This window comes from Lissotriton helveticus, chromosome 10 (assembly GCF_964261635.1).
Source record: "Lissotriton helveticus chromosome 10, aLisHel1.1, whole genome shotgun sequence".
Lineage (NCBI taxonomy): Eukaryota > Metazoa > Chordata > Amphibia > Caudata > Salamandridae > Lissotriton > Lissotriton helveticus.
The window spans coordinates 581,155,725-582,309,157 of NC_136071.1; the positions used below are offsets into that span (position 1 = coordinate 581,155,725).

Below are 1,153,433 nucleotides of genomic sequence, written 5' to 3' on the forward strand. Positions count from 1 at the left end.
TTAGACAAACCCAAAACGTGTGACATGGGCAGAAATTCTTTGACATATATGGCCACTTGTTGAGCATAGATTCACAGCAGGACTAAAATATCACAAACCACTGCATAAGTGCATATATCCGCAAATTTTTCCATGATTCATATATCTGCCAAGAGATTCAGGCAATCTCAGTGCCTTTCGATACCGAGAAGATCTTCGACTCACTTGATTGGTCATTTCAGTTCACCATCCAGTGACAGACAGACCTAGGGTACAATTTTATTACATTTGTAGAATTACTGTATACTAACCCGATTGACAGGTTGTGGGTGAATAGCAATTTCACACACCTCATGCAAGTAGGGGGAGGCACACAGAAGGGGTGTCCTACTTTGTTGCTAGTATTTACCCTGGCGATAAAATGCTTAGCTTCCTATCTGTGTGAGTGGCATAACCTTACAATATTTACTCTCAATGTATGCTGATGACCTGCTACTATTCATTAGAAACCCAGAGACCAACCTTGACCCCATCATACAAGGCATCGTCAGATTTGGCTGGTATGCAGGCTTGTACATTATCAATCAATCAAACAGTACTAGTATGTAGGCCTGGGCGATGAACTCCGCTCCCTTGGACTAGTTTGCGGAGGTTTCTGCACTCCACGCTCTGTGGAGCTCACCGAGTGCAGAAAACTCCATTACGCAGAGTGCTGAAAACTCCACTCCACGTAGTGCAGCAGAGTTTTTTCCCCGCTCGCGAATGGTATGTTTGCTAGCATGAGCTGCCGCTTGGGTAGAATTTCTACCCGAGTGGAAGGAAAATCAACGCAAATGGCAGTTCCCCTAGCACTCTACCACTTGCGGAACTCCACAGAGTTTTTTTTGTCACTTCGTGGAGTTCTGCATAGCGAAATACAACAAACTATATCCAGGCCTGCTTGTATGGCAAGACTAATCACCAGTGCGGGTATCCAAGTGCTAAGTTGCTGTGCTTAGTCAAAAAGTCAGATCTTGAGTCTTTTCCTGAAGTTCATCAGCTAGGGTGATATTCAAGGTAGAGGGTGTTCCAGGAGTTGACAGCAAGAAGGATTGACCTCTGTTGTGGCTATAACGGATGTGTCTGTGCAAAGGTGAGGGAGGCAGAGTGGAGGTTTTCAGGATGGTTGTTGAAAGTTCAGCCGGTGGTTCATGTATGCTGGTCCTAGGTCATGGACTGCATAATTAGTTTGAATTGCTATCTTCTGTGGAATGGGAGCCGGTAGAGGTTCCTCGGGTGTTGGGTGATGTAGGCAGTTTGGGCAGATTGAGGATCAATCTGGCCATTAAATTCTGTATCATCTGGAGCCTTCCCATGATCTTAACTACTAAGTGGACTTGGCATCTTTCCTTTACCACACCTTCCCATGAGTTTGGTGGTAGTTCCTGTACACAGTGTGTTGTCATAGTCCAGACAGCTAGTGATCAGGGCTTGCATGACTGTTTTTATTCTGTTTGTGATGATCCATTCAAAGATTCTTCGGATCATGCAAAGCATGGAAGAAGAGACTGTGTTGATCTGTCATTTCATGGTGAGTATGCTGTCTAGGGTGATGCCGAGATTGCGTGTTTGGTCTTTTGGTGTGGGGGTTGGTCTGAGCTCCAAGGCACCAGGTGTCATTCCAGAGGGAGGTATGGTTGCCAAAGATCAGCACTTTGCTCTTGTCCATGTTGAGCTTCAGACACTTGTCCCATTACCGGGGAGAAATCTGGTATGTTCCATTTTACAAATGAAACATACAGAATTACCCCACCATTTCCATTGACATGGAGGGAGGCATTAGTAAGGTATTTAGGTATCCTGGTCAACGGTCACAGGGACACAATATTACAGGATAATTATATCCCAGTGCTTTAACAGTTTGCAACTCAAGTGGAGCACTAGAATGCTTGCCTGTTAACTAGAGTGGGCAGGATAGCATTTTTCAAGATGCTAGTCATTCACTACTTTATTTGTTTGTGTATATACCCATCCACCATAGCAAATGCTTGCTTATTAAAACTAACAGTATCATTACTAGGTTTATATGGGGAGGTAAGACCCCATGGGTCAGTGGGAAAACATCACTCGTTCAAATGAACATGGAGGATTTGCTTTTCCGGATCCAGAGAGGGATTTCTTGGTAGCTCGGCCTATTTTGCACCATACAGTGTGAACATGTAGTGCTCAGCACAACATCTCCCTATTGACAGGAATCAAGTCAATGGCGGAATGCTAAGTACAATATTAGCTACTACATTTCCTAAGACTGATAATTACATCAAGATAGTCCAATGCAACCTCTGGGCTTTTACCACACTTACAAAGTGTACAGGCTTCTCTAATATATAGTCACCTGAGATGTCTCTCATTGATAACCAACTCTAGCCCTTTCTGCAGAAAGATCAGTGAAGAACATATTGAGATGATGATCAGTCATGAAAATGGGGCAGCTGTTCACAGAGAACAGCCTTCTCACAATTGGACCAGTTCTGCACATTGGCTGAAGTAAATGCATTGGACCTGTTTGCCTATTCGAGACTGCAGCATGCTGCCTCAAATCAATTGTCAACCGCCGCCCAGGAGTTCTCGGAATTCCCACCTTTGACACAGATGTACTTAGGCATCAAGACTATGGGAAAGGTGGCACTACAATGTAATATCATAGATGGTTTGCTCCCACTAAATAGCTGTAGCTTTAAGGATGATGGGAATCCAGCTTGGAAATCAACATTTCTAGGTCTCCGTAAACCAAAGACACAGATTAATTAATTTTCTTTTTCTGAATAGAGTATATTTCACTCTCAATGGCGGAGAAGTGGTTGTGATGCTATTCAGTGCCCATTATAATCTGGCTAGCCCTCTCAATCATAAAAACAAATACCCAGTTATTTATAAGAGGCTATCATTGACACTGTTGAACAACCAAATGCAGTGCTCCTGGATTTAAATCCTTCTCCCCAAAAATATGATTTTGTTTTTTAAAATGGTGATCCTGAATTCCATGCAATGAGCATGAAGGATAGACAGCTGGTGCTGGATACCGATACTAGTTCTAGCTAACCGCACAGTCTCACCAGCATTTTGGAGGACATGAACAGAAGTACCTATTAGTCTTGTCAGGAAAGTGTTTTAGGCACTACATTACCTAGATCAGCCTCATAGATTGCCTTTTTCTATGTGTGATTCAGCATGCATCAAACATAGAAAAAGGAAGTAACGAGGAGAAATAAAGATATTTCTCTTCTTTACACCTTGGCCTTGACGAAATACCATTTTAATGCATTCCCAGGTTTACAACTCTATGTAAATGTGGGAATGCACCAACATCCATGGGTGGATGAGAGGGAACGCCCACACTCCACTCATGGAACGTCTCCCTTCTGCAAGTTAATGCAAGGCATTAGTAGTGTAGCCTCCATAAGTAATGGGTCCACATTTGTCTTCCAATGGCAACAAACTCCCCGTTGTAGCACTTGAATCTCTCAGGGTAGTGTGACAGAGCAGTTCAAGGCCTATTTAAGGGAGGTGGTGTGGGCTAGTAATCACAACAAAATGGTTGAATTCACTCCTAAATATTGTAAGAATGCGATATTCTGTAATGCCCCAGGCAATGTATTGGTGTGTGCCACTCTGGAATACGCGCCGTCTGTAAGCGTCAATATCACATGCAAAGTGTAGGAGCCTCTTCAGATCCTACAACCCAGGATGCACAGCACATGTATTAAGACAATTCAAAGAAGTCAACCAATGTGTTCTTTTTTATCCAGTTTTATTACAGCAGTAATTGAAGAGTTGACGATTCTTCTTCATCACTTTAACCTTATCCATAGTTCAACCAGTGCCAATATCGCCTTTTCTCTTAGACAACCAAAAGTTCACAATCCATATAATTCTACGCCAGATGGTAATCCCAATGCATTTCGGGTTGATTAGCCCTTTTTCGGGCGTAACTAGAGAGGAAAACATACTCATGAGAACCACGAATCATTCAGCAAACCAGGATCAAATCAATAGCCATCAAAATGATCTTCAATACATAATGTTAACCATAATAAAAAAATATATATCTGTACCCTGTCATCCAAAAACCATCCTGAATTCTTATCCTGAGAATTGCAAATAATACACATGAATGAAACCCATAAACTGTATGCTATATGACGTGACCCCCCTTTTTTAAATATGCAATGTTACATCGCATGCGCTACATTGTATGTGATTACAACATAGTTGTTACAATGACTGCGCTGTTACAATGCAAATCATTGTATCGCAAGTTGTTTCCACGACTTGCTGTAGGGGTCACGCTGGATTTAGGAATAGTATAATTTACTATTCCAACTCCAGCGTGTGCAACAGTAGAGAAGGTTTTGGAATAGTAAATAATACTATTTCTTAATTAAGCGCGCCCCCTACATCAAGTCGTAGAAACGGCTTGCAATGTAATGGTTTGCATTGTGATTACGCAATCATTGTAACAACTGCGTTGTAATTGCATGTGAAGCAGAGCATGCGATGTAAATGCTGGTTCCCTACTTTTGTACTCAATCATTTTATTCCTATATATACAGAACGTATTTGTGTATTTGCTTTATACATTTTCAAATTGTAAAAATGTGATTATAAAAGCAGTCTCTAGAGAGCATCACATTTTAATTGCATTGCATTGCAGTCATAGACTTGGCCCCTCGAGAGCCCTTCAATACAGGTATCTCCTTTAATCACTTTTAGGCTTTAACAGCAGCAATCATGAACACAACCCCTAGAGGGTGAAGAAATCCCAGCTACAGAGAATAAGCTACAGTCTTGGGAGTGCTTGAAAACATTAGGAAAATCATGGAGAACTCATGGATTCGAAGTCCCTGCAAACATAGGGTCTGCACTTTAATAATAATTCCTTGGGGGGAGTTGCTGTGCTCCTGCAGCACTGCAGGAAGCTGGCTCTGTATATGATACTGCGACTAGGTGGGAATATCATGCAGAGAGTTCAGGGCATCCCCAAAAGTGTACAGGGCTGAATGTAAAACCCAAAGTGCTCTCAGTGGTAGTGTGGGTGAACAGTCTTAGGCCTAAAATAGAGGTGTGTAAGACATTTATTGCACAACAGTGATCAATAATGGGCACACGACTCAAGAAGGATATCCAGACCAATTTTATGAAATAATACTTTGTTTTTACTTTATTTTAAGACCAAGATCTTCATAATAAGGTAAGTATGTTTTCAAATAAAAATATTTAGCACTTTGTAAAATCGACACAATATTTTTAGGACAGTTCGATTTTATCCTACGGGAAAAATAGTTTTGTGGTTAAGCAGGTAAGTACGTAACTTACAGTTCCAGTCTTTGGGACCAAAGGTCAGCAGTGGGCAAGGGTCAGGTAGGTACCAATACTGCACCACCAGCGACAGAGGAGCAGCTAGGTGCAGAGGTCGAAATCAGAGTTCAGCCAATGCTTTACAATGGGGGCTGGGGGTGTCTGTAGCCACACTGCTTGCAGGTAGGTAAATCGGTTTTAGGGGCAAGGATTTGGGGGCTAGTTTAAGCACAGGGGGTCCACAAAGCAGCACCAAACATATACCACCAGCGGCACAGGGGCAGCCAGGTGCATGGTGCAATTTCTACATCGGGCTGAATGCGTTTCAATGGGAATTCTTCTTTTGGCAAAGAGGCTATAGGCGTGGCACCAGAGGTTGCAGGAGGAAGCACAATAACAGCAGAGGTAAGTAGAGGCATAGGAACTCATAGGGACACTGTTATTTCAGCTCACCAAGGTCCAGGGGCTTCGGGTGCAATGGTGCCTTTCGACTATACCCTAAATCATGCACCCTCCTGTGGGAGGGGCCACAGACCTAGCCCTGATTGGAGGTGTCCCCCATCTTCAAGATGGGGGGACTGAAAGATGTACTTCACCTCACCTCACCTCACCTCCCCCACCTTAGGGGTGAAGTTGGCAAAGGTGGTCTTCTGAAGTTTTCCCAACAAAGATGTGAGAGGTACCCTTACAAAACGTAGGGGACAGGGTCAATAAGCAAATCAAATAAAGGATATTATCCCCCACATGACACTATGTACTCTAACACATCAAACACTCCATTGTTCATACCTTTACCACACAAACCAAAAAAAAAGAATTATATATATTAAGGTAACATTTTATTGCTATAGCAGTATACAATTATTATTAAAAACAATGCTTATTATAAAATCACAGCCTGATGGATTCTGATGCATGATAACTCAATGATCCATTGATATATACACAGGCACTAATTATACATCAATGTACATAAATCAGCAATGTTTTAACTAAACTAATGCAAAAATGTCACACATGGTTGTCGGCAAATAGTAATAACCAAAACCATAACATTATCGAAGCGGATTTCGAGTGGTGAAACTCGATAAAACCACCTTCTTCAGGACTTCAATTATATGACAACAGAAATCTATTGATAAAAATAAAAAACATAATTACTATATTAAAAATATTACAATCACATATAAAGAGTTTAGCAAATATTTACACATCCCTTCTATTCACAGCTACCCATTATATCTCATTCATACTGATGTTTTTTTTTAAAGATTAGGATTTTGAAAAAATGTTAACAGATGGAATTAGGCCCTCAGTCAGTTACCACACCACCCAAATTCATATTACATTACCACACTAAGGGGTCCATTAGGATGGCGGACGGACAAAGTCCGTCAACCATCCTGTCGGGGGCAGGTACCGTCCACCACAAGGGCCGAGGAACCGTGCCCCCAATTAGGATGCACCCCCCACAGTGGCGGGTGCATCCCGCATTTTTAACATTGCGGCGGGCGGTGCTTAAAGCACCGGCTGCCACAATGTGAAAAATGCTTGTTGTGCGTTTCACAGCACAACATGACAGGCACCGCGCGGTGCCTGCCATGTTGTGCTGTGAAACGCCCATGTGTACCCCCCACCCCCCTTAACCCTGGGGGCCCGCAACGGGCTCCCAAAGCAGGAACCGTATGCCTTTTTGTGGCAGCAGTACCGCCACGGAAAGGCATACCTCCCAGGCCATCCTAATATGACTGGCGGTGTCTGATAGACACCGCCACCATATCAGGCCTTTTCCGGCACGGTCGCAAGGTGACCGCGGCTAAAAGGCAGCGGACGGTCTTCCCTTCCGCCACCGTCCCCCCCGCCATTGTAATGTGGCGGGGGGAAGAAAGGTGGTAGACGGGCAAGGATGGCGGACGGATAGCCACCGCCTGCATGGCGGTGGCGATCTGGCCGCCATCCTAATGGACCCCTTAGTTTGAGATTCTCGTTTATACGGTGATTCTAACTTCATGGGGATCTGGTATTTTATTTCCTCAGAGTGCCAAACCAGATATCAAATTTGTAAGCAGAAGTGTGATTTTTAGGAACAATTGAACTCTCTGGGGTGATGCCACCCAGTCAAGGTAACAAAGTATACTGGTAGTGACCTAGGCAATGTATTGAGCCCAAAATCATGAGTTACATACAAATTATCTTTCGATTGTAGAATATTACGTGATCCAGAATCCATGACGAAAACATATATTTTGCTCACAGCAAACAGGTATCTTTATAGTATTACTAAATTACCTGAGGGGCCAATGTATATTTTATATACGAAAAATTAAAATTCCAAACTAATTGTGGTAATATAATGTTAATTGGGGGTATGACTAGTGAATTTTAAGATGACACTGATATCCTGACTGAGGGCCTAAACCCATCTGTTAGAAAACTTTTACAACAAATTCAAAATCTTAATCTTTAAAAAACAAACAAAAAAAACATCAGTATGAACGAGATCTGATGGGATGTTGTGAATAGAAGGGATGTGTAAATAATTGCTGATCTCTTTAGATGTGATTGTGATATTTTTAATAGAGCAGTAATTATGTTTTATATTTTTACCACTAGATTACTTTTGTCATATCATTAAAGTCCTGAAGAATGTAGTTTTATAGAGTTTCACCCACAGAAACGCAGAGTTGACAACTGTTAGATTTGGGGGTCTCTAGTTGGCACAGGTAGGTACTTGTGACAAATAGGGACCCTCTCCTCTAGTCAGGGTAAGGGGGCTTACACTCAAAAAGAATAGGGACCCCACATCGATACTAGGCAGGTAGACGGGGAAAATACATATCAAGGAGGAAAAGAAATACCTGCCTATGGACATGCAAGGTGGCCTCAAAAGAGGTCCAAATGTATTTGTACTAGCCTCTTACGTCTAGTACAAGAAGCTGTTGACCAGGGCTATATGTGTGACAAAGAGGCAGAATTTCTGACCCCCACGTACACAAGGATGCCCATTATATATGGCGTGCCCAAGATGCACAAAAATGTCTCCGATCACCATTGGATCGGCCACTGAGCCATTGTCCAAATATATTGATTTGTTTTTACAACCCTTGGTTACATCTTTGGACTCGTTTGTAAAGGATACGGGACATTTCATCTTAAAAGTAGAGGGTGTCCCCTATTTTGACGATAGGGTACTCCTTGTCGCACTTGACGTGGAGTCTCTTTATTCCAACATTCCCCAGGAAGAAGCGATCAAAGTAGTTCAGGTGTAAAAAACAAGGACCCCCTGAACACAGATAAACATTCCTAGGACAGGGAAATAATATAATGTAACAATTCCTAGGCAATTAGAATAAAAACAAAAGGGAACTAGTATGGGAGGAGGGAGGACATACAACCAATTCTTAATCCAATAAAATAATGTTTAATATACAATTAAATGCAAAATCACATTTATTTCAATTCAAAATACACATAATAAAATACATAAAATTATTAAACATAGATAGACAATAATTCATAAAAATAGTGGCAAGAGAATACTTCTCGACGCGCGTTTCGGCGTGTACAACAACGCCTTCTTCAGGAGCCACATAAAAATGCTGTAACATAACAAAGAAATTCATATTGAAAAATTAATAAAACATAATAAAATTAATAAAGTAATAAAGTTCCTACAAATACAATTAAACATGTCCTCCACAGTGAAAATACTAGTCGCTAATTATACAATATATCGAAGAAAAACAAGCCGATGCAGCTGAAATACAGACTGATGTAAGAAATCTGATATTAGCAAGATTTTAAGCTACCAGAGGATGTATTGACTAACACAGTCTGTCATGTAGTAGATTAACCGCTATATGTATCAACAAACCATTTTGCATTTCCTAAATAGCGAATTTTAAGGAATCGCTATTTAGGAAATGCAAAACGGTATGTATGTACAAAATCGCTTTCCAATAGCGATTCCTTAGCATTCCTTAATTTGAGATTAGCAAATTGTCAATCGCAAATTACCCCTTCATTTCCATGGGCCAGGAGGCCCATAGGAATGAAAGTGCAATTTGCAATTAGCAATTTGCTGATCGCAAATTAGGGATGTTTCCAAGGGTGCAGGGGTGTCTCAAGAACACCCTGCTGCACCCCTGAAAAAGACATTTGGGGGCATATGGCGCACATACATGCCCTAAGGGCATGTATGGGCGTCATATGGCACCTTTGGTTTTTATCAAAAAAGATTTTTGATAAGAATTCGCAAATTACCACCAACTAGAAGTTGGTGGTAATTTGCTAATCCTTAATGGCATTTTTTGCATTTTATTTGTTTGATACATTGCATTTAAGGAATCGCAAAATTTGCAATTCCTTAAGTGCAATCGCAAAATAAGGATTAGCAAATTTTGCTATTCCTTATTTTGCATCAAACTAGTTTGATACATTCCATTTGTCTAATTAGCATTCGCAAAGGCCGAAATTCGCAGAATTTCGGCCTTTGCGAATGCTAAATAGCTTGATACATATAGCGGATAGTGAATTATACTACAAAGCTATCTCTATGTAATTTTTAAAGGCACACCACTAATTGATGCATAGAAAATGTACAGTTCCTATGATAAATGGTATACATTACAAGTACATACAAGATGAGCATGCATGAAACATAATGGTCGTAGATAAAAGACAGCATTGCAGTATGTACTTCTCATATAAGGTTCCTATAGATACCTATAACTAAAAATATCTGGTAAGATAAAGAATGAATATTTCCTATGATTAGTAGTATACAATACCAGTACATACAAATGAGCGTGCATACAGCATCATTGTAAAAAGACAACATTACAAAATATACTTTTCACAGGGTTTCCATAGATACCTGTAACTAGAAATGCCTATATCAAAACTCACACTAAAATAGGTCCTTTTATCAGTATTTATCGTAAAGGCTACATGCAGGGATACACTAGGGGACTGACCTAAAACTAAAAATAATTATATCAAATTTAGAATAAAAAAGGGGGGGCCTCTTATAAACTATATCATGAACCCTAAGTACGGAAATGAAAATGCACTTACTTAAAAAAGCAGATTTACATCAGTCAGTGGATATATGGACGACTTGTAGAGGGTCCAAAACGTATTACTGCAAGGTTGCCAAAGAGATAAAAACTAGCTATTAATGCCAAAACATACACATAGAGATGATCGCTCATTATTTATAGTATAGGCAAAGGAAGGAACAAAGAGGATAACAAAGTTATCTCACCTTCGTTTCACGCAGATGTATTCTTTAAGGCATTCGATAATGGGGAACTAATCACAGAGCAACGACCCCAATCAAGGCAGCGTTTCAAACGGGCGGGATGTGCCGGTTTTAAAACAACATAGTTACCTACATGAAAAGGAAACATAGTCCCAAATGAATGTTACTATATATCCCAGACCGATTGAGGGTAAAAGGCTAACTAAATGTCAATTAAACTCACCAAGAGTAAAGAGAACGGGTTGAGTTCTCAAACAAGGAATAAGGTTAAAAGCGGTATTTAAAAAACGGGATCCTCCGGTTGATAGCGGGAAAGATGCTGCCGCTTTTCTTGAACGTGTGTAATAACTTCAATCTGCACGAAAAAAGGAAGGAAAAACAAACAAAGATACAGTTTGTTTTTGATATGTTCGTGGATAGCAAGGCAAACTCATGGGCACGCCGGGGAGGTTTATCAGCACACAAAACACTCACCAAGAATAAAGATACCAGGACGAAATGGCTCAAGATGGCCGGTGGCGTCCAACGTCCGTTGCAGTGAAAGCAATGAGGACACGCCTTGCAGTGACTCAAATAGTTTCCGGTCTCCAGTCAGAGATCACGTGTGACATGAGTTCAGTAAGGTTAAAGGCACAATACCCAACAAAAATGTAAAAAAGCATATGCGACTCAAACTAAGAAATATACTATAAATCAAGAGTCACGTGTCAGGTGTAAACTGATTAGCACGATGGAGAATTAAAAATACAGCCAAGCAGCGATTCCAAAGTTTGGGAGTACACTAGAAATAATAGGAAACCCTACTTGTCAGCAAAGTAGTTCAGAACATTCTATTATCCAAACCAGAGATTACCAATGCGCCATTTATTATTGAATGTTTAAAAGTGGTTCTGTTCAATAACTACTTTGAGTTTAACAACAGCTTCTTTCATCAGATCCGAGGCGTCAGTATGGGTGCGGCGTGTGCGCCTAGCATAGCATGCTTGTATATGGGAATGTTTGTACGCATCCATATATACAATGAAATGGCCCCCTTCCATGAAAATGTCCGGGCTTTGTCCCGGTACATTGACGACATCTTTTTCGTTTGGAAGGGGGACCAGGCCTCTCTGACTGACTTCATCTCGTGGCTGAACCTAGACGATCAGCACCTCAAATTCACCTCCCACTCCAGTAACATCAGGATTGAATTTGTCAGGATCCGGTGATTGCGGCTGCCGAGTTGCCGAAACTACATTTCCCATGATCCTCCACTGTTCCGCCCAGGAAGTATATCTGAGGGCGAGAGACGCTTCCGGGTGCTTGGTATTCAGAATTTTCCCGTCCCCGGCGTGAGAGCGGCTGCTCTGCACGCCAGTTCCAGGTTCCAGTTTCTGCTGGCGGTATTGGTGAGTCTCGGGTCGCCTTGCGGTCCGGGGAGACTCCTCGGCCCTTTGCTTTGACTCCTGTTCTCTCGATGCAGTCAGACTTTGTTTCCTCTGCAGGTAATACTTAACTACATACATTGCAGCCGCGTCTTGCGGCTACCGGTGCGGGGTGCTCTTCACTCCTGTCTGTTGGTTATCATTGACAGTATCTTTATTTGACCAATCCTGTACTATTCTAAAGCTCTTTGTTTTTGGGTATTGATGTGCGGAACACTGTGGCGGTCGAAACCACGTGTTACCGTACATTCCAGGCATTTAACGACTTGAACTATGTGGCGGAGCGCTGTAGTGGAATTAACTACGCGTTACCGTGATTTAAAGTGGGATTCTGTGTATGGATTGAAACAGAACTCAGTGGTGGTCGCAACTACGTTTTTCTGTTGTAAGGCCTTTTCTTGTGTTTATGATTATCAATACTCTGAAGAGTAAGAGGGGCAGAGTGTTGTGGTTTTTGCATCCTACACACTACCGTGTCCTATGTACAGAATATGGAACTAATGTTATGTCATTTTGCTTTCATGGACCCCCAGATACATTGTGTCCTCTGAGCAGCTTGTGGTATGTAGCATGTGATTGTTTCAGATTCTCAGTGTGGAGTGAACGTGCATATCAGGGTGAGGACCTCATTCACATCTTGCCTATATTTTCCATAGGAAGTCTCAAAGGCTGTGGTGGAGTGGCTGTATTGTTTCAATATTAAAGGTCTTGTCTTCCTTTATCTGCAGGTATATATGTGCATATTTAGTGAGATTTTATGAGTGTAGAATTGTGCAGAAATCAGCATATATTTGAACGTGTCTTGTTTTCTATTACAGGCATCCTTTCCCTGCAGACCCTTTCCTTTTTCCTCCCCTTGTTTTTTATTTTAGTTTGTTATTTTTCTCCCTCGCCTAATGGCTCGAACACCCTGTGTATACCTTTCAGGGTGTTGGTGACATTTGGAGGTGGAACCATTATTGCAACAACTGGATCCCGTGGAGGTAAACCTGACAGAATTCCTTGATATTTGGGTGCAACACCTCAACAAGGAAATCTATGTCTCTCTCTTCACGAAACCCACTGCACAGAACACACTTTTGCAATACAGCAGTTTCCACCCACGCTGCCAAAGGGATAGTATCCCCTTCAGTCAGTTTCTCCGCATCCGGAGAAATTGTACCGACATGAAGGACTTTTTACTACAAGGCGACTTGTTGAAAGACAGGTTCCTTTCTCGCGGTTACCCCTATAGGCTCGTAAAAGATGCCTTCAAAAGAGCGAGGTATTACAACCGTGAAGCAATGTTTGAAAATATAGACAAAGACCCCGTGGAAAAGTTAGTCTGTATCATGAAGCACTCCAATCTCAATAACAAATTACGCCAAGCTATTAACTCTAGCTGGCACCTCCTCAATCTGGACCCGGAATCAGCCCATCTTCCCAAACCCATCTTCGCGTTCAGGAGGAACAAAAACCTGAGAAACCATCTTGTAAGAGGCAGGCTACAGGAACCTACGCCCATTTGCCAAAGTTCCATCACAGAAACCAACACTGTTGTCGGTAACTACAGATGTGGCAATTGCCAAGCGTGCCCTAATGCCTTGATTGGAGCAACCATTACCACCCCTGAGCGCACTGTGGCCCTCACGGAGATGACCAACTGTCGTTCGTCCAATCTCATCTATGTTATCATTTGTCCGTGTCATCTCCCATACGTCGGTGAGACTGGATGCGAAATTCGCACCCGTATTGGAGAACACAAGTCCAATATCAGGACAGGCAAAGCTGGATCCCCCATCGTGGGTCATTGGCTATCCAAAGGCCACTCTGAAACAGACCTGAAATGGTCAGTCCTTGAAAAAATCCAGGCGCGTCAGGGATCCAACCCCACGTCCATTAGAAAGAAGAGAGAAGTGTTTTGGATCTTCTATCTCCAAAGTATAGAGAGGGGTCTCAATGAGAAATGCCCCTGGGCCAATGCGCTTCTGTAAATCGAACTCTGATATGCCCCCCTGGCTCCCTTCCCGTGGTATCCATCCCCCGTTTTTCTTATCGCTTTTTGTTAATTCTCCCTGCCATTTCAGCCGCCTGCGTGTGCCCTCGCCACACCTGGGCACCTTTCACCTATTTTTTACATTTGGTCCTTTACTTGGTTCATCCCCTTTGCCATTCTCTATCCCCTACACCTTCTTTCTTTATTTCCGATTCTAATTAGAGACCGATTCCCAGTCCTGTTTCTATGACCAGCACCTCGGCCGCTTCCTGCATCTTTCCGAGCCGCCTATGTGATCACATGATCACGTCATGTGTCTTTTGCTCCCGGGACTCCGCCTCTTTATATCGTCCGAGACCACCTCCGCTGTCCGGCCATTGCCTGACTTACACAAACGCTTGCCACGGAGAGGAAGCGTGAATATCCGTCGAGACCCCGTCCCCGAAGCGCCGGTAAGCATTCTCTCATAGCGCATGACTTCTACCCCCAATGGAGTTCGGCGAGATGCCGATTGCCGCGCTGTTATCCAACCTGATTTCTCCCCCCACCGGCCCCCCTTCCCCCTCGTGCGGCACCTAGAACCCGCCTCGGTCGGGTTTCTTCCCCCCCCCCCGCTGTGAGACCTGCCATGCAGAGACTACTGCATTTCCCTGTCTATCCCATATCTCCCGTATTCTCTGTCATCCCAAATATCCTCCCTGGGCGATTGCCACCCCTGCTCAAGTTCGTTGGGTATTAGCCCCCCGTGGATCCTACTGGAGGCTGCCATCGTTTTTATATATATCGTCTTTACACTTATTCTTTTCTTCCCAGGTGACCTATTCCCTTTTGCCTCCGGCCATAAACTCCTCTTCTAAGCCCAAAACCCTTCTGCAAGCTCGAAATCCGACCTCATGTTGAATCCATAGGAAAGCTCTGATGCGGAGCATCCCACGGTACGTATATATATGTCCATGCTCTGACGCCTGGCTGTAGCCCCCCCCCTTTTTCCCTTATTTCCAACCCTATCGGATTTTCGCTAATATTTAGTTACATCCCTGTTCTTTACAGCACGTTACTGGATACAAGTGTTCTTCTCCACTATCGTGATGACCCTTTGCAGAGACCACTTTTAAATGTTGAACTGCCGTCTGAAAAATCAAGGTATCAAGGGCACTTTCATCTGGCTATCCATTCCTTGCACGCTGAAACTATCTAATTATCAATCATGATATCACTGTTTAGACGATCTTTCTTCCTGACATGTGCACTCTATTCTATATTATATAGATTGATTTCCTTAACTTTTTTTTCAACCTTGGTTTTATCTGGTATCTAATGGTGTTGTGTCTAGCCTTATTTCCTCTATTTTTCTCTCCCACCCTTTCAGCAACACCCCCAGGCCTACCATCGTGATGGGCCTGGTTTTCTACACCCTATGGCCCAATCTTTTCATTACCCCTGGAGTTCTCTCTTTATCGCACTCTAATGAGTCTAAGCCTCTCAGTTGCCACATATGAATCCTTCTTCTACGTCTATTGCCCGATCTGCCTTTATTTTTATTTTTTTAGATGTTGCTACACCGTGTGCCCTCCAGTCCACTCCTGCCCTGATGAAGGTGTAACCCCGGCTGGGGTCTCACACCGAAACTCGCCATGGCACTTTCACCATCTGAGAACCAACCGAATGATCTGGGAGAATATTCCAACTATCCCCATCGATCACTGATTAGAAATGTTATTGCGGAGTGACGAGTTACTTGTGAATGTGATTGTAGCATCTACCTGGATGTGAGAAGTATGTATGCGTATGTCTGGTGATATTAGTTTGTAGCTGTATGTCTGGTGATACTAGCGTGTGGTTGTATGTGAGGGCTGTGGTGAGAATATATTGGTTTTTAAATTTACGTCATGTCCTATTCTGCTCTAAGAACCATATGCACTGTTACGTCATTTTCCTTACTACGAACTCTATGTACCTGAGCTGTTTTTATGAAATGTACAATTTGAAAAAGCACTTTTTTGATAAATAATTAAATAAAAAAACAATATATATAATGTATCTTGAAATGTTGTTAAATACTGTTGTGTGAACTGCTAGTGTGGCTTGAGGCTAGTACAAATACATTTGGACCTCTTTTGAGGCCGCCTTGCATGTCCATAGGCAGGTATTTCTTTTCCTCCTTGATAGGAGGGATTACACACCTAAAATAACCCCTGCTCACCCTCTAGGTTGCGTGACGTGAGCAGCAAGGCTTTACTTCAGAGGCGTTGTAAGTTAAGCAGTTGTGACCACATACAGTAACCCAGTGACAACACTACAAATGGACACCACACAGGTTTTATATAAAAAATAAGTATACTTTATATAGAGTTACCAAAAGACCATAAACGATAAAAATACACACTATGATTACTTTAAGATGGTAGATTTAAGCTTAGTTCAGTTCAGTTCTTAGATGCGCCAATGTACCTTAAGCTGCGTTGCGCTTCCACGACAAGCAATGTCGCAGCGATGGGTAATGCGGCAAAGTCAGGTGCAAAGAAATAAAGACGTGAAGATCTTCCAGATGCTGCACGCTTTTCGGGGATGCGAGAAGTCCTCGGTTTGATGCGTGGACTGCAGTGGCGATACCCTTACGATGCGACCGCAACAGCTCCAGCGGCGACGCTCTTCTCCATGATGCGTGAAGCTTCCGCTCGATGCGACAACTACATCGACGACATCCAAGATGCGACGGCAGCAGCTCCGATGGCGGCGCGCTTCTCAGGGAGGCGAGGTGCTCTTGGTCGATGCGGTGCAATGCGACAGTTACAGGGGCGACACCCTCCTTTCTCTGGAGTTGCGACGGCAGGCACAGCGACGACGACACGCTCCAACCTCGATGAGAGATTCTTCTCCTGATGCGGTGCAGTGCGACAGCTTCAGCGGCGACACCCTCCTTCTTCGGAGTTGCGACGGCAGCAGCAGTGACAGCGACACGCTTCCACTTCATTGCGGTACGCTTCTCTCCGATGCGGTGCAGTGCGACAGTTCCAGCGGCGACACCCTCCTTTCTCCGGAGTTGCGACGGCAGGCACCGCGATGCCGACACGCTTCTTCTCATTGAATCGCGCTTCCAGCTCCTTGCGACACGCAGTTCCTCAGAAGGCCCAAAACAGCAGCAGGCACTTCCACAAGAACTCTGGGAAGCTGAGGGGTGAAGTCTGTTGTCCCTGAGACTTCAGTAGGAGGCAAGCTCTTTTCCAAGCCCTTGGAGATCCTTCACAAGTGGAAAGCAAAGTACACAAAGTTTCTTTCTCCTTCCTTTGGCAGTAAGGCCTCAGTTTCTTCAGGTTCCTCTCCTCAGTAAAGGTTTCTTCTTGTTGTTCAGAGTGATCTAATTTCATGGGAGCAGGGTCCCAATATTTATACCCCAAAATCCTTTGTTCTCTGAGGGAGAGGGGCCTGTGCCTAGTCCAAACCAGTTCCTGAGCACTTTGTTTTCCAGACTTCTCCTCTCCTTTCACAGTGCAAGGCAAAAACATCAGACGCCCCACAGGAGGTGGAGCCAGCATTGTGGAAGGCAAGTACAGCCCTGGAGTACTCTGTTGACAGTCTTCCTTCTCTTCTTTCAGTGTGCAGGCAAGAGACATCAGCCGCTCCCTAGGAGGTGAAGCCAGCATTGTGGAAGGCAGGCACAGCCCTATTCAGAGTTCAGGTGCACTCCTCCCTCCCATCAAGATGCAGATCTCTCTATTCACCACTGGGTGACTCAGCCTGTCTCCTGGAAGTCCCCAGCCCTGTCACTCACAGAAACCAGACATAGGAATACACAAACTAGCAGAGGCAGGTTTGAATGGTGAGACAATAAAAGACCTACTTTCTAAAAGGGGTATTTGCAAACACAGAATATTAAAATAAACTTCACTAAAAGATGTATTTTATTATTCTGAGTTCAGGCATACTAAACTCGAATTTCTACCATGTTCTCTGAGCCTGTTAGGATTATAAAATGTAGGGGGTCCGCAGTTGCACTTACCACCGCGCCGTGAGGGAAACGGCATACCAGCACTAAGTACGCCGCCAGCCACACTTTCGGGACCCGGGACCTGTTTGCTTGACCACGCTGACCGCCGCGCCGCCGCTGGGGTGAACTACATGACCCAGCTGCCCCAGGCTGCAGGCGCGAGCGTGACATCATCCACGCGCTCGGAGGCGCCTTAACAGGAGGGAGCGCCTTGAGCTCCTGGGGTCCACAGTTGCACTTACCACCGCGCCATGAGGGAAACGGCATTCCAGCACTAAGTACGCCGCCAGCCACACTTTCGGGACCCGGGACCTGTTTGCTTGACCACGCTGACCGCCGCGCCGCCGCCGCTGGCGTGAACTACATGACCCAGCTGCCCCAGGCTGCAGGCGTGAGCGTGACATCACCCACGCGCCCGGAGGCGCCTTAACAGGAGGGAGCGCCTTGAGCTCCTGGGGTCCGCAGTTGCACATACCACCGCACCATGAGGGAAACGGCATTCCAGCACTAAGTACGCCACCAGCCACACTTTCGGGACCCGGGACCTGTTTGCTTGACCACGCTGACCGCCGCGCCGCGCCGCCGCCGCCGCCGCTGTGGTGAACTACATGACCCAGCTGCCCCAGGCTGCAGGCACGAGCGTGACATCATCCACGCGCCCGGAGGCACCTTAACAGGAGGGAACGCCTCTTGCCCCGCGAGTCATGCGCGGGAGTGACCGGGAGAAGCCCGGGACAAGGGCTGGGCCATCTGTGGCCATCATGGGTCAGCAGAGGTCGGGTCGGGCCACCCCCTTTGGCCTGTAGGATGGGGAAACGCAAACTGAACCAAAAGGCGGACGAAGGTAAGAGGGCTAAAGGACCAAGAAAAAATGAAACCATTATATCTTATCTGACATCAGCTGTGGGGGCACTAAATGTCCAAATAGCCAATGCGGAAAAGGAACTGGGGCTTGACTCATCTTCCACCATACAAGCCAACTCTGAGTGCATACTGCCCCTGGACACGGTTCCTTCTATCCCACTAGAACCAGACATTGTGATAGCGAACGCCCCGCAGGTACCCCCTAGTGAGGTGGGAAATATGGAAACCCCAAAGAGGAGTAGTGTTGAGCAGCCTGAGGACCGGGACTCTACGCACCATAAAGTTAAGTGCAATTATAAGAAAGGACCATGTAAACAGTCCAAAGTAATACTTTTTGATAAGTCTATCCCTAGCTGTCCTGCCCATCTGGTGGAACAAATAGAAGAACTATTCGAATCTCGGTTGGAGTCAGCTCTTGTGAACATTGCCAAGGACATAGTAGATACCCTGAACTCATGTGTGGCCAATATTTTAAAGAAATGTGAACACATCGACGAGTTTATATGGGAATTCAGAATACAACATACTGTCCACAAACATGGCAGGGAAGATCTTGGGGGTCTGATATCAATAGAAACACAGAGGTCGATCATGGACCCTCATTTAAACATAACCCCTGCTATTTTGCCCACAAACCATACCTTACAGGGGCACAGGGCTGAGACACCACGCTGGGGGAAACAAAATGATTCCCCTAAGGGGAGGCTAAAAACGTTTAACGGTGATGAAAGTACTTTCAATAAATCCGGTACAAGCAAGTTAGGCACACTAAACCTCCCTCCACACGCCGCACCCTTAGTGGTAATCTTAACATGGGTACCTTGCTTAACAAATGAATCAGTGGAAACTGAGTCTGATCTTATGAACAAAACTAAAAGGTGGTGTTCACAGTTTAGTAGCGGGAGTGTTGAGGTCGCCGCAAACATCAACATGGTCAGACGTGTGGACTGGGTAGATAAGAGAAACAAATGTATACCAGGGGATTGTGTGGTGGTCAATTTCAATAAGGCTCATATTGCTGATAGTTTGCTGTGGGATGGATCAGAGATCGATGGGACTGGTATTCGGCCGCTCCTTCTTGGGTTCTTTTATCCTCCTCACATTTACCCTCCTTCCCTTTATATGCAGCCTACATTTTCTGAGCCCTGCGTTAAGAGATCCAGTCAGGGAGAACATCTCCTATCAAACACGACAGTTTAGACTGAGGGAAGAGGCCCAGGGTCTAACTCCATCATGTTTACCGAGTTCACAGAGCCAAGGGAGTCAGCTTGCTCTAAGTGTGTCAAACAGATTCTCTCCCCTTTCTAGCTTGGAGGCTAACGACTGACTAACTCACTCACAGCAGGGCGGTATAGCACTGGAGAGGGAGAAAGACTGCCGCGTCACCCATAGTTTACTGAGCTGGAACGTGGCGGGGCTGAGAAAGAAAGCTGTAGACGATCGGTGGTCTTACTTTGTGTCCCAATATGACATTATTGCTCTACAGGAGACCTGGGACACGGAGGATAATTTCTGTATGGATGGGTATAGCAGCCATTCTGTGAAGGCAACCCCTGGTTTAGGTGGGAGACCCAAAGGAGGGTTGTATATGCTTATTTCACTCAAATTAATGGGCTCATTTAGAAAGCTGGAGACAACCTCAGCCAATATTCTATGTCTAGAGTGGATTAGCCCCAAGTATTCAACTATTTTACTGATCAATTTTTACAATGCCCCTGACAGGAACATGCAGAACTTGCATCTAGATTCTTTGTCTAATTTCCTAGAGGGTTATAAGTCAAAACATAATGCTCTATTCGATGTAATATTAATGGGCGATTTTAATATACATCCTTGTAGGTGGGATTGTATGGCAGAACATCAATCCGGTCCCCCTGGCTCAATCACCACTCATTTTGAACATACACCACAAGGAGAAGTTTTGGAAAATCTACTTGCCATCACCAACCTTTTTGAGGTAGACGGGGCTAGGTGAGAGGGCAGCGCCCCGACCTTCAAAGGTAGAGACGCGGATACGGTGATTGGTTTTATTTTTGTTTCAGCTGACATAGTAAAAGTGACCATTTCCTACAAAGTTGTAGTAAATGTAAATGTGGGTGTACTTGTAAAGCGCACTGCGACTCCATGGAGTATCCTGGCGCTGAAGACCACTGGGGAACCCGTCCTCGTTTTCCCTGTGAGATGGTCCCTTTCTGGGTATCGCCAAGGTGAGACCAGGCATTCCCGGGGTTTGTGGGGACCGTTGTAGAGATGAGGCTAGCTTAATGCCCAGAGTTGCCGAGTGTGTTCCCTGGTTAGAGTAGGCACCGAGGCGAGAATTATCGAGTCCGTTTTGACCCTGGTCCACGACACTGCCGCGTCGGGAATTGAACCCTGGTCCCGGGCCGTTCTGTGCTTACGGGTCTGCGACCTCTAACCAGTGAGCCACACCACTCCACATCAGTATCAGCCTTTAGTGACCACAACCCCCTGGAATTGTTAGTGACCTTTGGGGATGCCAGGACTAGACGGGAGGAGGGATGGGCTGGTCCTACCAATGATCTTGTCCCCAAGGATCAGGGTAGGAGACTTAATTGGGCCAAGATAGTCCCAGATACTTTTATGCAGGATCTTGCAAATAAGGTACATGCAGACATGGTAACTTGCACAGATGACATGGCAGCTGATAAAGACATCATTGGCTCTTGTTGCCATCTGTACTCAAATTAAGGAGGATCTGAGATGCAAAAATAAGCGGGAGGCTATAAGCCAACCTAGGTGGTTTGATGCTAACTGCGCAAAAACTCATAAGGAACTAATGTCAGCCTTAAAACAAATTCCCAGGAATCGCACGCTTGTAGCTGGGCAAAGAAAGAGTTACAAGATGGCGATGGCAAATCGCAGAAAGGCCATAAAGAGGGAGGCCTGGGAAAACCTTATGTCAACTGATGTTATTAAAAATAGCAGTAAATTCTGGGCCACGATTAATGACCCATACTTTACGGGAACTGATAATCTGGTCACGGATTGTGTGATCGCTGACGAGGCATGGTTTGCTCACTTTAGTAAGATATATGACAGTGAGGAGGGCGACATGGAAGAGCTGGGTTTTGTATCCACGCACACACTTACTTCATTATGTTTTAATGAGGTGGAGGTCCTAAAGGCCATAGAGGAGATGACAAAAAATAAGGCGCCTGGCCAAGACTGTGTGCTTGCGGATTTATATAGGTCTTTGCCTAAGTTCTGGGCTACAATATTAACAAATGTCTTTAACTCTACATTGACAGCAGGGTTCCCTTTATCATGGGCAACCTCCATTATAATACCCATATACAAGAAAGGCCTAAGGAGTGACCCCGCCTGCTACAGGCCGATCTCACTGATTGACTCTGCAGTTAAGATCTTGGGCAGAGTCATTCTACAGAGACTTGGTGACTGGCTGAAGGAGAAGGGGGTCCTCTCTGAACTACAATATGGGTTTATGGCCAAGCGAGGTACACTTGATCAGTGCCTAACTCTTTATATGCTAATTGGCAAATATACCCACGCTAAGGAGGGAATGCTATACTTGGCCTTTATGGACCTGACATCGGCCTTTGACCTCGTCAATCGTGCCAAGTTGTGGACCATTCTGCTTAATCTAGGGATAGATCCGCCATTGGTGAATTTCTTAGCTGCACTTCACCAAGGACTTTCAACTGCCATTAGAGTAACTAAGGAAGGGGGATGTACTAAGTCTTTTAGATCTAAACGTGGTGTCAGACAGGGGTGCATTCTTGCACCCCTTCTGTTCACATTATACATAAATTCTCTAGAAAAATCTCTGGAAGGGGTCACACTAGACATACCGCGAGCAGGGAACTACGCGGTACCAGCCCTTCTTTACATGGATGACTCGGTGCTCTTAGCCCGCACAGGCTTGGGGTTGCAGAGACTCCTTGATGCTTTCGGGGAGTTTATGCAATCCCTTGACCTTCAGGTAAACAACAAAAAATCTCATGTCATGGTGGTGGGCAAACGACCAAAGGCTGCTAAAATAAAATGCTTTACTTATAAAGGTGAGGAGGTATCCAGAGTCCCGGTATTTTCATACCTGGGTGTATTTTTTGACGAAAAGGGCACCTGGGCCCCCCAACTTCAAGCAAAAGGTATAGCTGTTACTAGATCCTCCTCTGCGCTAATGAGCTTTGCCAAACGACTGGGGTCCCGTCCAACTGAGGCTCTTTTAACAGTCTATAAATCTAAATGCCTTTCAATAGCATTATATGGTGCATCTTTATGGGGCATTTTACCACAAAGCAAATTGCAGATCATAGAGAATACATTTTTAAGATCTCTTTTAGCAGTCCCCCAATCAACCCCAGTATTCTCAATACACTCAGAGCTAGGACTTGATTACATCTCTGACAAGATACAAATAGCCCCATTAATTTGCTCGGCTAAAACATGGTTGAATGTTGAAATCACTCTTAATCACACCATCCTTAATGATTGCATGGCTCTAGACAGAGTAAATAAAATCCCCTGGTTAGTATACATTAAGAACACTCTATGTAGACTGGGTCGGCCGGACCTATACACTTCAACAAATCTGATACATAGGGGTGATGTTAACTGGATTAAGGAGAGCTTTCTGGGACTAGCCATGCAAGAACGGGAAGCAGTGGAGGTTCTAAAACCCAACATCAGAGCAAATTACATTCTCCTGACCACTCCAGCAATTGAACCCTACCTACGGATTGTTACCATCCCGTTCCATCGACACTTGCTCGTTAGATTAAGATTTAATATTATACAGTTCTCTCTGGGAAACTATCCAGTATGGGGAAAACCCGACCAGTCTATACCCTGCAGCTGTGATAATTTTTCTGATCAATCACTAATGCATTTTATTATGTTTTGTGACCATTTTTCTAACATCAGAAAACAGTTTCTGCTTCCATTACTGAGAGAGGCGGGTTTCACACAAGTGCGTCCCGCACTACTGTATTTACAACTACTGGGTAGTGTTAAGGTGATCTTTGGGGTTGAAAGTTTTCTGGTTGCTGCTATGGGAAACAAGGCAAAAAGGTCGGCTGATGGGCAATCTCGAGGTGTGATCTCAATTTAACTAACTTTTTATCCATTCGTATGAGGTGTCTTTTTAATATTTTAATCATTTTTAACAGCACATTTATGAAGTTGAACTGACTCTTTTTATATATGAATTGTCTGTTTTTACGTAAAATGTGATGTGATTGCTTTTATGATTTTAATTAATCAAATAAAGCTGATTTGCCTTGACTTGACTTGAAAATGTAACAATTCTAACAGCCCATTCTGGCCTATGGAGAACAGATAGCCTTGCAATAGTGAAAAACGAAAATGGCTGTAATTCACTATTAGGACATGCCACACACACCAGGGCTTGTCCTACCTTATACTTAGAATGCACCTTGCCCTTGGGCCTACCATAGGGCTGACTGATATGAAGAAAAGGGAAGGTTTAGGGACTGGCAAGTGGGTGCACTTGCCCAGTCAGTATGACAGTACCAGACTGCACGCAGGCTCTGCTATGGCAGGTCTTAGACACACTTTACACGGCTGCTTCTGTGGGTGGCACAACCAGTGCTGCAGGCCCACCAGCAGCATTTGGATTTATACACCCTGGCACACTCAGTGCACTAGACTAGGGTCTGACAAGTAAACCAAGTAGCCAAACAGGGAATTACCAATCAATACATTCATTTACAGAAGGGAGCACTTGCATCGTGGCACTGAATAGCAGTGGCACAATGCCCAAAGCATATAACACCAGCAAAAATACATGAGGCAACAGCAAAAATGGAAGGGAGACCCACGCCAATGGTGCCAGGTCTAACAACAACTATTTGGTTTTGGTTATTGCAGGTTTATTCGTACATGTGGACAACCAAATGTGTGACATTTTGCATTATTTAAATTAAAACATTGTTGATTTGATGTGTTTTTAATTGATGGACATTTATGTATAAATTGTGCCTGAGGATATATAAATAGATCGAGTTATCAAGCATCAGAAACTGTTATTTTATAATAAGCATTGTTTTTAATATTTGTATACTACTATAGCAATAAAATGTTACATTATCAAATATAATCAGGTTCAGTTGTTTAGCTTTGTGTGGGAAAGGTACAAACAAGGGAGTGTTTGATGTGGAAGAATACATAGTTTCTTGTGGGGATATTATCCTTTATATCTTTTTGCTTCTGAAGTTTTCCCTCCAGTTTTCCAACCCAAAGTGTCAACTTGGGGCTGCCACCTGCTGGTAGTGGCAGAGGCTGGGGGTTGCAATGTAGCAGGCCTTTGAAGCTTCCCTCTTTGAGCACTGGCCCATCCTGGGGGAGGAGATCTGACATCTCTGCCCAGGATATGCATTGTATCTGGTCCCATAGAGCAGAGGCTTTCTACCTATGCATCCAGAACCATGTCTGGTGGTAGCTGGCTGCCTATAGCCAGTCAGAGACAACACCAGTGTCGTAATTTAGCAATGATTAGGTTTAGCATTAGCAGAAGACATCTTGTATTTAGAGACTATCTTGTCCGTTTTACGGAATCCATTTTGTATTTCTGTCGGCCATTTTGTTTGCCATGTGCTCTGTCCTACCTTCCTGTTAACTGCCCTTGAAATCTGCCTAGAGACAAGATATATTTATCCTCTTCTGCTTTGCACATGCTCAGTTGAGCATGCAGCTGTTTCCAATTCGTAACTGTCAAGATGTGTCCACCAGAATTAGCTAACTGTCAGCCCTTCCCACTTATTGCTAGCACACTCTCTGTATGACCTTATATGTGTTTGAAACCAACACTCTGTGCCTTGTACTGCCTTCATTTCAGCCCCTGTGTCGGTATAAAAGGACCAAGCTCCTTCTAGTCAGTGTGCTACCTCATACTATACCAAAGGGTGTTATGTGAATGTAGTTCCACCTCATGAGGTTTAATAAACTCTGTCTTTTCTATTCCAGTTTCTGTGCCAACTTCTTATTATTGGTGTAAGGACTCTAAGCAGAGAAGGGCGAATCCCTTGCACTAGTAGGCCTGGCTGGGGCTTGCTACCACAAATTGGTGCCCAACGTGCGGCTCATCGGTGACTCGGATGCCCGAAGGACTGGTCGAGATGAAGGATTGGAATCTTGCTTTGGACGTGATCACTGCCGGAGGAGACCCGAGTCTTGGCATCCACGGCGTTTTCCCTTTCTTTCTGATCTAACCATCCAGGTGGCGCCGGTCCTCGACTGAGATATCTTCTATTGATTCACTGTGCAGTGACCCTTTGATCGATTTGAGAACTTGGCATTAGGAACCTGGATACCATTTGATTGGTAAGAGTCATTTTGCGGCACTTGCTGTAAGTTTGACACCTTGGATTGGTAAGGTAGTTTAGAAATGCTTACTGTGGCATTTGTATATGGAATTACCCAAATATTGAACTCGTCCTATGAATATGTATATATGTTGCAACACATATAGGCAGGTAATGAGGAGATTTTTCTCTTCTTCCAAGAATATTTGAACGGCGCAATGTACCAAGAGTACTTTAAGCGCTACTTTTGATTATAATACTGCATATTTTGCACTATTTTTGGCGTGCCTGTTTCCAGCACACTTCGTAAGATGTGTTGCTTTTGTAGTGGTACCAATTTGAGAATCGATGAAGCACAACCGGCCCCCCCGAAGCAGACGCCTAATAGGGATATGTATATTAAATATGGGATTTAGTCCATAATGTACAGCATATTGTGGAATAAATACACCCGCAAGGATCCTGAGTTGCGTTGGTCTATGCATGGGTCATTTGATTTGCGAAAGATTTAGTATGTGGTGCAACGGATGTTCAAGCAAAGGGCTAGGAAAGACATGTTTGACTGTGTGCGAAAGTGGGAGAAAGAAGTGCGTGAGCGAATGAAGCGTGAACAGGCCTTGATTGTAAAAGAACAGCGTAAAAGTGTGCATGCGAAAGCATTAGAAATGAAAAATAAAGAGATTAAAGAAATTAAAGAAAGGGAAGATAGGGAGCGTCAGTTACAGGTATATGGCCAATACGCTATTAGTAGGCCTCTTTATCCTATTCTTAATAAACCCCAAGATGATTCTCTCTTATTAGATCGTTGTCCACCTCCGTATACTCTTCCCTCTGCTCCTGATGAGTCAGATGAGGATTCTCCTACGGAGCAGGATAAAGCCCGAGACACTCGCTCAATGTTAAATACCGAACGTTCCTCTCAGATTAGATCTGCGGCGCATAAAGCCGATCGTAGTACTAATATTGCTTTTGAAATCTTAGATACTATTCAGAATTGGTCAGAAAGGGAACAAAAGTATTTCACTGGGATATTTGCTGGAGATGTTCTTGTGCGATTTAGGAAATATTTGGTGGTAGTAGAGCCAGATGATATAGCAGCTGATTGTAAGCAATTACGTGAAGGTTCTTTCGTCTTCTCCCAGGTGGCTGACATGATCAGACGCTTGGTTAAACTATGTGATGAAGCAGTCCGTTTGCGGGAGGAGAAAAAGGCAGCAGACGCAGCTGCACAAGCATCTCGAATAAACATGGCACGAGCTCTGATGCTCAAAACAGATAAGAATGTTGTAAATGTGAAATCTATGTGGGAAGCCGCACCTTTATATGTTCCTCCTAAAGGAACAGGCACAAGTGATGATAAGACTTCTATTGACGGGAAAGGGTATTTTATTTATAATTGGGTTTACACTCCTTGGAATAGAGCAGATGTCATAGCTCTTAAAAATGCATTGCTTGATCCGCGAAAGAATCCAACAGCTTTTTATGAAGAAATTGAGGGTGCCATTAGCTCTTGTACTATGACTTTGTCTGAGATTGATATGTTTTTTGGATTCATATTACCGCCTGATATGTGGAGAGCTGTGCGCAAAGTTGACGATCGTGTGGTATTTGGGGCATTGTGCCCAGATATAGAACAATTAGATAAAGATAGAGAACCTGCACAAAAACCGTGTCAGCTAATTTTAGATCTTCCAGCAGCTATCTTGGTTAAATTAAAGACAATTATACCCCTAAAAAGATAGATTGGACAATGTTAGCGTCTTGTACACAAAAGATGGATGAATCAGTTTCAGACTTCTTCACACGCTTTGAAGAAGCATTCCACAGTTTTAGTGGGCAGTCATTGACAGATGACACGGGTAGGCATCTGTTTGTTGATAAATATGTCACAATCCTTTTGCCAGAAATAGCGAGTTGCCTAAAGGCGAGTGAAAGTTCATGGACTACCTCCTCTCTGGCTACTCTCCTAACTATGGCTCAGTATTATGAACAACAAGAATTAGAAGCTAAAAGTAAGGAGGATAAAAATTCTAAAGAGGTAAAAACAAAGGTTATGATGGTTCAAGCTTATGGCCCACCTTCTAGAGGTAATAATAGAGGTGGACGTGGATCTTATGGTTCGTCTTTTCCTCCCTATCCTCATGTAGATTTGTCTGTTGATCAGTGTGCGTATTGCAGACAGTTCGGACATTGGATTTCTAATTGTCCAGTGCTACGTGCTCAGCAGGGTTCACGTGGTCGGGGACAAATGAGAAATCGTTCAGGATATTCAGGGCCTAGAGGAAATACAAATGATTGTGCTAGGTTTGATGCTAATACGCGTGGACAAGAGGGTGCTAATACTTTTGACAGATGAAATCAATGTCAAATGTCCGACTATGAGCCGTCTAATTTGCAAGATTCTGCTTATGCATAGGATTGCCTAGGATGGGGTAAGGAATCAGTTAAAGTTCCAGTACATCAGAAGGGTCCCTATGTTACAGCACATGTTTTGGGTTCTATTGATCAGTTTCTTGTTGATACAGGAGCTACTCGTAGCACCTTGTCTAAACACTTGATTCCAAGGGCTCCCCTGTCTGGCTTAACTATTACATCGATAGGTTTAGATGGAACATCCAACCTTAGCCCATTGTCACAATCACGTGCACTCCATGTTGATAAGTTTACTGCTCCATGTCCATTTTTGCTTTCTCCAAATACACCAGACAACATTGTGGGTCTAGACATGCTCAAATATTTCAGGGCCACGATACGATGTTCTCCGGAAGGAGTACGGGTTATTTTAAATGACAACTACCCCATGATTGAGATATCCTGTATTGTTAAAGAGGATATTGCACTAGCTTCACTCCCTAGTACTTTGTGGGCAACTTCAGACACTGATGTAGGACAAATGGTTATTCCACCAGTACATATTAGTGTCAAGGAGGGTGCTGTACTGCCGAGATTGCCTCAGTATAAAATTTCTCGAGAAGGAGAAGAAGCACTTACACGTATTGTACAAGATCTGATTAAGGTGGGAGTGGTGGAAGAAGTTCCTTATAATGTCTTCAATAGTCCAATTCTTCCCATTTTGAAAAAAGATACTGACACTAAGATGTATAGATTTATCATTGATTTGAGAGCAGTCAACAATATTGTAGTACCAAAGTACCCTGTAGTATCTGACATAACGACATTACTTACCCTGGTCCCTCCAACAGCAACTACATTTTCAGTAGTGGATTTGAAGAACGCTTTCTTCTCGATTCCTATCCATCCTGATAGCCGATATTTGTTCAGTTTCACTTTAAATAACAGATCTTACAGATTTTGTAGAATTCCTCAAGGGTACACTGAGAGTTCGAGTATTTATGGTCAAGCCTTAAAAAGACAACTCAATTCCTTTATTTTGCCTGAAGGAGTGGCTCTCATTCAATATGTCGATGACATCTTGTTGGCAGCTGATACACCTGAGCAGTGTGAAAAATGTACTTTGTCCTTACTTTCTTTTCTAGCGACACATCACCATAAAGTATCACGGAAGAAATTGCAATATTGTAGACCGAAGGTGACCTATTTAGGACACCTTCTGTCTAAGGAGAACCGTGCACTGACATCAGATCGCATTCAAGCAATTCTAGACACTCCTGTACCTTCCACACAGAAAGATGTTTGTGCATTTATTGGTTTAACTTCATTTTGTAGGCAATGGATATTGGGTTTTTCACACATTGTTAAACCATTGCTAGCACGTTTGACTAAGAACACTCCGATTCCTCTTCCTTGGACAGATGAATGTCAAAATGCCTTTCGCCAGTTGAAACAAGCTCTTTGCTCTGCATCAGTGTTAGGCACACCAGATTATACGAAGGCCTTTACACTCTATGTACCCCGGAAAGATGGATGTGCATTGTCAGTTTTAGTACAGACACACGGTGGCAAGCAGCATCCCAGTGCATATTTTTCTGCAGTTTTTGATCCTGTTGCTCGTGCGTTGCCTGGAAGTTTTCATTCAGTTGCAGCAACAGCTGTGTCTATACATCAGAGTGAAGCAATAGTTTTGTCACACAAACTGTTGGTGCTAGTACCCCATGCAGTAGATGCCCTTTTGAATCAGACTGAATCTCAGCATTTCACTAGTGCTCGCTTGACAGGATACGAATTGACACTGTTAGCACCTCATATTACATTGAAGAGGTGTGCTACACTAAACCCAGCCACTTTGTTGCCATATCCTGCGACTCAGTCTCAATCAAAGGAACCTCACGATTGTATATTCCTTATTGAGGAACAGAAAAAGGGTCTCATTGATTTGCAAGATACACCCCTTCCAGATGTTGATGGGGAGCTGTGGGTTGATGGGTCCTGTTTAAAGTTACCAGATGGCACAACCTCAGCCGCATATGCAATCACCGCACTTGAAACAGTAGTGGAAACACTCGCATATCACAGAAGTCGGCTCAAGCAGCTGAACTAATAGCCTTGACATAAGCATGTGAGCTTAGTACTGACTTATGTGTGAACATTTACATGGATAGCCGCTATGCTTTTGGAGTGGTTCATGATTTTGGCCTACTCTGGAAGGAAAGAGGCTTTCTTACTTCCCACGAGATGCAGATAATGCACGGAGAATTAGTACATTATCTCTTGACTGCACTTACATATCCGAAGAAAGTTGCCATTATGAAGTGTAGCGCACGCAAGAAGATCACTGACAAAATAGGACAAGGAAATGCCTTTGCAGATCGTGTAGTTTGTGAAACTGCAATACAGCGAAGCACTACATCTTTGTACGTAGTAAAATCACAAGCGGAACGTTGGCACGATGCTAGAGAGGAAGTATTGGATATACAGAGATCTGCCTCTGTGGAAGAACTTGAGCAGTGGTCCAAAGAAGGAATGTTAGATGATGAGGGTTGTTGGCGTAACAAAGAAATGAATAAGTGGAAATTGTCTGCAGCCTATTTACAACCTATGCTTCAAATGGCACATTGGCTGGCACATGTTGGAGCTTTAGCAATAACTAAATTGCTTACACATGTCTGGAAGCATCCTGAAATTGCCAGCACAGCTAAAAATGTGGTACAGTCCTGTTTGATCTGATGGCAGTACAATCCTGGAAAAGGGACACAAACTCTTACAGGAGGGTTTGCTACACCAACCGCACCTTTTGAAGTTTTGTAAATGGATTACATTCAACTTGAACGCTGCAATAATCTAAAATATGTCCTAGTTGTGGTATGTGCCTTCAGTAAACGGATAGAGGCAAATCCTACAAAGGATAATACTGCTTTTACCACAGCAAAGGTGCTTCTGAAGGAATTTTTTCCTAGGTTTGAGTTTGTAAAATTTTGTGGAGTGACAACGGACCTCATTTTATTGGGCAAGTTGTTGATTATGTCATGAAAGGATTAGGGATCAAACAGAAATTCCATACAGTCTTCCACCCACAATCAGCAGGATTGGTGGAAAGGTATAATGCTACCTTAAAATTGAAGCTGGCGAAAATACTGGCTTCCACGTCCCTAAAGTGGCCGGATGCATTGCCTTTGGCACTGTTATCCATAAGATCAGTACCACACTCACGATCAGGTCTTACATCGTATGAGGTAGTTTTTGGATGACCGATGAACATTTGGGGAGTTCATAAGCCACGCCCCTTACATGATGTACCTTGTGGTCTGTTGAATGATTATTTGGCACAATTAACTGACAGTTTGACCTCTATTCATCAACAGGTTCGAGAAGCTCTTCTTGACAGATCTATGGGTGAGACCCATGACCTCCGTCCCGGTGATCACGTGATGATAAAAGCATTCGACAGATCGAACAACTTGGAGCCGAGGTGGCGAGGTCCGGAGCAGGTGCTGTTGGCTACAAGGACAGCGGTTCGAGTGACGAACAGAAAGAACTGGCTCCATACCATGCACTGCAAGTGCCTATCACCTGCTTTGGTGGATCCTGCTGTGCTGACCGACCATCGAGAGATTCTAGAGATGGAGAAGGGTCAAGCTATCTCATCTGACGAATCTACGGAAGTCTTCCCGGACCACACGATTCCTGGAACATCGCGATACAATTTGAGACCGAGGAAAGAATCTACAGTTTTGAACGAAACTGGTTGAGCTACCACCCTGGGTTTGTGAAACAGAGAGCCAATGAGGCAAGGGGGGGGGGGAATCAGCCCTTCATTAGTGTAGTGACACGCATCTTGGCCTGTAGTGAAGAAATCAACGGGTCCAACGATTGTTTTCAACAGGTGCTTAGAAAGATCGAGCATCGTTGTCATTGAAATGAAGAGGAACATGATTTGTGCTGTAGGGTCTGTTGTTGCATTGGTGGTTTTGGCAATAACCACTTGATTAATTGAGAAAGCAGTTCCTGCTCGACAGCTTTTTGTTGCAACTACTCCAGCTCCACTGGAACACTACTATTACACTCTTCCTTATCATGAGCGGAAACATCGACAGTCCTATCTGAATAACACATTCATTCAGATGTTGCATCACACCCATAATGCTACAACTACTACCAATTGTTGGGTATGTGGGATGATACCTGCACACAGGAAGAAAGGAGTAACACCTTTTATTCCTCTACCGTTTTCCCATAATGGTTCATGTCAAGCTTGGTATGCCCTTTTGTTTGTTTATGGAAAGCCTTCAGTAGGTGGAATCATTTTTCAATTAAATAAAGAATGTTACCGAAATGAAAATGGTTATCTTCAAGCTAAAGGGATTAAATGGGAATGGGATGAATACCAACCGGACAATATTTCGACACCATATGTCTTCACAAATGTGAGGAATATGAACAACATTGGACCCTTTGTGATTTCTGTAACCAGAGCAAAAGCAGATTTATGTATTGGCAGTGCTGGGAGAATTCCCGTAGGACGAAGTGAATGTATAACTATGCTGAACATTGAGGGTGTTAATAATAGTAGTTTTATATCGTCGCACAACATCTATTTTGTGTGTGGTAATAAAGGATATTACCAATTACCTGTTGGATGGTCAGGGGTATGCTACATATCATTTTTGTTACCACCTGTGTTTTTAGGACCTGCATCATATCATCTTGACCTGAAACTATACAATTATATTTCTAAGAATAGATATAAACGGACAATAAGTACTGACGAGATTGACCAGACGGACACCGCTCTGCAACAATATGTCGATTTCAATTGGGTTTGATTTTCTTTGTGGGTGCTGCATTGAATAGCAGAAAGATCAGACGATTGACTCGTGTTGTGGAAGCTGTCACCAATCAGACAGCTATGGCACTTAGGAACATTACGGAAGAACTGCATATTGCAAGAATTGTAGCACTCCAAAACCGGATGGTGCTGGACGTGATATTGGCTGATGAAGGTGGTGCATTACGCATCATCGGTAGCAGTTGCTGCGTCTTTATACCTGACCACTCACCTTCAGTTTATGACGCAATCTCTAAGCTGAATAAGATTGCTGCAGACATTCACATGGACATTTTCAAACTGGATATGGACACTTTTTGTTACTTGGGGCTGGAAGCTACTGACTATTTTATGTATACTACTGGTGATACTATTTATATGCTGTACGTGTATACAATGTGGTCCCATAATTTGCTCCATGTGCATCACTGCTTGTACACCTGCCAAAAGAAATATAACAAAAGAACAACAAATGCTAAATAGTGAAGTTACTGAGATGATGAACATCAATGTACAGGATGCCGATCCAGATTACCCTAGACAGACGAATGTCTTCAGAAAATGCTGAAAGGGTCGTCTGTCGTAATTTAGCAATGAATAGGTTAAGCATTAGCAGAAGACATCTTGTATTTATAGACTATCTTGTCCATTTTACGGAATCCATTTTGTATTTCTGTCAGCCATTTTGTTTGCCTTGTGCTCTGTCCTACCTTCCTGTTAACTGCTCTTGAAATCTGCCTAGAGACAATATATATTTATCCTCTTCTGCTTTGCACATGCTCAGCTGAGCATGCAGCTGTCTCCAATGTGTAACTGTCAAGATATGTCCACCAGAATTAGCTAACTGTCAGCCCTTCCCACTTGTTGCTAGCACACTCTCAGTATGACCTTATATGTATTTGAAACCAACACTCTGTGCCTTTTACCGCCTTCATTTCAGCCCCTGTGTGGGTATAAAAGGTCCAAGCTCCTTCTAGTCAGTGTGCTACCTCATACTATACCGAAGGGTGTTGTGTGAATGTAGTTCCACCTCATGAGGTTTAATAAACTCTGTCTTTTCTATTCCTGGTTCTGTGCCAACTTCTTATTACTGGTCTAAGGACTCTAAGCAGAGAAGGGCGAATTCCTTGCACTAGTAGGCCTGGCTGGGGCTTGATACCACACAAGGGTTGGCAGGTTTTCAGGGGCACCTCTGAGGTACCCTCTAGGTACATGGTACAATAAATTCCGCACTGGCATAAGTGTGGATTTTTGAGAATAGTAGCTTGATACCAAACACTCCCATGTTCAGTGAAGCCATCATGGTGCTGGGGAACTCAAGTCGTCGAGTTTCCAGACCATCTACTCTCTATGGATTTACTGGCACTTACAATATTAAGGAATGGACCCCAATATTGTAGGGCATATCTGCTCATGCAGATATGCCCTTACCTGTGGTATAGTGCAACCTGCCTTATGGCTGTGAGGCCTGCTAGAGGGGTGACTTACCTATGCCTTCAGGCAGTGATGGTTGGCATGGCACCCAGGCATGGTGTAATGTTGAGGTTGTCGTTTTCTCCCTCATCGGGGCACACAAGCTGCAAGGGCAGTGGGGGTCCCAAGGGACCATCTTCAGCTCCTAAGCCCTGAGTAACCAGGATACCATTTACCAGGGACTTACTGGGGGTAGAAGTACCGATTGGGGGTTTGTTATTAGGAAAGTAGCTCTGGCACAGGGAACCTGGTTGGCAGGGACCATGTGCTCTACAATTGAAATCACATCAAAACCAGGGGCTAACCATTCAAAAAGACACACTTACTCACTTGAACCCTCCATCCTCAAATACAATCAATCAATCAATCAAAGCATTTGTATAGCGAGCTACTCACCCGGAGGGTCTCAAGGTGCCTGGGGGGGGGGTCCGCTACTGCTCGAACAGCCAGGTCTTGAGTTGCTTCCTGAAGGCGAGGTGGTCTTGGGTCAGGCGGAGGTGGATGGGGAGGGAGTTCCACGTCTTGGCAGCTAGGTAGGAGAAGGATCTTCCTCCCATTGTGGCTCTTCGGATGCGGGGGACGGCGGCGAGGGCGTGGCTGGTTGATCGTAGCTGGCGGGTGGGGGTGTAGAAGGTCAGGCGGTCGTTGAGGCATCTTGGGCCTTGGTTGTGGAGTGCTTTGTGTGCGTGGGTGAGGAGTCGGAACGTGATTCTCTTGCCGACGGGGAGCCAATGCAGGTTTCTCAGGTGTTCGGAGATGTGGCTGTGTCGGGGAATGTCCAGGATGAGGCGTGCTGAGGCTTTCTGAATGCGCTGTACTCTTTTCTGGAGTTTGGTTGTGGTTCCGGCGTAGAGGGAGTTGCCGTAGTCCAGTCGGCTGGTGACGAGGGCCTGGGTGACCGTCTTCCTGGTTTCGGTGGGGATCCACCGGAAGATCTTACGTAGCAGGCGAAGGATGTTGAAGCATGACGAGGAGACGGCGTTGACTTGTCTGGTCATGGAGAGGGAGGAGTCCAGGATGAAGCCCAGGTTGCGTGCGTGGTCTGTTGGTTTGGGTGCACTGCCCAGGGCAGGGGCCACCAGGAGTCGTCCCAGGTGGAGGGTGAAGATCCCAGGATGAGGACTTCCATCTTATCTGAGTTCAGTTTCAGGCGGCTGTTCCTCATCCACTCGGCTACGTCTTTCATCCCTTTGTGTAGGTTGGATCTGGCGGTGGCGGGGTCGTTGGTGAGGGAAAGGATCAGCTGGGTGTTGTCGGCGTTGGAGATGATTTTGAGGTTGTGTTGGCGTGCGATGTCCGCCAGGGGGCTCATGTATATGTTGAACAGCATGGGGCTGAGTGATGATCCTTGTGGTACGCCACAGATGACTTCGGTGGCCTCGGATCTGAACGGGGGGAGGCGGACTCTCTGTGTTCTTCCGGCGAGGAAGGAAATGATCCACTCCAGTGCCTTCTCCTGGATTCCGATGTTGTTGAGGCGCTCCACTAGGGTGCGGTGGCAGACCATGTCGAACGCCGCGGAGAGGTCCAGGAGGATGAGGGCCGCTGTTTCCCCGTTGTCAAGCAGGGCTCGGATGTCGTCGGTGGCTGCGATGAGGGCGGTCTCGGTGCTGTGGTTGGCCCGGAAGCCGGACTGCGAGTGGTCGAGGGATCCGTTTGTCTCGAGGAAGGCGGCCAGCTGTCTGTTGACGGTCTTCTCAATGACATTGGCAGGAAAAGAAAGGAGCGAGATGGGGCGGTAGTTTTTGAGGTCGGTGGGGTCCGCTGATGGTTTCTTCAGTAGGGCGCTGAGTTCGGCGTGCTTCCAGCTCTCTGGGAAGGTGGCGGTGTCGAAGGAGGCGTTGATGATGTCCCGTAGATGAGGTGCGATGATGGAGTCGGCCTTGTTGAAGACGTGGTGAGGGCAGGGGTTGGTTGGTGATCCGGAGTGGATGGAGTTCATCATGCGGATGGTGTCTTCGGTGTTGACCGGGGTCCAGGCGCGGAGGGTGGTGGTGTGGGGTGTTGGTACGGTTGTAGGGTGCGTCGGCTGTGTGCTGAAGCTGTTATGTATGTCTGCGATCTTGCTGTGGAAGAACGAGGCGAGCGAGTTGCAGAGGTCTTGTGAGGGAGTGATGTCGTTGTTTCCGGCGCTAGGGTTCGAGAGCTCGTTGACGATGTTGAAGAGTTCTTTGCTGTTGTGGGCATTGTTGTCTAGTCATTCCTTGAATGCGGTTTTCTTGGTGGTGTGGATCAGCTGGTGATGTTTTCGAGTGGCGAGCTTGAGGGTAGTCATGTTGTCTGTAGTTGGGTCTTTGCGCCAGGCTTTCTCGAGGGCCCGGCAGTTCTTCTTGGAGCTCTTGAGTTCGTCGGTAAACCAGGATGCTTTCTTGGTGCCTGGTCTGGCGGGGGGGTCTTCAGTGGGGCGAGGTCGTCTGTGCAGTTGCTGATCCACCTCGTGAGGTTGTTGGCGGCCTGGTTGGGGTTCGCTGAGCTGGCGGGAGGGTTCTGGCTCAGGGATGTGGTGAGCTGGTCGGCTGTGATCTTGTTCCAGCTTCTGCGGGGGACCTGTTGCGGGTGGTGGTGAAGCGTGGTCCTTCTGAAGCTGAAATGGACGCAGCTGTGGTCTGTCGAGAGTCCGGTGGTGTGGCTGAAATAGACGTCCTTGCTGGAGGAGAAAACGGGGTCAAGCGTGTGGCCGGCGTAGTGGGTGGGGGTGGTTACCAGCTACTTGAGTCCGAGGTTTGCGAGGTTGTCCAGCAGGGTGGTGGTGTTGCGGTCGTTGTTGTTCTCCAGGTGGAAGTTGAGGTACCCGAGGAGGATGTAGTCCGCGGAGGGTAGGGCGTGGGGGCTGATGAAGTCGGCGATGTCTTAGCTGAATAGTGTGCATGGTCCCGGGGGTCAGTAGATGAGGGTGCCTTTGAGGGTGGTTGGGGTCGGTGTGTATCTGGAAGTGCAGGTGTTCGGCGGCTGTGAGGGTGTCTTCGGAGTTGGTCGTGATGCGGATGGTGTTCTTGTGGACGATTGCGAGGCCTCCTCCAGTCTGGTTGACGCGGTCCCTCCGGGTGATCTTGTATCCATCCGGGATGGCGATGGCGATGTCGGGTGCTGAGGAGGCGTTCATCCAGGTTTCCGTGAGGAAGGCGACATCTGGGGATGTGGTGTCGAGGAGGTCCCAGAGTTCCACGGCGTGTCTATGGACGGAGCGGGTGTTGAGCAGGATGCACTTCAGGTGGTTGCTGCTGGTGTTCATCTTGGCGGGAGTGATGCAGGTCCGGATGCAGGAGAACTTGCAGGATTGGCAGGTGAAGGGGCCGTGGGTGTGTCCAGGGGTGGCTCGGTGATAGCCGGGGATTCGGCCGCTGTCAAGTGCGTTGAGGGTGGCGTAGTCGTAGGTCCGGCGGGTGGGCTGGCATCTTTGGGGTCCAGGGGGTCTGGCGCTGGGCGCGGTTCCGGAGCGGACGGGCGCAGACGGGCTTACCTTTGGTGCGCCTTCGGCGCGCCCGCTGCGCGTAGGCGTGCACTCTGCCATAAATGGAGAGTGGGGGAGGGGGAGGGGCGAGGGAGGAGCAGCTGGGAGGCTGGAGCGGGGTGGCGAGTGGGGGGGAGCGTGCGGGGATGCTGGAGGGAGCGGGGGTGGGGCCGCGGGGGAGCAGCGGCGGGGAGCAGCGGCAGGGAGCGGGGTGGGGAACAACGGAGGACAAAGGGACAGAACTTAAGGGCAACACGAGAAAACGAGAACGGCAGCAAAAAAAGTTCAATTTACAAAAACGAAAAACGGCAGCAACGTAAAACAGCTTACAACAAGCAGGCACAGGGACAGTCAGGGACAGGGGCCAAACCAAGACAGGGGCAGTCTTGACCAGGCAGCGGCGGCGGCAGTGGGAGGAGATTGGGCACACTCGGGGTGGCCACGCGGCAGGAGGAGAGACCAGACTGACCAGGTCAGATCAGGTCACAGCTCCTAGCCCTGTGAGCCTCTCCTTATGTACTTTAGTTGGAGGGAGGAGCAGCTGGGAGGCGGGAGCGGGGTGGCGAGTGGGGGGGAGCATGCGGGGATGCTGGAGGGAGCGGGAGTGGGGCCGCGGGGAGCAGCGGCAGGGAGCGGGGTGGGGAACAACGGAGGACAAAGGGACAGAACTTACGGGCAACACGAGAAAACGGGAACGCCAGCAAAAAAGGACAATTTACAAAAACGAAAAACAGCAGCAACGTAAAACAGCTTACAACAAGCAGGCACAGGGACAGTCAGGGACAGGGGCCAAACCAAGACAGGGGCAGTCTTGACCAGGCAGCAGCGGCGGCAGCGGGAGGAGATCGGGCACACTCGGGGTGGCCACGCGGCAGGAGGAGCGACCAGACTGACCAGGTCAGGTCAGGTCACAGCTCCTAGCCCAGTGAGCCTCTCCTTATGTACTTTAGTGGGAGGGAGAAGCAGCTGGGAGGCGGGAGCAGGGTGGCGAGTAGGGGGGAGCGTGCGGGGATGCTGGAGGGAGCGGGGGTGGGGCCGCGGGGGAGCAGCGGCAGGGAGCGGGGTGGGGAACAACGGAGGACAAAGGGACAGAACTTAAGGGCAACACGAGAAAACGAGAACGGCAGCAAAAAAGTACAATTTACAAAAACGAAAAACGGCAGCAACGTAAAACAGCTTACAACAAGTAGGCACAGGGACAGTCAGGGACAGGGGCCAAACCAAGACAGGGGCAGTCTTGACCAGGCAGCGGCGGCGGCTGCGGGAGGAGATCGGGCACACTCGGGGTGGCCACGCGGCAGGAGGAGCAACCAGACTGACAAGAGGATGAAACTAACCTTCTCCTGGAGAGTCTTCATCTTTTAAGTGAAATAACCTGGAAAGGCCATTTGCATTGGCATGTGCAATCCTTGGTCTGTGTTCTATTGAGAATCCATTTCCTGTAGGGATATGGACAACCTTGGCAGTTTTGGATTTATACCTTTCATCTGGTGTATTTATCTGAGAGGTCTGTGGTCTGTCTGAGCTAGGAAATGATTGTCAAACAGGTATGCTTCACCTCCCTCAAGGCCAGACAACAGCAAAGGCTTCCCTCTTCATGACACTCCAATGCTGTTCTCTTGGGAATAGTCGTCTGCTTATAAAAGCAATAGGTTGGTCCTGTACCTCAATATTTGTTGGGGCTGGGACTGCACTATCCCACGCTCAGAGGCATCTGTCTGCACAATGAGCTGCTTGGTATAGTCTGGAACTTTTAGGACTGGGGCGGAGCACATTGCATGCTTCAGAATGGCAAAAGCCTTTTGACAGCTCACTGTCCAGTTTACTTTCTTTGGCATGCTTTTGGAGGTAGGTTCTGTGAGGGGAGTCACCATGGACCCATAGTCCTTCACAAACCTCCCATAGTACCCAGTCAAGCCAAAGAATGCTTTGATTTTGGCCTGGGTTGTTGGACCTACCCAGTCCAGAATAGTCTGGATCCTGGGTTGGAGTAGCTGAACTTGGTATTCACCTACCAGGTGACCCAAGTCAACCACCTTTCTCTGCCCAAACTGGCACTTGCTTGCCTTGATGGTGAGGTCTGCACTTCTCCTAGCCTCAAGGACCTTGCCATGGTGGATCAGGTGATCATGCTAGGTGGAGCTATAGACAGCAATATCATCAAGATAAGTTGCACTAAAGGATTTCAGCCCAGCAAGGACTTTGTTTACACCATTGGAAGGTGACAGAGGCATTCATTAGTCCAAAGGACATCACAATAAACTGGAAGTGCCCATTTGAGGTGGAAAATGCTGATTTTCTATCTTTTTTTTTACAGAGTTTTTTATAGCGCAAACTAGACCCGAATCGGGTATCAGTGCGCTTTACATAGCATAAGTTGCATTACATGAGGACACATCCATTTTTTTGTTAGGCACAGGGAGATTAAGTGATTTGCCCAGAATCACAGGATGTTCAGCGTCATTGCCGAGACTTGAGCCCGGTTCCCCAGATTCAAGGTCGACCTCCCTAGCTGTTAGGCCAACTCCTCTCTCCCAGTACCAAGATGTGAGATGAAAGTTGCTGAGATATTTGGCTGCCCTAACCTGTCATTTGATTCATCTGCTCTAGGAATTAGGTGAGCATCCATTTTTGGCATAGCATTGACGCCCCTATAGTCCACACAAAACCTTATTCCCTTCTTTACACCCTTGGAGTGAGGCTTGGGGACTAAGACAACTGGGCTGGCCCAAGGGTTCTCTGAGAGTTTAATGGCACCCAATTTTATCCTCTTGCTGACCTCAGCTTGTTGCTCTCTCTGACATTGTCATACTGCCTGTACATTTTATTTTGACAGACTGGCAGCAGTGTCCACATCATGGGTACACCAGTTAGTCTGACCAGGGGTAATACATAAGAGCTCAGCAGTCTGACTTAGGACTAGCCTGCAATCAGCTTGATGTTGATCAGTGAGGATGACTGAAAGGACTACTCTATCAACAGACCCATCTTGGGGATTGCTGGAGAGGAGATCAGGGACAGGGGAGGGCCCACTCTAAATGTATTAGAGGGCCCTAGGGGCCACAAGCTCCAAAACCCATACCTTCCGCCCTGGTTTCAATTCTACCAGTGTTCTACCAGTGCAGCATTTTGCGCATACCACTGCTTTTGAAGCTCTTGGATGGCCTGAAGGTTTTGGCTAGCTTTCTCCATGTACTCAACCATCCTAGAACGGAGGCCAAGCACATAGTCCACTATGTCTTGTTTTGTTTCTTTGAGAGGTTTTTTGCAACCATCTCTTACCAGACTCAGAGAACCTCTAACTGGGTACCCAAGCAAAAGTTTAAAGGATGACAACCCCACTCCCTTCTGTGGCACTTCCCTGTAGGCAAAAGGCAGGCATGGAAGTAGGACATCGCATCTCCCTAAGAGTTTTTCAGAGAGCCCACCAATCAAGCCTTTCAATGTGTGGTTGATTCTCTCCAACACACCATTGGATTTTGGGTGACAGGGTGTGGTGAATCTGCAGTTCACTGCACACTCATCCCACATGTGTTTTAGGTATGCAGACATGAAGTTTGTATGTCTGTCTGATTCTACCTCCTTTGGGAAACCAACCCTGGTAAACACACCAAGGTAGGCCTTTGCCACCACTGCAACAGTGGTGGCCCTTGGGGAAATAGCTTCAAGATACCTGGTGGCATAATCCACAGTCACTAGAATATATTTGCTCCCTGGGGTTGTTGGAGGGTCCAGGGGACAAACAATTGTTGGAAAAAATATTATGCTTTAGCATTGTTTTACGTAAGTTAGCATTCATGGCACCATTTTGTGTACAGGCACCAATTTATATCATGATTGAAACCAATCCTTTGCCATTTCCGAGAAACAACCTTCTCTAGGTTATGTTTTTTCGGAGCTGAGTTCTGCCACACTAATAAATGCACAGTTCTTATTAGTGCAGACCTTTCTTCTTAGATGTAAGTCTTCTCCCAATTGTCTAGTGGCGAGCACAGGCAGAGTGATCTTGAATAGTAGATAATGTGTGCGCGTCCTCAGAATCAAAACTTACTCCCTTGTAATTTACTGTCCAGCTGCATCTCTTATGAAAATTCCATGGTGGACATGCGTTAGTGCCTAGTGTCAGCAAATTGATTTCTTTGTGCTGCCGCTGTTGTCCTACAAATGCTTGATTGGAAGAAGCTCAGCAGGACCCGCAGAAGGCACTCCCAATTTTGATGTATGTGAAGCATGGGCTTGGACCTAAATATGTTTAGTACAATATGGCACATATATATATGAGGGACAATACCAAGTTGCAGTGGCTGTTGACGGGCACTTTCGATGAACAAAAGATTGAGTACTTACACGAACAGCTGTTTAAGAGATGAAGTAGGCAGTCTATGTTTGATTCCCTCAGAACATGGCAGAAAGTAGCTATAGAGCCGTGATTCAAGGCAGAAAAAGAGACAGAAAAAGAAAAATGCAGACATAGACTCAGAAGGCTGTAGCATTCGATGGGCAAAAACAGGAAGAGGGTGTTGACTGTGAAGATAGGAGGTTTCAATTACACATTGATAAATCGTATGTGGTTCAGGAAGAAAATGACACTTTTGTGGAAGAATTGTTAGTTACTCAACCCCCACCTCCATATCCCCAACAAAGAATATATCCCACTGTTCCAGTCCTCTCACAGCTGCCTGTTACAGTTGCGTCCATTGTCTCTGTCCCTGTGTCTACCGCTGTTATGACAGTGGCTGTAGCTTTGACCCCTCCTCCTCCTTCTGCATCTTTGCCATCTATGGCAACTGTGACTGTTTGTACCCCTTCCACACCTATTGACTCAGCGTCTCACTCACCAACTCTCTCCCCCACAACACACCAATTAGCGATGATAGTGCCTGACATCCTTTTGCTTCTCCCACTATGTTCTTTCATCCTCCAACATTAGTAAGTCGTGGGACACCAGTGCGTGGATTTAAGGATAGGGATTGGATGAAATTTAAGGAGCGCATGGTACCTTTGGTGTGATCTGATTTGGGAGATAATGAGAAACAGTTAATAGCCAATCAGGCTACATAGTGGGCCCGAAATCCTATTCATAGTGTAGAGGACGTTTGGGCGACTATGAGAGATTTTGAGCCCTTTATACAGCAGCATACCCTTAATCATATGTGTGCAACTTTAATTGGTCTTTGGCGACAGTGCTTTGGAGCGGAAGCACCTCAAATGTTATATGATATAAGAGATTGAGTGTATATTAGTGAATTAGGGCCAGCCAAGTCTTTGCTAATGTTACAACAATAATTGTATTGTATTGTAATTGCATTTTTATAGTGCTTACTACCCCTGACGAGGCATTGAAGCCCTTTTTTGGCACGAAGCATGCTACTCTGGGACCCATAGAGGATTAGTGTTGAATTAGTATAGTGAAACCTGCAAGTAAATTTTAAGTGGTGGTTAGGTTAATCAGTTATTTGGATTCGGTAGGATAGCAGAAGGATAGAAGAGGAAAAAAGGTTGGTATTTATATAGCACTTGTACCCCTGATAGGGTGTTGAAACATGCTACTCTGGAAACCCATAAAGGATTAATGGTGAATTAGTATAGTGAAATATGAAAGTTGAGTGGTGGATATTAGTTAGTTATTTGGAGTAATAAGTATAGCGGAGGGATAGAAGGTGAAGAAAGGTTTGCATTCATATAGCACCTGTTACCCCTAATGGATGTTGAAGCACTCTTCTGGCGAGTAGCATGCTATTCCGGAAACCATTAAGGATTAGTGTTGAAAATTAGTATAATGAAATATGAAGTAATTTGAGTGGTGGATATGCTATTCCGTTATTTGGATAGAGAATAGCTTATAGGGGAAGATTGCATGAGAAAAGTCCTAAATCGGTGTCTCAGTTTCCAATGAGAGAGGTTCATCCTATATGTTATGATATGTTATGTTATGTTATGTTATAAAAGACTTATAAAGCGCACATTCATCAGTAGGTTTCGTGGTCATAAATCTAGAATTTGCCAAACCTAGTGGAGAGATTTATTCATAGGCCTGCACAAACAGCCATGTCTTAAGCATTTTCCTAAAGCTCAGAAGATCAGTGCATGACTGAATCTCCAGAGGGAAGGAGTTCCACAATCTTGGGCAAAGATAGCAAACCAATATCCTCCCTGATGTTTTAACTTAGAAGCAGGGGTATTCAGTAGCTGGAGATGTGCCTGAGCCTAGGATGCTAGAAGTAGTGTACCTTGATAAAAGACTGTCAATGAATTTGGGGCTCCGACCATATAAAGACGTAAAGATCAGGCATCCAGTTTTAAAGGCAGAGCGTTGAGAAATAGGGAGCCATTGTAACTTTCTTAATAGAGGTGTGGCAGATTGACATCTGGGTTGCTTATAAATCAGTGTGGCTGCATGGTTCTGAATCATCTGAAGCCACTTGATTAAGAAAAGTGGCATGCCCAGGTAGACTAAGGTTGTGTAGTCTAAGTGTGATAGCACCATAGCTATCACGACCTGTAACAGACCTGCATGTGTGAGCAGTCAGCTGATATTTTTGATCTTTCACAGCTGAAAGAAGCAGGTCGAGATCACTGCTCTGACTTGCGATCTTAGTGACAGGTCATTATTTATAGTGACCCCAAGGCTCTTGGCAGAGAGAGAGGGGTCTGGAGGGAGACCAAGTTCTGTAGGCCAGTAGTGTGGGCCCCAGAAGTTATGACAGCTCCCTGTCAGAACTATTTCAGTCTTGCCTGAGTTGAGTTTTAAAAGAATGTGGTCCATCCAGTGGTGATTGTACAACATGGTAGCTTGGAAATCAAGTTCTGAGTTAGGTGAGTTGTCTATGGTAAACATTAACTGTAGTTCATCAGCATAGTTGAAGGTGGTCCCATTCCTTTCCTTCAGGGACTGAATCAAGGGTAAAAGGTAAAGATTAAACATATGGGGGAATAGTCAGGATCCATGCGGGACCCCATATGTTGTTTTTAGCTTAGGTGCTGTAAATGGGGCTATGCGGACCGCTTGGAGCGATCTTTGAGAAAAGAGCTGATCCAGCTGAAGGCTGAGCCCTGGATACCATCCTACCTGACACTGCCCTTCAGAATATCTTGATCGACCATGTCGAAGGAGGCCAAAAGATTTAAAGGCACCAGTGCCTGAGGGGTACCTCTGTCAGCTTTATCTTTTATCTCTTAAGGTGTCCAGGACCGCCAATATCACCTTCTCCGTAGAGTGTGCGGGACAAAATCCCACTTGGTTTGGGTCTAGATAGTTGGATTGTTCCATGAAGTTGGACAGCCACTTCCCCACATGGGCCTCTAGTACCTTGGCCAGGTAGGGGAGCAGAGAGATGGGGCGATTGTTTGACAAACTTTGAGGGTCTGCTCCAGGTTTTTTTAACAGAGGAACCTCAGTTGCTTCTTTAAACACTTTAGGGACACAGCCCTGGGAAATGGTGGAACTCGGAAGGATGGAGAGGGTATCTTTCAGGATATGAGGGAGACAGCAGTCCGTGGGGGATCAGGATTTCACCCTGGACAACAAGTCCAGGAAAGTCTTGAAACTAATGGCTGGGAGATGATCCATAGCAAAGGGGTTCCACTGTGTAGCGAAGGGGTTCATTGGAGAAATGTATTTGAATGCTAGCTTTAATAGTGGCAATCTTTTCGATAGAATAAATATTCAGGGAGCTGCAAAGTGCTTGAGTAGGTGTGGGTTTAGGTAGGATTCTGTCTGCATTAGATAGTTTGTTAACAATAGAGAAGATTTCCTTCTATCTGTTGTTTGAGTTTAAAAACCTAGATGAAAAATGCGCAACCTTGGCCGAAATTATACCCTTTTTATATTATTTTGTGCTTCCAAAGAGTGGTATTTTTCTTCTGGAGAATAATTCAGTCTCCATTTCCTTTCTTTTTGGTGAAGGGCCAGTTTTTGTCCTCTTAGTTCATCAGATAACCATCTCTGTGCATCAGAGCGAAGTGCTCATTTTAGTTTTTTATATGACCATGAGATACCGGAATTAACAGATTCACCCTGAGATACTGGAATTAACGGATGGCTGTGGTAATGTTACCCGAGCAGCAGTGGCGGCCAGGTTTCAGGAGCAATGGGTCTATACTCGGGGAAAAGAAGAGAGTTTTTATCCCTTAAGACTTATCAATCAATCAATCAATCAATCAATCAATCTATTTGTAGAGCGCGCTATTTACCCGTGAGGGTCTCAAGGCGCTGAGGGGGGGTGGAAGCTTCGCTACTGTTCGAAGAGCCAGGTCTTCGCTACTGTTCGAAGAGCCAGGTCTCTGTGGCTCAGTGGTTAGAGGCGGCAGACCCGGAATCTGAGATCGACCGTGGACCAGGGTTCGATTCCCCGCCTCGGCGGGTCTAGGGCTCATAAATTCCACGGTCTCAACAATTCTCGCTCCGGTGCCTACTCGACTCACGGGGTCACACTCTGCGACTCTGGGCAATAGCTTGCTTAATCTCCACGTGTTATAGCAGGAGGAGGAGATGGCATTGACCTGTTTGGACATGGAGAGGGAGGAGTCGAGGATGAATCCAAGATTGCGTGCGTGGTCGGTGGGTGTCGGTGCTGTCCCCAGAGTCGTTGGCCAGCAGGAATCATCCCAGGCTGAGGGGTTGGGTCCGAGGATGAGGACCTCCATCTTGTCCAAGTTCAGTTTCAGACGGCTGCTACTCATCTAGTCGGCGATGGCCTTCATTCTGTTGTGGATGTTGGTTTTGGCGGTGCGTGGGTCCTTGGTGAGGGAGAGGATGAGCTGAGTGTCATCAGCATAGGAGATGATGTTGAGGTTGTGGTGGCGGGCCACTTGTGTGAGGGGGGCCATGTAGATGTTGAACAGCGTCGGGCTGAGGGAGGAGCCCTGGGGGACGCCGCAGAGGATGTCGGTGGCTTCAGATCGGAAAGGTGGGAGGCGGACGCTCTGGGATCTGTCGGAGAGGAAGGATGTGGTCCAGTTGGGGGCCTTCTCTTGGATACCGGCTTCTTGGAGGCATGTTTTTAGAGTGCGATTGCAGACCGTGTCGAAGGTGGCCGAGAGGTCCAGGAGGATGAGGGCAGATGTTTTGCCATTGTCTAATTGGCGCCTGATGTCGTCTGTGGTGGCGATGAGGGCTGTCTCATTGCTGTGGTTTCATCTAAAACCTGGTTGGGACGGGTCTAGGATGTTGTTGTCTTTGAGGTGGCGGGTCAGTTGCATGTTGATGATTTTCTCGATGACCTTCGCCAGGAACGGGAGCAGGGAGATGGGCCGGAAGTTCTTGTGGTCCTTGGGGTCCGCCTTGGGCTGTTTGAGGAGGGCGTTGATTTCGGCGTGCTTCCAGCTTTTTGGGAATGTCGCTGTTTCGAAGGAGATGTTGATGATCTTCCGTAGTTGGGGTGCGATGGCTGCGTCTGCCTTTTAAATATGTGGTGTGGGCACGGGTCTGTCAGTTATCCTGAGTGGATGGAGTTCATGACCTTGCGTGTCTCGACGTCGCTGACGTTGGACCAGGAGGTCAGGCGGTTGGTGCTGTTGGTGTTCGGGAGAGGGGTGTAGTCTGGCGTGGTCGGGTCAGTGGTGGTGTTGAAGCTTTCGTGGATGTCGGCGATCTTGCGGTGGAAGAAGATGGCAAGTGAGTCGCACAGTTCCTGTGAGGGCGGGATGTCGTTGGTGTTGGCGCTGGGGTTGGAGAGTTCTTTTACAATGCGGAAGAGCTCTTTGCTGTCGTGTGCGTTGTTATCCAGGCGGTCTTTGAAGGAGGATCTCTTGGCTGATATGATGAGGTGGTGGTGTCTGTGGGTGGCGTCCTTGAGGGCTGCGTGGTTGTCCGGTGTGCGTTCGTGGAGCCATATCTTCTCCAGTTTCCGGCGTGCGTGCTTGGAGGCCAGGAGCTCGTCGGTAAACCAGGTGGCTCTCTTGCTGGCGTGGTTGTTGGAGGGTTTCTTCAGTGGGGCGAGGGTGTTGGCACAGTCGTTGATCCACTGTCTGAGGTTGCGGGCTGCGGCGTCTGGGTTGGTGGGGTCGGTGGGTGGGTTCTTGGAGAGGGTGGTGATCAGCTGATCTTCGGTGACTTTGCTCCAGCAGCGGCGAGACAGCTGTGGGGTGGGATGGTGCGTGGTTGGTTTTTTGAAGGTGAAGTGAATGCAGCGGTGGTCGGTCCAGTGGGGTTCAGTTGTGTGGTCAAAGGTGACATGGGTGCTTGTGGAGAAGATGGCGTCCAGTGTGTGTCCGGAGGCGTGGGTGGGCGCGGTGACGAGTTGTCTGAGGCCGAGGTTGGCGAGGTTGTCGATCAGCGTGGAGGAGTTGGCGTCGTTGTGGTTCTCGAGGTGGAAGTTTAGGTCCGTGAGGAGGATGTAGTCCGTGGAGGCAAGTGCGTGAGTGCTGGCGAGGTCGGCGATGGAGTCGCTGAAGCGCGCCCGGGGTCCGGGGGGTCTGTAGATGAGAGTTCTTATGAGGGTGGTGTTGGGGTCGGTGTGGATCCGGAAGTGCAGGTGTTCGGCGGTGTTGAGGGAGTCGTCTGCGTGGGTGGTGACCTTGAGGGTAGACTTGTGGGCGATGGCTATTCCTCCTCCAATGCCATTGGCGCGGTCCCTGCGGGTGATCTTGTATCTGTCTGGGATGGCTACGGCGATGTCTGGTGCAGAGGAGTCGTTCTACCACGTCTCGGTCAGGAAGGCTACGTCCGGGCCTGTGGTGTCAAGCAGGTCCCAGAGCTCGATGGCGTGTTTGCGTGCGGAGCGGCTGTTGAGGAGTATGCAGCGGAGGTGGTTGGGTCTGGTTCTTGGTGGTTTGATGGTTCTGTCGCAGGTGAATCTGCAGCTGCGGCAGGAGAAGGGTCCGTGGGTATGTTTCGGGGCGGCCTGGTTGCAGCGTTGGTCTCGGCCAGTGTGGAGGGAGTCGGCGTCGTAGCTGAGTCTGGGTCGGGTGCGGTGGGGGGCACGGGGGCCAGGGGTTCTGGCGCTGGGCGCGGTTCAGGCGCGGACGGGCGCAGACGGGCTTGCCTTAGGTGCGCCAGCGGTGCGCCAGCGGCGCCCCCGCTGAGCGCGGTTTCCATATGAGGGGATGTGGGAGGGAGGAGCAGCTGGGAGGCGGAAGCGGGGCGGCGAATGGGATTGCAGGTGGGCGGGGCCGCAGGGACGCAGCGGCGGGAAAAAAGGGCGGGGCCGTGGGAAAACTGGGCACAGGAAGGAAAAACAAGTTTAGGCAAGAAAACAAGTACAGGCACAGAGGAATAAAAACAAGTCTGGGCAAGAGAGCAAGTTAGGCACAGTGGAATAAAAACAAGTCTGGGCAAAAAAGCAGGTACAGGCACAGGGGAATAAAAACAAGTCTGGGCAGGAAACCAAGTACAGGCACAGGGGAATAAAAACAAGTCTGGGCAAGAAAGCAAGTACAGGCACAGGGGAATAAAAACAAGTCTGGGCAGGAAAGCAAGTTAGGCACAGGGGAAAAATACAAGATTAAGCAAAAACAATGCAGGCAGAACCGTGCAGCAGCGTGGGGAGCGACCTGCCTGCGAGCAGGGTCATAGGTCTCTCCTTTCACTGCTGCGTGGCTTCCATATGAGGGGATGTGGGAGGGAGGAGCAGCTGGGAGGTGGAAGCGGGCAGCGAATGGGATTGCAGGTGGGCGGGGCCGCAGGGATGCAGCGGCGGTAAAAGCGACCGGGGCCGCGGGAGAACTGGGCACAGGAAGGAAAAACAAGTTTAGGCAAGAAAACAAGTACAGGCACAGAGGAATAAAAACAAGTCTGGGCAAAAAAGCAAGTACATGCACAGGGGAATAAAAACAAGTCTGGGCAAGAAACCAAGTACAGGCACAGGGGAATAAAAAGAAGTTCAGGCAAGAAAACAAGTACAGGCACAGAGGAATAAAAACAAGTCTGGGCAAGAGAGCAAGTTAGGCACAGGGGAATAAAAACAAGTCTGGGCATAAAAGCAAGTACAGGCACGGGGGAATAAAAACAAATCTGGGCAAGAAACCAAGTACTGGCACAGGCGAATAAAAACAAGTCTGGGCAAGAAAGCAAGTACAGGCACAGGGGAATAAAAACAAGTATGGGCAAGAAAGCAAGTTAGGCACAGGGGAAAAATACAACGTTAGGCAAAAACAATGCAGGCAGAACCGTGCAGCAGCATGGGGAGTGACCTGCCTGAGAGCAGGGTCATAGACTTATCTGCCTGACCCTAGGAAAAATTCTACTGCATATTATAAAGAATTGACTGAAGCTGCCTCTTCCACTATAATGATTCTTGCTGATATTGAAATGTTTTATGGTTTACTGATTCGGGTTGAAATTTGGAGGCAGGTGCACGTGCAAGATCATGTTGTGGAATTAGGAGGTATATGGAATAAAATTAGGGCATGGGACAGGTAAAGAAAGCTAGGCGATAAGCCCTGAGCTTAAATGTTGGCATTGCCAGCTGCATTATTACGTATATGCATTCACTTATTCCTCTGAGAAAGGTAGACTGGGATAAATTGTTGGCTTGTCAACAAAAAAAGGATGATAGTGTGTCTAATTTTTCACTTGGTTTGAAAGTGCAATTTTGGATTACAGTGGACAGGATGTGTCTCTTGATGTAGGTGTTCCGTTGTTCATTAATAGATTTGTTTTTAATATGCTTCCTGAAATTGTGACTCGAATGTAGGCTTCTGAGAGTACTTGGTCCACCTCTTTCCCCTTGGTCATTTTGAATATGGCACAGTATTATGAGCATAGGGATAATGAGGAAAAAGAGAGGACATAGAAAAGACATAAGGATGTAAAGACAAAGGTGTTGTGACAGCAGGCTTTTAAAGCGAATAGTAGAGGACGTTGTGGTCCTGTTGGACAGCTTCCATTCACTAGTAGGCAGTCAATTATGATGCCTTTGGGTCCAAATCAGTGTGCGTATTGTAAAGAAAAGGGACATTGGCATAGTCAGTGTCCTGTGATTTTTCAGAAGGTAGTAGTCACTAGAGGATGAGGTTCTTGTGGATGGGTCATGGAGCTGATGGGGCTTATAGGGCATAGAGTGCTGCAGCCTCACAGGGTTGTTCTGATAATGATTATATTGATGACCCTCGGGATGGACAGTACTTTCATGATGATTATGATAAGGAGGAAGTGACAGAGATGTCTTATAGCTACGACAGCCAAGGACAGAGTGGGGAACCGATTCTGATACCTGTAGATCAGCGTGGCCCTTATGTGACAGGGGAACTACAAGGTTCGACTAAGCAATGTTTGATGGACACAGGTGCGACAAAAAGTTCTGTTTCTCGAAATATGGTCCCTGTGGCAGCTCTGTCTGGTCATAATAATATGTTGGTAGATTTTTCTGGTGTACCGGTTGTAAGCCCCATTTCGAAGCCCTTGCATTGGCCGTTGGTCCTCTTACTGTGTATTCGCCATTCTTGTTGAAATCCAATTGTGGTGAAAATTTGATGGGTTTGGATTTTCTGAAGAAATGTCATGCTACTATTTATTGTTCCCCGGCAGGTGTTTATATGACAATGGGTCAAGATGTAGTATGTGCTAAACAGTGTTTGTCCAAAGATGAACCTCTTCCTGTTGAAATTGCTGATGTGCAACCCACTTTGAGGGCAACCGGTGACACAAATGTGGGACTATTTCAGATACCTGCAGTATAAATACAGGTTGAGGATGGTGCTATTTTACTCCATATCCCTCAGTATAACATACCACAGGCAGGAGAGCGAGCCTTATTGCAAATTATTCAGTATTTGATCAAGAAGGGAGTGATTAATGCCACGGTGAACTTGTATCCGGACTTTTCCCAACAGGTCCAGAAGCAGCGATTGGGATTTCGTGGTGCCAAGAAGCGTCTTAGGGACATGGGGATGCGCTACGCTATGCTTTTTCCGACCAGGCTGCGGGTTGAGTACAATGACCGAACCTTTTTCTTTGATCGGCCGGATGCTGTGAATGACTGGCTGGACTCTCTGCCTGACCGACCTCCTGAGACTGAGTCCGATGCCCACCCGGGCGGTGCTGAAGGTGGTGTAGAGAGCTGATCATTTCGTCTACGCCTGGGGCCTTGTTTTGAATAACTCTTTCCAGGATTGTATGCCTACGTTCCTCTACTGGTTCTGTGATTTGTTGAGTGTTTTTCCTCATTATCGGTCTTGATCGGGGTGGCGGGTGGGGCGGAGCCTTTCCTCCTCCGGGGACTTTGTGTAGAATGGGGGTTCTTGGGCGACAGGCACACTGCAGGTTGGGGTGGCTTTTTAGCTTTTTGCAGGGGTGCAGGGTGGGGGGTGTTCTTTTGTTTGTTGGGGGGTGGGCGGTTGGGACGTTTGTTGTTTGTGTGTTCTGTTCTCAAGGCGACTCTATCCTGTATTTGATGATGTTTTTTGGTGTCATGCTCATTGGTGGGGGGAATTGGCGTTGCTGGGTGGGATGGGGGGTAGCGGGTTGAGATTTGTTTCGTGGAACGTCAACGGTCTGGGGGATCGTATCAAACGGAGTGTGGTGTTGAAATGTATACGACGTTTATCTCCAGATGTTGTTTTCCTGCAGGAGACTCATTTGGTGGGCAATATTTGTCATGCAATGAATAGGTGGGGCTATCGCCTCGCAGCACATTCGGGGTTTACCTCGGGTTCCAGGGGTGTGGGTATTCCTGTTTGGGCTTCCCTCCCCCTAGCTATTGATGATGTGATTCTGGATGATCGGGGGCGGTACGCTGTCCTTGTGGGTCGCTATGAGGGTCGTACCCTCTCCTTATTTACTGTTTACGTGCCCCCCGGCCTGCAGACTTCGACCTTTTCCGATTTGGGCCGTGTGTTGTTGGACCTCCCTGATAGTACTCTCTTTATGGCTGGTGATTTTAATTCTGTGTTCTCCGGTCTACACAATCGCCACCCCCCTAGAGATACTCCTGCGGCCCAACAGTGGTTGGGCGGGTTTTTGGATACATTTGGCTTGGTGGATTGCTGGAGGCTTATGCATCCTACTCAGCTTCAGTACACCTTCCACTCTGGGGCCCATGGGAGTCTGTCTAGACTGGACTATTTCCTGATGCCTGCGGCTCAGTCGCCAGCGGTGCGTGAGATTGTACACCTACCCAGGGGCATTTCTGACCACTCTCCGCTCTGGCTCAGTTTTGAGATTGGAGTGGAGGCAGTGGGCCGGGTGGCTCCTATCAACCCGTGGTACCTTACCTCCCCCGAGACCCGTAGCCTTTTGATTAAATCTTTGGATGCATATTTTCTGGATAACGAGGGGTCGGTTTCCTCCGCGGTGTCCCTGTGGGAGGCCTTTAAGACGGTGATTCGTGGGCAGGCCCTCTCCCTTATTGTTGAAGCTAAGAAGGCGAGGAATCGGGAGGTGGTGGACCTTGAGGGAGAGATTTCTGCAATGGAGGCTGCTTTGGAATCGGGTGTCACGTCTGCGAAACTCCACGCCCTGGGTCTGAAACAATTTGTCTATAAGTCTATGGTCACGGATGCTGCTAAACTTATGTTTCGGGAGCAACAGGGTCGTTTGTATGATGTGGGGGACAAGGCGGGTAAGTTACTGGCATGGTTGGATAAGAAGGAGAGAGCTAATCGTGTGGTGCCCGTGGTTCAGTCATCGAGTGGTGCGAGTGTGACGGACCCGATTGGAATAGTTGACTGTTTTGCTGAGTATTTTCGTGTGGTTTATACCCCTGTGTCTGTGAGGGACGTGGCTGACTCTCACCTTCTGTTGCGTGATATAGCTCTGCCCAGTGTTTCCGATTTGGATCGTATAGCGTTGGAGTCCCCCTTTACTATTGAAGAGATAGCTACTGCCATCCGTTCACTCCGTTCGGGCAAAGCATTGAGCCCGAACGGGTTGCCAATTGAACTCTACAAGATGCGTCCCGATAGAGTGGCGCCCTATCTTCGTGCCATGTTTCTGGAGTCCCGGGAACAGGGCATTCTCCCATATGATCAGCGTCTGGCCACAATAGTTGTCATCCCCAAGGATGGTAAACCGCGGGACCTTTGTTCATCCTATAGACCCATATCCCTGCTGAATGTTGAGCCCAAGGTATTGGCTAAACTCCTGGCGACCCGCCTCCTGACGGTCATTAGTGACTTGGTCCATCCAGATCAATCCGGATTTATCCCGCATCGCAACACGGCTCTTAACCTACGTCGTATCCACGGCGCGATTGCGAGGGCGGGGCTTCTGACGGAGCCGGCCATTTGGGCATCGTTGGATGCCTCGATGGCTTTTGACACGGTGGAATGGCCTTATCTTTGGGCGGCTCTTGAGAAATTTGGTTTCGGGCCTGAGTTTATTGGTTGGGTGAAGTTATTATATGCTGAACCCTTAGCACAAGTTGTGGTAAACGGTAGAGTCTCGGCCCCTTTTAGCCTTGGCAGGGGAACCCGTCAGGGTTGCCCCTTGTCTCCGTTGCTTTTTGCACTTGCCCTGGAACCGCTAGCTGCATGGCTTCGGTGGGAGCCTTCGCTTAAAGGGATTCGTTGGTCACCGGACTTTGAAGACCGCGTCTCACTTTACGCGGATGACATTCTTTTATATCTCCCCTCCCCGCGTAAATCTCTGACTGTTTTATTTGATGTGCTTACTTCATTTGGTGCCAACTCAGGACTCGTTATTAATTGGGCCAAGTCCTGCGTGTATGTTCTTTCGGGTGTCTTGCCCCCATTGCCGAGCAGACTTCCTATCCAGGTGGTCCAGTCTGGCTTCAAGTATTTAGGGATCTTCATTACGTTGGACTCCTCACTTCGATTTGAGCGTAATCTCCTCCCCCCGTTGCTTAGATTGCGACTGGACGTGGCCCGTTGGCGTAAGCTCCCTTTGTCTCCTCTGGGCAGGGCGGCTCTGTTTAAAAGGATGTCCTTGCCGCGGTTCCTTTATGCGCTCCAGAACTCCTATGACGACATCCCCAAGACCTATTTCCGGGAGATTGAGAGTCTTCAAAGGCAATTGATCTGGGACGGGCGTCCACGTATTGCCCTCGCGAAACTCACCATCCCTTGGTATGACGGGGGCATGGCGCTCCCCGACATCAAGAGATATTATTGGGCTTCCCAGTTGTCGGCCATTAATCACGTGATGTTTTCACCGGGTCGTAATCCTGCCTTTGAGATGGATAGACTCCAGCTACCGGGTGGGGACTTTAATAGAGCGCTTTATTCTAAATCGGCTAGGCGCCATCTTGTGGGCCCGACCAGGATTGCAGTCGCTGTGTGGCGAGCCGCGAATGTAAGTTTGGGATGGGAGGATCGAATGACACTGGCGACGCCACTTTATGCCTCTGAACATTTGGGGTGTCTCTGGTCTACTAAGGGCTTCGATCCCTGGGATATGATTGGGATATGTAAGGTGGGTGATGTCTGTTCGAAAGGTAGTGTGAAGTCATTCCAGACCCTCCAGGCGGAATACGGTTTGAATGGTAGAGAATTTTTTCGCTATCTGCAGGTCCGACACGCCCTCGCCTCAGTCCTGCCTCCTGATGAGAACCTGCCCGAGTCTTCCCCCCCTCGAAGATCGTGTCCTTGATGGCCACCTGCCTGATAGCACCATTTCCCTGATTTATAAGAAACTGATCAATAATCGGGCAGACTTATTGGTCCGACTTCGGGAGGTTTGGGTCGGCGATGGGTTGGAATTGGACGACGAGGATTGGCAATCGGCACTCTCTTCTCCGAAAGAGGTAGCCATCCCTGCCCGTCTCCGTTTGGTTCAACTTAAAATCCTTCATCGAGTATATGTCACTGGTCCGCGTCTGGTGTCAATGGGCTTTTCCCTGGATGGGTTATGTAAGCGTGGTTGTGGGTCGAGTGCTACTTTTTTACATATTCTTTGGGAGTGCCCAGTGGTGGCGGCCTACTGGACTGATGGGCTTGCGGTGATGACTGCTGTGACTGGCGTTGCCCTGCGGCCGGAGACATGACGGTGTTTGTTGAATGTGTGGGAACCCACCGACTACTCTGTAGCCCAGATCAGATGGGCTACCTTGGGATACATGATTGCAAAACGGGATATTGCGCAGCTCTGGGGCTCGTCCAGACCCCCTGAGGTCTCGAAATGGGAGGACAACATGGACTGGTCCATGTTTCGTGAGAAGACCGTATATGTGGCATGGGGCAGACCCAGGGCGTGGGCGAAGATTTGGGGCCAGTGGAATGAATATCGTGGGGATATCTGTACCCCTCCCATTGTTGACATTACTGATGTTGCCCTATCTCCCTAGGCGGGCGTTCCTGAAACCTTTTCATACTGTTCTGTGAATTTCCGGTTCTCCCCGCTGCTCCCCCCCCCCCGACCTTGTCAGAGTCTCATGGCTCGTGTTCTTTCTCCTGATTGTTAATCATCCCCTCCGTTCTTTGGGCTGACCTGGATTATTGTGCATTCGCCTTTTACAGTGTTCGTTGTTTTTATGTATAAAACAGAAAATTAATATGCTCTGTAATATGTTTGGAGTAATGCTTGGTGCTTGATTTGTGCCTGACCACGGGAGTGCCTTTATGCCTCTCTCATTGTGCCTTATTATTAGCGGCCAGCCCGTGAGGTTGTAGGCCCATTCCTGTATTTTTCTTTGCTTGCTCAAATAAAGGTTTTTGAACAAAAAAAAAAAAAAGAAGGGAGTGATTGAAGAGACGACTGCTAGTGTTTGTAATAGCCCTATCCGTCCAATTCTTAAGAAGACACCCTCAGGTTCTCTTGATGAACATGAAGATGTTTACCATTTTGTGATTGATTTGCACGAAGTTAATATGATAGTGGTTCCCCAGTTTCCAGTGGTCCCTGACATTACTACACTTTTGACAATGATTCCTTCTACTGCTAAATTCTTCTCTGTCATTGACTTGAAAAATGCTTTCTTTAGTATTCCAATTCATCCGGATAGCAGGTACTTGTTTGGGTTTACACTAGCTGGCATAAGCTTTAGGCTCTGTCAAGCTCCTCAGGGCTACACTGAGAGTCCAAGTATTTATAGTCAGACTTTAAAGTCCCAATTGGATTCCCTTTTGCTTCCCTCAGGTAATGGTGCAGTATGTTGATGACTTGCTCATCACTTCTGGCACAGAACAAGATTGCAAAGACAGTACAGTTATATTGTTGTTGAATTTTGCCCAACATGGATATAAGGTATCCCTTTCTAAATTTCAATATTGTCGACAGGAGGTCACCTATTAAGGTCACCTGCTGTCGAAGGAGGGTAGGAGATTGACCCAGGAGCGCATCAGTACCATTGTTAAAAAGCCTGTTCCACAAACTCAGAAAGATATGCGTGCTTTTATAGGTATCACTTCCTATTGTCGCCAGTGGATACTAACTATTCACTTCTAATTAAACCCTTGCTTGCACTAACCATTAAAGAAGTGCTTGAGCCCCTGAATTAGAGACCTGAATATCAGCAGTCTTTTGAGCAAGTCAAACTGCTCTTTGTTCCACTTCAGTACTTGCACCCCTGATTACGACCAATCATTTGTATTGTTCGTTCATGAGATGGCTGGTTGTGCGCTTTTTGTCTTAACACAAAAATTTGGAGATAAGCAGCGGCCGTGTGCTTATTTCTCTGCCATTCTTGACCCTGTCGCATGAGACCTCCCAAGCTGTCTAAGAGCGGTCACGGCTGTGGCCGTCTCGATAAGACAATTGGCTGGACTCATACTTGATACTGACCTCACAGTCATGGTACCCAATGCTGTGGATATACTTTTGAATGAGACAAAGACACAGCACCTCACCAGTGCACTTCTGACTGGATACAAATTAACATTGTTTGCCAAACACATCACGATTAAAAGTTGTGCCACTCTGAATCCAGCCAGAGTACTTCCTCTCCCTTCAGAGAATGATGAGATTGATAAACATGATTGTATCTGCTGTACAGGAGAAGAGACGAAAGGAAGGGTAGACTTGACTGATGTTTCTGTATCTGACCCCAAAGGGAACTATACATTGATGGCTCTTGTTTTAAATTACCGGATGGCACTACAACTGCTGCGAAAGCTATCACAAACCTGCGTAAAGTAGTTGAGACATCACAAGTTCCCTATTTATTTATTTTTATTTATTTAACTTTTAAGGCACACAGCTACCCACACAGGGTTTCCTGGCGCCAAGGGATAGCTTAAAAGACTGAATAGAGAACAAAAAGCAAATTATTGCAGAAAACGCCATGTCTTAAGGCCTTTGCGAAAGTTAAGAAAAATGGTTTCAGTTTACAATGAAGTCGGTAAGTAATTCCAGATCTTCGGACCTAAGTGGGAGAATGAGCGGCCGCCCATTCTCACCAACTTATATCTTGGAATTACAAGATCGCCTTTATAAGAGGACCTGAGAGAACGTATAGGATGATACGTATGAATGAGTTCCTGTAAACATAAAGGGGCGGTGGCCTGCTTGATCTTAAATATATAACAGTTAGCCTTGAACTTAATTCTGCTAGCAATTCTGAGCCAATGAAGGCCCAGGAGCAACTAGGAAATAGGGGCTCTATGCGGGATATGACATAGAAGTCGTGCAGCCGCATTTTGCACAACCTGAAGCTTTCTAAGAGCTTCCTGACCCAGCCCTAGATAAAGAAGGTTGCCGTAGTCTAGGCGCGAAATAACTAAGGCCTGGACAACCGTCTTTTGTGTGGAGACAGGGAGCATCCAGAGAATTTTATGTAGCCATCTCAAGATGGTGAAACATGTGGAGGCTACCTTACCACTTCCTGCCGCATGGAAAGGTTCTCATTGATATGAAAACCGAGGTAGCGGACATGGACAACAGGTTGAGGAAGAGGACCCATTTCTGGAGGCCAATGTCGGAGGCCCAATAGGTCCCTACGTTTGCCCAAGATGACAACCTCAGTCTTATCAGTTTCAGGAAGTTATTTTGCATCCATTCTGAGACTTTATGCAGTCCTTGTTTAAGGACTAAGATGTTACTCGCTTCCACAGCGGAAAGAGAAAAGATGATTTGAGTGTCATCAGCATATGAGAATAAGGAGAAGCCGGCCTCCTCCACAATGGTGGCCAGGGGTCTAACATAGATATTATAGAGTAAAGGACTCAAGATAGACCCCTGGGGCACTCTGTACGCTGAAGGACAGATTTTAGAGGAGGCTTTCGAGGAGAAGACCTGAAAAGTGCGGCCATTAAGGAAGGAGGCAAGCCAGGCCAAAGCGGGACCCTCCACTCCCAAAGATCGAAGAGAGGCAAGAAGAATGGAATGAGACACGGTATCAAAAGCCGCACTCAGATCGAGTAATATGAGTGTAGATGACTCTCCACGATCCATGCAATGACATAACCTCTCAGTGACTCCAAGAAGAGTTGTTTCTGTAGAGTGGTTGGCCCTAAAGCCGGATTGGGACGGATGCAGAAAACCCAGACTCTACACATGATGAGTTAACTGATTGTTAATATGCCTTTCCAAAATCTTGGAAAGTGCAGGAAGTAGAGAGATGGGCCTGTAATTAGACAATATCAAAGGGTCAGCTCCAACCTTTTTTAAGAGTGGGATAATCATTGCGTGTTTCCATTCAGGTGGAACAAAGGCATCTCTCAGTGAAGAGTTAAGAAGCTCTTTTAAAACATTAAGGGAGTCCGGGCGGAATTGACGCAGTATTTTAATAGGCAGGGGGTCACGAGGAGAGCCAGATTTAATACTTACTAAACAGTCGTGAAAAGTGTTATCATTGAAAAGTAGCCAGCTGCGTAGTTTAACTGCAGCATCAGGCTTACTGAAGTGAGTGGAGTCGAGAGTCAGCATAGATTCAACAGAAAGGGGAGAGGAGCCTAAAGTACCATAAATAAGCTCAACCTTTTCAATGAAAATATCAGCAACTTTGTCGCATTGAGCCTCATTGAGAGTCGATGGAAGAGGAGTGGTGTCAGAGTCTGTCAACTTTTTTACAACCGAAAAAAGAGTACGCAAACAATTTTGAGCCTGTATGACAGTGTTGGCAATGTAGGTGGCTCTGGCCAATTTACAAGACTTGTGACACTCTTTAAGGGTCATTTTATACTCTACTATCAATTGGCCCAAGCTGCTGAGCTTGCTGCTTTAATATGAGCTTGTGAATTGAGTGAGGGACTGGTAGTCAATATTTATATTGACAACCAATATGCCTTTGGAGTCGCTCATACTTTGGCAGACTCTGGGCTGAGAGAGGTTTCTTACTTCGCATGGCACCAAGATTCAACATCGTCTTCTAATGCTGAGGCTTTTGTCTGCTTTGACACTCCCAAAGAAATTCGCTATTGTAACGTGTAGTGTCCACTGGAAAGTCAAGGATGATGCAGGTAGAGGAAATGCTTTTGCAGTACCGCTAGGTGGGTGCCAGAAGTTACCATGTTTGAGGATACACTGGAGAAAGTGAAAGAGATACAAAGTGAGGCCACAATAGGGGAATTAGCAATGTGGCAAGAAAATGCAACACAATTGAATGATAAGAGATGTTGAATTGATAAGTCAAGGAAGCAGAGATGGATGTTGCCAGATGCGTATGCTCTCGCTGTATTTACCATGGCTCATGGCCCAGCCAATATTAGTGCTAAGGGTATTTGCAAGTTGTTCGACCCTGTATTGCAGAATGATAATATATCAAAAACAGCTGCACACATAGTGAAGTATTGCATCGTGTGCATAATGCACAATCCTGGAAAGGGTACCCCTACACCATCTGGTAATTTTGCACCACCCACTTTCCCTTTTGATATTGAATATTGAATTAGATAGGTGCAATAATTTGAAATATATTTTGGTGGTTGTTTGTGCACTCAGTAAATGGGTCAAGGCTTATCCCACTAAAGACAATACGGCCGTTATGACTGCATAGGTACTCCTAAAGGAGTTCTTTTCTTGTTACGGCTTGATTCGGAGTGATAACGGAAGTAATTTTAATGCTAAGGTAATTCAGTTAATTTGTGATGGTTTACACATAAAACAGAATGTTCATGCTGCTAACCACCAGCAGTCAGAAGGTTGGGTTGAGAAGTACAATGTTACTCTCAAACTTAAATTGGCAAAAATTCAGGAGACAACAGGGTTGAAGTGGCCAGATGCTTTACCATTAGCTCTTTTGTCGACAAGAACAGCAGCACATTCTAGGAAAGGATTTTCACCATACACGATTGTGTTGGATGCCCGGCAAATGTCTGATATTGAGTATCCGTTGTTGATAGACTATCTTTGCCAGTTAACTGAAAAATTGCATTCTATTCACTAACAGGCCCGGGAAACCCTGCCAGCCACACCAGAGGGGCCCGGACACAACATTCAGCCTGGAGATTTTGTTCTCATCAGAAATTTCCAGTGTGAGTAGAGTTTGGAGCTGTGCTGGAAGGGTCCGGAGCAGGTATTCTTGGCTAAACGCACAGCTGTTAAGGTCGCTGGCCATTAGAATTGTGGTCATGCCACCCTTGCAAAAGGGTGCCTCTCCCTCTGCCCTATGGTCAGTGGGTGAGAGATGGATTAGGGGACACTGAGTGTGAGAAGGTACCTCATTTTGTCCCCTTTAGTGACGCCAGGCTGACCTGGACCAAAATGTGAGAACAATTATGAAGTGCTGAATGCAGCAGTACCCCCACAAATATGGGCTATTCAAGATCCCATTTTCATTGATCTCTCTCTGCCTGGAGTCAATAGGTACAATCTGCATTCTCAGCTGAGGAACAATGCACCAAAGGAGAAGTCAGATTAGTTAGGGATGGACTGTGTAAGGTAGGTGTACTTTGCTATAGTCATGGAGCAATGAAGGAAGACAATCTGCCTACAAATGTCTTTATGGAGTGCAGTACGTCATTGATTTATACAGAACAGTTCTGAACAGGGTACCCTTCACATTTATAGTACGGAGAGCTTGTGAGTTATGGATAACATATTTATTTAGAATATTTGATCAGCATACCATAAAAGACAAAACATGTCCACAAACTAAGGAAAACATCCTAAGCCGCACACACACAGTCTTTCAGACAAACAGGCAGACACTGACTCAAACCTACTCACACATTCCATCAAGTGACAATACATTAAATCGTGCCAGACACAGTCACATAATCCAATGTGAAGTTCACATTACATAGGGACATCAGGCAATGTTGGATAATATGGAAGATCCAGGATCAGTTGATTATCGTTAAAGGCACTGATAAAGTCCATAGTCTGTATTTTTCTCCAAAGAAAATATGCAAGAATGGGAGGCACAGGGGCTCCAGTGCCGACACGCGTTTCAGTGTCAGACCCACATTTATGTCACACCTTCTTCAGTGCGACAGATTTGTGTGCGAGCAAACAAAATATGGAGTGCCTGGGTTAAGAAGCCAGGACGGCGGCCCTAGTAGTATAAAGATAAGCAATCTATTATGGTAAATGATGCAAAGAAGGCTCCAAAAATGTGGCCAGCACAGTGGATTTCTCCTGAGGACAATGGTCACAGCCAATTCTTTAAGAGGCAAGAGGCATCACATGGAGCAAGGTTCTAGGCAATAAGAGGCATAGTAGGGAGATCTGAAGCAGTAACACTTAATGCTTAGAGACTGGATAATTTGATGGAAGGAACCATCCGGGCAGGATTGCAGCGGACTCACACCTGAGACGCCAAGCACTCTGCTATAGTACCAATGGAGTTTGTTTAGGGTGATGTGAGATTTGTGCACTGTTTGAACATTGGACAGGATAGATCAAAGGTATCCCCTTGGGGGTACATTATCCTGATTGACGTGGGAACCCAAGCTTAAGACAGAGCAAGCACTACCGCCGGTGCTCAAGAATGCTAATATTTTTACGGACTTTAGGAGCCTGTACCAGTGAAGCTCTGACGGACACTGGGAACTTGTATATGCAATTTTTCCCCCTTGCTTTCTCAATTATTATGCACCCCTTTGGCAGAATAATTGCTGATGAGGAGCAGCCAGTAATTCCCCTTGTTCATACACGCATATTTTGGTGTACTAAGAAAAAGAATATTATGTGTTATTTTTGTGTTACTACTGCTGTTGATTCTGGGTTGGGTGTCCTGGGTCTTGGAATGTGATCAGGATGCACATTAATTTTTTTTATTTAAACAAATTTTATTAATTTGCAATAAGACAGTGAAAACAGCCAACAGGGTGTTGTGGACGGCATGATGTCTATCTCAAAATTCAACTCAGTGGGAAACAAAAGTGCAGAATAATCCTTCAGTATTGATTGTCAGTCCATCTGTTGGAGAAATATGGGAATGCACATCTTAGGCCAATGCCCTCAGCTCGGGATCCTGTAGTGCTTGTTAGTACACTCTATGAGCCCTAAATCCTATGTGGTGTCCCTGGGTGAGTAATATCCAATAAACCCCCTCCCACCCTCCCACCTCCCTCCAAACCCCCTTCCTCCCCACCCCCCAGGCATGTCGCTGATACGTCAAAGCATCTGTACTCGGACAGTGGTCGGTTCAGCCATGTATTTGGAGTGCTACATCTCATGTCTCTGGTTAGTGGCACCATTGGATGGGATGGTCACCATGCCAGTTGTGCCCAGAGATGCCCACAGGGCAACAAGGTATTCCCGGGATAATTTTCCTGCTAAAAGGTCCACCCCCGGGTTGTCAGTTGGGTATTTCAACAGATCTACCAATGCCACCCATGCCCTTGCCATCTCCAGCATTCTTTCATTCCCAGTGCTGTTGGCCATCTGCAGTTGGAAGTTCCCCTCGCAATCCACCCACTTCACCATCTCCCTAGTCCAGCGTGTCACACTTCGCCTAAGTTGAGCATGGCGAGGTGCCGATACGCAGTTCGATCCTCAGGTGGTTTACCAAACTTTAAAAGTGGGACAATTACTGATTCCCTCATTGAAGCAGGAAGACAACCCTCCTGATTTGCCTTTTTATACAGTGCTACTAGCCGTGGGGCCAATACATCTATGTATACAGAGTAAAAGTCCATCGGGAGCCCATCCGTCCCCGGGGTCTTATTCATAGCCATATGTTTGATGGTGCTAGAAACTTCCCCAACCTCCATCTCTCTGCCCAGTTCCTCCGCCACCTCAACATCAACTGTAGGAGCTCCACACCAGCCAAGAAATCCGACTCGTCCTCAGCCCCTGGGTCAATTTACTCTGGTAGAGGGGAGCGTAATACTCCACAAACTGAGCATTGATATCTTGTTGACTATAGAATACCTCCCCCCTCTTTTGCCTCGGCTCCAAGATTGCCCTTCCTCTACACTTTGGGTTGACCTGCCAGGCCAATAGTGCCCCAGATTTGTCACATTCCATATGGGCCCGGGTAATGCATGTCATATAATCGAAGCAGCGCAGCTTTTCTACTTGTGTAGCTAGCACTTCTTAGGCTGTGAGAAGATCAGCCTGCCTATCTATTTGCTCCGATCTCTCCTTCTCCAATTCCCGGAGCCTGCACTCTGCAGTCTGCATGTCCCGTAGCAGCACCCTCCCCACTCCAACAACTTCTCCAATGCAGTGTCCCCTAACAACAGTTTTAAAGGCGTCCCATTCAATAAGTGGCCTTACCGCTGTCCAGGCATTATCTAAAAAATAATCATCAATAACGGAACCTATTGTGTCCCAAAACACTCAATCTTCCAATGCCCCTGGGCGCTGCCATCAACTAGGTATAGTAGGTCTAAGCCATATCCGGTCTAAGGACAGCAACAACGGGTTATGATCAAAGATCGTACTAGCCAAATATTCACTGAGTGTGACCCCACCATGCACGTCTGGGGAACATAGAATCGAGTCCAACTGAGCATGCAGTTTGTGTATGTATGTATGTATGGGATTTGTAGAGCGCAGGAATCACCCCCGTAGGGGTATCTCCGACCAATCGTAGCAGGAAAGTCAGATGAAAGATGGGCAGACAGGTTTAAGCTCTAAATAATGCTGTTTTCAGGAGTTTCCTGAAGCGGGAAGATTGAAGCATTTGCGAAGGTTTTCGTACAAGTTGTTCCAAAATTTCAAGGCTAGATGGACAACGGTATTGCCTCATGTTCTTAAATTCTTAAACTGGGGATCCACGAGCAACCCTTTACCTTCTGATCTAAGATGGCGATTCGGACAGTAGATTTAAAATTTGTCTGACAGGTAGCTGAGGCTCACACCATATGAAGCTTTCTGGGTGAGACAGCAAAGCTAGCTTAAAATTAATTCTTTGGCGGATGGGGAGCCAGTGAAATTATTGAAACAATGGTCCTAAAGAGGTACGAGGTGGTTTCTGTGTAATGTAGAGTAGTAGGAATAGTCCCTTTTGTCTGTGTGGTGGGCCCTCCAGCGATTTGTCAACCCCCAGTGTTGTTGTCAGTCACGTCTGATCGCTGCAAGTCTATGTGTGGGAGTATTTGGGAGTGGTGGGTGAGATCGATCCAGGTCAACGCCAGTGATACTGTTAAAGTCCTCCCCAACAGTACCAACCGAATCAGCATGGTTGCTGGAGTCCTCAAGAGGTATGCAAAGAATGTAGATTGGACCACGTTGGGAGCGTAAAGGCTCCCTATTACTCTATCCCTGCCATCTAACTGCCCCAATACCACCACATACCTGCCATCTGGGTCTACCAGTTGCCTGGTACTCTGAAACTGAACTCCTGCCCGCACCCAGATCAATGTGCCTCTAGCATAGGCCGAATACGTAATGCAAAACACCTGCCCTCTCCATCTTTTCTGGAATGCAATTCCTTCCTTCTGCGTCAAATGAGTTTCCTGCACCAGGGCAATCTGTATCTCTCTCCTCACTAGATATGTGTGTATTTTATGATGACGCATCATCGGGTGCATCCCCCTGACATTCCAAGAGATGCATTTAATTCCTAGAGGGGTCTCATTGATCGAACCGTGTCAGTCCTCCTTCGAATCTCCCCACAGAAACATGCCTGGTCCCAAACTAAAACCCCATCAATAACCAAACCCCCCAACTCCCCCGCCCCAGGACAGGTGAGGCGTAGGCTAGCCCTTCTGGACCCAGAACTCCCCTGGATAACCCCCCTATCCAGTAATATAAGTAGTGGCCCCATCAGTTGGTCTGGTGCCAACAGTCTATTGCCATCCCATGGTAGCCTCTCCAACAGTCAGCTCCCATCATCACAATGACCATTCCTCCTGCATCTTGGTGTGTGATCTTCAGGCAATGCCATCCGCATTTGGTGTGTGACATCTGGCAGTTCAATCTCAGAATCTCCGTTTGTGCTAATTGGGCAGGAGCTTTCAGATCTGTCCATGCCATGTTCACTGTTAGTCAAGTATGGACTAGCCTCCCCCGGCTAATCTCCACAAAGGCCTGCAGGGCGCTGTGTCTTTTCAGTTGGTGCCCTTTCAGTGTAGGAGCCTTCTGATATCACGGAGGACTTACCAATGCCCAAAGTACACTGCTCGGAGGTGAAGTACTTGCTACATATGTCTACCACATCTCCAGCCTGTGCAAAGCTTCTTGCGGGGCAGTAAAGAAGCGAGTTTCTATGTTATCGATCCCCTGGAGGCGTGCCAGGAATAACATGGCATAGGGAATTGGCAACTAGCGCAGCTTCCACTTGAGAGTCAGGAAGGAAGCACGTTGTCTCTGTACCTCCCTGGTGAAGTCCGGAAAGGTCATCACCCTGGCATTCCCAATCTGCAAATTCCGTTTCTCTCGAGCTTGCTGCAAGATATGATCTCTATCCTGGTGATGAAGCAGCCGCACCACCATCGGCAGAGGAGAGGCCCAGGGTTGGGCGGTCTAGTCTGGACCCTGTGGGGGTTGCTCGAGTGCATAGAAGGAGGAGAGCCCCTCCAGGCCAACTTCTGTTTTAAGCCAGTTCTCCATAAAATGCACTACATCGTCCCGTTCTTCTTGCTCTGGGACCCCCACAATAAGCAGGTTGTTCCGGCGGGAGCACCCTTCGCTGTCCTCCACTCTCGTTTCCAGCACCTTGACCTTGGCTTCCACTATTTGCAGAGAACGCTGTAGTGCAGTGACTGCCTCCAGGACCTCCTCCAAGGCCTTCTCGTTAAGCTTCACACGCTCCTTAAGTTTACGATGGTCATCCTTCAACAGATTAAGATCTGCCCCTTTAGAATCTATCTTTGACTCCAGAGCTTCTCTCGAAGAAGTGATGGCCTGCTTGATGTCTACTAGAGTGGGGCCCTCCTTGACGGCAGCCTTCCGCCTCACTGCCACCTCATCTTCTGTGTGTGTCCTCCACTTGCAACACAGCGAACCCTTTCTTTCTGGACACCCTCCCCATTATTAGTGGCAATGTAGGTTTGCAGGGGTCTCCGCAGCAGTATCAGCAAGAAACTCCAAGCGTAGGCACCGAGCTCGACAGCAGGGTGGGTCAGTCCACACCTTCAGACCACAGGACTCTCATCCGTGCACACCGGCCCTTGGCGTTGAGTACTAATACCGAGGGCCTCTTCTGCATACACAGTCTGTCGGCGTAGGACACCAGCGCGGGGAAACACCCCTCCACAGGAACCACCACCCACTGATGGCAGCCTCAAAGGAACTCTCAAAAATAGCAGCACCTTCCCGCTGTATCGATGTCCTCCGCGCACTGCTCAAATAGCTCTCTAGCAGGCCCAGTGGGCTCTCACCCTCCCGTTGTCAGCCATTCTTCGTCCTACTAAGTTCCCGGTCAGGGACCCTCACCGCACAGACCCAGCACAATGCAGCCCACTGCTGCAACAGCACTGCAGCTCAGTGTTCAGGGTGGTCCCCCCATGCCTTCTCAGACCGGCAAGCAAAGGCGGGTTGGGGCACACCTGTCACCTCTGAGGCACAGCCCCGCAGGCCGCCTCTCGCAGCCGCATCCGTCAGAGCTCAGCATCGCTATCTGCTGCCTCCATTTTGTGGAGATGACTCTTCTCCCCAGTCAGAGGCGCAATCTCGGCTCTCTGCAGACAGTGGGGTTCCTCTCTCCCCAGTGCCGGTGTCGCAATCGCTAAGCTCTGCTGAACATTGTGCGGTACTCACTGTGAGCCTTAAATCATTCCGTCGATATACGATAAAAGCTGCCTCATCAGTGGCCAGCCGCCATCTTGATTCCTCTGCACCCAGAGCTCTCAGGAATAAAATCATAATCATAATTTTTGCCCCTGCTACAGCACCACCGCCTCTCTGTAGCCGTTCAACGCCGGCACCACCTCTATAACATCAGGATCATTACAGGTGGGGGAAGCTACTGACGGATTCCGGAGTTCGCTTCCCCTCACATCGGCACCTAGCCACGCCCCCTCATCAGGATGCATATTCATGTACTAAACGTGAGGTTGTTTCTCAAATACGCACTAAGAGGGCAGCCCCGAGTAATGTCTTTCTAGACACTCATAAGAGATTTTTTGAGAAGGTACAGCTTGTTATCCCACTGAATTAGTTACAAGTTTATGGACGGCCTACCCATTGTCACCAATAAAACAAAACAATGGGGTTGATCCAGTGATTCAAAGGACCTGGGTAACAATTTATATATAGAAACAAAATGGTCCTTGACACATCAATTAATGTAAATCTTATTTTTAGGATAAACAGATTGAATCTGTAACTGAGGAGAGGAGATGTATGATTTGCAAAAAACGGTATTAGTGCAACAAACCAACACAAACAATTAAAAAAACAGTTGTACTTGATCTCTCTTTTTTAAAACAAATTTATTTACATGTTCCTAAAATAATTGATCAAAAAACAAAGGCTGCAAGATGCAGTAAGCAAAAGAAAAAGGGTGCCCAAGTGAATGGAAGAGAGAAAAATAGCTCAAAGGACAAAGTTAAGATAATTATGTACAACTAAAAATACATATTTTCCAGTTGAACAACCAAATACCTACCCATACACTTGTATATACATGGTTAAATCATACACAAGGGGGGGACAGGGACAGGGAAACATTATTGGTGTAGGCCTCAAAATGATGGGGGCATAATCGACTGGGTCAGACTTGATTTGTTATCCTGGACACGATAATGGCGGCCATACAGGTAGATTTTGGTTTTCTGGAACCCTGAAACAAACGTTCCAAGTTATGTCAGTCCCCGCGTGTCAGTCCGTACATCAGTTAGGTGAAGGCGACCAGGTCACTTCCTTTACAATGCTGAGCCCCTACCCTTTCAAAGGGTACCCCAACAACTGGAAGTAGAATTAAGGGGGATTTTTTTGTGGATACCTGCCTTGGCATTGGCTTGGCAGGGGACACAGGATTGACAAAAGTACTTCAACTTCTGTGACATCCTTGGCCAGTAGAAGAGATTGACCAATCTGTGATTTTTAGGGCGCTAAGCCTTTGCCTTGTTATATGTTTTCTGTTACTATTTAACACCGTTTTTAACCTTTTGCACCTAGATATTGCAACTAGACCAACTGTTAGAGTTGTGCCTATTGGGGAGGGGGGTTTGAGTACCGCTTAGTCTCTAGAGCATTACCAGTTGGTGGATTTATAGGGTGGTAGTGTGATCACATGCGAATGAGGTGACCTAGCCATTATCCATTGTAATATTTTATATCTTTTTTAAATTATTTTCCCCTCCCATTCTCATTTCATCTTTTTTCCCTTTTTTTAATATGGCAAAAGAAAGTTGACAGATTGTGGGAGTGGGGAGGTTCGGCACAAAACTACCAAAGCTAAACACGCTCGCAAATCATCAGGAAGCAATTTTGTCCTGGACTGGATCGACAACCTTTTAATAGAATGTGAAAGTATACTAATTTCCTCCACTACATTGGACTCTGCCTAATTACCACTCATCCAATTAACCCAAAACCAAGTCTGCAGAAGAGAATTCCGCAAATGTTCAACAAATGCACCACAATTGTTCTAGGATCGCCTTCAGCACCATCTACAATTCCTGTCCCAGGCTCCCCACTTACTGGTCTCAATCTAACCGATTATCCTCACTAATGAATCTAGAGCTAAAACACTACCTCACTTTAACACTTAAACATATTGCATAGAGCTACTCATGGCAGACGGAAATGTGGCCCACAATCTGATAGCCCTGGAAGCTAGAGTGAGCTCCTCGAACCCTACTGGCATTCAGCTAGAGTACCGACCTCTTCAACTTTCATTGCTACTCACTACACATTCCACAAATATCAGTCCAGGTTCTGAATCTATCTTAGCTGTGCGTACTTCAAAAAATTTTTAGCTTTGTGGAACTTTGCGAAGTTACAAAATGCTCCGCGAAATTCCGCGTGTGGCGGAGTGCAGTGCGAACTACCCGAGCGGCAGCTTGCGCTTGTGAACTTGCCGTTCGCAATCGTGAACTTACAGTTTGCCATTGCGAGCGGGGAAAAAAACTCTGCTGCACATTGTGAAACTAAGTTGTCTGCACTCCGTGAGCTCCATGGATTGCGGAGTACAGAAAACTCTGCAAACTTTGCAAATGGAGCGAAGTTCACTGCACAGTCCTAATCTTAGCATTAAATTATTGACTCAAACTGCAAGATGTTCCTGCATGTGCACAATCACACATGATAAGTCCTAATTACACTGTTATAGCATTAACCCATAATAGCCATTTGTAGTGAAAGAGCCACTCCTGTGGTTGGGCACCCTATGATGACCTTCATCTACCACCATTTTAGCTGACTTTAGTGGTTTGTTTTACCCTAGCCTTAATGTAGGACGGTCCTGCATATGCCTGTTTCTCTTCTGTCTTGCAATCTTGTTGTCTTTTAGTGAGAGCTGTCACAGAGTAGAACAGTACGTTTATATTATAAGTGCTTACTATTGGCTTTGACATGGCTTCATGTCATCTTGTTTTCTGACTTTGCCTTGCTTGTTAATTATGAGTGCTTACTATTGGCTTTGACATGTCCTCATGTCATCTTGTTTTCTGGCTTTGCTTTACTTCTGTGTGTACAGCAGTGCTTGTGATTCATATTCAAGATCTTTCTGCTCCTCACTAGTTTTTCACTCTTCACTGACCAGAGTGAACTGTATATTATCTGTAGAATGTGCAACTCTGCCTTGAAGTCAAAATACGGGGAGTTTGGCCAGCCTCCGTCTTGGCCTTGATGCAGACTGGTACAGCCAGCTCGGTTTTTTCCAATGAGAAATGGGCAAGGTTTTCTAGAAGCTCCGTCATACCTTGAGTAATGGTATTACAGCTGGGAGGCTTCTGGGGCAGGCGGAGTTCACTACAAAATAGACGTATTGCTTTGGAGGTGACAGGACTTGAGTCCTGATTGAACTCCTTCCTGGGCTGTTGACGGACTTTCCCCAGCTTGAGTTGGCAAGTATGATGCAGATTCAATCGGTGAGGTGTTCCTAACCAATATATAAATATATATGTTCTGCTCCTTGCTACCTGTACATACTGCATTTTATTCTAGTTGTTCATTGGAGTTAATTGATACTTGGGAATCTGCATTTACTGATATATTTGGCCTACCGTTGTACACATTGCATTAATAAACTTGTGTGTGCTATGTTAAATGAACCTGGATTAATTTTCTTTACCTCGTCTTAAGGGAGTGTTGCTAAAAGTGTATTATTTAAAGGTGCAGATATATATTTGCCTCCAAAGAGGGAGTGCAAGGTTTGGGTATGGCTTACTGGTGAGAAGTCACATTCATTATAACATTACAAAGCCACCTCTGTGCAAGTTCCCTCAACCAACGCCCCTGCAAATGATGATGAGTTGTTATCTGTTGAGGAGAGTTCTTGAGATGGGACTTTGGTTGTCCTTTCAATTCAGGCAGAGGCTGACTTAGGATTGGCAAATATTAGTATCTATTCTTCCTTTATAAACTAGCCAGCAAACTCTAATAGTCTTAATTTGGTCTCTTGGAACGTGGCAGGGGAGAGGCCAAAAAATGTCCCTTATGCATTGGATCAAATTCATTGAGAAGTTTGATGTTTGTATCTTGCAACAAACCTGGACTATTACTCAGGAATACATTCCTGTCTACCTTATGTTTCCCTTCCATGCACATCGTAATAACCTAGATCACCCATTGGGGGCCGTAAATACAGAGGAAAAGGGTTTTTAGTGCATCAGAATGTCCCAGGGCGCTCTACCAGATGCGGACGCTGCAGGAAGCTGAGTAAAATGGAGTAAATGAGGTGCAACAGGCGAGCGGAGAAGATCCCCTAACCACTCAAAAGTAAATTAACGGGAACTAACCTACCAAAACTTGCAACAGTAATGCCTATGCACACATGGACAGAAGTCTTTCACAGTTGTGTACAGTTATGGCACACACAAGGAGAAAAGCCTAAGTCAACAATACAACGGGTACAATTCTTGACACAGAAGTGCTGTGAAAGAGGTTTAATGGTTCCACAGCCAGCCGACATGTGTTTCATCGCGTGGGAACAGTGTATGCGCGGCTCCTCAGGGCTGCGATACAGTAAGTATGGCCAAAAGGTCGCTCCACCAGTGATATTTCTGACCCGGCAGGGCCCGTGACCATTTGGAGGAATAGTCTCAGTACGTGTAGAACTAATCGGGAAAGAAGAAATGCTCCTTCAAGAGTTCAAGTAGATCTGCCAATATCAAATTCGTCTCTGCGTCTATGAATGATCGTACGCTCTGGTTGTGTAAAAAGAAAGCTCATATCCTGGGAGAAGTTCCGGTGAAAGTTCCACTGGAGCGGGTAAGCCCCAGGTGAATCCAAAGTTTAATTTAGGATCAGTAGGACGTCTGTTTCGAGTGCTCCCGGGTCGCCCTGTTCCAACCGTTCACCTACACTACACTATCTTTGAAGCCAGTAGACCCCAGCCAGTAGACCCCTCCCACCAGCCAGCAACATGCCAACATCAGCATCAGTTCACCATTTCACTTCACTCTACTCTGGGGCTTGTGCCTCTGACAGTGACAATATTAATAACAATATAGTCCAATGTATTGCCTCTAATCTCTTCAAATGGGATGAAGTCATTTCCAGTGTGACCTCTATCATCAGGGCCAAAGCTCCTGGTCCAAAAGGTATCCCAGGAGACGTGTTCTTTATTGACCCGGAGAATGGGCATCTTACATCCTGGCCATAGCCAACGGGATTGCCGCAGGGGCCCAAGTTCCATCTTCATGGAAAGGTGCGAGGTAATTCCTGTTTACAAGAAAGGAGACAGACCCGCCCCCTCTAATTATAGGCCTATCAGCCTTATTGACTGTGTCCAGAAGTTCCTTGCACGTGCACTCCTCCTGAAAATACAGGCCTGGATCCCCAACCTTAATAGTTTATCTGTGTATCAAGCTGGGCTAAGGCAAAAAACAAGTACTATTGATCAGGCATTCCGTTTTCTATTATTGATTTGGAAAACGGTGACCATTGGGCAAAGGAGTCTCTTTGTAGCTTTCATTGATTTAAGGTCCATTTTCGACCTAGTTCCTAGAGACAAGCTTTAGACTACTCTTAAAGAGTTGGGCCTTCCTCCCATGATCATATCACTTGTCATTCGCTCCTTGAGCATAACTATGCAAGGGTTTGCGGGGGCAATCAAGGGCAACTTGCCGACCAAATTTAAGTTGAAAAGGGGGTCAAGCAAGGCTGTGTACTGGCCCCAACAATCTTTCGTTATTTATTAATGGGGTTGTCCAGTACCTTTCTGAGGTTCCAGCAGATGCCCCAACTTTCCGGGGTGACAAAGTGGTCACCTTGCTTTTTGCGATGATACCCTGCTAGATTCTAAGACTCTCAGAGGGCTACAACTGCTTACAGACCGATTCAAGGCCTTCTGTGACTCTCGGGCCTAGAGGTTAATACCTATAAGACAGAGCTTCTAATGTTGTACCCACACAAAGGGAGGCTTACACTGGGCGGAATTGCCCTGGATAGAATGAGTACCATTTATTATCTTGGAATCACTCTCTCCGATGATATGTCCTGGAAGACCTAAATACTAAAGCGCACTCTGCAGCATAGGCAGATAATGGGGGCCTTGATCAGTGAGCATAGGTCCTCTTACAGCAAACCGGTAGCAGCTCCGCTCCACATACATGACTGTAAGCCAATCATGTCAGCCTTGTATGAAGTGACATTATAGGGATTTGAAAATATGGAGGGTTTGCTGACTATAGAGAATACGTTTCTGAGTGCCTTAGTTTCGCTCCCGCAGAGCAACCCTCTCCTTCCACTAAGGTTGGACATTGGATGAGCCACCATCATCGAGAAGGCCAAGTTATGTCCTCTATTATTCTGGCTCTGCTTAAAATCAACCCTTTGCTGTCCCCTTACAAAGCAGCCCTTTATGAAGAACAGGCACTTGGTCGATTTAAGAAGATCCCTTGGCTGCAGGAAGAGAAACCCTTGCCTACCGTCATAGGCCTAAAGGGGCTGTGAAAATCAAGGCATTGTGAAGGGTTGCCTACCAAGGAATCATTCAAGAAATACTATTAGCACTGGGTGGTCCAGTCCTCTGCTTCATATTAGTCGTGGGCCGCTTAACCATAATGTTTTTAGAGTTCAATCAGCTTCCCTCATATGAATACTATTAGGATTCAATCACGATCCCTCAGGATACGAAGCTGTTTATGCAATTTAGATGTGACTCACTTCCAGTGAACGCGCTTACAGCTTCCTAGTGTTCAACATCTAATAATTTACAATAATGTCTAGGTTGTCCCTGTGCTGTGTAATCAATTGGTCACATATTTTTTGCATGTCCACTATAAAGATGGCCAAGCGCCAAAGGGTGAACTCCCGTTTGTAAATGTTTTGGCATTCGGTGCCATGTAGCGGAGATGCACATCTTAAAATCTGACATTAGCCCAGTAATAGTTTGTGCTGTATCAAAGTTTCTTGGCACTATGTGGTTTATCAGAAGGTCTCTCCTGAATCTACAACAATAATACTATGGACATTCCTGAAATATTTTCGAGTGTATCTTTTAATCTATTTTTAAGCTGCTATTATCATTTCCTGTTTTAATGCGTGTGTCATGTTTTTATTGTTTCAACTCTTTTATCATTAAGCAAACTACTGATCAATTGTCCTAGGATAGGCCTTGTTGTCTATTACTTGCTTTAGATCGACTTCTGTCATATCTCTATGCTCCATTGTCCTTTGTTACTTGTATTCCATTATCAATTTTAAATAATATTGTTGCATTAACACAATGTATTTAATAATTTTGTTCAATGAATTGTATGTACTTCTACTTTTATGGTCAAAGGACCGAATAACGTTTATGACTGACTGACTGTTTCACCAATCTACTCCAAGTTTTATCCTGGCCAAGGTGCCCAGCTAAGGGGATATCATGGCCCAAAGTAATGAGGAATTCTTTACAATTCAGAGGTACTACCACTTTCCCCTATTGTACCAGGTTTGGAGTCTCTGGCCTCAGTGTATGGATTCCATCCTCCCAATAGACTCTGTGTGTGCCACTGATGTCACCCTTTTCCTGTGCAGCAGCTTGTTGCCTCAGGCTTTCAAGGGTAGGTCAGATTTCGTGTCCCCAGCTCAGATCCATCCTAGAGGGTCCCTCTGGGCCCAAGGGATCTGCCTGGTAAGGCCAAATCTCTTCAGGCTCAGTTCCCTCTGAGAATACCAAGTCATCTTCCTGAGAAAAGGGGTTCTGACTTGGGATCTGTTTAGAAGTTGATCCCCACGTCTTCTTGCCCTTTCTCTTGAAGGGCTGGTCCATTCTTCGAGGTTCCAGCAACTCTTTTTCACTCAGAGCTGTGCTCTTTGCTCTGGTTGTAACACAACCCCTTCCTGAGAGACTTACCATGCTGGCGTGAGTCCTCAGTTCGACTTCTGCCTATGGAGAAGTCTCCAAATAATTTCCTAGCAGACAATCTACAGGTACAGCTGGGGACTGTAATGGATTCCCTCCCCCAATGGTGGAATGTCCTGACAAACCCAATATGGCAGCTGCCTTGTTCCTGGCTGGTAGCGGAATGAGCGCTCTAGCAGGCCAAACAGGAACCTGCGAACCGAAAACCAAGAACCAAGAGGGTGGACCCTAGAGTAACAAGGAGACGCCGAGAGTTGGAATATGGAGAAAGTTAGAGATGGAGACAGAAGGAGAGGAAGATACCGGAGATGATAGGAGAACACTTGCAAGCCTCAGGAAGGAACAGAGGAGCCACTGGAGACCACAGAATCACCCCAGAACAAGGAGATCCATCCGGGAAGAGACCACTCCAGGAGAAAGTTCAAGTTCAAGTTCAAGTTCCAAAATTTGTATAGCGCACTACCCACCCAGAGGGTCTCAAGGCGCTTGGGGGAGGGAGATGTGTTTATTTATCGAATATCCAAGTTTTTAGTTGCTTTCTGAAGGAGAGGTGGTTCTGTGTAAGGCGGAGGTGGGTGGGGAGAGAATTCCAGGTTTTGGCCGCTAAGTAGGAGAAGGATCTTCCTCCTATGGTGGATCTGTGGATGCGCGGAATTGCGGCGAGGGCTTGATTGGACGATCGTAGTTGTCGGGAGGGGGTGTAGAAGGATAGAGGCGTGTTGAGGCATTCGGGTCCTAGGTCGTAGAGGGCTTTGTGTGCGTGGGTGAGGAGACGGAACGTTATTCTCTTGTTGACAGGGAGCCAATGGAGGTCTTTCAGGTGGCTGGAGATGTGAGCTTGCCGAGGGATGTCCAAAATGAGTCTGGCTGAGGCGTTTTGGATGCGTTGGAGTTTTTTCTGTAGTTTGGCTGTGGTTCCGGCGTAGAGGGTGTTTCCGTAATCCAGTCGGCTTGTGACCAGTGCGTGGGTGACCGTCTTTCTTGTTTCGGTGGGGATCCTGCAGAAGATTTTTTTGAGCATTCGTAGGGTGTTGAAGCAAGATGATGAGACGGCGTTGACTTGTCTGGTCATCGAGAGGGAGGAGTCCAGGATGAAGCCCAGGTTGCGTGCATGGTCCGTAGGTATGGGTGCGGTTCCGAGGGCCGGAGGCCACGAAGAGTCGTCCCAGGCAGAGGGGGATGGCCCTAGGATGAGGACTTCTGTTTTGTCCGAGTTTAGTTTTAAACGGCTGTTCTTCATCCATTCGGCTACTTCTTTCATTCCTTCGTGTAAGTTGGTTTTGGCGGTGTTTGGGTCTTTGGTGAGGGAGAGGATCAGCTGGGTGTCATCTGCGTAGGATATGATGTTGAGGTTGTGTTGGCGTACGATGGAGGCGAGGGGGCTCATGTATACGTTGAAGAGGGTGGGACTGAGTGATGATCCTTGTGGTACGCCGCAGATGACTTCGGTGGCCTCTGATTTGAAAGGGGGGAGGCGGACTCTCTGTATTCTTCCGGTGAGGAACGAGATGATCCAGTCCAATGCTTTTCCTTGTATTCCGACGTTGCTGAGGCGTTGTATGAGGGTGCTGTGACAGACTGTGTCGAAGGCTGCGGAGAGGTCAAGTAGGATGAGAGCCACTGTTTCTCCGTTGTCCAGTAGTGTTCTGATGTCGTCTGTTGCAGCGATGAGGGCAGTTTCGGTGCTGTGTTTGGCTCAGAAGGCGGACTGTGAGGGGTCGAGGGATTTGTTGGATTCGAGGAAGGCAGCGAGTTGACTGTTGACTGCTTTCTCAATGACTTTGGCAGGGAATGGGAGGAGCGAAATGGGGCGGTAGTTCTTAAGTTCAGTGGGGTCTGCTGTGGGTTTCTTCAGGAGGGCGCTCAGTTCGGCATGTTTCCAACTTTCCGGGAAGGTAGCGGAGTTGAGGGAGCAGTTGATGACGTCTCGGAGATGGGGTGCGATGATAGAGTCTGCTTTGTTGAAAATGTGGTGGGGGCATGGGTCGGTTGGTGATCCTGAGTGGACGGAGTTCATCAGGCGGATGGTGTCTTCGGTGGTGATTGGGTTCCAGGTGCAAAGGTTGTTAGGGTGCGGTTTTGGTTCGGAGGTGGGTGGAGTGGACTGGTCTTCTGACTGGTTTTCAAAGCTGTTATGTATTTCGGCGATTTTGTTGTGGAAGAACGAGGCTAGAGAGTCGCAGAGGTCTTGGGAGGGAGTGATGTCGTTAGTGCCGGCGGAGGGGTTAGTGAATTCTTTGACGATGTTGAATAGCTCCTTGCTGTTATGGGTATTGTTGTCAAGTCTATCCTTGAATGCTGATTTCTTGTTGGATCGGATCAGTTGATGGTGTTTGCGGGTGGCGTTCTTGAAGGTGGCTAGGTTGTCAGTGGTTGGGTTTTTTCTCCACGTTTTCTCAAGAGTACGACAGAGCTTCTTGGATTTTTTAAGGTCATCGTTGAACCAGGGGGCTTTTTTGCTACCTTGCTTGATTAGATGGTTTTTCAAGGGTGCTAGTTCGTCGGCGCTGTGGGTGATCCACTGTGTGAGGTTGGCGGCTGCTTGGTTAGGGTCCGATGAATTGGCAGGGGTGTTTTGGTGAAGCGATGTGAAGAGCTGGTCGGTGGTGATTTTTTTCCAGTTTCTTCTGGGAATGGGTTGTGGGGGGTTGTGGGTCGTGGACTTTTTGTAGTTGAAGTGAACGCAGCTGTGGTCCGTCCAATGGAGAGCTGTGGTGTGATCGAAGGAGATGTGCTTGCTGGAGGTGAAGATAGGGTCAAGCGTGTGTCCGGCAAAATGGTTGGGGGTGTCAATGAGTTGTTTGAGTCGGAGATTGGCCAGGTTTTCCAGGAGGGTGGTGGTGTTGTTGTCGTTTTTCTTTTCCAGGTGAAAATTGAGGTCTCCCAGTAGAATGTAGTTCTCGGATGGGAGGGCGTGTGGGCTGATGAAGTCAGTGATGTCTTCGCTGAATTGTGTGCGGGGTCCTGGGGGTCTGTAGATGAGGGTGCCTCTGAGTGTGGTTTTGGGGTCGGTGTGGATCTGGAAGTGAAGGTGTTCGGCGGTGGCAAGGTTATCGTCAGAAATGGTCGTGATGCGGATGGTGTTCTTATGGACGATGGCGATACCTCCTCCTGTTTGATTGGTGCGATCTTTTTGGATGATCTTGTAGGTGTCCGGGATGGCTATGGCGATGTCGGGGGCTGATGAGGCGTTCATCCATGTGTCTGTAAGGAAGGCGACGTCCGGCGATGTAGTGTCGAGTAGGTTCCAGAGTTCGATGGAGTGTCTGTGGACAGAGCGGGTGTTGAGCAGGAAGCACTTTAGGTGGTTGGTGTCGGAGCTCAGTTTGGAGTTTGTGGATTTGGTGTGGGTCCTGATGCAGTCGAACTTGCAGGAGTGGCAGGTGAAGGGTCCTTGGGTGTGTCCTGGGGCGGCTTGGTAGCAGTTTGGTGAACGGCCGGGGTTAAGGGCAGAGAGGGTAGCGGCGTCGTAGGTAATGCGGGTGGGATGGGATTTGTGGGGAGCAGGGGGTCTGGTGCTGGGCGCGGTCAAGGCGCGGACGGGCGTAGACGGGCTTACCTTTGGCGCACCTTCGGCGCGCATGGGGCGCGACTGCTGCGCGTGAACGCTGAGCGCAAAGGCATCTGTCATATGTGGATGGTGGAGGGGGCGGGGGCAAGGGAGGAGCAGCTGGGAGGCGGGAGCGGGGCGGAGAGCCGGGCTGGGGGTCATCACAACAACAACAAAATGGCAGCAAGCCAAAAGGCAAGCAGGACGAGATTGGGTTACAGGTAATGCTACTGGCAATGAAATGGGCAGTGGAAATGGCACAATCAGGCACAAATCGGCAAGCAGGCAAAGGCAGCAATGTGCAACAATAAATAATCAATGCGCAGTCTAGCGGCACAGCGCTACGATAAAATCGAATTCAGCAATAGCAGTGCGAGCAATGCGACAATGCTTCGAGGTCAGAGAGCAGCTTTGATCAAATCGAGTTCAGCAATAGCAGTGCGAGCAGCGCTACGATACCAGATCAGGTACTGGGCTGGGAGCAGCGTGGGGAGCGACCGCCTTCGAGGAGCTCAGGACGGTCACCTGAATTGCCTGTGAGTCCGGCACTCCAACGAAAGAAGTGGAGGCAGGGACTCCCATCCCCACAGCCCAGGAGGGTCGCGGGTCCAGGCAAGTGCCCTGGGCACAATCTGTCTTGTTTGGTGGGCAGGGTTACGGGCCACACCATCCTAAATCACTGAAATACCTATTGGCACTTAGGCACGACACGAGTAGAGGACAAGGGTGATGGGAGTACTCTTTCCTTAAGGCAGTACCAGACCAGTGGCCTGACTGTATTTTTGTTTCTCTTTATTCCTTTTCTGGTTCCCTCCTGTGGAGAAGAATCAAAGCTGGAACAAAGTTCCAACCACGATGACAGTATCCTGTGGACTCGGACTCCTTTGTTTTCCCCATATTAGGCTTTATTTTTTCCTTATCCTTAATTTCCCGAGCCCTAAAACTGAAACCCTTACCAAAGAAGCATTGGGATAAGAATGAGACAGAATAAACAGGCCATAATAATATAACTACACTACTATTAGTGACCCGAGAATCACTAAATACGGGAGGGGTGGGACGTCTGGCATTGACAGCAGAGCACAGGCGCACAACAACTTCTTTTCGTCCAACTACCACCCCCCAATCCAAAGTGACATTGCCATGGGATTGACTTTGGTGACATTGCTAGTGTTGGTGACTGGCTAGGCCATTCCAGTTAGGTACTGATCTGAATTAACTAGCTGCTGGCTCACCACTGTGACACTAGCCCCAGTATCCGTCAAGGCCTCTATCCTGTACCCATTATTCTTGGGAAACTTCCTTCATATTATCTGGCTAGGCAGCAAAGATAAACCCTACCTCTCTCTCAAAGACTAATGTTGCCTCAATGAGGTTATTGACATGGTCAGGCCACGCCTGGGATCCCATCATGATGTTAGCAACTGCAGGTACTGCAGGTGGACTGGAGGCATTTTTATTTGTTTTACAGTTAAAATCTCCAGTTCAGTGTCCTGTTGCTTTACTGTCGTGACACCAGGCTTTGTTGGGATCCCAGTTCTTTCCCTTGTAACCACATTTAGACTGTGTAGAGACTCCGGTTCCAGCCTGCTGAGCAGGTTTTTGGAGGCCTGTAGAAGACTCCATTTTTAGCGTTACCTCTTTCCCTGGTGGGGCTTTTTCACCTCTTACTTTTGGTCTCCCCCACCAGTGTTAGTGTTGGTGACTCTTGTCGTGATCCAGTGGTCTGCCTTCTTCCTCAATTCTTGTAGGAGAAAGTGGACCGATGTCTACCAGGAATTGATGTAGTTTCTCTTGGCGAAAATTACTTAAAAGGTACTCCTTCATAATCAAATTATACAACCCTTCACAATCATGTACATTGTTTCTATTCAACCAGCCTCCTAGTGTTTACACTGAGTAATCTGTGAAATCTACTGTCACAGTATGTTGGACGAAGAAATAGAGAACCAAAGCACCAGTCTGGAAGCAACAAAATCGGCGTTCCTTTTTCATTGCAGAGCAGAAACTATGCAGGCGAAACAACAGGAAGTCAGGCAGGCCAAGCAGAGACAGAGGTTCTACGGAGCATGTGCGAGGAGAATTTGAAGAGGCAGACTTATGGGACATTGGAGGAGGGGATCCAGGTTGAGCGGAGAATTGAACTGTCGAATTCAAACCAGTCAAGAGGGCCGATGAGGAAACCCTGGTAGCGAAGTGGAAAGAGAGTATTGTGGACCCATCTTCTCCTGCCTATGTACCACCACTGAGAGGGAATGAGAGCCCAGAGAGTGAAGTGACCGAAATGCTGGGGGCATGGCCAAGCTACAGTCCAAGATGGATGTGTAGTTTTGAAGCTCTGCCAGCCTGCCACAGTGAAACACATCTGTCTCCTCACCCCCAGCTATGCAGGAGGATTAAGGGAGAGCCATCGATCCTTTTCAAAATGGCGATTCCGCTGGACCATCAATAACACCAGAGCCCTGCATAAAACCATTGAAATCAGGCTTTCGAGATCCTTGCTGGGCAGAGGAATTTATGTAGTTTGTCTTGGTGAAAATTACTTAAAAGGTACTCCTTCATAATCAAATTATACAACCCTTCACAATCATGTACATTGTTTCCATTCAACCAGCCTCCTAGTGTTTCACTGAGTAATCTAAAAAATCTACTGTCACAGTATGTTGGACGAAGAAATAGAGAACCAAAGCACCAGTCTGGAAGCAACAAAACCGGCGTTCCTTTTTCATTGCAGAGCAGTAAGTACGCAGGCGAAACAACAGGAAGTTAGGCAGGCCAAGCAGATACGGAGGTTCTACGGAGCATGTGCGAGGAGAATTTGAAGAGGCAGACTTATGGGACATTGGAGGAGGGGATCCAGGTTGAACAGAGAATTGAATTGTCGAATTCAAACCAGTCAAGAGGGCCGATGAGGAAACCCTGGTAGCGAAGTGGAAAGAGAGTATTGTGGGCCCATCTTCTCCTGCCTATGTACCACCACTGAGAGGGAATGAGAGCCCAGAGAGTGAAGTGACCGAAATGCTGGTGGCATGGCCAAGCTGCAGTCGAAGATGGAGGTGTAGTTTTGAAGCTCTGCCAGGCTGCCACAGTGAAACTCGTCTGTCTCCTCACCCCCAGCTATGCAGGAGGATTAAGGGAGAGCCATCGATGCTTTTCAAAATGGCGATTCCGCTTTACCATCAATAACACCAGAGCCCTGCAGAAAACCATTGAAATCGGGCTTGCGAGATCCTCGCTGGGCGGAGCTACTAGAGGCGATGCAACGCGGGTCACTACCACAACCGAGCCTTTTCATCCGCAAACGAGCAAGGCTAGAGCGGCGAACAATGAGCCTTTTCCCTCTGTGCCAGGCCCACAGCTGTCATCTCGCTGCACGGCCCCTATAAAATGACCCACTGGAGTGCGCAAGGGAAGATCTGGTCACTCCCGGAGGCCCCGAGGTGACAGGGTCCTCGAGGGAGCCTGGGAGGCGGCTTCTAGGCTGCGCAAGCAGGCCGGTAGAGTGCAGGACGTGGCTCTCTGAAATTTGCTTAACGGGAGCTGCCACTGAGTCCTTTGTAGAATCTTGGCCCCTCCACCCATCAACACCAGAAGGCCTTCATCCACCATCATTGCCCCCTTTGCAACATCCACTGAACTGCAAGGTGAGCCTTTCCCCATGCCATGCTGGCTCTGCGGCTGCTGTCACCACGCATCCCCCCTTTCTGTCTTGCTGGGGCACGCACGGAACGACAAGGATGCTCCCTAGGGCCCAAGGGTGACAGGGCCCAGGGCCCTTGGGGAAGCCACTCGGCTGTGCGCACGGGCCAGCTTCAAGGGGGACATGGTTCCCTACATGCAGCCTCACAGGGACTCCAGCAGTGTGGCTTCCTGCCACCCAGCATGTCCCTACTCCAGCGCAGGGAAATCCCTCTGATCATCCAGTGCCCCATATGCCACAAACCGGGATTTGATGACCTACAGCCACTGTTGAACACACTATGGACTGCTTAGCCCCCTAGATTGTTTAGCCCATATAACAGCTGATTTATAACCAAACTCTGCCGACATTGGCTCAAAATCTAGCAGGCCAAATAAAAACTCGAGATAAGTGGTTGATACAAAGAACTCCTTTTCATAAACCAGCTCAATACCCCATCAACCCCAGTCATCTCCAAAGTGTATTCCTCACTGCCTCTCGCCACAGATCTCTTTTGAGTGTAGTGCCTCTACCTTTTTCTGCTCGGGGAGGCCCTGTTTTATCTCGCTGCTTCTGTCATTACACTACTACTTGTGGCCATTTCTTAATTTGCATCAACATGACGGCATGGGCCGGAAAAACCCTAAACAAAGGGTATTAACATTTGGCAAACCAGCAGAGAAGGCACAGGAAACAGGCGTAAATATGGCAGTGGGTGGCCAGGAAACCAACACCACTGCTGAATCTGTGGCTATTCAGTCCTCCCTCTTAACCAAAATGAGAGCAGGATTCAGGGCATTGGACGGCAGGTTTGACTCGTTGGAGAAGCGCCTGGACATGCTGTACATGCTGGGGGCAAAATATGATATACATGATAGAAGATTGGATACTGTGAAGGGTCGGACTTCTGATCTTGAGGATGGAGCTGCTCAGTCCACTAAGCGCTTGGAGTGCATGGAGAATATTTTGAAATATGCTGTTATAAAGAACGAAGATTTAGAGGCGCGCAGTAGGCACAATAATCTCCGTATACTTGGGGTTACGGAATCATCCAACACTGGCCGAATGGATCTATTCGTAGAAACACTACTAACAGACATTTTGGGTAAAGACTCCTTCATGCTGGGCTTTGTTGGCGAGTGTGCTCATCGCTCCTTAGGTCTGTGTCCAAATCCTGGTTGCCCCCCGAGACCCATTTTTACATGAATAGTGCACTTTTGAGACAGAGACACTGCACTTCCTTTGGCCAGAGAACAAGGTGATATCGCCTGGCAGGGTTCAGAAATTGCATCATATCGAAGCTTCACTATGGTGGTCCAAGAGGCACGCCACAAATATAGCGGTGTAAAATCTACTCTCTGTAATTTAGGCCTTAGATATGGCATGCTACACCCGGCACGCATGAAGGTGGACATAGACGGGAGATCTTGCATCTTTGACATCACCACTGTTGTACAGGAATTCTGCAGATCCTGCAAAAACTCTGGCAGTCAGCAGAAAGACACTGGGACAGCGACGGCCTGTGTAGGGCATTCCACTGGGCGGTGACGTGGGGCGAGGAGGGGCAGGGTGTGGGGGTGTAAAATACAGGAAACGGACGATTACCAGGTAAGTAACATAAAACATTAATAAAACGAATTTCGTTGCACGCGCTGCAATGCCAAATGCAATGCATCGCGTGCAACAAAATTTGTTTTTTTTATTTTTTATGTTACTCACCTGTAATCGTCCGTTTCCCGTATTTTACACCCCCCCCACTCTTCCCCTCCCCGCCCCACGTCACCACCCATTGGAACGCCCTACGTGGGCTGTCGCTGCACTGGGACTAGCTCCTCCCCACAGCGTCTCAGCAGCCAGTGTAGATCTCTTTTCTAGCAAGTAGTTATCCTAGTGTGTTTGGTCAGATCGCCTTACTCTCCCATCGTTATCTAGTAAATGTTGAGACAGAATAATGTATCATATTATAGTTTTAGGCAAACAGAGCTGGGCACTGCCGGGGCGTTGCCTCCCCCGATCTCAATGTGTCTTTTTTAACTTTTGCAATCACAATTTAGATGTTTATAGGATACATCTGTTATACTTTGGGGATGCAAGGCTGGGTGGGGGTGTCGCAGGGATTCTGCTCCTACACAGAACTGTGCATAGAGACCTAGACCCTTCGTGAATTAGGGTGTACCAAACCTCACCTCAGTATCCAAAATCCCCTACCAAACTAGCAATCAGTGTCTCATTGGTTCTTCCATACCCCCAATGATTAGACAACCCAGAACATGGACTTAGAACACCTCAGGTAACGTGGAACACATGAACACTCTTTCGTTATACTGACATACCAATCCAAAACGAGGAGTAAATTCAGACACAAGCAAGTTTGAAATGTTTATTTCTAATGCCGTGTTCTCCGTCACAGTATCTTAGCTAATACAAGCAAACATATTATAAGCAACAAGGTTATCAGCATATTTACTAACCAGTAACCAGCTGGACCTTAATCACAGCGGTTGCTCCACTCGCGCTTTGCCTCCTTACAGACGCTTCGCTTACAGCCACCTGATTGCCCTGATTGCTGCCTGATTGTCCTGATTGAGCGCCTCGTAGTGCACGCAGCGCTTGGTATCGTTAATATTTATTTTATGCCAGCTTGCCCTATTACAGCGTTTGTATCGCGCCTGACATCATTTTAGTACCTACTTAATTTATGCTCATTGGCCTGCATTGCGGGGAAGGTTAAAAGCGCCTGCACTGTGTTTGAAATATTTTAACATTTGGTGTACCTTATCTCGCACTCCGGCTGTGCCCCAGTTTCGTTTCTGCTACCGGGCTGCCATTTTGTGGAGTGTTTGTTTACATTGTTTGTGCCCGTGTCTCCTCCCAGCTCCCGCCTCCCAGCTGCCCCGCCCACCCACGAGCTCAGCTACCTCGCCCCGTCCTCTCGCAATCTGTAACCAGCTGGACCTTAATCACAGCGGTTGCTCCACTCGCGCTTTGCCTCCTTACAGACGCTTCGCTTCCAGCCACCTGATTGCCCTGATTGCTGCCGGATTGTCCTGATTGAGCGCCTCGTAGTGCACGCAGCGCTTGGTATCGTTAATATTTATTTTATGCCAGCTTGCCCTATTACAGCGTTTGTATCGCGCCTGACATCATTTTAGTACCTACTTAATTTATGCTCATTGGCCTGCATTGCGGGGAAGGTTAAAAGCGCCTGCACTGTGTTTGAAATATTTTAACATTTGGTGTACCTTATCTCGCACTCCGGCTGTGCCCCAGTTTCGTTTCTGCTACCGGGCTGCCATTTTGTGGAGTGTTTGTTTACATTGTTTGTGCCTGTGTCTCCTCTCAGCTCCCGCCTCCCAGCTGCCCCGCCCACGCTCCGCCCCCTCCACTCTCCATTTATGTCCAATGACCCAACGCGCAGCGTCCACGCGCTGCGGCCGCGCCCACGCGCTGCGGCCGCGCCGAAGGTGCGCCAAAGGTAAGCCCGTCCACGCCCGTCCGCGCCTGGACCGCGCCCAGCGCCCGTCCCCCTGCTCTATGCCGCTCCCAACCCCCCAGAGTAACTTATGATGCCGCTACTCTCCTCGCCCTCAACCCCGGACGCACCCCACTTTGCTGCGAAGCTACCCCAGGACGTACCCACGGCCCATTCGCCTGCCTCTCCTGCAAGTTCAACTGCTTCAGGACCATCACCAAACACACTTCCTCCACGCACAGCTCCGAACCCAACGACTTGAAATGCATCCTACTGAACACCCGCTCGGTCCACAGACATGCAACCGAACTCTGGGACCTAATCGACACTGCGTCACCTGACATAGCCTTCCTTACTGAAACATGGATGAATGCTTCTTCTGCCCCCGACATCGCCATAGCCATACCGGACACTTACAAGATCATTCGAAAAGACCGCACCGATCAAACTGGAGGAGGCATCGCCATCGTCCATAGAAACACCATCAAAATTACATCCAGCTCTGACGACAATCTTGCAACCGCCGAACACCTCCACTTTCAGATCCACACCGACCCCAGGACCACACTTAGAGGAACCCTCATTTACAGGCCCCCAGGCACCCGATCTCAATTCAGCGACGACATCACTGACTTCGTCAGCCCGCACGCCCTTGCCTCCGAGAACTACATTCTTCTAGGAGACCTCAACTACCACCTTGACAACATTCTCGACAACAACATCACCACCCTTCTGGACAACCTGTCCAATCTCGGACTCAAACAACTTGTTGACACCCCCACTCACATAGCCGGACACACGCTCGACCCTATCTTCACCTCCAGCAAGCACATCTCCTTCGATCACACTACAGCTCTCCACTGGACGGATCACAGCTGTGTTCACTTCAGCTACAAAACAACCCTGACCCACAACCGTCCACAACCCATTCCCCGAAGAAAATGGAACAAAATCACCACCGACCAACTCCTCACATCACTCAGCCAAAACACTCCCACCCTAGCAACGGACCCAGACCTAGCGGCCACCAACCTCAGGCATTGGATTACCCACAGTGCGGACGAACTAGCACCCCTGAAAAAACACCAGTCGAAATCATCCAGCAAAAAAGCTCCCTGGTTCAATGATGACCTTAAAAAATCCAAGAAGACATGCCGCACCCTGGAGAAGAATTAGAGAAAAGAACCAACCTCAGACAACATGGCCTCCCTCAAGACAGCAACCCGCAAACACCACCAACTGATTCGATCCGCCAAGAAATCAGTATTAAAGGACCGTCTCGACAACAATTCTCATAACAGCAAGGAACTCTTCAATATCGTCAAAGAATTCACCAACCCCCCCGCAGCATCCAACGACATCACTAACTCCCAAGACCTCTGCGATGCGCTATCCTCCTTCTTCTACAACAAAATTGCCGACATCCACAACAGCTTCAAGAATACTCCCAATGACCAACTCACCCCACCCCCTTCAGATCCCACCCCTCCAACTAACTACCTCAACTCCTGGAACCCAATCACCATTGAAGACACCATTCGCCTCATGAACTCAATCCACTCTGGCTCACCTTCTGACCCCTGTCCCCACTAGATCTTCAACAAAGCTGACTCCATCATCGCTCCCCAACTCCGCGAGGTCATCAACTGCTCCTTCAACTCCGCCACCTTTCCAGAAATATGGAAACACGCCGAACTCAGCGCCCTTCTGAAAAAACCAACAGCAGACCCCTCAGAACTGAAAAACTACCGACCCATTTCCCTCCTCCCTTTCCCGGCCAAGGTCATCGAGAAAGCCGTCAATAGCCAACTCGCAGCCTTCCTTGAATCCAACAACTCCCTGGATCCCTCACAGAACGGCTTTCGAGCCAAACACAGCACCGAAACCGCCCTCATTGCGGCGACCGACGACATCCGAGCACTCCTGGACAACGGTGAAACAGTGGCCCTCATTCTACTCGACCTCTCCGCCGCCTTCGACACGGTCTGTCACAACACCCTCATACAACGCCTCAACAACATCGGCATACAAGGAAAAGCCTTGGACTGGATCATCTCGTTCCTAGCCGGGAGAACCCAGAGAGTCCGACTCCCCCCTTTCTACTCAGAGCCCACCGAAGTCATCTGCGGCGTACCTCAAGGCTCCTCACTCAGTCCCACCCTCTTCAACGTCTACATGAGTCCCCTCGCCTCCATCGCACGTCAACACAATCTCAACATCATCTCCTACGCCGACGACACCCAGCTAATCCTTTCCCTCACGAAAGATCCCAACACCGCCAAAACCAACCTTCACAAAGGTATGAAAGAAGTAGCCGAATGGATGAAACAGAGCCGCTTAAAACTCAACTCTGACAAAACGGAGGTGCTCATCCTAGGATCCTCCCCCTCAGCTTGGGACGACTCCTGGTGGCCTTCCGCTTTGGGATCTGCGCCCACACCCACAGACCATGCACGTAACCTTGGCTTCATTCTAGACTCCTCCCTCTCGATGTCCAGACAAGTCAACGCCGTATCGTCCTCCTGCTTCAACGTCCTCCGCATTCTCAAAAAGATCTTCCGCTGGATCCCCCTCGAAACAAGAAAGACTATCACCCATGCACTGGTCACGAGTCGACTGGACTATGGCAACACACTCTATGCCGGAATTACAACAAAATTGCAGAAAAAGCTCCAGCGCATCCAAAACGCATCAGCGAGACTCATATTAGACATCCCGCGCCGAGAGCACATCACCGGTCACTTAAAAAACCTCCACTGGCTTCCCGTCAACAAAAGAATTACCTTCCGCCTTCTTACCCACGCACACAAGGCCCTCTATAAGCTAGGACCCGAATGCCTCAACACCCGACTGTCCTTCTACAATCCCACCCGCCAACTAAGATCATCCAATCAAGCCCTCGCCGCAGTCCCACGCATCCGAAAAACCACCATGGGTGGCAGATCCTTCTCCTTCCTGGCTGCCAAGACCTGGAACTCACTCCCCACCCACCTCCGCCTTACTCAGAATCACATCTCCTTCAGAAAAGAACTGAAAACATGGCTATTCGATAAACAGTAATCCCCTCCCCCCAGCGCCTTGAGACCCTCTGGGTGAGTAGTGCGCTTTATAAATGCATGAACTTGAACTTGAACTTTTACTAGTCCATAAAATACAATGGGAGAAATCATGTTAAAATGCTAAAAGGAAGAAGGCTAAATGACACCTAAGTCTTACCCTCCCTTGCTAGTATATTATATTATATCTAAAGAAAGTCTCTTTGGGTTTTAGAAGTGCGGCCACATACCTCTGATCTTATTGGAAAGGGATCACATCATCTTCCACCAGCTCTCTGCATGCGAATATTCATCAAGTGTGTGTGCATGCTCTGTGCGGTACAGTATTAAAACGCGCCAAAAGCCAGAGTTGGCCACAGCTGCATATGTGTTATGTCTAGGACGTGCGCTGATCAGACCTCACAACAACCACTGTGTTGAAATAACCTTGAAGGCCTCGGCACTCACTGTTCAGACATAGCTTACCAAGCAAAGCTGATACAATAGGAAAACATTTTATTCACGTTTTAAGCAAAATATTCTACTAGGTTCAAAGCTCTAATGACAATATGTGCCGGATGCAGAAGCAGCAGAAAGGTAAAATGGCGATTAAACTTCTAATAAGCTCATGCTAACTTAACACAGTGTGAAGGTAAAGCCTATCTATATGACAGGGGGTGGGGGGAAGGTTAACAGATTTGTTTATTTCAACTTGATTACCAGTATGTTCAATAGCAGCCAGAAGCATTTTGCCACTTATCCAATACTGAATTTACAGATAGGCGTATTTACCTGTCTACGTTAATTAATCTGCCTGATCACTCCAACCTATCTGCGATTACTTGGAATGTGAGGGGCCTCAATAATACTAGGAAAGGGAATCATGTACTCCACTATCTTCAAAGACACCAAATAGATGTGGCCTTTTTACAGGAAACTCACCTACCTAAAACAGATGTCACACACTTCGCAACAAGCTGGGGCCCACACCGATACTTTTCAAACTACAGCACTTATGCCAGGGGCACGGAGATCTTGATCCACTAAGAATTCCCTTTCATTTATACAAGTCGTATTGCGACAGAGAACACCATAGTGGTAGGGAAACTGATGGGTCACGTGGTCACATTGGCTTGTTTGTACGCTCCTAAAACAGACTGCCCTGAATACTTCAATGACTTATATTTGCTAGTGTTATGCCTGGGTTCTGACTGCATACTCATGGGGGCGGATTTTAACCTGCTTTTTAATCACACTCTGTACTGCTCCTCCACGGCAGCTGACATTAAACCGCGATCCCGACGGGCGCTGATGGAAATGTGTGAAACACTGCATCTCTCGGATGTCTGGAGAAGGCATAATCCAACTGCCACTTCGTACACGCACATGGATTAGGCTAGACTATTGGCGGGCCTGCCAGAATTTTCAAGCATGGTATAAATCTACCACAGTACCCCCCAGAACATATTTGGATCACTCCCCAGTGATAATTATAGTTAGTATCCCCAGACCCGAGGGACATGAGTGCCAATGGAGATTCCCAGGTTGTGACCTACACAACAACTTATTTCATACAGCGATTAGAGAAGTGATAAAGGAATATTGTGAACTCAATGCTGGTTCTGTAGACACATGGGTGGTACTCTGGGAGGCCTTTAATGCCTATGTAGGGGAGTTAGCATTGCCAAGCACGCCGGGGTGTTGAAGGACCTTAGGAGGACTTTAGCCCAATTTGAGCAGCAGTTGGAAGGGTTAGACCGTGAGCTACTTCAATCTCCAACTCCGAACTGTTCTAAAAGGTGCCTAATGCTGCTTACTGAATTCAGGGAAGCCGCGGATAAGGAAACCCATTTCCTACGTAAATACGCCACAGCTCGCCGCTATGGTGAAGGCGAGAGACCAGGTCATACCTTGGCGCGATTGCTGAGGCCCCCATACGGGAACTCTTACATTACTGAACTTTACTCTACGTCAGGGCATTTACTCACTGACACAGTAGAGATCTGTGCGGAACTTTTCGCATACTAAAAAAATCTGTATACATCCAGGCCTGCGCATACCCCTGTGGACCTGGATGACTACTTGGCGGAAATTGCTTTAGTATATCTTGAAAAATTCAAGCAGGACTTCCTTGCCGAGCCCCTTTCCTCAGAAGAGATCATGAGCGCAATTGAGGCACTAAATGCCTCCACCGCACCTGGCCTGGACGGCTTCATAGGCAATTTCTATAAAACATACAAGGACCTATTGGCGCCCCGACTGCTCAAGGTCTACAATGAAGCATTAGAATGAAAAGAACTGCTCCCCTCTCTCAGAGAGGCAGTTACAGTCCTGTTTCCTAAGCCCAGGAAAGACCCCCTGCAATGCAGGTCTTATAGACCACTATCCTTGCTCAATTTGGATTGTAAGATCTTAGCCAAAATGATTGCCTTGAGACTCTTGCTGCTGCTAGATAGAATAATTTCCCCAGTCCAGTCCGGGTTCATGCCCCAGAAATCTACCTCCTTCAACAAACAAACTCAGTTTCGATTTTGCATACAATCAACCCGGAGGTTCCCGCTGCTGCAGTGCTACTGAAAACGAACACATCATTTGATTCTCATGAGTGGTCCTTTTTCCTAACAGTGATGCGCAGGATGGGTATGCCCAGGGGGTTTATTCATGTCAGAGCTCTTTTATACAGCGGTCCAACTACCAGATTATGCTTAAATGGCACACTGTCCAGGTAATTTGCTTTATCAGGAGGCACGAGGCACCAGGCACGACTGCCCCTTATCATCGTTATTATTTATTCTGGAAATGGACCCCTTAGTGAGACAGTTCCAGGAGCGCCATCTACATATAGGGCTCCAGTTTAAACCAGGACCCCACAAGGTCCCTTTATACACAGAAGACATTATACTCTATGTCCTGGAACCTCGGACCAACTTGGAATCACTTGTTAGAGAGACTGTTTGATTCAGTCGCTTCTCAGGGCTCGGGAATTAACTGGCACAAGTCAGTGATATTTCCCCTAACTACTAGCACCAAGCAATGGGACTGCAACTTTCCACTTGACTGGTGCACAGACTTTATCAAATATTTAGGGATTCATATCCACTTAGACACAGCTCGAATCATCCAAGTGAATTATGGTCAGGCGGTCGACAAGCTGGAATTGTTAGTTGAGCATTGGTTGCGACTCCCTCTTTCCATTGCAGGCCGGGTGGCACTGATCAAGATGGTGGTTCTCCCCAAAATTCTGTATCTGTTTAATAATATCCACAAAAACCTCTTACGACTCATTTTTTCATGACATTACACACTCAACTTATTAGGTTGAACTGGGGGGGATGAGGCCTAGAGTCTGGTGGGAGATTATGACACTACCCTACGCCAGAGGGGGTTTCGGGGTTCCTAACCTCCAATTATACTATTTAGTGGCACAATGCAGCTACGCATACTCTTGGTTCCACCCAGACATCAGAATCTAGTATCTTTGCCCAGACGTGGACCTTGTCCTGTCTAAGCATGGGCGGATTTTGCGGATCCACGATTCGCGGATTTAGCGGATCCACGGATCGTGGATCCGCAAAATCCGCGGATTTAGCGGATTTGCGGATTTGGGGGGCGGGGCTTCATCGAGTGTGTGGGCGGGGCCAAACGGACGGGGCTTCCACGCGAGCGCACATGCCTCTTGTGTGTCTAAAAGGTCAGAGACCGATCAGAGCAGCATCACAGCGGATTTTCGATGATATATTTGGGAAGAAGGCACATCTGCCCAGCCTCCCAATGCTCACGATTTTTTTTGGGCTGATTAATGAGTCACTGCATTTGCGCTTCAACTAGTTCCAGCGACCAAGTGTGTGTTACTATGCAATCGCGCCGAAGTGCGCAGGGGTCCCTTGAGTGAAATGTCCATCATAGTGGGTAAATGGCGGGAAGACGGTGCACACCTCGAGTGTGTGGGCGGGGCCAAACGGACGGGGCGTCCATGCGAGCATGCCTCTTGTGTGTATAAAAGGGCAGAGACCGATCAGAGCAGCAGATTAATTTTTGGGCTGATGAATGAGTCACTGAATTTAAGCTTCAACTAGGGCACATGCTTTATTGATATCTGCAAGTGTTTCCTGTTGAGGTATATTTTTTGTGCCAGGACCGTCGTGCCAGAATGAACCCTGCCCCTCATATTTATTCGAGAAGACACCTCCACCCTGCCCCTCATATTAATTCGAGAAGACACCTCCGTTTTTCAGCATTGTAAATAATTTACGATGGCGCCGGCAAGCTGCCGGCGCCATCCTGCAAAAGTTACTTAATTAGCTTCAACAGGAAGCTCCAACTGATAAAATAAAGCAGGCGCTCGAGCCCCTGCTTTATCTTATCTGTTAGAGCTTCCTGTCGAAGCTAATTAAGTAACCATTTGGGGATGGCGCTGGCAGCTTGCCGGCGCCATCGTAAATTATGCATTAGGCTAAGGCTTGAACTTTTGACCGCAAAATCCGCTCCGATCGCGGATTGCGGATTCTCGGTAAATCCGCGAGAGTTCGCGGATCGCGGATTTACCAAAAATCCGCAAAATCCGCGATCTGAGCGGATTTTGCGCTCACGCTTAGTCCTGTCTGGCACCCTCAAAACAGTACTGCCCACGGGTATTCCCTGAGATCTGAAGGACATACAAACAGTCTCAACCACCAGCTGGGCCTGGTGGACGCTAATTAGAGTTACGGGTTCCCCGGAGGTATATTCTCCTGGTCTACCGATCATCAAGAAACGATAGATTCCAATTACAGGCGAACTTATAGTTCAGTGAGCCCTCTCCAAATATGACATGACTAAAATAGGGGACGCATACACGGGGGGACAGGTTTTTTCGATCTCGGAAGAGAACAGGTTTAGCCAAGCATTCTCTATGGACAAATTTATTCTGAATTGAGTGCCCTCGGCACTGAGGGAAATTGTCCCGGGCTTTCAATTAGAAACCAGAACAGTTTGCCCCATTCACCGTGATCATTGAGAGTCCTGGGGGGAGCGCATGACCTCCAGGTTGTCCAGCGTGTGCACGGACATTGTCCCAATTGATGACACCAAGATTAGAGCCTCCTGGGAGGCTGATCTGGGACAACCTTTTAGATGGCCAATGGGCAGCTTGTTATAGTCAGACAAGGGAGATCTCCCTGAGCAGTCGTCATAGGTTGATCCATTTTAAGTTAATGCAGACTTTACCCACCTCTCCTGGAACTATGGCAACATTAAGACGTTCTGGACTGCAGTTTTCCAAACATTGGGGGGAAATGGCGGAGTTGGAAATAGCCCCCACTCCAGAGGTGGCATTGCTGGGTTATTGTGTTAACTTTCCAACGGGGGTCCGGAAATTCATCGTCCTCGGGCTGTTACTGGCTAAAATAGAAATTGCAATTAAACTGGGACGCAGACCTGCAGCGACATTACAAGGCTGTCTACATAGCTTAACGAACTGCAGCACAAACATCAAGCTATATGCCAGCACTTTGATCAGATCATCCCGCCCAAAGGACTTCTGGGGCCCCTAAAACCGTACACTGCAGCTCTTCGCTCACACTCTACTTCACAGTTAGAACAATGACTGGTCCCTACTGGGTTCGGTTACATGTATAATTGACTTACTCTACTCGCCTCAGCTACCACTGTGAATTGTTGATGAAAGCATCTACCACTTGTGCCAAATAAAGACTGTTCTGCAATTTTAACAGGTTGGATGGATGGTCAACTAAGACATTACCCTGCTGTATCCAATGTACACATGGTGTATACCATGCACAGAGCTGGTGAATTGTTTTTTTTTCTTTTTATTACAGCTTATCAAGTATTGTAACTGTATGATGCTATTGATATTGATGGAACAACTGCATCTTATTCAAAACTTGTCAATAAAGCTTTTTATTTAAAGTGACCGAAATGCTGAGTGGACACTGGCAAAACCTCAGTAGGAGCGCGGCTATGTCAGGTGTGTGACTGTTGTTAGATTTTGGGGTCTCTAGTTGGCATAGGTAGGCACCTGTAACAAATAGGGACCCCTGCCTCTCGCAGGGTAAGGTTGCACCTAAAATAACCCCTGCTAACCCCCTTGGTTGCTTGTCACGAGCAGACAGGCTACTCTTAAAGCATGTAAAGTGTGTAAAGCATTTGCGAACACATACAGTTACCAAGTGACAACACTACAGATGGACACCACACAAGGTATATATTAAAAATAAGTATTCTTTATATAGATTTAACACAAGACCACAAATTACAAAAATCCACAATATTGTACTTAAAATTTAACTTAGTTCTCTTTAGATCTTAAAATGCAACACTTTGAGTCAATGTACCTTAAGATGCGTAACGCTTCTACAACAAAAGTGTTGCAGAGATGGTGATGCAGTAATTCCTTACACGTAAAGACAGTGATCCGTTGAAGATCCGGTGCAAAGAAACAAAGATGGCATCTTCTCCGTGATGCGTCATGCTCCACCGATGTTGCGAGATGTCTTGACTCGATACGACAGATTCAGCGGTGACACCCTTGTCCAGTGATGCGACGACAGCAGCTTTGGCGGCGATACTCTTCGCTGACGATGCTAGACACTTCTGCTTGATGCAACAGCGGCACGCTTCTCCGTGGTTGCGTGGCGCTTCTGCGATGCAATGTAACAGCTACAGCGGTGACACACTTGCTCAGTGATGCGACTGCAGCAGCTGCGATGGCGACACGCTTCTTTGATGCTGTGATACGTTACTTGGGATGCGGTGCAATGCAACAGCTACAGCAGCGACACCATTGTCCAGTGATGCAACGGCAGTGGATGCAACGGCAGCACGCTTCTTCTTTGTTGCGAGGCGCTTCTTGTGATGCGGTGCAATGCGACAGCTACAGCGTTGACACCATTGTTTGTGATGCGGCAGTGGCTGCAACAGCAACATGCTTCTTCTTCGTAAGTCGCGCTTCCAGCTCTTTGCGACACGCAGTCTCTCAGAAGGAACAAAACAGCTGCAGGCACTTCCAAAGAGTTCTTGAGGAGCTGGTGGTTGAAGTCTGTTGTCCCTGAGACTTCAGCAGGAAGCAAGCTCTTCTCTCAAGCCCTTGGAGATCCATTACAAGTTGAAAATACAGCACACAAAGTTCCTTTCTCCTCTCTTTGGGAGTCAGGCAACCACTGCAGGCCAATCCCCCAAGCAGCACTTCAGCTTAGGGATAGTCTCTCCTCAGTTTCTTCAAGGTTCCTCTCCTCAGCAAAGGTTTCTTCTTGTTACCCAAAGTGATCTAAAGTGCTTGGGTCTGGGTCCCAATATTTATACGACTTTTCTCTTTGTTCTCTGAAGGCAGAGAGGCCTTTGCCTAGTCCAAGCCAGTTCTGGTCAGTCCTGGAGCACTTTTTTGACATGATTCCTTCTTTCCTTTCAGAGTGCAGGGCAGAGATATCGGACACACCCCAGGAGCTGGAGCCAGCATTGTGGAGGGAAGGCACAGCCCTATTCAGGTACCAGGTGCAACTCCTCCCTCCCATCTAGATGCAGATCTCTCTATTCACCACTGGGCTGAATCACCCTGTCTCCTGGAATCCCCCAGCCCCTATCACTCAAACTCCAGATAAGGAATACACAACCTAGTAGAGGCAGGCTTGGATAGTTAGACAAGAAAATGCCTACTTTCTAAAAGTTGTATTTTCAAACACAGAATGTTATAAGCAACTCCACTAAAAGATGCATTTTATCATTCTGAGTTCAGCCATACTGAACTCAAATTTCTACCATGTTCTCTGAGTCAGTTAGGATTATAAGATATAATAAACTGCCCATTCTGGCCTATTAAGAACAGGTAGACTTGCAATAGTGAAAAACGAAAATGGCTGTAATTCACTATTAGGACATGCCACACAAATCGGGGTGTGTCCTACCTTATACTTACAATGCACCATAGGGATGTCTGATATGAAGAAAAGGGAAGGTTTAGGGACTGGCAAGTGGGTGCACGTGCCCAGTGGGCAACATGGCAGTACCAGGCTGCACACAGGCTCTGCAATGGCAAAAGTGAGACGTAATTTACAAGGCTGCTTCTGTGGGTTGCACAACTAGTGCTGCAAGCCCACCAGCAGCATTTGGTTTACAAGCCCTAGGCACACTCAGTGCACTGTACTAGGGTCTGACAAGTAAACCAAGCCAGCCAATTATGGAATCACTAATCCATACATCAATTTATAATAGAGAGAGCATATGCACTTTAGCACTGATCAGCAGTGGTAAAGTACCCAGAGTCATAAAACCAACAAAAACAGGTCAGATAAAATACAGAAGTAAGGCAAAAAGTTCAGGGATGACCCTGCAAAAAGGGCCAAGTCCAACAACTGTGTACTAAATAGAGGAGGAGGTTAAGAAGGAAGCCGGAGGCTATCGGAGAATAGGAAACAAACAGGGTTTTTACATTTTAGGTGAAAACCTACATTTTGAAAATTAGTTTCCCCTTTTTTTTGGTGGTGTTTGTTTTCATTTCCTATTCTTATTGGGTATTACTTTGGGTAAACAAGGACAGTTTCAATAGAGTGCATACAAACTCTTTAATGCTGTCCTGTTGGAAAAGTATTAGTTGTTTTCTTGATAATCTTTATTTGGAGCATCTACTAATATCACCTTAGAAAAAATGAAAGGAAAGATTCACATTACGTCTAGCACCACAGGGTGAATCCCATAATATTAATAGTCAATTACCTGAGATATCTCTACTGTCAAGGATGCCGGCGAGGGGAATTGCTGGATGAGCTGAACACAGAAGAGAAAAGCTCGAAATTACTTTGGAATGTCAACCATATATCTAAATGTATATATTTCAAGGAATGATTCTTTGAATTATTTATGAATTGAATGACATCTACTCAGGATTGGCCTTGGGTTTTCTTGGCCTCCCTGAACTTAATCCTATACTCCTCAGTGATGAATCCAAAGCCCTCAATCGGGTTACCCTTCATGAGGTCATGGGAAGTAGCATCTTTCTCATTAAGTATCAGGAGTCCATTCTGGCACTTTCCTGGGAACATTTTCCTCAGGATAGCACTCTACAGCTTCATGTGGGTCGTTCCACTAAGACAGGCTCTCTCAAATGCAATGAACCACTTAGTGATAGCATTACCCTCACAATATTTAGGGACAATGCCTTTGGGGATTTTAGGATCAACAGATTTTACTCCTTGTTTATTATTTTGCTACCATCAGTCCTAGGCCCATCTCAACTCTCTCATTCACTATGATTAGGAGTTTAGATTTTAGGGCTATCCTCTTGCCTAGTTTCAGAAGCTCTGCATCTTTAGTGTCTACCTTATCTGGGACACTAGTATGGTCACTTCCACCAGAGGTATTGCTATCTGAGGGGGTACTAATGGTATCAGTGCCTTCCCCCTCTACCTTGTCCTGTTCTTCCCGTTCTGTTTGCCAGCACCTTGTCATTATCTGCCAGCAACGGCTGGAGATGGGCTTTATTCAGTTTAGGACCCATGCCAAGTTCCCATGCTTTGTACAAATCTGTAAGTTGAGAAACTTTAAGGTGTGCATAGAGACCCAGGTTGAGCTCTTGGCTGGTCCCTGCAGTCTCAGTCATGGTGTTTGAAGTAAGTTGCATCTTATTAGAGATTTACAAAAACTTTAAGTATTTCTAAAGTGATAGACATGGGGTTCTCTAGTTGGCAGAGGTAGGTACCTTTGTCCAAATAGGGACCCTTGATTCTAGTCAGGGTAAGGGTAATGCACACTTTAGATAATACCTGCTCATCCCCTTGGTAGCTTGGCATGAGCAGACAGGCTTCTCCCAAAGGAAATGTGTAAAGTATTTGTACCAGCACTCACAGTAACACAGTGAAGACACCACAAATGGACATAACACCAGTTTAGAAAAATAAAATATCTTTATCTATACTAAACAAGACCAAAATGACAAAAATCCAACATACACAGTCAAAATATGACTTTCAAAACGTTTCAAGAACTTGTACCATAGAAAACTATGGATTTGTGACTTTTACACAAAGTACCGGGAGAAGTGTCAAAATTCGCAAGGCCAAACAGCCGCAGAGAAAGGAAGCATTGGATGCGTCAGTTCCTGAGTCCTTTGGGAAGCGAGGCGACAGTTCTGCTGAACACATGAAATGTGATGCATTGAATCCAGACTGTAGGGGAAGTAAGGTGTTAAAATCCAAGACGATTCTGGTCTGTGGGTGATGCATGGAAATCTTGGTGCACAGGTATGATGCGTGACACACTGGAGGTGATTCGTCGCTCTGAGAGGCTTCGCGCCATCCGGCGTCGGTGCTGGGAGCTGTGTGGATAGACTTCCAGCCACCCGGTGAGACTCGGTGACGCTTTGCGTCATCCAGCACTGTTTCCAAGAGACTTTGCACTGCTTTGTGATGGTTCTTGCTGAGATTAGCTGCAAAACCCACCTCTGAGGCCCTGTAACTGGAAGGAGGCACCTCAGGCAAGGGTAGGACTCACAGATGGCAGAGTCCAGCAGCACCAGCAAATTTGCAGGACGTCTTTTGTGTCCCTGAGACTTCAGAACAGGAAGCCAGCACACTTCGGCCCTTGGAGATCTCCTTCAAGCAGGGGACACAGCACAGGACAAAGTCCTTCTTTCGTTGGCAGAAACAGCAACTGCAGGCTAACCCTAGGCACACAGCAAGGGCAGTACTGCTCAGTCTCTCCAGCTCTTCTCTTTGTCAAAGTTCCTCTTGAATTCCAGGAATGATCTCTAGTCTGGGGTTTTGAGTCTGATACTTATACCCCAAAATGTATTTGTTCTCTTTGTGCAAGGGGCTCTGAGCCCAGTTCAAACCAGTTCTGTGGGACACTCTGCAAGTGCACAACAACATCCATTGTCAATGTGAGCCAGCATTGTGGAAGGCAGGCACAGCCCTATTCAGGTACAGGTGCTACTCCTTCCACCACTCCAGATGCAGATCAGGCCTATTCAGTCTGGTGCTGACACATCCAGACTCCTGGAGCCACTGCACCTCCCCAGCCCCTGTCACTCCAAAGCCAATCAGTCAATTCCTAAACAGGCAGAGGCTCGCAGGATGGTTGAACAAGAAAATAGCCACTTTCTAAAAGTTATTTTCAAACACATAATTTAACAACCAGGTTTCCTAAAAGATGTTTTATTGAATCCTGAGTTCAGGGATACCAGACTCCATATTTTTATCTTATTGCTACTTGAAGATATGCTTGTAAAATATTATAAAGCATTCCCCATTCTCTCCTATGGGACCAGATGGCCTTTCAATATTGAAAAACGAAATTGGCATTTAGTGGTAGGAAAGTACACCATTGCCAAAAAGGGTATAATACCTTTGGAGATAAGGGCCTCGACAAAAGCTTTTGACTGTGTTAATAGATCAAAGTTGTTGTCAATCCTAAGTGATGTGGGTCTCGAACAAGAGCTCGTGGATTTTTTACATGCTATTCATGAGAATAAAGCAGCTGCTGTTAGATACAACAGAAATGGGGATTTGACAACCCCTTGGGATGATAAAAGGGGGGTACGCCAAGGTTGAATCCTGGCCCCCCTTGAATTTAGATTACATATAAATAAATTGGGAGATTTTTTACAGTCCGCTGTAAAGACATCCCTAGGTTTGGCAACAAGAACATCCCCGCACTTTTATATGCGGATGATACAGTCATACTAACTATAACGGCTGTGGGCCGCCAATCTTTATTAAATGCTTTTATAGTTTTTAATGACTCCTTAGATCTCTCAATTAATTTTAAGAAATCGCACTCTATGTCCATTGGCCCTGGTAAGTCCCAAAAAAAGATAACATTTTATCGTAAAGGGGGAAAACTAACAAAGGTTCCAACTTTCCCTTACTTGGGGGTACATTTGACGACAGCGCGTCATGGCACCCACAAATTATGCAAAAAAGAATACTCTTGCTAGAGCAACACAAAATTTTGCTAAGAGATTAGGATCAAAACCCATTTTGGCCCTGATGAAGATATATAACGAAAAATGTATCTCCATGGTAACCTACGACAGTGATATTTGGAGCTATAAGGAAGGAAAGGACATTCAGTATGACAAAGGTAAGTTCTTATTTAAGATTTTGGCAGTCCCACATTCCACCTCTGCATATATAATACATGAATAACTTGGGGTGGGATATATATCAGAATGCAGTAGCTCCCTTAATGGGTTGGCTGAGAGTCTGGGCAAGTCCTACAATAAACCAAAACCAAATAATATTTACTGGCTGTCTAGCACTAGACAGACCTGAACATATTCTCTGGCTAAAATATCTAGGAGAACTGACAAATTGGTTAGGTTGCCCTGACTTATTCTTAAGCCCCAAACCCCTGGACAAACTCAAAATTAGAAACATCAAACAACAGTTTATGACTAAGCGCCAGGGACTAAGGGAAGAAAATGAGTTGCTAAAACCAACGGTGAGAGGCTATGTTATATTATCTATCCATAGCCACGTCCAACCCTACCTACTAATTGTCAGCAATACCATTCATCATTTTGTATTAACGAGATGTCGTCTGTTAATGGATCCTGGGCTCTTATCGCTTCCCCAGGGCTTTTCAAAACCTGTCACTTTAAAACCTTGTCCTTGTGACAATTTCTCTGAACAGGATAACCTACATTTTATTTTATTTTGCGAATGCTATGTTTCTTTACGTAGGAAAATCATACTACCATTACTCAGAGATTGTCATTTTGTCCAAGTTAGGCCTGCCCTACTGTACCTTCAAACGTTATCTTCCCCCATGGTCTGTTTTTGGGTTACATGTTTTTTAATAGGAGCCATTAGGTGCAGAAAAAAACTGTTCTTAGCTGTCAGTATGTTTTCATATGTTTGTTCTTTTAGGCCCACAAGGTATCATAAACAATGGCTAACTTATTTGGTCGAGTCTGCCCTATTGCACTTTATGTAAATGCCTCTATACTGTATGTATTTTGGGTCCCGGTCTCCAGGTAAATATCAGGAATGTTACAAAAGGGGACTAATGCATCTGACCGAGTCTGCTCTGTTTTGCACCCTGCACTTTATATATTGCTTCTGTATTGTATGTATTCTAGGTTGCAATCTTCTAGTTGATATCATGAATAACATAAGAGGGGACTATAGTACCTGATTGTATTTGCTCATTTGCACTTTGCATTTTTTTCAACATTTTAGTTTTGAGTGCATTTTAGGCTTGGTTTCCTGGTTGATATTAGGAATGCTTTTTAAAAAAAATTGATTTTTAAAATTGTGCTAAGGAAATATATTGTTGTATGATATGTTTACTTTTATGACATCAATTTGTCGAATAAGGCATTCTTGACTGAAATTGGCAGTATTTCACTATCAGGACATGTTATACACACCAGTACATCTCCTACCTTTCACAAACACTGCACTGTGCCCAGGGGGGTACCTTGGGCCTACCATTGGGGTGTCCAATGTGTAATAGAAGGGAAGGGCAGAGCTTGGCAAGTAGGTACACTCGCCAAGACGACTTGGCAGTTAACAAACTGCACACAGGCACCGCTGTGGCAGGCCTGAGACATCTTTTCAGGGCTACTCATGTGGGTGGCATAATCAGTGCTGCAGGCCCACTAGTAGCATTTGATTTACCAGTCCTGGCACACTCAGTGCACTTTACTAGGGACCTACTGGTAAATCAAATACGTGAAACATAGATAACCAATCACGATAACAATTTATACAGAGAGCACTTGCACTTTGACACTGATCAGCAGTGGCAAAGTGCCAATAGCATCTAAGCCAGCAAAAACGAAATCCAGCACAGCATCAAAAACACAGGAGGTAGAGGCAAAAAGTCAGGGAAAATCACACCAAGTATGCCAGGTCTAACATGTGTCCCCTCCAGCTGAAAAGTAGGGAAAACTACCCACCCTCTTGGGAGTTCTCATCACTAAGGCGGAAGTATCTGGACAGACCATCAACGTTGGCGTGTTCTGTACCATGGCATTGTTCCACTGTAAAGTCCATTGTCTGTAGGGAGATGGGCCACTTAAACAGTTTTGAATTCTAACCCCTCATTTGCATCAACCATCTGAGCGTCCTGTGGTCTGTCTGAACTCAGAAGTGAGTCCCAAACAAGTAGGGCCCCAGCTTCTTCAGCGCCCAGACCACAGCAAAAGCTTCCCTTTCACTGCACTCCACCTGTGTTCTCTGGGAAGTAGCCTTCTAATGATGAAGGCTACAGATTGGTCAGAACCCTCGTTGTTCAATTGCGAGAGTACTGCTCTCACACCATGCTTTGGAGAAGTCACGAGCCTTAAGCGCAGACATTAAAAGCGGTCTGGCAGGCATCAGTCCAGATCACCTTCCTGGGCTGATCCCTTGAAGTCAGCTCTGTCAAGGGGGCAACAATGGTGCCATACCCCTTGAAAGACCATCTATAGTAACTGGTGAGACCTAAGAAGGCTCTCACCTCTGTATGAGTTTTAGGGGGCTCCCAATCCAGAATGGTGTCAATCTTCGCTTGGCCCCTGCCTTCCTGGTGTCCTAAGTACACCACTGATCCCTGTCCTATCTGGCACTTACTCGCCTTGATAGTGTGGCCTGCCCTTTGCAGAGCCTTCAACACTTTGCAGAGGTGTTGCAAATGTTCCTCCCAACTGGAGCTGAACACAGCATTGCCATCCAGGTTGGCGGCACTGAATTCCTCCAGCCAGGACAGTATCTCGTTGACCAGTCTCTGGAAGGTGGCAGGGGTGTTCTTCAACCCAAACTGGTAGTGCCCCTCTGGTGTTGAAAAAGCTGAACCCTCCTTGCTCCCTTGGTTAAGGCAATCTGTCAGTGGCCAGATGTGAAATAAAATGTACTGAGCTCCTAACCGATCAATAAGCTCATCAACTCTGGGGATATGATGCGTGTCAGTCTTGGTGACCGCATTGAGTCCACGGTAGTCCACACAGAACCAAAGTTCTGAAGTGGCACTGGGTGCAGCAGCTTTTGGCACTAAGATCACTGGGCTAGCCCAGGGGCTACTTGACGGCTCTATCATCCCTAACACCAACATCTTTGAAACTTCTTCCTTGATGCTGGCCCTATGCTACTCTGTAAAATTTCTGCTTCACATGTAGTCTGTCCCCAGTGTCCACATCATGGATGCACTGATTGGTTACTACTGGTGTCAGGAAGAACAGGAAAGCGAAATGTTTCAGCACCTGGCGAAAGTCCCTCTGCTGCTTGGTGGTCAGGGTAAGAGAGAGGTTTACCCCATCCACTGCCCCTTCATGTTCCATTGCTGACAGGAGGTCAGGAAGAGGCTCCCTCTCTTCCTCCATTCGATCATCTGTTGCAAGGACCAGAGTTATCTCAGACCTCCCAATGTGTGACTTCAGGCAGTTCATGTGTAGGACCCTCAAAGTGTTCCTAGGACTCAACCAGAAAGGTCAGCTCACTCTTGTGCTTCACCATCTCATATGGCCCAGTCCACTTGACTTGGGGCGCATAAGGATCCACTGGTGCCATCACCCACACTTTTTGGCCAGGCTGAAATTCCACCAGAGTGGCATTCTGGTCATACCATCTTTTCATTTCTTCCTGGCTAGCTTTCAGGTTCGCCTGAGTGAGTTTCCTGAAGCGTTGAGTCTAGTTTCTGAAGGCCAGCACATAGCGGAACACATCTTGTGGGGTCTTAACAGGAGTTCTTTCCCAACCCTCCTTCACCAGACTCAGAGGTCCTCTCACAGGGTGACCGTACAGTAGTATAAAGGGGGCTCAACGCTCAAGACTTCTGTGGTACCTCCTCGATTGCAAATAGAAGGCATGTTAAAAAAACGTACTAATTCTCATGGGTTCTGCAAGACCCTTGATCTTTCCATTCAGGGTTCGGTTGAATCTCTCAACCAACCCATTCCCTTGAAGATGCTAAGGAGTAGTGAACTTGTAAGCCACATCGCCCTCCTACCACAAAGATGTCATGTACTTCTAAATGAAGTTTGTACTGCAGTCAGAGAAGACCTCTCTGGGGAACCCAACAAAGGAAAAGATCCCCATCAATGCACGGCCCTCCACAGGGGCTGTGATTGTTCGGAGAGGGACAGCTTCTGGGTCCCATGTGGCATGGTCCACCAAGACCAAGATAAACTTGTTGCCTAAGGCTGTCTTGGGTTCCAGTGGCCCCACAAGTCAATGTCCAACCACTCAAAAGGGGTGCTCACCACAGGAAAGGGTTGGAGTGGAGCCTTTCACTTCTCTCCACTTGCCTGGCGAGTTTGATAAGACCTACAATGTGCACCAACATGCCTTCTCATTTGGGGCGAGTAAAAGTGGGTGACCAGCCTCTGAAAGGTCTTGTTGCACCACAAATGTCCTACGAGAGGCACGTCATGAGCCAGACCCAGTAGGGAGGTCCTGAAGCGTTCAGGTACCACCAGCACATGGGCTGCACCGGGCTCAGCAACCTTAGGCTCACTATATAACAATCCATATTCCAAGTAAATGAGATGTGATCTGGACTGATCACCTCCTGCCTGGTTTTCAGCCTGTTGCTGCAAACCAATAAAAGTAGGGCACTCCATATGCGCTCTGCAGAACTTATCCCTGGAGGGGCCCCCTTCCTGCTGCCAATGGGTCAGCTCCGGTAGGTCTCCCAGTTCGGCTACCTGCTCCCCAGTGTGTTCCAGAGCATCCGACTCAAGGTCTGCTTCCTCCTGGAATGAGGAAACTTCTGGTGCTCGTTTCCCATGCCCCTGTCCTTCCACTTCCTGGCAGGCACCTGGGACACCGTTTCAGACTCCAGGTCCTCTTGATTACCCCTACTGGCTGCTATTGACCAAGTGTTCGCACAGGCCCACTCAGGCAGACCCAACATCTCCAAATGAGCTTGGCGTTCCACCTCCGTCCATGGGGAACTCTCCAAGTCATTTCCAAGCAGACAGTCTACAGTCATGGATGGACTGACAACAGCCGTCAATGAACCTGAGACCCCCCTCACTCAAATGGAACTAGCGCCACCTTACATAAGCGCTCAAAGTCAACTGCAACTACAGGGTGAAGTACATTTGGAATAACCTGCTCTTTAGACATCCATTGACACCTGACAGATGTCACACTGGCTCCTGTGTCTTGCAGAGCCTCCACCCTCCTCCCATTGTTGGTCACCCACTGCCTGTATTTTTTATTGTTAGCAGGCAGATAGGATCCCGGGACCATCTCTCTGTCTCCTAAAGAGACAAGGGTCAGAACTGCCTGCTCCCCCCTTCACTAGAACCAATTTCTCCTGCAGTGCTACATTCACTAACCCCGATGACGGAGCACAAGTGGGTGCTGGGGGTGTGTTGGGGCACCTGGATCTCTTGCAATGTGGTGCACCTGATTACATGAATAACACCTGGAGGACCCCATTTGTCGTGTCTGCCCTTAGGGGGCCAGGACAACTTAGGTTAGGGGGGGCGGGACTCCATACCCTGGGAACTGTTTTGGAGCTTTTTAGAGAATTCCTTTTTGGTTACCCTTCTCCCACCCACTCTTCTGTTGGGGACCATGCGTACCCTTGGCTGCGTTACCCACAATCCCATTGTGAACCCTGGTGCTACTCCAGCGGTCCCTTTCCTTAGAATGCTCCCTGGGATCAGTTAGCTTACTATCCAATAGATGATGGCGCAGCTCTGGAAAAAACAGACTACTCAAGTGCTCCCAACTAATTACGTTTCACAACCCCTGGTAATCAGCTACCTTGCTACCATTTTTCCAACCTTCCAGTGCACGCGTATACATGTTCACACATTCAATCCAAGTACTTGAATCAAGCTTCTTGAAGTTCCTGAACGTCTCACTGTACTGCTCTGGGGTGAGCCCATACCTGATGCATAAAGCCTCCTTCATGTTGAGATAGGTCAGGGTCCGCGCCTGCTCTAAAGTTGGTAGGGTGTCCCTCCCAGTGGCCTTAAAGTGTCTCCACACGCACATCCCCCCAATGCTTCTCAGGAACCTTATTCATCCTTAAGGCTATCTCATACACCATAAACCATGCATAAATATCATCACCCCTCTGGTAATTCTGCAGCAGGTCCTTGGGTATGTGAACCTTACCCTTGCACCCTTGCACTGGTTGTATGCTGCCACCATTTGAACTGGATTCCACTTGTTTGGCCTTAATATCCAGTTCACTCATGCTCAACTCATGAGCCAAAAGCAATTTCTTCTCTTCCAAGGCATGAGCATTCTTTTTCTCCTCTGCCTTGGACTCGAGCCTCATGACCTCCAGCTCATGCTCTCTGACCCTCTGGTTCTCCTCCTGCTCCTCTGGGGAAAGACTTCCAGCAGAATGGTTGCTGCCAGCCTAAGAGGCTACTCTTGACACAAGCAGATCCTGTGACCTGAAACCATTCCCTTGTGCATCTTTATTCACCTCTGCATCACCTGTCTTCCAAGCCTCTTTGGCCTCCCACCAGGCCCTTAAGCCCTTCTGTAGCTCCTCCTTCCTGGAGCTGCTCTTCATAGGACATCGAAAATCTTTGCAAAATTGCTTGAGCTGATCTACTCTGTAGGTATGCAAAACGTCATTATCAAACTCCAATTCTGCCATCTTGCTTGCTAGTTTCCCGTTCTGAGACGTAATGCGTGGATACTTTAAGGGTCACTCAAAAATAGAACCAAACACAAAACACACTATGTGGTTGCTTAGTGGTCTGCACTAAACTAGTTATGTACACCAATCACTGGGGGTCAAGTACAAATACAGGTTCAAATCCTCACCGCTGATCACCAATGTTAGAAATGGGGGTCTCCAGTTCGCAGAGGTAGTTACCTTTGTCCAAATAGGGACCCTTGCTGCTAGTCTGGGTAAGGGGGATACACATTTTAGACAACCCCTTCTCACCCCCTTGGTAGCTTGGCACAAGCAGACAGGCTTATCCCAAAGGCAATATGTAAGTTATTTGTACCAACACTCAAAGTGACACAGTGAAGACACCACAACTGTTTAGAAAACTAAAATATCTTTATCTCAACTAAATAAGACCAAAACAACAAGAATCCAATATACACAGTTAACAATAAGACTTTCAGAAGGTTTCAAGAACTTGTACCATCGAAAATTATGGATGTGTGACTTTTAAAATTAGTACCAGAGATGCGTAAAAAATTCACATGGCTAAACACCCGCAGAGGATGGAAGTGTTGAACAACACAGCGATGCTTCAGTTCCTGAGTCCTTGGGGAGGCAAGGCAGCAGCTCTGCTGCACACAGGAGAAGTGATGCGTCGATTATGGACTTTTGGGGTAAGTGAGGCGTCAAAATCTAAGATGATTCTGGTCTGCGGTAAAGCGTGAAAAACTTGGTGCACAGGTACGATACGTTGCTTTGCAAGGCTTCATTCCATCCCGCGCCAGTGCTGGGGGCTGTGCAGTGAGACTTTGCGCCACCTGGCAAGACTCGGCGAGGCTCAGCGTCATCTGGTGTTGTTTCTGAGAGACTTTGCACAGCTTTCTGATGCTTCACGACGGTTCTTGTAGAGATTAGCTGCAAGACCCACCTCTGAGGCCCTGTAACTGGAAGAAGGCATCTCAGGCAAGGGCAGGACTCACAGATGGCAGAGTCTAGCAGCTCCAGCAGATTTCCAGGAAGTCTTTTGTGTCCCTGAGACTTTAGAACAGGATGCCAGCACACTTCAGTCCCTTTGAGATCTCCTTCAAGCAGGGGACACAGCACACAGCAACGTCCTTCTGCTTTCCTTGCCAGAATCAGCAACTGCAGGTAAACACCAGACAAACAGCAAGGGCAGAAATTCTCCTCAGTCTCTCCAGCTCTTCTCCTTGGCAAAGGTTCCTCTTGAATTCCAAGAATGATCTAAAGTCTGGGGTTTTGGGTCTGATACTTATACCCCAAAATGTCTTTGTTCTCTTTGTGCAAGAGGCTCTTAGCCCCGTACAAACCAGTTCTGTGTGTCACTCTGCAATTGCACAACAACATCCATTGTCAATGTGAGCCTTGGCTCAAGACACACTACATGGAGGCGGAGCCATCATTGTGGAAGGCAGGCACAGCACTTTTCAGGTACAGGTTCTTCTACTACCACCACTCCAAATGCAGATCAGGCCTATTCAGCCGAGTGCTGACTCATCCAGACTCCTGGAGCCACTGCACCTCCCCAGCTCCTGTCACTCCAAATCCAGACTATCGATCCACAAACAGGCAGAGGCACACAGGACGGTATGACAAGAAGATAACAACTTTCTAAAACTGGTGTTTTCAAACACACAACTTCAAAACCATCTTCACTAAAAGATGTGTTATTACATCCTGAGTTCAGGGATACCAAAGCATGTTTTTCAATATTATTCCTATGGGAAGATTTACTTGTAAAATGTTACAAAGCATTCCCCATTCAGTCCTATGGGGCAAGATAGCCTTTCAATAGTGAAATACTAAATGGGCAGTATTTCACTATCAGGACATGTTACACACACCAGTACATGTCCTACCTTTGACAAACACTGCACCCTGCACAGGGGGTACCCTGGGCCTACCATAGGGGTATTCAATGTGAAAGTGAAGGCAAGGTTAGGGCCTGGCAAGTGGATGCACTTGCAAAGTCAACACGACAGTTAAGAAACTGCTCAAAGGCACCGCAGTGGCAGGCTTGAGACATATTTTCCGGGCTACTCATGTAGGTGGCACAATCAGTGCTGCAGGCCCACTAGTAGCATTTGATTTACTAGTCCTGGCACACTTAGTGCACTTTACTAGGGCCCTACTGGGAAATCAAATACATCAATCAGGGATAACCAATCACAACAGCAATTTACACAAAGAGCACTAGCACTTTGACATCGATCAGCAGTTGCAAAGCGCCCAAAGCAACTAATTCAGCAAAAACAAAATCCAGCACAGCATCAAAAAGAATACAGTAGGCAAAAAGTCACGGAAAACCACGCCAAGTATGCCAGGTCTAACAAAAAGCCTAACTACTTTACAGTCTTTTAAGTTTCTATAACAGTGGGGAACTTAACCAAAGCCCTGACACTATTTTACCAAATTGGAAGAAAGTAGACAATTGATAAAAAAAAATTCTCTAAAGACTATTTTGGATTTCCACAGTGAAATTGGTTATCAATAAAGTGGTACCTCAAATATCAAAGTCTTGTACCCCTCCACTGCCTCACCAATGTACAGCGGCCGCCGCTATAAACAACGGGTGGTGGGGTGGGTGGGGTCGCGCAAGAGGCATCACGTGGGGTGAAAAATATAATGACTGTAAAAGAAGATATTTGCTTTCTAAAAATTCAAATCCAAGTTTGTGACGGTCCTAATCTGATCCTCCAGGTTACTTATCACCATATATATGTGGACGTCCAGGTAAAGTTCCCCGTAGGTGTCCTTTCACCACTCGAAATCCCCTGTCGCTGTAAAGAAAGTGTTTGTCTGTCTCACTATTTTCCAAACGGGTCCTCGAGTACTCTGGCTGGCTAAGATTTTTTGAATAAATAGAGGAAAAGAATTAAGAAAGGTAGAATTTGACTACTGTTTTTTCTGAATTGTGTGTACTATCGCATAGTACTGTGAAGACGTGTGCATATTAAACTTGAAGACGTGTGCTGGGCACTCTAATTAAATGTAGAAAACTGGCTCTGTATATGACACTGCCAATAGATGGTAATACCGTGACCAGAGTCCACAGGTTCCTCAAAAGTGTTCAGGGCTGAATGTTAAAACCGAAAGTGCTCTATTAGTGGTAGAGTGGGCCAGCAACCTTGGGCCGAACACAGAGGAGTGTAAAATATTTGTTACACAACAGTGATCAATAACGGACAAACAACTCAAAAAGAAGACCCATACCGAATATAATGTTTGTACTTTAGTTTAAGACAAATATCTTCATAATAGGTACGTTTTAATTAAAAATACTTTTCACTTTGAAAAATCAACACTTAGAATTGTTTCAGGACAGTTCAATGTTATTCCATGGGGGAAATAATTTTGTGTTTAAGCATTTTACAGTTCCAGTCTTTGTGATCAAAGGTCAGTAGTGGGAAAGGGTCAGGTATGTACCACCACCAGTGGCACAGTGCAATGGTCAAATTCAGAGTTCGGCCCAAAGCTTTTCAATAGTGGCTGGGGTGCCTGGAGCCATACTGCTTGCAGTTAGGTAAATTGGTTGCAGGTAAGCATGGGCGAATTTTGCGAACTCGCGGTCCGCGAATTTGCGAACTCGCGATCCGCAAAATTCGCGAATTTGTGCGAATTTACGAATGTGCTGTTTTTGCCAATTCGCGAGGGTTTTGTACAAGTTCGGGAACGCAAACGTACTTGTGTGGTTGCAACGGTCGCGACCATGTTGTTTCTACGTATCCAGCCTGTTAGCGACCCTGTGGTTCATCGCGACCACCCTCCGGTTCATCACTGCCACCCTCTGGTTCTCCAATGCCACCCTCTGGATCATCACTGTCCCCCTCTGGTTTATCACAGCACCCTCTGGTTCATCACTGCCACCCTCTGGTTGATCACTGCCATCCTCTGGTTCATCCCTGCCACCCTCTGGTTCATCACTGCCACCCTCTGGTTTGCCACTGCCACCCTCTGGATCAGCACTGTCCCCCTCTGGTTCAAGGCTGCCACCCTCTGGTTCATCACTGCCACCCTCTGGTTTGCCACTGCCATCCTCTTGTTCACCACTGTAGATTATGGGGGGAAAGCAAAGCACACATTCCAAGCCTCAACTGAGATGATTTAATTTGGGTCTGGTTAATGTGTCACTGAATTTGTGCTTCAAGTCTGGCACCTGCTTCCTTAGCTGTAAGACCTTCCTGTTGCAGTTATTTTTTTTGCAGGAGCAATGTGCCATACTTGTAACTATTCTCTGACCCTGCTTTGAGGGTCAGAGCAGGGTCAGAGAATAGTTGAAAGTAGGCAACTGAACTCTGGAGGGGCCCCTCAGGAAGCACTACAGGGAATGGTTACAAATTAGTTTGAACTTTTGCACCTGCTAAGTGCTTTCAGTTTTCCAAAATTTGTTTTTCTTCCATTTCGCGAGATTTGCGGGATGCGAAATCGAACTTGCAATCCGCAAATTCGTGCAAATTTGCTGACTTCTCTTTTTTTTTGCATGTTCGGGTGGTTTTTCTTTTTTTTTGCTTGTTCGGGCGGTTTTTTGCTTCTTCGCGGGCCGCTTGCAGCGCACCGACTCCGAGGTTGCCTATGAGGTCATGTACGGGCGCGGCCATCTTGTTTGCATGACATGTTTCCGTTTCCGGCCGCTCGTTGCGAGTTCGCGTCGTATGCGGCGCGCAATTACGTATTCGTGAGCGTTTTTGCGTGCTCGCGGAGGAAATATCGCGCAAACTTACCCACATGGTCCTCTATGGGCGCGGCCATCTTGTTTTTCATTCACTGCTATGGTTTTGGGCATGCTACCTCTCTATCCACCTTACATCTTTGCAATCCTATGTTTTTCTGAACTTTTTTTAGTTTTTTTTTTTGCTTATTATCTCTCTCTTCAATTTCCAACATCTATATTTTGTGTTTTTTTTTTACTTTTTGTTACTTTATTACCTACTTTATTTCTTTTGCTCTCTCTCTTATTTTTTTCACACCTATTCTTCTTTCCTTCTTCTTGTGCCCAGGACCATGGCTAAGGGAGGCAACAAGGGCAAGGGGAAGGGCCCAGCCCCACGTACCCGGCTCCCTTGCGGGCGTTGGAGGGGGGAGGAAGTGCAGCCCAGGGAGATCTTTTCTGCAGTGGAAGTGGCCGCCTTGCTGGTTTTTGTCCAGGTCCACCTCCCTAAGACCGTGGCAGCAGGTGGGCGGATTGCTTCCGGTTACGGCCTCCGGGAGTGTCGCCAGCTGTGGGACACGGTGTGCCGGCGCATGCATAAGGAGTCTGGGGTCCGGTGCACCTAACACCAAGTGACGCACCGGTGGAGTGACATCTTGGACCGGGAGCATGACCTCGTCGACCTGCTTGGTGTGGAGATCCCTGGGCTTGGTAAGTAGCTATTTAATACCTACTTTTTTTCCTTCTGCTCTGTTATATTGCTAATCTATTTTTTTCCTGAAGAGTACGAATGCTGCTGATTAGATTACATTGCAGGTAAATTAATGTTTAAATAGCTTCTGTTATTGCAGTTGCTCACCTGGTTATTGGCGTTGATACTATGCTTACTTGTTTGCAACTTTTTAGTCATTTGAGAGCATTACTACCTAATGTTAGAGACAGTAGACTGAAGTCTAGTCCTTCTTTGTACTCCTGCTGCTGCCACTTTCAAGAGATAGTGGTGCATTGATACGTTGAGTATACTATTTATTACTTGTTCTAGGACATTTGTTAGTAGTCTGCAATCATGATGACGGACTGTGTCTGTCACGCAGCGTCTCGTGCTGCTGAGTGATGGCAGTCGTAGTAGAACCTTTTTGTTGTTGATGTAGTTAGTGAATTACATAACTTTCCTATTAGACGGTCTGCGAATCCTGCAATACTGTACTATTATCCTCTTAGTTGACCAGATCAGATGCAATTGATGTTAATTTGTTTCCCCGACATAATTTTAGATTGAGTACAAAGAAATCAAATATTTCCCAAAAAACAATCATCCATGTTGTGTTTTTTTATTTCATGATCACCAGCAGAAACTCCCAGGGGCAAGGCGACGGCGACAGAGACTCCGGTGGCAGAAGTTGGACAGGAGCAGTCCCTTCCAGGCTCTTCTGCTGGCCCCAGTAAGTTGTCTTATTGTTATCTTAATACTTATACTTCCCTAACTTTTACAGCCCCTATTTATTATAAACTGGTTCCTAATAATTCTATGTTTTACAAAATAGTCTTGGATCTTCTTCTAATGTAGACTACTTTCTACAATCTTATCCTGCCTCTACCATCACTCTCTGTGCTACTACTATTTACAATTATGAGTCGGTCTGTGTAGGTAGCTAAGCTTGCCCATTCGGCAAACGGTGTGAAACAAAACTCTGATACAGCAATAGCTCTAGGCACTGAGTGTAGTCTTCTGGGTTGCCCTTGCTGTCTATTCCAGTCTTCTTAATGTAAGTGCTTTGACAATTTGCAACAACAAAATGTAATTGTTTACATCAACTAAACGGTAGCAGTGTCCTTTTTGATTTGAGAGGAGCACATCCCATACCGCTAGTGTTTCAGGGACTATTCTGCACACAAAGAAGTATGGACAAGATGATAGGTGCAGTTCGTCTTTCGACATACCTCTGTCCGAACAGAAGTTGAACCCCCAATCCCCTGACAGACTATCTAGAATGTCTGACCAATGATTTTTACGACCCAGAAGAACAGAAGAAGAGAGACTACCTCCGAGTCCCGGCCTATCTGAGTCACTGAAACATGACTGCCAAGTGCAGTAGTTCAAACCTTTCCGCTCACTCACTCGGAAACAAAAACCACACAGTGTTTGTTAGTTTTAAAGTTTTATTTTCAATTAAGAAATGAAAACACAGTACTGCTGGTGGTGACTTACTAGTAGTTGGAGAATTGTCTGGCAGAAGGGCAATGTAATCTTCTTTCTGTAATGAGAAAAATGGTGCCCGTTAAGCAAGCATTCATCAGTTGTCATAAGAACAAGTGTAGCATTTAATGGAATAAGCATATAAAAGGTTAACACCCTCCCAAAAACCGTTATTTTTTTCAATCCCAGTTATAAAAAAAAATGTGTTATGCATCATTTTCTTCGATTACGAGACAAAATAGGGGGTTGTGTATGGCATCTGAAAATATGACATGTTTTTCCTAGACGTCACAACATCTGACGCGGCACAGATGACAACCAGTGCCGGGGCCAGCAGTGCGGAGGGGTCCACTCAGGATGGGGCGGCGCCAACAGTAGGAGCTGGGGGGGAAGACTCAGCGGCGGCGGACGCTGGTAAGTTATTATACTCCTTACTTATTGAAATATTTTTGAATAGCCTCGCAAAGGAGTGTATGATGTACTGTACAGTAGTACACAGTACACTAGTATAAGTACACTGTACTGTCAAGAACATTTACTAATTTAGAACTACTTTTTGGACTATCACGTAGAAGACAGTCAACCTTGACTGTTAATAGCATCTGCTGCGGTACTTCTCTGGTAACCAATGGCCCCCTCTATTTCACTTCAACTCAGCTGGCCAATTTTTATTTTGATTTGTGAAGCCAAGTCATATCAGATGAAGTTTAGGGGTGTGAAGAACGAAAAGTTAAAGAAGGGTGACATGAAGGACGAGCAAGTCTTAATATTTATGACTGTAAAGAATGGTTTTGTTGAATGCAATTCAACATAAGAAGACAGCGCTTTCCAAAATATAATGAAAAGGGTGTTAGTTGGTTTTTGAAAAAAATTAATTTTGGTACATTTGAGACATCAAGAAGAATCATAGACGTACTTTCGAAGCCTGGATGTTATCTTCTTTATCCTCCTCGTCGATAGCAGAGGTGTATGATGTAGTAGAGCAGATGCTGAGTGGAAGAAGTATGGCCAGTGGCAGTGCCACCCCTATAGAAAAGTAAGACATTCAGATCCCCACTTGCATGTACTTGTGGAAAAGTAAATTTTGCCATGTTCTGTGTCCCTACGCCCCATCCATCATATGTTATGTATGCATGACCAATATGCATATGTTATTCCCCATTTCTGATTAAAGACGCAATTACAGTTGTGTCCACCTCTAGTATGTTAGTTTCCAGTCCTCGTGAATACTACGAATATCAGGCCTATGTAAGTAATGTTGCCACGTTTCTCAGTGTGCACGTTATTCCATTATAAAGTCCCCGTTTCTAGGCCTCAAAAGGGCCCGGACCCTGGATTCAGCTCCTGTCTCCTGAAAGCCTCGCTGAGGAGCGATACAGCCCCCACCTGTATCCTCGACCTTTCACTTACTTCCTGCTTCGCAGTGCCCGGTGCAGCCCGGCTCTGCCTCCGAGTCTGCCAAAAGTATGTTATAGTTCCAGCTATCAGTTCAGTCCTCCTCCTCTGCATTCCTAAGCTACTGAACTGCATCAATAGTTTCCGTCATTGTCTAGCCTTCTCGTCTCCATGTTAGAGAAATACTGTATTTAATGGTCATTTAATATTCTTCATCACGCACTACATGTAGAATAATGTATGGTCCAGTCTTAGAATCAGGTTAGCCTCTCCCCTCATGACTTCTAGTTTATATCAACATGTTCCCTAAACATTAGATACCAGATAGGGTTTAGGTACATGTCGCTCCGACCCTCCAGACTTTAGTCTCTGCTCCTAGCACAGAGTTCGTAGCCCCCAGCTTCTCCTAGTAACACGTCATTGCTAGTTTTCGCGCACCATTAGGTTAGAGGTCCCGGCTCCTTAGGTAGCCCCCTCCTATGTGTCCGCCCATTCATGACATATTCTGTTACGTTTCGCATCACATGTCTATGTAAACTCCCAGTTACACCTCTTTTTACTGTTATCTCTCGCGACTGCTACACGTCACGCCTTCTGCCCCACCCACTGTTACGCCTACTGCAATGTAATGCTATGTGTTTGCGCTATGTATATAAATCAATGTTATGTTATTAAATGTTAGCGCGCTCATCCCAGACCAAGCCCCGGCAGCTGCTGGGCCCCAGTTGTCCTGCTGGGCCTTATCGTCCCTATTGTCCTATTCCTATGCAGGTTGTCCTGATCCTGTCCTTATGCTGTAATAAACCTGCAGAAACTCCTACTACCTCGAATCTTGACTCTTATTTATTGAGCTATCTGTTATGCTATAAGTCTAGTCAAAAATAGGGTATTATTTATTTATTTACCACATAAAGGCGCCCGAATAGGGACTTGCCCTTTCCCCACGCGTCGGTGAAGCCACGCCGACCCCCTGACCCTCTGCAGTCGTGACGGAACCATACTGGCCAGTGCAGATATTTCTGCTTCAAGTATCCCTCAGGCCCACGGAGGAGACGGAGGAGGCGGTCCAGCATCCGAACGAGACGGTGGAGGAACGCGGCGAGTCCCGACCAGAGCCCAAGCCGAGAGTCCAAGGTCCGAGGTATCCGGAGGTCCACCCGTAACTGAAGTCCGAAGTCCGAAGTTCGTCGTCGTAGTCCAGTCCCGTCCGAGGCCTTCCGTTCCGTGCTGCCCGGTGAGTACCATTGCTGGGGTAGTGTCTAGACAGGGTCAGTCTAAATTGACTCCTGGTCCGTGGGTTGGTGGTACCCAAGCCCACAAACGAAGTGTTCACCTAGGTGGATACGGGTCTTGATGTGTTCCTTTATGGGACCGGTATGTTCCGTACTGTTATAGCAGTGCATCCAGTAATTCTAGTCTGTTCCGTTCTCGAGAATTCTGTTCTGTTTCTGTTTTCAGTATTTTCAGGTAGTATTCTGTTCGAACTGTTATTTATAATGTTGTTTAATGTATTTCCAATGTCGTGGTATGCCTGAATTGTTTTCCCAATTGTTATTGTTTTTCGTGTATTGTATTGTGTTCCGATTCAAGTTTAGAATGCCGCTCTTTTCCAAGTTACGTCAGTTAAAAACTAGAAAGGGTCTGCTGGAAGCAGCAGTTCCTGTTCCGCCTAGGGACAGTCCAGGTCACTTTATGTATCAGAAACATGGCATAAGCGCCATATTGTATCTAGATTTATGGGTAGAATATACCAAACAGTTAGAAGAAAAGTATAGATGGCCCGTATCGGGTACATGGGATGCCGAATGTATCATGCGAGTAGAAGAAGCATTATGGAAAAAGAAAGCCAGACAGTCACAGAAAGATGCCATCGAGTTATGGCGTAAGGAAGCGCATAAAAGAACGGAAAAGGAAGTCAGAAAGTCAGAGTTAAGTAGAGAATCCCAAGAACGAGCCCAAGAAAGAGAATTAATCGAGATAGGTGAACAAGTCAAAGCCGAACAGTCAGACAGACAGAGGCATGCCCTTATTAAGGGTATGTATCCTCTCCTCGCCGAAGGCTTGCCAAAAGCGACCCCAGAGGCACCCAGTAATTTCCCGCCACCATTGGTTCCGACCAAGCTACGTCACAAACCGACCGCAGCTGATATTTTTATTTCGTCCTATTTGGACGACACAGTTCCAGAATATGCAAATCCTGTTCGCGCTCCGCCCGTCCCTGTAAATCAGGCACTTCCCGTTCCTCCAGACACCGGAGTACCTGTTGCGGTACCCCCGGGTCAGCCTGCCATACAAGTTCAGCCCACGTTACAATTACCGACCCTGCAAGCACGAAGAATGTCAGTCGACGATTCTAGTCTAGGGGCCGCAGGAGAAGGTCCTCCTCAAACCCCGCCGCCACACAAGCGTTTATCAGCACTCGAATTACATGCTCAAGCATCACAGCGTACTCCTAAAAGTAATAAGTCTGTTACAGAAATCAGACAAGCCCTTGCCGAATGTGTCTATGACGCAGTCCCAGGCGAGTATAATATGGTTTTATATTCCGTACGCGTAAGAAGGGTGACCGAGTATCTAGTCACCTTACCAAATATGAAAGAAGATCTAGACAGAATATATCGTTTCATCCGTACAGGGGATGATCCAGAAAGTATAGGCGAGATTATGTCTCAAAGGAAAGCCGAGATTCAGCTCATGATATTAAAGTTCCTGATCAATTGTTTAATAAGAGAACAAGATTACCCGTCTAAAGATCCCGCCGAAATGAGAATCCTAACAAGGTGGAGTGATAATATAGCCGAGGGTAAGCACAAGACCATTAGTGCTATGGAAAGTATGTACAAGAAAATTCGTAAAGAAATAATAAGGTTACACGAACAGCGTAAAGCCGCACAAGTAAGCGAGAAAGAAAGTGTCTCTGATCCTGAAGAGGAAGACGAGAATCCCGCCAGAATAGCGTATGTAGGAAAATCCAGATTTCCAGATCGCCATTTACGCCTAGAACCCAAGTCTATTTTTCATCATCCAGCACCAGAACGAGGTTCTCTAGAACAAGTATTTCAAGCTACAGATCACATCCTTAAATCACGAATCGGTTATAGCGAATTAAGCACCATGCATGAACAAGAACTAGCCCGATCAGCAGTCCGATGGATTACTGATTCTACCACTTTTCCAGACGAAATAGTGGCACAAATGTTTCTGAAACTGCCCCCAGCCGAGCAACGACTGGTGGGTATGTATATGATCCAGCACCTCATTACTCTGTATGAGGGTCAACATTCTGATCCAGGCCCGTTACACGATATCCTGAACGAGTTACTCCAGTACAAATGGAGAGGTCTAGGTACCGATTTAATTAGTGTTATTCTAGAACAGCGCCACAAGTATAGAACGTTCCTGAACCCGCATTTTGTTCATGTCTCACCCCCAGAAAGTAAACCATTCTACATAGACAGACAGAATCCGTTACGAGAAGTCCACCCAGTCCAAGGGGCGGGTGGCGAAATGCAACGAGTGTTTGTATACACTCCGATTTCAAAGATGGAACTCCTCGAGATGAAGAAATTAATTCCCTGTCATGACAAAGATCCAGCAGGGTTCCATAGAGAATTAAAAGACATGCTCCGTATGGGAGAATACACTTACCCAGATATCATTAAAATGTTAAAGGTCCTGTTACCCGCAGGGGTGTATGAAAAGTTAAAGGAAAAAGAATGGGAGGTGGGAGAGAAAAAGATCGATTGGACAGCTCTAGAAGCTGAAGACAAGGCACGAGTACCAGGTACCGGTCTTGGAGATAAATGTAAAGAATTACCAGAATTATTGATTCAAGTTTTACCCAGATTATTGACCACGAGAAAAGAAGACTGGGATGCAATCTCAGCCTGTAAACAGAAACAAGAAGAGGACATTAGTGATTTTTATTCTAGATTCGAAAAATGTTTCAGTATTAACAGTGGTCTCAAGACAAGTAGTGAGTCATACCCTCATCTTTTCGTTACCAAATTAGTCGAGAATTCAAGTCCCCAAATTAAAAATCGAGTTTTGAAAGTCGAAAGCACCTGGCAAGCAAATACTCCGTCCCAGATGCTCCAGATGCTCCAGTATCACCAGAATAGAATCAGAGAAGAGCAAGAACACGAAAGAAAACGTATGAAAGACACGAAAATGAAAGTACTAGTTGCACAATCTATTCCTCAAGACAGTCAGAAGAGGGGTCCGATTCAAGCCAGTCATCCTGCGGCTCCCGTTAAAGGGAACTGCAATTATTGTAAACAGCCAGGTCATTTTATAAACGAGTGTGCAGTTCTGAAACACAACATAGCTACTGGTAAGACTAAAGAAAGACCACGTCCGCCGAGACAAGAACAAGTTTCACAGACTCCTCAGTCACAGAATGCACCACAGACAGTTACAGTACCGCAGCCTATTGCTGCAACACAGCACGTTACATCGCAGATGTACCAGTATGCACAGTCCGAGTATCCAGAGTACCAGTCATATTCATGAAACAGCCTAGAGAGGGAGGTAGGCTTGCCTCTCATCGAGATACCTGTAGACCAAGAAGGTCCCTATGTTCATAGCCAAGTATTAGGGAAAGACAGAAAGTTTTTGATCGATACAGGGGCAGGTAGGACCACAATTAGTCACGCCGAAGTTCCAGGGGCTCCGCTCTCAGGCTCAAGAAATGTTTCCCTTGGATTTTCAGGAAAACCCATCGTTAATGAAATATCTAAGCCAGTTACCTTAGAAGTAGGTCCATTGTCCCGTACTACTGATCTGTTACTTACTAAGTCATGTCCAGAAAATCTGTTAGGTATTAAGACACTGAAAGAGTTAGGTGCAGTTATTTGCTGTTCCCCAGAGGGAATACGTCTGTTCCTACGTGACTTTAAGGGTCACTATGTATTACGAGATTTTGATTCCAGATTGTCTAATGTTCCGCAGCATTTATGGGCGCAAGGTCCAACTGATGTAGGTTACATGCAAATCACACCCTATCATGTGACTCTCAAACCAGGTGTAGTGTTACCACGAATCAGGCAGTATAGATTGCCACCTGAGGCTGTAGCAGCCTTATCCAAAATTATTGACGAGCTCATGGCTCAGGGAGTAGTTGTAGAAACTGACTCCAATGTATGTAATTCTCCGATCATTCCAGTCATGAAGCGTACTGATCCAAATGCACCCCCAGTATATCGATTAGTGATTGATTTACGAGAGCTTAATAAATGTATTATTCCTCAGTACCCAGTTGTCCCAGACATTTCTTCCCTGTTAACAGCCATTGATTCCGAAGCCATGTTTTTCACTGTTATTGACCTCAAGAATGCATTTTTTAGTGTTCCAATTCATCCAGACAGCCAGTTTCTTTTCGGATTCTGTTTAAATGGAAGGAGCTATATGTTTACACGCGCTCCTCAAGGTTTCACAGAAAGCCCTAGTATTTACAGTCAAGCACTCAAGAGACAACTAGACAACATTCACATGCCAACTGACACTGCCCTGCTCCAGTATGTCGATGATCTATTGATCACAGCCCGTTCTGAACGTGACTGCGAGCGTGCATCACTTACAGTTTTGTATTTTCTAGCCGAGATGGGGCACAAGGTGTCACCTTCGAAGCTTCAATTCTGTGTCCAGCAAGTGGTATACTTAGGACACTTGCTGTCCAAGAGGGGTAGGCAGTTGACACCCGACCGTATCCAGTTAATAGCGAGTCTTCCCCAGCCCAGAACCCAGAAGGAGGTACGTGCCTTTATCGGCCTTACTTCCTATTGTAGACAATGGATTCCCCAGTATGCATTCCTAGCCAAGCCACTGATACAGTTAACGACACAGGAGGCAGCCGTATCGACTGTCCTCCCTTGGACATCTGAACATACACTTAGTTTCAACGAGTTAAAGAAAGCCCTATGTCAAGCTCCAGTTCTAGCTACACCGAACTACAGTAAGCCTTTTACACTTTTCGTTACAGAACGCAAAGGTACAGCATTATCTGTTCTCACACAAGATCAAGCAGGTCAATACAAGCCCTGTGCTTATTTTTCGAGCACATTAGATCCAGTCGCCCAGGCGTTGCCTGCGTGCCTCAAGTCAGTTGCAGCCACAGCACTAGCTATCAGACAAAGTGATTCCATAGTTTTAGGTCATTCCCTGACAGTACAAGTTCCACATTCAGTAGAAGTTCTTTTAAACCGAACACAAACCCAGCACTTGACCATTGCACGTTTAACAGGTTATGAATTGACACTGTTCCAGCCACACATAGAAATTAGACGCTGCAACGTCCTGAATCCTGCTACACTGTTACCATCAGTTAATTCAAACCCAGACACACATGATTGTATGGAAGTAGTTAACATTACGACAAAGCCAAGACAAGACCTGACAGATATTCCGTTACCAGATCCTGACCTGACACTTTATGTGGACGGTTCATGTATGAGAACTAGTACAGGAGAACTAGTCGCCGCGTATGCAGTGACTACTGACACTGAAGTTATTGAAACACACCGTATTGATACTCTGTCCGCTCAAGCAGCAGAGCTAGTCGCTCTGACACAAGCCTGTATACACGCCAAGAACCTGAAGGTTAATGTTTACACAGATTCACGTTACGCATTCGGAGTTGTACACGACTTCGGAGTACTCTGGCAGGAGAGAGGTTTCATGACTTCTCATGGAACCAAGATTCAGCATGGTCTCCTTATTCAAGCCCTGTTAGATGCCATACATTTACCGACATCTATTGCTATCATGAAATGCAAAGCACATACGAAAGTCACTGACATTATTTCCCAAGGTAATGATTTAGCAGACCGCACAGCCAAGCTTACAGCACAGACTCCAGACATTCCAGTAAACATGACGCATACTCCAGATCTGATTACATGCATGACAGTTAAGGACCCTACACAAGATGTCATAGATATTCAGTCACATGCTACTCCCGATGAAATCAAGAAATGGTCTGTACAAGGAGGGGTCCAGACAGATCAAGGATGGTTAACGAAGGGTAGAGCCACATGGTTTCTCCCCGATTCTATGGTTCAAGTCATTATCAACACCGCACATAGCCCAGCACATTTAGGAGAAAAAGCTATGTTAGACAGTATCCAGAACATTTGGTTCAACAAGCATTTACGAGCTGCAGCCAAGCAGAAAGTCCGTACCTGTATGATATGTTGTCAGTTTAATCCAGGTAAAAGTGTCCCGGTGGAACAAGGTGGTTTCCAGCCCCCTGACCACCCTTTTGAGGTCCTCCAGATGGATTATATTCAAATGGAGCGATGTCGAGGTTTCAAGTATGTCCTCGTAGTTGTATGCGCTTTGTCCAGGTGGACAGAAGCATATCCAGTCCCAGATTACACAGCCGCGACCACTGCCAAGCAGTTGGTTCGTGAATTCTTCCCTAGATATGGACTCCCTAGAGTCGTATATTCTGATAACGGTCAGCCATTCTCATCCGAACTCATGAAACACGTTTCCCTGTTGTTAGGGTACCAGTGGAAGTTCCATTGCGTACGCCATCCAGAAGCAGCTGGACTAGTCGAGAGACATAATCAGACTCTGAAAATCCGTATAGCAAAAATCTGTAAAGACAAGGGTGTGGACTGGTTAGTAGCTTTGCCAGTCGCTCTGTTTTACATGCGTATGGTCGCACATTCCAGATCAGGTCTGTCCCCGTATGAGGTCGTATTCGGCCGCCCCCCTAACATGTGGGGTACTCCTAGACCCCGAAGTATTACCGATGTTTCATGTAATATGCTGACAGATTACCTAGCTTCCTTGATGTCTGCCCTCAACTCATGTCGTTCACAGGTTGCCGCCGCATTTCCAGACAATACCGAGGTGGCACCGCACGAGATCGTTCCAGGATCCTTGGTGATGATCAGAAATTTTGACAGATCAAGTCCGCTGGAACCACGTTGGAAGGAGCCACGTCAGGTCCTCTTGACCACCCGAACTGCCGTCAAGTTGGAAGGCAGGAAGGGGTGGGTCCACCTTTCTCATGTAAAACTTTTCAAAGGACCAAAGCCAGACTTCAAAGACATTGCCAAGAACATTTTCCAGGATTCAAAGGATTGCCAGAACATTGTTTTAAAGGACTGTCCCGCACCAGACTTTATTACAACCCCTTCCTTGTTAGAGAAAACTCCGCAACAGGAGTATAAGTTAAAGCTCAGGTCTAATAAGTCAGCCAGTTTGATTGTATAAGTCCTCCCCTAGGTGAAACGGTTAGACTGTTTCTGACATGTATAAAATAGACCCCCATAGTGAGAGAGTCAGTCGAAGTTCACTTCAATGCATCGTTTTTCTAAGTTTCATATTATTTCTTAGCATAATGATTTCCTGCACCAGTTATGCTTTCTATCTGTGTTTTCCAGTTCCTCATGTAAATATGTCTGCTCATGCTACAGTAGAGCACACGTTTAGTGATCTGCCTCCTCACGAATATTCATACCGCCTCGCCATGCGTAATAACACATTCATCCGTATGTTACATTATTCACACCAGACCAGCAATGCCACTAATTGTTGGGTGTGTGGTCGACTCCCCCCTTTCCAGACATCGAAGGGAGTTCTGCCACTCTTTCCTTATCCATTCTCACACAATGGTTCGTGTGGAGCATGGTCCACGTTAACGTCATCCTCAACAGATATGTCTTTTCTTAACAGTACATGTTTCCCAGACAAGCAAGGTTTCCCCCATAGAACAGGTTTAGATCTAGAAAATGAAGTATATAATTTAGGAAATTATTCGTCGAATTTTATGGTTCTGAATGTTCAGTCTGATACTACTCCAGACTCACCCGCTATTTCAGTACTACCAGTCAAAGGCGAATTATGTGTTCGTAGTTATGGTTCTGTACATATAGGTCATAGTGAATGTACTACTGTTATCCAGTATAGTGACAGTAGGAAATCTATTTTTAAAGCTTCACGTCATTCTTATTTTGTTTGTGGTCAAACTGCATATGTCCGTCTGCCCCTCGATTGGGAGGGAACCTGTTACATTGCCTTCCTACTGCCACCTGTTTTTCTAGCCCCACCTGATTATCATAGGAATTCTTTCTTAGTACACACTAGACACAAGAGAAATCTCCCGATTGTCGATTATACTGAAACCGCCGCAGAGCAATTCATTGATATAGATAAAGGTGTTTTCCCTTATTTAGGTACAGTTGTAAATAGTAAGCTAATTCGTAGGTTAACAAGAACCCTTGAAGCAGTAGTAGATGAGACTGCCTCTGCTCTAGGTAACTTAACTGAAGAGCAATCCTTTATGAGAATTGTCGTTTTACAGAATCGTCTCGTCCTTGACGTCATACTGGCCGATAGGGGCGGGGCCTGTAGAATTCTCGGATCCAGTTGTTGCATTTTCATTCCAAATCACGCGCCGTCTGTTTATTCAGCTATAACCAGACTCCATAAAATTGCCCATCTGTTACATCAAGATCCAGGCACCTGGACATGGTCCGGTTGGTTCTGGAATATAATTTCCGCATGGGGTTGGAAAGTCCTGTCCTTTTTAGGTATTGCAGTAGCGATTATATTCAGCTGCTGCCTCTGTATACAATGTGGCCCTGCGATTTGCAGCATGTGTGCTACCTCTTGTATTCCTAGTCCCAAGCCCCGTTCTAAATCCCGTTCCAAGACAATTCGAGACGAGCAAATGGTACTGTATGAAGTGATAGATGGTATCATGAATATTGATGTTTCCTGATGGAAACGTAGTGACAAGGAGGGAATGTGGAAAAGTAAATTTTGCCATGTTCTGTGTCCCTACGCCCCATCCATCATATGTTATGTATGCATGACCAATATGCATATGTTATTCCCCATTTCTGATTAAAGACGCAATTACAGTTGTGTCCACCTCTAGTATGTTAGTTTCCAGTCCTCGTGAATACTACGAATATCAGGCCTATGTAAGTAATGTTGCCACGTTTCTCAGTGTGCACGTTATTCCATTATAAAGTCCCCGTTTCTAGGCCTCAAAAGGGCCCGGACCCTGGATTCAGCTCCTGTCTCCTGAAAGCCTCGCTGAGGAGCGATACAGCCCCCACCTGTATCCTCGACCTTTCACTTACTTCCTGCTTCGCAGTGCCCGGTGCAGCCCGGCTCTGCCTCCGAGTCTGCCAAAAGTATGTTATAGTTCCAGCTATCAGTTCAGTCCTCCTCCTCTGCATTCCTAAGCTACTGAACTGCATCAATAGTTTCCGTCATTGTCTAGCCTTCTCGTCTCCATGTTAGAGAAATACTGTATTTAATGGTCATTTAATATTCTTCATCACGCACTACATGTAGAATAATGTATGGTCCAGTCTTAGAATCAGGTTAGCCTCTCCCCTCATGACTTCTAGTTTATATCAACATGTTCCCTAAACATTAGATACCAGATAGGGTTTAGGTACATGTCGCTCCGACCCTCCAGACTTTAGTCTCTGCTCCTAGCACAGAGTTCGTAGCCCCCAGCTTCTCCTAGTAACACGTCATTGCTAGTTTTCGCGCACCATTAGGTTAGAGGTCCCGGCTCCTTAGGTAGCCCCCTCCTATGTGTCCGCCCATTCATGACATATTCTGTTACGTTTCGCATCACATGTCTATGTAAACTCCCAGTTACACCTCTTTTTACTGTTATCTCTCGCGACTGCTACACGTCACGCCTTCTGCCCCACCCACTGTTACGCCTACTGCAATGTAATGCTATGTGTTTGCGCTATGTATATAAATCAATGTTATGTTATTAAATGTTAGCGCGCTCATCCCAGACCAAGCCCCGGCAGCTGCTGGGCCCCAGTTGTCCTGCTGGGCCTTATCGTCCCTATTGTCCTATTCCTATGCAGGTTGTCCTGATCCTGTCCTTATGCTGTAATAAACCTGCAGAAACTCCTACTACCTCGAATCTTGACTCTTATTTATTGAGCTATCTGTTATGCTATAAGTCTAGTCAAAAATAGGGTATTATTTATTTATTTACCACATACTGCTTAAAGTACTGCGAGTCTGCATAATTATGGCCTGTGTCTGTATTTCTTGGGTGAAAGCAGAGTGAGCTGCCATTATGGCGGCGAGCACAAGTTCACGTACCAGTGATTTCTTTTGCAAACCCAAAAGAAAAACAGTAAAAAAAGGCCTTTTTTGAGTACTCTCTGACTATGTAAGTAGTAGTGAGTCCACCCATAGTGCTGCTAGTGGAATTCCTGAAACTCCCAGTAATGTCACAGGCTTACAAAGACGGCGGAAAGATACATGCCAAAATGTTATACTGTTACAACAGGTATCTGTGCACACGTCGCCTTTTACAAAGTAAATGCTGTAGGTAATCAAATACAACCAATAGACAAACAATGTGGAAGTAGTCTTGATAGAAGTGTTTCTTCAATTCAGATTTTATCCACCACGCCCAGCCAACACGTGTTTCGTCAGGGCTAGTAGCCCGCGACTTCATCAGGGCTGCCGCGGGCAGCGGTTCCAAAGCTATTTCCACAATGGCTAGGTGCTCTCAACCGCTTCCAATTCCGACCCGGCTACCAGGTAGTGTCGAGGTTCTCGCTGATTCGTCTCAGCCGTCTCAGCTTTACAGCGTCTCCGAGTGTAAACTGTAAATGACTTCCGCATTTACACGCGGAGACGCTGGAAAGCAGTACGTCTTCTTAACCTGCCGCTCACATGGACACTCCTATGGTGTGTCGCATCTTTGGTATTAACCATCACACGGACGGCTGAGACGAATCAGCTAGAACCTCGACACTACCCGGTAGCCGTGTCGGAATTAGAACCGGCTTAGAGCACCTAGCCATTGTGGCAATAGCTTTGGAACCGCTGCCCGCGGGAGCCCTGATGAAGTCGCGGGCTACTAGCCCTGATGAAACACGTGTTGGCTGGGCGTGGTGGATAAAATCTGAATTGAAGAAAAACTTCTATCAAGACTACTTCCACATTTTTGTCTAGTTGTGTTGTTTGATTACCAACAGCATTTACTCTGTAAAAGGCGACGTGTGCACAGATACCTGCTGTATCAATTATGTTTGGATCTTGGTCCTAATTGGAAGTTTAGGTTCTTCCTCCTATCTGGGGCACCCTCAAAATAGTGGTTAGAAATTATAAATAACGTCACATACGGGAGGCGCCAGTTGTGGATCGACAATCAAAAAAAAACCTGGTCCGTTATCTTAAAAATGTTATACTGTGTTTGCTACTTGCTGGTGTTACTTATGCTGGTGTTACTGAGTGTCAACTTTCTGTTGAATTATTTTGACTTTATGTTAAAGACTATTGGCTACAGTATTTTTCTTTCTTTTTTCATAGATGCTACTCCCAAAAAGCTCACCCGTAAGGAGATGGCTGTCCGGGCCAGGGCCCGTAAGCTGGAGGCTATTTGTGTCGAGTATCGACGGTTGTGGGCTCGGGAGCATGAGGAGGAAACTACAACAACAACCTCCACATCCTCCTCCACTGCCCCCGGGTCCACCAGCCACAAGCCTTCAGCCAAACGGAGCCGTGGCCCGACAGCCTCCCGCCGCCGCCGCACAGCAGCAAAAACACCAGCTGCCCCCCCCAGAGCCTGGATAGTATGCCAGCGCCGCCTCCGAAAGCGAGTGGACTACCTGGAGCGCCAGGTCCAGGACCTCCGCAAAGAGCTGCGGGACATGCAGCACCAGCTCTCTAAACTTAATCGCCACCGGAAGAAGTGACTGTCCCTTGTCCCTTTTTTAAAGACTGTTGGTGGGGTGGGAATTGGGTTTTTGGGAAAGGGTACTTTTTGATTTTTGGACATTGGTTTGCTTAGGGAGGGGGGTGAGTTGGGGTAATTCTATTTTTGTGACGACAACAACATCCATAATTTATATTTCTCAATAATTATATTTTTCATTCAAAAACACAGTATACGCGCTCATATTATTTTGTGTGGGGGTTGGCGGTGGTTACTGGACGTTTGGTTTTTCAAACTTACCAGCATGAATGAAACATCTTGTCCTAAATCTACCAAAATGCAAGTAAGTAAGTTAGTCAATTCAGTAGCCCTACTACTGTACTTTACTAGTAGTACTGGTAGTCTCTGCTCTCCTCCAAACTTAGTCCTAGCCCATTATTCTATATGCTTATCTTACCTATGATTTGGGAATCACGGTTGGTGAATAAGGTTGGTTGTTGACTTGAATCCTCGACGGATGCAATATCATTGTTGTGCTGGTAGCAGTAGTGGTACACACTGCAGTCACCATATGAAAAAAAGAGGAAATTAAACATTGAGTGGCCTGAGCGTAGCATTAGAAACAGTATAATAGATAGTACGGTACAGAACAGTGCCCTAAATTGTAGCCTAAGCAGTTCCAACGTAAGGTAAGCATTAAGCATTAGATTGTTCACGTCGTGTAGGAGGAGGATGTTCTTATTACCAATCCAGGATGGCACACATGAACTTCTGGTTGCTTTGACCATATCCTCCCCAGCAAGTGTGTGGAATTTATTGTTGTTGTCAGTCACACAACAATGAAATACCACACAGCCTGGGGGAAGAGGGTTAGGGTTTGAAAATTGGATGGGAAGGGGTTTTTTTTGGGGAAAGTTTGGTAGAGAGGAAAAAAACACAACATGGTCAGTAAAACAACAAATGAAGATAAACAAATCTTTGGATTTGAAGATATCGATAAACCTTTAAAGGGACATAAAGAAAGTGCACTACTGCATTCGAGAAGTTCTTTGTTGGTAAATGAATGGTTAGCTTACTGAAAAGTAGTACTACTACTTACTGCAACTTACTAGTAACTACGAAGGAACAAGTTAGCAAACTTGGCAGGACAGGGCTGCAGTCATTACGCAATTTCACTTGCCTCTCTGCCCTCAGACAATAAACACTTAGAACATTAAATTAGTGTTAAACATAGCAAAGACGTATCAAATAGCTGGAGGGATGAATTTGAAGCAGAGATCAAACAAGCGCACAGAGTCACACTCGTAGAAGTAAGTTCAAGTTCACAAGAATATGATTGAAAAGATAAGGAGAATTTTGGATACTGTTACTGTTTTTTGTAGTGGTCCCATTGAATTTGTGAAGTCGATGCATCCAGCCATTTCTCTTACTCGCGGGACTCCTTCATTCCATCGGATGCTCCGTTGATCAATCTTGGTGACCAGACAAACAGTCCAGTGTCCACTGCCTGCCTGATGCGGATTTGCGGATCGCTAATTGTACGCCTGAGTAGTACATCGATGGCACAGGGTAAAAGCCTGCCTGTAATTGATGATGGAAAAATACAACAGTAAGTGTTAAAGACACCTCAGAGAAAAAAATATGTAAGGCACGCTGTGTAGTGCAAAAATTATACTGTCACTTTCAGAGATGACAATCCCCAAAATCTAGAACACCCCACATTACCCTCCCAACAACGTGCAGAATACTGCTGCTACCTCACTGAGGCCTAATTTCAAATCGTGTCAAAACGCACTCAGAAAGTATGGCCAAAACCCCCCTTTCCCACCATGGATTATGGTCAAAAGATTAGACATTACAACAAGTTTTCCACGACCCCACCCAGTCGTAAAATAACCCCCGCCCAAACACATGCAATACAATACTGCTAACCCTAACGAGCCCTAAGTTAAGAATAGTGGCAAACGCTTTCTTTCACTAGGCAAAATCCACCCTTTCCCACCATGGATTTTCTTCAAACCACTAGTTGCAACCAAGATTACACATTCCCACGAGTGCTGTAAGACCCCAGAACCCAGTTGCAAAAATCTAGAACACCCCCAAACACATGGAATACTGCTGCTAGTGCTAACTCTAACGAACCCTAAATTACAAAAAATGCCACCATGGATTTTCTTCAAACAACTTGCAACCAAGATTACACATTCCCACGAGTGCTGTAAGACCCCAGAACCCAGTTCAAAAATGTAGAACACCCCAAAACACATGGAATACAGCTGCTAGTGCTAACCCTAACGAACCCTAAGTTACAAAAAATGCAAAAGGCTTTTCAGCATGGATTTTGTCCAAACCACTTTTATCCGGTATTAGACCTTCCCAGCAATGCCCCAAGACCCACCAACCCACCCGCAAAAAAGCACAACACCCCCAAACAGGCAAAAAGCAAAAATGGCAAATCTCATACTTACAATATTTTTTGGCCTTCTTTCAATTCTGTCCAAACGCACTGTGCAGCTAGGCCATAACTCCCGTTTTCCACCATGGATTTCCTGAAAAACAAATGCAATCAAAATTAGACTGTGCCAGCAGTGCTCCCAGACCACAAAACCCACCCACAAACACCTGGAACGCCCCCAAAGAGCACCTCAAAGACAAGCAAGTCAGCAAAAACGCAAAAAGGTTTTCGCCTTCGATTTTGTCCAAACCAGTTTTATCCGGTATTAGAGCTTCCTAGCATTGGCCCCAGAGCCGTCAACCCAGGGTAAAACAAGTAGAAGACCCCCAAACAGCCAAAAAGCAAAAGTACAAAAATGGGGACTTAGTCATTTTTGGGGAAATTTCCAAAATCACTCTGCGCGCGCTCTGCAGCTAGGCCCTAACTCCCCTCTGCCTCCATGGATTTTCTTCAAACCTCTTGCTATCAAAACTATCCATACCCAGCAGTGCTCCCAGACCCCGAAACCCACCCACAAACACCAGGAAGCCCCCCAAACCGGCCCCCGAAAACGCTACATTGAGCGAAATGTCAGAAAAAGCAAAAACTTTTTCCTCATGGATTTTCTCCAAACCAGTTTTATCCGGTATTAGAGCTTCCCAGCATTGGCCCCAGAGCCGTCAACCCAGGTGAAAACAAGTAGAAGACCCCCAAACAGCCAAAAAGCAAAAGTACAAAAATGGGGACTTTGTCATTTTTGGGGAAATTTCCAAAATCACTCCGCGCGCGCTCTGCAGCTAGGCCCTAACTCCCCTCTGCCTCCATGGATTTTCTTCAAACCTCTTGCTATCAAAACTATCCATACCCAGCAGTGCTCCCAGACCCCGAAACCCACCCACAAACACCAGGAAGCTCCCCCAGTCAGGCCCCCAAATACGCTGTAGTGAGCGAAATGTAAGAAAAAGCAAAAACTTTTTCCTCATGGATTTTCTCCAAAACACTTTTATCCGGTATTACACCTTCCCAGCAATGCCCCAAGACCCGCCAACCCACCCTCAAAAAAGCACAACACCCCCAAACAGGCAAAAAGCAAAAATGGAAAATCTCATACTTAGAATATTTTTCGGCCTTCTTTCAATTCTGTCCAAACGCACTGTGCAGCAAGGTCATAACTCTATTTTTCCACCATGGATGTCCTGGAAAACAAATGCAATCAAAATTAGACTGTGCCAGCATTGCTACCAGACCCCAAAACCCACCCACAAACACCAGGAACCCCCCAAACAAGCCACCGAAAACATGATAGTGAGCAAAAAGGCAAAAACTTTTTTTGCTCAGATTTTCTTCAAACCACTTTTATCCGGTATTAGATCTTCCCAGCAATAGCCCCAGAGCCGTCAACCCAGGCGAAAACAAGTAAAAGACCCAAGCCAAAAAGCAAAAGTACAAAAATGGGGACTTTGTCATTTTTGGGGAAATTTCCAAAATCACTCCGCGCGCGCTCTGCAGCTAGGCCCTAACTCCCCTCTGCCTCCATGGATTTTCTTCAAACCTCTTGCTATCAAAACTATCCATACCCAGCAGTGCTCCCAGACCCCGAAACCCACCCACAAACACCAGGAAGCCCCCCAAACCGGCCCCCGAAAACGCTACATTGAGCGAAATGTCAGAAAAAGCTAAAACTTTTTCCTCATGGATTTTCTCCAAACCAGTTTTATCCGGTATTAGAGCTTCCCAGCAATGGCCCCAGAGCCGTCAACTCACCCGCAAAGAAGTAGAACACCCTCACAAGTACAGAGTCTTTTTTCATTGGTCATAATCCAGCCATCTGCTTTGAGGGAAATAGGAGTCTGGAGGAGGAGGATAGAGGAGCATGTTCTTGTGAACTTGTGAACCTGAGGAATGCAGACTGCGGCACCTTCAAATCAATAAGCAAATAAGTGAAGACAGTTCTGCTGATGGGCTTCTTTTTGTGATTGATTAGGTGATTACATTTTTTATTTATATTGACTTTGCAAAACAAACAAAGACATACACACAGGAATAAAAGTGAATAAGGACGAAAAAGAAAGTTATTGATTCATTGGCTCATTTTCAGGGCTCGGTGTCAGGGAAGCAGAGTTCGTCCTCATACTCTGCGAATTCAGGCGGGAGTAGGTCACCTAACAGAGAAGAAATTCCCTCATCTAAGTTGGTGTCCTCCTCGTCTTCTTCCGGCGTGTATTCTCGTACTTTGTAATCTGGTGGTATGAGGTGCTGATTCATCTTGATCATTGTTAACCTCTCCACATTTTTCGGCGAGAGGCGGGTCCTTTTGCAAGTTACAATGCCACCAGCAGCACTGAAAACACGTTCAGAAGACACGCTTGTGAGTGGGCAAGACAAGTAATTTATAGCCACGTTGGTGATCTCTGGCCACAATTCTCTTTTCCCACGCCAATACGCCAATGGGTCATCATGAATATAGACCTCTGTTGGGTCATTCAGATAGTCCTGCACCATCGACTCAAGGGTCTGCAGGGTTCCTCTACTTTGCTTACTTTTTGCTGGGACCTTTTCAGAAGCAAACCCAAGCTGAGTTAGCCAATTGTCTTCTTCACACAATGTTACTGTTGTGTCTGGTGCAGATGATCTGGTTGCTGGTGTCTTTAACGGCTGAGAGGTCACTTCTGCCACAGCCACAGGGGCAGGAGTGGATTCTTTGGGCTCCGGATGGCCTTCTGATGCTGATGTACTGCCTTTTCCTTCAATTTCCTGCCGTTCTCTTTCAAACCTCATGGCTGACAGACCTAGCCAACGTTTGTACTTTGAAACTTCTTCGTCACCAAAAGCAAACAATGCTCTAGCTGCCAGTGCCTTTTTGTAGCGTGGATACAGAATAGTAGCACAAATGTAATGCTGTTCTGTGTTGATCTTTTGAAGATGTTCATCGCAAAGTAGGCGCTGTAATAATTTTTCCGCCAAATCAAAAGCTTCTTGCTTTTCTTCATCTTTTTGAAACGTAGAAGACACCTCCTTCAGTTGGTGCTCTAGCATGCGCAACAATGGGATAGCTTTTCCCAAACTACAGTCCTCCCTGCTGACTGCACGCGTGAAGACCTCAAAAGGACGAAGCATGTCTGTCAGGCTTTTAACTAGCTCCCATTGCTCCGCATGTAACCTCAGGTCCTTCGCAGCTGTACCCAGTGTAAGGAAATACTGATCGAGTACCATAAACTGCTCATACAGACGCTCAAGCATGTAGAAGGTTGAGTTCCAACGTGTTGCCATCTCCTGGATGAGTGCTTTCACTGGCAGTCGCCGTTCATGTAGCAGGCCCCTCAGATGCTTCCAGGCCTTAAAAGAATGGCTGAAATGTGTGCACATTCTTCGGCAGGTGGTCAGTACCTCGCACACTGGACTTTCCTCGCTCAAGAATTTTTTAACAACCAGGTTTATACAGTGCGCCAAACACGGCACTCTGAAATAGTGACCCTTATCCATGGCCTTAACTACATTGGCGCCATTATCCGTGGAAACATAACCAATCATGCGTTTTTTGGGGGACAGCCATTTCAAGACCTTTGTGTTAAACTCAAGCAAAATGTTTTGTGCTGTATGACTTGTCTCCATGCCAAACATGGCTAGTGTTGCATGTTTCCGAGCAGCTTTAAAAATGTTGTCCGTGTCAACACCTGCCCTTAGCTTTGCTGTAACTCCTGAAAAAGAAACCCAGTGTCCAGTGATGCACATGTAATCAGTGCCTATGCCACTGGTCCACATGTCTGTTGTCAGATGTATAGTGTGAACAGCACTCTTCTTCAAAGCTGCCCCAATCGCCTCCAGCACATCTGCATGTAGTGCTGGAACCGCAACTCTGGCAAAATAGTATCGGCTAGGAACCTTCTATTTTGGGCAGAGCGTTGCTACTAATTCAAGAAAACCAACCCCTTCCACAAAGAAAAAGGGAGAGGGTCCAGCGCTAGCATTTTAGCCAGCTTAGTGTTATACAGACGCACCATTGGGTGGTTGCGTTCAAATGGCACATCTGAAAACAACATGCTTCTAATGGTGGGCTGGACCATTTTTTTACGGGCAGATGATGACTCCTTCGACCCAGTTACGCTCGGTGATGAAGTTTTTCGCATTGGTGTCTCTCCCACACTCTTAGTGTGGTGCACAGGGGGTGTGCTGCTGACAGGGGTACTGGGTGTAGGTGAAGAAATGTTTGACGCTTCTTCCTCCTCGTCATCATCAGATGAAACATCAACGGATACAGTTTGTTGACTTCCAATTCGGGCTTCCTTGATCTCCTTTAGGTGCGCAAGCCATTGGACAGTGTGCTGTCTCTTAACATGACCTCTCTGGCCTCCGGTACCATAGTTGGTACCAAGCTTACCACGACTAACTGCAAGCTTACAAATGCTACAAATGGCTATGGTTTCCCTTTTTGTGCAAACACTAAAGAAGTCCCAAACTGCGGACTTCAAATTTCTGTGGGGGGCAGAGGAGGCGATACTGCTGGTCATGCTGCTAATGGCAGATGAAGTGGAGGATGTGTGTTGCCGAACTTTACTACGTTGTGCACTTGCATCACCACTGATTGAGGTGGAGGTGGATGGAGGTCCCTTCTGGCGAGAAAATATGGAAGCGGTAGGTGGTGGTGTACTAGTTAACTGCATTTGTGGTGGTCCCGTTGTCACATCGCCATCATCACGCTCAGCAGCATTTCGGGATAGGGTAAAAATGTCTGTTTGCTGCATGCCCGCTGAGGCTGGAGTGATGCCTATGATGACTGCGTCGTCGTCAGGAGGGTCTTCATCAGCAGGAGTATACGCCACGTCTTCTTCAGCGTCATCATCACACTCCATAACTCTGAGACTTTCGGGGACCTTCCTTTTACGCTTAGCTACCTTTGTCAGATCATGGTGTGCCTCACTCTCAGACGGCAGTGGTGGTTCCCAATTTTCATCCATATCATCAGAAAGAAGGGGGCTTGAAGAAGAAGTAGACACCATCCTTGATCTTTTCCTTGTTGGGTATCTGGAAGACAATGAATCATCAGGAGGAGTGGCTTCCTCATGTGATACCTCGGCTTGAATGTCGATTTCCTGATGTGCCCCTACTTCGGGAGGAACAACTATTGTGGGCACTTGTGCCGCTCCATGCACCTCTGCTTGCGCCTCTCCTTGCGCTGCCTCTCCTTCCACATGTACTTGGGCTTGTACTTGCATATGTGGTTGTTGTTGCGGCTGTGGTTGTTGAACACTTGTCAGATGAGTTACAACAACCTGTGTTGATTGAGGGACATTGCTGTTACTTTCTTGCGATGAGCCAACATCACTGGTCGATGGTGATTGAACAACTATACTGGCTGCCTCTGCAGCACTCAAGGGCTTGGACCTAAGTTGGCGTGGTGGTGATGGCACTGAGCCCAATGGAGCGGAGGTGCTGCTCCCAGCTTGGTCCCCAGCAGACCCCGCTGCTGCTGCAGGCGTACTTTTTTTTCCCAAAAAATGTGGCGGTCGTCACACCAGTCTCCTTGGTAAGTGGCACCAGTTGCTTCTTCTGCTCCTTACTGGCAACTTTCTTGCTAGAGGAGCTACGGGCAACTTTTTTTGGGGCCATCTTCTTCAGATATCACTGAGAACAGCAGGCCGCAGTTGCACAAGTTGCAGAGTTGTCTGTGACCACACGTGACGTTGTGCTGCACACACTGCAGCAGGACTTCTTCCTGGCACTGGTGGTTCTCTTGTGCACGTAAAAGCAATGGAAGACAGAGGACCATCAGTTATACACCCCAAAAAGTCGAAAAACACACAAAAATCATCACAATCCAATGCCATCCATGATGTTTACTTTAAAGAGACCCCACAGACAGACTCAGTCCATGCACCACTCACTACCCCTGGGCAAAAGGCCCCAACAGCAGCCCAAAAAATTGAAAAAAAACACAAAATTCAGCACAATCCCAGGCCATCCATGCCCTCAATGATGTTTAAATTCAAGAAGACATCCCACAGAAAGACTAGGCCCATGCACCACTCACTACCCCTGGGCATAATAGATGAAAGCTAGGCAAAATGGGTGCAGGCCTCAGAACACTGCCTGTCTTCAAAATGGCCCCTTGCACCCCAAACACATGGCCAGGGCCTGCCTGTACCAGCACTGAAAATGGCCACCACCCACATGGCCAGTCCCCATCAACAGTACACCCCAAAAAATAAGAAAAACACACAAAAATCACCACAATCCAATGCCATCCATGATGTTTACATTAAAGAGACCCCACATACAGACTCAGTCCATGCACCACTCACTATCCCTGGGCAAAAGGCCCCAACAGCAGCCCAAAAAAATTAAAAAAAACACAAAATTCAGCACCATCCCAGGCCATCCATGCCCTCAATGATGTTTAAATTCAAGAAGACACCCCACAGAAAGACTAGGCCCATGCACCACTCACTACCCCTGGCATACCACTGCCCAGAATGTGCATTGTTTCTGATCCCAGAGAGCAGGGGCTCACTACCCTTGGGTCCAGTAACATGTCTGGTGGTGGCTGGCTGCCGACAGCTGTTCAGAGACCACAGCAGGGTTGGCAGGTTTTCAGAGGGCACCTCTGAGGTGCCCTCTAGGTACATGGTACAATAAATTCCACACTGGCATCAGTGTGGCTTTATTGAGAGGAGTAGTTTGGTACAAAGCACTCTTGTGTTCAGTGCAGCCATCATGGTGCTGGGGAACTCGAGCTGCCAAGTTTCCAGCCCATGTACTCTTTATGGCTTCACTGGCACTTACAATATGAAGGAATGGACCCCACTATTGTAGGCAAATATCTGCTCATGCAGATCTGCCCTCACCTGTGGCATAGTGAACCCTGCCTTAGGGGCTGTGAGACATGCTAAAGGGGTGACTTACCTATTCCTTCAGGTAGAGCTGGATGACATGGCACCCAGGCAGGGTGCCAAGTTGACTTGAAATTAACCAGATACTTTTGACATTCCTTGATGACCCATACACTGTGCAGATATCTTCTTGGAACTTGCAGAATATATTTCCCACACAGGTTAACCCCCAATTCAAGGTGTCACTGGTCTCTGTTGGCCATAGGGAAGTGAAATTGCTCTTAGGCAGTCCTCCCATAGGTGAATAATGGAGTGTCACTGCAGACTAGACAGTAGACCACACTGAATTTCCCTTTGAGTGTACACTAACATTATGAGGGCTAACCCAGGCCAATATATCCTATCTTGGCAAGTCCCTTTGTGTGCCAGGCTACCTGTGCTCAGTTTCCTGGTTGAGTACAGCAGGAGTTTCCCACACGCAGCCCTCACATGTGTGCACATGTGTTCACGTGTAACCAGCCAGGTGCACCTTACCATTGAGGCAAAGCAGCAGCCTTATCTTAAAAGATGGATAATGCCGATAAACACAATAGCAGTCCATTTACCATGAGTTTCCGGTGGATGAGTCATGGGTTATGAGACTCCTCCACAGTAAAAGGCTGAATACCAGGTAATCAAAAAGCGAAACATCTGGTTGGACATGATGGGCTGAACCCATCTTGGCACAGCACTGCCTCGTGTTACCTTGGATTGACTAAACTACATTGAGCCACACAAGGTGATTTTGTGCAGTTGGTAAATCCCAGTTAAGGGCTTACAACTCCTTGAAAGCCCTTAGTAAATCAGGCCCAAAATCTGGGTACTATTTCTTGTAAGCACAGAGTGTATTTACCCTTAAGAGGCAAATTTTATACGTTATGGAACAATCAAAACTTAAGAAAGCAGAAAGGGGTTTTAAAGTGAAATCTAAGAAAAATTAAAAGCCTACACATTAGTTGTCCTTAAATGACAGCATCCAGGGAACCAAGGAAACATTACAAACCACAGGTTTGGGAAGCAAGGAGGGCACACTTCTATGGGTCAAAATGCCCAAAAGAATTCTGGCAATTTATGAGTAAGCTTGAATTGCAATACCCAATTGAACAGGGCAACTCTATCTCTGAATAAAGCTGGACTGCACATTTTGGGATGATATATCTCAATTACTCAGATTGATGGGATCCCCCTTACATCTTAACTTTTGTTGAAGCCTCCCTTGACCCACTTAACTTTGAGTATCATTAAATCATCAACATCTTATGGAGCTCCGAGCCCTTATTGCCTTACCAATGCATCGTACTTTTTAAGCCTTAAATTGACTTTTGGGCTCCCACTCTTACCACTGTATACCACAACACTTTTGAAGCACAGATTGCTCCATCTGCTTGTGAAGGATCTATATTACATCTAATATATAACCAGCATTGGCTAAGCCAATAGATCTTGGCAATCCGAGAACTGTTGCCGTTGTCAATCACTATGTCTTTTAGTCATGTGTCATTTAGTGGAGTGGATGTATGAGGAGTGGAATTATGAGAGATGGATTGGAATTGTTTGTTGTGAAATTGTGTGATGTTGATTGGAGTTATGTGTAGTGGAATTATGTCACATGGTGTGCAGTGCAATAAACTGTGCCGTAATTATGAAGTATTGAGTGTACTGGAATTATATGGAGTGGTATTATGTGTCATGGAGTGTAATTATGTGGACTGGTATTGTGTGCATGGAATGGCATGGAGTGGAGTGGAATTATGTGGTGTGGTGTGGAATTTTGTGGCATGATGTGGAATTCTGTGGTATGGATTGGATGTATGTGGTGTGTAGTAGAATTGTGTAGTGGAGTAGAATTATGTGGTTTGTTGTGGAATTATATGGTGCAGAATGGAAATGTGTTTAGTTGCATTGTGTGGTGCCCATCTGTGGGGTGTTGAGTGAAATTATGTTGAGGGGAAATATGTGGCATGGTGTGGAGAGTATTTATGTGGATAATTTTAGATAAGTCCCCCTGACTTCACCACACACCCTACAATCCACTCCAGTGCTTCTCCATAAAATGTTGGACTTCCCCATATAGCACCCTAAACAGTAGTTGGACAGTGCACTATTGTGTTAGTACCCCACCCATTTGGTACAACGACTGTCCGGTGTGCTATGGGTTTATACCCATTGCCTGGCTCGAGGTCCAGCACACAACAACTGGTCGACTTCTAACAACATCCTTTGAAATCCAAGGTTCATACAGACACGCACCCGACTCCAATATACTGATGGTGTGTTTTGTTCCCAACTTAATTTCCTTCCCAACTGAGGTTTACTTACAACAGGTTTCTTCCCAATCTTTCTTAATATACATGGTGCTGCAACCAAATTACCCATTTCAGTCAGTCGAGAATTCTTTATTCAGCAACTCAATGCCATAAAAATTAACATATCAAACAAAGATACATTTCATTGACAAATTTTAAAAACTAGAGTTAAAAAAAGCATTCTTAATATCAATCAGAGGGCCGAGTGATGAAATACATACAGTACAAAAACATTTATAAAGTGCAAGGTGCGAAAAAACAGATACAGTCAAATACAAGAGTCCCCATTGATGACACGTAGTGGGCCTAAAGATAAAAACATATAAAAGTCAATGACAGTTAAAAAAAACAACAAAACAAAACCTGCACCTAATGGCAGTCCCAAAACAGACCATGGGGGAAGATAACATTTGATGGTACAGTAGGGCGGCACTGACTTGAAAAAAATGGCAATCTCTGAGTAATGGTAGTATGAATCTCATGCGTAAAGAAACATAATATTCGCAAAAATGAAAATTGAAGAGTGCACGGCTCAGAGACGTTGTCACAAGGGCAAGGTTCTAAAGTGCTAGGTTTTGTAAAGCCTTGGGGAACAACCAAAAGCCAGGGAACCATTTGCAGACGAAATCTCATTAATACAAAACGATGGAAGGGGTTGCCAACAATGAGCAGGTATGGTTGAACTTGGTTATGCAAAGATAATATAACATAACCTCTCACCGTTGGTTTTGCCAACTCTTTTTCTTCCCTTAGTCCCCGGCGCTTGATCATGAACTGCTGTTTAATGTTTCTAATTTTAAGTTTATGCAAGGGTTTGGGACTGAAAAATAAGTCTGGGCAGCCTGACAATTTTGTCAAATCCCTTAAACACTTTAGCCAAGGAATATGTTCCACTCTGTCTAACGCTAGGCAGTCAGTACTTATTATTTATTTTAGGTTAATAGTAGGGCTTGCCCAGATTATCAGCCAACGCATTAGGGGGGCTACAGCTATCTGGTCTGATATATATTCCACCCCTAGTTTCACGGAATATGTATGCAGGGGTGGAGTGCGGAACTGCCAAGATCTTATGTAGGAATTTGTCTTCATCATGCTGAATATCCTTTCCTTCCTTATATTCCCAAATACCACAGCCATAAGTTGCCATGGGGATATATTTTTCTTCATTTATCTTCATCAGGGCTGAGATGGGTTTAGACCCTAATCTCTTAACATAATTTAGAGTTGCCTACGTCGCTCTAATGAGAGTATTCTTTTTTTATATAATTTGTGGGCCCCATGATCAACGTTCATGAAAAAGTACCCCCGAATAGGGGAAAGTTGGAACCTTTGTTAACTCAACCCCTTTACAGTGAAATGTAATCTTTATTTGGGACTTTCATAGGGTCGGTGGACATAGTATGTGATTTCTTAAAATTTGTTGAAAGGTCTGCAGAGTGCATAACTACTATAAAACCATCTAAAAGTGATTGAAGACACACTGCAATTCTAGCTAACATGACCGAGTCATCTGCTCATAAAAGTGCAGGGATCATCTTATCACCAAACCTAGGAATGTCTTTACAGCTGGCTGTTAGAGAATCCCCTAACTTATTTATATATAGTGTGTATAAGAGGGGGGCCAGGATACAGCCCTGGCCTACCTCTTTCTTCACATCCCAAGGGGTTGTCAAATCTCCATTGCTGTTATATCTAACAGCAGCATTATTATTCTTATGGATAGTATGTAAAAAGCCAGAAGCTCTGGTTCAAAGCCCATATCACTTAGAATTAGCCATACCTTTAATCTGTTAACACAGTTGAATGCTTGCATCAGGTCCATGAACGCCAAATGTAATATACCCTTTTTTTCCAATAGTGTGCTTTGTTATCACTAAATGTAAATTTTAACATTGGTCCAAGGTCTCTTTACCTGACCTAAAACCATATTTCACCAGATGTAGATACAATTGCTTTTTGGACCTCCTTTACACTAAAGTTGAGTGGCATACTAGTTTCCCCATATTCTATATAATTCTTAGATTCTCCTAAGTTTGCATCACTAGAAATGCTGCCAAAATGCGATACTCATTTGTCGGCTGGGATTAGGCAGTCGCTGTTAAAGTTCGGAGTTTCGGCAAGCAAAGGACTATTAACTACCGGACAAAAATTGGAACTATCTTTCAACACACTAGCTTGTTGAAAGGCATCCCATGCCTGCTCCCTTAACTGCTTCTTCCTATTAAGAACTGCTAGCTTATAGGCCTATCTTTTATCCTTAACTTCTACTTAAGGGGGTCATGGTCACTAAAACCTGACCAGGTAACAATTAAACCCTCAGTAAACATAACTAATGGAGCAGACAGTAGAATATAATCAATGGTGCTTGACCTTTCATTCCTCACCTAGGTGGGTATTGGCGTCAAACTGTCGGTTTGCTGAAGGCAACATGAATTTTGATTAAAGAGAATGCCATCAAGCAAACTACCTAAAGGTGTATGCTTAAAGTGAGTGAATGAGGAAAATAACTCCCCCTGGTCCTGGTTTGTGAAACAGTTTAAATAACATTGGTGGATGTTAAAATCCTCTAAGATTATTACATCATAGTAAGATTGTTAAACCCCCTCATAATGTTCCAAAAACTTTTAAGTCTTATAAATGTTCCAACTCTTGTCCTCTGGAAAAATAATTATAAAAATTCACCACTAACACAATGGCACTGTTCTTAAAAGACAGTTCTACTGCCAAAACATTTTGTGATTTACCTTCAACTAGACGTGTCCTGCAAGAAAGCTTCAGTGAAAACATTAGGAGCAAACCCCCTTGTTCGATGGAATAGCATGTTTATGAAAAGAGATGAAACCATCTAAATAAAAAAAATCATTTGCTTCCCAAGTTTTTGGGAGGGCAATAATGAAAACTTTCCCAGTGTGAGTTTCCTCTTTTAGACCATATTCCTGCTATTTTCCACGAGAGGACCTTTTCATGGACAGCCAAAGTGGGAATTAAGATAAGAGGAGTTCCAGGGGATTTATTAATTATATCAAAATGGTCCAGGACTGATGATATATGGGTCTTGCGGGACATATTCGCTGGGGATGTACCCTGACATGTTTTGTCTTCTAGCTCTAGTCAGTCATTTTCATCCAGATTCTGAAGACTGGCTAGGGGATGAAAGCAGTTACTTATTTGTAAGTTATTATCTATGTTGGTTTCATTGACAAACCTACATGGTTTTAGAGGTTTCTGCCATGCCATTGCGTAGGGCTTATGCGCTGGCCAGGGGGTAAAAATGTTGTAGCGAGACTACTCTAATTAAAGAGCTTGAGCTACTCTTGTCTGTGCAGCCTATTAACAATTTAACTTTCTGAAGATTCTGAATGTTGACAACTATGCAGTCTCCTACACCAGTCTTTTTTGTTTCGTGGCTTATCCACCCCACTCTTCTAGCCATAATGATGTTAGATGATATACTCAGGCCATTTATAACTCTTTTTGTACACCAATGAGTAACTTTATGTATTAAGTCCTGTGTAGTTTCACTGGATTCTTGAGAGAGAAGGGACTTCCACTAAGACTGCTACTAAGGGGGCAGATGCAGGGGGCAGATCAAGTATACTTTGGTGCATGACCATAGGTATAACATGATTGGTTTGGGTACATGTACAAGAGGACAAGAGGAGGACCCTCTCAGAGTTTAGAGGTCTACTCGTCTGGGCTACCTTGGAGTTCTGGGCTACAGATCCCATTTCCTCGTTCACATTTGACCGACTGGTTCTACTGGGCATTTCCTCAGTCACTAGGACATTTAAAAACGGCCAGATGGTATTTGGTTCATATTCCAAGATGGAGTCGCTACCCCTTCCCCTGTCAGTTTTGGCACTAGTATCATTGGAGTAGTGTGGCTCACTGGTTAGAGGCGGCAGGCCTGAGAGCAGAAGTCAGCCTGGGACCAGGGTTCAATTCCCGACGCGGCAGGGTCGTGGACCTTGGTCAGCGGACTCGATAATTCTCGCTTCGGTGCTTACTCTAATCAGGGGTTCCACTCGGCAACTCTGGGCATTAGCTTGCCTAATCTCCACAACGGCCCCACCAATTCCGGGGATGCCTGGCTCCACCTTGGGGACTCCCAGCAAGGGACCATCCCACAGGGAAAGCCAGGACGGGTTCCCCAGAGTTATACAGCGCCGGGACGCCCCGTTGCTGGGGCAGCTGTGCGCTTTACAAGTATACTACATTTACATTGCACATTTATTACAATTGGTGATCGAGTCATGAAATAATTTCTCAACTTTTTCCATCTTTAGTATTATTGGGGCTAAAAGAGCCTTTCTCATTGACTCCAGCTTTGTAAATAAAGCATCCAATAACTGTTTTAAACTCAAACCAGATTGTAATGATGTTTGTGTCGGTGTTTGTGTCCATGGGGACTTCCTCGAAAACTTATTACCGGCAGCTTGTTTACTCTTAGTTGGGGGTAAGTCTGAGGTCACATCGTTCTCCTCTGTTATTTTAGCAACCAAAGTATTAAGTGACCTATCAGGTTCAACAGGGGTGGGCATTTGACATGAAGACGTGGAAGCAATGGCATTTGATGAACCATCTAAAGGGCCCAAAATAGCTGCTGGTTTTACTTGTGCCCCATCCTCGCCTGTGGAATAATTCTGAGAAAACTTTCCTGACTCCAATGATAGCCTTTCCTCTGTCAGGGCTATAGCCTGCGTAATCGCATATGCAGTTTTAGTTAAAATGGAATCTACCGTACTAGCCATACAAACCCTCGAAGTCCCCCCTTGTGAAGGGGGTGTTTTCCTTTTGCCCATCTGCAGACGCTGTGCCCAAAGCCCTGGTATACCCCTGTATAAGAGCGCAATAAAACACTAGGCTAATCAGGGCTAATGGGGTAATTTAAAAGTACCTTGCTTTGCTGCCTGGTTTTTCCATCCAATTTTCCAGTATGGAGGGATCCGGATTAAAACAGCCAAGGGGTTTGGCCCAGCCCGGCCAACTCCGGTCGCTGACGGGCACAGACGGGCCCGGCCTTAGCCCAGGCTTTGCCCGGGCATGGACCGGGTGAGCCTGCACACGTCCCATGCTGCGGGAGCTTGCTGGTGCCTTTAACGCACCTCCAGCGCGGGACGCTGCGTGACTGGTAGGGTAAGCTCTCAGGCAGCTGGGCGCTGTAGTTCCTGTTGGGTGTTCCCCTCACAGTTGTGATGAAGATTCCAGGCCTCCCCCGCCACTGGATCCCACTGGTGCCTTTAACGCGCCTCTGGGCGTGGGACGCGGCGTGACTGACGGCGTCAGCCCTCGGGCTGCTGGGCGCTGTAGTTCCTGTTGGCCGTTCCCCTCACGGCTGTGATGAAGATTTCAGGCTTCCTGTGCTGCGGCAGCCTGATGGTGCCTTTAACGCGCCTCCGGGCGCGGGACGCTGTGTGACTGGTGGCGTCAGCTCTGGGGCTGCTGGGCACTGTAGTTCCTGTTGGCCGTTCCCCTCATGGCTGTGATGAAGATTCCGAGCTTCGCGCACTGCTGGAGTCTGCTGTTGCCTTTAACGCGCCTCCGGGCGCAGGACGCTGCATGACTGGTGGCGTCAGCTCTCGGGCTGCTGGGCACTGTAATTACTGTTGACCGCACCCCTCATGGCTGTGATAAAGATTCCGGGCATCCCGTGCTGTGGAGCGCCTGCTGTTGCCTTTAACGTGTCTCCGGGTGCAGGACGCTGCATGACTAGCGGCGTCAGCTCTCGGGCTGCTGGGCGCTGTAGTTCCTGTTGGCCATGCCCCTCACGACTGTAATGAAGATTCCGGGCCTCCCGCACTGTGGGAGCCCACTGGTGCTTATAATGTGCCTTTGGGCGCGGGACGCTGCGTGACTGGCGGCATCAGCTCTCGGGCTGCTGGGCACTGTAGTTCCTGTTGGCCGTTCCATTCATGGCTGTGAGGATGATTCCATGCCTCCCGCGCTGCTGTAGCTCTCTGGTGCTTTATTGCGCCTCATGGCGCGTGACGCTGCGTGACGGAGGCGTCAGCTGGCGGGCTGCTGGGCACTGTAGTTCCTGTTGACCGTTCCCCTCACGGCTGTGATGAAGATTCCGGGTCTCCTCTATAGGATTCCGAGTTCAGTCCACCTTCTGTACATCCAAGACTGAAACATGCGTGCAGAGTGTTGAGGCCACAGGGGGAAGACGAACAGTCAGTCACGAAACTCCGGGAGAAATCACGAGGAGGACATCAATGAATAACCGACTATATAACAAAGGGTAGAACAGGGAAACAGCACCAACAGAGTTTCTCACCGTGGAAGAGTTTTTTTGTTACATTTCATGTCTCTCAAATTGCCTCTATTTTCACACGTCGCTCTTAATGGCACATGTCCCTTTCTTGACAGTTTATTCAGGATCCAACATGAAAAATCCATAAAATACCTGCCTCTTGTTCTTCACTCCTTATCAGTATAAGATGAGCTATTACCTTGTGATGGCCACGGCCCACGGATACAAACACACCTCAGCTGCAGACCAACATCTTGTATCCTTTCTACAAAGTGCTGAGCCGCCTTTTTAGTATTAGTTTTGTACTATTTACCTTTTGTTTTTTGTGCCCTTTACCCTTTTTCACTGTATCCCTTTCTGGTTAACGGACACTGAATACGCAATCAATATTAGACAGCAAATTTCCCTGAGCTCACCTCCGTTAAAATAGGAAGTGAGTTGACACTAAACTAGCAGGTTAGCAGTCTAACAACGCTACCACCACGAGTATACTGACGACAGTTTCACGTCTGCGCATAAAAAGCAACCAGCCACACCCCTCTGGTATGTCTGGAGCCATGGGTGAACTGGCTCTTTTCCCCAGTGAGGGAGTAGCCTTTATGAAGGTCTGACTTCAGGCGTCCCTTCTTCCCCGATTTGGACTCATGAGGCCTGAAGATGGTTGCTTTCATCTATGTAATGTCTCCTAGTTTGGTAGGGTTTCCACTGTGTGCTCACAGGTTTTTGAGAAATATATAGCTCAATCAATATTAGAATGCATAGAGAACAATTCTTGTATAAGGCTCATGGGCCTGTCATATTTTTAATGACTCTTTTGTTGTCTTCCCCAACCGGTATAGTGATTTTTTAAACGTGAGAAATGACTAATTTGGTGCTCTATTTCTTTCCATTTATTTCAATTCTTTATTTTTTATTTAGTTAGAGAATAGTTACTATAGGAGTGGGAGCAGCAACCCCTTTAGGTCCTGAAGAAAAGCCTCGGGGAAGAGCTTGAAACTAGTTGACCAGGGAAACAGTGGGTCATATACCCCGGTAATTTCGCAGTATTCCCACTGTTTAATCATGTCAGCTAGGGTAGTGAATAAATTAAACCTTTTCCCACCAGTTAGGTGTTTTTCTCCTTTTTTAAGCATTAAAGAACCCACTTCAATATCATCACAACCAGCATAGGTGTATAGGAACATCACAAAATTAATGCTCTTGCGTATCCCTTGGTCGTAGCCCGCCCCTTTCCGGAGAAGGTTAGGGATGAACCCTATGATGAAGCATGCCACCAAAGGGTAACCCTGGTGGGTGAGGGTTAATTAAGAAGAAAAACTTTTCCCTTCCATGATGAGGTTGGTGTTGTTTCTTTTTCATTTCTGTTTTTTCCCCATGAAGGGACTCTTGTTTGGTTATTTACTTATTCATGGCATGGATAAATGGGGACAACGAATTTCAGAGTGACGATGGAGGAAGCAAATGGAAAACCTATGGGCAGGTTGAAGCCCACAGATTGAGCACTACATGTCTCTTCGAGACTGTGCATGCACTGTCTAGCCGAGACCTAAAAAAGTTGATACTATGCAAGCATCAGATTACCGAATGATTGCATTGCTTTATGTGGAAGCCAAGCAATATGCCAAATATGACTAAAGGACCTGGAATTTTGGGCTCAATCAAAACATGTCATTCCATTGACACAGGCTTCAGCGGTAGCGGTAGCGGCAACATATTGACAATATACTTGCTCTGTTGATGCTAATCGATGAGTCACTGAAAGTCAAAAAAATTTGTTTGTTTGCTGATCACCCATTGGCCTTCAATTGAGTAAATTGTTATTTGCACTTGACTCTGCAGACATCTGTTTTTTACTGCTACTTTTTTACTCAAAGCCATTTCTCACAGGAAAAGTCTGGTGTTTTAATTTTCCGTAATCTTTTCATTGCTGAGCTTTTTTATTCTTATGTTTGTATTGTGTTTTATTGTACGCTTTTGTGATTGTTTTTAATAGTCGAATAAAGCTTGAAAATGAAATGAATGAATGAAAAATGAATGAGTAAATTGTTTCATGACATGGTGAAAGTTGCCTAGCTGGGGAATACCTCCCCCTTTGCTGTATGACAGCCAGTCACTGTATCGTGACACTTGAGTTTAGATAAAACTAATACATAACAGTGACGTTTCAAGAAAAATAATAATCAACAGACGGTTAAAGAAAGGCCGTGTGCTGTTTTTCATTCTGTAAATAGCTGACCTTCCAGGTGTCATCAAAGTGCAGTGTTCTCACTCATCAAAATTAGACACTCGTTGTCTTCAATCCCTGCAATATTCAGCTGACAAAATTATTTTAGACAATAGAGCATAGGACCTGTATTAACCCATGGCTGCCCGTAATAGTAATTACACCAATAATACAATAATATTAAACAGAGTAATCTGTGGTCTTGATGTTTAGTAATCAAGTGTTCAAAATGAACAGGTGGTTTGGTGGAGATGCTGGAGTAGAGAAACATAAGAATTGCTGTAATTTTGGAGTATAGATGGATTATCAAGGTTTACTGAAAGATTAAGAATCACCAAATGAACATGGGGTCTACTTAAAAAGGAAATCTGTTTCTCTGTTTTATGCCATCTGTCACCTTTATAAAAATCTGGAATCCATTCAATAAAACCCCTACATCAGTAATAAATGCTAAAATACTTCCACTTGTTGATTGTGGCTTGGCTGCCTTCCAAGGGAAAATGTGTCCTAAATATAATATAGTGTGCTCTTTCTAGAACATAGTGTAATTTATTTAGGCAAATCTTTCATCTACCGAATTCTTCCACTCACCTGGAAATTTGATGCGACGTTAATTTGCAGCAAATATCACTAAAATGAATGTTCTTTTTTTGTCAGATAGCATGCAATGCATTTTGCCAATCATAACTCCATTAGCTAAACTGCTTGGCACGCACTTGCAACAAGCCACTTTAGATGATCTCCTTGTACCAGTTATGGAAATAATACAATGTACACATTACAGCTACAAGCTTTATGGGACTCTTCAACTTCTCTGGGGCACTTTACACTTGAGCTAAAAACAGACATACGCTATGTCTTTCATATGGGGCAATGATACATTGAATACTAAAATGCACTCAGAATACCTAGAGGGGAGCTTTTCTGAAAAGAAATTGTCAAACTACCTCTCATGTCCTTTGTTAAAAGGAACAAGGACATCACTTTGTTCATACTCAGTTGTTTATGTTGTCCTTTAATGGAATTTAGACTTGTATGACCAGCATGAAAACATTGTTACAAATGCTCCCTTCCGTATTTGTGTTTATAAGCATGAAACATTAACTCTCAGTTTATGTTTTTGTCCATCTCTCTAACTGGAAAAAAGAAAATATTTAGACCACTTGTTATCAAAAAGCATTGGCAATGCCAATAGATCTGGCTTTAAAAGAATGGCATAGGGTATTGCCTATTCTCCTTCCAGCTGTGCTGCAGCCAGAGAAAAACACCATTAATTACCTTATTGTCTAAGACACTTTATTAGCATTACAATATCATGTGTCTCCTTAAAGAGTCAACCTCAGGTAGCTCAATAAAGAAACAAAATGATCACAGCTTTGTGAAAGGCAGGCACATTTTTTGTGGAAGTACACAATTTCTGCCCAATAAAAACACGTACTCCTGAATCCTAACATGTGGGGGAGAAAAAAACGTACACTAGTGATTCTCACATAATTGTTTGGCGCTAGCTGCGCTATCAAGCCATACCATTGAAAGAAGAGTCACCAAGTATTCTGATATATGAGTGAGCTGCAATGGCCTCTGAATGACAGCAAATCTAGTCAAATATACAACTGTAACTTTCCCATCCTGACAAATAAAGAAGAAGGTAAAAATTAAACAAGCATTGGCAAATGCAACAGGTTGCGCACATGTGATTAATAATATGTTTTTGTTGTACATTTTAGCTTGGTGAGCAGTTGTGCAATAACAGTTGCTGAAATTCCGTAAAAGTTTTATGACTTGCTTATTGAGAATGGCAATATATTGTGCAGTAACTGGTGGTAATATAAAATGTGGATATTTAGGTAAAGGGTGGAGGACAAAACAATATGAAGCCAACAACCATGCTTGAGATGTGTGCAACCACAGGAAGATTAGGTAAAGGCGGAGGTCAAACCAAACAAGCACAGCGCAAGCACTGTGCAGGCAGAACCTAAAAAGTCAGACAGATAACAATCATCAATATACTGTTTATAACAGTAAGACCTTATGATGTGTTGCAAATAGAATGATAACACCTTATATTATGCAACCTATGTGATTAATTTACAAATAGGAATCCCTAACAAAAGATTGTGGATAAATATAAAAATGAATGGGTTTCCTCACTGAGACGTTTAACTCACAGTAAACTACACCCAGGAGGACCTGTGATGTAATTTCATGTGATGTCATAATGGAGGACAAAATGTGTGTTGTGTGACCAGAGCCGGCCTTTGCTAGAATAGCTCCCTAGGTGGACAGAAATTTGGCGCCCTTGCAGATGGTAGTGAATTACATGAGGCAGCGGTGGCTCCTTTTGTGCTCACTGGTCAGTACCTGGCTAAGCAGTGACAGGCCCCTGACCACAAACATCTCTGGACCTCCCCCAGCTCACCTAAATCAGAGATAGCTTAGCTGCCTCTGTATAATGATAGTATTGTTGGTGTGTGTCAGCAGGGATGAGAGGATGAAGGAAGGGCAAAGAATTAGGCTAGTGGGATGTTGAAAACATCGCCACGATATAATGAAGGATTAAAACCACTTTAAACTTGTAAATCAGACAGAAATGAGCACCGGACACAAACAAGTTTGGGACAAAGATGAACGGAGTGCCGCTGTTTAAATAACCTTAATGTCCCCAGCTCCATACACCTGTTAGAATATTGGCAACTAAGGATTCTCACAGGGATCTCTCTCAAAAAACACCCCGAAGAACAACAGAACGCTATAAGGAGAGAGAAAGCTTTGTTTACGCACGCATTGGTACAGTATTTACTAAGTTAAAAGTCCCTGAGAGAGTGCAGGTACGACTTGCAATTAAATGAATTGGGTTTATAGCGAATTGACCAACACAAATGTGATGTTTAAAAGAAGAGTAATCATTTGAACACATAGTAATGTAAAGGTTTAGTTTTCCTACAAATCAAATAAACATTTATTTGTAATCAAAAACACAAGATTATTAAAATGCATTAAATGCTGAACATTATTACAAGTGGTGCTCTGCCAGCAGCAACATGTTTATCCTTCACACAGGGACTCTAAGATTGTCCACTCCTTCAGTGTCTGACTAAGTATACAGCAAGACCATTACTTCATACCTCTGAGAACTTATAATAATGGAACCTGCGGTGTCAATCACAGATGCCAGCAGCACACAACTAATTATAAACGGCCCAGCTCGCACACGCTAAAGGCCGGCCCTGCGTGTGACCTGTTAAGGCATACATTTTGGTTAATCAACGTCCATTGAAATGCTGCCTAATTTAGATGTTCTTCTTACGTTAAAATGTTTTTAAATGACGTTAACTTTCTAAAGAATAAAGAATAATTCCCGTATTAACACATGTATTTAACTGATTAATATAGCGCTCCAGCGTTGCTGCAATAACAGACGCCACAACGCACTACCAGGCTGCATGGTGGATTATTCAAGGGGGCATAGGCATAATTATTTTTATTACATAATTGAACTGATTTTGCCAGACAAATCTATTTTGATTTCTTTCAACACCTGAATGTCGCAAGCTGGTGGATTAAGCAAGACGCCCGGTGCCGAGGACACATTTATACGTAATAAAATTAACAACGCCCTTGAAGCAACTAAGGTTCTGGCAAGAAGGCGATACTAATCATTACGGAATAACACGGGCTGACTGTCGCCCCTCTTTCCAGGAGGAGGCATGTGCGAAATTGACAGGGAACCAATGGGAAGGTGTGGTGCAGCGGCCAGGGAAGCTGACTTCGGGGCACAGTGTTCCTGGTTGGACCCCCGGCTCCAGCGACAGCTCAGCTCAGCAACGTGTGACTCTATGCAATGGCTTACTTCGTTTCCACGACGGCCCCTAGCGCCTAGAGACCTGTAAGGGTGAGTAGTTCGCGCTTTACAAATACAGGTTTGTTTATAGTCTTTGGAGCAGGGGAACCGGGTTGGAGTCTTGCCTATCCCTAGCAGTACTGTTACTAGATAATGGCATCTCTCATTCCTGTGCAGAATTCTTCAAAACAATCTAGAACCTTGGTCTAATTAGAGTGACTACAAGAACCGGAATGCAATGAGGTATTGAATAAAAGTCTGTAATGCAAGGGTTTTGCTAAAATGCAGATATAATGGGCTTTCATACACTGTTGGACGACATGTCCAAGAAGTCAGTATGCCCCAGTCTGCCAGAAACTTGCGAACCGCAGCCACATAATTAAATTGCATCATGTTAAGTCATTCCACCTTCCAATACAAAGGGTCCAATTACTTGCATTAATTAGTAGGTTGGCATTCTAGAGCAGATATGAATCTGACTTACACTTCAACAAGGTTTCGGTTAAACCGATGTTACTCAAAGTACCTCAAAGTACGGCATGTGGCCCTCCCGACCGTTACATGCAGCCCCCTGGTCAACAGCAGCTGTGAGCTGCTCTTAGAAGCAAAATGACCCCGCACACTTAAACAGTAATTATTGTAGTAACAATAACATTGTACAAGCTGTTATATTATATTCTCTCAAATGTTCTCCCAAAGATTCCAAAGTCAGGTTTCTTCATTAGAAAAGATTTCTTTATTCACAATGGGTATTTTAAAACCAATAGCCTATTGGTTTTAAAATGTTGGGAGAACATTTGAGAGAATATAATATAACAGCTTGTACAATGTTATTGTTACTACAATAATTACTGTTTAAGTGTGCGGGGTCATTTTGCTTCTTTGGATTTGAAAAACAAGGTTTTTGTTTTCTAATATTGGGATCTAGGGGATTGTATCCCAGACCACCAGCACCTACACGTATATACCCTATAGGGATTCTGTCTCCAGTGCGGATATAATAGCCCCAGTCCCCTGTCCTAGCTGTGAGCTGCTCTTAACTCATCTCAGCACTAGCAATAAAAGGATGACAAACAGTCATTCATCAATTTAAATGTTAGTGTATGTTAAACACTGCCGCTAAACGACTAATGGGCTTGATAATATAACCTTGTGAATTCCCATAGAAGCCCAGGCTCTGGTGTCAACCTGGGCTTCTATGGGAATTCACAAGGGCATATTATCAAGCCCATTAGCCGTTTTAGCAGCAGTTTTCTGCCGCTAAACCGGCGATCATTTTTAAGGCTGTTCTTGATAATATCCCCCTAAGTCTCTCCAAAATTCAAAAAGTGTATTTAACATGCAGAACCTTTTCACTTTTATACATTATATTATATTGAGAAGTATTATTTTAAAAGTGATAGTTTTCAAACATGAATTTAGAAACATTAATTCTTCCCTCTGGTCATCATATTTATGATAATGAAGAAAAAGGAGAAAAAGAGTAATAACACAAATGCCTAGGATCACACAATTAGATAAAGTGGGGAAGCCAAGATAAATCCCAGGTTTTCTGATTTCCCATTGTGCAATTCAGCCACTAGAAGTACATGCTTTACTTTATCTACACCCATCTTACTGCCAACTCCCTCAACTCGTCCGCCACCCCGTTGGCATCAATGCGGCCCCGGTCACATCACAGACTAAACTTATTAGTCCAAGATAAAATGTTTGTGAATAACCATGGGGTAAACCATATTAGTTCCAGTGTCTTCACCCCCTTGTCTTCCCATCAGGAGGCCACATGAACTTTTGACTGCTCATCACCCACTTACCAAACGTGATTGCAGCAGAAAAGACAGCTTGCCCATTTTCCATATTGTAATAGCAAATTGAAATATCAATGAATTTCCTTGCAGAACATTTTATTTTGCTCTCTTACTTGCCATCGCAATAACGTTATCTTGAGTTGCAAGAAGGCGCAGAGGTCAACTTTTTCCACTAACTCATGCCTTTAAATCATGCTGAGCACAAAACAAGCGTTGGAACATTAAGCCTCTGCATTGAAACCAAACCAGAGGCTAGAGAACACAATGTGTATTTGTAAAGCGCATGTTCAGCTAGAAGGGAACCTTGGCTCTGATTATACAGATGTTTGTTGTTTCCCAACACAGTGGTACTCATGTTATGGACCTCATACGGATGAAAGGCTGAGTGGACGTGCCAGAATTTGAATTTGTGAGCATGAGGCTGGACACAGGCCCGTGTATTGAAACATGAATCCACTGAGGTTGGGTATGCGGGCAGGGTGGGTGGCTGCTATCGAGGGGAAAACGTTGTGCCAGTAGTTTGCTTTAGGCAGAGATAGTATACGATTAAACTGTCGACTGAGTTTGAATACATGTACTGGTATGGGAAAGCGTTGGATAGCAGGAGGGTAAAAATTATTATTTGCACTCCATAGAGAACAACAGTAGGGAAAGTAATGATTTAATATTTAAATAATAATAAACTAATTATCAATCCCAATTTAAAATTAATTAAAATTAATTACCAATTACAAAATATTTAATAATTAATTAATTATGAATACCAATACATGTTATTTATTAAAAATGTGTTACCTATTAATAATTAATTAACAACCAATTAATTTTCAATACCAAAAATGTAATAACATATTTTTTTTTAACCAATTAATACAAATGAATGACCAATTATTAATTAATTAACCATTAATTAATTATCAATACATATAAATATGTGATCAAGAGACTGGTTCTCGAAATATGTAACATTGGACAATAACCATGGTTTTCCTGAACTGAGAACACGCTGTTATTTGGATCGTGTGTGAGGTAAGATTGTGGGCCTTGCTTCACCGACGTTTAGCGCGTGATCTCCTTTGGTGTCAGGAACTTGGGGCCTCCCTGGGTCCCGTGAGCACTAAGCATGTATTAAGAATACTATAAAAGTAATTAAATATTAAACACAATCAAATAAAACATAGTTAAAATAATGTTAAAAAGCTTAAAATGTAAAAATAATAAATGTAATGTAATTTTGTTTTTAATATATATTTACTTAATAATATTATAAAATAATTATTCATCTTAATTATAAAATATTTAGAACATTATTACAATTATATTGACATATATAAAAATAAATAAACAAATTATTTAAATATAAAAATAAATAATATATAATAATTAAAATATACACAGTAATAATTTGTATGTTAATTAATAATGAGTGCAACAGTAGTGAAAGTGTTGGATAGCGTAAGGGTAAAAATTACTATTCCCACTCCAGAGAGTGCAACAGTAGGGAAAGTGTTGGATAGCGTAGGGGAAAAATTCCTATTCCCACTCCAGAGAGTGCAACAGTAGGGAAAGCATTGGATAGCGGGAGGGTAAAAATTACTAATCCCACTCCAGGGAGTGCAACAGTAGGGAAATCGTTGGATAGCGGGATAGTAAAAATTACTATTCCCACTCCAGGGAGTGCAACAGTAGGGAAAGTGTTGGATAGCGGGAGGGTAAAAATTAATATTCCCACTCCAGAGAGTGCAACAGTAGGGAAAGCGTTCTATAGCGGGAGGGTAAAAATTACTATTCCCACTACAGAGAGTGCAACAGTAGGGAAAGCGTTGGATAGCGGAAGGGTAAAAATTACTATTCACACTCAAGAAAGTGCAACAATAGGGAAAGCATTGGCTAGCGGAAGGGTACAAATTACTATTCCCACTCTAGAGAGTGCAACAGTAGGGAAAGCGTTGGATAGCGGAAGGGTAAAAATTAGTATTTCCACTCCAAAGAGTGCAACAGTAGGGAAAGCGTTGGATAACGGGAGTGTAAAAAAATACTATTCCCATTCCAGAGAGTGCAACAGTAGGGAAAGTGTTGGATAGCATAAGGGTAATAATTACTAAACCCACTCCAGAGAGTGCAACAGTAGGGAAAGCGTTGGATAGCAGGAGGGTATAAATTACTATTCCCACTCCAGAGAGTGGAACAGTAGGGAAAGCGTTGGATAGCAGGAGGGTAACAATTATTATTCGCACTCCATAGAGTGCAACAGTAGGGAAAGTAATGATTTAATATTTAAATAATAATCAACTAATTATCAATACCAAATTAAAATTAATTAAAATGAATTACCAATTACAAAAAATTTAATAATTAATTAATTATAAATACCAATAAATGTTATTTATTAAAAATGTGTTACCTATTAATAATTAATTAACAACCAATGAATTTTTCAATACCAAAAATGTCATAAAATATTTTTTTAACCAATTAATACAAATGAATGTCCAATTATTAATTAATTAACAATTAATTAATTATCAATACATATAAATATGTGATCAAGAGACTGGTTCTCGAAACATGTAACATTGGACAATAATCTTGGTTTTCCTGAACTGAGAACGTGCTGTTATTTGGATCGTGGGTGAGGTAAGATTGTGGGCCTTGCTTCACCGACGTTTAGCGCGAGATCTCCCTTGGTGTCAGGAACTTGGGGCCTCCCTGGGTCCCGTGAGCACTAAGCATCTATTAAGAATACTATAAAAGTAATTAAATATTAAACACAATTAAATAAAACATTGTTAAAATAATGTTAAAAAGCTTAAAATGTAAAAATAATAAATGTAATGTAATTTTTTTATTTTTATATATATTTACTTAACAATATTATAAAATAATTATTAATCTTAATTATAAAATATTTAGAACATTGTTAAAATTATATTGACATATATAAAAATAAATAAACATATTATTTCAATATAAAAATAAATAATATATAATAATTAAAATATATACCGTAATAATTGTTATGTTAATTAATAATGAGTGCAACAGTAGTGAAAGTGTTGGATAGCGTAAGGGTAAAAATTACTATTCCCACTACAGAGAGTGCAACAGTAGGGAAAGTGTTGGATAGCGAAAAGGTAAAAATTACTATTCCCACTCCAGAGAGCGCAACAGTAGGGAAAGCGTTGGATAGTGTGAGGGTAAAAATTACTATTCCCACTCCAGAGAGTGCAACAGTAGGGAAAGTGTTGGATAGCGTAGGGGTAAAAATTCCTATTCCCACTCCAGAGCGTGCAACAGTAGGGAAAGCATTGGGTAGCGGGAGGGTAAAAATTACTACTCCCACTCCAGGGAGTGCAACAGTAGGGAATGCGTTGGATAGCGGGATAGTAAAAATTACTATTCCCACTCCAGGGAGTGCAACAGTAGGGAAAGTGTTGCATAGCGGGAGGGTAAAAATTAATATTCCCACTCCAGAGAGTGCAACAGTAGGGAAAGCGTTCTATAGTGGGAGGGTAAAAATTACTATTGCCACTCCAGAAAGTGCAACAATAGGGAAAGCGTTGACTAGCGGAAGGGTACAAATTACTATTCCCACTCCAGAGAGTGCAACAGTAGGGAAAGCGTTGGCTAGCAGGAGTGTAAAAAATACTATTCCCACTCCAGAGAGTGGAACAGTAGGGAAAGCGTTGGATAGCAGGAGGGTAAAAATTATTATTCGCACTCCATAGAGTGCAACAGTAGGGAAAGTAATGATTTAATATTTAAATAATAATAAACTAATTATCAATACCAATTTAAAATTAATTAAAATGAATTACCAATTACAAAACATTTAATAATTAATTAATTATAAATACCAATAAATGTTATTTATTAAAAATGTGTTACCTATTAATAATTAATTAACAACCAATTAATTTTCAATACCAAAAATGTAATAAAATATATTTTTTAACCAATTAAAACAAATGAATGACCAATTATTAATTAATTAACAATTAATTAATTATCAATACATATAAATATGTGATCAAGAGACTGGTTCTCGAAACATGTAACATTGGACAATAATCTCCAGAGGGCCCTTTCTCGTGTAACAATTGCCATTTTCAGGCAGTGCGTGATAGGAATTTGGATAATTCACAGCATGTGTCCACTAGAGAGTTGGTTCCAAACATGCAATTAGGCTGCAAGAACCTATTATGTAACATTCGATCGCTATCTAAACATTACCCCGAAGTCTGGAACCTTATTTCCTCACGAAAGCCAGACCTATGTTTCCTTACCGAAACTTGGTTAAAACCACATTCAGTTCCAATAATTACACTAGGGATCCCGGATGGCTATAAGATGTTAAGATTAGACCGCCCAGTAAAAACCGGGGGAGGTATAGCCATTGTTTATAAAAACCATCTTTCCAATGCAATTCTGGAAGAATGTAGCACTTCTGAGCTAGAACTGATGATTTTTAAGATTAATACGCTTAACAAAACAGGTCGTAAAGGTGCTTTAGTTTATCGCCCCCCGGGCCCCTGTGTAAATTTCACCATTTCTCTGTTAGAGGCATTGGCTCCACATATAGATTCTGGAAGTGAATTTCTACTTGTGAGTTGAAGGAGTGTGGTGATGCGCAGTCATTACTGACTGATCTTGCACTACTTGGTCTTACGCAGCAAAATCTAGGCCCAACCCATCAGGCAGGGTATACCCTGGATCTTATCTTTTCGAACACTTCAAATATTAACTGCTCCTCTCCCACCCAGGTAAAATGGACTGACCATTTTATTATGGAATTCGATACACTAAATCTAGGTAAATTGCTCCCTCGACCTGTAGTATTGCCTAATAGACGGAGACAATGGCATAAGGTGACTCCTGAAGGCTTTCAAGAGAAGTTTGTTGAGCCCTTTCTCAATCCTACAGAGGGAGTTGAAACTGCGTTGGCCAAATATGATCTAGCCATTCGTACGGCGGTAGATATTATTGCCCCTATGAAAGTGTTTCATCCACGTCCTGCACATAAACAGGAAGTGTGGTTCTCTGAACATCTACGCTCCCTAAAACGGGCCGCCAGAAAGTTGGAAAAGATCTGGAGAACATCACACAGAGTGGACGACCGGAAAGACTATTGGTTAGCTCTCACTGTCTATCACAAGGCTATCCGGGTCGCTCGCAAGAATCACATTGCGTCCCTTCTTTCTGCCGCAGGAAATGCGCCCAGGGTATTATACCAAATTCTCCAATCCTTTGTGAAGCCAGTGGCTTGTGAGAGTGCTGAACTTTCCTCACAACAGCTATGCGACGAAATATCGCAATTTTTTACAACTAAGATTGATAAGATCTATGATAACATCATGAGTGCCAACCGGTTTTCTATGGCAGATTTATCATCTCCATTAGTCGAAGAGGAAACCTGCTCAGCCACTCTCAGTGCATTCCCTCCTATCTCTTTGGAAGAGGTGAAATGCTCGGTGAGTCAAACCAAGAGCGGCAGCCCTTCAGACTCTATTCCTGCCAGAATGATGCCGGTGATGGCCCAGACACTGGGTAAATCTGTCATTGACTGAAGGCCGAGTGCCCATGGCATGGAAAAAGGCATCGGTTAGACCTATTAGGAAGAATACCACAATCCCTTGGACGGATTTGTCTAACCTCAAACCGATATCCCTACTTCCATTCATGGGAAAGCTCACTGAAAGACATGTAAACAAGCACCTTTCGAGCTATATCGAACAGACCCGCAGTCTAGATCATTCGCAATTTGGCTTTAGGCCGAAACATAGCACCGAGTCGGCACTATTGTCAGTAACGGATGATCTACACATGTGCCACGACAAGGGTCATTCGGTAGTCCTGGTACTGTTAGATCTGTCGGCAGCGTTCAACACTATATCTCATAATATTCTGGTCGAACGGCTTGCTAAGATCGGTCTTGTGAGTACAGCACTGGCCTGGCTGAGAAGTTTCCTATCTAACCGGTCTCAATCGGTTAGTATGGGTACATTTTGCTCGGCGGAAACTGAGATTACTAAGGGGGTGCCACAGGGCTCTTGTTTGAGCCCAACCCTTTTCAACATCTATGTGGCCCCCCTAGCTAAAATCTTGAGAGAATTCGGTTTCATCCCCGTATCATACGCGGATGATACCCAGCTCTTGTTTCCTTTTAAAACTCTAACCGACTAAGTGAAAACTTCTTTTTCTAATGGCATGAAGGCGGTATCAAATTGGATGACTTTTAATTGCCTACAATGTAATGTAGGCTAAACGGAGGTTGTGCTCTTTGGGGAAGCAAAGATCCTGTGGACTCCGGACTGGTGGCCGCAAGACCTTGGCCCGGTCCCAGACCCTAAATTGGTTGTGAAAAATCTAGGAGTGCGCTTGGATCGTGAACTCTCTTTTAAGCAACATTGTAACACCATTGTGGGATCTTGCTTCCATGTCATTGGCATGCTGCAAAAGGTCTTCCCCCTGCTACGGGATTATACCAGGAAAACTTTGGTGTAAGCGCTGATACTTAGTCGCTTTGACTATTGTAATGGCCTCCTGTTATCGGCCAACGATGGAGTACTAGCCAAACTCCAGATGATTCAAAACACTGCGGCCAGGCTGGTATTAAATGCCCCCCTAGAACACCGTCTAAACCTCTTCTGGAGAAATTGCATTGGCTCTCAGTCCGTAACAGGGTAAAATTTAAGACCTGCTGTTTAATACACAAGAGTCTAAATGGACTAGGGCCATTGCACTGGAGAGATAAATTCATTCCATACAACCCGGTTCGGTCTCTTAGGTCCAGTAACCAACTTCTCTTGAGAGTACCAGCTGTGAGAAAGGCCAGACAGGGTGGTAAGGCCTTATCTGTACGGGGTCCGACTCTATGGAATAAGCTACCCCTTGAGCTGAGGCAATGTTCTGAACACCTGAGATTCAGATAGAAGCTCAAAACATTCTTGTTTCAGAACTAAAATACTATCCATTGACTGTCTGACTACGCATCTGGTGTTTTGGGCGCAGAGATACTCTGGTAAAGAGTCAATTCAAGGGCGTTATAAACCCGCAAATAAATAAATAAAATAAATCTTGGTTTTCCTGAACTGAGAGCGCGCTGTTATTTGGATTGTGGGTGAGGTAAGATTGTGGGCCCTGCTTCACCGACGTTTAGCGCGTGATCTCCCTTGGTGTCAGGAACTTGGGGCCTCCCTGGGTCCCGTGAGCACTAAGCAGTGCTTCTTGGGGGACTTGGAAGAGGAGAGTGCCATCATCCTGGTGCCGGACACTACTGATATCTGGAGGCCAGAAGTGGGATGGGGGTGCCTCGGAGAGACCGGGTGAAGTAGTGAACAGTCCATCGGTCCCCCCAAAGGACACTCCTCGCTATGATGAAACTGAAGGGGTCCTCAGGGGCCATACAGGCTAATAAGATGGATAAGTATGCATTTCTGCGACATCTTTACTCTGAAGAAGGGGTGCAGGGCAAGGATTTTACTGGAGAGGAACCATCCCACAGCTCTATCATGGTGGGGATACAGACAGTGGGGACGAACTTGGAAACAAAAATTGATAAGGTCACAATCGAGATGAACCTCATGAAGGCGGAAACGCGAAAAACTTTTGAAAGAGTAACAGCAACGGAGGAACACATAGGAGAGCTCCAAGCGCAGACACGCAAACTGGAAAAATGTGTTCAAAAGCTGGTGCACCAACACAAGGCAATGGCCCTGCAGTTGGACGATCAGGAAGGGAGGGCCAGTCAAAACAATATTTGGGTGGTAGGTGTGCCTGAAGGGGCAGAGGGCCCCAGTGTGGACCTCTTTATGAAAGAACTCCTCTTAAACCACCTCAAGCCCAAGAGACTGTCACCATTGTTCTCCGTGAAAAGGGCACACAGAGCCCCGATCCCTAAACCAAAACCTGGGGCCTCTCCACGAACTATCATCGCGCGTATCCTGTACTTCCAGGACCGCGACGTAATTTTACAAACGTCCAGAGTCAAAGGTGATCTCCCCTATGGGAGTGCGGCAATTTGGTACCTTCCGGACTGCACCCTGAAAGTACAACGTGAGAGGCGTTCCTTCGAAGAGGTGAAACGCGCCCTCAGAGACAAGGGACTTAACTATATGATGTTCTTTCCTGCTAAACTTAAGGTTGTGGAGGGTGACAAATCCTAGTTCTTCACGACACCGGAGGAGGCTCAGCAATGTCTGGACGGGTGTCCTCCCCGAATTAATCATCGGCGAGAAGATGTGGACTGGTGGGGAAAGAGCTATTGTTCCCTGGAATCCCCGAACCGTCACAGAGAGAGGGTGAGGTCCGTTTCCAGATCCGGAAGTTCTCGATCTGCAAGCCCCGCAAGTGGTGCAACACGCACTGGAAAATGAAGGACTTGACTCATTTTGCTCATCTGTTATTTGTCTACTGTCGAACTCAAGGTATAGCTTTTCCTTTTGTTGTTGTAGAATGGTACCTTCCTGTCCTCACTACAAAGGACCGGGACATGGCCGGGTGAACTGAGTTCTTATTCGATACAAGAGCCCTCACATGTGGTTGGGCAGAGTTGCGGGCCCAGGGGGAAAATGCTTTTGGGTGGGGGTGCCAGGCAGCCCTACATTTGATATTTAGTTATCGGGGCGACAGGTGCCCTGCTATTGGGGATGTGGGTAGTTTTAGACCCAAAAGGCAGGGTTGCAGGGTGGGGGTTACTGTTATGGGTGTTTCTTTGTTTTTTAGTTTAGTGAGTTGTGCATGCTTCAGAACAATTTTTCCGTTTCAGATCGGATGAGACCCATGATTTCGTGCTTTCTATGACTATCTGAATGGGTGGGTGGCAGGGACGAGGGTGGGATTGGAGGGAAGGGAGGGATCAAACAGGACACACTTCATGACGACACGACATTCTGAGAGATAAGATAAAACGCACCATGGTACTCCAATATCTACTTTGACATTCCCCAGACATGGTATTACTTAAGGAGACCCCCCTCAAAGGCACCAATTATTTGGCATTAAATAGCTATGGTTACACACTTAGGGCACACGCCGGCTCTACGACTGGTTGCAGGGGCACCGCCATACTCCTTAAAAATGTGGTACCCCTCGTCATAAGGCAGACGTACTATGACCATATGGGTCGCTTTGTAGCCCTCTCTGGGACATGGGAGGGACAGGTATCTATATTCCTCCAAGGTTACATGACACTATACTTCCCGATCTTAGTTGGCAGCTACTTGACTTACCACAGGGGACCCTGATCCTGGGGGCGACATAAATCATACTATGTCTTTGGACATGGATAGGGAGAGACATCCACCCAGGGCTAGGGAATCAGTGTCTCTGTCTACGTTTGTACAAGCATTGGGACTGACAGACCTTTCGAGGAGTCATAGCCCTGGCCTGAGACAATATACACACATATCTGCACCCAACGGGAGTTGCTCGCGAACAGACTATATTTTCACACACTTAGCCTTGGTGGGGCTCTTCAGAGGGGGATGCCACAGGGCTCGTGGTATCTCGGACCACTCGCCAGTGGAGGTACAGATGTGCGGGCCACAGTGAGAGCGGTCTCTCCCGCCAAGACTAGACCCCACCTTGTTTAGAGACCAGGAATTTAGGGACCAGTTTGGGGAGCGCACTAACCAATATTTGCTGAAAATGTTGGCTCCATACGGTCTGACAGTTTACTCTGGGAAGCATACAAAGTGGTGGCCAGGGAATTTGTACAGGCAATCAGAAGCATTAGGCGCAAAGAAAAATGCGCACAATGTGATGCCCTTGAGCGGGAGATCCTAACTCTTGATTTGATGCTGTACCCGAATCCCACGAGTGCTATCAAATGCTCATTTAAACTCAAACTCAAACAGAAAGAGCTTAGGAACCTGGAGGAAAACTCCGCTCACGCGCACATGCTGGCAACGCAGAGGAAGGTCTATGATCTAGGCGACAAGGCCAATAAGCTCATTGCGTGGCTTGAATGACAAGTAGAAGACGCAACTGGGTCTCGGAAATTAGAACGGAGGATGGTGTGCGAGATGGCACCGATGCCGAATTAGCGGAGGTGTTTGCAGATTATTACTAAAATGTCTATCAATCGCAGACTACGCAGGAGGAGGGAGAGTCCTCTGAATTTTTTAAAGATTTGAACATGCAGGAAATTGGAGAAGATGATAGAGTAGCCCTCGATTCGGGTATGAGGGTAGAGGAAGTCAAAAATGCCAAACAACATCTGCAATCAGGTAAGGCGCCGGGCCCCAAAGGGCTTCCAACAGAAATCTTTAAATGTGAGGCAAGCAAACTAGCCCAGCTCATGCTTGACATGTTTCACGGAGCAAAAGAAGAATGTGCGTTCCTGGAGGATTTACTCATGGTGACCCTAATGATCATTCTTAAAAAAGGGAAACCCCATGATCTCTCCAGTTCATAAAGACCTATCTCCCTTTTGAATTTCGAGGCCAAAGTATTAGCTCAAGTCATAGTTAACTGTTTAAGTTCAGTCATTCAGTCCCTAATAAATCCAGATCAATCTGGCTACATGCCACACAGGAGCACTAGACTCAATTTGCGTTGCATTTATGGCATGATGCAGCTGACTCAGAAACGCACGGATATACCGGCTGCACTGCTGTCACTCGACGTGAAGATGGTGTTTGACAGTATTGAATGGGCATACCTATTTGCTGTCCTAGATAAAGTCGGATTTGGCCCTAATATACAGCAATGGATACGTCTATTTAATACCGACCCAATGACACCCGTAAGTGTCAATGGCAATATTTCCATTTCCGCTGATGCTATTTGCACTGGCAATGGAACCACTGGCTGTTTAGATAAGGGGGGACCCAGTAGTGAGAGTCTTAGACCTAGGGGGTGGCTGGGAAGAGTGTATATCTTTATACGCAGATGACATCCTGTTGTATGCCCACAGCTCCAGACAAATGTTTCATCACCTCATCCACATAATACAGTCCTTCAGGACCTATTTAGGATATTTTTTCAACTGGGATGAATCCCTCGTGGTGTCATTGGCAGGGGCGCTCCCGCCTCTGACGTCGGCATGCTCAGAATTGGTCCCTAAAAAAAACGTTTAAGTATTTGGGTATTTGGCATTCAGCACTAACAGTTACTTAACAAAACTATACCAGAAGGGAGAGGCAATTCAATCCTCCCAGTACATACCAGAACAGTTTCTGAAGTCTGGCATAGGGCAACCAAAAGGACTGGGAGGGCAAAAAAACTTGCAGAAGAAACCCCTCTCTGGGAGGATGATCAATTGGGAGAGCTGACACGGCTTTCAGAAATGGAGCCTTATAGGAATTGACCATTTGGGGGATGTCTGGAAGGGCGGGAAAATGTTGTACTTTGACACATTGCAGGAGCAGTTCTAAAAGGGGTCGGGTGAGTAGCTATGATACCGACAGATGTGCCATGTACTTCATTGTCATCTGAAAGAGGGATCCCTGTTACCAGAATGCTCGCCACTTGAGGACCTCCTCCTCCTGGATACCATGATCGATAAGGCAATCTCTCTGACTAATCGGAAACTGATTAACAACTCCCCAGACTGTTTGGGCATGCTGCGAGAGGCTTGGGAGTCTGACATGGGCCTGTTAGAGGATGATGATTGGGCCGAGGCAGAAAAGACTCCCCAGGAAATAGCTATAAGAGCACGATTCAGCTCCGTATTTTCTATCCATCCAATGCTTTCCGAATAGCTTACTTTCGAATGGGCACCTGTGAGTCTGACAAATGTGTATTGGGTTGTGACGAGACAAGGTCTTTCTTTCATATACTTTGGTCATGCCCCAGGATTCCAAAGATATTGGGAAGTTATAACACGAGTGATGATGAAAGTGGTGGGTGAGAGTGTCCCGCTAGAACCAAGGTGGCTCATCCGGGGAGTGACTGGGGAAACGACGTGGCCACAATGGGCCAAGACTTGGTTGGCCCTGGTGGGAGGAGTGGCCAAGAGAAACATCACCCGAGCTGTAACAGCCCTCATTCTCACATCCTGGAAGAAAGACCTAGAATGGTGCTACGGGGCTGAACGGGCGATATATCAGAGCCGGGGTTGCCCACGTAAAGTTGGAAAGATATGGAGTATTTGGGCCAAGTACAGAGGCCATTGATAGATGCCATGGGGAATGTTTTGTGTTGGCTTGAGAGAAGTGATGTTATTGTTTAGGCCAAGAGAATGAGGTTATCCAATAGCAGGTAACTACGATGGGGTACACACCATGCATTGTGAAACCTGTGTCATATGTCTCTCCTACTATGTCAGTTCTGGATTGATGATGAGCTGAAGCTTGGTTTATGTTCAATAAAAAAACTTTAAATAAAAACAACTGCTCCCTACTTCCTTAAAGTACCCAGCCCAGCCCCCCATCCTGAGGTCTAAAACTGTCCACAGCCCTTAAAACTGTCCCTCTCCCCCGTCCTGAGCACTAAAAACTGTCCCCACGCTCTAAAAACTAAAAAGCTCAGCCCTGCCCTTCTGAACCCTAAAAACTGTCCCCTACACCTGTAAAGTACCCTTACTCTGCCCGGCCTGCCCTGAGCCCCAAAACCTTTTCCCTGCCCTATAAACAACATTGGCCCTCACCTGAGGCCTACAAACTACCCCATCTGAAAGACTAATCCCACCCACCCAAGACTCAATCACAGCCCCTCTTACCTCACCAGGTCCTCTCCATATCCTTCATCTTTCTGTCTTCCTGTGCCCGCCATCTGCTCTGCATCTAGACAGAGCATTACCTTAACTACTCATATGCGTGGTTAAAGCAAGAGGGGTTCACATTGCGGAGGAACGGCCCATGTGGCTAAGCCTACGTTGTTACGGCTGTTTCCCCTCTTGTTGATGTTTGACAAAAGGAAGAGAAAATCATATGGGGGTTGGGCACTTTGGGGTAATGAATTTAAAAAGAAAAAACAAGAGTGATATACATAACAAGGTGAGGAGAAATACAAAGGTGTATGGATATAATTCCGCTGAGTAATGTGCGTGGGTCCAATAACCCCCAAAAGTGGAGGACAATACAACAACATGTAAAGGAATATAAGGCTGATATCAAATGTACAACAGAAACACATCATGACATGATTAAGGCAATTGAGGTATACAAATTTTGTGAACACAACAATATTCAACAAAGGGTGTAGCTGTTGTAGACAAGACAGGTGGTAAAATCAGGGAAATTAAGAAAGGCAGATGCATATTGGGGGTGTGCAATTGTACAGATACATACAGAACAAACTATTATATAGTGTGTGGGGTGCAAAGGCCTAATACTGATGCTACTCAGGCATAGGTTAACTTGTGAATGCGAAACAGAGAAAAATAAATAATGGTGATTTTACCTGCTTAATGGATTCTAAAATCAACTGAACAAATAGTAAGGTAAGGGTTGGTAACAATTAGAGAAGCCTTTCAAGGAATCAGTTGAGTATTTGGACTTGTGGACCTTTGGAGATATTTCTTTTGTAAAGAGCCATGGTATACATATTACTCAGGTGTCCACTAGCTATACTCTTGGATAGATATGACCTTATATAATCCGATATTCATATCCAGATGGATTCAAAGACTATTCTGATCACAACTTAGAACTACTTAAGATTCAAATGTCTCTTGAAAGCTCTGCTTACCTAGAGTTTATGACTCAATCTATATTTGAGGTTGTTTACAACAATATTGGACTGGCTAACTTCTATTAAATATACAATGAAGTTAAACAGGGCAGTTTTGAAAGTGGAAAGTGAGAAAATAGATTTTTGCCAGCGCTGCACGAATTGGCTCGATAGCAGTAATACCAGAGCCGTAATACTCCAATGATTAAGCCTTTATATTGGAATACTTAACCCCTCTGGTCCGTTCCGGGGACTTCCCAGTGAGAGGAATAGTTCAAACCAAATATGAGAAAGAGAGATTCTGTGTAAAGTGCATCCGTTTAGATACAGAACTCTCATGTCGGTACCAATCAAGTGGAGGGCCGCAGAGAGATTGAAATGGCTCTGGGAACATCTAATGGGGAACGAGGACAAACTAAAAAACTTTTTTTTAAACACAATATTGGAACTGCTAAACTAAATTTAGTCTTTGACACTCTTAGACATATATCAGAGTATGTACTATTCTGTATGTCACCAAAATACATATATGTAAGGTTAAACTGCTAGAGGGAGAAAAACTGGGAAGGGTACAGAGAGAGCTCATGCAACAGCTATTAAAAAATCTGCATATAATGGGGGCAAGATATATCAGCAGCTTGTAGTATTAAGGGCAGAGGTATGCAATGAGAAAACAAAAAAGCTGCTGCTCAATTTATTCAACATAAAGGTAAATAATTGGAATATGGAGAATCCATAGGGAACCTGTTGGTGTACAAGATAATGGTAAAACATTATCTGGAGGTTAAAAATATGTTGCAAATACCTGCATATGTTGGAATGCCTTTACAAGTTAACTCCATTGTTCATTCAAGGCTCTTTGTGTCCTGTATCCATTATCCATTATCCGTATCAGGTTTATTATGAGAACAAAATGCTAGATCTTGAATGGTTTGTTAAGCTGGGCAAAACAAATGATACAGTTAAATGACTTGTAGGATAGCTACTATCAATATCTGTGGACTGAATGATTTGGGAAAAAGATTAAAAGTGGCGGCCCTGCTTAGGAAACTTAAGTTGGACTTGGTCTGCCTCCAAGAAACGCATGTCGAAGCTTCCAAGAGTTATATAATGAATCATCTAGGGTTTTCGGTATCGGCAAATACTTTGCAAGAGACGAAACACAGAGGAGTTGCGGTACTAGGAAGACCCTCGGACGTAGAAGTAATAAGGAAATCAGAGGATAAGTGGGGAAGGTGGGTAATAATAGAAATAAAATTTAAGGGAGAAAAATGTACCATAGTCTCTGTGTATGGTTCGACAGAAGACGACCCAGACCTTTTTCAATTCTTAGACACAGAGCTGGCACTATGGCCTGAGCCAATCGTATGCTGCGGAGATCTTAACATTCACGATCCTACTAGTTCATTTGGACAAATGGGGGGTATATATATAGGGAGAAAAAAGAGAACCCACAGGGCACTATCAGATATGGTAGCAAATAATTCTCTAGTTGACCCTTGGATAAAAATAAATCCAGGTGTCGATGGTAGTACATTTTATTCGGCCCCACATAAAGTACTTGTTAGGCTGGATTATTTTTTGATTTCATACTCCCTGATATCGGAGGTACAGATAGATAAACAGCCTCGAATTGTTTCAGATCACAGTCCTTTGATTTTAACGATTAAACTGGGTCAGGCGCAAACGAAAGATAGGCAGTGGACATTTGATAGAGCCCTGTTGAAAGATGAAGGCTATAGGTGTCACATGACAGGATGGATCAGATCCTATTGGGAAATTAATAAAGATACAGCCCCAGTGGGAGTAGTGTGGGATGCTTTTAAGGCAAGTGTACGGGGAGAAACAATGACCTATGTGTTCTCAGCACAGAAAAGAACAAGACTCAAAACTAGCGAACTGGTACAGAAACTGATAAGGGTGGAGGAGGAGTTGGCGCAGGCTTTAAGAAATAGGGCATCATTAGAAGAATATCTATTAAAAATTGTGGCACTCAGGGTGGAGGTGACGGAAAGTATCTCTAAAAAAGCAGCAGAGAATTATCTGACTAAGAGAGAAGATGCCTACGAGTTAAGTGAGAAGGTAGGCCATCTATTAGCAGTACGTACCAGACAGAGACTAGCGGCATCGGACATTGTTGAGATTATGGACGAGAATGGAATTCTGGTAACTGAAGTAGACAGAGTGAGAGAGGTATTTAGGCAGTTCTATGAAAAATTATATACTAGGGATAGTATGGGAACGGTGGGCGAGATGGAAAGTTATTTAAGGGAGGGCACCTCGTCAGGCGTGACGGAAGAAGAGAAAGATAGATTGGACTCCCCTTTTGTTCTAGAGGAATTTATCATGGCATTAAGTACGCTCCCGGCAGGTAAAGCTGCCGGACCGGATCAGATTCCGGTGGAGTTTTATAAGGTATTTTATCAAACAGTGGGAGTGGAAATGTTCAATGTCATGGTGGAGGCACAGAAAGGGGATAAAATACCTGAGTCATGGGGGGAAGCAGACATTATTGTTATTTTAAAAAAAGGGAAAAATTCGACACTCCCAGGCTCATATAGGCCTATTACATTGCTGAATGCGGACACGAAGGTATATTCTAAGATTGTAGCGACAAGACAGGCGGGAGTAATAGAGGGATTGGTAAGTCACATTCAGCATGGCTTTATTCCTGGAAAAGGCACAACACAACACATCAGACAAGTTATCACAACGTTTGAAGCAGCGAATGTCCTGGGGGACTCTATCGCGGCACTATTTTTAGATGCCGAAAAGGCGTTTGATAGAGTCTCCTGGGAATATCTATGGCAAACACTAAAATGGAATGGATTTGGAAATAGTTTTGTAACAGCAATGCAGACACTCTATAAAAACCCAACAGCAAGGATTAGAGTAAACAGAGGCAAATCATCAGCAGTTAGGATTGGGAGAGGGACTAGACAGGGCTGCCCGGCATCACCATTACTATTCGCCCTTTATCTAGACCCCTTGTTAAGGAAAATTGAAAGCAATGTAAGGATTCCTCCAGTAAGGTTGAATGGATGTGAAATAAAGACACTAGCCTACGCTGACGATATTGCTATCCTGACTCCTAATCCTAGTATGGCTATAGTGGAAATTGAGACTGAAGCACAAAGATTCGGGCAAATATCTGGGTACAGCCTGAACAGCTCCAAAACTCAAATAGTATGCAATCAACACATGGATTTTAGTGATCAAAGAGTTGTGGATTCTGCGATATATCTGGGGGTTGCAATCACAGCTGACTTAGATGTGTTGGTACAGAATAATCTGGGGCCACTCATGACAAAAGTCAAGTCCGATCTAGTACGTATGAACAATCTGCATCTGTCATTAGTAGGCTGCACTAATGTTATAAAAATTTTAATATTACCGAAATTTCTGTATTTATTTAGGACAATACCATTATTTTTTGAGTTAAAATGGTTTAATGATTTGGAAAAAAATTCGGAACAGATTTATTTGGGCCCATGGCAAGACCCGCAGGGCATATCGCTTTATGACTCTGCCCAGAGAAAAGGGGGGGTGGGGGGTGCCTGATTTTAGATTATACTATTGGGCATCTGCACTCCAATATATGCGGGGACTGGTAGGGGGGGTGGGGTAGACGTTGGAACAACGAATGACTCATCCAGGATATACTCCATTGTGTTGGGACCGGAGGTAGAGAACTCCTTCCTCAAATGTATTGATTTTGCTTATTTTAAAAGAACTAGATTCAAGACGGTCCAAGCGGCAATTAAGATTTGGATCGCAGTGATGAAAAAACTTGGGTTGGGCCGATACAACTGGTATACGAGGATCTATAGAAATATCTCCCTCCCAAGGCAGATCTTTGGTGACAGTACAATGGTGGCTGGGTGGAGAAGGGGATAGTACAGCTTGGGGATGTAAGGAATATGGAGGGGATGTTCCAATTCACAGATCTAATGACCAAATTTGGGCTAGACAGGAGGGACCTTTTCAAATTTTTTCAGCTAAGAAGTTTTCTGGGGAATAAGCAGGGTGGAAGTATAGGGTTTGCTAAAGTAGAAATTCTCGAGAAAATAAGATTGGGGGGTGGTTGTTCAATACGTTGCTTTTATGCAAATTTGCTAGCAGGGAAACCAGATGACATAGATAAACATGGTGAAAAGTGGGCAGACAGGCTGGAAGGGGAGTCCTGTTGGTTTAAGGAGTCATTGGACCTAGGGCGTACTCTCCTGTGTTCAGCACCGCTTCAATCGCAGCAGTATAAAACACTTTACTCGCTCTACTTTACCCCTGCAAAAATAGCGAAATGGGGGGGTACCACAGGCATCACATGCCCAAGATGTAGTTCCCTTGGCGCAGATTTAATACATCTATTTGCTGTATGCCCGCAGATACAGACAGTGATAAAGGATATAGAGAAGTTTTTGGATGCCACTCTTAATATTCAGATTACTTTAAAACCCCCAGAAATACTCCTTGGGATAGTTACAGATACTAATGTCATTCAAAGGGAGTTCATTTTTGTCGCAATGGCAGTTTTTAGGCTTTGTATAGCTAGGGCTTGGTTAGACAAAAAACCCCCAGGAATGCAAGTCTGGTTGTCTAACCTTTTATCAACCTACAATTTGGAAAAAAATATATACGCCCGGAAAGGTAGGAAAGGGAGGAGATTGGGTTCAAGGATATGGGACCCCATTATAAGATGGAAAGAAGGATTGGATCTGTGAGATTTGAACAGGTCAAGTTATGGCAATTGAAATAACCAAATAACCTGAGTAGATGCTGATATGTTGTTTAATGATTTCTTAATTGTTTTCTTTTTTGTATGATGTAATGCGATAAATGAACAGAATGTATGGTTGAAGAAAATATAATGAATTCTGTGAATTGTGCAATGGTATAAATAAAAATATATAAAAAAAGAAACACATTATGACATGATTAAGGCAATTGAGGTATACAACTTTTGTGAACACAACAATATTCAACAAAGGGTGTAGCTGTTATAGACAAGACAGGTGGTAAAATCAGGGAAATTAAGAAAGGCAGATGCATATTGGGGGTGTGCAATTGTACAGATACATACAGAACAAACTATTATATAGTGTGTGGGGTGCAAAGGCCTAATACTGATGCTACTCAGGCATAGGTTAACTTGTGAATGCGAAACAGAGAAAAATAAATAATGGTGATTTTACCTGCTTAATGGATTCTAAAATCAACTGAACAAATAGTAAGGTAAGGGTTGGTAACAATTAGAGAAGCCTTTCAAGGAATCAGTTGAGTATTTGGACTTGTGGACCTTTGGAGATATTTCTTTTGTAAAGAGCCATGGTATACATATTACTCAGGTGTCCACTAGCTATACTCTTGGATAGATATGACCTTATATAATCCGATATTCATATCCAGATGGATTCAAAGACTATTCTGATCACAACTTAGAACTACTTAAGATTCAAATGTCTCTTGAAAGCTCTGCTTACCTAGAGTTTATGACTCAATCTATATTTGAGGTTGTTTACAACAATATTGGACTGGCTAACTTCTATTAAATATACAATGAAGTTAAACAGGGCAGTTTCGAAAGTGGAAAGTGAGAAAATAGATTTTTGCCAGCGCTGCACGAATTGGCTCGATAGCAGTAATACCAGAGCCGTAATACTCCAATGATTAAGCCTTTATATTGGAATACTTAACCCCTCTGGTCCGTTCCGGGGACTGCCCAGTGAGAGGAATAGTTCAAACCAAATATGAGAAAGAGAGGTTCTGTGTAAAGTGCATCCGTTTAGATACAGAACTCTCATGTCGGTACCAATCAAGTGGAGGGCCGCAGAGAGATTGAAATGGCTCTGGGAACATCTAATGGGGAACGAGGACAAACTAAAAAACTTTTTTTTAAACACAATATTGGAACTGCTAAACTAAATTTAGTCTTTGACACTCTTAGACATATATCAGAGTATGTACTATTCTGTATGTCACCAAAATACATATATGTAAGGTTAAACTGCTAGAGGGAGAAAAACTGGGAAGGGTACAGAGAGAGCTCATGCAACAGCTATTAAAAAATCTGCATATAATGGGGGCAAGATATATCAGCAGCTTGTAGTATTAAGGGCAGAGGTATGCAATGAGAAAACAAAAAAGCTGCTGCTCAATTTATTCAACATAAAGGTAAATAATTGGAATATGGAGAATCCATAGGGAACCTGTTGGTGTACAAGATAATGGTAAAACATTATCTGGAGGTTAAAAATATGTTGCAAATACCTGCATATGTTGGAATGCCTTTACAAGTTAACTCCATTGTTCATTCAAGGCTCTTTGTGTCCTGTATCCAGTATCCATTATCCATTATCGTTTTTAGCATAATTAAATAGCATAATTAAATACATAAACACATCAATTATACCACTATATGCAAACGTGCAGTGACAGTCTTTTCCTGCCTCTCGAACATAACTGCTGGCCTTCATTACTCACTAAGACAATTAAAAAAATTATGTGAAATGCTCTAGTACTTCTGTCTTGTGACTTCACACCTTAATACTAACCAGAAAACAGCTCTGACATAAACAGCTATAGAGCTGACTATGGTCGCATCTGGAAATGTTCTTTCTTGAGTGATTTATAAGTATAGAAGGATATCTCTGAGACAGGAGGAGAAGGCAGACAGTGGAACATATACTGCCTGTGCTGTCTTGGACCAAGCCTCCAGTGACTCAGAGCAAAAGAGAGAAAGGCAGAAGAAAAGAAAGACAGGAACACAGCGACAAAGGGTAACAATAGGAATAGAAAATAACCTGCAAAATTGAGAAGAAACAGGAAGATCAGGATGGTGCGAGAAAGAGGCTAGATTTGAAGTCAAAAACTATTCATCAGCTACATCACTCAGCAGTGCCAACAGGGGACTCCTTAAACAAACACAATCTTCTACACTTACACAGATTATGCACTGTTCACCACCCCCACACAGAGTTGCACTGGCCTATAGTGCAATCAGATAGTGCCAAATGAGCTGGTCTGAAGGGTCAGTGTGTGGACTATATTTTTGAATGTTTATGGGTCACTTTTTTTTGCTGCCCCAGCCGGACCCTGGTCCCATGCACAACTGAGGAGAAAAGAATGGTGCAGAAAGAATATTCTTCAAAATAAAATGCTTATAGGAGTGATTTGCACTTCATTCTTTTCACAACCCTTATCTCATCTTGGTTAAAGAAATCTGAAGCACCTACCATTGCCTACGTGAAAGGAATGTGATCGAGGATGCCTAAAGTCATGCCATCCAATTATGTTCTTTCATGTTTAGCTGTTGCTGTGCTCATGTTTAGCTAGTACTGTGCTTGAAAGGAAGGCGAGGCTTGTCGTGTGCTTTAAGCTAATAGCGAGAAGGAAGAGGAGTGGGCGTGGCTACCACCAGACATTTAAACCACTGAAAGAAAGATCAGCCTCCAGCCTCCAGCATCTATCTCCTCTTGCAGAATATCTTGCTCTTCTCTTGCAGAATATATTGCCAGAATGATGCAGTTTGTGTTTTTGTTTTGTTTTGTTTTATTTTATCCGCCTACAATAGTCAATGGCGGGTTAAATGATGGGCCACCAGAAGACAACTCTAGGTAAGCAAAGCGCATTGATGTGCAATGAAAACTTCTTTTCATTATTTTGAGCAATTGTTATATTGAACATTGATTAAATAAATTGGGCATCAATTACAAAAAACTCGAAATTATATCATAGAAATACATTAGGACTTATCTCAACATTCTATCATGTCAGGCAAATTACGGCGGAGCTGTGTTGTGTATTAAAAATGAGTTAAGGACACATTTCAACTCCAAATGCAAATTGACTCGCATTGAAAACTTGTTTGTTTTCTGAAAGACAGTTTTGTATGCAGCTTGCATTTCAGTATGCAGTTCTCCAGCCGCAAAATGTGTGCTATTCCTATTTTTTTATATACATTGTGAACAGGAGTTTGTGAACAGTTGAGTACTATGTATGTGTTTCTGTACCAAAACCTAATAGATTTAGATTCAGAGTTTGACAGAGGGATTGTGTCGCCGTGGCAAAGTACAATACTCCCGCCATGTCAAAGGTGTTCTGGCTACCAAATTTAGATGAGTCCGCCAGCCCAACAGCTATTACTTGCTTTTTCCAGGAACTGGGGTCACTTGCGTCAAACTTTCAACATTTTTTCAGGGCCAATTTATTATGGTAAATAAATAAAACCAATGATCACCTTGCCATGGAGTATTCTCCCATAGTGTTGGGGTAATTTTTCAGTTTTGATTGCCCCTGATTGCCAGGTTCTACCTGGTGGTGACAGACGGTGAAAGCTAGCCGTTTGTGCATCCTCTTTGAATAGGTAGTGCAGACAATTGGAAAACCCATCAGTGGCCACTACTGTGTTACACTATCTGAGGTGAGGTGTGTCAGCGGTGAAGACAGATTAGTCTCTGTAGCAGACATACGGAAAGTCCACCTGACTCTAAATGAAGAGGATGGACCTTCAGTTTGGCAAAGAGGGCATTGTGTTTTGGTTGGAACAGAGTGCCCTCTCCTCTAAACTATACATCGGACCTGGATTCAAAGGCCCTGATGTACAATCAGGAAGGATTCAAACCAGTAATGTTTATGCACATTGACTTGTTCAGCATTTTGGTATGCTATCAATCTACTATACCACTCAGACATATATAAAAATTTATTTTTGGTGGTGGTCACAAGAACTCCTGCGTCATTAATATTAATGACGCAGCTGAAATTTTGTACCACCCGACAAATGTCTGAGAATACAGATCTCCCTCCCTGATTTCCATCCCTTCAATATAAACTTTTCTTAGAGGTGCCAAGTCTCTGAGAGGGACATGTGATGCTTAGTACATTGAATGAAATTAGGGCCAGAATATAGTGGCCCGCTAAATAACTATCTTTTCACCTGAGACTGCCAATGCAATTCCAATAGGGACGGCTTCCTCTTAGCAACTCAGTTACCACCCGGTCTCATGTGACAGTAACTGATCAATGGTTGTAACTGTAATTGCAATCTTAAGCCATTGGAGCACCTCACTGTGACTCAAATACGAGAACAGCAGCTCATTTACACTCACTCCTATTTGTGATTCTGATTGGATCACAAAAGCCCATTTCGGAGTTGTAAAAACGTTTTCTGGCTCATAAAATGACCCTCGCATTAGCATATGATTAAGACCCACTTGAAGGTCGAAATGCGTAATGCTTTGCCTGTTGAAGATTTAAACTTTCTTACCTGTCGTCTGTCTGAAGGGCTTGATTTTGCACTTAGGATGTTGCGTGAAGGCTGTGCTGTGTTACAGCGGTGACATCGCCTACAAGCCCCAGACCGCTTGGATGGGCTTTCCTTTCGTCGAATTTGTTTCTGGATCTACATGTAACAAGAGGCCCGCCAGCTGCCCTAATTCTGGAAAGAAGGATTTCGCTATAACGGTGCCACTGTTTTCTTAGGAGGCCTGCAGGCTGGAGATTTCTCGATACTCACTAGGCAGACAGGGTTTACTTGAGTTGCTGGACTCACTCACAGTCAGACAGAGTGAAATAACTCTCACGCAGCTGCATTGACAATTGGAACAATGAGCACACGAGGGACAGTGCCTAACAGTGGAAATGGGATTCACTGCCACTCAGCATGATATAGAAGTGCTCCTTTTAAAGCTGGCACGTGGCAGTTTGCTTTTATTGAGGCTTATTAAGGCATCCAAGGTTTTTAAAAAATGAAGTACATTACGAGGCTTTGTTAGACATTTGCAAATCATTATTGACATGGTAGTCCATTGAAAGACGGGATTTCTAACCAGGACTACAAAAACTCAAATATTTATTAACAATGGACATTAGCCATGTTATTAAAAGAGTACTAAATAAGTAAAAATGTTGCCTGGCACCTGATACTTGAAAAAAAAAACACTTTATTGAAAATGACATGTGGTGCACTTGCATTCCTTCTTCACTGTTGATGACCTAAGTGTATTTATATCCCATTGTCACTGACCCTCACATTAGCATATGATTAAGACCCACTTGGGGGGTCAAAACGGGTAATGCTTTGGCTCTTGAAGATTAAAACTTTCTTACCTGACGTCTGTCTGGAGGACTTGATTTTGCGCTTTGGATGTGACATGAAGGCTGTGGTGTGTTACGGCGGTGACGTCGCCTATAAGCCCCAGCCCGCCTGTATAGCTTTCCTTTCTGTGAATTTGCATCTAGATCTATACATATATAAATGTATATATATTCATTGAAAAAAACACAGGTTACAGGAACATTATAGTTAGGTGACATTTTACTCGTACACAACTAGAGAAATTCCATCATTATAGTTGGCTAACTCGCACTCCTGTAAAGCACTGCTGATGACGTCACATATTACATCACTCATGACATGGTCGGTGAAATCATTGATGACAAAACTGATAATATATCAAATTACATCACTGATGACATCATCCAGTGAAGTTTTTGTTTATTCAGTTGAGCTGCTACGTTGAAAGTTTTAGAGTGACCTGTCAAGCAGGTGCCAAGGTAAAAGGGGGAACCCCAAACACGTTTTCCCCAAGGGAGGTGCTGAAAGAGAAAAACAATTCAGAAAGAGGAAGAAAGGTGCCTAAAGAAGCAAGAGAAGTGCATAAAGAGTCACGACAAGTGTAGAAAGAGGAAGAAAGAAGAAAGAAAAATGCAGAAAGAGACAAGAAAAGGTGCAGAAAGAAGCAAGATAAGTGATGAAAGAGGTAAGAGAGATGAAAACAAAAACAATAGAGGTACATAAAGAAGCAAGAGAGGTGCAGAAAGAAGCAAGGGAGGTGCAGAAAGTAGCAAGAGAAGTGCAGAGAGAAACAAGAGAAGTGCTTACAGAAGCAAGAGAGGTACAGAAATAAAGCAAGAAAGGTACAGAAAGAAGCAAGAGAGGTGCAATAAGTGGAAAAAGGTTGTTGAAAAAGTGACAAGAAGTCCAGAAAGAAGTGAGAGAGGTACTAAAAAAACAAATAATGTGAAGAAAGAAAGGAGAAAAAAAGATGATAGGTTCAGAAAGAGGCAAGGGAAGTGCAGAAAAAGGATGAAAGGTGCAGAAAAAAGCAAGAGAAGTGCAGAAAGAGGAAGAATTATTCAGAAAGAAGGAAGATGAGCGCTGAAAGAAGCAGAAGAGGGCAGAAAGAAGCAAGAGAAGTGATGAAAGGCAAGTGAGGTGCAGAAAGAGGTAATAGTGCTAAAGAAAAAAAGCAATAAAGGTGCAAAAAGTAGCAAGAGAGGAGAGAAGGAGGAAGAAATGTGTAGAAAGAGGCAAGGGAGGTGCAGTAAGAGGAAAAAGGTGCGGAAAAGCAAAAAGAAGAAGTGCAGAAAGTAGCAAGAGGTACAGAAAAAAGGTACGCAGTCTAAATATCAAGTTTTAAATATCGACCTACAGTAATATCGAGTTGTATATATAGTAGGTACAGAATATCGAAATCAAAAATATCGACAACCAGAATATCGACCTGAAGGTAAGAAATATTGTTTTTGTTAATATCAAAGTTAGTAATATCGATGTTACTAATATCATTATTTATATTAGTGTTATGTACTTAATTATGTATTTTACATGTTTGTGTTTATATTTTTTTGTTAAGTATTGTACTGGTTTGAATATACGTATAACATTTTTTAAAGTAAATTATGCGTTTTAGTACCATAGAGGGTTGTGGGTTTATAGGGTAATAGGGTAGGAAGTCGTTTAATTGTAATGAAGTAATTTTTTTATTTTTATTTATTGGTATTGATAATAAATGTATTATTAAATAATTATTAATTGGTAATTAATATTTATTAACTAGTAATTATGTTTTATTAATGTATTACTTGGTAATTATATTAAGTGTATTAATGTATTATTGGAGTGTGTTGTGAGTTTATAGGGTAATCAGGTGGGAAGTAAATTGATTCTGATTAAATAACTATTCATTTTATTGTTGGGTACTGATAATTATTTATGGTTAATTAATTATTAATTGGTAATACTCAATAGTATTCTTAATCTTCCATTTACCCGAGTTTCTCCAACATCTTTTACATTATGAAAAATAGTTATATTTCCACCTCTGGCTTACTTATGATTAACATTTCCTATAATATTCATATCACTCACTATGTGATACACTTACACTACCTCTATGACAACTACAAGTTTTTTATTATCTTGATCACTCTCACTCACAAAGTAATTTTGAACAGCAGACTAAGTTTTATTAACTGCTCCAATCTTCACAGGCCAATTACCTTTCCTAAAATTTTGGTTGTAAGAATACTAGGTAAGAATTGGGTAAGTCAAAAGGCAAATGTTGTTTGAAAGTCAAATGAGTATCATTACAATTAGTCCAGCCTTTTTGACATTTTAAATAAGCTGTGTAATGTCCTGATGTTGTCGAAGGACCATCATGGAAAATAATTGCTGCAGTTGCAAAGGTTCTTCCTGAAATTGATAATTGATAAGCCACAACATTTTTAATTAAAGTTGTCAATTTAGTTCCATCAGGTCTACATCGTTGGAACATTAAAATTACATACTGTCCATATCTTTGTATAAATAATGTTGATAGCATTGCAGATTTACATTGAGTACAGATCATGTTTTGATTTGCTTCTCTAACTAGATTATTAAAAGACACTGATTGGCAGTCTGGTGAAGTCAAATATATAAATCTTTCAGTGTCTATTGTAGTAGTACTCGAAAAGGAGAAATTGTCGCCGTTATGCTGCCATTTATAAGAAAGGCCAAAAAGATTTTCTACATCTACACCTTCATCTTGCAATACAACAATCATATACATTAGAAATTCCTGACAATCTTGCTGAATATTGTGTGAAAATTGATTTAGACCAGAACATATGTCTAAAACATTTCGAATTTCAGACAGAATTCAACAAACAACACAATCTTTGATCACGATTTTCAACAATCTGTTCTTAAACAGTTTGGAGAAAAAAAACAACATTAACGACTACATTAGCATAGCAGTTGACACCAGAACTGTTTTCAAACTGAAATCCAACAACATCTTTAACTGAATCCTTTTCCTTTCTGCTTACAATTACTGGTTCATCTACTTTTTTTCTTTTTGCTATAACTTCACTACAATTTTTCTCATTTCTTCTTTTTCGGCCTACTACACGCCTTTCAAATAGAGGATATTGAGGTAAATTTGGAGCATACTCTCTTCTTAACCTATTATATTCTTTTACACAATTTAGATCTGCACTAATCTTTGTCTAATCAAAATCAATTAAGTACAATCCAAAAAAAGTTCTGACTCGAGATAAAGCAACATATGCCATACCCTCCTTGAACACAGAACTTCCAATATTCACCAAAGCACTATCTACACTTAAACCTTGAGATTTATGAATAGTCACTGCATATGTCAAAGAAACAGGAAACTGTTTTCGGTGGACATATAAATCTTTCACAAGCAAAAATCGAGCAGAACAATGACTGATTTGTTGTACTTCTTCAATACCATCAAATTTAATTTTTAGAAATTCAATTCCATCTCTATTTCGGTAATTCACAAAATCAACAACAAGACACATTGCTCCATTTACTAAACCTCTTTCCACATGTAAATTACGTCGTAACATTACACGACAATTTAAAGATGCATAGAGAGTCTTTTCCAAACCAGCAGTTTTAGATATTGTCTTCTCTAAAGAATCCAATTTTGATTTCAACTTTTCTGACAAAATATTAGTTGCTCCTTCATGCTCTATTTCATCAATAGCTTCCAGTTTCACAATCTCTTGATTTTCTAACTTTAACATTTTGTTGTTGAAGATTGAACATTCTTGCAGAGTTGGCATCAAGCATATGACAGATTTGTTTTCAGGAATTTTCTTAAAAATATTCTCTGGGAGAATGTTTTCCTTTGGAAACAAATTTGAAATTAATCGTGCATGTAAAGCTTCTTTGCCATGCTCACTTACTTTTCCAATTCTAATATCTTGTAGAATATTTTTATAATCTTCATCCTTTGCCTGTCGCATATTTTGAAGCAGTTCTGCATATTTGAAAATTAACCATATGTTAACATTTCCAACACTTCCTGGTATCTTCATGTGTAAGCATTTTAAACACTGGTTGTCATTTCACTGGAGTTAGCTGCAGTAGATCTCCAAAAACAATGATGGGGTTGCCTCCAAATAACACATCATACTCTGCATTCTTAAATGCACAAAAGCAAGCATTACATTTGATACCATGCTTACCTCATCAATGATAAGAAGTTTAATTTTCTTTAGGACTCTTGAAACTTCACAACAAGCTTCTCCAGATAGCTTGTGGTATTGTAATTTATTATCATGCTCTACTGGCAGCATCAATAAGCGATGTAAAGTAATCCCTTTAATGTTATGTGCTGCCAACCCAGTTGGAGCGGTAACAACACAAGACAGCGATGACTCCGTTCTTTTCTGCAGATAAGTTGCAATTGCTTTAATCAGAATTTTTTTTCCAGTTCCAGCTTCTCCACTCACGTACAGTCGGACATGTATAAATGATGTACATGAGCACTCTTTTTTCTCATGCGATAAACCATGCTCAATCTGTTCTGTGACTTCGTCATATATTTGTCTCTGCTCATAGTTTAGTTCTTTTTCCAAATCTTCTAAGTTAAATACATCCTCCTGAGCTTGTTCCATGGCTCTTTCCACTTTATCCATGGCAGTGGCAGCTTCATTTTGGATAATTGGCCCTCCTAGTGGATCCTGACTCAATGAAGCAGAACTCTGACTGTCTTGAGAACTGTCTCTAGCAATCTCTGCTGCAATTGTAGCTTCTTGCTGTATTTCCTCGTTCAACATTTGCAGATAATTTGAAAAAACAGGACATTCTATGATATCCTTGGTTGCATTGAACGAATCTTCATAACTGAGAAAATCTCCAAGTAGTTCCTCTTCTGTACGCCATGGCTTAAAGAGTTGTAAAAGAGCTAAATAGTAAAATTCCCTTTTGTCAGGAGATTCACAACTCAATTTTCGATGATTAATCAAATGGCCTTTTCTTTCTTTCACCAGACATCCTTCACATCCAATTACAGCATATACACCTTTATTGATACCTTCTGTGATGTTCCTCTTAAAAGTATAGGTTTACAGAACTTCATAGAGACAAACGTTCTCAAGATGACTACTTCTATTTGGATAGTATGTATCCAACATGTTTGTCTTCAAAATATCTGTACAGTTTGATTCTTTCTCTGCCAAATACTCTATTTCTTGTACAGATTTCAAAACTCGGTTTCGTGTTGCAGCAAGACCTAGACTCACCCAAATGATTGTTCTAGATTTGGCATATAGACTTGCTGATGATAACCGATCAGAACATTCTTGTGCTCCAATTTCTCGATGCGACAACATCTTCAGACTGTAACTGTATAATTTCTTACTTAGACTCTTTTCATGTGAAATTTCCTCCCACACTTCCTTCAGTTCTGTCTTTTCTGATTTTGTGATGTAAGACGTCATATATCGAGCAACAGCAATAGAGTTGTCAGCAACATATTGAATATCCATGTTAGCATTCCACATGGACAAAATGACTGGGTTGTAGTCATTTATGTATTTCGACTCTTCATTTCTTCTTAGGTTATATGTATTTTTCGGTGATTTTCTTGTCACAGTATGTAGCAGAGAAGACAAATTTGTTCACTCTTCCTTTCGATGTTACTGGACGTGGAAATGCAAAACGACATTTTGTATAGAACTTGTCCTTGGATTTGAATTTTCAACGACAGTATTTTCCACAACGATGGGTTTGAAAGCGTAAAACTTGGTGTCTTAAATTGTTTTCTTCTGTACTTTTCGGAACAGCACATGCAGAATACTGTTCAATGAAACTCATCACTGTCTCATCCGAATCTGTTCCAAATTTGGGTGCATCTTTGATCCATAGCAGCATATGTATGTGAGGAGCACCTCTTGCTTGATACTCCTTTCTCCAAAAGAAATCCAAAACCTCTCCAAGCGGAGGATTTTTTTTGTTTGTGATAAAAGACATCATAGCTTCAAACCTATGATTGAAATACCTGCATACATTAACTGGATCCAAAGAGCACAGTTCTCCAGGTGTCTTGTATTCAATATTTTCAATGTTTTTATTTGCCTCTCGTAGAAATTGAAGTAAGTCTTCCCAAGCATACTCAGCACAGCTAAGAGTGAGGAACCATGTAGGAGTTCCTAAGTTTCTTAGCATACATTTCAATTTCCCATGACGATGGTACTAATACTCGTTAATACCATGCTGACATGCCATGAGATTAATTAGCTGAGATTCCAAAACACTGTCTTGCAGTTTGACTTTATCCATAAAGTCCCTTGCCGAAACATTTTGCAGATGTACTCCACTTTTCAGTATATGGTTCACTGCATAAGAAAGTCCAGACAAGTCACTGTCAAACAGTAGATGAAACAAATATGGAACACATTGACGAAACCTTGGATCTTCTGCATATAATCTTAAAGTCCGGTATTCAGATGCAGGAATTTGAACAGGTCGGTCGTTATATCGTCCACCTAGACCTGTTGGAATTAACTGTGGAAAACAACGAGCTTCCAAACTTTCTTCCCATGCACTAATGGGACCTCCTTTTGCATTCCCCATTACTTCTTTGGAATGCAATGGATGAACACTATAATGTTCATAAATTTCTTCACTTCTGGAGACATCAAATTTTTCAATTTGCCCAGCTGAGAAATCACTGTCCTCTTCTACAGTAGTTTCCTCTTCTCCAACATATACATTTTTGTAGTAGTGATTATTTTTTACCAAATACAACGTTGCCTTTTTGACTTTCCTAACATCCACTAATTCTTGCCAGATTTTTGTACTCTTTGTTGGAACACTATTAACTAGAATAACCAGAGGTTCCTCTTTTACTTTTTCTACACCAATTGTATCAATATTTTTCTTAAAATCTAGAGGCAAATATACAACTCTTCCCTTTAATCCTCTCTGTAAATCTGAAGGAGGCAATTTCCCTGTCTTAGGCTCCATGCGAACAATAGCCTAAAAAGGATGCACACATTGAATCAGAATAGTCTCAGGTATTTACATCCATCAATTCAGAAGGAATGTCTACCAACTCCAGATTATTATGAACAGCTCTAGCAGGCATTCTGTTTTCATTTAATTTATTATAACAATATTTACAAATACGTTGATCAGAACCCAAATCAAAACAATTTTCTACCAACAAATAAGTTGCAGAAAACTTCCACTCATCATTATTTTCCATTTCACTTTTTACATATAAATCAACTAATCTAGCCTGATTCTTATAATGAGTTCATCGACAACACACACAAGAAAAATTAGGCCTTTCACTTGAATTAACCATAAACTTTGTAATTTCATGTTCAAATTTTTCTGTACTTGAAATGTGTACATTCTCTTCCGCATTACCTTCTATTACTGTATCCGTTTCTACACTGTCCTCTTTTTCACCAAAGTAACAAAACTCAATTTCTTCAGAAATGTTCTTCACATCTAATTCAGTTCCATGCAAAAGAGCACTGTTTAACTGTTTTAGCTTAAGTGCTGGACTTTTTGCATAATGCAACCTTCTCACTAATTTCCTCACTTTATTATGATGCACTGCTAACATCCTAAAATGGTGAAAAACACGCTGACATACTTTTCTTGAAAGACAAGCCAGTGAATGCCCATGCAAACCTGTTTTTTTCTCTCACTCTACAGGATCTAACTCTTGCAAAATCTTCAACTTTTGCTTTAGACTTTTCTTAGTATATGTCTGTAAGAAATTGAGAAACAAATCAATTTAATCCTGTCGCACACTACAAATACTACTACAATTCCAAGTATACACTGGAGCCTTAGGACATCTCCCTAAAACTTCATCAGCTAACACCTCTTCTGAATTTCTAGGCATAATTTTTTCTTTTTCAACCGGACAACCGTCCTTCACCTCATAATCTCGACCACTGGTGTCAACTGCATGCACCAAATCATTATCCTGAAAGTAACTTTCTTCATTAAAAAATGGCTCACAACTTCAACTATGCTTCCATTCTCCAGAAAAAACATCACAAAATGAGTCCGATTAATTACTCTTTTCCACTTACATTTTGATTTGAACACATTGATTACCTTATCTAGTGTACGAATTCTATTGATTACTAAACCATATAATTTATTTTTCACTTTAAATGCCTGATCCACAATCTTCACTATGCTTTTTTTTCTTGTAAAAAGCACTCTTTTTTGATACATCTTTACATGTTTTAATCAATTTGAAACTATTCTGTTATAAAATATTCGTCTATGAATGTCAATAAATTGATTTCTCCTTCTATTGCTATAGAGAATATCATCTCCTTCTACAGGTCTAACATTTTTTGAGGGGCACAGTTTTTTCTTTGTATTTAGAGATGGGTTTTTTTCTTTGAAAGAACATCTTTTTTTTTTTACATTTATTAATTTCCTTAAAAATTCCTTTGTTTGCTTACCAGGAGCATTCTTTTTTTTCACTGAAGATTTTGTTTTGGATGAATCTTCTATTTGTGTTTTCTTGGACCATAAATCATGTTTATATATTTTTTGTCGTCTTTCCTTCGTCGGCATATTCGTTTATCTTTCTATAGATGATTACAATCTATGGTAAAGAAAAAATAACATATTATAGACCACTACAAACATACTACATAGCAATTACAATAAGTAAACGATATAAACACTAGTTTACAACATAAGTAAGTTTATACCACAGCAACTGTGTCACAGCAACAGTGCAGTACAGTTTCATTATTAATCTCACTCCCTGCCTGCACCATCTCACTCTGTGCCTGTGTCTCATGTCACTATGTGCCTGTGTCTCATCTGACTCTGTGCCTGTGTGTCATCTCACTCTGTGCCTGCCCCATCTCTCTCTTTGTGTGTGTCATTTGGTAAAATGTATGGCTTTAACATTTTTGACAAGGATCAGACTGAGTGTCTGTATGAAATAAGGAATTATATTTTCACATTTTTCTATAATGTCACCTGTGTCTGCACACAGTTTGCATCTCTAAGCTTAAAGGGTACTCTGTGCCTGTGTCTCACCTCACTCTGTACCTGTGTATCATCTCACTCTGTGCCTGCCCCATCTCTCTCTCTTTGTGTGTATCATTTGTCTGTTTGCGTGTGTCTCATCTCACTCTGGTAAATGTTGTATAGTAAAAAGTATGGCATTAACATTTTTGAGAAGGATCACACTGAGTCTGTATGAAATAAGGAATTATATTTTCACATTTTTCGGCCCCCACTTCACGAATCCCCCCGAAACTTTCAGGGAAGGAGCGCAGCGGAGCTGGCCTAAATGTTGGAAAATTACACGCAGATTCCTCAACCGGCACCAAAGTTATTCCCAATAGAATGTTGCGGATTTCCTATGGTAGCTAGGTCCTAACTATAACTACCTACTGGCGACCCATGGTGATTGTATTTTCCTTGGTTTCCTTGGTTTGAATATTATGTCTAATAATGAATGATTAACCATCCATTACATCTAGGATTGGGCGTTGAAATGCTATAGAAAAAATAAGTTTAAAGTATTACTTTCTGTCTTCCACCCTTATAATCAATAATGAAATGTATAAATGTTTTGCCCCATAAGAAAATGAAAAAAACGATTAATGCAATGATAAGTTAAAAATTACACTGTTATGCACTTTTATTTGGGATTTGGGATGAGTATGGTGATTTAGAGCTTGAATGATTTAAAATGGATATTGCTGTCTATCGGATATCAATACAAAGGTGTTTATATTAATTGATTATATAAGATTAGACCACATCAATTCCTTCATTTAACCAGATTTCAGTTGTAATCATGTGCAGTTAGTCTTATATTGTGCTTTGGATAAGCTGTTTGGAACAGAGGTTTGTTTATTAGCAAATTAGACACTATGTCTTTTATTTGTAAATATTGTAAATACTGTATATATTATGAAATTTATAACAAAAGAAGTATATATTTTTGTCTATATATGGTGTCTTTATATAGCAATCTCCTTCCAATGTTTAAACTTCCCCCGTACATGCTGCTATAAATGTTTGTGTATATAGGATGTATATATATCAACTAGTAGGCAGTTTTGCACAATATCTTAGCGAGAGAAACTGAGGCAGAATGCAACATGATATGATTTGGACACTATGTCCTTTAATCAACTTAAACAAACTCAGTGTGTTATTAACGTGAAAACACCCTTGTACAGGAAATGGTTAAGGGGGCTGGCCGTTATACATTTGTTGCCTCCCCATGTAAGTTCATCAGCTCTATAAATGCCATCAGCTATGTCTAGCAACGTATCATGTGATCAAGCCTCTGGCTAGAGGCGAAACACGTCATGCGGACTTGCTTGGGTGTAACTTTCTAATGAAATAAATGACACTGTTTGCATGGGAATTTGGGTCTTACTTGTTCGTTCTTGATCCAGTCTGAGGAGCGTGACTGGGATGCTGCAGCATCGAGCGGAGTAAAAAGGATATATATATATATATATATATATATATATATATATATATATATATATATATATATATATATATTACCTACTGGCGGTCGCCAGTAGATATATATAGTTAGGATTTTTTCTCTATGGGATTTTTGAAATTGTATGTCTAATAACTTTGGCGTTTGTGGACGGAATTGGCTGAAATTTTCAGGAAAATGGAACATTTTGTTTCTGAGCAGCCCCTGAACATTTGGGGGGGGGGTTCGTCAAGGGGGGGCCGAGAAAAAAGCGGGGTCCCAAAACGCGTTTTTCCCATGTTAATTTCCATAGGGCGGTTGGCCTCACTTTTAGCCCGAACGGCTGAATGGATTTGCAGGAAACTTGGCAAAATTGTAGGGACTGTTAGCCCGATGTGCCTTTGCTAGGTCTCAATATATGTGCTCCAGTGGATTTTGATAAATTAACGTTCAAAAAAATATATATATCTGTAACAGCGCTCCGGGTAGCGCTCCGGTTCGCGTACTTGACGTGTAACGGAACTTCGCGAAGCGAAGCTGATTGGCTCTCCGGTGTCTGTCAACATTCTAAACAGTCCGGAGCGGCCGCCATCTTGTCTCTCGGTAGGATCGAGAGACAAGAGGAGGCCAAAACAAAGGGGGAAATGACCATAAGGGGGCATAGTAGATCCTCCCTGACCCCCTAGGTTTGATGTGGAGGCTTTAAAAGGGCCCCGCGGGGCAAAAAAAAGAAAAAAAATAGTTTTTTTTGCGTGGGGAGCGCCCTGTACGCTTTTGTGCAATGGGCGGCGGTAATCTAAATGATGAGGGGGGGGCAGCGTTCAAAGCACATCAGCGTGCATAAACACGAAAATGTTTTATCTACCACGTACTTGACTTATCTCTCTGAGATGCATTCCCTTGTGTTTCGGCAATGGTAGTCTGTTCATTACATAGATCGCCCGAGGGCGTTAGTACAGACCGCGCATAGGAAAGGGTCAAAAGCCAGGGGTATAGGAGTATGTAACAAGCGAGCCATTTAATTGAAAAAACTAAACGTGACAAACGGTTGCAGGATCAGTGAAGGTTGATTTTATAATTGAAAGTATAACAGGATCAGTTACAATAAAATCGTCTATACGCACACTATGGGCGAGTATCATGGGTAACATTACTTTGAATCTTTATTAATACAATAATCAATAATGAAAAATCGACATCAATAGGGTTGTCCGTATGCTCAGTCAGTACCCTTCCCCGCCCGCCATGTGCACAAACACCGCATACATCCCCCATAACGTCAAGGCTAAGTAACTAGAACGTCATAAGGAGTTGCAAGTCGCTCCCATACTGGCGCCATTTTGGTCGAGGCCAGGCAGGTCCAGAGTATAGTTCAATGTCTCCAATAAGTAGCGGCAGGACCAGAATCCCTTTCGGCAGTTCAAAAAGTTCGTTAGCGCCAACAGAAAGAACAGGCAGCATGAACCATGACTCAAAGGCGAGGGAGGCAAAATCTTCCCTACCGGGTCACGCTGAGGTCCAACCGGAGCTGATCAAGTTGGCAGTCTACAGTGTCACTTAGTAATTCGGACAAAAACTGGCATCAGCATGAGAGCACTACCATCCTGTGACAATGTTGTGGCCACTTCCGGAGAGCGGGACAGCAGGCGTATCCCTCCGCCGATGCACTGAATCATCCTCCCTCACGGCACCAGATGTGGATAAGGCGGCGGACACCCGTGGCAGCGGTATATCCATGGGGGATAGTCGAGCAACAGTGGCGGTTGCCCCCATCGGAAGCCCGCGGGAGTCGAGGGCCAACGACTCTCGTAGAACCTTTAAAACTGAGAGGACGTCTTCAAGAGTGGGGCTCATGCCCGAGCAGGCAAGCATTCGAGTTCCAGGGTAGTCCAGAGTCGTTCTAGTGGACCAGGCCCAAATCCGGGGAGTCGGCCGCCATTTTGAGCGTTCCGCAGCAACAGCCGCTCTTCACCCCGGCCACCGGAGCGGGTCCCCGGCCATCCAACCGAGTGGAACGCCAATGGCAGTCATGGTGCAGCTGACCGGGGAGTGAAACGCTAAGGGTCGCCCTGCTGCAGCTGACCGCGGGGACGGGCCTTGGCGCGTGGTGTCGCCCCCGGGCTATTTGCACAACGGTCCTCCACCCCTAGGCCGCCACCTATGCTACCTCGACAGGAACAGCGTCATGCATTTGGATCGATGTTGCAGCAGGCTGCCATGTAAATAGTTATTTAATAAAACGTTTTACCCTGTTACTTTGCTGGTGTGTTGTATATATTTATAATATTTGCATAGGGTTTGTCGTTATTTTGGGCGGGGTGGGCGGCGGAGCCGAGCTAACTTCTCTTATTTAGTCAGCACATAAATTGACTTACTGGTGCGCATTATTTTGGGTGTACATTTAGAATATCGGTTGGGGTCGGGTTCGTCGTACTGAAATAACCCTTCAAGTTTCTGGTGTAGGCTACTTTCCCATTCACTAGCTCCAGAGAGAGTCGTTCCTAAGTAAGGAAAGTGCTATATTCTTTTTCGTCCTTCACATGCGGATACCATGTTCGGGCTTATTTTTCTCATTCCATTAACCGTTCGATCAATGCCTCAGTCATACAAAAAGCATTCTTTTATTGACCCAGTCGTGCGCCACACATACGCATTCATACCGTACAAATCAGGGCCCATGCGCACATTCATACCATACAATCTTTCACGCTCCCAGAGATAGCTCGTACATATAATGTACTGTCTCACAGAGCTAGCCTATTTTTCCTCGCGTGGAACACGGTGCAGTTTAGGTCTTCTCCTTACTTTAGCTGAAATTCCAATGTAACCTGCAGAAAAAGAAAAGAGGAGGGGGGGCAGCGTTCAAAGCACATCAGCGTGCATAAACACGAAAATGTTTTTATCTACCACGTACTTGACTTATCTCTCTGAGATGCATTCCCTTGTGTCTCGGCAATGGTAGTCTGTTCATTACATAGATCGCCCGAGGGCGGTAGTACAGACCGCGTGTAGGAAAGGGTCAAAAGCCAGGGGTATAGGAGTATGTAACAAGCGAGCCATTTAATTGAAAAAAATAAACGTGACAAACGGTTGCAGGATCAGTGAAGGTTGATTTTTTTATTCGAAAGTATAACAGGATCAGTTACAATAAAATCGTCCATACGCACACCAAGGGCGAATATCATGGGTAACATTACTTCGAAGCTTTAATAATACAATAATCAATAATGAAAAACCGACATCAATAGGGTTGTCCGTATGCCCAGTCAGTACCCTTCCCCGCCCGCCATGTGCACAAAGACCGCATACATCCCCCATAACGTCAAGGCTAAGTAACTAGAACGTCATAAGGAGTTGCAAGTCGCTCCCATACTGGCGCCATTTTGTTCGAGGCCAGGCAGGTCCTTTCAAGTGGTGTGGGACCTGCCTGGCTTGGGGAATCTTTCAAGTGATGTGACTGAGGAGCAAATTGTGGACCTCTTTAAAGACTTCAACCCACTACATGTCAAGAAATGTCAAAGCGGAATGAAATGCTTTGCATTTGTAGACTTCAGTTCGGCGAAGACCCAGCAGAATGTTATAAGTAAATGTCATGGCACGAAGTTCAGTGGGCGGTCTGTCATTGTGAAAGCTTCAATTAAGTTGAATGGCTGCAAGAGCCCCGATTACACCAGCAGCCCTGTTAATATGCCGATCTTGGAAAAAGTTCCTCTGTTGGATTGCAATGGCTGCAGTGATGGTCTTGGGAAACTGCTTCCGAAAACTCTAAAGGCCACGAAAGCTTGCTATGCTGTTTCTTTGGAAATGCGGTGCTGGGTGATGGAAGTTATTGAAGAGTTGGCAGTGGTGTTTTTTGTAGATTTTGGACGCTCTGCCACAGTCCTGGCTTCGTCATTACGAGCACTTGAAAACAAGACATTCTGGGCAATACCACCCTTGACGCAGCCCTTTATGCTACAAGATGGTGTCTTCCATACAGAAAATATTGTTGGCAGCATTTTGAAAGGAAAGATAAACGGCCGTTCTCCTAGTGAGTCTCACATTCTTACATTTATGAAGAATGTTGAAGAGTAGTATGTTGAAAATCTGAAGCCATTGTTCTACAAACTCTCAACCAGCCTTGGATGGAAAAATCCTGAAGAATGTACAAACTGAAAACCAGTTTTTGTCTGCATAGCATCAGCAGCAACACTTGAGTCAGCTTTGTGTGAAGCCGCCATCTTGATCCAATCAATACCGTCCCCCCGCACACATTCAGGGACCAGGCCGCATTGCGAGGGCACCGCAGGACGTGTCTTCAGGTCAAACGGATTGTGGGACAAGGTCCAGAATGGAAGAGTCACCAAAAGGCAAAAAGTTCCGCCGGACCCCGGGAGCCGGCCGCCAATGTCGGGGGCGATCTCAGGCCACACCAGGGCAACAAGACTTGGGGAGGGGGCAGGAGCCAAGCGCCCCCTCCGAGTCCGCGCCACCACACCGCCCCTCGGGGGCCTGGAACAGTCGCCCGGTCCGGACGTGAGCCATGAAGAAGGACACCAGCCGCCATCTTGATCCAATCAACACCGTCCCCCCGCACACATTCAGGGACCAGGCCGCATTGCGAGGGCACCGCAGGACGTGTCCCCAGGTCAAACGGATTGTGGGACAGGGTCCAGTATGGAAGAGTCACCAAAAGGCTAAAAGTCCCGCCGGACCCCGGGAGCCGGCCGCCTATGTCGGGGGCGATCTCAGGCCACACCAGGGCAACAAGACTTGGGGAGGGGGCAGGAGCCAAGCGCCCCCTCCGAGTCCACGCCACCACACCGCCCCTCGGGGGCCTCCTTCAAGCGGCTCAGGGAGGCACCGCAGGCAGCGGTTCTTCAGATCAGTGGCTCTCACCGGCAAGGCTCCCCTCCGTCAGCAGCGATCGTTGGCGCTGTGGTTGCGGCCGGAGGCCCCGCCTAGTCAACACCCCGGCCTCTCCATCTCGTAGGCCGCAGAGTAGTCGGGGAGAAATCCCGGGAACGGCGGCATGCATTACACATCACTAAGATGGCCGGGCCTACGACCCTGGGTTTAAGAGTCTCATGCTCGATGGATTGAGCTGGCCGGATCAGGCAACAAGAAGGTGGGGGGGGTGGCGGCATCAGCAAGGCATCCCCCCACACAACTTGCTGGACATCATCTCTGGGTGTATTGGGGACGAGCCTTGGCGCGTGGTGTCGCCCCCGGGCTATTTGCACAACGGTCCTCCACCCCTAGGCCGCTACCTCGCCGGCTGATGGCCTTTGTAGACTTTCTAAAGACCACATCCTACTAAAAAGTAGCCCAAAGTAGCCCAGCATTGCTACTTTAAGGAAGGAGGGACAAGAACAGCGTCATGCATTTGGATCGATGTTGCAGCAGGCTGCCATGTAAATAGTTATTTCATAAAACGTTTTACCCTGTTACTTTGCTGGTGTGTTGTATATATTTATAATATTTGCATAGGGTTTGTCGTTATTTTGGGCGGGGTGGGCGGCGGAGCCGAGCTGTCTTGCAGCCATCATGGCGTCGAGCTCGGTTCCTCTCACTAGTTTCATATTTCTCATGAGGGGTTGTTCCTAATGTGTCTATTTTAGCGAGGTCAAAAAGAGATCCCATCAGTGGCCTACTGATTTTGCTTGATTCCTTTTGTTTTTTCTAACGATTTTTATGTTATAGTTTGCTTGCACGATACAGCGGCTAGTCCGCATTTTATATATATGTCCTTTTTATTAGGGGTGTCCTCCGGTGGAGTCAGATGATCTACCTCTCATAAACGGTCCGGGCTGAACCAACTACCAATAAACGGGGCAGAGATAGGCATGACGGATTACAAAGGGGACAAAAGTCTGCACTACCTATCCTTCACTATCCGCAAAGACTAAACAGAGTATTGCGACTCTGTGCTTATTTGTGAATAGAGAATCACCCAAAGAGAACCAATTCTGAACCATCAATGTTCGGCCAAACAATCAATCAAATGAGGGATAAAAATAGGCACAACGGATTACAACGGGGGCTAAAGCCTGCGTTACCTATCCTTCACTATCTGCAAAGACTAAACAGAGTATTGCGACTCTGTGCTTGTTTGTAAATAGAGAATGAACCAAAGAGAACCAATTCCAAAACAGTAAATGCTTGGATAACAATCAATCAAATGGAGAGGGAAGCAGGCACGACGGATTACAACGGGGGCAAAGGCCTGCGTTACCTACCCTTCACTATCTGCAAAGAGAGAATACTCCTAAAAGAAAAGAGGGGGGGCAGCGTTCAAAGCACATCAGCGTGCATAAACACGAAAATGTTTTTACCTACCACGTACTTGACATTTTAAAGCTTTTGATATATGCTAATAAAAAACCATTGAAATTCACTGAAAAAACCATAGGTTATAGACCATATATAGTTAGGAATTAGCATTTACAAAACCTTGAAAATTCACTGAAAAAACCATAGGTTATAGACCATATATAGTTAGGAATTAGCATTTAAAAAACCTTATTTTACTCACACAAAACCATTGAAATTCCATATATAGTTAGTTGCACTAACTATATATCGCACACCCGCAATCCACTGCTGATGATGTCATATATTACATCATTCATGACATGGTCAGTGACATCACTGATGACATCACTGATGACATCTCAAATGACATCTCTGATGACATCACTGATGACATCTCATTTGACATCAATGACCACATCACTGATGATATCATTCATGTGACAATACAATGCATCTCCTCACATTTTAATATAACCTCTGTTACACCCAGTGTTAAATACAGAGTATAATTTTTGAAACCATTGACACACCAATACTAGTTACTACATACGCACTCACTGATTCCTACGTCTACACACACATTCACTCATTCACCCATACAATCATTCATACATACAATCACTCATCTTTACAACACTATCATATGCACTCATACACCTATACAGACACTCACACTCTGCCACTCATCCATGGAGTTACTCACACACCTAGTCAGTCCTGTAAAGAATCAATCACACTTCCATTTTCTAATCTATACAGTTAAACATAGAGCATCTTACATTTTCAAACATATACTAACACATACTTACTCTCTTATACAATCATTGATACAAGTACACATTGATCTGCACAGAGTCACACACCTCCCAGCCAGCCACACACACACTCAGTCTTCCATACAAATACTTGGGCAATCAATCAATAACCCATATAGTTACTCATATAGCTACTGATCAACACATGCAGAACCACTGACGTATAGTTCCCGTAAAAAGGGCCAGATTGGGGGACATCAGTCGTCTTACCTGTCCTTTCTTTCTCAGCCAATTAAGTTCCATTATTTTACAGAAAGGAGAGGTAGTAGTGTGGCAAAATACGGTCGTTTTGCTTCTGATAATTTGTTCGAACCCTGTCGAGTTTAAGCCAATTATACATATACCGAGGAGGTACAGTGTCGTTACTTATTTAAAAGAGGGCAAGGGGCCTTCAGCGAGGAAGAAAGAAAGAAAGAGAGAGAGAGAGAGAGAGAGAGAGAGGGAGAGAGAGAGAGATAGAGAGAGAGATAGAGAGAGAGAGAGAGAGACGTGCGCATCAAGTAGGCTATTTGGTACACGTACGACATAAAACGAGGGAGAGAGAGAGACAAACGTGTACGATAATAGGCTACTTGGTGCACACACAACATAGAGCAACACGGGTCAGGTTTACGTACAAGAACACAAGCTGAGGGAAAACATAAATTCAACGTTCACGTACACACAAATACCGGATAGGGTGTGACAGTACATACATCAAACGCAGAAATCTAAGACGAAGACACAGAGCTATTTTGGGTAAGGGGACCTTTCTTTTCCTTTCCTTTTTCTATGCGTGCTGCGTATTTTCAGTATTGTCCGTAATTCTTTTGGGGGGGTCGGATTTTTCACTCCCCTCCCTTTCTGGGCAATTTTGTTGGAGGCCCTATTTCAAAAAAATACTTACTCCTCTTTTTCCGGTCGGACATTAGTCCAGTCGTGCTTATACTCACGGTGGAGCCTTCCAACCTCTGGGCAGGCGGTGATCAAAAACCGGGACAGAGGAGGGGTATCGGTCGGGCGTTCAGTGGTACACCTCTTATTTTTTTTATTTGGTGAATCTAAAACATGCCAATATCCCCAACTCCTGGACTGAGGGAGAGTTGTTTCTTCAGACAAGGAGTTACCATATTCGGGCTTATTTCCCCATCCCCTTGATCGGTAGACCAGCATTTCAGTCATACAAAAGACGTTCTCTCCAACGACCAGGGCATATGGAATACATACACATTCATACCATACAATCAGGGCACGTACGCACAGTCACACCATACAATTTTTCACGTTCCCAGTGATGGTCTGCACTCCATGCAATATCTCACAGCGCTTGTCTATGTCTTTCCCTACATGGAGCACGGTGCGGTCCATGTCCACTCCATTCTTCAGTCGGAACTCCGATGTAACCTACAGAGGAGAAAAGAAAGGGGGGGATACAGCATTCAGAGCATGTCAGCGCGCGCAAACACGAAAAAGCTTCTACTTACCATGTATCAGACTAGCTGCAGGAACGTGTGATACAACAGATCTTGGCTATCCCTTTCGCATTATTTTTCTGTGTAACAAATCCTCCCCTTCTTATGATGCCAAAAAATGTTTCATTTTGTTTGTCTCTAAATTCGAGTTCCCTCTTCGTGTATTTGTTTCTCAATTAGTCGTATTTTATGGGACATAATACCACACCTTACATTCGGCAGATACCTTAAGCTACGGTCGACCATTTTCTAACAATTCTGGAAAAAGGGCAGGTGTGACGGATACAAATTTCAATCAATCCAAAATTCAGGCAAAGGGTCTGCATTATCTCTCTTCTATTGTTTGGGAATAACAGCCATTATTCAAAAACCCTACCAACCTAGACGATTGTTATGACGCTGATTCCATACTTCCTTCGAAAACTCTTTATTGCAAAAATGTCAGTATACAAATACGGGCCTACAACCACGCGGGCCGGCCACGGAGCAAACTGGAATCGTATATGATGAGGGGACATTTACACTGTAGAAAAACGTAATGGGCGGGCCATTAGGTTGCAGGAATTAAGGTGTCTAACAGTTGCGGAATCGGTGGACGTTAATTTTATAATCAAAGTACGACAGGACCAGTTACAATGAAATTATCTAGATATACATTTGCGGGCAAGTACCATGAGTAACGTTAATTCGAACTTTCAATATTACAGTAATCAATAATACATCAGAACTTAATATCAATAGGGATGTCCAAATGTTCAATCAGTACCCGTCCCCGCCCGCCATGTGCTCCAAAACTGCTTACATATCTCGTGATATCAAGGCTGAGCAACTAGTACACATCAAGGAGTTGCGAGTCTCATTTATACCGGCGCCATTTTGGGCGAGGCTGGGCAGGTCCAGAATATAGTCAAAATGTCTCCACCAACCAGCGGTCGGACCAGAACCCCTTTCAGCAGTCCAAAAAGTTCCGTTAAATAACAACAGAAGGGACAGGCAACAAGAACCATCAGTCAAAGAGGGGAGGGCAAGTTCTCCCCTACCGGGTCACGTTGGGGCTCCACCGGAACTGATCGAATTGGTAGTCTACAGTGTTTCTGGATGTTTCAGACTGAAGCTGGCGTCAGCATGAGAGCACCACCATCCCGTGGCTACGTCGTGGCTATTCCGCGAGCAATCATGGCAGTCGCTCCCCACCGGAAGCCTGCGGGAGTCGGGGGCCCCGGTGACTCTTGTAGAATCTTCAAGGCTGAGGGGACGCTTTCGGGAATGGGGCCCATGCCCTAGCAGTCAAGCGTCCGAGTTCCAGGGTTGCCCAGAGCGATCCTTGCAGGCCAGGCCCAAGTCTGTGGAGCCGACCGCCATTTCGTGAGCTCCGTGGCAGCCGCCTGTCGCTGTACCGCAAGAGTGGGTGCAATTCAGCCGGATGGCGGGTGAGACGCTGTAGCCGCAAGAGCAGGCGAAACTCAACCGGCCGAGTGAGGCACTGTGCCGCAAGAGCGGGTGAGACTCAGCTGGCCGAGCGAGGCACTGTGCCGCAAGAGCTGGCGCAACTCAGCTGGCCGAGTGAAGCGCTGGGGGGCAGCTGAGGAACCTCCACCTGGGGAGGTGGGAGAGGCTCGTTTGCGCCGCCTCTCCCTACCAGTGCACCCCACGCCGTCTCCTGGTGCAGGTATATGTGATGGTCGAACCAGGCAATAAGAGGGGGGGTGGGGGGGTCATCAGCAAGGCATTCACCCCCCCCCACCCGTGGCTCGCTGGATGCCACCTCAGGGTGGACGAATGGGAAGGCCAGTACAACAACATCGTGGCCGTGGTGCTTCCGGGCCATCTACCCAACAACCTCTTCGGCCGATGGCTGCCAGCAAGGCCCCGCCCTATACGTGCCGGGGGCCTCGTCTTCCGGATGGGCGTAGCCGCGGACCTGCTGCACAAGGAGGGACAGGAACAGCGTCATGCATTTGGATCGATGTTGCAGCAGGCTGCCATGTAAATAGTTATTTAATAAAACTTTTACCCTGTTACTTTGCTGGTGTGTTGTATATATTTATAATATTTGCATAGGGTTTGTCGTTATTTTGGGCGGGGTGGGCGGCGGAGCCGAGCTGTCTTGCAGACATCATGGCGTCGAGCTCCGTTCCTCTCACTAGTTTCATATTTCTCATGAGGGGTTGTTCCTAATGTTTCTATTTTAGCGAGGTCAAAAAGTGATCCCATCAGTGGCCTACTGATTTTGCTCGACTCCTTTTGTTTTTTCTAACGATTTTTATGTTATAGTTTGCTAGCACGATACAGCGGCTAGTCCGCATTTTATATATATGTCCTTTTTATTAGGGGTGTCCTCCGGTGGAGTCGGATGATCTACCTCTAATAAACGGTCCGGGTTGAACCAACTACCAACAAACGGGGCAGAGATAGGCATGACGGGTTACAAAGGGGACAAAAGTCTGCACTACCTATCCTTCACTATCCGCAAAGACTAAACAGAGTATTGCGACTCTGTGCTTATTTGTGAATAGAGAATCACCCAAAGAGAACCAATTCCGAACAATCAAAGGGTATTGGCAGTGGGCAGGGAGGCCATGACACACAAAATGGCTGTCACTTACGTGCATGATGGGGCCTAAAAGGGACTAGATGGCGTGGCCACTGTTTCGCGACTTTCACTTTACTTTCAACAGTGGCTGTGGTGAACATAAATGAACGCCGCTTATGTATACCTAATTTTAGTCATTTTCCACAAAAAAGCTTTTGATATTTGCTATTAAAAAACCATTGAAATTCACTGAAAAAACCATAGGTTATAGACCATATATAGTTAGGAATTAGTATTTACAAAACCTTGAAAATTCACTGAAAAAACCATAGGGTATAGACCATATATAGTTAGGAATTAGCATTTAAAAAACCTTATTTTACTCACACAAAACCATTGAAATTCCATATATAGTTAGTTGCACTAACTATATATCGCGCACCCGCAATCCACTGCTGATGATGTCACATATTACATCATTCATGACATGGTCAGTGACATCACTGATGACATCACTGATGACATCTCAAATGACATCACTGATGACATCACTGATGACAACATCCAGTGACTGTATGTTTCTGTAAAGTTAAAATATGTCTTACATATTGAAGAATGAGTGGATGTATAAGTGTCTGGACGAAGGATTTAGTAGGTGCATGACTGAATGTATGAGTGAGTGATTAAATGTGTCTCACTGAGTGCATGGGTTAGTGACTAAACTGTCTTAATTTGTGCATCATTATGTCTGTTGTTCTGTAAACTGCTGCATGTGTTGATCAGTAGCTATATGAGTAACTATATGGGTTACTGATTGATTGTCCAAGTATTTGTATGGGAGACTGAGTGTGTGTGTGGCTGGCTGGGAGGTGTGTGACTCTGTGCAGATCAATGTGTACTTGTATCAATGATTGTATAAGAGAGTAAGTATGTGTTAGTATATGTTTGAAAATGTAAGGTGCTCTATGTTTAACTGTATAGATTAGAAAATGGAAGTGTGATTGATTCTTTGCAGGACTGACTAGGTGTGTGAGTAACTCCATGGATGAGTGGCAGAGTGTGAGTGTCTGTATAGTTGTATGAGTGCATATGATAGTGTTGTAAAGATGAGTGATTGTATGTATGAATGATTGTATGGGTGAATGAGTGAATGTGTGTGTAGACGTAGGAATCAGTGAGTGCGTATGTAGTAACTAGTATTGGTGTGTCAATGGTTTAAAAAATTATACTCTGTATTTAACACTGGGTGTAACAGAGGTTATATTAAAATGTGAGGAGATGCATTGTATTGTCACATAAATGATATCATCAGTGATGTGGTCATTGATGTCAAATGAGATGTCATCAGTGATGTCATCAGTGATGTCATTTGAGATGTCATCAGTGATGTCATCAGTGATGTCACTGACCATGTCATGAATGATGTAATATGTGACATCATCAGCAGTGGATTGCGGGTGCGCGATATATAGTTAGTGCAACTAAGTATATATGGAATTTCAATGGTTTTGTGTGAGTAAAATAAGGTTTTTTAAATGCTAATTCCTGACTATATATGGTCTATAACCTATGGTTTTTTCAGTGACTATATATATATATATATATATATATATATATATATATATATATATATATATATTCACTGAAAAAACCATAGGTTATACACCATATATAGTTAGGAATTAGCATTTAAAAAACCTTATTTTACTCACACAAAACCAATGAAATTCCATATATAGTTAGTTGTACTAACTATATATCACGCACCCGCAATCCACTGCTGATGATGTCACATATTACATCATTCAAGACATGGTCAGTGACATCACTGATGACATCACTGATGACATCTCAAATGACATCACTGATGACATCACTGATGACATCTCAAATGACATCACTGATGACATCACTGATGACAACATCCAGTGACTGTATTTTTCTGTAAAGTTAAAATATGTCTTACATATTTATGAATGAGTCGATGTATAAGTGTCTGGACGAAGGATTTAGTAGGTGCATGACTGAATGTATGAGTGAGTGATTAAATGTGTCTCACTGAGTGCATGGGTTAGTGACTAAACTGTCTTAATTTGTACATCATTATGTCTGTTGTTCTGTAAACTGCTGCATGTGTTGATCAGTAGCTATATGAGTAACTATATAGGTTATTGATTGGTTGCACAAGCATTTGTATGGGAGACTGAGTGTGTGTGTGGGTGGCTGGGAAGTGTATGACTCTGTGCATAGATGTATGGATTCAAAAGTGCATGTTGGAAATAGCTGTATGGGCGGTTGACTGTGTGCATGACTGTATTGGTGAGTGAATAGATATCTCAGTGCTACATGTCAAATTAAGTACATATGTAAAATACAGTACATGTGAGAGTTGACATATATAAATAACTGTGCATAAGAGCCAGTGAATGTGTGAGTGGCTGTATGGATCATTGTGAACTTGTATCCAGGATTGTATAAGTGAGTAAATATGTTTTAGTATATGTTTGAATAAGTAAGGTGTGTTTAACTGTATAGTTAAGGAAACGGAGGTGTGATTGATTGTTTGCATGACTGTCTAGGTGTGTGTGTAACTTCATGGATGAGTGACAATCTGTGAGTCTGTGTTTACACTGAGTGTATCTAAGGTTATATTACAGTCTGAAGAGGTTCATCGTATTATCACATGAATGATTTCATCAGTGATGTCATCAGTGATGTCATTTGAGATGTCATCAGTGATGTCATCAGTGATGTCATTTGAGATGTCATCAGTGATGTCATCAGTGATGTCACTGACCATGTCATGAATGATGTAATATGTGACATCATCAGCAGTGGATTGCGGGTGCGTGATATATAGTTAGTACAACTAACTATATATGGAATTTCATTGGTTTTGTGTGAGTAAAATAAGGTTTTTTAAATGCTAATTCCTAACTATATATGGTGTATAACCTATGGTTTTTTCAGTGAATTTCATTGGTTTTTTAATAGCTAATATCAAAACCTTTACAATGTATTATTCTTTAAAAAGAAAAATATTTTTTACATGTTTTTTATACAATTTTTTTTAAATTTTTTTTTGTTTCGCTCCCAGTACGCGTACCGGTTAGCTTCCCGTTAGCTCAATCCGGAGGCGCGACCCGGTACGCGAACTGGTAAACGTTCCTTTTGCGCACCTCTCGCGTTACAAAACAACATCGCGACGCTTCGCGTCAGCATGACGTTTCGCGTTCTCGCGTAATACGTCATATTACGTGCTACGTTCGCGTACCCGGAAGCGTAGCGGTACGCGAACCGGAAGCGATCCGCGACGCGGCGCCGACCGCGTAACGTAAACATAGCAGGTCATGTGACTCGGTAATAACACTTTTCATTGGTTCATTTCACTTTTGGTTTCCTAATGATGTAATACAAGGTCATGTGATCTAAAATGGACACTTTTCATTGGTTTAGAACTTTTGTTTTTCCCAAATGATGAAAACCCCTCCTTCTTTCATCACTCTGACTTTCATCTTGGTGAGAGAAAGACCCTTTATTGATACTTTGTGATGGCTTCATTAGTAGCTTCAGCTGGTGCTAGCCCACCACCTCCACCAAATCCAAGAAAGAGAGGACCACCTGCAGAAGTAATTTTGCAAGAAGAGGAAGAACAGGAAGAGGAGGAAGAGGAGGAACAGCATGAGTTTCTGCCAGAGGAGCCCAGGAGGTACAACAGAAAGGAGAATTATATCTGGCAATTCTACAGAATTCCTGAGGGGCAAAAGAAAGTCAATGCACGTTACGTGTTTTGCCGCATATGCGGTGATAGATTGTCTAGGGGCACTGATAAAAAATACAGTTATGGCAATCATACTATGCATCGGCATATGAGTAGGTGGCACCCAAATAATTATAGTGCTGCCCAGCTACGTGACGAACAACAAAATCCCCTCCCAATGGCAAGAAGATCGGTGGTTCCAGAGGTGTCGGGACCAGAGGCGAGGGAGACGATTGCAAACATCCAAATGTTGTTTGGGCACGTAAAGCAAGTGTGCGTGGAATGTGGCACTTTCATCTGCTACAGAGAAAGTAGCATCACTTTGATTTTGCGAGCAATTCAAAATCATATTAATGTTTGTACGAGACGCACCAAAAAATAAATTCTTTTTTTTTTTTTTTGCTCCTGTTGAGCCCTTTATAATGGATCGTTTTTGTTTCCCCCCCCCCCAAAAAAACCAAAAAAATTTTAAAAACGTTCAGAAAATACAAAAAAAGTAAAAAAATGTTCAAAAAATACAAAAAAAAATATAAAACAACAAAAACATAAAAAAAAAAGTTCTTTTCAGAACTAACTCCCCATTATAAAAAAATTGGTAGAATATTTGGAACTCTGCCAACCTCTATTTCTCTTAGTTCGCTCCCGGAGCGCTACCCGGTACGCGTACCGGAAGCTAACCAAAAAAAATATTTTTTAAAAAAAAGAACAGTAAGTATAAGGTAAGCAAACAGACAGTTATGTTAAAAGAAAGACAGCTCTAGGGAGTAAACTAAGGATACTGTTACCTACAATCCACTGCTGATGATGTCACATATTACATCATTCATGACATGGTCAGTAACATCAACAGCAGTGGATTGTGGGTAACAGTATCCTTAGTTTACTCCCTATAGCTGTCTTTCTTTTAACATAACTGTCTATTTCCTTCCCTTATAGTTACTGTTCTTTTTTAAAAAACATTTTTTTGATCAGTCATAAACAGTGACATTAATAGAAACAGAGAGAGTGAACAAGAGTGAAGAACTATGGTCCTCCTCAGCCACCCTCAGAAAACCAAGGGGGTCAAGATACATCTACCGTGCCCCCTTCTACCCATTCTGAACATTATTTGCCCTCCATCTTGTATCTTGATTCGACCGAAACACAAAATGGTGGACTGCCATAACGCTGCTGGTTTGCGAACCGGGCAACTTCCCGGGAAGCGGTCCAAAAAAAAAAAAGTTGGGAAAGTAATTCACAGACACTAAGAGTAATAGAGATGGAGTGAGTGAACAAGACTGAGGAACTATGAGAACAGAGGGACTGAGAAAAAGAGTGGAAGGAGTTGAGTAAATAGGTAATAGAGAAAGGAATGAGGAAAGTAGCAAAGGCAGGAAACTGAGGATTAAAGAAGTGAAGCAGTGGATCTAATAGTAGGTGAATGTGATAGAAATGTAACGAAAAGAGTACAACTATTTACCTTGTAATTGCCGTTAAATTAATCACATTTTATTTCTATACTTTCAATCTGTGAAAGAGAGAACCAACATTTGAAAAAAATTAAAATATGTATTTAAAAATTACAAAAGACAAGGGAAAATATTGAAGGACAAATAGTTTTTCAACAACTTTGACACTGATAGAAGCTTCTGCTTCTCCAGGTCCTCTACACAATCCTAAAGATATACATTTTAAACTAACAGTATCTTGATGCAGATGAAGTGAGGCCTATCTTAAAACATGGTGCATCTTTTGCATTGCTCTTGTTTCAGAAAAGTGTCGCTTCATTATGCCAATAACATGTCTCCTATCCAGAGATTTGTTTGAGGTGAGGCCTACTCAGAGTTCAAGATGAGATTTACACTTGTTGAAGTGTACAGAGGAGATAATATCTGTGAAAGTCTACTAATGAAGTGAGTCATGTCCACTGCACTCTTCAACAAAGTAGAAACCTCCTATGTTTCCCTGGACAGACCTAAACTTGATCTGCACAATGTGATTCGTAATGATAGGAAACACAGGTGATGTAATTGAAATATGTGCAATTTATTTTGCTCATTTCACAATCACATCACTTGTGTTTCCTTTGCTTAGGTATCTCATTGTGCAGATGTAGTCCAGCATATGAAAGAATACGTAGAAGTGCAGCACTGCATACAATAAATTTAACACTTACAGAAAACTCACCTTCTCCATGCCTCCTACACAGTTCTACATATACATCATAAATGCAAACAGTACAGAATTAATTATACATGTTAAATGGTTTATTTTTGCTGTTCTCAGAATGTATCAAAATTCACTAAAAACAGTGACTTGAAAGTATTCATCATGTAACAGCGGGGAAAAAAAAACACAATCAAAATGATTGTGTTTAAAAAACCCATACAACATCAGAAATTAAAATTCAGAACTCCTTAAAGTTAACTTACTTTCCATGACGTCCAAGGATGTCCTATGAACAGCTTACACTCTTTTGTGCTGTTATTACTTTCAGCCCGCCACTTTCTGAAAGAAAACCTCCATCGTTTTTAAAAACACGTTACATGCAATAAATGACTTCTTGCTCTCTACCACTATTTTCCACAAGGCCAAATCTAGTCAGAGATATTTATAACTCTTGGATTTCTTGTAAGCCAATCCCATCATTTGGCATTTCCGCAACTTTCAGAATTAAAATGTTGAAGATCATTTTCACAATCCTGGAATAGTAATATCTTCCCCTTCTTGCTCAGTCATGTTCTACATTTCCTATGACACTGATACTGCTTAATATGAAGCAGACTTACACTACCTCTATGAGTAGTACAATTATTTAATTCTCTACATCACTTTTAATCACAAAGCAATGTAAAACAGTAGACAGCATTGCAGACTTACATTCCCTCTACTCCATGTTTTGATTGGCTGCTTCAATTAGCTTATGAAAAGAAACAGTTTTTCTGAACTCATTTAAAGTGCACATACATCTCCATGATGTCCAATCCTATGATTAGAAGTTATGTCTCTGAACTACACTTATCCTCAAGGCCAAATTGTGTAGGAGCCATTAGAACTTCTTGAAATTCCACAGATCATATCCCGAGATTATTTTCCTAAAATTTTGGTTTTAAAAACACCAGGTAAGAGTTTTTAAGGTCATACGGCAATTTTTTTTTGAAAATTAAAACAGAATCATTGCAGAATGACCAGCCATTTCTAGACTTTAAATAAGCTGTGTAATGTCCTGATGATATTGAAGGGCCGTCATGATATATAATTGCTGTAGTTACAAAAGTCCTTCCTGATATTGACAACTGCGAAGCTACAAAATTTTTTATTAAAGTTGTCAATTTTGTTCCATCAGGCCTACATCGTTGGAACATTAAAATGACGTACTGGCCATATGTTCGTATAAATAATGTGGACATCATTTCAGATTTACATTGGCTACACTCCATGTTGTGATTAGCAGCTTTTACTAGCTTATTAAAGGAGACTGATTTACTGTCTGGCAAAGTTAAATATATAAATCTTTCTGAGTCTACACTAGTAGTACTTGATACCATACAGTTCTCGCAGTCATGCTGCCATTGATAAGAAAGCCCAAACAGCTGATCTACATCTACACCTTCAGCATGTAATACATCAAGCATATACATTAAAAACTCCTGACAATCTTGCTGAATATTTTGAGAGAATTGTGTTTGGCCTGAACATCTATCTAACAGATTTCTAATTTCAGACACACTTTCTATGTTTCTTCTATCAGTGGTACATTTCTCTAACACAGAATTTAACAAACTGCAAAATCTTTGATCAGAATTGACCACAATCTCTTCTTTTACATTTTTTAGAGAAAACAAAACATTAATTACTACATTAGCATAGCAGTTGACACCAGAACTGTTTTCAAACTGAAAACCAACAACATCTTCAACAGAATCCTCTTTGTTTCTGCTTGTAATTTTAGGTTCATTCACTTTTTGTCTTTTTGCTACAACCTCCCCAGTATTGTTCTCATTTCTTCGTTTCCGGCCTACCAGACGTTTCTCAAACAAAGGAAACTGAGGCAAATGTGGCGCATACTCTCTTCTTAACCTATTGTATTCCTTAACACAATCTAGATCTGCACAAATGTTTCTGACATCACACTCAATCAAGTACAATCCCGATAAAGTTCTAACTCGTGACAATGCCACATATGCCATACCCTCCTTGAACACAGAACTGCCAATATTCACCAATGCAGTGTCTACACTTAAACCTTGCGATTTATGAATTGTCACCGCATATGCCAAGCAAACAGGGAACTGCTTACGGCGAACATATAAGTCTTTTACAAGCAAAAATCTAGCAGAACAACGAGCAATTAGCTGTACTTCCTCAATGCCATCAAATTTAATTTTTAAAAATTCAATTCCATCTCTATTTCTGTATTTCACAAAATCAACAACATTACCCATTGATCCATTTACCAGACCTCTTTCAACATGTAAATTCCTTCTTAAAATTATACGGCAGTTCAAGCACACATTCAGAGTCTTTTCAAAACCTGCAGTTTTAGATATACTCTTCTCTAATGAATCCAATTTTGTTTTCAGATTCTCAGACAAAATAATTGTTGATCCCATATGCTCTACTCTATCAATAGCTTCCACTTTCACAATCTCTTGCTTTTCTAAATGCAACATTTTGTTGTTAAATTTGGCACATTCTGCAAGAGTTGGCATCAAACATATTCCAGATTTCTTATCAGTAATTTTCTGAAAAATATTCTCAGGCACAACATCTTGTTCTGGATATAAATTTGACAGTAATCGTGCATGTAAAGCTTCTTTCCCATGCTCGGTCACTTTTCCAATTCTAACATCTTGTAGAATAGTCTTGTAAACTTCATCCTTTGCCTGACGCATATTTTCATGCAGTTCAGCATAATTGAAGTTTAACCATATATTGACGTTGCCAATGCTGCCTAGGCACTTCCTGGTATCTTCATGCGTGAGCATTTTGAACACAGGTTGCCCTTTCACTGGTGTCAGCTGCAGAAGATCTCCGAAAACAATGATGTGTTTGCCACCAAATAACACATCATACTCTGTTTTGAGAACTTCTTGCATCCTCAAATGCACAAAGGCAAGCATGACATTGGAAACCATGCTTACTTCGTCAATGATAAGAAGTTTCATTTTCCTCAAGATTCTTGAAACTTCAAAACAAGCATCTCCAGATAGCTTGTGATATTCTAATTTGTTGTCATGCTCCACTGGCAGCATCAGTAAACGATGTAAAGTAATCCCTTTAATATTATGTGCTGCCAGTCCAGTTGGAGCAGTGACAACACAAGACAGCGATGACTCTGTCCTTTCCTGCAAATAGCATGAAATTGCTTTAATGAGGAAACTTTTTCCAGTTCCCGCTTCTCCACTCACGTACAGTCGGACAGGCTTCAACGACGTACATGAGCACTCTTTCTTATCATGACTTAATCCATGATCAATTTGCATGGTAACTTCGTCATATATTTTCCTCTGCTCAACGTTGAGTTGCCTTTCCAACTCTTCTAAGTTAACCGCATCCTCTTGAGCATGTGCCATGGCTCTTTCCACCTCATTCATAGCAGTGGCAGCTTCATTTTCAATAAGAGGTCCTCCTAGTGGATCCTGACTCAATGAAGCAGAACTCTGACTGTCCTGAGAACTGTCTCTGGCAATCTCGGCTGCAATCGTTGCTTCCTGCTCAATTTCCGCATTCAACATTTCTACATATTTGGGAAAAGCAGGACATTCTATGGTCTCCTTGGCGGCATTGAAAGAGTCTTCATAACAGAGGAAATCTCCAAGCAGTTCCTCTTCTGCACGCCAAGGCTTGAAAAGTTGCAAAAGTGCTAAATAGAAAAACTCATTTTTTTCAGGAGATTCGCCACTCAATTTTCGATGGTTTATCAAGTGGCATTTTCTTTGCTTGACCAGACATCCCTCACTTCCTATTACAGCATACACTCCTTTCTCAGTATCTTCTTTGATGTTCCTCTTGAACATGTAATTTTGCAGAACCTCATACAGACAAACATTCTCTAGGTGACTGCTTCGATTTGGATAATATGTATCCAACATGTTTGTCTTCAAAATGTCGGTACTGTTTGGCTCCTTTTCCGCCAAATACTCAATTTCCCGCACAGGTTTGAGAACTCGATTACGCGTTGCAGCAAGACCAAGACTCGCCCAAACGATACTCCTGGACTTGGCATAGAGACTTGCTGAAGACAACCGGTCAGAACATTCGTACGCTCCGATTTCTCGATGCGACAACATCTTCAGACTGAAACTGTACAACTTCTTGCTGAGGCTCTTTTCATGGGAAATGTCCTCCCACATATCCTTCAATTCTGTCTTCTCTTTTTTGGTGATGTAAGACGTCACATACCGAGCCACAGCCATACAGTTATCAGCCACAAACTGTATATCCATGTTAGCATTCCACATGGACAAAATCACCGGGTTGTAGTCGTTGATGTACTTGGACTCTTCGTTCCTCTTCAAATTGTAAGTGTTTTTAGGTGATTTCTTCATCACATTATGTCGCAGCGAAGACATCAAACTGTTTACTCTTCCTTTAGAAATCACCGGTCGTGGAAAGCCGAAACGACATTTGGTGTAGAACTTGTCTTTCTTTCGGAATTTACGACGGCAGTACTTTCCACATCGATGGCTTTGGAAACGCAGAACTTTTTCTCTTAGGCTTTTCTTCTCCTTTGCGTTTGGAACAGCACACGTAGAATACTGTTGGATGAAACTCATCACTGAGTCTTCTGGATCCGTTCCAAATTTAGGTGCATCCTTGATCCACAGCAACATATGTATATGAGGAGCACCTCTTGCTTGGTACTCTTTTCTCCAGAAGAAATCCAACACCTCTCCAAGAGGTGGATTCTTCTTATTCATGATGAAAGACATCATAGCTTCAAATCTATGATTGAAGTACCTACATACATTGACTGGATCCAAAGAGCACAGTTCTCCGGGTGTCTTGAATTCGATGTTTTCTACGTTAGCATTTGCCTCTCGTAGAAATTCAAGTAAGTCTTCCCAGCCATACTCGGCACAGCTCAGAGTGAGGAACCATGTGGGAGTACCTAAGTTCCTCAGCATACATTTTAAATCACCATGACGACGGTACCAGTACTCATTAGTACCACGCTGACACGCCATGAGATTAATCAGGTGAGAATCCAAAATACTATCTTGGACATTCACTTTATCCATAAAATCACTTGCCGAGATGTTTTGCATGTGTATACCACTTTTCAAGATGTGGTTCACTGCATATGACAGTCCAGACAGATCGCTTTCAAACAGGAGATGAAACAAATAAGGAATGCATTGTCGAAACCTAGCATCTCCTGCATACAATCGCAAAGTCCGGTATTCAGAAGCAGGAATTTGATGAGGTCGCTCATCATATCTTCCTCCCTGACCTGTTGGAAAAAGCTGTGGGAAACACCGAGCTTCCAAACTTTCCTCCCAAACACTAATGGGACTCCCTTTGGCTTGTTTCATTTGAAACAACTCAATAGCATTCCCCATGACTTCCTTTGAATGCAAAGGATGAACACTATAATGTTCATATATTTCCTCACTAGTAGAGGGTTCTACTTTCTCAATTTGACCAGCACACAAATCGCTATCCTCTTCCTCACTTACTTCCTCTTCTGCAACATATACATTCTTATAGTATTTATTATTTTTTTTCAAATACAATGTTGCCTTTTTAACTTTCCTAACATCTACTAAATCTTGCCATATTTTCTTATTCTTTGTCGGAACCCCATTAACTAAGATAACCAGAGGTTCCTCTTCCACTTTTTCTACTCCAATTGTGTTAATGTTTTTCTTGAAATCTAGAGGCAAATAAACAACTCTTCCCTTTAATCCTCTCTGTAAATCTGATGGAGGCAATTTCCCTGTCTTTGGCTCCATTCTTACAATAGCCTGAAAGGGATGGATACTTTGAATCAAAATAGATTCATAAGTATTTAAGTCCTTCAATTCAGAAGGAATCTCAACCAATTCCAGATTATTATGAACTGCTCTAGCAGGCATCTGGTTTTGTTTTAATTTGTTACAACAATAAGTACACACACGTTGATCCAATCCCAAATCAAAACAATTTTCTACCATCAAGTATGTTGCAAAATCCTTCCATTCACTATTATTTTCCCTTTCACTTTTTGCATATAAATCCACTAACTTAGTCTGATTCTTATAATAAGTGCGTCTACAACACACACAAGTGAAATTAGGCCTCTCACTTGATTTCATGTCAAACGTCGCAATTTCCCTCTGGAAATTATCTGTACTGGAAACCTGTACACTATCTTCCAAATGACCCTCTACTTCTTGCTCAATTTCAACATTCTCCTCTTTACTTCCAAAGTAACAAAACTCAATTTCTTCACATATATTCTTCACATCTATTTCAGAACCATGCAAAAGAGCAGCGCATAATTGTTTCAGCATAATTGCTGGACTCTTAGCATAATACAACAGTCTAACTAACTTCCTCACTTTGTTATGATGCACTGCTAGCATCCTGAAATGATGAAAAACACTCTGGCATACTCTCCTGGAAAGACAAGCCAGTGAATGACCATGCAAACCTGTCACTTCTCTCACTCTGCAAGGATCTAATTCTTGCAACAACCTTATTTTCTGCTTCAAACTTTTCTTGTTAAATGTCCGTACAAAATCACAAAGCAAATTGATGGAATCCTGTCGCACACTGCAAATACTACTACACTTCCAGGTGTACACAGGACCCTTAGCACGTCTTCCTAAAACCTCATTACCTAACAACTCTTCTGCCTCTGTTGTCACAAGTTTTTCTTTTTCAACTGGACAACCATCTTTCACTTCATAAGCACGACCACTGATGTCAACTGCATGCACCAAATCATTATCCTGGAAATAACTCTCTTCATTAAAAAATGCCTCACAGCTTGAACTATGTATCCATTCTCCAGAAAAAACTTCACAAAAATTACTACGATTAACTATTCTCTTCCATCTACTATTTCTTTTGAAATCAAAAATTGCCTTGTTTAGCTTCCTAATTCTATTGATTATCAAAATAAATAACTTACGTTTAATTTCAAAAGCCTGATCAATAACTTTCTCAACTTTTTTTTTTCTCCTATAAAAAACTAATTTCTGTTGACCTTTCTTAATATTTTTTAACAAATTGCCAATTATCCTGTTACGGAACATTCGTTTACGAATCTCCGTAAACTGTTGTTTCCTTCTACTATCATGCACAGATTTATCTCTTGCTCTAGCAGTAACATTTTCATTTGTCCTTTTCTTTCCATTTGATTTACTTGTCATGTTATGGATTGAAACATTTTCTGTACTAATATTTTTTTTATTAGAAATATTTCTTATGAAATATTTAGAGCTCTTACCCGGTGCTTTCTTCATGGCTTGAGAAATCTTTTTGTTAGAGGACTGCTGCATTTTTTTTTTCTCCTGCTGTCTTTGACGTTTTGCAGCCTTCATCTCTCTTATTTTTGTAGGCATAGTTGAATCTGAGGAAAAATATAATAAAAATGTTATTAAACATTATTATCAAAAAGTAAATCAGTAATAGTGATCAAAAACATAACACACTACTTGACATTTTAAATAGAAGATTTTTTAGTCCTTGCAAATTTACAATACAGAAATAGCAGAAAAGAAATGAGATTTATATTTATGTTACCTATGCTATTTTATATGTGAATCTGATCTAATTTTATGAGCATATTTTAATATTTTATTGAAGACACTACACATAACCTGTTTTTGAAGGTGTCTTTATTTTTAAATTAAACGGTTTACATTTTTACTTTTTATTGATTATAAATTTTAAAAATAAATGTTTATAATTCCAAAGGCTCAAGCAGGTCAGCTTCCCATCCTATATCATATAATTCGGACAAATCTGCATCCTCATCACGCTCTTCTTCATCCTCAGGATTTAAATCATCCAATGGATCAACATCCACTGATGTTTCAATTACAAGTTCAATGATGAGGTCAAAATCAACTGATTGCAGATTGTCGCTCATGTTGAGGTTGTCTTTATCTTTAAAGAAAGACAACAACAATGAGATGTTGCAGAGTAAGAGACAAATCTCACAGATTATAATAGTAAAATTATTTAACAAGAGTAACATTTTGCAGCTATTATTTAGCCATGTCCAGCGATGCTGAGCAGGTGAAGCCTATGTCTAATTTTTCACTGAACAGGACTCATCTGTTCTTAACCTTGGATAAGCCTCAACGACTCTGTGTCCCCTGCACATACTCAAATGTTAAAGTGCAGATTTATATTAAATGGCACATCCCCAGGCATGCACCAGTTAATGTGCACCACTGCTTTACCACCCATGGTGTGCCGCATTTACAATCAGATAGGAGAAAGCTGCTTCAAAACCCTGCGCCTGCTTGAAGCTGGCATAGGTCTTGACGCAGCATTGTATAGATGGGGCACCCCTGATCCTTGCTGGAGCTGCATCGCACTTACGATACAACTCCAGCAATGCGCCACCTTTACGGCACAGATGCGTCACGCATCTGTGCCTTTTTTGCCCCATGCTGCGCCGCATTGTAAATGCAGCACACCATGGGTGGCGGAACAGTGGCGCAGGATGACTGTCACATCCCTGGGGATGCGCCACTCATCATAAATCTATCCCTAAGCTTCTTATCTTGTTACAGATGAACTGCCATATGTATCATCAAAATATTTTACATATTATAAATAGCAAATTTTAAGGAATAAATAGCGATTCTTTACTATTCCTAATTTGCAATGAGCAAATTGCTAATTGCAAATTACCCATTCATTTCCATAGGCTAGGAGGCTCATAGGAATTAATGTTGCAAGTTGTGATTAGCAATTAGCTCATCACAAAATAGGATTTTTTTCAAGCGTGCAGGGGTATCTCAAGAACACCCTGCTGCACCCCTGAAAAAGAAATTTGGGAGCACATGGCACACCTACATGCCCTAATGGCATGTATGGGCGTCATATGGGACCTTTTTTTTTTTTTTTTTAAAAATGCTTTTTGAAAAGAATTCGCAAATTACCACAAACTAGAAGTTGGTGGTAGTTTCCAAATCCTTAATATCATTTTTTACATATTTTTTTTTGATACATTGCATTTAAGGAATCACAAATTTTGAATTATTGACATTTTAAGTAATTTCCACATGTGCACTGTTTTCTAAATATAATTTGAAAATCGTTTTTGGGGAAAAGTAATGGTTTGCAAATTTATGACAAGGACATAATGGTGTATGCTTCTCTATAAGGCATTTCAGTATCTCTAATGTCATTTTTCCCATATTACATTATAAGACCTTTCCCCATGAAGCACATTCCTTGTAAATATGCTCCCACCAGTGCATTGCAAATTTAGATTTTGACTGTTTCAGACACATAGCCATGTTGAAAGTGACCCAAAAAAATTGCAAACGTTTAAAAAAAAAACATTCATGTGTCTTAATGACATTTTAAGTCATTTCCCCATGGACAATCTTTTCTAAGTGGCACAAAAGAGGTATACACCTATCATAAATCTGTCCCTAGCATTATAAATGATTAAATCAGGATGACAATAAGATGTGGCCTATCCAGAGGTTTGTTTAAGGTGAGGCCTACTCAGGATTGCAGATTAAAGTTATGCTTGATGAAGAATACAGAGGAGATAATTTATTGTAAAGGCCTACCAATGAAGTAAGTGATTTCTACTTCATTGCACCAGTCATCATAAATGTATCCATAAGCTTCTTATCTTGTTAGACATCAACCGCCATATGTATCATATAACTATTTTGCATTTCCAAAAAAGCGAATTTTAAGGAATAAATAGCGATTCTTTACCATTCCAAATTTGTTTGAGAAAATTGCTAATTGCAAATTACCCATTCATTTCCATGGGCTAGGAGGCTCATATAAATGAAGGTGCAATTTGCGATTAGCAATTTGCTCATCACAAATTAGGAATTTATTCCAAAAGTGCAGGGGTGTCTCAAGAACACCCTGCTGCAACCCTGAAAAAGAAATTTGGGGGCATATGGCGAACATAAATTTTAACAACATTCCTTTACCTCAAAAACGATTTTCAAATCATAACTTCAAAACACTACACATGGGAAAATTACTTAAATTGTCCTTAAGACACATAAAAGCGTTTTTTGATTGGCTTTCCTGCATGGTAGGGTCACTTTTAACATGGCTATGTAACATAAACATTCAAAATCAAAATTTTCAATGTACAGGTGGGAGCATATTTACAAGCAATTTGCGCCACAAAGAAAGGTCTGACATTAAAATGGGAAAAATAACATCAGGGACAGTCAATTGCCTTATAAAGAACCATACACCATTATGTCCTTCTCATGAATTTAAAAACAATTCCTTTTTCCCAAAAACGATTTTCAAATCATAATTTCAAAAAACTGCACATGAGAAAATGACTTAAAATGTCATTGAAACACATGAAAGCGTTTTTTTATTGGCTTTCCTGCATGGTTGGTTCACTTTTATCATGGCTATGTAACACAAACATTGATAATTAAAATTTTCATGCACATGTAAGAGCATATTTACAAGCAATTTGCGCCACAGAGAAAGGTCTTACACTAAAATGAGAAAAATAACATCAAGGACAGTCAATTGCCTTATAAAGAACCATACACCATTATATCCTTGTCATGAATTTAAAAACAATTCCTTTTCCACAAAAACGATTTTCAAATCATAATTTCTAAACACTGCACATCAGAAAATGACTTAAAATGTCATTAAAACACATGAAATCATTTTTTGATTGGCTTTCCAGCATGGTTGCGTCACTTTTAACATGGCTATATAACAAAAACATTCAAAATCAAAATTTTCCATGCACATGTGAGAGCATATTTACAAGCAAATTGCGCCACATAAATCATAATTTTCTCCTTAAAGCACACTATTCTCTATCTAAAGTAAAGAAATATTTTCTCACCTTAGCAAATACTTTGAGTTTGAAAACAGTCTAAGAAACACACCAATTTGTCTTCAGCAGAGCAAAAGGTATGCACTCCAGAGTCTGCAGCTATCAAAAGCACAGAAATGGTGTAATTCTTCACACATATTTCTCATGTCACCCAATCAAAACTCTTCCCTCACTTTTTTTCAAATGAAAACCCTTCCCCCTCTGCCCTTTCTGCCTATTTTCCATAGCAACCACCTCTTGGAGAAACTCTGGTGTTTGCAAATTCACACAACAATGTTGCAATTGAACTCTGAACTCTCAGTGCACCTGCATATCCAGTGCTTTCTTTCATTTAATGATTTTTTATTGACCACTCAAAATACATCTTTCAAACAACACATCTGTACACCCTAACTTTCTGTTTTCATCAATTAAAATCCACCAATCACTGTTACTACTTCATGAACACAGAAACTCCACAGTTTTTTTCATTTCAAACTCACATTTTTTCAACTGCCATTTCATTGCCACACTTCATCTGACTGCAGGAGAACCTTCTCTCACCATGTTTTCTGTCTGGATTGTTGGTCATAGTTATATTCACTGGGCTCAAAGGTACGTTGAAAGCAGGAATTTACCTAACCTCAATTTACAAGATGTGGAAATTAAGTGGTTTGGCCACAGAGGATTAAAATGTCACCAATTGATACCATTGGTGAAAACCTTTATGCATTTGCCAAAACCTGACCTGTTAATTGTGCACTGTGGAGGTAATGACTTGGGCACTTTGACTGGTGTAGGTCTGGAAATGCTTTTAAAGGACACCTTTGAGCAATTAATGGCACTTTTTCCTCAGACTGCCTTGGTATATTCAAATATATGCCAAAGACAGAAATGGAGGTGGTCAAACCAATTTTGTCCACAAATTGAGAAGTCGAGGAAGCATGTGAACAAATCTGTTTCAGCTTACATGAGAGACCATGGAATGGGCTCCCTGTACAACAATAACTTGCGTTATTACATGCAAGATATCTACAGAGGAGATGGAGTTCACTTCTCAGATGAGGGCAACAGAGTTTTCACTCTGAATTTAAAAATGTGCATTGGTACCTACTTATAAGTACCAAAATGTACTATAAACCCAAAAGCTCTTCTCAGAGCTACCCTACATCTAATTACTCACAATTATTATTTTACTCTAACTTTTTTCACTAATTTTCAACAAAGTACACTCCCTGGTGCGCTACCCGGTACGCGTACCGGGAGCTAACCTCGCGAAATTTTTAAAAAAAATGTTTTTTTTTCGCACATATGGGCCTCCTCAGCCACCCTCACAAAACCTAGGGGGTCAAGATAAGTCTACCGTGCCCCCTTCTACCTATTCTGAACATTATTTGCCCTCCATCTTGTATCATAATTCGACCGAAACACAAAATGGTGGACTCCTGTTACGCTTAAGGTTCGCGTACCAGGGCGCTCACCGGTTCGCGTACCGGGTCGCTTCCTGGGAAGCGCACCATCAAAAAAGGTGGGAAAGTAGTTCACACAAAAGCCACTTGAGACAATTTCACCAAATATAGATTAGCTCATACTACATACCAATCCCTACCATTTTCACAAATTTGATTGGAATTCCATTTAGCCATTTAGCCTGTAGACCTCTCTAAATACCGTGAGGTAAATTACTTCACAAAACACATCTGAAGTGTTGGAATTGACAACCAATTAAAATGTAACTTTCATTTTCTACTTTTTTTAACTGACATTTGATTGGTTATGTGCACGAATATATATAAAGGAAGAGAAGGAAACACAGCCATTTTGACTACTACTTCCTGGTGTACATTTCATTTGGATTTTCATTAATAACTTCAACTTCTTTTTAAAGGTAAGTTGTTATTTTTAAAACTGAAGTATATTGTGCACTTTAAGTTAATATGGCAAACTTTTTCTGTTAGTTATATACTATCCCTCTGTAGTACTTATAAATTTAGATACACTTTTTATATTCCTACTTCCACTCTGATACTATACACTGCCCAAAGATAAATTCTCTGATAAAAACTGCCTATCTAAAATTAATCCCAACAGTGCCCTACCTCTACTAATATATATTTTTTTTATGCAAATTTCAGGAAAAATGGAAAGTGAACAAAACATTTCATTTGAAATTGTCCTTCCAGAGTCCAACACAGAAATCATTGATCCAAATGAGATTGAATTTATGGATGAAACATGGGACCAAGAACTACTGCAATGTGTACAAGCAGTAGATAACCTCCTTGCAAATGAGGACATTTTACAACCTCAGAGACTACAATCTATATTCCATGATTATGAAATTTCTGACAATGAAATGTTAGAAAGTTTAATAAATTATGAAACACAATAAAAAAAGTTAAAAAAAAAAAAAAATAATCAACAAAACCAACAATCAATTAACATACAGCATTTGAAAAGTCTATCATTCATTTTTTATTGTGATACGCTCCCCAGTACGCTTCCCGGTTCGCGTACCGGGCGCTAACCACGAAAAAAAACAAAAAAAAATTTATTTTTTTTTGCTTAGCGGGGCCCCTTTAAAGCCTCCACATCAAACCTAGGGGGTCAGGGAGTATCTACTATGCCCCCTTAAGGTCATTTGCCCCTTCGCTTTTGCCTCCTCTTGTCTCTCGATCCTACCGAGAGACAAGATGGCGGCCGCTCCGGACTGTTTAGAATGTTGACAGACACCGGAGAGCCAATCAACTTCGCTACGCGAAGTTCCGTTACGCGTCAAGTACGCGTACCGGGGCGCTGCCTGGTCCGCGCTTACAGATATATATCTTTTTTTGAACGTTATTTTCTCAAAATCCACTGCAGCACATATATTGAGACCTAAAAAAGGCACATCGGGCTACCAGTCCCTACAATTTTGCCAAGTTTCGTGCAAATCCATTCAGCCGTTCGGGCTAAAAGTGAGGCTAACCGCCCTATGGAAAACTCAATGTTAAAAACACGTTTTGGGACCCCCCTTTTTTCTCGGCCCCCCCTGGACCAACTCCCCCCAAATTTCCAGTGGCTGCTCAGAAACAAAATGTTCCATTTTCCAGAAAATTTCAGCCAATTCCGTCCACAAACGCCAAAGTTATTAGACATAGAATTTTCAAAAATCCCATAGGGAAAAAATCCTAACTATATATACCTACTGGCGACCGCCAGTAGGTAATATATATATATATATATATATATATATATATTACCTACTGGCGGTCGCCAGTAGGTATATATAGTTAGGATTTTTTCTCTATGGGTTTTTTGAAAATTCTATGTCTAATAACTTTGGCGTTTGTGGACGGAATTGGCTGAAATTTTCAGGAAAATGGCACATTTTGTTTCTGAGCAGCCCTTGAAAATCTGGGGGGGGTTCGTCAAGGGGGGCCGAGAAAAAAGGGGGGTCCCAAAACGTGTTTTTAACATTGAGTTTTCCATAGGGCGGTTGGCCTCACTTTTAGCCCGAACGGCTGAATGGATTTGCACGAAACTTGGCAAAATTGTAGGGACTGGTAGCCCGATGTGCCTTTTGTAGGTCTCAATATATGTGCTCCAGTGGATTTTGAGAAATTAACGTTTAAAAAAAGATATATATCTGTAACAGCGGACCGGGCAGCGTCCTAGGACGCGTACTTTTCGCGCAACGGAGCTTTGTGAAGCGAAGCTGATTGGTTCTCCGGCGTCTGTCAACATTCCAAACAGTCCGTAGCGGCCGCCATCTTGTCTCTCGGTAGGATCGAGAGACAAGAGGAGGCCAAAGCGAAGGGGCAAATGACCATAAGGGGGAATAGTAGATCCTCGCTGACCCCCTAGGTTTGATGTGGAGGTTTTAAAAGGGCCCCGCGGGGCAAAAAAAAATAATAATAATAATAATCGAACACCTGAATGGATTTGCACGAAACTTGGCAAAATATTAGGGACTGGTAGCCCGATGTGCCTTTGCTAGGTCTCAATATATGTGCTCCAGTGGATTTTGAGAAATTAACGTTCAAAAAAAGATATATATCTGTAACAGCGCTCCGCTTCGCGTACTTTTCGCGTTACGGAGCTTTGCGAAGCTGATTGGTTCTCCGGCGTCTGTCAACATTCCAAACAGTCCGTAGCGGCCGCCATCTTGTCTCTCGGTAGGATTGAGAGACAAGAGGAGGCCAAAGCGAAGGGGGAAATGACCATAAGGGGGCATAGTAGATCCTTCCTGACCTCTTAGGTTTGATGTACCATTTTGCCAAGTTTGGTGTAATTCCGTTCAGCCATTCAGGCTGTAGACGTATGTAAATGTCCTATGGAAAATTGCATGGGGAAAACACATTTGAAAGTGTTGAAATTTAGAACCAATTAAAATGTTACTTTGGTTTTGTATTTGTGTGTGATGAAAGTTAATTGGTTATGTATATATGTCAAATGAGAGGAAACCACAGCCATTTTGTGATACTACTGTCTGAGGTACATTTGTGAGGAATTTTTGGTGGTGAATTTCTGGTGTTTGATTTACACAGTACTAACACTTCTGCTACTTTTAAAAAGGTGAGTTGTTAATTTGTAAGGGGAACTATGTTGTACACTTGAAGATAATTTGAAAAATGTTTTCTGTTATTTATTTGCAGTCCTTCTGTTATACTAAATACTTGATGAAGTTAGTTTTATATTATGTATTACTAAAAACGATAAATGAAAGTGATTATTTTTTTCTGCAATTTACAGCAAGCAATTTCAAAATAAAATGGCTCACAATGAAGAGACCGTGGCAATTTCTTTTGAATTGTCCACTACATTGATTGAAATTGAGAGCACCAATAATGAAATATTGTCACAAGGAGGACATGACTTGTATGATTCCATTAGATTGATTGAAATGGACAGCACCAAGAATGAAATATTGTCACAAGGAGATGACTTGAATGATTCCACTACATTGATTGAAATTGAGAGCACCAATAATGAAATATTGTCACAAGGAGGAGATGGCTTGTATGATTCCATTAGATTGATTGAAATGGACAGGACCAATAATGAAATATTGTCACAAGGAGGAGATGACTTGAATGATTCCACTACATTGATTGAAATTGAGAGCACCAATAATGAAATATTGTCACGAGGAGATGACTTGAATGATTCCACTACATTGATTGAAATGGACAGCACCAATAATGAAATATTGTCAGAAGGAGGAGATGACTTGAATGATTTTTTTGATCAATCTCTTGATGGCGAATTTATCGAGTGTTTGGAGACCATAGAGTTACAAGAATCATCATTGCAGACTTTTAATGAGGAGATTCCAGATGAGATGATTGAAGAGGAAATTACTGATGAGGACATGTTACTAGTTGTTTCAAATTTAGAAAATTTTGAAGAATAAATTTATATTTAGAAATCAAAAATTGTTTGAGACATTATTTATTTTTATTTTTAATTTATGAGGTTGTAGCGAAGTGATTGTAGTATAAAATGAGACTTATAGTATAGAGTGCAACATTTTTATGTTACATGGTAAGTTTACTCATATTTACTTCCCTTCTGCCACTATATTATCTCCAATGTGTATTTGACATGTCTTCTTCATCTCCGGCCTCCTTTCTCTCACTGTGTGTCTCCGATGCATCTTATCGCTGGTATTTTGTGTAATTACAGAAGAGAGTAAAATAAAATAGTTCGGAACGTGAAAAGGGGGCAAAGTAGAGTACTCCTCACCCCCTAGGCCTTTTTAGGCGGTCCCAAAAGGATCAGTTTCTGCTTTCCTGAGAGATTATGGTATGAGTTCCATATACCACAATAACTTGCATTACAACATGCAAGATATCTATCTCCTATTACCAACTTTTGGAGATATTCGCGCTAAGCGCGAATATCTCCAAAAAGTAACACCTGCCCTGAGCAGTTCTTAGCCATGTTATCCAATGGGAGGTGGATAACATGGCTAAGAGTATTAGCTCGGTAATGCATGAATATCGCTGAGTTTTTAGCGATATTCATGCATTGCGGCCGTTTATTATCGCATTTGCGATAAACCTTGATAATAGTAAGGTTTATCTTCGATAATTTCTGACGATGCTTAGTGGTAAAAAATTGGTTGGTAAGCATCGTTAGCGATAAATATCGCTTAACTTTGGTAATATGCCCCAACGTCTGTTAACGTTCGATTCGAAGGAAATGAGGAAGTGTTGAAAAACATTGTCTGCGCCATCTTGCCTTTTTTGAAATGCCACACTTTTGTCGTGCACGGCAGCCATTTTAGATGTCTTGACCAGACCCACTCTCTGCACGCTGTCGATTCGTAGCATGGCTCCTCACCCTCGCAAGCATCTTCCCCAGGCACTGGTCACCCCCGCTCTCTGTCTTATGCATGGGCAATAAACCTCCCCCCATCTGCGCTGCTCTTCCCTGAGAATCACACTGTGCCCGCCCGACACCTCCCTTTCGCCCTATTCACTACCGCACCCTGTGACACTCCTCTTCCTCTGTGTCCGATTGTCCAGGCTATCAGCTAGCCCTGCAGATGTAGTTTATGGCCCCAGCTGTAAAGAATCACCCCTCTTCAAAGGAGTTATAGTAGATCAAGGCCCACACCCGATGAGATCCGTCACACCACACGTGTTCCTACTATCTGAAAACTATCCTGTATTGTGATTGGGGAGGGGACCGAGCCTGAAGCGGAAGATTCCAGGAATGACTCTTTGTACATCAAAGTTTTTACAATTATGTGTCACATAAAAAATATATAGCACTCCAACAAAGTAGTAGGAATATAAAACTTTAATAACATATAAATATATACAACAAAACAAAAACAGTAAAAACATTTAAACAACGAAGAGACCGTGGCAATTTATTTTGAATTATCCAATAGATTTATTGAAATTGACAGCACCAATAATGAAATATTCTTGTCAGTAGCGGTCTGTTGTGCGAATAGTTCCAAGGCAGCAGAACGCGCTGAAATCTGGATGTCACGAAGGTGATGTCTAGCAAGTTGCCGCCCAGCAAATAACGGCGTGGGGCGCCGCGGGGGTGAGCGAGTCCAGTAGGCACCACAGCTATTCTTACCGGCATTGCAGAATTACTGCTGGGGACAATGCCTGTGCTGGAGCAGGGTCACAGCAGAAACAAAAAGGATTCTGTTGAAGATGTTGTTGGTTTTCAATTTGAAAACAGTTCTGGTGTCAACTGCTATGCTAATGTAGTGGTTAATGTTTTGTTTTCTCTAGAAAATGTAAAAGAGGGGGAGGCAGTCCAAAGTTCCGTTAAAAGGGCAAAGGAAAGGATCGGTGGTTTGAACTATCAGTCAAAAAGGGGAGGGGGTGCAACAATTTTTCCTACCGGGTCACACTGTGCTTTCACCGGAAGTGAGGTCTGCAGGATTCTAGTAATTCAAAGTGAGGCTGGCGCCGACGTCCCGCGGATACAGTTTCGTCACTCCACGGGTGATCATGGCAGTCATTCCCCATCGGGGGTGGGAGACTCCCGCGGCTCCTCTAGAATCTTCAAGGTCGTGGAGGACTACGGTGGTGGAGTCAACCAGTGACCGGGCCATTTCTTTATGCTGGGCCCGCTCTTGCCAGGTCGACCGCCATTTTGAGAGTTCGGTAGCTACTGGCGATCGCGGGGTCAAATGAACGGACGGGCTCCACCCTGCCGGGCGAGACGTTGCAGCATGGCCACAGTGGAAGAACTCTTTTCCGGGCGCCTGGACCGCTGAGGGTGCAGCTGGGAAGCCTACACTGGGGAGGCGGGAGAGGCCTGTTCGCACCGTCTCTCCCTCCCAGTGCACCCCACGGCGTCTCGCTTGAGATTTGTTATGGCCGGACCAGGCGATGAGGACGAGGGGGGGGTCGGAGGCATGTGCAAGACATCCCCCCCCAGTGTTGTCGCAGCCATTATAAAAGAAAGAAGTGTCCCGTCCGTCTTCGGGCCGGGCTTCCGGTGGATGTCGGCCGGACGCCCCTGGCTCTGGCCCCATGAACGGGTTTCTTGGTTTATCGGCTGCAGCCGGATTCCGTCGGCCTCGGCCCCCCGACCGTTGGTGGCCGGACCGGAAGAGCATGTGGCGGGACTACCTGCAACTCTCAAGGGCCACCGCGGCCGGACTGGGAGAGAGAGGGGAGGGTCGAGGAGACATTCCCCCCCCCCTGCAACTGTTCAGCGTTGTAAAGGCAATCCCCTGGCCGGGTCCCGTTGGTCTCGGCCTCTCCTCCGGCTACACCCTACGTTAGGATCTCCTGGCCGAGGCGTGGCAGCAGGACCTGCCTTATATGGGCTGCTCCCGGCTGGGCGTAGCCGGAACCCTGCCCCACCTTGGAAGTTTCCAGAGTGGGGGCGGATGTTCTACTGACTTGCATTTTCCCTAGTCTATCGATTTTTTTGGCGTGGCAGGCGGTGGGACAGCGAGGGGTGATTTGGTTTCTCTTACTGTTTTTCTGGTCTCTCACCACTGGCATATTTTAACGTTTTCTTGTTTCTAGGACATTAATAGGTTTTATCATTACGTTATGTTATCGTTTCTTTGTTCGTTGTTTAATAAAAGTTCATGTTCATCAGTGGCCTACTGATTTTCGTTTTCCTATTCTTTTCTTTCCAGGTTGTTTCATGCTAAAGTTTCTGTTAACAGGATACAGTGATCACTTCGTTATTATTGCATATGTCCTTTTCACTAGGGGTGCTCTCTGGTCGGGCCAGATGACGTATGTCTAGTAAATGGTCCGGGTGAAACAGGTGCATCAATCAGTGGGGATAGGCATGATAGATTACAACGGGGGAGAAAGGTCCGCATTACGTACCCTTTCACTACTTGCAAAGATTTTCCTACGTTTATTTGCAAACAGGGAATACCTCCAAAAAGAACTAATTCCCAAACAGTCAATGTTCGGACAATCAATCAATCAATGAGGAATGAAATAGGTACGACGTGTTAAAGGCTTGCGTTACCTACCCTTCACTATCTGCAAAGGGAGAGAGAATATTCCTATTCTTCCTCGTTTGCAGGTAGAGAAGATCCTTAAGAGAATTAACATCGAACAATTCAATGCTCGATTGAAACAATCAACAAGGGGTACTGTGAACACAAATGAACGCCGCTTATGTACATACGCATTGCTATTTTCAACAGGTTGTTCCTAATGTTTCTATTTTAGCGAGGTCAAAAAGAGATCCCATTAGTGGCCTACTGATTTTGCTCGATTCCTTTTGTTTTTTTACACGATTTTTCGCTATCTGCAAAGACTAAACAGAGTATTGCGACTCTGTGCTTGTTTGTAAATAGAGAATGAACCAAAGAGAACAATCAATCAAATGGAGAGAGAAGCAGGCACGACGGATTACAAAGGGGGAAAGGGCTGCGTTAACTACCCTTCACTATCTGCAAAGAGAGAGTACTCCTAATAGAAATGAGGGGTGGGGGGCAGCAATCAAAGCAGATCAGTGTGCATAAACACGAAAAAAAAAATTCTTACCACGTACTTGACATTCGACAGCTTATGATATTTGCTATTAAAAAACCATTGAAATTCACTGAAAAAACCATAGGTTATAGACCATATATAGTTAGGAATTAGCATTTACAAAACCTTGAAAATTCACTGAAAAAACCATAGGTTATAGACCATATATAGTTAGGAATTAGCATTTAAAAAACCTTATTTTACTCACACAAAACCATTGAAATTCCATATATAGTTAGTTGCACTAACTATATATTGCGCACCCGCAATCCACTGCTGATGATGTCACATATTACATCATTCATGACATGGTCAGTGACATCACTGATGACATCACTGATGACATCTCAAATGACATCACTGATGACATCTCATTTGACATCAATGACCACATCACTGATGATATCATTCATGTGACAATACAATGCATCTCCTCACATTTTAATATAACCTCTGTTTCACCCAGTGTTAAAAACAGAGTATAATTTTTGAAACCATTGACACACCAATACTAGTTACTACATACGTACTCACTGATTCCTACGTCTACACACACATTCACTCATTCACCCATACAATCATTCATACATACAATCACTCATGTTTACAACACAATCATATGCACTCATACACCTATACAGACACTCACACTCTGCCACTCATCCATGGAGTTACTCACACACCTAGTCAGTCCTGTAAAGAATCAATCACACTTCCATTTTCTACTCTATACAGTTAAACATAGAGCACCTTACGTTTTCAACCATATACTAACACATACTTACTCTCTTATACAATCATTGATACAAGTACACATTGATCTGTACAGAGTCACACACCTCCCATCCAGCCACACACACACTCAGTCTCCCATGCAAATACTTGGGCAATCAATCAATAACCCATATAGTTACTCATATAGCTACTGATCAACACATGCAGCAGTTTACAGAACAACAGACATAATGATGCACAAATTAAGACAGTTTAGTCACTAACCCATGCACTCAGTGAGACACATTTAATCACTCACTCATACATTCAGTCATGCACCTACTAAATCCTTCGTCCAGACACTTATACATCCACTCATTCTTCAATATGTAAGACATATTTTAACTTTACAGAAACATAGTCACTGGATGTTGTCATCAGTGATGTCACTGACCATGTCATGAATGATGTAATATGTGACATCATCAGCAGTGGATTGCGGGTGCGCAATATATAGTTAGTGCAACTAACTATATATGGAATATATATATATATATATATATATCCTAACTCCGTTTCCTCACAAGCTCACGCAGCTTCCTCTGCCAGCAAGTAGACACCGGACACGGACCTCGAGGTACTTTACAAGTTTATTGCGCAGAAAGAGTCACAGACGTTTCGGCTCAGCGGAGCCTTGATCACATGATATATATATATATATTCACTGAAAAAACCATAGGTTAGAAACCATATATAGTTAGCTGGACATTTTAGATGTCATCAGTGATGTCATCAGTGATGTCACTGACCATGTCATGAATGATGTAATATGTGACATCATCAGCAGTGGATTGCGGGTGCGCAATATATAGTTAGTGCAACTAACTATATATGGAATTTCAATGGTTTTGTGTGAGTAAAATAAGGTTTTTTAAATGCTAATTCCTAACTATATATGGTCTATAACCTATGGTTTTTTCAGTGAATTTTCAAGGTTTTGTAAATGCTAATTCCTAACTATATATGGTCTATAACCTATGGTTTTTTCAGTGAATATATATATATATATATATATATATATATATATATATATATATATATATATATATATATATAGTCACTGAAAAAACCATAGGTTATAGACCATATATAGTCAGGAATTAGCATTTAAAAAACCTTATTTTACTCACACAAAACCATTGAAATTCCATATATACTTAGTTGCACTAACTATATATCGCGCACCCGCAATCCACTGCTGATGATGTTTTTTGATGTCTATAACCTATGGTTTTTTCAGTGACTATATATATATATATATATATATATATATATATATATATATATATATATATATATATATATATATATATATTCACTGAAAAAACCATAGGTTATAGACCATATATAGTTAGGAATTAGCATTTACAAAACCTTGAAAATTCACTGAAAAAACCATAGGTTATAGACCATATATAGTTAGGAATTAGCATTTAAAAAACCTTATTTTACTCACACAAAACCATTGAAATTCCATATATAGTTAGTTGCACTAACTATATATTGCGCACCCGCAATCCACTGCTGATGATGTCACATATTACATCATTCATGACATGGTCAGTGACATCACTGATGACATCACTGATGACATCTCAAATGACATCACTGATGACATCTCACTTGACATCAATGATCACATCACTGATGATATCATTCATGTGACAATACAATGCATCTCCTCACATTTTAATATAACCTCTGTTTCACCCAGTGTTAAAAACAGAGTATAATTTTTGAAACCATTGACACACCAATACTAGTTACTACATACGTACTCACTGATTCCTACGTCTACACACACATTCACTCATTCACCCATACAATCATTCATACATACAATCACTCATGTTTACAACACAATCATATGCACTCATACACCTATACAGACACTCACACTCTGCCACTCATCCATGGAGTTACTCACACACCTAGTCAGTCCTGTAAAGAATCAATCACACTTCCATTTTCTACTCTATACAGTTAAACATAGAGCACCTTACGTTTTCAACCATATACTAACACATACTTACTCTCTTATACAATCATTGATACAAGTACACATTGATCTGTACAGAGTCACACACCTCCCATCCAGCCACACACACACTCAGTCTCCCATGCAAATACTTGGGCAATCAATCAATAACCCATATAGTTACTCATATAGCTACTGATCAACACATGCAGCAGTTTACAGAACAACAGACATAATGATGCACAAATTAAGACAGTTTAGTCACTAACCCATGCACTCAGTGAGACACATTTAATCACTCACTCATACATTCAGTCATGCACCTACTAAATCCTTCGTCCAGACACTTATACATCCACTCATTCTTCAATATGTAAGACATATTTTAACTTTACAGAAACATAGTCACTGGATGTTGTCATCAGTGATGTCATCAGTGATGTCATTTGAGATGTCATCAGTGATGTCATCAGTGATGTCACTGACCATGTCATGAATGATGTAATATGTGACATCATCAGCAGTGGATTGCGGGTGCGCAATATATAGTTAGTGCAACTAACTATATATGGAATTTCAATGGTTTTGTGTGAGTAAAATAAGGTTTTTTAAATGCTAATTCCTAACTATATATGGTCTATAACCTATGGTTTTTTCAGTGAATTTTCAAGGTTTTGTAAATGCTAATTCCTAACTATATATGGTCTATAACCTATGGTTTTTTCAGTGAATTTCAATGGTTTTTTAATAGCAAATATCATAAGCTGTCGAATGTCAAGTACGTGGTAAGAATTTTTTTTTTCGTGTTTATGCACACTGATCTGCTTTGATTGCTGCCCCCCACCCCTCATTTCTATTAGGAGTACTCTCTCTTTGCAGATAGTGAAGGGTAGTTAACGCAGCCCTTTCCCCCTTTGTAATCCGTCGTGCCTGCTTCTCTCTCCATTTGATTGATTGTTCTCTTTGGTTCATTCTCTATTTACAAACAAGCACAGAGTCGCAATACTCTGTTTAGTCTTTGCAGATAGCGAAAAATCGTGTAAAAAAACAAAAGGAATCGAGCAAAATCAGTAGGCCACTAATGGGATCTCTTTTGACCTCGCTAAAATAGAAACATTAGGAACAACCTGTTGAAAATAGCAATGCGTATGTATATAAGCGGCGTTCATTTGTGTTCACAGTACCCCTTGTTGATTGTTTCAATCGAGCATTGAATTGTTCGAAGTTAATTCTCTTAACGATCTTCTCTACCTGCAAACGAGGAAGAATAGGAATATTCTATCTCCCTTTGCAGATAGTGAAGGGTAGGTAACGCAAGCCTTTAACACGTCGTACCTATTTCATTCCTCATTGATTGATTGATTGTCCGAACATTGACTGTTTGGGAATTAGTTCTTTTTGGAGGTATTCCCTGTTTGCAAATAAACGTAGGAAAATCTTTGCAAGTAGTGAAAGGGTACGTAATGCGGACCGTTCTCCCCCGTTGTAATCTGTCATGCCTATCTACTCCCCACTGATTGATGCACCTTTTTCACCCGGACCATTTACTAGAGATACGTCATCTGGCCCGACCAGAGAGCACCCCTAGTGAAAAGGACATATGCAATAATAACGAAGTGATCACTGTATCCTGTTAACAGAAACTTTACCATGAAACAACCTGGAAAGAAAAAAATAGGAAAACGAAAATCAGTAGGCCACTGATGAACATGAACTTTTATTAAACAACGAACAAAGAAACGATAACATAACGTAATGATAAAACCTATTAATGTCCTAGAAACAAGAAAACGTTAAAATATGCCAGTGGTGAGAGACCAGAAAAACAGTAAGAGAAACCAAATCACCCCTCGCTGTCCCACCGCCTGCCACGCCAAAAAAATCGATAGACTAGGGAAAATGCAAGTCAGTAGAACATCCACCCCCACTCTGGAAACTTCCAAGGTGGGGCAGGGTTCCGGCTACGCCCAGCCGGGAGCAGCCCATATAAGGCAGGTCCTGCTGCCACGCCTCGGCCAGGAGATCCTAACGTAGGGTGTAGCCGGAGGAGAGGCCGAGACCAGCGGGACCCGGCCAGGGGATTGCCTTTACAACGCTGAACAGTTGCAGGGGGGGGGAATGTCTCCTCGACCCTCCCCTCTCTCTCCCAGTCCGGCCGCGGTGGCCCTTGAGAGTTGCAGGTAGTCCCGCCACATGCTCTTCCGGTCCGACCACCAACGGTCGGGGGGCCGAGGCCGACGGGATCCGGCTGCAGCCGATAAACCAAGAAACCCGTTCATGGGGCCAGAGCCAGGGGCGTCCGGCCGACATCCACCGGAAGCCCGGCCCGAAGACGGACGGGACACTTCTTTCTTTTATAATGGCTGCGACAACACTGGAGGGGGATGTCTTGCACATGCCTCCGACCCCCCCCTCGTCCTCATCGCCTGGTCCGGCCATAACAAATCTCAAGCGAGACGCCGTGGGGTGCACTGGGAGGGAGAGACGGTGCGAACAGGCCTCTCCCGCCTCCCCAGGTGGAGGCTTCCCAGCTGCACCCTCAGCGCTCCAGGCGGTGGCATCCTAACAACTACAGTGCTGCACAGTTTCGGAACGACCTAGATAACGGTTCTTCCACTGTGGCCATGCTGCAACGTCTCGCCCGGCAGGGTGGAGCCCGTCCGCTCATGTGACCCCGCGATCGCCGGTAGCTGCCGAACTCTCAAAATGGCGGTCGACCTGGCAAGAGCGGGCCCAACATAAAGAAATGGCCCGGTCACTGGTTGACTCCACCACCGTAGTCCTCCACGACCTTGAAGATTCTAGAGGAGCCGCGGGAGTCTCCGACCCCCGATGGGGAATGACTGCCATGATCGCCCGTGGAGTGACGAAACTGTATCCGCGGGACGTCGGCGCTCCCATGCTGGCGCCAGCCTCACTTTGAATTACTACAATCCTGCAGACCTTACTTCCGGTGAAAGCACAGTGTGACCCGGTAGGAAAAATTATTGCACCCCCTCCCCTTTTTGACTGATAGTTCAAACCACCGATCCTTTCCTTTGCCCTTTTAACGGAACTTTGGACTGCCTCCCCCTCTTTTACATTTTCTAGAGAAAACAAAACATTAACCACTACATTAGCATAGCAGTTGACACCAGAACTGTTTTCAAATTGAAAACCAACAACATCTTCAACAGAATCCTTTTTGTTTTTGCTGTGACCCTGCTACAGCACAGGCATTGTCCCCAGCAGTAATTCTGCAATGCCGGTAAGAATAGCTGTGGTGCCTACTGGACTCACTCACCCCCGCGGCGCCCCACGCCGTTTTTTGCTGGGCGGCAACTTACTAGACATCACTTTCGTGCCATCTAGATTTCAGCGCGTTCTGCTGCCTTGGAACTATTCGCACAACAGACCGCTACTGACAAGAATATTTCATTATTGGTGCTGTCAATTTCAATAAATCTATTGGATAATTAAAAAGAAATTGCCACGGTCTCTTCGTTGTTTAAATGTTTTTACTGTTTTTGTTTTGTTGTATATATTTATATGTTATTAAAGTTTTATATTCCTACTACTTTGTTGGAGTGCTATATATTTTTAATGTGACACATAATTGTAAAAACTTTGATGTACAAAGAGTCATTCCTGGAATCTTCCGCTTCAGGCTCGGTCCCCTCCCCAATCACAATACAGGATGGTTTTCAGATAGTAGGAACGCGTGTGCTGTGACGGATCACATCGGGTGTGGGCCTTGATCTACTATAACTCCTTTGAAGAGGGGTGATTCTTTACAGCTGGGGCCATAAACTACATCTGCAGGGCTAGCTGATAGCCTAGGACCGGCCTGGACATTCGGACACAGAGGAAGAGGAGTGTCAGAGGGTGCGGTAGTGAATAGGGCGAAAGGGAGGTGTCGGGCGGGCACAGAGTGTGATTCTCAGGGAAGAGCAGCGCAGATGGGGGAAGGTTTATTGCCCATGCATAAGACAGAGAGCGGTGGTGACCAGTGCCTGGGGGAGATGCTTACGAGGGTGAGGAGCCATGCTACGAATCGACAGCGTGCAGAGAGTGGGTCTGGTCAAGACATCTAAAATGGCTGCCGTGCACGACAAAAGTGTGGCATTTCAAAAAAGGCAAGATGGCGCAGACAATGTTTTTCAACACTTCCTCATTTCCTTCGAATCGAACGTTAACAGACGTTGGGGCATATTACCAAAGTTAAGCGATATTTATCGCTAACGATGCTTACCAACCAATTTTTTACCACTAAGCATCGTCAGAAATTATCGAAGATAAACCTTACTATTATCAAGGTTTATCGCAAATGCGATAATAAACGGCCGCAATGCATGAATATCGCTAAAAAGTCAGCGATATTCATGCATTACCGAGCTAATACTCTTAGCCATGTTATCCACCTCCCATTGGATAACATGGCTAAGAACTGCTCAGGGCAGGTGTTACTTTTTGGAGATATTCGCGCTTAGCGCGAATATCTCCAAAAGTTGGTAATAGGAGATAGATATCTTGCATGTTGTAATGCAAGTTATTGTGGTATATGGAACTCATACCATAATCTCTCAGGAAAGCAGAAACTGATCCTTTTGGGACCGCCTAAAAAGGCCTAGGGGGTGAGGAGTACTCTACTTTGCCCCCTTTTCACGTTCCGAACTATTTTATTTTACTCTCTTCTGTAATTACACAAAATACCAGCGATAAGATGCATCGGAGACACACAGTGAGAGAAAGGAGGCCGGAGATGAAGAAGACATGTCAAATACACATTGGAGATAATATAGTGGCAGAAGGGAAGTAAATATGAGTAAACTTACCATGTAACATAAAAATGTTGCACTCTATACTATAAGTCTCATTTTATACTACAATCACTTCGCTACAACCTCATAAATTAAAAATAAAAATAAATAATGTCTCAAACAATTTTTGATTTCTAAATATAAATTTATTCTTCAGAATTTTCTAAATTTGAAACAACTAGTAACATGTCCTCATCAGTAATTTCCTCTTCAATCATCTCATCTGGAATCTCCTCATTAAAAGTCTGCAATGATGATTCTTGTAACTCTATGGTCTCCAAACACTCGATAAATTCGCCATCAAGAGATTGATCAAAAAAATCATTCAAGTCATCTCCTCCTTCTGACAATATTTCATTATTGGTGCTGTCCATTTCAATCAATGTAGTGGAATCATTCAAGTCATCTCCTCGTGACAATATTTCATTATTGGTGCTCTCAATTTCAATCAATGTAGTGGAATCATTCAAGTCATCTCCTCCTTGTGACAATATTTCATTATTGGTGCTGTCCATTTCAATCAATCTAATGGAATCATACAAGCCATCTCCTCCTTGTGACAATATTTCATTATTGGTGCTCTCAATTTCAATCAATGTAGTGGAATCATTCAAGTCATCTCCTTGTGACAATATTTCATTCTTGGTGCTGTCCATTTCAATCAATCTAATGGAATCATACAAGTCATGTCCTCCTTGTGACAATATTTCATTATTGGTGCTCTCAATTTCAATCAATGTAGTGGACAATTCGAAAGAAATTGCCACGGTCTCTTCATTGTGAGCCATTTTATTTTGAAATTGCTTGCTGTAAATTGCAGAAAAAAATAATCACTTTCATTTATCGTTTTTAGTAATACATAATATAAAACTAACTTCATCAAGTATTTAGTATAACAGAAGGACTGCAAATAAATAACAGAAAACATTTTTCAAATTATCTTCAAGTGTACAACATAGTTCCCCATACAAATTAACAACTCACCTTTTTAAAAGTAGCAGAAGTGTTAGTACTGTGTAAATCAAACACCAGAAATTCACCACCAAAAATTCCTCACAAATGTACCTCAGACAGTAGTATCACAAAATGGCTGTGGTTTCCTCTCATTTGACATATATACATAACCAATTAACTTTCATCACACACAAATACAAAACCAAAGTAACATTTTAATTGGTTCTAAATTTCAACACTTTCAAATGTGTTTTCCCCATGCAATTTTCCATAGGACATTTACATACGTCTACAGCCTGAATGGCTGAACGGAATTACACCAAACTTGGCAAAATGGTACATCAAACCTAAGAGGTCAGGAATGATCTACTATGCCCCCTTATGGTCATTTCCCCCTTCGCTTTGGCCTCCTCTTGTCTCTCAATCCTACCGAGGGACAAGATGGCGGCCGCTACGGACTGTTTGGAATGTTGACAGACGCCGGAGAACCAATCAGCTTCGCAAAGCTCCGTAACGCGAAAAGTACGCGAAGCGGAGCGCTGTTACAGATATATATCTTTTTTTCAACGTTAATTTCTCAAAATCCACTGGAGCACATATATTGAGACCTAGCAAAGGCACATCGGGCTACCAGTCCCTAATATTTTGCCAAGTTTCGTGCAAATCCATTCAGCCGTTCGATTATTATTATTTTGTTTTTTTTTTGCCCCGCGGGGCCCTTTTAAAACCTCCACATCAAACCTAGGGGGTCAGCGAGGATCTACTATGCCCCCTTATAGTTATTTCCCCCTTTGTTTTGACCTCCTCTTGTCTCTCGATCCTACCGAGAGACAAGATGGCGGCCGCTACGGACTGTTTGGAATGTTGACAGACGCCGGAGAACCAATCAGCTTCGCTTCACAAAGCTCCGTTGCGCGAAAAGTCCGCGAACCAGAGCGCTAACCGGTCCGCTGTTACAGATATATATCTTTTTTTAAACGTTAATTTCTCAAAATCCACTGGAGCACATATATTGAGACCTACAAAAGGCACATCGGGCTACCAGTCCCTACAATTTTGCCAAGTTTCGTGCAAATCCATTCAGCCGTTCGGGCTAAAAGTGAGGCCAACCGCCCTATGGAAAACTCAATGTTAAAAACACGTTTTGGGACCCCCCTTTTTTCTCGGCCCCCACTGGACGAACCCCCCCCAAATTTTCAAGGGCTGCTCAGAAACAAAATGTGCCATTTTCCTGAAAATTTCAGCCGATTCCGTCCACAAACGCCAAAGTTATTAGACATAGAATTTTCAAAAAACCCATAGAGAAAAAATCCTAACTATATATACCTACTGGCGACCGCCAGTAGGTAATATATATATATATATATATATATATATATATATATATAGTCACTGAAAAAACCATAGGTTATAGACCATATATAGTTAGGAATTAGCATTTACAAAACCTTGAAAATTCACTGAAAAAACCATAGGTTATAGACCATATATAGTTAGGAATTAGCATTTACAAAACCTTATTTTACTCACACAAAACCATTGAAATTCGCATATATAGTTAGTTGTACTAACTATATATCGCGCACCCGCAATCCACTGCTGATCATGTCACATATTACATCATTCATGACATGGTCAGTGCCATCACTGATGACATCACTGATGACATCTCAAATGACATCACTGATGACATCACTGATGACATCTCAAATGACATCACTGATGACATCACTGATGACATCTCAAATGACATCACTGATGACATCACTGATGACTACATCCAGTGACTGTATAATTCTGTAAAGTTAAAATATGTCTTACAAATTGAATAATGAGTGGATTTATAAGTGTCTGGATGAAGGATTTAGTAGGTGCATGACTGACTGTATGAGTGAGTGATTAAATGTGTCTTACTGAGTGCATGGGTTAGTGACTAAACTGTCTTAATTTGTGCATCATTGTGTCTGTTGTTCTGTAATCTGCTGCTTGTATTGATCATTAGCTATATGAGTAACTATATGGGTTATTGATTGGTTGCCCAAGTATTTGTATGGGAGACTGAGTGTGTGTGTGGGTGGCTGGGAGGTGTATGACTCTGTGCATAGATGTGTGAGCAGTTGATTCACTAGATGTATGGGTTGAAAAGGGCATGTGGAAACATCTGTATGGGCGGTTGAGTGTCTGCATGAGTGTATTGGTGAGTGAATGGATATCTCAGTGCTACATGTCAAAGTAAGTACATATGTAAAACACAGTACATGTGAGAGTTGACATATATAAATAAATGTGCATAACAGCCAGTGAATGTGTGAGTGGCTGTATGGATCATTGTGAACTTGTATCCAGGATTGTATAAGAGAGTAAATATGTGTTAGTATATGTTTGAATAAGTAAGGTGTGTATAACTGTATATTTGAGAAAATGGAGGTGTAATTGATTCTTTGCATGACTAACTAGGTGTGTGTGTAACTTCATGGATGAGTGACAGTCTGTGAGTGTCTGTTTACACTGAGTGTATCTAAGGTTATATTAGAGTCTGAAGGGGTTCATCGTATTATCACATGAATGATGTCATCAGTGATGTGCTCAGTAATGTCAAATGAGATGTCATCAGTGATGTCATCAGTGATGTCATTTGAGATGTCATCAGTGATGTCATCAGTGATGTCATCAGTGATGTCATCAGTGATGTCGTTTGAGATGTCATCAGTGATGTCATCAGTGATGTCATTTGAGATGTCATCAGTGATGTCATCAGTGATGTCATTTGAGATGTCATCAGTGATGTCATCAGTGATGTCATTTGAGATGTCATCAGTGATGTCATCAGTGATGGCACTGACCATGTCATGAATGATGTAATATGTGACATGATCAGCAGTGGATTGCGGGTGCGCGATATATAGTTAGTACAACTAACTATATATGCGAATTTCAATGGTTTTGTGTGAGTAAAATAAGGTTTTGTAAATGCTAATTCCTAACTATATATGGTCTATAACCTATGGTTTTTTCAGTGAATTTTCAAGGTTTTGTAAATGCTAATTCCTAACTATATATGGTCTATAACCTATGGTTTTTTCAGTGAATTTCAATGGTTTTGTAAATGCTAATTCCTAACTATATATGGTCTATAACCTATGTTTTTTTCAGTGAATTTCATAGGTTTTTTAATAACAAATATCTATATGTATGAAAGTAATAATTTTTATTAGAAATTTTAAAATGTGTAATTTTTTTTTTTTATTATTTGCCCCGGTACGCGCCCCCGGGCGCTCCCGGGGCACGTACCGGTGAACGTACGGGTGAGCGTCCCGTGAGCGCTTTTCCCGCAAACGAAAACAACATGATGACGTTTTGCATAGTCGCGTGATGCGCCGCGTAAACGTGACGCATCGCGTAACCGCGTGATGCGTTTCTTCGGCGCGCTCCGTAAATGTACCCAGAAGCGCTCCGTGGCGCGACCCGGAGCGCGCAACGCAAGCGCTCCTGTGCGCGTAGCGTAAGCGTGTCAGGACATGTGACCTGAAAATAACACTTTTCATTGGTTCTCAACTTTTTTTTTCTACAAATGATGAAAGCCCCCTCCTTTTTTCCTCATTCTTACTTTTTTCTTTGAGAAAGCAAGAGCTATTTGTGAGACATGGCTTCAGTAGTAGCTGCAGCTGGTACACCCCCACCACCACCACCACCACCCAGAAAGGAAGGTCCACCACCCCAGATCCTTCCAGGAGTTGAAGAAGAGGAGGAAGAAGATGATGAGGACCAACAAACCAGAACAGACTTGCCAGAAGAACCAAGACAAAGCCATGTCAAAGTTCATTATATATGGCAGTATTTGTCCATCCCTGCTGGGCAAAAAAAAGTGAATGCCCCGAAGGTGACATGCTTAATTTGCAACGAGGTCATGTCCAGGGGCAACCCAAATAAAAAATATTCATTTGGGAACTACACATTGATCCGCCACATGCAGAGGTGGCACCCTAACAATCTGGCACAAGCTGAGGTAAGGGATCTGGCTCAGAAAAAAAGAGACCATCAGGCCAGCACCTCCTCAGGTGAATCTGCAGTTGCAGCACCAGAAGGGCGCGAAACAGTACCAAATATACAAAAAAAAATTGGTGTTATAAAAATGGTCTGCATTTTTTGCGGAAAGACCCTCTGCTACGGGGAACTAAGCATTCACCTTATTAATGATTCCATCGACAACCACAACTGCAGCAAGAGAAGAAAGCAATAGTTTTTTTTTTTTTTTTGCTCCTCTCGAGCCACTGTTAATTCCCAGTTTTTTGTTTCTTGTTTTTTGTTGAGGCCTTTATAATGGCTGTTTTTCGTTGTTTCCCCCCCCAAAAAAACAAAAAAAACTAAAAATTGTTCAAAAAATACAAAAAAAACAAAAAATGTTCAGAAAAATTTTAAAAAAATATAAAACAACAAAAACATTTAAAAAAAGTTTTTTTCAGAACTACCTCCCATTTTAAAAAAATTACTACAATTTTTAGCACTCTTGACTTCATTTTTCTCATTGGTGCGCTTCCCGGTACGCGCACCGGTATGCGAACCGGAAGCGAACCAAAAAAAAAAAAAAAAAAAAAAAAGAAGAGTTAGTATAAGGGAAGGAAACAGAGAGTAATGTTAAAAGAAAGACAGCTAGAGGGAGTAACAGAGAGATACTGTTTAATAGATCTATTTACCGAAGAAAAGATGGAAGAGGGTATAATTGTGAAAAACAAAAAAGATAAGGAGGTGAAAGAAAAAAAGGAGAGTAGAAGAATAATAAACAAGAGTTTCTTAGAGAATGTGAGTGAATGTTCAAAATAAGAAGAAAAATAGTAAAGGATGTGGAATGAGAGGTGGGGATAGAACCGGACTAAAAGAACAATCCTGAGGGAAAGTGTTAAGAAAACAGTGAGCAAAAGTAAATAGGAATAAAACAAGATGTATGATAGTGACTAACGTTAAAACATGTGGAATAACAGAGAGAAAAAACAGAAAGCAGAAAAGAAAAAGTGACAGAAAAGGAATGATTGAAACAGCAAAGAAATGTAAATAACATAGGGGCATATTATCAACACAGGCGATAAAATTTTCGCTGCTTTTATCGGCAGAAAACTGCCGCTAAAGCCGCTTTTGTGGCAGAAAACTGCCGCTAAAGCCGCTTTTGTGGCAGAAAACTGCTGCTAAAGCCGCTTTTGCGGCAGTTTTCTGCCGATAAAAGCAGCGATAATTTTATCGCCTCTGTTGATAATATGCCCCTTAGTGTGCTTGAACTACAGGGAGAAAGCATTATGAACAAGTAGTGAAAGAGTGATCAGTCAGAGACAGTGAGAGTAATAGAACAGGAGTGAGGAACTATGAGAACAGAGGGACTGAGAAAAGGAGTGGAAGGAGTAGAGTAAGTAAGTAATAGAGAAAGGAATGAGGGAAGTAGCAAAGGCAGGAAACTGAGGGTTAAAGAAATGAAGCAGTGGAACTAATAGAAGTTAAATGTGATAGAAATGTAACGAAAAGAGTACAAAACATTTACCTTATAATTGTCGTTAACTTAGTCACTTGTTATTTTTATACTTTCAATCTGTGCAAGAAAGAACAAAAATTTGAAAAATATTAAAACATGTATTTAAAAATTAGAAAAGACAAGGGAAAAGATTGACAATCATCCAGTTTTACAAAGAAATAAAGTTAGAGATAAACATGCAGAAAAAAAGAGAAAGAAACGGTGATAGACAGTCAGACACAAAAAGAAATTGAAATAGAGTAAATTACTAAGAGAAAAAAAAGAAGATACTTTCAGTGACAGAAAAGAAGGATAGAAGAGAAAACTAAATTGAAGTTGTGTAAGCTACTAAAAGAAAGTGAGTAAGGTAAACTATATAAGGCAAGGGTGAATAAGGAAAAGAGAGTGAGGGAGAGAGGAGACAGAGGAAGTGAAGGAAAGAGTGTCAGATACAGACTGAGTGAGGCATCTACACAATGTGATTCATAATGTTAGGAAATACAGGTAATGTAATTGAAAAACATTCAATTTTTTTTGCTCATTCCACAATCACATCACCTGTGTTTCCTTTGCTTAGGTATCTCATTGTGCAGATGTAGTCTAGCATATGAAAGACTACGCAGAAGGTGAGCACTGTATGCAACAACTTTGACACTTACAGAAGCCTCTGCTTCTCCATGCCCCCTACACAGTCCTAAATATATACATTTTAAACTGATGGTTTCTTGTTGCAGATGAAGTGAGGCCTATCTTGCAACATGGTGCATCTTTTGCACTGCTGCTCTGCCACAAAAGTGACGCAACGGCGGTGCAAAAGAGGCGCACGACCATCATAAAACTGCCCCAAACATTTTAAATGATTGTTTCAGGATGCCGATAAGGTGTGTCCTATCCAGAGATTTGTTTGAGGTGAGGTCTACTCAGAGTTACAGATTCAATTTAGGCTTGTTGAAGAGTACAGAGGAGATAATACATGTGCAGGCCTACCAACGAAGTGAGTCATGTCCACTGCACTCTTGAACAAAGGCCAGACCTCCTCTGTCTCCCTGGACAGGCCTAAACCTTATCTGCACAATGTGATTCGTAATGTTAGGAAACACAGGTGATATAATTGAAAAACGTGCAAATATTTTTGCTCATTTAACAATCACATCACCTGTATTTCCTCATCTTAGGTATCTCATTGTACAGATGTAGTCTAGCATATCCAAGAGTACGCAGAAGGTGAGGACTGTATGCAACAGAGCAATGTACATTACTCACCTCCCTTGACACTTACAGAAGCCTCAGTTTCTCCATGCCTCCTACACAGTTCTAAATGTATATCATAAATACAAAAAGTACAGAATTAATTATACATGTTAAATGGTTTATTTTTGCTGTTCTCAGAATATATCAAATTTCACTAAAAACAGTGACTTGAAGGTATTCATCATATAACAGCGGGGAAAAAAACACAATCAAAATGATTGTGTTTAAAAAACCCATATAACATAACCAATCAGAAATCAGAACTCCTCAAAAGTAACTTACTTTCCATGACGTCGAAGGATGTCCTATGAACAGCTTATACTCTGTTGTGCTGTTATTATTTTCAGCCCGCCACTTTCTGAAAGAAAAACTCCATCGTTTTGACAAATATGTTACATACAATAAATGACTTCTCGCTCTCTACCGCACTTCTCCTCAAGGCCAAATCGTGTAAGTGCCATATATAACTCTTGGAATTCTTCTAAGCAAATCCCGTCATTTTCTTTTTCTGCAACTTTCAGAAAGAAAACGTTCAAGATCACTTTCACAATCCTGTACTAGTAATATCTCACCCTTCTTGCTCACTCATGTTCCACATTTCCTATGACACTGATACTGCTTACTATGAGGCACATTACACTACCTCTATGACTACTACAATTATTTAATTCTCTTGATCACAGTGAATGTTGTCAAAGGACCATCATGTCATATAATAGCTGCAGTTAGAAATGTTCTTCCTAAAATCAACAACTGTGTAGCCACAACATTTGTAATTAAAGTTAAAAACTTACTTTCATCAGGTTTATATAGTTGGAATTTTAAAATGACATTATAACCAAAAGTTTGTTCAAAAAATGTGTACACCATTGCAGACTTACATTACCTCTACTCCATGTTTTGATTGGCTGCTTGAATTAGCTTATTAAAAGAAACAGTTTTTCTGAACTCATTCAAAGTGCAGTTATTTTTCCATGACGTCAAGTGTTATGGTAAGAACACCGTTTGCTTTGGGGAATACTCTGTTGTCCTTTAACTAATCCGTGCCCACCACTTTCTGTAAGAAAACCTTCTTTTTTTTCATGAACTACTTAAAACTCAAAAATACCTTTTTACTCTGTACTACACTTATCCTCAAGGCCAAATATTGTAGGAGCCATTAGAACCTCTTGAAATTCCTCAGAGCAAATCCCGAGATTCTTTCCCTAAAATTTTGGTTGTAAAAACACCAGGTAAGAATTTTTAAGGTCAAAAGGCAATTTTATTTTGAAAGTTAAAACAGAATCATTGCAGAATGACCAGCCGTGTCTAGACTTCAAATAAGCTGTGTAATGTCCTGATGTTGTTGAAGGACCAACATGATATATAATTGCTGCAGTTACAAAAGCCCTTCCTGATATTGACAACTGCGAAGCCACAACATTTTTTATTAAAGTTGTCAATTTTGTTCCATCAGGCCTACATCGTTGGAACATTAAAATGACATACTGGCCATATGTTCGTATAAATAATGTGGACAGCATTGCAGACTTACATTGGCTACACTCCATGTTGTGATCGGCTGCTTTTACTAGCTTATTAAAGGACACTGATTTACTGTCTGGCAAAGTCAAATATATAAATCTTTCTGAGTCTACACTAGTAGTACTTGATACCCTACAGTTCTCGCAGTCATGCTGCCATTGATAAAAAAGGCCAAACAGATGATCTACATCTACACCTTCATCTTGCAATACATCAAGCATATACATTAAAAACTCCTGACAATCTTGCTGAATATTTTGAGAGAATTGCATTTGACCTGAACATTTGTCTAACAGATTTCGAATTTCAGACACACTTTCTATTTTTGTTCTATCAGTGGTACATTTCTTTAACACAGAATTCAACAAACTGCAAAATCTTTGATCCGAATTGACCACAATCTCTTCTTTTAAAGTTTCTAGAGAAAAGACAACATTAACCACTACATTAGCATAGCAGTTGACACCAGAACTATTTTCAAATTGAAAACCAACAACATCTTCAACAGAATCCATTTTTTTTCTGCTTATAATTTCAGGTTTATCAACTTTTCGTCTTTTTGCTACAACCTCCCTACTATTGGTCACATTTCTTCGTTTCCGGCCTACCACACGTTTCATAAACAAAGGATATTGAGGCAAATGTGGCGCATACTCTCTTCTTAACCTATTGTATTCCTTAACACAATCTAGATCAGCACAAATGTTTGTGACATCACACTCAATCAAGTACAATCCCGATAAACTTCTGACTCGTGACAATGCCACATATGCCATACCCTCCTTGAACACAGAACTGCCAATATTCACCAATGCACTGTCTACACTTAAACCTTGCGATTTATGGATTGTCAGCGCATTTGCCAAGCAAACAGGAAACTGCTTATGGCGAACATATAAGTCTTTTACAAGCAAAAACCTAGCAGAGCAACGACCAATTAGCTGTACTTCCTCAATGCCATCAAATTTAATTTTTTAAAATTCAATTCCATCTCTATTTCTGTATTTCTCAAAATCAACAACATTACCCATTGATCCATTTACCAGACCTCTTTCAACATGTAAATTCCTTCTTAAAATTATACAGCAATTTAAGCACACATTCAGAGTCTTTTCAAAACCAGCAGTTTTAGATATAGTCTTCTCTAATGAATCCAATTTACATTTCAAATTCTCAGACAAAATAATTGTTGCTCCCATATGCTCTATTCTGTCAATAGCTCCCAGTTTCACAATCTCTTGGTTTTCTAAATTCAACATTTTGTTGTTGAAGATGGCACATTCTGCAAGAGTTGGCATCAAACATATTCCAGATTTCTTCTCAGTAATTTTCCGAAAAATATTCTCTGGCTCAACGTCTTCTACTGGATACAAATTTGACAGTAATCGTGCATGTAAAGCTTCTTTCCTATGCTCGGTCACTTTTCCGATTCTAACATCTTGTAGAATATTCTTATAATCTTCATCCTTCGCTTGACGCATATTTTCACGCAGTTCAGCATAATTGAAGTTTAACCATATATTGACGTTGCCAATGCTCCCTAGGCACTTCCTGGTATCTTCATGCGTGAGCATTTTGAACACAGGTTGTCCTTTCACTGGTGTCAGCTGCAGAAGATCACCGAAAACAATGATGTGTTTGCCACCAAATAACACATCATAATCTGTTTTGAGAACTTCTTGCATTCTCAAATGCACAAAGGCAAGCATGACATTGGAAACCATGCTTACTTCATCAATGATAAGAAGTTTCATTTTCCTCAAGACTCTTGAAACTTCACAACAAGCATCTCCAGATAACTTGTGGTATTGTAATTTGTTATCATGCTCCACTGGCAGCATCAGTAGACGATGCAAAGTAATACCTTTAATGTTATGTGCTGCCAGTCCAGTTGGAGCGGTGACAACACAAGACAGCGATGACTCGGTCCTTTTCTGCAAATAACATGAAATTGCTTTAATGAGGAAACTTTTTCCAGTTCCCGCTTCTCCACTCACGTACAGTCGAATAGGCTTCAACGACGTACATGAGCACTCTTTCTTCTCATGACTTAATCCATGATCAATTTGGTTGGTAACTTCATCATATATTTTCCTCTGCTCAACGTTGAGTTGTCATCCTCCTGAGCATGTGCCATGGCTCTTTCCACTTCAATCATGGCAGTGGCAGCTTCATTTTCGATAACTGGTCCTCCTAGTGGATCCTGACTCATTGAAACAGAACTCTGACTGTCCTGAGAACTGTCTCTAGCAATCTCGGCTGCAATCATTGCTTCCTGCTCGATTTCCGCATTCAACATTTCTAGATATTTGGGAAAAACAGGACATTCTATGGTCTCCTTGGCGGCATTGAAAGAGTCTTCGTAACAGAGGAAATCTCCAAGCAGTTCCTCTTCTGCACGCCAAGGCTTGAAAAGTTGCAAAAGAGCTAAATAGAAAAACTCTTTTCTTTCAGGAGATTCGCCACTCAATTTTCGATGGTTTACCAATTGGCATTTTCTTTGCTTGACCAGACATCTCTCACTTCCAATTACAGCATACACTCCTTTATCAATATCTTCTTTGATGTTCCTCTTGAATATGTAATTTTGTAGAACCTCATACAGACAAACATTCTCGAGGTGACTGCTTCTATTTGGATAATATGTATCCAACATGTTGGTCTTCAAAATATCGGTACTGTTTGGCTCCTTTTCCGCCAAATACACAATTTCCCGCACAGGTTTCAGAACTCGATTACGCGTTGCAGCAAGACCAAGACTCGCCCAAATGATACTCCTAGATTTGGCATAGAGACTTGCTGAAGATAACCGGTCAGAACTTTCGTAAGCTCCGATTTCTCGATGCGACAACATCTTCAGACTGAAACGGTACAACTTCTTACTAAGGCTCTTTTCATGGGAAATGTCCTCCCACATATCCTTCAATTCTGTCTTTTCTTTTTTGGTGATGTAAGATGTCACATTCCGAGCCACAGTCATACAGTTATCAGCCACAAACTGTATATCCATGTTAGCATTCCACATGGACAAAATCACTGGGTTGTAGTCGTTGATGTACTTGGACTCTTCGTTCCTTTTCAAATTGTATGTATTTTTGGGTGATTTCCTCGTCACATTATGTCGCAGCGAAGACATCAAACTGTTCACTCTTCCTTTAGAAATCACCGGTCGTGGAAAGACGAAACGACATTTTGTGTAGAACTTCTCCTTGTTTCTGAATTTACGACGACAGTACTTTCCAAAATGATGGCTTTGGAAGCGTAAAACTTGTTCTCTTAGGCTTTTGTCTTCTTTTGTCTTTGAAACAGCACATGTAGAATACTGTTCTATGAAACTCATCACTAAGTCATCCGGATCTGTTCCAAATTTGGGTGCATCTTTGATCCATGGCAGCATATGTATATGAGGAGCACCTCTTGCTTGGTACTCCTTTCTCCAGAAGAAATCCAACACCTCTCCAAGAGGTTGATTTTTCTTGTTCATGATGAAAGACATCATAGCTTCAAATCTATGATTGAAGTACCTGCATACATTCACTGGATCCAAAGAGCACAGTTCTCCGGGTGTCTTGAATTTGATATTTTCAATGTTTCCATTTGCCTCTCGTAGAAATTCAAGTAAGTCTTCCCAGCCATACTCGGCACAGCTGAGAGTGAGGAACCATGTAGGAGTTCCTAAGTTCCTCAGCATACATTTTAAATCACCATGACGACGGTACCAGTACTCATTAGTACCACGCTGACACGCCATGAGAATAATCAGGTGAGAATCCAAAATACTGTCTTGCACATTGACTTTATCCATAAAGTCCCTTGCCGAGATATTTTGCATCTGTACACCACTTTTCAAGATGTGGTTCACTGCATATGACAGTCCAGACAGATCGCTTTCAAACAGGAGATGAAACAAATCGGGAATGCATTGACGAAACCAAGGATCTTCTGCATACAATCGTAAAGTACGGTATTCAGAAGAAGGAATTTGATCAGGTCGCTCATCATATCTTCCTCCTTCACCTGTTGGAAATAGCTGTGGGAAACACCGAGCTTCCAAACTTTCCTCCCAAACACTAATAGGACTCCCTTTGGCTTGTTTCATTTGAAACAACTCAATAGCATTCCCCATGACTTCCTTGGAATGCAAAGGATGAACACTATAATATTCATATATTCCTTCATTTTTAGAGGCTTCTACTTTCTCAATTTGACCAGCACACAAATCGCTATCCTCTTCTTCACTTACTTCCTCTTCTGCAACATATACATTCTTATAGTACTTATTTTTTTTCTTCAAATACAATGTTGCCTTTTTGACTTTCCTAACATCCACTAAATCTTGCCATATTTTCTTACTCTTTGTCGGAACCCCATTAACTAAGATAACCAGAGGTTCCTCTTCCACTTTCTCTACTCCAATTGTATTAATGTTTTTCCTCAAATCTAGAGGCAAATAAACAACTCTTCCCTTTAATCCTCTCTGTAAATCTGATGGAGGCAATTTCCCTGTCTTTGGCTCCATTCGTACAATAGCCTGAAAGGGATGGACACTTTGAATCAAAAAAGATTCATAAGTATTTAAATCCTTCAATTCAGAAGGAATCTCAACCAATTCCAGATTATTATGAACCGCTCTAGCAGGCATCCGGTTTTGATTTAATTTGTTACAACAATAAGTACACACACGTTGATCCGATCCCAAATCAAAACAATTTTCTACCATCAAGTATGCTGCGAAATCCTTCCATACACTATTATTTTCTCTTTCACTTTTTGCATATAAATCCACTAACTTAGTCTGATTCTTATAATAAGTGCGTCGACAACACACACAAGTAAAATTAGGCCTCTCACTTGATTTCACCTGAAACGTGGCAATTTCCTTCTGAAAATTATCTGTACTGGAAATCTGTACACTCTCTTCCACATTACCTTCTTCTTCGGGGTCAATTTCAACATTCTCCTCTTTACTTGCAAAGTAACAAAACTCAATTTCTGCACAAATATTCTTCACATCTACTTCTGAACCATGCAAAAGAGCAGTACATAATTGTTTAAGCATAATTGCTGGACTCTTAGCATAATACAACATTCTAATTAATTTCCTCACTTTATTATGATGCACTGCTAGCATCCTGAAATGATGAAAAACACTCTGGCATACTCTCCTGGAAAGACAAGCCAATGAATGACCATGCAAACCTGTCAGTTCTCTCAATCTGCAAGGATCTAAGTCTTGCAACAACTTAATTTTTTGTTTCAGACTTTTCTTACTATTTGTACGTAAGAAATTACAAAACAAATCAATTGATTCCTGTCGCACACTGCAAATACTACTACACTTCCAGGTGTACACTGGACCCTTAGGACGTCTCCCTAAAACTTCATCACCTAACACCTCTTCTGCCTCTGTTGACACAAGTTTTTCTTTTTCAACCACACATCCATCTTTCACCTCATATGCTCGACCACTGGTGTCAACTGCATGCACCAAATCATTATCCTGGAAATAACTCTCCTCATTAAAAAATGCCTCACAACTTGAACTATGCATCCATTCTCCTGAAAAAACTTCACAAAAATTACTACGATTAACTGTTCTCTTCCATCTACTATTTGATTTGAAATCATAAATTACCTTGTTTAGTTTCCTAATTCTATTGATTATCAAAATAAATAACTTTCGCTTAATTTCGAATGCCTGATCAATAATTTTCTCAATATTTTTTTTTCTTTTATAAAAAACCACTTTCTGTTGACCTTTCTTAATATTTTTTAACAAATTGCCAATTATCCTGTTGCGGAACATTCGTCTACGAATGTCCCCAAACTGATTTTTCCTTCTACTACCATGCACAGAGTTATCTCCTGCTCTAGCAGTAACATTTTTGAGTGGCCTTTCCTTTCCGTTTAAATTGACTCTCTTTTTCGGGACTAAAACATGTTCTGTAGTGATACTTTTTCGTCTACAAATGTTTCTTAAAAAAGATTTTGTTCTCTTACCCTGAGTTGTACTGGTGAGTTGAGAAGTTTTTATTGTAGAGGACTGCTGCAAAGGTTAACCAAGGTGGGGTGTAAGTCGCTTTGCTTCTTTTCTTTTTCTTTGCCTTGAGGGCATTTTTTAATTTTTCTAAAGATCTTGAGTTGAATCTGTGGGAAATATTTTTTAAAAAAGGCATTAACCACTATTTCCAAACAGTAAACAAATAACAGTAGGCAAACAATTAACACACTAGTTGAGGTATGAAGTCGTATTTACAAAACACTTGCACCATAATTTGAAAACACAACACAGGTCCTATGTAGAAGCACACCCTGTCAGTACTTAAATTTGCCAAGCACACATGGGGGCGTATTTACAAGGACCTTGCACCACGGGGAAATGACTTAAATTAAAAAGGAGAAAATAACATCAAAGTGACTCAAAGGCCTTCTAAATATGCCCCAGGCAGCCTATGAAACTCTAGTAGTACATATCAAGAAACCTAATTGACTTTAAAAAACGTTTTTAAACACATCAAAAAAACCAATTATTTTTCCACATTCATGAGGAAGTGACTTAAAATGCCCTAACACACATGAAAGCGTATTTTTAAGGCCCTTCCAGCACTTTTGCGTCACTTTTGACATGGCTATGTAACTCAAAGAAACAAAGTCTAAATTTGCCAAGCACACATGGCGGCGTATTTACAAAGACTTTGCAGCACGGGGAAATGTCTTAAATTAAAATGGGGAAAATCACATCAAAGTGACTCAAAGGCCTTGTAAATATGCCTCAAGCAGCCTATGAAACTCTAGCAGTACATATCAAGAAACCTAATTGATTTCAAAAAACGTTTTTAAACACTTCAAGTAAGCATGGGCGGATTTTGCGGATCCACGATTCGCGGATTCAGCGGATTCACGGATCGTGGATCCGCAAAATCCGCGGATTCAGCGGATTTGCGGATTTGGGGGCGGGGCTTCCTCGAGCGTGTGGGCGGGGCCAAACGGACGGGGCTTCCACGCGAGCGCACATGCCTCTTGTGTGTCTAAAAGGTCAGAGACCGATCAGAGCAGCAGATTAAGAGACAGAAGCCCCTGGTCACAGGAACAGCACGGGGGTTGCGCTCGTATGCTGAATGAGTCACTGCATTTGCGCTTCAACTAGTTCCAGCGACCAAGTGTGTGTCACTATGCAATCGCGCCGAAGTGCGCAGGGGTCCCTTGAGTGAAATGTCCATCATAGTGGGTAAATGGCGGGAAGACGGTGCACACCTCGAGTGTGTGGGCGGGGCCAAACGGACGGGGCGTCCATGCGAGCATGCCTCTTGTGTGTATAAAAGGTCAGAGACCGATCAGAGCAGCAGATTAATTTTTGGGCTGATGAATGAGTCACTGAATTTAAGCTTCAACTAGGGCACATGCTTTATTGATATTTGCAAGTGTTTCCTGTTGAGGTTTATTTTTTTGTGCCAGGACCGTCGTGCCCGAATGAACCCTGCCCTTCATATTTATTCAAGAAGACACCACTGTTGAAATAATTTACGATGGCGCCGGCAAGCTGCCAGCGCCATCCTGCAAAAGTTACTTAATTAGCTTCAACAGGAAGCTCCAACTGCTAAAATAAAGCAGGCGCTCGAGCCCCTGCTGTATCTTATCTGTTAGAGCTTCCTGTTGAAGCTAATTAAGTAACTATTGCAGGATGGGCGCTGGCAGCTTGCCGGCGCCATCGTTAATTAGGCGCGCTTGAACTTTTGACCGCAAAATCCGCTCCGATCGCGGATTGCGGATTTTCGGCAAATCCGCGAGAGTTCGCGGATCGCGGATTTGCCGAAAATCCGCAAAATCCGCGATCGGAGCGGATTTTGCGCTCATGCTTAACTTCAAGTAAATCACTTATTTACCCACATTCATGGGGAATTGACTTAAAATGCACTAACACACATGAAAGCGTATTTTAAGGCCCTTGCACCATTTTTGCGTCAGTTTTAACATGTCTATGTAACTCAAAGAAACAAAGTCTAAATTTGCCAAGCACACATGGGGGCGTATTTACAAGGAAATGCCCTAACACACATGAAAGCGTATCTTTAAGGCCCTTGCACCATTTTTGCGTCAGTTTTAACATGGCTATGTAACTCAAAGAAACAAAGTCTAAATTTGCCAAGCACACATGGGGGCATATTTACAAGGACTTTGCACCACGGGGAAATGTCTTCAGTTAAAATGTGGAAAATAACATCAAAGTGACTCAAAGGCCTTGTAAATATGCGTCAAGCAGCCTATGAAACTCTAGCAGTACATATCAAGAAACCTAATTGATTTCAAAAAACGTTTTTAAACACTTCAAGTAAATCACTTATTTACCTACATTCATGGGGAATTGACTTAAAATGCCCTAACACACATAAAAGCGTATTTTTAAGGCCCTTGCACCATTTTTGCGTCAGTTTTAACATGGCTATGTAACTCAAAGAAACAAAGTCTAAATTTGCCAAGCACACATGGGGGCGTATTTACAAGGACTTTGCACCACGGGGAAATGTCTTAAATTAAAATGTGGAAAATAACATCAAAGTGACTCAAAGGCCTTGTAAATATGCGTCAAGCAGCCTATGAAACTCTAGCAGTACATATCAAGAAACCTAATTGATTTCAAAAAACGTTTTTAAACACATCAAAAAAACAAATTATTTTCCCACATTCATGAGGAAGTGACTTAAAATGCCCTAACACACATGAAAGCGTATTTTTAAGGCCCTTCCACCACTTTTTTGTCACTTTTAACATGGCTATGTAACTCAAAGAAACAAAGTCTAAATTTGCCAAGCACACATGGCGGCGTATTTACAAAGACTTTGCAGCACGGGGAAATGTCTTAAATTAAAATGGGGAAAATAACATCAAAGTGACTCAAATGCCTTGTAAATATGCTTCAAGCAGCCTATGAAACTCTAGCAGTACATATCAAGAAACCTAATTGATTTCAAAAAACGTTTTTAAACACTTCAAGTAAATCACTTATTTACCCACATTCATGGGGAAGTGACTTAAAATGCCCTAACACACATGAGAGCGTATTTTTAAAGCCCTTCCACCACTTTTGCGTCACTTTTAACATGGCTATGTAACTCAAAGATACTAAATCTATTTGTAAAACACTTGACACAAAGCAACATTTTAAATACACAACTTTCTTCATAAATGTATCCCTAAAGCATAATATTCTCTATCTAATTGAAATGAATCTTTTCTCACCTTAGCAAATACTTTTTGAGTTTCAAAACAGTCTCAGACACACACCAATTTGTCTTCAGCAGAGCAAAGGGTATGCACTCCAGAGGCTGTAACTAACAATGGCACAGAAATGCTGTAATTCATCACACATATCTCTCATGTCACCCAATCAAAACTCTTCCCTCACTTTTTTCAAATCAACACCCTTCCCCCTTCTGCCCTTTCTGCCTTTTTTCCATAGCAACCACCTCCTGAAAGACCTCTGATGTTTGCAAGTTCACACAACAATGTTTCAATTGAATTCTGAACTCTCAGTACACCTGCGTATCCAGTGCAATCTTTCATAAAATGATTTTTTCTTGACCATTCAAATTACATCTTTCAAAGAACTCATCCATGCACCCTAACTTTCTGTTTTCAGCAATCAAAATCCACCAATCACTGCTACTGATTAATTACCACAGAAACTCCACAGTTTTTTTCATTACATACTCCTACTGTTCCAACTGCCATTTCATTCCCACACTTCATCTGACTGCAGCAGAACCTCCTCTCACCATGTTTTCTGTCTGGATTATTGGACATAGTTACATCCACTGGGCTCAAAGGTATGCTGATAACAGAAATTTACACAACCTCAATTTACAAAATGTGGAAATCAAGTGGATTGGCCACAGAGGATTAAGATGTCACCAATTGATACCATTGGTGAAAACCTTTTTGCATTTGCCAAAACCTGACCTGTTAATTGTGCACTGTGGAGGAAATGACTTGGGCACTTTGACTGGGGTAGGTCTGGAAATGCTTTTAAAGGACACCTTTGAGCAATTGATGGCACTTTTTCCTCAAACTGCCTTGGTATATTCAAATATATGCCAAAGACAGAAATGGAGGTGGTCGAACCAATTTTGTCCACAAATTGAGAAATCGAGGAAGCATGTAAATAAGTCTGTTTCAGCTTACATGAGAGACCATGGAATGGGCTCCATGTACAACAATAACTTGCGTTACTACATGCAAGATATCTACAGAGGAGATGGAGTTCACTTCTCAGATGAGGGGAACAGAATTTTCATCCTGAATTTATTTCTATTTCTATTTCTATTTAAAATTATTTATACAGCGCACGTACACCAGCGGTTTCATGGCGCTAAACTGACAAGGAGCTAAACATGAGGGGAAAGCTCAGATTATTAGTTAAAAAGATTTAGCAAAGAGATGGGCCTTAAGCTGTTTCCGGAACAGTAGGTACGAAGTAGAAGCTCTGAGCTGCAAAGGCAGTGAGTTCCAAAAAATCGGAGCAAGGGTCGCAAATTTAGAGCCTCCCCATTTCTTTCTCCGGAACCGTGGGACCGTAAGGAGGGATTGGGTAGAAGACCGCAGTTCCCTGGCGGGGACATAGGGAACAATCTCAGATGAGATGAAAGCCGGAGCCGTGCCCAGTCGCGCTTGGAAGGTGATAGAGGCAAGCTTGAACTGGACACGGGCACAGACAGGAAGCCAGTGTAGGGACTTTAGGAGGGGAGTGACATGGTGGGATTTAGGGAGTTTAAACACCAGGCGCGCCGCCTGGTTTTGGATCTGCTGCAACCGCCGAAGACTATATGCAGGAATACCTGCATATAGGGCGTTGCCGTAATCCAGGCGGGACACGACCATGGCAAGAGTAATCAGTTTAAGTGCATCAAATGAGAAAAAACGGGACACCTTGCGTATGGTACGCAGTGCCAGAAAGGAAGAAGAGACCACGGAGCTGACCTGGGAGTGAAGGGTGAGTTGGGGATTAAGCTTGATGCCGAGAGTTTTAACTGAGGTTGCGGGGGCAGGAGGGGGGCCAAGGGAAGGGGGCCAGAAGATAGGGGACCAGGGGCTGGATGAACCACCCGTCAACACCAGCTCTGTTTTGTCTGGGTTGAGTTTAAGATGATTGTGGTTCATCCAGTCACGGATGTGAATCATGATGGTTTGAAAATTAAGAGCAGAGTCGGGGGAGGAAGAGAGGTTAAAGACAAGCTGGAGGTCGTCCGCATAATTAAACACGGCGACCTCCATTTGTTGCAGTGAAAAAATAAGAGGGGAGATGTATAGGTTAAATAAAAGGGGGGAGAGGGAGGAGCCTTGGGGGACCCCGCACTGAACATTACAGAAGTCCGCAGTGAAGTCACCCAGGCGGACAGCCTGGGTGCGGTCCCTCAGGAAGGAGGATAACCAGACCAGCGCCGTACCCTCGATCCCCGCCGCCTTGACACGGGAAAGCAAGATGGAATGATCCACCGTGTCAAAAGCGGCTGAGAGATCGAGGAGGACCAGGGTCTGAGGTTGATTGGTATCCATACCCTCCCTGAGGTTGTCAAGGACCGACAGCACTACGGACTCCGTAGAGTGTGCGGGGCGAAACCCGGCCTGGCGGGGGGCGAGGACCCCATTCTTCTCCACGAAAGAACTCAAGGCAGAAGTAACATGGCGCTCGAGAACTTTCGCCAGAAACGGCAGGAGGGAAATGGGGCGAAAGTTGGCTGGAACTGAGGGATCAGCGCCCGGTTTTTTCAATATGGGGACAATGACGGCGGATTTAAGTGAGTTAGGTACCACGCCCTGAGAGAGAGAACTGTTAAGAGCGTGAAGAGGAAGGTCAGGACAGCTGAGGAAGATGTGACGGAGAATATGGGCCGGGCAGGGATCTAGTGGAGAACCAGATTTGACGAGTGGGATTATAGCGGTCAAAGATTCTTGAGTTAGAGGTGGGAGGGCAGTGAGGTATTCCTTAGGGGAAGGGCACTGAGGGTCCACAAAAGAGGGGGAAGGAGGGGGGATGTTGGTTTTAATAATGGCAATTTTTTGAATAAAGAAATGATTGAGAGAGTGACAGAGATCCTGGGAGGGAGTGGGTTTGAGGGAGGTTCTGTCCGAAAACGCCAGATTATGGATAATCGAAAAGATTTCCTTCGATTTGTTTTCGGCTGCGAGTATTTTGGAGGAAAAATAGATGGTTTTTGCCTCCAAGATGTTTTTTTTGTAGAGAGTCAAGATGTTAATAAACTCTAGTCGCAAAAAGGGGCAATAGTTTTTCCTCCAAGCTCGCTCCGCCCGGCGAACCGCTAGTTTAGTGGCTTTTAGATCTTGATTGAACCACTGATTGGCATCCTTCTCTCGTTTGGTTGAGACTCGCTTCAAGGGGGCAACCGAGTCGCAGCCTGCAGAGAGCCATAGATCAATGGCCTTGACCTGGGAATGAATAGGCAGATTTTTCAGGGAGGGAAGGGAAGTGGTGAGTAGGGAAGCTAGACTGTCCGGGTCCACTCGGCCCCATGCACGCACCCAGATGTTTTTCGGGAGTGAGGGCTTGACCTGAGGGTGGATAAGGAGCGAAAAAGAGATAAGATGATGGTCAGACCAAGTGCAGGGCGAGACAGAGGGGGACTCTACTGGGCAATTTAGGGACCAAATCTGGTCAAGAGTATGACCCTTGATGTGGGTGGGAGAGTGAATATGAGAAATGAAATTAAGAGAGTGGAGAGTGTCTGAGAATTCTTTAGAAGATGAACATTCCGCTGGATCAGAGGGCCAAAAATTAAAATCACCCAAAAGCAAAATGGAAGAATTATTGACTGTAGTAGTAGCCAAGACTTCCAGGAAGTCCGGGAGAAATGATAACGCGGATTGAGGGGGACGATAGATAAGTATACAAGTAAGAGGGGGCATGACGGAGGTAGTGCGGATGGCAAGATACTCCGTAGTAGCAATATCTGGTAAGGATAAGGTTGTAAAGGGAAGGTCGGTTCGAGCAATGACCGCCACCCCGCCCCCGGCTCTGCCATTTAAGCGATCAGCGCGGATAGCGTAATATGGCGTTGGAAGAGTAGCCAAGAGGACGGGGAGGGAGTCATCGCAGAACCAAGTTTCCGTTAAGAAAAGCAAGTCAGGGACATGAAGATCCAGTAGAACCGAAAGCTCATGGGCGTGAGCTACTGCAGACCTAGTGTTTAAATAAAGAGCCGTAAGGGCTCTAGGGGTAGCAGGAGTAGCGCTACCTCTGGGAGGAGGAGAGGGGGCAGGTTGGGGGCGAGGAATGGCAGGAGGGGCGGGTGGAGATAGGCCGAGAGCCATAATGCGTGAGCGAGTGGGGACAGGTAGTGACCAAGGGCCCTGGAGACAACGTAGTTGGGAAGAGGAATAGCTGGTAGGGCGAGCAGAGTGACATGCCCCTTGCCCCGGACGATCGCGGACGAGCGCAGACGAGCTTGCCTTAAGCGCGCCTTCGGCGCGCAATCGTCGCGCCCGCTGCGCTCGTCCGCTGCGCTTCCTGGGGAGGCACATACTTATGGAATGGTAGGTAGGGGGCGGTGGGCGTGGCCTCCGAGGGGGGCGTGGCCTGTCGATCTATCGAGGCGCTGGCGTTTTACACGCCGGTTTCACCGAGGGGTCCGCTTGTCAAGGTCAGCGGCTTGGGGTGAGTGCAATTAGTTAAAAAAAACACACAATCTTTCACAAGATACAATTTTAAAACATGGAGCTCTCTCCCGGCTTTTCGCCTCAGGAGCAGCGTGTTGTCAGGTAGGAGCGCTTGTGATCAGCGTCCCTTAAGTACTGCAGGCGGTGGGCGTGGCCTCCGAGGGGGGCGTGGCCTGTCGATCTATCGAGGCGCTGGCGTTTTACACGCCGGTTTCACCGAGGGGTCCGCTTGTCAAGGTCAGCGGCTTGGGGTGAGTGCAATTAGTTAAAAAAACACACAATCTTTCACAAGATACAATTTTAAAACATGGAGCTCTCTCCCGGCTTTTCGCCTCAGGAGCAGCGTGTTGTCAGGTAGGAGCGCTTGTGATCAGCGTCCCTTAAGTACTGCAGGCGGTGGGCGTGGCCTCCGAGGGGGGCGTGGCCTGCCGATCTATCGAGGCGCTGGCGTTTTACACGCCGGTTTCACCGAGGGGTCCGCTTGTCAAGGTCAGCGGCTTGGGGTGAGTGCAATTAGTTAAAAAAAACACACAATCTTTCACAAGATACAATTTTAAAACATGGAGCTCTCTCCCGGCTTTTCGCCTCAGGAGCAGCGTGTTGTCAGGTAGGAGCGCTTGTGATCAGCGTCCCTTAAGTACTGCAGGCGGTGGGCGTGGCCTCCGAGGGGGGCGTGGCCTGTCGATCTATCGAGGCGCTGGCGTTTTACACGCCGGTTTCACCGAGGGGTCCGCTTGTCAAGGTCAGCGGCTTGGAGTGAGTGCAATTAGTTAAAAAAACACACAATCTTTCACAAGATACAATTTTAAAACATGGAGCTCTCTCCCGGCTTTTCGCCTCAGGAGCAGCGTGTTGTCAGCGTGTTTAAGGCTATGTATTGGTACCTACTTATAAGTACCTAAATCTACCACATACCCAAAAGCTCTTCTCAGAGCTACCCTAACTATGATCACTCTAAACAAATTTTAAATGTAACTTTTTTTTGACTAATTTTCACGATTTACGCTTTCCGGAGCGCTGTCCGGTACGCGCACCGGACGCTAACCGCGCAAAAATTTGAAAAAAAAATGGTTTTTTTTCGCACATATGGGCCTCCTCAGCCACCCTCAGAAAACCTAGGGGGTCAGGATACGTCTACCGTGCCCCCTTCTACCCATTCTGAACATTATTTGCCCTCCATCTTGTATCTCAATTCTACCGAAACACAAAATGAAGGACTCCCGTAACGCTGCCGGTTCGCGTACCGGGGCGCGCACCGGGAAGCGCTCGCTTAAAAAAGGTGGGAAAGTAATTCACAGAAAAACCACTGGAGACACTTTCACCAAATATAGATTAGCTCATACTACATACCAATCCCTACCATTTTCACAAATTTGATTGGAATTCCATTTAGCCATTTAGCCGGTAGACCTCTCTAAATACCCTGAGGTAAATTACTTCACAAAACACATCTGAAGTGTTGGAATTGACAACCAATTAAAATGTTACTTTCATTTTCTACTTTTTTTACCTGACATTTGATTGGTTATGTACCTGAATATATATAAAGAAAGAGAGGGAAACACAGCCATTTTGACTACTACTTCCTGAAGTACATTGCAAGAGCATTTTCACTGACAACTTAAACTTGTTTTTAAAAGGTAAGATGTTATTTTGAAAACTGAAGTATATTGTGCACTTTAAGTTAATATGGAAAACTTTTTCTGATAGTTATATACTATCCCTCTGTAATAGTTATAGATTTAGATAGACTTCTCTGTTATAGTTATGGATGGATTTAGGCTTGTCTTGTATAATTATGAATTTACTTAGGTTTCATCACATACACTTTTTTATATTTCTACTTCCAGTCTGATACCATACACTGGCCAAAGATAAATTCACTGTTAAAAACTACCTATCTAAAATTAATTCCAACAGTGCCCTATCTCTACTGATATATATTTTTTTATGCAAATTTCAGGCAAAATGGAAGGAGAACAAAAAGTGTCATTTGAAATTGTCCTTGCAGAGACCAATCAAGAAAACATTGAACAAAATGACATTGAATTCATGGATGAATCACGGGACCATGAACTACTACAATGTGTACAATCTGTAGATTTCCTCCTTCAAAATGAGGACATTTCAGACACTCAAATGCTGCAAGTTATGTTCACTGAAAATGACGACATTTCGGACAGTCAAATGTTAGACGTTCTATTAAATTTTGAAAAACAATAAAAAAAAAATTAAAAAAAAAACAACAAAACGAACAATCAATAAACATACAATATTTGAAAAGTCTATCATTCTTTTTCCCTCATAGTACGCTCCCCGGACCGCTTCCCGGTGCGCGTACCGGGCAAGACTCCACATCAAACCTAGGGGGTCAGGGAGGATCTACTATGCCCCCTTATGGTCATTTCCCCCTTTGTTTTGGCCTCCTCTTGTCACTCGATCCTACCGATAGACAAGATGGCGGCCGCTCCGGACTGTTTAGAATGTTGACAGACACCGGAGAGCCAATCAGATTCGCCTTGCGAAGTTCCGTTACGCGTCAGGTACGCGCACCGGGGTGCTAACCGGGGCGCGCTTACAGATATATATATTTTTTGGAACGTTAATTTCTCAAAATCCACTGGAGCACATATCTTGAGACCTAGCAAAGGCACATCAGGCAAACAATATCTAAAATTTTGCCAAGTTTCGTGGAAATCCATTCAGCCGTTCGAGCTAAAAGTGAGTCCAACCGCCCTATGGAAAAATGAATGGGAAAAACGCGTTTTGGGACCCCCCTTTTTTCTCGGACCCCCTTGACGAAACCCCCCCAAATTTTCAGGGGCTGCTCAGAAACAAAATGTGCCATTTTCCTGAAATTTCAGCCAATTCCGTCCACAAACGCCAAAGTTATTAGACATAGAATTTTCAAAAATCCCATAGAGAAAAATTCCTAACTATATATACCTACTGGCGACCGCCAGTAGGTAATATATATATATATATATATATATATATATATTCACGCTCCAAGGTTGTCCACCATGTGAGTAGCACGTGAGCAGCAGCTTTATTTATGTGTAGGTGAGGACGGGGATCCGCTTGTAGACGCCGCTCCGTAATGGATCTGCCCGACGCGTTTCGAAGCTCCATCTGCTTCTCTTCAGGGGCTTTAACGGAAGCGTTGTGCGCACCCGCTACACTTCTCCAATTATATAACTCGCCCGTCGATGGGAGGCTCCAGTGAGACTTCTGGGAAGTGTAGTACGGAAAGCACACAATCAAGTCCTGTATGGACTCCACAAGTGGGCCCGTCCTCGATTCCATGTACGGCTGCTACTTCACTGCCGTGACCCCCACGTTAACGGGGTGGTGCATACTCTGCGGCTGGACTGCCGCATATAGATTCACGCTCCAAGGTTGTCCACCATGTGAGTAGCACGCGAGCAGCAGCTTTATTTATGTGTAGGTGAGGACGGGGATCCGCTTGTAGACGCCGCTCCGTAATGGATCTGCCCGACGCGTTTCGAAGCTCCATCTGCTTCTCTTCAGGGGCTTTAACGGAAGCGGTGTGCGCACCCGCTACACTTCTCCAATTATATAACTCGCCCGTCGATGGGAGGCTCCAGTGAGACTTCTGGGAAGTGTAGTACGGAAAGCACACAATCAAGTCCTGTATGGACTCCACAAGTGGGCCCGTCCTCGATTCCATGTACGGCTGCTACTTCACTGCCGTGACCCCCACGTTAACGGGGTGGTGCATACTCTGCGGCTGGACTGCCGCATATAGATTCACGCTCCAAGGTTGTCCACCATGTGAGTAGCACGCGAGCAGCAGCTTTATTTATGTGTAGGTGAGGACGGGGATCCGCTTGTAGACGCCGCTCCGTAATGGATCTGCCCGACGCGTTTCGAAGCTCCATCTGCTTCTCTTCAGGGGCTTTAACGGAAGCGGTGTGCGCACCCGCTACACTTCTCCAATTATATAACTCGCCCGTCGATGGGAGGCTCCAGTGAGACTTCTGGGAAGTGTAGTACGGAAAGCACACAATCAAGTCCTGTATGGACTCCACAAGTGGGCCCGTCCTCGATTCCATGTACGGCTGCTACTTCACTGCCGTGACCCCCACGTTAACGGGGTGGTGCATACTCTGCGGCTGGACTGCCGCATATAGATTCACGCTCCAAGGTTGTCCACCATGTGAGTAGCACGCGAGCAGCAGCTTTATTTATGTGTAGGTGAGGACGGGGATCCGCTTGTAGACGCCGCTCCGTAATGGATCTGCCTGACGCGTTTCGAAGCTCCATCTGCTTCTCTTCAGGGGCTTTAACGGAAGCGGTGTGCGCACCCGCTACACTTCTCCAATTATATAACTCGCCCGTCGATGGGAGGCTCCAGTGAGACTTCTGGGAAGTGTAGTACGGAAAGCACACAATCAAGTCCTGTATGGACTCCACAAGTGGGCCCGTCCTCGATTCCATGTACGGCTGCTACTTCACTGCCGTGACCCCCACGTTAACGGGGTGGTGCATACTCTGCGGCTGGACTGCCGCATATAGATTCACGCTCCAAGGTTGTCCACCATGTGAGTAGCACGCGAGCAGCAGCTTTATTTATGTGTAGGTGAGGACGGGGATCCGCTTGTAGACGCCGCTCCGTAATGGATCTGCCCGACGCGTTTCGAAGCTCCATCTGCTTCTCTTCAGGGGCTTTAACGGAAGCGGTGTGCGCACCCGCTACACTTCTCCAATTATATAACTCGCCCGTCGATGGGAGGCTCCAGTGAGACTTCTGGGAAGTGTAGTACGGAAAGCACACAATCAAGTCCTGTATGGACTCCACAAGTGGGCCCGTCCTCGATTCCATGTACGGCTGCTACTTCACTGCCGTGACCCCCACGTTAACGGGGTGGTGCATACTCTGCGGCTGGACTGCCGCATATAGATTCACGCTCCAAGGTTGTCCACCATGTGAGTAGCACGCGAGCAGCAGCTTTATTTATGTGTAGGTGAGGACGGGGATCCGCTTGTAGACGCCGCTCCGTAATGGATCTGCCCGACGCGTTTCGAAGCTCCATCTGCTTCTCTTCAGGGGCTTTAACGGAAGCGGTGTGCGCACCCGCTACACTTCTCCAATTATATAACTCGCCCGTCGATGGGAGGCTCCAGTGAGACTTCTGGGAAGTGTAGTACGGAAAGCACACAATCAAGTCCTGTATGGACTCCACAAGTGGGCCCGTCCTCGATTCCATGTACGGCTGCTACTTCACTGCCGTGACCCCCACGTTAACGGGGTGGTGCATACTCTGCGGCTGGACTGCCGCATATAGATTCACGCTCCAAGGTTGTCCACCATGTGAGTAGCACGCGAGCAGCAGCTTTATTTATGTGTAGGTGAGGACGGGGATCCGCTTGTAGACGCCGCTCCGTAATGGATCTGCCCGACGCGTTTCGAAGCTCCATCTGCTTCTCTTCAGGGGCTTTAACGGAAGCGGTGTGCGCACCCGCTACACTTCTCCAATTATATAACTCGCCCGTCGATGGGAGGCTCCAGTGAGACTTCTGGGAAGTGTAGTACGGAAAGCACACAATCAAGTCCTGTATGGACTCCACAAGTGGGCCCGTCCTCGATTCCATGTACGGCTGCTACTTCACTGCCGTGACCCCCACGTTAACGGGGTGGTGCATACTCTGCGGCTGGACTGCCGCATATAGATTCACACTCCAAGGTTGTCCACCATGTGAGTAGCACGCGAGCAGCAGCTTTATTTATGTGTAGGTGAGGACGGGGATCCGCTTGTAGACGCCGCTCCGTAATGGATCTGCCCGACGCGTTTCGAAGCTCCATCTGCTTCTCTTCAGGGGCTTTAACGGAAGCGGTGTGCGCACCCGCTACACTTCTCCAAATATATAACTCGCCCGTCGATGGGAGGCTCCAGTGAGACTTCTGGGAAGTGTAGTACGGAAAGCACAAAATCAAGTCCTGTATGGACTCCACAAGTGGGCCCGTCCTCGATTCCATGTACGGCTGCTACTTCACTGCCGTGACCCCCACGTTAACGGGGTGGTGCATACTCTGCGGCTGGACTGCCGCATATAGATTCACGCTCCAAGGTTGTCCACCATGTGAGTAGCACGCGAACAGCAGCTTTATTTATGTGTAGGTGAGGACGGGGATCCGCTTGTAGACGCCGCTCCGTAATGGATCTGCCCGACGCGTTTCGAAGCTCCATCTGCTTCTCTTCAGGGGCTTTAACGGAAGCGGTGTGCGCACCCGCTACACTTCTCCAATTATATAACTCGCCCGTCGATGTGAGGCTCCAGTGAGACTTCTGGGAAGTGTAGTACGGAAAGCACACAATCAAGTCCTGTATGGACTCCACAAGTGGGCCCGTCCTCGATTCCATGTACGGCTGCTACTTCACTGCCGTGACCCCCACGTTAACGGGGTGGTGCATACTCTGCGGCTGGACTGCCGCATATAGATTCACGCTCCAAGGTTGTCCACCATGTGAGTAGCACGCGAGCAGCAGCTTTATTTATGTGTAGGTGAGGACGGGGATCCGCTTGTAGACGCCGCTCCGTAATGGATCTGCCCGACGCGTTTCGAAGCTCCATCTGCTTCTCTTCAGGGGCTTTAACGGAAGCGGTGTGCGCACCCGCTACACTTCTCCAATTATATAACTCGCCCGTCGATGGGAGGCTCCGGTGAGACTTCTGGGAAGTGTAGTACGGAAAGCACACAATCAAGTCCTGTATGGACTCCACAAGTGGGCCCGTCCTCGATTCCATGTACGGCTGCTACTTCACTGCCGTGACCCCCACGTTAACGGGGTGGTGCATACTCTGCGGCTGGACTGCCGCATATAGATTCACGCTCCAAGGTTGTCCACCATGTGAGTAGCACGCGAGCAGCAGCTTTATTTATGTGTGGGTGAGGACGGGGATCCGCTTGTAGACGCCGCTCCGTAATGGATCTGCCCGACGCGTTTCGAAGCTCCATCTGCTTCTCTTCAGGGGCTTTAACGGAAGCGGTGTGCGCACCCGCTACACTTCTCCAATTATATAACTCGCCCGTCGATGGGAGGCTCCAGTGAGACTTCTGGGAAGTGTAGTACGGAAAGCACACAATCAAGTCCTGTATGGACTCCACAAGTGGGCCCGTCCTCGATTCCATGTACGGCTGCTACTTCACTGCCGTGACCCCCACGTTAACGGGGTGGTGCATACTCTGCGGCTGGACTGCCGCATATAGATTCACGCTCCAAGGTTGTCCACCATGTGAGTAGCACGCGAGCAGCAGCTTTATTTATGTGTAGGTGAGGACGGGGATCCGCTTGTAGACGCCGCTCCGTAATGGATCTGCCCGACGCGTTTCGAAGCTCCATATGCTTCTCTTCAGGGGCTTTAACGGAAGCGGTGTGCGCACCCGCTACACTTCTCCAATTATATAACTCGCCCGTCGATGGGAGGCTCCAGTGAGACTTCTGGGAAGTGTAGTACGGAAAGCACACAATCAAGTCCTGTATGGACTCCACAAGTGGGCCCGTCCTCGATTCCATGTACGGCTGCTACTTCACTGCCGTGACCCCCACGTTAACGGGGTGGTGCATACTCTGCGGCTGGACTGCCGCATATAGATTCACGCTCCAAGGTTGTCCACCATGTGAGTAGCACGCGAGCAGCAGCTTTATTTATGTGTAGGTGAGGACGGGGATCCGCTTGTAGACGCCGCTCCGTAATGGATCTGCCCGATGCGTTTCGAAGCTCCATCTGCTTCTCTTCAGGGGCTTTAACGGAAGCGGTGTGCGCACCCGCTACACTTCTCCAATTATATAACTCGCCCGTCGATGGGAGGCTCCAGTGAGACTTCTGGGAAGTGTAGTACGGAAAGCACACAATCAAGTCCTGTATGGACTCCACAAGTGGGCCCGTCCTCGATTCCATGTACGGCTGCTACTTCACTGCCGTGACCCCCACGTTAACGGGGTGGTGCATACTCTGCGGCTGGACTGCCGCATATAGATTCACACTCCAAGGTTGTCCACCATGTGAGTAGCACGCGAGCAGCAGCTTTATTTATGTGTAGGTGAGGACGGGGATCCGCTTGTAGACGCCGCTCCGTAATGGATCTGCCCGACGCGTTTCGAAGCTCCATCTGCTTCTCTTCAGGGGCTTTAACGGAAGCGGTGTGCGCACCCGCTACACTTCTCCAAATATATAACTCGCCCGTCGATGGGAGGCTCCAGTGAGACTTCTGGGAAGTGTAGTACGGAAAGCACACAATCAAGTCCTGTATGGACTCCACAAGTGGGCCCGTCCTCGATTCCATGTACGGCTGCTACTTCACTGCCGTGACCCCCACGTTAACGGGGTGGTGCATACTCTGCGGCTGGACTGCCGCATATAGATTCACGCTCCAAGGTTGTCCACCATGTGAGTAGCACGCGAACAGCAGCTTTATTTATGTGTAGGTGAGGACGGGGATCCGCTTGTAGACGCCGCTCCGTAATGGATCTGCCCGACGCGTTTCGAAGCTCCATCTGCTTCTCTTCAGGGGCTTTAACGGAAGCGGTGTGCGCACCCGCTACACTTCTCCAATTATATAACTCGCCCGTCGATGGGAGGCTCCAGTGAGACTTCTGGGAAGTGTAGTATGGAAAGCACACAATCAAGTCCTGTATGGACTCCACAAGTGGGCCCGTCCTCGATTCCATGTACGGCTGCTACTTCACTGCCGTGACCCCCACGTTAACGGGGTGGTGCATACTCTGCGGCTGGACTGCCGCATATAGATTCACGCTCCAAGGTTGTCCACCATGTGAGTAGCACGCGAGCAGCAGCTTTATTTATGTGTAGGTGAGGACGGGGATCCGCTTGTAGACGCCGCTCCGTAATGGATCTGCCCGACGCGTTTCGAAGCTCCATCTGCTTCTCTTCAGTGGCTTTAACGGAAGCGGTGTGCGCACCCGCTACACTTCTCCAATTATATAACTCGCCCGTCGATGGGAGGCTCCGGTGAGACTTCTGGGAAGTGTAGTACGGAAAGCACACAATCAAGTCCTGTATGGACTCCACAAGTGGGCCCGTCCTCGATTCCATGTACGGCTGCTACTTCACTGCCGTGACCCCCACGTTAACGGGGTGGTGCATACTCTGCGGCTGGACTGCCGCATATAGATTCACGCTCCAAGGTTGTCCACCATGTGAGTAGCACGCGAGCAGCAGCTTTATTTATGTGTGGGTGAGGACGGGGATCCGCTTGTAGACGCCGCTCCGTAATGGATCTGCCCGACGCGTTTCGAAGCTCCATCTGCTTCTCTTCAGGGGCTTTAACGGAAGCGGTGGGCGCACCCGCTACACTTCTCCAATTATATAACTCGCCCGTCGATGGGAGGCTCCAGTGAGACTTCTGGGAAGTGTAGTACGGAAAGCACACAATCAAGTCCTGTATGGACTCCACAAGTGGGCCCGTCCTCGATTCCATGTACGGCTGCTACTTCACTGCCGTGACCCCCACGTTAACGGGGTGGTGCATACTCTGCGGCTGGACTGCCGCATATAGATTCACGCTCCAAGGTTGTCCACCATGTGAGTAGCACGCGAGCAGCAGCTTTATTTATGTGTAGGTGAGGACGGGGATCCGCTTGTAGACGCCGCTCCGTAATGGATCTGCCCGACGCGTTTCGAAGCTCCATCTGCTTCTCTTCAGGGGCTTTAACGGAAGCGGTGTGCGCACCCGCTACACTTCTCCAATTATATAACTCGCCCGTCGATGGGAGGCTCCAGTGAGACTTCTGGGAAGTGTAGTACGGAAAGCACACAATCAAGTCCTGTATGGACTCCACAAGTGGGCCCGTCCTCGATTCCATGTACGGCTGCTACTTCACTGCCGTGACCCCCACGTTAACGGGGTGGTGCATACTCTGCGGCTGGACTGCCGCATATAGATTCACGCTCCAAGGTTGTCCACCATGTGAGTAGCACGCGAGCAGCAGCTTTATTTATGTGTAGGTGAGGACGGGGATCCGCTTGTAGACGCCGCTCCGTAATGGATCTGCCCGACGCGTTTCGAAGCTCCATCTGCTTCTCTTCAGGGGCTTTAACGGAAGCGGTGTGCGCACCCGCTACACTTCTCCAATTATATAACTCGCCCGTCGATGGGAGGCTCCAGTGAGACTTCTGGGAAGTGTAGTACGGAAAGCACACAATCAAGTCCTGTATGGACTCCACAAGTGGGCCCGTCCTCGATTCCATGTACGGCTGCTACTTCACTGCCGAGACCCCCACGTTAACGGGGTGGTGCATACTCTGCGGCTGGACTGCCGCATATAGATTCACACTCCAAGGTTGTCCACCATGTGAGTAGCACGCGAGCAGCAGCTTTATTTATGTGTAGGTGAGGACGGGGATCCGCTTGTAGACGCCGCTCCGTAATGGATCTGCCCGACGCGTTTCGAAGCTCCATCTGCTTCTCTTCAGGGGCTTTAACGGAAGCGGTGTGCGCACCCGCTACACTTCTCCAAATATATAACTCGCCCGTCGATGGGAGGCTCCAGTGAGACTTCTGGGAAGTGTAGTACGGAAAGCACACAATCAAGTCCTGTATGGACTCCACAAGTGGGCCCGTCCTCGATTCCATGTACGGCTGCTACTTCACTGCCGTGACCCCCACGTTAACGGGGTGGTGCATACTCTGCGGCTGGACTGCCGCATATAGATTCACGCTCCAAGGTTGTCCACCATGTGAGTAGCACGCGAACAGCAGCTTTATTTATGTGTAGGTGAGGACGGGGATCCGCTTGTAGACGCCGCTCCGTAATGGATCTGCCCGACGCGTTTCGAAGCTCCATCTGCTTCTCTTCAGGGGCTTTAACGGAAGCGGTGTGCGCACCCGCTACACTTCTCCAATTATATAACTCGCCCGTCGATGGGAGGCTCCAGTGAGACTTCTGGGAAGTGTAGTACGGAAAGCACACAATCAAGTCCTGTATGGACTCCACAAGTGGGCCCGTCCTCGATTCCATGTACGGCTGCTACTTCACTGCCGTGACCCCCACGTTAACGGGGTGGTGCATACTCTGCGGCTGGACTGCCGCATATAGATTCACGCTCCAAGGTTGTCCACCATGTGAGTAGCACGCGAGCAGCAGCTTTATTTATGTGTAGGTGAGGACGGGGATCCGCTTGTAGACGCCGCTCCGTAATGGATCTGCCCGACGCGTTTCGAAGCTCCATCTGCTTCTCTTCAGGGGCTTTAACGGAAGCGGTGTGCGCACCCGCTACACTTCTCCAATTATATAACTCGCCCGTCGATGGGAGGCTCCGGTGAGACTTCTGGGAAGTGTAGTACGGAAAGCACACAATCAAGTCCTGTATGGACTCCACAAGTGGGCCCGTCCTCGATTCCATGTACGGCTGCTACTTCACTGCCGTGACCCCCACGTTAACGGGGTGGTGCATACTCTGCGGCTGGACTGCCGCATATAGATTCACGCTCCAAGGTTGTCCACCATGTGAGTAGCACGCGAGCAGCAGCTTTATTTATGTGTGGGTGAGGACGGGGATCCGCTTGTAGACGCCGCTCCGTAATGGATCTGCCCGACGCGTTTCGAAGCTCCATCTGCTTCTCTTCAGGGGCTTTAACGGAAGCGGTGTGCGCACCCGCTACACTTCTCCAATTATATAACTCGCCCGTCGATGGGAGGCTCCAGTGAGACTTCTGGGAAGTGTAGTACGGAAAGCACACAATCAAGTCCTGTATGGACTCCACAAGTGGGCCCGTCCTCGATTCCATGTACAGCTGCTACTTCACTGCCGTGACCCCCACGTTAACGGGGTGGTGCATACTCTGTGGCTGGACTGCCGCATATAGATTCACGCTACAAGGTTGTCCACCATGTGAGTAGCACGCGAGCAGCAGCTTTATTTATGTGTAGGTGAGGACGGGGATCAGCTTGTAGACGCCGCTCCGTAATGGATCTGCCCGACGCGTTTCGAAGCTCCATCTGCTTCTCTTCAGGGGCTTTAACGGAAGCGGTGTGCGCACCCGCTACACTTCTCCAATTATATAACTCGCCCGTCGATGGGAGGCTCCAGTGAGACTTCTGGGAAGTGTAGTACGGAAAGCATACAATCAAGTCCTGTATGGACTCCACAAGTGGGCCCGTCCTCGATTCCATGTACGGCTGCTACTTCACTGCCGTGACCCCCACGTTAACGGGGTGGTGCATACTCTGCGGCTGGACTGCCGCATATAGATTCACGCTCCAAGGTTGTCCACCATGTGAGTAGCACGCGAGCAGCAGCTTTATTTATGTGTAGGTGAGGACGGGGATCCGCTTGTAGACGCCGCTCCGTAATGGATCTGCCCGACGCGTTTCGAAGCTCCATCTGCTTCTCTTCAGGGGCTTTAACGGAAGCGGTGTGCGCACCCGCTACACTTCTCCAATTATATAACTCGCCCGTCGATGGGAGGCTCCAGTGAGACTTCTGGGAAGTGTAGTACGGAAAGCACACAATCAAGTCCTGTATGGACTCCACAAGTGGGCCCGTCCTCGATTCCATGTACGGCTGCTACTTCACTGCCGTGACCCCCACATTAACGGGGTGGTGCATACTCTGCGGCTGGACTGCCGCATATAGATTCACGCTCCAAGGTTGTCCACCATGTGAGTAGCACACGAGCAGCAGCTTTATTTATGTGTAGGTGAGGACGGGGATCCGCTTGTAGACGCCGCTCCGTAATGGATCTGCCCGACGCGTTTCGAAGCTCCATCTGCTTCTCTTCAGGGGCTTTAACGGAAGCGGTGTGCGCACCCGCTACACTTCTCCAATTATATAACTCGCCCGTCGATGGGAGGCTCCAGTGAGACTTCTGGGAAGTGTAGTACGGAAAGCACACAATCAAGTCCTGTATGGACTCCACAAGTGGGCCCGTCCTCGATTCCATGTACGGCTGCTACTTCACTGCCGTGACCCCCACGTTAACGGGGTGGTGCATACTCTGCGGCTGGACTGCCGCATATAGATTCACGCTCCAAGGTTGTCCACCATGTGAGTAGCACGCGAGCAGCAGCTTTATTTATGTGTAGGTGAGGACGGGGATCCGCTTGTAGACGCCGCTCCGTAATGGATCTGCCCGACGCGTTTCGAAGCTCCATCTGCTTCTCTTCAGGGGCTTTAACGGAAGCGGTGTGCGCACCCGCTACACTTCTCCAATTATATAACTCGCCCGTCGATGGGAGGCTCCAGTGAGACTTCTGGGAAGTGTAGTACGGAAAGCACACAATCAAGTCCTGTATGGACTCCACAAGTGGGCCCGTCCTCGATTCCATGTACGGCTGCTACTTCACTGCCGTGACCCCCACGTTAACGGGGTGGTGCATACTCTGCGGCTGGACTGCCGCATATAGATTCACGCTCCAAGGTTGTCCACCATGTGAGTAGCACGCGAGCAGCAGCTTTATTTATGTGTAGGTGAGGACGGGGATCCGCTTGTAGACGCCGCTCCGTAATGGATCTGCCCGACGCGTTTCGAAGCTCCATCTGCTTCTCTTCAGGGGCTTTAACGGAAGCGGTGTGCGCACCCGCTACACTTCTCCAATTATATAACTCGCCCGTCGATGGGAGGCTCCAGTGAGACTTCTGGGAAGTGTAGTACGGAAAGCACACAATCAAGTCCTGTATGGACTCCACAAGTGGGCCCGTCCTCGATTCCATGTACGGCTGCTACTTCACTGCCGTGACCCCCACGTTAACGGGGTGGTGCATACTCTGCGGCTGGACTGCCGCATATAGATTCACGCTCCAAGGTTGTCCACCATGTGAGTAGCACGCGAGCAGCAGCTTTATTTATGTGTAGGTGAGGACGGGGATCCGCTTGTAGACGCCGCTCCGTAATGGATCTGCCCGACGCGTTTCGAAGCTCCATCTGCTTCTCTTCAGGGGCTTTAACGGAAGCGGTGTGCGCACCCGCTACACTTCTCCAATTATATAACTCGCCCGTCGATGGGAGGCTCCAGTGAGACTTCTGGGAAGTGTAGTACGGAAAGCACACAATCAAGTCCTGTATGGACTCCACAAGTGGGCCCGTCCTCGATTCCATGTACGGCTGCTACTTCACTGCCGTGACCCCCACGTTAACGGGGTGGTGCATACTCTGCGGCTGGACTGCCGCATATAGATTCACGCTCCAAGGTTGTCCACCATGTGAGTAGCACGCGAGCAGCAGCTTTATTTATGTGTAGGTGAGGACGGGGATCCGCTTGTAGACGCCGCTCCGTAATGGATCTGCCCGACGCGTTTCGAAGCTCCATCTGCTTCTCTTCAGGGGCTTTAACGGAAGCGGTGTGCGCACCCGCTACACTTCTCCAATTATATAACTCGCCCGTCGATGGGAGGCTCCAGTGAGACTTCTGGGAAGTGTAGTACGGAAAGCACACAATCAAGTCCTGTATGGACTCCACAAGTGGGCCCGTCCTCGATTCCATGTACGGCTGCTACTTCACTGCCGTGACCCCCACGTTAACGGGGTGGTGCATACTCTGCGGCTGGACTGCCGCATATAGATTCACGCTCCAAGGTTGTCCACCATGTGAGTAGCACGCGAGCAGCAGCTTTATTTATGTGTAGGTGAGGACGGGGATCCGCTTGTAGACGCCGCTCCGTAATGGATCTGCCCGACGCGTTTCGAAGCTCCATCTGCTTCTCTTCAGGGGCTTTAACGGAAGCGGTGTGCGCACCCGCTACACTTCTCCAATTATATAACTCGCCCGTCGATGGGAGGCTCCAGTGAGACTTCTGGGAAGTGTAGTACGGAAAGCACACAATCAAGTCCTGTATGGACTCCACAAGTGGGCCCGTCCTCGATTCCATGTACGGCTGCTACTTCACTGCTGTGACCCCCACGTTAACGGGGTGGTGCATACTCTGCGGCTGGACTGCCGCATATAGATTCACCCTCCAAGGTTGTCCACCATGTGAGTAGCACGCGAGCAGCAGCTTTATTTATGTGTAGGTGAGGACGGGGATCCGCTTGTAGACGCCGCTCCGTAATAGATCTGCCCGACGCGTTTCGAAGCTCCATCTGCTTCTCTTCAGGGGCTTTAACGGAAGCGGTGTGCGCACCCGCTACACTTCTCCAATTATATAACTCGCCCGTCGATGGGAGGCTCCAGTGAGACTTCTGGGAAGTGTAGTACGGAAAGCACACAATCAAGTCCTGTATGGACTCCACAAGTGGGCCCGTCCTCGATTCCATGTACGGCTGCTACTTCACTGCCGTGACCCCCACGTTAACGGGGTGGTGCATACTCTGCGGCTGGACTGCCGCATATAGATTCACGCTCCAAGGTTGTCCACCATGTGAGTAGCACGCGAGCAGCAGCTTTATTTATGTGTAGGTGAGGACGGGGATCCGCTTGTAGACGCCGCTCCGTAATGGATCTGCCCGACGCGTTTCGAAGCTCCATCTGCTTCTCTTCAGGGGCTTTAACGGAAGCGGTGTGCGCACCCGCTACACTTCTCCAATTATATAACTCGCCCGTCGATGGGAGGCTCCAGTGAGACTTCTGGGAAGTGTAGTACGGAAAGCACACAATCAAGTCCTGTATGGACTCCACAAGTGGGCCCGTCCTCGATTCCATGTACGGCTGCTACTTCACTGCCGTGACCCCCACGTTAACGGGGTGGTGCATACTCTGCGGCTGGACTGCCGCATATAGATTCACGCTCCAAGGTTGTCCACCATGTGAGTAGCACGCGAGCAGCAGCTTTATTTATGTGTAGGTGAGGACGGGGATCCGCTTGTAGACGCCGCTCCGTAATGGATCTGCCCGACGCGTTTCGAAGCTCCATCTGCTTCTCTTCAGGGGCTTTAACGGAAGCGGTGTGCGCACCCGCTACACTTCTCCAATTATATAACTCGCCCGTCGATGGGAGGCTCCAGTGAGACTTCTGGGAAGTGTAGTACGGAAAGCACACAATCAAGTCCTGTATGGACTCCACAAGTGGGCCCGTCCTCGATTCCATGTACGGCTGCTACTTCACTGCCGTGACCCCCACGTTAACGGGGTGGTGCATACTCTGCGGCTGGACTGCCGCATATAGATTCACGCTCCAAGGTTGTCCACCATGTGAGTAGCACGCGAGCAGCAGCTTTATTTATGTGTAGGTGAGGACGGGGATCCGCTTGTAGACGCCGCTCCGTAATGGATCTGCCCGACGCGTTTCAAAGCTCCATCTGCTTCTCTTCAGGGGCTTTAACGGAAGCGGTGTGCGCACCCGCTACACTTCTCCAATTATATAACTCGCCCGTCGATGGGAGGCTCCAGTGAGACTTCTGGGAAGTGTAGTACGGAAAGCACACAATCAAGTCCTGTATGGACTCCACAAGTGGGCCCGTCCTCGATTCCATGTACGGCTGCTACTTCACTGCCGTGACCCCCACGTTAACGGGGTGGTGCATACTCTGCGGCTGGACTGCCGCATATAGATTCACGCTCCAAGGTTGTCCACCATGTGAGTAGCACGCGAGCAGCAGCTTTATTTATGTGTAGGTGAGGACGGGGATCCGCTTGTAGACGCCGCTCCGTAATGGATCTGCCCGACGCGTTTCGAAGCTCCATCTGCTTCTCTTCAGGGGCTTTAACGGAAGCGGTTTGCGCACCCGCTACACTTCTCCAATTATATAACTCGCCCGTCGATGGGAGGCTCCAGTGAGACTTCTGGGAAGTGTAGTACGGAAAGCACACAATCAAGTCCTGTATGGACTCCACAAGTGGGCCCGTCCTCGATTCCATGTACGGCTGCTACTTCACTGCCGTGACCCCCACGTTAACGGGGTGGTGCATACTCTGCGGCTGGACTGCCGCATATAGATTCACGCTCCAAGGTTGTCCACCATGTGAGTAGCACGCGAGCAGCAGCTTTATTTATGTGTAGGTGAGGACGGGGATCCGCTTGTAGACGCCGCTCCGTAATGGGTCTGCCCGACGCGTTTCGAAGCTCCATCTGCTTCTCTTCAGGGGCTTTAACGGAAGCGGTGTGCGCACCCGCTACACTTCTCCAATTATATAACTCGCCCGTCGATGGGAGGCTCCAGTGAGACTTCTGGGAAGTGTATTACGGAAAGCACACAATCAAGTCCTGTATGGACTCCACAAGTGGGCCCGTCCTCGATTCCATGTATGGCTGCTACTTCACTGCCGTGACCCCCACGTTAACGGGGTGGTGCATACTCTGCGGCTGGACTGCCGCATATAGATTCACGCTCCAAGGTTGTCCACCATGTGAGTAGCACGCGAGCAGCAGCTTTATTTATGTGTAGGTGAGGACGGGGATCCGCTTGTAGACGCCGCTCCGTAATGGATCTGCCCGACGCGTTTCGAAGCTCCATCTGCTTCTCTTCAGGGGCTTTAACGGAAGCGGTGTGCGCACCCGCTACACTTCTCCAATTATATAACTCGCCCGTCGATGGGAGGCTCCAGTGAGACTTCTGGGAAGTGTAGTACGGAAAGCACACAATCAAGTCCTGTATGGACTCCACAAGTGGGCCCGTCCTCGATTCCATGTACGGCTGCTACTTCACTGCCGTGACCCCCACGTTAACGGGGTGGTGCATACTCTGCGGCTGGACTGCCGCATATAGATTCACGCTCCAAGGTTGTCCACCATGTGAGTAGCACGCGAGCAGTAGCTTTATTTATGTGTAGGTGAGGACGGGGATCCGCTTGTAGACGCCGCTCCGTAATGGATCTGCCCGACGCGTTTCGAAGCTCCATCTGCTTCTCTTCAGGGGCTTTAACGGAAGCGGTGTGCGCACCCGCTACACTTCTCCAATTATATAACTCGCCCGTCGATGGGAGGCTCCAGTGAGACTTCTGGGAAGTGTAGTACGGAAAGCACACAATCAAGTCCTGTATGGACTCCACAAGTGGGCCCGTCCTCGATTCCATGTACGGCTGCTACTTCACTGCCGTGACCCCCACGTTAACGGGGTGGTGCATACGGCAGTGAAGTAGCAGCCGTACATGGGATCGAGGACGGGCCCACTCGTGGAGTCCATACAGGACTTGATTGTGTGCTTTCCGCACTACACTTCCCAGAAGCCTCATTGGAGCCTCCCATTGGCGGGTGAGTTATATGAAATTGGAGAAGTGTAACGGGTGCGCACACCGCTTCCGTTAAAGCCCCTGAAGAGAAGCAGATGGAGCTTCGAAACGCGTCGGGCAGATCCATTACGGAGCGGCGTCTACGAGCGGATCCCCGTCCTCACCTACACATAAATAAAGCTGCTGCTCGCGTGCTACTCATAAGGTGGACAACCTTGGAGCGTGAATCTATATGCGGCAGTCCAGCCGCAGAGTATGCACCACCCCGTTAACGTGGGGGTCACGGCAGTGAAGTAGCAGCCGTACATGGGATCGAGGACGGGCCCACTCGTGGAGTCCATACAGGACTTGATTGTGTGCTTTCCGCACTACACTTCCCAGAAGCCTCATTGGAGCCTCCCATTGGCGGGTGAGTTATATGAAATTGGAGAAGTGTAACGGGTGCGCACACCGCTTCCGTTAGAGCCCCTGAAGAGAAGCAGATGGAGCTTCGAAACGCGTCGGGCAGATCCATTACGGAGCGGCGTCTACGAGCGGATCCCCGTCCTCACCTACACATAAATAAAGCTGCTGCTCGCGTGCTACTCATAAGGTGGACAACCTTGGAGCGTGAATCTATATGCGGCAGTCCAGCCGCAGAGTATGCACCACCCCGTTAACGTGGGGGTCACGGCAGTGAAGTAGCAGCCGTACATGGGATCGAGGACGGGCCCACTCGTGGAGTCCATACAGGACTTGATTGTGTGCTTTCCGCACTACACTTCCCAGAAGCCTCATTGGAGCCTCCCATTGGCAGGTGAGTTATATGAAATTGGAGAAGTGTAACGGGTGCGCACACCGCTTCCGTTAAAGCCCCTGAAGAGAAGCAGATGGAGCTTCGAAACGCGTCGGGCAGATCCATTACGGAGCGGCGTCTACGAGCGGATCCCCGTCCTCACCTACACATAAATAAAGCTGCTGCTCGCGTGCTACTCATAAGGTGGACAACCTTGGAGCGTGAATCTATATGCGGCAGTCCAGCCGCAGAGTATGCACCACCCCGTTAACGTGGGGGTCACGGCAGTGAAGTAGCAGCCGTACATGGGATCGAGGACGGGCCCACTCGTGGAGTCCATACAGGACTTGATTGTGTGCTTTCCGCACTACACTTCCCAGAAGCCTCATTGGAGCCTCCCATTGGCGGGTGAGTTATATGAAATTGGAGAAGTGTAACGGGTGCGCACACCGCTTCCGTTAAAGCCCCTGAAGAGAAGCAGATGGAGCTTCGAAACGCGTCGGGCAGATCCATTACGGAGCGGCGTCTACGAGCGGATCCCCGTCCTCACCTACACATAAATAAAGCTGCTGCTCGCGTGCTACTCATAAGGTGGACAACCTTGGAGCGTGAATCTATATGCGGCAGTCCAGCCGCAGAGTATGCACCACCCCGTTAACGTGGGGGTCACGGCAGTGAAGTAGCAGCCGTACATGGGATCGAGGACGGGCCCACTCGTGGAGTCTATACAGGACTTGATTGTGTGCTTTCCGCACTACACTTCCCAGAAGCCTCATTGGAGCCTCCCATTGGCGGGTGAGTTATATGAAATTGGAGAAGTGTAACGGGTGCGCACACCGCTTCCGTTAAAGCCCCTGAAGAGAAGCAGATGGAGCTTCGAAACGCGTCGGGCAGATCCATTACGGAGCGGCGTCTACGAGCGGATCCCCGTCCTCACCTACACATAAATAAAGCTGCTGCTCGTGTGCTACTCATAAGGTGGACAACCTTGGAGCGTGAATCTATATGCGGCAGTCCAGCCGCAGAGTATGCACCACCCCGTTAACGTGGGGGTCACGGCAGTGAAGTAGCAGCCGTACATGGGATCGAGGACGGGCCCACTCGTGGAGTCCATACAGGACTTGATTGTGTGCTTTTCGCACTACACTTCCCAGAAGCCTCATTGGAGCCTCCCATTGGCGGGTGAGTTATATGAAATTGGAGAAGTGTAACGGGTGCGCACACCGCTTCCGTTAAAGCCCCTGAAGAGAAGCAGATGGAGCTTCGAAACGCGTCGGGCAGATCCATTACGGAGCGGCGTCTACGAGCGGATCCCCGTCCTCACCTACACATAAATAAAGCTGCTGCTCGCGTGCTACTCATAAGGTGGACAACCTTGGAGCGTGAATCTATATGCGGCAGTCCAGCCGCAGAGTATGCACCACCCCGTTAACGTGGGGGTCACGGCAGTGAAGTAGCAGCCGTACATGGGATCGAGGACGGGCCCACTCGTGGAGTCCATACAGGACTTGATTGTGTGCTTTCCGCACTACACTTCCCAGAAGCCTCATTGGAGCCTCCCATTGGCGGGTGAGTTATATGAAATTGGAGAAGTGTAACGGGTGCGCACACCGCTTCCGTTAAAGCCCCTGAAGAGAAGCAGATGGAGCTTCGAAACGCGTCGGGCAGATCCATTACGGAGCGGCGTCTACGAGCGGATCCCCGTCCTCACCTACACATAAATAAAGCTGCTGCTCGCGTGCTACTCATAAGGTGGACAACCTTGGAGCGTGAATATATATATATATATATATATATATATATATATGGTCGGTGTCTAACTCCAGAGCACAAGCTTGCCTCTGATTGCTTGCTAACACTTCAAAGCAGAAAGTGTCCTCTGATTAACTGCTATCACTTCAAACCAGGAAGTATTAGCAGCCATTGTGTGCCTTGCATCAAGTGAAAATATAAAAGAAAGATCCCAGAAGGGATTTAACATACCAGAGCTCTGTGTAATGATGCTATGGACACAGTGAAGGTTTAAGATTTATTAACAATAAAGGAGAAACAGGTGAGCGCCAGGCAGCACGACTTCCACTTCAGGACACTAGTAGGAAGATAACCCTTTCACACTCCCTCTGCCCAACATCACCACTTCGCAGCTATGCCTTTACAAGGCAATCCGTCGGCACGCAGTTCTCTACATTTGCGAGTTAGTACACTGCTGTGCCTCTACGTCTGCGTGCTACTATGCTGCTGTTTCTTTGGGAGCGGACAGCCCGTAGTTCTGCCTTTGTGAGTCGAGCCCGCAGGCTGCAGTTGTCCCTCTGCAAGCCTGGGTGCAAACTGTTAATAAGTCACACTATAGGAGCATTGTAAAGCCATTTTGTGATTCAGTACATCAGCTGGCATCTGTCTGAGGCATTTCTGAAAACATACTGGAACTCTGTCTATGAGTGATACCCCTTTCACGCTGTGTTTCCCCACATTAGCAGGTAACGCACCCTTTTCCCTGATCACCAGCATACCCCCAACAACCTTTGTGGTCAGCAAGTGCCCCTCTGCGAACCATTAATAAGAAGATGTTTGTAAGGTTGGACAAATAATGTTAAAGAATCGTAGTGATGTATCGATTTACATATAAAACATTTTAATAAAACAAAACAACAACAAATAAAACTATGTACGAACATGGCGTGTCATTGCTGAACCATTTGTGAATCACAGCCTGCAAGACAAAAAGAAAGGTAAAATGGTGCGTCATGCGCCCAGCAAAGGAGAAAGTGAAAGAAAGAAAGAAAGAGTGAGAGAGAGGGAGAAGAAAGAAAGAGTGTGAGAGAGAGGAAGAGAGAGAGAGAGAAGAGAGAGAGAGGGGAAAAGAGAGAGAAAGAGTGAGAGAGGAAGAGAGAAAGAGTGAGAGAAGAAGAGAGACAAAGAGAGAAATAGTGAGATAGTGAAAGAGAGAGATCGAGTGAGAGAGAGGTAGAGAGCGAAAGAGTGAGAGAGAGGAAGAGAGAACAAAAGAATGAGAGAGAGAAGAAGAGACAGAGAAAGAAAGAAAGTGTGAGAAAGAAAGGAAGAGATGGAGAGGGAGTGTTGACACTGGAGAAAATATTTGCAGTTCACCTTTGTGCCACCGCAGTGTCTCCAACAATGTGCCGGGACATAGTGCACCCTCAAGTTTAGTGATCTGAAAGAGAGTATAGAATTACTAATTGCAGAGTACATACAACTGCACATGTGTAATTTTCGGTTTTGCCAATCCGCAATCAGGCTGCTGCACCCCATCCACTCCCACTGATCGGAGGTGTCTGTGCGCTCGGGATGCTGCACACTATCCAGTGCTGCAGAAAGAAGTCTCTCTGCTCACCTTCCACCACCAGCATGTGTGTAAGAGGGTCAACCACGTGCTGAAGCAACTTTCTCAGGCGTTGAGTATGACCATGCATCATTGCAGATTGTATGCACGTTCAGCTCTGGTGGTTTTGGGGGTGTGGGGGAATGTCTATTTGTGAATCACAGCCTGTTAGATAAAAAGCAAGATGAAATTGTGCATCATGCATCCATCAAAGGAGAGAGGAAGAGAGAGAGAGAGAGAGGGAAAGAAAGAGTGAACAGAAGACAGAGAGAAAGAGAGAAACAGTGAGAGTGAGAGGAAGAGAGAGAGAAAAAGAAAGAAAGTGAAAGGAAGACAGAGAGAAAGAGTGAGAAAGACGAAGAGAGAGCGAAACAGTGAGAGAGAGGAAGATAGAAAGAGTGTGAGAAAGAGGAACAGAAAAACACAGGAAGAGTGAGAGAGAGAGAAAGAGGTAGAAAGAGATAAACAGTGTAAGAGGAAGAGGGAGAAAGAAAGAGTGTGAGGGAGAGAAAGGAAGAGATGAGGCGGGACACTGAGTGCCCACACTGTGTACAAAACCGTCACAGCTCACCTTTACGCCACGCTCTGTCTCTAGTATAACTCTCAAGCTCCCACATCTGAAAGATAGTACAGAATTAGTAATGGCAGAGTATTTACGACTGTGTATACCTAAATCGCTGTGCTGTTTTTCTGCATCCAGGCTGTTGTACCCCATCCAGTCCCACCGCCTGGAGGTATCTGCCCGATGCTGCGCAACCAGGCCTCACTGCTAACCTTTTTACAGGGCACCCTCCATATTCTGTAAACTAACAGGTCTCACATTTGGTACTGAGTCATGATATCGCCATGGCAGAGGACATAGTAGTGTGCCTATCATCATTGCAGGTTGTACATCCTCACAGTGTTTGAGGTGCTACTAACTCAGTGATAAGTGAGGCCACGCATGTGCGGTAGGCTTCTCGCTGTGGGGTTCAGGTCTACACTGAGGTGCAGCAGAGCTCACAAAACATGAGGTGTCCAGACCATTGGGACGGGCCATCATCGTGGCAGTGTAACTGTGCCAGCCGCAGTGCATGTGGTCTGAGCAACTCTAAAATGGCATAGAGCACGTGCGCTCGGTCTTTTTTATTAGTAGGGTCATGTTTCCTGTGCTGCCAGTGCTGGATGGGTGTGGTGTGGGTGTATACCAGCTGTAAGGGAGTGGCTGTGACAATCAGTGTTGCCAGATTTGGCTAGATCATGCACAATTGGGCTATATTTCTTCCGGTTGTGCAGTAAAATGTTGTCTTGCGCTAGTTGCCAGTTTAAAAATATATATACAGCTCTCCAGCAAAGTAATATGTTAAAGCTCTTTATTAGACAAAGATTTACTTGACCGCCTGCTGCATCATCAATTCCAAAGCATTCACCGCCTGCTTGACCCTGTCCCTGGCCATTCTTCCTTAAAGTAGCAATATTTAACCCTGGGCGCAGTACTATGGTGAGCTTGCGTAGTTTGTGAAGTTTGCGCTACTTTGCACTACACAAATTGCACGTAGCACAGTGCAAACACGCGTAGCGTAGTGGTCAATTTTTGCTTGCTCGCGGTCCTCAATGTCAAGTTGGTGACCGCAAGAGGGCAAAATGACATCCCGGCGAGACTTTTTCCTCGTTTGCGATCAGCAACATCAAGTTGCTGATTGTGAGCGCTGAAAATAAACCTCCTGGCGAGATTCTCAACACGGGAAGGTCAGGTTTCTCATTGCGAGTGGTCACGCATGCTCGCGACCGCTCGCAATGAGAAACTACCAGTCCACGTTGAGCTGCCGCTAGAGTAGAAATCTACTTGAGCAGCAGAAAACGACCACTTGCACTGTGCAAGATGTGGTTTTCACTGATTGCACAGTGCTGGATGCTTGTCCAGCACTGTGCAATCAGTGCGAACAGCATTTTGCACAGTGCACTACGCAGTGCGCGTAGCTCGCATAGTGTGAAGCGCACTTCGCATGGCTACGTGTAGCGCTACAATGCGAACTACTCCAAGGGTTAACAATATTGGGCTATTATGAGCAACTTTTTCATTGTTCCTTAAAAATGAAAAGGATACAAAAAATAACTATACTGTACAAATTCCAATTCAGAGCAATTATAGAATTAAAAGCGCAGGTCATATGATGAAAGTATACATTCCATACAAATCATCTCATGACTAAAAGAACCTGAAATGATATTTAAAAAGATTCAACAGTTAATGTAAGCATTTGACATACAATAATTTAAAATACCGTTATAGTCTTGCTTCCCTCCACTTTTTAAGAGGTGCCCATATACTTCTACCCATTTCCCGAGTTTTTTTGCCCTTCTGTTCATATAGACACAACTCTATATTATGCATGGCCAATAATCTTGCAAGCCACATTTGGAATGAGGGAGCGGTGGTATCTTTCCATCCCAATGAGATGAGGATCCGGAGTACCACTACCGAGATAAAAACAAAGGCTTCTACATCTTTCCCCAGCTTCACCTTATTATCCGTGCCTAATAACATCAGGATAGGGGATAGATCGATTTTATGACCTAGCAGCCCTTCCCAAAATGTTATAATCTCCTTCCGAATGGGAACTAACAAATCACATTGGTAAAACATATCTAATAAGTCTGCTGGGCCAATCTTACATCTGGCACATCTATCGTCCTCCCTAACCCCCCAAGCAAATAGCTTCGATGGGGTATGATAAAGATTAAACAATTTTTTGTAATGCTGGGCCCTCAAGTTTGAGGACCGAAATATTTTCTTATTCAGAAGTAGGGCTAGATCCAGATCAGTCAATCAGTCAAAGTAGGCTTTTTTCGATATGAATATATCTTTAAAAGCATCACAATACAGTTTTAAAATACATAAAAAGCCTATTTGTAATACATATGAAGCATTATTTCATGAAAGTAACAGTTATACAAAAATCGAAATACAAAATACAAATGGCGGCAATAAATTACATAAAATTAGTCATAAAATCTCAATTAAACAATGTAAGAAAGCCTTTTGGACCTGATCAGCCAAGACCAATTTAAAAACTTCGCTAAGCCACAGACAAGTAGGGGCCGTGTATCCGATTTCAGAATGCGTAGGGCCTCACCACAATGTCTTGTACCTAATTCTTTGCAGAGGGGTTTCAACCACCTAATACGAGGGGCATTGTATGCGGGGCATACAAAAAGAAGATGAGGTACTGTCTCGATCATAGTCTCACAGAATGGGCAGAATGGAATGGTCTGTGCTGGGGGCTTCCATCTAACAGTCAATTCATGGACAGGCAGCACTCCGACTCTAAATTTAAAATATAGAGCCCTATCTCTAGGTTTAGTGATGATATCGAGATAGGGCTCTCGAAATGCCACCTCCTTATGCAATAGGAATTCGACAGTAGAACTACCTAGGTTAGGATTTAAGTTTCTCGAGTCCCTTACCCATTTCCAATAAGAGTTTTTCAGGACAGACTTGGGGAGTGCGGTCCTAGACTGCTAAATATTTCCTAGACCCACTTCTCCAAGACACCATTTCACATCCCTTAACCATCTTATTCTGTGCCAGCCAGGCAATGATAAAACCTCTTTTAACCCCTCCGCATAACTCGCAAATTCCGGGACTCTCCATAGGCGCGCCCAGAGGAGAAGAGGGCGTAGCCTTTACTTATTTATTTTATTTTATTTTATATGCTTCTATAGCGCATGAATAAACCCCCAAAGGGGTATCTCCGCGCTTTGCCTTACAGAGGGAAGCAAGTAATGTGCCAAATCAGTTACGAAAAAAAAATTGCTGGGAGATGGAGGGGGATTTAAGTACTGTTAAAGAGGTATGTTTTGAGGGATTTACGGAAGGACAGGTGATTAGTTATTTGTTTTAATGTGAGGGGGAGGGAGTTCCACAGAGCTGGCCCAGCATACTCCAGAGCACGTCCTCCTTGTCGGCATTTCTTTATTTTGGGAACCTGTAGTAGTTGCAAGTTACTAGATCGCAATGAGCGGCCTGGGGCATAGGGTAGGAAGGCTTTTGTAAGGTATTTTGGGCCATTTCCTGACAGACATTTGTGAATTATGCAAAGCGTTTTGAACTGGGTGCGTTGCCGCACGGGCAGCCAGTGGAGTTCCGCCAGAAGTGGGCGGGAAGGGGTCCTAGATGGCATATTGAGGACTAGCCTCGCTGCCGTGTTTTGGACTACTTGCAATTTCTTTAGCTGGCCTTCATTGGTGGATAAGAGAAGGCCATTGCAGTAGTCCAATCTACTAATAACTAGCGCCTGAACTAGAGTTTTCCTGTGGTTGTCAGTAAGGTAGGGAAACACTCTTCGCAGCAGGCCAATGGCCCTAAAGCACGTGCCGGCAACCTGGTTGACATGGTCTTTAAATGTCAGAGTTTGATCAAATAATACTCCCAGGTTTTTCACGGTCTGTTTTGGGATGGGGACTGGACCCAGTTCTGAAGGCCACCACTCATTAGACCATTCTGACGCTGCTGCCCCAAACAATAGTACCTCAGTTTTAGCCACATTGCATTGAAGGCAGTTCTCGGTCATCCACCTTGAGACCGCCCTCATGCCATCAGCGAAGGATTTTTTCAGGGCAGGTGTTAAGGTTTTGAAGGGGAATAGAAGTTGGGTGTCGTCGGCGTAGGACACCGGGGTGAACCCAAAGGACCTCACTATGTCAGCCAGGGGGGCCACATACACATTAAACAGTGTGGGGCTTAGGCATGAGCCCTGTGGCACTCCCCTGGTGAGCTCCCTAGAGGTGGATTTATGGGGGCCCATCCTGACTTCCTGAGAGCGACCAGTGAGAAAACTCTTCATCCAGGACAGAGCTGTTCCTCCCAGTCCCACGTCCCCCAGACGGCCGAGAAGCACTTCGTGAGACACCGTATCGAAGGCAACGGATAGGTCCAACAGCACCAGAATCATTCATCTCAGATCAGAATCATCAGAAGCCTTGCCTGATCCTTGATAGGGCGACAGCCCATATCAAAGAGTAGAGGAACAGAGGGGGTACTATAAGGGAGACCCATCAAGTCCTTCAAGAATTTGTGTTCTGAACAGGTTAACTCATCCACATTCTGCGCCCCCCAGAGCTCCGCCCCGTACAACGCCGCACTCACACCTCTTGCCTTATAGATATCCAGTACCGGGGCAATTGGTTTAAAGGTAGAGGAACGCTGTTCTTTAAGCAGGGCCCCCACCACCCTTTTGTGATTTAACAGCATTTTTTGAAGATGACAGTTCCACCTCATGGTGTCGGTGAGGCGGATTCCTAAATAGTCAAACTCCTTGACCCTTTCGAGGCATACTGAGTTCAACACAGGAGGCCTGCCTATCTTCTTTGGGGGATTCAGGATCAGATATTTGGGCTTCCCCGTATTGATTTCTAACCCCCTCGCATCACAAAAAGATTGGAACCTAACAAGGAGGCTCTGCAGCCCGTCATCTGTAAATAGGAGCGTAGGTATTCTTTTGCCCGCCAGGGATGGAGCATCTGCAGGGTATTGTAAAAGATGCTCCACCACACCGTTAACGTATAAGGAAAACAGTGTGAGGGCTAAAACACAACCCTGGCGGACCTCTCTATTTACAGATATTCTAGCAGTCTTTTGGCCCTGATTTCCCCACCGAACCTGGGCAAAATTATCTTCGTGGAACTTAATTATCAGGGATAATAGGTACCGTGGCATGCCCAAGTCAGATAGGACCTTCTATAGACGGTTACGGGGCACTAGGTCAAAGGCAGTCCGTAAGTCTATGAAGGCGAGATACAGACTGCCTTTGCCCAACAGAACCACCTTCCAATATAGCAACAATAAGCGGAATGATTGTTCAATGGCCCCTGTACCAGCCCTGAAGCCTGCCTGGAAATCAGAAAGAATCCCATTCTCCTCTACCCACTGTAGCACTCTCCCCAAAACCACCTTGCCTGCAACCTTCTGAGTGGAGTCCAGTAAACTTATAGGGCGATAATTAGCAGGGTCGTCCCGGCTCCCTTTTTTGAAAATCGGGACGACCTCAGCGCCCATCCATGAGCTTGGAAAGGGGGCTTCATAGAAACTAGCATTGAGTAGGGATGCTATGAGCTTTCCCCATTCTAGTTTGGAGATGCAAATCGAATCTCCTGGAAGGCCGTCCAGCCCCGCTAGATCCAGATCAACATCAGGATTTACCAACTTAGATGCCAAAGCTGATTCAACCTTCTCCAGATCATCTTGAATTCCCAACAGAAGATGATTATATATAACTCTGATCTTCTTGTCCCCTTTTACTAAGAAATCAACCAGTGGATTGCCTGCAGTCAGCGAGATCTTAGGCCTGAGAGCCGACAAGGTTCGTGCAATCCGACCATACAGAAACCAATGGTTAGGAGGGATACCAAACTTCTGCTGAATTACTTCAAACCCCAGTATTTCATCTCCCGCCACAATATCTCCCAAAGTCTTAACTCCATACTCCTTCCAAACCAGAGAGTTCCTATCAGTACCTAGTTGAGGAAAGAGACTAGAGTTCCACAGATGGAGGTATGGGTTTATCTTTGAAATATTAAGAGACTTTAGGATCGCCTTCCAGGTTCCCAACGCCCCTTCCAAAATCTTAAGCCGGGCCTTCTTAAAGTACCTGCGGTCAACTTCACACATCAATAAACCAATAGCCTTTCTCCCCTGTAACAGCTCAAAAATAGAGGGAGGGCTCTGAATATCCCCATTTTCGACAACCGGGTTAGCATCTGGTTGAAAAAGGATAGTCATTTGTGTCAAAAGGCAGGTCCAATGATAAAGCCTGAGGTTTGGCATGGCCAACCCGCCCCTTTCCAGTGGGAGTGACATGAAATTAATAGAGCGCCTGACCTTCCCATACTGCCAAATAAACCTTATAAAAATTAATTCCAGACTTTTAATTACTTTCTCCTCAATTAAAAGCGGTATAGCCCGAAATAAATACAAAGCTTTGGGAAACATTGTCATTTTTAAAACGTTTACCCTGCCTATCAGTGAAAGATGTAACACATCTATTCTTTTCAAATCGGCTTCTATTGTTTTAATGAGTGGAAGATAGTTATCTACAACAATCTTATCAACTGAGGCATTAACTCTCACCCCTAGGTAAACCGCCAAATCCACAAACCTAGCATCAGATTTAACAATGTTTTTTGTACAGATTATTTGTGTCTTCCCTTCATTTATTAAGTACCCTGATCGGCTACCAAAGTCCTTTGCCAATTGGGCCAGTACTGGCATCGCCTGCTGAGGATCCGTAGTTATAATCGCCAGATCATTGGCATAGGCTAATAGTTTATTTACAAATCCATTAAGTACCACTGGGCTAATCCGTGGGCATCCTAATATCTTCTGGATAAGGGGGTCGATGTATAATGAAAAAAGAATCGGGGAGCAGGGGCGCCCTTGGCGCGTCCCCCTCTTGATTACTATATTCTCAGACCTCTCTCCCATTACCACAACTCATGCTACCGGATCTTTATACATAGCTTTAAGAGCTCTCATAATTTTGCACCCAAAGACTCTCCCAGCCAGAATGCCCCACAGAAAATCGCGGTCAAAGGCATTCTCTGCGTCAAGCAGGATCATGGCCATCTCCCACCCCCACGGCGCCCTGGGCATCGACCAGAGCTATCGCTCGTCTCGTGTGATCCGTTGTATCTTGCCCTGGGACAAACTCATGTTGCCACGGGGGGACGAGACCTCCAATGATCCTGCCCAATCTTTTAGCCCAAATTTTAGAATACAGTTTCGTATCTGCATTGATCAACGAGATTGGGCGGTATGACCCCGGGTTTTCCCTTGGTTTCCCCTTCTTATGGAAAACGATTATGTTGGTTTCCTTCCAGGAGTCCGGAATCACACCTGAACACAAAATTCCATTGAAAAGATCCAACAACAGTGGAACAATCTCAGATTCAATGCTTTTGTAAATCTCCAAGGGAATCCCATCAGGACCTGCTGCTTTACCTGAGGCTAACTCATGTAATGCAGCTATGATCTCACACCCAGTCATATCTCTATCCAGCTCTTCCCACATTTGTTCATCCAATATTGGGCCTTCGCCATCCCTCTCCTCCCTCTGGCGGTTATCACAGACCTCCTCATCGTACAATGTTTGGTGAAAATTCTTAAAAACCTGAAGTATTTCCCTAGGCTCAGTATACTCTTTGCAATCTTCTTGTATGCTAGAAATTGTATTCTTGACTTTTTCCTGCCTGAGTCGCAACGCCAAAGCCCTACCTGACTGCTCTCCCGTTTCATAGCGCTTTGCCCTAGAGGTTTGATATTCACCAATTGCCTTCTGCGTTACCAGCTTCTGCAGCTCTGCTTTAATAATCGTCAAATTCCTATGGCTCTCAACCCCATCAACAGCGTGTCCAATATCATTTATATGCTGTTCTTCTGCTTCCGCTAATTTTCCCATTAGTCTCTCTACCTCTCTCCTATCCTCTCTCTTTAACCTGGTCGAACAGCTTATACATTCTCCCCTTAAGGCTGCTTTAAATGCCTCCCAGATGCCATTGCGCGATGTGCTGTACTGATTCGCATAAAAAAATTCCTCCGTCCATTTCCTGAGGTGCTCTACAAATCTACTGTCCGCTAGTAACCTCCTTTCAAAAGTCCAGTTAGTTTTTTCCCTTTTTAAATTATCCAATTCATAGGAAAGTATCAGCGGATTATGGTCCGAAATCCCTTTCGGTAGTTTCTTTATGTCCACCTTATTTATTTCTTGAGAGGAAATTAGAAAGTATTCTAATTTAGTATATTTCTGGAAGGGATTAGAAAAATATGTGAAGCCTGGGTTATGCGGCTCTTTAGCCCCCCAAACATCCTTCAGCCCATGTGAGCTGATGAGAGCCTTTAAAGCCCGGAAAACTCTAGGTTTCCGTCCTACATATATGGGTTGAATATACCAATCAACGGAGATATTTAGATCTCCACAAAGTATTGTCGGGGTAGACCAACTAGCTAACTCTCCTTCCAAATAGTCGTACACCTCTGGGTCATCTTGATTTGACCCATAGACTACACACAGAGTGAAAAGCATAACAAACTCAACTAATCCCCATCTTCCCAGACAATCAGCTTTGGATCGCTTGACCCCCCCTAGGGACGTTCTTGCTAAAATTGCAACTCCCCTGATTGACGATGATTGCGATGAACATGCAACCAACTCAAAACCCCTAATAAACATCATATTCCTTTTTATCCAAGGAAGATGGGTCTCTTGGAGACTAAGTACATCGATTCCGTTAAATTTCACGAAATGGGCAAGCCTTTTACGCTTCCTCCAGTCATTCAGCCCGCCTACATTTACTGTACAGATTCTAATATTCAACATCCTGTTGATCTACCTTAACACCTGCGCTAACCTGACACCCTTGTATCGTGGCATTCACTGACTCATAACCCTGATCAAACAAGAAGCAACAAAAAAAATCCATAATCACCATTTATTCTCATTTTTTGGTTTATCCCCGAACTCCCTCCCCTCCCCCTCCTCCCACCCCACAGCTACCCTCCCCTCCCACCTCGACCCCAAACCCCCCAGATGCCACCCCTGCACCCTCTCTACTGAAGCGCTCATACCTAGTCTGTGCACGTGATGGAATTACAGTGTGAGCAGTGAGGACTAGTATTAAAACAACCAGAAATCAGATAAACACAGTGCCCCCCAAAACCTTATATCTAAATCCACAGCCAATCGCTACCCCCACCATTTTATGAAATGCTCAAAGATACCCAAAAAGTAAATACATAATGAGTCACTATTTGCCCAAAGAGTCAAGGTACTCCTTCGCTTTGATTTACGATGCGAAGTATAAGGTTCTCCCTTCGTTTATAATTTTTAATTGGGCTGGATTTATCAGGAAGGCCTGAATCTTCTTCTCCTGAAAGGGCTTAATCATTTCCCTCAGTCTCCAACGTCTCTCCACAGTTGTGTGACAATGGTCCGGACGGACGAAGAATGACACCCCTTCGCCGGGTCTCCTTGCATCTGGTCTAGCCTTCTCTGCGATAGACTGCCTCAGAACAAAGTTACCCAGAAAGATTAAAATTGCATTGGGCTTGTCCCCTTCCCTCGCGCTTCTTCGAATTTTAAAAGGGGTACGGTGTGCTCGCTGTATTTCTCCAGACCAATTCCAACTGGAGAGTTCCGGGAATGCCTGCTCGAAATGCTTGATGATATACGCTCTGACGTCTGATCCTTCAACCCCATGGGGTATTCCTAGGATCCTAAGGTTATTCCGCCTGAGCCTATTCTCCATATCTTCGAGTTTCCACTGTATATCAGCTACTTGTGAGCAATGAGCATCAACCTTACTTGTGGCAGCCGCAACCTCGGCTTCCGTTGACACCACTCTGTCCTCGAGGTTTGATACTCAATCCCCGGTGTTAGTGCAGGCTCTGGACAGCTTTCTTACCATGCCCTGCATCTTTCTCATTGCAGCCTGAGATTTACGATTATCCTGGCGTGTTTCCTCCCTATGCGTGATAATTTCTTGGTGAATTATCTCCAAGAGTGAAATTTGGGATGATTCAACACAAGGGCTTCCATGGAGAGGCATAGAGGATGAGTGATCCCAACTTAGTTCTTGTTGCGGATGTTCTTGCACCATTGATAACACCAAAGATCTTACTGCTGTTGCTGGAACTTTGTGCTCGGGGTCACTCTCGGATTCCAGATTACTATCCCCCAGATAGGAACTGCGATCATCGTCCTCGTCGGACCACTGGGCCCCCTCAGATACAGAAAAGAAACTTTCGCTTGGGGCTTTTTCCTTATCTTTATTCGCACCTCCAATAGCGATTCTAGCTTCTACACCCAGGAAGCCAGCATTGAACGAGGCTCCTTCCTGAGTCAGATCCACCCTCTGAACAACGGGAGGTTTGGGGTCTTGCTGAGCCTCTTGAACATCGACAGCCGTCTTATCCACTTTGTGCAGCACTTGGGAGCTTTCACCAACCGTACTTATACATGGATTTATTGGTGTGTCCCCGGTGTCTGGGCCCTGAAGACTTTCTACCGACTGAAGGGTCCCCTCAAGGGACCTCTGTGTGGTTACCTTTGCTGGGGGTATTACTGGACTGAAAGCTTCAGCGGGACTTGGGAGGGGCAACCTCCCCACAACACTGTCAACAATGTCCATGGGCCCCTTATCGCGAATGTCCAGCTCCTGATTTAGAATGTCACCACCAGGCAGATCAGGCAATACAGTTTCCTTAGGCAGTTCAGGCAATACAGTTTCCTTAACCCCTTCTCCTTCTCCTTACCGCCTTTTGTGAACATATTGGCTATTGATGCGGCCGCCTGACGAGTCCGGGCTGCTGCCTGCTGCCTCTTTTTCACCTGCTCCACCGGTGGCGTTTGCGTTTTCTGCGGGGCTTCGCCTTCTTCAATCGAGGGCACTGCTCCTTCCAACCCAGCTTTCTTTTTAAGCAGTGCCGCTTTTGCCCCAGAGATAGCTTTCGGTGCCATGCTTCCCCTTTGTCTCTCGCTCCTGCGGCAACACAGACTCTGCAGACCTTGGTTCCTGCTGCCTCCTCCTCTGAACTCCGCGCCGAATTCCGCTCCACTCCACTGCCTCGAACGGTAGCTCCACCCTCCTGTACTCCCGAGGTGCCTGAGGTTGGGAGAGAGAGCGGCCAGCACCAGCACTCGCAACAACTGTTTCGCTGATCCACGGCAGGTAAGTGCCGAGAGCATCTTCGTCCAGGCTTCCCCTGATAAAAAGCCGGTATCTTTCAATGCGAGAGGTTTCTCATGGCTGTACACGAATCAGTTCCTTAGGGCTCATTCCTAATCCTCACCGCTCCACTGTAAAACGGCTACAGCTATGCAGCCGCCATCTTGCTTCCCCCAAATTCTTTCTATTTATAATTGTATTCCTTTTCACTTTTTATAAACACATCTTCATTCCTAGTTTGAATTTTATAATGAGTACATCGAGAAAAAACACAAATAAAGTTGGGATTTTCACCACAAACTACTTTAAACTTTGTTATTTCTTTTTCAAACTTCACATCAGTACTATCTTCCATCTCTTTTTCAACACATACACTTATCAAACTCTTATTTTCTGTACACTCATCTTGACTAGCAATCAAACGTAACTCTATATCATCACAAACTTGTTTTACATCCAGTACTGAACCATGCAAAACGGCTGTACTAATTTCATTTATACATAATGCAGGAGTTTTCACGTAGTATAATCTTATAACTTTCACATTTCGGAATGATGTACTGCTAACATTGTTAAATGATGAAAACGACTGACACACTATCCTAGAGCGACAAGCCAGAGAATGACCTAACAACCCTGTATTTTTTCTCACTTTGGAAGGATCTAGTTCTTGAAATATCTTAATCTTCTGTTTCACAGTTTTTTTTCTATATTGTCTTAGGAGATTTAGTATAATATCAATAGATTGTTGGCATATACTACTAATACTACTACAATCCCATGTAAACACTGGAGCATGGGTACATCTCCCTTGAAGTTCTTCAGCTATTACTTGTTCTACATTTCTAGGAACTATCTTTTTTTCTTTAATTTGAGAGACATTTTTCACTTCACAAGAATTACCACAGGTATCAACTGCATGCAGTAATCGATTTTGTTGAAAAATACAAAATATTGTATCATAAAGGGTCCATGAGGTGTGCTGCACTGAGATAGTGGTCCTGAAGCACTCCGTGTGTGTGCACACTGCGATGATGCTATAATTGATATCAAAAAAGTTCTTGAAGCAAGGATACTAAAAGGATATTATGTAGGTGTTAGGGACGTTGTAGTTAGTTGCCTGCTACACTCTGTAATTACTGACTGAAAATTCAATTTTATCTGTGAGCCCTGATGACCGCAGTGTAGACAGGAGTGAGCAGTGAGCAAGGGCGCACAGCCACGTGGCATTGAGTAGAGCTGCACAGTATTGGTAAATCAGCGTGTGTGCAACCAGCAATGATAAGTGGTGCACTGAGTTAGTGGTACCTGAAGCAACCAGCATATGTGCACCCTGCGATGATGCAGGGTCCCGGCGCGTTGCACTGGGAGCAAAGTCTTGTGTCTATTGAATTCTGCCTTAATATGGCCACGTGGCGATGACTTATGATGCACTGAGTTAGTAGTACCTTTGGCACTCAGCGTGTACATACCCTGCGATGATGCATGACCTGGGGGCAGCACTGGGAGCAATGTCTTTTGTCTATTGAATTCTGCCTTAATAAGGCCACGTGGCGATGACTTATGGTACACTGAGTTAGTAGTACCTTTGGCGCTCAGCGTGTATGTACCCTGCGATGAAGCGTGGTCCGGGGGGGCCGCCTTCGGAGCAATGTCAAGTGTCTATTGAATTCTGCCTTAATAAGGCCACTTAGAGATGACTTATGGTGCCGTGAGTTAGTGGCACCTGAAGCACTCAGCATGTGTGCACTCTGCGATGATGCGTGGTCCGGGGGGCTGCCTTCGGAGCAATTTCTTGTGTCTATTGAATTCTGCCTTAATAAGGCCATGTTTCAATGACTTTTGGTGCACTCAGTTAGTAGTAACTTTGGCAATCAGCGTGTACGTACCCTGTGATGATGCGTGGTCCGGGCGGGCCACAATGGGAGCAGTGTCTTTTGTCTATTGAATTCTGCCGTAATAAGTCCACGTGATGATGACTTATGGTACACTGAGTTAGTAGTCAAGTCAAGTCAAGTCAAAATTTATATAGCGCACTACATACCCAGAGGGTCTCAAGGCGCTTGAGAAAGAGGGGGAGGTTTACCTATCGAATATCCAGGTTTTAAGCTGTTTTCTGAAGGCTAGGTGGTTTTGGGTAATGCGGAGGTGGATGAGGAATTCCATTTTTTGGCCGCTAAGTAGGAGAAGGATCTTCCCCCCATGGTGGCTTTGTGGATGCGCGGCACAGCGGCGAGGGCTTGGTTGGACGAACGCAGTTGGCGGGTGGGAGTGTAGAAGGAAAGGCGCGTGTTGAGGCAATCAGGTCCAAGTTCGTAGAGGGCTTTGTGTGCGTGGGTGAGGAGGCGGAACGTTATCCTTTTGTTGACGGGGAGCCAGTGAAGGTCTTTCAGGTGACCGGAGATGTGGTCTGTGCGGGGGATGTCTAGTATGAGTCTGGCTGAGGCGTTTTGGATGCGTTGGAGTTTTTTCAGCAGTATTGCGGTGGTGCCGGCGTAAAGGGTGTTTCCGTAGTCCAGACGGCTTGTGACTAGTGCGTGGGTGACCGTTTTTCTTGTTTCGGTGGGGATCCAGCGAAATGTTTTTTTGAGCATGCGCAGGATGTTGAAGCACGACGAGGAGACGGCGTTGACTTGTCTGGTCATCGAGAGAGAGGAGTCCAGGATGATGCCCAGGTTCCGTGCGTGGTCCGTCGGTATGGGAGCTTTTCCTAGGGCCGTTGGCCACCAAGAGTCGTCCCAGGCGGAAGGGGATGCACCTAAGATGAGGACTTCCGTTTTGTCCGAGTTCAGTTTCAGACGGCTGTGCTTCATCCACTCGGCTACTTCTTTCATCCCTTCATGGAGGTTGGTTTTGGCGGTGGTTGGGTCTTTGGTGAGTGAGAGGATCAGTTGAGTGTCATCAGCGTAGGAGATGATGTTGAGGTTGTGCTGATGTGCGATGGTTGCGAGGGGGCTCATGTAGACGTTGAAGAGGGTCGGGCTGAGAGAGGATCCTTGTGGTACGCCGCAGATGACTTCGGTGGCCTCTGATTTGAAAGGGGGGAGCTGGACTCTCTGAGTTCTTCCAGCGAGGAACGAGATGATCCAGTCTAATGCTTTTCCTTGAATTCCGATGTTGCTGAGGCGTTGTATAAGGGTGCTATGACAGACTGTGTCGAAGGCTGCGGAGAGGTCGAGGAGGATGAGGGCGACTGTGTCTCCGTTGTCCAGTAGTTTTCGAATGTCGTCTGTTGCTGCGATGAGGGCAGTCTCGGTGCTGTGTTTGGCTCGGAAGCCAGACTGTGAGGAGTCGAGTGATTTGTTGGATTCGAGGAAGGCGGCGAGCTGATTGTTGACGGCTTTCTCAATGACTTTGGCAGGGAAGGGGAGGAGCGAGATGGGGCGGTAATTTTTGAGTTCGGTGGGGTCAGCAGTGGGTTTCTTCAGAAGGGCGCTGAGTTCAGCGTGTTTCCATTTTTCTGGGAATGTACCGGATTTGAGGGAGCAGTTGATGACGTCTCGGAGATGGGGTGCAATGATGGAGTCTGCTTTGTTGAAGATGTGATGGGGGCAAGGGTCTGTGGGGGATCCGGAGTGGATGGAGTTCATTAGGCGGATGGTGTCTTCTGTGGTGATTGGGTTCCAGTTGAGAAGGTTATTCAGGGGGGTACAGGTTCTGAGGAGAGAGGGGATGACTAGATTACGGGTTGGTTGTCAAAGCTGTTATGAATGTCGGCGATTTTGTCATGGAAGAAAGAGGCGAGGGAGTCGCAGAGGACTTGAGAGGGGGTGATGTCGTTGGAGCTGGCGGTGGGGTTGGTGAATTCTTTGATGATGTTGAAAAGTTCCTTGCTGTTGTGGGCGTTGTTGTCTAGTCGGTCTTTGAGTGCTGATTTCTTGGCTGTCCGGATTAGTTGGTGGTGTTTGCGTGTGGCGTTTTTGAAGGCGGCTTGGGTGATAGTGTTTGGGTCTTTTTTCCAAGTTTTCTCGAGGGAACGACAGAGCTTCTTGGATTTTTTAAGGTCATCGTTGAACCAGGGGGCGTTCTTGCTTCCTTGCTTGATTTGATGTTTTTTCAGGGGTGCTAGTTTGTCGGCGGTTTGGGTTAACCATTGTGTGAGGTTGATGGCGGCTTGGTTAGGGTTCGTTAAATAGGCAGGGGGTTTTTGAAGAAGTGATGTGGAGATTTGGTCGATTGTGGTTTTGTTCCAGTTTCTTTGCAGTGTTGGTTGAGGGTGGTTGTGGATCGTGGTCTTATTGTAAATGAAGTGGATGCAACTGTGGTCCGTCCAGTGGAGGGTTGTGGATTGAGTGAAGGAGATATGCTTGCTGGAGGTGAAGATAGGGTTGAGTGTGTGTCCTGCGTAGTGGGTGGGGGTGTTAACAAGTTGTTTGAGTCCGAGATTGGCGAGATTGTCCAGGAGGGTGGTGGTGTTCCTGTTGTTGCTCTTTTCCAGATGGAAATTGAGGTCTCCCAGAAGAATGTATTCTTCTGAGGGGAGGGCGTGTGGGGTGATGAAGTCAGTGATGTCTTCGCTGAATTGAGTACGGGGTCCTGGTGGGTCTGTAGAGGAGGGTGCCTCTGAGAGTGGTCTTGGGTTCGGTGTGGATCTGGAAGTGGAGGTGTTCGGCGAAAGCGAGGTTGTCTTCTGAGCTGGTTGAGACGCGGATGGTGTTCTTATGGACGATGGCGATGCCTCCTCCTGTTTGCTTGGTGCGGTCCTTACGGATGATCTTGCAGCCGTCCGACATGGCTATGGCGATGTCTGGAGCTGATATGGCATTCATCCAGGTTTCTGTTAGGAAGGCGATGTCCGGGGAAACGGTGTCGAGTAGATTCCAAAGGTCGATGGCGTGTTTGTGAACCCAGCGGGTGTTGAGAAGGATGCATTTAAGGTGGTTGGTGTTGGATCTCTGTTTGCTGTTAGTGGGTTTGGTGTGGGTCTCGATGGAATTGTACTTGCAGGAGTAGCAGGTGAAGGGTCCGTGGGTGAGTCCCGGTGCAGCCAGGGCACATGTAGGGAGTCGGCCGGGGTTAAGTGTTAGGAGGGTGGATGGGTCGTATGTGATGCGGGAGGAGTGGGTGATGCGGGGACCAGGGGGTCTGGCGCTGGGCGCGGTCCAGGCGCGGACGGGCGTAGACGGGCTTACCTTTGTCGCACCTTCGGCGCGACCGCTGCGCGTGGACGCTGCGCGAAAGTCCATCTGTCACAAATGGATATTGGAGGGGGCGGAGTGTGGGAGGGTCAGCTGGGAGGCGGGAGCGAGGTGGAGGAAGGGCCAGGGGTTACAAACAAAATGGCAGCAACAACAACAAGGCAGCAACAACAACAAACGCAGCAGCAGTGGAAGCGGAGGCGCTTTGGAAATATGCTAAACTCTGTACCAAACACAGCCAAGAAGTGCGCGCTAGCGAAACTAATAAGCAATTTGAAGTCAAGCACTATGATATGAATAAGGACAGTGCAGGCAAGCGCTACGTTATGAGAAAATAATCTGCAGTCAAGCGCTACGATAATATTTCCAGAAGCAGAGTCAGGCGCTACAATACCAGGTCTGCAGTCAAGCGCTACGGTAATATTTCCAACAGCAGAGTCAGGCGCTGCAATACCAGGTCTTCGCAGAGGAGGAGGCAAGGAGAGCGACCACTCGTGTCCAGGACAGAACGGTCACAGCTCTACGAGAGTGCGAGGACGGCCTGCAGCTTCAGTGGGTGGGAGGGTCAGCTGGGAGGCGGGAGCGAGGTGGAGGAAGGGCCAGGGGTTACAAACAAAATGGCAGCAACAACAATAAGGCAGCAACAACAACAAACGCAGCAGCAGTGGAAGCGGAGGCGCTTTGGAAATATGCTAAACTCTGTACCAAACACAGCCAAGAAGTGCGCGCTAGCGAAACTAAGAAGCAATTTGAAGTCAAGCACTATGATATGAATAAGGACAGTGCAGGCAAGCGCTACGTTATGAGAAAATAATCTGCAGTCAAGCGCTACGATAATATTTCCAGAAGCAGAGTCAGGCGCTACAATACCAGGTCTGCAGTCAAGCGCTACGGTAATATTTCCAACAGCAGAGTCAGGCGCTGCAATACCAGGTCTACGCAGAGGAGGAGGCAAGGGGAGCGACCGCTCGTGTCCAGGACAGGACGGTAGTACCTTTGGCGCTCAGCGTGTACATATCCTGCGATGATGCGTGGTCCGGGGGGGCTGCCTTCAGAGCAATGTCTTGTGCCTATGAATTCTGCCTTTATAAGGCCACGTGGCGATGACGTATGATGCACTGAGTTAGTAGTACCTTTGGCACCCAGCGTGTACGTACCTGCGATGATGCGTGGTCCGGGAGGGCCGCATTCAGAGCAATGTCTTGTGTCTATTGAATTCTGCCTTAATAAGGCCACTTGGCGATGACTTATAGTGCACTGAGTTAGTAGTATCTTTGGCGCTCAGTGTGTATGTACCCTGCGATGATGCATGGTCTGGGGGGGCCGCACTGGGAGCAATGTCTTTTGTTTATTGAATTCTGCCTTAATAAGGCCATGTGGTGATGACTTATGGTGTACTCAGTTAGTAGTACCTTTGGCGCTCAGCGTGTATGTACCCGGCGATGATGCATGGTCCGGGGGGCCACACTGGGAGCAATGTCTTTTGTCTATTTATTTCTGCTGTAATAAGGCCACGTGGCGATGACTTATGGTACACTGAGTTAGTAGTACCTTGGGCGCTCAGCGTGTCCGTACCCTCCGATGATGCGTGGTCGGGGGGGCGCCTTTAGAGCAATGTCTTGTGTCTATTGAATTCTGCCTTAATAAGGCCACGTGGAGATGACTTATGGTGCACTGAGTTAGTAGTACCTTTAGCGCTCAGCGTATACGTACCCTGCAATAATGCGTGTTCTGGGGGGGCCGCACTGGGAGCAATGTCTTTTGTCTACTGAATTCTGCCTTAATTAGGCCATGTGGTGATGACTTATGGTGCACTCAGGTAGTAGTACCTTTGGCGCTCAGCGTCTATGTACCCTGCAATGATGCATGGTCCAGGGGGCCACACTGGGAGCAATGTCTTTTGTCTATTGAATCCTGCCGTAAAAACAGCCATGTGGCGGATAATTATTGTACACTGAGTTAGTAGTTCCTTTGGAGCTCAGCGTGTACGTACCTGCGATGATGCAAGGTCTGGGGGGGCTCCTTCAGAGCAATGTCTTGTGTCTATTGAATACTGACTTAATAAGGCCACGTGGTGATGACTTGTGGTACAGTGAGTCAGTGGAACCTGAAACACTCAGCATGTGTGCACTCTGCGATGATGCGTGGTCCAGGTGGGCCTATTGCATTCTGCCTTAATAAGGCCTTGTGGCGATGACTTATGGTGCACTCAGTTAGTAGTACCTTTAGCGCTCAGCGTGTACATACCCTGCGATGATGCGTGGTCCGGGGGGCCGCCTTCAGAGCAATGTCTTGTGTCTATTGAATTCTGCCTTAATAAGGCTACATGGAGATGACTTATGGTGCACTGAGTTAGTAGTACCTTTGGCGCTCAGCGTGTACGTACTCTGCGATGATGCGTGGTTCGGGGGGGCTTCACTCGGAGCAATGTCTTTTGTCTATTGAATACTGCCTTAATAAGGCCACATGGCAATGAGTTAAGGTGCAGTGAGTTAGTGGCACCTGATGCACTCAGCATGTGTGCACTCTGCGATGATGTGTGGTCCCGGGGGCCACCTTTGGAGCAATGTCTTGTGTCTATTGAATTCTGCCATAATGAGGCCACGTGGTGATGACTTATGGTACACTGAGTTAGTAGTACCTTTGTCGCTCAGAGCGAACGTATTCTGCGATGATGCGTGGTCCGGGGGGCCACACTCGGAGCAATGTCTTTTGTCTATTGAATTTAGCCTTAATGAGGGCCACGTGGTAATGACGTATGGTGCAGTGTGTTAGTGGCACATGAAACACTCAGCGTGTGTGCACTCTGCGATGATGCGTGGACCCGAGGGGCTGAACTAGGAGCAATGTGTTTTGCGTACTGGACTGCTTCATCTGCAATCGATACTCCATCTGAATTGTGAGGCCTGCTGTGCGCAGTGTAGATCGAAGGCAGTAGTCTGTACAAACATACGTCTGCGGTGCTGTGCTGCTGGGTTTGCCAAAGTGTCAAAGAGGCCCGTGGTCATGGCAGCTACCGCGTGGCAGGATGAATCCCGCCACTCTGGTAGACTACCATGTGGCAGGGTGAATCCCGCTGCTCTGGCAGACTCGTTGGCCTTCAGAAAAGGGGGTGGTGATGAACAGAGTGCCTGAATTAAGCAGACCACTCTTACCCAGTCCAAAGATCAGGGCTTGATCCATCACCGTTTTTTAGCTCACTGCACCATCCCAGCTCAGAACTTGGCTATATGCAAATTAGTCTGTTCCTGTCCCAGTGCATGATGGGAACAGGGCAAACCAAACTACCAAGCCAATTCTTATACTGGGAAGGAAACAAGCTACCGGGGACCGGTTTCTGGCATTTCAGCCTCGTCGGCCCGGCTTGCTTGAATCCTGATGGTGCAATGAGCAAGGGACTCACATCTGAGTATACCCTTCCACGCTTATGGTGGACAAAATGATTCAGAAAAGGGGGTGGTGATGAACAGAGTGCCTGAATTGAGCAGACCACTCTTACCCAGTCCAAAGATTAGGGCTTGATCCATCACCGTTTTTTAGCTCACTGCACCATCCCAGCTCAGAACTTGGCTATATGCAAATTAGTCTGTTCCTGTCACAGTGCATGATGGGAACTGGGCAAACCAAAGTACCAAGCCAATTCTTATATTGGGAAGGAAACAGAGACTCGTTGGCCTTGACAGAAGTGAACCACGCCCAGAGCCCTGGCTTATTTATTCATACTCCTACGATGGAGTGCCGTATGTTGGACCAGCCACTGTGCTTCCACTTCCGGGGGGGGAAACGCAGCTACATGACCGAGATCTTCCCCACTGCCTGAGGCAACATGGTTGAATCTATTGTCCACAACACTACAAGCACCAGCAGTATATATACACATGGAGAGGTTAGCATATCTGCCAACATTCAAGTATTGTGTGGCTGAGGGACCATGCCATTTTTGGAAGGTCCGCTGTCCTATTCTGCGATGCCTCGGTGGTAGTAGAGAGGGGGGTTTTCTGGGGGGATGTCCTGAGGCTGTTGGCAGTAGGTGTTGTGGCCTACATGGGTGTCTGAGCTGCATGATCAGTAACTCTATGACATATGTTGGTCTTCAGATGTGATTCTGGGCTGGGCTCCCTTTCACATTGTAGGTAGTTGTCCTGGTTTACACCAGTAAAAGGCAAATATTAGATTCCTACTATTAACGCTGCTTATTGCCTGTTTTTGGATCGCACCCCAGATTTGGCTGTTCATTGAAAATATCGGGAAATGGTGTTTTTGTGTTATTTTTGCACTGGAACGTCTACTCTGCATATTATTACCGTTAGTTATTGCTCTCATTAGTGGCAATTTTTTTTCATGGAAGCTATTGCTGGAAAACTGGGGATATCAGCTGTTTTCACTAGGTTGAGAATGGAGCGATCATTTAAAATCAATGAAAAAACTATAGGTTTAAAGATGACTATAATTACAAATTAACATCTAAAAAACCATTGAAATTCACTGAAAAAAATATAGGTTTCAGGGACGTTATATTTACATATTAGCACTTAAAAAACCTTTGAAATACACTGAAAAAACCAAAGGTTTCACGGATGTTGTAGTTAGTTGGACATTTCACTTATACAAAGCCTTTGAAATTCTGCTGTTATAGATAGTTGAGCTGTCTATAACTTACACCCCCGCAATGCACTGCTGATGAGGTAACATATTACATTAGTCATGACATGATCAGTGACATCACTGAGGACATCCCTGATGACATCTCAAACAACATGACTGATGACATCACTGATGGCATCATCACGTGAAAATCTCATGCACCTCCTTATACCATAATAAAATCTTTGATACACTCTTTCGAAAATACAGACTACCATATTTGAAAGAAAAGAGACACCAATACAAGTTACTACGTACGCATTCAGGGATTCCTAGGTCTAGACACACATCACCTCATTAATCAATACAGTTACTCATAGATGCAGTGACTCATCAATACAACACTATAATAGGTACTCATACACCTATATAAACACTCACACACAGCGACTCATCCAGAATTACTCAAACCCCTAGTCAGTCATGCAAAGAATCAATCACACTTCTATTTACTTAACAATATAGTTATACATATATAACCTCACTTATTCATACAGATACTAACATATACTTATTCTCTTTTATAATCACTGATACAAGTACACACCGATCAAATACAGCTTCTCTCACAATCACTGGCTCTCATGTATAGTCATTTATCTACTCCAACTCTTACATGCGCTGTATTTTACATATGTAGTTTCTTTTGACATGTAGCACTCAGATATGCATTCACTCACCAACACACCCATAAACACACTCACCCACTCATACAGGTGTTGCCACATGCACTCTTGAGCCCATACACCCAGTGAATGAAGCACTCACAAATCTATGCACAGAATCACACACCTCCCATCCACCCACACATACACTCAGGGATCCATACAAATACTTACGCAACCAATCAATAATCCATATAAACACTCATGTAGCTACTCACTAACCAATGCAGCAGCTTACACAGCAATAGATAGACTGATACAGACATTCACACAGTTTAGTCACTAACCCATGCATTCACTAAGAATGATTTAATCACTCACTTGTACAGTCAGTCACGCACCTACTAAATCCTCCATTCAGACACTTATACACCCACTCATTCTTCAATACATCTTGGTATATATATATATATATATTCACTGAAAAAACCATAGGTTATAGACCATATATAGTTAGGAATTAGCATTTACAAAACCTTGAAAATTCACTGAAAAAACCATGGGTTATAGACCATATATAGTTAGGAATTAGCATTTAAAAAAACTTATTTTACTCACACAAAACCATTGCAATTCCATATATAGTTAGTTGTACTAACTATATATCGCGCACCCGCAATCCACTGCTGATCATGTCACATATTACATCATTCATGACATGGTCAGTGACATCACTGATGACATCACTGATGACATCTCAAATGACATCACTGATGACATCACTGATGGCATCTCAAATGACATCACTGATGACATCACTGATGTCATCACTGATGACATCACTGATGTCATCTCAAATGACATCACTAATAACATCACTGATGACATCACTGATGACATCTCAAATGACATCTCAAATGACATCACTGATGACATCTCATTTGACATCACTTATGACTTCACTGATGACATCTCAAATGACATCACTGATGACATCACTGATGACATCTCATTTGACATTACTGATCACATCACTGATGACATCATCCATGTGATATTATGATGAACCTCTTCAGACTCTTATATAATCTTAGATACACTCAGTATAAACATACACTCACAGACTGTCACTCATCCATGGAGTTACTCACACACCTAGTCAGTCATGCAAAGAATCAATCACACCTCCATTTCCTCAACTATACAGTTATACACACCTTACTTATTCAAACATATACTAAAACATATTTACTCACTTATACAATCCTGGATACAAGTTCACAATGATCCATACAGCCACTCACACATTCACTGGCTCTTATGCACAGTTATTTATATATGTCAACTCTCACATGTACTGTATTTTACATATGTACTTACTTTGACATGTAGCACTGAGATATCCATTCACTCACCAATACACTCATGCACACAGTCAACCGCCCATACAGCTGTTTCCACATGCACTTTTGAACCCATACATCTAGTGAATCAACTGCTCACACATCTATGCAGAGAGTCATACACCTCCCAGCCACCCACACACACACTCAGTCTCCCATACAAATGCTTGGGCAACCAATCAATAACCCATATAGTTAATCATATAGCTACTGATCAACACATGCAGCAGTTTACAGAACAACAGACATAATGATGCACAAATTAAGACAGTTTAGTCACTAACCCATGCACTCAGTGAGACACATTTAATCAGTCACTCATACAGTCAGTCATGCCCCTACTAAATCCTTCATCAAGACACTTATACATCCACTCATTCTTCAATATGTAAGACATATTTTAACTTTACAGAAAAATACAGTCACTGGATGTTGTCATCAGTGATGTCATCAGTGATGTCATTTGAGATGTCATCAGTGATGTCATCAGTGATGTCATTTGAGATGTCATCAGTGATGTCATCAGTGATGTCACTGACCATGTCATGAATGATGTAATATGTGACATGATCAGCAGTGGATTGCGGGTGCGCGATATATAGTTAGTACAACTAACTATATATGGAATTTCAATGGTTTTGTGTGAGTAAAATAAGGTTTTTTAAATGCTAATTCCTAACTATATATGGTCTATAACCTATGTTTTTTTCAGTGAATATATATATATATATATATATATATATATATATATATTGTAAACACCGGAATCCCCCAGTCCTCGGGATACACCTCAATCGAGAGCACAAGGAGCCAGTATCTCGTGGTTTAGCCAAATTATTTATTAGAATTCATTCTCTGCAAAAACAATGAGCTTACAAACGCGTTTCGCCGTTGCCGCCTTCGTCAGTGTAAGCGCGCGTTGGCATTTCCACATTATTTAAACACCAACACGGTGATCATCTATCACGTGTTGACCAATCAACAACACAAAAGAAGGCACATGGAGTTCGCCGAAAATTATACGGCGGCCATCTTATAATGGTAACAACAAAATGTATGAAACCAAATCATAAGTCAATATCCACAATCTATTGGATGCCGGAGTATGATAATAACACTCAGATTATATGTACGTTAAATTCAAACTATTTACAAATCAATTAGAGCATTGATGCAAATACGTTCATTCTCTGTGAATACATTTAAACTCATAATATAATGTATTTTCACATATGCAGGTTCTAATTACACCTTGAGTGCCTTCTAACCTAATAATTCATAATAAACCATACATGGGTATTCTCAGGAAAGGTTCACACATCAAAATTCCGCGTGTATAGCCTGCACCGTTGTCATGCCCTGAATGGGCTAGCAAATTCATTCACAAAACATAATGACAGTGTGGTGAGGAGGAGCAAGCATTCCTCAATATATATACATGATCCTAAATCCAGAATTATAAGAAAACAACACATAGAGTAAGGTGGGGTGATTAGATATGTGTCCACATCTCTTCCTCATTATTCATCCCACCCGGGGCCTTGGTCTGAAGTTGGATAATTAATCTTCCAAGGTTCTCAATTTTTTCACCCAATTGCCCCCTCTCTCTGTTCTGACCAACTGATCCAGTATGAAATATGTCAGTAAATTGCTGTTGCTATTGTGTTTTTGCTCGAAGTGACGTGCTACAGGGTAATTGGGGTCTTTTGTTGTGATCGCCCTCATATGTTCAAGGACCCTCAATTTAGTAGCTTTTATAGTGCTGCCTATATATTTCAGTCCACAGGGACACATCAAGCAATACACTGTATAGTCAGAGTTGCAGTTAAGTAGTTTTGTAATCTTATTTTTTGTTTTCTTGCCTGGGATGTAATATTCCTTGACTTTTTGAGAATTTTTACAGGCCTTGCACTTCATGCAAGGATAGAAGCCAGAAACATATACTAACACATATTTACTCTCTTATACAATCCCTGATACAAGTTCACAATGATCGATACAACCACTCACTCATTCAGTGGCTCTCATGCACAGTTATTTATATATGCCAACTCTCACATGTACTGTGTTTTACATATGTACTTACTATGACATGTAGCATTGAGATATCCATTCACTCATCAATACACTCATGCACACAGTCAACTGCCCATGTAGCTGTTTCCACATGCACTCTTGAACTCATACACCTAGTGAATAAACTGCTCACACATCTATGCATAGAGTCACACACCTTCCAGCCACCCCCACACAAACTCAATCTCCCATAGAAATACTTGGGCAACCAATTAATAACACATATAGCCTCTCGTATAGCTAATGATCAACACATGCAGCAGTTTACAGAACAACAGACATAATGATGCACAAATTAAGACAGTTTAGTTACTAACCCATGCATTCAGTGAGACACATTTAATCACTCACTCATACAGTCAGTCACGCACCTACTAAATCCTTCATCCAGACACTTATACATCCACTCATTCTTCAATATGTAAGACATATTTTAACTTTACAGAAACATACAGTCACTGGATATTGTCATCAGTGATGTCATCAGTGATGTCATTTGAGATGTCATCAGTGATGTCATCAGTGATGTCACTGACCATGTCATGAATGATGTAATATGTGACATGATCAGCAGTGGATTGCGGGTGCGCAATATATAGTTAGTGCAACTAACTATATATGGAATTTCAATGGTTTTGTGTGAGTAAAATAAGGTTTTTTAAATGCTAATTCCTAACTATATATGGTCTATAACCTATGGTTTTTTCAGTAAATTTTCAAGGTTTTGTAAATGCTAATTCCTAACTATATATGGTCTATAACCTATGGTTTTTTCAGTGAATTTCAATGGTTTTTTAATAGCAAATATCATAAGCTGTCGAATGTCAAGTACGTGGTAAGTGAAAACATTTTCGTGTTTATGCACACTGATCTGCTTTGAATGGTGCCCCCCCCTCATTTCTATTAGGAGTACTCTCTCTTTGCAGATAGTGAAAGGTAGTTAACGCAGGCCTTTGCCCCCGTTGTAATCCGTCGTGCCTGCTTCTCTCTCCATTTGATTGATTGTTATCCAAGTATTTACTGTTTTAGAATTAGTTCTCTTTGGTTCATTCTCTATTTACAAACAAACACAGAGTCGCAATACTCTGTTTAGTCTTTGCAGATAACGAAAAATCGTGTAAAAAAAAAGAAAAGGAATCGAGCAAAATCAGTAGGCCACTAATGGGATCTCTTTTTGACCTCGCTAAAATAGAAACATTAGGAACAACCCCTCATGACAAATACAAAACTAGTGAGATGAACTGAACTCCACACAATGATGGCTGCAAAACAGCTCGGCTCCGCCACCCACCCCGCCCAAAATAACGATAAAGAACGGCTGCCATGATTGGTTGCGGAATGACCACGACGGAGCTACGAAATGGTGCTGCTCTCATGCTAACCCCAGCTTCAGTCTGAAACATCCAGAAACACTGTAGACTACCAATTCGATCAGTTCCGGTAGCACCCCAATGTAACCCGGTAGAGAAGAACTAGCCCTCCCCTCTTTGACTGATGGTTCTTGTTGCCTGTCCCTTCTGTTGTCATTTAACAGAACTATTTAGCCTGCTGAAAGGGGTTGTGTTCCGACCGCTGGTTGGTGGAGACATTTTGACTATATTCTGGACCTGCGTTGTCGCGTAATGCGTCATATGACGCGCCGCGTTAGCGCATCCGGAAGTCATCCGGGGCGCGCAGCGCGTAACGTAAGCATAACAAGTCATGTGACTTGTTAATAAAACTTTTCATTGGTTCATTTTACTTTTCTTATTGTAATGATGAAAGGCTTGGTCATATGACCTAAAAATTACGCTTTTCATTACTTCCGAACATAATTTTTTCTTAAATATATGTTATAATGTTCCAGGCTAATGTACTTTCCCGGAAATTTTACAACTGTCCTGCAAGTAAAATATATTCTTTTTTCGAGAAAAAGAGCGTTTCTTCGTCCCATGACGGAGCCGTTGAGCAAAAGAGGGTCGACCTGCTGTCTTAGTCGCCGATACGCCTGAATATGAGATTCTTATCGATCACTTTATGTTGCAGGAATAGAAAACACAACAGCCCTTGACCATTTATCTTTACTGCGTTCCTTCGTATTATACCTTTTACCCTTCATGTAATTGGTCTGCTTTATTTCACTTGCCTTTTAATGATTCTAAAACAGTCACTATTATTAAAAACTTTACCAATGTATATACTACTACCATGTTTTCTTTTAAAAACCTTTATTGTGAAAATTTCATTATACAAATACGAGCCTATAACCACGTGGGCCTGCCACAGAGCAAACTGTAATCGTATATGATGAATAGACATTTACACTGTAGAGGAACGTAACGGGCGGGCCATTAGGTTGCAAGAACTAAGGTGTCTAACAGTTACGGAATCGGTGGACGTACATTTTATAATTAAAATACGACAGGGCCAGTTACAATAAAATTATCTAGATATACATTTGCGGGCAAGTACCCTGGGTGACGTTAATTCGAACTTTCAACAGTACAGTAATCAATAACACATCAGAACTTAATATCAATAGGGATGTCGAAATAGTCAATCAATTCTCGTCCCCGCCCGCCATGTGCTTCAAAACTGCATACGTATCTCGTGATTTCAAGGTTCTGCAACCAGTACACAACAAGGAGTTACGAGTCCCATTTATTCCGGCGCCATTTTGGGCGAGGACGGGCAGGTCCAGGATATAGTCAAAATGTCTCTACCAACCATCGACTATGATGATGTTTATATGCTGTATTTATTAGAGTAACACTCATCTGTCCACATGAAATTAATTTGCCACAATCTAAACATGTCATTTTAATCTTTCCAAAGTTCTTCTAAATATTTGGGACCGTTTCCCTTGCCTCTGAAGCTCTCAGTGCCACTTCTTTGATGAATGTACTAGCAGGTCAGGGGTTCTCCTCCAAATCTCTCTTTTATGCAGCACTATAATTAATTGGTGCCACCTCTCCATATGACGATGCATGGTATAGTTACCACAACTATATTTTTTTTCGGTTCCTCTGGAGAGTTCATCGTGGCAGATGAAGCGTGTAACGTACCGGGCATTTACCTTTTTTTGCATGTACAGGAAAGGAAAAAAAAATCGAGCGTCCGAGTTCTAAGGTGTCCCAGGGCCATTTTAGTGGACCAGGCCCAAATCCAAAGAACAGGCCGCCATTTTGAGAGTCCTCTTGCAGCCGCCTGTCGCTGTAGCATCAAGAGCAGCCGAAACTCAGCTGAATGGCAACTGAAACGGTAAAGGGGCCCCCTACTACAGCAGACGAGCCTCCACCTAGGAAGGCCCATTCACGCCGGCTCCCCCCCCCTTCGGGCACCCCACGCCGTTATTCGGAGCAGTATTGTAGGATGGCCACACCAGTGCGGCAACTTGCTAGACTTCACCTCGGTGGTAACCGAATCTCAACGCCTTGTGGTGTCTTCTATTCAAAAAACATTGTTATGCTGCCTTCGACCTATTCGCCGCAAGTGCGCACACAACTCAACTGCATAGCTTGCTAGACACCACCTCGGTGCCATCCGGATCTTGGAATCTCAGCACCTTTTGGTGTCTTCTCTTCAGAAAATATTGTTGCGCTGCCTTTGGCCCCATTCGCACATCAGTCCGCTACTGACGCCATCTCACAGGCTAATGGGGCGCCCCACGCCGACTTTCAGCATTGTAGAATGACCACACCAGTACAGCAACTTGCTAGACATCACCTCGGTGCCATCCGGATCTCGGCGCCCCACTGCAGATGAAGTGCCTCTCAACTATGAAACCACCACGGTGACATCCGGATCTTGGCGCGTTGTGCTGCCTTCGGCCTATTCGCACATCGGTCCGCTACTGACGCCATCTCACAGGCTAATGGGGCGACCCACGCCGAGTTTCAGCATTGTAGGATGACCACACCAGTACAGCAACTTGCTAGACATCACCTCGGTGCCATCCGAATCTTGGCATCTCAACGCCTAGTGGTATCTTCCATACAAAAAATATTGTTACGCTGCCTTTGGCCCCATTCGCACATCAGTCCGCAACTTAGACATCACCTCGGTGCCATCCGGATCTTGGCATCTCAGCGCCTTGTGGTGTCAGTCAGAAAATATTGTTGCGCTGCCTTTAGCCCCATTCGCACATCGGTCCGCTACTGACGCCATCTCACAGGCCAACGGGGCGCCCCACGCCGACTTTCAACATTGTAGGATGGCCACAGAAGTGCGACAACTTACTAGACACCACCTCGGTGCCATCCGGATCTTGGCGCGTTGTGCTGCCTTCGGCCTATTCGCACATCGGTCCGCTACTGACGCCATCTCACAGGCCAACGGGGCGCCCCACGCCGACTTTCAGCATTGTTGGATGGCCACACCAGTGCGGCAACTTACTAGACACCACCTCGGTGCCATCCGGATCTTGGCGCGTTGTGCTGCCTTCGGCCTATTCGCACATCGGTCCGCTACTGACGCAAACTCACAGGCCAACGGGGCGCCCCACGCCGACTTTCAGCATTGTAGGATGGCCACACCAGTGCTGCAACTTGCTGGACACCACCTCGGTGCCATCCGGATCTTGGCGCGTTGTATTGCCTTCGGCCTATTCGCACATCGGTCCGCTACTGACGCCGCCTCACGTGCCAACGTATTTTCTCCGCATTTTATACCCTATGCCGCATAACAGGTCATGTGACTTGTTTATAAAACTTTTCATTGGTTCATTTTACTTTTGGTTTCCTAATGATGGAAGGCTTGATCATATGACCTAAAAACAACACTTTTCATTGGATGAAAACTTTTTTTTTTTTCCCAAACGATGAAAGCCCCACCTTGTTTCTGGATGTTTCAGACTAAACTGGCGTCCGCATGAGAGCACCACCATCTCGTAGCTCCGTCGTGGTCATTCCGCGAGCAATCATGGCAGCCGCTCCCCACCAGAAGCCTGCAGGAGTCGGGGCCCCCAAAACTTTTGATGAATTCTCAAGGCGGAGGGGACGCTTTCGAGAATGGGGTCCAAGACCTAGCAGACAAGCGTCCGATTTCCAAGGTGTCCCAGGGCCATTTCAGTGGACCAGGCCCAAAAAGGAAAGAGCCTGCCGCCATTTTGAGAGTCCTGTGACAGCCGCCTATCGCTGCACCGCAAGAGTGGGCGCAACTCAGCTGAATTGCGGCTTTTGACACAGTGGACCAAAAACGGACGGAATGGCAACTGAAACGGTAAAGGGGCGCCCCACTACCACAGATGACACTCCACCTGGAGAGGCCCGTTCACGCCGCCTCCCCCAGGGGCGCCCCACGGCGTTATTCGGAGCAGCATTGTAGGATACCAAAACCAGTGCGGCAACTTACTGGACATCACCTTGGTGCCATCGTTCTGCTGCCTTGGAACTATTCGCACAACAGTTTGCTACTGATGACCCACCCCCCGCGACGCCCCACGCCGTTATTTGCTGGGTGGCAACTTACTAGACATCACTTTCGTGTCATCTAGATTTCGGCGCGTTCTGCTGCCTTGGAACTATTCGCACAACAGTTTGCTACTGATGACCCACCCCCCGCGACGCCCCACGCCGGAAATCTGGACGTTGTGCTGCATTGGGACTATTCGCACAGCCGACCGCTACTTCGTTGTTTTTCCCTAAAAATGTTTATATGTTATTACTATTTTTGTTTTCTTGTATATATTTATAAATTATTAAAGTTTTATAATCTTACTACTTTGTCGGAGTGCTATATATTTTTAATGTGACACATAATTGTAAAAACTTTGATGTACAAAGAGTCATCCCTGGAATCTTCCGCTTCACGCTCGGTCCCCTCCCCAATCACAATACAGGATGGTTTTCAGATAATAGCAACGCTTCTGCTGTGACGGATCTCATCGAGTGTGGGCCTTGATCTACTATAACTCCTTTGAAGAGGGGTGATTCTTTACAGCTGTGGCCATAAACTACATCTGCAGGGCTAGCTGATAGCCTAGGACCGGCCTGGACAATCGGACACAGAGGAAAAGGAGTGTCAGAGGGTGCGGTAGTGAATAGGGCGAAAGGGAGGTGTCGAGCGGGCACAGGGTGTGATTCTCAGGGAAGAGCAGCGCAGATGGGGGGAGGTTTATTACCCATGCATAAGACAGAGAGCGGGGGTGACCACTGCCTGGGTGAGATGCTTGCGAGGGTGGGGAGCCATGCTAAGGATCGACAGCGTGCACAGAGTGGGTCTGGTCAAGGCATCTAAAATGGCTGCCGTGCACGACAAAAGTGTGGCATTTGAAAAAAGACAAGATGGCGCAGACAATGTTTTTCAACACTTCCTGATTTCCTTCGAATCGAACGTTAACAGACGTTGGGGCATATTACCAAAGTTAAGCGATATTTATCCCTAACGATGCATTGCAAAGATTTTTTTACCGTCAGAAATTATCGCAGATAAACCTTGCTATTATCAAGGTTTATCGCAAATACGATAAAAAACGACCGCAATGCATTAATATCGCTGAAAACTCAGCGATATTCATGCATTACCGAGCTAATGCTCTTAGCCATGTTATCCACCTCCCATTGCATAACATGGCTAAGAACTGCTCAGGGCAGCTGTTACTTTTTGGAGATATTCGCGCTTATCTCGAATATTTCCAAAAGTTGATAATAGGAGATAGCGATGTTAGCGACTGTTTCCAGTCGCTAACATCTTGGCATGCCCACTTTGCATGTCATTAGTGATAAATATCACTCACATGCAAAGTGGGGCCCAAGATGGTCGCTATCTCCTACTAGCCGTCGCTAACTGGTGTTAGCAACAGCTAGGTAATACAGATATAATTTTATCTCCGCGAAGCGGAGCGCTGTTACAGATATATATCTTGTTTTTGAACGTTAATTTCTCAAAATGCACTGAAGCACATATATTGAGACCTAGCAAAGGCACATCGGGCTACCAGTCCCTAATATTTTACCAAGTTTCGTGCAAATCCATTCAGCCGTTCGATTATTATTATTATATTTTTTTTTTGCCCCGCGGGGCCCTTTTTAAACCTCCACATCAAACCTAGGGGGTCAGCGAGGATCTACTATGCCCCCTTATGGTCATTTGCCCCTTCGCTTTGGCCTCCTCTTGTCTCTCAATCCTACCGAGAGACAAGATGGCGGCCGCTACGTACTGTTTGGAATGTTTACAGACACCGGAGAGCCAATCAGCTTCGCTTCGCAAAGCTCCGTAACGCGAAAAGTACGCGAAGCGGTGCGCTGTTACAGATATATATCTTTTTTTGAACGTTAATTTCTCAAAATCCACTGAAGCACATATATTGAGACCTAGCAAAGGCACATCGGGCTACCAGTCCCTACAATTTTGCCAAGTTTCGTGCAAATCCATTCAGCCGTTCGATTATTATTATTATTTTTTTTTTTTTGCCCCGCGGGGCCCTTTTTAAACCTCCACATCAAACCTAGGGGGTCAGCGAGGATCTACTATTCCCCCTTATGGTCATTTGCCCCTTCGCTTTGGCCTCCTCTTGTCTCTCGATCCTACCGAGAGACAAGATGGCGGCCGCTACGGACTGTTTGGAATGTTGACAGACGCCGGAGAACCAATCAGCTTCGCTTCACAAAGCTCCGTTGCGCGCAAAGTACGCGTCCTGGGACGCTGCCCGGTCCGCTGTTACAGATATATATCTTTTTTTAAACGTTAATTTCTCAAAATCCACTGGAGCACATATATTGAGACCTACAAAAGGCACATCGGGCTACCAGTCCCTACAATTTTGCCAAGTTTCGTGCAAATCCATTCAGCCGTTCGGGCTAAAAGTGAGGCCAACCGCCCTATGGAAAACTCAATGTTAAAAACACGTTTTGGGACCCCCCTTTTTTCTCGGCCCCCCCTTGACGAACCCCCCCCAAATTTTCAAGGGCTGCTCAGAAACAAAATGTGCCATTTTCCTGAAAATTTCAGCCAATTCCGTCCACAAACGCCAAAGTTATTAGACATAGAATTTTCAAAAATCCCATAGAGAAAAAATCCTAACTATATATACCTTCTGGCTACCGCCAGTAGGTAATATATATATATATATATATATATAGTTAAAACATATTTAAACTTTACAGAGACACACAGTCACTGGAAGATGTCATCAGTGATGTCATTCGAGATGTAATCAGTGATGTCACTGACCATGACATGAATGATGTAATATGTGACTTCATCAGCAGTGCATTGCGGAGGCGCGATTTATAGTTAGCTCAACTAACTATAATGGCGGAATTTCAATAGTTTTGTACGAGTGAAATGTCCAACTAGCTATAACGTCCCTGAAACCTATGGTGTTTTCAGTAAATTTCAAAGGTGTTTTAAATGCTAATTTGTAACTATAATGTCCCTGAAACCTATGTTTTTTTCAGTGAATATATATATATATATTACCTACTGGCGGTCGCCAGTAGGTATATATAGTTAGGATTTTTTCTCTATGGGTTTTTTGAAAATTCTATGTCTAATAACTTTGGCGTTTGTGGACGGAATTGGCTGAAATTTTCAGGAAAATGGCACATTTTGTTTCTGAGCAGCCCTTAAAAATTTGGGGGGGGTTCGTCCAGTGGGGGCCGAGAAAAAAGGGGGGTCCCAAAACGTGTTTTTAACATTGAGTTTTCCATAGGGCGGTTGGCCTCACTTTTAGCCCGAACGGCTGAATGGATTTGCACGAAACTTGGCAAAATTGTAGGGACTGGTAGCCCGATGTGCCTTTTGTAGGTCTCAATATATGTGCTCCAGTGGATTTTGAGAAATTAACGTTTAAAAAAATATATATATCTGTAACAGCGGACCGGGCAGCGCTCTGGTTCGCGGACTTTTCGCGCAACGGAGCTTTGTGAAGCGAAGCTGATTGGTTCTCCGGCGTCTGTCAACATTCCAAACAGTCCGTAGCGGCCGCCATCTTGTCTCTCGGTAGGATTGAGAGACAAGAGGAGGCCGAAGCGAAGGGGCAAATGACCATAAGGGGGCATAGTACATTGTCGCTCACCCCCTAGGTTTGATGTGGAGGTTTTAAAAGGGCCCCGCGGGGCAAAAAAAAATAAAAATAATAATAATCGAACAGCTGAATGGATTTGCACGAAAGTTGGCAAAATTGTAGGGACTGGTAGCCCGATGTGCCTTTGCTAGATCTCAATATATGTGCTCCAGTGGATTTTGAGAAATTAACGTTAAAAAAAAGATATATATCTGTAACAGCGCACCGCTTCGCGTACTTTTCGCGTTACGGAGCTTTGCGAAGCGAAGCTGATTGGCTCTCCGGCGTCTGTAAACATTCCAAACAGTCTGTAGCGGCCGCCATCTTGTCTCTCGGTAGGATCAAGAGACAAGAGGAGGCCAAAGCGAAGGGGCAAATGACCATAAGGGGGAATAGTAGATCGTCGGTGACCCCCTACGTTTGATGTGGAGGTTTTAAAAGGGCACCGCGGGGCAAAAAAAATAATAATAATAATAATCGAACGGCTGAATGGATTTGCACGAAACTTGGCAAAATTGTAGGGACTGGTAGCCCGATGTGCCTTTGCTAGGTCTCAATATATGTGCTCTAGTGGATTTTGAGAAATTAACGTTCAAAAAAAGATATATATCTGTAACAGCGCTCCGCTTCTCGTACTTTTCGCGTTACGGAGGTTTGCGAAGCTGATTGGTTTTTCGGCGTCTGTAAACATTCCAAACAGTCCGTAGCGGCCGCCATCTTGTCTCTCGGTAGGATCGAGAGACAAGAGGAGGCCAAAGCGAAGGGGCAAATGACCATAAGGGGGCATAGTAGATCCTCCCTGACCCCCTAGGTTTGATGTGGAGGCTTTGAAAGGGTCTCGCAGGGCAAAAAAAAAATATACTGTTTTTTTAGTTTTTTTGCGTGGAGTGCGCCCGGTTCGCGAACTGGGGAGCGTACTTTCTTGAAAATTAGTGAAAAAAGTTAGAGTAAAATAATAATTGTGAGTGATCAGATGTAGGGTAGCTCTGAGAAGAGCTTTTGGGTTTATGGTACATTTAGGTACTTATAAGTAGGTACCAATGCACAGTCTTAAATTCAGAGTGAAAACTCTGTTGCCCTCATCTGAGAAGTGAACTCCATCTGCTCTGTAGATATCTTGCATGTAGTAACGCAAGTTATTGTTGTACAGGGAGCCCATTCCATGGTCTCTCATGTAAGCTGAAACAGATTTGTTTACATGCTTCCTCGATTTCTCAATTTGTGGACAAAATTGGTTCGACCACCTCCATTTCTGTCTTTGGCATATATTTGAATATACCAAGGCAGTCTGAGGAAAAAGTGCCATCAATTGCTCAAAGGTGTCCTTTAAAAGCATTTCCAGACCTACCCCAGTCAAAGTGCCCAAATCATTACCTCCACAGTGCACAATTAACAGGTCAGGTTTTGGCAAATGCATAAAGGTTTTCACCAATGGTATCAATTGGTGACATTTTAATCCTCTGTGGCCAAACCACTTAATTTCCACATCTTGTAAATTGAGGTTAGGTAAATTCCTGTTTTCAGCGTACCTTTGAGCCCAATAGATGTAGCTATGTCCAACAATCCAGACAGAAAACATGGCGAGAGAAGGTTCTCCTGCAGTCAGATGAAGTGTGGCAATGAAATGGCAGTTGAAAAAATGAGAGTGTAAAATGAAAAAAACTGAGGAGTTTCTGTGTTAATGAAGCAGTAAGAGTGATTGGTGGATTTTGATTGCTGAAAACAGAAAGTTAGTGTGCATGGATGAGTTCGTTGAAAGATGTATTTTGAGTGGCGAAGAAAAAATTATTAAATGAAAGAATGCTTTGGATATGCAGGTGCACTGAGAGTTCAGAGTTCAATTGCAACATTGTTGTGTGAGAGGTCTTGCAAGAGGTGGTTGTTATGCAGAAAAAGCAGAGAGGGGGCAGAGGGGGGAAGGGTTTTGCTTTGAAAAAAAGTGAGGGAAGAGTTTTGATTGGGTGACATGAGAGATCTGTGTGAGGAATTACAGCATTTCTGTGCTTTTGATAGCTGCAGACTCTGGAGTGCATACCTTTTGCTCTGCTGAAGACAAATTGGTGTGTTTCTGAGACTGTTTTGAAACTCAAAGTATTTGCTAAGGTGAGAAAAAATTTCTTTAATTTAGATAGAAAATAGTGTGCTTTAAGGAGAAAATTATGAAGAAAGTTGTGTTTTTCAAATGTTGCTTTGTCTCAAGTGTTTCAGAAATAGATTTTGTTTCTTTGAGAAATTGTAATTGGAGAACATGTGAAGTATTAGTACTGACAGGGCTTTTATGTGCATAGGAGCTGTGGAGTGTTTTCAAATTATGACTTGTAAATCGTTTTTGAGAAAAAGCAATGGTTTTAATATTGATGAGAAGGACATAATGGTGTCTGCTTCTTTATAAGGTAATTGAGAGTCTCTGATGTTATTTTTCCCATTTCAATGTAAGAAGTTTGTCTGTGGAGCAAATTGCTTGTAAATATGCTCCCACCTTTGCATGGCAAATTTAGATTTTGAATGTTTCCGTTACATAGGCATGTTAAAGGTGACTGAAACATGCTGCAAAGGCAATCAAAAAATGCTTTTATGTGTCTTAAGGACATTTTAAGTCATTTCCCAATGTGCAGTGTTTTCAAATTATGAGTTGAAAATCGTTTTTGAGGTAAAGGAATGTTTTCAAAATTTATGTGCGCCATATGACCCCAAATTTTTTTTTCAGGGGTGCAGCAGGGTGTTCTTGAGACACCCCTGCACCGTCGGAAAAATTCGTAATTTGCGATGAGGTAATTGCTAATCGCAAATTGCACCTTCATTCCTATGGGCCTCCTGCTGCATGGAAATGAATGGGTAATCTTGCTGAAATGCAAAGTCGAATCTGTATTTAAAAGGGTCTGCACCTCTGTACGGGTGTTCGCTATGTGAAGCACGAAAGTTTCACGGGCCGAACTCAAGGCCACCTCTCTCTGAGACAAAAGAGCTCTTATTCTTGCCATGCTGTTGAAATGTGCTCCCAAGGTTGGTATTTGTGGCCAGATTGAAAACTCCCTATGTTCATGTGTGGGAGGAAATAGAACATTTCTGCAGCAAATAACCCGTTCATTTACTGTTACGATAAAATGAATACTTTTAATTAACCCAGAACAATCTTCATTATTGAGCATCAAATAACTACCATTTTCCAAGAACTTGAACGTGGGGATGATAGCAGGAACTGGCGTGCCTTGCAACACGCAAGCCATATTTGGTCGGTGTTTGTTGCATGAACCGTGTAACTGTATGTGCCTACACATTAGTGAATGATCTGGCGTCTCAGTGCATTCCTCTCCATTCAGATAAAGGTCTTGATCATCTTTGAAAATCTGTATGTGTATGGAAGCGACCAGACCTCATGAAGAAAACCACTACCTAAAGGTTCATAACGACCTATTGGTATATATTTCATACAATTTGAAAACTTATATAAAGCAAAAGGCAGCGTTATTAAACCGTGGATAAGGCACGTTGCCAAAGCAGTGAACCTTTTGGATTTATACTGGAAATGTTAAAGGAAGAATTACGGAGTAGGGCCTGTAAATCTTTAATGGACAACGAGTAAAATTACTCCAACCATCATATTCCTCTAACTCCGGGATAGTAGGGGTGTTTAATTTTTTAGAAGTAGCCAATCCAAAGCATTTGGTCTGGGAAATTGTTTCATTCACAAACAACATATGATTTGGGATGAGACATGCACGGTGGAAAGCCTCAGTGCCTTGTACCTGCCAGGTTCGTGAACCCCAAACTGATGTAGATCCTGGATATTTTTACACTGTGTTACGTTAGCATGGGCTCATTACTGGTTTAAACGCCATTTTTCCTTTTTTGTAACTTCTGCACACGATACTTAGTTGTTGCTTTAGTTTTCAGCCTACCTGCGTCAAGATCTATGCCTGCTTCAAGCAGGCGCAGGGTTTTGATGTAGCTTTGTCCTATCTGATTGTAAATGCGGCACACCGTGGGTGGCAGAGCAGCGGTGCACGTTAACTGGTGCATCCCTGGGGATGTGCTAGTTAATATAAATCTGCCCCTTTACATTTAATTATGTGCAGGGGACACAGAGTAGGTGAGGTTTATCCAAGGTTAAGAAGAGATGAGTCCTGTTCAGTGAAAAATTGGAGATAGGCTTCAGTATATTATATACTTAAGTAGTGTGTTAAGTTTTTGATTACTGTTATTAATTTACTGTTGGGTAATAGTGGTTAATAACATTTTTTATTATATTTTACCACAGATTCAACTGCAGATTATTTCAAGATTTTAGGATGCCTAGCAAAGAAAGAGTAAGAAAGGCTGCAAAACGTCAAAGACAGCAGGACCATGGAAGAATGCAGCAGTCCTCTAACAAAAAGATTTGTCAAGTCACCAAGAAAGCACCGGGTAAGAGTCGAAAAACAGTCATAAGAAATATGTGTAGTAAAAAAAATATTACTACAGAAAATGTTTCATTCCAGAAAAGGAGACAGAAATCAAATGGTAAGGAAAGGCCAATGAGAAATGTTACTGCTAGAGTAAGAGATAACTCTATGCATGAAAGTAGAAGGAAACAAGAGTTTAGGGATATTCGTAAACAAATGTTCCGCAACAGGATAATTGGGAATTTGTTAAAAAATATTAAGAAAGGTCAGCAGAAAGTGGTTTTTTATAAGAGAAAAAAAATTGTTGAGAAAGTTATTGATCAGGCATTTGAAATTAAACGTAAGTTATTTATTTTGACAATCAATAGAATTCGGAAGCTAAACAAGGTAATTTATGATTTCAAAAGAAATAGTAGATGGAAGAGAATAGTTAATCGTAGTAATTTTTGTGAAGTTTTTTCTGGAGAATGGATGCATAGTTCAAGCTCTGAGGCATTTTTTAATGAGGAGAGTTATTTCCAGGATAATGATTTGGTGCATGCAGTTGACACCAGTGGTCGAGCTTATGAAGTGAAAGATGGTTGTCCAGTTGAAAAAGAAAAACTTGTGACAACAGAGATAGAAGAGGTGTTAGGTAATGAGGTTTTAGGGAGACGTCCTAAGGGTCCTGTGTACACCTGGAAGTGTAGTAGTATTTGCAGTGTACGACAGGATTCCATCAATTTGCTTTGTGATTTTATACGGTCATTTAGTAAGAACAGTTTGAAGCAGAAAATGAAGTTGTTGCAAGAATTAGATCCTTGCAGAGTGAGAGAAGTGATAGGTTTGCATGGTCATTCACTGGCTTGTCTTTCCAGGAGAGTATGCCAGAGTGTTTTTCATCATTTCAGGATGCTAGCAGTGCATCATAATAAAGTGAGGAAATTAGTTAGAATGTTGTATTATGCTAAGAGTCCAGCAATTATGCTTAAACAATTATGCGCTGCTCTTTTGCATGGTTCTGAAATAGATGTGAAGAATATATGTGAAGAAATTGAGTTTTGTTACTTTGGAAGTAAAGAGGAGAATGTTGAAATTGACCAAGAAGAAGAGAGTAATGTGGAAGATAGTGTACAGGTTTCCAGTACAGATAATTTCCAGAGGGAAATTGCGACGTTTGAGGTGAAATCAAGTGAGAGGCCAAATTTCACTTGTGTGTGTTGTCGACGCACTTATTATAAGAATCAGACTAAGTTAGTGGATTTATATGGAAAAAGTGAAAGGGAAAATAATAGTGAATGGAAGGATTTTACAACATACTTGATGGTAGAAAATTGCTTTGATTTGGGATTGGATCAACGTGTGTGTACTTATTGTTGTAACAAATTAAATCAAAACCAGATGCCTGCTAGAGCAGTTCATAATAATCTGGAATTGGTTGAGATTCCTTCTGAATTGAAGGATTTAAATACTTATGAATCTATTTTGATTCAAAGTATCCATCCCTTTCAGGCTATTGTAAGAATGGAGCCAAAGACAGGGAAATTGCCTCCATCAGATTTACAGAGAGGATTAAAGGGAAGAGTTGTTTATTTGCCTCTAGATTTGAAGAAAAACATTAACACAATTGGAGTAGAAAAAGTGGAAGAGGAACCTCTTGTTATCTTAGTTAATGGGGTTCCGACAAAGAATAAGAAAATATGGCAAGATTTAGTAGATGTTAGGAAAGTCAAAAGGGCAACATTGTATTTGAAAAAATATAATAAGTACTATAAAAATGTATATGTTGCAGAAGAGGAAGTAAGTGAGGAAGAGGATAACGATTTGTGTGCTGGTCAAATTGAGAAAGTAGAACCCTGTACTAGTGAAGAAATATATGAACATTATAGTGTTCATCCTTTGCATTCCAAGGAAGTCATGGGGAATGCTATTGAGTTGTTTCAAATGAAACAAGCGAAAGGGAGTCCCATTAGTGTTTGGGAGGAAAGTTTGGAAGCTCGGTGTTTCCCACAGCTCTTTCCAACAGGTCTGGGAGGAAGATATGATGAGCGACCTCATCAAATTCCTGCTTCTGAATACCGGACTTTGCGATTGTATGCAGGAGATCCTAGGTTTCGACAATGCATTCCTTATTTGTTTCATCTCCTGTTTGAAAGCGATCTGTCTGGACTGTCATATGCAGTGAACCACATCTTGAAAAGTGGTATACACATGCAAAACATCTCGGCAAGTGACTTTATGGATAAAGTCAATGTCCAAGACAGTATTTTGGATTCTCACCTGATTAATCTCATGGCGTGTCAGCGTGGTACTAATGAGTACTGGTACCGTCGTCATGGTGATTTAAAATGTATGCTAAGGAACTTAGGAACTCCCACATGGTTCCTCACTTTGAGCTGTGCTGAGTATGGCTGGGAAGACTTACTTGAATTTCTACGAGAGGCAAATGCTAACGTAGAAAACATCGAATTCAAGACACCCGGAGAACTGTGCTCTTTGGATCCAGTCAATGTATGTAGGTACTTCAATCATAGATTTGAAGGTATGATGTCTTTCATCATGAATAAGAAGAATCCACCTCTTGGAGAGGTGTTGGATTTCTTCTGGAGGAAGGAGTACCAAGCAAGAGGTGCTCCTCATATACATATGTTGCTGTGGATCAAGGATGCACCTAAATTTGGAACGGATTCAGAAGACTCAGTGATGAGTTTCATAGAACAGTATTCTACGTGTGCTGTTCCAAACGCAAAGGAGAAAAAAAGCCTACGAGAAAAAGTTCTACGTTTCCAAAGCCATCGATGTGGAAAGTACTGTCGTCGTAAATTCCGGAACAAAGACAAGTTCTACACCAAATGTCGTTTCGGCTTTCCACGACCGCTGATTTCTAAAGGAAGAGTGAACAGTTTGATGTCTTCGCTGCGACATAATGTGATGAAGAAATCACCTAAAAACACATACAATTTGAAGAGGAACGAAGAGTCTAAGTACATTAATGACTACAACCCGGTGATTTTGTCCATGTGGAATGCTAACATGGATATACAGTTTGTGGCTGATAACTGTATGGCTGTGGCTCGGTATGTGACATCTTACATCACCAAAAAAGAGAAGACAGAATTGAAGGATATGTGGGAGGACATTTCCCATGAAAAGAGCCTCAGCAAGAAGTTGTACAGTTTCAGTCTGAAGATGTTGTCGCATCGAGAAATCGGAGCTTACGAATGTTCTGACCGGTTGTCTTCAGCAAGTCTCTATGCCAAGTCCAGGAGTATCGTTTGGGCGAGTGTTGGTCTTGCTGCAACGCGTAATCGAGTTCTGAAACCTGTGCGGGAAATTGAGTATTTGGCGGAAAAGGAGCCAAACAGTACCGACATTTTGAAGAGCAACATGTTGGATACATATTATCCAAATCGAAGCAGTCACCTCGAGAATGTTTGTCTGTATGAGGTTCTGCAAAATTACATATTCAAGAGGAACATCAAAGAAGATACTGAGAAAGGAGTGTATGCTGTAATAGGAAGTGAGGGATGTCTGGTCAAGCAAAGAAAATGCCACTTGATAAACCATCGAAAATTGAGTGGCGAATCTCCTGAAAAAAAGGAGTTTTTCTATTTAGCACTTTTGCAACTTTTTAAGCCTTGGCGTGCAGAAGAGGAACTGCTTGGAGATTTCCTTTGTTACGAAGACTCATTCAATGCTGCCAAGGAGACCATAGAATGTCCTGCTTTTCCCAAATATGTAGAAATGTTGAATGTGGAAATTGAGCAGGAAGCAACGATTGCAGCCGAGATTGCCAGAGACAGTTCTCAGGACAGTCAGAGTTCTGCTTCATTGAGTCAGGATCCACTAGGAGGACCTCTTATCGAAAATGAAGCTGCCTCTGCTATGAATGAAGTGGAAAGAGCCATGGCACATGCTCAGGAGGATGCGGTTAACTTAGAAGAGTTGGAAAGACAACTCAACGTTGAGCAGAGGAAAATATATGACGAACTTACCATGCAAATTGATCATGGATTAAGTCATGACAAGAAAGAGTGCTCATGTACGTCGTTGAAGCCTGTCCGACTGTACGTGAGTGGAGAAGCGGGAACTGGAAAAAGTTTCCTTATTAAAGCAATTTCATGTTATTTGCAGGAAAGGACAGAGTCATCGCTGTCTTGTGTTGTCACCGCTCCAACTGGACTGGCAGCACATAACATTAAAGGGATTACTTTACATCGTTTACTGATGCTGCCAGTGGAGCATGACAACAAATTAGAATATCACAAGCTATCTGGAGATGCTTGTTTTGAAGTTTCAAGAGTCTTGAGGAAAATGAAACTTCTTATCATTGACGAAGTAAGCATGGTTTCCAATGTCATGCTTGCCTTTGTGCATTTGAGAATGCAAGAAGTTCTCAAAACAGAGTATGATGTGTTATTTGGTGGCAAACACATCATTGTTTTCGGAGATCTTCTGCAGCTGACACCAGTGAAAGGGCAACCTGTGTTCAAAATGCTCACGCATGAAGATACCAGGAAGTGCTTAGGGAGTATTGGCAACGTCAATATATGGTTAAGCTTCAATTATGCTGAACTGCATGAAAATATGCGTCAGGCAAAGGATGAAGTTTACAAGACTATTCTACAAGATGTTAGAATTGGAAAAGTGACCGAGCATGGGAAAGAAGCTTTACATGCACGATTACTGACAAATTTATATCCAGACGAAGATGTTGTGCCTGAGAATATTTTTCAGAAAGTTACTGAGAAAAAATCTGGAATATGTTTGATGCCAACTCTTGCAGAATGTGCCAAATTCAACAACAAAATGTTGCATTTAGAAAAGCAAGAGATTGTAAAATTGGAAGCTATTGACAGAGTAGAGCATATGGGATCAACAATTATTTTGTCTGAGAATCTGAAAACAAAATTGGATTCATTAGAGAAGAGTATATCTAAAACTGCGGGTTTTGAAAAGACTCTGAATGTGTGCTTGAACTGCCGTATAATTTTAAGAAGGAATTTACATGTTGAAAGAGGTCTGGTAAATGGATCAATGGGTAATGTTGTTGATTTTGTGAAATACAGAAATAGAGATGGAATTGAATTTTTAAAAATTAAATTTGATGGCATTGAGGAAGTACAGCTAATTGCTCGTTGTTCTGCTAGATTTTTGCTTGTAAAAGACTTATATGTTCGTCGTAAGCAGTTTCCTGTTTGCTTGGCATATGCGGTGACAATTCATAAATCGCAAGGTTTAAGTGTAGACTGTGCATTGGTGAATATTGGCAGTTCTGTGTTCAAGGAGGGTATGGCATATGTGGCATTGTCACGAGTTAGGACTTTATCGGGATTGTACTTGATTGAGTGTGATGTCACAAACATTTGTGCGGATCTAGATTGTGTTAAGGAATACAATAGGTTGAGAAGAGAGTATGCGCCACATTTGCCTCAGTATCCTTTGTTTGAGAAACCTGTGGTAGGCCGGAAACGAAGAAATGTGACCAATACTGGGGAGGTTGTAGCAAAAAGACGAAAAGTCGATGAACCTGAAATTACAAGCAGAAACAAAAAGGATTCTGTTGAAGATGTTGTTGGTTTTCAATTTGAAAACAGTTCTGGTGTCAACTGTTATGCTAATGTAGTAGTTAATGTTTTGTTTTCTCTAGAAAATGTAAAAGAAGAGATTGTGGTCAATTCTGATCAAAGATTTTGCAGTTTGTTAAATTCTGTGTTAGAGAAATGTAGCACTGATAGAACAAACATAGAAAGTGTGTCTGAAATTCGAAATCTGTTAGACAGATGTTCAGGCCAAACACAATTCTCTCAAAATAGTCAGCAAGATTGTCAGGAGTTTTTAATGTACATGCTTGATGTATTGCATGATGAAGGTGTAGATGTAGATCACCTGTTTGGGCTTTCTTATCAATGGCAGCATGACTGCGAGAACTGTAGGGTATCAAGTACTACTAGTGTAGACTCAGAAAGATTTATATATTTAACTTTGCCAGACAGTAAATCAGTCTCTTTTAATAAGCTAGTAAAAGCAGCTGATCACAACATGGAGTGTAGCCAATGTAAATCTGAAATGATGTCCACATTATTTATACGAACATATGGCCAGTATGTCATTTTAATGTTCCAACGATGTAGGCCTGATGGAACAAAATTGACAACTTTAATTAAAAATTTTGTGGCTTCACAGTTGTCAATATCAGGAAGGACGTTTGTAACTGTAGCAATTATATATCATGATGGTCCTTCAATAACATCAGGACATTATACAGCTTATTTAAAGTGTAGAAATGGCTGGTCATTCTGCAATGATTCTGTTTTAATTTTCAAAAAAAAATTGCCGTTTGACCTTAAAAACTCTTACCTGGTGTTTTTAAAACCAAAATTTTAGGGAAAGAATCTCGGGATGTGCTCTGAGGAATTTCAAGAAGTTCTCATGGCTCCTACACGATTTGGCCTTGAGGATAAGTGTAGTACAGAGACATAACTTCTTACCATAACACTGGACTTTATGGAGAAATACGTGCACTTTGAATGAGTTCAGAAAAACTGTTTCTTTTTATAAGCTAATTGAAGCAGCCAATCAAAACATGGAGTAGAGGGAATGTAAGTCTGCAATGCTGTCTACTGTTTTACATTGCTTTGTGATTAAAAGTGATGTAGAGAATTAAATAATTGTACTAGTCATAAAGGTAGTGTAAGTCTGCTTCATAGTAAGCAGTATCAGTGTGATAGGAAATGTAGAACATGATTGAGGAAGAAGGGGAAGATATTACTAGTCCAGGATTGTGTAAATGATCTTCAACATTTTAATTCTGAAAGTTGTGGAAATGCGAAAAGACGGGATTGGCTAACAAGAAATCCAAGAGTTATACATGGCTCTGACAAGATTTGGCCTTGTGGAATCTTGTGGTAGAGAGCAAGAAGTCATTTATTGTATGTAACATGTTTTTGAAAACGATGGAGGTTTTCTTTCAGAAAGTGGCGGGTTGAAAGTAATAACAGCACAACAGAGTGTAAGCTGTTCATAGGACATCCTTGGCCGTCATGGAAAGTAAGTTAACTTTAAGGAGTTCTGAATTCTGATTTTTAATGTTGTATGGGTTTTTTAAACACAATCATTTTGATTGTGTTTTTTTTTCCCCGCTGTTATATGATGAATACCTTCAAGTCACTGTTTTAGTGAAATTTGATGCATTCTGAGAACAGCAAAAATAAACCATTTAACATGTATAATTAATTCTGTTCTGTTTGCATTTATGATGTACATGTAGAACTGTGTAGGAGGCATGGAGAAGGTGAGGCTTCTGTAAGTGTCAAAGTTGTTGCATACAGTCCTCATATTCTACGTAGTCTTTTATATTTCATTACTTTCACTGTTTCTGACTGATCTAAAAATTTTTTTTTAAAAAGAACAGTAAGTATAAGGGAAGGAAACAGACAGTTATGTTAAAAGAAACACAGCTATAGGGAATAAACTAGGGATACTGTTACCCGCAATCCTCTGCTGATGATGTCACTGAGCATGTCATGAATGATGTAATATGTGACATCATCAGCAGTGGATTACGGGTAATAGTATCTCTAGTTTACTCCCTTATAGCTGTCTTTCTTTTAACATAAGTGTCTGTTTCCTTCCCTTATACTTACTGTTCTTTTTTAAAAAAAAAATTTTTGGGTTCGCTTCCGGTTCGCGTACCGGGGAGCGAACTGGGAAGCGAACTAAGAGAAATAGAGGTTGGCACAGTTGCAAATATTGTACCAATTTTTTAATAACGGGGAGGTAGTTCTGAAAAGAACTTTTTTTTAAATTGTTTTTGTTGTTTTATATTTTTTTTATTATTTTTCTGAACATTTTTTTACTTTTTTTGAATTTTTCTGAACAGTTGTATAATTTTTTTGTTTTTTTTTCGGAGGGGGCAACGAAAACGATTCATTGTAAAGGGCTCAACAGGAGCAAGAAAACAAAAAAAAAGAATTTATTGTTTGGGGAGTTTCGGACAAACATGAGCATGATTGTCAATAGCTCTGTTGATCAGAGTGATGCTACTTTCTGCGTAGCAAATGAATCCACTGCAATGTAGGCAGACTTGTTTTACTTCACGAAATCTCGTTTGTATATTTGGCACCATCTCCCTGCCCTCTGGTCCCGTTACTTCCGGTACAACAGATCTTCTGGCCATAATAGGGAGATTATCTAGGTCGTCCTGTTCCTCTTCTTCGTCTTCTTGCTGAATTATAACTTTAGCAGGTGGTCCACTCTTCCTTGGATGTGGTGGAGGTGGTGGGGAAGCACCAGCTGAAGCTAGTAAAGAAGCCATTGCTCACTGGTAACAAAGGGTCTTTCTCTCACAATGATGAAAGTCAGAGTGAGGAAAGAAGGAGGGATTTTCACCATTTGGGAAAAAAAATAGTTCTCAACCAATGAAAAGTGTTAATTTTAGATCATATGACCTAGTCTTACATCATTAGGAAACCGAAAGTGAAATGAACCAATGAAAAGTCTTATTACCAAGTCACATGACCTGCTGTGTGTATGTTACGCGCTTTGCAGGGTCTCCCGGTTTGCTTCCAGAAACCTGTGCTTTGCGACTCGGTAAGCGTACGAGTTCGCTAACGTAGCACGTCATATGACGTATCACGCGACAACGCGAAACGTCATGCGGACGGGAGGCGTCACGATGTTGTTTTCTAACGCGGCAGTTGCGGTAAAGAAACGTTTACCGGCTCGTGGTCTATTTCGCGGCATCAAGGTCAGCTAACGGGAAGCTTCCCGATTCGCGAAGCGGGAACGAAGAAAAAAAAATATTTAAAAAAAAAGTTATTAATAAACATATAAAATATATTTTTGGATTTAAAGAAGAATACATTTTACAGCTACAGATATTAGCTGTTAAAAAACCAATGAAATTCACTGAAAAAACCATAGGTTATAGACCATATATAGTTAGGAATTAGCATTTACAAAACCTTGAAAATTCACTGAAAAAACCATAGGTTATAGACCATATATAGTTAGGAATTAGCATTTAAAAAACCTTATTTTACTCACACAAAACCATTGAAATTCCATATATAGTTAGTTGCACTAACTATATATCGCGCACCCGCAATCCACTGCTGATCATGTCACATATTACATCATTCATGACATGGTCAGTGACATCACTGATGACATCACTGATGACATCTCAAATGACATCACTGATGACATCACTGATGACAACATCCAGTGACTGTATGTTTCTGTAAAGTTAAAATATGTCTTACATATTGAAGAATGAGTGGATGTATAAGTGTCTGGATGAAGGATTTAGTAGGTGCGTGACTGACTGTATGAGTGAGTGATTAAATGTGTCTCACTGAATGCATGGGTTAGTGACTAAACTGTCTTAATTTGTGAATCATTATGTCTGTTGTTCTGTAAACTGCTGCATGTGTTGATCATTAGCTATACGAGAGGCTATATGTGTTATTAATTGGTTGCCCAAGTATTTCTATGGGAGATTGAGTTTGTGTGGGGGTGGCTGGAAGGTGTGTGACTCTATGCATAGATGTGTGAGCAGTTTATTCACTAGGTGTATGAGTTCAAGAGTGCATGTGGAAAGAGCTACATGGGCAGTTGACTGTGTGCATGAGTGTATTGATGAGTGAATGGATATCTCAATGCTACATGTCATAGTAAGTACATATGTAAAACACAGTACATGTGAGAGTTGGCATATATAAATAACTGTGCATGAGAGCCACTGAATGAGTGAGTGGTTGTATCGATCATTGTGAACTTGTATCAGGGATTGTATAAGAGAGTAAATATGTGTTAGTATATGTTTCAATAAGTAAGGTGTGTTTAACTGTATAGTTGAAGAAATGGAGGTGAGATTGTTTCTTTGCATGACTGACTGGGTGTGTGAGTAACTCCATGGATGAGTGGCAGTGTGTGAGTGTCTGTATACACTGAGTGTATCTAAGGTTATATTAGAGTCTGAAGAGGTTTATCGTATTAGCACAAGAATGATGTCAAATGAGATGTCATCAGTGATGTCATCAGTGATGTCATTTGAGATGTCATCAGTGATGTCATCAGTGATGTCACTGACCATGTCATGAATGATGTAATATGTGACATGATCAGCAGTGGATTGCGGGTGCGCAATATATAGTTAGTGCAACTAACTATATATGGAATTTCAATGGTTTTGTGTGAGTAAAATAAGGTTTTTTAAATGCTAATTCCTAACTATATATGGTCTATAACCTATGGTTTTTTCAGTGAATTTTCAAGGTTTTGTAAATGCTAATTCCTAACTATATATGGTCTATAACCTATGGTTTTTTCAGTGAATATATATATATATATATATATATATATATATATATATATATATATATATATATATATATATCGGTTTAACCTTTGTTTTTAGTGTATGTATATATATATGTATATATATATATATATATATATTTTTTTTTTTTTATCTACTGGCGGTCGCCAAAAGATAGTTATAGTTACGACCTTCCCTGAAAGTTTGGGGGTGAGTCGGCAAGCGGGGGCCGAGAAAAAAGAGGGGTCCCAAAACGTGTTTTCCCCATGCAATTTCTCATAGGACCTTTAGCCACGGCTACAGCCCGAACTGCTGAACGGAATTACACCAAATTTGGCAAAGAGGTAGTCCTTAGTTCATACTCGTGACTTTTGCTTATTTGGTATAAATCAGTTCAGTAGTTTATGAGAAAATTACATTTAAAAGTACATATATATCTATGGGCGGGGTGGATCAGCGGATTGTGTGAGGATTGGCGGCCCCCGCTTGACGAATCACCCCCAAACTTTCAGGGAAGGAGCGGAACTGATCTTGCCAAAAGTTTGGAAAATTTCGAGAAGATCTATCAATCGGCACCAAAGTTATTGGCAATAGAATGTTGCGGATTGCCTATGCATAATAGGTCCTAACTATAACTATCTACTGGTGACCGCCAGTAGATAAAAAAAAACAAAAAATATATATATATATATATATATATATATATATATATATATATATATATATATATATATTTACTGACTCCATCCTCAACATCCTTTGGTACTTTTAGCATGGAATGCCATGTCAAGAATATACACCCAAACAATTGGAGTAAAGCTGTAATGAAAAGATCATCAGAGGAGTAGGGCTCTGCTCCCAGCACTTCTTCTCAATCAACAGCACCACCAATGCAAGCATCAATGATTGCAATTATCCAACCAGAACTTAAGAATTTGATGATGCAATGCATTCGTTGCCAGAAACTAATAGCCTTTGGACAAGAGTCCATTCAAGTTATCCTGCAAAAAAACAGGAAGCACAGGTGCACCCCATAATTCTTTTCTTTGATTTTCATAGTTTGTTCCGGTTGAACAATTATCTGCCTTAAAGAGTTTATTTTGTTACATCGTTTTTCAAGCAAAACAAAAACAACAAAAAAACAGTTATTTTTAGAACTACCTCTACTGGTTAAAGAAAGAACTACATTTCTATGTATGTAAAAGTTTGTCATAGTGAATGTCAAAGTACAAAACTATAAGAATGTGGTACAGCATAAACCTATAAGGTGTTTACCTATAGTATACTGTACTACTTCCAAAGCACTGAAATGTAACATATGTATATAAATATGTTACAACTCAATGGGCCAGATGTACGTAATCTCGATTTACCTACTCATAAATACCGAGGGCCCGATGTAGGTAATCCCAGATTACCACTACTTAAATACCGAATCATACCGATTCAGTATTTAAGAACTGGCAATGGGGATGTAGGTATTTTTACCGAATTAATTACCGATTCGGTAAAATTCGGTAATTACCGATTCGATAATTACCGAATCTGTAATGCCATTGATTCCTATGGGCCTTGAAGATAAGATCTACCAGTTCAGGTAAAGCTGTCAGAGTGTTGGCAGGAGGTCTGTAACACAACAACCCAGAGTGCAGAACACCTCCCTAACCTTTTAAGGAAAAGCCCATCAGCTCAAAACCCCGAACTTCCTTTATCTCCAGAAGTGAAAGATCCAGTGTGTCCCTAAAAATGAGACCTAAGCCCCCCCCCCCTATTCCCTACACGAGGATTATGCCTGATTTTATAGCCAGGAGGGCATGCAAGGCCCAGTTCCACCACTCTATCGACTCTAGTCCATGTCTCCGTCAGGAATCATACCACTTCAATATTTAAAAGTAGGTAAAAATGGATGTAGGTAATTTCTCTTTTGAAATTACCGAATCTGTATAATTCAGTCATTTTACCGAATCGGTATTTACCAATTTGGTAATTGCCATTGATTCCTATAAGTCTTGAGGCCAATAGGAATCAATGGCAATTACCGAATCAGTCAATACCGAATCGGTAAAATTACCGAATTGTCAAGGGAGACAGGTTGTCACTTTGACACCCTGTTGCACTCTTGATTCTGATTTGTGTGCCATGTCACACACATACATGGTTTTATGGCATGTATGTGTGCCACATGGCACAAATGTACATGCACAGATATGCATGTACACAGGAATTCATTATTTACCTCCGAAAGTTTTATAAACTTTAAATCGTTATATCTACGTGTTCATTATACAATATAAAGGACCACATTACCTGGGATAATAAAGAACATGTTTATTTTAAACTTTTAAACAACATATATAACTTTATTTAAACAATTATAAATCTCACGAAGGTGCTAAATATTTATATCTACATATTCATTGTACAATATAAAGGAACATATTAACTGGGATAATAAAGAACATGTTTATTTTAAACTTTTAAACAACATATATAACTTTATTTAAACAATTATAAATCCCACGAGGATGCGTACCACGTAAGCACATCATAAGATGACGTAAGCGCTCCGTAAATAAAACGTAAACGCAACGTAAGCATCAATGGTTGCAAATATCCAACCTGAACTTAAGAATTTGATGATGCAATGCATTCGTTGCCAGAAACTAATAGCCTTTGGACAAGAGCATTCTGAACACAAGGAACTTGAGGATTCTTCTACTTCATCTTCAGAAGAGTTTGTTCCTAAAACCCCTAGAACACAGAGAGAGTCCATAGTACGGAAATTTAAAAAAAAATACCGAAAGAGAGAAAAAGGTAAATGCGCCTTTTGTCACATGTAAAATCTGTCACACAGTACTTTCAAGAGGGAATCCACAGAAACAGTACATCTTTGGAACTTATAGCATGGAATGCCATGTCCGGAATATACACCCAAACAATTGGAGTAAAGCTGTAATAAAAATATCATCAGAGGAGCAGGGCTCTACTCCCAGCACTTCTTCTGAAGCAACAGCACCACCAATGCAAACATCAATGGTTGCAAATATCCAACCTGAACTTAAGAATTTGATGATGCAATGCATTCGTTGCCAGAAACTAATAACCTTTGCACAAGAGTCCATTCAAGTTATCCTGCAAAAAAACAGGAAGCACAGGTGCATTACCAGGAGCATTTTTTCTTTTCTCTGAAGATTGTCTTCTGGATGAATCTTCTAATTGAGTCCTCTTGATTGATTACGATTGCTTATAAAGTCTTTGTTTGCGGTTCTTGGTAGGCATAATCTATTATGACTCTGTAGATATTTACAATCTGTTGAAAAGAAAAATATGACATATTATAGACCACTACCAACATAGCACATAGCAATTACATTAACTAAACAATATAAACACTAGTTCACATCTCTCTTTGTGTGTCTCATATCACTCTCTGCCTGCACCATCTCCCTCTTTGCATGGCTCATCTCACTCTCTCCTTCCACCATCTCTCTGTTTGTATATGTGTGTCAACTCAATCTCTGCCTACACCATCTGTCTGTTTGTGTGTGTCTCATCTCACTTTCTGTGTCTAAAACGATTTACCATACTAAATGTTTTTTGTTGAAATGTCTGGCTTTAAGTTTTTTGACAAGGAACACACTGAGTGTGTATGTGAATTAAGGAATTATATTTTCATCTTTTTCCATAATGTTAGTTGTGTGTGCTAACAATTTGTATCTTTTAGCTTACAGGGTAGACTTCTTTTTAAAGTGTTTCTCATGCTTGAATTCAATGCTGGTACAGAGATAGTGCTAATAGTTTAATTTGGCTTGTAAATATGCTCCTTTTTTACAAGCGCCTTGCGCAACCTTTAAAATGGCTGCAAGCAGTGAATATATGGAGAAGGATAGGAATAGCAGATAGAAAACAATATGAAATGGCGTGGAAGATGCATAAAGGATTTCACTAATGGCATCAATTAGGATGGAATATAAGATAAAGAGGGGCATATTTAAAAGCCCCTTGCACAATGTTTAACATGGGTACAAGCAGTAAATGCATACAGAGTGATAAAATTGGCACACAGACAAGAATATGAAATGCCTTGAGAGATGCGTAAAGGATTTTACTAATGGCATAAATTGAGATAGAATATACAAAAAAGAGAGGCATATTTACAAGCCCCTTGCGCAATGTTTGACATGGGAACAAGCAGAAAATGCATGCAGAGTAATAAAATTGGCACACAGACAAGAATATGAAATGCCTTGAGAAATGCGTAAAGGATTTTACTAATGGCATAAATTGAGATAGAATATACAAAAAAGAGAGGCAAATTTACAAGCCCCTTGTGCAATGTTTGACATGGGTGCAAGCAGAAAATGCATGCAGAGTAAAAAAATTGGCACACAGACAAGAATATGAAATACCTTGAGAAATGCGTTGGCATAAATTGAGATAGAATATACAAAAAAGAGAGGCATATTTACAAGCCCCTTGCGCAATGTTTGACATGGGTGCAAGCAGAAAATGCATGCAGAGTAATAAAATTGGCACACAGACAAGAATATGAAATGCCTTGAGAGATGCGTAAAGGATTTTACTAATGGCATAAATTGAGATAGAATATACAAAAAAGAGAGGCATATTTACAAGCCCCTTGCGCAATGTTTGACATGGGTACAAGCAGAAAATGCATGCAGAGTAATACAATTGCCACACAGACAAGAATATGAAATGCCTTGAGAGATGCGTAAAGGATTTTACTAATGGCATAAATTGAGATAGAATATACAAAAAAGAGAGGCATTTTTACAAGCCCCTTGCACAATGTTTGACATGGGTGCAAGCAGAAAATGCATGCAGAGTAATGACATTGGCACACAGACAAGAATATGAAATGCCTTGAGAAATGCGTAAAGGATTTTACTAATGGCATAAATTGAGATAGAATATACAAAAAAGAGGGGCATATTTACAAGCCCCTTGCACAATGTTTGACATGGGTGCAAGCAGAAAATGCATGCACAGTAATAAAATTGGCACACAGACAAGAATATGAAATGCCTTGAGAAATGCGTAAGTGATTTTACTAATGGCATAAATTGAGAAACCTGACTCATTTTCAAAATACAACAGTAATGAAGCCCAATATGCTTGTTATACTTCCCAATACTGCAAACAGCACTCTCTCTATAGTAAAAGAACCATTACTCACATTTAAAATCACTTTTGAAAATGTAGAACAGTGTAAAACACACACCAGATTTTCTTAAACAGAATCCCTGAACTGCAGCTCAGACACAGGAAACAGAAATGGCACAGTTTCCCACTCATTCTTCCCACACTATTTCAAAACTAAACTAGCATTTCAATTGGTTCTACAGTCCCACACTTTCAAACTCACATAATATTCACCCATCCCCCTAGTGCTCATTCAACCTGTTACCATGGTAACTCCCACCTAAGGAAGAACAGAGTTTAAAGGTTTATCATACTATGTTGCAAATGAATCCAGCAAGGTTGTTAGAGCTTTCAATATAACAGCTAATCATGTGCAATGTTCCTTTCAATGACCTTTTCTGAACCATTAGAATCGCTTCTTTTAAAAAACAAAACTATGCACCCTAATATGCTCTTTTGCATTTTCAGAAAGCACCAATCATTTCTTAAGCTTCAAGTGCAGTGAATGTCCTCTTTTTTTCTAAACTGCAAGCTTTCCAACTGCCATTTCATTTACAGCCCTCATCTGAGTACAACCAGATCTGCCTTGAACATGCTTTCAGTATGGTTTGTAGGACACAGCTTTGTATTCTGGTCTAAAGGGTATGCAACAAACAGAGGAATTTTAAACCTTGATTTACCAAATGTGGATATTTTATGGATTGGCCAGAGAGGATTGAGATGTCACCAGTTGATACCATTGGTGAAATCCTTCATGCATCTCCCACACCCTGACCTCATAATTGTGCACTGTGGTGGAAATGACTTATGCACTTAGACTGGGGTTGGTCTGGAAATACTATTGAAGGACATCTTTGGACAATTGATGTCACTTTTTCCTCAAACTGCCTTTGTCTATTCCAATATATGCCAAAGGCAAAAATGGAATTGGTCCAATCAATTTTGTCCGCAGATTGAGAAAGCAAGGAAACATGTAAATAAATCTGTTTCTGCATACATGAGAGACTATGGAATGGGTTGTATATACCACAACATCTTGTGTTACAACATGCAAGGCATCTATAGGACAGATGGTGTACATTTCACTGATGAAGGAAACAAAGTTTTTCTCAGTAACATCAGACTCTGCATTGGTACTTACTTGTAGTTACCAGAATACCGAGCACCAAAATCCAATATTGCGGTGCGTGGCGTTCACTTACCGTCATTCAGCGTTTGAAGAGTTGTTTTTCTCCATGTTTGCACGTGCATTTTGGATCTTGCTGCGGGATCCAGCGGGAGTTTGTCGACCGCGATTACGTCATCACGGCTTGCCACCTTGCACAGCTAGAGTTTGTCAACGCGAGTTCGTCATAAAGGCCCGTGATCACGCATCGCGGGAGTAAACACTTGCGAACACGTAGATGCAGCGGGCATTGACAATCTCGCGTTTGCGAAATTGCTAAATTTGCAATTCTGCACAAGAAATCCACCAGCAGGCAGCATAAACCTTCTGAAAATGATGATTTTTATCAAAATAACTCCTCAGGTTGACATTTGCCTGCACTTTTTTTTGCAAGGAGTCCATTTTGGGGGGGGGGGAGGAAGTGCCCTACAGTCTCCAACTTCCTGTTCCTGTCCAGCAGGCTCCTCCTAGTGCTTTGTTCATGTCCTGGTCACTTTGATTTGGATCTTGACCTGGAAGGATTACTTTTTGTGGATGCTGCTGGATATTTGGAATTGAGGCCATTTTGACTTTCTTTGGATCACTTTTGGATTAGAAATTTCACAAGTAAGTTGATGTTATTTGTTTGGGGCATTACAGTTGCTGCAACTACAATTTTGGAACTTTTTCAGAACATTAAATAAAATATATTGTGGGTAGCCACAGTATCCAGTAGGACGAGGGTTAGTTATGGGTACATGATACAACTGTTTTGTTGAATGTCAACATCATTTAGGGCATGGATTGCATTGGATTGTGGTGATTGTTGTGTGTTTTTCGATTTTTTGGCTGTTGTTGGGCCCTTTTGCCCAGGGGTACTCAGTGGTGCATGGGCCTAGTCTTTCTGTGGGGTGTCTTGAATGTAAACATCATGGAGGGCACGAATGGCATTGGATTGTGGTGATTTTTGTGTGTTTTTCGATTTTTTGGGGTGTTGATGGGGCATGGCCATGTGGGTGGGGGCCATTTTGAGGACTGGTACAGGCAGGGCCTGGCCACGTGGTGGGGGTCAAGGGGCCATTTTGAAGCCAGGCAGTGTGCTTTGTGTCATAGGCCTGCATAGAATGTGCCTTGTTTTCATCCATTATGCCCAGGGGTACTCAGTGGTGCATGGGCCCAGTCTTAGCAACAGGCTGGTGAAGGAATCCGAGGATATATTCTTACTCAGCTTGACTCAGACCCATGACTATTGGCAAATGAAAGCAGATTTTCATGTGCGCCATCAACTTGATTGATCATCAAGAACATCCTCCTCCTAGACGTGGCAAATGATTACGCTGCTGTGCCCTTCACCTTCAGTACTATTTCTTGTAGTAGTAGCCAATGTCAAAGAAATTCAACGCAAGTAGTAGTTATACTTTTAATACTTCACCATTTGTTAGGCTACATTGTGGCACTGTTCTAGTGTACTGTTACCTGTTATATTCTCTATTGTAGCGTTCTAATGCTACGGTAAGGACAAACAAGGTTTCATTTTCTCTTTTTTCAGATGCTGCAACTGCCACTGTGTAACACCACTGGTACCACCGCAATGATGACATTTCATCCGCCTAGGATTGCCAACCTTAATCGCCATTTCACGTGCAGCCAGCCCTGTGCCTAGCCCTATTTCCAAACACAAATTACAGGTAAGATAAGCGTTTGGGGGGAGGTAGTATAATGGAGTATTAGGAGAGACGAGAGACTGACGGTAGTACTAGTAAACTCCTAGGACTATTGAATTCACTTACTCTGTGAGAGGCACTTAGTTTTGAAAACATTTGGGCAATTACTTACACAACTTGAATCAAGATGCCACTTAAGTTTCAGGAAAACAAACTTACTGTTAAACCCCTACCCACCAGCCTCAAAAGCAGTAAAAACACGTATGCTAAGATAAAGTTTAAAGTATATTTATATCCCTAACATAAATAATCTCCCGCAAGACCCAACCCACCCCCCCTCCCGAACCCCAACGAATGTCTGTGAAAAGTCCAAAAAACCCAACTCCCAATTCCCACCCCCCAGAAGTCTTTAAAAAAGGGGCAAGGGACAGTCTCCTCCTACTGCTGGCTGTTGTTCACTTTTCGGGCCAGGTCGGCATGCTCTTTGCGGAGGGTCTCGAGCAGGGTTTTGGTGTTCAACAGCTCCTGCTCGAGGTAGGACACCCTCAGTGAAAAACAGTGCAACCTTTTTTTGGTACTGCTGTGGGGGGCAGCTGATTTTTTTGCTGCTCGGCGGTGGCAGATGGCTGCGGTACCCCGGCTCCGTACCGCTGGAGACCTGCTGTGCTGACTGGCTGACCCAGGGAGCGCGGAGGAGGATGCAGCTGTTCCGGTTGATGTTGTGGTCGACTGCGTGTCCCCCTCCTCCTGGGCCACCAGCCGCCGATATTCGGCGACAGTCGCCTCCAGCCTCCGTTGCCGGGCCCTTTTAGCCAGCTCCTTCCGTGTTGGTTTGGAAGGAGCATCTATATGAAGAAAGAAAGACATAGTTCAGAACCAATGCTCTTTAAGATTAACACAAAATGATTCAGCAGAAAGTTGTGTCACAGTAGAACTAGCAACTTGCAAGCGCAGTACATAACTATAGTGGCCAGTATCTATCTAACCTCCCACTTCTTCATACTTGCTCTAACATTAGTGGGAGTTTAAGGAATCAATTCTACGAGCACTATGGACTCACTCCATTGGAGTCGACTATGACAGTACACCAGTCTTATTCTTCTTCTTCTCTCTTGTTTAGCAAAATTGGTACGTTTACTTCTGCAAGCCGGCATAATGCCAGCGCAGTCAACTTGCACCCGAGAAAAACAGATGCCCGCCATGATGAGTGAGACAGACTTGCGTTACTGTACCGGTCCAGTACATGCAGGTGGTGATGCTCTTACTTTTCTATTACGGGTGGCAATGAGAATACTCTGTTACAAGGGCTACTGCTTAATTAATTTAACTTTCACCCTGCAGTGCCAATGAATACTAATAAAGGAAAATGAAGAAGATAAATAATCTGATTATCTATCACTGCACATGGTATTTATTTGCTTACATATGGGATGACTTTAGGTGCTTTGCTTTTTATTGAATGAACAGTGATCCATCCACACATGAATGACAGAGTTCTACTAAACTTATTAACAGAGGTAGTGAGTGGCCATCGTAATAGCCGGATATATGCTGTGCTTGCAATACAAACTACTGCTACTATTCATGGTAGTATTCGGACAAAATTAAAACTTCTTTTCCTTGCCTTTCCTACATTGGAATGGACGTGCGGGTGCGGTGTTACATGCTCTTCAAAGTAACACTTAGTTTATCCAGTGACCGTCTACTCCCTCTAGATACACATATGCTATCTAAGACTCAGATAGTACCGTGATCCAGGCATCCATCCATTCAAACTATATGTCAATCATTCTTCTTCATGTCTCTCATCTGGACAAACCTTACGTTTTCTCACGGGAAAACAACCTTTTCATTTTATTTGGGAAACTGCAAGCCATACATCCGTGCTTGACTTGCATTTGAATTTCAACCAAAGGATATATTGCGCACACATACAGTTTCTGTTTCACCCACCAAGGCTGTTCTAATTCCACCCATCCTTGCTTCATCCTTCACCCAGCCATGCATCATATTCCTTCCCTACCACCTCGGGCACCAATCAAACACGTATCATTCTTCTTTGTCAGTCATCATTACTTTTAACTTGCTCGTCCTTCTACTCTTACTTACACACTTCTTTCGCTTTTCGTTCAAAAAAATTCACCGCTGAGTTGAAGTAAATTTAGAGGAGGCTACTACCTGGTTGATAAAACTTTGTTCTAAATTTGAAAGTCTTCTTAACAGTATATTAACTTAACTGTACAACATATATACTACACTCGTGCAGAGAGCACACTCTGCAGTCTGCAATCTCAATAGGTAAGGAATATAAGAGCTTACCACTGCCCGCCACTACCGTGGCAACCCTCACAGCAGTTTCCTCCTGCACTTGCACTGCCTCCTCCCCAGAAGTGTCCTCCTCCACCTCCGCGCTGGCCCCGGCACCAGATGTTCCACCTACAAAGAACATTTAAGAATGTTAGATCTCATAGACATACACCACTCACTAGTATTTTGTCTAGGAATGAAGAAATGTGAATACAGAAACCAATGTAAGAAATGCGTTACTTACCTGTAACAGCAGTTATCCAGTATTGGTGTCTTTCATAGATTCACATGCCTGAATCATTCCCCGTCGTCGAGATGGGAGCCCGGTATATAGAAAAGTAATGTCCTATAGACATACATAGAGAAAAGTAGGCCTAAGGGCTTTGCCTTAGTAGCCTATCTATGTCCTTTTGTAAAAAGGACCAAAATCCTGAGGGTAGCCAATCAGCTACCACCTCCCTCTAGAACCTTCCTGCCAGGAGCCTCAGTCTCTCAGATTTTCGTACGCACCAAGCTAGGTAGACGTAACATATGTTATGGAGTGAGAGTGAAAGATGAGTCCTTCCTGGGGAGGCGGGAGTGTTGCATGTGAATCTATGAAAGACACCAATACTGGATAACTGCTGTTACAGGTAAGTAACGCATTTCGTATCCAGTATTATGGGTGTCTTTCATAGATTCACATGCCTGAATCAGAATAGCAAGCAATACATTATGCACATTTGCGATGGAACATAACGAATAGTCTGAGATAATACATATCATGCGACTAGTAACCATCAGCAATACAAATAATAAAGTAAATAAATGTGCATACCATCGCAGGACGGTGGGAAGGAGGAAGGCTCATCTTACTGGAATAGATGGCGAAGTACAGCCTGGCCCACAGCTGCATCCTGCATCAGTTCCGTATCCAGGCAGTAGTGCCTGGTAAATGTATGCGGCGATTTCCAGGTCGCTGCCCTGCAGATGTCCAGAATCGGTACTCCAGCGAATAGTGCCGCCGATGTGGACACAGCCCTTGTGGAATGCGCTCGGACTTTGGACTGTAATGGACGTCCGGCTTTGTCATGGCAAAAAGCAATTGCTGCTGATATCCATCGTGAAATGCTTTGTTTGGAGAGTGGCATGCCTTTTCTAGGTCTGCTGAAGGCGATGAAAAGCTGATTTGTTTTTCTGAAATGTTTTGTTTTGTCTAGGTAAAATTTTAGACATCTCTTTAGGTCCAAAGAGTGAAGAGATCTTTCCGCCACAGTACTGGGGTTCGGGAAGAATGAGCGAAGTACAAGTGGTTCATTGAGATGGAAGTCCGAGGGGACTTTAGGAATGAAGCGAGGATTGGTTCTTAAAATCACTCTGTCCTCTCTGAACTGCATGAAAGGATCTTGTATTGAAAGAGCTTGTAACTCACTGACCCTTCTCGCTGAGGTTAAAGCCAAAAGAAGTGCAGTTTTCCACGAGATGTATTTGATATCAGCCCTATGGATGGGCTCAAATGGGTGCTTCATCAATTGGTTGAGTACCACATTAAGATGCCACGTTGGTGGAACTCGTCTTGGCCTTGGAAATGATCTATAGAGCCCTTTAAGGAATTGCTTTATTAATCTGTTGGACCATGAGGAAGGTCCTTTTGAGGTCCTCGTAAAGCGGGAGATTGCTGCCAGATGCACTCTAATAGAGGCATGTGCAAGCCCCGATTGTGCCAGATGTAGTAGATATGGCAGTAACTGCTCTGGAGTGATCTTGAAAGGATGGATATTGTTGTCTTTACACCAAACACAAAAGCGTTTCCATTTCAAGGAATACGTTTTGTTTGTGCTAACTGCTCTTGCCTTAGCTAGGACTTCCCTGCACTCCTGCGGGATGTTTAGGTGACAGAACTCTCGGTATTCAGGAGCCATGCCGATAATCTGAGAGATTTCAGATTCGGGTGGAGTACTTGGCCTTTGGACATCGAGAGTAGAGCAGGATGTTGATGCAGATGGATTGATGGTTGAACTGAGAGGCGACGGAGGTCCGTGAACCAATGCTGTCTCGGCCAGTATGGGGCAATGAGAATCAATGTGCAGTGTTCCATTTTCATTTTCCGAATGACTCTGGTTATCAGGGAAAATGGCGGAAATGCGTACGCAAACACGTTGCGCCATGCGATGGAAAATGCATATCCTAGTGACCTCGGTTGGGGATGCCAGCTTGCGAAGCTGTGGCATTTGGCGTTCTCCCTGGTGGCAAAGAGGTCTATTTGCGGTCTCCCCCATTCCGAGAAGATGTCGTTTAGAACTTGTTGGTCCAGTTCCCATTCGTATGACAGTGACCTCTGCCTGCTTAGAGCGTCCGCTATGACGTTGTCTTTTCCTGGGACATACTCTGCTGTTAATTTGATGTTGTTGTGTAGTAGCCAGTTCCAAATTTTTTGCGATTCGCGAGACAGTGTCAGTGAACGTGTCCCTCCCTGCTTGTTCAGGTAGTGCACTGTGGTCATGTTGTCCGTCCTCACAAGCACTGCTGAGTCTTTGATGTGAGGGAGGAATGCTTGTAGAGAGTGTAGAACTGCTCGTAGTTCTAGGAGGTTGATATGTAGAGTCCTCTCTTGTTCCGTCCACTTGCCACTGATTTGCAATTCTTGAAGGACTGCACCCCATCCTTCTAGAGAAGCGTCCGTCGTTATGACATGTGGAGTTGCTGTTATCAAGAACGTTAGACCTTTCGATAAGTTCTTGTTCGTTGTCCACCAAAGTAAAGCCTTGGTTATCTGTCGAGTGATGACTATGTGATCCTCGAAAGAACCTGTACTTTGGGTCCACTGTTTGGTCAAGGCCTCCTGAAGGGGGCGCATTCTGAGCCGACAGTGAGGGATGAGTAGTATGCAAGAAGACATCATCCCTAGAAGGGACTTGAAAGTTCTGACTTTGATGGTGTGCTTTGAAGATACTGCGGTAGCCAGAGCCATCAGTTTGTGTTTTCTTTCTTGAGATGGGAAGGCTTTGGAAGAAATCGTATTTAGAGTTGCTCCAAGGAATGTTATAATTTTGGTGGGTTGTAAGGTTGATTTCTCTTAGTTGAGAGTCAGACCTAAGTGCCGGAAAATATCGAGACAGGCGTTGGAAGACATCTGAGCGTCTGTGAGAGATGGTGCTTTCACCAGCCAGTCGTCCAGGTAGGGGAAGACCTGGTGATTCTGCTGTCTCAGGAAAGCTGCCACAGGAGCCTGGCACTTTGTGAAAATGCGTGGCGCCGATTTGAGACCGAATGGGAGGACACAGAATTGGTAGTGTTGACCTGCTACTTCGAATCGTAGAAATTTCTTGTGGCGTTTGTGTATCGGGATATGGTAATATGCGTCTTGCAGGTCCAAAGACGTCATAAAGTCTCCTTCCTCTAGGGATCCCAGGATTTCCTGTATAGTCACCATTCGAAACGATTGGCTCTTCAGGAAGGCATTGAGTGCCCTTAGATCTAGAATGGGCCTCCATTTCTTCTTTTTCTGTTGAATTAAAAAGAAGCGGGAATAAAATCCCTTGTCTTTTTGAGCTGATGTGACTCGCTCTATTGCTCCTTTCTTCAACATTGAAGAGATTTTTTGTAGGAGTAAACGAAGGTGTCTGTGTGGAAGTTTGCGAGGAGGAGTTAACGGTGGGATTGAGTTGAATTCCAATGTGTGACCGTGCTGGATTAATTGGAGTACCCACCGATCTGTCGTTATCAATCTCCAATTGTGGAGGAAGTGTGTCAATTTTCCTCCAATTTTGAGTGGACAAGACGGTGGGAGGACTAGCTGCGGGAAATGGTCATTGTCTTCCGCCTGCCGTTTTCTTCTGGGATTTACCCCTGAAGTTCGCTCTCCCGTAGGAGGTCTGACGACCTTGTTGCTGCTGTCGCTGCTGATATTGTGAGCGATTTTGATTGTAGGAATAAGAGGATTTTCCTTGATATGATCCTCTGTATGAGGGTTGACCCCTTCCTCTGTGCCCTCAAAAGGACTGGTCCTTAAATTGTAAAGTTCCGAGAGCTCTTGCAGTGTCAGTGTCTTTCTTGATCGTCTGCAAGGCTTCATCTATTTTTTTCCCAAATAGGTGTTGTCCGTCATAGGGCATGTCCAAAACTTTGGTTTGGACCTCTTGTCGGAATGATGTCGCTTTGAGCCATCCTTGTCTGCGCAAAACTGCTGCGCCTGCCAGCTGTCTGAATCCCGTCATGGCGATATCGACAGCGGAATCAATGATCTCCGACGCTGACATTTGTCCTTCTTTAAGGAGTGACTGGACCTCATCCTTCAAGTCTTCGGGTACATCCGCTAGATATGGAACGATATCTTCCCATAATTGTCTATTGTATCTGCCTAGCAGCGCAATAGCGTTGGCCACTTTTACAGTCATAGCTGATGTTGTGGAGAAACGCTTGCCTATGCCATACAATTTCCTGCCCTCCTTGTCTGGTGGTGCTGACAGTGGTGAGGATGGATTTCTGGAATTCGATTGCGCGGCTTGGGTGACTACTGAATCCGGCTTGGGATGTGCATTAAGGCATGTAGGTGCAGTTGATGGTGCCTTGTACTTTTTATCTAGTCTAGGCACCACTATTGAAACTGACGCAGGTGTTTGCATGAGTTGTTGACCTTGTTCCCAGATGTGATCTATTATGGGAATAGATCTAGCAGTCTTTTTTATAGGATCTTTAAAATCATATAAGAAACAATCTGTTTCCTTTGATTCCATGGTCATGTGGAATCTAGTGGCCGCTCTCTCTATCAAATTGTGGAATCCGCCGATATCCACTGGTGGAGATTCCGAAGTGTTGGGTTCCGGAGTGGCTGGAGAATGAGCGACATAGTCCTCATCGTCTCTGTTATGGGATAGGTCGTCTCGAACCTCTCCTTCCTCGGGTACATCTTCTTCCTCCTCAGAAGATTGGATGTTATGAACTGTTTCCCTTTCTTGAGGAATGTCCAAAGGAGGTGGTCTTGACTTTGGAGATTGTTGCGGTCTGGATGACGCTTGAGATTTCTCCGTGGAAGGGGCCGCTGGCGATACTGGAAAACGTTTTTTATAGTCTTCGATTAAGAATTGTAGATCAGTGACTATCGCAGCCGGGAGGCAGACCATTGGAGTAACTAGAGTATGTACTTGAGCCTGAACATTTTCTTCTGTGAAAATGACCTCATCTCCATCATCGTCTGTACTTTGGTATTTGACATTGAGATCCGACGGGCTAGTAGCCTGATCGAAGTGGTCATCCTCTGATTCATCATCTTGTAACAGACAAGATGGGGGCAGTTTTTGAACCCTACTGGGTGAGGTCAAATCTGGCGTAATAGGGAGTTTGGTGACCTTTTTTGATGGAACTAACTCCGCTTTTTTCCATGGTGTCGACGATGTTGTCGACGATGAGGTCATTGACGGTGTCGTTGACAGTGTCGTCATTGATCATTTCTCAGTCGCCAACGATAAGGTCGTCGACGGTTCCTTTGTCGACGATGCGGTCGTCGGTGATGTGATCGTCGACGGTGCGGTCGTCAACGGTATCTTCGTCGTCGACGATGTGGTCGTCGACGGCGCTCTCGTCGTCGGTGGTGCTCTCGTTGTCGACGATGTTTTGGTCATCGACGGTGCTTTCGTCGTCGACGGTGACTTTGGCGTCGACGGTGCTCCTACCGTCGTCGATGTCTTCGTCGACGGTGTGCCAGACGTCGATGGTATCTTCGTCGACAGCGTAGGCATCGCTGTTTTCTGTTTCGTCGTCGTCTGTGTCGTCGTCGACGGTGACGTCGACGGAGCCTTGATAACCGTCGACTGCTTTTTAATTAGCACAATGGACGACAATGGCTTACCCATCGTCGACGATTGGGTGGTCGTCGTCGTTGATGAAGATGCCGACGACGCCATCGTCGTCGAAACTGTCGTCGTCGACGTGGTGACATAGGTGGTTTTTCTCGAAGAAAACGTCGACGAACTCGTCGACGATGTCTGCGTTGGCTTTCTGAAGGTGGTAGCATCCTTCACAGACGTGTCAGATCTTACCTCAGAAGACTTTGTGGTAGTCTTTTTGTAAGGGACGTCTGAATGGCTAGGGGAAGCATCCCTTGGCCTCTTCAAGGACAGTTTTGAAGAAACTGAAGCCATTTCACTGCCCTCCGAGGACAGTATGTCATCTTCTCTGGTTTTGAGTCTGTTTAACCAGAGGAGCAGTCTTCCTTCTCTGTCTTTAAGAGTCTTAGTAGAGAATGTTCTACAAACCCTACATTCCTTGGGAGAATGATCAGGGTAAAGACAGTAGAGGCAAGTCTCATGCTTGTCATCGACGTGCAGTCTCTTCTTACCACAGGATGAACAGGCTCTAAACAGTCCTTTCTTCTGTTGTTCAGCCATTGTTGAAGCAAATAATCCAAGTTTTTGTAGAAAAGAGATAAATCCAAGAAACCTGAGGAGAGCTCAGGTGGGGACTCCCTAGCACAACGTGCGGTAGAAAATCTGAGAGACTGAGGCTCCTGGCAGGAAGGTTCTAGAGGGAGGTGGTAGCTGATTGGCTACCCTCAGGATTTTGGTCCTTTTTACAAAAGGACATAGATAGGCTACTAAGGCAAAGCCCTTAGGCCTCCTTACTCAATGTATGTCTATAGGACATTACTTTTCTATATACCGGGGCTCCCCTCTCGACGACGGTGAATGATTCAGGCATGTGAATCTATGAAAGACACCCATAATACTGGATAATAATTTGTGACTGTCTACTCTAAAGTAAAAATGTCCCTTTTTCCAGGGAAGGGTGTTGTCTTGCTGCACTTTTTGGCACAACTGATGAATGCTTGCTTTTTAACACGCACCATTTTCTCATAACAGACAGAAGTTTCACTTCTAAGAACAAGAGCAAGATCAGATCATCATCACTAGGACGGAGTGACCAACGATTTAGCACCAAAAAGAAAAATTAAAGTTCAAACCAGGTGAGGGCTCGGCTCGCCCACAAAAAATGTGTGAAATAAATCACTAAGCACTTTTCCATTTTTAATGAACCGTTTATATTTTATGACAAACTTGATTTTAATAAATGTTTTTACTTTTAATAAAGCTTTAAAACTAAAATAGACTCTGTGGTTTTTGGTCAAGAGTGACTGAGCAAAAGGTTTTGCAATTTGCAAGCATGAGTCCGTGCCTCTGACACTTCTGGACTCTGACTCCGTACTCTTGCCCTGCGTTGGATAATCATCATTGGGGATCAATCATCGATGAATTCGGGAGCTAAATGACTCTGCCATACTATCCAGTCAGTAAGGAGATTGGGGGTTCTTCAAAGTCTGTTATCACTGAGGTATGTGGAAAGTCTACCTGCGCCTATTATAATTGATAAACAATGCACTATTTAGTGTCCATAGTTCTGTTTGTGCAGATTTGTCCCTGCAACAGTAGTAGTATGGATTGTCCTTCTATCCAAACCAAAAGTAAAGTAGTATCTTATTCTTTCTTGGTGGTCATTCACATTTTATTGTTGGGAATTGTTAAAGCATAAACATTTAGAAGACTTGAAAAGACATTATGGACAATCCCAGAGGACTGCACTCAGTGCATAGAGCTATTGCTGACTAGAATGGGAGTGTCGTTTAACACCTTTTGCCAACTGTGCAATCTTAGTTAGCTACACAGACAGACTAATAAGAATAATCTAGTAATACCACAGGGATTCATAGTAGAGGCAGGATAAGAATTTAGATACAGTCTACAAGAAGATCAAAGACAATTTAGAAAAAAACGAATAAGGAACGCTAGGAAAAAATAGGTACTCTATATTAAAATGAAAACTTACCGGGGCCAGCAAAGGAGCCCTCGCCTGACCGATCCTGGCCTTCTACAGCAGCAGCAGCTGATACCACCTCCTCTGTCCTCTTGCCCCTGGAGGGAGCTGATGTACAACATGGAAGAAAGAAAGACCCGAAAACATGGATGATTGTTGTCAACCAAATCAAACACTTCAAAAGAACAATAACAAAATATTTTGGCGAAATAGCAAATAGACAACTATTCCACGGGATATGTTGACCTATCTCATGTGGTTTACTATGATATTAGTATTGCTTGATTTGCGGACCGTCGACTTGGAAAGTTATGTAACTCACTAAACAAACTACTAAAAAGGTTCGCCTAGGACTGGCAGGCAGCAGTCCGCAGCACGCGAAGTGACAGACAAACTCCATCGTGATTGCAGATCAGTGACAACACTAAAAAGTTTCCTACTACATTAACCAGTCATTAAAATACTCAAACTATCAATCCACCACCACTATTTCTTCTTATTGCCAGGTGTACAAAGGAAGGACTGGACTTGAGTCTGTAGGGGCAGATTTACAAGCCACTTGCGGCTCTTTTGCTCCGTTGTTTGCTTGACTTTTGTGATGCAGCAGCAGAACAAAAGAGGCGCCATGGTGCGGCGTATATTAACAACGTGACGCATATGGGAGATGCATCACGTTGTAAAGCCCTGCCCCATCAGGGGGCGTTTTGGCGCAAGGGAGGGCGTTCCTGCGCAGGAACGCATCCTAAAAGTGGCTGGGGGAAATCTACAAGATTTCAATCAGTCACTTTTAGGACAATGATGCGTCACTCAAACCCTGCGCCTGCTTGAAGCTGACGTACGGCTTGACGCAACATTGGGGAGATAGGGCACCCCAGAGCATTGCTAGAGCTGCGCCATCGTTGCGACACAACTCCAGCAATGCGCCGCCTTTACGGCACAGATGCGTAATGCTTCGGTGACGTTTTGGGCCCATGGTGCGCCGCATTGTAAATACGGCGCACCATGGGTGGTGGTGGCGTGGCGCACAATTACTGGCGCATCCCTGCTACTTTGCAGGGATGCGCCAGTAATTGCAAATCTGCCCCTTAGTGTCTAGCATTACGCAGTTGTGTAAACTACACTCATACATAATTTCTCAGGCCAATGAAATGAACACAAAATCGAAAACAAATAAGCATAGTAGCAATGCTACTGAGAAGGAGTGCAGTGCACCTGAAATGCACAGAAGATTTTGAAATATAATTTACCTACAATGTAATCGGCAGCAAAAAACAAAAATTTGCAATATAATAACACACAGAGCAGGAGAAAACAGAGTAGTGATGAAATAGCTACTACTACTCACCAAGCCCGGGGATCTCGACGCCGAGCAGGTCGAGCAAGTCGCGTTCCCGGAGATCCGTCCAACGGTGGGTGGCCTGGTTGTAGGTGCGCCGGACCCGAGAGTGTTCATACATGGCCCGGCATGCCTTCTCCCACCGCTTCCGGCGCTCCCGGAGCCCATAGCCGCTTGCGATCTTGCCGCCTGCCGCGATGGGCCTGGGGAGGCAGCGCTGTACAAAGTACACCAGTGCGGCCACCTCCTCTGCGCTAAAGATCTCCGATGGCATCACTAGCTCCCCCCTCAAACGCCCGCACGGGAGCCTTCGCGGGCTGCTTCCCGGCTCCCTTTACCATGGTCTGGGCAGAAAGGAAGGTAAATAATAAATAAGAAATAGAATAGGGAAGAAGAAAAGAAAATAGTTTAAAAAAGTAGTTTAAAATCAACCAAAAGTAGTAGAAAACACAAAAATATAGAGCTAGAAAAATAGAGGGATTGATAATAAGTAAAATAGATTAAAAAAAACTTCAAACAAGCAAAGGATGGCAGAGATTGAGAGAGGATACAGAAAGGATGCCCAGAACCATAGCAATGAATGAAAAACAAGTTTGCGCGAGATTTCCCCCGCAATCACATGCGAACTTGTACTAGCGAGCCACACACTTTGCGAGATTACACATAGCGCTGGAAACGGAAATACGTCATGCAAACAAAATGACCGCGCCCATGTATGACCGCTAGGGTAACTTCCCGTCATTGCGCTACAAGCGGCTCGTGAAAACGTAAAAAACCACACGAACTAACACGCCGCAAAAAAACAGATCGCATATTCGCACGAATTCGCGGCTTCCGAATTCGATCTCACGCATATTGCAGAAAAACGATTTTTACAAAACTGAAAGCACTCAGCAGGTGCAAAAGTTCAAGCTCACCATTAGTAACCATTCCCTGTAGTGCTTCCTGAGGGGCCCCTCCAGAGTTCAGTTGCCTACTTGCAACTATTCTATGACCCTGCTCTGACCCTCACAGCAGGTTCAGAGAATATCTACAAGTATGCCAGAAAGGTCCTGTTAAAAAAAATTACACTGCAACAGAAAGCAATTACAGATAAGGAAGCAGGTGCCAGACTGGAAGTTCAAATTCAGTGACACATTAATCAGCCCCTAATTCATTCATGTCAGTTGAGGCAGGGCAGGTGTGCTAACCAATTTTGCAAAACTGAAAGCACTTAGCAGGTGCATAAGTTCAAGCTCATCATTAATGAGGAAGCACTTACAGGTAAGGAAGCAGGTGCCAGCTCAAATTCAGTGACACATTCATCAGCCCCAAATTAATTCATGTCAGTTGAGGCAGGGCAGGTGTGCTTTTTCCCACATAATCTACAGTGATGAACCAGAGGGTGGCAGTGATGAACCAGAGGGTGGCATGGGTGAGCCAGAGGGTGGCAGTGGTGAAACAGAGGGTGCTGTGATGAACCAGACGTAGAAACAACATGGTTGCGACCGTTGCGACCTGACAAGTAAGTTCGCGTTTGCGAACTGGTAAAAAAACCCTCGCGAACTGGGAGAAACCCTTGCGAATACAAAAAAATAAAAAATCCGCAAATTCGCGAAAGTTCGCAAATTTTGCGGATTGCGAATTCGTAAATATGCAAATTTGCGAACCGCGAATTTGCAAAATTTGCCCATACTTGATATATTTCACTGTCGCCCATTGTAATCTCGTTCTTCAAAGAAGGTGCAGAATAGATAGCTATTGTTTCAACCTTAGTGTGACCTGTAGGAGGAAGCGATGCTTCACGTTATTAGATGGCAGAAATTAAATATACAAAAGAGTTATCTGCTTACTAACATGCAGTTATGTACCAGAAAAGGTCTATGGTGACAAGAGGTGGTTCAAGAGGAAACACCGGGCATGCGTGTTGGAACACTGCAATATATATATATACACTACAGCACAGGCGCTGATTACGTGTATGAAGCCCAGAGGTTACCTATAGCGTTAGAAACGGGGCTCAAGGGTGATGCAGGAATGGTCCCCCCATTAGGCGCCATCCCTGTCTGTCACGGTTGTTTAAGGACGATTCGTAATGTTCCCTGGGTACCTGCTCACGGACGATAAATAAAGCGAAAGTGTAAATATTCAGCGGCAGCGTGGAAGTGACCGCTATATCAATAGATAGTCCTATATAGTGTATCAAATTGCATGTATATATATTTTTTTCCAATAGCAGGAACATTTTTATAATTGGTCAAATGTCTGGAATATAAACTATACAAATAGTTGCTTTTAAATGCGAGAGGGAACGTGTGTGAAAGGGCGCTGTTATTCAACTTCACATCAAGATAATTACAATTACCAATCATAACATCTTTCTTTTACTATCTTTTACATGTAGAGCTTCAGGGTGCATTATGTCCTAGCACGTGGTGAAAAACACACTGGTGACAGAAAGGTGAGCTGCGAATATTCTTTGTAGTCACTCTCTCACTTCCTCTCTCCTTTGATAAAAAAAATTACACACAATGTTAACTTCCTTTTTATCTTACAGGTTGTGTTTCACAAATTGGCGTCCCCCCCAACACCTCTGAAACTCAACGTTCGAGGATTCTGCGAAGAAGCGTGGCTATCGTAACAACTTCCGAGCAAGCTGCTTTGACACGTAGTGCCCCCTCTTTGAAACAGGCCAATGGCACAAGGTGAGCGAAGAAGCTTGTTTCCGAAACAACAACAAGTCATCAGTGAAAGGAGAAAGTGGGTAGTGTGCAGCAGTTTCACTACGTAGGAATGTACATTTACCTCTGGGCAGTGAGAATAGATAGGTTACAACAGTTTGAAGGACAGATGTACGAGCCCCTTGTACCACTTTCATGTCCCTTTTAACATGGGAAAAGTGGAGAAAGGAGCATCTAAATCTGCCTCTGGCTTCTCAAGAAAAATACTCACCTCTGTACTCTGCGAGTCAATGGGGTGCAACAGTATAGCTACCCAATATTGAGAACTCACCGCTATGCAGTGGGAATGCATGGGATATAGTATTTCCGCCCTCCCATAGAAAACTTAATTTGCATTTTGAAAGACAGAGCAGTGAATCTGTTCTCACTTTCAAAATCCAAAGCAGATTGCATTTGCACATGCAAGCTAGCATCTCCCCTTGCGGAAAAGCAATGGTGGCTCCTGAAGAACGCTGGAAGCCAGCGCATAAGATCCGAGGGATACGATCCCCAGGAATATTAAAAATTACTGATAGAGGCTATTTTTACAGAAAAATAAAAGTCGCGCACCCAGAGCAGCGCTCAGTGTGGCACCCTGCCTGTGCACACGCTGAATGCTCGACTCATAATCTGTAGGCTGCGCGACTCCAGTGCCTTTGCTGCACAACTTCTACATGTTTGGGAGCAGGCATTACTTTTCCACATCAGGAGCTGCTAACATGCAGCTCCCCATGTGGAAAAGCAATCTGATTTATATTTTGAAATAGAGAAAATATTTCCTTGCTATGGGAGGGCAGGATGGGCACCCCGGGACACTGCAAAAGCCAGCCCTCCCACAAAACATGAATCCCCGGGGAGTGGTTGTCTTCGGGGCTTTGTAGACCTTACAGCCCCACCTCCCCAGCCATGATTTTTTTGTAGCCCCGGGGGGCAACGGGCCCACAAGAACTCCAGGAGGGGGTCCACATAGTCCCCTTCCCACAATACATAAAGCCCCGAGGGGTGATGCTCCCCATGGCTTTGAGGACGCTCAACACCTCCCCCCATCATTTCTGTCTTTTTCGCCCCGGGGGCCCCACATAAAATTTAATAATTTTGCCCCCGGTATTTAACCCCCAGAGACAAATTATTAAAGAAAACTGTTTTATTTTATTTATTTTACGGCACAGTCCACGCACCCTTCACGCACCTGCCCGGTTTAAAAAAAAATGAAAAAATGTGGGCCCTGGGGGTCCTTATGGGACTCCTAAGCAGGTCTAAAGGGTAAAAAAAATTCTACCATGCCCCCTTCCTCCGTTTTGCACACATATTCCACTGACTTCCTCAGCCTAGCTTCTACCGACGCACAAACTGGCTGCCAACAGATCCTGGTTTCGAATGTTTACAACCACTTGACAGCCAATAAGCATTTAGCTCATGATCGGGATGGTGCGCTTATGGTACGATGATAATCCTCACACACTCTGCGGTTCCACCGCGCCCAGATATATAAATGACTTGGGGTGCCGCTCGCAGGCGTAGACTATGGTTGCCTTGTGTTCTTGCCTACCTGCCTGGGACATATCCACAAAGACTGGGAACTGTTGCCGACTTGGGGCACTGATTTGCTGATAGCCTTTCCGATGCAGGACTGCGAGGACCAGCTTGCTTTGCGGCTCATCATCTGCCGCAGCTGGGGCCTCTTCCCGCTCCATCCTTCTGTTCCTTATAACGCCTCATGGCCCCCACTTCGCGGGAGCCGCTCGCAGGCGTAGACTCTGGTTGCCTTGCGTTCTTGCCTACCTGCCTGGGACATATCCACAAAGACTGGGAACTGTTGCCGACTTGGGGCACTGATTTGCTGATAGCCTTTCCGATGCGGGACTGTGAGGACCAGCTTGCTTTGCGGCTCATAATCTGCCACAGCTGGGGCCTCTTTCCGCTCCTCCCTACTGTTCCTTATAACGCCTCGTGGCCCCCGCTTCGCGGGCGCCGCTCACAGGCGTAGACTCTGGTTGCCTTGTGTTCTTGCCTACCTGCCTGGGTCATATCCACGAAGATTGGGAACTGTTGCCGACTTGGGGCACTGATTTGCTGATAGCCTTTCCGACGCGGGACTGCGAGGACCAGCTTGCTTTGTGGCTCGTCATCTGCCGCAGCTGGGGCCTCTTCCCGCTCCTCCCTTCTGTTCCTTATAACGTCTCGCGGCCCCCACTTCGCGGGCGCCGCTCGCAGGCCTAGACTCTGGTTGCCTTGTGTTCTTGCCTACCTGCCTGGGACATATCCACGAAGACTGGGAACTGTTGCCGACTTGGGGCACTGATTTGCTGATGGCCTTTCTGACGCGGTGTAGTGTAGCTCCTATTTTCCCAATAGGCTCTGCGCATTGGAATAGTACCTACAGCAGTAAAGGCCTAGACCAGACGTTAACTAGGTCTACTACTGTCGATACTAGACTTAATTTTTGGGTTTGCCAGCTAAGCTCAGAGTTCGCTAGAAACTTTCTCGAATGTTCAAGGAAGGATTAACTCCCCTGATTAGACAAGAAGGGATTTAGTTTCTGACAACCATAGAACATGACAACTTTGCTCTCCCCTAATCAAGAGTCAATCTCAAGAGTCGTGTGAGCACAAGGCAATTATTTTACTCAGTCAGTACGTGCATTCTTAGTCTCATCAGAATGTAGAGAAAAGGAAGAGACGGGCGTGTTCAATAAAAGGTGTTATTTATTGATCAGTCTCTTTTCTCGTACAAGAGAAATGGATCGATATTATTGCAATACTTATAGTTAAGTAAAGTGCATACATTAAAAGCAATAGTATAAAATAATACTGTAAAAACATTGATATGGTTTCTGAGCCATATGATGTTTTAAAATGATTAAAATATATTTACATACACATATACATTTGACTAAACGTACTCAACTGGTGTTTCTAAATACGCCTACCCCGTGTACCTGACCTAAGTCTAATGCGTGGGCGGGAATAGAAAGTTACAGTTTAAGTTAAGTTTGTTTTTGCCAAGTGAATAACTAAAGAATTCTCTGTGAGGGGTTATTCAGTTCTGTACCTGGAATTTAGGATGGATGAGGAATGGTATCTCTTTCTCTGCTCTTGATATTCCAGGCTGCCTGCGAGGGCTACCCGGAAGCGCCGGTGCTGGGTCTCTCGGCTTGAGATAGCAGCGCGTCTCTCAGCGCGTCAGGAAGGCGGGGCTGCTGCCAGCGGGGTCTGCTTCTGCTCTCGGCTTCGGCAAGTATGGCTGCTCCGTCTTGTCACCACGCGTGTGTTTGCATAGGGCAAGGTCGGCAATATTTATACCTTAAAGGTGCCGGGATTGACGTAAGGATGGACATAGGTACGTCAATAAAGATGTCATACGACTTGCTCGTTAGCACATTCTTTACTAAAGTTCTCTGTGAAATCAAAACAATGGCCGCACGGATTATCCAGGTTGTCATAGGTTTGATTTGTTATGAGAACGTCGTATGCCTTATCAGGGGCTGGAGGAATGTCGCTTGTCTAATTAGATCTCAAGCGTTATGACCTAATCAGATAACACGTTCCTGTGCCGTAGTGTGACTGCGTCAGATAACGGTATCTGCATCATGGGGGATTTCTTGCCTCATGGGCTGACTGTTAGTTAACTAGATAGTTAGTTTAACCAGAATAGGGTCAGGAATAGGGGGATCGATTCAGAACCTATAGAAATACACGACACCCACTCCACGCTAACTATGGTCATATCTACTAATCTATGCATAGTATAACATAGTACAACATACTATAGAGTATAGTGTATACCTTACCACCCCAAAATACATAAATGCATTTCGAAATTTTCAAATATACTGAAAAATTGCAGTCATATATATTGTATGCACTTAAGCTATGAATTAAATGCAAAAGTAAACACGCATTTTTATGTATTATTGCTCTTTGGTATATGAGTAGTACACATGAAATGGCTCTTAATATAGCTATACAGAAAGGAAAGTCGAGACCATTTCATCACATAATAAAATATTTGTGAACATACCAGCGGGCAGCTAAAGTCTATATAAAGTATCTAAAAATAGAAATCTTAGTTCTCTAGGAATAGTTTCTTACTTTAAGCAGAAGATCAGTGTCCCGGAAAAAAATATATAGAAAAATATTTTAAGGGGCTTGCTGAAAAAAGTTGCTGTCCGTGAACTGGATTGTAATTGTTCATGTGACTTTATTTTTTAAAAGTTGAAGGCCGAATTCAGGGAACGCCGTGTGCGAGTTTACTCAAAAGTCTCTATTTCTGTTCCGGAGAGAACATCATATCATTCAGGCTTTCGAAAAAACTGTCAACAGCTTCATGGGAAAGTTCCACTAAGTCGGAAATAGGTGTAACCATGCATTCATGCGCATGATTGTCTGCATTGACATTCTGATTTGCATTGCTGACAGAAGGTCGTACCTGTTCGATGCTGCTTTCATCTTGAACTTCACTACCCTTCAATCGCAGTGGTGAAGATTCCAGGAATGCCGTCATCAGGATTGGCAGCCTTTGAGGGCAGCACAAAGCGTGAACCTTGGTAGGAACCAACAGTGTATCTGCATCCACTGGCGCATCCGATTGTAGCGTCAGACAGGTGTCTAACACGCATTCTTCTCCGCATAGCAGACACCTTAGTACAGGTAAAACACACCTTTGCCACATTGGTCGAAATGATAGAAACCAAGTCATGTTTAGGTCTCTAAGCCGGGAGAGTCCCAGGATTTTTGATATCCGGTCCCGGTATCCAATGGCTAGGATCGTATCTTCCATTGTCGCGAGAGTTTGATCTGTGACATGGGTTGCCATAACGAAAAATAAGGACTAGGAATAGGATTCCTGCAATTAGTCCCAGGATCAGGGGAAGTCCGCCAAAAATCGAATGGACGAAATCTGGAAAAATACCCAGTATGGCTTTGAATGGTGTTAATGCCATCGAAAATACTGTCTTAAATACCTTTGAGACCCCAGTGGTATCAGAAATATTTAAGATTTCGCTCAGGATTTCCGCGAAATGTACGGGGGAATTGGTTGATAATAATGTATGTATCTCTGCAGTCGTCCTTGCGACTTGTAGATCATACGTTTCTTTTGATGACGTGAGCCTTGTAGGCGTCTGAAGAAGCACTGTTTTCATTCTGCTTAAAGTGTCTATTCGAATAGAAGTAATTTTCAAACTGGGCCATGCCCTCGCCTCCCTGTCTGGAAAGGAGCTGGGGAACAAAGCACGTCCACAGCACTTGACCTTCGCCGTCGTAGTGACGAGATAAGGAGTCCCGGGCATAAGACTACAACATCTGCGGTCTACAATAAGAATGTAACTCCCATTATAGAGTCTTTGAAAGAATGGTTCTATTTCAGTTGCAGGTGCGCCTTGCTGGTGACATGAAAGGTTGTATGAATTCCCTTCACAGGCTCCGTGCAAACTAATACCGTTACACAGAAGTGTGCCGCTTAGTGACATAGCACAATTGTTGCCACTAAGAAACACTTTCTGTCCTTTATTACTGACACATGCATGTGAATAGGGCAGGTTCCAAGTTGTTTTAAGGTACCCCTTTCCCAATTTCTCGTACATGCCAGCCTGTATATATTTTTGGCAGTATTGAAACCTGAAGGTTGAGATTGGAATATTTATGATTCCGTGGATTATCCATTCACTGACAGGTCGTTCTGACATTGTCAACGGTAATCTTTCTAGTTTTTCAATGCTCAAGATTGTATAATCAGCACCCTTCTGTGCCATACCGATTTGTCTATCAGTAAGGTTAAAGATTTGGAATAGTGACGTTGTGTTGATTAAACGCCAAGGCACATAGCCTGAACGCAGATTTTGTAACGTCCAGCCAAGCTGTACAATAGAACGCAATTGTGACTGACCATGTTGTAATAACAGTAAGTCTTGCGATAATATATCGATTGCTGAAGACACAATGCTGTCCAATGAAAATATTCTGGAGGACAGAGTCATTAACCCATTGTCCACTACAGAAAGTGATTTTTCCAAATTAATACGGTCAATTTCCCGTATTCTTTCTGCTGTTTCAATTTGAGTAACCTTCCAGGCCTCATTGTATGCTGCATATACAGAGGCTGCTATGAAACGCTTATGACGCTGTTTGCGTGGTCCCAGTATGAAATCACGCAAGTCAGCACCATCAGTAAGTAAAGTTAGGTGTTGCTTAATTTCAGGCAGTGTGGAAGTTTGTAGCCATTGAAGGCATAATTTGCCCACACTGTAGGTTGTTATTATCCCTGGGTGATGTCTTTGGGGATATCTAGGGTCTGGCCTTGTCATTATGAAACCCTGTGTTTTATTCAGGAATCTATCTTGACAGTGATTTGTATCTGTGGGCCAGATCAACCATTGTTTCCAATCAGGATGTGTTCTGTTTTGGTTAAGTATATGGTTTATGTCTATTTCTTCATCTGTTTCAGAGCTATTGCTAAACATTGTTGGCTTTGGAATAGATGGGTTATTTAAATCTTTGATTTTGGCTAAGCCAAGACAGGTGGTTTGTTGAACAGTGTCATTTAAAAATATCATTTGTTCTGGGATCATGCAGGCTCTAAACAAAGCTTCTAAACCCTGTACTTGCCATTCTTTTGTACCCCAAACACTTTTCAAATCAACATTTTTGTCCCAATAATCAAATCCAAAAGTATTCATCTTTTCAAAGAATATGTCTGAATATATCAATTTTGTGTTGGTTATCATGGTTTTCATCCCTGTCTTGTTTGACAATTTATAATAAAATGTTTCAGCATTACTAGTGTTAAAACCTTGAAAGTATGAATATTTGTCATAAACGGTTCTAGAGCTCCCTTTTGGAGGTGTAGCACAATGTTCCCATTGATTATAATTTAAAACATTTCTTGGTTGTGCAGATTTATGCAAAAAACTGTTACCATAATGGTTATAGCAATACATACTATCATAATTTGTAGAACCTTGCAAATAATCATGTTTTGTAAATTTAGCAGACATTACTAAGTCAGACATCATATTGTTTATACTTTCAAAGTCCCAATCATCAGCAAATGAGTTTGGTTTTGCAAAGTCACTCAAGGAGATCTTGATTTGGTGTGGATATTTCAGGATCTCGACCGGACCATAAATTTCATAGTCAGTGTTGTCCCAGGCTACCCCACCAGGTATCGGATTGGCTGTGAAGTTGGCTGAAGAAAGTTCTGGAGAAAGTTCTCTTTTCTCGACGTGTGAAGATGTGTGTGGTTTGAGGACCAAGTTGATGTTCTGACTTGCTGTGTCCATTTTAGCATATTTTCCCTCAATGAAGCGTCCCAAAGTAAATACCATGATGAGCCAAAGTATGAGGATAAATGCACCAAAACCCACCCAAAATTCAATCCATGGGGAAACCAGATATGTTTCTTTCAGTTGTTTCAAAAGTTCCTTAGCTTTGTCTTTAAAGGATTTTGATGATGGCTGTGTCTTTTGTTCGCTGAAACCTTCAGAGGAATCATCGAAGTTGATGAAGTAACCAGATGCAGTTCTGTCAATTGTTCCAATTGGTTCAGGATTTTTGTTTCTTGCATTTTCACTTGGAACTTCATTGTAGATTGGTGTGTCTCTGCTAAATGTTTTTATTTGGGTTTTCAGAGGTCTTAGTTCTATTGCATTGTTGCATAGTCCTTGTTGTTCTTCTGTAGGCGTTTCGAATGTGATGAGCCTCTTTGATAGGACCTCTGTACTGGTAGCAAACCTTGGTGTTCTGCTACTTATTGGGAGTCCACTTGGCCTACCGTTTGTTATCGGCCACATGTTGTGGTTTTACCAGGTCGATGGATACAACTCGGTTCTCCTTTTTTCCAGCAAGTGGCGGTAGTACAACTGATCTTGTCCCGTTGACAGACAAGACAGGAACTGCTTTTCTGTAAGAAGGCCCAAATTCCTTCTTTACCGCGATCTTCTCCCTGACTAGATCCCCGACTTTTGGGATCCAGACAGGTCTTGCTGGGACAGGTGGTGATTCTTCAGTGGTTGTTGGCTGTTGTTTCAACTGTATGTTGCTCAGGTCTTTTCTTGTCCTGCAAAATAGCCAAACGGTCTTTGACATCAAAGGTTTTTTCTATTACCACTGAAGTCTGACTATCAAGGTCAGAGATCAACATCCTAGTTCCGAATAATAATTCGTACGGACTGAATCCCTTCAGAGAATTTCTTGGCAAGTTATTTAGACTACGTTGGACACTTATTAGATGTTTGACCCACCCACCTCCCGAACCTAATACCTTTGCTGTTATAGATTGCTTTATGTCACGGTTTTTTCTTTCAACAATTCCGTTCCCCTCAGGGTGAAATGGACAAGAGTACCGCAATTGCACGCCCATGCTGACCATGGCCTCCTTATAAGCCCGAGAGCTAAAAGCAGGACCATTGTCCGAATGCAGAATGCCAATTGCGTATGTGCCGATAAAGACCCGCAAATCTTTTATAACAGTTCTGACGTCAGCCGAGTGCCGTGGATCTACATTATAAGTGGAAACTAGCCTGTATATGTTAATCGCAAGCCATTCTTTTTGCTGGTAATATTATCTGCCTTGATTCGACGAGGTATTAAACTGCTTCTCTCCCTTCTGCGATCTCTGTTGCAGTTTGGGCAGTTTTTTACAAACATGGTGTAGTGCAGGCTCATGCCTGGCCACCAGTACCGTGATTGTAATTCTTCCAGAGAATCTTTTAATTTAAGGTGTCTGAGACCCTCGCCCATGTGTGCGTCTGCGATTAACAAGTTTCTCCTGTCCATGTTTGGAATCACTCTATCCCCCACTCCAGGGATTCGAGCAAAAGGGACGGAGTTTGCATCGATTATGTATGTATAATTGAGTGGATAGTTGATCGGTAACGCTGAGCAGTCGCCTTTTGATGACGTTTTCACCGCCAGCAATGTTTCACCGTCAATGTATTTTAATGTACGCTTTTTTCGATCTACGGGAGCCGATTTAGTGGCTGCCGCTGCGGCTGCTTCAGCCAATGAATTCCCCACAACGTGAACGCCATCACGCTGATGACTCAGTGAGTGTGTCACGTGAGTCTTTGGTAGTTCTTTTTTCAAAAGAGCTACTTGTTCCCAGAGCAGTCTCTGCTTTATTGGTGCATCTGTGTCATCTTTGTAACCGTTCTGAATCCATGTCTGCAAATCCTTGTTATATGCTTTGACGCAGTAATATGAATCTGACACTATAAGTGTCGGGAATTCGCGATCCGCATTATCTAGCGCCATTTTCAAAGCTATTATTTCAGTTTGTAGTTCTGAATTAGTTTCTACTGAGTGTGATTTTGTTAATAGAGGTTTTAATTTACCTCCGCGCCACACTTCTTTTGTAATCTCACATGTGGGGTTGTATGCATGTTCTCCCCAAACGGATGGTTGAGCATGTCCGTCTGTGTAGATTACACAGGCGTAATGTCGTAGAGGCAGAATGTCGATTGGCAGAGGATACGTCTTTTCATATTTTAGATTTTTTAATTCTTCTAGTTCTGGATCAAAGTAGTAGTATACTTTGTCCGTTGTGATTGAATTCACCCATTGTATCCATTCCGGATTCAATGTTGTTGTTGGTAAATTACACGGTGTTGTTAGTGCCTCAAAGGCTGATTCTGCTGTTCTGACTGTGATATGTCTACCGTCAGCTATGTCTTTTTCTCTAGCTATTGCGGTTTGAACTGCACGAATGATTTTTCCTGTATTACTGAATTTCTGTTCAGCTTCTGTGTACAAGTGTGATTTGAATGCAATTGGTACCTTTTCTCCCTCATTAGAGGTCAGGTATGTGAATCCGCATCTCCCTGGGATGACTCGGATAACAAGGTTGCGTGTATTATCACGGGTTTCTAATTTTGTCTTAATTAGCATGTCTGTTTGTAAGGATCTCAAAATTTCTGTGTGTGTTTGAGTCCAACTGGATCTTTTAAAGTCTGGTTCAATTAGATCGTAAAGGGGTTTCACCCTTTCTGCGTAATTTGCAATGTATGTTCTTCCGAAATTTAGGAAGCCTAAAATTGACTGTAGGTTTTTTAGTGTTTTAGGAGCTTGGATTACGGCACATTTCTCTAGGAAATTGTCTGCCAGGCTTTTACCTTCACTTGATAGCTCATATCCTAAGAATAGGACCGTCAGATGGGCAATTCTGGACTTTTTGAAGTTGAATTTGTAACCCTCTGCAGCGAACCCAAGTATTATGGTGTTCACTCTTTTCAAGTGAGTCTCCAAGTCATCATCTGTTAAGTAAATGTCATCGACATAAGATAATGCTTCATCATCATATAGTTGTAGTAATTCTGTTACTCTCGCTGAGAATACCCCCGGGCTGTTCTTGTACCCCTGGGCTAACCGACAGAATTGTTTTTGAGTGCCATTTACTGAGAATGCAGTTAAATATCTGCTTTCTGGTGCTATGTTTTGACAAAAGAATCCATTGGAGATGTCCAAGGTTGTTTTGTATTTTTTGCGCACTATGTTATTCATTAGTGCAGCACTGTGTGAGTTTTGCACTGCAAAGGTTTTGCAACATGTGTTAAGGTGTCGGTAATCCAAAACTAGACGGTACGAATTGTCTGGTTTGGCGACCGGAAACAAAGGATTGTTCATTTGTGAGGTGCAAGTTTCAATCACCCCCTGGTATTCTAGCTGATCTAGTATTTCATTTACTTGTTTTTTAGCTTCTTGCTTAATTGGGTACTGCCTTTGTGCAGCTGGTTGTGATTTTAACTGGATTTTGTGAGGAGGAGAATCCTCATCCCATCCTACATGATTTTTATATAAAGCAGGTGCTAAGGCCACTGCCCACTTTCTAGCAAGTGTGTATTTTTTATGAATCGGTATTTGATTCGAGAAGGCAGGCATAATTACCTCTTCGCCATGAGGGCACTCCCTGACAAACTCTGGTGGCCAGTCTTTTTCAGCTAAAAGGATGTCATAGCCCTTGGATAGGTTATCCCAAAATAGTCCCCTTATTTTCCTAGTCTTATCTCCCTCTATACGTAATGTTATCTCGTATATCTTGTGGGGCTTGCTAACTCTGGTATCTGCAGTTTCCACTTGAAGGTATTCATTCGTGTCCACTGTCTCCAGATGATTCATAAGGACTTTGCGAGCTATGCTCACCTCTGCTGCGCTGTCTAGCATTGTCTGAGCCCACTCTCCGTTTTTCAGTTGTGTCCTCAGTATTCTCGGCATTGTTAACTACCTTGATACTGGCTACCTTCTTTTTAGGAAATTGTAATTTCTTTTTCAGTTGAGCAGGTTCCTTGTCTTTGGACTTGGCGTGCTCTTCTGATCGTCCTCTTCTTTCCGATTTCTGCGAGGAATTCTGAAAAGATTGAGAGGGACGTGTATCAATGTCTTAATATCTATCAGGTTTTTTACTATTATCCCTATTTCTAAGGTTATATCTATTCCCAGAGGGGTCACTCTGGGGTGACCTTTGTCTTGGGTTTGGAGATTTCTCTCTTCGCCTAGGCGACCTTCCTCTGGACTGGAATTTCTTTTCTTTGGGATTGGATTGTTTGTTTCCATCCCAGTTCTTTTTTGGTGAATTATTATTATTGTTAAAAAACATTTTTTCTGGACTTGTAGTCAGTTGCGGTTTTACTGGTATTCCACCTAGACTATCTCTGCCTAGTTCTTCATAGGATTTTTCTATGATTCTGGCAATTTCAGCTGGTTGGTCTGCTATATCTGTCTCTTTTAACCTCTGGCGGATCGCCACGTTTGCTGCTTCACCTTTTATGTTGGCTAGTAATATAGCCGAGACCTGCTTGAAGTCTTTCAGTAATTTCATACCAAGAGTTAAAGCAGGTTCTGGACCGTATTCATCTTGAATTTGTTTTAGCACATCTGGTATTACCGAAATGGATGGAACACCGTGCGTTTTTGTATAGATGGAAGCAAAGACTGTACCCCAAGTGTCACAGTCCTCAATGTGTGGTGCGATTCCCATTGGGAGACATATAGTCAGAATCCTGTGTTTTTCCAGCGGGGTGGTGTCAGGAAACACCGCCTCTATTTGGGTAATTTTCTGTGCCAACCAGAATGGTATTTGTTCCCGTTTAGCTGGAACCTTACCTAGGCAGGATTGGATGTTCTGTGGTGTAATTTTATTTGTGTTCCCCTGGTGTGGGGTCAGCTGTGGTAGTTTAATCGCTGGCTGAATTGTTGAAGTCCGCATTACATACTGAACTAATTGTCTATGAATTTTTAGTAATTGTTTCAGCTGTGTTAATAATTCAGCTGCAGGCATCCTATCGATGTCTGGATGTGGTGTGTATCCGGCTAGGACCGGCCACGTTGCTCCTGGTCTTCCTAAAGGACCGAGCCTTGTAATGTGATTATTGTGTTTTAGGGCGCCATCAAATAAGAGCAAATGCTCTTGGAATTTGAGTGGTACTTCCACCTCCTCGAAAGGAGTGTATGTTTCAGGAGGTTCCTCTACTTTGTAATAGTGGAAGTACTTTGTTACAGCATTAGCTGCTGGAAAATGTATCCATGTATAGTATACCTCTGTCTGCCGATATTCATGTGCCTCAATTACGAATATGACTGTGCCACCTCTAGGTGTCAGTCCATTTTCTATAAGTTTTAAGGTTATAGATCTCCTTTTGGCGACCTGGATAAGTATTATATCCGGGTCTGCTGTTTGCATGGTAGCATCAGCATCTGCTATTTCAGTAGCTAATCTAATTGCCTCTCTTTCATCATCACTCTCTGCCATTTTACAGACAGGATGGTATTATGTTTGTTTGCAGATCAGGTTTCTTATGGAGACAGAGATTAGATGCACAATATTCTGGAACTGTTTTATCCTTCAACGTTGACTTGACCAAAAACCATACATAGGAGTTCCCCCCTGCGAGGTTTTGGAGGATATAACCTTTCACCCACTCCAGACGTCTTTGGAGTATTTGGGAAAAGGGGTCTGAGTGAGAAAGCACGACTGAGTTACTCTAAATGTCTTACGTTAGTTTTATCGCCCTTTCCAAACGCGTTGGGCGCCATGTAGTGTAGCTCCTATTTTCCCAATAGGCTCTGCGCATTGGAATAGTACCTACAGCAGTAAAGGCCTAGACCAGACGTTAACTAGGTCTACTACTGTCGATACTAGACTTAATTTTTGGGTTTGCCAGCTAAGCTCAGAGTTCGCTAGAAACTTTCTCGAATGTTCAAGGAAGGATTAACTCCCCTGATTAGACTAGAAGGGATTTAGTTTCTGACAACCATAGAACATGACAACTTTGCTCTCCCCTAATCAAGAGTCAATCTCAAGAGTCGTGTGAGCACAAGGCAATTATTTTACTCAGTCAGTACGTGCATTCTTAGTCTCATCAGAATGTAGAGAAAAGGAAGAGACGGGCGTGTTCAATAAAAGGTGTTATTTATTGATCAGTCTCTTTTCTCGTACAAGAGAAATGGATCGATATTATTGCAATACTTATAGTTAAGTAAAGTGCATACATTAAAAGCAATAGTATAAAATAATACTGTAAAAACATTGATATGGTTTCTGAGCCATATGATGTTTTAAAATGATTAAAATATATTTACATACACATATACATTTGACTAAACGTACTCAACTGGTGTTTCTAAATACGCCTACCCCGTGTACCTGACCTAAGTCTAATGCGTGGGCGGGAATAGAAAGTTACAGTTTAAGTTAAGTTTGTTTTTGCCAAGTGAATAACTAAAGAATTCTCTGTGAGGGGTTATTCAGTTCTGTACCTGGAATTTAGGATGGATGAGGAATGGTATCTCTTTCTCTGCTCTCGATATTCCAGGCTGCCTGCGAGGGCTACCCGGAAGCGCCGGTGCTGGGTCTCTCGGCTTGAGATAGCAGCGCGTCTCTCAGCGCATCAGGAAGGCGGGGCTGCTGCCAGCGGGGTCTGCTTCTGCTCTCGGCTTCGGCAAGTATGGCTGCTCCGTCTTGTCACCACGCGTGTGTTTGCATAGGGCAAGGTCGGCAATATTTATACCTTAAAGGTGCCGGGATTGACGTAAGGATGGACATAGGTACGTCAATAAAGATGTCATACGACTTGCTCGTTAGCACATTCTTTACTAAAGTTCTCTGTGAAATCAAAACAATGGCCGCACGGATTATCCAGGTTGTCATAGGTTTGATTTGTTATGAGAACGTCGTATGCCTTATCAGGGGCTGGAGGAATGTCGCTTGTCTAATTAGATCTCAAGCGTTATGACCTAATCAGATAACACGTTCCTGTGCCGTAGTGTGACTGCGTCAGATAACGGTATCTGCATCATGGGGGATTTCTTGCCTCATGGGCTGACTGTTAGTTAACTAGATAGTTAGTTTAACCAGAATAGGGTCAGGAATAGGGGGATCGATTCAGAACCTATAGAAATACACGACAGCGGGACTGTGTGGACCAGCTTGCTTTGCGGCTCGTCATCTGTCGCAACTGGGCCTCTTCCCGCTCCTCCCTTCTGTTCCTGATAATGCCTCTTGGCCCCTGCTTTGCGGGGGGCGCTCGCAGGCGTAGACTCTGGTTGCCTTGGGTTCTTGCCTACCTGCCTGGGACATATCCACGAAGACTGGGAACTGTTGCCGACTTGGGGCACTGATTTGCTGATAGCCTTTCCGACGCGGGACAGCGAGGACCAGCTTGCTTTGCGGCTCATTATTGGCCGCAGCTGGGGCCTCTTCCCGCTTCCTCCCTTGCGTATTTAGACACGCCCATATCCGTGGTACGCCGGACACGTGCAGGCGGTCGCCGGGCAAAGCCCGGGCCAAGGGTGGGCCCGTTGTAGCCCGAAAGAGCCCGAAAGAGACTGGACTGGGCTCACTCCCTTGGTCCTTCGTCCTGAGGAATTTGTTGTATCTATCAATCGTTTAGTAAGTCCTGGTTGTAATAGATCGCTTGTTAAGTCTACACGTGGTGGCAGGAGGGAGCTAAACCTAAAAGAAAAAGGGTAAATACAACTATAGGGGGAGGAAGAAAAGCAAAAGTAGCTAAGGGCATGAGAAGCATGGTCACACCCCAACTTCAGAAAGACACTGTGGTACTGGATATTCCCGACTCACCGGCCATACAGTCTGAAGGACCAGCACCTGTGGTGAGGTTAGAAACTATGGAAATAGGAGACGAGATTGCTGAAACATTGTTGATAAAAATTGGGGCTTTGCTCAAAGCTTCCATCGCCCCGCTGGAAAATCGGCTTAAAAGAATTGAACAAAAACTTTTCAGTCTAGAAGTAAACTCTAAGGGTTGGAGAGAGGCGATGAAAGGAAAAAAGATACCACAAGGCCCAACAATAAAAACAACTAATTTGGTGGTACAAAAGTCGAGCAACACATCGACTCCTGCCCAAACAGTGAATCATACTGTCACTAACTCAGTAGTACCGACTGCTTTGGTTAAATCGATTGCTGGAGGTAAATCTATGGATGGGGTTCAGAAAATCGGCAAAAATCCAGATAGTGTTCTTAGAGGGGATTTAACATTCGGTGTACCGCTGAGAAAGCATATTGTAAACCTACCTCATGAAGCAAGCCCATACGTAGTTATATTAACAGGAGTACCAGAGTTAAGAACTCCTAAGGAGGAATCCTTTGCAACTTTAAAAAACAAAGTGTCTAAGTGGTTAAATACCCATTGGCCTTTGCCGCCCCACATTACTAGCAGAATACTAATGGTGCGCAGAGCACCTTGGGTGGGTACAACCACTAAAACAATTCCCGGAGACTGTGTACTGGTCAGTTTTAATGATACACGCACGGTAGAGCACATATGTAATAGGACTAGCAGGAGCTACCCAAGTGCGCAATCACCCATAGAAGTTCGACCTCTAGCATACTTTTACACACCTAATATTCCATCGAGCTATGAGGACGAATGGACAAGTGTTACACGGTGTAATAGGGGCAGGGCGCCAGGCCAGAATTATAGACAGGAGGCCATATGGAGAGGTGTTCACGTAGATAATCGTTTTAGCTGCCTAGAAATGGTGGATTGACATCTGAGCTCCAAAAAGCCCACAGGACCCAAAAGGGGTATCACGAAAGATTACTATCCAAATCCATCAAACAGATTAACCCACCTAAACTATAGTACAGAAATGGAATTGATGAGGGAGAATGTATCATTAATTGATGTAAATATACGTCAGAGGGGATTTTGCTCACGGAGGGCCCAGTTAAATCCCTTGCCCAGACCAAAATCCGATGCACAGGATTACGGGAGTCAGTTAGATCTTAGGGAAACTGAAACGCTTACAGTTATTGGGAATAGAATGTGCGTATTTCCTATGGATAATAGGTCCTAACTATAACTACCTACTGGCAACCGCCAGTAGGTTATATATATATATATATTCACTGAAAAAACCATAGGTTTCACACACGTTATAGTTAAAAATTAGCATTTAAAAAACCTTAGAAATTCACTGAAAAAACTATAGGTTGATGCCATTTGAGATGTCATCAGTGATGTCATGAGTGATGTCACTGACCATGTCATGAGTGATGTAGTATGTGATGTCATCAGCAGTGCATTGCGGGCGCGTGAGTTATAGTCAACTAAACTAACTATAACGGGGGAATTTCAATTGTTTTGTATGAGTGAAATGTCCAGCTAACTATAACATGTGTGAAACCTATGTTTTTTTCAGTGACTTTCTAAGGTTTTTTAAATGCTAATTATTAACTATAACGTGTGTGAAACCTATGTTTTTTTCAGGGAATTTCTAAGGTTTTTTTAAATGCTAATTCCTAACTATAACGTGTGTGAAACCTATGGTTTTTTCAGTAAATTTGTAAGGTTTTTTAAATGCTAATTTTGAACTATAACGTGGCTGAAAACTATGTTTTTTTCAGTGAATTTCAAAGGTTTTGTAAATGATAATTTGTAAATGTATTAATTGTTATATTTTTTATACTAATTTACTACATTGTTTTAAAGTGTTTATTTTTAGATATATTACTTTTTAAATTACATTATATATTTTTAATATAAGTTGAAAAAAAATGTTTTTAAATATATTGAAATTGTAATATTTATTTTTTTATTTGATATTTTTTTAATTTATATATATTTTTGGAGCAGGCAATGATATCCTATGGAAGGAAATTCAAGTTACTGGTCAGTAAAGTAAATTTACTTTTCAGGAATAGTAGTGAGCTAAAAGATGCAGCACTGAGGTCTCTCCTGATAACAGGTGAGTAAATCAGAATTCGTAGTTCGACTCATTTTTGAGGCATTTTTTAAAGTTCCAAAACTGCACACTTTGAAAAATTTCCAAGTGAAATCAGTCAATGTTAGACTATATAAGGAAATTCAAGTTACTGTAACTACGATTAGAATTACTTTTCAGGATCAGTAGTTGGCTGTAAGATGCAGCACTGATGTCTCTCCTGATAACAGGTGAGTAAATCGGTATTCGTAGTTCGGCTGATTTTTGAGGAATTTTTTAATGTACCACAACTCCACACTTAGAAGAATTTCCAAGTGAAACCAGTCAATGTTAGACTATATAAGGAAATTCAAGTTACTGTAACTACGATTAGAATTACTTTTCATGATCAGTAGTGGGCTGAAAGATTCAGCACTGAGGTCTTTCCTGATAACAGGTGAGTACATCGGAATTCGTAGTTCGGCTGATTTTAGAGGAATATTTGTAAGTTTCAAAAATAGACACTGGTGAAAACCACACAATAGATTCCTATGGAAGGAAATACAAGTTACTGGTAAGTACGCTTAGATTTACTTTTCAGGGTCCCTACTGGCCTCAAAGATGCAGCACTGACGTCTCTTGTGATAACAGGTGAGTACATCGGAATTCGTAGTTCCGCTGATTTTAGAGGAATATTTTGCTCAGTAGTGAAGGAAGGGGGTGGGGCCTGAGGTGACGTGTGCAAACACGCCCTGTGGTGCGTTTTAGATTGGGGAATTAATTCCTCTTCAATCCTGAGGTCCCTTGTGAGCCAACTAGCCCCGCCAGGTACCTCCAGTATGCGCAAGGGAGCTGTGTTGCAGAGAGGTGTTCAGAGTGCATGCCTCCTTTTTACAACACGATGCAACGCAGCACCGTGGCACTTAATGGAGGTACATGTTGTTAAAACGCGCCACAGGGCATGTTTGCACACATATCACATCAAGCCCCGCCCCCTACCTTCACCATTGTGCAAACGCGCCCGTACCGCGTTCTAAGTTGGGGGATTACGTCTCCTTGCATACTTTGGGTCCCTGGAGGCCAACTAGCCCACCAGGAACCTCCAGTATGTGCCAGGGGGCTGCATTGCAGAGAGGTGTAAAAAGGGGCGTGGCCTCATTACACCTCTCTGCAACGCAGTCCCCTGGCGCGTTTGCAGAGTGAGAACTAATTCCCCTAGCATACTGGTGGTCCCTGGGGGCCAACTAGCCCACCAGGAACCTTCAATATGCGCCAGGGGGCTGCGTTGCACAGAGGTGTAATGAGGCCCCGCCCCTTTTTACACCTCTCTGCAACGCAGCCCCCTGGTGTGTTTACAGAGGGGGAACTAATTCCCCTTGCATATTGGGGGTCCCTGGGGGCCAACTAGCCCACCAGGAACCTCCAGTATGCACCAGGGAGCTGCATTGCAGAGAGGTGTAATGAGGCCACGCCCCTTTTTACAACACTCTGCAAAGCAGCTCCGTGGAACTTACTGGAGGTACCTGGCGAGCTATTTGGCCCCCAGGGACCCCCAGTATTCAAGGGAAATTACTTCCCCCTCTGCAAACGCGCCAGGGGGCGCGTTTCAGAGTGGTGCAGGGAGGGGGCGGGGCTTGAGGTGATGGATTGCACCACTCTGCAAACGCGCACCCTGGCGTGTTTGCAGAGGGGGAACTAATTCCTCTTGCATATTGGTGGTCCCTGGGGGCCAACTAGCCCACCAGGAACCTCCAGTATGCGCCAGGGGGCTGCGTTGCAGAGAGGTGTAAAAAGGGGCATGGCCTCTTTACACGTCTCTGCAAGGCAGCCCCCTAGCACATACTAGAGGTTCCTGGTGGGCTACTTGGCCTCCAGGTACCCCCAGTATTCAAGGGCAATTAGTTCCCTCTCTGCAAACGCGCCAAGGGGCACGTTTGCAGAGAGGTGCCTTAATGTTTTTTTTGGGGGATCGGCAGTGTACGCGTTCCCCGAGATTTTTTCAAAAGAAAACAATTTGGGGGGGGCCTTGGGGGTCCTTGTGGGACCCCCTGAGCAGGCCAAGGGGGTCAGGGTGTTTCTACCCTGCCCCCTTTTCTTTGTTTTTACCTTTGTTTCCCTGTTTTCTTGTGACTCAGTTCTACCGAGACACAAGATGGCTGCCAACACTTCTTGGTTTCAAGTGTTGACAGACAGTTGACAGCCAATCATCATGCAGCTCGTGCTCGGGAAGGTACGCGTACTATACTCCGTCTCTAGATATCGCTATGATTTTACTTTTGATTTTCTCAGGAACTACTGAACGGATTTCCACCATTTAACATAAAGCACAATCTGCGCAATGAAATCTACTTCTCTGCCAAATTTGGTGTCATTCCGTTCAGCCGTTCGGCTAAAATTCGTCCACCGGCGCCAAAGTTATTCCAAATAAAATGTTGCGGATTTCCTATGGAAACTAGGTTTTAACTATAACTACCTACTGGCGACCGCCAGTAGGTAATATTGTGTGGTTTTATGTTACCGGGAGATCTGCCCGGTGTGATTCGCCAACTGCCTATGCGCCACAGACTTCAGTATCTGGGTCATTTGTATATATATATATATATATATATATATAAATATAAATATATATACATATTACCTACTGGCGGTCGCCAGTAGGTATATATAGTTAGGACCTAGTTACCATAGGAAATTCCGAACATTCTATTGGGAATAACTTTGGCGCCGATTGAGGGAACTGCCTGTAATTTTCCGGAAATTTGCCTCGCTCCGCTCCGCTCCTTCCCTTAAAGTTTCGGGGGGATTCGTCAAGCGGGGGCCAAGAAAAAGGGGGGTCCCAAAACGTGTTTTCCCCATGTTAATTTCCATAGGGACATTCTGACAAGGCTACAGCTCGAACGGCTGAAATGAATAACACCAGATTTGCCAAAATGGTAGGAACTGGTATGCAGCAGTGCCTTTTGTATGTTTGGTGTAAATCCCTCCAGTAGTTGTTGAGAAAATTGAATTTGAGCAAATTATATATCTATATGCGTTCACCGTACGCACACCGTACGCGTACGTGCGCGTACCCTTACGTGTGCGAGCGAGTTTCTGATTGGCTGGCAGTCGACTGTCAACATTCCAAACTGTTCAAACCAGGAAGTGTTGGCCACCATCTTGTTTTTCAGGAGAACTGAGGCACAAGAGAGCCCAAAACAAGAGTGGAAAACACGAAAAGGGGGCAGGGTAGAGAACCCCCAACCCTCTAGCCCTTCTCAGGGGGTCCCAAAAGGACCCCCAAGGACAAAAAAAAAAAGGAAAATTCAAAAAAATCGCGGGGTACGCGTACCATGCCTGTACCCCACGATTTAAAAAAAAATGTTTTTGCACTTGGTGGTCCTTCTGGGCCCCCCTGAGAAGGGCTAGGGGGTCAGGGGGTCTCAATCCTGCCCCCTTTTCGCGTTTTCCACTCTTGGTTTGTGCTCTCTTGAGCCTCACTTCTCCTGAGAAACAAGATGGCTGCTCAGGTGGTCCCAGAAGGATAATAACATATATAAACTTTATCCGCTAATAGAATTAGCATTTACAAAACCCTAGAAATGTATTGAAAAAAATATAGGTTTCACGCCTGATATAGTTAGGAATTAGCATTTAAAAAACCTTGCAAATTCACTGAAAAAACCATAGGTTTCAAGCCTTATATAGTTAGGAATTAGCATTTAAAAAACCTTGCAAATTCACTTAAAAAAACATAGGTTTCAGGCCTTATATAGTTAGGAATTAGCATTTAAAAAAGCCATTGAAATTGCTCTATATAGTTAGTTGTACTAACTATATTTCGCGCACCCGCAATCCACTGCTGATGATGTCACATATTACATTATTCATGACATGGTCAGTGACATCACTGATGACATCTCAAATGACATCACTGATGACATCACTGATGACATCTCATTTGACATCACTGATCACATCACTGATGATATCATTCATGTGATAATACGATGCTCCTCCTCACACTAATATAACCTTTGATACACCCAGTGTTAAATACAGACTACCATTTTTGAAACCATTGACATACCAATACCAGTTACTACATACGCACTCACTAATTCCTAGGTCTACACACACATTCCCTCATTCACCCATAGAATCACTCATACATACAGTCACTCATCAATACAACACTATCATATGCACTCATACACCTATATAGACACTCACACACTGCCACTCATCCATGGAGTTACTCACACACCTAGTCAGTCATGCACAGAATCAATCACACTTCCATTTCCTCAACTATACAGTTATACACACAACACCTTACTTATTCAAACATATACTAACACATACTTACTCTCTTATACAGTCACTGATACAAGTACACAATGATCCATACAGCCACTTGCACATTCACTGGCTTTCATGTATAGTCATTTATATATGCCAACTCTCACATGCACTGTGTTTTACATATGTACTTACTTGGACATGTAGCACTATGATATCCATTCACTCACCAACACACCCATGCACACAGTCAACTGCCCATATAGCTGTTTCCACATGCACTCTTGAACTCATACACCTAGTGAACCAACTGCTCACACATCTATGCACAGAGTCACACACCTCCCAACCACCCACACACACACTCAGTCTCACATTCAAATACTTGGGCAACCAATCAATAACTCATAGAGCCACTCATATAGCTACTGATCAACACATGCAGCAGCTTACACAACAACAGACATACTGATGCACACATTCAGACAGTTTAGTCACTAACCCATGCATTTAGTAAGACACATTTAGTCACTGACTCATACAGTCAGTTACGCACCTACTAAATCCTTCATCCAGACACTTATATATCCACTCATTCTTTACTATGTAAAACATATTTAAACTTTACAGAAACACGCCGTCACTGGATGATGTCATCAGTGATGTCATCAGTGATGTCAAATGAGATGTCATCAGTGATGTCGTTTGAGATGTCATCAGTGATGTCATCAGTGATGTCACTGACCATGTCATGAATGATGTAATATGTGACATCATCAGCAGTGGATTGCGGGTGCGCGAAATATAGTTAGTACAACTAACTATATAGGAGCAATTTCAATGGTTTTTTAAATGCTGATTCCTAACTATATAAGGCCTGAAACCTATGGCTTTTTAAGTGAATTTGCAAGGTTTTTAAAATGCTAATTCCTAACTATATAAGGCCTGAAACCTATGGTTTTTTAAGTGAATATGTATATATATATATATATATATATATATATATATATATATATATGTGTGTATATGTATATGTATATGTATGTATATGTATATGTATATATATTCACTGAGAAAACCATAGGTTTCACACACGTTATAGTTAGGAATTAGCATTTAAAAAACTTGCAAATTCACTGAAAAAAACCATAGGTTTCACACACGTTATAGTTAGGAATTAGCATTTAAAAAAACATAGAAATTCACTGAAAAAAACATAGGTTTCACACACGTTATAGTTAGCTGGATATTTCACTCATACAAAACCTTTGAAATTCCCCCGTTATAGTTAGTTCAGCTAACTATAACTCGCGCGACCGCAATGCACTGCTGATGACGTCACATATTACATCACTCATGACATGGTCAGTGACATCCCTCATGACATCACGGATAACGGACAAAACGCCATTTTGAAGCGACGGTCGCGTACTGTGCGCGCATGCGTGCGTGCACGTAAAGTCATGTGACTTGAAAACAACACGTTTGATTGGTTCATGGCAGTTTCTGTTCTAGAATCTTCAAACACCCCACCCACTTTCCTCACTATCTCTTTTACTTTGTTGGGAGAAGGACCTGAATAGACATCGTACTGCAAACCAAATCCAACATGGCAGAATAGCAGACGTGGAAAACTTTCTTGTGGAGCCTCCAAAGCACAAGAAAAAAAACTCTTACATTTGGCAATTTTTTACAATTCCAAAGGGGCAAAAACAAGTTAATGCTCCCAAAGTGACCTGTGTCATCTGTGGCAGTGTTTTATCTAGAGGAGACCCCAAAAAGAAGTACTCCTTTAGCATCTATACATTGATAAGACATGTGAAGAACGTGCATCCAATCAATTACGCCCGTGCAGCAACTAGAGCCGTGGCCAGAGAGCTTCCAGCTGCTGTGCCGAGCACCTCCTCGGCAGTACAATCGCCAAGTACAAGACAGCTGGACCTTCGTCCAAATTTTGCCAAAGTACATATTTCTAGTAATGAGTGCAATGAAATTATATGTTTCGGTGAGCAAAGTGTGGATTTGATCGACATTAGGATCTCCCAGCACGTATGCAGCCGTACATCATTTTTTCCATTTTTTATTTTTGTTCCAGTTGAACAATTTTTTGTTACCCGTTTACTGTTTTTGTTTGAAGACAAATCCCCCAAAAATATAAAATTGTTAAAAAAGAAAAAAAAAGAAAAAAAAGTTCTTTTCAGAACTAACCTCACTTCTCAAAGAAGAGCTATATCTTTTATATACTGTGTCATACTTTTTTTGAATGAAAGTGTAGTGTATAAATGAATGACTGAAATGACTGAGTGAAAAGGAGGAAAGGACTGATGGAATGAGTGAGGGAAGGGTAGTATGGTGAGTGAGAACAGGGGAGTCAAAGAGTGACTGAAACAAGGGGACTAAGGATAGGGGAGTGAGGTAAGTGGAGAGAAAGAGTAAAGGAAGGGCAGTAAGGAAAGAAAAGTGAGAGACGAGGAGTGAGAAAAGCGGAGCATGGAACAGAGACAGAGAAGGGGAGTAAGAGATGGAAAGGGAGAAGTAGAGCAGAGTGAAGGGAGTGAAGGTAAAAGAAGTGGAGTCACGATGAGGGAAGGGGTATGAGGGTGAGGGAAGGGGGTAATGGAAAGTGGGAGATGCAGAGTGAGGGAGAGAGAAGTGGAGTGAGGGGATAGAGGAACTTAGAAAAGGAGAGTGAGAGAAGGGGAGTAAAGAATGGAGTGACAGAAGGGGGAGTGAGGAAAAGGGAACGGGAAAGTGAAAGGGTGAAAAATACAGACAGGAGGAAGTGGAGTGGGTAAGGGTAGTGACGGGGAGTGAAGGACAGTGACACTTAGGGAAGGTGTATGAGGGTGAGGGAAGGGGAATGAGAGAGAAGGAAGGAGATTAAAAGAGAGGAAAAGGGACTGAGGGATAAAGTAGGAGTGAAGGAAAAAGAAAGAGAGGGACAGGAAGGGTGAGGGACAGAGAGAGAGAGAGAGTGAGAGAGAAAGAGAGGGAGAGCGAGTGACTGAGAGGGAGTAAGGCGGTTACACTGAGTGAGACAGAGGGAGAGCGGCAGAGAGAAATGGAGTGCAAGGGATTGGGGGAGTAAAGGAACTTCATCATCTGACTCTAATGTGAAGTTTGTTGAAGAGCAGCCACATGGTAAGAACACCAAGGAGATAGAATAAAGTGCAGAGGGTAAAAGGTAGTGATGGTGAGTGAACACCAGTGACAGTTAAGGAAGTAGTATGAGGAAGAGGAAAGATGAGTGAGGGAGAAAAAAGAAAATTAAGACACAGGGAAAGTGAGTGAGGAATAGAAGAGGAGTGATAGAAATAGAGAGGATATGAGTTTAAGGATGAGGGAGAGAGAAGGACAGAGTGAGAGAGAGGGAGAGGGAGAGCAAAGAACTGAGAAGGAGTGACCAGTGAGACTGAGTGACACAGAGGGAAACAAGCAGAGAAAAATGGATGAAAAAAAGTGAGGGAAGGAATAAGTGAAGGAGAGTAAGTGAGATGGAGTGAGGAAAGGGGAGTGAGTTAAGGTGACTGAAGGAAAAGTACTGAGGGTCAGTGAAAGGCAGTAATAGTGAGAAAAGGGGTATGAGGGTGATGAAAGGGAATGCGAGAGAAGGAAGGAGATTAAGAGAGAGGAAAGAGGACTGAGGGATAAAGTAGGAGTGAAGGAAACAGAAACAGAAAGACAGGAAGGGTGAGGGAGAGAAAGAGAGAGAGAGAGTGAGAGAGAAAGAGAGGGAGAGCAAGAGACTGAGAGGGAGTAAGGCGGTTAGACTGAATGAGATAGAGGGAGAGCGGGAGAGGGAAATGGAGTGAAGGGGAGTGTGAGACTTTAGAGACAGATGGAGGAAAGAAGAGTGAGGGAAGGAATAGAGGAAGAGAATTGAGCAAAAGGGAGTGAGGGAGTGAGAGGAGTGAGTGAAGGTGAGTGAGGGCTGATGTTATGGAAATAGAGTAAGGGGGAGTGAGAAGAGACTAAACGATACAGTAACAAGGGTAGTGATAGAGAAACATAGGAAAGACAAGTGAGAGACAGACAGGGGAAAGAGGGGGTTGGACAAGGTGAGTGACGGTGAAGAGACAGTACTGATAGTCACAGAAAGACTAGAAAAGTGAATGAAGGGCAATAATGAGAATGAGAAAAGGAAAGAAAGATGAATAGAGTAAGAAGAGTAAGAGAGAGATTAAAGAATAGGAAAGAGAGAAAGAGGAGTAAAAGAGTAAAGAGAAAGTATTTCCTGTTTGTCATACTTTCCTTATAAATAATGACAACTTAATAGAATTCTTTTGTATAAATATAGTATCTGTGGAAGACAAGAAAAAATTGAGTTACAATATATATTTCATAATACAAAAGAAAGTAGAAGTGTAAAAAAACAGAAAGGGAAAGAAAGGAAGGGTGAGAGAGAAACACAGAGGGAAAGAGGAACTGAGTAATGGAGTGAAAGGAGTGAGAGACTAAAGGAATGAGAGTTACCAAAAAGGATTGAGAAAAGGGGAATAAGGAAAGGGGATCGACGCATGGAGTAAGCAAAAGAGTATGAGGGAGAGTGAGGGAATGGGTACAGGAGAAATAGAATGAGAGTGATGCAGAGAGAAGAGAACATGAAGTGGAGGAAGAGGACTCAGATTGAATGAAGGGCAGTGATAGTAAGGGAAGGGATATAAAGGTGAGGGAAGGGGAGTGATGGAAAAAGAAGCACATTAAGAGAAAGGAACAAGGGGAGTGGTGGAAAAATAAGCATATTAAGAGAAAGGAAAAAGAAGTAAGTGAGAGAGAAGGATTTATGGAAAGAGAGAGAAAAGAAAAGGAAGACTGGTGGAGAGAGAAGGAGACAGTAAAAGAGACAAACAGACGGAGAGTGACGGACTCTGAAGGTGTAAATCAATTATACTGACTGACACAGAGGAACAGAGTTAGAGACGAATGGAAGAAAGGGGAGTGAGCGAAAGGGAGTGAGGAAGTGAAAGAAGTTGAGTGACTGAAGGTCACTGAGTGGTGATATGAAGGAAATAGAGTAAGGGGGCAGTGAGAAGAGACTGATCGATACAGCAAGAATAGGGTAGTGATGGAGGAAGATAGGAAAGACAAGTGAGGGACAGACAGAGGAAAGAGGGAGTTGGACAAGATGAGTGAGGGTGAAGGAAGAGTACTGATGGTGAGAGAAGGAGTGTCAAGGTGAATGAAGGGTAGTAAGTAGAATGAGGGAAGAGGAGTAAGATGAGGAAAGGTAGAGAAGTAAGAGAGAGAGTGAAGAAAGGATAGAGAGAAAGAGAAGTAAGAAAGTTATGAAAAAGTATTTTTTGTTTGTCGTACTTACCTTATAAATATAATATCTGTGGAAGAAAAGAAACAATTGAGTTATAATATATATTTCACAATACAAAATAATTTGTACAATATGTTATATATTTTATTTTGCTGTTCTCAGAATATATTGAATTTCACTAAAAACAATGAGTTCAATACAACTCATCATATCACAGCGGGCAAAAAAAAGATTGTGTTTAAAAAACCCATTCAACATTTTCATTAACAATGTAACAATTAGAAAAAAACATATCATAAATGTCTTTTTCGAACAGCAATTTCTTACGTAAGTAAGGAATGTCAACAACAATCACAAAGTTACAAAACATTACTACTTGTTTCTTATACACTCTAAATAAAGTAATGTCCAAACATATGCTAATAATATTTACCCGACATAGTCATTTTTTGTTTGAGATACTATTCCTCATGGCCAAATAGTATCTGTGAAATCCTTTGTTTGGAAGTTACTTAATAGTACTCATACGTCTGTTTCCCGACCTTCTGAAACAAAACCACCCACATCTTTTGGACCATCTAACAATGGTTATACCTCCACCCGATGCTATTTATCATGAACATAGAACCTTAAACAAATAGTATGCTATCAGAACTTCAACATCATCTGGTATGTCGATCACACTCTGCTCGTCCTTTATCTTACCAAGGAGCTGTATACCATTAAAAGAAACCTCTATATGTCACCAACATCTCCAACAACTACAACAAATGTAAAACACCTCTGCCTCACTCATGATCAACATTTCCTGTTATACTCATATCACTCACTATGTGATACACTTACACAACCTCTATGACAAGTACACATTTTTTTTAATCTTGATCACCCTCACTTACAAAGTAATTCTCAACAGCAGATTAACCTTTTTTTACAGCTCTAATCTTCCTAGGCCAATTGTTTTCCCTAAAATTTGAGTTGTAAAAACACTAGGTAAGAATTTGGTAAGTCAAAAGTTTTTTTTAACTGTTTCTTGTGTTTCCTCTGTTGTGGTTGTCTTCACTGTCCCCTAATGTTCTACTTTCATTTTATACTCCCTCCTCTGCTTTCTTAATAATACTCTCTGTTTTATTAGACCTCCTCTTAGCAATGACCCATTTAATATAGATAGAGTGCTGCATACACTATGGGCAGATTTAAAAGCATATTGGGCCTCTTTCTTCCTGTATTGTGTCTCATGTTTGGATGTAATGCTGTCAAAAAACTAATGGTGCCTATTGGAAATGTATTTTGGAAATGAGTTAGGTTTCTGCATTGTAATCTAGTACTCATATTCATGGGCTGTGTTTTGTCTTTTAACCCCTTCCATGCTCATGACGAGCTCAGCTCGTCTTGAGGCACACTGGAGCTGTGCTCATGACAAGGTGAGCTCGTCATGACCAATGGGCTTCAAAGCTTCTCAGCACAGGAGGGGAAAAGCCATAGCAGCCAAGTGGTTAAAAAATTTACTGTGGTATATGCGTTTTGGTGAAATGTATGGTTTTAACATTTTTGACTAGGATCACACTGAGTGTCTGTGTAAATTAAGGAAATATATTTGCACATTTTTCGATAATGTCATGTGTTTCTCCTCACAGTTTCCATCTCTCTGCTTATAGGGTACTCTTTATTTTGATATGGTGTCTCATGTTTTGATTAAATGCTGGTATAGAAATAGTGCTGTAAATTGGAAATTTATTTTCTGCCTGCACTATCCCTCTCCCTCTGGCTGCACCCTATGCCTGCACCCTCTCATGTGCTTCTTTAGAGGCCCATTATAATATGGCTGCTGGTGTGTATTAGACAGCGCAACCTTGTTAAATCTTTTCCTTCTCTGCCTGTAGTCTCGCACCCTCTGTGTGTACCATTTTATCTCTGTCTTCACTATCTACCCGTCTGTGTGCTCCAATTTGCCTCTGTATTTAGCTTTTGTGTCACTGTTTCCAGCATTTCTTCTCTGTTGTACCATTGTATCCTCTGTGTGTACCATGTCTGTGTCTGCTTGCACTATCTGAGTCACTGCTTGAACGATCTCACCATTTCTCTGCATCATCTTTTCTCTGACTGCATCATCTGTCCCTCTGCCTGCAGCCCTGCACCATCTATCCTCTGCCTGTACCAGTTTAGACTCTGCCTGCATTATCTCATTTTCTGTCTGTACCATCCCTCTCCCTCTGCCTGCACCCTCTGCCTGCACCCTTTCATGTACATCTGCAGAGGCCTATTATGATATGGCTGCTGGTGTGTATTAGAGAGCGCTACCATGTTAAATCTATTCCTTCTCTGCCTGTAGTCTTGCACCCTCTGTGTGTACCATTTTATCTCTGTCTTCACTATCTCCCCCTCTGTGTGCTCCAATTAGCCTCTGCATGTAACATTTCTCTCACTGTTTCCAGCATTTCTTCTCTGTATTGTATGCTATGTGTGTACCATGTCTGTGTCTGCTTGCACTATCTGTGTCTCTGCTTGAACCATCTCACTCTCTGTGTGCACCATCTTTTCTCTGACTGCACCATCTGTCCCTCTGCCTGTAGCCTGCACCATCTATCCTCTGCCTCTACCAGTTTAGTCTCTGCCTGCATTATCTCATTTTCTGTCTGTACCATCCCTCTCCCTCTGCCTGCACCCTCTGCCTGCACCCTCTCATGTGCATCTGCAGAGGCCTATTATGATATGGCTGCTGGTGTGTATTAAAAAGTGCTACCATGTTACATCTTTTCCTTCTCTGCCTGTAGTCTCGCACCCTCTGCTTGTACGATTTTATCTCTGTCTTCACTATCTCCCCGTCTGTGTGCTCCAATTTGCCTCTGTATTTAGCATTTGTGTCACTGTTTCCATCATTTCTTCTCTGCTGTACCATTTTATCCTCTGTGTCTGCTTGCACTATCGGTGTCTCTGCTTGAACCATCTCACCCTTTCTCTGCATCATCTTTTCTCTGACTGCATCATCTGTCCCTCTACCTGCAGCCCTGCACCATCTATCCTCTGCCTGTACCAGTTTAGTCCCTGCCTGCATTATCTCATTTTCTGTCTGTACCATCCCTCTCCCTCTGCCTGCACCCTCTGCCTGCACCCTTTCATGTACATCTGCAGAGGCCTATTATGATATTGCTGCTGGTGTGTATTAGACAGCGCTACCATGTTAAATCTTTTCCTTCTCTGCCTGTAGTCTCGCACCCTCTGCTTGTACGATTTTATCTCTGTCTTCACTATCTCCCCGTCTGTATGCTCCAATTTGCCTCTGCATGTAGCATTTGTCTCACTGTTCCCAGTATTTCTTCTCTGTTTTACCATTTTATCCTCTGTGTGTACCATGTCTGTGTCTGCTTGCACTATCTGTGTCTCTGCTTGAACCATCTCACCCTCTCTCTACACCATCTTTTCTCTGACTGCACCATCTGCCCCTCTGCCTGTAGCCCTGCACCATCTATCCTCTGCCTGTACCAGTTTAGTCTCTGCCTGCATTATCGCATTTTCTGTCTGTACCATCTCTCTCCCTTTGCCTGCACCCTCTGCCTGCACCCTCTCATGTACATCTGCAGAGGCCTATTATGATATGGCTGGTGGTGTGTATTAGACAGCGCTATCATGTTAAATCTTTCCTCTCTGCCTGTAGTCTTGCACCCTCTGCCTGTATCATTTTGTCTCTGTTTGTACTTTCTCTCCCCCTGTGTGCTAAATCACCTAAATCATGAAGTGAGTCATGAATTAGGAGATGTAGTGGTAGAAAGTCCTATGCAGTATGTGTCTCAGGCCTCTTAATTCCCAAATTGTGTTTATGCTGTGCAATTTAGATAGTGGGTGCGTTGTTGAAATTCAAAAGCAACTGTCTCTGTAGCACGTAGTAATCATTTCAGTGAATTTTCATTAGTACATTCTCAGTTCCACCTTGACTCTCTACACTGCTTGAATACTACTTCCTTGCCCTAAACCCTGAAACTCCATCCCTAGAAAAATATTCTAAACTCTTTCAACACTACCGCAGTGCTGTAAACTCTGAAAGAATACTCCCAGCAAGACACCCTTTTACTGTAGTAATCATTTTACTGAATTGCAAGGGATAGTGTTATGTGTCTAAGATCACAGTGTGAGTCAGTTTTCATTTCAGAAGAATGTGGCAGAATAATTTGCTTAGTTGATGTGTTTAAAAATATGGGAAATCATGTACTTATGAAGTTGATAAAGCTAGTTTTGTATTATCTATTAGTGAAAATGATATAATTTAGTGTTTATATTTTTTTGCAAGGACCAGCAACATTGTACTATATATATATAATGGATCAAAATCAGGACAACTTTCAAGTCAATTTTGAAATTTCCATCGATGTCATAGAAGACTTAAATGTACCTTTTGAGGATAACATTGATAAACAAGATAATGGAGAAGGAGATTTAAGCAGTGATTTTTTTGATCAAAGTTTGGACATTGACTTGATGGAAGCAGTAGATGAGATTGAGTTTCAAGTTGCAAATGTTGAAGTTGAGTACAATGCAAACGAAATTCCAGATGAAATCATGCTGGATGTTTTATTACAGTATGACATGTTTGAAGAATAAATTTATGTTTTTGAATTAAAAATGATTCGAGAGAGTCTTTTTGTACTATTGTAATAATTTGCTTAGTTGATGTGTTTAAAAATATGGGAATACATATTCTGATGAAGTGAGTCAGGCTTTAGGATATGTAGTGCTAGAAACTGCTATGCAGTACGTCTGACAGGCTTCTTAATTTGCAGATAGTCTCCATGCTGTGTACTGAAGATCCTGGCTGTGCTGTAGAAATGCCATACCAACTCTCTCTGTAACATGTAGTAATCATTTCAGTGAATTGCAAGGCATATTTCTATGTGTTTTCATTCACAATGCGATTCAGTGTCTTTTTTTAAATATTGTGACAGAATCACTTGCTCGGTGTATGTGTTTTAATACATGTACTCATGGAGTGAGTTAGGCTTTAGGACATCCAGTGCTTTTTACTCGTAGCCCTTGCATGATACCATACACTGCCTACACACAACTGTATTGCTCCAAACTCAGAAATATCAATCTCACCACAACCCCCTGCACTGCCTGAACACCACTGCACGGTTCTGAACCCTGAAACACCATTCTCAGCAAATGCCCCTATAATGTTGAAACACCACTGCACTGCCATAAACTCAGAAACAGCACTCACTGCATGATTTCATACTCTGCTCAGACACAGTTGCTGTGCCTGTTAGACCTGTCTGCTTCTGAGAGTCCCCTCACCACTATGATTTCTTTTGTTCCCCTGTACCTCCCAAAAGTTGTCGCTTTTCTTTGTCTGCCAGGACTTTTTATGTGTTGTTTCATGGGGTTAGATGTTCCTTGACACCCAGTTGCTCACAAGGTTGTGGCACCTATTTACAAGGCACCTGGCGAAACCTGTGGCATTACAAACTGGGGTTGTCAACCTGAATATATGGCCCTAATATGGTGGACACCCTTTTCCCTCATGTGAGTGACTCCCATTGGAGCCTCCATGAACTCTGGCCTTTTGAGGTTATGGCGCCTTTTGTTTGGCGCGCATTCCTGACAGGAATTCCTTTATTTCCCTCAGGTACACAAAATGGCTGCTCTAGAACCACAGTACGGTGGCTGTTAGTGTCCTAAATACACCTCAAAAGTACCATGTCATTGTCACAGCCAGAGAAGGTTCTAGAACCTTCTGGCTCGTGCCAGCACCCCAGGGCACTGGCTATAAAAGGCCCAGTCCCTGGCGGCCATTTTAGTTTAGATGAGTTTAGATGAGTTTAGATGAGATTAGATGAGATTAGATGGGATTAGATGAGATTCCAGACTTGACACCAGATTGACACCTGCCCTGTTGACCCCTGAGGTGGCTGGTAGCTCAGGCAGTAGAGTAGCAAAGGTCATTGGCATTGATTCTGACTAGCGTTCCAGTCAACTGCATGAGCGGTGACCTTGCGCCTATAGCGCCTGCCCAGCGAGTGCCTCATTACCCCCAAAGACTGTGGCCAAATTCGTGTGCCTCCCCGCCCCCCCCCCCCGGTGGTGAATTGCGACAGATTTCACGAGTCGCGAGACGAGAGCAAGTTCGCCGTGACCGTGATCGTCAACAGTGCCCCATTCGCGACAGGCGCCTCTAGAGGGGAGCTCGGACGTCTCCGAGCCCCACCAGCGTAGCGCTCTTCCTGCGCGGACTGAAGGTGAGGTGGTGCGCCGGGGCAGGGGAAGGCCGGCCTTCGTTGGGCGGGACTAGCGTCTCTGCCACTCCCCAGTGACCCGGGAACTGTAGCTGTGGGCAGGAACCACCCCGTATGCTGAAGTCGGAGGGAGGTCCGTGGAGCCCCTGAGAACCCTGTCGCTGGCGTGAGAAGTGGTGAGCCCTGACTGAATCGCTTCCCGATTGCAGCCGATGCGAGGTGGGCCCGTTTCTTCAGGTGGGGTGCAGCGTTGTGAAGGAACTGTGAACCGGCATTGATTTGACTGAGCGCGAAGGTTGTGTGAACTCTCCGGCAGCCCGTTCGTCAGTCTAAAGACTTTGAACTGGTGCCGCCTGAGTGCTAGCGGTGACAAAGCCCGTAGGCGCGCATGGACTCCACCGGCAAGCAGAGATCTCATCCCGGTGACAGCCCAGCGCCAATGAAGTATTCACTGTGTTTCCTTGCCTTTTAGATACACGCGCATACTCCCTGAATGAACCTCAAAGAGTCCCAAAACTCATTCTGTGCCCAGAGAATCCCGTATGCATTATCATTGAAACCAACACAAACTGTAAGAGTTATCTTTCCAAACTGAAACGTATTAAAAGTGTAATGTTCCTGAAGTATTTAATTGGTGGCAGCGATACCAGAATGAACATGTGTTTGATTAGTTAAATGAATCAGTATATATTCTGCTAGGCAAAAGTGATATTCATTCTATTTATTCGTGATACTCATTCCTGATATTTATTCTATTTATTGATGCTATTTATTCCTGATATTATTTATAGTATTACTTATTACAGAATTGAAACCCAGAACTGTGTGACCAAAAGAAATGTGTATGTGCTTTCCCAATCAACCCTATTCACAACAGAGAACTTTTACATAAAGGAATCTTATTTTTCTACAGCAGTGGTGTGGTGTCCTTCTTTTTGGTGTGACTGCGCAGGGGGTTATTATTGGGTCAGAGCCGGCTTAACACTACAGCCTTCACTTGCCTTGTCCCTTGAGCCAAGCTACCCCCTTTGTGCTGGGCTTGCCCATCGCAGGTCCAACAGTGCCTTAAACTTACTTATGAAGTAAACCAGTGTTTATATCATTTAGTGGTTCTAATTGCTATGTAGTATGTTAGTAGTGGTCTATAACATGTTCTTTTTTCTTCACAACAGATTGTAATTATCTACAGAACGAAAAACCAACATGCCTACTAAGAATGCGAAAAGAAAAAAATATAAACAGGCTTACTTTTCCAAGAAAAGACAATTACTTTTTTTTAAAATAATTTTTATTAGCAGCACAGGAAAGAAATATAATCAAAAACAAACATATCCAGAAGTTAACAATAGAAAAGATCAGATCATGGACAGGATTAACATATCATAATAAATAAATTCTCTTTAAACTCAAACACATCAAATATAGTTCGTGTTGCAGGCAAATATTATAAATCAATATTCATATTCTGAGTGGACCTTGAATAAGTATACGTTTTAACAGATAACAGACCCCCAAATCTTATCGAATTTAACCAAGGCCTTATTACCTCTAATCTTAGCCAAAGTAGATTCCATACGGTGAATCTCGTTAAGTAATGACCACCATTCCATGAAGTGTGGGGGTGTAGGGGAAATCCAAGCGCGGGCGATTATGAGTTTCGCGCATGATAGCATAAGTGTTATTATAGGTTTTTGTGGAGTGTTCGCGATATTAACATCAAGCAGAACTAGAGCAGGATCCAGAGAAAATATACACCCTAATTTTAATTTCATTACATTCTCAACCGATGTCCAAAATTCAGATATCTTAGGGCAAGTATACAACATATGCACCAAGTCTGCCGCAGCCAGCGAGCACTTAGGGCATTTAGTACAATCTGTATAGTTACTATTAGAGGTCCATTTGGAAATTCTTTCGGGAGTATGATAAAGCATGCAAGTTGTCTTAAATTGTTGCAATCTTAAGCTTGAGGAGAGTACAGCTTTATGGATATTACCCAAAGATCTGTTAATAACTACTGAGCTAATATTACTCCCTAGCATCCTACTCCATTTCTCCACCAAGGTACTGCAATCGCTATCTCTGTATGTAATAAAACGTTTATAACAGCAACTTATTAGGGATTTGTTTTTTGAGAGTAAAGACTCTCCCCAATAATAGTAGACTCAGAGATACTCTGAAGCTGCATTTTTCGGATCAGGAAATCATATATTTGCATATACTTGTACCTCATACTATCAGTAACATTATATAGTGTTTTAAGAGTCTCAAAGCTCAGCAGCCCCTGTGCGCCATATAGATCTCCAAGTGTTTTTATTCCATGCGACCGCCAAATACTAGCGGTTCAATCGTTAAATATCCCTGGTAAGCCTGGATTACCCCATAAAATTAGATTAGGGTGAAAAAATGTCAGATTGCAAAAAGCCTGTATATTACGCCAAATTTTTACCAGATCTCTTGCGGTCTTGAGTCGCACTCTTTTAAAGTAGTTAGGGTCGTTGATCCTCCATAGAAAGAACTTAGCATCCTTATCAAACATAAACGTTAAAAAGTAAGGTCGGTTGTCTGATTCTTCCGAATTAATTAAGTATCTCATGCGTCCAACAAAAGTAGCCCAAAAGCATAGTTTAAAATCCGGAAAGTTCAACCCTCCTGTTTCGATGGTCCCTTTTAAAAGAGTCATAAATCTGCGGGCTTTATGATATCCCCATATAAAGCTACTAAAGATACCATCTAAGTTTCTAAAGAATAAATTTCCCAAAACCAAAGGAATAGAACGGAATAAATAAAGAAATTTTGGTAGTATTATCATACGTATCAAATTGATTCTGCCTATGATATTTAGGGGTAGTTTATGGCATTTTTTCAAGAGAACTTTAGTAGTTTTAACTAATTCCTCATAGTTTATTTTCGTTATATTCTTAACTTGAGCAGTGATCCTAACCCCTAGATAAGTGGCCGCTTGACATAGTCCGATGATTGCCCTTCCCGGTTTGTAGTTACTAATTATTTGGGTTTTGTTTATATTTAATTTATATCCGGATACCTCCCCGAATCTGGTTGCTTCTGCCTTGATACATTGCATAGCTTTTACAATATCAGTTGAGTAAATAGCGATATCGTCGGCGTAAGCTGTAATTTTTAATGTATGCGGACCAAATTTAAAAGGAATGATATCATATTGAAGTTGTAGTGCTTGGAGAAATGGCTCTATAGATAATGCAAATAAAAGGGGTGACAAGGGACACCCTTGGCGGGTCCCACGAGTAATAAAAAAAGGAGCTGACGTCAAACCAGCTTAATTGATTGTGGCTTCCGGTGTATCATAAAGAGACTGTGCCCAATTCAGGAATTTACCCCAAAGCCAAACCCAACCATAACTAGCCACAAGTACTCCCACCCCACTCGGTCAAATGCCTTTTCTGCATCTAACATGATCATACCGAGTGGGGTGGTTTCCTTTTTCGCTATATCAAAGGCAGTTACTGCCATAGTAATGTGTGCTGTAGTATCCCTGCCCATGACAAACCCATGTTGATGTGGGATGACTATTTTGGGTATAAAAGGTGCCAGTCAAATGGCCAGCACCTTTGCAAAAATGTTAGCGTCTGCATTAATTAACGAAATAGGGCGATATGAGCCACAATCGTCCGGTGGTTTCCCTTTTTTTACGTAAAAAAACAATTTTACCCTATTCCAAGAGTCCGGAGCTTTCCTACTATCCCCTATGAAGTTAATAACTTGAAAAAAGAGTGGTATAAGTTCTTCAGCACACAGCTTATATATTTCCACAGGGATAGTGTCCTCACCGGACGCCTTCCCAGATGGCAAGGAGAAAATTGCTTGTCTAACCTCCAATTGACTAATTTGAGTAGAAAGTGAGTCCATCGCGAGGGAATTAGGTCTGACGAGAAAATGATCCAGATAGTTCTTGATAAATGTTGCTGTGGGAATGATCTCAGGAGTATATAATTTTTTATAGAATAATACAAATTCTTCTAATATTTGCGATGGTTGGTCAATTATAGTATCGTTGATGCCCTTCAAATTTTTAATCAAGGTGTTCGCTTTCTCTTCAGCTATTTTAAAAGCTAATAGTTTCCCGACTTTATCTCCGCTTTCATATTGTGTGACCTGATTTTTATGCAATTTTATACTGCTTTTTTCCCAAAAGGTGGTTTTAATGACTGACTTCAGCTGTCCCAGACGCAATTCTAATTCAGTTGTATTAATGGTCTGTAGACGAAGGGCATCTGCCAATAGTAACTCTACTGATAAAATATCATTTACCAAAGCTATATCTTTCTTGCAGTTTTCTAAGTTCTGAAACAAAAGAAATTGCTGAGTAAATCCACGTATGCTTGCTTTACAAGAGTCCCATACCATAAGACATGTCGTAGAATCAAGATTAAACATAATGAAATCAGCAATGTGCACCTTTAGTTGTGAGATAAATAAAGTATTAGTAAGTAAATGCCTAGGGAAGGAGAAGTGTTGAGGTACTGTGTGTTTCTGTTCAGTATCAAATGATAGTAATATTGGGTTATGATCCGAGTTAATTCTAGGACAAAGTTCAATAATACTAGTATTTGCTTTTCTATTAGAAGCCCAGACCATGTCAATATGGGAACAGAGTTGGTGAGGAGCCGAATAATATGTATAACCAGGCTCAGTAGGATAGGCGTGACACCAAACGTCTTTTGGATTATGTAGACGCCCTAGCTCAAGAATGGCGGCCCGGGTTCTCCGCATTTGTTGAAAAGAATTACCCCTTGTAGTGTCAATCTGATAATTCATTATAAAATTAAAATCTCCCATGATAAACAATACTCCTGACCATTGTAGCAATTCCATATTTAGTTGATCAAATACATACGCTGCATCAAAATTTGATCCGTAGACAACACAGAATACCAGTTTACTTTTTTCAATAGTTAATTGAACTATGGCCCACCTCCCATTCTTATCACAGGCAGTTTTGTTAATTTTTATCCTTGAGGATGGCAACCCCCCTTATTGAAGCATTAAACCTAGAGCAGGTTAGCACCTCTAAGCCCAAATGACTCAAGATCTTTTTATCTTTATAGGCTACATGTGTTTCCAATAGAAATACAAAATTAGGTTTATACAGGGCTAGTTCTTCTCTTACCAGATGCCTTTTCTTTTTGCTATTTAAGCCTGCAACATTACAAACTAAGCATTTTACTCGAGTCATTTAACTAAAAAAAAAACTCAGATACATCCTGTCATTATGCATAGTTAAAACAAATATTAAATGTATCTCCAATTATTTTAAGTACTTTTCCTCCTGTGCTATTTTTTCACCAAGAAAAGACAATTACATGATTTATCTAAACAACAATGTATGGAGAAAAAGAAGAATGCTCTTGGTAAGACAACAAAGAATTTTATAAGGAAATTAACTAAAAGTAAAAAAAGTGTGGATAATGTGCAAAAGAAAAAGAAATTATCTGTAACTACAATGAAAAACCAGACCCCCCAAAATTGTTGGAAAAGTATGTGGCGATCAAATTGCCTATAGCAATAGACGAAAAAAACAGTTTGTTCAAATTCACAAGAGAATGTTTTATAATAGAGTAATTTTAAATTTATTAAAAAATGTAAAGAAATGTAAAAGGAAAACAGCTTTTCATAAGAAAAAGAAAAATATTGAGAGTATTGTTGATCAGGCTTTTGAAATAAAAAAGAAGTTGTATATTTTAGTAATCAATTAAATTCGTACACTAGACAAGGCAATCAATGTTCTGAAAGCGAAAAGTAAGTGGAAAAGACGAATTAATAGAACTAATGTTTGTAACGTTTTTTCTAGAGAATGGAAGCATACTTCAAGTTGTGAGCCATTTTATAATGAAGAGACTTACTTTCAGAGTAATGATTTGTTGCATGCAATTGACACCAGTGGTCGAGCATATGAGGTGAAGAAAAGTTGTCCGATTGAAAAAGAGAAAATTGTGCCTGGAAATGCAGAAGAGGTGTTAGCTGAAGAAGTTTTAGGGAGATGTCCTAAGGCTCCAGTGTACACTTGGAATTGTAGTAGTATTTGTAGTGTACGACAGGATTCAATTGATTTGTTTCGCAATTTCCTACGTAAGTATACTAAGAAAAGTCTTAAACAAAAGATTAAGATGTTGCAAGAATTAGATACTTGCAGACTGAGAGAAAAAACGGGGTTGCAAGGGCATTCTCTGGCTTGTCTTTCTAGAAATTATGCCAGAGTGTTTTTCACCATTTTAGGATGTTAGCAGTGGATCATACTGAACTGAGGAAATTAGTGAGAAGGTTGTATTATGCAAAAAGTTCAGCACTTAAGCTAAAACAGTTAAACAGTGTTCTTTTGCATGGATCTTTATTAGATGTAAAGAACATTTGTGATGAAATTGAGGTTAGTTACTATTGTGAAAAAGAGGACAGTGCAGAAACTGATACAGTAATAGAAGGAAATGTGGAAATTTCAGGTGAAAGGCCAAACTTTTCTTGTGTGTATTGTCGACGAACTCATTTTAAGAATCAGACTAGGTTAGTTGATTTATATCTAAAAAGTTAAAAGGAAAATAATAATGAGTGGCAGGATTTTGCAACTTATTTGTTGGTAGAGAATTGTTTTGATTTGGGTTCTGATCAACGTATTTGTAAATATTGTTATAATAAATTAAATGAAAACAATGCCTGCTAGAGCTGTGCATAATAATCTTGAGTTGGTAAATATTCCTTCTGAATAGATGGATTTAAATACCTATGAGTCTATTCTGATTCAATGTGTGCATCCATTTCAGGCTATTGTTCGCATGGAGCCTAAGACAGGGAAATTGCCTCCTTCAGATTTACAGAGAGGATTAAAGGGAAGAGTTGTCTATTTGCCTCTAGATTTAAAGAAAAATATTGAAACAAAAGGTGTAGAAAAAGTGGAAGAGGAACCTCTAGTTAATGGTGTTCCTACAAAGAGTAAGAAAATATGGCAAGAATTAGTGGATGTTAGGAAAGTGAAAAAGGCAACGTTGTATTTGGTAAAATTCAATCAATACTACAAAAATGTATATTTAGGAGAAGAGGAAACAACTGTAGAAGAGGACAGTGATTTGTTAGCTGGGCAAATTGATAAAGTGGATGTGTCCAGAAGTGAACACATTTATGAACATTATAGTGTTCATCCTCTGCATTCCAAAGAAGTAATGGGGAATGCTATTGAGTTATTCCAAATGAAAGAAGCAAAAGGAAGTCCCATTAGTGTATGGACAGAAAACTTGGAAGCTCGTTGTTTTCCTCAGTTATTTCCAACAGGTCAAGGTGGACGATATGATGACCGACCTGTGCCGATTCCTGCATCTGATTACCGGACATCAAGATTATATGCAGAAGATCCAAGGTTTCGCCAATGTATTCCATATTTGTTTCATCTTCTGTTTGAGAGTGACTTGTCTGGACTTTCTTATGCAGTGAACCATATACTAAAAAGTGGAGTACATCTGCAAAATGTTTCGGCAAGGGACTTTATGGATAAAGTCCAACAGAAAGACACTGTTTTGGAATCTCAGCTAATTAATCTCATGGCATGTCAGCATGGTACTAACGAGTATTGGTACCATCGTCATGGGGATTTGAAATGTATGCTAAGAAACTTAGGAACTCCTACATGGTTCCTTACTCTAAGCTGTTCTGAGTATGCTTGGGAAGATTTACTTCAATTTCTTCGAGAGGCAAATGCAAACATAGAAAATATAGAATACAAGACACCTGGAGAACTGTGCTCTTTGGATCCAGTTAATGTATGCACGTATTTCAATCATAGATTTGAAGCTATGATGTCTTTTATCACAAACAACAAAAATCCTCCTCTTGGAGAGGTTCTGGATTTCTTTTGGAGAAAGGAGTATCAAGCAAGAGGTGCTCCTCAAATACATATGCTGATATGGATCAAAGATGCCCCCAAATTTGGAACAGAATCGGATGACACAGTGATGAGTTTTATTGAACAGTATTCTACATGTGCTGTTCCTAAAAGTACAGAACAAAAGAATTTAAAACATCAAGTCTCACGGTTTCAAACTCATCGTTGTGGAAAATACTGTTGTTGAAAGTACAAATCAAAGGACAAGTTCTACACAAAATGTCGTTTTGGATTTCCACGACCAGTAATATAAAAAGGAAGAGTGAACAATTTTATGTCATCTTTGCGACATACTGTCACAAGAAAATCACCGAACAATACCTACAACTTAAGAAGAAATGAAGAGTCAAAATACATAAATCACTATATCCCAGTCATTTTGTCCATGTGGAATGCTAACATGGATATTCAATATGTTGCAGACAACTCCATTGCTGTGGCTCGATATGTAACATCTTACATTACGAAATATGAAAAGACAGAACTAAAGGAAATGTGGGAGGAAATTTCTCATGAAAAGAGCCTAAGTAAGAAATTGTACAGCTCCAGTTTGAAGATGTTGTCTCATCAAGAATTTGGAGCATAAGAATGCTCAGATCGCTTATCATCTGCAAGTCTATATGCCAAATCTAGAACAATCATTTGGGTGAGTTTAGGTCTTGCAAGAACACGAAACCGAGTTTTGAAATATGTACAAGAAATTGAGTATTTAGCAGAGAAAGAACCAAACAGTACAGATATTTTAAAGACAAATATGTTGGATACATACTATCCAAATAGAAGTAATCATCTTAAGAACGTTTGTCTCTATGAAGTACTGCAAAGCTATTCTTTTAAGAGGAATATTACAGAAGATATCAATAAAGGTGGATATGCTGTGATTGGATCTGAAGGATGTCTGGTGAAACAAACAAAAGGACATTTGATTAATCATCGAAAACTGAGTTGCGAAACTACTGACAAAAGGGAATTTCACTATTTAGCTCTTTTGCAACTCTTTAAGCTATGACGTACAGAAGAGAAACTACGTGGAGATTTTCTCAGTTATGAAGATTCATTCAACGCAACCAAAAATACTATAGAATGTCCTGTTTTTACTAAGCGGCGATAATGTATCGCCTTTTGTTGATAATATGCTCCTTCATTTCTATGATAGTATGTAAAGCTTTCCTTTTTTTTTGTGTAGCAGTTGTACTCTCTACGCATGCGCAGCGTCGTTTCGAAGCCCACGTTTTCTTTTTCTTCAAGTTCAACAAGCAACCCTTTCTTTATTTCAGGTAGTAAATATGTCGCTTTCTTTTCCCGGTTCGTGTGTGTCATCCACTGCTGTACTTTTGTACAGTATTAATAATCATATTTTTTCTATATTTATTTGAAAGGTAGTGCCGAGGCGCCAAACGTTGATCACGTACTCCGTCCACCGCCATTTTAGTAGTTTTTCACTGTTGTTTTTTAATTATATCTGTTAGTTAGAACTCAGTAGTTTTCAATCCTATTCTTGAATATCTTACTATGTTATTTCAACATTATTTTTATTGTGGACCGTCATACCCCTCCCCCACAAAATAAAAGAAGTATGTAGTTTTTTAATTAACTTTTATTAAACAATAAATATAAACAAAACTCAATTATAACTTAATTAGAACTAGAAAAATAACTTTAACAAACAATGTTATAAACAAATTGTGAAATGGATTCCAAAAGGTGTCCGATTGGTAATCTGCAAAAGAAAAAAAAAATTAGAGTTTAGAATTATGTAGATGTGAGTAAATGAGCTGAAGCATTACGGGGCATATTATATTATCAAGAACGGCGATAAAATTATCGCCGTTTTAGCGGTAGGAAACTGCAGCTGAAGCTGCGATAATGGGCTTGATAATATGCTCTTGTGAATTCCCATAGCAGCCCAGGTTCTGGTGTTAAGGTTCTGGTGTTTATTTTTTTTTGTTTTGCAGATTACCTACCGTACTTCTATTGGAGTCCATATCACATTTTGTTTATTATATTGTTTTGTTAAAGTTATGTTTCTAGTTATTTATTGCATTGTTATCTTTAAGTAACATTTCCAGTTATTTATTGTTATTTTAATAAAAGTTAATAAAAAAACGTACATACGTCTTCTTTTGGGGGGTTAGCGGTCCCCAATAGAAATGATATTTATATAATTTGAGGTATAATTCTGAGGCTAACTCTTTACCAGAGTCTATAACTATGACTAACGGTTCCTATGGAAAAGATTTAAAACTCCAGCCCAGTAACTTTTTCCATTAGCAACACAGTGTGGTGAACTTCTAACCTCTGTGCTCACGTAAGTATTCCATGAACTGTTACTATGTTTACAGGCAGAAAGCCATTTGGGGGTAGGGTTGAAAGGTACTGGCTGTACAAAACCCATTATATTTACCCTGGATCCTCTACATGATACCATATTTACCAGATTTACAACCCCCTTGCACCACTTTCGTGTCCAAGGCCACTCCCTCCAAAATTAGAAGTGTGTAGGTCTCAGCGACCCCCTTCAAGCCCCGGGAACCACCACCACGGGGATTTGTGTATTGTGGGAGGCAGGCTGCATGGCCTTCTGCCTGGTGCCCTTGAGGGTCCTGTGGACCGCCATGCCCAGGTCGGGTTCCTACAGTGTCCTGGGGTACCTACCCAGGGACGCTGCTATTTGCTATGAGAGGGCGAGAAGCTCGCACCTTCCGCCCTCCCATAGCAAACTTAGTTTGCATTTTGAAAGACAGAGCAGTGAAATCTGTTCTCACTTTCAAAATCCAAAGCAGATTGCATTTTCACATGCAAGCTAGCATTTCCCCTTGCGGAAAAGCAATGGCGGCTCCTGAAGAACGCAGGAAGCCAGCGCATAAGATCCGAGGGATACGATCCCCAGGAATATTGAAAATTACTGATAGAGGCTATTTTTACAGAAAAATAAAAGTTGCGCACCCAGCGCAGCGCTTAGTGCGGCCCCCTGGCTGTGCACACGCTGGATGCTCGACTCATAATCTGTAGGCTGCTTGACTCCAGCGCCTTTGCTGCACAATTTCTACACGTTTGGGAGCAGGCATTACTTAAGATGCGTAAGTCTTCCACTGCAGCTTCGGAATCTTCCGGTGCTGGAGGTCCGCTCAGTCGAGCGGTGGGGCGTTTCCGCGGCTGGGCCAGCCGCTACATACCAATTCAAACGAGTTCGCCCCTATGGAATCGCCACACACAAGGAGTTTTAAATCCATTTATTGTTGCAGGTGAGTTTAGAGAGTCAGCTCCTTCCTCAAATGAAATTGAATGCCAAACGCGTTTTCGGCGGCATCTCCGCCCTTGATCACTGGCTTACAACAGTCTCGGCTTATGCGGACATCTTCATAAAGTTGCCAGGTCCCGCCCTTATAGGCGTGCCTAAAGCCTACTGGACCTGGCATTCAATTTCATTTGAGGAAGGAGCTGACTCTCTAAACTCACCTGCAACAAGAAATGGATTTAAAACTCCTTATGTGTGGCGATTCCATAGGGGCGAACTCATTTGAATTGGTATGTAGCGGCTGGCCCAGCCGCGGAAACGCCCCGCCGCTCGACTGAGTGGACCTCCAGCACCGGAAGATTGCAAAGCTGCAGCGGACTTGGAGTCCTGAGTTGTGGGTCAGTATTGTTTGCAGAATCACAGTCTCCAGCCATCAAATATCCCACATGGGCAACAATGATCTTTAATTATTGCAAGTTGTCTACGGCACCCACTTGGGGAATAACATGTGTGGAACTACAAGGTCCAGGAGGCTTTAGGCACGCCTATAAAGGCGGGACCTGGCAGCTTTATCAAGATGTCCGCACAAGCCGAGACTTTTGTAAGCCAGTGATCAAGGGTGGAGATGCCGCCCGAAACGCGTTAAATGGCATTCAATTTCATTTGAGGAAGGAGCTGACTCTCTAAACTCACCTGCAACAATAAATGGATTTAAAACTCCTTGTGTGTGGCGATTCCATATAGGCGAACTCGTTTGAATTGATATATATATATATATATATATATATATATATATATATCCAATACCAGAAAGAAAATTGCGGCACACTTCTCAGTTTTCTCGCAGTTATTTATTCAAACGTGATGCAACAACTCCTACGCGTTTCAAACCGTGTTCACGGTAGTATTAGTGATTGGTCCCTTTTCCATTTTTCCATTTATACCAGTACACACCCCTATCATTATCTGGGGCAGGATGGGACTTGTAGTTTCAACATTTAAATAGCCCAATATCCATTTCATCATGCATTACACAATGTGGGTCGTGCACGTTAGCGAGGACTGTATCTTGTTACTGCATAGAAAGCGTGCCTAAATGAAAAGGACCCTGGCGCTTTTTTGACGCTCGTGAGGCACACGTGCGTGTTATATCAAAACTCAATGTACCTGACAATTGATTTGATGCGTAACTTTAGACATAATGTCAATTTGCAATTTTGGGGCTGAGTGCCCTACGTCCCCGCTATGTGCATTGTCCCATGTTGTGTGTGTTCATATGATCATTGGCTATGAGTTCCCATACCCAAACAGTTTCGGTCTGTCACTGGAAACAGTTGATTACTAGTACAATTATGATTTTTAAAATAACATTTATCTTCTGTAGCAGATATTCAGGCATTTGCAAGATTGTCAATTTTACAACTTTATAAATGAACATATAGTTCTTCATTGCCATTCAAGCCAGCCGGCCGCTTGGTTCTGAACCTTATGATTAGTTTCGATTCTAATCGTCTCAGTTTTTGTGTACGGTTTCCCCCTCTTTCGTGCTGTTGAATGCTTGCCAGTCCAAAGAATTTCACATCTAGCAAGGTTTTGGTTTCATGGCTGGCCATATGTTTCGCAATGGCATATGAATGATCACCATTCTGAATTGCACGAATATGTTGTAATATTCTGGTTTTGAGGGGACATGTCGTGCTCCCAATGTAGGCTTTGCCACAAAAGCATTGCAACATGTAGACAACGTACGATGAGTCACAAGTAATACTAGTTCTGAATGTGAAGTTTTTTCCATCTGGGTCATTTAAGTTCTTGATGTTTCGTCCTATCTTGCACGCCTTGCAAGTTGGGCATTTGCTGAATCCTCTTTTTCTCATGTCAGCCAGGATTCTGGTTTCTTCATTTCAAAATGACTTTGAGTTAGTTGATCTGCAAGGTTAGGCACTCTTTTATAGGCAATTAGTGGATGGTCGCCAATAGACATTCCTATGTCTGGATCTTTGCGCAATACATGCCAATATTTCATCAAGGCTTTCTGTATTTTGTAACTCTCCTTGCTAAATGTCATTATCATCCGTGGCTGCTCCTCCTTTTGGTTTGTTTTTCGTAAAGGTTTTTCTGTGGATTGATTCATGTGGTAAGTTTTATTTAAAAGCGTATCTGAGAGTTATTACGGATGAGAAGAAACTGCTCGCAGGACATTGAAATGGAAAAGAAATTCAAAGAAACCAAGGAACGCTTCAAACAGAGAGGATACAAAACAACAGATCTTAATGAATGTGAAATAAAAGCAGGAACTAAAACAAGAGCAGATACGCTTTTAAATAAAACTTACCACATGAATCAATCCACCGAAGAACCTTTACGGATGATAATGACATTTAGCAAGGTGACAGTTCCCTATAGGATCCATACAAGGACTAGCAATTGACTCATAGTGGTTCTCCTTAATCTATATATCTTTTATAGATCAAAAGTTTTAAATTTTTGCGTAATCAATCTCCTGAGGGAATATGTGATTAGTATTCCAGCTTAATTAAGTATGATTACATACCTCACTTTAGCTTAATTTCAAGTATGATCACATGCATCACTTTTCACAGCATCAACATAGCTACTGCTAAAGCAGAGGAGTCAGGCCCCCTTTCTTACTCCGTGCAATGGATCTTTTTAGAGACCTTGAGGAATGAATGAGTTTTGCTCAATTTCAATTCGCAATTACTGTGCAACCCATTTGGTCGCAAAAGTAAAGCTCAGAGTCAATAAGTAGGATTAAGTATGGATTTTTTGCAAATTCAAAGACAAAGCAATATAAAACACTCTTGGAAACATAGCATAACATTACAATATTATCAAAGGAAAGGCAAAATGGCATTCAAATTGTATCCTCAATAGTAACAGATGAGGACTTTAGCAGCAATTGTACAAAGTATGAGGAAAACAATCTGGTGGTGAGATTGAAAGTTTTGCTCATCCTGCCTATAATGCATGACGGATACTAATTCCTCCAACTAACCTAGACTAAAGAGAGCTAAAGGAAACCTTAATGAGATCAATTCAAACAGAAAGGTGTTAGCATATAAGAACTTCTGTAGATGTTCTCTGGAGCTAAATTACAGCATATTAGCCACACAATGAGATTAGCGCAAAGAGGTCTGTACCTCGTCTACCCTGAAAGGAAACTGAACAAAGCTAAAAAGTATTCCCTAGTTATACCGACATAAGACCCTTTTAGCAGCAGTATCACAGGCCCAATTAGTGACCACCTTCAAATGATACTGTTTGGCAGAAACACTTTTAATTCTTCTTCCTTGATCCACATATTCAAAGTGACCTTCTCTTCATTCTGCACAGACAGTAGTCCTCCCTTCTGTTTGTTAATTTGTATCACCCTTATCTCCCCTTATGCTTCCCTATCTTATTCACACAATTTGCCTTTCTCTATTCATTAGATCATGCACCAGGCACCTGCAGCGGATAGAAAACTACTGCAGCCAAATAAAGAACTTACATTGAAGGTTAAACATTGAGAAAATCAAATACTTAAGGTCTTTGGTCAAGTTAGCAAAGCTAAGATTTGAATAAACGTTGCAACTTCCTGAATATAGATACATAAATAATCACATTCTAAGTGTAAGATGACATTCTCATAGGTACATGTTCCATTATACAGTGAATGCAGTATGCCTATAAAGGAATACAAGCACACAAGAAAATTAATCAATGTGATTAAAACACACACGTGATGAGAATGGGAATTTGTTGTTACTGTAAAAGAAGCATTAATGTACACATGTATAAAAATGTTGAGGTTACATTTTAAATGTACTTTCTATATGGCTTTATGTGCAGTTCACTTTATTAGTCACATCATATCACGTGAATGCCTAAGGCTCTAAATAAACATATATGTGCCCTAGTCAATAAAATGAGGGTGGAGCCCAAATTATGCTTATACACTACCAATGTGCAACAATAGGGCCTCGTACATAAGGTCTGGTTTGACAAAGATTGTTCGATTTTGCATATAAATGTGCAGCTAGCTGAGAGACATTGGAAATGTAGTGGCGACCTTTCAGATAGGAAATCATGGTTAAGTTTGAAGCTACATTACAACAATCTCTTATGACAGAAGAAAGTAAACTTAGCCTTAAAATTTGCAAAAACTTAGGGAGATAATCAAATCTGGCAATTCTTAGTCTTTTGATGGTTGGTCTGGATCTACCCTTATATGGCTAACTTCATAATAGACTTTTTCAAGTCTGTGGGAGACTACTTTGTCAAACACCTATTCTCTTGACTGTGGGGTTCATCACGGGTCCTCACAGACCCCACCACTGTTCAATCTGTATGTTATCGTGTTGGCAGAGATCATAAACAGCCATGGTTTCTCCTCAATATCATATGCTGATGACACTCAGATTGTTATCTCCTTCCCACAAACAGATAAAACCATGACCCCCAAAAACGCCTGTCTTAACCATGTTGTGCAGTGGATGACAGCAAGTAGCATTAGAGTTAACAGAGAAAAAACTAAAGGTATTGGTGGTAGGAAAAAACACAAATGGATGGAACTGAACTGGCCTGAACCCCTTGGCAAGCATCCTATTCCAAAATCAGAAGTCAAAAGCATTGTTTTTTGGCTTGATGAAAAAATGACACTGGCAACACAAGCCAATAAACTGGCAGCAACCTACATCGGGACACTAAGAATCTTGAGACAACTGCTCAGATGGTGACCAGAGGCATTGCGTAAGATAGTAATACAAGGTTTGGTCATTTCCAAACTTGATTAAGGGATTCCTTGTACCTTAGCAGCCCAAAGTCCTTCATACAAATATTCCAAGTCATTCAAAATGCTAAAGAACATATAAACAATCTCCAAATGTCACCCTGCCACCACTGCCCTGTGATCCAACACTCAGCAACTGTTTTCCATCCCCAGGATAATGAGGACAAGGAGGGAGGGTAGATCCTTCACTTTCCTGGTACCTAAACTTTGAAACGCACTCCCGCAGAATCCAAGGCACACCAAATCAGAAATAGCATTTAGGAAACACCTAAAAACATTCAGTTTCTATCTGCACACCATTCTAATGGATATCTGTTTTTCATAGTGCTGAGAGGTCATTCTGAGTAGCCATGTGCTCAAGAAATACCCATCAAAAGAATGTAACAGTAGGTAGTCATGAAATCGTATGGTGTGTAGTCCACTAAAGTGAGTGATGTCTGAATCTGTGAATTTATATGGTCACACAAATTATTCTATAACCACTCCGATATATGTGGCCTGAAATAACTTAATGTAAAACCTAACAGCAAAAAACATTAAGTAGGTCATACCCTTGATGAAACTGAGCCTTGGTGCTTGACCTAGTAAACGTCCAAGAGCAATATTTGAAAAAATGTTGATTTATGGACTGGCCAGCTTTCGTGCATTTGTTTTGCCAGATTACATCATATGGATGATCCAGCTAAGGCCTTCAAATAAATTAAAATTAGGACATCATCGCAAGTTTTAAGGAATTTGGTGTGGGGATACCGGTCACAGGCGTCTATGAATCTGGCCGATATCCCCACACCAAATTCCAGGTATTACAAATATTCCCCAGTATGTGGATTAACTGCTTGGACCTGGTAACACTTTATTCACTGTCCAGGCTGTTTTTCACCTTATGACAAGGAAAAACTGCAGAATTTTTCCACCTGATCTTAGCAGGCAAAAAGTGTCTGTAGAAGGGGTGGTGGCAGAGGAATTATGGATTGGGAGACTGGAGTGCACAGCAATTCTGTGCCTGTCAAGGGGGTTTAAAAGAAAATACAAATCCCAAATAAACCTGGGGGTATTCAAAGATGTCCATTCAATAATAGTCCATTACTTCTCCCTATAGTTAAACATCGGGAAGTCAAACACAGTTGGTGGCTTATTATATTCCTGGTTTGTTGACTTGTTTTCTGCTTTTAACCTGATGGCTATAGAGAGGCTATGGTACAAGCTGCAGCAATGAGATATTCCAAATGGGATGCTATAAATCTTGAGAATATAGCACTTAGGAACCGGGACCACATTGACGACTACATGCAAGATCACCTATCTAGTCAGATAGCGATATCTAGATGCCCTATGTTCTTTAAGTGGATGATTAAGTTTTGTTTAATCATATGCCCATTGAGCCATTGAGTTACAATGCACAATGAATTTCTTGCGTGTGTATTGTGCCCCAAGTCATGTCATTATAAATGTAGAGGTAACAAAGATATTACTATTTGGCAAGGTGAACTTAAAGAAAAGTAAGGGGCATATTAACAAAGGTACATTTACATAAATAAACTTGCTCCTGCATAAATCTCTACTGCACTTAGGTGTAAATCCGCACTTTTTTGTTACTCATAGTTTTTTAATTTAGAATGTATTCATAATTGAAGTCTTAAATGTCTCCACCCCCGGGTAGAACCTCATACTACAGATACAAATGAATTTATGAGTGTAGAGTTATTACTAGTAACTTTTCACACATAGGTGAAGCTCTCCGCCATGGTGGTGGAGAACTCCCTATGGAAAAGTAGAGGGAAAAATAATAAAGTTTATTATCATTTTATGAAAATATGTTCAATATTTTACTATAAAAATTCATGTAAATGAATTTAACATAGCTATTATTGTATTAGCTCTTTAACTTAAACCTATATTTAATAAATAGCTCAAATCTATTTATTTAATTTATTTATATTTTTAAAGAATAATACAAAAAATCCCACCCAGAGTAACATTGTTAATTCTATTTATTATGTATTAGATTTTTTTTAAAGGTATGTATGTAACAAATGTAAACTATTGAAACATTTTTATCAAACTTTAAAAAGTTTAATTTCATTATATTTTTAATTCATTTAATTGTTAAATTGCAAAATAATAAAATAGTCATTTTAGAATTATGTATAATATTTTAACAATAAAAAAATGTATATAAATTCTTTTAAAGTCAAAATATTATAATTTATTTTACTTTATTCCTTATCGGTTTTATTTTAAGTCCCTGCTGCCATTATCTTCTACGGGCATTTGTTTCAGTACTGTGAGCTGCCATGTTTGGTACTTGGCTTCCTCCAAGGCAAGACAAGCAGGGGTAATGCATGTCTGCAGTTGCAGACAACAGTGTCAAGCTGTAGAACTAGGCAGATATAAGTACTACATAGACATCAATACAATTAAGCATTTGGACATCTTTATTATCATGCTTCAGAAAGTTGGTTAGTCTTTATTGCTTGTCCACACAGTGAATCCACAAAAAACTATATTTTACCCTTTCATACCTACATCAACCTACTTTGACTCCTTTTGTTGCTTCCTGATTGCAGAAAAGTGGAAGGAGTTCCACAGTGCAAAGGGGTAGATTGTCATTTATGTTAGAAAACAATGCAATAGTTACTTATGTCACTCCAGGGCTTCACTATAGTGATTTCCATTAAGCTTTAAAATACCAAAGCAATGACACTGGGCACAGAAGAAGAGCAGTTCAGGACAGGTAAAACATACAGGGGAGAAGCTTTAATCACCGCTTAATTAACAAAAACAAATGTAATTGCTAGGGCTCAAAGACTTTTTAAAAGATTTTTGCCTTCTGCAACCCCCTTACTGTATTGTCTTTTTCCCTTGCGTGGTACATATATCACCCACATTAATATGTACAGCATCGATATCTATTTAGATTTGTGCAACAATATATAAATACCATCTCATACATTTAATTAGCTTTCCACAATAATGCAAAATTGTATTTCACCTGTATTGTTTCAATCCTGCTGTGAGTATATAACACATGGCAGTTGTTTTGTCTCTATTCTGTTATTTGTTGTACATTATGGAGGAAAAGAAAGTAAAAGGACTGGACGGTCATTGGTCAACCTGAAAGTTCATATTTGTTGTGTCTGGGGTTCAAATTGTAAATATAGACAAAGAGTACCAGCGAGCATTTCCCGCATTGCACAGCATGGGCTGCCCTAACAGTAAAGTGATGGTCTTGTGTAGCCTGGTGATGTTCAGTGCAAGGTGTGATAGAAATATTGCCTTGGTATAGTGCACTCTGCCCTAGCTCAGCCAATGGTACGCAACACAATCACATGAGCCAGTGTCTTTTCCTGCTTGCATTATTTGTAGGCCATGGCAGCAGTAGTATTTCTGAAATGCAAAATATATGTCATTCAATCATTTATGTTGCTCAATGGTAACACTTTATTCATGCAAAATGCACAGCTAACTGGCCGCTTCAAAATCATTGCTTTTTTTAAGTATCAAAAAGGTAAAATACATTTAGTGCAAAGACAATAATACTACATCAAAGATGTCTCAAATTGATACATAATGACAAAGTGCAGTGCCCTGCATACATAGCCTGCAAAATGTATAGGGTTTCTAAGCTATATATGATCTCCGAAAGGTAGTCAGTCATGCCAAGAGCAAAGCTTTCCCTAACTGGAGCCCACATTTTCCCAGTTTGCTTCTTTTAGGGTTGGACTAGATAATTGTGAATTCAAAACCACAGGGAAAGATAAACACATACCATCAATCTCTAGGGTAAGGAGCTTCACTTTGAAGCAATGCTCTAGCAATACACTATCTGGCCACTGTGATCACATAAAAGTAAATCAGAGTTAGATTGCATGGAATAGAGGTCCAAGGGCCAAGCACAATAAGCCTCATAGCAAATTATTTGGCCTATCAAATGCCGAGGCCCAAAATAAACTCAGACTGGCAAGGAGGAAGATATGGGTGGCATCTGCTCCTTGCATCAAGCACCTAAAGCAATCAGAGCATGGCCGGAGGCCCATTTTAAGCAATCAATGAGGTGTGTAGTATATATCAAATAGCATCTGAAAATAAGCCTTCCATCAAAACACATTGAGTATTACTTAAGCCAACTGATCACCGAAGCCAATATCCTTTTCGGACACCAGCAACCCTAGATTCTTAGTCCACTTATGTGCCAGCGGTTGCAAGTTTTGTATATTGAGTCCTAAAGAGTGAAAATTCATCAAGGGTGGAGATGATTAAAGCAATTGAAACAGATCTGGAAACATATATTGACCAGAATTCTTTCATATTTGGGCAGGATATCTCAGAAAGTCATATTACGTTCAAACCAGTATGTAGGTACCATGATCTCGAAGGGAACACCTTAGTATACTTTTTACATAATAAATATGCTTTATCACTCATTAATCAATGTTAAGAATAAACCTGAAAGTAGCCAAACATGGTGGTTCTAGCGACCATCACCGCTTACCTACATTCATGGGGAGAGGCGGTGGTAGTACTATTGACCACATTCTCATTACAGATTCCAAAAAGGGATTTATCCTAGACCTTTGGGTAGGGTCTAACTGTATTAGTGACCACAACCCTGTGATCCTTAACTTGAATCTCAACCTTCCAAAGATCCTGGATTCAGGGAACAATTTTAATATTGCCTGTGTAGGTCGGAATAGTTGTAGGATTAAATGGGCAGGTGTTAACCCAGCTGATTTTATAAAGAACTTGTCGGCAAAAAACTTGGACCAATTGCTAATTGGGCTGGAGCCTGAAACCAATTAAATGGAGACACAGGATGCCCACATAACAGTATCTAACTCCATTAATCAATCACTGACAACGAGGGTTACATCTTTTGGGAATGAAAGGAATGGGTGGGTTGATGGAAAATGAACAAAGGCTAGAAACAGGATGATTAAAATCCTAAACCAATACCTTAGGTACATCAAGGTAGTCAAGGCAGCTAAAGCACATTTCAACAATGCTTTAAAGACCGGGAAGAAATTCCTGCAGGGGTAGGCTTGAGTGAACCTGGGACTGGCTGCCAAAACTGAAGATAGTGTTCCGCTCTTGAGAACCGTTAACAACTTCCTGTTTCCAAGGGAACAGACCTCGGTATGGAATCTGCAATTACTCCTGCCCATTGGGCGGACAATTTTGGTTGGATGTTCTCTAGGTCTGACCCAAATGAGGATGACCTGTGCATTTGGGCAGCTGAGCAACCCACCAAAGGTTAAGGTCGCAGGATCAGATGGGGTCCCAATGGATGTGTAAAGATCTGATCCCAATTAATGGGCCCCTTTTCTAACCAAGGTTCTACATGCAGCAACAACCGGGTGTGTACCCCCTACCCGGTCAATCTTCTTATTATACTCATTTTTAAGAAGGGTTCCAGAAATTACCCAGAATGTTACTGGCCCATCTCACTTCTAGACCCCTCCACCAAATTGTTAGTAGAGTCTTGCTAGACATATTGGAACTATGGGCTGAAGAGAATACAATTCTCTCCAGTGCCTAGTATGGGTTTAGGAAAGGTCTGGGGACAGTTGAGCAATTTCTCAACATGACCCTATTAATGGGGAAGTATACACAAGCCATGGACGTATCACTGTATATTTGTTTCATTGATCTTAGTAGTGCCTTTGATTTAGATAATCACAGGAAACTCTGGGAATGTTTAGACAAAAAGGGGACCCTAAGGAGAATATTTAATTTTTTACCCATTTGTCCAAACATCTAGCGGCAAAAGTGTTGATGGTTATAGGGGAGAAGAGTATCCTAAAGACAACAGAAAATACTTATGAAGGAGATTGCTGTTAGTACCCTGCTCTGCCCTCGCATCCATTGAGCATTGCATGTTGATTTCCTTTCAGATATTCTTGAAACTGAACCCATATTATTGTGGTGATTTGTTTGGTTCAAACAAGAAACTCTATTTAGTAACTTAATTTATAAGGACTATATGTAACTAGATATGATGAATAGAATCCCGTTGTTACCGAACATATAAAAGGCCCTATTGAGCCTGGACCAGGCATAGAAAGATTTGTGGTCTCACCTAGAGGATATCTTATGGTATTAAAAAAAAAAAATGAGTGAGCATGTTCTTGAAGCCTGTTGTGGGAAGAGGGAACAAGTAGACCTTCCTAAGGGTACAGTGGGGAAGTACAGAATATGGGATTGGCAGCCAGGGTGTAAACTGTACTTTACGATAGTTACCAATAGACTGCACTACTATCTTGTAACTCGCTTCCACCTTCTAATTTTTTATTATTTGACTGCCATCCCGAAAATGAGAGCTGAGACACAATTACCAGAAAATGTCCCAATGATAATAGATTGGAACGATCCACAGAGCATCATTATTTTTGTAAGAGAGAATTGTTTACCATCAGGCGGCTTTTACATTTTTGTATGAATTAGGGGACGCCAGAGTATGCTACAGAGATGCCCTGTTTCGCTCCAGAGTAATCCATATTAGAGCTTTCTTAGATGAAACCTGAAAAGCTGATAAGGGTTAATGTACTAATTTTAGTAACGGGCTTTACGTTATAGGTGATTCCATTATGGCTTCATGATTAAATGTAAACAGTGTCAGCAGATCTCAATTTTAACCTTCTGGTTATTATTTGATTTGGTGTATTTATGAAAGACATTTGTATATAATTCCATTTAATGTACATTTATGTTTTATTTTAACTGCTTTGGCACTGTGTAAATTCTGGTTTTAGGAGATACATTTTTTTAACAACACTGTAATAATTAAATCTAATATCTTGTGCTTTTATGGCTCAGACAATTTGTGCCAAATAAAGCTTGTTGTGATCTGAGTGAAAAGTAATATTTAGAGAGAGCAGGATCTACTTCTTAAAGTTATCCTCACTTTTTGCTGATGTTTCACTGTTTTCGACTTAGACTGGCTGAGATCCTGCTATCCAGGACCCCAGCCTAGCTGCTTTCTCCTCTAAATTGATTGCATGTACGTTATGTACACTCCATAGTGGATTCTAGAGTGCCCTTATCAGTCCCTAATATGCAATCAGTCAGAAAATGCTTTATTCGGTTAATTAAAAAACCATAAAAGCATTCTATAAATACATTTTAGATTGTTAAAACAATGATTAGCAGCAATAATGATCAAATATTGAATAAATATCAGAATCAGTTAATTACATTTTAAAAACCTGAGGTCCCCTTTTTTTTTAAATTAATTGATGTGAGCTAGATCATAAAAATCCTTAACTTTTTTACCTCCTTAATCTAACTGCTGTGGTAAGAAAGCTTGCTATACTAAAGATCTCCCAAACATTAGATAGCAGCTGTAAATACAACAGTGCTGGTTTAACTTGTAAGAAACCTTTATCATTTAGGATTGGGAGGATAAAACGCTTCCGAATGTGCAAAAAGTGCTCACAAAAAAAGATAAAGTGCAATGTGTCCTGAGTAGAAAAGTCGTCACATGAACATACCCCCAAATCCTCCACCCTCCTCCATCCCGGGGGATCAGCTAAAAAGAAATGAAGATGATTCAACCTAAATCTTACAAGGAGAAAATAGTGGTTAGGATTGGATACAACATTCAGATAGGCTTCGATTGCACAGGATGTTTTGAACAATTGGTGAGCACGTACAGTTGGTTTTGCCAGTTCCCTTTCTTCTCTTTCCATAGAAGCCATGAGGAAATAAGATTCTTTCGCCCATTTCATATCACCTTCTACTAGCTTGTCTGGTGAGTTAAATAACTCTGTCCGTCCCAATTTTGCTGCCAGCCTATGGACGTAACTCAACCAGGGGATACGATTCACTTGATCTAGTGCCAGACAATCTCTCATGACGTCACAGTTCAGCTCTAGTTCGGGGTTTAACCAGGTTGAAATCCATTTCAGGAGAGGTGCTAGAGCAATTAAATCTTCCAGAAAACCAGCTCCAGTCCCCAGATGGATTATATAGGCGTGCGTGGATTGTGGGACAGATAAAAGGTTTCTTAAAATTGTATTCTCAGCTGCTTGAATTCCCCTTGCATTTCTAAAACCCCCATATCCTCGCCATACATAGCGAGAGAAATACATTTGGCTCCATACATTTTTAACAGAGCTTGGTCTGGCCCCTAACCTGCGTGCAAAACCTAAGACTGCAGATGTGGATCTGGCCAAGACATTTCTTTTGGCATGTATATGCGGGGTCCAAGTGCCTTGATCATCAAATATGATGCCTAAATAAAAAAAGGCATCGCAATGGAGAGTTTTAACCCCTTTAGGTTTAAGGCCAAAAATTATAATGTGAGATTTGAAGAAATTAACACTTAAATTAACATTTAAATCCAGGGATTTCATAAAAGCAGCAAAGGAGTTTAAAAGAAGTTGTAACCCAAGCACCGTTCGTGCTAAAATGGTGGCATCATTCTCGTAGAGGAGTGCCGGAATCAGTCATTCCCCCACACGCAGAATATCTTTACATGCTTCCCCTAAAACTTGGTCCAAGTTATTAATATAAAGGGTAAAAAGTAGAGGGGCCAAAATGCACCCCTGTCTAACACAGTTGGCAATACGTACTCCCTGGATGCAGATGCCCCTTTGGTCATATCTCACAGTGGACGTTAAATCCCTGTGCAAGTCGGCAAGAAAATGGACATTTCTATCCTAGTTTGAGAAGCATAACTCATAGTTTGGACCTATTCAATCGGCCAAAGGCCGAGGAAAGGTCCATTAACGCCAGATAAAATGTTCCCTTCTTGGCCATGGTATACTTCCCAATTAGTAGGTGCCGATTGAGGCATTGATCGATGGTGCCTCTTCCTTTCCTAAATCCGTATTGCAGATCTGATAGGGTTTTAGTTTCAGATAGACAACCTGTAAGTTTGCTAAGTACCACCCTTCCAAGCACCTTTACGTCAGAATCAATAAGTGAAATGGGTCGATAACAACTAGGGTCCCCTCTGTTACCTTTTTTAAAAATCAGAACAATCACTGACTCAGACCAAGATCTAGGTAGGCCTATTTTACAGGCCTTTTTAAAAACATTGGCCAACATTTTGGACCATATCTTTATATCAGATTTGAAAAGATCGGCTGGGACACCATCTGGTTCAGGGGCTTTATTGCTGGTCATTTGACTTATAGCTTCTGCTACGTCTGACTTTGTCAACGTCAGTGTGTAAGCCTCAATCTCAAATATAGTACCAGAGTGACCTTGGGTGTCCTGATCACCGTACACAGATTTGAAATGATTATACTAAACCTGCTTCTGTATGTTGCAGTCAAGGGGGTATCAATGGAATCTTGGAAAAATGGTTTGTTGACAATTTCCCAAAATTTGGCACTGTTTTTTATTACTTCCATAGATAATAAATGATTCCATGCCTCATTTTTAATCTCTTTTTTACGTTTAGTTAGAGCCAGTTTATAACTTTTCCTTAAGACTACTATGGCACATTTATCCTGTGGTTTAAACTTTAAAGCTGCTAACAGCTTACAATGGGCTGCTGAACAGTTTTGGTCAAACCATCTCTCCCCTTTAGTTGGCTGTTCCTTACAGGGCCACTTAAGATCAGAGGCTATCTGGGTGCAAATTGTGGTATAAGCCATAAGGACCTCAATATCCCTGGTGCTTTCGTCTAAACAGAGGTGCATCTCCCTTCCAACTTCAACCAGCAAATTAACCTGAATATCATGCGGCACTACTGAGCACCATTTAATTCTGCGGCCTGGTCTGTGAGTCGTATACCTGAAATACCGGCAGATCTAATAAGTTTGTTGATCTTCTTAAATCCATCCACCAATATTAAAGTAACAGGGTTATGGTCGGGACCAAATAGTGGTGTAACCTTCACCCTTGAAGTCAGGGCTGCACTACTAAAGATGTAGTCAATGGTTGAGCGCATACCCCTGCCTTTAAAAGTTGGGACGACTATGCCATCATCAAATTCATTGGGATAAGTTAGACCGTTATCCGCCAGGAGGCTCTCCAGAAAGCCTCCCTGCGATGAGTGTTCAAAATGTGTCTCTAATTGGTCAGCAGGACCTAAGCAATCCTAGACATAACAATTTTGATTGCAACGATGTACATGAAAATCACCTAAAACAATAACCGAATAGGAAGTTGTTTGTTGCTAGCTATACAATTCAAGAAAATTATGCAGACTGTCCAAATGTTCATTTGTAGAGGCCTTATCAAATGAATTATAAAAATTGACAATGAGCAGGGTTAGAGCATTAGTAAAAGTGATCTGTATGACCAGACAGTTTAGTGGGCCAGTATGCAGTTTACAGTGGATACCTGCAATTTTCAGAGAGATCAAGGTCACTAGCCCACCCTTTGCCCTGCCCGTTGCAGAGGCTTTAGCTGGTTCCGAATAGGTGGTGTAACCATCCATCCAAAAAAGATGATTAATATCCCAGGTTTCCTGTAACCCGATGATGTCAAAATCACTTAAAAAATCTTTCCACCTGACATCATCTGATTTATTTTTCAGCCCGCTGTATTCCAACTCAATATCTTTGAGCATTGTCCCAAATTGTTCTTGGCACCCTGGGTAATGTTATTCAAACATGCCGTGTTATTTACTCCACCTTCATTCCCACCTTCCGGACAGGAGTCGAGTCAGTCGTTCTTATCCAGCTCACTTAATGGGACAAGTCTATTAGATGTTGTGAACCTGCTCTCATAGAACCTGGCATCTGCAGGGGTGATCCCTCTATGATGGTCTCGGGTTCGATCAACAGTGCTAACCCTGGGGAACTGAAAAGGGTTGTGCACTGCTTCAACAGCTGAACTAAATAGCCTGTTTCCTACCATATATCTTTGTGGCCCTTGGCAATCTCTGCCCGAGTACCTGCAACAGGGGGATAAAAAAAGCCCAAAGGTAGAGCAATAATCCCTCCGCTGCTCGATTAGTACTCCCATGGAAAAGCCACCCTGCCACATCCTTCCTGTCAAAGTTGATCACTATACAGTCTCCATCTTCCGTTTTAGGGCAACTTCCCACCCAACCAACCCACCTGGAAATTATAATATGTGTGGATGCTCCTAAGGCCCCCTCAGTAGCCCTGTTACTCCAGAACCTGACTTTGCGAATAAGCTCCTCCGTAGTCTCAACGCAATTACTTTTAGTGATCACAATCCACTTACTTAGTGATCACAATCCACTTACGTTGACTATCAATATCAAGGCACTCAATACTGAATCTGTCTCATCTAGTATTTCAAACTCTAATATAGCCTCTAAATGTCAAGGCCACAGGTTACGGTGGGAGGCGGTCACTCCTAGTGATTTTCTGGAAAACCTGTACAGCAGTAATACTGTGGATCTGACTACCTGCTTAAGAGGTAATTCAGATCCTACGGAGATTGTTGTCAGCTTTTAATCGTATTACAGCACAGGTAGCAGTTAACCTGACTAGAAAAAGTAAAATAAGGCCCAAGAAATTGAAAAACTTGTTTAACAAAGCCTGTAGTGACTCCCACGCGGCACTCTTAGAGGTGCTTAAAGAGCCGGGCATGGATGCACAGAAGGTTGCGGAAGCAAGAAGGGCCTATGAAAAGGCACCTAAAGGAAGAAAATTGGAGTTGAAAGACATGGCATGGGAGGAACTGACCAAAGTGAGTGTACTCAAAAGTAGCACTCAATTTTGGAAAGTAATTAATAGCCCTCTGTTCAATGAGACAGAAAATTTTAATCAGGACTGCCTCATCCCTCCAGATAAGTGGGTGGAGCCTTACGGCGGCCTCTACGCTGGAATAAACAATTTATCTTCTGTGTATCAAAGTGATCTCACTCAGTTAGGGAAGATAGTTTTTTCAGAAGAGGAAGTGCTGATGGCCATTGGGTCCACTTCACATGGGAAAGCACCCGGCCCGGACGGGGTTCCGTCAGATCTCTATAGAGCAGACTCGCATCTATGGGCAAAGGTTTTAACCTCCGTTTTTAATGCAGCTATTATAGTGGGTCCCCCAGCGTCCTGGGGTAAAGCAGTCATTGTCCCAATATTTAAAAAGGGCTCAAGAGAGGATCCGGCATGTTATCGGCCAATCTCTCTTTTGAACTCAGCTGCCAAAATAATGGGGAAAGTAGTCTTGCAACGGCTGACAGACTGGTTGGAAGTGAATGCAGTCATTTCAGACTTACAGTACGGGTTTAGAAAGGGAAGAGGTACTGCTGGGCAGTGCCTCAACTTACATCTTCTTATAGGGAAGTACACGGTCGCAAAGCAGGGGGATATACATCTAGCTTTTATGGATTTGTCCACTGCTTTCGACCTTGTAAACCGCCAGAAACTCTGGAGTGCCCTGTCTGACATAGGACTAGACCCTGTGATGATATCCTTCCTAGCCGATATGCATAAAGACACAAGCACAGCAGTTCGCTACAATGAGGACAGGCGCCTGACAGACGCATGGCCAGTAAAACGAGGGGTAAGGCAAGGTTGTATCCTTGCTCCTCTGTTATTTACACTCTATATAAATAAGTTGGGTGAAGCCTTGATTTTATCATGTAAGGACATCCCCAGAGTTGGTAAAAAAAAGATACCTGCATTACTATATGCAGATGATGTCGTACTAGTAGCTAGGACTGCACGAGGTTTACAATCCCTGTTAGACTGCTTTATTAATTTTATGGACTCTTTGGATTTAAAAACTAATTTTAAAAAATCACATGCTATGGGGCTAGGCAGTAGACGGGCGAAAGGGGCATCGTTTGTCTGCAAGGGGCTGGAGCTCAGTAAAGTACCCACCTTCCCATACTTGGGTATAGTTTTTGATGACAGAAGATCATGGGCCACGCAGCGTGCGCTGAAAAAAACCACATTAGCGAAGGTGACAGGGGCTCTGTTGGGCTTTGCTAAACGTTTAGGCTGTAAGCCATTACCGGCCATTATGAAAATTTATAACGCTAAGTGTTTGCCCATGGTGTTGTATGGTAGTGAGGTGTGGGGCTATACTAACGCAAGTGAGATCCAAATGGAAGAAAATTTATTTTTAAGGAAAGTTTTATCGCTCCCTCAATCCGTAGCATCTTTTAATGTGCATGAAGATTTGGGGGCTGGCTATATCTCTGACCAGATTGCGGTAGCGCCGTTACTAGGGTGGCTAAGAATCTGGGCACAGCAAGCACCGAACTTAAACCAACTAATTATCCAGGATTGCCTGTCCCGGTATAAGGCCTCGGAGATACCATGGTTTCGATATATTAAAATGCAAGCAGACCTAATGGGTAGCCCTGACTTGTTCACAAACCCTAGGGCCCTAAGTAAAATCATGATTAAGGCAGTAAAATCCCAGTATCTAAACAGGTTGAAGGTACAGAGGGAAGAGGAGGAATTGGCTAAACCTTCGGTGAGAAAATTTGTTATGTTAAGCACGGGGAGAGAGATCCAGCCGTACTTGACATACATAAATAAGCCATTCCACCTGTTTGTTCTGCTAAGGTTTAAACATGGTATGTTGCCTTGGCTGTTATCTTCCTAGGATTTGCTAAAAGTGGGATGTTGGGGCCGTGTCTGTGTGACAATAAATCGGAACAAAATGCCCTTCATATGATCTTTTTCTGTAAATTTTATGCTTTGCAGCGAAATAAATGTATTCTCCCACTATTAAGAGGGTGTAATTTCTGAACAGGCCCGACCAGCCCTGGTTTATTTGCAAATGTTAGGATCTGTTGTGATATGTTTTGGGGTGGCGAGCTACATCACAGGGGCTGTGAGATGTCGCAAGAAAATGCTGCTACCATAATTACCCCCCTTTGCATTCTTTGCACGTAGTTTATTAGATAGTTTTTATATAATTGTATGTGAAAAATTTTGGATTCTTGAATTTTAAAAATTATTAACTCTCCGTTTGGTGACAAACTTTATTATTGTATATATGTATTCACCAATTTATATTGTATAATACATTGTCGTGTAATTAGGACCCAGTGACAGGATTAACTGTGAAAAGGAATTTATTGTGTATGCTTTGATGGTTTTAGAATTTTTAACCGAATAAAGCTAATCTTGAACTTGAACTTGAAGCAATTACTTTTAAGAGAAGGTACCCCTACTAAGACCACTACTAGGGGAGTGGCTTCTGGTGGCAAGTCCAGCCCTGCCTGTTCAACTCTTAGGTGTTTTGGGTTTGGCTCGGACGTAGGTGGTATATTAGACTTCTGCTGACTTGTACTTGCAGGCCCTTTAGCAATACCACCCGTTGGGCCGTTGCTTGCATTATGTTTACTATGGGGCCCTTAGGGAACCAAGGTTAGTGCCCTATCTTCAACATCACAAACCCCAGCACAAAGCAATTGAGAACTCCTGCTCCCCTCAACGTCACCTAGGCTATTTACACTAGGAACCTGATGCCCTCCCACGCTGTGACCATCAAGTTTAGACTCAATTCTAATTAGCCTATCCAACACACGGTCTAGACCAGATTTAACATACTTAAATAAGTCCTCCTTTAGGGAACCAATAAGCAGATTAATGTGTGAAATTACCGGGTACATATCTACATAAGTCAAATCAAGGCGTGTCACTTCTGCCGTTGTCCCTTGAGCGGTGCCACCCTTGCTTGTTGCTAGCTTCTTTATAGTGTTTGTGGTGTTGCCTGGTTTCAAACTTTTTTCCTCACTTTTTTACCAGGGGCTACAGCCCCACTGCTTACAGGGTCCAAGCTCCCTTTCTCCTTCAATTGAACTTTCGGGCAAGATGTGGAAGCACTGTCAATGTCTCTAATGATGATGTTAGCAGCCAAGTCTGAACTGTGACAGGGGACAGGATTTGAACATAGAACATCCTCTGGAGGGATAACAATCGCTCCGTCAGAACCCCCACAGACCCAGCTGATCCTCCACATCCTGAATCTCATAAGGAATAGCCCCTACAGCGGTAGTCAAGTAAGAGATAATAGAGGCACAATTGCATGGAATCTTTGCCTTAGAGATAGTAGAGTCTGCGAAGCATAGGTCTTTTCGATTACCCATAGTGAGGCCTCACTGACAGAGGGTAGGCCCGGTCACGTCTCAGTTGGTCGCTGATGGGGGCGGACTGGCCCGCCCTTGGCCTAGGCCTCGCCCGGGCAGCGCCCGGGCTCGCCCGCCCATGTCCCGCGCTGCGGGAGGACCGCTGGAATAAGAGGGCCTCTGGCACCCTCTGGTGATGTCCTCACCTTGGCGCCACGCAATGCCCTCTGGGTGTTGAAGCCTGCTGTCCAGCCGTTCCCCTCACCGTGGTGAGGTGTGGCGATGCATAGGGCAGGTAGGTGCAGGGATTAAGCAGGCCGTTTCCCTCATGGCAGGCGATTAAGGCAGACCGTTCCCCTCACAGCAACAACGCAAGGTCCAGCGCGTCCCGCGCTGTGGAAGGGTCGCGTGGAATAAGAGGGCCTCTGGCGCCCTCTGGTGACATCCTCACCTCGGCGCCACACAATGCCCTCTGGGTGTTGAAGTCCGCTGTCCAGCCGTTCCCCTCACAGTGGTGCGGTGTGGTGATGTGAAGGGCAGGTAGGTGCAGGGATTAAGCAGGCCATTTCCCTCATGGCAGGCGATTAAGGCAGGCCGTTCCCCTCACGGCAACAGAGCAAGTTCCAGCGCTTCCCTAGTATACAGTATACTATGTACCCAGGGCATAGGTATCCCAGAGGACTCCCAGGGGCTGCGGCATGTATTGTGCCACCCCTGAGAGACCATTCAAACTGACACCACAGGTCTGCTACTGCAGCCTGTGTAAGGTGGTGCATGCACCCCTTACATAGATATAGGTTCACTATATCTAAAATATATCACTGCACATTTAAACCTATCAGTCACCTCTATAGCAGGCCTTATCAATCCTGAAGACAGGGTGCTTGATTTTGTGTGAGCGGGTGGCCATATATGAGCAGAGCTCATCTGCAGCCTTCAGAATCTAGTATCTGGGGTTGTTAGTGATGCGGCCAAACCATATATACTTAAGAATATTATAACATCGCGGTAAATGCTGACTTTAAAGCGGTTGCACACAAACATGTTGTGTTTGGTGTCTAACACCTTGGAATCATACCTCAACACCAGTAACTGGTGTGGGAGGTATGATTACTCCCTTGTAGAACCACTAATGTGGGGCACTGGTCTACCCGGTACCAGCTTTCTCAACCTGGGCATCACAAAATGGATGCTGCCAGCAAGAGGCTTCCTGAGGTGTAACCACCTCCCAGACAGGCTTTAGTGCATTGGAGCTGGGTGGCTGCACTCAGAGTGCTTTGATGTCATCACAGGGGGCACATTTGGTGTCCCTGGGCATGGTCCAGTTCAAACCGGTTGCAGGAGCCAGTGGCTCCTGCTCTGTTGTGAAACTGGACAAATGACATGGGTATAGCCACCCCTCTGTCGTGTCACTCCCCTAGGAGGGTCACCCGAGTGTGTACCACCTCTTCCTTTGGTATAAAGTAGGAACCCCTGGCTACAGGACTTTAAATTTTACCTGGACTAAACTCTGCTACAGAAACCAAGTACTTCGACGATCTGCACTATGCTGGGTGACTTAATATTCTCCCTTGGAGTAAAGGAGTTACTCCCCTGCAAGGCAGGAACCTAAATGCATCTGACCTGTCTGCATCTCCCAAGCTCCTGAGGACTCCGAAGATTTTTGCATCAGAGGAGGTGGGTTCCCAAGGTGTCTGAGGTTGATCTACGCTCTGAGCAATTCTGAGACCCATATCCCTCATGGGGACCGTGCAACCCGAACCCTTGTGTACCATGTACAATTGCAGGAGCATATGCTTTTCGGTGACTCCTGAAGCTGTGCTTTGGGCTACTTATAGTCCCTTCGCGTTCCCTGGTCCGTTGGCCTGTGGGTCCCTGTGAAGGTAACTTTAACTTTCCATGGACTTTCCTGGTTGCTGCAGACATGCCCTTACTCTCCATTGCTTGGAGAGGACCCAGGACCTTGCTGGTCCTCAACGAAGTTGATTTCCTCTGACCACATGGGTTGCAGTTGCCAAGGCTTGTTGGTGTTCCATCCGGACACTGTCCCACCAGCACTTGACATCCTTTGTGGGACACATCACCTCCAGAATTTGGTCATCGTTGACGTCTCCTGGTACCCGTGGCTGCAGAGACAAGCATCGCGTCAACTCACCTGAAGCACCCGACATCGGTTGGCATTCATCTACCGAGCCCCTGGTCACTCTGAAGTGACCCAGGCACTGTCCCCTCTGCTTTAAGGTTCTTCTCACCATAAATACAGGCTTGGATTCCACCAGACACTTTTCTTCTTCACGGCAGCAGCACTTTTCTGCATCACACCATCGAAAACAACGAAGATTCCCGACATCACTTGACACCTATGCACCCGGTTCCCCTGGGTTCGGTAACACAAGTACTCCAGTGCTCACAATGATGCTGGCCTTAAAACCTTCTATGTTTGAAATGGTTTGCTCAAAGTCCTACCTGAAGTGTCCTTAGTCTTTAAAATTCCAACCGCAACTTTCCCATAGAGTTATACGGAGCTCTTGACTGTGTTCTTACACTGCACCCGTCGTCCGTGGGTCCCCTGTCACTACTTTATTTGGTTCTTTGAGGTCCCAGTGATTCTACGTGCTCTAGGCATTGTGTCTAGTCAATTCGTGGCTGTTATACCGCTTTCTTAGTATACGGTTCGGTCTCCCACTGGAGCCTGCTGTGTATTGCGCTATTTACTGTTGTTCTAGTGATTTAATATTATGTGCTTTGTTCTATAATCTTATAAAGAGATTAGTAGAGAGTGTTTAGTAAGAAATACATATATTGTATATTCCTTGTGTTGTTTTCCTTTCATTTGGTCATTCAGGAGGTTCTGATCTGGTAAAACAAGCTGCTTTACATTCCTTTAAGACTTAGCCTGAAGGCTGCTCTCTTTAACCTAATCATCACTAAGGGTTGTTTGGACTGGTACAAGGTGCCCACTATAATTAGTGGTCAGCATATACCAGGCCAACTTCTCACATTGGTGTGCAGCGGTTGGAATTCAAGCTTGCTATTGTTTTACTAGATAAATCTCATTGAGTGATTAACTGAAAACCACTAAAGGTATTAGGTACATATAAATCAAGACTAGAATAAGTAAGTTCTACTGAACTTGGATTTGGGTAGTAAATGGTCTAGCACACCTTTCTCCAACTGAAGAGAGTTTCAGTTCCGATTAGGTTAGGTAGGTGCCTACACCACATTGTAAATGGTAAATTGTAAATTGTAATTGTAAATAGGACTTGGAAAGCGCAACTCCTGCACAGTGGCATCCTGGCGCTATGAGAATGGAGGTAAGTGTGTCAGAAGGGACGCTAGTGCAGGCAAGAGCAGAGAGATTGAATATAGTTTATTAGATTATGCATTTTGTGTGAAGAGCCAGGTTTTTAACCTTTCCCTGAAGTTCAGCAGGGAGGGGGGAGTTTTTAAAGAGATGGGTAATTCATAAGCTGTTCTGTCAACCTAAAAAAACTCTTCCCTCCCAAAGATGCCTTCTTGAAAGGGGTGACCACTAGGTTCTTGACCGAGCTTGACCATAGTGTTCTAGTTGGAACATACCATTTCAGTTTGTTCCTGAACTGTGCTGGTCCCATCCCGTGTAGAGATTTAAAAGTCAAGCAAAGGGCTTTATACTTACATCTCTCTCTTTTTTAATTTTTTTATTTTGTGTTTTTATTTAAACAACCGTCAGCAAGGTATTAGTAATCTTTCAACTAGCACAGTAAAGTACATTATCCTCATAAACAGGTTAATAATTGCAATCATTAAGTGAGGAGCCATGGCAATCAAAGCAAAAAGGCATCAAATAGCAAAAAAGATACATTACAATCCTTCAGCAGTGTTATGATTACTGATGGCAAAGCATACTGGTCATGTCGAGCGCACAGAGCGTGTGGGCCTATGAATCAGCAGCGACAGGGTGTTCCAACAAATATGTCTGCAGCGGGCCCCATAGATCGTGGGGTCAAGAGGAAAGAGGAAGCAATTCAGCATATGTACAGATTTGCTCTTGCCAAAATATCATATCACCTAACCACTCCGTAAATTTAGGTGCATGGGCCTGCCCCCAATGGCAGGCCACGTTGCGCTTTGCTGAAACTAGACAAAAGGACACAAACTTTCTGTGGGTGACCAGAACATGTGCAGTATAGCCCAGGACCGCAGTGAGTGGTGATTTGGGGATAGATGTGGAAGTCACGGAGTACAGGGCCTCCAGAACTTGTTGCCAGTAGTCATACACCCCAGGGCAGGACCAAGCTAGATGCAGGAAGTCTGCCTGTTCCGCCAACATCTGGCACACCTATCTGACTCCCGCAGGCCATATCTGTGTAACTGAGCTGGGGTATAGTAGCTACGCTGGAGGAATCTGTAATGAATAATACGCAGACGATTATTCGACGAGACCTGTTCGGTCTGCTGGCAGCAGAAGGACCATTGTTCATCAGTTAATTCCTGGCTCAAGTCTGCCCCCCAACTAACTCGGGAGGTACAAAACGGGTAGTCGGTATCTACATACAGTGAGCGGTAAAGCATGGACACTAAGTGGGAAGCGGAATATGCCTGTAAGAGGTGATGTAAAGATGTTAAGGTGGCCGGTTCAGAGGGAAACGTGGAGTAGCAAGCCGTCACACCATGCTTAAGACGTGCATATAGAAAGGTGCCCATGGTAGACAGTGAGGGATCATGACTTAACTGCTGAAGAGTACAGAACGTACCCTTAACATAGAGATCCCCCCCAGGTGTGAATATTACGAGTACATGCCATGTTTCTAAATATACCTTCCTGTAGCAGCGCCATATAAGGGTGGTAGGTCAGTGGAAGAAGAGGGGAATACACACTAGGTGCTGCCATGTGTACCAGAATGCGGGCGAAGCATTTTTTGTGCAGTCCACCAAGGTTGGATCTTTCCCCCAGGGTTTCTGCTCTGGAGAGTATAACACCATCCAATGGGATCGGGTCTGAGAGCCAAAGTTCCGTGGCAACGTGAGGGGTCTAACGAGGGGGGTCGAACCAGTAGTGAGTGAAGTGAGCCTGCGCACTTATGTAATATACCTCAAAGTTCGGAATGTCCAAACCTCACTCTTTGTATGGTCGTGGTAATGTGTCCCATTGGATGCGGGGCTGCTTACCGCCTCAGACAAGCCTAATCAATGCTGACCGGAGAGTATTAAAAAAGTGACGCCCGGGGTCGTAGGGACTATTTGGTAGTATAACTATTTTTATAAGAGATATACGACCAGCCATGGTCAGAGGCAGCGCTATCCAACGGTTGATACAGCCAGTAATATGCTCTATTGGACAACCATAGTTAAGGCGCATAAGTTCATCGCGGTTTGCCGTAACCCGTATCCCCAGGTACTTGACCTCATTGTCACACCACTCAATAGAGTAGTCCATCTCAAAGGGAGTGGCAGCACTGGTAGGCGGGAAGATTTGTGATTTTGTCCAATTTATATTAATGTCGGAATAGCCACCAAATTTAACAAATTTGCGCATGAGTAGGTTCAGATTCAGAATATGGTCTTTGATATAAAGAGTAACGTCGTCCGCATAGAGGGATATAAGGACAGGATGGAGGAAGCAGCGGAGACCCACATGATTGAAATTTTGGCCGCCAAGGGCTCCATTACCAGGGAAAAGAGGATTGGGGAGAGGGGGCATCCCTGGTGAGTGCCTCGGGATAGGGAGAAGGATGGTGAGGTGTGCCCAATAATTAAGACTCTTGCCGTAGGCGATGTATACAACAGTCAGACCAAGGAGAGAAAGCCAATAGGAAGCCCCATGCACTGTAAAATGCCAAATAAGTAATCCTATTCCACCAAGTCAAAAGCCTTGGAGGCAACTAAGAAAACTGATGTAAGTGCTAACTTAGGATGGACTGTCTGTAAGATGGAAAACAAGGTACGGAGGTTATGGGACGTTGATCTTCCTGATATGAAACTCACCTGGTCCGGAAGAACTGATTGATCTAGGAGAAGCGACAAACGGTTAGCCAACAATTTTGCAAGAATCTTGGTGTCAGTGTTCAATAAGGACAGGGGTCTGTAAGATTCACATTGGTAAGCAGGTTTAGTCGACTTTAACAGTGAAGTAAATAGGGCCTTCCCTCATCGAGGGCGGAAGAATCGGGGATTCCTGGGCTTCAAGAAAAATTTCTTTTAGTATTGGGAGCAGTTGATCAATGAACGATTTGTAAAAATAGATGGGTAAGCCATCCGAACCTGGAGCTCTTCCTCACCTCATGTGCATAATGGCATCAGGCAGCTCGTTGTCCTCGAATGGTGCAGCCAGGAATTCATGTTGCGTATCTCCTAGCCAGCGTAAGGTAATGTCACCAAAAAACGGGGTGAAGTCTGGGGAGAAGCTGTTTGCGTTTTATACAAATTCATGTAAAAGGAAGTAAATGTTTTATGTATATCTTGACTAATTCTGTGCCGCACCCCCTTTTCGTCGATCACCTCGAGCACGTAGTTAGAAAAGCGAGGCCCGGCCTCTCACCCTCTCCATAGCAGCGAGCAGTGAAGTATTTGCCTCGGAATTTCACATCACGGTTCGCTGTGTCCATGTACTCTGTACGTTTTTCTCGGAGCAGAGCTCTATGTGTACCAGAGCTATCCCTCCACATGTCAGTCTCAAGATGCCGTATCTCAACCTCCAGACGCTGCAAATTGCATCTGATGTCACGAAGGACCCCAAAACTCTTGGACATGCCTATACCCTGGACAGGGACCTTAAAAGCCTCCCACAGTTTGGCCATCTGGTCCACTGAGCCCTTGTTTCTGTAAAAGAAAATCTTTGATTTCTTCCCCGAGCTCGGTTTGGAAGACCGTCTCTAGAAGGGTCTCGGGTATCAGTCACCAGCAACGGGGGGAGGCCACTGTGTTGGGGAGAGCTATCTCAAGGCACACCGGTGCCTGATCAGAATAGGTACGGGCGAAATGAGTAGCAGACTGAATCCAGGGAGTCATGCCCCGTGAGCAGAGCCAGTAGTCAATGCGGGACCATGTGGCATGACCCGATGTGAAATATGTGGCCTCTCTTCCAGCTGGATGCGTGTATCTCCAGGCATCTACAAGCCCATTCCCCTCCAATATCCCCAAGAGAGTGTTGCTTGTATTAGTGTAATGATGAGGCAAGGGGTTGGAGTGGTCCACCGCAGAGGGTACAAGGCTGTGTTGAGGTCACCCCCCCAAAGCAAATGTGTGGAGCCTATGTCTAGTAAGCATCCCCAAAAGTAGTGAAAAAATTTGGTTCATCCTGATTAGGGCCATAGCTACACGCCAAAGTAACCGACTGTGTACCCAAAGTGCCCCGCACAACACAACTGCGCCCTGAACCATCACTGCATGTGCCTCCCAAAATAAATGGTGTATTTCTTTTAACCAGCATGATTGTGCCACGAGAGTAAGTGGAATAGGAGAATACCCAGGCGGAAGCCCATCTTTTACTAAAGCTTTTAGGTATACAGGGGTCTAAATGCGTTTCCTAGAGTAGTGCGATCTGCACCTGATGACGATCTAAGTAAGACAAAATCTGCTTCCGCTTTCGAGGATCACACAGACCCCAGACATTCCATGTAAGCAGTTTTACACTAAGGGCCATGGGTTGTAACGTCATAGGGAACGGGGACAAAAGGAAATGACGTAAGCATGGTTATTAAGCAGTATTGCCAGTGCGCGTGCCACAAATAACATAGTGAGAGATATGCATCTCGCGCTTGACGGAACAATAAAACACTTCGCCCACACCACCCACCTCCCCCCAAAAAACACCTCAAAAGATGTGACAGCACAACAGCCAACGATTCGCAGAAACCCCCCACCCACAACAGCAGCCCAATCATGCCGGTATTCAGCCACCCACCCAATGAACCCCAGAAAGTCAGTAAAAGTTCAACAACCAAGGAAGGCTGGGATAGGACCATGTTATGCAGAAAAAGCCCAACCCAAAAACCAAACATGTCGGGGGGAGCTCCCACAAGGGGGGCACCAAGTAGGCACAAAATCCTCCCATAGCCCATCATTGCTGTAACGCAATCCCATGGGGAAAGCAAACAGGTTAAAGGAGGACCCCCGGGGGGAAAACCAGCAATATAGGGGGGGATGGGCGCCCTGTGAAGTAGCTAAGTATCTACCAATGGTGCAGAAACAATATAGCCTAAGAAATAATGTTAATGATCATAACAATCTAAGCCCACAGGTCACTTATCTGAGCGAGTCCAAACGATAATTCATGCAGAATCTCAGCAGTTCAGGTGGCATCAGAGTACAGTGTACAATTCTCATGACCATAAATAACAGCGTAGACCCACAAGGACATGAATCACTACAGTCTAGTTGTAGATCAGCCGCTAGAAGGAGAAGAAGATCTGGAATCTCTGTCACGTCTCGGCAAGGTTTTGGCTATTCTCTTCAGGAAATCATCCACTTGCTGTGAAATAGAGACTCTGCTTTTAGATGATCTCAGAAAGACCCCTGGGTTTGATGAGGCAGGCAGGTTGGGTGGGACAGCAGATGAGGAAAGGCCAGGAAGTGAGAACTTCTATAACATGGACTAAAATGCTGACCAGGATGATCATGATGATTTAAACCTGGAAAACCTGGAAAATCAAATTGTTCCTTTAGGTGGGCGAGAAGGCCCCAGTGACCCTCTCTTTACCCCACCAGGGAGAGTTAGCAGTTTACCAAGAAGATCAAGATCTCCTTCTCAGGAATCTAACCATTCTGTTACTTCTGTGGAACCTCAGCTTCTCACAAAAGAGAATCTTCTTATGAGAAGTGCCAACTGCTTGAGTTTGGGAGCGATAAGCACAGAATCAAGAAAGAGCAATTGGCCTTAGATAGGGAATCCCTAGAGCTCCTGAAAGCTTCCAGAAGGTTGTGGCTAGAGCCCCATTATGGCAGCAACAGTGTCCCTAGAGGTAGAGAAACTACTCATGACTATAGGAACCTGAACAAGATAGTCCCTCCCTATCAGAGTGGGGATGACATCCATAAATGGATAACTGCACTAGAGAGGGCCTGTAAAGTACAGAGGGTCCCTCAAGATCAGTGGGCAGCTATCTTGTGGCTCCCCTTTGCAGACAAAGGAAGAGACAAGCTCCTCACTGTAAGAGAAGAGGACGCTGACAATTATAAAGTCTTCAAGAGTGCTCTGATTGATGGATTTGGCTTAACCACTGAAGAATACTGGATTAAGTTCAGAGATACCCAGAAGGCACAGTCTCGAGACTGGGTTGACTTTGTAGATTGTGCTACTAAGGCTCTGGAAGGCTGGTTACTTGGCAGTAAAGTGTGTGATTTTAAAGGATTGCACAATTTAATTATGAGGAAGCAGATCCTTAATAATTGTCAAAATCTGTTGTTGCATCAGTACCTGGTGGACTCTGTTCTGACCTCTCCCCAAGAATTGGGTCAAAAGGTAGACAAATGGGTCAGAACCAGGGTGAGGCAGAAGGTTCAGAACCAAGGTAGTGACTCCAAGAAGCAAGATTCAAACCCCTCAGATAAGGGTGGGGAGAAGGGTAAAGACCAGAAGCCTTCTGAAGGGCCCCAAAAATCTTCATCTGGTGAGGAGTCACAATTCAACCAGGGTAAAGGAAATAAGAAGCTATTGGTGTCAAATCTATAAATAGAAGACCCATTGGACAATTGATTGTACCAAGGACTCAACTCCAGCCACCACTGCCCCTACGGCAACTGTTCCCCTTACTTCAGCTCCAAGTGGTGGTACACAGAATAAGGGCGTAGTAGGGTTGACCCTGGGATCAAAGATGGACTCTGGCCTAGTCTGAGTTCCAGCTCAGGCTGTGTTGGTCTGTGATGGAGGCATGGATATTGCCTCCTTATTTATCAGCCCCAGTAGTCTGAGCAAATAGAGACAGCACCCTTTGATCAATGGAAAAGAGGCCTTGGCATTCAGGGACACAGCAGCCAGTGTCACCATGGTGACAAAAGATCGTGTGGCTCCTGAGCAAATCATACTTTGTGAGATGTACCAAGTGACCAATGCAAGCAATGTCAGGACAGACCATTCCTTGGCTGTTGCAATTTCCCCTGCGGAGGGGTAACTGGCCCTAAGATGGTTGTAGTAAGTGCAGATCTCCCTGTTGAATGCTTGTTGGGCTATGATTTAGAAACTTCAGCGTGGGCTGAAGTGGAACTCAGGACTCATGCAGAAATGTTGGGAATCCCTGCAGATGTGTTTGTTATGACTAGGTCACAGGCAAAAATGTCTTCCACTGAACAGACCCTGGATCCTGGAAAAAGGGACCAGGTGCCATCCAAAAGAAGGGGCAATAGGGGTAAGGCAGTAACTTCCCCCTGCCTCAAAATACAGATCAGTCTCTTAAGGGAGATAATCTTGGTCCTGAAGAAGGAATTGTCTCAGAGGAACTTGAACCTGATCAGGTTGAGTTCTTGGGGACAGGGGGCTCTCCCAAGGCAGAACTGAGCTAGGAGCATCTGAGCTGCCCCTCTCTTGAACCCCTCAGAGAGCAAGTTGTTGCTGAGGCTACTGGGAGTGCCAGTGGTTCCAATAGGATCTACGGGGATGATGGGGTCCTATACTCAGAGAGTAGAGACCACAAGCTTAGTGCTATTAGGAGGTTGGTTATACCTCTGAAGTGTAGGGGCTTCCTATTGACACTAGCACATGACATCCTATTAGCAGGTCATCTAGGCCAAAACAAGACTTGGGACAGGATTGTCCCTCGCTGTCATTGGCCTCACATGTCAGAGGACACAAAGGAGTTTTGTCTCTTCTGTATCATCTGTCAAGCCAGTTTTAAGGCAGGTGGTACTACAAAGCCCCCCCCTGATACCACTACCTGTAGTGGGGGTTCCCTTTGAGAGGGTTGGGATTGACATTGTTAGGCCCATGGATCCTCAAACTGCATCTGGGCACAGATTCATACTGGTGGTGGAGGACCATGCCAATAGGTATCACAAGGCAATTACCCTTAGAACTACAACAGTTCCTGGTGAGGCTAGAGCCCTCCTGGGAATCTCGTCCAGGGTGGGTTTTCTTAAGGCGGTAGTATCAGACAGAGATGCAAACTTCATGTCTAGTTACTTGACTGCTATGTTGGAGGAGTGTGGAGTAAATTACACATTTACCACCCCTTATCACCCACAATGCAATGGGTTAGTTGAAAGGTTCAACAAAACTCTCGAGGGCATGATTAAAGGTCTCCCTGAAAAGCTCAGGCATAGATGGGACATACTTTTGCCCTGCCTTTTCTTTGCCTACATGGAGGTGCCTCAGAAGGGGGTTGGCTACAGCCCTTTTGAACTTCTGTTTGGACATTCAGTTAGGGGTCCATTATGTCTAGTGAAGGGGGGATGGGAGTTACCTCTCAAACCACCTAAACAGGATATTGGACCACCACAAAAGTTTGGGGTTTCCATCCTTCATCTGTTTTAGCCATAAGAAGGGCTTATGGTCTGTGAACAATAAAGTGAGGGACAAGCAAGTATGGTGTCAGCTTCTTCATAGCCCAAACCACAGCAAAGGCGTCCCCACTCAACAGCTGACCTACATTAGTTCTGGGGTGAGCCTTCTGCTAATAAAAGCTACTGGCTGATCCTGACCCACATCATTCAGTTGTGATAACACCACCTCTACCCCCAACTCAGATGCATCTGTTTGAACAATGAATTATTTGGAATAGTCAGGACTTTGCAAAATGGGAGCAGTGCACATGGCCTGATACAGGTCATCAAATGCCTTTTGACAGCTAACTGTCTACTGAACTTTTTTTGGCATTCTCTTGGAAGTTAAGTCATTCAAAGGGGTCACTATGGATCCATATCCATTGACAAACCTCCTAGAATACCCAGCCAGGCCCAAGAAAGCTGTGAACTGAGTCTGGGTTGTTGGAGCAACCTATCCATGATGGTCTGGATTTTGCTCTGTAATGGTTGAACCTGACCTCCACCCACAAGGTGGCCTAGGTATACAACCTGACTCTGCCCTATCTGGTACTTGGTGGCCTTGATAGTGAGGCCTGCTTTCTGCAGGGTCTCCAAAACAATTCTCAGTTGGACCAGGTTATCCTCCCAGGTGGAACTAAAGAAAGTAATATCCTCTAGATAAGCTGCACTATAAGATTCCAGGCCTGTAAGGACATTATTCACCAACCTTTGAATAGTGGCAAGTGCATTCTTCAAACCAAAGGGTATCATCACAAATTGGTGGTGCCCACTAGTGGTTGAAAATGCTGTTTTTGGCTTTGCATCCTCAGCTAATATGATTTGCCAGTAGCCAGCTGTAAGGTCAAATGTGCTCAGAAACTTGGCTGAGCTCATCTGTCCTGTGTATTGGATGAGCATCTGTCCTAGTAACTGCATTGAGACCCCTGTAGTCAACACAGAACCTCATCTCTCTCTTACCATTCTGGGTGTGAGGTTTTGGTACCAAGACTACTGGACTAGCCCAAGGGCTACCTGAGGGCTCAATCACTCCCAGGTCCAACATCTTCTGGACTTCAGTCCTGATACAGTCCCTGACATGGTCAGGTTGCCTGTAAATCCTATTTTTAACAGGAAGACTGTGCCCTGTGTCCACTTCATGAGTGCACCAGTTAGTCTGACTTGGAGTCAGTGAGAACATATGTCTAAACTGATTGAGAACTTTTCTGCAATCAGTTTGCTGCTGGTCAGTGAGGCTGCTGCCACGGCTACAGCTACACCATCCACTGAACCATCATAAAGGTTCTGTGAGAGCAGGTCAGGGAGTGGATCACTCTCTTCCTCCTGTCCCTCCATCAGTAGCCATGAGCAAGCCCATGTCTGCCCTGTCAACATATTGTTTGAGCCAATTCACATAGCACACACTATGGGGGCTCCTGGGAGTACCAAGGTCCACCAGGTAGGTAACCTCTCCCTTTTGCTCAGTGATTGTATGGGGGCCACCACACTTGTCTTGGAGGGCTACTGGGGCCACAGGCTCCAACACTCATACTTTCTGTGCTGATTGATAAACAGCCAAGACAGCCTTTTAGTCATGCCAGGCCTTTTGAAATTCCTAGTTAGCCTCAAGGTTTTTAGATGCCTTCTTCATGTATTCAGCCATCCTGGAGAGGAGACCAAGTACATAGTCCACATTTCCCTACAAGGGATGGACTATACATTGGAACTTAGACCTGGCAGTAACCATGCCAATGCAGATGAACTCTCCAGATATTTCCAATTAGAACATGAAGACTAAACTGGTCAAAGTTAGTTTAATGTCCTGACATTTGGGGGGGGGGGGGTTGTGTAGGAGAGTAGAATCTGCTTCTTATAGTTACCACCACTTTTTGCTGATGTTTCACTGTTTTCGACATAGACTGGCTGGGATCCTGCTATCCAGGACCCCAGCCTAGCTGCTTTCTCCTCTACATTGAATGCATGTACTTTAGGTACACTTTAGATTGGATTCTGGGGTACTGCTATCGGTCTCTAGTATATGGTTTACCATGTACCCAGGGCATAGGTACCCCAGAGGCCTCCCAGGTGCTGCAGCATGTATTGTGCCACACCTGAGAGACCATTCAAACTGACACCACAGGTGTGCTACTGCAGCCTGTGTATGGTGGTGCATGCACCCCCTACTTAGATATAGGTTCACTATCTAACATATATCACTACACGTATAAATCTATCAGTCACCCGTATAGCAGGCCTTATCCATCCTGAAGGCAGGGTGCTGGGTTTTGTGTGAGAGGGTACCCATGCATGAGCAGAGCCCCTCTGCAGCCTTTGGAATCTATTCTCCGGGGTTCTTAGTGATGCAGCCAAACCATATATACTTAAGTGCATTATAATCTCGCGGTAAATGCTAACTTTAAAACGGCTGCACCAAAACATGTTGTGTTTTGTGTCAAACACCTTTTGATCATACCTCCACACCAGTCACTGGTGTGGGAGTATGATTCCTCCCTTGTAGAACCACTAATGTGGGGCACCGGTCTACCAGGTACCAGCTTTCTTGACCTGGGCATCACAAAATGGATGCTGCGAGCCACAGACACAAATTTGCCCTCCTGCTGCAGAGCAGTGCTCCAGCAGGGGAAGGCTTGCCAATAGGTTTCCTGTCAGAGGGAGGTGTAACCACCTCCCAGACATGCATTAGTGTATTGGGGCTGGGTGGGTGCACTCTGAGAGTACTTTGATGTCTGCACAGGGGGAACATTTGGTGACCCTGTCCATAGTCCAGTTCAAACCAATTGCAGGAGCTAGTGGCTCCTGCTCTGTTGCAAAACTGGACATAGGACATGGCTGTAACCACCCCTCTGTTCTGTCCCTCCCCTAGGAGGGTCCTCAGAGTTTGTCCCTCCCCTTCCTTGGGTATAAAGTAGGAACCTCGGACTACAGGACTTTAGATTTTACCTGGACTAAACTCTGCTACAGAAACCAAGCACTTCAATGATCTACACTACGCTGATGACTGAAGAATCTCCCTTGGATTAAAGGAGTTACTCCCCTGCAAGTCAGGCACCTAAATGATTCTGACCCATCTGAATCTCCCGATCTCTTGTAGACTCCAAAGATTTCTGCAACACAGGAGGTGGGTTCCCATGGTCTCTGAGGTTGATCTGCGCTCTCAGCAATTCTGAGGCCCGTGTCCCTCGTGGAGACTGTGCAACCCAAACCTCTGTGCATCGTGTACATTTGCAACAGTATATGTTTTTCGGCAACCCCTGAAGCTGGACTTTGGGCTGCTTGTAGTCCTGACCTCGAATAGTATTTCCACTGAAGATTTCAAGCCCACACTTCACAAGTGTTCCAAGGGCTGGTATTTTGTGATTCATCTTGAGGCCCCTTTGCAATCCCTGGTCTGTTGGCCTGTGGGTCCCTGTGAACGTAACTTTAACTTTCTGTGGGTTTTTCTGTTTGCTCCAGACGTGCCCTGACTTTCCATTGTTTGGAAAGTCCACAGGATCTTGCTGGTCCTCACTGAATCTGATTTCCTCTGACCATGTGGGTTGCAGTTGCCAAGGCTTATTGGTGTTCCATCAGGACGCTGACCCCCAGCACTTGGCATCCTTCATGGGACAGCTCACCTCTGGACTTTGGTCATTGTCAACCTCTCCTGGTCCCCGTGGCTGGAGAGCCAAGCATCACGTAAACTCACCTAAAGCATCCGACATCGGTGGGCATTCGTCTACCAAGCCCCTGGCCACTCTGAAGTGACCCAGACACTGTCCTCTCTGCTTTCAGGTTCTTCACACCTCATATCCAGGCTTGGATTCCAGACACTTTTCCTCTTCACGGCAGCAGCTCTTTTCCACATCACGCCATTGAAAATGATGAAGATTCCCGACCTCACTTGATACCTAGGCAACCGGCTCCCCTGTGTTAGGTAACATGAGTACTCTGGTGCTCACAAGGGTGTAGGCCTTAGAACCATCTATGTTTGAAAGGGTTTGCTCAAAGTCCTCTCTGAAGTGTCCTTAATCTTTAAAATTCCAACCACAACTTTCCCAAAGAGTTGTGCGGCACTCGCACCTGTGTTCTCACACTGCACCCGTCGTCCGTGGGTCCAGTGTGTCACTACTTTTGGTGGTTCCTTGGGGTCCCAGCAATTGTACGTGCTCTAGGCACTGTGTCTAGTCAAGTCGTGGCTATTATACCACTTTCTTAGTATATGGTTCGGTCTCCCCCTTGAGCACGCGGTGTATTGTGCTATTTACTGTTGTTCTAATGATTTAAATTTTTGTGTGCTTTGTTCTCTAATCTCATAACGAGGTTAGTAGAGAGTGTTTAGTAATAAATACATATATTTTAAATAATTACTTGTGTGGTTCTCCTTTCATTTGGTCATTCAGGAGGTTCTGATCTGGTAAAAAAAGCTGATTTACAATGCTTCGAGACTTAGCCTGAATGCTGCTCTCCATAGCTACAACTAGGATAGCTTTCAATAAAGGTTGTCTTTATCCTAATCATCAATAAGGGCTGCTTGGACTGGTACAAGGAGCCCACTATAATTAGTGGTCAGCATATACCAGGCCAACTTCTCACATAATATACAACGTGCAAATGGACTAAGATTTTGGGAGGCAGTAGAGCTGCTCCAGAAATAGATTAGGGCACATAGAGAGACCTTTAACTGGGAAGTGGGTACAAACTCCCTAAATTGTAGGTATTTAGAAAAGTCCTGTTGATGTGCCCCAAACAGACCCGGGATTTTCTCAAATGAGTGCAATATGCTGTCAATGAACTGTTGGCCAAGTTGATCCAATGCAAATCTTGCAAATAACATTCTTGCAAGCACACAGGTAAGTTGGGGTTGCTCTCAAGGGAGGTGAACTGATTAAAAGCAGAAATTCCACTGTACATCTTAATTGCAGCACAACCCTATAATAAACACCAGTGTATTTAACCTTATGTGTCCAAAATAGCCTGTTCCAATCAGACCTGATGTTAATGGTGGTGCTTAGTTAAAACCTTGGTACTTTGGAAATAGATAGGGCAGATGCCATTCTGTCCACCCCATCACTAGCTTGAGTTGAAGCCCAAATGAAGAAAGGAGGGAAGAGCCAGGCTACTCATATTTTTTTTTTGCCATCATTTGTGCAATAAAAACTGGAAGAAAGCAAGGGGGTCTTGCGCTCACTCGAGGCTGATGGGGAAAGGCTCTGGGGTACCAGTCCTAATCCTTGATACCCAGGAGTTATTGCGCTATTGCTTAATCATGGGAATTCCATGCCAGTTTGTCAATCTTATATAATTGTATAATTTTACTGCACAACTAGAATTCTGTTCCCAAATATCCCAAAAGTCAAGCTTCTTAATTCCCTCCCTGCTCCGATCCAGCATTCGTACCCCACGTATTGAATCCAGCCACTCCCTCCTCAAGGGTGGGTGCTGGGATATGCACCTAATACAAATCTCATGTCTGGCTAATAATATATACACGAACAGCAGATTATTTTGTTTACTTCTCGGATTAGCTCTTGATCCCTTCTCACTCACAACCTCAAACATGATTAGACTTATGCTTACCTCCAGGTTCATGCCCAAAACTGTAAAGAAAAAACTAACTTACGTCATGCCAGAACACCTGGAGGTTGGGACAATGGCAAAACATGTGTATGTCACAGGCTTCTACCCCTCCACACTTAGGACAGCTCTTAACTGTCAGCTTTTTCATTCTTGTAAGCATTTAGGGGACCAATATGCCCCGTGTATCATAAATAAATGTTTTTTCTAGAGTGGGGCAGCACTGACAACATACCACAAAGTAAACATTGATACTTGCCAAAGATTATGTACATCCCACAGCGGCAGATTTTTCCCCCATTTCTCTGTAGGGAGAGTAAACTTTTCTTCCCTGGCAAGTACAAACATCCAGTACCAGTCCGAGACCCCGCTTCTCTGTGATGAACTCTGTAAAAACTTTGCTTCTAGTTCATTGTTTCTCACCTCTTCCTTCTCCAAAGATGTTACCCAGGTAGCCAGTTGATAATACTTGAATCTGGAGATACCCCCATTCACCATTGACGACAACTGCTCCCAACCTACTAAGGTCTTGCCATCAAGTAGCTGGCCCCATCTCGTTATTCCCGCTTCTGCTAGTGGACTTGAAAGTTTATCCTACAGACATTCAGGGATCCCCGGGGATGCCCATATTGGGGCATAATAACAGAAAAGTGCGAGACCCAATATATTTATTTATGTATTTATTTATAAAGTGTTATATAGCGCGAAAGTGACTCACGAGGGTATCAGAGCTGTTGGAACCTGGGATGACAGGTCACCTAGGGTAGCCTGGCCTAGAGTAGGGCACAAATGCTAGAGGCACAAGTGTGAAGGTTGCAAACCACCCAGCAGTAACTCCACGCAATAACACACAAAAATGACAGTACACCAAATTATGGAAAAATAGGAGCTGCTTTATAAAAAATAGTCTCTGTTTTATACCTCTGGAAATCATAACTCAGTACATACGGATGTCATAAAAAAAAATTAGTAATAGCACTTTCAGAAGTATCAACTTATCACATTAATCAGTATTAACAGTACATCTCATTAAACTCTGGAATTTATTAAATTTTGCTATTATGACTTTCCGTAACTTTCATCACAAACATTACTTTAGAAGAGGCAGAGTCAGCACTTTACATTTAGCCAGGTATGCAATAACCATTTCATTGTCAACCTTACAATTCCCCTTTTTGGCTTGTCACCTTCCCATCAAAGAACAGTAGTTTCCTTGAAGTAGAGCCTGTACTCCTCTAGCAAAGGGGACTCCTTTCCTTCCTCCTCACTACTGACAACTGGAAATGTGACTATTCCAATTAGAGTAACGTTTCATGTATTCCATTCAGGGATTCCCCAAGGGCACTTCACACTCTGGAATAGATTCTTTATTCTCCTACTTGTTAAGTCTCGCTCCCCTGCCCTCGTGTTATTCTCCTTACTTGTGGTAGGGTTCTCCAGTTGTAGTCTTGAAACGCCAGAGGGTGGGGGTAACCGCTTGACAGGACAAAGGAGCCAAGCGCTGGCAAGGCTCACCAGCCTCCAGGGCACCTCAGCTCCCCTCTCCCGCTCGAGCCAGCTCCTCCGTGTGGCGCTCGAGCGGGGAAAAGAGATCTCTACAATGCTTACAGGCCGCTGCTGGGCTCCTCAGCTCTCCCCTCCCGCTCGCGCCGGCTCTCCCGTGAGGCGCTTGAGCGGGGGAGAGATGATTCAACGCTTCCTAGCCGCTGCTGGGCTCCCGGCGCTTCCCCGTCTGGTCCCGCCTCCACCTTCCTGACGGAGCGCGGCGCGACCGGGCATGCGCGGAAGTACAGCGGCTCAGGACGGAGTCTGCTCGGCTCACTGGGACTGCCTCCTCCGGTCCCGCCCCCACGCGCCAGCAGTCACGCTCCTTCGGCAGGGCCAGCACTCTCTCTCAAACCCAGGAAAGAGGAAGAGCACTTCTCCTCACAATTCTACCGCCGCAGTCACCGGATACAGGACAACGTCGGTGGGCTAATTCAGGCGGCCAGTGCACGTTTCCAGCCCCACCACAGTCACCTCAATTCCTCCCTGGCAAGGCTGCCCCAGGTAACAGGGAAACGGGGAATAAACTTGAGTTTTATGGCGAGTGACTCCTCTCCTGCTCACAGACCCTTTTAGCTGATAAGAGAAGTATCTAAGGGTCACTTCCCTCAGGTTCCGCCCTAAGCCTCTGTTCCTACTGGGTAAGGAGGGGATTAGGCTTCCCTCAGAAACAGTCTCTTTACTGGGCAGAGGACTGCGCTCCGCAGCGCTGCAGTCTCCTTCTACTTTTTACACCCCCTTGTATTACTAGACTAGGGGTTAACCAGGCGCCCAGGGTCTCCAGTCATCCAAAGCAGCAGGGTCAGGACAAATAACCCAAGGGAGGAAGGGTGGTGAATCAATAGGTCAATCCTCTGACTATCCTACCCCCACCTTAAGCTACAGCCTGTCCTCCAGCTGACTCTCTCCAGTAAGACAAAATGGCCGTCCAGCATTCCGCCTTTTATAGGCTGACCCTCAGGAGTCCAGAAGGGACCAGAAGGTTCTAGAACGCCCTATTCTACTCTATGGGACAGGTTCTGGGTTTGGCAGTTAGGGCAGTTGGTAGCCACCATTTTGTGACTCCAACTTTATTCCTGTCAGAACAGGCCTCTAGGCCTGAGGTGAAAAACTATGAGGGGGGAAAAGAACACCTATCCCCTTCACCAACACCTAGAAAAGCTAGTGGACACAAAAATTAGTAAAAGTATGGGGGGCAAAAAGGGGCAAAATAAATAATAAGTTGGAGGGACTACGCAAAAAGCCAGACAGGTCTAACACGCGTCCCCCCCAGCTGAAAGTGGGGAGAACTACCCAACCCCTTGGGAGTCCTCATCACTAAGGTGGAAATACCTGGAGAGACCGTCTGCATTGGCGTGGTCCACTCCAGGCCGATGTTCCACCCGGAAGTCCATTCCCTGTAGGGAGATGGACCACCTCAACAGCTTGGGATTTTTCCCCTTCATTTGCATCAGCCAACGAAGGGGTCGGTGGTCAGTCTGAACCAAGAAGTGCGAGCCAAAGAGGTATGGTCGCAGCTTCTTCAGAGCCCACACCACCGCAAAAGCTTCCCTCTCAATTGCACTCCACTTCTGTTCCCGGGGAAGCAGTCTCCTGGATAAGAAGACCACAGGCTGATCCAGGCCCTCTTCATTTAGTTGCGATAACACTGCCCCAATGCGCGGTTCTGATGCATCTGTCTGGACAATGAACTCCTTGGAGAAGTCTGGGGCCCTCAGGACCGGTACTGCACACATTGCCTGTTTCAGTTTCTCAAAAGCTTGCTGACAAGCTTTCGTCCAAACTACCCGTCGAGGTTGTTTCTTTGAGGTGAGCTCTATGAGGGGCGCTACAATAGTGCCATATCCCTTCACAAAGCGACGGTAGTAGCCTGTGAGGCCCAGGAAAGCTCGGACCTCAGTCTGTGTCTTGGGGGGTTCCCAGGCCATGATTGCCTCAATCTTTGCCTGCAGGGGCTGCACTGACCCCCTACCCACCAAGTGTCCAAGGTACACAACCGACCCCTGCCCAATCTGACATTTGCTGGCCTTGATGGTCAATCCAGCTTGTTTCAGGGCCTGGAGAACTGCTTGCAAATGTTTCAAATGGTCCCCCCAACTGCTACTGAAGACAACAATGTCATCCAGGTAAGCAGCAGAGAAACTCTCCATTCCAGAGAGGACCTGATTCACCAGCCGCTGAAATGTGGCAGGGGCATTTTTGAGCCCAAAGGGCATCACACAAAATTGGAAGTGTCCCTCAGGCGTGGAGAAGGCTGACCTTTCCTTTGCTCCATCTGTCTAGGAGATCTGCCAGTACCCTGAAGTGAGGTCAAAGGTACTTAGATATTGGGCAGCTCCTAGCCGGTCAATGAATTCATCCGCCCTAGGGATCGGATGAGCATCAGTCTTTGTCACTGAGTTTAGTCCCCGGTAGTCCACACAGAACCTCAGTTCGGGTGTGGTACCTGGTGGCGCGGCTTTTGGCACGAGCACCACCGGACTGGACCAAGGGCTGTTGGAAGGTTCGGTAACTCCCAGCTCTAGCATCTTGGCAACCTCTCCATGGATGCTAGCCTTCACCTTGTCTGACAGCCGGTAGGTCTTTGACTTCTTTGGTGGGCTGTCTCCTGTGCCCACATCATGGGTACACAGGTGGGTTCTTCCCGGGACAAGGGAGAACAACGAAGAGTACTGCTCCAATACCTGGCGGCAATCCTCTCGCTGCTAAGGAGTTAGGGATGGGGAGAGAATCACTCCCTCCACCGACCCATCCTTCTCTTGGGACGAGAAGAGATCAGGGAGAGGCTCGCTTTTTGCTTCCTCAGCACCATCAGTCACCATCATCAGGATGACCTCTGGCCTCTCATGGTGGGGTTTGAGGCGATTGGCATGCAGCACCCGAAGGGGCTGTCGAGGGGTCTTAAGATCCACCAAGTAAGTGGCCTTACCCTTCTTTTCCAACACTTCAAATGGGCCTGTCCAACGATCTTGAAGGGCACTTAGTTCTCCAGGTTCCATCACCCACACTTTCTGGCCAGGCTCCAACTCCACCGGGTGAGCATTGTGGTCGTACCATTCCTTGATTACTGCCTGGCTGGCCTCCAAGTTGTCAGAAGCTTGCTTCCACAACTTTGCCATTTGGCTCCGAAAGGCCAGCATGTAGCTCACCACATCCTGAGGAGGTTTTCTGGGAGACTTTTCCCATCCATCCTTCACCAGGCTGAGAGGTCCACGCACAGGGTGCCCGTACAACAGTTCAAAAGGGCTGAAGCCCACTCCCTTCTGCGGCACTTCTCGGTAGGAAAACAGCAAACAGGGCAGGAGGACATCCCATTTTCTCCGTAGGCTCTCAGGCAGACTTCTTATCATGCCCTTCAGGGTCTTATTGAACCTCTCTACCAGTCCATTCGACTGGGGGTGATAAGGAGTGGTGAACCGGTAAGTCACTCCACACTCCTTCCACATCGCCCGCATAGAAGCTGACATAAAGTTGGTCCCCCTGTCGGACACAACTTCCTTGGGGAATCCACCCGGGTAAAGATCCCCATCAGGGCCCTCGCCACCACAGGTGCAGTGACAGTCCTCAGAGGAATGGCCTCTGGATACCGTGTGGCATGATCCACCAGAACCAGGATAAACCTGTGACCAGCTGTTGTTGGTGGATTCAATGGCCCTACAATGTCGATGCCCACCTTTTCAAAGGGGGTGCTAACGACTGGAAGTGGTTCCAGGGGAGCTTTCAGCTTTACCCCTGTTTTCCCACTGGCCTGGCAGGATACACATGTCCGACAGTAAGTGTTGGACGCCACTTTCATCTGAGGCCAGTAAAAGTGGAGGACAAGCCGAGCAAAGGTCTTGTCCTGGCCTAAGTGTCCTGCCAAGGGTATTGCATGAGCCAATTCCAGCAGAAAGGCTCGGTATTGCTGCGGGACTACCAAGGCCCTTGATGAGCCAGGTAAGGGTACCTTGGGTTCACTGTAGAGGAGTCCATCCTCCCAGTAAATATGGTGGTGTCCCGTAGCATCACCTGCTGCCTGGGCTTCAGCCTGACACCTCAGTCCCTCATGGGTAGGGCACTCCCTCTGCCCCTTACAGAATTCCTCTCTGGTAGGTCCTCCCTCCACATGCCACTCAGCAGGGATGGGTAAATCCTCCAGAGAGTCTACTTCCCCCTCCACGGACTCCTGGTCCACCACCGCAGGTGGCCGATCTGTCACATGGGGCGTGGAAGCCGAAGCAGGCTCTTCCTGTCTCCGGGTCTGTCCCTTTTTGGCAGCGGGTTGGGCCATTGTTCCAGGCTCCAACCCAGGCGAACTCCCTCTTCGGGTAGTCGCAGACCGTGTGCTCACACAGGCCCAGTCAGGTGTACCCAGCATCGCAGAGTGCGTCCGGTATTCCACCTCTCTCCAAGTGTTGTGCTCCATGTCATTCCCCAGCAGACAATCAACTGGCACGGCAGGGCTTACGGCAACTCGAAGTGAACCTGCAACCCCTTCCCACTCAAAGGGAACCTCAGCCACTGGATAGTGGCCCATTCTGCCGTCAGCCATCGCGGCGGGGTGGAGTACATGGGGAACCACCTGCTCTGGAGACACCAGTTGACTTCTCACCATAGTCATACTGGCTCCTGTATCTCTCAGAGCCTCCCCTCTCTGGCCATTGATGGTGAACCATTGCCCATACTTTGTAGTATTTGGGGGCACCTGGATCTTAGGAACCATCTCCCGTTCTCCCAGGGACACTAAGGTGACACCCGCCCACTCACCCCCCTTATCTAAGGGCAACTCCTCCCCGAGCGCTACACTAGCTACTCCCGGTGGTTTTCCTCCGGTGGGAGGGGGTGGTCTCTTTGGGCATCTGACATCTCCCTTATAATCTCCAACACCACCACACTCAAAACAGTGGAGAACCCTTGGCTGCTGGCTTTGGCCAGGATTAGGGTTTCTGGGCGGGTTTGCCCTAGGGGTGGAACCTGTTCCTTTCCCTTGGAAACTGTTTTGGGGACCTTTAGAGAACTCCCTCCTTTTATCTCCCCCCTCCTTCTTCTGAGGGGCGCCCTGTCCGGCCTTTTGGGAATCCCCTCCAGTCCCCTTTGAGGACACCCGGGTACTTGCCCAGATGTCCGCCTCCTCTGCAAGCTTCCGGGGATTGGTCAGCTTGCTGTCCACTAGGTGTTGGCGCAGCTCGGGAAAGCATTTCTCAAGGAGGTGCTCTTTCAAAATTAGATCATACAACCCCTCATAGTCCTTCACCTCACTGCCCTTTACCCAGCCCTCTAATGCCTTTCTTGCATAATCAAGGAAGTCCACCCAGTTCTGAGTGCTTAACTTGTGGCTCCCCCTGAACTTCTGGCGATACCTTTCTGGGGAAAGCCCAAACTTCTTTACCAATGCTAGCTTCATGATGGGGTAGTTGGTTTGCTCCTCTGGTTCCAGGGCCAGCAAGGTGTCCCGACCAGTAGGAGGCATGTACCTATACAAACCACCCCCCCAGTCCTTCTCCTGCACCCCATGGGCTCTTAAGGAGACCTCATAGGCAGCCAACCACTTGGCTATGTCATCTCCCTGACTAAAGCTAGCAATAAGGTCTTTTGGCAAATAGGGTCTGGACTCCCTAGCTGTTTCTTTGGATTCGCTGCCACCATTTATTACAGGAGAGGGTCCCCTTTGCAGGGCCTGGAGTTCCAACTCTTTCAACCTGAACTCATGAACCATCCTCTTCTATTCCTTCTCCTGCTCCAGCTTAGCAAACTCCCATTTTAATTGCCTCTTTTCCCTCCTGTCAGCGAGCTCTGCTTCGGTTAAGCTTCCCCCGGAGACACTACTGCCTTTCCTGGAGTAGGACCCTGGTCCTGGGAGTAGGTTTTCCCCCTCAGAGTGGAATAATCCATCTATCTCCACAACCGGGTCCCGGTCTGCCCCTTTATCCTCCTCCTTTCCTTCTTTGTGTGCCTCCACCCAAGCCCTTAGACTGGTCTGGAGTTCCCCCTTCTTGGCACCATGCTTAAAAAATACCCCCATTTTCTGGCAGAAATCTTTCAGCTGAGCCACAGAATAGGTATCTAGGTTTTCTAGTGCAAATTCCATTTTACAATAGGCAATACCAAGTTATACACACAAGGAAATTTGAGTTGCAAGGGCAACCTGAAGCTACCTCCGCCCCACCACCAGGAACAAATTTTGAAAAACAAAAGCACAAATTAGGAGGGCCGCTAGGAGAAAACTCCTGGTGTAGGCTAGTATATTACGTTTCATTACTACTGAGTAGCTGCAACCACAGTCAGGATCCCACCGCTAGACACCAATTTGTTGGGACCTGGGATGACAGGTCACCTAGGGTAGCCTGGACTAGGGTAGGGCACAAATGCTAGAGGCACAAGTGTGAAGGTTGCAAACCACCCAGCAGTAACTCCACGCAATAACACACAAAAATGACACTACACCAAATTATGGAAAAATAAGAGCTGCTTTATAAAAATATTCTCTGTTTTATACCTCTGGAAATCATAACTCAGTACATACGGATGTCATAAAAAAAAATTAGTAATAGCACTTTCAGAAGTATCAACTTATCACATTAATCAGTATTAACAGTACATCTCATTAAACTCTGGAATTGATTAAATGTTGCTATTATGACTTTCCGTAACTTTCATCACAAACATTACTTTAGAAGAGGCAGAGTCAGCACTTTACATTTAGCCAGGTATGCAATAACCATTTCATTGTCAACCTTACAATTCCCCTTTTTGGCTTGTCACCTTCCCATCAAAGAACAGTAGTTTCCTTGAAGTAGAGCCTGGACTCCTCTAGCAAAGGGGACTTCTTTCCTTCCTCCTCACTACTGACAACTGGAAATGTGACTATTCCAATTAGAGTAACGTTTCATGTATTCCATTCAGGGATTCCCCAAGGGCACTTCACACTCTGGAATAGATTCTTTATTCTCCTACTTGTTAAGTCTCGCTCCCCTGCCCTCGTGTTATTCTCCTTACTTGTGGTAGGGTTCTCCAGTTGTAGTCTTGAAACGCCAGAGGGTGGGGGTAACCGCTTGACAGGACAAAGGAGCCAAGCGCTGGCAAGGCTCACCAGCCTCCAGGGCACCTCAGCTCCCCTCTCCCGCTCGAGCCAGCTCCTCCGTGTGGCGCTCGAGCGGGGAAAAGAGATCTCTACAATGCTTACAGGCCGCTGCTGGGCTCCTCAGCTCTCCCCTCCCGCTCGCGCCGGCTCTCCCATGAGGCGCTTGAGCGGGGGAGAGATGATTCAACGCTTCCTAGCCGCTGCTGGGCTCCCGGCGCTTCCCCGTCTGGTCCCGCCTCCACCTTCCTGACGGAGCGCGGCGCGACCGGGCATGCGCGGAAGTACAGCGGCTCAGGACGGAGTCTGCTCGGCTCACTGGGACTGCCTCCTCCGGTCCCGCCCCCACGGGCCAGCAGTCACGCTCCTTCGGCAGGGCCAGCACTCTCTCTCAAACCCAGGAAAGAGGAAGGGCACTTCTCCTCACAATTCTACCGCCGCAGTCACCGGATACAGGACAACGTCGGTGGGCTGATTCAGGCGGCCGCTGCACGTTTCCAGCCCCACCACAGTCACCTCAATTCCTCCCTGGCAAGGCTGCCCCAGGTAACAGGGAAAGGGGGAATAAACTTGAGTTTTATGGCGAGTGACTCCTCTCCTGCTCACAGACCCTTTTAGCTGATAAGAGAAGTATCTAAGGGTCACTTCCCTCAGGTTCTGCCCTAAGCCTCTGTTCCTACTGGGTAAGGAGGGGATTAGGCTTCCCTCAGAAACAGTCTCTTTACTGGGCAGAGGACTGCGCTCCGCAGCGCTGCAGTCTCCTTCTCCTTTTTACACCCCCTTGTATTACTAGACTAGGGGTTAACCAGGCGCCCAGGGTCTCCAGTCATCCAAAGCAGCAGGGTCAGGACAAATAACCCAAGGGAGGAAGGGTGGTGAATCAATAGGTCAATCCTCTGACTATCCTACCCCCACCTTAAGCTACAGCCTGTCCTCCAGCTGACTCTCTCCAGTAAGACAAAATGGCCGTCCAGCATTCCGCCTTTTATAGGCTGACCCTCAGGAGTCCAGAAGGGACCAGAAGGTTCTAGAACGCCCTATTCTACTCTATGGGACAGGTTCTGGGTTTGGCAGTTAGGGCAGTTGGTAGCCACCATTTTGTGACTCCAACTTTATTCCTGTCAGAACAGGCCTCTAGGCCTGAGGTGAAAAACTATGAGGGGGGAAAAGAACACCTATCCCCTTCACCAACACCTAGAAAAGCTAGTGGACACAAAAATTAGTAAAAGTATGGGGGGCAAAAAGGGGCAAAATAAATAATAAGTTGGAGGGACTACGCAAAAAGCCAGACAGGTCTAACAAGAGCGCTTTACAGTATATAGTTAAAGACATAGGAAAAACGGTATTCTACATGCATTTGATAAACAACATTACTCACAAAAGAGGTAAGAGGTATGAGATAACATAGGTATAAGATAACATAGGTGACCAATGGACAGCACATGATGATCATAGAAGGCAACGGTACATTACAATTTAATCGGTCATTACGCCTTAGGTCAATATTGTGGAAATAAATGAGCATATAATGACACTCAGTACCCATATATAAGAGGATTGTGACATCTTAGGATGCAAATATGTTCATTAGGAGTGTTTTTACCTCCTTTTTGAAGGTGGTAAAGGAGGAAATTCCCTGAACCACTGGGGGTAAGGCGTTCCAAATCTTAGGAGCGTACCCTGAAAAGGCTCTGCAACCAGTACTCTTTTTATGAAAGGATTGTGGTTTCAGAAGTAAAGAACTAGCGCTTCTCAGTTGTCTGCAACCTCCGGATCATTCAAGCTTTAGGGCTAGATAACTGGGTGTGTTGTTATAAAGTGCTTTATGGGTCATGCAAGCAACCTTTAGTTGTATTCTTGCCTCATATGGTAGCCAATTCAGTGTTTTCAAAGTCAGGAAATGTGGCTATTTAGTTGAGATCCTGATACCAGTCTTGCTGCAGTGTTAAGTGAGGCCCACAGCGGAGCCAGCTGGTATCTTGGGAGGTCACAGAGAGTGCTGCTTCCATAGTCTAAGCTTGATTGCACTAAGGCTTACACTGCCATTTTTAAGTCAGTCTGAGGGAGGAAGGGTTTAACTTTTCTTAGTAAGCTCATCTGGTGATTGGCACGCTCGCTTTGGAGTATTGGACGCTGCGTCTGTGTCAGCTGTTTGGAGCCCCGGTATCTGAAGCCGTGTGGGAGAGAGACCTGCTGCTGTTCAGGAGGACGGGACTGCGAGGCCCACCAGGCTGTGCGTGAGTCATCCAGCACACCTGCCGCCTCTTCCCGCGTCTCCGCCCCCCTGCTCTGAGCCCTTTCAAAACTCCTCGCGGCCCCCGCTCCGCGGGAGCCGCTCGCTTTGGAGTATTGGACGCTGCGTCTGTGTCAGCTGTTTGGAGCCCCGGTATCTGAAGCCGTGTGGGAGAGAGACCTGCTGCTGTTCAGGAGGACGGGACTGCGAGGCCCACCAGGCTGTGCGTGAGTCATCCAGCACACCTGCCGCCTCTTCCCGCGTCTCCGCCCCCCTGCTCTGAGCCCTTTGAAAACTCCTCGCGGCCCCCGCTCCGCGGGCGCCGCTCGCTTTGGTGTATTGGACGCTGCGTCTGTGTCAGCTGTTTGGAGCCCCGGTATCTGAAGCCGTGTGGGAGAGAGACCTGCTGCTGTTCAGGAGGACGGGACTGCGAGGCCCACCAGGCTGTGCGTGAGTCATCCAGCACACCTGCCGCCTCTTCCCGCGTCTCCGCCCCCTAATTTATGCCCAGTATAAGACCAGGAAGCATAACGCGTTAGCGGGACGCGTGTGCGGGACGGATCCCGGGACGAAGCCCGGACTAAGGGCGGACCCTCTGAGACCCTCCGAGAACCGAGGAGACCGGACTGGGCACATCCATTTGTTTGCAGGTACTGACTGTTTCTGAAAGTTTTGTTACACCACCACCATTTACTTTGCCAACTTCTCCCTATTATCTATAGATGGCCACCATTAACATTGAGCAACCCATGCAGGATAAACAGGGTTTGTTGCTTAATGGGACTTTGGATAATTACTTTCCTAAATCATCACCTGATATTGCTAGGGAGATTGTCTTGGCGGAGCGGCGGGCAGATCGCCACCGTTCCGTGGAAAGTATAAAGAATGGGTCTGTTTCATTACCTCTAACTCCTGCGATTGGACCTCCTGACACTGTTACTGGTATAATAGCCAATGAGCCGATTCTCATATTGGATAGCCTACTCCCGGAAGTAAACATGGCTGTACTGTCCCCAGATACCGTATCCAGGGCGGACACGATTGGCCTGCCTGTAACACCGATCGCAAGTAGTTTAATGTCACCGAAGGGAGATGTTTTACCACAACTGCATGCGGCCCGTAATAAGGCCAAAAAATTGCCACTCACGGGGAAAATTTATGGTCCGCCGCCGAACAAAAAACGGCGGAAAAGGTGGGATCCGTTGCAACCAAAATTGAGCTGCTCTGACTTTGGGAAAAAATTAGTTATGGTTGTTAAGAATCCCTGTGTTGCACAATCAGACTTAGAGGGGATCCTCACCATATCTACATCCTCAGCCATACCTAATACACCTGCAGATAAGGAGGACAGTATGGACACTAGTGTGATCGATGATGTTCATATTGAGAACAAGGGTCCTGTGTCCCTACTTGATATCGAGAACCTGATAAAATCTTACTCTGCATCTATTTTGGAGAGGTTAATGGAAGTGGAGTGTAGACTGTCTAAAATTGAGAATGCATTGGTCAAAAAAGATCCTGTAAGCCATAAAGGTGTTATCAATGTAGCCAGTCAAGCATCTAACAACGCACCACAAATTTTGTCATCTATAGTCCATCCACCTCCATCTACTTCCCCTTGTATTGTTCCTATCCCTTCCCTAATTTCATCTGCCCCCAAACCTATGGGGAATACAGTTTCAGCCATTGTACATCACCATGGATCCCCCAGACCACTTCAATTAAAAACTGCTGATCAATTGTTGGGTAATGTCACAAATAAAACTAGTGATAATACATCTAAATGCACTAGTAATTCATCTAATCCAGTTCTGATAAATCCAACAAGGGAGGCGAGGGAAACTAGACACACCTGGGGGAAACCAAAAAGGGTTCCGTTGCCCGAACTTCCACCAGAGGCAGTACCCTACGTGGTAGTTCTTACAGGTGTGCCGGTCCTTGAACAAAATAAGAGGGAGGGTTTTTTTCAATTGAAAAATAAGATAACGCATTGGCTGAGAATGCATAGGCCAATTGCAAATCATATCAATGGAGAAATAGTCCATGTCCGTCGCCTTGAATGGTTGGGGGGCAGAACCAAAGACATTGATGGTGACGTGGTGGTTGTGAATTTCAGGGATCCCAATGCGGTACATTTTATTTTGAACTGGCAGACAGGGAGTTCCAATAACACAATAATCCCAAGACCCCTAACGTATTTTTATCCAAGGTCAGTGGTGTTTCCATCTCAGTATCCCCCTTCACACTGTATAACCCAAACTCAGCCACTCAATTACCCTCTTGTACAGAATGTTGGGAGTAATCAATATGCCCAGTATCCCCCGATCCAACAGAGTATGAGAAGTACGCATTATGCCCCTTGCCCTGTGTCAGCCCCAGACCCCCTGGGATGGAACTACGTTCCATTTAGAAATCAAAGTTTCCAAAATAGGAGGATGGACCATCTAAAACCCTTCACTCCACTTGAAACGTCAAATCGATTTGATGTTTTCAGTGGCCTTGATAACTGCGATTGAAGGTTCCCGAATGGGGGGGCTGAGGGAAGAGACATAAGGAATCCCACTGTCCTGGGAGCTGTAAACGAGCATAATTCATCGCCAACTCTAGTATCCCGATCCCCGGTTAAATCTGTAATTTTTGACACAAATATTCCTGAAGAACAGGTAGAACCAACTCGCACTTTAAGTTACTTACCTTCCGAGGGAACATCCTCGGCATCCCAATTGGTGACACACATTGGTGATAAGACGCCAAGGGTCAATATTGCTATGCCCTCTGTACTTGGGGTGCCGGTTAACCTGGTTTGCTGGAATATAGCCGGGGTTGCTAGCAATTTGAGGGATCCCGAGTGGGCTACTTTTATTGAATCTTTTGATTTTTGCTTACTTCAGGAAACATGGGCTGTTGATACTCCCCACAGGGTAGGCTATAAGACCTATGGTATTGGGGCTACCCCCTCTAGAAGTGGAAGGTCGTCGGGGGGTCTCTTGATTTGGGTAAAAATCAATCTAAAGGTTAATATTGAGGTGATAGACGTGAATTCTGTAGATATCCTAGTACTAAAAATAACAACCTCCAATGGGAATAAATTATTCCTAATAAATATCTATAATAGGCCAGCCTCCTCTTCAAAGGAATCTTTAACTGTTTCTAAGCTGGATTGTTTTTTGAGAGGGTTGGATCCTAGGGAGGATTTTGTTATTTTGGCTGGGGATCTGAATTGTAACTATGAGCCTGTTTCGGGCCTAAGTGAGATTTTTGAGGAAGAAGATCAGGCAAATAAAATCCCCTTCCTCGGGAATATTAAATCGGTTAAATGTTCCACTCTGGCTCTCCAGCTGATCAATCTATGCACAGAGCACTTCCTTAGGGCTTGTAACGGTCGGTTACCGTCTGACATCCTAAAAAAACCAACCTTTAGCAGGAACACCTATAAGAGTAATTTGGACTTTGTGATAGCTTCCATCCCACTTTGGTCGTATCTTATAGATCTCGAAATAATGGAGAGGGCCGAAAGCGATCATTTTCCCTTACATTTGACCTTGGATGTTGCACTATTTAGTGATCCCCTTTTTCCACTCTCATCTGAAGAATGTGTTGGTGACAGTAATGAGATTCATATTAGTAACAACAGGAGATCGCTAAAATGGCCATTTATTTTGGATCATAGTGATATTCTTTGCGAAATATACTCACTTTTTGCTGGGTCCTTTGCTTCATACTTAAGTCTAACTCCTGAGGAGGAAGCAAAAACCCACTTTTTGATTATACATCAGGAGTTTTTTCTTAAGTTAAAATCATTGGTAACAAAAATGCCTAAAAAAACCCAGCAGAAGACCAAGAACCTGTCTCACAGTAAGCCTTGGTATGACAGATCTTGTAGAGAGTCCAAGAGGGAATTGGTAATCGCGATTAAATCCAAGTCGCAATTGGATGTACAAAAAGCTAGAAATAACTACAAATCTGTGCAAAGGACATCAACAATTGCATGGGAGGAAGAGAAATGGGCGGAATTGTTGTCAGCCGCAAGATCACGCGACACTGTAGCTTTTTGGAGGTTGGTAGCAAATGGGAATAATGTAGGAAGGGTGGTTAAGGACACCTTTCTAGATGAGCAAACTTGGGTAACCCATTTCACCAACTTGTACAGGAAATATGATGATCCTCACACAGCATCCATCACAGTAAGTTACGAAACTCCAGCAGACCCGCTTGTTTTTACTTTGGGGGAAACAGAGCTGGCTATAAGCCAAGTAAAAACTGGGAAAGCTCCAGGTTTGGACAAAATCCCTGGGGATCTTTACAAGCATGACCTAAAAATATGGGCACCCTATATCAATTATCTGTGCAATAAATTATCATATAGCTTAGAATTTCCTGAAAGTTGGAAGGGAGCTGAAATTGTTTTAATATATAAAAAAGGAGACAGGAAGGATCCCTGTAATTACCGCCCAATAAGCTTAATGGACATCCTTCAAAAAATTTACTCACGCCACATTTTAGTACGAGTGAGTAATTGGTTGGATGAAAATTCATTTTTGACCAAATTTCAAGCCGGGTTTAGAACAAAAGTCAGCACTATAGATCAGTGTTTTAGATTCTGCTGCCTTTATTGGAAGTACGTAAAGATAAAAAAGGCCCATCTATATGTTGCCTTTGTTGACTTAAGGGCAGCATTCGATTTGGTCCCACGTGATCTTCTGTGGAAAACGCTGAGTGCAGTGGGCATGCCAAACAATATAGTAGCCCAGATTATAAAATTACATGAAGGGAACTTTGCAAGAATTAGATGGGGTCCAAATGGCGAATTATCACGAAAAATTCCAATTGAACGTGGAGTTCGCCAAGGATGCGTCCTGGCCCCTACGCTTTTTTCTATTTTTGTGAATGATATTCCCTCATATTTAGAAAGATGCAAAAATGACGCACCTAAACTGAACGGCGAAAGGGTAGCATCTCTATTATTTGCTGACGATACTATTCTGATATCCCAAACAAAAAATGGCTTACAGATTTTATTGAATACTTTTAACGATTATTGTAGTCAAAAGGGGCTTGAGATTAATGTAAAGAAAACAAAATACATGGCCCTAAACCCAACCAAACCAGACAAGGGTTGTCTTACTTTAAAAGGAATAAAGTTGGAATCAGTTCCTCATTTTTCATATCTAGGGGTGACACTAGATTCCAACTTCACCTGGAAAGCACAATTGGAAAAAAGCAAACTGCTATTTGCTCAGAATGTCAAACCAATACTTAGAGAGCAAAGCTTAAGCACTAGTAAAGCGGTGTTTCCAGTAATGGAACTTTTTAAATTTAAAGTTCAAGCATCAGTGCTCTATGGTGCAGAACTATGGGGGTCGGGGTCCAAGGAGACCTTCAGCGTCCAAGATAATAATTTCTTGCGAAGCCTGGTAAGGGTTCCGAGAGGAACACCACTAGTACCTCTGCAATTGGACCTGAATTTTAAAAGAACAGACCATCATGTTCTTATTAGACCGCTTATGCTATGGGTAAGATTGTGGCATGTCCCTGAACTTCAAGCATATAGAGAAGGGCTGATAGAGATCATGGCGCTGGACAGCCAGAAAAAAATCCCATGGCTCAGACATGTTAGTACCTGGTTTAAAAACATAGGTCTGAAACATTTTTGGGAGAACCCGGAGTTGTTACAATCGAACCCCAAATTAGTCCTGAAAAGAGCCTTTTGGTCCCATGTAGCAAATATGACTGTAAACACCATAACTAGTGGCTCATTAGTTTCAAAATTTTTTAATTTTAAGGATGAACCCTTTTATGAGACGTTTATGGACGAAATAGAGCCTCCACTTGCCAAAACATTATTTTTAAAGTTTAGATATGGCAATCTTTTAATAAAATCAACCCTGGCTCGTTGGGCTAGGAACCGTGATCCATCTTCCGAGGCATTGGACGAAGTTTGCTCATTTTGTGAAAATAACCAAATAGAGAATGAGCAGCATATTCTTTTCTTCTGTCCCTTGTATGGTCAAGAAAGAAAAAGATGGATCAAACCAATATGCCTATTATTAGGCCTGAGGTCCTGCCATCAGGCTCTGAGAATCCTAACTACAAACACTTCACAACAGATAACATTTAGTATTAGTAGATTTTTACTCTCTATCTGCTACCGTAGGAAAAAAATGGGCCATCAGCTGTAACCGAGTTTCCTTTATCTATGTACTTGAACTAGGGACTGAATTTGCTCCCAATAGCACCACTTAACTGAATTTGCTTTTAGAATTACTGAGGTGTTCTCCAGTCCCATATGATCCTATTGTCATGCTCCAAGTGTCTTTCAACATGTGTTGCACAGCTATTTAGAATGTGTTTAATATTTTAATTGTATTTGATTGTTTTTATTGAATTGTAATGTTTAAATTGTTCTTTTATGGCGTAAAGCGGAAATAAAGATTTGAAATGATTGGCTCCCTTGGTGGCCTCAGAGATGTGCGACTGCCGGAGAGGCCCATCCTTCTTTCTAATAGTGATAGTTGCTTGTCATGATTAACAGTGTTGAAGGCGGAGGATAAATCAAGCAGTATCATTAGGCAGGATTTGTTGCGGTCAAGCATTAATTATATGTCATCCAATATGTGTGTGACCGCAGATTCTGTGCTGTGCCTTTGGTGGAAGCCAGATTGCTGAGTGTCTAGGAGATTGTAATTCTCCATATATGGTTGCATAATTGAATTTGTACACATTTCTCTAGCAGTTTCACCAAAGTGGGAATGTTAGGTATAGGGCGGTAATTGTTGAGATCAGATGGGATGGCGTCGGATTTCTTTAGTATAGGCGTAAACTGCCCAGGTCAGGTCAAGAAAGCTTTATTCGACAAATGTCATAAAAGCAGAGTACATACAGTTTGTCATAAAAAGATAAAAGAATTTTCCGGGCACACATTATAAACACATTTATAATGTTATACAGTATACAATTACGTGATTTAAAATTGCAGATGCGATAATTTCATGATATGTAAAATAACCAATATGTTACAAAACCGTAATTAAAACAAGATCTATCCAAGTCAACCACTAATCATTTTACTCCTAAGGGTCCAGGACCACTCTAGATACTTTGCCACTGATATATAAACCAAAGGATTGGTATTTGTACAGATAATTCTGACTGCTGTCATTCCACTCCTAGTGCCTAATAGCTTACACATTGGTCGCAGCCATGCCCTACGCGGGGTACAATATGCTGGATACCCAAATAACATGTGAGTAACTGATTCCATAGGAGCTGGACAACAGGGACAAGTAGCCATTCTGCCATTGGACCATCTCGATGTAAAGGCTCTAATTGGCAAGCTTCCAATTCTAAGCTGGAAGTAGAGCTTTCTATCAAGTGGCCTGGTTAGGTCGTCCCAGTAGGCTTCCAGGGCGGTCATATCTTTAAAATCAAGAAAAATCCCTGTGAGCGAAAGTGAGGCACTTGCCCTAAAAGTTTTAAAAGCTACCATCTCCCAGTATTTGTCCTTAAGAACCTTTTTGGATGGAAACCTGGCACCAAGGGGATCCTCCCATAACGGTTGCATTCCTAATTCTCCAAGAATCCCCCTAATGCCAGATAGCCATTTGATTGTCTGGAAGGAATCACACTTAATAATATCCATAAGGCCTGTGGCAAATATTCTTAATTCAGGAGTTGTCCACAGGCGCCTTCAGTATAATACCGGGCGCAAACTAGCAATAGATTTAATTGGTCTCATTCCTAAATCCTAAAAAACGGGACACATGTGAGCACTCTGGGGTAAGTTAATGAGATTGCGTAGGAACTTGTTTTCAGATACAGTCATTTTAGTTAGATTCTCAAATCCCCAAATCTCTACGCCATAGAGGGATGAGCTAACCACCTTTGCGTCATAGACTCGAAGGACTGGAGCAATTGGCTTGGTTAATTATTTCACATGCTCAGAGCTCAGTGCTCCAGCCAATTGGCGATGTTTAAGCGTTGCCAACTCAGTCTGCTGGTTCCAATGCAAAACGTGTTGAATATTAACACCCAGGTAGATAAATGCCCTCACTTGTTCAAGTGGTAAATTATTCATAAAAAGATTTCCCTTAAAAGATTTATGCTGGTTAAAAGTCATGAATTTAGATTTTAACACATTTACTTCAAGGCCTCGGGTGGTACAGAATTCTTCAAAGATGGCTAGTTCTTTCTGTAGTCCACTTGGGGTCTTTAAAATAATTAAACAGTCATCTACAAACAATAAAACAGGTACTTTCGCCCCAGCTAAAATAGGGGTGTCAATGTTGGCTGTGATCATTAATTTGGCTACGACATTAATGTATAAAGAAAACAGGGTGGGAGCTAGGACGCAGCCCTTTCGTACCCCTCTCTCTACTGGAAACTGGCTGGTAACTTTTCCAGGAGAACCCCATCTGATCTGTGCAAAGTTGTGCTCATGAAGTCTCATAATTAATGTAAGAAGGGCTCAGGGCATGCCCAAATTGTGTAGAACTGACCACAGTGTGGAACGTGGAACGTGGAACAAGGTCAAAGGCTGCCCTTAAATCAATAAACCTAATCAAAAACACGGAACCTGGTCTCGATTTTACAAGGCTGCTTTTTATTTTGGCAGACTCAGTACCTGAACAGATTAATTCTTAGGTACTTATATTTGTCTTCATCATCTAATTACATCATATATTTTTACACATTTGTGATTTTCAAAAATGTCCAAGTTTAAAACACTACAAGACATTCAAATCAATAAACACTTTTTCAAAAACAATATAAAGACACCAAAATGTGAGAAAAGTAATTGCAAACAATTGAGTTCATTCACAAAAACATGTGCAACATTACAGAGCGACAGTACACCAGTTCATTTTCTGAAATAAGTCCTATCACATATACTTATTTAATGTCTCAGTATGTTAGGACTATGCTCACAAGGGATAACCTTAAAGGAATATAACTTTATTCTAAGTGTCCACCACTAGGGTGCACACTATTGGTCTGGTAGCCCTTTGTGAGTGCTAAGTACAAATTGATGGAAAAAGCAGACGCGTTTCCAAACCCGGTACTCATTTCGCGGGGTTTTCATCAGGGCTGGACTGTGTACCTGTCAAATGAAAAGGAAACAAATAAATAATGGGACCTTCTCTCTAATTCTGTCTCACTTTATCAATCTGAATGAAGGTGGTTACCTCTGTCTTTTTTGTGGGGGCCCTTTATATTGGTTCTGATTGCAGTACTCTGGTGTTTTCCTAAAACACCTTGTAGTCCTGAATAATAAAAGAAGACGGAGCATTTATCTCAGGTTATGTGAATCAGTTAATTCATGGCTTCATTACTGCACGGCATTAGTATAACTGGGCAATAAATCACCTACCACTTTTTCGATTGTATTCAAGGGCAAGCAATCACGCTTGTTGCTGAATAATACTTGTAGAACAGGTCTCTGACTTGTAGTCGGGCAGGAGCGGTATTTTCTATTGGAAACGATAAATCATGTGCGAGTTTATTAGCTAATTGCATGTCACGTGTCTAAAAGTCCTAATAGCTGTTTTGTTTGGGACTTACTTGAATTAGCTGGTTGTGAACATTATAACGTTATGGTGTTCTTCGCCCCTTAGCGCTTACTTTCATTGGTCATGTTCGTCTTATCGCTTCGTCAATGTATTTAATCTGGATGGGAAAATAAACAAATCATGTGTTTCAAAGTGGTTACGGTATCCCACCGGGCATATTTGGTCGGGGCTACTCATATCTAACTATCACCTTCCAAATCACCTTCTTCTTGGAACCGGAGCTATCCGATACCCGTTCTCTATGGAATCAGTGCGCGTTCAACCATGCTGCACGGATCCTTGTGAATTAAAACGTGTAAGCGGAAATGGTGGATATGGTCACGTGTTGGATGTTGGGAACCGTTTGTACACATGAATCATGGGATTTGTAGTCATATTAGGACTGAGAATGTTTATACTCCTCGTTTGGCAAAACGTGAAGTACACTACCTGCCATAATATTGATTATTTAAGTGGGATGCCATTGTATGTCAATTTTATGCATTAAATAAAGCGTGGTCGAATAGGATATTCCATACGTGGTAGCGAGAGATGGTTTATTGCCATGCCACTTTTTTCTCTACTGAAAGTCACTCTGAATTAAGTAGGAAGTCTGTACAGGGGACTCACCGGATGATTTGTGGTAACTCTGACATTTCGTTCAATCCATCGGTCACACAATTGAATTTTAAAATCAAATAGGCTTCTCTTTTCAATAGAATAGTTTCTACATCTCCTCCACGCGGAGGCATTTTTATGCCCGAAAGTACTGTCCACTTGAAGTCTTTCTCTGTGTGGTTCTTCTCTAAAAAAATGTTGGACCATGGGAGCAGTCAGCACTTTTTGTTTAATCCTTGAACGGTGTTGAGACAATCATTGTTTTACTTGTTAACTGGTCTTTCCAATATATAGTTTGGGACAGGAACACATTATGGCATATACTAGGTGTTGACTTTTGCAGTTTGTGAACTCTTTATGGATCCATTTGATGGAATTAAATTCAAACGTTGATCCTTCTACAGTGCTGGCACATGATGTACAGTACAGGTGCAACATTTGAAGTGACCCTCCACAAGTTTAAGGTTCCTAAAGTGCGTATATCCCTTTTATCTTTTGGCATGCCTAAGTCTTCTCTAATGATCTGTTGGCCAATACTCTTATTCTTTTTCAGAGCAAATAATGGTTTCTCCATTGGAATCTCCAAATTGGAGATTAGATGCCAATTTTTTAGGATAATCGCTGTAAATTTGTTTGTGTGTGGGCCGTATGTTGTTTCACATACCAATTTCTCTAAGGTTTTTTTTTCTTTCTTAGTTAGTAGTTCCTCCCTAGGTGTGTACCATGCACGTTTGGTGGCATGTTTCAGCATTTTTTTCGGATAACCTCTTGTTCTCAACTGATCGCATAGGATTTCAGCATGTGCCATAAAATCCTCTTTTCTGGAACAAATGCGTCTTATTTATAGCAATTGACTATAGGGTAGGTTGGCTTTCAGACTTTGAGGGTGAAAACTCTGGTAATGAAGTATTGTATTTTTGTCAGTCGATTTTCTGTATAAAGTGGTTGTCAACTTGTGATCTTGTGGAAAGACCTCTACGTCCAAGAAAGTCTGGTGCGTCTGACTGTAGGTGATACTGAATTTTATATCTGGGTGCTTCGTGTTTAACCATTCGTGGAAATGGATCAGCAGTTCTTCTGAACCTTTCCACTGACACCAGACATCGTCAATATACCGATACCATGTTGTTATGTGTTGTCGATAAGGGTTAATCCGGTATATGAAGCGCTCATCATACAGGGCCATGAAGAGGACTGCCACTCACATTTTGGTGTCTTTATATTGTTTTTGAAAAAGTGTTTATTGATTTGAATGCCTTGTAGTGTATTAAACTTGGACATTTTTGAAAATCACAAATGTGTAAATATATGTGATGTAAATAGATGATGATGACAAATATAAGTACCTAAGAATTAATCTGTTAAGGTACTGAGTCTGCCAAAATAAAAAGCAGCCGCGTAAAATCGAGACCAGGTTCCGTGTTTTTGATTAGATTGATGATGTCTTACCTGGTCACGTAAGGACAAGACCCCTCCTCAGTTTCAACTTAAATCAATAAAGGCAGCGTATAAGCTACCCTTTTCTAATTGTACTGTCTTCCAATGAAGCATTGCAAAATGCAATACTTGGTCGACAGTGCTAATACAAGCCCTGAATCCTGCCTAGAGGTGCAATAGGATGTTCTGCTCTCGCACCCATTCCTGTATTTTATTTAGGATCATTCTGCCTAGAAAATTTTGCATTGTGTCTATCACACTGATCGGGCGGTAATTACCGGGGAGTGACTTGTCCCCCTTTTTGTAAACTGGAATTATTTCCGCACCATTCCATGATTCTGGGATAGGTGCTCCTTTGGCCACTGCATTTACCAGCAGCAGTATATACCTACCCCAAGATTTTTTATCGTGCAAAACAATGTCTGCTGGGACGCCGTCTGTACCCGGCACCCTGCCTGCAACCACGGATTCTAGGGCAAGATTTACATCTGCGATAATAAATGCATCTTCCAAAAAGGGTGTGTATGTAAGTTCAGCCCTCATACTTGGTTCCTTTTATTTTGCATATTGGGGTCTGATATAAGCCACCCAGTCATCCTGGGCTACCCAGTTTTGTGGATTTTCTGGTTGCCCACCACAACCCCACTTAATATACTCCAAAAACATTTAGAGTTCTTAGGGGGCGCTAGCTTACTTAAGCTCTTGCCACCTTTTTTCATCCCATGCATGTTTTGATTTGTGCATTACATTTTTATAAGCTGTCCTTGCAGAGCATACAGCACTATTAAGTCCTAGCGTTAGAGCCTGTCCCAAAGCAAAACGTGCTTGTCTACATTCCTTGGTGTACCAGTGTGGTGAATTGTTAATCGGGCCTTGTTTGTCTTAGATGGTCTAACAAACAGACTTTTTAGCTGCTGGAAAAACATTTCATGGGCCCTGGTGAAAGACTCTAATTCTATGCCACTGCTAAGGGTAGGTCCCATCTCATTTATTGCATGCGCTAGTTGCTTGAAATAAAAACTAAATTCTCTTGGTGTTCTACTAGTTGTGCCCATTTTAAATGGCGCATGTCATTTGTGAGAGCTATACTTCATTGGATCCACTACCAAATTTGTACGTCTTACAGTATGACAGAAACATACATGGGGGTTATGGTCACTCTCCAAGCGGTCAACAACCGACATATGCTCTAAGTGGTTCCGCAACCCTAGACTCACTAAAATATATTCTATCCTACTTTGGCGTAGCCTACTCTTATAAGTGTTTGCCCCCAACTTATCATGCGCAGTCCTGCCATTGGATGCCCTCAGACCTTTGTTTAAACAGATTGAATTGATCTTCGTTACCACCTCAGTCCACCTTTTTATTGGCTCAAGTTCTAATTTTGGGATACCCCATTGCGTGTCTTCTTCATCTGTAAGATTCCAATCACCACTTGACAACGGCTCAAATGTCGCATTAAAATCACCCGCTACAATTATGTGTGATTGTGTGGAATATCTTTCTAGGAGTTCTTCTAAGGCAGCTATGGTCTCCGATTTCTTACACCCCCCATACTCCTCGCATATACATTATAGATATCCACAGGTTTAGACTGCCTTTGTTTGAGGCTTACAATCTGGATATCCCTGTGGTTTGATGGGAGTGTCTTCACACCAACTTCTAGATCCTGTTTAATCCATGTAGTCAGTCCCCCTGAGGGCCGCCCTTTTTCGCCCTTTTCTGCGGGTACGTTAAAATTTAAATACCCTTCAAAGAATTGCGATTCAAGAAGCCATGTTTCTTGGAATAGGCAAATATTGTGCAAATTAATGAACGTAGCCCATTCGGGAATTGAAATTTTTGCGTTCAATCCTGCAATGTTCCATGATAGGATTGAACCTGGCTTTTCTAAACCATCAGGGAGTTTTGGATTCTCATTCAATTTTGAACCTTTTGAGCAGTTTACTGGCACAGAGAGTAAAGAACCTTCTGATAGCCGCGGGATTGCTAAAGTGCTGACAATGCCTGGATTGGGGTCTACAAGCTGGCTCAGACTTTCAGCTATATTGCACTCAGATGGATCAGAATAATCACCTAGCCCCACTAGTCAATCATTAAGCTCTAGGCCTGAACAGCCATTTGCATGTTTAGGTACCCACTTTGTCGGTCTATCGGGCCAGTGTTGTGGGGGTGAGGGTCGAAGTTGTATCGCAGAGTGATCTGGGGAACAACTTCTAAACTCCAATAATACTAGGTTTTCGGCCATAACTGCCTGTTTTCGCCCCTCGATGTGTGAACCTATGTGCCCTAACAATATCTTCTCTGATCACAGAGCGACAGCCCCTAGTGTGCCTAATCCAGTGAATAGCCTTGTTTATTAAGGAATCAGATGGTTCAAGATCCTTTCCTGGGCCCAGTCTCGGGACATTCACCATATAAACTTAAGGTACACTATTCAACTTGGCAACATTCTGATGGTCACTTCTTGTTATCGTGGTAATTTTACTATTGGTTTGCCTATGTATAGTGGGATTGGTGCTATGCCTGACGCTTGCTTGGGGCTCGCCACTCCTTTCTCTAGGCAGTGTATTCCCAGGACCTAAGATTTTTTTGTTGGCATCTTTAGTGTTAAGAGCATACTGCAACCCTTTCCTGCCCTTGCACACTTCACTATACGAGGCAGCAGCTTGAGGCGAGTGACTATCCCTACTCATATCAGTTGTAATATGTTGTGCTGCCGCATTATCCTGGGCTATAGGTTTACCACTTAATTGTTTATTCGCTAGGCAGGTTGGGCAAGGACCATTGCCCGAAAAGCTACTGCTTACTATAGAGGTAAGACTATCAATCTTAATTTTCATTCCCTCAACCGCTTTACATAATAGTTGAACCATTGTGGTCAGGTCAGTTCGACCAACCTCAGTGGCTGCTAAAGGATCAGGTACACCACCCAGTAATGGCTCATTGACACCGCTCACTTACACTAGGTTGGACTATTTCACGGTCTTTCCCAGAGATACAACTCTCAACGTTAGCTAGAGCAGAGAATCTATTTTTACAAACGATGATAGGATCAATCACAAGGGGACAGATGGCTCTTTGCTCTGAGCTAATGATGGAGGTTTCATTTTCCCCCTCAGTGTACAGCTGATCTGGCCCTTTGTGATGTTTGTCACCTTTTTTTTCCCAACAAACATGTCAGGGCGCACCACTGGGCCTTGCTTGGTACCCACCCTCAGTACTATTACTGGACTTTTACGCCCCTTTTCTTGCATCCTACTTGGGAGAGGATTGGCCGTAAGTAAGACTCCACATTTCACAATTAGCTCATCAATGCGATCTATAACACAATTTGTCCCTGCATGTGTGGCCAATTTCCTTGACTTGCTAGCTTTTTTCCCCTTGATCAACACACTTGGACCCTCGCCCCCTCCCTCCATACATTTTCTTTTTCCCATAGTTTGGGTCCTTACGAGCCTAGCAATATCAATGTTGCCATGAGTCACTTATAAGAAGTCAACAGTACCTTTTAAGTAAGTGACAAGGGGGGTGGCCCAGCCCAGCCTCTTCCGGCCCCTGGTGGCCACAGATGGCCCGCCCTTTGCCCGGGTTTAGCCCGGCACCCGCCCCACGCGTCCCGCGTGGCGGGAAAAAACAATTAGTTAAATATCCCTAGTGGCAAGGGGGGGAGTGGCTGCTAGTCTGCTGTGGGCCCCGCAGGCTCCTGGGGCTTGTGGTTTCAAGCACCGCTTTCCCCCGCAGCACAACAGACAAACGCAATGCATCTCCCGCCAAGCGGGAGGCGTGAGAAGTATTTTAGCCCCCGGTGGCAAGGGGCTGCTAGTCCGCTGTGGGCCCGCTGGCTCCTGGGGCTTGTGATTCCAAGCGCCACTTTCTCCCGCAGAACAACAGACAAACGCGATGCATCTCCTGCGAAGAGGGAGGCGCGAGAAGTATTTGAGCCCCCGGTGGCAAGGGGGGAGGGGCTGCTAGTCCGCTGTGGGCCCCGCTGGCTCCTGGGGCTTGTGGTTCCAAGAGCCGCTTTCCCCCGCAGCGCAACAGACAAACGCGATGCGGCTCCCAATTTTAAGGCAATATGGTATGGTGCCTTGCCTCAGGGAGGCGTTTACAATTTTTGCCCATAATGGTAGGATGGATGTTTTTTTATCATTTTGAAGGGGCCGGCGAAGTGATTGGAGGGATTATTTCCCAGAAGAGTATTTTATATTTTTTGTTCAGAGATTGGTGCGAAGGTGTTCCAGGAGGCATTGTTTTTTGTGATTTCCTGTGTAGAACTGATGAGGACCTTGAATTGTGAGTGACCGTTAGCATCATTGGCCAGAGGTTGTGGGAGGGCCATCTTAGATTGGATGTCGAGCTCGATGAATTTTATCTTTTCACGAAAGAAGTTGGCAAGATCATCGCACGAAGGTGTAGCCAGGTCGTTTAGATCCGTAGAACTTGCCGTGTTGCTAATTTGACAATTTCGAAGAGTTTTTTTGGACGGTTGATTGCTTGGTTCAGCTGAGTTCTAAAAAAGTCTGCATTGGTCTTTAGAATCTTCCTATTGTATGAGTACCTTAGCGTTCTAAGGTGAAGTAGGTGAACATCGGTGGGAGCAGATTTCCATAGACGTTCAGCCACTCTTAGCTTGCGTTGCTTCGTGTTCAGGGATTCATTGAACCAGGGTTTGGAAATTTTGGTGGAATTTTTTTTTCTTCGAGGGAAGCTGTGGAGTCCAAGATTTCAAGCATCGTGGAATTGTAAAAAGTTGTGGGGTCATGGACATCCTCCATGCCGTTACTGGGGTCAGGGCGGAGTTGCATCGCTTTACCAGGGTGATGGGTCCGATATTCTGCAAGTTCCTTTTCCATTGTTTAGTTTTTTAGTGGGGGACTCCTTTTTCGAATTACTTCAATATTGATGGAGAAGAAAATGGTTTGATGGTCAGTCCAGTCACATGGGGTGATGGATTTTAATGAAATGATGCTTGATTTTGCTATGATGAGCTCCAATGTCTCTCCCTTGTTGTATGTTGGACTGTCACAGAATTGGGATAAATCCTGGTCTGTCAGAAACGCTTTAAGACTTACTATACCATGATCGTTTGCATTGTTCCAGTGAAGATTAAAGTCACCCAGGAAAATGTGTGGTATTTGTGAATTGATGTTTGAGGAAATAACTTCCATTAACTCGTCAATGAAAGTCAGATTATCCCTCGGGGGTGGTAGAATAAATGAAGCTTGCTAGCTAGGCGGTTATCATCAGAGATATTCATGCAGAGATATTCGCAGGTGGTTAGAGCGATGGAGTCTGCTTGCTTGACTGAGATTGTGTTATGATAGATGCAGGCTAACCCTCCTCCAGGTGCCACTTTCCTGTCTAGGCGGATTAGGTAATGGCTAGGAGGAACCAATAGGTCAAGGATGGGAGTGGAGGAGCTATTTAGCCATGTTTCGGTAAGGAAGATAAGGTCTAAATCATTCTCTAGGATGAGGTTGAATATGTCAGGAGAGTGTTTGCTAGCTGATCTGCAATTAAAGAGTGCGCATTTCAGCTTGTTAGGAGAGTGTGTTAAGGTAGTCTGTTCTATGTTGATATTTGTGAGATTATCTCTATTTATGGATCTGTTGTGGTGGGTCGGTTCTCTGAAAGGGTTGGTTAGAATGGATTGGATAGTGCCACATTGTGGCGTACTGCTATCTGTTGCTATATCATCAGATAAGAGTAGGTTGTCTATGTCATTGTCTGATAGTTCAGCGATTGCTCTCCTAGGCCAAGAGGCGGGCGTTAAATTAGTCTGTGTACTATTGTCAGGGTTTATGATTTTGGGGAAGAGACTACTAATTTGTGTATTGGTTTGGTTACTCTGACTAGTTTTCTCATGTTGAGAGTTCTTGGGGAAGTATCTACTAGATTGGAGACTGATTTTGTTCACTATGACATTGGTGGCTCTGTGCTCATTTAGAAGTTCATTGGTGATGTTTGATAGGTTGTGCATCTCAGCCTTGAGATGGGCAAGGGCTATCGTTAGCTCGTTGAAATGTGCTAGCCAAACGGAGTTGGGAACATTATTGGTAAGTGTAGGAGTAGGAAAATTTATGGGGGGCGATCTGCCAGGAGGGTCTGTATGCATGAACAAGTTCTCGGGTTGCATGGGGATATCATCATTAGGGATCGGGTTGGTATGCAGAAGGATCTTTGTAATGAGGTTCAAATCAGTCTGTGGACTGGCAGTTATGTGTTGTGTTCGGGTTGGTGGAGTGAATATTGACAGTGTTAGTGTCAGATCCGAGGACCGAGGTCGACCGTAGGACCGAGGGATCTATGTAGTCTAGATTAGATGAGAGTGATAGAGACACTATGTCGACCGTAGGACCGAGGGATCTATGTAGTCTAGATTAGATGAGAGTGATAGAGACACTATGTGGATGGAGTCTGGGCTGGAGGCTTTATCCGTGGTTAAAAGAGATGACCGTGAGGGATCATCTATGCAGCGATCAGTAGCAAGGATTAACCCTGTCCCTTCTAGGCTGGGGGATCCAGGTGTGGAAGCGATTGTTGTTATAGGTTGGGTAGTGATCAATGGGTGTCTTTATAGTGAGATGGCTGGTAGCTGCATCTAACCAAGGCCCTCCTGGGCTAGGGGGTCTGAGAGTGGTTGTGGCAGCAGTTATTGGGAGGTAGGGCTCATTGGGGGTGTGAAGAGATGTCAGTTTGGAAGAATTTGGTAAGGGGTTATGCCATGGAATTGGGGTGTCAGTTATGATGGGTGTACTGGCATCTAGAAACTGAAGATGGTGAGATGCGGGCAGAGTACAATTCTTGTTATTTACTGCTGTCTTGAGAATAGGGAAGATCCTGTCTATGGTATCTAGATTAGTATTGGAGGCTTGTATAAGGATATTACAGTTATTGTAAATGGTGATGGTGGCATTCGTTGGGCAAAAGGCTGAAGCTGTAATCGACAGTTTGAAGGCATGTTGTTTTTTTGTTACGTTGGAGGTACGGAGCAATGAGTGAAAGATGTTTCTCCACTGGGCACATTTCTTTGTGTGGAAGATGAGGTCGTTGGATGGTATGCCTTAGCTGATGCAGAAGTACAGGTCAGAAATAAGAGTCTCAGGGTGGGTTACCATTAGCCTGTGCTTGAATTTCTTTGCTGCATTTTTGGAGAGCTCGGATGGGTAAATAATGGTGAAGGCATGATGGCCTGCAGGTTCAAGGTTTTTATCCATTATTAGTTTATTTATTTATTTATTTTCTATCTCTGGATGCTAGCCCCTTCCAAGGGCGGTAGTAGAATGTGGTTGTAACGGTTGTCCTGGGGTGGTATGTGCTAGTAAGAATGAAATTGCCAAACAAATGGGCAGTTTAGTCCCTTTTGGGATTTTATTAAAGCAAGAAAGGAATAAAGAAGAAAAGTCTCATAATGTCAGGAATGGCTGGAGTCTGTTGGCTGTTCCTTCGTAGTCAGTAGTCCCCAGGTCTTCAGGCTCCGAGACACTCAAAGGAAAGAAAAGAAAGGATACAACGGATTACTGGCGTGGTCGATACCAAGTATGGCGAGAGGGGAGGGAAGTGAGGGGATCACCAGGGACCACAACTGTGCTCTACAACCCGTGAAGGTGGTGACGCTTGCGCACAGTCTATCCCTCTTGGGACTACCCCGCTACCCTCTACCCGTTCCCTCCCTCCTTGGCAAACGCTCCCCGTATGCGTGCCCGTACCTTGCGGAGCCACACTTCTCCAGGTGAAGTGTGGCTTGGCGGAGCGCGGTTCCGTTGACCTCCCGGCTTGTTGACTGGTCCGGCTTCAGGCTCTGGCAATCTTGCTCCGGCGTCCTCCTCTGCAATGGCGAATCCCACAGGTGCTTCCTCCTCTGCTCCCGCGTTCGCGCTGCTCTGCTCCAACGGTCGCGCTATCAGCGCCGTCGATGTCACGGATTGGCCATCCGGGAATGACGTCAAAGACGTTGCTCTCGTTTCCGGGTACACCCAGGCGGCCGTAGAGGGGGCGTGGTCGTCCTGCACTCGCCGAGGCGGAAAGGAAGAGGGACAGTGATCAGCTTCGGACTCGTGGCAGGTAGGGACCCCCTGACACATCCCTCCCCCAGGATTTCCCCGATCGGGGGAAAGAGGAAACCGGGACAAAAAGTCAGCATTCCCCTGTTCGAGACCCTTGCGATGACGGACCTCGATTTGAAAGGGTTGCAAAGCCAGAAACCACCGCAAGATACGGTCATTATGTCCACAATTCCTTTGTAACCAAGTCAGAGGAGCATGATCCGTATACAGGACAAAAGGTCGACCTTCCAAATAATACCGGAGTTTTTCCACACTCCAGCGGACAGCCACACATTCTTTTTCAATGGTGGAGTAAGCCTGTTCTCTGGGGAACAATTTGCGGCTGATAAAGAGCACTGGTCTTTCCAACCCCTCCGAATCCTCCTGGGAAAGAACCGCTCCGATACCCACCCCAGAGGCATCGATCTGGAGGATGAAGGGCTTCTTGTAGTCCGGTGAAACCAAAACGGGCGAGGTGGTAAGGACAGTCTGTAGTGTCCGGAAAGCCTTGGTTTCTTTGGGTGTAGGGGCTGGTAGTCTAGGAGATGACTGGGACTTTTTCAACAAGTCCGTGAGAGGTCAGGCCAGGTCTGCAAAGTGTGGAATAAACCTCCTATAGTAACCGACCAGTCCCAAAAATGCCCTCAGCTCCCTTTTATTTTTGGGATAGGGAAGGTCTAGAATAGCCTTCACTTTCTCTGTCTGTGGTTCTATTAGTCTGTTTCCTAAAACATAACCTAGGTATTTCACTTTTCTGAAGGCGACTCTGGTTTTCTTGGCATTGATATGAAAGCCAGTAGTTCGTAAACTAAGGAGGATTTTCTCAAGGTGTACTTTATGGTCTTCCCAGGTTTTACTATAGACGACAATGTCGTCCAAGTAAGCGGAAGAGTATTGCTGATGGGAAGACAAAACTGCGTCCATTGCCCTTTGGAAGGTGGCCGGGGCCCCATGTAAGCCAAAGGGAAGAACAGTGAACTGATAGTGCCCTGATGGGGTGGAGAAGGCTGTTTTCTCTTGGTCTGCTGGATTTAGCGGAATCTGCCAATACCCCTTGGTGAGGTCAATGGTAGTGATATATTGGGCTTCACCAAGACGTTCCAGCAATTCGTCCATGCAAGGCAGTGGATACGCATTCTGTTTCGAAACCTTATTAACGGCTCTGAAATCTATGCAAAACCGGATACTCCCATCCGGTTTGGGAACAAGAACCACCGGAGAACACCAGTTACTGTGGGAGGGTACAATCACTCTTGATCGTAACATTTGGTTGATCTCCTCTTGAAAAGCGCGTCTTCTGGCTTCAGGGATCCTATAGGGTTTTTGTTTCACTACAGTCCCTGGTGGTGTGGGAATAGAATGGACTGCTATGTTCGTTCTCCCAGGTTGGTCAGAGAAAACATCGTTATATTGGAGAAGGAGGGATAAGACTTCCTCACGTTGGGCCTCTGTTATGTCTGGGTTAATAGGAGTGTCATGAACTGTATGAGGGACATTCATGAGGGTTTGTACTACTTGCGGGGGTTTCCCCAACCACTTCTTTAACAGGTTAATGTGGTACATTTGAGTCTTATTCCCTTGTAGACGCAGGATGTAGGTGGTTTTTCCGATTTTACGGATAACCTCAAAAGGACCTTGCCTTTCTTTTCTGAGTTTGTGTGTAGAGGAAGGCAACAACACCAAGGCCCAATCGCTCACATCCAATTCCCTCCACTTCTTTCCCTTGTCATAGAACGTCTTTTGTTTCCTCTGCGCTATGGCGAGATGCTCATGGGCCAGTGTCCTCAGTTTGTGAAGCCTAGTCTGGAGTTGTCGTGTATAGTCTAACAAGGCTTCTGCCTCGTGGGCTCCCTCCTTTTCCCAGCTGTCTTTTGTGATCTTTAGGAGTGTTCTTGGAGCACGGCCAAACAGTAACTCAAAAGGAGAGGTGCCGAGGCTGGCTTGTTTTTGGCTCCGGAGGACAAAAAGGGCCAGGGGTAACAACTGATCCCAATTTTTACCATCCCCTGACAAAAGCTTCTTCAGGGTAAGCTTTAGACTACCATTATACCTCTCGACTAGGCCATCTGTCTGAGGATGGTAAGCAGAGGTTTTAATGTGTGTGATTCTTAGCTGTTTACACACTTGGGCCATTAAGCGTGAACCAAACAGCGTTCCTTGATCTGTGATGATTTCGCGAGGAAATCCCATTCTAGAAAATACCTCAACTAGTTTTTGAGCAATGGCTGTAGAAGTAGCTGCCCGGAGCGGAAATGCTTCGGGATAACGAGTGGCATAGTCCACTAGTACCAAGGCATACAGATGTCCCCTTGCCGATTTGGGCAATGGACCTATGAGGTCCATTCCAATCCTATCAAACGGTTTCCCTATGATAGGTAATGGATTCAGAGGAACCGGTGGGGGAACATAGGGGTTCTTTCTCTGACATATCTGACACTCCTGACAATAGCGTTGTATCTGTGCATATACTCCGGGCCAAAAGAAATGCTTTAGGATGGCCTGCCCTGTCTTTTCTGCCCCTGAATGCCCCGCTAGTAAATGAGCGTGTGCAAAAAAGAGTATCTGGTCCCGAAGGCAAGAGGTACTAAGAGTTGTGGTACGTCATCTGATTTAGCCAGTCTGTACAATAACCCGTTTTTCTCAATGAAGGTGGGATACGTCCTCTGTAGGGGATCCTGCCCTGAACGGGCTATCTGCCAAGCGTTAGTTAGCGTGGCATCATTCAACTGCGCTGTTCTGAAGTGTGTATCCCTAGCCCAGGGTTCGGGAACAAGCAGAGCGTTGCGTGGTAGGGTCTGCAACCCGGCAATGAGCATGGGGCAGCACAGTCCGCGAGATCGATAAAGAAATATCCTTCTATCCAGAAACCAGGGATCAGTGCGGTGCAGCAGCACTCACCAGAGTTGCTCTGTGTGGAACCACGATGAGTTCCATGTGGTACCCGGCCAAGACGCGAGCTCTCCATACCCAAACAGCTGCGAGCCATCAGGAGGGGCAGGTGTGGTCACTGGACGGTGAGCCCCCACGTACCCTTGGAGACTTGGCCAGATAGACTAGTAATAGGTAAAAGTGCCTTCAATGGATTTCATTAGCTACTCTTAGTCAGATTGTATACAAAATAATCACTTTTGCATTAAGCCCCAATTAGTGGCTAACCATTGGAACAATCAAAACAACAATAAGGCTATCCAAAACATAAGTATTAAGCAACAGAAAAATTGCAAACACAGGTATGTCTTTTTTACCAAAGGTACACAATTTGTAATGTAAACAGAATTAAAAAGGGTACATTTGAATACAACAAAGCACCATGATAGAGGATATACAAAAAAACTGCAAATCATAGGTGTAAACAGCTATTCCCAATGAATATGGAGAAGGAAATGAATCTGAAACAACAGAAAACAGTTCCTAAAGAGCAACAAATGCTAAGGAAGTAGATGTGTCACTCGACATTTCGATCTGTTGTCGCAGAATCGTCCATCAGACCATTTTCAGGATATGAAATCGATGGTTAAAAAAGTCCCCTGTATAAACATAATGTATAAAATTGCATATATCGTCTAACATGAAACATTTTTGAAGAAAAAAACAAGAAAAAACAAACCTGTATGGAATAGAAAGAAAATGTCCCGCTGTAAATCAGCCAATTGTGTACAACTTAAACATTAACCCAAAGATTTAGTCAAGATGGAGTAGATCACATACTTTTACAAAAGAGAATGAGTGATAAACAAGCTATCACCAAAAACAACTCGAAATGAGTCTTTACAGAAGTGTATGACTTACTTCAAGCCAGTTCGGTATTCAATTAGAACCAGACGAGTCAACATTTAAAAACATCGAAAGGGCCCTGCGCATAGGCTCCTATGGTTATATAAATAAAGAATGTCTGTTTTCAAATCATGAGGTATGATAGAAACAGCGGAGTTTCTAAAAAGCAATGCAGTTCAATCATGCCTAGGCTTGTGTGTTTAGTAAATTGAAAATATCAATTTAATGACATGATCAATAACATTTTAACGCAATTATTTAAAGAAAGAGAAGAGGTCAATTTAACTTAGACGGGGATGCTCCTATCATCTCAAGAGTAATGACTGATAACATTGTCAATCCCTGAGCAATCCATTCAAAATACCGATTGGAATATTGTCTCTCTGAAGGCTATGTTATTGGATATAAAAAGGCTGCGAATTGTCAACATACCACTAATGTGCAAAATAATAGCCATTAAACCGCCTATCGTGCTAAACGTCCAAAACCTCATTTTTAGACTCAGTATATAAATGCAAGATCGTATGAGGTAACATATAGCTATTTATTCACATAAAAGTTCATTTGCTATACCTTCAGACTCTACAACCAATAACATATGTAAAGAGAATAATGATTAGTCACATAAACAACTGCCACCAGTCATATCGTTTAGCTGCTACACTTAGGCCAGTCACATGAATATGTGTAAAATATATCACTCAATGGTGTATATTGAACGATGTTGTAAGTAGATTAGGTAGGCAGCAGAAAACTTCTTCAGTTTATTAAGATAGATTTATTAAGTTAGACAGCAGAGCAGTAAACCTCACAGTACACCAACCAGACCATCAACTGCCAAGGTTGGATCCTCACATACTAGTTGGAACACTCTTAGGTACTATGGTAAGTAAGAAAATGTTATTGTCTTAGGTTAATTAAAACCATTACAAAAGATACGTTGATGGCTCATATCATCGGATAAAAGATTATTAAAAAAGTTTTAAAAACAAGAAAACTTTGGTTAAAAAAGGTAATAGTACTAAAACAGTTTGATGGGGGAGCGTGATCATAGTATGGGGTCTTGGCCATTGTTCAATTGATTCGGTCTGGGCCGACTTCATGGTTTTTTAATTTCAGTTCCAAAAGTTTCAGGAATTTGGCCAAATTCCCATTTAATGGCGGAAGGCCTGGGTCAAAACTGCTTGTCTGCGTGTGCGGATTTTTTGTTCATTGAAGGCAGTTTTTAACAGGGCTACTCTTTCCTATTTCAGCTTCGGGCAGGTGCATATTAGATGTTCAAAATCTTCATTCTCTGCACCGCACAGCCTGCATTTTGTCCCACAGTCCTTTCTCAACCATGGTTGTAGATGTGGAATAGCTAGTAGGATTCCTAGCCTATGTTTTAAAAAGGCTTCTTTAGATTTCCTGCCGTACCCCAGACCAAAGTATGCTTGTAACCCCGGCGATTTGTATGTAGACAAAGTCCTCCAGGCGTGACACCTGTGAGAAAAGGTAGCTTTGTCTTCCACATGCGATAGTCTTTTTATGCACTTGTTTACATGCTTGAATTACGCATGCGGTAATGGAGTTTCCCATAATTCTTTCAGGCCTGTGACAGTCGGGGATTCCTCTAAGAATGTTTTCGCCGGCAGTTTGGAGGAGCTGCTTAAGTCTTGCCATAGCTGGTGGTTCAGTGTGTTTTCTGGCGAGTTCTTTATTTTCTGCCAGCACTTTATGTATGACCCTCTCCTTGCAAGCATTTGGCAGGTCAGTGCAAATTCTAACCGGATCTGGGCTTGTGAGGTGTAGGTTGGCAGGTTAAAGAGAAGTCGGTAGGCCTTTGCAATGGTTGTGTCCAACAGTCTCGCGTCTATGCCTCTTAGAGCCTCACTGCGGTATGTGATGGATGACTCTATTTTGACTTGCGCCACGCGGAGCAGTGGGAGAAGAGTGGGACCGTTCAGGTTTATCTTTAGCTGTTTAAGCGTAGTAGCATCCCTTTCCTCTTGATAGTCTCTAGTTGGTTTGAGAAGCGGCCTCCTTTATCGACCAAGATTCCAAGATATTTATATTCTGAGCAGTTTGCGACAACTTTTGTTCCGAGGAACCAAGTGTGCAGCTTTTTATTCCCAGTTATGGACAAAACTTTGGTCTTATCGATGTTTACTTCCAGTAGATTTGCTTCAGCGTATCCGTGCAGCGCATTGATAAGATTTTAAAGGCCTACTTTCGTGTGGCTAACCAGGACCACATCGTCTGCATAGGATATGCTGGGCAGCGCAATGCCCCCCAGGCGTGGAGCGTGCGCGTTACAAGCTTCTAGGGCAGGTGGTAGATCGTCTGTAAATAGGTTGAAAAGGGTCGGCGCCAATACACACCCTTGCTTTAGGCCGTTTGTGGTCAGAATGCGCCTGGAGAGGTGTGTGCCGTTACCGGGCTTTACCTGTACCCACGTGTTTGTGTGCAATTCAATCAGAAGGTTTAATAGAGGGGGGGAATCCCCCAAGAGGCCAGTTTTCTCCGCAGATAGCCCCGGTTGACATTGTCAAATGCCGCCTTGAAATCCACAAAGCAAAGGTGAAGAGCCTGTTTGGTCACCCTTGCTTTGTCGATAAGTAGCGAAATTGCCAGTAGGTTTGATGTTGTTCCCGTTTCTCCGCAAAATCCCGTTTGACCGGGTGGAATTATATTGCGATTTTTTGCCCATTCGCACAGTTGGGTCAGTAAGAGCCCCGCAAAATATTTGGCCTCGATATCCAGGAGTGCTATCAGCCGGTAGTTTTTTGGCAGTGTTCTGTCCCCTGCCTTATAAATTGGTGAAATCATTGAGCCCCTCCACGAGGCAGGAAGGCACCCAGATCGGCTCACAGACATGTAGAGGGGGGTCAGCGTTTCTGCCCAGTATTCTGACTCAAGTTTGAAAAGGGCTGGAGGAATGCCACTTGGCCCTGCTGCGCAGTCTTTCCTTCCCTTCGATATTAGTTTCTTGAGTAAAACCACAGTAGTTCCAAATTCGGCTTCTGTCCATGTTGTTGTTTTTTGTGGCGGTTGGCCTTCTGGGGCTGCCTGGGTCTTACTTGCTATGGCGACCTGTTGGTTGAAGTGTGAGTCTAAAAAAGATTCCCAGGAAGATCTGGTTATATGGGACGTTATTCCGCTGTTCTTTGGATTTATGATTTTGTTTATTGAGGACCAAAACTGGGCGCTGTTGTTTCCCTTGGAATCTTGGTGAAGTTTCGCCCAAAAGTCATCTTCGTTGGATCTTTTGACTGCTAATTTGAATTTTTTGAGGTCCGCCCGATGCTTATGAAGTTTTGCAAGGAGAGCCCCTCCACGAGGCAGGAAGGCACCCAGATCGGCTCACAGACATGTAGAGGGGGGTCAGCGTTTCTGCCCAGTATTCTGACTCAAGTTTGAAAAGGGCCGGAGGAATGCCACTTGGCCCTGCTGCGCAGTCTTTCCTTCCCTTTCATATTAGTTTCTTGAGTAAAACCACAGTAGTTCCAAATTCGGCTTCTGTCCATGTTGTTGTTTTTTGTGGCGGTTGGCCTTCTGGGGCTGCCTGGGTCTTACTTGCTATGGCGACCTGTTGGTTGAAGTGTGAGTCTAAAAAAGATTCCCAGGAAGATTTGGTTATATGGGACGTTATTCCGCTGTTCTTTGGATTTATGATTTTGTTTATTGAGGACCAAAACTGGGCGCTGTTGTTTCCCTTGGAATCTTGGTGAAGTTTCGCCCAAAAGTCATCTTCGTTGGATCTTTTGACTGCCAATTTGAATTTTTTGAGGTCCGCCCGATGCTTATGAAGTTTTGCAAGAAGAGCCCCGCCGCCCGGGCTTTTTCTCAACAGTTTTAGCGATTTGTTAATCTCCTTTTTGTGGGTTTTTAGGGCTCATTTCTGGGTGCTTGAGATCTTCCTTAGAACGCCAGAGCCAGCGGATGGACAGTGCCGTACAATAGTTGAATATTGATTTGCAAAATCGGCCGTACATTTTTCCCATCCTGCTACTGGGTTGCCTGAAGGATAGCTTAAGCTGTTTAGTTGAAGTTTTGCTACTTATAGTACCTCCGGCGTGTTAGCGACAGAGGTTTTGATTCGTTTAAAGGCTATGGTGTGGCTGGCATGTGGGCCTGTTGGGTTTAAAAGGATTAGGTCCAAAAGTGCACAAAAAGAGACTTCTTGAGGGCGATGGTCACTATCTCCCTTGTCCCCTAGGTTGAAGCCCAGGACATTGTGAAAAAGGGGAAGGGAGACCAACGTGAAATCTATGATTGAGGTTACATTGCCTGAGTTGAATGAAGCCACGGATGGGGAATCTTCAGGAAATCTTCCATTTAGGACCCTCAAGCCCATGTGTTCCAAGTCTTCCAACAGTTCCTTTGCGAGCTTTGGAATTTTACCTTGGCTGCTGAATGTTTGGTTTGGGATATTCCAATGGTAAGACTGAGCCTGAATATCGCTGTTCGTGGATGACCCTAAGATACATTGATTGAAGTCTCCAGAAAGAATTAAACAGGGTGAGGTTTGCGTTGTCAAGACATGATAAAGGTGGTCCGTTAAGCGCTTTGCGTCGTCTTTTTTCTTTTTTGGGTTAATGTAGGTGTTAATCAGCTGGACCTCTTTATTGTTTTCCCCAAAGTTTAATGTAAACCCAGCTGTGTTCATGGCCGGAGAGTTGGTTGTGAATTCCTGCACATTGCCGACGGTTGAGATTTCGATGTATGTTGCTAGGCCGCCTGCCAATCAACCGAACTTACTTTTCCTTGTGGCTGGGGAATGGTGGCAAATATAGCCCTCTAAGTGAACCGGCTCCTTCAGCCATGTTTCCTGGAGGAGGATGATGTCGAACGATTTCAAGTATTGTTGGAAGTCAATGTCAGCTGCTTTGTTGTTGAGGCCATTTAAGTTCCACGAGCATAGTTACAAGCATGATGCGACAGAGCGCAGACCTGACTCCATTAGATTTCCTTGTCAGTAGCGGTTACATGATGTGTTGCATATTCTGAAGAGTCGATCTTCTACCGTGCTGTAGGAATTTACGACCATTGAGCTGTTTTTAATCCCTGACGCCTGATTGATTGTTGGAGATCGACCCAATGCGCTCTTCAGCACCGACCTTGTTTTCGAAGTTGTTGTTTGTGTTCCCTCCTTAGGTCTCTCAAGCAAGGGCAGCGGGTATCCTATGTTGTAATAAAAGGCAGATTTAATCCCCCATTTTTTAAGGAGATTTTGCTCTTCTAAGATTTTACTTGCAATTTCAGATGAAGTCCATATTGCTTTTGTCGCTTCATTGCCGTGTGGTCTATCAGATTTTATGAATTCTATATAAAGAAGATCGGCTGAGGATATGTTGGCTAGCGCAGGTATAGTACTTAGTAGTCGTAGTAAGTTGCCTCTATTCAGAATGTCGAATGGGCCCTTAGATTCGTACTCTGGAGTAAAGAGGATCGTGGTAGAGGTCCTACTTGGATCATTCCACTGAACTGTTGGCAGATGAGTGTGGACTTGGGTCCTTAAGTCGCTGTTGTCGGACTGAGGTAGGTTTCGTGGGAGAGTGCCCCCGAAGGATAGATTCTTGAAAGCGGGAGCAGGTGGAACTGTAGGGACACTCGCTGCAGTGGAAAATAACTGAGTTTGGGGGCGCAGGAGTCCTATTGCCCTCTGTTCTTGAACTCTGGGTCCTTCCCGGTGGATACTGGTGGGCCCTTCTTGTGCTGAGGGCAGACTGTGCCTTGGCTGTACCCCACTTAATCCGAATGTTAAAGGTAGTGCAATGGGGCTAACATCGGTGTCCTTGTCCAGGTCGCGGTTTTCCGGCGTGTTTTGATTACCTGTGTCGCTGCCAAGCCGGGCCGACCCCTCCTCCTGTTTAGGTGCCCCTGTGGGGGCCACTGCAAGCGCTCCATTTGAGGATGGTCCGTGACCCGTAGAGATAAGTTCTCCGCTGGCGTCAGTTCCCATTCTCGAGCCTGGGACTTGCTGTTCCTGACTTTTCCCTGGCTTAAAAAGTGGGTAAACTTCTGGCATGCTTGAGGTTATCAGTTTATTGCGGCCTTTCCTCCTTTGCTGCCGCCGCCCTTTCGCGTTCAGGGGGGAGTGTTACTCTTCAAAGGTGGAGAAGAAGATGTTGTCAGATGGCCCACTGGCAACTCCCGATCGCCTGATGGCGGCATCGATGCCCCCTTGTCAGAAGAACTGGCTGTTGTAGGCTCTCCTTCTGATGAACCGGGAAAGGCTATTTCACTAGGATTAGTGTGCTGGGGCCTTGCGTTTTGCCCTTTTGGCAGCCCTTCAATAAGAGAGGATACTATTTCAGGAAGGGCTGACAGTTTATCAATGATAGGCACACAGCTGCACACTAGCTTTGCCTCTTGCTGGTTAGAGAGTTCAATTAGCCAAGTTTCTCGTCTATTCACCCAACAAAGACAGCCAGGGTGTCAAGTAAGGACAGCTGTAAGCCCATTTTGTCGGATTGTCCAGGCGTCAGGCGTCAGGCCCTGTGGATAAATGAATGAGTTTTGGTGGGGTTGGTAAAAATACACTGCACCATTCACTGTTCACAGAGAGAGTACCGCTGCACCCCGCTAGGCTGCGGGGAAGCTAACAGAGCTGCATCCACTGCATCTGTGAAACGCTTGTTCGCTAGTGCGGTTGTCTGGCAAGACCATTTGTTTGTTTTGACGACTGGTGGCTTTTATGGCTACTAGGACGTTTCAGCCGTTACCTATTGCCAAGCAAGGGCCAGTGATGCATCCAAACTGCAGTGAGACAGTGAGGGGTCCTCAGGCATGTACTCTCCCAGTAGTATCCGGAAGTTTTAGTAGGGCTGCTGACTCTGATGGCTCAGGTCATACATCAAGGGTTGGGGTAAGGGACACAGCAGCTCACCTTTCCACCAGTTGAACCTTCGTCTTCGCCGCCACTATTCCACCTCTGTAAATCCAGGCGGTGTCCCACTCTGTGGGTTCCCTCGGCGGCTGACCTGGAGCCACTGGTTTAGGCCACCCGGGAAGATCCTGCGGATCAACTCAAGTTGGAGTCAGGTCTGGTTAGGCTCCCGTTGCTTTCTGCTTGCCGACTGCTTGCTGACTGCCGACTGCTGCTGACCAGGGTCACACAGGCAGCACAGCAGTCGCACCCCCGGGCCGTACGATGCGAAGAGTACACTCCAGAAGCCGAGAGCAAGTCCTGACACTATAGCCACTGACACGGGCTAAAGTGCACCCCAGCAGCTCCCGCCAAGTCTTACAGCTGCCAGCTTGTTGCTTGCCAGTATCGCCAGTATGCCAGTATCGCCGCTCACGGTGCTCTCACCTCCCGAACATGGAGCCGAAGGGGGGCAGGAGGGGCAGGAACCGGCTCCCAGCTCCCGGCTCCCGGCTCCCAGGGAACTCCCAGGGAACTCCCAGGCAGCCTCTGCTTGAACCTTCCTCGGACTCCGCAGCAGCAGCACCACGCTGGTGACGGCAGTGACGCCCACGGCCCACGGCCCGGCCCGGCCCGCTGTGGCTGTGGCTCGCGGCTTCCCGGCTCACGGCAATCAGACCGAGCCGTCTCCCTTCCTCTCGTGGCTAGTGTCGGCGGTTTGTGGCTTGCGCAGCTCTCTGCTCACTGCTGCTCTCTGCTGGCCCACAAGGTACTATGGGAGGTTAGTAAGATAAGAACACTAAGAAAGGACTACTGACACCAAGTAGCCATACTGAATGAAGTATAAATATACAACATATCTTCTCCCTTTACAAATAAAACAAAATAAAAGACTCACACACATTGTAAGAGTTAAAGCATGGAAAACACAAAGAAGAAAGCATACAACACATAGAAGGTCAACGACCTCGTGGACTTCCAGAACACGAAGGAAGAGAATCATGATCAAGATGAGAATGATGAAGAAGAACATGATTACCTCCTTCTTCCCTTCGATTGACAAAACATGAAGAGCCAGTCTACTCTCTACAATCCGTCATTGTGACCATCAAAAATGGAAATAGACAGTTTACTTTCTCCAATTAGTGCTTGTCCGTCGCAGCTTCCCACTCATTGTTGAAGATACAACAACAGTTCGACAAATGCCTCAATGGGTCATAAGTTCTCGAAGAATGTTCACGTAGAAAAATTTAGAGCCAGATCTCTTGTCCAAGATGAAGTTCTGGACCAGGTGTCTCGGTTCTATTTTTGTCTCTGGGTGTTGGCCTCTAGTTGTGATTCAGGCCTCTGAGTTTCCATTAAATTTCATTTCTTTTGTGGACAAACTATCTCAGTACTGTGGGCTTTAAGCCTTGTTCAAAACGCAGAACATTTATCCCGGTTCAGAGAACCACCTTGTCACAACTTTTCCTGTTGTGGTACTGGGACTGTTGTCTGTCACGAATCTCGGTTGTGAACTCTTCTGGTCCTGGGACATCCTATGTCCTCCCCCGATTCTACTTCTGGGACCTTTGTCCCCTTCTGGTCCTGGGACGTTCTTTGTCCTCTCCCGGTACGGACTCTGGGACCTTTGTCCACATCTTTCATCCACTCCCAGTACTTACTTCTTCCAGTCCTGGGACATCCTTCGTCCACTCCCGGTACTTACTTTTTCTGGTCCTGAGATACCCTTTGTCCACTACAGGTATTGATTCTGGGACATACGTTGTCTTCTTCTGGACAGGTTGGAACCTTTGTTCACTTTTTTCCTGGGACCTTTGTCTCCTTTTGGAACCTTTGTTCACTACTTTTCCTCTGTGACCTTTGTCACCTTAGACCGCATGACTCTCCATCCAGGTCTTGTGGATCTGTTGAGATACTGAATTGCGCTGGCTCCACAACACTGCACTACCGCTACTTCACGGTTGACAGCAAATCTTTCATAACCACTTTGAATTGCTTTTTTTTTTACATGCCTTTTGCGCATTAGGTGGTAATTCCGTAAAAATGACACTATGTGTACATAAACTATGTACGTGGCTCACAGTCTTTCATTCGCAGTATACAAAACTTGTGAATAGCACTGATGTGATGACTCTGATGTGAAACAGAATCAACACTAAAAACAACACATTAATTCTGGATTGACACTCGGTTGTTTTTACAAAAATCCAGTAGGTGGCCTTGTTGTGAAGATTTCAATGAATAACTGAGTATTCATGTATGAAAACGTTCAAAGGCTCGGTTCAATTACTGTTTTTTCACCGTCAGCACAGAACTAATGCACAGATGCTCATCTTCTGGGGCATAAGGACGCAGACTGTTAAAATCATATTTACACTAACTTTGAGTTGGTATTCATGCAAGATTTAAGACAAGTTGCAAACAGCATCACTGAAAGTGCATCACAAAGCTTAACTGGCGATCCAATATGATCCTTTCCATATTAAACCATTTTGTTGAATGCATACCATGAAAACAAACTTGAGTATGCTTCGGATTTTAACTACGAGGGACAGGCCGTAGAATACAAATATAGCAGATGTGTGTACAGACATAACTGAGACTCACCGGCATTGCGATATGCTGCAAGATTGACAGATTCTCATTAAAAGTTTCTAAAACCGCATCTGTCATAAAATACACACACATTCCAGCTGTCATTAAAAACGGCTGTTAACGCATTCCATAGGTTCCGCTTGCACTTCCCTTACCTCGAGATTGCCTGGCAAAGTATCTACCAACTGCAGTCTTTTGTAATTAATTAGAGCACAGAACAGTTCAAGTTGGCAAGACGGCAGTGTTGCATTGTTCCTGCTGACTGGCGTGTCATCATGACGTTCCACGTTGCCCTCACGTCGTGACGTTTCACATAGGTCTCCAATCGGACAGCAAACTGGTAAAATCAACGCACATACGCTATGATGCAGACCACTCAGGCCCTCCGCTAGGACGAATGAAGATTCTGATACGTCATCAGAGAACCGATGACTGCCTAGGAGAAGTATCTCTCTGCACACCAACGGCGAAACAGCCAATGTAAGGTAGGATCGCTCACCTGCAAACGAGCAGAATGCCCCCTGGTACTGAACAGCTGACTGCCCTCTGAACAGCTAACTGCTGAGTTCGATTGGACTGATCTCCTCTTCCCCTTCTCTTTTCATTGTCTGTAAATCGCCGGTTTTCGGAAGCAACCGTCAGACAGTAGCAGTTGAGAAACATGAATAACTAGTTTCTTACTTCTTCTTGCATTTCTGTTTCTGTCAACATTGAATTCAAGGGCTAGCAATTACTTTCTTGATGTCTCTCTCATCTGACTTGTTCAGGCAGCAACTGGAGAATACTTGAGTCAGATTTAAATGAGTTACCAGTTTCTTTGCTAAAAGAAGAATGTATTTGAAATGACAGTTTCTTTACCATAAGATTCTTGCTTCAGTGGCACAATGTCTTCTTTAAATTTCTCTGTTACTTACAGTTGCTTTATGCTTGTTTTAATGCATTTCACAGGTTTAACTTGCAGCTTGCACCTTCAATTTTGCGGCTAATTTCATCAAGCTTTCTTGTGTTACTCCGGTTTTTTAGTTGCTTTTCTTCTTGTTACAGGCCGCAGTTAGGTAGGTTCTTGTTTGTGAGGTCTTGCTCGTGCTGCGCAGTTCTTCTGGATTTTCTTCACTGGTCTGCTCCTCTGGTCTGGTCAGCGCAGAATGGCGCTAAAATGTTGTAAGTAGATTAGGTAGCAGCAGGAAACTTCTTCAGGTTATTAAGATAGATTTATTAAGTTAGACGGCAGAGCAGTAAACCTCACAGTAAACCAACCAGACCATCAACTGCCAAGGTTGGATTCCTCACATACTAGTTGGAACACTCTTAGGTACTATGGGAGGTTAGTAAGATAGGAACACTAAGAAAGGACTACTGACACCAAGTAGCCATACTGAATGAAGTATAAATATACAACAAACGACTGTACAACTAGAACAGCCTCATACTGCCTTTGTAAGACCATACTTCTAGGACAGCGTCATACTTCATTTAGTGCCCCAAGATAGCTGACTTACCTTTAACGAAGGAGCAGTAGTCTCTTTCCGATTTAAATGTTAAAGAAGGCACCAATTAGTGAAAACTGTTAAAAACTGTTGAAAACAAACATAAAGAACACGCTTTAAAACTAGGTGAATTAATTATGCACCGCAGCCAGATAGAGCCAGAGATATTAAACAGCTTAAATTTACCGGAAGAGCAGTAGTCTCTGTCTGAGTTATAGAGTTAAAAGGCACCGCTCAGTAGAATCTGTTGAAGACAAAGGGAGCACGCCTTGATCCTAACTGTATCGATTGTCCAGAACACAATCAGATAGGAAAAGAATCGTTACACAGCTTAAGGAGTTGATAACAGATGAGTTGTCAGCTCAAACGCTTTCCACTTTCAAAAACAGACGGTTTACTGAGCATTGAGACCACGTAATTTTATACAATCAAGACGGCTTGAACCAAATGGTATAGACAGCGGACTATCTTAATTCTGCATTGTTTAATAAAGTGCGGCGGCCATCTTGAAGTGTCTACGTTTCCCATTATTTACAAAAAGCACGGCTGCCATCTTGCAGTGTACGGCTACAACTGGATTGATGTTTCAAAAGTTGAATTCTTAATTCACAAGAAAGAATTTCGCAAATTGGACATGTATGGCTACAATTTAGAATAGTAATTTGCGTTGAACTATGAAAAAATGTAAATAATTTCAAGTTGCAAATAAATAGAGAGAAAAACAGATAGAATGTTCACATAATGGTGACATTTTCATGAGACCATTGTTTCAGATACAAGGGTAAGTATTGAACGCATTCATTAGCACCACAATGCATTGCTCAGATAGTTACAACAATACTAACTTAGTAGTTAAGGAATATAGTCTCAGAATATGTATGATCTTTAAAAGTGAAAAATAAATCATACATTTATACAAATAGCATGTACAATAGATGATGAATTCAAACAGTTTCCTAATTCTTGAACTCAACAACATACATGATGTTTTCTACAAAGGATTTGCATAAAACAAAGTCCAGAAACAGTAACAGGATGATGAACAGTATCCACTGTCTGCAGAAATGTCAAAACTGGTAACAGTACATAGTGCATTACTATCAGCAGATGCAAGCAAGAGAGTGACATTCAGTCGCTAAATTCAATCCTTTAGCAATGCTTTCTGTACGGCATATCCATTGATAGTCTTTTAAAGTGAGAATTCGATCCACATTTGTCTGTCTGATTGATTGCCTAACTACTTCCATCATCCACCATAGCATAGGGAAAGTAAATTATTCTTCCCCGGCAAGTACAAACATCCAGTACCAGTCTGAGACCTCCCTTCTCTGTAATGAACTCTTTAAAAGCTTTGCTTCTAGTTCATTGTTACCCACCCCTTCCTATTCCTATTCCTCGGCGACCTAAATTACTGGTTTAACGACATCAATGCCGGGCCCCACGCCTCGGAGGTCTTTGAGGCCCTCACCAGTCTCAACCTGTCCCAACAAATTACCTTGCCCACACATATCAAGGGCCACATCTTAGACCAAATATGGACCCAAAACCTTAGTCTTTCCCTCCCTTCCGTCTCACCCTGCACCTGGTCAGACCAACATTTAATTGATACCACTCTTACGATCAGTGGCAACTCCCCCATCCCTCTGATGGCCGGAGGTCTATCCCGAAATGGAACGCTTATGACGCTGAAGGATTCCTTGCAAACCTGTCAGACACTCGCTCTGTCCCTGTCCCAGGCACAAACGTGGACAAACTAGACAATGACATCTCCGCCTGGCTGCAGTCAGCCAGTGACAAATTCGCCCCCCTTATTAAATTTCCCCCAACTAGACATCAAAACTCCCACAGATGGTTCTCGGACGACCTCAAAAAACTGAAACTGAAGGTACGTCAAGCAGAAAGGGCATGGAGACGCAATTACTCCGAATTAGCTACATCACAATACATCTTAGCTCGCAGAGACTATAAAACTGCCATAGTCTCTGCCAAATCTACTCACTTTTCGGACAGAATCTCCTCCTCGGACAACAAATCCAAAGAAATTTTTAAAATCATGAACGAACTGACATCTGACGAGAGAACCCTCCCAGGCCAGACTCCCACCCAAGAAACTTGTGACGCCCTCAACCTTTTCTTCGTCGAAAAAATCAATAAAATCAAGGCATCGATCTCCATCATCCCTCAGATCACCATCCCGGAAACTCCCTCTAATAACTCTTCTGCTTTCACCGAATTCCCCCGCATCAACCCTATCTCCCTAGTACAGCTTGCATCCCGGATAAATTCAGGTTCCCCAAACGACGACTGCCCACCCTCAGTCCTGCGAAGAGTATGTCACTCCTTACCTGAATGTATTTTACCTCTCTTGAACAGCTCACTCAGCACAGGTACTGTCCCCAGATCCTTCAAAGAAGCCACTCTTGTCCCGCTACAAAAAAAAACAGGCGCGGACCCAGCGGAACTGTCCAACTACCGCCCCATATCGCTTCTGCCTTACTTTTCAAAACTCCTCGAAGCTCATGTCACCAGATGCCTCTCCAATTTCATTGAGTCCTCCTGCTATTTGGAGCCCAATCAGGCTGGCTTCAGGCCTTCATTCTCTACTGAAGCAGTCATCCTAGCTGTCCTCGACATGCTGAGGAGAAATGCCGATTCAGGAACCCCCCAGGCTCTCGTCCTCCTGGACCTCTCGGCGGCGTTCGACGCGGTTGACCACAACATCTTGCTCAACCGTGTTGAACAGGCCGGCATCCAGGACTCTGCTCTCAACTGGATCCGGTCTTTCCTGTCTGACAGATCCCAAGCCGTCTGCCTGGGCCCATATACAGCACCCAAGACCCCCACAACCTGCGGAGTCCCCCAGGGCTCCTCCCTATCACCGCTCCTGTTCAACCTCTACCTCCGGCCCCTACTTCATTCACTCCGTAACTGGGACATCACAGTTTTTAACTATGCCGACGATTTACAGATCATCTTTCCACTCAACTCCCTCAATGCAATAGATAATTTTCACTCTGCTATGCTCTATATCCAAGATTGGATGAACTCCAACCAACTGAAGCTAAACCCCGGGAAAACTGAGCTCCTTCTCCCGGGCTCTAGCCTCTCCTCCTGGGGTACCCAGTTCTGGCCTCCTGAACTGGGCTCCCCTCCGACCCCTTCCACCTCCGTAAAAAGCCTTGGCTTAATTATTGACGCCGAACTCTCCCTCCGACCTCATATCGGCTCCGTAAACTCATCCTGCTCCTTCCAGCTCAGAAAAATCCGGAAGGTCAGCCACTTGCTTCCCACACCTGCCTTGACTCAGGTTATCATTTCTCTTGTGCTTTCCCGCCTGGATTTTTCCAACTGCATCTATCATGGACTTCCCAAAACCCTTCTCCACCGTCTTCAGGTGGTCCAAAACCAGGCAGCCCGGATCATCTTTAAATCTCCAAAGTGGCAGTCGGCTAAACCCATGATGCACAAACTTCACTGGCTACCAATAGAGCAAAGGGTGGCCTTCAAGTCGGGCTGCCTCACGTACAAAGCCCTCAATTGCCCTAGTCCCGCCTTTCTGATCTCCCTTATCACTCCCTACTGTCCAAACCGCAACCTTCGCTCTACCCACCTTAAATCACTTATTACACCCAAAACCAGAACCAACAAATTTGGTGGTCGAAGGTTTGCCTCTCTGGCCCCGAAATTCTGGAATTCCCTCCCTCTGAACATCAAATCAAGCAGCTCCCTTCTCCATTTTAGGAAGTTGCTAAAAAATTTTCTTTTTCCCTCACCTTGCTAACCTGCACCGATCCTCAGTTATAAGAATTCGATGTCCTTTAGCGCCAGGAAACCCATGGTGTTTGCGCGCTCTACAAATTTCATTTAATAATAATAATAATAATAATATTCCAAAGATTTTACCCAGATAGCCAGTTGATAATACTTTAATCTGGAAATAGCCCCATTCACCATTAATTACATCTGCTCCCAGCCTACTAAGGTCTTTCAATCAAGTAGCTGGCCCCATCTCGTTATGGATAGAGTGTATCAACGTCTCCGCTTCCGCATCTATTCTCCTGGCCAGAATCTGCGTGAAGATCTTATAACTCTATTCAACAGTGATATAAGCCTAAAGGATTCACAGCAACTTGAATCCTTCCCTGCTTTTTGCAAAAGACAGATAGTTCCTTACTCCCAGGATTTCGGTATAGACCCCCCAAAAAAAGTTAGTTAAGTAATTTTATTAGAAACGGACGACCTTCACTTTAAGAGTCAAATAGATCTCATCTGGCAGTGCATCTGGACCAGACGCCTTTCCCCTTTTCAATTTCTCTATTGCTCCTACAACCTCTTCGGTCTGTATTTCAGAGTTTTACAGCTCCTTTTGTTTCTCAGACACTGTTGGGGTTTGCAAGTCTTCGAAATACTTCTCGACCAGCTCCATTGTAGCGCTGACATCTTCTGTATAGAAAGCCTGGAAAAACTCTGCAAAGGCACCCTATTTCTCCCTGTCCTCACAACTGAGTTGAGCTTTGCCTTTCTATCCTAATTTCTGGAATCCTGTTCTGATTTTGTTCTGTTTTTAATTTCTAGGACAGAAGTTTTCCGCATCCCTTACCATATTCATAGTGAGAGAGCTTACTCGCCTCCCATTTCCTCCTGACTATTCCCACCACATTGTAAGACAACTCCTCCTTCTTTTCTCTTATTTAGACCTCAACTATGCTAACTCCCTGTATCCCCTGTCCTTGATTGCCCATCCTATCCATCTTATCCAGCTGTTCCAGTCTATTTTCTATGGACCTTATTTTACTCCTAACAGACTTGTTTTTAAATGCAGCGATGCCAATCAGCATCCCCCTGATAACTGCCTAATAAGCATCCCATGTTATTTGGGCTGATGCAGTTGTATTGGTTAAGCAAAAGTAATCCCTGGTTATCTCTTCCACCTGTTGATCTAACAGTAAGGTTCTACCCAGGCTCCACCTTGGAGATATGCCTGCCTCACCCAACTTCATTTTCAGACACACTGCGGAGTGGTCTGACAGGTGAGCTGGTAGATGTTCCACTGTTTTTACCTTATTACTTTCTCTTTTCTCAACCAGGAAATAGTCGATCATGGAGGCGTGGCCATTCCTCCTATTCCTAAATGTAAACTTTTGATCCCCTACCCCTCTCTCTCTAAACATCCAATAGCCCAAAATCTTGCATACCACATTTCAATCATTCCCTCATTTTGGGTAGGTTTGACTCTAGGTATGCTTTCATATTAGGCCACCTATCTTCCTTGGGGTCCAATAATAGGTTAAAGTCAACACCCAAAATTATTGGCTCTGAAAACTCCAAAAGCTGGTTATACAGAGACTGCAAGAAGGCAGGATTGTCCAGATTCGGGCCGTAAATCCCGCAATAACATAAGGTTTCCCCACAATCTTAACTTTCACCACAACCCCTCTCCCCTTAGAGTCAATGTGTGCCTCCATTATTACTGCTTTGACCGCTTTCTTAAATATAATGGCAACCCCTTTAACACAACCATTCTGGTTTGTGCAGACAGAGGCATCTACCCATTTTAGCTTCCCAATTACTTCATCCCATTGTGACTTTAGGAGAAGAGTCTCTGTAGGATGATAATCTCACTCTCTGCCATTCTAAGATATTCCCAAATCTTCTGCCTCCTACCCTTTGACCCTCAGCCCCTTTACTTTCCACGATAAGATATTAATCAACATTGAATCTAGAATTGTTAAAACAACTCAGCTCCTTGCCCCTCCAGTCACCAGAAATCTCTTTAATCCACAAACTAGGACATATGTTTTCATTTTTCACCATATAAGCTCCCAAAACCCATGTGGATGTTCGTGCATAATAAAATTGTGCATCCCCCCACCACCCCCCCCCCCCCCCCAGCAGAACCCTCCCTTCCTTCTCTGGGCAAAACATATTTGCCCTTTAAGACCCTTCTTTCTTTGGCCATCGCCTCACACATTCAGTTGTGCTTTGATCTCACTTATCCCGTTGCGTGCTGCTGTCAGCCGTTGGACGTCGCAAGCGCTACCTCCCTGGTGCTGCGCACGTCCAACGCCCGACGTGGCCCCGCCCACCCTTTAGAACGCCCGCACCACGGCCGAAAAACTGCAGCGGTTAAGGCGTTATAAGCAACTCCACTTCTTTGGGATCCATAATATTGTGCATCTAATTTTTCCACATAATCCCTAAGGAGGCTGGGAAGCACATTTGTGCTGTTTTCCCCAGTGATTTTAACTCTTGAATTTGTTTGCCCAATTCCCATTAGCGATCTTGGGTAGCTCTGGAGATATCGGAACAGATCCTAAATGACCAGTCCCCTTTTTTGATTTTAAAGAGGACTCTCTTATGGATTGGAAGCCAATGGACAGTTTTAAGGGCTACTGAGGCTGATGAACAACATTACAATTTTAGCATTAACCTAGCAGCTACATGTTGTGCTACCTGAAGTTTGTGAAAAGTTTGTTTAGTGGTACCTGCATATATACTACTAAAATAGTCTAATCTGGACGAAATCAGTTCAAATGCCACTGTTTTTCTTGCTGAAAGGGGAAGGTAGTTAAATATATTTTTTGTGTTTTTATTAAGTTAAAGCACATTCCTGCCACTGCTTGAGGATGGAATGATAGGGAAGAGTCAAATTCCACGCCCAGGTTTTTTGCTACCCCAACAGTGTTGGGCCAGGGGAATTAGGCCACCATAATATAGGATCAAATGTGCTGTTCTTGCCTAACAATATAAGGTGAGGAAAATCTACAAGAGCTTTAGTTTATTAACTTAGTTAAGTTAATTTACTGGCATCAGTCAATGGAGTAAGTTCTAGAGAATCTAACTCAAATGTAACCATAGGATAACGGTACAAATTGTTACAACTAGGGTAAACATTCAATGAAAAAAGCACAAAGATAAAAAGAAGCACACGGAAAAATAATTATATCTGAAAAAGTGTTTATATCGAATTAATCATAAGATTGATGGGGAATCAAAAGCAAATCAATGTAGGCAAAGCAAGTTATGGACAGATACATGTATCAATCAACAGATCAGTACATAACGATTCATCAACTCCTTTCTAAAAAACAGTGTAACCAAGTCCATTCATGAACAAAGGTATACTCTTGAAGCGATGTTTGGCTTTGGAGATGATGATTTGGTCGACGTTTCGGTATTGAGTGCTGTTGTCTATAAGACCATCATCAGGACTAATATTTTTGAACAAAGTATGCCCCTTAGCAATGCGGCCGAGGAGAATCGGGCCAGAAAAATTATAAGGAAACTTGGATATCGCAAGTATGTTAGCTGAGATAGGTATCTTCTATTAAAAACGTCAGTAAAGTGAATAGTAGGTCCACTGTATGGAGACCGAAGTTCACCAGTTGGTTGCTTATATGCAAATGTCTGCAGACAGCGTTTCGGGAAAGTAAATCAGCCGGTATCAGCACACATCCCGATGACTAAACAAATATGAAACTTTGGTTAATCTTTGAGACTAGCCCCTCCCCTACGCCTAGTAGCATCTGCTGTCCGTGTGACAGGAGCAGTCAAGTGGGCCTACTTGTCCTCACACTGACTTTATACTAGTCATGTCATTCCTTCCTAACAGGGAAGTATTTTTACCATTGATCCATCAAGCACATAGCCTGAGCCGCATCCTTGAAGAAATGGTTCCTGCCCTTGTAGCTAATCTTTAGTGTAGTAGGTTCAGGTGAAAAAACAGTTGCCCCCAACTTCTATAAGACCAGAATTAACTCATGTATCTGCCACACATGGGTCAATGTTCCTTTATAAAAGTCAGACCTTAAAAAGAATTCAATACTAAGTGCCCTGATCAGTGCTTTACTGTGGGCTGCTTGATGAATATGTTAATGTCAAATGGAATTGCCTACATAAATCAGAATTGCCCATAGATATTGTGATTCTCACCCCCATGCAATTTTGTGAAATGAGAATCTGTGAGTCCTCTGAATAGCATTATTCAGATCCCTGTCAGCAAGCTACGGCACTGCAGCCTTACACAGTGATACAACAATGGATTGAGTATTTTTTCCTTCCTTTCCTTCTGGCAACCCTAGAATCCAAAAAGTATTCCCGTTAAGGCGATTTTCCATGTCCTCAACTCGAAATGTCAACTGGATTCGTTTATAGCCCTGAAGTTCCATCTGAGTTTGGTTGTCCTGGGTATGATCAACCAAAAATCTCTTCAAATCTTCAACTGCTGTAATGCGGGTCTGTAGAATTTCTATATATCTTGACAGTTTGCAGAGTACCCCTTGCATCTTAAAGTGAGTGGTTTTTAAGGAGATATTATACTTGTGACTCTTGTCTCTTCAGGTTTGTATAAACCTGTAAATCTCTAACACAGACGGTTCGGAGTGCCTCATCGCAGTAGATTGTACCTGTGTGCCCAGACCTCCAACAGCCATCTTGCTGTCTTCACACTTCACCCCTGCTTTTTTTTAAACATATCCTTATTGGCATTTTACAAATGTGTATATATACTTCACACAAACAATCAAGTAGGATTACTAGGCTTGCTAGCCCGTCCAAATCAGGATTCTCTGTTACTAAGTAATAGGGGAATGCACTTAATTTACAGTGGTTTGCAATATACTATTTACTTCTATATTCTGTACGATATCATTGGCATGCTTAAAGGAGTTACTTCCTCGACTAGTCTAAAACTTACAGTCATTTCTTTCCATTTTATTAGCAAATAACAATCTATTATAAAACTTTGTGGCGGTGTGTCTCTTAATGTGTCTACTATAAGTAATTGGGTCTCCTGCATGTCCACTAGCCCGGTGGGGGGTGTCTAGTTCAGAATATTTCTACTGTGTAATGATTCAGGTGTTTGAGATGGTGGGGGAATGGGTGGGTCAGAGAATAACATTTTAGGGGTACCGTCTCCCAGTTCCTCTGCTACCTCATCTCCTCCTTCCGATTCCTTTATGTTTCTGGACTCCCAGTCCCTCTATAACTCTGCCCATAGCTCCGCATTGGGGCATTTGCTTAGTCCCTGTAAATCATCTTTCTGAAGGGACCTCAGTTCTGCCCTAGACCAGATATCTACATTTTTCACCAAAGTCGTTATCAAAGGGGTGGTTTGCGCCATCCACTTTTGAGGAATCTGTCTTGGTGCTAGAACTAGCACTAAGTCAGTGAATCTATTGCCTATTTTCCTGTCTTTAGGTCTGGGAAATAGGCCGAACAACCAAATCTCGGGTGTGTTCAGGAATTAACTGGCTAAAGTTTTCCCAATCGTGGCCAGGACCTTCTCCCAGAAATCTCGTAGGTGTGTGCAGTCCCATGTCATGTATGCAAAGCCTGCGTCTCTTAATCAACATCTTGCACAGGTTCGGTCTCCTTCCCCTCCCAGTACGTTAAATCTATGGAGGGTTAGATACACCATGTGTAAATAGTTACATTGAATCGTTTTGAGGTTGGAGTTTCATGATACTTTTTTAACCCCTCAGTACTCCTGCCCATTCCTTGTCCATTAGTGGGTTTCCAGATCCTCTCCTCCCAAATCCCTCTCGTACGGTCAAGCGGTTTTGTAACCGATTCAAGAAGTGCTTGGTATACCACTTTACTAGATGCCAGGCAGCCCCCAAGTCAGTAGTAACTGGATCACTCTATGTGTTGGGGGTACAGTGGCACCTCCTTGCCACAGGTCTTGGAAAATTTGTTTCATTGAGTGGTGTGTAAAAAATTACCCATATGCTAAATCATGCTGAACCATTAGGTCATCTATAGTTATCAGTGTTCTCAGGTGGTAACAGTCTCCCACAGTTGTAATCCCAGCCTTGGTCCACCCTACCAGTTGAGGTCCACAATTGGGGGCCAGTGGGTTCCTGTGCATGGTTCCTATGAGTGGTATATCTGGAGCGTACGGCCGCCTTTCTCTGTGTGCCGGAGACTTCTCTTCCAGCAGTATTAGGTTGTTTTCAACTGTATATTGGGGTGAGGGAGGATCACTTTCTGATATAATATTTTAGCCACCAACCATCCCCTACTGTTTCTCAAACTCATCTCACCTAGTAGTTCCACACTCCGGCCGTTAGACCACTGGGCCAGCCATTGAAGTTGGGTTGCCAAGAAGTGTAGCTCAAAATCAGGAACTCCTAGTCCTCCATTTTCAGCTGCCCTTTGTACTATTCTCAAGGCTACCTTTTTTTTGTCCCCATCCCAGAGTAATTGATTCAGGTCTGAGAACCAGCTTGGGGGTATCACCACCGAAAGAATCACAAAGTGGTACAACAATCTGGGTAACATGATAATTTTTGAGAGTGCTACTCTGGCCATTAGTGACAGCTTGAGGGAGACCCTAAACTGTATGGACATCCTCAGCAATCTAATATCCGGGTTACGGTTGCCCTCTCACAAGTCTTCTAACCTATAGAAGATCTGGACTACCAGATTTTTGAACAAGTGGAGGGCCCACACGATACCTGTCGGGGAGAGCCCTCGGCTGTACTTGGTCTTCCTTTAAGGGGAAGGCATAGGTCTTAGATTTATTAATTCTGAGCCCTGCTGCGTTTGCATACTCATCTAGTATGGCCAAAGCCCGTTGTGCTCCCACCCAGCATCTTAAATACAGCAACAGATCATCTGCATAGAGAGAAATCATGTGAGGGCTATGTCCCAACCGAATACCAATAAGGTGTTCCTGATGCCGATAAATTGTCACTAAATGCTCTATTGCAAAACAAAACACAATACAGATAGGGGCATCCCTGTCTAGTGCTTCTATGTACATTATAGGGTTCAGCAATCACTCTGTTTGCCCTAACTCACGCAAATGTGTGTATATATAGTATTTTCATCCATCTTATCTATTCTACCCCTAGCACTATTTGTTCCATTGTGCTTTCAAGAAAGTTCCACCTCACCGAATCAAATGGCTTCTCTAAGTCTATGGATATTATAAATGCGTCCCTATACTGGTCCCAGTGTGGAGGGTGCAGCACGGTAAACAACCACCGTAGGTTCTCAAAGGTGGATCTGGTTAGCACAAACTCAATTTGATCGGTATGTATTCAACTGGACATATATGACAAGAGACTTGTGGCTAAGATTTTTTTCAGAATTTTAAAATCTGCATTGAGCATCGAGAGTGGGCAAAAGTCAAATACCTGGGCATTTTAGTCTTGGGGAGAGGCAGGACTAGTACATCCCTTGTCGAGAAGGGCAATTCCCCCTTTTACCAGGCCTCTGCATACAGCTTCTCTAATTTCAGTGCCATGGTTTAAATGTAGGTGGTATAGAACTCCACGGGCAAACCATCAGGGCCAGGTATTTTCCCTCTAGCCATCTCTTTCAAAGTTTCCCTAATTTCCATCTCGGTTACCGACCCCCCTAAAGTCTTGTGTTGGTCAGGTTGTAGAACGGTTAGGGGAAGGGGTGCTAACTAGTTTGTTATGGTCTCTATTTGTTGCAATTGAGTTTTAAAGTACAATTTGACATAATAGGACCTGAATGCATTATTTTTTTTTCTCTAGGGTGGTGCGTAATCTCCCCTCTGTCAGTTGTATCTGGGAGATAGGGGTTCTCCCTTGTGTTCAGGCCAGATTAGACAGGCAAGCAATTTGCCCGCTCTACCTCCCTCCATCGGCACTCCCCTGATATTCTCGGGTTTCAAAACCTTTAAATCGTTCTAGTGTTTCATCGTATTTTTATCTTGAGTACCTTTAGTCTTCCTGATCATCTCAATCTGTGACTAAGCGGGCATCCCTCTCATGTAGTTGGATTTCCAGGATGGTGAGATGACCCAGGAGGCGGCCGAGTCCTGGTTGACCATTTGTAATGACGTACAAAATGGGCCATCTTTCACTAGAGCAGAGTCCAGACTCCATGTGGGGGTTAACGTGGGCTATGATAAGGGTTGTGATCCGATACAGTGTGCCCCAGGTATTCTGTGTGGGTAACTGACTGTCCCATAGTATTGAAGCAGGTAAACATGTCTAGGCTTGTGTGCAATTTATACAAATGGGAGTAATATGAATAATCTCTTGTATGTTTATGCTGTAGTCTCCAAATATCCCTCATATCCAATCCCTCCAGACACTCTCAAAACTTCTTAGTCACCTTAAATACCGGGGTGTCAACCTATCCATTTCTGTGTCAGCTACGTAATCAAAATCCCCCCGAGCAACATGTGGGAAGTGTTGAGTGTAGAGAGCTGTTTTGACAAGCAGTATAGGAACTGGTCTTGATCTTGGTTTGGTGCATAAATGTGTTTTGGTGCTGTATTGCCGGTACGCTACCTGTTCCCCCTTAGAAGTACTCCACCTCCACGCCTGCGACTTCACCAGCACGTTTGTGCTGCCACCGCTCGGGCATTCCGCTCTTTTCCGGGTGGTTCCTGCTCGGTTTCCTCTTAAAAACCTTGTGCATAACTTTGTTGTGAGTTGCGTTATCCCTAGTCACTTTGTCTTTATTTACAAGGCAGCCCCCTAGTTCCTACCCTTGAGCGCAGGGGGTTCATCAGGGCGTAGACGTGAGATCCCAAGCCAGGTCAGCAGTCCTCATGAGGTAACGGGTTTTTAGGAACCCGCTGGTGCCAGGGGATAACACCCGAAGACCTCTGAGTTCTCCCTTGTTCCGGACCACAGAAACACGGAGTCTTCTAGTTACCGTCAGAGATCAAGTTTTATTGGCAGCTACCAAGTAACAGGTGTCCTAAAAACACGACAGCACGGGTTGTGTGTTCTCAGGAGACTGTTCGTTTTTACAGAACCAGCCGTCTTCTTATATACAAAAATAATAGCTGCAAGCAAGAATTCCTGAGTTTATGATATGGCTATACACATATTTCTACAATAATACAAAAGAGCGAAGTCATGTAGACAAGCCCCTATTTTAGACGTCCAATTCGTGATAGATTACCCGGCCAGGCCCGGAACTCCCATCAGATATCGACGAAACCCCAATAAAGAAAGGCACCTCCTAGTCATAAAACTGGCCATAAACAGGGTGCGTGGACAGGTGTGTGTGTGTGTGTGTGTAAAAACATGATCTGGATGTAGTGAATGGTTTGTGGTATGTTGTGCATCAATGCTATCGTATTCGGCCACTGGGCGAGGAGCTGCCCAAACAGGTTTGGCTGGAGGCAATGGAGTCAGTTGGGACAGGTCAGGGGGAAGTCAAGGAAAGGTGGAGGTGTCCTTTTAGATCAGACTCGGCCTTACTTAATTGACTTTTTATGAGGGCAAGACACAAGATGGATGCCGTTCACAAAATGGAGTCTAAGGGTTCGGAACGGAAACTATGATTTAAGGGTGTTGGCATCCCCCAATCATGACGCAAATGCATAGGGATGATGTCCTAATCATTATCGGTCTGTTGACACCAAATTCGTCATGGTACGTTGATGTTTCGGGACACGGGTATCGGACCTCGATACCGGGACAACAGCAGGGTCCAGAATTTCAGAACCACAGACCCTCCTTTTGCCCTCATAAAAGGCAATAGCTCATGTTAATCTGAGTCTAAATCTGTATGAAGAAATTCGTGGAGATGCTGCTGTAGCATCATTCTGTTGCTCAGTTCGTCCCTTGACACAGGCTTCCGTACACATGGGGTAGCACAGAGGCCACATAGTGCAGGAGCGCACTGTACACACAGGCAGAACATAAACAGAAGCGCTAAGATCATCCCAATGAAGATCAGTGTCTTCCATCCCCAGGCAGTAATCAGTCCCCAGAACCACCCTAGCAAGGACCAGTCCCCTTTTTCTACGTGAAGGGAACCAGATATTTCATGTAGCTTAGAGATGGCCTGGTACACTGTCGGCGCATTATCAGGGATGAAAATGCAACAACTGGATTGGATCACTCTACACACACCACCACGATCGGCGAGTATGATATCTAGGGCAACTCGGTTCTTAAGGGTCATAAGTCGATCCGACTGAAGCTCGGTTGTTAAATTGCCAAGGGCTCCGGCCGTTTCAATCACGGCGGATTCAACTATCCTTGCTAATTGACGAATATTCCTGCTGTTCACCATAGGCCCCCAAAATGGCAGAAAACCCTCTGCAAAGTCAGCGAATTCCTGACCTGCGGTGTCGTCTTTACTCACGACACCCCTAGCTGTCCTTGTCCGATGGTAATCTGCTCTGGCCGTGTAGGTGGGAGGCAGCAGAAATGAGATAAAACATGTACCTGAGAAGTCAGGGGGCAACCATGTGTAGGCTTGGTCGTGGCAGACGTAATACGTGCCTTTGGCTGCTAAGAGTATAGGGGAAGTTCGGGAAGCGAACACATATGTTTCCGTGCATATGCTCTTTCCTAATTGTGCTTTGGGATCCCTACCGATACCTTGTAAACATAAGTGACCTCGGTGGGGCACTATCCAAACTGGGCGGGATTTCTTTGCTGCCTGGCTCTTACTCGGGTAAACCCCATATTTAGTTACGTTCCAACGAGTGTAGGGACTGAGTTCATCTTTTGGGATCGCAAGATAAGTGTCGAACTCCCTACTCATATTTCTTATCCCTGCCACTAGTGCCTTGTTACTGGAATCGCTCTCAGTGGAACGGGTCGGGTATGGTTCTAGGGCGAATAGGAACATGGTCTGGAAAGCCCACAGAGAACCATAATAACTGAATGGCAGGATAAAGTATGGGATACCCTTATCAGTTGTGTGTGGCATGAGTCCGCATATCCAACAGTTCGATGTGTTCATTATGGACTGGTGTTGGTGTAGAAGTTGAATGAATGAGTTATTTACAAATTCGGGTCTTCTGGCAGACTCGTGTTCAGGTAGAGGGTGAAAGGAGTGCGGAGAGAGAGTGGGAGGAGGCGTTGGCCGAGTGTCATTTGAAAACAAGGAAACTTGAAATACGAATAGAGCATAACCAGTCAAGAACATCGCTATGCTACACAGCATTAAAACACATATTATCAGGAATCTTTTTTTGGACAGTATCGTGCATAATTGTTTTTCAAAGTTCGTGAATCTGATAGGTCTCTTTACCCTAGGAAACTCCATCTTCTAGTTGCTGCCCGCGGTGGTAGATTGATTCTGCCAGGGAGTGCGCTCTGTTCAGTCCGGGGTAACTCCTGTGGACCAACCAGAACCGTTGACCTAAACGTCCCCAGGTGCACTCCCCAGACTTCAACCGCAACCCTAGCAGCAGAACCGGATGGCGGTTCGAAAATCAAAAATGAGCAAGTTTCCTGAGAGTGAGAGAGCTGAAAAGTCAAAAATAGTTCTTAGGGAAAAAGGAAATTCACATTAGTTTGCCTTTTATTAGTCTCTTTGTCTAGACCTTAGATTGTATCGTCGTTTCCCAGGTACGGTGTGGTCTTCAAACAATGTCTCAGGTTTGATAGTGTCCAACTGCATAGACGGTGGCACAAGTCCTTGTAAAATATGATCACTCTCCTTTTCGGAACCAGTCTCTTTCAAACGTGCATCGCTGAAAGGGATGAAGCGAGGTACGGATTCTGTCTCAGAGTCGGCAAGTCCTTCATTGACCCACCGGTCGTATGGGAGGGGTAGAGGGACCCGTTTACAATGGGTCCCGTGCACCCAGTTCTTTTTGCCTTTCACCCGAACAGCTGATCTCGTGGAAAGAAGTACCAGGTGCGGTCCGGTCCACCTCGGATGTCCGTTGTTTGTGCGCTGGAAATTCCGCATGGAGTGCCGGGTTCGATGGAGTGACCTGGATCGTCAGAGGCTGGCGGAGAGGAACTGTGAACCTGTTGGTGTAAGACACGCAATTTAGTTGTTAATTCGCACAAATAGTCAAGCAGTACGGGGTGTTCTATTTCGCTGAGTTTCTTTGGCCTTGGCACGCCCCAGACGTTGGCTGGGCGGCCAAACACTATCTCATGGGGGCTAAGTCCTAATCTGGAATGGACGGTCGTTCTGGTTGACAAGAGTGCTAGAGGCAAGGCGTCAGGCCATTTAAGACCTGTACAGGCTTGGATCTTGGCTAATTTGAGCTTTAACGTGCCATTGTAGCACTCTACTAATCCAGCTGATTGGGGGTGGTTTGCAGAGTGGAACTTTTGGTGTATGCCTAGACACTCACACACTCTCTTCATCACGCGTCCTATGAATTCACTTCCGTTATCACTCCAGACAATTCTAGGCATACCAAATCTAGGGAAGAACTCTTTGACAAGGGCTTTGGCAGTTGACAAGGCGGTATTGTCCTTAAGGGGGTATGCTTCCACCCACCTGGAAAAAGCGCAAACAACAACGAGCACATACTTCAGATTGTTGCACCTCTCCATGTGGATGAAATTGAGCTGCAAAACCTCGAACGGATACGTTGGAGGCGCAAAATGACCAGCTGGAGTTGGGGTTCCCTTACCGGGATTATGCTTCAAACACACCATACATTTTCTGACCACGTTCTCTGCATATTTTGGGATATTACTATTCTGCCATACTGGGGCCAATAGCTTACATATTCCTTTCGAACTGATGTGTGCAATTCCATGAGCCATTGTTACTACTGCAAGTACATATGCGTTAGGTAATAGCCATCGCTGGTGTTCCGACAATTCGACCCAACAACCATTCGCATCTAATCTACCTGTACTTTCTCTCCATTCATTCACCTCTTTCTCAGTTGCCTCGGCTTGTATAGATTTCACGCTTTCAATGGTGTCCTCCCACATTCCCACATCAGTAATCCATCTAGCGGGACCTACAACATACATCCGACTCATCGTGTTCCTTGCAGTCTCTTTCGCAACCTCGTCTGCAAATGCATTCCCGCGGCCAACATCATCCTGAATCTTTTTGTGTGCACTGCATTTCATAATTGCAACTTGTAGTGGCAAGGTCAATGACTCAAGGAGTTCATTAACTAGCTGACCATGTTGTATCTTTGCACCATGTGACGTAAGGAATCCACGTTCACGCCACAATCTCCCAAAACTGTGAGCCACACCAAAGGCGTATTGGCTGTCAGTGTACACATTCACTCGCTTTCCTTTCGCCAACACACATGCTCTTGTAAGTGCAATTAGCTCTGCAGCTTGTGCAGAATTGTGGGAAATGCGCGCGGTCTCTATAATGGTGTGTAATGTCGTTACGGCATATGCTGCAGTCGTATCACCATTCGGCCATCTGAAACATGAACCATCAACCCATAAAGTATCGTTGCATTCAGGAAGGGGAGTGTCCTGTAAGTCTACTCTCCCTTTTGTCTCTTCTTCTGTCCTAAAGCAGCAGTAATGTTTATCAATCTCGTCTGTTTCTGTCGGGATGGGTAGTAGCGTAGCGGGGTTGAGTGTATCACACCTCTTTATGTGGATGTGACTTGCTAACAGTGTAAGTTCGTAACTGGATAGTCGAGCGCTAGTAAGATGTTGTGTCTTCGTCCTGTTTAGCAAGATGTCTACTGCATGCGGAACCATAACGATCAGAGTATTATTCATGACTAATCCAGCAAACTGTCGAATGCAGACAGCTGCTGCGGCGGTAGCCCTCAGACAACTTGGTAGGGCTTTAGCCACAGGGTCTAGAGTTGCCAAAAAATACGCGCATGAGCACTGCTTGTCCCCAAAGTGTTGTGTTAGGACTGATAATGCACAACCTTCCTTCTCATGGACGTATAATGTAAAAGGCTTACTGTAGTTGGGGTTTCCCAACACAGGAGCCAAACACAATGCATCACGCAACTCGTGGAAACTCGTTTGGCAATCTTCAGACCAGGGCATAGGATTGGGCGTGTCTTTACAGAGTAGTGCCAGCAAGGGTTTAGCTAGTAGTAAGAAATTCGGTATTCATTGTCTACAGTACGATGTAATGCCCAAGAAGGCTCGAACCTCTCTCTGTGTCCTTGGGGCACTCAGCTCTGCAATTGCCTGTATTCTTTCTGGTGTCAGTCTCCTTCCCTCCTTCAATAAGATGTGACCTAAGTAGGTTACTTCTTGTCGACAAAATTGTAGTTTGGAAAGAGAGACTTTGTGCTTCATGTCACATAAGTGACGTAATAATGATACCGTAGCTTTCTTGCAAATTTCTTCAGTGTCTGCAGCGATCAGCAGATCGTCTACATACTGAATTAAAGTTGAACCATCTGGTAGAATAATCGTGTCCAGTTGTGTTTTCAGAGCCTGACTGAATATTGATGGGCTTTCGCAGTAGCCTTGAGGAGCGCACTTGAAACGGAAGGTTCGTCCTCCTAAATTGAAGCCAAAAATGTCTCTACTCTCCTCAGCAATCGGGATGCTGAAGAAAGCGTTCCTCAGGTCAATCACCGAGAACCAAGCTGCTGAAGCTGGAACCATTGTCAATAAAGCAGTAATGTCGGGGACAACTGGAAACTGCGGGATAACTACCTTATTCACTTCTCTGAGATCAATCACGAACCTGTACACAGGCGGTTGTGAAGGATCAGTACGTTTTAAGACGGGCAAAACTGGACTGTTACAAACATTACCTGTTGTCTCTTCGATGACATTTTTATCGATCAGATCATAAACGATCGTCAACAACGCCTTTTCGCATTCGCTAGATATTTTGTATTGGGGAATACGTGGCAACCTAACGTTGGCTTTCAAAGTTATGACATACGGTGCTATCTCCAAACGACCGACATCATTAGAACCATTAGCCCAAAGTATATCAGGAAGTGATGACAATTCAGTTGGAATATTTTCCTTTGACAAATACATTGGAGAAATGACTTTCTTACCTAAAGTAAGTTGTACTCCCAAGGGGGAACAGTATAAAGTCGCATATAACCTTTTTAGCAAATCCAAACCTAACAAATTTTCACCGCAACCTGTTGTAAGAATGAGGGGTGCTTCTAACTCGCATGGGCCAACAGAAAGTGATATAGGACTAGAGATCGGGTTTCTAACAGGGGCGCCAGAGAAACCTACTGAGACATTCATTTCGCCAGACAAAGGTGCGCCAGGAAGTTTCTAGTGCATAATAGAACTTTTTGTAGCACCAGTATCCAGCAGAAATGGCTCTGACATTCCTGAGATAATCACCTCGACATAAGGTCCATTCTGATCTACTGGAACTGAAACGACTCCCTCTCTTTGTCCATAGCTGTCCTAGCAATCGTTACCCTCATTTTCGTGTTCGGTGTAATAGTCGTCAGCATAGTACTGAGCTGACCTAGACGATGCATTATTCTGTTGGTCAAAGCTGTTCATGGAATTATGAGGCGGAAAAGAAGCTGTGTTCTGGGAGAAATTTCCACGGCCCCTACCTCTAGGGGCATGTTGAACACCTCTTCCCCTTACACCTGAAACGCCGTTTAAGCGTCGCGCAAGAGCCGGACAATTACTTTTGAAGTGACCCTCTTCCTTGCAATACGCACATTGATTCGGACCATACGGAAGACGCTGATGGGAAAACTCGTTTCCTTGCGCGTTTCTCGAATACTGCTGTTGTTGCTGATAATTGGGCTGACTAGCCATACGAGGCGGATAGGCCTGCTGGAGAAGAACTTTAGTTTTTAAATCTTTCGTCTTTTTGTCTGCCTTATCTAGCTCGTCTTTGCGACTATTTTCATAGTACTGGGCTGTTGCTAAAATTTGTGCTGATGTAGAGACAGCCCAAGCACTCTCTGAATCTTTTACTTTATTACACAGTTCAGGAAGTAAATTATGTACGAATTTGTCTACAAACAATCTTTGACCACCCTCGGTAGCCATATCCTGACCACTATGATCGGTGAAAGTCTCCTCAAATCTCGTGAAAAAGTCAGACACATTCTCATCTTTCTTCTGCTTGCACGCAGATAGCTTATCCCAGTTTACGCGTACTTCAGGCATTATTGTTTTCATGTACGCGATAATCCTACCGGGAAGTTCAGCTATTAACGGCTCAGGTTTAAAACCACCAATTTGTCTAGCATCTATAGCGGTAATGTTTGCCCATGAGTCACCTAGTTCCTGGTCATGATCCGTATGACGGATTTTACTCGATAAAGGATGTGGAACAACGTTCCCAAACAACATGTCTACATCCGCTAAATTCATTATACATGAGCTTGCAGTTTGCTATAACTCCTTATAATACCCAGTCGGGTTTTTACGAGGATCAGGCAGTGTCTGCTTGAGTGCTAAAACTTCGGATCTTTTCCAGGGGACATGTACCCATACACGCTGGAAATGAGGCAGAATTGGTGGATTTGCATTCGCATCACCTTCCCTCCAAACCGGAGGAACCTCTCTCATGGGGTACTGTCTCGCTCTTTTCCTACCTGATACGTCGTCTTGGTACAATGATCCAGAGACGTTTCCCTTACTCCTATAAGAGAACAACAACTCTATCGTTTTTTCAACATCTGCACCTGTAATCATACCTTCATGGAACTTAAAACGTGTACGCCATAGTTCGTCCATTGTGCATGTGGGATCATTTGTCTTCACATCTTTGCACAGATATACACACATTTCTTCGAATACGTGTCTCTGAGTGGGTGCATTCCATTGACGAAAAATGTCCATAACATGCTGAACATCATATCTAACAGTATCCGTAATCCATTGGCGGGCTAGTTCATTCAGCACTTTTCTTTCCTCGTAATCAGGCAGTTGACTACGTGACTGTCTATGTTCTGTTTTAGGGGTCGTTTTAGGCGACCCAAAGAAAGGTGAAAGCAGACCAGTGACGGTACCTGTCACTCTTTGTCTAGTAGAAGGAGAACCTTGCGGAAGGGCAAGTGCATCGGAAAAGACATGCTGAGGGAAAGAAGAAGTAGAGGCAATAGCAGAGGAAGTTGGAGCGGTAGCAGACGTAGTATCATAGAGAATAGTTGGAGCTGTAGGCAAAGTCGTAGAAGTAGATGGAGTAGGTAGCAGAGACGGCGGCCTTTGAGAAGGCTGCGCCGGCGAAGTAGGAACCAACTGAACAGTAGCTGGCGTTTGTGCAAGAGCTGTGTTACGTGCGCCGGGGCGCGGTATAGTAAAACGCTTTGGGGGTGCCGTAGCGTCTAACGCATACGGTGGAGGTGAGCTTAATAAGTGGGACATTAATGGATCTTTCTCGGATCTCTCCTCTTGACCTTGTCCCTTATGTGGTAACATCGGGTAGCATTTATCTACTGCTAGTTTCTTGCTCCTAAGCATTTGTTCGTTTTCTTGCTCTTCCTCGTTATCCCTGTATGAAATGGCAGCTTGCACCATTGACATTCCTCTTTTATTCTTTTTTGCTAATTTTATTTCTTTCTGTTTGGCTTCTTTGCGCTATAAGCGAAAAGAGTCAAACATCGCCGGCCGGGCTTTTTTCTTGAACAATTTGACCTCTAGGTTATCTAATATTTCTGAATCAAAACTACCATATTGGGGCCATTTTAAAACACCATCCTTGCGGGTGTATTTTATCCATACTTCATTATATGTGATAGGACCTACGCCGTGCTTTACATAGAGCTCATATGTTGGAGTTCCAATTGGAGGAACCGGACAAGAATCCTCTAATCGGGAGTCCTTACTACAACCAAGACAAAACAAGTTTCCAAGTCTGCTAAAACCAGGCATCTTTGCTCACTAGTCTAGCTTCAAACTTCAAAGGATTATCTGTTACGATATTTCTCGTGAAAACACGAGTCCTTCGGCTTTGGGGCTTGCAAGTACCAAATCAAAGCGTATCTCAAGGATACCAAAAACTAAGGACAAACTAAGGACTGGGAGACGCTCCACTTATACTTAACTGAAGTATTTGAAGATCTGTGACGTCGCTAGAAGACTCGTCTATCGTTTCGCTCTACCAAGGATCACCGGGTCCAAAACAAGGCGATAGTCAGGGCAGCAGTCCTTCGTAGCCGTCGGGACGCGGGGAACCTCGCAGCAAAGACCTTCGGAACCATGTCGACATACAGGGGTCGCTGAAGTGGCTGGCCGTCCCCTGGAATTTTCACACGAAGCTCCTCACGAACATCTGGCTTGGACCGTCGCCGCTTGATACCGCCCAACGTTGGGCGCCAACTGAGGTAACGGGTTTTTAGGAACCCGCTGGTGCCAGGGGATAACACCCGAAGACCTCTGAGTACTCCCTTGTTCCGGACCACAGAAACACGGAGTCTTCTAGTTACCGTCAGAGATCAAGTTTTATTGGCAGCTACCAAGTAACAGGTGTCCTAAAAACACGACAGCACGGGTTGTGTGTTCTCAGGAGACTGTTCGTTTTTACAGAACCAGCCGTCTCCTTATATACAAAAATAATAGCTGCAAGCAAGAATTCCTGAGTTTAAGATATGGCTATACACATATTTCTACAATAATACAAAAGAGCGAAGTCATGTAGGCAAGCCCCTATTTTAGACGTCCAATTCGTGATAGATTACCCGGCCAGGCCCGGAACTCCCATCAGATATCGACGAAACCCCAATAAAGAAAGGCACCTCCTAGTCATAAAACTGGCCATAAACAGGGTGCATGGACAGGTGTGTGTGTGTGTGTAAAAACATGATCTGGATGTAGTGAATGGTTTGTGGTATGTTGTGCATCGATGCTATCGTATTCGGCCACTGGGCGAGGAGCTGCCCAAACAGGTTTGGCTGGAGGCAATGGAGTCAGTTGGGACAGGTCAGGGGCAAGTGAAGGAAAGGTGGACGTGTCCTTTTAGATCAGACTCGGCCTTACTTAATTGACTTATCATGAGGGCAAGACACAAGATGGATGCCGTTCACAAAATGGAGTCTAAGGGTTCGGAACGGAAACTATGATTTAAGGGTGTTGGCATCCCCCAATCATGACGCAAATGCATAGGGATGATGTCCTAATCATTATCGGTCTGTTGACACCAAATTCGTCATGGTACGTTGATGTTTCGGGACACGGGTATCGGACCTCGATACCGGGACAACAGCAGGGTCCAGAATTTCAGAACCACACTCATTGTCTGCCCCATTGTGGACTGGCTACAAGGTGGTTCGGTTGTATAATGGGACTAAATTGCCCCCATGCTTGGTTATGTCATTTTCTGATTTCTGCCCCCCATGTCCACGTTGGGTCGCAGTGGCACCCACCGTGATTGATCACATTTCCCGGAAGAGTGCAAGAGGGATGTCCCAGGAGCCCGGCTGTGTCCGGGCCCACCGGGCCTGTCTGCCAGGGCCTGCTTCAGTTCATGCCATCTCCCATGCTCACTTCTGGTCACAGGGCATTTCTACAGGGTTGCCACAGCTTGCTCTGAACTCTTAATCCCAGTGCAGATTTGATTACCCTTGCACCGCACTTCCTCCCCAACTTCTGCCTCACAGTGCCGAGGATGTCACCATTGCAAGGCCTGCTGGATACCCCGTGAGCCCCGGGGGGATGCCGTCCCCTGTGTCCCCTGCTTCTAGGAGTACCGTCCAATGCTTTGAAGAATTCCTGGCGCTGGGCCTACCTCATGGGCCGCAGGTGCTCCTCGGCCTGGCTTTCCCTTGCTCCATTTCCTGACTCACTTGGTCCAGCTGGATCCTGTCCTCAGGGTGGAGCTTCCATTTTTTCCTAGCCCAGTGTGGGCCCTCTTTATGGTGAGGAGTGCCACGCCCCTGACAGTGTTCATCTGGGTGTGTGTCAACTGCGGCCCATGGCTTTCGGGCCACTTGTGCCTTCTGGCAGCGCACTGTTTATAGTGGTGGCGTTATAGCCTTAATAACTCACCAACACAGTTTGTGAGGAAAAACGTATGTTTTATTTTCCCGAGCGCCGGGAAAGTGACTATCGTGTGGCTTTCGCTGTGGCATCTAAAATGGCCACCTTACGTTCCCAGCAGCCTCGGGTGCAAGCTCCCAAAACAACTAGAGTGCACCACCACATATCTCCCCCCTTTTGGCATAGGAAACAAAATGTAAAGAACAATATTCACATGCACTTACAGTTTACTAGAGTCCCATTTCCATAGCTGAGGATACAAGTAATTAACAGTCTTACTCGATTTCCATGTCAAAGTCCTCAGACCTCTTTGGTACATTAATCACTCTGCCCAACTTTGTTCTCGCTTGCGTCAGGCTGACATCCACACATTGGTCACCTTCTATAGAGCCTGATGCTCCCTTCGCCTTCGCTCGCAGCCCTTTTTCCTGTCCTTCCGTGCCTGGGCTCCATAGTGTTGATTGGTTGGTTATTTCCACACTTTCACCTTCCTCAGGAGTGTACTGGTCTTCACCACTCCAAAAGGGAGATATGGTCCATTGACTGTTTCTCTCCCTCACCTTTGCAGTTTCAGGTTCTTCACTTCCCTCTGGTGTAAGCGAACTCCATTCCTCCCTAACTTCCCATTTCATGATTTTGTTGCATCTTGCCATCCTGTCTTGTGACCATACCTTCCCATCGCTCAGTAAAGCTGACCTGGCATACGACTCCACTACTTACATGGGTGGGCTAAACTTACTGTCTCCCTTCTTCTTCAACACTGCCTGTTTCTCTCTCACCCACTTGCCCCTTTCTAGGGTTACTTCCTTGACATTATGACGTTTGTTATAGTATACTGTGTATACAGCTTGTGCTTTGTCGATATTCCGGCGTACCACTGCCGGGGACCACTTGCTTTGGATGATGAGATGTTTCCACGCCAGATTGTCCCTTGTAAAGTGGTCTCACCCCGGGAGTATTTGAATAGACTGTATCCAGTGTTGGCCGGGGTGATGCGATACGCCGATAGCATCCGTTGTAATTCCTTTTCCCAATCTTGTCCCGCACTTATAGCTGCCTGCACTGACCCCATAATTACTCTATTGAACCTCTCTGCCAGTCCGTTCCCCTGCTGGATGGTACACAGGGGTGTGTTTGACCTCTATTCTGTTGCGGTCCATGAAAGCACTCCACTTTGCTGAAACGAACTGTGGCCCATTGTCACAGGTAATTACCTTTGGGATCCCTTCTCTCAAGAACGTGGAGATGAGGAAAGAAAGCACCACTTCTGTGTCAGCAACCTCAAATACCTCCACCTCCGGCCACTTGGAGTACCTGTCAACCATCACTATGGCGTACTTGAGCACACCATTGGTGTCCAGGATGGGCCCCAAAATATCCACTGAGAGCATCTCCCATGGACTGGAGATAAAGGTGAACTTTCCTAGTGGCGGCCGTAGCAAGACTTGTGCCTTGTCTGCTCTGCTGCAAGGTTCGCACATTCTGACGTGTCTTTCTACTTGACTAACCATGGCCGGCCACCAATACGCCTGCTTTGCTCTGACTTTGGTTTTCATTATTTAGGTGTCCTTTGTGTAATATAGTTAGGAGATGCTCTACTAAGGTCTGTGGGGTACTACTTTGTCTCCTCTGAGAAGAAACACTGGATTGTCCCCAATCGATAATTCCTCTCGGACTTCCCAGAATTTCTTCAACTGGCTGTCTAGGTGCTTCTTGTCCGGCCACCCTTGTGTCACATAACTCTTCACCATCTTCAAAGTTTCATCATTGGTGTACGCTTCCTCCCATTCCTGTGCACTGATTACTCTTTCATGGTCTTGTGTGAACGCCACCATATAGCCTTCCCATCCCGAGGGCCATTGATCTGCCGCTGGCTCCATTGCTGCTGCGTAGCTCAAGAAATCAGCCACTTTATTTTTGTTCCCAGGAATGTATTCAACCTAATACACATAATCCAGTAGTCTCAGGGTCATCTTCGCTATACAAGGGGTCATGTGTGCATGCCCGCTGGAGGTCAGGACTCTCACTAGTGGCTTGTGGTCCGTGCCGAGTAGGAAGTTGGAGCCCCACAAGAACTGTCTGAACTTCTCCTCGTTGGGTGCTATTGACCTTGAGGCAAAGCTAACCGTGGTGATTTATTCCTCTTGTGATCTCTGCATTAACACTGCTTGAAGTCCCTTTTCGCTGGCATCAGTGGTCCGTATGGACAAGGCAGCTTGGTCAAATCCCTTAAGTGGGACATCGGCGCAAATGTCCTGCTTTAAGAGGTCAAATTCTGTTTGCTCTTCGTTTGACCATTTGAAAATTTACCTTTCCTTCAGGAGTTGCCTCAAATGGTGAGTTTTGTACACAAAAAGACGGACAAATTTGCTGTAAAACTCCGCCATGCCTAACAATAAACGGACGTCTTCCTTCCTCGTGGGTGTAGGTGCTTCTTTGATGGCTGACATGTTGGCCCTTTTCGGTTCTATTCCTCTTTCGCTGATCTCGTGGCCTAGGTACGTCACCGATCCTGCTCCAAATCTGCACTTTTCCCATTCCACGGTGAGGCCATTTTGTGCAAGTATGGTCAAAACGGAATGTAGTTTTGCGTCTTGGTCACTCTTTGATTTTCTCATGTTGAGGATATCGTCTTGAAGGTATTGCACACCTTCTACCTTTTGGAATAATTTGTGCATGAGCTTCTGGAATACCGCAGCTGCGGATGCCAATCCGAACGGAATCCTAAGGAATTTTGGAACATCCAAAAGGTGTTATGAATGATGTCAGGTGATTGCATGAAGGGTGCAGGGCGATTTGAAGGTACGCAGATGAGAGGTCCACCGTGGACAATCACTTTATTCCCTTTGTCTTAGTCAGCATTTCGTTTATCCTGGGTAGCGGGTACTTGTCTACCACAATGTTCTTGTTGAGTTCCCTCAAAGCCACACACAGACATACCTTACCATTGGGTTTCTGTGTAACCACTAGGGGTGCGAGCCACTCGGCACATTCAATGGCTACTATGACTCCGTTTCTTTCCAGGCGTAGAAGTTCTTCTGTACTGCCTCCCTGCTTCTCAAAGGAATGTTGCGAACCTTGTGGCTTACTGGTTGTGCTCCATCTTTAAGAGATATCTTGTGTGTAAATTTGGTCATCCGACCTATCGTTCCTTTGAAGACTTTGGGGTAATCTCTCTTCCACGCGTCTTCTTCGTATGCCTGTACAGTGTCTGTCATTAACACTTGGGTGGCTCCTCCTTGGTTGATTTGAATTCCTAGGCGCCTTGATCCATCCATCCTAGGACAGAGGTTCCTTTCTCTGCGACGTACAGCTTTCCTTCCACCGTTCGTCCCCTGAAGTCAAACACGAGGGGGCGATAACCCACCATGGGTATGGGTTCGCCCCTGGGTGTATGTCTGTAGGAAACAAGTTCGTACCCATGTTGGGTTCAAAGTCTCTTTCCCACACAGTTCGCTGAATAATGGTATACGGGGAGCCCGAATCAGCCACTATGTTGATTTGTATTCCTCCGATCGTCATTTGTAGGGCTGGCTTCCTGGATCTCATGCAGTTTATTCCAAGGACTTGGTCGTCTATGCACAAGACTCCGTCCTCTTCATCTTCCCCTTCTGGTGTTTCCTCATCTCCGTCCAAGTCCTGGGTGACGCATTTCACTTCAGTTCTCTTGAGTTTGCGTCTGCACACCTTTTCATAGTGTCCCATTATCCCGCAGAAGGAGCATTTTGCTCTGAAAGCTGGGCATCCTTTGTCGTGGCTTGCGTGTATTTGGCTTCCACATCTGTAGCATTTGTTCCTGCTTTCCCCTTGTGGTCTTTGGGTTCTTGTGGGTCTCTGAGGGTATCTCTTCTGATACCTTGTGTTTGGCGGTGTCAATTGTTGCGTTACCGCCTGTCTGTTCCTGTCCGACACTGCATATCAACACTTTGTTGACGGTTTCCCTTTTCGCCACTTCTGCGCACCTCTTTGACAGTTCTGCTTTCTTCACGAGTGCCACCACTTTCTCGAGAGGAGCATCTCCATTGACCCACAACTTTTCTTGGATTGCGGTATTGGCGGTATGCATTATGATCTAATCCCTCATGAGTTTGTCGTGCAGTGTGCCAAATTTGTATGTCACCGCCAGCTTCTGCAATGCCGCCACATACTCATCTATTATTTCTCCGCTGCTTTGTTTCCTTTGGAAAAGTTGCATCTGTCTATGGCCATGCACACTAGTGGGAATCCAGATTTTCTAGTGCGTGTTGGAATTCATCTCTGTCATTCGGGAGTCTGGTCTTCTTTACTGGGTTGTGGTACACTCTGATGCCTTCTGGGCCTAGGTTATGAAGAAGTATTTTCTTCCTCCTTGAACTGGAGAAGGCCCCTTCTCCTTCTTCCTCTAGGGCAGACAGGTAGATCAGGAAGTACCTCTTCCAGTCTTCCCGCGGCATTGCTGACTCCCCCATCTTGGGTAAGAACGGGACTAGATTGGTGAGGGATGACGATTGCGCACACATTCTCCCCGCGTTGCGTTGGGCAGGGACCTGCTGCGTAGCGACACTTGGTGGAATCCCCGGGGCTTGTCTCTCTTCTGGCCTGTGGCTTGTGTGGGAGCAGGGTTTCCCTCCCCTGCACAGGAAGTGCCTAGTAGATCCAGCGCTGTGCTCCTTAAGGGGAAATGGCCGACCCTTGCATCCCTCTCCTGGCCTGCACTGAGGCGTGCTTCTGTGTGCCCAGGGCCCTAGCTGTGTCTCCTGTACTCACTGTGCGATGTACTTGCTGCTTCCTGCTTAAGGCTCGCGTAGTTTGGTCAGACTGCAGCCAGTGTATATGTGTTCAGAAGGCGTGCTCCCTATTGCAGGCTGTGCACTGGGTTCATGATCATCTTTCGTTGTCTCTGAGTGCTCTTGTGGTGGCTGTTGCACCACTGATGTAACAGGCACTTGCTCACCATTGATTTGTGCTATGTGAAATGCTCTTTGGAGTGGGAATGTGCACCTCCTCCTCGTGGTGCAAATCGCCCCCCACTGCCACGCTTGGGTCCTCGTGTCGAGTGGTGGGTTCGGGTCAATTACCGCTCAGGTGTCCACAGTGTCCCGTAGCTTCGTCGCCATTTATAGTGGTGGCGTTATAGCCTTAATACCTCACCGACACAGTTTGTGAGGAAAAACTTATGTTTTATTTTCCCGAGCGCCAGGAAAGCGACTATCGGGTGCCTTTCGCCACGTCATCTAAAATGGCCACCTTACATTCCCAGCAGCCTCGGATGCACGCTCCCAAAACAACTAGAGCGCACCACCACACTGTTTTCCTCCACTTTATTACTTCTCCACTTCCTCCTCAGCTTTGCCGACCCTCGGTAACACGTAGTATATTGTCCTGGTATCGGCAGCAGGCTGTTTTTTCAGGATTAATGTTAGGCCTCTGTGGAGCACCTCACTCATGCCCCCATCATGATTTGCGTTCAAGCCATGCCCCCTGCTTCGTCCCTGCTTTTGATGTTTTTAGCACTGTTTCTGAGGGCTGCTGGTGTTGTTTGCTTGTCGGGGTAAGCTCAACTCCTTTCAGGTCCCATAGTAGCTTTTCCTCTTCACCAAACCAGTCTGGGTCTAAGGAGCCAGCTTCAAAAACCTACGACAGCAACTCCTCCACCTATCCATTCGGTAATGTAGCAGCAGCTCTGGGTGTTCTGGGACCAGCAGCATGTCCAGACCTATCTTTCGGGAATGCCATTTCAAGTTTAATAGTGGAAATATTTGACAAAGGTGGCCCATTGGTCTGTGAGCCTTGAACACCATCAGTCTGCTCCATATTCTCCTCCTCTTCCTCTGAATGGCTACTGGCCACTGAAAGAGAAACTAAAGCCTCACAAGCTTCTTGAATCTCATAAAGCTCCTGTGAGGAGCACATAGGTGCATGCTGCTTGCCAATACTCTATCTCTCTCCCTCAGCTTCAACATGCCTAGCCTTTGTTGTACTCACAGTAGGTATCTCCTGGCATTGTGGCATCCCCGAGACTTTAGCATGCTTTACAGTCCCACTCCTTGAAGCTATGGTATACAATGCTGCGAAGGCATTACCCCTGCAATTATTCAGTTTTATTGCATAAGCGACAAGCCCTTAATGGTTCAGAGGTGGACAGACTGCCCATGAGGTTGTCATGAATAGACCAGTCATTGTCTAGACCAATTTTCAAGCCAGAACAGCCCTTACTACAATGATAAAAGCCTTCTCACAAAGTATTTGTAATGGCATGGACTGTAATAGATTTGTGCACAGCATACATCTTTTTGGTAATCTGAGGCCAAGGAGAGATTTTTTATTTGGCACGTTCTCCTTTGCACTCACAGAACAGCTGGTACTGAGACCCCCACACCCCTCTCACCTGAGACTCCTTACCAGCCACCTGATGTAATATAGGGGTGCCCACTTTTCTTATAGTTGTCCCTGGTACAGGGCTCTTGGTGCTTGAAGTACCCTCAAAGCACTAACTGCGCTGGAGCTCCGAAGCGCAATTCTCCTTGGCCAAATGGCAGTCAGAACACTGGCTTCTTTCAAACAGTGATGAAAGCTTTGTTGTGGCCCAAACAACCCAAATCAAGCAATCCATATCTCATCCCAGGCCAGTCCAAGAAGCATGCACCATTGGGAACCCAAAGCCTCAGCCCCTCTCCACACAGTCAAGGCCGCCGCACTCCAGCTTTACCAGGTGAGGCAGTTCTGTGAAGCAGATTCTCGCTAAGCCCCCAGTGGTTAAAGGGGGTGGGATCAGCAGAGTATGGCGTGCCCCTACTTTTTTAATTTAGTAGAATATGTTCCCCTACTTTTTCTATTTAACAAATACGTCCCAGGATGTCAGAAATAGCCAATACCTATCTATAGATAATGCTCGGCCACTCTTTTTTGTTCAGGGTTTGGGTGGACAGAGAAGGAAAAGGACTCTGTACCTTTCTTCCCGGAGAAGACAAGGACAATGCCTACTTCTCCTGCTCTGCCGCTGTCAGCTGCCCTCCACCCTTCTCTCTCTTTCTTCCTCTTATTCCCTCTCTTTCTGTCTCTGTCTTGCTCCTCCTCACTTGCTGAAAAACGTGACTGAAGAAACAGCTCTCACCCTCTCTTTCCTCTCCTTTTCTTCATTTGTTCCCCTGTGAAATGGATCCCGAAAATAAGGAAACACTTTTGCTGGAAATGTCTTCTTTTTGTGACATTTTTCTATTCCAACCTGAAGCCTCAGAAAGAAGAGATTTTTTTTTTAAAAATATGAAAAATAACTAAAGCAAGACAGTTTGATCGCAAACCACACATATTAGCAAAACTTTACAGAGCTTGCCAGTGAATCCCTACTTTTCTTTTCTCATCTTTCTTTGAACAACATTGTTCTCCCCGGATGAGAAAGTGCACCATTTCTTGAGGTACTGAAATACCTGAAATGTGATCCTTATCAGCTCTTTTCCTTATTTCAGTTCATAAAATGTGTACTGCAGCTCTGTGTTCAGAAATACTTTTTGTAAGGTTATAAGCAACAGACATTGCAAAGGGTCCCTTCCAGGCCCTGTAGTCATGTCCTTAACTTTTCAGGTTAAAACACTCATTGAGGTCTGAATAATAAGTGTAAAAGCATTACTGTTGCTATGTTGTCCCTGCTTACATTTCACATGCTTTTCTTAATCTTGCATTCCCTATGAGTTTTTACTTTTTCCGGGATGTTGTTACTTTTTTTTCAGGCAGCATATTACTCTTGGGCATAATTTGAATTGAGTTGCAGCCAAGTGTTTATAGAAGGAAACAATTGTGTTGTAGTTGAAGGCAGTGTCAGTTTCTCTCAGTGGGGCAGTATGGTTTTCATTGGGGGAGATGATGTGGCCCTATGGCCAAAGCTTCTGAATTTGGAGCTGGGGAACCAAGTTAAGCCTTCATGATCAGTCCACCAGTCCACTGTTTTGCGGGAGCACATTTCTATGCTGGAACTTAAAAGGCACCACTAGACCATAGAAGCCCTTGTGTCCTAGCACCAGCAGGTGGATCATAGTGGTGGCAAGAGTAGGTTATCCTTGAAGTCCTGGCCACCACAATCCATACTGAAGTTCACCTTCAGTCTCGCGGGCAGGCCTATGAAGCGGCATACCCTAGAGCGGCAGTGACTCTGTAACTGAAGTCACATTACCCTTGAGGCCAGTCCGCCTCACCCATTGATACCTCCATTTGCCTTGTTTCAGAAATAGCAGTGCTACTTACCAGGGATCTACAATGCAGAATTATCATGTACACCAAACTAAGTTAAACAAATTCACTGCACAAGCACTTTTAACATGTGCTGTCTGCCTTTTGGCCACTGGAAATATGCAGCAATATAGGACAACATTTTGTCACAGTGTTCACCAAAATATTCAGCTAAAATATTCAGCAATAAAAAGGCTGCAGCATGAATTGGTACATTATCTGATAATTTATTATGTTTGACATTTTTACAAATACTAACAGTCGCTGCAAAGATTTTGCCTTATTAGTACTAGTGCAACATACAAATGCAGCAGTGTGAAAGGTGAGCAACCAACCTTTGCAAAGGGCCCTCCACTTTGCAGCAACACAAGTCACATTTGTTTGTAACTTTTGATCCATTTGAACTGCAAACATTTTTTTATTAAAATCATCATATGCAGTAGATGATGTAATATTTAACAAATTTGGCAGAGCCATAATTATGTGGAAACATTTGCAAACTAGGATATTTTTCCATTCATGTTTGAACTGCCCTTGTGAAAAAAAGGAAGACAGGTGCTGATAACAGAACCTGCATGGCTCAGAGATAAAAGCTTGTAATTCCACGTTTTAGCATATTTGAGACATTCTGTGATGGTAAACTTATTCCACTTTGTCAATGTATTTAATGTCAAAAACTCATGTTAAACCTTAAATAAACATGTGTATCCATTGGTTGAATTAAATAAGGTAATAAGCTGTACCTGCTTGGTGAAATGGCAAACAAATACTAAAAATAGGGATGTTTTGCTTTTTCTGGCCACATCTCTGACTCCGCCCACTGACCCAATGCTCTGGTTATTCCCGCCCTCTGATTCTCCGCCACAGCTCCCTAACTTTTTTCCCTACTTCGACCACTGTAAACCCTCCTCATTGGCATGCACGTGCAGTCCAACGCCATCTGATTAGCAGCACCACATTCATAGCCATTCACAGTCTGCTAAATAGGAAATATTTAACTTTCATTGCCACACTAACTCATCCTCCTGTGGCATGCCGGTTCGGTGCAGATTGTGCAAGGTGTCAATGTCAATTTTACTACCTTTGCTTCTTTATGGCCTCCGCATGCGTGCCTAGCCAATCAGCTGGGAGATAGGCAGGGAGGCCGGCTCTGCCATTAGCAGCGCGCCACCATCATGTGCTCTATCAAAGGAGTTTGGGAATCATTGCAAGTTTCCAAATCATTGAAATATAGATGCAAGCGCTCCGTTTACTTCCACTGTGTCATGAAATCAGTTCCAGGGAGAGCCCTGCCAGCACCTGCTGAATGTAATCACTGGCTCTAGAGTGGGTGGCTTGTGCTATCCAGTTTGTATTATGATGAATGATTGTTTAGCTGCTGGAGACATCCTTCATTATGTCAATTAAAAGGTTTGCTACATCTCAGATATTAGTAGAACTTTCTCCTGTTTATATTTTGTTTTTTTGCCTTGCTAGAAGGGCGGTAAACTCACCGTTGGACACGATTTCCGTTCGGGCAGCCGATGCGGAAGATATAGTTGTGAGGAGGGCTGCTTCAGAAAGTTCGAAGACTTTGAAAAAGATACAGCAATCTGTTAAACCAAAGAAATCCATAGAAGACAGAGATTAATTCTCAAAAACAGGTGGGAATTTTCAAAAGTTTTTCAAAAATGCTGTAAACGTAAAGGTACCCAAAAATGTTTATCTTGACCATGCACTAGCCTGTTTGTTTGGTTGTTGCTTACATCTCTAACTGAAGTTGCCTTGCAATCAAAAGATAGATCTGATTGTCATATTGATAGATTTGTAATCTAATACTACCAGTTCATTATTTCATTTTTTTGACAGAGATCAAATAATGCAGTTTCTAAATGGAGGAAAATATAATTATTTGATTATGTTAAGTGGTTGTCTGTGCTGCTATAGTAAATGGGCAAATTCATTTTATACATGTATTTCATTTTCATAAAACCACATAGATTTTGTTGGCAGTAACATAGGTTGAAAACCTCAAGTTAATAGTGTACAGATGTGTCTGAAAAAACACAGAAAAGATTGTCATTATCTGAGCAATTAACATTGAGCGTACCTGTGCCATTCAGTTTGGGTGACATAAACAACTTAAGCCCAAGATGATGCTGATGGATCAGAGACAGTGATATGCTCACCAGGGCTATGGTCATTCTGAACAAGAAGAGATTGATATGGTTCCTTGTGTACTGTGTGGGGTCTCACACTCATATATCAATCTGATAACTTTGAAAATCTTTCAAATGATTGTCTGAAACAGTTGCTAATGGGAACTTTCTTTCAAAACAAAAGCTTGATTAGGAAATAAAGATATATTTTCCACTCCATGCGGAAAAAAGAAGGCAAGGCTATGGATGCATTCATGATAAGAACAAAATAAGTAAAGATCACGTTCTGCACTGTAATTTCCATAATCACAACAATGAACATGCTCTAAGATCACAAATCATTGCTGCCTGTGAATCTGACACCTTCAGAAGTTGAGGAGTCGTTGTGCAAGGTGGTAGACACATGCTCCCTGAAAGATTATGCCAAACACACTTGTTTCAGATAAGGATTCTGCTCCTTACACTCAGGCATGTATCCTGCACTGCAGAACACGCGACACAATTGTGGCAAGAAATCTCGCTATCAATCCTTATGTCGAGATAAGAAGGAGAAATCCATTGATTCAACAGTGACTCCAATCTCTGATGACAGAGCAGCTGTGAGATAGTGATTAAAATGCACATCTTGTACAGGAGGTGGCTACACACATAGGATCTTCAAGGTCATCGGAGGTCATCAGATTTGTCACCCTCATTAACTCCTATACTGCAATTCACGGATCAGGGAGCTCACCGCCTAATCCCTGCAACACGCCTGCTGTTCACCGGATCACGCTGCAACTCGCGGTACCCGCTGCGCGGGTCCCGCATCGCCCGTCTGCCTGGGTCTTTGAGTGAGGCGTAGGACTATCGTTGGAGTCATCTGTAGCACCCGAGGGCGGGAGAGGAACACTCCTTCAGGGCTGCGAGCGCCAGGTGAGGGACAGGGACTCCATTTCCCAGGAGTCCCTGGGTTGCCATCACCTGCACCTGGACGCTCTCCCTGCTTGCCCCGCCCCCGACCGCCGAGCTAAAGCTGCCGCCTGCCCAGGACACTGTGGGAAACTCCTATACTGCAATTCACGGATCAGGGAGCTCACCGCCTAATCCCTGCAACACGCCTGCTGTTCACCGGATCACGCTGCAACTCGCGGTACCCGCTGCGCGGGTCCCGCATCGCCCGTCTGCCTGGGTCTTTGAGTGAGGCGTAGGACTATCGTTGGAGTCATCTGTAGCACCCGAGGGCGGGAGAGGAACACTCCTTCAGGGCTGCGAGCGCCAGGTGAGGGACAGGGACTCCATTTCCCAGGAGTCCCTGGGTTGCCATCACCTGCACCTGGACGCTCTCCCTGCTTGCCCCGCCCCCGACCGCCGAGCTAAAGCTGCCGCCTGCCCAGGACACTGTGGGAAACTCCTATACTGCAATTCACGGATCAGGGAGCTCACCGCCTAATCCCTGCAACACGCCTGCTGTTCACCGGATCACGCTGCAACTCGCGGTACCCGCTGCGCGGGTCCCGCATCGCCCGTCTGCCTGGGTCTTTGAGTGAGGCGTAGGACTATCGTTGGAGTCATCTGTAGCACCCGAGGGCGGGAGAGGAACACTCCTTCAGGGCTGCGAGCGCCAGGTGAGGGACAGGGACTCCATTTCCCAGGAGTCCCTGGGTTGCCATCACCTGCACCTGGACGCTCTCCCTGCTTGCCCCGCCCCCGACCGCCGAGCTAAAGCTGCCGCCTGCCCAGGACACTGTGGGAAACTCCTATACTGCAATTCACGGATCAGGGAGCTCACCGCCTAATCCCTGCAACACGCCTGCTGTTCACCGGATCACGCTGCAACTCGCGGTACCCGCTGCGCGGGTCCCGCATCGCCCGTCTGCCTGGGTCTTTGAGTGAGGCGTAGGACTATCGTTGGAGTCATCTGTAGCACCCGAGGGCGGGAGAGGAACACTCCTTCAGGGCTGCGAGCGCCAGGTGAGGGACAGGGACTCCATTTCCCAGGAGTCCCTGGGTTGCCATCACCTGCACCTGGACGCTCTCCCTGCTTGCCCCGCCCCCAACCGCCTCATCGCCATATTGGGAACATCTGACCCCCGCTACGCGGGACGCGTGCGGGACGCCCGGGGCTAAGCCCGGGCAAAGGGCGGGCCCTCTGCGGCCCTCAGAGGCCTGAGGAGCCTGGCCTGGGCCATAACCCCTGTTCGTTTACATACCGCCCAAGGGACAATTTGGACATATGAACTGTAAGTTGATTGCAATCCTTGATTAGCGTTTGTGGACTGTTATTCATAAGTATCAGTTAACTGTTACATGTTTAGGATCTTTATTACCCTCTATCCTGTGCATTAAGGCCGCTTGAAAATCGGTGGTGGGGATTACCATGAACTGTCGGGAAACCCGGAGCATGGCAGTCGCAGAAGCAAAAAAATTGACTGGTACCCTAGATGATTTTATTGTCCGTACACATGCACTGATTGACGAGGGTATAACACTAATGGATAGGAGGGTGTCGCAAGATTTGGCTATAGCCAGGAGATCTTCTCTAGGCCCAATTGCCCAGGCTTGTACGCCTAACCCCGAGAGCCGCCCTGTCAGCCTTGTCTTGGTACACAATTCTGGGGACACTGGGAATCTTGATGCCTTAAACTCGCAGCAGGATCTGGAGGCCACCCCCAACCTTGATCTCATAACAGTAAGCGTCCCAGACAGGATAGATTTAGTTAACCCTACCGGGGCTAGTGATATACACCAAAAGGGTCTAAAAGAAGGAGCAATCCCCAAGCAAAAGGTAAAAAAACCCACCTCTACTAAAGGGAAGAAAGCACAAACGGTCAATAAGCGTAACAATCCCTTCTTAGTCCCATCAAATACAAATGGGGCAGTCTGTGCAATTGACACTGGGGGGGCACATTCTACAAACACCGGCTTGCCTCTAAGCCTCCCAGACGACACCATCATAGATAAAAGTCTGGAGGAAATCATGGAATTAAGTGGAGAGATTACTAGCTCAGCTCAACATAGTCAGGAGGGGTGTGGGTCAAATATGCTTGACAATAACAATATCTTGAACATATTAAAATCTTTACTTGAACCCATGGAGGCCAGATTGCGTCGCATAGAAACCATCTTGACCAATATTCACAAAGACATCAGTGCCCCTAGCCTCACCACGAACCCCAAAACATTTCACACCACTAACACAGCCACCAAGTCTTCTTTGGTTGGCAAAAAAGCTACTGTGGTTAGTAATAACTCCTCTAATAGCACAAGTAACACCCCTGCTGTGGAAGGCACTAAATCTAAAACCACAGTGTCAAAACAACCTGAGACTTCATCTAAACCTAAGCCACCCCCCCAGGTTAAATCAAATGACCCTATTCCATCGACCCCAAACCCGGTATCGATAGCCGAACCCAAGGTAATGGCCCGTAGAAACATCCATCTTCCCCCAGATGCATGCCCCTTTGTAGTGATTCTCACCGGGGTTAGTGTAATTTCACCTTTAGAAACTGAATCCAACCAGGCCCTAAAAAATAAAGTGTGCCACTGGCTCTCTAAAAATTATCCCTTACCGCCTAACATGCCAAGCAACATTTTAATGGTGGAAAGAACCCCATGGGTGGGAGGAAATAGGAAAAGTCTGCAAGGGGACTGCGTGGTGGTCACCTTTGAGAACACACAGGTGGTAGATTTAATTTGTAGAGGGACCCCTAGATACCAAGCTAGTACTGTCACCGCCAGGCCCCTCTCTTACTTCTACCTACCTGGTAACCAAACAGATAACAGATGGAGTTGGTTAAGGGGCCCACAGGAGACAACAACAATTCACAGGCAAAACCACCCTTGGGAGGCACACCCTGCAGGCTGGGATGAAGGTGGTAATGCGGGTTGGAACTTGGCCAGGCCTAGAAGAGGAAGACCGCCTTATGGGGGCTCTGTGGCAGGGCCCTACAATAGCCACCCACCCCACTACCAACAGTTTGCTCAGGGATATGACAATTTTTTCAATTTCCCCACCTCTAATCGATATGATTATTTGTCAACTTTAGATGGGAATGATTGACAAACACAGGTCTCTCCCTGTATAGAAAAACCTGAAAACAACCCCTCATTCTCTAGGCAAATGGATAAGAGCATTTTGGACGGGCAGATGTCCTGTTCAATTACCATTAATTGTGAGGGTGGGGAAGGAAGAGATCCTCTCAATGTAAAAACGGCTGGGCCTTGGAGGGGCGAGGATTTGTCAATAGCAACTTGGAATATTGCGGGACTCAAAAATAAAGTGGATAATCCAATTTGGCGGGACCAAATAGGTTCCATGGACCTAATAGCCCTGCAGGAGACCTGGGATACTGAAAATCAACTGACTCTGGACGGGTTTACCACCTTCTCAATCCCAGCAGTTGGATCTTCGAGGGGGCGTGCCAGAGGGGGTTTGGTTACTCTGATTTCTGCCAAAATCCCTGGGACATACACGCAAGTAGCCACTGGTTGTCCTTACTGTGTTGCTGTCTTAATCTCCTATAGGAATCATCATAAGGTCTTGGTCATAAATTTTTATAACTCATTTGACAGGGACAGCCCAGTAAGTAATTTGATGATGTTAAGTGCTTTTCTGGCCAACTTTAAGGAGTCGGCAGAGCATGACTGTACCATTTTGTTGATGGGAGATTTCAATATTCATAGATGTAAGGAAAACTGCCCCCCCAATGTGTTATTTGGTACCCCGGACGAAGAAAATACCCATTTTGAACACTCAGAGCAGGGTACCTTTCTGGAAATAATGTTGGCTGAACATGGGCTTATTTTACCAAAGGCGGAGGATGAGGATATCCCCACTTTCACGGGCCATGGTAGTGGCTCTGTGATCGATTATATTTTCCTCTACAGTACTAATGGAGCCCAAAGCAGTAGCTACACAGTCTTAAGGTCCCATTTCAGTGATCATAACCTCGTGGTTTTAAAAGCAAAGAATATATTTGTCATCAAGGATAGCTGTAAAAACCTGACAGATAAGCATGATCTGCGGTTAACGGACCAAGCACGCAGAATCAGATGGTGTAGAGTAATCCCAGATGAGTTTTTTTGTAACTTGTGTGAGAGTAGTAGGGATGACCTGATGCTGTGTTTGGATGAACGGGCTGGGGATGGCGAAGTAATGGAGGCGTATAAAAAGGTCTGCATTGATATACTCTCCAAATTGACTGTTCATGGTAAAAGTAGAACACAAGGGAATGACGGCTGGTTCGACAAAAAATGTTCAGCAGCAAACCGTAAACTTAAGGCTGCCCTCAAATTAGAACCAGTTGACAGACGGTTAGTAGCTACCCTTAGGAGAGATTATAAAACAACAATTGATGAAAGGCGGCGCGAGATTAGGGAAGACGCTTGGGCTGATCTAACCTCTACAGAGGTATTAAAAAACAGCGCCAAGTTTTGGGCGGTGGTAAATCAACCTTACTTCTCGGATTCCAACAACAATGAATTGGATTGTGGTATCCAGGAAGAACGATGGCACACACACTTTAGTTCAGTTTACGAAGACGAGACCCAGGTGGTAGAACGCCTGACCGCATTCCCTCAATTACCATACACCCTATCTGTGAATGAGGAGGAGGTGGCAGTGGCCATTGGTTTGATGACCAGTAACAAAGCCCCCGGGCCCGACGGCGTCCCCTCTGACCTTTTTAAAGCTGATACTTTATTTTGGTCTAAAGTTTTAACTAATGTTTTTAATAGAGTCTCTAAGACGGGCATTCCTGAGTCATGGTCACAGTCGGTAATCGTGCCAATTTACAAAAAAGGGGATAGGGGGGACCCTGGTAATTACCGACCCATATCCCTTATTGACTCCGCAGTTAAGGTTTTGGGGAGGGTGGTTTTAGGTAATTTGACCACCTGGCTAGAGGAGACAAACACACTTTCACCTCTACAGTACGGCTTCCGCAAGGGACGTGGCACAATCGACCAAAGCTTAAATTTACAGCTGCTAATTGGGAAGTACACCTTAGCTAAACCAGGCTCATTGTTTATTGCTTTTATGGATCTGTCCTCGGCGTTTGACCGGGTAAACAGATCTAAACTGTGGGACCAGCTCCTTAACATCGGAACAGACCCCAATATAGTTTACTTTCTAGCAGATCTCCATAGGGATCTTACCGCAACGGTCCGCTATGATAGAAAGGGGAACTGCACGGAGAAAATTAGCATTATCAATGGCGTGAGACAGGGGTGCATCCTTGCTCCCCTGCTTTTCACACTATATATTAACGACCTTGGCAAAGCTTTGAGTGGAGCCTGTAAGGATATCCCGAAGGCCGGGAAATATTTGTTGCCTGCCCTACTGTATGCGGATGACGCTGCACTTCTAGCTAGAACCTCATTAGGACTCCAAAGCTTGCTGAACTCTTTTTATGTCTTTATGGATAATCTTGACCTGAGTGTTAACTTTGGGAAGTCTCACGTCATGGTAGTAGGTCACAAAGCCAAGGCAAGGAAAAATGCGATGCCACTTTTTTGTAATAAACATAAGCTGTCGCGAGTCTCTAGATTTCCCTATTTGGGGGTGGTCTTCGATGAGGGCTCTACGTGGAACCCCCAACTGGTGGAGAAAAAAACCTCCTTGGTACGTTCGTCCTCCGCAGTACTAAGATTTTCCCGTAAACTAGGAGTGAAACCCATTGAGGCAGTACTAAAAGTATACGCTTCTAAATGTATTGCAATTGCCACGTATGGGGCCGACTTGTGGGGCTTCAAACAGGTCTCATCGCTCCAAGTCTCAGAGGACAATTTCTTAAAAACTCTTCTTTCCCTGCCTAGCTCTACCGCAAACTACATAGTTCACCAGGAGTGTGGAGTAGGCTATTTGGAAGACAAAATTGCCCTGGCCCCCTTATTAAAATGGTTGGCAGTTTGGCTAAACCCAGAGCTTGATGTAAACCATGAAATCCTAAAAGACTGTCTAAGCCTGGATCATTGGGACAAAATCACCTGGTTGAAGTACGTGCAACAAATGTGTGTAAAACTGGGACGTCCAGAATTGTTTGATAAACCTTCAAGCTTGGTGAAAGGGGATATAAAATGGGTCAAAAACACCTTCTTGCTGAATAGAGGAATGGACAGAGAGGGCAGGGAGCTGCTTAAATCCTCTGTCAGGTCCCATCAGCTGATTGTTTCACCCGACCCCGAACCGGAACTGTACCTTAAAGTTGTGAACAACGCTAATCATAGGTACTTGTTAACACGGTTCCGTTTGAATAAAATACATCTCTTAATTTCTGGCCGCCCCGTTTGGACTAGAAGTAAGGATTTAGTATTATGCACATGTGATGGTTGCTCAATTATGGATACGGCTCATTTTCTGTTTTTCTGTGACCACCTCAAAGGTATAAGATTTAAATTTATTATACCATTGCTAAAAGGAAAGGGTTTTAGGCAAGTGAAGCCAGCCTTGCTGTACCTCCAACTCTTGGCAGAGATTTGGGTCATTGTTAATGTGGCAAAATTTTTAACTATCGCAATGAGACTCAGTAAAAAGATTGCTTGGCCTTAGAGGACTTTGTATAAACATAAAATACCGTCCGAAATCTTAATCAAGGTCACTAATGTGCACATTGTTGTTTTTAAAAGGAAAAAACTTTACACTCTGTATATTTCTGTTTTTATCCATGTTAGCTGTTATATATTTTTTTTTTATGTGTGGATTATGAATTGTTTTAATGCTTGTACACTTTTATGGTTTTTGTGATTTAAACCGAATAAAGTATCTTTTGAATTGAACTGAACAATCTAAAAAAACAATTCAATTGGGAGTGCCATGGTCATAGAGACTCAACCAACAGGTTGAACAAGAACTTGACAACCTCGAGAAACTCAGTATCATTGTAGCTGTCAATGGGATTGTTGGACCTGCGATGGGCAAGGCCAGCACAAAGGGGGTAGCTTGGCTCAAGTGTCAAGGCAGTGAAGGCTGTAGTGCTAAGCCGGCTCTGACCCAATAATAACCCCCTGCACAGTCACACCAAAAAGAAGGACACCACACCACTGCTGTAGAAAAATACGATTCCTTTATATAAAAGTTCTCTGCTGTAAATAGGGATCAATTGGGGAAGCACATTCACATTTCATTTGTTACAGCACTCTGGGATTCAGGTTGAGAATAAATACAGTAAATAGGACTTCAGGAACACTGGTGTTGCATAAATATTAGGAATAGCTCTATCAATAAATAAAATAAATATCAGGTTTATATATCACCAATACATGAAATAATAAAGTCTGGTTCATTTAAATGCATAACCACATTTTCATTCTGGTATCACTGCCACCAATTAAATAAATCAGGAAGTTTACATTTGCAAGATAAACCCACTTTGAAAAGGATAACAGTACTTGTGGAATCATGGGGAATGCATGCAGGCTTCTCTGGATTCACGGTGCACCGGGGACTCTTTTATGTTCACGCGGGGCCCATGCGCGTGTACCTATAGACAAGGAAACACGGTAAATATGACATTTGGCCCTCCACTGCCACCGGGGAAGGATGTCCGCTTGCAGGTGTGGTTTACTTGAGCCTACGGCAATATCGCAGGCACCAGGGTAGCACAGTTCGAAGTCAGTAGACGAACGAACGGCTGCCAGCGGGGTCACTCAGTCTCAGCGCTCGCTCAAATCAACGCCGGTGCACAGTTCCTTGATAACGCGGCACCCCTCCAGGGGAAACAACCCACCTCACTACGGCTGCAATCGAATAGCGATTCAGTCGGGGCACAGCACTTCCTACGCCAGCATCAGGGTTCTCAGGGGCTTCACGGACCTCCCTCCGACTTCCTCATATGGGGACTGGTCCCGCCTACGGCAACAGTTTCCCGGGTCTCTGGGAAAGGGCAGGGACGCTAATCCCGCCCAATGAAGGCCGGCCTCTCCCCGCCCCGGCGCACCACCTCACCTTCGATCACTGCACAACCAGGAAGCGCGCAACGCCGGTGGGGCTCGGAGACGTCCGAGTCCCCTGCGATAGGCGCTATTCACGAAGGGAGCACTGTGGAAGGTCGCGACTCGCCTTTTCTTCACGATTTCGCCACCGGGGGGGGGGGGGGGGGGCGGGGAGGCACATAAACTTGGCCACAGTCTTTTGGGGCAATGATGCACTAGCTGGTCAGGCGCTGTAGGCGCAAGGTTACTGGAACACGCCTGACTGGAACACCAGTCAGGAATCGGGCTATTAACCCTTGCCACTCTACTGCCTGTGCTCTCAGCCACCTCAGGGGTCAGCAGGGCAGGTGTCACTCTGGTGTCAAGTCTGGAATCTGAATTACATCTAAAATGGCCGCCAGGGACTGGGCTTTATATAGCCAGTGCCCTGAGGTACTGGCACGAGCCAGAAGGTTCTAGAACCTTCCCTGGCTGTGTCAATGGCATGGCACTTTTGAGGTGTCTTTTGGTCACTCAGAGCCACCGTACTGGGGCTCTGGAGCAGCCATTTTGTGTACCTGAGGAAAGTTATGAAATTCCTGTCAGGAAAGCGTGCCAACCAGAAAGGGCGCCAAAACCTCAAAAGGTCAGGGTTCAAGGAGGCTCCAATGGGAGTCACTCACATGAGGGAAATATGTGTCCACCATTTTAAGGTTAAACACACACAGGTTGCCAACCTCAGTTTTCATGTCCACAGGTTTCGCCAGGCGCCTTGTACATAGGTGCCAGAAACCTTGTGAGCAACTGGGTGTCAAGGAACACCTAGCCCCATGAAACAACACACAAAAAGGTCCTGGTAGACAAATAAAAAGCGACAAATTTTGGGAGGTTCAGGGGAACAAAAGAAATCATATTGGTGAGGGGACTCTCAGAAGCAGACGAGTCCAACACGCGTCCCCCCCAGCCGAAAGTGGGGAGAACTACCCAACCCCTTGGGAGTCCTCAACACTAAGGCGGAAATACCTGGAGAGACCGTCTGCATTGGCGTGGTCAACTCCGGGCCGATGTTCCACCCGAAAGTCCATTCCCTGTAGGGAGATAGACCACCTCAACAGTTTGGGGTTTTCCCCCTTCATCTGCATGAGCCAGCGAAGGGGTCGGTGGTCTGTCTGAACAAGGAAGTGTGAACCAAACAAGTATGGTCGCAGCTTCTTCAGTGCCCAGACCACCGCAAAGGCTTCCCGCTCAATGGTACTCCACCTCTGTTCCCGGGGAAGCAGTCTCCGTGACAAAAAGACCACGGGTTGATCCAGACCCTCTTCATTGAGTTGCGATAACACTGCCCCAATGCCAATATCGGATGCATCTGTCTGGACAATGAACTCTTTCGAAAAATCTGGAGCCTTCAGGACTGGAGCTTTACACAATGCTTGTTTCAGAGTGTCGAAGGCTCGCTGGCAAGCCTCCGTCCAGATGACTCTCCTGGGTTGCTTTTTGGCCGTGAGTTCTGTAAGGGGTGCCACGATAGTGCCATACCCCTTTACGAATCGTCTGTAGTAACCTGTGAGGCCCAGGAAGGCTCGGACCTCAGTCTGGGTCTTTGGGGGTTTCCAGGCCATGATTGCCTCACTCTTCGCCTGAAGGGGCCGCACTGTTCCCCGGCCCACCAAGTGACCTAAGTACACTACCGACCTCTTTCCAATCTGACATTTGCTGGCCTTGATCGTCAAGCCAGCCCGTTCCAGGGCCTGGAGAACAGCTTGCAAGTGCTGCAAGTGATCCTCCCAACTGCTACTGAAGACAGCTATGTCATCCAAGTAAGCAGCAGAGAATGACTCCATCCCGGTGAGGATCGTGTTCACCAGCCGCTGGAAAGTGGCAGGAGCGTTCTTGAGCCCGAAAGGCATAACGCAGAACTGGTAGTGTCCATCAGGTGTGGAGAAGGCTGACCTTTCCTTGGCTCCATCAGTCATGGGAATCTGCCAGTACCCTGCAGTGAGGTCAATGGTACTGAGATATTGGGCATCTCCCAACCGGTCAATCAATTCATCCGCCCGAGGGATCGGATGAGCATCGGTTTTCATTACCGAATTGAGTCCTCGGTAATCCACACAGAATCGTAATTCTGGTGTGGTGCCAGGTGGGGCAGCTATGGGTACCAAAACCACCGGGCTGGACCAAGGGCTGTTCAATGGTTCGATGACTCCTAGCTCCAGCATCTTGGCTACCTCGCTTCGGATGCTGGCCTTCATCTTGTCAGACAGCCGGTAAGACTTTGACTTCATAGGTGGGCTGTCTCCTGTGTCCACGTCGTGGGTACACAGATGGGTCTTACCCGGGACAAGGGAGAACAGCGGAGCGAATGTCCCCAGGACCTGGCGACATTCCTCCTGCTGCTCAGGAGTCAGGGATGGTGAGAGTTTTACTCCCTCCTCTGACCCATCCTTTTCTTGAGACGCAAGGAGGTCGGGGAGAGGCTCTGTGTCCTCTTCCTCCGATCCGTCAGTCACCATTACCAACATGACTTCGGGCCTCTCGAAGTGGGGCTTGAGGCGATTGGCATGTAACACCCGATGCGGATGCCGAGGGGTCCTTACGTCCACCAGATAGGTAGACTTGCCCATCTTCTCCAATACCTCATAGGGGCCTGTCCAACTGTCCTGGAGAGCACTCAGCTCCCCCGGCTCCATCACCCACAAGTTCAAGTTCAAGTTCGTGCATTTGTATAGCGCACTACTCACCCAGAGGGTCTCAAGGCGCTAGGGGAAGGGGTATATTATTTGTCGAATAGCCAGGTTTTCAGTTCTTTTCTGTAGGAGATGTGGTTCGGAGTAAGGCGAAGGCGGGTGGGGAGTGAGTTCCAGGTCTTGGCAGCCAGGAAGGAGAAGGATCTGCCACCCATGGTGGATTTCCGGATGCGCGGGACTGCGGCGAGGGCTTGGTTGGACGATCTTAATTGGCGGGTGGGTTTGTAGAAGGACAGTCAAGTGTTGAGGCATTCGGGTCCTAGATTGTAGAGGGACTTGTGTGCGTGGGTGAGAAGGCGGAACGTAATTCTTTTGTTGACGGGAAGCCAGTGGAGGTCTTTTAGATGTCCGGTGATGTGATCTTGGCGCGGGATGTCTAATATGAGTCTCGCTGATGCATTTTGGATGCGCTGGAGTTTATTCTGTAATTTTGTTGTGATTCCGGCGTAAAGTGTGTTACCATAATCCAGCCGACTCGTGACCAGTGCGTGGGTGACAGTTTTTCTTGTATCGAGGGGGATCCAGCGGAAGATCTTTTTGAGAATGCGAAGTACGTTGAAGCAGGAAGACGAGACGGCGTTGACTTGTCTGGACATCGAAAGAGAGGAGTCTAGGATGAAGCCAAGGTTACGTGCATGGTCTGTGGGTGTGGGTGCTGTGCCCAGAGCGGAAGGCCACCAAGAGTCGTCCCAGGCTGATGGGGAAGATCCTTGGATGAGCACTTCCGTTTTGTCTGAGTTGAGTTTTAGGCGGCTCTGTTTCATCCAATCGGCAACTTCTTTCATGCCTTCATGAAGATTGGTTTTGGCGGTGCTGGGGTCTTTGGTGAGGGAGAGGATCAGCTGGGTGTCGTCGGCGTAAGAGATGATGTTGAGGTTGTGTTGGCGCGCGATGGAGGCGAGAGGACTCATGTAGACGTTGAAGGGGGTGGGGCTGAGTGAGGATCCTTGAGGTACGCCGCAGATGACTTCGGTGGCCTCTGAGTAGAATGGGGGAAGTCGGACTCTTTGAGTTCTCCCGGCGAGGAATGAGATGATCCAGTTTAATGCTTTTCCTTGAATGCCGATGTTGCTGAGGCTTTGTAAAAGGGTGCTGTGGCAGACTGTGTCGAAGGCGGCGGAGAGGTCGAGTAGAATGAGGGCCACTGTTTCTCCGTTGTCCAGGAGTGCTCGGATGTCATCAGTCGCTGCAATGAGGGCGGTTTCGGTGCTGTGTTTGGCTCTAAATCCAGATTGAGATGCATCAAGGGAGTTGTTGGATTCAAGGAAGGCGGCGAGCTGGCTGTTGACGTCTTTCTCGATGACTTTGGCAGGGAAAGGGAGGAGGGATATGGGTCGGTAGTTTTTCAGTTCAGAGGGATCTGCTGTGGGTTTTTTCAGGAGGGCGTTGAGTTTGGCGTGTTTCCACCTTTCTGGAAAGGTGGCAGAGTTGAACGAGCAGTTGATGACATTGCGGAGTTGGGGTGCGATGATGGAGTCAGCTTTGTTGAAGATGTGGTGGGGACAGGGGTCAGAAGGCGAGCCAGAGTGGATTGAGTTCATGAGGTGAATGGTGTCTTCAGTGGAGATTGGGTTCCAGGCGCTGAGGTTGTTAGTTGGAGGAGTAGGATCAGAAAGGGGTGGGGCGGGTTGATCGCTGGGAGAGTTCTCGAAGCTGTTGTGGATGTCAGCAATTTTGTTGTAGAAGAAGGAGGATAGTGCATCGCAGAGGTCTTGGGAGGGAGTGATGTCGTTGGATGCTGCAGTGGGGTTGGTGAATTCTTTGACGATATTGAAGAGTTCCTTGCTGTTGTGATTGTTGTTGTCGAGACGTTCCTTGAGTGCTGATTTCTTGGCAGATCGGATCAGTTGGTGATGTTTGCGGGTGGCTGTCTTGAGGGAGGCCATGTTGTCTGAGGTTGGGTTTTTTCTCCAATTCTTTTCCATGGTGCGGCATAGTTTCTTGGATATTTTAAGTTCATCATTGAACCAGGGAGCCATTTTGTTGGCTGATTTCATCTGGTGCTTTTTCAGGGGTGCTAGTTCGTCTGCACTGAGGGTGATCCATTGCCTGAGGTTGGTGGCCGCTTGGTCTGGGTCCAATGAGAGGGGGGAGGGTTTTGTTTGAGTGATGTGAGGAGTTGGTCGGTGGTGATTTTGTTCCAATTTCTCCGAGGAATGAGTTGTGGGCGGTTGTGAGTCAGGGTGGTTTTGTAGTTGAAGTAAACACAGCTGTGATCCGTCCAATGGAGAGCTGTAGTGCGGTCGAATGAGATGTGCTTGCTGGAGGTGAAGATAGGGTCGAGCGTGTGTCCGGCTGTGTGGGTGGGGGTGTCAACATGTTGTTTGAGTCCGAGATTGGCCAGGTTGTCCAGCAGGGTGGAGGTGTTGCTGTCGTGTTTGTTTTCAAGGTGGTAGTTGAGGTCTCCTAGAAGAATGTAGTTCTCGGAGGCGAGGGCGTGTGGGCTGATGAAGTCCGTGATGTCATCGCTGAATTGAGTGCGGGTGCCTGGAGGTCTATAAATGAGGGTGCCTCTGAGTGTGGTCCTGGGGTCGGTGTGGATCTGAAAGTGGAGATGTTCGGCGGTTACCAGATTGTCGTCGGAGCTGGTTGTGATTTTGATGTTATTTCTGTGGACAATGGCGAGGCCTCCTCCTGTTTGATTGGTGCGGTCTTTACGGATAATCTTGTAGGCATCCGGTATGGCAATGGCGATGTCTGGAGCAGATGATGTGTTCATCCATGTTTCTGTAAGGAAGGCGATGTCCGGTGAAGCAGTGTCGAGTAGGTCCCAGAGCTCAATTGCGTGTCTGTGGACTGAGCGGGTGTTGAGTAGGATGCACTTCAGGTGGTTGGAGTCGGAGCTTTGTTTGGAGGAAGTGGATGTGGTGAGGGTCCTGATGCAGTTGAACTTGCAGGAGAGGCAGGCGAATGGGCCGTGGGTACGTCCTGGGGTGGCTTCGCAGCATTGTGGTGTGCGTCCGGGGTTGAGGGCGAGGAGAGTTGCGGCATCATATGTGAATCTAGAGGGTAGGGTGCGGCGGGGGCCAGGGGGTGTGGCGCTGGGCGCGGTCCAGGCGCGGACGGGCGAAGACGGGCTTACCTTTGGCGCACCTTCGGCGCGACTGGGGCGCGACCGCTGCGCGTGAACGCTGCGCGGAAAGGCATCTGTCATAAGTGGATAGTAGAGGGGGAGGGGCGAGGGAGGAGCAGCTGGGAGGCGGGAGCGGGGTGGAGTTCAGGGCAGGGAGGCACAAAACAACAACAGGATACAAAATGGCAGTCAGCCAAACAGCGCAATCGGGTTGGGGCACAATATCAACTACAGAACGCGAACTGTATTCCCAATCAGGCACAGAAAATTCCACACAGGCAGCACACTTAATTAGAGTGTTGCAGCGCGCTTTCTCAGACTAGCGACGCGGTAGTATGCTAATGAGCGCTCGTTAACTCGGCAGGGCAGCGCAACAATGCGGTAATAGATTCGAGCGTTCTGACTCGAACTGGCACAATGCGGTAATTAAATTGAATTAATGCAGGCACAAGTCTTGTCAAGATGTGGGCGCTACGATACCAGACACTCTCTCAGGGCAGGGAGCAGCTTGGAGGAGCGACCGCCTCCGATGAAATCAGGACGGTCACAGTGGTTGAAGGAACAGCGCTGCCTAATCAACAGTGGGAGGGAGGAGCAGCTGGGAGGCGGGAGCGGGGCGGAGTTCAGGGCAGGGAGGCACAAAACAACAACAGGATACAAAATGGCAGTCAGCCAAAGAGCGCAATCGGGTTGGGGCACAATATCAACTACAGAACGCGAACTGTATTCCCAATCAGGCACAGAAAATTCCACACAGGCAGCACACTTAATTAGAGTGTTGCAGCGCGCTTTCTCAGACTAGCGACGCGGTAGTATGCTAATGAGCGCTCGTTAACTCGGCAGGGCAGCGCAACAATGCGGTAATAGATTCGAGCGTTCTGACTCGAACTGGCACAATGCGGTAATTAAATTGAATTAATGCAGGCACAAGTCTTGTCAAGATGGGGGCGCTACGATACCAGACACTCTCTCAGGGCAGGAAGCAGCGTGGAGGAGCGACCGCCTCCGATGAAATCAGAACCACACCTTCTGTCCAGGCTCCAACTCCACTGGGTGAGCATTGTGGTCATACCACGCTTTCATAACTGCTTGACTGGCTTCCAAGTTGTCAGAAGCTTGCTTCCACAACTTAGCCATTTGGCTTCGGAAGGCCAGCATGTAGCTCACCACATCCTGGGGAACTTTCCGGGGAGACTTTTCCCAGGAGTCCCTCACCAGGCTGAGAGGTCCACGTACAGGGTGCCCGTACAAAAGCTCGAAGGGGCTGAAGCCCACTCCCTTCTGTGGCACTTCCCTGTAGGAAAAGAGCAAACAGGGTAGGTGGACGTCCCATTTCCTCCGCAGGCTTTCGGGTAGACTCCTGATCATACCCTTTAAGGTTTGGTTGAACCTCTCCACGAGGCCATTGGCCTGTGGGTGATAAGGAGTGGTGAACCGGTAGGCCACTCCACACTCCTTCCACATTGCCCGCATATACGCTGACATGAAGTTGGTCCCCCTGTCAGACACAACTTCTTTGGGGAATCCCACTCGGGTAAAGATACCCATCAGGGCCTTCGCCACTACCGGTGCAATAATGGTTCTCAGAGGAACTGCCTCTGGATACCTTATGGCGTGATCCACCAGTACCAGGATAAACCTGTGACCGGATGATGTCGGTGGATCTAGGGGCCCGGCAATGTCGATGCCCACCCTTTCAAAGGGGGTGCCAACGACGGGAAGTGCTTCCAGGGGAGCCTTCAGCTTCATCCCTGTTTTCCCACTGGCTTGGCATGACACGCACGACCGACAGTATGTGTCGGACGCCACCCTCATTCGAGGCCAATAAAAGTGGGGGACAAGCCGGGCAAAGGTTTTGTCCTGACCCAAGTGTCCTGCCAAGGGAATCTCATGAGCCAACTCTAATAGGAAGGCTCGGTAACACTGTGGGACTACCAGGGCCCGTGACAGTCCGTGCACTGGCGCCCTAGGTTCACTGTAGAGGAGACCTTCCTCCCAGTAAACACGATGGTTCCCAGACTCGTTACCTGCTGCCTGGGCTTCAGCCTGTTGCCTCAGACCCTCGTGGGTGGGACATTCCCTCTGTCCCTTGCTTAGTTCCTCCCTGGACGGTCCTCCCTCCACTCGCCACTCAGCGGGGATAGGTAGGTCCTCCATCAGAAGCATGTCCTCCTCCGCGGACTCCGGGTCCACCTCCACAGGTGGCCTATCCGTCTCACGGGGCATGGACATCGAGGCAGGCTCCTCCTGTCCTCGAGATGCTCCCTCATCAGCAGCTGGGTGGGCCATTGTTCCAGGCTCCAACCCATGCGACTTCTCCTCCTGAGCAGCCGCAGACCTGGTACTCACACAGGCCCAATCAGGTGTACCCAGCATCTCTGAATGAGTCCGGTATTCCACCTCCTTCCAAGCATTGTGCTCCATATCATTGCCCAGTAGACAGTCGACTGGCACGGCAGGGCTTACGGCAACTCGAAGTGAACCTGCAACCCCTCCCCACTCAAAGGGAACCTCGGCCACGGGATAGTGGCACATTCTGCCGTCAGCCATCGCGGCTGGGTGAAGTACGCCTGGAATCACCTGCTCTGAAGACACCAGATGACTCCTTACCATAGTCATACTGGCTCCTGTATCTCTCAGAGCTTCCTCTCTATGGCTGTTGATGGTGACCCACTGCCCATACTTGGTAGTATTTGAGGGCACCTGGATCTTTGGAACCATCTCCCGATCACCCAGGGACACTAAGGTGACACCCGCCCACTCCCCCCCCTTAACTAAGGGCATCTCCTCCCCGAGCACTACACTAGCGACTCCCAGGGCTTTTCCTCCAGTGGGAGGGGGTGGTCTCTTTGGGCATTTCACGTCTCCTTTATAATGTCCAACACCACCGCACTCAAAGCAATGGACAACCCTTGGCTGCTGACTCTGGCCAGGATTAGGGTTCTTTAGCGGGTTAGCCTTAGAGTTGGGAAAGGACCTTTTCCCCTTAAAATTATTTTGGGGGCCTTTGGAGAACTCCTTTTTCTTGTTATCTCCCCCCTCTTTCTTCTGGGGAGCGCCCTGTCCGGACTTCTGAGAATCTCCTCCCGTCCCCCTAGTGGACACTCGGGTACTTGTCCAAATGTCCGCCTCCTCAGCAAGCTTACGGGGGCAAGTAAGTTTGCTGTCTACCAGGTGTTGCCTCAGCTCGGGAAGACATTTCTCGAGTAGATGTTCCTTGAGTATTAGGTCGTACAACCCTCGATAGTCTTCCACCTCACTACCTTGGACCCACCCCTCTAGGGCTTTCTTGGCATAATCCAGGAAGTCAACCCAATTCTGTGAGCTCAGTTTGTGGATGCCCCTAAACCTCTGCCGGTATTTCTCTGGGGTCAACCCAAACTTTCTGATGAGCGCCACCTTCATGGCGGGGTAATCTACCTGCTCCTCCCGGTCTAGGGCCAATAGGGCATCCCTACCTGTCGGAGGCATGTACCGGTATAATCCACCACCCCAATGCTTCTCATGGATCCCATGGGCTCTTAAGGAGACCTCATAGGCGGTCAGCCACTTGGCTATGTCGTCTCCAGCGGTATAACTGGCGACCACGTCCTTGGGTAAATGAGGCCTGGGCTCCCCGACAAATTCCTTTGACTCGACACCCCCCGGAGTGATGTTACGGGCCTGGAGGTCGAGCTCTCGTAGCTTGAGCTCATGTTCCATCCTCCTCCCTTCTCTCTCTCTCCTATCTTCCATCTCCCAGCTTGGCCAACTCCCATCTGAACTGTCTCTCCTCTCTCCTGTCGGCTAACTCGGTCTCTGACAACCCTCTTGAGGATACACTGCTGCCCTCCCGTGAGGCTACCTTGGGGCTGATTGACATCTCACCCACCCCCAGGGGACATTCCGCAGTTCCCTCAATGACAGTACCTCTGTCTGACTCCTCCTCCTCTACCGTTCCCTCCGGGTGTGCTTCCACCCAGGCTCGCAGACTAGTATGGAGCTCCTCTCTTTTGGCCCCTCGCCTAACGAACACTCCCCTTTCCTGTCAGAAATCCTTGAGCTGTGCCACAGGATAGGTCTCAAGCTCTGACATTTCGAATTCCATCTTGTCAGTGAAAAGTGTGGACAACCACCACGAAGTAGGTTATAAGGATATGAGACTCTGAGGGTCACCTCCACCCAACTCCAGAAGAGAATTTGGAAAAAACAAAATGTTAAATCAGGGGGCCACTGGGAGAAAACTCCGGGTGTGTACCTGTGACACACACTGAATTATTATGGGGTACAGAACAAGCACGGCTCGCAATCCCAACCGCTGAGCACCAATTTTATGTTGGACCTGCGATGGGCAAGCCCAGCACAAAGGGGGTAGCTTGGCTCAAGTGTCAAGGCAGTGAAGGCTGAAGTGCTAAGCCGGCTCTGACCCAATAATAACCCCCTGCACAGTCACTCCAAAAAGAAGGACACCACACCACTGCTGTAGAAAAATATGATTCCTTTATATAAAAGTTCTCTGCTGTAAATAGGGATCAATTGGGGAAGCACATTCACATTTCATTTGTTACAGCACTCTGGGATTCAGGTTGAGAATAAATACAGTAAATAGGACTTCAGGAACACTGGTGTTGCATAAATATTAGGAATAGCTCTATCAATAAATAAAATAACTATCAGGTTTATATATCACCAATACATGAAATAATAAAGTCTGGTTCATTTAAACGCATAACCACATTTTCATTCTGGTATCGCTGCTACCAATTAAATAAATCAGGAAGTTTACATTTGCAAGATAAACCCACTTTGAAAAGGATAACAGTACTTGTGGAATCATGGGGAATGCATGCGGGCTTCTCTGGATTCACGGTGCACTGGGGACTCTTTTATGTTCACGCGGGGCCCATGCACGTGTACCTAAAGACAAGGAAACACGGTAAATATGACATTTGGCCCTCCACTGCCACCGGGGAAGGATGTCCGCTTGCCGGTGTGGTTTACTTGAGCCTACGGCAATATCGCAGGCACCAGGGTAGCACAGTTCGAAGTCAGTAGACGAACGAACAGCTGCCAGCGGGGTCACTCAGTCTCAGCGCTCGCTCAAATCAACGCCGGTGCACAGTTCCTTGATAACGCGGCACCCCTCCAGGGGAAACGACCCACCTCACTACGGCTGCAATCGAATAGCGATTCAGTCGGGGCACAGCACTTCCTACACCAGCATCAGGGTTCTCAGGGGCTTCACGGACCTCCCTCCAACTTCCTCATACGGGGGCCGGTCCCGCCCACGGCAACAGTTTCCCGGGTCTCTGGGAAAGGGCAGGGACGCTAATCCCGCCCAATGAAGGCCGGCCTCTCCCTGCCCCGGCGCACCACCTCACCTTCGATCACGGCACAACCAGGAAGCGTGCAACGCCAGTGGGGCTCGGAGTCGTCCGAGTCCCCCGCGATAGGCGCTATTCACGAAGGGGGCACTGTGGAAGTTCGCGACTTGCCTTTTCTTCACGATTTCGCCACCGGGGGGGGGGGGCGGGGAGGCACATAAACTTGGCCACAGTCTTTTGGGGCAATGAGGCACTAGCTGGGCAGGCGCTGTAGGCGCAAGTTTACTGGAACACGCCTGACTGGAACGCCAGTCAGGAATCAGGCTATTAACCCTTGCCACTCTACTGCCTGTGCTCTCAGCCACCTCAGGGGTCAGCAGGGCTGGTGTCACTCTGGGGTCAAGTCTAGAATCTGAATTACATCTAAAATGGCCGCCAGGGACTGGGCTTTATATAGCCAGTGCCCTGAGGTACTGGCACGAGCCAGAAGGTTCTAGAACCTTCCCTGGCTGTGTCAATGGCATGGCACTTTTGAGGTGTCTTTTGGTCACTCAGAGCCATCGTACTGGGGCTCTGGAGCAACCATTTTGTGTACCTGAGGAAAGTTATGAAATTCCTGTCAGGAAAGCGCGCCAACCAGAAAGGGCGCCAGAACCTCAAAAGGTCAGGGTTCAAGGAGGCTCCAATGGGAGTCACTCACATGAGGGAAATATGTGTCCACCATTTTAAGGTTAAACACACACAGGTTGCCAACCTCAGTTTTCATGTCCACAGGTTTCGCCAGGCGCCTTGTACATAGGTGCCAGAAACCTTGTGAGCAACTGGGTGTCAAGGAACACCTAGCCCCATGAAACAACACACAAAAAGGTCCTGGTAGACAAATAAAAAGCGACAAATGTTGGGAGGTTCAGGGGAACAAAAGAAATCATATTGGTGAGGGGACTCTCAGAAGCAGACGGGTCCAACAGGGATGCACTCTCCTGATGGGTGCTTGCAAGGCAGCCGGCAGGTCTGCAGGGCCCGGGGCCTCCCCCTGTAGCCCCCAAAGGACAGAAATGTTGTGGGTGCCCTAGGAGAGATCAGGGCACTGACCAAAAAAGAAGGCCAGGCGGCCAGTTCTCAGGCACAGAGAATGGGTGCTGGTCGGGTAACAAGTGGGGCAGCGGGTGCTACAAGGGCTCCCCTCACACCCCTAAAAATATTAACAGATGTGGGTGTCCAGGTGGGACTAGGACACCCAAACAAAAACAGTGAATATCAAATGACTGGCCAAGTTGCTCATTTATTCACTGCTTCTGGCAAGGAGTGCCACATATTGGCTTACATGGGCAACTTTACAAATTTGTTCTTCCTTTGAGGTGCCCCAGTCTTGTCAGGGTCACCACAAGTGTGTTAAAATGTTGTTGGGGTTGAGACAAATGCATCAGTCCCAAATATATCATTTTTTTAAAATGAATCCTCTGTTTCCTAGGATGTAAAAAACCTGACTCCAGGAAAGGTTTGTAGTATTTCTAGAGCTGGAGCTTTCGCTGGTCAGCTGAGGTTTATAGACCCCCCTCCTCCCCCTTTGTGGATGGTGTTATGACTGCATTATTTGACCTGAGGAGTGTAAAAGAAAAACCCTGGCACTTGTTTTATATGGTTGATAAAGCTAGTAAGTTTGTTTTTCATATGTTAATGTGGTGATTCTTTGGCAAAGCTAATAGACTTGTCTTATGTAATGATGTGGGAGCACCTTGACAAACCCTATTGGCTTGTCTTCATATAATGATGTAGAGACACCGTCTCATGGACATTAGACTTACCTTATACATTGATGTAGGTATCCCCTGACAATGCTAATGCATTAGCCTACATATACTGATGTGGTGACCCCTTGACAAAGCCAATAGGCTTGCCTTGTTTATTGATGTTGTCTCCCTTTGTCAAAGCCAATAGTCTTGCCTTGTATGTCAGTAGATCCTCTTAATTTATAATGAAATCCCTTTATTTTAGCATGTGTGGTCCCATTGGCTTGCATGCAAAGTGGGTTGGCTGACCTGGTGGGGCTGGACACAGGGCCTGTCCACCACAGGCCAGTGATTATATAGTTATTTATGGTAGTAAGATCATAATTTGCAGTGACAGCTAACAATTCACTCAAGAAAACAAAGAGTAAAGTGATGTCATAGTTAGGGAGGGAAACCAGATTTTACTTTATGTTATACAACCTCAGAAATTCAATAGAAAAGGTTAAAATGGGATTATATATAGGTCTAATAATATTTTCTAATGTTATGTTAAAAATGTACAAATGCACATAAATATATAAAGGTTAAAGTGATCTTATAGTTGGGTGAAAATATCACTAAACAATTAAGATTTTAACAAGCAAAACACTGACATTCACCAGTTATAGTTTGCATAGCTAACTATCACATGTGCCACTGCCATGCACTGCTTAGGACTTCATCTATCACATCACTCATGGCATCTCCAGCAATATAATTGATTTAGTCACTGATCACAATTCAAATGACATTATTGATGACTTCACTGATTATAGCATCCTCTATACGGTTCACTGATAACACATCGACACCCAAAATGTCTCCATACCACAATATTGAGTCTTAAATATAGATGTAAAAAGATATCATCATTCTATATTTATAAAGGTAAGTACAAAAAAATCGAAACAAAAATATCGATGACATAAATATAGATGTAAAAAATATAGTGACTGATTACGATTGTGGGCAGATTGCCTCTGCTGGGCCGGTGGTGGCGATCCACCCACCATCATAACCTTATTTACCCAACACCAGATTACAATGGCAGTGGGTACCATGGCGGACGGAAAGTCTGTCTGCCACTTTTCCGCCAGTCAACAATCGTTACGGGCGGTGCTGGGGCACATATATGGTGGCGGTGCCTAGCAGGCACTGCCATCCAAATTATTATGTGTGCCATTTATGGCCTTCCAATGGCGGCGATGTAGCCATGGGAAGGCTTGCAGGGATTTGCTTTGGGGGTCTGTTGTGGGCCCCCATGGGGGTATGGGGGTGGGGGGGTTGCACTTTTGCGGTCCCTATGGTACCCTCCTATATTGCCATTCACAAGGTGGAAGGCACAGCCCGGTGTCTACAACCTTGTGCATGGCAATGCACAACATGTGATTTTACCATTGCTGTGGGAGCTGCAGCCAGCAGCGCCTGCTGCAATGTTAAAATGCTTGATGCAATCGCTGCGGTTGCATCATAATTGGGGTGACCGGACGGCCTCATGGCAGGCAGGCGCTCCCATTACCGCTAGGGTGGGGGGGAGGACATCCTAATCAACCCCATAGTGTTTTATATGTAATTTAAATTTATTTTATAAGTTTAGAAATTAATAAAAATGTAACAAATAACTATATATATACATACACCAATAACATAAAATGTATTATTATATTATCAATATGTTATGTTATGTTATGTTATATTTCATTTGTACAGCGCACAGCTACTAAAAGTGTCCCGGCGCTAACTCCCTAAAGTCAAATTAACCCACACTCCGAATACAGGCTTAAAAGAGCAGCGTTTTTAATTTTTTTAAAAAAAGTAGTTGCTCAGGAACACTCCTCAGAGCCAGTGGTAACCGATTCCAGGCCAAGCCAGCTTTGCGGGCGAAGGAGTTACTCCTAGCCTCTGGCGATTGAACAGAGGGTTCTGCATGAGCAACTGATCAGAGGAACGCAAATGCCGAGAGGGTTTATAGAAGGTACATCTCTTCTGCAAATAACTAGAACCTAGCCCATACAGCGTGCGATGAACAATAGATAGCATTTTAAATGTAAAGCGAGACTCCACAGGGAGCCAATGCAGGGTACGTAAATTAATTCAAACACTCTGTTTAGAAGGCAGTCCCAGTAACAATCTAGCGGCCGCAATTTGGACCACTTGCAGTTTCCTAGTCAGATAGGTGGGGCTACCCACCAAAAGGACAATTGGCATAGTCCAGGCGGGATAAGATCAGTGCCCGGACCACGGTCTCCTTAGAGCTGACTGGCAGAAGAGGAAGAAATTTCTTCAAGATTTTCAGGGACCCAAAACATGTCCCTGTCAACTTTTTGATCTGGGTTGTAAAATTCAGGTCTTCATCAAACCACACCCAGAGGTTTTTGGCGGAGCCCTTGCTCGCCATGGGCCGAGGGAAATACGAGGGCCATATTCTATCCCTGAAATCCACAGGGAATGAGCCGTACAGGAGAACCTCCGATTTTTCTTCATTGCACTTCAACTCTGCGCCTGCCAGCAAATGAAACACCTCGGCTAGACAATGCTGCAGGAGAACAGGAGTTGTGTGTCATCAGCGTAGGCCATCACCTTAGCCCCCAGGGACTCCGCAAGGTAAACCAGCGGAGTCACATAGATGTTAAAGAGAAGAGGGCTAAGGGATGACCCCTGCGGAACACCAGTCGACAAATGCAGAGGCACAGACGCACAGGGGGGCAACCACACCTGCTGAGATCTGCCCTCCAAAAAATATCGAATCCAACTCAGAGCCGAACCTGAGATGCCAATTGCCATTAGGCGATCCAGGAGTAGCGAATGGGGTACCGTATCGAATGCCGCCGAGAGATCGAGCATGACCAAAGCGACTCTCCCGCCGGCATCCAGGCACTCACGGATCACCTCTGTGACCTCCAAAAGCGCGGACTCCATGCTATGAGCAGCACAGAACCCTGATTGTGCCGGGTGTAGCAGGCCAGCCACCTCTACAAAGTTTCTAAGCTGAGAAGTTACGACCTTGTCACAGACTTTGGCCAAGCTTGGCAAAAGCGAGATAGGCCGATAGTTGGCAGGTGACAGAGGGTCAAGGGATGGCTTCTTAAGGAGGTGCAGAATTAGTGCTTGCTTCCATGGCAACAGAACCCTGGCCTCGCGGTGCGACTGATTGATCACTAGGTTGACCTCAAAATTAATAGTGCCAGCCACCTCCACTAAGAGATTAGCGGCACACGGATATTTCGGCCAGCCGGATTTAAGTGCTTTCAGAATTCTGAGTGATGTAGTTAAATCCACCGGACTAAATCCAGAAAAGGTGCTACCCCGCACCTTATCCTGTAACCCAAAAGAAGCAGGCAAAGTGAGCTTGGGCCCATCCAAAAAAGATTGTTGGATACAGGCTATTTTTTCCTGAAAAAAATTAGCCAAGGTATTACACCAGGCAACAGAGGAAGGTATCACCGCTGCTTGGGCCTTGGGAGCCACAAAACTCTGCACAATGCCAAATATTTATTTGGAGTTATTGTTGGCCCTCTCTATACGAGCTGAAAAATAACAACCCTTGGCTAGGCCAATAGATAAGTAGTAAAGCTTCTGTTTAGCTCTAAGTGCCTGTTTGGCAATTGGACAATAGCCACTAGAGCGCCAGGCTCTCTCAAGCACCTTACAGGCATGTTTCAGTGTTCTCAACTCCTGGTTAAACCATGGCTTAGAGGGAGACTCTCTCCTGAGCTTACCATGCACAGGAGTGGAAAGGGCACTGACCGAATCAGAAATCCAATCAGCAAAACTAGCCAACTTCTCATCCAAACTGCCAAGAAGGAGGGGCCACCCTGCAGCCAAACAGCCGCTAAGTTGCGTAGCGTCCAGTTTGGTAGCAGTGGGGGGGGCGATGGTAACTAGCCTCCCGCACCGGGCGTTGCACCACCCATGAAAAAAATATGGGGAAATGGTCCGTCCAAGCGACCTGTAGAGGCTTCGCCACAGATATCTGGAAATTAGCACAGATGGGGTCAAGAATATGCCCGCCCCCCTTGGTGGGTCGGATGTTCCATCCATTGGGAGAGCTGAGCCATCTGAAGCGTCTCAAGAAAACAGCCGAATCCACCGAGTCTGTGACATCCAAATGCAAGTTAAAATCACCCAAAAGCAAGTAATTTGAAAAACGTAGTGATCTCTCTGCCAAAGCGTCCCCATAAGAATCCAGAAATGCCTTAGCTGGCCCCGGAGGTCGATATACCAAAGACCCCCTAAAGTAAAATGCGGAGATATTTGCAAGCAAAAGTCAAGAGCCTCACACCCCCCCGCAAGGTGAAGGATTCGCTGCAAAGAGACCAACAGTCTCTATATAGTACAGCCAGCCCCCCTCCTCTACCAACTGCGTGGTCCAGGCGATGAATTTTATAGCCCAAAAAGGTAGCCAACGCAACAATTGGTTTGGAAAAGGTGTCGAGCCAGGTCTCCGTAATGAAAAGGAGATCTAACTGATTATCAGTAATCAAATCAGTTATGTCAATGAAGTGCTTCCTCATAGATCTAACATTCATGAGACAAGCCTTAATGGTGCCCCGGTGCCCCGAGGACCCGACCCAGTGATCATAGAGTCGGCGGGCAAATTTGTGGTGAAACGGAACCCACAGTCAGTGCAGCAAGTGCTACTGATAGGCGCTAACTGGTTGCTCCTATGGATAGAACAAGCAGGAGTTCTATGTGCCTTAAGTTCAGCACTCGAATACTGGATAATCATTCTATTACTATTATCCTGGGCAAAACCAGAAAAGTGACTCGCCCTGAGCACTGACCTAGCGCTGACGGGCGCAGACGGGCTTGCCTTAGGCGCGCCAACGGCTCGCGTTCTCCCCAAGCACATTCTTATAGGGTGTGGCCAATGCTGGTATGCTGCGTGAAGACTGCTGGACCGCTGACCGCAAAGACACGTGTCACATCCAAAATGGCCGCTGCCCGATTACAACTGTGCTGGGATATTCAGCCGAAGCGTGTAGTCAGCCCCCCCCCCCCCCGAGGAGCCGTGCAGAAAGGGCCCCAACACAACACAATTTCCCCCAAAAACTACAGGTACCAGTTTCAATTCAGTTCAATACGAGTACTAAAAATTCTGTCTCCCCCCAATTCCCCATTATACACATAAAAGCGCCAAAAAAGTCTGCATTCAGAGCGAGTATATAAAAATGGACCTTTCACAAGCAGCGACCGGTCACAATGGGCATCGTTAAATAGCCGGATTGCCCATTAATAATAATTAAAACATTAAACTATTTAAAAGTATTTAAACTTAAATTTCTCACTCTAATCAATTCCACAATAGGGAAAGTGTTGAATAGCGGAGGGGCAAAAGTTACTATTCCCACTCCAGTCAGTGCAACAGTAGGGAAGTGTTCGATAGCGGAGGGGTAAACATTTCTATTCCCACTCCAGTCAGTGCAACAGGAGGGAAAGGGTTGGATAGCGGAGGGGAAAAACTTAATATTCCCAATCCAATAAGTGTAACAGTAGGGGGAATGTTGGATAGTATATTTGTAAAAATTACTAATCCCACTCCAGTCAGTACAACAGTAGGGGAAGGGTTCAATAGCAGAGGGGAAAAATGTATATTGCCACTCCAATGTGTGAAACAGTAAGGAAAGAGTTGGATAGTGGAGGGATAAAGACTACTATTCCCACTCCAGTCAGTACAACGGTAGGGAAAGTGTTGGATGGCGGAGGGTTAAAAATTATTCACACTCCAATGAGTGGAACAGTAGGGAAAGTGTTGGTTAGCGGAGAGATAAAATGTAATGTTCCTACTGCAGTCAGTTCAACAGTAGGAAAAGTGTTGGATAGTGGAGGGGTACAAATAACTATTCCCACTGCAATGAGTGCAACACTAGGGAAAGGTCTGGATAGCAGAGGGAAAAAAATTACTATTCCCACTCCAGTAAGTGCAACAGTAGGGAAAGTGTTAGATAGCGGAGGGGTAAAAATTACTATTCCCACTCCAGTTACTTCAACAGTAGGGAACGTGTTGGATAGCAGAGGGGTAAAAATTACAATTCCCATTCCAATGAGTTCAACAGCAGAGAAAGTGTAGGATAGCGGAGTGGTAAAAATGACTTTTCCCACTCCAGTGAGTGTAACAATAGGGAAATTGTAAAGTGTTGGATTGCGGAGGGATACAAGTTACTATTCCCACTACAGTCAATTCAGAAATCAAAAACAAACAAATATCAACAACAAAAAGTATTTGAAAAATGAAATATATTTAAAAAAAGACATAAATATGTTACAAATTAAAATACAAATATATTTAAAATTAAAAATAAGAAAAACATATTATAATGTTAAATTCATTTCCAAAATACCTACAGATATTATATTACATAAAATATAAAAATATTTTTCAAACAAATAAATATTTTTAGTAACAAATTATTTATAAACAAAAATATACTTGCATTCATTTATCCTATTTATAGTGTACCCTGTAACACCACACAATTCACAACCCACATCTAAATTAAAAATAAAATGTACTTCCATGATTAACATAACAAATTATCAATTAAATAAATATTACTAATCAAAGAACAAATCAAAACACATACAAAATTATTAACTTCCCATCCTTTACCCCTATAAACCCAACAATCCACATCGAAAATTAATTACACAATTCTCATATTTAATTTTCAATGAATGAAATGTTTTGAATCAACAATTAAATATTAATAAATTAAAAATAAATGACTTCTTACCATTTACCCCTATGTACCCCACAACCCCCAGTTTAAAATAATTACACAATTTCAATTTTTAATTTTCAATTAATAATAATTAACAACTAGTTATTTATTAAGTACAAATAAATTACTTACCACGCTTCACCACTATAAACCCCACCACCTTCACCTAAAATATTTAAACCATTCTAATATTTAATTGTGTATTAATAAATTAATAATAATTAACAACTAATTATTAATTAACTAAGACTAAATTACTTTCCACCCCATACCCCTAAAAACTCCACAACCTGCACCTAAAATTAATTACACCATTTACACAGTAAGTTTAATTTAATTAATGTTAATAAACAACAAATTAATAATTAATTAAAAATAAATTACTTCCCACAGTTAACATAATAAAATATCTATTACATACATATTAATAAATTAAAACGATTATTAATTCATAATAATTTAATTACTTCCCAACCTATTCCCCTATAAACCCACAGCCCACTACGGAACAAAAAATGTAATTAATATAAAATTAATAACTACTTAAAATGTAAAATATGTATTAAAAACATAAATAAACCTTACACAAAACAAATACATCACATACATTTAAAATATATACTAAAATACATAACACTAATTAAATATTCGATATTTTAAACAACTATATTTTTGCAAACGATATTATTGACTACTATATTTTTAAAAACAATATTTCTTAACCATGATCTTCTTGCTGTCGATATTTCCCCCTGATGATACTTAGGACTCAATATTCCTTTACTTCGATAATTCCAACTCACTATTTTGTCTGCACACCCCTCTATACTGCTGATCAATTTACTCTACAATACAGTGCTGTCTTTGATATATGTAAATAATTAATACATGGAACAAAATCATGTAAAGTATAACTTCCATACACATACATGTTTTTATAAAATAATTAGACAGTATCTCACTGCCTTAAGACACACAAGGCCCTTTAGCAAGCCATGCCCCTGCAACCCACATCCTGAGCAACACATTTTCATGTAAAGTCCATGACCTCTGGATAACCAAGCCTCGATAAGTGACCAGGCCTACCCTACACACAACTTTCACCCTGTGCAAAACTCTTTTTGGAGTGCCCACTTCCCCAGATATCCAAGTCGTATTATCTGGTCAAGCCTCTACTATGTACTCCTTTAGCCCCGTGCACTGCTTTCACAGAGAGCACATTCAGGTGAAACATGGATGTCCCATTAGGCGGGCAAGCACCTATTATGCACAGCCTCAACCTTGTGCGCAACTCTTAATGGATTGGGCACTCCGTGCAGACACCCACGCCACATTAGGTCAGCATATTCGTACTACACCCAGCCATCACCCTGTGTACAACATTTCATGGACAGCCCACTACCTACAGACTCTCAAACCCTGTTAGGTGGTGAAGCAACTGATCTACACAGCCTTTGTCCTGTGTAGAACTCTACATGTAGAGCCCACACGCTAAAGCCTTATTAGGAGTTCTAGCATGTTGTAAAAACTTATACGCTTTAGCAGTATAGAAGCTATAGAAAAATTGTCCATCAACTAGTGGGTCTCCACAAAGGTAACTCTTCTTTTCTTTGGGCTTTTGTGGTTGCTTCAGATGAGCCCTAACTCCCCTTCAAATGGTGAGTCGCTCAGACCTTCCTGGTCTGCACCGAAGCCAATCTTTGCTTTCTGCTTCGGTTGCTGTTGCCAAGGCTTGTTGGTCCCCATACGGAATCTGACACTGCTGCAGTCGACATCCTTTGTGGGACAGCTCAAATCAAGCACCTTGTCATTGTTGACACCTCCTGGTCCTTGTGGCCGAAGAATCAAGCTTCCCCTTCTTCACCTGCAAGCACTTGACAACGGTGGGCATCTTCTCACTACCTTCCTGGTCACTGGCTGGTCACCCAGACTCTGTCCCCTCTGCTTTCAGGTTCTTCTCATCTCCAGTCCAGGCTTGGATCCACCCGGACACTTTCCACTTGGACACCAGCAGCATTTTGCAGCAGCTCTTTATTGAAATCGACAACGAAACCCAACACAAAAAGACACCTATGCTCCCAGATTCCCTGGGTGAGGTAATTCGAGTACTCCGGTGGTCCCGTGGGTGGTGACTCTAGAACCTCCTAGTAATAAAGGGGTTTGCTCCAAGTCCTCTTCTAAATGTGCTCTTTCTTTAAAATTCCAACCGCTACCTTCCCCATTGAAATTAATGGTGATTCCCGGCTGTGTTTAGACACTGCAAGCCTTCCCCTGTGAGTCCCCTGTGTCACTATCTTGGGTGGTTCCTGGTGGCCTCAGCGGTTCTAAAGGATCTTTGGTTTGTATCTATGTTGGTCGTGATTCTTATAACACTTACTTAACATATGGTTTGGTACGCCCCTGGGGCTCAATGTATATTGTGCTAATTTACTGTGTGCTACATATGTTTACTGTATGTACTTTTGCCTCTAGCCTCATAAAGAGACTAGAGGGATGTGCTTAGAATAAATAAATATATTGTATATATATGCCTGGTGTGTTTCTCCTTTCATTTCATTTGGTCATTCACTAGATTATAGACATGGTAAAACAAGCTGTTTTACATTCCATCAAGACTTAGCCTGAAGGCTGCCCTCCACAGCAACCACTTGGATAGCTTTCTATTAAAGTTGTCTTTAACCTACCTTCAATCAGGGTATTTTGGACTGGTGCAAGGTGCCCTCTAGAATAGGAGACAGCATATGCCAGGCCAACTTCTCACATTTGACACCAACCACGACAAGTTTCTAAGCAGCCATTTTAAAGTTAGCATTTATCGCAAGGTTATAATGCAACTTTACCAATATGCCCGGCTGCATCACAGACAACCCCGGAGAAAGGTCTCTTTATGATACAGTGGGCCCTACTCATGCAGGGCACCCTCTCACGTAAAACCCAGCACCCTACCTTCATGTTATTGATAAGTAAGTATGGGCGAAATTAGCGAATTCGCGGTCCGCGAGTTCGTGCAAAATTGAATTTGCGATCCGCAAAATTCGCAAATTCCGGCGAATTTACGGCTTTTTTTTCTTTGCGTGTTCGTGGGATTTTTTGCATATTCGCGGGCCGCTTGCAGCGCACCAACCGCGAGGTTACCCATGCGGTCGTACATGGGCGCGTCCATCTTGTACGCGCTGCGTATTTCCGTCTCCGGTCGCTATTGGCAATCTCGCGTTCTGTGCGGCGCGCTATTACGAGTTCGCATGTGTTTTTGCGTGCTCGCGGGGGAAATATCGTGCAAACTTACCCACGCGGACCTCAATGGCCGCGGCCATCTTGTTTTTCATTCATTGCTATGGTTCTGGACATGCTTTTTCTATCCAGCTTCAATCTTTGCCATCCTTTGTTTGTTTGAAGTTTTTTTAATCTTTTTTACTTATTATCTATCCCTCTATTTTTCTAGATCTATATTTTGTGTTTTCTTCTACTTTTCGTTACTTTAAAACTACTTTTTTTTACCTCTTCTTTTATTTACTTTTTCCCTATTCTCTTTCCTTTTTATTATTTCCATTCCTGTCCAGGACCATGGCAAAGGGAGCCGGGAATGACAAGGGGAAGGGTCCCGCACCCCGTACCTGGCTCCCATGCGGGCAATTGAGGGGGGAGCAAGTCATAGCCCGGGAGATCTCCAAGACCATCGCGGCAGACGGTAGGATCGCTGGCGGGTACGGGCTCCGGGAGCGTCGGCAGCTGTGGGGGAAGGTGTGCCGGGCCATGTATCGGCAGTCTCGGTCCGGCGCATCTACATCCAGGCCACGCACCGGTGGTCTGATATCCTGGACCGTGAACACGACCTGCTTGACCTGCTAGGCGTCGAGATCCCTGGGCTTGGTGAGTAGTAGTAGCTATTTAATCACTACTCTGTTTTCTCCTGCTCTATGTTATCATATTGCAAATGTTTGTTTTTTCCGAAGAGCAATAATGCTGCCGATTACATTGTAGGTAAATTATGTTTCAAAATCTTCTGTGATTGCATTGCAGGTGCACTGCTCGCCTGCTCAGTGGCGGTGCTACTATGCTTACTTGTTTTCGATTTTGTGCTCATTTCATTGGCCTGAGTGATTATGTATGAGTGTACTTTACAGAACTGCGTAATGCTAGGCACTAAGGGGCAGATTTACAATTACTGTCGCATCCCTGCAAATTAGCAGGGATGCGCCAGTAATTGTGCGCCACGCCTCCACCACCCATAGTGCGCCGCATTTACAATGCAGCGCACCATGGGGCAAAAACGACACAGATGCGTCACGCATCTGTGCCGTAAAGGCGGCGCATTGCTGGAGTTGTGTCGCAAGCACAATGCAGCTCCGGTAATGCTCTGGGGTGCCCTATCTCCCCAATGCTGCGTCAAGCCGTACGTCTGCTTCAAGCAGGCGCTGGGATTTGACGCAGCATTGGCCTAAAAGTGACTGAGTGAAATCTTGTAGATTTCACTCAGCCACTTTTAGGAGGCGTTCCTGCGCAGGAACGCCCTCCCTTGCACCGGAACGCCCCCTGATGGTGCAGTTATTTACAACGTGATGCATCTCCCAGATGCGTCACGTTGTTAATGTACCCCGCAGCATGGCGTCTCTTTTGCGCTGCCGCTGCGTCACAAAAGTCACGCAACGACGGAGCAAACGAGCCGCAAGGGGCTTGTAAATCTGCCCCTAGAGACTCAAGTCCATTCCTTCCTTTGTACTCCTGCCACTAAGAAGAGATAGTGGTGGTGGATTGAAAGTTTGAGTATATTATGACTGGTTATTTAGTAGGAAACTTTTTAGTGTTCTCACTGCTCTGCAATCACGATGGACTGTGTCTGTCACTTCGCGTGCTGTGGAGTGCTGCCTACCAGTCCTAGTCGAACCTTTTTGTTGTTGGTTTAGTGAGTTACATAAATTTCCAAGTAGACAGTACGCGAATCCAGCAATACTAATATCCTAGTAGACCACATCAGATGGGTCAATAAATTTAGTGCAATTGTTGTCTATTTCCCCGAAATAATTTGTTATTGTTTTTTTAAATGTTTGATTTGGTTGACAACAATCATCCATGTTTGTGTCTTTCTTTCATGTTGTACATCAGCACCCCCCAGGGGCAAGGGGACACAGGATGAGGAAGCGGCGCCGGCGGAGAAGGGACAAGATCAGGAAAGCCAGGATCGGTCCGGCGAGGGCTCCTCTGCTGGCCCCAGTAAGTTTTCCTGTTAATATTAATAATTATACTTCCCTATCTTTTACAGCACCTATTTTTTCTGAATGTTCCTCATTCGATTTTTCCTAACTCGTCTTTGATCTTCTTGTAGACTGTTTCAAAATTCTTATCCTGCCTCTACTATAACTCCCTGTGGTACTACTAGATTATTATTAGTCTGTCTGTGTAGCTAACTAAGCTTGCACAGTTGGCAAAAGGTGTTAAACAAAACTCCCATTCTATTCAGCAATAGCTCTATGCACTGAGTGCAGTCCTCTGGGTTGTCCATAATGTCTTTGGAAGTCTTCTAAATGTTTATGCTTTGACACTTCCCAACAATAAAATGTCAATGGCCACCAAGAATTGATAGGATACTAGTTTACTTTTTGATTGGCTAGGAGGACAATCCATACTACTACTGTTGCAGGAACTATTCTGCACTAAGAGAACTATGGACACAAAATAGTGCATTGTTTATCAATTATAATAGGCGCAGTTAGACTTTCCACATACCTCAGTCATAACAGAATTTAAACCCCCAATCTCCTTACTGACTAGCTAGTGTGTCAGAGTCATTTAGCTCCCGAATTCATCGATGATTGTTCCCCAATGATAATACAACCCAGGACATAAGACTACGGAGTCAGAGTACCGACCTCTCAGAGCCACGGACTCATGCTTGCAAATTGCAAACCCTTTCGGTCACTCACTCATGACCAAAAACCACAGAGTCTATGTAAGTTTTAAAGCTTTATTAAAAGTAAAAACATTTATTAAAACCAAGTTCATCATACAACATAAACGGTGAATTGAAAATTGAAAAGTGCTTAGTGATTTCACACATTAATTGTGGGCGAGCCCTCACCAGGTTGGAACTTCAAGTCTTCTTTGTGGTGCGGAATCGTTGCTGACTCCGTCCAGGTGATGATGATCTGATCTTGCTTTTGTTCTTAGAAGGGAAGCTTCAGTCTGTTATGAGAAAAATGGTGCGTGTTAAAAAGCAAGCATTCATCAGTTGTGCCAAAAAGTGTAGTGGGCTGGACTGTTCCGATGAGGCACAGGGTCAAGGCTGATTTGCATACGGCCATGTCTGAACTGGGGTGGTGTGGAGTGCAAAAAAAACGATGGATTTAGGCCCAGATCTCTGTAATGGGGTGAATGTATGACATTGTTCTGCATTCTGTTCATCAACTGTTGGTTATGCATTTGTCACCACAAGTGGGATGGGTATGATCAGACGTGAGTCCCATGCTCTCCACACCACTGGAGTCAAGCTATCCTGGCTGAAGACGGCTCATAGCCAGAAACCGGTCCTAGGATGCTTGATTCCGGTCCAGGAAAAAAATGGCTTGGCAGTTCGGGCTGGACTGTTCCCATGAGGCACTGGGTCAAGGCTGATTTGCATATGACCATGTCTGAACTGGGGTGGTGTGGAGTGCAAAAAAACAATGGATTTAGGCCCAGATCCCTGTACTGGGGTGAATGTATGACATTGTTCTGCATTCTGTACATCAACTGTTGGTTATGCATTTGTCACCCCGAGTGTGATGGGTATGCTCAGACGTGAGTCCCATGCTCTTCACACCACTGGAGTCAAGCTATCCTGGCTGAAGACGGCTGATAGCCAGAAACCGGTCCTAGGATGCTTGATTCCGGTCCAGGAAAGACATGGCTTGGTAGTTCGGGCTGGACTGTTCCCATGAGGCACAGGGTCAAGGCTGATTTGCATATAGCCATGTCTGAACTGGGGTGGTGTGGAGTGCAAAAAAAATGATGGATTTAGGCCCAGATCTCTGTACTGGGGTGAATGGATGACATTGTTCTACATTCTGTTCATCAACTCTTGGTTATGCATTTGTCACCCCGAGTAGGATGGGTATGCTCAGACGTGAGTCCCATGCTCTCCACACCACTGGAGTCAAGCTATCCTGGCTGAAGACGGCTGATAGCCAGAAACCGGTCCTAGGATGCTTGATTCCGGTCCAGGAAAGACATGGCTTGGCAGTTCGGGCTAGACTGTTCCCATGAGGCACAGGGTCAAGGCTGATTTGCATATGGCCATGTTTGAACTGGGGTGGTGTGGAGTGCAAACAAATGATGGATTTAGGCCCAGATCTCTATACTGGGGTGAATGTATGACATTGTTCTGCATTCTGTCCATCAACTGTTGGTTATGCATTTGTCATCCCGAGTGTGATGGGTATGCTCAGACGTGATTCCCATGCTCTCCACACCACTGGAGTCAAGCTATCCTGGCTGAAGACGGCTGATAGCCAGAAACCGGTCCTAGGATGCTTGATTCCGGTCCAGGAAAGACATGGCTTGGTAGTTCGGGCTGGACTGTTCCCATGAGGCACAGGGTCAAGGCTGATTTGCATATACCCATGTCTGAACTGGGGTGGTGTGGAGTGCAAAAAAAATGATGGATTTAGGCCCAGATCTCTGTACTGGGGTGAATGGATGACATTGTTCTACATTCTGTTCATCAACTGTTGATTATGCATTTGTCACCCCGAGTAGGATGGGTATGCTCAGACGTGAGTCCCATGCTCTCCACACCACTGGAGTCAAGCTATCCTGGCTGAAGACGGCTGATAGCCAGAAACCGGTCCTAGGATGCTTGATTCCGGTCCAGGAAAAACATGGCTTGGCAGTTCGGGCTAGACTGTTCCCATGAGGCACAGGGTCAAGGCTGATTTGCATATGGCCATGTCTGAACTGGGGTGGTGTGGAGTGCAAACAAATGATGGATTTAGGCCCAGATCTCTGTACTGGGGTGAATGTATGACATTGTTCTGCATTCTGTCCATCAACTGTTGGTTATGCATTTGTCACCCCGAGTGGGATGAATATGCTCAGGCGTGAGTCCCATGCTCTCCACACCACTGGAGTCAAGCTATCCTGGCTGAAGACGGTTGATAGCCAGAAACCGGTCCTAGGATGCTTGATTCTGGTCCAGGAAAGACATGACTTGGCAGTTCGGGCTGGACTGTTCCCATGAGGCACAGGGTCAAGGCTAATTTGCATATGGCCATGTCTGAACTGGGGTGGTGTGGAGTGCAAAAAAACGATGGATTTAGGCCCAGATCTCTGTACTGGGGTGAATGTATGACATTGTTCTGCATTCTGTCCATCAACTGTTGGTTATGTCTTTGTCACCCGGAGTGTGATGGGTATGCTCAGACGTGAGTCCCATGCTCTCCACACCTCTGGAGTCAAGCTATCCTGGCTGAAGACTGCTGATAGCCAGAAACCGGTCCTAGGATGCTTGATTCCGGTCCAGGAAACACATGGCTTGGCAGTTCGGGCTGGACTGTTCCCAAGAGGCAAACAGTCCAGGCTGATTTGCATATGGCCATGTCTGAACTAGGGTGGTGTGAAGTGCAAAAAAAACGATAGATTTAGGCCCAGATCTCTGTACTGGGGTGAATGTATGACATTGTTCTGCATTCTGTCCATCAACTGTTGGTTATGCATTTGTCACCCCGAGTGGGATGGGTATGCTCAGACGTGAGTCCCATGCTGTCCAAACCACTGGAGTCAAGCTATCCTGGCTGAAGACGGCAGATAGCCAGAAACCGGTCCTAGGATGCTTGATTCCGGTCCCGGAAAGACATGGCTTGGCAGTTCGGGCTGGACTGTTCCCATGAGGCACAGGGTCAAGGCTGATTTGCATATGGCCATGTCTGAACTGGGGTGGTGTGGAGTGCAAAAAAACGATGGATTTAGGCCCAGATCTCTGTACTGGGGTGAATGTATGACATTGTTCTGCATTCTGTCCATCAACTATTGGTTATGCATTTGTCGCCCGAGTGGGATGGGTATGCTCAGACGTGAGTCCCATGCTCTCCACACCACTGGAGTCAAGCTATCCTGGCTGAAGACGGCTGATAGCCAGAAATCGGTCCTAGGATGCTTGATTCCATTCCAGGAAAGACATGGCTTGGCAGTTTGGGCTGGACTGTTCCCATGAGGCACAGGGTCAAGGCTGATTTGCATAAGGCCATGTCTGAACTGGGATGGTTTGGAGTGCAAAAAAACAATGGACTTAGGCCCAGATCTCTGTACTGGGGTGAATGCATGACATTGTTCTGGATTCTGTCAATCAACTGTTGGTTAGGCAAAAGTGTAGCAAGACATGTTACGGCTAAGCATACCTAAAAAACACCCTTCCCTGAAAAAAGGGCAATTTGTAGTTTAGACTAGAGAGTCACAAATTATTAAATTTCTTTGTGTAGTCTTAGTAAAATGTTTTCATTCCTAGACCAAATACTAGGGAGTGGTGTATATGGCATCTAAGAATCTGAAATGTATTTTCTAGGCGGAACATCGGCATAGCCATCCACCAGTGCCGGGGCCAGCGTGGAGATGGGCACACCTGGGGCGGAGGCGGTGCAACAGCCAGCGGGAACTGCTGTGGGGGATGCCACGGGAGTGGCGGGCGGTGGTAAGCTATTATATTCCTTACTTATTGAGATTACAGACTGCAGAGTGTGCTCTCTGCACAGGTGTACATGTTGTACAGTACAAGTATACTTTACTGTTAAGAAGACTTACACATTTAGAACTAAGTTTTTATCAACCAGGTAGTAGCCTCCTCTAAATTGACTTCAACTCAGCTGTGAAAGTTTTATCGAGAAGCCAAGTCAGATCAGAGATGAACTTGATGGATGGGATGAACGAAAAGGGAAAGAAGGGTGTAAGGACGAGCGAGTTACAAGTAATGATGATTGGCAAAGAATGATACGTGTTTTTGAATGCTGCCAGAGGTGGCTGGGAATATGATGCATGGCCGGTTGAAGGATAAAGCAAGGATGAGTAGAAGGAGAAAGGGAAGAGGACTGCCTGGGTGGGTGAAACAGAAACTGTATGTGTGCGCAATGTATCCTTTGGTTCAAATTCAAATGCAAGTCAAGCACGGATGCATGGCTTGCGGTTTCCAAAATAAAATGAAAATGTTGTTTTTCCGTGAGAAAAACTAAGGTTTGTCCAGTTGAGACATTAAGAAGAATGATTGACTTTTACTTTGAATGAATGGATGGATGCCTGGATCATGGTACTATCTGACTCATAGATAGCATATTTGTATGCAGACAAAGCAGACAGCCACTGGATGAAGTAAGTGTTACTTTGAAGAGCATGTAACTCCGCACCCGCACGTCCGTTCCAATGTAGCAAAGGCAAGGTAAAGAAGTTGTAATTTTTCCGAATACTACCATGAATAGTAGCAGTAGTTTGTATTGCAAGCACAGCATATATCCGGCGATTACGGGGGCCACTCACTACCTCTGTTAATAATTTTAGTGCAACTCTGTTATTCATGTGTGGCCTATTAGTGTTCACTCAATAAAAAACAAAGCACCTAAAGTCATCCCATATGTAAGCAAATATCCTGTGAAGTGATAGATAATCATATTATTTATCTTCTTTATTTTCATTTTCTAGTAGTCATTGGCACTCTAGGGTGAAAGTTAAATTAATTAAGCAATAGCCCTTGTAACAGAGTATTCTCAGTGCCACCCGTAATAGAAAAGTAAGAGCTTCACCACCTGCATGTACTGGACTGGTACAGTAACGCAAGTCTGTGTCATCATGGCTTGCGTCTGTTTTTCTCGGGTGCAAGTTGACTGCGCTGGCATTATGCCGGCTTCCAGAAGTTTACGTACCAATTTCACTAAACAAGAGAGAAGAAGAAGAATAAGACTGGTGTACTGTCATAGTCGACTCTAATGTAGTTAGTCCATATAGTGCTCGTAGAATTGATTCCTGAAACTCCCACTAATGTTAGAGCAGAGGCTGACGAAGTGGGAGGTTAGATAGATACAGGCCACAAATGTTATGTACTGTGCTTGCAAGTTGCTAGTTCTACTGTGACATAAGTTTCTGCTGAATTATTTTGTGTTAATCTTGAAGAGCATTGGTTACAGTATGTCTTTCTTTCTTCATATAGATGCTCCTTCCAAACTGACAGAGAAGGAGCTGGCTAGACGGACCCGGCAAAGGAAGCTGGAGGCGATTGTCTCCGATTATCGGTGGCTGGTGGCCCAGGAGGAGGAGGACAGGCAGTCGCAGTCCACCACAACATCCACTGCGACAGCTGCACCCTCCTCCGTGCTCCCCGGGTCAGCCAGTCAGCGCAAGCCTCCAGCGGTACAGAGCCGTTGTACAGCAGTCACCCGCCAACGCCAAGCAGCCAAAAAATCAGCTGTCCCCCACAGCAGGTGCAAGGCCCGCATCCACCGCCTAACCCTCAGGGTGTCCAACCTTGAGCAGGAGATGGAGAGAATGAAAAGCCTTCTCAAGAAGAACCTCCGCGGAGAGCAACGGGCCCACCTGGCCAAAGAACACCGCCGGCAGCAGTAGAGGAGGAGAGACTCTCCCTTGCCCCTTTTTTAAAGACTTTTGGGGGGGTGGGAATTGGGAGTTGGGTTTTTTCTTGGACTTCGGGGACTTTTTCACGGACATTCTTTGGGGTTAGGGAGGGGGGTGGTTCGGGTCTTGCGGGATAGTTTATTTTTGTTATGCATTTAAATAATTATTTACTTTCAACTTAAACATTGCACACACGTTTTTACTGTTTTGCGGGGGAGGTGGGGGGTTAACTGTTTGTTTGTTTTTCTGAAACTTAACTGGCTGCTTGATTCAAATTGTCTAAGTAATCACCCAAATGTTTACAAAAGTAAGTGCCACTCACAGAGTTAGTGAATTAAATTGTCCTACTACTTTAGTAGTACTACCGTCAGTCTCTCCTCTCTCCTCCTACTCCATTATTCTTCCTCCCCCCAAACGCTTATCTTACCTGTGATTCCTGTTTGAGAATAGGCCTAGGGCTAGGCAGAGGGCTGGCTGCATGGCAACTGGCGATGAAGGTTGGCAATCCTGGGCGGATGAAATGGTATCATTGTGGTGGTAGTGGTGGTACACAGTGGCAGTAGCAGCATATGAAAAAAAAGAAAATGAAACCTTGAGTGGCCTGAGAGGATCATTACAACAGTACGATACATAACATAGTACACAAGAACAGTGCCATAATTTAGCCTAACAAATGCTAAAGTTTCCAAAGTATACTAGTTGCGTGGAGTTTGGCTTTGGCTACTACAAGAAATAGTACTGAAGGTGAAGGGCACAGCACCGTAATCATTCACCACGTGAAGGAGGAGGATGTTTTCTTTTGCTTTGACCTTATCCTCCCCAGCAAGTGTGTGGAATTATTGTTGTAATTTACTCACACCTCAATGAAAACTACACAGCCCGGGGGAAGAGGGTTAGGGTTTGAAACTTGGATGGGAATGGGGTTTGTGGGAAAAGTTTTGTGGAGAGAGGAAAAAAAAACACAGCATGGACAAACAATAAATGAAGATAAACAAATCTTTGGATACGAAGCTATCCATGAACCTTTTAAGGGACATAAAGGAAGTGCATGCACTACTGCATGCATGAAATTGTTTGCTAAATAAGTAAGTAGTTCTTTCTACAATGTACTAACTATGAAGACACAATGTGACAGTACAGGGCTGCAGTAATTACGCAATTTCACTTGCCTATCTGCCCTCAGAGAGAAGAACCACTTAGTACATTAAATTAGTTTAAAAAATAGCAAAGAAAAAAGTATACAATGGCTGGAGGGATGAATTGAAGCAGAGAGCAAACAACAGCACACAGTCAAACTCACAGAAGTTCACAGCAATAACATTACTTAAAAGATAAGTAGAAATGAAGATGGATACTGTAACTGTATGTTGTTGTAGTTGTCCTGTTGAATTTGGGAAGTTGCATGCATCCAGCCATTCCTCTTTTTCGCGGTACTCCTCCATTCCATCTGACGCTCTGCCGATCAATGTTGGGGACCAGAAGACACCTTGTCCACTGCCTGCCTGGTGGATGCTGAATTGCGGGTCGCTAAGCCTGAGGTCATCCTTTTTGCCATTGCACAGGGTAAAAGCCGGCCTGTAATTGTTGATGGAAAAACAGGAAGTGATATTAAAACACCACGGAGAAAAAAATATAAGGTACGCTGTGTAGTGCAAAAATAACACTTTAAGTTTCAGAGCCGACAGTATTAAAAAACATGCAAGCATCATTTCGAAAGTGCGTACTCCGAGTCTCCTTTTCAAGGATAAATAATTGTGGGCGAAATTTGCGGATCTTTCCCCTCAAGCAAGGTGTAAAGTGTAAACTGCGATTTTCGAACCCTAACCCTAACCCTAACCCTAGGCTCTAACCCCCCTTTCTCACCATGGATTTTATCCAAACCACTTGCGCCCGATATTAGACATTCCCAGCAATGCCCCCAGACCCGTCAACCCACCCACAACAAATTAAAACACCCCCAAACAGGCAAAAAGCAAAAATGCAAAAACTCACACTTAGAACATTTTCAGCCAACCAGTCAACATCGGTCCAAACGCGCTCTGCAGCTAGGCCCTGACTCCCCTTTCCCACCATGGATTTTCTCCAAATCACTTGCAATCAAAATTATACTATCCCAGCAGTGCTCCCAGACCCCCAGAACCCACCCAAAAAACCTAGAAGCCCCCCAAAAACAGGCAAGTGAGCATAAACGGAAAAACTTTTTCACCATGGATTTTATCCAAACCACTTGCACCCGATATTAGACCTTCCCAGCAATGCCCCCAGACCCGTCAACCCACCCGCAAAAAAGTAGAACACCCCCAAACAGGCAAAAAGCAAAAATGAAAAATGTGACAGACAATTTTCGGCCTACCTTGAATCCAGTCCAAACGTGCTCTGCAGCTAGGCCCTAACTCCCCTTTTCCACCATTGATTTTCTTAAAAACAAATGCAATCAAAATTAGACTTTGCCAGCAGTGCTCCGAGACCCCCAGACCCCCCCCCCCACAAATCTAGAACAACCTCAAACAGCCTCCCAAATACAGGCAAGTGAGCAAAAACTGAAACACTTTTTCACCATGGATTTTATCCAAACCACTTGCGCCTGATATTAAACCTTCCCAGCAATGCCCCCACACCTGTCAACCCACCCGCAAAAAAGTAGAACGCTCGAAACAGGCAAAAAGCAAAAATGCAAAAACTCACACTTAGAAAATGGATGTTTGGCCCAAGCTTGAGGCAGTGCCATGCAGACGGTCGAGGCAGGCACCACTGAGTGAAGCAACCTGATGTAGCATACCTAGGCTCCTTGTCGGACAGACAAAGCATATCTAATTGTATGTAGCAAGCCACATAGCCCCAATTTTACATGAACTGCTGTCTGGAGTGGACTCTGCCTGGTATAACAACAAAAGTACACTGCCTCGCCCTCGACCACTACATACCATGAATAGACAGACATGTAGTTCTGCTGTAGTAGTTGTTGTAGACTGGTTTACCTGTTGCCACTCACGAATTGGCCATAGTTCTTCCGTAAACCGACGCTGATGATCCATCCATCCCAGTGAGTGACTGTAAAGAAAAAAGATATATTATTTAATCAATCATCATGGTATAATGGCAAGTGAGTCCACTCCAAGGACATTTTGCATATTGTAAAATGCAACATAGTTGCCCCTGAATTTGAAGTACAATTTGAATTAAACAAGGTAAAAAAAAACAGAGTAGTTGACATGAGTTACAATTACTGTGTAAAAGATTAAATAATAACTAAGACAAGACATATGATTCATCATTTCATGCACAAAAAACAAACCGCAATTGGTTTCATCAGAGCCAGACAGCCATTGCTGTCCACTGCATGCCATCTTCTCAATTATTCATTACCTGTTCTACTTTTTGTCCACATCTTCTTCGGAAAGTGAGGGCCCACAGGGCAGCCTCTCCTGTCAATATCAGAAGTCTCTCTGTCAGCTATCAGCAAGCATGTAGTCAGTCAGTAATTTCAGTCTCACTCGTCTACGAAGACAAAGTTTCTTTATTGTTCGTAATCCATCCATCTGCCTTGAGGGAAATGGATAGGGTGAGTCTGGAGGAGGAGAATAGAGGTGCATGATTGAGTTGTGAACTTGTGAACCTCAGGAATGCAGACTGCGGCACCTATAAATCAATAAGGAAAATAAGATGAAGACAGTGCTGCTGATGGACTTGTTGTGATTAGGTGATTAGAGTTTTGTTGTGGTAGAAGTTGCAAAACAAAGAAAGACACACAGGAATAAAAGTGAATAAGGACGGAAAAAAGGAAGTCATTTTCAGGCCTCGGTGTCAGGGAAGTAGAGCTCATCCTCAAACTCTATGAATTGAGACGGGAGTAGGTCAGCTAACAGAGAAGAACTTCCGTCACCTAAGTCGGTGTCCTCTTCTTCCTACGTGCATTCACATATTTTGTAATCTGGTGGTATGAAGTGCTGATTCATCTTCATCAGTGTTAACCTCTCCACATTTTTGGGCAAGAGTCGGGTCCTTTTCGAGGTTACAATGGCACCAGCAGCACTGAAAGCACGTTCAGAAGACACGCTTGCGAGTGGGCAAGACAAATAATGTAGAGCCAGGTTGGTGATCAGTGGCCATAGAGGCATTTTCCTGTACCAATACAGCAATGGGTTCTTATTAACAAAGACCTCTGTTGGGTCATTCAGATAGGCCTGAACCATCGACTCAAGGTTCTCCACGGTTGCTCTACTTTGCGTACCATCTGTGGCCTTTGCAGCACTGTAACGAGCAAACCCTTGATGAGTTAGCCAATCCTCTTCCGACAATATTATAGCTATTCCTGGTGCAGGTGAGGGTGATGATACGGTTGCTGCTGGTGTCGTTAACGGCTGTGAGGGAAAGTGACTCCCTTCAGCCACAGATTCAGAATTGGAACTTGACGCCGGATGGCCTGCTGATTCAGTTGAACTTCTGCCAGCTCCTTGATTTTTCTGCCGCTCTTTTTCGAACTGACTGGCTGACACAGCTGGCCAATGTTTGTACTTTGAAACATCTGCTTCATCAAAAGGAATGAATGCTTTGCTGGCCACTGCCTTTTTATACCGTGGATCCAGAATAGTGACACAAATGTAATGTTGTTCTGTATGTATGTTTTTAAGCATTTGATTGTCAACTAGGCGGCTTAATAACCTCTCCGCCAAATGATATGTGTCTTGCTTTTCAGCATCATCTAGGAACGTTGAAGACACTGCCTTCAGTTGGTGCTCTAGCATGACCAACAATGGGATAGCTTTGCACAAAGAACAGTCCTCCCTGCTGACTTCACGCGTGAAGACCTCAAAAGGACGAAGCATGTCTTTCAGGCTTGCAACTAGCTTCCATTCCTCCAACTCTAGCCTCATGTATTTCATAGTAGAACCCAGTTTATAGACATAATCATTTATTACTCCCCACTGCTCACGCAGACGCTCAAGCATGTAAAAGGTTGAGGTCTAACGTGTTGCCACCTCCTGGATGAGTCGTTTGACTGGCATTCTACGTTCATGTTGAATGCTCCTCAGCTGCTTCCGAGCCTTAAAGAATGGCTGAAATGTGTGCAGATTCTTCAGCAGGTGGTCACTAACTTACTGACTGTGTTTTCGTTTTTCAAGAAATCTTGCACCACAATGTTAATACTGTGCGCCAAACACGGCACACTGAAATAGACACCATCCTGCATGGCCTTAACTATAGTACTGCCATTATGCGTGGAAACATAACCAACTATGCGATTTCTTGGGTGCAGCCATTCAGAGACGTTCCTATCAAACTCGTCCAAAATGTCAGATGCAGTATGAGTTTTCTCCATGGCAAACATGGCTAATGTTGCATGTTTCCGAGTAGCTTAAAAAACTGTGTCTAGGTCAACACCTGCACTTGTCTTGTCTCTAACCCCTGCAAAAGAGACCCAGTGTGCAGTGATGCACATGTAATCAAGGGCTTGGCAACTGGTCTACATGTCTGTTGTCAAATGGATAGTGTGAACAGCACTCTTCTGCAAAGCTGCCCCAATCACCTCCAGCACATCTTGATGTAGTGCTGGAACCGCAACTCTGGCAAAATAGGACCGGCTAGTAACTTTCCATTTAAGGCAAACTGTTACCACAAATTCTAGAAAACCCACCCCTTCCATGAAAGAAAAAGGGAGAAGGTCCAGCGCTAGCATATTAGCCACATTTGCGTTATACAGATGTACCGTTGGGTGGTTGCGTTCAAATGGCGCATCCAACCAAAAGATGCTTCTAATGGTTGGCTGGACCGTTTTACGTGATGATGATGATGATGATGATGATGATGAAGACTTCAAACCAGTTAGGCTCATTAATGTACTTTTTTGCATTGGTGTCTGTCCCAGACTCTTGGTGTGCCTCATACATGATGCAGGGGTAGATGGTGTGGGCGCTACCACTGCAGTGCTGCTGCCAGGAGTACTGGGTGTACCAGAAAAAATGTTGGTCGGTTCTTGACTTCCCCCTGCACAATCAGCCCCTTGTCAGCATCAGATGCAATGTGAATAGATACATTTGGATCTGTTCTACTTTAGACTTCCTGGATCTTACTTAAGTGTGCATACCACTGGATAGGGTGGTGTTTTTGAGATGACCTCTCTGGCCTCGGTACCATAGTTGGTACCAAGCTTACCCCGACTAACTAATACTTTACAAATCGAACAAACAACCATGTTTTCCGCCTTTTGGCTAACAGTAAAGAAGTCCCAAACTGGGGACTGGAGATGTCTGCTGGTGGTGGAGGTGCTACTTTGACTTTCAATGCCAGATGAAGTGAAGTATGGGCGTGGCTGAATTTGTTTCTGTTGTTCAGTTACAGCACCACTACTTGAGGTAATGGAGGTCGAGCTGGATGGAGGTCCCTGCCGCACTTCTGACTAAAAAATATGGAAGCTGTAGGTCGTGTTGGTGTTGTAGTTATTGCGTTGGTGGTGGTACCAGTGCCACGCTGCCCACATCCCGCTGAGCAGCCATTTGGGATAGGGTGAAAATGTCTGTCTGCTGCATGCCCGCTTGGGCTGGAGTGACGTCTGTGATGACTGGGTCATCGTCAGACTGTTGATCAGCAGCAGAAGACACCACTTTTTGTTCGTCGTCATCACACTTAAGTCGAAGCCTTGCAAGAACTTTCCTTTTAGGCTTAGCTACCTTTGTCGGCTAATGGCGTGCCTCACTCTCAGACTGCATTTGTGGGTTCCAATCAGGATCAAGGTCATCAGAATGAAGGGGGCTTGAAGAAGAACTTGTAGTATTAGTAGCCCTCCTTGACCTTTTTCTTGCTGCGGATCTGGAAGACAAAGGAATGGATCATCCTCAGGAGGAGTGGCTTCTTCGGATGATTCCTCCGCTTGAATATCAATTTCCTGATGTGCCCCTACTTCTGGAGGAACAAGCGTTGTAGGCAGTTGTGCCGCTCCATGAACCTCTAGTTGCACCTCTCCATGCACCTCTCCTTGCCCATGAACTTGCACTTGTACTAGTTGCACCTGTGGTGGTTGTTCGCGCTGTGGTTGTTGAACACTCGTCAGCTGAGTTACACCCTGCATTGATTGGATGGTACTTTCTTGTGATGAGCCAACATCACTGGTCGATGGTGATTGAGAAACTGAAGTGGCTGCCTCAGCAGCACTCATTGTCTTGGGCCTATCTTGGCGTGGTGGCACTGAGCCCAATGAAGCGGAGGTGCTGCTTCCAGCTTGGTCCCCAGCGGACACCGCTGCTGCTGCAGGCATAGTTTTTTTCTCCCAAAAAAGGTGTCGGTGGGCATACCAGTCTCCTTGGTAGGTGGTGCCACTTGCTTCTTCTGCTCCTTCTTACTAGCAGTGGCACTGGCAACCTTTTTATCTGAGGCGCTACCGCCACCTTTGTTTCGGCCCATCTTCTATAGATGTCAGAAGAACAGCAGGCCGCAGTTGCACGAGGTGCAGAGTTGTCTTGTCTGTGGCCACACGTGATGTCACGCGACGTTGTGCTGCACACACCACTGCAGGACTTCTTCCGGGCACTGGTGGTTCTCTTGTGCACCTAAAAGCAATGGAAGCCAGAGGAACATCAGTTAAACACCCCAACCCCAAAAAGTCGAAAAACACACAAAAATCACCACAATCCAATGCCTTCCATGCCCTCAATGATGTTTAAATTCAAGACACCCCACAGAAAGACTAGGTCCATGCACCACTGACTATCCCTGGGCATAATGGGTGAAAGCAAGGCAAACTGGGTTCAGGGCTGAGCACACTGCCTGGCTTAAAAATGGCCCCTTGAACCCCACCACATGGCCAGGACCTGCCTGTACCAGGCCTCAAAATGGCCCCCACCCACATGAACAGGCCCCAACACCACCCCAAAAAGTCCACAAAAACCCACAAAAATCACCACAATCCAATGCCATCCATGCCCTCAATGATGTTTAAATTCAAGACACCCCACAGAAAGACTTGGTCCATGCACCACTCACTACCCCTGGGCCTAATGGAAGAAAGCAAGGCAAACTGGGTGCAGGCCTGAGCACACTCTCTGGCTCCAAAATGGCCCCTTGACCCCCAGCCACATGGCCAGGCCCTGCCTGGACCAGGCCTCAAAATGGCCCCCACCCACATGGCCAGGGCCCAACACCACCGCAAAAAGTCAAAAAACACACACAAATCACCACAATCCAATGCCATCCATGCCCTCAATGATGTTTAAATTCAAGACACCCCACAGAAAGACTTGGTCCATGCACCGCTCACTACCCCTGGTCCTAATGGAAGAAAGCAAGGCAAACTGGGTGCAGGCCTGAGCACACTGCCTGGCTTCAAAATGGCCCCTTGACCCCCAGCCACATGGCCAGGTCCTGCCTGGACCAGGCCTCAAAATGGCCCCCACCCACATGGCCAGGCCCCAACACCACCGCAAAAAGTCGAAAAACACACAAAAATCACCACAATCCAATGCCATCCATGCCCTCAATGATGTTTAAATTCAAGACACCCCACAGAAAGACTTGGTCCATGCACCACTCACTACCCCTAGGCCTAATGGAAGAAAGCAAGGCAAACTGGGTGCAGGGCTGAGCACACTGCCTGGCTTCAAAATGGCCCTTTGACCCCCACCACATGGCCAGGCCATGCCTGTACCAGGCCTCAAAATGGCCCACACCCACATGGCCAGGCCCCAACAACACCCCAAAAAGTCGAAAAACAAACAAAAATCACCACAATCCAATGCCATCCATGCCCTCAATGATGTTTACATTCAAGACATCCCACAGAAAGACTTGGTCCATGCACCACTCACTACCCCTGGGCCTATTGGCTAGTGAGGCTTTAAAGGCACCCCAAAATTAAAAAAAAATCAACATATAACAGTGAGCTAAAATTCCATGACATAAATGAGAATTAAGTTAAAAAACAAATCACAGAAACAGTTGTATCATGCACCCATGACTAACCCTGGGCCTACTGGATACTGTTGCTACCCACAATATATATTGTTTTAAACTTGTGAAAAAAGTTTTAAAACTGTAGTTGCAGCAACTGCAATGCCCCAAACAACACCAACTTACTTGTAAAATCTCATGTCCAAAAGTGATCCAAAGTCCAAAGTCCAAAAAGTCCTCAAATACAAATATCCAGCAGCAGCCACAAAAAGTAATCCTTCCAGCTCCACATCCAAATCAAAAGTGACCAGGACATGGACAAAGCACTGGTAGGAGACTGCTGGACAGGAACAGCAAGTTGGAGACTCTGGGGCACTTACTTCCTCCCACCCCCCCAAAAATGGACTCCTTGCACCAAAAAGTGCAGCCAAATGTCAATCTGAGGAGTTATTCTGATCAAAATCATCATTTTCAGAAGGTTTATGCTTCCTGCGGTGGATTACTTGTGCAGAATTGCAATTTCGGGAAAGTGAGCTGTTCAAAACTCCCGCCGGAAGTCAGCTGCGCTCCGCATCTACGCGTTCGGCATTGTTTACTCCCGCAATGCGTAATCGCGGGCCCTTAAGACGTACGTACTCGCGTTGTCAAACTCTCGCTGTGCAAGATGGCGAGCCGCGATGACGTAATTGCGTTAGAAAAATTCTCGCGCGATCACGCAGCAGGATCCAAAATGGCGCAACACACGCAAACCTGGAGAAGAACAACTCTGCGGACTCAGAATCACGGTAAGTGAACGCCACGCGCGCGATATTGTATTTTTCAAGCGCGACCAAGCAAAAAAAATACGCAGCTTGCGAATTTGCAGATTTTTGGGCAAATTTGTGCGATTTGCAGACCGAGAATTTGCCAAAAATACGCAAATTCCACAAACGAAACGGATTTTACACCAATGCTTATTGATAAGGCCTGCCATAGGGGTGACTGATAGGTTTTTAAGTGTATTGATTTAGATGCCTATTGTAAACCTATATGTTAGTAAGTAGGGCAAGCACCAGCTTACACAGGCTGATGTAGCAGACCTGTTTTGTCATTTTGAATTGCCTCTCATGGGTGGCATAATACATGCTTCAGCCCATGAGAGGCCTCTGGGGTACCTATGCCCTGAGTACATGGGTTTACCATATACTAGGGACTGATAAAGATACCCCAGTATTCAATCTGGAGTGTACCTAAAGTACACACATAGCACTTTAAGGGAGAAAGCAGATAGACTGGGGTCCTGGATAGCAGGATCCCAGTCAGACTAGTCCAAAAACAATGAGACATCAGCAAAAAGTGGGGGTAACCATAAGAAGCAGATACTACTTTCCTTAAACCTTCAGCCAGGTGCAGCTTGGATTTGGGTACAGGGCCTGGCCTGTGATGATGTCCTGCAGCCAACACCACACAGGGGGCATTCCATCCATTGTTGGCTAACCCTCCCCCATGGTCAAGCAACAGCACTTGACACTGTCCCAACTTGTTTTTGTCTTGTTTTCTTCCAACAGTAATCTTGTGGTAATTTTGTGGCACTACCAGAAATTTTCACAGGGAGACCACACTGGGCGCCTGAGTACACAGAAATGCAGAAATGTTTATTTTACTTTGAACCTAGGAGTCTTTCTAGGACCCCGACCCTACAAGGGACAGGGGTTAGGGTACACCTGCCCTGACCCCTTATATGTTGCTTTATTTTAATCTTCTAGACACTGACACTGAGTCTCTAATTTCCTAATAGTGGCCATATTTTTCTTCATGTTGTGGTCAATCAATAACAAGTCTCCGGACCAGCTTAGTAGAAGGCTTCATTTTTTTTTTTGCCCTTGATATTCCCTTGAGAGTACAGCCTGTCCGCGGTGAGGCAAATTAACTGATGCAACCCTTCCCATGTATTTATTCGGAAAGGATGCCCGCCATCATTTTTCTTTTTTGCTACAATCCTGCGGGTTTGGTCGGGTTAGGTCGTCAAGAGTATTGAGAAACTCTTGTGGGAATGGCAGTTTAAACTAGAGCATTCTGATCGGCCCAGGGAGCTTTAGCTTTTTTGAGAGTGTTGTAAAGTGACCTGTCATAGACCATAGTGTGGCCCATAGTGGAATGTGGTACAGTGGAGTTGCATACAGTGGAATAGCGTACCGTAGAATAGAGTTACAGGGGAGAGGTGAAGAGTGGTTTTGAGTAGAGTGGAGTATTGTAGAGTACAATACAATGGAGTTGAAAAGAGTGGAGTGGCCTTACGTACATTGGAGTAAATTGTTATAAATTGGATTGGCGTCTTGCATAGCACAGTGAAAAGTGTATTGTAGAGTGTTTGAAAGTGTCATAGAGTTGAGTTGAGTAGAGTGTTGTACACTAGCGTGTAGGGGCATAGAGTAAATTAGAGGGTTGTACAACATAGTGTAAGGCCATAAAGTGGAGTCTAATGCTGTATGATGGCTCAGAGCATAGTAAAGTCTTGTAGAGTGGAGTTGCATAGAGTAAAATATAGTGTGGTACAATGAGGTGGTGTAGAGGGGAAGGTTGTACAGTGCAGTAGAGTGGGGTAAAGTGTCATGCATTGGAGTAGAGTATAATGTAGTTCAGTGGAATGGCATTCCAGAAGGCTTTCACAGACCTTTCTGATTGGGATTGGGACTCCCAACTGCAGAGAGTACATAGGCTACCTTTTGTTTTGAGGAATAAACAGGGTAAATTCCCCCGGCCTTTCCTTATCCATTTTGGGAATTTCCTTTTAAGACAGGCAGTTTCTTTAAAAGCTAAACCTAACACCCCTGTCATTGTAGGAAATTGGTCCTTCTTTGTTAAATCGGACCTTAGGAAGGCCTCCATGGATAGACGGTGGCATCTGCGTACATTTATTGATCCGTTTAAATCTTTAGGGGCCCAAGCGTTTTTGCAGGAACCGGCTCGCCTAAAAGTTATCAAAGGAGGACATACATTTATTTTTTCAGATGTAAAGGAAGCCGAGAGGGTACTAAGATCATTTTCTTGAATTAGATAGCTAGGGAAACTTTATTGCTCTGGTCCATGAACTCTCTTATGGGTTTTTCTCTTTTTCTTTTTTTTTTCTCTTCTCTTCTGGGTTGCCTCTTTTTGATTTATTTGATTTATTTGCTTACAAAGCTGGTTAAGGGTAGGTTGAGCCGATGCTGCTTCTCCAGTTATCTGCCAAAACTCCTGCAGAGGGTCCTGGGGGGGGCTCCTTCTTGAGGGAGGGGGGAGCTGGGTGAGAGGGAGGTGGGGATGCGGGGGGATGGGTAGGGTGGTGGGGTTTACTTTGGGAAAAGCCTCTCAAGATGGAAATTTCTTTGAATATGACTGAGGGAGGATTGTATGAAAGAGCATTACAGAATGAAAAGATTAATCTGATTCTTATTATTACATGCCGTTATTACTAAAATGTTTAGCATGGAATGTTGCGGGACTTAATAATAAAAGTAAAAGACGTTTGGTTAGGGAAGAACTATCATCGTATAAACCTCATTTTGTCTTTCTATCAGAAACTCATATTGCTTATAAGGACAAAAAGATTTTGGGTCAGTTGGGGTATGAGGTTATAATTTGTTCTAATTATAATGTTTCTATACGGGGAGTTGCCATTCTTAAAGATACTCGTTTCAAGATTGAAATTTGCAAATCTATATGCGACAAGAAGGGCAGATGGGCTATTACTGAATTAATCATTGAGAAACGTAAATTTGTTTTTTGTGTGGTTTACGGATCTAATACAGATGAAGCTTTTATTTTTGACCAACTGAACATAGAACTGCTGGGATGGGAGGGAGAATTAGTGATGATGGGTGATTTTAATTGTATCATGAATTACCAACTTGATACTACCTGACGAGATGCCTTTCAACGTATGCGCAGAACTCGGGCTGCCATCCTTGAAATAGGACGTATCCATGATGTTAAGGATGTCTGTCGTAGCATTTATCTTGACGGACCCGGCTACACATACTACTCGGCCCCTCACAGACTTTGTTCACGTATCGATACGGTTTGGTCATCAAATACTCTTTTGAATTCCTGCACTATAGAACTACTACCTCATGTCACGTCAGATCATAATCCTATCCTATTTTCATTTAATATTGAGCACAACCATTCTACATCTCGGGCATTTTCTTTCCCTAGACACCTGTTTACAAACACTTTATTTATATCTGAATTTAAAGCACATATTTTAGATTTTATTGACCTTAACATTAACTCTACTACATGTATTACAGTGTGGGATGCCTGTAAGGCAAGTATACGGGGGTTTACTCAGCAGTTTCTCTTTAGACAGAATTTTGAATCTCGGGGAAAAAGATAAACTGCTGATTAGCGAGATTCTCTTGACCGAGCGTATGCTGGCTGAGGCACTTAGGTTACACTCGTCTAACACCTTTGAATTAGGATTACAATTAGGGAGGTTAAAAACGACTCTTAAAACTATTTTTTGGGAAAAAAGCAGTATAAAACTGAAAAAATATCAAATTACTCATTATGAGAGTGGGGACAAAATTGGAAAACTATTAGCTTACAAGGTGGCGGATGAGAGAGCTAACACCCGGATTAAAAAACTGAATGGCCCACATAATACTATATATGAAGAACCATTACAGATATTGGATCAATTTTCCAAATTTTATCAGAAATTATATACTCCTGAAACTTATCCGACATCGACCAATATCCAGGACTATCTATCTGATAGTACACCAGGTAATTTAGATTTACCGGAGCTGGACCAGTTATCCGATCATATTAACCAGTTAGAGAATAGACAGGCGATCTGTGCTTTACCTTCTGGAAAAGCGACCGGGGAAGACGCTTTACCCATTGAAATTTATCAAATTTGCATCGAAGAAATACTACCTCTTTTTCATCAGGTTATTAGTTTTATTGGCGATAACTGAAAAGCTCCCAGCTCCTGGAATGTGGTTAAGCTGGTTTTAAAAACAAAAAAAGATAAGCCGGCAGAAGCCTGTGGCTCATACCACCCTATTTCGTTGGTGAATGCCGACGCTAAGGTGTTTGCCAAAGTTCTAGCTACCCGTCTGGCTCCCATCATTCCTTAAATAGTCAACCCGCAACGACATGGGTTTGTAACAGGTAGGGACACTACGGCTCACATTAATACGGCAATCATTGCTTTTAATATTGCAGAGGCAGAACCCACCCCACTTGCTGGATGCAGAAAAGGCTTTTGACCGAGTGGGGTGGGACTACCTATGGCAAGTAATGACTAGATTTGGCTTTAGTGGCAAATTTTTAAGCTGGATTTAATCATTGTACGATAATCCAACTGCGAAAGTGTGCTACGCAGGTTTGACTTCTTCTAGCTTTTCTATATCACAGGGCACTCGTCAGGGGTGTCCTCTCTCTCCACTTTTGTTTGCTTTATCCATGGAACCTTTTCTTTATGCTTTACAGTCACAATCTGATATTATTCCCTTTATGCGGGGGTCCTCATTTATTGAAGATCACGGCATATGCCGATGATATTGCCATTTTTTCCACAGATATCATAAAGGCAATGAAGGGAATTATTGGCGAGGCAAACCGATTCGGAGATGTTTCCGGTTATAAACTAAATTTAAACAAAACTCAAATTATTGCCAATTACAAACCGGTGACTGTAGTATCTGGACTGCGCAAGACAGCTACATATTTAGGGGTGAGAATTTCAGCTAAAATTAAAGATATAATAACTATCAATTATGATGCTCTAGTTAAAACTACGATAACGATGTTAAAGGAATGGCACAAAATTCCCCTGAACATTATAGGCAAGATTAATTTGATTAAAATGAAAATACTGCCCAAATTTCTTTATTTATTTCGCTCTATCCCTTTGTCATTGAGCAATTCTTTCTTCAAGAAGCTAGACGGAATTTTCAGAAGCTTTATCTGAGGGTATCGCAAAGCTCGGAACTGCTTAAAGCTGCCCCTGAGGATGGTGGGTTGAACTTCCCAGACTTTAAGTTATATTTTTGGACAACTTTTTTAGGACGCTTGCGGGGTTTACTCGGCACAGATAATAAACCTTATTTTTTTATTTTCATGTTAAATACGGACTCTAATTTATTTTTGCTAAGAGTAAATGACCCTAATTATTTTAAAAGAGTTACATTTAAGACTGCGAGGGACCTAGTTAAAATTTGGCGTAATATTTTGTTTTTTTGTCGCACCTCTTTTAATCACCCTAAACTCTTATTGTGGGGGAACCCTGGCCATCCCGGCATTTCTAATGACGGGGCAACTAACAGTTGGGGTACATGAGGTATAAAAACACTGGGGGACTTATATGAGGCACAGGGTTTTTTGAGCTTTGAGTCACTAAAGGTTTTGTATAAGGTCACAGAACTAATGAGGTTTAAATATATACAGATGCTTGATTTTTTTATTCAGAAAATGAAACTTTTTGCGCTATTCGACTCGAATATTTGGGATTATCTGTATTCTGACATAAATAAATCTTTAATTAGCATTGGATATAAAAGTTTTGGGGTGTATAAGATCACTGACTGCTCCAGGCTGGTGGTAAAGTGGAGTCAAATGCTGGGGATTAATAATAACCCAAGTATGATTCGTCAATCTCTTCGAAACAGCCATAGCTTCACTTCTTCTTCCAGCTTGAGGCTTCAGCAATTTAAAACTACTTGCATGTTGTATCACACCCCTGAAAAGATCTCAAAATGGTCCATAAATGTTTTATATACTGAACGAACTAAATGCCCCAAGTGCGCTCTGGTCGCAGCGGACCTGGAACATATGCTATTTTCGTGTCCTATGCTATCTGAATTTTGGATTTAGATAAAGTAATGAAACAAAAATTGACTCAACCCCCGTCTCTTACGGCACCCCTAATTCTACTGGATATTTGTCCAGTTAACGTACCCCAGCAAACCTTAATCTCGATTATGTTGTCATGTGCCAAGTTAACAATTGCCCGTGCGTTGATCTCTCCCACTCCTCCACACATCATGGAATGGTGGTCTTTTCTTAATGAAATTTATCTGAGGGAACTCGCTCTGGCTAAACAAAGAGGCACCAAATCGTTAATGAAATTTGAGAAAATTTGGGACTCCTTTTTGTAAGTGAAATGTTGTAAATGTTCTAATTCTTGTTGCTGCCCGCAAACTATTAATGCAATAACTACTATTAAGGTTATATGGCTTTTTTTTTTGTTTGGATTTATATGTATGAACTTTGTATCAAATGTGACTTTTATTCTGTATTCTTCTTTTTGAGTTAATTTCCTTTATGTCACAATGTGTATCTTCTGATTCTTGAGACGCAATAATAAAAAAAAAAAGGAGTGACATGTTCTAGAGTACAGTGGTATGGAATCAAGTAGAGTGGAGTGACATAGTATATAATAGAGTAGTGTGGTGTGTGGTCTGGACTGCTGTGTTGTAGAGTGTCAGAATGTGTCATAGAGTAGAGTAGTGTGTCATAGAGCAAATAAAAAAAGTACAATGAGGTAAAGTACGTTAGAGTGTATTACAGTATAGTAGAGTGGAATGGAAAGATTGCCATACAGAACTGTAATCATAAATCTTTATTTTGGCGTTTTAACCATAAAAGAAAACCAAAGCATATTTAGAATACAATGTACATGGATGACAAATCAATTCATTTTACATACGTAATAAGTTAATAGCATTACTGAAACTAATGAATATATAAAATAGACAATAAATATTATAGCATAAAAGCATAAAACTTGGAGTATATCCATTATTTCATTTGAAGCAATTTCTTACAATTAGCTGCTATACACAATTTAGGCGGTGGTAATTAAGAGCCTTCGCTTATACAACATGGCTGCCAGAAATTGTGATACGGCTAATACAATACAATTGTCTCTGTTTTAAGTATTCTAAAAGCATGCATGCACTGTGAAAAACCCAAGTTTTTGCAGCGAGGTACTAGCCAATACCCCCTGGACTTGGAGTATGCCTGACAAAAGAAGAGAACATGTAGATCATTTTCTAAGTCACAGTTGCAACCAGGGCAGTTTTTTGGAGAGGAGGGAGACCATCTACTAGTAAAGGCTCTTATCGGTAGAGTACCATGTCTCCATTGTAGATACAATTTCCTAGCTAAAATTGGGTAAATGTCATCCATGAAATTCTCAAAATGATAAAAATCTTTGACCCTTGAAAAAGAATCAGTTATGGTGCCGGTCTGGGGATTATGAAGGGCGGCAGTGAGTTTACTATCATAAAACAATCTCAATAGGAGTTTGTGTAAGACCGCATTGCAGCCGCTCTCGGGATCATACCATAGAGCAGGTACTCCCAGCCTGCCACATTCATTCTTGATATACATATGCCAAGGAATTTTCCCTGCATTGGGTAAGCTTAGTATTTCTTTAAGTTCTAACCTATAATTTAGCAGCTCGGGTGTTGTCCAGAGCCTACGCCAGAACCTTAGGGGTTTGAGTCCTAATTCCTCATCGATCGGTCACACACCCAAGTCAAACCATAAGGAAAGAAGTGGAGTGCTAAGTGGTAGGGCCAGCAATTGTCTTAAAAATTATTTTCTGTCTTACTGATGTCATTCCTACATGAATAACCCCATAATTCACCGCCGAACATCACCGCCCCCCTTTCTTGTGTTTTATAGATATTCAAAGGTGGGCCGATAGGTTTAATGGTCGAAGTATTGGAGAGCTTGAGGATACCCCCTGCAAGTTGGGCCAGTTTCAGTTGGGACTTAATTTTCTGGGAGCCCCACGTCATACTCTCATTTATGGTTACCCCCAAATATTCAAAGATCTGGACCCTTTCCATTCTAGTTGTACCTATGCTGGGGTTTGGGCGAGTAGTGGCGGGGGGATTGAAGATCATAAATTTGGTTTTGAGAGCGTTAATCTCCAAGCCCCGTCCACTACAAAATGCCTCAAATCCGTCCAATACGCGCTGTATCCCCATTGGAGATTCAGACAGCAAGAGGGTATTGTCTGCGAACATAATCGCTGGAACCCTGCTACCCGCCAACTTCCGGACACCATTTAAATGGGTGATTACCCCGTTGACATAGAGGCAGAACAGGGTGGGTGCCAAAACGCACCCCTGCCTTACCCCCCTGTCAACAGGGAATCTGGATGACAATGCTCCATTCTTCCCACACTTGACCCAGGTGAAATTCGCCTCATGGAGCCTCATCAACATATTCAAAAGCTGAGGCGGTATGCCCAGCTCAAGGAGCACAGACCATAGTTTCCCCCGTGGGACCAAGTCAAAGGCAGCGCGTAGGTCCACGAACACCATATAGAGGCTGCCACCCTCTAGCCTAACCGTTTTCCAGAATAATAGGGACACACAGAAAATTTGGTCCATGGTGGACGTATTCTTCCTGAACCCTGCCTGATATGGACTGAGGATTGAGTGGTCCTCTATCCAGTCCTGTAGACGTTCTAAAATTAGCCTCGCAAAGATCTTCTGCGGAACGTCAATGAGGCTGATGGGCCTGTAGTTGGCTGGGAGCAGAGGAGAACCCTTCTCAAATGTAGGGACTATCTATGCGCCCAGCCAAGTACAGGGTATCGCCATTCCTCTCAGGACTGCAATAAACAGGGTTTGTAAATATGGGCCCCATATCTTAGGTTCGTGTCTGAAGAGGTCTCCCGGGAGTTTGTCCAAACCCGGGGCTTTTCCTGCTGTAAGTTTAGCAATTGCATCACAAACCTCCTCCGTCGTAAAGTCAACCACCTCAAGCTGAGGGGTAAAAACTAACAGCGTCATTTCTGTTCCCCCGGCTTCCATACCATCCTCCAAGGAGTACAGAGCACGAAAGTGGTCTTCCCAAACTTCGGCTGCTATGTTTGGTTCGATAGCTGACACTGGCTCTCCAGAACCAGTATTGACAATAGACCAAAATTTCCGAGAATCTCTAGCAGCAAGGGTGGCAGTTAGGTTGGTCCACTTGTCATGGTCCCACTCTGCCTTTGCACACTTAATCAACCGTTTGTAGTCGGCTCTCCTGGCTTGGATTTGTAATTTATTATTGCTCTTCTTTAAGGCCTGTAGTAACTCTGCTTTGGCCTTTCTACAGGCTGCGTTGTACCATGAACTTGTGTAAGCCCTTTTGTTCCGTTTGGTCACCCGAGGGTTAAATACCTCAGCTAGATTGGTTGTTAAGTCCGTATGGAGTGCCTGCAACTTAATATGGAAGTCCGGGGGAAAGGTTGAGTGATTAAAGCACAGACCTCTTCAAGTAAGGGGACTATCCGAGAGTATAGTTTACAAACTTCTTCTGGATGTGCTACTAATTTGTCCCACCTAACTCTGCGTCTATCATTAGATAAAATGAACCTAGTATCAGGGTCCTCAGAGCCCATCATATTGACCTTGGTGGATCCAGAGGAACTCAGTTCCAAGATTAGTGCGTTATGATCGTTCTCGGCTCTTGTGGTAACCCTTAAATCAATGACCCTAGGCCATAACCTTGTTTCAGCCAATATATAGTCCAGCCGCAACTCTTGTCCAGGCTTGTTGAATGTACACTTGGGTGGCATGTCCGAGGGCATGCTGCCGTTACAGGCCCTTATTGAATGGTTTAGAGTTAGTGCCGTGATCTGAATAGCTAGGGGGGACCATGACCTTGGTGAAGGAGCCTGGGTCGGTGGTATCGCCCAGTAATCATCCTCTGCCAAGGATGCGCCATCTCTCATGCCTGCTAGAGGCTCATAGTGGCAATTCAGATTGCCCCCTACCAAAAGGTGACTGTCACTTGTGATGGTATTTAAAAAAAGGGACAACTCCTCAATGGGTCTCGATTCACTAGCTATACTAACTGGTCAAGAATATACATTGACAAGAGCAAGCTTAAAAGCGTGAGGCCATTCAAGAACTACACATTGAACGTCTGCGGAGTGAGTGGTTAATGTCTACATCCCAAATGGGAGCCCACCCAGATAGTAAGACCCCCTGACGGTCGTCCCTTTCCCCCCAGCGTGCCGGCACATTAAATGATGCATAACCCCCGCGTAGTTGTTCATCTCGGGCCCAGGTCTCTTGAAAGAGACATACATCATTTTTATCTATGAAGGATCCCCACTCCGGGCAAGCCATTTTGTTGGGCAAACCTGTTACATTCCAAGTCAGTATCGATAATGTGTCTGGATTGCAACTTCTAGAGGAGCCGCCCTCCTCACCCCTGGGGCCTCCTTCATTCAGTCTTTCTCCAGCTAAAAGACCTGGTTGGTTGACTGCCATGATTGGGCCTAGAACCAAATTAGTCGGGCCTGTGGTGGGGGATAGTAGGTGGACTTGCGGGGCTGGAGACTTTATAATTTCTAAGCTGCTGCCTTCAGTCCTGTCTCCTTGCTTATTTATAGGACTCCCTCTGAATGCAATCGCTAAGTTGCTACCTCCAGCTGCTTGCCGGGAGTAGCCTTGCCGTATTTGGACTGCATGGGCTATGACTAAATATGGGCATGATTCTTATGCCTTTATTTGGATATGTTTTGTTATAACCACATAAGGGCATGAATCTGGGATATTTAATTAGGGTCCTAGATACATTCACAACACCCACTCCACGTATTAATGTCCATCATTACTAAATATTAAGCAATACTAAACATATAATGATGCATGTGTGTTTTCCAACCCACCCCAAAATACATAAATTGCATTTGAAATGGTGTATGGTATATACACGAAAATGAGTATTTATACTGCACCGTTTTTCAAGCAGTGGTATCATTCAGATAATGCATATAAATATTGGCTGAATGAATTGCGAAAATTACATTTATGTAATGGCTCCTAATACAGAAAAGAAGGTCGAGACCATTTCATCACATATTTATACAATACTGTACATGTACTAGAGGGTGAGGTAGAATATTGTCTCTAGTGTTTCTAAAAATTGAAGTTCTGTTCTCTAAGAATAGTTCTACTTTAAGCAGAATACCATGTGCCAAAAAAAAGGTAAATATTTTGGAAATGGAAAAAATAATTTCACTTTCAGGGGAAAAAATAGTTCCAATTGTTTTCAGTAGTTTTGTTTATCAAAAACTGAAGGCCGAATTCAGAGTTCAGGGAAAGCTGTGTGCTCGTTGTTTTAAAAGTTATTCTCGTTGTTAGGAGAGAACATCATATCAGACAGGCGTGCGGAAAAATTGGTCTACAACAGTAGGTGAAAGTTCGACCAAGTTCAAAAAAGCTGCAATAGAGCATATGTGAGAATCATTGCCTTCATCGATGTCGGGATCAGCAATGCTCACAGAAGGTTGTACCTGTGTGGTGCTGCTTTCATCTCGTACTGCTCCGCCACCTAATCGTAATGGTGAAGTCTCAACGAATGCCGTCATCAGAATAGGTAGCCGCTGGGGACAACACGTTGCATGAGCCGTTACCGAACCAAGCAAAGTATTGATAGCCATAGGTACTGCTGATGGTAGTGTAAGACAGACGTCCAAAACGCATTCTTCTCCGCATAGCAGACATCGAAGCACAGGTATGAAACAATCTTGCCAGATTGGTCTGAATGAAAGAAACCAGGTTGTATTCAGATCTCTTAGCCGGGTTAATCCGAGGACTCTAGTGATTCGGTCTTGGTAGCGTATTGCTAGGATCGTTTCTTCCATTGTAGCTGGAGTTTTGTCTGTGGCTTGGCTTGCCATATCGGAGCAGAAGGATCAAAAATAAAATTCCTGCTACGAGTCCCAAAATAAGAGGCAGGCCGCCGAATAACGAATGCACAAAATTCGGGAAAATGCCCAGAACTGTTAAAAAGGGTGCTAACAGTCCCGAAAAAATTGTTTTAAATACATGTGCGATGCCACTGGTATCAGACATGTTTAAGATTTGACCTAACATTTCTACGAAATGCACGGGGCAATTTGTCAATAATAGGGTGTCTATCTCTGCCGCTGTCCTTGCAACTTGCAGATCATACTTTTCTTTGGACGAGGTTAAAGGCACAGTTGTCTGTAAAAGAATAGACTTCATTCTGCTTAAAGTATCAATTCGAATAGAAGAGATATTCAAAGAAGGCCATATTGCCGCCTCCATGTCTGTATTGCTGTTTGGATACAATACTTGCATACAGCAAATGACCCTGGAAGTAACGGTTACGATATAGGCTTTTCCTGGCACCATGCCACAACAGCTATGGTCACTTATTAGAACATAACTGCTGTTGGAAAGCTGTCTGAAAAAAGGCTCTATCTGTGTTGCAGGAGTGCCATGCAGGTGACATGAGAGGTTGTTTGATGAACCTTCGCAGGCTCCATGCAAGTTAATACCTTGACACAGAAGTGTACCGCTTAGTGATTTTTTACAATTGTTACCACTAAGGAATACCTCTTTTTTCCCTTCACTATAACATTTGTGTGTATAAGTTAAATTCCAGGTTGATTTGATGTATCCTTTACCCAACCTTTCATACAGGCCTGCTGGTATATATATATTTTTGGCAATACTTAAACTGGAAAGTTGTTATCGGAATTGTTATTATTCCATGCATTATCCATTCAATGACAGGTCTCTCTGACATTGTCAATGGTAATGTCTCAAGTTTTTCAATGCTCAGAATCGTATAGTCTGCTCCTTTTTGTGCCAAACTGATTTGTTTATCAGGAAGGTTAAAGATAGAAAATAATGACGTTATGTTGATTAGACACCATGGCACGTAGCCTGAACGCAGATTTTGCAACGTCCTGCCTAGATGTACAATAGAACGTAATTGGGACTGACCATGTTGTAACATTAGTAAGTCCTGCTCTATTATATCAATAGCAGATGATACAATGCTGTCCAGTGAATAAATTCTGGAGGACAGAGTTGTTAACCCATTGTCCACAACAGAAAGTGATTTTTCCAAATTAATACGATCAATTTCTCGTATTTTTTCTGCTGTTTCAATTTGCATTACTTTCCAAGCCTCGTTGTACGCAGCGTATATACCGGCCGCTATGAAACGTTTTTGACGCTGTTTGCGTGGTCCCAATATGAAATCACGTAAGTCAGCACCGTCTTTAAGTAAAGTCAAGTGTTGCTTAATTTCTGCCAGTGTGGATTTTTGTAGCCATTTGAGGCATAGTTTCCCTACACTGTATGTTGTAACTATCCCTGGATGTTGTCTCTGGGAATATCTTGGGTCTGGCCTGGTCATTTTGAACCCCTGTGTTTTGTTCAGGAATCTATCTTGACAGTTATTTGTGTCTGTGGGCCAGATCAACCATTTTTTCCAATCAGGATGTGTTCTGTTTTGGTATAAAACATGGGATACGTCTATCTCCACATCTGTAGTGCTATTACTATCAGGTATGGTCTTTGGAATAGACAGTTTGTTTAAGTCTTTTATCTTGGCTAAACCAAGACAGGTTGCTTGCTGAAGGATGTCATTCAGGAATATTATCTGTTCTGGGATCATGCAGGCTCTAAATAATGCTTCTAGACCTTGTACCTGCCAGTCTTTTGTACTCCAGATGGTTTTAGTTTCAATGTTGTTTTTCCAAAATTCAAAACCAAATGTAGACATTTTATCATAAAAATTTTCTGAATAAATCAATTTAGTATTTGTCAACATTGTTTTCATTCCTGTCTTATTTAACATTTTAAAATAAAATGTTTCTGGATCACTGTTGTCAAACCCTGAGTAGTATGGGAATTTCTCATAAAATGTTTTCGAGCTGCCTTTTCGCGGTGTGGGACAATGTTCCCATTGATTATAATTAAAAACATTTCTAGGTTGAGCAGATTTATGCAAATAGTGATGACCAAAATGATTATAGCAATACATTTTTTCCTAATTTGATGAACCCTGTAAATATTCATGTTCTGTGAATTTAGCTGACATTACTAAATCTGACATCATATTATTAATATTTTCAAAGTTCCAATCATCAGAGAAAGTACTTGGTGCCACAAAGTCACTTAAGGAAACCTTGAATAGATGTGGATATTTTCAAGAGCTCAATCGGGCCATAGATTTCATAATCCGTTTTTTCCCATGCTACCCCACCGGGTATTGGATTGGCTGTGATGTTCACTGATGACAGTTCTCTTTTTTCGATGTGAGAGGATCTGTGAGGCTTTAAGACCAAGTTGATGTTCTGACTTGCTGTGTCCATTGTACTATATTTTCCATCAATAAATCTACCCAAACATAAAACCATGATGAGGAGGAGGAAAAGTACACCTAACACAATCCAAAATTGAATCCATGGTGAAATCAGATATGTTTCTTTTAGTTGATGAAAAAGTTCAGTCATTTTTTCTTTGAAAATTTTTGTTGCTGGCGTTTCTTCATGTTCACTTGGATCATCAGAAAAGTCATCGAAATTGAGGAAGTAGCCAGATGCAGTTCTGTCAATTGTTGGAATTGCTTGCGGATTTTCATTTGTCTTTGGATCTTTCTTTGTTTCATTAGTATAGTCTGAAGCTACATCGTTGTAGACAGGTGTTTCTTGACTAACTGTTGCAATTTGGGTTTCAAGAGGCACAAGTTCCATGGCTTTGTTGCATAGTCCTTTTTTGTTCACTGCAGGTTTATCAAAAGTGATTAGTCTCTCAGTTTGAACCTCTTGGATTGTAGCAAGATTTGGTCTTCTGCTATTTCTTGGGAGTCCACTGGGCCTACTACTTATTATTGGCCACATGATTGTGGTTTTACCAGGTCGATGGATACAACTCTGTTCTCCTTTTTACCAGCAAGGGGCGGTAGTACTACTGATCTTGTTCTGCTGACAGCTAAGATAGGTACTGCTTTTCTGTAAGAAGGCCCAAATTCCTTCTACACCGCGATCTTTTCTCTGACCAGATCCCCAATCTTTGGAATCCAGACAGGTCTTGCTGGGACAGGTGGTGTCTCTTCAGTGGCTGTTGGCTTTAACTTTATGTTACTTAGACTTCTTCTTGTTTCATTTAAGTCCTGTAAAACAGCCAAACGATCTTTGATATCAAAGGCTTTTTGTTTCACCACTGAAGTCTGACAATCTAAGTCCTGGATTTTCATTCTAGTACCGAACAATAGTTTATATGGAGTGATACCTCTTAGAGAATTTCTTGGCAGATTGTTAAGACTACGTTGGACACTTGTTAGATGTTTGACCCACCCATCACCCGATACTAATACCCTCGCCGTTATAGATTGCTTTATGTCACGGTTTTTGCTTTCCACTACCGCATTTCTCTCAGGATGGAAGGGAGAAGAGTACCGCAATGCAATGCCCTTGCTGGTCTTGGCCTCTTTGTAAGCTCGAGAGGTAAACGCAGGACCCTGGTCAGAATGTAGCATGCCAATTACATATGTGCCGATAAAGACTCGCAAATCTTTTATAACAGTTCTGGCGTCAGCCAAGCGCTGGTGTCTACGTCTTAAGTGAATCTTGTCTTAATAATTATGGAACCGCCTTTTTCCTTCTGGATTTTTGCGTGTAGATAGCCTAATGCTTTCTAATAAAGGTATCTGGGCTGGTGTCTCGTCTGGTTCACCACTGCAATCTCTGTTGCAGTTCTGACAACTAATTGCAAAGTTGTAAATTTGCACGTTCATCCCCGGCCACCAGTATTGTGATTGTAATTCTATTACAGATTTCAAGATCTCTTGTTGCCTCAGACCCTGTCCCATGTGTGCTTCTTGAATCAAGTAAGCCCTCCGGTTCGTGTTTGGAATTACTCTATCCCCCACTCCAGGGATTTGAGCAAAAGGAACTGAGTTTGCATCAATTATGTATTTATTTCCGAGTGGATAATTTAGAGGTAACGGCGCATAGTTGCCTTTCATTGAGGCATTTACTGCTAGTAGCGTTTCACCGTCTATTTGTTTTTTAGTACGCTTTTTTGTAGCTACGGAAGCCGGTTGAACCGCTGCCACTGTGGCTCTGTTAGCCAATGAATTCCCTGCAACGTGAACGCCATCACGTTGATGACTCAGTGTATGTATCACGTGAGTCTTTTGTAGTTCTTTCTGTAAAAGAACTACTTGTTCCCAAAGTTTTTTATGCTTTATTGTGGCACCAGTCTCATCTTTGTAACCGTTTTTGATCCATGTCTTCATGTCAATATTGTAAGACTGGACGCAAAAATGCGAATCGCACACTATTAGTGTGGGGAATTCGCGATCGGCATTTTCAAGCGCCACCTTTAAAGATCTTATTTCAGCTCGCTGAGCTCTACAGTTTCTGAGTGATTCAGTTTTTGTTATTATCGGTCTGAATTTACCTAAGCGCCAGCGACCTTTAACCATCGTGCACGCTGCATTGTAGGATTTTTTATCCACATCGTAGTGTTGTGCAAATCTGTCCATGTAGATTACACAGGTGTACTGCTCGAGAGGCAGAATTTCGATTGGCAGAGGATATTCATATTCGTATTCTACATCTTCTAGTTTTTTCATTTTCGGATCAAATGCGTGTTTCATGTCTTCTGCAGCAAGAGAATTTTCCCATTGTACCCATTTTGGATCGAATGCCACTGCATTTGGTGTGCATGGTCTTGTCACTGCCTCAAGGGCTGTAACTGATGTTTAAACAGATATGCTCTTGCCTTGGGCTAGGGCTCTTTCTTTTGCTACAGCAGTTTGAACCGCAGTTAGAATTTTTTCAGTAGAACTGAATTTCATTTCTGCTTGTGTGTACAAGTGTGATTTGTAAGCTATTGGTACAGTTTCTCACGCATTAGTGGTCAGGTACGTGAATACGCATCTTCCTGGGATGACTCGGATTACAAGGTTGCGTTCATTTGCGCGTGTTTGCAGTTTTGTTTTAGTTAACATGTCTGTAATGATCTTAAAATTTCTGTGTGTTTCTGAGTCCAATTGATTGGTTTGAAATCAGGTTTCATTAATTCATAGAGTGGTTTAACCCTCTCTGCATAATTTAGAATGTATGTTCTTCCGAAATTCAGGAAACCTAGTATTGATTGTAAATTCTTCAGCGTTTTTGGTGCTTGGAGCACTGCACACTTCTCTAAGAAGTTGTCTGCTAGGCTTTTGCCTTCACTTGATAATTCATATCCTAAAAACAGGACAGTTAGGTGAGCAATTCGTGACTTTTTAAAGTTGAATTTGTACCCTTCAGCTGCGAACCCAAGTATTATGGTGTTCACTCTTTTTAAGTGAGTCTCCAGGTCGTCGTCTGTAAGATAGATGTCATCGACATAAGATAATGCCTCATCATCATACATTTGTAGTAACTCTGTTACCCTTGCTGAGAATAATCCTTGGCTGTTCTTGAATCCCTGTGGGAGTTGATAGAATTGTTTTTGCGCTCCCATTGTTGAGAAAGCAGTCAAATACCTGCTTTCAGGTGCAATGTTTTGACAAAAGAAGCCTTTTGAGATATCTAATGTCGTTTTATATTTTTTGCGCACAATGTTATTCATTAGTGCTGCACTGTGTGTGTTTTGTACTGCAAATGTTTTGCAGCAGGAGTTTAGGTGTCTGTAGTCCAAAACTAGACAATATGAATCGTCTGGCTTCGAGACAGGAAACAAAGGATTGTTCATTTGCGAGGTGCATGTTTAAATCACCCCCTGATATTCAAGTTGATCTAAGATCTCCCTGACTTGTTTTTTAGCTTCTTGCTTAACAGGATACTGTCTTTGTGCAGTCGGTTGACTTTTTAACTGTATTTTGTGGTGAGGAGAATCCTCATCCCATCCTACATGATTTTTATATAATGCAGGAGCTTGGGCCACTGCCCATTTTCTAGCAAATGTGTATTTTTTATCAATTGGAATGTGATTTGAGAAGGCAGGCATAATCATTCTTCGCCATGAGGGCACTCCCTGACAAACTCTGGTGGCTAGTCTTTCTCAGCTAACTGGATGTCATAGCCTTTCGAAAGGTTATCCCAAAAGAGACCCCTTACTTTCCTAGTTTTGTCCCCCTCTATACGCAATGTTCATTTGTATAATGTATGGGGTTTGCTAACTCTGGTGTCTGCAGTTTCCACCTGAATGTATTCATTCGTGTCCACTGTCTCCAGAAGATTCATCAGGATCTTGCGAGCTATGGTTACTTCTGCTGCGCTGTCTAGCATTGTCTGGGCCGACTCTCCGTTTTTCAGTTGTGTCCTCAGAATCGTCTGCATGTTTTATTTTAATACTAGCTACCTTCTTCTTTGGAAATTGTAATTTTTTTACTTTGATGAGCAGGTTCCTTGTCTTTTGACTTGACGTGCTCTTCTTTGTGTTCTGACCGTCCTCTTCTTTCCGATTTCTGTGAGGAATTCTGAAAAGATCGAGAGGGACGTGTATTAATATCTTGATATCTGTCAGGTTTTCTCAATGTATCCCTATCTCTAAGGTTGTATCTTTTCTCAGAGGGCTTCCTCTGAGGAGACTTGCCTCCTCGTTCTGGAGATCTATCTCTTTGTTGAGGAGACCTTCCTCTGGACTGAAACCGTTTTCCTCTGGGAGTGGATTGTTTATTACCCTCCCAACTCTTTTTTGGAGTGTTCAGATTATTTTTAATAAATGTTTTTTCATGATTTTCAGTTAGTTGGGGATTTACTGGTTTCCCACCCAAACTATCTCTACCTAGTTCTTCATAGGATTTTTCTATGATTCTGGCAAGTTCAAAAGGTTGTTCTGCTATATCTGTTTCTTTCAATTTCTGGCGGATCGCCACAGATGCTGCTTCTCCTTTTATGTTGGCTAATAATATAGCTGAGACCTGCTTGAAGTCTTTCAGTAATTTCATACCTAGCTTTAAAGCAGGTTCTGGACCGTAAAATCTGTCTTAGTACGTCTGGTATAACCGCCATGGACGGAGCACCATGTGTTTTTGTGTAAATTGAAGCAAAGACTGTGCCCCAAGTGTCACAGTCCTCCACATGTGCTGCGATCCCCATTGGAAGGCAGATAGTCAGAATTCTGTGTTTCTCATGAGGTGTAGTATCAGGAAATACTGCCTCTATTTGAGTGATTTTTTGTGCTAACCAGAATGGAATTTTGCCAATGTCTGATTGTATATTCTGTGATGTGATTTTATTTGTGTTCCCCTGGTGAGGGGTCTGTTGTGGAATTTTTATTGCTGGTTGGACTGTTGATGTCCGCATGACATATTGGACCAATTGTCTATGTATTTTAATTAGCTGTTTTAGCTGAGCTAAAAGTTCCCGGTCTGACATTTTTTCAATGTCGGGATGTGGTGTGTAGCTGGCTAGAACCGACCACGTGGCTCCTGGTCTACCTTGTGGACCGAGCCTGGTGATGTGATTTTGATGTTTTAGGGCTCCATTAAACCAGAGCAGGTGTTCTTGGTATGTTAGTGGAATTTTAATGTCCTCGAAAGCAGTGTATTCATCCGGTCGTTCCTCTATTTTGTAATAGTGGAAATCGTGTGTCACAGCGTGTGCTGCTGGAAAAGGTATCCATGAATAGAATACCTCTGTCTGCCGATATTCATGGGCCTCTACCACAAATATGACTGTACCACCTCTTGGTGATAGTCCATTCTCTATAAGTTTAAGAGTTATAGTTCTTCTTACATTCACCGGAATGATTATAGCATTCGGGTTGAGCTGCTATTCTAGCTTTCTCCCTTTCATCGTCACTTTCCCCCATTTTACTGACAGAAAGTTGTGTTGCTTTGCAGAGCAAGTTTCAAGGAAACAAAGATTAGGTGCACAATATTTTGGAACACTGTGTCCTTCAACGTTGACTAAACCAAAAACTAATACATAGGAATCTCTTCCTACTAAGTTCCAGCGGATATTAAACCTTTTACCCACTCCAGACGTCTTTTGGAGTTTTTACGGGAAAAGGGGTCTGTTTGAAAAACACGACTGAGTTACTCTAGTATCTTGCGTTAGATTATCGCCTTACCAAATGTTGGGCGCCATGTAGTGTAGTTCCTATATTCCCAATAGGCTCTGCACATTGGAATGATATAAACAGCAGTTAAGACGTAGGACTGAGGTCATCTAGGTCTCTACTGACTATATTAGACTTAATTAGGTTTGCCAGCTGGCTCAGAGGTCACTAGAAACGTTCTTGAATGTTCAGGAAGGAGTTAACTTTCCTGATTAGACAAGAAGGGATTAGTTTCTGACAACCGCATAAACATGACAACTTTGCTCCCCCCAGAATAAGGAGTATATCTTCAGAGTCGTGTGAAAACAATAGATAGCTATTTCTCTCAGTCAATCGTGCATGCTTAATTTCACCAGGAGTGCAGAGAAATAGAGAGACGGGCGTTTTCAATAAAAGTTGTTATTTATTGAGCAGTCTTCTTTCTCATGCAAGAGAAGTGAGTTGCCACAATTGCAATACTTATCATGAAGTAAAGTGCGTACAGTAAAAGGAGTATTATGAAATAATACCATAAAAGCATTGATATGGTTTCTTAGCCATATGATACTTGAAAATGGATAAAATATATACATACATAAAAAAATTGACTAACGTACTCAACTGGTGCTTCTAAGATACGCCTACCCCGGTGTACCTGACCTAAGCTTAATACGTGGGAAGGAGTAAGTAAGTTGTAGTTTAAGTTAAGTTGTTTTTTGCCAAGAATCTGAATCAAGAATTCTCTTAAGGTTTTAATCAGCTCCGTACCTTGGTTCTAGAATGAAGGAGGTCTTGTATCTCTCTCTCAGGACTCGATCTCCCATCAACCCGCAAGGGTGACTGGAAACACCGGAGCTGGAATTTCTCGGCAGGAGAAAAGACAGCGTCTCTCTCAGTGCGTCAAATGGGAGGGTCGGCTTCCTTCGGCACTCGCATCAGCTGGGCGTCGGGCAAGTAGATAGCCGCTCCGCTCCAAACCACCGTGTGTTTGCTTAAGGCAACATTGGTATATTTATACCTGGAAGGTGCCGGGTTTGACGTAAGGTTGGACATAAGACTTCACTAAGAACTAACAGTTCTTTCTGGACTCCAGGAGTTCTTGTGCTAATCAAAACAAAAGCAGGGGGAATTCCCGGGCTGCTGGAGGCTTGGTTTGTTTAAAGAACGCGTTGTACTTTCTAGGAGTCTATGGGAGTAGCCTTGCCGTATTTGGACTGCATGGGCTATGACTAAATATGGGCATGATTCTTATGCCTTTATAAGTATATGTTTGTTATAACCCATAAGGGCATGAATCTTGGATATTTAATTAGGGTCCTAGATACATTCACAACAGTTCCATGATGTCTATGGCAGACGACACTATGCTGTTGAATGAATATATCTTGGAAGACCGAGTTGTTACCCCTTTGTCAACCACAGAGAGAGTTTTCTCTAAATTAATACGATCAGTATTGTTTTACATCCTTAAGTGTAGATCTATGTAGCCAATCAAGGCAGAGCTTCCCTACACTGTATGTTGTTTCTATTGCAGGATGCTGTCTTTGAACATATCTCGGGTCTGTCCTATTGAATGTGAAACCCTGTGTTTTGTTACAATCTATCTTGACAGTTGTTTGTGTCTGTGGGCCAGATTAACCACTTCTTCAAATCTGGATCTGTTCTGTTGTGATGCAAAATAATAGTATGTAAGTCGACCTCCCCCTCTAAAGTGTTACTGATATCAGGTGCATGTGTAGGTATGGACGGATTGTTCAGGTCTTTTATCTTGGCTAATTCAAGGCAAGACGTCTGTTGGACAGTGTCATTCAAAAACATAATTTGCTCAGGAATGATACAGCCTCTAAACATAGCTTCTACACCCTGTATTTGCCAATCTTTTGTACCCCAGACAGTTTTTGTCTCAATGATGTGTTTCCAAAAGTTGAAACCTAGTTGAGATAGTTGGCCATAAAAGGCTGCAGAATAAATCTGTTTTGTATTTGTCAACATACTTTTCATTCCTGTTTTGTTCACATTTCTAAAGTAAAATGATTCTGCATTTGATACATTGAACCCTGAAAAGTACGGAAACTTATCGGCAAAAGCTTTTGAGCTACCCTTTGTAGGCGTAGGACAATGTTCCCATTGGTTATACATTAATACATTTCCAGGATTTGCAGATTTGTGCAAGAAATGATGACCATAATACATTTGTTCTTAGTCTGATGAACCCTCTAATTAATTATGATTTGTGAATGCTGCAGACATTTCTAGGTCTGACATCATATTATTAACAGTCTCGAAGTCATAATCATCAGAAAAGGTACTAGATGAAACAAAGTCAATTAATGAAATTTCTTCAATAAGTGTGGAATTTTCAACAGCTCCGACGGGCCACAAATGTCATAATCAGTTCTGTCCCAAGCTATACCATCAGGTATAGGAACGGCTGTGATGTTCACTGTTGACAAGTCTCTTTGTTCATGATGGGATGATTTGTGTGGCTTGAGGAGAAAGTTGATGTTCTTACTTGCTGTGTCCATTTTGACATAACTTCCATTTATCAGCATTCCCAGTGTTATTACCAGAGTCAACCAAAGTAGAAGAAAAAGCACACCCAACACAAGTTCAATCCATGGTGAAACCAGATAAGTCTTTCCCAGGTGATGAAAAAGGTATGTTGCTTGTTCTTTTAAAGTTCTGTTTGCTGGCATCGTTTCAGGTGTGCTGGGATCCTCAGAAAACGTATCAAAGTTAATGAAATAGCCAGAGGCAATTCTGTCAATTGTTGGGATTGCATCAGGATTCGTTGAAATTGCTGGAACCACTTGATCAATTGTTACTTCATTGTAGACAGGTGTTTCTTGACGAACAGTTATTTGGGTGTCAAGAGGTACAAGTTCCATAGCTTTGTTGCTTAGTCCTTCATTTTGCACTGCAGATTCTTCAAAGGTGATGAGTCTCTCAGTTTGAACTTCTTGGATAGTAGCCAGATTAGGGCATCTGCTACTTTGGTCGGACTCCACATGGCCTACTGCTTAGTATCGGCCACATGATGTGGTTTGACCAGGTCGATTGACACAAACCTGTTCTTCTTTTTACCAGCAAGGGGCAGCAGTAATACTGTTCTTGATCCGTGGATTGCTAGGACAGGCCCAAAGAAGGCCCAAAATCCTTCTTGTCCGCAATTTCTTCTCTGACGAGATCCCCAAGCTTTGGGATCCAGACAGGCCTTGCTGGGATGGTCGGTTTTTCTTCAGTGGTGGTTGGCTTCAGGAACACGTTTCTTTGTTTCGTTCTTATTTCATTTAAGTCCTGTAAAACAGCCAAACGGTCTTTGATATCAAATCGTTTCTGGTCTACCACTGAAGTCTGACAATTGAGGTCCGCTACTAACATTCTGGTCCCAAAAAGAACTTCAAATGGAGTGGTACCCCCAGAGAACTTCTTGGCAGACTGTTACCTTGGACACTTATTAGATGTTTGACCCACCCGTCACCCGAGCCTAATACCCTAGCTGTTATAGATTGCTTTATGTCCAATTTTTTTCTCTCCACAACTGAATTTCCCTCAGGGTGGAATGGGCTAGAGTACCGCAATGCAACGCCCGATTTGGCCTTGGCCTCCTTGTAAGCTCGAAAGCTAAACGTAGGACCCTGGTCAGAATGTTGCGTGCCGACGGCATATGTGCAGATAAAGACTCGCAAATCTTTTATAACAGTTCGAGCGTCAGCCGTGTACTGAGGACACATCCAAATGAACCTCGAACACAAATCCACTGTGACCATGATATATTTAGAGTTACCATCCCTCTGTAAGAGACTGCAGTGGTCCAGGTAAACGCAAGCTAATGATTTATCTGAAATTAACCGGCTAGTCTGCGCAGGACTATTCACAGTAGAGACTTTTATCTTTTGGCATTTTCACATTCCAAAACATAGTTTCTGGTTTGTTTCCTCATGCGTGGCCACCAGTATCTCTCTTTTAATAATGATACTGTGGCGGAAAAACCTGCATGAGCAGAGGCAAACCCTTCATGTGCTGCTAGGATTAGTCCTAATCTATGTTCCATGTTTGGAATTACCCTATCCCCCACTCCAGGGATTTGAGCAAACTGAACATTATTTGCATCAGTTATATATGAGTATTTGTTTGGAAACCCTTTAGGTAGCGTTTTTCTGCTGTCTTTGCTAGAAGCATTGACAGCCAGCATTACTTCACTGTCTATTTTCGTTTTTGAACGAGTGAGTGCAGCTACGGAAGCCGTTTGCACAGCTGCCTTCGCAGCTTCATCAGCCAATGAATTCCCTTCAACGTGAACGCCATCACGTTGATGACTCAGTGTATGTATCACATGAGTGTTTTGTAGTCCGTGTCATAACTGAACTTCTTGTTCCCAAAGCAGTTTATGCTTGATTGTGCCACCTTTTGCATCTTTGTAACCGTTTTGAATCCAGTTTTGCAAGTATTCATTATAAAATTGAACAGAATTTTACGAATTGCACACTATGAGTGTGGGGAATTCACGATCTGTATTTTCAAGTGCCATCCTGAAGGCTTGGAGTTCAGCTCATTGAGCTGTACAAACTCCTAGAGATTGAGTTTCTGTGACCATTGGTCGGAATTTGCCATGGCGCCAAAGACATTTAACGATTGTGCATGCCGCACTATAGGCTTGTAGCGGGTTGAGATGATTCGTCAGTATAAATTATACATTCATACGGGTCAAGAAGCAGAATTTCAGCAGACAGAGGACATTCATGTTCATATTGTAGAAATGCTTGTGTTTTCAATAAAGGTAAAAAACCTATTCAACGTCTGTTGCAGCAAGATAATTACCTCATTGTATCCCTTTTGGATGTAAAGCTTCAGCATTTGGTATGCTTGCTTTCGTCACTGCTTCTAAGGCACATCAGAACAATCCCCTTGTTTCGAAAATTGAAGAGCCTACTCAAAGCCCTCTTCCTTGACCACCCTTGATGGAACTTACAGACCCTGGTTAGGCACCCAACCGACCCTCCATCTTTACTAATACTCAAGTCTGACAACATGGTCACAGCTCAAGAAATCCTTCTATGTATAATCATTTTGATCACTGATTACATATGGTTGACTATCAGATCCTTCCTTCTGATGCAGTTCAAGAAATCCTTTGTGTACAAACTTTTTGACTATCAGATTATCAGTTCCTACCTCTGACACAGTTCAAGAAATCCTTCTATGTATAAACTTTTTCGCTTACTAATTATGTACGGATGAACCTGTGCCCATATGCCAGTCCCTCACCTGCCCTAAACCCCTTGTTCCCCCAATCTTCTGTATCACATGTCTGTTCATTATTGTATATACTGTGAAGCGCTCTGATACCCTTTGGTCCAGCTAGCGCTATACAAAACTACTAAAATAAAATAAATAAATAAATAAAGGCAGGTACAGGAGTTATGACCATTATGTGTTTTCCCTGTGCCAGGGCTCTTTCTTTTGCTACTGCAGTTTGAACTGCTATCAGAATCTTTTCTGTTGAAGTGAATTTCATTTCTGCTTGTGTGTACAAGTGTGAATTGTAAGCTATTGGTACTTTTTCACCTTCATTAAAAGTTAAATACGTGAATCCGCATTGTCCTGGAATGATTCAGATCACTAAGTTGCATACGTTTACGCGTGTTTGCAAATGTTTAGTTGCTAACATGTCTATTTGTAGTCAAGGCACAATTTCTGTGTGTTTTTGTGTCCAATTTACTGTTTTAAAATAAGGTTTTTTTAATGTGTAGAGCGGTTTAACCCTCTCTACACAGTTCAGAATGTAAGTTGTTAGTAGCAACACAATTGGGACCCCCTCAGATTATAATTTTGGCCAGGGAAAGGAGGGGAATAGAAGACTCAACAAGAAAAAATGTTTTCCCCAATGGCCACTGTATTCAAATATCGGTATACATCCAAATTTTATTCCAACATGGGTGACAGACAACCAACAAACTGATTTATTTTCTAAGAAAGTATCAAAGTTGTATTCATTGTTTACACATTATCATTTCTTTCATTTTTATTTTTTTTATTTTTTCAGGTAGTGAGAACTTTTTTTCATATTAAAACATTTTTTACACAAAATACACAGATGATTCCATAATTTAAACAGAAAAAAGGAGAGAGACTATTCTTTTACATCAATATAAATATAACATACAATTCTACACAGAAAAATATTTCACTCTACACACAAAATATATACCCCTGGTAATAAACCATCCATCATCACATACACACTCACTCATACCATCACCACAGTCATAACTCAACCTCTGATAAGAGGGAACTGGAGACAAAATGACAGGAGCAACCTGCCAATTCGTCGGTCTCAAGAATTGATATGAGACCTCGCACTGGTCGACGCGCGTTTCGGCGGCCCAAGGCCACCTTCCTCAGGACCTCTTCCAGATACACAAACTCATATACCCAGGGGATCTGTAAAACATGATAAGTGCAGTCACCACATAAAATCCAGAAAAAAATCATGAGATTTTTACATATTTTGACATTGCTAAGACCTAACATAGACCATAGACAAGTGGTATAAGTACCATGAGAGAATAAGAAAGCAGGCCTGGGGCCTGTGGAATCGCTGTGGCTACACTAAACAACCAAAGGTTAGGAAGTAGAGGCCCACGGGATCCGCGTGCAGTGTCTAAACACAGGCGCGGGTTACCATTGACCTTCTATGGAGATTGAAAAAGTTACACATATACAATTTAAGGACACTTCCAGATGGACTAGGATGGAACCCTTTTAAACTAAGACACTTCGAGAGTCAAGACCCACGGGAGCACCGGAGTACTCGTGCTACCTCACCCAGGGAAGCCGGGTGCATAGGTGTCTTTTCGTGTCGGGGTTCGTCGTCGTTTTCTATGGAGAGCTGCAAAGAAGTACTGCAGGTGACCAGAGGAAAAGTGCCAGGGTGGATCAGGGTGGATCCAAGGGTGGATGATGACCAGGCGTTTGATTCGAGCTGTCTGATGATGGATCTAGATGACTGCTGTGATGGTATCTGGATTGGAACCAACAAGCCTTGGCAACGGCAAACCATGCAGGATGTCAAGATTGGCTCTGTTGCAGACCAGCAAGGTCTGTGGCACTTCTACTTTTCAAGGAAGCTGGAGCAAGCCTGGAGCAATCACAAAAACAAGTTAAATTCAAAGGCAGGTCTTCAAGGGGCTCACTAGCCAAAAGGCAAGGAACCAGGAAGACACATCGAGCTCAAATGCAAAGGCGGGGCCCACAGGACACTCGCGGAGTGTGGGGGTCTGGGCTTCGGTTCAAATGGTGCTCGGGATGGGGGCTTCTTGTACCCCAATGCACAACTTACTGAGGGCGTCCAGGCTGTCCGGTCCCACGTCTCTCATGTCCGCCACGGGTCGCACTTTATTGTGGATGTTAGTCAGAGTCAGAGAAGTCTGGAAGTCCAGTTCCTGTGTTACAGAGTCTTTGGTATCCAATGGGAGCCTTGAAACTGGAGACCGGAAAAGATGCTGCATGTTTTCACAGGGTTGTCACTTCTTGACCACAAGGAAGATGTCTTCCATCTTCCAGTCAGAATGGAACGTTGAAGGTCCAGGATATGTCTTTCAAAGATTTGTCCAGGATAATCTAGAGTCCTAGGGACACAGCTCCTATACTTATACTAAGGATGGGGGCTGGACTACTTGGCTAGGTCCCTCCTATGGGTGAACCTGAGAAGGGGGTGGTTACAATCCTTTCCCTTTGTCCAGTTTCGTGCCAGAGCTGGGGCTGTGTGCCCCAGCAACCGGTTTGAACTGGGCTTTACATGGAGCACCTTGTGTGCCCCAGGCAGTGTCTAGAAGCATTCAATGAATGCAGCCCTCCCTGCCCCAATACACAAAACCCCTGTCTGGGGTGGTGCCATCACCTCCCTGGACAGGAAACCTATTGTCCGGGCCTCCCCTTCCAGAGCTTCGTACAGCAACAGGAGGTCAGACTCGTGTCTGTGGCAGCAGCATCTATTTTGTGATGCTGAGGCTCTGTTTAACTTTAACCGGATGAAACAGTAACTACATGTCTTCTCCCTCTAGAAGGGTGGAATGCTACCCCCGCCGCCAGAACTGGCAGGGGCGTAGTATTCCAAGGTGTTTGACACCTTACACAACATATTTTGATAAAGCCAAACCAAAGTTAGCATTAACCGCGAGGATTATAATGCACTTAAGAATATATGGTATGGCTATATCAAAGAACAGCTATAAGGAGATGCTAGAGCACCCTCTCACATAAAACCAAGCACTCTGCCTCAAGGATTGTCGAGGTCTACCATAGGAGTGGCTTATAGGTGTATATGTGTCTAAATGTAAAGGTAGATATAGGTATACTATATCTAAGTAAGGTGCGATTACACCACCTTACCCAGGCTATGTGAACAGACCTGTGGTGTCAGTTTGGAAGGGAAACCAGGGGTGGCACAATACATGCTGCAGCCCCTGGTATGCCTAGGGTGCACCTATGCCCTGGGTACCTTAGGTACATTATACAGGGGCTCACAAGGGTGACCCAGTTACCAATCTGGTGTGTACCTAAAGTACATGGGGTCCATTTTATAGAGAAAGCAGATAGTCTAGGGCCCTAAATGGCAAGGTCCCAGGCCAACTAAGTCAAAAACCAGCAAACTACCAGGAAAAAAGTGGGGGTAACCATATAGTCAGATTCCACCTTCCTACAGATGTCATCCACATATGATAATGATTCCTCATCATAAGTTTGTAGCAACTCTATTACTCTTACTGAGAATAACCCAGGACTATTCATGAATCCGTGTGGGAGACGCCAGAAGTGACACTGTGTCCCCATAATTGAGAAAGCGGTCAAATACCTACTTTCTGGTGCAATGTTTTGACAAAAGAAACCGTTAGAAATATCTAATGTGGTTTTATATTTTTTATGCACAATGTTATTCAATAATGCTGTACTGTGTGCATTTTGACCTGCAAATGTTTCGCAACAAGATTTTAGATGTCTGTAATCCAATACTAGACAATATGTAGTGTCTGGTTTGGAGACAGGAAACAGAGGATTGTTCATTGACGAGGTGCATGTTTCAATCACCCCCTGGTATTCAAGTTGATCTAAGATCTCCCTGACCTGTTTTGTAGCTTCTTGCTTAACTGGGTACTACCTTTGTGCAGTTGGTTGCTTTTTCAGTTGTTTTTTATGGTGAGGCGAGTCCTCATCCCATCCTACATGATTTTGTATAATGCATGAGCTTGGGCGACTGCCCATTTCCTGGCATAAGTATATTTTAAGTGAATTGGAATATGATTTGAGAAGGGTGGCATAATAATGTCTTCGCCTTGTGTGCACTCGCACTCCCTGACCAATTTTGGTTGACCAGTTTTTTCACCTAGAAGAATGTCATAACCCTTAGAAAATCACTCCCAAAAGAGTGCTCTCACTTTTCTTGGTATATCTCCCTCCATTCGGAGTGTTATTTCATATAACCTATGTGAAGAACTACCCCTGGTATCTGTAGTTTCAACTTGAATGACCTCACTCAAGTCCACTGTCCATAGATGATCCTTCAGGTTCTGGCGAGCTATGGTGACTTCTGCTGCGCTGTCCAACATTGTCTGAGCCCAATCTCCGTTCTTGAGTTGTGTCCTCAAGATCCTCGGCATGTCTGATTTTGAGACCTGCTATCTTCTTTTTGGTGAATTGAGGTTTCTTGTTTTTCTGAACGTGTTGATCGTCTTTGGACTTCACACGTTCTTCTTTGTTTTCTGACTGTCCTCTTCTTTTGGATTTCTTTGACGAAGTCTGAAAGGTACGAGAGGAACGTGTATCAGTGTCTTGATATCTATCTGGTTTTCTCAAATTATCCCTATTCCTGAGGTTATACCTCCTTTCAGAGGGCTCCTTTTGAGGAGACCTACCTCTGGAATGAAGACGCTTCTATTTAGAAGTTTGTTTGCTATTTTCCCACTTCTTTTTAGAAGATGTAGGAGTGTTTTGGTAAAGACATTTTCAGGACTTTCAGACAGTTGGATTTAACTGGTTCCCCACCCAAACTGTCTCTGCCTAATTCTTCATATGATTTTTCAATAATTCTGGCTAGTTCTTGCGGTTGCTCAGTTACATCAAATTCGCTTAATTTTTGGCGGATCGCCACTGATTCTGCTTCTCCTTTAATATTCGCTTATATTATTGCTGAGACGTGTTTGAAATCTTTCAGTAATTTCACACCTGTTTCAGGACATCAGTTATTACCTCCATGGACAGTACACCATGTGTTTTAGTGTAGAATGCAGCAAAGAATGTACCCCAAGTGTTGCATTCCTCCAGATGTGGTGCGAACCCCATTGGTAAACAGATTGTTAAAATTCTGTGTTTCCAATGAGGGGTGGTATTAAGAAATACTGCTTCGATATGAGTAATTTTTTGAGCTATCCAGAATGGAATTTGTTCCCTCTTAACAGGTAAATTACCAATGACTGAGTGTAAAGTCTGTGGTGTAATTCTTAGTGTATTCCCTTGGTGAGGGGTATGTTGTGGAGGTTGGACTGTGAGAGTCCACATGACATATTTATTCAATTGTCTATAGATTTTGATTAACTCTTTGAGTTGAGCTCATAATGCCACATCGGTTATATCATCAGTATCAGGATGTGGTGTGTAGCCAGCTGAAACCGGCCATGTGGCTCTGGTCTACCTAGAGGACCGAGCCTTGTAATGTGATTTAAATGCTTTAGGGCGCCTATAAACCAGAGCTCATGCTCCTGATATGTGAGTGGAATTTCTATATCCTCGAAAGGAATGTATTCCTCTGGTGGTTTATCTTCTTTGTAGAAGTGAAACACATGTGTTATTGGATTTGCTTCAAGGAAGACTATCCAAGAATAGAATACCTCCATCTGGTGATATGCATGTTCTTCAATCACCGAAACTGCCCTACCACCTCTCGATATAAGGCCATGTTTTATAAGTTTTATAGTGATGGCTTTCCTTAAATTTAGAGGAATGCTTATAGCATCCTCGTCGGTTTCTTGGAAACCTGTGATGTTAAAGGCTGCATCGGCTGGATCAGCCGTAGCTCCACCGGTTTCACTGTTGTTGCCGTTGTTCGACATTGTTTAATGAAAAATTGCAGAGCAAGTTTCAAGGAAGCAAAGATAAGGTGCACAATATTTTGGAACACTCTATGCTTCAACATTGAACAAACCAAAAACTAGTACATAGGATTTTCATCCTACTCAGCTATGGTGGATATTATCCTTTTACCCACTCCAGACGTCTATTGGAGTATATACGGGAAAAGGGGTCTCTGAGAAAAGCACAACTGAGTTACTTTAGTACCTAGCGTTAAATGAATGCCTTACCAAACTGTTGGGCACCATGTAGTGTAGTTCCTATATTCCCAATAGGCTCTGCGCATTGGAATAATAAGACTATAGATTTGACATAGGACTGAGGTCAGTATGCCTCTATAAAGTATATTAAACTTAATTGTGAGTGCCAGCTAGCTCAGAGGTCACTAGAAACTTTCTTGAATACACAAGAAGGGATTAGTTCCTGACAAACACATAAACATGACAGCTCTGTTTCCCTAGGACTGGAACAAATGTGTTCAGAGTCATGGAAACAATAGATAACTATTTTACTCAGTCAATCGTGCATGCTTCGTTTCTACAGAGTTGCAGAGAAATAGTGAGATGGGCGTTTTCAATAAAAGGATTTATTGAACAGTCTTCTTTCTCATGCAAGAGAGGTGAACTGCTACAATCGTTAGACAGAATGCAAAGTATAATGCATATAGCAGGAATAGTATTATAAAATAATACTCTAATAACATTGTCTGTTGCTATGACATGTAAAAATACATACATAAATAACACAGGCTAAAATACTCAACTGGTGCTTCTAAAATACGCCTGCCCCAATGTACCTAACCTAAGTCTAGTACCAGGGAAGAAGTAAGTGTTGCTTAGCATGAGTTTTTATTCTGCCAAGAATTGCCAAAGGTGGGGGCGCTAGAGGGCGCACTGCGGAATGGCTGACTGCTAAGTCAGCTCCGCCGGACGGGTGCGTTTCCACGGACCACTTGGCCCCAAATCCACTCTGATTCCCGCAAAAAACAGCGGAATGGACGGCTAAACGATCCGACTCCGCAATGCGTTGACGCCGGCCAGCAATCATGCAGCACGCCGAAGGAATCTGCGAAAAACCTCCCGGCGCTGGAAGGCTGGTCAAGATGGCGGCGCGCGGTCGTGACGATCACAGCTGAAACCGAACGCTGCCGCCCTCAGATGACCACAGGACTCTCCCCATCCCGGCGCACAGACAGTGAGAAACGGGTGCCGGCGTAAATCAGATACGAAGTGCCTATACAATGACCAGATCTTGGAACATGCACTGTGCGTTCCACGGCGACCAAAATGGCGGCGGCGGTGAAGCGCAAGATTGGTGACTCTGCCCCGGATACTGCAGGCTCCCCGTTCTACTGCGCCAGCAAGTGAACAGGTACGGGAAAGCTACACAGCGCGGCTGAGGGGGTGAGCAGAGGAAATAGGCAGCTGGGGGCTCGCCGGCAGAGGTGAGGTGGCGCGAGGCTTCCCAACAATATCGCGCGCCGCACCTGAAGGCGCGAACCAGACCTGCCATCACTCACGGGACCGCCTCACACGGACAGGGTGCTACAAGCAGCGCACCGCAGTCCCCTAAGCATATCCACCATCACGAGACACGCCTGCGAAACACCGGACGTTACCCTGGGCCAGTATGTGGCTAAGTGGCCGTTCAAATGAATAGATCCCCAACACAGGGGACGGCTGGAGCGAAATTGCGACGCACACGGACAACGACCAAACCGGCAGCCCCAACGAGCCCGACAGTCGCTAGCCCAGCCGCACCCGCGGGCTCCATGGGGAAGCCCGATAGACAGCAAACGAAACTGCCTTTCGAGGCGAAAAAGCAAACGGCGAAAACGGGAGCTGCTCAGGACACTGACGGGGTCCAGGTTCTGGGGGACGGCGCCGGCATGGAGGCAGTACTAAGGGCTATCCAGCAGAGCTTGCACGATATGAATAACAAAATGGACAGCGTCATGGCGAGGGTGGACTCGTTGTCAAACAAGCTGGAAAATCACGGCGAGAGGCTGGTGGAGGCGGAGCAGAGGATCTCCTCGGTGGAGGACCACTCCAGAGACTTAGCGAAAACACACAGCGCCATTGAAAAGACCCTGGAAACCCTGAAGGCGAAGGTGGAGGACCAAGAAGCGAGGTCCCGCCGCAACAACGTACGCATCTCGGGCCTGCCGGAATCCACCAACACGGGCAGGATGGAGACGTACGTGGAGAACATGCTGAAGGATATCTTCGGGGCTGAAAGCTTCTCTGACGTCTTCCTGGTCGAACGGGCTCATCGTTCCCTGGCCCCCACTCCAAAACCGGGGACTACGCCTCGGATAATCATCGCCCGAATGCTCAACTACAGGGACAGGGACGCCGTACTACGTATGGCGAGGGAAAAAGGCGCCATTACCCACCAGGGCAACTCGCTGGAGTTCTATCCAGACCACACCATGGCGGTGCAGCAGGCAAGGAAGGAGTTTGCTCCAGTGAAGAAGAAACTTCGGGAGCTGGACATTGGATACGCGATGCTGTACCCAGCAAAACTTAAAATCCTAACGGATGGCAAGCCGGTGGTTCTCACGACGGTTCAGGCCGCGCAGGATTACGTCAAGAACTTAACCAAACGTCGGAAGACTCAGGAGACTGCGGCCAGAATGAGCGACAACGACTGATGACAAAATGGATGCCATGTCCGCGACATTGGAGTACTTTCTCGACACTGGCAGCGGGCGACGGACACTTCTGACAAAGTGCATCCGCACGATGAGATCCACGGGACTGATGTTGTCGCTGCTGACGAACTATGGAAGGGAGACGCCATCGGCAATATCGCAGTGAGTACACTTGGGGAGTGTTGTTGCAGAACCCGGACACGTGCTCTGGGTCTCACCTGATTAAAGACATGCGGCCGGCTGGCTGTACTGACTGCTCTATCACTGCGATACCCTGAGACACTAACTACGAGGGTGTGTGACACTGCCTGCATGGGTATTGAAACCTCGGAGAGACATGGAGGGAATGACACTGATCATGTTCTTCTTGCGGGGGATTGGGAGCGGGATGAGGGGCCTAGGGGATGATTATTGACGCTATCATTATCTGGAAATCGCACTCGTCCACATCCACTATGTGGGTGGAGATGTGTGCTTCACGCGGCACCCCCAAGAGGGTGTTCCCCACGACAAGTTTAATCACAGTTATGAAGTTTGGGGGGGAATGGCTTTGGCAAAGTTTGGGCGCTAAAGTGGGAGGTGGGGGGTTGGGGAAGCTGGGTAGAGTTAATATGTTTGCACTGTGTCTGAGAAGCATTGCGACCTCTTTTATTGCCTGTATTATGTATGCTGAAAATGAGCTGTTCCACAGGTGGCCACATAGATCACGCGATGCACGATTTCACCTGACCACGTACTAATGACACGCTCTGACACACTAAATTTCATCACATGGAATGTCAGGGGGCTGGGAAATCCGAAAAAGAAACGACAGATGTTTGCATACTTTGACAGACTTCAGGTAGATGTGGCATTTCTACAAGAAACACACATGGCACCCAATTCCACATCCAGGCTGGGCTCAAAATGGGCGGAATCCGCCACAGGCGCATATTACTCGACGTACTCCCGAGGCGTCAGTATCTTGATCAAGAAAGGTACACACTTCAAAATTAAAGACACGTACACTGACACAGGAGGGCGATATGTTATAGTGACAGGCGAGACGAGGCACCAGAAACTAGCCCTTGTGAATGTATATGGTCCGAATGTGGACGATGCGGTTTTTTTTGAACGGTTATGGCACACTGTAGCGGATATACAAGCGGACAATGTCATTTGGGGGGGGGACTTTAACGTGACACTCAGGGACGGGCTCGACAGAGCGACACACACACCTGAGCAACATACCAAGGCGAGGGAAATGCTGCTGGACGCAATGTCTAACTTACATGTCAGCGACCTGTGGCGGCTCCTACACCCGGGGGAACAGGTTGCCACGCACATAAACGCTGCAAATAGAAGCTGGTCCAGATTGGACTTTTGGCTGGCTACACAGGACGTCCTTGCATGGGTGGAGCAGATAACGCATCTCCCGAGAACACTATCGGATCACGGCCCTGAACTTTTGAGGTTACGGATCCCACACTATGCCCCACCACCCTACACCTGGCGCTTTAACGCACAGGCCCTGCGTGATCCGCTGTATGTCGACACAGTCCAAAAAGCGATCACCGACTATTTTGAATTGAATGCCCCCACCACGGAGGACCCGTGCCTCTTGTGGGAAGCATTTAAAGCAACTATACGGGGCGTGTGCATTAACACGTCCGCTGGCATATTAAAAGATATTCGTCACCAGCTAAAAAGAAGGGAGAAGATGCTTCAAGACCTGGAACAGAGATACACAAACACTGGAGACACGGCACTGCTCAGTGACATTCAGACACTACTATTAGAATACAACACATTTGCTGATGACGAACTTAAATACATCTTCAAGAGAACGACGGCTAGGAGATATGGGGAAGGAGGCAGACCGGGCAGGGCCCTAGCGGAAAAGATCTGCTCGGGGAGGGCGCCACAGCATATAGCGACTATACATACCAAACAGGGTACTCGTGCGCATGACATGCCGACCATTATGGGTGAATTCAGAGACACCTACGGGGCACTGTATGAGGCCAGAGCTAAATTATCTCGGGAAGAACTTTTGGAATACATGGCTGACGTTGAAATCGCTTGGCTGGCTGACGGACACAGGGATTACTTAGCTAGGCCTCTCACGACACGAGAAATCATAGACACTATCAAACGACTCCCCAATGGCAAAGCGCCGGGCCCGGACGGCTTCGTCATAGAATTCTATAAAACATATGCAGACATGCTAGCACCTCATCTAGTGAATCTATACGAGGCCGCACATGAGGCCCAAACACTGCCACCGTCCATGAGAGAGGCGTTGATCGTCGCCCTACTAAAACCGGGCAAAGACGAAGAACACTGCGACTCTTACCGCCCCCTCTCCTTGATAAACATAGACACCAAGATATTGGCTAGCATCCTAGCAGACCGACTGAAGCCACTAATGCCGATGTTAATAAGACCTGACCAGGCTGGTTTCATTCCGGACCGATCGACCACGCACAACACTCGCACCCTTTTTGCACTGGCACACTACTTGGCCCCGGACATCAAAGCGGTTGCTGTCTTGTTGGATGCGGCTAAGGCATTCGATACAATTGACTGGCCGTTCCTTCACGCAGTCCTGATCCGGATGGGGTTCCCCCCGTTATTCGTCGGGTGGATTACAATGCTATACTCGGGCCTGTCGGCCCGCATACGGATAAACAAGCATCTGTCGTCCCCTATACCCATCGAGCGAGGCACTAGACAAGGGTGTCCTCTATCGCCAATGCTGTTCGCCCTTATACTGGAACCCTTGGCTTGTAAAATAAGACAACATCACCACTATTCAGCTATTCAGTTGCCTACGCGACCCATACACATAGCCTTATATGCAGATGACATGGTCCTGTATGTAAAAAACCCTGAGACGAATCTCAACCCACTGCTCAGGGAATACATTAAATTCGGCCAATACTCGGGCCTTCACATCAATTGGGGCAAATCCCTCATACTCCCGCTGACGGACGGAACCCGGCCCACTGCGCTGGACTACCCCCTGGAATGGCAGGAGGAACCGACGAAATATTTAGGCGTTTGGTTCCACAGAGACCCGGAGTTGGTCATTCGCACCAACTACGGGAGGACTATCTCCACGCTAGAAGATAAGGTCAAAAGATGGATTGGACTACCGCTCTCACTGGCAGACAGACTTGCCATTGTGAAAATGGTGCTCCTGCCCAAATTCTTATATCTCTTCAATAATATACCTATTAAGCCACCGGCCGAGGTGTTTCGCAACATCAAATCCCTCATGCTCTCCTTAATATGGGCGGGGAAGCAGGCTAGATTGGACCTGCAAACTCTGACTCTCCCATACGCTAAAGGGGGCTTCAGGGTGCCAGATCTTTACCTATACTACCAGTGCGCTCAGGCGCAATTCGCGCACTATTGGTTCCATGAGATTCCTTTTTTAACGCACGTAGCAGTAGAACACGGAGACGCTGACCCCATCCCACTAACAAGTATATTAACACACAACCGTCCCAGGTTGCACGATCATGACATCAACCCAGTAAACACCACAATAGAAGCATGGAGGACACTGAGTAGGATGGCGAGCTGCACACCAATCTACGCACCAACACTCCCATTAGCACACCATCCGGCACTATCTGTCACACAAGAGCGGGTGGGGATGGACCTCCTTAAACGTGCTGGCATAGACACCCTAGGGGATTTATATAAAGATGGGCTGTTTGTGCCACTGGACCAACTGACATACATTCAGAATCCAACTCTGTTATTCAGTTTCAACTATTATCGATTACAGAGGGCGGTGAGGGAGCATTTTGTGACTTTCCCAATAGAACCACAAGCGCTCGCACCACTGACACTTGTGCTCAACACCCCCTCAGCGTCACACTTGGTGTCCCGACTATATCGCAGTGCGCAAGATAGTAATGGGGGTAACACTACCAGAGCCAGGGAGAAATGGAACGCAGCACTGGGGGATGACCTCACGGAAGAGGAATGGGAGGCCACCTGCATTCTAAAGGGGATGCTGACACCAAACGGGAATCTTGGACTGATTCACTACAAATATTTGCACCACATGTATCACACGCCTGCAAGGCTACACAGATATGGTCTGAGGGACAACTCTAACTGCACTAGGTGCGGACAGGAACATGCAGATTTTATTCACTTGGCGTGGCACTGCGATGCGGTGGCACAATACTGGGATCAGGTGGTGCGGACGCTCAACACTATACTGGGGGCACAATTGCCGTGTACAGCTAAGGTATGTCTCCTAGGGTTAGTGCCGCAATTGAGGGCGAGACGACGTAAACTTTGTGTGATTGCACTACTGATGGCAAAGAGGAGAATATCCTTACATTGGAACAGTAAGCGGAAACCTACCATAAAAAATTGGCTGGAAGACTTGGCCTATTGTAGAGACACTTTGGTCACGTATGAGGAAGAGTTGCCTATGGGGTCCCGCCCCAGAGACTTCTGGGAACCATTTCAACAGTACCTGGTGTCAGTGGCCACTGTCAATGACGCGTGCTGAGCGCTCAACTGTCACAAGATGTTTGCCACTCTGGGATACTGTTGGCGGGGTGATGAGGGAGGGAGAATGTTGTGACACAGTGCTTTGAGTTTTGTAAGGGGTTCTTACTTTGTTGTTAGCATCATCCTCCCTAGGTTATGGGGGCTTTGGTTGAAACTACTGAAAATGTAAGACTGACCTGGCGTATATACTATACGGATGCATTGTCCATAAAGACCGAGACTACACCGATACCGAGCAAGCGCCGCCGGACCTATGGTTGTCGGCTGATGGGCTGTGTATGACTAAGTCTCTGATTTGATCCTGCGTACTATGCATAGCCGGCCTTCTCAGGTTGTAGGCGATATTGATTGTATTATTTTTATGACAATGTGCAATAAATGTCTTACAAAAAAAAAAAAAAAAAAAAAAGAATTGCCAAAGGTTTCTCTAGGTTCTAATCAGCTCCATACCTTAGAATGAAAGAGGTTGGTATCTCTGTCTAGGACTCGATTTCCCAACACCCTACAAGGGGAGTCAGAAACACTGGAGCTGGATTCTGGGCAGGAGGATGTCAGCTTCTTCGTCAGTGCGTCAGCTGGAGAGTCGGCTTCCTTCGGCACTTGCTGTAACGAGCTGCGCCGTTAGTAGGTAGTTGAACTGCACCGAACCACACTTTGCTTTGCTATGGCAAGTGAAGGTATATTTATACATTGAAGGTGTTTAGGAATGCCAGCTTTGACGTAAAATCGGGCATATGAACGTCATGGATGAACCCTTAAGGAATAGTTGTATATGCATAATAATGAGTTTCTTGGAGAAATCAATATCCAGGCTAGGGGAAGTCCCTTCTGCTTAAGACTCTGGTTTTCCAAGAAATCTTTGTCACAGATGAAGTAGCCATGTCTGTATTTGGGTAGCATGGGCTATGCCTAAATAAGGACTGGATTTCCATACCCATATACGGGCAACGCAAATTGTACCTATATAAGGGCATGAATCATAATCATTCGGAATCTAAAACGCCATACAACAAAGCTATTCAGAAAAGGGGGTGGTGGTGGACAGAGCATCTGAGTTAAACAGAACACTCATACCCAGTCAAAAGATCAGGGCTTGATCCATCACCGTTTTTTAGCTCACTACACCATCCCAGTTCAGAACCTGGCTATATGCAAATTAGTCTGACCCTGGCCCAGTGCATCATGGGAACAGGGCAGACCAAACTACCAAGCCAATTCTTTACTGGAAAGGAAACAAGCTTCCGGGGACCGGTTTCTGGCATTGCAGCCATCTTCGGCCCGGCTTGCTTGAATCCTGATGGTGCAGTGAGCAAGGGACTCATGTCTGAGCATACCCTGCCACTCCTATAGTGGCCAAAACGATTCAGAAAAGGGGGTGGTGATGGACAGAGCATCTGAGTTAAACAGAACACTCATACCCAGTCAAAAGATCAGGGCTTGATCCATCACCGTTTTTTAGCTCACTACACCATCCCAGTTCAGAACCTGGCTATATGCAAATTAGTCTGACCCTGGCCCAGTGCATCATGGCAACAGGGCAGACCAAACTAACGAGCCAATTCTTTACTGGAAAGGAAACAAGCTTCCGGGGACCGGTTTATGGCATTGCAGACGTCTTCGGCCCGGCTTGCTTGAATCCTGATGGTGCAGTGAGCAAGGGACTCATGTCTGAGCATTCCCTGCCACTCCTATAGTGGCCAAAATGATTCAGAAAAGGGGGTGGTGATGGACAACAAAGCTGGCGCTACATCTCCTAGATATTCATCTATCTCTGCCAGAGAGATGGTACTGCGAGTGCTAAACAATCTAGTATACGGAGAAGGACGGATGGTGTGGAGTAGTGGGTGTGTGCCTATGCACGTCCTATTTTCACATTGGGATCTGCCCTTCTCTGCGCTCTTAGTTTACCAGCCAAACTGCGGCCAGGTTTACCTCCTTTACCATAAGCACATGCAACATGTCATTTGGACAAGAACTGCGATTCCTGTTTTGCGAGATCAGTGAATTCCGTCAGATGCTCCCTAATGGACACCAGAATGGTCTGGTCGGGGTGGCGCTCATAATCACGCTCCAGTGTGTGCTAAGTGTCTTTGTTTTTTTTTTTTATTGTGTGTGGATTGCCATCAGCACCTGGCCTCGTTACTGATATAGATAATCTGAACTGTGACCTTAAAGGCCTCCGACAGAATGTCCTTCCCTACCACGGAGTCAGTATTTTTTTCAAAATATTCAATGATTGACCTGTGAACTCCATCTCTAAACACTGTATCCAACAGTGCTGTTGTTCAGAATCTCCATATGAAAGGGGAGGTGGTATTGGTATATTAGGCAGTGTTAACCACAGCAAGACTAGAGCATGGTTGGAAAGTGTTTTCGGCACATGTTTTATCGTATGTACCTACGGGCAGTTTTACGTGGATATAAGCCAATAGCCAATCTGGACCATGTGTCATGCACAGACAACACAAATGTTCCCTCTCTCAAGGACAGGTGTTGGATGCGCCATACATCCACCTAGCCATATTCCCTCATCCCCTGCCCAACAACCTGCACCACCTTATTTCCATGCCAGTCCACTATAGTGGACCTATCCACAATAAATTCTAGATATATATTTAGATCTCCTTCTCAAAGGATGTTGGCATGTGAAAGGAAATGTATGTGTTGCCAGGTTGATGAGAAGAAGTTAGGATCATCTGCATTTGGAGCATATGTATTGACAAGGATGAGAGGAGTGCCATGTCGCGCCTTCTGGGCAATAGCCAGGCGACCATGCTTGTTGATCAGGAAATTCGTAAGTGTAAAAGGAACCCCACATTTGGCCAGTATTCGTACCCCTCTGACATATGTGAAGTATGGTGATGCCAGGCGGTGACAACCTAATTGGAACCTTTGGCTTTGTCAGTGTGTCATGTCAGATGAGTTTTATGCAGGAGTGCAATTTGAATATTGTGTCAATCCAAATATTGGAGTACCAGTCTAGGATTGCGGGAGTCACTGAGTCCACGTATATTCCCTGTAAGTAGGTTTATTTTACCACTTGTTCTAGCCATCTAGGGTATTTATAAAAAATGTAGGTGTATTGGTGTACATGTAATGCCTTGTAGAGTGCCCCATGCCAAATGATGCAAGCAGTGCACAGGTGACATGGAAACACACCTCCCTTAATCTCCCTCCATCACACTTCGTCATACAGAACTTGCCAAAGACATTCCCATATAAAATTGCAGACCACCACCAGGTCCCAAGTGACAGTTCTTCACTGCCGGGGGAGCTACCACTAGGCAAAATGGTGGCATTAGGTATTTCTTATTAGTCGCCTCCATACATAGTGTGCCAGATATGTCCCATCAGTGCTGGTTTTACAGGCCTTCTTGTTCTGGTTAGGTAGTATGAGCCCGCGGTGCACCTCACCTTTGTTAGCAGTCAGTCCTTCTCTTGCTTATCAACGTGCCTTCTCAATGCTAATTTGCAGCCAGTGGATTCGCATAGAGTGAAGTGGCATAGAGTGGAGTGCCATAGAATGCTGTGTGATACACTGGAGTAGAATACAGTAGGGCAGCACACAGTGTTGTGGTGTATAGTGGAGTGGCATAGAGTCAATTATGGTAGAATTGAGTGGTGTAGAATGTACAGTGAAATAGTGTATAATTGAGTGGCGTAGAGTGGAGTCGGGTACAGTGGATTGGCTTAGAGTGAAGCGGCGTAAAGTTGAGAGGAATAGAGTAAGGTGCAATGAGTGGTGTGGCGCACAGCAGAAAAGCATATAGTGATGTGGCAAACAGTGGAGTGCCGTAGACTGTAGCGTAGTAAAGTGTAATAGCATACAGTGGAGTAGCATAGGGTGCTGTGGCGGAGAGTGGAGCAGAGCAGAGTAGTACAATGTATTGGCATACCATACAATACATAGATTTGAGTGTTGTTGAGTGGAGTGTTAGAGGGATATGGTGTATTGTTGAGTGTTGCACAGCGAAGTGTCATAGAATGTCGTGGCATAGATGTGGAGTGGCATAAAATTGAATAGCGTAGACTGTAGTGGTGAGAGTGGAATGAGTGCAGTGGAACAGCATAGACTGTGCTAGTGTAGGGTACAGTGGCATGGAATGGCATAGAGTGAAGTGGTGTCAAGCAGAGCGGCACAGAGTGGAGTGGTGTAGAGCGGGTTAGAGAAGAGTGGCATATAGTGCAGTGGTATACAGTGGAGTGGTATATAGTAGAACACCATATATTAGAGGGCCCTCAGAGTGGAGCGCTTGTAGTTGAGTAGCATACAGTGGAATAGCATAGAGTGCAGTGCTGTACAGTGAAGTTTCATACAGTGGAATAGTTTAGAGTGGATTGGCATACTGTGTAGTGGGGCATGGTGCAGTAGTGTAGACTAGTGTGTGTCACGGGGCCACTGCCGAGGTAGGACGGGGTGAGGACTTTAACATCTGTTCCTTTCCACCCTGTCCACAGGATGCCTACGGGCCCTTTAATTCAGCCTGGGCTTCCCCTGAGGAGGAGCCTTTCATCCTGACGTCACCCGGCGCGGACCAATCAAGCAGACTGAAGGCGGATAAGGAAGTCTTCCCGGAACCTGTCGGCACGAAAGCCGGTGTTGGAGAGGAGGAGACACTTGGAGAAGCGAGACAAGAGGCGACGTCGGAGGAGAGCGGAGGACGGAAGGCGAGTCCAGAGGAGAGCGGAGGACGGACGGTTCGAGTCGGAGATGGAGGGGACGAAAACACCAAGGAGCCAGGAGGCCATCGAGACCACGAATCGCCCCGCCACGCTTCAAGGGAAGTGTGGCTGGAAAAGGTACGGGGTCGTATATGGAACTCTTTCTCACGGGGAGGGACTGGGTAAAGATACGGGGAGGTCACAGGGGTGTACTGGTGGTGATTTTCTTTCTTTGTACTTGTTCTTCTCACCATTCACCATTCCTGGTCTATACCCCCGGGGTTTATTGTCCTTAGTCCGGTGACAGCCTTCGGTGACTCCTCACACCCGTTCCCTTAGAGACGTATGGCCAAGTAACCCGTCTCCTAAAGCTCTTTATTTCTTTTGTTTTGGTTGCCGTTTTGCCCGCCCTGTCGGAGCGAAGACGAGAGTGACTCCCGGGAAGACAAGTCAGGAGGAAGAGTTCAAGACTGCTGTCTGTCTTATCTTCCAGCCCGTTAGGAACGAGGAACTCTTTAAATACGTGCAAATAAAAATACAATCTCTAAACCAACCGGTGTCTCCCCTCAATATTTCAGTGGCCCCGTTGTACAATCTCACAGCGTGTCATAGAGATGAGCATCATACACTCGAATAGCAAAAAGGATAGTGATGTATAGCGCAGTGGTGTAGAGTGGAGTATGTTAGAGTGAAGTGGGGTACAATGGAATAGCATAGAGTGAAGTGGCATACAGTGGAGTACTGTAGACTGAAGTGGAGCACTGCAGAGCTTTCCAGAGTGGACTGGCATAGAGTAGTGATGTACAATGGATTAGTTTACAGTGGAGTGGCATACAGTGGAACAGTGTACATTAGAAAGGGGTAGAGTAGAGTTGAGTGGTATAGGGTGGAATAGCATAAAGTGTATTGGCCTACAGTGCAGTGGTGAACAGTGTACTAGCATAGAGTACAGTGGATTGAGGCATTGCGTAGTGAGGTATATTTGAATAGCATAAAGTGGAGTGGGTTAGAGTAAAGGGCTTATACTAAAGTGGCATTCAGTGGCAAAGCGTACACTGGAGTAGCATGGAGTAGACTAGCTTAGGGTGCAGTTTCACAGAGTGGAGTGGTGTACAGTTGAGTGGCAGAGTGTGGAGTGGCGTAGAGAAGAGTGGAATTCAATGCAGTGGTGTACAGTGGAGTGGTTTACAGTTGAGGAGGTATTGTGTGAGGTACAGTACAGAGACATAAAGTGGAACAGCATAAAGTTGAGTGGTGTACAGTGACGTTGCGTAGACTGGAGTGGCACAGAGTGGAACAGCGTACAGTTTAGTGGTACAGAGTGGAGTGATAAAGAGTGGAATACAGTACAGTGGAATTTTGTAGAGTTGAGCGGAGCAGAGTGTTGAGGAGTAGACTGTAGTTGCACACAATGTAATAGCATTCTGGGGACTGGCATAGAATAGAGTGTTGTAGAGTACAGAGGTGAAAAATGAAATAGCATAGAGTGGAGTGGCATAGAGTGGAGTTGCATACAGTGGAGTGGTGTGAGTGTAGTGTCATAGAATGAAGTGGGACATAGTGGATTAGCATAGAGTGGAGTGGAGTGGGGTGTCGTACAGTGGAATAATGTAGAGTGTATTACGGTAGAGTGGATTTTTTTTTGTTTGTTTTTTTATTGATTCAGTTCAAAGCCACATAAAACAAACAAATTTATATGACAATTACACAGTCATAATCAAATATTTATAGCAAGCAGACCGCAAGATATTATAAATAAAAAAAAGAAACAATCATATTTATCATGGATCCAAATGATCAATCATTGCCTGCCAAATTTTATACCCTTTTTGCATTTTACTAACAGATCCAATCCGATAAAGGTTATATTCTAAATAAAAGACATTATAAAACTTTGCGTGCCACATTTCATATATAGGAGCTTCTGGCTTCAGCCACATTGACGATATACATAGGCGCGCAACCGCCATTGCCATAAATATCATGTATCTATTATTTTGATATCCTAAAAATAAATTATTATCGTTAGATAAACCAAAAATGATCATCTCTCTTCAAATTATAACATCACATTTAGTAATATGAGCTAGAAATTTTTCTATAGATATGAAAAAGGCTTTTAACACTGAACAATCTGTAAATAAATGTAGAATATCTGCTTGATCTGATTGGCATCTATAACATTTCCCATTGTTAGCACTACCCCATTTCATCATTTTGAATAGCGTATGATAAAGATTAAATAAAGTTTTATAATGTTGTGAATATAAATTGGCAGACAAGATAATTTTATCCGCTGTAGAAATAGATTCTAGAAAGGGACAGCCCGTGTGCCCATTCTATTACACCATTTGGATTCCTGCGATCCCAAATCATCCTGATATTGATTCACCAAATGATTATATATAATTCCAATACGAAAAGGTTTTTTAAGAATGTCAATGAAATTATTGTGACAAAGCGGTAGCACATTTGGGTGTTTGAAAATAAAATCACGTATTTGTAGATACTTAAAGAAATCATGTTGAGAAAGATTATAGCTGTTTTTTAACTCCTGAAACGAGACAATTGTACCACACTTGACCATATTGCCTAAAGTTAAAATACCCTTTTGCCCCCATATACCCATAGTGTGATCCCAAAATATTGAAGGAAGCAGTTCTGTAGAATTACATGGGGTATAAAAATTAATAGGTCCAAATGAGATAAGCTTCCGTATAAACCGCCATCCTTTATATGCAGCCATCACCAGTTTGAATCTAGTTCTTTTATAGTAACTGGGTTCTAGAAAACAAAGTAGCATTTTCTGAGATTGTGGGCCTAATAAAAGAGAAAAGATATCAGGGCACTCAAATATAGGTGGGGTTCCACTGATCGCAAAATGTTTAATATTCTGCATAAGACACGCTATATAATATAATGCGAAGTTTGGAACTCCCCATCCCCCACGTAATAATGGTAGTGTCATAAATTTAGATGCCCTGCGTGCCGATTTCCAACCCCATAGAAATCTATCGGTTACAGATTATAGTTTCTTCAATTGTATTATAAGTATCTCCAATGGCACGGATCGAAAATAATATAGAACTTTAGGCAAAATGGTCATTTTTAAAACATTACGTCTCCCAACGAATGACAAATGTAAACACTCAATTTTCTCAAGTTGGTTTCTTGTAGAATGTAGTATATCTGACCAATTTGCCATGACTAGCTCTTGAAGCGATAATCTAATTTTTATACCAAGATATTTAGCCTCAGTAGTGACCCTATTATCGTTGAGACAAAGTCCTGATGAACATATAACCTGAGTTTTTTGAATATTAAGTTTATACCCCGATACTTTACCGAATTCACTAGTCAAAATTTCAATCTCTCGTAGTGCACTTTCGGGATCAGACGTTATAATCGCTACATCATCAGCGTAAGCTAGTACACGTATATTGCCCCCAGGTAAAGCCATAGATTGAATATGTGGAGAAATCAACAACATTCTTAACAGTGGTTCTATATAAATGGCAAATAATAATGGTGAGCATGGACATCCCTGGCGTGTGCCCCGAGTAATATTAACTGCTATTGATTCTTGACCTGACAAACATATCCTAGCCTTAGGGTGTCTATACATTACTTGTAAAGCAAATATGAATCGAGGTCCAAACCCCATTTTCCTCAAAATCGCCCATAGAAATGCCCACGCTACACGATCAAACGCTTTTTCGGCGTCTAAAAAGATTAAGCCAACGTTTGCGTGTTTTACAGTGGCATAATCTAAGGTTGCAATGACGCTGTGTATGTGATTAATCGTACCACGCCCGGGAAGAAAGCCATGTTGTTGATTAGAAACAAGTGCAGGAACAACTTGTATCAACCTATTCGCAAGAATTTTAGAGTAGAGTTTTGCGTCTGTATTGATAAGAGAAATAGGTCGATATGACCCAGGAAGATGCTGCAGTTTGTCTTTCTTTTTAAATACAATTATGCTAGCGTTATCCCATGATGGAGGGGGATTTCCATTTTGAGCATCTAAGAACATTGCCAGCATGTCGTCTTTAATAATAGGAAACAATATACGGTAGATCTCTAATGGAAGTTTGTCTGGGCCAGTAGCCTTCCCTAGCGCGAGTTCATTAATAGCATTTTCAAGCTCTTGCATTGTAATTGGTATGTCTAAATCCTCTTTATTCGCGGGATCTAATTGTGTTAGGTCACACCTATCAATGTATTGATCAATTGAATCATTAGAAGATTTATCTTGAGTATATAAATCTGCATAGTAATCATGAAATACCTGTAGAATGCCTTCTGGTGACTCTAATAAATTACCATGTCTATCTTCCAAGGAGGTTATCCGTTGCGCTGTCTGGCGCCCCCGCATTCTTTGGGCCAAACATCTTCCCACATTTTCGCCATATTCGTATCGCTCAGCACGATAACATTTATATTGACGTGCAATATCCTGACTCCATATCCCATTTATTTTAGCTTTACATTTGGCAACTCTGGTTTGTGCTGCACTACTATCTCGGTGTAGGCTTATCACATGTGTAAGGTCTAGTTCTGCATTTGTTAGATCCTGCAAAAGTTGTGTCATCTTTTTTTTCCCTTCCTGTTGCAAACCCCAACCATAACTGCAGGTCTCCCCACGTAGGCCTGCCTTAAAACAATCCCAAACCATTGCATAAGAGGTAGAACCTCTATTAAGATCAAAAAACTGTTTGGCCCATGCTACAACTTGTTGAACATATGTTTCATCTAAAAGCAATTTCTTATTGAATGAAAAAGACCTTATTATACGTTGAATTTTAAGAAGGGGCACATCTAGAACAATAGGGGCATGATCGGATGTAATGCGTGGCATTATAAACATTCTAGATCCCTCTGCCATAGACCGAGGTAAAAAAATATAATCAAGGCGCACAAATTTCTTATGGGGTGAAGAAAAAAAGGTAAATCCAGGATCACTCGGGTTAGCCATCGGCCACCCATCAATCAAGCCATGTTGAAATAGCAGTTGTCGTAATTCTTTAAATACTTTAGGTTTCCTACCTACATAGCGGCTAAACCCCCTGTCCCAAGTATTCAAATCCCCATGGATATTAAAATCCCCCAGTAAAAAGAGTGGGGTCCCCCAAAGAGCCAGTTCTACATTCAGAAATTCTATCACAGCAGTGTCATCCATGTTGGATCCATATACTGTACATATAGTAACCACAGCACTACCTATAACACATTCAATAATTGCCCAACGCCCCAAACTATCCACTTTGCTTCTACCTGTCGTAAATATAGATTGTCGCCCTAATATGGCCACCCCTCGATTCATTGTAGATTGTTTAGAAACCGCAAATACCGAATACCCAAGGTCATTCAAAGCTTTTCTATTGGTCCATGGTATATGCGTTTCTTGTAGGCATATTATATCTGGTTGAATCAAACGAATTTCATGCATCACTCGTTTTCGCTTCTGGATATTATTCGGACCACATACATTAAATGATCATATGCGAAATCTACGACTAGTCATGGCTATTGAACACATACCATGCGTATTTAAACCCAAAGCAAAACAATACGTATATTCTAAGGATTTTGTGACTTTGACTGAATTTTTTTCCCCCTATTTCTCCCAAACACACCCTTTGTGCCCCCCCGTTCCTCGCCCCCCCCCAACAAAACCCCACCCCACCCCTTGTGGCCCTCCCCCAACATTAAGGCAAAGGGGCCTATCGCCCCGGTGATGCGTGCGAGATCCTCTCTCAGGCTTGGAAGAGTCCGTTAACCAGTAAAGAACAAGCATGAGAAATAGACAATATATCCAAATAGGACTTTAAGATTAGTAAATTTTCTCAAGCTAAGGAGTTTAGATATTCCTTTGCTGGAGCCTCCATTGTAAAGAACCGATTCTGTCCTTTATATATCGTTTTTAGGTTAGATGGTTGAAGGAGAAAAGCTTGTGCACCCTGCTTTTGAAATGGCTCAATCAGCTGGCGCAATCTCCAGCGGTTTTCTACAGTGGCATGACAATAATCAGGACGAACAAAAAATTCAATACCCTTTCCGGATCGCTTTCTATCTGGTCTCGCAAGATCATACACTTTTTGTCTCGCCAGAAAGTTATTAACAGATATCAAAATTGCACGGGGGTATTGTTGGCTTTGATTGGCCCGTGGAGTTTGCTTGCAGAATGGAAAACGATGAGCCCTTTGAATCTCTTGAGACCATTGCCAGTCTTTAACCTCTGGGAAGGCTTCTTCAAAGAGTTCTACTATAAACTGTCTTATATCTGATCCCTCACGCTCTTCAGGCACCCCCAAAACTCGTAAGTTATTGTGGCGAAGCCGATTCTCCAAATCAACCAGCTTGGCATTCACGTCATCTTTCTGAGTTTCAATTCCATCAATATCGGTTCTATTAAGTGATGCCTGATCTTCTAATGTACGACCTTCCGCTTCTGTCATCCTATCGGTAAAATCATTGCATGATTTTGCCAGCCGATGTACAGAATTTTGCAATTTTTTACAGGCTTTGTGAGTTTTCAAATGTTCAGCTCTGGCCTCCAAGCGCTGCTCTGTGATGGCTTTCAAAATAGTGTCTACAGGAGTTTGACTAGGAGATCCAGAGTTTATGCCATTAATGCCATTTTGCTCAGTAGGAATTACTTGGTCTCCCGAGCAGGATTGATCCAAATCTATTGTAGTCAGATCTCCATTCGAATTTTCCTCGCTCCAATTACTATCCATTTGTGGATTAGCTGTATTTTCCAAAGAGGAACACCCCCCATCATCCTCTAAGCCGCCCTCCAAATCAGAGCCCTCAGAGTGCTCAGAAAGCGAGTAGAATTCACTGTCTTTGCTGCTAATTGGATCTCCGTCAATCTCAAAATTAGCAGCGGCTTCCATACTAAACTCCTGCGGCGGCATAGACTTTTGTGATGTGCCAGGTGAGGCAGCAGAGGGGGGTATTGGTGAGACTATTAATTGTTCAAGTGTCTCAACCAGAGTCTTATCCTGTTCCTTCTCAGCAGTTGCAGCCCCCAAACTGTCAATAGCCTTTTTACTCCCCCCTCCATCTCCATGACCAACACCAGCATCTGTTAGAAGCGTACTTGCCATTGGGGTTTTCCCTTGTGTGTTAAACATTTGAGTACCTGTTTGGCTAATATCTACTTCTGCTGCTACATTGTTCCCATTTTGTTTTGTCTTTGCTGCTAAAGCAGCTCGTGTACCAATCTGTTTCTCGCCGCTGGGTCTTGTTTTCCCACCGCGTGCGATTTTTGGAGCCATAATAAAAAAACTTATAGCCACTCAAGGTACGGGCTTTCAATCTAGCAGTTAGAGCCAGGAAAGTTTTTTATCAATATCAGCAATATTTTCTTCAGTAATAGATAAAGTCTTTTGTTAATAATTGTCAAAAGTACTGTCAAAATTGTTAAAGTCGAGTACACCGACTAGCAGACTGCCCGGGCTACTCTCAGCGCAGCTAAGCACAGTAACAGCCCATCTCCCTCGACGTCTTCCTCTCAGCACTCTTATTTATTTATTTTTTTTACATTTGTCGACTTGTACCTTTACATGGGCGTCCTCTCAACCTCGGGCTTAACCTCCGTCAATACAGGTGAACCGCCGTTCCTCCAAATGATTTCAAAACCCTGCAGCCGTAATGACCAAGCAGCGAGCTGTCAGACTGTCCCCCCGACAGCAGTCTCAAAAAACTGCCGTGGCCACAGCCGAGACCGCAGCAGAAACAGTCGTCCACGCCTCCGCTTCAGAGGCTCCCCGCCCAGCGGCTCGACGACTCAACCGGCGTCTCAGCTGTGCCTCTCCGATGGTAATGGGTAGTGAAGCTTTCCAACGCGTTGTTTTGCCTTGCCCCGGCTCCGAGTATCGGCTCCGAGTACCCGCAACACAGAACCGATAAGGTGAAGTACGGGCGGCGAGAAAAACAGCAAACAAGGCTCCAGTATAATTTTCTTAACGGACCTCCAAGCGGAGCACCTCACACACACGCCTGACGTGCAGGTGCCATCTTGCCTCCCAAGACACTGTAGAGTGGATTTGAGTGCAGTGGAGTGACATAGAGTATAGTTCAATAAAATGGATCATGTGCAGTGTAATAGCATAGAGAGGATTGACTTATAGTGGAGTGGTGCATATTGAAGTAGCAGACAGTGGAATAGCATTAAGTGCAGTGACATACATAGGAATAGCATACAGTGCAGTGGTGTACACTGAAGTGGAGTAAAGTTGAGTGGCATGGAGCAGAATAGTAAAATATAGGGTACAACAGAGTATTTTTAATGTTTTCACATAGTCATTTGTTTTATAATTTATTTTTGGTTGCACAGTACTTTTGATGTAGTACTGCAGTACTCTGTACATATTTTAAACATACATAGAAACGTATATTTTCCCTTATCTATTGCCATGTTAACAAAGTGGTAATAGGTAGCAAAAAGTAATCAAACCAAATACTCATCTACATCTAAAGGCAAAACGCAGAATACAGGTAAAGTGTACCAAAAAGCAACCTGGCTGCCTTTATCTTTTTTAAAGTAGAAATTAACCAATCACATAATGGCTTGTCAATGCTATGTACCATGGTACTTGTACACAGTACTATGAAATACCATAGATTTCATGAATATACCTCAATAACAGTTATCACAAAGTTAAAATGCCTTATAACTTATGTTGGACTTGGCCCTTTTTGCACCGTCATCCCTAAACTTTTTGCCTTCCTTCTACCCTTTTTTCTGACATGGTGTTGGTGGTTTTAGAACTCTGGGCACTTTAGCACTGCTGTTCAGTTTAAAGTGCATGTGCTCTCCGTGGCAAATATGGTAAGATTGGTCTACACCTGTTTGGCATATTTAATTTACCTATCAGTCCCTTGTAAAGTGGTATCTCAGATACTCAGGGCTAATAAAATAAATGCTACATTAAATGCTACTGGTGGGCTTGCAGCGCTGATTGCGCCAACCACCAAAGTAGCCTTTCAAACCTATCCCAGGCCTCTGCCAGTGTAGGGCCTGTGCGCGCAGTGTTACTGCCGCTGTAACGTGGTACATAAAGTGTGTGCCATGTCTTTGACCCCATTTTACTGCATGTTAGTCACCCCTTAAGTAGGCTCTAGCTAGCCCTATTTGCAGGGTGCATTTTAGGTTAAAGGTAGGACATGTACCTTAAGTGTGTGACATATCCTGGTAGTGACAAACAGCCATATTAGTTTCTCACTGCTGTGAGGCTGCCCTCTCATATGCATTGGGGATTCTCTGATATGTGTTTCAGTGGTAATTCCTTAATATGAGAGGAGCAGCATTGTCAAGTTTAGTATCTTTGGAATGGTAATAATAAATGCTGCGCAATGGTGTGTGTAGATTTAATTTTAACTATTTTAGAAATGCCACTTTTAGAAGTTGGCATTTCTGTGTGCTCTAACCCATACCCACCCTAAACCCTAAAAATACACTTACCACCCAAAAACCCACACTCACCCTGAACCCTAAAAATACCCTAAACACGCAAAAAAAAACATACCCTCCCGAAACGCAAAAAAAAAAATATATATATATATTCACTGAAAAAACCATAGGTTATCGACCATATATAGTTAGGAATTGGCATTTAAAAAACCTTATTTTACTCACACAAAACCATTGAAATTCCATATATAGTTAGTTGCACTAACTATATATCGCGCACCCGCAATCCACTGCTGATGATGTCACATATTACATCATTCATGACATGGTCAGTGACATCACTGATGACATCACTGATGACATCTCAAATTTACCGCTAAGCATCGTCAGAAATTATCGCAGATAAACCTTGCTATTATCAAGGTTTATCGCATATGCGATAAAAAACGGCCGCAATGCATGAATATCGCTGAAAAGTCAGCGATATTCATGCATTACCGAGCTAATGCTCTTAGCCATGTTATCCACCTCCCATTGGATAACATGGCTAAGAACTGCTCAAGGCAGGTGTTACTTTTTGGAGATATTCGCGCTTAGCGCGAATATCTCCAAAAGTTGGTAATAGGAGATAGCGATGTTAGCGACTGTTTCCAGTCGCTAACATCTTGGCATGCCCACTTTGCATGTCATTAGTGATAAATATCACTGACATGCAAAGTGGGGCCCAAGATGGTCGCTATCTCCTACTAGCGGTCGCTAACTGGTGTTAGCGACAGCTAGGTAATACGGAGATAATTTTATCTCCGCTTTCTTGGCTTTTAAAGCCAAAAAAGCGGAGATAAACCCCCTTGATAATATGCCCCGTTATCTCTCCCACACTACCGGTCGAGGCCGGAGATGAAGAAGAGATGTCAAATACACATTGGAGATAATATAGTGGGAGAAGGGAAGTAAATATGAGTAAACTTACTATGTAACATAAAAATGTTGCACTCTATACTATAAGTCTCATTTTATACTACAATCACTTCGCTACAACCTCATAAATTAAAAATAAAAATGAATAATGTCTCAAACAATTTTTGATTTCTAAATATAAATTTATTCTTCTGAATTTTCATAATTTGAAAGAACTAGTAACATGTCCTCATCAGGAATTTCCTCTTCAATCATCTCATCAGGAATCTCCTCATGAAAAGTCTGCAATGATGATTCTTGTAACTCTATAGTCTCCAAACATTCGATAAATTCGCCGTCAAGAGATTGATCAAAAAAATCATTCAAGTCATCTCCTCCTTGTGAGAATATTTCATTATTGGTGCTGTCAATTTCAATAAATGTAGTGGATAATTCAAAAGAAATTGCCACGGTCTCTTCATTGTGATCCATTTTATTTTGAAATTTCTTGCTGTAAATTGCAGAAAAAAATAATCACTTTCATTTATCGTTTTTAGTAATACATAATATAAAACTAACTTTATCAAGTATTTAGTATAACAGAAGGACTGTAAATAAATAACAGAAAACATTTTTCAAATTATCTTAAAGTGTACAACATAGTTCCCCTTACAAATTAACAACTCACCTTTTTGAAAGTAGGAGAAGCGTTAGTACTGTGTAAATCAAACACCAGAAATTGAGCACCAAAAATTCCTCACAAATGTACCTCAGACAGTAGTATCACAAAATGGCTGTGGTTTCCTCTCATTTTAGATATATACATAACCAATTAACTTTCATCACACACAAATACAAAACCAAAGTAACATTTTAATTGGTTCTAAATTTCAACACTTTCAAATGTGTTTTCCCCATGCAATTTTCCATAGGACATTTAGATACGTCTACAGCCTGAATGGCTGAACGGAATTACACCAAACTTGGCAAAATGGTACATCAAACCTAGGGGGTCAGGGAGGATCTACTATGCCCCCTTATGGTCATTTGCCCCTTCGCTTTGGCCTCCTCTTGTCTCTCGATCCTACCGAGAGACAAGATGGCGGCCGCTACGGACTGTTTGGAATGTTTACAGACGCCGGAGAACCAATCAGCTTCGCTTCACAAAGGCGGAGATAAACCCCCTTGATAATATGCCCCGTTATCTCTCCCACACTACCGGTCCCCCTGGGCTTAAACGCCGAGATGGTAGGGACTACATCCCGTGGAGATAGGCCGAGACGTCACTCAGCAGAAAAAAAAGTTTAAAAAAAGTCTATAAACATACAATAAGTTAAAAGTCAATCATTCTTCTTTCCTTGTAGTACGCTCCCCAGTCCGCTTCCCGTTACGCTAACCGGGCGCACCCCACCAAAAAAATGATTTTTTTTTTTTTTTCCCGCGGAGCCCTTTTAAAGCCTCCACATCAAACCTATGGGGTCATGGAGGATCTACTATGCCCCCTTATGGTCATTTGCCCCTTCGCTTTGGCCTCCTCTTGTCTCTCGATCCTACCGAGAGACAAGATGGCGGCCGCTACGGACTGTTTGGAATGTTTACAGACGCCGGAGAACCAATCAGCTTCGCTTCACAAAGCTCCGTAACGCGAAAAGTACGCGAACTGGAGCGCTGCCGGTCCGCTGTTACAGATATATATCTTTTTTTGAACGTTAATTTCTCCAAATCCACTGGAGCACATATATTGAGACCTAGCAAAGGCACATCGGGCTACCAGTCCCTACAATTTTGCCAAGTTTCGTGCAAATCCATTCAGCCGTTCGGGCTAAAAGTGAGGCCAACCGCCCTATGGAAAACTCAATGTTAAAAACACGTTTTGGGACCCCCCTTTTTTCTCGGCCCCCCCTTGACGAAACCCCCCCAAATTTTCAGGGGCTGCTCAGAAACATTTTCCTGAAAATTTCAGCCAATTCCGTCCACAAACGCCAAAGTTATTAGACATAGAATTTTCAAAAATCCCATAGAGAAAAAATCCTAACTATATATACCTACTGGCGACCGCCAGTAGGTAATATATTAATATATATATAATGGCCGACTAAAATAAACAACTATTGAGCACAGAAACGCTGTCCGTGCCTGGTTTCCGATACCTGGATTGGTGAATGTTTTGAAGCAGTGTGTGAGGATATATATATATATATATGTATTACCTACTGGCGGTCGCCAGTAGGTATATATAGTTAGGATTTTTTCCCTATGGGTTTTTTGAAAATTCTATGTCTAATAACTTTGGCGTTTGTGGACGGAATTGGCTGAAATTTTCAGGAAAATGGCACATTTTGTTTCTGAGCAGCCCCTGAAAATTTGGGGGGGTTTCGTCAAGGGGGGGCCGAGAAAAAAGGGGGGTCCCAAAACGTGTTTTTAACATTGATTTTTCCATAGGGCGGTTAGCCTCACTTTTAGCCCGAACGGCTGAATAGATTTGCACGAAACTTGGCAAAATTGTAGGGACTGGTAGCCCGATGTGCCTTTTGTAGGTCTCAATATATGTGCTCCAGTGGATTTTGAGAAATTAACGTTTAAAAAAAGATATATATCTGTAGCAGCGGACCGGGCAGCGCTCCAGGACGCGTACTTTTCGCGCAACGGAGCTTTGTGAAGCGAAGCTGATTGGTTCTCTGGCGTCTGTCAACATTCCAAAAAGTCCGTAGCTGCCGCCATCTTGTCTCTCGGTAGGATCGAGAGACAAGAGGAGGCCAAAACAAAGGGGCAAATAACCATAAGGGGGCATAGTAGATCCTCCCTGACCCCCTAGGTTTAATGTGGAGGCTTTAAAACGGCCCCGCGGGGCAAAAAAAAATAATTTTTTTTTTGTTTTTTTGCGTGGGTAGCGCCCGGTCCGGGAACCGGGAAGCTTTCTGGGCAGCGTACTGCAATGAAAAATGAATGATAGACTTTTCAAATACTGTTGTTAATTGATTGTTGGTTTTGTTGATTATTTTTTATTTTTTTTTATTTTTTAAGGATTGTTTATTGTGTTTAATAATTTATTAAACTTTCTAACGCGGCGCGTCATATGACGCATTACGCGACAACGCAGGTCCAGAATATAGTGAAAATGTCTCCACCAACCAGCGGACGGCACACAACCCCTTTCAGCAGGCTAAATAGTTCTGTTAAATGACAACAGAAGGGACAGGCAACAAGAACCATCAGTCAAAGAGGGGAGGGCAAGTTCTTCTCTACCGGGTCACGTTGGAGCGCTACCGGAACTGATCGAATTGGTAGTCTACAGTGTTTCTGGATGTTTCAGACTGAAGCTGGCGTTAGCATGAGAGCACCACCATTTCGTAGCTCCGTCGTGGCCATTCCACGAGCAATCATGCTAGGCGCTCCCCACCAGAAGCCTGCGGGAGTCGGGGGCCCCCAAGACTTTTGTAGAATCTTCAAGGATGAGGGGACGCTTTCGAGAATGGAGCCCAAGCTCTAGCAGACAAGCGTCCGAGTTCCAAGGTGTCGCAGGCCCATTTTAGTGGACCACGCCCAAATCTGAAGAGATGGCCGCCATTTTGAGAGTCCTGTGGCAGCCGCCTATCGCTGCACCGCAAGAGCGGGAGCAACTCAAGTACATGGTGAGCGAGACGCTGTAGTCGAAAGAGCGGGCGGTAAACAGCTGAATAGCGGAAGAGGCACAGTGTAGCAAAAGCGGGCTGAATGGCAAATGAAATGGAAAAGGGGTGCCCCACTACAGCGTGTCTTTAGGTGAAACGGATTGTGGGACAAGGTGAAGAATGGAAGAGTCACCAAAAGGAAAAAAGTTCCGCTTGACCCCGGGAGCCGGCCACCTATGTCGGGGGCGATCTCAGGCCACACCAGGGCAACACGACTTGGGGAGGGGGCCGGAGCCAAGCGCCCCCTCCGAGTCCGCGACATGACACCGTCCCTCGGGGGCCTCCGTCAAGCGGTTCAGGGTGGCACCGCATCACAACAGCCCCCACTTACTTTAAGAATAGTGAAGATGAAGCAATTGCAAATAGGCTTCAGACAATGTTACAAGCACTCCTCAAAACTTTGAACTTTCAGAGTGCATGAGTTGGGACAGCGAGGGGTGATTTGGTTTCTCGGACTGTTTTTCTGGTCTCTCACCACTGGCATACTTTAACGTTTTCTTGTTTCTAGGACATTAATAGGTTTTATCATTACGTTATGTTATCGTTTCTTTGTTTGTTGTTTAATAAAAGTTCATGTTCATGTTCATCAGTGGCCTACTGATTTTCGTTTTCCTATTTTTTTCTTTCCAGGTTGTTTCATGGTAAAGTTTCTGTTAACAGGATACAGTGATCACTTCGTTATTATTGCATATGTCCTTTTCACTAGGGGTGCTCTCTGGTCGGGCCAGATGACGTATCTCTAGTAAATGGTCCGGGTGAAAAAGGTGCATCAATCAGTGGGGAGTAGATAGGCATGACAGATTACAACGGGGGAGAAAGGTCCGCATTACGTACCCTTTCACTACTTGCAAAGATTTTCCTACGTTTATATGCAAACAGGGAATACCTCCAAAAAGAACTAATTCCCAAACAGTCAATGTTCGGACAATCAATCAATCAATGAGGAATGAAATAGGTACGACGTGTTAAAGGCTTGCGTTACCTACCCTTCACTATCTGCAAAGGGAGAGAGAATATTCCTATTCTTCCTCGTTTGCAGGTAGAGAAGATCCTTAAGAGAATTAACTTCGAACAATTCAATGCTCGATTGAAACAATCAACAAGGGGTACTGTGAACACAAATGAACGCCGCTTATGTACATACGCATTGCTATTTTCAACAGGTTGTTCCTAATGTTTCTATTTTAGCGAGGTCAAAAAGAGATCCCATTAGTGGCCTACTGATTTTGCTCGATTCCTTTTGTTTTTTTACACGATTTTTCGCTATCTGCAAAGACTAAACAGAGTATTGCGACTCTGTGCTTGTTTGTAAATAGAGAATGAACCAAAGAGAACAATCAATCAAATGGAGAGAGAAGCAGGCACGACGTATTACAAAGGGGGCAAAGGGCTGCGTTAACTACCCTTCACTATCTGCAAAGAGAGAGTACTCCTAATAGAAATGAGGGGTGGGGGGCAGTATTCAAAGCAGATCAGTGTGCATAAACACGAAAATGTTTTTACTTACCACGTACTTGACATTCGACAGCTTATGATATTTGCTATTAAAAAACCATTGAAATTCACTGAAAAAACCATAGGTTATAGACCATATATAGTTAGGAATTAGCATTTACAAAACCTTGAAAATTCACTGAAAAAACCATAGGTTATAGACCATATATAGTTAGGAATTAGCATTTAAAAAACCTTATTTTACTCACACAAAACCATTGAAATTCCATATATAGTTAGTTGCACTAACTATATATCGCGCACCCGCAATCCACTGCTGATCATGTCACATATTACATCATTCATGACATGGTCAGTGACATCACTGATGACATCACTGATGACATCTCAAATGACATCACTGATGACATCACTGATGACATCTCATTTGACATCATTCTTGTGCTAATACGATAAACCTCTTCAGACTCTAATATAACCTTAGATACACTCAGTGTAAACAGACACTCACACACTGCCACTCATCCATGGAGTTACTCACACACCCAGTCAGTCATGCAAAGAAACAATCTCACCTCCATTTCTTCAACTATACAGTTAAACACACCTTACTTATTGAAACATATACTAACACATATTTACTCTCTTATACAATCCCTGATACAAGTTCACAATGATCGATACAACCACTCACTCATTCAGTGGCTCTCATGCACAGTTATTTATATATGCCAACTTTCACATGTACTGTGTTTTACATATGTACTTACTATGACATGTAGCATTGAGATATCCATTCACTCATCAATACACTCATGCACACAGTCAACTGCCCATGTAGCTGTTTCCACATGCACTCTTGAACTCATACACCTAGTGAATAAACTGCTCACACATCTATGCATAGAGTCACACACCTTCCAGCCACCCCCACACAAACTCAATCTCCCATAGAAATACTTGGGCAACCAATTAATAACACATATAGCCTCTCGTATAGCTAATGATCAACACATGCAGCAGTTTACAGAACAACAGACATAATGATGCACAAATTAAGACAGTTTAGTCACTAACCCATGCATTCAGTGAGACACATTTAATCACTCACTCATACAGTCAGTCATGCACCTACTAAATCCTTCATCCAGACACTTATACATCCACTCAAGACATATTTTAACTTTACAGAAAAATACAGTCACTGGATGTTGTCATCAGTGATGTCATCAGTGATGTCATTTGAGATGTCATCAGTGATGTCATCAGTGATGTCACTGACCATGTCATGAATGATGTAATATGTGACATGATCAGCAGTGGATTGCGGGTGCGCGATATATAGTTAGTGCAACTAACTATATATGGAATTTCAATGGTTTTGTGTGAGTAAAATAAGGTTTTTTAAATGCTAATTCCTAACTATATATGGTCTATAACCTATGGTTTTTTCAGTGAATTTTCAAGGTTTTGTAAATGCTAATTCCTAACTATATATGGTCTATAACCTATGGTTTTTTCAGTGAATATATATATATATATATATATATATATATTACCTACTGGCGATAGCTAGGAATTAGCATGAGTAAAATGTCCAGCTAACTATAACACCACTAAAACTTATAGTTTTTTGAGTGAATTTCAAAGGTTTTTTAAAAGCTAATTCCTAACTATATAACTCCTGAAACTCCTGAAACCTATGGTTTTTTGAGTGAATTTCAAAGGTTTTTTAAATGCTAATTCCTAACTATATAAGGCCTGAAACCTATGGTTTTTTCAGTGAATTTGCAAGGTTTTTTAAATGCTAATTCCTAACTATATAAGGCCTGAAACCTATGGTTTTTTCAGTGAATATATATATATATATATATATATATATATATATATATATATATATATATATATATATATGTATTACAAACTGGCAGTCATAGGTAGTTATAGTTAGGACCTTGTTTCTATTCAAAAAGCATTTTTTCTTTTCCCCTTAACTTTGCCGTCGGATGACGAATCATCGCAAAATGTTCAAAACTAATGGGGCACTCCGATCCGCTCCTATCCTGAAAGTTTCGAGGTGATTCAGCAAGCGGGGGCTGAGAAAAAAGGGGGTCCCAAAATATGGTTTCTCTGTGTTAGATCTCCTAGGAAACTTTAGACACAGCTACAGGCCGAGCTACTGAACGGAATTACACTAAATTTGGAAAAAGGTAGCCATTGGTTCAGAAAAAGATCTTTTTTTTAAATGGTGTAAATCCGTTCAGTAGTTCCGGAGAAATTAAAAAAATAATAGTCAAAAAATAATTTCCCATAAGAAACTTTAGACACAGTTATAGCCAAAACTGCTGAATGGCATTATACCAAATTTGGCAAAGAGGTAGTGCTTGCTTCAGAAAGCATCTTTTTTTTAAATGGTATAAATCCGTTCAGTAGTTGCTGAGAAAATCAAAAATAAAAGTTACGATATTTAGAGGCACGGAGAATCTGCATCCCAGTCCAGGTTCCACAGCAACTACAGCAAGAAACAGCCCTCCTCGCTACCACCAATGACATCAGGGCCCTACTGGACAATGACGAGACCGCGGCCCTCATCCTCCTGGACCTCTCAGCCGCTTTTGACACGGTCTGCCACCACGCCCTACGCACTCGCCTCTACTACGCAGGAGTCCAAAGCAAAGCACTGGACTGGACCACCTCTCCGACAGAACACAGAGCGTCCCCCTCCCCCTTCTGATCCGAAGCCTGCAAGATCATCTGCGGCTTAACCCAAGGATCATCCCTCAGCCCGACATTATTCAACATGTATATGGACATGCTCGCCTGACTACATGTCCTCAACATCATCTCGTACGCCGACGACACACAGCTGATCCTCTCCCTCACCAAAGACCCTTGCACTGCCAAAACCAACCTCCACGAAGGAATGAAATCGTCGCTGAATGTATGAAGAACTGCTGTCTTAAGCTGAACTCGGACAAGACGGAGGTCCTCATCCTCGGCTCCACCCCCTGAGCCTGGGACGACTCCTGGTGTTCGACTGCCCTGGGAGCAGCACAGACACCCACCGACCATGCACGCAACCTGGGATTCCTCCTCGACTCAAGACTCTCCATGACTAAGAAAGTCAACGCCATCTCATCCTCCTGTTTTAACACCCTCCGCATGCTCTGAAAGATCTACAGGTGGATCCCCTCCGACACAAGTAGAACAGTCACCCAGGCCATTGTCAGCAGCAGGCTGGACTACGGAAACGCCCTCAGCGCGGGATCCCCGGCCAACCTGCTGAAACGACTGCAACACATACAGAACGCTTCCGCATGCCTGATCCTCAGCATCCCTCGCCACAGCCACATCACACTCCACCTGAGAGACCTGCACTGGCTTCCCGTCAACAAGAGGATCACCTTCAAGCTCCTCACCCACGCACACAAGGCACTCCACAACACCGGACCAACATACCTCAACAGATAACTCACCTTTTACACCCTGAAACGCCAGCTCCGCTCTGCTGATCTCGTCCTCACCACCACCCCGCTTCTGAAGAGCCACCGCCGTTGGCAGATCCTTCTCCTACCTCTCCGCCAAGTCCTGGAACACCCTCTCCATCCTTCTACGGCAGACCAAAGACCTACTAACCTTCAGGCAGCTACTCAAGACCTGGATATTCGAGCAGTAGAAGCACCTGCCCTGCGCCTTAAGACCCTCACAGGTAAATAGCGTGCTCTACAAACAGATTGATTGATTATTAATGATATCACTGATAACATCGCAAATGACATCACTGATGACATCATCCATGTGACAATCTGATACACCTCATTGTACACTAGTATAACATTTGATCACTCACTGTGAAATACAGAGTACCATATTTGAAACCATTAACACACCAATACCAGTTACTACATAGCCACTCACTGATTCCTAAGTCTACACACACAACTACCCATTCACCCACAGAATCACTTATACATGCAGTCACTGATCAATAGATCACTATCAAATGCACTTATACACCTATATAGACATTGACACATCAGCAGCCATCCTAGTCAGTTATGTAGTCATCCTACTCACTCATGAAGAGAATCAATCACACTTACATTTACTCACCTCCACAGTTATACACACAACACCTCGTTTATTCATACACATAGTAACTCACAGTAACTATGTTAAAAAATCACTATTATAATTATACACTCAGCCATACAGCTACTCTCACAATCACTGACTCTTATGTATACTTATTTATATACACTAACTCTCACATAGAATGCCTTTTATTTTTATACTCTATTGGAGATGTACCACTGAGACATATAATCGCTCACCAACACACAAGTAAATACACTCAGTCACCTAAACAACTGTTTCCACATGCACTCTTAAACCCATACACCTAGTCAATCAACCACTCACACATCTATGCATAGAGTTACACACCCCCCCACACAACCACATACACACTCAGCCAATTAATCAATAATTAATGTAGACATTCATGTAGTTAAAGACCAACAAATGCAGTAGGTTATACAACAACAGAAACAGTGATGCACACATTCACATAGTTTAGTTACTAACCCATGTATTTAGTGAGACACTTTTAATTACTCACTTAAATAGACATTCAGACAGCTACTAAATCCTCCATCCAGACAGTTATATATCCACTCAATCTTCAATACAGATTGGTATATATATATATATAATACATATTTAAATTACGAACAAAACCACTGGATGATGTCAACAGTGATGTCATCAGTGATGTCATTTGAGATGTCATCAGTGATGTCGCTGACCATGTCATGAATGATGCAATATGTGACACCAATCGGCAGTGCATTGCGGGCGCGCAAGTTATAGTTAACAGAACTAACTATAATGGAGGAAATTCTATGGTTTTGTACGAGTGAAATGTCCAGCTAACTATAACGCCCCTAAAACCTATGGTTTTGTCAGTGGTTAAATATATATATATATATATATATATATATATATATATATATATATATATATATATATATATATATATATATAGATATATATATATTACCTACTGGCGGTCGCCAGTAGGTATATATAGTTAGGATTTTTTCTCTATGGGATTTTTGAAAATTCTATGTCTAATAACTTTGGCGTTTGTGGACGGAATTGGCTGAAATTTTCAGGAAAATGGCACATTTTGTTTCTGAGCCGCCCCTGAAAATTGGGGGGGGTTCGTCCAGGGGGGGTCGAGAAAAAAGGGGGGTCCCAAAACGTGTTTTTAACATTGAGTTTTCCATAGGGCGGTTGGCCTCACTTTTAGCCCGAACGGCTGAATGGATTTGCACGAAACTTGGCAAAATTGTAGGGACTGGTAGCCCGATGTGCCTTTTGTAGGTCTCAATATATGTGCTACAGTGGATTTTGAGAAATTAACGTTTAAAAAAAGATATATATCTGTAACAGCGGACCGGGCAGCGCTCCAGTTCGCGTACTTTTCGCGCAACGGAGCTTTGTGAAGCGAAGCTGATTGGTTCTCCGGCGTCTGTAAACATTCCAAACAGTCCGTAGCGGCCGCCATCTTGTCTCTCGGTAGGATCGAGAGACAAGAGGAGGCCAAAGCGAAGGGGCAAATGACCATAAGGGGGCATAGTAGATCCTCCCTGACCTCTTAGGTTTGATGTACCATTTTGCCAAGTTTGGTGTAATTCCGTTCAGCCATTCAGGCTGTAGACGTATCTAAATGTCAATAATCGAACGGCTGAATGGATTTGCACGAAACTTGGCAAAATATTAGGGACTGGTAGCCCGATGTGCCTTTGCTAGGTCTCAATATATGTGCTCCAGTGGATTTTGAGAAATTAACGTTCAAAAAAAGATATATATCTGTAACAGCGCTCCGCTTCGCGTACTTTTCACGTTACGGAGCTTTGCGAAGCTGATTGGTTCTCCGGCGTCTGTCAACATTCATGCTGTAGACGTATGTAAATGTCCTATGGAAAATTGCATGGGGAAAACACATTTGAAAGTGTTGAAATTTAGAACCAATTAAAATGTTACTTTGGTTTTGTATTTGTGTGTGATGAAAGTTAATTGGTTATGTATATATCTCAAATGAGAGGAAACCACAGCCATTTTGTGATACTACTGTCTGAGGTACATTTGTGAGGAATTTGTGGTGGTGAATTTCTGGTGTTTGATTTACACAGTACTAACACTTCTCCTACTTTTAAAAAGGTGAGTTGTTAATTTGTAAGGGGAACTATGTTGTACACTTGAAGATAATTTGAAAAATGTTTTCTGTTATTTATTTGCAGTCCTTCTGTTATACTAAATACTTGATAAAGTTAGTTTTATATTATGTATTACTAAAAACGATAAATGAAAGGGATTATTTTTTTCTGCAATTTACAGCAAGCAATTTCAAAATAAAATGGCTCACAATGAAGAGACCGTGGCAATTTCTTTTGCATTGTCCACTACATTGATTGAAATTGAGAGCACCAATAATGAAATATTGTCACAAGGAGGAGATGACTTGTATGATTTCATTAGATTGATTGAAATTGACAGCACCAATAATGAAATATTGTCACAAGGAGGAGATGACTTGAATGATTCCACTACATTGATTGAAATTGAGAGCACCAATAATGAAATATTGTCACGAGGAGATGACTTGAATGATTCCACTACATTGATTGAAATTGACAGCACCAATAATGAAATATTGTCACAAGGAGGAGATGACTTGAATGATTCCACTACATTGATTGAAATTGACAGCACCAATAATGAAATATTGTCACAAGGAGGAGATGACTTGAATGATTTTTTTGATCAATCTGTTGATGGCGAATTTATCGAATGTTTGGAGACCATAGAGTTACAAGAATCATCATTGCAGACTTTTAATGAGGAGATTCCAGATGAGATGATTGAAGAGGAAATTGCTGATGAGGACATGTTACTAGTTCTTTCAAATTTAGAAAATTCTGAAGAATAAATTTATATTTAGAAATCAAAAATTGTTTGAGACATTATTCATTTTTATTTTTAATTTATGAGGTTGTAGCGAAGTGATTGTAGTATAAAATGAGACTTATAGTATAGAGTGCAACATTTTTATGTTACATGGTAAGTTTACTCATATTTACTTCCCTTCTCCCACTATATTATCTCCAATGTGTATTTGACATCTCTTCTTCATCTCCGGCCTCCTTTCTCTCACTGTGTGTCTCTGATGCATCTTATCGCTGCTATTTTGTGTAATTACAGAAGAGAGTAAAATAAAATAGTTCGGAACGTGAAAAGGGGGCAAAGTAGAGTACCCCTCACCCCCTAGGCCTTCTCAGGCGGTCCCAAAAGGATCAGTTTCTGCTTTCCTGAGAGATTATGGTATGAGTTCCATATACCACAATAATTTGCATTACAACATGCAAGATATATATCTCCTATTACCAACTTTTGGAGATATTCGCGCTAAGCGCGAATATCTCCAAAAAGTAACACCTGCCCTGAGCAGTTCTTAGCCATGTTATCCAATGGGAGGTGGATAACATGGCTAAGAGCATTAGCTCGGTAATGCATGAATATCGCTGACTTTTTAGCGATATTCATGCATTGCGGCCGTTTTTTATCGCATTTGCGATAAACCTTGATAATAGCAAGGTTTATCTTCGATAATTTCTGACGATGCTTAGCGGTAAAAAATTTGTTGGTAAGCATCGTTAGCGATAAATATCGTTTAACTTTGGTAATATGCACCAACGTCTGTTAACGTTCGATTCGAAGGAAATGAGGAAGTGTTGAAAAACATTGTTTGCGCCATCTTGCCTTTTTTGAAATGCCACACTTTTGTCGTGCACGGCAGCCATTTTAGATGCCTTGACCAGACCCACTCTGCACGCTGTCGATTCGTAGCATGGCTCCCCACCCTCGCAAGCATCTTCCCCAGGCACTGGTCACCCCCGCTCTCTGTCTTATGCATGGGCAATAAACCTCCCCCCATCTGCGCTGCTCTTCCCTGAGAATCACACTCTGTGCCCGCCCGACACCTCCCTTTCGCCCTATTCACTACCGCACCCTCTGACACTCCTCTTCCTCTGTGTCCGATTGTCCAGGCTATCAGCTAGCCCTGCAGATGTTGTTTATGGCTCCAGCTGTAAAGAATCACCCCTCTTCAAAGGAGTTATAGTAGATCAAGGCCCACACCCGATGAGATCCGTCACACCACACGTGTTCCTACTATCTGAAAACCATCCTGTATTGTGATTGGGGAGGGGACCGAGCCTGAAGCGGAAGATTCTAGGAATGACTCTTTGTACATCAAAGTTTTTACAATTATGTGTCACATTAAAAATATATAGCACTCCAACAAAGTAGTAGGAATATAAAACTTTAATAACATATAAATATATACAACAAAACAAAAACAGTAAAAACATTTAAACAACGAAGAGACCGTGGCAATTTCTTTTGAATTCCTGATGAGGACATGTTACTAGTTCTTTCAAATTATGAAAATTCAGAAGATGTTGCCTGGGGGTGGGTCGTCAGTAGCAGTCTGTTGTGCGAATAGTTCCAAGGCAGCAGAACGCGCTGAAATCTAGATGGCACGAAAGTGATGTCTAGTAAGTTGCCGCCCAGCAAATAACGGCGTGGGGCGCCGCGGGGGTGAGTGAGTCCAGTAGGCACCACAGCTATTCTTACCGGCATTGCAGAATTACTGCTGGGGACAATGCCTGTGCTGTAGCAGGGTCACAGCAGAAACAAAAAGGATTCTGTTGAAGATGTTGTTGGTTTTCAATTTGAAAACAGTTCTGGTGTCAACTGCTATGGTAATGTAGTGGTTAATGTTTTGTTTTCTCTAGAAAATGTAAAAGAGGGGGAGGCAGTCCAAAGTTCCGTTAAAAGGGCAAAGGAAAGGATCGGTGGTTTGAACTATCACTTCAAAAGGGGAGGGGGTGCAACAATTTTTCCTACCGGGTCACTGTGCTTTCACCGGAACTGAGGTCTGCAGGATTCTAGTAATTCAAAGTGAGGCTGGCGCCAGCATGGGAGCGCTGACGTCCCGCGGATACAGTTTCGTCACTCCACGGGCGATCATGGCAGTCATTCCCCATCGGGGGTCGGAGACTCCCGCGGCTCCTGTAGAATCTTCAAGGTCGTGGAGGACTACGGTGGTGGAGTCAACCAGTGACCGGGCCATTTCTTCATGCTGGGCCCGCTCTTGCCAGGTCGATCGCCATTTTGAGAGTTCGGCAGCTACCGGCGATCGCGGGGTCACATGAGCGGACGGGCTCCACCCTGCCGGGCGAGACGTTGCAGCATCGCCACAGTGGACGAACCCTTTTCGGGGCGCCTGGAGCGCTGAGGGTGCAGCTGGGAAGCCTTCACCTGAGGAGGCGGGAGAGGCCTGTTCGCACCGTCTCTCCCTCCCAGTGCACCCCACGGCGCCCCGCTTGACATTTGTTATGGCCGGTGGCGATGAGGACGGGGGGGGGGGGGTCGGATGCATGTGCAAGACATCCCCCCCAGTGTTGTCAAAGCCATTTTTGAAGAAAGAAGTGGTGCCTGGCGTGTTGCCGCTGCTATTACGAAGGAGAAAAGAAAAAATGTCCCGTCCGTCTTTGGGCCGGGCTTCCGGTGGATGTCGGCCGGACGCCCCTGGCTCTGGCCCCATGAACGGGTTCCTTGGTTTATCGGCTGGAGCCGGATCCCTTCGGCCTCGGCCCCCCGACCGTTGGTGGCCGGACCGGAAGAGCATGTGGCGGGACTACCTGAAACTCTCAAGGGCCACCGCGGCCGGACTGGGAGAGAGAGGGGAGGGTCGAGGAGACATTCCCCCCCTGCAACTCTTCAGCGTTGTAAAGGCAATCCCCTGGCCGGGTCCCGCTGGCTTCGGCCTCTCCTCCGGCTACACCCTACGTTAGGATCTCCTGGCCGAGGCGTGGCAGCAGGACCCGCCTTATATGGGCTGCTCCCGGCTGGGCGTAGCCGCAACCCTGCCCCACCTTGGAAGTTTCCAGAGTGGGGGCGGATGTTCTACTGACTTGCATTTTCCCTAGTCTATCGATTTTTTTGGCGTGGCAGGCGGTGGGACAGCGAGGGGTGATTTAGTTTCTCTTACTGTTTTTCTGGTCTCTCACCACTGGCATATTTCTAACGTTTTCTTGTTTCTAGGACATTAATAGGTTTTATCATTACGTTATGTTATCGTTTCTTTGTTCGTTGTTTAATAAAAGTTCATGTTCATCAGTGGCCTACTGATTTTCGTTTTCCTATTCTTTTCTTTCCAGGTTGTTTCATGCTAAAGTTTCTGTTAACAGGATACAGTGATCACTTCGTTATTATTGCATATGTCCTTTTCACTAGGGGTGCTCTCTGGTCGGGCCAGATGACGTATCTCTAGTAAATGGTCCGGGTGAAACAGGTGCATCAATCAGTGGGGAGTAGATAGGCATGACAGATTACAACGGGGGAGAAAGGTCCGCATTACGTACCCTTTCACTATTTGCAAAGATTTTCCTACGTATATTTGCAAACAGGGAATACCTCCAAAAAGAACCAATTCCCAAACAGTCAATGTTTGGGGAAACAATCAATCAATGAGGAACGAAATAGGCACGACGTGTTAAAGGTTTGCGTTACCTACCCTTCACTATCTGCAAAGGGAGAGAGAATATTCCTATTCTTCCTCGTTTGCAGGCAGAGAAGATTCTTAAGAGAACCAACTTCGAACAATTCAATGGTCGATTCAAACAATCAACAAGGGGTACTGTGAACACAAATGAACGTCGCTTATGTACATACACATTGGTATTATCAACAGGTTGTTCCTAATGTTTCTATTTTAGGGAGGTCAAAAAGAGATCCCATTAGTGGCCTACTGATTTTGCTCGATTCCTTTTGTTTTTTTACACGATTTTTCGCTACCTGCAAAGACTAAACAGAGTATTGCGACTCTGTGCTTGTTTGTAAATAGAGAATGAACCAAAGAGAACAATCAATCAAATGGAGAGAGAAGCAGGCACGACGGATTACAACGGGGGCAAAGGCCTGCGTTAACTACCCTTCACTATCTGCAAAGAGAGAGTACTCCTAATAGAAATGAGGGGTGGGGGGCAGCATTCAAAGCAGATCAGTGTGCATAAACACGAAAATGTTTTTACTTACCACGTACTTGACATTCGACAGCTTATGATATTTGCTATTAAAAAACCATTGAAATTCACTGAAAAAACCATAGGTTATAGACGATATATAGTTAGGAATTAGCATTTACAAAACCTTGAAAATTCACTGAAAAAACCATAGGTTATAGACCATATATAGTTAGGAATTAGCATTTAAAAAACCTTATTTTACTCACACAAAACCATTGAAATTCCATATATAGTTAGTTGCACTAACTATATATCGCGCACCCGCAATCCACTGCTGATCATGTCACATATTACATCATTCATGACATGGTCAGTGACATCACTGATGACATCTCAAATGACATCACTGATGACATCACTGATGACGTCTCATTTGACATCATTCTTGTGCTAATACGATAAACCTCTTCAGACTCTAATATAACCTTAGATACACTCATTGTATACAGACACTCACACACTGCCACTCATCCATGGAGTTACTCACACACCCAGTCAGTCATGCAAAGAAACAATCTCACCTCCATTTCTTCAACTATACAGTTATACACACCTTACTTATTGAAACATATACTAACACATATTTACTCTCTTATACAATCCCTGATACAAGTTCACAATGATCGATACAACCACTCACTCATTCAGTGGCTCTCATGCACAGTTATTTATATATGCCAACTCTCACATGTACTGTGTTTTACATATGTACTTACTATGACATGTAGCATTGAGATATCCATTCACTCATCAATACACTCATGCACACAGTCAACTTCCCATGTAGCTGTTTCCACATGCACTCTTGAACTCATACACCTAGTGAATAAACTGCTCACACATCTATGCACAGAGTCACACACCTCCCAGCCACCCCCACACAAACTCAATCTCCCATAGAAATACTTGGGCAACCAATTAATAACACATATAGCCTCTCGTATAGCTAATGATCAACACATGCAGCAGTTTACATCACAACAGACATAATGATGCACAAATTAAGACAGTTTAGTCACTAACCCATGCATTCAGTGAGACACATTTAATCACTCACTCATACAGTCAGTCACGCACCTACTAAATCCTTCATCCAGACACGTATACATCCACTCATTCTTCAATATGTAAGACATATTTTAACTGTACAGAAACATACAGTCACTGGATGTTGTCATCAGTGATGTCATCAGTGATGTCATTTGAGATGTCATCAGTGATGTCATCAGTGATGTCACTGACCATGTCATGAATGATGTAATATGTGACATGATCAGCAGTGGATTGCGGGTGCGCGATATATAGTTAGTGCAACTAACTATATATGGAATTTCAATGGTTTTGTGTGAGTAAAATAAGGTTTTTTAAATGCTAATTCCTAACTATATATGGTCTATAACCTATGGTTTTTTCAGTGAATATAGATATATATATATATATATATATATATATTACCTACTGGCGGTCGCCAGTAGGTATATATAGTTAGGATTTTTTCTCTATGGGTTTTTTGAAAATTCTATGTCTAATAACTTTGGCGTTTGTGGACGGAATTGGCTGAAATTTTCAGGAAAATGGCACATTTTGTTTCTGAGCAGCCCCTGAAAATTGGGGGGGGTTTCGTCCAGGGGGGGTCGAGAAAAAAGGGGGGTCCCAAAACGTGTTTTTAACATTGAGTTTTCCATAGGGCGGTTGGCCTCACTTTTAGCCCGAACGGCTGAATGGATTTGCACGAAACTTGGCAAAATTGTAGGGACTGGTAGCCCGATGTGCCTTTTGTAGGTCTCAATATATGTGCTCCAGTGGATTTTGAGAAATTAACGTTTAAAAAAAGATATATATCTGTAACAGCGGACCGGTTAGCGCTCAGGTTCGCGGACTTTTCGCGCAACGGAGCTTTGTGAAGCGAAGCTGATTGGTTCTCCGGCGTCTGTCAACATTCCAAACAGTCCGTAGCGGCCGCCATCTTGTCTCTCGGTAGGATCGAGAGACAAGAGGAGGTCAAAACAAAGGGGGAAATAACTAGAAGGGGCCATAGTAGATCCTCGCTGACCCCCTAGGTTTGATGTGGAGGTTTTAAAAGGGCCCCGCGGGGCAAAAAAAAATAATAAAAATAATAATTGAACGGCTGAATGGATTTGCACGAAACTTGGCAAAATATTAGGGACTGGTAGCCCGATGTGCCTTTGCTAGGTCTCAATATATGTGCTCCAGTGGATTTTGAGAAATTAACGTTCAAAAAAAGATATATATCTGTAACAGCGCTCCGCTTCGCGTAACGGAGGTTTGCGAAGCTGATTGGTCATTCTGTCACTGGGCTATAGTTGGGCTACATCTGGCTGATATTTGGGCTACATTTGTTTTTTTGTGTGTCTGGCGGCCATCTTTGGGCTACATTGGGCTACATTGGGCTTCATTGGGCTACATTCGGCTAATTAGCAAATAGCTTATCGCAAACTAGGAATGGTAAAGAATCGCTATTTATTCCTTAAAGTTCGCTATTTAGGAAATGCAAATAACTTTGATGATACATATGGCGGTTCATCTCTAACAAGATAAGAAGCATAGGGATAGATTTATGATGACTGGCGCATCACCAGGGATGTGTTAGTCATTCTGTGCCGCTGTTCCGTCACCTATGGTGTGCTGCATTTACAATGCGGCGCATCACGGGGCAAAAACAGCACAGATGCGTGATGTATCTGTGCCGTAAAGGTGGCGCATTGCTGGAGTTGTATCGCAAGTGTGATGAAGCTCCAGCAAGGGTCGGGGGTGCCCCTGTCGCAGGGTTTCTGTTCTCACACAGAACTGTGGACAGAGGATTGGAACCTCGGCGAATTAGGGTGTCCCAAAACTCACGTTAGTAATCAAAAACTATTTAGCAAGCTAGGTACAGTGTCACATTGGATATAACAAACTCTCAATGTTTAGACAATCCAGAATATGAACTTATAGTACCTCAGGATACGTGGAACTCATGAACAGTCGGTCGTTATATATTTCTTAGAAACCAGAACATGGAGTTAAGAAGAATACATGTGTATTTGAAATGTTTATTTACTAATGCCGTCTTCTCAGGCGTAGTACCTTAGATAATAAAAGTACACATATTATCAGTAGCAAAATTACCAGCATAGTTACTAGTACATAAAAAGTGAATGGTGATAGTATGTTAACATGCTGTAAATGAATAAGAGTTAGCAACACTTATAAGCAGCCGCGGGCCGTGGAGGGAGTTACGGTGAGGCAGGGAGGCGGGGAGGGGGAGAAGCAGGGTGGAGAATACAAGTACACATATTATCAGTAGCAAAATTACCAGCATAGTTACTAGTACATAAAAAGCGAATGGTGACAGTATGTTAACATGCTGTAAATGAATAAGAGTTAGCAACACTTATAAGCAGCCGCGGGCTGTGGAGGGAGTTACGGTGGGGCAGGGAGGCGGGGAGGGGGAGGGGCAAGGTAGAGAGGGCTCCACCCTGCTTCTCCCCCTCCCCGCCTCCCTGCCTCACCGTAACTCCCTCCACGGCCCGCGGCTGCTTATATCTCACCCTCCCTAATACACATATTATATTATTTGCTAAGAAGGTCTCTTTGTGTTGGTTTAGGGCGTGCCCATACTTTAGTGTCTTAGATTTGAAGGAATCACATCAGCATACACCAGCTCTCTCTTCATGTGAACCGCATCAACTGTTGTGTATGTGTGTTCGGCAAAGCAATATAAAACCCGCCTCATGCCCAGAATTGGCAGAAGTTGCACTTATGTTATGAGTATGAAGTCGTGGAGATCAGACCTCATAACAATTCTGTACCGTGTTGTTCTTGAAACTTTAGCACTCGCTGTACAGATATAGTTTAACAAGTAAAGCAGATAGTAGACCAATAACATATTATTCTCATGTAAACCACGATGAACTACTAGGTGGAAAGCTAAAGCAACAACTAAATGTCGTGTGCAGAAGTTGCAAAAAAGGAAAAATGGCGTTTAAACCGGTAATGAGCCCATGCTAACTTAACACGGTGTAAAGATATCCAGGACCTAGATGACACCTCCCCATGATCCGGAAACGAACTGAATAAGATAATAGAAGTGCCATCTCATGAGAGCAGATTGCAAGTTTATATGTGGACGGTCCGCAAGGTAAAGCATTAAAAACTAGGAAAATTCAATGCTAAAGAAAAATAAAACAGCCAAGTACTTTATCGAGTCTTAAGCCAATAGGCAAGGTAAATAATAAAAACTTGACAATTAAGTCAATGAATTGTCAATGAAATGCTAGTACTCAGCATATGAAACATGAAAAAGGTCTATGACATAACTGTGTATGCAAAATAAGCTGCAACAGCCTCCAACAGGAAGTCACCGTCTTCATCCGAAAACAGTTCAGCCATCCAATTTAAAAGCGGAAAAGAACATACGTGCTCTCCCAGCACCGGATCCTCTATCACCATCAGAGGACAGCTCGGTGGGTTTTCAAGAAAGCTGTGTTCCAAGAAAGACTGTGCTGCCGCCAGTAAATTCCAGGGACCAAGTAGTCCATGCATCAATGCCACAGCCATAATCCTTTCGCCAGGACAAATCAACTCGTGAGTAATGATAGGAGTCATCAGCTGATTAAAGTCGACGTCAGGAGAAACCGGTCCGCAGAGACACAAATCAATGGCCCAATCGAAATCACAGGTCAGGCAGTGAAATACAGGCTGGACACAGGTGAAGTAGGAGAACCGAAAAGATAATCCATATGCCGTGCTTAATATCGCCAACGGCATTGTGCCATAATATTCTAGCATGCGATTGCGGAATAGTGTCAGCAGCTGCAGGGTCGGAGGTTGCATAGGAGGGACATCCATATTTAAAAATGTAAAAAAGCACAAGAGCGTCCGCTGGTAATGCAAGTAAAAATGCAATCCACGAACCAGAGTGGAGAAAATGGAATGAAAAGGAGCAGGGATGACTCCAAAGATTTTCTCAAATGAAGTCACGAGACCACTGGTAACAACTTTAAAAAAGTGTGCCAGGGATTTTGTGGAGGATGCGTTAAAGATAGTCGGAAATATGTTGCTGAAATTGAAAGGCAAACCTGTGTACGGGTGTTCGCTATGTGAAGTACGAAAGTTTCACGGGCCGAACTCAAGGCCACCTCTCTCTGAGACAAAAGAGCTCTTATTCTTGTCATGCCGTTGAAACGTGTCCCAAGGTTGGTATTTGTGGCCAGATTGAAAACTCCCTATGTTCATGTGTGGGAGGAAATAGAACATTTCTGCAGCAAATAACCCGTTCACTTACTGTTACGATAAAAGGAATACTTTTAATTAACTCAGAACAATCTTCATTATTGAGCATCAAATAACTACCATTTTCCAACAACTTGAACGTGGGGATGATAGCAGGAACTGGCGTGCCTTGCATCACGCAAGCCATATTTGGTCGGTGTTTGTTGCATGAATCGTGTAACTGTATGTGCCTACACATTAGTGAATGATCTGGCGTCTCAGTGCATTCCTCTCCATTCAGATAAACTTCTTGATCATCTTTGAAACATCTGTATGTGTATGGAAGCGACCAGACCTCATGAACAAAAGCACTACCTAAAGGTTCATAAAGACCTATTGGTATATATTTCATACAATTTGAAAACTTATATAAAGCAAAAGGCAGCGTTATTAAACCGTCGATAAGGCATGTTGCCAAAAAACCCGCAATCCTCTGCTGATGATGTCACTGAGCATGTCATGAATGATGTAATATGTGACATCATCAGTAGTGGATTATGGGTAATAGTATCTCTAGTTTACTCCCCTATAGCTGTCTTTCTTTTAACATAAGTGTGTGTTTCCTTCTCTTATACTTACTGTTTTTGGTTCGCTTCCAGTTCGCGTACCAGCGAGCGAACTAGGAAGCGAACTAAGAGAAATAGAGGTTGGCACAGTTCCAAATATTGTACCAATTTTTTAATAACGGGGAGGTAGTTCTGAAAAGAACTTTTTTTTTTATTTTTCTGAACATTTTTTTACTGTAAGGTTCCCGATTCGCGAAGCGGGAACGAAGAAAAAAAAATATTTAAAAAAATAATTATTCATAAACATATAAAATATATTTTTGGATTTAAAGAAGAATAAATTTTACAGCTACAGATATTAGCTGTTAAAAAACCAATGAAATTCACTGAAAAAACCATAGGTTATAGACCATATATAGTTAGGAATTAGCATTTACAAAACCTTGAAAATTCACTGAAAAAACCATAGGTTATAGACCATATATAGTTAGGAATTAGCATTTAAAAAACCTTATTTTACTCACACAAAACCATTGAAATTCCATATATAGTTAGTTGCACTAACTATATATCGCGCACCCGTAATCCACTGCTGATGATGTCACATATTACATCATTCATGACATGGTCAGTGACATCACTGATGACATCACTGATGACATCTCAGATTAAAGCTAAGAACATACTTACCTGCTGAGTGGCTCTTTCCATGAGGACAACCGAGGGGTCACCTTCGTTTTGATGGATTCGTAGCGGCTAGTCCAGCCGCGGAAAGAACCCCGCTGTGTTCCACAGCCCAGGCTGGCGCCTAATCACGCTAGCTGAAGGGGCAGGTGAGGGCTGAATGGAAGGTCTACAGTGCAGCCTCCCAGAAGAGAAACGAGCACTAACCCACTGTGGAACTTTATTTGAATATGACAGCACACTAGCAAAACATTATTGTCCACTGCACTCAATTGACCAGAAGACAGTGCGAGCTGTCCCCGCCCTACCCAGCGAGTGTCATAAAGTGTTCAGGTGCCGTGGATTGCTGTGTGGTATTTCAACAGTCCGCCTTTGAAGAAGTGCGCACAGCGCACGAAACGCGTCGGCGTATGGACTCCCTTGATATTTAATGCTGTTTTCGGATGTGATGCTGCAGCTTTCATGATTAAAGCTAAGAACATACTTACCTGCTGAGTGGCTCTTTCCATGAGGACAACCGAGGGGTCACCTTCGTTTTGATGGATTCGTAGCGGCTAGTCCAGCCGCGGAAAGAACCCCGCTGTGTTCCACAGCCCAGGCTGGCGCCTAATCACGCTAGCTGAAGGGGCAGGTGAGGGCTGAATGGAAGGTCTACAGTGCAGCCTCCCAGAAGAGAAACGAGCACTAACCCACTGTGGAACTTTATTTGAATATGACAGCACACTAGCAAAACATTATTGTCCACTGCACTCAATTGACCAGAAGACAGTGCGAGCTGTCCCCGCCCTACCCAGCGAGTGTCATAAAGTGTTCAGGTGCCGTGGATTGCTGTGTGGTATTTCAACAGTCCGCCTTTGAAGAAGTGCGCACAGCGCACGAAACGCGTCGGCGTATGGACTCCCTTGATATTTAATGCTGTTTTCGGATGTGATGCTGCAGCTTTCATGATTAAAGCTAAGAACATACTTACCTGCTGAGTGGCTCTTTCCATGAGGACAACCGAGGGGTCACCTTCGTTTTGATGGATTCGTAGCGGCTAGTCCAGCCGCGGAAAGAACCCCGCTGTGTTCCACAGCCCAGGCTGGCGCCTAATCACGCTAGCTGAAGGGGCAGGTGAGGGCTGAATGGAAGGTCTACAGTGCAGCCTCCCAGAAGAGAAACGAGCACTAACCCACTGTGGAACTTTATTTGAATATGACAGCACACTAGCAAAACATTATTGTCCACTGCACTCAATTGACCAGAAGACAGTGCGAGCTGTCCCCGCCCTACCCAGCGAGTGTCATAAAGTGTTCAGGTGCCGTGGATTGCTGTGTGGTATTTCAACAGTCCGCCTTTGAAGAAGTGCGCACAGCGCACGAAACGCGTCGGCGTATGGACTCCCTTGATATTTAATGCTGTTTTCGGATGTGATGCTGCAGCTTTCATGATTAAAGCTAAGAACATACTTACCTGCTGAGTGGCTCTTTCCATGAGGACAACCGAGGGGTCACCTTCGTTTTGATGGATTCGTAGCGGCTAGTCCAGCCGCGGAAAGAACCCCGCTGTGTTCCACAGCCCAGGCTGGCGCCTAATCACGCTAGCTGAAGGGGCAGGTGAGGGCTGAATGGAAGGTCTACAGTGCAGCCTCCCAGAAGAGAAACGAGCACTAACCCACTGTGGAACTTTATTTGAATATGACAGCACACTAGCAAAACATTATTGTCCACTGCACTCAATTGACCAGAAGACAGTGCGAGCTGTCCCCGCCCTACCCAGCGAGTGTCATAAAGTGTTCAGGTGCCGTGGATTGCTGTGTGGTATTTCAACAGTCCGCCTTTGAAGAAGTGCGCACAGCGCACGAAACGCGTCGGCGTATGGACTCCCTTGATATTTAATGCTGTTTTCGGATGTGATGCTGCAGCTTTCATGATTAAAGCTAAGAACATACTTACCTGCTGAGTGGCTCTTTCCATGAGGACAACCGAGGGGTCACCTTCGTTTTGATGGATTCGTAGCGGCTAGTCCAGCCGCGGAAAGAACCCCGCTGTGTTCCACAGCCCAGGCTGGCGCCTAATCACGCTAGCTGAAGGGGCAGGTGAGGGCTGAATGGAAGGTCTACAGTGCAGCCTCCCAGAAGAGAAACGAGCACTAACCCACTGTGGAACTTTATTTGAATATGACAGCACACTAGCAAAACATTATTGTCCACTGCACTCAATTGACCAGAAGACAGTGCGAGCTGTCCCCGCCCTACCCAGCGAGTGTCATAAAGTGTTCAGGTGCCGTGGATTGCTGTGTGGTATTTCAACAGTCCGCCTTTGAAGAAGTGCGCACAGCGCACGAAACGCGTCGGCGTATGGACTCCCTTGATATTTAATGCTGTTTTCGGATGTGATGCTGCAGCTTTCATGATTAAAGCTAAGAACATACTTACCTGCTGAGTGGCTCTTTCCATGAGGACAACCGAGGGGTCACCTTCGTTTTGATGGATTCGTAGCGGCTAGTCCAGCCGCGGAAAGAACCCCGCTGTGTTCCACAGCCCAGGCTGGCGCCTAATCACGCTAGCTGAAGGGGCAGGTGAGGGCTGAATGGAAGGTCTACAGTGCAGCCTCCCAGAAGAGAAACGAGCACTAACCCACTGTGGAACTTTATTTGAATATGACAGCACACTAGCAAAACATTATTGTCCACTGCACTCAATTGACCAGAAGACAGTGCGAGCTGTCCCCGCCCTACCCAGCGAGTGTCATAAAGTGTTCAGGTGCCGTGGATTGCTGTGTGGTATTTCAACAGTCCGCCTTTGAAGAAGTGCGCACAGCGCACGAAACGCGTCGGCGTATGGACTCCCTTGATATTTAATGCTGTTTTCGGATGTGATGCTGCAGCTTTCATGATTAAAGCTAAGAACATACTTACCTGCTGAGTGGCTCTTTCCATGAGGACAACCGAGGGGTCACCTTCGTTTTGATGGATTCGTAGCGGCTAGTCCAGCCGCGGAAAGAACCCCGCTGTGTTCCACAGCCCAGGCTGGCGCCTAATCACGCTAGCTGAAGGGGCAGGTGAGGGCTGAATGGAAGGTCTACAGTGCAGCCTCCCAGAAGAGAAACGAGCACTAACCCACTGTGGAACTTTATTTGAATATGACAGCACACTAGCAAAACATTATTGTCCACTGCACTCAATTGACCAGAAGACAGTGCGAGCTGTCCCCGCCCTACCCAGCGAGTGTCATAAAGTGTTCAGGTGCCGTGGATTGCTGTGTGGTATTTCAACAGTCCGCCTTTGAAGAAGTGCGCACAGCGCACGAAACGCGTCGGCGTATGGACTCCCTTGATATTTAATGCTGTTTTCGGATGTGATGCTGCAGCTTTCATGATTAAAGCTAAGAACATACTTACCTGCTGAGTGGCTCTTTCCATGAGGACAACCGAGGGGTCACCTTCGTTTTGATGGATTCGTAGCGGCTAGTCCAGCCGCGGAAAGAACCCCGCTGTGTTCCACAGCCCAGGCTGGCGCCTAATCACGCTAGCTGAAGGGGCAGGTGAGGGCTGAATGGAAGGTCTACAGTGCAGCCTCCCAGAAGAGAAACGAGCACTAACCCACTGTGGAACTTTATTTGAATATGACAGCACACTAGCAAAACATTATTGTCCACTGCACTCAATTGACCAGAAGACAGTGCGAGCTGTCCCCGCCCTACCCAGCGAGTGTCATAAAGTGTTCAGGTGCCGTGGATTGCTGTGTGGTATTTCAACAGTCCGCCTTTGAAGAAGTGCGCACAGCGCACGAAACGCGTCGGCGTATGGACTCCCTTGATATTTAATGCTGTTTTCGGATGTGATGCTGCAGCTTTCATGATTAAAGCTAAGAACATACTTACCTGCTGAGTGGCTCTTTCCATGAGGACAACCGAGGGGTCACCTTCGTTTTGATGGATATGTATATGTATATGTATGTATGTATGTAGATATGTAGATATAGATTTAAATATTACCTAGGTAGTGGTAGTTATAGTTAAGATGCAGTTTCCATAGAAAGAGCATTTTGTCATTTGGCAATAACCTTGATATCGTTTTACGAATCCTTGCAAACTTTTCAAAACTAGGATGTCCCTCACTCCAGCTGCAGTCTTGAAAGTTTCGTGGTGATCCATCAAGCAGAGGCTGGGAATAAGGAGGGGTCCCAAAACTTGTTTTCCCCATTTTAATTCTCATAGATACTTTGGACACAGCTACACCCCGAACTGCTGAACGGAATTACACAAAATCCGGCAGGAAGTTAGATATTGGTCCAGGAAGTGCCTTTTGGCGATTTGGCATTTTGGCATAAATCTGTTTAGTAGTTGCAGAGTTTTTGATAGAAATTCAATTTTGTATATATAGGGACATTGATCTTCCAAGGATATGACAGTCCCTGTGCTCAAATCTGATTGGCTGCCAACTTCAAACCAGTAAGTTTTTGCAGCCATCTTGGGACTTTGCCTGATTAGAGTCCCGCAAAAAAATTAAAAAAGAGAAGGGGACAAGGTAGAAATACCCCTGCCCCAAGGCCTCTTGATGGGTCCCAGAGGGACCCCGCCATGGCAAAAAATAATGTTTTAACAAAACAAAACATTTGGCAAGAGCCATACTGGAGCCATGGCTCCTGCACAATAATTAAAAAAATAGAAGCATGGCTCCATGATGGACCCTCTGCAGTATTTTCTTGGAGCCCCCGGGAGGTGGTGGTCCCAGTGGCTGTGGATGGGCATGCGGGTCCTTTGCATTTATTTTACATTGTTTGCCTGACGAAGGTGGTAGTCCATGTGGCACAGAAGGGCCCAGTGGGCCCACCAATTTATATATTATAGAGTTCCCCAGGGACGTGGCAGTGCGCCGGACTGCATGGGAGTGGAGTATCCTCCTCATTTATTTTCCATTGTTTGCCCTGGTGAGGTGGCAGTCCCCGGTGGTATCCACATGGCCCCCTTCCACATTTTGAAAACAGCTGCAAGGAGGTGGTAGTCCCTGGGGGTTCCATGAATCCCGCTGCAAGGTTTAACAATTAGCCCTGAGAAGATGGAGTCCCTGGGCCCCTATCTCAATATACCCTCTACCTCCACTCTATGACCCATTCCAAACCTCATTACCCTACTATGATCTTTCCAAACAATCCTTTCAAAAGTCCTCCCTCATGTATCCCTCCTTTGACTCATCCCAGTAGTGTGCTACTTGCCAAAAAAAGCCTTTAAAGCCTCATCAGGGGTAGTAAGTGATATATAAACACAATTACATTATAATTAGGGCTCCCGGTTTTATGGTGTTTAATTTTTTTTAACATTTCCGTCTGTATTTATCCATATTTATTTTTATGTCATTTTATCTGTATATATCCGCATTTATTTTTGTCGCAAGCAAAAAAAGGCGTTGCAGCTAGTATTTTTCCACATTTATTTAAATAGACCGTGCACACGGTTGTTATAGGTTTAGCTATATGTTTATATGCGCCAAATTAAGTAAACACAATACAGTCATCAGAAAACTTTGCCATTGTAATACAAGTCATAGTGGTGTCAGAGATTACTTGCAGTAATATATGTGAGCTGCTGATGTGTTACAATATTGAAAACACTGTCACTAGCAATGATTATTAGATGTAAAAACAATTTGAATTTAGACGAGTGCATCTGAGCACTTTCAGTGATCTGGCCAAAGACTGTATGAAAGAGCTGTCTGCTTTCGTGATAAATTAGAGATATTGGATGCCTCGTTATACTTATTGTCAGTTCCATGCTCATCCCTGCAGCATGCTCTGTGGTGCGTGTTGACTATCCATAGCTGAGAGGGCAAACAACCTCCTCGGAAGAAGCAAGTTCTCATTTGAGATATAAATGTAAGGCCCTTGCATTAGTCCTGCCGTGCACTATTTCCCTTGCATTTCTGGGGCCTAAAATATCCAACAACACCCACGTGAGCTGGCAGCTTTTAATTCACACTTTTTAAAACTAAGACCTTTTCTAATGTAAAACACATTTGTAGAGTAGAACAATCATAGTTTCTGAGATCTCGGCCAAAGTGAAATACTTTAGGTTACCGAGGCTGGGAGTTTCCGACCCCCTCTGAACCTTTGCTCAGTTCCAGTTGACACGATACTTTTAACTTTTTTGTTTTAGAGTTATTGTACTTTTTATTTAATATTCTTTTTTATCATTTTCCTGGATAATGTTAATCAATCGCTTTTTACAATTGGTGCAGTTTAAAGAATGAAGTTGAAGCTAAATGGCGCAATGATTTGTGAAGCTTGAGCTTTGTGATAAAGGAACCGCTGGTCTTTCTGACCTTTTGGGTTCACACTCTTTTTCCCGCGCATACCAAAGATTAATGGCCCAGCAGGTGTTAAAGTGGCCAGGCATACACTGCAATTAGGAAGAGGGGCGAGGCGAGGCAACCACGGGCTGGAGCACAGATTGACAAATAATTTTCGGAATCTGGAAATCTGATTAGGTCGTATTTTTCCGTTTCTATTTATAAATACAGACGGAAGAAAAATATTTTTCCGTCTGTATTTATATGTAAAAATCCATTCAAACGGAAAACCAGGAGCCTTAATTATAATATAAATATATCACCAGTAGGTATTTATAGTTAGGACCAAAGCTTCCATAAGAACAGCAATTTTCATTTTACCAATATCTTTGGTGCTGCTTGACTAATCTTCACAATTTTTTCAAATATGTATCCCCTTTTTCGTTCAGCTGCTCTTGTTGAAGGTTTCCGGGTGATCTGTCAGGGGGGCTGAGAAAAAAGGGGGGCCCAAAGAGGGTTTTCTCCCAGTTACGCCTATGGGGACTTTTCTTTTTATGAACACAACTAATGCCCTAACTGCTGAACAGATTTACACCACATTTGGCAGAAAGCTAGATGTTGGTTCACAACGTGTACTTTTTGTGATTTGGTATGAATCCTATCCGTAGTTTCAGAGATATTAAAGTTTTAAAAATATAGATATTTGGGGATGCAAGTCCTTGCAGTGGACTAAAATTTGATTGGCTGCCAACAGTTCAACCAGGAAAGGTTGGCAGCCATCTTGGGACTCAGCTTGAAGTATAAAAAGTAAAAAATAATGAAATAGAGGCAGGGTAGGAATACTATGACCCCTTAGATATGGTTGGGGGGTTCCCACAGGGATCCCGCTGGAATTAAAAAGCATTTTTTGAAATGTGCTTAACACTAATTCATGGGTAGACCTGCAAATCCATGGCAAAATTAAAAAATAAATGACCCACTGGCCTGCTGATTAGTATAATAAAGGAGGGGGCACATGGGGTCCCCTCTTAAGCTTTTGCAAAGCCCCAGGGGCAGCCATCTACCTAGGGCACTAAACAATTGACAGGCGTGGGTGTCACTTGGCCCCCTGCAGCCCCAGTTGCCACCACCTCCCTGGGGCAATAAATGTAAATTTCCTCTGGGGGAGCAGTGAGGCTACCCTCATGCCCCAGGGACTGCCACCTTCCCAAGGCACTAAAGTATAGAAATACAGTGGGCCACTTGTTCCCCAGCAACTCTGGGGACCACCACCTCCCTGAGGCAGTAAATGGTAATTTCCTGTGGTGGACCACTGCTTCCCCTGGGTACTATAGTATAGAAACGTGGATGCTGAGGGTCCTTGGGGTACAGGAACCACTCCGTTTACCTCCAGTAAGTCCCAAACAGCTAGATTGGTGATTGGAGCTGCAGGCCACACCTCCTTTCTCCACCACTCTGCAAACGCTCCTCCTAGTGCGCTGCTGGTTGGTGAATTAATTCCACTTTACTCCTGAGTACCTCAAGACTAAAGAGGACTTCTTTCCCCAACAAGTAGTGTGCCAGATGGTGCGTTTGCAGAGTGGTGGTGAAAGAGGGCATGGCCTCCGACAACCTCTTAGCATTCCAGCTGTGTGGGACTTACTGGAGGTAACAGGAGGGGTAGTTGGCCCCAAGGAGTGGTGCACCAGGAGGTGCATTTGTAGAGTGGTGGTGAAAAGGCATGTGGCCTCTGACAACCTCTCAGCAATCCTGCTACGTGGAGCTTATTGGAAGTGACAGAAGAGGAAGTTGGCCCCAAGGACGTCCTTGGGGGTGTGAGTGGGTGCATCAGAGAATCTATGAACAAAGTCATTAGTGATGCCACTGACCATGTCATGAGTAATATAATATGTGACGTCATTAGCTGTCGGACTTTCCGGTCTACACTGCCCATAGACGCACTCATAGCCCCACTTGCGACTACCAAGGAGAGCCCCGCCTACCACCTCCTGTCAGCTGGGCAAGACGGCGGCGGAGCTGAATAAAGGGAGGGGTCTGCAAGAGAAATGTGCTTCGCGTTCCAGTACTGACCCTGCTGGGCCCTCTCATGTTCCATCCACCTTTTGGGTCACTTACTTGCTGATTTCTTGCTCTCTCGCTGATGTGGTACAACATTCAGGCTAGATTCTTCATTTTAATGGTAGGGCCTTCCATTTCCAGATTGTTGAATGCTCTTCCGGGACTCCAAGTGTTCTCGTGTCTCCATTGCCGGCTGGTTCTTACTTTTTGCTGCAATGCTTAACTCTTCGGTTTCCAGCAGTCCGTTTAATCTAACAGAGGAGGAGAAAGACGTTTAAAGTATTGTTGTTTTGTTGTTTGGGGAAGTTACTTTTCTTCTCCTACTGCACTCCCATACTTATCTGATGCCTATGTTCCTTGTTAGTTAAAGGTTGTGTATCTGCTTCCCTCCTTTTTGCGTTCAGTCTCTTCTCACTACAAGAAAGTGAAATGAGAGACAGTACTTCTAGTTAACATTATTTTCATAGTTTCCCTATTTTTATTCTTATCGTTCTCCTGATATCGGAAATTAGTTTTTTGTTTTTTCCCATGTTCAGGTGAGATAGATACCTTTTTTCCTGCTGCTATTTTGATCTCCAATTGCCATTTCTGATTAGGATGGTAAGCTTCACATTTCATCCTTGTTTTTGACTAAACTTCTGCAGTTTATATAAAAAATAAGTGAATGTTTGTTTTCTAGATACCTTGTGTATTTTATGCTCTAAAGGCAAATGTTTTCTGCATAGAAAGATCACCACATTCTGCAGGTATAATATCATATTAGTGGTACATATATTCATACAGCAAGCTGGTAGGATAAAGGAACGTACTTACCTTTGTGCCTTTTCAGAGCAGGCACATTGGTGATACCCTATGGACGATGCAATGGATTCTACCCCTTCTTCCTTTCCTTGTATTGTTTCGCCTTTTTCCCACCTTCCCTCTTTTGCTTTGACCTTGTTGGGCAGAGAAGTTGGGTGAGGGCAGCTGGGACCTAGCATTGACTCCTTACATTGATCCCCTGCATAAAATCCAGGTGAGCACTACAGAACGCGAATCCCATGTTTTGTATTTCTGCCTGGGCGTAATGAAGGAACATCAGATAACATTAGCTGATGTGGCAAGCATAATAGGTAACCTACAAAAAGAAAACCAAGCTTTCACTCTCAGAGTAGATGCTCTATAACAGGCTTCCTGGATTCCACCACCACCTGATAACTCATTACGCATTTTTTGCGTCACATTCTTCTCAGTTTGGTAGCACGTCTCCTGTATATTACATTTCTACTCCCTCTTCTATACCTTTAGCACTCCCAGAAAGACACTTAGGTGACTTAGCTAAATTTGCAACATTCATTAACCATAGTCAACTTTACTTCATGTGTAAGGTGTCCTGCTTCCCACCGAGCAATCCAAAGTAGCTTTTGTCTTGTCGTATTTTGGTGGCACAGCAGCTACATGGTCAATGCCATTAGTGGATATAAATAATCCCTTATTGTATAACTATAGTGCATTTAAGGAGGAGCTACGACGCCTGTCGTCTGTCCTCTGCCTGAGCTTCTGAACCTTAAACAAGGATCCAAAGATCTTATGACATATATCGCTTGTTTTAACAGGCTAGCTGCTGAAGCAGGATGCCTGAAACCAAAGGTAGTGCTCTCTTTTACAGAGGGTTGAATGCCGACTTGAAAGACATGCTACGCAAATAAATGGTGGACGCAATGTTGAATAATTCATACATTCAACCCCAGCCAAGAGATCTGGATTAAATCCATGGGTCTTTTGCTCGCCATGCCACCCAAGTTTTAACCCAGCCATATGCAAATCAGTCTTGACCCTGTGCCTTATGGTAACAGTCCAGACCATACTGTCAAGCCAGGTCCTCCCTGGATCGCAAACAAGCATCCACGAACCGTTTCCTGGGTATTACCCTTCATCAGCCAGGCTAGCTTGGGCACAGTGAGAAGGGACCCACATCTGGGCATACCCATCCCACTTAGGCTACGCAAACAATTGATGGACGAAATGCAGAATAAATCAGACATTCACCCCCCAGTCAAGAGATCTGGTTAAATCCATCATTCTTTTGCTCACCGTGCCACCCCAATTTAGACCCAGCCATATGCAAATCAGTCTTGACCCTGTGCCTCATGGGAACAGTTCAGACAGAACTGCCAAGCCAGGTCCTACCTGACTGGAAACAAGCATCCTGGGACCGGTTTCTGGGTATTACCCTTCATCAGCCAGGCTAGCTTGAATACAGTGTCACAGTGAGCAAGGTTCCCGTGCTATACATGCAACTGGAGCCAAGATATCCTGGCTGATGAGGGCTGAATGCCCGAAACTGGTCCTAGGATGATTTTTTCCAGTCCAGGAAGGAGCTGGCCTGGCAGTTTGGAGTAGACTGTTCCCATTGGGTGCAGGGTCAAGACTGATTTGCATATGGCTGAGTGCAAACTGGAATGGTATGTTGAGCAAAAAACAATGGATTTAGGTCCGGATCTCTGTGCTGGGGTGAATGTATGATATTGATCTGCATTCTGTCCATCAACTGTTCTTATTGCATTTGAAAGACGTGCTAGCACAGGTGGTAGATCCCCCCCAGAATCTTGTGATGCTTTAATTGATTTAGTAGTTAAATTAGATCACTGCTTGCATGAACGAAAATAGGAAAAAGGACATATTGAGACCAGGTTCTCTGCCTTTAGAGAAAAGAAATCAGAAGTAGCCAAACCTGTTGAGGATCCAGAGCCTATGCAGATAGGCAGTATTGAAGGGCCCCTGAGTAAGGAAGAATGGCAGAGACGACGGGTGGATAACTTATGTTTATACTGTGGTAAATCCGACATTTCCTTAGAGATTGCCCTATTAAATCAAAACGACGTACAGAGTGTAGAAAGTGACCAGCCTGGACAAGCTGGAGACAAATTGCTTGGGTAAAACAGGTTTAATTGTCTCCCAACTGTTAGGTCTTGATCACGCTCCCTACCCCATGCACCAGTTTTTCTTATCAGCCTGGCTGAATTGGGGACACAAAAGTGTAGAAGTTCAAATGATTGATTGATTCAGGTGCCACAGTAAATTTCATAGATATTGCATGGGTCGAGAGAATGAATATTCCTGTTGAACCAAAGAAGACAGTGGAAGTTGTTCAAACCATTGATGGGAGTCACATGAATTCTGGACCTGTCGCTCATTCCATCATAGACTTAGGCTTCCAAGTACATGACAGACATTACAAAGCCATTCAATTTGATGTCATGTCTTCGCCTCAGTTTCAGGCAATAGTAAGAATCCCTTGGTTGATGAAACACAACCCTCAAGTCAACTGGAGAGACTATATTTGTACTTTCATATCAGAGTATTCCAAGGCTCATTCTCTAGAAAGTCATGCTTTGCTACAATGCACAGCTTGAATCCTTGTTTACAGCTTGCTTGTGTTACCTGATTGCTACGATTCCTTCAGAGAGATGTTCGATAAAGAGAGCGCCTCTGTCCTACCACCCCATCGGCCTTATGATTACCGCATTGAACTGGTGCCTGGAGCAAAAATTCCATGCAGTTACATATATGCTTTGTCTGAGAAGGAAAAAACGTATTTGAGGGAATATCTGAACGACATGTTATAGAAAGCATTCATTTGACCATCCCTATCTGCAGCTTCGTCCCCCTTTTTAAAAAATATCTAAACGAGAAGGGGGTCTTCGGTACTACATAGACTACAGAGCCCTTAATTGTGTGACATATAAGAACAGATACCCGCTACCTCTGCTTCAATCCTTGCTTGATCAATTAAAACAGGCCACTGTTTTTACCAAGCTTGATTTAAGGGGTGCCTACCATTTGGTCAGAGTAAGGGAAGGAGACACATGGAAAACTGCCTTCTGCACTAAGTTTGGGTTGCGTGAATATTTAGTTATGCCTTTTGGGCTGTGTAACGCCCCTTTCGCTTTCCATTTCTTTATTGACGATGTTCCAAGAGAGACATTAGATATTAACACTATTGTCTATATAGATAATAATGTAATATATTCTTCCTCAATAAAAGAACACATTGGACATGTGAAGAATGTAATAACACGCCTTAGAGATAACAACCTGTACGTGAAACTAGATAAGTGTGAATTTTCACGTTACTGAAGTCACCTTTTTTGGTTTTGTGTTGTCAGCAAAAGGAGTGACCATGGATCCTAAAAAAGTAGCTGCCATCACCGAATGACCATCTCCCTGCTCAGTGAAGGAGGTACAGAGTTTTCTGGGCTTCAATAATTTTTACAGGCTATTCATAAATGGGTTTGCATCTCTGCCAGCTCCTATTACTAAAAGAGTGGAAAACTGAATTCCTTGCACATGGATACCAGCAGCTGAAGAAGCCTTTTCCTGGCTAAAAGAGTCTTTTGTCACTGCCCCCATACTGCAGCATCCTGACACTACCCAACCTTTCATAGTAGAAGTAGACAGATCCCAGGTGGCCATAGGAGGTGTTTTGTCTCAGAGAGATAAACAAACAGGTCATCTACATCCAGTAGCTTTCTATTCCCATAAGCTTACCCCATCTGAAATAAACTATTCAGTAGGAGACAGGGAATTACTGGTCATCAAACAGGCATTTGAAGAATGCCGTCAGTACCTACTCGGGGCCTTACTTACAGTCACGATTATCAAAGATCACAGAAACCTACAGTTCATGAAGGCAGCTAGGGCTTTATCCATGAGGCAGTTGCGATGGGCACATTATTTCAGCAATTTTGACTGTCATACAATTTCAGGCGAGCTCTAAACATGGCAAAGCAGACGTCCTCTCCCGCTTTGGATATGATCTATCTGAGGATCAGGGAATACAAGATCAACCCCTCATTCTGAGTCCTGATCATATTCTTGGAAGTAGCTCCAGAAGCTTCTCTCACTTCAAAATGGGCACCCTCTATAAAAAGGGACTCTCAGATAAACTCTTCAGTACACTTTTGGAACTGTGAATACTACAGATCAACAGCCTGTTGCCTGTTTCTTGAGGCTATCCTGGTTGCTGAGATAGAAAACTGGGACTGCACCTTTCATCTCAGGCTGAAGTGAATCTAAGGGTCACCTTAATGACTTCCTAGTCTGAACTACAGGGACACAAAAAGCTCCTGAGGCCTCTATGCAGACGGCCCAGCGGACCTGCTGCAACTGGACCCACCTGGATCTGCAACTGGACTTGCCTGAGCACTGATGGCCCCTGATGGAGTGAGTTCCTGATCCCCAAGAGATGTCTCACTAGTCCTGGAACCAGGGTGGGGAATTAGTTAATTCCTCCTTGAAGAAAAGGAGAAATCTTAACGTTTTGGGCTCTTCACAACCATGAACGGGCCCATTACCAGCAAAATCCACCAACGATAAGCTCCAGTAAATCTCATTTCTTGTGCTACAGAGACCACCAGTAATGATATTCAACATTAGATCTGTACTTTGTGCTACAGCGACATCCATTCCCAACTCTCTCCCTGCTCCTCGTGGCCTCCTTTCCCACAAATGGAACCGAGAATTGGACTTTTAAAGGTAACCTTTTCAGTGGGACTAACTAGGTCTTTGTATCTGACATGCGCTCCATCTCGGTCGGCCTGAACATGTTATTTTCATCCAGTCTCTTACTACAAGATAGGTGTGAGTAGCACTTTGTGCATTAGGTGCTATACACACCTGAAATATTTAAAATTACATATCTCTGTCTTTACTGATTGATTGTTTTCATTTTGGTGTCAGATAATTTATTAAATGTAACTCTAATCTCTAAAGTGGTGTGGATATTATTTTTCTTGTGTTTGAACTTTATTCTTGTTTAAATACAGCATAAACACTTTGTACATCCCTCTATGTTAAGCCTGACTGCTTTAGTTCCAAGCTACCAGAGGGTAAGAATATGTTAATTTGGCGACCTTTTGTGGTTCACAATGTCAAAGACTGTGGTTGTTGCTGGAGTAGGGTTTCACCCCACTCAACCAACAACCCAGTTTCTCACAGGAGCATAAACCATCAAACCTGCAAATGACGTAGACCTACAGTACATGGCCTAAATATACCATTCTTTCTTTTCAGTTTTGCTTTGAATTAGGTACCATTTAGTTGTGCATCGTACTGTTCATCTTTTCACATTTCAGTGTTTCCCATAATCAATAATATGACACATGTTCCACACAGAAGGTAAACACAGACACTGGAATTGTTACAAATGAGAGCCATACATTCAAAATCTGAAGAAGTATTATCTCTACAGCTTCCAGTATTGACAATATACAGCAAATGAAATTTGATGTATTCCATCCACTATTTATGGCAGGTGGTTGTCAGATCAGCTATCCAGTTAGCTAGTTGTTCTTTGCAGACACGTACATGTCCTCCTCCCGTTTCTCAACAATCTGCATGTAATCTGTAGTAATCCTTTGGGTGTGCCCACCGACACTGTTCCCGAGAACACTGGTATTTTGCTGGCCCAGTACTAGCTTACCATTCATAGCGATACACCCCTTCACAAGAACAATATTTAGCAATATCAATGTAGTTCTCATTTTGCCCAGCTTCTTGACCCCTGATAAATAGAATTTAAGGTGGATGTCAATGTCAAATTTGTCAGTTCTGACAGTTTTTATGTAATTTCTGTTCAGAAGCTCACAACTTTACTGACACAGTATTACCACAATTATGGCATTTTTCACTAATAACCGGGTTTACTTCCTATTTATGCAGGGACAGCAAAAAAGGCTTGTATGGACTGTTATAGTATATCAATTTAAATTGTGCATTTTCAGTAAAGGATCTAGCACATAACTTATTACCTTATGTTCTCTCGGGCGGGAAATCTTTAAGTATTTTCCCCAAGTCAGTCTTTTTTTCTTTCCTTTTAAGTCATTACTTTATTGGTTAAGGGGATGCACGATCCATACAAATCAGATATAAGAATTCCTCCCTCCACAAACTGCACAGGTTGTGATATTGATGCTATGAACTTATAGTTATTTGTGACAACCAGGTCAAAATTTGCAGAATTTGGCAAAAATGCCCACATATGTCAGAAAATATTTGGTTGTGGTTTCCACAAAAGCACAAAATTCCCTGATTTGCAGCAACCTATCCGGGGAATTTTGTCCTTTTGTGGAAACTACAACCAAATATTTTCTGACATATGTGGGCATTTTTGCAGCAACCTATCTCTGGAGGCAAGATGGCGGCCGCTTAGTTGTGGCTGTTCACAGCGGAGCAGTGGAGATTAGGCTGGAGCCCCTGTAATTACTTCAAAGATATCTGACCCCTCTTCCTCTGCCGGAAATCGGTTACGGCAAGAAACTGTCCCTAAACCGGCACAAAGCGAATGCTCTCCTCACTGACCTGCCGTGGTTCTGCAGCACGGCTGTTGCGGGAACTGACACTGTCCTGACGGCTCTCGCCGCCGGCCGCAGAGTCTGCCGAGTCCGCCCGTGAATGAAGGGGCGGGGCACAGGTGAAGCGTCTCCGACCCCCCGGTGCAGAGCGGAGGCTCCAGAACAAAGAACAAAGCTGCCGGGATAGCAGGCTGCAGAGGCGCGGGCTTAGCGAGATCGAGATTGAGAGGAGACGCGACGCGATGGCCCCCAAAGTGAACACCGGAGGCAAAGCAGCTGAGAGAAAGAAGAAGGCTGTTGTCAAGATGGCTGCTGGAGAGGCTGATAACGGCCCAAAGGTACAAATACAAACACCCCCAGTAAGAAAGCAGGCTGCAGCAAGGACAAGGCTGGCTACTGCTAATGCCCCTATCACGGATATTTTTACTAAGGCGGGAAAAGAGAAGGGGGTAAAGGCGATAGTGCAAATCTGCGAGGGAGACAAGACTGAGATAGATGCAGGGGCAGGGGCATTCGAGGTAACCCCGCCCGGCATACCTGAAGCACAAAACATTCCTGCGGCAGTAAAAATATCATCTGCTCCCCCTGAGACTCATAGTAAAACCTGTGGAAGCGTAGAGGGGTTAGATGACGCTGATATGGAGGACTCAGTGCTGATTGCATGTACAAACTTGGAAAGGGCTAAAGTCTGTGACGCAGGGCAACAGGAACGAGGAGCTCTCGATGCCGGGATGGCCCTGTCTACTAATGTAGGCAACCTAACCTGCATAGATCCTACTATCCTACAGGTGGATGCCCATGACTCGCAGGAATGCGATTTGGCCGACAACGAGGCAATCAAGGTGGGAGATCAGAACTATCAGAAATGCGACGTGGCAAACAACGTGCCCCATTTGGAATTAGACAAAGGAAAGGAGAAAGATCCAAGTGAGTGCTTCTACTCGGTGTCGGAGGGCGGCGAATGGTCAGAAGATGATGAAGAAGACCACAGCTCCTTTCTGGAGGATAGTGACCCCGATCTGGAGAGCGATCCTGAGCATAAGCCCCCGGCAACGGCAGTGAAAACTCAAATCGGCTCAAAAGGACAGAAGCTCCCCCAAAGAGAGCTTAGTTGGGATCACTCCTCTGCAATGCCCCTGCAAGGGAATCCCGGTGGGGCAGATGCCCAGCTGTCGATCTTGGAAGTTATCCATTAGGAGATCCTTGCCCATAGAGAAGAAACCCGGCAGGACAGCCGTAAGTCCCAAGCAGCAGTCAGAAAAATGCAGGGCGTCGTCAGGAAACTCTCCAAGGTCTGCACCAACCTGGGAGATCGGATCTCAAACCTTGAGGAGAGAGTAGTCTCAACGGAGATGGAGGCTGCTGCTGCTACCAGCAAGGTCGATGCCCAAAGCTCCCAAGTCACGGACATTCAGTGGAAACTGGAGGACATTGAAAATCGCCTTAGGCGGAATAATCTCCGGATCCTTGGGGTGCCCGATGGGAGTCAAAGGATCTGATGTAAGAGCCTACATAATTAAGCTATTTGAGCAGGCCTTCCCGGAGCTCTCAAGCCGGAATTGGTCCGAAGAAATTCAGCGGGCACACCGTACCTCGTTTGAACTGAATAGAAACTCAAAAGACGGTGATAAACCGAAGGCAATTTTAATTTTTCTGGGCAACTTTGTGCTGAGACAAGCAATCGCGGAAAAAGCTAGACCAGATGCCAAGAGGGTAGTCGAAGGGATGGCATTCTTCGTCCGTCCGGACTTTTGTCATATGACAGTTGAAAGACGCTGGAGACTTAGACAGCTGACCCAGTTCAATTGAAAATAATAAATGAAGGAAGGACTCTATTTTTTGCCTCAGAAATCAAAGCCAAAGCGTACCTAGAATTCATGGGGAAATAATGTAATGAACGTTAGTATTTTCTGCATAGGTAATTGAGCACCACACAAAAGGTCTTGTGGGTCGGAGGGCTTCGAAGCACAGTTAGTTTAAGAGTTGTAGGGGGCATGGCGATGGACGACATTTGAATGTATTGGATTTTTCTCCAGTGCTCCAAATGTGACCATCACGTGCACAGACTAGGTCTGAGCGCCTCACGACTGAGGGTGCAGGGAATGGGAGGGGGGGGCAGGGCCCGGGCAGGATGGGGACAAAGGGGGGCGAAGGGAGGGAGGCCAGGGAGGCCAGAGGGGTGTGGTCGGGGGGGACTGGGGAGCAAGGGAAAAAAAGTAAAAATGTAGATGACCTGGTGTTTTGAGGCAAACCATATTGGTTTGTTAGTATCATTAAAAGTTGTAGCAGCATTAGTAGTCAAGGATTGCTTGGAAGGCTCAACTCTTAGACATGACAAGCATTAGAATCTGTACAGTTAACGTGGGTGGGCTGAACCACTGGAGGAAGCGCCTGAGGCTGGGACACTTTACTAAGTACAATAACATCGATATTCTCTGTTTACAAGAGACTCACCTTCCCTGGTCAAAAGGAAATCAAATGAATATCACGGGGTATGAGCTGCTGGCTTGCTCATCCCAAACATCGACAATAAGGGGGGTCACTATCTTGGCAAGGCCCTCACTTGGGGGGAGTAAGCTCTCTAAGGCAGATAGTTCAGGGAGGTGGGTAGTAGTGGAGCTCAAGATAGGCTATACCTTATGTGTAGTTTACCGTTCCAACCAGGACGACACATAAATATACGATTACCTGGAAGGAGAGTTAGCCAACTGGCCTACCCCTATCAAAGTCTGCGGCGATTTAAACATCTCAGCTGACTGGAATATGGTGGCCGTTTATTCAGGACGTAAACCCAGAGTATATCGTGCACTGGATACTCTCATAAAATCCCATGGGCTTATGGACGTCTGGGCGGCCAAGGAGCCATTGGACCCTGGATACACATATTTTTCTGGCCCTTCCCAACGATATTCTAAGCTCGATTATTTCCTGATCTCCTCTCCAGAGATAAACAAGGTGCATATTAAGAAATTACTGAAGTCAATTTCGGATCATAATCCTCTGATCTTGGTCTGTGAAGTGACTAAGGTGGAGAGGAAGCACAACAGCTGTACATTTGAGAGGAAACTACTCTCAGATACCAGGTTTGTGGAGCATATTAGAAAATGGGCGAGAGAATTCTATGATGCAAACCGATACAGTATGTCGCGTAACGGTGTTTGGTAAGCATTCATAGCCTCTTTCAGGGGCAAAACGATTAGCTGCTCAGCAAGGTTAAGGAGAGAGGATAAGAGAAAGATCGAGAACCTCATGAAGGAGCTAGCGGTAGCGGTAGAACAGCACATTAAAGATATTAGTCAAGGGGTAGATGGTCAGGCAAACTTAAATAAAATTACTACTACTAAAGCTGATCTCCAGAGAATAATAACACAGAAGGAAGTTAGCGAATACCAGGCTTCTAGGGCAAGGCGCTAAGAAACAGGGGAGCAGGAAGGGAGGGCACTGGCCTTACGAATAAGACAAGAGAGGACTAAGAACACCATCTCTAGTATGCAGGAAAACGGAAACGAGTATAGTGAGCCAACAGACATTCTAAGGGTTTTTAAGAACTTTTATCAAGTGTTGTATGATGATGAGGGAGAGTTGTGTGATCAAAACCCGGTTTATGAAGACGTGGGTCCAGGGCTAGATGAGCTGGCCAGGGAAGATCTTGATAGAGACCTGGCTTTGAGCGAAATAACTACAGCCCTGCAGGAGCTCGCTCCCGGCAAGGCTGCAGGCCCCGACGGGATCCCCCTGGTAGCTTATAGGTCTATGGAAAAAGAGATTTCCCCTATCCTGCTGGATCTATTCAATGGTATCTTGTGTACAGGCATAATACCGGACTCTTGGAAGGAGACCAACATCGTCATCTTTCATAAGAAAGGGAAGCCCAAAGAGCTGCCGGGTCCTATTGCCCAATTTCGCTTATTAACGCGGACACAAAGTTATACTCCAAGGTCTGGGCTAACAGGTTGGGGAGGATCATAGGTCATCTTGTCTCCCCGTGGCTGCATGGGTTGGTGCCGGGTAGAGGTACGACGAACTACACCAGTCGAGCAATAGCCTTATTCGACGCCCTTGATGCTGCGGGGAGCGAGATGGCCATGATCCTCCTCGACGCGGAGAAAGCTTTTGACCGCGTGGTCTGGGACTTTCTGTAGGCTATTCCGGTCGGTAGAGGCTTCGGCAGCAAATTTGTGAGGGCTATTAAAGCCATGTAAGCTGATCTCGTGGCCGGGGTTCTTGTTATGGGCCAGCGCTCAGACAAAATATTAATTAAGAGGGGGACGCGCCAGGGCTGTCCATGCTCTCCGATCCTGTTTTCCCTATACATAGACCCCCTCATACAGAAAATGTTAGCCTCCCCTCAGATCAGTCCGGTGGTATGTAATGGCTTTACCACAAAATTGCTGGCTTATGCCGATGATCTGGCAATAATAACTACGGATCCTCATCGCGCTATGCCTGTCTTATCACAATTGGCCAAGGAATTTGGGCATCACTCAGGCTATCGTTTAAACGAAGGGAAAACCCAGATCATATGCACTAAGAATATCACTAAGACGGATCAAAGATTTGTAGATTCAGCTGTATACTTAGGGGTTAGGGTTAGTGCTTCGGTTGATAAGAATATTGAAGAAAACTACCCACCCCTTATCGAATCAATTGAATCAGATTTAAAAAGAATCGATGTGTTACATCTTTCTTTGATCGGCAGGGTCAACGTTCTAAAAATGACCATGTTCCCTAAAGTTTTATATCTCTTCAGGGCCATCCATTATTATTAGGAGGCAGTCTGGTTAGGAAAATAGAAGCCACTTTTGTAAGATTTGTCTGGCAATATGGTAAGATTAGGCGCTCGACTAATCTTCTGTCGCTTCCATTGGCAAGAGGGGGATTGGCTATGCCAAACCTTAGACTTCATCATCTTACCTGCTTACTTACACAAATGAATATACTGTTCCAACTCGATCTCGCTCCTCAGGAAGACCTCCTCGGGAATCAGAGTCTCCCATCTATTTTCGAGCTGCTTATGGGGAGGAAGGCCCGTGGGGTGTTGAATTGTGAAGTTGAGCGCAGATATTACAGGAAAGCCAGATATAAGATTTTAGAAGGGGTATGGGGGACCTGGAAGGCCGTTAGAAAAATTCTGAATATTCCTAAAATTAACGTCAATATGAATCTGTGGAAATCCAGCCTTTTCCCCCACCTAGGACAGAGCAATAACTCCATGGTTTGGAGGGAGTGTTTGATAAGGTGTTTGGGAGATATTACATCAGGTAACGAAACTCTTAGCTTTGAGGTGATACAGCAGAAATACGGTGTCCCTCAAAGCCATTGGTTTTTATACAGGCAAATTGTTCAATCATTGTCAGCAATAAGACCAAGGTTCACGCTACCTCCTGGCAACTCATTGGTTGACTACTTAATCGGAGGGGGTAAAAAGATAAGAATAGTGTATAATCATCTGCTCCTTAGTCTGTAGGACGACTTGGAGAAAACTGAAACCTCTTTGGCACAGAAGTTGGGGGACCCTGATGACGATCTAGACCTTGCCCTGCTTTTAAATAAGAAAATATTCCGGTCCTCAAACCTAAGGGCCCAACACTATAAGACCCTGTTCAATCTCTTTAATACCCCAGTGAAACTGTATGGATGGGGAGTAAGAGAAGATGATAGATGCCCGAAATGTAATAGCGGCCCTGCAGATCTATTACACATGTTTTATCACTGCCCCAATCTTATTTTAATTTGTAGAGAGATAACTCGGTTTCTGGAGGGGCTGCTAGGTCATAGCATCGATCTATCCCCTACCCTGGTCTTAACAGGGACAGACGACAAGCTAAAGGCGGGGAGGGATGTTAAAGCCCTTGTCTTTATCGCAGTCGCTGTTTTGCGAATCCTAATTTCTGCAGGTTGGAAGGATACCACTGCCCCCATGTTCCAGATGTGGCTTGCCAGATTACTGGGCATGCACAATGTAGAGTCATGTCTATACGAATTTAAGGGCAAAAAATCCAAAGAAATGGGCAGAACAATTTGGGCACCACTAAAAGACTGGAGAGACCTGAAATAATTGATCTTACGATACATATTTATTTGGGTTTATCAGGTCTTACATACCTTTCTCTTTATTGGGTCTTCTTAGCATTCAAACTCGTATATAACGTATATCCCCTGACTGTTTTATGCCAACTAAATTATGTCTATTTATAATATTGTAGTTTGTGGATGAGGTTTTTAATGAACTGTATTTGCATTGATTTACTGTTTGGATTACACCATGTCTCTCAATAAAAAATAAAAGAAAATTTAAAAAAAAAGGTTTGCAGCAACCTATCATCATTGTACATGTGGATGAAGGAGGCAAGATGGCCGCTGGGTAGGAGCTCCTGTTGGGAGCTCCAAGTGCTGGGGATCCCAATTTTGGGTTTTATCCCCGTTAGCACCCAGCTGCAACCCCTCCGTGTTGTGCTAAAGCAACACAAGAGTAACTGGAACAAGTAACTGGATTTGAAATATCAGTAACCTCCTTACCGGCCTGGCGGTGGACGAAAGCTGCTGAGGATCCCCGACCAGCCTGGAAGCTGAGCCTCACAGGAGAAGACGAGCCATCCACACCTTCCTCTTCGGCCCCTGGGCCCCCCCTGGCCAGTCTGCAGAGCACGACACGGATGTCGATGGCCAGGAGCCCGCCGCGCTCGACTGGTGCACGTTGTGGCTGCTTGTGAGCTAGTGGTTGCCAGCGTGACGAGCTGTGCTGTGCTCCAGAGGTATCCGACCCGCAGGCAATCACCACCGCTAGCGCCGGTCATCGGGGAATTGGAGCCTGACCGGGAGCAATGCTGGCGCCGGACGGATGACGGGAACCCCGCTGCGGAGTGTTCCTGCTTGCCTGCAATCACCTCCGGGACCCCCGGTGCCCCGTCGGGAGCTGTGCTGTCCTGCTCGCCGAGCTCCTGCCTGACTGCTGCTCCGGGTCGGATTCTACGCAATGCGGCAACACCGGTGGAAGAAGCGCCCTGCTGCCAAGGTGAGCTGCAATCAACGCCGAGACCCCCGGTGCCCCACGGGCTGTCCTGCTCGCTGAGCTCCTGCCTGGCTGCTGCACCGGGGCTCCAGGGCTCCGGGTCGGAATCTACACAACTCGGCGACACCAGAGAAAGCAAGCGCACTGTTGCCAAGGTGAGCTCTGTGTCCCCCCCCACTCTGCAAGCTGTGCTCTGCGCCCCCCCCACTCCACTCCCTGAGATGTTTTGGAGCTGTGATCGGGGATGTAACCTTGCAGATGGGGGGGAGAGAGGTCTGAACGAGTGCAGGTGAGCGAGGACAACCCTACCCCCGTGAGACTCTCGGTGAGATCGTGGATCATTGCTCACATCGTGTCTCTCAGTCAGATGCCCTTCCGCCACCCCCCCCAATAATTGGCGCACAAGTATAAGTTAGTCTGCTCCCAAATGCAGTGTCTGCACAGGCGAGTGGGGGAGCTGCTTGTCCTGATTAACACTGTTGCAGCATGGTGAGCACGGTGTTCATGAGTTTCCTGAAGTTTTAGACACGCAAATAGCGGTACTGGCATGCAAAATTAATGCTGTGTTCAAAGCGGTCCCTGCACTCTCCACTAACTAAAATGGCGGGGGCCATAAAGAAGAGCCATAAATCTCCTCCACTGCCCACCAGATGACCATGAGGCTACATACCAATGAGCTCAGGGGTCACCAAAATAGAGATAAGACGCGCTCCTCTCCTCCTTGCAACACTGGAGCTGTACCTTCTCCTCCCCACCAACTAACACAGATGATGGACTAACCAGACCTGCCCTAGAGTAGAAAGGGAAACCTAACTCTCTAAAGGACTTCAACAACAGACAAAGGACTACTACAAAAGACGCTGGTTTCTGCATGTGTTACTCGGGAGGCCATCTGATCATAACCTAAGAACTGGCCTTTTTATACCAATCCCACCCACCACAGACTTTACTTTACCTGTATTTTGAACATTTGTAATGTTCAAAGCACCTCTTATACCTATCAATGCAGTATTATACTTCTACCCGTATTTTTAACACCTGTAATGCACAGACTACTACCTCAGATACCTTGGTTGCTAACTAATGTCATTTCCGATTCTTGATTTTTGATTCATGTACACTACTGGCTTCATCTGTGTTCTGCTCTTAAATTCAATCTGGTCACTCCGTTCTAACATGTTTAAAAAAGGGTTAATGTACAGCGCCAACAGGAGCGGGTAACAAGGACACCCCTGCCGTGTGCTTCTGAAAATCTGAATTGCTTCAGATGCAAGCCCAATTGAGCATATCTTGGCCACGGGAGATCAATATAAAACTCACAGAGCCTGAATATAACCCTGGCCAAACCCCATTTGTTGTAGGACTCCCCAAGGGCAGTCCCAAGCAACGCGACCGAACGCCTTTTCAGCGTCAAGCAAGATCAACCCTAGGTCCCTGGACTCAGCCTGCGCAATATCAAATAGGGTCACTACCCTGCTAATATAGTTCACTGTCACTCTTCTGTGTGTAAAACCGTCTTGTCTTAAAGAGACCAAGGGGAAATGACTTTAGCCAATCGATTCGCAAGAATCTTGGCATAGATTTTCCCGTCACAGTTGACAAGAGAAATTGGACGATAGGACCCCGGCATATCATATGGTTTATCCTTCTTCTTAAATATGATGATATTAGGCTCATTCCAAAGATCGCGGTGCTCCCCCCATTCGTGCTGCTTGAAAAACCGCAAGCATGTCAATTTTGAGATCTTGGAAAAAGGTCTTATAGACCTCTGAGGCCTGCAGCTTTTCCGATCTCCATACTATTGATAACCTGATCTAATTCATCAATAGTGATAGGGCTGTCCAACATCTTGGATTCCTCCCGATCCATCCACTCCAATAATAAATATTGGAACCCCAGATCCTTAGGATGTCGCCCCATATCTTGCTCTGTGTAAAGTTCTGTAAAAAATTCATGGAAAACCTTAAGGATCTCCTGAGGATCATGCACTACATTACCCAGAGCATTCTTCATACCATTAATTCTCTGCACAGCCTCCCTTGTATGTAGTTTGTGAGCTAGACAATGCCCTGTGGCCCCCCGTATTCATAGCAATCTTTTTTGTGAATTTGATATTTTAACGTGATTTCTTTGCTCCATAACAAATCGATGTTATCTTTGGATCTAATCACCCCAGTTTGCAATATCTTTCCCATCCGAAATCCCCCGCCAGAATCTCTTCTGCTGTTTTAAGTTTATTACATAACTCCTGAACTGCCAGTATAGCTTGCTTTTGTTTATGTATTCCATAGGTCAGGACTTCCCCTCTGAAACAAGCTTTAAAAGTATCCCAAACAAACCCACATGGTGTGGAATGCGGATTGATTTGAAGGAAGTCCTTTATCCAGACCTTCATGTGGTCAATAAAAACATTGTCCAAAAGGTGCTTCCGATCAAAAGTAAAACCCCTTGGAGCTATACATATCCCAAGTACGGGGATACCCAATACTACTGGCGCATGATCGGAAGTGATTCTCGGAAACACTTGTATCTGAATTCCTGCAAATAATAAAGGGGATACAAAAAAAAAAGAATCAAGCCATACTAGCTTACTATGCAGGTGAGAATAGAACATAAACCCCAGATCTTGCATATGGAAGCTGCCCCAAACATCCATCAGGCCATGATCTGGTAGCAATGATATAATGTCTTAATTAGCCTAGATTTCCTACCTCTATAGTTCTGAACACAAGATCGGAGCTCTTTCCCAGTAAAGTTGACATTAAAATCCCCACACAGTACCAGCGGAGTAGGCCATAGCGCATGTTCCACGTTTAAATACTCAAGAACCAGGGTCTCATCAAGATTAGAACCATATACTGTGCACAGCGTGAGCTTCACTCCCCCCAAACTACATTCCCGGATAGCCCACCGTCCTTAATTATCAGCTAATATATGTCCTGTTGTTTGTGTTGCTGAATTAGCTAACACCGCTAGTCCCCTATTCATGATTGATTGTTTTAAGGCTGCCAAGACCAAATAACCCAATTCGGACAGGATCTTTCACTTTTCCCATGGTATATGAGTTTTCTGCAAACACACTAGATCAGGCTGAATAACGCGGAGCTCTGCGGCCACTCTTTGTCTCTTATTAAAGTTTTTAAACCCATATACATTTAAAGTACAGATTTGAAGACCGATCTTAGCCATTGATTAGACATGGGTACCAACACTTGCTCAGTTCTAGTAGAGAAAAATCTTAAATCTCTCATCTTCAACACTTTACCGATACTGTGGATTTGTTTTCTTATTTTATCCCAACCCTCCCCCAGCTCCCCCGAACCCCCACCCATCTAAACTCCCCTTCCTCCACCCTCCAAAACATTCCCCATCCTGTCAAAAAGGCTTCAGGACCAATGGTCCCTGTGATGACAAGCTTCAGCCACCCGAATGTCCCCCCACACCTATACACTATGCTATGTGTTAAAAGATGCAACAACTGCAACGATAAGATACAAAACATTCCAATACACCATACCAACAATGCAAATGCAGTAATGTACTTTTAGGCATTTGAAAAATAAGAAACAATCGCTCAGAGGGTGCCATGAAGCAAGAAAAGAAGGAGGAAATGTATGCATCAAGGCTAACTGACCCAAATACTAAACAGGAAAGGACCTAGACATATATAAGCTTTTACATCATAAAAGACTTGTAGAAATCGTAACATGATAGATCATAACCAGAATATCAATAGCCAAAGCAACTACTTTATTTTTACAAAGAATAAAGAAACTCTTTGACTTGCACCTCAGAAATAAAAAAATTGAGTATGCTCTTTATAAAGAACCTTTAGCTTTGCTGGGTTTAATAGAAAAGCTTGAGCCCTCTGGGCTTGAAATGGTGCAATAAGCTAGCGTAACTGCCAGAGCTTTTCTACAGTATGATGACAAAAAGCTGTCCAGATGAAAACCTCCACTCCTTTCCCAGCTCTCTTTTTATCAGGACGTGCTAACTCATATACGGTTTCCATGGCAAAAAAATGATTACGGGATATCGAAATCGCTCTTGGTCTAGTTACTATTTGGCCAGATCGAGGACGGAGGGAAAATGGAAAACGGTGCGCCCTCTGTATCTCTCTCTGCCAGTCCACTGCGTGAGTTCTGGCAAGGCCTCAGTAAACAAATCACTAAAAAACTTGCCTGGGTCCTGCCCTTCCATGCCCTTGGGAATTTGTGGAACTCTCAAATTATTTCTGCAGGACCGATTTTCTAAATCAACCAATTTCGGCTGTGTCCTCTTTTAGGGTTCACAGGGTCTCAGTCAAGGCCTTCGGTGCTGCCAATGTATCCTCTAGGCACAAGATGCGAGCTTCTGCCTCATTAAACCTCTGAGTAAATGCAGTACAAGTCTTGGCTATACGACAAACTGAGTCCTGCAATTTGCAACATGATCTTTGTGCCCTCTGACTCTCTGCGCGTGTCTCCTCCCTATGTGTCATGATGGTTTGATAGATCAGAGCCAATGAAACCTTTTCTTATGATGATTCTGACGCTTTTTCTTTAAAATTGTCCAAGTTACCGCCATTGCCAGTACCTATCTCTGTTGAAAAGGAGTAATCTCATTGTAGAGCATTGCTACCATCTATCTGATTAGCTCCTTCTCTAACTTCTGGGTACTTACGTACTGTCCGAGAACTGTCGTCTGACGTATCACCTCCAGTGTCCTCTGGCTGCGCGCTGCTGTGGTTGTTGTCCCCGTCATTATGCAAACCAGTCTTAACCTGAGTCTTCAAAACTGACTCTAAGTCATTGCTGGAAGAATCCGAGTGATCCGAAAGAGAAAAGAAGTAGTTCCCAGAGTCTATCTCCCACATAGGAGATTAAATACTTTGGCACACCAGCTTCTTGCCTGAGACAGAATCAGATTTTTCTGTATTTTCCGTATCTGAGGCATGAACTACTTCTGGCTTGTTATCATTTAATATATTTTCAGGGGTAGGTATGTTTCCCAGAGTGGTCTGTTGGGAGCCCATGCATGAAGTGCCTCCTATCATTTGGATAACATTCGGGATAAGTAATGAACCAGAGTCAGTGTTGCCCTTACCAATATGGGCACTAGCACCAATATCCTGTTGTCCAGAAAGGTCAGATGCCTTTCTACCCCCAGTTCCTAGCAAAGGAGAGTCAACCTGAAAGGGCTGTACAAGTTTTTTTATACTTCACCACAGAAACCAAAAGGGGGATAATGTGCATACCCGAACTTTCCTTAGAAAATGTTTCTCCTGTTGCTGAGGTATCTTTTTTAGCAGTTTTCCCGTTAATGCTCACAGCGCCAGCTCCTGCTCCAGCAGGCTCACCCAAACAACGCAACCTCCCTCTCCCGGCTTTGTGAGGCACTGTTCACGCAATGCTACCTTCCCCTTACCGGCTTCCGTCAAACGTGACTGCCGTGAAGCAGCCCCAGCGCCACAGCCTCGCAGACAATGCCTTAGCAAGAGAACCCAACATGAAAACCACCCAAATAAACCAGTGGAGATCGTCTCATATGTCTAGCAGGTCAGCACAATATGTGCATTCTTCCTCCTTCACCGTAAATCACATCACAACTCCATGTAGGTGCGGGAGTCCGGGACCAGCCAGCTCACACGTCCGAGCTTGCAGATGCCATATTGCCTCACCTGTACACCTGGAAACAATGGTCTAAAGGAGAACTTTGGTTCCGGTTCTCCTGCACCTGCTGCACCATTTAAATCATTCCCCTTTTAACTGCAAGGTAACTGCATTTGTGACTGCCTGTTTAGTTGTCAAATATAGCAATATTAGGTGGTTAGAGGACTTCTGACAACTTTTTGGCCCGGTGCCACTGCACCTGCTGCACCATTCAAGTCATGACCCTAGTGCCTGCAAGATAACTGCACTTATGACTGTCTATTTAATAGTAAAATTTAGCAATATCTGATGTTTAGTGGAGTTATGACAACTTTTGGCCCCGGGGCCACTGCATTTGCTGCACCATTTAAATCAAGCTCCTTTTTTTTTTAATTAAATTTTTATTTAGCAACTTCCAAAGTGCATATAAAAATAGAGAATAATTACAAGAATGTTACAATTTTAAAACATTGAGAGATATAGATGCTGATACATATAAAACACATACATTTTTACCACCGAGATATATTCACAGGGGAGCTTCCAATAACAACTACTTTTTAAAACCTATCTTTCCAAGTGATAATAGGCTGCCAAAGTTGAATACCCCATTGTCTAGACTTTTTACCCTTTCGGTAAAGCTTCTTTTTACTGCAAAGTAACGGCATTAGTGACTGCCTGTTTAGTAGTCAAATATAGCAATATTAGGTGTTTAGAGGAGTCCTGACAACTTTTTGGCCAAGTGCCACTACACCTGCTGCACAATTCATTTCATGACCCTCGTAGCTAAAAGGTAAATGTACTTGTAACTGCCTGTTTAGTTGTAAAATATAGCAATACGCAGTGTTTAGTGAGGTGCTTGGAGCTCTTGGGCCCAGTGCCACTGCACCTGCTGCACATTTTAAATAATGACCCTGTTGCCTGCACGATAACTTCACTTGTGACTGCCTGTTGAGTAGTAACAGTTATTAATATTTGTTGTTTAGTATAGTTATGACAATTTTGGCCCGGTGCCACTGCACCTGATGCACCATTTAAAATTAAGCCCATTTTAACTGCAATATAACTGCAATTTGTGACTGCCTATATAGTTATAAAATACAATTTTGCAATATTAGGTGTTTAGAGGAGTTTTGACGACTTTTGGGCCCGGTGCCACCACTCCTGCTGCACCATTCAAATCATGACCCTCTTGTATGCAAGGTAACTACACTTGTGGCTGCCTGTTTAGTAGTAAACGGCAGCATAGCTCTTATATATTAACTTTATTTTTAACTTTAAATTTTTATTATTTGATCATAATGATCAAATCGGTTAGGTTGAAATAATCAATCTGATAATGCCTACAAAGTGCAAAGTAAGGTATGGAGGCATGACTAGGAAATGCAATAAACGTTCTAAGGCTAAAGCATCTGCTTTATACAACTAAGTAAAAAAAAAAAACATTCCAACGTACTGTTAGAAGCTGTCTGCCTTTTCCCCAGAGAATGGGGCTTAAACAGTGTGAACAGCTTTAGTCAAAGTATCGTAAACGTATGCAGACAAAGGAAGTTAACAAAAAAAAGTTCCACACAAAGCGAATGAACACAGTAATTTGGTTTTGGGGAACACACAAGAGCTCCCTTTGAAGATGTATTAAATGAAATATATTAAATACAAGAGATTTCACAAGCACATCACAGCGCTGTGCATGCAAAACCTATATACAGAATTCATCTAAAGTATTGTAAAACTGGTGATGTACTTCATTGAGTCCAAACACCAGCGCGATCAGTGGATTGTGAAGGTCCTGTGTATTAATTGGCATATTTTGATATAATGGAATTCAGACAATCTTAAGGAATTGGTTGTGTGATGATAAAATGTGCAATTGCTGATGCAATTTCAAAGGAACATTGTTAAACAGAGAACATTTTAACTTAACTAGACTATGGTAGTTTAATTAGTGTTAAACCCTTTTTTCCTTTTTGTTTTCAAGTGCTATGAAGATGTCTTGTTGAAGGCCATGGAAGAGAAGAGCCTCTGCCCTCAAATAAAACAAAAAGGGGAGAAATATATGACATTTTGAAGCAAACCCTGATGAAGGCTCCAGAATAAATCGTCAATAAAGTTCATTTTACAAGCATGCATACTCTAAAGAAAAGGCAATGATGTTGTGCCTATCCATCTATAAATAGTATATTATTCTTGGATATATGATTTGTTTGCAGCAGAAAACATTGCTCCTAATAAAACATTTAATTTGATGTATTGTCTGTAAAACTGGTTTTCATGCATGTTGAAACGTTGAAATGCCACAGCTAACTAAGGCTGTGGGGAAAGTGAAGTTTGAATTGGCGAGACAGAGGGGAATTATCTGTTCGCTGGTAAATAATCAGCACATTTATGCACTGAGCAAATATTGTGATCAACATTAGAGAGTGTATAGTTCACAAAATGACTTGCAAGGTTGTGGGGACCATGGGAAAATAAAATTTACCTGTCCCCCCCCCGGACAGGTATACATTCTGTACATTAACATCATGAATTTTACGTTGTGTTTTGTCATATTTAAATATACATTATAAAGAATTTACAAAATATATTCCAAGCATCACGAAAAACCAATTAAAGCAATAACATAAATACATTACAGCATTGATAATAAATCAGTTTTGTAGATCTCGCCAGTGTGTGAGAGGAGTCCAGATTTTCATGCCCCTTTCGCGTCGCCGTCTACCTTTCCGCTTATATATACCTATCTCGATATTATGCACAGCTAAAAGCCTGGCTAGCCACTGTTGAAAAGTCGGCGGTAGCGGGTCTAGCCAAGCGGAGGCTAGACATTGCCTCCAAACAGCCATAGCAACAAATATAAAATCGTGACCGCTCTCAAGATTATCTGGATATTCAACCCCAAGTACCATTACCTCTGGTGACAATGCGACCTTTCTATGAAGAACAAAAGTTAAGAACCTCTCTATATTTTGTATCAAAGGTATTAACACCGGGCAAGAGGCAAAGATATGGATGCAGTCTGCTTTAGATAGGTTGCATCTCGGGCAGCAGGTCCCCTTACCGGTTCCCCATTTTGCAATCTTATCGGGTGTATAGTAAAGAAAAAAAACAGGTTTGTAAAATTGTGCCTGGAGTTTGGTAGAAATAAGGATGGTTTGAGCTAGATGATAAGAATATAAGAATCCTTCTTTAGAGATCTTGAGTTACTTTGCCACCTCGTTGCCGTTTTATCTAAATTGTCTGGAAACCTATCCATCAATCACACATAAACTCCACCGATTGTATGTTTCTTAGAATGTATAATTGTCTCTACTACAGTAGATTCTTCCCCGAGTGTCCTTGCTCCAGATTTGTGAATTAGGAAGTCCCTAATTTGGAGATATTTAAAAAAATCCCGCCAGTCTAAACCAAATTCTCCCTTCAGAGCATCAAAAGATTTAATCCCCTGGTTAGTATAAAAATCCCCTAATTGTGTTATTCCTAAATTATACCATTTATTAACGCAGTTATCTTTAAAGATTGTTGGTGGAAGAGTTGGGTTGTTTAGTACCGGAGTGTAATACGAGAATCGTCCTATTCCTAATACTTTTTTTACAGCCTTCCAAACCTTAAAACAACTATAAAGAGTCTTGAATTTGACCTTTTTGTGGTAACTGTCGTGTATGTGTCTCCAAAAATAGCCATAACAGGAATTCCCCACCAATAGCTGAAAGATTGAAGCGGTATGTACCTCTGTTTTGTTCCCCTCTTGCAATAATTCCTTACTGTTTGTAAAGTAATACACATGACATAGTCTCACCCCGGACCCCTGCTTTCAACGTGTCCCAAACAACCTCTATTGATGTACTATTAATGTTTTCTGCTAGGAACTTGGGTATCCAGTCTTTCATGTGGATACAATACTGAGGGTCGTTCAGTAATGTTTTTTCAAATTACCACAGGCTAGGCTCTGATTTAACTAGTCTAATAGTCAGTGTACAGAAAAGGGGGTTGTGGTCAGATAGTACCCGAGGCAATTTAACAGTTTGGGAATTCCTGACTAGTGAATTTGAGAGTAAAATATAGTCAATTCTGGCATGCGTGCGGTGTGGATTTGAATAAAAGGTATAGCCAAGGTAACCGGTGTTGGTGTTTGAGGTCTGCCAGCTATCCACAAGTCCATGTATAAGACACAAGTCTTTAAGAGAGCGGAATACTTTGGGTTTACGTCCTTTATAGACCCAGTCATCGTTTAATGACCAGTTGACCGGGAGGTTTATATTGAAGTCCCCAAAGACCAACACCGGAAGAGACCAGTGTGATAGTTCGTGTGAGACCTCATCTGTATTGCTCCCATAAATAGCACAAATTGTCATTTTTTGCCCTGTTTGATAGCTGCATTCGGTGATAGCCCAACGGCCAAACTTATCAGTTTTAGATTTGTTAGACACCAATCCACTCCCTTTAGCCAGAATAGCAACCCCTCGAATTTTAACACCTTGTGAGGTAGCACACACCAATTAATATCCTCATGTATTTAACAGCTGGCTCTGGGACCCTTCAATATGAGTTTCCTGCATACATACAATATTGGCTCCCCAATTTTGTAGGCCAATTGCAACCATTTGCCTTTTTTTAAGATCGTTCAGACCACAAATATTCAAAGATAGTATTTTTATCCCAGCCATACTGTTAATAAAAGAGTACCATATTTTATATCCCAGACATTCTGGTTTCCTGTGATCCCTTTAAGTATTTCCATATTTCTTGAAATTAGGAGATCTGACTGGGTTGGTGGGGCTGGCCCTTTGTTTTGCTTCCAGTAGAAAATCGAATACAAATCTCAAAAGTTCCAGTTGAAAGAGTAACAGTAATACCCTCTATTTACTGGACAGGTTGTGACTGGTGGCATCAAAGATTATGACTGGGGACATCAGACTATCATGTAGGTAAAAGAAAAAAAGAAATTTCTACCTAAGGTAAAAATAATATTTTTTTTATTCAGCATCAATAATCAGTGATGTATAGAATTAACTAAAAGTAATCTAATTATATTTTAGTAAAAATAATGTCCCAATAGGTTTAAATTAGTAATTACTTTATTTCGGCTTGATTGAACCATAAAAGGTACAATTAAAACAATTATATAAAACAAGATAAATTCATTCAAAAAGCCCATTAAATGCACTGTAAAATACAGTTTGTTCCGTAAATAAAATTATTTAATACACATAGTTGTCAGAAAGGCATAGTCTATGAAAGGTTTTTTTGCAAATTAATGCTCAGTCCCTTGTCAGATAGCATACTAATAAGACTCGGTAAACAAATCCATATTCGCACATGAAACCATACAAACTATCATTAAGAACAATACTTATATCTAAAAATGCTACTCACATATTAAAGTATGCTTCTATAAAACCCGCTTATTGCAGTACTTTCATTCTGATGTACCATATTGAGGGCAAATAGCGTGAAACAATACAATCATGTGTATTTGTTTTACATACTCTTAGTGCTGTATGGCGATTAAAGATGACAGACAATCGACTTACAAAGGCTTTACTGAAAAATAACCTCATGGGACATGGGACATAAGACTAATACATTACGCCCTTTTTTGAATTACACACAGTTGGAATATTGCCATAAACCGTTAAAAGAAAGTTTGAAGACATTAGAAAGAAATTACATACATAGATTTTAATAGGTCAGCACCTGAGTCCTATTATTTTAAATTAAATATTTCTTCAACTCCCAAAGTCATATGATCACTGGAAGGCCACCATAGATTTGAAATCAATCTCGGGTTCTAAGAACTGGCAGGTGCGAGGCACTGAAGCCTTACATCATGCCTGCCTTGTCCCAGCACAAATTTTGTTTTTAAGTAATACAGTGTCCCAAACAACTTGCTTTGGTTTGGCAACTGCAGAAAAGTTGAACGCCTCTTCCATTCTCTCTTTAGCTGAATATAATAATTGGCGCTAGTACACAAATTATACCATTGATGTCTTACAAGCTTTATTTCAAAATAAAACGTTTAATGTCTCTAAAGCGGATCCTTTAGGTTGGCTGGTATGGCAGACAAATTTGAATGCCTGCCAACTCCATTTTTATAACACTACTTCGGGTTATATGCAAGATAGACCGCCCCCACGATTACCAAATACTCATTCGGTGACAACCTATTTGGTTGGAAAATTAGGTCAGCAGTGGTTGCAGCACTCTACACTGTCATCCATTACACAACAAATTGCTTTTGTCCAATAACATCAATTTAACAGATTTTGTATTGGGGCCCATGATTACTAGAGCAAAGAGATTCATTTAAGCATCTTACAAGTGAAATAGGGAGACTTCCGCAGATTGAAGCAGCGTAACTTCTGTGGGAAATTGACCAAGCAAACTTAGAAAAGGTTCTTGCTATTGTTGACAATAGTATTAACACACTGTCTACCTGCATTTACACATTGGATAATATTGTTGCTTCTGTTATTATTTATATCAGCTCTTGTATGAAAGATTACCCGCTAGGCCACTTTGAACCCCTGGATAGCGCTTTTCTGCATGAATAATGGTCTTTGCCTTTCACATACAGATGTTTACGAGAAGAGAAGGAGGTATACCTCATGGAGGAGGACTGTGATTCTACATTAGGTTTTTCCCTTGTTTGTAAAAACCTGAAGTTGCACAGGCTTGTAATGTGTCGGCTGCAAACCTTGTTTGTGTTTTAAAAGGTAATCCAACTCCTGCAAAAAATCCCACATTCACTCTGCTTACTAACGGTAGTTATCTTATTTTAAATAACCAAGAATGCTGCGGTTTGCTGGCTGGAATACCGTACTTTGTAACGGTTTCACAGCGCTAGATTTGTTGTAAAAAGTTTCCTCCCCTGCGTGGGAAACTCGATAGTTCAATTTGGTCTTCCATACCAACTTTGAAAACAGATTTCAAGAAGTTGAGCAGACTAAAAGTGCTTTTATTCCAACAAGAAGTCCCCCTTACCTCTGCATGTGACCTTCAATTTGCAGGTGGCTAGCACAGCTAGATAAATTCAGACCCTTCTGAACACTAACCTCCCACTACATTTTGGGGAGTTTATACACTCCATTTTTAATGTGTCTGATACTCACGGCCTTGCACATTTTTTTAAATCTATCAGCTCTGGCCTTGTGACTTCTTTTCAGACAATATTTGGTGTAATACCTGCATTCATTCATTCTATCTTTTGAAGCGTCTTTGGTGGATTTCCTTTATTACTGGCCTTATCTGCTGCAATCCTGCTTCTACTGTGCCTGCTGCGCAATGGCCGCTCCTCTAGTAATGCTCCACAGACCGGGCCGTTTGCAATTGCTCTGTGACCATATGCATGGATGCTTTGGTACATTACCAGTGGCAACACTCAGCGTGACTTATGGGTTGTCCTTCTGCTTTGCGTGCTTCACTTTTTAGTGTAAAAATCATACATACACTTCAGAGTTACGTATCAACAATTATTCTGTACAGTTCTTGACCCTTGGTATGACATCAATTAAGCAACAGGATGTCAAAACAAACCTATTAATTTGCACATAATTCAAAATTAACCGTACATCATTGCGTAAACAAAAACAGGTTGTCAGAGCATATCGCATGTTTTACAATTATCTTACTCTGCATCAATCGCATCCAAATTACATTGACTATCGTTGCAATTATACCATCTTCATCCGTGATTATTCAGAACAACAACCACCACCCTTCCCTTCCCCTTGCAGCTCGGACCTTTCTGGCTAGTAACATATTCACATGTGTGATCCTTCCGCAGCATACATGTTCCCACTGTATTTCCTCCCCTCCCAGTCCCACTGTCAGAGATGGAAGAGTAATTTTGACATAACCTCTTATAGTTGCACCTGGTGTCTGGGGGTAGTCAGGGGGTAGGCATCTCTACGCTCATTATGCCAGTATATCTATTGCGAGAAACAACAAAGGGCTGGCTCTAATCAGTAAGGCTGAGCCTAATAATTAACCAACAAAACAAAAGTGCCAGTACTGATATACATAATTCCAAAAAACTAATAACCACCAGAATCCTGAACAATGAATCAGAAATGGGGATTGCTAATTAATAGTATTTTATTCAAAATATTTGCAGCATTTATTTCAACTTTTGACACTTAGTACACAAAATATTTACCAAAACACACGTGGAACATGAGGGTATGAATCAAACATTCAACCATTCATTCAAGATGCAGGCATATCACAGACAACTAAAACATACATGCATACTTGGGGAAAAAAGGGATTTAAAAGTAAAGCAATGAAACAAATACCATAGTCTACAAATATTTTCAAGACCATTTAAACTGGCTGTTTTATGCATACATTCCTATATTTATGCAGGGTATATTCAGACTCATTGAGATTAATATTGTATGGTAATGTACAACAAATAAGCTCTGGGTTCAGCAAAATTTGATGCCCAGAAGCTTCAGTAGACTGATGGAATGGGGCCAACGTGTTTCGAATCCCACTGAAGTCGTAGGGGATTCTCTTCAGGGCCTTAAGAGTTCCTTTACTCAGTGAAGTATTTTCGAGATAGGCGTCAAAGGGGGCTTCTTTTAGTGATTTACATAATTAAGTTTATACATCCCATGCTCCATTTTCAGTGAAAGCCGGCATGTGCGCGAACGATTAGTGCAGACTGAGACGCTAAACACCGCCTGAGACTCCCGCCGAGAGGCTACACATACCGGCTTTCACTGAAAATGGAGCATGGGATGTATAAACTTAATTATGTAAATCACTAAAAAGAAGCCCCCTTTGACGCCTATCTCGAAAATACGAAATCCAGCGCCTCATAATTGCGGCATCCACCAGTGATTCCGACTAGACTACGACTTCCAAGTTTCTAACCATTTGGCTCCACGCATTAAAACAAACAAGGTTCAACGCTGGACCGCTACTCCTAGTTTCGAATCGAGCGGCTTCTTTCATCTAATTAGTCACGTTTACTCAAAATCTCTTGAGACCGTGTTCTTCGTCGTTTCATCCTCTCACCCATAGTCAGTCTATATAGAAGCCCCTAAACACAAGAAAGAGAAGTTAGGGGCAGTCTCGTTTGCTTTAGCGCATTGGCACTACACGGGGACGATCACCATAAGGACAGCCGTCCTTTCACTGAGTAAAGGAACTTTTAAGGCCCTGAAGAGAATCCCCTACGACTTCAGTGGGATTCGAAACGTGTAGGCCCCATTCCATCAGTCTACTGAAGCTTCTGGGCATCAAATTTTGCTGAACCCAGAGCTTATTTGTTTTACATTACCATACAATATTAATCTCAATGAGTCTGAATAGACCCTGCATAAATATAGGAATGTATGCATAAAACAGCCAGTTTAAATGGTCTTGAAAATATTTGTAGACTATGGTATTTGTTTCATTGCTTTACTTTTAAATCCCTTTTTTCCCCAAGTATGCATGTATGTTTTTGTTGTCTGTGATATGCCTGCATCTTGAATGAATGGTTGAATGTTTGATTAATACCCTCATGTTCCACGTGTGTTTTTGTAAATATTTTGTGTACTAAGTATCAAAAGTTGAAATAAATGCTGCAAATATTTTGAATAAAATACTATTAATTAGTAATCCCCATTTCTGATTCATTGTTCAAGATTCTGGTGGTTATTAGTTTTTTGGAATTATGTATATCAGTACTGGCACTTTTGTTTTGTTGGTTAAGTATATCTATTGCAGCGTAGTCCTCCATTAACATATTCCACTCCATAGAGATCGGCGACCTACGCAAGCCCCAATGTTCTTCCCTTAACAACTCTGCTCCCTCCGCTCTCCCCCACCTAATCATTTCTGCATGCCACTCCTGCAGTGATGGAGCCCTAGAGGCCTTCCATCTTGTTGTAATGTTCCTTTTTGCCAATAGTAGTGCAAGGTTAGCAAATCTATGAGATGGATTGCCCTTCTTCCCACGTGGTCCCAAACCCAGTATACAATACTCCATCGTGTCATTGTTGCGTACTGGAATGACAGCCGTCAATATCTGACATACTGATGTCCAGTAGTGTCTTAGTCTTAGACAGTCCCACACCATGTGTGACAAACCCGCTTTTGAAGTGTGACAATGAGGACATGTGTCCTCCACAGCAGGAAACATAATGTTAAGCCTGTGCGGGGTGAGGTATGCTCGTGGAATAGCATTAATTGGATGAATTTGAATTTAGTGTTGCGAGACACGTTTCTAGGGCAGCCCGTTATAGTATCCCATTCCTTATCTTTAAAACCCGACCCCCATCTGTTTCCCACTTGGCCCATAGCGCCTGCAACGAGTTCTCTGCACCTGTGCAGATCCCCGTGCCGGCCACCTAGTCAAGTGTGCTCCTTGTCCCATTACGCATTGCATTGGGATGAGGTAGTTCGTAATGGGTTCTGCATCCCCCTGGGTCCATGTGTCTCTAATGTATCTCGAGATACCTGCATGTAGAACAATGAAGGTGTCCGAAGTTCCATGTTCACGTACAAAGGCCTGATGTGACATCAGTACCCCCTCTGGAAGAACGCTCCTACGGTAGTTATCCCTGCATCGGACCATGCCCCCAGTGCACGAGGGGACACCATTCCTGTCCGTAAAGGGATCCCCAGCAGAGGAATAGTGGGAGCATATGGCGGTATGCGTTTGGTATATTGCAATGCACATCTCCAGTATAGCAGCGCTATCCGTAGTAGGTGCGGTGATGTTGGTGGGATCTTGACATTTGGTAGGAGGAGTCTGTGGATATCACCCCGGTCTCTGTCTCAAAGCGACATTCCCCCCTCCTGCAGGTTACTGCCTGCCAGCCAATACGCCAGCCATTGCAGCTGGCTAGTGTAACAGTACGCCCTCAAATCAGGTACCCCCATGCCACCCTTTCCTGTGCAAAGTTGTTGTTTCGCCAAACCAATCCGTCTTCTACCTGGTCCCCATATCAACTCTGTCAGCAGTGTGTTCACCATTCTAAACGCCCCCTGGTATCAAGACCTGAAGGTTGGTGAAGTAATAAATCAGTTTCGGCAATATCACCATTTTAATAATGGCAACTCTCCCGGCCACAGACATAGGAAGCGAGGTCCAAAACTTCACCTGTGCCCTAAGGGCATTAACCGCTCTGGACAAATTGCCATCCAGTAAATCCGCCGTAGAGTGATAAACCTATATTCCTAGATATCTAAAGGTGTTGGGTGCTATATTAAATTCCTGATAACCAAAACACAATTGTCCGGTGCACGTAGGGCCGTCAAAGAAATAAGCATAGGATTTAGCAGCATTGATCGTGAGACCAGACAACTCCTGGAAAGAGTAAAAAAACCCAGGGAGGGGTTCAAGGTTCATATCCGTGTCTTTTATGTACAATATAATATCGTCTGCGTATGCAGAGACTATATGCGTCATTCGAACTGTAGTTATTCCCCTACCCTCAGACAGGGAATGGAATCTATGCAAAAGGAGCTCCAGTGCCAATATGGACAGCAAAGGCAACAATGGGCATCCCTGCCTGGTACCTCTGTGTATTGTGGGGATATGTGCTGTCCTGTGCATGCGTGAACTGTGGGCTGTGTATATAATAACCGCACCCATTGCAATATATTCATCAGGTATTCCAAACCTGGTGAGGGCATAAACAATGTAGTCACAGTGTAATGAATCAATCGCCTGTTTTAAATCTAGTGAAATGCACCCTTCCACTATTCTTGTGTCAGCTGTACCCGCCATAACCTGTTGCAATCGTCTGATATTCAGTGACGTGCTTCTCCCAGATACAAATCCGCACTGATCCGAATGTACCAAATGTTAGAACAAACTGACAAAGTCAACTGGCCAATATTTTACTCAGGATCTTATAATCCGAGTTAAGTAGGGATAAAGGTCTGTACCCAGACATATCGGTCCCATCTCTTCCAGGCTTCAATAGTGAGACCACAGCCGCTTGTACCATAGTGAGGAGGAGCACTCCCGCCTGAAGTGACTCCTGATATAAACGTTGCAAATGTGGCACCAGCAAATCAATGTATTGTGCATAAAATTCAACGGCCAAGCCGTCATTGCCGGGGGATTTACCGCACGGAAGAGCCTTGAACGATTGTCTAATTTCTGGCCCAGTTACCGGCCTCTCTGGGTCTTTGCGCTGCGGCTGTGTGAGCTGTGGCAGTTGCATTCCTTCAAAGAAGGATGGGAAGTCAGTGTCAGGGTGGCTCGTCGATTGCCTGTATAAGTGTTCATAATATATTCTAAACGCTGTATTGATTCCCAGCTGCGTGTTGACAATACCCCCCTCAGGTTCAGGTTTCAAGTCTTTATTTCGATTTTTAACAAATCATAAAAGACACATTAAAATACAATAATAAATCACACATGAATCTTTAAGAAAGGAAACTCTATAAAGAAAAAGAAAAAGGAAAAAGATACAAAACCTCAAAAACTAGATACATTTAAAAAAGCATTAAAAATCAATGAGAAGGAAACCTGAGTAAGTAAAAAAAGACACATGGTGTTTTGGCAGTACAATACGAATCAATTAGCATGGGACCATTTCTTGCCTGGTGGATGCAGATGGAAAAATCTAATAAGGAGATGGATTCAACAGTGTACATAGTTTGTCACTTTACGAGACACTATATGTGGGCTCTGACAACTGAGACGTATGTCTTAACCTTAAAAACCAGGCCCATCCCAAATATTTGGCCAAGCTTACAACAAAAAGCTCGGAAGTGTTGGTCTTTAGCGCCCAAATGGCTTCAGCAGATGTTTTGAACGGCAGTCTCTGGAACAATGGTTTAAGCCATTTCTTTCGGGGTACAGTATATCTCGGACAAACAAAAAGAAAATGTCCCTCTGATTCTCTGTGACCCGGGCAACCTTTACAATAGATTGATGTCCCTGTGGACCATTTGTTAACAAAAGGGTTCAAAGGCAATGACCCCACTCTGAATTGGTGGTACAATTTCTTGTCTAGTGGTTTGGTTATTACATCCCAATAGGGCTCTCGGAATGGATCTAGCTTAAAAGTTAAGAACCTGCCTGTGAGGCTGGTATTGCTAGAAAATGAAACTCTTTTTAGACGAATCGAGGCCCAGTACAGGGATTTGAACTCTTGTTTAGAGGGAAAAACATTGGATGAGGGGGATAACCAGAGTTGTTCCAAGCCCATGTCAGTGAGAATGGTTTTCACAGCTAAGAACCATGGGATTTTTCCGGACCCGCTGATTGACCTAACTTCAGCTAATTCTTTAGCGAAGAGAGACAGGTCAGGGGAGGTCCATATCCGTCTCCACAGGGCCACCAACCTAAATCTAGCCATCTCGTTGATCGGAGGGCCTCCTAAGTCCAGACATAGAGGGATTGAGGGGGTCGATTGTGGGAGTCCTATTAGGTTCCGAAGGAACTTACATTGGGTTCTAAAAAGGTTTAGCAGGTCCATATAGCCCCAAAGATCTGCGCCATAAAGAATAGCAGTGGTGATTTTGGCGTCATAGATCCTAAGGGCAGGGAGAACCCGCTTGGTGGATGATCCTTTTTGCTCTTTTATAAAGACAGCCAGACAGACGTGCCAGCTTGAGATGTTGGATGTTGGTTTGATCTTTCCATCTCAAGCGGCTGTCAAGGGTGACCCCCAGGTAAGTCATGGTCTCGACTTGCTCGAGATCAACTCCATTCAACCTCACGGAACTCCGTACTGGGTGGTTTCTAGAAAAAAACATACATTTCGTTTTCCCCACATTTACCTCCAAGTTGTTAATGGCACAGAACTCCTCAAAGCGGTCCAGAGCCCGCTGGAGCCCGCTGCGAGTTCTAGAGAGGAGTAAGGTGTCGTCGGCGAAGATGAGAAGCGGGAATCTCATCCCTGCCAACATTGGGGCATCAGTGGGGGTATCCATGAAGAATTTTACCACTTGATTGATAAATAAAAGGAAAAGTGTGGGTGCCAGGACGCACCCCTGACGGACACCTCTAGTTACTGGAAATGTTTCCGTCACTTGTCCCTGGCCTCCCCACCTTACCCTTGCGTAGTTATCTTCATGGAATCTAATGATGAGATCCAGAAGTACTGACGGACAACCTAGCTTTTCCAACACGCCCCACAATTTGTCCCTTGGCACCAAATCGAAGGCGGACTTTATATCAATGAATGCAGCAAAGATGGTACCGCCGCCTAGCCAAACCACCTTCCAATAGATCAGGCAGAGTCTAAACACCTGATCTATGGTGCTTATTCCCGATCTAAAGCCCGCCTGCATGGGAGATAAGATATCATCTGTTTCAATCCAGCCCTGGACCCGTCCCAAGACCATACGTGCGATGATTTTTTGTATGGAATCGATTAAACTAATGGGACGGTAATTCCCTGGCTTGGACTTGTCCCCCTTTTTATATATCGGAATTATCTCGGCGCCCTTCCAAGATTTTTGGATCGTGGCTCCATTAGCTAAGGAGTTAGCAATCATGGTTATGTATGGAATCCATAAGGCTAGATTGGATTTAAATAGGTCCGCCGGTATCAGATCCATACCAGGAGCTTTTCCTCGCAGAGTCAGGCCCAGGGCCAACTCGGCCTCTGTAACTGAGAAAATAAGTTTCTCCCCGAGGGAGCTTAACGGGGATGACCTAACCAGGGGATTTATAGATTTGGGGTCATCAGCTCTAAATTGGGCGGAGTAAAATGTTACCCATTCATCCAGGGGTACATGGTTGGCCGGTGTGGATGAAGCAGGGTCCTTCCCCCATTTAACTAGATCCCAAAACTTTTTTGGGTTGTTTGAGGTGGACGCCTCCAGAAGATCTGTCCAAAACTTATCCTCCCACTCCCGTTTAGATTCCCAGAGGATTTTTCTGTACTGGAGACAATACCCCCCTCATTATCACTAATCTAGTATAGGGGAAGGTGTGGGAGCATTTTTAACAAATTTAGCCAAGAGCGGACCCGCCTTTTCTGCATGTGCGTGTTGTTTCTACGTGTAGAGTTTAAAATCTATTACTCGCAGCTCCTCCAAGAGTTCAGCGTATTGTATATTTGCTTCCTGCAGCTGCATAAGTTGTTCATTTGTCCCTGTTGCCTCCCCTTCCAATGCGTGTAGATTGCCCTCCACTTCCTTTATCCGTTCTACAAGGGTGTGTCTGACTCTCAATTTCATAGCTATGGCCACGCTGTGTATAACTGTTTTAAAGGCGTCCCATTCAAGTTGGCGTGAGCTAACCGAACCGGTGCTCTCTGAGAAATAATAAACAACCGCCACTGAGAGTGTGTTGCAAAATACCTTGTCCTCCAACAGTTGGGGTTGCAATCTCAAGGTCGGTGTTAGGGTCGAGACTCTACCCCATTGTAACGATACCTCTACTCGGTTATGATCCGACAGTGTCTTTCCCAAGTGTAATACACAGTCATAAAGGTAAGAAGTCTGTCTATTCTAGTATGCAGTCGATGTGGTGGGGAATAGAAGGTATACTCTCGATGTTCTGAGTTTTTCACCTGTCAGGTGTCATGTAGACCCCAGCCCTTAGCCCATCCTGTAAGTGCGTCTGCCTGTTTCTGACTTTCAGTTGCGTGCAGTGGGGGGTGCGACCTGTCCAGTTCTATATCAGTTGAAGTCGCCCCCTAGTACCCACTGGTGTTCAGACCACTCCATTAGTGTTGCGCTAAGCATCTCAAGGTATCTATCCTGTTCCGTGTTCGGGGCATATAAACTCCATGTGACAATGTGTGCCCCATCTAGTATGCCATGAAGTAGTACGTATCGTCCGTGTAGGTCTATTCTCTGCTCCAGTAGCTTAAAAGGGACATTGTTACACACCCAAACCACCACCCCCTAGCAAATGCTGAATACATCGTAGAGAACAGTTGGCCCTCCATTTCTTCTGCGATTTAGATGCCTCATCGTGGTTCTGATGTGTTTCTTGCAGTAATGCTACAACTATCCACTCCTATTTAGCTGTGCCAGAATGCGATGTCTCCTATGTATCGACCCCATGCCCCTTACATTCCAGGTGCAATATCTGTACTTGTTATGTGATGCCTTTTGGAAATCGGAGGTGTGGTGATACCAATACACCTGAGTGTTCACATCTAAATGGTAGCAGGGGTGTAAGGGCCGAGCAAGCATTCCCAACAAACTTCCCCAACATTGGGTTCCTCCAGACAACAATAGAGGACCAAACATGAAACACAAGTCCAACATGGACTCCTAATAAGAAATGTCATAATGCAGTCGCCATGGCGGAGAAAGTGGCAACCGCCCGTTACAAACAGGAATTGCACTGCGTAACAAAAGAATGAACCTTACAAGTTCATGTAGTACCCCATCCAGTACCAACCCTCTGGACCCCTGACCACTAGCCTACAACAATAAAGCAATATTTACAGTGTCTCATACATTACCACTCCCGTCCACCCCCTCTACATAGCTCTTGTAGCCCTCAGCCAGTTGTGCAGTAATGGAAGTGAATAGTGCCAGACTAGACTTGGAGTCAGAGCGCACTGTCGCCGCATTCAATGACTGTGACGAGGAAACTCCAGCCTGTGCGTCATGTGCGGCCAGTGCCGCCACAATCAGGAGGGTGTTGTTTTGACTGTTCGCGATTAGCTCAGGAGTGGGGCCTTTGTCAGCGCCTCCACAACTCCTCCGCTGCTCCCCACAAGGGTTCCTGCATTCCGCAGTGCATGCATCTGGCCCTGCTGACACGACGGCAGCAAGGTCTGTGATGTTGACGGTGTAAATGTTATTTCCAACCAATCCACTGCCTCCTCGGTGCAATCTAAGAAGACTGACTGTTGTTCATGGATGTCCTTCAGCCGGGCCGGGAAAAACAGCGCATATTTCAAATTACGTGCTCTCAGCTGTTTCTTTACGTCTTGGTAGGTGGCTCTAGTTTTTTGCACCACCAAGGTGAAGTCCAGGTAAAGAGATATTGTTTTATTCTCAAAGAGTATCGGGGCATTCTCCCTCGCCGCCCTCAGGATTGTGTCTCGATCTTTATAATTCAGTATGCACGCTGTCAATGGTCTTGGCAGTGCTCCAGGTTGAGGCAGTCTCGGCGGAACTCGGTGCGCTCACTCCACACTGTACAGGGCTGTCAGTCCCTCCTTTGCCACGTGGTCTCTCAGCCAGTTCTCCACAAATTGAGTGGGATGCGATCCCTCGCTCCGCTCCGGATTCCCAAGAATTCGAACGTTATTATGTCGGGACCGTCCTTTTGCGTCATCCACCCTTTTTTGCAAGCCCCGCAACTGTCGTTGAAATTGTTCCAACTGGGAGAAGTGCATAGTCTGTTGCGGTATCAAGTCATCCAATGCAATTTTATTCGACTTCACTTTGTCCGTTAACTTTTTATGATCCGCCTGTAGCAAATTCAGACTAAAGGACAGTGCTCCCATTTGCGATTCAATTGAGTTCCGTATTTCCTTTAGTATTAAATTGAGCTTGGCAGCATGTTGGTCTGCCCCTTAGGGGGCACTACCTCATTATCCGAGCTGTTGGGGGGGGTCACTGTTAGGCGCGAAGTGGGCATCCTCACTGGCCGAGGTTTTGGGCTGTTTACCTCTATTGCACCCCATGGTGCTACGTCTTTCACGCGTTTCCCGGAGCTCCAGTGCAACTCCAATGTAGGCCGAACAGGTGTACGTATGTCCTGTCCTCACAGCGTGCCCAAGCAGAGCAGCCCACAGACTCGAGCAGGAGCGATCAGCATATGTTGCTTCCTGTCTCTATGCTCCACCAGCGCTTTCGACACTGCACCCAACCACAATGCTACAGCCCTTGTCGATCCCATAGATACTGTATTAGGGTTATACTGCACCTCAGCTGGTCACACCATCCACCGCTCACTGCCGCCCGTCACTGCTCCCTCCAGCACCTACAAGCACCCCTCCTGCCACAGGTAACCAGCATTAGTGGATTGCCACCGTCTCTGTCCCGGGCATTCAGGCGCCTTCACATCTAAACTGCGGCAGCAACACACACCACCTGTGCATGTCAGTGCGACTGACTGCAGTCACTCCCAGCCGCAGTGCCTCTCCCAGTATCCATCAGGGTGTCCAGCATATGTTCATGAGCCCCTGGTCAGTCTGTTGTCCCCCTCTTTGAGTGCACAGGCGCCCAGCAGATATCAGCCTTCACACAGCAGAACGGCCGCTCCTCCGTCTCTGCTACACCTTGCAACGAACCAAAAGCTGCAGTTCCACGTTTCTCATCTCGGCGTCTGTAAATGTCGTGGGCGGGGTCTCACCAGCTATTAAGCACAGTTACTGGCCTTCTCGCAGCTCCGAGTAACAGGCACCATCCACCTCCCTAGCAGTCACTCACTATCAGGGGGATTAGTGAACGACTGTAAAGCCTCCATCCGCTATTTTGCTCCAGCAGACGCAGTGTACAGATCCCCATCCGGAGGCCATCCACAACTGCTCCGGGCGGCTCACAGTCCTCACCCGTAAGGTTCCGCGGCCCCCTCTTTCTACAAGTGAAAATCGCTTGGGGCTCGGTGCGTGTTCGGGTGTCCGCGAACCCCTGAGGGTCCCGTGTCTCTGATCACGGCCTGGCCTAAATCCCTTCTTGCACGTCTCGGTGCTCCAGGCCGCTGATGCGATGCACGGCCATCACGACCCCCAGAGGTCGATTGATCCCAGGGTTGCTCAGAGTAGTCCGATTGCTGCAGGCACAATATGTGTGGTCGTGGGTCCAGTAAATGCCAGGATTTTGTGATGAGTATCGGGTTTGTGAGATGGAGCACCACTAGCTCATGTCCGCCAAGTTTGGCTGTTTGGCATGCCCCCCCCTTGCGTACTTCACTTGCGTGCAACCAGTCTTTTCATGTTTACAATGTCCATTTACCTGGGCATTGGATTTATGCCTCTCCAATGCGTTTTGTCCAGACCTAAATTTCGAATAGTTGGTGGGTCCCTTAAGGCCCCATGAGCAGGACTATTCTGGGATTGGCCTTATAGCGCATGCGGCTGCTGTTGGAGTCTTGGCTCAATGGGATATCTGTGAGGCTGCACAGAATCTCCTACTTCAAAGTTACATTGAATATCACGCAAGTTATCCGGCGATGCTCATGGAGGCACCCAACTGTGAGGAGCACGCTTGTTCATTCAGCTTGCTGAATTGGATGGCATCCCTTTTTTCTACCATTGGCAATGATGTCCTTCTGGAAGATGTTGCATTCTTTTGCTCATACACTCTGATGGATTAACTTTGCTAATGTACCACAGGCATCTTGCAGGTTCTTAGATTTCAAATGTATTTCTTTGATAATTTTGTTCCCTAAATGTTTTTTTTCTTTTCTCTATTCCTTCATTTTTAACCAATGGAAGCACTTCTGAACTCTGCAGGTACTTTTGAACTCTGTTTTTGTCCAATGTTTACTTACTATGGACTTAAAAGGGGGAGGGTGTAGTATGCATGGTGGATTCATTGTCGACATTGCTAAGTTAGCATGAGCTTCGCTGCCATGAGACTGCTTATGTACATGACACTACATGCGTTTATTTTGCAAGATTTTATTTGTGCCCTTTTCACATGAGAACTGTCTGCTTTTTGTGTTCTCTGCTGTGCTCTGAGGTTTAGTCTGCACATGATGTACAAGGTCAATAAACAATGCCCCTTGTTATTCTGTTCTGGTCAGTCCATCGCACCTAGACCAAGACACACAACTGCACAACTGAAAGTCATGTGCTTTAATATTGCAGCAAAGCATGTTGTTCACAAACTTGGAGATAGACCTTTCCGGAGAGAAGAGCTGTGCTTGTCCTGATATGTAAACCTATCATCTAAGCCTTGAGGTATGGGGACTGCTGACAAAGGCCAGAGGTCCTCTTTTTTATAATAAACTATATCTTATCACAGGGAGGGTGGTTAGGCACTGTAGCCCGTTTCCACTGTCTTTATAAAATTATATCCCAATTTGTATTCTATGGAATTGTGACATTGCTGACGATATTGTGTTTATGCATTTTGCTGCTAGTAATGGCGCGTGTACTGTACCATAGAACGCATTAGTTAAAATAAACATTATAAACTGTACAGTGTCTCTGAATACTCCTATTGTGGACAAGAAGGAGTGAGTGAGAGAAAGAGTTGTCTTGCTCCCACGATTCCTGAGAGAGTCTGGAGTTTTATGTTCTGGGTTGTCTAATCATTGGTAGCTTCGCTGTTAGTAGGAGAACGAATGAGACACTATTGCTAGTCGGTTTTGGGGATTTTGGGCACTGAGTTGATAGGTTGGTACACCACTATTCACTGAGGTCCTGGTTTCCTGTGCATAGTTCTGTATATGTGCACAATCCCTGCAACAAAACAGTTATGCCTGAAAACTTCACATACACTGCACACTACTTATACCCATCTGTCTGCCACTACATACCTCCTTATGATATGAAGTTGTAATTGGAAATATGTTCCATTTCTGGCTGCCTGGCTGCACTTTAACTATTGCTCACCGCAACAATCTCCTTGCTGTTAAAACACATGGGTAAAAGACTTTGTCATTTACAACTCCAATACCTGTAACTCTTGTTACATTTTTATTTGGACACAGCAACTTTGGTGCACATTTTGATTTAAACTTAGCAATACAGTACACAGTCAAGTTATATTTTCCCTTCCTTATATGACGTAAAACTGGTTATCCTGTTCCCTGCAGTTGTCCTTCTTTTGAGCCTTTATGTAAGTTATGTGGTCTTAGACAGCATATTTACTCATCCGCTGATGGCATGCCAGGGTCAGTCATTTGGGGCTAAATAGAGCGAAGAAAGGGGAAACAATTAGCACCAAGGTAAGTCATTTTTATTGCTTTTTATTCTTAAAGCCCACCTAGGGCCCCCTCTTTATTCCTTTTCCCTCGCTCAGCGATGGTGTCCATAGTAAGCAGCTCTTACTATGATACAGTTTCTAGTAGTTTGCGTCTGTAGCTCACATCACACTTGTTTTCTGATCCATAGGTCGACTACAGTCAAAGTACTCTGATGTTAACAAACTATTGTACAGTGCAAACTCTCCTATACTCCCTGCCCATTTCCTAAGCCTGGTTTACTGTCATAACATGGGTTAGTCACTCTAGTGGTATATATCTATTAACATTCTTAAGATAAAATTAACTTTTGACAGTTTCACAACAAGCTTTCACGTGGGTTTCAGATTGTCTTTGGAATGCATCTGATGTCAAACAAGCCTTTCCAGTGTTTATTATAATGCCTAGCAACGTCAGTTCAGCCCTCAAAATTCCACTCCACACCACATACATCCACAACACTCCAAACAAAAACACCTGGCTAAAAGACATTATCATTTACTACGCTAATAGCTCCATCTCTTGCAAATGCAAGACCTATTGCATTGCAAATGCTTCTTATGCGTAGCAGCCAAGAGATGTTAGTCGCTGATTGGCCCTCGAACAATACCCTGACAAAATCCCTATACGGGCACTGCTTTTCATTTGTCCGCAGCCTGATCCAATATAAAATTGGAGAGGTAAGCCTGTGAGAGGTGGGTTGCGTGAAAGGACGCGCTGCTGAAATTGCATTTTGGTTTTTAAAAACAACTGCTGCTATATTACCGCTTTTAAATATTTTATTCCTGGCACTTTTACACTTTGTTCATACTGTGTTTGGCAAGTAGTTGCCTCTGCCCCCATAGTACCTGTCACTTCCTGGTACTTCCACCCACTGCACTACGGCAGTCGGCGATCTAGTCCTGCGGCCGCTGCACAGCACGGCCTTGTGGTGGGTTGGGGAGGAGTCACGGGCCCATTAAATCCCCAGATGGCGCAAGCGCGCAGCGCGCCCGCACCACTGGCACGCCATGGGCGCGCCAAAGGGAAACCCCTCTGCGCCAGGCCGTGCCAGGCCGGGACCAGGGGCCAGGACCCCTACACCCATCCTCTGCTATGCTAACTGAGAGCTGCTTGCGATGAACAAAGATAACCACATATTACACCCCCTCACCCTTTCGAAACTTAAACAACATAGGTTGATGAGACCGTACCTCTGCTGCAACCTGCCGAGCAGATCAGAGGTTTTCTCACTCCTGCAAAAGGATAGTTTAGACTTTCTCTGTGTCACTGAAACTTGGCTGGATGAGCACTCCATGCCAGATCTGGTAGCAGCGCTGCCACCGTATTTCACTGCTATGTATTGCAATAGACCAAACAATACTAGGGGTGGGGGGGGTCGCCTTTCTGTCCAATCGAGCGCTGAAAGCAGAAACTCTATGCCTGGAACTTATTGGAGGGGCTGAGGTTTTAGGTGTTAAGCTCTGCTCCGTGCGAGATTGCCTAGTTGTATTGATAGTGTATCGTCCACCACACACGCCAGTTGGCTTTATGGAGCCTTTCCTGGAGCTGGTCCAGGACCTGCGTGCTCGTTACAAGGAAATGTTAGTACTTGGAGATTTTAACTTCCATTGGGAAATCACCCCAAAGGAAGGTCAGGAGAAACGGCTAGACGTTGCCCTTACTGCATTAGGTCTGAACCAACTGGTGGTTGGCCCCACTCATGAGAAAGGGCACACTCTGGACCTGATTTGGGCATCGCTCACGCTGCCTAATCCTCTAACCATCTCCCCTTGTTCATGGTCGGATCACTTCTTGTTGCAAGGCCATTTCTCCTTTATCTATCAGACTACACAGGCTCCCCCGAAATGGAGTACGCGGCGTAGTTGGAATAAAGTGACTGCCAGTGACTTGATGGCCTTCTTTTCCAACCGTGCCCCTCACAAGAGTAGTTCTCTAGACACGGAAAGTGCTGCCATCTTTCAAGCTCTCAAGGAGGCGGTGGAGCCTGTAATGCCCATTCGCAAGATTAGAGTGACCGATAAGAACAAGGCGGCCCCTTGGTATAACGAGGCTCTGCGACAGCATAAACAATCCCTCCGCCAATATGAAAGAGCGTGGCGAAAAACCTATGACTCCACCACACATGCAGCTTATATCGCAAAATTTGCAGCCTATAAAAAATCTATTGTAATGCGGAAAACTGCTTTCTATGAGACTGGGATTACGGAAGCAGCCAACCCTCAGAAGGAGGTGTTCAAGGTTATAAATGAATTGAGGAAAGAGAGAGAAAATAAGCCGGTTTTCATGCAAACTGACTGCCAAAAATAAATTTCAAACCTATTTTTTGGGAAACATCAGCGATCTGCTGGTAACTATCCAGAATACCCCAACTTTCCCATGCACAATTGAGCAAACGTCACATCTCCCTGTGGTGGACGAAACCATTTCCTCTTTTCCTGCCCTTACAGACCAACAACTGACAGTGCTTGCGGGGAGGGTAAAAGCAGGCTCCCCCTCAGATCCCTGCCCCCCTAAAATCTTTAGATTGGCTTTACCCAGTATGAAGGACAGGGTGCTCCCGCTCCTGAACCATTCTTTGGTGACCGGACAGGTCCCGAGCAACTTCAAGGAGGCCCGGGTGATCCCGCTGCTGAAGAAACCAGGCGCGGATGATAAGGATCTGAAGAATTTTAGACCTATTTCTCAGTTGCCTTTCCTGGCTAAGATACTTGAACAGCATTTGCTGCAGTCTCTTGTTTCTTACCTGGAGACCAACCATCTTCTTCAACCCAATCAGGGGGGTTTCAGGCCGCACTTCAGCACAGAATTCGTTATGCTCTCGATTCTGGATGAGATGAGAATGAGAGCGGATAGAAAGGCGCCTCGTGCTCTGATCCTGCTGGATCTTTCCGCTGCGTTTGACACAGTAAATCATAGTCAACTTATGTCGCAGATTGCTGCTCTGGGGATCCAGGGCACAGCCAGTGCTTGGTTCGCCTCCTTCCTTAGAGACCGCTCCCAAAGAGTCCAACTTACAGATCTGGTATCTGATCCTTGGGACTCTGTCTTGTGGAGTGCCACAGGGTTCGGCTCTGTCCCCTTTGCTCTTCAATGTCTATCTGCAGTCTCTGATTGCCACACTAAATCAGCGGGATTGTAGGGTATACAATTATGCCGACGACACCCAGAATCTGATTCAAATAGATCAGTCGCCTTCATCGCAGGCAAACATGCAAGAAATTCTTAAATTTTCAGTGAACTGGATGCCGGCAAACTCCCTGAAACTAAACCCGGATAAAACGGAGGTGCTAGCGGTCACTACGGGAGAAAACCCCTGGAGTGAGCTGTTCTGGCCTGGCGAACTGGGACAACCTCCTGCACCTGCATCCGTAGTAAAAAGTCTAGGGATAAAAATTGATGTCACGCTTTCAATGTCCCAACAAGTCGCAGCAGTGCTAGGAACCTGTGTAGGGCTGCTACAACAACTTCGGAAACGGTCAGCGCTGCTATCCTCCTCTACTATCCGGACTGCGGTCTCGGCCTTGATCCTGGGCCGCCTGGATTATGGTAACCCCCTTTATGCGGGGTTGCCAAAAAAATCCTTGGCCAGGCTTCAAGGTGTTATGAATGATGCAGCCAGGCTGATTTTCAAAAAACCTAGGAGGACACATGTTACTCTGCTGTTACAGAACTAACACTGGCTACCTGTACCCCAAAGAGTGAAGTTTAAAAGTCTATGTATCACTCACAAAGCCATCTATGGTTCGGCCCCGAATTTCATCAAGGACAAACTGACCCATTATGTTCCCAGTAGGAGGCTGCGGTATTCAGAAGCTTGTCTTCTGGTGTGTCTGCATTTTAAGCGCTCTACGCTGGGGGGGGGAGCCTTTTCAACCACGCTGCCACCTTTATGGAATAGTCTCCCTGAAATCCTGCGCAAAGAGACCAACCTGCTCACCTTCAGGAAGAGATTAAAAACTGTTCTCTTCCTGGAAGCTTGGAGCCCTATGTAAAGCACGCCTGACTCTGTGCCTCTCTCTACTGGACCCCTCTCGGACAGCGCTTAGAGACCTCTTCAGTGATAATGCGCTATATAAATACACCATAACATAACATCAATCAATCAATCAATCAAGAAATTTGTATAGCGCGCTACTCACCCGGAGGGTCTCAAGGCGCTTGGGGGAGAGGGGTCCGCTACTGCTCGAACAGCCAGGTCTTGAGTTGCTTCCTGAAGGAGAGGTGGTCTTGGGTAAGACGGAGGTGGATGGGGAGGGAGTTCCAAGTCTTGGCTGCCAGGTAGGAGAAGGATCTTCCTCCCATGGTGGCTCTTCGAATGCGTGGAATGGCGGCGAGGGTGTGGCTGGTCGATCGTAGCTGGCGGGTGGGAGTGTAGAATGTCAGGCGGTTGTTGAGGTACCTGGGGCCCATGTTGTGGAGGGCCTTGTGTGCGTAGGTGAGGAGTCAGAACGTGATTCTCTTGCTGACGGGGAGCCAGTGCAGGTCTCTCAGGTGTCCGGAGATGTGACTGTGTCCGGGGATGTCCAGGATGAGTCGTGCGGAGGCGTTCTGGATGCGTTGGAGTCTTTTCTGCAGTTTGGCTGTGGTTCAGGTGTAGAGGGTGTTTCCGTAGTCCAGTCGGCTGGTGACGAGTGCCTGGGTGACCGTCTTCCTGGTTTCGGTGGTGATCCATCGGAAAATCTTTCGGAGCATGCGTAAGATGTTGAAACAAGATGATGAGACGGCGTTGACTTGTCTGGTCATCAAGAGGGAGGAATCCAGGATGAAGTCCAGGTTGCGTGTGTGGTCCGTTGGTTTGGGTACGCTGCCCAGGGCAGGGGGCCACCAGGAGTCTTCCCAGGCAGAGGGTGATGATCCAAGGATGAGGACTTCCGTCTTGTCTGAGTTCAGTTTCAGGCGGCTATTCATCATCCACTCGGCTACGTCTTTCATCCCTTTGTGTAGGTTGGTTCTGGCGGTGGCTGGGTCGTTGGTGAGGGAGAGGATCAGCTGGGTGTCGTCGTCATAGGAGATGATGTTGAGGTTGTGTTGGCGTGCAATGGCTGCGAGGGGGCTCATGTAGATGTTGAAGAGGGTCGGGCTGAGTGATGATCCTTGTGGTACGCCGCAGATGACTTCGGTGGCCTCGGATCTGAACAGGGGGAGGCGGACTCTCTGGGTTCTTCCTGGGAGGAACGAGATGATCCACTCCAGTGCCTTCTCTTGGATTCTGGTGTGGTTGAGGCGTTGTACTAGGGTGCGGTGGCAGACAGTGTCGAACGCTGCGGAGAGGTCCAGGAGGATGAGGGCCGCTGTTTCCCCGTTGTCGAGCAGGGCTCGGATGTCGTCAGTGGCTGCGATGAGGGCGGTCTCGGTGCTATGGTTGGCTCGAAAGCCGGACTGCGAGTGGTCGAGGGATCCGTTCGTCTCGAGGAAGGCGGCAAGCTGTCTGTTGACGGTCTTCTCGATGACTTTGGCAGGAAACGGGAGGAGCGAGATGGGGCGGTAGTTCTTGAGGTCGGTGGGGTCTGCTGATGGTTTCTTCAGGAGGGCGCTGAGTTCGGCATGCTTCCAGCTCTCCGGGAAGGTGGCGGTGTTGAAGGAGCAGTTGATGATGTCCCGGAGTTGGGGTGCGATGACGGAGTCGGCCTTGTTGAAGACGTGGTGGGGGCATGGGTCGGTTGGCGATCCGGAGTGGATGGTGTTCATCGTGTGGATGGTGTCTTCGGTGCTGACCGGGGTCCAGGCGCGGAAGGTGGGGGTGGGGGGCGTTGGTTCTGTGGTTGGGTGCGTGGTCTGTGCACCGAAGCTGTTGTGTATGTCTGCGATCTTGCTGTGGAAGAACGAGGCGAGTGAGTCACAGAGGTCTTGTGAGGGAGTGATGTCGTTGTTTCCGGCGCTGGGGTTGGAGAGCTCTTTGACGATGCTGAAGAGTTCCTTGCTGTTGTTTGCGTTGTTGTCTAGTCGATCCTTGAATGTTGTCTTCTTGGTGGTGTGGATCAGCAGGTGGTGTTTGCGGGTGGCGTGCTTGAGGGCGCTCATGTTGTCTGTAGGCGGGTCTTTTCGCCAGGCTTTCTCGAGGGTACGGCAGTTCTTCTTGGAGTTCTAGAGGTCGTCGTTGAACCAGGAGGTTTTCTTGCTGCCGGGCCTGCTGGGGTGGTTTTTCAGGGGCGCGAGGTCGTCAGCGCAGTTGGTGATCCACTGTGTGAGGTTGTTGGCTGCTTGGTTGGGGTCCGTTGATCTGGTGGGAGGGTTCTGGTTCAGTGATGTGGTGAGCTGGTCGGTGGTGATATTGTTCCAGCTCCTGCGGGGAACCTGTTGCGGGTGGTGGTGAGTCGTGGTCCTTCTGAAGCTGAAGTGGACGCAGCTGTGGTCTATCCAGTGGTGTCCGGTAGAGTGGCTGAAGGATATGTACTTGCTGGAGGAGAAGACTGGGTCAAGCGTGTGTCCGGCGTAGTGGGTGGGGGTGTTCACCAGTTGCTTGAGTCCGATGTTGGCGAGGTTGTCTAGCAGGGTGGTGGTGTTGTTATTGTTGTTGTTCTCCAGGTAGAAGTTGAGGTCCCCTAGGAGGATGTAGTCAGCGGAGGGGAGGGCGTGTGGGCTGATGAAGTCTGCGATGTCTTCGCTGAATTGTGTGCGGGGTCCTGGGGGTCTGTAGATGAGGGTGCCTCTGAGTGTGGTCTTGGGGTCGGTGTGTATCTGGAAGTGAAGATGAACATAACAATTGGTCTCAAGGCAATATCAATTGGTCTCAAGGCAACTATATCCAAGATGGACTGAAGATTCACATCAAATTTTATTGGGAGCATAAGAGCACTTGTGGAAAGTCCTAATAGTGACTTCACAAAAGCATTTTAAGCTTTTCAAGAGAAACACGATTACAGTGGCCTCACATATCCGCCCCATATAGGGCTGCTCGACAGGCTTGACTCTTGTATATCTCGATAGGAGGTGAAACAGCAAAAGTGGACACCCTTTTAGCAAATATTAAGATGGACCCTGCCCTTTGCTTTAAGGGCCGTATACTTTTTTTCTATATCTGGGGCTGCCATCTATAAGAAAACACTTATTCTAGCACCCAGACAGTCAAATGCATTAACCATGCCCAATGTCTCACCCTCAAGTACTACCTTTTGCTTAGTTTTTCTGAGTGCACTAAACACCATGTATTTGGTTTTGTTACTATTAATCTCTAGACCCTGCTGCTTACAAAACGGTTATAATTTCCGAGGATAATAGATCGTCCCTATTCACAGTTTTGGAAAGAAGCAAGGTATCATCTGTGAGAAGACGACCCGATATTTTGGGTCCCCCCATTTTGAGTGAAGCATTTTTGCAGTCAAAAAGATCTATTTATATATAGAAGAAAGAGTGTAGGGGCGAAAATGCACCAATGTCTGACACCACTTCGAGTGGGAATATCCTCTGTAATTTTCCTGCCAGTCCTCCACTAAGTCTTGCAAATTCTCTGTTTACAGGGCTTGTGTTAGAGACAGTAGACCCAGGGGAACTCTTATGCTTTGCAAGACCTCCCAAAACTTTTTCTTTGAGACAAGGTCAAATGCAGCGCTGTGGTACACAAAGGCAACAAACCATGACTCCTAATCAATGTCTACATCTTCCATTTAATGGATACAAAATGCATTATATTGTCGATTGTACTAATATTTTGCCAAAATCCTGCCTGAAGATGGGACAACACTTGAATCGAGGACATCCATTCCAATAGCCTTATCAAAATCTGCCTACAATAGACTTCTTGTATATTAATAATTATGCTTATAGGTCTGTAATTTCCCAAGCCCAGCCCATCTCCCATTTTGCATATGGAGATTATCACAGCTCCTTTCCTAGAGCTCTGGACAGCGGGCCCCTGCCAATAGAGCATTTGACAGGGAGTTCACACACGGTCCCCAAATCTCAGGTTCAGAGCTAGGAAAATCAGCGGGAACTCTTTCCAGGCCAGGGGCCTTCCCTTATGTATGTGCCTGGGTCGCAGCATTACTTTCCTCTATTGTAAAAGGCATTTTCTCATCATCAAATGTATCATTAGGAGCAACATAAGATTTTGTGTAGTTCCTAGGAGTCCCCCATGATGTCCGTGTTTTGGATGACCGAAACTGAGGGTTTGGTGTCCCAACCACTTCTGGACACCCCCACAGGATATGTCACCCATTAGACAAGCGAGCTCTACAGTGCCAATACCACCCCCTGTATTCTATAGTGGAGAACGTAGTCTCTGGCAACTATCAAACATGACAAACCTGATGCCTAAGGGATCATGGAAAACAGTACAGTACGTTTCGCTCAGACACTAGTGCTTGCTTTTTCTCAGAAAATACAGATGGCAATTAGGAAGTTTCAATAAGAATTTATTGGTCCAGTGACAGCCCTGTGTAAAACATATTGGCTGCAACTATCAGAAGACAGAAGCATAAAAAAGAGATTGCTAGTACCAATATAGTGAATTGTAGATACATTTCTACCAAAGTGCTAATAGGATGAACAGAAAAAGTTTAGAAAAAAACAGTCGCACTTGCATATTCCTAAAATGCGCACCCTAAGTAATTTGCTAGAATGTACCTAGCCTAACCTGGATGTGTAGGTGTGTATGTGTATAGATATGTGTATCTGTAGCCAAGAAACCACTAGGGAAGAACCAGCACCCTCACTTGATGGTTTTGAATGAAATACCCAGTCTCTGCGTCTGTTGAAAAAGGGTCAGGCAGATCAGGTCGATTACCCCTTTTCAAGATTTGCCCGGTGTTAGCCGCCTCTCACCCAACTCACTGTTACCAAATAAAGAGGCAGGCGCTGGAGACTGGAAGGCAGGAAACAGGAGTTTATTCCGACGGAGCAGAACACGTCAAATCAGACAACAGGGTATCTTCTCGAGGTGCTCTAACAACATCTCTGAGGCCTGGCCTCTTATACACAGTTTTATGGCTTTATTACATTTGTGACATCCGTGGTATTGCTTTGAAGTACGAAAAAGGCATCTTTGGAATCCCCGGTTCAGGCCCGTTCCCACACATATCTACAGTAGGAGTCCCCACCCCAAATCTCAGCATGATGGCTATCGCGCAGCTGGACATTCCGCTGGGAACAGAAATGCGGGTGATCGGTCGGGTCTAAGGGTGTGAGGGCATTGATTAATCCCCGCTCCTTTGAAGTGAGGCGAGGTCCTACTGTGGGGGCAATAAACTGCATCTGTTGGGCTAAGTGATGGCCTGGGATCAGGCCGGACAATCGGGCAAGGAGGAAGGGGTTATCAAAGGGCCTGTTCTAAGGGTGGGATGAAAGAGCGAGGGGGCTGTCAGGGCGCGGGGAATACTTGCGAGGCTGGGGAGTGAGGGGGAGAGACGCGCAGGCTATTGGCAGTGGGCAGAGAGGTCATCACACACAAAATGGCTGCTATCTATGTTCGTGATGGGGCCTAAAAAGGGGACAAGATGGCGTGGCCACTGTTTCGTGACTTTCGCTTTACTTTCAACAGTGGCGAGGGTGAACATAAATGAACGCCGCTTATGTACATATACTTTGTCATTTTCCACAGTCGCCGCTTTTTAACATAAGTCAGTTCATTTCCGTGTTTATCATAACTAACGGGGTGTACATATAGTCGTGTGTGGTCAATGAGATAGCGTTTGTCAGTACTGGCGGATTGCATATAACCATGTGTAGTCGATGCGACATACGAGGTGGAATACATATGAATTTACATTTGTCGTGTTTAAAAGTGACCGATGAAACAATTTGAAGGCAACAAAAGTGGTTGAGGGAGGAATTTAGTCCAATACAAGCAATTAGTCAGGGGGGGGGGTGGAAAGTTCAGCAAAGAGGGGAAGGGTCTTCGCCACAGTGTCTTTTTAGTAGCGAGCCATCACTGGTAGGCTCTGGTAGTTCGTTTTCTTCCGTTGGCGCTGTTGAGCACCGGCGGTGGAGCTATAGGTCCAGCTCGGATCCTTCTTTACACGTCGCAGGGTGCGATCTGTCCTCTGCTGTTAGACCACAGTCCTGTTTCCTAACTAATCTTTTTAAGGGTGCCTCATGCTCGGCACCTGCATTTCTTTCTCCTTCCGTGGCAAACCCTATTCTACCTAAATGTTGTTTTTTTCTCTGCGTCAAAATCCATGTGAAAAGAGGGGGGGGTTGTCGGATAATCGAGGGAAGAGAGGGCGGAGTGGGATCAGATCTTCGAGACAAACCAAGGGAGCAAAGGATAACGAGCAGGCAGGCCCATCGATCGGGCTCAAAGGGGCGGGGACTTCTGGCACGCGTGGGTCAACAAGCAGAGGGCTTCAAGGCAGCCCTCAATCCTTTCATTTTCCGCGTTTGAGAGTGGTGCCTCGTCCCGCGTCTCGTTGCTCTGCGGCTCCACCTTTGGTCGATGTCACATGTGCTTCATGATCCGTGGCCAGGCTGTGTGTCACTTCCGGCCCCTCTCCTCCGGTGATTGTGTATCTTTAAATGGGTACAAAACAGGTTTTAGAGAACTGGCAGGAGAAGACATTTATACATTTCAATTCCGCCCCAAATCTAAGTAGTTGGGGGTACGTTCATCGGTCACGGTCAGAAGTTTTCACTGTGGAGCATGTATACAGGCATTTCCACTGAGTCTGTACTAAGTCTATTTGGCGTTCATTCATGACGTATATGGAGGGAGGTCAGACTCCTATCAACTGTGTATTCCATCAAACTCGAAATCGGATCCTTCGGGAGAGACTCGTCTCTCTAACCCAAGCCCTGGCAGTCTTCTATCATCATGAGAGAGGGGTAGAGGCTAAACATTCTTTTCTCGGTGAGCAACAGTTAATCAGGGTCATCAGTTATACTTCGGGATATGGAGCTGGGGTCAATCGGGAGAAACGGGGACGTTTTGTACATCCGTACTTGGGTGCAGAGAGGTGGGGCAATCTGGGCATTGGAGATTGTGTTTCTAACGAGCTGAGAACAGAAGGCCACTGACATATAGTCCTCCTATAAAAAGGCCAGATTAGGGGACATCAGTCGTCTTACCTGTCCTTTCCTTCATAGCCAATTCAAGTTCCATCATTTTACAGAAAGGAGAGGTGGTAATATGGCAAATTACAATTGTTTTAGTTTCTGTCAATTTGCCGAACACCTTTGTGTTCGAAAACCAATTAGGCTCGTGCCGGCGGGGCACAACGTTACCACACAAAGGAAGAGGGAACAGGGGGACCCTCGGAGGGAGAGTCGTCCGCATTTTAAATGAACTATTCGGTACACGTACGACATGGAGAGAGAGAAAGAGAGAGAGAAACGTGTACAATATTAGGCCATTTAGTGCGCACACAACACAAAACAGTAGGGGTCATGTTATATAGAAACACAGACTGAGGGACGACGTAAATCCATACACTACGTACACATGAATTCAGGCGGGGGGGTAGTACATGTATTATATACAAAAACCCAAGACAAAACATAGAACAGTACTTGGCCAAAGAGATTTCTTCCTGCATGCTGCGCATCCTTAGTATCCTATTTAATTCACCTGGCTGTCTTTTGCTGTTGGCCTCGGTTGCAAATACTTACACCCTTGTCAATTGTTCGGGAACTAACCTGGTCGGGCTAATACTCACGGTGGGATCTTCGAATCATTTTTAGCGAATGGGTATCCAGGCTGAGGCAACGGAGGGTGTCAGTCGGGAGAACAATGGGCAGCTTTGAGTTTCACGTCTACGAGGGTGCAAGAAAGAGGTGGTAAATCTTAAACATTGACAATATTCCTAGTCTTCCAGGAGGAGGGTACTTGGGTAAACCTCACCCCGGAATATTCCTGAACCTTCCCCTATTTAGTTACCGTATGAATCTACTCATAGGTGCACGTCATTCTTGGTTGCATTATTTGGGGTGCCGGTTGGAGTCATATTTTTGTCATGCTGCAATAACCCACCAAGTTTCTGCTTCAGGCCACCCTTCCAGTCGCTGGGTTCAGAGAGAGAGAGACAGTCAGTTCTAAGTAAGGGAGTGTTATATCTTTGTTTGTTCGTCGTGTATAGGTACCATGTTTAGACCCCTTTTCCCCATTCCATTGGCCGTTCGATCATCACTCAAGTCATACATAAAACATTTCTCTTATCAATTCAAACGTGTGTAACGTGTATCCAGTCGAGCTATACACATCCGGGCATACACGCGTGCATTCATATCACACAAATTCGTCACGTTCTCAGGGGCAGTCCCCATAGATAATATATAATTTTTCCCCACGGAACCATGGCGTGTTGCTTCGGTCTTCTCCATTCTTTAGTCGATGTTCCGATGTGACCTGCAGAAAGAAGGGGAAAAGAAGGGGTGGGGGCAGCGTTTTAAAACACATCCGCGCGCATAAATCCGAAAAGGCTTTTACTTACCACATACTCGACCTATCTCCGCGGGATGCAGTCCCTTTCATCTCGGCGTTTTAAGCCCAGAGGGACTGGTAGTGCGGGAGAGATAATCATTGATGGACTGTGTATTGCGTAGATCGCCCAAGTGTGGTATTGCGGATCGTGTGTAGGGGAGGGTCAAAACAAAAGGGCAGTCAGTGTAAAGTGGGGGGTGAACTCGTGCTCTCCTTCGAGGAGGAGGGATGGTCTACAGTGGTACAGGGTCTTTTTTGTTCATCAGGCACGGAAACTAGAGGGGCTAGGTGGCATTCCTTCGGAGTGGCTTAGGGGCATCTGAAACAACTTCCCTGATATATGTGGCATATAAAGTAAAGGCTAAATACCGGGACCTTTATCGATTGCTTTACGTTGCACAAAAGCAAAAAAAACACACGCAACAAACCTGGACCATTCACATTTGCAATATTTCTGTGTACTTTTTTTTTTTTTTTTTTTTTAACCTTTAAGTAATCGAATTGCTTTATTTCACCTGTATTTTACGTATATCGGAAACAATGGCCGTTTATTCGAAACTTACCAATCCAAGTGATACAACTATGTTTGCTTTTCACAAAAAAAACTTTTATTTAAAAGTGTTGGCGTACAAATGCAGGCCTACAACCACGTGGGCCGGCCACGGAGCAGACTGGAACTGTACATGAGGGCATATTTATTTGAGGAAAACGTAACGGAGTCGGTGGTCGTTGATTTCATAAAGGTACGATAAGTGCAATAATATCATTTCGAAAATTCATTGTGGGCAAGTACCATAAGTGTCGAAAATTCGAACTTTCAATAATACTGTAATCAATGACGCGTCAGAACTTAATATCAATTCATTGTCCGAATGTTCAATCAGTACCCATCCCCTCCCGCCATGCGCTTCAAAAACTGCATACATATCCCATGATATCAAGGCTGAGCATCCGGAACACAACATGGAGTTGCGAGTTTCGTTTGTACCGGCGCCATTTTGGGTGGGGTCAGGCAGGTCCATGTATAGTCAAAATGTCTCCACCAACTAGTGGTTGGACCAGAGCCTTTTTCGGCAGTCCAAAAGTTTCGTTAAAGGGCAACAGAAGGGACCGGTGACATGAACCATCAATCAAAAAAAAGGGGGGGGGGCAACAATCTTTCCTACCGGGTCATACTGGTGTTATACCGCAACTGATCAAATCGGTAGTCTGCAGTATTTTAGGTCATTCAAACTGAGGCTGGCGCCAGCATGAGGGCGCCAACGTCTCGTGGCTACGTCTTGGTCGTTCTGCGGGCAATCATGGCAGTCGTTCCCCATCGGGGGGCCTGGGGCCCCTGCAGTTCTCGTAGAATCTTCAAAGCTGAGGAGAACGCTTCTGGACGGGGGACTCGTTTTCTAGCTGGCAAGCGACCAGGCCATCCTTGCACGCCAGGCCCATTCCTGCAGAGTCGACCGCCATTTTTAGGAGTTCTGCAGCTACCGGCAGTCACTGGGTCGCAAGAGCAGACGGACTCCAGCCTGTCGGGCGAAGCGTCGTTGCACCGCCACAGTGGACGAGACCCTGCTGGGTGAGTGGAGCGTCGCTGCACCGCAAGAGTGGACGAACCCTTGTCGGGTGAGTGGAGCATTGGGGGTGCAGCTGAGGGGCCTCCACCTGGGGAGGTGGGAGAGGCTCGTCCGCGCCGCCTCTTCCTCCCAGTGCACCCCACTCTGTCTCGCTGACATTCGTTATGGCTGGACCAGGCGATTTAAAAGGGGGGGGGGTGTCGGAGGCATAAGCAAGACATCCCCCCCCCCGTGGCCTGGAAGGCGCCGGAAGAAGAAGGGAATGGGAAGACTAGTACATTCCCGGCCGGGCCATTCACCCCACAACTTCTCCGGCCGATGGCGGCCAGCCACTCTTTGCCACGGCCACAGGAGCGGGTCCCCCGGTCAGCCAACCGCGGGGGCTCGTCAAGCGGAACGCTGATACATCCTGGGGGCAGGCCTCGGCGCGTGGTGTCGCCTCCGGGCTATTTGCGCAATGGTCCTCCACCCCAGGCCGCCACCGACGCTACCTTGCCAGCTGATGGCTTTTGTAGACTTTCTAACGCCCAAAAACCTACTAAAAAGTAGCCCAAAGTAGCCCAACATTGCTACTTTGAGGAAGGAGGGACAGGAACGGCGTCAAGCAGACGGCGAAATGCATTGTGGGTTTGTTGTTGCAGCCGTTTGCCATGTAAATAGTCGGTTAATATATAGTTGTACAATAAAACGTTTTAACATGTTACTTTGCTGGAGTGTTGTATATTTATAATATTTGCGTAGGGTTTGTCGTTATTTGGGCGGGGTGGGCGGTGGAGTCGAGCTGTCTTGCAGTCATCATGGCGTTGAGTTCGGCTCTTCTCACTAGATTCATATTTCTCCTGAGGGGTTGTTCCTAATGTTTCTATTTCAGCGAGGTCAAAAAAAGGGAGATCTCATCAGTGGCCTACTGATTTTGCTCGATTCCTTTTGTTTTTCCTAACGATTTTTATGTTATTGTTTGCTAGCACGATACAGCGGCTAATCCGCATTATTTTTTTATATGTCCTTTTTATTAGGGGTGTCCTCCGGTGGAGCCAGATGATCTACCTCTAATAAATGGTCCGGGCTGAACCAACTACTGAACAATGGGGAGAAGATAGGCATGACGGGTTACAACGGGGACAAAAGTCTGCACTACCTATCCTTCACTACTTTGCGGAGACTAGATAGAATATTTCTATTCTACAGTATTCGCAAATAGGGAATACCCAAAGAGAGAACCAATTCCAAACAGTCAGTGTTCGGACAAACAATCAATCAATCAAATGATGAATAAAAATAGGCGCGACGGGTTACAACGGGGGCAAAAGCCTGCGCTACCTACCCTTCACTATCTGCAAAGAGAGAGATCTTCCTGTTCCTCCCTGTTTGTAGGCAGAGAAGATCCTTTCAGAGAACCAATTCCGAACGATCAATGTTCGGTCAAACAATCAATCAATGAGGGATAAAAATAGGCACGACGGATTACAACGGAGGCAAAAGCCTGCGTTACCTGTCCTTCACTATCTGCAAAGACTAAACAGAGTATTGCGACTCTGTGCTTGTTTGCAAATAGAGAATGATCCAAAGAGAACCAATTCCAAAACAATAAGTGCTTGGATAACAATCAATCAAATGGAGAGGGAAGTAGGCGCAACGGGTTACAACGGGGGCAAAAGCCTGCGCTACCTACCCTTCACTATCTGCAAAGGGAGAATACTCCTATCCTTCCCCGTTTGTAGACAGAGAATCTCTCAGGACAAAACAATCAAATGCGTAATACTAGTATTTTCCAATGACAATCAAACAATCAATTCGCAATTCGTCGTGTTATACGACCTTACCCGGACCGTATGGACAGTTTCTCGTCTTCCGCTTCCAGCGCCCGATCGTCCTCTATTCTCCGTAATTGCTGTGGCACTCCTGATGGGTCCCAGTCAGGACCGTAGATCACTCGAGAGAGGTCTGCTCGGAACCAGTGAAGTTCGGATGATCGGCTGCCAGACAAGGGTCTATCGGGCAGAAGCTCTTCCCGATCGTTGCAGTCGTTCACTCTGTCGTTGGGACCTCTCCCACAGGATCCACGTGTCACTGATGGGCCCCACGTTTGGGACGCCAATTGTTGAAAAAGGGTCAGGCAGATCAGGTCGATTACCCCTTTTCAAGATTTGCCCGGCGTTAGCCGCCTCTCACCCAACTCACTGTTACCAAATAAAGAGGCAGGCGCTGGAGACTGGAAGGCAGGAAACAGGAGTTTATTCCGACGGAGCAGAACACGTCAAATCAGACAACAGGGTATCTTCTCGAGGTGCTCTAACAACACCTCTGAGGCCTGGCCTCTTATACACAGTTTTATGGCTTTATTACATTTGTGACATCCGTGGTATTGCTTTGAAGTACTAAAAAGGCATCTTTGGAATCCCCGGTTCAGGCCCATTCCCACACATATCTACAGTAGGAGTCCCCACCCCTAATCTCAGCATGATGGCTATCGCGCAGCTGGACATTCCGCTGGGAACAGAAATGCGGGTGATCGGTCGGGTCTAAGGGTGTGAGGGCATTGATTAATCCCCGCTCCTTTGAAGTGAGGCGAGGTCCTACTGTGGGGGCAATAAACTGCATCTGTTGGGCTAAGTGATGGCCTGGGATCAGGCCGGACAATCGGGCAAGGAGGAAGGGGTTATCAAAGGGCCTGTTCTAAGGGTGGGATGAAAGAGCGAGGGGGCTGTCAGGGCGCGGGGGAATACTTGCGAGGCTGGGGAGTGAGGGGGAGAGACGCGCAGGCTATTGGCAGTGGGCAGAGAGGTCATCACGCACAAAATGGATGCTATCTATGTTCGTGATGGGGCCTAAAAAGGGGACAAGATGGCGTGGCCACTGTTTCGTGACTTTCGCTTTACTTTCAACAGTGGCGAGGGTGAACATAAATGAACGCCGCTTATGTACATATACATTGTCATTTTCCACACGTCGAGGATGACAATCCGCAAGGGATGTCAGACCGCTGCTTGTCGAAGATTTGAAATGCTGGCCACCTGTCTCAGCTTGGAAGGAATTGCTTTTGATTTGTAGGGGGGAGTAAGGGTCTTCTATACAAAATTGGTCACTCCAGGGTTTTTTCTAGAATCATTATGTTTTTAAAACAACCAAAGCTGTTTTGAAAACAATCATAAATGTTTTTAAAACAATCACTGATGCTTTTCTAAACAAGTGTGATCATGAACAGCTGGCTGTTGGCCAAGGATGAAAAAAGTTGTGACCCTTATACAGAATAAATCTGAAGTGCCTCATGACATGCTTATGTACATCAGGGACATGGATTCAGATAGAAGATTGAGAACCTGGTGTCGAAGAGACAGGAGCAAGCTATTAGGTAAAAGGTTACCTGTTTAGAATCGTTACAGTCATGTGGGTGGGATGATGTATTAAAATGGAGTATTCATGACAGGGATATCCTGAAGGACATGACAAATGAATGTCTGTTATATCTTCATCTAAATTTGTGCCTGCATAAAGGGCTGTAAAGGGTTTAACCCACTCCCCCGGAACTATTTGACAGTCGGTGTGAGTGAAATCTCTGCAACCATTGTTTGCAACCAGGTGCCAAAAGCGCTTGTTATGCCTCTTTTTTAGGCTCAACCAACAATTCATCCCAGATGCTGGCTTTTCACTGACTTTACTGGTTTTGAGATTTCTTACCATATTCACATCTCTTTGTTACAATATTTGTTCTTTGGGTACTCCTCAGAGCAATTACCAAATCATTCTTAGCAATTTTACATGAGTCACCAAACCATTAATTCACTCTCATTTTACGAGAGTTCTTGCTGTCTTTACAGTCTTTCATAAATATCCTCTAGCATGTTTTTTTTGGAGAATCATAATCTGTTAGGGATTCACGGTCTGATGCTCAAAATCTTTCAATTCACTAGAGACTATACTATAAAGCTCATGTATGGCTATCTCAGATTTAGAGACGACCTCCTATCTAACATTCCCCTTGGTATTTGTCAAAACAATGCAACAAGATCATTAAATTCTGTCTAAGCACTCCATGTCCTGTATCTGTGCCCATTACCATTTTAGTGTGATTGGGAGATGGTTGCTCTTGTGATGGCCAATAACGTCATTGTTTTTTCATGCCACATCTGCATATCCATGAGAATATAATTGCTGTGGCTTTTACAGTCGGCCCTCACAAATGTTGGCCTAACATCGATATCCGATGTGAATCAACCATTATACGGTCTAAGGTCACGTGAGACCACAATACCGACAATCAGAAGAGCAGCTAGATTCATTCCAGGTGATTTTCATATTATGATTCCCACTAAGGCCTTCTAGGAAGGTATTCAAGGTTCTTAAGTTCTGAAAAGAATTGTTAAAATATTGTAGATGTTAATCAATAAGTACGCAAACCTAACTTAAGTGATATCTTGAGTACTAAAGGTTCTGGGGTAGCAATATTGATTCTCTTAAAGGCACAATATAAAGATATTTTCAGCCAAACATTGAGCTCTCCCAAAGGTCTACCTGCTGCTGATGGAATAACCTTAACACTATAAGTTGCCCTACCTATACATTTCTGTAAGGGCTAAGTGCAGAGAAGGAATATTCTTTTTGTGCCTACAATTCATATTCAGAGGAATCAACATTGGCTACAAACTATTATTTATCGAGTGAGCTACATTAATGCCCTTCTTCATATCTTCATTTGGAGCCAATTCTCCCAAGTTGGGTTCAACATGCTCTTCTCTTACTGTTAAAGAATGTGAATGAGTCATTGGAGCAAGCAAAACAACAAGCAAATCCAGAAGTCAATGGACCACTCTCAATGCACTCTCTTGAGAAATACCAAATTTAATCCCACATTTCTTGCCGGTTTCCTCCTCTCCTTGGTAGAAACCACACAGCAACCCCCTTTCATAAGCACAAGCATATCCACAACCAGATTTGAAATACATTTCTGAGTCATTTGGAGGGAGGATCCGTTGGTCTAATGAGATCAAGCCCTCGACAAACTCAAAGGAGGTTGGGTTTAATTCAATTGAATCTTTTACTCCAACAGGCTCAACAATGCGTTTTGCATAATTAATACCTGAGTAAGCAATTGACTGACATTTCATAACATTCCTCATCCAATGTAAAGCCTTATGCTTCAGGGAATCGCTATGTTCAAAGAAACCAGATGGCAGCTTCGGTACTCTCCCCATAAATACTCAATATCCAGCTTGGGTGTCAGAGCTCCCCTGCATTCTCCCTGTGGGAACAGTGATATAAGAAGAGATATATTTGGAAATGTGCACCCCATAAGTATAACCAGCTCCACTAGGCCTTGAGGAAATAGGTTAAATATATAGCAAGTGGGCACTTGAAGGGCACGATAACACACTTGTAGCAAAGCCACAGTCTGAACTGTCATAATAATCACCCCGTTGACTTTGAATAGTTAATCAGGACAAGGATGAGGATTCAATAGGAGTCATAGATGAACTCATCATAGCGCCCTGGCTCTGATGGGATTGCAAAGTCAGGGCACTATGCTTCCACTGTGATGAAAAATTTAAATACCCTAATGTCAGGGTTTTCACCACATCCAGGAGAATTTCCTTTAGGTTGGCAACCTCTTCTTTTAAATCTAATATCAAACTGATTGCTTTATTATGCATTGAGGGTGACTGTGGAGGTAAGCTTTCTGGGCTGCATATAAACAGTATCTGTGAAGGAGAAGCACACTCATATACGTCATGTAGCAGCACAAACCTATTTGAACATTCTATATTTATGCATGGTTGAGTATCATCCTTGCGACCAGAGTTCAGGGAGGACTCGTCATCTTGGCCTAATATAACATCAAGCGTCACACTGCAAGCAGAATCAGCCAGAGCTATGAAAGAGTTTTTCAAGGCCTTGGTTTCAATTTAAATACATCTGGAATGTCCCCCTCTCTTTTAACTTTAGAAGCTTTATCTTAAGTATTACCTTTGTTGCCTAGAAATGACTCAATTTTTTCAATCAATATATCAATCTAATTTGTTACGCAGTTCGCTGTGGCATAGCTTGACTGCTTGGGAAGTTTTGGAAGTTTGGGTGGCACAGTCTTATCCACCAGACTTTTCATTTCCTGATTCTTTTCATATCTGTGTGGACTTTAAACAATAATTAAGGCAGTACCTTCAGTTATCTGGAATACTAAGGTCTTTGGGGCTCAAATTCCAGGACTGGGGCGAGATGGCCCTGCCCCGCCTCTTCCTGATGCTGACGGGTGAAGGATGGGCCCACACTTGGCCCAGGCTTTGCCCAGGGACATCCCTTAGTATGGTGAAGCAGGGCTGCTTAAATGAGCCCAATGGCATTTTCCAGATGTTCAGGCCCAACCAGCTGGTCTCAAACTATCTGCGCAATCTGGGACCTAGAGTCCCCCTGAAGCATGTCCCAACCTGCGGAAAAGCAGGGCTGCTTAAAAATGCCCAATGGTGCTTCCTAGATGTTCAGCACCAAACCAGCTGGTCCCAAGCATTCTGGGATCTGAAGTCCACTTAAAAGTGCATTTCGTGCTGTGGTGAAGCAAGGCTGATTAAATATGCCAAAGATGTTTTCCAGGAGTTCAGCCCCCACCAGCTGGTCACAAACAATCCGGGCAATCTGGGAACCTAAGTCCCCTCTCTAAGCGGTCCCACACTGTGGCGAAGCAGGGCTGCTTAAATATGCTTGATGCCGCTTCCCAGGTGTTTAGCCCCCACCAGCTGGTATCAAACAATGTGGCCAATCTGGGACCTGGAGTCCTCCTTGAAATCCATGAATTAAAAAGCTACTAAACTATTTTATAATTAAATAATAAATGTATATTATTTTTAGTTTTCCTTACATTAAATTACATTTATTTATATTTGGCACTATTTTAAATATTTTAATTTAACATAACATCTATTTAAATGTTATACATATTAAAAATATATGATATATATATTATCATTTAACTATAGTGTGAGCAAGACAAGTGTGCCGAAATGTGTCATAGCATAGGTATAGAATAAACAGCAAGACTGAATGGCAATGCTACCACTGTGTCGGTGTCCGATTCTTATGGAGACTTCGAAAATGGTATATATATATATACCGAGCTCTCTAGTAAAGAAACAGAAATTTTGGCCCTGGGTCTGTCATTTAGCCCACCTAGCAATTTTGACTATGCAAATACTAAGATCGATCTCTTCAAATTTGCTAGGAAGCTAAGATTACGCAAATACCATGCTTCAAACGAATCATCAAAAAATACTTTGCTGGTGGATTCTGAGCTTCCCACTGTGTCATCTACGCCACCTGCAGGTAGCTCGGATTTGTCGCAGATTATTCACCATATCCAGATGGGGGCAGCAATACCATCCTTTTGTTCGGACACTGGTTTGAACATTGTTACAGCCCCGACACCCTTCAAACCGCGCTCAACTTTTTGTCCCTTGATGGTAAAAGACAACATCGATTTATTCCAAGACAAAGTCTCTGTTGAGCTGAAACAACTTTTTATCAAACAGATGAGAACTAAGAGCCGCCTATCACCAGTTAATTAAGAAACCACAGGGTAATACCCACATAATTATCCGCCAATCGGATAAGGGCAGCAACGTGGTATTGTGGCCCAAAAAGTTGTACGTGGAGGAGGCTTGGGGCCAGCTGAACGACAGAGACTGCTATAAAAGAGCCAATTTGAGTATGGTCAAAGATTCTTGGAATATGGTGACCAGTAAGCTCATGGCTTGGAGAAGTCTGGGCTTATTGTCAATGGACGAGTTTAAGTTTTTAAAGGTGACAAATCCAGTGATGCCGGCTGCTTACTTTATCCCAAAAATACTTAAAAACATCAACAAGCCTCCAGGACGTCCGATAATATCGGCACGTAAAAGTATCCTGGAGAACGTGAGTAAATATGTGGGGTTTTTTCTCCAGGATTACGTTCGGAACTTACCATCTTTTGTGCTTGACACTGGAGACTTGCTCAAGAAACTTTGTGATGTTATATGGCAACCGGATGTTCTGCTGATCTCACTTGATGTATCGTCCCTCTATACATCTATACATCATTGGGACGGACTCAAAGCTGTACAGCATTACCTAAATAGCAGACCATCTTGTCTAAAAGACCATAGTGTAATGTTGGTGGATATGATTGATCTGTGCCTGCACAACAACTTTTTCCTTTTTTCCAATCTGGTATTTCATCAGGTAAGGGGGTGGCGATGGGGGCCTGCTATTCTCCCAGTTATGCCTGTTTACTTATGGGTTACTGGGAGGAGCAGGTCCTTATGCCATCCCTCACTGCAACAGCATCGAACAGTGTCGTCAAGTGGCTTTGCTACATTGATGACCTCCTGATAATTTGGAAAGGTTGTGAGGAGGATGCACAGTTGTTTGTCAATGATTTGAATTGCAATGTCTTGAATTTGGGATTCACTAGCCAAATGAGTCGTACCTCAATTTGCTTCTTGGATATGGAGATTTATATTCAGGATTCCAAACTGGAGACCAGACTCTTTAGAAAATCCACGGCTGGCAATGCCGTGTTACATGGGTCTAGCCACCATCCAGCCCATCTAATACGCAGCATCCCATATGGTGAGATGCTGGGTATTAGAAAAATCTGCAGTTCCGATCTGGAATGCACATCAGCGCAAAATGAGTGTAGGGCGAGGTTTTTGAGGAGGGGGTATCGACCCGAAGTACTTGACAAAGCTATGAATAGAGCCAATATGGTTGAAGGAAGAATCACGAAAAAAGCATGAGAGCGATTTTCCCCTATTCAGCATCAAGAAACTAGATTGATATTAACTTATAGCATGCAACATCAGGCTATCCGTAGGATCATATGTAGAAACTGGTCCCTAATCTCTAGTGATCAAGTATTAGGATCTCAATTGCGTAACCCTCCATCTATCACCTTTAGAAACCTAGATCCATGAGTGACAGTTTGGTTTCCGGCAGTCCTGAAGTCAGAGTGGCAGGAAACTGGCTATCTGGCAGTAAGGGGTTCCTTAAGTGTTCCGTCTGCAAGGCGTGCAAGAATGGTATCAACAAAAGTGAGTACACAATTCCCTTAAGTGAAACTCCTGTCCACATCCAATCAAAACTAACTTGTAAAACTGAGTACGCGGTGTATGTGCTGGAGTGTCCCTGTGGTTTACGCTACGTTGGTAGCAAAAAATTACCAGTATACAAGAGGATACTCAAGCACTTGAGGGCCATTACCAACGGCGACACCGCGTACCCAGTGGCCAGGCATTTCGAGGAAGTGCATAACCAGAATCCCGAGGGCTTGAGGTATTTTGCAATTGACACAGTTCCTCCGTTGAGGAGAGGGGGTGACCGTGAGGCACTCCTACGCAAACTGCAGACAAGACACATAATACTGTTCAATTGCAAGATCCCCAATGACATGAACTTAAGTGAAGACTATTTTACCTGTTTATAGGTATTGTTGTTGTATCATAACATATCAATATATTGCTGCTCTTCCAACCTATTTAATGTTTTTTTAATTCCCTTTTTTTACACATTATGAAATATTTCTGACACTTTTTTATACACTTGGTTATTTATAGTGTGCTGACATGTATTTATAAGTATTTATATGCGGAGTTTGCACAGTTAATTGTATTCAAATTACTGTTTGCATAGTGAATTAAGCCCACTTGGGCTATATTTTCCCAGCAATTTGCAGTAATATGGATGGTCAGGACTTAGCAATTGTTTAAGGGTAACAATATCTAAATGGGTCCCCTTGCAATTGATTTTTGGCTTTTTACCAAATCCGATAGGTGAGCAAGAAGTATGTTTAGTTAATGACCGATTTTAAATGATTGGGCATGTACATAGAAAGAATGTTTTTGTAAAATCAATATTTCTACATTTTAGAGATTTCTTATGAATTGACTATTTTTTTTTATTTAATTTTTGAACATGCCTTTACATTTTATATGGTCTTAATATTCTTGCACCTTGTCACTGGTTACCATTGTATTTTACATGTATAATGAAATTGTTCTATACTGCGTATTCAAATGGGAAAGATTGTTTTAACCGCAAATAGGGAGATGATAGTCTGTCCTCTATGTTCATTATTACTTTTCAGCACGCTGGCACTTTAAAAAGGTCACCTCACCTTCTTAGCGTTTGTCATGTGATCAAGGCCCTTCGCGGGATGAAACGCGTCATGGTTGACTTGGTGTTTGGGCTTTATTAAATAACACTTGCACCAGTATTGGGTTTGTCTCGTCTTTGCTAAATTGCACCATTGAAGACGTTGTATGCCTTATATATATATATATATATATATATATATATATATATATATATATATATATATATATATATATATATATATATATATTCCTTTTTACTCCGCTCGATGCTACAGCATCCCAGTCATGCTCCTTAGACTGGATCCAAGAACGAACAAGTAAGACCCAAGTTTTCGTGCAAACAGTGTATTTATTCCATTAAAAAATTAGAATAACACCCAAGCAAGTCCGCATGACGCGTTTCGCCTCTAGCCAAAGGCTTGATCACATGATACGTTGCTAGACATAGATGAGGGTACTTATAGGGCTCATGGATTCACATGGGGAGGCACCGAATGTTTGTAGGCCAACCCCCTTAACCATTTCATATACAAAGGTGTTTTCACATTAATAAAACAATGTCTTTGTTTTAGTTTAATAAAGGACATAGTGCCCAATTCACATCATAGTATGTTCAGCCTCAGATTATCTCACTAAGATACTGTGCAAACCTGTGAAATAATTAATAAATATACATCCTATATACACAATCATGTATAGCAGCATATACATGGGGAAATTTAAACATTAGAGGGAGATTATATGTAAAGACACCATATATAGAAAAATATATCCTTATTTTGTTATAAATTTCATAATATATACAGTATTTACAATATTTACAAATAAAAGACATGGGGCCAGATGTAGGTAGGCTTTTACCGGTCGGTAACGGCCGATTTCGGCCATTACCGACCGGTAAATGGCTTTTCGGTATGTTGGGGCACTATTTTACAGAATCGGTAAATTTACCGATTCTGTAAAATACCGAATCGGTATTTTTACCGATTCGGTAAATCTGATATGTAGGTGGGACTCTTCAGAGTCCCAAAAGCCTTACCGAATCGGTATTTTACCATCAAATCTAATTTGATGGTAAAATACCGATTCCGGTGTGCATGCACATGTGTGCATGCACACCTATGCCATATGACAGGCAGACCTGCCCTTAGGGCATGTATGCCTGCCACATGGCACCCGAGCCTCTTTTGGGGGGGCCAGAGGGTGTCAAAGTGACACCCCCTGCACCCTTGTGAAATTCGGTATTTACCAATTCGGTAAATACCGAATCGGTAATGCCCATTCATTCCTATGGGCTTCAAAGCCCATAGGAATGAATTGGCATTACCGATCGGTATTTACCGAATCGGTAAATACCGAATTTCTCCGATTCGGTATTCCAGCACATCTGGAATACCTACATACCCACCCCTCTGATTTACCGATTCTTAATTACCGAATCAGTAAAATTCGGTAATTAAGAATCAGTAAATCAATCCTACCTACATCTGGCCCACGGTGTCTAATTTGATAATAAACAATCCTCTGTTTCAAACAGCTATCTAAGGCACAATCTAAGACTAATTGTGTATAATTGCAAATGAAAACTGATTAAGTAAAGGTTTGATGTAATCTAATCATATATAATCAATTATTACAAACACCTATAGATTGACATCCAATGGACAACAATATTCCTTGAAGGCGACATAATACTATATACAAATCCTATCAATTTTAAATCATCCAGGCTCTAAGTCACCATACTCATCCTAAACCCCAAATAAAAGTGCATAACAGTGTGATTTTTAACTTAATCATTCCATTAATCATTTCTTTCATTATCTTGTATGTAAGAACATTTATATATTTCATTATTCGTTATAGGGGTGGAAGACAGCAAGTAATACTTTAAACTCATATTTGATATAGCATCTCAACGCCCAATCCTTGATGTAATGGATTGTCAATCACTCATTATTAGACATCATATTCGATCCCAGGAAACAGAGGAAATTACATTCAACACCGGAATAATGTCAAAAATCAATTGTTATATACCAGAAAAGACCAGTCAGCTTCATATTTTATAAACAAGTATATAAGTCTTCACTTGCGTTCAGGCCTCGTGGGGCCTTACTATCCAGTTCGATTATATATCTCGTTTCTAACAGCCGCAATTTGGCATCTCTGTCGCCACCTCTCTTTAATGGTAAAACACAATCTATTGCGATATACTGCAAGCCTGGAGGATCGCTATTGTGTGCTTTTTCAAAGTGGCGAGTCACAGGGTAAGACTGGTCCTTGCCTACAATGGCCCTTATGTGTTGCAGCACTCGTTTATGTACCTGTAAACGTGTGCTGCCCACATATCGTAACTCACAAGGACACTGCAGCACATAGACTGTAAAATCAGTCCTACATGACATGCGTTTTTTAATCAATACAGGTTTGCTGTTAAAGGGCACCGCATATTGGGTTTTATTGCATCCATTCTTACAGGCTTTACATACCGCACACTTTTTAAAGCCACCTCCCAAGGCGCCCCAGGTGTCCGAAATGGGTTTTTCAAGAAAATTGCTGACCAATCTGTCTGACATAGATATAGATTTTCTGAAAGTGATGTTTGGTTTGCTTACCACAAATTCTCCAATAACAGGATCCCCTGTTATTAAGTTCCAATTATTATAGAAGATTCGTCGAATCTCCTTGTGTTGTTTACTGAAAGTTGTGATAACTCTAGGCTTAATGGGGGTCTCCTTGACTTTTAAAACACTAGGTTTGACCCTCCCTCTTAATGCCTCTTCTCTTGTGATGGCTAATGATCTATTTATTGCCCGCTGTATGGTTTTAATAGAATAGCCACGGGGCAAGAAACACATTTTGCTCTCCTCTTGTATTGCATGACACTCAATGTCGATTGCAAGATCCCCAATTACATGAACTCAAGTGAAGACTATTTTACCTGTTTATAGGTATTGTTGTTGTTTCATAACATATCAATATATTGCTGCTCTTCCAACCTATTTAATGTTTTTTTAATTCCCTTTTTTTACACATTATGAAATATTTCTGACACTTTTTTATACACTTGGTTATTTATAGTGTGCTGACATGTATTTATAAGTATTTATATGTGGAGTTTGCACAGTTAATTGTATTCAAATTACTGTTTGCATAGTGAATTAAGCCCACTTGGGCTATATTTTCCCAGCAATTTGCAGTAATATGGATGGTCAGGACTTAGCAATTGTTTAAGGGTAACAATATCTAAATCGGTCCCCTTGCAATTGATTTTTGGCTTTTTACCAAATCCGATAGGTGAGCAAGAAGTATGTTTAGTTAATAACCGATTTTAAATGATTGGACATGTACATTGAAAGAATGTTTTTGTAAAAATCAATATTTCTACATTTTAGAGATTTCTTATGAATTGACTAATTTTTTTAATTTAATTTTTGAACATGCCTTTACATTTTATATGGTCTTAATATTCTTGCACCTTGACACTGGTTACCATTGTATTTTACATGTATAATGAAATTGTTCTATACTGCGTATTAAAATAGGAAAGATTGTTTTAACCGCAAATAGGGAGACAATAGTCTGTCCTCTATGTTCATTATTACTTTTCAGCACGCTGGCACTTTAAAAAGGTCACCTCACCTTCTTAGCGTTTGTCATGTGATCAAGGCCCTTCGCTGGCTGAAACGCGTCATGGTTGACTTGGTGTTTGGGCTTTATTAAATAACACTTACACCAGTATTGGGTTTGTCTCGTCTTTGCTAAATTGCACCACTGAAGATGTTGTATGCCATATATATATATATATAAGCAACAAAACTCCTCCCAGGTAAAGAAGAAGGAGAGGCCTCACAGAGGAACAAATGGAAGACCTTTAATAAGTCAAAACAAAACGGGCATTACGCATTTCGGCTAACGAGCCTTCTTCAGATGCCGCCAAGTAAAGGGTACTGCTCCACCCCCACTTTTGATTACTTGATGCCTCTCCCATAGGCGGAAGTCCGCTTGACCACAGGTCACATGATGGCAGCCTTGCTCCAAACTACAGTTCCCAGGATGCAACTGCAACAGGCGAGTGCTATATGGAGAGAGACAATCCGATATCAGCTCCTGTGGGATTTGATGATAGTTCAAAGGTGCGGGGTGTCCGATTAAAAGTCCCTATTGTAATGTCTGCCTTTAGGCTTCCTTGAGTCCCCAAACGTTCAAGCCCCATATGTAGAGACCGCTGGGCCGTAGTGTAAGGTTTAAGTAAACCTTAATACTCGTGAAGTCACGAGCTGCACATGACAGCAGCCCATGGCTGGTTCTGCAGAACGAGGCGGGCCGGAGTGGTTCCGATAACTGGGATAAGGGAAAAAGCTGATGTAATATATATATATATATATATATATATATATATATATATATATATATATATATATATATTCACTGAAAAAACCGTAGGTTATAGACCATATATAGTTAGGAATTAGTGATGTCACTGACCATGTCATGAATGATGTAATATGTGACATCATCAGCAGTGGATTGCGGGTGCGCGATATATAGTTAGTGCAACTAACTATATATGGAATTTCAATGGTTTTGTGTGGGTAAAATAAGGTTTTTTAAATGCTAATTCCTAACGATATATGGTCTATAACCTATGGTTTTTTCAGTGAATTTTCAAGGTTTTGTAAATGCTAATTCCTAACTATATATGGTCTATAACCTATGGTTTTTTCAGTGAATTTTCAAGGTTTTGTAAATGCTAATTCCTAACTATATATGGTCTATAACCTATGGTTTTTTCAGTGAATTTCAATGGTTTTTTAATAGCAAATATCATAAGCTGTCGAATGTCAAGTACGTGGTAAGTAAAAACATTTTCGTGTTTATGCACACTGATCTGCTTTGAATGCTGCCCCCCCCCTCATTTCTATTAGGAGTACTCTCTCTTTGCAGATAGTGAAAGGTAGTTAACGCAGGCCTTTGCCCCCGTTGTAATACGTCGTGCCTGCTTCTCTCTCCATTTGATTGATTGTTATCCAAGCATTTACTGTTTTAGAATTGGTTCTCTTTGGTTCATTCTCTATTTACAAACAAACACAGAGTCGCAATACTCTGTTTAGTCTTTGCAGATAACGAAAAATCGTGTAAAAAAACAAAAGGAATCGAGCAAAATCAGTAGGCCACTAATGGGATCTCTTTTTGACCTCGCTAAAATAGAAACATTAGGAACGACCCCTCATGACAAATACGAAACTAGTGAGATGAACTGAACTCCACACCATGATGGCTGCAATACAGCTCGGCTCCGCCACCCACCCCGCCCAAAATAACGATAAAGAGCGGCTGCCATGATTGCTCGCGGAATGGCCACGACGGAGCTACGAAATGGTGGTGCTCTCATGCTAACCCCAGCTTCAGTCTGAAACATCCAGAAACACTGTAGACTACCAATTCGATCAGTTCCGGTAGCGCCCCAATGTAACCCGGTAGAGAAGAACTAGCCCTCCCCTCTTTGACTGATGGTTCTTGTTGCCTGTCCCTTCTGTTGTCATTTAACAGAACTATTTAGCCTGCTGAAAGGGGTTGTGTTCCGACCGCTGGTTGGTGGAGACATTTTGACTATATTCTGGACCTGCGTTGTCGCGTAATGCGTCATATGACGCGCCGCGTTAGCGCATCCGGAAGTCATCCGGGGCGCGACGCGCAGCGCGTAACGTAAGCATAACAGGTCATGTGACTTGTTAATAAAACTTTTCATTGGTTCATTTTACTTTTCTTATTCTAATGATGAAAGGCTTGGTCATATGACCTAAAAATTACGCTTTTTATTACTTCCGAACATTATTTTTTCTTAAATATATGTTATAATGTTCCAGGCTAATGTACTTTCCCGGAAAATTTACAACTGTCCTGCAAGTAAAATATATTCTTTTTTCGAGAAAAAGGGCGTTTCTTCGTCCCATGACGGAGCCGTTGAGCAAAAGAGGGTCGACCTGCTGTCTTAGTCGCCGATACGCCTGAATATGAGATTCTTATCGATCACTTTATGTTGCAGGAGTAGAAAACACAACAGCCCTTGACCATTTATCTTTACTGCGTTCCTGCGTATTATACCTTTTACCCTTCATGTAATTGGTCTGCTTTATTTCACTTGCCTTTTAATGATTCTAAAACAGTGACTATTATTAAAAACTTTACCAATGTATATACTACTACCATGTTTTCTTTTAAAAACCTTTATTGTGAAAATTTCATTATACAAATACGAGCCTATAACCACGTGGGCCGGCCACGGAGCAAACTGTAATCGTATATGATGAGTAGACATTTACACTGTAGAGGAACGTAACGGGCGGGCCATTAGGTTGCAAGAACTAAGGTGTCTAACAGTTGCGGAATCGGTGGACGTACATTTTATAATTAAAATACGACAGGGCCAGTTACAATAAAATTATCTAGATATACATTTGCGGGCAAGTACCATGGGTGACGTTAATTCGAACTTTCAATAGTACAGTAATCAATAACACATCAGAACTTAATATCAATAGGGATGTCGAAATATTCAATCAATTCTCGTCCCCGCCCGCCATGTGCTTCAAAACTGCATACGTATCTCGTGATTTCAAGGTTCTGCAACCAGTACACAACAAGGAGTTACGAGTCCCATTTATTCCGGCGCCATTTTGGGCGAGGACGGGCAGGTCCAGGATATAGTCAAAATGTCTCTACCAACCATCGACTATGATGATGTTCATATCCTGTATTTATTAGAGTAACACTCATCTGTCCACATGAAATTAATTTGCCACAATCTAAACATGTCATTTTAATCTCTCCAAAGTTCTTCTAAATATTTGGGACCGTTTCCCTTGCCTCTGATGCTGTCAGTGCCACTTCTATGATGAATGTACTGGCAGGTCGGGGGTTCTCCTCCAAATCTCTCTTTTATGCAGCACTATAATTAATTGGTGCCACCTCTCCATATGACGATGCATGGTATAGTTACCATAACTATATTTTTTTCCGGTTCCTCTGGAGAGTACATCGTGGCAGATGAAGCGTGTAACGTACCGGGCATTTACCTTTTTTTGCATGTAGAGGAAAGGAAAAAAAAATCGAGCGTCCGAGTTCTAAGGTGTCCCAGGGCCATTTTAGTGGACCAGGCCCAAATCCAAAGAACAGGCCACCATTTTGAGAGTCCTGTTGCAGCCGCCTGTCGCTGTAGCATCAAGAGCGGCCGAAACTCAGCTGAATGGCAACTGAAACGGTAAAGGGGCGCCCCACTACAGCAGACGAGCCTCCACCTAGGAAGGCCCGTTCACGCCGCCTCCCCCCCCCCCCTTCGGGCACCCCACGCCGTTATTCGGAGCAGTATTGTAGGATGGCCACACCAGTGCGGCAACTTGCTAGACATCACCTCGGTGGTAACCGAATCTCAGCGCCTTGTGGTGTCTTCTATTCAGAAAATATTGTTGCGCTGCCTTTGGCCCCATTCGCACATCGGTCCGCTACTGACGCCATCTCACAGGCTAATGGGGCGCCCCACGCCGAGTTTCAGCATTGTAGGATGGCCACACCAGTACAGCAACTTGCTAGACATCACCTCGGTGTCATCCGGATCTTGGCATCTCAGCGCCTTGTGGTGTCTTCTAGTCAGAAAATATTGTTGCGCTGCCTTTGGCCCCATTCGCACATCGGTCCGCTACTGACACCATCTCACAGGCCAACAGGGCGCCCCACGCCGACTTTTACCATTGTAGGATGGCCACACCAGTGCCACAACTTGCTAGACACCACCTCGGTGCCATCCGGATCTTGGCATCTCAGCGCCTTGTGGTGTCTTCTATTCAGAAAATATTGTTGCGCTGCCTTTGGCCCCATTCGCCCGTCGGTCCGCTACTGACGCCATCTCACAGGCCAACGGGGCGCCCCACGCCGACTTTCAACATTGTAGGATGGCCACACCAGTGCGGCAACTTACTAGACACCACCTCGGTGCCATCCGGATCTTGGCGCGTTGTGCTGCCTTCGGCCTATTCGCACATCGGTCCGCTACTGACGCGAACTCACAGGCCAACGGGGCGCCCCACGCCGACTTTCAGCATTGTAGGATGGCCACACCAGTGCTGCAACTTGCTGGACACCACCTCGGTGCCATCCGGATCTTGGCGCGTTGTGTTGCCTTCGGCCTATTCGCACATCGGTCCGCTACTGACGCCGCCTCACGTGCCAACGTATTTTCTCCGCATTTTATACCCTATGCCGCATAACAGGTCATGTGACTTGTTTATAAAACTTTTCATTGGTTCATTTTACTTTTGGTTTCCTAATGATGGAAGGCTTGATCATATGACCTAAAAATAACACTTTTCATTGGATGAAAACTTTATTTTTTTCCCAAACGATGAAAGCCCCACCTTGTTTCTGGATGTTTCAGGCTGAAGCTGGCGTCACCATGAAAGCACCACCATCTCGTGGCTCCGTCGTGGTCATTCCGCGAGCAATCATGGCAGCCGCTCCCCACCAGAAGCCTGCAGGAGTCGGGGGCCCCCAAAACTTTTGTTGAATCCTCAAGGCGGAGGGGACGCTTTCGAGAATGGGGTCCAAGACCTAGCAGACAAGCGTCCGATTTCCAAGGTGTCCCAGGGCCATTTCAGTGGACCAGGCCCAAAAAGGAAAGAGCCTGCCGCCATTTTGAGAGTCCTGTGACAGCCGCCTATCGCTGCACCGCAAGAGTGGGCGCAACTCAGCTGAATTGCGGCTTTTGACACAGTGGACCAAAAGCGGACGGAATGGCAACTGAAACGGTAAAGGGGCGCCCCACTACAACAGACGAGACTCCACCTGGAGAGGCCCGTTCACGCCGCCTCCCCCCCCCCGGGGCGCCCCACGGCGTTATTCGGAGCAGCATTGTAGGATACCAAAACCAGTGCGGCAACTTACTGGACATCACCTTGGTGCCATCGTTCTGCTGCCTTGGAACTATTCGCACAACAGTTTGCTACTGATGACCCACCCCCCGCGACGCCCCACGCCGGATGCCAAAATCAGTGCGGCACCCAGGCAACATCACCTGGGTGCCGTCCAGCAATCTGGACGTTGTGCTGCGTTGGGACTATTCGCACAGCCGACTGCTACTTCGTTGTTTTTCCCTAAAAATGTTTAAATGTTTTTACTGTTTTTGTTTTGTTGTATATATTTATAAGTTATTAAAGTTTTATAATCTTACTACTTTGTTGGAGTGCTATATATTTTTAATGTGACACATAATTGTAAAAACTTTGATGTACAAAGAGTCATCCCTGGAATCTTCCGCTTCAGGCTCGGTCCCCTCCCCAATCACAATACAGGATGGTTTTCAGATAGTAGGAACGCGTGTGCTGTGACGGATCTCATCGAGTGTGGGCCTTGATCTACTATAACTCCTTTGAAGAGGGGTGATTCTTTACAGCTGGGGCCATAAACTACATCTGCAGGGCTAGCTGATAGCCTAGGACCGGCCTGGACAATCGGACACAGAGGAAAAGGAGTGTCAGAGGGTGCGGTAGTGAATAGGGCGAAAGGGAGGTGTCGGGCGGGCACAGGGTGTGATTCTCAGGGAAGAGCAGCGCAGATGGGGGGAGGTTTATTACCCATGCATAAGACAGAGAGCGGGGGTGACCAGTGCCTGGGGGAGATGCTTGCGAGGGTGGGGAGCCATGCTAAGGATCGACAGCGTGCAGAGAGTGGGTCTGGTCAAGGCATCTAAAATGACTGCCGTGCACGACAAAAGTGTGGCATTTGAAAAAAGGCAAGATGGCGCAGACAATGTTTTTCAACACTTCCTGATTTCCTTCGAATCGAACGTTAACAGACGTTGGGGCATATTACCAAAGTTAAGCGATATTTATCCCTAACGATGCTTAGCAACGAATTTTTTACCGCTAAGCATCGTCAGAAATTATCGCAGATAAACCTTGCTATTATCAAGGTTTATCGCAAATGCGATAAAAAACGACCGCAATGCATTAATATCGCTGAAAACTCAGCGATATTCATGCATTACCGAGCTAATGCTCTTAGCCATGTTATCCACCTCCCATTGGATAACATGGCTAAGAACTGCTCAGGGCAGGTGGTAGCTTTTGGAGATATTCGCGCTTAGCGCTAATATCTCCAAAAGTTGGTAATAGGAGATAGCGATGTTAGCGACTGTTTCCAGTCGCTAACATCTTGGCATGCCCACTTTGCATGTCATTAGTGATAAATATCACTGACATGCAAAGTGGGGCCCAAGATGGTCGCTATCTCCTACTAGCGGTCGCTAACTGGTGTTAGCAACAGCTAGGTAATACAGAGATAATTTTATCTCCGCAAAGCGGAGCGCTGTTACAGATATATATCTTTTTTTGAACGTTAATTTCTCAAAATCCACTGAAGCACATATATTGAGACCTAGCAAAGGCACATCGAGCTACCAGTCCCTACAATTTTGCCAAGTTTCGTGCAAATCCATTCAGCCGTTCGATTATTATTATTATTTTTTTTTTTGCCCCGCGGGGCCCTTTTAAAACCTCCACATCAAACCTAGGGGGTCAGGGAGGATCTACTATGCCCCCTTATGGTCATTTGCCCCTTCGCTTTGGCCTCCTCTTGTCTCTCGATCCTACCGAGAGACAAGATGGCGGCCGCTACGGACTGTTTGGAATGTTTACAGACGCCGGAGAACCAATCAGCTTCGCAAAGCTCCGTTACGCGAAAAGTACGCGAAGCGGAGCGCTGTTACAGATATATATCTTTTTTTGAACGTTAATTTCTCAAAATCCACTGGAGCACATATATTGAGACCTAGCAAAGGCACATCGGGCTACCAGTCCCTACAATTTTGCCAAGTTTCGTGCAAATCCATTCAGCCGTTCGATTATTATTATTTATTTATTTTTTGCCCCGCGGGGCCCTTTTAAAACCTCCACATCAAACCTAGAGGGTCAGGGAGGATCTACTATGCCCCCTTATGGTCATTTGCCCCTTCGCTTTGGCCTCCTCTTGTCTCTCGATCCTACCGAGAGACAAGATGGCGGCCGCTACGGACTGTTTGGAATGTTTACAGACGCCGGAGAACCAATCAGCTTCGCTTCACAAAGCTCCGTAACGCGTAAAGTCCGCGAACCGGAGCGCTGCCTGGTCCGCTGTTACAGATATATATCTTTTTTTGAACGTTAATTTCTCAAAATCCACTGGAGCACATATATTGAGACCTAGCAAAGGCACATCGGGCTACCAGTCCCTACAATTTTGCCAAGTTTCGTGCAAATCCATTCAGCCGTTCGGGCTAAAAGTGAGGCCAACCGCCCTATGGAAAACTCAATGTTAAAAACACGTTTTGGGACCCCCCCTTTTTTCTCGGCCCCCCCTTGACGAACCCCCCCCAACATTTTCAGGGGCTGCTCAGAAACAAAATGTTCCATTTTCCTGAAAATTTCAGCCAATTCCGTCGACATACGCCAAAGTTATTAGACATAGAATTTTCAAAATTCCCATAGAGAAAAAATCCTAACTATATATACCTACTTAATATATATATATATATATATTCACTGAAAAAACCATAGGTTATAGACCATATATAGTTAGGAATTAGCATTTAGAAAACCTTATTTTACTCACACAAAACCATTGAAATTCCATATATAGTTAGTTGCACTAACTATATATCGCGCACCCGCAATCCACTGCTGATCATGTCACATATTACATCATTCATGACATGGTCAGTGACATCACTGATGACATCACTGATGACATCTCAAATGACATCACTGATGACATCACTGATGACATCTCAAATGACATCACTGATGACATCATGACACACCAATACCAGTTACTACATACGCACTCACTGATTCCTACGTCTACACACACATTCACTCATTCACCCATACAATCACTCATACATACAGTCACTCATTATTACAACACTATCATATGCACTCATACACCTATGCAGACAGTCACACACTGCCACTCATCCATGGAGTTACTCACACACCAAGTCAGTCCTGTAAAGAATCAATCACACTTCCATTTCTTCATCTATACAGTTAAACACAGAACACCATACTTCAGTGACATCACTGATGACATCACTAATGACATCTGAAATGACATCACTGATGACATCTCAAATGACATCACTGATGACATCATGACACACCAATACCAGTTACTACATACGCACTCACTGATTCGTACGTCTACACACACATTCACTCATTCACCCATACAATTACTCATACATACAGTCAGTTATTATTAGAACACTATCATATGCACTCATACACCTAATCAGTCCTGTGAAGAATCAATCACACTTCGATTTCCTCATCTATAGTTAAACACAGAACACCATACTTTTCACACATATACTAACACATACTTACTCTCTTATACAATCACTGATACAAGTACACATTGATATGCACAGAGTCACACACCTCCCAGCCAGCCACACACACACTCAGTCTTCCATACATCCACTCATTCTTCAATATGTAAAACGTATTTAAACTTTACAAAAACACACAGACACTAGATGATGTCATCAGTGATGTCATTTGAGATGTCATCAGTGATGTCATCAGTGATGTCACTGACCATGTCATGAATGATGTAATATGTGACATCATCAGCAGTGGATTGCGGGTGCGCGATATATAGTTAGTGCAACTAACTATATATGGAATTTCAATGGTTTTGTGTGAGTAAAATAAGGTTTTCTAAATGCTAATTCCTAACTATATATGGTCTATAACCTATGGTTTTTTCAGTGAATTTTCAAGGTTTTGTAAATGCTAATTCCTAACTATATATGGTCTATAACCTATGGTTTTTTCTGTGAATTTCATTGGTTTTTTAACAGCTAATATCTGTAGCTGTAAAATGTATTCTTCTTTAAATCCAAAAATATATTTTATATGTTTATGAATAATTTTTTTTTTAAATATTTTTTTTTCTTCGTTCCCGCTTCGCGAATCGGGAAGCTTCTCGTTAGCTGACCTTGATGCCGCGAAATAGACCGCGAGCCGGTAAACGTTTCTTTACCGCAAGTGCCGCGTTAGAAAACAACATCGTGACGCCTCCCGTCCGCATGACGTTTCACGTTGTCGCGTGATACGTCATATGACGTGCTACGTTAGCGAACTGGTACGCGAAGCGAGTCGCAAAGCGCAGGTTTCTGGAAGCAAACCGGGAGGCCCTGCAAAGCGCTTAACGTAAACACAGCAAGTCATGTGACTTGGTAATAACACTTTTCATTGGTTCATTTCACTTTTGGTTTCCTAATGATGTAAGACTAGGTCATATAATCTAAAATGAACACTTTTGATTGGTTGAGAACTCTTGTTTTTCCCAAATGATGAAAATCCCTCCTTCTTTCCTCACTCTGACTTTCATCATTGTGAGAGAAAGACCCTTTGTGATCACTGAGCAATGGCTTCTTTAGTAGCTTCAGCTGGTGCTTCCCCACCACCTCCACCACATCCAAGGAAGAGTGGACCACCTGCTCAAGTTATAATTCAACAAGAAGAGGAAGAAGAGGAACAGGACGACGAGCACGAAGAGAGGCAGTTTTTGCCTGAGCAGCCCAGGACGTTTCACCGGAAAGAAAACTTCATTTGGCAATTTTTTTAAATTCCCAAAGGTCAGAAAAAAGTAAATGCAAGATACGTAACTTGCCTTATATGTCAAGATAGACTGTCCAGAGGAACCGAGAAAAAATACAGTTTCGGAAACTACACAATGCATCGCCATATGACTAGGTGGCATCCTAACAACTACAGTGCTGCACAGTTTCGGAACGACCTAGATAATCTCCCTATTATGGCCAGAAGATCTGTTGTACCGGAAGTAACGGGACCAGAGGGCAGGGAGATGGTGCCAAATATACAAATGAAATTTGGTGAAGTAAAACACATCTGCGTATTTTGCGATGGATTCATTTCCTACGGAGAAAGAAGCATCACTCTGATCAACAGAGCTATTGACTATCATATGCAAGTTTGTACGAAACGCCCAAAATAATAAATACTTCTTTTTTTGTTTTGTTGCTCCTGTTGAGCCCTTTACAATGAATCGTTTTCATTGCCCCCTCCAAGAAAAACCCAAAAAAATATAAAACTGTTCAGAAAAATTCAAAAAAAGTAAAAAAATGTTCCGAAAAATAATAAAAAAAATATAAAACAACAAAAACAATTAAAAAAAAAGTTCTTTTCAGAACTACCTCCCCGTTATTAAAAAATTGGTACAATATTTGGAACTGTGCCAACCTCTATTTCTCTTAGTTCGCTTCCCAGTTCGCTCGCCGGTACGCGAACCGGAAGCGAACCAAAAACAGTAAGTATAAGGGAAGGAAACAGACACTTATGTTAAAAGAAAGACAGCTATAGGGGAGTAAACTAGAGATACTATTACCCGTAATCCACTGCTGATGATGTCACATATTACATCATTCATGACATGCTCAGTGACATCATCAGCAGAGGATTGCGGGTTTTTTGGCAACGTGCCTTATCCACGGTTTAATAACGCTGCCTTTTGCTTTATATAAGTTTTCAAATTGTATGAAATATATACCAATAGGTCGTTATGAACCTTTAGGTAGTGCTTTTCTTCATGAGGTCTGGTCGCTTCCATACACATACAGATGTTTCAAAGATGATCAAGAAGTTTATCTGAATGGAGAGGAATGCACTGAGACGCCAGATCATTCACTAATGTGTAGGCACATACAGTTACACGGTTCATGCAACAAACACCGACCAAATATGGCTTGCGTGTTGCAAGGCACGCCAGTTCCTGCTATCATCCCCACGTTCAAGTTGTTGGAAAATGGTAGTTATTTGATGCTCAATAATGAAGATTGTTCTGAGTTAATTAAAAGTATTCCTTTTATCGTAACAGTAAGTGAACGGGTTATTTGCTGCAGAAATGTTCTATTTCCTCCCACACATGAACATAGGGAGTTTTCAATCTGGCCACAAATACCAACCTTGGGACAGATTTCAACGGCATGGCAAGAATAAGAGCTCTTTTGTCTCAGAGAGAGGTGGCCTTGAGTTCGGCCCGTGAAACTTTCGTGCTTCACATAGCGAACACCCGTACAGAGGTGCAGACCCTTTTCAATTCAGATTTGCCTTTCAATTTCAGCAAGATGGTTCCGACTATCTTTAACGCATCCTCCACAAAGGCCCTGGCGCACTTTTTTAAAGTTGTTACCAGTGGTCTCGTGACTTCATTTGAGAAAATCTTTGGAGTCATCCCTGCTTCCTTTCATTCTATTTTCTCCACTCTGGTTCGTGGATTGGCATTTTTACTTGCATTACCAGCGGACGCTCTTGTGCTTTTTTACATTTTTAAATATGGATGTCCCTCCTATGCAACCTCCCACCCTGCAGCTGCTGACACTGTTCCGCAATCGCATGCTAGAATATTATGGCACAATGCCGTTGGCGATATTAAGCACGGCATATGGATTATCTTTTCGATTCTCCTACTTCACCTGTGTCCAGCCTGTATTTCACTGCCTGACCTGTGATTTCGATTGGGCCATTGATTTGTGTCTCTGCGGACCGGTTTCTCCTGACGTCGACTTTAATCAGCTGATGACTCCTATCATTACTCACGAGTTGGTTTGTCCTGGCGAAAGGATTATGGCTGTGGCATTGATGCATGGACTACTTGGTCCCTGGAATTTACTGGCGGCAGCACAGTCTTTCTTGGAACAGAGCTTTCTTGAAAACCCACTGAGCTGTCCTCTGATGGTGATAGAGGATCCGGTGCTGGGAGAGCACGTATGTTCTTTTCCGCTTTTAAATTGGATGGCTGAACTGTTTTCGGATGAAGACGGTGACTTCCTATTGGAGGCTGTTGCAGCTTATTTTGCATACACAGTTATGTCATAGACCTTTTTCATGTTTGATATGCTGAGTACTAGCATTTCATTGACAATTCATTGACTTATTTGTCAAGTTTTTATTATTTACCTTGCCTATTGGCTTAAGACTCGATAAAGTACTTGGCTGTTTTATTTTTCTTTAGCATTAAATTTTCCTAGTTTTTAATGCTTTACCTTGCGGACCGTCCACATATAAACTTGCAATCTGCTCTCATGAGATGGCACTTCTATTATCTTATTCAGTTCGTTTCCGGATCATGGGGAGGTGTCATCTAGGTCCTGGATATCTTTACACCGTGTTAAGTTAGCATGGGCTCATTACCGGTTTAAACGCCATTTTTCCTTTTTTGCAACTTCTGCACACGACACTTAGTTGTTGCTTTAGCTTTCCACCTAGTAGTTCATCGTGGTTTACATGAGAATAATATGTTATTGCTCTACTATCTGCTTTGCTTGTTAAACTATATCTGTACAGCGAGTGCTAAAGTTTCAAGAACAACACGATACAGAATTGTTATGAGGTCTGATCTCCACGACTTCATACTCATAACATAAGTGCAACTTCTGCCAATTCTGGGCATGAGGCGGGTTTTATATTGCTTTGCCGAACACACATACACAACAGTTGATGCGGTTCACATGAAGAGAGAGCTGGTGTATGCTGATGTGATTCCTTCAAATCTAAGACACTAAAGTATGGGCACGCCCTAAACCAACACAAAGAGACCTTCTTAGCAAATAATATAATATGTGTATTAGGGAGGGTGAGATATAAGCAGCCGCGGGCCGTGGAGGGAGTTACGGTGAGGCAGGGAGGCGGGGAGGGGGAGAAGCAGGGTGGAGCCCTCTCTACCTTGCCCCTCCCCCTCCCCGCCTCCCTGCCCCACCGTAACTCCCTCCACGGCCCGCGACTGCTTATAAGTGTTGCTAACTCTTATTCATTTACAGCATGTTAACATACTGTCACCATTCGCTTTTTATGTACTAGTAACTATGCTGGTAATTTTGCTACTGATAATATGTGTACTTGTATTCTCCACCCTGCTTCTCCCCCTCCCCACCTCCCTGCCTCACCGTAACTCCCTCCACGGCCCGCGGCTGCTTATAAGTGTTGCTAACTCTTATTCATTTACAGCATGTTAACATACTATCACCATTCGCTTTTTATGTACTAGTAACTATGCTGGTAATTTTGCTACTGATAATATGTGTACTTGTATTATCTAAGATACTACGCCTGAGAAGACGGCATTAGTAAATAAACATTTCAAATACACATGTGTTCTTCTTAACTCCATGTTCTGGTTTCTAAGAAATATATAACGACCGACTGTTCATGAGTTCCACGTATCCTGAGGTACTATAAGTTCATATTCTGGATTGTCTAAACATTGAGAGTTTGTTATATCCAATGTGACACTGTACCTAGCTTACTAAGGAGTTTTTGATTACTAACGTGAGTTTTGGGACACCCTAATTCGCCGAGGTTCCAATCCTCTGTCCACAGTTCTGTGTGAGAACAGAAACCCTGCGACAGGGGCACCCCCGACCCTTGCTGGAGCTTCATCACACTTGCGATACAACTCCAGCAATGCGCCACCTTTACGGCACAGATACATCACGCATCTGTGCTGTTTTTGCCCCATGATGCGCCGCATTGTAGCAGCACACCATAGGTGACGGAACAGCGGCACAGAATGACTAACACATCCCTGGTGATGCGCCAGTCATCATAAATGTATCCCTATGCTTCTTATCTTGTTAGAGATGAACCGCCATATGTATCATCAAAGTTTTTTGCATTTCCTAAATAGCGAACTTTAAGGAATAAATAGCGATTCTTTACCATTCCTAGTTTGCGATTAGCTATTTGCTAATTACAAATTACCCATTCATTTCCTTCATTTCCATAGGGCGGTTGGACTCACTTTTAGCTCGAACGGCTGAATGGATTTCCACGAAACTTGGCAAAATTGTAGGGACTGGTAGCCCGATGTGCCTTTGCTATGTCTCAAGATATATGCTCCAGTGGTTTTTACGAAAATTAACTTTGAAAAATATATATTGGGCTACATTGGCCTATATATATGTTGGAGCCCAAATGTAGCCCAATGTAGCCCAATGAAGCCCAATGTAGCCCAATGTAGCCCAAAGATGGCCGCCAGACACACAAAAAAACAAATGTAGCCCAAATATCAGCCAGATGTAGCCCAACTATAGCCCAGTGACAGAATGACCAATCAGCTTCGCAAACCTCCGTTACGCGAAGCGGAGCGCTGTTACAGATATATATCTTTTTTTGAACGTTAATTTCTCAAAATCCACTGGAGCACATATATTGAGACCTAGCAAAGGCACATCGGGCTACCAGTCCCTAATATTTTGCCAAGTTTCGTGCAAATCCATTCAGCCGTTCGATTATTATTATTATTATTTTTTTTTGCCCCGCGGGGCCCTTTTAAAACCTCCACATCAAACCTAGGGGGTCAGCGAGGATCTACTATGCCCCCTTATAGTTATTTCCCCCTTTGTTTTGACCTCCTCTTGTCTCTCGATCCTACCGAGAGACAAGATGGCGGCCGCTACGGACTTTTTGGAATGTTGACAGACGCCGGAGAACCAATCAGCTTCGCTTCACAAAGCTCCGTTGCGCGAAAAGTACGCGTCCTGGGACGCTGCCAGGTCCGCTGTTACAGATATATATCTTTTTTTAAACGTTAATTTCTCAAAATCCACTGGAGCACATATATTGAGACCTACAAAAGGCACATCGGGCTACCAGTCCCTACAATTTTGCCAGGTTTCGTGCAAATCCATTCAGCCGTTCGGGCTAAAAGTGAGGCCAACCGCCCTATGGAAAACTCAATGTTAAAAACACGTTTTGGGACCCCCCTTTTTTCTCGGCCCCCCCTTGACGAACCCCCCCCCAAATTTTCAAGGGCTGCTCAGAAACAAAATGTGCCATTTTCCTGAAAATTTCAGCCAATTCCGTCCACAAACGCCAAAGTTATTAGACATAGAATTTTCAAAAATCCCATAGAGAAAAAATCCTAACTATATATACCTACTGGCGACCGCCAGTAGGTAATATTCACTGAAAAAACCATAGGTTATAGACCATATATAGTTAGGAATTAGCATTTACAAAACCTTGAAAATTCACTGAAAAAACCATAGGTTATAGACCATATATAGTTAGGAATTAGCATTTACAAAACCTTATTTTACTCACACAAAACCATTGAAATTCGCATATATAGTTAGTTGCACTAACTATATATCGCGCACCCGCAATCCACTGCTGATCATGTCACATATTACATCATTCATGACATGGTCAGTGACATCACTGATGACATCACTGATGACATCTCAAATGACATCACTGATGACATCACTGATGACATCTCAAATGACATCACTGATGACATCACTGATGACATCTCATTTGACATTACTGATCACATCACTGATGACATCATTCATGTGATAATACGATGAACCTCTTCAGACTCTAATATAACCTTAGATACACTCAGTGTAAACATACACTCACAGACTGTCACTCATCCATGGAGTTACTCACACACCTAGTCAGTCATGCAAAGAATCAATCACACCTCCATTTCCTCAACTATACAGTTATACACACCTTACTTATTTAAACATATACTAACACATATTTACTCTCTTATACAATCCCTGATACAAGTTCACAATGATCCATACAGCCACTCACACATTCACTGGCTCTTATGCAGTTATTTATATATGTCAACTCTCACATGTACTGTGTTTTACATATGTACTTACTTTGACATGTAGCACTGAGATATCCATTCACTCACCAATACACTCATGCACACAGTCAACCGCCCATACAGTTGTTTCCACATGCACTTTTGAACCCATACATCTAGGGAATCAACTGCTCACACATCTATGCACAGAGTCATACACCTCCCAGCCACCCATACACACTCTCAGTCTCCCATACAAATACTTGGGCAACCAATCAATAACCCATATAGTTAATCATATAGCTAATGATCAACACATGCAGCAGTTTACAGAACAACAGACATAATGATGCACAAATTGAGACAGTTTAGTCACTAACCCATGCACTCAGTGAGACACATTTAATCACTCACTCATACAGTCAGTCATGCACCTACTAAATCCTTCATCCAGACACTTATACATCCACTCATTCTTCAATATGTAAGACATATTTTAACTTTACAGAAACATACAGTCACTGGATGTTGTCATCAGTGATGTCATCAGTGATGTCATTTGAGATGTCATCAGTGATGTAATCAGTGATGTCACTGACCATGTCATGAATGATGTAATATGTGACATGATCAGCAGTGGATTGCGGGTGCGCGATATATAGTTAGTGCAACTAACTACACCATAGGTGACGGAACAGCGGCACAGAATGACTAACACATCCCTGGTGATGCGCCAGTCATCATAAATGTATCCCTATGCTTCTTATCTTGTTAGAGATGAACCGCCATATGTATCATCAAAGTTTTTTGCATTTCCTAAATAGCGAACTTTAAGGAATAAATAGCGATTCTTTACCATTCCTAGTTTGCGATTAGCTATTTGCTAATTACAAATTACCCATTCATTTCCTTCATTTCCATAGGGCGGTTGGACTCACTTTTAGCTCGAACGGCTGAATGGATTTCCACGAAACTTGGCAAAATTGTAGGGACTGGTAGCCCGATGTCCCTTTGCTATGTCTCAAGATATATGCTCCAGTGGTTTTTACGAAAATTAACTTTGAAAAATATATATTGGGCTACATTGGCCTATATATATGTTGGAGCCCAAATGTAGCCCAATGTAGCCCAATGAAGCCCAATGTAGCCCAATGTAGCCCAAAGATGGCCGCCAGACACACAAAAAAACAAATGTAGCCCAAATATCAGCCAGATGTAGCCCAACTATAGCCCAGTGACAGAATGACCAATCAGCTTCGCAAACCTCCGTTACGCGAAGCGGAGCGCTGTTACAGATATATATCTTTTTTTGAACGTTAATTTCTCAAAATCCACTGGAGCACATATATTGAGACCTAGCAAAGGCACATCGGGCTACCAGTCCCTAATATTTTGCCAAGTTTCGTGCAAATCCATTCAGCCGTTCGATTATTATTATTATTTTTTTGTTTGCCCCGCGGGGCCCTTTTAAAACCTCCACATCAAACCTAGGGGGTCAGCGAGGATCTACTATGCCCCCTTATAGTTATTTCCCCCTTTGTTTTGACCTCCTCTTGTCTCTCGATCCTACCGAGAGACAAGATGGCGGGCGCTACGGACTTTTTGGAATGTTGACAGACGCCGGAGAACCAATCAGCTTCGCTTCACAAAGCTCCGTTGCGCGAAAAGTACGCGTCCTGGGACGCTGCCAGGTCCGCTGTTACAGATATATATCTTTTTTTAAACGTTAATTTCTCAAAATCCACTGGAGCACATATATTGAGACCTACAAAAGGCACATCGGGCTACCAGTCCCTACAATTTTGCCAAGTTTCGTGCAAATCCATTCAGCCGTTCGGGCTAAAAGTGAGGCCAACCGCCCTATGGAAAACTCAATGTTAAAAACACGTTTTGGGACCCCCCTTTTTTCTCGGCCCCCCCTTGACGAACCCCCCCCAAATTTTCAAGGGCTACTCAGAAACAAAATGTGCCATTTTCCTGAAAATTTCAGCCAATTCCGTCCACAAACGCCAAAGTTATTAGACATAGAATTTTCAAAAATCCCATAGAGAAAAAATCCTAACTATATATACCTACTGGCGACCGCCAGTAGGTAATATTCACTGAAAAAACCATAGGTTATAGACCATATATAGTTAGGAATTAGCATTTACAAAACCTTGAAAATTCACTGAAAGAACCATAGGTTATAGACCATATATAGTTAGGAATTAGCATTTACAAAACCTTATTTTACTCACACAAAACCATTGAAATTCGCATATATAGTTAGTTGCACTAACTATATATCGCGCACCCGCAATCCACTGCTGATCATGTCACATATTACATCATTCATGACATGGTCAGTGACATCACTGATGACATCACTGATGACATCTCAAATGACATCACTGATGACATCACTGATGACATCTCAAATGACATCACTGATGACATCACTGATGACATCTCATTTGACATTACTGATCACATCACTGATGACATCATTCATGTGATAATACGATGAACCTCTTCAGACTCTAATATAACCTTAGATACACTCAGTGTAAACATACACTCACAGACTGTCACTCATCCATGGAGTTACTCACACACCTAGTCAGTCATGCAAAGAATCAATCACACCTCCATTTCCTCAACTATACAGTTATACACACCTTACTTATTCAAACATATACTAACACATATTTACTCTCTTATACAATCCCTGATACAAGTTCACAATGATCCATACAGCCACTCACACATTCACTGGCTCTTATGCAGTTATTTATATATGTCAACTCTCACATGTACTGTGTTTTACATATGTACTTACTTTGACATGTAGCACTGAGATATCCATTCACTCACCAATACACTCATGCACACAGTCAACCGCCCATACAGTTGTTTCCACATGCACTTTTGAACCCATACATCTAGGGAATCAACTGCTCACACATCTATGCACAGAGTCATACACCTCCCAGCCACCCATACACACTCTCAGTCTCCCATACAAATACTTGGTCAACCAATCAATAACCCATATAGTTAATCATATAGCTAATGATCAACACATGCAGCAGTTTACAGAACAACAGACATAATGATGCACAAATTGAGACAGTTTAGTCACTAACCCATGCACTCAGTGAGACACATTTAATCACTCACTCATACAGTCAGTCATGCACCTACTAAATCCTTCATCCAGACACTTATACATCCACTCATTCTTCAATATGTAAGACATATTTTAACTTTACAGAAACATACAGTCACTGGATGTTGTCATCAGTGATGTCATCAGTGATGTCATTTGAGATGTCATCAGTGATGTAATCAGTGATGTCACTGACCATGTCATGAATGATGTAATATGTGACATGATCAGCAGTGGATTGCGGGTGCGCGATATATAGTTAGTGCAACTAACTACACCATAGGTGACGGAACAGCGGCACAGAATGACTAACACATCCCTGGTGATGCGCCAGTCATCATAAATGTATCCCTATGCTTCTTATCTTGTTAGAGATGAACCGCCATATGTATCATCAAAGTTTTTTGCATTTCCTAAATAGCGAACTTTAAGGAATAAATAGCGATTCTTTACCATTCCTAGTTTGCGATTAGCTATTTGCTAATTACAAATTACCCATTCATTTCCTTCATTTCCATAGGGCGGTTGGACTCACTTTTAGCTCGAACGGCTGAATGGATTTCCACGAAACTTGGCAAAATTGTAGGGACTGGTAGCCCGATGTGCCTTTGCTATGTCTCAAGATATATGCTCCAGTGGTTTTTACGAAAATTAACTTTGAAAAATATATATTGGGCTACATTGGCCTATATATATGTTGGAGCCCAAATGTAGCCCAATGTAGCCCAATGAAGCCCAATGTAGCCCAATGTAGCCCAAAGATGGCCGCCAGACACACAAAAAAACAAATGTAGCCCAAATATCAGCCAGATGTAGCCCAACTATAGCCCAGTGACAGAATGACCAATCAGCTTCGCAAACCTCCGTTACGCGAAGCGGAGCGCTGTTACAGATATATATCTTTTTTTGAACGTTAATTTCTCAAAATCCACTGGAGCACATATATTGAGACCTAGCAAAGGCACATCGGGCTACCAGTCCCTAATATTTTGCCAAGTTTCGTGCAAATCCATTCAGCCGTTCGATTATTATTATTATTTTTTTGTTTGCCCCGCGGGGCCCTTTTAAAACCTCCACATCAAACCTAGGGGGTCAGCGAGGATCTACTATGCCCCCTTATAGTTATTTCCCCCTTTGTTTTGACCTCCTCTTGTCTCTCGATCCTACCGAGAGACAAGATGGCGGGCGCTACGGACTTTTTGGAATGTTGACAGACGCCGGAGAACCAATCAGCTTCGCTTCACAAAGCTCCGTTGCGCGAAAAGTACGCGTCCTGGGACGCTGCCAGGTCCGCTGTTACAGATATATATCTTTTTTTAAACGTTAATTTCTCAAACTCCACTGGAGCACATATCTTGAGACCTAGCAAAGGCACATCGGGCAAACAGTCTCTACAATTTTGCCAAGTTTCATAGAAATCCATTCAGCCGTTCGAGTTAAAAGTGAGTCCAACCGCCCTATGGAAAACTCAATGTTAAAAACACGTTTTGGGACCCCCCTTTTTCTCGGCCCCCGCTTGACGAAACCCCCCCAAACTTTCAGGGGACGCTCAGAAACAGAATGTGCCATTTTCCCGAAAATTTCAGCCAATTCCGTCCATCAACGCCAAAGTTATTCAACATAGAATTTTCAGAAATCCCTATTCAAAAAAATCCTAACTATATATACCTACTGGCGACCGCCAGTAGGTAATATATATATATATATATATATATATATATATATATATATATATATATATATATATATATATATTCACTGAAAAAACCATAGGTTAGAGACCATATATAGTTAGGAATTAGCATTTAAAAAACCTTGAAAATTCACTGAAAAAACCATAGGTTATAGACCATATATAGTTAGGGCTTAGCATTTAAAAAACCTTATTTTACTCACACAAAACCATTGAAATTCCATATATAGTTAGTTGCACTAACTATATATCGCGCACCCGCAATCCACTGCTGATGATGTCACATATTACATCATTCATGACATGGTCAGTGACATCACTGATGACATCACTGATGACATTTCAAATGACATCACTGATGACATCACTGATGACATCTCATTTGACATCAATGACCACATCACTGATGATATCATTCATGTGACAATACAATGCATCTCCTCACATTTTAATATAACCTCTGTTACACCCAGTGTTAAATACAGAGTATAATTTTTGAAACCATTGACACACCAATACTAGTTACTACATACGCACTCACTGATTCCTACGTCTACACACACATTCACTCATTCACCCATACACTCATTCATACATACAATCATCTTTACACTATCATATGCACTCATACACCTATACAGACACTCACACTCTGCCACTCATCCATGGAGTTACTCACACACCTAGTCAGTCCTGTAAAGAATCAATCACACTTCCATTTTCTAATCTATACAGTTAAACATAGAGCACCTTACATTTTCAAACATATACTAACACATACTTACTCTCTTATACAATCATTGATACAAGTACACATTGATCTGCACAGAGTCACACACCTCCCAGCCAGCCACACACACACTCAGTCTCCCATACAAATACTTGGACAATCAATCAGTAACCCATATAGTTAATCATATAGCTACTGATCAACACATGCAGCAGTTTACAGAACAACAGACATAATGATGCACAAATTAAGACAGTTTAGTCACTAACCCATGCACTCAGTGAGACACATTTAATCACTCACTCATACATTCAGTCATGCACCTACTAAATCCTTTGTCCAGACACTTATACTTCCACTCATTTGAGATGTCATCAGTGATGTCATCAGTGATGTCACTGACCATGTCATGAATGATGTAATATGTGACATCATCAGCAGTGGATTGCGGGTGCGCGATATATAGTTAGTGCAACTAACTATATATGGAATTTCAATGGTTTTGTGTGAGTAAAATAAGGTTTTTTAAATGCTAAGCCCTAACTATATATGGTCTATAACCTATGGTTTTTTCAGTGAATTTTCAAGGTTTTTTAAATGCTAATTCCTAACTATATATGGTCTCTAACCTATGGTTTTTTCAGTGAATTTCAATGGTTTTTTAATAGCAAATATCATAAGCTGTCGAATGTCAAGTACGTGGTAAGTAAAAACATTTTCGTGTTTATGCACACTGATCTGCATTGAATGCTGCCCCCCCCTCCCCCTCATTTCTATTAGGAGTACTCTCTCTTTGCAGATAGTGAAGGGTAGTTAACGCAGGCCTTTGCCCCCGTTGTAATCCGTCGTGCCTGCTTCTCTCTCCATTTGATTGATTGTTATCCAAGCATTTACTGTTTTAGAATTGGTTCTCTTTGGTTCATTCTCTATTTACAAACAAGCACAGAGTCGCAATACTCTGTTTAGTCTTTGCAGATAGCGAAAAATCGTGTAAAAAAACAAAAGGAATCGAGCAAAATCAGTAGGCCACTAATGGGATCTCTTTTTGACCTCGCTAAAATAGAAACATTAGGAACAACCCCTCATGACAAACACGAAACTATTGAGATGAACTGAACTCCACACCATGATGGCTGCAATACAGCTCGGCTCCGCCACCCACCCCGCCCAAAATAACGATAAACTCTATGCAAATATTACAAATATATACAACACACCAGCAAAGTAACAGGGTAAAACATTTTATTAAACAACTATTTACATAACTATTTTATACTTTTTGTTGCCCGATCCGGCTAGCTCAATCGATCGAGCATGAAACTCATGCACTCTGATGGTTCAAAGTTTTGAGGAGTGCTTGTAACACTGTCTGAAGCCTATTTGCACTTGCTTCAGCTTCACTATTGTCAAAGTAAAGTGGGGACTGTTTGAGGACGTGACTGCATTTGTGAACAATGTAATGCGGTGCCACCCTGAACCGCTTGACGGAGGCCCCCGAGGGACGGTGTGATGGTGCGGACTCGGAGGGGGCGCTTGGCTCCGGCTCCCTCCCCAAGTCGTGTTCTCCTGGTGTAGCCTGAGATCGCCCCCGACATAGGTGGCCGGCTCCCGGGATCAAGCGGAACTTTTTGCCTTTTGGTAACTCTTCCATTCTTGACCTTGTCCCACAATCCGTTTCACCTAAAGACACGCTGTAGTGGGGCGCCCCTTTACCATTTCAGTTGCCATTCCGCCCGCTTTTGCTACACTGTGCCTCTTCCGCTATTCAGCTGTTTACCGCCCGCTCTTTCGACTACAGCGTCTCGCTCACCATGTAGTTGAGTTGCTCCCGCTCTTGCGGTGCAGCGATAGCCGGCTGCCACAGTACTCTCAAAATGGCGGCCGGCTCTTCAGATTTGGGCGTGGTCCACTAAAATTGCCCTGCGACACCTTGGAACTCGGACGCTTGTCTGCTAGAGATTGGGCTCCATTCTCGAAAGCGTCCCCTCAGCCTTGAAGATTCTACAAAAGTCTTGGGGGCCCCCGACTCCCGCAGGCTTCTGGTGGAGAGCGGCTAGCATTATTGCTCGTCGAATGGCCACGACGGAGCTACGAAATGGTGGTGCTCTCATGCTAACGCCAGCTTCAGTCTGAAACATCCAGAAACACTGTAGACTACCAATTCGATCAGTTCCGGTAGCGCCCCAACGTGACCCGGTAAAGAAGAACTAGCCCTCCCCTCTTTGACTGATGGTTCTTGTTGCCTGTCCCTTCTGTTGTCATTTAACAGAACTATTTAGCCTGCTGAAAGGGGTTGTGTTCCGACCGCTGGTTGGTGGAGACATTTTGACTATATTCTAGACCTGCGTTGTCGCGTAATGCGTCATATGACGCGCCCCGTTAGCGCATCCGGAAGTGATCCGGGGCGCGACGCGCAGCGCGTAACGTAAGCATAACAGGTCATATGACTTGTTAATAAAACTTTTCATTGGTTCATTTTACTTTTCTTATTCTAATGATGCTTTCGAACATTATTTTTTCTTAAATATATGTTAAAATGTTCCAGGCTAATGTACTTTCCCGGAAAATTTACAACTGTCCTGCAAGTAAAATATATTCCTTTTTCGAGAAAAAGGGCGTTTCTTCGTCCCATGACGGAGCCGTTGAGCAAAAGAGGGTCGGCCTGCTGTCTTAGTCGCCGATACGCCTGAATATCAGATTCTTATCGATCACTTTATGTTGCAGGAGTAGAAAACACAACAGCCCTTGACCATTTATCTTTACTGCGTTCCTGCGTATTATACCTTTTACCCTTCATGTAATTGGACTGCTTTATTTCACTTGCCTTTTACTGATTCGAAAACAGTGACTATTATTAAAAACTTTACCAATGTATATACTACTACCATGTTTTCTTTTAAAAACCTTTATTGTGAAAATGTCATTATACAAATACGGGCCTATAACCACGTGGGCCGGCCACGGAGCAAACTGTAATCGTATATGATGAGTAGACATTTACACTGTAGAGGAACGTAACGGGCGGGCCATTAGGTTGCAAGAACTAAAGTGTCTAACAGTTGCGGAATCGGTGGACGTACATTTTATAATTAAAATACGACAGGGCCACTTACAATAAAATTATCTAGATATACATTTGCGGGCAAGTACCATGGGTGACGTTAATTCGAACTTTCAATAGTACAGTAATCAATAACACATCAGAACTTAATATCAATAGGGATATCGAAAAATTCAATCTATTCTCGTCCCCGCCCGCCATGTGCTTCAAAACTGCATACGTATCTCGTGATATCAAGGTTGTGCAACCAGTACACAACAAGGAGTTACGAGTCCCATTTATTCCGGCGCCATTTTGGGCGAGGACGGGCAGGTCCAGGATATAGTCAAAATGTCTCTACCAACCATCGACTATGATGATGTTCATATGCTGTATTTATTAGAGTAACACTCATCTGTCCACATGAAATTAATTTGCCACAATCTAAACATGTCATTTTAATCTTTCCAAAGTTCTTCTAAATATTTGGGACCGTTTCCCTTGCCTCTGATGCTGTCAGTGCCACTTCTTTGATGAATGTACTGGCAGGTCGGGGGTTCTCCTCCAAATCTCTCTTTTATGCAACACTATAATTAATCGGTGCCACCTCTCCATATGACGATGCATGGTATAGTTACCATAACTATATTTTTTTTCGGTTCCTCTGGAGAGTACATCGTGGCAGATGAAGCGTGTAACGTACCGGGCATTTACCTTTTTTTGCATGTAGAGGAAAGGAAAATAAATTCGAGCGTCCGAGTTCTAAGGTGTCCCAGGGCCATTTTAGTGGACCAGGCCCAAATCCAAAGAACAGGCCGCCATTTTGAGAGTCCTCTTGCAGCCGCCTGTAGCTGTAGCATCAAGAGCGGCCGAAACTCAGCTGAATGGCAACTGAAACGGTAAAGGGGCGCCCCACTACAGCAGACGAGCCTCCACCTAGGAAGGCCCGGTAACGCCGCGTCCCCCCCCCTTCGGGCACCCCATGCCGTTATTCGGAGCAGGATTGTAGGATGGCCACACCAGTACGGCAACTTGCTAGACACCACCTCGGTGCCTACCGAATCTCAGCGCCTTGTGGTGTCTTCTATTCAGAAAACATTGTTGTGCTGCCTTCGACCTATTCGCCGCAAGTGCGCACGCAACTCAGCTGCATAGCTTGCTAGACACCACCTCGGTGCTAACCGAATCTCAGCGCCTTGTGGTGTCTTCTATTCCAAAAATATTGTTACGCTGCCTTTGGCCCCATTCGCACATTGGTCCGCTACTGACGCCATCTCACAGGCCAACGGGGCGCCCCACGCCGACTTTCAGCATTGTAGGATGGCCACACCAGTGCGACAACTTACTAGACACCACCTCGGTGCCATCCGGATCTTGGCATCTCAGCGCCTTGTGGTGTCTTCTATTCAGAAAATATTGTTGCGCTGCCTTTGGCCCCATTCGCACATCGGTCCGCTACTGACGCCATCTCACAGGCCAACGGGGCGCCCCACGCCAACTTTCAGCATTGTAGGATGGCCACACCAGTGCAACTTACTAGACACCACCTCGGTGCCATCCGGATCTTGGCATCTCAGCGCCTTGTGGTGTCTTCTATTCAGAAAATATTGTTGCGCTGCCTTTGGCCCCATTCGCACATCGGTCCGCTACTGACGCCATCTCACAGGCCAACGGGGCACCCCACGCCGATTTTCAGCATTGTAGGATGGCCACACCAGTGCACCTTACTAGACACCACCTCGGTGCCATCCGGATCTTGGCATCTTAGCGCCTTCTGGTGTCTTCTATTCAGAAAATATTGTTGCGCTGCCTTTGGCCCCATTCGCACATCGGTCCGCTACTGCCGCCATCTCACAGGCCAACGGGGCGCCCCAAGCCGACTTTCAGCATTGTAGGATGGCCACACCAGTGCGACAACTTGCTGGACACCACCTCGGTGCCATCCGGATCTTGGCATCTCAGCGCCTTGTGGTGTCCTCTATTCAGAAAATATTGTTGCGCTGCCTTTGGCCCCATTCGCACATCGGTCCGCTACTGCCGCCATCTCACAGGCCAACGGGGCGCCCCACGCCGACTTTCAGCATTGTAGGATGGCCACACCAGTGCGACAACTTGCTGGACACCACCTCGGTGCCATCCGGATCTTGGCGCGTTGTGCTGCCTTCGGCCTATTCGCACATCGGTCCGCTACTGACGCGAACTCACAGGCCAACGGGGCGCCCCACGCCGACTTTCAGTATTGTAGGATGGCCACACCAGTGCGACAACTTGCTGGACACCACCTCGGTGCCATCCGGATCTTGGCGCGTTGTGCTGCCTTCGGCCTATTCGCACATCGGTCCGCTACTGACGCCGCCTCACGTGCCAACGGATTTTCTACGCTTTTTATACCCTATGCCGCATAACAGGTCATGTGACTTGTTTATAAAACTTTTCATTGGTTCATTTTACTTTTGGTTTCCTAATGATGGAAGGCTTGATCATATGACCTAAAAATAACACTTTTCATTGGATGAAAACTATTTTTTTTTCCCAAACGATGAAAGCCCCACCTTGTTTCTGGATGTTTCAGACTGAAGCTGGCGTCAGCATGAAAGCACCACCATCTCGTGGCTCCGTCGTGGTCATTCCGCGAGCAATCATGGCAGCCGCTCCCCACCGGAAGCCTACAGGAGTCGGGGGCCCCCAAGACTTTTGTAGAATCCTCAAGGTGGAGGGGACGCTTTCAAGAATGGGGTCCAAGACCTAGCAGACAAGCGTCCGATTTCCAAGGTGTCCCAGGGCCATTTCAGTGGACCAGGCCCAAAAAGGAAAGAGCCTGCCGCCATTTTGAGAGTCCTGTGACAGCCGCCTATCGCTGCACCGCAAGAGTGGGCGCAACTCAGCTGAATTGCGGATTTTGACACAGTGGACCAAAAGCGGACGGAATGGCAACTGAAACGGTAAAGGGGCGCCCCACTACAGCAGACGAGGCTCCACCTGGGGAGGCCCGTTCACGCCGCCTCCCCCCCCCCAGGGCGCCCCACGCCGTTATTCGGAGGGCGGCAACTCAGCTGAATTGCGGATTTTGACACAGTGGACCAAAAGCGGACGGAATGGCAACTGAAACGGTAAAGGGGCGCCCCACTACAACAGACGAGGCTCCACCTGGGGAGGCCCGTTCACGCCGCCTCCCCCCCCCCCGGGGCGCCCCACGCCGTTATTCGGAGGGCGGCAACTTACTGGACATCACCTTGGTGCCATCGTTCTGCTGCCTTTTAACTATTCGCACAACAGACCGCTACTGATGACCCACCCCCCGCGACGCCCCACGCCGGATACCGAAATCAGTGCGGCACCCAGGCAACATCACCTGGGTGCCGTCCAGAAATCTGGACGTTATGCTGCCTTGGGACTATTCGCACAACCGACCGCTACTTCCTTCTTTTTCCCTAAAAATGTTTAAATGTTTTTACTGTTTTTGTTTTGTTGTATATATTTATAAGTTATTAAAGTTTTATAATCCTACTACTTTGTTGGAGTGCTATATATTTTTAATGTGACACATAATTGTAAAAACTTTGATGTACATAGAGTCATCCCTGGAATCTTCCGCTTCAGGCTCGGTCCCCTCCCCAATCACAATACAGGATGGTTTTCAGATAGTAGGAACGCGTGTGGTGTGACGGATCTCATCGGGTGTGGGCCTTGATCTACTATAACTCCTTTGAAGAGGGTTAATTCTTTACAGCTGGGGCCATAAACTACATCTGCAGGGCTAGCTGATAGCCTGGGACCGGCCTGGACAATCGGACACAGAGGAAGAGGAGTGTCAGAGGGTGCGGTAGTGAATAGGGCGAAAGGGAGGTGTCGGGCGGGCACAGGGTGTGATTCTCAGGGAAGAGCAGCGCAGATGGGGGGAGGTTTATTGCCCATGCATAAGACAGAGAGCGGGGGTGACCAGTGCCTGGGGGAGATGCTTGTGAGGGTGGGGAGCCATGCTAAGGATCGACAGCGTGCAGAGAGTGGGTCTGGTCAAGTCATCTAAAATGGCTGCCGTGCACGACAAAAGTGTGGCATTTGAAAAAAGGCAAGATGGCGCAGACAATGTTTTTCAACACTTCCTGATTTCCTTCGAATCGAACGTTAACAGACGTTGGGGCATATTACCAAAGTTAAGCGATATTTACCCTAACGATGCTTAGCAACGAATTTTTTACCGCTAAGCATCGTCAGAAATCATCGCAGATAAACCTTGCTATTATTAAGGTTTATAGCAAATGCGATAAAAAACGGCCGCAATGCATTAATATCGCTGAAAAGTCAGCGATATTCATGCATTACCGAGCTAATGCTCTTAGCCATGTTATCCACCTCCCATTGGATAACATGGCTAAGAACTGCTCAGGGCAGGTGTTACTTTTTGGAGATATTCGCGCTTAGCGCGAATATCTCCAAAAGTTGGTAATAGGAGATAGCGATGTTAGCGACTGTTTCCAGTCGCTAACATCTTGGCATGCCCACTTTGCATGTCATTAGTGATAAATATCACTGACATGCAAAGTGGGGCCCAAGATAGTCGCTATCTCCTACTAGCGGTCGCTAACTGGTGTTAGCGACAGCTAGGTAATACGGAGATAATTTTATCTCCGCTTTCTTGGCTTTTAAAGCCAAAAAAGCGGAGATAAACCCCCTTGATAATATGCCCCATTATCTCTCCCACACTACCGGTCCCCCTGGGCTTAAACGCCGAGATGGTAGGGACTGCATCCCGTGAAGATAGGCCGAGACGTCACTCAGCAGAAAAAAAAGTTTAAAAAAAGTCTATAAACATACAATAAGTTAAAAGTCAATCATTCTTCATTCCTTGTAGTACGCTCCCCAGTCCGCTTCCCGTTACGCTAACCGGGCGCACCCCACCAATGGGGTCAGGGAGGATCTACTATGCACCCTTATGGTCATTTGCCCCTTCGCTTTGGCCTCCTCTTATCTCTCGATCCTACCGAGAGACAAGATGGCGGCCGCTACGGACTGTTTGGAATGTTTACAGACGCCGGAGAACCAATCAGCTTCGCAAAGCTCCGTAACGCGAAAAGTATGCGAAGCGGAGCGCTGTTACAGATATATATCTTTTTTTGATCGTTAATTTCTCAAAATCCACTGGAGCACATATATTGAGACCTAGCAAAGGCACATCGGGCTACCAGTCCCTAATATTTTGCCAAGTTTCGTGCAAATCCATTCAGCCGTTCGATTATTATTATTATTTTTTTTTTTTGCCCCGCTGGGCCCTTTTAAAACCTCCACATCAAACCTAGGGGGTCAGGGAGGATCTACTATGCCCCCTTATGGTCATTTGCCCCTTCGCTTTGGCCTCCTCTTGTCTCTCGATCCTACCGAGAGACAAGATGGCGGCCGCTACGGACTGTTTGGAATGTTTACAGACGCCGGAGAACCAATCAGCTTCGCTTCACAAAGCTCCGTAACGCGAAAAGTACGCAAACTGGAGCGCTGCCCGGTACGCTGTTACAGATATATATCTTTTTTTGAACGTTAATTTCTCAAAATCCACTGCAGCACATATATTGAGACCTAGCAAAGGCACATCGGGCTACCAGTCCCTACAATTTTGCCAAGTTTCGTGCAAATCCATTCAGCCGTTCGGGCTAAAAGTGAGGCCAACCGCCCTATGGAAAACTCAATGTTAAAAACACGTTTTGGGACCCCCCTTTTTTCTCGGCCCCCCCTTGACAAACCCCCCCCAAATTTTCAGTGGCTGCTCAGAAACAAAATGTTCCATTTTCCTGAAAATTTCAGCCAATTCCGTCCACAAACGCCAAAGTTATTAGACATAGAATTTTCAAAAATCCCATAGAGAAAAAATCCTAACTATATATACCTACTGGCGACCGCCAGTAGGTAATATATATATATATATATATATATATATATTACCTACTGGCGGTCGCCAGTAGGTATATATAGTTAGGATTTTTTCTCTATGGGTTTTTTGAAAATTCTATGTCTAATAACTTTGGCGTTTGTGGACGGAATCGGCTGAAATTTTCAGGAAAATGGCACATTTTGTTTCTGAGCAGCCCTTGAAAATTTGGGGGGGGTTCGTCCAGTGGGGGCCGAGAAAAAAGGGGGGTCCCAAAACGTGTTTTTAACATTGAGTTTTCCATAGGGCGGTTGGCCTCACTTTTAGCCCGAACGGCTGAATGGATTTGCACGAAACTTGGCAAAATTGTAGGGACTGGTAGCCCGATGTGCCTTTTGTAGGTCTCAATATATGTGCTCCAGTGGATTTTGAGAAATTAACGTTTAAAAAAAGATATATATCTGTAACAGCGGACCGGTTAGCGCTCTGGTTCGCGGACTTTTCGCGCAACGGAGCTTTGTGAAGCGAAGCTGATTGGTTCTCCGGCGTCTGTCAACATTCCAAACAGTCCGTAGCGGCCGCCATCTTGTCTCTCGGTAGGATCGAGAGACAAGAGGAGGTCAAAACAAAGGGGGAAATAACTATAAGGGGGCATAGTAGATCCTCGCTGACCCCCTAGGTTTGATGTGGAGGTTTTAAAAGGGCCCCGCGGGGCAAAAAAAAAACTAAATAATAATAATCGAACGGCTGAATGGATTTGCACGAAACTTGGCAAAATATTAGGGACTGGTAGCCCGATGTGCCTTTGCTAGGTCTCAATATATGTGCTCCAGTGGATTTTGAGAAATTAACGTTGAAAAAAAGATATATATCTGTAACAGCGCTCCGCTTCGCGTACTTTTCGCGTTACGGAGCTTTGCGAAGCTGATTGGTTCTCCGGCGTCTGTCAACATTCCAAACAGTCCGTAGCGGCCGGCATCTTGTCCCTCGGTAGGATTGAGAGACAAGAGGAGGCCAAAGCGAAGGGGGAAATGACCATAAGGGGGCATAGTAGATCCTTCCTGACCTCTTAGGTTTGATGTACCATTTTGCCAAGTTTGGTGTAATTCCGTTCAGCCATTCAGGCTGTAGACGTATGTAAATGTCCTATGGAAAATTGCATGGGGAAAACACATTTGAAAGTGTTGAAATTTAGAACCAATTAAAATGTTACTTTGGTTTTGTATTTGTGTGTGATGAAAGTTAATTGGTTATGTATATATGTCAAATGAGAGGAAACCACAGCCATTTTGTGATACTACTGTCTGAGGTACATTTGTGAGGAATTTTTGGTGGTGAATTTCTGGTGTTTGATTTACACAGTACTAACACTTCTGCTACTTTTAAAAAGGTGAGTTGTTAATTTGTATGGGGAACTATGTTGTACACTTGAAGATAATTTGAAAAATGTTTTCTGTTATTTATTTGCAGTCCTTCTGTTATACTAAATACTTGATAAAGTTAGTTTTATATTATGTATTACTAAAGACGATAAATGAAAGTGATTATTTTTTTCTGCAATTTACAGCAAGCAATTTCAAAATAAAATGGCTCACAATGAAGAGACCGTGGCAATTTCTTTTGAATTGTCCAACACATTGATTGAAATTGAGAGCACCAATAATGAAATATTGTCACAAGGAGGACATGACTTGTATGATTCCATTAGATTGATTGAAATGGACAGCACCAAGAATGAAATATTGTCACAAGGAGATGACTTGAATGATTCCACTACATTGATTGAAATTGAGAGCACCAATAATGAAATATTGTCACAAGGAGGAGATGGCTTGTATGATTCCATTAGATTGATTGAAATGGACAGCACCAATAATGAAATATTGTCACAAGGAGGAGATGACTTGAATGATTCCACTACATTGATTGAAATTGAGAGCACCAATAATGAAATATTGTCACGAGGAGATGACTTGAATGATTCCACTACATTGATTGAAATTGACAGCACCAATAATGAAATATTGTCAGAAGGAGGAGATGACTTGAATGATTTTTTTGATCAATCTCTTGATGGCGAATTTATCGAGTGTTTGGAGACCATAGAGTTACAAGAATCATCATTGCAGACTTTTAATGAGGAGATTCCAGATGAGATGATTGAAGAGGAAATTACTGATGAGGACATGTTACTAGTTCTTTCAAATTTAGAAAATTCTGAAGAATAAATTTATATTTAGAAATCAAAAATTGTTTGAGACATTATTCATTTTTATTTTTAATTTATGAGGTTGTAGCGAAGTGATTGTAGTATAAAATGAGACTTATAGTATAGAGTGCAACATTTTTATGTTACATGGTAAGTTTACTCATATTTATTTCCCTTCTGCCACTATATTATCTCCAATGTGTATTTGACATGTCTTCTTCATCTCCGGCCTCCTTTCTCTCACTGTGTGTCTCCGATGCATCTTATCGCTGGTATTTTGTGTAATTACAGAAGAGAGTAAAATAAAATAGTTTGGAACGTGAAAAGGGGGCAAAGTAGAGTACTCCTCACCCCCTAGGCCTTTTTAGGCGGTCCCAAAAGGATCAGTTTCTGCTTTCCTGAGAGATTATGGTATGAGTTCCATATACCACAATAACTTGCATTACAACATGCAAGATATCTATCTCCTATTACCAACTTTTGGAGATATTCGCGGTAAGCGCGAATATCTCCAAAAAGTAACACCTGCCCTGAGCAGTTCTTAGCCATGTTATCCAATGGGAGGTGGATAACATGGCTAAGAGTATTAGCTCGGTAATGCATGAATATCGCTGAGTTTTTAGCGATATTCATGCATTGCGGCCGTTTATTATCGCATTTGCGATAAACCTTGATAATAGTAAGGTTTATCTTCGATAATTTCTGACGATGCTTAGTGGTAAAAAATTGGTTGGTAAGCATCGTTAGCGATAAATATCGCTTAACTTTGGTAATATGCCCCAACGTCTGTTAACGTTCGATTCGAAGGAAATGAGGAAGTGTTGAAAAACATTGTCTGCGCCATCTTGCCTTTTTTGAAATGCCACACTTTTGTCGTGCACGGCAGCCATTTTAGATGTCTTGACCAGACCCACTCTCTGCACGCTGTCGATTCGTAGCATGGCTCCTCACCCTCGTAAGCATCTCCCCCAGGCACTGGTCACCACCGCTCTCTGTCTTATGCATGGGCAATAAACCTTCCCCCATCTGCGCTGCTCTTCCCTGAGAATCACACTCTGTGCCCGCCCGACACCTCCCTTTCGCCCTATTCACTACCGCACCCTCTGACACTCCTCTTCCTCTGTGTCCGAATGTCCAGGCCGGTCCTAGGCTATCAGCTAGCCCTGCAGATGTAGTTTATGGCCCCAGCTGTAAAGAATCACCCCTCTTCAAAGGAGTTATAGTAGATCAAGGACCACACCCGATGTGATCCGTCACAGCACACGCGTTCCTACTATCTGAAAACCATCCTGTATTGTGATTGGGGAGGGGACCGAGCCTGAAGCGGAAGATTCCAGGAATGACTCTTTGTACATCAAAGTTTTTACAATTATGTGTCACATTAAAAATATATAGCACTCCAACAAAGTAGTAGGAATATAAAACTTTAATAACATATAAATATATACAACAAAACAAAAACAGTAAAAACATTTAAACAACGAAGAGACCGTGGCAATTTCTTTTTAATTATCCAATAGATTTATTGAAATTGACAGCACCAATAATGAAATATTCTTGTCAGTAGCGGTCTGTTGTGCGAATAGTTCCAAGGCAGCAGAACGCGCTGAAATCTAGATGGCACGAAAGTGATGTCTAGTAAGTTGCCGCCCAGCAAAAAACGGCGTGGGGCGCCGCGGGGGTGAGTGAGTCCAGTAGGCACCACAGCTATTCTTACCGGCATTGCAGAATTACTGCTGGGGACAATGCCTGTGCTGTAGCAGGGTCACAGCAGAAACAAAAAGGATTCTGTTGAAGATGTTGTTGGTTTTCAATTTGAAAACAGTTCTGGTGTCAACTGCTATGCTAATGTAGTGGTTAATGTTTTGTTTTCTCTAGAAAATGTAAAAGAGGGGGAGGCAGTCCAAAGTTCCGTTAAAAGGGCAAAGGAAAGGATCGGTGGTTTGAACTATCAGTCAAAAAGGGGAGGGGGTGCAATAATTTTTCCTACCGGGTCACACTGTGCTTTCACCGGAAGTAAGGTCTGCAGGATTGTAGTAATTCAAAGTGAGGCTGGCGCCAGCATGGGAGCGCCGACGTCCCGCGGATACAGTTTCGTCACTCCACGGGCGATCATGGCAGTCATTCCCCATCGGGGGTCGGAGACTCCCGCGGCTCCTCTAGAATCTTCAAGGTCGTGGAGGACTACGGTGGTGGAGTCAACCAGTGACCGGGCCATTTCTTTATGTTGGGCCCGCTCTTGCCAGGTCGACCGCCATTTTGAGAGTTCGGCAGCTACCGGCGATCGCGGGGTCACATGAGCGGACGGGCTCCACCCTGCCGGGCGAGACGTTGCAGCATGGCCACAGTGGAAGAACCGTTATCTAGGTCGTTCCGAAACTGTGCAGCACTGTAGTTGTTAGGATGCCACCGCCTGGAGCGCTGAGGGTGCAGCTGGGAAGCCTCCACCTGGGGAGGCGGGAGAGGCCTGTTCGCACCGTCTCTCCCTCCCAGTGCACCCCACGGCGTCTCGCTTGAGATTTGTTATGGCCGGACCAGGCGATGAGGACGAGGGGGGGGTCGGAGGCATGTGCAAGACATCCCCCTCCAGTGTTGTCGCAGCCATTATAAAAGAAAGAAGTGTCCCGTCCGTCTTCGGGCCGGGCTTCCGGTGGATGTCGGCCGGACGCCCCTGGCTCTGGCCCCATGAACGGGTTTCTTGGTTTATCGGCTGCAGCCGGATCCCGTCGGCCTCGGCCCCCCGACCGTTGGTGGTCGGACCGGAAGAGCATGTGGCGGGACTACCTGCAACTCTCAAGGGCCACCGCGGCCGGACTGGGAGAGAGAGGGGAGGGTCGAGGAGACATTCCCCCCCCCTGCAACTGTTCAGCGTTGTAAAGGCAATCCCCTGGCCGGGTCCCGCTGGTCTCGGCCTCTCCTCCGGCTACACCCTACGTTAGGATCTCCTGGCCGAGGCGTGGCAGCAGGACCTGCCTTATATGGGCTGCTCCCGGCTGGGCGTAGCCGGAACCCTGCCCCACCTTGGAAGTTTCCAGAGTGGGGGTGGATGTTCTACTGACTTGCATTTTCCCTAGTCTATCGATTTTTTTGGCGTGGCAGGCGGTGGGACAGCGAGGGGTGATTTGGTTTCTCTTACTGTTTTTCTGGTCTCTCACCACTGGCATATTTTAACGTTTTCTTGTTTCTAGGACATTAATAGGTTTTATCATTACGTTATGTTATCGTTTCTTTGTTCGTTGTTTAATAAAAGTTCATGTTCATCAGTGGCCTACTGATTTTCGTTTTCCTATTTTTTTCTTTCCAGGTTGTTTCATGGTAAAGTTTCTGTTAACAGGATACAGTGATCACTTCGTTATTATTGCATATGTCCTTTTCACTAGGGGTGCTCTCTGGTCGGGCCAGATGACGTATCTCTAGTAAATGGTCCGGGTGAAAAAGGTGCATCAATCAGTGGGGAGTAGATAGGCATGACAGATTACAACGGGGGAGAACGGTCCGCATTACGTACCCTTTCACTACTTGCAAAGATTTTCCTACGTTTATTTGCAAACAGGGAATACCTCCAAAAAGAACTAATTCCCAAACAGTCAATGTTCGGACAATCAATCAATCAATGAGGAATGAAATAGGTACGACGTGTTAAAGGCTTGCGTTACCTACCCTTCACTATCTGCAAAGGGAGATAGAATATTCCTATTCTTCCTCGTTTGCAGGTAGAGAAGATCGTTAAGAGAATTAACTTCGAACAATTCAATGCTCGATTGAAACAATCAACAAGGGGTACTGTGAACACAAATGAACGCCGCTTATATACATACGCATTGCTATTTTCAACAGGTTGTTCCTAATGTTTCTATTTTAGCGAGGTCAAAAGAGATCCCATTAGTGGCCTACTGATTTTGCTCGATTCCTTTTGTTTTTTTACACGATTTTTCGCTATCTGCAAAGACTAAACAGAGTATTGCGACTCTGTGCTTGTTTGTAAATAGAGAATGAACCAAAGAGAACAATCAATCAAATGGAGAGAGAAGCAGGCACGACGGATTACAAAGGGGGAAAGGGCTGCATTAACTACCCTTCACTATCTGCAAAGAGAGAGTACTCCTAATAGAAATGAGGGGTGGGGGGCAGCAATCAAAGCAGATCAGTGTGCATAAACACGAAAAAAAAAATTCTTACCACGTACTTGACATTCGACAGCTTATGATATTTGCTATTAAAAAACCATTGAAATTCACTGAAAAAACCATAGGTTATAGACCATATATAGTTAGGAATTAGCATTTACAAAACCTTGAAAATTCACTGAAAAAACCATAGGTTATAGACCATATATAGTTAGGAATTAGCATTTAAAAAACCTTATTTTACTCACACAAAACCATTGAAATTCCATATATAGTTAGTTGCACTAACTATATATTGCGCACCCGCAATCCACTGCTGATGATGTCACATATTACATCATTCATGACATGGTCAGTGACATCACTGATGACATCACTGATGACATCTCAAATGACATCACTGATGACATCTCACTTGACATCAATGATCACATCACTGATGATATCATTCATGTGACAATACAATGCATCTCCTCACATTTTAATATAACCTCTGTTTCACCCAGTGTTAAAAACAGAGTATAATTTTTGAAACCATTGACACACCAATACTAGTTACTACATACGTACTCACTGATTCCTACGTCTACACACACATTCACTCATTCACCCATACAATCATTCATACATACAATCACTCATGTTTACAACACAATCATATGCACTCATACACCTATACAGACACTCACACTCTGCCACTCATCCATGGAGTTACTCACACACCTAGTCAGTCCTGTAAAGAATCAATCACACTTCCATTTTCTACTCTATACAGTTAAACATAGAGCACCTTACGTTTTCAACCATATACTAACACATACTTACTCTCTTATACAATCATTGATACAAGTACACATTGATCTGTACAGAGTCACACACCTCCCATCCAGCCACACACACACTCAGTCTCCCATGCAAATACTTGGGCAATCAATCAATAACCCATATAGTTACTCATATAGCTACTGATCAACACATGCAGCAGTTTACAGAACAACAGACATAATGATGCACAAATTAAGACAGTTTAGTCACTAACCCATGCACTCAGTGAGACACATTTAATCACTCACTCATACATTCAGTCATGCACCTACTAAATCCTTCGTCCAGACACTTATACATCCACTCATTCTTCAATATGTAAGACATATTTTAACTTTACAGAAACATAGTCACTGGATGTTGTCATCAGTGATGTCATCAGTGATGTCATTTGAGATGTCATCAGTGATGTCATCAGTGATGTCACTGACCATGTCATGAATGATGTAATATGTGACATCATCAGCAGTGGATTGCGGGTGCGCAATATATAGTTAGTGCAACTAACTATATATGGAATTTCAATGGTTTTGTGTGAGTAAAATAAGGTTTTTTAAATGCTAATTCCTAACTATATATGGTCTATAACCTATGGTTTTTTCAGTGAATATATATATATATATAACATTTCTATGGCAAAATGAAACCCCTCATTTTGTTCCTTTGCAAATTAAATGTTTTAAGTGTTAACACTTTATTCCAATCAAGATGACTGCAGGTGTGCCATACTTTTGTCATAAGTAAGACTGTTAACGCTCTAGTTGTTCTTTAGAACCCTCTGGGACATTCTGTCACTGGGCTATAGTTGGGCTACATCTGGCTGATATTTGGGCTACATTTGGGCTCTTTTGTCTCTGGTGGCCATCTTTGGGCTACATTGGGCTACATTGGGCTACATTGGGCTACATTGGGCTCCAACATATATATAGCCCAATGTAGCCCAATATATATTTTTCAAAGTTAATTTTCGTAAAAACCACTGGAGAATATATCTTGAGACATAGCAAAGGCACATCGGGCTACCAGTCCCTACAATTTTGCCACGTTTTGTGGAAATCCATTCAGCCGTTCGAGCTAAAAGTGAGTCCAACCGCCCTATGGAAAACTCAATGTTAAAAACACGTTTTGGGACCCCCCTTTTTTCTCGGCCCCCGCTTGACGAAACCCCCCCCCAAATTTTCAGGGGCTGCTCAGAAACTAAATGTGCCATTTTCCTGAAAATTTCAGCCAATTCCGTCCACAAACGCCAATGTTATTAGACATAGAATTTTCAGAAATCCCATAGAGAAAAAATCCTAACTATATATACCTACTGGCTATCGCCAGTAGGTAATATATATATATATATATATATATATATATATATATATTACCTACTGGCGGTCGCCAGTAGGTATATATAGTTAGGATTTTTTCTCTATGGGTTTTTTGAAAATTCTATGTCTAATAACTTTGGCGTTTGTGGACGGAATCGGCTGAAATTTTCAGGAAAATGGCACATTTTGTTTCTGAGCAGCCCTTGAAAATTTGGGGGGGGTTCGTCCAGTGGGGGCCGAGAAAAAAGGGGGGTCCCAAAACGTGTTTTTAACATTGAGTTTTCCATAGGGCGGTTGGCCTCACTTTTAGCCCGAACGGCTGAATGGATTTGCACGAAACTTGGCAAAATTGTAGGGACTGGTAGCCCGATGTGCCTTTTGTAGGTCTCAATATATGTGCTCCAGTGGATTTTGAGAAATTAACGTTTAAAAAAAGATATATATCTGTAACAGCGGACCGGTTAGCGCTCTGGTTCGCGGACTTTTCGCGCAACGGAGCTTTGTGAAGCGAAGCTGATTGGTTCTCCGGCGTCTGTCAACATTCCAAACAGTCCGTAGCGGCCGCCATCTTGTCTCTCGGTAGGATCGAGAGACAAGAGGAGGTCAAAACAAAGGGGGAAATAACTATAAGGGGGCATAGTAGATCCTCGCTGACCCCCTAGGTTTGATGTGGAGGTTTTAAAAGGGCCCCGCGGGGCAAAAAAAAACCAAAATAATAATAATCGAACGGCTGAATGGATTTGCACGAAACTTGGCAAAATATTAGGGACTGGTAGCCCGATGTGCCTTTGCTAGGTCTCAATATATGTGCTCCAGTGGATTTTGAGAAATTAACGTTGAAAAAAAGATATATATCTGTAACAGCGCTCCGCTTCGCGTACTTTTCGCGTTACGGAGCTTTGCGAAGCTGATTGGTTCTCCGGCGTCTGTCAACATTCCAAACAGTCCGTAGCGGCCGCCATCTTGTCCCTCGGTAGGATTGAGAGACAAGAGGAGGCCAAAGCGAAGGGGGAAATGACCATAAGGGGGCATAGTAGATCCTTCCTGACCTCTTAGGTTTGATGTACCATTTTGCCAAGTTTGGTGTAATTCCGTTCAGCCATTCAGGCTGTAGACGTATGTAAATGTCCTATGGAAAATTGCATGGGGAAAACACATTTGAAAGTGTTGAAATTTAGAACCAATTAAAATGTTACTTTGGTTTTGTATTTGTGTGTGATGAAAGTTAATTGGTTATGTATATATGTCAAATGAGAGGAAACCACAGCCATTTTGTGATACTACTGTCTGAGGTACATTTGTGAGGAATTTTTGGTGGTGAATTTCTGGTGTTTGATTTACACAGTACTAACACTTCTGCTACTTTTAAAAAGGTGAGTTGTTAATTTGTAAGGGGAACTATGTTGTACACTTGAAGATAATTTGAAAAATGTTTTCTGTTATTTATTTGCTGTCCTTCTGTTATACTAAATACTTGATGAAGTTAGTTTTATATTATGTATTACTAAAAACGATAAATGAAAGTGATTATTTTTTTCTGCAATTTACAGCAAGCAATTTCAAAATAAAATGGCTCACAATGAAGAGACCGTGGCAATTTCTTTTGAATTGTCCACTACATTGATTGAAATTGAGAGCACCAATAATGAAATATTGTCACAAGGAGGACATGACTTGTATGATTCCATTAGATTGATTGAAATGGACAGCACCAAGAATGAAATATTGTCACAAGGAGATGACTTGAATGATTCCACTACATTGATTGAAATTGAGAGCACCAATAATGAAATATTGTCACAAGGAGGAGATGGCTTGTATGATTCCATTAGATTGATTGAAATGGACAGCACCAATAATGAAATATTGTCACAAGGAGGAGATGACTTGAATGATTCCACTACATTGATTGAAATTGAGAGCACCAATAATGAAATATTGTCACGAGGAGATGACTTGAATGATTCCACTACATTGATTGAAATTGACAGCACCAATAATGAAATATTGTCAGAAGGAGGAGATGACTTGAATGATTTTTTTGATCAATCTCTTGATGGCGAATTTATCGAGTGTTTGGAGACCATAGAGTTACAAGAATCATCATTGCAGACTTTTAATGAGGAGATTCCAGATGAGATGATTGAAGAGGAAATTACTGATGAGGACATGTTACTAGTTCTTTCAAATTTAGAAAATTCTGAAGAATAAATTTATATTTAGAAATCAAAAATTGTTTGAGACATTATTTATTTTTATTTTTAATTTATGAGGTTGTAGCGAAGTGATTGTAGTATAAAATGAGACTTATAGTATAGAGTGCAACATTTTTATGTTACATGGTAAGTTTACTCATATTTACTTCCCTTCTGCCACTATATTATCTCCAATGTGTATTTGACATGTCTTCTTCATCTCCGGCCTCCTTTCTCTCACTGTGTGTCTCCGATGCATCTTATCGCTGGTATTTTGTGTAATTACAGAAGAGAGTAAAATAAAATAGTTCGGAACGTGAAAAGGGGGCAAAGTAGAGTACTCCTCACCCCCTAGGCCTTTTTAGGCGGTCCCAAAAGGATCAGTTTCTGCTTTCCTGAGAGATTATGGTATGAGTTCCATATACCACAATAACTTGCATTACAACATGCAAGATATCTATCTCCTATTACCAACTTTTGGAGATATTCGCGCTAAGCGCGAATATCTCCAAAAAGTAACACCTGCCCTGAGCAGTTCTTAGCCATGTTATCCAATGGGAGGTGGATAACATGGCTAAGAGTATTAGCTCGGTAATGCATGAATATCGCTGAGTTTTTAGCGATATTCATGCATTGCGGCCGTTTATTATCGCATTTGCGATAAACCTTGATAATAGTAAGGTTTATCTTCGATAATTTCTGACGATGCTTAGTGGTAAAAAATTGGTTGGTAAGCATCGTTAGCGATAAATATCGCTTAACTTTGGTAATATGCCCCAACGTCTGTTAACGTTCGATTCGAAGGAAATGAGGAAGTGTTGAAAAACATTGTCTGCGCCATCTTGCCTTTTTTGAAATGCCACACTTTTGTCGTGCACGGCAGCCATTTTAGATGTCTTGACCAGACCCACTCTCTGCACGCTGTCGATTCGTAGCATGGCTCCTCACCCTCGTAAGCATCTCCCCCAGGCACTGGTCACCACCGCTCTCTGTCTTATGCATGGGCAATAAACCTTCCCCCATCTGCGCTGCTCTTCCCTGAGAATCACACTCTGTGCCCGCCCGACACCTCCCTTTCGCCCTATTCACTACCGCACCCTCTGACACTCCTCTTCCTCTGTGTCCGAATGTCCAGGCCGGTCCTAGGCTATCAGCTAGCCCTGCAGATGTAGTTTATGGCCCCAGCTGTAAAGAATCACCCCTCTTCAAAGGAGTTATAGTAGATCAAGGCCCACACCCGATGTGATCCGTCACAGCACACGCGTTCCTACTATCTGAAAACCATCCTGTATTGTGATTGGGGAGAGGACCGAGCCTGAAGCGGAAGATTCCAGGAATGACTCTTTGTACATCAAAGTTTTTACAATTATGTGTCACATTAAAAATATATAGCACTCCAACAAAGTAGTAGGAATATAAAACTTTAATAACATATAAATATATACAACAAAACAAAAACAGTAAAAACATTTAAACAACGAAGAGACCGTGGCAATTTCTTTTTAATTATCCAATAGATTTATTGAAATTGACAGCACCAATAATGAAATATTCTTGTCAGTAGCGGTCTGTTGTGCGAATAGTTCCAAGGCAGCAGAACGCGCTGAAATCTAGATGGCACGAAAGTGATGTCTAGTAAGTTGCCGCCCAGCAAAAAACGGCGTGGGGCGCCGCGGGGGTGAGTGAGTCCAGTAGGCACCACAGCTATTCTTACCGGCATTGCAGAATTACTGCTGGGGACAATGCCTGTGCTGTAGCAGGGTCACAGCAGAAACAAAAAGGATTCTGTTGAAGATGTTGTTGGTTTTCAATTTGAAAACAGTTCTGGTGTCAACTGCTATGCTAATGTAGTGGTTAATGTTTTGTTTTCTCTAGAAAATGTAAAAGAGGGGGAGGCAGTCCAAAGTTCCGTTAAAAGGGCAAAGGAAAGGATCGGTGGTTTGAACTATCAGTCAAAAAGGGGAGGGGGTGCAATAATTTTTCCTACCGGGTCACACTGTGCTTTCACCGGAAGTGAGGTCTGCAGGATTGTAGTAATTCAAAGTGAGGCTGGCGCCAGCATGGGAGCGCCGACGTCCCGCGGATACAGTTTCGTCACTCCACGGGCGATCATGGCAGTCATTCCCCATCGGGGGTCGGAGACTCCCGCGGCTCCTCTAGAATCTTCAAGGTCGTGGAGGACTACGGTGGTGGAGTCAACCAGTGACCGGGCCATTTCTTTATGTTGGGCCCGCTCTTGCCAGGTCGACCGCCATTTTGAGAGTTCGGCAGCTACCGGCGATCGCGGGGTCACATGAGCGGACGGGCTCCACCCTGCCGGGCGAGACGTTGCAGCATGGCCACAGTGGAAGAACCGTTATCTAGGTCGTTCCGAAACTGTGCAGCACTGTAGTTGTTAGGATGCCACCGCCTGGAGCGCTGAGGGTGCAGCTGGGAAGCCTCCACCTGGGGAGGCGGGAGAGGCCTGTTCGCACCGTCTCTCCCTCCCAGTGCACCCCACGGCGTCTCGCTTGAGATTTGTTATGGCCGGACCAGGCGATGAGGACGAGGGGGGGTCGGAGGCATGTGCAAGACATCCCCCTCCAGTGTTGTCGCAGCCATTATAAAAGAAAGAAGTGTCCCGTCCGTCTTCGGGCCGGGCTTCCGGTGGATGTCGGCCGGACGCCCCTGGCTCTGGCCCCATGAACGGGTTTCTTGGTTTATCGGCTGCAGCCGGATCCCGTCGGCCTCGGCCCCCCGACCGTTGGTGGTCGGACCGGAAGAGCATGTGGCGGGACTACCTGCAACTCTCAAGGGCCACCGCGGCCGGACTGGGAGAGAGAGGGGAGGGTCGAGGAGACATTCCCCCCCCCTGCAACTGTTCAGCGTTGTAAAGGCAATCCCCTGGCCGGGTCCCGCTGGTCTCGGCCTCTCCTCCGGCTACACCCTACGTTAGGATCTCCTGGCCGAGGCGTGGCAGCAGAACCTGCCTTATATGGGCTGCTCCCGGCTGGGCGTAGCCGGAACCCTGCCCCACCTTGGAAGTTTCCAGAGTGGGGGTGGATGTTCTACTGACTTGCATTTTCCCTAGTCTATCGATTTTTTTGGCGTGGCAGGCGGTGGGACAGCGAGGGGTGATTTGGTTTCTCTTACTGTTTTTCTGGTCTCTCACCACTGGCATATTTTAACGTTTTCTTGTTTCTAGGACATTAATAGGTTTTATCATTACGTTATGTTATCGTTTCTTTGTTCGTTGTTTAATAAAAGTTCATGTTCATCAGTGGCCTACTGATTTTCGTTTTCCTATTTTTTTCTTTCCAGGTTGTTTCATGGTAAAGTTTCTGTTAACAGGATACAGTGATCACTTCGTTATTATTGCATATGTCCTTTTCACTAGGGGTGCTCTCTGGTCGGGCCAGATGACGTATCTCTAGTAAATGGTCCGGGTGAAAAAGGTGCATCAATCAGTGGGGAGTAGATAGGCATGACAGATTACAACGGGGGAGAACGGTCCGCATTACGTACCCTTTCACTACTTGCAAAGATTTTCCTACGTTTATTTGCAAACAGGGAATACCTCCAAAAAGAACTAATTCCCAAACAGTCAATGTTCGGACAATCAATCAATCAATGAGGAATGAAATAGGTACGACGTGTTAAAGGCTTGCGTTACCTACCCTTCACTATCTGCAAAGGGAGATAGAATATTCCTATTCTTCCTCGTTTGCAGGTAGAGAAGATCGTTAAGAGAATTAACTTCGAACAATTCAATGCTCGATTGAAACAATCAACAAGGGGTACTGTGAACACAAATGAACGCCGCTTATATACATACGCATTGCTATTTTCAACAGGTTGTTCCTAATGTTTCTATTTTAGCGAGGTCAAAAGAGATCCCATTAGTGGCCTACTGATTTTGCTCGATTCCTTTTGTTTTTTTACACGATTTTTCGCTATCTGCAAAGACTAAACAGAGTATTGCGACTCTGTGCTTGTTTGTAAATAGAGAATGAACCAAAGAGAACAATCAATCAAATGGAGAGAGAAGCAGGCACGACGGATTACAAAGGGGGAAAGGGCTGCATTAACTACCCTTCACTATCTGCAAAGAGAGAGTACTCCTAATAGAAATGAGGGGTGGGGGGCAGCAATCAAAGCAGATCAGTGTGCATAAACACGAAAAAAAAAATTCTTACCACGTACTTGACATTCGACAGCTTATGATATTTGCTATTAAAAAACCATTGAAATTCACTGAAAAAACCATAGGTTATAGACCATATATAGTTAGGAATTAGCATTTACAAAACCTTGAAAATTCACTGAAAAAACCATAGGTTATAGACCATATATAGTTAGGAATTAGCATTTAAAAAACCTTATTTTACTCACACAAAACCATTGAAATTCCATATATAGTTAGTTGCACTAACTATATATTGCGCACCCGCAATCCACTGCTGATGATGTCACATATTACATCATTCATGACATGGTCAGTGACATCACTGATGACATCACTGATGACATCTCAAATGACATCACTGATGACATCACTGATGACATCTCATTTGACATCAATGACCACATCACTGATGATATCATTCATGTGACAATACAATGCATCTCCTCACATTTTAATATAACCTCTGTTTCATCCAGTGTTAAAAACAGAGTATAATTTTTGAAACCATTGACACACCAATACTAGTTACTACATACGTACTCACTGATTCCTACGTTTACACACACATTCACTCATTCACCCATACAATCATTCATACATACAATCACTCATGTTTACAACACAATCATATGCACTCATACACCTATACAGACACTCACACTCTGCCACTCATCCATGGAGTTACTCACACACCTAGTCAGTCCTGTAAAGAATCAATCACACTTCCATTTTCTACTCTATACAGTTAAACATAGAGCACCTTACGTTTTCAACCATATACTAACACATACTTACTCTCTTATACAATCATTGATACAAGTACACATTGATCTGTACAGAGTCACACACCTCCCATCCAGCCACACACACACTCAGTCTCCCATGCAAATACTTGGGCAATCAATCAATAACCCATATAGTTACTCATATAGCTACTGATCAACACATGCAGCAGTTTACAGAACAACAGACATAATGATGCACAAATTAAGACAGTTTAGTCACTAACCCATGCACTCAGTGAGACACATTTAATCACTCACTCATACATTCAGTCATGCACCTACTAAATCCTTCGTCCAGACACTTATACATCCACTCATTCTTCAATATGTAAGACATATTTTAACTTTACAGAAACATAGTCACTGGATGTTGTCATCAGTGATGTCATCAGTGATGTCATTTGAGATGTCATCAGTGATGTCATCAGTGATGTCACTGACCATGTCATGAATGATGTAATATGTGACATCATCAGCAGTGGATTGCGGGTGCGCAATATATAGTTAGTGCAACTAACTATATATGGAATTTCAATGGTTTTGTGTGAGTAAAATAAGGTTTTTTAAATGCTAATTCCTAACTATATATGGTCTATAACCTATGGTTTTTTCAGTGAATATATATATATATATATATATATATAACATTTCTATGGCAAAATGAAACCCCTCATTTTGTTCCTTTGCAAATTAAATGTTTTAAGTGTTAACACTTTATTCCAATCAAGATGACTTCAGGTGTGCCATACTTTTGTCATAAGTAAGACTGTTAGCGCTCTAGTTGTTCTTTAGAACACTCTGGGACATACTTTCACTGGGCTATAGTTGGGCTACATCTGGCTGTTATTTGGGCTACATTTGGGCTCTTTTGTCTCTGGTGGCCATCTTTGGGCTACATTGGGCTACATTGGGCTACATTGGGCTACATTGAGCTCCAACATATATATAGCCCAATGTAGCCCAATATATATTTTTCAAAGTTAATTTTCGTAAAAACCACTGGAGCATATATCTTGAGACATAGCAAAGGCACATCGGGCTACCAGTCCCTACAATTTTGCCAAGTTTTGTGGAAATCCATTCAGCCGTTCGAGCTAAAAGTGAGTCCAACCGCCCTATGGAAAACTCAATGTTAAAAACACGTTTTGGGACCCCCCTTTTTTCTCGGCCCCCGCTTGACGAAACCCCCCCCAAATTTTCAGGGGCTGCTTAGAAACAATATGTGCCATTTTCCAGAAAATTTCAGCCAATTCCGTCCACAAACGCCAAAGTTATTAGACATAGAATTTTCAGAAATCCCATAGAGAAAAAATCCTAACTATATATACCTACTGGCTATCGCCAGTAGGTAATATATATACATATATATATATATATATATATCTATAACGTACTGGCGGTCGCCAGTAGGTAGTTATAGTTAGGACCTACTTTCCATAGGAAATCCACAGCATTCTATTTAGAATAACTTTGGCGCCGGTGGGCAAATCTTTGTGAGTTTCTCCAAGAAAATGGCCTGCTTGGTTCTGCTCCTTCCCTGAAAAATTGGGGGTGATTCGTCAAGTGGGGGCCGAGTAAAAAGGGGGGTCCAAAAACATGTTTTCCCCATGCAATTTTCCGTAGGGAACTTTAGCCCGGGCTACAGCCGGAACGGCTGAACGGAATTACAAGAAATTTGGCAGAGAGGTAGAGTTCGGTTCGTAGATTGTGCTTTTTATTAAATGGTGTAAATGCGTTCAGTAGTTTCTGAGAAAATTGCAAGTAAAATCATAGCGATATCTTGAGACGGGGTGCAGCACGCGAACGGAAACCCGTTCAATTACGAGCGCGAGCTGCATGCTGATTGGGAGTTAACTGTCTGTCAACACTCGAAACCAAGAAGTGTTGGCGGCCATCTTGTACCTCGGTAGAACTGAGTAACAAGAAAACAGTAAAGAAAGTTGAGAAATAGAGGAAGGGGTAGGCTACAAACATTCTGATCCTTTACTCTTGCTCAGGGGGTTGTACATGGAGGTTTAGGCTCTATTTTTCTTTTTTTTTTTTTTAAAGAAAAATCACGGAGTACGCGTATGGAAAAACGTAGAATTACGAGCAGGAGCTGCATGCTGATTGGTTGTGAACTGTCTGTGAACACTCGATATGAGGAAGTGTTGGCACCCATCTTGTTTGTTGCTAGAAGCGAGTCACAAGAAAACAGTAAACAAAGTTGAGAAATAAGGAAAGGGGGCAGGGTAGAACCATCCTGACCCTGTAGGCTTCGTTAGGGGCTAGGTTTAGAATTTTTAGGCTTTTTTTTGTTTTATTTTGATTAGAAAAATCGCGGAGTACGCGTATTTACGTGCACGAGCTGCATGCTGATTGGTTGTCGACACTCCAAACCAGGAAGCGTTGGCAGCCGTGTTGTTGGTCGCTAGAACAGAGTCCCAAGAACACAGTTAAAAAAATAAAATTTAAAAAAAGGTGAGAAATAAGGAAAGGGGGCATAAACATCCTGATCCTGTAGGCTTGCTCAGGGGGTCATTCATGGATTTTTAAGCTCTATATATTTTTTTAAAAATTTTTTATGGAAAAATTGTGGAGTACGCGTATTTATGTGCATGCTGATTGGTTGTCAACTGTCTGTCGACACTCCAAACCAGGAAGCGCTGGCAGCGGTGTTGTTGGTCGCTAGAACTGAGTCAGAAGAAAACAGTAAAAAAAAAAAAAAGCCGAGAAATAAGGAAAGGGGGCATGGTAGAAACATCCTGATCCTGTAGTTTGCTCAGGGGGTCGTTCATGGATTTTTAAGCTCTATATATTTTTTTTATTTTGAGTAGAAAAATCGCGGAGTGCGTGTATTTACACATGCTGATTGGTTGTCGACACTCCAAACCAGGAAGAGTTGGCAGCCGTGTTGTTGGTCGCTAGAACCGAGTCACAAGAAAACATTTTTTTTTAAAAAGGTGAGAAATAAGGAAAGGGGGCATGGTAGAAACATCCTGATCCTGTAGGCTTGCTCAGGGGGTCGTTCATGGATTTTTAAGCTCTATATATTTTTTTTATTTACAATGGAAAAATTGCGGCGGACATACAATCACGTCATTGTCTGTCAACGCTTCAAAGTAGGACGTGTTAGCAGGCATGTTTTATTTTGAAGTGTGGCCAAGCCACGTACATGCCCCGGGGTCCGCCACCTTCCTGGGGCAATAATCTTTAAAATAGGGTGGGCGTGAGGGCATAGACCTCCTAGCTCCGGGGGTTACCACTTTTTGGGGCTTTTTAATGTTGGGAGGGGTAGCGTTGATTCCGTCCTGGAGCTCTTGATTGTTCTGGGGACCACCATGTCTCATGGCCGACTCCTGCAGTGTCCCGGGGTGTGTACAGAGTATTACTCCAGTGACTTTTTCATGCATGTATGTTTATTTCTTTTTCTTTACTTGTATTCCGTTTTATTTACAGTATGTTTCTACCTCTTTTCCGAATAAGTTCCGCAGCGCAGCGTCTGTGGCAGTGTTGTTTTTTGTTTGCCTCCCTCCACCCTAATTGACAAAGTAATGGGGGCACTGCTGTCGTCTCTCTTTTAAGTTTGCAACACAGTAGGTAGGATAAATAAAGCACTTGACACAATGTAGAGTGACACTATTTATTGTATTTAATTTTCCAATGTTTTTAAAATAGAATATTCTCATGTACAAAATATTGTTTTATTTGAAAAATAAATATTTAATATAATTTATTTGAATCACCACATGAGCTGATATTATAGTAAAGATAAAAAGAAGTGTTTATGTACAAGGAGCTACAACAGAAGAAATTCAGTATGGAAAATCAACAACAGAATTTGAACACATTTTCGAAATTAGTAATATTGTCACAGAAGAGCTGAACATACTTTTTACAAGTAGCGAGAATGAAGAGGAAGATATAAATGCTGGAGATATTAGCTGTGATTTCCTAGATTAAAGGTTAGATGTTGATTTTGTGGAAGAATTGATAATATCAGTCATGAAAGGCAGAAAGTATGCAATTTAAGCACTGCTTTCGGCTGAGGTAGTTCATACTAATTAGAAGATAATGTCAAAAAAGTAATGTTGAGCATAGTGATGCTCCTGATCCATGCATTTTATTATGTCGATAGACTGTTCCTCGTAAGACAAAACTTCATCAAAATAAATGCATAGAATGTTAATTTCACCAAAATGAGGATTAATTTGTGGGTGTGGCTTGCTTGCTGAATATGCTGCTGCAGCAATTGCTGTGCTTGGTGCAGCAGTAGGTGGGTTCTCTCTGTAAATGAAAAGGAGGACATTTTTCTGTTAGGCTCTATACGAACAATAGCCTGAAATGGATGGACACATTTAGTAAGAATAGACTCATAGGTATTTAAATTCATCAGTTCAGAAGGAATTATTACGAAGTCTACATTATTATGCACAGCACTAGGAGGTATTTTGTTCTTATCTAATTTGTTATAAAAATATTTAGAAATATGCAGATTAGAATGCAATTCAAAACAATTCTATGACAAATAAGTTGCGAAATGTTTCGTCATTATTATTTTCCTTTTTAAATACAGATGAACAGTACTGGTTTGAGTTTTATAACAAGTTTGTTGAAAACAAATGGAAGAATAATTTGGTGTTTTGGTGTTAGTGAATTTACCTACAACTTTGTAATATGTTGCTCACAATTATCTACAGTACAACATTGTACATTCTATTACACATTTTGTTCTATTAATATCTCAGTTTCTGCACGGTTTTCCTTAGCACCAAAGTAACTACTTCAGAGACATTTGTTACATCTGATACAGATGCATGGAATTTTTGCGTTATACAATGTTCTGATTAATTTTCTGATTTGAGTATGATGAACTGGTAACATTCTGAATTGGTGAAACACACTGGCATACTTTTTTAGAAAGACAAAGCAGGGAATGACTTTTCAAACCAGTATTTTCTCTCTCTATGCAACGGTCTAGTGCGCGCCACATCTTAATCTTTTGTTTAACACTTTTGTTATTATACTTAGGTAAAAAGTTGCATTAAAAAATTATTAGATTCTTAATTTACAGTATAAATACTACTACAATTGGAAGTGTTTACTGGAGTTTTAAAACGTGTCCCTAAAAGTTCCTCAGGTAACACTTCTTTTGCATTTTGACTGAACAATTTTGTGTTTCACAATAGCACAACCATTTCTAACCTCATAGGTACGAATACTAGTGTCATCTGTATGCAAATCATTACTCTAAAGATAACTTGTCATAAAAAAAGGCTTAGAACTTGATCTATCGTTCCATTCTCCTAAGAAAAATGTCTGAAAAATTATGTGTTAGTTTCTCTTTTCAATTTACTTTTAGCCTTTATTAAAGGGATCGATGAATGCAATTTTGTCACAGTTAACAGAATGTGTGGACACAGTACAACTGTCTGTCTTAAATAAAGCAAAGCTACATTCAATGTTATCCTTAGTGTAGATGGAAAGGTGAATTGAAGTTGTTCATCCTCTTGTCCGTAGTGTAGGTCGAAGGCAGTAGTTGACACAGAAATGGAGGAATGCTTTTTGTCTCTTTTTTAATACAAAATCTGAAGACATACAGTAAAAACATCTATAATTTTAAGAAATGAAGGCTGAATTTCCTAATGTACAAACTGTAAGGAAATGTGATGACATTGTGAAATTGTCTCTTTTAAATAAATCAAGATTGTATTGAATGTTTTCTGTACTACTGGCGGTATTAGTATCTAGTTGTGAACTCTAGTGAGCACAGACTTTATTGAAGGCTCTTCTTTGGTAGACATAAGAGAAATTTACATGCAAAAGTGAATTGAAGTTGTGAACTCTGCTGTGCGTAATGTACATTGAAGGTAGTAATCGATACAAATATTGATTAATGCTATTTTGTACAGTTAACAGAATGTGAGGAAATAGTATAATTGTCTCTGCCTTAAGGAAGGTAAGGCTGAATACAATGCTGTCCTTAATGTAGAAGGAAAGCTGAATGCAAGTTGTGTACCCTGCTGTCTGCAGATTAGATTGAAGGCAGTTGTTGATACAAAGATTGAAGAATGCTATTTAGTTGCAGATAACAGAATTTGAGGTCACAGCAGAATTGTGTTTGGGTCAAGGAAAGCAAGGTTGAATACAATGCTGTCCTTAATGTAGAAGGAAAGCTCAATTGAAGTTGTGAATTAAGCTGTCCGAAGTGTAGATTGAAGGCAGTGTTGACACAAATGTCAATGAATGGCATTTAGTCACAGATAATAGAATCTCACGATACAGTATAATTGTGTGTGCCTTAAGGAAAGCAAGGCTAAATGCATTGCTGTCCTTAATGTAGAAGGAAAGTTGAATTCAAGTTGTGAACTCGGCTGTCCACAGTGTAGATCGAAGGTAGTTGTTGACAGAAAGATCCCTCAATGTAAGTTGTGAACCCAGTTGTCTGCAGTGTAGATTGAAGGTAGTTGTTGATAGAAAGTTTGAAGAATTCTATTTTGTTACAGATAACAGAATCTGAGGACTGAGTAGAATTGTATCTGTCATAATGAAAACCATGTTGAATGTAATGCTGTCCTTAATGTAGAAGGAAAGCTGAATTGAAGTTGTGAACCCTGCTGTTTGCAGTGTAGATTGAAGGCAGTTGTTGAGACAAAGATTGAAGAATGCTATTTAGTTGCAGATAACAGAATTTGAGGTCGCAGCAGAATTGTGTTTGGGTCAAGGAAAGCAAGGTTGAATACAATGCTGTCCTTAATGTAGAAGGAAAGCTCAATTGAAGTTGTGAATTAAGCTGTCCGAAGTGTAGATTGAAAGCAGTTGTTGACACAAATGTCAATGAATGGCATTTAGTCACAGATAATAGAATCTCACGATACAGTATAATTGTGTGTGCCTTAAGGAAAGCAAGGCTAAATGCATTGCTGTCCTTAATGTAGAAGGAAAGTTGAATTCAAGTTGTGAACTCGGCTGTCCACATTGTAGATCGAAGGTAGTTGTTGACAGAAAGATCGGTCAATGCAAGTTGTGAACCCAGTTGTCTGCAGTGTAGATTGAAGGTAGTTGTTGATAGAAAGATTGAAGAATTCTATTTTGTTACAGATAACAGAATCTGAGGACTGAGTAGAATTGTATCTGTCATAATGAAAACCATGTTGAATGTAATGCTGTCCTTAATGTAGAAGGAAAGCTGAATTGAAGTTGTGAACCCTGCTGTTTGCAGTGTAGATTGAAGGCAGTTGTTGAGACAAAGATTGAAGAATGCTATTCAGTTACAGATAACAGAATGTGAGGACAGAGTAGAATCGTATCTGTGATAAGGAAAAGAGTGTTGAATGTAATGCGTTCCTTAATGTAGAAGGAAAGCTCAATTGAAGTTATGAACTCTGCTGTCTGCAGTGTAGATTGAAGGCAGTTGTTGAAACAAAGATTGAAGAATGCTATTTAGTTACAGATAACGTAATCTGAGGACATAGAATTGTATTTGTAATAAGGAAAACAGTGTTGAATGTAATGCGGTTCTTAATGTAGACGGAAAGCTCAATTGAATTTGTGAACTCTGCTGTCTGCAGTGTAGATTGAAGGCAGTTGTTGAAACAAAGATTGAAGAATGCTATTTAGTTACAGATAACGTAATCTGAGGACATAGAATTGTATTTGTGATAAGGAAAACAGTGTTGAATGTAATGCGGTCCTTAATGTAGAAGGAAAGTTGAATTCAAGTTTTGAACTCGGCTGTCCACAGTGTAGATCGAAGGTAGTTGTTGACAGAAAGATTGGTCAATGCAAGTTGTGAACCCAGTTGTCCGCAGTGTAGATTGAATATTTGATAATCCCAGGCAAGAAAGGCAGGAAGTGTGCATCTAAAGCAACAAAGTTTTGTGGAGTTTGCGATGAAGAGTGGTCGAAGGAGGGCGCATTGGTAACAAAGTGTTTATAATCAAGTTTTCTAATAAATATTGGTTGTTTATTTACAGAAGTAAGGTGAAGTATGTCTCTGAAAAGTTTGATATATTTTTCTTCTAATTAGGTCATCTCATTCAATATGGTGATGTGGTGATGATTTCTGGTGCACTGAGTTAGAAATCTTTGGCGATGAGGTTGAATGTAATGCGGTCCTTAATGTAGAAGAAATTTCAATTGCAGTTGTGAACTCTGCTGTCTGCAGTGTAGATTGAAGGCAGTTGTTGAGACAAAGGGGCTCATTAGGATGGAGTATTTTCCACATCCTCCGGGCCGGCGGAAGCCACCACCGGCCCGGCGGATGCGGAAAATCCTCTGCGGACCCACCAGAGACCCACCGCCACATTAGGATGGCTGGTGGGTCCTAGTTTCAGTCCGCCGCTTTTCCGCCGCGGTTGTAAGACAACCGCGGCAAAAATTCTCTCACATGGCTGGCGGTGTCTATCAGACACTGCCAGCCATATTAGGATGGTGTGAAATGTATGCTTTTCCGCGGCGTCTTTTCCGCCGTGGAAAAGCATACGGACCTTCACTTCGGCGGGCCCCCTGGATGAAGGGGGGGTGGGGGGTGCACATGAGGGGTACCTATGGTACCCCTCTGCATTTGCGTGCACAAAGCAGCAGGCACCGCGCGGTGCCTGCCGCTGTGTGCACGCAAATGCCGTGCATGCATTTTTAACATTGCACCCGCCGCAACGTTAAAGATAGAGGATGTGACCGCCACCCTGGCGGTCACATCATAATTGCACTGGAGGGACCGCCGCGGCCCCTGCGGATGGTCCCTCCTCCTCTAGGGTGGCGGACGGACGCAAGTCTGTCCGCCATCCTAATGTGCCCCTAAGTTTGAAGATTGCTATTTAGTTACAGATAACAGAATCTGAGGACAGAGTAGAATTGTATCTGTGATAAGGAAAACAGTGTTGAATGTAATGCGGTCCTTAATGTAGAAGGAAAGTTCAATTGAAGTTGTGAACTCTGCTGTCTGAAGTGTAGATTGAAGGCAGTTGTTGAGACAAAGATTGAAGAATGGTATTTAGTTACAGATAACAGAATTTGAGGACATAGCATTGTATTTGTGATAAGGAAAACAGTTTTGAATGTAATGCGGTCCTTAATGTAGAAGGAAAGCTCAATTGAAGTTGTGAACTGCAGTGTAGATTGAAGGCAGTTGTTGAGACAAATGTTGAAGATTGCTATTTGACCGATCTAACCTGGTCAGAACCGGCCGCTCTACCCGCTCCTCGCCCACCTGGTATTGTATCGACCTTGCTTTTTGCTCTCGATCTCACCTGCATTCTGTGGCTTTACTCATAATCATTTCCTGTGCCAGATTGTACCCCCGACCTGCCTGCATTGTTTGCCATTGTATTTCTGCTGAAGATTGTGCTCCCGATATTGCCTGCATCCTGCGCCTTTGTTTACGATCGTCATCTTTGCCAAATTGTACCCCCGACCTGCCTGCATTGTTTGCCATTGTGTTTCTGCTGAATATTGTGATCCCGATATTGGCTGCATTGTGTACCATTTTGTATTTGTACTTGCAGAACATCGTGCCCCCGATCTAGTCCTGCACTGTTTAGTTTCGCTTTTGGTGCCATTTGTTGTGCCCCCTAGCCCGTCCCTCCACCCCGCTCCCCGCTCCCTGCCGCTGCTCCCCCGCGGCCCCACCCCCGTTCCCTACAGCATCCCAAGACCAATCCCCTCCCCACTCGCCACCCCGCTCCCGCCTCCCAGCTGCTCCTCCCTCGCTCCGCCCCCCCACTTTCCACCTATGACAGATGCACTTACGCGCAGCGTTCATGCGCAGCGGATGCGCCATATGCGCCCCGAAGGCGCGCCAAAAGTAAGCCCGTCTATGCCCGTCCGCGCCTGTACCGCACCCAGCGCCAGACCCCCTGGCCCCCGCCAATCGAACTCCACCCACCTAACTTACGACGCCGCAACCCTCTCTGCACTCAACACCGGCCGACTCCCCAACTGCCACCAAGCCGCCCCAGGACTTACCCATGGTCCCTTCACCTGTCAATCCTGCAAGTTCTGCTGCATCAAGACCTACACTACGCCCACCAACGCCAAACAGAGCTCCGACAATAACCACCTGAAATGCATCCTGCTCAACACCCGCTCGGTCCACAGACACGCCATTGAACTTTGGAACCTACTGGACACCACAACGCCGGACGTCGCCTTTCTTACAGAAACCTGGATGAATACCGCTTCAGCGCCCGACATCGCCATAGCCATCCCGGACGGCTACAAGATCATCCGAAAGGACTGCATCAACCGAACAGGAGGAGACATCGCCATCGTCCACAAGAACACCATCCGCATCACGACCAGCTCCGATGACACCTTCACCGCCGCCGAACACCTCCACTTCCAGATACACACCGACCCCAAGACCACACTAAGAGGCCCCCTCATCTACAGACCACCAGGACCCCGCACACAATTCAGCGAAGAGATCACTGACTTTGTCAGCCCACACGCCCTCCCCTCCGAGGACTACATTCTCCTAGGGGACCTCAACTTCCACCTGGAAAAGAATAACGACAGCAACACCACCACCCTGCTGGACAACATCGCCAATCTAGGACTCATACAACTGGTAAACACCCCCACCCACCACGCCGGACACACGCTCGACCCAATCTTCTCCTCCAGCAAACACATCTCCTTCATTCACGCCACAGGACTCCACTGGACAGACCACAGCTGCATCCACTTCAACTTCAGAAAGACCACAACCCACCACCACCCACAACAAGTCCCACGCAGAAACTGGAACAAAATTACCACCGACCAGCTCACCACATCGCTAAACCAAAACCTTCCCGCCAAACCATCGGACCCAAACCAAGCAGCCATCAATCTCGCACAATGGATCACCCACTGCGCCGACGAATTAGCACCCTTGAAAAACCATCACAACAAACCAGGTAGCAAAAAAGCCTCCTGGTTCAATGACGACCTCAAGAACTCCAAAAGGAACTGCCGCACCCTCAAGAAAGCCTGGCGAAAAAACCCAACCACAGACAACATGACCGCCCTCAAGGACGCCACCCGCAAACACCACCAGCTGATCCGATCAACCAAGAAATCTGCATTCAAAGATCGACTCGACAACAACGCCCACAACAGCACGGAACTCTTCAGCATCGTCAAAGAGCTAACCAATCCCAGCGCCGGCTCTAACGACATCACTCCCTCTCAAGACCTCTGCAACTCTCTAGCCTCATTCTTCCACAGCAAAATCGCTGACATACATAACAGCTTTGGCGACCAGTCCACCCCCTCACCACCACCAAACTGAAGCCCCCCACCACCACCCTTGGCGCCTGGGACCCAATCAGCACTGAAGACACCATCCGCTTGATGAACTCCATTCACTCCGGATCACCAACCGACCCATGCCCCCACCACATTTTCAACAAGGCCGACTCCATCATCGCACCCCATCTCCGGGATATCATCAACTGCTCCCTCTACACCGCTATCTTCCCAGAAAACTGGAAACATGCCGAACTCAGTGCTCTACTGAAGAAACCCACAGCAGACCCGACTGAACTTAAGAACTTCCGCCCCATCTCGTTCCTCCCTTTCCCTGCAAAGGTCATAGAGAAGACCGTCAACAATCAGCTCGCAGCCTTCTTCGAATCTAACGGCTCCCTCGACCCCTCACAGTCCAGCTTCTGAGCCAAACACAGCACAGAGACCTCCCTCATCGCAGCCACAGACGACATCCGAACACTTCTTGACAACGGGGAAACAGCTGCCCTCATCATCCTGGACCTCTCCGCAGCGTTTGACACGGTCTGTCATAGCACCCTTGTACAATGCCTCAGAAACGTCGGGATACAAGGAAAAGCACTGGACTGGATCATCTCGTTTCTCGCTGGAAGAACCCAGAGAGTCCGCCTCCCCCCTTTCAGATCAGAGGCCACCGAAGTCATCTGCGGCATACCACAAGGATCATCGCTCAGCCCCACCCTCTTCAACGTCTACATGAGCCCCCTCGCATCCATCGCATGCCAGCACAACCTCAACATCATCTCCTACGCTGACGACACCCTGCTGATCCTCTCCCTCACCAAAGACCCAAACACCGCTAAAACTAACCTACACGAAGGGATGAAAGACGTTGCCGAGTGGATGAAGAACAGCCGCTTAAAACTGAATTCTGACAAGACGGAAGTCCTCATCCTAGGATCATCCCACTCCGCATGGGACGACTCATGGTGGCCACCGGCCCTGGGCAGCGCACCCAAACCAACGGACCATGCTCGCAACCTGGGATTCATTCTAGACTCCTCCCTCTCGATGACCAGACAAGTCAACGCCGTATCATCATCATGCTTTAACATCTTACGTATGCTCAGAAAGATCTTCCGCTGGATCCCCACCAAAACAAGAAAGACGGGCACCCAAGCACTTGTCACAAGCCGACTGGACTACGGAAACACCCTATACGCCGGAACCTCAGCCAAATTACAGAATAAACTCCAACGCATTCAGAACGCCTCCGCCCGACTCATCCTAGACATACCCCGCCACAATCACATATCCGGTCACCTGAGAGATCTTCACTGGCTCCCAGTCAACAAGAGAATAATGTTCCGTCTCCTCACCCATGCACACAAAGCCCTCCACGACCTGGGACCCAAATACCTCAACATGCGCCTGACCTTTTACACCCCCACCGCCAACTACGATCGTCCAATCAAGCCCTCGCCACGATTCCACGCATCCGAAGAGCCACCATGGGAGGAAGATCCTTCTCCTACTTAGCGGCCAAAACCTGGAACTCTCTCCCCACCCACCTCCACCTTACACAGAACCACCTCTCCTTCAGAAAACAACTCAAAACTTGGCTATTTGATAAGTAACGAACACCCCCCCCCCCAGCGCCTTGAGACCCTCTGGGTGAGTAGTGCGCTATACAAATTTTTGACTTGACTATTTAGTTGCAGATAACAGAATCTGAGGACAGAGTGGAAGTGTATCTGTGATAAGGAAAACAGTGTTGAATGTAATGCGGTCCTTAATGTAGAAGGAAAGGTGAATTGAATTTGTGAACTCGGCTGTCCACAGTGTAGATCGAAGGTAGTTGTTGACAGAAAGATTGGTCAATGCAAGTTGTGAACCCAGTTGTCCGCAGTGTAGATTGAATAATTGATAATCCCAGGCAAGAATGGCAGGAAGTGTGCATCTAAAGCAACAAAGTTTTGTGGAGTTTGCGATGAGGAGTGGTCGAAGGAGGACGCATTGGTAACAAAGTGTTTATATTCATGTTTTCTAATAAATATTGGTTGTTTATTTACAGAAGTAAGTTGAAGTATATTTCGGTGCACTGATTTAGTAATGTTTGGTGCCGAGGTTGAATGTACCCAGTGATGATGTGTGATTGGGTGGGGTACAGTAATTGAAGTAATGTGTTATGTCGATTGAATTCTGCATTAATTTCATTTAAAAGGTACAGTATGTCTCACTGTGACATAAAACTGTTCACTCTTTTTTGTGATGATTTATGGTGCAGTGAGTAAGTAGTATGTTTGGCGCTGAGCTTGTATGCTCCCTGTTCAGTGTATATTGAAGGTAGTTGTTAACAGAGATAGACAAATGGTATTTGGCACTTATTTAAAGAAATTCTGAAGACTTACAGTAGAAGCATCTCTAAAATAAATAAATGAAATTTGAATTTCCTATTCTTCAAACAGTAAGGAAATGTGAGGACATTGTGAAATTGTCTATGTTTTAAATAAATTAAGATTGTATTGAATTTTTTCTGTAGTGCTGGCGGTATTGGTATCTAGTTGTGAACTCTACTGAGCGCAGAATTGATTGAAGGCACTTCTGAGGACACATTGTGTCTGCCTTAAGTAAAGCAAAGCTGAAAAGAATGCTGTCTTTAATGTAGAAGATAAACTGAATTAAAGTTGTGAACTGAGCTGACTGTAGTGTAGATTGAAGGCAGTTGTTCACACAAAGATCGATGAATGCTATTTAGTCACAGATAAAAGGAGCTGAGGATACAGTATAATTGTCTCTGCCTTAAGGAAAGGAAGGCTGAATACAATGTTGTCCTTAACTTAGAAGGAAGGTGAATTCAAGTTGTGAGCCCAGCTGTTCGTAGTGTAGATTGAAGGCAGTTGTTGACACAAAGATTGAAGAATGCTATTTAGACACAGATAAGAGAATCGGTAGACACAGCATAATTGAACTCTAGTGACCGCAGAATATATTGGAGGCAGCTCCTGGCACATATAGTGAAGACAAATGTAGATTGAAAGATTTATTGAAGTTGTGAACACTGCTGTCTGTGGTGTAGATTGAATGAAGAATCAGTTAAAATCTGGATGAATATGGATATGTGGTGATGGTAGGATGTAGCGGTTACCAAGACTTCATGTGTGCGTGACAGCTGCACAATATTGTTAATTTAGTGTGTCTGAATGCAGTGCTGATAAGTGGTGGAATGAGTTAGTGGCATGTGAAGCAAGTAAGTTTTGTGGAGTCTGTAATTATCCATGATCGAAGCAGGATGTGTTAGTAGCAAAGTCTTTAAAATTAAGTTGTCTAATAAATATTGGTTGTCCATTCACAGAAGTTAAGTTGAAGTATATCTCCATAAAGTAGGCTATTTTTTTTCCAAATACGTCATGCCATAATTGTCTCTGCTTTAAGGAAAGTAAGGCTGGATTCAATGCTATCCTTAATGTAGAAAGAAGTTGAATTCAAGTTGTGAAACCAGCTGTCCGTAGTGTAGGTTGAAGGCAGTTGTTCACACAAAGATTGAAGAATGCTATTTAGTCACAGATAACAGAACCTGGGGACACAGTATAATTCTCTGCCTTAAGGAAAGCAAGGCTGAATACAATGTTGTCCTTAATGTAGAAGGAAAGCTGAATTCAAGTTGTGAACCCACCTGTCTGCAGTGTAGATTGAAGGCAGTTGTTGACATAAAGATTGATGAAAGCTATTTAGTCACAGATAACAGAACCTAAGCACACAGTATAATTTGTTAACCATAGACCATACTGGCTCTTTTTTAATATTGGTAGACTTTTATTAAGCTTTTTATTATACATGAACGGCAGGAAGTGCACAAATTACCCACTGCCATTGATGAGTAATAGTTAGGAAGAAGGCTCAATAAAGGGCATGCACTTTGAATTTTAAGAAAAATAATTGATAAGGCCAGCTAAGAAAGGCAGGAAGTGCGCACATTTCCCACTGCCTTCTGGCAGTGCAGTATCTTCATGAAAAAGGCTTGATAGGAGGAGCCAAGATGGAGATCGGGACGGTTGCATAAACGCTTGGCTCCGTGGGCCCTACCCCCCCGCACGTATATCCTGGAGATAATCCTGAGCAAGGTTTGCTGATCTAAGTTGCTGAAGGGAAGCAATCACTTACCGTCTGTTTCTGGGGCTCCGCTGTGCAGTAGATCCGAAGAACCGTCCCCTTCTGCTTGCCGGCCTTCGTGGCGCGGAAGCCGGGGCCTCGAGTGCAGAGGGTGCCCAGCCGTGATCGTAGCGTTGGCGGCCCTGGTCGGGATGAGAAGCCGGTCAGTGAGAGCCTGAGAGCCACGAGCCGGGAGAGTTGGTACCAACCCACTCCCAATAGTGGGTTGCCCCGTGAAACCTGAGATATTGATGGGCCGGAGAGAGTCCATGTTGCCCAGTTCCCCTTGGGTGAGACTCCCGGACATGTTAATAGTCCCGTCCGGGAACCAGCGGGTGGCTCCCGGCGAGCTGCGGGGAGCTCGTTCGGCCTTTTGGTGACTCTACTTTCTGCTGCAAGCGCCGACTATCGAGATCCAGCCGTGGGGCCTGCTGACTCCAGTGGTCGGACGGGACTCTGAAGTGGAGAGGAAGAGAAGGAGAACGAGATGGCTGAAATGGCGGATGGTGCCTCAGAATGCACCCCTCCTATGGACAGAGAAACCGCTGAACTTGAGATTCCCGGAGTTTGGCTATGTGGGGAAACACCCACGCGTAGCCATGTACTGGCTGCACTGACAACCTTGCGGACTGCCCTGCTCCGGGAGGCCCGGAACTTGGGAGGACGGACCGCCGCCATTGCTGACCCGCCATCTTGTAACGGTATGGTTTGCTTTCAAGGCGATGTCGATACGTCTCCCTCTGCTACAGTGTCATATTCCCCGGATGAGTCTACAATCTTGGAGTCGCGAATAGATTTGGTTTCTGAGCTTACTGTCGTTACACCTGTTCCGCAAGTGGTTGTCTCATCTGGGCCTTTTTCTGACCAGCGAGTGGAGAAGCTACACCGATCCATGGTACGTGAGGCCCGGGCGGTGCTGCGGTGCTTCCCACATCCTGTGCTTCCTTTTCCGTGCGTGGCGGACCTGTTTTTGGACTTGAGACTGTTGGCGGTCTGGATATTGTCGCATTCCGACCTCCGCCATGCATCGTCAGATGTCTCTCGGTGGCTAGGATCATGTTGGGCGGCGGCGCTACCTGATCTGCTTGGAACGATTGGACCTTTTGTACCGAATTGTATCCCGTCTGCAGGACTGTTCAACATTGATACTATTGACAGAAGTGGCCAGGGGTGACCTCGCTTGGGACTTGGAGGGACTTCTTGCTGGTTAATGGTGATTCAAGGGCACGTTTAGTGGGGTTGTAATTGATTGCGTTTTATGTGCTTGCTGATACTTGTACTTTTCTATTGCTCCTGTTTATACGATTTTAGTATGCGGGGATGGGAGGGAACGGGTAACCGGATTGCCGGCCCTTCTCCTCAATTTTTCTTCTTCTTTTTCTCTTTTCTTTTCTGTATTTCGGGTCTCTCATTTAGGGCGACAGGCACGCTGCTGGGGGGGTAGGCCGTAGCCTTTTGCAGGGGTGCAGGGTTGGGGGTTGGGGGATGGGTTTGTTTTCTGCTCTTTCTTGTTTCTATGGCCCTTTGCCCTTTTCCTTCTTCGATGTCGTCGTCTTCATGTCTCCCATAGTACGTTCCCTTTTAGGGGTGGGGCTAGCATGCCGTGCTTGGTACGTGATTATTGCATTTATCGTGACTCGTGTACTCCTTCTCCTTTCCCATTCAATCTATGTTCATCATCGGAGTGACAATGTGTTTTAGCTGACTGTGTTGGGAGCATGAATGACTATGCGATGTCGATTTTCGATTTAATTTTTGGTTATTTAAAAATGAACCGTTTCAGGTCCTCGTTATCACATGTTATCTTGATTATGTGCTGTATCCTGGATGTGGCTTTGTTTTTGATCGCCGGACTGATGTGATACTTCCTACTTAATTTCTACTCGACTTGAATAGCGGCCGGCCGCACTGGTTGTAGGCCCATGTTTGTACTTTCATGCTAACAGAAATAAAGGTTCTTAAAAAAAAAAAAGAAAAAAAAAGAAAAAGGCTTGATAAAGGGACTTGAGTTTGAATCAGAACATGATATTCAAGAGTATTTGATAATCCCAGCAAAGAAAGGCAGGAAGTGTGCAAAGTTCGCACTGCCATTGGCTGGGTTAGTAGCTATAACAAAAAGGTTCGATAAAGGTCCTGCATTTTGAATATGGATATGAAATAGAAGAATAGGTATTTCCCGTAGCCAAGAAAGGTTGAAAGTAGGTGTGTGTGTGTATGTGTAGATGCTGTGTTGATTGAGTGGAAGATGAATAATGTAAAAAAACAAGAAAGGTTGAAAGTGTGGAAATTACCCACTGCCATTCACAGGTAGTAGTTACCAAGAAGGCTCAATAAAGTGCCTGTACTTTGAATTTGTATTGCCAGAAGGATAATTGATAACCGCAGTCAAGAAAGACAGCAAGTGTGCAAATTTCCAATTACAATGTATCCAAGCTTTCAGTGATTTTAAATAAACAGTGTAATGTCCAGATGTTGTAGAAGGTCCATTATGAAAAATAATTGCAACAGTTACAAAAGTTCTTCCTGATATTGAAACTTGACCAGCTACAACATTTTTAATTACAATTTCCAATATTGTTATTGGCTGCAAAAGGGCAAATTAACTAGTGTGTTTAGTTGGGGAAGTAGTTACAACAAAAAGGCTCGATAAAGGGCCTTGTGTTTGAATTAGAATATGAAATTGAAGAATAATTGATAACCCCAGCCAAAAAAGGCAGCAAGTAAGTATGTGTACGTATGGATGGTGTCTAGATCGAGTAGAAGATGAATTAGGTGAAAAATAAGAAAGGCTGCAGATATGCAATCTACTCTCTGCCTTGTCAGGGAAGTGGATCTTTCGATATCCTTTTTATTATACAGAGAGGGTGTTGTATTCCGCAGGGGGAGGCTGAGAAATGACTACCACATCTAAGGAGGCAAAGCAAGTGTACTAAGTTCCCACTGTGGGCCGTAGAGTTTAAAAATAAGAACACCCGCCCCTTTTCAGGGTCTCTAATTTGAATTAGAATAATAGTTGGCAAAGACAGTTAAGAAAGGTAGCCGGTAGGTGTGTTTGTGCTAGTGGATGCAGAATAAGGTGAAAATGAAGAAAGGCAGCATACGTGCAAACTACCCACTGCTTTGTAAAGGAAGTCGGTGTTTGGTTTTCCAGTCCATTACACAGACTGTGCGTCGGATTCCGCAGTGGGAGCCTGAGAAATGGGTATCACATCTAAGCAAACAGTGCAAGTGCAGAAAGTGCAGTCACTGTGCGGTAGAAAGGACGGAAGAAAGGACACAAGTATGCAAATTACTCCCTGGTATTCACAGTTTGTAGTTAGTATGAAGGCTGAATAAAGGGTCTGCATTTTGAATTTGAATTAATTTTAGAATGATTCATAACTCCAGCCAAGAAAGGCTGTAAGTGTGCAAATTTTCCGCTGCCTTTGGACGGGGTAGTTTTTATAACAAAAAAGTTTGATTAATGTCTAATAACTAATGTTAAGGACAGTGACGCTTCTGTTTGTTGTTTTTGATGAGGTTGATAGACTGTTTCGCGTAACACAAAAGTTATTCGCAATAAATGCATAGACATTTAAGTTTACCAAATTGAAGATCAAATGTGAGTATGGACTGTTTGCTGAAGATGCTGTTGCAGTAGTTGATGTGCTTGATGCAGCAGGAAGTCGGTTGTTCTGCAATCCCTGTGTTGCAGTGAAGCTAAGTTGTTGGGGTGCAAGTTGTTTAAGTGTTGCACTATATTTGCTGTGCCAAAGGAGGATTTTTTGGATTGATCACACCTTGATAGAGTTGTTTGGTAAATTTAACAGGTTACTAATGGTCGGTGTGTTTCAGTTAGTATGTGTGTGGACTTTGCTGGAATCTTTAAGGGACACATTAGAGCTTTCATAATACAGAAACATTTTGTACTTAGTGACATCCAATTCTATTTTGTGAAGAACTGTTCAATTCTACATCCGCCTTTAGAACTAGTGGGAGGGTTGAATTTTAAAGTGTTTGATAGGTTACACTACATGTGTGCATGGAGCTAAAGAAAACTTAGCATGGTCTCACAGAAAACGTAGCATTGAGGATTGTAAAAGCTTGAGATAGTAACCGTTTTAGAGTTGGATCAGAGTTCATGTAACATTGATACTTAATTTTCTTTTTGAAATTCAGCAATTATTTTGTGTACCTGTTGAAATATACATTTAAATGTTCCTCTTTGAAGGTCAAGAAGCAACACTGCTCCTCTACACAATATTGTTCGATGGTAGTCTAAAAAGTAGTGGTAATTCCACTGTCACCAAGGTAGATATCTGACAATAGAATGAATGATATTTTTACACCACTATTTCATAGTCCTAATGCAAAAAGTGTGTATAGACTCAACAAAATGTTTTTTTTTTACATATATAGGCTGTAACAGGTAAGTATGATTTACATTTCCTTTTATGGATTGAAGGTGGTCATCTGCTGCATTCGAAACATTGGGCCTGTTGAAAAGAAAGTGAAAAGTAAGTTGGAATTAATATTGCATGGTTTAAAGATGAATAGGTTGTTGAAATAAAAACTTTATAAGTATTTATATGGTAAACATAGTTCCAGGGTCAGAATATGCGGTATCATAATCTGGATATTGGCACACAAAGTAGTTTAGTTTAGTGCCAGTAACTACTGTGGAAGTTTGTGCTTTTTAAAACCAAAAATAGTTTGGGGTTTTGCCAAAGTTTGTTTTAAAGGTGAGGGCACAGCAGCTTCCACTGCAATAACGTTTTAGTTACACGATGCCAAAAGAAGTCACGCAATGACAAAACTAAAAAGCTGACCATCAATTTTAGACTCACTGCCTTTGCCAATGTTTGTTTAATTTGGTTTTCCATACTCTTTTTAAACTAGTTACAGAGATTTTCCATAATGACATTTTTGAGAAATAGTATGGATCAACACCTAACTAAAAGATTCTGCAAAAAAATGGTTAGTGAAATTTTATAGTAGTTTAGCAAAATGTTTTTTTTCCTCCTTTCTCTTTTTTATGTGGTACAAAAGGGGGTGGTTATGAGCATTTTAGTTTGAAAGGAAAGAATCGTCAATCTTGCTTTTAAGCTTCTGCAAGAGCATTCTGGGAGCAGGAAACATAGCCTCATAGTAGTAAACTTTGCAAATGTGTGTACACTTTTTTTTTACTAGAAAAGCTGGCAGTAGTGTAGTCTCAGCTTACAACATTTATTTTGAACACTCACTCTAATAATAATGAGTTTGGGGGGGAGGAGCTTCGTGCGGATCCAAGATGGACGCGTGAGCACAGGGCTCTCGAGACCCCTTCCACCTCCTACGACTATCCTGTCTAATATCCTGATTTAGACGACGGGTTTGCCTGAAGGAAGCCCTGCTGATTCGAAATTGTCTTTCAAAAATTTGATTTGGCCGCCGGCCGCCGGACTCACTGCATCTCGAACTTTATGGCCTACACCGGCGGATGCCAGCGGCCTCGAGTTGCCTGAATGCCCGAGTGGTAATCGAATAACAACGGTCACTGTGACTTTATTGCAACCCTCGTGCTACTTTCGGTTTCGTTTTTGGTCGCTGTCCTCTGTGGCTTCCTGCCTGCCAGTACTGCTGGTCCACACTTGGCGGCCCACCCCCAGCGCATCTCCCGTCTCTCGTATTTCTCGACTATACACGGCGGATCCCTGGGGGGTTGCCTTCGCTGTACCCTCTCAGGGGTCTGCTAGGACTCCTCGGCCACCATGTCGGGTAAACCGGAGAGCGAGAAGCGGGCCACTAGGATTACGAACCGAGGGGGTTCTACTCAGTCTAATACCCTTGATCGCTTCACCCGCCCGAAAGGCACCCCTGGGGGGCTGGGTAAAGCCCTGGGTGAATCTGGAGAGGACCTTCCTGCGACAGATGACCTGACGCTGAGAGACGTCATGGGCGCCATTGCCAGTGTAAAGACCTCCATGGGCCAGCAGTACGAGACACTGGCCTTGAAGATCGACACCGTAGCTATCGAGGTTAACCTCATCAGAACGGATCTCGCAAAGACTAATGAGCGGGTGAAATCGCTGGACATTAAAACAACGAGTCTCACTACTAATGTTTCGGACCTTCAGGCTGAAGTCCACAATCTCCGGAAATTTAATGACTTGTTTGCTCGTCGGCTGGATGATTACGAGAGCTGTGCCAGACGAAACAACGTCCGCATCATTGGCGTTCCGGAGCGTTCCGAACCAGTTTCTATGGATCTTTTGGTTGAGGACCTCGTGCTGAATCACCTGGCACCTAAGGGCCTCAGTAACTTCTTCACTGTGGAGCGAGTCACAGAGCCTAAATTGGGCGCGACGCCGTGGCCCATTATAGCTAGGATCTTCAACTTTCGGGACAGAGACGCTATTCTCCAGGCCTCGCGCACTGGCGGGCCCACAAAATTTGACAATGCATCCATCAGTTTTTACCCGGATTTCACGCAGTCAGTTCAAAAACAACGTATGAGCTTCACGGGTGTGAAACGACGCCTCCGTGATATGGGCCTAAAGTACGCTATGCTGTTCCCGGCCCGGTTGAGGGTCGAATATGAAGAACGCACTTTCTTTTTTGATCGCCCGGAGGTTGCTAGTGACTGGCTTGATACTCTACCAACGCCGCGTGATCGATCTGAACATTCCGGCGGAGCTGAAGGTGGACTGGAGGAACGGGTGGAGTGAGTCCCCGCCGGGGGGCCGGCTCTATGGACTTGCAGCAGCGGTTTGACTACTATTGAGTGCATGTATATTGTCTACCCGGGGGTGGGAGGGTTCGGGTCTCTTCCTCCTCTAAGGGGTTCTTCTTTCTTCTCGTAGACTAGTTTAATGGGGCGACAGGCACACTGCAATTTGGGGTGGTTCTTTGGATCGACGCAGGGGTGCAGGGTGGGGGGGTGTGTGTTGGGTACTCTTTTGGGGGTGGGGGGGTTCTGTTTTTTTGTTTACTCCGAGGTTTCATTTTCAACCACGATTTACTCGATGTGACTGTCCTTATGCGGGGGGGACGCTGGGTACACTTTTGCAATGGGGGTAGGGGGCTGAGGGTGTTGAGTTGGAATGTGAACGGGCTGGGCGATAGGGTTAAGCGGGGGATAGTTTCGCAGTATTTGAAACGTCTTTCACCCGATGTTGTGTTGCTTCAAGAAACTCATTTGATAGGGAACACTTGCCATGCGCTGAATAGGAGGGGGTATCGTCTGGTGGCGCACTCAGGTTTCACCACGGGTTCTAGGGGGGCGGGCGTCTTGGTTCATAACTCCCTCCCCTTGGAGGGAGATAGATGACGTCGTGCTTGACGATCGTGGCCGATACGCGGCCATCGTGGGGCGCTGGGAGGGGAAGACGATTTCCATACTCTCTGTCTATGTCCCTCCAGGTCTACAGTCCACTACGTTCTCTGATTTAGGTGGGGTGGTTTTGAGCTTTCCCGAAGGCATGTTAATAATGGGTGGAGACTTCAATTCAGTGGTCAGTGGTGATGATGATCGTAACCCCCCCAGGGCTCTCTTGAGATCGCAGTCATGGTTGGGTGATTTTCTTGATGTGATGGGTTTAGTGGATAGCTGGAGGCACTTACACACTGGACAACTGCAGTACACCTTTCACTCGAGAGCGCATGGTAGTCTTTCGAGGCTTGATTATATCCTTGTGCCAGCGGTGCAGAAGATCGCCGTAACGGAAGTGCGTCACCTGGCTAGGGGGATTTTGGATCACTCTCCACTGTGGCTTGGGATTGATTTGTCCTTGGGAGCGGAAGGCCGTGTTGCCCCGATTAACCCCTGGCACCTACGCAGCCCCAAAACTAGGGCTGCGGTGGTTCAATGCATGGACCACTACTTCAATGATAACGTGGGCTCGGTGTCCTCTTCCGTTTCCCTCTGGGAGGCCTATAAGACTGTGATTCGGGGCCAGGCCCTATCTTTGATTGCTAGCGCGAGGAAAAGTAAGACTGAGGAGGTTGTTTGCCTTGAAAATGACATCACAGCTTTGGAGTGTGGTAAATAAAATATTACCCTGGCAGAATTTCTAGGCATTAACCAAATATCATGCATCAAATGAGAGACAGGATCCGTAGTGTCCAAGTTAAAATGGGCTTTATTCCAATAACTCGAGTCAAAGGGAGAATATGTTCCATCACCACTGAGGTTCAGGAAGAGTAATCTAACATTCAATAACAATGAACAGCATATATACAATTTTCTTCTTGTACATAGGGAGGAGCGCTCCAGGCCGAGCAAGAAAGAAAGAGATAAGAGCATGTGGGCGTACACTTGATGAGTCATAGGTAGATGATAGGTAGATGTCATAGGTGGGTGGGTACTTAGGGGAGGAGTTTGCATGACCAGCTGGAACTCTGCCCTAATTGTGCAACTTTGAGCATGGCGTGCAACTGACGTGTAACTGGGAAGAGAGCTGACTTTCGGCCTAGCAGAGACATCTCTTGTGTCGGGGCGAAAAGCACATCTTGTACAATCTGATATGATAGGGGATGTATTGTCTGAAGCAAAAGGTTGTTCACCACTAAGAATCAGAAAAGCATATATTTCTCCGTTCATTGCATGGGGACTGAGACAGAGAGCTAGGCCTTATCTGTCGCGAACGGGTTCTGTTTACATTTCCTCACCGGGCAGGGATGCCACTCTGTACAGCAAAACAGATAACTGTTATTCATAACACTGTCTTGGCAGAAGTTCAGAAAGTGGTTCAACCACAATAAAATAAAGGGCTCAGTACGATATTTATTTAAAATGCACAATGCAGAATGCAAAATACATGGGCCTTTATTTTAGCTTAACGTTTGGGAGACTTTGATGACTTGACTTGCAGGACATGTTTGCAGAGGCCTAGTGATTCAGGCCACTACGAGAAATATGCATGGGTGCCATGCACATGAATGTAACATAGGGTGTATGTAGTGGACATTTTTTTTTTTGGTCAGGCAAAATATCATTTTCCTCATTCCCTCCTTGTCAACTACATAACCCTTCAGGATACATCTATATTCATGAGACCGTATAGCTGATCATACAGAATCATTTCGCCAGGCCACACTGCAGACAGTGATAGTATCATGGCAAACTGCTCCTGGATCAAGTCGCCAGGGCAGATGCAGTCACATTCACTACTGCTTCAAGGGTTCTTGTTAATTTGCGTAGCAGTTTACTATTTTGGACGGGGCCAACAAAGAAAAAGAAACCTTTGTTGAAATCTGTATATTGCTCCCACGCTGTTTCTGTCTGCTATATAACAAGTTCCACCCTAGTCTAAGGGCAGATGTACATAAGCTGTCTGACCGCAAATGAAATAGGTATGGCGTGACGTTTTGAAAGAAGAAAGTCCTTCTGAGACTGAAGTTCCCTGTAAATAGCTCCTTGAAAATATGGTTTATGAAGAGCATGTCATTATTATAACTTGCTGAGTTTCTTGTAAATATGGCTTGTGAATAGCGCCATGTGGTCATGGTTTGTGCAGAGTATGTTGTCATTACGTTAGGCAGGAGAGAGCTGGATCTCTTACAAGTGCTTGGAGGTAACGTTTTGAAGATGTTTTGTTTTAACATGCTGCTTAACAAGGTGTTGAGGGATTTTGGCGTGGTTTGGCGTTTTCGGGGGGCGTGTATTTGAGCGGAAATTCGTACCCGTTCCAGTGGAGGGATTCGGCTGCTTTTTCGTGAGGATGTAGGGCATCGCTTGGACTACTGTGATGCCAAATATGAAAAGGATCTGAGCTGTGGAAGTGGAGGAAAAAGCATGTCTTGTGTGGAGGTGCGATTTGCCATGTTATCCAATGGGCATGTTTTCCTAAGAATCTTTTTTTGTTTTTTTTAGAATCTATTTCGGCAGAACTCCCTTTGTTTTCTGATAAGGGGGTAGTTGGCCACATACCAAGCACTCAGTTGCATTGCTGGTCACGTATGCATACTGGATGAATGTATATGTGAGGAAATGAAAAAGAAAACATGTAGCAATAAACTAACACCGATTATAACAATGCACAGAATCAAATAATAATCAAGGTAACAATCCATCTGCTGCGTAATGTCTTGCAGTATCTGCAGTGTCTTGCAATCTCTCATCTTGCTATTCTCATATGTGATCTTATACATGTCAGAAACTGGTCTAACCGATTCACCACCGGGTGGGCTTAAACAATTAAACTACGTCTGACTTACTAGATCTAAGCTTGGACCTATACTCTTGCTGAGGGGTCTTTTCAAGCAAAGGCGGCACAAAGTCTGTTGTGTCATTAAAGTCAATGTTCTTTTCGAATGTTCCACATTGTCCAAAATAGCGCTTAACGTGATGGGCATGGATCCAGCCCTTGCGTCCCTCCACTTTCAGTGCGGTCCTCGTGGTAAGAAGCACCAACTTCGGGGTCTTCCAGCGCGGCTCAAGGGGGCTTGATCGGTCAAAATTCCGGATGCACACAAAGTCCCCTGGGACTATGGCGTGTTCCTTGACCTGTGTGTTGTCAGGGAAGGCGGCAGCAACCTGTGAACGACAAGAGAGTAGTGCAGACATCAAGGAAGCCAGGTAATCTGTCAGCATGTTACTGTCAACATCAGTTATCTTTCTGGGCGTAGGCGTACCCCACATATTTGGCGGTCTACCGAAAACCACTTCATACGGAGATAGGTCTGTTCTGGAATGTGCTACCATACGCATGTAAAAGAGGGCAACCGGCAGGGCTACCATCCAATCCACGCCTTTCTCTGCACAGACCTTTGCTAATTTTGTCTTGAGGGTTTGATTATGTCTCTCTACAAGGCCTGCTGCTTCCGGGTGTCTGACACAATGGAACTTCCATGTGTAACCTAACAGAAGGGATACTTGTTTCATTAATTCAGAGGAGAATGGCTGGCCATTGTCTGAATAGATCACCCGAGGTAATCCATACCTGGGGAAATACTCGCGCACTAACTGTCTGGCTGTTGTTACAGCAGTATAATCTGGAACTGGATAAGCTTCTGTCCATCTAGATAGTGCACACACTACCACCAAGACGTACTTGTAACCTCTACATCTGTCCATTTGGATATAATCCATCTGGAGAACCTCAAAAGGGTGGTCAGGAGGATGAAATCCGCCTTGTTCCACCGGGATGCCTTTACCTGGATTGAACTGACAACAGATCATACATGTTCGTACTTTCTGCTTCGCTGCGGCACGCATGTGCTTGTTAAACCAGATGTTCTGTAAGCTGTCTAACATTGCTTTTTCTCCTAAGTGTGCTGGACTATGGGCTGTGTTAATGATTATTTGTACCATGGAATCTGGGAGAAACCATGTGCCTTTTCCCTTAGTCATCCAACCTTGGTCAGTCTGGACCCCTCCTTGTTCAGTCCATTTCTTTATCTCATCTGCAGTGGCATGTGTCTGTATGTCGAGTACGTCTTGAGTGGGATCCCTGACGGTCATACATGTTGTCAGTAATGGTACCTCTGTCCTTGTCGTGTCTGTTGGTGTCTGGGCTGTAAGTTTGGCTGTTCGATCTGCCAGGTCATTACCCTGGGAAATGGTGTCTGTAACTTTGGTGTGAGCTTTGCACTTCAGGATAGCAATGGCTGTAGGTAAATGTATGGCTTCTAACAGGGCTTGAATAAGCTGGCCATGCTGAATCTTGGTCCCATGGGAGGTCAGGAAACCTCTCTCCCTCCATAGTACCCCGAAATCATGAACAACGCCAAAGGCATATTGCGAATCAGTATAAATGTTTACTTTCAAGTGCTTAGCTCTTATGCAGGCTTGTGTCAGAGCGATGAGCTCTGCTGCTTGTGCTGACAATGTGTCTATTTTCTGTGTCTCTATGACTTCTTTATCAGTGGTCACAGCATAGGCCGCTACTAACTCTCCTGCACTCGTTCTCATGCATGATCCATCTACATAGAGCGTTAAGTCTGGGTCTGAAAGTGCAATATCTGTCAGGTCTTGTCTTGGCTTTGTCACTATATTCATTAGTTCCACACAGTCATGTGATGGTGCATTTACTGTACTTGAGGGCAAAAGTGTTGCAGGATTCAGAATATTACAACGTCTGATCTCTATGTGTGGTTGAAATAATGTCAGTTCATATCCTGTCAGTCTTGCTACAGTCAAGTGTTGTGTTTGTGTTCTGTTTAAGAGTACCTCCACTGCATGTGGGACCTGTACTGTCAGAGGGTGACCCAGCACTATGGAGTCACTTTGTCTTATGGCTAGGGCTGTTGCTGCAACTGATTTCAGGCATGCAGGCAGAGCCTGGGCCTCTGGGTCTAGTGTGCTGGAAAAATAAGCACAAGGCTTGTGTTTTCCTGCTTGATCTTGTGTGAGAACAGATAACGCTGTTCCTTCTCTTTCAGTTACAAAAAGCATGAAAGGTTTGCTGTAACATGGAGTCGCTAACACTGGTGCTTGACATAAAGCTCTTTTTAATTCCTCAAATGCCAAGGTGTGTTCTTGTGTCCAAGGGAGGACAGTCCCCCCTGCCTCCTGTGTAGTTAACTGTATGAGTGGTTTGGCTAGAAAGGCATACTGGGGAATCCATTGCCTACAGTATGAAGTGAGGCCAATAAAGGCACGTACTTCCTTTTGTGTCTTGGGCTGTGAAAGGTTAGCAATGAGCTGTATACGTGCTTGTGTTAGCTGTCTCCCCTCCTTGGAAAGCAAGTGTCCTAGGTACACTACTTGCTTTTCACAGAATTGCAACTTCGAAGGGGACACCTTGTGCCCCTTGTCAGCCAGAAAATGTAAGACTGTCAGTGATGCATTTTCACATTCTTTTTCTGAACGTGCCGTAATCAGGATATCGTCCACATACTGTAGTAACGCAGTGTTGGAAGGCATGTGAATGCTGTCTAGCTGTCTTTTTAGTGCCTGACTGTAAATACTAGGGCTTTCTGTAAAACCTTGAGGAGCTCGTGTAAAGACAAAGCTACGACCTCTTAATGAAAATCCAAACAGGTACTGGCTGTCTGGGTGAATGGGAACACTAAAGAAAGCGTTCTTCAAGTCGATAATAGTAAAGTAAGTAGCCTCTGAATCAATAGCAGTCAATAATGAAGAAATGTCTGGCACCACTGGATATTGTGGTACTACACATTTGTTCAATTCTCGCAGGTCAATAATCAATCGGTACACTGGCAATACACTAGGATCAGATCTTTTAAGGATAGGAATGACAGGCGAGTTACATACATTTGAGACTGTCTCTACCACTACCCCCCGTGCAATAAATTCGTCAACTATTTTCAGTAATGCTGTTTCGGCGTCAGGTGGTAACTTGTATTGTTTAATACGTGGAAGTACTACTCCTGCTTTGAGTGTGACATGGTGAGGCGTAATGTCCATGTAACCTACATCAGTCGGTCCTTGTGCCCACAGGATCTGTGGTACGTTCTTGAGTCTGTGGTCAAAATCAGTCAGTACATAATGTCCCTTAAAATCACGTAAGAACAGGCGTACTCCCTCTGGAGAACAGCAGATAACTGCTCCTAGATCTTTTAATGTCTTCATACCAAGTAAGTTTTCTGGACATGACTTAGTAAGTAGCAAGTCAGTGGTACGTGACAGTGGACCAACCCCTAGGGAGACTGGTTTTGATACTTCATTAACAATAGGCTTTCCTGAAAATCCCAGGGAAACATTCTGTGAGCCTGAGAGAGGTGCCCCTGGAACCTCGTCATGACTGATGGTAGTTCTGCTCGCCCCTGTGTCAATCAGAAACTTTCGATCCTGACCTAGAACACGACTATGTACATACGGACCCTCTTGATCTACAGGAACCTCAATAAGGGGCAAGCCTACTTCCCTCTCGAGGCTGTTTCATGAGAACTGTTGATATTCTGGATAGTCAGACTGTGTGTGCTGATACATTTGTGGTGTGGCATGAACAGGCGGTGGTGGAGGATAATTCGCTACTGTCTGTTGCGTGTTCTGTTGCGTGTTATTCTGTCTAGGAGTGTACTGTCGCTCTTTTGTCTTGCCTGTAGCAATTTTGTGTTTCAGAACAGTGCAGTCCTTTACAAAGTGACCTGGTTGTTTGCAATAATTACAGTTCCCTTTGACAGGTGTCGTGTTATGTTTGTTTGAAGTCGCCGGTACCATCTGGGCAACCAGCACCTTCATTTTTGTCTCTTTCATGCGTCTCTTTTCATGATCCTGCTCTTCTCTAATCCTATTCTGATGATACTGTAGCATCTGTAACATTTGTGAAGGGCTGTTTGCTTGCCAAGTACTCTCAACCTTCAGTACTCTATTCTTGATCTGGGGTAAGGAGTTCTCTACTAATTTGCTCACAAAAAGATGTGGAAATGACTCGCTACCAGGCTTAAGGCCACTATTAATAGTAAAACATTTCTCAAATCTAGAATAGAAATCACTAGTGTCCTCGTCTTGCTTTTGTTTACATGCTGAAATAGCATCCCAATCTTCCTTTTTAGTAATCAATAATCTTGGCAAAACTTGTATCAGAAATTCAGGTAGTTCTCTAGCTCTTTCTCCAAGACCAACTCCTGGGGCCCTGCCCTTCTCTTCTGTTTCCAACGCATCCCAACTTAACTTTTTCTCACCCACTTCCCAGTCTTTTTCCTTAAGTTTTTCATAAATCCCTGCAGGTAACAGTACTTTTAATAGCTTCAGAATGTCAGCGTATGTATAATCTCCTATGCGGAGGATGTCTTTTAATTCACGGTGAAATCCCCCTGGGTCTTTATCATGACAAGGCAACATCTTTTTCATTTCAAGAATCTCTAATTTCGTTAAGGGGGTGTAAACATACACTCGTTGTAACTCATTGGCCGCATTCTTAACGGGATGAACCTCTCGTAGGGGGTTCTGTCTGTCTATGTGTACGTTATGTCTGTCATGGTGTAAGACTGGAGGCATGTATGTAGTCAGAGAATCTATGTACTTATGTCGTTGATCCAGGATTACATTAATTAATTCAGTACCTAAACCTGTCCATCTATCTAGTAAAATGTCGTCAAGTATTTTATGCAAGTGACCAGGATCAGAATGCTGACTTTTATACAACGTTATCAAGTGTTGAACCATGTAAATACCAGCCAAACGCTGTTCATTCGGTGGAAGGCTTAAGAAAGTCTGAGCCACTATATCACTGCTATATATATTGGCATTGGACACCCACTGGGTGGCTGACCGGGCCAACTCTATTTCGTGTTGTGTGGGAGGTCTCTCACTCCCTATCCATTGTTTCAGTGCTTTTTCAGTAGCCTGGAATAATGCTTCAAGGGAATACCTTTCTTTTATAGCTGGCCCCTGTTTACGGTAATCAAGGCACTTGGGTCTGTCAAACTGTCGCGCTTTTCCTACATAATTAATCTTGTCTTTTGGTTCATCTACTTCTTCTGTTGATAACTCACCATTTTCCTCAGACTCTTTTCTGTGCCTTTCTATTATTTCCTTTCGTATTTTCTTGTACATGGCATCTATCTGTCCCTGGTTCTCATGTCTACCGGCATCTATGTGATCACTCCATTCTATCAATCCTGCTTTTACATCTCCGTCCCCTTCGTCCTGTTCCCTGATCAGGCAGTTAATAATAAAACGTAAGACATGGTTCTTAACCCCTACTTTTCTCTGTGCCATGGCTTGTGCTATACTATCTGGTCCCTCCCCCGTTCTAATAAAACGATACATGCTATCTAGGTGATCTTTCATGTCTGGTAATGTCTCTAGATATGCAACAGCTTGTCTTAGTCTACGTGAAATCACGACCATTGAACCCTTTCCTGGTTCTGTATCATATACACAAAATGGAATGGCTGCATCTACAGTAGGCACCCCTCCCACTGCCCCTGGACCTACGTCATCTTTTGCTAGCTGCTGCTGAAGTTGCTGGAACTGATCTGCTGCTGGGGGTGGAGGAAAACCTGCATTAACGTAGTCTGGAAGGGACTCGTCTAGATACGAGGAAATGAATGCTTCAGATGCTGTCGGCTTTATTCTATGTACTCTATATGGTACAGGTGGTGGCGTTCGAGACCTACTGGATCTTTCTGAGGTGGTCACTTTAGCTAGTTCTTCTGACAGAACGGGATAAATACCATTAACAACGGCGTTTCTTTCCCTATCAGTCTGTTCTGTTTTGACACGTTCTTCCTCCTCCCGCAGTTCCTTTTCACTGGCTTTTTCCCCAGCTTGTCTAGTTCTATCTGCTTTATTCAATTCTTTCTCTGTTCTCCTATGTGACTCTTTGCGCCACAATTCGATGGCATCTTTCTGAGAGGGTCTTGACTTCTTTTTCCATAGTGCTTCCTCCACCCTCATAATACATTCAGGATCCCATGTACCCGAGATTGGCCATCTATACTTTTCCTCCAGGTCCTTGGTGTAGTCTACCCATAAATCTAAAAACAAAATGGCGTCTAGCCCATGCTTATTATACATATAATGACCAGGTGTGTCTCTAGGCGGGATGTTAACTGGTTCTTCTAGTACACCTTTTCTGGTCCCTATCTGACGTAACTTTGAAAACAGTGGCATGTTTGAAACCAATATTCACAAAAATAGACTGAAACAATCAACAATCATTCACACACAAACAAATATTAAACACTAAAACAGTTACAACCTAAACTGATACAGAGAGCTAAACATGTACTTGAAAAACTTTATGCACTGAAATACAGTACAACCATACCGGTCTCAAAAATGAGACACGTCTTGACCGCGCCCACGTTTACCATGGGCACGTCTTTACCGGTCTCGCGTGAATGAGACACGTCTTTACCGCACCCACGTTTACCATGGGCACGTCTTTAATCTTGATGCATTCCCCATAGTGGTACTCACCGGGAAGCAGAATCTTGAAACTTGAAGGCCTCGGACTTCTACGCATGCGCCTTGGAACAGGTGGACCTCTGGAGACCTCGGACCTTGCTCTCTCATGGGCTGGGCTCTGGGTTGAGACGATCCGCTTTCCTCACCGCCTCACATGGATGCCTGGTCGCAGTCCGTCCTCCTCCTGGGCCTGAGGGAGTAGCGGGTAATCCCAATGGTGTGTACACTTTAAAGTCCGTCACGGCTGTGGAAGGGGGCAAAGACTAGACCTACAAACTCCGGCGAGTGGGGAAAGGGACATTATCCTATTCGGGCGCCAATTAATGTGGTAAATAAAATATTACCCTGGCAGAATTTCTTGGCATTAACCAAATATCATGCATCAAATGAGAGACAGGATCCGTGGTGTCCAAGTTAAAATGGGCTTTATTCCAATAACTCGAGTCAAAGGGAGAATATGTTCCATCACCACTGAGGTTCAGGAAGAGTAATCTAACATTCAATAACAATGAACAGCATATATACAATTTTCTCCTTGTACATAGGGAGGAGCGCTCCAGGCCGAGCAAGAAAGAAAGAGATAAGAGCATGTGGGCGTACACTTGATGAGTCATAGGTAGATGATAGGTAGATGTCATAGGTGGGTGGGTACTTAGGGGAGGAGTTTGCATGACCAGCTGGAACTCTGCCCTAATTGTGCAACTTTGAGCATGGCGTGCAACTGACGTGTAACTGGGAAGAGAGCTGACTTTCGGCCTAGCAGAGACATCTCTTGTGTCAGGGCGAAAAGCACATCTTGTACAATCTGATATGATAGGGGATGTATTGTCTGAAGCAAAAGGTTGTTCACCACTAAGAATCAGAAAAGCATATATTTCTCCGTTCATTGCATGGGGGCTGAGACAGAGAGCTAGGCCTTATCTGTCGCGAACGGGTTCTGTTTACATTTCCTCACCGGGCAGGGATGCCACTCTGTACAGCAAAACAGATAACTGTTATTCATAACACTGTCTTGGCAGAAGTTCAGAAAGTGGTTCAACCACAATAAAATAAAGGGCTCAGTACGATATTTATTTAAAATGCACAATGCAGAATGCAAAATACATGGGCCTTTATTTTAGCTTAACGTTTGGGAGACTTTGATGACTTGACTTGCAGGGCATGTTTGCAGAGGCCTAGTGATTCAGGCCACTACGAGAAATATGCATGGGTGCCATGCACATGAATGTAACATAGGGTGTATGTAGTGGACATTTTTTTTTTTGGTCAGGCAAAATATCATTTTCCTCAGGAGGATGATTTGGGATCTGGGGTTACCCCTGAGAAGTTGCATGTTTTGGCCCTTAAACAGGCTGACTACAAGGCTCTGGTGACGGATGCAGCCAGGATGATGTTTCGTGTGCAACAGGGGCGAATGTATGATGTTGGTGATAAAGCCGGGAAGTTGATTGCTTGGTTGGACAAGAGGGAGTGTTTGAATAGGGTTGTGCCTGTTGTGGAAGGGGTGGATGGTTCGCGGGTTGTGGACCCTGTTGAGATAGTCGCAGCTTTTGCTCAGCACTTCCGTAAGATTTACGCGCCGGTCTCAGATAGGCCGGAGGAGGACTCGCATTTACTACTGAGAGATATCGCGCTGCCTAGCCTCTCGGAGTCTGATCGTGAGCTTATGGAGGCGGACTTATCCGTGGATGAAATAGCGCTTGCTATCCGTTCCCTTCGTTTGGGCAAGGCCACTGGCCCGAATGGTATTCCGGTGGAGCTGTATAAGCTGTGCGCGGACAAAATGGCGCCGCATCTATGTCACATGTTCTTGGAATCCCGAGATCTCGGTCTCCTTCCCCGGGATCAGAGATTGGCGTCCATTGTGGTAATTCACAAAGATGGGAAGCCTCGTGAGCAATGTTCGTCGTATAGACCGATCTCGCTTCTGAATGTCGAGCCTAAGGTTCTGGCGAAAGTTTTGGCGAATCGTCTAGTTACAGTGATTGGTGACTTAGTACATCCAGACCAGTCGGGATTTATCCCCCATCGTAATACTGCGCTCAACCTTTGCCATCTTAATGGCGTTCTGGCGCGGGCGGGATCACTTCGTGAGACGGCCATCTTGGTTTCTTTGGACGCCTCGATGGCCTTTGACACAATAGAGTGGCCGTATTTATGGGCGGCTCTCGCGAAGTTCGGCTTCGGCCCGCGTTTCATCGGGTGGGTTCAGCTCCTCTATGAACAACCGTTGGCTCAAGTGGTGGTGAATGGCAGGGCCTCGGAGTCCTTTGTTCTTGGCAGAGGCACGCGACAGGGCTGCCCGTTGTCACCGTTGCTCTTTGCACTTGCTCTTGAACCCCTTGCCGCGTGGCTCCGATGGGAGCCGTCGCTTAAGGGCATTAGTTGGTCCCCGGGTAATGAAGATCGTGTTTCATTGTATGCGGATGATATCTTGTTGTACTTAACTTCCCCTCGTAAATCACTGGGAGTGTTGTTTGACGTGTTGCGTTCCTTCGGGAGAAACTCTGGCTTGTCCATCAATTGGACCAAGTCCTGTATTTATCCGCTCACTGGAGAAATGCCCTTGCTTCCCCGTGTCTGCCCGATACCTGTAGTGCGTCACGGCTTTAAGTATTTGGGGATTTATATCTCCTTGGACTCTGCGGTGCAGTATGAGAGGAATTTACTGCCGCCACTTCGTCGGCTGTGGTCGGACGTCGCGGGTTGGTGTGGCTTGCCGCTGTCCCCGTTGGGGAGAGCCGCCCTGTTTGAGATGATGTCTCTCCCCCGGTTCCTTTATGCCCTTCAAAATACGCTCGATCTGGTCCCAGCTAGTTATTTCCGTGAGGTTGAGGGCCTCCAACGGCAACTGATATGGGGCGGGCGACCTCGCATTGCGTTCTCGAAACTGACTCTGCCTTGGTATGATGGCGGTACAGCGCTGCCCAACATCAAGCGCTATTCCTGGGCGTCTCAGTTAAGTGCTATCAACCACGCCATGTGTGGTCCTACCCCTAACCCTGCGTTCGAGATGGACAAATGGCAGCTACCGGGTGGCGACTACAATAGGGCGCTTTACTCTAAAGCTGCTAGGAAGACACTTACTGGTCCTACTGGGGTCGCGGTGCGAGTTTGGATTAGTGCGACGGCTGCCACGGGATGGACAGACAAGCTGACTAGAGCAACTCCGCTTTATGCGGCTGAACGACTGGGGAATCTCTGGGCGACGAAGGGGTTCGACAAGTGGGATCTTATAGGTATCAGTCGAGTAGGGGACCTCCTGATCAAGGACAGGATCAAGACTTTTGCCGAACTCCAGCGGGAATACAGCCTGAGTGATAGGGAATACTACCGCTATCTTCAAATTCGCCATGCATTTGCTTCGGTGTTTCCGGCTGGTGCCGTTGTCCCGGAATCCTCCCCCCTGGAAGATAGGGTGCTCGATGGACATGTCCCTGATAGTACCATCTCTCTTATATATAAGAAGCTTATTAACGACCGCTCTGACCTCCTTGTACAGCTTCGTAATGCCTGGACCGCGGATGGGCTTGAGTTGGATGACAAAGACTGGCAGGCCGCGGTGTCGTCTCCAAAGGAAGTGGCGATTCCGGCGCGTCTACGGCTAGTGCAATTGAAGATTTTACACCGCGTCTATCTCACGGGTCCACGCCTGATGAGGATGGGTTATTCGTTGGATGGGTTGTGCAGGCGTGGCTGTGGTATGCTTGCTACTTTTCTCCATATCATATGGGAGTGTCCGGATGTGGTGTCTTACTGGAGAAGCGTGCATGACATTATGGAAGAGGTGACGGGTGTGTCTTTAATGCCGGAGGCTAGGAGGTGCCTTCTGAACGTCTGGGAGCCCAATGATTATAGCGTGGCGCAGACTCGGTGGGCCACCCTCGGCAACATGATTGCCAAAAGGGACATAGCCCAATTGTGGGGGTCCCAGAGGGCACCCTCGGCATCGGCATGGATGGAATGCATGGATTGGTGTATGTTTAGGGAGAAAACGGTGTATACTGCCCGTGGTAGGCCAAGGAAATGGGGGAAGGTGTGGGGTCAGTGGAATGCGTATCAAGGAGAGATTTGTACCCCCCCCCTCCGTGGATTCCGTTACTATCCCTCTGTCTCCGTGACCTCGCATTCCATGCCTCCTTCTCCTATACCATACAGTCTGCTTGTCCACTCTTGGCCCTTCTATCCACCCCTTTGGGATTTATCCTTCTTTAGACCAGCCTCATTGGCTGGCTTTCCCCCCCTGCTGGTGGAAACGGTCACTTCGACAACAGTCTTACCTCGGACTTTGTTTCTGTGTTGTTTTGTTTAAAATATCAAATGTGAAACCTTTTTATTATCCTCTTGCAGCCGCCAACCCTGTTTATTGACGTGTAAACATTGCGATTGCTTCCAAGGGTTGATGGGCCTCGTACTGTTTTCGACTGTGTTGCGGACTATTACTGACCGGCCCTGTGGGGTTGTAGGTCTGTATTTGTATGACTTTTCTGATAATAAAGGTTTTAAAAAAAAAAAAATAATGAGTTTGGATCAATGTGGTGGAAGGTCATTAACTTATGGACACAAATATTACCTTGGCAGCAGACAGTTCCCATTGCTGCTCCAGAATGTTATATTGAAAATTGGCAGCTGAAGGATTTGTGCTGCAGGGGATGGGACTACTTGTTCCAAGGACAAAGTAAATGTGATTTTTTGATAGCCCTGGCCCCAATAAATATATCATGGTGATCATTGAGAGGTGCAAGAGTTCCTGGTAAGTATACGTGGGTCAGACGTGTTTCAGAGCTGTATGCTTTTCTATACTGTAGGCACTGACAGTAGTGCAGTGAGAGCTTACAACATTTACTTAGAGTGTCCAGCTGAATAATAAAGGCATTCAATTAATGATGCATAAATACAGGTTTGAAAAGTGTTAACATATGGGCAAACATATTACCGTGCAGACAGTGCTCTTCCCTGACATTGTTCTGCATTCTGTCCATCAATTGTTGTTTTTGCATTTGTCACCCCGAGTGGGATGGGTATGCTCAGACGTGAGTCCCATGCTCTCCACAACACTGGAGTCAAGCTATCCAGGCTGATGACGGCTGATAGCCAGAAACCGGTCCTTGGATGCTTGATTCTGGTCCAGGAAAGACATGGCTTAGCAGTTCGGGCTGGACTGTTCCCATGAGGCACAGGGTCAAGGCTGATTTGCATATGGCCATGTCTGACCTGGGGTGGTGTGGAGTGCAAAAAAACTATGGATTTAGGCCCAGATCTCTGTACTGGGGTGAATGTATGACATTGTTCTGCTTTCTGTCCATCAATTGTTGTCTTTGAATTAGTGCTCTTCCCTGACCTATTATGTGGTACTGCTAACTGGTAGGCAAAGGGTTTGTGCTGCTGGGAGTTGGGCCTACTTATTCCAAGGATATAATATATATGAAAACTTGTTGACGTTGATCCCAATCAATATGTCCTGTGCGTCGGGCTATAGGAATTCCACATCCCTGACGGTGCATAGCCAGCTTTCGAACATAGTGGAGGCAACGTAGAAAAGATCCTTACAATAAAGTTTTCTTTAGAAATTGCTGACACTTTTTGGTTGTAGATAGCACAAGACTTTAAGACTTTTCAACAGACTGTAAATGTAAAAAAGATGTATATAAGCGCATCATAATAGCAACGCTAACCATTGGAAAGTTCATTTGCAAATTATTTGCAAATTATTGTAGATGTTGCAAGTGTTTTGAAATCAACGCAATGGGACAGTGGCAACTATTCAAAACAACAATAATTATTCGTATTAGGGTTGAAAACCAATCATAGGTTTGATCGCAACTGTGTTAGGACCATAGTAGTGGTGAGACAAAATGATATGCAAATAGCAATATGGTTCCGACAGGCACTATAGATTTGTTTGGTAGACTTTCATAAATGTTATCTTTGAAAACCCTTTTTGCTATTTACGAGTATTTTAAAGAAGTAAACTATTAAGATGTGTAACTGCCATTGGTGATAGTCGTGACGCTTCAATTGTTGTACGGAAACCCTTTAGAGAGATACAAATGGTTACGTTTAATAGTTTGCTTTTTTTAATTTTATAAAGAGAAAATATATTGGCAATTTTATATTTGTGCAATATAATAAATAATAAAGAGGTAAGGAACATTTTTTGTAGGGAAAAGTTACCTTCTATTTAATGAAAACTCTTGATAGGTCTGAATTTTGTTACTCCGTGAATCATGACCCATTGTCTTTGTTAAAGGTCTGGAAGTGTATAGAAAATATTGTAGAAATATGATTTTTAGTATGGTACAGATGTCTACATTAGATACATTACAACATTATTTAAAAAGATTACCCTTTAAATTATTTGATTTAAAAAATGTAGATAGTTTAAACTATTACAACCAGTTATATTTTCCAAGAATAACTTTGAATACGGACTAATAAATGTTGAAAAACTTGCACTTACCCGAAGTATCCAATGACAGGCAGTATTTGTCGGAGTAAGAAAAATGTCAATTTTCTGAAAAGGTACCTGTAGAGTTAAAATGCAATCATTAATAGGTTTACATTACAACCCAATTACATTTTTCAGAGTTATAAGTATTAGAAAAAGTGAATATTAATGAACATATTTTCAAAAGGAACAATGTTTTATTGAAAAACTTTAAACAAATCTTACATTTGTCATAGTCTTCTAAATGTTACTCGATTCTACTCTTATACATTAATTCAAATAGAGGTCTGAGAGGGCCATATGAGGTAGCAGTAACTATACAACCATGTACGCATCATTTTAAAGAATACAGGTATGGGAGTGTCACGTGACGCAGTAATAAATATTACAACTAATGGGAGAATTAGGAGGTGGCAAATACGATGAACTAGAAAGTATATATTCCACAAAAATAAAGCAAAACAGAGCTGGGAGGGACACGTGACGGATTAAAAAAAATAATACTATTGTGAACGCACAATTTGTATCAATACAGGCTAAAGCACGTGACAGTTTAAAAATACGAAACTGAAATTTATGTACGGAGAATTTTTAAAATTAGACGTCTGGAGGACCTCGTGACGCAGAAAGAAACATTTATACTATGTATATACAATTTAAAACCGTTGAGGGGTAGGAGGGTCACGTGTTGCAGAAATGTATACCATCATGTACATACAATAAAAAGAACAGATTCCAAAGCACGTGACAAGCTCACTAAATTCATGCATGCTCACTTTATAAGAAAAGAGGCCTGGGAATGCTCCGTGACAAAGAAGGAAATATTAGGATCAACAAAGGAAGATCAATAAGAATACAGGCCTGGGACGGCCTTGTGACGCAGAAAAAAAATACAATCATGCACGCACAATTAATAATGGAGGCCTGAGCACGTGGCATAGTAGAGAAATACGAAAAAGAAATTAATGTATGCTGAATTTATAAAAAAAAAAGAGGCATGGAGGACTTCGTGACGTAGAAAGAAAAATGTCCATTATGTATGCACAATTTAAAACCATTGAGGGAGGGCCACGTTATGCAGAAAAAAATACCATCATGCATGTTTAATTTATTACAGAGCCAAAAGCATGTGACACACTTCTAAAACAGGACACAAATTCATACACGCTCAATTTATATAAAAAGAGACTTGGGAGTGTTCCGTGACACCGAAGTAAAAATATTACGATCATGACCGGTAGATGAATATGAATAGAGGCATCCGTGACGCAGAAATATATAATATGCTCTCAGAATTAATAATAAAGGCCTAAGCACATGACGTAGTACAGAAATACGACATAGAAATGCTTTTGTGGACATTTTGTATGATCCGAATAAAGCTTGTTTTGATTTTGACATAGAAATGTATGCACGCACAATTTATCAAAATTAGAGGTGTACAGGATGTCGTGATTTATAAAGAAACATTTCAATTATGTAAGGACACTTTAAAATCATTGAGGGGTAGGAGGGTCATGTGTTGCAGAAAAGTATTTCATCATGTACATACAATAAAAAGAACAGATTCCAAAGCACGTGAGACTGTTCAAAAATATGACACAGAAATTCATGGACGCTCAATTTATTAAAAAAAGAGGCCTGGGAGTGGTGCGTGACACAGTAGGAGATATTATGATCAACAAAGGAAGATCAATAAGAAAACAGGCCTGGGACGGTCGCATGACGTAGAAAAAAAATACTATCATGCATGCACAATTAATAATAGAGGCCTAAGCACTTGGCGTAGTAGAGAAATACGAAAAAGAAATTCATGTATGTTGAATTTATAAAAAAAGAGGCCTGGGACGGCCGCGTGATGCAGAAAAAAAAATACCATCATGAACGCACAATTAATAATAGAGGCCTGAGCACCTGGTGTACTATAGAAATACTACACAGAAATTCATGGACGAACAATTTATTAAAAAAATAGAGGTGTTGAGCAGGTCGTGATGTAGAAAGAAACTTTTAAACTATGTGCATACAATTTAAAACCATTGAGGGGTAGGAAACCATATGAAGGAGAAAAATATAGCATTATGGATATACAATTTACAGTGGAGGCTGATGTTGTGACATCTTCTCTTACCTTTGCTTCTGTTGTCTTTTGTCGGGTCTTCAAAGGCTGTGGTTTCACTGAGTCTGGGGTGTTTTGCATGCGGGCGGCGCCGCCCCCGTGCCTATGGTATTGTGGCTGGGCGGCAGCAGCAGCAGTGACACCACGTCGAGTGTCGGGAGTCCTCCTCCGCTCGAGCAATCAGTTTGTAGTAAAATCGATGACGACAGTCTGTCTGTCACCGCAGCATAGACAGGCAAAAGAGAGCGTGCCCACGTCAGTGCCCGCATTATATGGGAACTGCGGGTGCTGACCAAATCAAGCCGAGGGCCGTGATTGGTAGTGTTTTTGCGGTCTGCAAGAATGATGGCCCGGGGGGATATCCCATTGGCTAATGTATTGGTTTCCAGGCTTAGTGATAGCGAGCATGCTAGGTGGTGGCATGTGGGGAGTGTGGGCGGCGTGCACCACGCATGTGCAAGTATGAGTGTGTGCAGTAACAATTAACAACAGAGAGAGATGGGGGCGGTGTTATCATGTGCGCAGAGGCAGGCCCAGAATCGGATCTGCAATGAGTCAGCACTTCTAATCATTCTCCTTAGCGCACCTTGAGCTCTGATTTGTCACTGAGAGGGTGATCGCACCATAGTTTGTACTGCTTATCATACTCAGCGCGTACCCGCGCATACGGTACGAATATGCTTTGACGGTACGTGTCGCATTAAAGCTTCAGTGTGACGTCATGTACGGCCTTCTGTACGCCAAAGGCGGCAATGTTTCTAATTGGTTTAAAACATTTATTTATGTATTTAATGTACATACTAAGGGCAGACATTTGGGATAACTATGATTTTTTTTTAATACTTGTAACAATCATATATTACTTTTAAAAACAATTACACAAATAGCGGTAGAGCATTATGCGTACTCGTATTGAAAGAGCTGTGCAAGCGCATCATAAGCGTACACAAAGCCATGTGACTTTAAAGGTAGAGATTTGATTGGTTCATAACTTTTCCTATTGCGACTGTTGAAAGTTCAGTCCCATTATAATTATTCGACTTTGAGTTTCTAAGAAGAAGCATTTCTTCTGAGAATCCTCTCAAATAGAAGTAAAATCACCATAATAAGAGCAATGGAGTCATCTTCCAGCAGTTCTTCAGAGGAAAATTTAATTCCTGAAGATCCTCCAAAGAAGGGGAAAGAAGCTCTAATTTGGAAGTTTTTTACTGTTCCAGAAGGACAAAAAAAGGTTAATGCTCTAAAAGTAACCTGTAAAATTTGCAAAACAACTCTTTCAAGGGGTGATCCATGTAAAAAATACTCTTTTGGCACATCAAATATGGCGCGACACGTAAAGAACTTGCACCTCAATAACTTTGCTCCAGCTGCAAGGCACACGTTGCACGAGAACCCACCTGCTGCTTCACCAAGCACAACAACTGCTGCAGGAGCATTTCCAGCAAGCAGTCCACATCCACAAATTGATTCTGACTTTGTTAAAGTTAAAATTCTATGCATTTATTGCGATAAACTTTTATGTTATGGGGAACAGTCTATGGACCTGATGAAATGCAGGATGCAGAAGCATCGCTGTCCTCGACATTAGATGGTGGTTTTTTTTTTTCATTCTTTTGTTCCACTTGGAATTCGTTGAGAAAACACAATAAAAACTACAAAACTAAAAAAAAAAACAGTTCTTTTTAGAACTACCTTCACTGGTCAACGAAAGAACTATATTTCTATGTTAGTGTGTAAAAGTTTGTCAGAATGAATGTGTAGTTCATTAATGAATTATTATCTTACTAGTGTATGGAGAATGTGAAAGTGCAGAACTATAAGGAAGTGCTACAGCATAAATCTATAAGGTGTTTTCCTACAGTATACTGTAGTATGTCCGAAGCACTTGAATGTAACATATGTACATAAATATGTTACAAGTCTATGCTTCAATTTGCGGTGCTGGTGAAACTGCCTGTGTGAATTTGTATGTGTTATGGGCGGATTTACAATCCCCTTGTGCCTCTTTTACACAGTTGTTGTGTCACTTTTGTGACACAGCGGTGGTGCAAAAGATGTGCCATGGTGTGTGCTACAAACAATGTGACGCATCTAGAGGGTGCATTACATTGTAAAGCGCTGCGCCAAAAGAGGCTTTCTTTTGCAGAAGGAGGTGCAGCAACACCTCATAAAGTGACTATGTGAAATGTATAACATTTCATTCAGTCACTTTTGAGCTTCTGCTGCATCAAAACCTTGCACATGCTTGAAGCAGGTGTAAGGATTGATACAGCATTGTGAGCATAAGGCCTTAAGAGCATTGCTGGAGCTGTGTTATACTTGTAATCGACTTCAAGCAATAATTAATCCAAAAATTACTTTGCAATTTAGTTTTGTTATTATTTTATAATAAGAATATGAAATATAATCTAAAAAATAAAATAAATATAAATATTTATATTAAAAATATAAGAAATTACTATAAAAAGAAAGACATAATAATTAATAAATTTATAAATTATCATTTACAAAACCTTTGAAATTCAATGAAAAAACCATAGGTTTCACACACGTTATAGTTAGGAATTAGCTTTAAAAAAAACATGCAAATTCATTGAAAAAAACATAGTTTTCACACGTTATAGTTAGCTGAACATTTCTCTCATACAAAACCTTTGAAATTCCTCCGTTATAGTTAGCTCAGCTAACTATAACTTGCGCGCCCGCAATGCACTGCTGATGACATCACATATTACATCACTCATGACATGATCAGTTACATCACTCATGACATCACTGATGACATCTCAAATGACATCCCTGATGACATCACTGATGACAACATCCTTGTGGCAGACCTCCTCTTACCGTAATATAATGTTTGATACACATGATCAAAAATAGAAACTAAAAGTTTCCAAAAAATGGAGATACCAATTCCAGTTAGAACAACCTGTTCAGTAATTTCAAAATCTACATACACATCCACTCATTCACCAACAGTTCTATATAGTCACTCATACATGTACTCACTCATCATATACAAAACCAACAGTTGATGGACAGAATGCAGAACAATGTCATACATTCACCCAAGTACAGAGATCTGGGCCTAAATTCATCGTTTTTTTGCACTCCACACCACCCCAGTTCAGACATGGCCATGGGAACAGTCCAGCCCGAACTGCCAAGCCATGTCTTTCCTGGACCGGAATCTGGCATTCTAGGGCCGGTTTCTGGCTATCAGCCGCATGGGACTCACGTCTGAGCATAGGGTCAAGGCTGATTTGCATATGGCCATGTCTGAACTGGGGTGGTGTGGAGTGCAAAAAAACGATGGATTTAGGCCCAGATCTCTGTACTGGGGTGAATGTATGACATTGTTCTGCATTCTGTCCATCAACTGTTGTTCTGCATTTGTGACCCCGAGTGGGATGGGTATGCTCAGACGTGAGTCCCATGCTCTCCGCACCACTGGTGTCAAGCTATCCTGGCTTAAGATGGCTGATAGCCAGAAACCGGTCCTAGGATGCTTGATTCCGGTCCAGGAAAGACAATGATTGGCAGTTCGGGCTGAACTGTTCCTATGGGGTACAGGGTCAAGGCTGATTTGCATATGGTCATGTCTGAACTGGGGTGGTGTGGAGTGCAAAAAAACGATGGATTTTGGCCCAGATCTCTGTACTGGGGTGAATGTATGACATTGTTCTGTATTCTGTCCATCAACTGTTCGTTTTTCATTTGTCACCCCGAGTGGGATGGGTATGCTCAGACGTGAGTCCCATGCTCTCCACACCACTGGAGTCAAGCTATCCTGGCTGAAGACGGCTGATAGCCAGAAACCGGCCCAAGAATGCTTGATTCCGGTCCAGGAAAGACATGGCTTGGCAGTTCGGGCTGGACTGTTCCCATGAGGCACAGGGTCAAGGCTGATTTGCATATGGCCATGTCTGAACTGGGGTGGTGTGGAGTGCAAAAAAACGATGGATTTAGGCCCAGATCTCTGTACTGGGGTGAATGTATGACATTGTTCTGCATTCTGTCCATCAACTGTTGTTTTGCATTTCTCACTGTTCATATATACTCATACACCTATACATCCTGTTACACATCGAAACTCATCCATACAGTTACTCACACACATACTCACACTTGCAAATAAACTATCAAACATCCATTTACTTGCATATACAGCTATACACCCACCACTACACTAACTTCTACAGAATCGTACACATACTTACTCTCTTAAACAATCACTTATAGAAAAACATACTTATTTATACAGGAAGTCTTACAATCTCTCGCTCTGACATATACTCACTTAAATACATCAATACTCACATATACTAGTTTAAAACATATGTAGCTACTCATATTGATACTTTTGAGACAGTCATTCACTCACTAACACACCCATACACACACTCATCCACCCATACAGTCCTGCACACATGGTGTGTCCAAAACACATACAAAGAGTGAGTCAGTCATTCATGCATCTGTGCGCTAAGTAATACTCCTCACCGAACCATACAGACACTCATTCTGATACTCTAAAAACCAACTAATAACCCATATTGACACTGATGTAGCTAGTCACCTACCCATGCAGCCACTTATACACAAAGTGAGACAATGATACAGATATTTACATATTTAAACATTACTCGCTAATACATGTATTCACTAAGATACACTTAATAAGTCAGTTATACAATTTTTTTTTTAACCATCTATTTAGACACTTAATAACACATTTATTCTTCCATTGACCGTTAGATATACATATATAAAACATATTTATTTTTCAGAGTAGTTAAGCCAAACCCATCTATCAGAGCACTCCTCAAGGTTTTATCCTGGCCCCCTTCGAATTTAGATTATTTATAAACAAATTGGGAGATGTTTTAACAGCCAGCTGTAAAGACATCCCTAGGTTTGGCGACAAGAAAATCCCTGCACTTTTACATGCGGACGATACAGTCATACTATCTAGAAAGGCAGTGGGCCTCCAATCTTTATTAAATGCTTTTATAGTTTTTATGGACTCCTTAAATCTCTCAATGAATTTTAAGAAATCACACACTATGTACATTGGCCCTGGTAAGTCCCAAAAAAAGATCAAGTATTATTGTAAAGGGGCAAAACTAACAAAGGTTCCAACTTTCCCATACTTGGGGGTACTTTTTGACGACCGCGAGTCATTGCACCCACAAATTATGCAAAAAAAGAATACTCTTGCTAGAGCAACAGGGGCAACACAAAATGTTGCTAAGAGATTAGAGTCAAAACCCTTTTTGGCCCTGATGAAGATATATAATGAAAAATGTATCCCAATGATAACCTACGACAGTGATATTTGGGGATATAAGGAAGGAAAAGACATTCAGTATGAGAAAGATAAGTTCTTATTTAAGATTTTGGCAGTCCCGCATTCCATCTCTGCATATATAATACATGAATAACTAGGGGTGGGATACGTATCAGACCGGATTGCAGTAGCTCCCTTAATGCGTTGGCTGAGAGTCTGGGCAAGTCCTACAATGCATCTAAAAAAAATAATAATTACTGACTGTCTAGCACTAGACAGACCTGAACATATTCCCTGGCTAAAGTACCTAGGGGACCTGACAAATTGGCTAATTTGCCCTGACTTATTCTTAAGCCCCAAACCCCTGGAAAAACTAAAAATTAGAAACATCAAACAACAGTTCATGACTAAGCGCCAGAGACTAAGGGAAGAAAATTAGTTGCTAAAACTAACGGTGAGAGGCTATGTTATATTATCTATGCATAACCAAGTACGACCCTACCTACTAACTGTCAGCAATACCTTTCATCATTTTGTATTAACGAGATGTAGTCTGCTAATGGCTCCTTGGCTCTTATCGGTTCCCAAGGGCTTTTCAAAACCTGGCACATTAAAACCTTGTCCGTGTGACAATTTCTCTGAACAGGATACCCTACATTATATTTTCTTTTGCGGTTACTATGTTTCTTTACATAAGAAATTCATACTACTATTACTCAGAGATGGTCATTTTGTCCAAGTTAGGCCTGCCCTACTGTACCTTCAAACGTTATCTTCCCCCATGGTCTGTTTTGGGGTACATGTTTTTTAATAGGAGCCATTAGGTGCAGAAAAAAACCAGTTATTAGCTGTCTGTGTGTTTTATATGTTTGTTCTTTTAGGCCCTCTAGGTGTCATAAACAGGGACTATCTTATTTGTTCGAGTCTGCCCTATTGCACTTTATACAATGCCTCTATACTGTATGTATTTTGGGTCCCGGTCTCTAGGTTAATACCAGGAATGTTACAAAAGGAGTCTAATGCATCTGACCGAGTCGGCTCTGTTTTGCACTCTGCACTTCATATATTGCTTCTGTATTGCATGTAATCTAGGTTTCAATCTTCTGGTTGATTTCATGAATAACATAAGCGGGGACTATAGTACCTGATTGTATTTGCTTCTTTGCACTTTACATTTTATACAATGTTTTAGTTTTGAGTGTATTTTAGGCCTTGGTTTCCTAGTTGATATTAGGAATGCTTTTAAAAATAATTGATTTTTAAAATTGTGCTAAGGAAATGTATTGTTGTATGATATGATTATTTTTATGACATCAATTTGTCGAATAAGGCATTCTTGACTGAAATTGGCAGTATTTCACTATCAGGACATGTTACACACACCAGTACATGTCCTACCTTTCACAAACACTGCACTCTGCCCGGGGGTACCTTGGGACTACCATAGGGGTGTCCAATGTGTAATAGAAGGGAAGGGCAGGGCTTGGCAAGTGTGTACACTTACCATGTCGACTTGGCTGTTAACAAACTGCACACAGGCACCGCTGTGGCAGGCCTGAGACATCTTTTCAGGGCTACTTATGTTGGTGGCACAATCAGTGCTGCAGGCCGACTAGTAGCATTTGATTTACCAGTCCTGGCACACTCTGTGCACTTTACTAGGGACTAAGCATGAGCGCAAAATCCGCTCCGATCGCGGATTTTGCGGATTTTCGGTAAATCCGCGATCCGCGAACTCTCGCGAATTTACCGAGAATCCGCAATCCGCGATCGGAGCGGATTTTGCGGTCAAAAGTTCAAGCCTAAGCATAATTTACGATGGCGCCGGCAAGCTGCCAGCGCCATCCTAAAATGGTTACTTAATTAGCTTCGACAGGAAGCTCTAACAGATAAGATAAAGCAGGGGCTCGAGCGCCTGCTTTATTTTATCAGTTGGAGCTTCCTGTTGAAGCTAATTAAGTAACTTTTGCAGGATGGCGCTGGCAGCTTGCCGGCGCCATCGTAAATTATTTACATGGTGTCTTCTTGAATAAATATGAAGGGCAGGGTTCATTCTGGCACGACGGTCCTGGCACAAAAAATAAACCTCAACAGGAAACACTTGCAGATATCAATAAAGCATGTGCCCTAGTTGAAGCTTAAATTCAGTGACTCATTCATCAGCCCAAAAATAATCGTGAGCGTTGTGGAGGCTGGGCAGGTGTGCCTTGTTCCCAAATATACCATCGAAAATCCGCTGTGATGCTGGCCAGAGGCATTTGCATCTTTGACTTTCACGAGCGCATCTACGGTGCAACTGCTGACACTGACATTGAACAACAGTAATTTGGTGCTACTGCCAGGGCATGAACGATTACTGTTTCGATGGCTGCACATTGTTTGGTGTTTATCCTCTCCTCAACCTTACTGACTTCCTTGTTTATCGCACACAAGTCATTTGTTAGAGAGGTCATGATACTTGTTGCTGAAGAGCTGTCCTTAACCACTGAAGAAGTAGCTGTTTTCCTCTTCCCCATCATCATAACGAAGGGCTGGGTGAGAAAGTGACGTGCGAAAGGGGGAGGGGGGTCATGCCCAACCGACTTCAGTCTCTAACGGGCTGAGACGGGCCTATCTTGCCCTGGTCTTCACCCGGGCAAAGCCCGAGGGCGACCTGCGCTGCGGGGCAGAAACACGCTTGATAGCAACAGAGCCTCACCTTCTCCTCTCTCAGTGACAGTCAAGTGAAGACTGGGACAGCAAGCCCTCAGTATGCCCCCAGACTGATGAGCACAACATAAAGCAGGCATAAAATGACAATAAACAGATGTCTACAAATAACTTATATGGACATACTGGATATCCCTATAGATCTTTTGTAAAACAATCAAGACTACAGTACTAATGACCATTACTTCGTGGCCCTAGAGTTTCTCAGGTGCGGTGCAATCCCCGTGCTGTTCCTGTGACCAGGGGCTTCTGTCTCTTAATCTGCTGCTCTGATCGGTCTCTGACCTTTTATACACACAAGCGGCATGTGCGCTCGCATGGAAGCCCCGTCCGTTTGGCCCCGCCCACACACTCGAGGAAGCCCCGCCCCCAAATCCGCCGATCCGCTAAATCCGCGGATTTTGCGGATCCACGATCCGTGAATTCGCAAATTCGTGAATCGTGGATCCGCAAAATCCGCCCATGCTTACTAGGGACCTACTGGTAAATCAAATACGTCAAACATGGATAACCAATCACAATAACAATTTATACAGAGAGCACTTGCACTTTGACACTGTTCAGCAGTGGCAAAGTGCCACTGCTGAGCCAGCAAAAATGAAATCCAGCACAGCATCAAAAACACAGGCAGTAGAGGCGAAAAGTCAGGGAAAATCACGCCAATTAGGCCAGGTCTAACATGTGTCCCCTCCAGATGAAAAGTAGGGACAACTACCTACCCTCTTGGGAGTTCTCATCACTAAGGTGGAAGAACCTTGACAGACCATCAACGTTGGCGTTTTCTGTACCAAGCCGGTGTTCCACTATAAAGTCCATTCTCTGTAGAGAGATGGACTACTTAAACAGTTTTGAATTCTCACCCCTCATTTGCATCAACCATCTGAGGGGCCTGTGGTCTGTCTGAACCCAGAGGTGAGTCCCAAACAAGTAGGGCTCTAGCTTCTTCAACGCCCAGACCACAGCAAAAGCTTCCCTTACACTGCACTACACCTGTGTTCTCTGGGAAGTAGCCTCCTACTGATGAAGGCTACAGATTGGTCAAAACCCTCGTTGTTCAATTGCGAGAGTACTGCTCTCACACCATGCTCTGAAGCATCTGTCTGCACAACAAAATCTTTGGAGAAGTCACGAGCCTTAAGCGCAGACATCCAAAGCGATCTGGCAGGCATCAGTCCAGATCACCTTCCCGGGCTGCTTCCTTGTAGTAAGACCATCTGTAGTACCCGGTGAGACCTAAGAAGGCTCTCCCCTCTGTTTGCGTCTTGGGGGGCTCCCAATCCAGAATGGTGTCAATCTTCGCTTGGCCCTTGCCTACCTGGTATCCCAAGTACACCTTGGATCCCTGCCCTATCTGGCACTTACTCGCCTTGACAATGAGGCCTGCCCTTTGCGGAGCCTTCAACACTTTGCAGAGGTGTTGCAAATGTTCCTCCCAACTGGAGCTGAACACAGCATTGCCATCCAGGTAGGTGGCACTGAATTTCTCCAGCCAGGACAGTACCTGGTTGACCAGTCTCTGGAAGGTGGCAGGGGCGTTCTTCAACCCAAAGGGCATAACGCCAAACTGGTAGTGCCCCTCCGGTGTTGAAAACACTGACCTCCCTTTGCCCCCTTGGTTAAGGCAATCTGTCAGTAGCCAGATGTGAAATCAAATGTACTGAGGTACCGGGCATCTCCTAACCGATCAACAAGCTCATCAGCTCTGGGGATAGGATGAGCGTCAGTCTTGTTGACCGCATTGAGTCACGGTAGTCCACACAGAACCGAAGTTCTGGAGTGGGATTGGGTGCAGCAGCTTTTGGCACTAAAATCAGTGGGCTAGCCAAGGGGCTGGTTGACGGCTCTATCACCCCTAACGCCAACATCTTGGAAACTTCTTCCTTGATGCTGGCCCTATGCTACTCTGTAAAATTTCTGCTTCACATGTAGTCTGTCCCCAGTGTCCACATCATGGATGCACTGATTGGTGACTACTGGTGTTAGGAAGAACAGGGAGGCGAAATGTTCCAGTACCTGGCGAAAGTCCCTCTGCTGCTCTGGGGTCAGGGTAAGAGAGAGGTTTACCCCATCCACTGCCCCTTCATGTTCCATTGCTGACAAGAGGTCAGAAAGAGGCTCCCTCTCCTCCTCCATTTGATCATCTGTTGCAAGGAGCCGAGTTATCTCAGACCTCCCAAAGTGTGACTTTAGGCAGTTCATGTGTAGGACCCTCAAAGTGTTCCTAGGAGTCTGCAAGTCAACCAGATAGGTCAGCTCACTCTTGCGCTTCACCATCTCATATGGCCCAGTCCACTTGACTTGGGGCGCACAAGGATCCACTGGTGCCATCACCCACACTTTTTGGCCAGGCTGAAATTCCACCAGAGTGGTATTCTGGTCATACCATCTTTTCATTTCTTCCTGGCTAGCTTGTTCGCATGAGCGAGTTTCCTGAAGCGTTGAGTCTGTTTCTGAAGGCCAGCACATAGCTGAACACATCTTGTGGGGTCTTACCAGGAGTTCTTTCCCAACCCTCCTTCTCCATACTCAGAGGTCCTCTCACAGAGTTACCGTACAGTAGTTCAAAGGGACCTAACGCTAAGGACTACTGTGGTACCTCCCTGAATGCAAACAGCATGCATGTTAAAAAGACGTCCCAATTCCGTCTCATGGGTTCTCCAAGACCCTTGATCTTGCCATTCAGGGTTTGGTTGAATCTCTCAACCAACCCATTCCCTTGAAGCTGGTAAGGAGTGCTGAACTTGTAAGCCACACCACACTCCTCCCACAAAGATGCCATGTACTTCTAAATGAAGATTGTACTGCAGTCAGAGAATACCTCTCTGGGGAACCCCACATAGGAAAAGATCCCCATCAATGCACAGCCCACCACGGGGGCTGTGATTGTTCAGAGAGGGACAGCTTCTGGGTCCCGGGTGGCATGGTCCACGAAGACCAAGATAAACTTTTTGCCTAAGGCTGTCTTGGGTTCCAGTGGCCCCACAATGTCAATGTCCACCCGCTCAAAAGGGGTGCTCACCACAGGAAAGGGTTGGAGGGGAGCCTTTCACTTCTCTCCACTTGCCTGGCAAGTTTGATAAGACCTACAATGTGTACCAACGAGCCTTCTCATTTGGGGCGAGTAAAAGTGGGTGACAAGCCTCTGAAAGGTCTTGTTGCACCCCAAATGGCCTGCGAGAGGCACGTCATGAGCCAGACCCCGTAGGAAGGTCCTGAAGCGTTCGGGTACCACCAGCACACGGGCTGCACCGGGTTCAGCAACCTTAGATTCACTGTATAACAATCCGGACTGATGACCTGCGGCCTGGTTTGCAGCCTGTTGCTGCAAACCAATAAAAGTAGGGCACTCCGTATGCACTCTGCAGAACTTATCCCTGGAGGGACCCCCTTCCTGCTGCCAATGGGTCAGCTCCGGTAGGTCTCCTAGTTCGGCTACCTGCTCCCCAGTGGCTTCCAGAGCATCCCCCTCAAGGTCTGCTTCCTCCTGGAATGCAAAAACTTCTGGGGCTCGTTTCCCATGCCCCCTGCCCTTCCACTTCCTGGCAGGCACCTGGGCCACAGATTGAGGCTCCAGGTCCTCTTGAATACCCCTACTGGCTGCCATTGACCAAGTGGTCACACAGGCCCACTCAGGCATACCCAACATCTCCAAATGAGCCTGCTGTTCCACCTCCTTCCATGGGGAACTCTCCAAGTAATTTCCAAGCAAACAGTCTACAGTCATCGATGGACTGACAACAACCTTCAATGATCCTGAGGCCTCCCATCACTCAAAGGGAACTAGCACCACCTTAAAAAAGCGCTCAAAGTTGTCTACTGCAACTACAGGGTGAAGTACATTTGGAATAACCTGCTTTTCAGACATCCATTGATACCTGACAGATGTCACACTGGCTACTGTGTCTCGCAGAGCCTCCATCCTCCTCCCATTGTTGGTCACCCACTGCTGTATTTCTTAGTGTTAGAAGGCAGATAGGATCCCGGGACCATCTCTCTGTCTCCTAACGAGACAAGGGTCAGAACTGCCTGCTCACCCCTTCACTAAGAACCAATTTCTCCCACAGTGCTACACTCACTAACCCCGATGATGGAGCACAAGTGGGTGCTGGGGGTGTGTTGGGGCACTTTGGATCTCTTGCAATGTGGTCCATCCGGTTAACAATGAATAACACCTGGAGGACCGCAGTTGTTGTGTCTGCCCTTAGGGGGCCAGGACAACTTAGGTTTGAGGGGCCGGGGCTCCATACCCTGGGAACTGTTTTGGAGCCCTTTAGAGTATTCCTTTTCGGTTATACTTGTCCCACCCACTCTTCTACTGGGGACCATGTGTACCCTTGGCTGGGTTACCCACAATCCCATTGTGGACCCTGGTGCTACTCCAGTGGTCCCCTTCCTTAGCATGCTCCCTGGGATCAGTTAGCTCACAATCCAATAGATGATGGTGCAGCTCTGGAAAACACAGCCTAATCAAGTGCTCCCAACTAATTACGTTTCACAACCCCTGGTAATCAGCTACCTTGCTGACATTTTTCCAACCTTCCAGTGCACGCGTATACATGTTCACACATTCAATTCAAGTTCTTGAATCAAGCTTCTTGAAGCACCTGAACTTCTGTCTCTACTGCTCTGGGGTGAGCCCATACCTGACACATAAAGCCTCCTTCATGTGGAGATAGGTCAGGGTCCGTGCCTGCTCGAAAGGTTGTAGGGTGTCCCTCCCAGTGGCGTCTCCACAGGCACATCCCCCCAATGCTTCTCAGGAACCTCATTCATCCTTAAGGCTATTTCATACACCATAAACCATGCATACATATCATCATCCCTCTGGTAATTCTGCAGCAGATCCTTGGGTATGTCAACCTTGCCCTTGCACCCTTGCACTGGTTGTATGCTGCCACTATTTGATCTGGACTCCACTTGTTTAGCCTTAATATTCAGTTCACTCACGCTCAACTCATGAGCCAAAAGCAATTTCTTCTCTTCCAAGGCATGAGCATTCTTGCTCTACTCTGCCTTGAACTGGAGCCTCATGACCTCCAGCTCATGCTCTCTGACGCTCTGGTTCTCCTCCCACTCCTCTGGGGAAAGACTTCCAGCGGCATGGTTGCTGCCTGCCTGAGAGGCTACTCTTGACACAGGCACATCCTTTGACCTGAAACCATTCCCTTGTGCATCCTTTTTTACCTCTTCATCACCTGTCTTCCCAGCCTCTTTGGCCTCCCACCAGGCCCTTAAGGCCTTCTGTAACTCCTCCTTCCTGGAGCTGCTCTTCATAGGACATCCAAAATCTTTGCAAAATTGCTTGAGCTGATCTACTCTGTAGGTATGCAAAACGTCATTATCAAACTCCAATCTTGCTTGCTAGTTTCCCCTTCTGAGACATGATGCGTGGATACTTTAAGGGTCACTCAAAAATAGAACCAAAAACAAAACACACTATGTGGTTGCTTAGTGGTCTGCACTAAACTAGTAATTAATGTACACCAATCACTGTGGGTCATGTACAAATACAGGTTCAAATCCTCACCGCTGATCACCAATGTTAGAAATGGGGGTCTCTAGTTGCCAGAGGTAGTTACCTTTGTCCAAATAGGGACCCTTGCTTCTAGTCTGTGTAAGGGGGATGCACACTTTAGATAACCCCTTCTCACCCCCTTGGTAGACAGGCTTATCCCAAAGGCATAATGTAAGCTATTTGTACCAAACACTCACAGTGACACAGTAAAGACACCACACCTGTTTAGAAAACTAAAATATCTTTATCTCAACTAAATAAGACCAAATCAACAAAAATCCAATATACACAGTTAACAATATGACTTTCAAAAGGTTTCAAGAACTAGTACCATCGCAAACTATGGATGTGTGACTTTTAAAATTAGTACCTGGAGATGCGTCAAAATTAACATGGCCAAACACCCGCAGAGAAAGGAAGTGTTGAACAACACAGCGATGCGTCAATTCCTGAGTCCTTGGGGAGGCGAGGCAACAGCTCTGCTGCACACAGGAGAAGTGTTGCGTCGAATCTGGACTGTGGGGGTAAGTGAGGCATCAAAATCCAAGATGATTCTGGTCGGCGGTAATGCGTGAAAAACTTGGTGCACAGGTACGATGCGTTGCTTTGCGAGGCTTCACGCCATCCAGGGCCAGTGCTGGGGGCTGCGCGGTGAGACTTTGCGCCGCCTGGCGATACTCGGCGAGGCTTAGCGTCATCTGGTGTTGTTTCCGAGAGACTTTGCACAGCTTTGCGATGCTTCATGACGGTTCTTGTAGAGATTAGCTGCAAGACCCACCTCTGAGACTCTGTAACTGGAAGGAGGCACCTCAGGCAAGGGCAGGACTCACAGATGGCAGAGTCCAGCGGCACCAGCAAATTTTCAGGAAGTCATTTGTGTCCCTGAGACTTCAGAAGAGGATGCCAGCATACTTCAGGCCCTTTGAGATCTCCTTCAAGCAGGGGACACAGCACACATCAACGTCCTTCTGCTTTCCTTGCCAGAAACAGCAACTTCAGGCCAACACCAGACACACAGCAAGGGCAGAAATTCTCCTCAGTCTCTCCAGCTCTTCTCTTTGGCATGGTTCCTCTTGAATTCCAGGAATGATCTAAAGTCTGGGGTTTTGGGTCTGATACTTATACCCCAAAATGTCTTTCTTCTCTTTGTGCAAGGGGCTCTGAGCCCCATACAAACCAGTACTGTGTGGCATTCTGCAAGTGCACAACAACATCCATTGTCAATGTGAGCCTTGGCTCAAGACACACCACATGGATGCGGAGCCACAGGTTCTTCTCCTCCCACCACTCCAAATGCAGATCAGGCCTATTCAGCCTGGTACTGACTCATCCAGACTCCTGGAGCCACTGCACCTCTCCAGCCCCTGTCACTCCAAATCCAGACTGTCGATCCACAAACAGGCAGAGGGATACAGGATGGCTGAACAAGAAAATATAGGCTTTCTAAAAGTGGTGTTTCCAAACAAACAACTTCAAAACCATCTTCACTAAAAGATGTGTTATTACATCCCGATTTCAGGGATACCAAACTATGATTTTCTATCGTATTCCTATGGGAAGATTTGCTTGTAAAATGTTACAAAGCATTCCCCGTTCTGTCCTATGGGGCAAGATAGCCTTTCAATAGTGAACAACAAAATGGGCAATATTTCACTATCAGGACATGTTACACACACCAGTACATGTCCTACCTTTCACAAACACTGCACCCTGCACAGAGGGTACCCAGGGCCTACCATAGGGGTGTCCATTGTTTAAGAGAAGGCAAGGGTAGAGCCTGGCAAGTGTATGCACTTGACAAGTCGACACAACAGTTAAGAAACTACTCACAGGAACCGCGGTGGCAGGCCTGAGGCATATTTTACGGGCTACTCATGTGGGTGGCACAATAAGTGCTGCAGGCCCACTAGTAGCATTTGATTTACCAGTCCTGGCACACTCAGTGCACTTTACTAGGGCCCTACTGGGAAATCAAATACACCAATCAAGGATAACCAATCACAACAGCAATTTACACAGAGAGCACTAGCACTTTGACATTGATCAGCAGTTGCAAAGCGCCCAAAGCAACTAATTCAGCAAAAACAAAATCCAGCACAGCATCAAAAATATAGGAGGCAAAAAGTCACGGAAAATCACGCCAAGTGTGCCAGGTCTAACATAAAGCCTAACTACTTTACAGTCTTTTAAGTTTCTAAAACAGTGGGGAACTTAACCAAGGCCCTGACACTATTTTACCAAATTGGAAAAAAGTAGACAATTGATAACAAACATTCTCTCTAAAGACTATTTTGGATGTCCACAGTGAATTTGGTTATCAATAAAGTGGTTGTCACAATACTGGACCTGATACTTTTGGTGATACAGTTGTCCTTGGTCAAACCCACCTATATCTCCATTGGGATAGGGACATTGCCATCTATACAAGCTAATGTTTCTAGACCAGGTTCTAGACCAGGTTCACCACTTTCAGATTGTTTAAAACAGAGAACACTGTTTGCCCATCTCTCTCTACCTATCTCTACCTCACCTGCCACCCACTTCCAGTGAGTAGAGCACGGGTAGGGGGGGTTTAGACACAGTAGTTAGATGAGTACAAAGAAGCAGAGTTCCTGGTCAATAAATCTCCGAGGATGCCGGCTTTCTACATAGTGCCCAAAATACAGAAGGCACAAAGGCCCCCACCGGGACGGCCAATTGTGTCGGGGATACAATCATTATTGGAACCCCTGTCACAATTTTCGGATTTCTTCCTCAGAGAATGCGGGGTCACACAACCGTCTTTTGTTAAAGACACTACAGATGTGTTAAAAATCTTACAAGAAGTAACCTTTGACCAACTGGAAAATTGGCTAGTAACCATAGACATAGAATCTTTGTACACCAGCATCCCCCAGGAGGCGACTCTGGTGGCAGCAGCGCGCTCCCTGGGGGAATGCGAATGGTTCTATGACACGCCACAATCATTTGTCCTGCAGTGCATAGAGATTGCCCTTACTAACAACTTTTTTGCGTTCCAAGATCTATTTTACCTTCAAGTGTCCGGGACCTCGATGGGGGCTACATTTGCCCCTAGCCTGGCGTGTCTATACGTTGGCCAATTCGAGAGGTACTACATTAACCACAAAACTAATCTCTTTCAGAGGAACATTGTCCTCTGGAAGAGGTATATTGATGACGTCCTCTGTATTTGGCAGGGCACAGAGGACCGATTGATGGAATTCCTCCACTGGATAAACAGCCTAGACCCAAGTTTAAAATTTACTTGGACCAAGAGCCAAACATCGGCTACATACCTTGACCTTGATATCCATGTAATAGACAATAAACTTGTCACAGGAGTTCACCAAAAGCCAACTGACAAGAATTCGTTATTGCATTACAAATCCTACCACCCTCGGGCTCTACGCGATAATTTACCCGTCGGCCAATTTCTAAGGTATCGCAGAAACTGTTCAACCACGGAGGACTTTACGGAACAGGCGCAACAACTGGCTGTTAAATTAAGGGAACGAGAGTATCCTAAGAAAATCATTCGCCAAGCGCAGAAACGGGCGCTAAACACCCCACGAACAGCATTATTGGAACGGACAGTCAAAGAAAGTGCGGAATGTATCCCAGTGGTAACAACATTTGGACCTTTGTCAACCCAGGTACGCCAGATCATTAGACGACATTGGCACCTTCTAAGCACCAACAATATGACAATGCCGCAACCCAGATTTGCTTTTAAACGGTCAACGAGCTTCCGCGACCGTTTGGTGCATACACGTCCTAAACCCATACCTAGAGAGTTCAACCTTCCCCAAGGACATCAGCCTTGTGGGGGGTGCTCGGTATGTGAGCTGACAAATACCACCAAAACCGTAACTCTTAGGAACAACCAGACATGGTACCTAAACAAATTCAGTAATTGTAATTCCACACACGTAATATACAGAATAACATGTCCGTGTGAATTGCATTACATTGGTTTAACATCGCGTAAGGTAAAAATCCGAATCCAAGAACATCTAAGTACTTTGCGAGCTGGCAAATTGACTACCAAACTAGTTCAGCATTATAAAACAATGCAACACAGCCAGAGACAATTGCGATGGGTTGTATTGGAAAAAGTACAAGGAGATCAGTTCAATATTGAACGGAAATTGAGCACCAGAGAAGCACGATGGATATATCAGGAATGTTCAGATCAAGTGGGTCTGAATGATTACATTGAATGGGGCAAAGTAGACACCTAATCCGTTCTAATAGACAGGTGCCCAAAGTAAACACACTGTAATGATAGTGGTATATCAGGGACCGATTATCATAGGCACAGGATGGACAATGATATGGATGTCACACACTGTATGCACAAATCATAGACAAGCACACTGCAGAGCGCAGCGCAGATTAGTTCAATACCTTTGAGAGTGAATTAGATCGCGAATTATATCTTGTCAGGGACCGGTATCAATAGCCACCGGAGAAAAACTAACATATGTATGAATAAATGTAACTGATCAGAAATGCATAGAATGGGGACACATATCAGCGTAAAAACATGGGGATAATATCTGCCCTGGTCCGACATTGAATAGAAACACACACGCAAGTTCTCGTTTTTCGATGTCTTAATAAATGGTCAACTATTTACCAATTCGCTATTACATATAGAAATGAGATACATGTCAAGAATATTTGGGAAACCAATGACACGAGAAGAATCACTACATTATAACATACCAGAACGTGAATTTAACACAATATACCAGTCTACAAACACCCTACAAGATGGCGGCCACAGTACAGGTCCGTAGGGGGTGGAGCTACGAACGCGGCACGGCGTCCAACACGCTCACGAACACTCATAAGCATACAAGTCCTGGAGCCGGATGCTGCCGAGACAACGCCCGGATCCAGCCTGTCCTGGTAAGACCTTAGAACTAACGATATGGATTAGAGGGGGACATTAAAAGTGACCGCCATGTGCATTAATTAATACATCAGCGAAAAGGGTAACCCCTAACAGCTGCAGAGCCATGAGTTAACAAACGTGTTAAAAACGTTTAACAAAATGACCACGAAGAACGGTGATATCCAAACACGCTATAGCAACACACTGCTGTGTCATTGTCACATCAGTCCACACGTGGGATAGAAAAGTAAATATAAACGGACCAAGCTATCACCGATATACAGATGACTTGAGGCATTTACAAGTGTCTACAACTAGATACGCCTGAAAAAATAGAGCACAAAGTATCTAAATTGAAGTGCATAAAGGCTTAAGATAGACATAAGTAGCACTCATCGGGTGAAGCAATACAAGAATGCCCTGTAAGCTGTACTGATTCAAGAAATAAGTACTAATCATACATTTCATGTGTTGCAGAGACTGACGAGAGCAGTTGTGAGGTACAATAAACGAACTGGTGATACAGAGACTACCAGAAGGGAGGTATAGGTATCCCCTCCGACACAGGAGAAATGGTAAATGATTTACTACATAGAAAGAGGGGCAATTCCAAGTGCGCTCAATTAGGAACACATATTTTACTGTAGAATGAGGCAGCCTTTTATTAATAATGACACCAACACAGAGAATACTGTTGTCTTTTTTATATTCACAGGAATACCAATGAATGGGTGTAGGGTGAAGATATACAAGCCCTGAAGAAGTTGCCGTGAGTTTTCCAATAGGCAATGAAACATGTCGGCATTTTAATATGAGCATACTAGCAGCCAAGAATAAAACAGAGAAGGCCAGCGAGTATTAGCTCACTTTTTACGCAGTTGGGTCCAACCTTGCTATACACAAATCTGGGTGTATATGCAGGCATTGTTACCCAAGCACCTTCACCTATTCTCATTCTTTTTCTTTTTCACGTCACAATTTCTGTTCGAGTGGTGTACGCTGATGATGAGAACCTAGGCGGCAGGTGAGTACCTTCCTGCAGAGCCTCCATGGTGTTACTCTCGTGAGGCGACACCACTCTTTTCCTCACGTGTTTCTCATCTTTATCCTCATCTAACTACTGTGTCTAAACCCCCCCTACCCGTGCTCTACTCACTGGAAGTGGGTGGCAGGTGAGGTAGAGATAGGTAGAGAGAGATGGGTAAACAGTGTTCTCTGTTTTAAACAATCGGAAAGTGGTGAACCTGGTCTAGAAACATTAGCTTGTATAGATGGCAATGTCCCTATCCCAATGGAGATATAGGTGGGTTTGACCAAGGACAACTGTATCACCAAAAGTATCAGGTCCAGTATTGTGACAAGTATATAGAGAGGGGGACGACCTGTTAATTGAATCCCCTGAGCTCCTGCATGTAATAAATAGCAATAAAGTGGTACCTCAAATGTCAAAGTCTTGTACCCCTCCGTTGCACCACCAATGTACAGTGGCGGCCGCTATAAACAAAGAGTGGTAGGGTGGGTGGGGTCGAGCAAGAGGCGCCATGATGGGTGAAAAATATAATATATAAAGAAAACATACCTTTGGCTGCTGGCCGCCTGTGGTACTGAAAATTCTGGACCCGTGTCATAAACATCATCGTATCCTGACCATTTTGATATCAGCAGACCGAGAATGACTAGTATGCCATACACAAGCATTTTCGTCATATTCGAGTGACGAAATCACCCTGAAATTAGGGATTCCGTCCTGAACCCTCAGGTTCCATTTTGTATACGGCAGCCATTTTGTGATTGCCCTCACATAGGCCGGTGACTAAGGCCAAAAACGAGTCTGAAGGACACATACACCTTTGCTGACTTCTGCACGACCTGGGCAAGCTGACTCCACTGCCCGAGGCCAAACCTGTTTGGTCAGTTCCTCTCCCAGTGGCCGATCGAGATTAGTATCAAGGCACCACATACCATAAACCTTTCATCACACAGAAACCACGCCTAATCTTACACACACCTGTCTCTGTTCCTTACTTTATGACATGCTATACGAGGAGGAGGTGCCCGAATTTATTAGGGTCCGTCGATATCTGATGAAAATGTTGGGCCTTGCCGGGTGATTTATTGTGGGTTGGACAAACTGAAAATAAGCTTGTCATCATGATTCTGCTTTTTCTTTGTAGTGAAAATATGTGAATGGTCAACTGTAAAATAAGGAATGTTTGCCTGAAGCATAATATTTTGTATAAAAAGAGAAGGCTGGCTTTGTAAGATTGAGCAGTCTCCTGAGAATATACACCGTGTTGTACTTCTAGGATACCTGTTACTGGCTGTAGCCAATAAACTCGATCTTTGACTTCATCCAGAAGACTCTGTGTTTCTGTAGTCTGAAACAGGAAGGACTCAAAGTCGTAGGGTGTGTCCCTGGCACCACTGGGTTCCGAAAAACCCAGTACTTCACGCCTCCTACATCACGTCTTGTTGCGCCGCCCCTCCCCCCCTGCCTGCTGGTCCCAGCAGCCCCTGGAACAGACTTCCTTGACAATCTCAGCACTGCAGAGCAGCGCTGGGACTGGTCTGCGCAGGCAGGAAAGATGCCCTTTTCAGATCAGGGAGTCAGTGGGGCTCAATGCAGCTGGACTGGAGAAAACCTAAGTGTGCATGTGTATTTCGGTTGGCCTGAGACGGCTGGCAAAGCACACATGAGCACTTAGGGAGTGGAGTGCACTAGCACTCCTCCTCCCCCTCCCATGCCTCTCCCTGCCCCTCCCAACATTGTTGGCTAAGAGCCAGCAGAATTAAAATGAAAGGATACAAGAACATATTTTTATTTTACATTTGCTGGGTCTGAGCCAGGCAGTGGGGTGACGCTTCTCCACCATTGTGGAGGAGCCTCCAATGCCAATGTAGAAAAGTGAGATTCAAACGGTCGGTGGAATAAAGACTGGTGAGCTGTCGCTACTCAGGTGATGTCACACAGGTATCAACAAATAGAACAGTATCAGATAACAGTGCTGCAAGGTGAAGAGAACCACCAGCCTCCCCAAAATTGTGGCCTAGGCCAACACAAGACGCAATTAGAGTCCCCAGCACACTTCTTCAAGTTTTAAGAAAACACACAGTAATAAGCGATAGTAAACGCAATTCAGGAACACAGTAGTAAAATGATTCCTTTCTTTCTTCTTTTGCTCTATTTTTCTTTTTATTCAAAAAGTTCTTAGCCAACCAACTTGTGTTTCGTCACCACACTGGGAAAGTAGTCCCATGACTTTTTCAAGGCTCCAAAATTACTTGTCTATATATATTTCTATTGTGGTATTAATTCCATCCCACAAGACTGTAAAAGAAGATATTTGCTTTGTAAAAATTCAAATCCAAGTTTGTTGACGATCCTAATCTGATCCTCCAGCTAATTATCGCCATATATATGTGGACGTCCGGGTAAAGGTCCCCGTAGGTGTCCTTTCACCACTCAAAATTCCCTGTCCCGCTAAAAGAAAGTATTTGTCCGTCTCACTATTTTCCAAACGTGTCCTCGATACCTCTGGCTGGCTAAGAACTCTTTGAATAAATAGAGAAAAAGAGGAAAAGAATAAAGAAAGGAAGAATTTGACTACTGTGTTTCTGAATTGTGTGTACTATCGCATATTACTGTGTGTTTTGTTAAAACTTGAAGACATGTGCTGGGCACTGTAATTGAATGTAGAAAACTGGCTCTGTATATGACACTGCCAACAGGTGGTATTACCGTGACCAGAGTCCACAGGTTCCTCAAAAGCGTTCAGGGCTCAATGTTAAAACCAAAAGTGCTCTATTAGTGGTAGTGTGGGCCAGCAACCTTAGGCCGAACACAGAGGAGTGTAAAACATTTGTTATACAACAGCGATCAATAACGGACACACGACTCAAAAAGAAGACCCATACCGATTTCATAAAATTATACTTTGTTTGTACTTTAGTTTAAGACAAATATCTTCATAATAGGTACGTTTTAATTAAAAATACTTTGCACTTTGAAAAATCAACACTTAGAATTGTTTCAGGACAGTTCAATGTTTTCCTATGGGGAAAACAATTTTGTGTTTAAGCATTTTACAGTTCCAGTCATTGTGATCAAAGGTCAGTAGTGGGAAAGGGTCAGGTAGGTACCACCACCAGTGGCACAGGGGAGGCTGGGAGCAGTAGTCAAAATCAGAGTTCGGCCCAAAGCTTTTCAATTGCGGCTGGGGGTGCCTGGAGCCACACTGCTTGCAGGTAGGAAAATTGGTTGCAGGGGCCTGGTTATGGTGGCTAGGGTGAATCCGGGGGCACAAAACAGCACCAAAACTACACCACCAGTGGCAAATGGGCAGCTTTTAGGTTGCCGCAGGTCTAGTTTCTAGGTCTGGGGGAGCCAACAAAAGACAATGTTTAGAAGGCATTTTAGGGGAGTAGCAGGTAGGGCTAATGGGCACCTTAGCTGGGGTGACTACACCCTCAATGATGCCACCCTCCTGTGGAAGAGGGCATGGACGTAGCACTGACTGGAGGGGTCCCGCATCTTCAAGATGACAAGGATTGAAATATGCACTTCACCTTACCTCCCCCACCTCAGGGGTGGAGATGGCAAAGGTGGGCACATCTCCTATTCTTAAGTTTTCCCGCTGGTTTTCTAGCCTAAAGTGGAAGTCTAAACTGGGGACTGTCATCTGCTGCTAACAGCAGAGGCTGGGGGTTGCATTACAAACACAGTAGGCCATTGAAGCTTCCCTCTTGGAGTACTGTCCCATCCTAGGCAAGGAAATATGACACCACTGCCCAGAATGTGCATTGTTTCTGATCCCAGAGAGAAGGGGCTCACTACCCATGGATCCAGACACATGTCTGGTGGTGGCTGGCTGCTGACAGCTGGTCAGAGACCACAGCAGGGTTGGCAGGTTTTCAGAGGGCACCTCTGAGGTGCCATCTAGGTGCATGGTACAATAAACTCCACACTGGCGTCAGTGTGGCTTTATTGAGAGGAGTAGTTTGGTACAAAGCACTCCTGTGTTCAGTGAAGCCATCATGGTGCTGGGGAACTCGAGCTGCCAAGTTTCCAGCCCATGCACTCTTTATGGCTTCACTGGCACTTACAATATGAAGGAATGGACCCCACTATTGTAGGCACATATCTGCTCATGCTGATATGCCCTCACCTGTGGCATAGTGAACCCTGCCTTAGGGGCTGTGAGACCTGCTAGAGGGGTGACTTACCTATTCCTTCAGGTAGAGCTGGATGACATGGCACCCAGGTAGGGTGCCAAGTTGACTTTGAAATGTTTTCCCTCACAGAAGCGTGACAAAAGGCCTGGGCTCTGAACTAAGTATGGGCGAAATTTGCGAATTCGCAATACGTGAATTCGTGCGAAAGCGAATTCGCGTTCCACATAATCTGCAAATTTGTGTGAATTTGCAAATTTTTGTGTGTTCGCGGGGTGCTTTGCGTGTGCGCAGGCCACTTTAGCGCGCCGACCGGGAAGTTACCCATGCGGTCGTACATGGGCGCGGCCATCTTGTTTGCGTTGCTTATTTCCGTTTCCGGGCGCTTGTTGCATTCTTGCGTTGTGCGCGAGGCGCGATTATGTGGTCGCGTGCGTTTTTGCGTGCTCGCGGGGGAAATAACGCGCGAACTTACCCACGCTATCCTCAATGGGCGCGGCCATCTTGTTTTTCATTCATTGCTATGGTTCTGGGCATTTTCAATCCTCCCCTAATCTTTGCAATCTTTTGTTTCTTTTAACTTTTTTTTTATCTTTTTTACTCATTATCTATCCCTCTCTTTTTCTACATCTATATTTTGTGTTTTTTTCTACTTTTGGTTACTTTAAAACTACATTTTTTAACTCTTCTCTTTTATTTACTTTTTCTCTATTCTCTTTCCATTATTTCCATTCCTGTCCAGGACCATGGCAAAGGGAGCAGGGAAGAACAAGGGGAAGGGTCCCGCACCCCGTACCAGGCTCCCTGGCGGGCGATTAAAGGGGGAGCAAGTAGTAGCCAGGGAGATCTTCAGCACGGTGGTGGTGACCGCACTTATCTTTTATGTTCAGCGCCACCTTCCGAAGACCGTGGCAGCAGGGGGCAGGCCCGGTTCAGGGTATGGCCTCCGGGAGCGTCGCCGGCTGTGGGATTAGGTGTGCCGGGCCATGCGTAGGGAGTCAGGGGTCCGGCGCACCTACCATCAGGCGACTCACCGGTGGGCTGACCTCCTTGACCGGGAGCAGGACCTGCTCCACCTGCTAGGCGTGGAGATCCCTGGCCTTGGTGAGTAGCTATTTAATAACTACTTTGTTCTCTTCTGCTTTGTGTTATATTGCTAATATGTGTTTTTCCCGGAGAGCAAGAATGCTGCAGATTCGATTACATTGCAGGTAAATTAATGTTTAAATAGCTTCTGTGATTGCAGGTGCTCGCCTGCTCAGTGGCGTTGCTCCAATGCTTACTTGTTTGCAACTTTGTGCTCATTGAGCAAAACTGCGTAATGCTAGAGAGACTAGAGACTCAAGTCTAGTCCTTCCTTTGTACTCCTGCTGCCACTAAGAAGAGATAGTGGTGGATTAATAGGTTGAGTATATTATGACTTGTTATTTAGTAGTAGGAAATTTTTTAGTAGTCTGCAATCATGATGACGGACTTAGTCTGTCACGTCGCGTGTTGCTGAGTGCTGGCAGTTGTAGTAGAACCTTTTTGTTGTTGGTTTAGTTAGGGATCTACATAACTTTACAAGTAGACGGTCCGCGAATCCAGCAATACTACTATCTATCCTAGTTGACCAGATCAGAGAATTTTAGATTGTTGTCAAAGAAATGAAATATTTCAAAAAAACAATCATCCATGTTTGTGTTTATTTCATGATCATCAGCACCTCCCAGGGGCAAGACGGCCACACCTGAGACTCCGGCGGAACAAGGTGGGCAGGATCGGTCCTCTGCAGGCTCTTCTGCTGGCCCAAGTAAGTTGTTCTGTTGTTAATATTAATATTAATTCTTCCCTAAGTTTTACAGCTCCTATTCATTCCAAACTGTTTCCTAATTCTATTTTTTACAAAATAGTATTTGATCTTCTTGTAGACTGTTTCTACATTCTTATCCTGCCTCTATCATCACTCTCTGTGCTACTACTATTTACTATTATTATGAGTCGGTCTGTGTAGGTAGCTAAGCTTGCCCAGTCGGCAAACGGTGTTAAACAAAACTCTGATCCAGCAATAGCTCTAGAGGCACTGAGTGCAGTCCCCTGGGTTGCCCTTGCTGTCTATTCCAGTCTTCTTAATGTTAGTGCTTTGACAATTTCCAAAAACAAAATGTCAAAGTCCACCAAGAATAAGCTAGTAGTTGGCTTTTTGATTTGATAGTAGCACATACCATACCGCTAGTGTTTCAGGGACTATTCTGCACATACAGAAGTATGAACAAGAGAAATAGGACATTGTTGATGATAGTTGTAGTTCGACTTTCCACATACCTCAGTCAGAACAAAAGTTGAACCCCGAATCCCCTGACCGACTATCTAGTGTGTCTGACCAATGATTATACGACACATGAAGAACAGAAGAAGACTACAGAGTCCCGACCTATCAGAGTCACGGAAGCATGCTTGCAAAGTGCAGTAGTGCAACTGCAAACCCTTCCACTCACTCGTGAACAAAAACCATACCGTGTTTTTTAGTTTTAAAGTTTTATTTTCAATTAAGAAATAAAAAAAGCAGTGGTGATAGATGACGTTAAAGTTTAAACACCCTTCCCTAGTATATACTTCAACTTAACACATCTAATTATTAATAGTAACTGTGCGGGACTCGGGAGCCCTCACCTTGTTGGAACTTCAAGTCCTCCTGGTGGTGATGAGGAGTAGGTGGTTCTGCCTGTAATTAGAAAAATGTTGCACGTTAAAAAGCAAGCATTTATCAGTTGTGCCAAAAAGTGTTGCATGTTATGGCTAAGCATATAAGTTAACACCCTCCCCAAAACCGTTTCATTTTTACAGTCCCAATAATTAAAAATAGTTTATGTATAACATTTTCTCTTCCATTACGAGACAAAATAGGGGGTGGTGTATGTCATCTAAAAATAGGACATGTTTTTGTTAGGTGTCCTCACAACATCGGATGCGGCACTTCCCACACCAGTGCCGGGGCCAGCAGCACGGAGGGGTCCACTCCAGGGGCGGATGCGGCGGCGCCACAAGTGCCACCAGGAGGAGCTGAGGGGGATGGCACAGCAGCAGCGGAGGGTGGTAAGTTATTATACTCCTTACTTATTGACATTTTAGAGTAGGCTGACTCGCAAAGGGGTGTATGAAATACTGTACAGTAGACAGTACACTAGTAGAAGTACACTGTACTGTTCTGAACAGTTACTAATTTAGAACTACATTTTTGCCAATCACGGAGAAGACAGTCACCCTTGACTTAGCCATAGCATTAGTGGCCATAGTTCTCGAGTAAGCAATGGCCCCCTCTATTTGACTTCAACTCAGCTGTGAAACTTTTATCGTGAAGCCAAGTCAGATCAGAGGAACTTGAGGGATGTGATGAACTAAAAGGGAAAGAATGGTGGAAGGAAGGACGAGCGCGTCGTGACATTTATGACTGTAAAGAATGATACATGTTTTTGAATGCATGCAGAGGTGGCTGATAGGAAGGAATCAGATGCATGGCTGCTTGAAGCAAGGATGGTTGGAGGAGAAAGAAAAGATGACTGCCTGTGTGGGTGCATCAGAAAATGTATGTGTGATGCGCATTGCAATATATCATTTGGGTGAAACTGAAATGCAAGTCAAGACGGTGGTTTACCAAATAAAATGAAAAGGGTGTTAGTTGGTTGTTGAAAAAAGTAAAGTTGATACAGTTGAGACATTAAGAAGAATGACAGCCTGGATGATATCTTCTTCCTCATAGATAGCAAGGTGTATGTAGAGCAGACGCTCAGTGGATGAAGAGTGTTACCTTGTTTGAATAGCATGTCCGTGCCAGAGTAGCAAAGCAGAGGAAATCCAAATACTAGAAGTTGTGATTGTTCAGAAAATCTCCCTTGACTAACAGTACAGTAGTTTACTTTGCAAGCACAGCATATATTGTGTATGTATTCATGAATAGTTGACATTATATCCAGTCAAGTCCCTTCTTCCGGCCATTATGGGTGCCACACTCACTCCCTATGTTAATAATTTTCTTTCAGCTGTGTCAATCACGGGTGGACTATCGCTGTTGTTCACTCAATCTATCACAACAAAACACCTAAAGTCATCCATCATATAAGCAAAGATCATGTGATCGGCTGGATACATGATCAGAAATGAATAATCTTAATTTTCCTTTTGTAGTACTGAAGGCCCGGGGGGGGGGGGGCAGTGCGAAATATAAATTACATTAAGCAGTGCCCTTGATGTTACCGAGTATGGCCAGTGCCACCCCTATAGAAAAGTAAGAGCTTCCCTATCCCCACCTGCATGTACTGCTTAAAGTAATGCGAGTCTGCGTCATCATGGCTTGTGTCTGTTTTTCTTGGGTGCAAGCTGACTGAGCTGGCATTATGCCGGCTACCACAAGTTCACGTACAAGTAATTTATTTCGCAAAATTAGAGAAAAAAGAAGAAGACTGGTGTACTCTCTGACTATGTAGTGAGTCCATAGTGCTGCTAGTAGAATTCCTGAAACTCCCACTAATGTTACAGGCCTACAAAGACGGCGGAAAGACACATGCTAAAATGTTATACTGTGCTTGCAAGTTGCTAGTGTTACTGTGAGACAACTTTCTGTTGAAATATTTCGTGTTATTGTTAAAGAGATTGGTTACAGTATTTCTCTTTCTTTCTTCATATAGATGCTCCACAAAAGCTCACCCGAAAGGAGATGGCTGTCCTAGCCAGGGGCCAGAAACTGAAGGCCATTTTTGCTGAATATCGGCAGCTGTGGGCTCGGGAACAGGAGGAGGAGGCGGCAACAGCTGCATCCTCCTCCAGTGCCCCCGGGTATACCAGCCAGCAGCCTTCAGTACGGCGCCCTGGTCCGACAGCCTCCCGTCGCCGCCGCTCAGCTGCAACAAAAGCAGCAGCTGCCCCCCCAGAGCCTGGATGGCACGCCTGCGCCAGCTATACCGCCGAGTGGACTACCTGGAGCGCACGGTGGAGAAGAAGCACCAGCTCCAGGACCTCTGCAGAGAGCTGCGGGACCACCTGTCCACAGGACACCATTGGAACTGACTGTGTCCCTTGCCCCTTTTTTTAGACTGTTGTGGGGGTGGGAATTGGGAGTTGGGGATTCTGAGGGACTTTTTGCGGGACATTGAAATGGACATTAGTTGGGGTTCGGGAGGGGGTGGTTTGGGTCTTTGGACTAGTTTATTTTTGTTAGGGTAAATATATAATTATTTATTTTACATACTTCAACATAGTGTACATGTTCATATTACTTTGTGGGGTGGTGGGCGGGGGTTACTGCACGTTTGGTTTCCTCAAACTTACCAGCATGAATTATCTAAAACGTCCAAAAATATACAAAAGTGCCACTAATAGAGTTAGTGAATTCAATTGGCCTACTAGTACATTACTAGTACTACTGTCAGTCTCTCCTCTCCTCCGAGTCCTAGCCCATTATTCTACCTCCCCAAAATATTTATCTTACCTGTGATTCGTGCTTGAGAATAGGGCTAGGCACAGGGCTGGCTGCATGGAAAACGCTGATTAAGGTTGGGTATGGAATGGAATCCTGGACGGATGAAATGTCATCGTTGTGCTGGTAGCAGTAGTGGTACACACTGGCAGTAGCAGCATATGAAAAAGAAGGAAATGAAACATTGAGTGGCCTGAGCGTAGCATTAGAACAGTACGATAGATAGTACAGTACACAGTAAGAACATATCCTTGGATTCCTTCACCATCCTTGAAATTTATTTTCAGTTGCTTTGACCTTATTCTCCCCAGCAAGTGTGTGGAATTATTGTTGTCATTTAGTCACACCTCAATGAAAACCACACAGCCCGGGGGAAGAGGGTTAGAGTTTGAAAATTGGATGGGAATGGGGGTTTTTGGGAAGGTTTTGTGGAGAGAGGAAAAAATACCACAGCATGGACAACAAATGAAGAAAAACAAATCTTTGGATACGAAGAAATCCATAAATCTTTTAGGGGACTTAAAGGAAGTGCATGCATGAAGTTGTTTGCTAAATGGATGGTTTGGTCACTGAAAAGTAGTACTAACTACAACTTACTAAGTAGTACTAAACAATTAGACAGAACAGGGCTGCTGTAATTTCGCTATTTCACTCGGAGAGAATGACTTAGTAGTACATTACATTAGTTTTAAAAATAGCAAAGAAAGTTATGAAATAGCTGTAGGGATGAATTTGAAGCAGAGAGTCACACTCATAGAAGTTCACAACAATAAGTTATTTAAAAGATAAGGAGAAGTGAAGAGGATACTGTTACTGTATGTTGTTGTTGTCCTGTTCAATTTGGGAAGTTGCATGCATCCAGCCATTCCTCTTCTTCGTGGTACTCCTCCATTCCATCTGACGCTCCGTCGATCAATCTTGGTGACCAGACACACTGTCCACTGCCTGCCTGGCGGATGCGGAATTGCGGATTGATGTTGTTCCCATGGCACAAGGTAAAAGCCGGCCTGAAATTATTGATGGAAAAATAGGAAGAGATATTAAAACAGCACTGAGAAAAAATATAAGGTATGGTGTGTAGTGCAAAAATAACACTTTCAGAGGCGACAGTATTACATACAGGCATCATTTCTAAAGTGCGCAATCTGAGTCTCCTTTTCAAGGATAGTAATTGCACACAGCAGGCCAGGGCCAAGCAGATGGTCAAGGCAGGCACCACTGAGTGAACCAACCTGATGATGTAGCATACCTCTTTGACACAGACAAAGCATATCTAATTTTATGCAGCAAGCCACATAGCCACAATTTTACATGAACTGCTGTCTGGTCTCTGGCATATACTACACTGGCTCGACCACCCCCATACCACGACTAGGCAGACATGTAGGTCTGCTGTGGTTGTTGTTGACTTGTTTACCTGTTGTTTGCCTTGCCACTCACGAAACGGCCATATTTCTTCCATAAATCGACAATGATGATGATCCATCCATCCCAGTGAGTGACTGTGTAAAGAATAAAGATATTATGTAACTTTAATCATCAAGATTCATCATCATCATCATGGCATGTTATTGGCAAACTCAATGTTGTCTACACACTGAGTCCAAGGACATTTTCCATATTGAAAAATGCAACGTAGTGGCTGGCCCCTGGCCCCTGGAGTATTAGTACAATTTCCAGTAAACAGGTAACAGAGTACATTTGAGTTACATTTAGTGTGTAAAAGATTAAATAATAATAACAGAACACATAGATAGGATTCACTCCATGCACAACAAACAAACAACAATTGCTTTTATCAGAGCCAGACAGCCAGTGTCACCACTGCATGCCATCTCATCATTCAACACCTGTTCCACTTGTCATCATCTTATTATTAAGCGGAGGGCCACAGTGCAGCCTCTCGTGTTGATTTCAGAAGGTGCAGTCAGCATAGTGAGTCATTCCAGTCCCACTTCTTTTGAGGGGGCTCGTGTACGGACTGAAGCGACAGTTTCTAGATTCTGCGTAATCCGGCCATCTGCCTTGAGGGAAATGGATAGGGGGAGTCTGGAGGAGGAGGATAGAGGAGCATGACTGAGTTGTGAACTTGTGAACTTCAGGAATGCAGACAACGGCACCTTCAATATGGAAAATAAGACAAAGACAGTGCTGCTGATGGATTTGTTGTGATTAAAGTTTTGTTGTGCTAAAAGTTGCAAATCAAAGAAATACACACAGAAATAAAAGTCAAAAAGGACGGAAGAAAACAAAAAGTACGTTTTTCAAGCCTAGTTGTCAGGGAAGTAGAGCTCGTCCTCAAACTCTGTGAATTTTTGAACATGGAGTAGGTCAGCTAACAGAGAAGAGCTTCCGTCACCTAAGTCGGTGTCCTCTTCTACCTGAGTGGATTCACATATTTTGTAATCTGGTGGTATGAAGTGCTGATTCATCTTGATCATTGTTAACCTCTCCACATTTTTGGGCGAGAGGCAGGACCTTTTTGAAGTGGCAATGGCACCAACCGCACTGAAAACTCGTTCCGAAGACACGCTTGTGAGTGGGCAAGACAAATAATTTATAGCCAGCCTGCTGAGCAGTGGCCAGTGAGGCCTTTTCCCATACCAATACACCAATGGGTCACGGTCCCTGGGTGGTGCTCCACTTGCGTACCATGTGTTGCCTTTGCATCAACACTGGAGCGAGCAAACCCTTGCTGAGTTATCCAATCCGCTTCCGACAATATTAGGGCTGGGCCTGGTGCAGGTGATGATGACGAGGATACTGTTGCTGCTGTCGGTAATGGCTGTGAGGGAAAGTAACTGCCTTCGGCCACAGAAGTGGACCTTGACGCCGGATGGCCTGCTGCTTCAGTAGTACTTGTGGTATTTCCTTCAATTTCCTGCCGCTCTTTTTCTAACCGAGTGGCTGACACAGCTAGCCAATGTTTGTACTTTGAAACATCTTCTTCATCAAAAGGAATGAATACTTTGCTGGTCAGTGCCTTTTTGTACCGTGGATCCAGAATAGTGGCACAAATGTAATGTTGTTCTGTATGTATTTTTTTAAGCCTTTCATTGACAAGTAGGCGGCTTAAAAAGCTCTCCGCCAACCGATATGCGTCTTGTTTGTGAACATCAGTTCGGAACGTTGAAGACACCGCCTTCAGTTGTTGCTCTAGCATGAACAACAATGCGATAGCTTTGCCCAAACTACAGTCCTCCCTGCTGACTTCACGGGTGAAGACCTCAAAAGGACGAAGCATGTCCCATTCCTCCGGCCCTAGCCTCATGTCTTTCACAGCAGTAGACCATATGTTAATGCTATTGACATACTCATTGATTACCAAGTACCGCTCAAACAGACATTCAAGCATGTAGAAGGTTGAGTTCCAACGTGTTGCCACCTCCTGGATGAGTCCTTTGACTGGCACTCCACGGCTACGTTGAATGACCCTCATCTCCTTCTGGGCCTTAAAAGAATGGCTGAAATGTGTGCAGATTATTCGGCAGGTGGTCAGTAACTTGCTGAATGTGTCTTCTCTTTTCAAGAAATCTTGAACAATCATGTTAATGCAGTGCGCCAAACACGGCACTCTGAAGTAGCCACCATCTTGCATGGCCTTAAGTATATTACTGCCATTATCCCTGGAAACATAACCAATCATGCAACGTCTTGGCACCAGCCATTTAGAGACCTTACTCTTAAACTCTTCCAAAATGTTTAATGCAGTATGAGATTTCTCCATGGCAAACATGGCTACTGTTGCATGTTTCCGACTCGCTTTAAAAATTGTGGCATGGTCAACACCTGCAGATAGCTTCTCTTTAACCCCTGCAAAAGAGACCCAGTGTGCAGTGATGCACATGTAATCCACGGCTTGGCAACTGGTCCACATGTCTGTTGTCAGGTGGATAGTGTGAACAGCACTCTTCTGCAAAGCTGACCCAATCACTTCCAGCACATCTTCATGCAGTGCTGGAACCGCAACTCTGGCAAAATAGGACCGGCTAGGAACCTTCCATTTAGGGCAGAATGTTGCCACAAATTCTAGAAAACCCACCTTTTCCACGAAAGAAAAAGGGAGAAGGTCCAGCACTAGCATTTTAGCCAGCTTTGCGTTATACAGATGTGCCGTGGGTGGTTGCGTTCAAATGACGCCTCCGACCAAATTATGCTTTTAATGGTGGTCTGGACCGTTTTCCTATGTGATGATGATGATACAGACTTCTTCAACACAGTTAGGCTCATTGATGCACTTTTACGTATTGGTGTCTCTCCCAGACTCTTAGTGTGCCTCATAGATGTTGCTGGGGTACAGGGTGTGGGCGCTACCACTGCAGTGCTGGTGCAAGGGGTACTGGGTGTACCAGAAAAAATGTCTGTCGCTTCTTCACTTCCCCCCTGCACGCTCAGCCCCTCGTCATCATCAGATGCAATATGAATGGATACATTTGGATTTGTTTTTATTTAACAAATTTTGATCCAGCACACAAATTTCTTTTTCAATTATACAACAGTAACCATAGTTTATCAAGCACAGTGGTAAACATTCAATAGCAGAATCAGTGATGTTGTTTTGAAGTTCAATCTTTATTTAATCTTCATAAAACACTGTAGCCAACGCGTTTCGTCCTCCACGGACTTCTTCAGGGCTACAAATAACACATATACATACAATCAATTATTATATATACAATATATACACTTTTTTACAAAGTTAAAACAAATCTTCTTTATATCTAATACTATAGACTTTATACAAAAGTTTTTTTTACCCATTTTTACATTATGAGTAACATCCTTGCAATAAACATAGTTATCAAAAAACTGAACCACTATTGCCTCATAGCACTAATTCTGCTTTCTTTCTCGGTTGCAACACCACATCTAATAGAAAGAGGGTGGTAATAATGAGAGATTGACAAGTTGGGGCCTTTAGAATCAATTAACTACGTAGATTGGGGTGGGCTCATACAGTTCTGATTAAAGTTATTAATTGTTTCAGGAATAGCTTACCAAATGAGGGAGCTCTTCTTCTAATAGAACGTTTGGAAATGTATCCTTCTGTCCAGTCCAAAACATATTAGGTATCTAATAGAGAAAGCATGTCCTTAATGTGGATCTATTTCAACTCTGTTATATCAGTGTAAATATCAAATCCAGACATGTTTATTCCTTCATATTAAAGACATACCTTAAAGAGAATCTCACTTTCTTCTCCTTAAGTTTTATTTTCATGTGGTATAAAGAGCACTGTGTTTGTAGTATCAGCTCGCTTAGGTTTGATTGCCTAGCAATTGGTGAAATTCTAAATAGAAACAGGGAAAAATGCAAATTATGCTATAGCTATTTATAGAGATGTTATTCTTATGATCTAATAGTCAAGAGGGGAAGATTCTAAGTTCCTAATCCGTAGTATCAATCAATGTATATAGGGGTATTATCTTTAAAGATATGATCTGATTGTACCCACGTATTTCAGTCTATTTTATTCAAACATCTTATTGTGCAAGTATTTTTGAAAAAACAAAAAACAAACACATGAAGAGTGGCTCATGCCGTTATTGCCAATAAGATCTTTTTTGGAAAGCTAATTCAATTCATGAATAACATTCTAGACATAAGGCTGCTCAGGACATATGCTAAATGTGGCCGCCATATTGTAAAGCTGTTATTTTCTATACAATCGATATAAGAATATTAGATTCTGCCTTAAATAAAAGATACATCCATGTATAGATCAAAGTTTTCCCGTTAAAGACTTTCTGAGGCAACTTGGGATTTTTGGAATCTAAAATGCCATAGTCAGGCGGAGTACTCCAACCCCCATCGAGGTGACAATCTTTTTAGCAGAATGGCACGGTACTTACTTGTCAGTGTGTTTCGGCTGGCTCCATCGCGTGGCGTCTTCCGTAGTGGCATGTGTTACGAAAACCAGAGCCGCTTTTTATACCTAAGTTAATTGTTTAACCCTATTCACCTGTGTTTAATTTGTCATGCCACTGTATCTCTCCTTGATTAGTGTATCGCCATCTTGAAAGTCCTTAATCATGACCAGTATCCCCATATAATTTTACCTTGTGTTTCTGCTATTACATTAATTTGGTTCAACACAAGTTTATTTGTGGATGATTACCAACTGTCCATGCAATATCTTCTCGTATTCGCAGAGACATATTATTTTTCAAGTGTTTCCACTTATTGACGTTTTAGACCCTATATAATATAATAATATCTGCAAATTATTATTCTTTACAAATATTTAATAAAAAAGTCGATCTTCGCCCAGTTGTAACTATTGATACCTAACTAATGGATGGATCCAGCAGCGCCATTTTGGATCGGTCTGTTACCGTAAATTTAAAGTGTCAGATTCCCTAGGCTAAACGTCATTTTGGGACGATCTTTTAAAGTTATCAAAGGAATGTATAAGATTCATGATGTTCGTTATCTCATAATTTATGCTGGCAATATTAGCAGTGTTACAACCTCTCAATTATTTATGCTGTTTGACTTTTTCCGTTTTTTATTTTTACGACTACGTTCATTGGCAGATTTCAAGGCTTTAAAATTCTAATTATGGCGCCATTTTCAGATGTCTAAAAGTAAATTGGACATGAGCCTTTGTAACATTGTGACTGTGCATACCCTACTATCTCATGTTTTGTTATAAATATTAAATCAGTTTGTATTATGAAATACAAGATTTTCAACGGTTACCAAAATATGAAAGATTCAACATGATACAAAAACCCCTTGTCACCAATTTAGGTATGTCCGTTAGGGTCACAACTTTCTAACTAGACAACAATAGTAAATCAATTAATCATTATACCATGTTAGCTTTGTTACATTTCATTTATTGCCAAGCCACTACGGAAGACGCCACGCGATGGAGCTGGCCGAAACACACTGACAAGATTTCACCAATTGCTAGGCAATCAAAATTAATGGGGGTGGCTACTACAAACACAGTGCTCTTTCTACCATATGAAAATAAAACCTATGGAGAAGAAAAGGAGATTCTCTTTAAGATACCTAATTTATATTGGACTGGACAGAAGGATACATTTCCACACGTTATATTAGAAGAAGAGCTCTCTCATTTGCCCTGAAGAAGTCCGTGGAGGACGAAATGCGTTGCTTTTCTACACAATGGGGATTGGTTCCTGCAGAAACAGGGCACGGCAATGGGATCCAGGTTTGTTCCGTCATATGCAGGCCTTTTTATGGGCCTGTATGAGGTGGAGCATGCCTGGGGACCTGGGTCGCAGCTATGGAATAATAACATAATCTTCTATGGTAGATACATAGACGACATTCTAATGATTTGGAATGGTGGAATAACTGAATTGATGGCCTACTTTGACTATTTGAACAGGAACGGATTCAATGTAAAAATGACTATGAACTATTCTAATGAATCCATTGAGTTTTTGGACCTTCGACTATATGTCAAGGGAAACAAGATTGAAAATGACATTTTCAAAAAAACACAGCATGCAATAGTATCTTGCATGCTGAAAGTGCACATCCCAGGGGCACAATAAATGCTATACCATATGGCGAAATGACAAGAGCTCGCCGCAATTGCAGCTAAGAAAAAAACTTTCAAAAACATGTCAAGGTAATGAAAAACGCCTTCAAAGAAAGAGGATATACGAATGAGTGCTTAGACAAGGCAGAATCAAAGATCAAATCGGTGGATCATAAGACCACCCTAGAGAGCAGTGTAAATAAGAATAAGAACAAAGAGGAGAGTAAAGATGAAATCATGTTCATAACTAAGTACAATGTATATAGTAACCATGTGTACAATATCCTACGCAAGAACTGGCATATAATCGCATCAGGCCAGATGCCCCTGGGTACAATATCAGTGAAACCTAAAGTTGTGTACAAAAGGGGAGAAAATCTGAAAAAGATACTTTGCCCAAGCTATGTAAAAGAAAACAAGGAGAAGAACAGGATCACATGGTTATCTAATAAACCAGCTGGTTTCTTTATCTGTGGTTCGTGTGTCACTTGTCAATATGGCCTTAACAAAAAAACTAAATTTAAATATAACACCAAAAGGGAATACGATATTTGTTCATTCATCAATTGCAATACTACACATACTGTATATGCTTTAGGTTGTGCATGCAACAAAGTATATATAGGTAGTAGCATTAGGTGTTTAAAAACCAGAATCCAGGAACACATTAGAGCCATCAAAAATAAAGATGAAAGATACCCGGTGGCTGTACATATACAAGAATGCCAACCCACTGAAAGTGATGTCTGGTTTCATGCACTTGAACACATACAGGCTCCAATAAGGGGTGGTAATAGGGAACTATCCTTAAGAAAAGCTGAGGCAGGAAGGATCTGTAGATTGAGGACTACGACTCTAGGATTGAACACCAATAATGAATTACATCATTTCTTTCTACCATATGAAAATAAAACGTAAGGAGAAGAAAGGGAGATTCTCTTTAAGGTATGTCTTTAATATGAAGGAATAAACATGTCTGGACTTGATATTTACACTGATATAACAGAGTTGAAATAGATCCACATTAAGGACATGCTTTCTCTATTAGATACCTAATATATATTGGACTGGACAGATGGATACATTTCCACACGTTATATTAGAAGAAGAGCTCTCTCATTTGGTAAGCTAACTTTCCTGAAACAATTAATAACTTTAATAAGAACTGTATGAGCCCACCCCAATCTACGTAGTAAATTGATTCTAAAGGCCCCAATTTGTCAATCTCTCATTATTACCTCCCTCTTTCTATTAGATGTGGTGTTGCAACCGAGAAAGAAGTCAGAATTAGTACTATGAGGCAATAGTGGTTCATTTTTTGATAACTATGTTTATTGCAAGGATGTTACTCATAATGTAAAAATGGGTAAAAAAACTTTTGTATAAAGTGTATAGTATTAGATATAAAGAAAATTTGTTTTAACTTTGTGAAAAAGTGTATATATTGTATATATAATAATTGATTGTATGTATATGTGTTATTTGTAGCCCTGAAGAAGTCCGTGGAGGACGAAACGCGTTGGCTACAGTGTTTTATGAAGATTAAATAAAGATTGAACTTCAAAACAACATCACTGATTCTGCTATAGAATGTTTTAGCACTGTGCTTGATAAACTATGGTTACTGTTGTATAATTGAAAAAGACATTTGTGTGCTGGATCAAAATTTGTTTAAATTGAACGTTAGGACAACTTTTTGTCCTGGGAGGTTTTAGGGGATATTGAATCTCCGATCCGTGGCACCAACAAAACTAATTAAGGCAGTACTTAGGATAGGTGCAATTGTGCTTATACCCTTTCCCCAGTTCTTTTGTTCATAAACATTTGGATTTGTTGTACGTTTGGCTTCCCGTATCTTCCTTATGTGCGCCTCCCAAATGATAGTGTGGTGTTTTTGGAGATGACCTCTCTGGCCTCTGGTACCATAGTTGGTACCCAGTTTACCCTGACTAACTACAGTTTTACAAATCGAACAAACAACCATGTTTTCCACCTTTTTGCTAACACTAAAGAAGTCCCAAACTGGGGACTGGAGATGTCTGCTGGTGGTGGAGTTGCTACTGTCAATGCCAGATGAAGTGGAGGATGGGCGTGGCTGAATTTGACTCTGTTGTGCACTTACAGCACCACTACTTGAGGTAATGGAGGTCGAGCTGGATGGAGGTCCCTGCCGGCCATTCTGACGAGAAAATATGGAAGCTGTAGGTCGTGTTGGTGTAGTATTTAACTGCATTGGTGTCGGTGGTGGTACCAGTACTACGCCGCCCACATCATGCTCAGCAGCAATTCGGGATAGGGTCAAAATGTCTGTCTGCTGCATGCCCGCTGAGGCTGGAGTGACGACTGTGATGACTGGGTCATCGTCAGACTGTTCATCAGCAGCAGAATACACCACTTCTTGTTCGTCGTCATCATCAGCCATAAGTGAAAGCCTTGCGGGAACCTTCCTTTTAGGCTTAGCTACTTTTGTCGGCTCATGGCGTGCCTCAGTCTCAAATTGCATTGGTGGCTTCCAATCAACATCAAGAGCATCAGAAGAAAGGGTGCTTGAAGAAGAACTTGTAGTAGTAGCCCTCCTTGACCTTTTTCTTGCTGGGGATCTGGAAGACAATGGATCATCATCAGGAGGAGTGTCTTCCTCGGATGATACCTCCGCTTGAATCTCGATTTCCTGATTTGCCCATACTTCTGGAGGAACAACCATTGTGGGCAGTTGTGCCGCTCCATGCGCCTCTAGTTGCGCCTCTCCATACGCCTCTCAATGCGCCACTCCTTGGGCATCTCCTGGCGCCTCTCCTTGCGCCTCTCCTTGCGCCTCTCCTTGCGCATGTACTTGCGCTTGTACTAGTTGCACCTGTGGTTGTCGTTGCGACTGTGGTTGTTGAACACTCATCAGATGAGTTACACCCTGCGTTGATTGGATGCTACTTTCTTGCGATGAGCCAACATCACTGGTCGATGGTGATTGAGAAACTAAACTGGCTGCCTCTGCAGCACTCATGGCCTTGGACCTAACTCGGCGTGGTGGCACTGAGCCCAATGAAGCGGAGGTTCTGCTTCCAGCTTGGTCCCCGGCAGACACCCGCTGCTGCTGCAGGCGTAGTTTTTTTTCCCAAAAAAAGTGTCTGTGTGCACACCAGTCTCCTTGGTAAGTGGCGCCACTTGCTTCTTCTGCGCCTTCTTACTGGCAGTGGCATTGGCAACTTTTTTGCTAGAGCAGCTACGGCCACCTTTCTTTGGGCCCATCTTCTTCAGATGTCAGAACAGCTGGCCGCAGTTGAACGAGTTGCAGAGTTGTCTGGGGCCACATGTGACGTCACGTGACGTTGTGCTGCACACACCGCTGCAGGACTTCTTCCTGGCACGGATGATGATGAACGATGACTGATGTGATTCTCTTGTGCACCTAAAAGGAAAGGAAGCCAGAGAAACATCAGTTAAATAAATGTTGCATATGTTGTGCTTCAATTAATATTTGCAACTAGGCATTGCATTTATTATTATTACAACAACACACCCAAAAACGGAAAGACACAAAATAAAAATTGCAATTCTAATCCAAAATGGATGTTTAAATTAATAGAAGAGAGACCACACAGAAAGACTTGGTCCATGCACCACTGAGTACCCCTGGGCATATTGGATGAAAGCAAGGCAAACTGGGTGCAGGCCTGAGCACACGGCCTGGCTTCAAAATGGCCCCTTGACCCCCACCAACTTGGCCAGGCCCTGCCTGTGCCAAGCCTCAAAATGGCCCCCACCCATATGGCCAGGCCCCAACAACACCCCAAAAAGTCGAAAAACACATACAAATCACCACAATCCAATGCCATCCATGCCCTCAATGATGTTTAAATTCAAGACACCCCACAGAAAGACTTGGCCCATGGACCACTGAGTACCCCTGGGCATAATGGATGAAAGCAAGGCAAACTGGGTGCAGGCCTGAGCACACTGCCTGGCTTCGAAATGGCCCCTTGACCCCCACCACATGGCCAGGCCCTGCCTGGACCAGGCCTCAAAATCGGCCCCAACCACATGGCCACGCCACAACAACACCCCAAAAATTAAAAAAACACATAAAAATCACCCCAATCCCATGCCATCCATGCCCTCAATTATGTTAAAATTCAAGACACCCCACAGAAAGACTTGGTCTATACACCACTCACTACCCCTGAGACTACTGGCTAGTGTGGCTTTACAGGCACCCCAAAATTGTAAAAAAAAATCCACATCTAAAAGTGAGCCAAAATTCCATGACATAAATGAGTTTAAGTTCAACAAAACTCACAGAAACAGTTGTATCATGCACCCATGACTAACCCCGGGCCTACTGGATACTGTGGCTACCCACAATATACTTTTTTTAAAGTTGACAAAAAAGTTTTAAAATTGTAGTTGCTGCAACTGCAATGCCCCAAACAAACAACACCAACTTACTTGTAAAATCTCAAATCCAAAAGTGATCCGAACGCCAAAGTCCAAAATGTCCTCAAATACAAATATCCAGCAGCAGTCACAAAAAGTAATCCTTCCTGCTCCAGATCCAAATGAAAAGTGACCAGGACGTACACAAAGCACTGGGAGGAGCCTGCTGGACAGGAACAGGAAGTTGGAACTCTGGGGCACTTCTTTCCTCCCACCCCTCCCCCAAAAATGGACTCCTTGAACAAAAAAGTGCAGCCAAATGTCAATATGAGGAGTTATTCTGATCAAAATCATCATTTTCAGAAGGTTAATGCTGCCTGCGGTGGATTTCTTGTGCAGAATTGCAATTTTTGCAAGTTCGGGAAAGCGAGCTGTTCAAATCTCCCGCCAGAAGTCAGCTGCGCGCCGCATCTACGTGTTCGCGATTGTTTACTCCAGCGATGCGTGATCGCGGACCCTTATGACGTACTCTTGTGGTCAAACTCTCGCTGTGCAAGATGGCGGGCCGCGATGAGGTAGTCGCAGTCGAAAAACTCTTGCACGATCATGCAGCAAGATCCGAAATGGCGCATCAAACACAAACCGTGAGAAAAACAACTCGTGAACTCAGAATCACGGTAAGTCAACGCTGAGCGCGCGATATTGTATTTTTCAAGCGCGACCAAGCAAAAAAATCCACCAGCTTGCAAATTGTGGATTTTTTGACAAATGTGCGCGATTCGTGGAACTCAAAATTGCCAAAATTCCTCAAATTCCTCGAGCGGAACGGATTTTACGCCCATACTTACTCTGAACCTGAGCTGAACCAGATACTTTTTACATTCCTTGATGACCCAAACGCTGTACAGATATCTTCTTAGAACTTGCAGAATGTATTTCCCACACAGGTTAACCCTCAATTCAAGGTGTCACTGGTCTCTGTTGGCCACAGGGAAGTGAAATTACTCTTAGGCAGTCCTCCCATAGGTGAATAATGGAGTGTCACAGCAGACTAGACAGTAGACCACACTGAATTTCCCTTTCAGTGTATACTATCATTATGAGGTCTAACCCAGGCCAATATCCTATCTTGGCAATTCCCTTTCTGCTCCAGGCTACCTGTGCTCTGTTTCCTGGTTGAGTACAACAGGAGTTTCCCACATGCAGCCCTCACATATGTGCACATGTATTCATGTGTAACCAGTCAGGTGCTGCTTACCCTTGCTGCGAAGCAGCAACCTTATCTTAAAAGATGTACAATATCGATATACACAAGAGCAGTCCGTTTACCATGAGTTTACCGTGGATGAGTCACAGGTTATGAGACTCCTCCACAATAAAAGACTGAATACCAGGTGATCAAAAAGCTAAACATCTGGTTGGACAAGATGGGCTGAACCCATCTTCTCAGAGCACTGCCTTGTGTTACCTTTGATTGACTAAACCACGTTGAGCCACACAAGGTGATTTTGTGCAGTTTGGTAAATCCCAGTTAAGGGCTTACAACTCCTTGAAAAGCCCTTAGTAAATCAGGCCCAAAATCTGGGTTCTATTTCTTGTAAGCACAGAGTGTATTTACCCTTAAGAGGCACATTTTATAAGTTATGGAACAATCAAAACTTAAGAAAGCAGAAAGGGGTTTTAAAGAGATATTGTCAGGAGCACTAGGAACAGATCCTCCAGTGACAGAAAAGATATATATATGACATGGCTAGATGGGAAAGGTTGCAGTGAACAAAAAGTGTGAAAGGAAATCAAAAAGGGAAATTAAAATTACCTAGTGTGATGCCAAGGCAACATACTTTATTAAGGGGGTCATCACACTTTTTGTTCACTGCAACCTTTCCCATCTAGCCATGTCATATATATATCTTTTCTGTCACTGGAGGATCTGTTCCTAGTGCTCCTGACAATATCTATAGGTGAGAGACCTAGCAGATACCAGTTCTTGTACAAACTCCCAGATGACGATTTTCTATCAAATGGTAGGCTGATGGGAATATTTCTGTCTTGTTCTCACACTTTTTTCCTCTTCATGCAGACACTTTTCCATACATGCAATTTTCTTTGGAATTGGCACACAATATTGAGCCTACAGTAGACCTCCAGTATCCCTTGTGTTTTTGTCAATAGTTAGATTGGGGGATAGGATACTTTGTAGGTCTCTAATCCTGCTTCCCCTATAGACCCTCTCATACAGTTGTTTTTTGTTAGTGGAATTATGTGACATGGTGTGCAGTGCAAAAAACTGTGCAGTAATTATGTAGTATTGAGTGTACTGGAATTATATGGAGTGGTATTATGTGTCATGGAGTGTAAATATGTGAACTGGTATTGTGTGCATGTGATGGCATGTAGTGGAGTGGAATTATGTGATGTGGTGTGGAATTTTGTGGCATGATGTGGAATTCTGTGGTATGGATTGGATGTATATGGTGTGTAGTAGAATTCTGTTGTGGAGTAGAATTATGTAGTTTGTTGTGGAATTATATGGTGATGAATGGAAATGTGTTTAGTTGCACTGTGTGGCGCCCATCTGTGTGGCGTTGAGTGAAATTATGTTGAGGGGAAATATGTGGCATGGTGTGGAGAGTATTTCTGTGGATCATTTTGGATAAGCCCCCTGACTACACCGCACACCCTACAATCCACTCCAGTGCTTCTCCATAAACATTTTGACTTCCCCATAAAGCACCCTTAACAATAATTGGACAGTGCACCATTGTGGTAGTACCCAACCCATTTGGTACAACGACTATCTGGTGTGCAATGGGTTTATACCCATTGCCTGGCTCGAGGTCCAGCACACATAACTGGTAGAGTTCTAACAACATCCTTTGAAACCCAAGGTTCATCCATACACGCACCCGACTCCAATATACTGATGGGGGTGTTTTGTTCCCAACTTAGTTTCCTTCCCAACTGAGGTTTATTTACAACAGGTTTCTTCCCAATCTTTCTTAATATACATGGTGCTGCAACCGAATTACCATTTCAGTCAGTCAAGAATACTTTATTCAGCAACTCAATGCCATAAAAGTGAACATATCAAACACAGATACATTTCATTGACAAATTTTAAAAACTAGAGTTAAAAAAAGCATTCTTAATATCAATCAGAGGGCCGAGCTCTGAAATACACTTAGTATAAAAACATTTATAAAGTGCAAGGTGCAAAAAAAACAGATACAGTCAAATACAAGAGTCCCCACTGATGACACATAGTAGCCTAAAGATAAAGACATATAAAAGCCAATGACAGTTAAAAAAAAACTTTTTTTTCCTGCACTTAATGGCTCCTTTTACAAAACGTGCAACCCCAAAACAGACCATGGGGGAATATAACATTTGAAGGTACAGTAGGGCGGGACTGACTTGTAGACGAAATCTCGTTAATACAAAACGATGGAAGGGGTTGCCAACAATGAGCAGGTATGGTTGAACTTGGTTATGCAAAGATAATATAACATAACCTATCACTATTGGCTTTGCCAACTCTTTTTCTTCCCTTTGTCCATGGCGCTTGATCAGGAACTGCTGTTTAATATTTCTAATTATAAGTTTATGCAAGGGTTTAGGACTGAGAAATAAGTCTGGGCAGCCTGACCATTTTGTCAAATACCTTAAATACTTTAGCCAAGGGGTATGTTCGACTCTGTCTAACGCTAGGCAGTCAGTACTTATTGTTTGGTTTAGGTTACTTATAGGGCTTGCCCAAACTCTCAGCCAACGCATTAGGCGGGCTACAGCTATCCGGTCCGATATATATCCCACCCCTAGTTCTTCATGTAATATGTATGCAGGGGTGGAGTGCGGAACTGCCAAGATCTTACGTAGGAATTTGTCTTCAGCATGCTGAATATCCTTTCCTTCCTTGTATCCCAAAATATCACAGCCATAAGTTGCCATGGGGATACATTTTTCTTCATATATCTTCATCAGGGCTGAGATTGGTTTAGACCCTAATTTCTAAGCAAAATTTAGTTTTGCCCCCGTCGCTCTAATGGGAGTATTCTTTTTTTGCATAATTGTGGGCACCATAATCCACATTCATGGAAAAGTACCCCCAAATTGGGGAAAGTTGGAACCTTTGTTAACTCAACCCCTTTACAGTAAAATGTAATCTTTTTTTGGGACATTCACAGGACCGGTGGACATAGTATGTGATTTTTTTAAATTTGTTGCAAAAATCTAAAAAGTCCATAAAAACTATAAAACCATCTAAAAGTGATTGAAGACCCACTGCAATTCTGGCTAACATGAACATGACAGTGTCATCTGCGTATAAAAGTGCAGGGATCATCTTATCGCCAAACCTAGGAGTGTCTTTACAGCTGGCTGTTAGATAATCCCCTAACTTATTTATATATAGTATGAATAAGAGGGGGGCCAGGATACAGCCCTGGCGACCCCTCTCTTCACATCATAAGGTGTTGTCAAATCGCCATTGCTGTTATATCTGACAGCAGCATTATTATTCTCATGGATAGTATGTAAGAAAGCCACAAGCTCTGGTTCGAGGCACATATCACTTAGAATTAGCCATACCTTTAATCTGTTAACACAGTTAAATGCTTGCGTCTGGTCCATGAATGCCAAATGTATTATACCCTTTTTTCCGATAGTGCACTTTCCTATCACTAAATGTAAATTTAAACATTGGTCCAAGGTCTCTTTACCTGACCTAAAACCATATTGCAGATTAGAAATAATATTTTGGTGATCCAACCATGTCGTTAGGTGATTAAGTGCAACTTTGCCCATTATTTTGGCAGCGGAATCTAGGAGTAAGATCGGCCTACAGCATGTTGGCTCATCCCTCAACCCCTTTTTAAAAATGTGAACAATAACTCCTTTTCCCCAGGATACTGGGTATCCATGTAAACATGCAGCGTTAAAAACATTTGTCAAAGTACAAGCCCAAACATTAGGCTCAGCTTTATATAGATCTGCCGGGACCCCCTCGAGGCCCTGAGCCTTTCCACCAGATGTAGATACAATTCCTTTTTGGACCTCCTCTACATTAAAGTGGAGTGGCATACTAGTTTGCCCATATTCTATATACTCCTTAGATTCTCCTGAGTTTGCATCACTAAAAATACTGCCAAAATGCAATACCCATTTGTCGGCTGGGATTAGGCAGTCACTGTTAGAGTCCGTAGTTTCAGCAAAGAAAGGACTATTAACTACCGGCCAAAAATTCGAACTGTCTTTCAACACACTAGCTTGTTGTAAGGTATCCCATGCCTGCTCCCTTAACTGCTTCTTCCTATTATGAACTGCTAGCTTATAGGCCTATCTTTTATCCCTAACTTCTACTTCGCCTCTAAGGATGGTTATTAGGGCCTGTACAAATGCTGTCTGGCTCGCTGAAAATGTACCATTAAACTACCTTATGACCTTTGCAGGCTGATCCCGCCCACAGCCATGAGGTCATATTGTATTTGTTTTGTAAGTTTCCCGAAGGCCGTTAAGATAGAACTACCCTCTATATATGGGGATCTAAGCAGGACTCAATTTCAGGGGCACAAACTGTGTACAAATTACTCAAAAAGTTAACTGGGAATACCGTTTCCCACTTTAGCCTGCGTGCCTGATCTTTATTGCTAATATCTTTATTTGTTAGACAAGTGATAGGAGCTTCAGTTACAGTAACCGGAAGTGATATGGCAACAGTAAGGGGGTCATGGTCACTAAAACCTGACCAGGTAACAATTAAACCCTCAGTAAACAAAACTAATGGAGCAGACAGAAGAATATAATCAATTGTGCTTGACCTTTCATTTCCCACATAGATGGGTATTGGCGTCAAACTTTCGGTTTGCTGAAGGCAACATGGTCCTGGTTTGTGAAACAGTTTAAATAACATTGGTGGATGTTAAAATCCTCCAAGATTATTACATCATAGTAAGATTGTTAAACCTCCTCATAATGTTCCAAAAACTCCTTTAAGTCTTACAAATGTCCCAACTCGTGTCCTCTGGAAAAAGAATTATAAAAATTCACCACTAAGACAATGGCACGGTTCTTAACCTCTTCCATGCTCATGACAAGGTCAGCTTGTCATGCAGTACACTGGAGCTGTGTTTATGACGAGCTGACCTTGTCATGAACAATGGGACTTCAAGATGTTCAGCACCCAGCGGGAATTACCTTAGCATTGAAGGTGTTAAAAGACAGTTCTACTGCCAAAACATTTTATGATTTACATTCAACTAGACGTGTCCTGCAAGAAAGCTTCAGTGAAAACATTAGGACCAAAACCCCTTTAGCTCTGCCCATGTTCAATGGAATAGCATGTTTATGAAACAAGATGAAAACATCTAAATAAAAAAAATCATTTGCTTCCCAAGTTTTTTGGAGGGCAATAATGTGATACATAGAGAGAACACTTTCCCAGTGTGAGTTTCCTCTTTTAGACCTTATGCCTGCTATTTTCCACGAGAGGACCTTTTCATGGACAGCCAAAGTGGGAATTAAGATAAGAGGCGTTCCAGGGGATTTATTCATTATATCAAAATGGTCCAGGACTGATGATATATGGATCTTTTGGGGCATATTTGCTGGGGATGTACCCTGACATGTTTTGTCTTCTAGCTCTAGTCAGTCATTTTCATCCAGATTCTGGAGACTGGCTAGGGGTTGAGAGCAGTTACGTATTTGTAAGTTATTATCTATGTTGGGTTCATTGACAAACCTACCTGGTTTTAGAGGTTTCTACCATTGCCATTGCGTAGGGCTTATGTGCTGGCCAGGGAGTAAAAACTTTGTAGTGAGACTACTCTAATTAAATAGTTTGAGCTACTCTTGCATGCGCAGCCTGTTAACAATTTAGCTTTCTGAAGATTCTGAATGTTGACAACTTTGCAGTGTCCTACACCAGTCTTTTTTGTTTGGTGGCCTATCCACCCTACTCTTCTAGCCATAATGATGTTAGATGATATACTCAGGCCACTTATAACTCTTTTAGCACACCATTGAGTAACTTTATGTATTAAGTCCTGTGTAGTTTCACAGGCTTCTTGAGAGAGAAGGGACTTCCAATAAGACTGCTACTAAGGGGACAGATCCAGGGGGCAGATCAAGTATACTTTGGTTCATGACCTTAGTTATAAAATGATTGGTTTGGATACGTGTAAAGAGGAGTACCCTCTCAGAGTTTAGAGGTCTACTCGTCTGGGCTACCTTGGAGTTCTGGGCTACAGATCCCATTTCCTCGTTCACATTTGACTGAATGGTTCTACTGGGCATTTCCTCAGTCACTAGGACATTTAAAAACGGGCCAGATGGTATTTGGTTCATATTCCAAGATGGAGTGGCTTCCCCTTCCCCTTTCGGTTTTGGCACAAGTATCATTGCACATTTATTACAATTGGTGATCGAGTCTTGAAATCATTTCTCAACTTTTCCACCTTTAGCATTATTGGGGCTAAAAGAGCCTTTGTCATTGACTCCAGCTTTGTAAATAAAGCATCAAATAACTGTTCTAAATTCAAACCAGATTGTAATGATGTTTGTGTCAGTGTTTGTGTCCATGGGGACTTCCTCGAAGACTTATTACTGGCAGCTTGTTTTCTCTTAGTTGGGGGTAAGTCTGAGGTCACATCGTTCTCCTCTGTTATTTTAGCAACCAAAGTATTAAGTGACCTGTCAGGTTCATCAGGGGTGGGCATTTGACATGAAGACATGGAAGCAATGGCATTTGATGAACCATCTAAAGGGCCCACAATAGCTGCCAGTTTTACTTGTGCCCCATCCGCGCCTGTGGCATAATTCTGAGAAAACTTTCCTGACTCCAATGATAGCCTTCTCTCTGTCAGGGCTATCTCCTGCATAATCGCGTATGCAGCTTTAGTTAAAAAGGAATCTACTGTACTAGCCATACAAACCCTCGAAGTCCCCCCTTGTGACGGGGGTGTTTTCCTTTCGCCCATCTGCAGATGCTGTGCCTAAAGCCCTAGTATACCCCTGTATAAGATCGCAATAAAAGTGGGATAATCAGGGCTAATCGGGTAATTTAAAAGTACCTTGCTTTGCTTCCTGTTTTTTCCATCCAATTTTCCAGTATGGAGGATCCAGATTAAAACAGCCAAGGGGTTTGGCCCAGCCCGACCTACTCCGGTAGCTGACGGGCACAGATGGGCTCGGCCTTGGCCCAGGCTTTGCCCAGGCATGGACCGGGTGAGCCTGCACATGTCCCATGCTGCGGCAGCTTGCTGGTGCCTTTAACGCACCTCCGGGCACAGGACGCTGCGTGACTGGTAGCGTCAGCTCTCGGGCTGCTGGGAACTGTAGTTCCTGTTAGGTGTTCCCCTCGCAGCTGTGATGAAGATTCCAGGTCTCCCCCGCCGCTGGAGCCCGCCGGTGCCTTTAACACGCCTCTGGGCACGGGACGCTGCGTGACTGGCAATGTCAGCCCTCGGGCTACTGGGCGCTGTAGTTCCTGTTGGCCGTTCCTCTCACGGCTGTGATGAAGATTCCAGGCTTCTTGTGCTGTGGCAGGCCGCTGGTTCCTTTGACCCGCCTCCGGGCTCAGGACGGTGCGTGACTGGTGGCGTCAGGTCTCGGGCTGCTTAGCGCTGTAGTTCCTGTTGACCGTTCCCCTCATAGCTGTGATGAAGATTCCAGGCCTCCTGCGCTGCGGGAGCCGGCTGGTGCCTTTAACGTGCCTCAGGGCACAGGATGCTGCGTGACTGGTGGCGTCAGCTCTCGGGCTGCTGGGCGCTGTAGTTCCTGTTGGCCGTACCCCTCACAGCTGTGATGAAGATTCCGGGCATCTCATGCTGTGGGATCCTGCTAGTGCCTTTAACACACCTGCGGGTGCGGGTTGCTGCATCACTGGCGGTGTCAGCTCTCGGGCTGCTGGGCACTCTAGTCCCTGTTGGACTTTCCCCTCATGGCTGTGATGAAGATTCCGAGCCTCGCGCACTGCTGATGTTGCTGGTGCCTTTAAAGCGCCTCTGGGCTCAGGACGCTACATGACTGGCGGGGTCAGCTCTCAGGCTGCTGTGAGCTGTAGTTCCTGTTGGCCATACCCCTCACGGCTGTGATGAAGATTCCGGGCATCCTGTGCTGTGGGAGCCTGCTGGTGCCTTTGACGCGCCACCGGGTGCGGGACGCTGCGTGACTGGCGGCGTCAGCTCTCGGGCTGTTGGGCGCCTTAGCTCCTGTTGGCCGTTCCCCTCACAGCTGTGATGATGATTCCAGGCCTGCTCTATAGGATTCTAAGTTCAGTCCACCTTCTGTACATCCAAGACTGAAACATGGGTGCAGAGTGTTGAGGCCACAGGGGGAAGGCGAACAGCCAGTCACGAAACTACGGGAGAAATCATGAGGAGGACATCAATGAATAACGGACTATATAACAAAGGGTAGAACAGGAAAACAGTACCAACACAGCTTCTCACCGTGGAATTGTTTGTTTGTTACATTTCACGTCTCTCAAATTGCCTCTGTTTTCACAAGTCACTCTTAATGGCACATATCCCTTTCTTGACAGTTTATTCAGGATCCAACATGAAAACGGTGTGTCCAATCCATAAAAATCCTGCCTCTTTTTCTTCACTCCTTATCAGCAAAAGTTGAGCTATTACCTTGTGATGGCCAAGGCCCACGGATACAAACAAACCTCAGCTGCGGACCAACATCTTTTACCCTTTCTACAAAGTGCTGACCCACCTTTTTACTATTAGTTTTGTACTATTTGCCTTTTGTTTTATGTGTCCTTTACCCTTTTTCACTGTATTCCTTTCTGGTTAACGGACACTAAATACGCAATCAGTATTAGACAGCTATTTTCACTTAGCTCACCTCGGTTAAAATAGGAAGTGAGTATAACACTCCACTAGAAGGTTAGCAGTCTAACACCGCTACCACCACGAGTACACTGACGACAGATTCGCGTTTGCGCAATAAAAAAAACGCCACGAGCCTCTGGTATTTCTGGAGCCACAGGCAAACTGGCTCTTTTCCCCAGTGAGGGAGTAGCCTTGATGAAGGTCTGACTTCAGGCGTCCCTTCTTCCTCGATTTGGACTTATCAGGCCTGAAGATGGTCGCTTTCATGTATGTAATGTCTCCTAGTTAGGTAGGGTTTCCACAGTGTGCTCACAGGTTTTTGATAAATAGATATCTCAATCACTATTAGAATGCATAAAGAACAAATCTTGTATAAGGTTCATGGGCCGTTCATATTTTTTTATGATTTTTTTTTGTCTTCCCCAACCGGTATCGTTATTAATTAAACATGAGAACAGACTAATTTGGTGCTGTATTTCTTTCCCTTTATTTCAATTCTTTATTTTCGATTTACTTAGAGATCAGTTACTATAGGAGTGGGAGCAGCAACCCCTTTAGGTCCTGAAGAAAAGCCTTGGGGTAGAGCTTGAAACTAGTTGACCACGGAAACAGTGGGTCATATACCCTAGTAGTTTTGCAACATCCCCATTTTTTTATCATATCAGCTAGGGAAGTGAATAAATTAAACCTTTTCCCACCAGTTAGGAATTGTTATCCTTTTTTAAGCATTAAAGAGCCCACTTCAATACCATCCCAACCAGCATAGGTGTATAGGAACATCATACAATTAATGCTCTTGCGTAACCACTGGTCATAGCCCGCCCCTTTCCGTAGCAGGTTAGGGACGAACCCTATGATGAAGCATGCCACCAAAGGGTAAACCTAGTGAGTGAGGGTTAATTAAGAAGAAAAACTTTTCCCTTCCATGATGAGGTTGGTGTTGTTTCTTTTTCATTTCTGTTTCTCTCCTTGAAGGGACTCTTGTTTGGTTATTTACATATTCATGGCATGGATAAATGGGGACGAGTTTCAGAGTGACGATGGAGCAAGAAAATGGAAAACCTATGGGCAGGTTGAAGCCCACAGATTGAGCACTACATGTCTCTTCGAGACTGTGCATGCACTGTCTAGCCGAGACCTAAAAAAGTTGATACTATGCAAGCATCAGATTACCAAATGATTGCATTGCTTTATGTGGAAGCCAAGCAATATGCCAAATATAACTAAAGGACCTGGAATTTTGGGCTCAATCAAAACATGTCATTCCATTGACACAGGCTTCAGCGGTAGCCGTAGCGGCAACATATTGACAATATACTTGCTCTGTTGATGCTAATTGATGAGTCACTGAAAGTCAAAAAGTTGAGTTTGTTTGTTGATCACCCATTGGCCGTCAATTGAGTAAATTGTTTCATGTCATGGTGAAAGTTGCCTAGATGGGGAATCCCTCCCCCTTTGCTGTAGGGCATCCAGTCGCTGTATCGTGACATTTAAGTTTAGATAAAACTAATACGTAACAGTGATGTTTCAAAAATAAATAAATAATAATCAACAGAGGGTTAAAGAAAGGCTGTGAGCTGGGTCTGCTGCTTTTCAATCTGTAGATAGCTGACCTTCCCGGTGTCATCAAAGTGCAGGGTTCTCACTCATCAAAATTAGACACTCTTTGTCTTCAATCCCTGCAATATTCAGCTGACAAAATTATTTTAGACAATAGAGCATAGGGCCTGTATTAACCCATGGCTGCCCGTAATAATAATTACATCAATGATGCAATAATATTAAACACAGAGTTATCTGTAGTCTTGATGTTTAGTAATCAAGTGTTCAAAATGAACAGGTGGTTTGGTGGAGATGCTGGAGTAGAGAAACATAAGAAATGCTGTAATTTTGGAGTATAGATGGATTATCAAGGTTTACTGAAAGATTAAGAATCACCGAATGAACATGGGTCTGCTTAAAAAGATAATCTTTTTCTCTGTTTTATGCCATCTATCGCCTTTATAAAAATCTGGAATCCATTCAATAAACCCTACATCAGTAATAAATGCTAAAATACTTCCACTTATTGATTGTGGCTTGGCTGCCTTCCAAGGGAAAATGTGTCCTAAATATATTATACTGTGTTCTTTCTAGAACATAGTGTAATTTATTTAGGCAAATCTTTCATCTACCGAATTCTTCCACTCAACTGGAAATTTGATGCGACGTTAATTTGCAGCAAATATCACTAAAATGAATGTTCTTTTTTTGTCAGATACCATGCAATGCATTTTGCCAATCATAACTCCATTAGCTAAACTGCTTGGCACGCACTTGCAACAAGCCACTTTAGATGATCACCTTGTACCAGTTATGGAAATAATACAATATACACATTACAGCTACAAGCTTTATGGGACTCTTCAACTTCTCTGGGGCACTTTACACTTGAGCTAAAAACAGACATACGCTATGTCTTTCATACGGGGCAATGATACATTAAATACTAAAATGCACTCAGAATACCTAGTGGGGAGCTTTTCTGAAAAGAAATTGTCAAACTACCTCTCATGTCCTTTGTTAAAAGGAACAAGGACATCACTTTGTTCATACTCAGTTGTTTATGTTGTCCTTTAATGGAATTTAGACTTGTATGACCAGCATGAAAACATTGTTACAAATGATCCCTTCCATATAGGTGTTTATAAGCATGAACATTAACTCTCAGTTTATGTCTTTGTCCATCTCTCTAACTGGAAAAAAGAAAATATTTAGACCACTTGTTATCAAAAAGCATTGGCAATGTCAATAGATCTGGCTTTAAAAGAATGGCATAGGGTATTGCCTATCCTCTTTCCAGCTGTGCTGCAGCCATAGAAAAACACCATTAATTTCCTTATTGTCTAAGACACTTTATGAGCATTACAATATCATGTGTGCCCTTAAAGAGTCAACCTCAGGTAGCTCAAGAAAGAAACAAAATGATCCAAGTTTTGTGAAAGGCAGGCACAATTTTTGTGGAAGTACACAAATTCTGCCCAATAAAAACACGAACTTCTGGCTCTTAACATGTGGGGGAGACAAAAACGTAAACTAGTGATTCTCACATAATTGTTTGGCGCTAGCTGCGCTATCAAGCCATACCATTGAAAGAAGAGTCACCAAGTATTCTGATATATGAGTGAGCTGCGATGACCTCTGAATGACAGCAAATCTAGTCAAAATATACAACTGTAACTTTCACCTCCTGACAAATAAAGAGGATGGTAAAAATTAAACAAGCATTGGCAAATGCAATAAGTTGCTCATATGTGATTAATAATACGTTTTCTGTTGTATATTTTAGCTTGGTGAGCAGTTGTGCAATAACAGTTGCTGAAATTCCGTAAAAGTGTTATGACTTGCTTATTGAGAATGGCAATATATTGTGCACTAACTGGTGGTAATATAAAATGGGGATATTAGGTAAAGTGGGGAGGACATAACAATATGAAGCCAACCACCATGCTTGAGATGTGTGCAGCCACAGGAAGATTAGGTAAAGGCGGAGGTCAAACTAAACAAGCACAGCGCAAGCACTGTGCAGGCAGAACCTAAAAAGTCAGGCAGATAACAATCATCAATATACTGTTTATAACAGTAATACCATATGATATGTTGCAAATAGAATGATAACACCGTATATTATGCAACCTATGTGATTAATTTAAAAATAAGAATCCCTAACAAAAGATTGTGGATAAATATAAAAATGAAAGGGTTTCCGCACTGAGCCGTTTAACTCACAGTAAACTACACCCAGGAGGACTTTATAGGGCCTTATAGAGCGTAGAAGCTTCCTGTGATGCCATAAGCATCAAATATACCCAACACTCTCTTTCCTGTGATGCCACTGTGACCAAAGGACCTGTGATGTAATTTCATGTGATGTCATAATGGAGGACAACATGTGTGTGGTGCGACCAGAGCCGGCCTTTGCTAGGATAGCTCCCCAGGTGGACAGAAGTTTGGCGCCCTTGCAGATGGTGGTGAATTACATGAGGCAGCGGTGGCTCCTTTTGTGCTCACTGGTCAGTACCTGGCTAAGCAGTGACAGGCCCTTGACCACATACATCTAGTAATGTAAATGCTTAGTTTTCCTACATATGAAATAAACATCTCTTTTTAATCAAAAATGCAAGATTATTAAAATGCCTTAAATGCTGAAAATGTTTACAAGTGGTGCTCTGCAAGATGGTTTGCCAGCAGCAACATGTTTATCCTTCACACTCCTTCAGTGTCTGACCAACTATACAGTCAGAGCCTTACTTCATACCTCTGAGAACTTGTAATAATGGAACCTGCGGAGTTAATCACAGATGCCAGCAGCACACGGCTAATTATAAATGGCCCAGCTCGCCCACGGTAAAGGCCGGCCCTGCGTGTGACCTGTTGAGGAATGCATTTTGGTTAATCAACGTCCATTGAAATGCTGACTAATTTAGATGTTCTTCTTACGTTAAAATGTTTTTAAATGACGTTAACTTTCTAAAGAATAATTCCATTATTAACACATTTATTTAACTGATTAATATAGCGCTCGAGCGTTGCTGCAATAACAGACGCCACAACGCACTACCAGGCTGCATGGTGGATTATTCAAGGGGGGATAGACATACTTATTGAAATTAATTAATTGAACTGATTTTGCCAGACAAATCTATTTTGATTTCTTTCAACACCTGAATGTTGCAAGCTGGTTGATTAAGCAAGACGCCCGGTGCCGAGGATACAATCACACGTAATACATTGAGCAACGTCCTTGAAGCAACTAAGCTTCTGGCAAGAAGGCGATACTAATGATTACGGAATAACACGGGCTGACTGTCGCCCCTCTTTCCAGGAGGAGGCATGTCTGAAATTGACAGGGAACTGCAACAAGGAAATACAAACCCGGGGAAAAGAGACAAAGTCCAGGTACAACAGGAAGCAATGGGAAGGTGTGGTGCAGCGGCCAGGGAAGCTGACTTCGGGGCACAGTGTTCCTGGTTGGACCCCCGGCTCCAGCGACAGCTCAGCTCAGCAACGTGTGACTCTATGCAATGGCTTACTTCATTTCCACGACGGCCCTTAGCGCCTAGAGACCTGTAAGGGTAAGTAGTTCGCGCTTTACAAATACAGGTTTGTTTATAGTCTTTGGAGCAGGGGAACCGGGTTAGAGTCTTGCCTATCCCTAGCAGTACTGTTACTAGATAATGGCATCTCTCATTCCTGTGCAGAATTCTTTAAAACAATCTAGAACCTTGGTCTAATTAGAGTGACTACAAGAACCGGAATGCAATGAGGTATTGAATAAAAGTCTGCAATGCAACGGTTTTGCTAAAATGCAGATATAATGGGCTTTCATACACTGTTGGACGACATGTCCAAGAAGTCAGTATGCCCCAGTCTGCCAGAAACTTGCGAACCGCAGCCACATAATTAAATTGCATCATGTAAAGTCATTCCGCCTTCCAATACAAAGGGTCCAATTACTTGCATTAATTAGTATGTTGGCATTCTAGAGCAGATATGAATCTGACTTACATTTCAACAAGGTTTAGGTTAAACCGATGTTACTCAAAGTACCTCAAAGTACGGCATGTGGCCCTCCCGACCGTTACATGCAGCCCCCTGGTCAACAGCAGCTGTGAGCTGCTCTTTACTCATCTCAGCACTAGCAATAAAAGGATGACAAACAGTCATGCATCAATTTAAATGTTAGTGTATGTTAAAGGAAGGAATTAACTAGGAAGTTCCGCTCAACTTTAGGAACATATTCCTTTTAACCCCTTCGATGCGGATGACAAAGCCAGCTCGTCATGGGCGTTACCTGCGCTACGCGCATGACGAGCTGGCTTTGTCACGTAACGCGGGATTTTCGAATTTTCAGCGCACAGCAGGAAAACCCGCTAGCGCGGTAGCGGTTGAATGACATATTGCAGCAAAAGTGTGAAAAAATGATAGCAGCATATTATCAAGAATGGCGTTACAATTATCCCCGGTTTAGTGGCAGAAAACTGCCGCTAAAACAGCGTTAATGGGCTTGATAATATGCCCTGGAGAATTCCAATAGCAGCCCAGGTTGACACCAGAACATGGGTTTTTCATGGGAATTCACAAGGGCATATTATCAAGCCCATTAGCGCCGTTTTAGAGGCAGTTTTTTACCGCTAAACCAGCGATCATTTTTAAGGCTGTTCTTGATAATATCCCCCTAAGTCTCTCCAAAATTCAAAAAGTGTATTAATATGCTGAACCTTTTCACTTTTATACATTATATTATATTGAGAAGTATTATTTTATGAGTGATAGTTTTCAAACATGGATTTACAAACATTAATTCTTCTCTCTGGTCCTCATATTTGTGATAATGAAGAAAAAGGAGGAAAAGAGTAATAAAACAATTGCCTAGGATCACACAATTTGATAAAGTGGGGAAGCCAAGATGAATCCCAGGTTTTCTGATTTCCCATTGTGCAATTCAGCCACTAGAAGTACATGCTTTACTTTATCTACACCCATCTTACTGCCAACTCCCTCAACTCGTCCGCCACCCCGTTGGCATCAATGAGGCCCCCGGTCACATCACAGACTAAACTTATTAACCCCAGATAAAATGTTTGTGAATAACCATGGGGTAAACCATATTAGTTCCAGTGTCTTCACCCCCTTGTCTTCCCATCAGGAGGCCAAATGAACTTTCGACTGCTCATCACCCAATTACCAAACGTGATTGCAGCAGAAAAGACAGCTTGCCCATTTTCCATATTGTAATAGCAAATTGAAATATCAATTAATTTCCTTGCAGAAAATGTTATTTTGCTCTTTTACTTGCCATCGCAATAACGTTATCTTGAGCTGCAAAAAGGCGCCGAGGCCAACTTTTTTTCACTAACTCATGCCTTTAAATCATGCTGAGCACAAAACAAACGTTGGATCATTAAGTCTCTGCATTAAAACCACACCAGAGGCTAGAGAACACAATGTGTATTTGTAAAGCGCATGTTCAGCTAGAAGGGAACATTGGCTCTGATTACCAGATGTTTGTTGTTACCCAACACAGTGGTAAACATGAATCCACTGAGGTGGGGTATGCGGGCAGGGTGGGTGACTGCTAACGAGGGGAAAACGTTGTGCCAGCAGTTTGCTTTAGGCAGAGATAGTATACGATTAAACTGTCGACTGTGTTTGAACACATGTACTGGTATGGAGCGCAGGGACAAGAGTAAAGGATCTGCTGTAACAGCTGGAACATTTGTCTTTGAAGCTGGCAGAACAGGGTTAGAGCCTCGGTGGCAGGCAGCTGACAGCAATGGTAAAAATGGGTGGTAACAGGACAAGATTACATTTAAAAGCACACTGTAAATGCGAGCAGCCAGACATGGAAGCACTTGCAGCCCGAGAAGATGAATAAAGGTAAACAGCAAATGCTGTTCAGCATTAACATAAGTTTCACCCACGAAAGCGGACGAGAATGAGTACTATGGCCATGGGATGCTTATAAGAGAAACACACAAGGGAGAATGCTACAACTAATAGAAATGGAGGAAAAGAACAAGCACGCAGACATATAAAGAACAAGCATTGGCATAGCCAATAGGTCTCCCTTTGGGACCTTATAAGTGCTTAGCCAGAGGTTTTGGCTTGGCCTTTGTTTTTAAGCTATGTAGTAGAACAGTTTGGCTGCTGTTCAGCATGTTGAAAAGTTATAATAAATAAGAATGGCCACATCCCTAGAGGAGCAAAAAAGATCAACCGACGGAGAAAGGAGAGCAGGTCAGAGAAGAGACGGTGAGTGGATCACAGAAAGGCAGGTATGGGACAGTGAGAGAGCAAGTGTGACAATCAGCCACACAGAAAGAGAGGCAACAGGAGAGATGTAGAGAAAGGAGATTCTCACAGTCACGTGGAGTGAGAAAGAAACAGATAGTCAGGAGGTAAAGAAGAATCTAGGGGAGAGAAAGAAAGAGACAGACAGAGAAAGTAGAACGGAAGAGAAAAAGAAAGCGCCGCCGAGATAGAGCACCAAATATCCATGAGGTGCAGGGTAGGACTGGCCGTAGCGGGCACCAGGCAATCCCCTGGTGCGCCGCACGGGTGAGGGTCGGTTTTGGGTCCCTGGGGGCCGGTTTTGCACCGTAGCTGCAAAATCGGCCCTGTAACAAAAGCGGCCGAAAACCGGCCCTGGCAAAGAGCTCGGTGGCACCCCCAACCCCCCCCCCCGGGTGGGGGAGGTGGGGGGTGGGGGGGTGTAAGCAGCCAAGCACTTTGCCAGGGCCGCTTTTGGTTCCCAGTCCGGCCCTGGTGAGGTGAAAGAGGATTTCAGCTTTACTGCACCAAAAGAAGCATTGAGATATTGACAAAGCGGTGGGCTTCAGTGCGGCGGTGTTGTGGCATCAGATGCCTTTAATGAAGCCTATGCAGAGAACACAGCGGCCTGTTGTACACCGTCCGTATTTATTTCATTTTATACATCTGGATATACATATAGTCAATGTGCAAAAAACACACACATGGTCATAGTTTTATTATGCAATATGTGCACACATAGGCATCGAAGCACACGTTCACACAACTCAGCTCAAAATGTTAACATCAATATGTACATTCCGATACATGCCCTACTCACATTTTTGTAGACTGCAATGTTTAATGTCTAAGAGCAATACATGGGAGTGAAGTTTTACAATAATGTTAAAAGTTCACCAGGCATGGCATTCCATACAGGGTGATCCAGTGCTACACGCTAAGGCTCCTGCACAAACGAGTGCAGTGCAACAACATATGACTCATACACAGCTTGCAGTGCAGCACCCTGATTTCTGAAGTGTTAGACACAGCAGCATAGGGATTTTATTTCTTCAAAGATGGTTGCTCAGGTACGTATAGAATTTTTGGTCAAGCCAGATTTAACATGCCAAGCTGCTCTAGTCACTGGACATACATATGTGCTGTGATTTATGTAGTCAGTCGGACAATGATGCAAGTTTGCGGTGTTGTTCATTGTGAATAATACAATTCAATTCAGTTCAATTCAATTAGTTTATTTGTTACGGAACTCCAACGGAGGTCCACAAAAATACACCAATACAATAAAAAAAAAACATGCTTTATAACAAATACAAAAATCTACCTTAAGCAATCAGCAAAACATTGCACATACCAACTAAACTACTATTCAGAAATTCTAATAAATATCCAGAAATGTTTTAAAAAATTGAAATATTGAATAATACGAAACTGCACTAAGTGTTGTTATATAAATATACAGTACCGGTTCCTGCGGCCCACGCAATACTTGCAGTGATAGAATCTGCAGTATTCATCAGTAGAGTAACACATTTTATATTTCTGAAGCGCTAGTCTTTAATTACAAATGTGTAGGATTATTTCACTGGGGAACAAATGATGGTCACTAATAAATACTCAAATGACTGCCATCTCTGCAGTGTTGGCCACTGTAACTCCGGAGCATAACAGGACCGCAATCATATCTTTAGAATGCCTGCAGTGCTGATCCCTGGCCCCCTGTACTCTCAAGGCATTCATTCATTCACTCATCAGCATTGGTGAATGAAACTGACTGACACAGAGTATCGTGTGAAATGTTGGTCACTTTAGAGCGCACACAGAATGTAACCAGATTAGCCAATTTTGCTTTCCTGCTTCAGAAGTGATGGCCACTCGGTCATATATCCTATTTTAGGTCACAAACTGCAGTTGTGAATGAAGGACCACGCCTCTAACCACTTGCTGCTCACCATGGGCCATGCAAAGATGGCACTGGGGCAATTACTGCACACATGCCGTATGCGCACAATTACGGTATGATCTGCACAGAATTACTGAATTGTTTCACACTTAACGCACACTGATGATGGGAGGTTGCATACCTAAACTTACATTGCCCTGTGCTCCTGGGGTCAGTCTGTTAGATCTGTGGGCAGTGTATACTACGTGTGGTCTGTACAGGTCTTGGCAGAAGCAGCGGCTTGCGCTCCACCACCTTTCTGCAGTGATAGGCAATGCAGCAGACCTGGCCTTCATCAGGATATATGCTGCACTGCATCACTTTTGCTGCACTTTCCAAAGAACAAAAAAACTATGAGCGTGTACAAAATGTTTGTGCAGAGGAAGATGCCACACATTCATATGTTAATATATTTTACAAACACGCCCACACTCATATGAGAGCATAAAGCACCCTGGGATCGAATACAAATGACAAAGGCAGCAGTTACCACTCACGTTTTTAAAAAAAATCTTCTCTCACAACATCATTTCATGTGACAGGCTAGCAACAACAACACCTGCTGAAGAAGAGAGGCATGCTTTTGTAAAGCTCCTTGAAGTAGAAAAAAGGGAAAGAGTGAGAAAGAGAGAGAGAGCGAGCGAGATTAAGAGAGAGAAAGAGAGAGCGGAAGAGAGAGAGAAAGCAAGAAAGAGAGAGAGAGAGCAAGAGAGAGAGCCCGGGAGTGGTGCGTGCATGCGCAGTCTGCTCATTTTCAAGCACTGCACTTGTGCTTGTGTCACGCCCCAGCTTGCTCTTGCAAGGTGGATGCCACCGCAAGCACGAGTGTGTGCTTGAAAATGACCAGAGCAACGGCTAAAGGTCCTCCCATTCAGCATATGCGCGAGGGGTAGGCGAGACCTAAAATGGCAGGATAAAAGCCCCTTTTAAGATATATTCAATATAATAGATATCACAAGTGCTGCGCAGGTGAAACCTAAAAATGTTTCTCTATGATTATTTGTTTTGAAGAATTTGTTTTGAACAAAGAATACTCTCAGAATTTTGGGAAAGATGTTGGCATGTTAAGAGTGGAAGCAGGGACCGGCTCCTCACCTCAGGACCACAACAGAGCTAGCAAATGCTACAGTAGTGAAGAAATGATTACTGGTTGCCCCAGATTGGCTATATTCAGTACAGTCAGGGTTGGAACATTAGTCCCCTCAGCCCCTGCGGTGCGGGGTGCACCCGAGCTCCAATGGGCTCCCTTCACCACTGTGGACAGGTAGCTGGCCCCTGGCCTGAGAGCTCCTCACTGGGTAGGGGGGGCCTTCATGTACTTTGCACTTAAATGTTGTTTTGCCACTTGTATCAGTTAGATATTAACTGTCGGCACCTACAGCACAGAAAAACTTGATGAGGTAGACCTCTAAATTGCTTCTACGTTTGTGAGCCATTTTGTTCGCTGCCATAGCACCTACCATAGCAGCCACCACAGTAATGGTCTGGTGTCTAATGGTCGTAGATGCACTTCAACCAGGTCCAGCGGAGCGCACAGACCAGGTGGAAGTTGAGGTCAGGTGCCATCTCTGACTGTTCATGAACATGACTGATAGGCAATTCCAAGCCCTTCCGGACTGCTGCAACTATGGTAGCCACAGCTGTAGTTGCTGGAGCACATAAGACTCAGAGAGCCAGCATGCAGGTGGATGAGACTGAAAAGAGAGCATTCAACAACAACAGAATAGGGGGACAGGCAATTCCTATGTTCCAGCTGGCAGAGGAAGTAGGGTCACACTGCTTGAAACAACCCTTAACATGAGGAATAAGGAAATTGGTAGCATTGTTGCTGACATAGCTGTAAATGACAGCAAAAACAATTGTGAAAGTGAGAGGAAAAGTGAAACTGCACCTAATGTATTAAAGATGCTTTAAATACTGAGGAGTTGGGTTTTGAGAATAATCAGGGTACACTACTATGGGGTTTACAGGACAGCCATGCTGAGAGGGCTATTGGGACAGACAATGCCCTTGCCACAGACATAAATACTAACTTGTTAATATCACCAATGTGCAGCTCATGGACACTGTCGATTAGTATAAACAGACACTGTTGGTGGTTCAAGTAGAAAGGGTGGGGACAGAAGACTAAAGAGATAAAAAAGACACCAGGGAGTACGCTATCACCAACACACACCTTCAGCATTTTGACCGGATTGTGACAGTCGAAATTCTCTTTTTATCTAAACTTAGCTTCTTCCATCTTTTTCTTTGTCCTTGCGTCCCAAACACCAACATCCACGCCAAACTTTACCCACTTGCTCAGCCTACTCGGGCATGCCTTGGTAGCAGGCTTCCTGCCTCATAGCATTTCAAAAGGTAATACTTGGGTTGTAGAATAAGGAGTGGTCTGGTTAAACCACAACATAGACCTAACTGCATTTACCCCTACACACCTGTTGTCAACTGCACACTGAACGCATTGAACTCAGATGTGTGTTCTACCTGGCCATTGGTTTGAGGCTGATATAAAGATGTCCTCAAATGCTTGACATCACCAGCCTTGTGAAACCTTTCAGCCTCCATATGAACAACTTGAACCGCTTTACCCGAAATCAAGTACTGAGGATAACCTTCCCTGAGAAAATTTTCCCTGAGGAAGTCAATGACAACACTGACACTGGGTTCAGGCACAAACTTAACTTCTGGCCACTTCGAGGATAAATCAAACACAACCAATGCATAATGTTACTGCCCCAGTAACTTATTAAACGGACCAACCAAGTCAACAGCAATTTTTTCCAAGGCCCTTGCAGGATATTCAATTGGCTGCAGAGGAGGTTTCCTCACATTCAACCCCCTTTCTGAAGAAAGACATACCGCACATTCACCTACAAACGACTCAACCTTTCTATCCATTACATTTATTTTATCCATAAAAGGCCACCATAAAGTGGGCCTCACCTTTTTTTGTGAACGTGACTCCCAAGTGTCCTTCATGAGCAACCTTTATGAACCTCAAACTTAACCCCATAGGTGGTACCAACTTATCACCTCATAGAAGGTAGACATCATCCACAGAACGTTCATCATCAGCTTACCAGAATGGCTGACATGAATTAGAAAGTAACCTTTCACTAGGCCACCCCCTAGCAACACACCCGACACAACTTTCATAACTACATCCTTGTCGCCATTCACACTCTTCAACTGCACATATTTCCTCCAGATCCAATGAAGCAACCAAACAACTTACCTCCATGGCCTCTACATCTTCCACACCATCTTCCTGAATAGCGAACTGAGACAAAAAATCTGTCTGCAAATTCTTGCCCCCCTTGGAATGTATGATATAAAAGAGAAATTGTAACAGTTTGGACGACAGTGTTGAAATTCTGGTTGTTTCTTCTTTAATTTCCTCCCTAAACAAAATGGTAACCAGGGGCTCATGATATGTTTTTACTGTAAACTTAGTACTCCAGACATATGGTTTGAATTGAATAAGCCAGCAATTCCTTTTCAATGGTTGAATAATGAGTTTTCGCCTCCCTCAACACCCTGGATGCATAACTAATGGTGTTCTCTACTGACCCATTCTCCTGTGTCAAAATGGCACCCAAACCATAACTAGAAGCATCTATAGTGATGCAACATGCTAGCTTGGGATCTAAAGGATTCAACATTTTAGAACTTTTCAATTGTTTCGTTATCCCATCAAATGATTCTTGACATGAACTATACCACTTAAACTTGGTATCTTTCTACAAAAGTTTAATTAACTGTAAAATGTGAGAAGCATAATTAGGAATACTATGAGAATAAAATTCACACATGCTCATGAAAGAAATACCATCCCCGAGACCACATGACCTAAGTATTACATTCTGTTTTTGGAAAATGTACACCTGCCAATCATAAACAATACCCCATTTTCCTGGAGTACAAATAGAAACAGATTAGGAATTACCTCATGATCTTCTTTAGTTTTAGCAAAAATTAATACATTATCTTGGTAAGTAACTACACCATCTACGTCCCTCAACAACTGGTACATGCTCCTTTTAAAAACCAACGCTGCTGAGGCTAACCTGAACAGCATCTTGCAATATTGAAAAGTACCCATGGGAGAGACGAAACAGTATGGTGTCTTGACTCGGGTTCCAACATCACCTTGAGGTAAGCAGAGGCAAGGTCCAATTTACTGAACCACTTTGCAACTGACACGGAGGCTAACAAGTCGGAAATCTTCTGAAGCGGGTGCAAATTAACCTAATGGCCCTGTTTAAGTTGCGTAGATAAACAGAAATCCTGAGTTCACTATTCCTTTTGCAGGCTACCCCAAGAAGAGGTAGCTAAAGCGAAGATTCAATTGGTTCAATGACTCCATTGTCACACAGCTTGACAAACTCTCTTTCCAAATCCTCCCTCACTGAGAACAGCACATTCCACAGCTCGTGTTTGACAGGAATGGACCCCTCCTTAACCTTGATGTTCTGTTGAAACCCCTTCATAGTCCCTAAACTATCTGAAAGCACACTAGGCAAACATGTACACACATCTTCAAACTTACAGCCACTCACAGTACTAGCTTTACCTATATCCAAAATTGAAACCTGGTCTATTGTGCCAAGTCTTAAAATCATCTTGAACAAAACCTACTGAAATTAATCCAGGAAACACAACCCTTTAACTGCAACATACACCTTCCCAAAAATCTTCCTCCCACTGAAAATTAACACATCCTAAAAAAAAACAGAAAAAGTAACACAACACCCTTTGTAGGACACATGAGTCATCATACTTATTCTTGCCCCCAAGTCCATCAGCAATTTAACAACTAACAGCCTGATTCATGAAGCTAAATTGCACTCGCAAAGGGCAAGATTCTCAGAATCTTGCCTTTTGCGAGTGCAATTTTGGCATTTGGGATTCACAATCCCAAATGCAAAAATCGCTAATGAAGAATTAGCTAATATGCGAGAATGAGCATTTAAGGAATCTCTATTAGAGATTCCTTAAATGCTATTCATGACACTTTCAAAAATTGCGATTTTGCAAATTTGGGCCGCTATTTACCGAGAGGTCAGATCTCTCGGTAAATAGCAAAAACTTAGAAAAATGCTTTTAAAAGCATTTTTCTAAGTTGCATGTTGCACACACACATGTCCTTTGGACATGTGTGTGCGCAACACCTGTTCAAATGTGCATTTTAGGGTGCTACAGGGTGTCCTTTGGACACCCCTGGCACCCTTAAAATCGCTATCTTATTTGCGAGTAGTAAATTGCTACTCGCAAATAAGGGATACTCCCCATTCATTCCTATGGGCCTTTTGGCCCATAGGAATGAATGGGGAGTTATTCCTTTTTTTGCGAGTAGCAATTTTCTACTCGCAAATAGAGAACATGTAGGAATCGCTATTTATTTAGCAATTCCTACATGAATACCGTTTTGCGTGTCCTCAATAGCGAGTCGCTATGATTCGCTATTAAGGCCACGCAAAACGGCCCGTACATGAATCAGGCTGTATGTCTCCTATTGAGACATCCACATACAGGTCCACACAGGTGGATGGATCACCTGACTCCACCTTGTCATCACTGATCACTAAGACCATGTCCTGTAGATCTTCTTGCAGTCTGTCCAAATGTTTTTCAGAAACATCATCTGCCAAATTACCATCTACAGGGTTGTTTCAACCTGCCCATTTCTCTTGACTGTGACACACTTTGGAAAAGTGCCCTAACTAATTGCAAACCTACATGCAATATTCCTCACTGGGCAAGACATCAGCTCTTAAAATGTGAAGGATTGCCACACCTAAAACATGCATTAGTTTGTTAAAAATAAAATCCTATCTTTTGTTGCCCTTGTTTGAATAGTCTTTAACAGACCTTTGACCTTCTGCTGAACAGTGTTCACAGTTCCAGACTTTCGTTCTCAAATTCCCTAACAGATATCTGGGATGTTTCAATGCTCTTGGCTATACTGAATGTTTCTTTCAGCGTAGGGGTAGTTAAAGACCGCAATTTCTGTTTAATAGCTTTGTTACAGCACTGACAAATAAAGTGGTGATGTACCAACTGATCTGTAATGCATTAAAATGAGAGCCTGCCACCAGTTTTCTAGGGGCTGAAACATATTTATATGTCAACATTTCTCCCCGCCATTCGCTTCCCCATGAGAAATTTTTGTCTTAAGAATACTATGCTGGGTTAAATATCAAAAGTTGTTCCAATTTTTTTACACACTATGTATTTTTTACACACTCTGTATAGTCATCTAATTGTTCTACCTCAGCACCTTCTAAGTTGGGTAAATGCTTAAGAATAACACTCCCTTCAAACCCCAGGGAATACAGTAATAAGAACTTTTTTCATTCAGGAAAGACCCTTGACGCCCCTATAGCCCCTAAATAGGTTTCAAAAGCATCAAAACAGTTTTTCCATCCTTCAGGGGGTCCTCCAGGTGATTCCAAAAATGATGAAGGGAGATTTACAGACTGTATTGTATCCACCTATTATAGATGCAGAAATTTGCAATGCAATAGATAATACACTGCACCTTAGAAAAAAGCTAAGAGAATACACTATACAAGAAAAGAAATCATAACTATTTCTTCTCCTAAAAAAATGTTTGAGCCAATACAAGAAGTGCCATAAAACTAATAATGACAGCTGTACATAACCAACAGTCAAACCGTGCATATCCGTGTTAAAAAATGTGTTAGCAATTCCTTTTGCTCTACACACACTATCATGTAGCCATGCGTGTCAGTGAGTGCCCTCCAAAAAACTGGAATTGAGAAAACACTTTATTTCCAAGGACACTCAATGCTGCCTCTGAAAACAGGAGGCAGGACACACACCCAAAATGTGAAGCTCTGTACATTGGCAATGGTAACCAGGAAGACAAACCCGGCACAGCAACAGTGCATCAGTAACCAGGGAATGCACATTGCTAAGTAAGAAGGCATTCTCAAAAATAGACGTAGGCCAATGGTGGGTACGTGGAGTCCCCCCCAGGATCCTCTCAAATTTCCAACAGACATGGAATGCATCTGAAACGCAGATGTCAACTAGCTGAGGTGGACCAGGCAAGCCCAAACAGTATAGCAGCAGTTAGGAGAGTACGGAGAACACTTGTTGAGTGAAAGGACCACACAGAACCAAATGTGGAAGTCAAAAAGAAGCCTGAAATCAAAAGGCCTTGTTTTTAGTTATTTTTCCATTTAGGGCGTGACTGATGCATGGGTTCTTTGGCAGCTCTGACACTCGTTACCATCTAAAATGTGGTGTTCTGCAAGAAATTCATCTACTGCAGGTTAGTATCCAAATATGAAGTATTATTTTATACCGAGCTGCCTGCGACACGGGACAACCCACCACTGCACCTTCAGTAAGGGACATCAAGCCCCCAGACATAGAATCCCACACAAAGCTCCACGTTCCTGCAGGCTTTTGTTCTGGCAAATGCACTTGCCAGAAACAGAAATAATTGTCTAGGACACAACAAAGATCATCACACATTTTCCACTGAAGGAATCAGGAACCCATCCTGTGGTAATCCAATCTAATCCTGAAATCATCATGGTATCACCCTGCAGTAGTAAATGATCATTAGATGTTTTCCACTGAAGAAATCAGGAACTAAGCCTTGAGTAGTTTCTGTGATTACTCTAGAGCCACCTCATTAAAATATTTCACCCTATATGCATACTTCAGGATGGCTTGGGGTGTCTTCCCCCGATAATTACAAGAGTAGCTACGCTAAAGTAATCAGATAACTTCAGAATGACTCCAAGACAATCTTCCTTTTTGAGTTGGGTACAGAGTATGCTTTTTTTAAAATAGCATACAAGACACCTGAAATCCACCAGGAACTTCGGAAATAAGTAAAACAACATAGGAAAAAAGCCTCAAAGTTTTACTGATGTTAGACCAATAGAAAAGAGAATTAATGTTCTGGAAAAATTGTGATTTAAATATTCCAAACATGGTGCAAACAATGGGTGCAATAACACTAGTGAGAATGAGAAAACACGAAAGGCTGAGTCTAATGCCAAACTTAGTGTTAATAATAACAGCACCAATTTATATAGTACCCCAGAGAAAACAAACAGCTGCAAACAGAACAGCCATGGTCTGATTGCAGAATATACAAATTCTGATGGGATAGTAATATCAGCGCAGGAGTGGGAAACTATAAATCTGGATATACTGACACAAGCAGAAAGTGTACAGCCGTTACAAAAGTAAAAAGATGGGTTGATCATCAAAGAGTGTATAGGTCAAAGGGCAAAACCAATCTTTATTGGGTACTAGCATTAGTAACGATATATCAACTGTAGAGGATGGATGCGAGCCATCCATGATACAAATGTATCAATTGATACAGAGACACTGTGAGGAGAGTGTCTCAATAGACATGAGTAAAACAGGAACAGCTGGAGTCACAGGCATGTGTACAAGGCATATATGAAAAGATTGAGAACATACAAGATCAAATCATAGATGTAGCAAAACTAATTGGCAGAAATAGAGGAAGTTAATACCAGAATACAAGAGATGGTCCCTGGGCAGCAGGCAATGCTGGCGGCAATACATAATAAAACTGAAGAGCTGGAAAATTGACCTACATATTTTTGCAGTTGACGAGGGGTGGAAGGGGAAAGAGACACGTCCTTTGATGCAGATCTTTTCAGAAAAGCCTTTGCAGATCTATCAAACTGGTATTGTGACTCCCAGTTACAGCAGGCTCACACATACCATTCACAAGATATGTCTCAAATGTAAGGGGGTACACAGCGTAGATTTATATTGGTAATTTCATTCTGAGATAATAAATCTTTTTTTAAACCAAACCTGCCTCGCCTGCTACATTGAATGGATAGCATTCTTTGTGATATCAGACATGAGATTTCAGCAGCAAAAATGTTGAACAAATCTAGAATCTACAAAAGTACACATATCCATTGCAAGGACTAGGGGGTACTGCTTATATGAAGGAACCTTGTTGGCTTAAACTCATCAGAAGAGGCCAGAATTTCTTAAAAAATTTGAAAAAAAACCAGAATTGGTGGAAAAATGGAAAGTTACTTCTTAAACATTGAGTCATTTTAGGTAATTACATTGGAAAGATGCTCTCTGGGTTTGCGAAGCATAGCCCTAAAGATACAGTAGAGCCAATCAGATTTTGGGGTTTTTGATTACGTACTAGAGATAAGATGTTAACAAGAATTGCACTGGTGTGAGTGGGTATTGTGATAGAGTTATTAGGAGTGGAAAATGATGGCAGAGTTGGCGTTTATTTTGTTTCAGTGACTAAATATTGAGAACCGAATATCGACTTACCAAAATATCGACTCCAAAATATCGAGGGACAGAATATAGAATGCCAATTTACAAACAGGTAAGTACTAAAATATCAATTAAAAAATATAGAAAGTTAAAATGTAGTTAACAAAAACATCACATTTTTTAAATATATTAAGAATACTATAAAAGTATTTAAATATTAAACACAATTAAATAAAACATAGTTAAAATAATGTTAAAAAGCTTAAAATGTAAAAATAATAAATGTAATGTAATTTTTATTTTTTTAATATATATTTACTTAATAATATTATAAAATAATCATTAATCTTAATTATAAAATATTTAGAACATTATTAAAATTATATTGACATATATAGAAATAAATAAACATATTATTTAAATATAAAAATAAAGAATATATAATAATTAAAAAATATAAAGTAATAATTTGTATGTTAATTAATAATGAGTGCAACAGTAGTGAAAGTGTTGGATAGCGTAAGGGTAAAAATTACTATTCCCACTCCAGAGAGTGCAACAGTAGGGAAAGTGTTGGATAGCTAAAAGGTAAAAATTACTATTCCCACTCCAGAGAGTGCAACAGTAAGGAAAGCGTTGGATAGCGTGAGGGTAAAAATTACTGTTCCCACTCCAGAGAGTGCAACAATAGGGAAAGCGTTGGATAGCGTAGGGGTAAAAATTCGTATTCCCACCCCAGAGAGTGCAACAGTAGGGAAAGAATTGGATAGAGGGAGGGTAAAAATTACTACTCCCACTCCAGGGAGTGCAACAGTAGGGAAAGCGTTGGATAGCGGGAAAGTAAAAATTACTATTCCCACTCCAGGGAGTGCAACAGTAGGGAAAGCGTTGGATAGCGGGAGGGTAAAAATTAATATTCCCACTCCAGAGAGTGCAACAGTAGGGAAAGCGTTCTATAGCGGGAGGGTAAAAATTACTATTCCCACTACAGAGTGTGGAACAGTAGGGAAAGCGTTGGATAGCGGGAGGGTAAAAATTACTATTCCCACTTCAAAGAGTGCAACAGTAGGGAAAGCGATGGATAGCGGAAGGGTAAAAATTACTATTCCCACTCCAGAAAGTGCAACAATAGGGAAAGCGTTGACTAGCGGAAGGGTAACAATTATTATTTCTACTCCAAAGAGTGCAACAGTAGGGAAAGCGTTGGATAACGGGAATGTAAAAATTACCATTCCCATTCCAGAGAGTGCAACAGTAGCGAAAGTGTTGGATAGTGTAAGGGTAATAATTACTAATCCCACTCCAGAGGGTGCAACAGTAGGGAAAGCTTTGGATAGCAGGAGAGTATAAATTACTATTCCCACCCCAGAGAGTGGAACAGTAGGGAAAGCATTGGATAGAAGTAGGGTAAACATTATTATTCGCACTCCGTAGAGAGCAACAGTAGGGAAAGTAAGGATTTAATATTTAAATAATAATAAACTAATTATCAATACCAATTTAAAATTAATTAAAATTAATTACCAATTACAAAATATTTAATAAATAATTAATGATTAATACCAATAAATGTTATTTATTAAAAACGTGTTACCTAATAATAATTTATTAACAACCAATTAATTTTCAATACCAAAAATGTAATAACATATTTTTTAACCAATTAATAAAAATTAATGACCAATTATTAATTAATTAACAATAAATAATTATCAATACATATAAATATGTGATCAAGAGACTGGTTCTCGAAACATGTAACATTGGACAATAATATTGGTTTTCCTGAACTGAGAGCGTGCTGTTATTTGGATCGTGGGTGAGGTAAGATTGTGGGCCTTGCTTCACCAATGTTTAGCGCGTGATCTCCCTTGGTGTCAGGAACTTGGGACCTCCCTGGCTCCCGTGAGCACTAAGCAGTGCTTTTGGGGGACTTGGAAGAGGAGAGTGCCATCATCCTGGTGCTGGACACTACTGACATCTGGAGGCCAGAAGTGGGATGGGGGTGAATCGGAGAGACCGGGTGAAGTAGTGAGAGGTCCATCGGTCCCCCCAAAGGACACTCCTCGCTATGATGAAACTGAAGGGGTCCTCAGGGGCCATACAGGCTAATAAGATGGATAAGTATGCAGTTCTGTGACAGTTTTACTCTGAAGAAGGGGTGCAGGGCAAGGATTTGACCGGAGAAGAACCATCCCACAGCTCTATCATTGTGGGGATACAGAGAGTGGGGACGAACTTGGAAACAAAAATGTATAAGGTCACAATTGAGATGAACCTCATGAGGGCAGAAATGCGAAAAACGTCTGAAAGAGTAACAGCAATGGAGGAACACATAGGGGAGCTCCAAGCGCAGACAGGCAAACTGGAGAACTGTGTTCAAAAGCTGGCGCACCAACACAAGGCAATGGCCCTGCAGTTGGACGATCAGGAAGGGAGGGCCAGTCAAAACAATATTTGGGTGGTAGGTGTGACTGAAGGGGCAGAGGGCCCCAGTGTGGACCTCTTTATGGAAGACCTCCTCTTAAACCACCTCAAGCCCAAGAGACTGTCACCATTGCTCTCCGTGGAAAGGGCACACAGAGCCCCGATCCCTAAACCAAAACCTGGGGCCTCTCCACGAACCATCATCGCGCGTATCCTGAACTTCCAGGACCGCGACGCAATTTTACAAACGTCCAGAGTCAAAGGTGATCTCCCCTATGGGAGTGCGGCAATTCGGTTCTTCCCGGACTGCACCCTGAAAGTACAGCGTGAGAATCGTTCCTTCGAAGAGGTGAAACTCGCCCTCAGAGACAAGGGACTTAACTATATGATGTTCTTTCCTGCTAAACTTAAGGTTGTGGAAGGTGACAAATCCTGGTTCTTCACGACACCGGAGGAGGCTCAGCAATTTCTGAACAGGTGTCCTTCCCCAAATTAATCGTCAGCGAGAATATGTGGACTGGTGAGGAAACAGCTATTGTTCCCTGGAATCCTCGAACCGTCACAGAGAGAGGGTGAGGTCCGTTTCCAGATCCGGAAGTTCTCGATCTGCAAGCCCCGCAAGTGGTGCAACACGCGCTGGAAAGTGAAGGACTTGACTCATTTTGCTCATCTGTTATTTGTCTACTGTCGAACTCAAGGTATAGCTTTTCCTTTTGTTGTTGTAGAATGGTACCTTCCTGTTCTCACTACAAAGGATCGGGACATGGCCGGGTGAACTGAGTTCTTATTCGATACAAGAGCCCTCACATGTGGTTGGGCAGAGTTGCAGGCCCAGGGGGAGAATGCTCTTGGGTGGGGGTGCCAGGCAGCCCTAAATTTGATATTTAGTTATCGGGGCGACAGGTACCCTGCTATTGGGGATGTGGGTAGTTTTAGACACAAAAGGCAGGGTTGCAGGGTGGGGGGTACTGTTATGGGTGTTTCTTTGTTTTTTAGTTTAGTGAGTTGTGCATGCTTCAGAACAATTTTTCCATTTCAGATGGGATGAGACCCATGATTTCGTGCTTTCTATGACTATCTGAATGGGTGGGGGGCAGGGACGAGGGTGGGATTGGAGGGAAGGGAGGGACCGTACAGGACACACTTCATGACGACACGACATTCTGAGAGATAAGACTGGCTCCAGGGCACCGCCATACTCATTAAAAATGTGGTCTCCCTCGTCATAAAGCAGACGTGCTATGACCATATGGGTTGCTTTGTAACCCTCTCTGGGACATGGGAGGGACAGGTATCTATAATCCTCCGAGGTTACATGACACTATACTTCCCGATCTTAGTTGGCTGCTACTTGACTTACCACAGATGACCCTGATCCTGGGGGGTACATAAATCATACTATGTCTTTGGACATGGATAGGGAGAGGCATCCACCACGGTCTAGGGAATCACGGTCTCTGTCTACGTTTGTACAAGCATTGGGACTGACAGACCTTTCGAGGAGTCATAGCCCTGGCCTGAGACAATATACACACATATCTGCAGCCAACGGGAGTTGCTCGCGAACAGACTATATTTTCACACACTTAGCCTCGGTGGGGCTCTTCAGAGGGGAATGCCACAGGGCTCGTGGTACCTTGGACCACTCGCCAGTGGAGGTACATATGTGCGGGCTGCGGTGAGAGCAGTCTCTCCCGCCAAGACTAGACCCCACCTTGTTTAGAGACCAGGAATTTAGGGACCAGTTTGGGGAGCGCACTAACCAATATTTGCTGAAAATGTTGGCTCCATACGGTCTGACAGTTTACTCTGGGAAGCATACAAAGTGGTGGCCAGGGAATTTGTAGAGGCAACCAGTAGCATTAGGCGCAAAGAAAAATGCGGACAATGTGATGCCCTTGAGCGGGAGATCCTAACTCTTGAATTGACGCCGTACTCGAATCCCATGAGTACTATCAAATGCTCATTTAAACTCAAACTCAAACAGAAAGAGCTTAGGAACCTGGAAGAAAACGCTGCTCACGCGCACGTGCTGGCAACGCAGAGGAAGGTCTATGATCTAGGCCAATGAGCTCATCGCGTGGCTTGAATGACAAGTAGGAGACGCAACTGGGTCTCGGAAATTAGAACGGAGGATGGTGTGCGAGATGGCACCGATGCCGAATTAGCGGAGGTGTTTGCAGATTATTGCTAAAATGTCTATCTATCGCAGACTACGCAGGAGGAGGGAGAGTCCTCTGAATTTTTAAAAGTTTTGAACATGCAGGAAATTGGAGAAGATTATAGAGGCACCCTCGATTCGAGCATGAGGGTAGAGGAAGTCAAAAATGCCATACAAGATCTGCAATCAGGTAAGGCGCCGGCCCCAAAGGGCTTCTAATAGAAATCTTTAAATGTGTGGCAAGCAAACTAGCCCAGCACATGCTTGACATGTTTCACGGAGCAAAAGAAGAAGGTGTGTTCCTGGATGATTTACTCATGGCGACCCTAATGATCATTCTTAAAAAAGGGAAACCCCATGATCTCTGCAGTTCATAAAGACTTATCTCCCTTTTGAATTTCGAGGCCAAAGTATTAGCTCAAGTCATACTTAACTGTTTAATCTCAGTCATTCAGTCCCTAATACATCCAGATCAATCTGGCTACATGCCACACAGGAGCACTAGACTCAATTTGCGTTGCATTTATGGCATGATGCAGCTGACTCAGAAACGCATGGATATACCGGCTGCACTTCTGTCACTCGACGTGAAGATGGTGTTTGACAGTATTGAATGGGCGTACCTATTTGCTGTCCTAGATAAAGTCGGATTTGGCCCTAATATACAGCAATGGATATGTCTATTATATACCGACCCGATGGCACGTGTTAGTGTCAATGGCAATATTTGCAGATCCTTTATGCTTTATCGGGGCACCCGACAAGGATGTCCGCTTTTGCTGATGCTATTTGCACTGGCACTGGAACCACTGGCTGTATGGATACGGGGGGACCCAGTAGTGAGAGTCTTGGACCTAGGGGTTGGCTGGGAAGAACGTATATCTTTATACGCAGATGACATTCTGTTGTATGCCCACAGCCCCAGACAAATGTTTCATCACCTCATCCACATAGTACAGTCCGTCAGGACCAATTTAGGATATTGTTTCAACTGGGATGAATCCCTGGTGGTGTCATTGGCAGGGGCGCTCCCGCCTCTGACGTCGGCATGCTCAGAATTGGTCCCTAAATAAACGTTTAAGTATTTGGGTATTTGGCATTCAGCACTAACAGTTACTTAACAAAACTAGACCAGAAAGGGAGAGGTAATTCGCTCCTCCCAGTACATACCAGAACAGTTTCTGAAGTCTGGCATAGGGCAACCAAAACGACTGGGAGGGCAAAAAAACTTGCAGAACAAACCCCTCTCTGGGAGGGTGATCAATTGGGAGAGCTGACATGGCTTTCAGAAATGGAGCCTTATAGGAATTGACCATTTGAGGGATGTCTGGAAGGGCGGGAAAATGTTGTACTTTGACACATTGCAGGAGCAGTTCCAAATGGGGTCGGGGGAGTAGCTATGATACCGACAGATGTGCCATGCACTTCATTGTCATCTGAAAGAGGGATCCCTGTTACCAGAATACTCGCCACTTGAGGACCGCCTCCTCCTGGATCCCATGATCGATAAGGCAATCTCTCTGACTAATCGGGAACTGATTAACAACTCCCCAGACTGTTTGGGCGTGCTGCGAGAGGCTTGGAAGTCTGACGTGGGCCTGTTAGAGGACGATGATTGGGCCGAGGCACTACAGACTCCCCGGGAAATAGCTATAAGAGCACGATTCAGCTCCGTATTTTCCATAGATCCAATGCTTCCCGAATAGCTTACTTTCGAACGGGCACTTGTGAGTCTGACAAATGAGTATTGGGTTGTGACGAGACAAGGTCTTTCTTTCATATACTTTGGTCATGCCCCAGGATTCAAAAGTATTGGGAAGGTATAACCCGAGTGATGATGAAAGTGGTGGGTGAGAGTGTCCCGCTAGAACCAAGGTGGCTCATCTGGGGAGTGACTGGGGAAACGACGTGGCGACAATGGGCCAAGACTTGGTTGGCCCTGGTGGGAGGAGTGGCCAAGAGAAACATAACCCGAGCAGTAACAGCCCTCATTCTCACATCCTGGAAGAAAGACCTAGAAGGGTGCTACGGGGCTGAACGGGCGATATATCAGAGCCGGGGATGCCCACGTAAAGTTGGAAAGATATGGAGTATTTGGGCCAAGAACAGAGGCCATTGATAGATGCCATGGGGAATGTTTTGTGTTGGCTTGAGAGAAGTGATGTTATTGTTTATGCCAAGAGAATGAGATTATCCAATAGCAGGTAACTACGATGGGGTGCACACCATGCATTGTGAAACCTGTGTCATATGTCTCTCCTACTATGTCAGTTCTGAATTTATGTTGAGCTGAAGCTTGGTTTATGTTCAATAAAAAAACTTTTTAAAAAAACAACTGCTCCCTACATCCTTAAAGTACCCAGACCCAGCCCCCCATCCTGAGGTCTAAACTGTCCACAGCCCTTAAAACTGTCCCTTTCCCCCATGCGCGGGTCCAATAACCCCCAAAAGTGGAGGACAATACAACAACATGTAAAGGAATATAAGGCTGATATCAAATGTCCAACAGAAACACATCATGACATGATTAAGGCAATTGAGGTATACTACTTTTGTGAAGACAACAATCTTCAACAAAGGGTGTAGCTGTTATAGACAAGACAGGTGGTAAAATCAGGGAAATTAAGAAAGGCAGATGCATATTGGCGGTGTGCAATTGTACATATACATACAGAACAAACTATTTTATAGTGTGTGGGGTGCAAAGGCCTAATACTGATGCTACTCAGGCATAGGTTAACTTGTGAACGCGAAACAGAGAAAAATAAATAATGGTGATTTTACCTGCTTAATGGATTCTAAAATCAACTGAACAAATAGTAAGGTAAGAGTTGGTAAGAATTAGAGAAGCCTTTTAAGGAATCAGTTGAGTATTTGAACTTGTGGACCTTTGGAGATATGTCTATCGTTAAGAGCCAAGGTATACATATTACTCAGGTGTCCCTTAGCTATACTCTTGGATAGATATGACCTTATATAATCCGATATTTATATCCAGATGGATTCGAAGACAATTCTGAACACAACTTAGAACTACTTAAGATTCAAATGCCTCTTGAAAGCTCAGCTTACCTAGAGTTTATGACTCAATCTATATTTGAGGTTGTTTACAACAATATTGGTCTGGCTAACTTCTATTAAATATACAATGAAGTTAAACAGGGCAGTTTCGAAAGTGGAAAGTGAGAAAATAGATTTTTGCCAGCGCTGCACGAATTGGCTCGATAGCAGTAATACCAGGGCCATATTACTCCAATGATTAAGGCTTTATATTGGAATACTTAACCCCTCTGGTCCGTTCCGGGGACTGCCCAGTGAGAGGAATAGTTCAAACCAAATATGAGAAAGAGAGGTTCTGTGTAAAGTGCATCCATTTAGATACAGAACTCTCATGTCGGTACCAATCAAGTGGAGGGCCACAGAGAGATTGAAATGGCTCTGGGAACATCTAATGGCGAATGAGAACAAAATAAAAAACTTTTTTTAAAACACAATATTGGAACTGCTAAACTAAATTTAGTCTTTGACACTCTTAGACATATATCAGAGAATGTACTATTCTGTATGTCACCAAAAGATATATATGCAAGGTAAAACTGCTAGAGGGAGAAAAACTGGGAAGGGTACAGAGAGAGCTCATGCAACAGCTATTAAAAAATCTGCATATAATGGGGGCAAGATATATCAGCAGCTTGTAGTATTAAGGGCAGAGGTATGCAATGAGAAAACAAAAAAGCTGCTGCTCAATTTATTCAACATAAAGGTAAATAATTGGAATATGGAGAATCCATAGGGAACCTGTTGGTGTACAAGATAATGGTAAAACATTATCTGGAGGTTAAAAATATGCTGCAAATACCTGCATATGTTGGAATGCCTTTACAAGTTAACTCCATTGTTCATTCAAGGCTCTTTGTGCCCTGTATCCATTATCCATTATCCATTATAGTTTTTAGCATAATTAAATACATAAACACATCAATTATACCACTATATGCAAATGTGCAGTGACACTCTTTTCCTGCATAACTTAAAGAGTATCGAACATAACTGCTGGCCTTCATTACTCTACATGTATTGTCACATTTATTTTCCTCATATTTAATTTGAAGGTATTTCACTAAGACAATTAAAAAAATTATGTGGAATGCTCTAGTACTTCTGTCTTGTGACTTCACACCTTAATACTAACCAGAAAACAGCTCTGACATAAACAGCTGTAAAGCTGACTATGGTCACATCTGGAAATGTTCTTTCTTGAGTGATTTATAAGTATAGAAGGATCTCTCTGAGACAGGTGGAGAAGGCAGACAGTGGAACATATACAGCCTGTGCTGTTTTGGGCCGAGCCTCCAGTGACCCAGAGCAAAAGAGAGAAAGGCAGAAGAAAAGAAAGACAGGAATACAGTGACAAAGGGTAGTAACAGGAATAGAAAATAACCTGCAATATTGAGAAGAAACAGGAAGATCAGGATGGTGAGAGAAACTATTCATCAGCCACATCACTTAGCAGTGCCAACAGTGGACTCCTTAAACAAACAAAATCTTCTACACTTACACAGATTATGCACTGTTTACCACCCCCACACAGAGTTGTAGTGGCCTATAGTGCAATCAGGTAGCGCCCAATGAGCTGGTCTGAAGGGTCAGTGTGTGGACTGTATTTTTGAATGTTTATGGGTCAATTTCATTTTGCTGCCCCAGTCGGACCCTGGTCCCATGCACAACTGAGGAGAAAAGAATGGTGCAGAAAGAATATTCTTCAAAATGAAATGTGTATAGGAATGATTTGCACTTCATTCTTTTCACAACCCTTATCTCATCTTGGTTAAAGAAATCTGAAGCGCCTACCATTACCTACGTGAAAGGAATGTGATCGAGGATGCCTAAAGTCATGCCATCCAATTATGTTCTTTCATGTTTAGCTGTTGCTGTGCTCATGTTTAGCTAGTGCTGTGCTCGAAAGGAAGGCGAGGCTTGTCGTGTGCTTTAAGCTAATAGCGAGAAGGAAGAGGAGTGGGCGTGGCTACCACCAGACATTTAAACCACTGAAAGAAAGATCAGCTTCCAGCCTCCAGCATATATCTCCTCTTGCAGAATATCTTGCTCTTCTCTTGCAGAATATATTGCCAGAATGATGCAGTTTGTGTTTTTGTTTTGTTTTGTTTTATTTTATCCGCCTACAATAGTCAATGGCGGGTTAAATGAAGGGCCACCAGAGGACAAATCTAGGTAAGCAAAGCGCATTGATGTGCAATGAAAACTTCTTTTCATTATTTTGAGCAATTGTTATATTGAACGTTGATTAAATAAATTGGGCATCAATTACAAATAACTCAAAATCATATCATAGAAATACATTAGGACTTACCTCAACATTCTATCATGTCAGGCAAATTACTGCGGAGCTGTGTTGTGTATTAAAAATGAGTTAAAGACACATTTGAGCTCCAACTGCAAATTGACTCGCATTGAAACCTTGTTTGTTTTCTGAAAGACAGTTTTGTAGGTAGCTTGCAATTCAGTATGCAGTTCTCCAGCCGCAAAATTTGTGCTATTCCTATTTTTTTTAATATATATTGTGAACAGGAGTTTGTGAACAGTTGAGTACTATGTATGTCTTTCTGTACCAAAACCTAATATATTTAGATTCAGAGTTTGGCAGAGGGATTGTGTTGCCGTGGCAAAGTACAATACTTCCGCCATGTCGAAGGTGTTCTGGCTGCCAAATTTAGATGAGTCCGCCAGCCCAACAGCTATTACTTGCTTTTTCCAGGAACTGGGGTCACTTGCGTCAAACTTTCAAAATTTTTTCAAATTTTCAAAATAAAATTCCCAGGACCAATTTATTATGGTAAATAAATAAAAGCAATCATCACCTTGCCATGGAGTATTCTCCCATAGTGTTGGGGTAATTTTTCAGTTTTCATTGCCCCTGATTGCCAGGTTCTACCTGGTGATGACAGACGGTGAAAGCTTGCCGTTTGTGCATCCTCTTTGAATAAGTAGTGCAGACAATTGGAAAACCCATCAGTGGCCACTACTGTGTTACACTATCTGAGGTGAGGTGTGCGGCGGAGACAGATTAGTCTCTGTAGCAAATATACGGAAAGTCCACCTGACTTTAAATGAAGCGGATGGACCTTCAATTTGGCAAAGAGGGTATTGCGTTTCGGTTGGAACGGAGTGCCCTCTCCTCTAAACTATACATCGGGCCTGGATTCAAAGGCCCTGATGTACAATCAGGAAGGATTCAAAGCAGTAATGTTTATGCACATTGACTTGCTCAGCATTTTGATATGCTATCAATCTACTATACCACTCAGACATATATAAAAATGTATTTTTGCTGGTGGTCACAAGAACTCCTGTGTCATTAATATTAATGAAGCAGCTGAAATTTTGTACCACCCTACAAATGCCTGAGAATACACATCTCCCTCCCTGATTTCCATCCCTTCGATATAAACTTTTCTTAGAGGTGCCAAGTCTCTGAGAGGGACATGTGATGCTTAGTACATTAAATGAAACTAGGGCCAGAAAATAGTGGCCCGCCAAATAACTATCTTTTCACCTGAGACTGCCAATGCAATTCCAATAGGGACGGCTTTCTCTTAGCAACTCAGTTACCACCCGGTCTCATGTGACAGTAATTGATCAATGGTTATAACTTTAATTGCAATCTTAAGCCATTGGAGCACCTCACTGTGACTCAAATACGAGAACAGCAGCTCATTTACACTCACTCCTATTTGTGATTCTGATTGGATCACCAAAGCCCTTTTCTGAGTTGTAAAAACTTTTTCTGGCTCATAAAATGACCCTCACATTAGCATATGATTAAGACCCACTTGAAGGTCGAAAGGCGTAATGCTTTGCCTGTTGCAGATTTAAACTTTCTTACCTGTCGTCTGTCTGAAGGGCTTGATTTTGCACTTAGGATGTTGCGTGAAGGCTGTGCTGTGTTACAGCGGTGACATCGCCTACAAGCCCCAGACCGCTTGGATGGGCTTTCCTTTTGTCGAATTTGCTTCAGGATCTACATGTAACGGGAGGCCCGACGGCTGCTCTAATTCTGGAAAGAAGGATTTCGCTATAACGGTGCCATTGTTTTGTTAGGAGGCCTGCAGGCTGGAGATTTCTCAATACTCACTAGGCAGACAGGGTTTACTTGAGTTGCTGGACTCACTCACAGTCAGACAGAGTGAAATAACTCTCACGCTGCTGCATTGAAAATTGGAACAATGAGCATACGAGGAACAGTGCCTAACAGTGGAAATGGGATTCACTGCCACTCAGCATGACATGGAAGTGTTCCTTTTAAAGCTAGCATGTGGCAGTTTGCTTTTATTGAGGCTTATTAAGGCATCCAAGGTTTTTAAAAAATGAAGGACATTACGTGACTTTGTTAGAGATTTGCAAATCATTATTGACATGGTAGTCCATTGAAGGACAGGATTTCTAACCAGGACTACAAAAACTCGAATATTTATTAACAGTGGGCATTAGCCATGTTATTAAAAGAGTACTAAATAAGTAAAAATGTTGCCTGGCACCTGATACTTAAAAAAACACTCTTTATTGAAAATGGCATGTGGTGCACTTGCATTCCTTCTTCAATGTTGATGACCTAGGTGTATTTATATTCCATTGTCAATGACCCTCGCATTAGCATATGATTAAGACCCACTTGGGGGTCAAAACGGGTAATGCTTTGGCTGTTGAAGATTAAAACTTTCTTACCTGACGTCTGTCTGGAGGGCTTGATTTTGCGCTTTGGATGTGACATGAAGGCTGTGGTGTGTTACGGCAGTGACGTCGCCTATAAGCCCCAGCCCGCCTGTATAGCTTTCCTTTCTTTGCATTTGCATCTGGATCTATATGTATATACATATATATATATATATATTCATTGAAAAAAACACAGGTTACTGGAACATTATAGTTAGGTGACATTTTACTCATAGAAAACTAGAGAAATTCCACCATTATAGTTAGCTAACTCACACCCCTGTAAAGCACTGCTGATGACGTCACATATTACATCACTCATGACATGGTCAGTGAAATCACTGATGACATAACTGATAATATGTCAAATTACATCACTGATGACATCATCCAGTGAAGTTTTTGTTTATTCAGTTGAGCTGCTGTGTTGAAAGTTTCAGAGTGACCTGTCAAGCAGGTGCCAAGGTAAAAGGGGGACCCCAAACACGTTTTTCCCAAGAGAGGTGCTGAAAGAGAAAAACAATTCAGAAAGAGGATAAAGAAGCAAGAGAAGTGCAGAAAGAGTTGAGACAAGTATAGAAAGAAGAAGAAAGAAGGCAGAAAAATGCAGAAAGAGGCAAGAGAAGTGTAGAATGAAGAAGAAAGGTGCAGAAAAAAGCAAGATAAGTGATGAAAGAGGTAGGAGAGATGAAAACAAAAACAATAGAGGTACATAAAGAAGCAAGAGAAGTGCAGAAAGAAGCAATGGAGGTGCAGAAAGAAGCAAGAAAAGTGCAGAGAGAGGCAAAAGAAGTGCATACAGAAGCAAGAAAGGTACAGAAATAAAACAAGAAAGGTACAGAAAGAAGCAAGAGACGTGTATTAAGAGGAAAAAGGTGTGGAAAAAGTGACGAGAAGTCCAGAAACAAGCAAGAGAGGTACAAAAAAAACCAATAAATGCGAAGAAAGAAAGGAAAAAAAAAGATGATAGGTACAGAAAGAGGCAAGGGAAGTGCAGAAAAAGGATGAAAGGTGCAGAAAAAAGCAAGAGAAATGCAGAAAGAGGAAGAATTATTCAGAAAGAAGGAAGATGAGCGCAGAAAGAAGCAAAAGAGGTGCAGAAAGAAGCAAGAGAAGTGATGAAAGGCAAGTGAGGTGCAGAAAGGTAATAGTGCTGAAGAAAAAAACAATAAAGGTGCAAAAAGTAGCAAGAGAGGAGAGAAGGAGGAAGAAATGTGTAGAAAGAGACAAGGGAGGTGCAGTAAGAGGAAAAAGGTGCAGAAAGCAAAGAGAAGTGCAGAAAGTAGAAAGAGTTATAGAAAAAAGGTACACAGTCTAAATATCAAGTTTTAAATATCAACCTACAGTAATATTGAGTTGTAAATATATTAGGTACAGAATATCGAAATCAGGAATATCGACAACCAGAATATCGACCTGAAGGTAAGAAATATTGTTTTTGTTAATATCAAAGTTAGTAATATCGATATTACTAAAATCTTTATTTATATTAGTGTTATGTACTTAACTATGTATTTTACATGTTTGTGTTTATATTTTTGTTAAGTATTGTACTGTTTTGACTATACGTATAACATTTTTAGAAGTTAGTAATGTTTTTTTTAAGTAAATTATGCGTTTTAGTACCATAGAGGGTTGTGGGTTTATAGGGTAATAGGGTAGGAAGTCATTTAATTGTAATGAAGTAATTATTTTTTATTTATTTATTGGTATTGATAATAAATGTATTATTAAATAATTATTAATTGGTAATTAATTGTTATTAATTAGTAATTATGTTTTATTAATGTATTACTTGGTAATTATATTAAGTGTATTGATGTATTATTGGAGTGTTTTGTGAGTTTATAGGGGAATAGGGTGGGAAGTAATTTAATTCTGATTAAGTAACTATTAATTTTATTGTTGGGTACTGATAATTATTTATGGTTAATTAATTATTAATTGGAAAATACTTTTTAATAATTATTGTTTTTGGTATTGAAAACAACTTTATTGGTAATTAATTTTTATTTGGAAATTAATTTCTAATAATGATTATTTATTGCCATTTATCATGTATCATTAATGTAATTGTTCAATATTTATTCATTGGTAAATATTTTTTATTAATTATTTATTGGTTTTTATAATTAATTTATTGGTATTTAATAATTAAATCAATATTTACTAAAAATTATTTTAATTATGTGTATGTTATTTTTACCCCTATGCTATCCAACATTTTCCCTACTGTAGCACACACTGGAGTTGGAATAGTAATTTTTACCCCTACGCTATCCAACACTTTCCCTGCTGTTGCACTCTCTGCGGTGGGAATAGTAATTTTTACCCCTATGATTTCCAACATTTTCCCTACTGTTGCACTCTCTGGAGTTGGAATAGTAATGTTTACCCCTAGTCTATCCAACACTTTCCCTACTGATTCACTCTCTGGAAATGGAATTGGAATTTTTACCCCTACGCTATCCAACACTTTCCCAACTGTTGCACTCTCTGGAGTAGGAATAGTGATTTTTACTCCTACGCTATACAACACTTTCCTGACTGTTGCACTCTCAGGAGTGGGAATAGTCATTTTTACCCCTGAGCGGTAGTAATGTATAATAGAACGCACCTCAGGAGGTAATATATTTAATCAGACTGGGTAGTCAAAATAATATTCTCCGTTTCACAAAGGACAAGAAAGCCATTTGTTTGTGGTGCCACTCGGGATAAAATTGCACCTTACTACCATAAGTGCCTAAATACACAGATCCTGCAAACAGTCACTGTGAGGAACAATATAATATACCGATATCCCGGCACTCAGAAATGAAAACCCTATTTGTACTTATATGTAACCATTACAAGCAAACCACATTGAATAATATCATTATATCACTGGTGACAAACAGATTTGGATTCATACAAAAAAAAATCCTTTTAATTTAGAAAACATTGTATATAACATCACAGTTTTCAAACAAGACCGAAAATGACCAATTGTCCCTAAGATAACGTATTTCGTCACATCAAGAGGAAGAAAGGTGGAGAAAGAGGAAGAAAGATACAGAAAGAATCAAGAGAAGTACAGAAAGAGTCAAGAGAAGTGTAGAAAGAGGAAGAAAGGTGCAGAAAGAAGAAAGAGAAATGCAGAAAGAGGCAAGAGAGTACAGAAAGAAGAAGAAAGGTATAGAAAGAAGCAATAGAAGTGAAGAAAGTGCCAAGAGAGGTGCAGACAGAAGCAAGAGAAGTTACGAAAGAGGGACGAAAGATGCAAACAAAAACAATATAGGTGCAGCAAAGAGCAAGAGAGGTACAGAGAGAAGCAAGGGAGGTGCAGAAAGTAGTAAGAGAAGTGCGGAAAGAGACAAGAGAAGTGCATAAAGAAGCAAGAGAGGTCCACAAAAAAGTCAGAAACGTGCAGAAAGAAGCAAGGGAGGAGAATATAGAGGAAGACATGTACAGAAAGAGGCAAGAGAGGTTCAGTAAGAGGAACAAGGTGCAGAAAAAAACGACAAGCGAAGTGCATAAAGAAGAAAGAGAGGTACAGAAAAAAACAAGGGTGCAGAAAAAAGCAAGAGAAGAGAAGAAAGAAGATGAAAGGTTCTGAAAGAGGGCAAGGGAAGTGCAGAAAAAGGTTGTGATAAGTTCAGAAAGAAGCAAACTAAGTGCAGAAAGAAGGAAGAGAAGTAATGAAAGAGGCAATTGAGGTGCACAAAGAGGTAATAATGTTGCAGAAAAAAGCAAGAGAGGTACAAAAAGAATCAAGAGAGGAGAAGAAAGAGGATGAAAGAAGCAAGAGAAGTGCAGTAAGATGCAAAGGAAGTGCAAACATAGCAAGAGAGGTAAAGAAAGAAGGAAAAGAGGTTCAGAAAGAAGAGAGTGAGTTAGAAAAGAGGTAAGTAAGGTACAGCAAGAGGCAAAAGAGATAGAGAAAAAAGCAAGAGCTTTCCTAAAGAAACCATAGAGGTGTAGAAAGAAGCAAGAAGAGACACAGAAAGAGGGAAGAGAGGTGCAGAAAGATGTAAACTATGTGCAGAAAGAAATAAGAGGGGTGCAGAAAGAGGCAAGAGAGGTGCAGAAAGAAGTAAGAGAGGAGCAGCAATATCAAGAGAACTGCAGAAAGAAGCAAAAGAGTTGCAGAAAGAAGAGAGTGGGATAAAGAAAGAAGCAAGTGAGGTGCAGAAAGCAGCAAGCAAGATGCACAAAGAAGCAATCAAGAGAAGTGCAGAAAGAGTCGAGAGAAGTATAGAAAGAGGCAGAAAGGTGCAGAAAGAAGAAATAAATACAGAACGAAACAAGATAAGTACAGAAAGAAGAAGAAAGGTACAGAAAGAAGCAAGAGAAGTGAAGAAAGTGCCAAGAAAAGTACAGACAGAAGCAAGAGAAGTGATGAAAGAGGGAAGAAAGATTTAAACAAAAACAATAGAGGTACAGAAAGAAGCAAGAGAGGTGCAGAAAGAAGCAAGGGAGGTGCATAAAGTAGTACGAAAAGTGTGGAAAGAAACAAGATAAGTGCATAAAGAAGCAAGAGAGGTGCATAAAAAAGGAAGAAAGGTGCAAAAAGAAGCAAGAGAGGAGAATATAGAGGAAGACATGCACATTAAGAGGCAAGAGAGGTGCAGTAAGAGGAAAAAGCTGCAAAAAAAATGATAAGAGAAGTGCATAAAGAAGCAAGAAAAGTACAGAAAAAAAACAAAGGTGCAGAAAGAAGCAAGAGAAGAGAAGAAAGAAGATGAAAGGTTCTGAAAGAGGGCAAGGGAAGTACAGAAAAAGGTTGTGATAAGTTCAGAAAGAAGCAAACAAAGTGCAGAAAGAAGGAAGAGAAGTAATGAAAGAGGCAATGGAGGTTCCCAAAGAGGTAATAATGTTGCAGAAAAAAGCGAGAGAGGTGCAAAAAGAATCAAGAGAGGAGAAGAAAGAGGAAAAAATGTGCAGAAAGAGGCAAGAGAGATAGGGAAAAAATCAAGAGCTTTCCTAAAGAAACCAGAGAGGTGTAGAAAGAAGCAATAGGAGACACAGAAAGAGGGAAGAGAGGTGCAGAAAGATGTAAAATATGTGCAGAAAGAAATAAGAGGGGTGCAGAAAGAGGCAAGAGAGGTGCAGAAAGAAGTAAGAGAGGAGCAGCAATATCAAGAGAACTGCAGAAAGAAGCAAAAGAGTTGCAGAAAGAAGAGAGTGGGATAAAGAAAGAAGCAAGTGAGGTGCAGAAAGCAGCAAGCAAGACCCACAAACAAGCAATAGAGGTATAGAAAGCAACAAGAGAGGTGCAAAAAGAGGCACAAGAATTGATGAAAGAAGCAAGAGAGGTGCAGAAAGAGGGAAGAGAAGTGCAGGAAGAGGCAAGAGAATTGCGGAAAGAGGCAAGTGAAGCGCAGCAAAAGGCAAGAGAAATGCGGAAAGAGGCAAGAGAGGTTCAGAAAGAGGCTAGAGAGTCACAGAAAAAACAAGACATCTATAGAAAGCAACAAGAGAGATGCAAAAACAGGCAAGAGAAGTGATGAAAGATGCAAGAGAGGTTCAGAAAGAAGCAAGAGAGGAGCAGAAAGAAGCAATAGGAGTGCTGAAAGAGGAAAAAAGATACAGAAAGAGAAAGAAGAAGAAAGGTCGAGAAAGAATCAAGAGAAGTGCAGAAATCGCCGAGAGAAGTATAGAAAGAGGAAGAAAGAGATCCCCTTTTGGAAGAAAGGTACAGAAAGAAGAAAAAAATACAGAACGAGACGAGAGAAGTACAGAAAGAAGAAGAAAGGTACAGAAAGAAGCAAGAGGAGTAAAGAAAGTGCCAAGAGAAGTACAGACAGAAGCAAGAGAAGTGATAGAAGAGAGAACAAAGATTTAAACAAAAACAATACTATATTGCAGGCCACACTAACCATCATGATGGGGCTCTTGTTTTAATAGCTAAGTGGCAGGATTGATATTTCCATCTTGACAGGCTTTTTTCTTAGTGGTAAAAATTGATTTTTAGGTAGCAGCTTCCGGTTGACGTATCGGGTTCTTCATTGTCTGCTTAATGATGGAGTGGTTTGAACGCTCCTATGATGTTCGATCACATTGTTTTCTTCTGCCAGTGTAAGGATTTTGACCACTCTGCCATTCAGTTGTGTGGCCCCTGAGTCGAAACATGCCAGCACCACTTGCTGCCTGGTGCAGATCCCTAACTGCTTGAGCAGGAACTTTAGCACCTGCATCCTCTCGTGCTCCAGTGCCGTGCATGTGCAGATTAAGTGCAAAATGTATCCTGGGCCAGTGTCGCAAAAACTGCAAGTGCTTGGTGAGCATGCCTCTGCCATGGTGGGAGGTGTTCGGCGAACAGTAGGATGCCCAGGCGAATCTTTAAAAACTTTATTTTGAAAGTTTTAGGGTAACCCTGATTGAAGTATTTTAGGGGTGCAGATGTTATGTAAGAATTCAGGGTCATCCAGGCATGAGATCTGGCTGAGAATAGAGCCTTGTCTTCCAGCAGTGAAAGTTGTTTTACTGACTTCAGACCAATTTTCTGAAGGATGTGTGTTGTAACTGAGTGTTCCGGAGGTCAGTAAACCTTGTAATTTCAAGAGAACTTTATAGGTAGCTGATTTAAGAGAGGGAGTCTCATCTTATTCCAGCAGATGGCGTGGGCACCAAGCCTGGCCAGCGACTGTTTGACTAAGTCGAACTCCTGCCTTATCTGAGTTGGTGAAGTGCATTTTGGGAGACTGAACATGGTTCTGTATGACATTATCAGGGAGCTGTCCAGTTACTTCGCGTCTCTACAACGCATTGCTTCGCTGCTGTAGGTTAGGGTGGAGGGTAGCTTGGCCGGTGCTATATTCATAGCATAGTGAGGGCCCCATCAGCATTGTAGACAGATTTTTCAGTGTTATTGCTACAACCAGGTCTCACCTTCTGATTTCTTCTTTCTGTCATGTAAAGGATTCTTCATTATCAATAATGACATCTAGATATTGGTAGTTTGTGGTGGGATCAATAAAAACACCTCCCACATGTCACCTCTTCTGCCGCCTTCTTTTGTTGTGTATCATCATACCTTGTGTTTTTTAAATGAATTTTTAGACTCAAATCTGCTGCGTAATTCTGCATTTCATCAAGCAGATGTTATAGACTGGCATCTGTATGGCTGAGCAGCAGCACGTCATCAGCATACATAAGTTTTGTCAGTGGTTTACCACCAAGCCTGGGTGCATGTGCATTGTTGATGTTGAGAGCTTGAGGGAGATCGGCCATGTAGAAGTTGAACAAAGTGGGTGCTAGCATGCAACTGCAACACTGCCTCCGGCCTTAGTTATGGAGACTTTTCCAGAAAGGTGAGTTCCCCCTCCCAGTTCTGCCTGCACCCAGGTGCCAGTGAGTAAAAGCAGCAGGATGTCCTGATGATTCCCCAGCATGCCAACTTCCCCCTCTTGGCATTATCGAATGCCACATGAAAGTAAATGAAGAATTTAGTTAGTAGCAGGTTGGCTATTTTGGTTGCATCAATAAGAAGAGAGAGTGCAAGGAAATTTGTTGCTGTACCAGACATCTATCAGAAGCCGGTCTGGTTTGGCGGGATTATTTTGTTTGCATTTCCCAGGCTATAAGATCCTCAAAGATGGTGCCTGCGAAACACTTTGACTCGTTGTTGATCAGGGCCACTAGGCGGTAGTTGCTGGGCTGGGCCTTGTCGCCACTCTTATAGATTAGCACGATCATTGAGCCTTTGCATGATTCAGGTGTTCTGCCTTGTGACCAGATTTCTGAAAATAGGGGTTGCAGGAAATTTTCCCAGTTGACCGGTTTGTGTTTTAAATCCCCTCTTGTCTCCCTTTTGTGATTTGCTTCTTGATTACCAATAGGGGTGGGTTGCTAGGCTTGCACCTTGATGATTTTGCTAGATTTGGCATGTTCATCCCTGGCAACGCCTTGAAGCCTGCTCCTGGATGATCGCATGCATTCCGTACATTGGGGTCCATTGGGCAGGTGTCTCTGGCATCGTTGTTAAAATTTAAGCCAAATTTCCACTGAGATGTGAGACAAGATTCCCTCATGGTGTGGGCAGATTATATGATTCACCTTTTTCCAGAAACAGGCACTGTTGTTGTGGTTAGCATCATGAAGCAGCTTTGCCCAAATTTCGTCTTCTTGCTCTTTATTGATTTCCCAATTCAATTTATTCAGAAGCTTTCTTTGGTCTCACAAGAATGTGTGGGGGCTTATGTCCCCTGGGAGTCTTCTCAGCTGACTTAGGATGGGGTTTATTGATTGCTTGAGCATCTTTTTGTTGGTCCCTTTGAGCTGTGGGTATCCTGTTTCTTAGGTCGACTGTCTAGCAAGAGTCTGCTTTCAGAGATGTTGTTCCCCTGAGGCTTAAGAGCTTTCCGGAAAAGAATTCCCAGTGTGTTATTCTGTCAGTTGTGCCGGTTGCTGTTGATTGAAAAAGCTCAATTTCTATTGTTGGAAGAGACTCCATAATTGTTACTTTGCATTTGATGCTCCTTAGATTTGAGGTATACGAAGGCACCAGAGCTAGTTCTTGTTGGAAGGCAAAGGTTGCAGAAGTTGACAGTAGGGTTTCCTGTGGGTGGTGGTTAAGGGTGGGTGTTAATTGTGTAAGGGGTCTACGCGGAGAGGCATGGAGATGGAACCAATCTCCGCAGTCTTCGCATATCTCCAATACGCGGGGCCCGCCTCCTGCCCGCTGTTTTAGATTTTTTTATAAAACATTAGAAATAACATATTAAATAACCTTACCTTATCAGCAGCATCCCCGGGCCTCCCTCCGTCTCCATCACGTCTTCTTCTGGAAACATCCTTGATTGTGGGGGGTAACCTCGATTGAGGGGGGAGGGTGTACAGCAGGGTATACAGCAGGGCCTCAGCTGCCTTTATGGTATTCAAGGGGCTCTTCCAACAGCTTCAGGGATAGAGAGAGTTTGGAAAGATCAAAAGAACTGGACGAATTGGAAGAACTGGAAGAGCTAGAAAGACTAGGCAGATTGCAAATGGCAGGGAGCAGATGACAGCTGACTGCTCCTGCCACTGGATGCCTCTAGATGCTGTGGATGCTATGGGTTGGACCACCCCAGCTTGCCACCACCTGTCTCCTGGCAGTGGGGTGGCACAGGGTGATGCCTGCAGCAACTTGGTGATAATCGCAGCCCCCTTCCCACTTCTCCGCCTCTCCCACACCAAGTGGCAGATGTAGTAGGCAGACAAGCGGGGCACTCGGGGTGAGATCTGCAGGCTGGACCCAACCTGGTTTGGCATCGTCTGCGAGTTCCACCGAGGCACACACTCAGCAACTAATGGTAGCTGCACTCATTGCCTTAGGCTGCCTGGGCACAATTGACATTCAATTAATGGCTGCCTTGCCTTACTGCTGCTGGGTGGGGATCCAAGAACAAGTACAGTTGGGCAAGAGGCAAAAGGCTCATCTCAGGGCAAGCCTGGTGAAGAGCGGCGGCAGCAGTAGGCTGTTGCTGATGCTCATAGTGTTCCGCGTTGTTGGTCTTATGCTGATGCGTGATGGAAAAAACAAGAGAAGTGCAGAAAGCAGCAAGAGAGGTACAGAAAGAAGCAAGAAAGATGTTGAAAGAAAAAAGAGAGGTGAAGAAAGAAGCAAGAGAAGTGCAGAAAGAGGCAAGAGATGTATAGAAAGAGGTAATGGAAGTGCAAAAAGAAGCAAGAGAAATGAAGAAAGAAGGAAGTGAGGTGCAGAAAGAGGGGAAAATGTATAGAAAGAGGCAAGAGGGGTGCAGAAAGAGGCAAGCGAAGTGCATAAAGAGGCAAAAGAGGGTTGCAGAAAGAAGCAAGAGAGGTGCAGAAAAAGGAAGAAATGTGCAGAAGGAGGCAAGAGTGGTGCAGAAAGAGGTAAGAGTGTGCAGAAAGAAGCAGGAAGAGTGTATAAAGATGTAAGAAAAGTACAGAAAGAGGCAAGTGAAGTGCAGAAAAAAGCAAGAAAGCTGCAGAAAATGAAAGTGAAGTGCAGAAAGAAGCAAGAAAGGTGCAGAAAGAAGAGAGTAAGTGGCAGAAAGAGGCAAGAGAGTTGCGGAAAAAAGCAATAGAGGAGCGAAAAGTGGAAGAATTGTGCAGAAAGAGGGAACATAGGTATAGATAGAAGCAAGAGAGGTGTGGAAAGAAGCAAGAGAGATATAGAAAGAGGAAGCAAGGTGCAGAAAGAGACAAGAGAAGTGCAGAAATAGGCAAAAGAGGTGCAGAAAGAGGCAAAAGAAGTACAGAAAGAGGAAGAAGAAAGCCAAAAAAAGCAAGAGAAACACAGAAAGAAGAAAATGAGTTGCAGAAAGAAGCATGAGAAGTGTTGAACGAGGCAAGGGTGCCGCAGAAAGAAGCAAGAGATGTGCAGAAAGAAGAGAGGTACAGAAAGATGAGAGTGGGGTGCAGAAAGAAGCAAGTCAGGTGTATAAAGAGGCAAGATAGGTACAAAAAGAAGTCAGAGAATTGGTGAAAGAAGCAAGTGTGGTGTCGAAAGAGGAAGAAATATGCAGATAGAGGCAAAAGAAATGCAGAAAGAGGCACGTGAAGTACATAAAGAGGCAAGAGTGTGCAGAAAAAAACAAGAAAGGTGCAGCAAGAAGCAAGAGAGATGCCGAAAGAAGCAAGAGAGATGCAGAAATAAGCAATAGAGGCACAGAAAGAAGCAAGACAAACGCAGAAAGAGGCAAATGCAGTGCAGAAAGAGGCAAGGGAGCGGCAGAATAAGAAAGTGAAATGCAGAAAGAAGCAAGAGAGGTACAGGATGAAGAGAGTGAGGGGCTGAAAGAGGCAAGAGAATTGCAGAAAGAAGCAAAAGAAGAGCAGAAAGAGGAAAAAATATACAGAAAGAGGGAAAAGAGTTATAGATAGAAGCAAGAGAGGTATAGAAAGAAGCAAGAGAGGTACAGAAAAAGGAAGAAAGGTGCAGAAAGAAATTAAATGAAATACCAGTATTTCAAAAGTGCACATCTACCTCAGAAGTGGTGTCCCGGTGCTGGGGTCCCTCGGGAAGATTAAGCGAGCTATTACCCAGAGTCACATAGTGCTGGGCTGACCTACCACCAGTGCCAGGGATCGAACCGTGAGCCCCAGGTTTCAGCGTCAGTCGCCCTGGCTGCTGCGCCACACCTTTTCCACAAGAGACATGAGAAGTACAGAAATAGGTAAGAGAGGTACCGAAAGAGACAAAAAAAAGTACAAACAGAGGAAGAAGGGAGCAGAAACAAGCAAGAGAAATGCAGAAAGAAGAAAATGAGTTGCAGAAAGAAGAATGAGAAGTGATGAAAGAGGCAAGGGTGCTGTAGAAAGAAGCAAGAGTTGTGCAGAAAGAAGTAAGAGAGGTGCAGAAAGAGACAAGAGAGGTGTAAAAAGAGGTTAGAGAAGTGATGAAAGAAGCAAGTGAGGTGCAGAAAGAGGAAGAAATATGGAGAAAGAGGCAAAATAAATGCATAAAATGGCAAGTGCAGTGCATAAATAGGCAAGAGTACAGAAAGAAGGAAGAGAGATAAAGAAAAAGGAAGAGATGTGCAGAAAGAAGAATGAGAGATATAGAAAGGGGCAAGTGAAACGCAAAAAGAGGCAAGAGAGGTGCAGAAAGAGGAGGAAATGTAAAGAAAGAGACAAGAGAGGTTGAGAAATAGGCAAGAGAAGTGCAGAAAGAGGTAAGAGGAGTGCAGAAGACAATAGATGTGCAGAAAGAGGCAAGAGAGATGCAGAAAGTGTCTAGAGGGGTGAAAAAACAAGCAAACAAATTGCAGATAGAGGCATGTGAAGCAAGGGAAAAGGCAAGAGAGGTGCAGAAAGAGGTAGGAGAGGTGGAGAAAGAGGTAAGAGGGGCATAGAAAAAAACAAGGGAGGTGCAGAAAGAACCAAGTCAAGTGCAGGGAGAAGCAAGAGATGTGCAAAAACAGGAAGAAAGGTACAGAACGAGGCAAGAGAGGTACAGAAAGGGGCAACAAGAAGTTCAGAAAGAGGCAAGAGGAGTACAGAAAGAAGCAAGATAGGTACAGCAAGAAGGAAGATAGGTGCAGAGAGAAACAAGAGCAGTGCAAAAAGAGGCAAGGGAAGCAAAGAAAAAGGCAAGAGAGGTGCAGAAAGAGGCAATAGAGGTACAGAAAGAGGATGACATTTGCAGAAAGAGGCAGAAAGTTGCAATAGAAGTGCAGAAAGAGAAAGAAAGGTGAAGAAAGAGGCAAGAGAAGTGCTGAAAGAAGCAATAGAGGTGCGGGAAGAAGCAAGAGATGTACAGAAAGAGGCAAGAAAAGTACAGAAAGAGGCAAGAGAAGTGCAGAAAGAAGCAAGAGAGGTGCAGAAAGAAGCATGTGAAATGCGGAAAAAGGCAAGATAGGTGCAGAAAAAGGTAAGAGGGGCATAGAAAAAACAAGTGAGGGACAGAAAGAAGCAAGAGAAGTGCAAAGAGAAGCAAGGGAGGGGCAGAAACAGGAAGAATGGTGCAGAACAAGGCACGAGAGGTGCAGAAAGAGGTAAGACAAGTACAGAAAAGGGCAAGAGGAGTACAGAAAGAAGGAAGATAGGTACAGAAAGAAGGAAGAGAGGTGCAGAGAGAAACAAGAGCAGTGCAAAGAGAGGCAAGGAAAGCACAGAAAAAGGCAAGAGATGTGCAGATGGAGGCAGAAATGTACAGAAAGAGGCGAAAGAAGTACAGAAATAGGCAAAAGAGAGTTGCAGAAAGAAGGAAGAGATATGCAGAAAGATGAAGAAATGTGCAGAGTGAGTGACACAGCTCTGAGATCTTGCGAAGGTACCTGTTTGCAGAGCTTCAGTGAAACCCCGCCCACCAGTCAGCGGTCGGCAGACAGCTGGCAGTGAGAAGCGGGGAAGAGGCAGACATCACGCTGCGGCCCCTCGGCTCTGCCAGATGGTGGCTCGCTGCTTTGTTTCATGGTCCCGATAAGGCTTCCTGCTGCTCACGGCACTCGATGCTCACCGAGTGCCGCTGAGAGGAGGAGGCACAGAGGGGTAGCTGTGCCCGCGGCCCCCCACCCCGACCGAAGTGTGACTCCCGATTCCCGCTGTTTTGTGGCGTCCTCTGTCCTCCGGTCGGTGCGGGCCATTTGCACGGCATTGAGGGAGCAAGCAGCCGCAGCAGCCGGGTGGGGCGTGGCCGGGGCTGCTTGTGGAGAACCAGCACATTGCCTCTCCTGGCCGTCGCTGCAGCATTGGCGTGGGGAGCACAGGAGCACAGGTGAACCTGCAGGCAGCAAAATTAGTGCTTGTGGCGTGGCAGGGGCGACACTGCACATCTTGCTCGCCTCTTGAGTTATGCTCCCTCTTCTCCCTCTGACCCCGCTCCACGCCACTTGGTTGGGCAAATCCTATTACTGAGGCACATTGTCAATGAACAAAAACTCCCCTGTGAGTACAGCAGGGTGCAAAACATGGTGAATCCGGTCTGAACTCCAGCCCAGGTCTCCACGGTGACACGGCACAGCAGCAGCAGAGGAGATCGTGCACTGCGGAAGCCTAGCTGCTGCATGGTGGGACCCCCCATGAGACCAAGACTAAGGGACTCTTTGAAGAGCCATACTGCTATAATAGTCCCTGAGAGCTCCGTGAATCCCCTCGCCCACGCACAAAGGATCGCAGGGGAAAGTGAGCGCAGCTTCCATTAGGGGCAGCCGCTGAGTGCGTGCCCTGGGAGCCCGTGGAACTGGCCCAACTAGGTTCGGTGCAGCCAACGAGTCACCAGTGTGCCCTGCTCACAGAACATACACGACAACCTACGCCTATCCAGCAATCACTTTGACCTCTACAGCCTACTATCCTATTCCACCCCAGGATTATCTAACAAACTACATTGAACACTTACATTTACATTGTGAAAGATGTCAAAAAGGATTCCAGTCACCAGGTCAATGACAGCAGTTGACGCCAGCGGAGGCGCAGCCATGGCAGCCCCAGCAGGGCTATTGATAAATGACTCTAGCACAATATGTACAAATACTCAGAATTTGGGTAAACTCTCTGGGACGCCTAAGACACAGACTAAAGAAAAAACTGCCAATATTGGCTTGATAACCAACTACTTGCTTTCAAAATCTTCAAATGGAATTTCAGCTAATGGTAGGACAGACCACCCAGGAAATAACTCAAGTGTTAAGGAAGACTTCTCCCCCTATGTAACAACCTCTCAGGGTCTCTGTCCTAAGATCACAAAATGCCGCTCCACTTCTTTTCCAAATACAGACATGGATAATAGTTCCTCCTAATGGTCCTTGGTGCCAGACTTCGTCTCCAATGCTAACATAAACTTCGCTCCAATAGACCCTCACTTACCACCTTTTATTGATAGTTGTGCGTCAGCTTCATGTGTGCCAGGAAGATCTATAATAACTGAAGCACAAATACATCATTCATCCACCAAGCAAGATCCTTCCTTGATTGCCACCTTAGTCTCCCCTGTTGCTTCAAAAAAACAAGATCCCGGAGAACTTTCAGCCCTATTTTTACAGCAACTTGACATTTAAATTGAGCAAACCCTGCAGTCCACGTCACAGCTATACAGACTATCCAGTGGAACAAATCATCATTATTGCTCCTCTCAAAATATAGAAAATCGAAGTTTCATGGTTGCTTCCGATTCACCTAAATCCACTGATCCACAACACATAAGGGCCAAAGCTTTACTTTGGCAATCTTCTAAAATGGATCAGAAAATTGATCTTTTACAGACAATTGCTCTGTGCTTGGCAGATATGAAAGGAAAAATGGACCATATCACAAGCCTGATCTCTACTTCACAAACAACTTGTTCATGCTCATGTGCGGCCATTGTGGACCAGTGGGCAAACCTTCCTGCAGTTTTGACTACTCTGGCTGAATCAGTCCGGATCTCAAGGGCCCCTTTTGGTCCATCCTTACAACTAACCCCAACTAAATTATGCACTGAACCTATTAACAACACAGGTGATTTATTTGAAGATTTGCACGCAAGCCCAAACAAAAACTTGCCACCATCCATTGTCTCAAGTGTAACCTCCTCAAGAAGACCCATAACTGATACACTCTGCCCTTCAACTAGCTGTCAAACAACAGAAGAACTAGACGGCGCTCCAAAGACCAAACAGAAGGAAAGCAAAGAAAAAACTGAGGAAACCCCAAAAAAGGGAAAAAATTCAAAATCGTGCAGCGTCGCTTCTTATTCACACAAATGCAACCAAACCAGTTATTGACCCTGTTAAGTTCTATCCAATTTTTTCAGTAAAGCCATCAGGAAAGAAAGATAATGGAGTGTCATTAAAACACCTACAACCCCTCAAACCACCATCATCTAACAACTTGGCAGAAGATTTAACCCGAGGAGAAAGATTTTTCAATGTCACTTCTACTTCTCTACCTGACAATCAGAAAGGGGAGACTCATATAACATCAACTGAGACCACCTTCATGGGAGGTACAGATGTGAGGATTAGTTTTGTCCCCGGATCAACATTATTACCCACAATCTCAGGGCCACCGGCGGACGCTTGCACGCAACCATTGCTTAGCACTGCCTATAGCTCCGACATCCAGCATCAACAAGTGATAACATCCCCTCCAGGCCCAGTGGTACACAGTACTCTCCCAATCTATCAACCAACACCAACATCTCATAATCAAGTCATACCCGGAACCTCAACGAGCAATAGCCACCCAGAACCAGGAGTGGTGGAGGTTGTACTTACACCAAGATATCATGCCAAAGGCAAGTATGACGTTTTGAACAGAGGCAACATCTTGCGCCTATTCTCTCACATACCATCATTAGAGCATATAGGCTCGGCAGATGTTGCCTGGGTCAAATTTCAAAGCCTGTCAGGCGACTCCCATGATGAATCTACAGTGGTCGGGCTATACCAATAGTCACACCAAACGGCAATGCTGTGTGAAGTCAACCAATTGGCAGACTGGGGCATCGAGATTAGGTGCTTACCCAACATAGATATCCTCACGTCTTACTCAATACACCTTTAAAAATTTACTCCATCTTAAAGTGCGCTTACGTTATCCACCCTGGTAATAAACTTACCAGCACTTTTTTCCAACATGAACCTCTGAAGATTACCTGCTCTACTAATCAGAGAAGAGTCTCTACTAGCAAACAGGACATTAATAACCAAACTGGACACCAGGTCAAACATGGCCCCTATTCGGCCTGTCGGCACATCTAAGATTATCAAAGGCAACACAAATTATACATTAAATGAGCAAAACAACTTTCTAACAATCACTTCTTGGAATGTGGCTGGCCTTCAGAAACTGATTAAAAATTGTTCGGCCTTACATTGCCTTCAAAGCAGCGAAATAATTAGCCTCCAGGAGGCATGGGCAACATCAACCACAGTTCTCTCCGGGTACTTCGAAATCCATGTCCCGGCTCTAAGACGTAATATTTTTGGACGGCCAATGGGTGGCCTTTCTGTTTTTATCAAGCACTCCTGAAGGTTGGAAGTAATCACATTTGCACCCCCCTCACCTGGGATTCAAGTATTACTTATTAATGGAATAAAAAATCATCACTGTTATGTTAATCCAACCCTGCACCAGAGAAATCAAGCACATAATGACCAGGCAGCTATCATTGGAGATTTTCTCATTAGATATCCTCATCACAATCCACTCATAGTCGGGGACTTCAATAATAGATCCCTCGACAAAACAGGAATTGAGAATAAGCACCCCAAAGGGGCCGAGGTATTACAAGCCCTATTTGATGCCTGCTCCATATCCTTTGCCTATAAACTTAAGAAAGCCAAGGATCAAACATGGACCCCGCCTGAAACATACAGGAACATCTCCACAATTGATTATATTTTCATTGGTAGCACACTAGCTTTGCATCTGAATGATTTTCGATAATCACGTCGAGAGCGACCACAGGCCCCTTAGAGCATCTTTTAGTCTTTCTACTGTTGCATCTTGCAAATTTACATCTATAGGCGAAAACACGGGCGAAGAACGCGATAAAGTCCAACGCAGGATAAAATGGACTACCAATCTTAGCACAAAACTGTCCACATGGACAACTAAAAATGATCATTTAAAAAACGCTTTTGGTTCGCGAACCCTCATAGACTATTGCATAGATGTGCATCAGGCGCTGGGGGAAACACTGGATGCCCAACAAAAATGGGCGCTAAACAATCTAAACCAGCTCCCAAACAAGGAAATGCCGGAAAACAAATGGAGGCGTGAAAACTCCCGAAATGTAAGACAAAAGGAAAAAAAATCATTGCAGGGTGCCACGAATAGATCGCTTCAAGCTGCCCAAAAGAAACGTGCATGGGAGCAACGCACGAAACGAATAGAGGAAGCGTGTCTAAAAATCTTCTCTCTCCTTAAGGAAAAAATCCAGCTCCATTCTGGAGACACATAAACCAAGCCAGTAACAGTGGCCAGTCCAAAGAGAACGGGGTACCCGAAAACGTTTGGGTGGACCATATCAATCAGCTCTACAGGAACAGATCAGGTGAGTCGCCAGTCTTCTCCTCACCTCAAGTACCAAATCATGATAACACCCAGGGCCCAGGTATCTCTGAACCTGCAGTATATGAGATCATTAGCCGCATGAGGAATGACGGCGCGCCAGGGCCAAATGGAATACCTGCCACAGTTTTCAAATCAAATCGATCATTCTGGGCAGAGCTCTTCACACCTCTCTTCAAACAAGCCTTCCTTACAGCCACAATTCCATCCACCTGGCAGGCTCAATATTACACCCACTTTACATAAAGGGTAATCGTTTAAATCCGGCTAATTATAGGCTAATAGCTTTACTGGACATTGAAGCCAAGGCCTACGCTCGGGTCCTGCTGGATGAACTTGAAAACTGGGTCACAGAAATTAGTATTCTTCCCCGCACTCAGTCGGGCTTTAGGCCAGGTTGTTTCACAACGGATAATATAATAGCACTGTCCTATCTGTCCTGGAGAGCTACCCTGGCCAATCAACTACAGTTATTCTGTTGTTTTGTGGACTACAGCGCAGCGTTCGATAGAGTCAACCGGGGGACGCTATGGAACAAACTATACTTATCGGGGATACCATCTGCTCTCCTCTCTGCACTGATATCTCTGCACCAGAAAACCTGGGTAAGGATCAAAACTAAGTTGGGGCAAATCGTGCGAAATCGCTAAAAAATCCGCAAATTCGCAGATTTTCCCACAAAATCGTGGATTTTTTTGCAATTTGCACCATACTTAACTGGAGTACTTTCTACTGACTAATCAGTAAGTGCTACCTCATTGGGTAAATGTATTGTACTTTTCCTACACTACAGCTGCGTAAAGGCCCAGAAGAGTTGTCTCCAGTGACCCCGTGTGTCTGTAACTTTGCCACCGCGCCCATAGGCACCGAGGTCCCTCGAGTGAGCTGTCCATCACAGTGGGGGAAAGGGCGGGACGAGGTTGCATAGCCTAGTGCGTGTGGGCTGGGGCCGGGCTTCTGTGTGAGTTCATATGCCTCTCGTTTATAAAGGGTCAGAGGCCGATCAGCGCAGCAAATGAGGAGAAAGCAGTAAGTGCTACCTCGTTGGGTAAATGTATTGTGCTTTTCCTGCACTACAGCTGTGTAAAGGCCCAGAAGTGTTGTCTCCAGTGACCCCGTGTGTCTGTAAATTTGCACCGCGCCCATAGGCGCCGAGGTCCCTCGAGTGAGCTGTCCATCACAGTGGGGGAAAGGGCGGGAAGAGGTTGCATAGCCTAGTGTGTTTGGGGCTGGGCTTCTGTGCGAGTTCAAATGTCTCTTGTTTATAAAGCGTCAGAGACAGATCAGCGCAGCAGATGAGGGGAAAGCAGCCTCCTGGTCACTGGAAGTACAGGGGGATTGCGCTTGAGAAACTCGTGGATGCCTAGACCCCTATCACGGATTACAGCTAATTGTAGATGGTAGATCTGGGGAGAAAGCACACCTGCCTCGCATTGACCGTGCTCACTAGATTCTTGAGCTGATTATAATGCGTTAATGAATTTGACCTGCTTTTTTTATCTGTAAGTGCTTCCTGCTGAGGTTTAATTGTTGGGAGAGGCGCCTCGTTGCATAATTGCATAATTGTAAGTATTCTCTGACCCTGCTTCGAGGGTCAGAGCAGGGTCAGAGAATAGTTGCAAGTAGGCAATGAGGCGCCTCAGGAAGCACTTACAGGGTTACAGCAGGTACCCAAGTTGAAGTTAATTTCTTTGTAACGATTTTGTAAATTGTTACAAAGAAATTAGCTTCAACTTGGGCACCTGCTGTAACCCTGTAAGTGCTTCCTGAGCAAAATTTGTCCCGCTCGCGGATTTGCGGATTTTGCATCGCGAAATCGCAGAAAATCCGCAAATTCAGCGAGCGGAACGAATTGTCCGCCCATACTTAATCAAAACAAGTGCCACGACAGTATCTGCAAAAATTGCAACAAAAATTGCCTAAAGCAAAGCTGCATATTAGCTCTGCTAATATTCAATCTTTACACTGCCGATTTGCCTAAAGAACTAGCAGATGCAACGTTGGTTGCCCCAAAACTGGGTGGCACACGCTTACAGGTCATGCAATACGCTGATGACATTATCATCATGGACCATACAAAAACAGGCCTACAAAGAGCGCTCATTGCCCTAAAAAAATATAACATAAAAAACAATCTTTCGATGAACGAATCAAAAACCAAAGTCATGATTTTTGGGAAACATAAAAAAAGAAAAATCTGTCCTGGCGAGCAGGCGACCTGCACATAGTTACCTGCTCTAGCTATAACTATCTAGGAGTGTGGTTTAATGATAAGGCAAATCAAGCTTCTCATCTCAAACATCTTTGCTCCAAGGGAGGAGGGGTTATTCATAGCCTGAGGCACCTGAATTGGCAATTGCACAGCCCGACAGCCGAGCCAATTTTAAGGGTTCTAAGCGCCAAACTACTCCCGGCAATGTCTTACGGCCATTTGGCCTTCCCTGGCAAAATGGATTCATTTTTAGCAAACTACCAAATAATGGCCTATAAGAAAATATTTTCGGCTCCCCAGCATGCAAGAAGGGCGAGGCTGAGACTTGAGCTGGGCCTGGCAAGCACAGATCTTCATTGCCTGGGAGATTTAATTAAATTCTACATCTGTATCCTACGAGCTCCAGCTCAATCCATGAAAGAGCAACTGCAATCACTGTTTACGGATGAACTCTCCCCTTGGCACAGACAGCTGCACTTTGCTATGTCCACATTGAAGATCGAAATCATTAACTTTTCTAATCCAATCGTTTCTCTGTCAATGTGGAAAAACCCAATAAAAAACCAAATCACTCTAGTGTCATTCGAGAGAGATGCTGCTCGGCTCCCCAAAAAACCACTCCTTGCAGCCTTGAATGACTCGTATATTAAGGGAAAACTGCAACCATACTTTTACTATCCCCTTCAATCGCAATAAAATCATCTATATGAGGTTGCTAGCCCTTCCAATTCATGACTTTAACCCGCTATGGGCTCAGAGGAATGGCCAACTAACATGTAGGCTCTGCAGTTATCCATATGAATCCAGGCTACATTTGTTATGTTATTGCCCCCATCTTGCCAATGATCGCCGACGCATACGGGTTCCAGTTTTTCAGGAAAAGTCACTGAGACATTGCAGGGAAGCATCGGATGGGTGCTTCTGCAACAATTCAGCCCAAGTTCTAGTAAGAGCTGGGAAGTTTGTTATTATTATTTTATTTTAACTGCACTGCACAACGCCCAGTCTCAAGAAACTGACAAGATCCACTCTCATTACATAAATTAATGTTGACAGAAGCTAAACCTTCAGTAACAAGTATTGTGACACTCTTTGTTATTGTCTTTTTCTTTCACATTATACACCTTCTCTTGATCAAATGTCCACTTGTGATGCTGCCTTTTGGACTTCAAACATATTTGCATTTCGAGATCTACAAATGTGTACATAACTTTTACTAGTTTTACTTATTTTTATTATTTTATTGAGTATTAATATGTCTCTAGAATTATACGGATTTAATTAACTGTTTAATAAAAGAAAAAGTGCAGAAAGAGGCAGTAGTGATGCAGAAAGAGATAAGAGTGGTGGAGAAAGAAGCAAGTGAGGTGCAGAGAGAGCCAAGAGAGCTGCAGAAAAAAGCAACAGAAGTGCAGAAAGAAGCAAGAGACATGCAGAAACAAGAGAGTAAGGGGCAAAAAGAGGCAAGTGAGTTTAAAAAAGGAGCAAGAGGTATAGAGAGAGGTGAGAGAGGTACAAAAACAGACAAGAGAAATGATGAAAGAAGCAAGAGAGGTGCAGAAAGAGGAAATACGGTACAGAAAGAGGTAAGGAAAGTAAAGAAAGAGGCAAGAGAGGAGCAGAAAGAGGAAAGAGAAGTGCAGAAATAGGAATACATGTATAGAAAGAAGCAAGAGAAATGCAGAAAGAAGAAAGTGAGGTACAAAAAGAAGCAAGAGAACAGATGAAAGAGGCAAGGGTGTTGCAGAAAGAGATGTGGAGAAAGAAGCAAGAGAGGTGCAGAAAGAAGAAGGTCAGGTGCAGAAAGAAGCACGTGACGTTCAGAAAGAGGCTGGCGAGATACAAAAAGAGGAAAGACAAGGTAAAAAGTGGCAGGAGAAGTGTAGAAAGAGGTAAGTCAAGTACATAAAGAGGCAAGAAAAGTGTAGATAGAAGCAAACAAGGTGCAGAAAGAAGAAAAAGAATTGCAGAACGAGGCAAGAGTAGTGCAGAAAGAGGTAAGACGGGTGCAGAAAAAAGCAAGCGAGGTGCAGAAGGAAGCAAGAGAAAAGCAGAAAGAAGCAAGAGCGGTGCAGAAAAAGGAAGTAATTTGAAATAAGAAGCAAAAGAGGTTGAGAAAGAGGCAGGCGAAATGTAGAAAGAGGAAAAGGCAAGTACAGAAAGTGGCAATAGAAGTGCGAAAAGAGGAAGAAAGGTGCAGAAAGAAGCAAGAGAGGTGCAGAAAGAGGCAAAAGAGCTGCAGAAAAAAAGCAAGAGAAATGCAGAGAGAAGCAAGAGACATGCAGAAAGAAGAGAGTGAGGGGCAGAAAGAGGCAAGAGACTTGCAAACGGAAGTAAGAGAGGTCTAGAAAGAGCTAGGAGAGTGGCAAAAAGAGACATGAGAAGTGATGAAAGAAGCAAGAGAGGTACAGAAAGAAGAAAGAGAGATGCAGAAAGAGGAAGAAAGGTTTCAAAAAGAGGCAAGAGAAGTACAAAAAGAAGCAATAGATGTGCAGAAAGAGGTATGAAGGTAAGAGAAGTACAGAAAGAGGAAGAAAGGTATAAAGAGTTGCATTTAGAAGGAAGAGAGGTACAGAAAGAAGCAAGAGAAGTGCAAAAAGAGGAAGAAGGGTAAAGAAAGAGGCAAGGTAAGTACTGAAATAATCAAGGGAGGAGCAGAAAGAAGCAAGATAAATGCAAAAAGAAAAAAGCGAGGTACAGAAAAAAGCAAGAAAAGTGATGAAAGAGGCAAGGGTGCTGGAGAAAGAAGCAAGAGAGGTGCAGAAAGAAGAAAGAGAAGTGCAGAAGGAGGCAAGGGAGGTACAGAAAGAGAAAGAAATGTTCAGAACGAGGCAATAGAGGTGCAGAAAGAGGCAAGAGAAGTACAGAAAAAGGTTAGAGGAGTACAGAGAGTAGCAAGATAAGTACAGAAAGAAGGAAGTGAAGTGCAGAAAGAAACAACATCAGTGAAAAAAGAGGCAAGAGCATTGCAGAAAAAGGCAAGAGAGTTGTCAAAAGAGGCAAGAAAGGTGCAGAAATAGAGTTGCAGTAAGCGTAAGGGGTAAGGGGTGCAATAAAAAGCAAGCGAGGCACAGAAGAAAGCAAGAGAAGTGCAGAAAGAAGCAAGAGAGGTGCAGTGAGAGGAAAAAATTTGAGGACAGTGGCAAAAGAGTTCCAAAAAGAGGCAAGAAACGTTTAGAAAGAGGAAAGAGACATGTAGAAAGAGGCAACAGACGTACAGAAAGAGGAAGAAAGGTGCAGAAAAAGCAAGAGAAGTACAGAAAGAGGCAAGAGAGGTACAGAAAGTAGCTAGCAAGAGAGGTGCTGAAACAAGCAAGAGAAGTGCAGAAAGGCAAGAGATATCCAGAAAGAAGAAGAAATGTTCAGAAAGTGTCAAGAGAGGTACAGAAAGAGGCAGAGAAGTACAAAAAGAGGCACTAGAGAGTTACTGAAAGAAGCAAGAGAGGTGCGGAAAGAGGAAGAAATGTGCAAAAAGAGGCAATAGTGATACAGAAAAAAATGAGTGGTGTAGAAAGAAGCAAGAGAGGTGTAGAAAGAGGCAAAAGAGTTGCAGAAAATGCAAGAGAAGTGCATAAAGAAGCCAAAGACATGCAGAAAGAAGAGAGTGACGGGCAGAAATTGGCAAGTACGTTGCAAAAAAGTAAGAGAGGTGCAGAAAGAGCTAAGAGAGGGGCACAAAGAGGCAGGAGAAGTGATGAAAGAAGCAAGAGATTTGCAGAAAGAGGAAGAAATGTACAGAAAGAGGCAAAAGATGTATAGAAAGAAGCAAGAGAGGTGCATAAAGAAGCAAAAGAGTTGCAGAAAGAGGAAGAAATATACCGAAAGAGGCAAAAGATGTATAGAAAGAAGCAAGAGAGGTGCAGAAAGAAGCAAAAGAGGTGCAGAAAGAGGAAAAAAGTACAACAAGAGGCAAGAGAAGTACAAAAAGAGGTAAGAGATGTGCAGAAAGAGGAAAGAGAGGTGCAGAAAGAGGCAAGAGAAGTTCAGAAAGAAGCAGGAGAGGTGCAGAAAGAAGAGAGAAGTGCAGAGAGAGGCAAGAGAGTTGCAGAAAGAAGAAGAGAGGTATAGAAAGAGGAAGAAAGGTGCAGAAAGAGGCAAAAGAAGTACAGAAAAAGGCAATAGATGTGCCAAAAGAGGAAAGATAAATGTTGAAAGAAGCAAGAGAAATGCAGAAAGAATCAAAAGAGGTGCAGAAAAAAGCAAGAGAGGTGCAAAAAGAAGCAAGAGAAGTGCAGAAAGAAGCAAGAGAGCTGCAGAGAGAGGCCAGAGAAGTTCAGAAAGAGGCATGAAAGGTGCAGAAATAAGAAAGAGAGATGCAGGAAAGAGCAAGAGAGGTACAGAAAGAAGCAAGAGAGGTACAGAAAGAAGAAAGAGAAGTGCAGAAGGAGGCAAGGGAGGTACAGAAAGAGAAAGAAATGTTCAGAACGAGGCAATAGAGGTGCAGAAAGAGGCAAGAGAAGTACAGAAAAAGGCTAGAGGAGTACAGAGAGTAGCAAAATAGGTACAGAAAATGAAAGTGAAGTGGAGAAAGAAACAACAGCAGTGAAAAAAGAGGCAAGAGCATTGCAGAAAAAAGGCAAGAGAGTTGTCAAAAGAGGCAAGAAAGGTGCAGAAATAGAGTTGCAGTAAGCGTAAGGGGTGCAATAAAAACCAAGCGAGGCACAGAAGAAAGCAAGAGAAGTGCAGAAAGAAGCAAGAGAGGTGCAGTGAGAGGAAAAAAATTTGAGGACAGTGGCAAAAGAGTTCCAAAAAGAGGCAAGAAAAGTTTAGAAAGAGGAAAGAGACATGTAGAAAGAGGCAACAGACGTACAGAAAGAGGAAGAAAGGTGTAGAAAAAGCAAGAGAAGTACAGAAAGAGGCAAGAGAGGTACAGAAAGTAGCTAGCAAGAGAGGTGCTGAAACAAGCAAGAGAAGTGCAGAAAGAGGCAAGAGATATCCAGAAAGAAGAAGAAATGTTCATAAAGTGTCAAGAGAGGTACAGAAAGAGGCAGAGAAGTGCAAAAAAAGGCACTAGAGAGTTACTGAAAGAAGCAAGAGAGGTGCGGAAAGAGGAAGAAATGTGCAAAAAGAAGCAATAGTGATACAGAAAGAAATGAGTGGTGTAGAACGAAGCAAGAGAGGTGTAGAAAGAGGCAAAAGAGTTGCAGAAAATGCAAGAGAAGTGCATAAAGAAGCCAAAGACATGCAGAAAGAAGAGAGTGAGGGGCTGAAATTGGCAAGTACATTGCAAAAAAGTAAGAGAGGTGCAGAAAGAGCTAAGAGAGGGGCACAAAGAGGCAGGAGAAGTGATGAAAGAAGCAAGAGAGTTGCAGAAAGAGGATAGAAATGTACCGAAAGAGGCAAAAGATGTATAGAAAGAAGCAAGAGAGGTGCAGAAAGAAGCAAAAGAGGTGCAGAAAGAGGAAAAAAAGTACAGCAGAGGCAAGAGAAGTACAAAAAGAGGTAAGAGATGTGCAGAAAGAGGAAAGAGGGGTGCAGAAAGAGGCAGGAGAGGTGCAGAAAGAAGAGAGAGGTGCAGAGAGAGGCAAGAGAGTTGCAGAAAGAAGAAGAGAGGTATAGAAAGAGGAAGAAAGGTGCAGAAAGAGGCAATAGATGTGCCAAAAGAGGAAAGATAAGTGTAGAAAGAAGCAAGAGAAATGCAGAAAGAATCAAAAGAGGTGCATAAAAAAGCAAGAGAGGTGCAAAAAGAAGCAAGAGAAGTGCAGAAAGAAGCAAGAGAGGTGCAGAGAGAGGCCAGAGATGTCTAGAAAGAAGCAAGAGAGGTGCCAAAATAAGCAAGACAAGTACAGACAAAAGCAAGAGAGATGCTGAAAGAGGAAGACATTTACATAAAGAGGCAAGAGAAGTTTGGAAAGCGGAAGAACGGTGCATTAAGAAGCAGGAGAAATGCAGAAAGAGGAAAGAGAAATTAAGAAAGAGGCCAGAGAAGTACAGAAAGAGGCAAAAGAAGTACAGGAAGAGGCAAAAGAAGTGCAGAAAGAGGCAACAGAAGTGCAGAAAGAAGCAAGAGAGGTACAGTGAGAAACAAAATCAGGAAAGTGGCAAAGAAGGTCCAAACAGAGGCAAGAAAAGTTTAGAAAGAGGAAAGAGACATGCAGAAAGAGGTAACAGAAGTACAGAAGGAGGAAGAAAGGTGCAGAAAAAGCAAGAAAAGTGCAGAAAGAGGCAAGAGAGGTACAGAAAGAAGCAAGAGAGGTACAGAAAGAAGAAAGAGAAGTGCAGAAGGAGGCAAGGGAGGTACAGAAAGAGAAAGAAATGTTCAGAACGAGGCAATAGAGGTGCAGAAAGAGGCAAGAGAAGTACAGAAAAAGGCTAGAGGAGTACAGAGAGTAGCAAAATAGGTACAGAAAATGAAAGTGAAGTGGAGAAAGAAACAACAGCAGTGAAAAAAGAGGCAAGAGCATTGCAGAAAAAAGGCAAGAGAGTTGTCAAAAGAGGCAAGAAAGGTGCAGAAATAGAGTTGCAGTAAGCGTAAGGGGTGCAATAAAAACCAAGCGAGGCACAGAAGAAAGCAAGAGAAGTGCAGAAAGAAGCAAGAGAGGTGCAGTGAGAGGAAAAAAATTTGAGGACAGTGGCAAAAGAGTTCCAAAAAGAGGCAAGAAAAGTTTAGAAAGAGGAAAGAGACATGTAGAAAGAGGCAACAGACGTACAGAAAGAGGAAGAAAGGTGTAGAAAAAGCAAGAGAAGTACAGAAAGAGGCAAGAGAGGTACAGAAAGTAGCTAGCAAGAGAGGTGCTGAAACAAGCAAGAGAAGTGCAGAAAGAGGCAAGAGATATCCAGAAAGAAGAAGAAATGTTCATAAAGTGTCAAGAGAGGTACAGAAAGAGGCAGAGAAGTGCAAAAAAAGGCACTAGAGAGTTACTGAAAGAAGCAAGAGAGGTGCGGAAAGAGGAAGAAATGTGCAAAAAGAAGCAATAGTGATACAGAAAGAAATGAGTGGTGTAGAACGAAGCAAGAGAGGTGTAGAAAGAGGCAAAAGAGTTGCAGAAAATGCAAGAGAAGTGCATAAAGAAGCCAAAGACATGCAGAAAGAAGAGAGTGAGGGGCTGAAATTGGCAAGTACATTGCAAAAAAGTAAGAGAGGTGCAGAAAGAGCTAAGAGAGGGGCACAAAGAGGCAGGAGAAGTGATGAAAGAAGCAAGAGAGTTGCAGAAAGAGGATAGAAATGTACCGAAAGAGGCAAAAGATGTATAGAAAGAAGCAAGAGAGGTGCAGAAAGAAGCAAAAGAGGTGCAGAAAGAGGAAAAAAAGTACAGCAGAGGCAAGAGAAGTACAAAAAGAGGTAAGAGATGTGCAGAAAGAGGAAAGAGGGGTGCAGAAAGAGGCAGGAGAGGTGCAGAAAGAAGAGAGAGGTGCAGAGAGAGGCAAGAGAGTTGCAGAAAGAAGAAGAGAGGTATAGAAAGAGGAAGAAAGGTGCAGAAAGAGGCAATAGATGTGCCAAAAGAGGAAAGATAAGTGTAGAAAGAAGCAAGAGAAATGCAGAAAGAATCAAAAGAGGTGCATAAAAAAGCAAGAGAGGTGCAAAAAGAAGCAAGAGAAGTGCAGAAAGAAGCAAGAGAGGTGCAGAGAGAGGCCAGAGATGTCTAGAAAGAAGCAAGAGAGGTGCCAAAATAAGCAAGACAAGTACAGACAAAAGCAAGAGAGATGCTGAAAGAGGAAGACATTTACATAAAGAGGCAAGAGAAGTTTGGAAAGCGGAAGAACGGTGCATTAAGAAGCAGGAGAAATGCAGAAAGAGGAAAGAGAAATTAAGAAAGAGGCCAGAGAAGTACAGAAAGAGGCAAAAGAAGTACAGGAAGAGGCAAAAGAAGTGCAGAAAGAGGCAACAGAAGTGCAGAAAGAAGCAAGAGAGGTACAGTGAGAAACAAAATCAGGAAAGTGGCAAAGAAGGTCCAAACAGAGGCAAGAAAAGTTTAGAAAGAGGAAAGAGACATGCAGAAAGAGGTAACAGAAGTACAGAAGGAGGAAGAAAGGTGCAGAAAAAGCAAGAAAAGTGCAGAAAGAGGCAAGAGAGGTACAGAAAGAAGAAAGAGAAGTGCAGAAGGAGGCAAGGGAGGTACAGAAAGAGAAAGAAATGTACAGAACGAGGCAATAGAGGTGCAGAAAGGGGCAAGAGAAGTACAGAAAAAGGCTAGAGGAGTACAGAGAGTAGCAAAATAGGTACAGAAAAAGAAAGTGAAGTGGAGAAAGAAACAACAGCAGTGAAAAAAGAGGCAAGAGCATTGCAGAAAAAGGCAAGAGAGTTGTCAAAAGAGGCAAGAAAGGTGCAGAAATAGAGTTGCAGTAAGCGTAAGGGGTGCAATAAAAACCAAGCGAGGCACAGAAGAAAGCAAGAGAAGTGCAGAAAGAAGCAAGAGAGGTGCAGTGAGAGGAAAAAATTTGAGGACAGTGGCAAAAGAGTTCCAAAAAGAGGCAAGAAAAGTTTAGAAAGAGGAAAGAGACATGTAGAAAGAGGCAACAGACGTACAGAAAGAGGAAGAAAGGTGTAGAAAAAGCAAGAGAAGTACAGAAAGAGGCAAGAGAGGTACAGAAAGTAGCTAGCAAGAGAGGTGCTGAAACAAGCAAGAGAAGTGCATAAAGAGGCAAGAGATATCCAGAAAGAAGAAGAAATGTTCATAAAGTGTCAAGAGAGGTACAGAAAGAGGCAGAGAAGTGCAAAAAAAGGCACTAGAGAGTTACTGAAAGAAGCAAGAGAGGTGCGGAAAGAGGAAGAAATGTGCAAAAAGAAGCAATAGTGATACAGAAAGAAATGAGTGGTGTAGAACGAAGCAAGAGAGGTGTAGAAAGAGGCAAAAGAGTTGCAGAAAATGCAAGAGAAGTGCATAAAGAAGCCAAAGACATGCAGAAAGAAGAGAGTGAGGGGCTGAAATTGGCAAGTACATTGCAAAAAAGTAAGAGAGGTGCAGAAAGAGCTAAGAGAGGGGCACAAAGAGGCAGGAGAAGTGATGAAAGAAGCAAGAGAGTTGCAGAAAGAGGATAGAAATGTACCGAAAGAGGCAAAAGATGTATAGAAAGAAGCAAGAGAGGTGCAGAAAGAAGCAAAAGAGGTGCAGAAAGAGGAAAAAAAGTACAGCAGAGGCAAGAGAAGTACAAAAAGAGGTAAGAGATGTGCAGAAAGAGGAAAGAGGGGTGTAGAAAGAGGCAGGAGAGGTGCAGAAAGAAGAGAGAGGTGCAGAGAGAGGCAAGAGAGTTGCAGAAAGAAGAAGAGAGGTATAGAAAGAGGAAGAAAGGTGCAGAAAGAGGCAATAGATGTGCCAAAAGAGGAAAGATAAGTGTAGAAAGAAGCAAGAGAAATGCAGAAAGAATCAAAAGAGGTGCATAAAAAAGCAAGAGAGGTGCAAAAAGAAGCAAGAGAAGTGCAGAAAGAAGCAAGAGAGGTGCAGAGAGAGGCCAGAGATGTCTAGAAAGAAGCAAGAGAGGTGCCAAAATAAGCAAGACAAGTACAGACAAAAGCAAGAGAGATGCTGAAAGAGGAAGACATTTACATAAAGAGGCAAGAGAAGTTTGGAAAGCGGAAGAACGGTGCATTAAGAAGCAGGAGAAATGCAGAAAGAGGAAAGAGAAATTAAGAAAGAGGCCAGAGAAGTACAGAAAGAGGCAAAAGAAGTACAGGAAGAGGCAAAAGAAGTGCAGAAAGAGGCAACAGAAGTGCAGAAAGAAGCAAGAGAGGTACAGTGAGAAACAAAATCAGGAAAGTGGCAAAGAAGGTCCAAACAGAGGCAAGAAAAGTTTAGAAAGAGGAAAGAGACATGCAGAAAGAGGTAACAGAAGTACAGAAGGAGGAAGAAAGGTGCAGAAAAAGCAAGAAAAGTGCAGAAAGAGGCAAGAGAGGTACAGAAAGAAGAAAGAGAAGTGCAGAAGGAGGCAAGGGAGGTACAGAAAGAGAAAGAAATGTACAGAACGAGGCAATAGAGGTGCAGAAAGGGGCAAGAGAAGTACAGAAAAAGGCTAGAGGAGTACAGAGAGTAGCAAAATAGGTACAGAAAAAGAAAGTGAAGTGGAGAAAGAAACAACAGCAGTGAAAAAAGAGGCAAGAGCATTGCAGAAAAAGGCAAGAGAGTTGTCAAAAGAGGCAAGAAAGGTGCAGAAATAGAGTTGCAGTAAGCGTAAGGGGTGCAATAAAAACCAAGCGAGGCACAGAAGAAAGCAAGAGAAGTGCAGAAAGAAGCAAGAGAGGTGCAGTGAGAGGAAAAAATTTGAGGACAGTGGCAAAAGAGTTCCAAAAAGAGGCAAGAAAAGTTTAGAAAGAGGAAAGAGACATGTAGAAAGAGGCAACAGACGTACAGAAAGAGGAAGAAAGGTGTAGAAAAAGCAAGAGAAGTACAGAAAGAGGCAAGAGAGGTACAGCAAGTAGCTAGCAAGAGAGGTGCTGAAACAAGCAAGAGAAGTGCAGAAAGAGGCAAGAGATATCCAGAAAGAAGAAGAAATGTTCACAAAGTGTCAAGAGAGGTACAGAAAGAGGCAGAGAAGTGCAAAAAGAGGCACTAGAGAGTTACTGAAAGAAGCAAGAGAGGTGCGGAAAGAGGAAGAAATGTGCAAAAAAAAGCAATAGTGATACAGAAAGAAATGAGTGGTGTAGAAAGAAGCAAGAGAGGTGTAGAAAGAGGCAAAAGAGTTGCAGAAAATGCAAGAGAAGTGCATAAAGAAGCCAAAGACATGCAGAAAGAAGAGAGCGAGGGGCTGAAATTGGCAAGTACATTGCAAAAAAGTAAGAGAGGTGCAGAAAGAGCTAAGAGAGGGGCACAAAGAGGCAGGAGAAGTGATGAAAGAAGCAAGAGAGTTGCAGAAAGAGGATAGAAATATACCGAAAGAGGCAAAAGATGTATAGAAAGAAGCAAGAGAGGTGCAGAAAGAAGCAAAAGAGGTGCAGAAAGAGGAAAAAAAAGTATAGCAGAGGCAAGAGAAGTACAAAAAGAGGTAAGAGATGTGCAGAAAGAGGAAAGAGGGGTGCAGAAAGAGGCAGGAGAGGTGCAGAAAGAAGAGAGAGGTGCAGAGAGAGGCAAGAGAGTTGCAAAAAGAAGAAGAGAGGTATAGAAAGAGGAAGAAAGGTGCAGAAAGAGGCAATAGATGTGCCAAAAGAGGAAAGATAAGTGTAGAAAGAAGCAAGAGAAATGCAGAAAGAATCAAAAGAGGTGCATAAAAAAGCAATAGAGGTGCAAAAAGAAGCAAGAGAAGTGCAGAAAGAAGCAAGAGAGGTGCAGAGAGAGGCCAGAGATGTCTAGAAAGAAGCAAGAGAGGTGCCAAAATAAGCAAGACAAGTACAGACAAAAGCAAGAGAGATGCTGAAAGAGGAAGACATTTACATAAAGAGGCAAGAGAAGTTTGGAAAGAGGAAGAAAGGTGCATTAAGAAGCAGGAGAAATGCAGAAAGAGGAAAGAGAAATTAAGAAAGAGGCCAGAGAAGTACAGAAAGAGGCAAAAGAAGTGCAGGAAGAGGCAAAAGAAGTGCAGAAAGAGGCAACAGAAGTGCAGAAAGAAGCAAGAGAGGTACAGTGAGAAACAAAATCAGGAAAGTGGCAAAGAAGGTCCAAACAGAGGCAAGAAAAGTTTAGAAAGAGGAAAGAGACATGCAGAAAGAGGCAACAGAAGTACTGAAGGAGGAAGAAAGGTGCAGAAAAAGCAAGAAAAGTGCAGAAAGAGGCAAGAGAGGTACAGAAAGAAGCAAGAGAGGTGCTGAAACAAGCAAGAGAGGCATATAAAGAAGTAAGAATAGTATAGAAAGTGACAAGAGAATAATGAAAAGAGGTGAGATGTGCAGATAGAAGCAGGAGAATTGCAGAAAGAAGCAAGAGATATCCAGAAAGAAGAAGGAATGTGTAGAAAGTGTCAGGAGAGGTACAGAAAGAGACAGAGAAGTACAAAAAGAGGCAATAGAGAGTTGCAGAAAGAAGCAAGAGAGGTATGGAAAGAGGACAAAATATGCAAATAAAAGCAGGAGTGATACAGAAAGAGATGAGTGATGAAGAAAGAAGCAGGAGAGGTGCAGATAGAGGCAAAAGAGCTGCAGGAAATGCAAGAGAAGTGTAGAAAGAAGCAAGAGACGTGCAGAAAGAAGAGATTGAGGGGCAGGAAGTGGCAAGAGAGTTGCAAAAAAAGCAAGGGAGGTATAGAAAGAGGTAAAAATGTACCGAAAGAGGCAATAGATGTGTAGAAAGAAGCAAGAGAAGTTGCGAAAGGAGCAAGAGAAATGGAAAGAGGCAACAGAAGTGCAGAAAGAGGTAGAAAGTTACAGAAAGAAGCAAGAGAGATACAGAAAGAAGCAAGAGAGGGAGAGGTACAGAAAGAATCAAGAGAAGGGCTGAAAGAAACAATAGAGGTGTAGAAAGATGCAAGAGAAGTACAGAAAGAGGCAAGGAAGATGCAGAAAGAGGCTAGAGAAGTATAGAAAGAGGCAAGGGAGATGCAGAAAGAGACACAAGAAGTACAGAAAGAAGCATGAGAGCTGCATAAAAACAAGAGAAGTGCAGAAAGAAGCAGGAGAGGTGCAGAAAGAAGAGAGTGAGGCGCAGAGAGAGACAAGATAGTTGCAGAAAGAAGAAAGAGGTGTATAAAGAGGTAAGAGACATACAAAAATAAGCAAGAGAAGTGATGAAATAAGCACAAAATGTGCAAAAAGAGGAAGATATAGGCATACAGAGGCAAGAGAAATATAGAAAAAGGCATGAGAGGTGCAGAAAGAAGCAAGAGAGAGACTGAAAGAAGCAAGAGAGGTACAGAAAGAGAAAGAAAGGTGTAGATAAAAGCAAGAGGAGTGCAGAAAGAGGCACGAGAGGTATCAAAGGAGATAAGTATAGAAAAAAGAAGAAAAGTACAGAAAGAAGCAAGAGAAATGCAGAAAGAGGCAAGACAAGTGCGGAAATAGAAAGGAAGGTGCAGTAAGAAGCGAGAGTAGTGCAGAAAGAGGCAAGAGAAGTGCAGAAAGAGGCAAGAGAGAAGTATAGAAAGAAGCAAGAATTGTGCAGAAAGAGAAAGATATTTACAGAAAGAGGCATGAGAATTGCAGAAAGAGGAAGATAGGTGCAAAAAGCAGCAATAGAAATGCAGAAAGAGGCAAGAGAGGTGCAGAAAAAGGAGGATAGGTGTAAAAATATACTAGAGAAGTGCAGAATGAAGCAAGTGAGGTGGAGAAAGAGCCAAGAGAGGTGCAGAAAGAGGCAAGAGAAGTTCAGAAAGAGGGATGAAAGGTGCAGAAATAAGGAAGAGGAATGCAGGAATGAGCAAGAGAGATACAGAAAGAAGCAAGAGAGGTACAGAAAGAAGTAAACGATGTGCAGAAATAGCTAAGAGAAATTCAGAAAGAGGCAAATGAGGCACAGAAAGAAACAACAGATATGCTGAAAGAAGCAATATTAGTGCAGAAACAGGCAGGAGAAGAAAGAGAGGTGCAGAAAGAGGCAATAGAAGTACAGAAAGAAGCAAGAGAACTTCAGAAAGAGGAAGAATGATGCAGAAAGATGAAGAATGGTGAACAAAGTCACAAGTGAAGTGCAGAAAGAAACAAGCGTAGTGGAGAAAGAAGTAGAAACGTGCAGAAGGAGGCAAAATACATGCAGAAAGAGGCAGGAGAAGCACATAAAGAGGACAACAGGTACAGAACAAAGTTAGAGAAATGCAGAAAGAGGCAAAAGTGATTCAGGAAGAAGCAAAAGAATTGCAAAATAAAGGAAGCAAAGTGCAGAAAGATGCAAATGAGGAGTAAAAACAAGCAATAGAAGTGATGAAAGATGCTAGAGAGGTGCAGAAAGAAGCAAGAGAAGTACAGAAAGAAGTAGGAGAGGTACAGAAAGAGGCAGGAGTAGTGCAGAAATAGGCAAAGGAACTGCAGAAAGAGGAAGAATGGTGCAGAAAGAGGCAAGAGAATTTCTGAAAGAGGAAGAAAGGTGCATATAGAAGCAATAGAAATGCAGACAGAGAAAAGAGAAGCTCAGATACAGGCCAGAGAAGTGCAGAAAGAGGCAAGATGAGGGCAGAAAGAAGCAAGAGAATTGTGGAAAGAAGAAGAAAGGTACAGAAGGCAGCAAGATAAATGTAGAAAGAGGTAAGAGGGGTGCATAAAAAAGCAATATAGGTGTAGAAATATGCAAGAGTGGTGCAGAAAGAAGCAAGAGAGGTGCAGAAAGAGGCAAAAGAGTTGCAGAAAATGCAAGAGAAGTGCATAAAGAAGCCAAAGACATGCAGAAAGAAGAGAGTGAGGGGCAGAAATTGGCAAGTATGTTGCAAAAAAGTAAGAGAGGTGCAGTAAGAGCTAAGAGAGGGGCACAAAGAGGCAGGAGAAGTGATGAAAGATGCAAGAGAGTTGCAGAAAGAGGAAGAAATGTACCGAAAGAGGCAAAAGATGTTTAGAAAGAAGCAAGAGAGGTGCACAAAGAAGCAAAAGAGGTGCAGAAAGAGGAAAAAAGTACAACAAGAGGTAAGAGAAGTACAAAAAGAGGTAAGAGATGTGCAGAAAGAGGAAAGAGAGGTGCAGTAATAGGCAAGAGAAGTTCAGAAAGAAGCAGGAGAGGTACAGAAAGAACAGAGAAGTGTAGAGAGAGGCAAGAGAGTTGCAGAAAGAAGAAGAGAGGTATGGAAAGAGGAAGAAAGGTGCAGAAAGAGGCAAAAGAAGTGCAGAAAAAGGCAATAGATGTGCCAAAAGAAGAAAGATAAATGTTGAAAGAAGCAAGAGAAATGCAGAACGAATCAAAAGAGGTGCAGAAAAAAGCAAGAGAGGTGTAAAAAGAAGCAAGAGAAGTGCAGAAAGAAGCAAGAGAGCTGCAGAGAGAGGCCGGAGAAGTTCAGAAAGAGGCATGAAAGGTGCAGAAATAAGAAAGAGAGATGCAGGAAAGAGCAAGAGAGGTACAGAAAGAAGCAAGAGAGGTACAGAAAGAAGTAAGAGATGTGCAGAAATAGCTAAGAGAAATTCAGAAAGAGGCAAATGAGGCACAGAAAGAAACAACAGATATGCTGAAAGAAGCAATAGAAGTGCAGAAAAAGGCAAGAGAAGAAAGAGAGGTGCAGAAAGAGGCAATAGAAGTACAGCAAGAAGCAAGAGAACTTCAGAAAGAGGAAGAAAGAAGCAGAAAGATGAAGAATGGTGATTAAAGTCGCAAGAGACGTGCAGAAAGAAACAAGAGCAGTGGAGAAAAAAGAAGAAACGTGCAGAAGGAGACAAAATAAATGCAGAAAGAGGCAGGAGAAGCACATAAAGAGGACAACAGGTACAGAAAAAAGTTAGAGAAATGCAGAAAGAGACAAAAGTGATTCAGAAAGAAGCAAAAGAATTGCAGAATAAAGGAAGCAAAGTGCAGAAAGATGCAAATGAGGAGTAAAAACAAGCAATAGAAGTGATTAAAGATGCTAGAGAGGTGCAGAAATAAGCAAGAGAGGTTCAGAAAGAAGCAGGTGCTGTGGATGTAAAGCAAGAGTGGTACAAAATGAAGCAAGAGAGGTGCAAAAAGAAGCAAGAGAAGTGCAGAAAGAAGCAAGAGAGCTGCAGAGAGAGGCCAGAGAAGTTCAGAAAGAGGCATGAAAGGTGCAGAAATAAGAAAGAGAGATGCAGGAAAGAGCAAGAGAGGTACAGAAAGAAGCAAGAGAGGTACAGAAAGAAGTAAGAGATGTGCAGAAATAGCTAAGAGAAATTCAGAAAGAGGCAAATGAGGCACAGAAAGAAACAACAGATATGCTGAAAGAAGCAATAGAAGTGCAGAAAAAGGCAAAGGAACTGCAGAAAGAGGAAGAATGGTGCAGAAAGAGGCAAGAGAATTTCTGAAAGAGGAAGAAAGGTGCATAGAGAAGCACTAGAAATGCAGAAAGAGAAAAGAGAAGCTTAGATAGAGGCTAGAGAAGTGCAGAAAGAGGCAAGATAAGTGCAGAAAGATGCAAGAGAATTGTGGAAAGAAGAAGAAAGGTGCAGAAGGCAGCAAGATAAATGTAGAACGAGATAAGAGGGGTGCATAAAAAAGCAAGATAGGTGTAGAAATATGTAAGAGAGGTGCAGAAAGAAGCAGGAGAGGTGCAGAAAGAGGCAAAAGAGTTGCAGAAAATGCAAGAGAAGTACATAAAGAAGCAAAAGACATGCAGAAAGAAGAGAGTGAGGGGCAGAAATTGGCATGTACGTTGCAAAAAAGTAAGAGAGGTGCAGAAAGAGCTAAGAGAGGTGCAGAAAAAGGCAAGAGAAGTTCAGAAAGAGGCATGAAAGGTGCAGAAATAAGGAAGAGAGATGCAGGAATGAGCAAGAGAGGTACAGAAAGAAGCAAGAGAGGTACAGAAAGAGGCAAAAGAGTTGCAGAAAATGCAAGAGAAGTGCATAAAGAAGCCACAGACATGCAGAAAGAAGAGAGTGAGGGGCAGAAAGTGTCAAGTACGTTGCAAAAAAGTAGGAGAGGTGCATAAAGAGCTAAGAGAGGGGCACAAAGAGGCAGGAGAAGTGATGAAAGAAGCAAGAGAGTTGCAGAAAGAGGAAGAAATACACCGAAAGAGGCAAAAGATGTATAGAAAGAAGCAAGAGAGGTGCAGAAAGAAGCAAAAGAGGTGCAGAAAGAGTAAAATAAGTACAACAAGAGGCAAGAGAAATACAAAAAGAGGTAAGAAATGTGCAGAAAGAGGAAAGGGAAGTGCAGAAAGAGGCAAGAGAAGTTCAGAAAGAAGCAGGAGAGCTGCAGAAAGAAGAGAGAAGTGCAGAGAAAGGCAAGAGAGTTGCAGAAAGAAGAAGAGAGGTATAGAAAGAGGAAGAAAGGTGCAGAAAGAGGCAAAAGAAGTGCAGAAAAAGGCAATAGATGTGCCAAAAGAGGAAAGATAAATGTTGAAAGGAGCAAGAGAAATGCAGAAAGAATCAAAAGAGGCGCAGAAAAAAGCAAGAGAGGTGCAAAAAGAAGCAAGAGAATTGCAGAAAGAAGCAAGAGCGCTGCAGAGAGAGGCCAGAGAAGTTCAGAAAGAGGCATGAAAGGTGCAGAAATAAGAAAGAGAGAGGCAGGAAAGAGCAAGAGAGGTGCAGAAAGAAGCAAGAGAGGTACAGAAAGAAGTAAGAGATGTGCAGAAATAGCTAGGAGAAATTCAGAAAGAGGCAAATGAGGCACAGAAAGAAACAACAGATATGCTGAAAGAAGCAATAGAAGTGCAGAAAAAGGCAAGAGAAGAAAGAGAGGTGCAGAAAGTGGCAATAGAAGTAGAGAAAGAAGCAAGAGAACTTCAGAAAGAGGAAGAATGATGCAGAAAGATGAAGAATGGTGAACAAAGTCACAAGTGAAGTGCAGAAAGAAACAAGAGTAGTGGAGAAAGAAGAAGAAACGTGCAGAAGGAGGCATAATACATGCAGAAAGAGGCAGGAGAAGCACATAAAGAGGACAACAGGTACAGAACAAAGTTAGAGAAATGCAGAAAGTGGCAAAAGTGATTCAGGAAGAAGCAAAAGAATTGCAGAATAAATGAAGCAAAGTGCAGAAAGATGCAAATGAGGAGTAAAAACAAGAAATAGAAGTGATGAAAGATGTTAGAGAGGTGCAGAAAGAAGCAAGAGAGGTTCAGAAAGAAGCAGGTGCTGTGAATGTAAAGCAAGAGTGGTACAAAATGAAGCAAGAGATTTACAGAAAGAAGCAAGAGAAGTACAGAAAGAAGTAGGATAGGTACAGAAAGAGGCAGGACTAGTGCAGAAATAGGCAAAGGAACTGCAGAAAGAGGAAGAATGGTGCAGAAAGAGGCAAGAGAATTTCTGAAAGAGGAATTAAGGTGCATAGAGAAGCAATAGAAATGCAGAAAGAGAAAGGAGAAGCTCAGATAGAGGCCAGAGAAGTGCAGAAAGAGGCAAGATAAGTGCAGAAAGATGCAAGAGAATTGTGGAAAGAAGAAGAAAGGTGCAGAAGCAGCAAGATAAATGTAGAAAGAGATAAGAGGGGTGCATAAAAAAGAAAGATAGGTGTAGAAATATGCAAGAGAGATGCAGAAAGAAGCAAGAGAGGTGCAGAGAGAGGCAAAAGAGTTGCAGGAAATGCAAGAGAAGTGCATAAAGAAGCCAAAGACATGCAGAAAGAAGAGAGTGAGGGGCAGAAATTGTCAAGTACGTTGCAATGAAGTAAGAGAGGTGCAGAAATAGCTAAGAGAGGGGCAGAAATAGCTAAATGAAATTCTGAAAGAGGCAAATGAGGCACAGAAAGAAACAACAGATATGCTGAAAGAAGCAATAGAAGTGCAGAAAAAGGCAGGAGAAGAAAGAGAGGTGCAGAAAGAGGCAATAGAAGTACATAAAGAAGCAAGAGAACTTCAGAAAGAGGAAGAAAGATGAAAAATTATGATTAAAGTCGCAAGAGAAGTGCTGAAAGAAACAAGAGTAGTGGGCAAAGAAGAAGAAACTTGCAGAAGGAGGCAAAATAAATGCAGAAAGAGGCAGGAGAAGCACATAAAGAGGACAACAGGTACAGAACAAAGTTAGAGAAATGCAGAAAGAGGCAAAAGTGATTCAGAAAGAAGCAAAAGAATTGCAGAATAAAGGAAGCAAAGTGCATAAAGATGCAAATGAGGAGTAAAAACAAACAATAGAAGTGGTGAAAGATGTTAGAGAGGTGCAGAAAGAAGCAAGAGAGGTTCAGAAAGAAGCAGGTGATGTGGATGTAAAGCAAGAGTGGTACAACATGAAGCAAGAGATGTGTAGAAAGAAGCAAGAGAAGTACAGACAGAAGTAGGAGAGGTACAGAAAGAGGCATGAGTAGTGCAGAAATAGACAAAGGAACTGCAGAAAGAGGAAGAATGGTGCAGAAAGAGGCAAGAGAATTTCTGAAAGAGGAAGAAAGGTGCATAGAGAAGCAATAGAAATGCAGAAAGAGAAAAGAGAAGCTCAGATAGAGGCCAGGGACGTGCAGAAAGAGGCAAGATGAGGGCAGAAAGAGGCAAGAGAATTGTGGAAAGAAGAAGAAAGGTATAGAAGGCAGCAAGATAATTGTAGAAAGAGGTAAGAGGGATGCATAAAAAAGCAAGATAGGTGTAGAAATATGCAAGAGTGGTGCAGAAAGAAGCAAGAGAGGTGTAGAAAGAGGCAAAAGAGTTGCAGAAAATGCAAGAGAAGTGCATAAAGAAGCCAAAGACATTCAGAAAGAAGAGAGTGAGGGGCAGAAATTGGCAAGTATGTTGCAAAAAAGTAAGAGGGGTGCAGAAAGAGCTAAGAGAGGGGCACAAAGAGGCAGGAGAGGTGCAGAAAGAAGAGAGAGGTGCAGAGAGAGGCAAGAGAGTTGCAGAAAGAAGAAGAGAGGTATAGAAAGAGGAAGAAAGGTGCAGAAAGAGGCAATAGATGTGCCAAAAGAGGAAAGATAAGTGTAGAAAGAAGCAAGAGAAATGCAGAAAGAATCAAAAGAGGTGCATAAAAAAGCAAGAGAGGTGCAAAAAGAAGCAAGAGAAGTGCAGAAAGAAGCAAGAGAGGTGCAGAGAGAGGCCAGAGATGTCTAGAAAGAAGCAAGAGAGGTGCCAAAATAAGCAAGACAAGTACAGACAAAAGCAAGAGAGATGCTGAAAGAGGAAGACATTTACATAAAGAGGCAAGAGAAGTTTGGAAAGCGGAAGAACGGTGCATTAAGAAGCAGGAGAAATGCAGAAAGAGGAAAGAGAAATTAAGAAAGAGGCCAGAGAAGTACAGAAAGAGGCAAAAGAAGTACAGGAAGAGGCAAAAGAAGTGCAGAAAGAGGCAACAGAAGTGCAGAAAGAAGCAAGAGAGGTACAGTGAGAAACAAAATCAGGAAAGTGGCAAAGAAGGTCCAAACAGAGGCAAGAAAAGTTTAGAAAGAGGAAAGAGACATGCAGAAAGAGGTAACAGAAGTACAGAAGGAGGAAGAAAGGTGCAGAAAAAGCAAGAAAAGTGCAGAAAGAGGCAAGAGAGGTACAGAAAGAAGAAAGAGAAGTGCAGAAGGAGGCAAGGGAGGTACAGAAAGAGAAAGAAATGTACAGAACGAGGCAATAGAGGTGCAGAAAGGGGCAAGAGAAGTACAGAAAAAGGCTAGAGGAGTACAGAGAGTAGCAAAATAGGTACAGAAAAAGAAAGTGAAGTGGAGAAAGAAACAACAGCAGTGAAAAAAGAGGCAAGAGCATTGCAGAAAAAGGCAAGAGAGTTGTCAAAAGAGGCAAGAAAGGTGCAGAAATAGAGTTGCAGTAAGCGTAAGGGGTGCAATAAAAACCAAGCGAGGCACAGAAGAAAGCAAGAGAAGTGCAGAAAGAAGCAAGAGAGGTGCAGTGAGAGGAAACAATTTGAGGACAGTGGCAAAAGAGTTCCAAAAAGAGGCAAGAAAAGTTTAGAAAGAGGAAAGAGACATGTAGAAAGAGGCAACAGACGTACAGAAAGAGGAAGAAAGGTGTAGAAAAAGCAAGAGAAGTACAGAAAGAGGCAAGAGAGGTACAGCAAGTAGCTAGCAAGAGAGGTGCTGAAACAAGCAAGAGAAGTGCAGAAAGAGGCAAGAGATATCCAGAAAGAAGAAGAAATGTTCACAAAGTGTCAAGAGAGGTACAGAAAGAGGCAGAGAAGTGCACAAAGAGGCACTAGAGAGTTACTGAAAGAAGCAAGAGAGGTGCGGAAAGAGGAAGAAATGTGCAAAAAAAAGCAATAGTGATACAGAAAGAAATGAGTGGTGTAGAAAGAAGCAAGAGAGGTGTAGAAAGAGGCAAAAGAGTTGCAGAAAATGCAAGAGAAGTGCATAAAGAAGCCAAAGACATGCAGAAAGAAGAGAGCGAGGGGCTGAAATTGGCAAGTACATTGCAAAAAAGTAAGAGAGGTGCAGAAAGAGCTAAGAGAGGGGCACAAAGAGGCAGGAGAAGTGATGAAAGAAGCAAGAGAGTTGCAGAAAGAGGATAGAAATATACCGAAAGAGGCAAAAGATGTATAGAAAGAAGCAAGAGAGGTGCAGAAAGAAGCAAAAGAGGTGCAGAAAGAGGAAAAAAAAGTATAGCAGAGGCAAGAGAAGTACAAAAAGAGGTAAGAGATGTGCAGAAAGAAGAAAGAGGGGTGCAGAAAGAAGAAGAGAGGTATAGAAAGAGGAAGAAAGGTGCAGAAAGAGGCAATAGATGTGCCAAAAGAGGAAAGATAAGTGTAGAAAGAAGCAAGAGAAATGCAGAAAGAATCAAAAGAGGTGCATAAAAAAGCAATAGAGGTGCAAAAAGAAGCAAGAGAAGTGCAGAAAGAAGCAAGAGAGGTGCAGAGAGAGGCCAGAGATGTCTAGAAAGAAGCAAGAGAGGTGCCAAAATAAGCAAGACAAGTACAGACAAAAGCAAGAGAGATGCTGAAAGAGGAAGACATTTACATAAAGAGGCAAGAGAAGTTTGGAAAGAGGAAGAAAGGTGCATTAAGAAGCAGGAGAAATGCAGAAAGAGGAAAGAGAAATTAAGAAAGAGGCCAGAGAAGTACAGAAAGAGGCAAAAGAAGTGCAGGAAGAGGCAAAAGAAGTGCAGAAAGAGGCAACAGAAGTGCAGAAAGAAGCAAGAGAGGTACAGTGAGAAACAAAATCAGGAAAGTGGCAAAGAAGGTCCAAACAGAGGCAAGAAAAGTTTAGAAAGAGGAAAGAGACATGCAGAAAGAGGCAACAGAAGTACTGAAGGAGGAAGAAAGGTGCAGAAAAAGCAAGAAAAGTGCAGAAAGAGGCAAGAGAGGTACAGAAAGAAGCAAGAGAGGTGCTGAAACAAGCAAGAGAGGCATATAAAGAAGTAAGAATAGTATAGAAAGTGACAAGAGAATAATGAAAAGAGGTGAGATGTGCAGATAGAAGCAGGAGAATTGCAGAAAGAAGCAAGAGATATCCAGAAAGAAGAAGGAATGTGTAGAAAGTGTCAGGAGAGGTACAGAAAGAGACAGAGAAGTACAAAAAGAGGCAATAGAGAGTTGCAGAAAGAAGCAAGAGAGGTATGGAAAGAGGACAAAATATGCAAATAAAAGCAGGAGTGATACAGAAAGAGATGAGTGATGAAGAAAGAAGCAGGAGAGGTGCAGATAGAGGCAAAAGAGCTGCAGGAAATGCAAGAGAAGTGTAGAAAGAAGCAAGAGACGTGCAGAAAGAAGAGATTGAGGGGCAGGAAGTGGCAAGAGAGTTGCAAAAAAAGCAAGGGAGGTATAGAAAGAGGTAAAAATGTACCGAAAGAGGCAATAGATGTGTAGAAAGAAGCAAGAGAAGTTGCGAAAGGAGCAAGAGAAATGGAAAGAGGCAATAGAAGTGCAGAAAGAGGTAGAAAGTTACAGAAAGAAGCAAGAGAGATACAGAAAGAAGCAAGAGAGGGAGAGGTACAGAAAGAATCAAGAGAAGGGCTGAAAGAAACAATAGAGGTGTAGAAAGATGCAAGAGAAGTACAGAAAGAGGCAAGGAAGATGCAGAAAGAGGCTAGAGAAGTATAGAAAGAGGCAAGGGAGATGCAGAAAGAGACACAAGAAGTACAGAAAGAAGCATGAGAGCTGCATAAAAACAAGAGAAGTGCAGAAAGAAGCAGGAGAGGTGCAGAAAGAAGAGAGTGAGGCGCAGAGAGAGACAAGATAGTTGCAGAAAGAAGAAAGAGGTGTATAAAGAGGTAAGAGACATACAAAAATAAGCAAGAGAAGTGATGAAATAAGCACAAAATGTGCAAAAAGAGGAAGACATAGGCATACAGAGGCAAGAGAAATATAGAAAAAGGCATGAGAGGTGCAGAAAGAAGCAAGAGAGAGACTGAAAGAAGCAAGAGAGGTACAGAAAGAGAAAGAAAGGTGTAGATAAAAGCAAGAGGAGTGCAGAAAGAGGCACGAGAGGTATCAAAGGAGATAAGTATAGAAAAAAGAAGAAAAGTACAGAAAGAAGCAAGAGAAATGCAGAAAGAGGCAAGACAAGTGCGGAAATAGAAAGGAAGGTGCAGTAAGAAGCGAGAGTAGCGCAGAAAGAGGCAAGAGAAGTGCAGAAAGAGGCAAGAGAGAAGTATAGAAAGAAGCAAGAATTGTGCAGAAAGAGAAAGATATTTACAGAAAGAGGCATGAGAATTGCAGAAAGAGGAAGATAGGTGCAAAAAGCAGCAATAGAAATGCAGAAAGAGGCAAGAGAGGTGCAGAAAAAGGAGGATAGGTGTAAAAATATACTAGAGAAGTGCAGAATGAAGCAAGTGAGGTGGAGAAAGAGCCAAGAGAGGTGCAGAAAGAGGCAAGAGAAGTTCAGAAAGAGGGATGAAAGTTGCAGAAATAAGGAAGAGGAATGCAGGAATGAGCAAGAGAGATACAGAAAGAAGCAAGAGAGGTACAGAAAGAAGTAAACGATGTGCAGAAATAGCTAAGAGAAATTCAGAAAGAGGCAAATGAGGCACAGAAAGAAACAACAGATATGCTGAAAGAAGCAATATTAGTGCAGAAACAGGCAGGAGAAGAAAGATAGGTGCAGAAAGAGGCAATAGAAGTACAGAAAGAAGCAAGAGAACTTCAGAAAGAGGAAGAATGATGCAGAAAGATGAAGAATGGTGAACAAAGTCACAAGTGAAGTGCAGAAAGAAACAAGCGTAGTGGAGAAAGAAGTAGAAACGTGCAGAAGGAGGCAAAATACATGCAGAAAGAGGCAGGAGAAGCACATAAAGAGGACAACAGGTACAGAACAAAGTTAGAGAAATGCAGAAAGAGGCAAAAGTGATTCAGGAAGAAGCAAAAGAATTGCAAAATAAAGGAAGCAAAGTGCAGAAAGATGCAAATGAGGAGTAAAAACAAGCAATAGAAGTGATGAAAGATGCTAGAGAGGTGCAGAAAGAAGCAAGAGAAGTACAGAAAGAAGTAGGAGAGGTACAGAAAGAGGCAGGAGTAGTGCAGAAATAGGCAAAGGAACTGCAGAAAGAGGAAGAATGGTGCAGAAAGAGGCAAGAGAATTTCTGAAAGAGGAAGAAAGGTGCATATAGAAGCAATAGAAATGCAGACAGAGAAAAGAGAAGCTCAGATAGAGGCCAGAGAAGTGCAGAAAGAGGCAAGATGAGGGCAGAAAGAAGCAAGAGAATTGTGGAAAGAAGAAGAAAGGTACAGAAGGCAGCAAGATAAATGTAGAAAGAGGTAAGAGGGGTGCATAAAAAAGCAATATAGGTGTAGAAATATGCAAGAGTGGTGCAGAAAGAAGCAAGAGAGGTGCAGAAAGAGGCAAAAGAGTTGCAGAAAATGCAAGAGAAGTGCATAAAGAAGCCAAAGACATGCAGAAAGAAGAGAGTGAGGGGCAGAAATTGGCAAGTATGTTGCAAAAAAGTAAGAGAGGTGCAGTAAGAGCTAAGAGAGGGGCACAAAGAGGCAGGAGAAGTGATGAAAGATGCAAGAGAGTTGCAGAAAGAGGAAGAAATGTACCGAAAGAGGCAAAAGATGTTTAGAAAGAAGCAAGAGAGGTGCACAAAGAAGCAAAAGAGGTGCAGAAAGAGGAAAAAAGTACAACAAGAGGTAAGAGAAGTACAAAAAGAGGTAAGAGATGTGCAGAAAGAGGAAAGAGAGGTGCAGTAATAGGCAAGAGAAGTTCAGAAAGAAGCAGGAGAGGTACAGAAAGAACAGAGAAGTGTAGAGAGAGGCAAGAGAGTTGCAGAAAGAAGAAGAGAGGTATAGAAAGAGGAAGAAAGGTGCAGAAAGAGGCAAAAGAAGTGCAGAAAAAGGCAATAGATGTGCCAAAAGAAGAAAGATAAATGTTGAAAGAAGCAAGAGAAATGCAGAACGAATCAAAAGAGGTGCAGAAAAAAGCAAGAGAGGTGTAAAAAGAAGCAAGAGAAGTGCAGAAAGAAGCAAGAGAGCTGCAGAGAGAGGCCGGAGAAGTTCAGAAAGAGGCATGAAAGGTGCAGAAATAAGAAAGAGAGATGCAGGAAAGAGCAAGAGAGGTACAGAAAGAAGCAAGAGAGGTACAGAAAGAAGTAAGAGATGTGCAGAAATAGCTAAGAGAAATTCAGAAAGAGGCAAATGAGGCACAGAAAGAAACAACAGATATGCTGAAAGAAGCAATAGAAGTGCAGAAAAAGGCAAGAGAAGAAAGAGAGGTGCAGAAAGAGGCAATAGAAGTACAGCAAGAAGCAAGAGAACTTCAGAAAGAGGAAGAAAGAAGCAGAAAGATGAAGAATGGTGATTAAAGTCGCAAGAGAAGTGCAGAAAGAAACAAGAGCAGTGGAGAAAAAAGAAGAAACGTGCAGAAGGAGACAAAATAAATGCAGAAAGAGGCAGGAGAAGCACATAAAGAGGACAACAGGTACAGAAAAAAGTTAGAGAAATGCAGAAAGAGACAAAAGTGATTCAGAAAGAAGCAAAAGAATTGCAGAATAAAGGAAGCAAAGTGCAGAAAGATGCAAATGAGGAGTAAAAACAAGCAATAGAAGTGATTAAAGATGCTAGAGAGGTGCAGAAATAAGCAAGAGAGGTTCAGAAAGAAGCAGGTGCTGTGGATGTAAAGCAAGAGTGGTACAAAATGAAGCAAGAGAGGTGCAAAAAGAAGCAAGAGAAGTGCAGAAAGAAGCAAGAGAGCTGCAGAGAGAGGCCAGAGAAGTTCAGAAAGAGGCATGAAAGGTGCAGAAATAAGAAAGAGAGATGCAGGAAAGAGCAAGAGAGGTACAGAAAGAAGCAAGAGAGGTACAGAAAGAAGTAAGAGATGTGCAGAAATAGCTAAGAGAAATTCAGAAAGAGGCAAATGAGGCACAGAAAGAAACAACAGATATGCTGAAAGAAGCAATAGAAGTGCAGAAAAAGGCAAAGGAACTGCAGAAAGAGGAAGAATGGTGCAGAAAGAGGCAAGAGAATTTCTGAAAGAGGAAGAAAGGTGCATAGAGAAGCACTAGAAATGCAGAAAGAGAAAAGAGAAGCTTAGATAGAGGCTAGAGAAGTGCAGAAAGAGGCAAGATAAGTGCAGAAAGATGCAAGAGAATTGTGGAAAGAAGAAGAAAGGTGCAGAAGGCAGCAAGATAAATGTAGAACGAGATAAGAGGGGTGCATAAAAAAGCAAGATAGGTGTAGAAATATGTAAGAGAGGTGCAGAAAGAAGCAGGAGAGGTGCAGAAAGAGGCAAAAGAGTTGCAGAAAATGCAAGAGAAGTACATAAAGAAGCAAAAGACATGCAGAAAGAAGAGAGTGAGGGGCAGAAATTGGCATGTACGTTGCAAAAAAGTAAGAGAGGTGCAGAAAGAGCTAAGAGAGGTGCAGAAAAAGGCAAGAGAAGTTCAGAAAGAGGCATGAAAGGTGCAGAAATAAGGAAGAGAGATGCAGGAATGAGCAAGAGAGGTACAGAAAGAAGCAAGAGAGGTACAGAAAGAGGCAAAAGAGTTGCAGAAAATGCAAGAGAAGTGCATAAAGAAGCCACAGACATGCAGAAAGAAGAGAGTGAGGGGCAGAAATTGTCAAGTACGTTGCAAAAAAGTAGGAGAGGTGCATAAAGAGCTAAGAGAGGGGCACAAAGAGGCAGGAGAAGTGATGAAAGAAGCAAGAGAGTTGCAGAAAGAGGAAGAAATATACCGAAAGAGGCAAAAGATGTATAGAAAGAAGCAAGAGAGGTGCAGAAAGAAGCAAAAGAGGTGCAGAAAGAGTAAAATAAGTACAACAAGAGGCAAGAGAAATACAAAAAGAGGTAAGAAATGTGCAGAAAGAGGAAAGAGAAGTGCAGAAAGAGGCAAGAGAAGTTCAGAAAGAAGCAGGAGAGCTGCAGAAAGAAGAGAGAAGTGCAGAGAAAGGCAAGAGAGTTGCAGAAAGAAGAAGAGAGGTATAGAAAGAGGAAGAAAGGTGCAGAAAGAGGCAAAAGAAGTGCAGAAAAAGGCAATAGATGTGCCAAAAGAGGAAAGATAAATGTTGAAAGGAGCAAGAGAAATGCAGAAAGAATCAAAAGAGGCGCAGAAAAAAGCAAGAGAGGTGCAAAAAGAAGCAAGAGAATTGCAGAAAGAAGCAAGAGCGCTGCAGAGAGAGGCCAGAGAAGTTCAGAAAGAGGCATGAAAGGTGCAGAAATAAGAAAGAGAGAGGCAGGAAAGAGCAAGAGAGGTGCAGAAAGAAGCAAGAGAGGTACAGAAAGAAGTAAGAGATGTGCAGAAATAGCTAGGAGAAATTCAGAAAGAGGCAAATGAGGCACAGAAAGAAACAACAGATATGCTGAAAGAAGCAATAGAAGTGCAGAAAAAGGCAAGAGAAGAAAGAGAGGTGCAGAAAGTGGCAATAGAAGTAGAGAAAGAAGCAAGAGAACTTCAGAAAGAGGAAGAATGATGCAGAAAGATGAAGAATGGTGAACAAAGTCACAAGTGAAGTGCAGAAAGAAACAAGAGTAGTGGAGAAAGAAGAAGAAACGTGCAGAAGGAGGCAAAATACATGCAGAAAGAGGCAGGAGAAGCACATAAAGAGGACAACAGGTACAGAACAAAGTTAGAGAAATGCAGAAAGTGGCAAAAGTGATTCAGGAAGAAGCAAAAGAATTGCAGAATAAATGAAGCAAAGTGCAGAAAGATGCAAATGAGGAGTAAAAACAAGAAATAGAAGTGATGAAAGATGTTAGAGAGGTGCAGAAAGAAGCAAGAGAGGTTCAGAAAGAAGCAGGTGCTGTGAATGTAAAGCAAGAGTGGTACAAAATGAAGCAAGAGATTTACAGAAAGAAGCAAGAGAAGTACAGAAAGAAGTAGGATAGGTACAGAAAGAGGCAGGACTAGTGCAGAAATAGGCAAAGGAACTGCAGAAAGAGGAAGAATGGTGCAGAAAGAGGCAAGAGAATTTCTGAAAGAGGAATTAAGGTGCATAGAGAAGCAATAGAAATGCAGAAAGAGAAAGGAGAAGCTCAGATAGAGGCCAGAGAAGTGCAGAAAGAGGCAAGATAAGTGCAGAAAGATGCAAGAGAATTGTGGAAAGAAGAAGAAAGGTGCAGAAGCAGCAAGATAAATGTAGAAAGAGATAAGAGGGGTGCATAAAAAAGAAAGATAGGTGTAGAAATATGCAAGAGAGATGCAGAAAGAAGCAAGAGAGGTGCAGAGAGAGGCGAAAGAGTTGCAGGAAATGCAAGAGAAGTGCATAAAGAAGCCAAAGACATGCAGAAAGAAGAGAGTGAGGGGCAGAAATTGTCAAGTACGTTGCAATGAAGTAAGAGAGGTGCAGAAATAGCTAAGAGAGGGGCAGAAATAGCTAAATGAAATTCTGAAAGAGGCAAATGAGGCACAGAAAGAAACAACAGATATGCTGAAAGAAGCAATAGAAGTGCAGAAAAAGGCAGGAGAAGAAAGAGAGGTGCAGAAAGAGGCAATAGAAGTACATAAAGAAGCAAGAGAACTTCAGAAAGAGGAAGAAAGATGAAAAATTATGATTAAAGTCGCAAGAGAAGTGCAGAAAGAAACAAGAGTAGTGGGCAAAGAAGAAGAAACTTGCAGAAGGAGGCAAAATAAATGCAGAAAGAGGCAGGAGAAGCACATAAAGAGGACAACAGGTACAGAACAAAGTTAGAGAAATGCAGAAAGAGGCAAAAGTGATTCAGAAAGAAGCAAAAGAATTGCAGAATAAAGGAAGCAAAGTGCATAAAGATGCAAATGAGGAGTAAAAACAAACAATAGAAGTGGTGAAAGATGTTAGAGAGGTGCAGAAAGAAGCAAGAGAGGTTCAGAAAGAAGCAGGTGATGTGGATGTAAAGCAAGAGTGGTACAACATGAAGCAAGAGATGTGTAGAAAGAAGCAAGAGAAGTACAGACAGAAGTAGGAGAGGTACAGAAAGAGGCATGAGTAGTGCAGAAATAGGCAAAGGAACTGCAGAAAGAGGAAGAATGGTGCAGAAAGAGGCAAGAGAATTTCTGAAAGAGGAAGAAAGGTGCATAGAGAAGCAATAGAAATGCAGAAAGAGAAAAGAGAAGCTCAGATAGAGGCCAGGGACGTGCAGAAAGAGGCAAGATGAGGGCAGAAAGAGGCAAGAGAATTGTGGAAAGAAGAAGAAAGGTATAGAAGGCAGCAAGATAATTGTAGAAAGAGGTAAGAGGGATGCATAAAAAAGCAAGATAGGTGTAGAAATATGCAAGAGTGGTGCAGAAAGAAGCAAGAGAGGTGCAGAAAGAGGCAAAAGAGTTGCAGAAAATGCAAGAGAAGTGCATAAAGAAGCCAAAGACATGCAGAAAGAAGAGAGTGAGGGGCAGAAATTGGCAAGTATGTTGCAAAAAAGTAAGAGAGGTGCAGTAAGAGCTAAGAGAGGGGCACAAAGAGGCAGGAGAAGTGATGAAAGATGCAAGAGAGTTGCAGAAAGAGGAAGAAATGTACCGAAAGAGGCAAAAGATGTTTAGAAAGAAGCAAGAGAGGTGCACAAAGAAGCAAAAGAGGTGCAGAAAGAGGAAAAAAGTACAACAAGAGGTAAGAGAAGTACAAAAAGAGGTAAGAGATGTGCAGAAAGAGGAAAGAGAGGTGCAGTAATAGGCAAGAGAAGTTCAGAAAGAAGCAGGAGAGGTACAGAAAGAACAGAGAAGTGTAGAGAGAGGCAAGAGAGTTGCAGAAAGAAGAAGAGAGGTATAGAAAGAGGAAGAAAGGTGCAGAAAGAGGCAAAAGAAGTGCAGAAAAAGGCAATAGATGTGCCAAAAGAAGAAAGATAAATGTTGAAAGAAGCAAGAGAAATGCAGAACGAATCAAAAGAGGTGCAGAAAAAAGCAAGAGAGGTGTAAAAAGAAGCAAGAGAAGTGCAGAAAGAAGCAAGAGAGCTGCAGAGAGAGGCCGGAGAAGTTCAGAAAGAGGCATGAAAGGTGCAGAAATAAGAAAGAGAGATGCAGGAAAGAGCAAGAGAGGTACAGAAAGAAGCAAGAGAGGTACAGAAAGAAGTAAGAGATGTGCAGAAATAGCTAAGAGAAATTCAGAAAGAGGCAAATGAGGCACAGAAAGAAACAACAGATATGCTGAAAGAAGCAATAGAAGTGCAGAAAAAGGCAAGAGAAGAAAGAGAGGTGCAGAAAGAGGCAATAGAAGTACAGCAAGAAGCAAGAGAACTTCAGAAAGAGGAAGAAAGAAGCAGAAAGATGAAGAATGGTGATTAAAGTCGCAAGAGAAGTGCAGAAAGAAACAAGAGCAGTGGAGAAAAAAGAAGAAACGTGCAGAAGGAGACAAAATAAATGCAGAAAGAGGCAGGAGAAGCACATAAAGAGGACAACAGGTACAGAAAAAAGTTAGAGAAATGCAGAAAGAGACAAAAGTGATTCAGAAAGAAGCAAAAGAATTGCAGAATAAAGGAAGCAAAGTGCAGAAAGATGCAAATGAGGAGTAAAAACAAGCAATAGAAGTGATTAAAGATGCTAGAGAGGTGCAGAAATAAGCAAGAGAGGTTCAGAAAGAAGCAGGTGCTGTGGATGTAAAGCAAGAGTGGTACAAAATGAAGCAAGAGAGGTGCAAAAAGAAGCAAGAGAAGTGCAGAAAGAAGCAAGAGAGCTGCAGAGAGAGGCCAGAGAAGTTCAGAAAGAGGCATGAAAGGTGCAGAAATAAGAAAGAGAGATGCAGGAAAGAGCAAGAGAGGTACAGAAAGAAGCAAGAGAGGTACAGAAAGAAGTAAGAGATGTGCAGAAATAGCTAAGAGAAATTCAGAAAGAGGCAAATGAGGCACAGAAAGAAACAACAGATATGCTGAAAGAAGCAATAGAAGTGCAGAAAAAGGCAAAGGAACTGCAGAAAGAGGAAGAATGGTGCAGAAAGAGGCAAGAGAATTTCTGAAAGAGGAAGAAAGGTGCATAGAGAAGCACTAGAAATGCAGAAAGAGAAAAGAGAAGCTTAGATAGAGGCTAGAGAAGTGCAGAAAGAGGCAAGATAAGTGCAGAAAGATGCAAGAGAATTGTGGAAAGAAGAAGAAAGGTGCAGAAGGCAGCAAGATAAATGTAGAACGAGATAAGAGGGGTGCATAAAAAAGCAAGATAGGTGTAGAAATATGTAAGAGAGGTGCAGAAAGAAGCAGGAGAGGTGCAGAAAGAGGCAAAAGAGTTGCAGAAAATGCAAGAGAAGTACATAAAGAAGCAAAAGACATGCAGAAAGAAGAGAGTGAGGGGCAGAAATTGGCATGTACGTTGCAAAAAAGTAAGAGAGGTGCAGAAAGAGCTAAGAGAGGTGCAGAAAAAGGCAAGAGAAGTTCAGAAAGAGGCATGAAAGGTGCAGAAATAAGGAAGAGAGATGCAGGAATGAGCAAGAGAGGTACAGAAAGAAGCAAGAGAGGTACAGAAAGAGGCAAAAGAGTTGCAGAAAATGCAAGAGAAGTGCATAAAGAAGCCACAGACATGCAGAAAGAAGAGAGTGAGGGGCAGAAATTGTCAAGTACGTTGCAAAAAAGTAGGAGAGGTGCATAAAGAGCTAAGAGAGGGGCACAAAGAGGCAGGAGAAGTGATGAAAGAAGCAAGAGAGTTGCAGAAAGAGGAAGAAATATACCGAAAGAGGCAAAAGATGTATAGAAAGAAGCAAGAGAGGTGCAGAAAGAAGCAAAAGAGGTGCAGAAAGAGTAAAATAAGTACAACAAGAGGCAAGAGAAATACAAAAAGAGGTAAGAAATGTGCAGAAAGAGGAAAGAGAAGTGCAGAAAGAGGCAAGAGAAGTTCAGAAAGAAGCAGGAGAGCTGCAGAAAGAAGAGAGAAGTGCAGAGAAAGGCAAGAGAGTTGCAGAAAGAAGAAGAGAGGTATAGAAAGAGGAAGAAAGGTGCAGAAAGAGGCAAAAGAAGTGCAGAAAAAGGCAATAGATGTGCCAAAAGAGGAAAGATAAATGTTGAAAGGAGCAAGAGAAATGCAGAAAGAATCAAAAGAGGCGCAGAAAAAAGCAAGAGAGGTGCAAAAAGAAGCAAGAGAATTGCAGAAAGAAGCAAGAGCGCTGCAGAGAGAGGCCAGAGAAGTTCAGAAAGAGGCATGAAAGGTGCAGAAATAAGAAAGAGAGAGGCAGGAAAGAGCAAGAGAGGTGCAGAAAGAAGCAAGAGAGGTACAGAAAGAAGTAAGAGATGTGCAGAAATAGCTAGGAGAAATTCAGAAAGAGGCAAATGAGGCACAGAAAGAAACAACAGATATGCTGAAAGAAGCAATAGAAGTGCAGAAAAAGGCAAGAGAAGAAAGAGAGGTGCAGAAAGTGGCAATAGAAGTAGAGAAAGAAGCAAGAGAACTTCAGAAAGAGGAAGAATGATGCAGAAAGATGAAGAATGGTGAACAAAGTCACAAGTGAAGTGCAGAAAGAAACAAGAGTAGTGGAGAAAGAAGAAGAAACGTGCAGAAGGAGGCAAAATACATGCAGAAAGAGGCAGGAGAAGCACATAAAGAGGACAACAGGTACAGAACAAAGTTAGAGAAATGCAGAAAGTGGCAAAAGTGATTCAGGAAGAAGCAAAAGAATTGCAGAATAAATGAAGCAAAGTGCAGAAAGATGCAAATGAGGAGTAAAAACAAGAAATAGAAGTGATGAAAGATGTTAGAGAGGTGCAGAAAGAAGCAAGAGAGGTTCAGAAAGAAGCAGGTGCTGTGAATGTAAAGCAAGAGTGGTACAAAATGAAGCAAGAGATTTACAGAAAGAAGCAAGAGAAGTACAGAAAGAAGTAGGATAGGTACAGAAAGAGGCAGGACTAGTGCAGAAATAGGCAAAGGAACTGCAGAAAGAGGAAGAATGGTGCAGAAAGAGGCAAGAGAATTTCTGAAAGAGGAATTAAGGTGCATAGAGAAGCAATAGAAATGCAGAAAGAGAAAGGAGAAGCTCAGATAGAGGCCAGAGAAGTGCAGAAAGAGGCAAGATAAGTGCAGAAAGATGCAAGAGAATTGTGGAAAGAAGAAGAAAGGTGCAGAAGCAGCAAGATAAATGTAGAAAGAGATAAGAGGGGTGCATAAAAAAGAAAGATAGGTGTAGAAATATGCAAGAGAGATGCAGAAAGAAGCAAGAGAGGTGCAGAGAGAGGCGAAAGAGTTGCAGGAAATGCAAGAGAAGTGCATAAAGAAGCCAAAGACATGCAGAAAGAAGAGAGTGAGGGGCAGAAATTGTCAAGTACGTTGCAATGAAGTAAGAGAGGTGCAGAAATAGCTAAGAGAGGGGCAGAAATAGCTAAATGAAATTCTGAAAGAGGCAAATGAGGCACAGAAAGAAACAACAGATATGCTGAAAGAAGCAATAGAAGTGCAGAAAAAGGCAGGAGAAGAAAGAGAGGTGCAGAAAGAGGCAATAGAAGTACATAAAGAAGCAAGAGAACTTCAGAAAGAGGAAGAAAGATGAAAAATTATGATTAAAGTCGCAAGAGAAGTGCAGAAAGAAACAAGAGTAGTGGGCAAAGAAGAAGAAACTTGCAGAAGGAGGCAAAATAAATGCAGAAAGAGGCAGGAGAAGCACATAAAGAGGACAACAGGTACAGAACAAAGTTAGAGAAATGCAGAAAGAGGCAAAAGTGATTCAGAAAGAAGCAAAAGAATTGCAGAATAAAGGAAGCAAAGTGCATAAAGATGCAAATGAGGAGTAAAAACAAACAATAGAAGTGGTGAAAGATGTTAGAGAGGTGCAGAAAGAAGCAAGAGAGGTTCAGAAAGAAGCAGGTGATGTGGATGTAAAGCAAGAGTGGTACAACATGAAGCAAGAGATGTGTAGAAAGAAGCAAGAGAAGTACAGACAGAAGTAGGAGAGGTACAGAAAGAGGCATGAGTAGTGCAGAAATAGGCAAAGGAACTGCAGAAAGAGGAAGAATGGTGCAGAAAGAGGCAAGAGAATTTCTGAAAGAGGAAGAAAGGTGCATAGAGAAGCAATAGAAATGCAGAAAGAGAAAAGAGAAGCTCAGATAGAGGCCAGGGACGTGCAGAAAGAGGCAAGATGAGGGCAGAAAGAGGCAAGAGAATTGTGGAAAGAAGAAGAAAGGTATAGAAGGCAGCAAGATAATTGTAGAAAGAGGTAAGAGGGATGCATAAAAAAGCAAGATAGGTGTAGAAATATGCAAGAGTGGTGCAGAAAGAAGCAAGAGAGGTGTAGAAAGAGGCAAAAGAGTTGCAGAAAATGCAAGAGAAGTGCATAAAGAAGCCAAAGACATTCAGAAAGAAGAGAGTGAGGGGCAGAAATTGGCAAGTATGTTGCAAAAAAGTAAGAGGGGTGCAGAAAGAGCTAAGAGAGGGGCACAAAGAGGCAGGAGAAGTGATGAAAGAAGCAAGAGAGTTGCAGAAAGAGGAAGAAATGTACCGAAAGGGGCAAAAGATGTATAGAAAGAAGCAAGAGAGGTGCAGAAAGAAGCAAAAGAGGTGCAGAAAGAGGAAAAAAGTACAAGAGGCAAGAGAAGTACAAAAAGAGGTAAGAGATGTGCAGAAAGCGGAAAGAGAGGTGCAGAAAGAGGCAAGAGAAGTTCAGAAAGAAGCAGGAGAGGTGCAGAAAGAAGAGAGAAGTGCAGAGAGAGGCAAGAGAGTTGCAGAAAGAAGAAGAGAGGTATAGAAAGAGGAAGAAAGGTGCAGAAAGAGGCAAAAGAAGTGCAGAAAAAGGCAATAGATGTGCCAAAAGAGGAAAGATAAATGTTGAAAGAAGCAAGAGAAATGCAGAAAGAATCAAAAGAGGTGCAGAAAAAAGCAAGAGAGTTGCAAAAAGAAGCAAGAGAAGTGCAGAAAGAAGCAAGAGAGCTGCAGAGAGAGGCCAGAGAAGTTCAGAAAGAGGTATGAAAGGTGCAGAAATAAGAAAGAGAGATGCAGGAAAGAGCAAGAGAGGTAAAGAAAGAAGCAAGAGAGGTACAGAAAGAAGTAAGAGATGTACAGAAATAGCTAAGAGAAATTCAGAAAGAGGCAAATGAGGCACAGAAAGAAACAACAGATATGCTGAAAGAAGCAATAGAAGTGCAGAAAAAGGCAGGAGAAGAAATAGAGGTGCAGAAAGAGGCAATAGAAGTACAGAAAGAAGCAAGAGAACTTCAGAAAGAGGAAGAAAGGTGAAAAATGGTGATTAAAGTCGCAAGAGAAGTGCAGAAAGAAACAAGAGTAGTGGAGAAAGAAGAAGAAACTTGCAGAAGGAGGCAAAATAAATGCAGAAAGAGGCAGGAGAAGCACATAAAGAGGACAACAGGTACAGAACAAAGTTAGAGAAATGCAGAAAGAGGCAAAAGTGATTCAGAAAGAAGCAAAAGAATTGCAGAATAAAGGAAGCAAAGTGCAGAAAGATGCAAATGAGGAGTAAAAACAAGCAATAGAAGTGATGAAAGATGTTAGAGAGGTGCAGAAAGAAGCAAGAGAGGTTCAGAAAGAAGCAGGTGATGTGGATGTAAAGCAAGAGTGGTACAACATGAAGCAAGAGATGTGTAGTAAGAAGCAAGAGAAGTACAGAAAGAAGTAGGAGAGGTACAGAAAGAGGCATGAGTAGTGCAGAAATAGGCAAAGGAACTGCAGAAAGAGGAAGAATGGTGCAGAAAGAGGCAAGATAATTTCTGAAAGAGGAAGAAAGGTGCATAGAGAAGCAATAGAAATGCAGAAAGAGAAAAGAGAAGCTCAGATAGAGGCTAGAGAAGTGCAGAAAGAGGCAAGTTAAGTGCAAAAAGATGCAAGAGAATTGTGGAAAGAAGAAGAAAGGTGCAGAAGGCAGCAAGATAAATGTAGAAAGAGATAAGAGGGGTGCATAAAAAAGCAAGATAGGTGTAGAAATATGTAAGAGAGGTGCAGAAAGAAGCAGGAGAGGTGCAGAAAGAGGCAAAAGAGTTGCAGAAAATGCAAGAGAAGTACATAAAGAAGCAAAAGACATGCAGAAAGAAGAGAGTGAGGGGCAGAAATTGGCAAGTACGTTGCAAAAAAGTAAGAGAGGTGCAGAAAGAGCTAAGAGGGGTGCAGAAAAAGGCAAGAGAAGTTCAGAAAGAGGCATGAAAGGTGCAGAAATAAGGAAGAGAGATGCAGGAATGAGCAAGAGAGGTACAGAAAGAAGCAAGAGAGGTACAGAAAGAGGCAAAAGAGTTGCAGAAAATGCAAGAGAAGTGTATAAAGAAGCCAAAGACATGCAGAAAGAAGAGAGTGAGGGGCAGAAATTGTCAAGTACATTGCAAAAAAGTAAGAGAGGTGCATAAAAAGCTAAGAGAGGGGCACAAAGAGGCAGGAGAAGTGATGAAAGAAGCAAGAGAGTTGCAGAAAGAGGAAGAAATATACCTAAAGAGGCAAAAGATGTATAGAAAGAAGCAAGAGAGGTGCAGAAAGAAGCAAAAGGAGGTGCAGAAAGAGTAAAAAAAGTACAACAAGAGGCAAGAGAAGTACAAAAAGAGGTAAGAGATGTGCAGAAAGAGGAAAGAGAAGTGCAGAAAGAGGCAAGAGAAGTTCAGAAAGAAGCAGGAGAGGTGCAGAAAGAAGAGAGAAGTGCAGAGAAAGGCAAGAGAGTTGCAGAAAGAAGAAGAGAGGTATAGAAAGAGGAAGAAAGGTGCAGAAAGAGGCAAAAGAAGTGCAGAAAATGGCAATAGATGTGCCAAAAGAGGAAAGATAAATGTTGAAAGGAGCAAGAGAAATGCAGAAAGAATCAAAAGAGGCACAGAAAAAAGCAAGAGAGGTGCAAAAAGAAGCAAGAGAAGTGCAGAAAGAAGCAAGAGAGCTGCAGAGAGAGGCCAGAGAAGTTCAGAAAGAGGCATGAAAGGTGCAGAAATAAGAAAGAGAGATGCAGGAAAGAGCAATAGAGGTACAGAAAGAAGCAAGAGAGTTACAGAAAGAAGTAAGAGATGTGCAGAAATAGCTAGGAGAAATTCAGAAAGAGGCAAATGAGGCACAGAAAGAAACAACAGATATGCTGAAAGAAGCAATAGAAGTGCAGAAAAAGGCAAGAGAAGAAAGAGAGGTGCAGAAAGAGGCAACAGAAGTACAGAAGGAGGAAGAAAGGTGCAGAAAAAGCAAGAAAAGTGCAAAAATAGGCAAGAGAGGTATAGAAAGAAGCAAGAGAGGTGCTGAAACAAGCAAGAGAGGCAAAAAAGAGAAGTAAGAATAGTTTAGAAAGAGACAAGCGAATAATGAAAAGAGGTAAGAGATGTGCAGATAGAAGCAAGAGAATTGCAGAAAAAAACAAGAGATATCCAAATGTGCAGAAAGTGTCAGGAGAGGTACAGAAAGAGACAGAGAAGTACAAAAAGAGGCAATAGAGAGTTGCAGAAAGAAGCAAGAGAGGTATGAAATGAGGAAAAAATGTGCAAATAAAAGCAGGAGTAATACAGAAAGAGATGAGTGGTGAAGAAAGAAGCAAGAGAGGTGTAGATAGAGGCAAAAGAGCTGCAGGAAATGCAAGAGAAGTACAGAAAGAAGCAAGAGACGTGTAGAAAGAAGAGAGTGAGGGGCAGGAAGTGGCAAGAAAGTTGCAAAAAAAGCAAGGGAGGTATAGAAATAGGTAAAAATGTACCGAAAGAGGCAATATATGTGTAGAAAGAAGCAAGAGAAATGGAAAGAGGCAATAGAAGTGCAGAAAGAGGTAGAAAGTTACAGAAAGAAGCAAGAGAGATACAGAAAGTAGCAAGAGAGGGAGAGGTACAGAAAGAATCAAGAGAAGGGCTGAAAGAAACAACAGAGGTGCAGAAAGATGCAACAGAAAGAGGCAAGGAAGATGCAGAAAGAGGCTAGAAAAGTACAGAAAGAGGCAAGGGAGATGCAGAAAGAGACAAGAGAAGTACAGAAAGAAGCATGAGAGTTGCAGAAAAAACAAGAGAAGTGCAGAAAGAAGCAGGAGAGGTGCAGAAAGAAGAGGGTGAGGTGCAGAGAGAGACAAGATAGTTGCAGAAAGAAGAAAGAGGTATATAAAGAGGTAAGAGACATACAAAAAGAAGCAAGAGAAGTGATGAAATAAGCAAGAAATGTGCAGAAAGAGGAAGATATAGTCATACAGAGGCAAGAGAAATATAGAAAAAGGCATAAGATGTGCAGAAAGAAGCAAGAGAGAGACTGAAAAAAGCAAGAGAGGCACAGAAAGAGGAAGAATGGTGTAGAAAAAAGCAAGAGGAGTACAGAAAGAGGCAACAGAGGTGCCGAAGGAGATAAGTGTAGAAAAAAGAAGAAAAGTACAGAAAGAAGCAAGAGAAATGCAGAAAGAGGCAAGACAAGTGCAGAAATAGAAAGGAAGGTGCAGAAAGAAGCAAGAGTAGTGCAGAAAGAGGCAAGAGAGAAGTATAGCAAGAAGCAAGAAATTTGCAGAAAGAGAAAGATATTTACAGAAAGAGGCAGGAGAATTGCAGAAAGAGGCAAGAGAGGTGCAGAAAAAAGGAGGAGAGGTGTAAAAATATACTAGAGAAGTGCAGAATGAAGCAAGTGAGGTGGAGAAAGAGCCAAGAGAAGTGCAGAAAGAGGCAAGAGAAGTTCAGAAAGAGGCATGAAAGGTGCAGAAATAAGGAAGAGAGATGCAGGAAAGAGCATAAGAGGTACAGAATGAAGCAAGAGAGGTACAGAAAGAAGTAAGATATGTGCAGAAATAGCTAAGAGAAATTCAGAAAGAGGCAAATGAGGCACAGAAAGAAACAACAGATATGCTGAAAGAAGCAATAGAAGTGCAGAAAAAGGCAAGAGAAGAAATAGATGTGCAGAAAGAGGCAATAGAAGTACAGAAAGAGGCATGAAAGATGCATAACGAGGCAAGAGAAGTGCAGAAATAGACAAGAGAGGTACAGAAAGAAGGAAGAGATTTGCAGAAAATAGCAAGAGAAGTACAGTAAGAAGGAAAGAGGTGCAGCAAGAAGTAAGAGAAGTGCAGGAAAGAGGGAAGAGAAGTGTTGAAAGAAGCAAAATATGTGCTGAAAGAGGCAAGAGAAGTACAAAAAATTAATGGAGAGATAAGTGCAGAGATAAGCAAGAGACCTGCAGAAAAAGGCAAGAGAAGTACAGAAAAAAGCAAGAAATCTTCAAATAGAGGAAGAAAGGTGCAGAAAAAAAGAAGAAAGGCACTGAAAGAAGCAAGAGAAGTGCAGACAGAAGCAAGAGAAGTACAGAATGAAGATTAAAGGTGCAGAATGAGGCAAGAGAATTGCAGAAAGAGACAGGAGACGTACAAGAGGAAAAAAAGGTGCAGAAAAAAACTGAGAAATGCAGAAAGAGGCAAAGGTTGTACAGAATAGAAGCAAGAGAATTGCAGAAAGAAGCAAGTGACATGCAGAATGATGCAAGTGATGTACAGAAAGAAGCAATAGAAGTGAATAAAGATGCAAGAGAGGTACAGAAAGAAGCAAGACAGGTAGAGAAATAAGTAAATGATGTTAAAAAGAAGCAAGAGAGGTACAGAAAGAAGCAAAAGAGGTACAGAAAGAGGCATTAGAACTGTAGAAAGAGGCAAGAGAAGTATAGAAAAAATCGAGAGAGTTGCAGAAGAGGAAAAAATTTGCTGAAATAGGTAAGGGAAGTGCAAGAAGAGGAGGAAAGGTACAGAAAGAAGCAAACAAAATACATAAAGTGGGAAGAGGGAAGATAAGTGCAGAAAGAGGGCAGAGAAATTTAGAAAGAGGCAAGAGAGGTATAGAAAGAAGCAAGAGGAGTATAGAAAGAAGCAAGAGAGGTGCAGAAAGAGGAAGACATTTACAGAAAGAGGCTATAGATTTGCAGAAAGAGGAAGAAAGGTACAGAAAGCAGCAAGAGACATACAGAAACAGGCAAGAGAGGTGAATAAAAAAGCAAGAGGGGTGCAGAAAGAAGCCGGAGAGGTACAGAAAGAGCTAAGAGAAGTGCAGAAAGAGGCAAGAGAAATGCAGAAAGAGGTAAGAGAAGTGCATAGAGAAGCAAGAGAGGTGCAGAAAGAGGCAAGAGAACTTCACAAAGAGAAGAAAGAAGCAGAAAGAGGAAAACATGTGCAGAAGGAGGCAAGAGAAGTGCTGAAATAGGCAGGAGTTGTACATAAAGAGGCAAATGTGGTACAGAAAGGCACAAGAACATTGCAGAAAGAAGCAAGTGACGTACAGAAAGATGCAAGTGAGGTGCAGAAAGAAGCAGTAGAAGTAATGAAAGATGCAAGAGAGGTGCTGAAAGAAGAAAAAGTGGTGCAGAAATAAGCAAGTGATGTTCAAAAAAGCAAGAGAGAAACAGAAAGAAATATGAGAGGTACAGAAAGAGGCAAGAGAGGTGTAGAAAGAGGCAAGAGAAGTACAGAAAGACATTGGAGAGGTGCAAAAAAAGCAAGAGATGTACAGAAAGAAGAAGAAAAGTGCAGAAAGAGGCAAGGGAAGTCTGGGAAGAGAAATAAAGGAGCAGAAAGAAGGAAGAGAAATGCAGAGAAGTGCAGAAAGAGACCAGAGAAGTGCAATAAAAGACAAGAGAAGTACCGGAAGAGGCAAGCGAAGTACAGAAAGAAGAAAGACGAAGAAATGTGCAGAAGGAGGCAAGCAAATTGCAGAAAGAGGAAGAGAGGTATGGAAAGCAGCAAGAGAAATGCAAAAAGAGTAAAGAGAGGTAAAGAAAAAGCAAGATATGTGCAGAAAGAAGCAAGAGAGGGGCAGAAAGAAGCAAGAGCGGTGCAGAAAGATCCAAGAGAAGTACAGAAAGAGACAAAAGAGGTGTTGAAAGATGTAAGAGAGGTGCTGAAAGAAGCAAGAGAGGTGCAGAAAGAAGCAAGAGGAGCACAGAAAGAAGCCAGAGTAGTACAGGAAGAGCCAAGAAAATTATAGAAAACAGCAAGACAGATGCAGAAAGAGGAAGAAATGTGTAGAAATATGGAAGATCAGTGTAGAAAGAGGAAAAAAGGTGCAGAAATAAGCAGGAGAAATGTAGAAAGAGGCAAGAGAAGTTCGGACAGATGAAGAAAGTACAGAAAGAAGCAGGAGAAGTGTGGAAATAAGCACAAGAGGTGCAGAAAAAAGAAAGAGAGGTGCAGAAAGAGGCAAGAGAGCTGCAGAAAAAGCAAGAGAAGTACAGAAAAAAGCAAGAAATCTTCAAATAGAGGAAGAAAGGTGCAGAAAAAAAGAAGAAAGGCACTGAAAGAAGCAAGAGAAGTGCAGACAGAAGCAAGAGAAGTACAGAATGAAGATTAAAGGTGCAGAATGAGGCAAGAGAATTGCAGAAAGAGACAGGAGACGTACAAGAGGAAAAAAAGGTACAGAAAAAAAACTGAGAAATGCAGAAAGAGGCAAAGGTTGTACAGAATAGAAGCAAGAGAATTGCAGAAAGAAGCAAGTGACATGCAGAAAGATGCAAGTGATGTACAGAAAGAAGCAATAGAAGTGAATAAAGATGCAAGAGAGGTACAGAAAGAAGCAAGACAGGTAGAGAAATAAGTAAATGATGTTAAAAAGAAGCAAGAGAGGTACAGAAAGAAGCAAAAGAGGTACAGAAAGAGGCATTAGAACTGTAGAAAGAGGCAAGAGAAGTATAGAAAAAATCAAGAGAGTTGCAGAAGAGGAAGAAATGTGCTGAAAGAGGTAAGGGAAGTGCAAGAAGAGGAGGAAAGGTACAGAAAGAAGCAAACAAAATACAGAAAGTGGGAAGAGGGAAGATAAGTGCAGAAAGAGGGCAGAGACATTTAGAAAGAGGCAAGAGAGGTATAGAAAAAAGCAAGAGGAGTATAGAAAGAAGCAAGAGAGGTGCAGAAAGAGGAAGAAATTTACAGAAAGAGGCTATAGAATTGCAGAAAGAGGAAGAAAGGTACAGAAAGCAGCAAGAGACATACAGAAACAGGCAAGAGAGGTGAATAAAAAAGCAAGAGGGGTGCAGAAAGAAGCCAGAGAGGTGCAGAAAGAGCTAAGAGAAGTGCAGAAAGAGGCAAGAGAAATGCAGAAAGAGGCAAGAGAAGTGCATAGAGAAGCAAGAGAGGTGCAGAAAGAGGCAAGAGAACTTCACAAAGAGAAGAAAGGAGCAGAAAGAGGAAAACATGTGCAGAAGGAGGCAAGAGAAGTGCTGAAATAGGCAGGAGTTGTACATAAAGAGGCAAATGTGGTACAGAAAGGCACAAGAGCATTGCAGAAAGAAGCAAGTGACGTACAGAAAGATGCAAGTGAGGTGCAGAAAGAAGCAGTAGAAGTAATGAAAGATGCAAGAGAGGTGCTGAAAGAAGGAAAAGTGGTGCAGAAATAAGCAAGTGGTGTTAAAAAAAGCAAGAGAGAAACAGAAAGAAATATGAGAGGTACAGAAAGAGGCAAGAGAGGTGTAGAAAGAGGCAAGAGAAGTACAGAAAGACATTGGAGAGGTGCAAAAAAGCAAGAGATGTACAGAAAGAAGAAAAGTGCAGAAAGAGGCAAGGGAAGTCTGGGAAGAGAAATAAAGGAGCAGAAAGAAGGAAGAGAAATGCAGAGAAGTGCAGAAAGAGACCAGAGAAGTGCAATAAAAGACAAGAGAAGTAACGGAAGAGGCAAGCGACGTACAGAAAGAAGAAAGAGGAAGAAATGTGCAGAAGGAGGCAAGCAAATTGCAGAGAGAGGAAGAGAGGTACGCAAAGCAGCAAGAGAAATGCAAAAAGAGTAAAGAGAGGTAAAGAAAAAGCAAGATATATGCAGAAAGAAGCAAGAGAGGGGCAGAAAGAAGTAAGAGATGTGCAGAAATAGCTAAGAGAAATTCAGAAAGAGGCAAATGAGGCACAGATATGCTGAAAGAAGCAATAGAAGTGCAGAAAAGGGCAAGAGAAGAAAGAGAGGTGCAGAAAGAGGTAATAGAAGTACAGAAAGAAGCAAGAGAACTTGAGAAAGAGGAAGAAAGATGCAGAAAGATGAAGAATGGTGATTAAAGTTGCAAGAGAAGTTCAGAAAGAAACAAGAGTAGTGGAGAAAGAAGAAGAAATGTGCAGAAGGAGGCAAAATAAATGCAAAAAGAGGGGGCGGAGAAGCACATAAAGATGACAACAGGTACAGAACAAAGTTAGAGAAATGCAGAAAGAGGTAAAAGTGATTCAGAATGAAGCAAAAGAATTGCAGAATAAAGGAAGCAAAGTGCAGAAAGATGCAAATGAGGAGTAAAAACAAGCAATAGAAGTTATGAAAGATGCTAGAGAAGTGCAGAAAGAAGCAAGAGAGGTTCAGAAAGAAGCAGAAGCTGTGAATGTAAAGCAAGAGCGGTACAAAATGAAGCAAGAGATGTGTAGAAAGAAGCAAGAGAAGTACAGAAAGAAGTAGGAGAGGTACAGAAAGAGGCATTAGTAGTGCAGAAATAGGCAATCAAACTGCAGAAAGAGGAAGAATGGTAGAGAAAGAGGCAAGAGAATTTCTGAAAGAGGAAGAAAGGTGGATAGATAGGAAATAGAAATGCAGAAAGAGAAAAGAGAAGCTCAAATAGAGGCCAGAAAAGTGCAGAAAGAGGCAAGATAAGTGCAGAAAGATGCAAGAGAATTGTGGAAAGAAGAAGAAATGGTGCAGAAGGCAGCAAAATAAATGTAGAAAGAGATAAGAGGGGTGCATAAAAAAGCAAGATAGGTGTAGAAATATGCAAGAGAGGTGCAGAAAGAAGCAAGAGAGGTGCAGAAAGAGGCAAAAGAGGTGCAGAAAATGCAAGAGAAGTGCATAAAGAAGCCAAAGACATGCAGAAAGGAGAGAGTGAGGGGCAGAAATTGTCAAGTACGTTGCAAAAAAGTAAGAGAGGTGCAGAAAGAGCTAAGAGAGGGGCACAAAGAGGCAGGAGAAGTGATGAAAGAAGCAAGAGAGTTGCAGAAAGAGGAAAAAATGTACCGAAAGAGGCAAAAGATGTATAGAAAGAAGCAAGAGAGGTGCAGAAAGAAGCAAAAGAGGTGCAGAAAGAGGAAAAAAACACAACAAGAGGCAAGAGAAGTACAAAAAGAGGTAAGAGATGTGCAGAAAGAGGAAAGAGAAGTGCAGAAAGAGGCAAGAGAAGTTCAGAAAGAAACAGGAGAGGTGCAGAAAGAAGAGAGAAGTGCAGAGAGAGGCAAGAGAGTTGCAGAAAGAAGAAGAGAGGTATAGAAAGAGGAAGAAAGGTACAGAGAGAGGCAAAAGAAGTGCAGAAAAAGGCAATAGTTGTGCCAAAAGAGGAAAGATAAATGTTGAAAGAAGCAAAAGAAATGCAGAAAGAATCAAAAGAATTGCAGAAAGAGGCCAGAGAAGTTCAGAAAGAGGCATGACAGGTGCAGAAATAAGAAAGAGAGATGCAGGAAAGAGCAAGAGAGGTACAGAAAGAAGCAAGAGAGGTACAGAAACAAGTAAGGGATGTGCAGAAATAGCTAAGAGAAATTCAGAAAGAGGCAAATGAGGCACAGAAAGAAATAACAGATATGCTGAAAGAAGCAATAGAAGTGCAGAAAAAGGCAAGAGAAGAAAGAGAGGTGCAGAAAGAGGCAATAGAAGTACAGAAAGAAGCAAGAGAACTTCAGAAAGAGGAAGAAAGATGCAGAAAGATGAAGAATGGTGATTAAAGTCGCAAGAGAAGTGCAGAAAGAAACAAGAGTAGGGGATAAAGAAGAAGAAACGTGCAGAAGGAGGCAAAATAAATGCAGAAAGAGGCAGTAGAAGCCCATAAAGATGACAACAGGTACAGAACAAAGTTAGAGAATTGCAGAAAGAGGCAAAAGTGGTTCAGAAAGAAGCAAAAGAATTGCAGAATAAAGGAAGCCAAGTGCAGAAAGATGCAAATGAGGAGTAAAAACAAGCAATAGAAGTGATGAAAGATGCTACAGAGGTGCAGGAAGAAGCAAAAGAGGTTCAGAAAGAAGCAAGTGCTGTGGATGTAAAGCAAGTGCGGTACAAAATGAAGCAAGAGATGTGTAGAAAGAAGCAAGAGAAGTACAGAAAGAAGTGGGAGAGGTACAGAAAGAGGCAGGAGTAGTGCAGAAATAGGCAAAGGAACTGCAGAAATGCAGAAAGAGAAAAGAGAAGCTCAGATAGAGGCCAACGAAGTGCAGAAAGAGGCAAGAAAGAGGAAGAAAGGTGCTGAAGGCAGCAAGATAAATGTAGAAAGAGGTAAGAGGGGTGCATAAAAAAGCAAGATAGGTGTAGAAATATGCAAGAGAGATGCAGAAAGAAGCAAGGGAGGTGCAGAAAGAGGCAAAAGAGTTGCAGAAAATGCAAGAGAAGTGCATAAAGAAGCCAAAGACATGCAGAAAGAAGAGAGTGAGAGGCAGAAATTGGCAAGTAAATTGCAAAAAAGTAAGAGAGGTGCAGAAAGAGCTAAGAGAGGGGCACAAAGAGGCAGGAGAAGTGATGAAAGAAGCAAGAAAGTTGCAGAAAGAAGAAGAAATGCAATGAAAGAGGCAAAAGATGTATAGAAAGAAGCAAGAGAGGTGCAGAAAGAAGCAATAGAGGTGCAGAAAGAGGAAACAAGTACAACAAGAGGCAAGAGAAGTACCAAAAGAGGTAAGAGATGTGCAGAAAGAGGAAAGAGAGGTGCAGAAAGAGGCAAGAAGTGCAGAAAGAAGCAGGAGAGGTGCAGAAAGAAGAGAGAGGTGCAAAGAGAGGCAGATGAGTTACAGAAAGAAGAAGAGAGGTATAGAAAGAGGAAGAAAGGTGCAGAAAGAGGCAAAAGAAGTGCAGAACAAGGCAATAGATGTGCCAAAAGATGAAAGATAAGTGTAGAAAGAAGCAAGTGAAATGCAGAAAGAATCAAGAGAGATGCAGAAAAAAGCAGGAGAGGTGCAAAAAGAAGCAAGAGAAATGCAGAAAGAAGCAAGAGAGGTGCAGAGAGAGGCCAGATATGTCTATAAAGAAGCAAGGGACGTGCCAAAATAAGCAAGAGAAGTACAGACAAAAGTAAGAGAGATGCTGAAAGAGGAAGACATTTACATAAAGAGGCAAGAGAAGTTTGGAAAGAGGAAGAAAGGTGCAGAAGGAAGCAGGAGAAATGCAGAAAGAGGAAAGAGAAATTAAGAAAGAGGCCAGAGAAGTACAGAAAGAGGTAAAAGAAGTGCAGGAAGAGGCAAAAGAAATGCAGAAAGAGGCAACAGAAGTGCAAAGGAAACAAGAGAGGTACAGTGAGAAAATAAACTTCAGGAAAGTGGCAAAAGATGTCCAAACAGAGGCAAGAAAAGTTTAGAAAGAGGAAAGAGACATGCAGAAAGAGGCATCAGAAGTACAGAAGGAGGAAGAAAGGTGGAATAAAAACAAGAAAAGTGCAAAAAGAGGCAAGAGAGATATAGAAAGAAGCAAGAGAGGTGCTGAAACAAGCAAGAGAGTCATATAAAGAAGTACGAATAGTTTAGAAAGAGACAAGCGAATAATGAAAAGAGGTAAGAGATGTGCAGATAGAAGCAAGAGAATTGCAGAAAAAAGCAAGAGATATCCAGAAAGAAGAAGGGATGTGCAGAAAGTGTCAGGAGAGGTACAGAAAGAGACAGAGAAGTACAAAAAGAGGCAATAGAGAGTTGCAGAAAGAAGCAAGAGAGGTATGAAAAGAGGAAAAAATTTGCAAATAAAAGCAGGAGTGATACAGAAAGAGATGAGTGGTGAAGAAAGAAGCAAGAGAGGTGCAGGTAGAGGCAAAAGAGCTGCAGGAAATGCAAGAGAAGTACAGAAAGAAGCAAGAGACGTGCAGAAAGAAGAGAGTGAGGGACAGGAAGTGGCAAGAGAGTTGCAAAAAAAGCAAGGGAGGTATAGAAAGAGGTAAAAATGTACCGAAAGAGGCAATAGATGTGTAGAAAGAAGCAAGAGAGGTGCCGAAAGGAGCAAGAGAAATGGAAAGAGGCAATAGAAGTGCAGAAAGAGGTAGAAAGTTACAGAAAGAAGCAAGAGAGATACAGAAAGTAGCAAGAGAGGTAAGAGGTACAGAAAGAATCAAGAGAAGGGCTGAAAGAAACAACAGAGGTGCAGAAAGATGCAAGAGAAATACAGAAAGAGGCAAGGAAGATGCAGAAAGAGGCTAGAGAAGTACAGAAAGAGGCAAGGGAGATTCAGAAAGAGACGAGAGAAGTACAGAAAGAAGCATGAGAGCTGCAGAAAAAACAAGAGAAGTGCAGAAAGAAGCAGGAGAGGTGCAGAAAGAAGAGGGTGAGGTGCAGAGAGAGACAAGATAGTTGCAGAAAGAAGAAAGAGGTATATAAAGAGGTAAGAGACATATAAAAAGAAGCAAGAGAAGTGATGAAATAAGAAAGAAATGTGCAGAAAGAGGAAGATATAGGCATACAGAGGCAAGAGAAATATAGAAAAAGGCATGAGAGGTGCGGAAAGAAGCAAGAGAGAGACTGAAAGAAGCAAGAGAGGCACAGAAAGAGGAAGAAAGGTGTAGAAAAAAGCAAGAGGAGTACAGAAAGAGGCAAGAGAGGTGCCAAAGGATATAAGTGTAGAAAAAAGAAGAAATGTACAGAAAGAAGCAAGAGAAATGCAGAAAGAGGCAAGACAAGTGCGGAAACAGAAAGGAAGGTGCAGAAAGAAACAAGAGTAGTGCAGAAAGAGGCAAGAGAAGTGCAGAAAGAGGCAAAAGAGAAGTATAGAAAGAAGCAAGAAATGTGCAGAAAGAGAAAGATATTTACAGAAAGAGGCATGAGAATTGCAGAAAGAGGCAAGAGAGGTGCAGAAAAAAGGAGGATATGTGTAAAAATATACTAGTGAAGTGCAGAATGAAGCAAGTGAGGTGGAGACAGAGCCAAGAGAAGTGCAGAAAGAGGCAAGAGAAGTTCAGAAATGAAAGGCATGAAAGGTGCAGAAATAAGGAAGAGAGATGCAGGAAAGAGCAAGAGATGTACAGAAAGAAGCAAGAGAAGTACAGAAAGAAGTAAGAGATGTGCGGAAATAGCTAAGAGAAATTAAGAAAGAGGCAAATGAGGAACAGAAAGAAACAACAGATATGCTGAAAGAAGCAATAGAAGTGCAGAAAAAGGCAAGAGAAGAAAGAGAGGTGCAGAAAGAGGCAATAGAAGTACAGAAAGAAGCAAGAGAACTTGAGAAAGAGGAAGAAAGATGCAGAAAGATGAAGAATGGTGATTAAAGTTGCAAGAGAAGTTCAGAAAGAAACAAGAGTAGTGGAGAAAGAAGAAGAAACGTGCAGAAGTAGGCAAAATAAATACAGAAAGAGGCAGGAAAAGCACATAAAGAGGACAACAGGTACAGAACAAAGTTAGAGAAATGCAGAAAGAGGCAAACGTGATTCAGAATGATGCAAAAGAATTGCAGAATAAAGGAAGCAAAGTGCAGAAAGATGCAAATGAGGAGTAAAAACAAGCAATCGAAGTGATGAAAGATGCTAGAGAGGTGCAGAAAGAAGCAAGAGAGGTTCACAAAGAAGCAGGTGCTGTGGATGTAAAGCAAGAGCGGTACAACATGAAGCAAGAGATGTGTATAAAGAAGCAAGAGAAGTACAGAAATAAGTAGGAGAGGTACAGAAAGAGGCAGGAGTAGTGCAGAACTAGGCAAAGGAACTGCAGAAAGAGGAAGAATGGTGCAGAAAGAGGCAGGAGAATTTCTGAAAGAGGAAGAAAGGTGCATAGAGAAGCAATAGAAATGCAGAAAGAGAAAAGAGAAGCTCATATAGAGGCCAGAGAACTGCAGAAAGAGGCAAGATAAGTGCAGAAAGAGGCAAGAGAATTGTGGAAAGAGGAAGAAAGGTGCAGAAGGCAGCAAGATAAATGTAGAAAGAGGTAAGAGGGGTGCATAAAAAAGCAAGATAGGTGTAGAAATATGCAAGAGAGGTGCAGAAAGAAGCAAGAGAGGTGCAGAATGAGCCAAAAAGTGCAGAAAGAGGCAAGAGAAGTTCAGAAAGAGGCATGAAAGATGCAGAAAGAGGCAAGAGAAGTGCAGAAATGGACAAGAGAGGTACAGAAAGAAGGAAGAGATTTGCAGAAAAGAGCAAGAGAAGTACAGTAAGAAGCAAAGAGGTACAGCAAGAAGTAAGAGAAGTGCAGGAAAGAGGGAAGAGAAGTGTTGAAAGAAGCAAAAGATGTGCAGAAAGAGGCAAGAGAAGTACAGAAAATGAATGGAGAGATAAGTGCAGAGATAAGCAAGAGACCTTCAGAAAAAGGCAAGAGAAGTACAGAAAAAAGCAAGAAATCTTCAAATAGAGGAAGAAAGGTGCAGGAAAAAAAGAAGAAAGGCACTGAAAGAAGCAAGAGAAGTGCAGAAAGAAACAAGAGAAGTACAGAATGAAGATTAAAGGTGCAGAATGAGGCAAGAGAATTGCAGAAAGAGACAGGAGAAGTACAAGAGGAAAAAAGGTGCAAAAAAAACTGAAAAATGCAGAAAGAGGCAAAGGTTGTACAGAATAGAAGCAAGAGAATTGCAGAAAGAAGCAAGTGACATGCAGAAAGATGCAAGAGAGGTACAGAAAGAAGCAAAAGAGGTACATAAAGAGGCATTAGAACTGTAGAAAGAGGCAATAGAAGTATAGAAAAAATCAAGAGAGTTGCAGAAGAGGAGGAAATGTGCTGAAAGAGGTAAGAGAAGTGCAAGAAGAGGAAGAAAGGTACAGAAAGAAGCAAACAAAATACAGAAAGAGGGAAAAGGGAAGATAAGTGCAGAAAGAGGGCAGAGAAATTTAGAAAGAGGCAAAAGAGGTATAGAAAGAAGCAAGAGGAGTATAGAAAGAAGCAAGAGAGGTGCAGAAAGAGGAAGAAATTTACAGAAGAGGCTATAGAATTGCAGAAAGAGGAAGAAAGGTACAGAAAGCAGCAAGAGACATACAGAAACAGGCAAGAGAGGTGAATAAAACAGCAAGAGTGGTGCAGAAAGAAGCAAGAGAGGTACAGAAAGAGCTAAGAAAAGTGCAGAAAGAGGCAAGAGAAATGCACAAAGAGGCAAGAGAAGTGCATAGAGAAGCAAGAGAGGTGCAGAAAGAGGCAAGAGAACTTCACAAAGAGAAGAAAGGAGCAGAAAGAGGAAACAATGTGCAGAAGGAGGCAAGAGAAGTGCTGAAATAGGCAGGAGTTGTATATAAAGAGGCAAATGTGGTACAGAAGGCACAAGAGCATTGCAGAAAGAAGCAAGTGACGTACAGAAAGATGCAAGTGAGGTGCAGAAAGAAGCAGTAGAAGTAATGAAAGATACAAGAGAGGTGCTGAAAGAAGAAAAAGTGGTGCAGAAATAAGAAAGTGATGTTCAAAAAAGCAAGAGAGAAACAGAACGAAATATGAGAGGTACAGAAAGAGGCAAGAGAGGTGTAGAAAGAGGCAAGAGAGGTACATAAAGACATTGGGGAGGTGCAAAAAAAGCAAGAGATGTACAGAAAGAAGAATAAATGTGCAGAAAGAGGCAAGGGAAGTCTGGGAAGAGAAATAAAGGAGCAGAAAGAAGGAAGAGAAATGCAGAGAAGTGCCGAAAGAGACCAGAGAAGTGCAATAAAAGACAAGAGAAGTACCGGAAGAGGCAAGCGAAGTACACAAAGAAGAAAGAGAAAGAAATGTGCAGAAGGAGGCAAGCAAATTGCAGAAAGAGGAAGAGAGGTAGGGAAAGCAGCAAGAGAAATGCAAAAAGAGTAAAGAGAGGTAAAGAAAAAGCAAGATATGTGCAGAAAGAAGCAAGAGAGGGGCAGAAAGAAGCAAGAGAGGTGCAGAAAGATCCAAGAGAAGTACAGAAAGAGACAAAAGAGGTGTTGAAAGACGTAAGAGAGGTGCTGAAAAAAGCAAGAGAGGTGCAGAAAGAAGCAAGAGGAGCGCAGAAAGAAGCCAGAGAAGTACAGGAATAGGCAAGAAAATTATAGAAAACAGCAAGACAAATGCAGAAAGAGGAAGAAATGTGTAGAAATATGCAAGATCAGTGTAGAAAGAGGAAGAAAGGTGCATTAAGAGGAAAGAGAGGTACAGAAAGAAACACGAGAGGGGCAGAAAAAAGCACAAGATGTACAGAAAGAAACAAGATAGGCGAAGAAAGAAGCAAGAGATGGACGGAAAGAAGTAAAACATGTGCTGAAAGATGCAAGATAGGTACAGAAAAAAGAGAGTGAGGGGCAGAAAAAGGTAGGAGAGTTGCAGAAAAAAGCAGAGAGTTGGAGAGAGAGGCAACAGAGGTGTAGAAAGAGGCAAGAAAAGTACTGAAAGAATCAAGAGCCGTGCAGAAAGAGGAAGACATGTGCAGAAACAGGTAAGTCAAATCAAATCAAATAAAAATACGCTTTATTCGATTATCACAAGGATATCATAAAAGCGTACATTACATTAATCAATTTATAATTAAAAGTTAAAAAAAAAGCAAATGTAAATCCATAAAAGAAACATGAGTTTCAAGGAAAAGAGGGATTACATTTTCCATAAAAACAATAAAAGAACGATAAATAATTATGCAAATCCATATGTCCCATCGTAACAGATTCCTAAATTAACGAATTTCTGAATTTTAGCAGCAATTTCAAAAATCTTCCCATAGTAAATATCACGTCCCTGTTCTCCAGTTGTTGTAATCGGTCAAAAGCATCTTTACAAGACCGCAGACCCCAGGTCTTCAATAATGGTCTCAATAAGGATTTTCTAGGGACTAGGTAATATTTACAAAACAATATAAAATGGATATTGGATTGGGGTGAAATGTCATCGCATGGGTAGGGGGCAAATTTCGGGACCAGTCATTGCAGGAGGGAAAAGTAATAAGCCGAAAAAAGGAGCCCAATCTGAGTCTAGAGAGGAGCATTCTTGAGAAGCAAGTGATGTCAGAAAAGAGGTTTAATTGTAGACCCTGGGACAAGGTAATCCTTTGAAAATCCAAGACAGATTTATGAGATTTTTGAATAGTCCATCTTTTTGCCTCTAGGTGATCCATTAGGAGCTTTCTCAAAGCTTTCCGGGTAATATGCTCCAAGCTCAGAGGGTCAGTGAAATACTCTGGGCGACCAATTTCAAAGCAAAAACTTTTAACGTATGACAACCATTTTATATGTTTAGCCCCATCTAGTTTTTGGCTGTCAACAATTATTTCTCGGTTAAAAGCTGTCTCTGTGGTGGTCCAAATCTTGTGCCATAAGAGAAAGGGCTCAGTCTTAATTACGTCAGAAATAAACGGTAGCCCCAGCTCTATATGGATCATATAAATAGATGTTGACTTCGGGATCCCTAGCAAGTACCTTAGGAACTGGTTTTCAACTTTCTGGATAGATGTTATAGTGTCAATTCCCCAGATGCCAGCCCCGTAGATTGCCGTTGCTACACATTTTGCTTTATAGATGGTAATAAGCTGCTTGACAGGTCTCCCCCCTATTTTGCTAGCAAAGTCTCGCAAAGCCCCAGTCGCTCTAGTAAAGGCAAGCGTCCTGGCTTTTACAGCAGACTACCAGGTCACCTTTCTATGAAAATAGATACCCAAATAAGGAAATTGTTCTACGGTATCTATTTTTTGTCCTTCAATAAATATCGGACATCGGATTTTCTTGGTACCCTTACTGCAAGCCAGGGAAAAGGTCTTACCGATATTTACTTTCAGACCCTTTTCTTGCATGAAGTGAGTGAATTTCGTAACAGCCCTTTGCAGCCCCAACCTTGTTTGAGACAATATAGCCACGTCATCGGCATATAACAAGATTGGGACGGCTTGACCCTCCACCTTAGGGTAGTCACATTCAACCCTCCGCATATGGTCGCCAACAGCGTTTATGTAAAGAGAGAAGAGCAGGGGGGCTAATATGCACCCCTGCCTCACACCTCTAGCAGTGGTGAATCTAGGGGAACATTCCCCTCTCTGTCCATACCGCACCCTGGCCCCCGCATCTCTATACAAGTCCATGATAAAGTTAAGAATGGATGAGTTCAACCCCAGTTGCTTAAGAACACTCCATAACTGGTCATGGTCGACACAGTCGAACGCAGAGCTCAAATCTATAAATGTTACAAAGAGGTTACCATTTTTAGCCTCCACGTATTTTGACATTAGAAAGTATAAATTCAAGCTCTGTTCGACTGTGCCCCTACCAGTTCGAAAGCCATATTGAAATCTAGAAAGTACATCCGCCTCCTCTGTCCAGCTTTGGATACGTTTTAAGATGATACGTCCCGCGACTTTCATTAGCGCATCAAGCAAGGAGATAGGACGGTAACAAGAGGGTACATGCCTATCTCCTTTTTTATAAATGGGTACCACAATGGCCTCTGCCCAAGTTGGAATTTGACCATAAGCATTTGCGCAGTTCAAGGCAGAAGTTAATAACGGGGCCCAAAAGTCTATTTCGGCCTTGAAGACATCCACTGGAATGGCGGCTGGGCCGGGGGCCTTGCCAGAAGGGCTCTCTCTAATGGCGAGAGTAACCTCCTCACATAGGAAAACAATATTAGGAGATCCCTCTCTCAGGCCCATTATGGTACTATTGAAAGAAGGAGTGGTATCCGCTGGAGATGTGTCAGAAAGACTAGGTTTACTATACAGCTGTTGGAAATATGCAGCTCAAGTATCTCCATCAATTGCCAGATCTAACCTCCTCTCGGGCATTTTGACCCACGGAAGTGGGGCTTTAACAAATTTCCAAAAAGCTGAGGAATCACGGCTTTCACTAGTTGACAACAGTGTCTGCCAAGCTTCCGCTTTCAAAGATTTTTTCCTACTCTTTATGGCAAGGCGGTACCGAGATCTAGCCTGACGAATCTCCAATGATGACTTTGGTGTAGATTGTAAGGCTTTCTTCAGAATTTTTAAAGCTCGCGTGCAATCTTTATCAAACCATCCTTTTGGAGTGAAATGACCTGGCTTGAACTGACGAGTAAGTAGCTTTTTTTAGACTTTCTTGAATTTTTAAAAACGCTTTAAGGATTTTTTGGGGGTGTTCAATCGGGGACAGACAAATGTGTACCTCGTCCCACCTCAACTGCAAGAGGTTCTTAAGGAGGCTTGCGGGATCCATTTTTTCCCATTTTAGGGTATAGCTATTTGTCGCCCCTAATGTGATTGGTTGCTCATAAGTTATGGGATGAGAATAATGGCGAGTAGTAGAAGATGGTAGGAGGATAGAAAGAGCTAGGGGATAATGGTCACCATATAAATGGTCAAGGGTATCCCAAGAGGATATCAGGGAAGCGTATGTTTTGGAAAAAAGTACAAAATCAATGGTGGAATTTGTACCTCTTCCATGAAAGGAAGGTTTGAAGGGTTTCGGTGGGAAACATAAATCATTTGCAAAGGCTAAATTAAAATGTGCAAAAAAATTATTTTATACCTCCCCTGTTTTAGAGTGCATAAAGTGATTTGGGGTATCATCAGTTTCATTATCAGGGGTGGAAGAAAATTCACATAGTCCCATTGAGGCATGTTGACAGGAATAACAATTTAAATCGCCCATAAAAGCAATAACCCATTCACCCCCGCACTGCTCTTTAATAGACACAACAGTGTTGGACAATTCAATTAATGCTCTCTCCAAACCCTGTAATGACATGTTGTTATAGATGTTAATTATTAACAGGTTCAGTGATATGCCCATTTGAATGGCAATTATTTGATAATACTTCCTGAGGAGATATTTCCGAACCCTCAAACCCCCAACTACATTATCATATATACACAACCCCCCCTATTTCTTCCTTGCTTACTTTCTGACGCTGGTGAATGGAAGGTTTGAAAGCCCAAAAGATGTACCGGGGTTTGCACCCACGTCTCCTGAAAGCATAAAACTGAGAAAGAGCTAACCACATCAAGCCAAGGTGGTAAAGCTATTTTAGTGGTAATACCAGCCACATTCCAACTAAGGATCTGAATTTCGGGGGATGTGACTCGATTCTCGGAATGGTTATAAAATGACACTGTGTTATTTGACTGATTTACACATGGTAATATAGTTAAGGAGTCCGAAAAAGCTACTCGGTTTTCTGACCCTTTATCATCTAACTTAGTACACGGGACGAAACAACCTGAAGGTATTACATTAAAAGTGGTGCAGCTACATTCCCCTTCTCGTAGCTATCATCAGGAGCAAAAAGTCATTCAATGTCGTCCAGGCCAGAAAGTGGTGCATATTGGTTGTGACAAGGAATGTTCTACTGAGGTGTTGTAGGTGGCGGACAATGGCCATATCCAGCAAAGCCATGTGGAAAAGAAGAAAGAAATCTGTTTTCCATGGGTCTTGGCCTGAAGGGATAGGGGTTATAAGATGGTCTTTGATGCTGGGGGAAAGGGTAGTTATCATAGCACTGTTTAGGGCGATATATTTTACGGGGCATTAAGGATAGAAGTAACTCACAACTTTAGGTGTAATCGTCCCCCTATTGTAGTCAGAGAACCAGTCCCTAAAGTGCGGAATAACTCTAGAGTCTTTAAAAGTAATAATTACAATATCGCCCTCAATGTCCTTTGGGCGCACTCCAACCCAGTTTGTTCGTCGCACAGTGATAATGTCACCATTTATGTGGGGTGGCAATGGCCTGTTTTTACATAGCCAATAAATGACTTTGTTCTTTGGACTAGTATGATTTTCAAGGGATCCTGTTGGTAAAGGTAGGACCCCTGTTAGAATGATGACATTATTAGAAGCAGCTGGGGGTAAATCCACATTTCTTTCGCGTGGGACTCTTGTTGATTTAAGTCCATCCTTGTCCATCACGGGAAGGGTCTTTTTATTCCCCATTCTGGCTGATTCCATAAGTGAGTGTATTTGAGAAGACTGTGACTGTGGGTTTTGGGGCTTCTTCATTGAGACGGTGGGAACCTTAGTGTTTGCTGGTTTCTTTTTAACAAGAGGGGTTTGCGCAGTAGTAGTATTTACTGCGGGTGTTATTTTAGCCTTATTTGATATTTTTTCCGCCTCCTTTATGGTAGTTGATTTTGCTGCATCCTTTCTTAATGGAGTTTTTAATTTAGGGCCTTCAGTAAGTATATCCAATTGGGCAACTATTCTCTTGACTCTCTCTGCTATGGGTAGCAGTAAAGCTTTCAAGAGGTGTTCCATCACATCAACAAAATCTATCAAGGATGGTGGAACAAGGGAAGGATTTTTATTAATGGAGGTAGTCGAGACCCCTTCTGCAATTTTAAGTAGTTTTTTTTTAAGGGAGTCTTTGGAAGGCAATAGATTACGGGCGGGGCTGGGTATTTTTCCCGAGCCTCTTCTCCTTCGTTTTTTGGGAGGTGAGCGGATAACTGCCTGTTTCTTTTTAGAAGGATTATTTACAGTTAATGATTTAGGATCCACAGGAGGAAGTGTGCGTAATTGCACTTGCTGATCAACACCCAAGCCTGTTTGCGACCCGGTAAGACTTTGACTAGGGTGTACAAGTGCCTTTGGAGTTGTGGGGGTATTAAGGTCAATAAGATCAATAATTAAATTGCTAGGGGGAGGTAGATCTAACTGAGCGGCAACGGATGTTGACAAATTGGCATTTTTTGGGGACGAGCGACCTTGAAATATTAAAGGAATACTCTCAGTGTTAAACAGATCAGCGTCTATATTTTCCATAGAGACATGATCTATGTGTGAGGCAATGGTATCCTGGGTAAGAGAGACAGTTGCAGTTTTTTTTAATAGCTCGATGGAAAGACGACGAGCAACATGCCGCTCAGCTAGTGCAATGTCTCTATCGACGTCTGTAATTGCTCTGGTAAAATATTTATCTAATGGACCCAAAATGGATACACCTACCCTAGATGGATAGTCATCAACTACAGAAGTCTACATTTCTGCTGCTAGTGAATGGGATACGGTAAGGTTCTGTACAACCAGGAACAGAAGAGTAGACGTTGGAGAGTATGCCAAGCCAAGCCTTGTTTGGCCTTGGAGGGCCGTAGAGGGCCCGCCCTTTGCCCGAGCTTCGCCCGGCGTCCCGCGAGATGGGATCTCTGGCGTCTTTATGCGCCTCCTGGCGCTCGAGTTGCGTCACTAATAGCGCGCCGCCGCAGAGGCTGCCGGGATTAGCAGTCCCGGTGCGGCAGCGCTAATGGCGTTGGTGTGGCTGTGTCTTATCCCGCTCAAAGTGACTCTTGGCGGTGGATTCGCAAGGATGCATAAAGAGGAAAGAAAAGTGCTGAAATAAGTAAGAGAGGTGCAGAAAGAAGCAGGAGCTGTGCAGAAAGAAGCAAGAGAGGTGCAGAAGGACGAGAGTGAGTTGCAGAAAAAGGCAAGAGAGATAAAGAAAAAAAACAAGAGAAGTGTAGAAAGAGGCAAGGAAAGTGCAAAAAGAGGCAAGAAAAGTGATGAAAAAGCAAGAGAATTGCAGAAAAAGGAGGATATGTGCATAAAGAACAAGATAAAGTAGCAGGAGATGTACAGAAAGAGGCTAGAGAGATGCGGAAAGAAGCAATAGAGGTGCCGAAAGAGAAAGAAAGGTACATAAAGAAGCATGAGAAGTGCAGTAAGAAGCAAGAGAGCTGCAAAAAGAAGAGAGTGAAGTACAGAAATAGGCAAGAGAGGTGCAGAAAGAGGCAAGAGGGGTGGAGAAAGAAGCCTGACAAGTACAGAAAGAAACAAGACAAGTACAGAAAGAGGCAAGAGAAGTGCAGAAAGAGGCAAGAGAAGTGCAGAAAGAGGCAGTCGAGCTCCAGAAAAAAGCAAGAGAAATTCAGTAATTGATAAGAGTGATGTAGAAAGAAGAGGTACTGGAAGAGAGGTGTAGAAAAAAGGCAAGAAAGGGCCAAAAAGAGGCAAGGGAAGTGATGAAAGAAGCAAGAGAGGTACAGAAAGAAGAGATGGGAATCAAGAGGCAATAAAGAAGCAAGAGAGGTGCAGAAAGAAGAGAGTGAGGTACACAAAAAGGGAAGAGATGTGCAGAAAAAAACAAGAGAGGTATAGAAATAAGCAAGGGCAGTATAGAAAGAAGCAAGAGAGGTACAGAAAGAAATACAGAGAGAGTCAAGGGAGGTGCAGAAAGAGGCAAGAGTGGTGGAGAAAGAAGCAAGAGAGTTACAAGAGAGGTGCAGAAAGAAGAACAAAAGAGATGCAGAAAGAAGAAATTGAGGTGGAGAAAGAGGCAAGAAAGGTGCAGAAATAAGTAAGAGAAATTCAGAAAGAGGCAAGATAAGTGTAGAAGGGGGCAAGAGGGCTGCAGAAAAAGCAATAGATTACGGGCGGGGCTGGGTATTTTTCCCGAGCCTCTTCTCCTTCGTTTTTTGGGAGGTGAGCGGATAACTGCCTGTTTCTTTTTAGAAGGATTATTTACAGTTAATGATTTAGGATCCACAGGAGGAAGTGTGCGTAATTGCACTTGCTGATCAACACCCAAGCCTGTTTGCGACCCGGTAAGACTTTGACTAGGGTGTACAAGTGCCTTTGGAGTTGTGGGGGTATTAAGGTCAATAAGATCAATAATTAAATTGCTAGGGGGAGGTAGATCTAACTGAGCGGCAACGGATGTTGACAAATTGGCATTTTTTGGGGACGAGCGACCTTGAAATATTAAAGGAATACTCTCAGTGTTAAACAGATCAGCGTCTATATTTTCCATAGAGACATGATCTATGTGTGAGGCAATGGTATCCTGGGTAAGAGAGACAGTTGCAGTTTTTTTTAATAGCTCGATGGAAAGACGACGAGCAACATGCCGCTCAGCTAGTGCAATGTCTCTATCGACGTCTGTAATTGCTCTGGTAAAATATTTATCTAATGGACCCAAAATGGATACACCTACCCTAGATGGATAGTCATCAACTACAGAAGTCTACATTTCTGCTGCTAGTGAATGGGATACGGTAAGGTTCTGTACAACCAGGAACAGAAGAGTAGACGTTGGAGAGTATGCCAAGCCAAGCCTTGTTTGGCCTTGGAGGGCCGTAGAGGGCCCGCCCTTTGCCCGAGCTTCGCCCGGCGTCCCGCGAGATGGGATCTCTGGCGTCTTTATGCGCCTCCTGGCGCTCGAGTTGCGTCACTAATAGCGCGCCGCCGCAGAGGCTGCCGGGATTAGCAGTCCCGGTGCGGCAGCGCTAATGGCGTTGGTGTGGCTGTGTCTTATCCCGCTCAAAGTGACTCTTGGCGGTGGATTCGGCAAGCAAACAAAAGCCTCCCCTGGCAGCACTTCCGGTAAGTAAGTTCCCCCATCAATGATCTCCTGTGAGTCGCTATTTCTGCTGGAATAGGGGGGGGTTGAGGATCGGTTTCAAACTAAATCTTTTCCTGTCGTGTCAGTCGACAATGGGCAATGAAAGAGCCTGTCACAGGTAAGGAAATGCGAACAGAGGAAGAAAGGTGCAGAAAGAGGCAATAATGGTGCATGAAAAAGCATGCTAGGTGTAGAAATATGCAAGAGAGGTGCAGAAAGAAGCAAGAGACGTTCAGAAAGAGGCTTGAAAGATGCAGAAGAAGGCAAGAGAGGTGCAGAAAGAGGCAACAGAAGTACATGAAGAGGAAAAAGTATACAGAAAAAAGCTAGAGAAATGCTGAAAGAGGCAAAAGTGGTACATAAAGAAGCAAGAGAATTGTAGAAAGAAGCAAGTGATGTGCAGAAAGATGCAAGTGGGGTGTAGAAATAAGCAATAGAAGTGACAAGAGATGCAAGAGAGGTGCAGAAAGAAGCAAGAGAGGTTTAGAAAGAAGCAAGTGCTTTGCAAAAAAAGCAAGAGAGGTACAGAACGAAGCAAGAGAGGTGCAGAAACAGGCATGAGAGTTGTAAAGAGGCAAGAGAAGTATAGAAAGAAGTAGGAGAGGTGCAGAAAGAGGCAGGCATAGTGGAGAAATAAGCAAAAGAACTGCAGAAAGAGGGAGAGTGGTGCAGAAAGAAGAAGAAAGGCACAGAAAGAAGCGAGAAAAGTGCAGAAAAATCAAGATAGGTGTAGAAAGAAGCAAGAGATTTTCAGAAAGAACAGAGTGAAGTTCAGAAAGCTAGAAGAGAGGTTAATAAAGAGACAAGAGAGGTATAGAAAAAGAGAAGATTGTGTAGAATGAAGTAGGACTGGTGCAGAAAAAAGCAAGAAAAGTACAGAAAGAAGCAATACAAAGTGCATAAATTGGGAAGAGGAGTACAGAAAGAGGCAAAAGAAGTACATAAAGAGGCAAGAGAGCTGCAGAAAAAGCAAGAGAGTTGCAGAAATAAGCAGGAGAGGTGCAGAAAGGAGAGAGTGAGGTACAGAAAGGGGCAAGAGAGATGCAGATAGAAGCAAGAGTGGTATAGAAAGAGTCAAGAAAGGGGTAAAAAGGAGACAATATAAGTGATTAAATAAGCAAGAGAGGTGCATAAAGAAGAAACAATGTCCATGAAGAGGCAAGAGAAGTGCAGAAAGAGGCAAACGAGGTGGTGCATAAAGAAGCAAGAGAGGTGCACAAAGAGGCAAGCAAGGTGGTGCAGAAAGAATCAAGAGAGGTGCATAAAGAACCAAAAGAGGTACAGAAAGAGGCATGAGAGATGCAGAAAGAAGCAAGAGGTATGCAGAAAGATGGAAGAGATGTGCAAAAAGAGGCAAGAGAAGTTCAGAAAGAAGCAAGAGTGGTGCATAAAGAGACGCAGAAAGAGACAAGACAGGTGCAGAAAGAGAGATGGGGGTGCATAAAGAAGCAAGAGAGGTGCGGAACGAACCAAGAAAAGTCTAGAATAAAGCAAGACAGGTGCCTCCAAAAGCAAGAGAAGTACAGAAAGAAGCAAGAAAAGTGCAGAAAGAGGAATGGGATGTGCGTAAACAGGAAGAGAAGTGCAGAAGGAGGCAAGTAGGCTGCAGAGAAAAGCAAGATAAGTGCAGAAAGAGGCAAGAGAGGTTCAGAAAGAAGCAAGAAAAAGTTATGAAAATGGCAAGCGAGGGGCAAAAAGAGGCAAGAGAAGAGATGAAAGAAGCAAGAGAGGTGCAGAAAGAAGAATACATTTGCATAAAGAGGCAAGAGAAGTGCATAAAGAGGAAAGAAGTATTGAAAGATTTAGGAGAGGTACAGAAAGTAGCAAGAGATATACATAAAGAAGCAAGAGGGGCGTAGAAAGAAGCAAGAGATGTATAGAAAGAAGCAAGAGATGTGTAGAAAGAAGCAAGAGAGGTACAGAAAGAAGAGAGTGAGGTACAGAAAAAGGCAAGAGAGTTGTAGAAAGAGGCAAGGAGGTGCAACAAGAGGTAAGATATGTCATGAAAAAGCAAGAGAGATGCAGAACGAGAAAATATTTGCATAAAGAGAAATATAAGTGGAAAAAGAGGCAAGAGAGGTGCAGAAAGAAGCAAGAGAGATGCTGAAAGAAGCAAGAGATGTACAGAAAGAAGCAAGAGAGGTATAGAAAGACGCAAGAGAGGTGCAGAAAGAAAAAAGTAAGGTGCAGAAAAAGGCAACAAAGGTGTATAAAAAGGAAAGAGAGGAGAAGAAAGAGGCATCGGAAGTGCAGAAAGAGGCAATAGAAGTGATGAAAAACAAGGGAGGTGCATAAAGAGGAAAAAAATGTACATAAAGAACAAGATAAGTGCAGAAAGAGAGGTGCAGAAAGGAGCATGAGAGATGCAGAAATATGCAAGATAGGTGTAGAATGAAGGAGGTGAGGTGAAGAAAGAGGCAAGAGAGGTGGAGATATAAGCAAGGAAGTGTAGAAAAAGGCAAGAGAGTGGTAAAAATAAGCAAGAGGTGGTGAAAGAAGCAAGGGAGATACAGAAAGAAGAAGAAATGTGCATAAAGAGGAAAGAAAAGTGCTGAAATAAGTAAGAGAGGTGCAGAAAGAAGCAGGAGCTGTGCAGAAAGAAGCAAGAGAGGTGCAGAAGGACGAGAGTGAGTTGCAGAAAAAGGCAAGAGAGATAAAGAAAAAAAACAAGAGAAGTGTAGAAAGAGGCAAGGAAAGTGCAAAAAGAGGCAAGAAAAGTGATGAAAAAGCAAGAGAATTGCAGAAAAAGGAGGATATGTGCATAAAGAACAAGATAAAGTAGCAGGAGATGTACAGAAAGAGGCTAGAGAGATGCGGAAAGAAGCAATAGAGGTGCCGAAAGAGAAAGAAAGGTACATAAAGAAGCATGAGAAGTGCAGTAAGAAGCAAGAGAGCTGCAAAAAGAAGAGAGTGAAGTACAGAAATAGGCAAGAGAGGTGCAGAAAGAGGCAAGAGGGGTGGAGAAAGAAGCCTGACAAGTACAGAAAGAAACAAGACAAGTACAGAAAGAGGCAAGAGAAGTGCAGAAAGAGGCAAGAGAAGTGCAGAAAGAGGCAGTCGAGCTCCAGAAAAAAGCAAGAGAAATTCAGTAATTGATAAGAGTGATGTAGAAAGAAGAGGTACTGGAAGAGAGGTGTAGAAAAAAGGCAAGAAAGGGCCAAAAAGAGGCAAGGGAAGTGATGAAAGAAGCAAGAGAGGTACAGAAAGAAGAGATGGGAATCAAGAGGCAATAAAGAAGCAAGAGAGGTGCAGAAAGAAGAGAGTGAGGTACACAAAAAGGGAAGAGATGTGCAGAAAAAAACAAGAGAGGTATAGAAATAAGCAAGGGCAGTATAGAAAGAAGCAAGAGAGGTACAGAAAGAAATACAGAGAGAGTCAAGGGAGGTGCAGAAAGAGGCAAGAGTGGTGGAGAAAGAAGCAAGAGAGTTACAAGAGAGGTGCAGAAAGAAGAACAAAAGAGATGCAGAAAGAAGAAATTGAGGTGGAGAAAGAGGCAAGAAAGGTGCAGAAATAAGTAAGAGAAATTCAGAAAGAGGCAAGATAAGTGTAGAAGGGGGCAAGAGGGCTGCAGAAAAAGCAAGAGAGATTCAGAAAGAAGGAGGAATATATATAAAGAGCAAGAGAAGTGCAGAAACAGGAATGAAAGGTACAGAAGAGGCAAGGGAGATACAGAAAGAAGAAAGAGTTGCAAAGGTAGTGCCTGTGTCATTGCCTAAGTGCATGGATAGTTCTAGAGACTCATACGAATTTGCCGAATCCCTAATCCATTTGCCAACATTTCTTAAATCTTACTTTTCTCTGGCAGCATCAATATTCATCGACTGCTCAGAATGTTGGGCCTAGCCAAATATAAAAGAGCAAACCTTCCCTTGTTACTCTTGTAAGTCTCACCTTGTTTGCGAGAAACACCCACTCACACCAGTATAAAATCTTTTATACTGCCAATCCTACACAACCATTCACAAACCAATTCACAAAGCCATAGCAGTACTTACACACCCACTCACTGATTCATACTGCCACTCATAGACCCACCCTGTCACTAATACAGCCATTGACATACCCACTCATACAGGAGTACAGGTGCTGATACATTGAGTGAGTCACTCACTTATAAAATCAGTCACGCATATACTGAGTCATCCATATAGTCACTCATAAACCCACTGATTCACCAATACTCCTTAGTATATATATATTTAACACTCATAAACTTTTAAAAAACACTCAGAGTCACTGGAACCAATTCTCAGGAATTACACTGCATAGAAATCACAGTTGGTACCAGGAGGGTTTTTTGGCCCCCTTGGTCCCTCAGGAGTTAAGTGGACTTTGTCCCCAATCAGTAGTGCACCACGAGGTACATTTGCACAGTAGTGGAGAAAGGGGGGCATGGCCTCTAAAACACACTTAGCAATCCCACTGCGCGGGACTTACTGGTGGTAACAGGAGGGGTAGTTGTGGTCCCAGGGGCTGCGTGGCCACATGGCCTCAGCATTTTATGAACAAAGCCCTCGGGTGGTGGCAGTCTCCGGGGCTGAGGAGACCTGCTCAGTCCCCTGCATCAATTTACATCTTTGCCCCGGGACCTGGCCCACTCGGGTGCTTTAATTTAAAAAAAAAATTCTGCTGGATTTGAAAACTCAGTGCAAAACGTGCAAAAAAAGGAAGAAAACCAGAAAATGCTTTGTTTGGCCCTAAGGGTCCCTGTGGGACCTCCTAGCAGGTCTAGGGGTCAGGGTGTTTCTACCCTGCCCCCTTTTCCGGTATTTTACAAAAAATAATTTACCTTATGTCTTGTGACTCAGTTCAACTGAGTCACAAGATGGCAGCCAACTCTTCCTGGTTTGAAGTACTGGTAGCCAATCATATTGCATGCACGAGATCGGAAGGGTTCACAGATCCTTACCATCCCTAGATTTACAATTGGGAATTTCTTTAAATTTCTCAGCAACTACTGAATGGATTTACACCATTTAACAAAAAGTGCACTTTCTGATCCAAAAGCCTCCTTTTTGCCAAATTTGGTATAATTCCGTTCAGCAGTTCGGGTGCAGCCGTGTCTAAAGTTTCCCATTGAGAAAAATTGTTTTTTGACCCCCCTTTTTCTCAGCACCTGCTTGACAAATCACCCCAAAACTTTCAACACAGCAGCTGACCTCACTGCCCCATCAGTTTTGAAGTTATTGTGAAGAGTCGTCAAATGCTGGCAAAGTTTTTGGCAAATCAAACATTTTTTTCCTGTGGAAACGAGGACCTAACTATAACTAATAAATATATATTTACCAGAGAAGATGGGCGTCCGAGTGTGTCAAATGTCTTCTAGAATTTGTGAATATGGATGCCCACCGGCAGTTCGGTCTGGACTGTTCCCATGGGACACAGGGTCAAGACTGATTTGCATATGGCTGGGTCAAAACTGTGGTGGAGTAGTGTGCAAAAGAACAATGGATTTAACCCAGATCTTTTGACTGGGGGAGAAAGTTTGCATTGTCAGCATTCCGTCCATCAATTGTTTGCTGTAACACTTTTTGCCTTAAGTGGGATGGGGATGCCCAGACGTGGGTCCCTTGCTCACTGCTTCACTGGATTCAAGCTAGCCTGGCTGAAGAAAGGTGACATAACCTGAAACCGGTCCCAGGATGCTTGTTTCCGGTACAGGGAGGACCTGGCCTAGTAGTACGGTCTGGACTATTCCCATGGAGCACAGGGTCAAGACTGATTTGCATATGGCTGGGTCCAAACCAGGGTGGCATAATGAGCAAAAGAACAATGGAGTTAACCCAGATCTTTTGACTGGGGGAGAATGTTTGCATTGTCAGCATTCCATCCATCATTTGTTTGCTGTAACACTCCAGCTGTTTTCAGCATATGGATGGAATGTTTCATGGAAGGACACAGCAGTCCACTGGCAAGACATTAATGTGTTTGAGCAGCCAAAGTTTGCAGTGTCAATTTCTTTCCTTTGCACGCCAGGACCAATAATAACTAAAAGAGGCAGAGCATAATGGAACACTAAGTGCCTTGACTTACAATAGTGGAGTAGTGTGACCTAGGAAGCTGCAATACTGATGTATAACATGTCAGATACAGAATTATATCTTTTAAAGGCTTTAAGAAAATACTATTTTGATTGCATGCATAGAAGGTAAACATTTTTAACATAACCAGTAACTTTGCAAGGACACGTTTTACAGAGATAATAGCAATGCACTATTGGTAATGTCGTTTCCTTGAATAATGAACAAGAGAACAGTGACTGTAAGTAAGGAGATGCAAGAAAAAGATTGATTGTGAACGGATAATGCCGTTTGTTCTTCCAGAAATAAAACCTGTTACTAAAGGACTGGCTGGTGGGCCTGATTTCATGTCTTGGACGTGGTTTATATATATTTATATTCACTGAAAAAACCATAGGTTATAGACCATATATAGTTAGGAATTAGCATTTACAAAACCTTGAAAATTCACTGAAAAAACCATAGGTTATAGACCATATATAGTTAGGAATTAGCATTTAAAAAACCTTATTTTACTCACACAAAACCATTGAAATTCCATATATAGTTAGTTGTACTAACTATATATCGCGCACCCGCAATCCACTGCTGATGATGTCACATATTACATCATTCATGACATGGTCAGTGACATCACTGATGACATCACTGATGACATCTCAAATGACATCACTGATGACATCACTGATGACGTCATCCAGTGACTGTATGTTTCTGTAAAGTTAAAATATGTCTTACATATTTAAGAATTAGTGGATTTATAAATGTCTGGATGAAGGATTTATTAGGTGCATGACTGACTGTATGAGTGAGTGGTTAAATGTGTCTCACTGAGTGCATGGGTTAGTGACTAAACTGTCTCAATTTGTGCATCATTATCTTTGTTGTTCTATAAACTGCTGCATGTGTTGATCATTAGCTATATGATTAACTATATGCGTTATTGATTGGTTTCCTACGTATTTGTATGGGAGACTGAGAGTGTGTATGGGTGGCTGGTAGGTGTATGACTCTGTGCATAGATGTGTGAGCAGTTGATTCACTAGATGTATGGGTTCAAAAGTGCATGTGGAAACAGCTGTATGGGCGGTTGACTGTGTGCATGAGTGTATGGGTGAGTGAATGGATATCTCAGTGCTGCATGTAAAAGTAAGTACATATGTAAAAAACAGTACATGTGAGAGTTGACATATATAAATAACTGTGCATAAGAGCCAGTGAATGTGTGAGTGGCTGTATGGATCATTGTGAACTTGTATCAGGGATTGTATAAGAGAGTAAATATGTGTTAGTATATCTTTGAATAAGTAAGGTGTGTATAACTGTATAGTTGAGAAAATGGATGTGTGATTGATTCTTTCCATGACTGACTAGGTGTGTGTGTAACTCTATGGATGAGTGACAGTCTGTGAGTGTCTGTTTACACTTACTGTATCTAAGGTTATATTAGAGTCTGAAGAGCTTCATCGTATTATCACATGAATGATGTCATCAGTGATGTCATCAGTAATGTCAAATGAGATGTCATCAGTGATGTCATCAGCGATGTCATTTGAGATGTCATCAGTGATGTCATCAGTGATGTCATTTGAGATGTCATCAGTGATGTCATCAGTGATGTCATTTGAGATGTCATCAGTGATGTCATCAGTGATGTCATTTGAGATGTCATCAGTGATGTCATCAGTGATGTCACTGACCATGTCATGAATGATGTAATATGTGACATCATCAGCAGTGGATTGCGGGTGCGCGATATATAGTTAGTACAACTAACTATATATGGAATTTCAATGGTTTTGTGTGAGTAAAATAAGGTTTTTTAAATGCTAATTCCTAACTATATATGGTCTATAACCTATGGTTTTTTCAGTGAATTTTCAAGGTTTTGTAAATGCTAATTCCTAACTATATATGGTCTATAACCTATGGTTTTTTCAGTGAATTTCATTGGTTTTTTAAAAGCTAATATCTACAGAAGTAAAATGTATTCTTCTTTAAATCCAAAAATATATTTTATATGTTTATTAATAATTTTTTTTTAATATTTTTTTGGTTTCGCTCCCGGTCCGCTAACCGGGAAGCTTCCAGTTAGCTCAATTCGATTCCGCGATCCCGTCCGCGAACCAGTAACAAATCAACATAGTGACGGTATTGCGTTGCCGCGTAATGCGTCTTATGACGTACTGCGTTAGCGCACCCGGAAGTGCCCCGGGGCGCGGACCGAGGCGCGAAACGCAACTCCCCGGAAGCGATCCGCGGCGCGAAAGCGCGACGTATCGCGTTGCCGCGAAATGCGTCTTGTGACGTACTGCGTTAGCGCACCCGGAAGTGTCCCTGGGCGCGGACCGAGGCGCGAAGCGCAGCGAACCGGAAGCTAACCGGGGAGCGTTCCGCAGCGCGTAACATGAAAGTTAGAGTCATGTGACTTGTTAATAAAGCTTTTCATTGGTTCATTTCACTTTTAGTTTCATAATTATGGAAGGCTAGGTCAGGTGACCTAAAAATAACACTTTTCATTGGTTGAGAAGTATTGTTTTTTCCAAATGATGAAAACCCCTCCTTCTTTCCTCACTCTGACTTTCATCATTGTGAGAGGAAGACCTTTATTAATACTTGAGAAATGACTTCAGTACTTGCTTCAGCTGGTGCACCCCCACCACCACCTCCACCTCCTCATGGGAAGAGAGGACCACCTCCCCAGGTGATCACCAACACAGAGGAGGAAGAGGAAGAACTAGAGGAAGAGGAGAGAGAAGAACCACAGTTCTTGGAAGAGGTGCCCCGGGTTTCCCATAGGAAAGCCAGTTTCATCTGGCAGTTTTATTCAATCCCTCCAGGGCAAAAGAAAGTGAATGCGAGGTATGTCACCTGCCTCATCTGCAAAGAGAAATTATCAAGAGGGACTGATAAAAAGTATAGCTATGGGAACTATACCATGCATAGGCACATGACCAGGAAGCATCCACTTAATTACAGCCGGGCGGAAATACGGGATATGGAACAAAACCCAACAGCAACTCCTGTGGCCAGGTCAACATCGTCAATATCATTGACACCAGCAGAGGCACGGGAAACTGTGCCAAACATCCAAGAGAATTTTGGGCACATGAAACATACTTGTATGCACTGTGGTGCGTTGATATCATGTGGTAACATGAGTATTAATGCCATCAACCTTGCTTATGACAATCATAATTGCCCTAACCGCCCCCAGTAATTTTTTTTTGCTCCTGTTGAGCCCTTTTCAACGCCTGTTTTTTGTTGTTCCCCCCCCCCCAAAAAAACCAAAAAAAATATAAAATCGTTCAAAAAATACAAAAAAAACAAAAAATGTTCAAAAAATACAAAAAAAATATAAAACAACAAAAATATTTAAAAAAAAGTTATTTTCAGAACTACCTTCCCTTTCCAAAAAAATTGCTAGAATGTTTAGCACTCTGGCAAGCTCTATTTCTTTTGGTTCGCTTCCGGTTTAGCTTCCCGGTACGCGTACCGGGAGCTAACCAAAAAAAAAACTTTTTTAAAAAAAAGAGTAAGTATAAGGAAAGTAAACAGAGAGTGATGTTTCAAGAAAGACAGCTATAGGGAGTAAAGAAGAGATACTATTTAATAGATCTATTTACCAAAGAACAGACAGAAGATGGTATAATTGTGAAAAACAAAATAGATAACGAAGTGAAAGAAAAACAAGCATTGGCATAGCCAATAGGTATCGACTTTTGGACCTTCTAAGTCTTTAGTTATGCAGCATAATATCCTTGGTGCAGCAACATCAACTGTTGCATGGCTAAACACGTATAAGGTCCCAAAGGCGAGACCTATTGTCTATGCCAATGCTTGTTTCTTAAGTAGAATTGCAATACGTATGGCTCTTCCATGTAAAAAAATCTTATCTTGTGCTCTAAAGATTGCTAAAGTCTCGACAGAGAACAGGCTAGATTGTAAGTAGGGTAAATTGCGCTTGGTGATCTGTTTGAGGGAGCGTCTGCTTTGCCTGGTGTCTTTGGAGAGCAATTTTGATTGTTATACTGGACAATATAGCCCTAATGTAAATAACATAGGGGCATATTATCAACATAGGCAATAAAAGTTTTGCAGCTTTTATCGGCAGAAATGTGTCGCTAAAGCTGCTTTTGCGGCAGAAAACTGCCGCTAAAGCCGCTTTTGCACCAGTTTTCTGCCAATAAAAAGAGCAATAATTTTATTGGCTGCATTCATAATATGCCCCTTAGTGTGCTTCAACTACACAGAGAAAGCATTATGAACAAATAGTGATACAGTGATCAGTCAAAGACACTAAGAGTAATAGAGACGGAGTGAGTGAACAAGAGTGAGGAACTATGAGAAGAGAGGGACTGAGAAAAAAAGTGGAAGGAGTTGAGTAAGTAGGTAATAGAGAAAGGAATGAGGGAAGTAGCAAAGGCAGGAAACTGAGGATTAAAGAAATGAAGCAGTGGAACTAATAGTAGTTCAATGTGATAGAAATGTAACGAAAAGAGTACAAAATACTTACCTTATAATTGTCGTTAAATTCCTCACTTTTTATTTTTATACTTTCAATCTGTGAAAGAGAGAACAAACATTTGAAAAATATAAAAACATGTATTAAAAAATTACAAAAGACAAGGGCAAAGATTGAAGGACAAACAGTTTTTCAATAACTTTGACACTTACAGAAGCTACACAGTCCTAAAGATATACATTTTAAACTAACACTATCTTGATGCAGATGAAGTGAGGCCTATCTTAAAACATGGTGCATCTTTTGCATTGCTGTTGTCTCAGAAAAGTGTCGCAAGACACTAAAATTTAAAATAATTGCTTCAGGATGCCAATAAGATGTCTACTATCCAGAGTTTTGTTTCAGGTGAGGCCTACTCAGGGTTGCAGATGAAATTTCGAGTTGTTGAAGAGAATAGAGGACATAATACATGTGAAGGTCTACCAATGAAGTGAGTCATGTCCACTGCAATCTTCAACAAAGTCCAAACCTCCTATGTTTCCCTGGACAGACCTAAACTTGATCTGCACAATGTGATTCGTAATGATAGGAAACACACATGATGTAATTGAAATACATGCAATTTATTTTGCTCATTTCACAATCACGTCACTTGTGTTTCCTTTGCTTATTTATCTCATTGTGCAGATGTAGTCTAGCATATCAAAGAATACGCAGAAGTGCAGCACTGCATGCAACAACTTTGACACTTACAGAAGCCTCACCTTCTCCATGCCTCCTACACAGTTCTACATATACATCATAAATGCAAACAGTACAGAATTAATTATACATCTTAAATGGTTTATTTTTGCTGTTCTCAGAATGTATCAAAATTCACTAAAAACAGTGACTTGAAGGTATTCATCATGTAACAGCGGGGAAAAAAAAAACACAATCAAAATGATTGTGTTTAAAAAACCCATACAACATCAGAAATCAGAATTCAGAACTCCTTAAAGTTAACTTACTTTCCATGACGTCCAAGGATGTCCTATGAACAGCTTACACTCTTTTGTGCTGTTATTACTTTCAGCCCGCCACTTTCTGAAAGAAAACCTCCATCGTTTTTAAAAACACGTTACATGCAATAAATGACTTCTTGCTCTGTACCACTATTTTCCACAAGGCCAAATCTAGTCAGAGATATTTATAACTCTTGGATTTCTTGTAAGCCAATCCCATCATTTGGCATTTCCGCAACTTTCACAATTAAAATGTTGAAGATCATTTTCACAATCCTGGAATAGTAATATCTTCCCCTTCTTGCTCAGTCATGTTCTACATTTCCTATGACACTGATACTGCTTAATATGAAGCAGACTTACACTACCTCTATGAGTAGTACAATTATTTAATTCTCTACATCACTTTTAATCACAAAGCAATGTAAAACAGTAGACAGCATTGCAGACTTACATTCCCTCTACTCCATGTTTTGATTGGCTGCTTCAATTAGCTTATGAAAAGAAACAGTTTTTCTGAACTCATTCAAAGTGCACTTATTTCTCCATGATGTCCAATCCTATGATTAGAAGTTATGTCTCTGAACTACACTTATCCTCAAGGCCAAATTGTGTAGGAGCCATTAGAACTTCTTGAAATTCCACAGAGCACATCCCGAGATTATTTCCCTAAAATTTTGGTTTTAAAAACACCAGGTAAGAGTTTTTAAGGTCATACGGCAATTTTTTTTTGAAAATTAAAACAGAATCATTGCAGAATGACCAGCCATTTCTAGACTTTAAATAAGCTGTGTAATGTCCTGATGATATTGAAGGGCCGTCATGATATATAATTGCTGTAGTTACAAAAGTCCTTCCTGATATTGACAACTGCGAAGCTACAAATTTTTTTATTAAAGTTGTCAATTTTGTTCCATCAGGCCTACATCGTTGGAACATTAAAATGACGTACTGGCCATATGTTCGTATAAATAATGTGGACATCATTTCAGATTTACATTGGCTACACTCCATGTTGTGATTAGCAGCTTTTACTAGCTTATTAAAGGAGACTGATTTACTGTCTGGCAAAGTTAAATATATAAATCTTTCTGAGTCTACACTAGTAGTACTTGATACCATACAGTTCTCGCAGTCATGCTGCCATTGATAAGAAAGCCCAAACAGCTGATCTACATCTACACCTTCAGCATGTAATACATCAAGCATATACATTAAAAACTCCTGACAATCTTGCTGAATATTTTGAGAGAATTGTGTTTGGCCTGAACATCTATCTAACAGATTTCTAATTTCAGACACACTTTCTATGTTTCTTCTATCAGTGGTACATTTCTCTAACACAGAATTTAACAAACTGCAAAATCTTTGATCAGAATTGACCACAATCTCTTCTTTTACATTTTTTAGAGAAAACAAAACATTAATTACTACATTAGCATAGCAGTTGACACCAGAACTGTTTTCAAACTGAAAACCAACAACATCTTCAACAGAATCCTCTTTGTTTCTGCTTGTAATTTTAGGTTCATCGACTTTTCGTCTTTTTGCTACAACCTCCCCAGTATTGGTCACATTTCTTCGTTTCCGGCCTTCCACACGTTTCTCAAACAAAGGATACTGAGGCAAATGTGGCGCATACTCTCTTCTTAACCTATTGTATTCCTTAACACAATCTAGATCCGCACAAATGTTTGTGACATCACACTCAATCAAGTACAATCCCGATAAAGTTCTAACTCGTGACAATGCCACGTATGCCATACCCTCCTTGAACACAGAACTGCCAATATTCACCAATGCACAGTCTACACTTAAACCTTGCGATTTATGGATTGTCACCGCATATGCCAAGCAAACAGGAAACTGCTTACGGCGAACATATAAGTCTTTCACAAGCAAAAATCTAGCAGAGCAACGACCAATTAGCTGTACTTCCTCAATGCCATCAAATTTAATTTTTAAAAATTCAATTCCATCTCTATTTCTGTATTTTACAAAATCAACAACATTACCCATTGACCCATTTACCAGACCTCTTTCAACATGTAAATTCCTTCTTAAAATTATACGGCAGTTCAAGCACACATTCAGAGTCTTTTCAAAACCTGCAGTTTTAGATATAGTCTTCTCTAATGAATCCAATTTTGTTTTCAGATTCTCAGACAAAATAATTGTTGATCCCATATGCTCTACTCTGTCAATAGCTTCCAGTTTCACAATCTCTTGCTTTTCTAAATTCAACATTTTGTTGTTGAATTTGGCACATTCTGCAAGAGTTGGCATCAAACATATTCCAGATTTCTTATCAGTAATTTTCTGAAAAATATTCTCAGGCACAACATCTTGTTCTGGATACAAATTTGACAGTAATCGTGCATGTAAAGCTTCTTTCCCATGCTCGGTCACTTTTCCAATTCTAACATCTTGTAGAATAGTCTTGTAAACTTCATCCTTCGCCTGACGCATATTTTCATGCAGTTCAGCATAATTGAAGTTTAACCATATATTGACGTTGCCAATGCTGCCTAGGCACTTCCTGGTATCTTCATGCGTGAGCATTTTGAACACAGGTTGCCCTTTCACTGGTGTCAGCTGCAGAAGATCTCCGAAAACAATGATGTGTTTGCCACCAAATAACACATCATACTCTGTTTTGAGAACTTCTTGCATCCTCAAATGCACAAAGGCAAGCATGACATTGGAAACCATGCTTACTTCGTCAATGATAAGAAGTTTCATTTTCCTCAAGATTCTTGAAACTTCAAAACAAGCATCTCCAGATAGCTTGTGATATTCTAATTTGTTGTCATGCTCCACTGGCAGCATCAGTAAACGATGTAAAGTAATCCCTTTAATATTATGTGCTGCCAGTCCAGTTGGAGCAGTGACAACACAAGACAGCGATGACTCTGTCCTTTCCTGCAAATAGCATGAAATTGCTTTAATGAGGAAACTTTTTCCAGTTCCCGCTTCTCCACTCACGTACAGTCGGACAGGCTTCAACGACGTACATGAGCACTCTTTCTTATCATGACTTAATCCATGATCAATTTGCATGGTAACTTCGTCATATATTTTCCTCTGCTCAACGTTGAGTTGCCTTTCCAACTCTTCTAAGTTAACCGCATCCTCTTGAGCATGTGCCATGGCTCTTTCCACTTCATTCATAGCAGTGGCAGCTTCATTTTCAATAAGAGGTCCTCCTAGTGGATCCTGACTCAATGAAGCAGAACTCTGACTGTCCTGAGAACTGTCTCTGGCAATCTCGGCTGCAATCGTTGCTTCCTGCTCAATTTCCGCATTCAACATTTCTACATATTTGGGAAAAGCAGGACATTCTATGGTCTCCTTGGCGGCATTGAAAGAGTCTTCGTAACAGAGGAAATCTCCAAGCAGTTCCTCTTCTGCACGCCAAGGCTTGAAAAGTTGCAAAAGTGCTAAATAGAAAAACTCCTTTTTTTCAGGAGATTCGCCACTCAATTTTCGATGGTTTATCAAGTGGCATTTTCTTTGCTTGACCAGACATCCCTCACTTCCTATTACAGCATACACTCCTTTCTCAGTATCTTCTTTGATGTTCCTCTTGAACATGTAATTTTGCAGAACCTCATACAGACAAACATTCTCTAGGTGACTGCTTCGATTTGGATAATATGTATCCAACATGTTTGTCTTCAAAATGTCGGTACTGTTTGGCTCCTTTTCCGCCAAATACTCAATTTCCCGCACAGGTTTGAGAACTCGATTACGCGTTGCAGCAAGACCAAGACTCGCCCAAACGATACTCCTGGACTTGGCATAGAGACTTGCTGAAGACAACCGGTCAGAACATTCGTACGCTCCGATTTCTCGATGCGACAACATCTTCAGACTGAAACTGTACAACTTCTTGCTGAGGCTCTTTTCATGGGAAATGTCCTCCCACATATCCTTCAATTCTGTCTTCTCTTTTTTGGTGATGTAAGACGTCACATACCGAGCAACAGCCATACAGTTATCAGCCACAAACTGTATATCCATGTTAGCATTCCACATGGACAAAATCACCGGGTTGTAGTCGTTGATGTACTTGGACTCTTCGTTCCTCTTCAAATTGTATGTGTTTTTAGGTGATTTCTTCATCACATTGTGTCGCAGCGAAGACATCAAACTGTTTACTCTTCCTTTAGAAATCACCGGTCGTGGAAAGCCGAAACGACATTTGGTGTAGAACTTGTCTTTGTTTCGGAATTTACGACGGCAGTACTTTCCACATCGATGGCTTTGGAAACGCAGAACTTTTTCTCTTAGGCTTTTCTTCTCCTTTGCGTTTGGAACAGCACACGTAGAATACTGTTGGATGAAACTCATCACTGAGTCTTCTGGATCCGTTCCAAATTTAGGTGCATCCTTGATCCACAGCAACATATGTATATGAGGAGCACCTCTTGCTTGGTACTCCTTTCTCCAGAAGAAATCCAACACCTCTCCAAGAGGTGGATTCTTCTTATTCATGATGAAAGACATCATAGCTTCAAATCTATGATTGAAGTACCTACATACATTGACTGGATCCAAAGAGCACAGTTCTCCGGGTGTCTTGAATTCGATGTTTTCTACGTTAGCATTTGCCTCTCGTAGAAATTGAAGTAAGTCTTCCCAGCCATACTCGGCACAACTCAGAGTGAGGAACCATGTGGGAGTACCTAAGTTCCTCAGCATACATTTTAAATCACCATGACGACGGTACCAGTACTCATTAGTACCACGCTGACACGCCATGAGATTAATCAGGTGAGAATCCAAAATACTATCTTGGACATTCACTTTATCCATAAAATCACTTGCCGAGATGTTTTGCATGTGTATACCACTTTTCAAGATGTGGTTCACTGCATATGACAGTCCAGACAGATCGCTTTCAAACAGGAGATGAAACAAATAAGGAATGCATTGTCGAAACCTAGCATCTCCTGCATACAATCGCAAAGTCCGGTATTCAGAAGCAGGAATTTGATGAGGTCGCTCATCATATCTTCCTCCCTGACCTGTTGGAAAAAGCTGTGGGAAACACCGAGCTTCCAAACTTTCCTCCCAAACACTAATGGGACTCCCTTTGGCTTGTTTCATTTGAAACAACTCAATAGCATTCCCCATGACTTCCTTCGAATGCAAAGGATGAACACTATAATGTTCATATATTTCCTCACTAGTAGAGGGTTCTACTTTCTCAATTTGACCAGCACACAAATCGCTATCCTCTTCCTCACTTACTTCCTCTTCTGCAACATATACATTCTTATAATATTTATTATTTTTTTTCAAATACAATGTTGCCTTTTTAACTTTCCTAACATCTACTAAATCTTGCCATATTTTCTTATTCTTTGTCGGAACCCCATTAACTAAGATAACCAGAGGTTCCTCTTCCACTTTTTCTACTCCAATTGTGTTAATGTTTTTCTTGAAATCTAGAGGCAAATAAACAACTCTTCCCTTTAATCCTCTCTGTAAATCTGATGGAGGCAATTTCCCTGTCTTTGGCTCCATTCTTACAATAGCCTGAAAGGGATGGATACTTTGAATCAAAATAGATTCATAAGTATTTAAGTCCTTCAATTCAGAAGGAATCTCAACCAATTCCAGATTATTATGAACTGCTCTAGCAGGCATCTGGTTTTGTTTTAATTTGTTACAACAATAAGTACACACACGTTGATCCAATCCCAAATCAAAACAATTTTCTACCATCAAGTATGTTGCAAAATCCTTCCATTCACTATTATTTTCCCTTTCACTTTTTGCATATAAATCCACTAACTTAGTCTGATTCTTATAATAAGTGCGTCTACAACACACACAAGTGAAATTAGGCCTCTCACTTGATTTCATGTCAAACGTCGCAATTTCCCTCTGGAAATTATCTGTACTGGAAACATGTACACTATCTTCCAAATGACCCTCTACTTCTTGCTCAATTTCAACATTCTCCTCTTTACTTCCAAAGTAACAAAACTCAATTTCTTCACATATATTCTTCACATCTATTTCAGAACCATGCAAAAGAGCAGCGCATAATTGTTTCAGCATAATTGCTGGACTCTTAGCATAATACAACAGTCTAACTAACTTCCTCACTTTGTTATGATGCACTGCTAGCATCCTGAAATGATGAAAAACACTCTGGCATACTCTCCTGGATAGACAAGCCAGTGAATGACCATGCAAACCTGTCACTTCTCTTACTCTGCAAGGATCTAATTCTTGCAACAACCTCATTTTCTGCTTCAAACTTTTTTTGTTAAATGACCGTACAAAATCACAAAGCAAATTGATGGAATCCTGTCGCACACTGCAAATACTACTACACTTCCAGGTGTACACAGGACCCTTAGCACGTCTTCCTAAAACCTCATTACCTAACAACTCTTCTGCCTCTGTTGTCACAAGTTTTTCTTTTTCAACTGGACAACCATCTTTCACTTCATAAGCACGACCACTGATGTCAACTGCATGCACCAAATCATTATCCTGGAAATAACTCTCTTCATTAAAAAATGCCTCACAGCTTGAACTATGTATCCATTCTCCAGAAAAAACTTCACAAAAATTACTACGATTAACTATTCTCTTCCATCTACTATTTCTTTTGAAATCAAAAATTGCCTTGTTTAGCTTCCTAATTCTATTGATTATCAAAATAAATAACTTACGTTTAATTTCAAATGCCTGATCAATAACTTTCTCAACTTTTTTTTTTCTCTTATAAAAAACTAGTTTCTGTTGACCTTTCTTAATATTTTTTAACAAATTGCCAATTATCCTGTTACGGAACATTCGTTTACGAATCTCCCTAAACTGTTGTTTCCTTCTACTATCATGCACAGATTTATCTCTTGCTCTAGCAGTAACATTTTCATTTGTCCTTTTCTTTCCATTTGATTTACTTCTCGTGTTATGGATTGAAACATTTTCTGTAGTAATATTTTTTTTATTACAAATATTTCTTATGAAATATTTAGAGCTCTTACCCGGTGCTTTCTTCGTGGCTTGAGAAATCTTTTTGTTAGAGGACTGCTGCGTTTTTTTTTTCTCCTGCTGTCTTTGACGTTTTGCAGCCTTTATCTGTCTTAGTACTGTAGGCATATTGAAATCTTGAAATGATCTGCAGTTGAATCTGAGGAAAAATATAATAAAAAATGTTAATAAACATTATTATCAAACAGTAAATCAGTAATAGTGATCAAAAACATAACACACTACTTGACATGTTTAATTTGAAGATTTTTTAGTCATTGCCATTTTTACAATACAGAAATACCAGAAAAGAAATGACATTTATATTTATGTTACCTATGCTATTTTATATGTGAATCTGATCTAATTTTATGAGCATATTTTAATATTTTATTGAAGACACTACACATAACCTGTTTTTGAAGGTGTCTTTATTTTTAAATTAAACGGTTTACCTTTTTACTTTTTATTGATTATAAATTTTAAAAATAAATGTTTATAATTCCAAAGGCTCAAGCAGGTCAGCTTCCCATCCTATATCATATAATTCGGACAAATCTGCATCCTCATCACGCTCTTCTTCATCCTCAGGATTTAAATCATCCAATGGATCAACATCCACTGATGTTTCAATTACAAGTTCAATGATGAGGTCAAAATCAACTGATTGCAGATTGTCGCTCATGTTGAGGTTGTCTTTATCTTTAAAGAAAGATAACAACAATGAGATGTTGCAGAGTAAGAGACAAATCTCACAGATTATAATAGTAAAATTATTTAACAAGAGTAACATTTTGCAGCTATTATTTAGCCATGTCCAGCGATGCTGAGCAGGTGAAGCCTATGTCTAATTTTTCACTGAACAGGACTCATCTGTTCTTAACCTTGGATAAGCCTCAACGACTCTGTGTCCCCTGCACATACTCAAATGTTAAAGTGCAGATTTATATTAAATGGCACATCCCCAGGCATGCACCAGTTAATGTGCACCACTGCTTTACCACCCATGGTGTGCCGCATTTACAATCAGATAGGAGAAAGCTGCTTCAAAACCCTGCGCCTGCTTGAAGCTGGCATAGGTCTTGACGCAGCATTGTAGAGATGGGGCACCCCTGAGCCTTGCTGGAGCTGCATCGCACTTACGATACAACTCCAGCAATGCGCCACCTTTACGGCACAGATGCGTCACGCATCTGTGCCGTTTTTGCCCCATGCTGCGCCGCATTGTAAATGCAGCACAACATGGGTGGCGGAACAGTGGCGCAGGATGACTGTCACATCCCTGGTGATGCGCCACTCATCATAAATCTATCCCTAAGCTTCTTATCTTGTTACAGATGAACTGCCATATGTATCATCAAAATATTTTACATTTTCTAAATAGCGAATTTTAAGGAATAAATAGCGATTCTTTACCATTCCTAATTTGCGATGAGCAAATTGCTAATTGCAAGTTACCCCTTCATTTCCATGGCCTAGGAGGCTAATATGAATGAAGGTTTAATTTGCGATTAGCAATTTGCTCATCACAAAGTAGGAATTTTTCCAAGGGTTCAGGGGTGTCTCAAGAACACCTGCTGCACCCCTGAAAAACAAATTTAGGGGCATATGGCACACATACATGCCTTAAGGGCATGTGTTGGCGTCATATGGCACCTTTTCTTTTTTTGAAAAAAAGCTTTTTGAAAAGAATTCACAAATTACCACTAATTTACCACAATAGTTTCCAAATCCTTAATGTCATTTTTTACATAGTTTTTGTTTGATACATTGCATTTAAGTAGTCACAAAATTTACAAATGCTTCAGTGCAATCGCAAAATAAGGAATAGCAAATTTTGCTACTCCTTATTTTGCATCAAAGTTGTTTGATACATACCATTTGTCTAATTAACATTCGCAAAGGCCGAAATTCATAGAATTTTGATCTTTGCAAATGCTAATTAGCTTGATACATATGGCCCCAAGTGAGGCCTGTCTTGCGACATGGTGCATCTTTTGCATTACTGCTGATTGGGTTTTATGTGGTACGTTTTTTTTTACACTATGACATATCTGCCTAAATGCATCAATTTTTAATGTTGTCACCTCATAGCAAATATTATGCACCACCGCTGCATCATAAAAGTGACGCACAGTGGCAGAAAAAAGGCATACACCTATCATAAATCTATCCCTAGCATTTTAAATGATTAATCCAGGATGACAATAAAGTGTGTCCTATCCAGAGGTTTGTTTAAGGTGAGGCCTACTCAGGATTGCAGATTAAAGTTATGCTTGATGAAGAATACAGAGGAGATAATACATATAAAGGACTACCAATGAAGTAAGTAATGTGCACTTTATTGCGCCAGTCATCATAAATGTATCCCTAAGCTTCTTATCTTGTTACAGATGAACCACCATATGTATCATCAAACTATTTTGCATTTCCTAAATAGCAAATTTTAAGGAATAAATAGCAATTCTTTACTATTCCTAATTTGCAATGAGCAAGTTGCTAATTGCAAATTACCCATTCATTTCCATAGGCTAGGAGGCTCATAGGAATTAATGTTGCAATTTGTGATTAGCAATTAGCTCATCACAAAATAGGATTTTTTTCAAGCGTGCAGGGGTATCTCAAGAACACCCTGCTGCACCCCTGAAAAAGAAATTTGGGAGCACATGGCACACCTACATGCCCTAATGGCATGTATGGGCGTCATATGGGACCTTTTTTTTTGTGTGAAAAAAATGCTTTTTGAAAAGAATTCGCAAATTACCACAAACTAGAAGTTGGTGGTAGTTTCCAAATCCTTAATATCATTTTTTACATATTTTTTTTTTGATACATTGCATTTAAGGAATCACAAATTTTGAATTATTGACATTTTAAGTAATTTCCACATGTGCAGTGTTTTCAAAATATAATTTGAAAATCGTTTTTGGGGAAAAGTAATGGTTTGCAAATTTATGACAAGGACATAATGGTGTATGCTTCTCTATAAGGCATTTCAGTATCTCTAATGTCATTTTTCCCATATTACATTATAAGACCTTTCCCCATGAAGCACATTCCTTGTAAATATGCTCCCACCTGTGCATTGCAAATTTAGATTTTGACTGTTTCAGACACATAGCCATGTTGAAAGTGACCCAAAAAAATTGCAAACGTTTTAAAATAACACATTCATGTGTCTTAAGGACATTTTAAGTCATTTCCCCATGGACAATGTTTTCTAAGTGGCACAAAAGAGGTATACACCTATCATAAATCTGTCCCTAGCATTTTAAATGATTAATTCAGGATGACAATAAGATGTGGCCTATCCAGAGGTTTGTTTAAGGTGAGGCCTACTCAGTATTGCAGATTAAAGTTACGCTTGATGAAGAATACAGAGGAGATAATTTATTGTAAAGGCCTACCAATGAAGTAAGTGATTTCTACTTCATTGCACCAGTCATCATAAATGTATCCGTAAGCTTCTTATCTTGTTAGACATCAACCGCCATATGTATCATATAACTATTTTGCATTTCCAAAAAAGCAAATTTTAAGGAATAAATAGCGATTCTTTACCATTCCAAATTTGCTTTGAGAAAATAGCTAATTGCAAATTACCCATTCATTTCCATGGGCTAGGAGGCTCATATAAATGAAGGTGCAATTTGCGATTAACAATTTGCTCATCACAAATTAGGAATTTATTCCAAAGGTGCAGGGGTGTCTCAAGAACACCCTGCTGCAACCCTGAAAAAGAAATTTGGGGCATATGGCGCACATAAATTTTAACAACATTCCTTTACCTCAACAACGATTTTCAAATCATAACTTCAAAACACTACACATGGGAAAATTACTTAAATTGTCCTTAAGACACATAAAAGCGTTTTTTGATTGGCTTTCCTGCATGGTAGGGTCACTTTTAACATGGCTATGTAACACAAACATTCAAAATCAAAATTTTCCATGCACAGGTGGGAGCATATTTACAAGCAATTTGCGCCACAAAGAAAGGTCTTACATTAAAATGGGAAAAATAACATCAGGGACAGTCAATTGCCTTATAAAGAACCATACACCATTATGTCCTTCTCATGAATTTAAAAACAATTCCTTTTTCCCAAAAACGATTTTCAAATCATAATTTCAAAACACTGCACATGAGAAAATGACTTAAAATGTCATTGAAACACATGAAAGCGTTTTTTGATTGGCTTTCCTGCATGGTTGGGTCACTTTTATCATGGCTATGTAACACAAACATTCAAAATTAAAATTTTCATGCACATGTAAGAGCATATTTACAAGCAATTTGCGCCACAGAGAAAGGTCTTACACTAAAATGAGAAAAATAACATCAGGAACAGTCAATTGCCTTATAAAGAACCATACACCATTATGTCCTTGTCATGATTTTATAAACAATTCCTTTTCCCCAAAAACGATTTTAAAATCATAATTTCTAAACACTGCACATGGGAAAATGACTTAAAATGTCATTAAAACACATGAAAGCGTTTTTTGATTGCCTTCCCAGCATGGTTTAGTCACTTTTAACATGGCTATTTAACACAAACATTCAAAATCTAAATTTTCCATGCACATGTGAGAGCATATTTACAAGCAATTTGCGCCACAGAGAAAGGTCTTACACTAAAATGAGAAAAATAACATCAGGGACAGTCAATTGCCTTATAAAGAACCATACACCATTATATCCTTGTCATGAATTTAAAAACAATTCCTTTTCCTCAAAAACGATTTTCAAATCATAATTTCTAAACACTGCACATCAGAAAATGACTTAAAATGTCATTAAAACACATGAAATCATTTTTTGATTGGCTTTCCAGCATGGTTGCGTCACTTTTAACATGGCTATGTAACACAAACATTCAAAATCAAAATTTTCCATGCACATGTGAGAGCATATTTACAAGCAATTTGCGCCACATAAATCATAATTTTCTCCTTAAAGCACACTATTCTCTATCTAAAGTAAAGAAATATTTTCTCACCTTAGCAAATACTTTCAGTTTGAAAACAGTCTAAGAAACACACCAATTTGTCTTCAGCAGAGCAAAAGGTATGCACTCCAGAGTCTGCAGCTATCAAAAGCACAGAAATGCTGTAATTCTTCACACATATTTCTCATGTCACCCAATCAAAACTCTTCCCTCACTTTTTTTCAAATGAAAACCCTTCCCCCTCTGCCCTTTCTGCCTATTTTCCATAGCAACCACCTCTTGGAGAAACTCTGGTGTTTGCAAGTTCACACAACAATGTTGCAATTGAACTCTGAACTCTCAGTGCACCTGCATATCCAGTGCTTTCTTTCATTTAATGATTTTTTATTGACCACTCAAAATACATCTTTCAAACAACACATCTGTACACCCTAACTTTCTGTTTTCATCAATCAAAATCCACCAATCACTGTTACTACTTCATGAACACAGAAACTCCACAGTTTTTTTCATTTCAAACTCTCATTTTTTCAACTGCCATTTCATTGCCACACTTCATCTGACTGCAGGAGAACCTTCTCTCACCATGTTTTCTGTCTGGATTGTTGGTCATAGTTATATTCACTGGGCTCAAAGGTACGTTGAAAGCAGGAATTTACCTAACCTCAATTTACAAGATGTGGAAATTAAGTGGTTTGGCCACAGAGGATTAAAATGTCACCAATTGATACCATTGGTGAAAACCTTTATGCATTTGCCAAAACCTGACCTGTTAATTGTGCACTGTGGAGGTAATGACTTGGGCACTTTGACTGGTGTAGGTCTGGAAATGCTTTTAAAGGACACCTTTGAGCAATTAATGGCACTTTTTCCTCAGACTGCCTTGGTATATTCAAATATATGCCAAAGACAGAAATGGAGGTGGTCAAACCAATTTTGTCCACAAATTGAGAAGTCGAGGAAGCATGTAAACAAATCTGTTTCAGCTTACATGAGAGACCATGGAATGGGCTCCCTGTACAACAATAACTTGCGTTACTACATGCAAGATATCTACAGAGGAGATGGAGTTCACTTCTCAGATGAGGGCAACAGAGTTTTCACTCTGAATTTAAGAATGTGCATTGGTACCTACTTATAAGTACCTAAATGTACCATAAACCCAAAAGCTCTTCTCAGAGCTACCCTACATCTAATCACTCACAATTATTATTTTACTCTAACTTTTTTCACTAATTTTCAACAAAGTACGCTCCCGGGGGCGCTACCCGGTACGCGTACCGGGAGCTAACCTTGCGAAATTTTTAAAAAAAATGTTTTTTTTCCGCACATATAAACCTCCTCAGCCACCCTCAGAAAACCTAGGGGGTCAAGATAAGTCTACCGTGCCCCCTTCTACCCATTCTGAACATTATTTGCCCTCCATCTTGTATTTTAATTCGACCGAAACACAAAATGGTGGACTCCCGGAACGCTTAAGGTACGCGAACCGGGGCGCTCAACGGTTCGCGTACCGGGTCGCTCCCTGGGAAGCGCACCATCAAAAAAGGTGGGAAAGTAGTTCACAGAAAAGCCACTTGAGACAATTTCACCAAATATAGATTAGCTCATACTACATACCAATCCCTACCATTTTCACAAATTTGATTGGAATTCCATTTAGCCATTTAGCCTGTAGACCTCTCTAAATACCGTGAGGTAAATTACTTCACAAAACACATCTGAAATGTTGGAATTGACAACCAATTAAAATGTTACTTTCATTTTCTACTTTTTTTACCTGACATTTGATTGGTTATGTACCCGAATATATATAAAGGAAGAGAAGGAAACACAGCCATTTTGACTACTACTTCCTGGTGTACATTTCAATAGGATTTTCATTAATAACTTCAACTTCTTTTTAAAGGTAAGTTGTTATTTTTAAAACTGAAGTATATTGTGCACTTTAAGTTAATATGGCAAACTTTTTCTGTTAGTTATATACTATCCCTCTGTAGTACTTATAAATTTAGATACACTTTTTTATATTCCTACTTCCACTCTGATACTATACACTGCCCAAAGATAAATTCTCTGTTAAAAACTGCCTATCTAAAATTAATCCCAACAGTGCCCTACCTCTACTAATATATATTTTTTTAATGCAAATTTCAGGGAAAATGGAAAGTGAACAAAACATTTCATTTGAAATTGTCCTTCCAGAGTCCAACACAGAAATCATTGATCCAAATGAGATTGAATTTATGGATGAAACTTGGGACCAAGAACTACTGCAATGTGTACAAGCAGTAGATAACCTCCTTGCAAATGAGGACATTTTACAACCTCAGAGACTACAATCTATATTCCATGATTATTATGAAATTTCTGACAATGAAATGTTAGAAAGTTTAATAAATTATGAAACACAATAAAAAAAGCTTAAAAAATTAAAAAAAATAAAAAATAATCAACAAAACCAACAATCAATTAACATACAGCATTTGAAAAGTCTATCATTTATTTTTCATTGTGGTACGCTCCCCAGAACGCTTCCCGGTTCGCGTACCGGGCGCTAACCACGAAAAAAAACAAAAAAAACATTTTTTTTTTTTTGCTTCGCGGGGCCCCTTTAAAACCTCCACATTAAACCTAGGGGGTCAGCGAGGATCTACTATGCCCCCTTATAGTTATTTCCCCCTTTGTTTTGGCCTCCTCTTGTCTCTCGATCCTACCGAGAGACAAGATGGCGGCCGCTCCGGACTGTTTAGAATGTTGACAGACACCGGAAAGCCAATCAGCTTCGCTACGCGAAGTTCCGATACGCTTAAGGTCCGCGAACCGGGGCGCTGCCTGGTCCGCGCTTACAGATATATATCTTTTTTTAAATGTTAATTTCTCAAAATCCACTGGAGCACATATATTGAGACCTACAAAAGGCACATCGGGCTACCAGTCCCTACAATTTTGCCAAGTTTCGTGCAAATCCATTCAGCCGTTCGGGCTAAAAGTGAGGCTAACCGCCCTATGGAAAACTCAATGTTAAAAACACGTTTTGGGACCCCCCTTTTTTCTCGGTCCCCCCTGGACGAACCCACCCCAAATTTTCAGGGGCTGCTCAGAAACAAAATGTTCAATTTTCCTGAAAATTTCAGCCAATTCCGTCCACAAACGCCAAAGTTATTAGACATAGAATTTTCAAAAATCCCATAGGGAAAAAATCCTAACTATATATACCTACTGGCGACCGCCAGTAGGTAATATATATATATATATATATATCAGTCAGTCAGTCAAAACTCTTTATTTCGATTACTTAAAATCATAAAAAGAAGCAGCAATATTAGCGTACAGTTTAGACAAAAATGGGTAAAAGTAGGTAAAAATACATACAGTTGTAGAAATTTCATATATGTACAATACAAAAACAATCATGAATCTAAAAAACAAGCAATTTAAACGACTAGTTTCATCATCTGGTGTAAAAACCCCTGTATATGATAAAAATATAAAAAGTGGAATCATTTTTCAAATTACCATATTTAAAAGGGCAAAGATGCCAACCTCTCATCCTGGCGTATTTAGGTGATGCATATGCTTCTTTTGTTCTTTACTCTGGCTGCGGCCACTAAAAAGCTAGCTACACCATAGGTGACCCGCACGCTGTTCAACAATTGCAGGAATAGAAGTGCGGGCCTCACCTGCACGAACCCTGCTTCTCGTAATATAGGGTGTAGGAATTTTTTACGTGCATCAGAGAAATGGTCACAAAACATAATCAGATGAAGGGTATCTTGTATCGAGAAGTTATCACATGAACATGGTGTGCAATCAACAGGTTTACCCCAATGCTGAAAATCACCTAAAATGAGGTGAATTGAGTTAAATCTAAATCTTATCAACAAGAAGCGATGGTACGGCTTAGTGACAAACTTTAGATATGGCTCAATAGATGGTGAGGTTTGTAACACGTAAATGCTTCTTACTCCAGTTTTTTTTAGCTCCACCTCCTCCCTGTCTGCCTCAAGCATGGCCCTAAAGTTATGTTTGATCCATGCCACGTCCTCCTTTTTAATACTGTCTGGGGTCTCGTACAATTCAGGGCGGCCCAGTCTGACACACGCCGCTCTAACGTATGCCAGCCATGGGATGCTGTCTGCCTTGTCGAGGCCCAGGCAGTCTTTAAGAATGAGGTGGTTAAGCGTAATGTCCTCATTGAGCCACGTCTTTGCCCAGCAAATAAATGGGGCTATTTTTAGCTGGTCTGTGATATAGCCCATACCCAACTCACAATGTATAGCCAGGGTCGACGTCGACTGGGGTACCGTCAGCAGGGCTCTCAGGAACCTGTTTTCTGCTAGTTGTATTTTGCCCACAGGTCCGTAGCCCCAAATTGATGCCCCATACGAGGCGATCGCACAGCACTTTGCTTTATAGATTTTGAGCATAGCTTCCAAAGGTTTGGCTCCCAGCCTTTTTGCAAAGCTGAGGAGGGCTGTGGTGGATCTAGCAACAACATTGCTTTTGTGTTTCTGTTGAGGTCCCCAGTTGCCCTTCTTGTCAAATAAAACGCCCAAATAAGTAAATACTGGGACTCTGGAGACTACTGCCCCCAGGCATTTAAAATTGTTAACCTTATTAGTCTTCCTACGTGCCCCGACTACCATTATATGGGATTTGTTGCTGTTTACTTTTAGGTCAAGGGATTCCATGAATGCACCAAAATTGTCCAACAACCGCTGTAATCCCAGACCTGTTCGCGCAATAAGTACAGCATCGTCCGCGTACAGGAGGACTGGGATACCCTTCCCTCCTGCACGCGGAATGTCCGCACTGGCCCTTTCCAAAGATTTTTCCAGACCGTTAATGTAAATCGTGAAAAGAAGTGGGGCAAGGATGCACCCCTGTCTCACTCCCCGTCTGGAACTAAATTGGCCTGTGCACCTGCCCTCCTGTGTGACCCTGACGGCAGCCGCTAGGTCCTGGTGAAGGACACTAAGAAAATGAACTAACGGTGCATCTACCCCCATTTCCAGCAAAATGCCCCATAATTTAGAGCGATTCACTAAATCAAAGGCCGATGATAGGTCCATGAATCCAAGATATAAAAAGCCCTCTTTTGCTACTGTATACTTATTGATCAAAAGGTTTAAGTTAAGGCATTGGTCCATGGTACTCCTATTTGACCTGAAACCGTACTGGAGATTCGAGAGCACCCCTCTGTCATTCGTCCAATCTCCCAGTTTCTGAAGAATGACTCTGCCCATGATCTTAACGGCAGAGTCTAACAGGGAGATTGGCCTATAACAGGCGGGGTCCCCTCGATTCCCCTTTTTGAAAATTGGCACGATGATAGCAGAGGCCCATTAGGGCGGGAAACCCACTAGAGCTGCGGCATTGAATACGTTAGTCAAAATTCTTGCCCAGAAATTAGGGTACATGATATAAAGGTCGGCAGGCACCCCGTCAGGACCTGGGGCCTTGTTTTTAGATGTCTCTCTAATAGGCCGTTCTACTTCCAACAGTTTGAATTTGACAGGGTTTATCGGGCGACCCATAAGGGGGGGGGGGTCCGATGTGGGCTTTATGAGCTCATTATCCCCATGTGCCTAAAATGCTGGAGCCACACATCATCCGAAATTACGCAAGTTGTAGTGTCGGTCTCCGTAAAAAATGGCTGGTTTATTGTGGTCCAAAACTTTCTGCTGTCCCTCAGTACATCGATGGACTGCAAGTTGTCCCACGCCTCCTCTTTAATTTTCTGTTTCGGCATGGTGATGGCTACTTTATATTCCCTGCGGAGACTGGAAACCAAAACCCTATCCCTCGGTTTACTTTTAAGGGCCATGAGAAGAGCCTCATGGGCTTTTGAGCATGTGGTATCAAACCATCTCTGTGCTTTCTTGCGGTATGACCTACTCTCTTTATGAAGGTTCTCGGCAATTTGGTTGCAAATTCTCAAAAAGGAGGTTATAGTTCCTATGCCCACGGTGTTAACGTCCAAACAGATGCCAATGTTGGTTTCCGTCTGGGCAGTTAGTTCAGCAAAAAAGGCTTCCGGGTCTATGTTGTCCCATTTTATCCTTCTGCCTTGATCTTTGGTCAATAAGTCCCGTGGAACCTCCCTACCTTGAGTTGTGTCGACAATCTTGGCTCCTACATCAACATCTAGGGTAAGGGGGTTATGGTCACTAAAAGGTGACATCACTACATTATAACCCATGGTCTTGCTCAAAGGTAGAGAAGATAGGAAGATGTAGTTGATGACAGAATTGGCCCCCCGCCCTATAAATGTCGGAGCATTCTCACTTCCACTTGCCTTAACTGGTTCAAAAAGATTCAATGTGGAGAGAAGTTCCTCCAAATCCTCGCCCTGTTTACCATGTTTGAAGTGATGTGCCCTCCCGTTAGTGTACTCAACAGAGTCATCCCCGTAGCAATCCCACTTGCAGGGGTGTATATTAAAATCCCCCGTAAGGAACATCTCTACCGAAAAAGAGTTATTAACCTTATAGACTGACAAAAATTGTTCTAACATGTTAAAATGTTCAATACCATCCATAGCGTTGTACAAATTAATCAAAAGGTATTGCATGTGGGAGACAGACCATTCTAGGATAAGAAAATTAATTGACTCCCCACTAAGTTTTTTGAATGTCCCGGCAAGGTTAAGTGAAATGAGAAAGAGTAAACCCCCCTTGGGCCTCCCTACAGTTCCTCGGACCGCGGGCACGGTGAAGCTTTGGTAACCGTCTAAGGTAAACCTAGAGTCTATATCCCACGTCTCCTGGAATGCCATTATGTCAAATTGTTTTATGAACTGCAGTCAAATAGGGTCAGTGCATTTAGATCTAAGGCCCGCCACATTCCAGCTTAAAAATTTGCATGAAGTTGGCCGTGTATCAACTGGATGGATTGCACCAACTGTCCCAACCCCCTGATTTGAGTTTTACAAACCCAGTCAGTCATTGCACTCCAACTGAGACAATGGTGAAAATCGGTTACAAAGCTCTAATTCTCCATAATTGTGAATGTTGGCTGGCGGTGCTGGCAGAATATTCATACGAGCAGTGACCCCTCCCAGCAGCTGCCCCCGGGTAGGTCCCCTCTGTGCACTCATCCTAGCCTGGTATGTCATAGTGTTTATGTTGCTGGGTCGAGTGTGGGACCGATTAGGAGGTAATTGATGTCTAGGCACCCTTACCGGTGGGTAAAAAAACCCCCAAAGGGAGCGGTCTGATGCCTTTGTTATCAAGATCTTAACCATCCCAGAATAATCTCTCCGCGCAGTTCCTGCTACTAAAGTTTACCACCATGCAGTCCCCTGGGATGTTCTTAGGACAAAGGCCCACCCAGCTAACCCTCCTAGCCATGGTAACTGCTCTTGCCACGTTTGCTTCTCCCGAACTAAACTGATCTCACCACTGTCTGGCTGTATTCAAAAGTTCAGCTGTTGTCTCCCAAGTGCCCCCCCTGACCGGAGGAACCCCGGTGAAAACAGCCACCAGCGGGGCTGCATCTGGTGGGAGCTCCAGTGAATAACCAGGCCGACGAGACCGTCTACTATTGTCGTGTGCCTGGAAGCTCCTAGTATTAACTTCAGTATTTACTTCAGGAAGGCAGTTCCCTATCTCCATCTTTTTGCTAGGGTGACTTGCAGTAACTACAGTCCTAACCGGACTAAGGGGCCGACATGGTATGGGATTCAAAGCCCTGCTCTCAGCTGTGGGCACGTTGGAATCAGTGGCCGCAGACTGGATCACCCCTCCCTTTCCCCCCCTGTTTTGGTTCAACAACACATCAATTTTTTCACACTTTAAGAGAAGCCTGCTACACAAGTATTTAAAGTGTCCACAATGTCTTTTGCTACTGATACAAGTGCGGGTTCCAGTCGTGTAATGAATAGGTCCTCTATGAATTTCCCAATTTGGTTTCTAAGACGGAAATCAGCTCGGTTAGTATATCCCACATGTTTTTTCACCCTGCCCGAGTGAATTGGCAACTTTCTCTTCTTGTGCAGATTATGTGAGGGGACAATGGGCTTCGGTGATATCAGGAGGCTATGGGCAACCTGTGGGGTTACTGATGCATTATGGGTTGAAGTCACTTCCCGACTAGTAATCACAATGTTTGGTTCCAAAGGAATCTCCCTGCTTTGCACTGGGGATAGAACTGGGTCAATGACATCTGGGTTTATGCCCAATTCTTTTTCCGCGTCAGCAATTTCTTTAGTCAGCACCCCCACTGCTGAAGTTAAATACGAGATGATGGATTCGGATTTCCTAGGGTTTTTGGCTTTTGACCCTCCGTCATCCCCTGCACATACCTTTTTTCTTTTGCCCATAGTGATGGTTAGGGGGGTGGCCCGACCCGACCGCTGCTGGCCCCTGGCTCCGCCCGGCGTCGCCCGCGTGCGTCCCATGACGCGGGAGGAGTGTGTGGTCTTTATGCGCCTCCACGCACGGTCAAATGATGCTGCAGGTGGCGACCCGGCGTCCAGGCAGGGGACGCTGGGAGATCTAGTCTTCTGTGGCCGCTTCCCCCTCTCAGCAACCACGGATGCAAGTGCGGCAGCAGGGGAGAGTGGGTGAATGTAGGCGCGATGTTCCTCTGCGCTGCAAGCAAGGTAGAAGCTTGCTGTTCAGCCCCCGAGTGTTAAAGACCCCCCTTATGTCGGCTGCGTCGCAACGACAGCAGGATAGTCTCCCTATATTCACCACAACATAATGTGCACTTTAGCAGTTCTGTTCAGCAGGAGTCGGGCACCAGAGCAGCCAAGGGACAGCACGCTCTCAGGGGAGGGGGGTGGGGGCCCAGCTGCAGTACTTGAATTACGCTGTTCAAACGGTCGCTCACTCAGCGTTATGTCCCTATTGTGCAGTACCGTATGGGGCAAGTGTCCGTGGCCGTGAGCAGCTCAACTGCCTGACTAGCAGCAATGCGACGCCCCACTCGGCCTGCAACAGAGTGTGGTATCGGGCCCTGCACGTCAGGGTGTCCCAGGGCTCTCGGTGGTGCAAGCACCCTCAGCAGTTGTCCCCGAAATGGCGCCCTGATAAGTGCTGAGCGCACAATAGGAAGTGTGTCCCGGGGGATAGGGGGGGAACGGTTCTCCGGTCCTCAGGTCTCCAACACAATAATCAGGTGTCCCCCCCGCAGCACCACATCATTCAGCAAGGCGGAGGGCAGGGGAGAAAGCGATCACAGTGTCCCCAGCCACCAGTCCTCCAACGCGGCACTCCGCAGTGCCTCGGCCTGCAAGCACCCCCAGCGCCGGGGACTCATGTAGCCAATAGCCCGGGTCTTCTGCCGGCCGTCCCCGGTCTTTACCGCAGTCGCGCAGCTGTCTTCCCCCGCTCCCACCGGTACCTTCAATGTATAGGCGCAGTATAGGCGCCGGGCACCGTGCGGACCTCCGACCAGCTCCTCCTCACGCGACCCGCCGATCGCGCCGCCTCGCAGCCCCGGAGAGCCGTCTCCTTCGTTCTCACGCCACCATTAATCGTGAGTTGCGGGTGGGCAAGTGGTATCCCGAATACATTTTGCAGCTCCTGCACCTTCAGATTAAAGATCTAAGCGGGATTTTCAAAGAAACGCTTCCCAAAGCATATCTCCTTTGCGACCCAAGTAATGCTGAGTGTTCCCAGCCCGTCGGTGCTCCTTCGAGGGAAACCCGTCCTAGCTATATATATATATATTTTTATATATATATATATTACCTACTGGCGGTCGCCAGTAGGTAGTTATAGTTAAAACCTGGTTTCCATAGGAAAAGCATTTTTTTATTTGCTAATAACAGCTCCTGTCCTGAAAGTTTGGGGGTGATTCGTCAAGTGGGGACTGAGAAAAAAGGGGTCCCAAAAAAGGTTTTCCCCATGTTAATTTCCATAAGAAATTTTGCGACAAGCTACGGCCTGAACTGCTGAAGGAATTACCCAAAATTTGGCCGAAAAGTAGAGCTTGGTTAAGAAAGCGACTTTTTTTTTTAAATAGTGTAAATCCATTTGGTAGTTTTTGAGAAATTCAAAAAATAAGAGTGAAAAAATCAATTTCCCACTGGAACTTTGTGCAGGGCTACAGCCGAAACTACTGAAAAAAATTACCCCAAATTTGGCAAAAAGGTAGAGCTTGGATCAAAAAGTGACCTTTTTTTGAAATGGTGTAAATCCGTTTAGTAGCTGCTGAGAAGTTGGAAAAATAACAGTTTTGATATCCGGGCAGAGCCTAAGTCTCGTGCACCCGTCAGGGCTTGATCACGGTGCTATGAGCGAAATAAATCGTTAAAACCAATGTCTGTGGAGTGCGTGTGTATTTGCTGGCGGCCTTGGTGAAGGATTATTACGAGGTTTTGTCCGACCTCGACACACGCACCAGCTGTGAGAAGAGCGCATTCCTATCGAGGACATTTTGGTGGACAAATATATATATGTGAACAAGGGCTGTTTCAGCCCGAAACGCGTCTTGCCCTTCAACCCAGCTGAGAAATGCAATAAAGAAAACCTGTAATTATCCTGGTGGTCCATCTCCTGTGTGCTTCGCCGTTCCGAGTTTAGGATCGGAGGTAGTGTTTGGAATTCGCGTACATATATATATATATATATATATATATATCCAAACAGGTTGGGTCCTTCTGAGACCATTTCTCCCATTGTCAGGTGGCGTACAGCGGCGGCGAACCCAAGCCATTACTTCTAATACTCCAAAGGTGCTTTTACAAAGCAAGTACGCACTCAGAGACAGATTCTTGATGAAAAAGGTTGTTTATTCCCAAATTACGCTACGCTTTTCAACACTATGCAGTGTCTTGATCACACAATGCTTCGATGTATACAGGCATTTTTGTAACTAAAGGAAACCACTAACAACATAAACAAGGGTGTACACTTACAACCGTCATGTGACTTAGAATGTATTGGTGTCGGCCATCTTTGAGTGGTGATAGACTGTTGATAGACACAGCCTACACCCTCCAAAACAAGTTTGTGAATAAGTAGACCACCTTGACAATGAGACAGATCTTTTACCACATAAAATGTTTTCATAATTATGTGATCTCGTAACATTACCAACATGTATTTGTTTTTGTTTTAACTATTGCAAATGTGCTTTTGCAATTACCCTCACAGGCCATGAACTACATTTTATTCGGTTTAGTACCATCAATGTATCATCATATGCTTGATATTCCTCATTAGGGATTGGCACACTTGCTCACAAGACTGTCCGCCATTACTCAGTGGTATGGTTCAGAGGTTAGTACAATCTACTTAATGTACGACCCCACATTTTTATGCTAAGAGTTCCTGAAAATGGAATTACAATTTATGCGGTCTAGTGCCCTCATTATCATCATGTACAATATGATATTTAACATGGATATATATCTCACCAACGCGACCTTTAGTTTGTACACAATTTTTTGTTCAGTTTGTCAGTGGTCTTGCCAATGCCATAACTATTGCGCAGTCTAGTGCTCAAAAAGTGCAAAAATATATAAGTGATACCCAATTCATAAATTAAAAGGAGGAGAGAGGTCAACAAAGGTCGGGCCCAGTATAGTGTTTCAGTGAAGGGAAGTTCTCTCGTGTCCTAAAAAAACAATATAATAAAAGTGAAAGTAAAATCTTATTGCACTAAAAGATATGTACATACAGTGATAATAGTCGGACAGATCAGTCTACAGGATAATTCAATGATTTACATTACATCAACTACCAGCATATGTATACTCCAAATTGCCTCATCATGTATATAAGTGAGTTGCCAGTTCCTCATCAAGGTTATGGCCACCAGGGAATCTAGTCTCGACATCCAGGATCCACCTTGATTCCCGTTTTCTGAGTGCTAACAGACGGTTACCCCCTCTGTTTCCAATATTTACCTGTTCCACTATATAGTATTTCAATAAAGAGTTGTTCGATTGATGGTATTCAGAGAAATGTCTTGCAATGGGGTATTTCGTGTCCGTATGTGTAATGGCTCTGAGATGTTCCTGTACTCTTTTCTTGGCCATGCATATGGTACTCCCCACATACTTCTTGTTGCAGGGACATTCCAGTATGTACACTACATATGTGGAATTGCAAGTCAGGAATTGTTTGATTTCTTTTGGTTTTGGATTACCTGGTATATGTACTTGTTTAACCATAACACTGGCCATACATGCTCGGCAATGTCCACAAGGGTAGAACCCCTTGAGACCTTGCACATGTTTCCTTTTCTCAGTGATATCTCCCTTTACCAAGATATCACGGAGATTCCGTCCTCGCTTGTAGGTGATACTAGGTCTCTCCCTTATTTGTGCCCCAATGATGTTATCTGACTTAAGGATGGACCAGTTGTCTGCAAGTATTTTGTGAATCCTCTTGGATTCATTGTTGAATGTGGTAATTATTCTAGTCTGTACCCCCTCTTCTCCTTCCTTCATTTTGTTTTTGGGTAGAAGAGCATTGGTTCTATCGATTTCTGAGACTTTAGAGACTGCTTTTTTGAGTACCCACTCGGGATATCCCCTTTCCCGAAATCTTGATATCATGGTGGTTTGTTCCGCAGTAAATCCCTCCGGATTACTGCAGTTTCTTCTGGCCCTGAGTAGTTCGCCGAAGGGAATGCTCCATTTTAATGGATCAGGGTGGGCACTGAGAGCATGCAGCAAACTGTTGCCCGCAGTCTCCTTCCTGTGAAGCCTTGTTGTAAGATTACCTTGACTAACTTTGATTTCTGTATCTAGAAACTCTACACATTCTTCACTGATGTTACTCGTGAGATGTATATTGTAACCATTGATGTTTAGTTTTTCAACAAAGTTTTCAGCTTCACTGCGGGTACCGTACCAAACAACAAACAGGTCATCAATGTACCTGATCCAAGTACCTACTTTCGCAAAATATTCATTCAGCTGGGCATCATCTCTTATTTTCTCCTCCCATTTACCCAGGAAGAGGTTGGCAAAGCTCGGTGCAAAGGCCGAACCCATAGCCACACCGCGGACTTGTTTGAAAATGTCCCCATCAAACATGAAATAATTATTTCGTAGGCACATTTTCATCATGTCCATGATCATTCTTGTGTGGTCTAGGTAGCATATGTTTCTGGTCTAGAGGTAGTGATAACTTGCTTCCATACCCTGGACGTGGTCTATGATGGTATATAGAGCACTAACGTCCAGGGTAATGAGCAGAGAGCCCTCTACCCATTCTAAGTCATTGATTTTGTTAAGAAAATCGGTTGTATCCTTGATATAGGAGGGTAATTTACAAGCATATTCTCTCAGGAAGTGGTCGATGTATTTAGATACATTTTCATTGACACTTCCAATAGAGGATATTATGGGTCTTCCAGGGGGAGCAACTGGGTCTTTATGGACCTTGGGCAGCAGGTAGAAGATAGGTAATTTGGGATAGTCTTTTTTTAGGAATTTAAACTCTTGCCATGTAACAAGACCTTCATTTTGCCATTCCGTGAGATTTCCCCAGGTTTCCATGATACTCTCGTGGTAAGCATTGGTATTGCTTTTACAGTAGAAAGCCCCCGTTTCTAGTTGTCTCAGAGCTTCCTTTATATATAAATCTCTTCTCCACAGACCCACATTACCCCCCTTGTCCGAGGGTCTTAGAACCACATTCCTATCTTCTGCCAATGATAGAATAAATTCTCTCTGTGTTTGTGATAGATTGGAATTCTTGTGTGGTTGTTTGTAGTATGTATGTTTCAATTTGATCAATTCCTTATTAACCACATCCTGAAACGTATCAATAGAGTCATGGGGCATGATGGGACAGAAGACAGATTTAGGCTTGAACGGTGTTTTAGCAGCCATATCTATTCTTGTGTCATCAATCTCAAACCCTTGGTTCTCCTCTTCTCCCTCCTCAGATCTGATCCCGCCCAATGAGTACACAGTGTTCAACATACTGATGTCCTCTATTCTTAATATATGGGATCCAGTAGTTTCCTCATCAAAGTTTTGAGGATTTCCCTTTTTATTGCCCAGCATATGCCATTTTGAAAGTTTCAATTTCCGAATGAATTTAAAAATGTCTGTCCTGGTTTCGGCATAGTCAAACAGTTCTGTGGGGCAAAAAGTCAAACCCAGACATAAAGTTTCTTTTTCTTTAAATGTCAAATCCCTAGATGAGAGATTAATAATGGTCTTATTTACCGTGTCAGCATCCATGATTATTTTCTTTTCTGGTAAACCTTTTTTTTGTTTCCCATGGGTTTCTGTTTCTTTTCTTCCCCTCTGCTTGAACTTGAGCCTTCTCTGGCGTGATCTGCTTTGCCTCTTGCTCTTCCCCTTGGTCGGCCTCTTGTCGTATTTTTTGTTTGAAATGTGGACTGTTGAATTTGATCTGCTTCTTTTTTGCGTCTGGTTCTCAGCACTCGGAATTCGTCTAAAAAAGACGCCTGTTTTTTGGTTACTATAATGTCTTCTACGTCCGTGGAGGTGCTCCCGGTCACTCTAGATGCATCAGTATCTGAATCACTTGTGACTCCTGGAGTCACTGGGGTTGGTTCAATTGCGGGTAATGTTGGGTTTTTAGTTTCTGCTCCTTGTTGATTGTAGAGATAATCATATTTTGGGCTATAGGTGAGGATACGCCCACTCTCATAATCCCCGCAGTCCCTGTGTAATTTTCTTTGTTTCCGGTATTTTATATCATCCTCATATTTTTTGAGTCTTGATTTCAGATCATTTTTGAATCGAGTAATAGTCTCCTGGTCTGGATTCTCAGAAAATTAATTCTCCAAATCTTTCAGTTCTTGTAGGATATCCTCCCTTTCCTCCCATGCATATTGGATTAGAATGCACAGCATGTTCTTAGAACTGGTCGCCGAGTTCTTTGCCCAATCTTCTAGCATTTTTGGTTTGGGAGATTCATGGGAGGGCGTAATGTAGATTCTTAAACCGCGGGGCACCATCTCTTTTTCTACATAGTCTTGAAGTGATGTTGCTTCCCACCAGCGGGAACTCTCCTGTTTTTTTAATTTTTCGTATTTACGCAGTTTTGCATTCAATGGACTTGCTTCGACTTTGTCCATAGGTATAGTTTTGGTGTTTTTTCCGGGTGCTCGTGCAAAAAGCGTTGCTGCTTCTCTTTTTCTTTCCTCCTCATCCTCCATGATTGTAAGACTTTCTCAAAGCCTGTTACTTCACTCTTATCCGACTTTGAATCACTGTATATTTCAACTCGAAGTCCTTGGGAATACTTGGCGGTAATATTTACCGTCACCGTTAGGTGATTTCACAACATTGGGCAGTTCCTGATATATATAGATATATATATATATATATATATATATATATATATATATATATATATATATATATATATATATATATATATATATATATATATATATATATATATATATATATATCACTTGCACACCTTCCAAAAGAAAAGATGTGAGGCCACACGGGGAGTAGGGAACAAGCAGCCGTTTATTTCAGAGGTCCCGGTATTGGCGAATGCATTTCGGCTTAAACGCCTTCTTCAACGCCTTCCTCCTTAACAAACCATTCCCCATTGAACTCCTCCTGTGAGTAAATGTCTGTAGGCACTGAGTTCCCTCCCCCTAATGCGATCAGCACAGCGAATGACAGTCCGTTTTGAGTTTTGCGGACTCCAAATCCCAGCATGCACAGTCTCGGCAATGTCAGGTAGCTGGTGTGGGGGGGTGGAAAAAAATGTAGTTTTGTGCCCTGGCAGGAGGGCGGGGTGGTTGAAGGACGACGAACATCGCGGTGCCAGTCCTGTGTCCCCGCTTAACTGCAGCGCCCCTCCTCCCAGGTTGGATGTGAAACTGGGGCGGTCAAATGCGAGACAGTTTGCCCCGTCGAGATAAATATATATATATATCTGGTCGGTGTCTAACTCCAGAGCACGAGCTTGCCTCTGATTGCTTGCTAACACTTCAAAGCAGGAAGTGTCCTCTGATTAACTGCTAACACTTCAAACCAGGAAGTGTTAGCAGCCATCGTGTGCCTCGCATCAAGTGAAAATATAAAAGAAAGATACCGGATGCAATTTAACATACCAGAGCTCTGTGTAATGATGATATGGACACAGTGAAGGTTTAAGATTTATTAACAATAAAGGAGAAACAGGTGAGCGCCAGGCAGCACGACTTCCACTTCAGGACACCAGTAGGAAGATAAACCTTTCACACTCCCTCTGCCCAACATCACCACTTTGCAGCTATGCCTTTAGAAGCCAGTCCATCGGAACGCAGTTCTCTACCTTTGCGAGTTAGTACACTGCTGTGCCTCTACGTTTGCGTGCTACTACGCTGCTGTTTCTTTGGGAGCGGACGGCCCGTAGTTCTGCCTCTGTGAGTCGAGCCCACAGGCTGCAGTTGTCCCTCTGCAAGCCTGGGTGCAAATTGTTAATAAGTCACACTATAGCAGCATTGTAAAGCCATTTTGTGATTCAGTACATCAGCTGGCCTCTGTCTGAGGCATTTCGGAAAACATACTGGAACTCTGTCTGTGAGAGATACCCCTTTCACGCTGTGTTTCCCCACATTAGCAGGTAACGCACCCTTTTCGCAGATCACCAGCATACCCCCAACAACCTTCGTGGGCCCGCAAGTGCCCCTCTGTGAACCATTAATAAGAAGATGCTTGTGAGTTTGGACAAATAATGTTAAAGAATCATAGTGATGTATCGATTTACATATAAAACATTTTATTAAAACAAAACAACAACAAATAAAACTATGTACAGCCATGGCGTGTCATTGCTGAACCATTTGTGAATCACAACCTGCAAGACAAAAAGAAAGGTAAGATGGTGCGTCACGCGCCCACCAAAGGAGAAAGTGAAAGAAAGAAAGAAAGAGTGAGAGAGAGGGAGAAGAAAGAAAGAGTGTGAGAGAGAGAAAGAGAGAGAGAGAGAAAGAGAGAGAGAGGGGCAAAGAGAGAGAAAGAGTGAGAGAGGAAGAGAGAAAGAGTGAGAGAGGAAGAGAGACAAAGAGAGAAAGCGTGAGATAGTGAAAGAGAGAGAACGAGTGAGAGAGAGGTAGAGAGCAAAAGAGTGAGAGAGAGGAAGAGAGAACAAAAGAATGAGAGGGAGAAGAAGAGACAGAGAAAGAAAGAAAGTGTGAGAAAGAAAGGAAGAGATGGAGAGGGAGTATTGACACTGGAGAAAATATTTGCAGTTCACCTTTGTGCCACCGCTGTGTCTCCAACCATGTGCCGGGACATAGTGCACCCTCAAGTTTAGTGATCTGAAAGAGAGTATAGAATTACTAATTGCAGAGTACATACAACTGCACATGTGTATTTTTCGGTTTTGCCAATCCGCATTCAGGCTGCTGCACCCCATCCACTCCCACTGATCGGAGGTGTCTGTGCGCTCGGGCTGCTGCACACTATCCAGTGCTACAGAAAGAAGTCTCTCTGCTCACCTTTCACCACCAGCATGTGTGTAAGAGGGTCCACAACGTGCTGAAGCAACTTTCTCAGGCGTTGAGTATGACCATGCATCATTGCAGATTGTATGCACGTTCAGCTCTGGTGGTTTTGAGGGTGTGGGGAACGTATATTTGTGAATCACAGCCTGTTAGATAAAAATCAAGATGAAATTGTGCATCATACATCCATCAAAGGAGAGAGGAAGAGAGAGAGAGAGAGGGAAATAAAGAGTGAACAGAAGACTGAGAGAAAGAGAGAAACAGTGAGAGTGAGAGGAAGCGAGAGAGAAAAAGAAAGAAAGAAAGTGAAAGGAAGACAGAGAGAAAGAGTGAGAAAGACAAAGAGAGAGTGAAAGAGTGAGAGAGAGGAAGAGAGAAAGAGTGTGAGAAAGAGGAACAGAAAAACACAGGAAGAGTGAGAGAGAGAGAAAGAGAGATAGAAAGAGATAAACAGTGTAAGAGGAAGAGGGAGAGAGAAAGAGTGTGAGGGAGAGAAAGGAAGAGATGAGGCAGGACACTGAGTGCCCACACTGTGTACAAAACCGTCACAGCTCACCTTTACGCCACTCTCTGTCTCCAACCACGTGTCGTGACATAGTATAACTCTAAAGCTCCCACATCTGAAAGATAGTACAGAATTAGTAATGGCAGAGTATATACAACTGTGTATACCGAAATCGCTGTGGGGGTTTCTGCATCCAGGCTGTTGTACCCCATCCAGTTCCACCGCCTGGAGGTATCTGCCCAATGCTGCGCACCCAGGCCTCACTGCTAATCTTTTTGCGGACAGGGCACACTCCATATTCTGTAAACTAACAGGTCTCACATTTGGTACTGAGTCATGATATCGCCATGGCAGAGGACATACTAATGCGCCTATCATCATTGCAGGTTGTACACCCTCTCAGTGTTTGAGGTGCTACTAACTCAGTGACAAGTGAGGCCACGCATGTGCGGTAGCCTCTCGCTGTGGGGTTCAGGTCTACACTGAGGTGCAGCAGAGCACACAAAACATGAGGTGTCCAGACCACTGGGACGGGCCATCATCGTGGCAGTTTAACTGTGCCAGCCGCAGTGCATGTGGTCTGAGCAACTCTAAAATGGCATAGAGCACGTGCGTTCTGTCTTTTTTATTAGTAGGGTCATGTTTCCTGTGCTGCCAGTGCTGGATGGGTGTGGTGTGGGTGTATACCAGCCGTAAGGGAGTGGCTGTGGCATCAGTGTTGCCAGATTGGGCTACATCATGCACAATTGGGCTATATTTTTTCCGGTTGTGCAGTAAAATTTTGTCTTGCGCTAGTTGCCAGTTTATAAATATATATACAGCTCTCCAGCAAAGTAGTATGTTAAAGCTCTTTACTAGACAAAGATTTACTTGACCGCCTGCTGCATCATCAATTCCAAAGCATTCACCGCCTGCTTGACCCTGTCCCTGGCCATTCTTCCTTAAAGTAGCAATATTTAACCCTGGGCGAAATACTATGGTAAGCTTGCGTAGTTTGTGAAGTTTGCGCTACTTTGCACTACACAAATTGCACGTAGCACAGTGCAAACGCGTAGCGTAGCTGTAAATTTCTGCTTGCTCGCGGTCCTCAATGTCAAGTTGGTGATCGCAAGAGGGCAAAATGACATCCCGGCGAGACTTTTTCCTCGTTTGCGATCAGCAACATCAAGTTGCTGATCGTGAGCGTGGAAAATAAACCTCCTGGCGAGATTCTCAACACGGGAATGTCAGGTTTCTCATTGCGAGTGGTCACACATGCTCGCGACCGCTCGCAATGAGAAACTACCAGTCCGCGTTGATAAAGCTGCCGCTGGAGTAGAAATCTACTTGAGCAGCAGAAAACGACCACTTGCACTGTGCAAGATGTTGTTTTCACTGATTGCCCAGTGCGGACAAGCATCCAGCACTGTGCAATCAGTGCGAACAGCATTTTGCGCAGTGCACTACGCAGTGCATGTAGCTCGCATAGTGTGAAGTGCATTCGCATGGCTACGTGTAGCGCTACTATGCGAACTACTCCCATGGTTAGCAATATTGGGCTATTATGAGCAACTTTTTGGTTGGATTTGGGCTAGGGAATGCTTAAAAACTCTGGCAACACTGTGTGGTACATTAACAACTAGACATGTGACCAACAGATCACTACAAGGAAAATCTGGGCCATGTAGCGTTGTTGTCCTTTTCTGTAAGCATAAGCGGAGTGGGCTGGCCTGGCGTATGCCAATCCAGCATGAGGCTGTGGAGAATGACTGCGGAGCTATGAGCGTGGCTCCGTCATGAGCTCTATGAGAAATCAACTGATGTGGGCAGTGTTGCCAGATTGAGGTAAATCACACACAATTGGGCTATATTTTTCCTGGTTGTGCGGTAATATTTTTGTTTGTGCTAGTTGCCAGATTATACATATATATACAGCGCTCCAGCAAAGTAGAATGTTAAAGCGCTTTATTAATCAAATATTTACTTGGAAGCCTGCTGCAACATCAATTCCAATGCATTCACCGCCTGCTTGACGCTGTCCCTGCCCGTCCTTCCTTAAAGTAGCAATATTGGGCGACTTTGGGCTACTTCTTGGTTGGCTTTGGGCTATCAAAAGTTTAAAGAATCTGACAAGCCGGGATGAGAGTGTCCGTGTTGGAGTGCTGCCACCACCCGGGTTGCAAAAGCTAAAGTGTCCCTCTGTGAGCCAAGTCCCACAACATGGCCAAAATGGAAGGTTCTTGGAATCACTAACCCTACATTCATCCATAGTTCCACACAAGAAAGATGGTGGACATGAGACATCTCTGTGGATATGAATGTTTATTGCACATTCAGTGGAGTGTTGCAGCTGTAGCAATACAGAGATATGAACTTTGAAGTTTCAGTTTTTGGCACATGGAGGGCAGCCAATTAGAAAGAAGCTCATTTTCGATGTTAGGCTGCACTAACATATGTACTTATACAATCACTCCGCCAATCCGCGTGGATTTATAAATTCACAATACACTGGCCTTGCAGTACACTAATGTTCCAGTATCTACGTACATACTTGTACAATGACTGAGACTAAGTTACATAACTAAAGTTTTAACCTACTTTCAAAGGTAAGATGGTTGCATACCCTGTCCAGAGCACTATGTAATGTAGTAAGGCCCAGAGGCAGCATGCTGCATACATAATGAACACACAGACACTGATAGATAGTGGAACTGGGTACGGGCACGTGTCCAGTGATCTCTGTGGTGGATGCATGTGGGGTGATTGTAAGCCAACCCTCTGGGAATGTTGGGGCTGGCAACAAGTACAAAAGTAGATCAGACACAGAGATTCAATCATAAAGGGTCAATGATTTGTGCTGCACTAAGGTACAGACACCAGATGTGAAATAATACAGAAAAGATTCTATTGTAAAGGGTTCATGATGACTTGTGGTACACTGAGGTAGGACAACAGATGTGAAATTATACACAAAATATTGTATCATAAAGGGTCCATGCATTGTGCTGCACTGAGATAGGGGCATCAGAAGCATTTAGCATCTGCACAGCCGGCGATGATGCATGGTGAGGGCGAGCCACACTGGAAGAAATGACGGTTGCCGACTGGACTGCGTTATCTGCAATCGCAACTTAAAGTGAATTGTGAGCCCTGCTATCTGTAGTGTACATTGAAGACAGTAGTCAGCACAGACATCAAGGAATGTTTTCAGTCACTTCCTCTTAACAAAGTTCGAGGATATAGAGTACAATTCTCTCTGTAATAAATATCATGTCTCAATTTAAATTGTGAGCTCTGCTGACCACAGTGTAGGTGAATGGAACAAAAGATGTAACATTTATGGAATACACTGAGGAAATCTTGGTTCTTCTGTTTACAGTTGTAAAGTATGTTATTCTGAAACTAGAATCTCAACTGGTCGTTCATCATATCGTCCACCTTTTCCAGTAGGGAACAGCTGTGGAAAACAACGAGGTTCTAAACTTGTTTCCCACACACTCATGGGAGGTTCTTTTGCTTTTTTCATCTGGAACAATTCAATAGTATCTCTTATCAGTTCTTTTGAATGTAGAAGGTGTATAGTATAATGTTAATACATTTCTTCTTTTCTTGAATTGCTCACTTTTTCTATTTGTCCACTTGAATTATGTGTTTCATCTTCTAAAGTCATTTATTGTTCTTCTACATTTACAATTTTATAGTAAATATTGTTTTGCACCAGATATACTGTAGCCTTTTGGACTTTCGTGATATATACTAACTCTTGCTATATTTTTAGACTCTTTGTGGGTACACCATTAACAAGAATTACTACAGGTTCAGTATCCTCTCTTTCTACACCAACAGTTTCAACATTTTTCTTTAAATCTAAAGGTAAATACACAACTCTTCCTTTTAAACCTCTTTGTAGATCTGTTGCAGGCAGCTTACCTGTCTTAGGCTGCATATGAATTATAGCCTGAAAATGGTGCACAGATTGTATAGGGATGGCTTCATACGTGTTTAAATCTGTAAGTTTAGGAGGTATAGCAACACATTCTAAGTCAATATGGACAGCTTTAGCTGGTATTTTGTTTTCTTCTAATTTATTGTAACACTATTTACAAATACGTTGAACAGTACGTAACTCAAAAATACCTTACACAAACAGATAAGCAGCAAATTATTTCTATTTATTTATTTATTTTAAAAAATATATCTTTATTGAGATTTCCCGGTGCATTAAAAAAAAGACAGATACAATTTCATTGTTCCTTAAAAATGAAAAGGATACAAAAAACAACTATACTGTACAAATTCCAATTCAGAGCAATTATAGAATTAAAAGCGCAAGTCGGATGATGAAAGTATACATTCCATAAAAATCATCTCATGACTAAAAGAACCTAAAATGATATTTAAAAAGATTCAACAGTTAATGTAAGCATTTGGTATACAATAATTTAAAATACCGTTATAGTCTTGCTTCCCTCCACTTTTTAAGAGGTGCCCATATACTTACTACCCATTTCCCGAGTTTTTTTGCCCTTCTGTTCATATAGACACAACTCTATATTATGCATTCCCAATAATCTTGCAAGCCACATTTGGAATGAGGGAGCGGTGGTATTTTTCCATCCCGATGAGATGAGGATCCAGAGTACCGCTACCGAGATAAAAACAAAGGCTTCTACATCTTTCCCCAGCTTCACCTTATTATCCGTGCCTAATAACATCAGGGTAGGGGATAGATCGATTTTATGACCTAGCAGCCCCTCCCAAAATTTTATAATCTCTTTCCGAATAGGAACTAACAAATCACATTGGTAAAACATATGTAATAAGTCTGCTGGGCCAATCTTACATCTGGGACATCTATCGTCCTCCCTAACCCCCCAAGCAAATAGCTTCGCTGGAGTATGATAAAGATTAAACAATGTTTTGTAATGCTCGGCCCTCAAGTTTGAGGACCGAAATATTTTCTTATTCAGAAGTAGGGCTAGATCCAGATCAACATCAGGATTTACCAACTTAGATGCTAAAGCTGATTCAACCTTCTCCAGATCATCTTGAATTCCCAACAGAAGATGATTATATACTACTCTGATCTTCTTGCCCCCTTTTACTAAGAAATCAACCAGTGGATTACCTGCAGTCAGCAAGATCTTAGGCCTGAGAGCCGACAAGGTTCGTCCAATCTGACCATACAGAAACCAATGGTTAGGAGTGATACCAAACTTCTGCTGAATTACTTCAAACCCCAGTATTTCATCTCCCGCCACAATATCTCCCAAAGTCTTAACTCCATACTCCTTCCAAACCAGAGAGTTCCTATCAGTACCTAGTTGAGGAAAGAGACTAGAGTTCCACAGATGGAGGTATGGGTTTATCTTTGAAATATTAAGAAACTTTAGCATCGCCTTCCAGGTCCCCCACGCCCCTTCCAAAATCTTAAGCCGGGCCTTCTTATAGTACCTGCGGTCAACTTCACACATCAATAAACCAATAGCCTTTCTCCCCTGTAACAGCTCAAAAATAGAGGCAGGGCTCTGAATATCCCCATTTTCGACAACCGGGTTAGCATCTGGTTGAAAAAGGATAGTCATTTATGTCAAAAGGCAGGTCCAATGATAAAGCCTGAGGTTTGGCATGGCCAACCCGCCCCTTTCCAGTGGGAGTGACATGAAATTAATAGCACCTGACCTTCCCTTACTGCCAAATAAACCTTATAAAAATTAATTCCAGACTTTTAATTACTTTCTCCTCAATTAAAAGCGGTATAGCCCGAAATAAATACAAAACTTTGGCAAACATTGTCATTTTTAAAACGTTTACCCTCCCTATCAGTGAAAGATGTAACACGTCTATTCTTTTCAAATCGGCTTCTTTTGTTTTAATGAGTGGAAGATAGTTATCTACAACGATCTTATTGACTGAGGCATTAACTCTCACCCCTAGGTAAACCGCCGAATCCACAAATCTAGCATCAGATTTAACAATGTTTTTTCTACAGATTATTTGTGTCTTCCCCTTCATTTAGTAAGTACCCTGATCGGCCACCAAAGTCCTTTGCCAATTGGGCCAGTACTGGCATCACCTGCTGAGGATCCGTAGTTATAATCGCCAGATCGTCGGCATAGGCTAATATTTAATTTACAAATCCAATAAGTACCACTGGGCTAATCCGTGGACAGCCTAATATCTTCTGGATAAGGGGGTCGATGTATAATGAAAAAAGAATTGGGGAGCAGGGGCACCCTTGGCGCGTCCCCCTCTTGATTACTATATTCTCAGACCTCTCTCCCATTACCACAACTCGTGCTACCGGATCTTTATACATAGCTTTAAGAGCTCTCATAATTTTGCAACCAAAGCCTCTCCCAGCCAGAGTGCCCCACAGAAAATCCCAGACCACGCTGTCAAAGGCTTTCTCAGCGTCAGGCAGGATCATGGCCATCCCCCCCCCACGGCGCCCTGGGCATCGAACAGAGCTATCGCTCGTCTCGTGTGATCCGTTGTATCTCGCCCTGGGACAAACCCGTGTTGCCACGGGGAGACAAGACCTCCAATGATCCTGCCCAATCTTTTAGCCCAAATTTTAGAATACAGTTTCGTATCGGCATTGCTCAATGAGATTGGGCGGTATGACTCCGCGTTTTCCCTTGGTTTCCCCTTCTTATGGAAAACGATTATGTTGGTTTCCTTCCAGGAGTCCGTAATCACACCTGAACACAAAATTCTGTTGAAAAGATCCAACAACAGTGGAACAATCTCAGATTCAATGCTTTTGTAAATCTCCAAGGGAATCCCATCAGGACCTGCTGCTTTACCTGAGGCTAACTCATGTAATGCAGCTATGATCTCACACCCAGTCATATCTCTATCCAGCTCCTCCCTCGTGTGTTCATCCAATATTGGGCCTTCGTCACCCCTCTCCTCCCTCTGGTGGTTATCACAGCCCTCCTCATCGTACAATGTTTGGTAAAAATTCTTAAAAACCTGAAGTATTTCCTTAGGCTCAGTATACTCTTTGCCGTCTTCTTGTATGCTAGAAATTGTATTCTTGACTTTTTCCAGCCTGAGTCGCAACGCCAAAGCCCTACCTGCCTGCTCTCCCATTTCATAGCGCTTTGCCTTAGAGGTTTGATATTCACCAATTGCCTTCTGCGTTACCAGCTTCTGCAGCTCTGCTTTAATAATCGTCAAATTCCTATGGCTCTCAACCCCATCAACAGCGTGTCCAATATCATTTATGTGCTGTTCTTCTGCTTCCGCTAATTTCCCCATTAGTCTCTCTACCTCTCTCCTATCCTCTCTCCTTAACCTGGTCGAACAGCTTATACATTCTCCCCTTAAGGCCGCATTAAATGCCTTCCAGACGCCATTGCGCGATGTGCTGTACCGAGTCGCATCAAAAAATTCCCCAGTCCATTTCCTGAGGTGCTCTACAAATCTACTGTCCGCTAGTAACCTTCTTTCAAAATTCCAACTAGTTTTTTCCCTTTTTAAATTATCCAATTCATAGGAAAGTATCAGCGGATTATGGTCCGAAATCACTTTTGGTAGTTTCTTTATGTCCACCTTATTTATTTCTTGAGAGGAAATTAGAAAGTAGTCTAATTTAGTATATTTCTGGAAGGGATTAGAAAAATATGTGAAGCCTGGGTTATGCGGCTCTTTAGCCCCCCAAACATCCTTCAGCCCATGTGAGCTGATGAGAGCCTTTAAAGCCCGGAAAACTCTAGGTTTCCGTCCTACATATATGGGTTGATTATACCAATAAACAGAGATATTTAGATCTCCACAAAAGTCAAGTCAAATGATCTTTATTCGGATTGTAAAACATCCATAAAAGTACACATAAAATCCAGCAGAAATAAAAACACAAATTACGTCCCATTTGATTACAAATTCATAGCGATGCAACTTTTTCCATGTGCAATCTCCACAAAGTATTGTCGGGGTAGACCAACTAGCTAACTCTCCTTCCAAAAAGTCGTACACCTCTGGGTCATCTTGATCTGACCCATAGACTACACACAGAGTGAAGCCCATAACAAACTCAACTAATGCCCATCTTCCCAGACAATCAGCTTTGGATCGCTTGACCCCCCCTAGGGACGTTCTTGCTAAAATTGTAACTCCCCTGATTGACGATGATTGCGAAGAACATGCAACCAACTCAAAACCCCCAAAAAACATCATATTCCTTTTTACCCAAGGAAGATTGGTCTCTTGGAGACTAAGTACATTGATTCTGTTAAATTTCACGAAATGGGTAATCCTTTGATGCTTCCTCCAGTCATTCAGCCCACCTACATTTACTGTACAGATTCTAATATTCAACATCCTGTTGATCTACCTTAACACCTGCGCTAACCTGACACCCTTGTATCCTGGCATTCACTGGCCCATAACCCTGATCAAACTAGAACAAAAATAGCGGATGAGTGATCCCAACTTAGTTCTTGTTGCAGATGTTCTTGCACCTTTGATACCGCCAAAGATCTTACTGCTGTTGCTGGAACTTCGTGCTCGGGGTCACTCTCGGATTCTCGATTACTATCCCCCAGGTAGGAACTCCAATCATCGTCCTCGTCAGACCACTGGGCCCCCTCAGATACAGAAAAGACACATTCGCTTGGGGCTTTCTCCTTATCTTTACTCACACCTCCAATAGCGATACTAGCCTCTACACCCAGGGAGCCAGCATTGAACGAGGCTCCTTCCTCAGTCAGATCCACCCTCTGAACAACGGAAGGTTCGGGGTCTTGCTGAGCCTCTTGAACATCGACAGCCATCTTATCCACTTTGTGCAGCACTTGGGAGCTTTCAGCAACTGTACTTATACATGGATTTATGGGTATCTTCCCGGTGTCTGGGCCCTGAAGACTTTCTACCGACTGAAGGGTCCCCTCAGGGGACCTCTGTGTGGTTACCTTTGCTGGGGGTATTACTGGACTGAAAGCTTCAGCGGGACTTGGGAGGGGCAACCTCCCCACAACACTGTCAACAATGTCCATGGGCCCCTTATCGCGAATGTCCAGCTCCTGATTTAGAATGTCACCACCAGGCAGTTCAGGCAATGCAGTTTCCTTAAACCCCTTCTCCTTCTCCTTACCGCCTTTTGTGAACATATCGGCTATTGATGCGGCCGCCTGACGAGTCCTGGCTGCTTCCTGCTGCCTCTTTTTTGCCTGCTCCACCGGTGGCGTTTGGGTTTTCTGTGGGGCTTCGCCTTCTTCAATCGAGGGCACTGCTCCTTCCAAACCGGCTTTCTTTTTAAGCAGCGCCGCTTTTGCCCCAGAGATAGCTTTCGGTGGGTATATAACCTTTACAACGAAACTTTTACAACGAACTACCATTACAACGCAACTTTTACAACGCAAACCATTACATCGCATAGCGCTGGGGGGCGCTCTAGGATAGGGAATAGGTTTAATTTACTATCCAACACCTTCCCTACTATCCACGGGGATTGGAGTTGGAATAGTAAATTAAACTATTCACTATCCAGCGCCCAAAAGCATTATGCGTTGTAATGGTATGCGTTGTAAAAATTGCGATGTAAAGGTAGGCGTTGTAAATGTATGCGTTGTAACCTCATACATCCCTTTCGGTGCCATGCTTCCCCTTTGTCTCTCGCTCCTGCGGCAACACAGACTCTGCAGACCTTGGCTCCCGCTGCATCCTCCTCTGTACTCCGTGCCGAATTCGGCTCCACTCCGCCGCCTCGATGGGTAGCTCCGCCCTCCTGTACTCTCGAGGTTCCTGCGGCTGGGAGAGAGAGCGGCCACGGCCAGCACCAGTGCTCGCAACAACTGTTTCGCTGATTCACGGCAGGTAAGTGCCGAGAGCATCTTCGTCCAGGCTTCCCCTGATAAAAAGCCGGTATCTTTCAATGCGAGAGGTTTCTCATGGCTGTACACGAATCAGTTCCTTAGGGCTAATTCCTAATCCTCACCGCTCCATTGTAAAATGGCCACAGCTATGCGGCCGCTATCTCGCTTCCCCAAAATTCTTTCTATTTATCACTGTTTTCCTTTTCACTTTTTAAAAACACATCTTCATTCCTAGTTTGAATTTTATAATGAGTACATCGAGAAAAAAACACAAATATATTTGGGATTTTCACCACAAACTACTTTAAACGTTGTTATTTATTTTTCAAACTTCACATCAGTACTATCTTCCATCTCTTCTTCAACACATACACTTATCAAACTCTTATTTTCTGTACACTCATCTTGACTAGCAAAGAAACGTAACTCTATATTATCACAAACTTGTTTTACATACAGTACTGAACCATGCAAAACAGCTGTACTAATTTCATTTAGACATAATGCAGGAGTTTTCACGTAGTATAATCTTCTAACTAACTTTTGCATTTCGGAATGATGTACTGCTAACATTGTTAAATGATGAAAACGACTGACACACTATCCTAGAACGACTAGCCAGAGAATGACTTAACAACCCTGTATTTTTTCTCACTTTGGAAGGATCTAATTCTTGTAATATCTTAATCTTCTGTTTCACAGTTTTTTTTCTATATTGTCTTAGGAGATTTAGTATAATATCAATAGATTGTTGGCGTATACTACTAATACTACTACAATCCCATATAAACACTGGAGCATGGGTACGTCCCCCTTGAAGTTCTTCAGCTATTAATTGTTCTACATTTCTAGGAACTATCTTTTTCTTTAATTGGAGAGACATTTTTCACTTCACAAGAGTTACCACAGGTATCAACTGCATGCAGTAATCGATTTTGTTGAAAAAAAAACAAAATATTGTATCATAAAGTGTCCATGAGGTGTGCTGCACTGAGATAGGGGTCCTGAAGCACTCAGTGTGTGTGCACCCTGCAATGATGCTATAATTGATATAAAAAAAGTTCTTGAAGCAAGGATACTAAAAGGATATTATGTAGGTGTTAGGGACGTTGTAGTTAGTTGCCTGCTCCACTCTGTAACTACTGACTGAAAATTCTATTTTATCTGTGAGCCCTGATGACCGCAGTGTAGACAGGAATGAGCGGTGAGCAAGGGCGCACAGCCACGTGGCATTGAGGAGAGCTGCACAGTATTGGCAAATCAGTGTGTGTGCAACCAGCAATGATAAGTTGTGCACTGAGTTAGTGGCACCTGAAGTAACCAGCATTTGGGCACCCTGCGAGGATGCATGGTCCGGGCGTGTTGCACTGGGAGCAAAGTCTTGTGTCTATTGAATTCTGCCTTAATATGGCCACATGGCGATGACTTATGATGCACTGAGTTAGTAGTACCTTTGGCGCTCAGCAAGTACATACCCTGCGATGATGCATGGCCTGGGGGGCAGCACTGGGAGCAATGTCTTTTGTCTATTGAATACTGCCTTAATAAGGCCACGTGGCGATGACTTATGGTACACTGAGTTAGTAGTACCTTTGGCGCTCAGTGTGTATGTACCCTGCGATGAAGCGTGGTCCGGGGGGGCCGCCTTCGGAGCAATATCAAGTGTCTATTGAATTCTGCTTAATAAGGCCACTTGGAGATGACTTATGGTGCCGTGAGTTAGTGGCACCTGAAGCACTCAGCGTGTAGGCACTCTGCGACGATGCGTGATCCGGGGGGCTGCCTTCGGAGCAATTTCTTGTGTCTATTGAATTCTGCCTTAATAAGGCCATGTTTCAATGACTTTTGGTGCACTCAGTTAGTAGTAACTTTGGCACTCAGCGTGTACGTACCCTGTGATGATGCGTGGTCCGGGGGGGCCACATTGGGAGCAGTGTCTTTTGTCTATTGAATTCTGCCGTAATAAGTCCACGTGGCGATGACTTATGGTACACTGAGTTAGTAGTACCTTTGGCGCTCAGCGTGTACGTATCCTGCGATGATGCGTGGTCCGGGGGGGCTGCCTTCAGAGCAATGTCTTGTGTATATTGAATTCTGCCTTAAAAAGGCCACGTGGCGATGACGTATGATGCACTGAGTTAGTAGTACCTTTGGCACTCAGCGTGTACGTACCCTGCGATGATGTGTGGTCCGGGGGGGCCGCATTCAGAGCAATGTCTTGCGTCTATTGAATTCTGCCTTAATAAGGTCACTTGGCGATGACTTATAGTGCACTGAGTTAGTAGTACCTTTGGCGCTCAGTGTGTATGTACCCTGCGATGATGCATGGTCTGGGGGGGCCGCACTGGGAGCAATGTCTTTTGTTTATTGAATTCTGCCTTAATAAAGCCATGTGGTGATGACTTATGGTGCACTCAGTTAGTAGTACCTTTGGCGCTCAGCGTGTATGTACCCTGCGATGATGCATGGTCCGGGGAGCCGCACTGGGAGCAATGTCTTTTGTCTATTTAATTCTGCTGTAATAAGGCCACGTGGCGATGAATTATGGTACATTGAGTTAGTAGTACCTTGGGCGCTCAGCGTGTACGTACCCTGCGATGATGCGTGGTCCGGGGGGTCCGCCTTTAGAGCAATGTCTTGTGTCTATTGAATTCTGCCTTAATAAGGCCACGTAGAGATGACTTATGGTGCACTGAGTTAGTAGTATCTTTAGCGCTCAGCGTGTACGTACTCTGCGATGATGCGTGGTCTGGGGGGGGCGCATTCGGAGCAATGTCTTGTATCTATTGAATTCTGCCTTAATTAGGCCTTGTGGTGATGACTTATGGTGCACTCAGTTAGTAGTACCTTTGGCGCTCAGCGTGTATGTACCCTACAATGATGCATGGTCCAGGGGGCCACACTGGGAGCAATGTCTTTTGTCTTTTGAATCCTGCCGTAAAAACAGCCATGTGGCGATTAATTATTGTACACTGAGTTAGTAGTACCTTTGGAGCTCAGCGTGTACGTACCTGCAATGATGCAAGGTCCGGGGGGGGCTCCTTCAGAGCAATGTCTTGTGTCTATTGAATTCTGCCTTAATAAGGCCACATGGAGATGACTTATGGTGCACTGAGTTAGTAGTACCTTTGGCGCTCAGCATGTATGTACTCTGCGATGATGCATGGTCCGGGGGCCGCACTCGGAGCAATGTCTTTTGTCTATTGAATATTGACTTAATAAGGCCACGTGGTTATGACTTGTGGTACAGTGAGTCAGTGGAACCTGAAACACTCAGCATGTGTGCACTCTGCAATGATGTGTGGTCCAGGTGGGCCGCCTTTGGAGCAATGTCTTGTGTCTATTGCATTCTGCCTTAATAATGCAACGGCTAGAGGTTTTTTAAGAAGAATTACTGCAAAACACAAAAATAAAAAAGAAGAAGAGAAGATACATACGACTTGTCAACTGTTAATTTATACTTCTTTATCTATGTTAGCTCAGGATATACATTGTGTTCATGTTTGTAAGGTATTGATTTGATCATGCCTATTTGGTTGTAGATGGGTGGCCTAGACCGTATCCTTTGAGCTTTCTGTAATAGTCATAATACTGCTATTATCACAAATAACCCAGCGCAATCATCACCCAGCCATCCTTGCTTGTTCGTGCTGCCTTAATAAGGCCTTGTGGCGATGACTTATGGTGCACTTAGTTAGTAGTACCTGTAGCGCTCAGCGTGTACGTACACTCGGAGCAATGTCTTTTGTCTATTGAATTTTGCCTTAATGAGGGCCACGTGGTAATGACTTATGGTGCAGTGCATTAGTGGCACCTGAAACACTCAGCGTGTGTGCACTATGCGATGATGCGTGGACCCGGGGGGCTGAACTAGGAGCAATGTGTTTTGCGTACTGGACTGCTTCATCTGCAATCGATACTCCATCTGAATTGTGAGGCCTGCTGTGCGCAGTGTAGATCGAAGGCAGTAGTCTGTACAAACATATGTCTGCGGTGCTGTGCTGCTGGGTTTGCAGGGGGCCTGTGTCGAGGAGGCCCGTGGTCATGGCAGCTACCACGTGGCAGGGTGAATCCCGCTGCTCTGGCAGACTCGTTGGCCTTCACAGAAGTGAACCACGCCCAGAGCCCTGGCTTATTTATTCATATTCCTACGCTGGAGTGCCGTATGTTGGACCAGCCACTGTGCTTCCACTTCCAGGGGGGAAAACACAGCTACATGACCGAGATCTTCCCCAGTGCCTGAGGTATCTATTGTCCACAACACTACAAGCACCAGCAGTATATATACACATGGAGAGGTTACCATATCTGCCAACATTCAAGTATTGTGTGGCTGAGGGACCATGCCATTTTTGGAACGACCGCTGTCCTGTTCTGCGCTGCCTCGGTGATAGTAGAGAGGGGGGTTTTCTGGGGGGATGTCCTGAGGCTATAGGCAGTAGGTGTTGTGGCCTACATGGGTATCTGAGCTGCATGATCAGTAACTCTATGACATATGTTGGTCTTCAGATGTGATTCTGGGCTGGGCTCTCTTTCACATTGTAGGTAGTCGTCCTGGTTTACACCAGTAAAAGGCAAATATTAGATTCCTACTATTAACGCTGCTTATTGCCTGTTTTTGGATCGCACCCCAGATTTGGCTGCTCATCGAAAATATCGGGAAATGGTGTTTTTGTGGTATTTTTGCACTGGAACGTCTACTCTGCATATTATCACCGTTAGTTATTGCTCTCATTAGTGGCAATTTTTTTTCATGGAAGCTATTGCTGGAAAACTGGTGATATCAGCTGTTTTCACTAGGTTGAGAATGGAGTGATCATTTAATATCAATGAAAAAAACTGTAGGTTTAAAGATGATTATAATTAGAAATTAACATCTAAAAAACCATTGAAATTCACTGGAAAAAATATCGTTTTCAGGGACGTTATATTTACATATTAGCACTTTAAAAACCTTTGAAATTCACTGAAAAAACCAAAGGTTTCAGGGATGTTATAGTTAGTTGGACATTTCACTTATACAAAACCATTGACATTCTGCTGTTATAGTTAGTTGAGCTGACTATAACTTGCACCCCCGCAATGCACTGCTGATGAGGTAACATATTACATTAGTCATGACATGATCAGTGACATCACTGCGGACATCCCTGATGACATATCAAACGACATCACTGATGACATCACTGATGGCATCATCACGTGAAAATCTGATGCACCTCCTCATACCGTAATAAAATCTTTGATACACCCATTCGAAAATACAGACTACCATTATTGAAAGAAAAGAGACACTAATACAAGTTACTACGTATGCATTCACGGTTTCCTAGGTCTAGACACACATCACCTCATTAATCAATACAGTTACTCATAGATGCAGTGACTCATCAATACAACACTATAATAGGTACTCATACACCTATATAAACACTCACACACCACCACTCATCCAGAGTTACTCAAACCCCTAGTCAGTCATGCAAAGAATCAATCACACTTCTATTTACTTAACAATATAGTTATACATATATAACCTCACTTATTCATACAGATACTAACATATACTTACTCTCTTTTACAATCACTGATACAAGTACACACCGATCAAATACAGCTTCTCTCACAATCACTGGCTCTCATGTATAGTCATTGATCTACTACAACTCTTACATGCACTGTATTTTACATATGTAGTTTCTTTTGACATGTAGCACTCATATATGCATTCACTCACCAACACACCCATAAACACACTCACCCACTCATACAGGTGTTGCCACATGCACTCTTGAGCCCATACACCCAGTGAATGAAGCACTCACATATCTATGCACAGAATCACACACCTCCCATCCACCCAGTCAATGTTAGAATTGGGGGTCTCTGGTTGGCGCAAGTAAGTACTTGTGACAAGCAGGGACCCTCTCCTCTAAGTCAGGGCAAAGGATGACCCTTCAGAATTACCCTTGCTCACCCTCTAGGTGCGTGGCGTGAGCAGCCAAGGCGATTCTCCAGGCGTTAGTCAGTTAAGCATTTGTAGACACACACACAGTAAAATATACCAATCCCCCCACAAATGGACACCAGGCTGTGAGTATATAAAAATACGCTTCTTTATGTAAAATATATATATCTCTTAGGTCAGACTTATCACAAGATCAAATAACGTTTTTGGGGTGCCCACAGGTTGTAAATAGGCAAGCTTTCTTCGTTGTAATTCAAAATGTACTTTTTAGTCCTTAAAACGGATGTTTCCCTGCAGTGTACCTTCCAGGAGGGTTCTCTTGGGTCCTGGGGAATATTGGGGGTCACACTGCTCCTTTCCAACTTGTTGCAGCCTGCCCAGGGGCTCCGGGATACTCTTGGCCCGTTCCGGGCCGAGATCGGGGCCCGACCGCCCAAAGCTCACGCTTCCCGCGTGGGACGCGTTCGGCCCTGCCGGGGCTGTTGATGCGGGCGGCCCCCACGGGTCTGGGGGGCTCAGGCAGGGGTGAGTGTTGGCCTCGGGGCGGCCCACGGGAGGCAAGGGCCAAAGGACCCGGGGCCGCTTCTGTCACTGCGGCCGGGGCGCGGGATGCAGCCGGAGACTTCTCCTGCCCGCCTGGATCGGATTCCAGCGGGAGGGGCTGAAGCGCTCGCACAGAGCGGAGCGGCGCCGCGAGCAGGGACAGAGAGCGGTGCGAGTCAGCTGCGAAAGGGCGGCTCGCACCACAGCTGATCTGGAGGCCGGGGGCACTCGTAGGCAGGGCGGCTGGCTCAACAAAAAGGGCAAAAACAAACGTTGCGGGCCCCGAGCCCGTTGACGGTCTCGGTGGCGGCTTTCCTCCGGGGACAAAGGCGAGGTGCCCAGCGGCTCAAGCAGAGCGAGGCTGGCACCCGAGGCGTCCGTCCAGCGGAGGTCTGTCCCCTGGGTCTGTTTGCGTCCGGTAGGGATTTCTGGCGGGAGGGTGAGGCACCGCAGCGGGCCTTCTTAGGCGGTCGACACAGCGATCCCCTCAGCGGGGGAAGAGCGGCTCAACGGAGCGGAGCTCTTCCTCGGCGGGGACGAGAGGACACAGTCGGTCACGGCCTGAGGAAAGGGCTGGGGGGCACCACAGCAGCGAGCCTTCCAGGCGGTCAACTCAGCGATCTCCTCAGCGGGGGAAGAGCGGCTCAACGGAGCGGAGCTCTTCCTCGGCGGGGACGAGGAGACACAGTCGGTCACGGCCTCAGGGAGGGGCTGGGGGGCACCAAAGTCACAGCTCCGGCAGTAGTAGATATCCCGGTTAATTACCGGCAGACGAGCAGAGGCAGGTTGAGCCAGATGGTCCTGTGGCTCAGGTCAGGGGGCAAGCTCAGTCAAGCCCTTGGAGAATGTTTAAGCACAAAGCAGCAAAGTCTTTTCTTATCAAGTCTTTTCCTCTCCTTTCTCAGCAAGGCAAGCAGCAGGCCAGTTCTCCCAGCGTCTCTTCTCCTTCTAGTCGGGCAGAGGTCCTTCGTGGTGAAACAGGATTCTAATTTACAAGGAGCAGGGCTCCTACTTTTATACACAGTTTCTTTTGTTCTCACTGGCCAGGGGGGCCTCTGCATAACTGCTCTCAGCTCCTGAGCACTTGTGGTGGGTACTTCTGCTTCTGCATTCAGTGTGAGGGCAGGCACATCAGCCGCTCCCCAGGGGGGCGGAGCCGGCATTGTGAAGACAGGGGCAGCCTGAGCACTCTGTTGACAAGCTTCGGTCCTTCCTGGGCCAGGTGCAGGCTGAGTCATCAGTCGCTCCCCAGGAGGGCGGAGCCAGCATTGTGGTGGCAGAGCACAGCCTGATGCATCATTCAGGGGAAACTCCCACCACCCACTAAGGTGTCATCTGGCTATTCACTACCTGTCAACTCCCAGCCCTGTCACTCACACACACCAGACAGTCAGATCCACATCCAAGCAGAGGCGGGCTGAAATGGTTAGGCAAGCAAATGCTAACTTTCTAAAAGTAGCATTTGCAAACACAGGATATTAAAATAAACTTTACTAAAAGAAGTATTTTATTATTCTGAGTTCAGGCATACTAAACATTAATTTCTACCATGTTCCCTGAGCCTGCTGGGATTATAGAGTGTAATAATTCCAGCAGCCCATCTGGCCTAGAAGGGAACTGGTAGCCTTACAATAGTGAAAAACGAATTTGGCAGTAATTCACTATTAGAACATGCCACACACATCAGGGCATGTTCTACCTTACACTTACAATGCACCCTGCCCTTAGGCCTACCATAGGGGTGACTAATATGAAGTTAAGGGAAGGTTTAGGGGCTGGCAAGTGGGTGCACTTGCCCAGCCAGCATGACAGTACCAGACTGCACGCAGGTTCTGCAATGGCAGACCCTAGACACATTTTAAGGCTGCTTCTGTGGGTGGCGCAATCAGCGCTGCAGGCCCACTAGCAGTATTGGCATTCACAAGCCCTGGCACTCCTGGTGCACTTTACTAGGGACTGACAGTAAATCCAATGAACCAATCATGGACATCAATCACAGATACACTTTACAGTAGGGAGAGCATATGCACTTTAGCACTGGTCAGCAGTGGTAAAGTGCCCAGAGTCATTAAACCAACAAAAAGAGGTCAGAGAGAGTATTGGAGGAAGGCAAAAAGTTTAGGGATGACCCTGCCAAGAGGCCCAGGTCCAACAGTCAGGGATCCATACAAATACTTACGCAACCAACCAATAATCCATATAGACACTCATGTAGCTACTCACTAACCAATGCAGCAGCTTACACAGCAATAGATAGACTGATACAGACAATCACACAGTTTAGTCACTAACCCATGCATTCACTAAGAATTATTTAATCACTCACTTGTACAGTCAGTCACGCACCTACTAAATCCTCCATTCAGACACTTATACACCCACTCATTCTTCAATACATCTTGGTATATATATATATATATATATATATATATATATATATATATATATATATATATATTATAAAAAATATATTTAAACTTTACAGAGACACACAGTCACTGGAAAATGTCATCAGTGATGTCATTTGAGATGTCATCAGTGATGTCACTGACCAGGCCATGAATGATGTAATACGTGACTTCATCAGCAGTGCATTGCGGAGGTGCGAATTATAGTTAGCTCAACTAACTATACTGGCGGAATTTTAATAGTTTTGTATGAGTGAAATGTCCAACTAGCTATAACGTCCCTGAAACCTATGGTGTTTTCAGTAAATTTCAAAGGTGTTTTAAATGCTAATTTGTAGCCTATGGTTTTTTCAGTGAATATATATATAGATATATATATATACATATATATATATCGTTTAACCTTTGTTTTTAGTGTGTACATATATATATATATATATATATATATTAATATATATATATATATATATATATATATATATATATATATTCACTGAAAAAAACATAGGTTTCAGGAGTTATATAGTTAGGAATTAGTTTTTAAAAAATCTTTGAAATTCACTCATGTCACTGACCATGTCATGAATGATCTAATATGTGACATCATCAGCAGTGGATTGCGGGTGCGCGAAATATAGTTAGTACAACTAATTATATAGGAGCAATTTCATTGGTTTTGTATGAGTAAAATGTCCAGCTAACTATAACACCACTAAAACTTATAGTTTTTTGAGTGAATTTCAAACGTTTTTTAAAAACGAATTCCTAACTATATAAGGCCTGAAACCTATGGTTTTTTCAGTGAATTTCAAAGGTTTTTTTAAGTGCTAATTCCTAACTATATAAGGCCTGAAACCTATGGTGTTTTCAGTGTTTTTAAAAAAAAAATTGATTGGTTAACTGGCTTATTAAGTGTATCTTAGTGAATACATATATTAGCGAGTAATGTTTAAATATTTAAATATATGCATGAGTGATGTAATATGTGACGTCATCCGCAGTGCATTGCATACGTGCAAGTTATAGTGAGTCCAACTAACTATAACGTGGGAATTTCAATGGTTTTATGCGAGTAAAATTTCCAGCTAACTATAACTGGTGTGAAACCTATGGTTTTTTCAGTGAATTTCAAAGGTTTTTTAAATGCTAATTCCTAATTATAACTGGTGTGTAACCTATGGTTTTTTCAGTGAATATATACATATATAAAATTTCTATGGCAAAATGAAACCCCTCAATTTGTTCCTTTTCAAATTAAATGTATCAAGTGTTACCACTTTATTCCAATCAAGATGACTTCAGGTGTGCCATACTTTTGTCATAAGTAAGACTGTTAGCGTTCTAGTTGTTCTTTAGAATACTCTGGGACATTCTGTCATTGGGCTATAGTTGGGCTACATCTGGCTGATATTTGGGCTACATTTGGGCTCTTTTGTCTCTGGTGGCCATCTTGGGAGACTGCATATCAGAATTCTTTTAATGAAATATAAGTGGATTTGAGAAGTCACTGAAAATATGCCCTAATTTTTCTTTCTTCAGCACTAATCATAATTTCTATGGCAAAATTAACCCCCTCATTTTGTTCCTTTGCAAATTAAATGTTTTAAGAGTTAACACTTTATTCCAATCAAGATGACTTCAGGTGTGCCATACTTTTGTCATAAGTAAGACTGTTAGCGCTCTAGTTGTTCTTTAGAACACTCTGGGACATTCTGTCATTGGGCTATAGTTGGGCTACATCTGGCTGATATTTGGGCTACATTTGTTTTTTTTGTCTCTGGTGGCCATCTTTGGGCTACATTGGACTACTTTGGGCTACATTGGGCTACATTGGGCTACATTTGGGCTCTAACATATACATAGCCCAATGTAGCCCAATATATATTTTTTCAAAGTTAATTTTCGTAAAAACCACTGGAGCACATATCTTGAGACATAGCAAAGGCACATCGGGCTACCAGTCCCTACAATTTTGCCAAGTTTGGTGGAAAACCATTCAGCCGTTCGGGCTAAAAGTGAGTCCAACCGCCCTATGGAAATTAAAATGGGGAAAACACGTTTTGGGACCCCCTTTTATCTCAGCCCGCGCTTGACGAATCCCCCCCAAACTTTCGGGGAAGGAGTGGAGTGCCGCGAGGCAAAGTTAAGGAAAAGTTCAGGAAGATTCCTCAACCAGCGCCAAAGTTATGCCCAATAGAATGTTGCGATTTCCCTATGGAAAACAATCCTAACTATATATACCTACTGGCTATCGCCAGTAGGTAATATATATATATATCCAAAGAAACTCCACAACACCTCCGGCAAGCTGTCCAGCAAAACCAGCGAGAAAGGAGACGGACCACAGGATCAGGTGCAATGATTTTATTCAGCACAGGAAAAACAGCTACGCGTTTCAGGCTACACGAGCCCTTGTTCACGCTGTAAGTCATTAAAGTTTTTGTTGCTTTTTTATATGTGTGAATACAAGTGCTCGCCATAGATATTGACATCATATATCACGTGGTCATAGAAAGGGAAAACATACTGATAACAGTATGTTTTCATATATATCGGTCGTCAGTGATGATTGCAGAATTATAACAGCATAAATGCAAACTGAAATATATGTACTTAAATTGACAATAGCACAATATTGATGGATAAATCCAAATATATATTAATGTCTGGTTCCAATGTACTTGTGTAGGTGCAAGATGTTTCAGCATAAATGCAGAATCTAATACAAGTACTTAATTCCATGGTGGCATAATATTAATGGATGAATCCAAATGTACAATTGTTTAGCAGTCACAATTTATCTATGTGAATGCAACACAGGTTTCTTCGGTACCTAGTTACTGAGAATCATAACTAACATGCTATATTACACATGACCACAATGAAGTACAAACATTTTTAGGGCAAAGCAGCAAAGAATTTAAAGTGCAGATAATTGTGCAAAATGTAAGTGCAAAGAAGACGTTTACATATGAAGTGCAAGTGACTGATTGATATAAGAAGTGCATCAATATTGTTAACTGAAGTCCATTACAGAACCCTGTAACGGATGTTAAGATCATATAAATTACCTTCTAAAATTCATCAATATATATATATATTTTTTTTTTATCTACTGGCGGTCGCCAGTAGATAGTTATACTTAGGACCTATTATGCATAGGCAATCAACAACATTCTATTGCCAATAACTTTAGTGCCGATTGATAAATCTTCTCGAAATTTTCCAAACTTTTGGCAAGCTCAGTTCCACTCCTTCCCTGGAAGTTTGGGGGTGGTTCGTCAAGCGTGGGCTGAGAAAAAAGGGGGATCACAAAACATGTTCCCCATGCAATTTCCCGTAGGACCTTTAGCCACGGCTAAGGCCCGAACTGCTGAACGGAATTACACCAAATTTGGCAAAGAGGTAGTCCTTAGTTCAGATTCGTGCCTTTTGCTTCTTTGGTATAAATCTGTTCAGTAGTTTATGAGAAAATTACATTTAAAAGTACATATATATCTATTGGCGCGGTGGATTGGCATCGTAGCATTAGCGCACCGTCCCGATCACGTGCTCAATGCTAATTGGCTGTCAAGCAGTTGCAAACATTCAAAACCAGGAACTGTTGGCAGCCAGTATGTGCCTTGTTAGAAGTGAGGCTGAGGAGGTCAGTGGAATATGTGTGCAAAACGGAGGTAAAGGGGGCAGGGTAGAAATCATTTTACCCTCTAGACCTGCTTAGGGGGGTCCCAGAAGGGCCCCCAGTGCCCACATTTTTAAAACAAAGAAAAATCAGCAGGTCTGTGTAGGATGCGTGGACTTTGCTGTAAAATTAGTAAAATAAAACAGAGCTTTTTTTATAATTAGCCCCTGGGGGGGTAAATACCAGGGGTAAAATTATTAAATGTTATGGGGGGCCCTTATAATTAGACCTCGGGAGACTAAATACCGGGAGCAAAATTATTAAATTGTGTGGGGGGCCCAGAGGGGCTCTCCTGCCCCAGGGTTCGTCACTCCCCGGGGTAAAAAGAAAAAAAATGGTGGGGGGAGGGCCCAAGGTCCCCAAAGCCGCGGGGACCATCACTCCCAAGGCTTTATGTATTGTGGGAGGGGGACTGCGTGGTGACCTAACCTGGAGCACTCGAGGACCCCAAAACCCATGGGTCTATAAAAAAATGGTTGGGGGGCTGTAAGGTCTTTAAAGCCCCGGGGAGCACCACTCCCCGGGGCATTATGTATTGTGGGAGGGCCAGCTCGTGCAGTGTCCTGGGGTGTCTATCCCGCCCTCTCATAGCAAGGAAATATTTTCTCTCTTTCAGAATGTAAATGAGATTGCTTTACAACATGGCTAGCTGCATGTTAGTAGGTCTCCATGTGGAAAAGCAATGTTGGCTCCCCAAACCCGTAGAAGTTGTGCACCAAAGGCGTTGGAGTCGCTCAAAGTACACGAGGAATGGCTATATGATTTGCGAGACCCTGGGCCAAAAGGGAATGCACGAGGCCCCTCTAATTTATTGAAGTGACCCCTTGCAAAGCATTCAGAGACAGCGCAGGAGGCCCATTGTACAGGATTTTAGCACCCCTATAGTTTTAACTATCAGCCCACAAGCAATTCTTACACCTCCGACCTGATAGGTGTAAGAATTGCTTGTGGGCTGATAGTTAACACTGTGTGGGCGCTAACATCCTGTACAATGAGTCTCCCGCAGTATCTCTGAATGGGTCTGCTTGCAATTTGGACTAATGGATGCGTCTCTCTCGAGGAGGCCTCCAGACACCATCCCTGAGATGCCCAGGGAGGGGGGCCTCCCCTGGACCCTAATTGCATGGAGACAGGAAAACAACAGGGCACACGATCAGCTGGGGCCCCATGCTGTTGGGCTGAGCGTAAGGCCCTGGGCAGCTGCCCACGCTGTTCATGCCTAGCGCCGGTCCTGCACAACAGATTATGAGTCGTGCATGCAGCGAGTGTACACCAGGGAGCCGCACTGCCGGGGCTAAAACAAATTGGTTGATGAAAGTCCCAGGGACCACCACTGCCCGGGCTTTATGTATTGTGGGAGGGCCGGTTTCTGCAGTGTCCTGGGGTGTCTATCCCGCCCTCCCATAGCAAGGAAATGTTTTCTTTCTTTTTTTAAATTTTTTTTTTTATTGAGATGTTTCGATAAATTGAGGTATAAACCAAGAACAGCATATATATCAAATCAATACACAGTCAGAATAAATACATTACCAACAATAAATATGAGATATAAAAAAAAAGGCACAGTTAATCAAACAATAAATAGCTAAAAAGGGAACAGACCGTCATCATTTACATTTCATCTTATATTTTAACGTCTGGAATCCCTCCATTTCCTGACTGGAGCCCGTATCTTCCTACCCATTTCGCGTGTTTTCTTTCCTTTAAAATCATACGGGCATTCCTCAATATTGTGCATCCCTAAGAGCCTAGTTAGCCATTTCTGGAATGTGGGAGCCGTGGTGTCTTTCCATCCTGCAGATACTAATATACGCAGTACAGCTACAGATATAAAAACAAGAGCCTCAGCCCTACCTTCGGCCCTCAGCTTGCCGTCCGTGCCTACTAACACCACTGTATCGGATAGAACGATGTTCTGTTCTAGCAGCCCCTCCAAAAATATCTGTATCTCCCTGATTACCGGAATTAAATTCGGACAGTTATAAAACATATGGAGTAAATCTGCTGGGCCCGTATTACACCTAGGGCATCTATCATTGTCTCTTACACCCCAAGCAAACAGTTTAGAGGGGGTAAAATATAAATCAAACAGAGTCTTATAATGCTGAGCCCTTAAATTTGTGGACCGAAAGATCTTTTTATTCAGGACTAGTGCCAGGTCTAGATCTACATCTGGATCGCCAATTTTTTGGGCCAGGTTACTTTCCGTTTTTTCTATATCATCCTTCTGCTCTTGTTGCAGGTAATTATATCCTATCCTGATTTTTCTACCCCCCCTTTCTCAGATAATCAACTAATGGATTGCTCACCAGGAGAGAGATCTTAGGTCTAATTGAGTGAAGTGTTTGTGCAATTTGCCCATATAATAGCCACTGACTTGCTGGGATACCAAATTATTGCTGCAATATACTTAAACCAAGGATATCCTTTCCCAACATAACATCCCCCAGACATCTAACACCTAGCTCCCTCCACAGTCGACTACTACTGTTTTGACCTAAATGGGCAAAGGTGTTGGAGTTCCAAAGGTCAACATTGATATTAATTTTTGGAATGCTCTGAGATTTCCTTACAGACTCCCATGTCCCCCAAGCTCCCATCAAAATCTTGAATCTAGATCTCTTATAAAATCTGCGGTCAACTTCACACATTAATAACCCCACAGCCTTCTTCCCTACTAAGAGCTCGAAAATGGTGGGAAGGGTATGATTGTCAGACTGGTGTTCTGTTCCTTCATGATTATATTGAAACAGTATATTCATTTGTACCAGAAGGCATGTCCAGTGGTACAGCCTAATGTTCGGCATCGCCAGGCCACCCCTCTCAAGTGGCAGAGACATGCGGGCAATTGATCTTCTGATTTTCCCGTATTGCCAGATAAAACGAATAAATACTGCTTCAATTTTCCTGATCATCCCCTCTTCGAGTAATAGAGGAATAGCACGGAACATGTAGAGGATCTTAGGGAACATAGTCATTTTCAGGACATTTACCCTGCCTATCAATGATAGATGTAGTACATCTATCCTTTTTAACTCCTTTTCAATCGATTCTATCAGGGGTAGATAGTTATCTAGGATAATTTTATTTACATTTGCATTAACCCTTACACCCAGATACACAGCTGACTCCACATATCTTTGGTCTAGCTTTGTAATATTACTCGTGCAAATTATCTGTGTTTTTTCCTCATTCAGACGGTAGCCTGATCGTCCCCCGAAATCCTTGGCCAATTGATATATCTTAGCCATAGCCTGTTCAGGGTCTATTGTCATAATAGCCAAGTCATCGGCATAGGCCAAAAGTTTAGTGGTATGGCCATTGAGAATTACTGGGACGATTTGCTCCGAGGCCAACATTTTCTCAATTAAAGGATCGATGTATAACGAAAACAAAATCGGAGAGCAAGGGCATCCTTGCCGAGTACCCCTTCTAATTATTATTTCCTCCGATTTCTGACCCATAACCGTAACCCTCGCAACCGGGTCACTATACATCGCCTTAATAGCCCTCATACCATTATTCCCGAAGCCTCTTCCCGCCAGAATCCCCCACAAACAATCCCAGACCACACGGTCGAATGCTTTCTCCGCGTCGAGGAGGATCATGGCCATATCTCCACCCGAAGCAGTATGGGCATCAAAAAGTGCAATAGCACGTCTTATATGGTCCGTAGTGCCACGACCTGGCACAAACCCATGCTGCCACGGGGAGACAAGACGGCTTATGATCCCCCCCAATCTCTTCGCCCACACCTTCGAGTATGATTTTGTGTCCGCATTAATAAGAGAGATGGGACGATATGAGCCTGGATTAGTTTTAGGTTTACCTTTTTTTATGGAAAATGACAATATTTGTCTCCTTCCAAGATTCTGGGATTGAGCCTGTGCATACTATACCATTAAATACATCCAATATGATTGGGGCGATTTCCTCCTCTAGGCACTTATACACTTCGAGGGGATCCCATCGGGCCCTGCAGCCTTGCCGGCAGCTAGTTCCCGCAACGCTATCTTTATCTCGGTCAGAGTTATATCGCATTCCAAAGCCTCTCTGCTACAACCATCCAAGACTGGACCAGAGTCCTCAAATTCTGGGCTTTGTATAATTGCTCCACCCTCTTCATCATACAATTTTTGATAGAAAGTCTGGAAGACTCGCAATATATCCTTTGGCTCTGTATATTCTGTAGCATCTTCTTTAATGCTGGGGATTAGGTTTTTGGATCTCTCCTGCCTGATTCGGAGTGCTAGTGCCCTACCTGCCTGTTCTCCGGTCTCATAGTACTTTGCACTAGAGGATTGATACCCTCTAGTCTCCTTCTGGGTCACTACCCCCTGGAGGTCGGCTTTGATGGTGGAAATTCTATTTAAACTTGTCAGACCATCAGCCCCTCGCCCTATCTCCTTAATATGTTGTTCCTCTGCTATTCCTAGCTCCCCAATCAGTGTCTCAACATTCCTCTCATCTTCCTTCCTCAGTCTTGCTGAGCAGCTTATTGTCTCACCCCTCAAAGAAGCCTTGAAAGTTTCCCAAACTACATTACGGGAGGCGCTATAACGATTTATCTCGTAGAACTCCCAAGCCCATTGTCTAAGATATCCCACAAACCTGTCATCAGAGAGAAGTTTTCTCTCGAATGACCAGCTTGTTTGTTTCCTTTCAACATTATCTACCACACATGTTAAAATCATTGGGTTGTGGTCAGAGATGTATTTGGGTAATTTCATGACATTAACTTTACAAAGCTTATCTGAGGAGAGCAGGAAATAGTTCAATTTGGAGTATTTCCGATGCGGGAAAGAGAAGTAAGTAAAGCCCGGTTCGGTGGGTTTTTTCACATTCCAAACATCCTCAAGCCCATGCGATCTCATGAGTGAGGTCAGGGCCCTAAACACTTTTGGTTTATATCCTGAATAACTACCTGGCCTATTCCAATCAACCGAAATATTCATATCCCCACACATTATAATCAGCGTCGGCCAGTCTGCCAACTCTTCCTCTAAGATATCAAACACTTCCAGGTCATCATAATTTGATCCATACACTGTGCACAGTGTATATCCCAGGGTCAAATCGGCTATTGCTCATCTTCCTGAGCTATTCACCTTCACTCTCTTTGCCCCACCTAGACTTTGTTTGGCAAGAATAGCTACCCCCCTGACCGTTGAGGTTTGTGATGAGCAGGCCAATATCTCATAGCCCCTGATATTTAATAGGTTTTTCCTAGCCCATGGGAGGTGGGTCTCTTGCACACACAGAATATCCAGATTATTATATCTGACAAAATTACCCAATCTCTGGCGCTTTCTCCAATCATTTAGCCCACCAATATTGATGGAGCAGATTTTAATGTGTGACATAAACTTGTATTAACATTTCCTGATAGTATAAAGCACACACCCATGATTTATCAATTGTTGTTGATGAAGTTCTCTGACTTAAACCCGAAATCTCTTTGTACCAAAACATCAAATTTTTTGCTTTTTCCTACCTCCCCCCCTCCCTCTCCCTTACCGCCATTCTCCCACCCACCCCCCCACCTTTCTTCCCCCCACCCCCACCACCCCTCCCACCCACACACCCACTCAAATAAGGCGCTCAGACCTAGTCTGTGCACACGATGGAGAGGCGGTTAAAGCAGTGGAGATGAAATTAATCAGAACCGTCCATAGAATCCATACCCTGATTATGAATAAGCCGCCAATGAGTACCTGAATGCCAAAGAGAAACCACACACCACACTTCATACAATCCTAATACCATGCTGAATGGAAAATAAATTTGGCCTGTTAGCAAGTTTCTCAAAACTTATCAATATGCCATTACACATCCTGTTAAGAAAAACAGTTAATTAACCAAACTCATGCCCCTTGAGAGTCTAAATATTCTTTGGCTTTGACTTCAGACGTGAAATACAATGTTCTGCCAGCATTGATTATTTTCAGTTGTGCCGGGCTGATCAAGTAAGCCTGCATCTTTTTAGCTTGAAAAGGTATAATCAACCTTCTCAACCTCCATCGCCTCTCCACTGTTATATGACAGAAGTCGGGCCTGACAAAAAACGATATCCCTCCAACGGTCTTTCTTGAATCTGGTCTCGCTTTCTCCGATATCGCTTGTCTCAGCACAAAGTTGCCTAAGAATATCAGTTTCGCTCTTGGCTTATCCCCTTCCTTTGGATGCTTATTTGGCTTGAACGGGGTGCGATGAGCCCGCTGTATTTCCTCTGCCCAGTTCCAACCTGGTAAATCTACGGATGCTTACTCGAAGAGCTTAATGACAAATGCTCTCACATCCGTCCCTTCAGCCCCCTCCTGTACCCCCAGCACCCGGAGATTGTTCCGTCCCTGCCGGTTTTCCAGGTCCTCCAGCTTCCATTGGATGTCCGTTATTTGAGCATTTTGGGATTCTACCTTGATAGTGGCTGCCGCTGACTCTGCCTCCGTTGAGACCACTCTTTCCTCGAGGTTTGACACTCTATCGCCTAAGTTGACACACACTTTGGACAGTTTCCTCACAGCGCCTTGCATCTTTCTAACAGCGGCCTGTGCCTTACGACTGTCCTGACGGGTTTCTTCCCTGTATGCAAGGATCTCTTTGTGTATCATCTCTAGGAGGGACATCTGTGCGGCTTCCCCATGTGGGCTCCCAAGTAATGGAGTGGCTGACGAATGAGCCCAGCTAAACTCCTGAACTTTAATCCCAACAGGTGGTCTTGCCGCAGATATATGTGACCCAAGCTCATGTTCTGGCTCACTTTCTGTATCCAAGTTGCTACCTTCCTGCTCAAAGCTGTCATCCTCCGACCACTCACCACCTTCTGAAACGGAGAAGAAGCATTCGCAAGGGGCTTTCTCCTTATCAGTTAGTTTTTCAGGGCCAGGATGAATTTCAATATTTTCCAAAATAACCTCCTGAAGCAGTGCAGGTTCCAGTTTAGATTTCGTTGCCTCTTCTGAACTCGGGTTTGCAGCCTCTATGCTTTCTCCTGCCCCCTCCCGGATCACTGTTACTTCTTACGTCGATAGCGTATCATTAGGTTGCCAATTAGGTTGCCCAACAGTCTTTAAGTTGGTCTCTGCTATGTTTGAAAAAGGTTCAGTAGGTTCAATAGGTTCAGTAGTTAAATCCGGCAGAGGGGAAGGTGCGGCTACCAGCCCCCCCCCTTCGGCATCCATACCTGCTAAGACCTCTACAGCCGCTTTTCCACCTACAAAAGAACAGCTTTAGGGCCCTTTTCTTTACCCATTTTAGCAGACATCTCAGTGATAGGGGTCCCAGCCTGCTTCACTTTGCCCCCAAGTTGATGCTTCCATACCGGGTGTGTCTGCTTCACCTGCTGGCTATCCTCTTCATCAGCCTCGGCAGCAGCTTTGGCAGCAGCTTAAATTTTGGCGGCGGCTTTAGAAGTCGTATTTAATTTTGGCGCCATGACTTCTTTCCGACCTTTGTTCCCGCTATTCCCTCGGTTTCGCGAGCCTCGAGCCGCTGCAAGGGTCTCCTGCTTGCTCCGTGGGCTCCGTGAGCTTCGTGAACTTCGTAGCGCCGGGCTCCTCCCTTCTGTGTGGATTCTGCCTCCTGCTGCCAGCACTCTCACCGCTAGCGTAAGCTCCCACAGCAGTCGTCCAATGGGCCCGCGGCAGGTGAGAGGCAGGAACATGAGTCACTCGCCGATCGCCGTTCTCGCCATTCTCGCCGTTCGCCGCCTTCCACCGCTCCCCGCTCCCAAATCCGAGAAAAGGCGTTTCAAATGAGCAATATCATATTTTCCAGACCGATTTCTGTGCCGTTATGTGGTTTCGTGAAGCATTCTCGTGAAAAAAAAAAAAACACAGGGCTAACCGCTCATCTCCACTGCTTTACCGCGCACAGCCGTTCTACACGGCCGCCAAAAGCAATTTCATTTAAATTTTGAAGGAAATTTTTTCTCTCTTTCAAAATGTAAATGAAATTGCTTTTCCACAGCAAACTGCATGTTAGTAGGTCTCCATGTGGAAAAGCAATGCCAGCTCTCAAATGTGTAGAAGTTGTGCACCAAAGGCGCTGGAGTCGGGCACCCTACAGATTATGTGTCCACCAGGGGGCTGCACTGAGGTGGGTGTGCGACTTTTAATTTTACCATAAAAAGTAGTCCCTATCAGTAATTTCTAATATTCCCGGGGACCCTATCCCACGGGTCTTATAAAAAATGTTGGGGACTGTGGGAGGAGCCACAATGCCCCCACGGTCCCGCTTGCTCCCCGCGTTCTTCCGGAGCCGGCATTGTTTTTCTGCATGAGGAGATTCTATATTGCATGTGGATAAGCAACCTGGCTTGAATTTTGAAGGTGAGAACAGATTTCACTGTTGTGTCTTTCAAAATGCAAACTAAGGGGCCTATTACGATTGCGGATTTCCCGCATCCACCAGGCCGGCGGAAGCAACCGCCGGCCCGGAGGATGCGGGAAATCCGCCGCGGAGCCTTGAAAGACCCACCGCCATATTAGGATGGCTGGTGGGTCTTACTATCTGTCCTCCGCTTTTCCGCGGCGGAAAAGCATTAACATGGCTGGCGGTGGTTCAAGCAAGCCGGGCCGAAGACGGCTGAAATGCCAGAAACCGGTCCCCGGAAGCTTGTTTCCTTCCCAGTGTAAGAATTGGCTTTTGTAGTCTGGTCTGCCCTGTTCCCATGATGCACTGGGCCAGGGACAGACTAATTTGCATACAGCCAGGTTCTGAAACTGGGATGGTGCAATGAGCTAAAAAACGGTGTTGGATCTAGCCCTGATCTCTTGACTGGGTGAGAGTATTCTGCCTAATTCAGAGACTCTGTCCATCACCACCCCTTGTTGTAAATATTTTTGTCCACCCTAAGCGTGGAAGGGTATACTCAGATGTGAGTCCCTTGCTCATTGCACAATCAGGATTCAAGCAAGCCGGGCCGAAGACGTCTGAAATGCCAGAAACCGGTCCCCGGAAGCTTGTTTCCTTCCCAGTGTAAGAATTGGCTTTTGTAGTCTGGTCTGCCCTGTTCCCATGATGCACTGGGCAAGGGACAGACTAATTTGCATACAGCCAGGTTCTGAAACTGGGATGGTGCAATGAGCTAAAAAACGGTGTTGGATCTAGCCCTGATCTCTTGACTGGGTGAGAGTATTCTGCTTAATTCAGAGACTCTGTCCATCACCACCCCTTGTTGTAAATATTTTTGTCCACCCTAAGCGTGGAAGGGTATACTCAGATGTGAGTCCCTTGCTCATTGCACCATCAGGATTCAAGCAAGCCGGGCCGAAGACGGCTGAAATGCCAGAAACCGGTCCCCGGAAGCTTGTTTCCTTCCCAGTGTAAGAATTGGCTTTTGTAGTCTGGTCTGCCCTGTTCCCATGATGCACTGGGCCAGGGACAGACTAATTTGCATACAGCCAGGTTCTGAAACTGGGATGGTGCAATGAGCTAAAAAACGGTGTTGGATCTAGCCCTGATCTCTTGACTGGGTGAGAGTATTCTGCTTAATTCAGAGACTCTGTCCATCACCACCCCTTGTTGCAAATATTTTTGTCCACCCTAAGCGTGGAAGGGTATACTCAGATGTGAGTCCCTTGCTCATTGCACCATCAGGATTCAAGCAAGCCGGGCCGAAGACGGCTGAAATGCCAGAAACCGGTCTCCGGAAGCTTGTTTCCTTCCCAGTGTAAGAATTGGCTTTTGTAGTCTGGTCTGCCCTGTTCCCATGATGCACTGGGCCAGGGACAGACTAATTTGCATACAGCCAGGTTCTGAAACTGGGATGGTGCAATGAGCTAAAAAACGGTGTTGGATCTAGCCCTGATCTCTTGACTGGGTGAGAGTATTCTGCTTAATTCAGAGACTCTGTCCATCACCACCCCTTGTTGTAAATATTTTTGTCCACCCTAAGCGTGGAAGGGTATACTCAGATGTGAGTCCCTTGCTCATTGCACCATCAGGATTCAAGCAAGCCGGGCCGAAGACGGCTGAAATGCCAGAAACCGGTCCCCGGAAGCTTGTTTCCTTCCCAGTGTAAGAATTGGCTTTTGTAGTCTGGTCTGCCCTGTTCCCATGATGCACTGGGCCAGGGACAGACTAATTTGCATACAGCCAGGTTCTGAAACTGGGATGGTGCAATGAGCTAAAAAACGGTGTTGGATCTAGCCCTGATCTCTTGACTGGGTGAGAGTATTCTGCTTAATTCAGAGACTCTGTCCATCACCACCCCTTGTTGTAAATATTTTTGTCCACCCTAAGCGTGGAAGGGTATACTCAGATGTGAGTCCCTTGCTCATTGCACCATCAGGATTCAAGCAAGCTGGGCCGAAGACGGCTGAAATGCCAGAAACCGGTCCCCGGAAGCTTGTTTCCTTCCCAGTGTAAGAATTGGCTTTTGTAGTCTGGTCTGCCCTGTTCCCATGATGCACTGGGCCAGGGACAGACTAATTTGCATACAGCCAGGTTCTGAAACTGGGATGGTGCAATGAGCTAAAAAACGGTGTTGGATCTAGCCCTGATCTCTTGACTGGGTGAGAGTATTCTGCTTAATTCAGAGACTCTGTCCATCACCACCCCTTGTTGTAAATATCAGACACCGCCAGCCATATTAGGATGTCTGCAGAAAGATGCCTTTACACGGCGGCATTTTCGCCGTGTAAAGGCATACGGATTTGTGTTTGGGGGCCTGTTGCGGGCCCCCAGGGGTGAAGGGGGGTGGGGGGTGCACATGGGGGGTACCTATGGTACCCCCACGCATTTGCCTGCACAAAGCGGCAGGCACCGCAATTGCACAACTTACATTTTTGTCATTGCTGCGGGTGCCGCAATGATAAAAATACAGGATGTGACCGCCAGGGTGGCGGTCACATCCTAATTTGCACGGTGGGACCGCTGCTGCCCCAGCGGACGGTCCCTCCTACTCTATGGTGGCGGACGGACTCAGGTCCGTCCGCCATCATAATCGGCCCCTAAGTTTGCTATGGGAGGGCGTCAGGCGTGAGACTCACACCCTCTCACAGCAAACAGCAGTGTCCCGGGGGTAGGCACCACGGGACATTGTAGGAGCTGGCCCTGGGGCGTGGCGGTCTCCAGGGCCTTCGAGGGCTCTAGGCATAGGGTCACACAGTCTGCCTCGCACAATACACTAAAAAAGAAGAGAAAGTGACGAGAGATGATTTGTGATGTGTTTAGGCTTGACAGCCTGGATAATCATTAAATGGGTCTGGCACTTATTCTGGAAGAAGTCTTTCGGGGTCTTGCGAAAGCAAGTCATCTTTAATAATTGCCTCTCACTGTGTGTACTTGCAAGGTTATCTGATTTGCTTGCATGTTAAAAAGAGAAACTTAGTTTCAACACCTCTTTTTGATTGGTTGTGAAGCATTGTAAGAAGACGTATTAGCGACCAATCCCTTTCCTTGCGCATATTTTGAAAAACATTTGATTGGCTGTTGTGTGGTTAAGTCTACCTTCCTGATCCTAATGTTTATTGGCTTGTTTTTTCTATGTGATGTTACGATACACTCACCATGTACATAGCCCATTTTGTGAAGCACTTTATTTTACTATGCCTTTCAAAAACTAGTATCTCTGAATGGGTCTCCTTGCAATTGGGACTAGGGGAAGTGTCTCCCTCCCCTAGGCCTCCAGACACCATCCTTGAGAGGCCAGGAGAGGGGGAGTTCCCGGACCCTAATTGCAAGGAGACAGGGAAACAACAGGGCACACGATCGGTTCAGGGCCCCATGCTGGTGGGCCAACTTTTTTCCTTTAGCGTGGAGTAATTTGTCCTTTGATTACATGTATAATTCTTCAAAGAATTCTTGAAAGAAAAATGCACAAGTTTTCAAAATATTCTTATTGAGTCTTTTATATTCATCACATGGGTGAAATGCAAATTTTTTTTCATTCATTGGTATCATGCGTTGGACCACATTTCTTTTATTTATTATAAGCACTCATTTCTTAAGTTTACGTTATATAAGTGTTGCCCTCCATTTTTTTTAAATGTTAGGGCTTTTTTTACTTTCAGATAAAGTTGAATAGAAGTGCTACGACAAACACTTCCTCACAACTTCATCTTTCTTTTTTATGTACATTTCATGTCATTATTACATTTTACAATCATTTTTAACAATTGAAAGAATTAATATTCGTATTAACATTTGAAGCCACAAGTATAATATATTTTGTTTTAAAAGTGCTTGCGAAGATAATCTTCCTGTTCTTCACGTGTGAAAATTGGTGAAAGCACTACTCAATATGAATACCTTTAACCCATTTTCACTCTGGAAGATAAAGAGTATTCTCCTTTGTTGCAAAGTATTTTCTCGAAAGCATATTTATACTACATTTTTCAATCATTAAGAAATACTTGCATACTAAAAAAAAAAAATACTCGGTTGTAAGCCATCGAACTCCAGATGAAGGATCATAAAGTTCTATAGAAATTAAAATATACATTCATAATATGATCCCTTTGTGGAAATGGAAGATACATTGAAGATTATGACATCACTCCTGATCATTACTTTGCATGTAGTAATTCCTTAAATAAATATATATTATATTTTATTTAAACATAATCATACCACATTCTATAATTATTTAAATATTTTTGCTTTCTTTCTTAAATATATAAAATATATACCCATTAAGATAATTTACCTCTCTTCGATGTTCTTTCCTTCCTCCGTCGCAATTAATCCAACTCCTCTTGAGGGCACATAATGTTTTATGTATTTTTAAATATACATTAACAATATGTTCCCTCTGAGGAAATGAAAGATATTGTCCAAATGCTTCTGCAGTCCCGAATCATTACCGTGCTCGTAGTTTCTTCGCCCGTATTGATTCACTGAAACAAAACTAATTATCCCACGGGTGTGGTTTATATACCTTTTGGTTACTTAACAGTCTATGGGATCAATGTATTGCTCCTCCCACTTTTAAGTCACGTTTTTCTGTTGACAGGTGTTCTCATTTGCACTGTTTTAGTGTGTCACGTGTTTATGTAAGTGCGCCTCTTTCCATACTTTTTAACTTTCGTTTAATTTCTAAAATGCTTTATTTAAACTTGTTTTTCTTATTAAAGCATTTCTATAGGATACTTTTTTTTAATACGAGTATTAACATTCATTCCCCTTTTTTTCCGACTTATTATTCTAGTAACTTCCCTTTTTTTGTAATACTATTTTTAATATTCTTCATTACCCTAAATCCCAATTTTCCCTACATCCCGTGCAAGAGATACTCTCTATTAAACTTTGAGTACTCTAATATATATCCTACTATTAATTTATTTAATTCCATTACTATGGGTTTTAATACATTTATTTATCTAATATTTTTAATCTTTCTTTATACACTGCAAGGGATATTGTTATTTATGTAGAATAACACTATGAATCAGTGTCCAATTGGAAAATTGAGAAAGATTGATTTGGTTGGTTGATGTGTTTGCAGTTACATAAGTATATATACTTTTGCAGTAAGCCAGGCTTTAGGGTATGCAGTGCTTCAATCTCCTATGCATTATGCATGTAGTAGTGTAACCACCTTCACATTTGTGCTTCAGGCCTGCATTTCCCCAGTCAGTATCTATATACTCCAGCTAACATAGTGTCACTGCTGTTGCAATTTGAAAATTACTCTTTTTGTACCATGTAGTAATTTATTCAGTAAAGTAAAAGTGAACCAATTAAGAATTCACTCAGTGTCTTTATTTATATTAATGTAATCATTCACTCAGTAAGCATGTACTTATGTAGTAGGTCAGGCTTTAGGGAATGGAGTGCTTTAAAGTGCTATGCATTATGCATGTAGTGGTGTAATGACCTTCACATTTGTGCTTCAGGACTACAATTCCCCACTCACTATCCATACCAGGGGTCTCCAACTCATAGCTTGGGAGCTACTGGTAGTTCACCAGAGCCTTGAAAGTAGCTCTCAGAGGTGAAGCCAAACCAAAGCAATCTCAGAGATTCTGTGTATATTAAAGAAGGTACCACTGTTCATTTCCCTTAAGAGTTACAGACAGCCAAACTAATGGCAGTGCCTGTTGATAACACTCAAACACATACTGTGGTGGCGTATGAATTAATCAATCAGGGATGTATAGAGCGCACTACTCACCTGTGAGAGTTTCCAGGCACTTGGGGAGTTTGTGGGAGGGATTTGTGCAGCTTTGGTCATTCAAAAAACAAGGGGGCATATTATCAAGGGGGTTTATCTCCGCTTTTTGGCTATAAAAGCCAAGAAAGCGGAGATAAAATTATCTCCCTATTACCTAGCTGTCGCTAACACCAGTTAGCGACAGCTAGTAGGAGATAGCGACCATCTTGGGCCCCACTTTGCATGTCAGTGATATTTATCACTAATGACATGCAAAGTGAGCGTGCCAAGATGTTAGCGACTGGAAACAGTCGCTAACATCGCTATCTCCTATTACCAACTTTTGGAGATATTCGCGCTAAGCGCGAATATCTCCAAAAGCTAACACCTGCCCTGAGCAGTTCTTAGCCATGTTATCCAACGGGAGGTGGATAACATGGCTAAGAGCATTAGCTCGGTAATGCATGAATATCGCTGACTTTTCAGTGATATTCTTTCATTGCGGCCGATTTTTATCTCATTTGCGATAAACCTTGGTAATACCAAGGTTTATCTGCGATAAAAATCGCCGCAGCTCAGCGGTAAATTTTTGTCTCTAACCAAGCAATAGCGATAATTATCGCTATTGCTAGGTAATATGCCCCAAGGTCTTATGGATTTTCATGTGTCCTCGTTTTTTTCATTCAAATATACGCTACAATGAGCAGTATACATTGTAGGAGAAAAATGCCTTTACTGATTGTTTTTGTGCAGGAAGGTTATCATTGATGTCATCAGTGATGTCACTGACCATGTCATGAAGGATGTAATATGTGACATCATCTCCATTGGATTGCGGGTGCGAGAGTTACAGTTAATAACGGAGGAATTTCAAGGGTTTTGTATGAGTGAAATGTCCAGCTAACTATAACACCCCTGAAACCTATGGTTTTTTCAATGAATTTCTAAGGTTTTTTAATGATAATTCCTAACTATAACCTGCTTGAAACCTATGTTTTTTTCAGTGAATTTGAAAGGTTTTTTAAATATTAATTCCTAACTAAAACTTGCCTGAAACCTATGTTTCTTCAGTGAATTTCAAAGGTGTTTTAAATGACACTTCCTAATTATAATGTTGACCACTTCCCCATATCTTCAACAAGAAACCAAATCTGCTGCAATGTACGTAGAAAAACAGGCAATAGTTCCACTTACCACTAAAAACTTAACATCGACATTTAACTAGTGTAAGGATGTTGACTATGTACTGCACGAATTACATCCAACTCACACCCATATTTAAAGAGCAATATGTGATAGAAGTACTAATTTTACACTTCTGACACCCAACAAAATCACAATGCCCAGCGCCACTACCACTACAATCACCCCTCCTGACCCCTCCCCCTCTACTACATCAGAGAAAATGCAACGCAGGACAACGGACCTTCCCAAAATAATATATCCCCTCAAAAGCACACTAGATAAATTTTCAGAGATGTGGCAATCATTTAAGTATAAGGGAAGGAATTCACACATCAACAATAATGTACACAATGCTAACACTACCGGTTCATACACAGCTCACTATACAAACCAAAAACATTTTCGTGTGTAGATATACCATTGATACGTGTAGTATACTGCACAGTGGACGCAATCATTTTATCTTAGACTCTGGGTAATATCTCAGTCATGTTGCTGTGTTGTCCCCCCTCAAGCAGAACTGAAGTGGGCTGATCCAATGTACGTGACATCAGCATAAGAGTATAAATAATTAGCCTACGCCTTAGGCGTGGTTCACTTCTGCAAAGAGAAAAGACTCTGCCACAGCGTCCTCACCCTGCCACGTGGCTGCCGCCATGACCACGTGCCTCCTCGATACAGGCAGATTGCGAACTCAGCGCCACAGCACCGCAGACTTATGTTTGTATCAACTACTGTCTTCCAGCTACACTGCCAACAGCAGGATTCACAACTTGAATTCAGATTTGGATCTCCACTACATACAGCATTGAAGTTATCCTTCATCTATGTAAGGCAGAGACAATTTTCATAAAGTATTAACAATAGGAAATGCAGCCTTCATTTATTTAAAACAGAGACAATTATACTATATGTCTTCAGATTTTGTTTACATAAGTGACAAAAAGCATTCGTCCATGTCTGTCTCAACAACTGACTTCAATCTAAACTGCGTAGAACAGGGTTCACAACTTGAATTCAGCTTTCCATCTGCACTATGGACAGCATTCAAGTTAGCCTTGATTTATGTGAGGCAGAGACAATTTTGTTAATGGATGCCACAAAAAACATTCCTCAATGTCTGTACAAACTACTGCCTTCAAATGTACACTGCGATCAACAGAGTTCACTACTTGATACCAGAAGTGCAGAAGCACTAAAAACAACATTTAATTCAGTCTTGATTCATTTAAGGCAGAGAAAATTATACTATGTCCTCAGATTCTGTTAAATGTGACAAAATAGCATTCATCGATGTTTGTGTTGACTTCTGCCTTTAATCTACACTGTGTACAACAGGGTTCACAACTTGAATTCAGCTTTCCATCTACAATAAGGACAGTAATCAAGTTATCCTTGATTTATGTAAGGCAAAGACTATTTTTTTAATGGATGCCACAAAAAACATACCTCAATGACTGTACTGAATTCTGTTTTCAAATGTACACTGCGATCAAAAGAATTTACCACTTGATACCAGTGGCGCATAAGCACTACAGACAACACAAAATTCAGTCTCGATGTACTTAAGTAAGAAAAATGGTACTGTGTTGTCAGATTTTGTTAAAGTATGTGACAAAAAAAACATTCATCAATGTCTGTGTCAACTACAGCCTTCGATGTACTCTGCGGACAGCAGGGTTCACAACTTGAAGTCACCTTTACATGTATACTACAGACAGTAAGGAATTCAACCTTGATTCATATACTGCAGAGACAATTGTACTGTATGTGTTCAGATTTTTCAGATAGAATGACAATTGTACATGACACATTCCAATAGACAAGAGACATTATACCACTGCGACCCCCCCGAACCACAAATCATCACAGGGTACGCACACGCTGAGTTCTTTCGGTACCACTAACTCATTGCACCACAAGTTGTTTCCCCGTAGCCTTATTGAAGCAGAATTCACTAGGCAAAAAACATTGCTCCCAGTACAGCCCCCCTGCATTATGCATTATCGCAGGGTACGTACAAGTTTAGCGCCAAAGATGCTACTAACTCAGTGCACCATAAATCATCGGAGAGAATAGTGAACAGTTTTATGTCAGCAATGAGGCATACTATCACTTTTAAGTGGAATTTATGCAGAATCCTATCGACAAAAGTCATTACTCCAATCACTGTGCCCCCCTCCCCCCAGGCCACGCATCATCGCTGAATATGTACACGCTAAACACCAAAGGTGCTAGTAACTCAGTGCACCAAAAATGATTATCACATGGCCTTACTTAGGCACCATTCACAACACAAAAAACATTACTATCTGTACGGCCTGCCCGGACCACGCATCATCGTAGGCTCCACAGAACCGTCTTGTTTTAGATACCACTAACTCAGTGTAAACCAAACTAAGTATAACACCTATCAAACCCTACACAATATCCTTTTATTATGCTTCCTTGAAAAACTTATTTTATATGACTTATAGATTTAGTTTAACAATAATATACACGCTGCATGCATGTTCTATTTTCCACTTCAATCATAATTACAGATGATGCACTCCACACTAAGATGTACACTGCGGACAGCAGGATTTACAACTTTAATTCACCTTTGCATCTACACTATAGACAGTAGGAAATTTGATTTACTTAATGCAGAGAGAATTATTTTGTATGTATTCATATTTTGTTAAAATAAGTGAAAAAAGCATTGTTCTATTACTGTACTGACTACTAGCTTCCATGTACACTGGGCACAGTAGAGTTCACAACTTGAATTTACCTTTTCATCTACACTACAGACAGCTTTAAATTCAGCCTCGATTAATTTAAAGCAGAGAAAAAACTATTGCTGTAACACTGCTAGTATGCGCAAGCACCTTCAATTGTTGCATTCTGTGAATTATGATAACAAAGAATGTAGAAAATTGCGGCAAAATGTACCCCCACCACCGGCAATACCAAGTACCTCTGGGACATCACCTTCAACATCGCCACCAGACATACGCCCCCATTTTGAGAAAGTTAGAATGCACTACGTGAAATGCAATCATTTAATTTGTTATGGGGTAGACCTAGTTTACAGAGCAATCCATAACCATCAATGCAAGATTTTTTTTCCCCCCTCAAAGTTCATATAGTCCAGTATGCAACAGTGAATGGTTTGAGTGCAGCCCGCTCAGACCAAGCATCATCGCAGGGTGAGCACACGATAAACACCCCACATACCACTAACTCAGTACACCGTAAATAATTGCCACGTGTCCTTTTTAAGGCAAAATTCAATAGTCAAAACACAATTTTACCGGTGCGATCTGCCTGAACCACGCATCATTGCAGGCTCCATACAAACTGCACCTACTTTAGTGCGCCACAACTCATGAACACTTTACGATAAAATGTTCTGTATATTTTTTCACATACAATGTTCCTACCTTTGTACAACAGAAGTCATAAACCGTTATGATTAAATATCTGTATATGATATCATTATTATTATTCTATTTGTTACCAACAACGTAATAAAATGGAGTTGAGCACACGTGCCCCTATCCACTTCAAATTTCCATCTGTGTCTGTGTATTTATTGTGTTTGTAAAATGCTGCTCCTCCTCCCTACCACATTATATTGTGCTATTAATAGCGTATGGAGCCAAGTTACCTGTGACAGTCAGTGTGGGTTATTCTCCTCTTTTTTAAAACAAAAGTATATTTATATAGCGCAAAATCAACCCAAAACTATACCATCTATTTACATGAGCACCATCTTTACAATACATTTTCAGGCATGCATACATTATGTCATTACTCTACAATACCAGGATGAGTACGCAACTCCGAGACTCGAACACTGATTTCCAGCATCAAGTTGTACAGTGTACCTGAATGAACACATACGTATATATATTAGCTGCCCTTCATGGGCTAAAAACTGCAACTTAAACCTTTCACGCCCCTGTATTACTACAGCTACAACACTCCACTGAAGGTACAAAAAACATTCATAATCGCAGAAATACGTCATGTCTACCATATTTTATGTATGCAACTATGAACGAATATAGAGTCAGTGATACCTCGAACCTTCCATTTTGGCCAAGTTGTGGAACTTTACAGATATAATGACACATTTGCGTTTAAGACCCGGGTGACATCAGCACTACAAAACGGACACCCGAATAATTTAATTTCTCATATAGCTCACGACAGGACCATACCCATAGCTCCAGAATCATGCTTCAGAGCCTCGCGCAGCACTAGCATACGTCAGGCCAGCCCACTACACTTACGCTACCAGGAAAACACAAAAACGAAACCTGGCCCAGATTTCCATTGTAGTGATTTCTTAGTTCCAGGTCTAGTTGTCAGAACAGCACACACACTCCCTCATGGCTTGTGTACACAACCTCACCACACCCATCCAACACATCTGTCACTACACACGTGACCGTACCTATAAAAAAGACTGGGCGCACGTGCTGTATGCCATTTTAGAGTTGCTCCCATCGCAAGTGCTGTGATGGCCCGTCCTGGTCGTTCAAATGCCTTATGTAGGCCCAAACCACCGAGCAGTGGGCCTACCACCAGGTGCGTGGCCTCTTTGGTTAATGAGTTAGTAGTACCGGAAGAACTGAGCGGGTGAAGAACCTGCAATGATGATGATGGGAGCACGAGTATGTCGTTAGCCATAGAGATATCAGACTCAGCACCATATGTTAGACTTCTTAGTGGCAGATCGGGACTACATGATGTAGAAGGTGTCCTGTCCACGAAAAGGTGAGCAGTGACGCCTAGGGGCGCATCAGAGGGAGGCGAAGAGCTGTAGCAGACTGGATACAAAAAAGTGACACAGCGATTTAGACAAACGCAGTCCTATATAGTGTATCAAATTGCATGAATATATATTTTTTCCAATAGCAGGAACATTTTTATAATTGTCTGGAATATAAACTATACAAATAGTTGCTTTTAAATGCGAGAGGGAACGTGTGTGAAAGGGCGCTGTTATTCAACTTTACACCAAGTTAGTTACAATTACCAATCATAACATCTTTCTTTTACTATCTTTTAGATGTAGAGCTTCAGGGTGCATTATGTCCCAGCACGTGGTGAAAAACACACTGGTGACAGAAAGGTGAGCTGCGAATATTCTTTGCAGTCACTCTCTCACTTCCTCTCTCCTTTGATAAAAAAATTACACACAATGTTAACTTCCTTTTTATCTTATAGGTTGTGTTTCACAAATTGGCGTCCCCCCCAACACCTCTGAAACTCAACGTTCGAGGATTTTGCGAAGATGCGTGGCCATCGTAACAACTTCTGAGCAAGCTGCTTTGACACGTAGTGCACCCTCTTTGAAACAGGCCAATGGCACAAGGTGAGCGAAGAAGCTTGTTTCCGAAACAACGAGAAGTCATCAGTGAAAGGAGAAAGTGGGTAGTGTGCAGCAGTTTCACTGCGTAGGAATGTACATTTACCTCTGGGCAGTGAGAATAGATAGGTTACAACAGTTTGAAGGGCAGATGTACGAGCCCCTTGTGCCACTTTTGTGTCCCTTTTAACATGGGAAAAGTGGAGCAAGGAGCATCTAAATCTGCCTCTGACTTCCCAAGAAAAATACTCACCTCCGTACTCTGCGAGTCAATGGGGTGCTACAGTCTAGCTACCCAATATTGAGAACTCACCGCTATGCAGTGGGAATGCATGGGATATAGTACTTTGGAAAAAGACAGCGCACAGACACCTCCTTACAGTGGAACTTTTGTAATATAGTATCCTGAGTGTACAAAAAATAAACCAAAAATATATGTGTGCAGTTGTATGTACAATGCTATTACTAACTCTATATACTATCTTTCAGATCACTAAACTGGAGGGTGCACTATGAAGCAGCACATCCTTGGACACACAATTGAGACAAAAGGTGAGCTACGAGTATTTTCTCCAGTATTGACTGCTCCATCTATAACTTTTTCTCTCTCACAATTTTAATGTCGTTTTTTCTCTCTTTCTCTCGATCACTCTCTCTCACATCGTTTCTCTTTCCCTTTTAAAGTTATGGATGCTGCTGTCCACTCTAATGTGTAGAACCAAAGCTGAGTTCAAGTGCTGAACTCTGTTGGTCACAGTTTTTACACAAGAAAAGCATAGCGGGCTAGATATACAATCCTTCCGATTAAATGCATTATAATTAAAATACCTTATTTACAAGCCCCTTGCGCCACTTTTGCGTCACTTTCAAAAGGAGAAACGTAACACAAAAGTGGCGCAAGAGTCTTGTAAATAAGCCCTAAAGAATTTTGTCCTGCATAATGACATGATCTCTCACCTAATTCTGTCTCATCTCTGAATCATTTTAAAGACCTGTTGATCTGTAATGTAAATCCGACGCAGTAGGCACTTCCATACAGACACCACTTGAACGCGGGCCTATAAGACAAGTGAAATGTATCAGGCATACTGCACACGTAAAAATAATGAAATATCGTCAAGTGTTACATTGACTTGGAATGTTTGACCTCATTTAGTCACATTGATCTAATTCTAAACACTCCTTTTCTTTTTTGTTTTGCAGATTACCTACCGTACTTCTATTGGAGTCCATATCACATTTTGTTTATTATATTGTTTTGTTAAAGTTATGTTTCTAGTATTTTATTGTATTGTTATCTTTAAGTAACATTTCCAGTTATTTATTGTTGTTTTAATAAAAGTTAATAGAAAAAAGTACATACATCTTTTTTTTGGGGGGTAACGGTCCCCAATAGAAATTATATTTATATAATTTGAAGTATAATTCTGAGGCTAACTCTTTACCAGATCTTTACCAGAGTCTATAGCTATGACTAACGGTTTCTATGGAAAAGTTTTAAAACTCCAGCACAGTAACTTTAACCATTAGCAACACAGTGTGGTGAACTTCTAACCTCTGTGCTCATGTAAGTATTCCATGAACTGTTACTATGTTTACAGGCAGAAAGCCATTTGGGGGTAGGGTGAAAGGTACTGGCTGTACAAAAACCATTATATTTACCCTGGATCCTCTACATGACAGAAAGGAAAGCAAAGTAAAACAAAACACTGTGTACCAGATTTACAACCCCCTTGCACCACTTTTGTGTCCAAGGCCACTCCCTCCAAAATTAGAAGTGTGTGGATCTCAACGACCCCCTTCAAGCCCCGGGAACCACCACAACGGGGATTTGTGTATTGTGGGAGGCAGGCTGCGTGGCCCTCTGCCTGGTGCCCTTGAGGGTCCTGGGGACCGCCACACCCAGGGCGGGTTCCTAGTGTCCCGGGGTACCTACCCAGGAACACTACTGTTTGCTATGAGAGGGCGAGAGGCTCGCACCTTCCGCCCTCCCATAGCAAACTTAGTTTGCATCTTGAAAGACAGAGCAATGAAATCTGTTCTCACTTTCAAAATCCAAAGCAGATTGCATTTCCACATGCAAGTTAGCATCTCCCCTTGCGGAAAAGCAATGGCGGCTCCTAAAGAACGCAGGAATCCAGCGCATAATCTGTAGGCTGCGCAAGAAAAAAAAAGAGAGAAAAGATTTCCTTGCTATGGGAGGGCGGGATGGGCACCCCGGGACACTGCAAAAGCCAGCCCTCCCACAATACATGAAGCCCCGGGGAGTGGTTGTTTTCGGGGCTTTGTAGACCTTACACCCCCCTCCCCAGCTATGATTTTTTTTGTAGCCCCGGGGGGCAACAGGGCCCACATGTGCTCCAGGAGGGAGACCACGTAGTCCCCCTCCCACAATACATAAAGCCCCACGGTGATGCTCCCCATGGCTTTGAGGACCCTCAACCCCTCCCCCCACCATTTCTTTCTTTTTTGCCCCGGGGTGACTATCCCCGAGGCTGGGGGGGCCACTCTGGGCCCCACATAAAATTTAATAATTTTCCGCCCGGTATTTAACCCCCCAGAGACAAATTATTAAAGAAAACTGTTTTATTTTATTTATTTTATGGCACAGTCCACGCACCCTTCACGCACCTGCCGGGTTTAAACAATAAAGAAAAAATGTGGGCCCTGGGGGTCCTTATGGGACCCCCAAGCAGGCCTAAAGGGTAACATTTTTTTCTATCCTGCCCCCTTTCTCCATTTTGCACACATATTCCACTGACTTCCTCAGCCTTGATTCTACCGACGCACAAACTGGCTGCCAACAGATCCTGGTTTTGAATGTTTACAACCACTTGACAGCCAATAAGCATTAAGTACATGATTGGGATGGTGCGCTTATGGTACGATGATGAACCTCACACACTCTGCGGTTCCACCGCGCCCATAGATATATAAATGACTTTAACTGTAATTTTCTCAGGACACCATATAAGCAAAAGGCACAAGTTGGAACTGAGGACTACTTGTTTGCCAAACTTGGCATAATTCCATTCAGCCATTTGGGCTGTATCTGTGGCTAAAAGTCCTAAAGGAAATACATGTTTTGGGACCCCCCTTTTTTCTCGGCCCCCACTTGACCAATCACCCTGAAACTTTCAGGATGGGAGCGGACATGAGCTTGCCTAAAGTTCGGAAAATTTCACAAAGATTCATCAATCGGTGCCAAAGTTATTGGGAATCGAATGTGCAGATTTCCTATGGATAATAGGTCCTAACTATAACTACCTACTGGCAACCGCCAGTAGGTTATATATATATATATTCACTGAAAAAACCATAGGTTATAGACCATATATAGTTAGGAATTAGCATTTACAAAACCTTGAAAATTCACTGAAAAAACCATAGGTTATAGACCATATATAGTTAGGAATTAGCATTTAAAAAACCTTATTTTACTCACACAAAACCATTGAAATTCCATATATAGTTAGTTGCACTAACTATATATCGCGCACCCGCAATCCACTGCTGATGATGTCACATATTACATCATTCATGACATGGTCAGTGACATCACTGATGACATCACTGATGACATCATCCAGTGACTGTGTGTTTCTGTAAAGTTAAAATATGTCTTACATATTGAAGAATGAGTGGAAGTATAAGTGTCTGGACGAAGGATTTAGTAGGTGCATGACTGAATGTATGAGTGAGTGATTAAATGTGTCTCACTGAGTGCATGGGTTAGTGACTAAACTGTCTTAATTTGTGCATCATTATGTCTGTTGTTCTGTAAACTGCTGCATGTGTTGATCAGTAGCTATATGAGTAACTATATGGGTTATTGATTGATTGCCCAAGTATTTGCATGGGAGACTGAGTGTGTGTGTGGCTGGCTGGGAGGTGTGTGACTCTGTGCAGATCAATGTGTACTTGTATCAATGATTGTATAAGAGACTAAGTATGTGTTAGTATATGGTTGAAAACGTAAGGTGCTCTATGTTTAACTGTATAGATTAGAAAATGGAAGTGTGATTGATTCTTTACAGGACTGACTAGGTGTGTGAGTAACTCCATGGATGAGTGGCAGAGTGCGAGTGTCTGTATAGGTGTATGAGTGCATATGATAGTGTTGTAAAGATGATTGATTGTATGTATGAATGATTGTATGGGTGAATGAGTGAATGTGTGTGTAGACGTAGGAATCAGTGAGTGCGTATGTAGTAACTAGTATTGGTGTGTCAATGGTTTCAAAAATTATACTCTGTATTTAACACTGAGTGTAACAGAGGTTATATTAAAATGTGAGGAGATGCATTGTATTGTCACATGAATGATATCATCAGTGATGTGGTCATTGATGTCAAATGAGATGTCATCAGTGATGTCATCCGTGATGTCATTTGAGATGTCATCAGTGATGTCATCAGTGATGTCACTGACCATGTCATGAATGATGTAATATGTGACATCATCAGCAGTGGATTGCGGGTGCGCGATATATAGTTAGTGCAACTAACTATATATGGAATTTCAATGGTTTTGTGTGAGTAAAATAAGGTTTTTTAAATGCGAATTCCTAACTATATATGGTCTATAACCTATGGTTTTTTCAGTGAATTTTCAAGGTTTTGTAAATGCTAATTCCTAACTATATATGGTCTATAACCTATGGTTTTTTCAGTGAATTTCAATGGTTTTTTAATAGCAAATATCATAAGCTGTCGAATGTCAAGTACGTGGTAAGTGAAAACATTTTCGTGTTTATGCACACTGATCTGCTTTGAATGGTGCCCCCCCCCTCATTTCTATTAGGAGTACTCTCTCTTTGCACATAGTGAAGGGTAGTTAACGCAGCCTTTGCCCCCGTTGTAATAAGTCGTGCCTGCTTCTCTCTCCATTTGATTGATTGTTATCCAAGTATTTACTGTTTTAGAATTGGTTCTCTTTGGTTCATTCTCTATTTACAAACAAACACAGAGTCGCAATACTGTTTAGTCTTCGCAGATAACGAAAAATCGTGTAAAAAAAAAAGAAAAGGAATCGAGCAAAATCAGTAGGCCACTAATGGGATCTCTTTTTGACCTCGCTAAAATAGAAACATTAGGAACAACCCCTCATGACAAATACAAAACTAGTGAGATGAACTGAACTCCACACAATGATGGCTGCAAAACAGCTTGGCTCCGCCACCCACCCCGCCCAAAATAACGATAAAGAGCGGCTGCCATGATTGGTTGCGGAATGGCCACGACGGAGCTACGAAATGGTGCTGCTCTCATGCTAACCCCAGCTTCAGTCTGAATATCCAGAAACACTGTAGACTACCAATTCGATCAGTTCCGGTAGCGCCCCAATGTAACCCGGTAGAGAAGAACTAGCCCTCACCTCTTTGACTGATGGTTCTTGTTGCCTGTCCCTTCTGTTGTCATTTAACAGAACTATTTAGCCTGCTGAAAGGGGTTGTGTTCCAACCGCTGGTTGGTGGAGACATTTTGACTATATTCTGGACCTGCGTTGTCGCGTAATGCGTCATATGACGCGCCGCGTTAGCGCATCCGGAAGTCATCCGGGGCGCGCAGCGCGTAACGTAAGCATAACAAGTCATGTGACTTGTTAATAAAACTTTTCATTGGTTCATTTTACTTTTCTTATTCTAATGATGAAAGGCTTGGTCATATGACCTAAAAATTACGCTTTTTATTACTTCCGAACATTATTTTTTCTTAAATATATGTTATAATGTTCCAGGCTAATGTACTTTCCCGGAAAATTTATAACTGTCCTGCAAGTAAAATATATTCTTTTTTCGAGAAAAAGAGCGTTTCTTCGTCCCATGACGGAGCCGTTGAGCAAAAGAGGGTCGACCTGCTGTCTTAGTCGCGGATACGCCTGAATATGAGATTCTTATCGATCACTTTATGTTGCAGGAGTAGAAAACACAACAGCCCTTGACCATTTATCTTTACTGCGTTCCTTCGAATTATACCTTTTACCCTTCATGTAATTGGTCTGCTTTATTTCACTTGCCTTTTACTGATTCTAAAACAGTGACTATTATTAAAAACTTTACCAATGTATATACTACTACCATGTTTTCTTTTAAAAACCTTTATTGTGAAAATTTCATTATACAAATACGAGCCTATAACCACGTGGGCCGGCCACGGAGCAAACTGTAATCGTATATGATGAGTAGACATTTACACTGTAGAGGAACGTAACGGGCGGGTCATTAGGTTGCAAGAACTAAGGTGTCTAACAGTTACGGAATCGGTGGACGTACATTTTATAATTAAAATACGACAGGGCCAGTTACAATAAAATTATCTAGATATACATTTGCGGGCAAGTACCATGGGTGACGTTAATTCGAACTTTCAATAGTACAGTAATCAATAACACATCAGAACTTAATATCAATAGGGATGTCGAAATATTCAATCAATTCTCGTCCCCGCCCGCCATGTGCTTCAAAACTGCATACGTATCTCGTGATTTCAAGGTTCTGCAACCAGTACACAACAAGGAGTTACGAGTCCCATTTATTCCGGCGCCATTTTGGGCGAGGACGGGCAGGTCCAGGATATAGTCAAAATGTCTCTACCAACCATCGACTATGATGATGTTCATATGCTGTATTTATTAGAGTAACACTCATCTGTCCACATGAAATTAATTTGCCACAATCTAAACATGTCATTTTAATCTTTCCAAAGTTCTTCTAAATATTTGGGACCGTTTCCCTTGCCTCTGATGCTGTCAATGCCACTTCTTTGATAAATGTACTAGCAGGTCAGGGGTTCTCCTCCAAATCTCTCTTTTATGCAGCACTATAAATAATTGGTGCCACCTCTCCATATGACGATGCATGGTATAGTTACCATAACTATATATTTTTTCGGTTCCTCTGGAGAGTTCATCGTGGCAGATGAAGCGTGTAACGTACCGGGCATTTACCTTTTTTTGCATGTACAGGAAAGGAAAAAAAAAATCGAGCGTCCGAGTTCTAAGGTGTCCCAGGGCCATTTTAGTGGACCAGGCCCAAATCCAAAGAACAGGCCGCCATTTTGAGAGTCCTGTTGCAGCCGCCTGTCGCTGTAGCATCAAGAGCAGCCGAAACTCAGCTGAATGGCAACTGAAACGGTAAAGGGGCGCCCCACTACAGCAGACGAGCCTCCACCTAGGAAGGCCCGTTCACGCCGCCTCCCCCCCCCCCCCCCCCTTCGGGCACCCCACGCCGTTATTCGGAGCAGTATTGTAGGATGGCCACACCAGTGCGGCAACTTGCTAGACATCACCTCGGTGGTAACCGAATCTCAACGCCTTGTGGTGTCTTCTATTCAGAAAACATTGTTATGCTGCCTTCGACCTATTCGCCGCAAGTGCGCACACAACTCAACTGCATAGCTTGCTAGACACCACCTCGGTGCCATCCGGATCTTGGAATCTCAGCGCCTTTTGGTGTCTTCTCTTCAGAAAATATTGTTGCGCTGCCTTTGGCCCCATTCGCACATCGGTCCGCTACTGACGCCATCTCACAGGCTAATGGGGCGCCCCACCCCGACTTTCAGCATTGTAGGATGACCACACCAGTACAGCAACTTGCTAGACATCACCTCGGTGCCATCCGGATCGCGGCGCCCCACTGCAGATGAAGTGCCTCTCAACTATGAAACCACCACGGTGACATCCGGATCTTGGCGCGTTGTGCTGCCTTCGGCCTATTCGCACATCGGTCCGCTACTGACGCCATCTCACAGGCTAATGGGGCGCCCCACGCCGACTTTCAGCATTGTAGGATGACCACACCAGTACAGAAACTTGCTAGACATCACCTCGGTGCCATCCGGATCTTGGCATCTCAACGCCTAGTGGTATCTTCCATACAGAAAATATTGTTGCGCTGCCTTTGACCCCATTCGCACATCGGTCCGCAACTTAGACATCACCTCGGTGCCATCCGGATCTTGGCATCTCAGCGCCTTGTGGTGTCAGTCAGAAAATATTGTTGCGCTGCCTTTGGCCCCATTCGCACATCAGTCCGCTACTGACACCATCTCAGAGGCCAACAGGGCGCCCCACGCCGACTTTTACCATTGTAGGATGGCCACACCAGTGCCACAACTTGCTAGACACCACCTCGGTGCCATCCGGATCTTGGCATCTCAGCGCCTTGTGGTGTCTTCTATTCCGAAAATATTGTTGCGCTGCCTTTGGCCCCATTCGCACATCGGTCCGCTACTGCCGCCATCTCACAGGCCAACGGGGCGCCCCACGCCGACTTTCAACATTGTAGGATGGCCACACCAGTGCGACAACTTGCTGGACACCACCTCGGTGCCATCCGGATCTTGGCGCGTTGTGCTGCCTTCGGCCTATTCGCACATCGGTCCGCTACTGACGCAAACTCACAGGCCAACGGGGCGCCCCACGCCGACTTTCAGCATTGTAGGATGGCCACACCAGTGCTGCAACTTGCTGGACACCACCTCGGTGCCATCCGGATCTTGGCGCGTTGTATTGCCTTCGGCCTATTCGCACATCGGTCCGCTACTGACGCCGCCTCACGTGCCAACGTATTTTCTCCGCATTTTATACCCTATGCCGCATAACAGGTCATGTGACTTGTTTATAAAACTTTTCATTGGTTCATTTTACTTTTGGTGTCCTAATGATGGAAGGCTTGATCATATGACCTAAAAACAACACTTTTCATTGGATGAACACTTTTTTTTTTTCCAAACGATGAAAGCCCCACCTTGTTTCTGGATGTTTCAGACTGAAGCTGGCTTCAGCATGAGAGCACCACCATCTCGTAGCTCCGTCATTGTCATTCCGCGAGCAATCATGGCAACCGCTCCCCACCAGAAGCCTACAGGAGTCGGGGGCCCCCAAAACTTTTGATAAATCCTCAAGGCGGAGGGGACGCTTTCGAGAATGGGGTCCAAGACCTAGCAGACAAGCGTCCGATTTCCAAGGTGTCCCAGGGCCATTTCAGTGGACCAGGCCCAAAAAGGAAAGAGCCTGCCGCCATTTTGAGAGTCCTGTGACAGCCGCCTATCGCTGCACCGCAAGAGTGGGCGCAACTCAGCTGAATTGCGGCTTTTGACACAGTGGACCAAAAACGGACGGAATGGCAACTGAAACGGTAAAGGGGAGCCCCACTACAACAGATGACACTCCACCTGGAGAGGCCCGTTCACGCCGCCTCCCCCGGGGCGCCCCACGCCGTTATTCGGAGCAGCATTGTAGGATACCAAAACCAATGCGGCAACTTACTGGACATCACCTTGGTGCCATCGTTCTGCTGCCTTGGAACTATTCGCACAACAGTTTGCTACTGATGACCCACCCCCCGCGACGCCCCACGCCAGAAATCTGGACGTTGTGCTGCGTTGGGACTATTCGCACAGCCGACCGCTACTTCGTTGTTTTTCCCTAAAAATGTTTATATGTTATTACTGTTTTTGTTTTCTTGTATATATTTATAAGTTATTAAAGTTTTATAATCTTACTACTTTGTTGGAGTGCTATATATTTTTAATGTGACACATAATTGTAAAAACTTTGATGTACAAAGAGTCATCCCTGGAATCTTCCGCTTCAGGCTCGGTCCCCTCCCCAATCACAATACAGGATGGTTTTCAGATAATAGGAACGCGTCTGCTGTGACGGATCTCATCGAGTGTGGGCCTTGATCTACTATAACTCCTTTGAAGAGGGGTGATTCTTTACAGCTGGGGCCATAAACTACATCTGCAGGGCTAGCTGATACCCTAGGACCGGCCTGGACAATCGGACACAGAGGAAAAGGAGTGTCAGAGGGTGCGGTAGTGAATAGGGCGAAAGGGAGGTGTCGGGCGGGCACAGGGTGTGATTCTCAGGGAAGAGCAGCGCAGATGGGGGGTGGTTTATTACCCATGCATCAGACAGAGAGCGGGGGTGACCACTGCCTGGGGGAGATGCTTGCGAGGGTGGGGAGTCATGCTAAGGATCGACAGCGTGCACAGAGTGGGTCTGGTCAAGGCATCTAAAATGACTGCCGTGCACGACAAAAGTGTGGCATTTGAAAAAAGGCAAGATGGCGCAGACAATGTTTTTCAACACTTCCTGATTTCCTTCGAATCGAACGTTAACAGACGTTGGGGCATATTACCAAAGTTAAGCGATATTTATCCCTAACGATGCTTAGCAACGATTTTTTTACCGCTAAGCATCGTCAGAAATTATCGCAGATAAACCTTGCTATTATCAAGGTTTATCGCAAATACGATAAAAAACGACCGCAATGCATTAATATCGCTGAAAACTCAGCGATATTCATGCATTACCGAGCTAATGCTCTTAGCCATGTTATCCACCTCCCATTGGATAACATGCCTTAGAACTGCTCAGGGCAGGTGCTAGCTTTTGGAGATATTCGCGCTTATCGCGAATATTTCCAAAAGTTGATAATAGGAGATAGCGATGTTAGCGACTGTTTCCAGTCGCTAACATCTTGGCATGCCCACTTTGCATGTCATTAGTGATAAATATCACTCACATGCAAAGTGGGGCCCAAGATGGTCGCTATCTCCTACTAGCCGTCGCTAACTGGTGTTAGCAACAGCTAGGTAATACAGATATAATTTTATCTCCGCGAAGCGGAGCGCTGTTAAGATATATATCTTTTTTTGAACGTTAATTTCTCAAAATCCACTGGAGCACATATATTGAGACCTAGCAAAGGCACATCGGACTACCAGTCCCTACAATTTTACCAAGTTTCGTGCAAATCCATTCAGCCGTTCGATTATTATTATTTTATTTTTTTTGCCTCGCGGGGCCCTTTTAAAACCTCCACATCAAACCTAAGAGGTCAAGGAGGATCTACTATGCCACCTTATGGTCATTTGCCCCTTCGCTTTGGCCTCCTCTTGTCTCTCGATCCTACCGAGAGACAAGATGGCGGCCGCTACGGACTGTTTGGAATGTTTACAGATGCCGGAGAACCAATCAGCTTCGCAAACCTCCGTTACGCGAAGCGGAGCGCTGTTACAGATATATATCTTTTTTTGAACGTTAATTTCTCAAAATCCACTGGAGCACATATATTGAGACCTAGCAAAGGCACATCGGGCTACCAGTCCCTAATATTTTACCAAGTTTCGTGCAAATCCATTCAGCCGTTCGATTATTATTATTATTTTTTTTTTTTGCCCCGCGGGGCCCTTTTAAAACCTCCACATCAAACCTAGGGGGTCAGCGAGGATCTACTATGCCCCCTTATGGTCATTTGCCCCTTCGCTTTGGCCTCCTCTTGTCTCTCGATCCTACCGAGAGACAAGATGGCGGCCGCTACGGACTGTTTGGAATGTTTACAGACGCCGGAGAACCAATCAGCTTCGCTTCACAAAGCTCCGTTGCGCGAAAAGTACGCGTACTGGAGCGCTGCCCGGTCCGCTGTTACAGATATATATCTTTTTTTGAACGTTAATTTCTCAAAATCCACTGAAGTACATATATTGAGACCTACAAAAGGCACATCGGGCTACCAGTCCCTACAATTTTGCCAAGTTTCGTGCAAATCCATTCAGCCGTTCGGGCTAAAAGTGAGGCCAACCGCCCTATGGAAAACTCAATGTTAAAAACACGTTTTGGGACCCCCCTTTTTTCTCGGCCCCCCCTTGACGAACCCCCCCCAAATTTTCAAGGACTGCTCAGAAACAAAATGTGCCATTTTCCTGAAAATGTCAGCCAATTCCGTCCACAAACGCCAAAGTTATTAGACATAGAATTTTCAAAAATCCCATAGAGAAAAAATCCTAACTATATACCTACTGGCGACCGCCAGTAGGTAATATACAAATATATATATATATATATATATATATATATATATATAGTCACTGAAAAAACCATAGGTTTCACACATGTTATAGTTAAAAATTTGCATTTAAAAAACCTTAGAAATTCACTGAAAAAAACTATTGGTTGATGCCATTTGAGATGTCATCAGTGATGTCATGAGTGATGTCACTGACCATGTCATGAGTGATGTAGTATCTGACGTCATCAGCAGTGCATTGCGGGCGCTTGAGTTATAGTTAACTAAACTAACTATAACAGGGGAATTTCAATGGTTTTGTATGAGTGAAATGTCCAGCTAACTATAACATGTGTGAAACCTGTGGTTTTTTCAGTCAATTCCTAAGGTTTTTTTAAATGCTAATTTTTAACTATAACGTGTGTGAAACCTAAGGTTTTTCAGTGAATTTCTAAGGTTTTTTAAATGCTAATTCCTAACTATAAAGTGTGTGAAACCTTTGGTTTTCCACTAAATTTGTAAGGTTTTTTAAATGCTAATTTTAACTATAACGAGGCTGAAACCTATGGTTTTTTCAGTGAATTTCAAAGGTTTTGTAAATGATAATTTTTAAATGTATTAATTGTTATATTTTTTATACTAATTTACGACATTGTTTTAAAGTGTTTATTTTTAGATATTTTATTTTTTAAATTACATTACATATTTTTAATATAAATAGAAAAAAAATGTTTTTAAATATATTGAAATTGTGATATAATTTTTTTATTCATTTTTTTTTAATTTATATATATTTTATAGAGCAGGCAATGATATCCTATGCAAGGAAATTCAAGTTACTGGTAAGTAAAGTTAAATTTACTTTTCAGGAATAGTAGTGAGCTGAAAGATGCAGCACTGAGGTATCTCCTGATAACAGGTGAGTAAACTGGAATTCGGAGTTCGACTGATTTTTGAGGAATTTTTTTAGGTTCCAAAACTCCACACTTAGAAGAATTTCCAAGTGAAACCAGTCAATGTTCGCCTATGGAAGGAAATTCAAGTTACTGTAAGTATGGTTAGAATTACTTTTCAGGATCAGTAGTGGTCTGAAAGATGCAGCACTGAGGTCTCTCCTGATAACAGGTGAGTAAATCAGAATTGGTAGTTCGACTGATTTTTGAGGAATTTTTTAAAGTTCCAAAACTGCACACTTTGAAAAATGTCCAAGTGAAATCAGTCAATGTTAGACTATATAAGGAAATTCAAGTTACTGTAACTATGATTAAAATTACTTTTCAGGATCATTAGTGGGCTGAAAGATGCAGCACTGATGCCTCTCCTGATAACAGGTGAGTAAATCGGAATTCGTAGTTCCGCTGATTTTTGATGATTTTTTTAAAGTTTCAAAACTCCACACTTAGAAGAATTTCCAAGTGAAACCAGTCAATGTTAGCCTAGAAAGGAAATTCAAGTTACTGTAACTACGATTAGAATTATTTTTCATGATCAGTAGTGGGCTGAAAGATGCAGCACTGAGGTCTCTCCTGATAACAGGTGAGTAAATCGGAATTCGTAGTTCGGCTGATTTTAGAGGAATATTTGTACGTTTCAAAAATAGACACTTAGAAACTTTTCTGGTGAAAACCACACAATAGATTCCTATGGAAGGAAATACAAGTTACTGGTAAGTATACTTAGATTTACTTTTCAGGGTCCGTACTGGCCTCAAAGTTGCAGCACTGACGTCTCTTGTAATACCAGGTGAGTACATCGGAATTCGTGGATCCGCTGATTTTAGAGGAATATTGTGCTCAATAGTGAAGGAAGGGGGTGGAGCCTGAGGTGACATGTGTGCAAACACGCCCTGTGGCGCGTTTTAGATTGGGGAATTAATTCCTCTTCAATCCTGAGGTCCCCTGTGAGCCAACTAGCCCACCAGGTACCTCCAGTATGCGCAAGGGAGCTGTGTTGCAGAGAGGTGTTCAGAGTGCACGCCCCTTTTAACAACACAATGCAACGCAGCACCGTGGCGCTTAATGGAGGTACCTGTTGGACTAGTTGGCCCCTAGGGTACCTCTGGATTGAAGAGGAATTAATTCCCCAACTTAAAACGCACCACAGGGCATGTTTGCACACATATCACCTCAAGCCCCGCCCCCTACCTTCACCACTGTGCAAACGCACCACGTAGTGCGTTCTAAGTTGGAGGATTAAGTCTCCTTGCATACTTTGGGTCCCTGGAGGCCAACTTGCCCACCAGGAACCTCCAGTATGTGCCAGGGCGCTGCATTGCAGAGAGGTGTAAAAAAGGGTGTGGCCTCATTACACCTCTCTGCAACGGAGTCCCCTGGCGTGTTTGCAGAGCGAGAACTAATTCCCCTAGCATACTGGCAGTCCCTGGGGGCCAACTAGCCCACCAGGAATCTCCAGTATGCGCCAGGGGGATGAGCTGCACAGAGGTGTAATGAGGCCCGCCCCTTTTTACACCTCTCTGCAATGCAGCCCCCTGGCACGTTTACAGAGGGGGAACTAATTATCCTTGCATATTGGGGGTCCCTGGGGGCCAACTACCAACCAGGAACCTTCAGTATGCGCTAGGGTGCTGCGTTGCAGAGAGGTGTAAAAAGGGGCGTGGCCTCTTTACACCTCTCTGCAAGGCAGCCCCCTAGCACATACTGGAGGTTCCTGGTGGACTACTTGGCTCCCAAGGACACCACTATTCAAGGGGAATTATTTCCCCCTCTGCAAATGCTCCAGGGGGTGCATTTGCAGAGTGGTGCCTTAATGCTTTTTTTTGGGATGGCAGGGTACACCTGCGCGTATCCCAAGTGCATGCCCCCTTTTAACCACACGATGCAACGCAGCACCGTGGCGCTTAATGGAGGTACCTCTTGGACTAGTTGGCCTCTAGGGTACCTCCGGATTGAAGAGGAATTAATTCCCCAACTTAAAACGCACCACAGGGCATGTTTACACACATATCACCTCAAGCCCCGCCCCCTACCTTCACCACTGTGCAAACGCACCACGTAGTGCGTTCTAAGTTGGAGGATTAAGTCTCCTTGCATACTTTGGGTCCCTGGAGGCCAACTTGCCCACCAGGAACCTCCAGTATGTGCCAGGGGGCTGCATTGCAGAGAGGTGTAAAAAAGGGTGTGGCCTCATTACACCTCTCTGCAACGGAGTCCCCTGGCGTGTTTGCAGAGCGAGAACTAATTCCCCTAGAATACTGGCAGTCCCTGGGGGCCAACTAGCCCACCAGGAATCTCCAGTATGCGCCAGGGGGATGAGTTGCACAGAGGTGTAATGAGGCCCCGCCCCTTTTTACACCTCTCTGCAATGCAGCCCCCTGGCACGTTTACAGAGGGGGAACTAATTCTCCTTGCATATTGGGGGTCCCTGGGGGCCAACTACCAACCAGGAACCTTCAGTATGCGCTAGGGTGCTGCGTTGCAGAGAGGTGTAAAAAGGGGCGTGGCCTCTTTACACCTCTCTGCAAGGCAGCCCCCTAGCACATACTGGAGGTTCCTGGTGGACTACTTGGCTCCCAAGGACCACCACTATTCAAGGGGAATTATTTCCCCCTCTGCAAATGCTCCAGGGGGGGCATTTGCAGAGTGGTGCCTTTATGCTTTTTTTTGGGATGGCAGGGTACACCTGCGCGTATCCCAAGTGCATGCCCCCTTTTAACCACACGATGCAACGCAGCACCGTGGCGCTTAATGGAGGTACCTCTTGGACTAGTTGGCCTCTAGGGTACCTCCGGATTGAAGAGGAATTAATTCCCCAAATTAAAACGCGCCACAGGGCATGTTTATACACATATCACCTCAAGCCCCGCCCCCTACCTTCACCACTGTGCAAACGCGCCCCGTAGCGGGTTCTAAGTTTGAGGATTAAGTCTCCTTGCATACTTTGAGTCCCTGGAGGCCAACTAGCCCACCAGGAACCTCCAGTATGCGCCAGGAGGCTGCATTGCACAGAGGTGTAAAAAGGGGCGTGGCCTCGTTACACCTCTCTGCAATGCAGCCCCCTGGCACGTTTGCAGAGGGGGAACTAATTCCCCTTGCATACTGGGAGTCCCTGGGGGCCAACGAGCCCACCAGGAACCTCCAGTATGCGCCAGGGGGCTGCGTTGCACAGAGGTGTAATGAGGCCCGCCCCTTTTCACACCTCTCTGCAACACAGCCCCCTGGTGTGTTTACAGAGGGGGAACTAATTCCCCTTGCATATTGGGGGTCCCTGGGGGCCAACTAGCCCACCAGGAACCTCCAGTATGCACCAGGGAGCTGCATTGCAGAGAGGTGTAATGAGGCCACGCCCCTTTTCACAACACTCTGCAAAGCAGCTCTGTGGAACTTACTGAAGGTACCTGGTGAGCTAGTTGGCCCCCAGGGACCTCCAGTATTCAAGGGAAATTACTTCCCCCTCTGCAAACGCGCCAGGGGGCGCATTTGCAGAGTGGTGCAGGGAGGGGGCAGGGCTTAAGGTAATGGATTGCACCACTCTGCAAACGCGCCCCCTGGCGTGTTTGCAGAGGGGGAACTAATTCCCCTTGCATATTGGTGGTCCCTGGGGGCCAACTAGCCCACCAGGAACCTCCAGTGTGTGCCAGGGGGCTGGGTTGCAGAGAGGTGTAAAAAGGGGCGCCCAGTATTCAAGGGCAATTAGTTCCCCCTCTGCAAACGCGCCAAGGGGGAACGTTTGCAGAGAGGTGCCTTAATGGGTTTTATTGGGGATCGGCAGTGTACTCGTCCCCTGAGATTTTTTCAAAAGAAAAAAAATTGGGGGGGCCTTGGGGGTCCTTGTGGGACCCCCTGAGCAGGCCTAGGAGGTCAGGGTGTTTCTACCCAGCCCCCTTTTCTTTGTTTTTACCTTTGTTTCCCTGTTTTCTTGTGACTCAGTTCTACCGAGGCACAAGATGGCTGCCAACACTTCCTGGTTTCGAGTGTTGACAGACAGTTGACAGCCAATCAGCATGCAGCTCGTGCTCGGGAAGGTACGCGTACTATACTCAGTCTCTAGATATCACTATGATTTTCCTTTTGATTTTCTCAGGAACTACTGAACGGATTTACACCATTTAACAAAAAGCACAATCTGCAAAACGAAATCTACTTCTGTGCCAAATTTGGTGTCATTTCGTTCAGCCGTTCGGGCTGTAGCCCTGGCTAAAGGTCCCTATGGAAAATTGCATGGGGAAAACACGTTTTGGGACCCCCCTTTTTTCTCAGCCCACACTTGACGAATCACCCCCAAACTTTCAGGGAAGGAGCGGAGCATGCCATTTTCTTGGAGAAATTCGCAAAGATTCGTCCACCGGCGCCAAAGTTATTACAAATAGAATGTTGCGGATTTCCTATGGAAACTAGGTTTTTACTATAACTATCTACTGGCGACCCCCAGTAGGTAATATTGTGTGGTTTTATGTTACTGGGATACTGGGAGATCTGCCCGGTGTGATTCGCCAACTGCCTACGGGCCACAGGACTTCAGTATCTGGGTCATTTGTATATATATATATAAAAAAATACATATATAAATATATATATATATATATATATATATATATTCGTCACACCAACTTTTAAATGTCAAAAGAAGGAAACTCGAGCCGCTCATTCCATAAGCGTGATGATTTTAATTAAGCAAGCAAAATAGTCACAAACGCCCGACGCGTTTCGGTGCAGCCGCACCTTGGTCACGGGTGACTTCAGTTAATACATTTGTGCTTTTTAAAGTGATTTGACAAAGAAAATTGTATAAACATAAAAGTAGGACTACTTTCTCATAACCTCAGGTTTGTGGACCTATGGAGGCGGCCATTTTAGAGTATTTACAACAGTCTAACAGTTTTCATTGAAACCATTCCTTTTTAGACTCCACGATGCCAAAGTTTTTTGAATATGACACAAAGCATGTAAAATATTGTACTGACATTAACAATACATATACACTGCCTGATTCTGGAATTGTTACTGTTTACACAATTCTGCGTGCTAAATTTAAATTTAAATTTAAGTATTGCCCCAGTGGGCATAATCTGCACATTCCATTTATTTACATTGCAGTCATATCTTTTTCAATGTTTTCACAAAATCAAGCCCAAGTGGGCATGTATTCATAATGCCAGAATAAACCAATTTTTAGACTAATTGAGTCATTCCCCTAAAACAAAAACATTATAATGCAATATACCGCCCCTGTGGGCAATCCAATCAATGACACCAAGAGATATCATCTACTGTAATGTTGAAAACTTGTATGGACTCGAGTTCATTTGGCAAGCCATAATGTCCTGATCTCCTCTGTGTATAGAGTAGTCTCCTACAAACATAAAAGAAAACCATAATCACTAAAAATTATTGAATATTGATAAAACTGATAAAAAGCTTCGGTTGTTACAGTGTTTTGAGATATGCAGACATATTTTCTAAATATTGAGTACTTTCACTTTTTAACCCAAATGAACAGATAATTCTTCATCCTTATTTAGACCCCATGGTTGGACCGTTTCATATTTGATAATCATACGTGATTCAAGTTGACGTAATTGCTTAAGTCTGTTACCACCCCTCTCTGATTCAGGAATCCTGTCTAAAGCACAGAATTGGAGCAATTTAACATCTTTGTGATGAAAGTCTTTAAAATGTTTGGCAATTGGATAATTCTTATCCTCATTAGTAATTGCCCTGGTGTGTTCCAACACCCTTTTCTTCACTTGATGTATTGTGCTCCCAATGTATACCAGGGGACATGGGCAACGCAGTGCGTAAACACAGAAATCAGATTTGCATGACAAATGCTTCTCTATTTTAAAGGCTTGATGAAGTTCAGAGAGAACAATTTCTTTTCTGTTTCCACTGTTTTTGCAAGCCTTACACGATTGGCAGGTAAAGAAGCCTTTAACAGCTGTCTTTTCCTTCTTATCTCTTATGGTACTGCTGCATAAAGCATCCTTTAATGCAGTACATTTCCTGAAAGTGATCTGTGGTTGACTTCCGACCACTTTCTTGAGTACTGGGTCCAGATTCAAAACATGCCAGTATTTTTTAAGGCTTCTTCTCACCTGCCAAGATTGATCAGAATATGAGGTGATGTACCTGATTGGTCCATCCTCATTACCGAGGTCAACCAAAGGTTTTGGGCTCAAAAGATCACTTCTGGCTACATTCTTGATTTTTGCACATGCCTGTTCTATGACCTTGGTTGAATAACCTCTCTCCTGGAACCGTTGTTTCATACATAACATCTCCTTTGCAAAATCTGTAGGAGTACCACAATTGCGCTTGGCTCTCAACAGTTCGCCAAAAGGTACGCTGCAAATTAAGTTTCTAGGGTGGCAACTTGATGCATGGAGCAAACTGTTACCTGCAGTAGGTTTTCGAAACAGCCTGCTTCCGAGTTTATCCTTGTCAACAAATACCACCACATCCAAAAACTCTATCGACTGTTTGTCAATAGAACAGGTAAATTTTAAATTGCAATTATTTACATTCAAATCATCGACGAACTGTAATGCGGCCTCCTTTGTACCTTTCCAGAGACAGAACACGTCGTCTATATACCTGGCCCAAAGGACCACATTTTGGGAAAAGGCAGCGATGTTGGTGGCCACCTGCTCCTCCCACCAGCCCAGGAACAATCCTGCATAGCTGGGGGCGAAGCAGGTTCCCATTGCGGCCCCCCGGGCCTGGCAATAGACCACGTGGTTGAACAAAAAGTAGTTGTTTGTCAGGCATCTATGCATCATGTCAAAAAGCATTCTCGTGTGTAACAAATATTTTACATCTCGCTGTTTGAGGAAATGTTGATTTGCAGCTAGTCCCAGATTGTGTGGTATGCACGTATATAGGCTGTTGACATCCAGTGTCATCAGCCACATACCGTCACCCCACACAACTGGATCAATGACTTTAAAAAAATCTCGAGTATCCTGTAAGTACGATGGTAATCCTTGTACATACAAATCACTTTAAAAAGCACAAATGTACTAACTGAAGTCACGCGTGACCAAGGTGCGGCTGCACCGAAACGCGTCGGGAGTTTGTGACTATTTTGCTTGCTTAATTAAAATCATCACGCTTATGGAATGAGCGGCTTGAGTTTCCTTCTTTTGACATTTAAAAGTTGGTGTGACGAATTTTAGAGGATCGCCCCCTCACTCGAGCCCGCCGCCACCAAGTGGCTGGGGGATCGGCGAATAGTGGTGTGTAATATATATATATATTCACTGAAAAAACCATAGGTTTTACACCAGTTATAGTTAGCTGAACATTTAACTCATACAAAATCATTGAAATTCCCACGTTATAGTTAGTTGGACTCACTATAACTTTCGCGCCCGCAATCCATTGCTGATGATGTCACATATTACATCATTCATGACATGGTCAGTGACATCACTGATGACATCACTGTTGACATCTTAAATGACATCACTGATAACATCTCAAATGACATCACTGATGACATCATCCAGTGTCTGTGTGTTTCTGAAAAGTTTAAATTTGTTTTACATATTGAAGAATGAGTGGATGTATAAGTGTCTGGATGAAGGATTTAGTAGGTGCGTGACTGACTGTATGAGTGAGTAATTAAATGTGTCTTACTGAATGTATGGCTTAGTGACTAAAGTATCTGAATGTGTGCATCATTATGTCTGTTGTTGTGTAAGGTGCTGCATGTGTTGATCAATAGCTATATGAGTGGCTATATGAGTTATTGATTGGTTGCCCAAGTATTTGTAGGTGAGGCTGCATGTGTGTGTGGGTGGCTAGGAGGTGTTTGACTCTGTGCATACATGTGTGAGCAGTTGATTCACTTGGTGTATGGGTTCAAGAGTGCATGTGAAAACAACTGTATGGGTGGTTGACTGTGTGCATAGGTGTGTTGGTGAGTGAATGGATATCTCAGTGCTATATGTCCAAGTAAGTACATATGTAAAATACAGTGCATATGAGAGTTGGCATATATAAATGACTATACATGAGAGCCTGTGATTGCATAAGTGACTGCATGGATCAATGTGTACTTGTATCAGTGATTGTAAAAGAGAGTAAATATGTGTTAGTATATGTTTGAATAAGTAAAGTTTTGTGTGTATAACTGTATAGATGAGGAAATGGGAGTGTGATTGATTCTCTGCATGACTGACTAGGTGTGTGAGTATCTCCATGGATGAGTGCCAGTGTGTGAGTGTCTGTATAGGTGTATGAGTGCATATGATAGTGTTGAACTGATGAGTGTTTGAATGTATGAGGGATTGTATGTGTGAATGAGTGAATGTGTGTGTAGACCTAGGAATCAGTGAGTGCGTATGTAGTTACTGGTATTGGTGTGTCAATGGTTTCAGCAATGGTAGTTTGTATTTAACACTGGGTGTATCAAAGGTTAGATTAGAGTGTGAGGAGGTGCATCGTATTATCACATGGATGATGTCATCAGTGATGTCATCAGTGATGTCATTTGAGATGTCATCAGTGATGTCACTGACCATGTCATGAATGATGAAATATGTGACATCATCAGCAGTGGATTGCGGGCGCGCGAGTTATAGTGAGTCCAACTAACTATAACGTGGGAATTTCAATGGTTTTGTATGAGTAAAATGTTCAGTTAACTATAACTGGTGTGAAACCTATGGTTTTTCCAGTGAATTTCAAAGGTTTTTTAAATGCTAATTCCTAACTATAACGATTGTGAAACCTAGGGTTTTTTCAGTAAATTTCAAAGGTTGTTTAAATGCTAATTCCTAACTATACCGATTGTGAAACCTATGTTTTTTTTCAGTGAATTTCAAAGGTTTTTTAAAAGCAAATTCCTTGCTATATCAAGTTTGTAACCTACGATTTTTAAAGTGAATTATTAAGTTTTTTTAGCAGCTGTTTTTTATAACTATTAATTATTATTATTATTATTTTTTCTAAAATTAATTTTTCAATGCATTTTTCATGTTTTTTTTTAACCATTTTGTCTCGGAGCGCTCAGGTTGCGCGCACCGATAAGCTCACACGAGAGTGCAGCGAGAGCGCTATTCCCGCGTGCGAAAAAAAAAGTATGTATTTAAAGTACAAAACAATGCAAGACATTCAGTGGCATACTTATAAAAGTATTATTTTTGATTTTAAATAACCGTTTTTTAACTTTGAACGCATTTTCGAAAAGCTAGCAAAACGTCATTCAGGCGTGCTGCGTAAGCGCCCCCGGAAGCGCCTACGTTCGTGCCACGTAAGTGCCCCCAGAAGCGCTCCGGTGCGCGCAGCTTAAGCGCGTCAAGTCATGTGACCTTAAAATAACACTTTTCATTGGTTGTTTACAGTTTTTTTTACAACTAATGAAAACCCCACCCATTTCCATCACTACCTCTTTCACTTTGGAGAGAGCAAGACCTGTTCCCTGTTTGTCTTCAATTCTTTAGAAAGAATGGCTGCAAGACCACCAAGCAGCAGTGAGGACTCTGATGAGTTTCTTCAAGAGGACCCTCCTCAGCCAAAAGTGAAGGAGCACTTCATATGGAAACTTTTTACCATTCCACCAGGAGAGAAAAAGGTAAATGCTCCAAACGTGGAGTGCAAAATTTGCAATACTGTTCTTTCACAGGGTGACTCTGTTCTTTCACGGGGTGACTCCAGAAGAAACAGATACATTAACAGAAGTAAATGTGGAAGAAAATGTACAGAATTTTAGTACAGAAAATTTTGAGCAAGAAATTACACGGTTTAAGGTCATTTCAGGAGAAAGGCCCAATTTTTCCTGTATTTGTTGTAGAAGAATTCATTATAAAAATCAGACTAGGTTAGTTGATCTATATTTAAAAAGTGAAAAGGAGAATAATAATGAGTGGAAGGAATTTGCAACTTATTTGTTGGTAGAGAATTGTTTTGATTTGGGTTCTGATCAACGTATTTGTAAATATTGTTTTAATAATTTAAATGAAAACAAACTGCCAGCTAGAGCTGTACATAATAATCTTGAGTTGGTAAATATTCCTTCTGAACTGACGGATTTAAATACCTATCCGTCTATTCTTATTCAATGTGTGCATCCATTTCAGGCTATTGTTCGTATGGGGCCTAAGACAGGGAAATTGCCTCCTTCTGATTTACAGAGAGGATTAAAGGGAAGAGTTGTATATTTGCCTCTAGATTTAAAGAAAAATATTGAAACAATTGGTGTTGAAAATGTGGAAGAGGAACCTCTAGTTATTCTAGTTAATGGCGTACCTACGAAGAGTAAGAAAATCTGGCAAGAATTAGTGGATGTTAGGAAAGTGAAAAAGGCAATGTTGTATTTGGTAAAAAACAATCAATACTACAAAAATGTATATGTAGGAGAAGAGGAAACAACTGTAGAAGAGGACAGTGATTTGTCAGCTAGACAAATTGAAAAAGTGGATGTGTCCAGAAGTGAACAAATTTATGAACATTATAGTGTTCATCCACTGCATTCCAAAGAAGTAATGGGGAATGCTATCGAGTTATTCCAAATGAAAGAAGCAAAAGGAAATCCAATTAGTGTATGGGAAGAAAGCTTGGAAGCTCGTTGTTTTCCTCAGTTATTTTCAACAGGTCAAGGTGGACGATATGATGACCGACCTGTGCAGATACCAGCCTCTGAATACCGGACATCAAGATTATATGAAGAAGATCCAAGGTTTCGCCAATGTATTCTATATTTGTTTCATCAAGGGACTTTATGGATAAAGTCCAACAGAAAGACACTGTTTTGGAATCTCAGCTATTTAATCTCATGGCATGTCAGCATGGTACTAACGAGTATTGGTACCGTCGTCATGGGGAATTGAAATGTATGCTAAGAAACTTAGGAACTCCTACATGGTTCCTTACTCTAAGCTGTGCTGAGTATGCTTGGGAAGATTTACTTCAATTTCTTGCAAACATAAAAAATATAGAATACAAGACACCTGGAAAACTGTGCTCTTTGGATCCAGTTAATGTATGCAGGTATTTCAATCATAGATTTGAAGCTATGATGTCTTTTATCACAAACAAAAAAATTCTCCTCTTGGAGAGGTTCTGGATTTCTTTTGGAGAAAGGACTATCAAGCAAGAGGTGCTCCTCACATACATATGCTGCTATGGATCAAAGATGCCCCAAAATTTGGAACAGATTAGGATGACACAGTGATGAGTTTTAATGAACAGTATTCTACATGTGCTGTTCCTAAAAGTACAGAACAAAAGAATTTAAAGCATCAAGTATTACGGTTTCAAACTCATCATTGTGGAAAATACTGTAGTCGAAAGTACCAATCAAAGGGCAAGTTCTACACAAAATGTTGTTTTGGATTTCCACAACCAGTAATATCAAAAGGAAGAGTGAACAATTTTATGTCATCTTTGCGACATACTGTCACAAGAAAATCACAGAAAAATACCTACAACTTAAGAAGAAATGAAGAGTCAAAATACATAAATGACTATAACCCAGTCATTTTGTCCATGTGGAATGCTAACATGGATATTCAATATGTTGCAGACAACTCCATTGCTGTGGCTCGATATGTAACATCTTACATTACGAAATCTGAAAAGACAGAACTAAAGAAAATGTGGGAGGAAATTTCTCATGAAAAGAGCCTAAGTAAGAAATTGTACAGCTACAGTTTGAAGATGTCTCATCGAGAATTTGGAGCATATGAATGTTCAGATCGCTTATCATCTGCAAGTCTATTTGCCAAATCTAGAACAATCATTTGGGTGAGTTTAGGTCTTGCAAGAACACGAAACCGAGTTTTGAAATCTGTACAAGAAATTGAGTATTTAGCAGAGAAAGAACCAAACAGTACAGATATTTTGAAGACAAATATGTTGGATACATACTACCCAAATAGAAGTAATCATCTTGAGAACGTTTGTCTCTATGAAGTAGTACAAAGCTATTCTTTTAAGAGGAATATTACAGAAGATATCAATAAAGGTGTATATGCTGTGATTGGATCTGAAGGATGTCTGGTGAAACAAAGAAAAGGATATTTGATTAATTATCGAAAACTGAGTGGCGAAACTCCTGACAAAAGGGAATTTTACTATTTAGCTCTTTTGAAACTCTTTAAGCCATGGCGTACAGAAGAGGAACTACTTGGAGATTTTCTTAGTTATGAAGATTCATTCAACGCAACCAAAAGTACTATAGAATGTCCTGTTTTTACTAATTATCGACAAATGTTGAACAAGGAAATACAGCAAGAAGCAGAGATTGCTAGAGACAGTTCTCAAGACAGTCAAAGTTCTGCTTCGTTGAGTCAGGATCCACTAGGAGGACCAATTATCCAAAATGAAGCAGCCACTGCCATGGATGAGGTGGAAAGAGCAATGGAACAAGCTCAGGAGGATGTAATAAACTTAGAAGAATTGGAAAAACAACTAAATGTTGAGAAAAAACAAATATACGATGAAGTGACAGAGCAGATTGAGCATGGTTTATGTCATGAGAAAAAAGAGTGCTCATGTACGTCATTTAAACCTGTCCGACTGTACATGAGTGGAGAAGCAGGAACTGGAAAACGTATTCTAAATAAAGCAATTGCAACTTATCTACAGAAAAGAAATGAGTCGTCACTCTCTTGTGTTGTTACCGCTCCAACTGGGTTGGCAGCACATAACATCAAAGGGATTACTTTACATCATTTATTGATGCTGCCAGTAGAGCACAAAAATAAATTAGAATACCACAAGCTATCTGGAGAAGCTTGTTGTGAAGTTGCCAGAGTCTTGAAAAGATGAAACTTCTCATTATTGATGAGGTAAGCACGGTATCAAATGTTATGCTTGCTTTTGTGCATTTAAGAATGTAACAAATTCTTAAAACAGAGTATGATGTGTTATTTGGAGGCAAACACATCATCGTTTTTGGAGATCAACTACAGCTAACTCCTGTGAAAGGACAACCAGTGTTAAAAACCGTTACACATGAAGATACCAGAAAGTGCCTGGGAAGTACTGGAAATGTTAATATATGCTTATATTTCAAATATTCAGAACTCATTCAAAATATGCGTCAGGCAAAGGATGCTGATTATAAAAGTATTCTTCAAGATATAAGAATTGGAAAAGTGAGTGAACATGGCAAAGAAGCTTAACAGGCACGATTACTTTAAAATTTATTTCCAAATGAAAATGTTGTTGCAGAAAATATATATAGAAAAATTGCAACTCTGCAAGAATGTTCAATCTTCAATGAAAAAATGTTAAAGTTAGAAAATCAAGAAATTATAAAACTGGAAGCTATTGATAGAATAGAGCATGAAGGAGCTACTATTGTTGTGTCAGAAAAGTTGAAGTCAAAATTGGATTCTTTAGACAAATCAATATCTAAAACGGCTGGTTGAGAAAAGAATCTATATGCATGTTTAAATTGTCGGATAATTTTACGACGTAATTTACATGTGGAAAGAGGTTTAGTAAATGGAGCAATGGATCATGTTGTTGATTTTGTGAATTACCCAAATAGAGATGACATTGAATTTTTGAAAATCAAATTGGATGAAATTGAAGAAGTACAACAATTGAGTTGTTGTTCGACATGATTTTTGCTTGTAAAAGATGTATATTACCAGTTTCCTGTTTCTTTGGCATATGCAGTGACAATTCATAAATCTCAAGGTTTAAGTGTAGATAGTTCTTTGGTGAATGTTGGAAGTACTGTGTTCAAGGGGGGTATGGCATATGTTGCTTTATCTCGAGTCAAAACTTTATCTGGATTATACTTGATTGATTTTGATGAGACAAAGATTAGTGCAGATCTAAATTGTGTGAAAGAGTATGATAGGTTAAGAAGAGAATATGCTCCAAATTTACCTCAATATCCTTTATTTGAAAAGCTTGTGGTAGGTCGAAAAAGAAGATATGAGAAAAATTGTAGCGAGGTTGTAGAGAAAAGAAAAAAACTAGATGAACCAGTAATTGTAAGCAAAAAGAAAAAGGATAGTATTGAAGAGGTTGTTGGATTTCAGTTTGAAAACAGTTCTGGTGTCAACTGCTATGCTAATGTAGAGGTTAATGTTTTTTTTTCTTCAAACTTTACAACAACAGATTGTTGAAAATCGGGATCAAAGATTTTGTTGTTTGTTGAATTCTGTCTTTGAGAAATGTAGCAGTGATAAAACAAAAATAGAAAGTGTTTCTGATATTCGAAATGTTTTAGACATATGTTCTGGTCTAAATCAATTTTCACAGAATATTTTTTTGGACTTTCTTATAAATGGCAACATGACTGTAACAATTGTTCGTTTTCAAAGTCCTACTGAAATAGACACTGAAAGATTTATATGTTTGACGTTACCAGACTGCAAATCAGTGTCTTTTAATAATCTAGTTAGAGAAGCAAATCAAAAATGGTCTGTACCCAATGTAACTCACAAATGTTATCAACATTATTTATACAAAGATATGGACAGTATGTAATTTTAATGCTCCAAAGATGAGGACCTGATGGAACAAAATTGACAACTTTAATGAAACATTTTGTGGCTTCTCAATTATCAATTTCAGCAAGAACTTTTGTAACTGTAGCAATTATTTTCCACGATGGTCCTTCTACAACATCAGGACATTACACAGCTAATTTAAAATGTCCAAAAAGCTGGACTCATTGTAATGATACTCAATTGACTTTTAAACAACCTTTGCCTTTTGACTTACCAAATTCTTATCTAGTGTTTTTACAACCCACATTTTAGGGAAAATAATGGGCCTAGGAAGATTAGTGCTGTTAAAAAGGTTACTCTGCTGTTGAGAATTACTTTGTGAGTGAGGGTGATCAATATAAAAAAAACTTGTACTTGTCATAGAGGTAGTGTGAGTGTATCACATAGTGAGTGATATGAGTATTACAGGAAATGTTGATCATGAGTGAGGTAGAGGTGTTTTAGATTTGTTGTAGTTGTTGGAGATGTTGGTGACATTTTGTATTCCCTTGTAGAGGTTTCTTTTAATAGTATACAGCTCCTTGCTAAGATAAAGGATGGGCTGAGTGTCATCAGCATACCACATGATGTTGAGATTCTGATAGTTTACTGGTTGTTTAAGGTTCTATGTACATGATAAATAGCATCGGGTGGAGATATAACTATTGTTAGATGATAGAAAAGACGTTGGAGCTTTTGATTCAGAAGGTCGGGAAAAGGAAGTTTAAGAGTACTATTAAGTAACTTCCAAACAAAGGACTTTCTATATACTATATGGCCATGTGGAAAAGTATATCAATCAAAAAGGAGTATTTCGGGTAAATGTTGTCAATATATGTTTGTACATAACTTTACTTAGAGAGTATAAAAAAGAAGTAATAATGTTTTTGTTTTATTACTTTGTGATTGTTGATATTTACGTAAGAAATTGGTGTTTGGAAGAAAACATTTAAGATATGTTTTTTTCTAATTTTTACATTATTTTTTGAAACGTTGTATGGGTTTTTTAAACACAATCTTTTTTATTGTGTTTTTTTGCCCGCTGTCATATGATGAGTAGTATTGAACTCACTGTTTTTAGTGAAATTCAATATAATCTAAGAACAGCAAAACAAAACATATAACATATTGTACAAATTATTTTGTATTTTGTATAGTACCCTTTCACTGTGAACCCGCTGTGGTTCTCTTCAGGTAAATCCATAAACAATAATAATCCAATTCACTGTTTTTGTTTCAAGATTCTCATATTTATTGATTTCATTTCATCATTTTGATTATTTGCGTTATTTTCACGACATTTGGTATTGACATTTCCCATTTACCCAATGCATTTCGGGTCTATAGTGACCCTTCTTCCGGGGTCTCTGTCAGAAAAATCAAGAAAACTGCAATCAATGTCACAGCCATCTCAGTGTGTACAACTGTTATTTAAGTAAACATTTTAGCATTCTAGTGCATGCAAAAATTCTGCGTCTTCACAAATTATATAACATTCAACCCTAGCCCATTAGGTGAATGCCTCACAGTAATACGCTCTGTATCTTAAGGGATTACGTCCCCGAAAACGACCGTCAAAATTAAATCAAGTTACCAACTCAACTCTAAAAGTGTTCTGTTAAACACTGTGTCCAGCCTGATGTACTTGCTCTAAATAAAGAATAAGCAAACAAAAAATCCAAAAGTTTCTAGCGCATAACAAACAAACATCCTACTCTTCGTTCTTACTTACTCGGAAATGTGCCTGTCTTCAGATTTTCAAAATATCGACCAATCCGCTACTAGCTCACATAGGAGGAACGACTTTAAGCTGCGTGCTGCACTGTGATTGGATACACAAGCGGTCACGTGACCGCCATCACGGACTCGATATCAGCCCTCATCTAATTCAAAAACTGGTTAATGCGTGTAGTTCACTGAATGTAATAAGGCTAAACAGTCTAAAGGGTTGGTCTCTCAAAGTGAAAATACGGAGATTACGATGTATTTATGAATTACTAACTGCTGTACGCGCTATATCACAAACTATATGTGTATGTTCATAACACACTCTAATTACTTCTTAAATACTAATGGTCCCCTGAAGTAAAATGCAAAAGACTAAACCATAATAAACAGTACAAATAAACATTGCAAATAAACATGTACACAAAAATAGTGTCGGCCATTTTGAATAGGGAAGTTCTTAAATTTCATGTTATGCAGGGAACAATTGTCAGCTCTCCCAGAGTCACTTTATAAAAAACAGGATAGTTCTATCCTGTCATTCAAACCATTCGGTTGTAAGCTGCCCATCTTCTTTATCCAAAAGTATTCAGATCTCAATCTTTGTTTGTGTAAGTCTCTTTCTGGATGATGCTTTAAGACTTCTAGTATGGTGAAGCGTAATTGCGCAACATTGTGTCCAGCTTCCAACCAGTGTGCACTCACTGTAGATTTCAAGTTCTTCAACCGAATATTACTCTTGTGCTCTGTTATTCTGATTTTAATTTTTCGTTCAGTTTGGCCTATGTATAATTTACCACATGGGCATTTGATGCCATAAATTACGTTTTTCGTGTCACAAGTTCCTGAGTGTAACAAAGACAATTTCTTACCCGTCATTGGGTGTGTGAAAAACTGTCCAACCATCACGTTGTTACAATGGACGCAATTTTCGCATCTCTGCATACCTTTGTAGTTGGTTGCTTCCAGATTAAATCTCTTTTTCAGAAGTTCTTTCAAATTTTTTGGCCTGCTGTATGCAAACGTTATCCGTTCAGCTACCAGTGGTTGCAAGTCAGGTTCCTGTGTGATAAGTGCCCAGTGTTTCTTCATAATATTGACTATCTTCACTGCTTGTGTCGAATGTTTCAAGACACATACTGTCATTTTAGTTTCACTTCTTTCCTTAGTCACAAGCAAAGATTCTCTTTTCATGTTCAAAACTTTACTTTTGGCTTCTTCCAGTAGAGGTTTGGGATATCCTCGTTGTGAGTACTTTAGGATCTGTTTGTCGATGGTGGAGAGTACTTCTTGTGAGTCTGAGGTAATTCTCTTTTGACGGATAAATTGAGACACTGGGAGGTGTTTCTTTAGAGAGTGGTGGTGAAAACTTTGATAGTGTAGACCACTATTTCTGTCCGTTGGTTTAGTGTACACACTTGTTCTTATCCTGCCCTGTTCAAGGTGAATTTTTACATCTAAAAATGCCAATACCTAGACTGGTTCCTACAGCCTTTAGTTCAGAAATGGAGCACACATTTAAAAGATACCACCGCATTTCTCAACATGTTAGCCACAGTGAACATTCCAAACGATGAAGAAATATGGCTATGTTCCATTGACGTGACAGCCCTGTACACCTCAATCCCACACAGTGAGGGAATTGAAGCGATGGAATGGTGTTTATTGAATAATGAAGTAAGTGGAGGAGAAAAAACATTGCTGTTGCAACTACTACAGTTTGCTCTACTACACAGTTACTTTAACTGGGAAGACAATTTTTATGAACAGTGCAGTGGGACCTCCATGGGGTTTGCGGGGGCACCGTCCTACGCAAATACCTTTATGGCTAAATTTGAGCATGACAACATAATTCACAATCAGAACTGGACTACTGGATTGATGGTTTTTAAGAGATACATTGACGACATCTTCCTCATCTGGAAGGGCAAACAAGATGAATTGATCAACAACATCCAAAGACTCAATGCAGTACATGATCACATTAAATTCACTCACCACATGGACCAGAAAGAATTGGCATTTTTAGATGTAAAAATTCACCTTGAACAGGGCAGGATAAGAACAAGTGTGTACACTAAACCAACGGACAGAAATAGTGGTCTACACTATCAAAGTTTTCACCACCACTCTCTAAAGAAACACCTCCCAGTGTCTCAATTTATCCGTCAAAAGAGAATTACCTCAGACTCACAAGAAGTACTCTCCACCATCGACAAACAGATCCTAAAGTACTCACAACGAGGATATCCCAAACCTCTACTGGAAGAAGCCAAAAGTAAAGTTTTGAACATGAAAAGAGAATCTTTGCTTGTGACTAAGGAAAGAAGTGAAACTAAAATGACAGTATGTGTCTTGAAACATTCGACACAAGCAGTGAAGATAGTCAATATTATGAAGAAACACTGGGCACTTATCACACAGGAACCTGACTTGCAACCACTGGTAGCTGAACGGATAACGTTTGCATACAGCAGGCCAAAAAATTTGAAAGAACTTCTGAAAAAGAGATTTAATCTGGAAGCAACCAACTACAAAGGTATGCAGAGATGCGAAAATTGCGTCCATTGTAACAACGTGATGGTTGGACAGTTTTTCACACACCCAATGACGGGTAAGAAATTGTCTTTGTTACACTCAGGAACTTGTGACACGAAAAACGTAATTTATGGCATCAAATGCCCATGTGGTAAATTATACATAGGCCAAACTGAACGAAAAATTAAAATCAGAATAACAGAGCACAAGAGTAATATTCGGTTGAAGAACTTGAAATCTACAGTGAGTGCACACTGGTTGGAAGCTGGACACAATGTTGCGCAATTACGCTTCACCATACTAGAAGTCTTAAAGCATCATCCAGAAAGAGACTTACACAAACAAAGATTGAGATCTGAATACTTTTGGATAAAGAAGATGGGCAGCTTACAACCGAATGGTTTGAATGACAGGATAGAACTATCCTGTTTTTTATAAAGTGACTCTGGGAGAGCTGACAATTGTTCCCTGCATAACATGAAATTTAAGAACTTCCCTATTCAAAATGGCCGACACTATTTTTGTGTACATGTTTATTTGCAATGTTTATTTGTACTGTTTATTATGGTTTAGTCTTTTGCATTTTACTTCAGGGGACCATTAGTATTTAAGAAGTAATTAGAGTGTGTTATGAACATACACATATAGTTTGTGATATAGCGCGTACAGCAGTTAGTAATTCATAAATACATCGTAATCTCCGTATTTTCACTTTGAGAGACCAACCCTTTAGACTGTTTAGCCTTATTACATTCAGTGAACTACACGCATTAACCAGTTTTTGAATTAGATGAGGGCTGATATCGAGTCCGTGATGGCGGTCACGTGACCGCTTGTGTATCCAATCACAGTGCAGCACGCAGCTTAAAGTCGTTCCTCCTATGTGAGCTAGTAGCGGATTGGTCGATATTTTGAAAATCTGAAAACAGGCACATTTCCGAGTAAGTAAGAACGAAGAGTAGGATGTTTGTTTGTTATGCGCTAGAAACTTTTGGATTTTTTGTTTGCTTATTCTTTATTTAGAGCAAGTACATCAGGCTGGACACAGTGTTTAACAGAACACTTTTAGAGTTGAGTTGGTAACTTGATTTAATTTTGACGGTCGTTTTCGGGGACGTAATCCCTTAAGATACAGAGCGTATTACTGTGAGGCATTCACCTAATGGGCTAGGGTTGAATGTTATATAATTTGTGAAGACGCAGAATTTTTGCATGCACTAGAATGCTAAAATGTTTACTTAAATAACAGTTGTACACACTGAGATGGCTGTGACATTGATTGCAGTTTTCTTGATTTTTCTGACAGAGACCCCGGAAGAAGGGTCACTATAGACCCGAAATGCATTGGGTAAATGGGAAATGTCAATACCAAATGTCGTGAAAATAACGCAAATAATCAAAATGATGAAATGAAATCAATAAATATGAGAATCTTGAAACAAAAACAGTGAATTGGATTATTATTGTTTATGGATTTACCTGAAGAGAACCACAGCGGGTTCACAGTGAAAGGGTGCTGAACATTACCATTTTGACAACGGGATGGTCCGTTGTCTCACAATTTTGGTCATTTCGTAAAGTGTTTTTTAGACTAAAACACTGGGTGATGTTGCACTAAAACGAACGGATTAATTCGACAGAAGAAAATAGCATTAACTAGAGTGCTGGATGGACACAATAAAGTATTTTGTATAGTGAAATATATATTATAACTCAATTGTCTATTCTCTTCCACCGATATTATATTTATAAGGTAAGTACAACAAACAAAAAATACTTTTTCATCATTTTCTTACTTCTCTTTCTCTCTATCCTTTCTTCACTCTCTCTCTTACTCCTTTACCTTTCCTCATCTTACTCCTCTTCCCTCATTCTACTTACTCCCCTTCATTCACCATTACACTCCTTCTCTCACCATCAGTGCTCTTCCTTCACCCTCCCTCATCTTGTCCAATTTCCTCTTTCCCCTGTCTGTCCCTCACTTGTCTTTCCTATCTTTCTCCATTACTACCCTTGTTTTGCTGTATGGATCAGTCTCTTCTCACTGCCCTCTTACTCTCTTTCCTTTCCTTCACATCATCCCTCAGTGACCTTCACTCACTCCACTTCTTTCACTTCCTCACTCCCTTTCACTCACTCCCCTTTCCTCCATTCGTCTCTAAGTCTGTTCCTCTGTGTCAGTCACTATAACTGATTTACTCCCTTGCAGTCCGTCACTCTCCCCCTGTTTCTCTCTTTTACTGTCTCCCTCTCTCTCCACCAGTCTTCCTTTTCTTTTCTCTCTCTTTCCATAAATCCTACTCTCTTACTTACTTCTTTTTCCTTTCTCTTAATATGCTTCTTTTTCCATCACTCCCCTTCCCTCACCCTTATATCCCTTCCCTCACTGTCACTGCCCTTCATTCAATCTGAGTCCTCTTCCTCCACTTCATGTTCTCTTCTCTCTGCATCACTCTCATTCCATTTCTCCTGCACCCATTCCCTCACTCTCCCTCATACCCTTTCACTCACTCCATCCGTCAATCCCCTTCCCTTATTCCCCGTACCTCAATCCCTTTTGGTAACTCTCATTCCTTTAGTCTCCCACTCCTTTCACTCCATTTCTCTCTCCCTCTCTCCCTCTCTCCCTCTCTCCCTCTGTCTCACTTAGTCTAACCACTTCATTTCCTGTCAGTCATATCCTCTCTCTCTCTTTCTCTCTCACTCTCTCCCTCTGTGTTTCTCCCTCACCCTTTCTTTCTTTCCCTTTCTTTTTTTCCACCTCCACTTTCTTTTGTATTATGAAATATATATTATGACTCCATTTTTTCTTGACTTCCACAGATACTATATTTATATAAAAATATTCTATTAAGTTGTCATTATTTATAAGGTAAGTATGACAAACAGAAAATACTTTTACTTCACTCTCTTACTTCTCTTTTTCTCTTTCCCATTCTTTAATCTCTCTCTTACTCCCCTTCTTCTACACTTCTTAGTCTCATTTTCTCATTCTCATTACTGCCTTCATTCTCTTTTACAGTCTTTCTGTCACTATCAGTACTCTGTCTTTACCCTCACTCACCTTGTCTAACTCCATCTTTCCAGTGTCTGTGTCTCACTTTTTTCCTATCTTCCTCCATCACTACCCTTGTATTGCTGTATTGCTTGGTCTCTTCTTACTCCCCCTTACTCTCTTTCCATAACATCAACCCTCATTTACCTTCACTCACTCCACTTCTCTCACTCCCTCACTCTCTTTCGCTCAGTTCCATTCCTTTATTCCCTCCCTCACTCTCCTTTCCTCCATCTGTCTCTAAATATCTTCCTCTGTCTCAGTCACAATAACTGAATCATTCCTTCATACTCCCTCACTCTCCTTCTGTTTGTCTCTTTCACTGTCTCCCTCTCTCTTCACTACTCTTCCTTTTATTTTCTCTCTCCTTCTATAAAGATGCTTCTTTTTCTATCACTCCCTTTCCCTCAATCTTATAGCCCTTCCCTCACAGCCCTTCATTCAATCGGAGTCCTCTTCCCCCACTTAATGTTCTCCTCACTGTGCATCAGTCCCATTCCCTTTCTCTTGCTTCCATTCCCTCACTCAACCTCACCCTACCCTTTCCTATTCCCCTTTCCTCATTCCCTTTTGCTAACTATCATTCCTTTAGTCTCTCACTCCCCTTCACTCCTTTTCTCTCTCCCTCTGTTTCACTCAGTCTAACCACTTCACTCCCTGTCACTCACTTGCTCTCCCTCTCTTTCTGTCTCACTCTTTCCCTCTCTCTCTCTCCCTCATCCTTCCTTTCTTTCCCTTTCTGTTTCTTTCACTTCTACTTTCTATTGTATTGTGAATTATATATTATAACTCAATTTTTCTTGTCTTCCACAAATAATATATTTATAATAAAAAGTACTAATAACTTGTCATTATTTATAAGGTAAGTATGACAAACAAAAAATACCTTTTCATCACTCTATTATTTCTCTATCTCTCATTCCCTTTCTTCACTCTATCTTTTACTCATCTTCCTTTTCTTCATCTTACTCCCCTTTCCTCATTCTCCTTTCTCCTCTTCATTCACTTTTACACTCCTTCTCTCGCTATCAGTACTTTTCCTTCATCCTCACTCACCTTGTCCAACTTTGTCTTTTCCCTCTCTGTCCCTCACTTCTCTTTCCTATCTTCCTCCATCACTACCCTTGACTTGCTGTATCGCTCAGTCTCTTCTCACTCTCCTTTTACTCTTTTTCCTTCATATCATCCCTCACTCTCTTTCACTCACTCCACTTCTCTCACTCCCCCTCACTCTCTTTCCCTCACTCCATCTGTCAGTCCCTTTCTCTTACTCCTCTTTCCTCATTCACTTTTGCTAACTCCCATTCCTTTAGTCCCATACTCCCCTTCACTCCACTTCTCTCTCCCTCTCTCCCTCTATCTCACTCAGGCTAACCGCCTCACTCCTTCTCAGTCACTTGCTCTCCCTCTCTTTCTCTCTCTCTCTCTCTCTCTCTCTCTTTCTCTCCCTCACCCTTCCTGTCTTTTTCTTTCTGCTCCTTCACTCCTACTTCATCCCTCAGTCCCCTTTCCACTCTCTTAATTTCCTTCCTTCTCTATCATTCCCCTTTCGTCACCCTCATACCCATTCTCTCACTGTTACTGCCTTCCACTTACCCTCAGTACTTTTTCCTCACTCACCTTCCCTCCCTCCTCTTCCTTCACTCCTCTTTCCTCACTCCCTCACTACAACTCACATTCTCCCCTTTGTTTATCCCTTTCCCTCTCTGCAATTTATCCTATTTGTATTTCTCTCCCCTTCACTTTCCTGCTCCCTTTTCCTCAATCCCCCTCGCTCTGCTTCTCTCACTCCCCTTCCCTCACTCTTCTTCCTTTACTCCTCTTTCGTCACTCCGACACTCCTCTTTTATTCTCCTACGTTCACTCCCTCCCTTACTATTTTTTCATCCATGTTTCTCTCCCTGTCTCCTTATGTGTCACTCATTCAAACTGCCTCACTCCTTCTCAGTTCCTTGCTCTCTGTCTCTCTCACTCTCTCCCTCTGTCTCCCTTACCCTTGATCTCCTTAACCTCTCTGTTTCTACCACTCCTCCTCTCTCCATCACTCACTTTCCCTCTGTGTTATTTTTTTACCTTCTCCGTCATTCCCTATCCCTCACCTTCATACCCTCTCCCTAACTGTCACTATCCTTTACTCATAGTCACTCCCCTTCCCCCACCTCACTTCCTCCTGTCTGTATCTCACACCCCTTCTCTTTTTCGCATTCTTTCCCTCACTCTCCCTCACTCTCCTTCCCTCATTGAAATCCTGACTCCCCTTCTCTAACTCCAGTTTCCTAACTCCCTCCATCCCCTCACTCCACTTCTCTCTCCCTCACTTCCCATCTCTCACTTTCCCTTACCCCCCTTTTCTTATCCTCATACCCCTTCTCTCACCATCACTCCAGTACTTTTACTTTTACTCCCTTTACCCTGCTCTACTTCTTCCTATTCGTCTCTCACTCCCCTTTCCTGTCTCCATCCCCTGCTTTCCTTTTCTCACTCCCCCTCCCTCACTCTCCTTTACTTACTGCCATTTCCTTACTCTTTCACTCCACTTACCTCTATCCACTACCCTTAGTCCTCTTGTTTCAGTCACTCTTTGACTCCCCTTTCCTCACTCATCATACTCCCCTTTTCTCACTCATTCTCTCAGTCCTTTCCTCCTCTTTACTCAGTCATTTCAGTCATTCATTTATACACTACACATTCATTCAAAAAAAGTATGACACAGTATATAAGAGATATAGCTCTACTTTGAGAAGTGAAGTTAGTTCTTACAAAAACTGTTTTTTATTGTAGTTTTTTGTAGTTATTAACAATTTTGTATTTATTTAAATTTTTTTGAACAAAAAGAAAAAACAGGTAACAAACAATTGTTCAACTGGAACAAAAATAATAAAAGAAAAAAATTATCTCCTGGAGCATGTGTGCTCCTCAATCTTCTTTTCAATTGAATTAACACTGTGTTCACCATAACACAGTATCTCGTAGCACATGTTGCAACGTATATGAACATTCTTACACAGTGGCCGGATATCCAAAGCTTTTGATGTTGGAGAAGCTCCTGCTGAAGATGTGCTGGGCCCTGCAAGTGCAGGGTTGTCTGCAAGGGCTCGAGTGGATGCCCGAGCATAATTCACTGGATGGACATTCTTTACATGTCGTACCATGGTATGGATACTAAACGAGTAATGCTTTTTTGTATTCCCTCTAGATAAAACAGAGCCACAAATGTTACATGTGACCTTGGGGGCATTAACTTTTTTTTTGCCCATCTGGGAAAGAAAAAAATTGCCAAATAAAAGATTCTTTCTTTTTCTCCTTGGGAGGTTCCACAACAAAGGTCTCCACCTCACTGTCAGAAGAAGACTGCTGTTCTGCCATGTTGAAAATGGATTGGAGCACGATGTGTCTTCAGGTCCTTCTCTCAACAAAGTAAAAGAGATAGTGAGGGAAGTGGGTGGGGTGTTTAAAGATTCTGGAAAAGAAACTACTATGAACCAATCAAAAGTGTTGTTTTCAAGTCACATGACTTTACGTGTGGGCAACGTGCCCGCATGCATGGTGGCACGGTGCACGCACGCGTTGCAAATGAATGACATTTTACCCGATTTTCGTAAATGCTTTTAAAAACATGAAAAGGAGGCAGGTAAGAGACTCCCTGGCCCCCTAGGCCACGTTGCGCGCACCCTCGAGGCTGAAGTGAGTCAAAAATAAAAGTGGAGAATGTTTAAAGGGGGCAGGGTAGAGACTCCCTGACCCCCTAGGCCTTCTCAGGGCAAAAAAAACATTTAAAAAAAAGAAAAAAAATTGAGAGGTGCGCGCACATTGAAAAAATCACAAAAAAAGGTAAATAACAAATTTGAGTGTTTATTGTTGATTGAAGATGTAGACTATACTGTTCAACTTTAACCAAATCATAAAAATTAGCTGTGCCATTGCATATTACTGGATACAGTCAATCTATTATAATATACAAAGGCTGTTTGTGAAAAATAAATATATACAAATTGATACAAAAATGTGCATGTTAAAAACTTTGGAAATTCACTGAAAAAACCATATGTTTCAGACCTTATATAGTTAGAAATTAGCATTTAAACAACCTTGCAAATTCACTGAAAAAACCATAGGTTTAACATACGTTATAGTTACAAATTAGCATTTAAAAAACCTTGCAAATTCACTGAAAAAACCATAGGTTTGACACATGTTATAGTTAGAAATTAGCATTTAAAAAACCTTAGAAGTTCACTGAAAAAAACATAGGTTTGACAAACGTCAAAGTTAGAAATTAGCATGTAAAAAGCCTTAGAAATTCACTGAAAAAACCATAGGTTTTACACAAGTTATAGTTAGCTGGACATTTTACTCATACAAAACCATTGAAATTCCCCCATTATAGTTAGTTGTACTCACTATAATTCGGGCGCCCGCAATCCACTGCTGATGATGTCACATATTACATCATTCATGACATGGTCAGTGACATCACTCATGACATCTCAAATGACATCACTGATGATATCACTGATGACATCATCCAGTGAATGTGGTTTGCTTTGATCTTTAAATATGTATTATGTGAAGGACATCTAACATGACCTTCAATTGGAATTCCATAGAGCATATTATCAAACCCATTATCGCCACTTTAGCGACACTTTCCTTCCGATAAAGTGGCGATAATTTTGTTGCCCAGGCTTGATATTATGGCCCAGAGTGCGTAGTGTACAGCAGCTTCTCTGTAAAATCTATAATTACCTCCGAGCAGTGACAACAGATAGGTTACAACAGTCTTACAAACAGATCCACAACCATATTACACCACTTTTGAGTCACTTTTAACATGGGTAAAGTGATGCAAGGAGCTAGTAAATCTACGTCTGACTTTTCAAGAAAAAATCCCAACTCCAGACTCTGCGACACAGTTTTAATGTTGTTTTCTCTCTCTTTCTCTCTCTCACTCTCTGTGGCAACATTTCTCTTTCTCTCTTAAACTTATAGACACTGCTGTCTGCTTGGACGTGTATAAGAATTGTTCAAATGAAGTTGTGAACTCTACTTTCTTATGTGGTTGGCTGCAAGGTTTATACAACGGTAAGCACAGAGGCCTAGATCTACAAATCCTTCATAGCAATGCATTAGAAATAAGTCGTCATAACGGGCGTCAGTAACGCAGTAGACACTTCCATATAGACACCACTTGAACGCGGCACTATAACAAGTGAAATGTACCAGGTACACTGCACTCGTAAAACTGTAGTGTAACCTTTATTTGTGAAAGTAAAGAGGGCCATATTATCAAGCCTTGGCAACAAAATTATCGCCACTTTATCGGCAGTAAAGTGCGGCTAAAGTGGCGATAATGGGTTTGGTAATATGCTCTATGGAATTCCAATCAAAGCTCATGTTAGATGTGAAGGACATCTAACATGAGATTCGATTAGAATTCCATAGAGCATATTATCAAACCCATTATCGCCACTTTAGCGACACTTTCCTTCCGATAAAGTGGCGATAATTTTGTTGCCCAGGCTTGATATTATGGCCCAGAGTGCGTAGTGTACAGCAGCTTCTCTGTAAAATCTATAATTACCTCCGAGCAGTGACAACAGATAGGTTACAACAGTCTTACAAACAGATCCACAACCATATTACACCACTTTTGAGTCACTTTTAACATGGGTAAAGTGATGCAAGGAGCTAGTAAATCTACGTCTGACTTTTCAAGAAAAAATCCCAACTCCAGACTCTGCGACACAGTTTTAATGTTGTTTTCTCTCTCTTTCTCTCTCTCACTCTCTGTGGCAACATTTCTCTTTCTCTCTTAAACTTACAGACACTGCTGTCTGCTTGGACGTGTATAAGAATTGTTCAAATGAAGTTGTGAACTCTACTTTCTTATGTGGTTGGCTGCAAGGTTTATACAACGGTAAGCACAGAGGCCTAGATCTACAAATCCTTCATAGCAATGCATTAGAAATAAGTCGTCATAACGGGCGTCAGTAACGCAGTAGACACTTCCATATAGACACCACTTGAACGCGGCACTATAACAAGTGAAATGTACCAGGTACACTGCACTCGTAAAACTGTAGTGTAACCTTTATTTGTGAAAGTAAAGAGGGCCATATTATCAAGCCTTGGCAACAAAATTATCGCCACTTTATCGGCAGTAAAGTGCGGCTAAAGTGGCGATAATGGGTTTGGTAATATGCTCTATGGAATTCCAATCAAAGCTCATGTTAGATGTGAAGGACATCTAACATGAGATTCGATTAGAATTCCATAGAGCATATTATCAAACCCATTATCGCCACTTTAGCGACACTTTCCTTCCGATAAAGTGGCGATAATTTTGTTGCCCAGGCTTGATATTATGGCCCAGAGTGCGTAGTGTACAGCAGCTTCTCTGTAAAATCTATAATTACCTCCGAGCAGTGACAACAGATAGGTTACAACAGTCTTACAAACAGATCCACAACCATATTACACCACTTTTGAGTCACTTTTAACATGGGTAAAGTGATGCAAGGAGCTAGTAAATCTACGTCTGACTTTTCAAGAAAAAATCCCAACTCCAGACTCTGCGACACAGTTTTAATGTTGTTTTCTCTCTCTTTCTCTCTCTCACTCTCTGTGGCAACATTTCTCTTTCTCTCTTAAACTTATAGACACTGCTGTCTGCTTGGACGTGTATAAGAATTGTTCAAATGAAGTTGTGAACTCTACTTTCTTATGTGGTTGGCTGCAAGGTTTATACAACGGTAAGCACAGAGGCCTAGATCTACAAATCCTTCATAGCAATGCATTAGAAATAAGTCGTCATAACGGGCGTCAGTAACGCAGTAGACACTTCCATATAGACACCACTTGAACGCGGCACTATAACAAGTGAAATGTACCAGGTACACTGCACTCGTAAAACTGTAGTGTAACCTTTATTTGTGAAAGTAAAGAGGGCCATATTATCAAGCCTTGGCAACAAAATTATCGCCACTTTATCGGCAGTAAAGTGCGGCTAAAGTGGCGATAATGGGTTTGGTAATATGCTCTATGGAATTCCAATCAAAGCTCATGTTAGATGTGAAGGACATCTAACATGAGATTCGATTAGAATTCCATAGAGCATATTATCAAACCCATTATCGCCACTTTAGCGACACTTTCCTTCCGATAAAGTGGCGATAATTTTGTCGCCCAGGCTTGATATTATGGCCCAGAGTGCGTAGTGTACAGCAGCTTCTCTGTAAAATCTATAATTACCTCCGAGCAGTGACAACAGATAGGTTACAACAGTCTTACAAACAGATCCACAACCATATTACACCACTTTTGAGTCACTTTTAACATGGGTAAAGTGATGCAAGGAGCTAGTAAATCTACGTCTGACTTTTCAAGAAAAAATCCCAACTCCAGACTCTGCGACACAGTTTTAATGTTGTTTTCTCTCTCTTTCTCTCTCTCACTCTCTGTGGCAACATTTCTCTTTCTCTCTTAAACTTATAGACACTGCTGTCTGCTTGGACGTGTATAAGAATTGTTCAAATGAAGTTGTGAACTCTACTTTCTTATGTGGTTGGCTGCAAGGTTTATACAACGGTAAGCACAGAGGCCTAGATCTACAAATCCTTCATAGCAATGCATGAGAAATAAGTCGTCATAACGGGCGTCAGTAACGCAGTAGACACTTCCATATAGACACCACTTGAACGCGGCACTATAACAAGTGAAATGTACCAGGTACACTGCACTCGTAAAACTGTAGTGTAACCTTTATTTGTGAAAGTAAAGAGGGCCATATTATCAAGCCTTGGCAACAAAATTATCGCCACTTTATCGGCAGTAAAGTGCGGCTAAAGTGGCGATAATGGGTTTGGTAATATGCTCTATGGAATTCCAATCAAAGCTCATGTTAGATGTGAAGGACATCTAACATGAGATTCGATTAGAATTCCATAGAGCATATTATCAAACCCATTATCGCCACTTTAGCGACACTTTCCTTCCGATAAAGTGGCGATAATTTTGTCGCCCAGGCTTTTTATTATGGCCCAGAGTGCGTAGTGTTCAGCAGCTTCTCTGTAAAATCTATAATTACCTACAAGCAGTGACAACAGATAGGTTACAACAGTCCGACAAACAGATCCACAACCGAATTACGCCACTTTTGAATCACTTTTAACATGGGTAAAGTGATGCAAGGAGCTAGTAAATCTACGTCTGACTTTTCAAGAAAAAATCCCAACTACAGACTCTGCGACACAGTTTTCATTTTGTTTTCTCTCACTTTCTTTCTCTTACTCTCTGTGACAACATTTCTCTTTCTCTCTTAAACTTATAGACACTGCTGTCTGCTTGGACGTGTAGAAGAATTGTTCAAATGAAGTTGTGAACTCTACTTTCTTTTGTGTTTGGCCGCAAGGTTTATACAACGGTAAGCACAGAGGCCTAGATCTACAAATCCTTCATAGCAATGCATTAGAAATAAGTCGGCATAACGGGCATAAGTAACGCAATAGGCACTTCCATATAGATACCACTTGAACGCGGCACTATAACAGAACTGGAATGTACAAGTCACACTTCACATGTAAAACCGTAGTTACCAATACTTGTAGGGGCATATTATCAAGAACGGGGATAAAATTATCGCCGTTTCAGCAGCAGGAAACTGCCGCTAAAGCGGTGATAATTGGCTTGATAATATGCCCTTGTGAATTCCCATAGTAGCCCAGGTTAACACCAGAACCTGGACTGCTATGGGAATTCACAAGAGCATATTATCAAGCCCATTATCTCCTCTTTAGCTGCAGTTTCCTACCACTAAAACGGCGATAATTTTATCGCCGTTCTTGATAATATGCCCCGTAATGCTTCAGCTCATTTACTCACATCTACATAATTCTAAACTCAAATTTTCTTTTTTCTTTTGCATATTACCAATCAGACACCTTTTGGAATCCATTTCACAATTTGTTTATAACATTGTTTGTTAAAGTAATTTTTCTAGTTCTAATATAGTTATAATTGAGTTTTGTTTATATTTATTGTTTAATAAAAGTTAATAAAAAAACTACATACTTCTTTTATTTTGTGGGGGAGGGGTATGACGGTCCACAATAAAAAAAATGTTGAAATAACATAGTAAGATATTCAAGACTAGGATTGAAAACTACTGAGTTCTAACTAACAGATATAATAAAAAACAACGGTGAAAAACTACTAAAATGGCGGTGGATAGAGTACGTAATCAACGTTTGGCGCCTCAGCACTACCTTTCAACTAAATATAGAAAAAATATGATTATTAATACTGTACAAAAGTACAGCAGCGGATGACACACACGAAATGAGAAAAGAAAGCGACAGATTTACTACCTGAAATAAAGAAAGAGTTGCTTGTTGAACTTGAAGAAAAAGAAAACGTGGGCTTCGAAACGACGCTGCGCATGTGTAGAGAGTACAACTGCTACACAAAAAAAGGAAAGCTTTACATACTATCATAGAAATGAATGAGCATATTATCAACAAAAGGCGATACATTATCGCCGCTTTTATCGACAGGAAACTGCAGATAAAGCGGCGATAATGTGCTTGATAATAGGCCCTTGTAACTTCCCATAGCAGCCCAGGTACTGGTGTTAACCTGGACTGCTATGGTTATTCACAAGGGCATATGATCAAACATATTATCGCCGCTTTATCGGCAGTTTCCTGCCGATAAAAGTGACGATAATGTATCGCCTCTTGTTCATAATATGGCCCATTGCTCTTTTTTTGACCAGTAAACTTAGGTGCATATTATCAAGAACCGATGTTAAAATTATCGCTGTTGTATTGGCAGGAAACTGCCGATAAAACTGCGATAATGAGCTTGATAATACGACCTTGTTATTTCCCATAGAAGCCCATGTTAACACCAGATCATAGACCTCTTTGGGAATTAACAAGGACGTTTTATCAAGCCCACCCTCCCAACATTAATAAAAAACCATAGATCCTTGTAAATTCCCATAGCATCCCAGGTTCTGATGTTAACCTGGGCTGCTATGGTTATTCACAAGGGCATATTATCAAGCCCATTATTGCTGCTTTGATGATCAAACATATTATCGCCGCTTTATCGGCAGTTTCCTGCCGATAAAAGCGATGATAATGAATCGCCTTTTGTTGATAATATGGCCCATTGCTCTTTTTTTGACCAGTAAACTTAGGTACATATTATCAAGGACCGGTATTAAAATTATTGCTGTTTTATTGGCAGGAAAATGCAGATAAAACGGCAATAATGAGCTTGATAATATGGCCTTGTTATTTCCTATAGAAGCCCATGTTAACACCAGAAAATAGGCTTCTATGGGAATTAACAAGGACGTATTATCAAGCCCACCCTCCCAACATTAATAAATACTCCAGACAATGCAGGTACCCGGAGCTGGAAGGTCATTTTACAAATCACTGCCCCAGAAAGGTGACGTGTACAGGAAGAGAAAGAGAGCTCAAAACATTTTTTTTTTAAAAAGACCCGAGGGGTGCTGCTCACCGAGTCTGCGGGGAGTAGGACCGTAAACCCCCATACTATAAAATAAAACCAGAGGATTGCCGTTTCCCATTGCTCTCGGCACCTTTCAAGCCCCCATTATGCAAAAAAATTGCCCCCGTAAATTGCCCCCCGGAACCTAATGAATAAAACGGACTACTAGTTTTTTTTCCACCTTTTCCACCGCGTACAAGTACTGCATGAGTACCCCGCCATTTTTTATTTTAAAAAAAAATGAAAATTGAGCCTAAAGATCCATGTACCACCCCCTGACCAAAACTATAGGGTCAGAATGTTTCTACCCTGCCCCTTTTCCTTATTTCTCAACTTTGTTTTACTGTTTTCTTGTGACTCTGCTCTACCGACAAACAAGATGGCTGTCAACTCTTCCTGGTTTGGAGTATTGACAGCCAATCAGCATGCAGCTCTTGCTCGTAATTGTACGTATTTCCATACGCGTACTCCGCAATTTTCCTTTAAAAAAATTAAAATAAAAAATAGAGCCTAAACATCCATGTACGACCCCCAGAGCAAGCCTAGAGGGTCAGAATGTTTCTAGCCTACCCCCTTCCCTTATTTCTTAACTTTGTTTTACTGTTTTCTTGTGACTCGGTTCTAGCGAGGCACAAGATGGCCGCCAACACTTCCTGGTTTTGAGTGTTGACAGACAGTTCACAGCCAATCAGCATGCAGCTTGCGCTCGTAATTGAACAGATTTCCGTACGCATGCTAAACTCTGTCTCTAAATATCGCTATGAATTTACTTCCAATTTTCTCAGAAACTACTGAACGGATTCACACCATTTAACACAAAGCACTATCTGCGAACAGAACTCTACCACTCTGCAAAATTTCGTGTAATTCCGTTCAGCCGTTCGGGCTGTAGCCCTGGCTAAAGGTCCCCAAGAAAAATTGCATGGGGAAAACACGTTTTAGAACCCCCTTTTTTCTCGGCCCCCACTTGACAAATCACCCCCAAACTTTGAGGGAAGGAGCAGACCAAGCAGGCCATTTTCTTGGAGAAATTCACGAAGATTCGTCCACCATCACCAAAGTTATTCCAAATAGAATGTTGTGGATTTCCTATGGAAATCAATCCTAACTATAACTACCTACTGGTGACCGCCAGTAGGTTATATATATATATATATGCTGCTCAGCTTTTATTGTATAGATCAGGTGGAACGCACAGAAAGAGGAGGTGACAGGGTGAAAGGACTCCGCACTTTGGAGTCTAAATACATCATTGGTCTTAAAACAATGGTTCCCTGGGGACTCAACAACAATGAAGAGATGTGGGTACACCTCTAGAACTGTAACATTTTCAGCAATAGCCTGGCTAGATATATAAAAATATACTAAAGTATAATCCTGTAAATAGATATGTGTATATTATGAAATTGAGCACTTTCTCTGTTCCTCGGACTTAAATTGCCCACTCAGGGCCCAATTGAAATATGTCCTTGTTAGGAATACAAATATGCCCACTCAGGGCAACAAGAAAGTGACTAGGGCTTGATTGAGGGCAAAAATAGATGTAATGAGAAACTGAAAATTGCCTTTTCAAGCCGTGTCAAAGTGCTCAAAAAACCAGTCTCAAACAATATGTAGAAAATTACAATTGATTAACCTGTTGCTATAACTGTTTTTTAATTTGCACCCAAGCACTTTATTTACATAGCGCCGTTTGATAAATGTACATTTGTTTGCCTATTGCACACTAAAAGATGGCCACTGAATTTGTTCTTTGAACTACAAACAAACCGTCATCTATGTTGTTTATGTAAATAGGAATGGTGGCTTTAAATGGCGTCTTGTAACTTTGCACTGGTTAACACTGACGAAGCCTGTTGGCGAAACGCGTCTGTTGTGGGGGTTAGGGACTTGAATTAAAACAAATCGCATCGATATGGCTGTGCTGGTCATTTTTCTAGCCTAAATTGGAGTGGATCGTGAGACAATATATATATATATATATATATATATATATATTCACTGAAAAAACCATAGGTTATAGACCATATATAGTTAGGAATTAGCATTTACAAAACCTTGAAAATTCACTGAAAAAACCATAGGTTATAGACCATATATAGTTAGGAATTAGCATTTAAAAAACCTTATTTTACTCACACAAAACCATTGAAATTCCATATATAGTTAGTTGCACTAACTATATATCGCGCACCTGCAATCCACTGCTGATGATGTCACATATTACATCATTCATGACATGGTCAGTGACATCACTGATGACATCACTGATGACATCTCAAATGACATCACTGATGACATCTCACTTGACATCAATGATCACATCACTGATGATATCATTCATGTGACAATACAATGCATCTCCTCACATTTTAATATAACCTCTGTTTCACCCAGTGTTAAAAACAGAGTATAATTTTTGAAACCATTGACACACCAATACTAGTTACTACATACGTACTCACTGATTCCTACGTCTACACACACATTCACTCATTCACCCATACAATCATTCATACATACAATCACTCATGTTTACAACACAATCATATGCACTCATACACCTATACAGACACTCACACTCTGCCACTCATCCATGGAGTTACTCACACACCTAGTCAGTCCTGTAAAGAATCAATCACACTTCCATTTTCTACTCTATACAGTTAAACATAGAGCACCTTACGTTTTCAACCATATACTAACACATACTTACTCTCTTATACAATCATTGATACAAGTACACATTGATCTGTACAGAGTCACACACCTCCCATCCAGCCACACACACACTCAGTCTCCCATGCAAATACTTGGGCAATCAATCAATAACCCATATAGTTAATCATATAGCTACTGATCAAAACATGCAGCAGTTTACAGAACAACAGACATAATGATGCACAAATTAAGACACTTTAGTCACTAACCCATGCACTCAGTGAGACACATTTAATCACTCACTCATGCATTCAGTCATGCACCTACTAAATCCTTTGTCCAGACACTTATACTTCCACTCATTCTTCAATATGTAAGACACATTTTAACTTTACAGAAACATACAGTCACTGGATGTTGTCATCAGTGATGTCATCAGTGATGTCATTTGAGATGTCATCAGTGATGTCATCAGTGATGTCACTGACCATGTCATGAATGATGTAATATGTGACATCATCAGCAGTGGATTGCAGGTGCGCGATATATAGTTAGTGCAACTAACTATATATGGAATTTCAATGGTTTTGTGTGAGTAAAATAAGGTTTTTTAAATGCTAATTCCTAACTATATATGGTCTATAACCTATGGTTTTTTCAGTGAATTTTCAAGGTTTTGTAAATGCTAATTCCTAACTATATATGGTCTATAACCTATGGTTTTTTCAGTGAATTTCAATGGTTTTTTAATAGCAAATATCATAAGCTGTCGAATGTCAAGTACGTGGTAAGTGAAAACATTTTCGTGTTTATGCACACTGATCTGCTTTGAATGGTGCCCCCCCCCCTCATTTCTATTAGGAGTACTCTCTCTTTGCAGATAGTGAAAGGTAGTTAACGCAGGTCTTTGCCCCCATTGTAATCCGTCGTGCCTGCTTCTCTCTCCATTTGATTCATTGTTATCCAAGTATTTACTGTTTTAGAATTAGTTCTCTTTGGTTCATTCTCTATTTACAAACAAACACAGAGTCGCAATACTCTGTTTAGTCTTTGCAGATAACGAAAAATCGTGTAAAAAAAAAGAAAATGAATCGAGCAAAATCAGTAGGCCACTAATGGGATCTCTTTTTGACCTCGCTAAAATAGAAACATTAGGAACAACCCCTCATGACAAATACAAAACTAGTGAGATGAACTGAACTCCACACAATGATGGCTGCAAAACAGCTCTGCTCCGCCACCCACCCCGCCCAAAATAACGATAAAGAACGGCTGCCATGATTGGTTGCGGAATGACCACGACGGAGCTACGAAATGGTGCTGCTCTCATGCTAACCCCAGCTTCAGTCTGAAACATCCAGAAACACTGTAGACTACCAATTCGATCAGTTCCGGTAGCGCCCCAATGTAACCCGGTAGAGAAGAACTAGCCCTCCCCTCTTTGACTGATGGTTCTTGTTGCCTGTCCCTTCTGTTGTCATTTAACAGAACTATTTAGCCTGCTGAAAGGGGTTGTGTTCCGACCGCTGGTTGGTGGAGACATTTTGACTATATTCTGTACCTGCGTTGTCGCGTAATGCGTCATATGACGCGCCGCGTTAGCGCATCCGGAAGTCATCCGGGGCGCGCAGCGCGTAACGTAAGCATAACAAGTCATGTGACTTGTTAATAAAACTTTTCATTGGTTCATTTTACTTTTCTTATTGTAATGATGAAAGGCTTGGTCATATGACCTAAAAATTACGCTTTTCATTACTTCCGAACATTATTTTTTCTTAAATATATGTTATAATGTTCCAGGCTAATGTACTTTCCCGGAAATTTTACAACTGTCCTGCAAGTAAAATATATTCTTTTTTCGAGAAAAAGAGCGTTTCTTCGTCCCATGACGGAGCCGTTGAGCAAAAGAGGGTCGACCTGCTGTCTTAGTCGCCGATACGCCTGAATATGAGATTCTTATCGATCACTTTATGTTGCAGGAATAGAAAACACAACAGCCCTTGACCATTTATCTTTACTGCGTTCCTTCGTATTATACCTTTTACCCTTCATGTAATTGGTCTGCTTTATTTCACTTGCCTTTTAATGATTCTAAAACAGTGACTATTATTAAAAACTTTACCAATGTATATACTACTACCATGTTTTCTTTTAAAAACCTTTATTGTGAAAATTTCATTATACAAATACGAGCCTATAACCACGTGGGCCGGCCACGGAGCAAACTGTAATCGTATATGATAAATAGACATTTACACTGTAGAGGAACGTAACGGGCGGGCCATTAGGTTGCAAGAACTAAGGTGTCTAACAGTTACGGAATCGGTGGACGTACATTTTATAATTAAAATACGACAGGGCCAGTTACAATAAAATTATCTAGATATACATTTGCGGGCAAGTACCATGGGTGACGTTAATTCGAACTTTCAACAGTACAGTAATCAATAACACATCAGAACTTAATATCAATAGGGATGTCGAAATATTCAATCAATTCTCGTCCCCGCCCGCCATGTGCTTCAAAACTGCATACGTATCTCGTGATTTCAAGGTTCTGCAACCAGTACACAACAAGGAGTTACGAGTCCCATTTATTCTGGCGCCATTTTGGGCGAGGACGGGCAGGTCCAGGATATAGTCAAAATGTCTCTACCAACCATCGACTATGATGATGTTCATATACTATATTTATTAGAGTAACACTCAGATGTCCACATGAAATAAATTTGCCACAATCTAAACATGTTATTTTAATCTTTCCAAAGTTCTTCTAAATATTTGGGACCGTTTCCCTTGCCTCTGAAGCTCTCAGTGCCACTTCTTTGATGAATGTACTAGCAGGTCAGGGGTTCTCCTCCAAATCTCTTTTATGCAGCACTATAATTAATTGGTGCCACCTCTCCATATGACAATGCATGGTATAGTTACCACAACTATATTTTTTTTCGGTTCCTCTAGAGAGTTCATCGTGGCAGATGAAGCGTGTAACGTACCGGGCATTTACCTTTTTTTGCATGTACAGGAAAGGAAAAAAAAATCGAGCGTCCGAGTTCTAAGGTGTCCCAGGGCCATTTTAGTGGACCAGGCCCAAATCCAAAGAACAGGCCGCCATTTTGAGAGTCCTGTTGCAGCCGCCTGTCGCTGTAGCATCAAGAGCAGCCGAAACTCAGCTGAATGGCAACTGAAACGGTAAAGGGGCGCCCCACTACAGCAGACGAGCCAGGCCCAAATCCAAAGAACTGCTATCTCACAGGCTAATGGGGCGACCCACGCCGAGTTTCAGCATTGTAGGATGACCACACAAGTACAGCAACTTGCTAGACATCACCTCGGTGCCATCCGGATCTCGGCGCCCCACTGCAGATGAAGTGCCTCTCAACTATGAAACCACCACGGTGACATCCGGATCTTGGCGCGTTGTGCTGCCTTCGGCCTATTCGCACATCGGTCCGCTACTGACGCCATCTCACAGGCTAATGGGGCGACCCACGCCGAGTTTCAGCATTGTAGGATGACCACACCAGTACAGCAACTTGCTAGACATCACCTCGGTGCCATCCGGATCTCGGCGCCCCACTGCAGATGAAGTGCCTCTCAACTATGAAACCACCACGGTGACATCCGGATCTTGGCGCGTTGTGCTGCCTTCGGCCTATTCGCACATCGGTCCGCTACTGACGCCATCTCACAGGCTAATGGGGCGACCCACGCCGAGTTTCAGCATTGTAGGATGACCACACCAGTACAGCAACTTGCTAGACATCACCTCGGTGCCATCCGGATCTCGGCGCCCCACTGCAGATGAAGTGCCTCTCAACTATGAAACCACCACGGTGACATCCGGATCTTGGCGCGTTGTGCTGCCTTCGGCCTATTCGCACATCGGTCCGCTACTGACGCCATCTCACAGGCTAATGGGGCGACCCACGCCGAGTTTCAGCATTGTAGGATGACCACACCAGTACAGCAACTTGCTAGACATCACCTCGGTGCCATCCGGATCTCGGCGCCCCACTGCAGATGAAGTGCCTCTCAACTATGAAACCACCACGGTGACATCCGGATCTTGGCGCGTTGTGCTGCCTTCGGCCTATTCGCACATCGGTCCGCTACTGACGCCATCTCACAGGCTAATGGGGTGACCCACGCCGAGTTTCAGCATTGTAGGATGACCACACCAACTTGCTAGACATCACCTCAGTGCCATCCGAATCTTGGCATCTCAACGCCTAGTGGTATCTTCCATACAAAAAATATTGTTACGCTGCCTTTGGCCCCATTCGCACATCAGTCCGCAACTTAGACATCACCTCGGTGCCATCCGGATCTTGGCATCTCAGCGCCTTGTGGTGTCAGTCAGAAAATATTGTTGTGCTGCCTTCGGCCTATTCGCACATCGGTCCGCTACTGACGCCATCTCACAGGCCAACGGGGCGCCCCACGCCGACTTTCAGCATTGTAGGATGGCCACACCAGTACCACAACTTGCAAGACACCACCTCGGTGCCATCCGGATCTTGGCATCTCAGCGCCTTGTGGTCTCTTCTACACCGGAAATATAGTAGAAAATATTGTTGCGCTGCCTTTGGCCCCATTCACACATCAGTCCGCTACTGACACCATCTCACAGGCCAACGGGGCGCCCCACGCCGACTTTCAACATTGTAGGATGGCCACAGAAGTGCGACAACTTACTAGACACCACCTCGGTGCCATCCGGATCTTGGCGCGTTGTGCTGCCTTCGGCCTATTCGCACATCGGTCCGCTACTGACGCAAACTCACAGGCCAACGGGGCGCCCCACGCCGACTTTCAGCATTGTAGGATGGCCACACCAGTGCGGCAACTTCCTACACACCACCTCGGTGCCATCCGGATCTTGGCGCGTAGTGAAGCTGCAGCAGCTGCAAATAAGCTTCAGACAGTGTTACAACCGCTGCTCAGAACTCTCAACTATGACACCACCTCGATGCCATCCGGATCTTGGCGCGTTGTATTGCCTTCGGCCTATTCGCACATCGGTCCGCTACTGACGCCGCCTCACGTGCCAACGTATTTTCTCCGCATTTTATACCCTATGCCGCATAACAGGTCATGTGACTTGTTTATAAAACTTTTCATTGGTTCATTTTACTTTTGGTTTCCTAATGATGGAAGGCTTGATCATATGACCTAAAAACAACACTTTTCATTGGATGAAAACTTTTTTTTTCCCCCAAACGATGAAAGCCCCACCTTGTTTCTGGATGTTTCAGACTGAAGCTGGCGTCAGCATGAAAGCACCACCATCTCGTGGCTCCGTCGTGGTCATTCCGCGAGCAATCATGGCAGCCGCTCCCCACCAGAAGCCTGCAGGAGTCGGGGCCCCCAAAACTTTTGATGAATTCTCAAGGCGGAGGGGACGCTTTCGAGAATGGGGTCCAAGACCTAGCAGACAAGCGTCCGATTTCCAAGGTGTCCCAGGGCCATTTCAGTGGACCAGGCCCAAAAAGGAAACAGCCTGCCGCCATTTTGAGAGTCCTGTGACAGCCGCCTATCGCTGCACCGCAAGAGTGGGCGCAACTCAGCTGAATGGCGGATTTTGACACAGTGGACCAAAAGCGGACGGAATGGCAACTGAAACGGTAAAGGGGCGCCCCACTACAACAGACGAGACTCCACCTGGAGAGGCCCGTTCACGCCGCCTCCCCCGGGGCGCCCCACGCCGTTATTCGGAGCAGCATTGTAGGATACCAAAACCAGTGCGGCAACTTACTGGACATCACCTTGGTGCCATCGTTCTGCTGCCTTGGAACTATTCGCACAACAGTTTGCTACTGATGACCCACCCCCCGCGACGCCCCACGCCGTTATTTGCTGGGTGGCAACTTACTAGACATCACTTTTGTGTCATCTAGATTTCGGCGCGTTCTGCTGCCTTGGAACTATTCGCACAACAGTTTGCTACTGATCACCCACCCCCCGCGACGCCCCACGCCGGAAATCTGGACGTTGTGCTGCGTTGGGACTATTCGCACAGCCGACCGCTACTTCGTTGTTTTTCTCTAAAAATGTTTATATGTTATTACTATTTTTGTTTTCTTGTATATATTTATAAATTATTAAAGTTTTATAATCTTACTACTTTGTCGGAGTGCTATATATTTTTAATGTGACACATAATTGTAAAAACTTTGATGTACAAAGAGTCATCCCTGGAATCTTCCGCTTCACGCTCGGTCCCCTCCCCAATCACAATACAGAATGGTTTTCAGATAATAGCAACGCTTCTGCTGTGACGGATCTCATCGAGTGTGGGCCTTGATCTACTATAACTCCTTTGAAGACGGGTGATTCTTTACAGCTGTGGCCATAAACTACATCTGCAGGGCTAGCTGATAGCCTAGGACCGGCCTGGACAATCGGACACAGAGGAAAAGGAGTGTCAGAGGGTGCGGTAGTGAATAGGGCGAAAGGGAGGTGTCGGGCGGGCACAGGGTGTGATTCTCAGGGAAGAACAGCGCAGATGGGGGGAGGTTTATTACCCATGCATAAAACAGAGAGCGGGGGTGACCACTGCCTGGGGGAGATGCTTGCGAGGGTGGGGAGCCATGCTAAGGATCGACAGCGTTCACAGAGTGGATCTGGTCAAGGCATCTAAAATGGCTGCCGTGCACGACAAAAGTGTGGCATTTGAAAAAAGACAAGATGGCGCACACAATGTTTTTCAACAATTCCTGATTTCCTTCGAATCGAACGTTAACAGACGTTGGGGCATATTACCAAGGTTAAGCGATATTTATCCCTAACGATGCTTAGCAACGATTTTTTTACCGTCAGAAATTATCGCAGATAAACCTTGCTATTATCAAGGTTTATCGCAAATACGATAAAAAACGAGCGCAATGCATTAATGTCGCTGAAAACTCCGCGATATTCATGCATTACCGAGCTAATGCTCTTAGCCATGTTATCCACCTCCCATTGGATAACATGGCTAAGAACTGCTCAGGGCAGCTGTTACTTTTTGGAGATATTCGCGCTTATCTCGAATATTTCCAAAAGTTGATAATAGGAGATAGCGATGTTAGCGACTGTTTCCAGTCGCTAACATCTTGGCATGCCCACTTTGCATGTCATTAGTGATAAATATCACTCACATGCAAAGTGGGACCCAAGATGGTCGCTATCTCCTACTAGCCGTCGCTAACTGGTGTTAGCAACAGCTAGGTAATACACATATAATTTTATCTCCGCGAAGCGGAGCGCTGTTACAGATATATATCTTGTTTTTGAACGTTAATTTCTCAAAATGCACTGAAGCACATATATTGAGACATAGCAAAGGCACATCGGGCTACCAGTCCCTAATATTTTACCAAGTTTCGTGCAAATCCATTCAGCCGTTCGATTATTATTATTATTATTTTTTTTTGCCCCGCGGGGCCCTTTTAAAACCTCCACATCAAACCTAGGGGGTCAGCGAGGATCTACTATGCCCCCTTATGGTCATCAGCCGTTCGATTATTATTATTATTTTTTTTTTTGCCCCGCGGGGCCCTTTTAAAACCTCCACATCAAACCTAGGGGGTCAGCGAGGATCTACTATGCCCCCTTATGGTCATTTGCCCCTTCGCTTTGGCCTCCTCTTGTCTCTCGATCCTACCGAGAGACAAGATGGCGGCCGCTACGTACTGTTTGGAATGTTTACAGACACCGGAGAGCCAATCAGCTTCGCTTCGCAAAGCTCCGTAACGCGAAAAGTACGCGAAGCGGTGCGCTGTTACAGATATATATCTTTTTTTGAACGTTAATTTCTCAAAATCCACTGAAGCACATATATTGAGACCTAGCAAAGGCACATCGGGCTACCAGTCCCTACAATTTTGCCAAGTTTCGTGCAAATCCATTCAGCCGTTCGATTATTATTATTATTATTTTTTTTTGCCCCGCGGGGCCCTTTTAAAACCTCCACATCAAACCTAGGGGGTCAGCGAGGATCTACTATGCCCCCTTATAGTTATTTCCCCCTTTGTTTTGACCTCCTCTTGTCTCTCGATCCTACCGAGAGACAAGATGGCGGCCGCTACGGACTGTTTGGAATGTTGACAGACGCCGGAGAACCAATCAGCTTCGCTTCACAAAGCTCCGTTGCGCGAAAAGTACGCGTCCTGGGACGCTGCCCGGTCCGCTGTTACAGATATATATCTTTTTTTAAACGTTAATTTCTCAAAATCCACTGGAGCACATATATTGAGACCTACAAAAGGCACATCGGGCTACCAGTCCCTACAATTTTGCCAAGTTTCGTGCAAATCCATTCAGCCGTTCGGGCTAAAAGTGAGGCCAACCGCCCTATGGAAAACTCAATGTTAAAAACACGTTTTGGGACCCCCCTTTTTTCTCGGCCCCCACTGGACGAACCCCCCCCAAATTTTCAAGGGCTGCTCAGAAACAAAATGTGCCATTTTCCTGAAAATTTCAGCCGATTCCGTCCACAAACGCCAAAGTTATTAGACATAGAATTTTCAAAAAACCCATAGAGAAAAAATCCTAACTATATATACCTACTGGCGACCGCCAGTAGGTAATATATATATATATTACCTACTGGCGGTCGCCAGTAGGTAGTTATAGTTAGGATTGATTTCCATAGGGAAATCGCAACATTCTATTTGGAATAACTTTGGCGCCGGTTGAGGAATCAGCCTGAGACTTTTAGCAACTTTGCCCCGTGGCTCTCCGCTCCTTCCCTGAAAGTTTGGGGGTGATTCGTCAAGCGGGGGCCGAGATAAAAGGGGGGTCCCAAAACGTGTTTTCCCCATGTTAATTTCCATAGGGCGGTCTGTTTCACTTTTAGCTCGAATGGCTGAATGGATTTGCACCAAACATGGCAAAATTGTAGGGACTGGTAGCCCGATGTGCCTTTGCTATGTCTCAAGATATGTGCTCCAGAGGATTTTGAGTAATTTATGTTCAAAAAAATGTATATATCTATAGCCGCGCTCCGGTACGCGTACCGGAGAGTGCACAGGGCGCGCCACGCTGATTGGCTCTCGGGTGTCTGTAAACATTCGAAACAGTCCGCAGCGGCCGCCATCTTGTGTCTCGGTAGGATCGAGACACAAGAGGTGGCAAAAAAAAAAGGGGGAAATGACCAAAAGGGGGCAGGGTAGACCCCCCCTCACCCCCTAGGTTTGATGTGGGGGCCATAAAAGGGACGCGCGGGGCGAAAATAAAAATATATTTTTTTTCGATTTTCGTGGGGGGTAGCGCCCGGTACGCGCACCGGGGAGCGGATCGGGGAGCATACTACGGGGAAAACCCAGTGAAACAGGAAAATAATAATTCAAAGTGATTAGAGGTAGGGTAGGTCTGCATAGAGTTGTTGTGTTGTTTGGGTGTTTTAAGTACCAACATGTAGGTACCAATGTTGAGTCTTAAATTTAATGTACACCGTTTCCTCTGTAGATATCTTGCATGTTGTTACTGAAATTATTGTGCTATATGGAATCCATATCATAGTCTGTCAGGAAAGCAGAAAGAACATGGAGGCAGGAGATGAAAAAGAGATGTCAAATACACATTGGAGATAATATAGTGGGAGAAAGGAAGTATCTATGAGCAAAATTACTATGTAACACAAAAAAGTTGCACAGTATACTATAAGTCTGACTTTACATTATAATCAATTTGGTACTAGTTTAAGAATTACATATAAAAATGAATAATGTCTCAAACAATTTTCGAATTATTAAATATAAATTTATTTTCGAGATTCATTTTCCAAATTAAATATAACGTCTAACATTTGACTGTCCGAAATGTCCTCATTTTGAGTGAACATAACTTCCAACATTTGACTGTCCGAAATGTCCTCATTTTGAAGGAGGAAATCCACAGATTGTACACATTGTAGAAGTTCATGGTCTCGTGATTCGTCCATGAATTCAATGTCATTTGGTTCAATGTTTTCTTCATTGTTGTTTGCAAGGACAATTTCAAATGACATTTTTTGTTCTCCTTCCATTTTGGGTGAAATTTGCATAACAAAATGTATATATATGTGGAGATAGGGCACTGTTGGGTTTAAGTTTAGATAGGTAGTTTTTAACAGTGAATTTATCTTTGGGCACTGTATGGTATCAGACTGGAAGTAGAAATATAAAAAAGTGTATGTGATGAAACCTAAGTAAACTCATAATTATACAAGACAAGCCTAAATCCATCCATAACTATAACAGAGAAGTCTATCTAAATCTATAACTATTACAGAGGGATAGTATATAACTATCAGAAAAAGTTTTCCATATTAACTTTAAGTGCGCAATATACTTCAGTTTTCAAAATAACAACTTACCTTTAAAAAGAAGTTGAAGTTATTAGTGAAAATCCTTTTGAAATGTACACCAGGAAGTAGTAGTCAAAATGGCTGTGTTTCCCTCTCTTTCTTTATATATATTTATGTACATAACCAATCAAATGTCAGAAAAAAAAGTAGAAAATGAAAGTAACATTTTAATTGGTTGTCAATTCTAACACTTCAGATGTGTTTTTGTGAAGTAATTTACCTCAGGATATTTAAAGAGGTCTACAGGCTAAATGGCTCAATGGAATTCCATCAAATTTGGGAAAATGGTAGGGATTGGTATGTAGTATGAGCTATTGTATATTTGGTGAAAGTGTCTCCAGTGGTTTTTATGTAAATTACCTTTTAACATTTTCTGGGAGCGCTTCCTGGCAGCGCTACGGGAGTCCTCCATTTTGTGTTTCGGTAGATTTGAGACAGAAAACGGCAGACAAACAATGTTGGGAATGGGTATAAGGGGGCACGGTAGGCACTCCCTGACCGCCTAGGTTTTCTGAGGGGGGCTTAGGAGGCCCATATAGGCGATAAAAAAAAATATTTTTAAATTTTCGCGGGGGGGGGGAGCGCCCAGTACGCGCACCGGGCAGCGTACCGGGGAGCGTACTTTGGTGAAAAATAGTGAAAAAGTTAGAAAAAGATAATCATTTGGAGTGATTAGAGGTAGGGTAGCTCTGAAAAGAGCTTTTGGGTTCTGTGGCTGATTTAGGTACCTATGCACAGTCTTAAATTCAGGAGGAATATTCTATTCCCCTCATCTGAGAAGTGCACACCATCACCTCTGTAAATAGCGAGTCTCAAAACCATGTACAAATGTTTTTCGGTCACAAAACACTTGCAATTACCATCTACTTCAAGTAGATGGTAATGCATTCGCAAATGGGAAGGGGTCCCCAGGAGACCCCTTCCCTTTGCAAATGCAGGCAGCCAGAGTTCCCAGGGACCTCTGCCTGCCCTTAAAAAATAAAAATAAACCGTTTCATTTTCAATATTTTTTTTTAAATGCATGGTAAACGGGCTGCATTTTTTTTAAAACACTGCTTTATTTAAAAGCAGTCCCAGACGTGGTGGCCTGCTGAGCCCAGCAGGCCACCATCCCTGGGAGGGCGAGTATTCCCAATGTGCTCGCAAATTGCGAGAGGCTCATTAATATTAATGAGCCCAGCAATTTGCGACCCCATTGAGAATCCCAAACAGTGTTAAACACACTGTTGTACATTTCATTTAGCGACTCGCAATTTGCAACTCGGATTATCAGTCTGAGTGTAGCACAACTGCGGCGGTGCTTGGTTACAGCAATACATTTTTTTTTACACAGAGGTACGATTGTTTGCATGGTTCACGACCCGCTAACAAAGGCTTGACGGGCCGTCGCAGGCTAGCGAGTTGCAGCATGAATAATTCAGGTTGAGAAGAGAAAATGTGAAGTGAGTACAGTTGAGATTACGTCAAACACATGAATAGAGTTTTAGTATACAATAAATTCAGTTGTGAATATGGATTAAAAGAGGGAACGTATATATTTGAAATAATTATTCAATGATGCAGTGCTTTGAATCGAAGTTTATTATGTAAAATGAGTAAAGATATTATAAACAAAGTAATCGGCATAGTTACTAGTCCATACAACATAAATGGTGGAAGTATAGTATGATGCAAAATGAATATGGTTTAAAAAAACATATTGTACAGCCTCCTAACCAAATATATTAAATTATATTAAATGTAAGAAGGTGTCTTTTGATTTTAAGTTCAGTAATCATATATGAAAATGCTAGTGGTTAGACATCACCTCAATAACAGTTAGTTCTCTGCATATGAAGCACTATCAAGTTTGATGAAAGGTATTGTGTAAGGAAATAAAAAACGCGCCAAAAGCGAGAACTTGGGTGGAGGTGCATGTGTGTTATCTGCAGGGACGTTGGAAAATCAGTGTTCAGAACAACTACTGTATTGAGATAATTTTTTGAAAGGTTTCAGTACTCGATGTCACATACAGCTCGATAAGCAAGGGTAATATCAGTGTAATCACATACTTTTCAGTTATGAATCAAAAATAGTTCGCTAGGCATAAAACAAAAGCAGCACATGTGTGTGAGGCGGAAATAAGGAGAGAAAGGGAAAATGGCGTTTAGCCATATAAAAAGTCATTGTAACTATACACATTTATCACGGCACATTTAACCATATTTTACCAGGCCTTGTTTCGAAAATGATACAAATAAGATAAGATAACATAAGCGAATGATTTGTTGAAATTAGAGCACCATGAAATGTTTTGAACAAAATCGAGTAGGTGAGGAAAAAAAATTAACTGCACATAAAACATGAAAATCTCACCAGCACGAAATTGCAATGTCCACTGTTAGTAAAGGCAATAGTTCTGTTTACATAAAAAAAAAATCGAAAAATTAATATGAAAAATTAGGAGGGAAAAAAACAGTTAAGACGTCAATGGCTTGCATAACAGTCATCCTTGCATTCAGTAGGCAAAGTAAGTGGCAACCGCTTCTAAAAGAAATTCATTGTTATCGTCAGAAAACAAGTCAGCCATCCAATTGAAAAGAGGAAATGAACATACATGTTCTTCAATTATTGGAGCCTCTAGTACCATCAGAGGACAACTCGGTGAATTTTCAATGTAGCTGTGTGCCAAGAAATCTTGCGCCGCTGCGAATATATTCCAATGACCCAGAACTCCATGTATCGCTGCAAAGGCCATAATCCCTCCGTCGGAACAAAGCTGTTCATGATCGATTAACGGATTCATGAGATGATTGTAATTCACTTCAGGAGATACCGAGTTGCAGAGACATAAGTCCAGGGCCCACATGAAATCACAGCTCAGGCAATGAAATACAGGCTGCACACAGGTAAAATAGGAAAATCGAAATGATAATCCATATGATGCACTCAAAGTCGCGAGTGGCAGAATGCCATACTGGTCAAGCATCCTGTGGCGAAACAGTTCTAAGTGTTCCAGCTCGTTTGCGAAGGCAGGACGGACATCCATTTTGTAATAAAGAAAATAGGAGCTGAAAAGTAGCAGCTGCTGGTAGTAGATCTGAAAGTTCAGAAACATAGGTCAGAGAATATGGAGTGAAGAGTAGCAGAATGACTTTAAATAATTTGAATGCAAAAAAATCAGCAAACCATTGGTTAGTAGTTGCAAAAAAAATAGCCCAGATGTGAAGTGGAGGAGCGTTAAAGATTAAGGGAGTCACCTCAGAAAATTGTAAAGGAAGGTCACTATTTAATTAGGTATGCAGTTTTCTGCGAGTGTTAGCTAAGTGAATGAGATATGTTTCTGAACAGATGCTCGAGTAACTTCATGTTGTGACAATAAGGCTGTTGTTCAAGTCTTAGGATGGAACTTTGAATTCAAGGTCGGATTTCGCGGCCAGCTGGAAACATCAAGGTTCCAATGCGGGGGTGGATAAACTACATTTTTATAGAGAGGCATATGTAGAGTGACTTTTACAGAGTAAGGCTTGTCATTTAAAAACTCATAGTAATTCTCATTCTTTGTAAATAAATAAGCACTGTTGAGCAATAAGGTAAAAGTCGGCATTATAGCAGGCACCGGTGTACCTTTGTGAACACATGCAATATTACAGCGCTTCCTGTTAAATAAGTCATGCCATTGGTAGTGCTTGGATGTGAAGGACTAATTCCATGTTTTAGTACGCTCATATCTATACAAATATAATTTTTTGCCGTCTCTAAGGCATTAGTAAGTAAAAAGGAGCAACTTGGTTTCATGTTACTAAGAGGTACTGAGCCGGTGGTATGTATTTCTGTGAAAAAAATCTGTGGAATTTAAACATTGAAAAAGCGCGAAAGATAGAGTAATTAATTCATAGATTAAGCATGTTGGAGGTGCAGCTTCTGACTAAAAAGGGTAAAGTGTCTTAACGTTAAATGTGGAACACCGAAAAAGAATCGTGTGTGATGGAAAGGAAACGTGGTTTGAAAATAAGAATTAAAGGTGGAAAGGGAGCGCTGATATGAAAATAGTTTCAGGGCTTTAAGTTTGCCGGGTGTTTTCGGGTGTCAGTAGAGGCACTTTCTTAACGCTAGGTTAAATCGTGTTCATCCTGTAGCTCTCTTTCTCTTAACATTACTCTCTTTGTGTTCTTCCCTCATGCTAACTCCTTCATTAATTTTTTTTAACGTTTTGTTTGGGGTGCGCTCCCCGGTGCGCGCCCCAGTGCACATACCGGTAGCGTACCCTGCTGAAAAAAGATTGAGACAGATCCATTAAAAATATTGGTTTATTTTTATAAAGTAAAGGTAGTTCTAAAAATAACTGTTTTTTTTTCTTTTTGTTATGTTATATTTTTTTATGTTTTTTTGAACATTTTGTACTTTTTTGGCTTTTCTGAACACTTTTATATGTTTTTTGTATTTTTTATGGGGATAAACAAAAAACAGGGAATTGTAAATGGCTCAACTGGAGCATAAAAGAAATCAGGAAAAATTAGGGTTTCAATGGACAGTTATGGTTATCACCAGCAACCATGATAAGGTCGATGCTTTGCTCACCATAGCAAAGTAACTTGCTGCAATATCTGCATAAAATGTTGTAATCATTAAACTTAGGTTGGATAGTAGCCAATGTGTCTCTTGCTCCTGAACCCGATGGAGTGGGTTGTTTTGATGTTGAGCGTCCAGATGTTGATGGGAGTAGTTTACTGCAGAGGTCCCTTACCTCTGCAGTACAGTAGTTGTTTGGATGCGCACGCGTCATGTGGCGAATCATCGTGTGATTCTCGAAGGAATACTTTTTGTTAGGGTTCCCCCTGGATAGCTCAGCATCACAAATTAAACAAGTCACCTTTGCTGCGTTGACTTTTTTAAAACCCCTTGGGAGTTTGTAGAACTGCCATATAAAGTGTTCTTTGGGTTTGTAGGGCTGTTTATCTTCCGGCAGGAACTCCATTCTCTGTGACTCTTCTTCATCATTCTCCTCCTTCATCTTGACCACCAACGTAATCGTCTGGTGGTCTTTTAGATGGTAGTGGTGGTGGTGGTGGTGGACCAGATGCTCCAGCTGTTGATACTACTGTAGCCATTTTCTGAGATAGAACTCGAAACAAATCTTTCTCAGTCAAAGGACAAAGTCAGAATAATGAAAAAAGGAGAGGGCTTTCATCATTTGGAAAACAAAAGTGTTCTGGACCAATGAAAAGTGTTATTTTCAAGTCACATGATCCAAGCTTTCATCATTTGGAAACCAAAACAGATCTGCCCCAATGAAAAGTGTTATTTTCAGATCACATGACCCGACGCACTTACGCTATGTGCCCCAGGGCGTGCCCGTAGGCGCGCTCCGGGCCGCACCCCTGGACGCACCTCGGGGCGCGTCGTGTAAGCGAGTCGAGACGTTGCGCGATCATATGCGATCGCGTGCTTCCGGGTGCGCTTACGTAGTGCGTCATATGACGCATCACGCGACGACGCGAAACGTCATGATGTTGTTTTCGTTCGCGGGAATAGCGCTCCCGGGACGCTCCCCGGTAAACGCCGCGGAGCGCTTCGTAACATTGCGCTTACCCGTACGTTTACCGGTACACGCCTCGGGAGCGCCCAGGGGCAAACATTAAAAAAAAAAAAAAACATATTTACACAATTTAAAATTTGTTACAAAAATTATTACTTTTCATACCTATAGTATTTGCTATTAAAAAACCTATGAAATTCACTGAAAAAACCATAGGTTTCACACCAGTTATAGTTAGGAATTAGCATTTAAAAAACCTATTAAATTCACTGAAAAAACCATAGGTTATACACGAGTAATAGTTAGCTGAAAGTTTTACTTGCATAAAACAATTGAAATTCCCACGTTATAGTTAGTTGGACTCACTATAACTTGAGCGTGCAATGCACTGCTGATGACGTCACATATTACATCACTCATGACATGGTCAGTGACATCACTCATGACATCACTGATGACACCATCCTTGTGACAGAGTGACAGACCTCCTTTCACTGTAATGTAACCCTTAAAACAAATATTAAAAAATAGAAAATAAAATTTACAAAAAAATTGAGATAGCCATACCACTTACAACAACCAATTCAATAATTCCACCCTCTATATACACATACACTCATTCACAAACAGTTTTATATAGTCACTCATACATATACTCACTCATCATATGTAATGATACACCTATACATCCTGTTACACACCAACAGTCATCCCAAAGTTACTCACACACATACTCACACATGCAAATAAACTATTGAACATCCATTTATTTGCATATAGAGCTATACACACACTACCAGGTTACTTCTGAGGAAATTTACACATATTTATTCTCTTAAACAATCACTTATAGAAACATACTAAAATAAACAAGAACTCTTACAATCCCTCACTCTCACATATACTCAATTATATACATCAATATTCACATATAGTAGATTAAAACATATGTAGTTACTGATAAAGACACTAGTGAGACAGTCATTCACTCACTAACACACACATATACACACTCATTCACCCATACAGTCCTGCACATATGCTGTCTTCAAAACACATATAAACAGAGAGTCAGTCATTCATGCATCTATGTACTAAGTAATACCCCCACCAAACTATACAAACACTCATACTGATTCTAAGAAAAACATCTAATAACTTATATACATACACATGTCGCTACTCACCAACCCATGCAGCCACGTATACACAAAGTGAAACACTAATACATATATTTAAATATTTAAACATTACTCACTAATATTTATTTTTCAGAAAGACACACATTCACTGGATGGTGTCATCAGTGATGTCATGAGTGATGTCACTGACCATGTCATGAGTGATGTAATATGTGACGTCATCAGCAGTGCATTGCATGCGTAAGTTATAGTGAGTCCAACTAACTATAACATGGGAATTTCAATGGTTTTATGCAAGTAAAACTTTCAGCTAACTATTACTGGTGTATAACCTTATGGTTTTTTCAGTGAATTTAATAGGTTTTTTAAATGCTAATTCCTAACTATAACTGGTGTGAAACCTATGGTTTTTTCAGTGAATATATATATATATATATATATATATTCACTGAAAAAACCATAGGTTTCACACCAGTTATAGTTAGGAGTTAGCATTTACAAAACCTATGAAATTCACTGAAAAAACCATAGGTTTCACACCAGTTATAGTTAGGAATTAGCATTTAAAAAACCTATAAAATTCACTGAAAAAACCATAGGTTTGACACCAGTTATAGTTAGCTGGAAATTCTACTCGCATAAAACCAATGAAATTCCCACGTTATAGTTAGTTGGACTCACTATAACTTGCGTGTGCAATGCACTGCTGATGACGTCACATATTACATCACTATAACTGGTGTGAAACCTATGGTTTTTTCAGTGAATTTCATAGGTTTTTTTAAATGCTAATTCCTAACTATAACTGGTGTGAAACCTATGGTTTTTTCAGTGAATTTCATAGGTTTTGTAAATGCTAATTCCTAACTCTATATAGGGCCTCAAACGTAAGTTTTTTTCAGTGAATTACGTATGTTTTTTAATAGCTAATTTCTCTAGCTATGATACATAATATTTTTTATAATAAATCCTATATTGTATATTTATATAATACATTTTTGTTATGTATATTTTTCCCTTTTTTTTGTTTTTTTTTGCCTTGGTGCGCTCCCGGTGAACGCACGGGTAAGCGCAGTGTTTTGCCGCGCCCCGGAGCGCGTACCAGTGAGCGTTCCGTTAGCGCCATTGCCGCGAACGAAAACAACATCGTGACGTATCGCGTATCCGCGTGATGCGTCATATGACGCACGGCATAAGCGCACCTGGAAGCACCCGAGCGCATACGATCGCGCAACGTAAGCGCCACCGGTGCGTGCCTGGGGGCGCGCCCCGGGGGCGCCCCAGGGCACGCACCGGGGCGCGTAGCGTAAGCGCGTCGAGTCATGTGATCTGAAAATAACACTTTTCATTGGTTCAGATCAGTTTTGGTTTCCAAATGATGAAAGCCCGGATCATGTGACTTGAAAATAACACTTTTCATTGGTTCAGAACAGTTTTGTTTTCCAAATGATGAAAGCCCCCACCTTTGTGCCTCATTCTCGCTTTGTTCTTTGAGTGAGGAAAACCTGCTTTTTTTTCTTACAGATATGGCTACAGTACTATCAGCAGCTGGAGCATCTGCCCCACCACCACCACAAGGACCACCAGAACATCACATTGGTGGTCAAGAAGAAGAGGAGGAGGAGGAGGAAGAGGAGGAAGAGAGAAGGCAGTTCCTGCCTGAAGACAATCCCCCATACAAACCTAGGGAGCACTTCATATGGGTGTTTTATAAAATCCCAAGGGGTTCCAAAAAAGTAAACACTGCAAAGGTGACCTGTCTCATCTGTGGTGCTGTGCTATCCAGGGGGAACCCTGCAAAAAAATATTCCTTTGGGAATCATACTATGATTCGGCACATGCAGCATTTGCACCCTAATAACTATACATCCAGAACCTCAACAACCAAAGAACCCACTCCATCGGGTCCAGAGGCAAGTGAGATGATTCCAAATATACAAACAAAGTTTGGGGGATATAAAATTGTTTGTATATATTGTAATAAAACAATTAGTTATGGTGAGCAAAGCATTACACTCATCAATGTTGCTGGTGATAACCACAAATGCCCGAGGAAACATTCATTTTTACTGATTTTTTTTTTGCTCCAGTTGAGCCGTTTTCAATCCCCTGTTTTTTGTTTCTCCCCATAAAAAATACAAAAAAAATATAAAACTGTTCAGAAAAGCCAAAAAAAGTAAAAAATGTTCAAAAAAACAATAAAAAAAATATAAAACAACAAAAAGAATAAAAAAACAGTTCTTTTTAGAACTACCTTTAATTTATAAAAAAAAAAGACAACGTTTTTAAAAAACTCTGTCATTCTTTTTTCTCCAGGGTACGCATACCGGTACGTGCACCGGGGCGCGCACCGAGGCGCGCACCAAAAAAAAAAGAAGAAAAAAAAGAACGAAGGAGTGAGCATGAGGGAAAGGGACAGAGAGAGTGATGTTAAGAGAAAGAGAGCTAGAGGGAGCAACACAGAGGGACTGTGTATTAGATAGTAAAACAGTGAGGGAGGATTAGAAAAGAGCAGTGACTGTAAGTAAAGAGTGGTGAAAGAGGGTGGATAAAAGTGAATAAAGGTAAGACATGGGGAGTGACAGAGAGAAAGGAGAGAGAGAGTAAAGGAAGGAGTGACTGAAAGGTAGTGAGTGAAGCAGCAAAGAAAGGTAAGTGAGGGAGTGTGGGTGAGTTGTAGGGAGTGAGCATGATGAAAGAGTATTGACAGAATGAGGGGACAGAGACAGCGACGGTAAGAGAGACAGAGTGCTGCCAGCCCAGTTGGAGCGGTAACAACACAAGACAACGGTGATTCAGTCCTTTTCTGCAGATAAGTTGCAATTGCTTTAATCAGAAAACTTTTTCCAGTTCCCGCTTCTCCACTCACGTACAGTCGGACAGGCTTAAATGATGTACATGAGCACTCTTTTTTCTCATGACTGAATCCATGTTCAACCTGTTCTGTGACTTCATCATATATCTGTTTCTGCTCAAGGTTAAGTTGTTTCACCAAATCTTCTAAGTTAACTACATCATTTTGAGCTTGTTCCATAGCTCTTTTCACCTCATCCATGGCAGTGGCAGCCTTATTTTGGATAATTGGTCCTCGTAGTGGATCATGACTCAATGAAGCAGAACTCTGACTGTCTTGAGAACTGTCTCTAGCAATCTCTACAGCAATTGTGGCTTCTTGCTCTATTTCTTCATTCAACATTTGCAGATAATTTGGAAAATCAGGACATTCTATGGTATCCTTGGTTGCATTAAAAGAATCTTCGTAACAGAGGAAATCTCCAAGTAGTTCCTCTTCTGTACGCCATGGCTTAAAGAGTTGCAAAAGAGCTAAATAGTAAAATTCCCTTTTCTCTGGATTTTCACAAATCAATTTTCGATGATTAATCAAATGGCCTTTTCTCTGCTTCACTAGACATCCTTCACACCCAATGATAGCATATATTCCATTATTTATATCTTCTCTGATGGTCCTCTTATAAATATAGTTTTGCAGAACTTCATACAAACAACTGTTCCCAAGATGACTACTTCTATTTGGATAGTATGTATCCAACATGTTTGTCTTCAAAATATCTGTACTGTTTGGTTCTTTCTCCTCCAAATACTCAATTTCTTGTACAGATTTCAAAACTCGGTTTCGTGTTGCAGCAAGACCTAGACTCACCCAAATAATTGTGCTAGACTTGGCGTAGAGACTTGCTGATGATAACCGATCAGAACATTCATATGCTCCAATTTCTCGATGCGACAACATCTTCAAACTGAAACTGCATAATTTTTTACCTATACTCTTTTCATGTGAAATGTCCTCCCACATTTCCTTCAGTTCTGTCTTTTCTTTTTTTGTGATGTAAGACGTCACATATCGAGCCACAGCAATAGAGTTGTCAGCAACGAACTGAATATCCATGTTAGCATTCCACATGGACAAAATCACTGGGTTGTAGTCGTTGATGTACTTGGACTCTTCGTTTCTTTTTAAATTGTATGTATTTTTTGGTGATTTCCTCGTAACAGTATGTCGCAGAGAAGACATCAAATTATTTACTCTTCCTTTAGAAATCACTGGTCGTGGAAATCCGAAACGACATTTTGTGTAGAACTTGTCCTTGTTTCTGAATTTTCGATGACAGTACTTTCCACAACGATGTGATTGAATGCGTAAAACTTGTTGCCTTAAACTGTTTTCTTCGGTAGTTTTTGGAACAGCACATGTTGAATACTCTTCAATGAAACTCATCACTGTGTCATCCGAATCTGTTTCAAATTTGGGTGCATCTTTAATCCATAACAACATATGTATGTGAGGAGCACCTCTCGCTTGATACTCCTTTCTCCAAAAGAAATCCAATACCTCTCCAAGGGGAGGATTTTTTTTGTTGGTAATGAAAGACATCATAGCTTCAAATCTATGATTGAAATATCTGCATACATTCACTGGATCCAAAGGGTGCACAGACATAATATCGACTCCAAAATATCGTTTGGACAGAATATCGAGTTTTAAATATCGTTTGGACAAAATATCGACAGGACAGAATATCGACAGTCAAAATATCGTTTTTAAGGTAAGTGAAGTAATATCGACTGTAAATAATATAGAAAGTGAAAATATCCAAGTATATAATCTAGATAGTAAAAAATATCGTTTTTTAAATAATATTTAATTATTTATAGTGTTTTTATGTTATAATATGTGTGAAAAGTGTCATTTTATGTTATAATTATTTTTAATTAATGATTTTTTTGTAATTATTGTGTAATTTTATTCTGTAGCGGGTTGTGGGTTTATAGGGGTATAGGGTGGGAAGTAATTTAATTATAATTAATTAAATATGTAAATGTATTAATTGGTAGTAATACTTAATTAATTGGTAATTTAATAATATTTGTAATTATTTAAAATTTAATTGGTAATTAATTTAATTTAATTGATTAATTGCTAATTATGTAAATAAAAATAATTTATTTCCTGTAGCGGGTTGTGGGTTTATAGGGGAATAGGGTGGGAAGTAATTTAATTATAATTAATTAAATATGTAAATGTATTAATTGGTAGTAATATTTAATTAATTGGTAATTAAATAATATTTGTTAATTATTTAAAATGTAATTGGTAATTAATTTAATTTAATTGATTAATTGCTAATTATGTTAAATTAAAGGGGTATTTTTAGGGTTCAGGGTCAGTTTTTGGTTTTTGGGTAAAGGGGTATTTTTAGGGTTCAGGGTCAGTTTTTAGTTTTTGGGTAAAGGGGTATTTTTAGGGTTCAGGGTCAGTTTTTACTTTTTTGGGTAAAGGGGTATTTTTAGGGTTCAGGGTCAGTTTTTAGTTTTTGGGTAAAGGGGTATTTTTAGGGTTCAGGGTCAGTTTTTAGTTTTTGGGTAAAGGGGTATTTTTAGGGTTCAGGGTCAGTTTTGGGGTTTTGGGTAAAGGGTTTTTTTTAGGGTTCAGGGTCAGTTTTGGGTTTTTGGGGTACAGGGGTACAGTGTAAAAAGAAAGTAAAATTAAATTTACATTAATTAAATTTAATGAAATGAAATTAAATTAAATTATATTAAATTAGTTTTAAATAATTTAAATTATAAAAATTATTATATACTTACCAATACTTACGTTGTAATGGTAGTGCGTTGTAAAAGTTGCGTTGTAACGTCATATATCCACTGTTGCACTCCTTGGAGTGGGAATAGTAATTTTAACCCCTACGCTATCCAACGCTTTACCTACTGTTGCACCCACTGGAGTGGGAATAGTAATGTTTACTCTATTGTATTTGTACGTTAATAATATTGGCTATTATTTAATTAAATTTTGTTACTATATATATATATGTTTTAAGAAATATGATTAAAAAAATATGATTTTTTTACTTTCATTAATTATTTAATTATTAAAAGTTATTTTAAGTATTGTTAAGTATATTTTAGTAATTAATTTTTTATATTAATGTAATTAAACATTGTTTTTATTAAAGTCGATATTTTTTACAACGATATTTTTGTAAACGATATTTTTAACTCGATATTTTTGTACTTACCTGTTTGTAGATAGAAACTCGATATTTTTTCTCTCGATATTTTCTCAACCATAATTTTGTTGGTCGATATTCTGTCCCTCGATATTATTTCAGTGATCCGATCCAAAGAACACAGTTCTCCAGGTGTTTTGAATTCTATATTTTGAATGTTTGCATTTGCCTCTCGTAGAAATTGAAGTAAGTCGTCACATGCATACTCAGCACAGCTAAGAGTGAGGAGCCATGTAGGAGTTCCTAAGTTTCTTAGCATACATTTCAATTCTCCATGACGACGGTACCAATACTCGTTTGTACCACGCTGACATGCCATGATATTGATTAGATGAGATTCCAAAATATTGTCTTGCAGATTGACTTTCTCCATAAAGTCCCTCGCCGAAACATTTTGCAGATGTGCTCCACTTTTCAGTATATGGTTTACTGCATAAGAAAGCCCAGACAAGTCACTTTCTTACAGTAGATGAAACAAATATGGGATGCATTGACGAAACCTTGGATCTTCAGCATATAATCTTAAAGTCCGGTATTCAGATGCTGGAATTTGAAGTGGTCGATCGTCATATCGTCCACCTCGACCTGTTGGAAATACCTGTGGAAAACAACGAGCTTCCAAACTTTCTTCCCATACACTAACGGGACTTCCTTTTGCTGCTTTCATTTGAAACAAGTCAATTGCATTCCCCATTACTTCTTTGGAATGCAAAGGATGAACAGTATAATGTTCATATATTTCTTCACCTCTAGACACATCAACTTTTTCAATTTGGCCGGCTGAACAATCACTGTCTTCTTCTGCAGCTGTTTTCTCTGCTCCAACACATACATCTTTGTAGTACTCATTGTTTTTGACCAAATACAACATTGCCTTTTTGACTTTCCTAACATCCACTAAATCTTGCCAGATTTTCTTACTCTTTGTCGGAACCCCATTAACTAGAACAACCAGAGGTTCCTCTTCCACTTTCTCTATACCAATTGTATCAATATTTTTCTTAAAATCTAGAGGCAAATAAACAACTCTTCCCTTTAATCCTCTCTGTAAATCCGAAGGAGGCAATTCCCCTATCTTAGGCTCCATGCTGGCAATAGCCTGAAAAGGATGGACACATTGAATCAAAATAGATTCATATGTATTTAAATCCATCAATTCAGGAGGAATGTCTACCAACTCAAGATTATTATGAACAGCTCTAGCAGGCATTCTGTTTTCATTTAATTTATTATAACAATATTTACAAATACGCTGATCAGAACTCAAATCAAAAGAATTCTCCACCAACAAAAAAGTTGCAAAATTCTTCCATTCAGTAGTGTTTTCCATTTCACTTTCTGCATATAAATCAACTAACCTAGTCTGAATCTTATAATGAGTCCGTCGACAACACACACAAGTAAAATTAGGCCTTTCACTTGATTTCACCTTAAACTTGGTAATTTCCTGGTCAAACTTTTCTGTACTTGAAATCTGTACATTGTCTTCCACATTACCTTCCATTACTGTGTCAATTTCTACACTGTCCTCTTTTTCACCAAAATAACAAATCTCAATTTCTTCACGAATCTTCTTCACATCTAATTCAGTTCCATGAAAAAGAGCACTGTTTAATTGTTTAAGCTTAAGTGCTGGACTTTTTGCATAATACAACCTTCTCACTAATTTCCTCATTTTGTTATGATGCACTGCTAACATCCTAAAATGATGAACAACACTCTGACCTACTTTTCTAGAAAGACAAGCCAGTGAATGCCCTTGCAAACCTGTGTTTTCTCTCACTCTGCAAGGATCTAAATCTTGCAACATCTTCATTTTCTGTTTTAGACTTTTCTTACTATATGTACGTAAGAAATTACGAAGCAAATCGATTGAATCCTGTCGCACACTACAAATACTACTACACTTCCAAGTGTACACTGGACCCTTAGTACGTCTCCCTAAAACTTAATCAGTTAACACCTCTTCTGCATCTCTAGACACAAGTTTCTCTTTTTCAATCGGACAACCGTCTTTCACCTCATATGCTCGACCACTGGTGTCAACTGCATGCACCAAATCATTCTCCTGGAAGTAACTCTCCTCATTAAAAAATGGCTCACAACTTGAACTATGCATCCATTCACCAGAAAAAACTTTACAAAAATTAGTCCGATTAATTACTCTTTTGCATCTACTGTTTGATTTGAAAACATCAATTGTCTTGCTAAGTGTACTAATTCTATTGATTACTAAAATAAATAATTTTTTCTTAACGTCAAAAGCCTGATCAACAATCTTCTCTACACTTTTCTTTTTCTTATAAAAAGCAGCTCTCTGTTTACTTTTCTTAATATTTTTTAACAAATTTAAAACCACCCTATTGCGAAACATTCGTTTACGAATGTGCCTAAATTGGTTTTGCCTTCTATTCCTATATATATTATTCTCTCCTGCTCCAGTAGTAAAATTTTTGGGGGGCCTCTCCTTCCTTTTCAAATTTGCTCTCTCCTTCTGTTTATTCACATTCTCATCAACATTTTTTTTTTATCTACATAAGTTCCGAAAGAAAGACTTAGTTGTCTTACCAGGAGCTTTTTTCCTGTTTTTTTAAGTATTTGTTGTAGAGGAGTGCTTTAATTCCGTTGCTGTTTTTGATTTTTTCCGCTTGGCATCTTTTCCTCTCCTCTGCCTTGAGGGAATATTTACTTACTATTCAAATCTTGATTTCAATCTGTGTTAAAGAAAAAAGATAACACATTTTAGACCACTATTACCAAACAACAAAGCAATGACAATAAGCAAACGATATAAACACTAGTTTACAACATATCTAAGTTTATATCACAGCAACTATGTAACTAGGAGTAAGACAGAGAAAAAGAGCTAGAGGAACTAACACAAAAAGACAGAGAGAGTCAGACAAAGAAACAGGTAGAGGGAGTAAAACATAGAGAAGGAGTAAGACAGAAAGAGTGTATAATATGTTGTAAGATGGAAAAAGGATGTAATAGGGAGAGGGAGTCAGTCAAAGAAAGGGACAAAGGGAGTAAGTCAGAAAAAGGATGTAACAGGGTGTAAGACAGAGAGAGGGTGTAAGAGGATGTAAGACAGAGAGAGGGTGTTAGAAGGGAAGAGTATGTAAAAGAGACTAAAACAGAGAGAGGCTGTAAAAGGGAGAGAGAGAGAGTAAGTTTGAGAGAGGGTGTAAGAGGAAGTAAATCAGAGAGAGGATGTAACAAGGAGTAAGTCAGACAGAGGGTGTAACAGGAAGAGAGGAAGATAATAAAAAAGTCAGAAAGAGGGAGAGAGGGTGTAAAACAGACAAAAGGTGTAATAGGGTTAGGTCTGGGAGAGAATGTTACAAAGAGAAAGTTTGTAAGACGGAGTAAATCAGGAAGAGTATGTAAGAGAAAGTATGACTTACAAATTGCTGTAAAAAAGAGAGAGAGGGAATAAATTAGAGACAGGGTGTAAGAGAAAGTAAGTCAAAGAGAGAGTGTAAGAGAGTGTAACACAGAGTCAGGATGTAAAAAGGAATAAGTGAGAGACAGGGTGTTAGAAGGGGACAGGTGGAAAAATAGAGTAAGTCAGGAAGAGAATATAATAGAGACTAATACATTGTTGATAATGCTTGGTAAAGAAATATTGGTGCATAAAGGAATTGTATTTTCTATATGAGTGAGGTTTCAGTAGTGTAATGAAATGCTTATACATATGACCTGTGCTCTGTTTTGTAAATGTTATTTAAAAAAAGATTTCGGGCACATGAATTAGTTTTACATTATTGACAAGGATTAGATAGTATCTGCATGATTAAAAAAATATATTAGCACATTTCACAATCATGTCACCTGTGTTTCCTCAGATTAGTAAGCAGATTGTGCAGATGAGGTGAGGCCTGTCCAGGGGTGCAGAGGAGATAAGTCCTGTGTCCAACAGTGCTGTGGACAGGACTTACCTCCTTTGCACCCCTGGAGAGGCCCCACCTCATCTGCACAATCTGCTTACTAATCGAATGCTTGTACACAGGACAAGCGCTCTGTTTCTTGAATGTTATTGGAAAAACGATTTTGGGGCAAATGAATAGCTTTTACATTTTTGAGAAGGAATAAATAGTGTCTGCAAGATTAAATAGATATATTTGAACCTTTCACAATCATGTCACCTGTGTTTTCTCTGATTATTAAGTACATTTGAGATGTCATCAGTGATGTCACTGACCATGTCATGAATGATCTAATATGTGACATCATCAGCAGTGGATTGCGGGTGCGCGAAATATAGTTAGTACAACTAACTATATAGGAGCAATTTCATTGGTTTTGTATGAGTAAAATGTCCAGCTAACTATAACACCACTAAAACTTATAGTTTTTTGAGTGAATTTCAAAGGTTTTTTAAAAACTAATTCCTAACTATATAACTCCTGAAACCTATGGTTTTTTCAGTGAATTTCAAAGTTTTTTTTAAATGCTAATTCCTAACTATATAAGGCCTGAAACCTATGGTTTTTTCAGTGAATTTCAAAGGTTTTTTAAATGCTGATTCCTAACTATATAAGGCCTGAAACCTATGGGTTTTTTCAGTGAATTTCAAAGGTTTTTTAAATGCTAATTCCTAACTATATAAGGCCTGAAACCTATGGTTTTTTCAGTGAATTTCAAGGGTTTTTTAAATGCTAATTCCTAACTATATAAGGCCTGAAACCTATGGTTTTTTCAGTGTTTTAAAAAAAAAATTGATTGGTTAACTGGCTTATTAAGTGTATCTTAGTGAATACATATATTAGCGAGTAATGTTTAAATATTTAAATATATGCATGAGTGATGTAATATGTGACGTCATTAGCAGTGCATTGCAGACGTGCAAGTTATAGTGAGTCCAACTAACTATAACGTGGGAATTTCAATGGTTTAATGCGAGTAAAATTTCCAGCTAACTATAACTGGTGTGAAACCTATGGTTTTTTCAGTGAATTTCAAAGGTTTTTTAAATGCTAATTCCTAACTATAACTGGTGTGTAACCTATGGTTTTTTCAGTGAATATATATATATATAACATTTCTATGGCAAAATGAAACCCCTCATTTTGTTCCTTTTCAAATTAAATGTATTAAGTGTTACCACTTTATTCCAATCAAGATGACTTCAGGTGTGCCATACTTTTGTCATAAGTAAGACTGTTAGCGTTCTAGTTGTTCTTTAGAACACTCTGGGACATTCTGTCATTGGGCTATAGTAGGGCTACATCTGGCTGATATTTGGGCTACATTTGGGCTCTTTAGTCTCTGGTGGCCATCTTGGGAGACTGCATATCAGAATTTTTTTTATGAAATATAAGAGGATTTGAGAAGTCACTCAAAATGTGCCCTAATTTGTCTTTCTTCAGCACTAATCATAATTTCTATGGCAAAATGAACCCCCTCATTTTGTTCCTTTGCAAATTAAATGTGTTAAGTGTTAACACTTTATTCCAATCAAGATGACTTCAGGTGTGCCATACTTTTGTCATAAGTAAGACTGTTAGCGCTCTAGTTGTTCTTTAGAACACTCTGGGACATTCTGTCATTGGGCTATAGTTGGGCTACATCTGGCTGATATTTGGGCTACATTTGTTTTTTTTTGTCTCTGGTGGCCATCTTTGGGCTACATTGGGCTACATTGGGCTACATTGGGCTACATTTGGGCTCTAACATATATATAGCCCAATGTAGCCCAATATATATTTTTTCAAAGTTAATTTTCGTAAAAACCACTGGAGCACATATCTTGAGACATAGCAAAGGCACATCGGGCTACCAGTCCCTACAATTTTGCCAAGTTTGGTGGAAAACCCTTCAGCCGTTCGGGCTAAAACTGAGTCTAACCGCCCTATGGAAATTAACATGGGGAAAACACGTTTTGGGACCCCCCTTTTATCTCAGCCCCCGCTTGACGAATCCCCCCCAAACTTTCAGGGAAGGAGCGGAGCGCCGCGTGGCAAAGTTAAGGAAAATTTCAGGAAGATTCCTCAACCGGCGCCACAGTTATTCCCAATAGAATGTTGCGATTTCCCTATGGAAAACAATCCTAACTATATATACCTAGTGGCTATCGCCAGTAGGTAATATATATATATATGGGGGCTGAGAAAAAAGGGGGGTCCCAAAACGTGTTTTCCCCATGTTAATTTCCATAGGACCTTTAGACACGGCTAGAGCTTGAACCGCTGAACTGAATTACACCAAACTTGTCAAAATGGTAGAGTCTGGTACGCAGATCACGCTTTTGGTTAAATAGTGTAAATCCCTCCAGTAGTTCCTGAGAAAATTAAAAGAGAAAACATTTATATATCTGTAAGCGCGCACCGTGCGCGCACCCCGCAATTTTTCGGGAAAAAAAATTTGGGGGGGGCCTTGGGCGGCTTCTATATTTTATTTTAATCTTTTTATTTTAATCTCGAGGGTGCCCACCCCTCGTTTTCCCCCCGAGATTACCGCCGCAGCCCGAGCCGCTTCAAGATGGCCACCGCCTGGTTGTGGGCGGGGACGGAAGGACGTGGTTTCCGCTTCCCCTACCTGGGGGAAGCCTTTGATGTGCCCGTCCGGTCTCCCGTGCCGAGGGGAGACCGGGTGATGCTGCCAGCCCGAGGGAGAAGTGTGGGCTGGTGCGGGGCTCCCGTGTGCTGAGGGAGCCCCGGGAAAAGAGGAGACGCTTCATGTATTTTGCCCGTTGGCTGCACGGTTACAGAGTGCGGGACAGGAGCGACAACAGACACCAAGGGTAAAATCCTGGTAATGAGCGCGCGTCGTCGCTTCCTTCGAATGGGAGGAAATTACTGTCCTTACTGCGCCTCTGGCAAGGTCAGCTGAAATCTTCCGTGTACCTCGTAATACGGAAATAAAGTTCAAGGAGAGTCGTCGTGCTGTATCCTGCTGCCTGCTCTCCCGTCAGCTGCTGCCGCCCCCCAGTCCTCAAATAACACAACATACTCGACAAGTCCCAGTTCAATAGATCGGCAGGCCTGTCTCACCGGGCGGGTCTCAGACCTTCCTGCGCGTAGGAATTGCTTCACATGCTGCACCACCACAACACAAGTGCACACCCTTCTGCTGCACTCAGCACAGCAAGGGGATGACGCGAGAGTCGCAGCCTCTTGGGACCTGCAGAGCTAGTCCTGCCACCCTCCTGCGCCTCCACCTCTAACACCCTTTATCCACAACACTGTTGAGTGTTGAGACCCAAGAGCAGAGCATCTCTTACAGTTCGTCACCCTTGGCACGAAAATACTTCACACGCATGCGCAGAACAAACACGGCCAAAGACAACACTCTTCCAAGCACCCACTCACACAGTATAACATTCCACTTCAAGCCAGGGACCTATCTGGGTCAAAAGATGGTGGTGGTGGGGGGTGCGGGGGCGGGCTTCAGATTTTAGCTGTTTTCTAAAACTGATCAGGTTCGGCTGAGACCAGAGATTCAGTGGCAGTTGATTCCAAAGTATACCTGTGGCATATATAATGCATTCATTAGAGGGGTTTATTACCACCCAAAATACCACCCTTGACGCTAAACTTCTCGTTTCAGCCCATCACTTAGGGGCAGTAAGTGCTGTATAAATGCTACAAAACAATACTGTCTTCTTCAGACATGCCGACGTCACCGAAACCAGCCAACAAATGACATCATCACTGCGGGACACTGTGTGCCCTTTGTTCTAAGCAGGTTGACGGCGCAATTTATTGTATTTACATTAAAAACAGTGCAGCACCAGCGTCTATTCCGGAAGTTAAGAATGTCTTCTGGATGTAAATCTTGAACATGCTTAGGTTAAAATGTATCTAATTTCCTTAATAGAAATTAAAGAGAAGAGAAAGTTGTTGTCTCAGAGGAGGATGGGTAGAAACGCGCTGTTTTCTTGTGGACTGAATTATATATGAAAGGCAGTTGTAGGGTTTAGCTCATTTGATGTTACATGAACATTTCTGACCTCGAGAGAACACTTTTTTTGCCAGGAGGATCATCATTATCAAGAAAAGAAATCAGACTTTTCCACTGATCTCATATAGTACAGCACCCGATCCATAACAAGTAAATAGATTTGAGTGAGTGGTACTTATGTTTGTTCGTGATAAAAAAAAAACTAATGACTGTATCTTAGTAATTTTTTGATGCTTCATGCTAGCACTATATTGCCCCATCTACTGTACTGTTTTTGTTGCCAGCCGTATTTCAACAATTAACAACTTAGAGAACAAATTTGAATACTGCTGGCACAAAACTGGTCAGTTATATGGGTATGATGCGTGTGGGATGCTGTGCTTAGCAAATAAGCACACAGTGAAAGCACACAAAGTTCTTATATCAAAAAAGCGCTTCTGCATTTCCTAATCAAACTCGCAGGAAATAAATAAAATAAATGCTGACAAATTTGAGGTTAGCAACACGGTACCGCGTGGCCAGCCCTCCTTGTCTCTCCTTTATCACTGCCTGGGAGTTCAGGGGTTAAACCATCCCAACATGCCTCACTCCCAATTTATAAAGCAAGAATTCTTCCATAAATCAAAAGTTACAAACAGACTTTGTAATGTCATAACTCTCGTGACGGATTTTTCTTTGATTGATTCCTATACATACAATCTGTCTGATTAACATAATGTGTTCTCGTGGGACAATCCACGCTGGTCCAGGGAGAGGAGCCCGCTCGGGAGTAAATAACAAATGGTCACGACTCCTCCTCGGCGCGAGTAATTTCAGTCCAATGTTCCATCATATCAACTGGGAAAGAGAGTCTTCGGGTTTAGGAAATCAATTACAGATATGTGCAGCGGCAGACACGATCGCTCCCTGATTGTCACCGGTCTCGAGCAGTGACACCGGGAAGTCATCCATCAGTCTATTTTCACAGACACTCAAGGAAAGACGGCAGACACTTGTAGACCCACAGGCACCTGGACTGGTCTCCTTAACTGGTGCGTTGGTAGAAAAAAACGACACTTTCCAATCACCATTCTGTCGCCTTCAGCAGGCCTGTTAGCTAATTTTCCCATTTCTCATAAATTTCCAAATTTCTAGTAATAAAATGAGATACTGAAATATTTTAGTTTGCTTAACAATTAAACAAATGCACCTATTTTTGTCTAGTTTATATTGACAAAATGTTGTGATGCTCATATTAAAAAACTCCCCCAACAGACACACAAATTACTAGATAGTACCAATAAAAAGCAAATCATAGTGTCCTGAGCGTGTTCCTTTTTAAAAATGCTTCTGTTTACCCAGTCCTGAATCGCTAACAGTTATCGACAATATGCATTCTACAATGTTGCTTTGTTGGGTGACGTCTACATGGGTCTTATGATGTATTGTGACATCACTCACCGAATGGTTCCTTTGTTACGTCATATTTCCCATCAGCCTGTGACCAAATTCAATGTTTGTAGCTTGAGGTTCTTCTTAAATGCATGTTTGTGCTCAATCAGAAAATAGTTTGTTTCCCCCAAAATGCTGTACACATTTCTTGCTTCATGTTCAAGTCTTGTGACTACTTTTTACTCATGGTCCTAATTTTAAACACTTTAAATGTAGAATTCATGCCCCAGATAGGCTAAGAGGGCTTCATGTTTCTAATATTGGTGTTGCCGGACTTAAAACAATAGTTACTGATTTCATTTATTCCCCTCTTATAAAAAAAGTGGGCCTGTAGGACGGAAACTGCATCAAAACTATATTTCTTAAATTCTATTCTGATTCAAGTTATTTTTTTTCTATAACACCCGAACAATGTTTCTATTCTATAGAGCCTAGAAAACGAGCTGTGTGTAACAATACTCTATGTCTAACCACAACTCCTTTTAGCTATTGATTACCAAATTATCAATCTTGTTACAATGTGATTTTATACACGCAGGTGCAGATTTAATGCAGCATGCAGCCATGCATCTCTGGGAGTGTGTATTAAGGGCTGAAAGAGAAAAAACGTTTCCCAGGAGTCTATAACTTGCTAATGTCCCTTTTCTAATAAAATGGAAAAGATTTTGAAAAGAAGCCTAGATCAGTGAGCTGCAATTGTAACATTGCGGAGCAGGTCTATAAATCTTGGCCTGCTCAAAAGATTGCCTAAACCAGCGATACAATCTGTCCAAACCTCATTGTCTCCACGACCAGCCAGCCTCATTTTAAGAAATGTATGTGGTCCTCCACCTAATTTTATCACCTTCATTTGTAAACTGGTCAATCAATCAAGGCCTCCTCGCGAGTCGAAATAGAAAAAGGGAGTGCATTTTCATGCGCTTCCGCACAGCAGAGCCCAAAAATTAATCTCGCCGCAGTGAGACACTCCGAGCCCTCATCTCAATAGCCCATCATTAGGGTCAACAATGTATATTAAAAAACTGATCAATGTACCAAGCAATAAATGTGCGGCACGCGTCTCTGAATTATTAGACAGATAGGGGCGCGCGGGCAGGGTAGGGATTCGCAGGCTCAAGTCTCAATCTCCTTCAGAGTTGCAAATGTAAAAAAAAATACAAAAGGTTGTGGTGTACAGCTAACTGAAAGAGCTCATTAAAAGACAAAATATATGTTTTGACTTCCTTAAGTATAACATAAAATTCTCTATTAGTGCACTCACCAACCCCCCCCCCCCGCCCAGAACCCAGAACAGGGTGTTCCATATTGACATTGGAGCATTCGTCTATGATTTCTGACTAATTGTGAGTTGGTTGGCAGCAGCGGGATCACTGCACACAACCATATCTCGTGTGCAGCTGGAAACATGAGTCTGGTGGCTAGGAGACATGGGGGGGCACAGTGGAGGGTGGTCTGCATCAAGCGAGGTTAATTTCAAACAATTGTCTATGATATTTACTGATTTCATATTTGTATGCTTCTCCCTAGCGGGGAATTGGCTAGGAATTAAAGGCGTAGATTCATACCCTGGTGTCGACCATTGTGCATAGCAATGAAGCTGCGTGGTGTGCATTTTGCTGACATTAAGGAAAGTATACAGAATGAACGAGTTATACACACCATTTATTGTTCTTCGCTTGGCTTTCCATTTTTTAATGCAACTGTAATGTATTCCCATATTTAACAAATGCAAGCAAATTGAAGGTTACGATGCCCACTATCTGCCGACAATTGAAAACCAGGGATGCGTACTGGACCAATTTTCATGAAGGGTTTACTCATGTTTATTTATTATTATTAGATTTTTTTTTTTTTAGCATGGCTCCAACAACAAGCGTGGAATTTGCACTTTTGTTCCACTGTCTTTGTTGACTGGATCAACACTAGTCATCACACATCCACAGTGATCAAGCAATCATATATATAATACCTACTGGCGGTCGCCAGTAGGTATATATAGTTAGGACCTAGTTTCCATAGGAAATCCGCAACATTCTATTGGGAATAACTTTGGCGCTGGTTGATGAATCTTTGCAAATTTCTCAAAGAAGATGGCCCACTCCACTCCTCTCCTTTCCTGAAAGTTTTGGGGGGATTAGTCAAGTGTGGGCAGAGAAAAAAAGGGGGGGGCAACAAATACGGCACAATCAGGGAGCAGAAGGCAAAAAATACGGCACAATCAGGGTGCAGAAGGCAAGAAATATGGCACAATCAGGGTGCAGAAGGCAAGAAATACGGCACAATCAGGGGGCAGAAGCCAAGGAATATGGCACAATTAGGGGAGCAGAAGCAAGAAATACGGCACAATCAGGGGGGCAGAAGGCAAGAAATATGGCACAATCCGAGAGCATCTTGCTCCGGTCCAAAAATCGGATCCCTAGGGCTGCTCAGGTGGTCCCACAAGGATAATAACATATTTAAATGTTATCCGCTAATAGAATTAGCATTTTCAAAACCTTGCAAATTCACTGAAAAAAAACATAGGTTTCAGGCCTTATTCAGGTAGGAATTAGCATTTAAAAAACCTTTAAAATTCAGTGAAAAAACCATAGGTTTCAGGCCTTATATAGTTAGGAATTAACATATAAAAAAACATTGAAATAGCTCCTATATAGTTAGTTGTACTAACTATATTTGGCGCACCCGCAATCCACAGCTGATGATGTCACATATTACATCATTCATGACATGGTCAGTGACATCACTGATGACATCACTGATGACATCTCAAATGACATCCCTGATGACATCACTGATGACATCTCATTTGACAACACTGATTACATCATTCATGTGATTATACGATGCACCTCCTCACACTCTAATATAACCTTTGATACACCCAGTGTTAAATACAGACTACCATTCTTGAAACCATTGACACACCAATACCAGTTACTACATAGGTACTCACTGATTCGTAGGTCTACACACACATCCACTCATTCACCCATACAATCACTCATGCATACAGTCACTCATCAATGCAACACTATCATATGCACTCATACACCTATGCAGACACTCACACACTGCCACTCATCCATGGAGTTACTCACACACCTAGTCAGTCATGTAAAGAATCAATCACACTTCCGTTTCCTCATCTATACAGTTATACACACAACACCTTACTTATTCAAACATATACTAACACATACTTACTCTCTTATACAATCACTGATACAAGTACACATTGATCTGCACAGAGTCACACACCTCCCAGCCAGCCACACACACACTCAGTCTCCCATACAAATACTTGGGCAACCAATCAATAACCCATATAGCCACTCATATAGCTACTGATCAACACATGCAGCAGCTTACACAATAACAGGCATACTGATGCACACATTCAGACAGTTTAGTCACTAACCTATGCATTCAGTAAGACACATTTAATCACTCACTCATACAGTCAGTCATGCACCTACTAAATTCTTCATCCAGACACTTATACATCCACTCATTCTTCAATATGTAAAACTGCCGCCTCCCCCCCAATCCGGCACCCAACACCCAGGAACGTGGACACGAGACGTCTTTACTTTTTGGAAGGCGGGCGCTAGTCGCCCGGCCGTATTTATTAAAGTATGAAATTAAAAAGGTTTTTTAATTGCATAATCAACAATTTATACAAAAATCAGCAGGACATTTAGATATACAATTATTATCAACAAGTTTGAGAGCCTGACCTTAACAAAACTCTAATACATGTTGTTTCCTAACCGAGACTAAACATCCTCCTCTTGATTTTTGTACATTTCTGGCCATATGGCAGGGTTACTACCGGTGTCAGGTCCTACAAGCTGCGCCTCCCCTAGAGACGTGCGCATGCGCAGTGTTACCCCGGGAATTGCCCGGTCTACGCCCTGAACTCCATTTACCCACTAAAGGAGGGCCCTTACTCTGCGCCGGTGGCGTCATGAGTCCACGCGCGCGGGGTGGCTACCAGCCTAAGGAAAGCGTGAACTACTCCTACCCGCGCTCCTTTGCTTTGCAGCATCCATTACCTTGCCCCTGGAGTTCTGGGAGTGGCCCGCAGGCCCCTCCCCCTGGGCGGGAACCTCCATAGGATGATGCCCGCCCCCTCAGACCTCAAATATGTGCTCACCGATAATGATCTTACCGCCACAGGCCAGCATTGTTAACCGACGATCTGGCCTCCCCCTGCCTTGACCTACCCTAGCAAATTCTTACTTTAGGGAAAACCTTCCAACCAGGCCCTGACATTACCAGACCCCAGGACCTTCCCTCCCTCCGTCTGGAAAATCCCTCCAACCAGGCCCAGATATTGTCAGACCCCAAGACGTTACGACGTTACCTGCTCCGTTCCAGTGCACTCCATCCCCCAAGTAATACAGTCCACCCCCGACACGCCCATGAGGTATCGTCTGCAACAGGGGGGGGCTCGAAACAGCTTATCCAATTGTGTGTTGATCCTCTTTACCGAGTGATTCAAGGCCCTGACCGAATCCCCCGCCCGCCACTGACAGTAGAGGTATGAGTTGCGACCATACTACTGTGCAACCCGGGCAGATCCTGGCACTCCACCCTGCAGTTGAGATAATCCCCTCAATCCGAATGCGTCTTCCCAGTTTAGCCACATCATTCTCCCCCAGGTGAAGTATCACCACTGACGGGGGAACGTGCCGGCGCGCTAACAGCCCTTGGAAGTAATCCCTAAACTGGTTGAAACAAAAACCCCCCTTTTCCGAAGAATGAGATGTCCAGGAGACCCACCCGCAGTGGAGATGAGCTCATCACTGAGTATTCGCCTCCCAAGTTTGGCCAAGTCATTCCCCCCTAGGTGAAGTATCACCACTGACGGGGGGTCGGGCTGCTGCGCTAAGAGTCCCTGAAAGAAGTTCCTGAAGTGACCGAGGCACAGACCCCCAAACCAAATCTTCCCTGTCCCGCGTCCAGCCTGTTGCTTGTGCTGGCTCGTTGTAGCTCCTCCCCTTCCGGTGATGCGCTCCTCCCCTGCGTCACAGGTTTGGGAAACTGCAATAACCAGGAAAAAGAGACCAAGAAAAACCTGGGGGACAATTCCCACTTCCACCATAGGGAATGGGTAGCACTTACACCTGCCAGCAATACTTGGGCCCTTGGTGTCCTCTTTCTCGATGAATGCTTCCCTTTTGTCGTCCACCCGCTGCTGATGTTGCGGTGTGGAGCAACCCCTCCGATATCCGCCATGAACCCAGCCGTGGCTGACGTAAGCATCCTCTGGGCTGTCCACCTGTTGCAGCTGTTGTGATGTGGAGCACTCCAGGTATCCACCATGGACCCGGCCATACATAAAAATGGAAAGATAAACACACACCATTAGTGTTTCTGGCGATAACTGCTGTCCACGTGCTAGTCTTACATTACCCTTAGTTGCTAAGTTTCAGATAAGATTAGCGCCAGATGACTACTCATTAACACGTCGACAGTAAATGTTAAGCATAGCCTCAGTTTGTGCTCCATGTATTGCGATTGAATTAGTGCTACAGAGAGTGCCCTGTAGAACGACCTCTATTAGGAGTAATATCCCGTGTGCCGTACAGTGTCCTGCGGCAGTGTCACCCTATCCCGTGTGCAGTCCAGTGACCCAGTGGCATTGCCACGGCACATTTATGGCTCCTAAACAGTTCTGCCGTAAACCAGGACATCACCTTCTGTTCCTGGTTTTCCACCCATTTTGCATAGGATCTATGTGTGACACAAGACAGTCTACTTACCAGTGCAGCATCACAGTCTTTAGCTAAAACAATTAGCACCGCCCTAACTCCGCCAGGCCATAAGCTGGCCCAAGGGCCTTTTTTGGCTCGCCACTTTGGCTTCCGGTAAATATCATCCTAGCCAACCGGACATGATCACATGCATCCCCAGAGCCATGTGATGCCGCAACTAGTCCTTCTACAGGCTCTAGGCCCCATCTCTATGCCATTCGTTGTTCCCCTACCACATTATTAATATATGGCTTTGGTACACCCCCAGAGCTCCACGTATATGGTGCTAAATGACTGTATGCTTTTAGCCTCTGAAAGGAACTCAGGGGATGTGTGTGGAACAAATACATATATTTGTTATACACCTGTTCTTTATTCATTTACTCAATCATGAGATTATAGACTGGTAAAACACGCTGCTCTATATTCCCCAGAGCTCAACGTATATGGTGCTAAATTACTGTGTGCTAACTGTACTTGTTCGCCTCAAATCTCATCATAGGCTCCACGTATAATGTGCCAATTTACTTGTGTTTCAAATAAGTTTACTGACTGTAATTTCTTGCTCTTAGCCTCGGACAGGAACTAAAGGGGTGTGTTTAGAACAAATACATATATTTGTTGTTATACCCCTGTTCTTTCTTCATTCAATCATTCATGAGATTAAAGACTGGTAAAACAAGCTGGTCTATATTCCCTCAAGACTTAGCCTGAGGCTGCACGCATTACAGCCAACCCTAGGATAGCTTACTAATGATGTTGACTTTAACCTATCAGCCATGAAAGGTCGTTCGGACAGGTGCAATGGTTGGACTAGTGCAATTTCCCCCCTCGAATAGTGAACAGCACCCCATATGGTGATTACCTCCACAATGAAATAAGTCCATTGTTTTGGCTTTCTGCTTCAGTTTGCAAAGGAAAATGGGACCTTGGAAACTGGCTCTCAGTCTCGTCAAGCTCTACCCTTAGGTGTCGTTACTCCCCAGGATGACCCCAAGGAAAGGTGGTATACCCTATTCGTGAATGGTTCCATGATTGTTCTACTATCACCTAGCAGATACCAATGACAGTCTTTCTAGAGTGTCAAAAAAAAAAAAAAATTTTGACCTATGTCAATGGCTGTTCCTTGCGTAAGAGAAATAATGTAACTCACAACCCATGGTGGGGACCCGTCCCATCAGGGAGCTGCGTCTGCCTTGTGAATTCTACCCAAGTACAACCTAAGCATTTTAAAACGCCCAAGCTCCTTGTTGATGATTCCCCACCCCGCACGTGGGTGCGATCCAGTTGATGGGGATCGGTGACTTTATGTTTCAACGGGTCACAATGAATACCGTGAACACTGCCAGTGCTAGTTTAAGATAGAGTAAGTGCCACAGTTTTGGGGCGCCTGAACTCTTAAATGCTCGAAAAGCTGGAAAAAGTGCTATTCTACCCCATTTGTGTTGAAATGGTTACTGGTGAAAGAAACTTTTAAGGTACAAGTCAAATTTCGGCCAGGAAAGGCAGCAGCCTGCCCCCTAATATCCTTAACGTAAACAATATAACACAATAATATACCCCAAGTAATATAACAAGAAACTTAAAAATTCTACAAGGCACAGCATCCCGAAATAGTCAAAACTGAATCCAACCCAACAGCTATAGCCCCAGCGCAGTATTTATTGCAATAATGAAGTACTAACACTGCAACACAAATTAGCAGAACACATCACCTTCACCTTAAAAATGTCACCCAATTCGGTAACAACCAACCCTGCCTCAATTTACTACCAAGGACATAACAATGTTCTGTGATCTGGGACATTCTGGTGTGTGTTTACAATTACTTCACGCTGTTTAACAGCTTTATCTTAAACGCAGGGCATTTATATGTGCTTTAATCTCTCGCAGTGCGTATTTCTTCTCTTCCTGCGCATTTAAAATTGGGAGTTTTGACCTTGAGCAGATGTCTGGATTTCACAATTCCCTGCTTTAACATGAAGGCTGCTGCATAAATGTTTAATGAATCAGACCCTTTTATCGGGATTGCCTACGCTGTCAATAGCATAGTGCATAGTTCATTACCTGATATTGAAATGCTGTGTGTTAGAAAACAACTGACCTGCTACAGCCTTTCCAGCCCTTTCCTGAACCCCAGCAGGATTGTTAGCTAGATCAATCCTCTCACTTTGCAGTAAGAGAATTACATGCGAGTCACTCAGGCTTCCAATAAGCAGCAATTTGTCAGAAGACAGTCTGATATTTGCCCTCCGTCTTTGAATGCACAGCGAATTTACCAAGATAGACACACCATAAAAAAGGCATCTTCTTTATTGCTTGTTCCCTTCTGAACTCCAGCAAGATTATTTTGTGGGGGTGCTGCAGTACCCCTACTTTCACCGCCTATTGGTGCAGGGCATCTAAAATTATGTATTTTAAAGCAACTTCAGTGCCCACATAGGGCTAGGCTAGTACCTGGTATATAAATGTTGCAGTACAGTACGATACAAAAGGAGGGGAATACACTACATAGACGCATTTAACACCACATTGTCTACATACTTAGTTTGCGTGCGTCTTGTAACTGGAAAACGGGCTCCCACCCAAGAGGAACCGTCGGCTTTTATTTCCTACCTATGCCACCGTTTTGCTGAAAATGTGGAAACTCTAGCCTGCCCTTCCTGTGCCCTCCCAGAGCTCTTTGGCTGCCCCTCACGTTTATTTCATCGGGGAATAACATTGCAAAAGGCCTCTGCGTCACCCGGACACAACGTTCCAGACCTATGATCCCCTTTCACAAAACATAATTTCCTGGAATCGAGATTAGCTGTCTCATTAAACACTAGAACTCTAGAACTCCCAGAATGCTCCGATTTATTCAATTAAACCCCGGGACGATAGAGAAGCTGTCCTGGTGACATGTATTCATCAGCTAAACTTCTCCTCCAGCTCCCACACCCATAGCCCTTGCAATAATAAGAAACAGCGAAATGCCAAACTATCATCCACCTCGGGGCTGCGAATTCAAACACGGTGCATTATGGGGGAGGATGTGGCTAACGGCCAAAGCGGCCGACTTCAAGGAGCTGGGGAATGTATTGCCCTATTACTTACCGGCAAACATCATTCAAAATATTTACAGCGCAGCTAATATAATCTCACACTGTGAGGACATTGTCTGGTGATTACGCAAACTGCGTTTGCTTGGAACTACAAAATGAGCAGCAGGAGAGAACTCTGTGCTTAGCAGTGGTTCCCCTCGCCAGATACCTTGCAACCATGTTAATTAAGATTGCACCCGACCCGCATCAAAAGATTAATCAGCACTCCAGACCGGCAATCGTTTCTTGAACAAGCACTCCACATTGTAGTTTCCCCCGTATCTTACTTAAGCGGGTTTAGGTAGCGGCAAGTGCATTCCTAAAGCTTTTGGTGTTTTACTCTAGCTGGCGCGTGACCGGACTGCCAAGGCCGGCTGGCTATGGCAGGTGCAAAATCGGCTTACTGATCAAATACCGGACTTGTAGCTCGCACCTTTGCACACCTTTTACCATACCAATCCCTCCGCTCCCCGCTTTGCGCGCCCCGTTGGAGCCCCAGCACTGCGGGTCCCAGAACACACCACATAATCGATTGAGAACCTGTATCGGGTGAAACCAGTATGGGGAGGAAGTCCCGAACGAGTGATATCCAAACCATATTACCCTTAACCACTGAACCCAAGGAGGTGGATGGCATTTTGTTCTGCATTTCTTATGCCCAAAATTTTTATCAAGCTTACGTATTAATACAAAATGGGGGGGGCCAGCGTTCGGCCCAGTGACCTAACCACACCGCTCTTTGCCCCCACCTCCCTCCTTCATTTACCGACAAACATGGTGCAGAAAAACCTGCCATTCCAAGCGCTCAACTACGTGAATCCCCTGGGGTGATCAGCTCCCCCCAATGTGCTTACTTTTTCTGCTGGTCGAAGCCTCTATGCCCTCGGTGCACGACACGTCCCTGCTGCCTGGCTCTTCCCGCGCTGAACGTCCTGCTGCCGGCATCCCCCACGAAGTTACGATGCTCCTCGTGTCCCCCTAATCCTGCATCGTCGGCTACGAGGACAAAGTTCCGGCAATGCTCCACCTTCATCCGCAAGCCGGGATTCCAGCGAGTTCCTGCAAAACAAACAAGAAGTTTAAGAAAACAAAGAAGCCCCGAGCGCGGGGCACACCGCTCAGCGAGGGAGCGTCCAGGGACAAGGGGGTCTCCTGGGCGCTCCCCACCTCTTTATTCCCGAGGGGCCAGGCGGCCCCTCCTATAGCCTGCCCCCCCTGACCCGGACCTTCAACCTTGGATCCGGGTCAGGGAGGCTGCCGGCCAATCGGCGGTGGGTCGCGCCCCCCAGGGCACGCCCCCACCGCCGAATGACAACAAAGGGGGACAGGGGGGGCGACGGTCGCCGCGCCGCCATGCGTGCGGGGGGGCCGAGGGCCCCCCCTTTTCAATCGCTAACAGTTATCGACAATATGCATTCTACAATGTTGCTTTGTTGGGTGACGTCTACATGGGTCTTATGATGTATTGTGACATCACTCACCGAATGGTTCCTTTGTTACGTCATATTTCCCATCAGCCTGTGACCAAATTCAATGTTTGTAGCTTGAGGTTCTTCTTAAATGCATGTTTGTGCTCAATCAGAAAATAGTTTGTTTCCCCCAAAATGCTGTACACATTTCTTGCTTCATGTTCAAGTCTTGTGGGGTGAAAGCTTCAATAAAGTAGCTTTAAAAAATCCTGGATGTGCTGCTCCATTTGTTCATAAATAATAATTGGGTCTGGATCCGACCCCTAAGCAAGCACACGCTGTGGAGCGCTCTCAAACTCCTGCTGGATCACATTGTTTTGGGATATTTGTATACATATGTATTTTTGTAAATAAGTATGAATTTCTATTTTTACAATGTATGTTCCATATTAATTGTTTGAAAGATGCCACTTTAAATGTATATAATTACAGCATTCATGCTGTTTACAATATGGTACACGATAACCTATGTTTATGAAACATCGCTCCTGCATTTAAGCTGTTAGCCGAACATCACTGCATTTATGCTGATAATATTGCAATTGTGTGCAACTGTTCGCAACTACACTGCTAAGATGGTTGATGTTTTTGCAAAATACTCTTTCTATGTTAATGCTTGAGGTCATGTGACTCACATTGAGGGGGTGTAACTCACTATGCATATTTAACCGCATGCGTGCGGGCGGAATTCCGCCCGTACGCTGAGATTTTCAAAAGCGCACTTTACGTGACGAGCTGGGCTCGTCATCAGCGTGCGAGGAGGCTACCTCATGACGAGCCCAGCTCGTCATCAGCGTGCAAGGGGTTAAAAAGATGGCTGACGCGGTGCTCAGTGTGTGAGCAAGAGTACTTGATGCTCAAAACTCGTCATCAAAGGAGGTTAAAAAAACAATAAAATTCCTTGCCGTAAGCCATGGTGATCCGCTTCTTTTTTTCACCTACGGGAGGTTTTGAAGAAAATTCGAGCATATATATATATATATTCACTGAAAAAACCATAGGTTATAGACCATATATAGTTAGGAATTAGCATTTAGAAAACCTTATTTTACTCACACAAAACCATTGAAATTCCATATATAGTTAGTTGCACTAACTATATATCGCGCACCCGCAATCCACTGCTGATGATGTCACATATTACATCATTCATGACATGGTCAGTGACATCACTGATGACATCACTGATGACATCTCAAATGACATCACTGATGACAACATCCAGTGATTATGTGTTTCTGTAAAGTTTAAATATGGTTTACATATTGAAGAATGAGTGGATGTATAAGTGTCTGAATGAAGGTTTTAGTAGGTGCGTGATTGACTGTATGAGTGAGTGATTAAATGCGTCTTACTAAATGCACAGGTTAGTGACTAAACTGTCTGAAAGTGTGCATCAGCATGTCTGTTGTTGTGCAAGCTGCTGCATGTGTTGATCAGTAGCTATATAAGTAGCTATATGGGTTATTGATTGGTTGCACAAGTATTTGTATGGGAGACTGAGTGTGTGTATGGCTGGCTGGGAGGTGTGTGACTCTGTGCAGATCAATGTGTACTTGTATCAGTGATTCTATAAGAGAGTAAGTATGTGTTAGTATATGTTTGAAAATGTAAGGTACTCTATGTTTAACTGTGTAGATTAGAAAATGGAACTGTGATTGATTCTTTACAGGACTGACTAGGTGTGTGAGTAACTCCATGGATGAGTGGCAGAGTGTGAGTGTCTGTATAGGTGTATGAGTGCATATGATAGTGTTGTAAAGATGAGTGATTGTATGTATGAATGATTGTATGGGTGAATGAGTGAATGTGTGTGTAGACGTAGGAATCAGTGAGTGCGTATGTAGTAACTAGTATTGGGGTGTCAATGGTTTCAAAAATTATACTCTGTATTTAACACTGGGTGTAACAGAGGTTATATTAAAGTGTGAGGAGATGCATTGTATTGTCACATTAATGATATCATCATTGATGTGACCATTGATGTCAAATGAGATATCATCAGTGATGTCATTTGAGATGTCATCAGTGATGTCATCAGTGATGTCACTGACCATGTCATGAATGATGTAATATGTGACATCATCAGCAGTGGATTGCGGGTGCGCGATATATAGTTAGTGCAACTAACTATATATGGAATTTCAATGGTTTTGTGTGAGTAAAATAAGGTTTTCTAAATGCTAATTCCTAACTATATATGGTCTATAACCTATGGTTTTTTCAGTGAATTTTCAAGGTTTTGTAAATGCTAATTCCTAACTATATATGGTCTATAACCTATGGTTTTTTCTGTGAATTTCATTGGTTTTTTAAAAGCTAATATCTACAGAAGTAAAATGTATTATTCTTTAAATCCAAAAATATATTTTATATGTTTATTAATAATTTTTTTTTAAATATTTTTTTTGTTTCGCTCCCGGTCCGCTAACCGGGAAGCTTCCAGTTAGCTCAATTCGATTCCGCGATCCCGTCCGCGAACCGGTAACAAATCAACATAGTGACGGTATTGCGTTGCCGCGTAATGCGTCTTATGACGTACTGCGTTAGCGCACCCGGAAGTGCCCCGGGGCGCGGACCGAGGCGCGAAACGCAATTTCCCGGAAGCGATCCGCGGCGCGAAAGCGCGACGTATCGCGTTGCCGCGAAATGCGTCTTGTGACGTATCGCGTTAGCGCACCCGGAAGTGTCCCGGGGCGCGGACCGAGGCGCGAAGCGCAGCGAACCGGAAGCTAACCGGGGAGCGTTCCGCAGCGCGTAACATGAAAGTTAGAGGTTATGTGACTTGTTAATAAAGCTTTTCATTGGTTCATTTCACTTTTAGTTTCATAATTATGGAAGGCTAGGTCAGGTGACCTAAAAATAACACTTTTCATTGGTTGAGAAGTATTGTTTTTTCCAAATGATGAAAACCACTCCTTCTTTCCTCACTCTGACTTTCATTATTGTGAGAGGAAGACCTATTTTGCTTCTTGGAAGACCTATTTTGATTTTATGAAAATGGCTTCACTGATTGCTTCAGCTGGTGCGAGGAAGACCATTTTTCATAGTTGAGCAATGGCTTCAATAGTTGCTTCAGCTGGTGCACCCCCACCACCACCTCCACCTCCTCATGGGAAGAGAGGACCACCTCCCCAGGTGGTTATCAACACTGAGGAGGAAGATGAAGAGATGGATGAGGAGGGAGAACAACCACAATTTCTTGAAGAGTTGCCCCGGGTTTCAAGAAAGAAACCCAGTTTCATCTGGCAGTTTTTTTCCATCCCTCGTGGCCAAAAAAAGGTCAATGCCAGGTATGCAACATGCCTCATATGCAAGGAACAATTGTCCAGAGGGACGGACAAAAAATACAGCTACGGTAATCATACCATGCATAGGCATATGACAAGGAAACATCCCTTAAATTACAGCCGGGCGGAATTAAGGGATATGATGGACAATCCTCGACCAACTCCTGTGACGAGACCAGCAACATCGGTTTCTTTATCACCAGAGGAGGCACGGGAAACTGTGCCAAATATCCAGCCCAATTTTGGGAACATGATACACTTATGTATGCGCTGTCGTGGATTATTAGCTTGTGGCAACATGAGCATCAATGCACTGAACCTGGCGTATGAACACCATGATTGCCCTAACCGCCCCCAGTAATTTTTTTTTGCTCCTGTTGAGCCCTTTTCAACGCCTGTTTTTTGTTGTTTCCCCCCCCCCAAAAAAACCAAAAAAAATATAAAATCGTTCAAAAAATACAAAAAAAACAAAAAATGTTCAAAAAATACAAAAAAAATATAAAAGAACAAAAATATAAAAAAAAAAGTTCTTTTCAGAACTACCTTCCCTTTCCAAAAAAATTGCTAGAATGTTTAGCACTCTGGCAAGCTCTATTTCTTTTGGTTCGCTTCCGGTTTAGCTTCCCGGTACGCGTACCGGGAGCTAACCCAAAAATTTTTTTTTTTTAAAAAAAAGAGTAAGTATAAGGAAAGTAAACAGAGAGTGATGTTTCAAGAAAGACAGCTATAGGGAGTAAAGAAGAGATACTATTTAATAGATCTATTTACCAAAGAACAGACAGAAGAGGGTATAATTGTGAAAAACAAAATAGATAACGAAGTGAAAGAAAAACAAGCATTGGCATAGCCAATAGGTATCGACTTTGGGACCTTCTAAGTCTTTAGTTATGCAGCATAATATCCTTGGTGCAGCAACATCAACTGTTGCATGGCTAAACACGTATAAAGTCCCAAAGGCGAGACCTATTGTCTATGCCAATGCTTGTTTCTTAAGTAGAATTGCAATACGTATGGCTCTTCCATGTAAAAAAATCTTATCTTGTGCTCTAAAGATTGCTAAAGTCTCGACAGAGAACAGGCTAGATTGTAAGTAGGGTAAATTGCGCTTGGTGATCTGTTTGAGGGAGCGTCTGCTTTGCCTGGTGTCTTTGGAGAGCAATTTTGATTGTTATACTGGACAATATAGCCCTAATGTAAATAACATAGGGGCATATTATCAACATAGGCAATAAAAGTTTTGCAGCTTTTATCGGCAGAAATGTGTCGCTAAAGCTGCTTTTGCGGCAGAAAACTGCCGCTAAAGCCGCTTTTGCACCAGTTTTCTGCCAATAAAAAGAGCAATAATTTTATTGGCTGCATTCATAATTTGCCCCTTAGTGTGCTTCAACTACACAGAGAAAGCATTATGAACAAATAGTGATACAGTGATCAGTCAAAGACACTAAGAGTAATAGAGACGGAGTGAGTGAACAAGAGTGAGGAACTATGAGAAGAGAGGGACTGAGAAAAAGAGTGGAAGGAGTTGAGTAAGTAGTTAATAGATAAAGGAATGAGGGAAGTAGCAAAGGCAGGAAACTGAGGATTAAAGAAATGAAGCAGTGGAACTAATAGTAGTTCAATGTGATAGAAATATAACGAAAAGAGTACAAAATACTTACCTTATAATTGTCGTTAAATTCCTCACTTTTTATTTTTATAATTTCAATCTGTGAAAGAGAGAACAAACATTTGAAAAATATAAAAACATGTATTAAAAAATTACAAAAGACAAGGGCAAAGATTGAAGGACAAACAGTTTTTCAATAACTTTGACACTTACAGAAGCTACACAGTCCTAAAGATATACATTTTAAACTAACACTATCTTGATGCAGATGAAGTGAGGCCTATCTTAAAACATGGTGCATCTTTTGCATTGCTGTTGTCTCAGAAAAGTGTCGCAAGACACTAAAATTTAAAATAATTGCTTCAGGATGCCAATAAGATGTCTACTATCCAGAGTTTTGTTTCAGGTGAGGCCTACTCAGGGTTGCAGATGAAATTTCGAGTTGTTGAAGAGAATAGAAGACATAATACATGTGAAGGTCTACCAATGAAGTGAGTCATGTCCACTGCAATCTTCAACAAAGTCCAAACCTCCTATGTTTCCCTGGACAGACCTAAACTTGATCTGCACAATGTGATTCGTAATGATAGGAAACACAGGTGATGTAATTGAAATACATGCAATTTATTTTGCTCATTTCACAATCACATCACTTGTGTTTCCTTTGCTTAGGTATCTCATTGTGCAGATGTAGTCTAGCATATCAAAGAATACGCAGAAGTGCAGCACTGCATGCAACAACTTTGACACTTACAGAAGCCTCACCTTCTCCATGCCTTCTACAAAGTTCTACATATACATCATAAATGCAAACAGTACAGAATTAATTATACATGTTAAATGGTTTATTTTTGCTGTTCTCAGAATGTATCAAAATTCACTAAAAACAGTGACTTGAAGGTATTCATCATGTAACAGCGGGGAAAAAAAAACACAATCAAAATGATTGTGTTTAAAAAACCCATACAACATCAGAAATCAAAAATCAGAACTCCTTAAAGTTAACTTACTTTCCATGACGTCCAAGGATGTCCTATGAATAGCTTACACTCTTTTGTGCTGTTATTACTTTCAGCCCACCACTTTCTGAAAGAAAATCTCCATCGTTTTTAAAAACATGTTACATACAATAAATGACTTCTTGCTCTCTACCACAAGATTCCACAAGGCCAAATCTTGTCAGAGCCATGTATAACTCTTGGATTTCTTGTTAGCCAATCCCATCATTTGGCATTCCCGCAACTTTCAGAATTAAAATGTTGAAGATCATTTTCACAATCCTGGAATAGTAATATCTTCCCCTTCTTGCTCAGTCATGTTCTACATTTCCTATGACACTGATACTGCTTAATATGAAGCAGACTTACACTACCTCTATGACTACAACAATTATTTAATTCTCTACATCACTTTTAATCACAAAGCAATGTAAAACAGTAGACAGCATTGCAGACTTACATTCCCTCTACTCCATGTTTTGATTGGCTGCTTCAATTAGCTTATAAAAAGAAACAGTTTTTCTGAACTCATTAAAAGTGCACATATATCTCCATGATGTCCAGTCCTATGATTAGAAGTTATGTCTCTGAACTACACTTATCCTCAAGGCCAAATTGTGTAGGAGCCATTAGAACTTCTTGAAATTCCACAGAGCACAACCCGAGATTATTTCCCTAAAATTTTGGTTTTAAAAACACCAGGTAAGAGTTTTTAAGGTCATACGGCAATTTTTTTTTGAAAATTAAAACAGAATCATTGCAGAATGACCAGCCATTTCTAGACTTTAAATAAGCTGTGTAATGTCCTGATGATATTGAAGGGCCGTCATGATATATAATTGCTATAGTTACAAAAGTCCTTCCTGATATTGACAACTGCGAAGCTACAATTTTTTTTATTAAAGTTGTCAATTTTGTTCCATCAGGCCTACATCGTTGGAACATTAAAATGACGTACTGGCCATATGTTCGTATAAATAATGTGGACATCATTTCAGATTTACATTGGCTACACTCCATGTTGTGATTAGCAGCTTTTACTAGCTTATTAAAGGAGACTGATTTACTGTCTGGCAAAGTTAAATATATAAATCTTTCTGAGTCTACACTAGTAGTACTTGATATCATACAGTTCTCGCAGTCATGCTGCCATTGATAAGAAAGCCCAAACAGCTGATCTACATCTACACCTTCAGCATGTAATACATCAAGCATATACATTAAAAACTCCTGACAATCTTGCTGAATATTTTGAGAGAATTGTGTTTGGCCTGAACATCTGTCTAACAGATTTCGAATTTCAGACACACTTTCTATGTTTCTTCTATCAGTGGTACATTTCTCTAACACAGAATTTAACAAACCGCAAAATCTTTGATCAGAATTGACCACAATCTCTTCTTTTACATTTTTTAGAGAAAACAAAACATTAATTACTACATTAGCATAGCAGTTGACACCAGAACTGTTTTCAAACTGAAAACCAACATCATCTTCAACAGAATCCTCTTTGTTTCTGCTTGTAATTTTAGGTTCATTCACTTTTTGTCTTTTTGCTACAACCTCCCCAGTATTGTTCTCATTTCTTCGTTTCAGGCCTACCAGACGTTTCTCAAACAAAGGAAACTGAGGCAAATGTGGCGCATACTCTCTTCTTAATCTATTGTATTCCTTAACACAATCTAGATCTGCACAAATGTTTCTGACATCACACTCAATCAAGTACAATCCCGATAAAGTTCTAACTCGTGACAATGCCACATATGCCATACCCTCCTTGAACACAGAACTGCCAATATTCACCAATGCACTGTCTACACTTAAACCTTGCGATTTATGGATTGTCACCGCATATGCCAAGCAAACAGGGAACTGTTTACGGCGAACATATAAGTCTTTTACAAGCAAAAATCTAGCAGAACAACGAGCAATTAGCTGTACTTCCTCAATGCCATCAAATTTAATTTTTAAAAATTCAATTCCATCTCTATTTCTGTATTTCACAAAATCAACAACATTACCCATTGATCCATTTACCAGACCTCTTTCAACATGTAAATTCCTTCTTAAAATTATACGGCAGTTCAAGCACACATTCAGAGTCTTTTCAAAACCTGCAGTTTTAGATATACTCTTCCCTAATGAATCCAATTTAGTTTTCAGATTCTCAGACAAAATAATTGTTGATCCCATATGCTCTACTCTATCAATAGCTTCCAGTTTCACAATCTCTTGCTTTTCTAAATGCAACATTTTGTTGTTAAATTTGGCACATTCTGCAAGAGTTGGCATCAAACATATTCCAGATTTCTTATCAGTAATTTTCTGAAAAATATTCTCAGGCACAACATCTTGTTCTGGATATAAATTTGACAGTAATCGTGCATTTAAAACTTCTTTCCCATGCTCAGTCACTTTTCCAATTCTAACATCTTGTAGAATAGTCTTGTAAACTTCATCCTTCGCCTGACGCATATTTTCATGCAGTTCAGCATAATTGAAGTTTAACCATATATTGACGTTGCCAATGCTGCCTAGGCACTTCCTGGTATCTTCATGCGTGAGCATTTTGAACACAGGTTGCCCTTTCACTGGTGTCAGCTGCAGAAGATCTCCGAAAACAATGATGTGTTTGCCACCAAATAACACATCATACTCTGTTTTGAGAACTTCTTGCATCCTCAAATGCACAAAGGCAAGCATGACATTGGAAACCATGCTTACTTCGTCAATGATAAGAAGTTTCATTTTCCTCAAGATTCTTGAAACTTCAAAACAAGCATCTCCAGATAGCTTGTGATATTCTAATTTGTTGTCATGCTCCACTGGCAGCATCAGTAAACGATGTAAAGTAATCCCTTTAATATTATGTGCTGCCAGTCCAGTTGGAGCAGTGACAACACAAGACAGCGATGACTCTGTCCTTTCCTGCAAATAGCATGAAATTGCTTTAATGAGGAAACTTTTTCCAGTTCCCGCTTCTCCACTCACGTACAGTCGGACAGGCTTCAACGACGTACATGAGCACTCTTTCTTATCATGACTTAATCCATGATCAATTTGCATGGTAACTTCGTCATATATTTTCCTCTGCTCAACGTTGAGTTGCCTTTCCAACTCTTCTAAGTTAACCGCATCCTCCTGAGCATGTGCCATGGCTCTTTCCACTTCATTCATAGCAGTGGCAGCTTCATTTTCAATAAGAGGTCCTCCTAGTGGATCCTGACTCAATGAAGCAGAACTCTGACTGTCCTGAGAACTGTCTCTGGCAATCTCGGCTGCAATCGTTGCTTCCTGCTCAATTTCCGCATTCAACATTTCTACATATTTGGGAAAAGCAGGACATTCTATGGTCTCCTTGGCGGCATTGAAAGAGTCTTCGTAACAGAGGAAATCTCCAAGCAGTTCCTCTTCTGCACGCCAAGGCTTGAAAAGTTGCAAAAGTGCTAAATAGAAAAATTCCTTTTTTTCAGGAGATTCGCCACTCAATTTTCGATGGTTTATCAAGTGGCATTTTCTTTGCTTGACCAGACATCCCTCACTTCCTATTACAGCATACACTCCTTTCTCAGTATCTTCTTTGATGTTCCTCTTGAATATGTAATTTTGCAGAACCTCATACAGACAAACATTCTCTAGGTGACTGCGTCGATTTGGATAATATGTATCCAACATGTTTGTCTTCAAAATATCGGTACTGTTTGGCTCCTTTTACGCCAAATACTCAATTTCCCGCACAGGTTTGAGAACTCGATTACGCGTTGCAGCAAGACCAAGACTCGCCCAAATGATACTCCTGGACTTGGCATAGAGACTTGCTGAAGACAACCGGTCAGAACATTCGTACGCTCCGATTTCTCGATGCGACAACATCTTCAGACTGAAACTGTACAACTTCTTGCTGAGGCTCTTTTCATGGGAAATGTCCTCCCACATATCCTTCAATTCTGTCTTCTCTTTTTTGGTGATGTAAGACGTCACATACCGAGCCACAGCCATACAGTTATCAGCCACAAACTGTATATCCATGTTAGCATTCCACATGGACAAAATCACCGGGTTGTAGTCGTTGATGTACTTGGACTCTTCATTCCTCTTCAAATTGTATGTGTTTTTAGGTGATTTCTTCATCACATTATGTCGCAGCGAAGACATCAAACTGTTTACTCTTCCTTTAGAAATCACCGGTCGTGGAAAGCCGAAACGACATTTGGTGTAGAACTTGTCCTTGTTTCGGAATTTACGACGGCAGTACTTTCCACATCGATGGCTTTGGAAACGCAGAACTTTTTCTCTTAGGCTTTTCTTCTCCTTTGCATTTGGAACAGCACACGTAGAATACTGTTGGATGAAACTCATCACTGAGTCTTCTGGATCCGTTCCAAATTTAGGTGCATCCTTGATCCACAACAACATATGTATATGAGGAGCACCTCTTGCTTGGTACTCCTTTCTCCAGAAGAAATCCAACACCTCTCCAAGAGGTGGATTCTTCTTATTCATGATGAAAGACATCATAGCTTCAAATCTATGATTGAAGTACCTACATACATTGACTGGATCCAAAGAGCACAGTTCTCCGGGTGTCTTGAATTCAATGTTATCTACGTTAGCATTTGCCTCTCGTAGAAATTGAAGTAAGTCTTCCCAGCCATACTCGGCACAACTCAGAGTGAGGAACCATGTGGGAGTACCTAAGTTCCTCAGCATACATTTTAAATCACCATGACGACGGTACCAGTACTCATTAGTACCACGCTGACACGCCATGAGATTAATCAGGTGAGAATCCAAAATACTATCTTGGACATTCACTTTATCCATAAAATCACTTGCCGAGATGTTTTGCATGTGTATACCACTTTTCAAGATGTGGTTCACTGCATATGACAGTCCAGACAGATCGCTTTCAAACAGGAGATGAAACAAATAAGGAATGCATTGTCGAAACCTAGCATCTCCTGCATACAATCGCAAAGTCCGGTATTCAGAAGCAGGAATTTGATGAGGTCGCTCATCATATCTTCCTCCCTGACCTGTTGGAAAAAGCTGTGGGAAACACCGAGCTTCCAAACTTTCCTCCCAAACACTAATGAGACTCCCTTTGGCTTGTTTCATTTGAAACAACTCAATAGCATTCCCCATGACTTCCTTGGAATGCAAAGGATGAACACTATAATGTTCATATATTTCCTCACTAGTAGAGGGTTCTACAATGTTGCCTTTTTAACTTTCCTAACATCTACTAAATCTTGCCATATTTTCTTATTCTTTGTCGGAACCCCATTAACTAAGATAACCAGAGGTTCCTCTTCCACTTTTTCTACTCCAATTGTGTTAATGTTTTTCTTCAAATCTAGAGGCAAATAAACAACTCTTCCCTTTAATCCTCTCTGTAAATCTGATGGAGGCAATTTCCCTGTCTTTGGCTCCATTCTTACAATAGCCTGAAAGGGATGGATACTTTGAATCAAAATAGATTCATAAGTATTTAAGTCCTTCAATTCAGAAGGAATCTCAACCAATTCCAGATTATTATGAACTGCTCTAGCAGGCATCTGGTTTTGTTTTAATTTGTTACAACAATAAGTACACACACGTTGATCCAATCCCAAATCAAAACAATTTTCTACCATCAAGTATGTTGCGAAATCCTTCCATTCACTATTATTTTCCCTTTCACTTTTCGCATATAAATCCACTCACTTAGTCTGATTCTTATAATAAGTGCGTCTACAACACACACAAGTGAAATTAGGCCTCTCACTTGATTTCATGTCAAACGTCGCAATTTCCCTCTGGAAATTATCTGTACTGGAAACATGTACACTATCTTCCAAATGACCCTCTACTTCTTGCTCAATTTCAACATTCTCCTCTTTACTTCCAAAGTAACAAAACTCAATTTCTTCACATATATTCTTCACATCTATTTCAGAACCATGCAAAAGAGCAGCGCATAATTGTTTCAGCATAATTGCTGGACTCTTAGCATAATACAACATTCTAACTAATTTCCTCACTTTGTTATGATGCACTGCTAGCATCCTGAAATGATGAAAAACACTCTGGCATACTCTCCTGGAAAGACAAGCCAGTGAATGACCATGCAAACCTGTCACTTCTCTTACTCTGCAAGGATCTAATTCTTGCAACAACCTCATTTTCTGCTTCAAACTTTTTTTGTTAAATGACCGTACAAAATCACAAAGCAAATTGATGGAATCCTGTCGCACACTGCAAATACTACTACACTTCCAGGTGTACACAGGACCCGTAGCACGTCTTCCTAAAACCTCATTACCTAACAACTCTTCTGCCTCTGTTGTCACAAGTTTTTCTTTTTCAACTGGACAACCATCTTTCACTTCATAAGCACGACCACTGATGTCAACTGCATGCACCAAATCATTATCCTGGAAATAACTCTCTTCATTAAAAAATGCCTCACAGCTTGAACTATGCATCCATTCTCCAGAAAAAACTTCACAAAAATTACTACGATTAACTATTCTCTTCCATCTACTATTTCTTTTGAAATCAAAAATTGCCTTGTTTAGTTTCCTAATTCTATTGATTATCAAAATAAATAACTTACGTTTAATTTCAAATGCCTGATCAATAACTTTCTCAACTTTTTTTTTTCTCTTATAAAAAACTAGTTTCTGTTGACCTTTCTTAATATTTTTTAACAAATTGCCAATTATCCTGTTGCGGAACATTCGTTTACGAATCTCCCTAAACTGTTGTTTCCTTCTACTATCATGCACAGATTTATCTCTTGCTCTAGCAGTAACATTTTCCATTGTCCTTTTCTTTCCATTTGATTTACTCCTCATGTTATGGACTGAAACATTTTCTGTAGTAATATTTTTTTTATTACAAATATTTCTTATGAAATATTTAGAGCTCTTACCCGGTGCTTTCTTCGTGGCTTGAGAAATCTTTTTGTTAGAGGACTGCTGCATTTTTTTTTTCTCCTGCTGTCTTTGACGTTTTGCAGCCTTTATCTGTCTTTGTGTTGTAGGCATATTAAAATCTTGAAATGATCTGCAGTTGAATCTGAGGAAAAATATAATAAAAAATGTTAATAAAGATTATTATCAAACAGTAAATCAGTAATAGTGATCAAAAACATAACACACTACTTGACATTTTAATTTGAAGATTTTTTAGTCATTGCCATTTTTACAATACAGAAATACCAGAAAAGAAATGACATTTATATTTATGTTACCTATGCTATTTTATATGTGAATCTGATCTAATTTTATGAGCATATTTTAATATTTTATTGAAGACACTACACATAACCTGTTTTTGAAGGTGTCTTTATTTTTAAATTAAACGGTTTACCTTTTTACTTTTTATTGATTATAAATTTTAAAAATAAATGTTTATAATTCCAAAGGCTCAAGCAGGTCAGCTTCCCATCCTATATCATATAATTCGGACAAATCTGCATCCTCATCACGCTCTTCTTCATCCTCAGGATTTAAATCATCCAAGGGATCAACATCCACTGATGTTTCAATTACGAGTTCAATGATGAGGTCAAAATCAACTGATTGCTGATTGTCGCTGATGTTGATGTTGTCTTTATCTTTAAAGAAAGATAACAACAATGAGATGTTGCAGAGTAAGAAACAAATCTCAGAGATTATAATAGTAAAATTGTTTAACAAGATTAACATTTTGCAGCTATTATTTAGCCATGTCCAGCAATGCTGAGCAGGTGAAGCCTATGTCTAATTTTTCACTGAACAGGACTCATCTCTTCTTAACCTTGGATAAGCCTCAACGACTCTGTGTCCCCTGCACATACTCAAATGTTAAAGTGCAGATTTATATTAAATGGCACATCCCCAGGCATGCACCAGTTAATGTGCACCACTGCTTTACCACCCATGGTGTGCCGCATTTACAATCAGATAGGAGAAAGCTGCGTCAAAACCCTGCGCCTGATTGAAGCTGGCATAGGTCTTGACGCAGCATTGTGGAGATGGGGCACCCCTGAGCCTTGCTGGAGCTGCATCGCACTTGCGATACAACTCCAGCAATGCACCACCTTTACGGCACAGATGCGTCACGCATCTGTGCCGTTTTTGCCCCATGCTGCACCACATTGTAAATGCAGCACAACATGGGTGGCGGAACAGTGGCGCAGGATGACTGTCACATCCCTGGTGATGCGCCAGTCATCATAAATCTATCCCTAAGCTTCTTATCTTGTTACAGATGAACTGCCATATGTATCATCAAAATATTTTACATTTTCTAAATAGCGAATTTTAAGGAATAAATAGCGATTCTTTACCATTCCTAATTTGCGATGAGCAAATTGCTAATTGCAAGTTACCCATTCATTTCCATGGCATAGGAGGCTAATATGAATGAAGGTTTAATTTGCGATTAGCAATTTGCTCATCACAAAGTAGGAATTTTTCCAAGGGTGCAGGGGTGTCTCAAGAACACCTGCTGCACCCCTGAAAAACAAATTTGGGGCATATGGCACACATACATGCCCTAAGGGCATGTGTTGGCGTCATATGGCACCTTTTGTTTTTTTGAAAAAAAGCTTTTTGAAAAGAATTCACAAATTACCACTAATTTACCACAATAGTTTCCAAATCCTTAATGTCATTTTTTACATAGTTTTTGTTTGATACATTGCATTTAAGTAGTCACAAAATTTACAAATGCTTCAGTGCAATCGCAAAATAAGGAATAGCAAATTTTGCTACTCCTTATTTTGCATCAAAGTTGTTTGATACATACCATTTGTCTAATTAACATTCGCAAAGGCCGAAATTCATAGAATTTTGATCTTTGCAAATGCTAATTAGCTTGATACATATGGCCCCAAGTGAGGCCTGTCTTGCGACATGGTGCATCTTTTGCATTACTGCTGATTGGGTTTTATGTGGTACGTTTTTTTTTTACACCATGACATATCTGCCTAAATGCATCAATTTTTAATGTTGTCACCTCATAGCAAATATTTTGCACCACCGCTGCATCATAAAAGTGACGCACAGTGGCAGAAAAAAGGCATACACCTATCATAAATCTATCCCTAGCATTTTAAATGATTAATCCAGGATGACAATAAAGTGTGTCCTATCCAGAGGTTTGTTTAAGGTGAGGCCTACTCAGGATTGCAGATCAAAGTTACGCTTGATGAAGAATACAGAGGAGATAATACATATAAAGGACTACCAATGAAGTAAGTAATGTGCACTTTATTGCACCAGTCATCATAAATGTATCCTTAAGCTTCTTATCTTGTTACAGATGAACCACCATATGTACCATCAAACTATTTTCCATTTCCTAAATAGCAAATTTTAAGGAATAAATAGCAATTCTTTACTATTCCTAATTTGCAATGAGCAAATTGCTAATTGCAAATTACCCATTCATTTCCATGGGCTAGGAGGCTCATAGGAATTAAGGTTGCAATTTGTGATTAGCAATTAGCTCATCACAAAATAGGATTTTTTTCAAGCGTGCAAGGGTATCTCAAGAACACCCTGCTGCACCCCTGAAAAAGACATTTGAGAGCACATGGCACACCTACATGCCCTAATGGCATGTATGGGCGTCATATGGGACCTTTTTTTTTTGTTGAAAAAAATGCTTTTTGAAAAGAATTCGCAAATTACCACAAACTAGAAGTTGGTGGTAGTTTCCAAATCCTTAATATCATTTTTTACATATTTTTTTTTTGATACATTGCATTTAAGGAATCGCAAATTTTGAATTATTGACATTTTAAGTAATTTCCACATGTGCAGTGTTTTCAAAATATAATTTGAAAATCGTTTTTGGGGAAAAGTAATGGTTTGCAAATTTATGACAAGGACATAATGGTGTATGCTTCTCTATAAGGCATTTCAGTGTCTCTAATGTCATTTTTCCCATATTACATTATAAGACCTTTCCCCATCAAGCACATTCCTTGTAAATATGCTCCCACCTGTGCATTGCAAATTTAGATTTTGACTGTTTCAGTCACATAGCCATGTTGAAAGTGACCCAAAAAAATTGCAAACGTTTTAAAATAACACATTCATGTGTCTTAAGGACATTTTAAGTCATTTCCCCATGGACAATGTTTTCTAAGTGGCACAAAAGAGGTATACACCTATCATAAATCTGTCCCTAGCATTTTAAATGATTAATTCAGGATGACAATAGGATGTGGCCTATCCAGAGGTTTGTTTAAGGTGAGGCCTACTCAGGATTGCAGATTAAAGTTACGCTTGATGAAGAATACAGAGGAGATAATACATGTAAAGGCCTACCAATGAAGTAAGTGATTTCTACTTCATTGCGCCAGTCATCATAAATGTATCCCTAAGCTTCTTATCTTGTTAGACATCAACCGCCATATGTATCATATAACTATTTTGCATTTCCAAAAAAGCGAATTTTAAGGAATAAATAGCGATTCTTTACCATTCCAAATTTGCGATGAGAAAATTGCTAATTGCAAATTACCCCTTCATTTCCATGAGCTAGGAGGCTCATATAAATGAAGGTGCAATTTGCGATTAACAATTTGCTCATCACAAATTAGGAATTTATTCCAAAGGTGCAGGGGTGTCTCAAGAACACCCTGCTGCAACCCTAAAAAAGAAATTTGGGGGCATATGGCGCACATAAATTTTAACAACATTCCTTTACCTCAACAACGATTTTCAAATCATAACTTCAAAACACTACACATGGGAAAATTACTTAAATTGTCCTTAAGACACATAAAAGCGTTTTTTGATTGGCTTTCCTGCATGGTAGGGTCACTTTTAACATGGCTATGTAACACAAACATTCAAAATTAAAACTTTCCATGCACAGGTGGGAGCATATTTACAAGCAATTTGCGCCACAGAGAAAGGTCTTACACTAAAATGGGAAAAATAACATCAGGGACAGTTAATTGCCTTATAAAGAACCATACACCATTATGTCCTTCTCATGAATTTAAAAACAATTCCTTTTTCCCAAAAACGATTTTCAAATCATAATTTCTAAACACTGCACATGAGAAAATGACTTGAAATGTCATTGAAACACATGAAAGCGTTTTTTGATTGGCTTTCCTGCATGGTTGGGTCACTTTTAACATGGCTATGTAACACAAACATTCAAAATTAAAACTTTCCATGCACATGTGAGAGCATATTTACACACAATTTGCGCCACAGAGAAAGGTCTTACACTAAAATGAGAAAAATAACATCAGGGACAGTCAATTGCCTTATAAAGAACCATACACCATTATGTCCTTGTCATGATTTTATAAACAATTCCTTTTCCCCAAAAACGATTTTCAAATCATAATTTCTAAACACTGCACATGGGAAAATGACTTAAAATGTCATTAAAACACATGAAAGCGTTTTTTGATTGCCTTCCCAGCATGGTTGGGTCACTTTTAACATAGCTATTTAACACAAACATTCAAAATCTAAATTTTCCATGCACATGTGAGAGCATATTTACAAGCAATTTGCGCCACAGAGAAAGGTCTTACACTAAAATGAGAAAAATAACATCAGGGACAGTCAATTGCCTTATAAAGAACCATACACCATTATATCCTTGTCATGAATTTATAAACAATTCCTTTTCCCCAAAAACGATTTTCAAATCATAATTTCTAAACACTGCACATGAGAAAATGACTTAAAATGTCATTAAAACACATGAAATCATTTTTTGATTGACTTTCCAGCATGGTTGAGTCACTTTTAACATGGCTATATAACACTAACATTCAAAATCAAATTTTTCCATGCACATGTGAGAGCATATTTACAAGCAATTTGCGCCACATAAATCATAATTTTTTCCTTAAAGCACACTATTCTCTATCTAAAATAAAGAAATATTTTCTCACCTTAGCAAATACTTTGAGTTTGAAAACAGTCTAAGAAACACACCAATTTGTCTTCAGCAGAGCAAAAGGTATGCACTCCAGAGTCTGCAGCTATCAAAAGCACAGAAATGCTGTAATTCTTCACACATATTTCTCATGTCACCCAATCAAAACTCTTCCCTCACTTTTTTTCAAATGAAAACCCTTCCCCCCTCTGCCATTTCTGGCTATTTTCCATAGCAACCACCTCTTGGAGAAACTCTGGTGTTTGCAAGTTCACACAACAATGTTGCAATTGAACTCTGAACTCTCAGTGCACCTGCATATCCAGTGCTTTCTTTCATTTAATGATTTTTTATTGACCACTCAAAATACATCTCTCAAACAACACATCTGTACACCCTAACTTTCTGTTTTCATCAATCAAAATCCACCAATCACTGTTACTGCTTCATGAACACAGAAACTCCATAGTTTTTTTCATTTCAAACTCTCATTTTTTCAACTGCCATTTCATTGCCACACTTCATCTGACTGCAGGAGAACCTTCTCTCACCATGTTTTCTGTCTGGATTGTTGGTCATAGTTATATTCACTGGGCTCAAAGGTACGTTGAAAGCAGGAATTTACCTAACCTCAATTTACAAGATGTGGAAATTAAGTGGTTTGGCCACAGAGGATTAAAATGTCACCAATTGATACCATTGGTGAAAACCTTTATGCATTTGCCCAAACCTGACCTGTTAATTGTGCACTGTGGAGGTAATGACTTGGGCACTTTGACTGGGGTAGGTCTGGAAATGCTTTTAGAGGACACCTTTGAGCAATTGATGGCACTTTTTCCTCAGACTGCCTTGGTATATTCAAATATATGCCAAAGACAGAAATGGAGGTGGTCCAACCAATTTTGTCCACAAATTGAGAAATCGAGGAAGCATGTAAACAAATCTGTTTCAGCTTACATGAGAGACCATGGAATGGGCTCCCTGTACAACAATAACTTGCGTTACTACATGCAAGATATCTACAGAGGAGATGGAGTTCACTTCTCAGATGAGGGCAACAGAAT

At 43.5% G+C, this 1,153,433-nt stretch overlaps 1 long non-coding RNA gene across 1 annotated transcript; it reads left to right on the forward strand.

Moving 5' to 3' along the window:
• The first annotated feature begins 175,820 nt into the window (after window positions 1-175,820).
• LOC144785412 (uncharacterized) lies at window positions 175,821-666,477 on the forward strand. The gene is made up of 3 exons (XR_013601870.1): window positions 175,821-175,999; window positions 509,479-509,645; window positions 666,210-666,477. It is a non-coding gene; the product is annotated as an uncharacterized LOC144785412 (long non-coding RNA).
• The last annotated feature ends 486,956 nt before the right edge of the window (window positions 666,478-1,153,433 follow it).